The 1,153,433-nt window shown below is 40.2% G+C and overlaps 4 protein-coding genes, 3 long non-coding RNA genes and 2 pseudogenes across 11 annotated transcripts; 3 read left to right on the top strand and 6 right to left on the bottom strand.

Annotated features, from left to right (window-relative positions):
• Window positions 1–189,614: 189,614 nt before the first annotated feature.
• LOC138844003 (uncharacterized protein FLJ37310-like) lies at window positions 189,615–222,160 on the bottom strand. The gene is made up of 4 exons (XM_070050034.1): window positions 222,140–222,160; window positions 221,610–222,107; window positions 216,176–216,238; window positions 189,615–191,309 (listed from the first exon to the last, which is right to left on the bottom strand). The coding sequence occupies exons 1-4, from the start codon at window positions 222,158–222,160 to the stop codon at window positions 191,274–191,276; spliced, it is 618 nt and encodes a 205-aa protein (XP_069906135.1). The 3' UTR covers window positions 189,615–191,273.
• DOK6 (docking protein 6) lies at window positions 221,935–718,915 on the top strand. The gene is made up of 8 exons (XM_008261454.4): window positions 221,935–222,224; window positions 388,884–388,991; window positions 415,631–415,745; window positions 510,502–510,621; window positions 526,936–527,125; window positions 598,060–598,198; window positions 628,645–628,762; window positions 711,663–718,915. The coding sequence occupies exons 1-8, from the start codon at window positions 222,159–222,161 to the stop codon at window positions 711,800–711,802; spliced, it is 996 nt and encodes a 331-aa protein (XP_008259676.2). The 5' UTR covers window positions 221,935–222,158; the 3' UTR covers window positions 711,803–718,915.
• LOC103349398 (uncharacterized) lies at window positions 310,196–393,380 on the bottom strand. Its single transcript, XR_007921778.2, has 4 exons — window positions 393,191–393,380; window positions 386,173–386,347; window positions 353,356–353,451; window positions 310,196–310,311 (listed from the first exon to the last, which is right to left on the bottom strand). It is a non-coding gene; the product is annotated as an uncharacterized lncRNA (long non-coding RNA).
• On the top strand, window positions 659,884–678,016 carry LOC127492266 (polyadenylate-binding protein 1 pseudogene; annotated as a pseudogene).
• Window positions 718,916–735,420: 16,505 nt separating the features above from the next.
• CD226 (CD226 molecule) lies at window positions 735,421–858,942 on the bottom strand. Of its 2 annotated transcripts, XM_051851889.2 has the most exons (8): window positions 851,412–858,942; window positions 849,349–849,514; window positions 834,582–834,745; window positions 833,954–834,292; window positions 779,256–779,603; window positions 743,719–743,818; window positions 740,155–740,212; window positions 735,421–737,223 (listed from the first exon to the last, which is right to left on the bottom strand). In XM_051851889.2, the coding sequence occupies exons 3-8, from the start codon at window positions 834,625–834,627 to the stop codon at window positions 737,110–737,112; spliced, it is 1,005 nt and encodes a 334-aa protein (XP_051707849.2). In that variant the 5' UTR covers window positions 834,628–834,745; window positions 849,349–849,514; window positions 851,412–858,942; the 3' UTR covers window positions 735,421–737,109. The 2 variants fall into 2 exon arrangements, with proteins under 2 accessions (XP_051707849.2, XP_002713686.3); XM_002713640.5 differs by lacking the exons at window positions 849,349–849,514; window positions 851,412–858,942 and adding an exon at window positions 840,469–844,269.
• A 3,065-nt stretch (window positions 858,943–862,007) lies between these two features.
• LOC138844012 (uncharacterized) lies at window positions 862,008–871,623 on the top strand. Its single transcript, XR_011379298.1, has 2 exons — window positions 862,008–862,609; window positions 864,426–871,623. It is a non-coding gene; the product is annotated as an uncharacterized lncRNA (long non-coding RNA).
• Window positions 871,624–878,932: 7,309 nt separating this feature from the next.
• RTTN (rotatin) lies at window positions 878,933–1,109,310 on the bottom strand. 4 transcript variants are annotated; one of them, XM_008261459.4, is made up of 49 exons: window positions 1,109,162–1,109,310; window positions 1,108,761–1,108,948; window positions 1,107,863–1,108,040; window positions 1,105,413–1,105,502; window positions 1,101,947–1,102,037; window positions 1,099,539–1,099,653; window positions 1,097,487–1,097,637; window positions 1,094,681–1,094,846; window positions 1,090,373–1,090,554; window positions 1,086,532–1,086,647; window positions 1,068,814–1,068,984; window positions 1,063,924–1,064,136; window positions 1,062,245–1,062,357; window positions 1,060,415–1,060,541; window positions 1,052,156–1,052,281; window positions 1,051,464–1,051,580; window positions 1,048,815–1,048,954; window positions 1,045,394–1,045,565; window positions 1,044,685–1,044,784; window positions 1,043,704–1,043,792; window positions 1,042,515–1,042,632; window positions 1,039,817–1,039,913; window positions 1,039,144–1,039,212; window positions 1,027,105–1,027,293; window positions 1,025,781–1,026,020; window positions 1,020,413–1,020,557; window positions 1,006,802–1,006,956; window positions 994,429–994,648; window positions 979,730–979,858; window positions 979,183–979,299; window positions 977,216–977,374; window positions 975,426–975,497; window positions 965,571–965,760; window positions 959,679–959,770; window positions 947,363–947,456; window positions 943,778–943,970; window positions 940,244–940,334; window positions 933,505–933,649; window positions 930,313–930,450; window positions 928,367–928,584; window positions 918,760–918,865; window positions 916,190–916,287; window positions 914,783–914,860; window positions 905,866–905,992; window positions 903,081–903,283; window positions 899,621–899,888; window positions 882,744–882,847; window positions 880,384–880,453; window positions 878,933–879,358 (listed from the first exon to the last, which is right to left on the bottom strand). In XM_008261459.4, the coding sequence occupies exons 1-49, from the start codon at window positions 1,109,190–1,109,192 to the stop codon at window positions 879,273–879,275; spliced, it is 6,687 nt and encodes a 2,228-aa protein (XP_008259681.3). In that variant the 5' UTR covers window positions 1,109,193–1,109,310; the 3' UTR covers window positions 878,933–879,272. The 4 variants fall into 4 exon arrangements, with proteins under 4 accessions (XP_008259681.3, XP_051707844.2, XP_051707846.2 ...); XM_051851884.2 differs by lacking the exon at window positions 1,027,105–1,027,293; XM_051851886.2 differs by lacking the exons at window positions 1,060,415–1,060,541; window positions 1,062,245–1,062,357; window positions 1,063,924–1,064,136; ... (9 more) ...; window positions 1,108,761–1,108,948; window positions 1,109,162–1,109,310 and adding an exon at window positions 1,053,248–1,053,366.
• Window positions 1,020,188–1,020,285, bottom strand: LOC127492534 (U6 spliceosomal RNA; annotated as a pseudogene).
• Window positions 1,109,311–1,119,145: 9,835 nt separating the features above from the next.
• LOC138843941 (uncharacterized) lies at window positions 1,119,146–1,141,540 on the bottom strand. The gene is made up of 2 exons (XR_011379164.1): window positions 1,141,342–1,141,540; window positions 1,119,146–1,119,505 (listed from the first exon to the last, which is right to left on the bottom strand). It is a non-coding gene; the product is annotated as an uncharacterized lncRNA (long non-coding RNA).
• Window positions 1,141,541–1,153,433: the final 11,893 nt, after the last annotated feature.

Genomic DNA, 1,153,433 nt, shown 5'->3' with positions numbered 1-1,153,433 from the left:
TGGCACTTAAAGAAAGCAGTTATTAGTGCTGAGTATTTGTGGCTCTGTTGTTTTTGAAGCTGAGCTCTAATATCCTAAAATAAATTTCCATATTAGTACCTATAATTGATTTGTTCAAGTTAAAATATTAATGGTAACAAAAACTAAAGTTTTCATAAAGTTTTTAAGACTACATGATGATGCTACTTGATTATTTTAATTAAACATTATTCACCATGATTTATATGGAATTATAGAAAACATAAAATGATGTCTAAATTTTTAGGGACAGATTTTATGTGATTTACTCTTAAAATCATCTCTACTCATTTTAAAACTTCTACTATAAAATATATAAATTACAATAAATCTAATTTACTGGTTTAGGTACTATTTTTCCATATTTATCAGTCATGTGAAGTTATCTACTATTTCATAAATCTTTTCTGCATAACTATTACATGTTGATTATAAAAAAGCACATTCCGTGGAATAATTCAAAGCCTAGGAAGAAAGATAAAATTAGAAAACAGTGACTATATTTGGTTGCTCTCACTCTCTTTTCTTTGGGGAAAGGGTGATGCAAAGTTAAGAGAACTTAGCCTCGTGGTTTAAAGCGTTCGTCATATCTGCTCCTGCACTTCAGAGCACATAAGCTTCGCTTTGGAATTGAGCTACTCCACATGAGAGGTCCATCCAGTGCCTGACAGAGCACTTGAATATTCTAAACAGCTATTTGCTGAAAGAATCGCCCAAACTAACAGCTACAACAAAAAAACCCTGTTGCACCTGAGGCCACTGTGCTGGACTCCATTTGCATCCCCTAGGGATCCTGGGAATCTTGGGTTAGCTTTTGACAGCGGAATGCTCTCCCTGTCTACACTACCACAGCCTTCCCTAAGATAATTTATAACCTGAACTCTCAAATCTGAGGGTGTGAGAGGTGAACATTCCTTGAAAAGCATAGTGAATTTGAGACATGTGACCAAATGGAGACTTGGTTATGTAGTAATTATAGAGAATTTAAATACTTCAAGCCGCAAAGCTGTATGAGTTAGGATGGTTATCTATGGCAATCTGCCACTTCCATGGAATGAGACTGATGAGGAAAATGTCCAAGTGTAGAGAGATAGTGGCACTCAACCAACTAGTCCATGTTAAATGAGGCATGAGTGTTTTTTGATTGTACAGAAAATAATCAAAACCTTCTCTGTCGGAGGAGATTTTTAAAGGGTAAAATAATCCCATAATATCATAGGCAGAAGCTTTGTCTGAAATTCTCATTCAAATAGTATTTTCTTCTTAGAGGAAAATGTTCTTACTTGGGTTTCTTCAGGCCTTTTCTGTATTAACGTGGATTGTAGTAATTTTGTCTTTCATTGGCATGTTAGCTTCTTCTTTTTAGATTGGAAAAGCCACGAACTTCTCTGAAGGTAAATACCAAAAACATCTGTGAGGATTCCACTGAAGTGGAATGTAAGAGAGGAGATGGATGCAAAATTCCACATGCAGCACCTGATGAAGTATGTGCGTGAGTAGTCACTGATTAGGGGAAACAAACACATGTGCCTGGGAAGGACAAAGTCAAGTGAATGATGGACACTTCAGAGGTAAGCCAAGTGTGGAAAACGAACAAGATTCTTAGGAAATTCACAAGGAATGTGTATGCTTAGTTCTTTATGCAGAATTGGTTGAAATCCTAGGTGTTAAAATATAGTTCATGTGAAGGCTTAAAATAAATCTGAACTTCAACTTTGCAATCCACTTTTTTCTCAAAATAAAGTTGAAATCCTTGAATGTGTCACTTAAAAAGTAAATAATCAAATCTGTGCCTAAGGTTAGAGCAATATATCACTCTACTTTTACTTTCCTCAACACCGTTCATGTTTTGAGGCAAAAGGTCACTCCCTAAGCATCTAGCTAAGTGTGGCTGGAAGTGATCTTCGGGATGACTGGCATGAAAGACGCTGTGCTGGTAGGGAAGAGAGATTACCCTGCAGTTGACTTATGCTGAAGTTGACATTGTTTTTGCTCTCCCTTCTCATTCAACACCTAGGGCTTTCTACTTGCCTCCACTTATGATAATAATCATGTAAAACCCTTGGTTCACTGCCATTGTTGCTACTGAGTTCATGTGGTCCATTATTTCACTAACTAATGTGCCTGCTACATAATCTAAAAGAGATAAATATGCACAAAGTTTATTTCTTTGCAGATGATTTATTAAATCAGTAACTACTGCAACTCAAGATTTTTGTTCGAGTATAGCTGTACTTATGAGACTGTAGGGCTAATTATTTCTTCCTTTCTCATATTGAGTTCAATTAAATATCGTCTCCATTCATTCAGAAAAAGAGTGCAGTGAATGCTCACTTTTCAATGACATGGGGGTCTCCAGCAGGCCAGGGAATAGCTTCCCTCTTCCTTGTGTCTGAACAGTTTAAGCAATACGTCAAAGAATAGCAGATCAAAGCCAAATGTCAGCCTGGTTGGCCATAAACTTTCTGTTGGAAATTACAGTTCAGTGGATGGGGAGGGATTGCTTACTGAACCCTTCCATGAAAAGGAGCAGTCTTGTCACCACTGCGCAATGTCCACTTCTTATGCACACCATGCACTCGGGGAAGAAGAAGGCGGCCACGGAGTGGGGTGCATGTGTCCAGCCTTTCTCTTCCTGGGGCCACAAATAAAGGAGAAAAGAAAAGGTCGATTTGTAATAATGGAGCTCCCACCAGGACCCGGGGCAACGCAGTCCCCAGACACTGGCTTCATGACAGCCAAGGTGGACGAGAATCTTTTGCTTCCTGCAATCGACTCAGAGCCTTGAAAGGATGCAGAAAGGAAAGGCACTGATTCTGCCTGAGACGGGGCTGGAGATTCCAGAGAAGAGGCTCTTGCTGTTGTGTAGTTCTATTTTTAGTGGTTCTATGTTTAGTCGGGGAAGATGAGGGAATCTGACTAGGGAGAGAATATTTTAAGCAAGCAAATATGCTCAAGTAATTGCCACATGTGTTAAATCGCCGTGCACAGAATATACCCAATATAATATAATATATAATAATATAAATATAATCCTCCAATTACTTCTGCCTGCATAAGTAACCATGCAATACATGTAGGAGATTAATAGTTGACATCATTGAGTGCTATGCATGAGTATTTTGCTTAGGAAATACACACAACCTAATTTAGTCTCCGCACAACCCTATGAAATAGTTATAATTATTACCTCATGGCAGAGATGGAAACAGTGAGGTTGATTAGGCTAATTTGCTTGCACAAGGTGAGCTGTGTGAGCTACCTAGAATGTGCAGATCTCGGCCTATAATCCCCCTTTCCTCTCATAATTCACCATAACTGGCTTTTCTCAGATTTGAGTACTCCATAATCTTCCCAATGAGTCCTTGAAATTGTAACTTGAAAAGTAAATATCTGTTAGTTATTGTGTCTATTGATCTGCTGTTGTTACATTACTTAGCTATTTGCATGAGTTCTTTAAAATTTTTTATCTCAAATTAAAATTATGGCCTCAAAATTTTGTCCAAAGTTAACCTCCACCAGGAGTGAATCTATGAACTGCACTGTTGCAGTGGATTCATTTCTGGGAGGAGGAGCGTGGTGGGGGAGTCACCACACAGACCCCGGGAGTCAGGTGAAAGCAGGCCTGAGGCAAGCATCCTGCAGACTGCAGCCTGCAGTTGCTACAGCAGCTTATATAGCCAACACAGCCAATCCGGTCAAGGGGTGGTCTATGCCCTAACCAATCACAGCCTGTTGCCAGGCAGACTCTTTTGCCAGCGGCCATCTTGGCATGGCCTTCTCGTTCCACCACTCTTTTCTGAAAGAATTCAAGTATCTCTTTTTTATCACATTGTTAAAAAACTAAAAAGCAGCCCCACTTTAATTGGAGCTAATTTGCTATGAGAACTCCGGAGCACTACGAAAACTCAGTCTCTGGTATTAAATTAAGTAATCTCGAATTCCAACATTCCAAACTTTTAATATGTTAATCACATATTCAGTGTTGGAGTTCTATAGTTAAAACATACATACTCTATGTTTAGTCAGGAAAATCTTCAGGTAAACAAATTTAGAATTAAAATGAATGTTTGATTAAAAACTAGACAAGAACAGAGCCAGCATTGTGGCTCAGAGGGTTAAGCAACCACTTGGGGAGTCCTCCTACCATGTCAGAATGCATGATTCCAGTCTTGGTTACCATGCGCTGATCCAAATTTTTACTAATGTGCCTGGGAGGCAGTGGATGATGGCTGAGTATTTGCATTACTGATACCCATGTGAGAAACCTGGATCAAGTTTCTGGCTCCTGACTTCAGTCTGGTCCAGCTCTGGCTGTTGTCCGCATTTGGAGAGTGAACCAGCAGATGGAAGATCTACAATTCCCTCTTTCTTTCATTTTGCATTTCAAATAAATACGATAAATCTTTGAATAAAGATATACATATATATTCATATTTGGACCAAACCAAGGATTACTGATTCTTTTGTTCCATAACTCATACTCTTTGTTTTCTACAAATATTACTAAGAACTTACTGTATTTGAGTTACCACACACTATATTCTGGAATTATGAAATGAAAAATCATGAAAGAGACATAAAAGCATTTTTCCTGTAAGTGAAAGGAGTTTAGAGAAAGGACTAAAAGCAGTAGGAGAAGTTAAATGAAAACGGGAGAACATACGCTGGTTTTGAAGAAACAGCAGAAAAATAGAAGCAGGAGGAAAGGGCAAGTTGTTATGGGCAAGCCAACCTTCAGAGGTAGGAGTTCAAGCAATGAGTAAAACAATCTGGTTTTCTGAGAGCAAACAGGAAGATGAAATTCCTCCCAAATGCTGCAAGGGACACTGAAGGTTTGCAAGGCCAAGACAGTGACATTTCCAAAGGATTCTGGGATCATCACATCTTACAGTAACAGAGCTGACAGATACCGGCCCTGTTTACTTCTTCTCCAGCATCTAGCATCTCTATGCCATATCACAAACTATTTTAACTTTGTTCTCAAATCTTCTCAGAAGAGAATCAGATCTGACAGCAACGGGTTTTTTCCTTTTGGGTACAGGGTAGGGGATTGGCACAGAAAATGCCTGCATTCCCTCCACTCAAGTCACAGTCGACTTCCTTGTCAGCATGCATCCGTTTGTAGAAAGAAACGCTCAGTGTAAAACAGATTTCTGATGCTCCTCTGCCTAGACATTATCTCACCTTAAGCTTACCATCATCAGAGTTCCCAGAATCAGCTTTCTAAAACTCAAATCTGATCAGGTATTTGCCCAACTCAGCATCTTTCAATCCTTGTCCCCGCGTCACAGGGTAAATGCTAATTCTGAGTATGGTGGGGAATATTTGACAGGAAGGGAAGGAGCCTCATCTCCTTTTTCCTGCTGTGCCCAGTGTTGGAAGCAGGGCTGGACTGTGGTGCATTTCCAACTGGACACAATAATTGAAGCAAAGGTCCTGGCATCTCCCATCTTACCTCCATGGTCTGCCCCTCTCTGAGCTTTGGTCCAGCACCCAGTGCATCACAGGTTCTCTCTCCTGCCTCCTGTGCTCCGTTTTCCCAGAACCTTCTGCTGTCCATCTTTACAATCACCTTACAGTCACACCAGCTTTTTCACACCTTGCTACATCAAACCGTGTGTCAGGACTCTACCAAAAGGTGAACTTACTTTGAGGAATTCTCCTTAATCTCACAGTTGATAATGTGCTCCCCGAGAAATTTCCACTCCAATCACAGCGCTTTCCTCATTGCCCTTCATGCACTTGTACGTACTGCTCTCTCCCACAGAAGCCTTGGAGCACCTTAAAAAGCAGGAGTATGCTATTCATCTTGTAGGCTCAATGACAAGCACAATTCTTGGCATAAAGCTGATTTTATATAAAAGCTTTTATAAATTATTATTAAACATGACTAAAAAACAATCTTTTCAAGTCTCTTCTGTTATTGTTTCTGATGCCAAAATCTTTTCATAATATTCTTCTAACATGATGATTTGACTTGAGAGCTTTTATACCATTGCTCAAAAATCCTTATTAATAATTTATTAGCTGTGAAGTTTTAATAGTTTTATAGTTGGCTTAATGCAATGACTTATTTATCTTTCATGCTTCTTTAAGAAGATAAACTGTCCACATTTTCCTGAATGAACATGAACATGAGACTTTAACTGCTCTTGGTTAAACTGACAAACAGCTGTGAACACTGACTTACTTGACCCCTAAGTTCCCTTATCTGTAAGTTGAAGAAAATCTCAAATCAAAGCAAAATACCTGGTGATGGAAACTGAATACGTTACACAGAATAGTAATGACAAAGTAGTGATCAATACCCACCCAATGAAATGCATGGTAGTGCTTAATGCAATGTGTGTCCTTATTGAAAACTCAAATAATCATAAATATATGCAAAGTAAGCATCATTCACAGGATTATAAAAAGGATATTTCTAAACCTGATTAAAAAAAAAACAGTTTTCTAATGAAGTAGCACTCTAGATCCTCTGCCCATGAGGATACAATTCTGTGAACTAGCGGAGGTGGGGAGAGCTCGCAGTGTTGAAACATGAAAATTCTCCATTTCCCTACAGAAAGAAGTCAGAAGTCTTCTTTCCCTTGTAAATATATTCTTTTAAAATGGAATAACCTAAGAGCGCCCTGCTGTGTTTATGAAAAAGGCACGATTTCTACTGCATATTTCATCTCTCAAGCGACATTTGATAATACAATTTGTTTGAAAAAAGATTTATTTACTTGAAAGGCAGAGTGACCCAGAAAGGCAGAGAGAGAGAGAGAAAGGGAGAAGGAGAGAGATCTTCCTCCTGCTGGTTCACTCCCAGTGGGCCATGACAGCCAGGGCTGAGCCTGTTGGAGCAGGAGTGGGTCTTTGTTCCTAACCTCTCGGATTTGTTGTCTGGTGAGGATGAATTATGAAGGGCAGATGCAAGAGGGTCAGTGAATAGTGAATGAAGTTTAATGAAGAGAACACCTGGTAGACCAGGATGGCACCCTAAAGGGAACTGAGAGCTCAACCTGTATTAAGACTGGGGTTTCCATGGGTCTAGGCATGGGCCCTCCACTCCTCCTCCCCACTGCCTGTCTGCCATATCATTGGATGGACAGCTTCCTAGGTGTAGAATTCCTCACATTCCTCCTGGAACTTCATTATGGACCTAATAGCCCCCTTCAGTAAGGTGAGAAAGATTCCCTTAAGATGTCCCCGGGAGAGGACTGGGACCCCTCAACAGAATTATCCAACAAGGGCAAGACTTACTATGAAAATGCTGCCTCCAAGGCATGCTTAAACATTTCTTGCCTCATTCAACCACACAAAAATCTCCATTTTCTTTGACCTTTCACATACATGTAGGGTAATGTTTACCTAGCTATCTTAACACTGATTGTAAGGAAAAGAGTGTAGATTGGTACCACTCCACATGGGGCACCACAATGTGAGGAAAAGGGACACAGAACACAGACTCGCAGCCGGACTGAATTTATTCAGAGAAAATAAGCTCACAGAGGTGGCGCAGCTGCCTGTGTGTACACAGACCTAAAGCACACGTGGCAGAGGCCCAGACCCCAGAAGGCTGGGCCTTTTTATATCTTAGGTGGGCAGTAGGTAGAGCTGAGCCTCTCCATGCTGATTCTTCAAGTGTGGCCCACTGGCTTCCAAATCCAGAGAAGAATGTAGAGGATGGAGTGGGGAACAACACAGGTGTGAGACTGAACAGGTCTCTTGAAAGAAAGCAGAAGGAACAAGAACCTAAAATGGCTGAGGCTCATGTCCTTGTTCCATCATTGATCATATTCCCTTCCGTCTTTTGCTGAAACACTGACTGCATTTCCTCAACTTGTGTCTCTCCATGACTGACATACAGACAGAGAGTGTTCTCATCCACTGGTTCACTCCCCCTGAGGCCCCCAACATCCAGGGGTGGACCAGGTTGAAGCAGATAGCTGGGAATAAAATTCAGATCTCCCACAAGGGTGGCTGGGACCCAGCCACCTAAGCATTCGCCACCGCTCCCAGAGTCTGCTTTGGCAGGAAGTTAGAATCAGGAGCCAGAGTCGGAATCCAAAAGGCACTCCAATGTGAGCCACAAGTCTTTACATCTAAACTAAATGCCGCCAGTGCCGTGGCTCACTAGCCTAATCCTTCACCTTGCGGCGCCGGCACACGGGGTTCTAGTCCTGGTCGGGGCGCCGGATTCTGTCCTGGTTGCCCCTCTTCCAGGCCAGCTCTCTGCTGTGGCCAGGGAATGCAGTGGAGGATGGCCCAAGTACTTGGGCCCTGCACCCCATGGGAGACCAGGAAAAGCACCTGGCTCCTGGCTTCGGATCAGTGCGGTGTGCCGGCCACAGCAGCCATTGGAGGGTGAACCAACGGCAAAAGGAAGACTTTCTCTCTGTCTCTCTCTCTCACTGTCCACTCTGCCTGTCAAAAAAAAAATAAAAAATAAAAATAAATAAAAATAAACTAAATGCCCACCTCCTATTTCCTGCTTATTTTTGAGCGATAGTTTGCTACATGTTTAATTATTGGATGGCAGGCTTTTATTTGTTGCTCTGAGCAAGTTCAGCATGTTTTGTAGACTCCTGGCCCCTGTTACTCCTGATGAGATGTGAAGCTATTGGGTTCTCTTTGTCAGTGAGGGGTCATTTTGTTATGGAAACAATGAAGCAGATCTAGGTTCTTGTCTCACACAGAAGAAGAACTGCCACATGAACAGGGCAGCGAGCAAAGCAAGATTTATTTAAAAGAGAAACCTCTTGCTGCAGGAGAAGTATCCAGAGAAACTTGCCATTGTGGGGCCGTTTGTGCACAGTTCAGGAGAGGAGCAGAGTAACAGGTAACAATCAGAGAGCTGGGACCAAACCCACAGAGGGCTGGAATTGTAATCCTATTTAGCTTGCTCATGATAAAACAAAAAAATCCATCAGAAGTGTGGGATTGGTAATTTTATCTTTCTGCTCTCATGATAAAACTAAACACTTAGAGGGGTGGATCAGCACTTTGTATTGCTGAAGGCAGCTTCCGGGGAGAAGCAAGCATTTCGTCCACTCTTAAAGGGACTCTCCCCTTTTCTCATTCCAACAGGGACCTGACCTCACTGCTGTTAGCCCATCTAACTCCCCACATTCCCCTCTCCAGAAGAATGGACCCATAACTGCCATTAGGGATATGGGGCATTGACCGCTCTGGCTGCTGCATGCTTAAAGTGTTGTCATTGATGGATGGCATTGGAGCGTCCCTCTGAGGGTTGACCCAGGGATCCCTGGTGGAATGCAGGGTTTCTCAGGGACATAGTCTGGACTACCGCCTGGAGTTTAATGGCTTCTAGTTGTGATTAGATCTAATCAGAAGTTAACTCTTTTAAGACCCAGATTTTTTAAGGCAGTTAAACTCAGTAAAGGCAACAGAAAACACACAAAACTTCCCTGAGATGCATAAAACTTTCCTTGTCTAGGTCAGTTAAAAATCATAGAAAAACCTTGATTGAAAAGGGTTAGCATGTGAACTCATCACTTAGGACAGTTAAATACATCATGAAACAAAGATAGAGAATCACTTAATTGTGCTGTATATGTTTTAAGATAGAAGATCTAACTTTAAAACATTTTCCTTGTTTGGAGAACAGAGGACTCTTAAATAGGTGGGCACTAGGTTAATCCTCCATCTGCGGCACTGGCACCCCGGGTTCTAGTCCTGGTTGGGGCGCCAGATTCTGTCCCAGTTGCTCCTCTTCCAGTCCAGATCTCTGCTGTGGCCCAGGAAGGCAGTGGAGGATGGCCCAAGTGCTTGGCCCCTGTACCTGCATGGGAGCCCAGGAGGAAGCACCTGGCTCCTGGCTTCGGATTGGTGCAGCACGTCAGCAGTAGCGGCCATTTGAGGGGTGAGCCAATGGAAGGAAGACCTTTCTCTCTGTCTCTCTCTCTCTCTCTCTCTCTCTCTCTCATTGTCCACTGTGCCTGTCAAAAAAATTAAAAAATAAAAAATATTAAATAGGTGGGCAAAGAAATTTCTATAATTCAGCAAATTAGAAAGTGTGAACTCTTTGGGTCACAGTATCCAGTGTGTCCACCCCTGTGAGTCTAGGAAAAAAGTTAAAAGGTTGACTGGAAAACATGGCCCTGCAGGGAGTCTGGTCAGTGGTTAAAAAAAAAAAAGAAAAACAAAAATTACAGCCATTTGAAATGAACCCTGCTAGTGTGTTTTCAAAATGGTGACTAAGGAGGTAGGGAAAATGAGAGTGACGTGTGGCATCATTCAGTAGGGAAGGCTGACTGAAACTAGCTACTGTCCTTGGCTGCTGAGCAAACGCGATGTCCTCCCCACCACTTCCCAACATTTGAGATGATGGAGAGGGAGGGTAGTGAACAGACACTGGCCAGATCAGGCAATCCAAAGTCAGGAGGGCCTAGTAGAGAGTTTCAGAGAGAGTAAGTTGGAGGAATCTGATGCTGAGTCCCGTCGTGATCTATCTTATAAAAGACCACAGTGGCCACCTTTAAGAGGGTGTCTAGGGTGCTTTCAGGTCCCACTGCAAGTTTAGTAGTTTTCTCCTATTGTCTAGGACAGACTGGATTCTGCATCTGTATTTTAAAATCCCTTGTCCTTCTCCAGAGTTAAGATCTGATGGAGTATATATCTTTAAAGTCTCCCTCAAATGTTCTAGGAAGGTGATGAGATTTTTCCATGGCCCTTGATCTATTAGGGACAGTATAGAGTGATTTAGGAGCTGGGACTTCATTTTCTTTAAGCTCTGAGTAGCACAAGTAATAAAATGCCTTCTTCTCCTATCGTCCAAGGGGTTATTAGGATCCCAGAGACTCAATCCTGGGGAACCGCCTGTAGCCTACAGGGCAAATGCAACCCTTGGTCATGGATCATAATTTTGGTGTTAGTGCCCTGGCTGCGTACACTCACCCCTGGGTGCCCAGCTGCTGCACAGCTGCAGGCCTGTGCGAACAGTAAGAGCTGGACTGAAGAGCAGCATTACATCCTGCCAGGGATGTACACCTGTGCTAAGTCCTAGATGGCCTCTCCGTAATTATCTGGGTCATCTATGATGCTCCCCAGGTCTACCTTAATCTGCCTAAGGTCCTATAGAGAAAAAGGAATCTGGACCCAAATAGGCCCTCAGCCTCCAGTCATTTGCTGAAGAAATAGTAGATGGATGTGAGGCTGGGCGCATGGGTGAGCTAGAGATTTGGAGTACGGAGGACAGATTCAGGGGATAGATGGATTGCAGAGAGGCTGTTGTGAGCCTAGTGGAGATAGGGCCACCACAACAGTCCAGTCAATCCAACAAGTTTATCAAGTTTTGGACTTTCTCATAATGCAAAGAAAGCCTGGATATAAGGAACCTCAACCCATCTTACTTAATGACAAAGGAGATCTAGTCATAGAATGGTACTGAAGTTAATACTCCCTTCAAAAGGGTAATTTCTCCATTCTCTAGCTTGTAACCAGGACAGGCAGTGGTACAGAAAAAGATCAGAGATCCCAGTGTTTGAGGATGCACCCCAAGGGAATGTCTGCCGTAGATGGTTTATTTTCCATCTGGAATGAAAAGATGCAAACAGAAGGATCGCTCAGCTTTCATTTCATCTGGGATGGAGACATCTCTCAAAATTCTCTTGGGGGCTGGTGCTGTGGTAGCAGGTAAAGCCATATCCTGCGGCACCGGCATCCCATATGGGTGCCAGTGAAAGTCTCAGCTGCTCCACTGATGATCCAGCTCTCTGCTATGGCCTGGGAAAGCAGTAGAAGATGGCCCAAGTTCTTGGGTCCCTGTACCTGTATGGGAGACCCGGAAAAAGTTTCTGGCTCCTGCCTTCAGATCCGCCCAGCTCTGGCCATTGTGGCCATCTGGGGTGTGAACCAGCAAACCAGCCGATGGAAGACCTCGCTCTCTCTCTCTCTTTCTCTCTCTCTCCCTACCTCTGCCCATCTGTAACTCTGCCTTTAAATCAATAAATACATCTTTAAAAAAAAGCAAATAAAAAACCGCTCTCTTGGTGCCCACGGTGTCTAGACACACACTGGAGTCCACAGGGACGGGAGGAAGGTGAAGGTGGGACTATTACCCATGCTTACTCAGGCTTCCACACCTGTAACCTGTGATACACATGCAGATAATTATCAGTTCCCTGTACTGGCAGCATGCTAGAACGGGGCCTCTGCCTGGTCAAATATATATCGTCACTTTGCTCCCTTACACAAAGAGTAATAGTTGTTCTACATCTCTTCATCTTGAGCCCTATCTTACGGGCCTGTTTTCAACAATGAGCTCTCATGGAAAGGCTCTGAGGTATGGACTACATAGGAAGGACCTAACGGAGCTGGACCCAAAGAGGGAGAGACTTGAAAAGGAAGGAAGGGGACACCAGAGAAAAGACTCAGCTCCAGGAGATTGCTCCAGCCCTAATCAGTGAGTCTCAAGACTGGCAGCCAAGCTAAGTGTTTTTAACTAGCTGACAAGGATGTGGTACCCTGGAGAGAGAGAGAGAGAGAGAGAGAGAGAGAGAGAGATTAGAATAGACTCTCAGCTCCAGGAAATTGCCCCAGCCCTAATCAGTGGGTCTCAAGACTGGCAGCCATGCTAAGTGCTTTTAATTAGTTGACAGGATCTGGTGTTGGGGGGGGGCAGGGAATTCTATTTGGGGAGAGTGAGGATCTGAAAAACAGAAGTAGAGGCAGCCTGCTACTCACCCATCCAGTGAGGAGACCTGCCACCACTTTGAGTTGAATTTGAGTTGGAGCTGAGTCGTGTTGGAGTTGGATTCAAGTCACTGCACCAATGTTTCTCTTTCTGATTTCATCATTTTCCCTTTAATGTGTCTATTTGTATTTATCTTACTCAACTCTGTTAAGCTTCCTCATTTGTAGATCAATGTTTCTCAATAAATTTAGGAAGTTTTCAGGCATTATTTTTTCATTTATTTTTTCTGCTTCTTCCAGTCTCCTTCCCTTTTGTCACTCCTGTTATGGATACGTTGGTGCACATAATGAGTTCTGTATTTTTCTGATACTATGTTAGCTTTTCATTACTCTTCATCTTTTTTTAGTCATTCTACTGCATATATTTCACCTATATTTAATTTTATTTATTTTCTCCTCTTCAGGTCAGATCAACTGTTGAGTCTCTAGTGAAGTTCTCAATGCAGTTATAGTACTTTCCAGCTCCAGAAATTCCTTCTGATATTTTTTCATAATCTGTGTATTGATATTTTCTATTTGATACAACATTGCTGTCATACCTTCCTTATTTCTTTAACTGAAGTGTCCTTTAGTTCTTTGAACATACCAATAACAGTTATTTGGACATCTTAATTAAATCTAACATCTGATTGCTTTCCAACAGGCCATACTTTCTGTTTTCACGTCTCTTATTTGTAACTGTTAGACACTGGTTGCTCAAGGTAATACAGCATAGCAATTGTGGGTATCACATCCAGGGCTTGTTACTGTTGTTTGCTTGATTCCTGCTTTAATGAGTGACTGGAGTATTTCACTTATGTCTGCGCTGCGTCTTCACCAGCCAGGTTGCATCCGCTGAAGTTGCTCCCCAGGAACACACAGCATCTAGAATCGCAGTGGCTTTAATGGGGCTCTGTTTGACTTTCTGTTCTCCTGACAACACCCAGCTATTATGCCCCATCAGTGCCAGGTGACGTACCCAATCAACAATGTCATCAATTGTTTTACAAGCTAATCCAATCAAATCTAGTCACTTCTGAAGGAATGATTTCTAAATTTCTGGAGCCAGTGTTGTGGCACAATGGGTTAAGCTGCTGCCTGTATCCCATATGGGTGCTAATTTGAGTCCTGGCTGCTCCACTTCACATCCAGCTCCCTGCTAATGGCCTGGAAAAAGCAGTGGAAGGCAGCCCAAGTGCTTTTGTCCCTGCCAGCCACATGAGAGACCTGGAAGAAGCTCCTGACTCCTAGTTTCAGCCTGGCCCAGCTGCGACCATTGTGATCATCAGAGGAGTGAACCAGCAGATGAAAGAGATCTCTCTCGCTCATTCTCTCTCGCGCGCGTGCTCTCTCTCTCTCTCTGTAAATCGACTTTTTTTTTTTTTTTTTGACAGGCAGAGTTAGTCAGTGAGAGAGAGAGAGACACAGAGAGAGCTATAGACAGTGAGAGAGAGACAGAGAGAAAGGTCTTCCTTCCATTGGTTCACTCCCCTAATGGACGCCACGGCCGGTGCTGCGCCGATCTGAAGCCAGGAGCCAGGTGCTTCCTCCTGGTCTCCCATGCAGGTGCAGGGGCCAAGCACTTGGGCCATCCTCCACTGCCCTCCCGGGCCACAGCAGAGAGCTGGACTGGAAGAGGAGCAACCAGGGCTAGTACCTGGCGCCCCAACTGGGACTAGAACCCGGGGTGCCGGTGCCGCAGGCGGATGATTAGCCAAGTGAGCCATGGCGCTGGCCCTCGACTTTCAAATTAAAGAAAATTTTGTAAAAAATTTCTTGCTTATTTTCGTTTGAATACTTATAATATTTAACAATTTTTTAAAAAATGTTTTTTATATATTTATTTATTTGAGAGACAGACACAAGCAGAGAGACAGACAGGGAGGTATTCCATCTGGTGGTTCATTCCCAAAATGCCTAACATGGCCTGGCCTGGGCCAAGCTGAAGCCAGCTGCCCCATGTGAGATACAGGAATCCAACCACCTGAGCCATCACTGGTGCCCTCCAGGGTCTGCATTAGCAGGAAGCTAGAACAGAGAGCCAGAGTCAGGCCTTCAATGCAGGCACTCTAAATGGGATAAAGACATTGTAGCAGTTGTCTTAATCAGTCCCTTAACCACCAGACTAAGGGCAGGCCCCCGTAATTTCTTTTGACTAAGTGACAATTTAGGAAATGTTTCATTAACTTCAACTAAATGGTAATGTTCTTCTTTTGACTTTTTGCTTTGATTTTAACTTTCAGAATATTGCATTTTGATTATTTGTTTTGTTTGTTGAATCACTCGTATGCCTTTAAATTTGGCCTCCAGTGCGATTGTTTTATTTGCCTCTACATAGTTGCATTCCTCCTCAGAAAGAAGTGTCCCTTTCTACCCTGGTTTTGATTGCTGTGTGTGAGTTTGGCCAAATGTGAAGGTCTACCCAGCTGCTTGTCAATAACTCTGTTACCATGACCCCAGAGAATGCGGCTCTAAGCAAGAACTGACTGTATGTTCTGCTGACATTTTGTGCACCTGTCACTCCTTCCACTGACCTAGGCACACACAAACATCTTGACGAGGAAGGGCGTTGCTTACACACAGACCCTGCTGGCTCACACAGGTGCCAGATTAGGTTCTCTGTTTGACAGACTCTCACCTTCCAGAAAATAAGCTGTCTTCCCTTTCCACCATTCTGCCCCCCCAAAAAAAAGAAAATTCTTAAGAAAAAATTAAAACTGTACTTCCAACTAACTTCATAAAATAACCTCCTCCAAATAGATATGCCTGTTTGTAATAATCTGAACAAATAAATTAATAAAAATAAACAGAGACCTCATAGTCACTATTTTCACTTAAATGTTAACTATACTCAAATGCTTCCTTTTGTAGTATGAGTTACAGCACAATAACATTAGTTCTCACTCCCTCTATCCTACAGTTGTCCTACTTTTCCCATCACCATGATTTCCTGTATGTGGAGTTTATATATAGAATTAGCACTTGAATTTCTTGTGAAAAAGTATGTTTGTTTACTTACACATTAGTGTATGTATTGTATATTTTACTCATTTATTTGTTGCTCAATCTATTATTTAAATAGTCTCATACCAGTCTTTGCAACTATTGTCTTTATTCAATACTTTGCCTCTACTTTCTTTCCTTGGAAATAATAATAAAATAATCACATTTTATTTCTGTAAGAAAACTAAATAAGGTAATGGCAATGATAATAGAAGACATGCAGTGAATGATAAGTGAATTTTTTCCTCCTGGTATGTGTATGGAACACGTAGCTAACTGGACTTTCGCTGCTGTTTACTCGTGCGGTGTGATTCTGCCATTGCCATTTCTTGTGTTTATCGAGAGTATTTATATTGACAAATTTATCTTCTGAAACCCACAGGTAAGGTGTCATATGCCACAGACTAATTTTGACCTTCACAATGTAGCCAGGTTAATCACTAGTTAATGAAAAGCATTTATTTTGCTGACAATGAGCTTCCCAGCAGGAATTTCCATGTAATTAATGGTGACATGTTATATGAACGTCCTCTGGCATTTTCACCAAACACAAGGCGATTTCAGAGACTGATCATCCACAGAATAGTTGGTATGTCTTGGCCAGAAGTAGTAACAATCCCTTTTAGGAATAGTATGCAAATAAACAGTACACAGTGGTTTCCCAAAGCAGTTTTATTTTCCTTATAGATAGTAAAAATAAGTTGAGGAGTAGTTCTTTTTCTCAAGATTTGATATCAAATCTTGTTTAAAGTTAAGCCATGTTCTTGCCCTCAGTGCCACTCTTTTCAACATTTCAAACATTAATATTTAATTACAACCTGTTTTCCAAAGAGACATATAAGAATAAAGAAAGAAAATATGGATTTTTTAATCCATAAGCAAAGACAAAATGTTTTTCTCATCTCTATCTTTTTTTATTTTGAGATAATGTATTTTCCATGTACATTATATTCAAAGGCGACTTGCTTTTATCAACATGGGTTTGTGTGCTTGTATATTAAATTTGTTATCTGGGCCCTCTGAAGGGAAATTCTCTTAACTACTGTTTTGCTCTGTATGTATCCCTATTTCTTTTCATGTTACATGAGCAAGTTTTTTTTTTTAATTTGACAGTTATTTTACTTCTTTTTTCTTTTTATTATTAATTTTACAAAAAAAGTTGTGCGGTACTATTACAAGTTCCCATATACCCCTCATTCCATTTAACATCTCATATTCATATGTTTTTCACAATAAATGAACCACATTCAGCTTCTCGTGTTATTTCAACCCAAACTCCTTTTACCCCTCTAGCCCCTCCCGGTCTCTGGTAATCAACGTTGTGTGTTCAGATGGAGTTCTTTTAAATGTCAGCTGATTGTTTTGCTTCCAAGCGGCAGCTGGTGATGAAGAGATCCCCAAAGCAGAGGCATTTTGACCTAGACTGGAAGCCCTGTGTCACAGAATTGGGCAGAGAGATGAGAGATGTTAGGACCTTCCTTTCCTCCATGGTTGCTTCAGTCCTTGGCTGGGAGCTGAGGACAGAGGAGCCCATCAGTCTCCGTGGGGCCTACCCAGAAGAGCTGCCATCATGCAGAGCACATTTTTTTCACAGATTTTCCATTGATTTAGGAGAGTTTCATAAATAAATATTTCTTCATTTGAAGTAAGTCAATAGATTTTTTAAAAAATATTTATTTACTTTATTTGAAAAGCAGAGTTACAGAGAGACAGAAGCAGAGGCAGAGAGAGAGAGAGATCTACTTGCTGGTTCACCTCCCAGATGACCCACAACAGCTAGAGCTGAGCTGATCAGAAGCCAGGAGCCAGGAGCCAGGAGCTTCTTCCCAGTCTCCCACGTGGGTGCAGGGGCCAAGGACTTGGTCCATCTTCTTCTGCTTTCCCCAAGCACATTAGCAGGGAGCTGGATAGGAAGTTAGCAGAGAGTTGGATCAGACGTGAAGCAGCCAGTCCCTGAACGGGCATCCATATGGGATGCTGGCATTGCAGGCGACAGCTGTACCCTCTATGCCACAGTGCCAGCCCCAAGCCCATCGATTTTTTTCTGTGTGATTTCTTTTTTGTTTGTATAGTTCATATATTGTTAATTGGTATTGCGCTTGTCATTTTCTTCAGTTGAGGTTGTTTTCCTTGTAGGAAGATCTGAGACTCCCACAGGCCACCATTCTGGAAGACATTTTCCTGGAGGCTTTTGTAAAAAGATTTATTTACTTGTTTAAAAGGCACAGTGATAGCAAAAGAGAGAGTAAGACACAGAGAGATTTTTCTATCCACTGATATCCACAAATGCCAGGAACAGCTTGGGCTAGACCACGTGGAAATTAGGAGCCAAGTAGTCATCTGGGTCTTCCAGGTGGGTGGCAGGGACCCAAGTGCTCAAGCCATCATCGGCAGCCTCCCACATGCACTAGCAGGAAGCCGGGTGGGAATCACGGAGTTGCCAGGACTTGAACCACACACTCCGATGTGGGATGTGAAACCCACTGTGTCACAACACCCACCTGTAGGTTATGCTTAATGTTGGGCACCAAAAACTATTTTTCAAAAGCCTCCCCCTTTTATAGAAATCATTTTATTTTTCTATCATATATTCATACATTTACTATGTTTTAGACTCAACCCAATATAATACACTCATTTTTAACAGGTTGATGCCAAAATTGTATATGCTTGAGTCCTTTCTAAGTAATATGTTTTTGAAGCTACTGAATCTTATTATTTAAAATATATTTAATAAAATCAACCTTCAAGGACTACAGATATTTTATTTTTTAACAAATTTTACTCCTTGTTCTAACTCTGATTAACCAATTTGTTCTTCTGCTTAGATATAAAGAAGTCAATATTAATATATTTTTTCTTTTAAAATGGTTCAGGTGAATTATATACACTAAGTAAGTGACCCTGAGTAAATTGACTTATAAACCTTGGGATAAAGAATAACAAATGTTTGAGGTGATGGGTCAGCTAGTATCCTGAATTGGTCATTACACAGTGTATAAAAGTACTCAAACATCACCCTGTACCTCATAGATATGTATAATTATTATCTATCAATTAAAAGTACTCATCAATGAATTTAAAAATTTTTTGAACTTCAAATCTTTTGTAAAAGGAATTGAAGCTCTGTTTTAAAATTCAAATAGATATTATGCTTAGAGAAATTATACCAACACAATTACAGAAACAAATTCTTAGGCATCTACAGTGCTTAGATCATGTATTTTTCATATTACTCAAATAAAATATTATGTGATATACTGCAACCATGATCCAAATGGGATATAAATAAATGTTGGCAAGTGTCATAAACTGGTTTCTGTATTGTTGAATATTAACACACACACACATTAGACTCTTAAAATCAACCTTACAATGATTTAGTCACAATGTTGTTCTTAATTAACTCAGTCTCCTAACAAAGAACATAAATTAAACATAATTCATTTTATTCATTAATTATCTCCTTCTATCTTTTCTAAAAAAAAAGGAAACCTCTATTTTAACCTTCTTGGTTAAGTATTTTAATTCACTGATAGAGTAAATTATATATGTAAGTCTGTTAAATATCACTTTTGATTTTTTAAAATCAGGTTTTGCCATGTTATCTGTGCATTTTTATTGACATTAGTACACTTTAATCAGAATCTACATTGGAGTCTATATGTTGACTGTATTGATAAGTTATACTCCTTCCCAAGTCATTAACCTCTCCTGAAATGTTTATTACTGAATTACCTTGATTGAAGTGATTGCTAAATTTCTCTACGGCACATTCTACAATTATGTGATTGATTTACAGTCAAGCTGACATCATCAACCATCACATGACTTTTTGAAATCTGTGGTTGGTAGCAAACAGACACATACTTATGTTACATCCCCACATACTTACCTTCCCATACACACACACCAAATGCCTCAGACTTCTCAGTACTTTGCATAGAGATTCTCAAAGGCTGACAATAGTTAGTATTAAGAAAAATGGAGGGGTCAGCGCTGTGGCATAGTGGGTAAAGCTGTCGCCTGCAGTGCTGGCATCCCATGTGGGCACCAGTTTGAGTCCCAGCTGCTCCACTTCTGATTCAGATTCCCTCTATGGCCTGGGAAAGCAGTGGAGGCTGGCCCAAGTCCTTGAGCCCCTGCACCCACGTGGGAGACCCAGAAGAAGCTCCTGGCTCTTGGCTTCAGATTGGCATAGCTCCACCCATTGTGGCCAGTTGGGGATTGAACCATTGGATGGAAGAGCTCTCTCTCTCTCTCTCTCTCTGCATCTCCTTCTCTCTCTGTGTAACTCTGACTTTCAAATAAATAATTAAACCGTTTTATAAAAATGGAGGAGACAGTTCCCAGCATTGTAACTATAAAGGCATTTAAAACTAAGTAAGCTAGAAGAACAGTGTTCCTATGGTGTGGTTCAAATATTTATACACTCAAAGTGACAGTTCAGTGAAAACTACTACCAGCATGCAGTCCTAGCATCTGCAATAAATTTCCATGAAGGAGAAGGCACATTCAAATAATTTTATCCAAAATCCATGTCTCAGTACATTCTGTGACAAAAACCTGAGATTCGGTAATTTAGAAAAAACAAAACACATTTCTGATGGTTTTGGAGGCTGAATCCTAGAGCAGCTAACAGCGGGTCCAGGGTCCCTTGTTGCAACCTCCTCGGAAAGGAGGCATGCTGCATCCTTGTCCTTTCTTGATGGAAGTGAGGCAAACCTGGCAGGGCAAGATGGGACAAAGCTGGTGTCCTCAGAGAGTAGAAGTGTGGAAGAGGCAAACCTTCTCCATCAGCCCCTGTGTGAGGGCCCATTATTCCATCCACAAGGTCTCTACGCTCATGACTTCATCACCCCAAAGTCCCCCACCTCTTAGTATTATCACCTCGGGAATGAGGTTTCAAGGTACGAAGTTGCAGGGGACGCCATCAATCAAACCGCAGCACCCCATAACCACACATTTAAGATTCGTTTCATATGACCGAGGCAGCTGCAGCAAGATTCTCAAATTCTTCATATCTTGCCATTTTGATTTAAAAATGAACAATCAGCAGTCTACCCTGCTTATTTTGAAGCAGCCAATGCTGCCAATCTCTCCTCACAGTCTCCTTGTGTCCATTCTTCCTCCATTTTATAGTATTAATAGTATTATAGTATAATATATGCTATAATGTAATAGTATACTATAATAGTATTATAGTATTAATAGTAAATGCAACTTGCCTGAAACAACTAGGCTGAAAGTAAAGGCCAGGATAAATAAAACCAGGACGCTCATTCTTTTGAAAGGTTTTCCCAAATTGTATCACACCCTAGGAGAATGAGAGAGTGGAACAGATTTAGAAAGGAGACCCAGTAGCATGATAAATGACTTTGACTACAGAAACTCAGAGTCAGGTAGAATGGATTTCATAAATAGTACATAAACACTACAAACCACAAAGGGAAAGTAGTAAGATGGAATGCATTAAAATTAAAAATTTCTTATCAGAAGACACCACTCAAGGATTAAAAGAAAAACCACAGATCAAGAGGTGTTATTTTCAATATATGTGTCCAATGGAAGACTCATCAAGAGCCACCAGAAATCAATAAGTAAATGTTAAGCAGGCTAATGAACAGTGGAAAAGTGATTTAACCACACATTTCATTTAAAAATTTGCTAAAACACAGTTGTGACAAATATACCTATTCCTATGACTCTCTAATTGAGTATTTATTATAAATAGTATTATTATAAATAGGTATTTATTAGAAAAAAAACATATGTAACAAAAGTGATAAATAACCCAAATGTCCATCAGAATGTCCATTCTCCCAAAAGCAATTTACAGATTCAATGCAATACCAATCAAGATACCGAAGACTTTCTTTTCAGATCTGGAAAAAATGATGCTGAAATTCATATGGAGACACAGGAGACCTCGAATAACTAAAGCAATCTTGTACAACAAAAACAAAACTGGAGGCATCACAATACCAGATTTCAGGACATACTACAGGGCAGTTGTTATCAAAACAGCATGGTACTGGTACAGAAAAAGATGGATAGACCAATGGAACAGAATAGAAACACCAGAAATCAATCCAAACATCTACAGCCAACTCATATTTGATCAAGGATCCAAAACCAATCCCTGGAGTAAGGAAAGTCTCTTCAATAAATGGTGCTGGGAAAATTGGATTTCCATGTGCAGAATCATGAAGCAAGACCCCTACCTTTCACCTTACACAAAAATTCACTCAACATGGATTAAAGACTTAAATCTATGACCCGACACCATCAAATTACTAGAGAGCATTGGAAAAACGCTGCAAGATATAGGTACCAGCAAAGACTTCTTGGAAAATACCCCAGAAGCACAGGCAGTCAAAACCAAAATTAACATTTGGGATTGCATCAAATTGAGAAGTTTCTGTACTTAAAAGAAACAGTCAGGAAAGTGAAGAGGCAACCGACAGAATGGGAAAAAATATTTGCAAACTATGCAACTGAAAAAGGATTGATGAGCACAATCTACAAAGAAATCAAGAAACTCCACAACATCAAAACAAACAACCCACTTAAGAGATGGGCCAAGGACCTCAATAGACATTTTTCAAAAGAGGACTTCCAAATGGCCAACAGACACATGAAAAAATGTTCAAGATCACTAGCAATCAGGGAAATGCAAATCAAAACCACAATGAGGTTTCACCTCACCCCAGTTAGAATGGCTCACATTCAGAAATCTACCAACAATAGATGCTGGAGAGGATGTGGGGAAAAGGGACACTAACCCACTGTTGGTGGGAATGCAAACTGGTTAAGCCACTATGGAAGGCAGTCTGGAGATTCCTCAGAAACCTGAATATAACCCTACCATACAACCCAACCATACCACTCCTTGGAATTTACGCAAAGGAAATGAAATTGGCAAACAAACAAGCTGTGTGCACCTTAATGTTTATTGCAGCTCAATTCACAATAGCTAAGACCTGGAACCAACCCAAATGCCCATCAACAGTAGACTGGATAAAGAAATTATGGGACATGTACTCTATAGAATACTATACAGCAGTCAAAAACAATGAAACCCGGTCATTTGCAACAAGATGGAGGAATTTGGAAAACATCATGCTGAGTGAATTAAGCCAGTCCCAAAGGGACAAATATCATATGTTCTCCCTGATCGGCAACAACTAACTGAGCACCAAAGGGGACACTTGTTGAAGTGAAATGGACACTATGTGAAACAGTGACTTGATCAGCTCTTGGGCTGACTGTTGATGTACAATGTAATACTTTATCCATTTTACTATTTTTTTTTGTTCTAGTACTATTGGTTGAACTCTGTAATTAACACACAAGTATTCTAAGGTGTTTCATTTTAACTGAAAAGTGATCCCTGTTAGGAATCTGGAAAGCATTATGCTGAGTGAAATAAGCCAACCCCAAAGGGACAAATACCATATGTTCTCCCTGATAGGTGACAACTAACTGAGCACCAAAAAGGAAACCTGTTAAAGTGAAATGAACTTATGAGAAATGGTGACTTGATCAGCCCTTGCCCTGACTGTTGATGAACAACTTAATACATTATCCCTCTTAGTATTTTTTTTTTGTTCTACTTAATCCTTTTGGTTGAATACTGTAATCAATACACAGTTATTCCCAAGTGTTGCAACTTAACTGAAAAGTGATCGCTGTTAAATATAAGAGTGGGAATAAGAGAGGGAAGAGATGTGCAATTCGGGACATGCTCAAGCTGACTTGCCCCAAATGGTAGAGTTAGAAACATACCAGGGGATTCCAATTCAATCCCATCAAGGTGGCATGTACCAATGCCATCTCTCTAGTCCCAGTGATCAATTTCTGTTCACAATTGATCATAATGATAGGACTAAGAGCCAAAGGGATCACATAAACAAGACTAGTGTCTAAGTTTCTTTTTAAAAAGTTCAGATGCATTTCTTTTAATGGTGAAGCAGTATTAGCAGTACCTGTGACATTCTCATCAATACATTTCCTAGATAACTTCACTCACAATACAATTGTCTCAGATACCATGTTTGTAAAACAACCATTCTTACTTCATAATGAAGGTGGTTAGTGAACTCACTGCTAATCATGATTTTTTTTAAAAAAATTTATATATTTACTTGAAGTGTAGAGTGACAGATAGGGGGAGAGAGAGGGAAAGAGAGACAGAGAAATCTTCTATCCCCCGGTTCACTCCCCAAATGTCCATAATAGCCAGGGTTGAGCCAGGCCATGGCCAGGAGCTAGGAACTTCATCCTGGCATGTGAGTGGAAGGGGCCCAAGTATTTGGGCCATCTTTCACTGACTTCCCAGGCATGGACTGGAAATTACACTCACCATACCATCTCCAAGGAACCAGAGTGATTCATTACATAATCGCCCTTGAAGTAAGACTTCAACAGGCAAGTAGTGTCAGGTTCCCTGGTGGGATGGACCAAGAGACTGTGGATTGTGTTAAGATTATTGAAAGAATGGCCCTGGGTAGGAAAATTAGCTACCATGAAGACTTTGCTGCATTATTCAATGGTGCCCATTCAAATGCATGTGCAAACCAATGACCTGACCAGGTTTTAGAAAACAAACAATGTGTTGTTACTTGTTCCCATGGTTCTGGAGCCAGGAGAACTTATCGCCTGGCTGTAAACATGGGAAATATGGAAAACCAGCAATGCCTGGCTGGTCTTGCTGTCACCATGAGGAGCAGGGATAAAATATAACTTGGAGGTGACATCATAGGTAATGGCCGTTTGGTCCCTTATGGTCAAGGTACATTATTCATTCAAAGAAGGGATCACTACTTGCTCAAGGTCACATTTGTCTTAGCTTTATGGCCAATGCTAGAGTTCCAGTATCCCTACACATAGAAGAGTACCTGGTAAAAGCTATGCCCCTAAGTTTATGTAAGAGGCCAAGATGGCTCCTTTTGCCAGGTGTAGTGTTATCTCAAGAAAAATCCCTTGCCTGTGTCCTCCCCAACAGCCAGTATTTACTATTGTTGGTGCCACTTATTTCTTTCTTTGTCTTATCACCTTTGGCTTGGTGGCTGAAACACCCTGGTGAACTGGGCACACACTTTTGCAATAGTAACCAACCAATCAGTTGTTGAGTGTGTACTGAGTTATCTACCCATTCTGCAATTGAACCATTTTGGAAATGACTGTAGATGCTGATAAAAACTCAAAATAGTTGAAAGGATGGACTTATTTTGACCTGTTGTGCAACAACAATTTAAGCCTATGTGAAGGCCATGTTCCAGGAATAGCATAATAAAGCCCCACCATGGTCAGTGTATTCTGTGTGGGGCAGATGAGCAATAGCCTTGCTCATCAGATTTGTGTTGCATGCTCACTCACTGTCTGTTTCTCTTGTGGAATTTGGATGCAATGTTCCACACTTCTTGTGTATGGATCCTTCCAGAAGATAACTGTTGCATAGAAGTGACATGAGGAACCCTGAAAGGGTGGAGTGTAAGGGAAATTAAGTCAGTAAGGTTCCCTTGCTGTCACCACTACCAGAAAGCCCAGAAGCCGATACAATTCTGCAAGTCAAGGAAGCCAGAACCTTACACATTTCTACTATGTACCATTTAGTTGCCTGCCATTATTGTCTGTAAGTATACATAAGTTGCTGGGGGCATAGTGGAGAATGGATCATCTGTGCATGCTCACTCACTGCTGCAAGAATAAAGAGGTATGAATCTACACTTGGCTCTGCAGTTGGTCTTTGTCCTGTGTGAATCCAGACCTGATCTTCCTGGAGCTGAGCTCCTGTGTTACAGAACTTTATCATTAATTTTTCATATTGATAATTCCATTTAGACATAATGGATTTTTCCTAATACTCCAGACTTTATGCTTTGCAGACAATATCTTAGCTTTCAAATGATCATAAAAACTAATAATCTATGGGGCCAGCGCCGTGGCTCACTTGGTTAATCCTCTGCCTGCAGCACCAGCATCCCATATGGGCGCTGCGTTCTAGTCCCGGTTGCTCCTCTTCCAGTCCAGCTCTCTGCTGTGGCCCGGGAGGGCAGTGGAGGCCCAGGTACTTGGGCCCCTGCACCTGCATGGGAGACCAGAAAAAGGCACCTGGCTCCTGGCTTCGGATTGGCGCAGTGCCGGCTGCAGCGGCCATTGGGGGTAAACCAACGGGAGGAGGACCTCCTAAATATATATATATATATATATATATATATATATATATATATATACACACACACACACAAAACCCTAATAATCCACAATTGTGATTAATTGACAATAATCTCATTTGTTTTATCTTTTTAAGTGAAGTAGGCAGCTAATAAACTAGGTATTGTAAAAAGAGATATAATCCTATTATTTTAGTGCCATGACCAAAAAAACTACTCCCCAATTATCCCAATTTTTTCACCAAAATGTGATTCAGATCACTCCCAAAAAGTGGCATGTGTATAAGCAGTCTATGGATAGGAATCTCTGGAGTGGCACAGACGGCAATTTCAGGGATTCCCCTCTCTTTTGGATAACAATTCTGCACCTCTGCCTGCAGCCCCTATTGCAGTTCTGTCTTTCAATGTCTTCTTACTACTGCTCCCACACCTATTACCATCACCACCACCCAAATGGCTTCTATTCCTTAGATCTGTCATAGCTTCACACCCTTACTCTATCAAGAGGTTCTGAGATTTAACAAGTGTGAGCAAATTTCTCCTTGGCTCAGCTACTCCTAAAACCTCCTCAGAAGAGAGGAGATGGCAATTACCCAATAGCCTACTAATTAATCTCACATTTGGCAAGCACATGTTAAAGCAAAACAAATCAAAATAAAAAATAAATGAGGGGCTCAAGTTAGCAGGTCTTGCTTAGTAGGTAACTTTGTGATTTATTGTTTGTTTAAAGATGTATTGCATTGATTTGGCATTGTAATTCCTAGCTCTCTTTGCCAAATCATAATCGGAAATAGTTCAGGATACTAGCTAAATTTTTTTTTTATTTCTCATATTCTAAGTTTATATGATGTGAGAGAATTACTGAATCTATTTATCTAATAAGAACACTATACAATATAACCATCAAGAAATACATCAAAGCTTCATTCGTGGACCATCAATAAACCATTTAATCAAAAATTAATGATTTCCATGCAAAACCTCAACAAAACTTGGCCTCCTTCCTGGACAATGTGAATACCCTGAGGCTGGTCAATGGTGAGCTGCAGGTGAAGATCTGTGACTGGTTCTGGAAGCAGGGGCCCCAGCTCTCCCACAACTACAGGCATTGTTTCAAGACCATTAAAGACCTCTGGGAAAGACTCTTGAAGAACTCAGGATTGTCTTGCCGGTCAACAATGCCAGTCTGGCTGCAGATGCCTTCAGCACTGGGTCTGCAACTAGACAGCTTGCATCTGAGTTTTGAGGCCAACATCAATGGCCTGCACATGTGCTGGGCCAACTCACCCTGACAAGGACCTACAGGGAGTTGCACATCGAAGGCCTGAAGGAGGAGCTGGCCTACCTGAAGAAGACCACAAGTGGGAAATCAGTGCCATGTGTAGCCAGGAGAGCAGCCAGGTCAGTGCGGAGGTTGATTCTGCTCCAGGCATTATCCTAGCCAAGATCTTGAGTTACATGGGAAGCCAAAGAACTGGAAGGATGCCGCAGGCTGGTTTAGCAGCCAGACTGAGATTTACTGGGACTTTGCTGGCCACACACCTAAGTTCTGGAGGCCAGAGTCCAAGGTCTTTGACCTGTGGTATGCCCTCCAGGGTCTTGAGAAACAGCAGCAGACACACTGGAAGGTTCTGGCAGAGATGTAGGCCCCCTTCGGATCCCAGCTGGTGCATTTCTGTGATTATCAGCAAGACTGAAGTGCAGATCGGTGACCTGCATGTTGGCACCAAGCAGGAGAACCAAGCAGCTCACGGAAATCAAGGCATGGCTGGAAAAGATCACCACCTACTATAGCCCATGACAACAGCCTGCCCATATCCAAGATCTCTGAGCTGGCAAGTTCCTGGGCTCTGTCTTCCTACAGAGAGATTCCCCTAGGTAGGAGCATGGGAGGGGTGGACCCTTGGCATTCACCCTTCCCCTGGCCTGCCAACGAAACTTTATGACCCAAAGGGAAAAAGGAATGATTTTTGCCAACCATTGCAATAGCTGCTCAAGGAGCTTGTGACGTGACAACGATCTCTACTAGGTTCATCTTCAAACATCCATCACTTTTGTCCCTTGTGCAAAATTGGAGCAGGTGTTACCTGTACCCTCACCATCTCCCACCAACCACCCACCACGATGGCTCTATGAGTGTCCCCTATTCCTTACTCTGTCCTTTCTGAATATACAATGGAAACTCCTTAGACGGTTTTATAAAGAAAGGTGAATTAAGTGAAGAATGGGAATATTTGCATATCAATCCGTGAATGTGTTTAAAATGGGATTTTTCAAAAATCATATTCCTCATATTGCAAAGAAAATTTCTGAGCCTTTGATATTCCTTCATTGCCTTTATTTTTCCTGAGGGACTCCTGGGATTTCCTTCCATTGCTATGGTTTATCACTGGCAACTCATTTTCCACTTTTTACATGACAACCAATAGTAACAAAAAACCCTAAAAGAACAAAGAATCTTTAAGATGTCTTATTCAATTGACATAAGGGATCATTTTATTATTTATCAGATAAAATGTAAAGATTTAGTTTTTAGTATACTAAATAATTGATTTCACTTCAGTGTTTCTTTTTTTATCAGAAACAAATTATTTAAAAATCTTCTGTAGAGGCTGGTATTGTGGCACAGAAGGTAAAGTTACCTCTTGTAATGCTGGAATCCCATTAAGAAGTGCAAGTTCTAGTAACAACTGCTTCACTTCCTATCCAGCTTCCTGCTAATACTCCTGGGAAAGCACTGGAGGCGTGCCCAAGCACTTGGGACCCTGCCACCATATGGGAGATATAGATGGCGTTCCTGGCTCCTAGTTTTGGCTGAGTCCAGATCCAGTCATTGCACCCATTGGGAGATTGAACCAGCAAATGGAAGAACTTTCTCTCTCTCTCTCTCTCTCTGCTTTTCAAACAATTAAATAAATATATATTTTTTTTAAATTCCCAGTAATGGAAGAAATCTTGTTTGTTGCCGGAAACTACCTCAAAACCTAACAGCAGTGTAGGAAACAGGGTAATGAAAACGTTGTGCAGTATTTCTGTAACTGTGCTCCCTAGCAAACAATTATTTTTGTGGCTGTTTCTCCAACAGGGCATTTTCCAGGAAGCTCAATAAGCACACTAATGGGGCCAAGAGGAACACATCGTAAAGACATTTATTTGACAGATCCTGGAACCTTCAATACAGATCGATCCATTTTGTCAGTACTGTGCTGTGCAGCATTCCTACTTGCAGAAATGTGGTTTGCACAAGTCAGATTTTGAAAGAAAAAGAAAATAATTCATAACATTTTAATGATACATTAAAAGTTTTAAATATGATGGAAATTTATGATTTGAAGCTACATGAGTGTTATTTATATGTTATATATCAGTATGAAGATAAAAATGTTTACATATATATCTAAAACCAAGGGCTTCCACAATGAGTTGTTAGTTAGAAGTCACCTGTGGAGTGGGTAAAGTTACTTTGCAGAGCCTTGTCTACCTATATGAGACAATTTTATCAAAGGAAATGAACACTTGAATTTTGTGGAATCTACAGTTTTGGGTGGTCTTTTTATTCCAGCACCTTGAGATACACTACTCCCAGTAAAGCAATTAAATGCAATTTTTCAAAGACTATAACTTTAATAAGGAAACTAGCCTAACCCAAGTCTCTTTCGGGAAAAAAAAGATAAAAACGTGTAGTACATTTCATTCACTTACCAAGAGAAGAAAAACTGTTCAAGTCTCCTCACAGTCTATATTTTTAAGTGGGAAGGGTACTGAGTATCTTATTTTGAAATCCATGCATAGTTTTTACACAGTGCACATTTACTATGAGCTTTGGGATGGCCTCTCATATGCAAAGATTTCAATATTTTAATACGCAAAAAAAGTTTTTTTTAAATTCTATTTTCCATGAATTTCTTTAAAGCCCTGTCATGTAAGCAGAAGTTGTAAATACAATTTTGGCAATTACCTAGCATTATGTAAATATAATGAAATGTGGTACTCAAGTATGTTTTACCTGTGTAGTAAAATTTTAAATCTATAAAGCAAATATGTACTTGATTAGAACATTTAGATGAGTTCACAAGACAAAAAACGGGGATCATTGGCCATCCTTTCTCTTCCTCACTTCTATCCAATTCTTTCTCAACTGTACTTTTTAAACAATTCCCGAATCTCCCCATTTTTCAGCATTTCAAGTATATTGCTTGTTATTCCAGGGACCACTTCTCCATCATCAACACCTGAGCTACTGCAACAATTACCTAAGATCCTGTGGGAACTTCCTCCTCCCTTCCCACATTTCCTACATTGCAGCTTGGGTAGAACTGGGTGCCTACAATGAAGTCGTATCTGCATTCTTCTCTGCTCAAAGTTTTTTTCATTCCAGTTTCTTAAATGGTTTGCTTTTTTGTTTAAGTGTATAGCATGAAGTAGGGTTCTATAGTCACTGTTTTTCAGTTACGTAATTTGCAACGCCTCCTCACTCTGGAATTACTTCCTGTTCAATCTTTCTATTTGTGCGTTCCTGTATGGATCTGCTCCTTTTTAGGTTTTGTCTACAAAGTAATTACAGTGGGTATGGATAGCCGAGGGGGCACTACTCCTTGGAAAAAGATACGACCAAGGAGGTCATTTCAAAAATAAGTAACTTCCTTTGGGTTTTAGAGGTTTAAAAAGAAAACTCGGTGGGTTTGAGAAGTTGTTAAAATGATACAGCTTCAGCTAATACAGAAATATTTAGGAATTAAATTTGAAATGCTTTAAAACTATAATTTAAATGAGTTATTTAAAGTACAATAAATTCCCAAGACAGCCAAATTTAAATTGAAATAAGGAGTAGCATTCATTAGTCCAAAATATTTTTAGCAATGATTGCAAACAAACCAGCAGGTAAATATACATGCACATGCTTACATGGAGTTTGGAGTTGTGTTAGGGTATCATTAGCTGCAATTCCTTCCTATTTCTGTTGGTGAACTATTATCACAAAGATATTCACCAAATCTTGTGGTGGAAAATAAACATAAAAGCAGCAGAGATAAATATTTATAAGTAAAACATCTGCTTAGCCATCACTAGGATTTGACTGTATTAATTTAGCAATAATAGCACAGCCTGCAAAAGCCCTGCAAAGTGTATACTGAGGTTAATGTCTTTACAAATCACATTGTGGGAGTCTAAATTACTAACAAAATAGGAAATAAATAGGTAACATCATATCATAATATCTGGATTAAAATGTAAGGAAATGTATCAATTGTGTTCATTTGAATTTCATAACAGCAACATAATGAGTTAAAGGCTAGGTAACTGAAATGTAACAAATTGCACATCTGGCCAGAATATATTTTTCTTTAGGCAGAATTCTGTGAAGGATATAATTCTCCAGCTCTTATTCATGTTAAACATGGGAAACACAGTCATAAATTTTCAATAATTTCTACGACTCTCTTACCTTCATGCAGATGTTTAGAATTACAGAAGTAGAATTTATTTAACCTCTGACTGCATAATGATTACAAAAACGATTTCCCAAGGCCAAATTTTGAAAGGAGTTCTCTATACTTGTACAACCTAATTTATAATACATTTATTCTAAACATAAATGCATACAATTAATACTATATAACATAAGACTTATGATAAACATTCTCAATTAATCATCCCTATATAACTTGTGTTAGTATTATTTATTCTAATTAAGGCAATTATTATCTTATAGCTCCAAATGCGCCATGCAAATTTTCCTGGTCTGCACTGAAATATTTCTTTTTGCTTCAAGCTATTTATTATTTGTCACATCGTAGTTGTTTTTGGCTTGGTAACGGATTCATTAAAAGACTGGCAATTCAGTGTCGCAAATCTTGGTTCCCACTGAAAGTTTTCCTTCTGTACTAAGTGCTGTGCCCCGTGTCTACTCTCTGGTTTTGTTTTTTGTTGCTTTTTACCTCTAATAGGTAACAGACATTACAACCTTGTGCCTGTGTTCATTGCGTTGTGGCTTTCTCTGCTCCTTAGTGGTACTTTGGCTTCCACACAGCTATGGGGGGGGGGGGGTATGGAATGTGTGTGTTTTGTTTTATGGGTTTCGTAGTCACAGAACCATTTCCTCATTGAACTGATGCAGAATGAAAAGCAGGTATTTTTTGTGCACAGTTCCACACAGCTGCTCTGAGGCAACCTCTTCTTTATGCTAGGTGACCACCAGCAGTCACCATTCCAGACTTTGGAGACACAACAAAAGGACACAGCTGAGTCCAAAAGTAAGGAAATGCACCTCTGATACAGATGTTTGTGGGGCATTGCATTCTAGACACTGTGTCAGCATAATAGGGAGATTGAAGAAAGTTCTTCACTGTGAACAAGCCACAATTTTAAACTCATCCTTGAAATTATGAATATAAACATTATACATACAGATTCTGTTAAAGAGAATCACATTCTTCTTTTGTATCATTGAGAAGTATTTCTGAAAACTTCAAGAATGTATATTTCAGAAATTGCTTTTATCAACATTTTTAAGGATTTTATTCTCAGGGCCAGCATTGTAGTGCAGTGGGTTAAGCCACCAGTTGCAATGATGGAATCTCATATAAGAGTTCCAGTTTCAGTCTTTACTGCTCTGCTTCTGATCTAGCTCCCTGCTAACGTGCCTGGGAAGACAGCAGATGATGGTAATGATTGGCCCCTGCCTCTCACTTGTTCAACCCAGATGGAGTTCTAGGCTCCTGGTTTCAAGCTGACCTGGCGCTGGCTGTTGAGGCCATCCAGGAAGTGAACTATTGGATTGGAGACCCTCCCTCACCTCACTCTCCTTGCTTTTTAAACAAATAAATGAATGAATGAATCCTTTAAAAAGGATTTCACTCTCATGTTCATCAAATATTTCACATATTCATTCTTACATTATTGATTATTCTAGTGGTTCTTTTTTTTCTCTTGGTGCCATATTGACTACCAGGGAAGAGAGCAGCTGTTTTCATTTCTTTATATATTTGTCTGTGAATCCCAAAAAGACATTCATATTTTTCTGTGAATATGTCAAAGAATTAGGTCACAATGGATATCTTTTTTTTTTTCTTTTTTTTTTTTTACAGGCAGAGTTAGACAGTGAGAGAGAGAGAGACAGAGAGAAAGGTCTTCCTTTGCCGTTGGTTCACCCTCCAATGGCCACCGCGGCCGGCACACCGCGCTGATCCCATGGCAGGAGCCAGGTGCTTCTCATGATCTCCCATGGGGTGCAGGGCCCAAGCACCTGGGCCATCCTCCACTGCACTCCCTGGCCATAGCAGAGAGCTGGCCTGGAAGAGGGGCAACCGGGACAGAATCTGGCCCCCCAACTGGGACTAGAACCCAGTGTGCCGGCACTGCAAGGCGGAGAATTAGCCTAGTGAGCCGTGGTGCTGGCCACAATGGATATCTTAAAGATCTGAAATGAAAGGCACTAGGTTCAGTTCATGCAGAAAATATAACAAGGAAATAAAGCCAGGATTTTGTGTGCTTATTCTTGAATTTTTGTTAATTTATTCTCTAAGAATATTTTCCTTTAGTTTTTTACCCAAGCTACTTGAGTAACTTTTCTTTGTATTTATAATTATATACTGTATTTGTAAATGCTGACTAACACTTCAAATTTCAAAAGCTCATCACCTGTCATTTTATTTTTAATCCTTTTTCCCAGAAGGTCTGTGTAAAGCTAAATCTGATGGTGTTAAAGTTTGGTGTGTGAGAGAAGTTACAAGGATCAGTAGACATTGTGTACATGCATTGAAATAGCATAGTGAGGCCCATAAGTATGCACAACAATCGTCAATAAGAATATCTGAAAGGAGTCCTACAGAGTAAATTGCTATCTTTTAAATAGGATTATATTTTTTCTAGGTGTCATTCTTTTTTAAAAAGAGAGGGCAAAGAGTTTATTTTGTTTTTGATAAACAAGTGGAGTCAAGTGAAACAGCTCTGACAACTTAAGCCGATTGCTTTGTATTTTATCAATTTTATAGAAGCAGCAGTTCAAGGGACTTCTAAATTCAATAACATGATAGAAAAGATACAAGGTTTAGTTTGCTTCTTCAGCTTAATATATGCTGAAAAGAAGATGGATAACTTTTATTGAGAGATAACCTAGTTATATGGAAGTGAGAATTTATGCTGACTTTCATATGCAAAGAAACTGACAAAAGCAAATATTAAATACCTAGTGAAAGTGAAAAATTCAAGACAGTTCAGAATTACAAATGCAAGAAGAGATGGAAGTGGTCATTCTTAAGAAAGTTTAACACCAATATGATTTATTGCATAAAACTTGAAAGAAACTGCTTATGTTTTATATCTTAAACTATAATCTTGGGGCCAGTACTGTGGCACAGCGGGTTAATGCCCTGGCCTGAAGCACCGGCATCCCATATGGACAACGGTTCAAGACCTGGCTGCTCCACTTCCTATCCAGCTCTCTGCTATGGCCTGGGAAAGCAGTGGAAGATGGCACAAGTCCTTGGGTCCTTGCATCCGCATGGGAGACTCGGAAAAAGCCCTTGGCTCCTGGCTTCGGATCAGCGCAGTTCCAGCTGTTGCAGCCAATTGGGGAGTGAACCAGCAGATGGAAAACCTCTCTCTCTCTCTCACTCTCTCTCTCTCTTTCTCTGCCTCTCCTCTGTCTGTGTAACTCTGACTTTCAAATAATAAATAAAATATATCTTTTTAAAAAAAGCTATAATCTTCCTAAGGATTAGAAAGCAAATGTATACAAGTGTTTCTTTAAGTTACATTTGTGGACATTAACAGCAGGGAGTAGCTATTTGTGATTCTCAAATACTAGCAAACCATTCCAGACCTCAGACCTATTCCTCATGCTTTCTGGGTATTGATGCTTAGAAGACATAATCACTGGATGAAAAGTGACAAGGAGAAGGTCATTTATCAGGTTAGACTGAGTGACACATTTTTCAAAAGGGATCTGAAAACACAAGGAGTGTGTTTTCAAGAAACTTCTTATCCAATAAATCAATCTAGAGGTACAATTAGACGCAACTATAGCTATAGATGAATAGGTTGAATAGTGAATACAAAAGTCCATAGCAAGGAATACAGGACATTATATATGCTGGAGATCAGAGAACAAGCACCAGGAGAGGGAGGTGGCTATAAGGCAACCTTGAATGATGAAGTAATTAGGTATGAAAAATTGGCAGAAAACCTATAACACCATGTGAGATAAGGCCCTAAGTGGTATGAATATGGATAGGAATATGGCAGAAAGCTGAATAGCACAAACAGATGATTTGCAAAGAGGACTAGGAAGACTCAAGGTTGGAATGTTGAACTAACTGCCAAGTTAAGCAGTTTGAACTCTTTTTTTTTTAAAGATTTATTTATTTATTTGAGAAAAAGAGTTATAGACAGAGAGAGGGAGAGACAGACAGAAGAGGTCTTCCATCTGCTTGTTAACTCCCCAAATGGCCACATGGCCAGAGGTGGGCCAATCTGAAGCCAGGAGCTAGGAGCTTCTTCCAGGTCTCCCATATAAGTGCAGGGGCCCAAACTCTTGGGTCATCTTCTGCCAGTTTCCAAGGCCATTAGCAGGGAGCTGGATCGGAAGTGGAGCAGCCGGGACTTGAACCAGCACCCAGGTGGGATGCCAGCACCACAGGCAGAAGCTTAGCCTACAACACCACAGTGCAGGCCCCAGGCTCTGTTTTTATAAAAGGAAAAGTGGGAATTCTTGAAGAATTTTTTAAGTGATGTTCTTCTAGCAGCAGAGATTTCAAATGAGAAAAGAATTCAAATATATGAGGCCTGTTTAGGAAGAATTATGGGGTAAGGTATTTGAAGCATAAGTGACTATGTAATTTTTAATAATTTTCTCTGATATTATGCCTATTCACTTAATATAGAAGGAAGCAAAAGATAAAGGAATGTATGGGATCATGCATAGTTTCAGAATGTACCAAAAGGTATAATAAAATCCACATAATTCATGTGTTGTTGAATGAAAACTCCAAGTTGGTATCTGCTCAAATACAAAATTAACGTTTAACATAATTATTTATACCAATGGTATTAAGGAGAACAAAAATTACTAAAAGGAATAAAATAGTAAGTTGTTCCTCGACAGTCAGGACACACAATTATTCTTAGGTGTTTAATATTGACTGAACAGTTATCCCTGTTAAATATAAGAGTGGGAATAAGAGAAGGAGGAGATGTACAGTTTGGCATATGCTCACTCCGACTTACCCCTAGTGGTAGAGTTAGAAACTTGCCAGGGGATTCCAATTCAATCCCATCAAGGTGGCATGTACCAATGCCATCTCACTAGTCAAAGTGATCAGTTTCAGTTCATAATTGATCATAATGATATGACTAAGTGTCTAAGGGGTCACATAAACAAGACTAGTGTCTGCTAATACTAACTGATAGAATTAAAAAGGAGATAACGATCCAACATGGGAAGCAGGATACACAGCAAACTCATAGAATGACAGATGTCCTAAACAGCACTCTGGCCTCAGTATCAGCCCTTATGGCATTCGGATCTGGCTGAAAAGCCCATGAGAGTTTCTCAGGCATGGAAAGCCAAGACACTCTGGTTAAAAAAAAAAAAAATGACATAAATGAAAGATCTCTATGAGTGAGATCCCAGCAGAAAGAACAGGCCATCAAAGAAGGAGGTACCTTTCTCTGAAGGGAGGAGAGAACTTCCACTTTGACTATGGCCTTGTCTAAATAAGATTGGAGTGGTGAACTCAAGAGGCTTCCATAGCCTTGGCAGCTCATGACAAGAGCCTAGGTTGATTACTGACATCATAATTAAGACTGTCAATTATTAAATCAACAACAGGAGTCACTGTGCGCTTACTCCCAATGTAGAATGTAGGATCTCTGTCCTTAATATGTTGTGCTATGTGAATTAACAGTATAACCAGTATTCAAACAGTACTTTATACTTTGAGTTTCTGTGTGGGGGCAAACTGTTGAAATCTTTACTTAGTATTTACTAAATTGATCTTCTGTATATAAAGATAATTGAAAATGACTCTTGATGAAGAATGGGATGGGAGAAGGAGTGGAAGATGGGATGATTTTGGGTGGGAGGGAGGTTACGGGGTGGGGGGAAGCCGCTATAATCCCAAAGTTGTACTTTGGAAATTCATATTTATTAAATAAAATTTAAAAAAATAAGTGTTTACAGAGGGTGGTATTATGGTGCTAAGGGTTAACCTGTTGCTTACAAAGCTGGCATCCCATATCAGAATGCTGGTTTGAGTCCTGGCCACTCCACTCCCAATCCAGTCTTCTGCTAGTGCAACAGGAAAGGCAGCAAAAGATGATCCACATTCTTGGACCTCTACTACCCACCCAGATGGAATTCCTGGCTCCAGGCTTCAGTCTAGCTCAGACCTGGCCTTTTTAGCCCTTTGGGGAGTGTACCAACAGATGGAAAATCTCATTCTCTCTCTCTGTCTCTCTTTCTCTCTCTCCTCTCCTTATGTGTCTCTCACTCTTCCTGTTGCTCTTTCATATAAATATTTTTCAAAATAATAATAAAAGCATATGTTGTACATTTTATAATTACTTTTTCTGATTAAAATATTGGGAAAATGGAAATATTTTTTAAACTTTTATTTAATGAATATAAATTTCCAAAGTACAGCTTATGGATTACAATGGCTTCCCCCACATAACGTCCCCCCACCCGCAACCCTCCCCTTTCCCACTCCCTCTCCCCTTCCATTCACATTAAGATTCATTTCCATTTCTCTTATTATACAGAAGATCAGTTTAGCATACATTAAGTAAAGATTTCAACAGTTTGCTCCCACACAGAAACATAAAGTGAAAAATACTGTTTGAGTACTAGTTATAGCATTAAATCTCAATGTACAGCACACTAAGGACAAAGATCCTACATGAGGAGTAAGTGCACAGTGACTCCTGTTGTTGACTTAACAAATTGACACTCTTGTTTATGGCCTCAGTAATCACCCTAGGCTCTTGTCATGAGCTGCCAAGGCTATGGAAGCCCCCTGAGTTCACTGACTCTGATAATTTTTAACAAGGTCATGGTCAAAGTGGAAGTTCTCTCCTCCCTTCAGAGAAAGGTACCTCCTTCTTTGATGACCTGTTCTTTCCACTGGAATCTCACTCGTGGAGATCTTTCATTTAGGTTTTTTGTTTGTTTGTTTCCCCAGAGTGTCTTGGCTTTCCATGCCTGAGAAACTCTCATGGGCTTTTCAGCCAGATCCGCATGCCTTAAGGGCTGATTCTGAGGCCAGAGTGCTGTTTAGGACATCTGCCATTCTATGGGTCTGCTGTGTATCTCACTTCCCATGTTGGATCGTTCTCTCCATTTTTGATTCTATCAGCTAGTATTTGCATACACTAGTCTTGTTTATGTGATCCCTTTGGTTCTTAGTCCTATCATTATGATCAATTGTGAACAGAAATTGATCACTTGGACTAGTGAGATGGCATTGGTACATGCCACCTTGATGGGATTGAATTGGAATCCCCTGGTATGTTTCTAACTCTACAGTTTGAGGTAAGTCAGCTTGAGCATGTCCCGAATTGCACATCTCTTCCCTCTCTTATTCCCACTCTTACATTTAACAGCAATCACTTTTCAGTTAAGTTTCAGCACTTAAGAAGAATTGTGTATTGATTACAGTATTCAACCAAAAGTATTAAATAGAACAAACAAAAAAAATACTAAGAGGGATAACATATTAAGTTGCTCATCAACAGTCAGGGCGAGGGCTGATCAAGTCACCGTTTCTCATAGTGTTCATTTCACTTTAACAAGTTTCCTTTTTGGTGCTCAGTTAGTTGTCACCTATCAAGGAGAACAAGTGGTATTAGTCCCTTTGGGATTGGCTTATTTCACTTAGCATAATGTTTTCCAGATTCCTAACAGGGATCACTTTCCAGTTAAAATTAAACACCTAAGAATAATTGTGTGTTAATTAAAGAGTTCAACCAATGGTACTAGAAGAAAAAAATATACTAAAATGGATAAAGTATTACATTGTACACCAACTGTCAGGACAAGAGCTGATCAAGTCACTGTTTCTCATAGTGTCCATTTCACTTCAACAAGTTTCCCCTTTGGTGCTCAGTTAGTTATTGCCAATCAGGGAGAACATATGATATTTGTCCCTTTGGGACTGGCTTAATTCACTCAGCATAATGTTTTCCAAATTCCTCCATCTTGTTGCAAATGACCGGGTTTCGTTGTTTTTGAGTGCTGTATAGTATTCTATAGAGCACATGTCCCATAATTTCTTTATCCAGTCTACTGTTGATGGGCATTTGGGTTGGTTCCAGGTCTTTGCTATTGTGAATTGAGCTGCAATAAACATTAAGGTGCAGACAGCTTGTTTGTTTGCCAATTTAATTTCCTTTGGGTAAATTCCAAGTAGTGGGATGGCTGGGTTGAATGGTAGGATTATATTCAGGTTTCTGAGGAATCTCCAAACTGACTTCCATAGTGGCTTAACCAATTTGCATTCCCACCAACAGTGGGTTAGTGTCTCTTTTTCCCCACATCCTCTCCAGCATCTATTGTTGGTAGATTTCTGAATGTGAGCCATTCTAACTGGGGTGAGGTGAAACCTCATTGTGGTTTTGATTTGCATTTCCCTGATTGCTAGTGATCTCGAACATTTTTTCATGTGTCTGTTGGCCATTTGGATTTCCTCTTTTGAAAAATGTCTATTGAGGTCCTTGGCGCATCTCTTAAGTGGGTTGTTTGTTTTGATGTTGTGGAGTTTCTTGATTTCTTTGTAGATTCTGGTTATCAACCCTTTATTAGTTGCATAGTTTGCAAATATATTTTCCCATTCTGTCGGTTGCCTCTTCACTTTCCTGACTGTTTCTTTTAAGTACAGAAACTTCTCAATTTGATGCAATCCCAAATGTTAAATTTGGCTTTGACTGCCTGTGCTTCTGGGGTGTTTTCCAAGAAGTCATTGCTGGTACCTATATCTTGCAGGAGACTATTTGAACTCATAGAAGATTTTGGCAAAGTAGCAGGGTATAAAATCAATGCACCAAAATCAACAGCCTTTGTATACACAGACAATGCCATGGCTGAGAAAGAACTTCTAAGATCAATCCCATTCACAATAGCTGAAAAAACAATCAAATACCTTGGAATAAACTTAACCAAGGACGTTCAAGATCTCTACGATGAAAATTACAAAACCTTAAAGAAAGAAATAGAAGAGGAAACCAAAAAATGGAAAAATCTTCCATGCTCATGCATTGGAAGAATCAATATCATCAAAATGTCCATTCTCCCAAAAGCAATTTATAGATTCAATGCAATACCAATCAAGATACCAAAGACCTTCTTCTCAGATCTGGAAAAAATGATGCTGAAATTCATGTGGAGACACAGGAGACCTCAAATAGCTAAAGCAATCTTGTACAACAAAAACAAAGCCGGAGGCATCACAATACCAGATTTCAGGACATACTACAGGGCAGTTGTAATCAAAACAGCATGGTACTGGTACAGAAACAGATGGATAGACCAATGGAAAAGAATTGAAATACCAGAAATCAACCCAATCATCTACAACCAACTCATATTTGATCAAGGATCCAAAACCAATCCCTGGAGTAAGGACAGTCTCTGCAATAAATGGAGCTGGGAAAATTGGATTTCCACGTGCAGAATCATGAAGCAAGACCCCTACCTTTCACCTTACACAAAAATTCACTCAACATGGATTAAAGACTTAAATCTAAGACCTGACACCATCAAATTATTAGAGAGCATTGGAAATATTTTCTGTGACATAAATATATGCTTAAATGAACTATAACAATTTATGATTTCTCAATTCAAGAGGCTTTTGCAATCTAAGATTAGAGTAAAACCACAAGATTTGAATAATAATATTTCATTTCCAATTTTATTTTAATTAACTTATTTATTAATTTTGAGGAGGAAAACATAGAGGCTAGTAGATGGATGTTCAAGAAAGGAAACTAAAGGTATTTTTGGCAGCTTTAAGCAGTATCAACCTTTATCAGGTTATTTTTGTTTTACTGTATCTTCCAAAGCTAAGGAGAATTTTTAAGCACACTCTCATTTCTGAATTGTGTCTACTTCTTAATCACTAAAGATCTCAAAAGAAATGCAATTTATTTTATCATTAAGCAAATGAGAAATGTGTACAAGGAAGTGTTTTTGTCATAATGGAACCATTTACTGAAATGACTAAGTATTAATAGTTCATTTTAGCCAATGAACAATTCTTTCCAAACATCTGTAACTTTGGGGAAATTTAAACTGAAATCCGCTGACACAGATAAAAGGCCATATGCTTCTGTGTCCACAAAGCTAGCTGGCTTTATTTCAAAATATAGCTACATATAAAGATGTTCAGCTAAATACTGTGATGCTTACAAAAAATGACTTTAGGTATCTTCATCTTACTTAAGTCCCTCATGATGGATATTGCATGTTTCATTATTCCTCCTGCCATCCTTCACATTGTTGTGTTTTTAGTAATATTAATTTTTATTAAAGTACCATTTACTTCACCTTTATATTATATTATGGCTAATAAATTAGTGTGGATGGTATGTGAGAGATAAAGGGAAACAATTTTACAAAAGTGGAGTATCTATACCTGTATACTCATTTATAAGAAGCCAGGAAAGAGAATACAGCCCACATATCACTAAAACGTAAGACTATAACACCCACTCAAGAAGAGCAACAAAAGCTCATTCATCATTGTGATGCATGTACACAATCAAATTTCTATCCTATTAGTGCATAGTTTCTTCACAGCACTTACACAGAAGAGCTAATTGCATGAAAGAAGGTGCTCTGGTTTGGTAGCTGAGCCTCTGATTCACAAGCATTCTTCACAGTGCATTTATTTTCAGCTTTATATCATGCCCCACTTCTTAAAATTTGCACAATTCAACAATTTTTTGCCAATATGCTGTGATTTTCTTTAGTTTCTTTAAAACTTACTTCCACCAATGGGGGAAGGCCTATTGACTAATAGCAAAATGAATGCTGTTTCTTTGTTTAATTCTCCTAAATACTTGAAAACATTTTGATGCTCTCACAAAATCATATTTTGAAAGAACTCTGTATCCCTAATACTATATTTTTAAATTTACATTATTTTTTTAAATTTTATTTAAGTTACAAATTTCATGTGTTTCATATATACAGATTTAGGACCATAGTGATATTTCCCACCCCACCCTCCATCCCACCCACACTCCAACCCTTTTTCCTCCTCCCTCTCCTATTCCCAATCTTAATTTTTACAAAGATTTTTACTTTTTACTCATAAGATTAACCTTACATTAAGTAAAAAGTTCAACAAGTAGTATGAATAAAAAAAAAAAAACACTGTTTCTCAACAGTAGAGACAAGAACTGTAAATTTTGAATCTCAAAATGTCAATTTCATTCCAATAAATTACATTTTAGGTACTTTATTAGTTACCACAGATCAGGGAAAACATATGGTATCCATCTTTTTGGGAGTAGCTTATTCCAGTCGCATCCATTTTGTTGCAAATGACAGGATTTCTTTTTTTTTAACCACTGAGTAGTATTCCAGGATGTATATGTACCATAACGTATTTATTTATTCATCAGCTGATGGACATCTGAGTTGATTGCATATTTTAGCTACTGTGAATTGAGCTGCAATGAACCTTGGGGTACAGATAACTCTTTCATCTGCTGATTTAATTTCATTTGGGTAAATTCCCAGGAGTAGGATGGCAGTATCATATGTAGGTCTATATTCGGATTTCTGAGGTATCTGCATTCTGTCTTCCATAGTGGCTGTACCAATTTACATTCCCAGCAACAGTGGATTAGGGTACCTTTTTCACCGCATCCTCACCAGCATATTGTTTTTTGTTTGCTATATGATAACCATTCTAATTGGGGTGAGGTATAACCACATTGTGGTTTTGATTTGCATTTAACTGTTGGCTAGGGATCCTGAGCATTTTTTCATGAGTCTATAGGCCATTTGAATTTCTTCTTTTGAAAAATGGCTGTTTAAGTCCTTTGCCCATTTCTTAACCTGATTGTTTTGTTTTGTTGATGTTGAGTTTCTTGATTTCTTTATATATTTTGGATATTAACCCTTTATCAGTTTCACAGTTTGCAAATATTTTCTAACATTCTGTCAGTTGCCTCTTCACTTTGCTGAGCATTTCTTTTGCAGTGCAGAAGCTTCTGAGCCTGATGTAATCCCATTTATCAATTTTGGCTTGGATTGCCTGTGTTCATATCCTTAACACTTTCACATTGTATGACTAAAAGTGTTTTTATACATTAAAATCATGCACAATTCATTTATGCTAGAGAACATAAATATATGAACAGAATTTATAAAATACATGTCAAATGTTGTAATGAAAATATCTCCTTTATAAAAAATGAATGATATTACTAACAAGGCAGAACAATGTGTTTTGTCACAACAATGTACTCAAGATACTTGTAAAATTCATTTTCTTCCTACAAATCACTTTGTCCTGGCATGGTTTAGTTATGACTGAGAGGTTTAGGGAGACATTCCCAGGATCAGAGATGATGAATCTTAGATTCAAATTCTAGCCACTTAAGTGTAATACACAATATAAACTTCATTGTCTTTATTTGGAATATGGAAGCAAAAATACTGGTATAATGGCAAGGAAAATTAAACACAGGGTATCCAGTCCTGAGCTTTGTTTCTAGAAATCATTTAACTACCAGAAGCTGTTATCACTAATTGCATTGTCTTTTGAGAATGAATACATTGATTTGCACCTCTACTTTGTGGCATGCTAACCACTATCTACTCTAATTTTCCTGTATCAGGTACTCATGACTAAGTCTAATTCATCAGCTTGTCAGTTTACTCTCTAGAGATCTTTAACATCGTGGTATCTCCAACTCAATATTCTGTAAATTACAATCTTCTCAATCAAATGCATTTTTCATAAATCATTTAAGCTGATCTCTCATACTGAAACTATATATAGAATTGATAAACCAAAAGAGTTTACTTGGGGAATATCCAGTATTGACGATTTTACGATTTCATTCAGCTTTCAAGTGCCCCCATTCATTACAAATCAGGAACATTGGTAAGCAGTGGGGTAAAGCAGGAACCACACTAAAACGTTGCCTTTGCGAATCGCGCAGGCTTCAAGAAAGGCATATGTGTTATATATAACACATCATAATATATTGTATAATATTTCATAATATATATTGTACATAATATGAACAATATATCATGGCAGGAAACAAAGGAAGAGAAGAGGTGCATAGTACCCTGTGATACGGCTTGGATAGAGGAGGAAATAAAAAGGTTGTTTCCTAAAGATCACTGATCAGACAGGAAAAGTAGAAATAATTCTATCACTTAGGTTTCTAAGTGACAGACAACAAATACTTTTAAAAGATCTATTCAGGAACAGAAAGCCAAGATACTGTGGCAAAAAATGTTCTACATGAAGGATCTCTGTGAGTGAGACCCCAGTGGAAAGAAGTGACCATCAAAGAAAGATGTACTTTTCTCTGAAGGGAGGAGAGAACTTCCACTTTGCTTGTGGCCTTGTCTAAACATTGACAGAGATAGTGGATTCAAAAGGCTTACAAAGCCTTGGCAGCTCATGTCAAGAGCCTCAGGTGATCACTAACATCATACATAAGAGTGCTAATTGGTAAGTCAACAACACGAGTCCCTGTGCATTAACTTCCCATGAAGGACCTCTGTCCTCAGTGAGTTGTATTATGAGAGTTAACAGTAAAACTTGTTCTTAAACAGTTGTGTGTGTGTGTGTGTGTGTGTGTGCAAATTGTTGAAATCTTTACTTGGTATAGAGTTGGTCTTCTTGTAGAGAGTTAATTGAAAATGAGTCTTAGTGGAGAATGGGACTGGGAATGGGGGAGAGAGGAGGAGGAGGGGATGGGAGTGTGGGTGGAAGGGCAGATAAGGTGGGAAGAATCACCATATTCCTAAAGTTGTACTTATCAAATTTGTATTCCTTAAATAAAAGGTTTCTTTAGGAAAAAAATAAAAGCACATCTTCTACCTAAAAATAAAAAACAAAAAATCTAAAATTAATAAAGCAATCTGAAAATAATCACTTTTTTCTAGCATCTAAATCCAGGGTAATTGTGACTTAGTTTGAGAATGTTTAATTTTCACAATGACTTGATATGAACTTGTCATTATATTTATCTTCCCAACCTGATATAAGAAAGAAATAAATCTACATCAACTCCTTTGAAACTGAGGTGTCATTAATATGCAAGTTCATATACTTACAGCACTTGTTAAGAATCCGAAGCATCTCTTTATCTCTAAGAAATGGAGTCTTTGGGTGATTTTTTGGTGCAGAGGCTAAGATGTTGCATGGTATTCCCATATCCCTTGTCGGAGTTCTCAATTTCAAGTCTAGATTCACTTCTGATCTCGTTTCCTGCTATTGAGAACTCTGGGAGGCAGCACATGATGGCTCAAGTATTTGGGTCCCTGCCACCTATGTAGGAGACCCTGAGTTCAGGGCTCTGGCTTCAACCTGGCTCAGTACTGGCTGTTGCAAGCATTTGGGGGAATGAACCAGTAGACGGAAGAGTCATCTCTCTCTCTCTCTCTCTCTCTCTCTCCCCCAACTCTCCTTTCCTCATTTTCAAATAAAATGAAAAATAACTAAAAATTAAAAAGAAATAGCAATATCATATGTATGCGAGCATAAAAACACATTTTTCGCTTATACTTAAAGTTAATAAAATCACTCTGAAATAAATGTTCTATATGTAGATTTATCTTCACAGACAGAAATTTTTCCCTGCAACACACACACAAACACCTCTGTGTGAGCTGAAGCCCATGCCTGGTTCTCATCAAGTAAAGTTTCCACTCATCTGAACATGATCACATTAGTAATTGCATTTTCCTTTTTCCATTCTATGAATGTTGGCAGCCACTTCCACTATTTTCCATCCATTCAACAGATACTTATCTTTATCAATCATCTACTAATTAATGTGCAAGCCAGGGTGAGATGTTGGGGGTGGTAAAAATGGATGACTCAATAGCGTGTTTAAAGTAATTACCTAAAAATTATGTGTTAATTTAGAAAGCTGTTAGTAGAATAAAGGAAGTCAAGATGTGTTTAGAGGTTGACACTATCACTTGGAGTACTAAAGAGGTGCTTTTGCCTGGTCTCTTAGTTTTTTCATTCAGATTTTTATTATGTAAGTGAAAAACGTGAAGATAAAGTCATTTTTAAATCTAAAATCACTTCCAATTCTGTCAACAATTTTGAAAAAGAAAATTACTCCATTTGGGAATGGACCATTCATTGATACATCTTCTTAACAACAAGGCAGAGGTTTGAATGGCAGACTTGGTTTGTTGCCATCCGATCAGGCATGGGGCTATCAGACAGGTGTACATCTGTCTCCTTTCTTTTGGACTGGTAGCTGCTGTCATCAGAGTGAGAGGTGCTTTTCCAATATGCTTAACCAAAACTTCTTGTCAGCTAAGCATATGGCTTAGAAGATTAAGGATTGAAGATAAGGCTTACATGGCCATCCACGCACAGCTGAAAAGCTGAAAAGGAGTAAACACATTGACAACATCTATACATGATGAAAGAATGGGACAGTTCATATTTAGAAATAGCGTAAGATCTGTCTATCAGTGTTGACAAGGCTTAAACTCAAGATGGCTTAAATTCATTAAACTCATGAAGCCAAAGAGAAAAAGCAATGATGCTACTAGCAAACACACTGGTGATTTTTCAGTAAAGTGAAATTTAAAATCAAAACAGGTTCAGCTAAATGGGAGAGTGTAGAAATGTGAAGAAGGGCCAGGCATTTAGCCTAGCATCCCACAAATGAGTGCCTGGGTCTGATTCCTGGTTCTGGTTCCTGACTCAGCTTCCTGTTAATGCTGAGTTTGGGAGGTAGCGGTAGGTGGATTTCTGCAACCCACCTTACGAGGCTCAGGTAGGTGGATTTCTAACACCCACGTGGGAGATCTATACTGAGTTCCCAGCTCCCAACTTGGTCTGGCCCAGCCCTGCTGCTGTTAGCATTTGGTGAGTGAGCCAGAGAATGGGAGCATACTCTCTGTCTCTCTCTCTCTCTCTCTCTCTCTCTCTCTGTGACTTTCAAATAAATGCATTTAAAAAAAAAAAAACACAAATCAATAGAAGGAAAACTTTTAAAAATTGTAAATTGCTCATGTATGTATATTTTTATTCTTCACAAGGAAAACTGTACCAATTTAGTGTTAGCTCCTAATAGTTTGAAATTTACATTAGAGCATTTTAAGTCATAATTTGGGGCCAGCATTGTGGCAGCACAAGTTAAGCCACTGCCTGTAACTCTGGCATACAATATCTGAGTGCCAGTTTGGGTCCTGGCTGCTCTATTTTCAATCAAGCTTTCTGCTGCTGTGTCTACAAAGGCAGCAGGTGATGGCCCAACTAATTGAGTCCTTGTCACCTACGAGGACAGCCAGATGGAATTCCTGACTTCTGCCTTCAGCCTGACCCAAACCTGGCTACTGTGGTCATTTAAGGATTGAACCAGTGAATGAAAGATTCTCTCTCTTTCTCTTTCTCTTTCTGTTTCTCTTTCTGTTTCTCTTTCTCTTTCTCTTTTTCTCTTTCTCTTTCTCTTTTTCTCTCTTTCTCTTTCTTTCTCTCACTCTCTCCCCCCTCATGTGTATGTGTGAGAGTGAGAGTGAGTGAGAAAGAGAGAGAGAGAGATGCTGCCTTTCAAATAAATAAATATTTTTTTAAAAGGTAACAGTTTTGTTTTTTTGATTTTAGGCTCTTGATATTACACATCCATGTACTGGGATGACCACATTTCTATTCTACGATTTTTATTACTTTTGTATTTGCAGACTTTCTATTTATTTATTTGAGATGCAGAGAAACAAGGACAGGAGAGAAAGGAGTCCCCTTTACTGATTCACTCCCTAAAAGCCTGCAATGGTTAGGATGAGCCAAAGCTAAAAGCCAAAAATGTAATTCAGGTTTCCCACTTGAGTGGCAGGAACCCAAGTCCTTGTGTCATCATCATTGTCTCTCAAGATCTACATTAGCAGGAAGCTGAAGTCAGAAGCAGAAATGGAATCAAGCAGATGTTCCAGTTTGGGATGTGAGAATCTTAGGATACATGCATGCTCATTGTTTTGAGAGAAAGATTTCCCATTACCGTAAACCAATGTCTTTCTTTTTCTATCTTCTCGAACGTTATTAATTTTACAGGTGTCTCTGCTTTTCAATTATCTTTATAATCTCACCTTTTCAAAATACGTACTTCCTAAGAGTGTAGAACATCTGAAAATTTTTGCTATGCTTCCACATTTGTGGACTGTAGATTCTGCGACATCAGGAATGTCTCTCCTGTTCAATACCCTGGCTCTTGGCAGTGTGTCGTTGGAGTGGATATCTTTTTCTCCCCTCCCCTCCTTCTTGACATGAAATAAAACATTGATATCAAACCATATCTACAGTATCTTAGGGTTTTTCTTGTTAAAAATCAGTGTATAATTCCAAGTTCTATCTCTGCATTTGCTTGTAAAGTGTGCATGTGCGAACCCTGCGCTTCTTTTATCTTTTACATCTTTTAGGTAGGTAAAGATTAATGGAATTAACACTTCTTTCTCATACAGAAGTGAGATGAACTGCTCTAAAATCTTCCTGAGGGCCCCTGGTTTAGGAGAGAAAGGAGAATCCAGTCCATTGAAGACGTGGCTTTCAGAGTGTTCCGTCCAAAACCATTTATTGTCTGTGTTATCCCTGCCACGGAGACCTGGGAGGGGCAACAAGGCAGGGCCAGCAAGCAGCGCTATTATGAGATAATTGAGAGCGCACTTAACCAATTTCTACTCCTCTGGCCTTGCTATGAATAGGAAGAGACAGCCTCTGTCAACAAGGTTCAAGGTGAAGGGTGCCAAAATGTTCTCTGGACTGAACACAACTGCCAACATCTTGCTTTGTTTTGACAAATTCTCATCTCATTAACCTTTGTAGTATCCAAAAGTGCTCTCTGTCTAGCTTAAGACATTGTTTAAAATAATAATAAATTTCTTATCAAATTAGGCAAGATGGGTTCATCCAATTATCTGTAACTACCATCTGCAGAATAACCTTGGTGAAATAAGATAAGTAACGTTTTAGGTGAAAAATTAGGTGTTTCCTAGAGCACTGAACTTTATCAGATGAGGTGCAGATTCTAATTTCTAAACAGGGGAGAGCTGAGGTGAGAAAGTAAGGTTAGAAGTACTTGGGAGAGATTAGCACTGAATTTTCAGGAATGAGCTGGGTATTCCCGTTATCAGGTGATACTGTAGGCCTCTGTACCTTTATTTTAAAGAAGGGAGTGAATATGACAACCCAGTCTCTATTCTCTCTTGGAGAAGGAAGACAGAAGTTTTGACATATGCTTAAAGTAAGAAAAAAAAAAAAAAAGAAGCCAAAAGTCTTTAATCCTTTCTGCCTCCCAACTGCCGCAACTCTAGCATGCATATATTGCCACCTGTGCATGGCAACAGGCCATTGCAATCCTCAATGCACTGGAAACTTACTAAGCTGCTGATGTAAGGGATGGGAGCAGTAAGGAAGAAGAGGAAATACGGAGCACAAAGAGTGGAGGCTTCAGCCAGGAAATCCACCAACACCCGCAAAACACAGACAGAATTTGATTTTTCCTTACAACACCGAGGGAGAAATTACCTCCTAGGAGAATTCCATTTTGCTCTTTACTCTGAGAGCAGTGATTGTTTAGTTAGTGTTAAGTCATGTAAGGTAGCTCAGTAATACATTTACTTTAGAGAAAATAGAAAAGAAATGCTTGTTAAACCAAGGGAATGACTTCTAGAGAAAAATAATTCCAGTTTTCTTCAATTAGACTTTCTATTTGCTGAGTGCAACTTTTAATTACACATTTTTTGTCAATAGTCAGCATTCTTTCACCCAGATTTTTAAGCACAGTTTAAAGATAACAACATACTTATTCATGGGAGTGACATTTTGTGGAGCTTAGCTTTACGCACATAGATTTTAGGCTAGATTTAGATGCGAGTCTGTTTTCAGTGGACAAGAACAATCATAGTTCATCTTAATTCCCAATGGGTTTGTCATGCATAGAATTGTCACATCGACCTGAAGAGCTTGCATTAAACTTGTCTGTCTGACTTAGCTAATCGATTAACATATAGCCATCCAGTTATGTGCAAAGTGTTATCCCTACTTTACTGTTATACTATTTTTAATTTCTGCTAACCTGTACCAGGGAGATGGAGGAACAAAAATAAGCAAAAGCTCCTCTGAGCTTTAAAATCTCACTTTCTAGAAGGAAATTTGAACATGTAAATCTATCATTTTAAAATGATGATACAAATCACTTATCTGCAAAATAATAGAATTGCTAAAAATGGAAAAGCTAACCCTGCTAAAGAGGGAAAAACATGAAAAGCATGTAATATCTATTTCCTGGTTTATTTTATTAGCTTCTTTTTTTAAATCTTTTTTTTTTTTATTTTTGACAGGCAGAGTGGACAGTGAGAGAGAGAGACAGAGAGAAAGGTCTTCCTTTGCCGTTGGTTCACCCTCCAATGTCCGCTCTGGCAGCACACTGCGGCGGGCTCATCGCGCTTATCCGAAGCCAGGAGCCAGGTGTTTCTCCTGGTCTCCCATGCGGGTGCAGGGCCCAAGCACTTGAGCCATCCTCCACTGCACTCCCGGGCCACAGCAGAGAGCTGGCCTGGAAGAGGGGCGACTGGGACAGAATCCAGCGCCCTGACCGGGACTAGAACCTGGAGTCCCGGCGCCACAGGCGGAGGATTAGCCTAGTGAGCCATGGCGCCGGCCTTTATTAGCTTCTTGGGCATAGTCAATGCATAGACAAAAGTTTAAAAAGATGCTGTCTGAACACTGTTGGTTACTAGTTATGTATGGAAGGCATTTGTATACTTATTTTTACTATAAATAAATTCATAAACGATAAAAAAGAAACATCTTGTACACAGTGCCTCCCAAATTTCACTTTAATAAGCAGTGAGGAGCTCTGGATGAGATTTAAGCAGGCTATGACCAGCCAGGGTTGCATCAAAGAAAATGCACTTTGAATTGGGATACAGTTCAAAGAGACACTCAGAGAAGGAAAAGTGTTGCTTATGTTTGATTTTAAAGGTTTTATTTATTTTTTTGAGAAGTAGAGTTACAGATGGAGAGAAGGGGAGTAGGAAGAAAGGTCTTCCACCAGCTGGTTCACTCCCCTAATGGCTGCAACTGCCGAAGGCAGGCTGACCTGAAGCCAAAAGCCAGGAGCTTCTTCGGGGTCTCCCATGCCAGTACAGGGTCCCAAGCATTTGGGCCATCTTCTATTGCTTTCCCAGGCCATAAGCAGAGATTTGGATCAGAAGAGAAGCTGTCAGGACACGAACTGGCGCCCATACGGTTGCTAGCTCAGCAGGTGGAGGCTTAGCCTACTATGCCACAGTGCCGGTCCCTTATGTTTGATTTAAACACATGCTGTGAAGCTTTTGTCAAAGGAAAGCTTTTCCATGGGAAAGTTGCCCTGCTAGGAGTACCTCACCACTGGTATTATTTGATTCTACTCTTGGTGTTATATTAATAGCTTTAATCATGCATTATCTTAGATGTAAAAACAAACTGCAAGGAGCTTATGAAACATTAATTAGTATTCTTGAGTAATGGATGCTGCTTTGTTGTGTCTTTTAGAAGAAATTAAAAGCGTTATGTGTCCATATACTAGAGAAAAACTTGTAATAAAAAATAAGGCGTCAGAAGAAGAAGGATTTTCACACTTAGAGTCCTCTGGAGCACCAGTGTTCAGGCAAGGGCAGGCAGGAGTTTCTGTTTATGTCTTGGTTTTTAGCTAGAATCAATGACTAAACTAAGTTTTATTAGCATTAACAACTTATATTAAAATCCCTGTTGTTATTAGCTTTAACACAGTTTCATTTATTGAACTCGTGGACCAAGAACTATCTAATTTATAGAATGCTCATTTCATACTTCCTATAATTCAATGAAGCAGGTAAATTTATAAATGAGTTTTTATAGCCTAAAGAAGTTAAATAACCCATCTGTAACCAGTAAAATAGAAGTGACTAAACCCACTTATGTTTCTCTCCAACTGGCAGTTTTATCCTGACAGTGGTAACATTATTTAAGATGGAAATACAGAAGGAAGAGCAGCTTTATGGATGACATCGGATGGCATCTGTTCAACAGGGAATATAGAATCTACAGTGCTAAGCGACAAGTAGGTTGCTATGTGATAGGGAAAGTTGGCTATAAGAGACTGAAGCTTGAGGACAAGGTGTCTACTCATGACTGTGTTCCCGAGACTCTGAACTGCTTGTTCCATTTTGAACTTGGTGTGGCTGATCTGTCTGTGCCTCTGCCAATGTTACCCCTTCTGCATTCTCTATGCTCTCTCCTCCTCATCTGGCTCATGTTGATCACTTTTAGTGCTCATTAGACCCTTTGTCTCCTTAGTAAGACTTCCACAGTTCCTCAAGGATCAATGTGTTCCTGTTCTCTGGAGTCACTGTACACAGTGCCTGCATTCACCACTGTCTTCCTCACACTGTGATTGAGTTATTGTATTTGGACTATGTGTCTGTCCACCTTTCGTAGTTCAGAGTAAATCCTTTGAGAGCAGAAACTCTACCATGGGTATTTTTGATGGTCTGGGATTAGCCAATTTTCAGCCTCTGCTAGAATGCGAAAACCAAGCATCCCTTGAAAGGAAGGATGGTGTTAGGATGATGAAGGCTGATAAATTGTATTGAGAAGACGATTTGAGACAGTTGCTCTCTAAGATAATTTTTGTATGAGTTTGAGTGATTGAAAGGTAGACTTCGGTTTGATGTAAGAAAAGTAATCTGATGTTAAGGAAAATATGTATTATTAGACATTATTAAGGAGCTGCCTAATGATCAATTATCAGATATTTAGGTATAAGTGGCTAGATTATATTATTTACTATGCATTCTCCTATCACAAAGATATCCCATTATAGTATGCTGGTTTAACAAGAATGGCGTTGAGAACACATCCATTTCTAAGAATTTCTTTGGCTAACAGTTCCACAAGGACCTGCCCTTATGTGCTGTATCAACAGAAGCATAGATTCTGGCATGACACCAGAATTTCTGGTCAGTCATGTGTTGACTTGGCTCTGTGAATAGTAATCACAGCCCAGGGCAGGGAAGAAGTGGAAGATGCATGACACATTTATCTGAATAATGGCCCCAAGTCCCTGGCAAGCAAAATCAGCAATAATCTCTATATCAAACAAGACAGGACACAGTCAAGAGATTCTTTTGACAATAAGCTTTTCCTGAAAGGAATCCCCAATAAATCCTACGAATGCAGGCAGTGTGGCCATTATGAATAAATACAATGATCTGGAAGGTTAAACTAGCTGGAGTCATACAATCCAAGAAGTGACCTGTAGGAAACCCTACCAACAAAACTTTCACGCATGCAAGAAGGGATTTTGCTAATACTGCACATTGCTATAGACCCCATGGCCTTGGTTCCATGTCATGCCCGGACTGAAATCTTGGGCATTAGCAGGACAGTACCTGAACCTCTGCATCTGTTATGCAAGGTACTCAGTAAAAGTCCTCATGGCCATTCTGCCTAATCAAGAACAAACATCACCTCCCCAGTATGGATCTTCTAGTAACCCTGCCCATCACTTCAGGTAATTATCCTATCTACTCCTCACAACAATCCTGACTTAGTCCGTAATGCTACTTCCATATCAAAAATGAGGAAAGCAATAAAAAATTGTGCTATGGTTTGTGTGTTCCTTAAAGGCCCATGAATTAAAGGACTAGTACCCAATGTGAACCACGGGGAGACGGGGGAAATTTTAAGAGATGGAGCCTGGTGAGAGTTTTTAGGTCATTGGGGGTATGCCCCTGGAAAGCAGTTCTCATGAGAAGATTGTTATAAATGCCAGAGTCTGAGTGTAGCTACTTTCTCTGCTTCCTTTTCAATATGTGATCCTTTCTTCACAAGGGCTCTGCCATTCCCTTAAAACTTCTAATTGTAATCTCAACATTCAATTTATTCTCTACAATCTAAGGACCTGCTTACTTTGTTGTTACAGCAGACATAATAGAAACTTAATTGAAAAAAATTTACCGAGGTAATGATGGCCTTCTGCTCAAGGGACTTCCCACTGTACCACCAAGGGCTTTATGTTGCACAGGGAAGTCCTTCTAGAACTACAAGGGAACTGCTGATGGACAGATAGAACTGTCCCACAGGAGATCTAGGGGTATTGAAGTGAGTCTTGTCATGGCCCCTGACAGTTCCCACCGGAGGCTGCCAGAGTTGACTGGAGGAGCAGATGGGGGAAGGCAAGTGTCACTCCATTGCATCCAGGGAAACTCAACAGTAAAAGAGCCTGAGAAGGAGATTTTTATGGTTTGATTAGTATAGACCATGACCAATCAGAGTAGTGTCCAGGTAGGAGTTGGCATAGAGAAAGCTTCTAGAGCAGCAAGTGAGTGTGTATCATTGAATGGTCTAGAATAGGAGCTATTTAATAATCAGCAATTATTTTAACAACCAGTACAGCTGTCTGGTGGTATAGGCTGCCTCTCTACTGTGTAGGCTACAGTGTAGTTCTGATATGAATGTCTAGGTCTTCTTTATTAAGGAGCACATTAAATCCTTAGCTGGTCTCTCTTTTGATAGAGTCAAGATGTACTTTCTTCTAGGTTTGACTTCTCTGCTTTCTCGCCTCTGAAAAACAGTCTGACTGGCACCTGATTCTCAGTATTCTACATTCTACTGTGAAACTCACCCCGTATATGAATTGGATCACAGGAAAGCTGTACTAACCCCTGGTTTCCTTCTCTATTAATTACTAAGAAATGGCTCCACTCTCTTCAACTTGGACCTGCACCTTTCTATTTATACATGCTTAATAGGCACTCTTCTAGGTTGCAGATGTAGGGAGATTTAAATTCTGCTCCTTTGGCAGAGTGATGTGGAATTACATTGGGGAAAAGGGAAGCTTCTTCTTTACAGTACAGTCAGAAAACAGATTCCTTCATCAAGTGAAACGTGACCAACTCTACACTTCCTACATCACAGTCTTAACAAACCGTGTGTCCCCATCTTTGCAACAGCTCAAGGATTTTTCAATTCAAATTAATCACTGCATTCACTTTCTGTTGTGTGCCACAACAGCAGATCGTTTACGGGACTGAAATGCCCTTTCCTATAGCAGGTGGGACATGTCTGTGTTCCTTCTGAGTCTCCCCCATACTTCCATGGTCTGTTTCTTCATTGAACTACCTTCAGTCCTCATTCCAGTACGTGGGGTGATATCATTTAATTTTCCTGCTTTACAAAGAAATGTTCTTTCTGGACTGTGATATAAATAGCCAACTTGCTTTGGTTTTGTCTGTTTCTTGGCCAGTTTTATAACCTCCTTTCCTCTTAGGTTCTTTTGCACTCTGTGGTTTCTAAACAACTTCTCCCACTTCATTCAGCTTGAACTTTTTCTTTGGGACTCTCCTTTTATCCCCTTCTCTCCACTTTTGTGTTTAATATTTCTCTTTCAGGATTTGTGTCTGCTGACATTTCAGGACAAATGCCACTTTCAGGAATTCATTGCTGATTTAATTATTTCTATTTTATTTAAGCAGGCACTTAAGACTCTCCACTGATATTTTAACACAAGCATATCCATGAAATCAACTGGTCTTAGAGAGGATGTCTTTGTTGTTCTTTGTTTTTATCATGAATTGGTTGAACAGGGATTTCACTCAACTGCAGGGCACCAGGTCAGAGGGAAAAGTACAAAGAAAGTATTCCTCACTGTAAAGCCTCCATCCTTTGACCTTGTATCTCTCATATCCAGCCCATTCAGAAGCATGTCATACACAGAAATTTAGGAACCTGCAGAATGGGACCACATGATTCATGAATGCTTATTTACTCCCAATAACTGCTAAATGATGAGGTTATCAGTTGGAATATAATTGTATAGGGAAAGGTGATTTCTTTGCTTTCTTAAATGCCCCTGCCACATAGCCAGGTCCACATGCTGGAGAGTAAGTTCAAGTGTTTCTCTGCCAGAGATTCCATGGTTGAACGCCCTCACCATAGCCACACTCCAAAACATTTAGGCCTTTGATGTGAAAAAGTTTTTTGAAAGTTTTCGAGGCATTTGGGTTTTCTAGAACACTCACAGAGTCAGCAAGTTATAAAATACTTAATGTGACATCTGGCCTTAAATTTGACCAGAGAGAAAAGAAAAAGACAGGTTGCTTTCTAAGAGACAGTTCTTTGGCCAGCAGGACAAAAACTTCTTTCCACTTCAATTTTGCTGACTATAATAAATGTTATATTAGTTGCAGCCTCCTGAAAGGTTGCTTAACAGATGAGAAACTAGGACGCAGAAAGGCAAAAAAAAAAAAAAGGCTGTTTGTCTGCCTGCCACAGCCTCAATGCATTGTGTGGAAAAGCCCCTCTTAGCCTGGTGGATGCATCAAGACACATTGGATGCTCACAGACCTACATGCGCTGACTCAATTGCATTTGGCTTTCAGATTTTGTATCCTAGCCTACTTCTCCTTGACTACTGGAGTTCTCTCCATAACCCAGGCTGAAGTGCTGAGTAATGAAGTTGTCCTCATCTACTGGACTGTGTGTGTGCTACCTGAGATTGCTGTGTTGCAAGAAGCAACAGTGGAGCACTGGATAAATTAGTCAGTAACACAAAATCCCAGAATGGAGTACACCCCCAAATGTGGGCTCCAGAATCAATCTAGACATCCTTGAAACTATGCTTGACAATTCTGCAGGAATATCTGAGTTCCTCTAAAGCAGAGGTGGGGAATATCCAGCCCATGGGCCTTAAGACCCATGAAATCATTTGGTCTTACCCTGCCAAGGCAGCCACAGATGCAGCTTGAAATTCAATAAATCTAATTTTTAAGTTGACAATTTTGTATGGCCTACGAATGATGTTATAAATACCTTAATGGCCCTTGGGAGAAGTTTCCCCACCCTTTGCTCTAAAGAGACAGGAAACCAAACATCACTTACCAGGTGACTCATTCAGCTTGGTCTGATGTCACTTGGAGCAATCTAACAGACAAATAATCTAGGGGGATCACAGATCTAATATATCTAATTCCCATATAATTCAGTAACCAGAACCCAAAATTTTATGAACAGCAATTTAGTCTGATTTAAAAAGAGTATGTATAATAGGAAATGATAAAAATGTAAAATGTTCTTAAATTGTAGTTCCCCTTCAATTATTTTCACTTTATCAACATTGGAACATTCTAGCTATTGAAAGCTTTTACCAAATTGAGCAGGAATGTATCAACTTCCATAAGTCAGAATCAACTAATAGTTAGAAAAATGACTGTAATTGTGACTATATTCCTTTTTAAAATACAGCTACCTTATCAAACATATTTATAAAATGTAACAATTTTATAGAACATAATGAGTTCTTTTGACATATAAGATTTGAAAAAGTAAGATCTTTGAGAAATCATGCAGATCAACATAAGTTTATGTCAGATTTATAATTTATAATCAAGAAAAATACATTTCTGAGTGTTATGCATAATTTTTTTGGCTCTGAGTTATTCTGCTCCTGTGAAATTATTTGTATAGTAAATCTCATCCACACTTTCACATTTAAGCCTTTGTGACCACAGGAAACTTTGTGAGATATTTTAATTATTTAAATTGTGCCTCCTCTACATCATTTCTTTTTTCTGCCTTTGATATGTGGTTATCACATGCTTTAAATTATTATTTTTAAAAAGGTGCACTTTCTTTAAGGTAATTAAAATGTCATTGTCATATAACTACATTGTTAAGGACATTGTTTTATGTTCTTATCACCTTTATTGGATGCTTAACACATACCATTAAAATGCTCAGAGGTTATCTTCTGTGTATATTTTTCTCATCAATTTCAATCCTAATGATCAACATACATTATGACTTGAACAGGAAGACAGAGAGTGTTTTACAATGTGGCTGTGAAGGGGAATTACTCTACATCATAATTAACACTGAAAACCACCCTGAAATCAGAAGTCCTGAAAAGATATAAGTTCTTTGTAGAATAATCTGTAAAGGTGATATGACTATTCTGTGAGCAATATTAGAGGAAATCTGTACCCCCACCTCATTTTACATGGAATGTAATTTTATAGTAAGAAATTGTCAGTGTACAATGTTGCTTTCTTCCCGGCTTCATCTTCTGCCTGGATCTCTTCACTGATTTCTTCATGAACCACTGTCTGTGATAACATACATACTCTGTGTGCACTGAACTCAAACAATCTTCATAATTCTTGTGATGCATCATAGTTCTCGTCAAGCATCAGCTATTAGCGCTTTACAGTTTAACGTCTACAGAAAGTGTTGAGGATACACAGGATAAACCTGGGGATTCTCCCAGTCTACTTACAGCTTCCAAACAGATCAAATGTGAAAAGTGCCATCAAATGTGCAGAGTTTCTCCAAGACACTACGGAAGGAGAACAGAATACTGCACCCTGCCTGAGAAGCATCAAGGAGGGCTTTTTGAGAGAGTCTGCCCAGTATGTGATCTTCAGGAATGAAAGAAATTGCATCCGTTGAAGAAAGCCACTGGGTGACTTATCTACAACAATGATGACAGGGGAAATCAACCAATAAAAAAGACTGTGTATTTAACAAGGAGCATTTCATAAAAGAAATAAATGATACTAGAGAAATCAACTAAAATATTCAGTATGTAAGGTACCTCCCATGACCAGATATTTCCTCTTTTAGGTAGTGCTCAATGTTTTATTTTCCTAGAGAGTAATATCAAGCAAAGTCAGCAGTCAGAAGTGAATATCAAGGTGTTGATTTAACAGTTTTACAAATATTACTTCCTTATGTCTCTCATAACCCCGCTGAGGCAGATGTTAATATTATGCTTATTTTACAGCTGAGGTAACTGGGAAATAGGGAGAATGTTTAAGTTGCCTGTCTAGGCTGTGATGGTGGTTTGATTCAAACTCAAGTACTCTCTCTTCAGCCTCTCTTATTATCAAACAAAAGCTTTAAAAATTAACTTTCTTTTTATGAATACCATTCTGTGACTCACAGTCCTGGCTGCATGGTGCCTAGTGAGGAACTAGACCATGATGGAATAGATGAATGAAGTACCAGGACGGGACGGGCTAGGAACGACCTGGGGCTGGACACCAGTTTCCAGGATTGGTATGACTCAGGCAAGTTGGAAGGAACTCAGCATGATGAAAGCAGCTATGCTATGTGCCAGTGAAATCAATCAGAATTCCAGTGCATCCAAGCACTTGGCTTATATGTGAAGCAAGAGTGGAGTTTGATAATCAAGCAGCCCCATTTTGTGACCATCCGTGACCACAAGTGGCCTCCACCTTCTTTGCAGCCTCTTCGAAACAGAGGCCCAATACTTGTCTTAGGCTTTCCTTTGACACCTGGTAGCATCTATTTCCGAAGCCCTGCATAATCTATTTCTGTATTGCTTTCATTCTTTCACAATTCAGTTGTACAATCTTTCCCACTTCAGTTACTTATTTCTTCCTTGAATATGTTTTCTCTCCAAAGAGCAAAGATGGCATCCTACATTTTATTTTTCTTCTCAGATTTTGTTAACCATGTTGTTGATACACTGAAATGGTATCTGATGCATGTGTAACATAGGTAAGTATAGCTCTATGTGAACAGAGAAGGGGGGTAGAAATTCAAATAATGAAGACTTTTGCCCTCCTTCTAATCTTTGAGCATCTATCTTAGAGTGATGATGAGTGGGAGTAACTGACTCACGGCTTCCCTCCACCATGCTTAGCCATAAAGTATGCTTCTAATGCAAATAAAAGGGGTTAACCTAGGTCAGCATTATTACGTTTTGTTTTTGAAATTCATATTTGGAAAGTTGAAAATTGTCTAATTGGTGTTGTTCAAGTGAACTAGTCTCTGTGTGCAAATGTGGGTGATGAGGAAGTGTATGGTATGAAAAACCACTTATCTTGAATCCATGGAATCCCATGCAAAGCGTGAGATTTCATAAGAAATGGTGTTCAGTGTACCACAGCAGTGTAGGCAAAATGACTATGGATGAGCCGGCGCTGCGGCTCACTAGGCTACTCCTCTGCCTTGTGGCGCCGGCACACCGGGTTCTAGTCCCGGTCGGGGTGCCGGATTCTGTCCCGGTTGCCCCTCTTCCAGGCCAGCTCTCTGCTGTGGCCAGGGAGTGCAGTGGAGGATGGCCCAAGTGCTTGGGCCCTGCACCCATGGGAGACCAGGAGAAGTACCTGGCTCCTGCCATCGGATCAGCGCGGTGCGCCGGCTGTGGCGGTCATTGGAGGGTGAACCAATGGCAAAGGAAGACCTTTCTCTCTGTCTCTCTCTCTCACTGTCCACTCTGCCTGTCAAAAAAAAAAAAAAAAACAAAAAAACAAAAAAAAAAAAAACAAAAAAAAAAACTATGGATAAGCTAACACTGTGACAAGGGAAGTTACCACAAACTTAATTTGGTGAAATTCACTCTACCATTCATTCATTTTTAGCTTAACCATACTTATTGAAACCGCAGTTGTTTTATTTTATGAAAAATATTTAGTACTTGGAATCATCTACTTACTAAGTAATTTATCTTCAGAGATTTTCTCACTGATCATCTAACTTTTAAAGGTTCTGCAGTTTTGGTACATCCATGCATACCTCTTTTGTCTTTGTCTACCATTTACAGTTCACACCCTGCTGACTGCTAATTGCCATTGTGGGTTGGTTGCCCAGGTATAACAGTTTCTAATGGATTAGCGAGTCTCACTTACTGGTAAATTGTAAGCTTATTTTGCAAGATGTTATGCTACTCAGGGAATGGAAGTTTAGTCCAATGCTTCTGCTGTCATCCTGACATCCACAATTGATGTCCTGCCCTTTGATGGCCCTTTGAAGTTCCAATAATGCTGTCTTACTACTCTCAATATGCAGAAAGCCAGGAACTTAAACATAAAATGAAAAAGTAGCAAAAAAAATGCTACTAAATTACAAGAGCTAAAGTTCTTTTCTTTCTCTCTTTCATCTCAAGCTCAATTCCCAGAGTAAAAGCGTTACATTATTCCTTTTTATGAGAGTTGGCTTAATAATTAAATCCTAAAGCATACATGTTATCTAGCTAACAGTTCTGTTCGGTGGACCAACCAGATCCAGTTTCTCTGTTCTGTCAAAAAAATCTATCCTAACCCATAAATGAAATATCATTTAACTGAAAAGATAGATTTTCAGTTTTATCGCAGTCTCCCTTGCCACTCCGTAAAAAGCAATTGGATCACTCCTTAGATCACAAATTTACTTTCTAAGGAGTATTTTGTCTGGCCTTAGGAGAAAATAAACACGAAGGCTCTCTATTATATTGTAATACATTCGCGTTTATAGAGTTGCTTCCTCATTTTTTAAAATGAAGGGACTAAACTACCAAGTATTTATGTTTCCTTCCAGAATTAAAATGCCATGATCACATGATTTGGAAATTCAGTTTAACATCCCTCTTTAAAACAAAAATAAAAGAACTCAAGCAAAAAGTCAAACTTGGTAAGCAAGGTGATTTTTTAATCTCAGTTATCTAGCAAACGTTCTCCTCCACTTTCATGGACCCTATCATCGTCTTACAGAGCTGCTGGTGATCTTTCTCCCACAGCTTTAAATCATCGCTTCTCTCAGAGCCACACATTTGTATGGGAAGGCTGAAAACAGGACACGTTCAGGTTACCAAGTCATCAGTTACCTAAGGTGACATTTCAGGAAACTGTGGATAGTTCTTCAATTGACATAGCGTTACTTATCTGCTCACTCCTTCTGGGGTAAGCTTGAAATTTTGCTGACCTCTGCTGGGTCTGAGAACTAAGTTTTCTTGTTGTTCAAAGTGATAATCAGTTTAGCAAAAGAAGTCAAAAAATTTTATTTATTGATCAACATATCCCTGCCTCATATCCATTTTAAGAGCAGATAAAGCAAAGATAATGCATATAATATAATTAAATCTTATTATAGTATAAATTATGTGTATGTGTGTTGAACAGTGACTTCAGCAAGCAATTTGTCTGCTTTAAGGATAGTTTTATTAAAGCAATCATGGGGCCAACATTGTGGCAAGTTAGGATAAGTCACCCACTGTGATGTCCACATCGTATGTGAGTGCTGGTTCAAGATCTGGCTGCTCCACTTCCAATCCAGCTCCCTGCTAATGTGCCTGGGAAAGCAGTGAAAGATGGCCCAAGTGTTTGGCTCCTTGCACCCGTGTGGAAGTCCCTGAAGAAGCTCCAGGGTTCTGGCTTCAGCCTGGCACAACCCTAGCCATTGTAGCCATTTGGACAGTGAAGCAGTGGGTGGAAGATTTCAAGATATTCTCTCTCTCTCTCTCTCCCCCTCTCTCTTTCTCTGTGACTCTGCCTTTCAAATAAATAAAAATAAATCTTTAAAAAATACACACACAATCATGGCTATTTGTTCTTGTGTTTCTTAGGTTGCTTTTTTACTGCAGTAATAGAATTGAGTAGCTGCAAGAAACCATATGGGTACAAAACCAAAATACTTACTACCTGCTCTTTACAAAATATTTTGCTAGGGCAGGCATTGGGGACAATGGTTTAGATATTGTTGGTAGGTTCAAGTCGTGGCTCCACACCCAGCTCCAGGTTTCTCCCTTCCCTGGGAGGCAGTGGTGATGGTTTAAATATTTGAATTCCTGTCACCCATGTGGGAGACCTCAATCGAGTCTCCAACCCTGGTTTTGGCCTGGCCCAGTCCACATTGCTGCAGGCATTTCCAGAGTAAACCAGCAGATGGGTGATGTCTCTCCCTCTCTGATTTTTTTCTCTGTTTTCCTCTCTTAAAAAAAAAAAAAAAACTAAATTAATGTAATTTTAAGTTTTCTGATACCACAACTAGAATGGTAATAATTTTGGCTTTAAAATTAATTGAAACTCTGAATTTACAGTGAGGAAGAACTCAGCTGAAGCAAAATATGTCATTTGTAAGGAATGACACATCAAGCATGTTTTATGCATGGCTCACATCGTGTACAGGAAATTGAACTTACTGCAAAATGCAGAAAAGTGGCAAGTAAGGAAAATCGCATGTGATAAAATCACTAACTTCAAGTGACACCTTTTCCTCGAGTTGGCTACAAGAAGATGCTGACATCACCACTGATGTTGCCGCTAACCGTTTTCTCCATACTGCTTAGAGGAATACCCTACACTTTCCAACCTGAGCATCTGCTTGAGATTGTTCAACACCAGGGAGCCAACCCACTGCTACATCGTAAGCACCGTTTCAATAAGATTGTCAGCAGTCTCCATCACAGTGAAGTCAAAGCCCTGACAATTCCACCTGCCTACGACCACTACATTATTTTAGCACCCAAAATAGGTTAAAAAAAGTTGAGGATTCTTTCCAGCAGGATTTCATGGATATTTTACTAAAAACAATTCCATTTGCTATGTAGTTCAGAGATCACATAATATAAACTATATCTAAAAAATAAATCTCATGGTTTAGTACTTGCTGTATTTCAACTTTCTTATTAATCAAAGAAATATATAACATTCCAGGCAGGCTCTGTGTCATAGCTGGTAAAGCTGCTGCCTGCAGTGCCGGCATCCCATATGGGGGCCGTTTGCAGACCCAGCTGCTCCCCTTCCCATCTGGCTCTCCGCGATAGCCTGGGAAAGCAGTGGAAGATGGCCCAAGTCCTTGGGTCCCTGCACCCACATGGGAGATCTGGGAGAAGTTCCTGGCTCCTGGCTTCAGATCGGCGCAGCTCCAGCTGTCGTTATCAATTTGGAAGTGAACCAGCGGATAGAAGACCTCTCTCTCTGTCTTTCTACCTCTCCTTCTTTCTCTGTGTAACTCTGACTTTCATATAAACAAATAAATTAAAAAAAAAAGAAATATATGACATTCAATGAAATTGACAAAATTGCTTGGAGCAATTATACCAAACTGTGTTGATATAAATAAAATAATCAAAATGCGACTACTTGTGTTCGCATGTAATTTGCTTAAGATTAAAATGTACTTATAGTATTATCTCTAACCCTATTTTAATATTCCTTAATAAATACTTAATTTTATTGAGATAAGTTTTTTGGAGCATATTCTCTATGTAAGGATTGAGCAATGTTAAAACATCATATGGTGGTTAAAATAATACCAAATGTCTGATTGTCAAATTGCATTTAAAAGAATTACCAGTAATTCAAATACACAGGCAATTATAAACACAGTGAAAATATGCAGAAGACCAGACCATCACTGCAGCTAGTATGATTCCTCATCCTTGGACAAGGAAGCACTGTGGTTCACATTTGGCATTCAGGGTTCCAAGCTAGAGGATACTGTTGTCTTAAAAGAAGCCGTCTTAATTATAAAGCATCTCCAATTTATACCTCCATTAATTAGAAGACAACTTTGACATTTTTCAGGAGGCCATGTCCTGCTGAATTAATAAATTCTAGTATTGTTTACAATGTCACCTAAATAAACCAAGTTACATAACTAAAGTCACTATGTAGATAAGAAATCTCTTTTTTTTTTCTGACAATAAACACCATTCATATGTTTGTTGGAAATATTCATTAATTTATGCACAAGAAAATTTGATTACACATTTTTATTTTGTAACCCTTCGGACAGAGAAGAGGAATAAAGTCCTACTATTAATAGTTTCCATCACAGATATTATATGTGAGTTGTGTGTGTCATTGTTGACACTGGAAATAATATTTTGAACAATTATCCAGTGTCAACAGTCACACTACACAACTGTAAGCATGTAACACTAAAGGTACTTGATAGGCATGACAGAAAACAGACATGGAAAATTATTAAAGAGCCATATTACAACCTACACTTAGCTCAAAGCATACATTTATTTTTGCCTTAGCATGTGGGAGTTAAGACTGCCAAGGTGATGAGTTGAGAGTGGGCCTGTTCTTACTGTTCTTTTTTTAACCTTTCTTCCTTTTAAAAATTTTTGTCTACTGTAAAATCTCTATGGCCCAGAGGATTAAAAAGCTTTACTTTGCATTACCTGAATAAAATTTCCTATAAATTATTTCAAAATTTCATGAGTTATTTTTCATTTCAGGGAAAAATAGGAAACGTGTTCAGTCTTTTCTGAAGTTGACATAGGCAAAGATTTTTTTTTTGTTTTAAAAATTATGAATGTAAAATGAAAGTCCTTAAAAGGTATACTAGTGAACATAAAGCTCCAAAATAAAGGGTACGGATTGCTCCAAAATGTGGATGGACCACGTTCCAATAAAGATTCTAAAGGATCACTAGGGCTCCAATGTCTGCCACTTACATGCATGAGGTATCCTTTAGCAACTGCCCAATACCATAGTATTTTCATCAGGGGAGATGCATATATCCAACCACTAGTTGGTATTGCATTCAACATGTTACTGGTGTTAGATTCTTTTGGACAGAGTAACAAAATACTTGATTAAAACTAACTAAATGATAAGAACATTTATTATCTCTCTTCAAAATTCTACCGGTGAATCAAGTCCATCCTTTACCTAGGGGCTTTCTACTCCTGATTCCTGACTATTATCCTATAACTACTTCCTATAGGAGTTAAAACAATCCAGTCATAACAGCTTCTAGAGTTTATTCAAATGCAGAGAGGAAGGAATTTCTTTTCTTCATGAACCTACTTTTATCATATGGAAAATTTTAAAAAGCAGCCTAGTAGCAGACTTATCCAATTTCATGAACCAACTGGGTCTATGCTCATCTTACATCATTTGTCATCAAAAAGTATTTATATTGCTGCAATTATTTTCCCAATCATAAAATTTAATGGTTTAAGGCCTGAATATATTTTCATCCCCAATACAGTGAAATTTTGAAGTTCTGCTAAAAAGAATAAATAAGCGGATAGTTGTTAAAGACATGGCTAAGACTCTTCCTGCCACTGTTTGATTATTTACAATATTCCAGACAACTTGAAGTGCTTTACATTTTACATATCTGAGTCATCAAAAATTCCATTAGGTATGTTCAATTTTTTATTTTCAAGTAGTACAGCTGTAAGGTGTGAATATGTTTATAAATAATGATGGTGCATGTCAATCTACCCTTATATACCTGTTAGAGTTCTCTGAACTATAAGTTATTGTAGTAGAAGCAGAAATTGGTGAGTGAGCCCAACGAGGGGCAACACTTGCAGAGAGGTTAACTTTGTACTTAAGATATTCTGGGTGAGTTTTTAGAGAAAAATACAGCTGTTATACCCTAAAATAAACTAGTGTGTTGTTCCAAAGTCAGAAAAAGGAATGCATAGCACAAAAAAGTTGAATTATAATACAGAAAGTTGAATATTTATTGGAAAGAAAATTTTATTTCTCATGTTCAAAGCTGGCTACGGTGTTATAGATTTATTAAGATTTTCAAAAATAGCTTTAGTGTAACATGGATTTGATCTCCAAATTAGAATGGTGCAACTTACAAATTTTTGGTTTCATAATGATGCAGCAGTGATACACATTCTGTAGAAACAATGCTTTGAATTTTGATCTTTTCCCAGGCTAGTGATATGCAATGTGGTTCTCTCTTATGATGCTGGACGATGGCAGTGCGTCACAGCTCCAACTCAGTATGAAGATCACAAAGGGAAACAGCCAATGCTCTTCAGTAAGCTGAGTCACTAAGCTGCATGCAGCAGATAGGTGAAGTAAATGCATACTCGACTGATGATATTTGGACTTACAATGAGGTTTCAAAATGGAACCCCATTCTAAGTGGTAGAACATTTGTAAATCAGACTGGACCCTGTTTTCTTGTTCAACTTTTCAATCATCTCCCTGTACAATCTGAATAAATTAGTCTTACCTATACGCTCAATCATGTCATTCACACTTCAAAATGGATGTTTTTTATTACTTTTACAAAAGGAGGTAAACCTGCTATCCACTTTCAGACAAAAGTATATAGCTGTGTGGTCACTCATTCTATTGCGAACTCTGTTTTCTTCCTAAAACTTCACTATTTTTTTTTTCAATTTTTGCTTACCAGTTCATTTTTTAACGTTTTACAGTTTGTTTATATTGTAGACATTTTATGGTTTACTTTCATTACAAATTACTTGTCTCTGCTTAAAAAGTTAACCTACCATAGCTTATCTCTTGGAGTCTCCTTTTTCCCTTTTGTCTTTTATTATTCATGTTGCTGTAGGCATTTATAGTTCATTTAATTTTACTGCAATGAGTAAAATGACAAAATTAGTTAACCTTTGTTCTGTAAATATGCATCTGGATCATTTCAGTTTTTGCCACCACAAAGAGTGGTGCTCTGAGGTCTGAAAGTCATGCAGCTCCTAAACATTGGTGCAAGAGTCCTGGAAACCTGAAAATGGAGTTACTAGTTTGCAACATATAAAGAAAATTAAACTCTATAATAGCATCTTCAATGCTCTTTTCAAAAAGATGCATTAACTTATAATCGCAGTAGAAATGTTTTCAGATTTTGTTAATTAACTCACTGTCTATATTGGGATTATGTTCTTAATTTCTGTTAATATTAATACAGAATTGAGTGATAACACTGTTCAGAATTAACAATGCATTATGTAGAATTATATTTCAGTAGCCTACAAAATTAAAATATTCAACCTAGGTATCAATAGAATAATGATTCAAAATCTTTTACCACCTGTTTTCAATGATAAAGAATTTAGGACTGGGATTTTGTCACTGATTAGTAGTACATTTTTATTTAAAAACTGGGCAAAACCCTTTCTTTTTTTTTTTTTTTTTTTTTTTGGTGTTGATATACCAAGAGTAGCACTGGCATTGAGAGCATATCTGTTTTGTTTACTGAACCTCCCAGAGTCCCCCGGTCATTCCCATTGTAAGAAGACTATTTCAAATATCATTTTGAATACCATCAATCAAATTCAGTGTCAAAAGGGCTGAAGGTAAGCGGTGGTCTTTCAAAATTTATTAGGGAGAAATATCCCCTTTAAATCACTAGAGATGAAACACTGGATAAAAGAGGTAAAACTGTCTTCCTTTGAAGCAAAACTGCTTCCTTCCCAAAGGAAGCAAATTATCCCAAGAACTCAGGTCAACAGCGTGTGGATGCACACAGGTGTCACAATCTTCTTCCAAATCCTGGAAAGAGAGGAACACGGGGTTGAGGAGAATCAACCTGAAGAAGTAGTTCTGGTAGCTAATGGAGAGAGACGTAGAGAACGGGACCAGAAATGACAGATCACAGCTTTTGAAAGAAGGCAACCGGATCATTAATCTCCAAAAATTCAGGAAGCAAGGCCGAGGTGCACCCAGGGCTCCCACAGTCGCCAGTGAGGGGGAGCTGCTTGCTTCTGCCCCAGCCTCAGCACGAGGAAAGCGTTTGCTCAGTCTCTGATTCCTGATGCTGACTCACAAGCTCAGTGCTCTGTATCTTTTTCCTCCAGTGTTGATCCACATCACTAAAAACACTATCATCTTCAAGGTGCGCTGTTGCTCCACGAGCCCAAGGGAGCCCTCAAAGGCCATCTCTTATCAGATCTTGCTTTTATATTTGATCTTTTTAAATGAAATTCTCCTTAACATACACTTCTCTCTTGCAATATTTCGTTGTTTTCTCGTGGCTTTCTTACTTTCCTCTCTCTTGTAATTACCACACAAAGGTTGATACTCATTAAATCCCATTTCCCATTGCTTCCTAGTGTTCCACAGCCAAACTCAAGTTCTCAACTCTCACCCCAGTGTATCAGTACCTTTATCATTTCCAGCTTCAACTGCTGATCTGCCTTCAGTAATTGGCTGTTCCACAGGCACCTCCAATTTAGGTAACTCAAGACCTCCTTTATGTGCAAATTTTGTCCTCAGGAATCATTCCATACTGAAAGGCAGCACCATCTACCCATTCTCCAGAACAGAAAACTAGGATAACCTTTATCTTTTTATGTTCTTCATCAATGTCATCTGGCCTTCTCCTAAGTCATGTTAAATCAGTTTCCAAATTCCCTGAAATAAAATTCCTTGTCCATGCACCATGCCTCACGTCTGTTAAGCTAAGCACCATTTCAATATGTATTAATGTGAAACGGTTTTGCAGGTTGCCAAAGCCAAAATTGCTCTGAAACACACACACACACACACACACACACACACACACAAACGAAAAAGGTAAACAGGCTAGATTTCTGATTTTACTCAAGAGAAGAGAAGTCAGTGAGCTCATGCTGGAGACTTTAAGAAATCAGGTTGAGGGGGTGAGGGGGTGGAGGGAGATCAGAGAACATCTGTGTTTGCCAACCGGCTTTATCCAGAGCAAAAGTAAAGGACAGAGAAAGGTCTCTGAAGTGAGTGTTCCAGGGAAAGGGATCCAGAAGGTACAGTCAGTCAGGAGCCTGTGTGGAGCACAGTCTAGCTGGAGGGGAAAAGGGAGAGCTAACACCCTTTGGTCAACAGTCAACCAGCTACAGTCTTGCCTCTGTACTGAGGCTGCCCTGTTACCCCCAGGTTATTTCCAGGTCATAAATCTCATCATGTCATTTGCTGGCTGAGAACCCTGCATGGATTTCCCACGACCTCCACCATGGATCACACCCTTCTTCGTTTCTGATGTGCCATGCACTCCCACAAGAGCGCCCGCCAACTACAATAAAGTAAACGCAGTCCTCAGATGCTCCCTGCTTCCACTAAGTTCTTTTGCCCACTCTAATTTTTCTTGCTAGAACATTTTTTCATTGCTACCATTCCTGGTTAAATTGTAAAGATCTCCCAGGGCACTTTTCTTGGCTTTTATCGCAGGTAAACACTCTGTGACCTTACTAAAGTCCAAATGAAAGTCCACGGCTTCTCCTTTCCCTCTTGGCTTGGGGAGACAGAATACTCCTCCCAAGGAGATGTGAACATCTGCTGTGAACTTGGTGTTAGGCCCTGGGACAAAGGTGAGTATGATAACACCTCTGCTATCTGTAATTAGGGACATATGACAACAACAGTTGACTCATTTAAAGAAAAATGTAAGGAATAAAGAAATTTGGCCTTCTTAGGGAAAGGTGATGGGAGAAAGCAAGCCCAATTTGATATCTGAAGGAAAGTAAGACCTAAACATTCGCAAATGTAAGAAAAGCATTCCAAAGAGATGGTGCATAAGAAATAAAGACTTGGAGCCATTGCAAAATCAGCTGTGAATGAGGTGTACTAAGTAAATCACCAATTACTGAAAACATGGAGGTCAAGGTTATGTGCCATGAGAAATCAGTCTGGTAAGGAGAGTAGGTTTCAGTACAGAGAATGAATTTCAGAGGAACAAGAGTGGATGCTGGTATGTAGGAGGCAGTTATAATAATCTATGAAAGTGTTTATCAAGACAAGCTCTGAGGAAATATATTATAAGGAAACTTTGGTATTTTCAAACATGTAATTTGTAATTTTCATTTTGATTATATATCCAGAACCATCCTGATGACCACCGTATACCCAACCTCTGACATGTAATTTCAGAAGCTGCAGTTGTGATTAAAATGACAAAAAGAAATCTTGAAATAGTACTATTTTTATTTCCACAAGCTATGGGGAGAAATGTGGCATATAAACAACCAAAATAATATGTTTGCAGTAAGCAAAGTTCAGGTAGTAAGGTACAAGAGAAAGTTTCAAATAAATTCCAATAAAATAAAACAACTGGGAGAACAGTATTGCCTGCTCCCACTTGGCAGAATAGATGTGGGGAATTTCAGAGACTCAATGGGGGGCAGTAAAGTATAAACCCTGGGGGAGGAGAGGGTGTGATTCAGTTTCAGTAAAGCATCATTTAGCAAATAAAACAATACCTTTAATTACAATTGATTTATAATTTTATTTCTTTTTCATGTATAATAAATTTTCATCTTTGTTTTATGCAATTCATATTCATGAACAGTTTAAACCAATGGTTATGTGTTTATATATTTGTACTAGTATGTATTTGTGTTTTATTCACTAGTGTTATGTTTGTATGTATTTTATATATTGTATTATATATTTGTATTTTATATATTTGTATTAGCACAAACTTAAATTAACACAGGAAATGTTGTTTTCCTCAGTGTTTTAGGTCTACAAGAAATGATTTTGTTTTAAAGAGGATTAGGAGTTTGTTGCTTTCCAAGCAGAAGGTGAACACTGAAGTTTTCAGGAGAGGATACAGATCTGAATAGATCTTAGCTTACGAGTGACATAGAGTCACTACTTTAATTACGAATGAGATGCTCCCTCGCGTTCTGTCTCTTGGGGCACTCTTTTTCATTCTTTTCTTCAAGCCAGGCTATCTAAGTTAGTCTGCATTTATATTAACTGTGTTTTTTGTTAACCTAGATGTGGACAATTCACTCTGTTCCCAAAATCTTGCCAAATTTTTATAATAATGGCCTATATTCTAGCTCCTGATGCACCTTGGAATTGATAACAGAAAACTGTTTGATATTTACAGTCTGCGTTTAGAAATATTCATAGGAGTTTAAGTTGGGGCCAGCATTGTGACGTAACAGATGAATCCACCACCTGCGATGCCGGCCTCCGGTACAGGCACCAGGCCAAGTCCAGGCTTCTCCACTTCTGATCCAGCTCCCTGCAAATGGCCTGGGAAAGCAGCACAAGATGGTCCAAGTGTTTGAGCCCCTGCCACAAAAGTGGCAGGAGCTCCTGGCTCCTGGCTTTGGTCTGGCATTACTCAGGCCATTGCGCAGATTTGGGGAGTGAGCAAGTAGATGAAGGATCTCTCTCTCTCTCTCTCTAACTCTGACTTTCAGATAAATAAATAAATCTTTTTTAAAACGTTTAACTTCACAAATATGTAATTCCTCCATTTCACAAAAGTAACTTAAAATTCATCTTCAAAGGTAATCTTCTCTTCCCAAGAGACTGGCTGGAAGCTAGAACTAGCGACTAGGAGGGCCACCGTGTCAGTGAGCGCGGATCTCTGAGCTTCTTCCCAGCAAGGCTGACGTCAGAACAGCAGCCTCGGGCATCTTAGTTCTCATTTCCCCAGCAAAGGCTCTCTTGAGTTTCCCCCTCTTCACACCAAGCAAGACCTTGCCCACAGATGCAGAGCGCAGCTCCCCCCAGACACACAGAATCAATAACCACACAAGCCGCTTGTTAAAGATACAAAGTCATATCTGTCTGGTTTTTTTTTTTTTCCATCTCTGCTATCTTTTGCCAAGTCTCACATATTTTATTTATGTCCTCATAAAAGTACCTTCAGCCACTATGGCTGGTCTGCCCAGCCTTTTGGTGAAGAACTGAATACAATGTGGCTCAGATCTGGTTATACCTCTATGGTTCACTTTTCATAAATCCTAGAACTAGGATGCCAAATAGGGCCAGAAATCTTAGTTTTCCCTTGGTATATTTCAAGACATAATATCCTGAACTATCCAGGTGACAGTAGAGAATAATATATAGCAGGGGCTGTAGCCCAGCCTGCTTCAGTGCAAGCCTTGAGCAAGCTTCTTTGGGTTACAGCTGTAACATGGCGATGAAAATAAGATTGTTTGCTTCACTGAGTTGCAATGAGAGTTGAATGTATTAGAACTTTCGTGAAAATTATAGACATTTCCTGATATATGATAAGTGTCAGGTCCACTATTATTGTCCCATGGTTTCTGTGAAAAGTGAGTTCCACAAAAGAAAGAAAATAATTCTTTATTTGTTCCCATAGATATCAAAAATGATCACAAAGCTGGACTACTCAACAATGGGGCAAGGAATCAGAGGGATGCTGCTTTACCTAATTAAAAAGAGAAGAATAACTTGCAAAAGAGCTTAAAGACCAGACCTTTACTACTTAGCAGTACAGGTTCTCACCACCTACTGAAAGCTGTGATAGAGTAATGCTAACGTAGTTAATAATAATTTTTAAAATGAAAATAAAACAAGAAACACAGAGCTCACAAAGCCCCTTCTGGACACAGAGCAGCACTGGCGCACTCCCTCCCCAGCACTGGCAAGATCTAGGGATATTCTCACTCTTACTTTGTCCTCGTGGTCACTTGAAATAAAATCACTCAATTTCCCAATGCCAACCATCTCACTTGCAGCAACGTGGATGGAACAGCTTGTTAAGTGAAATAAGCCAAGCACAGAATGTATCACACGATCTCAGTCATATGTGGAGTCTAAGAATGAAAGGGGTGACTGCTTCCAAGTTAAAAGCATAATGATGGACGAGAGGAGTCAAGATGGCGGAATAGGAAGGGAGCACACTGATAGTCCGGGGAGAGATAGTTTAATAAAAGTGGAGATACTGCAGGTTCAAGAAAGAGTAGGGGAGGAAACAGCAGAAGAAACTCTTCCGGAACGCGTGATTCACAGTGGACCTGCGTGGAGAGCGTGGGAGCCCACAGTTCGGGACATCAGTGGCAGACTCAACACACCAGAGCTGGAACGCGAGGTGCGCCGAACCTCAATAGCCCGAGACACCGACAGGCAAGCAGAGAGAGGAGACTAGAGGGAACGACCCCCGGAGGGGAAAAGTTCACCATGCTAACTGGAAGAGAGAGAGAGAGAGAGAAAAAAAAGGTGACTGGTACGGACACGGGTTTCTCTCTCTCCGCTCACCTCTCAAGGGCGAGCAAGACAAAGAGCAGGCGCCATCTTGGACATACGTCATAAGCAGAGTGACCTCAGGTCTGCACTGGCCCTGAGTCTAGCAGAAAAACCTGACTCTGGGCGGGGCAAATTAACAGGAGATTAGGACCTAGTAAATTTGTGGTGCTACTGAACTGAGACTGTGAAAAAAGAGACAGTGGGGGAGAGAACTCATGGAATTCACGTGAGTACTCTCCAGAGACACTACAATTCTGTAACTTTGGCAACCCAGTGGGAGACTGAAGGAGAATTTGAGCCCACTCTGAGGGCAGAACAGATTCCCTGTGTGGTCCTTGGGAAAGAGCTTCTCATCTCTGGCTCCTGTGGGTATATCATTTGCCTGCTAACTACCTCCAACTTCGTTCAGCTGTGTGGAATGACTTCCCTTTTGAATCAAAAAAAGAAAGAGAGAGAGAGAGAGATTTACCACGCCTAACCTGGGAGTGTCACCTTTGGCACACCAAACAGAGCTCTCAGGCCACACCCATCTCATTCCTCTAAGGCTCCATCAAAAACAGATAGTCCACTTAATCTAGAGTCATAGTATAACAAGAAAAAAAACCACAGTGAAGAAAGCAAATATCTCCAATATGCCAAATAACAAACGGAAAAACCAAGGTAATAAAAACAAGGAAGTCACCATGACGCCCCCAAATGAAAAAGACACCCCAATTCAAGATTATGAAGATGATGACAGAGAAGAAATGCAAGAAGCAGATCTCAAAAAATTGATAAGAACTTTAAGAAGTTCTCAAAAACAAATTCTTGAACTACAGAAATCCTTAACGGACAAGATAGAAAATCTCTCTCGTGAAAATGAAATATTAAGGAGGAATCAAAATGAAACGAAACAACTAGTACAACAGGAAACTGTGATAGTGACGAGAAATCATAATGAAGTGAAGAATTCAATAGATCAAATGAAAAACACAATAGAGAGCCTTAAAAACAGAATGGGTGAAGCAGAAGAGAGAATATCGGACTTAGAAGACAGAGAACAGGAAAGGATACAGTCAGACCAAAGAAAAGAAGAGGAAATTAGAAATCTAAAACATATTGTCAGGAATCTGCAGGATACTATTAAAAAACCCAACATTCGGGTTCTAGGAGTTCCTGAAGGCATGGAGAGGGAGAAAGGATTAGAAGGCCTTTTTAGTGAGATATTAGCAGAAAATTTCCCAGGTTTGGAGAAGGACAGAGACATCCTCGTGCAGGAAGCTCATAGGAACCCTAATAAACATGACCAAAAGAGATCCTCACCATGACACGTTGTAATTAAACTCCCTACAGTGAAACAGAAAGAAAAGATCCTAAAATGTGCAAGAGAGAAACGTCAGATTACTCTCAGAGGATCTACAATCAGATTCACAGCAGACTTCTCATCAGAAACCCTACAAGCTAGAAGGGAATGGTGAGACATAGCCCAGATACTAAGAGAGAAAAACTGCCATCCCAGAATATTATATCCTGCAAAGCTATCATTTGTGAATGAAGGTGAAATAAAGACTTTTCATAGCAAACAGAAATTGAAAGAATTTGTCGCAACTCGTCCAGCCCTGCAAAAGATGCTTAAAGATGTGTTACACACAGAAACACATAAACACGGTCATCAATATGAAAGAAGGTAAAGGAAGGAAACCTCACAGCAAAAGATCACAGGGAATTCAGAGCATATATTAGAACTTATCTTTGGCAAATGGCAGGGCAAAGTTACCACATATCATTTGTCACATTGAACGTTAATGGCCTGAACTGTCCAGTTAAGACACCGATAGGCTGATTGGGTTAAGGAATAAAACCCATCTAATTGCTGCTTACAAGAAACACATCTCTCCAACAAAGATCCATACAGACTGAAAGTGAAAGGCTGGAAAAAGATATACCATGCCAACAGAAATGAAAAAAGAGCAGGCGTAGCCATCTTAATATCGGACAACATATACTTTACCACAAAAACTGTTAAGAGAGACAAAGAGGGGCACTATATAATGATTAAGGGATCAATACAACAAGAAGATATAACAATTATCAATGTATATGCACCTAACTACAGGGCACCAGTTTATCTAAAAGATTTGTTAACGGACTTAAAGGGAGACTTAGACCCCAATACAATAGTACTGGGGGACTTTAATACTCCACTCTCAGAAGTAGACAGATCAATAGGACAGAAGTTCAACAAGGAGACTGTAGATTTAAACGACACTATAGCCCAAATGGATCTAACAGATATATACAGAACTTTCAATCCCACAGCTAAAAATTTTACATTCTTTTCAGCAGTACATGGAACCTTCTCTAGGATTGACCACATACTAGGCCATAAAGCAAGTCTCAGCAAATTCAAAAGAATTTGAATCATACCATGCAGCTCCTGAGACCACAGTGGAATGAAGTTGGAAATTAGGAACTCAGGAATCCCTAGAGCATACAGAAACACATGGAGATTGAACAACATGCTCCTGAATGAACAATGGGTCATAGAAGAAATTAAAACAGAAATCAAAAATTTTCTGGAAGTAAATGAGGATAACAGCACAACATACCAAAACTTATGGGATGCAGCAAAAGCAGTGTTAAGAGGAAAGTTTATATCAATAGGTGCCTACATCAAGAAATTGGAAAGGCACCAAATAGATGAGCTTTCAATTCACCTCAAGGATCTAGAAAATGCAAAGCAAACCAGACCCAAATCTAGTAGGAGAAGAGAAATATTAAAATCAGAGAAGAAATCAACAGGATTGAATCCAAAAAAATTACAAAAAACAAGGAGCTGGTTTTTTGAAAAAATCAACAAAATTGACACCCCATTGGCCCAACTAACTAAAAAAAGAAGAGAAAAGACCCAAACCAATAAAATCAGAGACGAAAAAGGAAATGTAACAACAGACACCACAGAAATAAAAAGAATCATCAGAAATTACTACAAGGACTTGTATGCCAGCTGTCGCTCCCCGTCTTCGTGGAGGAACGACACAGGATCCTGGGCTGTTCTTTTGTCTGCTCGGCCCTCCACGGGTTTGCTGCTGGTTCTTCCTGGGTTGGCTACCGACCCTTCCACCTCCGTGGAAGGGCGGTTCCCCCTGCCACATTCCCCACTTCCGCGGGGGAGCGGCACACCGCCGGCCGGCTCTCTCGGGGGCTGCACAGGTGTTCCTCAGGTGTTCCCCTTAGATGTTCCTCGTGCATGTTGTCTCTCTCCTCCTTTATAGTCCTCTTCCACCAATCCCAACTCTGCTACCCACACGCCGAGTACGCTGCTCTCCTCCAATCAGGAGCAGGTCCTACAGTTTATTGGTTGAACTGGAGACAGCTGTGTAGAAGCTGTTTCTCCCTTCTCAGCGCCATATTGTGGGAGAGCAGATGCATAGAATAAGTCTTAATTCCAGTAACTTAGTCTAGTCCGAGTTGCTCCCAGTTGCTCCCCACACCAGCAAACAGGGAAACCTATCAGAAATGGATAGATTCCTGGACACATGCAACCTACCTAAATTGAACCAGGAAGACATCGAAAACCTAAACAGACCCATAACTTAGACAGAAATTGAAACAGTAATAAAAGCCCTCCCAACAAAGAAAAGCCCAGGAATAGATGGATTCACTGCTGAATTCTACCAGACATTTAAAGAAGAACTGACTCCAATTCTTCTCAAACTATTCAGAACAATCGAAAAAGAGGGAGTCCTCCCAAATTCTTTCTATGAAGCCAGCATCACCTTAATTCCTAAGCCAGAAAAAGATTCAGCATTGAAAGAGAATTACAGACCAATATCCCTGATGAACACAGATGCAAAAATCCTCAATAAAATTCACGCCAATAGAATGCAACAACACATCAGAAAGATCATCCACCCAGACCAAGTGGGATTTATCCCTGCTATGCAGGGATGGTTTAATGTGCACAAAACAATCAATGTGATATACCACATTACAGACTGCAGAAGAGAAAACATATGATTATATGAATAGACGCCGAGAAAGCATTTGATAAAATACAACAGTGTTCATGATGAAAACTCTAAGCAACTGGGTACAGAAGGAACATTCCTCAATACAATCAAAGCAATCTATGAAAAACCCACAGCCAGAATCCTATTGAATGGGGAAAAGTTGGAAGCATTTCCACTGAGATCTGGTACCGGACAGGGATGCCCATTCTCACCACTGCTATTCAATATAGTTCTGGAAGTTCTAGCCAGAGCTATTAGGCAAGAAAAAAAAATTAAAGGGATACAAATTGGGAAGGAAGAACTCAAACTATCCCTCTTTGCAGATGATATGATTCTTTATTTAGGGGACCCAAAGAACTCTACTAAGAGACTATTGGAATTCATAGAAGATTTTGGCAAAGTAGCAGGGTATAAAATCAATGCACAAAAATCAACAGCCTTTGTATACACAGACAATGCCATGGCTGAGAAAGAACTTCTAAGATCAATCCCATTCACAATAGCTACAAAAACAATCAAATCCCTGGAATAAACTTAACCAAGGACGTTAAAGATCTCTACGATAAAAATTACAAAACCTTAAAGAAAGAAATAGAAGAGGATACCAAGAAATCGAAAAATCTTCCATGCTCATGGATTGGAAGAATCAATATCATCAAAATGTACATTCTCCCAAAAGCAATTTATAGATTCAATGCAATACCAATCAAGATACCGAAGACCTTCTTCTCAGATCTGGAAAAAATGGTGCTGAAATTTATATGGAGGCACAAGAGACCTCGAATAGCTAAAGCAATCTTGTACAACAAAAACAAAGCCGGAGGCATCACAATACCAGATTTCAGGACATACTACAGGGCAGTTGTAATCAAAACAGCATGGTACTGGTACAGAAACAGATGGATAGACCAATGGAACAGAATTGAAACACCAGAAATCAACACAAACATCTACAGTTAACTTATATTTGATCAAGGATCTAAAACCAATTCCTGGAGCAAGGACAGTCTATTCAATAAATGGTGCTGGGAAAACTGGATTTCCACGTGCAGAATCATGAAGCAAGACCCCTACCTTACACCTTACACAAAAATCCTCTCAACATGGATTAAAGACCTAAATCTACAACCTGACACCATCAAGTTATAGAGAACATTGGAGAAACCCTTCAAGATATAGGTACTGGCAAAGACTTCTTGGAAAAGACCTTGGAAGCACAGGCAGTCAAAGCCAAAATCAACTATTGGGATTGCATCAAATTGAGAAGTTTCTGTACTGCAAAAGAAACAATCAGGAGAGTGAAGAGACAACCGACAGAATGGGAAAAAAATATTTGCAAACTATGCAACAGATAAAGGGTTAATAACCAGAATCTACAAAGAGATCAAGAAACTCCACAAAAACAAAACAAACACCCACTTAAGAGATGGGCCAAGGACCTCAACAGACATTTTTCAAAAGAGGAAATCCAAATGGCCAACAGGCACATGAAAAAATGTTCACAGTCATTAGCAATCAGGGAAATGCAAATCAAAACCACAATGAGGTTTCACCTCACTCCGGTGAAATTGGCTCACATTCAGAAATCTACCAACAATAGATGCTGGAGAGGATGTGGGGAAAAAGGGACACTAACCCACTGTTGGTGGGAATGCAAACTGGTCAAGCCACTATGGAAGTCAGTCTGGAGATTCCTCAGAAACCTGAAGATAACCCTACCGTTCGACCCAGCTATCCCACTCCTTGGAATTTTCCCAAAGGAAATTAAATTGGCAAACAAAAAAGCGGTCTGCATCCTAATGTTTATTGCAGCACAATTCACAATGGCCAAGACCTGGAACCAACCTAAATGCCCATCAACGGTAGACTGGATAAAGAATTTATTGGATATGTACTCTTTAGCATACTATACCGCAGTAAGAAACAACGAAATCCAGTCATTTGCAACAAAATGGAGGAATCTGGAACACATCATGCTGAGTGAAGTAAGCCAGTCCCAAAGGGACAAATACCATATGTTCTCCCTGATCGGTGACAACTGACTGAACACCAAAAAGGAAACCTGTTGAAGTGGAATGGACACTATGGGAAACGGTGACTTGATCAGCATAGCCCTGACTGTTAATGAACAACTTAATACATTATCCCTCTTAGTAGTATTTTTTTGTCTGTTCTACTTAATATGACTGGTTTAATTCTGTAATTAATACACAGTTATTCTTAAGTGTTGAAAATTAACTGAAATGTGATCCCTGTTAAACATAAGAGTGGGAATAAGAGAGGGAAGAGATGTAGAATTTGGGACATGCTCAAGCTGACTTGCCCCAAATGGTAGAGTTAGAAACATACCAGGGGACTCCAATTCAATCTCATCAAGGTGGCATGTACCAATGCCATCCCACTAGTCCAAGTGATCTATTTCAGTTCACAATTGATCATAATGAAAGGACTAAGAGTCAAAGGAAGCACATAAACAAGTCTAGTACCTGCTAATACTAACCGATAGAATAAATAGAGAGTGATCCAACATGGGAAGCGAGATACTCAGCAGACTCATAGAATGGAGGATGTCCTAAACAGCACTCTGGCCTCAGAATCAGCCCTTAAGGCATGCGGATCTGGCTGAAAAGCCCATGAGAGTATTTCAGGCATGGAAAGCCAAGACACTCTGGCAAAAACAACAACAACATCAACAACAACAACAACAACAAAAAAAAAACAACCCTAATTGAAACATCTTCGTGAGTGAGATCCCAGTGGAAAGAACAGGTCTTCAAAGAAGGAGGTACCTTTCTCTGAAGGGAGGAGAGAACCTCCACTTTGAATATGACCTTGTCTAAACAAGATAAGAGTTGGAGAACTCAAGGGGCTTCCATAGCCTTGGAAACTCATGACCGGTGCATAGGGAGATTACTGATGCCATAAACAGGAGTGTCAATTTGTAAAGTCAACAACAGGAGTCACTGTGCACTTACTCCTCATGTACGATCTCTGTCCTTAATGTGCTGTACATTGAGACTTAATGCTATAACGAGTACTCAAACAGTATATTTCACTTTGTGTTTCTATGGGGGTGCAAACTGTTGAAATCTTTACTTAATGTATACTAAACTGATCTTCTGTTAAAAAAAAAAAAAAAGAAGAAGAAATTATCAGTTCCCAACTTGACTCTCACTGGGATTAAACATGACAATGGGTCTGATCTGATTTCATCATCATTTAAAAAGTCATCTATTGTTTTTCACTTTATGTTTGTGTGGGAGTAAACTGTTGAAATCTTTACTTAATGTATGCTAAACTGATCTTCTGTCTATAAAGAGAATCGAAAATGAATCTTGATGTGAATGGAAGGGGAGAGGGAGTGGGAAAGGGGAGGGATGCGGGTGGGAGGGACGTTATGGGGGGGAAGCCATTGTAATCCATAAGCCGTACTTTGGAAATTTATATTCATTAAATAAAAGTTAAAAAAAAAAAGCATAATGATGATCACCAGGAGCTGGGGAAGAAGGGAAATGTTGACTGACAAGTACTAGGTGAGGAAGAAGTGCTGGGTTCCATAGCATAGCATGGTGAATACAGATAATGATAATGCGCTGTATGTTTCTACTGGCAGGTAGGATGTGGGATGTTTATGCCATGAAAGAATGTTAAATGTTTGAGGAAATATGTTTACCCTGACTGTACATTGCATAATGTATACATATATTGAAACATCACATGCTACCCTTACTATGTAAGTTAGAATTCATAATAAAAATGTTTTTCAAAGATTAGTCATGGAGGCAATGTAATGAAGCTTCTTAAATCGATAGGAGACATGCCATAGGAGAAAAAGTACTTAAATTCTTCAGCACTCATAAATAAAATAATTTCTACAATCAAAATAAATCCATTCCATCCACAATCAACAAGCTGGAGAATCCTAAGAAGATTATTTTAGTTAAATTAACTCCTTAAGAAATTTAATCTTATATTTGAGAATTTGCAGTAGCGGAAGTGGAGACATTTCTCTTTAAATAAACCTAGATTAATTAAGATGATGGGTACATAGTGAATGTTTGTATTTGATACAATCTATCCTAATCAAGAAGCATTGGATAAAAAACAAAAGCAAAAATGTATAATTGTAACAATATTTTAATATCTGAACTACTCTTTTGTTTTTCAAATTAATCATTTATTGCTTCCAAAAAGAGCTTAGAAGTATTGTGATTCTTACAAACATATGTTTGCGGCATTTAAAATGTTTCCTTAGAGAACCTCTCATTTCATGAAGGAATTTTTGGAAAGATTCCCGGAGCAGAGACCCAAGAGGCAGAGGTGCTGCAGTTAGACTGGTAGGCTTCAGAGCGGTGAGTACAGGTAGAATTTGCGTGGTGATGGTCAGAGTGCAGGGGCTCCACAGAGAAGGGGCAGTGGCCTCCAACCAGCAGCACTGGAGCTGCTGAGGGAGAACAGGTTTCTGAACCAAGACAGGTCATGAGCCTGCGGTTTTGAGGGAGAGCTCCAGCCTGAAGAAATGGAACAACGATTGCCCCCTTTTGTCCGTTCCCTGTGTCTGATCATTTACTGGGGTTGCCATTGTCCACAGGAAATACAGAGGAGGGTCTCTGTGCAGGGGAAGTGCAGCCCTAGAGCAGCATGAGGACAGGACGGAACACACGCGGGATGCCAAAGACATCCAGCACACGTGTCTCCCTCAATGTTTAAAAAGACGGGAAAGGCATTTTGCTGGCAATTATGAAGACCTCTGTGTATGGTTTTTGTTTAAATGTATGTGGTTTCAGATAAAGAGGCAGACTAGCAGTGAATTATTTTTAGGAAACCAACAGTTATAAGAATTTAGCTTATTAAACTAAAAAAAGTTTCTTCTTCAAGACCACATTCATACTTAGAAAGAAATTTAACTAATGAGGGGATGAAAGCAGGAATGAAGCCAAGAAAGGGGTAAAAAGATTAATTAGTCCAGGTACCAAAAGATCTTTATTTTTTTCAATAGTCAGTTTTAAAGCTTCTAATAGCAAAAGCCCAGATTTTTTAAAAAATGGAAGAGATCAACATCCCTCCCCCACAACTTCCCACCCATTGGTTAAAAATTATTGATGTTTCTTTGTTTTTCTCAATCATACTTTCTGGTTTTGTATCTGAATATTAACTTCCACTTAAATTTTTAAAGTGATTAAAAAGTATATATTTGATAATAAAACTGAAAATCTATTGTTTTACCTTAATAGTGCTTGAAGAATGTTTTGTTGTTCTTTGTGGAACTAGTAGCACAAAATAGAGAATTTGTACCACAGCACAATCTAGCTTCCCACAGTATTTACATTTTTTAAATAAAACAAAGTAGATAATGCCTTATCTAAAAGCAACAGGCATTAGGATTGTCAATGAAGTGATTTAGCGCTAAATAGGTTAGAATTTTACAAACTGATAACACTAAAAATTTGCCTACAAACACAAAATTTGCCTATAAACACATCTATAGACTCTAACATAACATTATTTTATTTCATTCAGCGTTTATATATACTTTTAAAATATTCCCTAACATTGTTAACTGGTTGATTGAAGTTGAAATTTATCATTGAAATGGATACAAAGGAGAGGACCCAGGATGACTGAATAATGAGAAGCCTCCCTGGCCTCAGCCACAGATGATGCCGGAAGAATAAAGGAGGGACCACATTCCCAGGGTACTGAGTGAGAAAATAGGCACATGGATGCCTCCCACCCCAGAACTGCCATCTTCTCAGGGTAACAGGAGAGGTGGTTGCCACCCCTACATGGTCAGCTTTGACTGAGGGAGATTCTAGGGTCCCCAGTGGCCGGGGGTGGGGGGAGGGCAGGAATGGCGGGGGTCTGGTGACTCCTTCCTTCTGTGGAAGGAGGCCACGTCTCCTCCATCCCCTTCCCCCACCAACATCAGTCAGTGAAGTCATAGCTAAACCCTGCCCTGACTTGGGGAACAGTGGCAGTCCTGCTGCCAGAGGGCACCAGGGACAGGAATGGGGCGGCTTGCAGGGTGGAAGGTGAACCCTTTGTGACTGTGGGAGTTCTGAGCACAGACAATGAAGCTGGGAGTGTTATAGGCTACAACTGGGTTCCCTTGCACATGCCTAGTCTCACTGCAGAGACCGAGTTCCCTGCACACGCAGGACAGACCTTGCAAAGGAATCAGGGGCTACACAGGCAGAGGGGGTCGGTGCACAGTCCTGGTTGAGTTAGGTGTACTGGCACCGTGAGCACTCTCTAGGCTGTGAATCAGCTGGTTCACCCCGGCAAACAGATGGCTTCGCTGCTGAATTCTACCAAATTTTTAAGGAAGAACTAATCCCAATTCTTAAACTCTTTGATACAATTGAAAGAGCGGGAACCCTTCCAAACTCATTCTATAAGGCCAGCATTATCTTAATTGCAAAACCAGAGAAAGATATGACAAAAAAAGAGAACTATAGACCAATATCTCTAATGAACATAAATGCAAAAAAATCCTTTACAAAGTGCTAACAATTGAATTCAATAATCCATTAAAAAGATCATCCAACCAAATGTTATTTATCCTAGGATGATGCAAGGATGGTTCAGCATATGCAGATCAATAAATGTGATTCATCCCATCAACAAAATGAAGGATAAAAACTATATGATTATCTCAATCAATGCAGAAAAAGCATTTGATAGAATACAACATCCTTTTGTGATAAAAACCTTAAAAGAATTGAATATAAAACAAACATTCTTCAACACAATTAAGGCAAGACATGACAAAACCACAGTCAGCATCACACTGGACAGGGAAAAGTTGGAAGTATTTCCACTAAGATCTGGAATCAGACAAAATGCCAACTTTCACCACAATTATTCAATATAGTTCTGGAAGCTTTAGCCAGAGCTATTAGCAAGAAAAAGAAATAAAAGAGAAATGAGTATGTAATATTTTTCCAGTGCCCTCAGAAACTTTGGATTTCACTCCAGAGATTATTGTAGCTAAAATAAGAATTTGTAAAAAATAATTTAAAAAAACATGTGAAATAACATTGGATTTTGTCACATTTTTCAAAGGATATATTTGCCTACACCTCCACAGCATGTATTCAAATATATTGCTCTCTACCAGTCATAAGAAAATCCAAGAGAGACATTATGCCCTAGGTTTCCCTATATGAATTCCAAAGAATTTGACTGCTATTGCATCCAAATAATTCCTCCCAAGAGAATCACTTGTAATAAATAATAACATTGGGGCAATATTATTAGTATGATAATAAACAACATATTGCATTAAATGTGTAAAAGGATTTTTTATATCTAAATATAAAAACAAACTCGTAGCTCTAAGAATGACAATGATCAATATAAAAACTCTTACATAAAGACAGCATTTAATCAAATTAAAATTTAATTGAATACAAAAGCATGAAAAATATGATATCATTAGAAAATAAAGAGCTGAAGATAGAATTAACTTACTCAGCTGTGACTCTACAATGAGCATTGTAGCTATAGCCAGTCTTTCAAAAATTGCACTTGGACTTTAGTGGCAAAATGAAAGACTTGTTCAGAACTTCATCTTTTTCCTCAGTTGTCGCAAAGATAACCTGATGAGAGACTCATTTCTCCCCTCCCAGGGTGTTGCCATTATCTGCTTAAGGACAGCCTGGAACATGATCTGGTATAGGAGAGCAGAATATGTGACCAAGTTTAATGGAAGCGTTAGAAATATACATAAAGAGCACGTGAACTTGACAGACTATCAGCTTGATTCCAAAAAGCATTTTGTGGGGGTTTCAGGGCTCTTTCTCTCCAACTCTGCCTCTCTATGATGTGCAGACGTCTTTGTTATTGCAAGGGGCAATCCCGTCCTCCCCTGCCCCACCGCCTGCCTTGTTGAGGAACAATGTTTTCTTTTCATGATATTTGTGGAACTCTTTTACTTAGTGTAGTACTTGTATGTATACATAGTACTTGTATGTAACCTACCCAGATCCTCTTGTACAATTTCAATCAATTCTAGGTAACTTATAATACCAAATATAGTATAAGTGCTATGTAAATAGTTGTTATACTATATCATAATGAAATGAATATGTGAGCATCCAAACATGAATAAAGATTTTTATTCACTGAAAAATGTTAAATCTCTGAAGACATGATTCATAATACCTCAAAAAGAAAAAAATCAACATAAAGCATTATAAACTATAGAACGTAGAACTGTTAAGCCTTTTCCTGCCTATGCCTTAGAAACTCATTAGGAACAATTCTGTCAGACAACAGAAGGGCTTTCATCTGTATAAACATTTGTTTGTAAATACCTATAATTTATAAAGTAAAAAAAGAATTTGTGCTTTTAAGATATTACTCCAACAAACAGACTACTTGATTTAGACTTAAAAGTAAATGATGATAAAATTTTATAATTTATAAGCAATATTGCAATGTCTAAGAGAACTTAAGCTCATTATAGTTATATGAATATCGTTAAATTCTTTTTTAAACTTTTATTTAATAAATATTCATCTCCAAAGTACAGCTTTTGGATCACAGGGGCTTTTACTCCCCATAACCTCCCACCCACCCATAACCCTCTAATCTATTTTAAAAATTGTTTAACATCCAGGAAATATTCAATTTTAAATTTTCTGTTTTTAATTTTTTTATTTTTGATATAACAAGTGTAATCTACATTATAGTCAAAGATTTATTGCTTCACTAAATAAGAAGTTCAACATACAAAAAGCAAAAAGATCACGTAGTTAAGCAGAAATATAGGAGAAAGCTATAAACAATAATTGAATTGAAAAATGTGTTTCACTCATATACAGTAAATTTTAAAATAATCATATTAACAATTTGTTTGACAAAGATTTAAAACAAATTTTGACAAAACATGATGCAGGAAAACTGATACACATAGGCATCTCTCTTTTTTAAAAAATGTTATTTGTTATACAAATTTCATATACTCAGATTTAGGAACATAGTGGTACTTTCCTCCCTCCCACTCACGCCCCGACACTTCTTCCTCCTCTCTTGCCTATTCCCACTCTGAATTTTTACAGAAATCTACTTTTAGTTTACTTAATGATCACAAGGCTAGCCCTACACTAAATAAAAGAGTTCCACAAATATCATGAAGAGAAAACATTGTTCCTCAACAAGGCAGGCGGTGGGGCAGGGGAGGACGGGATTGCCCCTTGCAATAACAAAGACGTCTGCACATCATAGAGAGGCAGAGTTGGAGAGAAAGAGCAGCTGAAACCCCCACAAAATCTTTTTGGAACCAAGCTGATACGTCTGTCAAGTTCACGTGCTCAGCCTTAGCAGGTGTTTGAGGTTTGCTCCTTCACAGTTCCAGGTTCCCTCACCCCTCCCGCCTGTTCTACAAGCTGTCTTTCCTCATGAGTGTTACAGATCCATGCTCTGACACTAGGCAGTTTCTTGGGGGAGGAACTTCAGCCACAAATACTAAGGGACACTGAAGGGTGGCATTTGCCTCGGTTCTGGCTAAACATTCCCTGCATCTCCTCTCGGTGTGCAGATCAGAGAACACAGGCTGAACTGGGTTCCCAACCTGTGCGGATCTTCCCTCCCAAGAGTCTCAGGGCCGTCTCTGCATCTCTGACACTGCAGTTCCCAGAGAATCCTCAATGCGAAGCCGTAACCTGCCACCTGGAAGCTGTGGGTCAACCAGGAAATGCACTTATTTGTCTGCTAATTGTCATTGTCTGATAAATGAGGTTAATAATACGATTTCACAAAGTCAACTGAGATTGTTTATGGGAAGCACTTAGGCTACAGCCGATGCGTGTATAACTATTAGCAGCAGTTTTATTAGAATTATTGCACTATATTGCAATTTTTTTTTAACATTTCTGACTCCCCAGTGATAGTGAGATTACAAAAGATGGAACAGACTGTGCTTTTATTTCCAAATTCCCAGTGCTTGATATTGGGGTATTTAACATTATTCATAAGTGAAGGTGTTGGTAAATTAGCTAAATAATTAGCTGATAAAATTATCTCCCAATTATAGAATGATGTGACCTGTTGGTAAGATGACCACTTCAATTGGACAAATGGAAATTTTGGTTGCAGTCATAGAAAGAGCTCAAAAACCTTCAATTTCAAAGTAGCTTGTAATTTTCTGCCTCTCTCAGGAGCAGAATATTCAGCGTAAGGTTCTCCTAACCTTACGATGCAATCAAGGATATTAAATGAAGGAAATTTTTAAAAATTGTGTGGGTAAATGAAATGATATCTATTTTAAAAAGGACAAACTGGTGTAAAGTTGTAGAATATCATTCATATCTACCTACCTATCATTCTAAATATTTTTCTCTAAACATAAAGTTTGTGTAAAGAACAAATTTCATTCTCATGGGATGCAATTGATTTTAAAGGATATACAGTCAGCTCCCTACACTCTTGGATTCAACCCACCATGATGGAAACTATTAGGAAAAACTGTATCTGTTCTGAACATACATAGATCTTTATTCATTGTTATTATTTCCTAAATGATATAGTATAACAACTATTTACATAGCACTTATACTACATTTGGTATTATAAGTTACCTAGAATTGATTGAAATTGTACAAGAGGATCTGGGTAGGTTACATACAAGTACTATGCCATTTTATATAACAAGCTTGAGCACACAAGGATTTTGCTATATATGGAGTGGGAGAAGAGTCCTGGAACCATTGCCCTATAATAAAGGAAGAATCTGTGTGTGTAAACACACATTCATGCATAGTATATGCGTGTATGGGTATATGTGTGTGTGTGTGTGTACAGAGAGAGACAGAAAGAAATACAATAGGTAAAGATTTTGAGTAATACTGAAGTGAAGCATAGATCTTAAAAGACAAAAACATAATGATATAGTGTGTAGGTATTCTACCTGGCAGACCCTATGACTGTAAGGGACAATAGGTGCCTTTTTCTCAGCAGGACGAATAAAAAATGTCCAAGTGAATAGCTTGCACATTTAGTGTCTGTATTTTGCTTTGCTATTCATAGCTTCACATTTGAATTACTCTTCATTCCTCCTCTGAAATACTACTGAAATGATTCTCCAAACTTTTTAGAAATAAGCAGTACTTTCCTTCTGATGCTTGATGGGGTTCTTTCTCCTGAGAAAGTCAACATTTTGAGAAGATGGGCCATATTTCTCTTGATTAATACTGTTCCTCCTATTACCTAGCAAAATATACATGGGCACTAAATAAATGTTCATTGAAGGAGTTAAATCTATCCTAATATTTACATTGGCATTTCTGCACTGTTGTTTCAAATTGAAATATGTATTGTCTTCATTTCTGTTTTGAGTAGACCTGGATTTTTTTTTTATTTAGGTTGGGAATCAATTAAAATTAGTTGACTTCCATGTGTTTTTCTTCTAATATATATTTTGCCATTGACTTTTTTCAGTATTTAGAGCTACAGTCTTCAATAACACTTAATTCTTCTCATTGTCAACCAAGCCCCAGTTCAGATTATCAGCCTCAGAAAATTTGAATACAGTTCTAGGATGAAGTCAACATTTAACTGGGGGATTAGCACATTTATTATCTATGTATTCTACTCTGAATTCTGTCAAAAATGGATTAACTTTTGAGAAAATTTAATTGATTATAGGTTTATAATACCTTAGCACAGTAAAATCATTTACATCATAGACCTCGTCATAGCATAATTTGTTTGGAAAAAAAAATCCAGGAAATTTCTGTTCTCAAATGTATCTCAACTGCACCTTGATGATAAACTATCTCAGAATTTTAAATATGTTTTTAAGTTTTTCATTTATGTCACATGTTCATTATTATTGTTATTTAATCCTAGTATGAGTAGTATGTTAAGTATTAATTTTTGGCAAAATGCCCTCTTCTATTCTTCCTTCTTACAATGGCAATGACATGTGTCCTATATTTGTTTAATTCTAAAAAAGGGCTCCCTATTTGGGTTTCTTTACTCACAAAATGAACAATCACATTTTCTAAAGATTTATTTAAAAGGTGAGGAATAAATTTGAGCAATGGTATTTTATCTTTTACTCCTTGAATCCTCTAAACCTTAAGCTTGCCCAGTAGTAAATTCAGGATTTAAAAATGTTCTTTTTTGGGGGGAAATGTTAAATCACTTTATATGCTTTTTATGTTTTATTTTATCTTGGCTACAAATATATTTCTAAAATGGTTTATGTTCTAGGAGATGCATTCTGTGCCATTATGACAGGCTTTGCATTATAGATGATGTGGAGTGAAAGAAAGCCAAAACAAATAAAAGCATAAGGGACTTTAAATGCCAGGGGAAATAAAGTATATGTAACCTCTGCATTTCTCTTTAGAAGGAATTCAACTTGGTAATAATGTTTTTGGACAACCAACAATGATTCGAATAGTAAAGACTTGTATTACACAGTCTTATCCTCAAAACTTTTTGTTTCCTTCTTGGCATAAAAGGAAAGACTTAAATAAAGTTTTAAATTATTCATTTAAAATTAAACACCAAAGAATCTACCATTGTTGGGTATTTATACAATTTTTACTTATACATCTGTATGTGTTGTGGTAAGTTTAGAAACCTATTAAAAATCAACATTATTACCTTCCTTCTTTTAAAATACTCAGTTTCAGAGAAAAATTCCCTTCTTTAATGTTCAATAGCACAAGTCCTGTGGTTCAATTCAGTAGGTTCATATACACTCAGCTTCCTTTAAAGTAAAACATTATGAGTGACTATTACTTACAAATTTTCTTAGCCTAATGTATCCAATCTTTTGAAGCATGTCAACATTTTTAATTAGTGTAGAGTCATCTATGATGTGAGAGGAACTAAACCACTTACTTTTTTTTTTCCAATGCAGAAATTCTAAAAAAGGATAAAAACATACAGTGGTTGTCATGCTCCCACTGCCTGACAGAATTCTTGTCATCTAAAACTCCTGCTTTATTTAGAATTTGGCCTATGATGGCACTTACAAAGGATAATTTATAATTTCTTTTATTTAATTGCCACTCTAAGGAAAAAGAATAAAAGATCACTTTCTCCATTGGTAAGTGGTAATTGCAAATACATTATACTCAATAATCAGTGGTTTTACTTCACTTAGCCATTTTTATCAATAGAAATATGGAATTTATTCTGTAACCAAAAGATTTTTAATTAAACAAAGGTTGAAATCAACTATGTTTGTATATATTTGTGTGTTTATTGTGGGGTGGGTGAGGTTGTGTGTGGGGGTGTTTAAAACATTGTGTTGATCTTTAACAAACTAAAAAGTGTGAGAATATCATTAAGGTTTTTGTTTGCCTGTTACACAGTTTAATTGAAATATAATTTCTATGCCAGGAAATTTACTCTTCTCAAATGTACAATTTAGTGGTTTTTAGTATATTTACGAAGTTGCACAATTCTGTGATTTTAAAATATTTTTTTCACCAGGAAAATGATCAAGAAGCAGGTTTTCTGTGCCCTCATCACCGACTTGTGTGAGACTGAGACAGAACACACAAAGGTAGGTGGGCTTATAATCACAGAGAGGCATCAAGGGACAACAGAAGCCTGGGGTCCATGACCATTCAGTCCACCAGGGTAAAGGAAGGCTGTCTGGGATGGAATGGATCCTATTTTTATAGAATTCCCAAATATGGATCCACTCAAGCAATGTGAAGCGAACAAATCACAGAACCAGGGTGATGGAAGAAAATAAGAGTTCATGTTGCCAGGTACAGAGCAAGGAGTTAGCTACTGTTTGACTCTCAAACTCTTTGAGGGAATTAATGGTGGTGAATCTAATGGATCACAGTGGGGGCTGAGCAGTGCACGATCAACACCCGCACAGGTCTCTGGTTGGTTGGTCTGCAGTGCTTGTCGCCTCCCCTTGATTCATCAATGTGTTTCTGTTGCTATGGCAAAGTGGGCTCTGGTCTTTCAGCAGTCCATCAGCAGATTGGGTGTTACTTTGATCAGTGCTGGAGAGTTTGTGCAGAGCTCTTAGAATAGAGTCTAACATCGGAAATTTTAACTATAGAAATGATTGAATTCTGAGCCTTTGTACTTCAGCCACTCCTACGTGACTCCCTTAATTTTAGAAAGTTGCTCTTGTGCAAGGAGTTGATTTGTAATTGTCAAAGGGAAAACAGAACTGCAAGCTAGGGAGGAGATACAGGGCCGGATGCAGTGGACATCAAAGGCACTAGGATAGAGGCTCAGTTTCACTGGCTGCACCTGTCCCACGTGTGTATAGTTGAGCAACTCGGGGAAGCGGCTCCCCTGGGGTCTCACACCAAAAGGCCTTGTTACGTGCTGGGCAAGAGTGTTGAAGTGCATCCTGTTCTTGAGAGGGCTGCAGCAGAACCCAGACCATTCTGGCCCGTCCTCCTTTATCTCAGGATGTTGCATTCCTACCACATTCTAGAAGTATTCTGGAGAGCTATCAGCAAAAAGGGAGGAGAACTGGTTCAAGGACACCTGGAGAGCTATCCTGCGTTACCCGCCAGCTCATCCTCCATCCCCACCCCAGACTTGCTTCTTGACTTCAGTGCTAAGCAACCAGTAATCTATGGGTACGTTCATTGTTGTCGCCTGTCTCTAAGAACAAATACAGTTGTCGCCTGTCTCTAAGAACAAATACAAAATGTGTTTTAACAAAATCTACATGTTATTGGTCAGGGTATTAGTTTTCTACAGCTTCGTAACAAACTTCCAGACTTTTAGACTTGAAACAATGAAAATGACATAAGCTGCCCAGGGACCCTCTCTAGAGGATCTATGAAAAAAATCATCTTCCAGGATTCTTCAGGTTGTTGGCATAATGCAGTTCCGCACGGCCAAGGTCACTGTTTCCTTGCTGGTGGTGAGCTACCATCATCCTCACCTTCTAGAACCGCTCGTATTCCCTGGCTTGTGGCTTCTCCAAGCAAATTTTGCCCCTGCAGCAGCTCCCTGCTTTTCTCTTTGACTCCAACCTGAATATCTCCTCTTCCAAGAGCTTAGATGATGACATTGCGTTTACTCGGATAATCCAGTCCCCAGTTGCCTCATTTAAAGGTGATTAATTTAATTTGGTCATCAAAGGCAAACTTTGGGAATTGGAATGAGGACATCTCTCAGGGGCCAATCCTTTTTTTTTTTTTTTTTAAGATTTACTTTTTTTATTTGAAAGAGTTACAGAGAGATAGAAGCAGAGAGAGAGGTCTTCTATCCACTGGTTCATTCCCCAGATGGCCCCAATGGCCGGCGTTGCACCAATCTGAAGCCAGGAGACAGGAGATTTTTTTCTGGTCTCCCACATGAGCAGAGGGGCCCAAGGACCTGGGCCATCTTGTACTGCTATCCCAGGCCATAGCAGAGAGCTGGATCAGAAGAGGAGCAGCTGGGACTAGAACTGGCGCCCATATAGGATGCTGGTACGTCAGGCCAGGGTTTTAACCTGCTGTGTCACAGCACTGGCCCCTCAGGGGCCATTCTACCTGCCATAGTGAGCAGTTAATCTTACTTATCATTCACAGGAAGATGGCATACAGCATTGACTGAAACATTAAACTTAATGTGGTTATGCAATAATGGGAGGATTTTAAAAGTCAAAAATGGAATTAAGATGCAATGCATTTAATTATTTGAGCTAATTTTCAAGTCTGATAGCTCTGTCTCCTTGACACTAGTTTGATATAAATACATTTTAATAAATTCAGTCCAATTCATGGTTACTTCTTGGTCATGTTAAAGCTGAATGTTTAATAAATTCTCTGCTTCCTTCTCCGGGTCCCTTCCTATAGTATCCCAGTCCCACACACCTTTCCAGAGAGAATTTTATTGCATGTGCCAAAAGAATGGGACTCCAGGGCTGGTGTGCACTTTCTAAATGTTCTTGTCGCCTTACTTTTCCCCTGGCCTCAGATACTCCTCTCTCCGTAGGTCTTTGCTTTTCTGTCCAAGGCTAGCGGACATTTCATTCTAGCTCAACAACATGCTGGTGTGATCAGCGATCTCTGATCTCTCAGAGATGGCAGAAGTTGTATGATGAGGCAGCCACTTGGGCTGTCAGCTTAATTTCCCAGCTGGTTTCCACACTTTTCATTGGATCTGTGTAAAGCTTACAGAATCCATTGATTATAATTGCAGGCTACTGAGAAACCAGAGTGCTTGTGAGCTCCTGGGGAAGCCAGTCCTCAAATTCATGGGACTTCCTGTCTTGTCTCTTTCCCTCATCGTCTCAGCACTTACTCTGCAGAGGGTATATGAATCATGATGTCGGACAAATGCTAGGCCTTTGTGTCTGTAGAGCTTCCCTTCTCCCTCACCCTAGCAGCTTTTACGTGGTGGAAAACACATACAGTAGTTCTTACTCCATTTTTTAAAAATTTGTTTGAAAGACAGAGTTGCAGAGAGTGAGAGGCGAAGAAAGATCTTCCATCAGAGAGTTCACTCCTCAAATAGCCACGACAGCCAAAGGCTGGGGCAGGCGGAAGCCAGGAGCTGGGAGTGTCATCCTGGTCTCTCCCATGTGGGTGCAGGGTCTCAAGGACTTGGAGCGTCCTCCATTGTTTCCCAGGTGCATTAGCAGAGAACAGGATTGGAAGTAGAGCAGCCAGGACTCGAACCAGCACTCATTTGGGAAGCTGGTGCAGCAGGAAGTAGCTTAACCAGTGCACCACAGAGCCAGCCCCATTCTTACTCTTATACAGTCAGCCAAATCCAACAAAGTTCAAGGCCGTGCCCTTTGAGTTGAATTTAGAGGTGGTTCAGGGCTAGACAGCAGGTGACTGAGAGCAGAGTGACGTCTCACGGTGACGTCTCATGAGTGGGGCGGTACCTGCAGCCTCACCAGGCCGCAGAGAGAAAGATCATGCACCTGTGTTTTGAAATATGGTAACCCAACCATATAGGAAATATTTAAATTTTAAAGATTACTATAGCTTCTCTATTTGGAATAACAAACTTTTCAGAAATGTGTGTTTATAGTTACTGTATGTATAAAATAAGTTAATCAAGTAGTGTACAAATGAATTGTGATGGTTATATTTAACTTACACTTAAGCATTTTAATGATATTTTCAAGTATTGTTTTTAATTGGTTTAATTTAAGTGCATGCCTCCATTTGCTTTCTTTTCAAAAGTTTATTTTTTGTTTGTCTTTTGTTTAATTTGAAAGAGTGACAGAGAGAGAGAGATAGAGAGAGAGAGAATTTCCATCTAGTGATTCATTCCCAAAATGCCTTCTAGGACTTTTGAAACCTCTGCTGCTTTTATTTTTTAATTTATTTTTTTTCATTTTCAATTATCTTTATATCCAGAAGATCAATTCAGTATATATTAAATAAAGATTTCATCAGTTTGCACCCACACAGAAACACAAAGTGTAAAAATACTGTTTCAGTACTAGTTATAGCATTACTTCACATTGGACAACACATTAAGGACAGATCCCACATGAGAAGTAAGTACACAGTGACTCCTGTTGTTGACTTAACAATTTGACACTCTTGTTTATGGCGTCAGTAACCTCCCTAGGCTTTAGTCATGAGTTGCCAAGGCTATGGAAGCCTGTTGAATTCGCCGACTTCGATCTTATTCCGACATGGTCATAGTCAAAGTGGAAGGTCTCTCTTCCCTTCAGAGAAAGGTACCTCCTTCTTTGATGGCCCCATCCTTTCCACTGGTATCTCACTTGCAGAGATCTTCCATTTAGGACTTCCTTTTTTTTTCCCAGGGTGTCTTGGCTTTCCATGCCTAAAATACTCTCATGGGCGCTTCAGCCATATCCAAATGACTTATGGGCTGATTCTGAGGCCAGAGTGCTATTTAGGACATCTGCCATTCTATGAGTCTGCTGTGTATCCCCTTCCCATGATGGATTGTTCTCTCCCTTTTTGATTCTATCATTTAGTATTAGCAGACACTAGACTTGTTTGTGTGATCCCTTTGACTCTTAGACCTATCAGTGTGATCAATTGTGAACTGAAATTGATCACTTGGACTAGAGAGATGGAATTAGTACATGCCACCTTGATGTGATTGTATTGGGATCCCCTGGCATGATTCTAACTCCACCATTTGGGACAAGTCCGATTGAGCATGTCCCAAATTGTACATCTCCTCCCTCTCTTATTCCCATGCTTATATTTAACAGGGATCACTTTTCAGTTAAAATTTAAACACCTAAAAATAATTGTGTGTTAATCAAAGAGTTCAACCAATAGTACTAGAAAAAAAAAAAAAAAACAAAGAGAAAAACTAAAATGGATAAAGTATTACATTGTACATCAAAAGTCAGGACAAGAGCTGATCAAGTCACTGTTCTCATAGTGTCCATTTCACTTCAACAGGTTTCCCCTTTGCTGCTCAGTTAGTTGTCACCGATCAGGGAGAACATATGATATTTGCCCTTTGGGACTGGCTTACTTCACTCAGCATGATGTTTTCCAGATTCCTCCATCTTGTTGCAAATGACCGGATTTCGTTGTTTTTGACTGTTGTATAGTATTCTATAGAGTACATAATTTCTTTATCCAATCTACTTTTGATGGGCATTTGGTTTGGTTCCAAGTCTTAGCTATTGTGAATTGAGCTGCAATAAACATTAAGGTGCAGATAGCTTGTTTGTTTGCCAATTTAATTTCATTTGGGTAAATTCCAAGGAGTGGGATCGCTTGGATGAATGGTAGGGTTATATTCAGGTTTCTGAGGAATCTCCAGACTGACTTCCATAGTGGCTTAACCAGTTTGCATTCCCACCAACAGTGGGTTAGTGTCCCTTTTCCCCACATCCTCGCCAGCATCTGTTGTTGGTAGCTTTCTGAATGTGAGCCATTCTAACTGGGGTGAGGTGAAACCTCACTGTGGTTTTGATTTGCATTTCCCTGATTGCTAGTGATCTTGAACATTTTTTCATGTGCCTGTTGGCCATTTGGAATTCCTCTTTTGAAAAATGTCTATTGAGGTCCTTGACCCATCTCTTAAGTGGGTTGTTTGTTTTGATGTTGTGGAGTTTCTTGATTTCTTTGTAGATTCTGGTTGTTAACCCTTTATCTGCTGCATAGTTTGCGAATATTTTTTTCCCATTCTGTTGCTTGCCTCTTCACTTTCCTGACTGTTTCTTTTGAAGTACAGAAATTTCTCAATTTGATGCAATCCCAAATGTTAATTTTGGCTTTGACTGCCTGTGCTTCTTGGGTATTTTCCAAGAAGTCTTTGCCGGTACCTATATCTTATAGAGTTTCTCCAATGCTCTCTGATAATTTTATGGTGTCAGGTCGGAGATTTAAGTCTTTAATCCATGTTGAGTGGATTTTTGTGTAAGGTGAAAGGTAGGGGTCTTGCTTCATGGTTCTACACTTGGAAATCCAATTTTCCCAGCACAATTTATTGAAGAGACTGTCCTTACTCCAGGGATTGGTTTTGGATCCTTGATCAAATATAAGTTAACTGTAGATGTTTGGATTGATTTCTGGTGTTTCTATTCTGTTCCATTGGTCTATCCATCTGTTTCTGTACCAGTACCATGCTGTTTTGATTACAACTGCCCTGTAGTATGTCCTGAAATCTGGTATTGTGATGCCTCCAGCTTTGTTTTTGTTGTACAAGACTGCTTTAGCTATTCGAGGTCTCCTGTGTCTCCATATAAATTTCAGCACCATTTTTTCCAGATATGAGAAGAATGTCTTCGGTATTTTGATTGGTATTACATTGAATCTGTAAATTGCTTTTGGGAGAATGGACATTTTGATGATATTGATTCTTCCAATCCATGAACATGGAAGATTTTTCCATTTTTTGGTATCCTCTTCTATTTCTTTCTTTAAGGTTTTGTAATTTTCATCGTAGAGATCCTTAATGTCCTTGGTTAAGTTTATTCCAGGGATTTGATTGTTTTTGTAGCTATTTGTCACTCCCCCTCTTCATGGAGGAACGACACTAAACCCTGCCTAGGTTTCCTATCTGAGTCACGGCACCATTATGTCGCTCCCCTTCTTCGTGGAGGAGCGACACTGGACCCTGGGCTGTTCTTTTGTCTGCTCTGCCCTCCCCGGGTTTGCTGCTGGTTCTTCCCGGGTTGGCTACCAACCCTTCCACCTCCGTGGAAGGGTGGTTCCCCCTGCCACTTTCCCCACTTCCGCGGGGGAGCGGCACACTGCCGGCCGGCTCTCTCGGGGGCTGCTCAGATGTTCCTCCAGGTGTTCCTGGTGCATGTTGTCTCTCTCCTCCTTTATAGTCCTCTTCCACCAATCCCAACTCTGCTACCCACACGCCGAGTACGCTGCTCTCCTCCAATCAGGAGCAGGATCAGCTCCTGCAGGTCATCACTCAAGTTGGCGAGAGACAGCTGCGTAGAAGCTGTTTACTCCTCTCCCAGCGCCATATTGTGGGAGAGCAGATGTATAGAATAAGTCTTAATTCCAGTAACAGTCTAGTCCGAGTTGCTCCCCACAGCTATTGTGAAGGGTATTGATCTTAGAAGTTCTTCCTCAGCCATGGCATTGCCTCTGTATACAAAGGCTGTTGATTTTTTTGCATTGATTTTATACCCTGCTACTTTGCCAAACTCTTCTATGAGTTCCAATAGTCTCCTAGTAGAGTTCTTTGGATGCCCTAAATAAAGAATCATATCATCTGCAAAGAGGGATAGTTTGAGTTCTTCCTTCCCAATTTGTATCCCTTTAATTTCTTTTTCTTGCCTAATAGCTCTGGCTAGAACCTCCAGAACTATATTGAATAGCAGTGGTGAGAATGGGCATCCCTGTCTGGTACCAGATCTCAGTGGAAAAGCTTCCAACTTTTCCCCATTCAATAGGATGCTTGCCGTGGGTTTTTCATAAATTGTTTTGAATGTATTGAGGAATGTTCCTTCTGTACCCAGTTTGCTTAGAGTTTTCATCATGAAAGGGTGTTGAATTTTATCGAATGCCCTCTCTGCATCTATTGAGATAATCATATGGTTTTTCTTCTGCTAATTGTTAATGTGGTGTATCACATTAATTGATTTGTGAATGTTGAACCATCCCTGCATACCAGGGATAAATCCCACTTGGTCTGGGTGGATGATCCTTCTGATGTGTTGTTGCATTCTATTGGCGAGAATTTTATTGAGGATTTTTGCATCTATGTTCATCAGGGATATTGGTCTGTAATTCTCTTTCAATGCTGCATCATTTTCTGGCTTAGGGATTAAGGTGATGCTGGCTTCATAGAAAGAATTTGGGAGGATTCCCTCTTTTTCTATTGTTCTGAATAGTTTGAGAAGAATTGGAGTCAGTTCTTCTTTAAATGTCTGGTAGAATTCAGCAGTGAATCCATCTGGTCCTGGGCTTTTCTTTGTTGGGAGGGCCTTTATTACTGTTTCAGTTTCTGTCTTAGTTATGGGTCTGTTTAGGTTTTCTCTGTTTTCCTGGTTCAATTTAGGTAGGCTGCATGTGCCCAGGAATCTATCCATTTCTGATAGGTTTCCCTGTTTGCTGGCATACAAGTCCTTGTAGTAATTTCTGATGATTATTTTTATTTCTGTGGTGTCTGTTGTTACGTTTCCTTTTTCATCTCTGATTTTATTGATCTGGGCCTTTTCTCTTCTTTTTTTAGTTAGATGTGCTAATGGTGTGTCAATTTTGTTTATCTTTTCAAAAAACCAGCTCCTCGTTTGGCTGATTTTTTGTAATGTTTTTTTGGATTCAATCCTGTTGATTTCTTCTCTGATTTTAATTATTTCTCTTCTCCTACTAGATTTGGGTCTGGTCTGCTTCGGATTTTCTAGATCCTTGAGATGAAGTGAAAGCTCATCTATTTGGTGCCTTTCCAATTTCTTGATGTAGGTACCTATTGATATAAACTTTCCTCTTAACACTGCTTTTGTTGTATCCCTTAAGTTTTGGTATGTTGTGCTGTTATCCTCATTTACTTCCAGAAAATTTTTGATTTCTCTTTTAATTTCTTCTATGACCCATTGTTCATTCAGGAGCATGTTGTTCAATCTCCATGTGTTTGCATATGCTCTAGGGATTCCTGAGTTGCTAATTTCCAACTTCATTCCTTCATGGTCTGAGAAGCTGCATGGTATGATTCCAATTCTTTTGAATTTGCTGAGACTTGCTTTATGGCCTAGTATGTGGTGAATCTTAGAGAACGTTCCATGTACTGCTGAGAAGAATGTAAATGCTTTCTGTGTAGGATGAAAAGTTCTTTAGATATCTGTTAGATCCATTTGGACGATAGTGTCATTTAAATCTACTGTCTCCTTGTTGATCTTCTGTTCTGTTGATCTGTCTATTTCTGAGAGTGGAGTATTGAAGTCCCCCAGTACTATTGTATTGGGGTCTAAGTCTCCCTTTAAGACCCTTAACAAATCTTTTAAATAAACTGGTACCCTGTAACTAGGTGCATATACATTGATAATTGTTATATCTTCCTGTTGAATTGATCCCTTAATCATTATATAGTGTCCCTCTTTGTCTCTCTTAACAGTTTTTGTGTTAAAGTTTATGTTGTCCGATATTAAGATGGCTATGCCTGCTCTTTTTTCATTTCTGGTGGCATGGTATATCTTTTTCCAGCCTTTCACTTTCAGTCTGTATGGATCTTTGTTGGAAAGATGTGTTTCTTGTAAGCAGCAATTAGATGGGTTCTGTTCCTTAACCCAATCAGCCAATCGGTGTCTTTTAACTGGACAGTTCAAGCCATTCACGTTCAATGTGACTATTGATAAGTAGTAGCTATGCCCTGCCATTTGCCAAAGATATTTTTTAATATATGCTCTGAATTCCCTGTGATCTTTTGCTGTGAGGTTTCCTTCCTTTACCTTCTTTCATATTGTTGACCATGTTTCTGTGTTTCTGCGTGCAACACATCTTTAAGCATCTTTTGCAGGGCTGGACGAGTGGCGACAAATTCTTTCAATTTCTGTTTGCTATGAAAGGTCTTTATTTCACCTTCGTTCACAAGTGAGAGCTTTGCAGGATATAATATTCTGGGATGGCAGTTTTTCTCTCTTAGTACCTGGGCTATGTCTCACCATTCCCTTCTAGCTTGTAGGGTTTCTGATGAGAAGTCTGCTGTGAGTCTAATTGGAGATCCTCTGAGAGTAATCTGACGTTTCTCTCTTGCACATTTTAGGATCTTTTCTTTATGTTTCACTGTGGTGAGTTTATACAACATGTCGTGGTGAGGATCTCTTTTGCTCATTTTTATTAGGGTTTCTATGAGCTTCCTGCACGAGGATGTCTCTGTCCTTCTCCAAACCTGGGAAATTTTCTCACTAAAAAGGCCTTCTAATCCTTTCTCCCTCTCCATGCCTTCAGGAACTCCTAGAACCCGAATGTTGGGTTTTTCAATAGTATCCTGTAGATTCCCCACAACATATTTTAGATTTCTAATTTCCTATTTTTTTCTTTGGCTTGACTGTATCTTTTCCTGTTCTCTGTCTTCTAAGTCCGATATTCTCTCTTCTGCTTCACCCATTCTGTTTTTAAGGCTCTCTAATGTGTTTGTCATTTGATCTATTGAATTCTTCATTTCATTATGATTTCTCGTCACTATCACAGTTTCATGTTCTACTAGTTGTTTCATTTCATTTTGATTCCTCCTTAATATTTCATTTTTGTGAGAATGATTTTCTATCTTGTCCATTAAGGATTTCTGTAGTTCAAGAATTTATTTTTGAGAACTTCTTAATGTTCTTATCAATTTTTTGAGATCCATTTCTTAAATTTCTTCTATCTCATCTTCATAATCTTGAATTGGGGTGTCTTTTTCATTTGGGGGCATCATAGTGTCTTCCTTGTTCTTATTACCTGGGTTTTTGCGTTTGTTGTTTGGCATATTGGAGATATTTGGTTTCTTCACTGTGGTGTTTTTTCTTGTTATACTATGACTCTAGATTAAGTGGACTGTCTGTTTTTGATGGAGTCTTAGAGGAATGAGATGGGTGTGACCTGAGAGCTCTGTTTGGTTCCTCAGGGTTAAGGGTGTGCCAAAGGTGACACTCCCAGGTTAGGCGTGGTAAATCTCTCTCTCTTTCTTTCTTTCTTTCTTTCTTTCTTTCTTTCTTTCTTTCTTTCTTTTATTCAAAAGGGAAGCAATTCCACATAGCTGAACAGAATTGGAGGTAGTTAGCAGGCAAATGATATACCCACAGGAGCCAGAGATGAGAAGCTCTTTCCCAAGGACCACACAGGGAATCTGTCCTGCCCTCAGTATGGGCTCAAATTCTCCTGCAATCTCCCACTGGGTTGCCAAGGTTACCGAATTGTAGCGTCTCTGGAGAGGACTCATGTGAATTCCGTGAGTTCTCTCCCCCACCGTCTCTTTTTTCACAGTCTCAGTTCAGTAGCACCACACATTCACTAGGTCCTAATCTCCTGTTAATTCACCCCGCCCCCCAGAGTCAGGTTTTTCTGCTAGGCTGAGGGCCAGTGCAGACTTGAGGTCGCCCTGCTTATGACGTATGTCCAAGATGGCACCAGCTCTTTGTCTTGCTCACCTATGAGAGGTGAGCGGAGAGAGAGAAACTCTTGTCTGTATCGGTCACTTTTTTTTTCCCCTCTCTCTCTTCTAGTTAGCCTGGTGAACTTTTACCCACAGGGTCTTTCCCTCTAGTGTCCTCTTTCTGCTTGCCTGCCAGTGTCTCGGACTATTGAGGTTCAGCTCACCTCACGTTCCAGTGCTGGTGTGTTGAGTCTGCTGCTGGTGTCCCAAACTGTGGGCTCCCACGCTCTCCACGCAGGTCCACCAAAGTCTTAACTCCAGAGACTGATGTTTGCTCAAGTTTTACTGAGGCAGTTTGAGCTTCTTCAATTTTCCTCCTCCCCTTCCAGTGCTGGCACACAGACTCTGTGGCTCCGGCAGCTCCCGTGGCTCCGGCGGCTCCCGTGGCTGAGCTTCCACGTGGTGGGTGACCTTGCTCTCTCCGTAGGTCCTCCGAGTCACAGCCACTAGATCCGGAAGAGTTTCCTCTGCAATTTTTTCCTGATCCTTTTCTATTTTTTTAATTTAATATAATCTATTTATTATAGTTACCTACTCCAATCTTTGAATTTATTGATATCTTTAAAATATTAGGTGATAATTGCTGCTAATACATGAATAAATGAAGCTTTCTAATGAATGTTATTATATTCACCATTAATGTTTGATTAATTGAAACACTCATGATTCCAAAGGAGGGCAGAAGCCAGGAACTCCATCCCATTTTCGTAACTGAGTATCAAGGACTGAAGTACTTGAACCATCCTGTGCACTGCCTTCTAGCATACGTGTTAGCAGGAAGTTGGAGTGAAAACGGAGGAGGGATTCAATCCCAGGGACTCAGATGTAGAGTGACACTTAACTTGCTGAACCCCAAAACCTCTCTCATTTGCTTTCTTAATCTCTCTTTTCCAAAAATTTTGTCTCCCCAAATCAAATCTCTGTCTCTTCCTCTCTCTGTGTAACTCTGACTTTCAAAATAAATAAATAAATATCTTTAAAAAAAGGATATAGACTTGCTGAATGGATAAAAAAGAAGTCCCATCTGTGTGCTACCTACGAGAAACCCACATTAGGAGCTGGTGAGGTAGTTTGAGCTGCATCCCACAGAGCCAGAATACCATATGGGTGCCAGTTCTAGTCCTGCTTATTCCAGCTTCCTGCTAATGTGTCTGGAAATGCCATGGAAGATGACGCAAGTCCTTAGGCCGTGTCCCCAAGTGGAAGACCTGGGTGGAGTTACAGGCTTCTGGTATTGGCCTGTTCCAGCCCCAGGCATTGTGCTCATTTAGAGAGTGAACATGCAGATAGAGGATTCTCTCTCTCTCTCTCTCTCTCTCTCTCTCTCTCCCTGTAATTCTGCCTTCCAAATAAATAAATAAATGTTTTAAAGATATATGTGTTCGCCATTATAAATGCCATAGAATCCCAATTCTTTGCAATTTAGGAACTACGTCTATAAATCTTTCATTGTTAAGTTACTTTAAATTTTAGACTTGCCCAATACATTACATTGTGAATGCTTCATATGCTTTTATTTTTTTATAGCACAGCTTAAACCATTTCTTCTTCTTAAGTGTCTGAAATACATATTGCCTTATCTTCAATATAGCACCTGAATGCAATCCCAGTTTCTAGAATTTTCATATTCTATATAAGAAATATTTATTCTGGACCCTTCTAGGACTTTTGAAACCTCTGCTGCTTTTATTTTTTAAATTTAGTATAATCTATTTTTATAGTTGCCTAATCTACCATTCTTTCAATTTATTGATGCCTTGAAATATTTGGTGCTAATTACTGCTAATACATGAATAAATGAAGCTATCTAATGACCAAATATATTGCTATATTCACCATTACTGTTTGATTAATTGAAACACACATGATTCTAAAAGAGGGCAGCTATAATGCAGCATGAAATTAGGACCCTGGGAAGAAACATCACAGAAGCCACCAAATAGGTCACATTGAGAGTGTGATTTTTTATAAATGTTCCACACAGAAGCTGCAAACATACTAAATATTATCTGCAGTGGCCTAATGCTTGGTAATCATTGTCTTATAATTTAATCAAGCACTCACAGCATTACTGTGAGCTTAAATACATAATAAGTTTCAAATGTGCATTTAATTATTCTTGCTTCATTGCCATTTCACCTCTTTTTTGAGTCCCTACGAACTGGGATAAGAGAAAATGAGAAAATGGTAGGATTCAATGTCAGAATGATTTATCGTAGGACACATATTCAACTGAGAAACATTAAAGAATAAGAAGTTTGAAAATGCACATATTCTATGGAAATGAAAAACAGTAAAATTGAAATACTTTGCTAAAGAAAAAAGCTACTGGGGAGGGTTTTATGAAAATTTTTTTACTGTTTTTTAGTAAGAATTATTATAAATAGAACAAATATTATTTTCAATTCTGTGGCTGAATATAGCCTCCATTAAACTAATTAAAACGTTGTTATTCACCAGAAAAACTATTTTGTATACCACTTGAACAAATATATATAATTCACATAATAAGCCCTTTCAAATTTCATTTGCTTTTAACTACGTAAATGCTGTTTATTTAATCTGCAATTAGAATATATTTCATACAAGATACTTAAAATGCATATAAATATAATAGAAAATATATATTATATTGGTCATTTTCAAAATACATGCTTATAAATTCTAAGTATCCACCTGTTACCTAATCATAACTGGGATATTTTTAGGGTTTCTATTATTTTGCAGTAAAGTAAAGGTCTCCAAATCATTCCCCTGACAACATTGTAAACAGATTTTGTTCAGATTCCTATTCTTTTAAAAACCTCACCTCACTAAGTTCTTCCCTCCCAGCCTGTCTTCTCCCCTGCCTCTCTCCCTCCCTCCTCTCCTCTCTTTTCCTTCCTTACTTCTTGCCTTCCTCCCTCCCTCAACCTCTTCCTCCTGTTCTCCCCCGACCCTTCTTCTCTGCTAGTATTAGAAAAGTTGTCCTAAATGGAGAAAGTAAATCTCAGAATTGGGCCGGTGCCGCGGCTCACTAGGCTAATCCTCCGCTTAGTGGCGCCGGCACACCGGGTTCTAGTCCCGGTCAGGGCGCCGGATTCTGTCCCGGTTGCCCCTCTTCCAGGACAGTTCTCTGCTGTGGCCAGGGAGTGCAGTGGAGGATGGCCCAGGTGCTTGGGCCCTGCACCCCATGGGAGACCAGGAAAAGCACCTGGCTCCTGGCTCCTGCCATCGGATCAGCGCGGTGCACCGGCTGCAGCGCGCCGGCTGCGGCGGCCATTGGAGGGTGAACCAACGGCAAAAGGAAGACCTTTCTCTCTCTTTCTCTCTCTCACTGTCCACTCTGCCTGTCAAAAAAAAAAAAAAAAATCTCAGAATTTACCAGACTTTTGAAAACCATGTTTGTAATACAACTGTGCTTAATACTGACAAGCTTGTGATTCTAATGTATCTTTTGATCTTCACAACCATACAGAACTGTATTATTTCTATCTGAAAATTTAAGAGACATCTCAAATTCATATGTCCATGATGCATCTAAAATAAAACTTTTACTTTGCAAACTTTCCTACCTATTCCCTCCTTGCTCTTTTATGAAGGTCATCCGAGTGATTATTTGAGCTCCCCAAAAAACCTGGACATTGCCACCAGCCCTCCTGTGAATGATCCTGTTCATTGACAACCAAGACTTTTCCCAGTCCTGTTTTCTTGGTTTACTCTTCACTCCGTGGTCTAGAAAACCAGACACCCACATTTCCATTCTAGCAACCAGAAGTTGCCATGTGAACAAATTCTGGGCAATAAAAAATTGGAACTAAGAAGTTTTTAGGTTTTTAAGGGTGGCCTATGTGACCTTGATCAAAAGGAATAGATACAGTTTCTGCCATTAAATCTTTCTACCTATACTTTCTTTCAACAATTGAACTTTATGCCTACAATTGCTATTGCTTTCTTATAACAGAAAGCAAGGCATACATGAGTAAAATCCCTCCACTGAAGATTTCGAAAGCAGAAAATTATCTTGAATTTTTGATGGTGCTAGTAAACAAGAAAACATCACCACCAAATGTTGATTGACAGATTTCTTGTGAAATGGAGAAAATCACAACCGTTTGTTGAGCCTCTGAGAACAGGTATTCTGTTACTTGTTGCCGAGGGCTCTGCCACCAGTGGTATTTCTACTTCTACTATGCCACCCTTTCCATTTCCAAAATCTATCCGTCACTAAATCTTTGTCAATTCTACCTTCAAAACGCATCCTTACTCCAAAACTCCCATGCATTTGAAGGTTACCTTGTTAGCTTCCAAACTAACTAGTCAATATTTCCACTCCTAAATTCTATGTACCTACTCTCCATTCAACTTGAAAAATGATGTTTCCCAAGATTATTGTACCTTCTGTTCCTATTACCTAGAATAAATACTCTTTTGTGGATTTTCACATGGGTGGATCCTTTTGATTCTTCACTTATTACAAATATCTAACCTGAATGATGCCTTATTTATTTGAAGTTGCCCTTCACTGTCAATCACAGATTATAACATCCTGTTGACTTCCTTCACAGCACTGAAGGTAATTTGAAGTTATTTTTTTATTTGGTTCTTTATTTACTGTCTTCCTGAAAGTCATCTATAAGCTCCTAAATAATCTTATTGTTACCGTTATATACCCAGTGCTTAGAATAACATTAATTGAGAGTAGACTTTCAATATTCATTTGTTGGACAAAAATATTAGTATATGGAAATACAATCATATCTAACATTCAAATGTTTTACTATCAAAAGTCTCACTAATACATTAATCCATTAATATTAAGTCTCTTCTCTTTGGGAAACATTGAATTTTATATATTAATTAGAATTGCTAAATTCCTGCTGATATATTCCTGAGTAGAAACATATCAATATATTTATTTATTTATTATTGGTGGCAAGGGGGAATATTGTAAAATGATGCATTGTGATGATTTCCAGTGCTAAATTAATATTTTGCAATAAGAAATAAACACTGGAAAACTAATATGAAGAAAGATCTTCTTGGGACAGGAATGAGATGCACAATGTTAAATACTACAAACACAGTCTTTCTCAAGATTGATATTATAGGATATGACATCACCAGGAAGAGACTCTACCTATGTTGTTTCCAATTCCAAATGGGGTGAACTCTACTGAAAGAAAGTTTAGCACACAATGAATCATGACTTCAAAAACTTCTCCCCTTGTTTGCCACATCTACTCTGTTTCATTCAGGGCTGGTTCTTCTGAAGGCTGGGGTCTAACTATTCATTTAATTTTTATGGTAGTATAGAAAACCTACTTTTCTGCTTTCTGATTTTATAATTCAATTGAGAATGTATTTATGAGAATAATTATAAATAATTTTATTTTGCACATTTTAGAAGTCCAACCAAAATATAAAACCTGATTCAAAACTGGATGAAAAGTAGTTCCTGAAGTTTTCTTGTTTGCATTTAGTCTGAATAATAATGTCACGGATTCTAAGTTTAAGAGGGATCACTGTTAGTACAAGGTGTTGGTAGAGGTGACAACCATTCCAAGGTCTGAGAGAAAGGTTCAATCCCTAGAGAATCTACGCATAGTTACTCTATGGCATGATATTTGGCCAAAGGATTCATGTGTGCCTACTTTGCCAGTGACTTCAGTGCTTTGGCCTCTCCTCAAGGCCCTGTGCCCAAGGAAACTTGGAGAGGGAGGCAACACCTGTGACATTCTCTAGCCCCTAACATATCTGGAGTTATGCACTGAAGCTAATGCACTGACATTCCCTCTCCGTGCTTCACCATCCTCTGAGGCCTATCTCCCTCATCTCTAAGTGCTGTGGAAAATGCAGCTCTGTTTCTCCCACCCTTAATCTTTTCCGCCCTCCGAAGTTTTTATCACTTTGTCTTTCCATTCCAGATTCAGTTCAAGAGTTGGGCACAAAGTTGAACAACACAAACCTCTCCTATGTCAACATAAAGACCCTTCCTACACTTGCAAAGCTCTATTCCATTTTCCTTTAAATATTTCCCACTCATTTAATTGCTAAGCATTTTGGCCCCAATTGTTGAAATGCTGAACAACTCTCCTGAGCAAAGGACAGCCCCCTTTGTTGCAGAGGTAGTAGTTGTGCGTGCATGGTCCATGAAATAATACCCGTGATAATTTCTAAAAATCTTCACCTCATCTGTACGATTTATGTCATTTTGTATTGAAGTGAAATGGTACAATCATTTTATATTAGCACCCACATATTTACTACAAAGGTAGTCTTAACATTGTGGAACCATAATATGCAATACTATCTCCTGACCTGTCAACTCACAAAACATCCAAAAATTGCTGGATGGAATGGTTGTGTATTCTCATTGGGAAGTTATCTTTCCCCCAAGAATTCAGAAAATAAATGCCTTCAATGTCAGCCTGTTGTTTATAAATCTCCCAGGAATGGATTACACATTAACTCATCAATAACCATGACACTCAATAATTGTACCATTGCCTCAGAGGCAGCATCAGTTGCATGCTAAGTCCTGATTCTCTTTTCTGCTTTTTCAAACTCTTCCATCACAGTTCAGGATCTTCACAATGATTGGGATAATTTTTGTCTGCACATGAACTCATATTCCAGGCAGAACGGACAATCTACATTCCACTCGAATTTACATCCAAGATTTTTTTTCTGAGGTCACCCTTGTGAATGTCCAAATACTAAAATATTTCTTGGTAAAGCCTATGAATAAGCATAAATTTTCATTATTTTACCTCAGATGATCATAAGGAACTTTCTCTGAAACCACAGAATCTGTTTATTTGATGGACTTGGACTTTGGGGGCACATTTATATCTTAGGGTGTGTTCAAAGAACGTATAAATAATTATATGCTGATTTAGGAAACGTATTCAGGGACATTTAATGTTATTATACTTCTTCCATTTGATAAGAACATGTTTTGGAGAGGATAGATCACTTCTTGGGGAAAAATAACTTTGTTACAAGATGTATAACTTTCTGTCCATTTATCTTAGATTGAAAATTATCTGGTAATCTATGGTCAAGCATTTAGAGTCCTCTAGAATTTTATAGTAAGCCAAATTCTCTTTTTCAAAATAACACTTACTTGAACACTAAAGAAAGTATTGCTTTTCTCCAAATTCCCAGAGGCCTTTCTTATAATTCTCCTATTAATCTTGTCATAGGCCTCAATATGCACCCAGTCTGCTTCAGACTTCAAGCATTATAGAACAGCTAAATATTCCCCTTTTGTTGGAGTAAGTGGCTTTCCTCATCCTGTGATAAATGAGTAGATCACCCATCTGGGGTTTGCATGTCTTTGAAATTCAAAGAGTAACACGGGTCCTTCTACCTCGTTAGTGGTGAGATCTTGTCCTTCACATTGAAGAGGATAATGCCTGCTTCGGCTTGGATATGACTTGCATGTCCCCCAGGCTTCATAGGTAGAAATGCAGTCCACATTGAGAGGTATTAGGACAGCACAAACATTCTGACCACAGTGTTCTGCAGTGGGGCCTCTGGGAAGTGCTCTGAATCATTAGGGTGTGGCCTCCATAATTGATCCTGAAGGCCTCACAAACAGAGGGAAACAGACACACAGACACATGTGTGCTCCTTGTGTCTTGTCACTGATGCCTGTGTCACTCTGGCACACTTTCTGCCCACCAAAAGCCATGATCAGCTGAAGGCCCTAGACCTTGCATCCCCAGAACCATGACCCAGGATAGACCTTTCTTACTCCATAAGTAGATTGTCTTGGGAGTTTCATCACAGTAATGCCAAATGAACTAATGCAGTCACTGTGTGCCCAGACAGCTTTGAAATGTAGCAGGTCTGCACAAGGCTTAGCGTCCATTATATTCAACACATAAAGCACTTGTCACTTTGTCCCGGGCTTTAGAAGCTTAGTAGGCAAGGACAATGCCCTCGGAGAGAGCAAATCCATGGAGTGGCCAAACGATGACTTTGGAGTACAGAAGTATGAACTTTACATAGCCATAAGGCAGATACCTACAAGTGTATTATTGCTATCATGGGTAAACATGTAACACTTTCAGTAAATTGAGGGAAAAAAAACTGACTTCACCGTATCAGTAGACTTGGACCAAGTCTAGGGGTGGTGAACGTGTTTAATAACAGAATCACATTTGTAGTAGCTGCAAGTGGAGCTGCTCCTGACTAGGTTTTGGGTCAATGGAGCTGTCATTAAAAACCTCACTGAGAAACTCAACCAGACTTTAGAGAAATTACCATATTTATAATCTGCATATCTCAGTGGTGTTTATTGATATGAACAAAAGAAAGAGATTGCTCAGTAGGTTACTTTAATTTGAATGTCAGAGAACTTTTCTGTTAGATTGAATCTTTGATCTAAAATCACAGGGAGCCAAAGATTTCTGAAAAGATACATTTTCAGACATTGCAAAGAAAAACAAAATAATCCCCAGAGACACACAAACAGATCTACTAGAATGGCTGCCATTACTCTGATAAGATGACATAATTATGGTCATGGGATGTGTGGAATTGAGAAATAATCAAAGAATAATTAATGTTGGGGCTGGCGCTGTGGCACAGTGGGTTAAAGCCGTGGCCTGAAGCGCCCACATCCCAAATGGGTGCCAGTTCAAGACTGGCTGCTCCACTTGGGATCAAGCTTCTTGCTATGGCCTGGGAAAGCAGTGGAAGATGGCCCAAGTCCTTGAGCCCCTGCATCCATGTAGGAGACCCAGAAGAAGCTCCTGGCTCCTGGCTTCAGATCAGTACACTTCTAGCAGTTGCAGAGTTGCAGCCAATAGGGGAGTGAACCATTGGATGGAAGACCTCTCTCTCTCTCTTTCTCTCTCTGCCTCTCCTACTCTCTCTGTGTAACTCTGACTTTCAAATAAAAAAAGAATAATTAATGTTATGAAGAGTTACTCTACAGAGTTGTTGGCATTTTCCTTTTTCTCAAGTTAAGCGTGGGATAATTTATGTAAAATGAAGCACAGAAAACAATGTGAAAGAGATAGGTTAGCCAAACTGGTAAAGGTAAAAGGCTTATCCTCCTGAAAACCATCAAATTAGTCTCATATCACCTGATAGACTGTAGTAAACTCCAGATAAATGCAGCAGGCGTGTGAAGCAGAAATTAAGACACTGGTTGGAATGCCCACATCCCGTTACAGAGTGCCTGGGGTTAAGGTCCAGCTTCATTTCCATCTCTTGTTTCCTGCTAACGCACACACTGAGGGGCAGTTCAAGTAGTTAGGTCACTCCCATCCTTGAGTGAGACACAGATTGAATTCCAAGATTCTGGCTTCCTCCTGACCCAGTCCAGGCTGTTGCAGGCTTGTGGAAAGTGGATCAAGGAACAAAAGATTTCTGTCCTCTCTCTGTCTCTCTGTCTTTCCATCTTTCAAATAAAAAATAATAATTTAATGAAAAAATTTTTTAAAAATCCAGGTGGGCTAAGAGTTAAATGAATTAATTGGAATAAATTAAGCACTTAAAACTTGTCCACTCATTAGCTATCTTCTAAGCTGGCTTGTAGCATTAAATTTTGAAAACACAATAATATTTCCTTCTTTAGCTAAATGATGTAACTATTTAAAAAAGATTTATTTTATTTATTTGAAAGACAGAGTTACAGAGAGAGGTAGAGACAGAGAGAGGCCTTCCATCCACTGGTTCACTCCCCAGTTGGCCACAACAGCCAGAGCTGCGCCAATCCGAAGCCAGGAGTCAGGAGCTTTCTCTGAGTCTCCCACACTGGTGCAGGGGTCCAAGGGCTTGGGCCATCTTCTAGTGCTTTCCCAGGCCTTAGCAAGGAGCTGGATCAGAAGTGGAGCAGCCAGGACTAGAACCAGCACCCATATGGGATGCTGGCACTACAGGCGGCAGCTTTATCCACTACGCCACAGTGCTGGCCCCAATTATATAACCCTTGATCCAAACCATACCTTACCCACTCCTAGGTTTAATTGTAGAATTTATCACCTACATAGAAAGACAACCATACTTTCAGACTAGTTTTTGTTCTTGTTTTTGTTATCAGAAGTAGCCATCACTGGCCAGGATTTCTCTGCTTGAGATGTCCTTCTAAATACATAAAATACAGAAACAAAAACTAAGAATTTTGAAAAGTAGAATTAATTCAGTATTATATTTAATTCCCCAAAAATATATTTCAAAAATTCTATATGTAATCCAGAAACTAAGCAACTCTTGATACTCATTCTCAGAAAGTTTCCCAAGGAAAAAAGACAATTCATGTGTGGTTACATAAATCACAGTGAGATGCTGAATGGCTATAGTGTAGACACTGAAAGGAGAAGCAGTGGCCTAAATGCTTTCCCACTGGAATCACCCTGATCTCAAAACCCTGACGAGCAGCCACAGGAAGCACAGGTTGGACGCACTGCCAATGACTGCTCTCTCCTGGGTAAGCCCTGGGGCCCAGCAGCTCCGCCACTCCCTCCTAGGCGTAGAGACTGCAACGCGTGGTTCTATTGATTAAGCTTTCTTCCTCATTCTCACTGTGGGGAGAGCAAACATTTACTTTTGAACTGTATGTGATTTTTTTCTCCTAGACTTTAAAAGTGTGTAATTGCTTTCCAGTTTCAAATTTTACTTGCTAATGTTATGCATGATTTATTTTATTGGGGATTGAAGAGATGCAGAGAAACATGTGGGAAATAAAAAAGAAATTTTACTTGGAAATAATTTACATAACTATGCATTTTTTAAAAAAAGACTTTTGTTTGTGTGTTCCTAGTATGTGTTTGATGTTACTGTAGGTGGAGGAGAAGGGGAAATTTACCACTCCCATTAACACACACGGGGAAAATTTACCAGATGGTTCTCTACAACTGTGTGTTGTGCAGATCTCTTCATTGTGCCCTCCGTAATCTGATGTTTGTCTTATATTTTCCTAAATCTAGACAAATTCAAGTAAAAATAAATTATAATTTTTTCTTTAATTTTTTTCTGAACCCTAAAGTTAATGGAGGGAAATCAATTTGAACTTAGTTGCAATGAACCACACTGAATGAAAAAATAGCCTGATCCTTGTTGAAACTGAAACATTGCTAAACTACTTCTAAACCTGTCACACTCAGACAACCTTTACCAAAAAGACTTATGTGAAATAAGAGCTACTCCTTCACAGTTAAAATCTTCAAATCATTTCTGAAAGTAAAGAACTCATCACATCATTTTTTAACTTCTTGTCACTGGGTTAAGAGTGCATTTTTCTATCTATTTCATGGCCATGCCTATCCTGTGGTACTTCACCTTGACAATTAAACTCTCTGATGTGGAACACGGTTAAATTCATTTTAGAAAATTGAAGTACAGCTCCATCTCTTGAATTTTTCTTATTTATCATGACAGTAATATCTGCAAAGACTTTCATCAACCTGGCTAAGATTCACCTCTATGCAGCCTCAAGTTTCTGTGGTTGGCCCTTATCAAAATATCCTTTAAGGTGTTTTCATATTCTCTTCTTTAATATTTCATTATCAACTGACAGAGCTGATCTCTCTATATCATACCAAATGTCTTTGTACTCTATAATTCTCTGACTATATAATTTCAAACTATCACTTAAGTTTCCAAAGCAGTTTGGTTTGACTTTAAGTCTTCAATTTTATGTGTTTCTCATCTCCAACCTTTCTTCAAGTCATGGCTACATGACTGGATTCCCAATGATGTCTGCAATGACTAAATTAGAAAAAAGTCATCATCTCAAAATAGAAGATATTGTACATAAAATGTTTATACAGGATAAGAAAGATTTATAAGCCAAGGTAAAATACTGATTCATTCATCTATTAAGCTTTTCTTAGTTCTTCTGTGAACTGTATATCACTGCTATCAGTCACCTTTGATTTACACACTTGTTGTCACTCATAATGACTAACCAGTGTCTATGTCACAGGTTAACAGGACAGCCAAACACATCATTTTGGCCATTTGGAACACCAAGATCAACTTAGTTTGTGTGACTAAGCAAAATAAAAACCCTGAATTGAAATTATAGAGAGCATTTACCATAACTAAATTAAAATCAAACAGAATTTCACAGGACCCCTCCAAAAAATAATATTAATACTAGCTAGTGAAGCTGACTCTACTTTAAATAAGCAAGCTGCAATTGATAGGCAAGGGAATGGCTGACCTATGTATTTTCTGGAGAATGATACTGCTATGGTTTGAACAAGATATGGCCCCCAAGCTCACACAGGACTTTACATCCCAAAGGGCTAAGTCACTGGTATTTAGAAGGTAGAAATTTACTCCAATTGTCCTGTTTAGGAGGTAGGCTTAGTGGGAGGTCTTTGGGTCTTGGGGCCCAAAGTGTAGTTTCCTTAAAGAGTCGACTATAAAAATCTTATGTGTACATGAGAATTGAAAACAAAACTTGTTCTGTGGGAAAAAGAAGTTATAAATAAGCAAAGTGGAAAGACCAAAGATATCTCCATGGTGTTGTGCTAAATGTATGTATGGTCAATAGTAACAGACCACAGACAATACAAGACATGAGAAAGAGACATATGGATGGATAGATGGGGTGGGGGTACTTCAAAAAGTTTGTGGAAAATGGAATTAAAGACAAGTTGATGAAAAAAATATTTTAAATTCACCTATAATTTTCTCATAATACATGGTTTCCAAGACCTCCCCTATATAGTATTTATAGTCACAAAAATGTCAAGTGAATAATATTTGACTTCAGTTATACACAAAGCTGCAAATTCAGAGTTCCAGGGTCCAGCACTGTCCCTCATGAGAGGTTGTGGCTGTCACCTTCTCTCTCCCCATCTTGTGCTTATGAGAGTCCCGATGGTTCTGGGTTCAAGGAGAGTCAAGGAGGCACTCTTGCTGGCTCTAATCTTGTGCTTGCCAGTCTTTTAAAACTGCTCTTCTCCAGGGAACCAACAACTTGGGTGAGGGGGGATTGACAATCATCAACTCCTTCACTCTGCCATCCCTCTGCATGGCTTCCAAGCTGCTGGTACATATTTCTGCTGCTGCTGTTTTTACTCTTTCTCCTCCTCTTTCTTACACTTACTGTAATTTTCATAGCTTTCACAGTGCCATGCTGGACAACTCCATGCTGGCCTCCTCTTACCTGTGGCCTCAGTCCCACAACCTTTGGCCTAACATGGTCAGAAAGTGCATTGCTCTATATCTTTTTCCTGTGAATGCAAGACAGACTGTCAGTTCTTGTGGTCATTCCTCAGATATGAATTGAACAATGGTTCATTGTGTCTTTGGAACTCAAGAAAACAAATATTGGGGAATTAAGGTTGTCCCATTGAAACCCTTCTGGGCTTTGGGTTGGGAGACAGAACTCACAGTAAAGTATACCAATAGTTTGTTTAAGAAGTCTTCCTAATCTCCAAGTCTTCTGAGCCTTTCCATACTCTGGCTGGCTTACAATGTTTGCAGAGAACACCCTTGCAAGTCTTGCAAAGATGTCTTGGGTACGCCTATTAAGTGTAGAATCCATAGTGCTGGGTTTCAATTGAGAGTGAAAACTAAAGAGGCTTCATCCTAACAACGTATTTATTTAAGGTACATAATGAGATGTTCTGCCTTTTTGCTATGACTTTGTTGAGGTCTCAAGTACCCTGAAACAAAGATATTGAAAGAAACACTACCTACTGTTTAGTGGAATTTGTAAAGGTAATTAATCAGACAAAAAATTAACATTATCATCAAAACTCAGTGAGAGGTAGCTAATAACCTCAAGCATTGCAAGATTCTCTAATTGTCTATGTTGCTCTGTTTGATCACTGTGACTAAGACTAGCCTACTGTAAATAGTGCAACACTTGTACAAAACCAACCTATATCTCTGTTCCTTCTTCCTTTTCAATCGCAAGACTGTAAATGACTATTTTGCTTTTGTACTCAGTTTTCTCAAGTTTACTTCAAATAATCCAAACTCTTTCAGTATTAGAAATTGGAATAACTTCTAATTCAACAATTAAATTTATAATTAACCCCCAAAATAGAGTTTTCTCTAAAATGGATGAGAAAAAAGAAAGTTATGAAGGAAAATATTGAGTAACATGCATATTTTGCTTACGACATAGTATTACATATCCCAGCATTTTTCCTAGGCAGTGAATCATTGCTGCCAAAGAGCAGTATAGAAATTGAAAATTTGAAAAATGACAAAACATTATAGAAGAGAATCATGAGGTTAAGTGAACTGGCAAATCTAAAATGAAATCACCTCAATCTAAGTGACAGACACAACTTTGCAAAAAATGTGAGTATTAATTCTGAACAAGTGCTATTCATCAAATACAGTTTTATAACTTGCATTGTAAAACTTGATGCTTTCATGAATTAATTTTATATATTTGCATTATTCTATCAGAAGACATTAGCCCCCTCATAGCTTTGATCCCCTCAAATATCAAAAGGTATCTTTTTCTGCTTATATTGTGATAGAAGGTGACAAGTAACAGGGAACTTTTTTATTGGTTGACTGGCATCCTTAAAAGATCTCATCATGCTTTAAAGACATGCTGATTAAATAGTAGAGTGACACTGATGTTGAAATACTGTGAAAAGGAATTTCATTATGAACTTCATTTTGCAAAGATAGGATACATTGGAACTTGGCTTATTTTCCAGGGTCAAAGACAATTCCTGTTCTGAAATGATGTCCTGAGTAACAGGAGTAACAAAGCCAGTCTCACAAGGACTCAGAATATGCTGCTGTTTAGGTAGTGAGAATTTAGAAAAGTAGATGCCTGCTTCCAGAGTATACCTTCCTGATTTTTTCAATGAAGGCTGGAAGTTTTCCAACATGACCAAATCCTTTAACCCCAGATCCAATTTAAAAATCCTAGGGGCCAGTCCTGTGGCATAGCAGATTAAGCCATGATCTGCAGTACCAGTGTCCCTTAAGGGCTCTGGTAAGTCTCATCTGCTCCACTTATAATCCAGCTTCCTGCTGTTGCTCCTGGGAAAGCACTGGAAGATGGCCCAAGTCCTCTCTCTCTCTCGTCTCTCTTACTCTCTCTGTAACTCTGATTTTCAAATAGATAAATAAATCTTTAAAAAAATTCTTAAACTGCAGGTAACCCTGATAAATTTGAACACATAATATTTAAAGACATGATTTTTTTCTTGGCTTTGGTTTCAACACAGGAAGAATAGAAACATGGGGATTCTGGTCACTCTGGTGGAAGATGGTGTTTTAATGGGAAAGGAAAGAAATTCAGAAAGGAACCTGAAGCCTTGTTAGAATATCCATGCTCTGAATATTCTGCATCCTTGCATTGGAATTTTGGATTCTACCACAACCTTGTTTGAAGCATGGACAAAGCATGACATCAAAATGGGCCAGAAGACCATAGAGTTATCCATGCCAACTGTGGATACGAAAAATTCAATACAAACATAATGTCTTAGTTGTAGATACTTGACAAACCTTATGCTTGAATAATAATCATCATTACCATCTAGCATTTATTTATCCATCTTTTAGAAGGTACTCTGAATTGTACTGAAATACTAAAAACAAGAAAGGGACATGGTTTCCAGTTGCATCCATTTTGTTGCAAATGATAGGATTTCATATTTTTACCACTATGTAGTTTTCCAGAGTGTATATATATCATAATTTCTTTATCTAGCCTTCAGTTGATGGAAACCATTATATTTAGTGATATAAACCACTCACAAAAAGTCAAATACCGTATGTTCTCTCTGATCTGTGCTAACTAATAGAGTCCCAAAAAGGTGATCTGTGGGTGAAATTAACACTCTGGGGCCAGCGCTGTGGCACAGCAGGTTAAAGCCCTGGCCTGAAGTGCAGGCATCCCATATGGGTGCCTCTTCTAGTCCCAACTGCTCCTCTTCCCGTCCAAGTCTCTGCTATGGCCTGGGAAAGCAGTAGAAGATGGTCCAAGTCCTTGGGCCCCTGCACCCTCATGGGAGACACAGAAGAAGCACCTGGCTCCTGGCTTTGGATCAGCACAGCTCTTGCCATTGAGGCCATCTGGGGAGGGAACCATGGATGGAAGATCTCTTTCTCTGTCTCTACCTCTTTCTATAACTCTATCTTTATAAAAAAAGAAAAAGAAAAAGAAATTAATACTCTGTGATGTGATGATTTTGAATAGCCATTTTCTTGGCTGTGGAGGGACAAACTTTTTTGTTTGGATTTTTTGGTTTGTTTGTTTTTTCTTCATACTTATTTGTTGAACTCTACTTATTGTAGTATCAATCTTATGAGTATAAAGTTAACTGAATAAATAAGAATTGGAATGGGAGAGGGAGGAAGAAGAAAAGTGGGAGTACAGGACAGGAGAGAGACAGGGTGGGAAGAATCACTATGTTCCTAAATTTGTATATATGTAATTCATGAATTTCTATTCCTTAAATATAATTTTAAAAAAAGAAAGGGACATGCTCATAGTTATCACCAAAATGAGAATGAAATAAGGTGACATTTATGGTAACAATGCAACATTCGCTCTGCATCACATCTTCTTTGCCTAAAGTCTTCTTTGCTATATGTAACTTTAAATATGAACCTAAATATTTAATAATAAATAAGTTAGTCAATATCTGCCACAGAGGAGATGAAAGTAAATGAGTTCAGATGGATCTCTACTGTCAATTATTCACCGCACTGGTTGGGCAAGGGCTTTGACAAACAGGCTGCTACCTGCCATATAAAGCCTGATAATTATAAAACTATATCCACAAAGCGCTTTCAGCTTAATACTCAATTACACTGTCAAATTCACATTAATAACTACCAATAGCACAATTTTTCTATTTATAAGTCAGGAAACTGAAAATCAGATCAGCTAAGTGTTATCTCCAGGGTTTAAGTGGCTTTTGTCCTAATGTCCAGGATCATTGCTTTATGTGCTATAACAACATTATTCACTCGGTCAGTAATAATTTGTTGAGTACCAAAATATGTCATGCCAACTTATAATTGGAAGCAATACATATTTCCTGGCCTAAAATTCATGATCCCTGGAAAAACGTCCATAAACAAAGACTCTACAGCACAGAGGAGGGCTGTACTGAGTGAGTGCACAGGCCAAGATATCTTCGCAGCATGACATTTGTTTTCCATAGCTGCTGTGACAAATGATCAGAAAAGTTGTGGCTTAAGTTTACGGTTTACTATCGTTCAATTCAGTAGATCAGAATTCCAAAGCAGATTTCACTAGGCTACAGCCAAGGCGCCAACAGGATATATTCCTTTCTGGAGACACCAAAGCAGACTCCATTTCATTTCTTTTTCAGCTCTGAAGGCTTGCCCGCGTTCCTGGGCTCATGACCCTCTTCCTTCATCCTCCATCCAGACAGGGTGCATCTCCTCCATCTGGCTTCCTTAACCAGCAGTCTCTGATTCTCCTTCATCTTCCACTTTTAAGGTCCTGATGATGCTGAAATAGAGTATCCGTATCATAAGGTAGGCGTTAGCAACTTAATTCCATCTACAACCTTAATTCCTGTTTGCCACACAACCTAACATATTCCCAGCTTCTGGGAAGCAGGACACTAACACCTTTGGAGAAACAATTCTACTGCTAATTGCAGGTGCCAAGGAGAAAGGAAAGATGATGGAAGTGCTTTTGAAAACCCTTACCATGATTAGACCTGAAATATGATCAGGAATGATGCATTATGGGAGTTCTCAAGAGGGAGAAATCAACCGCTGGGGTTAAGATCTTGAACTGATGAAACAGCAAAATATTACAACTGACAAAGCCTCCCTCAAAGTCAACCAAACATCCTCCAAGTCTCAGAGCTGGGCAGAAAATGTTCATGACGTGCCTACAAGAAACTTGAAATTGTATTAGTAGATAAATTCCTCGGCCTTTCAAACTTGTATTCAAGTTGAGCAAAGTAATTGACACACAAATTTGACCATTTGAGGGGTGGTTTTTAGCAACCTGTCAGAAAATAAAATTTAACTCTTCATGTTGCAATGTAAGCAGGTTTGAATTAGGGTATTAATCACCGGAAAATGAAAACCCAAATTTTATCAGTTGAAGAAGGAAACAGAGGACACAAATAGTTTGAGCGCATGATTTTTTTTTATTACAGTTTTTTTCTCTCGATGTCTTATTGGTCTTCCCAGTTCAGTGTCCAAAAGAATTCTTATAATTAAGGGAATACATGTAATATTTTTTAAAACTTTTTTGAACAAACTTTTTCAAAATGAAAAAATAACTATTTTTAACAGTCTACAGAGCGGAAAGAGAGAGAGGGGTGGGGAGAGATCTTGCATCCTCTGGGTCATTCCCCAAATGGCCACAATAGCCATGTCAGGGTCATGGCTAAATCCAGGGGCCTGGAACTGCATCTGGGCCCTCCACTTGGGTGATTGGCCCACAGGCACTCCGACCATCTTCTGCTGCTTTCTCAGGCACATCAGTAGGGACCTGGATCAGAAACGGAGCAGCCAGGACTCGAACTGGTGCTTATATGAGATATCAGCATCACAGGTGGAGGCGTAACCAGATGTACCATAATTCCAGCCCCTATATTTACAACAGTTTTAAATTTAAAGAAAAAAATGGGTAGGTAGTGCATATATCTTGCATCAAGTTTTGTTTTGTTAGCAGCTTTCATTCGTAATACATTTGCTAAAAATCATCCAGGAATATGCATACATTAGTATTAACCAAAGTCCTTGTATTATTTGCATTTCCTTAGTTTATATCTGATGTTCTTTTTCTGTTCTATACCTTTGCCAGGGTACCATGGTACATTTAGTCATCATGTCTCTTTAGGCTCCTCTTCAAATGTAGCTTTCTTTACTATTCTTTAAAAAAAATGTATTTTGATATAATTTGGAGAGTTATAAGGGATACTGGTAAGGTGTTGCTAGGGTGCCCTTTTACTGGAATTTGTCCGAGATTTTGCTCACAGCTAGGCGTGAGTTGTCTGTTTTGAGAGGAAGAACACAGAGGCAAAGGCTGTTTTCGCAAATGTTACCAAGGTCATGTTCACCAGCATCATTTACCCCTGGTGATGTTGACTTTGATAATCCGACTGGGGAAGGATTTGTGTGATTTCCCCACTGCCCAAGTCCTCTCTCTCTCTGTCTCTCTTACTCTCTCTGTAACTCTGATTTTCAAATAAATAAATAAATCTTTAAAAAATTCTTAAACTGCAGGTAACCCTGATGAATTTAAAGACATTATATTTAAAGACATGATTTCCTCTTCCCACTGTTCTGCTGTGTGTGCTCTTTGAGAGGAAATCACCATTCCCTACCCATCTTTCAGAAGCTGGAGAACAGGCTTCTCCTCTCTATATCTACATAAATATTTGAAATTCTGAGCAGGAGATTTGTAACCTCGACCTTTATTTGTTTATTTTATTAATTTCTGATTAATAGTATTATGTACCATAAATATGTATGCAGTTCAATGGGTTATGATCTAATGATATTTTATTTGTCTTGTTCAAACTATTCAAATGAATGTGTATTAGAAGAAAATCAATGTTTGGGGCTGGCACCATGGCGCAGCAGGTTAACACCCTGGCCTGAAGTGACGGCATCCCATGTGGACGCTGGTTCGAGACCCAGCTGCTCCACTTCCAATCCGGCTCTCTGCTATGGCCTGGGAAAGTAGTGGAGGATGCCCCAGGTCCTTGGGCAGCTGCACCCACATGGGAGACCTAGAGGAGGCTTCTGGCTCCTGACTTCAGATCGGTGCAGCTCCGGCCGGCTGTTATGGGCAACTGGAGAGTGAACCAGCGGATGGAAGACCTCTCAGTCTCTCTGTCTCACCTATCTCTATGTAACTCAGACTTTCAAATAAATAGATAAGTCTTCTAAAAAAAAGGCAGAAAATCATGCTTCTTACATATTTTGATTAAATTATCAGTAATGATACAATGCAAAGGCTACAGCTATTAGAGTTATGTGCTGTATAAAATGGTTTTATTTAGATAAATAATATTAGATATTATGAATGCATAACTCCTCTCGTCATAAGTATAGTATTTAAAATTGCAAATTTACTATTTTGCAGTCATAAAAATTCACTTCTTGAACAATAGCATACATATAATATTATATTCAAGGCCACATATTTGAATAATAAAAAGTCTGCTTCTTTCCCTGTCTTTTATTATTTGACAGCTGGATTGACTAAGTAGATTTAACTAGAGAAGTATTCTTTATATGTGAACTAAATAAAAGATACTGAAAGCAAATAACAACAGAATTGCTTTTAGAACTCAAAATTCTCTGTAGGTGTATTTTCCAGATTTTAAATGATGTAAAGTAAAGTTATTCTTACCAAGATGATGTCCAAGGTCCACATCCTAGTTCAAAAGTACTTTGATGATATTAAATATATGGATTTTGTGAACAGGAATGAATTTCTTTTCTTTGCTTGATTTCATTGGTCAAATGCATGATTTAATATTCTGTGCAGCTGTGTAAAGAGGAATTGAATTCTCAATGCTTAATGACTTTAGCTAGTTTCCATCTGTCAGCTGATTTCAGGCCTATTCTCCAACTTCAGGGGAGATAGAAATTCTGCAAGCAGGCCCACTGCATGATGGATATTTCCTGCTAACATTTCAACAGCCTTAATGTACGCCTTCACATTCATGGGACAAGCACCACGGCCTAATGTAACCTCCTATTTTATGAAACAAGCCTGAGTTCTGCAGTCTTCCTATCCCTTTTCCAAAGGCAAACCTAACATTAAAAAAGGATAATGCTAAATTACACTATTGAGTCATCTCTTTGCTCAAGTAAAATGCAGTTTTAAAGAATGTCTTATTAAAAGCACAAGCAGATTGAAGTCTGACAAAACCCACATGGTAAAAACCTTGTTTGGTGAAATGGCTCATCCATACTTGCTTTCTGCCCCTCTGCAGAGGGTCAGCTCAAGCAATGGTCAGGAGTTGAGCCACTGGCAAAACAAGAAAATGCATCCTTCATGCCAACATCTTGACATTCTTGCTCTTGTTTGTTTTGTTTTGTTTTGTTTTGTTTTGTTTTGTTTTTTACAGGCAGAGTGGACAGTGAGAGAGACAGAGAGAAAGGTCTTCCTTTGCCGTTGGTTCACCCTCCAATGGCCGCTGCGGCCGGCGTGCTGCAGCCGGCGCACCACGCTGATCCTATGGCAGGAGCCAGGTACTTCTCCTGGTCTCCCATGGGGTGCAGGGCCCAAGTACTTGGGCCATCCTCCACTGCACTCCCTGGCCACAGCAGAGAGCTGGCCTGGAAGAGGGGCAACCGGGACAGAATCCAGCACCCCGACCGGGACTAGAACCCGGTGTGCCGGTGCCGCAAAGCGGAGGACTAGCCTAGTGAGCCGCGGCACCGGCCAACATTCTCTTTTTTAAGATTTATTAATTTTTTTGAAAGTCAGAGTTAGAGAGAGGGAGGGAGAAATCTTTTATCCACTGGTTCACCCCCAAAATGGACACAATGATCAGGGCTGGGCCAAGCTGAAGCCAGGAGCCAGGAGCTTCTTCTGCGTCTCCTACATGCAGAACTTGGGCCATCTTCCACCACTTTCCCAGGCACATTAGCAGAGAGCTGGACATGAAGTGGAGCAGCTGGGACTCAAACTGGAACCCATATGGGATGTTGGCTCTGTAGGCGGCAGTTTAACCTGTTGTATCACAGCACCAGCCCTCTTCTTGACATTCTTAACAGTCTCAGTAAAGGCCAAAATCCAATAGCATAGCAGAATATTTGAAAGGAATTATTTCTACCCAAGAAGTTAAAGTTGGCTCACCATTATAAAATTTCATATTTAGTAAGTTAAAGAGTTAATGAAAAAGAGTATTCCCTTACTTTCAAATAGGATGTCCTAGGCCCCCTCTTAATTCTTTCAAAAGTCCTGCATAACACTAAAATATTAAAATTCACCTTCCAACAGATTGTTCGGTGTTTCTCAATAAAATATCCCAGTTTTAACAAATTTTAGGCATTTTTGTTTGTTTTAGAAAGGGACTTTTGCATGATTTCCAAACTGAAAAGAGTTGATACAATATCTTTTAAAAGATTATAAAGATTAAAAACCAGAAGAATACAGAGACTTGTTTTCTTAGTATAGAAATAACACTAATTTCTCAAAGCCCACCAACTTCTGTGGATGGGAGCATAAAGTTTCATTGACCCACAGCTGACACGGTTTTGCAGCCCCTCTGTCTGGTTCCATCTCTCCTTCCCTTCCTACGCAGACACTCATTCACGATTTATTCTTTGGAACCCCTTGGATGGTTACAAACCGATTCATTGCTGGTAGATGCTGTCACTGAGCCAACAAGTCTCACTGGTATTTTTCATCCATCCCTACTGCTGTCCTAGGAACCTTATCACTTTCCACTGAAGACCATCACAGGTAGCTGCCACTGACCTGCTGGCATAATAGGTACTGACTCTGTACTCTACCCCAACTCTTCAGACACTGCTTGCTCACGCTTCATACATATGGGCCCAAAGGACTCTAGATTCTGCTATTAACTCAAAAATTCTCAACCCTATAGTATTGCTGTGTGTCATTAGATAAGTCTAAGTCAAGCTGGAAAACTATATTAGAACATGGAAGAATTTAACAAACTTGAAATTTCATAAAGGAAATGAGAGATCAATGTGGTTCTATCTTTTAGAAAGAAGAATGAGAATAGATGAGTATTAACATAATCTAAAGTATTTATGGACTTGATTATGTAGCTAAATGTAGTGATAATAGTGTGTGATTTTGTGAGAAATTTATACTTTGGTTTTTTTCAAAGAATTTATTAATATGTTAGATTCTTCAGGGCACAGCAATGCATAATAATTATTACAATACAATTCTCATCAATTCTCATTTTAATGTGATATTAATTCAAAGACAACAGATTCAACGTAGTTCATAGATACATTTCAAATAATATAGGGGCAAGCGCTGTGGCGTAGGTGGTAAAGCCGCCACCTGTAGTGCTGGCATCCCATGTGGGTGCCGGTTCAAGACCTGGCTGCTCCACCTCTGCTATGGCCTTGCAGAGCAGTAGAAAAAGGCCCAAATCCTTGGGTCCCTGCACCTATGTGGGAGATCCGTAAGAAGCCCTTGGCTCCTGGTTTGGAATTTGCAGCTCCAGCTGTTGCAACAATCCGTGGAGTGAACCAGCCGATGGAAGACCCCTCTCCCTCCTCCCCCTCCTGCCTCTCTGTGACTCTGCATTTCAAATAAAATAAATAAATCTAAAAAAAAAAAAAACACAAAGAATATGATATTTTCCTTCCTCTCTACTCCCTTTCTAACCCTTCTTTATTTCTTTCAAATTTTTGAAGTAACATATTTATATTATATTAATTTATATTATATATTGCTTTTTGGCCTTTTGGCTAAGATCAAGTATAATTTATATTGTAATCAAAGTCTTAATGGTTCGCTAAATAATTCAACAAGTAAAATGTCCATAGTTCAGCAGGAATATAGGCAAGGGCTATAAACAACAATCAAATGAAAACACATCCATTTCATTCATATACAGTAGATTTTAAAATAATTACAGATAATTATTACAGATAATTAAAACTATAATGATATATCTGTAGATACTAACTACCACAAATAAGAGAAAATGTGATTTTTTTTTCCTTTTTGGGTTTAGCTTATTTCACTTAGCATAATGATCTCCAATTGCATCCATTTGGTTACAAATGTCAGGATTTCATTGACTTTCATACCTGAGTAATATTCTATCATGTACATATACCGCAGTTTCTTTATCCAGTCATCAGTTTATAAATATCTAGGTTAGTTCCATATCTTAGTTATTGTGAATTGAGTTGCTTTGAATGCAAGTAACTTTATCATATGCTGCTTTCATTTCCTTTGGCTATATTGCCTATTCATATTATTTGCCCATTTCTTACCTGTAGTTTGTTTTGCTGATGTTGAGCTTCTTATATTTTCTGATATTAATTAAAGTAGGGGTCTTGTTTCAAACAACAGAAATTAATCCATGCATATATAATCCATTTCTAATCACATTATTTAATTAATATTTTCATTCTTTATTGACTAAATTATTACACAGCTATCTAACAAGGGTATTTTTAAAAAGTTAATGGACTTGGGGCTGGCGCCATGGCTCTCTTGGCTAATCCTCTGCCTGAGGTGCCAGCATCCCATATGGGCACCAGTTCAGTTCCCGGTTGCTCCTCTTCCAGTCCAGCTCTCTGCTGTGACCCAGGAAGGCAGTGGTGGATGGCCCAGGTGCTTGGGCCCCTGCATCCACATGGGAGGCTGGGAGGAAGCACCTGGCTCCTGGCTTCAGATCGGCACAATGCCAGCCATAGTGGCCATTTTGGGAGTGAACCAATGGAAGGATGACTTTTCTCTCTATCTCTCTTTCTCACTGTCTATAACTCTACCCGTAAAATAAGTTAAAAAAAAAGTAATGGACTTAAAATATAATTCTGTTTTGGTGTAAAAAAATCAGTGTGTTCATGATATGCATTTTCTATGAATATTTTCAGTACCCTTATGTGTTTCCCTTTCTACTCTTAGGTGGTGTGTCAGAGTACTTTAATAAAGCTCTTTCAGGCTGCTATTTTGCCTTAGTCACTTCTTATCCACAATAAAATTTAAATTCTTAGATAACATGAGGCCCTTCTTGATACAGTACTCTCCTTTATACTCTTCTGGACACACTGCAGAATTTCCCATTTCCAGAATATGACGCTTGCCTGTATATTGCTCTCTGTCCTTACCTGTCCTCTAAATTTCCTCTTGCCACTGTCTGAGCCCTATCTTTCATTATAAATGTATTGAAGCAATCATCCTTTCTGTGCAATGTTTCCTGACCTTTTCCTAACTCTGTGTAGATGCTTCTCTATTTTGCTGTCATTATCTCTACTGCAGTGTTTGTCAAATTATCATGAAATATGTATTTATTTGTTTTTTTTTTTGTATTTGGGTATCATAAATTCTCTGATAGCTGGCATGGGAAAATGCTCAGAAATGTGTTAAAATTATATCACTATTGTTTTCTTCCCAACTCCAAATCTCACGTGATGAATATGAATCAACTGATTGGAAATATTTGAGAGCTGGATAATTCAAATCCACCTTTCAGCAGAAAAATATATACCTGGGCTCCAATAATTTGTTTCCCTTTGCATTTGTAACATTGGTATGCCACAATTATCAGCATTTTTCTTTCAATTCTTATTTTAGAACTTAATTGTGTCTCTTTGTTCTTTCACCATGTAAGGAATACAATTTCACCAGTACATTTTGAATAGAAACCCTCTTCTATTATTCAAGTTTTCTTACATCTTTCTTTTCTAAGCTGATCAGATTAAACTTCATATTTCTCATTTTTTCACTGAAAATCATTACTTTTCCCCATTGAAAATTATAAAGTTCTTGAAATCCATGAAGAATCTGTGACAATATTGACTTCATCTTCTCAATAAACATGAGTAAGTGAACTTAATAATTAGCTGAATTCTGTAACCAAAAGATCTCCAAGAGGGAGCAGTCATGTGGCTCGATGGTTAAGATGCTCACATCCCACATCAGAGTGCCTGTCTCAAGACCAAAAGCTGTGCTTCTAATCCAGCTTCTGGACATGTTCTCCCTGGGAGGCAGCAGTGAGGGCACAAATACCTGGGTCAGTGTCACCCAAGTGGGAAACCCAGGTTTAATTCTGGGTTCCTGGCTTCAGCCTGGACCAGACCTGGCTGCTGTGGGTCTCTCTCTCTCTCCTCTCTCTCCCTCCCTCTCTCTCTCTTTGTCTTTCTTTCTCCCCTCCCTTCAGTCTCTCCCTCTCTTTCTAGTTCTCCTCTCTCTCGCTTCGTAACTCTGCCTTTCTAATAAATTAAAACAAAACTAAGTTGAAGAATAAAAAAAAAAAAAACTGTGACTAAATGATCATCTGAACACTCAATATTTTTTAAAGTATGTATTTTTTTTTTTTACTTAAAGTTTATTTTAAGAACCATTAACTTGGGGCCAGCACTGTGGCATAGCGGGTAAAGATGCTGCCTGCAGTGCTGGCATCCCATATGGGTGCCAGTTTGAGACCCAGCTGCTCTTTATTCAAATATTGTCAGTGGTATTTTAAACATTATATTTCTTATTCCTACCTCTTTTAAGAATATATAGTAATTTTGTTTATAGATAGGAATGAAAGATTTTGGGCTTTGCAAAGAGAAATTATGATGCACATGTTTTCACATAGCACAAAGCATGACACACATGCCCAACAAATGCATTTACAAAATAATGTAAAAGTTGAAGCTTATGGATGAGAGGAAATTCAGATTAGCACATAATCATGTGAGGTTTCCTGTCCTTAAACATTTTAAAGGACTCCATTACATGAGCCGTTCTTTGTTCAGGAACCAAGACAGTGGAGGGAAAAACTACTAAAAATATTATAGGATACCCTGATTTCAGAAGTGGCAGCAACATTAAGAGGAATGTAAATCTCTTGGCCTCATGAAGTCCTCATTTTCAGAAGAGATGTGAAATGAAATATTTGCCTTACTTCAGGGGCTTTTATGTGCATGAGTTTTCATACTCATCAGAGATTACTGCAGAGTAATGAAATTCAGCTCTGATCATCTAGAAAAATAATTTGAAGTTAATAAAACTCTTATTTGAGTCAATTGTGGCAACTGAATAACCAGAGGATATTGTGAGACGCTTTATCTGAGCTCCCAGGTCAAGAGAGCACAGGTGCATTGCCAATCATAGAGCCATCCCTGACAGGTTGTTCCTCCCACAGGGCCAATGAGACCCAGGAGAGTTGCAGACTTGGCATTAGCAGGAACATTCATTCCTCCAATTCAGGAAGTCCAACCTCTACCATAGTGAAAACTGCTCTTGGGGAGACCACCGACGTTCCCGACTCTCATCTCGAGGTGCTATGGAAGACATCAGCACCTATCATGCCTGCTCTAAGCACTCCTAATGAAAGGAAACCCCAGTGGTGCAGTGGTCTGGTACAACACCAGCAGTAGCACGTGGCACTAATAGGCGTGCAGAGGCATAGCTGTTGTAAAGCTGACATGCCTAGATTCTGATGGCCTCTCACTGCAAAATTCTAAAATTGATTTATTTAAGAAAAGACCTCTTAGATAAAGGTATATAAACTGACTTTTAATATCAACTGAGCAATACCAACTGAGTAAGTCCTTTTAAATGAACACATAGCATTTTTCTTCATTAATATCCTGACTCTAGAGAATCAGAGCAAGGAGGCCATGACTGCATGAGGCCCCTAGACCTTGATCCCCTGAACCATGACCACAGTAAACCTGTTTTCTTTATAGGGTAGCCTTCCTCAGATATTTTGTTACAGTGATTGAAGACAGATAAATACAAATTTCATTTACCAATAATGTTCAATATTTACTTGGAAGTATCCATTTTTTGTAAAATTTTGCCATATAACAATATCTTAACCATGTTAAATAATATTGGGGAAATTTTCAACATTTAATTTTGATATTTTGATGAAACATATATTGATGTTTTAATCAAAATAAACATTATGCTAATATTTGCAAAAAAATTGCTACTGTACAACTATTATATGTGTTTCAAGCCCATGCTGGATGTCATAGAAATCAAGGCAAGTAACATACAAGACTGGCTCTGAAGGATTCTTTAATCTTGTCTTCACATGAGGTTCCAATATGACAAAATTATGATGAAATATAATGCTATAATATATAATGAATAAAATGAGACAGTGTACCATTTGTCTCTGTAGAATTTCACTAAGAAAAAAGCACTTGTGCTGAGGGGGATGCTCACAATGAATCTTAAAGAAATTCCATGAATTCAGCAGGAAAGAGAAAAGAAATTATCTAGAGTAAAAATCAGGCACAAAGGCATGAAGGTTTGACAGCATGTCGTGGCCTGGTAGCACGATGAATGCAGGATTGGTTAGCTTTGCAAAGGCATAGAGTATTACTTGCATCACGTCAGACTTTTATTTAAAAGATTTATTTTATTTATTTGAAGGACAAAGTGACAGAGAGAGGTAGGGATAAAGAAAGAGGTCTTCTATCTGCTGGCTCACTCCCCAAATGACCGCAACAGTCAGTGTTGAGCCGATCCAAAGCCAGGAGCCAAGAGCTTCTTCTGGGTCTCCCATATGGGTGCAGAAGTGCAAGAACTTGGGCCATCTTCCACCACTTTCCTAGTTGCATTAGCAGGGAGCTGGATTTGAAGTGGAGCAGCTGGAAGTCGAACCAGCGCCTATATGTGATGCTGGTGCTATAGGTCAGGGCTCCAGCCCACTGTGCCATAGCACCAGCCCAAGGTTAAACTCTTTAAAACTCCATTTTTATCACTTGTAAATGGGAGGTGTAAACTGATAATTGATCACTGAGTTTATAATTATTAAGGAATAAATTAGAGAAAATTAATGAAACATTTGGCAATCTTATATTTTTACATATTAATTGTATTTGTAATGGTGACCATGAATGCCTATGACACTGGTATCATTTTTGGTATTAGAAGTGGTCTTAGGAGTTCCATATGTTTAAAGCTTAGAATACTAGGATGTGAGGACATTTAGCAGCATTTGAGGAAGTTGATTTTCACCAGATTTATGTTTTATGGTGATCCATCTAAGTGATAGAGTGGAAGTGTCTACTCATAAATGCACATTTCACTAACTGTGTCATGTCCTCACTTCCCTCATCAAGTCATTAATAATGCCTTAATCCTAAGAAATGATTTGAATTTTTCCTGTCAGCCACCCTGAAATGAAATAACCTTAAAATATCCCTGAGACTGAGGAAGGGAGGTCCTATACTTGGAAACAGTTTCCACATCCTTCCACTTACTCAAAGCTGCTTGCAAATTAGTACAACAACTGTAACAACCCTTGTTATATTGACAGAAGTGCAATTTCAGCAGCTAAAATTATTTCAATATATTATCGCAGAAATGCATTCAAAATCATAACTATTTTGAGAAGGTATAGAACAAATAGAAAATTTGATACTGCTTTGTATGATCAATTAAATTAAACCTAAAACTTAAAATGTAAGAAGCTCTAACTCTGAACTGAAACATTCTTAAACATGAAATGAATTAATAAATACTTGTTCTGTATTTAATTTGAAGTAAGTTTGAAAGATGAATTAAAGACAAGATCAATGAAGCAAAAATGTGAATTGCACATTTATAATATTTGAGGCCATGAATATCATAAATATTTACTTTGGCATACAGCACTGAAAAGAAAAGAAAAATAACTGTTGCATTTGAGAATTCAGAAGGAAATCATCTAAGAACTAGCAGTATTGACTTTCCGTGTGTGTACATGTGTTTACATGTGATTCTCAATTAGGAAAACTTGACTTTGCTTTTTGTCAAAATCATGTTATCAGAAATGGACCTCTATCACACTCATGCCTGTCATTTATCACTGTAAGAATGTGTTGCAGAGGGCCGGCGCCGCGGCTCACTAGGCTAATACTCCACCTGCAGTGCCGGCACACCGGGTTCTAGTCCCGGTCAGGGCGCCAGATTCTGTCCTGGTTGCCCCTCTTCCAGGGCAGCTCTCTGCTGTGGCCAGGGAGTGCAGTGGAGGATGGCCCAAGTACTTGGGCCCTGCACCCTATGGGAGACCAGGATAAGTACCTGGCTCCTGCCATCGGATCATCGCGGTGCGCCGGCTGCAGCGCACCGGCCATGGCGGCCATTGGAGGGTGAACCAACGGCAAAGGAAGACCTTTCTCTCTGTCTCTCTCACTGTCCACTCTGCCTGTCAAAAAAAAAAATAAAATAAAATATTCTAGTCCCGGTTGGGGCGCCGGATTCTGTCCGGGTTGCCCCTCTTCCAGGCCAGCCCTCTGCTGTGGCCAGGGAGTGCAGTGGAGGATGGCCCAGGTGCTTGGGCCGTGCACCCCATGGGAGACCAGGAAAAGCACCTGGCTCCTGGCTCCTGCCATCGGATCAGCGCGGTGCGCCGGCCGCAGCGCGCCGGCCGCGGCGGCCATTGGAGGGTGAACCAACGGCAAAGGAAGACCTTTCTCTCTGTCTCTCTCTCTCTCACTGTCCACTCTGCCTGTAAAAAATAAAATAAAATAAAATAAGAATGTGTTGCAGGGACTTAAGAACTTAAACCCTCATCTGCTAACCAAGTGAGCATTAGCAGGAGGGTGGGGCAGAAGCAGAGGAACCTATACTCCAACTAGACACTACAATATGAATTGCAGGCATCCAAGAAGCGTATTAACCATATACTAAATGTCTACCCCTCAAAATGTTTAAATGTTTATCTGAAGCAAAGTAATGCTTCAGATAAAATAGAATAAACATTATTCAATTTGTATCTATTTCATATAAAATATTGTACAAGTTGACAAAATAATAAAACCTATATTCTGTGCTTAATATTTTAATATTATATATGACTGTCAAAGAAAAATATGTCTTTGTTTTCCTTAATTTTGTTTTAAATATAAGAATGTAAATAAATTTCATTTACTCTAGTATACATTTATTCTAATATAAATACATTTATTCTAATATAAATATATTTTATTCTTAAAATATAGCAAGATAAAGTTTAACTTCTAAAACATAAAATATTTCAAATAATTTAAAAGCCATTTATTTTAACGATCCACATTTTACTAGTGAATGAAGAAAAATGGTACTTATAATATATACCTTTTTTACATATGATAAAATTAGCATAATATGTGGCATTTTTCTTACTTTAATCACAATAGCTATGCTGGTTCCTCAGTTAAGCTGGCCATTTCTTTGATCCTTGTTCTATGATCTTTCATTTCAATTACAAATTATGTAGGCGAACTGCATAGAATTAAGTTCTGTACAAACTGGGTAACGGGGAATAATTTTTCAAAAGTATAGTAGGTTTCTTTTATTCAAGCATTTTTAATAATGTGGATATTTAATATAACATTGAAGGGCTTGACTCAATTGTCTTACATAGAAACCATTGCCTTAACAACTACAGACTATTCTATCACTTTAAATATACCCCAAATAATTTATCAAAATAGACCATAGTTTTGGGATATAATCCAAGTCTCAATAAAGTTGTAAGATTGAAAATTATATACAATTTGCTATAACAATGAAATAGTCATAATGATTTATAACAGACAATTAGAATATTCCCAAATACTTTAAAATAAGTACCACACTGCTAATAATATATAGGTACACAAAATACCAATTAAAAATATTTTCAAATGATTATGATAAAAACACAGCAAAGCACAACATTTGCGGTGTAGTTAGAACAAATTTTCAGACAAAATAGAAAACATTAAATTCATATATGTCAAAAAATGGAAAGTTAAAAATGAATGACAGAGTGTTGTTTGGTGTAGCCGTTAAGGCACCACAGGGGATAGCTGTATTCTACATTGGAGGGTCTGGGTCTGAGGTCTGGGCCTGCTGCCAATTGTAGCTTCCTGACTTTGTGTATGTCGGGAGGGAGCAGATGAAAGGCAGAGCACATGACTCAACGCTACATGCATGGCTTCATCCTGGTCCTGCCTCGGCTGTTGCAGCCATTTGAGGACTAAACAAGCAACCATTAGATGGAAGTGGACTGAACTAAAGTAAAAGGCTATGGATATGTTAAACTGGATGCAAACAACAGTAACAGAAAAAGTTTAGCTGCATATTTTGGGTTTTATTAAAATTCAAAAGTTTTAGTTATCCAAGAACGCCATTATGATAATGAGTAAATAAAAATTTAACCTTTGATATGGATATTTACCATATAGATATATAGATATAGACATAAACAGATATAGATAACAACAAACCACATAAAGAATTTGGATAAAAGAAATTTGAACAAACATTTCATTTCCCAGTGAAGATTACCAAAATAGTCATTACAATTATGAAAACTGTCCCTAACAACATGAGCTCTTCAGAGAAATATTAATCAAAACCACACTGAGCTAAGCAAATGGGAAGGCTGGTTTCTGATTTGATCAATTTATACTCTCTGGATGTTGAAATTTCACAGTGTGTTCCATAAAATGTGCCAGCATTATTTGCTATTAAAATTTTTTAAAAATTAGAAAAACATATTAAGATACCTCTAAAGTCACAGTATAATGTTTAACGTTAACAAATGTGACAGTACCAAGGATTGATTAAAATATCAAGCAACTTAAAATCTCTTCAACTGCTCATGGATATATATATTAGTACAATTATTTTTTAAAACGATTTAGCAATTTTTCCTACAGTTCAATAGTCTATCCTATGACCTACTATCATTGTTCACCTAAAGACAAGTACAATAATGTTTATAGTAGCTTTCTCAATAATAGTAAAAAAACTATATAGATAACCAAAAATTACAAATAATATAATATCAGAGTATTTTATATTGAAATATTACACTCCAATAAAAATGCACAAACTACCCGTACGTACAACATAGTTGCATAGTATAAGATAATGTTGAATGAAAGAAAGAAGACACACAAATATGCATCTGTATTATATGAGCTTCACAGATGTGCAGAACTACTCTACAGTGACAAGAGGCAATGGGCATTTCTGGGGAGTAAATATTGACCTGAAAGGGACATACAGAACCCACCTTGGTATGTGTGTTTACTGTGAGGTTTACACTTAAGGTACATTTATGGATGTACACACTGTGTCATATTTGTCTAATAGCTCAATGAAAATAAATGGTGCGCTAGGTCTGAGTCTTATATTTGTCAGGGTTCTTCAGGGAGAAAGAGAGAGTGAGGTGTTAATGGATTTTTCTGGAACAGTTCTGCAGTCTGCTATCTGCAGTCTGGCAAACAAGAAAACCGGTGGATCAAAGGCCTGAGAACCAGGCTCTGGTGTCTGAGTTCAGAAGATGGATATTCATTTAGGTTTTTTTGTTTCTTTGTTTGTTTTTTGCCAGAGTGTTTTGGCTTTCCATGCCTGTAATACTCTCATGGGCTTTTCAGCCAGATCTGCATGCCTCAAGGGCTGATTCTGAGGCCGGAGTGCTGTTTAGGACATCTGCCATTCTATGGGTCTGCTGTGTATCTCGCTTACCATGTTGGATCGTTCTCTCCCTTTTTTATTCTATCAGCTAGTATTTGCAGACACTAGTCTTGTTTATGTGCTCCCTTTGACTCTTAGTCCTATCATTATGATCAATTGTGAACAGAAATTGATCACTGGGACTAGTGAGATGGCATTGGTACATGCCACCTTGATGGGATTGAATTGGAATCCCCTGCTATGTTTCTAACTCTACCGTTTGAAGTAAGTCAGCTTGAGCATGTCCCGAATTGCACATCTCTTCCCTCTCTTATTCCCACTCATATATTTAACAGCGATCACTTTTCAGTTAAGTTTCAACACTTGAGAATAACTAACTCAAAAGGCTTCCATAGCCTTGGCAACTCATGACAAGAGCCTAGGGTAATTACTGATGCCATAAACAAGAGTGTCAATTTGTTAAGTTAACAACAGGAGTCACTGTGCACTTACTCCTCATGTAGGATCTCTGTCCTTAGTGTGCTGTACATTGTGATTTAATGCTATAACTAGTACTCAACCAGTATTTTTCACTTTGTGTTTCTATGTGGGTGCAAACTGTTGAAATCTTTACTTAATATATGCTAAACTGATCTTCTGTATATAAAGAGAATCAAAAATTAATCTTGATGTGAATGGAAGGGGGGAGGGGGAGAGAAAGGGGAGGGTACGGGTGGGAGGGAAGTTATGGGGGGGGAGCTATTGTAATCCATAAGCTGTACTTTGGAAATTTATATTCATTAAATAAAAGTTAAAAAAAGAAGAAGAAGACGGATATGCTAGCTTGGGAACAGTTGAGTGACTTCGCTCTTCTTCCTGCCCTTATGTTCTACTGGGTCCTCAATGATTGAATGATGCCTGCTGGTGTTGATGAGAATGATCTGATCTTCTTTAGTTAGCCTATGGATTCAGACACTTATTTCTTCCACAAACATCCTCAGAAATAGACACACTCAGAAATAATTCTAACAGCCATATGGCCATCACTTAAATAAATCCAGTTGACACATAAAACAATTGTGGGTAAAAAACATATTTGTGAAATTTGAAAAATTCAAGCAGAAACAAAATTCAATCAACCTTCAAAATATCAAGCACAGTGTGGGGAGGAGACATCTATCATTTTGGCATCATCCCTCTTCTTCCACACTGACTTTCTGAAAGTCAATAACTACGGTACAAAGTTTGAAGGAAAGAAAAATGTGACCCATTGTGATGTACTTGATCATTATTGCTAAAAGCCTCAAGCACTAACTCTCCAATTTCATGTTTGTGAGGAAACAGCCAATCAAAATACCAAACTTACTCCATAGTTCTCAGCACTGTTCAGTCCTTTAACAAACACCCCTAATGTCTGAGCTCATTGAGTTCTCCTTCCACTATTGTACATTGATTGGAAACTGCCCTTCCACACTTATTTCTTTCCCTGAATCTTAATTTTCTTAGTCAGCTTCTCCTCTACTACACTGAAAAATCCAAAGCATGTAACATTTATGCAGTCATAGTTGGGGAGGATCAAAACCCAAGAAGCTTTCTGCAGGCTCTGGCAAAGATGGATTGTGGATAGCAGAATGTGTATAGAGGATATATCACATGATGAGTGAGAAACCAGAGAGAATGACTGGGCTCAAACTATTTTCTAGTGAGAACTAGAGCTTGCCACCAATAACCCAAGGACCCCCCACTGGGCTCCACCTCCTGAGGATTCAGGCATCTTCCGATAGCACCACATTGAGAACCAGACTTAACACATGGATCCTCAGGGAGACATTCAACATCCAAAGTAATATCCAAAGAATCGCAAAAAGAAATTTAAGGCCACATCTACCATAAATTGTGCTTCAGAGTTGGAAGAGAGCTGTCAATGCACACTGTCAATCCTGGATCTTTTCCTCGTATAAAATGTCTTTTTCTTTGATAATCCTACCATTAGGCTAACAAACAACAGTCAGTCTCTTGTATTCCACCATCTACTAATCCCTGGTAACTTCTGTTCATTGATTGAAGATCTTGGTTTTTGGATCATAGCCTTTCTCTCTTACCAAAAACCAAACTTTATTCTGGATAGCTTCAATAGTCTTATGAGAAATAGTCCCCGATTTCTTCCCAATAGCTAATAACATATTCCAGGCAACTGCAGTTAGTTTCTTATATTGTAATATATTGGCTTACCATCAAGTTGATATGCTCATGGCTGTAATTATAGTATTTAAAACTTTTTGATCTCTATCCATGGTCTACATTCTGAGTCTTCTGTTTCATTACTTAAGTATTAATAATACTGTTCTTTTGTCTTGTCAGAACTTTGGATTTTTTTCTCATTGATCAATTTTCTCAGAATCAATCAAACATTTATGCTGATGAAGGTGGGCCAGGAAGATGAAAGGGAGATGAGGGGTGGCAAAGGCAGTGGATTGGCCAATATATAGCCATTACAATGGCAAGAATACAGACAACCCAAATGCTGATAAAGATGCAGTGATAGTAATGCAAAATGGTTCTGTCACTTTAGAAGATGCACGTGAAGTTCCTTATAAAACTAAGCAAACTCTCAGCACACATACAACCTAGTAATCATGTACCTTGGTATTTACTGAAATGAGTTGGAAACTTAAATTCACATTTCACATTCCTGAAAAGGAATATTTATACAAGCTATATTCTTAATTGCAAAAACTTGAAAGCAACCAAGATATCCTTCAGTATGTGGGAAGAGGTAAATTCTGACAATGAAATATTATTCAGTGCTATTTGGGACATCTGCCATTCTATGAGTCTGCTGTGTATCCTGCTTCCCATGATGGATCATTCTCTCCTTTTTGATTCTATCAGTTAGTATTAGCAGACACTAGTCTTGTTTGTGTGATCCCTTTGACTCTTAGACCTATTAGTGTGATCCATTGTGAACTGAAATTGATCACTTTGACTAGTGGCATTGGTACATGCCACCTTGATGGGAATGTATTGGAATCCCCTGGCATGATTCTAACTCCACCATTTGGGGCAAGTCTGACTGAGCATGTCCCAAATTGTACATATCCTCCCTCTCTTATTCCCACTCTTATATTTAACAGGGATCACTTTTCAGTTAAAATTTAAACACCTAAGAATAATTGTGTGTTAATTACAGAGTTCAACCAATAGTACTAGAACAAAACAAAGAGAAAATACTAAAATGGATAAAATATTATATTGTACATCAACAGTCAGGACAAGAGCTGATCAAGTCACTGTTTCTCATAGTGTCCATTTCACTTCAACAGGTTTCCCCTTTGGTGCTCTCTGGCCTCAGAATCAGCCCTTAAGGCATTCAAATATGGCTGAAGAGCCCATGAGAATATTTTAGGCATGGAAAGCCAAGACACTCTGGGGAAAAAAAAAAAAAAAACCTAAATGAAAGATCTCTGCGAGTGAGTTCGATCCCAATAGAAAGAACGGGGCCATCAAAGAAGGAGGTACCTTTCTCTGAAGGGAGGAGAGAACTTCCACTTTGACCAATACCCTGTCGGAATAAGATTGAAGTCAGTGAACTCAAGAGGCTTCCATAGCCTTGGCAACTCTTGACTAGAGCCTAGGGAGATTACTGACGCCATAAACAAGAGTGTCAAATTGTTAAGTCAACAACAGGAGTCACCGTGTACTTACTTCTCATGTGGGATCTGTCCTTAATGTGTTGTCCAATGTGAAGTAATGCTATAACTAGTACTGAAACAGTATTTTACACTTTGTGTTTCTGTGTGGGTGCAAACTGATGAAATCTTTACTTAATATATACTGAACCGATCTTCAGTATAGAAAGATAATTGAAAATGAATCTTGATGTGAATGGAATGGTAGAGGGAGCGGGGGATGGGAGGGGTACAAGTGGGAGGGAAGTTATGGGGGGGAGCCATTGTAATACATAAACTGTACTTTGGAAATTTATATTTACTAAATAAAAGAAAGAAATATTATTCAGTGCTGAAAATAAATCATTTATCAAGCCATCAAAAAATGTGGAGGGAAGTTAATTGCATGTTACTAAATGAAAGAATCCAAGCTGGTAAAGGCAAAGCTATGGAGACAGTAAAAAATTCCATTGTTGACAGGGTTTAGGGTTAAGGAGGAAGGGAAGAAGGAATGAATAGGAGGAAAACAGGATTTTTAAACCAGAAAATCTATTTTGTATGATAATATAATAATGGATACATAATATTATACATTTCTCAAAACTCATAGACTATGAACTACCAGGAATAAACCAATATCAGCTATGGATTGTAACAAACGAATCACTCTGGTAGGGGACATTTATTATGGAGATGCTTTCTGCAAGTCAGTTGGTCTGCGGGACCTTATACTTTCCACCAAATTTTGTTATAACCACGTCTGCTCTAAAAAGTTATTTTCTGTTGTTAAAACATGCAGTGAAGGATGACAATGTGTACCAAAAATTTACAGGTTTCCAAATATAGTGTTGGAAAGATTAAGGATCATTGAATTTCTTAATGTTATATATGCCACCCTTCCTCAAGCTGAGCATCATTGTTCTTTCAAAAATTTTTAGTTCTTGGAGTTTTTAAATTCATCTTCATAAAAAATACCTTCCCAGCAGTGTGATCACCAGGAAGTACTTTTATAAAAGTTTCAATGATCTAATTCTAAGTTGGAGAAACACATGATAGTGTAACCTTGTGTCATACATCAACAATGCTGTCTACCATACTAAACTCCTTAATCAGTCTGTGGTAGAGAATACTCCTTTACCGTCTAACAAAAGCCATCTCTGAGCTTATTTTAGCATGAAATTCAATTCAGAAAGAGCATCTCTAAAAAGCCTAAGGAGGACAAGCAAACACAAAAACAGAATAGTTTGCTATTTTTGTGCAAGCTACAATGAGAAAAATGCCCCCAGTTCCTTGAGTGGAAGAACTATCTACTTCGCTCTTAAAGTTAAAAATGAACTGGTAACATCTATCTATCAGCACCAATAATTGCCAAGGAAGTCATCTCAAGTAAATTCAATGCACTAAAAATTTTGTCTCCTGTGTTTATGTGGGTGTCCTTATATCCTGTGACACTTTCACGCATTAATTAATTTATCAATATATAAAAAAATTCTTGTGCTTCCAGAGAGAAGAGCAGGATAGAGAGGTTCAAGTACTTACACACTGCAAAGCCTGCAAATACTGCCTTAGTGAGGTGAACACAGCTCACATCAACAGTCATAAATCAAGCTGAAAACATGAGCCCTTGATGTGATTTGATGAAAATAGCACTTTACCTCTTGTAGTATTCTTTCCAGAAACACACATTCCTTGTCTGACCACAAGAAAAACATCCAACAAACCCAGACTAAGAGTCTGTCTACAAAATATCTGACACCAACACCTCAGAACCAAAGCCATCATAAACAAGAAAAATCTGAGAAATGAAAGGACGCCCAGGAAACATGTCAACTAATTGAGTTGTGGTATCTGTAAAGAATTCTGAACAAAAGAAGGATTTAAGATACAACTATGGAAATATAGACTAAGCATGAACTATAGTCAACAATACTATACCAATGTAGGTTCCTTAATTGCTATAAATCTACCATAGTAATAGATTATAGCAATGAAAGACACTGTGTGAGAAATATACTAGAATTCTCCACACTGTTTTTGAAAATCCATCAATCTAAAGCTATTCCAAAATTTAAAAGTTAATTTTTTAAATTACTTATCCAATTTGATTGATGCATCAATATCCCTTCCTTCTAGAAAGAAATGTGTTTTTAAGAGATATTATATTCCTTGACAGTTACGTGAGAAATAATGGTTTGAAAACTATCCTTTACTAACATTTTTTTTCAACTTGTCTGAAATGGCTTAGATTTCATAATTTTTGAAGTGTGGGTGAGAGTAACCTTAGCTATTATTTCTTCATTTTCCAACTGCTGTTTGTCAATAGGTATGGTCCCAGAATCCCATCTGCTCTTGTCATGGAAAATGCATTGCACACCGGCTTCCTTCCTGACAACGTTTGAGTAATTGCCTCATGTTCTCTGGCAAGTTGTGAGACCAACAGTGAGTGAGGATATGTATCAAAAATACAAGGCAGAAAATGCACTTTAGTAGGGAAACTGGAATAAATGTAGACAAGTCAGAAGTAAATAGTGATCCTCTTATCTGTGACACTCTCACAAAGGTTATCTTAATATTCTGCCCAGCAACATCTGTGATTGATTCTAGTACAATGGTGGTAAATTTGAAAAGTGTATAAGTAAAGAGCAGAGCACAGATTACAGATAATTTCTTGAAAGTGGATGGTCTTGATTTCTTAAACCACATTAAAACCTTGCTTACTTTTATAAATTATAGCTTCATTATTTGAGTTTTGCTGAATTTAGGAGGAAAAACAAAGTCATAGACATTTACCAGTTTCACATGAACGAGTTCACTTCATACCATTGAATAATAATATAAATATTTATTTATGTAAATAGTAACAAGACATGAACAAAGAGACTGTGTAACATATTCAACCTGCAGTCATAAAACCTGGGCTTTGGTTCCTTTTGTTTCACTTATTAACTGTTTGACATGACTACAACTTTGATCTGTTTTTCTCTTACCTAAAATTTGATAGTAATACCATATCTTATTTATCTTAATGCTTCTTTAAGAATAAAATAGTAAATAATAATATTTAGGGGTATAATGAGTTAGCTATTCAACTGTCTACTTCTCCTTCCTTAATATGGCTGTAATTGACTTGGTTCTCATAATTTCATATCTACATCATTGAAACACTTCCTGATTGAGTTCTCAGCCACCTGACTCCAAATTGCAACTTAGTATATAGTTCAACAATATGAACTATTGCAAAACAGATCATCTGATAAAAATACTTCACTGATTTGTAAGATCAAATCCAGCCACCTTATATGTTACTCCGTGAACCCACCTCTGTGTACCCATTAAAATTTCTCGTATGTCATCGTAATTAATAGAAGCAAGAAACTGCCTATGGTACCACACCTTTGTGTCAGTGTGTTTGCTCTGTTTTTATTCATCTGCTAGGAATAAAGTTTTAGGTGTTGATTTTTCCCTCGCCTTAGTCCTATGACAGGCTAAGAACCCATATTGTACACATGCATAGTTCATTTTTTTATCTTAATGATTTAACATTCATATAGACTAATCTGTTATCCTACTCATTCTAGAGAATGACATTCTTACTGTTTTTGAGAAACTAATACAATATCATGCAAAGATTCATATTTAATAAAGATGAGAGCTACAGTTAACATTTAATATTATACAGTTATTATATTTCACTTTTAATTTGGTGGGAAAATTCTCTTGTATTTTGAAGTCTATGTTCCAGGTTATGTTTCTGAGGAGACTGTGTAGTTAGAATGTGTTATGCATTACAAATACTTCATTCAGATGATATATTGAATCCTAACTCCCAGCAACTTAGAATACGACCTTATTTGGAAACAAGGTCAATTATGTTGTAGTTACAATTACTATAAAAATAAATATTAAGCAACAAAAATATAACATATTACCTAAATCATTGTTAGCAATTATAATGAAGATGATGAGACTGAGCCACTAGAATACATTTGTGCATGGACTCTTTGCTCCCTAGCGGTGAGATCTCACATGTGTTTTAAGACTGAGTTCCCATTAATGGGACCTTGTGATTAAATTATAAATCAGAGAATACAAAAAGTTAAAAAGCTTTCATAATTATATGATCAAAATTTTCATCCCTTTATCCACTATTTTTTCTAAAGCTAGCTCTTTTTTATGCCCTTCACTCCACCCACAATTGATGTGGTGTGAATAGGCATGCCATTAGATAGGTCCACAAGGTTAAAAGTGGCTGCAAGGCTCAAAGGTAATTCTATACTCTTATTTGTCAATCCCATGATGCAACTGCTTTATCTAAGGAGGGTGGGATGCCACAAAAATATAAAAATTAGATTCCATGTAGAACTTGTGCAGGTATCACAAAAATCCCAGGTTGCTTCATGCCTGTAGAGGCACCATACTCTACCCCCTACATCATAAAATAGGCCAACATTGGGAAAAGGCTCTCTCTCCTCTCTCTGTCTCTGTCTCTGTCTCTCTCTCTCTTTCTCTCTCTCTCACCATAGAAAACAACTGGAGGTGATACACAGGTGTTTTCTCTCCCTCCCTGTCGCGAGCGCCTATTGTCACGTAGCTCGACAGTAGCAAGTGCGACAAACAACTTGCCAGTCACGGGAAAGAAAGGAACACCAGGACACAAGATGACCGTTCCTATAAAAGATTTTTATTGCTTACACACCAGGGACACGCCAGGGGTTTATTACATCACTCCACTGCTTAGCTATTAGGATCAATATACTCATGTATGTCAATATACTTATCAATCTATACTATTTAATACACTTATCAATAAACTTAACACCACTACTTAATGTGACTTAACTATTTAACTTAGCTACTTAGCTTAACGTAACTACTTAGCTTAACCACTTGGCCTAATCACCTAACTTAACATAACTACTTAACACACTTATCAATATCACTAATATCACTATCAATAATGTCAATAATATCACTTATCATAACTTGTAGCTGCCTTTACACACTTGCTGAATTACTCAGCTTAACATACCTACTTATCTTAATATATATACCTAGTCTTAACAACATCACTTATCGGCCAGAAAATCAATATTCTTATACCATAAGTCACAACAAACACTACTAAAACAATCTTAAGTACTATCACAATGAACAATACAAGCACAGCAAAAGATTCAATACATAACATTGGTTTGCTACGTATCTAGGCTTGTATCACTGTCAGGAATGTGTTTCTCCTGTGGGGAGTGTCCAGTGTCCAGGTTCAACATCCCAGCAGGGACAGAACTTGGATCAGTTGCTTACAGGCAGCAGGAAGTCGTGGGAAGGCTATCACTCTGGGCAGTAGGCTCAAAGTTCCCAGGCTGATGGCAAGGCAAGAAGTTCGAGAGGTCCCCTGCTGAGAGGCCTGGTCTGGCTCTGAGGTCAATTCTGGCAGCGGAATGATAAGGACTCCAGGCAAGGCAGTGAGGCAGCAGCTCCACTGGTCAGACAAGGCAGCAAGGCAGAAACACAGCGGCTCTGCTGGCCTCTTGATCCTGTTGTCACCTTGTGCCGCATAGCAAAACTAGTGGCTGGCTCTTTGACTTCACATGCAAGGAGATCCAGAGGTTCACTCGCACTGGTTCCATGCACACACACACACACACAGACAGTTGGGTATTACAGCTCAGGGACAGCTTTGTAGGTTGGCTTGTGCCACTACCTACTCCATGCAGAGTAATGGGCTGCCTCTTCATCTCCAGATGTGTGGAGATCCAGGGGTTCACACACACGGGGCCATGATCCCCGAGAGGATGGAGAGTGGTGCAGGGGCTCCCTTTTTATCCTCATTTCCGGCAGTCCTCCAGCTTGCCATCCTCCAACTTGTCCAGTCAATGCTGGTTCTTCCTTGCTTGCAGTTGGACAGTCCAGTCAATACTGTTCCCGCCTTACTTAAGTTTGAACAGTCCAATCAGTGTGGGTAGGAGGGTATTGCCTTTAGCGCCCTGTTATCTGACTGACCAGAGACGTCCGCTTGGTCTGATTAGGAGCGTCTCCCTCACAGCTGTTAGGCATTGCCTCCGCTCCTGACTTGTAACTCCACTTACTTTACTTTTATTTTTGTTGCTAGTGGCAACTTCTTAACTCAGTGTTTTACTGTGGAGTTTCCGCAGTTCATCTCCTTTCCAGGTAAGTGGTGATCTGTGACTCTTTTTGAGATTCCTGTGGGATTCCCCACACCCCCTACCTCTCCTCCCCTTGGTCAGTCCTTTAGGCCATTCATAACGGGCATGTCTCCACGTGGGACAGTCCACACTTACACATGTATGTATATTCATTTTCTCAGCTTTTTAATGAATTTTGTTATCACTTGACATACCTTATGTGTATCTATACTTAGAATGCTTATCTTTGTGTGAGGCAGGAACCTACACCATCTGGGTGAACCAGCCAGGAGTTTGAGAAAGCAAGACTGTAACCTCCAGAAGCTGCTGTGAGTAAGTGAATTTCAATCTCTCTCAGTTCCATGTGGCTCCTGGTTGCTAGTAAACCAATCTTAAAATCTTTCTCCCCTTCTCACTATATCTATCTAGAGTTTTGGGCAGTTGCAAATCTTCCTGCTTTTCTTTTTAATGCTAATGGTTACGGTGGCAGGTTGTTGGTGTTGAGGGAATCCTGAATGAAACACAGAGCATGCCAGCTCTTGGCCACCCTCTGATAGTGTCAGAATGCCCACAATATGGCCAAGGAGTGTCTCTGCAATTAGCACCCACCGCAAGAGGTGTCAGCTCTTAGCACTGAGACCCCACAGAGAATTTCATGTGGACAACGTAGGTGTCATTTCAGGTTTTGACTTGGGTTTCTTCCACTTTCGAGTCATTGTAGTTTGTTAACTCTGCCCCTTTGCCTAATGGGAGGAAGAGTCTGGTACCAGGAGACAGAATCCACATCTGGCTGAGAAGGGCTGGACTTCCTCTTTTGGTGGAAGATTGACAGCTCCCCACCCCAACCTCACCACCTGTTTTGATCTGCCGTAGATTTACTTTCATAGTGTGTCAAGTAGAGGATATTCTTATCTCTCACCAGTTTTTGATGTCTAAATGTCCTTTACTTGGAAGCAATTTGCTATCATCTCAGCTAGCTTCTCCCAAGTTAATCACTCCTAAGTTTAAGTCATTTATTATAATGTTAATGAGCCCTGAGGCAGACTCCAGTCTGGATGATTTCCTACTGAAATAAAAGAGACTAAATCCTAAAGTCTGGGATCAAGGAATCCCTGGACAGCTTACACATGTGTGTCTGTCAGAATCCTGCTAAACGATAAGACTACATTTCCTCATTCGCATTAGCTCCTCAATAAAACCAGAAGCTAGAGAGGACTTTAATTGTTGATTTATAAGTTTCTTAAACATGGAGTTCTCTTTCCATGTCAGTCTCCCTGTAATAATTCTGCCTGTTTTAAAGCAAAATGGGGAATAGAGACTAGTTCAAGAGAAAATCCTGCTATTCCTCCATGAAGCCACTTTTAAAACTCAGTCAATTTCCTGGGGTGACCTATCCCATGCTTCAGGCCAGCTTTTATGACAAATATTCAAGTCTGTGGATGCTCTAAGGTAGCCATGAATAACCAACTAGCCCTAGAATATATATGGATAGAGCAAGGTGGACATATGCAGTAATTAATCTATTACATTTGTTCTAGCAGCAGTATGTTCACCAAGAGAGATTTCACAAAGCTTTATACCCAGGCTAAATGGTTCTATAATCTGGGCAAGGAAAACTGATCAACTCCCTATGTTTGGGAAACAGTAAAACATAATCTTCCTTTCCCAAGAGGGATTCTACCTACAATTTGTCTTTTTTCCAATTATGCTCATCCTGATTGACAAATTTGTTTCCTTAAGAATGTTCAGCTTTTTAACATGATGACAACCATCCCGGGGCCACAACCATGGGCAGTATCTGATAAAAATCTTCTGTCTTATGAGACAGCACCATGAGATGAGATAGGTATAGATTTCTATATCCAGGATACGTAACTCCTATGACCCTCATCAGCAGGAAGTAGACATGGAAGATGGATCGCCATCCTTCTATACCTCCTAAAGATTAATGGACAGAAATCAATATGGGATGAATAGGCAGCAGCTAATTGCTTGCCAAGCTGGAAGTTATTGCAAGGCCCAAATATACTTCAAATTTTCTGCATACCCCCTCTTGCAGGATGTCTATGTTTCATCAGAGACCTCAGGCGGGACACCATGAAAATATGAAAATTAAGCTCCATGTGGAACTTGTGGAAGTACCATAAAATTCCCAGGTGGCTTCATGACTACCGAGACACCACCTCCTACACTCTATCTCCTAAAAGGAGTAACACTGGGGAGAGACTCTCTCTGTTTCTCACCACAGGAGGTGATACACAGGTGCTCTTTTCACTCCACCCCCACTGCTCCTCCCTTCAGGAAATTCTCCAGCCCATTCACAACAGCTATTCTCCATGTGGGGCAACCCTTTCTATGTGTACATGTGTGTTCACTTTCTTGTCATTTTAATACATGCTGCCATCCCTTTGCACACCTTATGCATATCTGAACTTAGAATGCTTATCTTGTGTGAGTCAAGAAACCAGAAAATATGAATGTACCCAAGCTCACATCGCAATGGTCTCATGTTATAAAGTGAGTTATCAGTTTTGGGGAAAATATAATTAAAACATTCTCTCAACTCAGACAGCCTCCCCACAAATGTAGAAGGAAAACATTTGTGTACTTGAGAAGCATTAAGCTAGAATAGGATGGCTACACAGGAAATCTCTCCTTTTGATATAGCCAAGCAGATACAACCCGTTACATAGATGCTATCAGGATAAGCAATAACTAGTCTTCAAGGAAGGGGACTTGTCATTACGGTAAAACTGTGGCAAACAAAGGTGACTTCAGTTATCTCACTTGAAAGAATTTCCACGCAGACACGGCAGAGAGCAAAGCAAGATTTATTTATTTAGAACCCTCTTGCCCAGCAGTCAGCAGGGTGGCTGCATGACAGGCAGACCTGAGAAACTGCGACCAGTCATCTTTTAAGCATGATGTGGGGCAAACAACAAAAACAGAACAGCTACTAACAGAGACAAAACCCACCAAAGGCTGCATTTGTCATCTTGTCTGTCTTATCTAGCTTGTTTACAAGACAAAAAAAAAAAATTGGATGAGTTGGATCAGTGACTTCTTTCTGTTCTCAAGGTAAATGGGAACTCAGAAGGGTGGAATCACTACTTCCTTGCTATTCTCATAATAAAACTGGAAGGAGTAGAATCCAAAGGAGTGGGACCTGCACTTTTGTCTTGCTAAAGGCAGCTTTTGGAGAGAAGCTGAAGTAGGGATTTGACACTTTCATCCTGCTAAAAGTACTTTCAGGGGGAAGCAATCATCTTGCACCCTCTTTTTTTTAAGAGGAAAGTTTTATTGTTGGGTGGGAGAAGCCCGACAGGCCAGGGGAGAGGGCAAGAGAGTAAGAGAGAGAGTGGGTTTGGGGGGTAGGGAAGTAAGAGCAGCAGATCCCATCAGGGTAGGGGTAGAACTGAAACTTGTGGTTGGGCCATCTGGTCACTTCCAGCAATGGCAGTGGGGGCTAGAGCCTAGGATGGTGTCTGGGATGCAAATCATGGCACAGACAAGACCTGTGCCATTTTGCTAACATTCCCCCTTCTGTTTTTTATAAAGCAGGTGTTGTATGGGATTACATCAGCCCCCAAAGGGTGGAGGGGTGATGGTTTATCTGCTATAGCTGCTTCCTGCTTACCCAGGGCAACAAGTCTCAAGCTGATGGGGCAATGTCTCAAGCTGCAATCTCCTGGGTGGGGAGCCGAACAAATCCCTGTAGCAGCATTTGGCTGATCGCCTGGTTGGTGAAGGCTTTGGTTTGCTCCATTATCACCTCCTGTAAACACAGAGACAGACAAGATAGTATAAAAGACAGGATAGGAATAGTAGCCACTGGTCCTCCTAGTGGCATTAAATAAGTACTGAGAGGATTTTCTAGAGGAGAGGAAATGAGGGGAGTTCTCTGAACCCTAATGAAAACCATTAGATGGATGTGGTTGTACCTGGCCTGATTGGTTAACACAATAACAACACTGTTAAGGTCAGTCAGCCTGTTCTGCAGCACCACGCCTGTTAGAGAGGTGATTTGGCTTTGGAGACCTTGGATGGTATCATCTGAGGTCTCAGTAGACCTAATGACTTCCTCTTGTAAGTGTTGGGGTTGATCAAGATAACATTGTAGCCCAAAGCTATGCCTGAGATCATTACTGAGGAGAGAGGTCCAGGAGCTGATCCCAGTCAAGACTGGGAGAAAGGATGTTCACCTCTTGGTGAGTAGAGGGGTTTGTCTGTAGAAAAATTCTAGACAATCATACAACGTTAAGTGGGGGAGAGGACCATCAGTACACATGGTTTGGAAGTAGAGCCATTGATATGAGAGTATGAGTACAAAGGAATGAGGCCCCAAGTGAGCTAGCAGGATCTAGAACCAAGGACAGAAACATTATTGGAGGACCTAAGAAAGGTGTTGCCTAAACCTCGAATAAGTTTTCCGATTAAGAGGCAATAAAAAATGACAGAAGGGGCTTGATAATGATAAGATGGACTTTAAGGCCTTTCCAATGATAAGGCCCAGACCTATCTCTCTCTCCATTTGGGGTTCATCATAAGGGAGGTGTGAACCTCCTTAGGTTCCCTATTGACTTCCATTACCTAGCTGGCCAGCTGAAGGCAAGTGGCATCTCTAACAGAAATTTACAGTTCTGCCGGCAATGTTGCTGACCCTGCTTGGCCGTCCCCTCCGCACCAGTGGTTACTTTGGAAGCTGGTCCAACTGAAGGGCTTTTCAGCTTGCAGCCAGCAAGCTCTGTGGTTCTGACCTGGGCATCCTTCGCCACAACAGTTCTGTTTCCAGTGATCCAGCTCTTGGCTGGCAGAGCCACCAGGGCTCCCTATATTGAAGGACTAGACCTTTAGATCTTATAAAGGGGATGAGCAACATTTTTTCTGTAATAGCATAGCTAAAAGGGCTTAAATTATGATTCCATGGCTAGATTCACTTCCCTATGGGCACAGTAAACAGGCAAAACCTCCCTCTCAGACCAAAAAAAGGGAGATAAATTTTAAATTGAGGACATAGCTTTCCTCATGGGCATTGTCTACCTCACAGAAAAACCACTATCAGAACATGCCTGTGACTACAGACTTCTAGTTTGGGCCACAAAGATTCAAGACGGGACTTGAATACCCCCTTGACTTGCATCCTCTGGTCTGCTTTAACAAAATCCAGGAGGAAAAGAAAGCTAGGCATCAGAAGCAATGTGAAGACAGGTGGCAGGACAATTAAATGTAGCTCAGTACAGTTATCTTCCCTCAAGGAGACCCAACAGGCCGGTGCACTGCAGTGGCTTTGGATGTGGAAAGCCAGGACTTCAGCAGAAGTCAGCTTGCACCCTCTTAGACAGACTTCCCCTTTCCTCATTCCAGCCGACCTATCTGCCTATTATTTCATCTGTCTCCGCAAACACAACTCATCCTGAATTTACTTGTAGCCATATTGTTAGCTGGTTGGCTTTATCCAAAGGGAAGCACACTTGTCCTGCCTTTATCACAGGAGGTGGTTCTGCAGCTTCCAGGAAGGTGTCCAGTGACAGAATCCTGCCCTCCCACAGACCCGGGGAGAGAGGTTCCATCCCCTTGATGTCTACATTTCAAAGCGATGACTCCCAGGTCCTTGAGAAATACATTTCAGGGTCATAGAGCTGACAAAAGACCTATCTAATTTTCAAAAGCATTTATATTCATTTCAAAGAGATGAGAAAGTACTTACAAATTTTCTGAAGTCTATGCTTTAAGAAAAAGGAAGGGCAAAAATACCTTCTTATTTTTAAAAAGGATAATTAAACCTCTCATTTTTAATTTTTATTTGTCTTTATATGACACTGAATTTTCAACTCCTTTCCCCAAATTGAATTTTTGTACTTACTCAAAAATATATTTATCATCATTTTGTTTTTAAACTGCTCTTATTATTCAAAACATGTAATAAAACACATTTTATTAATTAAATTCAATGCATTCAAATTATTTTTGCTATATAAAATTTAAATTTCACAAAATTGATAAAAATAATATTTTTTATTAACCTCTTAATCTTATAATGCTAGTCAAATTATCATGTTAGAATAATTTATAGAGGTAGTAATGCATGTTTTTTCTAACTCTTTATCTCCCTTATTGAGGCAGTACCCAATATTTGACAGTTCCTCAAAACATGGTCATTTCACCTACAGGACCAGAAACTGAATTCACTTAGATAAAATCCTTTGCTCGGTATCCTGCTTCTGGAGGCAGGAGAATGCTGTGAAAGAAAAAAGAACCATGGGGCTGGATGTGCTCACAATGGCAGTCAGCGTCCGCCCCTAACAGGGACTGACATCTGCTCTCACAGCTACAACCCTGGGAAGTCTTGGAGTTGTGTTCCTGGAGAGACAGACCAATATACCCACCAGTGCCGGACAGGACATGAAGAAAGGGCAACTCTTGTACACTGTTGGGCAGGGGGAAGGCGAATTAGTACACCCCCTGTGGAAAACTGTATGGAAGAGTCTTTCAAAAAATCAGAAGTAGAATTGCTATAGGATCCAAAATCCTGCTAATGGCTATGCATCCAAAAGTCATGAAACCATTATATCAAAGAGATATTTACTGCATCGTATTTATTGCAGCGCTATTCACAATAGTCAAATACAGAGTCAAAGTTCCCATCATCAGATGATGGATAAAGAAAATGTGGTAAATACACACAATTATTCAGCCATAAAAATGGAATCCTGACATTTACAGTGAGACGGATGGGACTGGAGAACATAATGCTAAGTAAAATAAGCCAGACACAAAAAGACAGATCGTTCATATTCTCCCGCATATACGGAAAATTAAAGGACAAAACTCAACCTGAACATAGCATAGTGAATACTAGGGGCTGGGGATGGTGGTGGTGGTGGGGTGATAGAGGGAGTTTGGGTTATAGGTACCAAATCAGAGTTACATCAAAGAAGTAAGTTCCTAATATCACACAGCACTGTAGGATGACTATAGTTAACGACAGCCTATTACATAACTTATGGAAAAATAGAAGAAATGAACTCTAAGCCTCCAATCATAAAGTAAGATGAAAGAATAAGAGAGTTGCTACCTGATTTCATAAGTACACATTGTATATGATGGAACAAAGGCATAAGCCTCCACCATTCTCCCCCATTCACCGATAGATAAAAATCAGAATTTATTCCTTGTCTCACACCCTGTTGTCTTTACACCCCTCCCACCCCCACTCCCTGCCCCTCATTCTTCTTCCCCGGGTTCTGAAGCCAGGTGGCCACTTGAAAGACCAGTATGGAGGAATTCACCTCCACCTGCTGCCCCCTGACTCTACCCCTACCGCTAACCCACCTAAGATATAAAAAAGCCCAGCCTAAGGGGTCTATCAATCAGTGTGCACCCCAGCAGCTGGCCACCCGCCTCTGTAGATTTATTTTCTCTGAATAAATTCGGTCTGGCTGTAGGTTCACACCCTGCCTTCTCTCTGTTCCACACCTCTTTTCCTCACATTTTGGTGCCCCCTGTGAGGAGGCACCAACCTACACTCTTTTCCTTACAGTACAGATGCATTGAAATTGAAATGTCACATATAGTCTATAAACTTATACAATTATTATTAACAAAAACATTTTTAAAGACCAAAAGCTTGGTTTCTGTTACTATTGCTAAGTAGCTGTGTGTCTGATGCACCCAAATTGCCCATCCCTTCCTTCCTCCCTCCCACTCTCCCTCCCTCCTCCCTGCCTCCCTCCCTTCCTCTCTCCCTCCCTTCTCCCTCTCTCTCTCCCTCCCTCCCTTCCTTCCTCCCTCCTTTCCTTTTTCTCTCCCTTCCTCCCTCCCTCCCTCCCTCCCTCTCACCCTCCTCTCTCCCTTCCTCCTTCCCTCCCTCCTATCTTTCCCTCCCTCCCTCCCTCCCTCCCTTCCATTACAGGAGATGGCTGATCAAAGGTTCTTGTCTTTACACAAGACTCTCAGATGTGAGGCAGAGAGCAGCAGTAACTATGCTAGCCAAGTTTAATGGAAAAACAAAAAAACAAAAAAAACCACGTGAGAGACCAGGCATGCATCTCAGGAAATAACTGAGAGGCCAGTCTGCATTGAGAGTGGAATTTCTATGAATAGTGGACATAGGCCTCTCCCCTCCCTCTCTGGGATATGCAATGGTGAAGGGTTTTCTGGACGTGGAGTTCATAAAATTCCTCCTAGGACTTTATCGGCATAGTGTTATTGCATCTATTAGCCCCTTGGCACAGGGTTGGAAAGATCTCTCCTAAGCGACCCAGGAAGAAGGCTGGAACCCACCTAACAAGAGTATCAAACAAGGGCAAGACTTCTGATGAACAAATGTTAGTCTGCTTCCAAGGCTTGCTTCTATATCTCTTCCTTCATCCATTTGCAAAAAAAAAAAAAAAAAAAAAAATCCATTTTGTTCTGCAGCCCCTCTCACACACACAGGCTAGAATCTACCTTGCTGCTGAACTCCCTTCCCTTCCTGCCTCCCTCTCATCCTCTGTTTTCATTTTCCTTTTCTTTTCTTTTATTCCTTCCTTTTTTAATCCTTTTTTTTGTTTTTTGCTTGTTTTTACAGTTTGTAAGGAGAAATTAAACTATAACACAAAGCTTGCAGTGTTCCCTAAATTATGTTAATATCTATCACACTTTAAAATGTTCTTTATAATTTGATTCTCATCAATTTCCTCAGTTAGGCTTAATACAGGTATTTTGCAATGAAGCAATTATGAAATAGAAATTTCTAGTAAATACACTCATACAAAACATGTACCAATCCAGAACGTTTTCATATTAATGTGAGGACTTTGCTTTGAAAAACTATTAAATAGAGACATTTTTGAAAATTAAATCGTATATGAGGACTTCATCCCAAAATGAGGTATTACACAAGTATAAAATTAACTAATTGGGTTTATTACGGCAGCTGACGGTGGACACAGCGTGCAAGTGAAGATGTTTAACCTTGTCTATAAGCTCCGTGTCCTGCTGAACCGCCTGCAGCAGTGAACATAACTGAATAGAATAATAGGACTCCAGGGGAGGTTAGGACAGCCTGGGGATGAGTCCTCACATGAGACATGACTCATTTCTCCAGTACCAGATCTCCTAAATGTCTTACTAATTAACAGTGAGACCATCATATATCATGATCCGACAAGCACCTAGGGACCAGAGAACCACTTTAAAGAGATTTCTTAGTTCATATTGCAACATTAAACTCTTTATATTCCTCCTTTTTCTTAAATAAAGACATTATTGATATCATACAGAATGATATTTTAAATTTCTACCCTACTATGAGATTAAGCACTACTCCTCAGGGATAAATTCCATGATTCTCTGAAATTAATTTATTTTCAAAACTATAATTAACAGTTCACTAAAATCTCCAGCACCATTATCGCAATAGAACAGCTCCTCAAGTTCCAACTACATGCTCATAAAATTTTGATTACTTCTTGTAATCGTGCCATCTGGTAGCTTGGTTATAGCTGCATCTTAAAACTTACTCAGAATTGGCTGATTTTCGAAGTATTTTTCAGTATTCTGATAATTGAACATCCTAGTTATAAAAATGTAATTTTTTAGATCTTTAAAAACTAAACAGTAAATCACTTGTTCATGTATAAAATACTAACAATTGAGCTGGTTTTCTTAGTATCAATTACTATTATACACTACGATTAACACTGATTAAAATACCACTGAGTTTGAATTTAAAAAGAATGAATGTAGGCAAATAAGGTACTTGAAATATTGCAGTATCATCCTCTGTCTGACAATTCCATTGTAAAGAAACTTAAACCTCGGTGTCTTATTTTTAAGAAGCTTAACATTTGTTCTACTCTTATGTGTCACAAAATAGTAAGACTGCCTGTTTAAGAATCCCGGCGCGTCTTCTGCACCCCGTCCTGCTGTTGGCGGTGCTACTGAGCCGGTAGCTCACCCACGGATCCCTACAGCAGACAGGGGCACGATTGAGAACCGACTCAAAGTGGATGTTTGGTGAGACTGGCCCTCCCACGACTGGGGGAGAAGTCTGACGAGGGTCTTTGCCAGTTGAGTCAAAACTGCCCCTCAACGTGTTTCTGAGTAGAGCGAGATCTCAACCTCCCTGCCACTAAACCACCCGACCCGGGAACCGAGCCTCATCCCTGGCGTGCAGCCAGCTCTGCCTCGGGTGTCCCCACAGCTGCAGCAGCCCCAGGGAGCCTGCGAAGGAAAAGCATTATCTGTGGGCCCATTGTGAGAAACACAGGATACTCGGGCCAATGGGATCCCTAAGAAGACAGAGATAAGGGCCCGAGGGAGACACAAATTATAAGAAACTATTTTCGATTTTGGAGTTTAAAAAAAAATCACATGATTTGGGGACCGGCGCTGTGCTGCAGCAGGTTAAAGCCCTGGCCTAAAGCAACGGCATCCCATATGGGCGCCGGTTCTAGTCCCGGCTGCTCCTCTTCCAATCCAGCTCTCTGCCGTGGCCTGGGAAAGCAGTAGAAGATGGCCCAAGTGTTTGGGTCCCTGCACAGCATTGGAGGCCCAGAGGAAGCTCCTGGCTTCTGATCAGCGCCGATGTGGCCACCTGGGGAGTGAACCAGCAGATGGAAGACCTCTCTCTCTCTTTGCCTCTCTGTAACTCTGTCTTTCAAATAAATAAAACAAATCTTTAAAAAAAAAAAATCACACGATTTTAATCTTAAAATACCCAAACAAAGCATAGAGTATTTGGTGGGAAAATGCCTTGAACCATACCAAAAAATGTGAAGATAACACAATAGGGGGAAGTCCTTGAACTAGGTAGGTGTGGCCTGATGACTACCATTATAACACTCTACCTGGGAGATCATGAGAAAATGAAATAATGCTTATAGATGAAAAATTAATCTTTCCATGTTATGAATTTATACAAAAAATCCAAAAGAAAGTAAAATTTTTTAATTTAAATACTTTGTTAAAATGGCATAAAATAAAAAGAAATACTACAACACGATGACAACATAAACTAGGATGTACTTAGAAATACATTTATCAGAGCCTTGGATCTGAATAAAAGTTAAAAGTGTTCTCTGAAGAAACAGAATAACATTCTATGGATGCAAAAACAACATCATGGATGTGACCCTAAAACTCTATAATTAAACTCAATGAAAATTCAGCTAAAATCCTGACAGGGTTTTCCTGAATATAAAAACAATGTGCACTTATTCCACAATATTTGTTGAATAGCAACACTATGCCTAGCATTAAGATTGCAAAGGTAAACAAAACAGATGGCACCACCTCTGCCCTCACATGGTCTACCTTCTCCTAGGAGAAATACTCACTTTCTTTCTTTTTTTTTTTTTTTTTAAGATTTATTTATTTATTTGAAAGTCAGAGTCACACAGAAAGGAGGAGAGAGAGAGAGAGGTCTTCCATCCACTGGTTCACTCCTCAAATGGCCAGAGCTGTGCCAATCCTAAGCCAGGAGCCAGGAGCTTCCTCCGGGTCTCCCACGCGGGTGCAAGGGCCCAAGGACTTGGTCATCTTCTACTGCTTTCCCAGGCCACAGCAGAAAGCTGGATTGGAAGTGGAAAAGCCAGGTCTCGAACCGGCATCCATATGGGATGTCAGCTCTGCAGGCGGAGGCCTAACCCATTACACCACAGTGCCGGCCCGAGATACTCACTTTCAAACCACATGGCATCACATAGCCTGGGGAGGATAAGTGCTATGAGGGAAAAAAATTAAGAATAGTTATTAAATAAAGATTGTACTGTATACATGTGGTCAGGGAAACAACTCTGAAGAAATACATTCAAACAAAGGCACCTGCGTAGTGTGTTGAGCTATTAAATTCTGTCGATCTGTGGAGAAAAGAATCTAAGCAGTGAGCGCTAAGGCCTGCAGTAAAAACGTTGTCCCTGAAGAATAGCAAAGCAGCAGGAATAAGGGGGGGGGGGGGGGTCAAGGAGCAGAGTCCCAGACACAGCCCGATGCTACCCGTGTAAGGTCCATGTGAAGGGATGGGGATTCGGACTCTTACTCCACGGGTGAGGGAGGAGTCGCGTCTCTGAGGACAAGGGCGAGGGACTGCTATGGATACTGAGCTGTGTGGGCAGTGGCAGCTGCAGAGCACGGGTGAAAACAGAAATGATGAGAAGGCCCTGGACCAGCTCACACAGCCTTCGGGAAACTGTGGGTGATGGGGGCAGAGAAAGCAAAGTGACTGAGAAAGTACGTTGAGAAGAAGGCCAGCAGGCCTGGCTTGTGTTGCTCTAAGTAAAATAGAGAAGTTGAGGATGATTTTGTGTGTTTTTTTTTTTAATTGTATGTTTTGTTGAGAAGTATAAAATTCAGGAAATATCCAGGAGGAAAAATGAATTTGAAGCATGTTGAGGAAGCATTTTTCGACAAGCCTAAAATCAGAAGTTAGTGGAAAATTAAATAGGACAATCAGCATCACACTGGCTCACCAATAAAAAACAGACGAATGGAGCATCCTCCAGAATCCAGAACTAACACTGACTGTATATGACAATGTACTGTGCAGCAAATGTGGTATTGCAAGTGTGAAAAGCATAGTACCTTCAACAAACTGTGTTGTCACAATCAGATACCCATCTGCATAATTATAATTTGGAGCCTGTCTTGCACATTATTAAAAGTAAATCCCAAAAGGTTTAATTATTTAACTAAGGCTGGAGAAGATTTTCTTTACCAAGATTAAAAATTTATAAGTTATATGAGAAAAGACAGCTTTATTTTTCCATATGTGTCTATCCTACAAACACTGGTATAAATACACTTTTTAATACTGAAAAAAATATTGAAAAAATAATCAGGAAAATTTGTTTATAATTCACGACCAAAAATGCGATTATTATTTAGATAGTACTTGACAAAATGTATGTGAAAATATCAATCTGCAAATAAAACAAAGGGCAAAGGATAGGAATGAGCTACTATTAATATTAATATTGGGTTGAGGCCCCAAAAAATAATGCAGCAGGAAAAAGATGAAAATCAATTAAATCAATTTCTCTCTCTCTCTCTCTCTCCCTCTTTCTCTCTCTCTCTCTTTCTCTCACCCCCTAATGCTGGAACACCCTTCTTCTCCTGCCCTTGGACATCAGAACTCCAGGCCCTCTGGTCTTTGGATTGCAGGACTCACACCAGCAGTCCGTAAGTCTCATGCTGGGAGTTACACGGCTGTCTCCCCGGATCCGAGGCCTGGGCACGTGGACTGAGCCCTGCTACCGGCATGCCCAGTGTCCCACAGGGAGCCAGCCCATCGTGGAACTTCCCAGACTCTGTGATCCTGGCCCCTAACAGATGCCCTCTCAAACAGCTGTATCAACAGGAATAGAATTGGCTCTGTTGCCAGCGCCTCGGATCACTAGGCTAATCCTCCACCTGCGGTGCCGGCACACACACTGGGTTCTAGTCCCGGTCGGGGCGCCGGATTCTGTCCCGGTTGCCCCTCTTCCAGGCCAGCTCTCTGCTGTGGCCAGGGAGTGCAGTGGAGGATGGCCCAGGTGCTTGGGCCCTGCACCCCATGGGAGACCAGGAGAAGTACCTGGCTCCTGCCATCGGATCAGCGCGGTGCGCCAGCCACAGCGCGCCAGCCGCAGCGGCCATTGGAGGGTGAAGCAACGGCAAAGGAAGACCTTTCTCTCTGTCTCTCTCTCACTGTCCACTCTGCCTGTCAAAAAAAAAAAAAAAAAAAAAAAAAAAGAATTGGCTCTGTCTCTCTGGAGAACTCTGACAAATACAATGAAGTCCTTTTCTTTTTCAAATTCATTTTGTTGATTTGTGTCTTTTTTTTTTTTTTTTTTTTTTTTGGACAGGCAGAGTTAGACAGTGAGAGAGAGAGAGAGAGAGAGAGAGAGAGAGAGAAAGGTCTTCCTTTTCCATTGGTTCACCCCCCAAATGGCTGCTGCAGCCGGCGCGCTACGCCGATCTGAAGCCAGGAACCAGGTGCTTCCTCCTGATCTCCCACGCGGGTGCAGGGCCCAAGCACTTGGGCCATCCTCCACTGCACTCCAGGGCCACAGCAGAGAGCTGGACTGGAAGAGGAGCAACCGGGACAGAACCGGCGCCCCAACTGGGACTAGAACCCGGGGTGCTGGCGCCACAGGCAGAGGATTAGCCTAGTGAGTTGCAGCGCTGGCCAATTTGTGTCTTTTAAGGAACTTTTTTGCATTAATCAAAATTACAGAATTATTTGGAATACTCAGTTGTCATCTCTTAATTATCAGAAGTCTTATTTGGGCTTTTGTTATATCTTCTCTCTCTTGCTTCTCAGTGCCCATGTTTTTCTTTTATAATTTGAAACTTTTTTAACACCAGTTTGAGTATTTGCTAATTTATTCTTCTCTTTTTTTTTTGTTCTGGATTCTTATCTACTAATTTTCTCATGTTATGGATCATACTTTTTAAAAAATGTATAGTCTGATTTTCATCAATGCTAGACATTGAGGTTTTCTTGTTATTAGGAATAAACAATTTATTTTCTTCTTTAAAGGGTTTAGGATTTCTGATGACTGGATAAAGAAAATGTGGTATATATACACTATGGAATACTACTCAGCAATAAAAAAAGTATGAAATCCTGTCTTTCACAACAAAATGGATGCTACTAGAAACTAATATACTTAGTGAAATAAGCCAGTCCCAAAAAGACAAAACTAATAGAGTAATGTGATAACTAATAGAGTACAAAAAACGGTAAAGTATGTGAGTGAAATTGACATTTTGAATTTGATTATTGCTTACAGCCCTCATCTTTACTATTAGGAATAGTGCTCTTTCTTCTTATTATTTGTTCAATTCTTCACTTTGTATAAGGTTAAGCTTAGGATTATAAAATAAACTGAAAGTGTGTCATTGAAAAAATTAAAAGAATAAGACAGGAAGGAGGAGGGAGGGTGGAAGTGTGGGGGGAGGGGAGATAGGGAGGGAAGTATCACTGCTCTCCTAAATCTAAATATATGAAATAGATTAAATTTGTTCACCTTATATAAATAAAAAATTGAAAAATACTGAAAAAAACAGGACAAAACAAAACAAACGACTTTGGGATCTCCACCCGATTAAACAGGAAGTTTACCTCACTTGGATGGTTTGGAAGCTTTTCCAAAACCTTTGGCTGGTTACAGAGGAGCGCTTCATCTAGGGGAGAAGGGCATGTGTCACCATCGATGGCGCTCCGGTACCGCTACAGCTCCTCCAGAACAGGTCACTGGAACTGCGGTGCTTCCCGCCCACCAGTTCAGACTCACGCGCTGCACTTGGGATCCTGCTCTGTTGTGGCAGTCCCGAATTTCCTCCAGGAAGAAACCAAGACAAAAGTGAGATGATTCTTTTTTAATTTCCTGTTTCTCAGGGATCACAATCCTAAACAGCTTGTCATCTAATGTCTAAGAAAAAGATTTCATCTATTTTCACAGATTTATGGTGGAACGATTAATTTTGTCTCTGATTCCTTCATGGCAAGAAATTCAAATAAAATTAATTTTTGTCAAGGACTACATTTAGGCTATAAGAGGGTTAGGCTTAACAAAGTTTAAAAAGTTCAATCACATATTACCAAAGGTGAATACCCTACTGACAAATTTCTTATTTAAGAAAAATATCAAGAACAATACATTATTTTGTATTATTTGATTTTGAGTTGGAAAATACATTTTGTGTCTACTCTGTATGATATGATTTTCAGTGAGACTTTGGGAAGGTCCTTTGTGTTTTCTACTATAATGAAAACATAAATAATGTACACATTCTTATTGGAAAGATTTATGTTCTGAAATTGTTGATACTGGCAAAGAACCCCATAGATATTAATAGCTGGGAGGGTATCTTTATACACAAATATTCTACAAAATACTCATTTATATTCAAAATGTGCAATGTCCTAGGGAACATTAATGTATTAACCTATTTGTTAATACAGTACCTAATGAGACTGGCGCCGCGGCTCACTAGGCTAATCCTCCACCTGCGGGTTCTAGTCCTGGTCGGGGCACCGGATTCTGTCCCGGCTGCTCCTCTTCCAGGCCAGCTCTCTGCGGTGCCCCTGAAGTGCAGTGGAGGATGGCCCAAGTGCTTGGGCCCTGCACCCACATGGGAGACCAGGAGAAGCACCTGGCTCCTGGCTTCGGATCAGTGCGGAGAGCCAGCCACAGCGGCCATTGGGGGGTGAACCAATGGAAAAGGAAGATCTTTCTCTCTCTCACTATCCACTCTGCCTGTCCACAAGAAAAAAAAAAGAAAGAAAGAAAGAAAGAAAATACAGTACCTAATGAAGCACTGCTCCATTTCCTCACTACTACGCAGAAGTCTCGCTTTGATTCTACTCAAGACTGAGCCATAATCGAATATCACTAGATAGTAGCTCACAGTCGAGTTCTCAGAGTCACAAAAGACAGGATAAAATCTAACAGTGTCCTCTTATCTACCAGGTAATTTGTGGTGTGAGAGGTACTGTTGTGCTTATGGACTTTCACTCATCATAAGTCATATATTAAACTTCACTCCCCACAGCCTTGTAATGTATCGTATATGGGCATCCACTACAAAATCGTGAGATGTGTAACTCACTTTCTCAACAGTCAGAAATTGAGATCAAATATTTCAAAAGCAATACATTGAAATACTCAGAAGCATGTTCATTGAGGATTATGGTAAATTGTAATATTTAATCTGTGAACCTCAATGTAATTTTGCCAAGAAAAAAAAAGTCTTTTGATTTGTAGGTTGGCCCATAGCATTATTCATAGTAGAAATTTCACTCCTAAATCCTGTGTGTATGATTTATGACAGTGAGAAAATATTGTTTCCTTTCAAAAGAATATTTTAAATGGTGAATATAATAGAAAGGAAATAATTTAGATTAGGGGATTCTATGAAATACTGGAGGAAATGACCATCAAGTTTTACGTAACCATTGTCATGTAACAATTTCTTTAAGGTTACATTTTTTTTCTTTACCAACACTATCCCTACTTAATAGTTTAATTTAGAATTATGTTTAGTTCATAATTCTGAACTTGATAAAATCTGGCTCATCCTAAGAAAGATTGCAAACTTGGGGGCACTGTTTACTCTTGGAAGAATCACTGGAACTTCGTGAACATATAAAACTCTCACATTCAGCAGTCAGAGTCGGGGGTCATAATCATGTGTGTGACAGATTTGTTCCTGCCAGTGGGTGAGCCAATCTGCTTTTTGCTTACTGCAGTTTTATTTGCTTGCTGTGTTAATGTTCAGATAAAGCACATTAGAATGGCTGGGCCTAGATATGATAAATATGTGGATCATCAAGGTTCATTTATCATCTTGACAGCCAACGAGTCACAGCCAGCTGCAATTGGACAAAAGCACTTGCCACTATTGAATTGGACTTGAAATCTGTCTGCTATGATTATGAGACTCATCTTGAGTGCCTCTCTTACCCTGATGTTCTTCAGAAACTGGTTGGTGTTAAGGTGAAGTTGTACCAAGTTCAATGGCTGGGCAGTGTGGATGAGGGAAACCTTTTCAAGATTCTTTGGTAACTTGCACATGATTTACTTTCCTATTAGAGCAATAAAATGGCTCTGTAGTCCTGCATTACAATTCTTTTCTATTTCAAAGAAGAAACCAAGAAAAAATTCAGCCACTTATTAACCTGTATTCTCACGTAGCTTAAGCAATTAAGGTAAAGAAAGTAAGAGATAAAGTCAGCTCAGATGTCTGTGGCACTTGCTTGCCCAGTTGTAAGGATTTTGATGCTTTCTAAAGCACACTCCTATTACGTTACTTCTCAGTTTAAAGCCAGTTGATTTGTATCCTTTCTTGAAATCAAGTCCAAGTATTTAAGAAATCATGTACAAGATTAAGTTTTTCCACAGTCTGTTTCTTCATGAATTTCCTGAGTTATATGTTTTATTCACTTTTAATACATTGGGGATATCATTGTGATTTATTATCTGCTCTCTACATACACCTTGGTTTATTTTCCGTTTTTTTCCAATTATTGTTTGACTGGTTTTCTACTTCCTCTTTACCATTTTGAAGAAATTCAAAATCTTATCCCTCGGCTCATCATTATTTGTTCTCAACACACCTTTCTAATTTTTTTCAATTGTCCCCATAGTACTTTATTAATATTTCTTTCATGAATCATATTATTAGACATCTTGTACCATAATATGACCAAAATCCTTGCTGAGAATAGAACAGAATCAGTGCCGCTTTCTCTGTATATATTATCTATAATCTAGTATTGTAAACAAAATAAACTAAAAGACAAGGGAAATTTTCAATGTTATTTCTTAGTTATAAATCATCAAGGCAAGCTCACTGGAGATTTTCATATTTTGTTTCATATCCTAGTTAGTACAGTAGTTAGCATTCTTGTAATATGATTTGATTTTTTTTTCCCTAGGTTCATTTAAGCTAACTCATCTGAAGGCTTTTGTACAGTATGGGGAATTTTCATTAACATGTTCAACTTGAAAACTTTTCAATAAATTTGCATTAAAGCACTTGAAGGCAACTTTCAGTAATCTCTAGCTGGTTACTCACTCCCATTTTTGTCACTTTTAGAAGAGTATTTCTAGTCAACAGAATATTCAATGAGAAATTATAATGAAAAACACAAATTTTCCAACATTATTATGGAATAATTGAGTTCCTCATTAAAAATATAAATAACAGGGCCAGAATTCGTTTAGAATTTGAGCTTTAAAACATTTTACTAATGAAAATCTGTCTTCTGACTGTGACTCTCAGTTCATATTTGAAGTATATTCCAGTTAAAATGTGTACTTATATCTGTGCTGTGTAAATAAAAGTGTCCTTAAAGAGCAAGTGTATGTAAATTTGCATTTTAGAAGACGCAGTGAATAAAGGAGTAGCCCACTTTTCCCTTTTATGCTTCTATAGTAATAAGAATAATACATGCTCAGTAAAGGTAAACTTTAGGTAATATTAATAAACCATTATGTAACATAGTCACAAAACAAAAAAATTAATTTCACATCAAACATTGTGCAAGGATGTAAAGCAAAGACAAGTTGGTAACAAAGTAAAATTCACTTACTAACAAAGACATATTTAAAGGTATAGATGAACAACTGATTTATGAGCAATTTTCCCAAAATAAGATTTATGAATGAATAACGACATTCATAAAGGCCATAAAGAGAAAAGGTGTCTGATTCTTCATGGGGTGTTGTTTTAGTGGAAGAACAGTTACTTCGTGCAAATAAAGAGTCATATTTGATACCAAAACTACCCATATGGCTTAATGCATGGTCCCAACTTTTTTCTCAAAGGACTACATTAGAGAAATAAATAAAAAGAGTTATATTCTTCTAGTTAGTGATAATGAAAATATTTTGGTTGACATCATAATAAAATATTTACTAAAAACTTGCCATTGGTAAGAATGAGAAAACAAATGACAAGGCTAATATTGCTTCCTATTGATCATCTTCACCCCTTTTGATCCAAAACTCTTTCCCCATCACATAAGTAAGTTAGATTTTATCAAATTCCTCTGGTGGAACGGCCATGGTTTATCAAAGAGCAGCAATGTCAACATTCCCATAATTAGTCAGGTCTTCCTAAATTGATTTACACTTCATTTGAATTCCATTTCCAACTTTTTATCATTTTATATTTGCTGCATCTTCATGTTTGTTGATTGATTTCCTCTTTGGGTTCTCTTGCATTGTAAAATACCAAACAGGCTTATAAATGGGAGATACATGGGGCACAAATACACACTTTCTTGGCTGTGCATGGACTGAATAACAAGTGCATGGGGTCCCTCACCAACTGCACAAAAGAAGGGACATGACTGGACCCTGATCATGTCTGTGATTCACAGAGTGACAGGTGCACTGAAGAGCAGGCAGCACGTTTGTATTTTATGAGATTACTCACAATGAATATACTGTTCTAACTGAAATGCTGCAGAGGGACTGGTGTGGTTGAACTAAACAATGGTAACTAAAATGTGTGCATACAGGAAACATCTTTAAACTACTGAATGAAAACTGCATTTGTCAACTTAGAATTGTGCATCTGGCGAAATTATTTATTTCAGATGAACAAAAACTTTGCAAGCTAAAAGAAAATGGAAAAATATGCTGTAAGTATTGTAAAGAAAGTAAATGCAATCAACTGGTAACTCTACACTTTGTGAAACATCATTAAGAAAGTAAGACCACATATTGACTCTTCTTGTAAAACAGCTACAGCGAAGACAACTTACGCCCACCATATTTTAAGTATAAGCAATGTAACATGAACTTTTCAGGAAGACAGAAAATGATACCATATGGAAATCCGGATCTAAGGAGAAACAAAGAGACAGTGGAAGCAGGCATTTGGCTTAGTGGTTAACATGCATGCATTTCACATCAGAGGATATAGATTCACTTCCAGGCTCTAACTCCTAAGTCCAGGAGAATAACAAGATATTAAATAATAAGCTTATTGAAAATGAGATTATTACATGATCTCAACAATTCAGTTTTAAAAAGATAGAGTACCATATTAATTTAAAAAGCCAAAAAACTATTGGAAATCCAATTTAAATAAAATGACAGTCATAAGTGAAAAGTGTAAGGATTATAGAATTTATATCCCACAAATATTAATCGAATCAAAACTGAAGTGACTATACTAACATAAGACAAACTGGGTTTCAAAATAAGAACCATTAAGAGGGATAGGGAGGCCGGCGCCACGCCTCAATAGGCTAACCCTCTGCCTGCGGCACCAGCACACCGGGTTCTAGTCCCGGTCGTGGCGCCGGATTCTGTCCCGGTTGCTCCTCTTCCAGGCCAGCTCTCTGCTGTGGCCCGGGAGTGCAGTGGAGGATGGCCCAAGTACTTGGGCCCTGCACCCCATGGGAGACCAGGAGAAGCACCTGGCTCCTGGCTTCGGATCAGCACAGTGTGCCAGCTGCAGCGCGCCGGCTGCAGCGGCCATTGCGGGTGAACTAATGGAAAAAGGAAGACCTTCTTCTCTCTCTCTCTCTCTCTCTCTCTCTCTCTCACTGTCCATTCTGCCTATCAAAGAGAAAAAGGGGGGGGGATAGTGATATGCTAAGGTAAATTAACCAAAATGCCTTAGCAATTTTAGATATGTATACCCCTAATGTTAAAGTTTCAAAGTGTATGCAGCAAAACCAGAGAGAGCTAGGGAAAAAAAACCTCATAAATAGGGGCACATATTTAAATTTAATAATTGATAGTCAAGTACATAGAAAGTAAGTAGGAATAGAGAAGACTCAGAAAATCCTTTCTTTTTTTTTTTTTTTTTTTTTTTTTTTGGTTTGTGTGTGTGTGTGTGTGTGTTTTAACTTTTATTTAATGAATATAAATTTCCAAAGTACAGCTTATGGATTACAATAGCTTCCCCCTCATAACGTCCCTCCCACCCGCAACCCTCCCCTTTCCCTCTCCCTCCCCCCTTCCATTCACATCAAGATTCATTTTCAATTCTCTTTATATACAGAAGATCAGTTTAGCATATATTAAGTAAAGATTTCAACAGTTTGCACCCACATAGAAACACAAAGTGAAAAATACTGGTTGAGTACTAGTTATAGCATTAAATCACAATGTACAGCACATTAAGGACAGAGATCCTACATGAGGAGTAAGTGCACAGTGACCTAAAACTCAACTTGACCTCATTGACATTTACAGAAAGCTCAATTGAATAAGATCAGAATATATCTTTTTTTCAAGTGTGTGGCTAATTTACTGCATTGGAACATATTACAGGCCAAAATTTCTCTCAGTAAAGTTAAAGGAAGAAAATTTTCCAAGCCATTGTATGCCTACACATAAAGTTAAAATATAAATCTACAACAAGAAAACAGGAAAATCACAAAACATTGGAAAATTTAACAGCACACTTTCAAATAATGGCTAAAGAAAGAATCCAGAGCCGGCGCCGTGGCTCAATAGGCTAATCCTCCACCTCGCGGCGCCGGCACACCGGGTTCTAGTCCCGGTTGGGGCGCCGGATTCTGTCCCGGTTGCCCCTCTTCCAGGCCAGCTCTCTGCTATGGCCAGGGAGTGCAGTGGAGGATGGCCCAGGTGCTTGGGCCCTGCACCCCATGGGAGACCAGGAAAAGCACCTGGATCCTGGCTCCTGCCAACGGATCAGCGCGGTGCGCCGGCTGCAGCGGTGGCCATTGGAGGGTGAACCAACGGCAAAGGAAGACCTTTCTCTCTCTGTCTCTCTCTCTCACTGTCCACTCTGCCTGTCAAAAAAAAAAAAAAAAAAAAAAAAAAAAAAGAAAGAATCCAAATACTTTTTCGTCTTGAAGATAAACGAAAATACAAATACAAAATATTTTGAATGTATAAAAAGGATGATTACATGGCAATGTGAAGTATTAAAATTTTATATATAATATAAAGAGCCACCTTTCTAAAAAGATCTATATTAATCAACATGCAACTTCATTTTTTAAATGTAAAATTTTAATTTTTATTATTTATTTGAAAGGCAAGGGGAGAAAGAGAGAGAGAAAAAGAGAGAGATTTTACTTCCACTAGTTCACTTCCCAAATGCTCTGATCCACTTCTCAACAGTTGGAACTGGGCCAGGTTGAAGCAAGGATCCCAGACGCCATCTGGGTCTCCCACATGAGCAAAAGGGACTGAAGAATCTGAGCCATCACTTGCCGCCTCCCAGGATTAGCCAGGACCTGGAATCGAAATGGAGCCAGGACTCAAACCAGGCGCCCCAATATGGACTATGGGCATCCCACGTGACATTTTAATGTCCATGACAAATGTCCCATTCCCAGAACCATCTTTAGTTAATCTCATATTTTACATTAAGATGCTAGAAATATTATATAAAATGAAACCCAATAGAAAAGAAATGGCGAGGATTAGCAGAAGCCAGTGAAATAGAAAGCTGACGAAACAATGAGAAAAGCAAAAACTTAAAACAACAATGTCTTTTAAAATAGCCTCAAGCTTCATTGACGTCCTGGCCACTCCCCAGATTAATTTTTTTAAAAAAGAAAGGAGGCATAAGCTGTCAATACCAACAAGAATGAAGGAAGATGCATCACTAGAGGTTACAAACAAATTAATGATAAATTGAAAATATTATAAAAATTTTAGGAAACTAGACCCGTTTTTTTATAAATAGAATAACACAGTGTAATCATGTGGGTTTTTCAGGAGCGTATATGTGTTTGGTATTTCACATTCATCAAACACAATTCATCATGTTAACATTCTTCCAGCAAATACCAATAGATAATCTCCTGAATATTCAGTACCCTTTCATGAAAAAACTCTCATCAAATTAAAAATAAAATGGAATTTACTAAACCCGAAAAAACTACAGCTCAAAATTATACTTAATGTTGAAAAATTGAACACTTTCCCCCTAAAAAGCATGAATAAGAAACAAGATTTCACACTAATCTACTTCTTCCTTAGTTTGCATTGTTTTGGATGTTATAGACAGTGCACTTTTATATATGTAAGTAAACACACTCACACTCAAATACAACAGGTTTTCAAAAAGATCATGAAAAACTATTCATGGCTTTCAAAAACTTTTTGCACCAAAATACACTTATATTCTAATTCCATTTCCAAGAATAAATGTCTTTTTTTTTTAATTTGACAAGTAGAGTAATAGAAAAGTGAGAGAGAAAGATACAGAGAGAAAGGTCTTCCTTCTGTTGGTTCACTCCCCAAATGGCCACAACAGCCGGCGCTGCACCAATCCGAAGCCAGGAGCCAGGTGCCTCTTCCTGGTCTCCCATGCAGGTGCAGGGCCCAGGCACTTGGTCCATACTCCACTGCCCTCCTGGGCCACAGCAGAGAGCTGGACTGGAAGAGGAGCAACCGGGATTAGAACCTGGTGCCCATATGGGATGCCGGCGCCGCAGGCGGAGGATTAACCAAGCACCAGCCCCAGGAATAAATGTCTTTATTCACACATGAAGCAATAATGTATATAGAAATACCTAAGGAGTTGACAAGGAAGTTAAAGAACTTATGTATGATTTTAAAGTGTCAAATGATAGATTATCATAAAAATTTAATTAATAAACAATGGGAATTGAAATTAAAATAACAATAATATTTTAAAATATGAAACGTGAACAAGAAGTCTAACAAAGTGTATTCAAGATAAGTATCCAGAAAATTATGTTTCTCAGGAGAAAGGTACCTAAGCATAGCCATGTATCAAAAGACTTAATATTTTAAATAGTAATTTTTGCTAATAAAATTGAATGGACTAATTTTTACTGATGAGGTAATTATAAAATTACTATGAGGCAAAGTGCCTGTGGTATTAAAGCACTTTTTAAAAATATTTCAACATTTATTAGAAACTAAAGCAATTAAGACATTGTAATATTGATTCAAGGCTAGACATATAATTCAACTGGATAAGAATGTCGCATATATTCTAAATCAACTATGCTGATTATGTTTAAAGAACTTCTTGAAGAATCCCCAGAGAACAGAAACATTGGACCAAGAGAAAAATATGACTTCTACTTGTAGGAAATAAAATAACAAAAATAAAAAGAACAGCAATAGAGCAGAAAAAAAATCCAGAATAAAAGCATGGAATGGTAATGAGACAGAAAATGGGAAATGAAGACATGAATATGAGAATGACAGGTATTCATATAAAGAGAGAGATTGACAAGAAGCAGAATCTTAATAGCTGAGAACTTACCGAACATAATGGAAAAAAATCATATACATCTTCCAAAAATGCAGAGAGAAGGATACCCTTAAACATGGAGAATTCCTTTAGATGTAAATTTTCTTTACAAAAAGATCTCAAAATGACCATTTAAAAACAGTCTTAATGCCAGAAAAACATATTTTGGAGTATAACTGAAGTAGATGAGTGGTCCCTTTGAAGCAGAGGACTTTTTGTTTTAAAGAGCTTTGAGAGAAAAACTAGAACAACGAAGAATATAGCAACCCAGACTTTAAAAGTAGCAAAGTACCACAAAGAATATGTGTAGAAACTTCAACTCAAAGCTTGATTATACACATTCTGTTAATTTGCAAAAGCTAGCCATGATGTGGCTTAAGCAAGTTTTGATAGCCAAAAGACTGCAGTAACATAAATCACATGGTCTCACAGGAATTTAATTATACTAGTCCATCAGTCAGGGTCCCAGCACGGTTCCAGGAAGAAACTGCACAAGGAAAACAGCTTAAGTAGAAAGAATTTTAATACACCAGGTTTATAGTAGAGGTTGGTACTTGAGAGAATTCAAGGGTCAGGTTGAATCTATTTTAGATTTAAAGAATGATAGCTCCTGTTGCAGCTATTTCATTCCTGCAGACACAAAGCAGAAATAGCACTAGACAATTTCGGAAATGCACAAAAGGTGGCCCAATGAAATTTCATTTACAAAATGGGTTAGGCGGCTTATCTGTGCCCACTGACCAGAGCTCGCTGTTGCCTGATTTGGTGCATCAATTCTTGTAAACTCCTGCCTTCCTACCTGGTCGCTGTGTGATCTTAGATTAGTTAATCCATCTTGCTTTGCCTCAGATTCCTCATCTGTGTAATAAAACCAGTGATGCTTCTTGCCTCATGGTTTTGAATTGAAATTTAGCTGAGCTAAAATGTAAAATTCTTAAAATATCTTTGCATTTTTTTAAAAAAATGTTGAGGTTGGTTAACCAAATGTCTGACAATGTTGAGGGCCGAGAACTCATTCTTAAATGGCTTTTTAAAAATTAAAGTGAAAAATAAACAACTTACTACTTGTCCCATTCACCTCCATTCGAGCTTTTCTTTTCATCCAGCAAATGAAAGCACCCCTTTCACTTCTTGATTTCCATGACCCAACTTATTCATGGAAAACTTTATGTTCATTTGCTTGTTCTTAATGTAAGCTCATGTTCATGTAAATGAATCACTTATCTTTGTACAAGAGAATGAGATAATTATTTCTGATAGAAGTAATACTACTTCAGTCTCTCAAAGGCAACAATTCTCTGCTCATTGATCCATGACCCAATCACACTTTAGGGAGGATAAAAGATTTATATTGTTTGATTCAAATTTTAGATACCAAACCAATGAAAATATGTTTCTCAAAGAGACATCAAATTTCATATGGTGCAGTACACATTTTACTAAACTGAAGTTCAGCAATGCGAGCGGACTTAGTGACAAGGTCAAGACTGAAACGTTCTGAGGCTGCTGTTCTTACCAAAAGCACCCAACAACCAAGGTTAAGATTTACAAACCCAGGTTCCACCAGGAAAGCAGTCACCTCAGCTGTCCTGAAACCGAAGCTGCATCTTCTCCATGTAAAATGACTTCTTGATTAAAAAAAAAAAAAAAGGTAAGTTGTTTAGTGTATACAAACACACACACACACACACACACACACACACACAATACTGCGAGTTCTTCCTTACAAGTGGGAACTAAAATTTAAAAAACAAAAAAGAACAAAAAGAAAAGAAAGGTCTGTGTGAATCGGTATTGCTGAAAATATAGTTTTGTAAAACTTTGTTTTATAACTTTATCAAACCAATGTTATGCTTCTATAGTTCTAATCATCTGTGATTACTTTAAAATGTACTATATATGGGTGAAATGGTCATTTTTCCATTCAATTATTGTTTATAGCCATTGTCGATATTCCTTCTAAACTAGGGTCTTTGTGCTTTTTACTTGTTAAAATTCTTACTCAGCAAATTATAAGCCCTTTTGCTGTAACGTAACTTTAAAATATGTTATTTCAAAAACTAAAAAAAGACAGAAAGAAAGGGAGAAGAAAAGAAGGTGAGAGGGAGAGAGGGCATGGGAGACAGGGAGGGAGGAAGGCAATATCTTTATGTTCTTAGAACTGCATCTACAAATCCCATTGAATCTGTTAAAAACTAGTTAAAAACTAAAATTAAAAAATTATTTATATACAAAGAAAATATTCATACACATTCAATAGAAGTAAGCCATGTTCAATGCAGAGTGATGCAGAGAGAGCATTCCAAGTACCACGACTGAGTGCTAATTTCTCCAAAGACTATAATGCCAACATCGACAGTCCTGGTTCCATAAGGCACTGCCCCCAGTCCTCACAAGGCATGCAAAGATGTGTCTGGGGTTTGTGCCTGGAGTTTCCAGCACCATGAGCTGGGAGGTGAGGAGAGAACTTCCTGAGGTTTTCTCTGGATATTTTTTACGGGCTGTAGCAGGTGTCAGCCAAAGGAGCTGGTTTACATAGAGTCAGTGAGTACAGCTCTGGGGCTCACGCCCAGAACTCCCACAGCTGCAGGATCCAGGGGGTTTGCTCTCTGCCCAGAAAGTTGCCCTGCCTCTGGCTCTGGTCATTGCTAGTAGCAGCAAAAACAGATCAGCTGTGCAAACCAATGGAGACCTGCACTCCATGATGTAGAGAAGGGGAGTGAGGCAACGTGGCATCCCTCCTCAGAGAAGTAAACTTAATAAAAAACGTGTGCAAGACTGAAACATTATATGAAAGCTAAAAACTAAAAGTACTGATGAAAGAGATGGAAGAAAACCTGTTTTATTCATCATCTTAGTTCTCTGTATGTCTTGTGTTCATACATGTCTTAGTCCATTTCCTGCCGCTGTAAAAGAACACCTGGCTAGTTCTTTTTGGTCCAAGATCTGCTAAAACTAATTATGACAGAAATCAGAATGTAGGAATTAACAGTAATTGACTAAGACGGAACCTTTGGGGAAGGTGGAAATATTCTATATCTTGAGTTGCTAATTGCTATGCAAATGTATGTTATGGCTAGGCACTAAAAGAAATGGCAAAAAATCACTGCCTCCATTTTTTCCCTCAGTATTAGTTGTAGATATGTCAATTAATGACCATGCTTAAAAGACTTTTCATATTCTAATAAATTTAATGGATGTTCAGAAATGCTATTACTATATTGGTCTAGAACATGAAGACATTTCAGTAAAAGGTACTACTAAGTAAAATTTTATATTATACTCTCTGCCTCTGTAATAAATTTTGAGTCTTTATATTTGAAATAAAACTCTACACACAGTAGAACATATAGCAATCTAACCTAAAGGTGTTGATAATGCATATTAATTCCTAATAATCTTGTAATCAATTGTAATGATCAGTTTACTGATGAAGCTAAAATGAGTTATTCTTAAAGCATTAACTATTGTTCTAGTAAGCTTAATAAAATTTTACTAGAGTCCAAAGGTAAATGTTAATTTATATATCACTCATGAAAGTAATTTAATTAAATTAGCATTGAAATTTAACTTATTGGTGTTAACATTACTGATTATAAATCTCAGTTGAAATAAATTTGTGAGATAGTGACAATTAAGCAGGTCAATGATGGTGCTCATATACTAATGATATAGGATACCTTTCAGCTGTGATAAAATATCACATTAAGAGTTCTATTAGCTTTCATGGATTTTAAACAATATGAATTATTTCTCAAGATTGTATTATGTTCAATATACTATGATGTATGATCATTAACCAAGACTTTTTGATAAATAATTTTAAATGCTTCATTTCAATGCCTATTATTTAATCCTTAATTCCAGTTTCTAAATGTATTACTAAGTAACAAAGAATAAGGTAAAAACTGCACTTTTATTAAAACTATTTAAAAATATCTGATGCCCCAATACGTTAGAATGGTCATGATCTTTAACCTGTAAAAATTTAGAAATGAAACTAGATTATGAATTTTATATGTGAAGCTAATTTCAGGAGATAATTTTCAGGAGATTTTCTTGGGAACTGCAGTTTTTGCTCTTCAAGGTATAAACAATTCAGTAAACTGTACTGTATTATGGAGAGTAGTCGTTACTTAAAATTGACAGGTTATAAATTTTCAAACATTATATACTTCATTAATTGACACATTTTTGTGTTTAGATTATGTTCAACATGTTTAAAATATGTATACATTGTGGAATGCCTAAATCAAGTTAATTAGCGTGGGAATTATCCTATCTACTTATGAATATTTGTGGCGGAAACACTTAAAATTTTCTCTCTTAGTAATTTTTAAGAATACAATATGCTAGTATTAAAAGTAGTCACCATTATAAATGTTAAACATATCTGCAAAATACAATCACAGAAGCATCTTGACTAGCACTTGACCAAACAATGAGGCTCCTATTAACTTGGCCTTGCCAAACTGACACCCAAAATGAGTCGTCACAATCACATAAACACACGTGTACTTGGAGGTTCTCAATACATGTCCACAGTTAACGGAGACACTGTATTTTAAGAAAACCAGTGCCTTAAAGTTCAGGTCCATCAACCTCTTTTATTATTTGTCTACTATCTCCACTTTCAAGAATATAGAGTGATTAAAGTTTTAAATTTTCACTTACCATATCTTAATCAGCAGTTCTGGGTCAAAATTATTTGGATTTTCCATAATGGGTGGCTAGAACAAGCTCTCCATTTGACTATCTCAGTATGTTGATCCAGTCCATAGAAGTTACTTTAACAATCCTGGTGCTAGAACAAATCAATATTGAAACTAGCTGTATCAGTCAAGGACCTACCTCTATTTTATTAATGTAGCCATCCTCTACAGAAATTCCCAATTTTTAGACTTGTCCTGTACTTGGAAAAATTATGCTTTTTTCCGAAGTTTAATCTTCACCTGCCAACTACAACCTTTCCAGTCTTACCTAATCTGAAATCACCCCTCTATATTACATGGTCATTTTTTGTTCTGTTTGTAACTAAATTATTGCCATTGACTTTTGCCATATTGAAATGGCTCCCAACTTTAGGAAACAACCTCCCTTGACCTCCATCTCTAATTCTCAATTCTCTGCTGAATTCACGTCCTGCCTCCCCTTTTCTCTGTATCCACTCCAATCAGGCTTTTATCTCTAACACTGACGAAAATTGTTCTTGCAGAAGTCTTAAATGACTTCCACATGGCCAAATCCAAATCAGACTTTATCTCATTAACCAATCAGCAATGCAGAACAGAAGATCATGCCTTCTTCTTTCAAACCCATTTCCTCCAGGAAAACACACTCTTGATTTTCCTCCTGAAACACTGGCGTTTTAATTTTTACTCTTCGAGGATTTGTCATCTTACAGAACGCTAAATGTCAGTCTTTGTACTATTTAACTCCTCTATTTCTTCTCCCTTCATGGGTAATCTTGTATTGTCAGATCAGCTTAAATTTCAGATATAAATGAAATGCATACTGAATACTCTATGAGAAGGAAAAGATGAACACCATGGCTGAAGCTGTTCCATTTCTACTTGGCTAGCTGGGAAACAATGTAAGACCTCAATCAAATATTTTCTTACGTCTACTAAAAATATCTCTTGGTAAACGTAGTGATAATATTTACTAGGGGAAAAATAATGGGAATTCCTAATGTATAATAAGTTTCCAGCAGAAGATAGCAGGTCTGAAAAGATTATTTATTGCATAAGCAAATTGAACATTATGGATTTATAGGGAAATTGTTGGATGAAAAATGTCAAGTAAACTGCATAATTCATAGGTTGCAGATGATGGGTTTTAGATGAGAATGTCCCACAATGAAAATGTCTTTCTCTATGACAAATAACTATACATCCAATGCTAAAATACCTGCAAATAAATTGCATCTAAAACAAAAATCTTGGAAATTACTTTGCCAAGAGTGATTTCAGGTGGCTTCAAACTTTTCCAAGTAATATGTTTTCAGTAATTAGTTGTGATCCTTTTATTATTAGTGAAGTTTGATATTGAGTAATTTCCACCAATTTCCTGAGTCTGATTTTAAAATTCAGTCCTTGCGTATCACTCCCATACTTATTTTTCAGCTCAAACCCTTTCATCAAAACCCAGAATCAATTGCTTAATTCATTTGGCTGTCCAAGGACCCTTCCATTTCAGCATTTTAAGAGTGTTACTTTGAGAACAGATCATGGGTCCTTTCTCATTTCAATGAATGTTCATTCCATTCACCCACTACTAGGACAAAAAACTCAAGTTCAGAATTCAGTCATGACATAACATATGTGCAAATTGCCTCAATCTCTAGTCTGAAGCATTGTGATTTCTCTCTACCTGACCTTCCTGTTTTTCTCCTTATTTTAGTAAGGTACACATTACTCGTGGAGCACCCACTGTGTCTCTTGTCCTCCTTACGATCAAATCCCCCAATAGCTTTCCAGCTCGTTTAGAATAGTTCTTCATGCCCAATAGGATGTACTTGCTATGACCACCTGGTGCCTCCATTACCAGCTGTCCTGCTGCTCACGCATGCAATCCCTTGGATCTACAAACACTGACCTCCCAGAGTTCCTTGAAAACACTTAGCTGGTTCACAAACTCAGTGTCTGCCTATGATGCTTCCTGCACCTGCCACATTCTTCTCTCAGGCACCACATGGCACATTCTTCCAACTTCTTTGGTGCTTGCCAAGATACCCCTTCATTAGTGAGGTCTTGCCTGGTTACCCTTGTGAAATATCACAAGGTGTTCCCCTGTCATCCTCTCCTAACTCCCTTCTTTTTTCCCACAGCATTTCCCACCATCTGACATATCATCCATTGATTGTTTATTTCTCTCTCACTAACTTGAATAGGGGTTTATCATGCATCTAGTGTAGTAAGCTCTTAACATTTTTCGGCTGTGTTTTAATGTAATGAGAACCAATTCCTGGTCAAACTCTCAGGTATCTGTGAAGTTAGAGAAATTATCTCAGAGTCAGCTTTTTGACACTTTCTTCCACTTTTGTTTCTTTCTGGAGTAAGTAAAGATGCTTGCTTCATGTCCATCAACTGATGACTGGATAAATAAATTATGGTGTATATATAGTACAGGATACTACTCAGCAGTTTAAAAAATGAAATCCTGTTTTTGCAACAACCATGCAACTGAAAACCATTATACGTAGTGAAATAAGCCAGTCCCAGAAAGACAAACATCATATATTTTCCCTGATGTGTGGTAACCAACAGAGTACCTAAAATGTATGGGAGTGAAATTGATATTTTAAGATTCGATGATTGTTTACAACACTTGTCTCTACAGTGTTTTTTTTCTTCTTCATACTATTTGTTTGACTCTTCACTTAGTGTAGGGTTGATTTTATGAATATAAAGTAAGCTGAAAGTAGATCTTTGTAAAAATTAATAGTGTGAATAGGAGACGGAGGAGGAAGAATTGAGAGAGCTTGGGCAGGAGAGAGGATAGAGTGGGAAGTATCACTATGTTCTTAAATATGTATATATGAAGTACATGAACTTTTTATACATTTAATAAAAGTTTAAAAAGATGCTTGTTTGAAACTATTACATTTTGGGAAATAATATAAATTCTTGGTTTTAACCATATCAACCAAAAGTGTGAGTGTGTGTGTGTGTGTGTGTGTAAGGTTTATTTATGAATATTTTCTGTCTTAAAAACCAAATATGAGTCCATACTGTGCTCACAAATGGGGTCCAATGAAAGCCATCATGCAATGAACTTGGTGACTTAATGACCTCATATTCCTCCAATAGCTTGTGGGGATAAGTTAATCAGCTCAGGTATCTTCTCATTTATTTAGGTAAATATAAAAAAACACGTTCATTAAGGTGACTGACAGATATTACCAATTAGCCTCCTATATTTTATCCATTAAATAACAGCATTATTGAAATATAATTCACATGAAATAAAATTCACTTGAGTGTCCATCCTTAGAGTGGTTTTTATTATGTTCAGAGTTGTGCAATCATTACACTATCTTATTTAGAATACTTTTGTTGAACTTAAATAGAAATCCTTACAAACTAGCAATACTTCAACATTCCTTCCCCTCCCACAAGAAATAATATACTTTCCATTTTTGTGCTTTGCATATATTGAGTGTTTCATATAAGTGGACTCCAGTGTGGGACTTTTGTGATGGTTTATTGTCATTTAGCCTCATGTCTTTGGGTCCATCCATGTTGAAGTATGTGTCAGTACTCTGCCACCTTCTTAGTGCAGGCATGCTATTTACTCTGCCACCTTCTTAGTGCAGGCATGCTATTTGAATGGCTGTACCACTTATCGATTATGCATTCATCAGTTGGAGCCCACTTGGGTGATTTCCACTTTGGAGATATTATGAATAATGCTTATACAAACACTGATGTAAGATTTTTTTGTGTGGGCATATGTTTTACATTCTCTTGTGTATATTCTCAAGAGGGGATCTTATGATAATTCTATTTTAACACTTTCAGGAACTTGCAAAATGTCTTCAAAAGTGACTGTACCATTTGGCAATCTTACCAACAAAATATAAAGGATCCAATTTCTCCATATACTCAACACTGAATGTTGTTTACATTTTTCATGTTAGCCATCCTGGAGTGGTATTTCGTTGTAGGCTTGACTTGTATCATTCTACTGACTAATGATATTGAATATCTCTTAATACGAAATAAGAATAGTCCACTGTAATTTTTTCAAAGTCCTCCCAAGGATATGATGATATACTAGAGAGAACCCATGAGTCTGAGTATAGGCATGGGCCCAGTAACACAGAAAAGTACTTCTAGACTTCAAGCTTTCCGTCTAGATGTGACAGATTCCAAGTACTCCAACTGTTATGTGATTTATATTTTATTTTATTCCTTTAAAACTACAAATAAATAAGTGAATTTTAAGGCACTGTGAAATTATGTTCATTCTCATTTTAGACACATCTGCATGCTTTTAGAAACAGATTAAGGCAAAGGTTGAGAATCTCAGCCATGAAAAATTCTTTTTGTCATTTTCTTCTTTCCACCAAGGGAATAAGCTAATTCATCATTTGTAATTCTCAGTTATTTATTCTGAAGTAATGAAAGTAATCATGTGAAAAGTCCCCTAGGTAAAGGAGTTCATAAATTTAACAGAAGCAAGCAGAAAATTTCCATTAGTGTTTTCCATTGTACCTTTCAAGAATGCTTTTATTGTTTCCATGTGTTTATTATTTTAAGAGGTAAAATTAAGGCTCCTTTATTGGCATCTTCTCATTCATGGGCAACATTTATATGTGTAGATACTCAAGAAAAGAAAAAGAGTTTTGAATTTATTTTTATAATAAGTCTAAAATTGGAAATACTATTTAAGCCCTGGTATAGGTAAATATTAGACTAGATAAGATTTTTAAGGTCATGTTATACAAATTGATAAAAATCATAGCAAAGAGTATATAATGTAATAATTTTAATATTCTTCAATATTGTTTGTTATCAATAAAGCAGTTTATTTTTAAGTTGTAAGCTATAAAGTACTTCAAAAATGTTAATTATTATTTTGTTTAAGGAATACTGGAAAGAGAATTTTGAAAACTTTTTATAAAATGTGTATTTTAAATGCGTTAATGACAATTTTTAAAATCATAATTAAATTGGATTTCTAGACCACTGTAACTAGACACATGAATTTCTGTTGTAGTGAATACTGTAAAATGTAGAATAAGACATCACAAGAATGGAGTAGCAAAGAGCCCGAGAGCTCCTTGGAATGTTGGTAGATTTATGCTTCCTGGTAGTTTTGCTGTGCCATGTTGAGATGGTAGAATGAAAACAAACAGAAAACACAAGAGCGAGAGCAGTGTCTCTGCTTTGGGGCTATCTTTAACGATGTGAGATAGAACCTCACCCTTGAGTGCGTAAGTTAGCGCAAGACCACATTGCCCAGTGAGAATCACCCACGCCAGAGATTTTCCCACCGTGGATCTTTTCTACGCCATTCCAGGAAACAACCAGAGAAAGGCCTGGAGCGTCACCTTCGCTTCCCTGCTCTTTGTTCCCACAGGGGCCAGAAGCTTTAGTGCAGAGTGAGAGATGTGACCTCTAAGGGAGGTGTTGACCTCGTGCATCAAGACATATTTGGGTGACAAACAACTGCATGACATGTGCAGAAAGGGAGACGTTCATCAAGAATATGGACTGTACCGTTCTGGTTACCGTAAGCACTGCTGAGAATGCCTTGAGAAAAGCGTGGCATGAGGAGGACCTCTCCTTCCTGCTTTAATGAGGTCCTATTACCCGAGCGTTGGTGAGGAATTAAATCTACTCAGGAGCCCATGAGTAGATGACTGAACCCACGGTAATTGGGACGAAGGGATACTGGGCCAATGGATTTTTATCTCTTCATTTTTTTTTTTCAATAGCCATGTAAGTTTGGACAATTTACTTATCCTTGATACATGTTTCCTTTCTCATTTTTCACACAGAGAGTTGTATTTATTAAGTTGAAATGCAACACGGAGTTTACTGAGCATATGCCTGGCCCATATGAAGTGTTCAATGAATATTAGCTATCACCATTTGTAATGCTTTGTATGTGTTTTCTGCATGGAAAAAAGATGTTCTCCTTTTATCAGAAAAAATAAATGAGGGAAGGACAACCAGACAGGCAGACAGGCAGAGTGGACAGTGAGAGAGAGAGACAGAGAGACAGGTCTTCCTTTACCATTGGTTCACCCCTCAATGGCCACTGCGGCCTGCGCACTACACACCACGCTGATCCAAAGTCAGGAGCCAGGTGCTTCTCCTGGTCTCCCATGAGGGTGCAGGGCCCAAGCACTTGGGCCATCCTCCACTGCCTTCCCTGGCCACAGCAGAGAGCTGGATTGGAAGAAGGGCAACTGGGACAGAATCCGGTGCCCCGACCGGGACTAGAACCTGGTGTGCCGGCACCGCAGGCGGAGGATTAGCCTATTGAGCCACGGCGCCAGCCCCCGTACCATTCTTAAATTATTTTTTTAATTTTCTAATTTCTCATCCAAAAATGGTTTTTATTTCCCTTTAATCTATGGTGTTTTCTAATTATGACATTTAATTTCTAAATTTCTCGCTAGGCACCATAATTATGATATTCAGTGATTTCACTTATATTTGTTACTTAAAGATTTATTTGAAAGGAAGAATAACAGGGAGAAAGGGAGACACACATACATACAGAGAGAGAGAGAGAGAGAGAGAGAGATCTTTCATCTGCTACTTGGCTACCCAAATGGCTGTAACAGTCAGGTCTGGACCAGACCAAAGCCAAGAGCTCAGAACTCCATCTGGGTCTCCCACATCAATAGCAAGCACTCAAGTAGTTGGGCCATAAGCCACCGTCTTCCCAGCCATATTAGCAGGGGGCTGAAATGGAAACCAAATACTTGGCACTTAAACCAGCACTCCCAAGTGGATGTTGATATCACAAAAGGAGGCTTAATCCTCTGCATAACAACGTAGCTTTATTTTAATAGAATTTAATTTCATGTTTAAAAAGTGTAACTCAAAATATTTACAAGATTTTAAGTCTGGAATCTAAGATTGGAAGGAAGGTTGAATGGTTAATATTTGACAGATTTTATCTCACACTCAAAGGGTTAGATTCACAGAGCTTCACCACTTCAGACTTTCTGTGACTTTCACTATATGTAGGTAAATGGTCAATTGTTGCAAATCTCTTATGAGTGATGTGTTAATTATTATTTAAAGTTTCCTGTTTATAAAAAAGAATTTACAGTAAGTTAAAAAGCTGTTTTTCAACAGCAATTTATATTTAATAATATGGTTTTCCACTTTAAAAATATGCTGTGTTTTCTTTCTTATTTTAATTCTGCATAATTGCTACAGCTTTTTTTCTTTTTCCCAGAAATAGCGTGTATAGAATTTTTTTTTGCTTTAAATATATGAATAAGCCATTTTCCCATCCAATAAATATTTATTTGTAGTTAGAGAATGCTAGATTCTACATTTCCTCTCAGAATTCAATATTCTCTTTATTTTTCCTAGAATTCCATCTTATTAACAGAAACAATGATAATTCTTATTGCCAAATAGTGACCAACACGTCATTGTGTATTTTTCCTTTAACACATATGTATCTTGGTGTTAATATTTCTTTTGCCCAAGATATTTATTTTCTTTCTCATTTCTTCCCCACACTTCTTTAAAAATTTTTGTTCATATTGGGATTTCTGGACCTCTCATGTCTCTAAAGCTTTCTCTTTTTTTAAAAAAAATATTTATTTATTTATTTGAAAGGCAGAGTTACAGAAAGAAAGAGGCAGAGAGAGGGAGGTCTTTCATCCGCTGCTTCACTCCCCAGATGGCTGCAACAGCCAGAGCTGCACTGTTATGAAGCCAGGAGCCAGGAGCTTCTTCCAGGCCTCCCACGCGGGTGCAGGGGCCCAAGCCCTTGGGCCATCTTTCACTTCTTTCCCAGACCGTAGCAGAGGGCTGGTTCGGAAGTGGAGCAGCCTGGACTCTAACCAGCACCCATATGGGAAGCCAGCTCAGCAGGCGGAGTCTCCACCCGCTATGCTGCAGCACTAGCCCCTGTCTTCTTTTTAAAATGAGTATCTGAAAGCATTCCTTAAAAAAAAAAAAAAAAAAAGAAAAGAAAAAAGAAAATCAGCTTGATTGTGGCGATGTTGTCACAGGTGTTTCCATATATCAAATTGTCTTCTGTGTTACAAATTAGCATGCTTCCCTTTCAATGCATTTTCAGGTTAGTCAGCTTAGTCCTCCTTTATGGTATCAATGCATTTATGGAACAATTTTATGTTTCAGCAATCATATCATGCTTTTAACTTTCAAGAATATAGGTTCTGGGGCCAGTGTCAAGGCTCACTTGGTTAATCCTCCGCCTGCGGCGCCAACATCCTATATGGGTGCCGGGTTCTAGTCCCAGCTGCTCCTCTTCCAGTCCAGCTCTCTGCTGTGGCAAGGGAGGGCAGTGGAGGATGGGCCAAGTGTTTGGGCCCTGCACCTGCATGGGAGACCAGGAAGAAGCACCTGGCTCCTGGCTTCTGATCGGAGCAGCACCGGCCATAGCAGCCATTTGTGGAGTGAACCAGCAGAAGGAAGACCTTTCTCTCTGTCTCTCTCTCTCTCTCTCTCTCATTGTCTATAACTCTACCTGTCAAATAAATTTTTAAAAAAAATTAAAAAGAAAAAAGAATATAGGTTATTCTTCACTGCAAAAATTATTTTCTCTAAGATCATATTTTTTCAACTGTCTTGAAAGGTATTCGTTGTAGTTACTTAAAAATTCTCTCCTTTTTTAAAAGCCTCTCCATTTCTTCTGGGCTAACTTTTGGGTCTTCTGTGCATGCGGAGTCTGCGGTTCTTTTCTCTTCCTCTCTGCTGATGAGGTCTACGTTCAAAAGTGACATTTCTCAGCCCATGGAAGCATCTGAGCTCGGGTACTAAATGAAAATTGTATTAGGTGTAGCTCAGAGAGCTTAGAGGGATCCATGAATGCGTATTTGGGTTTCCCATAGAGTTCCACAGCTATCTTTACTGGGATTCGAGAATGAGACTGGAGGCAGACTCAAAGAGCGATTAGTTCTCTGAGGGTGAATAAAATAATTGGTAACATTTCATTACCTCTGTGGCTTCTGGGGGCATTATTTTGTCTATCCTTTCCTGGGTCTGATTTTGTGATTATCTCAAGACGAGCTGCATATGGGACAGTAAACTACTCCCACTTTGTCAGGTAGTGTCAGTCTGATTCTGTGTGCTTTTATGGAACCAAATATTTTTCACTGGTGTTCCACCCTGCTGTTATCCTGGATTTTTACCACAAAGACTTTTTAACTTATTTTGTTATCTCGTTGGAACTGTGGAAAGGAAGGTTCACGATTATGTTCAAGAAGTACAGATTAAATACTTGTATTTGGTAGCTTTGATGTAGGGTGAAGTGCCATGCATTTCAAGACCTTGAAAATAAGTAAGATGACCTATTGCATGTTAAATTACAAAATAAATATAATGTAAGACGAAATAAAACTTAGACAAACATATAAAATAATGGCCTAAAGAGTAACTTTAGCTTTGTACTGTTATTGGTGTGCATTAACATATTGCAGCTGTCTCTGTAAGTCTTTATCTTCTTTATGAACTCCATAACAGTGTAGCACAATATTTGCAAATGTGGAGGCCAGTGAAAGACGTTGCTCCATGTAAACCCAATACAGAGCATCAGAGAAAACAAAAAGATTTAAAGTGCTTCAGGTGCATCATCAACACTAGTAGAACCATTTCTCAAGATCTCCTCCCCCTGAAGAACTGCTGCAATATCATTAAACATTAAATATTTTATCATTTAAAGATTTTTGACTCTCTCTAAATTTGCCCATGCAGTGTTTACCATAAAATATCTTGTAAAGTAGATGACAGGGAGACAGCACTTTGTAAATCATAGACAAGCTTTGTAAATTACTATGTTGGCATTACTTGTGAACAATTTAATATGAATGCAGAAGTGATGCATTTTAAATAATGCAAAACACTCAGAAAATTTCCAAGCACACGGTGATTTTTTTGTAAATGTTAAATACTGATTTTATTCCTTTCTTATTTTGTCAAATTATATTTCTTTTGATGCCTACTGACCACCTACCTACAAATTGTCTCTTCCTTCAGTAGTAAGATGATAAAAGAAATGTCCATGGGAAAATTATATAAACCATCTGTCCTATTTCATTGAAATTCTTGGAACACTTGGGAAAAAGACAGGTCTACACTGTTGTTCTGTATTTAAGACATTTGATTTCAAACATCAAAGGAGATTGATTTTGTTTTTTATGTATTTAAAATATAAATGAAATATACAATTAAGAGAAAAATACACACATATACAAAAAATATTTTAATATACTGCCAGAGTTTACTGACCTGATCTGAATTTTTATTGATTTTTAATTAACTAATTTTGGAGGCAGAAAGAGAAAGAATGAAACAGACATCTTCCATTTGTTGGTTCACTTCCCACGTATTTGCAGTAGCTGAGGCTGGGCTGAGGCTCAATTCCAGAGCTACGAATCCAATCCCAGTTTTCCAGAAAGACAATCACTGGAGCCATAGCTACTGCCTTCCCAGGTCTGTATTAGCAGGAAGATGAAGCCAGGTGCTGACCTCAGCATCATGAACAGGTAGCATCCATTAGTGTCTTAATCACTACACAAATGCCCACCCCAATCTTAATTTTAGATAGTGGTGGGTATAATTTATTTAGAAACATCACTTTATATGCAGAGTAACAGAACCATATTTTTTTTTAAAGATTTATTTACTTTGAAAGTCAATGTTACAGAGAGGGAGAGACATTGAGAAAAATTTTCCATCTGCTGGTTTATTCCCCAGATGGTCACAGGGTGAGAGCTAGGCCAGACTGAAACCAGGAGCCAAGAGCTTCATCCAGGTCTCCCAATGAGTGGCAGGGGCCCAAACACCTGGGTCATATTTTGCTGCTTTTCCTAGGCCTTAGCAGGGAGTTGGATTGGAAGTAGAGTAGCCAGTACACAAACTGGTGCCCAAAAGGGATGCCAACATTGCAGGCAGTGATTTACCTGCTACGCCACAATGCCAGTCCAAAAGGCGTGTTTTAATGATCAAAACTTTCATCATGTTTTGTTTTACTACTGTAATTGGAAATGCAAGGTGGGGGCTGGTTTTATGGTGTAGTGGGTTAAGCTACTGCCTGCAACACCAGCATCCCATAAAGGAGCCAATTTGTGTCCTGACTGCTCCAATTCCAATCCAGTTTCCTGCTAATGCACCTGAGAGAGCAGTGGAAGATGGCCCAAGTGCTTGGGCCCCTGCACCCACATGCAAGATCTGGGTGAAGTTCCTGGCTCATTCTTCTACCTAAACCAGCCCTGGCTGCTGTGGCCAATTGGGAAATGAACCAGCGGATGGAGGGTCTCTTTCTCTCTCCCTTTCTCTTTCTCTCTCTCTCTCCCTCCCCCTGCAAATCTGACTTTCAAATAAATAAATAAATCTTCAAAAACTTAAAAAGGAACACAACGTAGATCTCAGTCTTTTATTGAGATGCCCATCATTAAACTTGGTTAGCGTACTTAGTGCTGCCATCTGTCTCACATCTAAATTCTCTCCTGCATGAAGACACGAAGACACGAACCTCTGAGCCGCCATCTCCAGTGATGCATTTGACAGTCAGACAGGAGAGAATGAGAGCCGTGGTACATCCTCAGAATCTAGCCCTGAGGAATGCTCCATGGCTAGCCTTCTATCCTTACCTCTGTATTGTCCAGTGGAAACCACAATCTCTTTGCCAACGTCTCATGGAGACAGAGGCTGCCCATTCTCTTTTAACCCAGCCATCTTGGCCTTTCCCTGCTCCGTCTCTTTGCCACACTAATGCAGGAGGAGTATCCTACAAGACTGCCCCTGCCCGTCCCTGCCAGGCTTGCCTGATCTTCCCACTCTGTTTGCTACCTGCTCTTTGTCACCTCAAATTTTGGGAAGTAGGGGGAAATGTTACACCTGTTCAGGAGCAAAGGCCCAACACCTGGTCTCAGTCCACCCTCCACACTGAAGGATGCCACATACCTCATTTCCCCTGTATCCTTTTCCACCATTTTGGAAAAGTACTGGCAAGAAACGGCCTTAAGATGACTTGTCCTAAATTGCTATGTTTTACCAAAGGCCAGGCCCCCTACAGGGCCGTATCTTACAACTCTCTCTTAACTTTTTTTCTAGACCAGCATGCGTGCACCCTGGTCTCTCTGAGCCCAAGGGTCCTCATTTGCTTGCTTTGCTAAATTATTGGAATTTTTCCACCCACCCACTTAGGATGCCACTGTTCTAGGTTGGGGCTGATATGTTCTTTGTTGAATCTCTAGCCAAAGGGAAATCACAATCAAGTTTTCAGAGCATGCCAGCACAGGGCCCCCTCCTTTGGGAAACAGAACATAACACAGTCTTCATCCAATGACAAGCTAGGTGACTAAGGCCCCTGCAGGATTGCTAAACTCAGTCCTTCAAAACTGACAGGCAGTTACGTGTGCTAACTGCTGCTTGAGGGGCATCTATGCCGTGCTCCAAGGCTGTTTTGGGGTCAATCAGGTGTAAATATTTGCTACTTCTTGGATGAGGCCAGACAACTCCAGGTCCAGGCTGAACAAGCTTGGAATTTCTAGGCATATGCATGGCAGTGACCCAGAGACTTCGCCCATTATCTTTGCCTCCCAAGGTCTGCATTGACAGAAAGCTGGAGCCAGACATCTAACATGGACACTATGATGTGCAATATGAGCTTTTTAACCAGTCTTTACCACCAGGCAAAAAGCCCACCCTGTCATAGTCCTAGATGAGTGACCTTCATTTGATTTTCTTGTGAAATATCTTTGTTAAAGCTACCTCCTGTGGCCTGAATACAGGTTTCTGTAGGAAAAACTATTCCTGCTTGCTTGCTGGGAATGCCAAAAGGAGTTATTGGGGCCAAAGACAATATTTCTGTCTTCTAATAGTAAACATATTTTACTAAAATAACCAAATATGGTAGCTTCTCTTTCCACACTCATATTGTATCCTCTGGCCTTCAGTATCCCATCACATCTTCCCTTCAATTCTGTTACATCAGTATCTTATGATTGCCAAGTTTTTGAGAGGAAGTGTGTCTTTCTCCTCAACATATCTTTCATTAATCCTATCGCTTGCATCATTCTACTTCTCCTCTTCTGATAGTAGGTGTAATTCTCAAACTACTTGCCAATTTGCATACTTTGCTTAAATTATTTGTCCAATACAAGATGAAATATTGGTGCCGGCGCCATGGCTCACTAGGTTAATCCTCCATCTGCGGTGCCAGCATCCCATATGAGAGCCGGGTTCTAATCCCGGTTGCTCCTCTTCCAGTCCAGCTCTCTACTGTGGCCCGGGAGTGCAGTGGAGGATGGCCCAAGTCCTTGGGCCCTGCACCCGCATGGGAGAACAGGAGGAAGCACCTGGCTCCTGGCTTCGGATCGGCACAGCACTCTGGCCATAGCGGCCATTTTGGGGGGTGAACCAGCGGAAGGAAGACCTTTCTCTCTGTCTCTCTCTCTCACTGTCTAACTCTGCCTGTCAAATAAAAAAAAAAAAAAGATGAAATATTATAAGGACCCTGATTCCTGCTTAGGAGTTGATAAAATGTGCTATGTTTGCATTGGCAAATGCAGTTGAAACCTTGAAAAGCTGTGGACTTAGGGCAGCTACAATGAACAAATCTCGACACTTCATTGTGGAGTGTGTGTGCACGGCCGTGTTGATGGGACCACCACACACACACAGTTTTAAGCATTGGTCAAACAGGGTGCAACTCCCCCTGGAGTTCCTGCCTTGTTGGTGACATTGAAATGTGTGGGCATTGTTTGCTTGTTGGACTGGGAGGCACGAAACTCTGGAAAGTTCAAGAAGTACTGCTGAAAAGTTCAAGCCTACCCTGGCTGGGAACTGCTGTAGTGCTGGGAAGTCGAGCCCACCAGCACCGTGCCACCTTTAACGAAGACATAGAAAGTAAGCCTAAAGGGAAGGCTGCGCTCCGTGAAATGCTAAGAAAATGCTATGAGAAACTGCAGCCCCCGGCTGTGCAGAGGAAGCCCTGCGTCTGACTCCAATCATTTCACCAGGTCACAGCGGTGGGAAGCTAGTTTTTCTGCAGCAAACTGCCACTTGGCACTATGTGTCTTCAGAAGTCCTTGGGTCAAATGTTCTGCCAGCACTCTGCAGCCTCCCGTCTCCACTCCGGGCCACACACAAAGCCACTCTGTGTGATTACGATGGGCTTCTGGATGGACAGTGTTTTTCCACCTTCTTACCAATGCATCCTTACTTAGACTTTCAAAGTGGTTATTAAAATTATCAAGTTTTGGCTCTGCTTTGGCTGCTTTTTTGGTGGTTGGAGTCTTACAAAGTGCTTGCTTTGAATCTATTAGCTTTGTTATTCTGTTAGTAATTGCATTTCTCATTGTTACGGTTTGCCGGTGCTTTTATTAATTATTTCATTTCACTTCTTTATGTATTTTTGTTATTCTTTCCTGAAATGATTTAGTTAATTGCTCATTTATATCTTGACATACTTTGCATGACACAGTACATACCAATAGAAAATATTTTTCACTGGGGAAAACACATTGCTCCTATAATGTAGCAATTTATAAAATAACATACTTTCATTTTGAAATTTGCATGAAAAGATTAAAAACTCGTCCAAAGCTGAAATACTGAAAATCAGGTTGGATTGGGAAAGAAAAAAAAATGCCACCCTGGGCTCAGTGATAGACACAGATAAGGCTGGGGCAGTGTCCATAGGGACAAGTGTCGCCTGTGGTCAAGCACAAGTTCAAATGTGTGACAGCCCTCCTGCATGACCAGACTTCCCTACCAAGAATACCCCCAATATATTTTGCTGTTTACAGATATTCCAGGGATCCTCAGCCGATTAGAATTTCCCTCCAATGCATTATCCTACTGTTTTGATTACCATGTTAATGCAATTGTCTTCTAAGTATTTTTATTTTAAGAAGCATGAGTCCTAATTCAGATTGTGGAGTCCAAGAAGCTACTTTCAGAATGAAAGCTGGTGCTTAACATAATTGGTAACGCAATCATGTTTCTTGAGTTATTTTATAACTGTGTGCCCGGAATTCACTATTATAAACCTATGAATTACACAATGGCAGTTTTGGACATTGTGCATGGCCATTTAGATGCCTCTTGGGAATGCCCACATCCCATATCAGAGCGCCCAGGTTCCAGGTCTGGCTCCAATTCTAATTCCAGATTCCTGCTAATGCATACCCTGGGAGGCAGCAGGTGTTCTTTGAGGAGGCAAGGTCCTAGTCACCCATACTGGATACTTGGATTGAGTTTCTGGTTCTGACTTTGGCATGGCCTAGCCATAGCTGTTGTAGGCATTTGGAGAGTGAACTAGTAGGTTGAAGATCTCTCTAAGATGAAAAATAAATAAATCAAAATTTATCAAAAAGAAACCTGTTTTCTCTCCTCTGGGAGTTCTGAAGTATGAATAGTGTTTATTTCTTAACAACTGCATCGAATCTGGTTGTGGAATAGAGAGGTGGATCTGTAAGCCCAGTTGAGGCTGATTTTCTTTTCTTTTCTTTTTAATTTTATTTATTTATTTGAGAGGTAAAGTTATAGTCAGTGAGAGAGAGAGACAGAGAGGGAGGTCTTCCATCTGCTGGTTCACTCCCCAGATGGCTCCCAGAGCTGCGCTGATCCAAAGCCAGGAGCCTTTTCCAGGTCTCTCATGCAGGCTAAGGAGCCATCTTGGGCCATCTTCTACTGCTTTTCCAGGCCATAGCAGAGAGCTGGATCAGAAGAAGAGTGGCCGGGACTAGTACCGATGCCCATAAGGGATGCTGGTGGTGCAGGTGGAGGATTAACCCACTATACTTCAGTGCCAGCCAGAGGCTGATTTTCAAAAAAGTCTAAGGAGAGTTCAATTTTTCCAGCTTAAAAATCAACAGAAGCCTTTGAAAATAATCGGAATAAATTCTGTCAGAGGCCTCTTGTAGCCTTCAAAGAAAGCTAGCAGAGAACTCAGCTGCAGAAATTATTCTCTTGGAGCCACAATTCTGCCCTCTGAACACTATGTTGAATCCACTAAAAAAGGACACTATCATAACCTTGCCTTTTATTTGTTTTCATAGTTTCCATGATAATCTTCCAAACTCTAATTTTAATCCTAGTCTGTAACCTGTCATTATAAAAATTATCAAATTAGAGGTTGTTTAGCTCTCATCCAGAAGCACTGGCTGAATGCCTAACATGAAACTGAAAAACAAAAACTCAACTTTACGAAGAAAAATGGCACCTCTACTGATAATACAGATGGTATCTGGGCTAACTATACATCTGTGCACAATCTAACCCCATCAATACTTAATGTAAAGAATAATCCTGGTTCGGTTTAGTTGTTCATGATTTACCCCATGCTGTATCTGAATGTGGCCCTGAAGTTCATGCTTGGAAATTGAACGCCCCGTGCAACAGCCTGGAGAAGCAGGAGCTTCAACATGTGACTAAGTCAGGAGGTTCTGCCCCGTGAAGGGAATAACATCTCTGTCGTGGAGTGTACTCATTATCACAAAGTGGATTCGTTGCAGACATGAGTTTGGCTCTCTTGCTCTCTCTGTCATGTGCAACTATTCTGTTACCCATGACCTTCTGCCATGGGGAGACACACCAAGATGGCTCTCACCAGACATGGCATCTCAAACTTGGACCTATTTGCTGGTCTCCAGAGCCATAAGACAAATACACTTCTATTGTTCAAAAAATACTCAGTCTGGGATATTTTGTTGTAGTAGACACAAAGGACTAAAATACTACATAAAGAATTTTAAACTATATTTCCTCTGTCCATTTTGAGTTTTAATAAGCAGTATGTCACTAAGCTTTTTACTCAGCAAACATTCTTCATTGGACTCAGGTTATTTCTTGTGATTCTTCTACTCCTCTTCTTGTCTTAGGATCTCAGTAGCAATGACCACTACTTTACGCTGTGTTGGTCTTGGAATGAGTACTGCTCTCTCCATGAGCACAAACTCCACCTGGCGAGTAGGGAAGCCTTGCGGAAATAAGAGAGAAACCATGTTTCTAGTAAATATGATCTGGTGGGTATGACCGCCTCTCCTCCACTGTGACAGCTCTTGTCTCATCCAGTATCAGAAGTTCGCCCTGTTTGGTCCATTCTTCAATACCTGTACAAACGCATTCTAGAGTCAGTCCCAAACATGTTCTAATAAATGTCAACAGTGATATTCTTAGAATAACTTCCAGAGTATGTCACAAACTGATGAACATGTTTCCATAATTTCTTTTTCTTCATTGATTTTTACCACAACAAAGAATGTTTGCATTAAAAATTCTTGTGCATAGCTTTTGTTAGCAGTTCTGGTTTTTTCTACTTTGCTATAAATGAAATAATAGGTAAAGTGATTGTGTGCTTTAAATTTCAACTTAGGTAGTCAAGTTCTCTTCTCTAAATGTTAAAACTAATCACATGTCCTACACCAGAGAAAGTGGCCTGGTATGACTAGAGAGAGATACATCCAAATCATGGAAGAGACTCTGTATGACAAAAGAACAGATTTGGGTTGTTTTAATTTTGATATCAAGGACTGAAAATCTTTAAGCAGAAGAGTGAAATATTTTTAAAAACATTACTAAAATCATCCTGGTTTTGTTGTGGAAAATAATTTAGGAGGGCAAGGGTAGCAGCAGAAAGAAAAGTAAAATGAAAAAATATTTTCCAATTATTTGGATCATGAAAATATTTTAAATGAATGCATAATATTATAGGGGTCCTCTGAGTTTTTTTTTTTTTTAAATCAGTTATACTAAACTGCATGGGAGCCAGTGTTGTGGCGCAATGGGTTTAAGTTGCCAGCTGTGATGCTGGCATCCCATGTGAGTGCCAGTTCAAGTCCTGGTGGCTGCACTTCCAATCCAGCTTCATGCTAATGTCCTTGGGAAGGCAGCCAGCCCAAGATAGCACAAGTTTTGGGCCCCTACAATCCACGTGGGAGATCTGAATGGAGTTCTGGGCTCCTGGCTTCAGCCTAGCCCACACCTGGCTGTTGGGGCCATTTGAGGAATGAAACAGAATATGTAAGACTGATATCTGTATATCTCTCTCTGTCTCTCTCTCTCCCCCTCTGTCTCCCCTTGACTATCTGTAACTCTGCCTTTCAAATAAATTAATTAAACCCTTAAAAAAACAAGAAAATTTCTTAAGTATCATACACTTGTTTTTAATAAATTGATTCCAAAGTAAATGTCTATCATTTAAGGATGTTAAAATAAACAAGTAAAATGGATTTAACCATGATTTATTTTTTAAAGATTTATTTATTTGAAAGTCAGAGTTACACAGAGAGAGAAGAGAGGGAGAGAGAGAGAGAAAGAAAGAGAGGCCTTCCATCCGATGGTTCACTCCCCAATTGGCGGGAATAGCCAGAGGTGTGGCAATCTGAAGCCAGGAGCCAGGAGCTTCTTCTGGGTCTCCCACATGAGCACAGGGGCCCAAGGACTTGGGCCATCTTCTACTGCTTTCCCAGGCCACAGCAGAGAGCTGGAACAGAAGTGGGTCTGTATCAGGCAGAGGGCAGGCTGGGAGCCACAGGGAACCCTGTGCGGCCGGGAAAGCAGAGCAGCGGCCAAAAGGCCACATGCCTGGAGGAGAGGGACAACAGGGCAGCCCACCTTGCTCCAGGCCTTGTATTCACTTCAAAAGGGGAGTGGCTACATAGTCTGATTGGCAGGTGAGGGTACAGGTAAAGCCAGATACGGATCATGAAAGGGGGCAGGGCAAGGGCGTGGTCTCCAGTTCACAAACCTAATCAATTTACTCCTATCTGCCTGCCTACATCATTCCCCACTCAGAGATTCCTGACCTTAATCTTAAGGTAAAGTTGAGAGGTGTAGAATCATCATATCTTCTATGGCCGCTTCCTGCGGATCAGGGGCATAGGCTCAGCCTGGGGGATTTACTTTAAACTGACAGTGTTTATGGTATATAGTCATTCCTTGATAATTACTTGGATATAGTTGGTCTATCAAAAATAACTTCTTTTCTAAATAATTTGTGCCTCTAGTTGTTTTTTTCTGAACAACTTGTCCAAATGGTTATAGATAGGTGAGAACTTATTACATTTGAGGATTAATTTCAAACCAAAGTGTATCATAAATGGTGTAAAATTGAATAAGAGGATGGAGAAAGAGTTCAAATGAATTTCTTATTTTGTTAAAATTAAAAGAGACTTCGGGTGTAGAACTTTGCTTAATAAAGTTGAAACTAACAGGTTGGAAAAGTTCACAGTATGCATGCATGCTGGCTGTTTAAATACCAGGAAATAAACTTAGACAAGGTTTGCTAGCTATGGAGAAAAATCAAAGGAAAAAGAGTGTTGCTAAAGGGGGCTCTCTCTTTTACTAGAATCCACTTAAAGTGATTGAGATTCAAGTGATTTTCAGCTTCCCAGGACTGGAAAAGCCAACTCTTTGTGAAACCCAAAGAAAAGGAGATATAATTTTCTAAAATTCATCCCAATTGTCCCAATCTAATTAAGGGTATCTCCTTCCTACTCAAGTCTGTAATTTCTCATGGCCTTAAGGTAAGTGCCACTAAACTGAAGGGAGAGAGAAATGTGTAAACACACACCCCAGTAAGTAAAAGAAGAGATTCATGGGGTTTACGAACTGTATGTATGATTAACTTAATGTGGAACTTGCCGAACAAAAGTAGACATTAGCCTGCCACAGCTTGACGAAGTCGTACTGCCAAAGAAATGTCAAAGTATCAAAAACCCCCTGTAACTGTTTAATTCTTAAAGTTTGCCTCTGCCCCATGCCTCTGCTGGTTCCCAGGCAGCATCTCTCTACCATGAGCCTCAGAGCAGACCCTGGGAGACTGTGGACAAGGAAGAAAATCTAAGTCTAAGGAAATAGTCAAGTAAGTGATTCACACAGAGCAGAACGAGAGAAACCAAGGAAGCAGTGTTTGAGGACTGTCACGGACTGTGAGCTCACCTTTATTAACCCTAGCATACATGTGTGTGCTCCCAATCCATCACCGTGCCGTGGGTGCCATAGTTAGTTTCCACACACTCGTATAAACCAATGACAGTTCACCCCTCCTATTCATGACCAACTAAACACAATGGGAAAAATATTCTAAAATTCTAATTACTTATAGATTCTGAAAAATAATCAAAAACAGATGTGAGAACAAGTCAAAACTTGGAAAACTGATAGCATATGTGAATTTTCCTGTTATTTTTTTTCTCAGCTTTGTACAAAGGGTGAGTCCCATTAATAGAGTGACAGAGGAGTAGTGATGGCTAAAGCTTCAAGAGAAGTTCTGTGTTCTGGTCACAGCAACCAGAAAACAAAGGACCTTGTAGTCCAGAGAGTGCAGGATACTCCCAGAGCAGTAAGAAGCAGCGAGAGGGAGCTCAAATTTTCAATATGACCATGTTGAAGTCTCAGTTTCACCCTGGAACTGCACTAATACAAAACAGATGCAAATCAATATAGTCAAGGCTTTGAGAACTGATGGTTATTTGAAACACAAGGCAAGTATTAGGTTAACCCCTGAATTATGCATGTACAGAATACACCAAACCAAAACAGCAAAGGCTTGTAGAACTGGGATTTGAATGCTGACAAAGTCTCAGAATCTTTATGAATACACTAAACACAACCAAACAAGCATAGCAAAGATTTTGAGAACAGATCAGAAACTTGAACTACCACCCAGAAAATGCAAGAAGAAACTGTATTCTAAATATGACTTAGTTGATTTCATGCCAAAACAAAAGCATAAATATTTCAGAGAGGATTCTAACAGGATCCATAATCTTAATAGACTAAGCATTCAAAAGTATAGGTTATAATCCAAAATTATTCATCGTATAGAAAAATCTCAAAGGAAAAAGACAATCAAGATGTTCCACCCATGGATGGATAAGATGTTGGAATTGAAAGACCAAGATTAAAGAAAGTTATAAAACTATGCTGCATAAGGTAAATCAGAACACAGTAGAAATTAATGACAAAATAAAATTTTTCAGCAGAGAGACAGAATCTAAAAGAATTGAAAATAATATAAAAACTGAAAATGCAATATCTAAAATGAAAGAATCTCCAGAGAATCTCAATAATAAATAATAGAGAAAAGCATCAATGAACTCAAAGATAATGTGAATGAAATTATGCCAACTACATAACCAAAAAAGTGAACAGAGACTCATAGGCGTGCTTAACAACACTGGAAGGTGTGATACATGTGTCACTTTTGAGATTAGTACAAAAATCTTACCTCAGGAAACAACGTGGGGCCACTGTTGTGGTATAGCAGGTAAAGCAGCCACTTGAGATGCCAGCATCCCATACGGGCACCAGTTCTTTTTCTGGATGCTCCACTTCCATTCTAGCTGCCTGCTAAGGGCCAGGGAAAAGCAGCAGAAGATTGTCCAAGTACTTGGGCCCCTGCCACCCACATGGTTGACCCAGAGGAAGCTGCTGACCCTTGCTTTCTGGCTGGGCCCTGGCCCAGTGCTGGCAGTTGAAGCCATCTGAGAAGTGAACCAGCAAATGGAAGATCTCACTCTCCCTCTCTGTAACTCTGACTTTCAAAATAAATAAATAAATCTTTTTAAAAAGAAGAAATAAGCAATAACCAAAATTTTACAAACATGGTGAAACACATTCACTTACTGGTTCAGCAATCTCAGTGAATCTTTAAAAATTAAATAAGAAAATCTGTATGCATTATAATAAAACTTCCGAAAACCAAAACACGGCAGCCAGAGAAAATGACACTTTCTATACTGCAGAACAATCTTTAATGATCACAAACTTCTCATAAAATACATAGAGGCAAAGAGACAGTAGGACACCTTTAAGAAAAGAAGAAGAAGAAATGTCAGTCCAGACTTCTGAATCTATTTAACTTATTAAAGGCTTTAAGGGAAAGTAAAATCCTACTACATAAAATACCTGTGAAGTAAGTTTCCAGGTCACTCAGCCACAGGTTCCTACATTTAGGATGTAAACATTTCTTCTGGCCCTTGATTTCATCTACCGCATCCACTCAGGAGGACTATGTGTTGTTCTTGATAAAGGTAGAGCCGCAGAGGAGGTAGATAGACTTTTGGACTTAAACAGGGACGCAGCAAAGGAGCTGAGTGTATATGCAAGTGTGCATTTACATGATTTACTTTGAAATTACTTCTGGGAAAATATGGTGAGCAGAATAAGTTATAACTTGGCCAGCGCCGCGGCTCACTAGGATACTCCTCCATCTGCAGCGCCGGCACCCCCAGTTCTAGTACCGGTCGGGGTGCCGGATTTTGTCCCAGTTGCTCCTCCTCCAGTCCATCTCTCTTCTGTGGCCCAGGAGGGCAGTGGAGGATGGCCCAAGTCCTTGGGCCCTACACCCACATGGGAGACCAGGAGGAAGCACTTGGCTCCTGGCTTTGGATTGGCGCAGTGCACCAACATTAGTGGCCATTTGGGGGGTGAACCAACGGAAGGAAGACCTTTTTCTCTGTCTCTTTCTCTCACTGTCTATCTCTGCCTGTCCAAAAAAAAAAAAAAAAAAAAAAAAAAAGGAAAGTCATAACTCAAATAATAAATGTTCAAAATTTTGAGAGGGATTATTATGACAGGAGTTATTTTAAAGCATAGAGGTGTAAATAAATATCATGGTATAATGCTGCAAGTAGTAGCAGTGTCAGGATTCTCACTGTGGCCCTACGAGTAGGAAGAAAGAAGAGGGAGAGTGAGTGCCAGGATCTGTGATTCAGCAGAGTTGGCGTCCGTGGGATAGACAGGGACTTTTGTCCATTTGAGCTTGACGTACCTGGGAGCAAACTGAGAGTTAAATACCCTGACTTCAGTTTCTCCCTTTCTTAATATTTTCTGCTAGTATTGTCACTGGATAAGTCCAATCAGATGCCAGAGAGGAGTGGAGCCTGAAGAGGTTAAGTTCGCTGGGCAGAGAAAAGGTTGGAGAAGGTAGAGATGGATCACGGTGGGCAGGAGGTGTTGTATGTAAAGGTTAAGTGGAAAACATGAGTAGAATCAGTGGAGGGAGCGAGGGACATTGAAAGTGTGGCAGGTGGGGCCGGCGCCGCGGCTCACTAGGCTAATCCTCCGCCTAGCGGCGCCGGCACACCGGGTTCTAGTCCCGGTCGGGGCACTGGATTCTGTCCCGGTTGCCCCTCTTCCAGGCCAGCTCTCTGCTGTGGCCCGGGAGTGCAGTGGAGGATGGCCCAGGTGCTTGGGCCCTGCACCCCATGGGAGACCAGGAAAAGCACCTGGATCCTGGCTCCTGCCATCGGATCAGCGCGGTGCGCCGGCCGCAGCGCACTGGCCTCGGCGGCCATTCGAGGGTGAACCAACGGCAAAGGAAGACCTTTCTCTCTGTCTCTCTCTCTCACTGTCCACTCTGCCTGTCAAAAAATAAAAAATAAAAAAAAGAAAGTGTGGCAGGTGTATGAAAGGCAGGTCCTGGTAGGAACAGAGATTATTGGAGTGAACTTGATCAGGGCTGGTGATTAGTAAATGGCATGCCTGAGTTTGAGATGACTGTATTTAACACAATCATACTTGAATTACAGCATCATGATGCCATTCTATACACTTAAAACAAAATTTTTCATGGTTTTTGAGAAAAATGTTAATATGATGTGTGAAAATGAATTCAGACATTCTTCATATTTATATTCCTACAAATATGTGTGAATAACTTCTGATTAGCCTTTAAATTTTCAAGTATTAACACATAAGGTCTCACCTGCATGCTTTTTAAAATTATGATTATAAATTTCCAAACCTCATGCGTGCAACCAATGTATGGTTCATTGAAGCCCATTGGATTATCTGTTTCCCGGCTCATTTCTGACTTCAAGGCTGTTGTTAACTCTTCACCTCTCCCTCCAGAACACCTTGAGTTTTGTCTTTCCTGGCCAACTTTATAGATGTTTTCATGTAGAGAGTTGCTGTAATACCCTTGCCTCTCTTGGGGTTAATTTTCCAATAGACTTAAAATCGTATTTTCCTTTCAAATGCTTTTCATTCAACATTATCTCCATAGTTTCTTCAACCTAACTCACAATTTCCTCCTTAGTTCCTTGAAGAACACTCAACATAAGTTATCCTAAAAAATGAATTGTTTTCTTGGTTATATATGCCCTTCCAGTAGTTTCTCCACACTAAGCACTTCTCCAGGGCTCAGGGTAATGTGAAACATCAAGTTAGTTCAGTTTTCATCTTGAATCTTATTCAGCACATATATCCACCCTTTGAAATCTCCACTTAGGCATTTATAGTAGGTGAAGACTAATTAAATCAGGAAATACTGCTTGCCACCCAATATGTCAGCCACATGCCTTTAAGCCTGTTACTGAGGAATTTCTTATACCCAAATATTTTTCCTATAATGAGTACTTGATCACTCTGCAGCCTATGGGGAAGGAGTGGGGCATTTGTTCTCATGGATCTCCGGCCTGTGAGGATTTCGACAGGTTGGCGATGGATCAGGAACAGTGGGGAATATGATTTGAAAGAGTCACAATGAAAATCATTGTGAGTACAAACACCTACCTACAATTTTGCCCAAATCTGAAGGAACAAATATTTCTTTCAGAACTTCTCTTTTTTTTCTTTTTTCTTTTCTTTTTTTAAATTTTGTTTAAGGAACACAAACGTCATACTTTACATATATACAAATTTGGCAACCTGGTGATTCTTCCCATCCTATCTCCTTCCCACCCATACCCCCTGCCCCAACGCTTCCTCCTCCCTTTCCCATTTCCATTCTCATTTTTTACAAAGATCTATTTTCAGCTAATTTTATACTCAGAAGATTAACCTTACACTAAATGGAAAGTTTGCTGAAAAGTATGAATAAAAAGAAAAATAATAACAAAAGCAAACAAACAAAAATGTTCCTCAACAGTTAAGATAAGGGCAGTGCAAAATCAGAACTTCTCTTGAATCCTCAATACGATAACCCCCATTTCTACCACTCCATCATCCTCTGACACATGTTCCAAAGTTCTTTATCTTAACATGACTTTTCCTACTTCTCATGGAGCCAGAGTTGCGAGCAAAAGTATATTATGGAAAATAACTAAAAAATAGTGTTTTAGAATTTATTTTCCACATTGACTCTAGTGAAAAGATAAATCCCAATTTTCATAATAAAACCAAAAGCTGAGATGCCTTACTCCTTTTTATCATGTTTTCATTTGGAAGAACAAGGCTAAATGCATTCACAATTTGCTGTTCTCTTTAAGAAAGCAATAATGGGCTTTCAGAATCAAACTTCAGAATACACTTACATACTTAGTAACATTAAAGCACTCTGTTTTTCCATTCTAATTTAATGTCCCTAGTATAAGTATTACCCACATACAAATGCTTAGATACTGAATATTCCTACATTAGTCATCAAATAAAGGTTCAATTAAATAAATGTTTACAGAATCCTATTATGTGACAGAGTACTCCTGGTGCTGATTATAAGGCAAATAAATCATTCACAAATATAAAAGATCTACAAAGGCAATGAAGAATATAGTAACAGGAAAGCATGCCCCCTCCCTTCTCCCCTGCTGTTATCAAATGTCCCTTCTTACTGTCCTAGCTCCTTATGGTTGTTCTACCATTTAGAGCCTTCAATTCTCTTGTCTGACTTGGAAACATTTTTCTAATCTCTGCTATTATCACAAAAGTTTGGCTTCATGAGTTTGTGTAGCGATTATTGTCATTCTCTTTTCTCTGAAGTTTTCCCAAATATACAAATACTATTGCATTTCTTTTTCTGATACCGAATAATTCTGCTACACCTATGATGCTTCTATAATTAATATTAAGCTTATTTTAAACAAATAAAGGTTTCTATTCAGTGAAAACTATCAAGAAGTTGATGAAATTCATGATTTATCACCAAAGAATAAAAGGGATGTAGCTAACTTACTACAGTAGAATATCACTCACATGTGTACCAGGAGTCCAGTTGATTCATTTATCTTACTGGCTTATCCCAGGGTGAATGAGCAAAACAAAATGAAGGAAAACCTTGTCCTTGTATTCTCCCTACACCAGCCCTTTACGGAGCTCAGGGCTAGCATCCTAATGCACCTGTTTCCCCCAGAGTTAATGTGCTTAGAAGAGCAGTGAGACAGAAAGGGCATCAAATAGTCCATAGTAAGATACACACGTTGAGACTTTGGCCAAATTGCTTCATCCAAATTTACCTTTCTGAATTAGTTTGAAAAAATAATGATTTCCTGGTAAGGTTTGAGGAATAACTGAATGATGGCATATGTGAAGTATCCAGGGAAAGTGGGCATTTCATTAATGCCAGCTTGACTGCTTTTCCTTTTTCATTTCCTGAGGAAAGTGACACTAAGTCCATCCCTTACTCTTATAAATGGTGTGAGTTTTCTCTATGTTGGCAGTAAAAGCAAAGAAATGAAGAAGAAGAAGTAAAACATTGAGACAGGGAAAGATATCTTGAGGCAACAGCAGCGGCTGCTCGTTAGAGACATGGACCTGCAGCCAAGAACAGCAGCTAAGATGCGGGGAAACACACAGGCAGCAAAGCAGCACCCCACTGTCCAGAAACGCACCACTGCTGAGAACTGGCAGCAGCAATGACACCTTGCACTGTGGGCAAGACTGCTGTGGTCAGTAGTGTGGCACCCGTGTGTGATAGACACTGACTGGCTACCAACAGGGGGAGATTCTGGCTGACACGCAGAGATGGGGCCCTCTTGTTGTCAAAACTACTATTTGTATGAGCTTTCTGAAAGACCATGAGGAGCCTGGTGGTTCCCAGCACCACTGGGACAGATGGGGACGTGCTCAGTCTCTACTCTGTGCACTGAGGTTTACAAAGAAATTCCAGGGTATTGGAAGTCAATGAAAACTCATTTTGAAAAACTTTGCCTTTGCTAAACTTAATTTTAACCAGGGAAAGATTCTTGGGTTTCTTTGGTCTGTTTCTGAGTGGATATTTGTCAGTTTCTCTTGATCACCATTTCTTCTCCTTTCATAGTAGTACACCACATTTTAATGATGGAATTAATGTCCACTGTCAGAAGAAATCAAGATGTTTCTCTTCTTTCATAGATGTTGACAGGATCAGATCCTGAAGCTGGGAAAAGGAAAAAGCAGGCTGTGACGTCATCTTGTCTATCTTGATGTTTGGCAAAACACCAGGCTTTGAAACCACAAAAGCCAAAGAAAAGGCCTTAATCGAAGGAATCAGAGCTGCTGATCCTGTTCTTACTAGAGCAGGGCTGTACTTCACACTTGGAGAGCACCTGGGTTCCACTACCATGACTCACAGAATTCTACAGCCTCTGCTGATCTTTCCAATGCTATTATATTTTCATTCTATTTCATTTGAGTCAGCAAGGAAGAATGCATGCTTGGGTTAGCACTGTGGCATAGCGGGTTAAAGCCCCAGCCTGCAATGCTGGCATCCCATATGGGCGCCGGTTGGTGTCCCGAGTGCTCCACTTCCGATCCAGCTCTCTGATATGGCCTGGGAAAGCAGTGGAAGATGGCCCAAGTCCTTGGGCCCTTGCACCCATGTGGGAGACCTGGAAGAAGCTCCTGGCTTCTGGCTTTGGATCAGCTCAGCTCTGGCCATTGTGGTCATTTGCAGAGTGAACCAGCAGAATGCAAGACCTCTCTCACTCTGGTCTACCTCTCTTTGTAACTCTATCTTTCAAATAAATAAAATAATTCTTAAAAAAAAAAAGAATGCATGCTATTTGCCTTAAACATACCTCCTCTGATGTACCCTTCAGTACGGACAGTGAGGAAAACTCCTAGCAGAAGCAGGCGGGTTAGGGAGAGAGCTTGCAGACATACTGGAGATACCAGTGATTGAAAAATCAGTGCCTCATGATACAACCAGTTAAATGTTTGGATTTATCTAATTATTAAAACTCTCATCTCAGTGTTACATGGATTCTTCTTCCCTGTGACATGTAAATCAGTAAAAACTTATAAAACTGAAATTAATAGATAATTTATGGCTTAGGTATAGCAGAACGTCACTGAATGTCTGAGGCAGGAACCTAATTGGAGTGAGGAGTGACGTGGATTTGTGAGGAAGAGGATAATTGAAATAGAGATGGAGAAATGACATGCTTGGGGAGGCAGTGCCAGCCGCAGGGAATAGGCTTAAAGGCACTGGAAGGTCCTGTATTGTTATAGATGGAACGGATTGGGATGGTTGGGAACCAGTGGGGGGAGAGAGAGGATAATGAAGACTAAAGACAGAAGAAAGCCTTCTTAGAGAAGAGATCTTCGCCGTGGGGAGTGCCTCAGAGGCTACATGAATGAAAACACAAGGTCCTCCAGGAAATTTGAGGCACGATGTCTTTGATTTTTGTAAGGTGGTTCACAGATTTGTTAGGTCTACAAGTGATCGCAGAAACATCTAAAACACCTTTTGGTAAATGTATGCCTTTTTTCTTCTGTGTTCAGTAGAAAGAGTCAGACAGGGTTTTTTGTTTGTTTGTTTGTTTGCTTGACACTTCTAGGGATAGGAAAATATTACCTCATAGGAAACAGGTTGTTTCTCTACAAGTGAAATGGTAATTTCCTTGTGATACCTTTCATAAACCTATTCCAGTTTAATGCTCTAAGACAAGAAATCCAATCTATTTTTCAAACATTTCTTCCAAATATTTCCTGAGGATTCTTACTTAGTAGGAGAACTCATACACCTTTTAAATAGAGCTCTCTACACCACAGTCTGAGAGAGGAGCCACTTCACAGTTCCTAGCATCTATTGTTTCCCATCTGAGTGAAGCAGCCTCTCCTCTCTCCCCGCCTCCTCTCTCTTCTTTTTCTCTTTTCATTTCCTCTCCTGTTGCCTCTCTGTTCTCTCCCTTTCTGTGAGTCTGTCACTCTTTCCACTCCTCATTTCTTCATGTATCTTCCATTCCTCTCTACCCTGCCTATATTCTTTGTATGTGAATGTGTGCCTTTTATGATGACTTTCCTATTCAGAAAAATCAGTTGCTACCCCATTCTTTGTCAGGAATGTTTCTTTTGTACCATATAAACTTCTGCATTCCATCTATTAGATCTCGTGACTTAGTGACACCCATGATTGCTTGTCCATGTAGATTCACATCTCAAGTTCACGTTATCTCTGACCCTCACGTTGTGCCATTCAAAGTCATGAGCGTGAGTTCTGACATAGCTCATAATAATTTCCCCCGGGAACTGCCGAGGACTCCTTTCTATTGATTTCCTTTATCCCTCTACAGAAAAAGGTTTCCTGAATTTCTTCAATATTACAGATATATCAGATCCCTTTCCCCTTGCTCCCTTAAGCTTAAATTCCTTATCACAAAATCAATAAAACTCAAGGAAAATACATACTTTTTTAAAATCTTCAAAACAATTATTTGGCTTTATAGCAAAATCTATGTATTCTACACTAAACTGCACAAGAAAATCAAATCCTGTTGCATACCTTGAATTTAAAACTCTGTCATCTAAATTTCCTATGTGAATAAGAAATTAAAATCTAACTTTATCCTCAGAACTTTTCTCATGGACATTTTATATTTCTTTTCACACTTTTATTTTGGTCTATAAAACTCCCACACTGATTCAAAATGTAAATTTTTATTGAGGATTTATTATTTTCAACTCACTGTTCTAAATTGTATATTTGAATTAGACAAAATAAATATATTGTATCACACATGTAAGTAAATGATTGCACCAGAAAATATTAAATCTACACAATAATAGCAACTGATTTATTACAGAAGTTAAAGAAATTACTGATTTTTGTCTGAAGATGTAGAGGTGTCGAAAACAACTTCAGAAAGATACAAAATTATAGGTGAGATCTAGGAAGCCACAGTAATTAGATTCTGCTATAACATTATAGACTGCCCTCTGGGGAAAAAATGTATCTTCAAGTTGGACAGGTCATGTTGACACATAGATATTTTCCATATATTCAACAGTAATTTTTAATTATCAAAGTACAAAGTATCTTATGATCCTTTAGGCTTAAGAAAAATGTCTGGGGGGCCGGCGCCATGGCTCACTTGGTTAATCCTCTGCCTGCGGTGCCGGCATCCCATATGGGCTCCGGGTTCTAGTCCTGGTTACTCCTCTTCCAGTCCAGCTCTCTGCTGTGGCCCGGGAGGGCAGTGGAGGATGGCCCAGGTGCTTGGGCTCCTGCACCCGCATGGGAGACTAGGAAGAGGCACCTGGCTCCTGGCTTTGGATCGGCATAGTTCTGGCCGTTGGGGCGATTTGGGGGTGAACCAACAGAGGGAGGACCTTTCTCTCTGTCTCTCTCTCTCACTGTCTAACTCTATCTGTCAAATAAATAAATTTTTTTAAAAAAGTTCTGTTTCCTAATTGTCTATCTTGGACCTGATGTTATGGCATAAATATAGAATGCTTATGAATGATTGGCTACTTTAATCATTTTTAAATTGACAAGCTTTCCTTTCTTGGCCTAAATTACATGTTATACACTTCCTCTGATATTTCTTTACCTTTGAATAGAAACTCATTCCAACTGACATTGGGAGTTCAGAAAACATGAGCCAAAAGCCATGACAGTGTTTCTTGCTCTCTTTTGGTTGCATGAACTACTGTTACTAAGAGAATATCGAAGAGAGAAGACATTGACAAATCAAGGATTATGAAACTGTGATGAGAAATTGCCTGAGTCACAACAGAATCAGGCCCTTGTCTGGCCCCCGTGTGGTCTATGAAAATCTCCTATGATGCATCCATTCAGATTCTCTGTCGTTCCACCTTAATGGGTGGTCAGAACATCCTCGGAGGGAAAACATCCTACCATTGTCTGTTTCCTGTTTAGTTAGGTATAAAACGTGCAATAGCCCATTTATTTCTTTAAGATCAAAATCCCTTTTCTTTTTAAAGCATGTTGTGTACACCCTCTGTAAATTGCTCTTGTTTCATTTCATTTAGCAATCATGTTTGCGTCTTTACACAGCTATCTATGTTTAGGGCTCTGTTCTAGATGTGGGTCTGCTACAGAGTCAAAGACTTTAGCATAATGAGCATTCTCTTTCCCCTCTCTAAATATTTGTCCTTCAAATAGCTGAGGTTATAGGTAAAACTTTTTTTTTTTTTGAGATTCTACTTATTCATTTGACAGAGAGAAAGGTCTTCCATCCACTGGTTCACTCTCCAAATGGCTTCAATGGCTGGAACTGGGCCCATCTGAAACCAGGAACAAGGAGCTACTTCTGGGTCTCCCACATGGGTGCAGGGGCCCAAGCACTTGGACCATCGTCTACTGCTTTCCTAGGCCATAGCAGAGAGCTGGATTGGAAGAGAAGCAGCCGGGACTCAAACTTGTGCCCATATGGGATGCTGGTGCTGCAGGCGGAGGCTTAACCCACTATGCCACAGTGCCGGCCCCCAAAAAGTTTATTTGTAATGTGCTTTATATTGCTTTCATTCAACTGTTATTTAATCATCACATCAGTTATTGGAACATTTGATTTGTATTGGATACAGACTTCATTTTATCAAAAATACTTAAAATCCAAGGAGATAAATGACTTTTCAAATTTTCTTAGTTCACTGAGCTTGTAGGTTGCATAATTTGTTTGCATATTCTTAATGAACTACTATAGTAATACTAATATAGAACACTATATTAAACCTTTACTCATTATATAATTGTATGTTATAATTGGCAAATATTATATACTATTAAAAGACATCATAAAATATCTGTGAATCAACTAGATTAAGAATTTTCAATGCAATTAGTAATTTTTTAAAGCAGGTTTATTTATTTATTTGGAAGGCAAAGTTACAGAGACAGAGAGAAAGTGAAATCTTCTGGTTCACTCTCCAAATGGCTTCAATGGTTAGGGTGGGGCCCAGCTGAAGCCAGGAGCTGGGAGCTTCCTCCAGGTCTCCCATGAGGGTGCAAGGGCCTAAGTACTTGGGCTGTCCTCTGCTGCTTTCCCAGGCCATAGCAGAGAGCTGGATCTAAAATGGAGCAGTCAGGGCTGGCGCTGTGGCATACTGAGTGAGGCCACTGCCTACAGTGCTGGTATCCCACATGGGCACCGGTTCAAGACCCAGCTGCTTCACTTCTGGGCCAGCTCTCTACTTTGGCCTGGGAAAGTGGTGGAGGACCGCCCAAGTCCTTGGGTCCCTGCACCCTCATGGGAGACCCGGGAGAGTCTCCTGGTTCCTGGCTTTGGATCAGTGCAGCTCCAGCCCTCGTGGCCATTTGGGGAGTGAACCAGCTGATGGAAGACCTCTCTCTCTTCCTTTCTCTCTCTCTCTCTCTCTCTTTCTGCCTCTGCCTCTCTATAATTCTGCCTTTCAAATAAATAAGTAAATCCTAAAAAAAAAAAAGTGGAGTAGCTGGGATTCAAACAGGCACCCATATGAGATGGTGGTGTCACAGGCAATGGCTTAATCTACTGTGCTAACATGCCAGCCCCACATTAATAAATTATCACTTTGATAATTAGATTGAAATAAATAAATTGCTTATATAAAATAGTTTATCTGTTATCTTAGTCGAAAATTGATGACAGTTGTGAGAGAAGTAAATGGCATATTTTGTCTGTGATTCAAGATACAATGTTCCAAGAAATTTGGAGAAGATAAATCCTCCATCCTTGCCAACATTTTAATACAGACAAAAATAGCAGTTTGTTTTATATAAACTATGAGGTGGGTACTATGTAAAGGTGTCATATTACCTAATATCAATGGATATCTCTGAATTATTGATAGTCAATTTCATTAGTTGGGAAAAACTGAAGCTCATGGAAGTTATGATTTTCCTGTCTCTAATATCCTTGCTGTTTCTATAATAAATAAGTTTTCATAGAGGAAATATGAGTGGCAGAGATTAATGATGTTTTTAAAAGAGAGAAGAAATTGAACATCATAAGTAAAAGCACGAAAGATTTCTTAAGAAGCTATTAGAGACAGAGCAGGAGTGTTAAGGAGTTTATCACAGCCTAGACAGCTCTGCAAACACAGTGTCTACCGTGTCCTGATGTGAAGTCAGCCTCGGGGTTGTGGGACTCCGAGATAGAAGCTTCCCCATCTGTCATTCTCTGTGCTTGTTTCCTGTGTGTTCTGCTTCCCAACTAAAGAAAGATCTGCCCTTAGCTTGGTTCCCTCATATCTGCTATATTTTATAATATCATTCCATTATAGAAAAACCTCAAGATTCAAATAAAGGATAAAAAACAGAGACTATGTGTTTTATGAAACCAGACATCTGGGGCTAAAAACTAACTCCAGCTGTCCAGTTTTATTTTTCTCGATTTGTATGTCTTTGTAGGTATGTCAACGAGTATCCTATATTAATGTTTATGCCAATTGATTAACACAGGTTTTTAAATCTCAAATTGAGTTGTATTATCTAATATTTCTTTTATATCTCAAGCCTGTTTATTTAATAGAAACTCAAAATGGGGACCAGCATTGTGGCATGGCAGATGCAGCTGCCACCCACAAAACCAGCATTCCATATGGGTGCTGGTTTGTGTTCTTGCCACTACACTTCCAATGCAGCTCCTGGTTAAAGGCCTTGGCAAATCAGTGGAAGACAGCCCAAGTGCTTGGGTCCCTGCACCCACCTGGGGGACCAGAATGAAGCTACTGGCCCCTCGCTTCAGCCTGGCCCAGCACTGGCTGTTGTGGCTATCTGGGGAGCAAAACTGTGCGTGGAAGATCTCCCTCTCTCTCTCTTTCTCTCTCTCTCTCTCCCCCTCTCTCTGTAACTCTGGCTCTCAAAATTTAAAACAAAATACATGTTTTAAAAAAAGCCTTTGGAAATTTATATTTACTAAATAAAAGTTAAAAAAAGGTTTAAAAAAGCTATTCTCGATATAGGAAATTTATAGTTGTAAATATATCTAATTATAGATATTGTAAACTTAGAAATGTGATTACTGATGCCGTAAACAAGAGTGTCAATTTGTTAAGTCAATAACAGGAGTCACTGTGCACTTACTCCTCATGTAGGATCTCTGTCCTTAATGTGCTGTACATTGTGATTTAATGCTATAACTAGTACTCAAACAGTATTTTTCACTTTATGTTTCTGTGTGGGTGCAAACTGTTGAAATCTTTACTTAATGTATGCTAAACTGATCTTCTGTATATAAAGAGAAACGAAAATGAATCTTGATGTGAATGGAAGGGGAGAGGGAGTGGATAAGGGGAGGGTTGCGGGTGGGAGGGATGTTATGGGGGGGGAGCCATTGTAATCCATAAGCTGTACTTTGGAAATTTATATTCATTAAATAAAATAAAATAAAATAAATAAGTCAAAAAAAGAAATATATAAAGAATTTCAAAACTGATAAAAAGGGAACTATAAAAAAAAGAAATTTTTAGTACAAATATCTTCTTACAAGATTTGGGAAGAATGAATTATTACATTTAAATTTTAATAGTAAGTCATATTATAAATTAGAATGAATGTCCAATACATAAGTGAAATATGTTGGAGATGACCAATACACATCAAATTATATTTTAAGTACTATTTTATTGAGAGAGAATAGGCTGGTAAAACTAAAAGTAAGTTAAATTATATCTTCAGTAGGACAAAATCAAAGATAGTGTTTCAGTTTATATCCTTTAGTTATATAAATACACCCTAGAATGCTTTTGAAATATTTGAAAGAATGAGCATTAATATTAAAGGAAAATTATGCCTATTCAAAATGCTGGTGAGGCTAATAGGAAAGAAATTTAAATAGTGTAACAAAATATAGAAAACAAAGGAAACTGCATGAAATGCTATTTTCTACTAATGTAACAAGCAGTGATAATAATTACATTAGCCACAAAAGAAAATGATTATTGGATTAGATCAATAAGAAAAAAGCTAACAATGTACAAAAGAATATTTAAAACATGCACCAAAGAACTTATCCCACACACATACAATAAAACCAAAAAGAGATTAATTTAGTCATCTTTGCAAGTGTAAAAAAAGATTTCTTAACAAAACCACCAAGTAAAAGATTTCTCAAAATAAAATATTAGCATTGGATGATTTCATAAAGAAGAAAATTAATACAAGGATAAATGAGACGCAACTTTATGTACTGAATGTCAATGCATGAACATGTATATGATAAAACAAATTCAACAAGACAATTAAAGTATACCTGTGTGATAGGCCTGGAAACAGTGTTACTCTACCATATAGTATTCAGAAGCCACTCGGCAAGCTACTAATGCTCCTAGTACTAAATAACAACATGTAACAACAAAGTTATGTCAGTCTCTGACTCCAATGCTCATGTCTTCTGTTCCATGGAAAATTCTTACAGAAATAAATGTATGTGGAAATATCACAGAAAAAAAAATTCAGTTAACATACTCAACTTTATTTGGTGAAAGTAGAAAAAGAATGTACAAGAAAATAGATTATTAAATATTATAATGAAAATCACTTTGACAAATGTGCAAATTTTGAGAGCATTTATCTGTTAAACCTACTTTTTTAAAGGTTTATTTACTTAAGTCAGAGGGGAAGAGAGAGAGCAAGGTCTTCCATCCGCTGATGCCCTCCCCAGATGGTCACAATGGCCAGTGCTGGCTGCACCACAGTGCTGGTCCCTTTAATCCATTGAAATAGTTTGAAAAAATTACATTCTTATAAGAGATAATATCAAATTTTATGGGATTATAATTATATAAGATAGCTTAATCATACAGACTCATTCTCTGAGATGATGTAATAAAATTTGAAATGAACATCGGTTCATTATCTAAAGCCTACATTTGTTGTTTTCCGTTTCATAAATAGGTCTTGGATCAAAACAGAAATCACAGGGACCCGCGTTGTGGCACAGCAGGTTAAGCAGCACCCCGCAACACCGGCATCCCGTACCAGACTGCAGACTCTAGACCTGACTTCTCCACTTCCCATCCAGCTCCCTGCCTACGCACCTGGTGAAGCAGCAAAAGACCTCCCAGTCCTTGGGCCCTAGCACTCAAACGGAAGATCCAGATGGAACTCTGAGCTCCTGGCTTTGACCTGGCCCAGCCCTGGCTATTGCAGCCAGGGAAGCAACGCATGGAAGTTTTCTCTCTCTCCCCCTCTCTGTCACTTTGCCTTTCAAATAAATACATTAATAGAAAAGCAAAAAAGCAACCACAATCTCAGTTTTTTGAGTATTTAGCAGTTATTCATAATGAGGACATCACATCCAATATAACATACTCGGGATGGTGCTGTGGCACAGTAGATGAAGCCTGGCTTCTCCACTTCTGGTCTAGCTTCCTGCTAATGCACCTGGTAAAGCAGCAAAAAAAAAAAAAAAAAAAAAAAAAAAAAAAATTTCACCTGGTACTTGGGCTCCAGCACTCAACTGGAAGATTCAGATGGAGCTCCTGGCTCCTGGCTTGGGCCTGGCCAAGCCCCAGTCCTTGTGGCCATCTGGGTAGTGAACCAGTGGATGGAAGACCTTATTTATGCATTTTCTCTCTCTCTCTGCAACTTTGATTTCAAGTGAATAAATGAATCTTTTCAAAAAGTCAACAAATATACTCAAATTTATCATAAAGGAAAGCTCATAGCCATAAATGGTTTTATTGTTTTAAAAGCTCAAAAATGTTATTTAAGCATATGGTTTGAAAGGCAATAAATGGAAAAATTAGTACATCTAAAGAAGAAATAGGAAAGAAGAATAAATATTTCTTTTCAAAACATTGAAATGTACTTTGGTATCTCCATCATTTTTCTTCTGAAAAGAGTTAATATTGTAGGCTATAAATACAGAGTAGAGAAGACAGCTGGAGGGGATGTTATTGTAACTCTATTAGAATAAGAATATGGACAGAAAAAAAAATCTGTTAAATGCAAAAGTGCAGCAGGGAGAGTTGTCATTAAAAATCAACAAGAACACATTTCACTGTTGAAAAGTAAACCTGCTTGGCTCAGCCTCTAAACGTCTCCCATGTTAATGGATAGAGCAGAATTTACAGTGGAAAAAGACGCAACAAAATTGTTGAAAGAACGCATAGGACAGTTCCTGCCTCTTCCACCTGCTAGCCTACTCCACTGAATTCAGGAAATCTGGCATCCAGACATAAACAAAAAGGTCTCCTTTCCAAAAAAGAAAACAAAACTAACTGATTGGGAAGAGCATAGACCACCAGTGTGAGGGCTCATGGCTGAGTGTAGCTCTCTTTATGCTGCCATTAGGGATATTGACATCATGATGTCTCTTCCAGGCTCTCAACTCAAAGGCAAGCACTACTACATACTTATATCTGCCAATCTGTCTTCCTATTCCTTAAACTTTAAAAACTATGTATATTATATGGAACAATTGATAAAGAGAATGTGGATATTTATCATGGAATACTACTCAGAAATTAAAAGAAGAAAATCCTGTAACTTGGAACAACATGGATGGACCTGGAGGTCATTCCGTTAAGTGCAGTAAGCCAGAAACACGTCACAAGACCTCACACATCTCTGGGATCCAAAGCAATTGACCACACAGAATTTGAGAGTCCAATACTGGTTCCCAGAGATGGGGAGATACAGGGGGCCTGGTGAGTGGGGACAGTCAGCCAGTGGGCGCAATGTTACAGCTGGAGTGGAGGGACGGGTACCGGGGCCCTTCTCCATCGTGACCTTGCTCTTGCTCATGCGTCTCTGCAAACTCAGGCAATCATGTGAGGCTTCAGCTCGCAGCGCTGACCTGGCTCTTTCTGACTTCTTTTTTGCTTCCTAATCTGAAAAAAAATCTTTAAAGAGCACTGATTTCTCTTCAGTTAATAATGTAAAAAATATAGTGTTGCCTTGATTAAATCACCGGAATGCTCAGTTCTTCAGGAATGGACTAATGTTAATCTGATTCCATTTTTCATGACTTTATGCAGTATGAGGGATTTAAAAATGTTCATGCAAAGTGGAATAGAAAGATAACTTTATTTTAGGGACTAGATACTCATAATATGTATTCCCCATAAACTTTTTGAGACATTTTTGTTTATGTAGAGATGTTGACAATATTTATATTAAAACTGCATGAAATGTGTCAGAGAACGTGTCACATAAGTGTTAATTAGAAATAAGTTACTAAAAATGAATGTGTTCATCTAAAAATAATACTTATAGTTGGAGGGGCAGAGTGAGCAGAGGAACGAAAACCATTTGTCTAATGAGAGTAGTGAAAAACATATAACAGCAAATGGAAAGAAAACTGTTCTAAAGTTATTTTCTTTGAAGCTTAAGGAAAAAGTAGCATTTCTTGGTGGGGAAAATATTGGGTTTGATTAGAGGTGTTAGTAAATTAATGTGTGGTTGCCTAAGAGACAACAAAGAAGAAGGTATCCATTACTAGAATAGATTATCCACTACTAGGATAGTCAGTAGTAGGAGATAATGGAATAAATATAACATAGGTCAAAGCAGAAAGAATTGAGAAAATGAGAAAATGTGTGATATAAAAGATAAAATCTATCATAGCCATCATTATTATAAGCATGAATTAAATCAATTACCTCATTATAAGTCAAAAAATGTCAAGTTGAATTGAAATGTAAAGCTCAGGCCAGATGTTTGCTCCAGCAGTTAAAATTCTTTTTAGAGCTTCCCTGTCCCACACCAGCATGTCTGAGGTCAATACTTGTCTGTCCCACACCAGCACGTCTGAAGTCAATACTTGTCTGTCCCACACCAGCATGTCTGAGGTCAATACTTGTCTGCCCCTACCTGCAGTTTCCTGCTAATAAAGATCCTGGAAGGTAGCAAGTGATGCCTCAAAAAACTGGGTTCCAGCCATGCACTTGGGAGACCTGGATTGCATTGCCTGGCCCTGATGTTGCAGGCATTTGAGGAGCAAATCAATAGATGAGAGCACACTCTCTCTCCATATACAAATGAAACTTTTTAAAGGGTTCAAAATCATCAGTTCTTATCCTCATCAAAAAAAAAATACATAAAACTCTTCTATGTTCTGTTCAAAGGAGACACACTTAAAGTAAATAAAAGAACAAAGCTAAAAGATTTAGAAAAGGGATACTTACATGAGGCAATAAATGGCCAGGAAGAATGATATGTCTAAAAGATATACAATAAGGGTGAGAGAACTAAAAAGCATACATGATATTAAAGGACTGTGAAAGACACAGCAAATGATGAGACATTCGAAACACTGAATGTAACAAACAGTACAGTTAAATACTTAAGCAACTTCTATTAAAAATGCAAGTAAAACAAACAAAAAATAAATTATAGTGAAGGAACTTATTATCACTTTCTTAAAACTATGTAAACATAAGAAAAATACAGATTCAGTTTAAAAGATTAGTCATTGTACTATCACCCCTTAAGTACTAAAAATGGATTAAATATTTAAGTATAAAAATTTGCCATCATAAATATTTTATAAAGACAAGGGATGCTTTTGTGCCCTTGATAACTTCTTCCACTAGTCATCAGGGAAATGCAAATCAAAATCACAATGATTTATCACCTCACAATAGTTAGAATGGTATTATCAAGAAGACAGAAAACCACTGCCAGCAACACCTGCATCTCAAGGGGCACTGGTTTGAGCCCCAGCTGATCTGCTTCTGATCCAGCTCCATGCTAATGTGCTTGTGTGAGCAGAAGAAGATGGCCCAAGTGCTGACGCTCCAGTCTCCTGACTTTGTCCTGGCCCAACTCTGGCCATTGTGGTCTTTTAGGGAGTAAACCAGTGGATGGAAGATTTCACTCTGTCTCTTCCCGTCTCTGTGTGTAACTCTCCTTTCAAATAAATAAGTAAATCTTAAAAGACAAAGAAGAGGAGGAGAAGGAGGGGGAGGAGATAAAAAGAATGAGGAGGAAAACTACAGAAAGCAACAAATGTTGTCCACAATGTGGAGAGAGAACTCTCATACACTGTCAGTGGGAATATAAATTAGTATAGTCACTGTGGAAAACAGTGGTGCATGCAAGTTTCCTTAAAAAACTAGAAATAGAACTTCCAAATGATCCAGAATCCCAATACTGGGTATATATCCCAAACCATGAAGTAAGTATACCAAAGAGATATTCATTTTACCACATTATTGCAGCATTGTTCAAAACAGCCAAGCTATGTAATCAGCCAAGGTATCCATCATCACATAAATTAAGAGAATGTGGTATATGTACACAATGAGATACTATTCAACCAAAAAAATGAAATCCTATCATTTGCTGCAAAAAAGTTGCAAGTGGAGGACATGTTAAGTGAAATAAACCAGACACAGAAGGACAAACGCTGTATTTTCTCCCTCATATATGGGAGCTAAAGAAATACTCAATATGGACACAGAATATTGATTACCAGAGGCTTGGGGGTCAGGCATGGAAGGGACAGAGAGAGTAAAGATTTTTAAAAATAGAACATGTTAATAACAGGGGAAGCTGTGTGTGATTTATTGATTGTAACAAATATACTAACATACAATGTTAAAACTGGGAGTGGTGTGTAGGGGAACTGTTTACATGACTTCACAATTTTGTTCAGAAAACTTGAAACTATTTGAAATAAAAAGTAAAAAAAAAAAAGAGGTAGGTGTTCTGTATGATCATACTGTTGTGGGTAGGAAACTATGAACACACTTCTAAAGCTTCACCTAAAATGGAGTGGAAAAGCAAGTGCATTGTAGTACAAAAGATGTTGAAATTCAATCATCTGAAATCAATGAACATTTTCCATGAACTTTGTAAAATCCTCTCCTACACGTGGATTGAAAAATTTTTTGCACCACAATATGTTCACCTTTTGATTTCACTTTCCATGGACTTTTTGAAGCATTCTCTTAGTTTCAGTATATCAAATCCTTTTACATAAACAAAGATGGCAGCAGGGATACAGAAGGAAAAACAAATCTGTACACAATTCCTTTATGGAACTTTGTGACAAGATATGCCACAGAATCTTCAATAAGAGCAGGTGCAGCCAGTCACCAACAGAAACAAGAATTTCAGGGGAGGTTATGTGTATTGGGAAACAACATGACAAACACTGGACGCTGATCTCCCTAACAATCAAGAAACCCAAATGGCACCCCTTCAACAGGAATTCAGCACTCAGAGTAGAGGGATAAGTAGATCAATGTGAGAATGACTGATGAAATGATAGACAAAGAGGTAGAGGGTTAGCCCTCCCAAATTTCAAGTGATTGCATTAAGACTGTAGAGACGTGTGAGCACGGTAAGTGCCCTGGGGCTTAGCACCCTTTGAAAGATGGAGCCTGACCTTCAGAGAAAACTAATGGGGATGGAATAAAAATGAACTAGTACAGGAACTCTACCTGCTCAGAAAGAGGATTCAGATAGTGGTGAGGGACTGGAGTCTCATAAGTGTTAAGAGGTGCTACACGGAGAGACCATGTTTCGACTGCTTCACGGTACAAGAGAAGGTGGATATCAAGAGTATCCTAATTCAGTCTCTCCTTCAGTCAACCAAACAAATCACTGAAAAGGAGCACCAGAAAAGGACTGGAGTGGACTTTGTATGTCTAATATTTTGGATTTGATACATGAGGTGCTTTCAGTGGCACTCAGGGAGACGGGGTATAATCATATTGCATGTTAAAGGGAGGAGGGAGAGAACCAAGAGCCACTTTCACTGGATACGTGGTATTGGAAATGCCGTCCCATCACCTCTGTCTTACTGTATTCTTTCTTTAATTCATTCAATAAACCTAGCCCCCCACCAAGCAGAGTGGATTACAAGGATAGGAAGCTTTGCAATCCATGTTGGAAGTTTCCTATCATAGTCTGTGCTCTGGCCCCCAGTGTTTGTGTTCCTCACATGCAAAATATGTTTGCCCTTCTGCAGACACCAGTATTTCTCATCCATGATAGTATGAGCTGGAAGTACGGAATCTTATTGTATGATACGATCCCTGGTATAAATGAGGCTTCTCAAGTGAAATTCCACAGGCATAGTTTGTTGACTGTAGATCTTTTCTCAAAATGTAGACATTGTCCAAATCTTTGAAACTACAGAAACAAGTTACCCACCTCCCATAGGTCCAACATGAGATCCTGGAACAACAGTAATACTGCCAGGTACAGCACGCATTCCTATTTGAAGAGAGAAAACAAAAAGCATGCAGAATGACTGGTTCATAATAATTCTGAAATCTAAACAGAAGAATATTGGAGGTTCCTGGATTGATTCTCAAGCTCAGAGGATAATTGTCCATCGTTCCTTTCTCTGCCTTTTACACTCATGAGTCTCACTCTGAGTCACCTTTACTTTTTTCTTGAAAAATATCAGTTATTTTGTAGCTGGGCTGTTTTGTCAGCCTGCTTCCCACCAGGAAAATACTGAGAATTCAAATGACTGTCTTCTACTGGACTCTCTCTGACAATATTTCTGCGTATGCAACTCCTTTAAGAATGCTTGGGTTTCCTATGAACCTCCACTCTATTCACATAAAATTTGCAGCCCTGTTATGAAAACGTGTTATAAAGTCTAAGGGGGTGACTATAAAGTTGTTGATTTTCTTTATTTATTTTTTGACATGTAGAGTCATAGACAGTGAGAAAGAGAGACAGAGAGAAAGGTCTTCCTTCTGTTGATTCACTCCTCAAATGGCCGCCACAGCTGGCGATGCACCGATCAGAAGCCAGGAGCCAGGTGCTTCCTCCTGGTCTCCCATGAGGGTGCAAGGGCCCAAGTGCTTGGTCCATTCTCCACTGCCCTTCCGGGCCACAGCAGAGAGCTGGACTGGAAGAGGAGCAACCGGGACTAGAACCCGGTGCCCATATGGGATGCCGGCGCTGCAGGCAGAGGATTAACCAAGTGAGCCATGGCGCCAGCCCCTCATTTTCTGAAATATTAAAATATATATTTTATAGTCTATCTTTACACCTCAGTGTTTAGAAACAGATTGTTTTCAGAAGACATTTATAAATTTTCATGTCATTGTGGCTGAGAGTATTTAAAACCATCAGTTTCCTGCAACTTTTTGTTTGAAAGTCCTCAACTTCCCCCAACCCTGTAATATTTTACTAAGTAACAATAAGAAATGGGCTACACTACCATTGTCTTATCCAGATTATGCATTTTTAGGTCCATTTTTTGGTTTCCACACTGCTTCATGGAACAGTATTGCTAAGTTTCCTGCCATTACATAACCAGAATAATCTTTCAATTTTCAGAAATATTTTCTTCACTCTAATGTAAAAGCTCACTCACCATGCTCAACATTTACAAATGGTGCATTCAAGGTACTTGAAGCCTTTACTAATATTCTCTGAGCCACTGATGGATTTCAAAGCCATTCTGAAATTGTTGGGGTTTTGTTAACACAACACCCTCTCCCCACACAGGAAAATCAATTTTGTTATCAATTTATGAATAAGTAATCCTAACAGTTAGCAAGTGGAAACAATAGGCGTGATTTTACAGCTCATCTTGCTTAGATAGGCTGCAGACACAAGCAGAACTTTCCAAGACAAGAAGAATTTCTGGGCGCAGGGCAGCACAGCCCAGTGGGCCAGTACTGGCTCAGCGTCTCTCAAAGCGTCTGGAGAATACGTCCTTCTGAAGGCCTGGCGGGGGAGATCCATCCTGAGCTTACCTGTCTGGATTTCAGAGAGCCTGCAAATGCCAACCCCAGGGTTATCCCTATAGGCCTATAGGATTGCTTCCTACTGTGACGGCTGGGCTCCCGGGACGAACAATCCATCCGGGATGAACAAAGACAGAAGCCACTGTCTTTTTATAACCCAATCCAGGAAGGATGTTCCATTACTTCTGCACACTCTAGTCATTGGGAGGCAGTCAACATGTCCACTCTACACTGAGAAGAAGGAATTGAGCAAAGCAGGATTCTAGTGGTGGGGATTGTTGGGGCTCATTTTAGAGGCCGTGTATCAGAGGAATAAAATGTTGCATACTTTTTTTTTTTTTTTTTTTTTTTTTGGTGAGGGTAGAAACAAACACAAATCTTAAACAAAATGGCCTCCTGCAGAAACAGAAAACAGAAAACGGAACAGAAATGAGAGCCGTATCTCTCAGTGTACCTTGTTTGATAGATCTGAGTCTGGAAACCTGTAAATAGTTCCTTTTCTTAAAGATTTATTTATTTATTTGAAGGGCAGAGTTACAGAGAGGCAGAGGCAGAGAGAGAGAGAGAGAAAGAGAAAGAGAGAGAAAGTCTGTCGTTCACACCCAAAATGGCCAATCTGAGGCCAGGAGCCAAGAGCTTCTTCCGGGACTCCCACGTGGGTGCAGGGGCCCAGGGACTTGGGCCGTCCTCTACTGCTTTCCCAGGCCATAGCAGAGAGCTGGATTGGAAGTTGAGCAGCTGAGTCTCGAACTGGTGCCCATATAGGATGCTGGCACTACAGGCGGTGGCTTTATTGCAATGCCACAGCACAGGCCCAGAAACTTATAAATATTTCACAAAGAAAATCTCAAAGGAGAAGAAACTGCAGTCTGTCAACATTAATTTGAAGTGGAAATACCCTTAAAATTGGGAATTTTTCTTTTAAGATGTATTTCTAAAATACAACTATTTCTTTGCTTTGCAACTGTAAAGCTTAGAACCAGTAAAAAAAAATACTTTTAACAACTACAATATGGGAACCATATGTCATTCCCCATTAAAATGAAAAACAAAAATGGAAGAAAAATCATGAATTCCAGGCCTAGAATGGGAAATGTGCAAGATAAGTCTGGACTAACTTGAAATTCATCCCAGTTGAGGAGAGTAAGGTCTTTGGGTAAACTGAAGCAGCCCCTGCTGTTCCAAGATGGAATAATTCAAGCACCAAAAAGACTAATGACTGAGACAGATTGAAATGCTTCAAATGTACAAAGCCACATTTTTGATAATGATACTCCATAGGAAGGATGATTCATTTTGAGTTTGCTAGAACCCATCCAGCATTTCTGAAAACAGCTGATAAAGTTTAAGAATCATGGGCCTGTGTTGTGGCACAGTGGGTAATGCCACTGTCTGCAAGGCAGGGTACCAGTTCAAGTCCTGGCTGCTCCACTTCTCATCCAGCTCCCTGCTAATGTGCCTGGAAAAGCAGTGGAAGATGGCCCAAGTGCACAGATAATGCACCCATGTGCAAGACCAAGAAGAAGCTCTTGGCTCCTGGCTTTGCCCTGGCTCAGCTCCAGCTGTTGTGATCATTTGGGGAGTGAACCAGCAGATCCACGATCTCTCTCTCTCAAACTGTACTTTCCAGGTAAATATCTTAAAAAAAAAAAAAGACAAAAAAAACCCCACACCCTTGTTATTCAAATAAAATACAAATAAATAAACACTAACAAAAAATGCAGAACATGTTCTGCGTTTTTTTATAGCATGTATTTTAGGGCAATTCTCTAGTTCTCAAAACAGAGTTTTTTTGTTTTGTTTTTAGCAAGATAACACCAGCTTGTAAGTTCAGGAATAAAATAAACTTAGCAAATAACTGCTTTACAATCCTTATGAAATAATGCATTGGAAAAACAGTCATGAGTGGATACAAAAAACGGTTAGATTCAAAGTTGGTGGAAATTTTCTGTTTTATCTACGTTTTATGAGATGTGTGGGTCAAGCAGATAACACTGTAAACTTCTAATCCATTGGACAGGAGACATTTTGCCCCTTCAACATGACTTGGTAGTATAGACATACCATCTCTCATGAACTGCTTTGGGGAATAGAAGAATGTCATCAAATTGCCAAATACCACTAATAGTTAATGCAACATGTTGGCTTAAAGGAATATTTTAAATGATGTCATGAGGATACAAACTATCAAATCCAGAATCGGGAACACTTACAATGCAAAAAACCAGTACTTTCAAGTGACAAAAATAGCATCAAAAGAGGGAGACACATACAAAAACTAATATCTCAGAACTTTTACAACGATAAGTAAGAAAATATCTAAATTGTATTAGGGTGATACAAAGGCTTTCAAATACATGAGTGCAGGCACAACCATTATAAAACTATTAAAAGGCACAGAGACCTACCTCGCCTGAGCATTATGTAAGCACAACAGTTGTTGCTGGGACAAAATCAATCTGATTTCAAAGAACTTACCTTTGACTTAGGGGGAAACATTGCTAGGTAAATGAAGATGGAAGTTGATGACCCTGGAAACTACTGTAGATCCACACCCATCCTGACTCTGTGGTTGGGTAAGGGAACATCTGTGAATCCCAGTCTTATCCAATGAACACCATTTAGCACATTTGGTTGCAAAGAGGCTGAACGAAATGATGAATTTAGAGTACTTATAGGTCTAATACAGTTTTCCCATATCAAAAAAAAAATGCAGTAGCCATGTAGTAGATGAAACAGTAACAGAGGAGCGGAGCAGACAATACGTCGGTCTGTCCCAGGCATTTCAAGGAGGGAATTACATGGACATAATGTAGAGTTTATGCAAATGCTCTGGGAAAGATAATTAGAGCTCACTGCAGAGTAAGAACCCAGCGGAGTGGACTCGGCCATGTTCTTCTCAGTATCAGTACTTGGTATTTTGCATGGTGGGCAGCCATTTATCAACAAAACAAATGGCTCCACACCTGAGTGAATACGTGCTGGGGCCCTGATGGAGACTCCCGCTGCGGATGGGACCAACACTGCCCTTGGGATGCTCACTCGGCTGGGGCAAAGGACAAATGACCTTGTCCCTAGAGCTTCCACATTTCCCTCCCCCTCAATCCAGTTGTTTCCTTTCCCCCAATGTGGTTAGTTCCAAAGAGGGCTTAGAAATTTCCTGTGAGAACCTGGAAAAGACTGCTAGCCATCCTGAGCACAAAAACCACGACATTTTGAATATTCATTAAACTCCACAAATGAGGGAGTCGTACATTTTCAACCTTTAAGCAATTTTTTTGTGTATGGTTAATTAGAAATATCCGTAGCTCCTAAGTACTAAATGTTCCCGACGAGGTAAAAAGCCACCTATGTCCTCCAGCGCTCTTTTTCCTCCTTGAATCGTATCAAAACCAAATTATTTCTAAAAACTAGAATGTCTTTACGAGAGAGTCAGACCGATTTTATCAGCCTGTCTTCCTGCACTGGGGGGGGAAAGTTCTTGGTCCTCCTGTGTTTACAAGTTGAGCATCTCGCGCGCCCACGGCCCACGGCCGCCCGCCCCATCCCCGGCCGCGGCCGCCGGAGCGCACGCAACCACCCGGCCGCCCGCCGGGGCGCTCGGGCAGGCTTCCTGCGCCGCGGACGCGGGGCCGGTGGCCTCGCCTGCCGACTCCGCTGTCTCCAGCGGCTGGAGCCTTAGACACATACGCACGATCGGCCTCTTTGTGTGCACCGGGAAGGGCTTGGCGTCGCCTCGCACTTCCGAGAGGGGCAAAGCCCCGGAACGGCCGCGTGGGCTTCGGGATACACGCGCGTTGTAAACACGGCCCCGGCAGCGCACCGCGGCCTCTCGCCGCCCCCACCGCCCTTCCCACCCCCAACACCGGGCCCACCTCGGGAGAGGCGCTCAGTAGGAGCCCTGTCCTTAGGAATCCCGCCCCGGGGCGCGCGGGCCGGCGGGGGAAGCTAGCCGCCCCGCGCCCACAGCGATGCGACGCGCCCTGCGAGCATCTCCCAGCCCCGCCGCCCCGCGGGCCGGGGGGAGGGAGCCGGGCGGCGCATCCGCCCGCCCCCCGCGCCGGCCGCCCCCGCCCCCGCGCCGGGGAGCCGCGGCGGTGCGCTCCGGCCAGCTGTGCGCCGCCGAGCCAGGCGCCAGCCCGTGGGTGCTGCTGGGGGCGGCGGCGCGCAGGGGGCGCCCGCAGCTGGCGGCGGGGGCGGAGGGGCGGGCCGGAACGCGGCGGGCTGCGCGGCTCGCGGCGCTGGGCCCCGCTCCCCGGCGGCGGCGGCCCTGCCACCGACCCCGCGTCCCCGCGGGCGGGAGCTCGTGAGCGCCGGGCGGCGGCGGCGGCGGCGGCGGGCTGGATGAGCGAACCCGGCGGCGGACGGCGGCTCTGGACTCCGGGCAGCGGCTCGCGCCGCGGACGAGCCCCACCGCGCTGGCCATGGCCTCCAACTTTAACGACATAGTCAAGCAGGGCTACGTGAAGATCCGCAGCAGGAAGCTAGGGGTGAGTTGCACGCTTGGCTCGCTCCTTTCCCTGCGCTCCTGGGCGCCGCCGGGGTGGGGGGCGGGGAGAGGTGACCCGCAGGGGGCCACTGGGGCTGGGAGGAACCGGGCCCACCCGCCCCGCAGCCCGCTTGTTGCTTGGCGGGGCGAGGCCGCGCACCTGCCCGCGGGGCTCTGCGGGCGGAGCGTGGGGCTCCAGGACCCCCCCTCCCCAAGTGCGGGGGGCTGGTGTGTGCCACCCGGAGAAGTGCGGCGCAGGGAAGGGGTGGTCAGTTCCACAAATGAATGCGCCTGGGAGGAGATGCCCAAATGAGGCGATCCACGGCGGCTCTCCAAAGTGTGCGCCTTTCGCCTGGAACTGCTCCGTGTGCAGACGCCCGTGTGCGTGTGCGTGTGCAGGATCACCATTTTCTGGTTCCCGCTTCCCAAGCCTATGTCGAAATTGTCTTTGGATGCCCTCCCAGCGCCGCGCGTTCCTTGTCCTTTGCCGGCGCCTTGAATGCGCTCGGAAGTGGTACCCACCCGGGCTCCCCAGCCCTCTGCGCGCGCCCCTCCGTGTACACCTGCGCCCGCGCGCAGGCAGGTGTGCGTTCCCGCACCCGCCCGGACACGCAGCGACAGCAAAGTTTAGGCGACCTTTCGCTACTTTCTTGAAAGCCGCTCCTCTGGGGGGGAAGAAGCAGTTTACACACGCACACCCAACGCACACACGCGCGCACACACACACCGGGGAACGGATGTCCAAACTTCTGTGCTGACCAGAGTGGGAGGAGAGGGGCGCCGACGGATGCGGAGGACCTGGGCGTGGACGGGCGGGGCGGCCGCTGCTGCACGCGCTCGGTGCGGGGTTCCCCGGGGAGCGCGCGATGCCAGGCTGCGACCCGGACTCGCCGAGTGGGGCTGCCGGCTGGGAGAGGAAGTGCCGGTTTTCCGGAGTCCCTGACCATCTTTCTACCTCGGTGTTGCCACAAGTTCCAGTTCTGTGGAGCCCTGGGAACCTGGAGGCGAAGTGGCCTGGAGCTGGACCGTCCGCTGCGACCCCCGGCTGTGTGAATTGCAAACCCCAACTTGGAGAGGGCCAGAACTTCGGGAATTTTCAGGGGGGGAAGTAAAATAGAAGAGAGAAGCAATGTATCGTCAGCGAGTTGAACCGAGGCACAGTCGGCTTAGTGCGGACTCGGCAGAGGCAGGTGTCGGGGGCGCAGGCGAGCTACGGGCTGCGGCGGCTGGAGGAGCCGCGAGGGCACACGGGGCCGCCCCGGAACGCAGCAGGTCTGCCTCAGGCTGGGGGCCCGCAAAGCCGGCCTCGGCCCGCCCGGGTCGAGGGAGAGCAGGCGCGGGGCTCTGACCCGCAGCCGAGCTCCGAGGGCTTCTCCTCCGGCTCCTCTCCAGGGAGATCAGGGCCGAGCCACGTGGAGGCTGCTGGACACGCAGTGCCCGGCTGTCAGCGGGGTGCGGACCCGGCCCTGGCGGAGAAGGCCGCCTTCCCAGCTTGACCTTTGCAGCCCTCCTCTGACACCTCGGACCGCGGCAGCCCACGCGTGGACGCGTGCGTCTTCCTTGACGCGAGAGCGCTGCACCCAGAACCCCGAGCATCGCCTGGCTGCGCGCTGGGTCCCGGACTCCCGCAGGAGCGTTCCCTAGAGCCGAGCTCTCCAGAATTTTTGTTCAATGAAAGCTAAACAGGCCACCCAGGTCCAAGACAGAGCGGAGGAAAGGGCCTGGCGTGCAGCTGGGGTGACCGTGGCGTGCAAGACCTCCGTGTGTGTGTGTGTGTGTGTGCGCGCGCACACCGACCGCCTGCCTGCCAGCCGCCCCTTCTCTCCTCCTCGCCCTTCACCGCCACGCCTTTGTGGAGCACCCTGCAAACAGCAGATTAGTCCTCTTCCATTTCTACAGCATTTCTACAGCTTAGGCGTCAGCCTCGAAGTTTGGTATTGGAGCGGTTCTGTTAATATCAAATCAAAATACTAAATTAACCGTAGTCTTTTTTTAAAACCCCAGAGACTTTTTAAAAATTACTATTATTCAGACTGTTCTGGTATTCAGCTAAGTTAATTCAGAAGGTGCAGCTTCACGAAGATGGTTCTGTGAAGCTTAAGTTCTGAGAGGTCCTCATAGGATGGGAAAACTAAACAAGTATTGTAAGTCTAAAAAAACCTCAAAATGTGTAGTCATAGCAACGCATATTATCTAAACCTGAACATTTTAAGTTCATAGTTACTAATGCATAATTCTTAATCCATGGACTCAAAACTAGTAACTTTTCCAGAAAAGGTATTATATGTTAACTAAGGATGCATGATGATTTTTGTATAGTTCATGCCCAACACTGCATTTCAAAATGTACTTAACTTTTCATGGATAATTCTTAGATATTTTATTTATTACAGACAGAACTCAAGAAAACTAATTTGATAATATTCTAAAGAGAAGAATGCCTGGGGTGGGGCCAGTTGCTTAGACACAATTATGACACCAAGCGCATTTTGTGATGGGTTGTGTGGGGAGCAACTGGGACTAGACTAAGTTACTGGAATTAAGACTTATTCTATGCATCTGCTTTCCCACAATATGGCGCTGGGAGAGGAGGAAACAGCTTCTACACAGCTGCCTCCAGTTCAACCAATAAACTGTAGGACCTGCTCCTGATTGGAGGAGAGCAGCGTACTCGGCGTGTGGGTAGCCGAGTTGGGATTGGCGGAAGAGGACTATAAAGGAGGAGAGAGACAACATGCACCAGGAACATCTATCTGAAGGAACACCTGTGCAGCCCCCGAGAGAGCTGGCCGTCGGTGTGCCGCTCCCCCACGGAAGTGGGGAAAGTGGCAGGGGAAACCGCCCTTCCATGGAGGTGGAAGGGTCGGTAGCCAACCCGGGAAGAACCAGCAGCAAACCCGGGGAGGGCCGAGCAGAGAAAAGAACAGCGCAGGGTCCTGTGTCGTTCCTCCACGAAGAGGGGGAGCGACATAATGGTGCCGTGACCCGGATAGGAAACCTAGGCAGGGTTTAGTGTCATTCCTCCATGAAGAGGGGGAGCGACAGGTTGTTCTCATGTATCCATTCCTCCTTGCAAATTAGTATTCAGTGTTTCGCTGGGTGATGGAACGAAAGCATTTCCTGCCCACTAGCCAGTGGGCCAGCCTTTGCAAGGGTGGTTCTGGGTTTAAGTGGTTAAGAGGGCCTTTGTAAATCTAGTGCAACCTGTTGAACATGGTCCCTTGGCCAACACTTTGGCCAAAGCAGTAAGTAGCAGAGTGATTTTGACTATTTTGAGAAATAAATAGAATCATTTTCCTGAATTTTACTACTGTTCATTAAAAATATTTATGAAATCATGAAGTTTTATAGATATTAGCTATTAAAGGTATAATGCTATGACTCAGTCATTTCTTTAAACTTTATGTTAAGCTTTCATTATAATGTATCAATGTCTCTGAATATATTTTCTTTTGTGGGACATAAAAGTTCTGATAATTGTTTAATTTCTCTAGCCATCTTATCTCTTGCATAATTGCTATTGTAATTCACAATGTCATGGTTACCAGTCTTTTTTCTTTTAAGATAATGTTACTTTAAAAACCTAGAAAAATAAATAAAGCAAAAGTCATGTTGCTCAGCATTGTTTATCTCCTGTTCTTGATTACCTCCTTTCTTCAGACCTCTGGTAGATTAAATTTAGTGTGCAAGGCATATATTGCAAAATAGTCTAACTCTTCTTGATATGCAGCCAAACTCAGAATTCAATCACTGGCACCATTAATAACCTAACACCTTGCTTATTGTCTCTATAAATTTATAAAAAAGAAATTCAGCATTATGACATGGTATCAGTCATCGTCATCAACATCGTTGTAATACTCTACAAAGCTGTAATTGGACTTATTTTAAAATCAGACTTCACGCCATTGTTTTCCAGGAATTCCATTTAAATCCATCAATGCAGATGTTCACAGGCACATTGTACATGGCAAAATAGTATTCTGTAGAGACCTAATTTCTATTTCTTATTTAAAAACCACGTGAGAGAGTGGTATGAGTGTATGTGAGTGCCAAAGGAGTGTCTCAGAGTAGGGGTGTGTGTGTGTGTGTGTGTGTATACATATATGTAACTGTGTACACACACATATCAAAATATACATACATTCGTATGCACACCCACATTGGTTTATACGTTCAATGTATAAATGAGTGAATGAATGCTCAGTCTGTGGATACAAAGTACCTAGGGTTCATCACAAGGTATTCCCTGGAGGAGGGGCGAGGGAAAGAGAGAGAGAGATCATTTGATGGTAAGGGTTATTTACAATTACCTCCTCTGTCGTTACAATTCATAGTATATTGAGCCAGTATTAGTCATTTTGCCCAAACTTGGCCACAGGGAAGCAGCGGAAAGTGGAGGAACATATTTGAAGTATTTAACGAGCACCGACTTTATGAGTTCAACTTCTACACAATGTTCTCGATTTGTTTTAAGAACTCTTTGTGAATTCTTCTGCCTCTTGCCCCCCTTCTCCCCTTGATTGAAACCTAAGGCACTTCCATGTCTGGCTGTATAATTATTGGTATTCTTCTGGTAAACACTTCTCTCTCATCCTTTTACAAACAGCTTTGCTCTGGTGAAGATAGGTGCAAGAGTCGACGTTCAGTAGAAGCAGCTTGTGAAAGTTTATGCTTTTATAGGCACTCACTCATTAGGTCAGCATCTGTATACTTAAATTTGCATAGTTTTAAAAGCATTTAAAATGTCTGTGCTCTCCCACATCTAAAAGATTTTTTTTTTTATGATGAGAAGCTATATTTGTGTGACATGCATGACCAATTTGCCAAGAATTAGATGCAATAAATATACCTCAGATAAAATGTATATTTCATAGTTTGGGTTATCCAAAATTTTGAAAGAGCTTTCAGGACCATTACCTCAGATATGAATTCTCAATCATCTGTCGTGGGTTTAAGATGAAGAAGTTGTTTTTGGTGTGTTTGTCTGATTTGTTCTGGAATGTTGTGCATCCTGGGCATGGCTTTCTGAAATGAATCATTAAGACATTTATTTATAATTTGTCTCTTCTTCATTCTGTGTGCTTGTGGAATGAATGAAAATTCCAATTACTGGAGTTCTCTATTGTTCAAGACTTATATTCATGATGACTATTACATATATTCTTAATATGTTTACATATGTCACTTACTCCTGTAAATGTGCCTGCAAATATTGCTGATTCTTGGTATTTTAGAGTAGAAATAGGTCTTACATACCATCTATGCAAACCTTGTAATATACTACAATCCTTGGAACTTGTATGTTTGCACGTGTGACATATCAAGCACGCAGAAAACTTAACTGTCTACATTGGTGATTTTTTTTTGTTAAGTACATATGTGTGCATATTGAGCATACATCATCTTTGAATTTCAAATACTTAAGATCCAAGCAAAACAAGCAAACATAAAAGTCATCCTATCTATAAAGCCAAAACCAGATGTGTGGCTGGATTTTGATGTCAAATGCTTATTCCTGTGTAGTAACTGGGGGAAAGCTGGTAAATCATGGTGAGATAGGAAAATGCACATTTCAGTTGTTATCGTGATAAATTTAGGGAAGACTGCTGGCAAGGTGAACTTTAAGCACTGCATTCCCTTATCGGTAACAAAGAGTCATTCATTACCTGCAGAAATCTTTGAAATGACTGATATTCGTAAATTGTGAGCAATGTAGACATGTAGTGGTCAAATATCTTTGTAAAATCTGTATTCTATTCCCAGTTTCCTTAGATTTTTTCAGAAGTTCACAATAGTGATTGATTATCTGGATAAGTATGAAATAGCTTGAAGAGATCAGTTGACTCTGAAGCTGAGTGTGACTTTTTTTTTGTGTGTGTGATTTGTGTTGCTAAGTGTTGCTGTAGATGCATCTGTATGCTGTTGAGTGCGTGCATCTTTGGATTGTATCTGTTTTTACGTCAGCTTCTTAAGAACCATAGAAAATAAAATGCAAGTAAAAATAAAATTACCTGCATTCCCACTGTTTGAAGATAATTGCTAGGTTTACACATTTTGAAGTGCTAGTTTTAAGGAAAAGTAATTTTATTAAATGAGATAAAAGAATTAAAAGGGAGTATACTATAACTCTTTGGCCTTGATTTTATTACTTTTGCCTCACTTTACACTATTTTCTTTAAGCTCTTGTAACTATACACAGAGCCTACAAATTCTAGGAGAATATTTTCACTAACTTTGTTAGTAAATATCCATTAGTTTTTATTTCAAAATACAGAGAAGGATTATCCTCTGAGTAACTCATTTTTATATTGTAATGTCATTTCTCAATAAGAACATTGCATCTATCAGTCAAATTGGATAGAATAAGAAATGATATTTTATTATAAACAGAACAGAAATTCTGTTAATTAACTATTGTTTCCATGTGTTTGCAGTTATTAGTGATGGCTGTAATCTTTGAACCTGTACAAGATATTCTGTCTACTGTTTTTATTGAATTCATTGTAGTAACAACCTTGTTTCATTCCTGGCTTAAATATAAAATTGCTGGGAACACAGACACATTGATGGCTCAGTTTAATTTGAGATTTTAAAAATAATGTGATTACACTACATTTTGGGAGTACCATATATCTCACAGTTTTTAAAGAACGTACATATATATCATCTTACTTAATTTTAGCAGCAGGATTTTGAGAGTATATTCAGTTTTAATCCCTACTTTATGCATAAATTCAAATTAAAAGGAAATAAAATGAGTCAGAATTACAGAGATGTAAGTTGGATTTAAGTGTTTGTGTACACTCAAATTTAGGTTTTTAACTTCAAATTTAGTGTAACATTTATATTTAATAGCTACCATTTTGCAATACATGCACTCAAGTGTTAACACAGTTAGGCGTACTTTTCAGTCTTTTCTTCAGTTGGTAAGTTGGTGCAAAGCTAGTAGGATCATTCACTTCATTCAGTTTTACATTAGATTGCAGGAAGTGGTGCTGTATTGTTAAAGAATTTATGCCACAATAAAGAAGTACTATACAGATACCATCACTTTGTATGGATACACTTTCATTTTCATTGATACAGATCCCAAACTCATCTAATACCTCCTGTCAATAAAAAGTAAGTTCCAAAATTTAGCTAACAGTATCTAGTAGAATCTTCTTATTTTAGCATTATCTAAATTTATGGAAAATTATCTTTTATTTAAAGTGATTATATAAAAGATTATTTTATTCAATGAAAAGCAGGCTTATTTAAAGAAAATTCTAAGTTAGAGGCACTGTACAGAATTACTGGCACTTGGCAAATCAAAAAAGTGATATGTAGTGAGGTCGTTAGGCAGCAAATAGTGTGGCACCACTACCTGAATGGCTGAGCTTTGAGTGCTACTGAACTGTTCCATCTCTACCTGAGAGACTGCTTTGTTGTTCTTTGTTTTGTTACTTACTGCCTTTTAAACCTTTATTTACTTATTCGGGAGGGAGACATAAAGTGAGGGAAAGAATGAGTCAGTAGATTGGCTCACTCCCCAAGATGCCTGCAATGGCCAGGGCTGGGCCAGGCTGAAGCTGAGAGCTGAGACCTTAATCCAGGTCTCCAACATGGGTGGCAGAGACCCGACTAAGGGAGCCATCCCTGCTGCCACCCAGGGTCTGTGTTAGCTGGAAGCTGGAGTTGGGACTCAGAGCTGGAACCTGGAATAGAATCCAGAAACTGGGATATGTGACATGGCATCGTAACTTGCAGGTCCAGTGCTTACCCTGCTTGCTGCATTTAAGAGGGAAGAAACTAACATAAAACTCTTTAAGTGATGTACTGTTTAAATAAACTTTCTCTCACTTTTTAAAAATTGGCTAAATGCTGCTCTCTTACTTATGTGTGTAAAGACCAGTCCCTATTTTTTAACATGTGTGTATATATTTATAATATGTAACAACTAAATATAACATGTGTTTATTTCCCAATGGCATGTTAGTAACTGTACACACAAAATGGTTATCTTTCCTGACTACATAACAATACCATTTCTCACTCCCAAGGAAATATTCATAAAATGTTTTACTGTGGTGTAATGAGTTTTTATTATATTAATTGTTATATTTATTCTTTATTTGGGAAAGCAGATGAAATAATACAGTTGAAAAAATAGTGTACTTTCTTAAAAACTAATTTTTACAGAGAGGCAATCTGTTAGGTTCTATATGTACTGTTTGTATAATTAATAAATTTTCTCACATGCTACCCAAGAATAACAGCAGACTGTTTTTGTATTTGAACATGCTTTGAAAAATATATTTTTTGATTTAATTTCCTGGTAAGTAAGGTTACTTTTCCCTGAGAGCTTTAAAAATGCTGGGTAACACGGGTGGTAGTATCCCTGCCATTTATTTATGTTTTTATAGACTCCATCGCACTTTGAATTTTTAAGTATTAGCTGTGTCTTCTGAGCAAATGCAAACCTAGTGCCAAATAATGATGTTGAGTTTAACTGTAAACCACCAAATCTATTAAGTATTGTGTATACTCTTCTATAGTTTTAAATAATGACAACTCTTTAGAACTCCAAAAGTTACTTAACAGACATTCCATGGTTTCTGATACTTTGCATAATTACCTACATTACATATTGCTTTATTTAAAAAAAAATCACTTTCAACTGTGACTATGTAACTGGAGTCATCCACAGAGCTTTCTGTTTCTGCTTGAGCTTGCCTTATTGAAACGCTCTGGCTGGAAGAGAGCCTGGGTATGTTTTAAAGTCTCCCCAAGTGCTTTCAGTGTGATGCCTGTGTTGATAACCATTATTATGCAATAATGATTTTTTAGGAAATAGAAAATGTGTCACATGTTGCACTACCGTAAACTGCTAAGCTCGATGTTGTTAGTGCGAAGACTTCTGAATAGCCCTTTGGAGACATAAAGTTCGTTATTCAGTCAATCAGTCATGCAACTGTAACTTGCTGACAGTCTGTGTTTGATAATTGAGCATACTAAAAGGTTACATTGAAATTGCTTTGAGATAGAGAGATGCACTCTTTAAACACTGTGATGAACATAAGTTAAACTCTCCTGTAGACTCCAGTCATGCTTTCTGTCAGTTCATGTGACACATGACTGATACTTTACCAGCCACCAGGCTGCCCAGGAAGATTTCCTCCTTTTAATCTGTACATCCTAATCTAAGTATTGGAGTATTTAGAATACCATGGGTATTTACATTGTACCTAAGACTCACGAAGTTCTGAGTGATGCAATAATGATTTTCCTAGTTGGACTTTCAGTGCTTTAGATTTTATTTTAAAAGTCTGGAATGGGCAATTGGCATTTGGCACTTAACTCATAGGTTGAGGCACCCACATTCCACACCCCACCTATGTTTGACACCAAGATCTGAATACTGATTCCAGATTTCTACAATTGTATCTTCCTGGGAGTCGAGTAGCTGGACTCCACTCCTCAGCCCCCATGTGGGAGATCTGTCCTGCCCATCGTGGGCATTTGAGGAATGGATGAGCAGATCGGAGCTCTGTCTCTCTGATGGCCGCTCCCTCTCTGTCTGCATCTTGAATAAAAAATTATCTGAACTCAGCATCACATTTGTAGTTTTCAAAGGTCTAGGTTCAGGTTTCTAGAAGACAGTGGCTACAGCACAACATTTGCTCCTGGTATCTAATAACTTTCTTGGGTTTTATACCTGAGGAAATAGGACGTAGATGGATGGGTGGATGAAGGGGAGAGAACTGACACAATATGGCACGCACATCCCAAGTCCACACAGATGCTATGTGCTGTTGGATTTTACAGAGAAAGTGATCAACAGATTGAGAAAGTATGAATGTATACAGGTGTATAAAAATCCCCACAAAGGAAAAATAAGTGGCTGGGTGGGTGTGAAGTGTTGCCTGAAGGCCCAGAATAATGGGGTATTCTGTGAATCTGTGGAATGGGTAACATTTTCATCTTCAAAATTACAAGATTGCAGAGAAGCGGGACTCATGTCAAGGAGCCCAGCTGGAAGTGAGTTGCGTTTTAGTATTCTGGAAAGGCATTGAGCAACTGTGAGGGCTAGCCATGGCTGAGATTCATTGCCGTGGCAGCATTCTGCTTTTCCTGCTCTGGGAACGAGTCAGCCTTCCTCCTGCTATTGTTTGCATTGAGAAATCAGATCAAGGTCTTGTTTGCTATTGAAAATTGTTAGTCTTTTTCCTCTGGTGGCTTTTGACATCCTTTTTTATCTTTGGCTTTTAGGAGGTTTTATATGATATGTGGAGGTGTAGTGTTCATTCTATTCATCTTTCTTGGAATTTATAGTGCTTCTTGATTCTATGGCTTGATATATCTCTTCAGTTTATTTATTTATTTATTTATTTATTTATTTATTTATTTATTTTTACAGGTAGAGTTATAGGCAGAGAGAGAGAGACAGAAAAGTCTTCCTTACATTGGTTCACTCCCCAAATGGCCGCTACAGCCGGCACTGTGCTGATCCAAAACCAGGAAACAGGTGCCTCTTCCTGGTCTCCATGTGGGTACAGGGCCCAAGCAGTTGGGCCATCCTCCACTGCCTTCCCGGGCCACAGCAGAGAGCTGGACTGGCAGAGGAGCAACCGGGACTAGAACCTGGTGCCCATGTGGGATGCCAGTGCCATAGGTGGAGGATTAGCCAAGAGAGCCACGGTGCCTGCCCCTCTCTTCGGTTTTTGAGATGTTATCTGCTACTGCCTATTCCAATATGAATTCTGTCTGTTCTTTCTCAACTTCCTTTTCCATGTATGATGTAATTTCTACCACATCTTGTTTCTCTGTTTTGTTTCTTCTATCATCATCTCTCACAGCTTCAAAATGGATGTTTTTTCTGACATTTCTTACAATTCACTATTTTTGAAATTAGTTCTTGAACCTATGCATTGTTAATCCATTTTGATTATTTTCTTTCTGGGTCTAGAATTTGCTGCTTCTTTTTTTATTTTCCTGTAAAAATAAAGTATGGGTTCTTCCTTTAGTCCTATTCAGTGGATTACCTGTGTATTTGCCCATCACTTCTAGTCTGCAGCATGTGGGCTGGCTTGAATAACTCAGGACTCGCTTAATAGAAATGGAGCTTCATCAGCTGATTGAATTATGTAACGGTTTCCTTGTATAGATCATTCGGTCACATGATCCTCCGGAACCCAACCAAACAAGAATTGACTGGGGCTCTTCCCTCTTTTTGATAGCTACTCCATGCGGTAATTTTGATTGACAATATTTTTCCAAAAAAAGTCATCTGTTTCCATAGTAGACATAGTGGGGAGTGGGTTGATAATGTTGAAAGCAAATGAAGATATTTGAGTGATAGGACCAACTGCTGTGGTTGAAGGGGTATGTACCTGTGTCTAACATGCTTCTGAGTAAAAATGGTATGGAAATGAGACAAGAAGCAATTGCAAGCCTGCACTCACCCTGGACTTAATAAAGAAGGTCAGATGACGTCTTCACTTCAAGAAGTACTTCCTACTCCTGTATGCATACTGCAGTCACAGGAGAGTGTTTCTGAGGGTCCTCCCTACTGTTTGTTCGTTTTAGTAAATAGCAATAACAAGATCTGTTCCCAGAGGTTCTGGCTTAATTGGTCTTTTGGCAAGAGGATTATTTGGGTCTGGTTTGATTTTAATCCTTCCTAGTGAATATAGAATAAAGTACTTTTTACCAAAATAATTTTCAAAGCAAGTTGTTTATCAATATGTTTTATGCAGAAGTCTGATGATCTGGGATGAAAAAAGCAATACTACGTCTCCATTAGTAACTAAGTAAATTACTGGTTTGAATGCCTATATCGTTCATCTGTCTTCTGGTTGTTGTTTTTTTTTTCACCCAGCACTTGAGTTTGCAGAGCACCCCCACGTTATGGATGATGAATGTAGCAAATGCCCTGCATTATGGAAGATGAGAGGCCAAAAATATTATTTTCTCATCTCTCTTGCAGTAAGGGCATGAGAACACAAATGACGCTTTACCAATTACATGAACCTGGGACAGACTACAGGTTAATGGCAACAGAGGCAATTCAGTGCAGGGATTTTTCATAGTAAACAACAGAGCTGTCATTTCTCCTGCATTGGTTTATGGATGCAAAAGAATGAGCAGTGTGAATTGTTTTGGTAACTATTCAAAGGCAACACCCTCACAAATCACGTTAATGATATAGGGATCAGCTGTGGTTGCTTAGTTTTGAATTTGGTTCTCCAGGCCTCACTCCCTAATTTGAAATAATGAAAAATTTAATAAATTCCTTCTGTCTAAATCCACCAGTGTCAGCCTCTATTGCTTGCAACTAATACTTGTTACTGATAGAATGGAATTATTGGAATTGACCCAATTAAATTTTACAATACCTTATATAATAATTGATGTTTTAGAGTAGTGAATATTAAATAATAATTCTTAGCAATATGTAAGCCCGATAATTCGTTTTGTATTGTAGTTAACCCTACCTGGAGCATGAAAGCATCATTAGAAATTCTTTCTTTCACAAGTGGAGATTTGTAGATGTAATCATCCATGCAGATAATACGATTTTTACAAAAGTTTATTTCCAAGGAAGGACTTAACGCAAACACAAACACACATGGTAACAGATGTTTGACAAGGATTCGTAACTAATTCAGTTAAGGAGGGATACCTTTTCAACAAATGTTGGAGCAACTAGACACCTTACAGGCAAACTAAATTAGCCTCAGCATAAACCCCACATCTCTAATTCAGAATATAGCAAAGATTTAAAAGTAAAACATGAAACTATAATTTTTTTTTTATTTGTGAGGAAGACAGAGACAAAGAGACAGGGAGAGCTCAGATAATTGGTTCACTCCCCAAATGCTCATGATGGCTCTGGGCCAGGTCTGGGGTCAAAGCTGGAAGCGGGAGACTCAATCCAGGTCTCCCATATTCGTGTCAGAAACCCCATTACCTGAGTCGTCATCTCTATATTCAGGAATTTGGACTTGAATCCAGACATTCTGATACGGGATGCAGGAGGCTTACTTAATGTCTAAATCCTGGGACAAATCCCTGCTTCTAAAGCTGTAAAACTTCTAGAAGACTGTAGAAGAAAATCTTGGAATAGTCAGAGAGCTATTAAACATGACGCCCACCTCTCGGCTTTCGCGCCACTTTCTTGGAACCTTCTGTGCCCTGAGAGCCAAGTGGAGGAAGAAGAGAATGCACAGGCTGAAGCGCAGAAGAAAGATCAGAGGTCCAAGTAAACTCCTGGCTTGTGCGCCTGTGATGGCCAAAGGAGCAGGAGGAGGAAGTGCCGGACGCCAGGACACTGGTTGCTGGACGACTTGCTACTGTCTACAGCTTATCTCCAAAGATCTGGAACTTCCATCACCAACAGTTCCCTGAAAACACCCTAAGACCCACTTTGCTGACACCAATACAGTCCCTGATGGATCTTTGCCCTGGGCCTGTGACCTTCTAGACTAATCCTGTTCTCAGTTGTGGCCGAGGGTAACATGTGCACAACAAATCATCTCTTCTGCTGTGTTAGCTGAAGAATAAAAACAACAAAATAATAAACAAAAAAAAGCAAACAAAAAAACTGCAATGCTGAAAGTATGGTCCACAAATAAGGAAAACTGATAATTTCATCTCATTAAATTAAAAAAAAAATTGCTCTGTGGGAAACCCTGCTAAGAAAATGAAAAGAGAAACTATCAACTAGGAGAAAATAGTTACAAACTATATAACACTGACAAAGGACTAGTATTTTAAAAAAACTCCCAAAATATATAGTACATTTTCTAAAATCACAGAAAGCAGTTCAGCTATAAATATGAATGAAGGCATGAGCACTCTTTCAACAGAGTGGAAGTGTGCAGAGCCAGTGAGCTCGAGAGCAGAAGTTGCCTCCTGAGCTGCCAGGGATGGGAACTAAAGCCACCGTGAGACATCGCAGCACACCTATTTGAAAGGCTGGAATGGAGACCGCAGCAGAGCATGACAACACCCAGGCTGGCAAGAATGCAGAGACTGGGTCACTCACAGGTTGCTGTGGAAATCTGAAATGGTCCAGGCACTCTGGAAACAATCTGGCAGTTTCCTGAACAATCTACATGGGTGTCTGCCATACGGCTTGGCAGTTGCACTCCTGGACATTTACTCCACACAAATAGCAACTTCGGCTCAGACACAAACCTATGCATGAATGTTCACAGCTGCTTTGATTGAACTAGTACCAGACTGAGAACAAACCTGATGTCCATCACTGGGTGATTGGATAAACCATCCGTATTGTGCAGTACAACTCAGCAATGGAAAGGAACAAACTGTTGACACAGCAATGGTGACTCTCAATAGATATAGGTTGAGTGAATGAAAAAAGTATCATTTCCCAAGGGTTATTTTCTATGTAGTTTGTTTCTTACAACGTTCTTGAAATAGTGCAGTTATAAGAACAATAGATTGGGGCCAGCGCTGTGGTGCAGTGAGTTAAAGCCATGGCCTGAAGTGCCAGCATCCCAAATGAGCGCCGGTTCTAGTCCCGGCTGCTCCTCTTCCGATCCAGCTCTTTGATATGGCAATAGAAGATAGCCCAAGTGCTTGGGCCCCTGCGCTCACGTGGGAGACCTGGAAGAAGCTACTGTCTCCTGGCTTCAGATCAGCTCAGCTCTGGCCATTGCAGCCATTTGGGGAGTGAACCAGTGGATGGAAGACCTCGCTCTCTGTCTCTACCTCTCCTTGTAACTCTGTCTTTCAAATACATAAAATAAATCTTTTAAAAAAAAGAACAATAGATTAATAGTAGTCAGAAGTTATGGATAGCAAAGAATGAGTGGGGTGTTTGTGAGAGGAAGGTGGTTGTAGAAGCACAATAAGGAATAACTTGTAGTGATGGAAATATGCTATATCTAGACTGGATTTGTGTCAGTATCCTGGTTGTGACATTTGTTGTTTTACAAGAAATTATCATAGGGGAAAATTGATAAATTGTGTACATCATTCTATTATATTTCACAACTGCATGAATAATTATGGTTATCCCCCCAGAAGTTTATTTTAAAAAGGGCACAAAGCACAGCCACATTTTAGAAACACGATAAGCAATCTGTTGGGGTACAGCTATAGTGAGAGTAGTGTGGAAAATTAGGAATCTATCTTTAGGATCATTAGCCTGGATCTGATTCACGACTCTTTCAATTATGAATTGTGCTACCTATGGTAATTTTAAAATGCTTTTGAACCCCTTTTCATAACTGTAGAATGGGGATAGGAATGCCAACCTCTATATAATTTCTTCTCATTGGGTGAAATAATATTTATTTGAAGTATATTTCTTTGAGGGTCAAAAAGATGGGCAAAATACAAGATTACTAAAAAAAAAAAATATTAATTTAGGCCTTGTAGAATTGGGGGCGGGATTTAGGATTGAATGCATATTCATAGAAACATTCCTGATGAATGCACTCCTCATTTCTGAACTATCATGTTGTTGGCTTAATGAACACATAATCACATTTAATTATTAATTAATCACACTTTTCAGCGTCCTTGCCTATAGCCACCGTATTTCCCTATGCTCTCCAGATCTCGACAGGGAGTGAAGGAAGTTAGGAAACAACCAAGGCCTCATAATGAGTGGGTGTGTGACTACTGGGCAGTCATAACGACACAGCAACTGTCTGAAACCTAAGCCATGGCACAGAAAAGCTAACTTTGTGTTTTCACATAAAATTTAACTATCTGGAAAATATGTAATTATGCAGATATGACTTAACTGGATAGCTATTTGTAATGCCACTTGTGAAAATTGGGCAGAAAAAGTCTCTTTTTGAAACAGTGAGAATTCTACCCCTGAGAGTGAAAACTTTCATCTTCTACTTTGAGTTTTTCCCAAGAACGATCTGCAGAATTGGGAGCCACAGCTGGCTTCTATTTTTAAAAGTTTAGGGCTCCAGGATGCCCTGTTTCAAAATTCCACCTATTTAAGAACTTGCACAGATCTGCTGTCTCTAGAGTGACTCATGTAGCTTCCCAGACGTGGCAGTTGGCTTCTCTCTCTGATTCAGGACATTCACGTATGACTGTAAGGGTGGTGCAAAGTCAAATCTGAGAAAACTATTATCTGAATGCTCCTTGGGGGTGGATATTTCATCCTGGCCTAGTTTGAATGTATTATCCCACTTCCATATATTCTGTAAACCAGTTAAGTGTATCGGAGGGATATAGCAATTATACTATTTTTATCTCCTAATTACCAAAAATTCATGAAGATCAATGAGTAGCTGTTGGTGTTTTAGAAGAGTGCTATTTTTCTGTGTCTGAATATTTTTGGCATTTGGTTATGTACTTTTGAAACTAATCCATTTATTTGTCTAAGATAAATGAATTTTATAATATCTGATAAATTTATGTGCTTTTCTAAGTATGAAGAATTATGACAGTTTTTCTCAGTGAGTTCTCAGGAATACATAAAGTAGGACTTGTATTTAATGTTGAAAACTTTAAAATAAACACAGTGGGGATAATTTTTTACCACCAGTCAAGAAATAGCTGCTTCTTAAACTTAGTAAAGAAATAATAGTAGACTAAGAAATATGAGTGAGGTAAAGCCCTTCCTAGCCTGAGTAGAAATATTTCATTTACTAACTGCAACTTATTCAAGGCTTGCTCTCTTTCAACTGAGGAATATATAAATGTTCCTCATTTTGCAGTTGCAACTTGATGTTCTCTGTGCAATGAGGTTTATATAAACTGCATTTGCCTATAGAACACCTTAATTCCCAGGAGCTGAATGGGTTGGACACTCCATTGACTCCACAAAGAGCAGTGCAATTTCTGTGCCTTCCATGTCAAACTCCAGAGCCATGTTGGCTAAATTTGGAAAATATCATCACTTACAAGAAGGTAAATCTCAACACCATTCTCATGAAATTGCCTTTTGTGCCTCTGGTAAAGGATAGGTCACTTAGCTACATTCCTCCCCCAAAAGTGCAGGTAGCTATATTAATGTTCATGGTGATACATCCCTGGTCACAACTCCTTTTTAAATGATAATAAAATGTTGCAGAATACAAGTTACATAAAGCTGCAAATAAAAGCATGGAAGAAATTTCAGTATTATGCTGTCTGCTGGTCATTTTAGTATCTGAATAGAATGTGAAGGGGACACAATAAAATCACTTTAAAAAAATGTAGTAACACCTAAAGTATTTGAATATTCATGATTTAATCTAAGATTCAGAATCGGTGATGAAGAAAGTCACTTTTGTTCTGCAATTAGACTGTACTTGGTATATAGTGTACTTGGTATATTTTAAAATATAGTGTACTTGGTATATTTTAAAATTAGAAATATTAAGCATATGTTTATATATGAATAAATTGAGGATGTGATCATATGAAATATATTATGGATGAAGGAGTGAAAAAGAAGCCCCCAAATGGCTTTGATACCAAGTCCAGAATTCATCATACAAGGAAGGACACGATTGCCAGGCTAGTCAGCACAAAGGCGAGGTCTCTTGTACAAAGCAGTCAGATTGCGAGTACAAAAGGGAAGTTTTGGGAAGGAAGTTCCAGATGCCACTCTGGTGAACCTATACATGAAGAGAAAGTGAAACAGCTTTGTTGCTGATGGGCAGGAAGTTTTAATGGTCTGGCTCGAAGATCAAACATGTCCTTAAGCCAAAACCTCACCTAGAGCATTCCCTGAAGTCGGTCCTAACTCTCGGCAGTTCTCTGAAGGGTGAAAGAGGGGAAGTTAGGAAGAAAAGTCTGAGGCCAGCAGACGTTCCTTCATGAGAGCTGAGGGAACCATCCCCATAACCTGACAGTGCAAGCTGAAGCAGTCATGCTGAGGTTGCGGTCGCAGCGCAGTACTCAGAAGGTCCAGCAGAGCCAGTGGAATTCCAGTACACACGAAACAGCGCTGCAGTGGGAGAGGCTGATATCTAGGACTTCCACGCGGCGGGGAGTCCGTGATTAGCTGCAAAGCTTCAAAGGTCAGCTTGACCTCTTGTTGGGGGCTACCGCAGCTGAAGACTTGTTGAGAGACAGTGCTCACCACCATCTGAAAATCCTGGAGTCCTGAAGGAATACACTCTCTTGCAACCCGTGGATCAAGGAGTAAGTTCAAGTCTTATTACTTAAGAAATACGTTTTGTAAGGATAGACTTGCCAGGGATAGTGGTTCCTCTGATGGAACTGTGCAAAGTAGCCTTCTCAAAAGGACTCCTCATTCAAGATGCCATTAGGAACTTTTGTGATTCACGGGAAAAATTCAAAACATCAAAATTAACTGGCGTTCAGAAGAGATTGATTCCAAAACTCATGGGTGACTTTGAGAGGATCAAGACATTGTTGGAGGAAATGACAGCGGGTGTCATAGACATGACAAGAGAAGAAGAATTAAAAGCAGAGCCTGACTGTGTGACTAACTGGCTACAGTCTCGTGCTAAAACTTTCATTGGTGGCGAGTAGCTTCTTCTGGATGAACCAGTCAAGCAGGACCTTGCAATAGAATCTACTCCCTGTGATGGTGCCATGAACTCTGCCGAAATGGCAGTAAAGGAAATGCCATTTACGTAATATTACGTAAGCTTGGTTGATAAAGTAGTGGCAGGGTTTGATGGAATTGACGTGAATTTTGAAGTTCTATTGTGGGTAAAAATTCCTTTTTCACACACCATTGCATCTGTAGGGAAATCTTGTGGCAAAGGAGGAGTCAACTGATGTGGGGAACTTTGTTCCTGTTTCAAGAAATTGCTGGAGCACTTGCACCTTCAGCAATCACTACCTGATCGGTGAGCAGCCACAAGGTTGAGGCAAGATCCTCCACCAGCAAAAAGATTATCACTTGCTGCAGCTCATGTTACTATCCTTGTTAGCAATAAAGTCTTTTAAATGAAGGGATCTGCGTTGTTTTAATAGACATAAAGCTATTGCAAACCTCATAGACTACAGTACAGTGTAAATGTAATTTTTGCAAGCACTGGGAAACCAAAAATTCACATGACCTGCTTTGTTTCACAGATCTGGATTTCAACCTGCAGTATCTCCAAGGCATGTCTGTATCAGCATTTTGGAATATTTTGGATTTAATTTCACCTCTTTGCAACATCACTTCTCTCTTTGCCTTGGGATAAATAACATTTTGCTGATCTGTGTTTCACAAAGTGAGAAGATATGTTGGAGTTTTAAACCAGAGCAATTACTTGATTACATGCAACTTAGATGTATTAGTCTTGCACGTCTGTGCTCACACATTGAGACATGTGAAGGCACAGGAACAGTGTGGAGGCTGACAAGGTGGTGGTATCTTAATCACACCCTGGATCCAATCTCCCTTGCCTGACCTCCTGACCTTTGCCTGACTAGCTCTTCTCTGTCATTCAAAAAATATTTTGTTTATATCTCACTTCAGATTGTGTCAGCTGCAAGTAGTCCAGCCAGTCACCTAGAGAGCCCTCCATTTCTGGAGGGTGAAATGAGTTTATTTTAGTACAAATATTGAAATCCATGTATAGTTTCTTCACAGTACGCATTTTTCATGAACTTTCTGAAGACCCCTGTACACCCTTCCATTTCCAAACCGGAATGCGTCTCCTGTGCTTCTGGCACCCGGCTCTCATATGCCTGGAGGGCCAGGAGCCCGCGCTTGTACCTCCCAGACCCTTCCGCAGCCTTTCTTCTGCTAGCTGCTCACTCCCAAGCCTTCCGCCAGCCCTCACTGCAGGATTTCTCCAAAGGGTCTGCTTTTAAACATCTTCTTGCCCTTGGAATCTTTCATTCTCACGTCTCAAAAGACTTCTCAAAAGACATTTTAAACTTTGATCTCGCTTTCAGTCTCTTGCATTTACATGCCCAAATTTCTATGAAATTAGTCTTGCTTAATTCTCCTTTTACAGCTCAAGCCCATGTGTTTAAATAGAACGTATTTCCTCCTGTGTCAGCCATTTTGTCACATATAAATATTTCATTTCACATTGTAATTAGATATTTCAATTAATATTGCCACTCTGTTGAAAGTTATTCACTATCAGACATCAGGGGCAAAGCTGACTCTCCCCCCTCTCCTCATTCAGGACATCAAAGCAAATGCCATAACCTCAGAATGTCTGCTTCTGTGACTTCTTCCCGATCAAAAATTCTGCTTCTCTCACTTAAGGCTCAAGTGCTGCTCTGACTTTCCATGGTCCTCTTTACTGTCTGCTCAGTTATCCTCGTATTCCTGCTAGTTTATTTTTTTTCTAAATTTCAGTTTGAAATATGGAATCCTCCTTTTAAAATTTACCAAGATTCCTCATTATGTAGAAAAATAATTAAACACTGCTACTTCAAAGCTATCCACAAGACCTACCACTGTCGCAGTTAGTTTTTCTTTACATTATTTCAAACACATTGGGAATTACACAGAATTGTATTACAGCCTTCCAGTGTACCCACATTTTACCAATATTATCCAGTACTTATTGTCTGATTTTCTAAAATTGAAAAATGCTGAGAATTGAGGATTCATTTGAACCTCTTCCTATTGTCACATTCAAGAGTTGTATTCAGTATTTATCTGAATTACTACATGAGGTTTATTCATTTCAGTCCTTCAGTTATTCTCTGTTGCACAAATAAATCACTCTTCTTCTATTAATAGACATTATGAGACTTCACTGTTTTTTTGCTTTTAACAACCATGCTTCAACAAACATACATATGTAATTCTCCTTGATTGCTTGTATGCACATTTCTCCAGGCTATGAGGGTAGAAGTACAGCTGTTATTTTTAAAAACATGTCCATTTTCACTCTACTAGATTTTCAGATGATTTCCAAGAAATCCTTGCTGTTAATACGCCCAGAACCAGTGAAATGGTAGGGCCTATTTTACCACATTCTTAACAACAATGCTATTATCAGATTTTTAAATTGTGAAATATTTCAGGCATACAAGAAGCATAATTTTTTTAAAAAGATTTTATTTATTTATTTGAAAAGCAGAGTTATGGAGAGAAACGGAGAGAGATCTTCCATCACCTGGTTCACTCCCCAAATGGGTACAACAGCCAGAGTTGGACCAGGCTGAAGCCAGGAGCTTCTTCCTGGTCTCCCACATGGTGGCAGGAACCCGAGGACTCTGCCATCTTCTGCTGCCTTTTCCAGGTACACTAGTAGGGAGCTGGATCAGAAGTAGAGCAGCTGCGACTGGAACCAGCACCCTTGTGGGATGCCGGTGTTGCAGGTGCAGGGTTTGCATGCTACCCACAATGCTGCCCCCGACAAAGCATACTTTTCATAAAATACACACAACTGTAGACCAGTAGTTACTTCAGAAGAAAATCCAGGTTTATAAATCTGCACAGTTTTTCTACATTTATACATTTGTATTTTCTTTAAATATTGCATGCTGTTTCTTTGCATAGTTTTAGCTATCTAATTCGAAATAAGTGTTTTGATGTATAGAGTCCCAGTTCGCTCATTTTCTACTTCTGTAAACTAATGCTTATTATAAACATTTGATAATTTGTTTTTCCTAGTGCAATATGTAATCATTGTATTAGGTTATGTGCTTAGAAGTGGATTCCTAGCCGGCGCCGTGGCTCACTAGGCTAATCCTCCACCTTGCGGCGCCAGCACACAGGGTTCTAGTCCTGGTCGGGGCGCCGGATTCTGTCCCGGTTGCCCCTCTTCCAGGCCAGCTCTCTACTGTGGCCAGGGAGTGCAGTGGAGGATGGCCCAAGTGCTTGGGCCCTGCACCCCATGGGAGACCAGGATAAGTACCTGGCTCCTGCCATCGGATCAGCGCGGTGCGCCAGCCGCAGTGGCCATTGGAGGGTGAACCAACGGCAAAAGGAAGACCTTTCTCTCTCTCTCTCTCTCTCACTGTCCACTCTGCCTGTCCAAAAAAAAAAAAAAAAAAAAAAAAAAAGAAGTGGATTCCTAGAGCATGGGTTGGCCACATGTCTACTGCTGGTTTGCTAGATGCTCTGTGCAAAGTGTACCCCATATGCCATGTGATTCAGCACTCTTGTTCTACCTCCTTGCCACATCTAATAGTGTGCGCCTTATGTGCCTTATGGGTAATTGGGTGTTTTAATAGTCCACATTCAAGTTGCATTTCTCTGAACTTTGAACAAGTTCATATGTTGGCTAACTAGTTGATTTTCCTCGTTTGCAAAGTATCATTTCTAGTTCTTTGACTGTTTTTCTATGTGATACTTTCTTAATAGTTTATAGCAGTTCTATCTATATGTCTATATTTGAAATATTAATACTTTGTTATGTAATTACTGTCATTTGTTGTAACAAATGCAATTATCTTCTCAATATGAATTTTAAATTTGATTATGATATTTTATGTCTTACTAATATTTTAAATTCTGATAAAATCACACTTATCTGTTCTCTAAATGGTTCATACATTTTGTGCCTTATTTAAGAAGTCACTAACTACTGTAACAAGCACACTGTTTTCCATTCTAATAATAGATATTCTACACTAATTATTTTCACATAGATCTTTAACTATATTATTGTTATTTTTTAATTTTTTTTGACAGGCAGAGTTAGTGAGAGATAGAGACAGAGAGAAAGGTCTTCCTTTTTCTGTTGGTTCACCCTCCTAATGGCCGCTACAGCCGGCGCACTGCGCTGATCTGAAACCAGGAGCCAGGAGCTTCTTCCTGGTCTCCCATGGGGTGCAGGGCCCAAGCACTTGGGCCATCCTCCACTGCCTTTCTGGGCCACAGCAGAGGGCTGGACTCGAAGAGGAGCAACCGGGACAGAACTGGCGCCCCAACCGGGACTAGAACCCCAGGTGCCGGTGCCTCAGGCGGAGGATTAGCCTAGTGAGCTGCGGCGCTGGCCTAACCATATTATTAATCTCTATTTTACATTTTGAGTTTTGGATATATTCTTTCCCATACAGTTTTCAACTCTATTAATTATTCTTATTCCTGAGCTTACTAAATAAGTCCAACTTCTATGCTTATATATATATTTTTTTTTTTCAGTATTTTTGCTTTTCTGAATGAAACCTTTTTAAAAAGTAGATTTCCTTGAAGTGGGCATTTGGTCTAGCAATTAAGGCCAGTTAGGATGCCTGCATCCCATATCAGGGGACCTGAGTTCAATGCCAGGCTCTGGTCCCAAGTCCAGCTTCTTGCTAACTCATATCCTGGAAGGCAGTGATTATGGTTCAGGTAGCTGGGTTTCTGCCAACCACATGAGAAACCTGGATTGGTTTTTCAGGTGCTGGGCATTTGGGGAGTGAATCAGCTCTCTTCTCTTTCAGATAAATAAATACATAATTTAAATAACAAAAATCAGATTCTCTGGTGGGATTCATCTGCTCTTTATAGGAATACTGTTGTTTCCACATCACTTTTATCTATCATTAAATCATTAACTGTATATTGATTACGTTAAAGATTTACCCTGTGCAGATAATGTGTGGGTATCCAAGCAAAGAGCCTTAGGATCTTCTTCCTAAATTACATCAAATATCTTGCTGAGATTTTTCATAAAATGTATTGAGCTTTTTTATTTGTATCGACTTTTTAAATTAGAAATGCAATTCTAATTGAACATAGAGGTTATGTGGCTCAGCTTCTTAATTTATAATTTCAGAAACCAGAGCCCAAAAGAGTTGATTCAGATCATCTGTGCAGACCATTTTGGGTCTGATTTTTCTGAGGGAGACACAAGTGACTAAAATTTGTATGCTAATAGTAAACACGGTAGATTATGAATATATTATTAAGGAATAATAAAGTGGAAAATACAGATAAGTCTATGAAAGTCAGTCAAAACTTAATTGTTTTTAAAAGTGTCAGAGGTTGTAATTTTCGTTAACATTCACACTAATGTTTTTACTTTGTAGAATATGAGATATATCACATTGTGACTATTTAATACCCTTTCTTGACTAGTTGTCTCTCATCTTCCAGTCTAATGTCTTTAGCCTATTTTTAAAGTTGTATGCACTTTATCTAGCTTTTGTCATGGCCTTAACTTATTCTACTTTGCATTGCACTGCTGACTAGGTTATACAATGCAGGAAGTATAGTTTATACAGAGAAAATAAATATATTATAAAACATAGACCACATAGTATATTTCTCTCCAATCCACTGCACTGCCTAACTCAGGGCATTCCTGTTTTTGATATTGTACACACAGTTGATCAGTTGAAACAAATGTATTTAAAATCCCATAGCTTATGTGTTTGTTTATTTATACAACAGTATTGATTTAGCACGCACTTTGTGTCAGAAATAATTCTAACCATTATCATAGACTTAATTCTTATCCCAGTTGCTCTTTCCTGTTCTTTAAAGAAAGATTCCTACCTTCAAATCTGGAGTTTGAGTTTTAAACGCAAATTAAATAATTGATTTTAAAAGTATTCATTGTAGCCCCAATAAAAAACTAAGTCTATAACCATAGAAAATCTTCATGTAAGAAGTGTCAGGCTAGACAGGTCAAAAACAAAGAAGACAATATATGTCTCCGAAATCTGCTTTGCTGGATAAGACACCAAAACTAATAAAATGCAAATTAATTGATGTCCCAAATTAATTAATATGTCCCCAAAACAGATAAACTTTTAGCAACCAACAAGCACTTTATTCTTTTATATACCCTAACAATTTTTAAAAATATAAATAAAAAGGATTAACTCAAACAAAATACTAGAATGCCAATTTGATGGTATGTTTTTGCCTCGATGATGAATAACTGTCAGAACTGTTGCCTTTTGTGGAGTCATCACTCATATGTATAAGCAGTGTTTCTTTATAGATACCCATAATAATATACAGAGAAGGCATCTGTGAAATGAGAGCTTTGGTTTGTCAGCTTTTGCTTTATGCATATGAATGGAGTCATAAGAGAAGATACAACATTACTTGGCCAAGTGCAATCTGGGATAAGAATACAGGTTACCTATTAAAAGTAGCCACAAGGTAATTCATTAATTGAGGACTTTGGAATTTTTTCTATTTGCTTCTATTATTATTTATTCTGTTTTTTTGTTTAAAACTTTTTTGGAATATATACCTACATTTCCTCCTGTGACTGTAAGGAAATTGTGGGAGCATGTTAGTGTTCTGGATAAATCCCTGTTAATTGGAGATTTAATGAGATTTTATGACTTAAAAAGCCTTTAAAATTTGGGGGTGATATGTGATTGTGTCCTATTTAACATATATTATAATGATTTATTTTGCTAAATGCTGTTTACCTAAAATTCTAGAATTTTAAAAGGATTTGTTTTCTCATATTTATTACACATAGATTGTTTATATTTCTAACAAATATATTGGAAATACTTTCTTACAATCCTCTTTGTGACATTCTGTGCTTAAAATATGTTGAAAAACCATAATTTATTCAACCAGAGTTGTGTTTGACACAAACAACTATATTCATGTTGATTTTGTTTCATGGGAAATATTGAATAGTTCTGTTTCTGTTTCTACACACACACACACACACACGCACACAGAGTCTGTGTGTCCTTATTCCCTATAAAGAGAACACATGCTTCTTTATTGCACTTAAAATTCAACGTCTGTAACTCTGTTGATGGTTGATGATTGTGTTCTCATTGTTGTAATTTTTGAGCTTTACCAGAAAAGGTAAAACCTGTGAAGAGAGAACCCATGGTTCCCATTTAGATGTAAGGTATGAGATTCATTGCTCTTATCTCTGAATTTGACGAGTAAGAAATAGGTTCAACTATGATTATGAAACATTCATTATTGCTGATTATAAAATACTGAAATATTGACATTTAATCTGATAAAAATCTCATTTTTAAAACAAGATTCATAAAAATTATCTCAGTCCATAGATGGTGTTACAATTGCTTCTCTACTAAATTTGTAAGTATTAAGTGGACTAGGTTGTCTACCTTATTTTTACAACATTAAATTTTAGAATATTCATTAAGCCTGTGTCTTCATTCCAGCAATTCTCAAATGAGCATTACTTAATGACAAGAAAGTTGACTGTTTTTGTTTTATTTGGATTTAAATTATATAATATTCTTTGTACTCCTTGACATTTTTCTGAGCAAAGGTCTCTTCAAAATACAAAAAAATTTCTTTGATTATAAGAATGAGCTGTTCATTATTTTAAAAATCACACAACATAGACAATTGTAGAGTGACTATGCTCACTAATAATCTTCCATCCTTACTCATTAAGACAATAAATTTTCAATCATTTAGATTGAAGTTATTTATGCTACTTTTTCTTCCTCCTAAATGGAATTCATTAATATTTTTTATTTTACAAAAACAGCAAGTAAGCCTTATTTTGTAGGGATTTTTCCATGTGGAAATAGATCTTTATATTTAATGCCGCTTGTCCTAACTCCATCAGTTAACATCATCAGTGGAAATTATTCTGGCAACATCAGGTTTATTTACTCACTGCCATGAAGGGAACCTTGGCGGATCCCTCACCAAACGAGGGAAGGTGGAGGCTTCTGACCATTATTTCAGGGAATGGTGAGTGCATGTGAAATGTTCCTGAAGCAGCACTTCTGACAGGCTCAACTAATGGCTATTTAAAGAGGCCAAGTTCATGTCCGGATTGCAATGTTAGGTTCTTTCGCCTTGGGAACTTCCAAGATGAGATACTTATGGAATGGGCACCCAGCCTCTGCACCTGACTTGGAAATCACCAGTGCTTTTGTGAGTCGCAGTGACTAAGCAACTGCAGGCATGAGTGGACGGTTTCCTTTTATCGGTATAATCTCAAACGTCAAGGTTTCTGATGGCAAACAAAGCTTTTCAGGACACAATCACAAAAGAGAAGCCTTTTGCTAGTCTTGGTTTTGTGTATCCTTGGGCTAAGTGGTGATCATTTAGTGGTGATCACTGTCAACCTTGGGTCTGGCTTTATCTTTTATTCCAGCCTAATGAAGTCAGGGTCAGTTTTTACAGGCCCAGATCACTTGCGCTTTTTCACAATAAATATAAGGGAAGACATATTGTTGCACCATTCCCAATAAGTGCAATGGTTGGGTCAAGTTACATATTTGTAGCTTTTTAATTTGTGATTAATTTAGATTACAAAGATGGTATAAGGACTATACAGAAAATTTGGCATATACATAATCCATCTTTCTCTTCTGTTAATAAATTACATAGGCATAGAATTATTATCTCAATTTTAAATGTTTTACTACACATATTAAAATAGCATTCCACATTTAAGCATATCACAGCTACTAACTTACAGGAGCCTATGTTGCATAATAGCCAAAAGGAGTGAAACAAAAACAATTGGGGAATTACAGTTAAATAATGTGATGTTCCACAATATATTTATAGTTAGTGAACATTTTCTCTAAAACTTTTTACATGGGTTTTCATTCTGATTCTTCTGAAATGGGTAACAAGTTACCAAGCCCATTGATAAACTGATGAAAAGAGTGAACCTTTAATTTCATTGTTAGCATAATGCTGTGTTGAAAACAGAGAGGGAACAGATATTTTAGAAAGGTTTTCACATTTATAATTAATTTTATTCACAGTTTGACCAATTATATAATAACCGATGGCAACAGTAATATATTTGGTGATGTTAACACAAAGAAATCAGTGTTCAAAGTTTAAACTCTTCCCTTAAAAATAAAAAAAAGATAAGGAAAAATTGTTAATGGAAATAAAATTTTATTTCAACCTGAAAGCAATATTATTTTTAAAAATATTTCCTTAAGCAAAACTTATTTATGTTATTCTTAAAATATATAAAATTAATTCATTGAACAAAAGGATGGTCCCCTGAGATTTCACAATTAAGGATAGAATGTGCATATTTTCTGGCAAATTCAGGGTTCCTAAATCAAGGCTTTAGGGATATAGAAATGTCTGCTTGACCTGTGAGTATGTGGCTTGCTTCTTATAATGATTTTGATTATTGCAAAGTCACAGAGTGGCAATTTGTGAGAACTGTGGTGTAACTAAAAACAGAAGCTGCCCTTTCTCTTAATTAGTCTCATTAAGGAGCTTGATCTCGTGCTCTGCAAAGGGCTTGGATCTGGTTTAAGTCAACATATTAGGAAGATTTGAATTAATTTTCAAATTAAAATGGAACAACCCGAGGTTCCTAAGAGATCTGTTAGCACTAGGTTGATCCTGATTGAACATTATCTGTGCTTGAGAACAAATGGTGACACAGAGGCTGGTGTGGTGATGTAACAGGTTACACTGCCACTTGCAGCGTAGGCATCCCACATCAAAGTGCTCCTTGGAGTCCTCCCTGCTCAGCTTCTCATCCAGCTGCCTGCCGATGTCTCTGGAAAAGCAGCAGATCCGAAAGGGCCCAAGTGTTTGGACCCCTGCTGCCCACTGGGAGACGTGGTTGGAATTCCTGGGTCTTGACCTCAACTTGATCCAGCCCTAGATTTGGTGGTCATTTGGGGAGTGAACCAGTGGATGGAAGATGTCTATCTCTCTGTCTGTACCTGTCTCTCTGTTTCTCTGCCTTTCAAGTAGACAGATCTTATAAAAAGTACAAATGATAAAACACTCTTAGAAAGCAAGTTCCACTGTTCTTCCTTTTGTTTTACTGAGATTCAGAGAAGTACTTTTAAACATTTTATTGTTTAATTCAATGACAAGAACACAATAGTTTGATTTCTGAGCTGCTTTCATTCAGGTATTTCGCAAGAATCACCAGCACATTGGAGTAGAAATGGCAGGAAAATTTAGGGATGTGAAAATATTTTCTCTCAAATTTTTTGAGTTAATTGTAGTGCAACGAATACATATTTTAAAATATTTGTTTGAAAGGCAGAGTTACAGAGAGAGATGGAGAGACGGAGAGGGAGGGACGGAGAGATCTTCTGTCTGTTCACTCCCAAAATGGCCACAACAGCCAGGGCTGGGCCAGGCCAAGGTCAGGAGCCTAGAACTCCATCCAGGTCCCCACAGGCTGCTTTCCCAGGCTCATTAGCAGGGAGCTGGATCGGAAGTGGAGCATCTGGAACTCGAACCAGTGCTCATATGGGGCACTGGTGTAGCAGACTGTACCATAATACTGGTCCCTAAAAACACATTTTGACAAAAAAACAGCCAAAGGTTACCTCCAATAGGGGTAAAACTCACATACATCCCAGCCTTGTTCAGTGCTTGAAAATATAATCCAGTGAGTCACATGACTGGCTGCGCACTCCAGGTAGGACTGAATGCTCAGTATGCGTTCAGTTCTGGAAGCTTTGCTTTGTGCCACGTGTGTATAGGGATGAAGAAAACCCTGATATTCTTTTCAAGATTGGGATGTAACAGTTTGGGAAGAAATGTGCAATGCTTTTTTTGAGGAACTGTTTAAACATATAATCACTTCCCTGGTGCAAAAATCCTAAGAAAGCACATAGAATAATATGATTTTTTTACGTGTAGTTTGTCATTTATGTACATTTTCACTTCGTATTTTCTATATACTGTATAAAGGTCTGTCAGAGCATGGTCAAGGTAAGAATAATACATGCACTAATTTTACAGCACCAGCTACAGCCCGCTTTTCTATTCACATACATTTTCCATTGAGAATAATCACTGCACTTTTCATCATGCTTTTTAACTATTTCTTACTGACCTCTTAATTATTTTTGAACGTTAATAGGTGAGGTCATGCCTGGCTGGGGGTTGAAGCATTGGCAGGATCCGGAAGTCCTCATGCAGTGAGAGGAAATAAATTCTTTGGCCAGGCAGAGCTGTGTTTGAAAAATTTTCCAGTTTTTCAGTCATTCCATAAATACTACTTTCTTGTGTCCCTCCTTGCATTTTCCTTGATTAACTCTCCTGCCAGGTGTTCCCTGTGTGATCTTGGACACGCTGCTCAAACATTTTGCCCTTTAAACTCTTTTGATAATTTTTTCCATAATGCTTTTATTTAAAATAAATTTAGAAACAAATTTAGGAACATAGTGATTCTTCCCACCATACCTGCCCTCCCACCCTTCTTCCTCCTCCCTCTCCTATACCCACTCTTATTTTTTACTAAGATCTATTTTCAATTAACTTTATACATTTAAGGTTAACTCTATACTAAGTAAAGAGTTCAACAAACAGTATGAAAAACATTTCTCAACAGTGGAGACTCTTCATTCAAAAAATGAAGAAGATAATCGAGCCCATGGGAGTGTTGTCTCACTCAAATAAAGTGAAGAGGGCTCAAGTGTGCCCCACAGGATAATGTGCATGTGAAAGGTGTGCTGGGATTGCTCTTGAGAGATGCTTGTGAGAGAAGTGAACCAGATAGGATTCGTAGAAGGAGAAGCCAATCTAGGGTGGGGTGGCGACAGTGGCCTCAGCCTGCCCCAAGTGATCTTGAGCTGCAATGGCCCTTGGAAGTCATTGAAACTGAGGCCAGCATTGGGTTGGCCTGGTAAACAAACCAGTTCATGGAGTCTTGTAGTGCTCACAATATAAAAGTTCTGTACCTCTCTGGGGACACTTAGAAAAGGTATTTCCCTAAGAGTGTAGACATGACTGGGAAAGTATTCCTAAGGCTGTGTATCTTGAACTGGGAATTGGCTTCAATAATCTGTGGATGGATGATGAAGTTGTAACAGGTTCAAGCAGTAAAATCGGATTGCATTATTATCCTTCAGTTTAATGAATGTATATTTAAAATCATTGGCTTATTTTTACCCTAAAATATTTCCCAGTTTTTAAGTTTAAAAATGTATATTTGGGCCGGTGCCTCAGCTCAGTAGGCTAATCCTCTGCCTGCGGCGCCGGCACACCAGGTTCTAGTCCCGGTCGGGGTGCCGGATTCTGTCCTGGTTGCTCCTCTTCCTGTCCAGCTCTCTGCTGTGGCCCGGGAGAGCCCTGCACCCGCATGGGAGACCAGGAGAAGTGCCTGGCTCCAGGCTTCGGATCAGCGCAGTGCGCCGGCCGCAGCGGCCATTGGGGAGTGAACCAACAGAAAAGGAAGACCTTTCTCTCTGTCTCTCTCTCTCACTAATTCTGCCTGTCAAAAAAAAAAAAATGCTTATTTGTACATAAGGAAAATGGTATTAATGTATTTTTGCATATTTCCTCTTCTCCCTTTCAGTTTGATTCTCATGAGATGTAGCCACTCTTTCTCTTGGTACATACATGGTTTTCATTAGATATATGGAAAGACGTTAAAATAATTTATGATAATATCCTTTTATTCATGTCATGAAAATTAATAGCACAGTTTTAATTCTTATCTTTCTAATTTTTGTGTACTTTTCTGACTTGTTAGAGCTTTTTCATTTGTCTTGTGTCTCATAAGTATACTTCTTACACCTCTTAGAGCCACAGTTCTGTATTTAAATTCAGGTGCTTCACGACCATAGCCTCTCCATTCTTGAGGTGTTTATTTGATCCATATATGATTTGGCTGGATTCATCGTTAGATACTTGTTTTCAAGAAGCTGTTATGAGGGGCAGGCATTTGGCACAACAGTTAAGTTGCCACTTGCGACACTAGCATCCCAAATTGCAGTGTCTGGTTTAAGACCTAGCCCCTCTACTTATTTTTAAACATTTTTTATTAATATAAAGAGAACAGATTTATGCAATCCGGAGGTACAGTTCCTAGAAAGCAACCACATTTCCCCCACTCCTCTGCTTCTCCCAGCCCCCTCTTTCCTCCCCGCTCTTCATCAGTTTTTGCAAGCATAATTTTAATCTATTCTATATTCACAGGCTTAACTCACCTGTAATATTCAACAAGTAAAAAGTAAAAGGACCACGGTTCTACAGGAGTATAAACAAGGACTAAAAATGACAGTCATCCCCAAATGACCATTTCATTCCTGTGTATTTTTTGGTATTCTATATTAACTGTCACACATGAGAGAAAACATATGAAAATGGTTTATTTCACTAAAAGTGATGGTTTCCAGTTGCATTAATTTTGTTGCAAAAGGCAGGATTTCATTCTTTTTAATGGCTAAGTAGTATTCCATCACACACACACATATGGCATTTTTTCAACTTTTATTTATTTAATAAATTTATTTAATAATATAAATTTCCAAAGTACAACTTTTGGATTATAGTGGCTTTTCCCCCCATAACCTCCCTCCCACCCACAACCATCTCATCTCCCACTCCCTCTCCCACCCATTCTTCAAGATTCATTTTCAATTATCTTTATATACAGAAGATCAACTTAGTATATACTAAGTAAAAATTTCAACAGACTGCACCCACAAAAACACAAAAAGTATAGAATACTGTTTGAGTAGTAGTTTTACTGTTAATTCACATAGTATAACACATTAAGGACAGAGATCCTACATGGGGAGTAGGTGCACAGTGATTCCCATTGTTGGTTTAACAATTGACACTCTTATTTATGGTGTCAGTAATCTCCCAAGGATCTTGTCATGAGCTGCCAAGGCTATGGAAGCCTCTTGACTTTGCCAACTCAGATCTTATTTAGACAAGGTCATAGTCAAAGTGGAGGTTCTCTCCTCCCTTCAGAGAAAGGTACCTCCTTCTTTGATGGCCAGTTCTTTCTGCTGGGGTCTCATTCACAGAGATCTTTCATTTAGGTCATTTTTCTTGCCACAGTGTTTTGGCTTTCCATGCCTGAAATATTCTCATGGGCTTTTTAACCAGATCCGAAGCCTTGAGGGCTGATTCCGAGGCCAGAGTGCTGTTTAGGGCATCTTCCTTTTTATGAGTCTGCTGTGTATCCCGCTTCTCTTGTTGGATTGTTCTCTCCTTTTTAATTCTATCAGTTAGTATTAGCAGACACTAGTCTTGTTTATGTGATCCTTTAGACATTTAATCCTATCTTTTTGATCAATTATGAACTGAAATTGATCACTTGGACTAGTGAGATGGCATTGGTACATGCCACCTTGATGGGATTGAAACAGAATCCCCTGGCACATTTATAAGTCTACCATTTGGGGCAAGTCTGATTGAGCATGTGCTGAACTGTGTATCTCCTCCCTCTCTTGTTCCCACTCTTTTATTTAACAGGGATCACTTTGCAGTTAAATTTAAATGCTTAAGAATAATTGTGTGTTAGTTAAAGAGTTCATCCAATGGTATTAAGTAGAACAAAAAAATACTAAAAGGAATAAAATAGTAAGTTGTTCCTCGACACTCAGGACAAGGGCTTATCAAGTCATTGTTTCTCATAGTGTCCATTTCACTTCTACAGGTTTCCTTTTAGGTGTTTAGTTAGTTGTCACAGATCAGGGAGAACATATGATATTTGTCCCTTTGGGACTAGCTTATTTCACTCAGTAAGTTTTCCAGATTCCTCCATTTTGTTGCAAATGACCACATTTCATTTTTTTTTACTGCTGTATAGTATTCTATAGAGTACATATTCCATAATTTCTTTATCCAGTCTTCTGTTGAAGGGCATTTAGCTTGATTCCATGTCTTAGCTGTTGTGAATTGAGCTGCAATAAACATTGAGGTGCAGACAGCTCTTTTATTTGCCAATTTAATTTCCTCTGGGTAAATTCCAAGGAGTGGGATGGCTGGGTTGTATGGTCGAGTTATATTCAGGTTTCTGAGGAATCGCCAAACTGACTTCCATAGTGGTTTTACCAGTTTGCATTCCCACCAACAGTGAATTAGTGAGCCTTTTTCCTCACATCCTCGCCAGCATCTGTTGTTGGTAGATTTCTGTATGTAAGCCATTCTAACCAGGGTGAGGTGAAACCTCATTGTGGTTTTGATTTGCACTTCCATGATTGCTAGTGATCCTGAACATTTTTTCATGTGTCTGTTGGCTATTTGGATTTCCTCTTTTGAAAAATGTCTATTGAGGTCCTTGGCCCATCTCTTAAGTGGGTTGTTTGTTTTGATGTTGTGGAGTTTCTTGATCTCTTTGTAGATTCTGGTTATTAATCCTTTATCGGATGGAGGATCTCTCTCAACCCATTCTGTCGGTTGTATGGCATTTTCTTTATCCAGTCATCAATTGTTGGACATCTGGATTGATTCTATAACTTAGCTAATGTTTATTTATTTATTTATTTATTTGTTTATTAAGCTGCAATAGTTGCAAGAAACCTTGGGGTACAAATTTTCATGTGTAGATTACATTTCTTTGGGTAAACTCCTTGGAGTGAAATGGCTGGGTCATATGTTAGATCTATTTTCAGATTTCTGAGGAATCTCCATACTGTCTCCCACAATGTGTGTGCTATATTACATTCCCATCAACAGTGGATTAGGGATTTGAGGAGAAAGGCTCCTCCACTTCTGATCCAGTTTCCTGCTAATGTGCACCCTTGGAGGCAGGAGATGATGTCTAGTAAGTCCCTGCCTCTCACATGGGAGAGCCTGATTCAGTTCCAGGCTCTTGGCTTAGACCTGGCTCAGCTCTGGCTGTTGCAGGCATTTGGGGAATGAACTAGTGGATGGAGAATCTCTCTCTGTATACCTCTTTGTCGTCTCTGCCTCTCTACCTTTCAAGTAAAATTTACAAAACAAGAATTAATAAGAGGAATTTCATAGTAGACATGACTCTTCTCTGAATTACTATACAGAATATCTGCTTGGTACATTTATATATAATATATAATATAATATAATATAATATATATACACACACTTACACAGGATGACTGGAACCTGAGTGTATTTCTGGGATTACAGTCTTTTTCACAGAGACTCTTGTACACTTGTTTCATCATTTTCTAGCACTTACTGTTCCTGTGATAAATGTTGATCTCTCATTACCTCATTTTTCTATAAATTGATTTTATTCTTCGGTTTCTGGCTTTTTTAATACTTGGCTTTCTTTGATTATGAAAAATGTTGAACATGAGAGAGATTTAAAAATGGATTTATGTAGAGTTGCATTGTAGAAGACGGAAACAGCTATGCATTGTGGGATTGAAGCTGCAGCATTGTACCGAGCAGGTGGCCAGTGAATGTCAGTGTGTCTTCATGGACTTCAGATTTCACTGTGCAGCACTCAGTAGGCTAATTTAACAATCACTTGAATACTTTAAGTTTTTGAAATTACAATAGAAGAAAGTCGTTAAACTTTTGAAATCAACTTTCTGTATTGCCACATTCCTGGTAAATTTTGTGTGTTTTCATTTTCTTGGATTTCTATTAGTACCCATAGCCAAAGAGAGAGAGAGAGAGAGAGGCCAAAACTCCCTTAAATCCATACCAAATAAAGTTAAATTGACATTTCATTACAGTTATTATTAGTATAGTGTGTCATTGCCAAAATAGTATAAAGTTTGCCAAATATTCAATAACAGAGCCTTATTTTTCAATATTAGGTTATTACTCTGCTGTCCATCTGTTGTACAAAGATTGTATTTGTTTTATAGGCATTTTCCTTGAAAGGTCTCGTTATTTTATGATTTTGGAAACATTTTTGCAATTGAAGATATTGGAAGACAGCAGACTATAAATTCAATAGGATATGTTGTACGTAACATCTATTGTAGACACCGATTGGCTGATTGGCTCAAAGAACACAACCCAACTATTTGTTGCCTACAAGAAACACATCTCTCTAACAAAGATGCATGCAGACTGAAAGTGAAAGGTTGGAAAAAGATATTCCATGCCAACAGAAACCAAAAAAAAGCAGGTGTAGCCATATTAATATCAGACAAAATAAACTTTAATACAAAAACTGTTAAGAGAGACAAAGAGGGACACTATATAATGATTAAGGGTTCAATTCAATAGGAAGATGTAACTATTATAAATGTATATGCACCAAATTACAGGGTACCGGTCTATTTAAAAAATATGTTAAGGGACTTAAAGGGAGATTTAGATTCCAATACAATAGTAGTGGGGGACATCAATACTCCACTCTCAGAAATAGACAGATCATCCGGACAGAAGATCAACAAGGAAACAGCAGATTTAATTGACACTATTGCCCAAATGGATCTAACAGATATCTACAGAACTTTCAATCCTACATCTAAAGACTTCACATTCTTCTCAGCAGCGCATGGAACCTTCTCTAGGATTGACCACATACTAGGCCATAAAGCAAGTCTCAGCAAATTTAAAAGAATTAGAATCTTACCATGCAGCTTCTCAGACCACAGCTGAATGAAGCTGGAAATTAGCAACTCAGGAAACCCCAGAAAGTATGCAAACACATGGAGACTGAACAACATGCTCCTGAATGAACACTGGGTCATTCAATAAATCAAAAGAGAAATCAAAAACTTTCTGGAAGTAACTGAAGATAACAACACAACATATCAAAACTTATGGGATACAGCAAAAGCAGTATTGAGAGGCAAATTTATAGCAATAGGTGCCTATATCAAGAAATTGGAGGCCGGCGCCGTGGCTCACTAGGCTAATCCTCCGCCTTGCGGCGCCGGCAAAACGGGTTCTAGTCCCGGTTGGGACGCCGGATTCTGTCCCGGTTGCCCCTCTTCCAGGCCAGCTCTCTGCTGTGGCCAGGGAGTGCAGTGGAGGATGGCCCAAGTGCTTGGGCCCTGCACCTCATGGGAGACCAGGAGAAGTACCTGGCTCCTGCCTTCGTATCAGCACGGTGCACCGGCCGCCGTGTGCTGGCCATGGCGGCCATTGGAGGGTGAACCAACGGCAAAGGAAGACCTTTCTCTCTGTCTCTCTCTCTTACTGGCCACTCTGCCTGTCAAAAAATAAATAAATAAATAAATAAATAAAAAGAAATTGGAAAGGTACCAAATAAATGAGCTTTCAGCGCATCTCAAGGACCTAGAAAAACTGCAGCAAACCAAACCCAAATCTAGTAGGAGAAGAGAAATAATTAAAACCAGAGAAGAAATTAACAGGATTGAAGAAATTAACAGGAATCCAAAAAAAAAAACACTACAAAAAATCAGCCAAGCGAGAAGCTGGTTTTTTGAAAAAATAAACAAAATTGACACCCCATTGGCCCAACTAATTAAAAAAATGAAGAGAAAAGACCCAAATCAATAAAATCGGAGATGAAAAAGGAAACGTAACAACAGACACCACCGAAATAAAAAGAATCATCAGAAATTACTACAAGGACCTGTATGCCAGCAAACAGGAAAATCTATCAGAAATGGATAGATTCCTGGACACATGCAATCTACCAAAATTGAACCATGAAGACATAGAAAACCTAAATAGACCCATAACTGAAACAGAAATTGAAACAGTAATAAAGCCCCTCCCAACAAAAAAAAGCCCAGGACCAGATGGATTCACTGCTGAATTCTACCAGACATTTAAAGAAGAACTAATCCCATTTCTTCTAAAACTATTCAGAACAATCGAAAAAGAGGGAATCCTCCCAAATTCTTTCTATGAAGCCAGCATCACCGTAATCCCTAAGCCAGAGAAAGATGCAGCACTGAAAGAAAATTATAGACCAATATCCCTGATGAACATAGACGCAAAAATCCTCAATAAAATTCTCGCCAATAGAATACAGCAACACATCAGGAAAATCATCCACCCAGACCAAGTGGGATTCATCCCTGGTATGCAGGGATGGTTCAACATTCGCAAATCAATCAATGTGATTCACCACATTAACAGACTGCAAAAGAAAAACCATATGATTATCTCAATTGATGCAGAGAAAGCATTCGATAAAATTCAACACCCTTTCATGATGAGAACTCTAAGCAAGTTGGGTATAGAAGGAACATTCCTCAATATAATCAAAGCAATTTATGAAAAACCCATGGCCAGCATCCTATTGAATGGGGAAAAGTTGGAAGCATTTCCACTGAGATCTGGCACCAGGCAGGGATGCCCACTCTCACCACTGCTATTTAACATAGTTCTGGAAGTTTAGCCGGAGCCATCAGACAAGAAAAAGAAATTAAAGGAATACAAATTGAGAAGAAAGAAGTCAAACTATCCCCCTTTGCAGACGATATGATTCTTTACTTAGAGCATCCAAAGAACTCTACTAAGAGACTATTGGAACTCATAGAGGAGTTTGGCAAAGTGGCAGGATATAAAATCAATGCACAAAAATCAACAGCCTTTGTATATACAAGCAATGCCACGGCTGAGAAAGAACTTCTAAGATCAATCCCATTCACAATAGCTACAAAAACAATCAAATACCTTGGAATAAGCTTAACCAAGGATGTTAAAGATCTCTATGATGAAAATTACAAAACCTTAAAGAAAGAAATAGAAGAAGAAACCAAAAAATGGAAAAATCTTCCATGCTCATGGATTGGAACAATCAACATCATCAAAATGTCCATTCTCCCAAAAGCAATTTATAGATTCAATGCAATACCAATCAAGATACCAAAGACATTCTTCTCAGATCTAGAAAAAATGATGCTGAAATTCATATGGAGGCAAAAGAGACCTCGAATAGCTAAAGCAATCTTGTACAACAAAAACAAAGCCGGAGGCATCTCAATACCAGACTTCAGGACATACTACAGGGCAGTTGTAATAAAAACAGCATGGTACTGGTACAGAAACAGATGGATAGACAAATGGAACAGAATTGAAACACCAGAAATCAACCCAAACATCTACAGCCAACTTATATTTGATCAAGGATCTAAAACCAATTCCTGGAGCAATGACAGTCTATACAATAAATAGTGTTGAGAAAACTGGATTTCCACGTGCAGAAGCATGAAGCAAGACCCCTACCTTACACCTTACACAAAAATCCACTCAACATGGATTAAAGACCTAAATCTACGATCTGACACCATCAAGTTATTAGAGAACATTGGAGAAACCCTTCAAGATATTGGCACAGGCAAAGAGTTTCTGGAAAAGACCCGGGAGGCACAGGCAGTCAAAGCCAAAATCAACTATTGGGATTGCATCAAATTGAGAAGTTTCTGTACTGCAAAAGAAACAGTCAGGAGAGTGAAGAGACAACCAACAGAATGGGAAAAAATATTTTCAAACTATGCAACAGATAAAGGGTTAATAACCAGAATCTACAAAGAGATCAAGAAACTCCACAACAACAAAACCAACAACCCACCTAAGAGATGGGCCAAGGACCTCAATAGACATTTTTCAAAAGAGGAAATCCAAATGGCCAACAGACACATGAAAAAATGTTTGAGATCACTAGCAATCAGGGAAATGCAAATCAAAACCACAATGAGGTTTCACCTCACCCCGGTTAGAATGGCTCACATACAGAAATCTACCAACAACAGATGCTGGCTAGCATGTGGGGGAAAAGGGACACTAACCCACTGTTGGTGGGAATGCAAACTGGTTAAGCCACTATTTAAGTCAGTCTGGAGATTCCTCAGAAACCTGAAGATAACCCTACCATTCGACCCAGCCATCCCACTCCTTGGAATTTACCCAAAGGAATTTAAATTGGCAAATAAAAGAGCTGTCTGCACCTCAATGTTTATCGCAGCACAATTCACAATAGCCAAGACCTGGAACCAACCTAAATGCCCATCAACGGTAGACTGGATAAAGAAATTATGGGATATGTACTCTTTAGAATACTATACCGCAGTAAGAAACAATGAAATCCAGTCATTTGCAACAAAATGGAGGAATCTGGAAGACATCATGCTGAGTGAAGTAAGCCAGTCCCAAAGGGACAAATACCATATATTCTCCCTGATCGGTGACAACTGACTGAACACCAAAAAGGAAACCTCCTGAAGTGAAATGGACACTATGAGAAACGGTTACTTGATCAGCATAGCCCTGACTGTTAATGAACAACTTAATACATTATCCCTCTTAGTATTTTTTTTTTGTCTGTTCTACTTAATATGACTGGTTTAATTCTGTAGTTAATACACAGTTATTCTTAAGTGTTGAAAATTAACTGAAATGTGATCCCTGTTAAACATAAGAGTGGGAACAAGAGAGGGAAGAGATGTACAATTTGGGACATGCTCAAGCTGACTTGCCCCAAATGGTAGAGTTAGAAACATACCAGGGGATTCCAATTCAATCCCATCAAGGTGGCATGTACCAATGCCATCTCACTATTCCAAGTGATCAATTTCAGTTCATAATTGATCATAATGAAAGGACTAAGAGTCAAAGGGAGCACATAAACAAGTCTAGTACCTGCTAATACTAACCGATAGAATAAATAAAGGGGAGAGTGATCCAACATGGGAAGCGAGATACTCAGCAGACTCATAGAATGGCAGATGTCCTAAACAGCACTCTGGCCTCAGAATCAGCCCTAAAGGCATTCGGATCTGGCTGAAAAGCCCGTGAGAGTATTTCAGGCATGGAAAGCCAAGACACTCTGGCAAAAAAAAAAAACAAAAAAAAAAACCACCTAAATGAAAGATCTCTGTGAGTGAGATCGCAGTGGAAAGAACAGGTCTTCAAAGAAGGAGGTACCTTTCTCTGAAGGGAGGAGAGAACCTCCACTTTGACTATGACCTTGTCTAAACAAGATAAGAGTCGGAGAACTCAGAGGGCTTCCATAGCCTTGGAAACTCATGACTGGAGCATAGGGAAATTACTGATGCCATAGACAGGAGTGTCAATTTGTAAAGTCAACAACAGGAGTCACTGTGCACTTACTCCTCATGTAGGATCTCTGTCCTTAGTGTGCTGTACATTGAGATTTAATGCTATAACTAGTACTCAAACAGTATATTTCACTTTTTGTTTCTATGGGGGTGCAAACTGTTGAAATCTTTACTTAATGTATACTAAACTGATCTTCTGTAAAAAAAAAAAAAAAAAAAAGAAGAAATTATCAATTCCCAACTTGACTCTCACTGAGATTAAACATGACAATAGGTCTGATCTGATTTCATCATCATTTAAAAAGTCATCTATTATTTTTCACTTTATGTTTCTGTGTGGGAGCAAACTGTTGAAATCTTTACTTAATGTATACTAAGCTGATCTTCTGTATATTAAGAGAATCGAAAATGAATCTTGATGTGAATGGAAGGGGAGAGGGAGTGGGAAAGGGGAGGGTTGCGGGTGGGAGGGACAGTATGGGGGGGAAGCCATTGTAATCCATAAGTCATACTTTGGAAATTTATATTCATTAAATAAAAGTTAAAAAAAATCTATTGTAATATGTATTACCTTTTTAAAACTATATTTCTTTTTCTTAATGATTTATTTCTTTGAAAGCCAGAGTTTACAGAGACAATGAGAGAGAGAGAGAGAGGGAGATAGAGAGAGAGAAAGAGATAGATGTTCCATCCATTGATTCACTCCCCAAATGGCACAATGGCTGGAGCTGGGCCTGTCAGAAGTCAGGAGCCAGGAGCTTCTTCTGGGTCTCCCATGTGGGGCAGGGACGCAAGCGCTAGGTCCGTCCTCCACTGCTTTCTCAGGCACATTCACAGGGAGTGGATTGGCAGTGGAGTAACTGGAACTCCAAGGGGTGCCTAAATGGGATGCCAGCATTGGAGGTGGTAGCTTTACCCATTAATGACACAGTGCCAGCCCCTAAACAATATTTCTTATAAAGAAAAATTTTCAAAGCTCTACTGAACTTACCCACAAGGACTCATTCAAGCAAGGTGACATAGATAACTTAAATTTACAAGGTATTTTTTAATCAGATAACTGTAGATATTTTGCCTCAACAGACCATACATTTGACAGTATAGCGACAACTCTAGACAAAAATGCATTCTTCATTTTTATAATAGAAAAACCAATGGCTAGGGGATATATAGAGTAATTGTTCATGCAACAGCTGTTGCATTGTGAAAAACACTACAGGTGTTCTGTGATACAGAGAGGTGGCTTGGTGGTACAGGTAAAACACTGATATGCATAATGTAACACAGAACGTGAGGTGCACCTTAAGGAAGATACCATAAATTATTTGAGAGAAAAGAACAAAGTGTTCTGGCTTGAAGGAGGGCAGAGTTCAGAAAATACTTCAGAAATGAGATAACATTTAAGCTGAGGATTAAAAATACAGTTACCCTGGAACATGCAGAGGTAGAGTAAAAGAACAAAATAAAGGAGGATTTGGAAAACAGTGGATTATGTATAAATCCTGTATAATTAATCAGCCTTTCTTCTACTTTGTGTTTTCTGCTTTTTTTTTTTTTTTTAAGTCACCATTAATGCTGTCTTTGATTTGGTTTATTTTGTCTTCTAAAAATAGGGTCAGTTTGCTCGTCTTACAAATAATAACAGCAGTGCTTGGAATTTTTATGTTCTTTTTATTTCTAAAGATCTTTAATGCTTCTTAATATGTTTTGCAAATTATTTTTCAGCAGTAGAAACTTAATTTCTGTTTGCTACTTTTTGACACGTGCCTATTATCTTGAAGGCACTTACATTTTCCCCTCACAGTACAATACAGATCACAATGTTGAGTTATATGTTAGTGTAAATATTTTATTAATGTGTCTCTACCTCACCAGCTGTGAGTTCCATGAAGTTAGACACCATTTTCCTTTTTTCCTACTTACGGTCTCATATCACAAAGCTGACACTAAGCAGGTGCACAATAAATATTGTTGGATTAATATATATGTAAATTAAAACTGAATGTTCTTCACCCTAGTTTTATTTAAAAATGACAAAGATGACTCAAATAATGAGGATAAAAAACAGGTCACTCTACCTCACAATGATTACATCAGTGTATCCAGTGTCTGAATGAGTGTCTTTCAATTTTAAAATTTGCATTTATATGGCATCTGTACATTTCTGAGCATAATTTTCCAGGTTGTTGATTTGAAGAGAAATCTAAATGTGAAGAAAGATCTTAGTATTTGGAAATGAAATTTGACTACTTTTTATTTATTTATTTGACAGGTAGAGTTATAGACAGTGAAAGAGAGAGACAGAGAGAAGACATTTGACTACTTTTAATAACTGTGTCTAGCTGCTCCTTAAGAGATCTTGTGAGAGAACCTCAACATTGTGGAGTCTCGGTTTGAAATCCAGTCCAGCACTTACTGACGATGGGATCTGGGGAAATATGGCTCCAATTTTGTCTGAAGTTTTCAGCTTTCCATGTGCTGCTGGGGTTATGATGAAATGAGGTAAATAATGTAGTGTATGTAACAACACAAGTGTTACATTACAGGGACCAGGGGACCCTGTTCCGTGACCCCAGCTGGTTTGAACAAGAGTTGCTCTTTCTAAGCTCCCCTCCCTCTGTATGTGCACACACACACAACATTTAGACATAATACATATACACGCGTACATATACACAAAAACACATACATACACATATACATATTGAGAGCATATGCATATTTTTGCATATGTATAACTAATTTTATCCAGTTTATCTCCAGTTTCAAAGCAACTAGGGAATAACATCAAGCAGGATATAAAAAATGTACTTTTTCAGATAACTTCGGATGAATTCAGGAGAATGGTTGGGTTCAGGGAGGATCAAGGTCAGCAGCTGATTCAGACTTCTTGAAGCCCTTTGATGTTGTGGAGGCATGGCACGCACCACTGCAGCCTTGGCCAACTCACTTGTAATGAGTGAATGGCAGCTGGAGAAAGTGCCCTGGAGATACATGGTTATGGCTGGAGATCTGAAGAGAGCCAGCAGACAGTGTGAATTGTGAACTGCTAGCAACTCACTCTGTTAACAACGGGGCCAAAGGGCAAAATATCCAGTTGATTCAACTTGAGGTTGTTTTCCAAGAATGTATCTCCCAACCACACAACCCCCACACAGGAGCTATGCCTCTAGCATGTTTTTGAGATTCATCTGTGTTTTAGCATGTATCAGCACTTCCTTTTTATTTCTTTTTGAATGCACATCTCTGAATGGAATCCTTGGACTATGTGGTGATTCACTTGTTCCTGTGCTTGAGGAAACTGTATCAACCATATTCACCCTTAAGACATAAAGTTTCAGTTTGTATCCTCACTAACACTTAGTAGTTTCACAGCTAGTATTGTTATCATCCTAGTTGATGAGAAGTGACATTTCACTGTGGTTTTGATTGTATTTATCTAATGACTAATAATGTCCAGCATCATTTCATGCCTGGTTTGGGCATTTCTATATCTTTGGAGGAATAGCTGATCAAGTCCTTTGTCTGCCAGGGGAGGACGATAGTAGTTTTTGTTGCTGTAAATCTGAATTGTAGATATTCTTTTTATGTTCTGGATACTAAACCATCATCAGATCTATAACTGACAAATCTTTGTCACACTGTGCAGGTTGTTTGTTCACTTTAATGCTAATATATTTGATACACAATCTTTATTTTGAATAAGTCAAACATTATCTATATTTCTTTTGATATTCTTCTTTTGATATTACATCTAAGAACCCAAGACCAAACTCAATGTCATTTTGATGTACTCCATGTTTTATTCCAATCGGTCCATAGTATCCACTTCATATTTAGGTATTTTATCTAAGCCAAGCTTAATTTTCCATACACCATGAGGTTGGAATCCAGCTAAATTTTTTTTCAAGTGTATTTCTAGTTGTCAAAGCATTATTTATTATAGTGAATATTTTTATTTCAATGAATAATCTTGGCACCCTTGTTGAAAATCAGTTGACTGACTATATGTGCATTTACTCCTAGACTGTCTGTTTTGCCTTTTGATGTACATGCTACCATTATGCTGCCACTACACTGTTATAATTATTATAGCTTTGTAATACATTTTAAAATGAGAAGTCTGAGTTGTCCAACTTTTTTATTTATTATGATTGTTTTGATGATTCTAAGTTACTTACAATTCTGTATGAATTTGGGGTCCAGTTTTCATTTTTTTTTTTTTTTTGCTAAAAGCCTTTGAGATTTTGATTACAATTGCATTGCTTTTATAGTTCATTTTAGGGGATAAGGTATTTCCATCTTAAACATCATGCTGAGTGAATTAAGCAAGTCCCAAAGGGACAAATATCATATGTTCTCCCTGATCGGTGACAACTAACCAACCACAAAAAAGGAAACCTGTTGAAGTGAAAGGGACCCTACGAGAAACAGTGACTTGATCAGCCCTTGTCCTGACTGTTGATGTACAATTTAATACTTTATCCCTTAGTATTTTTTTTTTTCTACTTAATACTATTGGCTGAACTCCTGTAATTAACACACACTTATTCTTAGGTGTTGAAATTTAACTGAAAAGTGATACCTGTTAAATATAAGAGTGGGAATAAGAGAGGGAGATGTACAATTTGGGACATGCTCAATCAGACTTGCCCCCAAATGGTGGAGTTAGAAATGTGCCAGGCGGCCAGCGATGCAGCTCAATAGGCTAATCCTCCACCTGCAGTGCCAGCACACCAGGTTCTAGTCCCGGTCGGGGCGCCAGATTCTGTCCCGGTTGCCCCTCTTCCAGGCCAGCCCTCTGCGATGGCCCGGGAGTGCAGTGAAGGATGGCTCAAGTGCTTGGGCCCTGCACCTGCATGGAAGACCAGGAGAAGCACCTGGCTCCTGGCTTCAGATCACTGCAATGTGCCGGCTGCAGCGCACCGGCAGCAGCGACCATTGGAGGGTGAACCAACGGCAAAAGGAAGACCTTTCTCTCTGTCTCACTCTCTCTCTCACTGTCCACTCTGCCTGTCAAAAAATATTAAAAAAAAAAAAAAGAAATGTGCCAGGGGATTCCAGTATAATCCCATCAAGATTGCATGTACCAATGGTATCTCACTAGTCCAAGTGATCAATTGCTGTTCACAGTTGATCACACTGATAGGTCTAAGAGTCAAAGGGATCACACAAACAAGACTAGTGTCTGCTAATACTAACTGATAGAATCAAAAAGGGAGAGAATTATCCAACATGGAAAGTGGGATACACAGCAGACTCATAGAATGGCAGATGTCCTAAATAGCACTCTGGCCTCAGAATCAGCCCTTAAGGCGTTCGGATCTGGCTGAAGAGCCCATGAGAGTATTTTAGGCATGGAAAGCCAAGACACTCTGGAAAAAAAAAAAAAATGACCTAAATGAAAGATGTCTGTTAGTGAGATCCCAGTAGAAAGAACATGCCATCAAAGAAGGAGGTACCTTTCTCTGAAGGGAGGAGAGACTTGCACTTTGACTATGACCTTGTTTAAATAAGATCGAAGTCATCGAACTCAAGAGGCTTCCATAGTCTTGGAAACTCATGACTAGAGCCTAGGGAGGTTTCTGACGCCATAAACAAGAGTGTCAAATTGTTAAGTCAGCAACAGGAGTCACTGTGTACTTACTCCTTATGTGGGATCTGTCCTTAATGTGTTGTCTAGTGTGAAGTAATGCTATAACTAGTACTGAAATAGTATTTTACACTTCATGTTCTGTGTGGGTGCAAACTGATGAAATCTTTACTCAATGTATACTAAATCAATCTTCTGTATATAAAGATAATTGAAAATGAATCTTGATGTGAATGGATTTGGAGAGGGAGCGGGAGATGGGAGGGGTGCGAGTAGGAGGGTTGTTATTCAGGGGGAAATAGCCATTGTAATCCATAAACTGTACTTTGGAAAGTTATATTTACTAAATAAAAGTTTTAAAAAAGATACTATATTCATGAACATGATCTGATTTCATTATTTTAGCATTGTTTTTAGTTTCAGTATGCAAGTCTTTCATTTATTTAAGTTTATTCCTGAATATTATTTTTATGCTACTGTAAATATAATTGTTTTCTTAATTCAATTCTAAGATTATTCACTATTAGTGTATGAAAATGTAATTATCATTATGTTTTTGCCAGTCGGCTAAATTTGCTTTAAGTTGTAATAGCTTCTGTGTGGGGGAGAAAGGTGTTTTAGGATTTTTCTATATATATATGATTAGGTCTCCTGCAATAAAAGATAATTTTACTTTTTTCTTATTTGGATGCCTTTGATTTTTTTTTCTTGACTTACATTTCTGGCTGAGAGTATTGATAGATTGTTGAATAGCAGTACAAAAGTGTTCATCATTCTCTTTTTCCTAACCTTAGAATGAAAGCTTCAGAATATTGCTAGCTGTGGGTTTTCATAGTTGCCTTTTATCAGGTTGAGGAAGTTCTCTTCTATTCTTTGTTTATTGTGTGCTGTTTTTTATTATGAAGGAGTTAGGAATCCATTTTCAAAGGCTTCTGATGCTGATTTAGATGGTACTGCAGAGTCTTCCTTCAATCTATTATGGTACATTACTTTGATTTTCATATGTGGAACTTTACTTGCATTCGTAAAAGTAAGTTTCACTTGGTCATGGTATATATTTTCAAATATTTAGTAGTGAATTCAGTCTGCTAGTAGTTTATTTAAAATTTTTTCATCTATTTTCATGAAGAATATTGATCTATAGTTTTATTTTCTTATTATGTCTTTATTATCAGGGACATTATTTTAAGAAGGAAGTAGAAATGTTCTCTTTTCTATTTGGAAGAGTTGAGAAAGTACTGGTGTCACTTCTTGTATGACAATGTTACAGAATATGCTAATAAAGTCCTTTGATTCTGGGCTTTTCTTTTGGGAAGGGTGTTGGTTATTGCTTCAGTCACCTGAACAGTTATAGTTCTGTTGACATTTTCAGTATGTGTACTGTTGACATTTGGCAATATGTGTACTTTTTAGACATTTGTCTGTTTCATCAAGGATCTCTGAAGTTTTGGTGTATAATCATCCATAGTATCTCTTATAGTTGTTCTTATTTCCTTAAAGTTTGTATTAATGTCTGTATTTTCATTCCCAATTTTAGTAATTTTAATCTTTTCTCCTTTTTTCTTAACCAATCTACCTGAAAGTTTGTCTATTTTATATTTTTTCAAAGAACTAACTCTAGGTTTTGTTTATTTTCTCTGTTGTTTTCTGTTATCTGTTTCACTTATCTCCACTCTAATATGCAGAATTGTCTTTCTTCTGCACTCTTTCAACTCTTTACTTGGCCATTTACAACTCTGCCTTAGCCTTCTCTTCTTATATGTCTGTTATCTGAAGATGAGCTAGTGGTGAGAGCTAAGGATATTCGCTGTTCTTTTCCAAAAATGTGCACATCCTTGGGCTTATTATTCTTCATCCCCAAGGACCACAGATGTTTTAAACATGCATCTCTTTTCTAAACCTCTCTACCCCTGGTTTGTTGTATGTTGCAGGTCCTGACTCATTATTTGACCCAGGCTTCTGTGTTTTTTTTTTTTTTTTTTTTTTTTGGAAAATGTTACCCCTGGCTTGAGAATTCTGTGGTTCAGATTAACTGAAAATTCTCAGGCTGGTCGTTCAAGGAGCCATCATACTGTCAGGACAAAACCAAAATTCTTGGATAATAGCATCTGCCTTGCTTTCTGTGGCACAGAGCTTTCCCTAGGATTGCGTTTTCTTCTGGACACCACCCTTCTGTAGAAGGGAAATGGTAAGCAGGTGACTAAAATGCCACAGTGCTTCTTACAACAATGCACAGCTCCTTTCTTCATTATGTTTCTGCCTGGTTCTTGTACGTTTTTGACTAGATTCCAAAAGTTCCACAAAAGTTGACTCCGAGATTTTTTTTGCTGGTTTTTCGTTGCTTTTGTGCAAGGACGGTGTCTAATTATCTCACTCTGGTGTGATGCATCTCCATATCCCTTCTTAATGGTTGATTACAACATTCCTGATTTTTAACATTAGTATTATTATCATTTGGAAGGCAGAGAAATGTGTAAAGATGCATGTACACACCACACACACACACACAGAGAGAGAGAGAGAAAGAGAGAGAGAGAGAAAGTGTGCACGCGCGCACCGTCAGTCGCATTCCCATTAACTGTTTCCTTCCCCGAATTCCTGCAGCAGCCATGGCTGAACCTGATGGAAGCCAGGAACTCAAACCAAGTCTTCCATGTGGGTAGCAGAAACCCAAATACTTTATGTGTAATTTACTGTCTTTCAGGGTCTTTACTGACAACTAAAAGAAAAATCAGGACAGAGCCAGAATCTAATCCAAGGTACTCTGACATGGAATGTGGTTTTCTTAACCAGTGTCTTTTAACCACTAGTTCAAAACTTGCCTCACCATGCTTGATTCTTAATAAAATATAACTGAATCCTTTGGGGGTTCTGAGTAATAAGAAAATGTTGTTATCCTTAAGTAAAACATAACAACAAAAGGTTTCATGATTAATATTCATTTGGCAAGTGTTGAGGGTCTAGTATGTCAATTGCTGCCTTTAATAAAGTAGAATATAGTGAAATGGAATCTCTTTATAGAGCAACAAAAATACCTGTTACATAAGCCTGGATACTTTGAAAAGAAAAAGAAGATATAACCAGACATGAAGTCAGGATTAAGCTATAAGATGGACTGTGTTTGACTAATCAGTTATGATCATCCCAGTACTAGCATTCATTCTTTTTGGTAAATGGTAAACATGTGGCCTAGTCACTGAAAGCCTTTCATTTCCAGATTTTCTTATTCCCATGAAGCTCTGCAAAGAGCTTTCTGCTATAGAATTGGGTACAAGGTAAGTCTGCTTTTAGTGTAGCCCATCAGTGAACAGTACTTTCCATCCTCACTGAAGAATATTCAAGTTGATAACAGATATACATTAGAAACTTTTGCATCCCTGTGATAGAAATGGGATCCACCATGTAAGAACAAGGAATGAAGAGCTTTTTCTGAGTTGTAAACTTTGATATAAATGTATAGAGTAAAACCAACAAATAAAACAAGCAGATAATAAAACTAAGGATTCTGTGATTGATGCCGTGAATTGTTATGAAAGCAAGGAGATGATAAAATATTTAAGAATATTTTCTAAAAAAAGAATTTTAGTATAATAAAATATTGAAATACTTTAGTATTTGAAAGAAGAAATCAGGTAGTAACTAATAGTTCAAAAACTCCATTGTTTCGTAAATAATATGGAATTAACTATGAAAACAGTCATAGAACATTTGGAATCTTGCAGGTATTTCTGCTGAGTGGTTGCATTAAAACAAAACACAAACGAAGCTGAAATTAATATGCAAATGTAGGGAATATCATGGAAGAAGAAACTGTGACTAGCAGATATGCTTGAAAGCAGTAATTGTAACGCCTCACAGGATTGCCGCATATCCTGGAAAACTGTTCTTGCTGTTCAAAGCCAACTGATCTACACTGTTTCTAAAACAGTAAAAAAACTGTTACCACAATGAGAATCTGTAAATTTATTCTGTGTTTTTTATTATATAAATAGTGACTGAGTTATTTTAAATAAATGCATGTGTATGTATATATGAATGACTCAATCTTTAAAATATCTCAGCAAGTTATTTTCCCAATTGTGTGTTCTCTCTCTGATATTGTATGTGGCATATGAATTAAAACTGGGTGGAGTCACAGTTGTATGGTGACAGATATTTGATCAATGTGGTAATCTTTTTTTTACATAGGAATGTGAAATAAGATGCACAGAGACTCAGGATTTTATCTGACAGCAGTTAAGAAGCATAGAACATTTTGAGGGTAAATGTCACAGCATAAAATGTAAAATATTGGCAATCCTTCTCTTGTAGTAAAATTACCTGCAGCTGTATTGGCAAATGACTTGTCATTTATATTCAAAAAGCTAAATTATGGGCAATTGGAACTCATTTATCTTTTTTTAAATTCATGCAAATAATGACAACATTAATCTTTTCCCCAAAAAAGCATGAACAACCAGTTTGAAATGTTAATTCTCTAGAGAGACTTCTACTGGCTACAGTTTATCCAGATTAAAAAACAAAATTTAAAGAAAGAAATAAAAACTTCAAATTTGTTTGAAATAGCAGAGCTATAAGATTTCAAACTTGTTTGTACTATATACATACTTACCATTCAGTCATTGTAGTCAAAAGTCATATTTGTCACATCAACATATGCTGTTTTCATTACATTGAACTTTTGATTTATTCCAGCAATGCATTTTTTGCAATACTGAGTTTTTTTTATTTTTTTATTTATTTATTTATTTTTTTTTTTTTTGACAGGCAGAGTGGACAGTGAGAGAGAGAGACAGAGAGAAAGGTCTTCCTTTTGCCGTTGGTTCACCCTCCAATGGCCGCCGCGGCCGGCGCACCGCGCTGATCCGATGGCAGGAGCCAGGAGCCAGGTGCTTTTCCTGGTCTCCCATGGGGTGCAGGGCCCAAGCACCTGGGCCATCCTCCACTGCACTCCTGGGCCACAGCAGAGAGCTGGCCTGGAAGAGGGGCAACCGGGACAGAATCCGGCACCCCAACCGGGACTAGAACCCGGTGTGCCGGCGCCGCTAGGCGGAGGATTAGCCTAGTGAGCCGCGGCGCCGGCCTGCAATACTGAGTTTTAATATCCTCATTTACTTAAATTTTTATACATTCATTTTTCGTAGGTACCTTATAGATTTTGTTACATTTCTGAATCGAATCCTTTTCTCTGTTACATTTCTCTCTCCTCCTGCCTCACCCTCTGTGTGTATGTCTTAGCATTTTATTTGGAAAAGTTTTAAATTTAATCCCTCTATGTCACTCCATTTCTACTATTAATATCCCATATTAGCATCTTTGTCACAATTAATGAGCCACAGCCAGTTCCCCTTGTGTGTTTTTATTCAACACATTCTGTGTTCAGATTGTTTTTTTTTTATTTTAGCTTCCACATATATGAAAGATTATTTGTCTTTCTGTACCTGCTTATCTCAATTACCATAATATCCTCCAATTCCATGTGTTTTTCAGCAAGTACTACTTCATTTTTTTATGTCTGAATTATATTCTATTATGTGAATATACTACATTTTCTTTATCCATTCATAGATACCTTGTTTGATTCCAGATTTTGGCTGTTGTAAACAGTGCTACCATAAACATGGTGGAACAGATACCTCTTTTGATACAGTGAGTTCATGTCTTTTAGGTATATGCCCAGTAGTTGGATTGCTGGATCACATGGCAGTTCCATTTCTAGTTTAAGAAATCTCCATACCCTGGCTACACTAATTTACATTTCATCAATAGCATATAAGTTCCCCTCATTTTCCATCCTCACCAGTACTTGTTACTCTGTCTCATTTTGATGATAGCCATTTTGACAAGCGTGAGGTGAGCATTTCTTCATATATTTGTTGGCCATTTATATTACTTCTTTTGAGAATTATCTATTCAGGTCCTTTGTCCATTTCTTGACTGGTGTTTCATAAATAAATTATTTTATGAAAGTCGCATGAATTTGTTGTATTTAAAACTAAATAATTTAAACTTCAGTAGCATCTATGATTAATCTTTTATGCTTTCTAAGGCTCATCAGTTTTCTTAAATGGTTTTCATTTTTTGTTTTTCGTAATTTCTTATCAAAGTTTCTTCTGGGTCTTTGGCCCTTCTATTACTTACTGGGCAATAATAATGATATCTTTATTGAATATTTAAAATGGGTCAATGTTCCTGACATTTTATGTTTTAAATAATTCAGTCTTCTTGTATGAGGAGAGCAGGTGGCTCAGGTTGGTGGCGGGCTGCTGTGTCTGCTTCGATGATGATTGTCGTGCAAACCACTGTCTTCTGTTCCTGTATGTATATGCTCCACGACTAAGCTTCTGTCACTGTTGATGGAACTTTGCTGTCATTGACTTCAGTGGATAATATTCCATAACTTACCTTCAGTGAAGAATGCAAAAATACATGTGAAAGCAATATACTGACTGCATCTGGTACTTGTCTTAAATATACATATTGATAAAAGATACAGATTTCAGATAATTTTTGCTAAAGAAGATAACTCTTATATGTATGGACAAAGGTTGTTAAAGATGTTACTTTTGGGGGTGCATGTTTGGTGCGGTGGTTAAGATTTTGAGAGGCCGTTTGAGAGGCCACATACTCTATTGGAGTGTCTGGATTCCTGTCCTGGCTCTGCTTCTTATTCTAGCTTCCTGTTAATGCACAGCCTGGGAGGCAACAGGTGATGGCTCAGGTGCCTGGGTGCGTGCTACCCATTGGGGGAGACCCAGATTAAGTTCTAGCTTCCTGGTTTTGATGAGGCTCAGACTAGATATTGCAAGTATTTGGGGAGTGAACCTATTGACGGAAGATCTCTGTCCATCTATCTGTTTCTTTCTGTCTCTCTGCCTTTTAAATAAGTAAAAGAATTTAAAGGGTTACTTTTCTACTAGTATGTTGTTTGTGTTTAAAAATTATTTTTTCTTACTTCTTTAATATCATTACAGATATTTTCAAAACTTAATTTATAATTAATCCTCTCATTCAGTCTTTTAAGATTTATTTATTTATTGAAGGGCAGAGTGACAGAGCGAGAGGAAGATACACAGGAAGAGAGTTTGATCTTCCAGCTGCTGGCTCACTCCCCAAATGCCTGCAACAGCATAGTCTGAGCTAGGCCAAAGCCTTGGGAGCTGGGAACTCCATCCATATTTCCCACGTGGGTGGCAGAAACTCAAGTACTTGAGCCTTGAGCCCTGTCTGCTGTTTTCCAGGCACAACAGCAGGGGGCTGGATCAGAAGCAGAATACCCAGGACTCAAACAGGCACTGTTATGGGATGTTGGTGTCCCAAGCAGTAGCTTAGCCTGCGGCTGCACATGCTGCCTGCCCTCATGGCTCATTTTAAGACTTAAGTTGTCCCAAATATGGACAGTGACAGCTTTTTCAAGCTGGAGTCTGTGTGTCTCCTGAAAGTCTCTCCTTCAGTTTTTAAGCATGCCCTTACGTCTGGCATGGTATGCAAGGGACATACAGGAGAAGAGAAAAATTCTTATTTGCCAAAGGAATAATTAATAATATTGCAAAATGGATCATTGAAACTTCTTACTTAGCTAACCATAAAGTATCTGCCAACTAACCTCTTTCTGCCCCTTCTCTCCCCTTACTCTCCTCAGCGCTTGGATCCACCATCCTACTCTCACTTCTATGAGTGACATCAGATGTTACACAGGAGTGAGATCTTCTGGTGTGCTATGGCACAGTAGACAGTTGCAGGTGCATAGCTATAATGTGCTATGTGTTGTTCTAAAAAGGAAATAGAAAAGGGGATTTTTAATTTTTTCACCATAAAAAATGATAAATGTTTGAGGAGGCAAATATATTTACCTTAACTAGGCTTTATACAATGTATACATGTATCAAAACATTTTAAGGTACCCCATAATTTGTACAACTTTTGTGCCAGCTAAAATTTAAAAAAAAATTAAATACATGATGAATGATAGAGAAGAAAACATTTTTCACAACTATTAAAGTAATCATTGAATTATTCAGGCACCATCAGCCATTGAGTGAGAAACAGGAAATGGGTCATTCACAATTTAAGTGGCAAAATTTAATGTCAATAGCAGGCCAAGAATATTTTTGTATCCTGATGGGATTCAGTAGCAATAAAGTACATATGATAATAAATCATATGCCATTAAAATATAAATACACTAATTTATACTGATATTAAATTATTTTTAAAGTTCTTTTTTTATTTGAAAGGCAAAATGACACAAAGAGGGAGAGACAGAGAGAGATATTCCATCTTCTGGTTTAGTCCCCATTGGCTACAGCTGCCATTTCTGGGCCAGGTTGAACTCGGGAGCCCTACACTCCACCCTTGTCTCCCACGTGGCTGGCAGGGGCCTAGACTTGGGCCATCTTCTGCTGTCTTCCCCAGCACATTCACAGGAAACCGAATCAGAATGGAGCAGCTGGGACTTGAACTGACACTCCGATAGCAGATGCTGGCATCGCAAACAGTGGCTTAACCTGCTGTGCCACAACACCAACCCCACCCTGTTTTTATGCAAGTAAAACTGAATACGCAGCAGTTTGTTTATGTTTTCTATACAACTGCTAGATGATTCATTCAATGTATTTGTACGTGATACATTAGTGTTTCCACACACACACTACAAATCCCATAATACAATCATTAAATATCAAGTCACACCTCATTTTTCATGGTCAGTGAAGCAATTGTGGCAGACACATTGACATCTGGAAAACTCATTAATATGAAAAATTTATATTAAGTCGCATGATTCTACTTTCATTGTATAATGAAACTACAGAATTTATTACTTTTTAACTTTTTCAAAACTGACAAAATAGCCGCATGTATCCTGAAAAGAAGTGTTGCCCTGTGTTTCTGTTTCACAGGCTTTGTTTTAAAAGCCCATGCTCTGTCTTTCCTGAATTTTCACCCCAAGTCAGACTGTGCTCACTTCTCAATCCCCAGAGCAGCACTGCTTCCGCTTCACTTTGCATCTTCAGCCTGTCTTGTTTTTCTGTGAGCAGAATGAAATTGTGTTTGTTGTCTTTGAGGAAAACCTTAGACCAGCGTCCGTTTCTCAAAGTGCCTTCCTCACAGCCTTGCTGCTAAGGCTGAGCTAGTGTTTGTGCAGTGGCATTGCTGTCATCGTCTTCACTCTCGCTATCGAGTGGTACTGCTACTGTGTCATCGTCTTCACTCTCGCTATCGAGTGGTACTGCTACTGTGTCATCCCAGCATCTTCTCTGAGTTCTAATGCGTACTTCAGACATTCTTTCTCTCTCAGATATTTTATCACAAATCTTTTCACCCTCATCTAGATCCCAGAGGTGCACCCAGGAGCTATTTTTGTCTTCTACTAGTTTCTTTCCCCTTGTTTTGGCACTTTTCTGTTTCCTTTAGCTTCCGACCTGCCATCTTCCTCAGCACTCAGCAGACAGCGTCGCCTCCTACTGCAGCGCGGGGATGTTAGCTGTTCCTCAGCCTCCTGACAGGTGCCTGAGTCATGTACCCTCGTCCTCATCCAGGACACCTACTGGTTCTGTAATTCTCCCAAGTTGTCTGTGAACCACACCGCCTCTTGGGGGCACTGTTGAATCTCTTGTTACGCCTCCCTCACTCCATCTCTCAATCGTCTTGCATTCTCACTGCTATAAGCATCTAGTTGAGACCATCTTTCAAAGTAAATTAAAAAACAATTTTATCCCACATCCCCCTCCAGCTGTAGTCTTATCTGGCCTCAAGGAGCAACTTTTGATAAGGATTTCAAGTATGCCCATGTGGCCTAAGAATTGGAGAAGAAACAGCTTTAGTTTGTTTGCTTGCTTTAGTCACCTCTGACTTAGCCTTAGCTTGCAGACGAAATCATTCTGTAAAACACAGTCTGTATTCTCTCTTGATCCTTTGGGAATGGCTCAGAATTCCTTAATCTTTGCCAAGACCTGTAAAATCGTTTCTGATTTGCCTTCCGCATAGCTCTGTCCCTAGCACTTGTACCCGTTCTTCCTCCCGCCTGGAGCGTCTTCCACGCACTGTCCTCCCCTCATCTGGTCAGTTGTCCATCGTTTCCAACCACGCATTGTCCTCCCCTCATATGGTCAGTTGCCCATTGTTTTTCATGCAGGGAGACGTCTCTCCTGCCTTCTAGAGGTCTTCTTCGATGTCCGCCTGTGCTTTCATACCTCTGACGTAATATATTATAATCACTTGCTTATTTGTCTGTATTTCCCCAAATCATAAAGGTCATGAAAATAAACATCCTGTGTATTTTTTAAACCATATTCCCTCAAAATCTAGAATAAGTTATGTCAGATGGAAGTCATCATTGACCAGTGATTAATAAAATGTAGTCATTTGGCCTCTTGCACAGACTTTTAATCTGTGCAGTGTGTGTGAGTGCATGCATGTGCGCATGTGTGGCTGTGTCCTCAAGCTTCCCCTTGGGCTATGGATGGTCAGATTGTTTACAAAAGGTATCACCAGACATCAGCGTTCCATAAATGTTTTGATGACATTTTTGCTTCTTTCCATTTTGCTATTAACAATTCCAAATGTCATGGGTGTTTAAAGGTATATTTACTCAGACATACTTGTGAATGATAGGAATCCTCTGCACTGTTTGTGCTACATTTTCAGTCTTTATTTTTATAAAAAGCTTCGATGAATTGCATTGGCTTTAGAAAATGTTTTTATAGAGCATTCATGTAGGGTATTAGCTGATTAATCCTTCTGCTAGAAGATTAAGAAACTCTCAAATCTGTGCAGAATTCCACAAATCCAGATTAATAGCATTTAAGCCTTGGAAAGGTAGATTCTCTTGGGAGCTTGAGCAATTATTTTAACTGAATGCCCAAGTAACTCAAGCCATTAAGAATTGTCCTGCCTTTTACGTTCTTTGAGCCAGGAGGGATGACTGGCAGATTTGCCTGTTTTTCATTACCTTCAAAAGAGGTGTTTTTTTTTTTTTTTTTTTTTTTTTTTTTTTTTCCTGGCCTGTTACTTTGAATTTGGTCTGTGGCTAAGCATTTTGGGATATTTTATCCACCGTTCTATCCATTTGGATTTATAACTAAAAACCATACATTGGGTGGTTTGTAAGCAGCAGAAATTTACTTCTAGAGATTGGGAAACTTCTTCTGGGCTCTTCCTGTGGTGGATGGGGTGAGGTGTCTGTCTCAGGCCCCGCTCGAGGACACCCCCCCACTCCCCAGGGCTGCTGCTTTGACCAAATCACGTCCCAGCACTGGCACTCTAGGGCTTAGGAGTTTGAGACCGAAGCCTGTGGTATACAGCAGTCTCCCACTGCCTGCCAGCCTGTGAGCACGCTTCATCAGCGCTCAGAATGTCGAGATGGAGGGCAGAGTTGTTTCATTGCTCTTTTTGGTAGCTTCTCCCTCCCCGCTCCCCTCACGAATGCTTTCTGTAGGATGAGACCCTAACATTTTGTCATTAAACTATCTGGGACATGAAATCAACTTATTCCTGACTAAGACACTTCAGAAGGAAGTCTGCTGAGCCTTTGGTTCTTACAGGCTACAAGCAATTTGTCTTTTGTCTTGTGTGTTTGTGACTGTGTGTCTGTGTGTATTCATATCTGTATGTACATGTATGTGGCCCTGTGTCTTGTCTGTGTGTGCATGTGTGTTTGTGTTTGTGAACGTGTGTATTTGGGTGTGTGTCTGTGTATGCGTGTACGTGTCTCTGTGTGCACATGTGAGCTCACATGTGTTTGTGAATGTATGTCTGTGTGTCTGTGTGTGAGCACGTCTGTGAGTGTGCCTTTCCTTAGATCCCAAGCACCTCTGTCTTGTCAGATAATGATTAGCATTCTACTGACATCAGATAAAGTTTAAATTGCAATCATTGCAGTTACTGCTGTTTTTGTTAGAAAATAATATTTGCTGTAGACTTTTGTCATTACTTTGTCACTTAATTTACTTCTAATGTTTCTAGCATTCATAACTCATAACTCTGAACCTAAAAGCAGAAAGACTTGGGTCACCTAAAATGTTGGCAGTCTTTAAAGTGCACATTTTGTCCTGGGATTCAGACATAATTGTAAATTGTAGCACACTTAATGAGTATAATGACCTAACAGCATGCATGTTGTTTTCATAAACATGTTCACATAATGATAGACTCACTTTTGAAAAGAAATCATCTAATCAATGTGAATTCCAGTAATTTGTCACATACCCTGATGTAGGATTGACATTTTCTAAAAGCCTTTCTGGGTAAAAGCTTGTCTCGGGAGATTGTAAACAAGATGTACATCACAATGGGGGAGGGGAGGGAGGTTTATTTCTTCTGTGTAAATTTCCATGATTATACTCCATGTCCCTGTTCTTTAAAGAGAGACCTAGTCCCAGTGTTGTCTACATCTTCATCTTCAGGATGTGCTGACAGTTGGGTGACAGCAGTAAAAAGCAGTATGCTTTGATTTCATCATCTCCAGGGTAGGACAGAGGTGTTCAGGGAAGAGTTTTGCTATGACAAATTAATAAGGAGTAAATATTCTATATAAAACAGTGTAGATAATCATCTGTAAAATTCTGTGGCTCACATACTGTAGGTGGCTTATATTTGTCAATAAAATGTTTGCATTTTGCGCAGATTGTGAGCAGAGCCGAGCTGGATCCATGAGCAATGCAAGTGACAAAATATGCTGAACAGAGTTCAACATTATCTTCTAAAGTGAGTCAGGGTACTTCAGATTAGTCTGGGAAAGCTTTGTTAGTGGAAGGACTTGAGGGATGTGCCTGCAAGAAGACAATCAATAAAAACGAAACCTCTATTATTAAGTTCCAGACCACATTTTTTAAAATAAATGCTCTTCGAAAGTACTTCAGATTAACTTTTGTTTCAAATTATGTGTTTCCTTGCAGTGCCTTTATGTAACTTAATTGGTGGTTAGATACTTTTGTTAACAGAAGAAGTAAAACCGTAGTTCCTTCAGTTCAGTTCCATGTTCTTGAAATCTAAAATTTGTTTAACGCAATTGTGGGGAAAAGGTTGTTCATGCACACATCTGGAAACCGACTCCTGGGTTGTCTTGGCACAGTGTGGAATGTTTGCTTTCTCTCTGGATTGGCAAGACTTTAGTTTTCTTAGAATATACAAAGTTGAAAGCATAGATTGATGAATTTTCATCTTCATTTAGGTCAGAAGAGATTTAATTTATCTCTTTTTGGTTTTGTGATGTATCTGTAAAAATAAGCAAAAATCCTAACAAAATTATTTCATTATGTTGCTATTAAGGCATTGTGAAAGTTAGAATTGTGTCTATTTATGGTCTGCACTGTGATGCTTTCGTACGTGCATACATGTGAAATGGTTCTATCTAGCTCACTAAAATGTCCATCACTACACACACTCATTTGTTGTCCTGAAAACTCACATTTAAGATCTGCTGTTTTCCCAGTTCTCAAGGGCATGATATGTTCTTTCGTGCTGTTCCAAAGCTCTGTTGGCCTTATTTCTCCTAACTGAAACTTCATCCTATCCCACCACTCCCTCCCCAGCCCCTGGGACTCACCAGTCTACTCTATGTGTTTAAGAGTTTGACTTTTTTAAATTCCACATGAATGTGGAATGTGCATCACTGCTCTTTTTATGCCTAGCTTATTTCATTTGTTTGTCCTCCACATTCATCCATGTTGTTTCGAATGACAAGATTTCCTACTTTTTTTTTTTTAACTATATTTAGTAAATATAAATTTCCAAAGTACAGTTTATGGATTACAATGGCTTCCTTCCCCCCATAACTTCCCTCCCACTCGCACCCCTCCCATCTCCCGCTCCCTCCCCCATTCCATTCACATCAAGATTCATTTTCAATTATCTTTATATACAGAACATCGATTTAGTATACATTAAGTAAAGATTTCATCAGTTTGCACCCACACAGAAACACAAAGTGAAAAATACTGTTTCAGTACTAGTTATAGCATTACTTCACACTGGACAACACATTAAGGACAGATTCCACATGAGGAGTAAGTACACAGTGACTCCTGTTGCTGACTTAACAATTTGACACTCTTGTTTATGGCGTCAGTAATCTCCCTAGGCTCTAGTCATGAGTTGCCAAGGCTATGGAAGCCTTTTGAGTTTGCCGACTTCAATCTTATTCGGACAGGGTCATAGTCAAAGTGGAAGTTCTCTCCTCCCTTCAGAGAAAGGCACCTCCTTCTTTGATGGCCCTGTTCTTTCCACTGAGATCTCACTTGCAGAGATATTTTATTTAGGTTGTTTTGTTTTGTTTTGTTTTGTTTTGTTTTGTTTTGTTTTCCAGAGTGTCTTGGCTTTCCATGCCTAAAATACTCTCATGGGCTTTTCAGCCAGATCTGAATGCCTTCAGGGCTGATTCTGAGGCCAGAGTGCTATTCAGGACATCTGCCATTCTATGAGTCTGCTGTGTATCCCGCTTCCCATGATGGATCATTCTCTACCATTTTTATTCTATCAGTTAGTATTAGCAGACACTAGTCTTGTTTGTGTGATCCCTTTGACTCTTAGACCTATCAGTGTGATCAATTGTGAACTGAATTTGATCACTTGGACTAGTGAGATGGCATTGGTACATGCCACCTTGATGGGATTGTATTGGAATCCCCTGGCATGATTCTAACTCCACCATTTGGGGCAAGTCCGATTGAGCATGTCCCAAATTGTACATTTCCTCCCTCTCTTATTCCCACTCTTATATTTAACAGGGATCACTTTTCAGTTAAATTTAAACACCTAAGAATACTTGTGTGTTAATTACAGAGTTAAACCAATAGTACTAGAACAAAAAAAATACTAAAAGGGATAAAGTATTAAGTCACTGTTTCTCATGGTGTCCATTTCACTTCTACAGGGTTCCCCTTTGGTGCTCAGTTAGTTGGCGCCGATCAGGGAGAACATATGATATTTGTCCCTTTGGGATTGGCTTAATTCACTCAGCATAATGTTTTCCAGATTCCTCCATCTTGTTGCAAATGACCGGATTTCATTGTTTTTGACTGCTGTATAGTGCTCTATAGAGTACATGTCCATAATTTCTTTATCTCGTCTACTGTTGATGGGCATTTAGGTTGATTCCAGGTCTTAGCTATTGTGAATTGAGCTGCAATAAACATTAATGTGTAGACAGCTTTTTTGTTTGCCAGTTTAATTTCCTTTGGGTAAATTCCAAGGAGTGGGATGGCTGGGTTGAATGGTAGGGTTATATTCAGGTTTCTGAGGAATCTCCAGACTGTCTTCCATAGTGGCTTAACCAGTTTGCATTCCCACCAACAGTGGGTTAGTGTCCCTTTTTCCCCACATCCTCTACAGCATCTGTTGTTGTTACTATAGCCCAAATAAGATTTCCTTCTTATTAAAGGTTTAATAGTATTTCACTTTATGTGTATGCCAGATTTTCCTTGTCTACTCTTTCATCTATGGAAATATTGGTCAATTTCCAATCATAATGCTGCAATGAACATGGCAGTGCAAATATCGCTTTGATATAGTGACTTTATTTCCTTTACACACATAGAATTAAAAATTTTTAAAGTAAAAAACAGTAAAAGCTAGATGAAATAAAAGATGAGAATACCCCACTTATTCAATGATTAGTAAATTATACATGAGATATAAAATCAAGATTCTAAGAAGAAAGGAAGGGACAATGAAATAACTTTTTGGTGGATAATCTTAGTTACTTTTTTTAAGATTTACATATTTATTTGAAAGACAGCATTGGGGGAGGGAGAGGGAGGGAGGGAGAGAGAGAAAGAAATATTAAGAGATCTGCCATCCGCTGGTTTACTCCCCAAATGGCTGCAACAGCTGTGGCTGAATCCAAGAGCCTGTAACTCCATCTGGATCTCCCATATGGGTAGCAAGGGCCCAAGCATTTAGGCCATCCTCAATTGCCTTCCCAGGAGTATTAGCATATAGCAGGGAGCTGGATAGGAAATGGAGCAGCTGAGGCTCACACCCACGCCCATAGGGGATGTAGGCATTGCAAGTGGCAGCTTAATGCTCTGTACCTCAGCAGTGCCCCTAGTTACTTTTATAGTGATACCTGGAAATGATGGTTTTTACTTTTTTTTTTCTTAAATGACAAAGGAGGAAAGACCATGAAGGCACTCAGTGCTTCGAAAGTAAATAGGTAATAAAGTCAAAGGGCCATAGCCTTCCTGATTTTATTATTTTGATGAAAACACAAGCTGTCTATAATAATGCATAATGCAGGACATGTTAGTAAGTCCATTAGCTTCTTTAATAATTTTATAAAGTAAAAGGAAAACCAGATTCAGAAATGGCAGAAAGAAAAGTGAGAACATACCCTATTCTTCTGTAGTTGATAAAAGAGACAAGATCATGTGAAGAACACAATTTTTAGAGTTACTGAGAATTCACGTAGATCACTGGACCACTTTAAATGAAAAAAAAAAAGTGAATCGTGTTAAATAATTACTTACTCTACCATGTATAAAAGTTGATAATGAACTAAAGGAAAAATTATTTTGAATCAGGACTGTGAGGTATGAGGTAGCCCCTCTCCATGAGAAGTAGGAAGAAGGAGTATGCATGTCTAGTCAGAATTCCAGCAAATTATATTTGGCTCATATATTGTATTAATTAATAATTTAGCATGACCTTTCTATAAAATTATCTAGATATTATGAATCATTTTATTTCTTATTATCCCACATGTAGTGAAGAATATTAGTGCTTTTTGAAAGAAAACACATTCTTTTGTGTGTCACAGGATAATCAGTCTCTACAGCAGAATAACCCGTAAAGTCTGTGTAAATATGCAGTTCCTGTATCATTTGTGTTCATTATGATTGTGAGGTGTGTTACCCATTAGCCTTGGCATTTGCAATTACTGTTATTGTGGTATCTGCGTTAGAAGTGATGAGCACCGTAGTTATCAAAGGGATCTAAGGGGGAGAGAAGCTCCTCAACTGTGCTATGGATAATCCCACTATGCCATGTGATAGGCAGTGACTTAATTTTGAAGTATTTTTTTACCTTTTCAATTGAAATGGAAAACCCCCTTGTTTCCTACTGTGTGCCTCGTCATTAATTTGTCATTTATCCTCCTTAGGTGGTAATCATGACTCCTGTATCATGCTCTGGATTGTATTATACACCATTAACCATTATGTAATTGCAGCAACTTGATAACTTCTTATTAACAATGGAATTATTTTCCTTGTATACACTGAAGAAAGTTTCCGGATTTCAGGAGCAAATTATGATTACTTATTTAGCAAATAGAAATGCACCACTGAGCAGATTGTATCATTAAATTCTGCTCCACCTAGAATTTGAAACACATGGAATTTACAGCTCAGTTAAGCTTAACAAGTCAATAACACACACATAAATTTGATTGCCTTCTATGAATCAAGTCTTATGTGAGGTACTAGACAGCATATGCATCCTTGATAAGTGTATGGCTTGATGATGTATGGGTTTTCTACATATTTCTGTCAGTTTATCTGTCCTCCATTTTCTGGGCTCTGAGAAGCAGGGAAGTGGGTGGATACAGACATAGAAGACTACAAACCTTAAATGTTTCATATTTTGTGCAATATGCGGTAAGATCTGGGATCATGGTAGTTTTCAGACTTAGAAAATGGTTTGGTTATAGTTATAGATTTAAATGATTTAATTGCCACTGCACACAAGACGGGTGAGAGCAGACAGTCTGGAGTATAACAAGATCACCTTGCAGACTGTTAGGGAAATACAGCTCTGGATAAAAATGAGGTTTAAAAAAACACAAAGGAAGAATATGACACGTTTTAGAGCGAGGAGCATCAGGATTCTATACCTATTTGAATCTTTGGGACAAAGTAGGCAGGTGAGGAATTTTTGGCAAGCTCATCTCTTGTATTTGATAGGTCAGAGGATAATGATGCTCCCTATTGAAAGAAGCATGAGTGTGTGCCAGAAGTGAACAGTTTGATGATGTTTATCCTACTTCAAAAGAACAAAGAAAATAAAAATGTCATGGACAGCCAGAAGTGGGGGACAAGAGTCCAGTGAATCAGAACTAGAAATGATAATTGCTTCATTTCCAGCGTATGCTGAATACTGATAATTTCATACAGCAAGATTTTTCTTCAATTGATTTCTTATCAGTTCACTAATTAGATTATCAGATTTATGCACTCAACTTCATTTTAAATAATAAACTATTTTAAGAGCAAGTCATATTAATATTGTGTATTTGGTTTGCAGATTTAAAATCTCAGAGCTGGTAATCAGTTTTAATTTTGAAGCATTTATGATGTATGAATTACTCCAGCAAGTTGTATGGACCTGATGCTCATAAAGGAGTAGAAAACATAGCAAAGAACACTTTGATTCATTTAACTAGTAGTTGTTGACTTTGTCTATGTGCTGGGGTACAGTGATCAGATTCTGTTATGAGGCTTTCAGTTTTGAGAAGAGAGGCAGGAATCAAATACCTAACACATTAGCAAAGAAATAAGTGGAGGCAAATACTACAAAGGATTATTTTAAATGTGACACAGCAGGGATGAATGCTAGCTCCTTGGGAGTAGGTCCTCAGCAATGGCTCCTTGGAGAAGGCAGCAGCCCATGGACCAAGGGAAGGACATTCTGAGCTCAGGGAACACAGTTGGAATGTTTGAGAAGCCAAATGAAGCCAAGATGGAGGGTAGTGGGTGGAGGTGCAAAACTGGAATTGTCAGTAGCAGAATAGTCACGGAGGGCTTGGTAAGCGGTGGCATGCTGTTTGCATTTTATCCAACTTGTCTGAGAAGATGCTTGACTGTTTGATGAGAGAATTTGTCCTTACCTAATTTATACACTTTTTTTAAAGGTCAACATTGAGGTGGAATTGCAGGGAGTGGAGGGAAAGGGAGACCGTTTAAGATGCTTGTCTGCTATTGTATTGGAAAGTTCTAATCAGTATGTATTGAATCAATGAGTGAATGAGTGAATTGTCTTCTGCTTCAAGAAAATTATCTTTTGTTTTCTTCAAATAGAGAACAGTCCTTGGTTGAGGGACAAATATAGAGAAGCCGTTAAATCACCAGTGAAGCTTGCCTGTGCTCTGTCTGATGAATTCTGCCTTAACCTGTTTTCCTTGCGTGTTTCATGAAATCCAGTTTCTTATCTTGTTGCCTCCACTTTTCACATACGTTATATTCGATAGTGAAGATCAGTGTTATTATTACACTAACACACTTATTCAGCAGAGATTGTGGTCAGTGCATTATCTCATGTAATTTTACATAGATATTCTCATTTTACACAGAAGAAAAGCGAGACAAAACCCCAATAGGAAGTGGTTCCTCCTGTTCTTATTTAGGAAAAGCCAGAAACCAAGGTCAGCAGCCCATTGTGAACACTCTTTGCTTGAAGTGAAAGTGAAGTGGCAGAAATCCGTTGGGCATGCCTGATTATTTCAGGCCAGGTGAGTGCTACTGCTAACAGAATGGTACTCCATCCAGTATCTCCATGAGGAGAGTGCTCCAGGACACCGAATCCTTAAAGAAAAAGTGGCCCACAGGGGCCAGTACTGTGGTGCAGTGGGTTAAGCCTCAGCCTGCAACAAAGGCATCTGATATGGGTGCTGGTTCGATTCCTGGCTGCTCCACTTCCAATCCAGCTTCCTGCTAATGCACCTGACAAAGCAGTGGAAAATGGCCAAAGTGCTTGGACCCCTACACCCACGTGGGACACTCGGAAGAAGCTGCCGTCTCCTGGCTTAGATCTGGCCCAGCTCTGGCCCTTGCAGCCATCTGGGGAGTGAACCAGCAGATGGGAGAACTCTGTCTCTCTCCCTCTGTCTCTTCTTCTCTCCCCCCCCCACCTCTTCCTTCCTTTTTTTAAAGAAAGTTTTTTTTTTTTTTTTTTGACAGGCAGAGTGGACAGTGAGAGAGAGACAGAGAGAAAGGTCTTCCTTTGCTGTTGGTTCACCCTCCAATTGCTGCCGCGGCCGGCGCACTGCGGCCAGCGCACTGTGCTGATCCAATGGCAGGAGCCAGGTACTTATCCTGGTCTTCCATGGGGTGCAGGGCCCAAGTACTTGGGCCATCCTCCACTGCACTCCCGGCCACAGCAGAGAGCTGGCCTGGAAGAGGGGCAACCGGGACAGAATCCGGCGCCCTGACCGGGACTAGAACCTGGTGTGCCGGCGCCGCAAGGCGAAGGATTAGCCTAGGGAGCCACGGCGCCGGCCTAAAGAAAGCTTTTATTCAATGAATACAAATTTCACAGTGGTTCTTCCTCTCATACCCGCCCTACCACCCCCACTCCCATCCCACCTCCTACTCCCTCTCCCATCCCATTCTTCATTAAGATTAATTTTTAATTAACTTTATATACAGAAGACCAACCCTATAGAAGTAAAGATTTCAACAATTTGTACCCCCCACACACAAAGCATAAAGTACAGTTTGAAAACAAGTTTTACAGTTAATGTTCATAGAATCTTTAAAAGAAAAAATAAGGGGAAAAAGTGCCTTTGTGTCTCAAGTTTCTCAGAAAAGTCCACTACCTGTGTTCTCTGATCTCTCAGGTGCCTTGGAATTTGCACTTGTTACTCTCCATGGTCAGCCATGAATCAGGTGGCGTCCCCCTGCCCTGCCCAAGGTCTCTGGGACTGTGCATCCTAGTAATCATTTAGGCCCATAAGGAAGAAGATTCTTCAGCTGTTTATAGGCTTTCTCTTTAGTCATCTTTTCCAATCCCTCATAAAGATAATAATTTGAGAAAACACAAACATGCACACATACACACATGCACATACATTCATACTCATACACAAAGACACACACACACACACATGCACACACCTGCAGTTATACACATTCATACACACACAAAGTTTAATCCCATGATAACTTCAAAGAAACATTTTTTTTCATTTCCCCACAGTTGCAAAGGCTGGCTTAGAGGGAAATTACCAAATTAAAGAACATCCCTACATGAAGCAAAGAGTTAACGTGGGGCTTTTTTTTGTTCCTCTTCATGTGAAAGAATCTCTTTAGAAGACAAATGTTGGCATTTGCTTCTTTTGTTTTACAGCAATGTTAATATATGCAGGAGAGGGAAATGTATATTTTATATTTACCTCATATTGTAGAATAAAAATTTAACAAGTACAAACTTGGTTGGGAGAAGATTAACTTTTCTTATCTCATGTAACTAGTGAAGTCATCCTTTCTAAGGCGGAGAAAAACTTCAAAGTGCCATTTAATTATACGCAGTGCTTCCAAACAGGATATAGCATACCTAGCTGAATTGGGTTTCAGGTGAAGAACGAATGAATTTTGAAAATATTTCACACATACAGTTTTTATTTTTATTTGTTTTATTGGATCATCCTAGTTATAAACCTAATTATAAGACTCTTAATTAAAAGATAGAAATCCAGCTAATGTAAAGGTATTAAAATGTCTCAAAAGTCAGTTACATAATAACGATGACTAAATGGCGCTCCCTTACATATCTCCAGCAGATGCAGTGAGCATTTTGCTTCTGGCTTCCTTGGACACACGACTGTTTGCCTACTATGCATACTCTGCTTCTAGACCCACCATGGGAGAACGCCACATCCTACTGTGTAGGATGCAGGGAAGTTTGAATCCTTCACACATCACAAAAGAAAGAAAGAGATTCAAGATCACTGTTTCCGTCCCTTCTCTACCTAAATATTCTATAGAACTAAGTGCTTGAATATATACAAAAGCTTTTAATTGTATTTTGGGTGCTCTCACCACCAGGAAATATTAAATGCTTACAAGGATAAGCATGATTACCCTGACTACACATTACACAATGTATGCACACAGGAAACATCACACAGCACCCCTTAAATATGTACACTTTTTCAGCAGAACTATTTTTTTTTTTATTTTTTGACAGGCAGAGTGGACAGTGAGAGAGAGAGAGTGAGACAGAGAGAAAGGTCTTCCTTTTGCCGTTGGTTCACCCTCCAATGGCCACCGCGGCCGGCGCACTGATCCAAAGCCAGGAGCCAGGTGCTTCTCCTGTTCTCCCATGTGGGTGCAGGGCCCAAGCACTTGGGCCATCCTCCACTGCACTCCCAGGCCACAGCAGAGAGCTGGCCTGGAAGAGGGGTAACTGGGACAGAATCTAGTGCCCTGACCAGGACTAGAACCCGGTGTGCCGGCGCCGAAGGCAGAGGATTAGCCTAGTGAGCCACGGCGCCGGCCCTATTTTTAATATATTTATATATATATATGTATATATATATATATATATATATATATATTTGACTGCGTGTCTTGCAATGGAATCCGCTGGGGAAAACTAATCCTACAGCATCAAGAAACAGGGTGTTCCCTTCTTGTGCTGCCTTGGCTTTTAGCTTCTCATCCACCAGAGTTTGTCTGTCACAAGAGAATCCTGGGATCCTGTCCACCTGTTCCCCCGCCTTCTCTTTTCTTCCAGTACTCAAGAGAACTTCCTAAAAGGACTAACAGCCTCCCTGTCTCCCAATAGTAGCTTAATGCTTTGCTCTGGAGTGTAAAAAGGGCTTTTGAAAATGAGGAATGCTTTTCTTTCTTAATGCTACCAGGCTCTCATCACTCACTAAAACCTCAAGAAAGTCAGCTTTCAGATGGAGTGAATGCTTTACCCCAGGAAGTACAACCCGTCCAGTTGGAGACACACACTGTGCAAGGCCACTGCATGAACAAAAAAGGATTTTCAGGAAATGAAAATGTAGTGCCAAATGATTTTTACATCTTCTATTATGTTAATATGGACTGTATTATGTGTGTGTGCTGGGGTAGCGGGCTTTCATCCTCTTCCTGTCCATCCCCTCCCCTCTCCATCCTGTCCTCTCTCTCACACTCTCCTGCCCATTGTTTTTGTTCCCTTCTTATATCTTCTTAAACCATATAATTATATGTAAAGAATTATAAAGGCAACAACCCCCCCCCCCCACAGATGGTTTTTTGAAAGACTACACACACCTGATGCTCAATTTTGAGTAAAAGGGGCATTCTAGGCCAATCTAATTTTTTTCTTTTTTTTTTTTTCTTTTTTGACAGGCAGAGTGGACAGTGAGAGAGAAAGACAGAGAGAAAAGTCTTCCTTTGCCGTTGGTTCACCCTCGAATGACCACCGTGGCCGGCGCACTGTGGCCGGCGCACTGCGCTGATCTGATGGCAGGAGCCAGGTACTTATCCTGGTCTCCCATGGGGTGCAGGGCCCAAGCACCTGGGCCATCCTCCACTGCACTCCCGGGCCACAGCAGAGAGCTGGCCTGGAAGAGGGGCAACCGGGACAGAATGCGGCGCCCCGACCGGGACTAGAACCGTTGTGCTGGCGCCGCAAGGCGGAGGATTAGCCTAGCGAGCCGTGGCGCCTGCCAGGGCCAATCTGATTTAATTCAAATAAAATTTGTTTATTTTATCTAGACTCATTTAGGTAATAATATTCTTAGATCATTAAAGTAAAATTTGTTCGATGAGAAGCAATTTCAGTTTGACTCTTTATGTGATCCCTGTAAGATTTTTAAATAGTCCAAATTCTTATTCATTGGAAAATGTGTCAAAACTTTTAAATGCCACTTTCCATTTTTGAACCAACTGATGTGCAGCTCCCTGGGGGAACTGTCTGTGCCTTCTTCTGTAGGAAATATTTGGCCATCGCATCACTAAAATAGTCCAAAGGCTTTCTGAGGCGACGTTTACTACTGTGTGTTCAGAGCGGGGGCAGTTCTTGTCAGAAACAGAAACTAATGCGCTCTTCTAATTCTTGTCAACAAGTGGAAATAATTTCTTTGAAATACCACAGTCTCTGATCCATCAGCAAAGACTTACGTTTAAAGGTATCACAGTGCTATCCTGATTTAAATGTATCTGTTACAGATATTATTTTCTAATGTTATTAATAGAAAGGTAATGGATTTCATGGATTTCATAGGTATAGTTCTAAGAAGATAACCATCTTTTTCCTTCCCTCCATCTCCCTCCTTCTTTCCTTTTTTTCTTTAATTTTTGCAAAGACTTCATTTCAATCCATTCTATAGTCACAAGCTGAATTCACCACTAATCATAATAATCGACATGTAAAAAGTAAGAAGACCACGATTCTACAGAAGTATAAACAAGAGCTAAAAATGACAATCATAGCACAAGATATCTGTTTCATTCCTACACATTGTTGTACTCTAAAATGCCACCTATCAGATAAAACATTTATCTATCTTTTTGGTACTGGTTTATTTCATCAAGTGTAATTGTTTCCAGTTGCATTTATTTTGTTGTCAAAGACAGGATTTCATTCATTTTTATGGCTGAGTGGTATTCCATGGTGTATATGTACCACATTTTCTTCATCCAGTCATCAGTTGATGGACATCTGGGTTGATTCCGTAACTTAGCTCTGTGGACTGAGCTATGATAAACATGGGGTACAGATCACTATTTCATATGCTGATTGCATTTCCTTTCGGTAAATTCCCAAGAGTGGAATGCCTGGGTCATATGGTAGATCTACTTTCAGATTTCTGAGGAATCACCATACTGTCTTCCATAATGGTTGTACTACTTTAGTTCCCCACCAACAGTGGATGAGGGAGCTTTTCTCCCACAGCCTCACCTGCATTTATATTTTTATTTATTTCGATATCTTCCATGATAGCCACTAACTGTGTTGAGTTGAAACCTCATTGTGGATTTTATTTGCATTTCCCTGATGGCTAGTGATCCTAAGCTTTTTCCATGAGTCTGTTAGCCATTTAAATTTCATCTTTTGAAAAATGCCTGTTCAGTTCACAAAATGCAAATGTCCTTGGACCATTTCTTAACTGGATTATTTATTTTGATGTTGAGTTTCTTGAGCTCTTTGTGGATTCTAGATATTAATCCTTTCTCAGTTGCATAGTTTGCAGATATTTTCTCCCATTCTCTTGGTTGCCTCTTCATTTTCTTCAGTGTTTCCTTGGCAGTGCAGAAGCTTCTTAGCTTGATGTAATCCCATTTATCTGTTTTTGCTTTTATTGTCTTTTGCAAGAAGTCTTTGCCTCTTCCAATGTTTTGCAGAGTTTACCTGATGTTTTCTACCAGTAATTTGATGGTATCAGGTTGTAGATTTAGATCCATTTAGATACTTTATTTAGATCCATTAGGTGCTTGATCCATTTTGAGTTGATTTTTCTGTAAGATGTAAGGTAGGGGTCTTGTTTCATACTTCTGCATGCATAGATACAATTTTGTTGAAGAGACTGTCCTTTTCCAGGGGGTGATTTTATCACATATGTCAACAATTATTTGTTTGTAGGTTGTGTGGATTAATTTCTGGGGTTTCTGTTCTGTCCCTTTGGTCTACATGTCTATTTTTGTGCCAGTACCAGGCTGTTTTGAATGTTACTGCTCTCTAGTATGACTTACAATCTGATGTTGTGGGGTCTCCAGCTTTGTTTTTGTTGTTGAAGATTGGTTTAGCTATTCAGGGTCTCTTGTGTTTCCATATAAATTTTAGCATCATTTTTTCTAGATCTGAGAAGAATGTCCTTTGTATTTTGATTGGAATTGTATTGAATCTGTAAATTGCTTTCAGTAGTGTGGACATTTTGATGATGATATTGCAATCCTTGAACAAGGAAGATTTTTCCATTTTTTGTGTCTTTTTATATTTCTTATTTAATGTTTTGTAATTTTCATTGTGCATCTTTCACATACCTCATTAAATTTATTTCAAGATATTTAATTTTTTGTAGCTATTGTGAATGGAACTGATCTTAGAAGTTATTTCTCAACCATGGCCTTGTTTGTGTTTACAAAGGCTATTGACTTTTGTGTGTTGATTTTATAGCCTTCACCTTTACCAAGCTCTCTTATGAATTCCAATAGTCTTTTAGTGGAGTCTTTTGGTTTCTCTATAAATAGGATCATGTCAACTACAAACCAGGATAATTTGACCTCATCCTTTCCAATTCGTATCCCATTGATTTATTTTTCTTGCCTAATGACAGAAGAAAAAAAAAAAAAACCTTCCAAATCTATATTGAGTAGCAATGGTGAAAGTGGGCGTCCTTGTCTGGTTTCAATTCTCAGTGGGAATGCTTCCAACTTTTCCCTATTCAATATTATGCTGCCTGTGGGTTACTCATATATTGCCTTGATTGTGTTGAGGAATGTTCCTTCTATACCCAATTTGATTAAGATTTTTATCATGGAAGGATGTTGCTTTGTATCAGATGCATTCTCTGCATCTATTGAGAAAAAGCTATTAAAATTCATTTATCTTAAAATCTACATATTATAAACAGTCCCAAATAATTTCTGAACCAGATAAATATTTTACTTCTGAGTTCTAGGTGGGTACATTCCCACTGGTTTAATCACATTGAGAAAAAACTCAGTTAATCACTCCTGAAGTGGTAATGTAAGTTAATATAATAGCAAATGTGTACCTTAGTATTTTAATCTAGTTAGCACAACAGAAAAAGCATTTATATAATATATTCCGTCATTTTAGATAATAAGAAAGCAGCTGTGGTTAACTAGAAGATAATATTGGAAACATTTTCACAGAGGAAGTGTGGGTCTTAGGAAGAGTACCTGGTTTCAAGGACATAAAGTAAAACTGAGCATTAAGATTAGATCCTGTTAGAAATGCAGTCACGGTGATTGCAAATTCCTAGTTAATATTTGGTAATTTGCCTTTAATTAGGTGGTAAAATACTTTGATGTAAAGGCATAAAACAAAGAGCGGACAGGAAATTGTGTCACAGAACTGGAAGATAATTTTACATTTTGGAGAAAGAAGCTCAGCACTGTCTATGGGGGTGAATCTTGCCTCAGACATCATCTGTGTGAACCCTCACCTAGATCACCCTCGCTTTACCTGGAGCTGTGTCCTTGATAATGCAAAACCTTTTTTCTTACTGGCATTGTACTGAGCTGTGTGTCTGCTTGAAAATTAATTGTTTACTTTCAATATACCAGTCCTTCTAATAAATATGCAACAGTTATTTCTATCCCATGCTAACTTGAAAACTTTTATTTTCTCCCTTCTATTGTAAATATGCTGATCTTTCAGTTTCACTAAAGAAACATAGAAATATGAATTATTTATCATAGTTCTCTAACATTTCAAATACAATTCCTTTATTTGTTTTTGTGACTTTATTATTGCTGTTTTAATCTATTTATCAATTATAAAGTAGATATATCTTTTAAACTTTTTTTGGCATGTTGAAATAAGGTTTTCTTCTGGATATGTGGCTATGTGTAAGATTTTTATATATGAATATTTCATGTAAAAATAAGAGATTTCTAGATAGTCCTAAAATCTTTATCTTGCGTTGAATGGAAGTACCTGAAAACATCATTTATGTTTGTCTTCTCAAGAGTAGAAGAGAAATCAGGGATCCTAGGAAGATAGTCACACATAATCATGCCTTCATAAGTTAGAGTCCCTGGAGGAGACTGAGGCACTGTCAAAAGGAGGGATTAGAGAAATCTTACTACAGGCATGGCAGTTCCCAGATTCAATAATATAAATTAGTGGGAGTCAAACAAGTCAGTCTTTCCCACCCCAAGCAAGACCTACAGGATGCGAGAAGGAATTAGTGACTAGCATTGGACTTGACTTTCAAGGAAAGGTTGACCATGGGGTTTCAGTCTTTAGGAGAGAAGATAGCAGGTAGCCTTGTGGTGCCCTCTGCCTGCCACGAGAGGGACTGAGGAAAAGGCATGCATTTCTGCCCCTTGTTTGCTCCAGTTCCTGGTTGGAGCTGTCCTTTGAAGTCAACATAAATGCACAACTAGAAGCACAAGAACTTGCTTATAGACTCCATGAAGATTAGTGTCCAGGACAGAGCAGGCCAGACAAGAGTGAGAGCAGAAGAATTCAGGTTGGCTAGGGGAATGCATAATATAAATTCAATATTTAGGGACACGGTGAAATATGACTTGGATTAGTCAGTTTATGGACACTTTATCTGAAGTCTTAATTATGTGACTACTGAATTGACTTGCATGCTAGGCTTCATAATATGCCACTTGTAGCATAGAAATCGTGTTATTTGTAAAGATGGATTTGGTGTAGTGATGGCTGTGTATTGTGGTGTGTCTCTTGGAATGCACAACAGCCATATGATGACAATACTAGTTGAAATATAATTTAGAAAAACATTCATTTTGCGTGATCCTATCAGCTCTTGAGAGTGAAAATAGTTTTCATGAATCCATTCTAAACCATAGCATCAGTTCCCAGGGTGTGGAGTCCAGTTCACCCTATTGGAGGGTGCGCTGAAAGTACGACTCATGGGAGCAAGGACATGGAGTCAGCATTGTAAAAGTGCTGTGGACTGAATGGTCTGAAGTTTCATCCACACCAAAAATTATGTTTTATGTTCCTTTTGTAATTAAATAAAAAGAAGCTTAGAGTAAGAGGGTATAAACTACATCATTCACTTTATTCAACAGATATTTATGAAGTTCCTGAATGCTCTAGAATTCTAATCCCTGAAGATGCAACAAACAGCATCCACTTCTCTGCTCCTCTAAAGCCCTGCTATTAGTTTTATATTTGAGCATAAGCTAGTGTGTATTGGTATAGGCTAATCTATATATGCTTTACAGTTCAAAGCTGACCCCAGTCCCTGTTTTTGATACATTTCATGTGGCTGTACATGATACAGTTAACTTTGGGGTGGCATTGGCACTGACCATCAGGTCCACAGCCAAGATGACAACACCACATGTCAGCATATATTTGACCTTGAAACCACATTTTGATACCTGCTATGTTCATTCTGTATTTGGCTTTCTAAAACATAAATGTGGAAAGGGAGACTGCTTTAGTATTTGAGGCTTTTACTTTAATTTCATTGAGCATAATATTGTCATAAAATTAGTCAATTATGACTGTAAGTAAATAAAGATTTTTGTTAGAAAATGATAAAGAAAACATATATTCCCAAGTGAGTAGTTTCACTAATATTACCTCAGATTGAGTGCACAAATATGTATGCTTCTCATGTATATAGAGTAACCTATAATTTGCAAAGCACACAGAATTCTCTTAGGCACCTGTACGCCATACTCACAGTCAACTCAGTGTGGTGGAAGAGAGACCAGGTTTTCCGAAATAAATTTAGCTGTATTTTCTGCAAAACCAAAAAAGAAAATTATCAGTCTTCTATTAACCCAGGACATTTGCTAGGAAGACCCTATCTTTTATCCCAAGGTATTTTCTTGTACCTTGAACACAAGTCCATGCGTTGGGCTGCAGTTTATAACCTGCTCTTGACCTAACTTGGACTTTCTCCCTGCCATGCCTCCCCTTCTTTGCTTTTTTCCTCTTTTTTAAAGAAAATTGCTGGGAAACAACCACTTTGAACTTTCTCTTTCCAATCTAAAGAGCTGAGCCAATAATAATAAATACCCTTGTTTCTCAGTTACAGTTTCCTCAGTCAGTCACACCATTTTCTTGGAGGAAGAAGTTTATTGTAGGCCACTGTAAGATTAAGGTATTTTTTTTTCTTTCTCAATCTACTAACACATACTACTCAGATAGCAAATATTGCTGTCACTTTGCTTTGTCTGTCAGTTATATACCTAGTTTGGGCCGTAATTCCAGTATTGTAACTGAGAAAGCTGTGTGTATTTTTAGCACAATGATTTTAATGGAATAATCTTTGAATTTACAGAACAGTCCTGAAGACAGTAAATATAATTTTATCATTCATCAAGTTTCTTCTCATGGTAGCATCTTACATTATCATGTGTACTTGTGAAAACTGAAAAGCCAGTACTAGACACTTTATTTAGACTTTTATGGGTTTTCCCACTGATTTTCTTTCTTGTTAATTTTTTTTCAGATGCCACTTTATGATACTAAATTGTGTTTAGTGATGTTTATGTTTGGTACTTGTCCTCAATTACAGAAAGACTACTAGACTGTAGTATCAGTTTAAATTAAGATAAATTAAGGCACACTTTGGGCCTTATTCAGTTTAGATATTTTGTCAGTCTCATTTTTGGCCATCTCTTATTGAGTGCTCAGCAGAGGAAATAATGCTTGTATTGTGATGGAAGGAAGAATGTAGATAAAAATGTAGATAAAATGTGTGCTGTCTATCCTCAGAATCTAGTAGTTCTATGAACAAAAGTAGAATAAACAGAGAAATGGATTCATCAGCTAGAGGGGGGAAAGTGGGACCATCAGATTTAAGTCAGAAAGCTTGGTACAGATAATTCCAGCAAAAAAATTAAAATATTAAAATGAAAGTCAGTAAGTTGTTCTGGGTGGCAGAAAGGACGGGAGAACTTGAGTATTAAACCCGGCAGCACGTGGTAGTTCTAATGGGACAAGCTGGAGTAGGGGTGCAGTAGGACTCCATGCCTTGCTCTCACCAGGAAATGCGTGATGAGCCAGCTGATAAACGAGGAATACAGAAGCATGCTTCTAGGGTTCTGGGATTGTGGGCCCTCAGCTTTAATTTTGCTACAGGTGTTTTTTAGTTTGGCCATCATAATGCATTTTGAGAGATTATGAGTTCTTTGGATGGAAAATGATCCATTAAAAGTTAATGTCATGTAACATAAAGTCTTCCTACTCAGTAACATTGGCACAATTTCACCAAAAAAGAAAAAAAATGCCCTTTGTCACCTATGGTCTCAGAATGGAAATATTTCTTCCTATGAGGAGAAAAATGTATTTAAAGCTCTTAAGCAGAGATATAAAATAATTTATTGAAATGCTTAAAACCCCATGAAGTATTTTGAATGAAGGATGACAGTAGTGTGGTTAAATTTTTTTTTTGCGTCTACTCATTCTCTTTTTGAGTATGTGGTAGTGACCTGATTTTAATTTAATTATAAGAGCCGCTAATAAATTTAGATATAAATCAAGAGGGAGCAGGTCAATTTCAAAAGTTAATAAATTGGCATACTCAAAATTCATTTAATTCCTCAGCATCTAAACCAGGGAGGTGTTTTCGGTCCATTTGTTGACATACTGATATAGCTGGATGTCTTTCTACTAATCAAATATATATTGCGTGAAGTGGTAAAATACATATAATTTAACAGTAGAGCCAACTTACCTGGAAATAATTATAAACAACTTTAAGATAAATGTAAACCAGTTTTAAGTAATCGTTTATGTGCTCTATACAATTTTAAATATGCTTATTCATGTGCGATTTATGAGGTTTAGGCTAACTAATGATACACCTGGGAAACTTTCATTTTTTTAATTTAAAAATTTCATTCACGTATTTGAGAGGCAGAAGGAGAGCTCCTACTTGCTGGTTTACTCTCCAGAAGTTCCTAATGCCCATGGCTAGGACCTGAGAACTTAATCCAAGTTTCCCACATGTGTGTCAAGACCCCAATTACTCGAGCCAACACTGCTGCTTCCCGGGGTCCGTACCAGCAGGAAGGTGGCCTCAGGAGCCAGAGAGGGACTTTGGTGCATCAGTGTGGGGCGCAGTCGTCCTAACTGGAGTCCTAACCAGTGTCCTTGGTGCTAGGCTAAATGTCTGCCCTTTTCCCAAATTTCATCCAGCTTCTGAGATGGTAAAATGTGTGTCAAATATATGAACGTTAATTCACTATAGCAGTGTTAAAATGCCTAGTAAAATTTTCACTTATTAGCTATATATACTTACTTAATTTATCCTATGAAAATAGGATATCCAATAGAACTATCTAAAATAATTTAAGATTTCTATAATTAAAGAGAGAAAGACAGTGGGGACGGGATACCAAGGCTGGGCTAGGCTGGAGCCAGGAGCCTGGAACTCCATCCTGATCTCCCATGTTGGAGTCAGGGGCTTAAGAACTTGGCCATCTTTCACTGCCTTCCCAGGCACAGTAGCAGAGAGCAGGGTTGGAATCAGCAGGTGGGACTCCAGCCAGTGCTCTGATATGGGATGCCAGGGTCACAAATGGTAGGTTAGCCTGCTGCATGACAGCGCCAGTCCTGATACCAGACTATTTAACAGTACTACCAAGTCTAATCTGTTTGAGTTAAGATGGATCTATCAGAGAAGGTGCTGGCGTCAGACAGCAGCTTTGTGTTGTATTGTTTGAGGGCATCTTGTTCTGGTAAATGTCTCAGCCGTGTGGGCAGGCAGCGTGACTTTGTTATAACTGAAGTCACTGCATAGTGTGAAAGTTCTAACCTAGACATCTAGGATTCTGTATGGAGAGATCCAAGTCGGTGGTATTGGCCATGGAAGGCTCTTACTTCTCAGGCACTGGAAATGGGTGGAGCATGTCCTGCATCAAGGAACCGTGCCTGGGGAAGGCCAAGGACCCTGAAAAGAACTCTTACAAGGCCTTGGGACGGCTGGAGAGCCAGGGGAGAAATTCAGCTTCCATGCTTCCAAAGTGGGAAGAGAAAAGAAGAGACAGTTTCCCCTTCTGCCCCTGTGTCTACTCCAATTCAGCAGAGAGGAGTGGAGACATCACACAAGACTGGGGACCCCAGCCCAGACCAGCACACACCCTCACCCAGAAGGCAATTGAAAGAAGTGGAAGGAAACAGCCAAGGCCCTTGTCATTCATGTCCCCCAAGGCCCTGCTTGATAGTGGAGAGGAGGAGAGACATCAGTCAAACATGAGGTGGGTTTTAAACGGTGCTTGGCTCAACTCTTCACAGTTAACAGTTACCAGAAAGCAGGGGCTCACCCAAGTGTTACTAATGAAATGGGATGTGACAGTTTTAACACGGCACATTGAGGGCAAGAAGTGAAGAAAAATTAAACTCAACTATGATTTTATGTCATGGAATTTAGAACATTAAATCCACTCGTTGTGTATATCTTGGAAAAATAATTCCATTCTTGGACTGAAGCTATCCATTGACAACATGGGGGTGTACATTAAAAACAGAAATGACAAAACAGGTTAACATTGCATAGCAGCATGGAAAGAAGCGATTTTAAGAATTTTAGTTTATGTAGCACACATATATCTCTCTGCTAGCTAGGTTCTTTCTGTTTTAAAAACTATTTTAGAAACAAATGAAATTTATGAAGCAGGATGACATCAAAGTATTATATAAGTAACATGAATAATTTAAGTGAACGAAGTGTCTGCCTACCTGCTCTTTTATGCTGTAGTGCAGCCCTGGAGTCCTGAGGTGGACTCTGTCTTCAGAAACTCACTCTCTTTACAAAATGAAATCTTAGAAGCTTCTTCCCCTGTGGCTGTGTTCGATGCTCGGAGGGAGCGGGCCTCCATCCTCGCAGTGTCTGAAGAGACTATGGAGTAGTCACTTCCCTGTTGACTTTCTCTGCTGCTCAAGTGTTCTGGTAAGCCCCTCTCTCCCCAGTAGCTGCAGTGCCATTCAGACTTCAAGACACTCTTCCCTCTGGCTTGTGACAGAGGTTGGGCAGGGTAGATGTGTTTAGCTAAAATAGGGCCTTGGCAGGATTGTAAACTCTACTCATGCTGGCCTCAGCAAAATGTAACAAAGCGAGGTGTTAGAAAGACCAGGATCATTGTATTTCATTCATGCTTTCCTGTAGTATCTCCTTTTAGAAATGAATTGTGTTCCTTGAGTAGTTAAATAATTTTTCTATCCATTAATCTGCATACCAAGTTAAGTTTGTTCATTGGATTTACTTAAATATTTTCTGTTTGTTAATTAATAAGCATATTAGCTACATAACAATTGAATTTTCTGTATCTGCTGTGTCAAAAATGAGCAACTTGAGGGATCCTACTTTTTACTGACATCTTTCTGATTTTAATATACATTTAATTGCTGTTCATCTATTTTATTAATCCCAAGGCCTGATCTTTGCCATAAAGGTAAATTAAATGTTCAGTAGGAAACTAAATCCCAAGATTGGGTGAAATATTATTCTTTTTTTAAGATTATTTATTTATTTGAGAGGTAGAGTTACAGACAGTGAGAGGGAGAGACAAACAGAAAGGTCTTCCATCCACTGGTTCACTCCCCAAATAGCTGCAACAGCTGGAGTTGAGCCAACCCAAAGCCAGGAGCCAGGAGCTTCTTCTGGGTCTCCCACATGGCTGCAGGGGCCCAAGTACTTGGGCCATCTTCCACTGCTTTCCCAGGCCATAGCAGAGAGCTGGCTCAGAAGAGGAGCAGCCAGGACTAGAACTGGCACCGCAGTTGGAGGATTAACCTACTGCATCAGGGCACAGGCCCCTGAAATATTATTCTTATAAGGCACTTTAATCAACTGATTTATGTGCAATCTGTATATTTGTTTTAAAAGATTCAACACCATTGATTTATTTGAGAAACTCACATTTATTTCATAAAAGAAACCCAAGCAAGTATCTGAGCTTTGTAAGTGGGAATAGGGATATTCAGCTTATTTATTTTTGGTGATGGGAACAAAACCTAAATTTAGAAGCTGCCTTCCTTTTATAGCTCAGTCCTAAATGCTTCTGGACACTCTGAGTCTCTGTGGTTTGTATTTGTTCAGTGGACTGCAGAGTTAACATGGCAGAGTCGAGAGGGGTTTTTAGGTGCCTGGAGTCAGGTGACACTGCAGCACTGCTCATCGGAGAAATGCGGAGTTGAGTGTTGAGGGCCTCTAGTCACATTCTGTCAACTGATCAATACTTAAATTTGCTCTAAGTGTGTTTTTGTTAAAGACATCTTATTTAGTGTATATCCTGAGTCATTAACATTGAACTCACAGCCAGCAGCCCTGTAGCTCATCCCTGAACCAGGCAAATCTAGTATGCATTTCTCCACAGGCACCTGACAGTGTTCTCAGGCTCAGGAACACTCGACATCACTGCTGCAGTACACTTGGGAGTCACATCAAACAGTGAAACCACCAACAAAAAGCACAAAGGAGAGAAACAGTAGGCCGGCGCCGGGGCTCACTAGGCTAATCCTCCGCCTGCGGCACCAGCACCTGGGGTTCTAGTCCTGGTCGGGGCACCGGATTCTGTCCCGGGAGTGCAGTGGAGGATGGCCCTAGTCCTTGGGCCCTGCACCCGCATGGGAGACCAGGAGAAGCACCTTGCTCCTGGCTTCAGATCAGCACGGTGCACTGGCTTCAGCGGCCATTGGAGGGTGAACCAACAGTAAAGGAAGACCTTTCTCTCTGTCTCTCTCTCTCTCACCGACTAACTCTGCCTGTCAAAAAAAAAAAAAAAAGAGAGAGAGAGAGAGAGAGAGAAACAGTGGCTGATCAATAGACCTCCAGAAGGGACACATTTGTAGTGAGAGAAATGCAACGAGAAGACAGAGCTGGCCCACTGGGCGTCTGCTGCAGAACCTGCAGACCTGAAGACTCAACTTTCTCCCTACTCGGTGTCTGCCCACTAAGTGATGGGAGACGTTCAATGAGGATTGACTGTGGGACTAGAAACATGCATGACCAAGTACATGAATTTGCAAGTACATGGCGCCATAGCAGTACTCAGGTTCTCAGAGCACAGTGAGCCAAGGCCAAAATAGAGAATGTGTGAGTCTTTGCAGAGAGTGGTTCCAGTGGTTTTAGACATGTGGAAACTAATTTCATATATATATATATATATATAGATAAATAGATACACATATACACATATATACATGTATATATAAACGTATGTACATAATAGGTTTAATTATAAGTATATGATCATATATATTTAATAGATTTCTGTATGTAGTTTTAGGAGTCAATTTTATTTACTTTATATTCCTATTTTATTTACACTTTTATTTGGTGTCATAATACTTTATAAAGTTTCTTAGAGGATAGGAGATACAAAAGAAAAATAAAAAAGTTCTCTGTCCCAGAAAGTAATGAGACACGCTCCATGGATGTGAAACACAAAGGTGAACATATGCAACTCTGTCCCATGGATGTGAAACACAAAGCAGAGGGGCTGTCGAGTGATGCTGCCGTCTCGTCCCCTCACTGCCAAGTCTGTGCCTGAGAAGAGAGGGCTGCCTGCTTTTGCATGCCTTGGTACTGAGGAGGAGTGAAGAAGTGGGCGTGAAGGAAGGCCTGCTTGGCTGTAGGCTCATCTGTTTTCTCCTTGTTAGGGAGACAGAACTGGTATTGCTGTAATCATGAAAATACCTGGTCAGCTTTAAGTGACCAGACAAAAATGCTTTTTGGTTTTGCTGTATTTTTAAACCAAAATCAATGATCTATCTTTCCCTAAACATGGTCAGAATAATCATTACATTTATCTATTTCTCTACCTCCTCTAGCAGAGAAAAAGTAATCCTAACAATATAATTTTGGGGAATATTCCAGTAACAGACTGTGCATTTTTTATTTTCTTCTAGAATGAAATTATTACAAAAAATGGGGAATTTTGTATATATCACAAGCCTAAGATCATCTCATAGTCACTTCCACTCATTAATTTCCAACAAATATTTAATGATGATCTTCTGCCTTTCAGATGTTGTTCCCTATGTAATTTTTCAATGATTTTTTTTTATTAATTATGTGCTCCAGAGCTGTTTTATACATTTTAAAAGTCACTCATTTTCTGCTAAGGATCATAGTCATTATATCCTTATCTATATATCATCTATTGATCTGTCTATGCATCCTCCATCTATCTGAATGATAATCTGTATAACACTTGGAAGAGGAGATAAATGTCTGAAGCAAATTATTAGATGAGTCATACTCTTGAAAAATTCTGCCAGATAGAGCACTGATGATCAACCCCTGGGTCACGCTGTCAAAGCACCAGGGGAATTTCGTTTGGAGAGGAGATTCTGCCTCTATGTATTTGAAGAAGTGAAGCTACCGTGTAACATAAATACCTTGGGTTAGTTGGGGTCCGTGCTGCATATGTTCAAGTGATGGAAGTCCCACCGTGCTGAGAGCACGTCATTAGAGAGAGGTGACCTCCTTGGCTGCCATCACAGAAGATTGAGAGACTGCAGGATCTTACGTGGACCTTTTATCAACTGAGCTGAAAGTAACACAGTCGCTGGTAGAGATTAGTCATGATCTGGCCCCTCCTAGGTGCAAGGAAAACATGGACAGGTGGTGTGCCCGGTGTACTCCCTCTGCCATACCCAGTGAGTGGTGCTGGGGCTGGATGCTGCTTACCACTGGAACATGTCTTGTAGGCTAGTGCTTAGATCAAGCTGTCTCCCTGTAACTTGCTTTCAGGCAGAGCAGGCACGGGTGGCTTATTTTGGGGGGGTGTGACACTCCATAAAATACACCGACTTAGGACAGTTATCCTAACTGGTGTTTGAGTGGTATGCTTGGAACTCTAGACATACGCAGAGGTGCTTCGGAGCTATCTCATCAGGAAAGGGGCGCAGGAATACGGCCAGTCCCCAGCCTCTTCCCCTAGGAAGGCGATACCTTCATTTTTTTTGTTTCACTGAAATTATGAGGGAGGTTTTATTTCCTAAACACACACACACACACACACACACACACACACACTCTGCTACTGAGAATCATTTGAAAACCAGTGATAAGGGCAAGCATTTGACATAGTATTTAAGACAACTTTGGGGGCTCCAGTGCCCCATATTGAAATGCTTGTGCTCAAGTCCCCACTGAGTTTCACATCCAGCTTCCTGCTACTGAAGACCTTGCAAGGCAGCTGGTAACAGGTAAACCATCAGGGTACCCGCCACCCACATGGGAGACCCAGATGGAACTCAAGGCTCCTGGCTGCCAGCTGGCCCTGCCCAATCTGTTGCAGGCATTTGGGGGAGTGAACCAATGCACAGAAGATCTCCCTGTCATTCTCTCTCTCTCTCTCTCTCTCTCTCTCTCTGCCTTTCAAATGAACTTTAAAAAATGAATAAAACTCTAAAAAAGAAAACCAATGGTACCTGATAGAAACTCACTTCATATATATCACAGAATTAACTTTAAGATTCATATAGTACAAAAGAATAAAATGTGAGGTTCCTGACAATCTAGCTTTTTGAAATTTCAACAGAGGAATATGGTAGTTAATATCATAGTGTAAATAAAATTTGCTAAGAAGGTAGTTTTTAAGTGCTCTTACCACACGTAGTAAAGTAGTTATATGATGTGATAGGTTAGTTTTCTTGACTGTAGTAATAATTTCGTTGTGTGCATCACAGCATGTTATACATCTTAAAATAAGCAATGGGAATAAATATAAAAGTAACTGTTATGTTTATTTGATGTTGGAGTATATTAGCCATCAAATTCTAATCTCAAATTTGTTAATTTTTAATTTTATCAACTTATGTATGATAAATACAAGACTTAATCACAAAGCATAAATTTATAACAGTATTTCATAGTAATATTTATCATCACGGTAAAATTATTATAAAATTTACAATCTATAATGTAATAGACTATAATAGAAGAATCCAAAATGATAAACTTTTGGGCAGAAAAGTATGTCTTTTAAGATACAGAATGTCTTCCAGCAACAAGGAACAGAAGAATTGAAATAATGAAATCTTATTAAAGCATTTATAATACATTTTGAACAAGCTTTTACAGAGAATTATCCTTTGGAAAAATGCCACTTTATTCAGACTAAATACATGGTTTTTACTTCCATTTAAACTATGTTATGTAAATATTTGACAGTGAAGTATAAATCATTGACAGAAATTACTGAGTGCTATTTGAGACTTTGACATTTATTTCAATGATGAAATAATGTTTCCATTATTTAATATTTACGATATATTGAATTAAATATGGTAGAAAATAAATTAGTTAGTAAATACTGCCTCCGGTTTTGAAGAAAGCAGTTTTATGGTCAATACCTAGTAGAATGCTCTTATTTTTTTTCTCAGGTATGATTTAATGTATTCAATGACAAAAATGTCTAGAAGTGAACTCAGAATATATTATAAACAGAAATTCTGAGTAACGAAGTAGATTGATAACTTTGGTAACCAAAGACTCAGATGTTAAAATATATATGTATATACACATATAAGTATACAAATATATGCTTTTTTCTTTTCCATTTTGATCAATAAGCAATTGACCAATGCCTTTTCTTCTGGCAACCAGGAAAAAGGCTTAAATTGTCAAGGCCATGTGCTTGTGAAATTAACACATAAGAAATCTGTTTATAGCTTTCATGTCTGAACAAATCAAGGCTCTAAAAAATTAACGTTTTCTTAAATAATGCAAAATCATTAGACATAAAAATAGACACATGAATACCTGTTCTGTTTACCTACTGCTTCTACCGGTTACCCCAAAACTTAGTGGCTAAAAGCAATCGTTTTACTTTATCCAAGATTTATGAAGATTGAAAGGCCCTTTGCTAGGTGCCTTGTCCCAGATGTATGGGGTGTCAAGAGATTGGATGATTGATGTCCGTGATGTTGGGTTCCCTCAGTCAAGCCTGCCTCCTGGCTGTGGCTCGATGCTCCTCTCCTCTCCTCACCAGAAGCCCTACCTGGGGCTTTTCTTAGTGGAGTGCCATTCTTCATGTGCCACTGGTGCTCCAGAACAGAAAACAGGCGGTCTCTGTCCATGTAGTTCCTGGGATTGGGACCACTTCATTCCTTTAGTCTGTCAGAGAGGCTAGTCAAATTCAAGGGGTTGAAGAAGTAGCCCCTCCAGTTAAGGAGTGAATGCCCACATCATATTTACCAAAAAAATTAGGCAGGAGTGGAGATAGCATTGTGACTTTGTGAAATAAAAGTTGCTGTAATTCTTAAACTGAAACTGAAAAGTGTATGTCTTAGTCTGTTCTCTGCTACTGTAAAAGAAGACCACAGAATGGGTACATTTTATAAACAGCGTTAGTTTATTTCATTCATTCTGGAACCTGGAAAGTTAAGATCTAGAGCTTCCTTGCTCCATCCCAGTAGGACAGAAGGTCATAAGAAAAGGCGGAGAGAGAGAGCAAAACTGTGGCAAACCCATCCTTTTTGTCTAGAACTCAGTCCTACAATAAAGACAGTCTATTAAAAGGCCAAAGCTCTCATAATCTAATCACCCCTCAAGGCTCCACCTCTTTTTTTTAAAGATGTATTTATTTATTTGAAAAGAAATAGAAGAAACATACAGACAGACACACACACACACAGAGAGAGAGAGAGAGATGGATCTTCCATCGCTGGTTCACTCTCCAATTAGCCGCAATGGCCATGGCTGGGCCAGGCGGAAGCCGGGAGTCCAGAGCTTGGGTGCAAGGGCCCAAGCACTTGTGCCGTCCTCCACTCTTTCCCAGGCGCATTAGCAGGGAGCTGGATAGGAAGTGGAGCAGACAAGACTCGAATCAGTGCCCACGTGTGGCCCAACACCTGCACCACAGTGCTGGCCCACTGGTCCAGAGGTCTCAGCTCTTAACACCATCACCATGGAAACTACATTTCAACGTGACTTTGGAGGGGACACTCAGACCACAGCAACAGATACTTCAGAGAATTAAATCTTGCAGACAGATAAGTCAAACCATCAACTGACAAGAACTTTAAAATACCACATAATGAAGCATTTTCGATTACTGTGTCCCTTTACTGATCATCCTTAATTTCCTCCTGTTTGTTGTTACTGGAAATACTGAAGTTCTAGTGATAAACTCTAACTGAAGATTAGAAAACAGAGGGGAGAACCCCAGGTATGGCTCTCAGTTTGAGGAGAGAAGATGCTTATCTCTCACAGATTCTAGAATGCAAAATACATTTATGGGAATTGTGGAAACAAGTTTTATACTAAATGTTTTTAGCAGTTTTTATCCTGCCCACTGTGGTAAGAAGAAAATTCAGTAAAACCACTTTGGGTATGATTTTCTGTCCCATTGCAGACTTTGGAAATTTCAAAAGTTACACATACTACTGTCTCCCAAAACTAAGTTTTCCCTATAAATATGTGTTCTCTTTATTAAAATATGCCTGGTCTTCCTATGAATATGACTCATTCATCCTCTGTTGGTCTTAAATGCTACCTCTTGGATGAAAACCCCACATGAATCTGAGAAAATAGACTATTTCATAGATAAATGATCTGACTTCTTTTGCAAAGTATAGGACATTTCTCGTGCCTTTATTGAGGGCTCTAAACATTACATGCTACTAAGAACATATTTTTAATTAACAATAAAATAAGATATAAACTGAACAAGGTGTTGAAAAGATACACTCTCTAAAATATGGAGATAATTTGTAAAATATTAGGGGAAACACTTTTAAAGTGCATTAGAAGTATCATATAAAGAGTGATAGTAAGACCCAATAAAACAGTAGTTGTGTTTGTTTATTTATTTTTTACCTTGACAATGCAGTAATTTTCATACAAGTCTACTTTGTTTACCTTGGACTAGAAATCTGATCCAGATGGAGCCTTAATCTCTTTTGGGACCTTACATTGTGCACCTTCTAGAATTGAAGTGGGTGTTCATAATCTTTATTTTATTCATATCTTTTTTTAAAAAAAGATTTGTTTGTTTTTATTTATTTGAAACAGAGAAAAGTGGAGGGAGATAGAGAGATTGGTCTTCCATCTTCTGGTTCACTCCCCAAATGCAACACAGCCAAGGCTGGGAGAGGCTGAATCAAGAGCCAAGAACTCCACCATGGTGTCTTACATGAGTGGCAGGGGCTCACACTTGGGTCATCATCTGCTACCTTCCCATGCACATTAGCAGGAGGCTTAATGGGAAGTGGAGTGGCCAAAACCTGAACCAATACTCCGATATGGGATGTGGGCATCCCAAGCAGTGGCTTGGGATAAGTGGCTGTGCCACATTACCTGCCTCATATCCCTCAAATCAAATGTGGAAGTATTATAGTAAAACCTGAAAGTATTAATTTTCATTCAACACAAAAACCTGAAAGTATTAGTTTTCACGCAACACAGCTGGTGTTTGGGTATCTCAGGGTTAATTTTGAATTCAATAATGAGATTTTTACTGGCAAATCTTAAACTAGCTGCTGCATACATTTTTTCATAGCCCATTATGTTAAAGAATTTTGCTAAAAATAGCTTTGGTTTCATTTTAAAGCTTACATGTTGGTGAGTGTTTGCTGTAGAAATGCCATCTGCAGTTTATACACACCTGTTTTCTTGTTTGACATTTTGTCTTTTGTCTTCATTATTTTTCTCTCTCTTCTTTCTGTTCTGTGTCATTAATGATCAACTCTCTGCGTGGGGTTTCAGTGTTCACAGCTCTTTCTGTTAAGACACAAATGTAGGGAAGGGAGGAGCATGAAAGAGTAGGGTTCTTGCTGTCACAAGTGTCACTTGCTGTTCTTATCTTAGGAGATGCATGCTCTTTCTGATTCGTGATTCCATGACTATCTCAACCACGACACTTATAGAATGTGTGTATATATGTATGTGCATAATTATTACTTTACTAAAGTCTTCCAAACTACCTATAGATTACTTTTTCAATTTTTGTAAAGCTGGTGGTCATGAGCTGGTGATCTAAGACTGAAGACGATCTATTGCCTGGTTTTAGGAGTTCACTAAGACCAGAGGCTGTATTTAGAGCATTTAGGAAAACTGAGGCAAAAATCTGCCTCACTTCTGCACCCTGAATCTTTCAGGAACTGGAAGGAATCCAACTGATGTTTTACTTTCTCCCAGGTTTATAGGTTGATGTGACTACAGTATCTCCAATTCTTTGTGTTAATATGAAACTGCAAAAAGAGACTGTCAAACTTTAGTGCTGATTCTGGATGCAGTCATACTTCTGGGAAAATGATCTTTTCATATAGAAGTTATACAAGGAAAATTCTGGACAGAGTCAGGAAAGATGAAGTGAGTAGAGGCTAACAGGTTGCCTGAACGATTGGAAGGCCCTGGAGTCTGGAACTCAGCCAGGGTGAGGATAGGATATTACTCCACGCCCTCTTTGATGATCTGTGCCTTGCCGGTATCTTACGCAGTTTCAAGGAGCACCTAACTCTATGGCATTTGTAAATCAGTTCAGTCACTTTTTTAAAAAAGAAGATTTATTTGAAAGGCATAATGATGGAGAGGGGTAGAGAAGGAGACAGGGGGATAGAGGGAGAAAGGAAGAGAGAGAGACATTCCATGTCTCTTCCATTACACAAATGGCCATAACCTGGGCTGAGGCCAGGCCTGAAGCCAGGAGCCTAGACCTCCATCCAGGCCTCCTGCATGGATGGAAGGGGCCCACGCGCTTGGGCCACCTTTGCAGCTTTTCCAGGTGCATTGGTAGGGAGCTGGATTAGGAGTGCCACATCCAAGGCACAAACAGGTGCTCGCTCATGTGGGATGCTACATTGAAGGCAGTGGCTTAACAAACTGTCCCGCAGCACTGGCCTTCAGTCCAGTTGAACCACTGGCTGGGGTGTTGCATGAACACACTTCAGTGGCCACCACCGTAACTTGTATTTGTCTCCATTCTAGTGAAGCTGGCCTGGGGGCACCTCCTGACTGTTTTATCTCTGTGCGTTAGACAACTTCCACATGGTTTCACCAAAATTTCTTCTCCTGTCTGCATACTCTGTGCTCGGGGTTGGGGGGCGCAAATAGGCTAGATGGTCCCCACATACTGTAGTCAGCTCTGCCTGTCATGACACAACACCAGAGACTGATGGCTTAACCAACAGAAATTTAATTATCACAGTTTTGAAGGCTGAGATGTTCTGGAACAAGGTAGGTGTCAGCCACTCCCTGTTCCTAATGGGTGCAGAAAGCCCAGTTTAGATTTTCATGAGTCTTGTAATTTGGTTGCATGTGTTTTGGCATATCTTGTGCAGATCTTACTAATTCATACAAGTTAATGTTCCTTTAGAGGTATAGGGAGAAAGCAGCAATATATTTTTTTGCATATGTTACCGCTAAAATACTTCAGAGGGAGCAATTTGAGGCTAAGAATATTTTGGGGAAAAAATCTAGAAAGCCTGTCTCTACATAAATACAATTTCTAGACAAATGTTTGCATATCAGATGGAGTATTATAGGCTACTGTGTCATAGTTTTAAATATTCAGAGAACATGCTAATTAGCTCAAAAGTAGCTTCTTGGATTGCCTGAGAATCAGATTTCAAAAAGCAATTTTCCTATATGATTATATATTTCTATTTCAAGGGGCTAAGCACTTCTTAAAAAAAAAAAAAAGACTTCCTGCTCCAGGGTGATCTGTGGGTTTCTGTTCATGATCACTTCCTCTTTTGATGAAATACCAGACCTCCAGCGACACCACTAGACAGCAGCTCCAGCTCAGAGCACCATCAGGAGTCTGCTGTGTCCACGTTATTTTTATCTGCAAACTTGATACCCAACAAGGGAAAAGAGTAGTTTCATCAACACTGAGTCGCTGCATCTCTAACAGAATATTCTAAAGTCATGAACCAAGGAATAGTTTCCAAGGGGCCGTTTGGTGCGGTGGGTATTAACCACCTGGAATGCCCATATCCCTATGAGAGTGCCTGGGTAGAAGCCTTGTGTGTGCTTCCGATTTAGCTTCCTGCTTAAGTGCCTGCAAGGCGGAAAATGATGGCCCAGCTGTTTGAGCCCTGCCATCCGTGTGGGAGACAAAGACTGAGTTCCTGGCTCCTGGCTTTTTCCTGGTCCAGCCCCAAGTATTGTGGGCAGCTGAGGAAGAGAACCAGTAGATGGAAGAAACCTCTCTCCCTCTCTCTCTCATTTCTCTATCTCTGTCACTTGGTCTTTCAAATAAAAATAAATAGTTTTCATTTAAATTTCACACTTGTCTTTGGAAACTTGACAGTAGTAATCATGAAAAGAAGTTGTGAGTGAAAAAAGTGGTTCTTTCGAGTTCTTTTTTTTTTAAGATTTTATTTATTTGAGAGAGAGAGAGAGAGAGAAATGTCTCCCATCCACTGGTTCACTCCCCAAGTGGCCACAATGGTCAGAGCTCAGCCCATCTGAAGCCAAGAGCCAGGAGCTTCTTCCAGGTCACCCACGTGGGTACAGGGGCCCAAGCACTTGGGCCATCTTCCACTGCTTTCCCAGGCCATAAGCAGAGAGCTCATTCCGAAGAAGAACAGCCAGAATTCAAACCAACACCCATAAGGGGTGCTGGTGCCACAGGCAGAGGCTTAACCTATTACGCCACAGTGCTGGCGCCCTTCAATTACTTAAAAAAAGATTGATTTATTTATTTGAAAGAGTTACAGAGAGAGAGAAGAGGCAGAGAGAGAGAGAAATCTTCCATCTGATGGTTCACTTCCCAAATGGCTGCGACTGCCAGAGCTGTGCCGATCCGAAACCAGGAGCTTCTTCCAGGTCTCCCACGAGGGTGCAGGGGCCGAAGGACTTGGGCCGTCTTCTACTGCTTTCCCAGGCCATAGCAGAGAGCTGGATTGGAATAGGAGCAGCCGGGACTAGAACCGGTGCCCATTTGGGATGCTGGTGCTTCAGGCCAGGGCGTTAACCTGCTGTGCCACAGTACCGGCCCCTCAATTAATTTAATTAAAGCTATTTTAGTGCATAGTGAAGCTAAATTTGGTGTAAGTTAACTACATAAATAATAGAACAGCTAATTGTTACCATATAACTAAAAATTACATTTTGGAGCATTAATGAAAACTGTTAAAAGAATCTTCAGTCTGCGAAGTGAGATACACAGCAGACACATAGAATGGCGGATATCCTAAACAGCACTCTGGCCTCAGAATCAGCCCTTAAGGCATTCAGATCTGGCTGAAAAGCCCATGAGAGTATTTCAGGCACGGAAAGCCAAGACACTCTTGCAAAAAAAATGACCTAAATGAAAGATCTCTAAGAGTGAGATCGCAGTGGAAAGAACAGGTCATCAAAGAAAGTGGTACCTTTCTCTGGAGGGAGGAGAGAATTTCCACTTTGACTAAGACCTTGTCTAAATATGATCAGAGTCGGGGAACTCAAAAGGCTTCCATAGCCTTGGAAACTCATGACAAGAGCCTCGGGTGATTACTGATGCCATAACCAAGAGTGTCAGTTTGTTAAGTCAACAACAGGAGTCACTGTGCACTTACACCTCATGTAGGATCTCTGTCCTTAATGTGCTGTACAATGTGATTTAATGCTATAACTAGTACTCAAACAGTATATTTCACTTTGTGTTTGTATGGGGGTGCAAACTGTTGAAATCTTTACTTAATATATGCTAAACTGATCTTCTGTATATAAAGAGAATTGAAAATGAATCGTCATGTGAATGGAAGGGGAGAGGGAGCGGGAAAGGGGAGGGTTGGGGATGGGAGGGACGTAATGGGGGGGAAGCCATTGTAATCCATAAGCTGTACTTTGGAAATTTATATTCGTTAAATAAAAGTTAAAAAAAATAAAAAGAAAAAAAAGAATCTTGAGATGAAATGCTAAAAGTGTGACCATGTTCATATTAATTTAATGCTTCCCCAAGTGAATCAACTACCTCCCTCTTAAAAAAAAAAAAAAGCTTTATTTATTTGTTTGAGAGGTAGAATTATAGAGAGAGGGAGAGAAAGGTTTTTGATCCACTGGTTCACTCCCAACATGGCCGCAAGACCCAGAGCTGGGCCGATCTGAAGCCAGGAGCTTCTTTAGGGTCTCCCTGGTGGGTGCAGGGGCCTGAGCACCTGGGCCATCTTCCACTGCTTTTCCAGGCCATTAGTAGGGAGCTGAATCGTAAGTGGAACAGATGGGACTTGAACCGGTGCCCTTATGGAATGCCAGTTCCACAGGTGGAAGCTTAACCTACTACACCACAGTGCTCGTTCCAACAACCTCCCTCTTGTACAATTAAAACAACAACGGAAAAATCGGTTGACTCTACTTAAATTTATTTTATTCTTTCTTTCATAAAATAAAAAACATTGTCTTGAGGTCAATTTAAAGTAACAAAGTCATGAAATAAAATTTTTGAGGAGTTAAAGCCTTGTGCTTGCATTCACATTCAGCTTTACACATTGAATCTGCTCGCTCCCAGGTGGGTTGAATTTTGCATATGGCACTCGGGCATGTGCTCCTTTCTGTAGCTGATTGTATGGCAGTAGCTCTATCTCTTTTTAACTGCCCAGGGAAGCTGCGCAGCTACTTGCCCAAGCAGTCAGTAGTGCATGAGGGCTTGGAGCAGGAAGAAAGGCCCTCAGCATGTGCCTCTCCTCTTGGGGGGGAGACAAGAGTGCGTCCCAGGAAAGGAAGCTTCTCGGCCTTTCTCCGCACTTTTACCTTCAGCACCCAGGAAAGGCGCGAGGAGATCTGGAGTGCAGGTCTGCAGAGCAAGTGCACAGGCTGTTGTCAGCTGCCAAGAGGCCGCAGAGCAGCAGTGACCGAGAAGCAGAGAGGCGAAGGTTACTGGGCAGCACATCCCTTGCGCTTCCTTAGGTGATCAGTGAAGGCTTGACTGGCTAATTTCTAGAGGAAATGTGTGAATTTTACACTGTGCTCTCCTGATTGGCTCAAACGCTCTTCACACCACAAAGAAACTCCATTGAGAAATTACGTTTCTCATCATTTCCTGACATAATAAATAAGCTTTTAATGCATTGTTAGCTTCTTCCTGGGGGAAAAAAGCTGTAGGCATTAAAAAGGTGTTTCCCAGCTACATTGAGCTAAATTTGAGGTTCTAAAGTGTTGTTCCATTGATAGCATTAATATATGTTCTTTTTAAGTCATAAATCTGATTATATGTTGGCAAAATATTTAGCTTAGTGCATTTCCTAAGGAAGAACCAAAAATCTGTGCTAACTATTAATTCCACGGGTGACTGAGGCTTTTCTAAATTGCAATAGTCATGTAGCAGACGATTCCTTTGAGTGAGACAGTAGCCTTGTATGTTGATTATTGTATCTGATTTTGAATTTATTTGCAATAGTGTGTTTCCGAACACACTCTCTAAATATATAAACTGTCTTTTTCTTAACCATGACATCGAAATATAAAAATCAATTTTTTTTTTTTTGCCAACTGGCTAGACGACTCTCGTGAGTGTCAATCTGTGTGCAAAGAACAAAAGGAATGGGAAATGCAGGCATCTCCAAGTTGAGAACTCAGATAGTCTTATTATGGTTACATTTGTTTAGAAAGAGTTCACTTCCAAATCTGTCTTCTTACAGAGCTAATCATATACCAGCAGCACATACAAAACTGAAGCAATGAGTGGTGTGAGTCTATATTTCTAATTATCTTATTTGGAGAGAAATATAACATGCAGAAAGACTAATGTGTTGCCTTACTGCAAATACGCAGTAGGAACTATAAAAATCACAGTATTGTTTAGATGACAGCGTGGTGTCTTACAATGTTTGATGTTAAACTTGTGGGTAGCATGCATAATGAAATATAATGTTAGACAGGTTGCTTCCCTGAACAGCCACGAGCATTACTTCCTCTTCAGGGGTCGTAGATACTGTGTCTGCAAGTTGTAATTGTGTTATGTTGTAACTTTGGATTTTTGTAGAACTGGTATAGGAAATAGTCAAAGGTTTGTTTTCCTTTTTGAGATTATTTGGCTTCAAAGCAAGTTCTTCCATTTACTTCTGTGTTTCCTCCTCTTAAAACGAGAATAGTGATAGTACCTAGTTCATGGTGGCATTAAGAGTCCTAAATGAAGGCAGAAAATGATCGGCACAGTTAATGCCCAGTGAGCATTTGCCATCATGCCCATAAGAGCACCATGACGATGTTGCTACACTGTGCTCCCAAATAATTCTAAAGATCTTTCCAGTATCTCTGAGGTGGAGTCTGTATCCTTTTGAATAAATATAAAGGTATACACAATTTTAATATCTAAACTTTGAGTAGCACTTTGAAAGAGTACAGTTTTTAAAGAGTTTATTTAATATCCACTGTAAGTTCATAAGAAATGTGTGATGTGATGACTGTGCTTTTTGCTAAGAAGTGGAGGTGCATGCAAGCAAGACACAGCACGTCCCACAGCACGCAGCTGGTTGTGGCCACGGCACCAGCATCTGTCCATCAGTTGTTCTCAAGGGGTCCCGTGACTAGCAGCCTTGGGCTTACATGGGATCTTGTAGGAAATGGAAATTGTCTGCCCCACCCACACCTGCTGAATCCCAAGTTCTGAGAGTAAAATTCCAGAATCTGTTACATATTAAGCACACCGGATGATTTTCATGCATGCTGACATTTGAGAGTCATTGCACCAGACAAAGCAGTTACAGATGGTTATCTAAAAAATATGCCACAGCCAGTTAGTAATTGTCAACTTTGTCAAATTCACAGACATGCATCTGTGACATCAACGTGTACTCCTGTTATAGACACTACAGCCAACTCTACATGAATAATCTGCTGAGTATTGCATGGTGAATGTATCTACAAGATCACTTGTAGCAAACAGATAGTAAATAATCCTTGTGTCTCTCTCATAATGATTCTTTTGAGATATAATTGGCAAATAAAATGTATATATTATACAGCAAGATGAGTTGATATACACACACGTAAAATGATTGTTAAAAATCAAGATAATTAAGACCTTCATCACCTCACATCATTTATGTTTTAATTTTTTGTGACTTTTTTTTTAAAGGATGCATTTATTTATTTGAAAGATGGAGCTACAGAGAGAGAAGAGAGAGAGAGAGAGAGCACTTTCATCTGTTGGTTCACCCTTCAAACAGCCTCAACAGCAAGGGCTGGGCCAGGCCAAAACCAGGAGCTGGGAGCTTCTTCCAGGTCTCCCACGTGGATGGCAGAGACCCAGATACTTGGGCCATTCTCTGATGCTTTCCCAGGTGCATTACCAGGGAGCTGGATAGGAAGTGGAGCAGTCAGATCTCAAACCACTGTCCACATGGGATGCCAGCATTGCAGGCGGCAGCTCAATCCCACTACACCATGATGCCAGTCACTGTGACTGATTTTTTTTTTAAATATTCATTTTATTTATTTGAAAGGCAGTGTTAAGGAGAGAAGAAGACACACACACACACACACATACAGAGAGAGAGAGAGATACAGGTAGAGATAGCGATGATAGAGATGGAGGTGGAGGAGGGAGATGTGGAGGCGGAGGAGGAGATAGAGATGAAAGAAATAGAGAGAGCTTCTGTTCACTGGTTCATTCCTCAAATGGCCACAAAGGGCCTGGAACTCTATCTGGTCAGCTTGTGTTTCCTAAGCTGCAGGTTAACAGTAACCTTGTTCACCCTATCCCCAGGGTGGGCCCAACACCGTTGGAAATAGCAGATACTCAGTGCAACGTTGTTGAATTGCAAAATCAAGGGAAAGATATTAATTCTACTTGCATTATTTGCAAATTCTGGTGAAAATTAGGTCACGCATCAACCTGATGTTAAAAGTTTTTCTTTTACGTAGCAGAAGGCATTCAAATTATAATGTGTGATGCATTACTTTATTTAATACCTTCAGGAGAAAAATATTAACCTTCCCTAGATGTTTTGTGAATGCTTGTGATGCTTTAAAGATTTCTGTCCTACTGTGTGAATAAGAGGCTAGCATACTTACGAAATTCACTTTAATTGAAGAAATTAATTTAAAATAATGTATAATAGGATGTCTGTGGATTTCTAATTGGTTTTGTACAATTCAAATTCAGTTATTTATACTCCTATAAAACTGGGTATGATAACATTGGCATTCTGAACGTTTGGGTGCTGTCAGTGAATTTTAAACGATATCTTAAAATGTATGATACCCCAAATGGAGTCACAAGGAGTTTATATTTTGCTACTTGTTCAGCCCACCTGTTCGATGTGAGTTTATGACTATTTTTAGATCCAGGGTAATTCTTCCAGAAGCTGCATTGGGCAGGGATGCCCATCTTCAGAGATGCATCTGCCTGGAGAACACAATGCCGACACTTGGTAGCTCTTAGAAAATACATACTGCCCGCCTGAAGGCGCATCTTCCCTGTGAGTTTTTAGGCTGGTCTCACAATGGGAAGAAGATGCTTAAATTTCGGGAGAGGTATGGCAAAGTAGCCATTTGCAAAGTCTTCCCTTGTCTAAGGCTTGATAACTAGAAAGCTTTGCCACTAAATAACTGGGATAATTGATTCCTATGTTTATTATGTTATAGTGTTTTGAAGATTTCCTATAGCAGTAGTGCATGCTACATGTAAACTTTTATCCTACACAATTTTACACAGAAATATAGTTCAAAGTAAAATAATCAAGGAGATAAAGTTTCTCTCCAGAATTTAAAGCTTCAGGATATATATATATAAGTGAGATAACAGATTTAGGCACACAGAAAAAAAACAACGATGAGCTGAGAAAGAACATTGATTATTTGTTTAATTCTTTAACTAATTGTTTTATCTAGGAAAATAGAAAACAGTTTTTCTCTCTTAAATAAATTAATCAATAGATGTGAGCCAAAAATAGTACTCCTTGTGGGAAATGAGTTAGAATTAATGTGATAGAATTAACCCAATCCAATCTACATTTCTCCCTATAAAACGGGCAATTTACATAAAAATGCTTAATTTTAGCAAAGGGCAATATTTGCTTTAAAATTTTTCTCTCCAAAATAATAGCTGTGGACTTCTACAAACAGTAATTTGGCAGGTGGATTTTATTTCTGATGCACAGAAATATAGTTACCCAAGTCCTCAGGTTTGTTAGGAGTGATGATTCTGGTATTTGTGTCTCCAGCCTGGACTTCGGCTGTGCACCCTGGAGTCCCCGCCCCCTCCCTGCTGAACATCTGCATTTGGACGTCTAATAGGCAGCTCCAGTGTGACAGCTTCAAAATCTAACTTCCTCTTGCCCTCAGTAAACCTGCTCTTTCTTCTAATTAATGGCAATTCCACACTCATAGGTTAAAATCCTTCTCTCTCTTTCACATTTCTAATCCCTAAGAAAGTACTTCAAAACACATCCTGAGTCCTAACTCTTTCATCCCTGCCACCTGCCCAAGCCACTCTTCGGGACTATTGACTTCTGTAATGTGGTATCCGTACAATGGATAACACCAGCGCCATCTGAATTCCTTTCTTCTCTTCATATTGTCCACACCCCAGCCTCATTTGCCTCGTACAACAGCTGGGATGAGGCTTGAAGATGGTATGTGAGATTGTGGAAGCTCTTGGTTCACAGCCTGCCTGTGGTTTCCATCACTACATAATATACTTCCCTTATGACAGCTTCCTTCATGCTGCTTAGACACATCACACAGGTGCCCAGATTAGAAGTTTTATACTTGCTGTTCCTGCAGCCTTCCTATTCTTCCCCAAGACAAGTTCTTGGCTTGGACCCTGTGTTCATGCAGTTCTGTGTTCGGATGTCACCCTCTCAGTGAGGTCTCCCTTAGCCATGTACCTAAGCTGGTGCAGTTGTCTACTCTCCTGGCTCACTTGCCAGAGGCCCCCTCTAACAGCTCATCTTCATGAGGCCACAGACTCTGTCTCCCCTGTTCCTGTCTGTAAATGATTGTACTTAGGGGTCCAACAATTCTTCCCTTCCTCAGTGACCTATCATTTTCGTTGCTCTTCAGTGACAGTTTGTTCTCCTTATGGGTAAGTTCTGCACCTGTTGATCAAATCAACTGTGAATCAAAACTCTTTGGAATAAAAAACTGTGTACTGTATATTTCTTTTTTCAATATTGTTTATGTATGAAATTCAGACATCTTCCAAAATCTTAACAAAATATTTTGTCAGGCATCGCTAAATTGAGTTAAAAAGCCAGGCTATTTGTTCATCCCAGGAAAGTGAAGCTTGTTTTTTCCTTCTCCATAGTAACATGTCCCCCAAAACTGTTCGTTTAGTATGTAAGCTATGCCTTTGACTGCTCATGTTTAAATAAAATAATCCCCACAGGATTTTATTCCTGGATGAACACAAATTGTAATTGTACCATTGTCGAGTTTATCCGGGTGATGTGTACTTATGCAAGAACAAATGAATATGAAATACTTTCAGCCAGCGCCGCGGCTCAATAGGCTAATCCTCCACCTGCAGCGCTGGCACACTGGGTTCTAGTCCCGGTCGGGCCGCCAGATTCTGTCCCGGTTGCCCCTCTTCCAGTCCAGCTCTCTGCTGTGGCCCAGGAGTGCAGTGGAGGATAGCCCAAGTGCTTGGGCCCTGCACCCGCATTGGAGACCAGGAGAAGCACCTGGCTCCCGGCTTCAGATCAGCGTGATGCACCGGCCGCAGCATGCCAGCAGCAGCTGTCATTGGAGGGTGAACCAACGGCAAAAAGGAAGACCTTTCTCTCTCTCTCTCTCTCTCTGACTATCCACTCTGCCTGTTAAAAGAAAAGAAAAGAAAAGAAAAGAAAAGAAAAGAAAAGAAAAGAAAAGAAAAGAAAAGAAAAGAAAAGAAAAGAAAAGAAAAGAAAAGAAATACCTTCATGATTTCCAATCCCTAGTGCAGAAACAGCAATGGAAGTCCTAGGTTTCTGCTGGTAATATTCAGCTTGATCCAACTTCCATGTCTGGATGGCAGTTTAATTAAATCAATATTGAAGCGCATATGACTAATGGAAGGATGATGATTAGATTGCGTTTTTACCCTGCGATTATTCTCCTAAGGGATTAGCACTCATTCTAATTTGTGTTTCAGGAACTTGTTATTATTTTAGAGTCATTTTACCTAAAATTTGAAAATCATTTGAAATGAACTAATCATAGTATTCTTACTAAGCACAGAAAGCAATAATGTAAATTTATTATACTGAATTGGAGCTGCTAGAAATTCCCTGTTTAATTCTTCATTACTCTTGCTACTGAAATTGTATAATATTGCTTTTAGGTACTATTGATTATTAAATTATAAAAATATCTTTAATCACTGAACAGGAAAACTTAGCACTCACTGTTAATTCCATCAATTTTTGCTTGAGTAAATATGGACCATGTATTGCATACGTATATTAAATTTTTGCTGATTGCTCCTTTTTTTTTACAATGACTTAGTTTGTTTATTTTATAATCATAAGCTTAACCTTGCACTAAGTAAAGAATTCAGCAAATAGTAAGAAGAAAAAACACTGTTAAAACACTCATGTCAGGGGCCAGTGCTGTGGTGTAGTGGCCTGCAGTGCCAGCATCCCATATTGGCGCCAGTTCAAGTCCCAGCCGCTCCACTTCCAATCCAGCTCTCTGCTAATGCACCTGGGAAAACAGTAGAATATGGCCCAAGTCCTTGGGCCCCTGAACCTGTGTGGGAGACCTGGAAGGAGCTCCTGGCTTTGGATCAGCACAGCTCCAGCCATTGTGGCCATTTGGGGAGTGAAGCAATGGATAGAAGACCTCTTTCTGTCTCTACCTCTCTTTGTAACTCTACCTTTCAAATAACTATAAGTCTAAAAAACCACTCATGTCAAATACTTTTTAAAAAAAAAGTTTGAAGGAAACTAACTGTATTTTTGTTGTTTTTACATTTTAATACCAAATATGGATTCGGTTATGTTAATTCTGTCTGTGGTTTTCTGAATGACCATTAACAAAATTAATGTCATTGTTTTATTTTATACAAACAAATCTATATATCTGTATATGGGCCATAGTATAAGACTGGAGGTAGTTAAAGTAATCTTTACTACAGTGTATAGAAAGTGTTTCTGTTCTCAGCTGTTATTTTTAAGAAAGGAAATCATGTTAATGCTAGTTTGGTCAGTCATTTGGGGAAATGTGTTTAATAGCTAATTCCAATTTGTGGTTTTACATTATTTCAGTAATTTAAGTATCACTTTAATAAATTTTATTTATTATGTAAATTAGTTGAAAGGCAGAGGAGGGGTGGAGATTTTATCATTGGTTTGTTCCCCAAATGTTCGCAACAGCTCAGGCCAACCAGAAGATGCGAACTCGATCCTGGTCTCCCATGTGTATGATGGAGACCCAAGTACTTGAGCCATCACCAGAGTGTGCATTAGCAGGAAGCTGGAATTGGGAGCAGACAGACCCTGGCATTCCAATATGGCATGTGGGTGTCCCAAGCAGTGTCATAACTACTCTCCAAATGTCCACACTGGGAAATATACTTTGAAAGGAGCAATGACTTGAGTGAACAGAGGGTTCCATCCCTGTTGTTATTGTTTTCTTATTGTTTTCTTTACATGAAAATTATTTTCCTCATATCCTATAGCCCCATTATTACAGTGTTATTAGCTTAGAGTCATAGAACTCTTGAATACCTTGAACAATTTTCTCCCATATGATCTGCTGTTTGTATATATTAACACTTTGCTGTCACATATTATAATATTATTTTTTAGAAGTATATAAAATTTGGCACTAAATTCATATGTATAATATTGTTATTGTGTGACTATTTCTAGTCCTCCATCCCTTCTCTCTCTCTCTCTCTCTCTCTCTCTCTCTCTCTCTCTCTTTCTCAACCTGAACTTGCTTTGGAAGTTAATATTTAATAAGTACTTGCTTAGAAATTTAGAATGAATATTTGAAGCACTAGGGTATTACAAGAAGTAACATTCTCAAAGCACACAAAACCTTCCTTCAATTTTGTCATCCAGATGCAGAGACTCATTAAGCGAAATGGTTGCTGTTGTACACATGAATGGTCATTTTGTAATTTATTATGATTACTTTACAACACAATAAATAACAAGTAAGGAAAGGACATGGGATCATTGTTGGTACATTAAAGGACTTTCATTGGTAGATGCTATTAACAGTTAATGCAAATGAATCTCATCCCACATTTAACATGACAGTCAGTAATGTATCATGAAAAATATTAAACAGTTTGCTTTGTTAATTATAAAATTTAAGTATCTTAATAGCACCATTGAAATTGTACACCTCTTCTAGATAATGAAGATTTACAACACTAAGTGGTTTCCAAAAAATAAAAGAGAGAACCCTCAGTTTTCTAGCCAATCTGACATTGAAGATGGATTTCTCTTTGGGGTTCAAAACTAGGTTTCACTCTCTGGTAAAATATGTAAGGGTCTTTGTATTACCTGAAAAACCTTCAAAAACAGGAAAGATTTTTGGCAATTATGCATTTTGATAAAAGTCTTCAGTCACAGAGCTATGCAGTGTGCAGTTCATTATAATGAGATTTTAGTTGGGCTAAATTCCTTAGCAATGAATAATTGTAACTCTTTTTTGCCAGATGATCAGCATATTTCATGGTATTATAAAACTGCAACATTACATGTTTATCCTAAAGGCTAAATTCATCAAAGTACAATTTATGATTTAAATGATACTAAGTGGCATTTAATACAATTTTTTTGTATATCACAGTATTTGATAGATTAAATGAAGTATTAAAAATATTAAAGTGATAGATCATTCCAAAGGATTAAAATACATATGACCTCTGGTTAGGTTTTATTCTAACTCTTCATAATGCATATAACTTACTGAATTTATATTTAAAACATTATGCAAAGCTAATTCCAGAGTCAATAGGGGCAATATCTTTTTGCACTCAGATTTATCCTCTTAAAATCTTCTAGAAAATATTTGATTACTTACTCATATTTATGCATTCATTATCGCAGAATTGATTTATCATTGTGATTTCTTACTGATCACATTGCGATCAAACTATTGATTCAAATTTGTAAGAGTGCAGATGAATGACAATAACATAGTAGAAATTAAGAAAAAAAGAGCAGGAATGAAGGAAGCAGGAAGGAAGAGACCACTTGACAATATTGTCCTCATTTGTGATGGTCTTGATACATTAATGATAAGCGTTGCCTTAAATGAGGGGTTCTTCAAAAAGTTCATGGAAAATGCATGTGTATGTTGTATCTGTTTTCAGATATCCTCTATGTACAGAATTCAAGATGGGAGAAAGCAACATTCCCGAAAATTTTAATAGGATATTATGCTGTAAAAATCACTTGTGAGTGATTCCTAAAATATAATGAATAACCTGTCTGATTTATTCAGAAACTTTAAAATGAAAAATAGATAGTGTAATAACTCACAGAGCTCATAAGCAAGTAAGAGTTGGTTCATTAATTTATATTGTGAACAAAATCATGATTGACATCATCTAACCAGCAAGTGTATTACTTTCTCCCATATCTTTCATCTCAGAAGCACAGATAGCTATTTTTAGACCATTTTAATTTTAAAATCAGGCCATTTTCCTTGCTAGCATGACAGGTAAAGCCCCACCCACTATGCAGTGATCCCCATTTTCTTGGAAGACACTGACCATTGGCATTTTGTGCTTGGGCTTTGTAGGCATCACCTTTCAGTTTAACACATGGTTTTGCCTTCTTTCCACAGCATCAGATCGACAGGATATTTGTTAAATGGTCAGTGGCTTTATATCTGCTATACTGAGGTGGGATGCTCTTGGCTAAGGTTGTAAATTTTTTTTTTGACAGGCAGAGTGGACAGTGAGAGAGAGACAGAGAGAAAGGTCTTCCTTTTGCCTTTGGTTCATCCTCCAATGACCACTGCGGCCGGCGCACTGCACTGATCCGAAGCCAGGGGCCAGGTGTTTCTCCTGGTCTCCCATGGGGTGCAGGGCCCAACCACTTGGGCCATCCTCCACTGCACTCCCGGGCCACAGCAGAGAGCTGGCCTGGAAGAGGGGCAACTGGGACAGAATCCGGCGCCCTGACCGGGACTAGAACCCGGTGTGCCTGCACCGTAGGTGGAGGATTAGCCTATTGAGCCACGGCACCGGCCAGGTTATAAATTTTTAAACTCTTTAAACCATAGATTAACTTCAACCAATTCTCACTTTGAAATATACTGTTGTGGTTTCATTATTTAGAAAATGCTAATCAATTCTTGTTCTTCTGTAGCTTGGTAATTCCTGACAAAGTTTCTATTCCATGAAGTTGGTGAGAAACTTGCAAGTGTATTGCAAGCAGAGACAATATCTGGTATACCTTAGTGTGCCAGTAATGGCCCAGGATGTTTTACAAAGAATGTTTCATCCAGGCATTGTTCTATATGATTTGCGTTTAAAAGTTACCTCTTTAGGATTTAAAATAAGACTTTATCTACTCAGAATGTCAGAAATACAAACACATAGCTGTGATATAAAAAATTGTGGTATTTCATCAATGAAAATAAATCCTTATTTCATAATATAGAAGGCCAGCCAACACTGCCTGAGGGAACTGGACAAAATTTGTATAGCAAATGAGCTGAGTCTTAAAGAATAAATTGTTATTTCACTCAATAAAGACAAAAGGAAAACACTCTTCTGGTGTAGGGTATATGCAGAGACATAAAACACTTCATGTGCAAAACCCAATGAGAAACTCATTAAGACTATTAGGCAATAATTTCTCTGAAGGCAAAGGTTTTTGGATATTGACATTTTATTCTGTAACTTAATATACCATCTTTTTAATCTTCTTTATTGTTGTCCTAACTGCCTTAGGTAATTTGCATTTTCACGTAAAAAGTACACTTCCTGCCTCTCCTTCCTAAATCTCCAAAAATATGGGAGTTGCATAATTTCAAAAAGCAAAAGCTTGAAGATACAATTTTTGAGTCATCATATTCTTCATTGTTCTGTTTATGGCTATGAACATGAAGGAGATTCTTGAAAATAAGTGAGACTTTAAAGAATATCTGAAATTCTTTTGTAGGTCATGGGCTCAAATCAAAGATTAACGAGTGGCATTAAGCTGCAGTGGATTATACACTTGTATTCACTGTGTAGATATAACGATTGAGTGGATGACATCTCTGTAAAACCATATGGGATTACCTGACTGCTGAATAAGGAAAGAAAACCTTTGTCATCTCACTTATGAATTATTTTTTTGGTTTTAGTCAGTTAACTCTACAATCCTCATCATTTTTTTCTAATTAAAAGAAAAGTCCTTGATTATGTTCATTAAAATTAAAATGCTCCAGGCTGTGTCTGAATGATTGACTGGAGTCAGGAAAAGTCTTTTTTGCATACCATGTCATTGGAAGTTATTTTTTGGTCAATATGTATGCATGCTGTATGTGTTGACTAACTGAAACTAGGAATTGGATTGTTTGGCTTTTATGTATTTTGTTTTACAATATTGCTTTCAATTCTGTATGTTTAATCACCTTGTCCCGCACTTAGAAGTACCTGCATTAATTACAACATGTATTTGAGGACCATGTGATACAGCTTGCGTCTTTATTTTGTTTAATTCCCCTTAGCCTTTTCTGAGACACTGTATTTTGAGCAGTAAGTAGCATGCATGTGCAGATTCCATTCCACAGAACTGCTTTGATTATGTGAGCCTGGGCTGTCTTCGTCCTGATTTAACTTCTGCAGGGGCGCTCCACATGGGAGACTAGCGTTCCTCGGCATCTGCTTTCACACTTTAAATGTCAGCAGCAGGAGACTGCCTTCCTTGGGGCAGATTGCATCTTTCTATGTCAGTTGGCAGGGTGTGTCCCTTAGTGCTCCCTCACGGTTCTTCATGCTGGCTGCTGGAAGCTTAGTCGCCGTTTGTGCATTCCAATGAGTTTCTCAATAATCTGGAGTCTGATTATTACTATCATAAACATTGCAAGAGTGACTTCGAAAGAAAGATTGCTTATAAGCACTCTTTAAATTGAGAGCTTGTTTTCACTAGATTGCAGTTTTGAAAGAATATATTGTTAAAATTGTAGACTTTAACACCAAAATACCTAGAATGTTCCCCTCTGTCCCCTAGCCCTTCTTTGCTTCCTTCTTCTCTTCTCCTTTTCTGCTTGTTCTTCCTCCCTCCCGCCATCCATATGGATTGAGTTCTCTGCTCTTAGCTTTGGCAACTGGGCTGTTGAGGACAGTAGGGGAATGAATCAGGAGATGGGAACTCTCTCTGTCTCTGTCTGTCTCTCTCTGTCTTTCAAATAAATAAAATGTGAAATTTTAAGAAAACAGTTAAAAACACAGAAAGGCTAAATTATTTATTTAAGATTTTCATTGACACATAAAAACTGTGCATTTTATGGCTACAGAGAACTGTGTTCATTGTGTAATAAACAATAAAAGTTATTAGCCTATGCACTGTCAGAAAATGTGTCATTGCTTTGTGGTAAGAACATTCAAAAACCTCTCCTTCAATTATTTTTCAGTAAATCAATTCATTTCAATTCACAAGGATGAAATATGGTAGGCCCTATCTAAATTGCTGAAGATACAATAAAAAAAAGAAATCCTCTTAACTCAGTTGTACATATTTTCATTATTAGGAGGATGCTGAAACAATGAACAAAAAATGGAAAAATGCAATGGTTACAGCAGTAAAGATGCTGATTTCTTGAAAGACATCAATCCCTAAATACTTAGTCTTTAATAGGTAATTCTGGTCACTATGAGATATCTATATACTTGCCAAATGGTGTTCATTATTTTCTTATTTTACTCAAAATATATATAATCAAATTCCATTTAAAAATCTAGAATAGGTGGGCTGGCGCCGCGGCTCACTTGGCTAATCCTCTGCCTGTGGCGCCGGCACTCCGGGTTCTCGTCCCATTTGGGGTGCTGGTTCTGTCTTGGTTGCTCCTCTTCCAGTCTAGCTCTCTGCTGTGGCCTGGGAAGGCAGTGGAGGATGGCCCAAGTGCTTGGGCCCTGCACCCGCATGGGAGACCAGGAGGAAGCACCTGGCTCCTGCTTTCAGATCAGCGCAGTGCGCCGGCCGTAGGTCCATTGGGGGGGGGGGGAGGTGAACCAGCAGAAGGAAGACCTTTCTGTCTGTCTCTCTCTCACTAACTCTGCCTGTCCAAAAAAAAAAAAAAAAAAAGAAAAATCTAGAGTAGTACAACTAGATTTTCAATCATGAATCTGAGTTTCTTATTTTACTGTCACATGTTTTATGTAATATATATTTATTATAATATGTAGCCTGTTTCCCACAGATAATTCACGGAAACCCATAAGCGTGAGGACTGAGTCAGTGGAGTTCTGCCTCACCCGTGGGAGACACAGAGGGAATGACAGAAGCTGACCAGGAGACCCATGTCCTGACCCAAGGAAATGTGTTTATTCAAGAAATATGTTTAGGAATGAGACAAAGTCACAGGACCTGAAATATTTGAGTGTTTCTTTTTTCAAATTTGCTTCAAGTTGACAGGAAGCATGTATAAATTTATTATTTCATGATGTTTCGAATTATATATACATTGTAGAATGGTTAAATCTACCTAATTAACATGCTCATTACCTCTCATAGTTACCATTTTTTGTGATGAGGACACTTACCAACTCTCATTATTTTTTTAGGAATACAGTATGTCCTCGTTAAGTACAGTAACCCTGCTGCACAACGGATTTCTTGAAATTATTCTGCTACCTAAGTGTAAACATATACCCTTTGACAAACTCATCCCCAGGCTGGGGTAACCACCAGTCAACTCCTTGCTTCCATGAGATCCACTCTTTGAGATTCCACATATGGGAGTAATTCTGTAGTGCTGATCTTGTACTCGGCTTGAATTTATTTCTATTTTTAATGAAAGACAACAGATAAAACATTTACCTCCACTGAAAAATAATTACCTTAACAACTTAAGAAACAAATCTAAATTCAAACTCTATAAAACTAGTTTAGTGTAAGGTGTATCACAGATGTGATGTGTTGAATTTATCCATTGTGTTTCTATATGATTTCAAAGCATTTTATTTAATGGCTATAAATGTATTCACTTTGAGGCACTATAGATATTGATCTGTCACCAAAGAAAGACCCTTCTTTTTTTGTCTAGAAAGCCTCTTGATGTTATTTGTTTTGTTTATGTATTTTTGTAATTGCTTGGGCCTAGCTCTAGCATCAGAGAGCCAAGAAAAAACTGCTTCATCAGCACCAATAATGTTTCTGCTGCTGATGACCCCATAAAATTCCTTTTACTTAGAATAATTGTTACAACTGTCTGACCTACAGAGAATGCATGAGCATAATCTGCAAATGCATTAGGTAGACATGATCTAAAAGCCAAATATTGACTTAGAAATTGATTTAAACCTTTTTTAAGTGTCTATGTTCATAGTCCCAAATGTTTTCCAACTTCCATTTCATATTTTCAGAAAGTGGACTAAGAGAAAAGATGTGTAAAACCATGCAGGTCAAGAGTGCAAATCGCAGCGAATTTCACCCAAGTGTGTGTCCTTATGCAATGACTTGTACTCCGGGTGGCTGAAATGCTTTTTGTTTGTTTTGTGTTTGAGAGACATTAATTTGGTGGTGTTTGTCATTGCTTTAATCAAATTGGAAAATTCTGCATAGGAATTGAAGTCATGAAATGAATTAATTTTAGAAGAATTTAAGCATTCTATGAGATTTAGCAACCTACACCTAAAATGAAAGGCAGTATTTTCCACAAGTTTTGTTGCATACTTGAAATATGTTGCATTAAACATTATTCAGCTTTCAAATGATAATTTGTGCAACTTAAAGCTTTGTTAGCAATAGTTTGACCGGGACTTTAGTGAAACATAGGGTGTCACTTCTGTAGTGGACACACTCCTGAATATAATGATGCATCAGGTGGCACAAGAGACAGGAGAATGTGGACAACAGCATGAAGTGTCTTCTAGATATTCATATAGCTTCTAAGCAGAGTGTAGACAACTACGGAAACCACAGATGTGCTAACTACATCTGCTGTCTCAGTTATTTATCTATTCAGAGACTTCAGATTTTTAACTTTTATTTTGCAAATATTACTTTGATATAGAAAATGTAGCAGCCACTAGAAACAATGATTTTATTTGTGTTATGAAGGATTTCAACCTAATTTTTCAGTCAAATGGTTAACCACCTAGTAGCCTGAAACTAATAAGATTTATGAAAATTAAAATTAATTCAATTATTTTCATTTTTGTTCTTTAAAACAATGGAAATGTTTTTCTTACATCAATTAGTATTGTTTATTTTTTTCTTCTCTTACAAATCATATACTCCTTCAGATTATTAGATCAGTCAACTTTAATTGCTGTGCTTATGAATTCACTAAAGAAAAGTACTTTTAAATAAATTAAATGGGGCCGGCTCTGCGGCTCACTAGGCTAATCCTCCGCCTAGCGGCGCCGGCACACCAGGTTCTAGTCCCGGTCAGGGCGCCGGATTCTGTCCTGGTTGCCCCTCTTCCAGGCCTGCTCTCTGCTGTGGCCAGGGAGTGCAGTGGAGGATGGCCCAAGTGGTTGGGCCCTGCACCCCATGGGAGACCAGGAGAAGCACCTGGCTCCTGCCATCGGATCAGCGCGGTGCGCCGGCCGCAGCGCGCCGGCCGCGGCGGCCATTGGAGGGTGAACCAACGGCAAAGGAAGACCTTTCTCTCTGTCTCCCTCTCTCACTGTCCACTCTGCCTGTCAAAAAAAAAAAATAATAATAAAATAAATAAATTAATTAAATGAGGATTTTCAGTGAAAATAGTTCTTCATTTTCATAGTGGAGTGCATTCACATTTCTGGAGGATTTATATTTCATATTGAAGGCTTGAATGATCACTGAAAACCTTGAAGGTGGTAACTGGGAGAGAAAGACGATTCTGGCAGTGGTGAGGAGTAGGGTAAAGAAAGACCGATGAGTAAGCGTTCTAGCATCACCCTACTTGATCTGCACCTGCCTTGGTTCAGATATGCACTCGGCTCTCCACTTCCCTGTTTCAGACTACTCACCATGAGTAAAAATGTTGACAATTTTATTTCTGCAAAAAGCCACAAGGCAAATACTTCCAGGCTTTATGGACCGTCACCTCTCTTTTACAGCTCCTTCACGCTACCCTTGCTGTGTAAAAGCAGCCACAAACAATGCACAAATGAATGAGTTGGCTGTATTCTGATAAAAGTTTAATGGACACAGAAATTTGAACTTCATATAATTCTTACCAGCCATGAAATACTCTTCTTTTTGACCATTTGAAAATAATAGCCAAACTCAACTTGGTTTGTAAGACATAGATAAATCTTTCCTATGCCCTGTTTTCACTGAGAAGCACTGATCTACAGAATTTAAAATGTGTTCATTATTAGGTATTTATAAAAATATCACTTTAAATCTATATGTCTGCTTACTTTATTAAAATTTTACAATTGCTTCATTGATACATATCTTACATACCATATAATTTACCCCTTTATGTATGCAGTTCATTGTTTTTAGTATATTCACAGGATTGTGCATTTGTCACCACAGTCAATCTTAGGACACATTTATCACCCTAAAAGAAGTGCCATAACCCTTAGTCCTGACTCCCCATTTCTCCCCAGTCTCCTCAGGTGATTCCTGGTTAGAGGCTTCTATTGATTTGCTTATTCTGGGCATTTCATATAAATGGAATCATACAATATGTCATCTTTCATAACTGACTTGTTTCACTGAGCATGATGTTTTTAGGGTTCTTTAGTCTTGTAGCACTTGTCAGTCACTCAATTCCTTTTATATTGGTGACTAATATTGCATGACATGAGTAGCCCACATTCTCATCATCTGTTATCATGTACGGGCATTTGGATTGTTCCCCTTTTTAGCTAGTATGAATAATACTGATAGAAGTATTCATCTGCAAGTTTTTGTGTGCACCTACATGTTAACTTGTCTTCAGTGCAACTCTAAGAGTCATATAGAAATTTGTCAAAATCAGCTCTTGTCCTGACAGTTGATGTACAATGTAATACTTTATCCATTTTAGTATTTTTTTTGTTCTAGTACCATTGGTTGAACTCTGTAATTAACACACAATTATTCTTAGGTGTTTAAATTTTAACTGAAAAGTGATCCCTGTTAGGAATTTGGAAAACATTATGCTGAGTGAAATAAGCCAGTCCCAAAGGGACAAATACCACTTGTTCTCCTTGATAGGTGACAACTAACCGAGCACCAAAAAGGAAACCTGTTAAAGTGAAATGAACACTAGGAGAAACGGGGACTTGATCAGCCCTCACCCTGACTATTGATGAGCAACTTAATATGTGTCGCTCCCCCTCTTAGTGGAGGAACGACACCAAACCCTGCGTAGGCTTCATATCCAAGTCACGGCACCATTATGTCGCTCCCCCTCTTCGTGGAGGAACGACACAGGACCCTGCGCTGTTCTTTTGTCTGCTCGGCCCTCCCCGGGTTTGCTGCTGGTTCTTCCCGGGTTGGCTACTGTCCCTTCCACCTCCGTGGAAGGGCGGTTCCCCCTGGCCACTTTCCCCACTTCCGCAGGGGAGCGGCACACCGCCGGCCGGCTCCCTCGGGGGCTGCACAGGTGTTCCCTCAGATGTTCCCCTTAGATGTTCCTCGTGCATGTTGTCTCTCTCCTCCTTTATAGTCCTCTTCCGCCAATCCCAACTCTGCTACCCACATGCCGAGTTCGCTGCTCTCCTCCAATCAGGAGCAAGTCCTACAGTTTATTGGTTGAACTGGAGGCAGCTGTGTAGAAGCTGTTTTTCTCCTCTCCCAGTGCCATGTTGTGGGGGAGCAGATGCATAGAATAAGTCTTAATTCCAGTAACTCAGTCCAGTCCGGGTTGCTCCCCACAGATCCCCCTTTCCTTTTATTTTTTTGGCGTTGATACGCGCCTGTCTTCGGTGTCCCGCGGCACACACTCTGCTCTGCTTGCTAGAGTTGCCCACAGGTGCTTACAAGTCCTATCAATCAGGCAAACCGAATCCGGGTCCTCTCTTTGCCATGTTGTGAGGAGGTTTTTAGGCGCTGATGCGTGCCTGTGTTCGGTGCCCTGCAGCGCATGCTCTGCTCGAACTGCCTGCAGGTGCTTACAAGCCCTATCAGGCAAACCGAATCCAAGCCCTCTCATTGCCATATTGTGGGGAGACTTATTGGTGTTGATAACATGCCTGTCTTCGGTGACCTGCAGCTCATACTCTGGTCGAGCTGCCTGCTGGTGCTTACCGCCTTACTAATCAGGCAGACCGAATCCAAGCCTTCTCATTGCAGTATTGGGAGACTTATTGATGTTAATTCGTGCTTGTCTTTGGTGACCTGTGGCGCATAAGCTGCTAGCCGCCCGCAGGTGCTCATCACCTCCCTAATCAGGCAGACCGAATCCAAGCTCTCTCATTGCCATGTTGAGGGAGGCCTTATTTTTCTCCATTTCTCTATCTCCGGGCATTCCTATCTCTCCCATTTTACTTCTATCTACCAGCATTCCTATTTCTCTCATTTTACTTCTAAACTTCTGTTTCTCTTATCCCTGCGGTTTCCCGGCGCCCGCCCCAAGGCTGCTTCTTGGCGGCTTCCCGGCTCTGAGCCGCTTCAGCCGCTTCTCTCATCTGCACGGCTCAGCTTCGCGTGCTCCGCAGTCTCCGCGCCCTTCGCGTCCGCACCACGGCCTCGCGCCAGCCCTGCGTTCCCTATCTATTCACGCCCCGTGCTCTCTCTGCACATGGCGGCTTCCACGAGTCACACAGCCCCAGCTCACGTTTCCGCCACTAGTATTCAATCTAAGTTCCCTGGGCTAACCTGGCGAATTCAACCTAGCTCACACATCTGTGCCCTTCGGTCTGGCTTCCCGTCCTTTGCTCCCCGGACTAATCTGACGGATTCCAACCTGGCGGCCCACGTCTCTGCCTCTGGTTCCAGATTTTCGCCTTTTGCCCCCCGGGCTGACTTAAAGAATTCCAAACTGGCTTACGTCTCTGCCTCGGCCTGCCCCCCGCGGCTTCAATTTCCCTAACATTTTTCTCTACCCGGTATGTTTCCCTAAGTTTTCTTCCAACAATATTCCTCCCTCATTTCTCCTGGCTTCTCCCCACAGTCCGTATCCGAGTCTGTTTGTTCTAGCTTTCACTTTCGCTTTCGACCTTAGATATTTCTCCCAGCTTCCCCCATAGTCCGTATCCGAGTCTATGCCTAGACTTTCAATAGCTTCTTCCGGCACCTTTTTCGTCCGGCTTTTCCCTAGGCTGTTTGCTAGTCTCTCTCTCCGATATTTTCCCACTTCTTCCCGTTTCTTCCCTCCTAAGTTTCCTATCCGAGTCACGCACCATTATGTCGCTCCCCCTCTTCATGGAGGAACGACACTAAACCCTGCCTAGGCTTCATATCCGAGTCACGGCACCATTATGTTGCTCCCCCTCTTCGTGGAGGAACGACACAGGACCTTGCGCTGTTCTTTTGTCTGCTCGGCCCTCCCCGGGTTTGCTGCTGGTTCTTCCCGGGTTGGCTACTGTCCCTTCCACCTCCGTGGAAGGGCGGTTCCCCCTGGCCACTTTCCCCACTTCCGCAGGGGAGCGGCACACCGCCGGCCGGCTCTCTCGGGGGCTGCACAGGTGTTCCCTCAGATGTTCCCCTTAGATGTTCCTCATGCATGTTGTCTCTCTCCTCCTTTATAGTCCTCTTCCACCAATCCCAACTCTGCTACCCACATGCCGAGTACGCTGCTCTCCTCCAATCAGGAGCAAGTCCTACAGTTTATTGGTTGAACTGGAGGCAGCTGTGTAGAAACTGTTTTTCTCCTCTCCCAGCGCCATATTGTGGGGGAGCAGATGCATAGAATAAGTCTTAATTCCAGTAACTCAGTCCAGTCTGGGTTGCTCCCCACAATATGTTATACCTCTTAGCATTGTTTTTGTTTGTTCTACTTAATACTTTTGGTTGAATGCTGTAATCAATACACAATGCTTCTTAAGTGCTGAAACTTAACTGAAAAGTGATCACTATAAAATATAAGAGTGGGAATAAGAGAGGGAAGAGATGTGCAATTCAGGACATGCTCAAGCTGACTTACCTCACTCGGTAATGTTAGAAACATACCAGGGGATTCCAATTCAATCCCATCAAGGTGGCATGTACCAATGCCATCTCACTAGTCCCAGTGATCAATTTCTGTTCACAATTGATCATAATGATAGGACTAAGAACCAAAGGGATCACATAAACAAGACTAGTGTCTGCAAATACTAGCTGATAGAATAAAAAAGGGAGAGAACGATCCAACATGGGAAGTGAGATACACAGCAGACCCATAGAATGGCAGATGTCCTAAACAGCACTCTGGCCTCAGAATCAGCCCTTAAGGCATGTGGATCCAGCTGAAATGCCCATGAGAGTATTTCAGGCATGGAAAGCCAAGACACTCTGGGGAAAAAAAAAAAAAAACCCTAAATGAAAGATCTCTGCGAGTGAGATCCCAGTGGAAAGAATGGGTCATCAAAGAAGGAGGTACCTTTCTCTGGAGGGAGGAGAGAACTTCCACTTTGACCATGGCCTTGTCTAAATATGATCAGAGTTGGTGAACTCAGGGGGCTTCCATAGCCTTGGCAGCTCATGACAAGAGCCTAGGGTGATTACTGAGGCCATAAACAAGAGTGTCAATTTGTGAAGTCAACAACAGGAGTCACTGTGCACTTACTCCTCATGTAAGATCTTTTTCCTTAGTGTGCTGTACATTGAGATTTAATGCTATAACTAGTACTCAAACAGTATTTTTCACTTTATGTTTCTGTGTGGGAGCAAACTGTTGAAATCTTTACTTAATGTATGCTAAACTGATCTTCTGTATATAAAGAGAATTGAAAATGAATCTTGATGTGAATGGAAGGGGAGAGGGAGTGGGAAAGGGGAGGGTTGCGGGTTGGAGGGACGCTATGGGGGAGAAGCCATTGTAATCCATAAGCTGTACTTTGGAAATTTATATTCATTAAATAAAAGTTAAAAAAAGAAAAAAATATTTTTGTTAATGAATTTTCATTTCAATCCCTTGCAGTGTGGAACATATTTTGTATAATTTTAGTCCTTTTCTGAGACTTGTTTTATGGTCCAGCGTATGGTCTATCTGCCAGAGAAGGTTCCATGTGTATGTACTTGAGTAGAATATGTAGTTTATACAACAAGTTACTGAGAAAGCAAGAAATTGTATGTGTACACTAACCCATGTATATCTACCTATCTGTACATATTGCTGTATGTGACTGTATCCTATAATATGCTGACTTGAGTTCTTGCTGGTGCCTCCATATCTCATCCATTATCACAGGGATTATTCTTGCTTCTCTGTAGCCACCTGCCCCAGCAATGAGAAAGTTAGTCCCCCCACCCATCATTCATTGCTTAATTGTTTAATTCAAGTACACATAATAGTGTTTCAGAATTGGTAAGCTGTGCTCTGTGGACAGCAATGTTATCAATTAAACTGTGTTATCAGTTAGACTCAGTGCATTTGCAATTACTTTTCCTTTATGCTTATACCCTCTACTAATTTCCAAAGTTACTTAATTTATCACAAGCCTTCCATCCACTTGTGTGAGGTTGTTTCATATATTTGTAACAGGTAGTTATTTGGGCACATTCTGCCTTCCATCTTAGAGATGCATACTTTTAGCTAACATCATTTGGCTAATACTGATTGTGCAAAAAAGGAGCCTACCAAAAAAGACAAGGACTGAGCTTTTCCTGATTTGACTTGATATATGTAAAAACTAGCGATTCTGGTTGTTTACCTAGCTGAATGGCAGTCACTATTTGTGAGCTTTAAACTTTGGTGGTAAGCATGATCCAGTGCCAGCGTGCCTTACAGTTGCAGAAAATGAGGCTGAGATGCTTCTCACACTGTCAGTTTCACTTCTAAAGATTACCTTTTAGGTGCTCTATTATTATCACAGATCAGGGAGGACATGTGGTATTTGTCCTTTCTAGACTGACTTATTTCACTAAGTATGATGGTTTACAGTTTTTGTCGCAAATGACCAGATTTCGTTTTTTTTTTTAAACCATTGTATAGTATTCCATGCGTACATATCCCATAGTTTCTTTATCCAGTCTTCAGTTGATTTCATATCTTTGCTATTTTGAATTGAGCTGCAATAACCATGGAGGTACAGATAATTCTTTCATATGCTGATTTCATTCCCTTGGGTAAATTTCCAGAAGTGGGATGGCTGGGTCATGTGGTAAGTCTATATTTGACACTTTGAGAAGCAATGAATTTGAACAACCTTTGTCTCAACTGTTGAGGAACATCTTTTTTTTTTTTCAATATTATTTGTTGAACTCTTAACATAGAGTTAATCATATGTGTATAAAGTTAATTGAAATAGATCTTAGTAAAAATAAGAATGGGAATAAGAGAGGGAGGGGGAAGAGGGTTGGGAGAGTGGGAGGGAATGTGGGTACGGTGGGAAGAATAACTATGTTCCTAAAGTTGTAATTATGAAATGTGTGAGGTTTGTATTCCTTAGATAAAAGGTTTCTGGGGAGAAAAAATAGTGCAAAAAAAAAAAAAGACTAAACCACACACACTAAAAAAATAAGGCTGAGCTGCATAAAGGCATTTATGAATATCACAACAAATGGGTGATGGAATCAGTCCAGCATTCAGGCCACTTTAGAAAGAGTGATTTTCACTGTATTCTATTCTATGCAATTATTGTGATAAACCTAATGCTAATATTATCTAATCATATTCCTTTCAGAATTTTAAATTTTCTAAACTATGTAGATTTAGTACAAGCAGGGAAGTGAGTTTGAAATAAGCAAGTACTTAACTCTCCAATAGGCTTTAATATTAACATATCAGACTTCTGAGTCAGGGTGAAGTAGTGCAGGAGAACTTAGCTTTCTGTGATTGGCATTTATCCAGGACGTTCCCTGAAGTAAAGTCTGACTCTCCCTGCTGGTAAGGACACTTCTCCCAAGGAAAGCGCCAGCCTCGCCATTTAGACAGTGCCCAGGAACACTAAACAGTCCTGCCTTTCAGTATGTGCTCATTTAGGCTTTCTATTTAAATGTAAGGCTTAATAAAATCAGATCTCCCCACACTGAGTATCTATTGTTCATGCTATGTTTCTTGTCCCGTGTCTTGGTTAGGAATTAGTAGAACTGTCCATTTTAGTCTAACTGGAAGTGCTTCTGTTGTGCAATATCACCTTTTTCAAAAAAAAAAAAAAAAATAAGTGTGGGGAAGAGAAAGCCAAAGTGAATTTCTATTGCAATTGCATGTTGAAAAAGCAAAACAGTATGGAACTGGCAGTATGAGAGGGATCAATTACTGAAGGGCATCAGTCTCTTTGTCTCACTCACTCTGTGTGTATGTACAAGTTTCCTCCTCACTACCTACAAATGAAGTGGCACAATGAACTTATATGGTAAATTAGGTTATTCACTGCCTAACATACATTGCAGTGGAACTCCAGGCACTACTGAAAACTCCGTAAATTCCATTTCAGCCTTTATTTAATAATTGAACTCCCTTAAACCTTTCCCTCTTTCACTCTCCGATTCAATTAATCAATAATTTCTCAATTACTTTATGACTTTGCTGCTGGCTACTTCTTTCAAATTCACATAGTCAGCAAGTGCTGTTTTATACCTTCAACTCTTTTCTTGACTCACTCGTCCATGGCATCCAAACTGTTCACCAGACAGTTTCTTGTGTCCACAACATCCACAATCTTCATTTTTTAATAAAATGAACATTTCCTTAGTGCATTGTGCCATCTGCTTGCAAAAGTATATGAACATTTGCCAACTTGCAGCTCTTCCTTTGCTAAATAAGGGTTGCAAAATAACATAATGGGTACTTCATATACACTCACTGCACCCAAATATCTCTTGTATTTTCTCTAAGTATTTGCTGAAATTGTTATTACTGTAAGAAAAGACCTCTTTTCTTACTTACTTATTAAAATCCAGCACATCTGCCCTTTACGATTTAATGTTCCCCTATTCCATGGAATCTTCAGTTGCAATCCAGACTATAATAAAACTTGTATTCTGAAAGTCCCATATTACCATGTTTTGGTACCACTATATTTAAGATTTCACAATTACCCGGTATTTCATATAATGTATAATAATAACATGCTACACACTACACATATGTTATCTCAGTGCAGCTTCAGTATACCACACGGGCATCCAAGAAGCCTTAGTCTTTCTTTGTCTTGGCTACTTGCTAGTTCAGTATCTTTGGGCAAGTCTGTTAGCCATGACTCATTTGTCAGATTAGACTCACTATGTTTCCTCATGATGCCATTTTGGGAATGAATAAGATTGTGCATATGATTATATGAAAAGCATTCAGAATTGTTGCTATTAATATGATTACCATTTTGTAGAGTATGAAATTGGTGTTCAAATGATGCAATAAATGGAACAAGATCACCCCATTTTAATAAGCAATAGATTCAGGTCTCTAATTTCAAAGCACACTGCTTCTAAACATCCTGTTTGGTTGCCCATTCTGTGTCCTTATTTTTCTAGTGACTGAGGAGCTGTCTCTTATATTGTAAGCACTAGACAGACATTAGTTCTATTTGAATGCGAATCTCGTTTTATGGAGCCAGCATTGTGGTTCAGCAGGTTATGCCTTGGCCTGCAATTCCAAGGTCCCAGATGGGCTCCATTCATGTCCTGGTTGCACAACTTTTGATCCAGCTCCTTGCTCATTTGCCTGGGAAAGCAGCAGAAGATGACCCAAGTGCTTGGGCCTCTGCACCTACCGGGGAGACCGGATGAAGCTCCTGGCTCCTGGCTTCAGCCTGACCCAGCCCTGGCCATTGTGACCATCTGTGGAGTGAACCAGTGGATGGAAGATCTCTCTCCCTGTCTTTCCCTCTCTGTCTCTGTAACTCTGCTTTTCAAACAAAATAAATAAAACTTAAAAAAAAAAAAAAAAACATTTTGTGTGTTTTGTATGCTTTGTTTTGGGTAACATTTTGCACCCAGTAAGACAAACTGCTCTTAGTCTATACTTCAACTTGGGCCTATTTTTTTAAAGAAACTTTTAATATAATTTTATTTATTTATTTGGGGGGTAGGCAAAGACTGAACTCCACATGTCTGAAGAGGACTATGAGCAGTTTGTTAAGGACGGGGTGAGCTTGTGTGGAATCTTGGAGGATATCAGACTGCAGGTTTATCCGTGTGACTGGGCCTCTGTGTTCATTGGTGCTGACACAGTTGGGTTAGACTCCTCCCACAGAGGCTGGGAGATAGAAACTCTGCCTTCCTTGATGACTGTGTTTCAGAAGAGTGGCTCTCAGGCCTCGGAGAAAGACACTCTAGTTCTGTAAAACTGCCAAGAGAGTGGGGGAAAATCTGCCTCTCAAAGAGAAAGAATTTGCAGGAGAAAAATTTATCAGGAACTCTGTTTTGGAGAAGGAAGGTCAGGGGCCTGTGGTCAGGAAGAATCCTGTTTGAACTTAGTCAAACTGAGGGACTTATTTTTTAATGTTTGCTTATTAATTTGTAATATATTTGGAATGCAGAGCGAGAGTGTGCGCGCGCGGGAGAGAATCTTCGTCTGCTGATTTACTCCTCAAATGATACAGCAGCCCCGCCTGAGCCCAGGCTGAAGCCTGAAGCACCATACAGGATGGCAGGAACTCCCACATGGATGGCAGGGGTCAAGCACTCCGGCCAGCATCTGCTGCCTCCGAGGACGCATTGGCAGGAAGCTGGATCATCAGCAAAGGGGTAGCTGGGATTTGAACCACCACTCCATATGGCAGCGGGTGCCCAAAGCAGCAGCTTAACTCATTTCAACGCTATGCCCACCCCTGAGGGGGAACACCTAAGTCTTTTGTCAGAGCTCACCCTTGTCCAAGACAGAACCTGAAATCAGTGCACTCCTATGCCTCAGTATCGGCTAGAGGGCTTGTTAAAGCACAGCCTCAGAGATTCATGTGAGGCTGCACCTGCTCCTCTGTGGACCACACTGCCCCAGAAGCCGGTGCGTCATGGCTGGCTCAAGAGATTACTTCATTGCCCTTGATCTGGCTGCTAGACTTCACTTCTTATTCAGATTAGGGGGAAATTAATCATCCAGGTTACATGTAGAACCATTTCAATGGGAGATGATGACAATAAGTAAAAATGCTGTGAATGCTTTGGTGGGTTCTTACACATACCTCTACATTCAAGAAAATAATGTTAGCGTCTTAGTAACATTTTCATCCTTATTTTGGCTGAGCAGTATTGAAATACACAATGAAGTTTCTGAAAAATACAATAGCTACTTTGTAGAACTTTTGCTTCAGAAATTACAACTGGCTAGTTTTTCCAAAGCAGAGTCTGCAACCAAGAGGTATTTTACTAATAAACACACACATCGGTTTATTTGAGGCTTTCCTAAGTCATGGACAAGGAGAGCCAAATCTGCCTCAGGAATTTCAGCACCTGCAGAGCGTTTTAGTTCGCACCTGCTTCCTTTTGCTCCTTTGTATTCTCACTCCTGTTGTTCTCATGTAAGCGCCATCAGTTCAGAGTGTAGGCCTCTGGGTATCACTCAGTCGTATTTCCCCCTCTGACTTACTGATGCCATGGTGTTTCATTTTCATTGAATTATTGACATTTAGATGATCCTTTTAAAAGGACATCTCATAGATTTCTTTTAAAATGAGAAAATATGGCTGAGTATCCTGTCTTTTGCAACAAAATGGTTGTAATTGCAGATCAGTATGCTTAGTGAAATAAGCCAGTCCCCAAAAGACAAATATAATCTGTGTTCTCTGATTTGTGGCTACTAATACAGAGAGTACAAAAATAAGTAACTTGTATGACTGAAATTGACACTTTGAGTTTTGATTATTGCTTATAGCCCTTTGTCCGGTGGTTTGTACTACTTGTTGAATTCTTTATTTAGTGGAACATCAAGCTTGTGATTATAAATTGGATTGAAAGTGTGTCTTTGCAAAAATTAAAAGAAAAAGTAAGAGACAAGAGCAGGGCAATGGTCAGAAGAAGGGAGGGAAGGTGGGAAGTGTTAGGTTCAGGTTGTGTTTTTTTTTTTTTTTTTTTTGGGACAGGCAGAATTAGACAGTGAGAGAGACAGAGAGAAATGTCCTCCTTCTGTTGGTTCACCCCCTAAATGGCCACTACAGCCAGCACACTGCGCTGATCTGAAGCCAGGAGTCAAGTGTTTCCTCCTGGTCTCCCTTGCGGGTGCAGGGCCCAGGCACGTGGGCCATCCTCCACTGCCTTCCCAGGCCACAGCAGAGAGCTGGACTGGAAGAGGGGCAACCGGGACAGAATCTGGCACCCCAACTGGGACTAGAACCCGGGGTGCTGGCGCCGCAGGCGGAGGATTAGCCTAGTGAGCCGCGGCACCAGCCGTGTATATAGTTTTAAGAACCTAATACTGGCCGGCACCACAGCTCACTTTGCTAATCCTCCACCTGCGGTGCTGGCACCCCAGGTTCTAGTCCCAGTTGGAGCGCCGGATTCTGTCCTGGTTGCTCCTCTTCCAGTCTAGCTCTCTGCTGTGGCCCGGGAGTGCAGTGGAGGATGGTTCAAGTGCTTGGGCCCTGCACCTGCAAGGGAGACCAGGAGAAACACCTGGCTCCTGGCTACGGATCAGCACGGTGCACCAGTGGCAGCAGTGGCCATTGGTGAGTGAACCAACGGAAAAAGGAAGACCTTTTCTCTATCTCTCTCTCTCACTGTCCACTCTGCCTGTAAAAAATAAATAAATAAATAAATAAATCTATATACACAATACATGATGACATGATGTGTTCCCTTTTATAAATAAGTGAGATGAAAGAAAACATAAAGCCAGCCCCCCGATGTGATAGTATCCAGAGGTGAGTTCCTTAGTGAGGATGAGGTTTGGAGGAAGCTGTGAGGATGGGGTCCCCAGGATGGGCTGAGAGCCCTTGGAAGGGGAGGAGAGGTAGTGCAGTGAGAGAATGCCTGCCTGCAGGCTGCGAGGAAGGCCCTTCACAAAACTGAACCTGCAGGCAGTTTGTTCCTAGGCTTGCTGGCCCCCAGAACTGTGGGGAACAAATGTCTGTTGTTTAATTTACCCAGGCTATGGTGTTCTGTTATGGTAGCCTGAGCTAAGATAAGCTCTCTTTTCTATTTGGACAAAGAGCTCTGGTCCTGCCTCCCAATTTTACAGTGAATATCCTGGGGAGGAAGGACAATTACCAGAAAGCATGAGCAGAGTTCTCAATATCGTTTTCAGTCTACACAGCAAGACATTCTGCTTTTATGATTCTGCACGGGACAATATCTGTTAACCAAATGAGGGTTTTTTCATTTTATAAATAAAACAGAAGTTTTTTCTGCCAGTTCTCTGGTCATAATGTACTTATGCATTCAAAAATCTAATTGGATAAGTTAGGTAATAGTTTTCTAAATAACTTAGGTCATATTTTTCTCTTTTTTTTGAAGATTTATGTATTTTATTTGAAAGAGTTACACAGAGAGAGAAGGAGAGGCAGAGAGAGAGAGAGAGAGAGAGAGAAAGGGAAGAGGAGGAGAGAGTCTTCCATTTGTTGGTTCACTCCCCAAATGGCTGCAACAGCCAGAGCTGTGCCGATCTGAAGCCAGGAGCCAGGAACTTCTCCTGGGTCTCCCACATGGGTGCAGGGCCCAAGGGCTTGGGCCATCTTCTATGCTTTCCCAGGCCATAGCAGAGAGCTGGATCAAAAGTGGAACAGCTGGGACTCAAACATGAGCCCATATGAGATGCTGGTACTGCAGGCAGTGGCTTTACCTGCCAAGCCACAAGCACCAGTCCCAGGTCATATTTTTCTTTCAATGAATTCACTGCCAATAGCGTTATGATATTTATGGAAACAAAATTGCTTTAAAAATCAAATTTCAATGGTAGTTAAATATTCATAAGAGCAAGGGTTGTTTCTCAGAGAGCAGCTTTATGAGAGGCCATCAATTTTGATGTCTTATTTGGGGAACAGAAACAGTCGTTTTGAAAAGTGACTATCTGGGCCGGCACGACAGCTCACTTGGCTAATCTTCCGCCTGCGGTGCTGGCACCCCAGGTTCTAGTCCCAGTTGGGGCGCCGGATTCTGTCTCGGTTGCTCCTCTTCCAGTCCAGCTCTCTGCTGTGGCCCGGGAGTGCAGTGGAGGATGGCCCAGGTCCTTAGACCCTGCACCCGCATGGGAGACCAGGAGGAAGCACCTGGTTCCTGGCTTTGAATCGGCGCAGCGCACTGGCTGTAGCTGCCATTTGGGGGGTGAACCAATGAAAGGAAGACCTTTCTCTCTGTCTCTCTCTCTCTCAGTAACTCTGCCTGCCAAAAAAAAAAAAAAAAAAAGTGACCATCTGTGATACTCTGAAAGAGATAAGGAGGAGTAACAGTAAAATGTGTTCTTAAAAAAAAACTCCTGTTTTGTTACAGTGGCTCAACGTCTTATTTTCCTGCAGTAAAAACAGTTAACTACTGAAACAAAACACTGTCTTCTGCATGATATAGAATCAGCTTCAGATGGATTTTAAATTGCAAATTATGTATCTTTAAAATGAATTTATATATAATATTTCTCATTAATAACATGATTCCAGTACTAATTCAAAATTAGTTCTGACAAGTTTTCTACCTTTTCAGCCATTTCAATTGTGTCCTCATTATCCTTCAAAAATTATTTTTGTGTGGCCTGTCATGCCTTCTCCAATATCAAATAAGTCATGTCTAAGGTTCTGCCAACAGATTTTTCTATTCAATCAAATTGAGTAAAAATAAGCTATTAAGCATCATTAAACTGAGAAGTATAAAAACAGAATGATTCATATTATGCAAATATAATTATCAACCTGATACCTACAGAAAAGGAAATTGAGTAATTGTTTACTTAAATTACTAACATGGAAAATTCATATCAGAATATGTTATATATGAACAGTTATTTTTAATTCAGTATTCAGTAGGAAATTACATAAATTAATATAAATTATAATAAAATGAATTCTGCATTTTATAAATGTTGATCCTTAGTGCATTAACATTACTTATAGTGATACTACTGTGCAATAGAATCCCAAAACTTCTTGCTCCTATCTCTCTATTGTGGGGAGCAGCCCGGACTGGACTGAGTTACTGGAATTAAGACTTATTCTGTGCATCTGCTCTCCCACAATATGGCGCTAGGAGAGAAGTAAACAGCTTCCGCACAGCTGCCTCCAGTTCAACCAATAAACTGTAGGACCTGCTCCTGATTGGAGAGCAGCGTACTCGGCATGTGGGCAGCCGAGTTAGGATTGGCGGAGGAGGACTATAAAGGAGGAGAGAGACGGCATGCACCAGGAACATCTAAGGGGAACACCTGTGCAGCCCCCGAGAGAGCCGGCCGGCGGTGTGCCGCTCCCCCGCGGAAGTGGGGAATGTGGCAGGGGGAACCGCCCTTCCACAGAGGTGGAAGGACCGGCAGCCAACCCGGGAAGGACCAGCAGCCAACCCGGGAAGGACCAGCAGCCAACCCGGGGAGGGCCGAGCAGACGAAAGAACAGCGCAGGGTCCTGTGTTGCTCCTCCACGAAGAGGGGGAGCGACATCTATAAGCCAGTAGCCATTAATCAACCTTCCCCAGTCCCCCACCCATTCCCTGCACAGCCTCTGGCTTCAGTGATTATCCTTTCAGCTTCTATAGGATCTCTTTTTTTAATATTCCACGTATGAATGAGATCATGTGATACTTGTCACTATATGCTTGGCTTGTTTCACCTAACGTAATGACCTTGAATTGCATCCATGTTGTTGCAAATAACAAGACTAGATCATTTTTGCTGTATTATTCCATCATGTGTAGGTTCCGCATTTTCTTTATCATTCACAGTCATTTAGTTCTCTGAGGTACAATGAAATGAGCTCCTAGAGGCCAGCCAGCCACTCTTTATTGTTGTGTGACCCCGTTGCTACTTTAAGGGCTACAAGAGATTCTCCTACTGCTTTCATACTCCCTTCTATCTCTAACCTTGGGTCCCCTTTAAAGACTTATCTGCACCTAGAGTAGTATCGCTTTATATTTAACCCAGAGTCAACTGATTAAGCACCTTTACTACAACTGAAACACTCCTTTAGCTTTGCAATATAACTAATCACTGGAATAGCATAGTTATGTCTACCAGCTGTACACAGAGTAATGAGGAGGGCATTCATTACACTGGGCATATACAACAGGGGTCCATGAATTTCGGAGGGGCAGCTTAAAATTATGCCTGTCATATAAATCGGTGCTTTTCTACCCATGAATCAATTAGAAATTATTTGTACTGGCCGGCGCCGCGGCTCACTAGGCTAATCCTCCGCCTAGCGGCGCCGGCACACCAGGTTCTAGTCCCGGTCGGGGCGCCAGATTCTGTCCCAGTTGCCCCTCTTCCAGGCCAGCTCTCTGCTGTGGCCAGGGAGTGCAGTGGAGGATGGCCCAAGTGCTTGGGCCCTGCACCCCATGGGAGACCAGGATAAGTACCTGGCTCCTGCCATCGGATCAGTGCGGTGCGCTGGCCGCAGCGCACCAGCCGCAGCGCACCAGCCGCGGCGGCCATTGGAAGGTGAACCAACGGCAAAGGAAGACCTTTCTCTCTGTCTCTCTCTCACTGTCTACTCTGCCTGTCAAAAAAAAAAAAAAAAAAAAAAAGAAGAAATTATTTGTACTTTCCTACCCTCCTGCATCAATAAGAAATTATTAGAACTGTATTCCTTGTTTTAAAATAATATGTATTTTGACAATTTTCAAACTCCTGGATAGCTTAAAGATACAGTATAATGAACACCTGCAAACACTTTTACCCAGACTCATCAACTATTAACACCTTGACCCTGTGCCCCGTCTTCCAAACTATGTGAACGCACCTACTGTTATACCATATTGCTTTTAGACACTTCTGTAGCCCTCTCTTCAAAACAAAGCTATTCTCCAACACCATGCCATTATCATACTTAATATAGTGTGTGGTGTGAAATGATGATATTTAATATTACATTCCAACATACAGTCTCTAATCACACCCAATGGTCAAAAAATCCTTTATAATTAATATTGTTTTTCCCATTATTCAGGGATCCATTCAAGCTCAGATATTGCTTGTATCTTAATATATCTCCACCCAGAAGAACACTCAGCCCCACTGCCTCTTGAATATTCTTGATAATAAATGCTTTGAGGAATCTAAGCCAGTTTCTCTGTAGAGCAGCCACATTATGGGTACCCAGGCATGTTCTCCAGTTGTGTTTCATTCAATGGTATTAGCATCAGCTGATGGCATGATTCCTGCTGAAGTCAATTGTTCCATGTGATTTTATGCAGTAAGCTTTCTAGTTTATTAGTTCTACTTTTTGATGTGACCTTTTTATGTAAAAACTTTTCCCAGTTATTTTCCTTGGGAGAGACAGAGGATAAACACATGGAAGATAGACAGACACGCATGCGACCTGCCCTCTAGTACTTTCAGACAATAACAACGTCAGCCTTTTTGGGCTACTACTTCTGTGCTGGGCGCTGGGCTAACTGATAGCTATCAGCTCACTGAGCAAGGAAGCTGTGTCTGAAGGCAACATTATAGTCTGCAGCACCGAAGGACAGAAAGAGTAAGTAAATGTCCTCCATGGCATTGCTGTCCAGCAGCAGTTTTAACCCAAGTCTCTGATTTATGTAGGGAGAGGTCTCACAGGTAGAGCTCCATTCTGTAAAACAACACTGTTTGGTAACAAAATAAAATGTAATGCTTATACAGCGACTCAGACGTGTGAGATAGTAATTATGCAAAACAGCTAGATGAATTTTCTGTAAGTTAACACTTTGAAGTTCTAGTGCTCTTCAGCTAGGCTCATTCACACTGCCCTGCAACAAATCTGAAAGGAGCATATTACGTGACGCTTGCCATCGGTTCTGCCATGGCTTGAGAGACAGTGAAAGGGTTCTTCCTTTTGCTCTTTCGTAAATATCGAATCACCCTGAGTTTCAGAGTATATCAATTATGTGAACAGTTATTTTCTCACTGAAAATTCTTGACTTTACCCTAAGCAGTTATTTCCACAAAAAAGCATCTAAAACTAAACTGTTTCTTCATTCCTGCTTTTACAATGTGGACATTTTATTGTGCAAAAGGAAATAATCATGTATGTTGTGAATCAGTAGGTTGGTGTTTTATAAACAAGGAAACAAAAACAGCTTCAAATCGGAGGTGGTGTTTTATACATTAGAGACCGTGTTAAAGAAAGGAGCTTGCTGTGAAATACTTATATGCGAGTTCCCCTTTTCTTTCCCCAGTTCTAACAATAGGCGTGACAGCAATTACATTTGACGTGATAGGGGAGTATGTTCTTGGCTATGCATGAACATTGCCTAATCTTACTTTTTGCACCTGGGCATTAACAGGATTACAGTATAACTTTATTCCTTAGGTTGAATTATATGTTAGTTTGTTTTATAAAGGCGTATTTTCCTTGTATATAACTGTATACATTTTAGACACATAATTATTTCAAAGAAATCCTTCTCAATCCCAAGAGACTAAGTTCCTTATTGCATATGTGATTGTAACATTTTTAATGCTTTTATACTTAAAATATTTATTCAAGGAAAATGATTTTGCATACAGTAGAAGGTTAGAATAAACTAACATTGTTTTTCCCATATGAATAACACATTTTCTCAATACCATGTGAGTAAGCCTTTACAGTATTCTGAAATGTCAGCTCTGTCATATAAAAGCATCGCAAATAAGAGAGAACTTCAAAAAGTTTATAGAAAAATGGAATTAAAAGATGAGTTTATTTTTGGGCAAAAAATGTCAAAGACTCATATAGATTTTTCCTACTATGCATTATCCATAATTATTTGAAGTTCTCTGATATGTGTGTGCCAGTCTGTGTGCTCCATAATAGTTCACAGTATACCCTTTATCTACCTCTGTATCAAAACAAACTAGTTTTAATCACTCTGCCATCAATGTGAGTCTTCATTCCAAAAAGAGAAAAACCTTTATTTCATTTCCTTTAATATCTGCCATGATTTTACATGTGTAAAGTTATGCAAATTACTTAGTTGGAGCTTTGGATGAAATTGCATTCATTGATTAGTATAAGGAGAATCTGTGGGAATCATTGTTTGCTCATACTTAGATTTATTTCTATGCTTTAGGTTTTCAGTGTCATTATGAAAACATATTTTATAATTTTTCTATATATTTGCTGCTGCTGAAAAGGAAATCAATTGATTTCTGTACATGAATATTTTAGTCAGCTAACTTGCTGACTCTGTGATTCTCATGATTTTCTATGGATTCAATTGCTTTTTTAAAAATGTAAACTATGTAATTTCCATAAATAATTGTAGTTTTGCTTTCTTTTTGACATTTTGAAGCCTTATACATATAATTTTTTTCTTCTTTCTTGATTAACAAACTTGCTAGGAATTTCCAGAACATGATCCCACATATTCAGTATGGATGTTTATGGATATTCCCATGTTCCTTACTTTAAGTACATTACTTTTCATGGTTCTCATAAATAATAGTCTACTATTTCTTATGCTATATTAAAAAACAAAAATATAAAGATTTTAAGACTTCCAGAGAATAAAGTGAGCCAGAGTAGCATCATTCTCATGAGACCCCAGTTTCATCTTGAAACTTCAGGGTTCAGAAAATGCAACGTGCTGAACAGTAATTGTTAAAGTTGAATGGCCCACCCCATGGCTCACTAGGCTAATCCTTCACCTGCGGCGCTGGCACCCCAGGTTCTAGTCCCAATTGGGGTGCCTGTTCTGTAAATGAGTACAAAGTGTGCATGGAATGTGATTATTTTCATAGTTATGGTGATTTCCCATGGTAAAACTGTGTGGATCACTTGTCATCTTCTCTGCAATTTTGTATGTTTGAAATCTTTATAATTAGTATAAACATCATTTTATAAGAATTGTCACATCATTTTTTAAAGATTTGAGCAACATATATAGAGATGCAGCCTGAGTATTCATATTTTGATATATCCACGATACATCACAATATTATTTGTTTTAAAAGGGAATTTCAGCAGTGATTTCGTTCAGTTCCCTCATTTTACAGGAAGGAATAAGAAAATTCAAGTGACTCACTCAGTAAGCTGTCCAATGCCATGGGTTGCTTAGTGATTAAATAACTAAGGACTCAATTTAATGTCTTAAAGTCAATTCTAAGTTTTTCAAAATTATTCAGACAAAATAATATATACCTTAACATAAAAGATAATAGATTTAAATTCTATTAAAATAACACTAGATAAAATTATTCATTAGAAATAGTCTACTTTGATTTTGTAAAGACTTCCAAACCTTGAACTTCTTCTGTCTACCTCTGCTATTGTCTGGTTAATTCAAATTCACTTGTCTTCTCTTCCTCTGGGCAGTTTTCTTTCATAGAGGCTTTCCTCTTCAGACTATGTCAGCACCTTGAGAATATCATCATGATCCTTTCTTCAGGGATTTGTTTTACTATTTTTTTTAACTTTTTTAAAATAAGTATAAATTTCCAAAGTACAACTTTTGCATTATAGTGGCTTTTCCCCCCATAACCTCCCTCCCACCCAAAACCATCCCATCTCCCACTCCCTCTCCCATCCCATTCTTCATCACGATTCATTTTCAATTATCTTTATATACAGAAGATCAACTTAGTATATACTAAAGGGAAGATTTCAATAGTTTGCACCCACACAGAAACACAAAGTATAGAGTACTGTTTGAGTAGTAGTTTTACCGTTAATTCGCATAGTACAACACATTAAGGACAGAGATCCTACATGGGGAGTAAGTGCACAGTGATTCCTGTTGTTGATTTAACAATTGACACTCTTATTTATGATGTCAGTAATCACCCAAGGCTCTTGTCATGAGCTGCCAAGGCTATGGAAGCCTCTTGAGTTCACAGACTCCAACCTTATTTAGACAAGGCCATAGTCAAAGTGGACGTTCTCTCCTCCCTGCAGAGAAAAGTACCTCCTTCTTTGATGGCCCGTTCTTTCCACTGGGATCTCACTCACAGAGATCTTTCATTTAGGTCACTTTTCTTGCCACAGTGTCTTGGCTTTCCATGCCTGAGAAACTCTCATGGGCTTTTTGAAATGACGTTTGCATGTTGGTCTTCCCACTAGAACTACAAGATCTTTCAAGTTGCTGTCCATTCATTACCATTTGCTCTAGTGCCTCATACACTGGTAAATATTAAGTGCTCTATGAATATTTATTTAACTGATTTAATTGCATTTAGGAATCTATATGCTTATTAATTAATCTAGTATATTTATTAACTAATCTATAACTTAACTAACCATTAATCACTTATTATGAGTAAGACACGTTGAAAATACCTGGATTACACAAATATGCAAAATTCTACTCTTCTGATTTTATGTGAACATGGAAACATTTATGACCTCTGTCTAACAAACATTATTTAAAGGTGTCATCAGTACCTGGCTAACATCCTGATAAAAATCTCTTTTGCAGAGGGTGTTCTCTTTGCTTTTATGTGATTGTAATAACTGTGTCTTAAAAGTGTATTGATAGCAAAGTCCAAAATGTCCAAGATATATCAGAGATACGGTTTCCAGTAAAAATAACCTTCTTAGAAAGTTCTCAGTCTGTTACTTTTCCCTAAAGATAGGATTCAAGGATATTTTTCACAAGGATTTGTATCTAAGCAGAGATTTAAAATAAAACTGTCATGCTCAATGTGATGTTTTATGGTTGTGACATATGAAAAAATATAAAGTTGCAGGGCTATCATTATTTTACTGATATGTAAGGCAAATAGGCTCATTTCCTATGTATCTGCTTTGTCAGAACAATTGCAGTTCGATAACAGAAATGTTACTTTGATATATGATCACCTATGTGGAAGATAAACATGAAGACTGAGGAGAGACATAAATCTTACAGGAAGTTCCATAGTGTGTAGACTACAACTCAGATTACATAACGTCCAATCTTTGAGTCATTTAAGTAAGCTATCCATTACTTTTTATCCCACTAAGAATATTTAAAATATTTTGGGACTCTAATGTTTCATATCTCTTTGACTACGAGAGAGTTATAATTATAATCTATGGTGTTCATTGTGTTTGCGTTTTCACATCCCATTAAGTCATATAAATATGTAAATATAATTATATATGTATCATATACTTAAGACTTCATTATAAATAGCCTGTGTTAGATAATATTGCCCAACCCTAGGTTAATGTAAGTGTTCTGGGGGTGTTTAAGGTACACTAGGCTAAGCTCTGATGTTAGATAGGTTAAGTGTAATAAATACATTTTCAGCCTAGGATAGATTTAGTAGGACTTAACTGTATCATAAGAAGAGGAGCTTCTGTATCTGCAATTGGTTTAGCTTTTACCTTCTAGTATTTCTAGCTCTGTTCTCTTTTGTGTATTTCTACTGTCATGTAAATCGTAGAGCTGCCAAAGATAACCTTTGCTGCGACACTGATGGTCAGAAGCTGCCATTATATTTCTCTGTTAAGTATAATGCTGATTCTTGGGCTCACTTTACTACAAGAGGGAGGGAAGAGTATGTAAGTCACCTAGTGATATGTTTGTGTGTTTCTCAAACTGCTTGTTCCATGAAGGAAAATATGTTTCATTCTTCTTTATTATAAGTATGATTTTCCCCATCATCACTATGTATTTGCTACATAATATGAATTATAAATTAAGCTTCCAAGATTGTAACTTACTGAAATTTGCTCACATGCTCTGGAGTCATTCCTAAGTAGAAGCATCTACTTACCCCTTGAGGGACTAATTGATAATTTTTCATAATGGCTGAATAAGACTCAGGACAAGGAAGCAGGAGTAGGTGTCACAGGTGCACAGATGATGAACACTGTTCACAGAAATTGAATAAATAATTATGTAGATATAAAATAACCACCTCCAGTCATTTGTTGAAGTCATTTTCTTTTTTTTAAGATTTATTTATTTGAAAGGCAGAGTTACAGAGAGAGGAAAAGACAGAGAGATTGTCCACTCCCAGTTCACTTCCCCAAATGGCTGCAATGGTTGGAGCTGGGCCAGTCTTAAACCAGGAGTCAGGAGCTTCATCAGGGTCTACCAAATGGGTGGCAGAGTCCCAAGCACTTGGATCATCTTCTGTTGCTTTCCCAGGCATTTTAGCAGGGAGCTAGATCAGAAGTGGGACAGCTGGGTCTCAAACCAGCACCTACATTGAATGCTGGCGTCACAGGCTGCAGCTTTACCCACTAAAGCACAATGCCAGTCACAGAGAACATTTTCTTAGATAGCAGTCCAGGGTTACTGAAGTTTATAGATACATTTATTGAGTTTGGAATCAGTGTTACTGGTTCTTTAGAAATGTAAGGCATGCATTTGTGTTTTCTTCAATGTATAATAAACCCTTATGGGACTATATTGTGAAGAAGCTATTTTACGTACGAAATTATACTTTCAGCAACCATGCACTCTAACAAGAGAAAGGAAAATTTCTATATGATGGTTTACAGAACAAAGAAGCATTTGATAAACTATTCTGTTTGTGACAAATAAACCATAAGAAAATGGAGACTTGGAGTCAGAAAAGCTTGACCCGCCCAAGAATTTCTTCCTTAAAAACTGTTATATTGGTGGGGAAAACTAACAAGATTGACCAAATATCAGAACACCCAGAAAACACAAGAAAAGAGTATTGGCAAGTAGTTGCCAGTCTCTATAGAGAGCTTCATTTGGAGCAAATGAAAGTTTCTCTCTTTCTCTCTCTTGCTCTCGCTCTCTCCTTTCTCTCTCTCTCCCCTTCTTTTTTTCTGTCCTTCTCCTTCTGTAACTCAGACTTTCAGATAAATAAAGTCTTTAAAAAATGGGGAAATGATCCCAGAAGGCAGAATGGGCATGTGTGGAAGGCCTTGGATCGTAGATTTAATGAAGTTAGAAATTTTCTTTATTATCAACCAGGAGCTCCTAAATGTACCATAGAGGTTCAAAGCACTAATGTGATTGTTTTGATGATGATGAATAGAACAGAAGAATAGAGATGATGAATAGAATAGAATAGAATAGAATAGAATAGAATAGAAGGGCCAGAGCTGTGGAGCCGTGGGTTAACGCCCTGGCCTGAAGCGCCGCATCCCGTGTGGGTGCTGGTTCGAGACCTGGCTGCTCCACTTCCTATCCAGCTCTCTGCTATGCCTGGGAAAGCAGTAGAAGGTGGCCCAAGTCCTTGGGCCCCCACACTTGCATGGGAGACCGGGAGGAGGCTCCTGGCTCCTGGCTTTGGATTGGCGCAGCTCCGGCCATTGTGGCCAGTTGGGGGAGTGAACCATCGGATAGAAGAGCGCTCTCTCTCTCTCTCTCTCTCTCTCTCTCTGCCTCTCCTCTCTCTGTATAACTCTTTCAAATAAAATAAATCTTAAAAGAATAGAATAGAATATAGAGAAAGCAAAAATAAGAAGATTATTTAGTGAACTATAGCAATGTTAGTGTTCTAACAAATTTTGTATAACTTACTTTTCTGCCTGTGGGCCCCATTTTATAAGCTGCCTACCTGATTGCTTTTTGGTGTGCTATACATTATTTTGTACACTCTGAGCAGTAGGAAATCTAAGAACTTATTATACTAGTTATTATTCTTGGAAGTCAAGTAAATCTTTCATCCAGGTTGGGTTGATTTTTGTATGTGATGAGAGAGATAAGAGTCTAGTTTCACCCTACAATATGTGGACATCCAGTTTTCTCAGCACCATTTACTGAATAGATCATTCTTTCCCCATTGTGTACTTTTGGCACTTTGTCAAAAATCACTTGGCTATAAATGTGTGGGCTTATTTCTGTTCTCTGTATTCTTTCCTATGCCTCAGTGTTTCTGCCTTTAGGCCAATGCCATGCTGTTTTGCTTACTATAACTTTGAGATATATTTTGAAGTCAAGTGATGTGATACTTCTTGATTTTTCTTTTCTTAAAATGAAGATCCTTTGGCTATTTGGAGTCTTTTGTGGTTCGATAAAACTTTAGGAGGTTTTTTCTGTTTCTGTGTATAATAGTAGAATTTTGATAGAGATTATAACCAAAAGCTATGGAACTACTAGAAGAAAATATTTGGGAAACTATTTGACATTGATCAAAAGAAGTGTTTTTCTATAGAAAAAACCTCAAGAACTCAGATGACAAGCACAAATAGGCACATAGTATTTCATCAAAATAAAAAACTTCACTACAAAGGAAGCAACCAACATAATGAAGAAATAATCTATTTATTAGTAGAAAATATTTAGAAAATGTGCTGTATCTGACAAGGAGTTATTATTCAGAAATTATAAGGTACTAATTAGTCCAAAATAATTCAGTCAAATGAGGTAAAGTTATGAATAAACATTTGTTAAAAATATGCAAATATCCAACAAATATATGAAAATTACTCAACTCCACCATTACAGAAATGCAAATCTTTGATAGTACTATATCACCCCAATTAGAATGGTTGATATCTAAAAGAAAAAAAAATAACAAATGCTAATAAGAATGTAGAGACTGAGGAACTATTATATGAATGTGTTGCTGATAGGAATATAAAATTAGTGTCATCATTATGGAAAAGAGTATAAGACTACTCAGATTCACTGAAAATGAAGCTCCCATATAATCCAGCAATCCCAGTGTAGGGCATATAGCCAAAGGAAATAAAATCAATATATTTAAGAAACATCTGCATTTTTAGGCTTATTGCAACACTATTTGCAATAGCTAAGAAATGTAATCAACCTCAATGTCCATCAGCCAATGAATGGATAAAGAAAGTGTGGCATATAAAGTAGAATACTATTCCCCATAGAGACGATGAAAGCCTTTCATTTGCGACAACAAATGGATGGCGCAACATGGATGGACCTTGAGGACATGTTAAATAATGAAATAAGCTAGCCACACAAAGACAAACACTGTATGATTCTACTCCTATGTTGAAACTAAAAGCTATCTCATACAAGTTGAGAGTAGGACAGTGGACACTGAAGAAAGTGGATGAATGAGAGATGAGGAAATTTGGTCAGTGGGTGCAATGTTACACTTAAATAGGAGAAAGAAGTTCCAGTGTTCTGTTGCACAGTAGAGTGAATATAGTTAACCATAATCCATTGTCTGTTTCAAAACAACTAAAAGAATGTTGTCATTTCATCAACATGATAAAAATGTAAGGGGATGGAAATGCTAATTATCCTGATTTGATCATTAGGCCATGTATATGTGCATATGTATAATGACTATGCATCAACTAAAAGAAAAAATTATTTAATTACTGATGCCACCTCATGGAAGTTATTTCCAAAACGTTTAATTTGGAGGAAAGCCTAGGTTAAACCATAAAATTATAGTAAAGTAGAACAAACATAGAGTCCCCAAATCCATTTATGTAGCTCTGAACAGCAACCAATGCTAATTTGGGAAAAATAAGAGAAATAAAACTGTAACGTAGGAAGGAAACGCTGCACTTTTTGCAGAAAAGTTGACTTTTTTTCCAAGTAATAATGACTTGCTTGAGACGTTTCACTTCAAGGAAGCTTTATACATTTGGAATCAGTCACAGTTTCTACTATCTCTGCCATGGGCTTTCAGACTTCTAAAGCTTTTGTGTCTCATTCACGCTAGGAGGTGAGAAGCATGGGTAGTTAACAAGATGGCAAGGGCATATACTCCCAAATGCCATTTCAATTAGATCTTGATTTTTTTTTTTTGAATTTTTAAAAAGTTCCTTGTTACTTCAGAAGAAGTCATTAAAGTGAGGCAGACAAAGTTTGCCCAAAGGAGTATTTTTTAGAACACTCTAATTTCTAAAGCTCACCTACATAATGATCTAGAAAGGATTAGTTTTCAAAGAACATCAGTAAACAAATTACAAAGAGAAGTTTATAAATACTAAAAATTGAGAAATGTTTAAAAAAACAAAGTGAGATGCTGATGTATTAAAATATATTAGTAACCACAGAAGTGTAATAATGCACATTCATATTAATAAAATGTTATAAATCAAAATTCAGCCATAAAAGAAATAATTGATATATTTCACTGAGATAGGATTAAAATTTCTAAATGAAAAATTAAGTTATAAAATCATGTAAAGACATAATATAGAAATTATTCATAGTATATCTGCTTAATAAAGAATTTAAAACTCAAGTAAAACAGTAATTCAAACATTAATTTGTCATTTATTATTAATGGAGATATATAACATTGTTTGTTAATCAGCTTTTTTGCATTGTGCTTTTTTCTTTTGAGGGCTATTAATGCAAAATATTTTCCTATATTTCTTTGGATTTTTTTACTTATTTTCTACTAATTATAGGAATACCTCATATATAAGGATATTTCAAAATGTTCATGCCCCATAATTTCTTTATCCAGTCTACTGTTGATGGGCATTTGGGTTGGTTTCAGGTCTTAGCTATTGTGAATTGAGCTGCAATAAACATTAATGTGCAGACAGCTTGTTTGTTTGCCAATTTCATTTCCTTTGGGTAAATTCCAAGGAGTGGGATGGCTGGGTTGAATGGTAGGGTTATCTTCAGGTTTCTGAGGAATCTCCAGACTGACTTCCATAGTTCCTTAACCAATTTGCATTCCCACCAACAGTGGGTTAGTGTCCCTTTTTCCCCACATCCTCGCCAGCATCTATTGTTGGCAGATTTCTGAATGTGAGCCATTCTAACTGAGGTGAGGTGAAACCTCATTGTGGTTTTGATTTGCGTTTCCCTGATTGCTAGTGATCTTGAACATTTTTTCATGTGTCTGTTGGCCATTTGGATTTCCTCTTTTGAAAACTGTCTATTGAGGTCCTTGGCCCATCTCTTAAGTGGGTTGTTTGTTTTGATGTTGTGGAGTTTCTTGATTTCTTTGTAGATTCTGGTTATCAACCCTTTTTCAGTTACATAGTTTGCAAATATATTTTCCCATTCTGTCGGTTGTCTCTTCCCTTTCCTGACTGTTTCTTTTGCAGTACAGAAACTTCTCAATTTGATGCAATCCCAAATGTTAATTTTGGTTTTCACTGCCTGTGCTTCTGGGGTGTTTTCCAAGAAGTCATTGCTGGTACCTATATCTTGCAGGGTTTTTCCAATGCTCTCTAATAATTTGATGGTGTCAGGTTGTAGATTTAAGTCTTTAATCCATGTTGAGTGAATTTTTGTATAAGGTGAAAGGTAGGGGTCTTGCTTCATGATTCTGCACATGGAAATCGAATTTTCCCAGCACCATTTATTGAATAGACTGTCCTTACTCCAGGGATTGGTTTTAGATCCTTGATCAAATATGAGTTGGCTGTAGATGTTTGGGTTGATTTCTGGTGTTTCAATTCTGTTCCATTGGTCTGTCCATCTGGTTCTGTACCAGTACCATGCTGTTTTGATTACAACTGAAATTATGGAACATGTACTCTATAGAATACTATACAGCAGTCAAAAACAACGAAACCCGGTCATTTGCAACAAGATGGAGTAATTTGGAAAACATCATGCTGAGTGAATTAAGCCAGTCCCAAAGGGACAAATACCATATGTTCTCCCTGATCGGCGACAACTAACTGAGCACCAAAGGGGAAACCTGTTGAAGTGAAATGGACACTATGAGAACCAGTGACTTGATCAGCTCTTGTCCTGACGGATGATGTACAATGTAATACTTTATCCATTTTAGTATTTTTTTGTTCTAGTACCATTGGTTGAACTCTGTAATTAACACACAATTGTTCTTAGGTGTTTAAATTTTAACTGAAAAGTGATCCCTGTTAGGAATTTGGAAAACATTATGCTGAGTGAAATAAGCCAATCCCAAAGGAACAAATACCACTTGTTCTCCCTGATAGGTGACAACTAACTGAGCACCAAAAAGGAAACCTGTTAAAGTGAGATGAACACTAGGAGAAATGGTGACTTGATCAGCCCTCACCCTGACTATTGATGAACAACTTAATATGTTATCCCTCTTAGTATTTTTTTGTTGTTTGTTCTACTTAATACTTTTGGTTGAATACTGTAATCAATACACAATTCTTCTTAAGTGCTGAAACTTAACTGAAAAGTGATCTCTGTTAAATATAAGAGTGGGAATAAGAGAGGGAAGAGATGTGCAATTCGGGACATGCTCAAGCTAACTTACCTCACACGGTAGAGTTAGAAACATACCAGGGTTTCCAATTCAATCCCATCAAGGTGGCATGTACCAATGCCATCTCACTAGTCCCAGTGATCAATCTCTGTTCACAATTGATCATAATGATAGGACTAAGAGTCAAAGTGATCACATAAACAAGACCAGTGTCTGCAAATACTAACTGATAGAATAAAAAAGGGAGAGAATGAACCAACATGGGAAGTGAGATACACAGCAGACCCATAGAATGGCAGATGTCCTAAACAGCACTCTGGCCTCAGAATCAGCTCTTAAGGCATGCGGATCCGGCTGAAATGCCCATGAGAGTATTTCAGGCATGGAAAGCCAAGACACTCTAGGAAAAAAAAAAAAAAAAAAAAAACCTAAATGAAAGATCTCCACGAGTGAGATCCCAGTGGAAAGAATGGGTCATCAAAGAAGGAGGTACCTTTCTCTGGAGGGAGGAGAGAACTTCCACTTTGACCATGGCCTTGTCTAAATATGATCAGAGTCAGTGAACTCAGGGGGCTTCCATAGCCTTGGCAGCTCATGACAAGAGCCTAGGATGATTACTGATGCCATAAACAAGAGTGTCACATTGTTAAATCAACAACAGGAGTCACTGTGCACTTACTCCTCATGTAAGATCTTTGTCCTTAGTGTGCTGTGCATTGAGATTTAATGCTATAACTAGTACTCAAACAGTATTTTTCACTTTATGTTTCTGTGTGGGAGCAAACTGTTGAAATCTTTACTTAATGTATGCTAAACTGATCTGTATATAAAGAGAATAGAAAATGAATCTTGATGTGAATGGAAGGGGAGAGGGAGTGGGAAAGGAGAGGGTTGCGGGTGGGAGGGACGCTATGGGGGGGAAGGCATTGTAATGCATAAGCTGTACTTTGGAAATTTATATTCATTAAATAAAAGTTTAAAAACTGAAAAAAATAAATAAAAAACAAAAAAAACAAAACAAAAAAATGTTCATGCAAAAATAGAATTAGTTTTTTGGTGCATAAAGTTTTTTTGAAATCATATATATGTATAAATATATATAACAATTCAAATTTTTTAAATTATTTATTTATTTATTTGCCATCTTTTTTTAAAAAAATGTATTTGACAGATAGAATTAGAAAGTGAGAGAGAAAGAGAGAAAGGTCTTCCTTCCGTTGGTTCACCCCCCAAAAGGCCACCACAGCCAGTACTGTGCTGATCTGAAGCCAGGAGCCAGGCACTTCCTCCTGGTCTCCCATGCAGGTGCAGGGACCCAAGCACTTGGGCTAACCTCCTCTGCCCTCCCGGGCCATAGCAGAGAGCTGGACTGGAAGAGGAGCAACCGGGACTAGAACCCGGTGCCCATATGGGATACCAGCGCTGCAGGCGGGGGATTAACCAAGTGAGCCATGGTGCCAGCCCAACAATTGAAATTTGATCTTGTCATCTGGTTAATAAAAAGCAAAGGAAATTAAATGATTTCTTTTAATCTCATAGTTATGTGGAAATCAAGACTCCTTACTTGTATATGGAATCAACAAATAAAAATTGATGCAAAAACAATAATGACATCAGAAATAAAGACTCATATATGCTAATGTGTTCTGCTTTATAATAATTAAAAATTTGACAAACACCTATTGAAAAATAGATCTTTTAAATGGATTTGAAAATTAGTAAATATCAAGTTAGAAGAGACACTATTATCTATACCTTCAGAAATACCCACAAAATCTGGGAAATTTCTGAAAAACCAAATTCCTATCCAAAATATATGTGAATGGGATGGGAGAGGGAGTAGGAGATGGGATGGTTGCGGGTGGGAGGGAGGTTATGCGGGGAAAAGGCCACTATAATCCAAAAGTTGTACTTTGGAAATATATTTATTAAATAAAAGCTTAAAAATATAACCTTAGCATTTAGAAGTATAGTATTACAAATTATTAGAAGAATCATGATGTGGGGAACACATTGATACAATTGAAAGAATAGTGTTGCAAATATTTTTTCCCATTTTGTCGGTTGTCTCTTCACTCTCCTGACTGTTTCTTTTGCAGTACAGAAACTTCTCAATTTGATGCAATCCCAATAGTTAATTTTGGCTTTGACTGCCTGTGCCTCCCGGGTCTTTTCCAGAAACTCTTTGCCTGAAAAAATATTTGCAAACTATGCAACAGATAAAGGTTAATAACCAGAATCTACAAAGAGATCAAGAAACTCCACAAAAACAAAACCAACAACCCAATTAAGAGATGGGCCAAGGACCTCAATAGACATTTTTCAAAAGAGGAAATCCAAATGGCCAACAGACACATGAAAAAATGTTCAAGGTCATTAGCAATCAGGGAAATGCAAATCAAAACCACAATGAGGTTTCACCTCACCCCGGTTAGAATGGCTCACATTCAGAAATCTACCAACAACAGATGCTGGCGAGGATGTGGGGAAAAAGGGACACTAACCCACTGTTGGTGGGAATGCAAACTGGTCAAGCCACTATGGAAGTCAGTCTGGAGATCCCTCAGAAACCTGAAGATAACCCTACCGTTCGACCCAGCCATCCCACTCCTTGGAATTTACCCAAAGGAGTTTAAATTGGCAAACAAAAAGGCGGTATGCAGCCTAATGTTTATTGCAGCTCAATTCATAGTAGCTAAGACCTGGAACCAACCTAAATGCCCATCAATGGTAGACTGGATAAAGAAATTATGGGATATGTACTCTTTAGAATACTATACCGCAGTAAGAAACAACGAAATCCAGTCATTTGCAACAAAATGGAGGAATCTGGAACACATCATTCTGAGTGAAATAAGCCAGTCCCAAAGGGACAAATATCATATGTTCTCCCTGATCGGTGACAACTGACTGAACACCAAAAAGGAAACCTCCTGAAGTGAAATGGACACTATGGGAAACAGTGACTTGATCAGCATAGCCCTGACTGTTAATGAACAACTTAATACATTATCCCTCTTAGTAGTTTTTTTGTCTGTTCTACTTAATATGACTGGTTTAATTCTGTAATTAATACACAGTTATTCTTAAGTGTTAAAAATTAACTGAAATGTGATCCCTGTTAAACATAAGAGTGGGAATAAGAGAGGGAAGAGATGTATAATTTGGGACATGCTCAAGCTGACTTGCTCCAAATGGTAGAGTTAAAAACATAACAGGGGATTCCAATTCAATCCCATCAGGGTGGCATGTACCAATGCCATCTCACTATTCCAAGTGATCAATTTCAGTTCACAATTGATCATAATGATAGGACTAAGAGTCAAAGGGAGCACATAAACAAGTCTAGTACCTGCTAACACTAACCGATGGAATAAATAAAGGGGAGAGTGATCCAACATGGGAAGTGAGATACTCAGCAGACTCATAGAATGGCAGATGTCCTAAATAGCACTCTGGCCTCAGAATCAGCCCTAAAGGCATTCAGATCTGGCTGAAAAACCCATGAGAGTATTTCAGGCATGGAAAGCCAAGACACTCTGGCAAAAGATCTCTGCGAGTGAGATCCCAGTGGAAAGAACAGGTCTTCAAAGAAGGAGATACCTTTCTCTGAAGGGAGGAGAGAACCCCCACTTTGACTATGACCTTGTCTAAACAAGAAAGAATCGGAGAACTCAGAGGGCTTCCATAGCCTTGGAAACTCATGACTGGAGCATAGGGAGACTACTGATGCCATAGACAGGAGTGTCAGTTGGTAAAGTCAACAACAGGAGTCACTGTGCACTTACTCCTCATGTAGGATCTCTGTCCTTAATGTGCTGTGTATTGAGATTTAATGCTATAACGAGTACTCAAACAATATATCTCACTTTGTGTTTCTATGGGGGTGCAAACTGTTGAAATGTTTACTTAATGTATACTAAACTGATCCTCTGTAAAAAAAAAAAAAAAAAAAAAAAGAAATTATCAACTCCCAACTTGACTCTCACTGGGATTAAACATGACAATAGGTCTGATCTGATTTCATCATCATTTAAAAAAAATCATCTATTATTTTTCACTTTATGTTTCTGTGTGGGAGCAAACTGTTGAAATCCTTACTTAATGTATACTAAGCTGATCTTCTGTATATTAAGATAATCGAAAATGAATCTTGATGTGAATGGAAGGGGAGAGGGAGTGGGAAAGGGGAGGGTAGTGGGTGGGAGGGACGGTATGGGGGGGAAGCCATTGTAATCCATAAGTCGTACTTTGGAAATTTATATTCATTAAATAAAAGTTTAAAAAAAAGAAAGAATAGTGTTGATTGATCTGTTATCAACTACTGTTCATAAAGCAAAATAGATTTCATTGACTGACCACTGTACAAGCTGTGGAATTTCTTTTAGATCATTAAAAACATCTCACTTATAATTGGCAGTTGTTAAATTCATTAACAAATCTGGTATGTTGGGGCCGGCGCCGTGGCTCACTTGCTTAATCCTCCGCCTGTGGCACCAGCATCCCATATGGGTGCCGGGTTGTAGTCCCGGTTGCTCCTCTTCCAGTCCAGCTCTCTGCTGTGGCCCGGGAGTGCAGTGGAGGATGGCCCAGGTCCTTAGACCCTGCACCCACATGGGAGACCAGGAGGAAGCACCTGGCTCCTGGCTTCAGACTGGTGCAGTGCGCTGGCCATAGCGGCCATTTGGGAGGTGAACCAATGGAAGGAAGACCATTCTCTCTCTCTCTCTCTCTCTCTCTCTCTCTCTCACTGTCTAACTCTGCCTGTCAAAATAAAAAATAAAGAATAAAAAATACTGGAATGTTTTTATGGCTAATTGAAAAAAAGACAATAAGTTATAATGTTTATTACAAAAAATTCATATCAATCAAAACCATAATGTATGTCCCTCATTTGAAACTAACATCTGAATACCATCATTAAATTTTAAAAAGAATGAATTATTAAAGGCATTCAATAATTCCATTTTAGATTTAAACATTTGATTCAAGGCAATTCAGAAAGCAGACAAGCCAAGCTGATATACTAAATTGGAACAGAATTAACTGAAAATGTGTCACTTATTTGGGATTGGTATTTTGAATATGTTAGCGTTATGGATCTACCAAGGCAAAGGAGGCACACTAATTGGGGGATACCAGAGGAGTATGAGAAGTTATGTCATGGAAATCAACGTCAATAATGTTTCACAAGGCAGATGTGGTTTATAGTGAGGAATTATTAGTAGTGGTAGCCTGAAGAACATCATTTAAGGGGAAGGCTGAATTTTGTAACTTTTTCTTCTTTTTATTTAACTTTTATTTAATGAATATAAATTTCCAAAGTACAGCTTATGGATTACAGTGGCTTTTCCCCCCCATAACTTCCCTGCCACCCTCAACCCTACCCTCTCCCGCTCTCTCTCCCCTTCCATTCACATCAAGATTCATTTTCGATTCTCTTTATATACAGAAGATTAATTTAGCATATATTAAGTGAAGATTTCAACAGTTTGCACCCACACAGAAACACAAAGTGAAATATACTGTTTGAGTACTAATTATAGCATTACAGCACATTAAGGACAGAGATCCTACATGAGGAGTAAGTGCACAGTGACTCCTGTTGTTGACTTAACAAATTGACACTCTTGTTTATGGCGTCAGAAACCTCCCTAGGCTCTAGTCATGAGTTTCCAAGGCAATGGAAGCCTCTTGATTTTGATGACTTCGATCTTATTTAGACAAGGTCATAATCAAAGTGCAAGTTCTCTCCTCCCTTCAGAGAAAGGTACCTCCTTCTTTGATGGCCTGTTCTTTCCACTGAGATCTCACTCGCAGAGATTTTTATTTATGTTGCTTTGTTTTGTTTTGTTTTGTTTTTGCAAGAGTGTCTTGGCTTTCCATGCCTAAAATACTCAAATGGGCTCTTCAGCCAGATCCAAGTGCCTTAGGGGCTGATTCTGAGGCCAGAGTGCTATTTAGGACATCTGCATTCTATGAGTCTGCTGTATATCCCACTTCCCATGTTGGATCATTCTCTCCCTTTTTTATTCAATCAGTTAGTATTTGCAGACACTAGTCTTGTTTATGTGATCACTTTGACTCTTAGTCCTATCATTATGATCAATTGTGAACAGAAATTGATCACTTGGACTAGTGAGATGGCATTGGTACATGCCATCTTGATGGGATTGAATTGGAATCCCCTGGCATGTTTCTAACTCTGCCATGTGGGGGAAGTCCGATTGAGCATGTCCCAAATTATACCTCTCTATTCCCTCCCATTCTTGTATTTAACAGCGATCACTTTTCAGTTAAGTTTCAACACTTTAGAATAATTGTGTATAATTACAGAGTTCAACTAATAGTATTAAGTAGAACAGAAAATACTAAAAGGGATAAATATTCAATTGTACATCAACAGTCAGAACAAGGACTGATCAAGTCACCGTTTCTCATAGTGTCCATTTCACTTCAACAGGTTTCCTTTTTGGTGCTCAGCTAGTTGTCACCGATCAGGGAGAACATATGATATTTGTCCCTTTGGGACTGGCTTATTTCACTCAGAATGATGTTTTCCAGATTCCTCCATTTCGTTGCAAATGACCAGATTTCATTGTTTTTGACTGCTGTATAGTATTCGATAGAGTACATGTCCCATAATTTCTTTATCCAGTCTACCGTTGATGGGCATTTAGGTTGATTCCAGGTCTTAGCTACGATGAATTGAGCTGCAGTAAACATTCAGGTGCAGATAGCTCTTTTATTTGCCAATTTAATTTCCTTTGGGTAAATTCCAAGGAGTGGGATGGCTGGGTTGAATGGTAGGGTTATCTTCAGGTTTCTGAGGGATCTCCAGACTGACTTCCATAGTGGCTTGACCAGTTTGCATTCCCACCAACAGTGGGTTAGTGTCCCTTTTTCCCCACATCCTCGCCAGCATCTGTTGTTGGTAGATTTCTGAATGTGAGCCATTCTAACCGGGGTGAGGTGAAACCTCATTGTGGTTTTGATTTGCGTTTCCCTGATTGCTAGTGGTCTTGAACATTTTTTCATGTGTCTGTTGGCCATTTGGATTTCCTCTTTTGAAAACTGTCTATTGAGGTCCTTGGCCCATCTCTTAAGTGGGTTGTTTGTTTTGTTGTTGTGGAGTTTCTTGATCTCTTTGTAGATTCTGGTTATTAACCCTTTATCTGTTGCATAGTTTGCAAATATTTTTTTTTCCCATTCCGTCAGTTGCCTCTTCCCTTTCCTGACTGTATCTTTTGAAGTACAGAAACTTCTCAATTTGATGCAATCCCAATAGTTAATTTTGGCTTCGACTGCCTGTGCCTCTGGGGTCTTTTCCAAGAAGTCTTTGCTGGTGCCAATATCTTGCAGGGTTTCTCCAATGCTCTCTAATAATTTTTGGTGTTGAGTCATAGATTTAGGTCTTTAATCCATTTTGAGTGGATTTTTGTGTAAGGTGTAAGGTAGGGGTCTTGCTTCATGCTTCTGCACATGGAAATCCAGTTTTCCCAGCACCATTTATTGAATAGACTTTCCTTGCTCCAGGAATTGGTTTTAGATCCTTGATCAAATATAAATTGGCTGGCTGTAGACATTTGGGTTTATTTCTGGTGTTTCTATTCTGTTCCATTGGTCTATCCATCTGTTTCTGTACCAGTACCATGCTGTTTTTATTACAACTGCCCTGTAGTATGTCCTGAAATCTGGTATTGTGATGCCTCCAGCTTTGTTTTTGTTGTACAAGATTGCTTTACCTATTTGAGGTTTCCTGTGCCTCCATATGAATTTCAGCATCACTTTTTCTTGATCTGAGAAGAATGTCTTTGGTATTTTGATTGGTATCGCATTGAGTCTATGAATTGCTTTTGGGAGAATGGACATTTTGATGATGTTGATTGCTCCAATCCATGAGCATGGAAGGTTTTTCCATTTTTTGGTATCCTCTTCTATTTCTTTCATAAGATTTTGTAATTCTCATCGTAGAGATCTTTAACGTCCTTGGTTAAGTTTATTCCAAGGTATTTGACCTTTTTTGTAGCTATTGTGAATGGGATCGATCTTAGAAGTTCTTCTTCAGCCATGGCATTGCCTGTGTATACAAAGGCTGTTGATTTTTGTGCATTGATTTTATATTCTGCTACTTTGCCAAACTCTTCTATAAGTTCCAGTAGTCTCTTAGTAAAGTTCTTTGGATCCCCTAAATAAAGAATCATATAATCTGCAAAGAGGGATAGTTTGACTTCTTCCTTCCTAATTTGTATCCCTTTAATTTCTTTTTTTTGCCTGATGGCTCTGGCTAAAACTTCCAGAATTATGTTGAATAGCAGTGGTGAGAGTGGGCATCCCTGTCTGGTACCAGATCTCAGTGGAAATTTTTCCAACTTTTCCCCATTCAACAGGATGCTGGCCGTGGGTTTTTCATAAATTGCTTTGATTCTTTTTTTTTTATTTTTTTTTATTTTTTGACAGGCAGAGTGGACAGTGAGAGAGAGACAGAGAGAAAGGTCTTCCTTTGCCGTTGGTTCACCCTCCAATGGCCACTGCGGCTGGCACGCTGTGGCCAGCACACCACACTGATCCAATGGCAGGAGCCAGGTACTTCTCCTGGTCTCCCATGTGGGTGCAGGGCCCAAGCACTTGGGCCATCCTCCACTGCACTCCCTGGCCACAGCAGAGAGCTGGCCTGGAAGAGGGGCAACCGAGACAGAGTCCGGCGCCCCGACCAGGACTAGAACCCAGTGTGCTGGCGCTGCAAGGCGGAGGATTAGCCTAGTGAGCTGCGGCGCTGGCCAAATTGCTTTGATTCTATTGAGGAATGTTCCTTCTATACCTAATTTGCTTAGAGTTTTCATCATGAAATGGTGTTGAATGTTATCGAATACTTTCTCTAAATGTATTGAGATAATCATATGTGTGGGGAGCAATCCGGACTGGACTAAGTTACTGAAATTAAGACTTATTCTATGCATCTGCTCTCCCACAACATGGCGTTGGGAGAGAAGTAAACAGCTTCTACCCAGCTGCCTCTCACCAACTTGATAAACTGTAGGACTTGCTCCTGATTGGAGGAGAGCAGCGTACTCGGCGTGTGGGCAGCCGAGTTGGGATTGGCGGAGGAGGACTATAAAGGAGGAGAGAGACGGCATGCACCAGGAACATCTATGGGGAACATCTAAGGGAACCCGTGCAGCCCCCGAGAAGAGCCGGCCGGCGGTGTGCCGCTCCCCTGCGGAAGTGGGGAATGCAGCCAGGGGGAACTGCCCTTCCACGGAGGTGGAAGGGATAGTAGCCAACCCGGGAAGAACCAGCAGCAAACCCGGGGAGGGCCGAGCAGACCAAAGAACAGCGCAGGGTCCTGTGTCGTTCCTCCACGAATACGGGGAGCGACATAATGGTGCCGTGACTCGGATATGAAGCCTAGGCAGGGTCCTGTGTTGCTCCTCCACGAAGAGGGGGAGCGACACATATGGTTTTTCTTCTGCAGTCTATTAATGTGGTATATCACAGTGATTGATTTGCAAACATTGAAGCATCCCTGTATACCAGGGATAAATCCTACTTGGTCTGGGTGGATGATTTTTCTGATGTGTTGTTGTATTCTATTGGCCAGAATTTTATTGAGGATTTTTGCATCTAAGTTCATCAAGGATGTTGGTCTGTAATTCTCTTACAATGCTGCATTTTTTTCAGCTTTGGAATTAAGGTGATGCTTAATATGCTGGCTTCATAGAAAGAATTTGGGAGGATTCCATCTTTTTCGATTGTTCTGAATAGTTTGAGAAGAATTGGAGTTAGTTCTTTTTTAAATTTCTGGTAGAATTCAGCAGTGAATCCATCTGGTCTTGGGCTTTGCTTTGTTGGGAGTGCCTTTATTACTGTTTCAATTTCTGTCTCAGTTATGGGTCTATTTAGGTTTTCTGTGTCTTCATGGCTCAATTTAGGTAGACTGCATGTGTCCAGGAATCTATCCATTTCTGATAGGTTTCCCTGTTTGCTGCCATACAACTCTTTGTAGTAATTTCTGATGATTCTTTCTATTTCTGTGGTGTCTTTTGTTACATTTCCTTTTTCATCTCTGATTTCATTGATTTGGGTCTTTTCTTGTTTTAGTTAGATGGGCCAATGGTGTGTTAATTTTGTTTATTTTTTCAAAAAACTAGCTTTTTGTTTAGCTGATTATTTTATAATTTGTTTTTATTCAATCCTGTTGATTTCTTCTCTGATTTTAATTATTTCTCTTCTCCTACTAGATTTGGGTCTGGTTTGCTGCAGTTTTTCTAGATCCTTGAGATGCATTGAAAGCTCATTTTTTTTGGTGCCTTTCCAATTTCTTGATGTAGGTACCTATTGCTATAATCTTTCCTCTTAACACTGCTTTTGCTGTGTCCCATAAGTTTTGATATGTTGTGCTGTTATCATTTACTTCCAGAAAGTTTTTGATTTCTCTTTTGATTTCTTGAATGACACAGTGTTCAATCAGGAGCATGTTGTTCAGTCTCCATGTGTTTGCATACTCTCTAGGGATTCCTGAGTTACTAATTTCCAGCTTCATTCCTGTGGTCTGAGAAGCTGCATGGTATGATTCTAATTCTTTTGATATTGCTGAGACTTGCTTTATGTCCTAGTGTGGTCAATCCTAGAGTAGGTTCCATGTACTGCTGAGAAGAATGTAAAATCTTTAAATGTAGGATTGAAAGTTCTGTAGATATCTGTTAGTTCCATTCGGGCAATAGTGTCGATTAAATCAGCTGTTTCCTTGTTGATCTTCTATCTGGTTGATATGTCTATTTCTGAGAGTGGAGTATTAAAGTCCCCCAGTACTATTGTATTGGAATCTAAGTCTCCCTTTAAGTTCCTTAACATATTTTTTAAATAAACTGGTGCCCTGTAATTAGGTGCATATACATTTATAGTAGTTCCATCTTCCTGTTGAATTGAACCCTTAATCATTATATAGTGCCCCTGTTTGTCTCTCTTAACAGTTTTTGTGTTATAATTTATTTTGTCTGATATTAATATGGCTAAACCTGCTTTTTTTGGTTTCTGTTGGCATGCAATATCTTTTTCCAACCTTTCACTTTCAGTCTGCATGCATCTTTGTTGGAAAGATGTATTTCTTATAGGCAGCAAGTAGATGGGTTTTGTTACTTAATCCATTCAGCCAGTCTGTGTCTTTTACCTGGACAGTTCAGGCCATTAATGTGACTATTGATAAGTAGTAATTTTGCCCTGTCATTTTCCCAGAGATATTTTCTAGTATATGCTTTGAGCTTCCTGTGATCTTTTGCTGTGAGGTTTCCTTCCTTTACCTTCTTTCATATTGATGGCCATGTTTCTGTGTTTCTGTGTGTAACACATCTTTAAGCATCTTTTGCAGGGCTGGATGAGTGGCGACAAATTCATTCAATTTCTGTTTGCTATGAAAGGTCTTTATTTCACCTTCGTTCACAAATGAGAGCTTAGCAGGATATAATATTCTGGGCTGGCAGTTTTTCACTCTTAGTACCTGGGCTATGTCTCACCATTCCCTTCTAGCTTGTAGGGTTTCTGATGAGAAGTCTGCTGTGAGTCTCATTGGAGATCCTCTGAGAGTAATCTGACATTTCTCTCTTGCACATTTTAGGATCTTTTCTTTATGTTCCACTGTGGGGAGTTTAATTACAACATGTCGTGGTGAGGATCTCTTTTGGTCATGTTTATTAGGGGTTCTATGAGCTTCCTGTACTAGGATGTCTCTGTCCTTCTCCAAACCCGGGAAATTTTCTGCTAGTATCTCACTAAAAAGGCCTTTCTCTCTCTCCATGCGTTCATTTCTGCTAGTATCTCACCAAAAAAGGCCTTTCTCTCTCTCCATGCTTTCAGGAACTCCTAGAATCCGAATGTTGGTTTTTTTAATAGTATCCTGTAGATTCCCGACAATATTTTTTAAATTTCTAATTTCCTCTTCTTTTCTTTGGTTTGACTATATACTTTCCTGTTCTCTGTCTTCTAAGCCAATATTCTCTCTTCCACTTCACTCACTCTGTTTTTAAGGCTCTCTAATGTGTTTGGCATTTGATCTATTGAATTCTTCATTTCATGATGATTTCTCTTCACTATCACAGTTTCCTGTTCTACTAGTTGCTTCATTTCATTTTGATTCCTCCTTAATATTTCATGAATGTTGTAACTTTGACAATGGCAGCGTGGGTGATGCACATGCTTTGATGTCCTATTAAATGCTTGTTTACTTGCCTAAACCGAGAACTAGTTTCATTTCCCAGGTTTCATGATCATTGCTTAAATACCATCATTTGTTTAGTTATATGCATGTAAAAACTCAGATCCTCTCTCTCCCTAGCTCATATTGAAGTTACTGTGAAGTTCTAAATATCACTTTTAATGCTTTTCCTCTCTGGCTCATCTCCACTCTATTGCTGGGTGAGCTGCAATTCTGTTTTCTGGTGTTAATGTACTAATTGTGTAACAAATATTGTTCTTTTTTCTCTTCTTTCTTTTTTTTTTTTTTTTTTTTTTTTGACAGGCAGAGTGGACAGTGAGAGAGAGAGACAGAGAGAAAGGTCTTCCTTTGCCGTTGGTTCACCCTCCAATGGCCGCTGCAACCAGCGCACCGCGCTGATCTGATGGCAGGAGCCAGGTACTTATCCTGGTCTCCCATGGGGTGCAGGGCCCAAGCACTTGGGCCATCCTCCACTGCACTCCCTGGCCACAGCAGAGAGCTGGCCTGGAAGAGGGGCAACCGAGACAGAGTCCGGCGCCCCGACTGGGACTAGAACCCGGTGTGCTGGCGCCGCAAGGCAGAGGATTAGCCTAGTGAGCCACAGCGCCGGCTATTGTTCTGTTTTCACTGTTAATCCTTCTGTTCTAATGTCCTTAAACTATAATTTTCATGCTATCACTCATCAATAACATTGACTGTTGAATCTGATTTTTGCCAAATCAGGTTAAAAATTCCGTTAAGATCTTCTCTGAGTTTTGTGTTTGTTCTTCATTTCCTTCCTAGATCCACTTTTCTCCTCTATTCTAGCTGTCCTCACTGTATCATAGGAAAGTGTTTGAGTTTTGCCTGTCGATTTTTGAGATGATTTAGGCAAAGCAAAATCAAAGGTGACACCCAGATTTGAACTTCGTGTGACTACATATATGACTAAAAAATGTAGGAAATGCTGAATTCAGGAAACAAACTAAACTGGAAATGGTTTGAGCCTTAATTTGGCCCTGTGACTTTTACTTACTAGGCAAGATGTCAGTTTGAAAGCATGGCTCGAGGGGCCCACGTTGTGGCCAAGTGGATTAAGCTGCCACCTGCAACACCAGCATCCCATATGGATGCTGTTTTGATTCTGAGCTGTCCCACTTCTCATTGCACTCCCTGCTATAGAGCCTGGGAAAGCAGCAAAGGAAGACCCCAGTTCCTTCAGCCCCTGCACCTGCACGGGAGACCCAGGTAGAATTCCAGGCTCCTGGCTTCAGCCTGGCCCAGCCCCAGCCATTGTGACCATTGTGGGTATGAACCAGCAGGTAAAAGAACTCTGTCAGTCAGTCTGTCTGTATCTCTCTCTTCCCCTCTATAACTTTGCCTTTCAAATAAATAATAAGTCTTTAAAAATGTGCTTTCTTTAAAAAAAAAGGAAGAAAAGAGAGTGTGATCCTAGAGTAGATGTTTGGATTAGTGTCTATGTCACTGCTTGGAATGCACTCATCCCATATTGAACTGCCTGGTTCACGACCTAAATACTCTGCTTCTGATGCAGCTTCCTGCTAATGCTCATCCTGGGAGGCAGTAGGTGATGACTCAAGTACTTAAGTAATTCAGTCCCTGCCTCTCATGTGGGTGACCCAGATAGAGTTCCAGGCTTGGGCCAGACTGTGTGTGTCTGTGTGTGTGTGTGTGTGTGTGTGTAGAAAGAGAGAGAGAGAGAGAGACTGTCTTTCTCCCTCTCAAATAAAATGCAGATAAATAAGGAGACCTGTGATGGGTGGGTCTGGTCTAATGGCTCCTCAGTTCCAGAAACATCCCAGCTGTGGACACCTTGGTGACAACTGCAGTCTTACAGATCAGAAGAGACCTGTGGCTCAGAAAGTCTAGGCAGCCAATAGTAGCCAAACTGAAATAACCAGTCACCTACTGACCTGGCACATTCCTAGTCATTAAGGCCACTTTCAAATTTGGATTCTATCTAACCTAAATATTTAGACTTCAGTTTCCTTAAGGACTTCTACCTTAAGGTGCAGAAAGAGTTAATGCTACTTGAAGTTCTGAATCTGATTTAAATCTTAATGAAACATTTGCTTCTTAGATGCATTTGGAGATTTTCACAAATGCATGAGAGTTATTGGAGGAAAAATGCTATATAATGTGAAATATCATTATTCTAGTCATACTGTTTGAGAGTTGCCATGTTTAAAGGAAGCTATGTGTAAGGTTCTTGAAATCAGACATGCATTGTTTTATTAATTTAGGAGTTCCAGGATGTAGAATTCTTCCTTTGATACTGCCATAATCAGATGGTTCAGAAATGCAGAAGATTGTGTGTTAGAGATTTTAGGCATCCTCTCAAATCTTACAATGCAACTAGCCTTTTAAATTTTGTAATCCAGTATTCTATTAATCCAGTCCTTTCCTAGTTCTTGACCAAGGGTTATAGTTTGAAAAATTAAATAACTTATTTTGGGGGTTATCTTTGCATCCCCACTTTTTGGGTTAAATTTACATAAATTCAGCTTATATCTTAACTCACCATGTCATTTTGTTAAGTAATTGAGAGTTCATTAGCTATCTTTATATGAGAATATTTAAGGAAAACTGGTAGCCACCAAGGATGAATAGTCCATTTTATAATTAGGGGATCAGTTCTTAACACATTCACAGTGTTTTTAGCTCAATGAAACAAAGGTCATTTTCTGAAATTAATTTTTTATATTTTCAAAGGAAATATGGAGAACAGATTTTATGGATAAAAACATGTCCATTTAATCTAGGAAATTAATCCTACTGTCTAACATTTCTTACAGGTGTACTAGTAGGTAAGAATGCAAAATCACTATACTTGATTCTAATTCTTGCTACATCATGATACTTTGGAAATACCAATTGTATTACGTTTAAAGAACTAATCATCATGCATTGCATTCTGGGAAATAACCACAGCTCCAAATAACCACTCCAAAATTTTTTAATCATTTTTGGACAAACAGTAATGACAGATTATCTAGATTTACTTATTTCCTTGATCATACATAAAGCTTTAAACATCAATCTCTCAGGCATCTATGAAATTCTGTTCTTTTGGACAGAGGTTTTATTTTTAGTGTTTAAGTAGACAGCAATCTTCAAACATTTTTAGACACTAATCATGCCTAAATGAAAGTTATTCATGGAAACTGCACTGGTGAAAATTTCTCATTCTTTTCAATCCTATATGAGACTGAATAACATAAAAAGTATCTATGGGGAAAGGTAAATAAAATGAAACAAAATATAAAACAAAAACAGGATGCTATGTCTAATTAATTTGAAAAACAATATATATTTTTCTCCCTCTTTATAAAATCAATTCATATTTTAAACCCTGAGTAAAAACAACAGCTTAATGTTGTTTAATCAAGTACTTAAAATTTCATTAGAAATGACTTTCTTGATTTTTTTTTAAATTTCTTTTTAAATTTTATTGATGCATTTATGTGTATATTTATTTTTGAGAGAGAGAGAATGCTTCTCTCCATTGGTTCACTCCCCAATTACTCACAACATTGAGGGCTGGACCAAGCCAAAGCTGGGAGTGAGGAACTCAATCCAGACCTCCTGTGTGGATTTTAGGGACCCAACTATCCAAGCCATCACATGCTGCTTCCTAGGTGCACATTAGCAGGAATTTGGAAGCATGAGTAGAGCAGAACTTGAACCCAGACACTCCAGTGTAGAACGTGGGTGTTCTTAACAAGCATATTAACCAAATATATGTTAATTTTAAGGGTACAGAATAGTATTTCAGCACATGTGTACAGTATGTACTGATCAAATCAGATAATTAGCATTTCCATTTTATTATCATTTTTCTGTTTGGAGACTTGGAGTCCTATTCTAGTTGTTCATGAAGTATATATTCATTATTGTGAGTTTTAGCCATTACAGTATGCTGTGAAACACTGGGACTTACGCCGTCTGTCTAACCTAAGACCCATCACCTAGCCTCCCTTTATTTCTCCTCCTCAACACCCTCACCAGCCTCTGCCAATCACTCCTCTATGTTCTCATCAGTTTATCTTAGCTTCCACATATGAGGGAGAACATGCAGTGTTTTCCTTTCTGTAACTGATTTTCTTCAGTTAACACAGTGTTCTTCATTTCCATCCATTTGCTGCAAATAACACGATTTCAATCTTTGCCATTGCTGAATAATGCTCCATTTCATATATATAGTTATTTATATATGTATAATTTTCTCTTTTTACTTATTTGAGAGAAAGGCAGATAGAGATAGGTCTCATTTTTGCTGGCTCACTCCTCAAATGCCTGCAACAGCTCGGGCTGGACGAGACCTAAGCCAGAGTCTGGAACTTAATCTGAATTTCTAACGTGGGTGAAAGGGACCCAAGTGCTTGAGTCATCACCTGTTGCCTCCCAGATACACAATAGCAGGAAACTGGAATTGTTAGTGGTGAGGGATCTCAAATCCAGACACTCAAACGTACTTTTCCAAACTCTTTTATGAGTTCCAGTGGTGTCTGAGTGGAGCCTGTTGGATCCCTTGTATATAGAATCATGTCAATTGCAAAAAGGGATAGTTTAATTTCCTCTTTTCCAATTTGTATCCCTTTGAGTTCTTTTTCTTGCCTGATGGTTCTGGTTAAATCTTCTGGGACTATATTAAATAGCAATGGTGAAGTGGGCATCCTTGCCTGATTCCAAATCTTGGGGAGAATGATTTTTGCTTAAGGTTTTCATCATAAAAGGGTGTTGTATTTGCTTTCTTTGCATCTATTGAGTTAGCTATATGATTTTTGTTCAACATGTGTGCACAAATAATTGGCATAGATAGGATAGATAATATTTATACTCTCACATTTGAAATACAAATCATAATTAGAAAAAGGATGGCCCCATACAATAGAATATGCTGAAGTTTTCCCTGAGGAAATGCAGGATGTGTCAGTGAAAAAGACAAAAAAAAAATGCATTGCTTTAATGCATTACACAGAGTAGTAGAAACTCTTCTGTGGCTACAAAAACAAAATAACTGCTAGTTTCTGAGTCAATGGTTTTTAGAAAATTCATAAATTGAAGCAAAACTCTGAACTCCATTGTTAGCAAATGTGTTTGATTTTATAATATATGTATCCTTTCCAAGTTTTCACTTTTTTCTGAAAAAGACATATTGATGTTATAAAATTTTCAAATTGGTTATTAATATTTCTTTTGTTTGGACAATCACTTCTAATATGTATTAGGCTTCTTAAAGCAAAATATTGAAGAAATACAAAATGTATCACACTCACACTCACTGTGTGAGTCATGCACTCTTCAGGAAAGCTCAATCTAGGTGAGGCATACAGAGTTGACTACAGTTTGCCAAGTTTCCAGAAGATTATTTCTTGGATGATTCTTGGATGAATTAAGCAGACATTTAAAAAATCAGTCTCCTGGAACTAATGAGGATTTAGTATTTACTGACTGAAAGGATCAGTTTCTAGACTTGACAAATCAAGTAGCAAATCAAGCAGAAAGATTCTTATGGATTTTTGCCTAGTAAGCAAGATATCAGGTATTAGAATAGTTTGGAAAAGTAGTCTTCATGTTCTAAGAATTCAGTTTAGGACTTTGTAAATGTAAACTATATAAATATTTATTTTATAATATGTAATCATATATTAAAAATATAATCGATGTGGTAAGCATTTTATTTCATGAATATTAAATGTGAAATTCATATTATCTATAGATGACTTATCTTTTACAGAGAGAACAATAAAATTCACATTCATAAATTCTACTCTGTAGTAACCTGTTTGGAAATATTTAATTCCTAAAGGCATTTATATGTTGCCCTTAAAGGATATTTTACATATGTCTCTGTTGATAAAGTCTGAAATCCAGAAAATGCGTTAGGTTAAAAGGTTGATCAGTGTGGGCAGGAAGGAGAGTAGGATGGGAAGAATCACTGTGTTCCTAAATCTGTATATATCAAATGCATGAAATTTGTATACCTTTAATAAATTTTTTTAAAAACTGGTCAGCTCCTCCAGAGCATCTACTTTACTTCCCCTTCTGCTTTCATACTTGTTTTACTGTATTTTACTTTTCACTTCATTCAGTTATTTTGTATTTGGTATTTGAACCTTTACTGAGAGGCCAGCTCCATAGGCACAAAGATGACAAAAGTTTGTTGGTTTTATTCACTGTTTAATGCAAGCAACTGGAAAGAAATGTACACGGCAAGTGGCAGATACTCAAGGTGTGTTTGTTGAATGAATAAATTACAAGAGTGAAGTATCCATGGAAAAGTGGATTCATATACTAAAGTGTATGTGTGCATATGTGTAAAGAAAGAGAGATCTTGTTCTACAAGGGCGTCCATCAGAAGTTAGCAGTGACCACACGTTCTCCCTCATATATGGAGGAAACTAAAAAGAAAAAAAAATAGACCCTCAATTTGTGTGAAGAGTAGTGATTGTTAGTGACTTGGAGGGGTAGGGAGTTACAGAAAGAGTTTGGAAAACAGGTGCCAGATCAGTCATGTCAAAGGAATATGTTCCCAGTGTTACGCAGCACGATGGGGTGACCATAGCACACAATAGCCTGCCATAGATTTTCTGAGCAAGTGGAAGAAAGGAGCTCCCAGGTTCCAATCATAAAGTTACCATCAAGTCAGCAACAGTATTGATTACCCTGCTGTAGTCAGTGCACACTGTATACATGTATTGAAATGTCACCTTGTAAGTTCATGGCATATGTACAATTGTTGTTAATAAAATTTATTAAGAATCTTAAAAAACGATATCGGTGCTTTTCTCTGAATGGTGGTAGTATTCTAAATTATTTATAAATATTTTAATAAGCTTTTTGGTATTATAGGTCATTTTCACATGAATAGGAAAAAATAGAATTTATAAATTATGATTTTAGATGATATTAAAAGATTTAAAAAAATTTTAATTCTATATAGTAATCCAAAACAAGGCTGTATTGATACAAAGAAGGAACAAATTGCTGTTCCTGATGTCTAGTCAGTTCATGGTTCTCCAGAAAAGGTAGTAAAACATTAACTGGAGAACAAAATCAAATGCAATAAATGTTGTAACAGTTGTGCACGATGTAAGGATATTCTAAAGAGTAATTACTGAAAGTAAGTTAATTATCTCACACAAGAATAAAGAAACCTAAGTCATAGCTCCCTCTCTGTACATCTGCTGTTCAGTTGTGTATTTAATTATACTTCTGGTATGTTGCAGGTTAGGTTAGAGACATATGACTGGAAGTAGAGTGCACCATCGAGATGGTCTGAGAGCACAAGTTTTGAAGCCAGAGAGATGCTTTAGAGTTTCGGTTGAACCTCTTGGTTTTGGGCTCTTCACCAAGTTACTTGAGTTAAATTGACTGGTCGTATTCTCTCTTCTGAGTCACGCCCAGAAGTATCCTGACTGTGTGAGAAGCCTCCAGTGCTCTGTCTCCCTCTTGGAAACTGCTCAAATGAGTTGAAGTATCACCTTTCCTAGTGAGAACCCCACCTTTGCCCCTTTCTGAATCACCAGCCACACACTTTCATATTCACCCCAACTCTGGTTCAAAGTCTAGACTACTTTTTTTTAAAAGATTAATGAATTTATTTGAAAGTCAGTTACGAGGCCGGTGCCGCGGCTCAATAGGCTAATCCTCCGCCTTGCGGTGCCGGCACACCGGGTTCTAGTCCCAGTTGGGGCACCGGATTCTGTCCCGGTTGCCCCTCTTCCAGGCCAGCTCTCTGCTGTGGCCCGGGAGTGCAGTAGAGGATGGCCCAAGTGCTTGGGCCCTGCACCCCATGGGAGACCAGGATAAGTACCTGGCTCCTGCCATTGGATCAGCACGGTGCGCTGGCCGCGGCAGCCATTGGAGGGTGAACCAACAGCAAAGGAAGACCTTTCTCTCCATCTCTCTCTCTCACTGTCCACTCTGCCTGTCAAAAAAAAAAAAAAAAAAAAAAAAGAAAAAAGAAAAGAAAAAAGAAAAAAAAAGAGTTACACAGAGAGAGGAGAGGCAGAAAGAGAGAGGTCTTCCATCCACTGGTTCACTCCCCAATTGGCCTCAATGGCAGGAGCTGCGCCGATCCAAAGCCAGGAACCAGGAGCTTCCTCCTGGTCTCTCGTGTGGGTGCAGGGGCCCAAGGACTTGGGCCATCTTCTGCTTCCCTCCCAGGCCATAGCAGAGAGCGGGATCAGAAGTGGAGCAGCTGGGTCTCGAATCAGCGTCCATATGGGATGCTGGCACTGCAGGGGTGGTGGCCTTACCTGCTATGCTGTGTCACTGGCCCTGTGACTTGCAATTTAATGGATAAACTAAACCTATCAGGGCTTTTCATCAACTTGAGTACATTAGGTATAAGTACTTCTGAAGTCCCTGCACTTTAACCAAAGCTATCTGGTGTTCACCTGCTTCCTCATGGCATTCAATTTAATTAATGTTCATCCTAACGCCTTTCCTAGCACACTTACTACAGACTGCTATCTGCTATCATGAAAAATACTAGGGATGGTCAATTCCTTGGTCTCTATCTGTTACTCTATTTTTTTCTTCTTAAAAATAAAATCCCCAAATAAGAAAATTAATATAGGTTTTATAACATCTGTGTAAACTTCAACACATGTGGTATTTTTAAGTATTCTTAAAAATTGTGAATGAAGACAACATAGACAAAAAAAACATAAATTCCAGTTGGGCAAGTCTAAGCAAATCCTGGTAGACACACATAGAGCATTATTAGAACCCAGAAACAACCAACATGTCCCGTCCTACTCACATTGCTACCTTCTGCTACATGAACCACTATGCAATTCACAATGGAAGCCACTTGCTTGCTCTTTATACACCTAGAAACTTAGTAAAGCTAAATTTTCAGTGCATTGCACTTAATCTTGTTTGTTGGAGACTTTCCACGAAAGACAAGTGGTTTCCAGTGGAACCGTAACCAATTTGGCCAAGGATCAGGAGCAAGGTCTTAGTCATTGAAAATGCCCATAGTGTAAGCTTGCAAAAACTATCCCTGGATGAACTGACCGTATTTGTTTGTTTGTTCACTTCTTGTTTTGATACATTTCACTGGTATACAGCTACCAATAATCAATACCTATACCCCAGAGTGTCATTTACATATTATCTTGCCCTCAGAAGGGAACACAAATAAGACATTCGTGTACTGTTTTCAAATCTAGATTTTTTTTTTTAAGATTTATTTATTTGAAAGTCAGAGTTACACAGAGAGAGGAAAGGCAGAGAGAGAGGTCTTCCATTTGATGGTTCACTCCCCAGATGGCCTCAATGGCCGGAGATGCGCCGATCCGAAGCCAAGAGCCAGGAGCTTCTTCCAGGTCTTCCATGCGGGTGCAGGGGCCCAAGGTCCTGGGCCATCTTCTACTGCTTCCCCAGGCCATAGCAAAGTGCTGGATAGGAAGAGGAGCAGCTGAGACTAGAACCGGCGCCCATATGGGATGCTGGTGCTTCAGGCCAAGGCATTAACCCACTGCACCACAGCGCTGGCCCCTCAAATCTAGATTTTTAAAATCTCTAGACAAAGCTTCTGTGATGCCCTTTTGTTGCTGTGGGTTCTCAGGTCTAAGGCATCCAGTGATCAGAAATTCCTCCAAGTTTACAGCCAAAATCTTACATGAATATTAGGTCAACAGCTTGTGATGAAACAGGCCCATTGAATCCAACTTCGGTTTAAGTTAGCATTTGTGAATGATTCTTTCTAAATAACATAATTGGAGCTGTGAAGTAAAGCCAAGAAATATGCCATAGGCTTCTCAGTAAATCTCAAATGGAAAAGGGTTTCCTTTGTGTAAAATTATCTTGAAAAAGAGAAAGCACTGAGGGAAGGAGATTGCCATGAGGTAGAAGGGCTTTCATCCCATGAAAGAGGATTAAGAGACTCTCTAATTGTGGCTGACTGGCTGGGTCATGCAGTGGAAAACTGAGGGTGTGCACCAGCCGGGTATCTGGAGGTTGCCGCAGTCTTGGCAACAGCATGGATTTTCTAGAAGGAGAAACTGAGAGGCAGTGTAGGGCCTAACTATGAGATGACTGGCATTTTAGGAGAGCTCTACGGTGATTAAATCATTGAGTTTCCCAGGATGGAGTGGCACCGCCTCCTGAAACCATGATGGGGCAGACGGGAGGTCACGGAGGAGGAGGACCGATTGCTGCCAGGCCAAGTGGGCTCTGCAGCCTGAGATGCCCTTGAAGCACCCTCCCAGCTCCTCCCACCTGCTGCTAGCGAAGGCCATTAATTTATGTGCCATTCTCTTGGAATGCAAATCAAAGTCAAGGTACAGAGTTTTATAAATGTGCTGCTCCTTCATGTACCCACAGAATTGGTATCTATCATTTATAAGCAAATAGAATTCATTCTCTGGCCGGCGCTGTGGCTCAATAGGCTAATCCTCCGCCTTGCGGCGCCGGCACACCCGGTTCTAGTCCCGGTCGGGGCACTGGATTCTGTCCCGGTTGCCCCTCTTCCAGGCCAGCTCTCTGCTATGGCTCGGGAGTGCAGTGGAGGATGGCCCAAGTGCTTGGGCCCTGCACCCCATGGGAGACCAGGAGAAGCATCTGGCTCCTGGCTTCAGATCAGCGCGATGTGCAGGCCGCAGCGCACTGGCCGCAGTGGCCATTGGAGGGTGAACCAACGGCAAAAGGAAGACCTTTCTCTCTATCTCTCTCACTGTCCACTCTGCCTGTCAAAAATAAAAATTAAAAATTAAAAAAAAAAACTCATTCTCATGTAGAGCTCCAGTTCTAGGGTCTGCGTAGATTCTAGTCCACTACTGATTTCCAGTTAGATGAAGAGGATGTGGGGTGCAGATGACGTTTGGTGGATATACCCAAGCCTAATTCGACCTCATAAGGACACAAAATAACTCCCCACCAGGGCCCTTTTTTTAAATCTCATTCTTATTTAAAAATATTTTTGAAAAAATGTGCCTAAATCTGGTGAAGGAGGAAACTTTGAATTTATGAAATGATTCGTTTGCTACTTTAATAAGTTCAACTAGAGATCTGATCAAAACGTAACAGCTCTTCTACCACCAGATTGATTCTGTGTTATTTGCCCCAACAAATTATGTTGTAATCATGTTATTGGGAGCTTTTTCATTAGACTTGAAATATCAGACATATTTGACGGAGAAATTAAAGAGCGTAATGCAAAATACTTGATCAGTACTCTTGAAATTGTTAAAGTCATGGGAAAGAGAAAGATGAAGAACTCGTTAGAGATCAGAGGAGACTAAGGACACAGGCAACTAAATGCAGCTTGATAACAGACAGGATGCTGAAACAGGTCACGACAGGAAAACTGGTGGACTCTGAATCTGGTAAAATTTGTAATTTGGTTCCTGTTTTTACCTTTTGTTTGGGTATTTTATCAATGTTAAAGTCTTATTTTGAAAAATGTGTCGTGGTTACAAAGGATGTCAGTATCAGTAAACTTGCAAAAGTAGAAGCCAGGCCAGCGCCGCGGCTCACTAGGCTAATCCTCCGCCTGCAGCACCGGCACCCTGGGTTCTAGTCCCGGTCGGGGCACTGTTTCTGTCCCGGTTGCTCCTCTTCCAGTCCGGCTCTCTGCTGTGGCCAGGGAGTACAGTGGAGGATGACCCAAGTGCTTGGGCCCTGCACCCGCATGGGAGACCAGGAGAAGCACCTGGCTCCTGGCTTCAGATCGGCACAGTGCGCTGGCAGTAGTGGCCATTTGGGGGGGGGGGGGTGAACCAACGGAAAAAGGAAGACCTTTCTCTCTGTCTGTCTCTCTCACTGTCCACTCTGCCTGTCAAAAAGAAAAGTAGATGCCAACTCACTGAATTATTTTTGCAATTGTTTGTAAGCCTAAAAGTGTTTCAAAATAAAAAAGATAATAAAATAATAATGGTAACTTAAGGGCCTCAGCCTGGTAAGCAGTCTATTACATCTGGTCATTTAAAAATCAATCTTATCTCTGTATGGTTTTTCTGTTAATGTAATAGCAAAATGATAAGACACTATTGAAAATCCTAAATCTGCTTTCCTTATTATATGTTATCAGATTCAATGTACTACAATATTGAGTGCCTAACTGAAAATACGTATGCTTTCTGGTTTGTGTTTAGCTCACTATTTAATAGAAAATAACTCTAGTTACAGTAGAGAATAGGTGTGTTTGCATGTTTCAGTGGTGATGCCCCAAGCTATGAGATGAAGTGAAAAAGGAAAAGATTTCTCTGTAGGAGAGGACAAAAATCTTACTACCGTGGATTTGGATAGCATTTCTGTTCACAAAAAAACTTTCTTGCCTCAACCAGGACTTTAAATTCATCAGTGAATAACTGGGAGACATCTCCTGGTAACTTATGTACGTCCTCCCTTACAAATAATATTCTTATTTACTTCCTTACAATCCCTCAAATTTCTGCTCAGATTCGTGTAATATTTGTTTTACTTCCACAATATTAATACTGCTACAACTATCAACATCAGCACAACCTCACCTTCACAGCTAAGTTTATAATTACAATTTTAATTCTACACACATATTTATTTAAAAATCTTGGCCAGCAGAGCTACTATTACAAAATACCGTACACTGGGTGCCATGAAACACAGAACATTGTTTTTTGCTGGAAACCGCAGATCTGAGCTCAGCAAGCCATCAGAGTCAGGTTCTGGTGCGGGCTCTCTCCCTGGCTGTGGGTAGGTCGCCTTCTCCCTGGCTGCTCACTTTGTCTTTCCTTGGTAAGAAGCTGAGGGAGAGAAAGGAAGCTCTCTAGCGTCATCGTCAAGGCTGATCTTTCTGGACCTTGTTGAACACTGTCTCTCAGAAGCACTATCTGCATCACATTGGGAGCGAGGGCTTCAACAGATAGAGTTCAGGGCCACAGTGCAGTGCATAGCAGTGTCCAAAGCCAAGAATTCTAGGTAAGGGTGTGTGGACTTTGGAAGCATGTGTGCCAGTTGCTGTGTGATATCTCTTGTAATCCTCAAATAATAGTAAGTCATGGAATCAGCACTGATAATCAAACTGGTTTGATTCAAAAACTATGATCTTATGCATTATAATGCCTTGACAAAGGTATGAGTTAGATTAGAAACTGAGTGAAGTTATTTCTTTTGTGCAGTTACTTAATGCTATCTGTTTTGTATTTCTGCACATCTACTGTGGCATGAGATTTATGCCCTGAATTTCTTCTTGCCATCATGTTAATCCTATGATCCAGGCATTATTCTCCCTGAGGTAATTTAAAGACACAAACTCAAAGAACTCTATAACCAGCCTGAAGTTAAATGGCTCTAAAAGGGGGCTGAGCTGAAATTTCACATCCAGGCTTTCTAGTTCCACAGTCCATGTTTGAGAAATCACTAATTTTTTTTTTTAATTTTTAAAAACTCTTGCATAGTATTTTATTTTTTGTGGATGTAGAACATTTGTTGTTTTTTTTTTTTTAAGATTTATTTATTTATTTGAAAGAGTTACACAGAGTAGAGGCAGAGAGAGAGAGAGAGAGAGAATCTGAAGCCAGGAGCCAGGAGCTTCTTCTGGGTCTCCCACATGGGTGCAGGGGCCCAAGGACTTGGGCCATCCTCTACTACTTTCCCAGGCTATAGCAGAGAGCTGGATGGGAAGAGGAGCAGCCGGGACTCGAACCAGTGCCCATATGGGATGGCGGCACTGCAGGCCAGGGCGTTAACCTGCTGCACCACAGCGCCGGCCCCGGATGTAGAGCATTTGTATCTGAATATTCTGACTCTGAGTTATAATTGTGTCGTTCGAGAAAAAGTCTCCATACATGTGGACTGATCATGCTGCACAAATTGTACTGGCTCTTTTCTGTAGGAAAAGAGGGTCTGGAAAATGAGCCAACCTTGGTGGAGAACATTTTGTGAGGTAGAACATGAGCCTGCCTTGTAAGTCCTCCCTCCAGCTTGTAAGATACCCCTTTTATTAGCTGAGCCACTACATACCATGTCTGAGTTTGCACGGCTAGAAAGTGGCGTATCTACAATGTCGACACAAGTCTACCTGATTCCAAGCTGTTGATTTCAGTTATACCAAATATCTCTTCTTATATGTTTGCATTTTCTGCATCTTTTGCTACTAAAATATAAATGCATTTTATTTAAAAGTAGAATTCTATATTACCAAAGAAATTCACACAAAATGGAGTTAAAGCTAAGCAAACTATATGCCTATATGATATTTCTAATCATTACTTGCATCTTGTTAGATGCTGATTCACTTTGGGGTAGGAGCAGTGAGAAAACAAGAAATAAATAAAAGAACTTCAACATACTGTACTTAACACAAATGTGTGGGGAAAACAGCAGGTGCTCTCAAGGAGTGATTTCTCTCCTGGTTTCCAGATGATTAGGAACTGTTTGATGGTGCATCTGATCCCAGCAGAGGTGGAGAGATGGGTTCATGCATGCAGGCATTCAGGTTGTACTTAGCAGACCACCAGTGAGAAGCTAGAAAGACAGCAAGAGTGAAATCTAAGTCTGTGTTTATATTGCTATTCCACCTGTTCTGTCTTTTAATAACAGTCTTTATGTGATTGTACTAACAGTGTTTTTCACACAGAAAATACTGTCTTTCAGCAAATAGCAAACAATGCACACTTCAGAGGACTCACATCTGGCCTATATTAGTAAACAGCAGTGTGACAACTTGTAATTCAAGTAAAGATGCAAGAGAGAAATGTAGTTTTCTATGTTTCTGAATTTTCTTTCTATGAATTTCCTCATGACTATAGAGAAATTATACTCTATCAAAAAATAGGCCAAATTTTGAAATTTAAAAATTATGACTGGTCAAAGTTTCGCTTTGGGTTTCTGGTGCCAGTTAGGAGACATGCACCCCACATCAGAGTGCTGGGCTCAGTCCGGTTACCCACTCCTGGTTCCACCTTCCTGCTCATGGGAGACCTGGGTTGTGTTCATTCCCGGCGCCTGGCTGTGGCCCTGGCCAGCCAAAGCATTGGAGAAGTTAACCAGAAGATGGAAGCTTGCTCTCGCTCGCTCTCTCTTTGTCTACCCTTCTCACCCTCATTCCCTCTGTGCCTCTCAAAATAAATAAATAAAAAGTTGTTTAAAATTTTTAAAAACTTGGTGGCCAATCTTAGTTTCCAAATATTTTCTTCACTGGACAGAAAAGCTCACTATACTAGATTTCTTTCAGACAAACCTGTGGAGAGTGTGTGATTCTCTGGAAGTCTGGTGACAAACATCTAAATGTGTGACACTAATTACTTCTATAAAGTAAGGATAAGACCCAGAAATGGTGGGCTTTTTTTTTTGGTAAAATTAGTAGTCCTGATTTTTTTCAATGTTTTACATTTATATGAAGTGAACAAACCTCATGTATGTCCCATATACAGATTTAGGAGCATAGTGGTACCTCCCACCCTACCACCCCTCCTTCCCTCCTCCCCTCCCGGCATTCTTCCTCCTTACTTTCTTAATTTTTCTTTTAATTTTTACAATGGCATACCTTCAGCTTATTTTATCATCATAAGCCTAACCCTCCACTAAGTAAAGGATTGCTTACTTAGTAAGGAGAAAAAAAGATTACTTACTTAGTAAGGAGAAAAAACATAGTAGTCCTGATTTTTTAACAAAGCTTAATAATCAGACAGATGTGGGTTCAGGTCCTGACATTATCAGTAACTTTATCATAGAAGAAAACCATACCTGTTTTACACAGTAGTTAGAATAAAATGCATACTAATTTTAAAATTTATTCCACATAATAGGTATTGAATAAATCCTAACTATTGTAAGCATCTAAATGAATGAGATATGCCCTTTAAAACATGCTTTTGTTATTTTTCTAATTGGTATATGAGCATATGTTTAAAAAACAAGCAACTAAAACCTGGGCTGGCATTGTGGCATAGTAAAGCCACTGCCTGCAACATCACATCCCCTGTGGGTGCCCATTGGAGTCCCGGCTGCTCCACTTCTGATCCAACTCCCTGCTAATGCACCTGGAAAGCAGCAGAAGGTGCCCCAAGTGCTTGGGTCCCTGCACCCATGTGGGAGACCCGGAAGAAGCTCCTGGCACCTGGCTTTGATATGGCCCAGCCCCAGCTGTTGAGGCAATATGGCAAGTGAAGCAGAGGATGGAAGATCTCTCTGTCTCTGTCTCTCCCTCTCTCCCTGTAACTCTGGCTTTCAGTTAAATAAAACAAATCTTTGAAAAAAAATAAAATCATACAAGATGAATTTTAAATGTGATATTTTATGAAGTATGGAAAACAGCATTAGCAAATGCTTATTTGCTTAACCTTATTCATCCGATAGTGGCCCAGTGTGGAAAGTCAATTGTCTGTTACTAGGATGGTGAGATAAGCACATTATATGATACTCAACCCACAAGACTGACGTACGTTAAAGGTTACTGATATGGGTCTGGCACTGTGGCGTACAGGGTAAAGCCACGACCTGCAGTGCCAGCATCCCATACAGGTGCTGGTTCTAGACTTTACTGCTCCACTCCCGATCTGGTTCTCTGATATGGCCTAGGAAAGCAGTGGAGGATGGTCCAAGTTCTTGGTCCCCTGTACCCTCATGGGAGACCCAGAAGAAGCTCCTGGCTCCTGGCTTTGGCTCAGCTCAGCTCTGGCCATTATGACCATTTGAGGAGTGAACCAGTGGATGGAAGATATTCTCTCTCTTTCTCTCTCTCCCTCTTCCTCTGCCTCTGTAACTCCACATTTTAAATAAATATAATAAGTCTTTTTAAAAAAAGATTATTGAGAGCAAAGCTCTAAATTACCTCATAACACAACCTTTTTACAACATATTTTATGTGAAATATTATACTTTTGATATTTGCTGTAATTTTCATTGATAACATGCTTATCATTCAAAAACAAAGTCACTCTTTGCAAGATAAATACATTTTTAGAAATTATTACAAGTGGCTTAATTGAATACACAAACTCCTGATGCCAGGAAGCACTTATAGAGTGGTAGATAACAGAATCCCTATATTTGCTTGCAGATTTTTCGGCGATGCTGGTTGGTTTTCAAGAAGGCTTCTAGCAAAGGACCCAGAAGGCTAGAAAAATTTCCAGATGAAAAGGCAGCTTACTTCAGGAACTTTCATAAGGTAAGTCACAGCCCTGGGTGCCCCTGGGGCCAGACTGGACTCTTGACAACTTGTGGAGACATTGCTTTGATAGATGAAAAATGCACCAGGAAAAATTCATGGCCAGGATAAAATGTCCCTGTTCTGATAAAATGAAGAAGTTATTTTTCTCCTTTATTTTAATCATCTGCTGTAAATGCCAGTAGCACCTCTGCGGAAATGAAGGGCTCATCTTTATTACTACTTTGCAAAATGAGATGACTCATAATTCAACCAGATCATTTCCCAAGGTGCTGAGTGGGCATTTCCCTCTGTTCAGGTTAATTGTGCATTTTTTACTTTGATTTAAACCCTGGGAAATACTTAAGAGATAGAACTTTTAACAGAGAGCTGGATCAGAAGAGGAGCAGCCGGACTCAAACTGGCACTCACATGGATGCTGGCGCCACAAGTGGAGGATTAACCCATAGGTCACAACCAGATTTTTTGTTTTTCTCTTCTTACTATTTGTTGAACTCTTTTACTAAGTGTGGGGTTAACTATAGGATCGTTAACTAAATGGAAAATAAATCTTTGTAAAAATTGCAAGTGGGAGTGTGAAAGGGAGGAGGAGGAAGGGACGGAGCGTGGGCAGCAGGGAGGGTAGGGGGAGGTGTCACTGTGTTCCTAAATCTGCATATATCAAATACATGAACCTTGTACAACTTAAATAAAATTAAAGAAAAGGAACCTTTGAGGCTGGCTCTAGCAGTCTAATGACTATGTAATGCCTGTAGCATTTGCTGTGTAGTCAGCTCCTTAACAGAAAATGATCAGCTTACTGATGTGTTGAAATATAGCCTAAGTTCCATGAATGAATATCAGTTTCCTAATGATCAAAATGTAAAATATGATCAAAACATGATGCTAATATGCTGCCTAAATTTATCATTGATGATAACATCAGAGCACCATTATATATCCTATAGTAATACAGAGGATTCAGTATGGCCTGTTGGTAGAATCTTGAAATAAGTGGAGTAAAGTGATAACTCATTGGTCATAATACAGATCAGTTGCCGGGATAATGTAATGAACTTTTGGAATTATATTTTATGTAATATACAGTTCTAATTTATCTTTTTATTAAAAGTAGATTGTTTGACAGTGATGTGCGAACTAATCTTAGAACTAGCAATCATTTGTAATATATTTGAACCAGAGAGATTCAAATTTGAGTTTCCATAACTCTCTGTGAGACAGTCTATGTCTTAATATAGATTTACTACAATAAAATGAAAGTTTACATTTCTGCCCAGCCACTTCCTAGCTCACAGGCACTTGGTTTTCCCATGAGTGGATGGATTTTAAAATTGTTTTATTACCTATCTCTCAAGATCGAGATAAGATGTCATAAAACAACCAGTACACTACTGCCTATTCTTTCTATGTGAAAAATGATTTGTATTCTGTCTTCCTGGTATTTCTGTGGTATGATTATAAATTTGATTGTGATTCTGGCACTAGTGTTGAACCTGACTTACGGAGGAACTGCCAGGTGTGGAATGTTGACGGGATGAGCATACCTGTGTTCTGTGGGTCCTTGGCCAGGGCCCCTGTCTGCTGGAGTGCTCTCTTCAGTGCCTCTGGGCTGATGTTTACTTACAAATACAACTGGCAAAAGCTTAAAGAAGAGTTATTTTACAGTTGGGCCCAGCCATATTTTATCTGAAAAATGGACACACTTAAGTGTTCTAACGTACTGAAAAGCTTACTAATATGAACACAGACAAGGTGCCTGCCTGTTCCATTCCAGGCACTCTGCTTCTGGGTGGGGAACCAAGCAAGGTGCATGAGACAACTTTGCTTGAGTGTATGCCTTGTTGCCCTGTCAGAGTTGGTATTCTAGTGAAACAGACAGATAACTTCCGTTCAACATGGCATGTCCAGGTAGGGAAGTATACGTAGTTTTCTGTGAAAGCATTTTGCCCAATATGCAATTTAGGATAAATTTCTTAGCATAGATCTTATTTGAAAAGCAGTTCTAGCAGTGTTGATGGGTTAGTCAAATGAAAAAAAAAAAATTACCACATCTGAAATGCATCTTGAACAGTTATTTTTTCTTATAATCTCTTTCCTTTTCTTACCTTGTTCACTCCTTTTTGTACAGTGGCAATCCATAGCAGTGCTCAGAGCGATAGGCAGTGCTAATTCCTATTTGTCTTAGAGATTATCTCACTGAAATTACTTGCCTTCTACTGTGAGCACTGCATTTCAAAAGCAGATGTCTTTCTTTGAGTTATTCTGTGAATTATCAAAGTAGGTACTAAGAGCCTGGTATAGACGTCCAGTTGATGCATATTCATTATTAATGTGATTATTACATAAGTATCATTGTTTCATGTACTAGGGATATAGTAATGGAAATAAAGATGGTAGCCTAGTCTAATATTGATCTTACCCTTTAATAATTTAAGACATAATAACCAAAGGCCATGGTAATTGTTCTTTTGGGGGGAGAGGAGTGAAAGATGTAATATTAGGAAGTAGCAGCAGGGAATGCAAAACTACTATAAATAGAAATAGCCTAAGACGTAACTATAAAAAAGTCATCTCTTAAAAGATTCAAAAGTATAGATGAAGAGCATTCCAGGAAGGGGAATGGAGAGGAGAAGGAGGGAAAGTGAGATGGCAGAGCGGGAGGAAGAGAAGCATAAGAAAACACATCTTCCCCAAAATCGAGGTGGGGGCATTTGGTGTGCTTGTGGACTAAAAAGAAGGCTGTTGTGGCTGAAGTAGAAGGAGAAGTCGAAAGCACTGAATGATATTTCAACAATGATGGGAATATTAGAAGAGTTTTAAGTAGAGGCCTGGCATTGTATGACTGGTGTTTTAAATGCCATTTGGTCTTTCTATTTGAAGTATGCAGAAGTGATCCCATAAAAATGTAATTATCCCATAGATGCTACTAAAAACTCTGGAAAACTGCAGACAAAACGGTCACTGAAAACCATGAATAGTAAATAGAAGAGTGTCAGCTGTCCAAATGCATGACCTGCGCCTCCCCTTTGCTGGCTGCAGCTTTCTGCTGAGGTCAGCAACACTCACAGCTGCTCTGGTAATGGCCATGGCAATTGCGGGACTCAACCTGCTGTTGAAAAATGTGCCTTTTTTCACAGACCAAGGCAGCTGGCATCACGGGAACCGAGGCACTGGAAAGTGAAGAAGGGATCTGTGGGAGTCAGAGAAGGGAAGGGCGTAACTGTGTGCATCAACTCAGCACAACACTGTGGTTGACACTGGAACCATTTGTGAAGTGGAACCTGAAAATTAACCTGCAGCTCCGGTGTGAGCATCTCACCTGAAGCCAGAGCCAGAGCCACAGCCCACCACAGGTGTAGCAGTCGGCACTTAAGTCAAGCCAAGACAATCGTTTTTTGAAACAAAACGGTGCTCACGAGACAGAACCCAGAGTACATATGACAGTCACAGTGTCCAACACAAAACCCAAATTCTTCAACATGAAAAGCCTTAAAATGGGATGCAATCTAAAGGGAAAAGAAAACTGGCTGATGTTAAATCAGTTGGACCCAGATTTTGAATTACCAGATTTTTTTCAATAGTCATTATACCTAATAATGGATTAAATGAAGATACATTCATGCTTATTAAAAAAAAAACTCTCAGCAAAGAAATACAGATAATTTAAGATCCTAAATGAGAATTTTAAAGCAAGTATTTTGTTTGAAATCAAAATGTTACTAGATAGGATAAATGCTAGTAGAGGAAATAGTAAATTTGAAGATAGAACAAAAAATTGTCCAAAATAAAAAGAGAAAGAAAAATATTATTTTAAAGGAAAGAGAACAACAGAGCCTCAAGGAACTGAAAGACAATTTCAGAGCCTCTGACATGGGGGTCATTGCTCTCTCCACTGCAGAGAAAAATGAAATGTGGCAGAAATAATATTTGAAAAAAAAGACTAAACATTTTCCAAATTTGGTGAAAGAGATGAATTTACAGATTCGATAAGTCCAGTAAGCTTCAAGTGTGATATTTTCAAAGGAACATGCCAGGTATGTACAGCAATAAAATAGTTAAAACTTGAAATGCAAGAAAATTTGAAAAAAAAACAGAGAAAAATGACAGCACAAATCGAGGGCAGTGAACTTCTCGTCAGAAACCTTGACAGGCGAAAGAGACAGTGAATCAGCATCTTTAAGTGACTGAAGAAAATTTACCTTCCACCTGGAATTCTGTATCCCTCGACAAGTCCTTCAAAAATGAGAGTGAAGAGTCGGTATCTGACCGAGCAGATGAGCCCCTGGTTGGGATGACACAGCCTATTCCAGTGCCTGGGTTCAAGACTTGGAGTCTCCGGCTGGGCTTACTGTAGCGTCTTCATTAAGATTACAGGAGAGCAGGATTTACTAGAAGCAAAAAACAAATGTGTAAGCTTAAGAACCAAGTTGTGCATGAGCAAACAGCCAAAAATACAAAGGGCTCCAAAAGCAGAAGACTCAAATGCTCCACGAGGAAATAGCATCCAACAATGTAAAAAGGAACAGGTCCTGTCAACAAGGCTAAGCTTCTATACCCTCCGGGGGCGTAGGGTTGTGTATGGGGTGGAGTCCAGGTGAAAACCCAAAGAGGGCGAGGTTTGGGGTGGGGCTCGAGCACCACCCATTTCCATAGCCTTTTCAGGAAATATGGGAAGTGCCATGACCTGAGGCTCATGATGGGAGTGGGCGTGCCCCATGGTAATTTTATTATAATGAGTCATGGTACGTAGCCTGCTGCCCTGTTGTCTATTTCCAGCCAGTACTGCTTGCAAAGTGGCATCATTGCAGGCCTTGTGACTTCCACCTGATGCTCAGAAAGGGAGGCTCGGGTTTGGACGGTGCACAGATGATCTTTATTCATATAAGGTGAACAAAGTTTTTGTATTTTGTATCTATAGAATTAGGAGCATAGTGATACTTCTCACCCTACCCACCCTCCGTCCCATGCTCCAACCCTCCCGCCTCCTCCCTTTCCTAATCTTCCTTTTTATTTTTATAATGACATACTTTCAATTTCTTTTATTATCTTAAGCCTAACCATCCACTAAGTAAATAATTCAACAAATAGTAATAAAAAGCAAAAAACAAACCTCACTATTCCTCAACAGTATTCCTACACTCTTAACTAGCTCAGTGATACTGATATTTGCTTCTTTATCCCTTTGAATGTAGATATCTTAATTACTGTAAAGTAATTGCCATGATGCTACCAAGGAAAAGGGACCTGCCCTCTTTATTGAAAAACTTTTAGTAAGCCCAATTCATATATAATATATGCGATGTGATTGTTAATATGGTAGACATTTTTGTGAGACTACTATGTCTAGTAAAAAGACACCAAGGTTTATAAGGTGAGATTGTACACTACTTGTTTGCAAACATCTTGACCTACCAAGACTAATATGAAGGGTAAATAAGACATACTTATCAAGGGTTTAGAAGAACATTTGGAATAGCCAATAAATGCTGTTTTTATTTATTATTTTAAAATTTTACAGTTCAATGAAGTAAGATTTATAAATCCTATGCATATTGAAATATGATAATGAGTAAAGTGCAGTGATGACTATGTAAGAGAACAGTGAAGTCACCCTCTGTCAATTAGGACTTTACAAAGGAGGTGCAGGGGACTTCTTAGGATTACTCTGCTTTGAAAGAACAAAATCATCTAGTGAAGTGCATTCTATACAAAGTTACATTGTATGGTGACTTGCAGAGAAGTTGCTGTGTCTGCTGTTGGCAATCTCTGCAAGAAGGGCTACAGTAGAGGGCGATGAGCCCAGAAGAAGTGAATGACTCCAACTTCACTCTTAAGTTTAGTTCTTTTCCTTTCAGGGATGGCGAATGTTTTTTCTTCCAAGGGCCATTTGGATATTTATAACATCATTCATGGGCCATACAAAATTATAAACTTAAAAACTTAGACTGCTGTAGGTTTATTAAATTCCAAGTCTTACCTGCTGCTGCCTTGGCAGGGCCAGAGCAAATAATTTCAGGAGCCTCCTATGGCCCACAGGCCAAAGGTTCCCTACCCTTGCAGCAACAGAGTTCAAGAATGGTTTAAAAGGATTTGTCATACACTCCAATATGTTCTGTTTGTTAACTCCGAAATAATTTTGACTGGTAATTAGTCAGTTATTTTTATATGCTCTAAAATACATTATGAAGCTCAATAAGATTAAATTAAAATAATCAGATGATTGATAGGCTTCCAACCAAAGTGAGGGGTTTATAATAAGCTAAGGACACGATTATTTTTTTTTACTAACTTTCACTTTTTCTTATGTCCTGTATGGAGCACAATATTATAAGCTTATGAGTATTAATGGCTTCATTTAGACATTTGATATGTTTACTGTGAGAGAGAACCTGCTACATAAATCAATTTTTATATGAAACTGCTATAAAATGATATGTACATTTTTACTTCCTGGTAGAAAGAAATTTGAAATTCAAATCACTAGTTGCTGAAGAAGTTATTAAAAATGCATTAGAGTTGAAAATGTAGCTGTATATAATTGTCATAACAGATATTCAAAACAGATTTATCCCCAATGAAAACTGAACGAGAGCAATTTACATAGAACCAGCTAATAAAGTTTTCTTGATTTACCAAGCAGATGAAAAAGAAACAATTTATAGAAATTTTAATAAAATAAATATGAACATTGTCCATTGGGAGGAACATATAACTAAAATGTCTTCTAAGGATGAATGGAGATAGAATGATGGAAGTGTCAGGTATAAAAAGCACGTGATGTCTGAAAAGGAGTACCTCTCATGTCTAATTCCACTAAAACATGACAGTGAAAGCATAATTTCATTCTGTGTGCTTTACACCTGTTTGATGTTAGCAGTAATTGTGTAAAGCAAACATCTGGGAGATGGAGCATGGATGAAGGCATCTTTGTGAAATATAGCTGTCTATAAAATAGCACACCGTTGGGTTTAGAAGTAAATGCTTGGGAAATATGTACATCTAACATTTATGCAAGGTTATGTTGAATGCCCTCATCCTGATTCCATGAAGAAAGGGCCCTAGGCTTGGGTGAGTGCGCATTGGATGTGATACGTAAGGTATCCAAAATCCTGGACTCTTGAAATACTCTGGAAGTTCCAGTAGTGACCATTGTTTATTTGGATTAAGGTATCCATTCCACTTGTTCATGCACTCATTAATAGATTCAGACATCTTCAATCCTTGTCTGGAAAGGCTGTTTCTTGAATATTTTCATTGTGGCCACACACATGGGCTCCTGGGGCAGTCACACCTTCCTTAATTCATGATCATTTATTTTTGGTTTTATTCCTATTGTTACTCACTGCTTAGGAAAGAATCAAAGAAATGGGATGTGAAAAGTTAGTTTTTAGAAGGAAAATGCCCAAGGCAGAATGTGCCAGCTGTGTAAAGCGTCTCTGAGTGGGCGACTCTAAAACCAGAAGTCAGCCACAGAGTGTTAAGACCTTTAGATAGATGGGATCAGCAAAAGTCTGATCGCCAAATAACAGAGACCTTCCAGTGCTAAACATTACTTTGTGTCAATTAAAATCTTAGAAAATATGAGATATTTCCAAAAAGAATAATTCTGTGTAGCTTGAAGATACCATAGAAAGTAGATTACAAAGGAATTGGCATTTTTATTTATAAGTCATTGCTTTACAGCTGTTATATATAGGAATTGGACTGTTATCTGTACGATTGATCTGGGCCTGACTTATGGTAGTATGATTTGTGTTAGTAAAATTACTGTCTTTATTCTACTTTTTTTCTTTTCTAAGCCAATAATCCATAATGGCACTATATCAGAAAAAAAACAGTATAATTTAAACAGCGCAATTCTCTATCTGTAAGATGCAAATAATTTCACAATGAAAAAGTGAAGTGATAACTATTTGTAAGATACAGTAAAATGTAAAACAACTATTGCTATAAAATTCAATTCTGTCTCAGATTTCACAATTTTGAGATCAGGAAAATAATTCATACCAATTTTAGAAAATGTTTGAGAGTGATTTGGATGACAAAGTACCTTATAATTTTAAATACATCATTTTTCATGATAAATTGGACACAATGAAAGAATATTTGGTACCACAACCTTGTTTTGACATTATTTCTATCATTTCTGAAACTCTTTTACATTTTTTTCATATATTTTTACCCTGTATCCTTAATTATCACTTCAGAATATCATCAGTGAGCTTTTGGTTTTGAAAAATCATTTTTAATCTGTCAACAAAGTCTGCTGCATTGTACAATATCTGACATATGCAGCAGCAGGAATGTTTACTGCATAATGCTCATGAGGCTACATTGTTTTTCACCATTAATGGAAAATCACATGCCATACCCCAAGCAAAAGATACATATTCATTTACAATTTATATTTTGAGGAATATGTAAGCTCTGAAATTTATTCTTGAATACACCTCACTAAAAATATCAAAATGTAAATATTTTGTAAATTACAGGCTAGTTCATATTTATTTCAAATGTACCTAGTATTTCAATATGTTAAAGATTTTAAAGTTAATATTTCTATTAAGAAAACAGTGAAATTTTAATTGACCATTGAACAATCCTTGTCTGTAGACCAAGAGCAACCACTAAACTATGTAGTTGAAGACGCTGGTATGAGGAGACTACCATTAACAGAATTCAGTTCCTTGACTCTGTAGGACTAAGTTCCTGCTTTCTCTCTTCAAGGAGCTGCTCTTAGCAATGGGTAGCTGCCACAGTCCTTGAACTCTCCCTCTTCAAGCCAGCAGGGCATATCACATTCTTCTCATGCCTTGAATCTCTGATTTCCTCTTCAGAGACTAACTGAATGAAAGTCAGCCTTGGGAAGGCTTCAATTGTGATGTCAGGTATGCCTGAGGCATCTCCTTTCTTGAAAGCGCCATGTACCATAACCTAGTTCAAGCATCTACAGCAGGGCACACCTGGAGTGGAGCTTAGGAAAGCTAATCAGCTTTATTAGTTCTTTGTACCATTTGGAATTGATATGTATTAATGATTGCATCAATATTCATTTCTACTGTGTATCCTGTACTAGAGGAACATGACTGTATCCATTAGCTGTGTTATGAACCTTTTGAGAGCTGTTATATAACAGGCCATAGGCAGTAGGAAGTGAAGACTAATTCGAGCATGTAATTGTTAATAGTGATCGATTTGTTGGAATTCCAACTTATTCTTTAGGAAGTGAGTCATCTTTATGACCTTCCTTCCCTCCCTCCCTTCCTCTCTCCATCTTTCTTGTTCTGATGTGGTAGAACTCAGCTACAAAGTTTGAGTTAATCATATTGCTCAATTAATGGATACTGTTATCACTGGTTTCTATAATATTAAATTAATCTATTTTATTGTTATTTCTTTATCTGATTCATCTCCCCTACTTCCCAGATATGAGTTTATGGGAAACTTTGTATGATCCTTATAAATGTGCACTGATTTATTCATTTTTCATTTGTGTTTGTGCAATTGTGTTATAACCCTAACTCTATTATTTTCATTCATGCTGTGTTACAGCTTTTAAGAAATATTTGATTTTCTTTCAGGTAGCCAGCTGTTTCATTCTGCCACTTTATAACCCATGATTTCCATCCACTGTGTTTTACTTTGCAATTTTCCTAGTGATAGAAACTAGATCACTGGAAACTTCTCATTACTTCAAACAATGCTAGAACACTAACTTTTTTTCACTATAGTCATATTGTCCAATGTGAAAGAGCTTGGGGTGTATCTAAAATGAATAATGTAATAAAATATGTGAATTCTTAATTTAAATATATATCACCAAATGACTGTCCAGGATGTAAGGTCTGTTCTACAAAAGGGTTCCTGTAGTCTCAAGATCTCATTGGTATTTCTTATTGGCTTTTACAAAGCTGGTGAGTGTAACATGATATTCAATTGTGGTTCAGTATGCATTTTCCTATTCCTAATGAGTTTGGGTTTTTTTGTTTTGTTTTGTTTTGTTTTGGATAGGCAGAGTGGACAGTGAGAGAGACAGAGAGAAAGGTCTTCCTTTTCGCCGTTGGTTCACCCTCCAATGGCCGCTGCAGCCGGCGCCCTGCGGCCGGTGCACCACGCTGATCCGAAGGCAGGAGCCAGGTGCTTATCCTGGTCTCCCATGGGATGCAGGGCCCAAGGACTTGGGCCATCCTCCACTGCACTCCCGGGCCATAGCAGAGAGCCGGCCTGGAAGAGGGGCAACCAGGACAGAATCCGGCGCCCTGACCAGGACTAGAACCCAGTGTGCCGGCGCCGCAGGCGGAGGATTAGCCTGTTGAGTCCTGGATTGTTTCTATACATGTTTACTAACAGGTTTTATTCATTCAGAATTGCCTGATATCATTGGTCTATTTTATTCCTGTAGTGTCTATTTTTTTCTTGCCTTATGAAATTACTTTGTCTTCTTTAACAATGACTCTTACTTCAATTTTACAAATTAGTTTATCATCTTTACCATCTGTCTGTTGGTTCTCTAAGGATTTCTGCATAAATGGAAATCCAGAGCTTGGTAACACTCAAATTTGTCAAGGGTTGAAATTAAACTTTTTTATTATTTTCCAACCCTATACACTACAAAGTTATCATCTGATATTGACAATATTAAATTGATAATATTAGAATTATAGTTTTGCTTTTAATATCTTGCATTTCAAGTATCTGATATCCATATATATATATATATATATATATATATATATTAGTTAGGGATTCTTTTTTTTTTTTCAGCCTTAGAGAGCCAGTTTTCACAAAGTGGTTTATTTAACTTCCCTTTCAATTGGAAAACTAGAATTAAAAATATGTTTACTTTTGCTGCAAAAAGTTCTTGAAATCCATGCATAGTTTTTTATAATACATATTTTCCATGAATGTTTTGGAAAGAAATTTTGTATACCACACACACACACACAAAGTACACACACGCAAGTTGGTCTCTGAGTTCTCTGTTCTCTGTGCTCTGTTCTAAACTGTCTGCTTGTTTATTCTTATACCACTATGCTCCATTTACTTTAAATTACCATGTCATCATGTGTAACATTTGGTAGGACAAGTGTTCTGTAAACACTCAGTTGGATCTTTCTAAAGTTTTTGTAGCAATTTATCTAAGAAAAGGGGTGCCTCTACTTTTATTTCAATTTCTATTTTTAGGGTTGAAATTTCTCTCCAGCAAAATCTTTAGATACTTTTTTAGTTTTTCTTGTTAACATGAATGTACTATTCAATTTTCTGATATAGAATTATATCAATTGCTAGAATAAAGAAACCCTGTTTATTTTTCAAGTTAACTGTGTATCTGACAATGTTGCTGAATCCTCTTGTTGTTCCTAATAATTTTTCTGTTGACTCTGCGAATGGTTCTATGTCAGTGACCATGGTTATGAAAGGTCCTCAAAGAGCTCATGGAAAAAGGACTGGGCATTCATTTCAAAAATATTTGCTCCAAAATAATATTATCTTTCAGTTTTGTTTTTCTACAACCTTTTTAAGCACCCTCATACACAGCATACTTAGAAAAAGAATCTGGCTTCAAGGTTGGTTGACTCTTACTCAGCAGTTAAAATTATGCACCTGTTTTCTCTATCTGACCTGTGTTGGCCTTCGATTGCCTCCATCCTCCTAGTGTAGCAGGATGACAGCTAAAACATTTCTGAGTGATGAACGGGACAGGTCTTGCAGAGAAGAGGGTTGGTTTCATCCTGAGGCTGGGTTCAGATCAGGAAACATTGTTGACCAGCAGCCACTAGAAGACTTCTGATCAGATGTACTTAGCTACATTTAGACTATACTCTTTTCTAAACTAATCACTTCCAGAGACTGACTCTTGGAATAATGAGCGTTACCCTAAAACAATAGTTGTGATATTCCATCAGGGCACTTGGACTGTATAATGGAGTGGTGAATAACTGAAAAGAATCCAGTTCTAGTAAGAAGGAAGGAATTGGAGCAGGCTGCTGAGTAGACGCTGAACGGTAACGAATAAAATTCATTCCCATTCTAACATAGTTATATCATAATTAGTCATTTCTAAATGATACATTCATAATATAATTTAATATTTGAGATTCCTGAAGTCCTTCAAAGGTAAAATACTAAGTTTTAAAATTATTGATATGGAGCCTATTGTCATAGTTAAATAATGAACATGGGAGGAGTGTGTCAGAGCTCATTCTGTCACATAGAGCTTTAAGGATGAATTATATTGATTTCTGCAACAGTGCACATTCATTTTTATCAGTGACAGAAGGAAAATGTAAGGAAGAAGCTGCAAAATGGATGTAAATTTAGTTGGAAAAATGTATAGTAGAATTTCTATGAAAATTTTATTATCCAGGTACTGAAGCACATTGTGTGTAGGTTAAGTAGTTAAGTCATCATGAAAATGTAGGAATCAAACATAAGTTGGTACATTCTCATTGTAATAACAAAAATAATCAGTAAAATTCTCATTTTCTTTTCTTACTCAAAAACTTATATTCTCTGTGATAATAAAGTCAAGTTTTATTGAACTCCTCACAGAACGTATATTTTATTTGGATGAATAAAAACCTTCACTTAATTAGGAAAACCATAGATTAGTAGAGTACCAGGATTAATAACAATTATTAATAAGGTTAATTAAAAAGAAAAGTTCAATCTATGTTCTAATTCATTTGAATCTACTTGGAAAATTGCAGTTTTTCTTTCACTTTTGAAAAGATACTTTGGTTGAAAAACATGGAGCACCTTTTAGGCCTGATTCTAATTTCAGCTGTCTTAAGTAAAACCAATAAGAGTCACTTGGAAACTAATAATAATTGTAATAAAACTCTTTTCACCTATTTGTACATGTGGTAAATAATGCAAATGCAATTTTGGAGTAGTAATATCAGAATTAAATGTTAACATTTAGTTTAATTTGCAAATTTAGACTGAGGGGAAGAATGTATAACATTGAAAGCATGACTTTTAAATTGTACAATTAATCTTTATTCTAAATGTTGCAAAATTTTCGAGTAAAATCACTGAAAATTGTGGACTTAATTGGAGGAAATGTCACTATATTCTCCAGCCTATCCAAGTTATGTTCTTTCCGGCTACTAGAAGTAATGGCAGAACAAGAAAAATCTAAATGAGCATTTGGAACAGCAATGAAAGCAGCTTCTCTCTCTGATGTTTGATAGTGTGATTATAGCTCCTAAAATGTCTGAGGATGCCCTTGTATCAGAGGATAAAGCCTAAAGTAGAAACTCCTATTCTTCAATCTTTTACTCTCCCTTAAGACACAGAATAAATAAGCACTTGATAAACACACAGTGGTATCCTTTGTGAAAAGCATGGTCAGAACTTCAAAAGTACAAAGAAATAGATAAATCCCATGTCGAAGTCTAGCTCTGCAAAGAATTAATAAATGGCATGCATTAATGAAAGGATAATTTTTTACTTCTTGATTCCAGTCTAAGAACACAAACAGGTTTCATAATGAGCCAAGAAGTCACCTGAGTTCAGATGAAAATCTCAAGGTCTCAAGAAGAGGCCCACACAGGACTGACTTTCTAACTCTGAGTGAGTCACTCAAGGGAAGGCTTGGCCATTGGACCTGAAGAGTGACAGTGATTTTGACAGGAAGATGCAGGAACAGGGCGCTGCAAGCGAATTATTATGTGAAGTGCTGTATGACCTTGACATTGCATGCATCTTATTTGGGAAAATTGAAATCTTTTGTATATGGCTGAAACTTAGCTTGCACTCAATATTTGTGTAGAAAAAGATCTGATTGAATGTGCAGGCAGGAATTTAATTACTGGAAATCTCCAAGTCCTTGCTGAACAGTGAAAACTTCATTTTTGAAGGTGTTGATAAGTGACTTTAAATCCTCAAGGGCCACAGTTAAATGCTGAGTTTAGAAGCAGCATGGAAAGGTCAATGAAAGATGAGGAGTATGTAGGCTGATCGGAACTTAAAGGAAATATTTCAGGTAAAAGAGAGTGAGAGTTTGAACAAGTCATGAAATTGTGGCCGTGGGAGGAAAACATTGGAAAATATTCAAGAGGTAGAATTGCTGAAACTTTGTCAAATTTCATGTATCTGGATGAGAGCCACATGTGAAACATGGGTCCCAGTGTGATCCTTGAAAACAACTCTCTTTTCATCACAATAGTGATGTCTTTAATTGTCTTTGTCATTCATTTTCATTTTCATTCTATTTTGGTGCAATGCAAGAGTTGGTAAAACCAGAACTAGTTAAGGCAGTGGCTCCAAACAAGAGTAGCAGTCAATGTATTTTTTGTTTTACAACCATGCAGTTGCCTAAGTAAGTAAACAAATAAGCTGTTTTATTTTCATTTTGCCTAAAAGTGCCATTGATGAGGCAGAATGCTGTTTATTGAATGTACACCCTCAAGTAATCCTTTTTCATATCCCTTTTGACAAAATGGGAAGAACTCCCAGAACACTCCCACAGGGTTGTGCAGTGGTCCTCTCCAGCAAAGCACCTGTATGATGGTGGAAGTTGCAAGCAAAATAGCTACTATTTTCCCTTTAAAGAACACCCATTTTAATGAAAGAGGAACTGATAAATTATGGTCATTCAGATTTTGTTACTTGTCAGATATTTTCTCAAAAATGGACTAAATTTGCCATGTCCTCAAACCATGCACCTGACAGTGTTTATCAGAAATTGGAAAATGTGTTTTCAAAGTAACTAAAATTTGAGATATTTGTGTCTGAATTTTTAAGATTTTATTTAATAAATACAAATTTCATGTATACAGCTTTTAGGAATAGTGTGTTTCTTCCCCCCATTTCTGCCCTACCACCCCCAATCCCATTCCACCTCCTACTCCCTCTCCCATTCAATTTTTCATTAAGATTCGTTTTTAATTCACTTTATATACAGAAAACCAACTCTATATTAAAAAGTGGAGATTTTCACTGTTTGTACCCACACAGACACACAAAATATAAAGTACTGTTTGAAGACAGGTTTTACCATTAATTCTCATAGTACACCTCATTAAGGACAGAGGTCCAACATGGGGAGTAAGTGCACAGTGACTCCTGTTGTTGATTTAGCAATTAACACTCTTATTTTTTATGTCAGTGTGTGTCTGCATTCATAAGCTCAACAATTTTCCAAACCTAGGAATTTTCCTGGAGAGATTAAGGGTGATGGTGATTTTTAGGTATTATATAATGAAATGTATTGTACTTGGAACACCTGCATAACTCAGGTTGTTTTCTCAATATTATCTCAATGGCCAGTCCAAGATGGTACAAAACCATGAGTGGGTGAAAGACTCGTTAAATGTTGCAGATAGAGGTAGTCATTTAGCCTAGCAGGTGGGACACCTTCAGCCCATATTGGAATGCCTGGGTTCAAGTCCTGTTCCAACTTCTGCTAATTTGCACCCGTGAGGCAGTAGGTGATGGTTGCATTTCTGCCAGCAGCATGGGGACCTACATTGAGTTCTCTGTTCTTGGCTTCAGTGTCACCTGACACAACCTACTGGGGACAACTGGGGAGCAAACCAGCAGATAGGGAGATTCATTCTCTCTCTCTCTCTCTCTCTCCCCCCTCCCCGTCCCCCTCTCCCTTTCCTTCTCTCCGCCTCCATACTCCCCCCTCCCTCATTTTCAAATAAATAAAATGAATTTAAAAAAACAGGGCTATGGATTTTACTGTAACAGAATAGAAAATGTTTTTGACATGATGTCAAACTCCCCATTGCAATAACCTTTTAAAAGTGTTTATTGGAGTGGGCATTTGGCTTGGAGGTTAATATTGAAGCACCTCGGTTTGAGTCCCAGCGTACTGCTGCTTTCTATCCTTTGAGGCAGCAGGTGATACTCAATTACAAGGGTCCTTGTCGCTCACATGGGAGACCTGGATTGAGTTACCAACTCCCGACATTGGTCTGATCCAGCCCAGCTGTTGCAGGCATTTGGGGAGTGACCCAGATTATGAGAGATATTTTCTGACAATCTCTCTCTGTTTGAATAAAGAACTCATTTGACAAGTTTGGAGGAAGAATCGAAGAAGAATATCCACAGTAGTCAGAAATGCTCTTAAATTTCTTTACAACTCTATGTCATGTGAGGTCTTATTTTCTTCATATGTTAATTAAAACAATGTATTACAACAGGTTGAAATCAGATACAGACATGAGTTCCAAGTGTCTTCTATTAAGCCAGCCCTCAAGAGCTTTGCGAAGAAGTAAAGACACTGCCACTCTTCACACACAGCTATTTGGGACATAACTTAATTTTTAAATGTTATTTGTGTTATCATGAAAATAATTTATTATTACTTTTCGGAGTGGGCGCTGTGGCATAGTAAAGCCTCTGCCTGTGATGCCGACATCTCATATGGGCGCCAGTTCATGTCTCAGCTGCGCTAATTCCAATCCAGCTCCCTGCTGATGGGCCTCGGAAAGCATCAGAGGATGGCCCAAGTGCTTGGAGCTCTGCCACACATTGGGGAGACCCGGAAGGATCTCCTGGCTCCTGGTTTCAGCCTGGGTCAGCCCTGGTTGTTGTGATCATCTGGAGAGTGAACAAGTGGGTGGAAGATCTCTCTCTCTCTCTCTCTCTCTCTCTCTCTCTCTGTTTTCCCTCTGTTTCTGTAACTCTGAGTTTCAAATTAATAAATTATTTAAAAAGAAATAATTTATTGCTTTTAAATAAACAATAATGTACATTTTCTAATATTTCATATGGTAATCAATAACCAATATAAGCTACATGAATAATATTGGTGAGACAGTAAGGTTTGGCACTTGTCTGCTTTTTTACTTATTATTTAAAATCCAAATGTCATGCCTGCTAAGTGGCTGTAGAATCCATAAATTAAAATACAGATCTTCCTCCTCATATTGCCTTCATTCTTTTTCTTTCCATTATAGGGCTTGTCACTGTCCTTTTTAATCTTGTCATCTCAAACTAAATTATGATGTTCTACAGAAAAAGGTTATGTTCTTCATCTTTGGCTTGTCTGTACTTAGAAATTGCTCTTTAAAATAAAAATCAAATAGCATCAGTTAGCAAGGTCATCATTTAGGTGTGTTTATATCTTTGAGTTAATTTTGCCACTTACAAGACTTTAGTATTTTAAATTGTTGATCATGACACATTGTTCTGGACTTGAACAACGTGAATTGTTTTTTAAGATGTACTTGTTTATTTGAAAGTCAGAGTTACAAACAGAGAAGGACAGAGAGGGAGAGCAAGAGAGAGAGAGAGAGAGAGAAATAGCTTCCATCTACTGGTTCACTCCCGCAAATGACTGCAATGGCCAGGGCTGGTCCAGATTGAAGCCAGGGACCAGGAGATTCATCCAGGACTTCCACATGGGTGGTAGGGGTCCGGGTACTTGAGCCATCTTCCATTGTTTTCCTAGGCTTATTAACAGGGAGCTGGATCAGAAGTAGAGCGACTGGTACTTGAATCAGTGCCCGTATGGGTTGCTGGCATCACAAGCAGTGGCTTAACCCACTATGCCACAATGCTGGCCCCATCCTGAATTATTTTCAAGTCATTTTTCCTTCAAATCAATTCTGCTAGTTTTGTATTATTTAAAGTAATTTATTTTAATGCTCTTATTTAACTTTAATCTATACTTTGTGCTTTTATAATTATGTGAAAAGTCATTATTTTAGAAATGTTGCTATTTTAAAGATGCAATAATTTATTATATTTATTATGGAAAGCCTCTAGGATTTTACAGTCTTAGTAAATGTGGATAATTTATGTCACACTGACAGGTATTAGACTAATGAAACATTTCCATTTTAAAACATTTTAGAAATTATTTTAAAGCTTGTCCAGGAGCAGGCATTTAGCCTAGTGGCTTCGATGCCCACATCTCACATCATCGTGCCCGGTTCAATTTCTAGTTATGGCTGTGAGGCTTCCCGTAACATTTAGGCCCTGGGATGCAACGGCAATTGCCCGAGTAATTGGGTTCCTAACACCCATGGGAGATCTGGATTGGGTTCCCACATCCAGGTTCTGACCTGGGTCCAGCCCCAGCCATTGTAGGCATTTGGGAATTCAACCAGAGGACAGGAACATGGAATCTCTCTGTCTCTGTCTCTGTCTCTGTCTCTCTCTCTCTCCCTCTCCTCTCTTCCCCTTAACAAATAATTCTGAAAAATGTCCTCATCTAAATAAATAAATAGTTTCCTCCTGATTGCTAAATCCACGTGACCTTGAAAATGAAAAACAAATGAGAACAGGAGATTCAGATATATTAGATAGTGACAAATTTTATCAATTCACATCATTTTTAAAGCAAAATTTTGCACTTCCCACACATTTTCCTGTGCTGCTTTGTCTTTAATTTCTCAGGGCACACACTGCAGTGGGTGGCATCACACTGCTGCGCACCAGCAGATGCCACCGTGTGGTATTCTAGAAGCCACCAGAATAACGTCTGCATGTCCAAGTGTGAATTCTACAGAGGCCCAGACCCTTTATTTGAACTATATCATTATGTCAGATCCCCCAAGGTACTGCAGTTAGACAATCCCTGCTGGTTCCTGCTACAATATCCATCTTGCATATGTTGTTGCTTTGTGCTGGAAGAGAACACAGAAGTATCTACAATATCTGTTCTAAGTAAATGAAAATGCTTGACAAAGTCATTCAAGTAGGATCATAAATATTTTCATGATATTACTTGGTAAACTAGGTATGCCATGTAAAATATAGCATTAAATTGCTTTTAAGCCCACTTTTTAAAAGACTTTTTATTTTATTTATTTGAAAGGTAGAGTGTCAAAGAGATGGGGGGAGGGAGGGGGGGAGAGAGAGAGAGAGAGAGAGAGAGAGAGATAGCACTTTCATCTGCTGGTTCACTCTCCAAATGGCTGCAATGACCAGGGCTGGGCCAGGCCGAAGCCAGGAGCCAGGAGCTTCATCCGGGTCTCCCACATGGGTGCAAAGACACAAGGACTCTGCTGCTTTCCCAGGAGCATTAGCAGAGAGCTAATGTATTGGAAGTCGAGTGGCTGGGACTTGAACTGGTGTGCAGTGGAATGCCAACATCGCAAGCAGCAGCTTTACTTCCGATGCCCCAGTGCTGGTCTCATAGCCTACTTTTTCAAATGAATTCTTAAGTAACATATTCATTGCTTTTATTCTCAAATTGTGTAAGATACTTTCTTTTAACAAAATTAATATGTGAAAATAATACATACATCTTTTTAAAACATCAATTTACTATATTGGGCTAAAGTTTGATTTAAATGTTAATCAGTTAATCATTTAAAGTTGGAGTTAACTTTGAGAACAGGCTTTAATGTGTTCAAAATATCAACATGTGAATAATAGTTCTAAAAGTTCTCTTTCCTTGGGGTATAAGTCCTCAGAAATTGTAAGACATTTTTGTCTAATTTTTCTTTCCTGGAAAAGGCAATGAATATTTTAAATAGATGATAGATAGGTGACAAAAAGAAGGTTGAAAGATAGATAGATAGATTATTGCCAGAGGGGAATACACACATTTACATAAAAGTATTTTTATATAAGAAGCAAACCTCTTTGTAGTTAAATTAAAATCTTTCATGTTACGTATTTTAATTTTAATAATAATTGTAAGTGAAATCATTACAAGTAAGGAGAAAAGCAAATATTAAATCATTTTTCTTTTTAAAACTATTTATTTATTTGAGAAGCAGATAGAGAACAGGGGAGAGAAAGAAACAAACAGACATACTGGCTCTCATCTCCTGGTTCACTCATATGCCTGCAGTAGCGGGGACTGGGCTAGGCTGAAGGCAGGAGCCAAGAATTTAATCCAGGTCTCCCACATGGTAGCAGGGATCCAATTACTTGAGCCATTACCTAATGTCTTCTAAGGCATGCCTGAGCCAAAAGCTGGAGTCAGAAGCTGGGGCTGGGACTCAAAATTAGGCACTCTGTGCTGAGAATGTGGGCAGTTTAAGTCCTAATCATAAACTCTTGCCCCTAAAACTAACTTTCGAGAAATGTGATAGAAGTATAGTTTCTATGTGGCAGAGAATAAAAGGGCTCTTTGGCTCAGCCAAGACAGCAGCCCTGAGTAACTGGCTGGTTCTTTTATGAGTCTAGAAGTCTAGGCCACTAAAGATTTTTGAAAGCAATTTTTTATGATCAACATCAACCCCATAAAACTGTGTCTATTTTACTTTGCAGATTTTATTTTACATGACATGGATACAATTTTTGGCCATGAGTTTACCATTTTTAACCACTTCTGTGTTCCCTTATCTTAATCAATATCAGAGGTCCCATCTTCAAAAACAAAGCAGAATCTGAAATTCAGACATCTATCCCATCTTATTAACTTTAATACTTTTGTATGTACGTGTGTGCAAATGAGTAACTGTAGTGTATTGTTTTATGAATAAAAGTTTGGAGTGACAGAGTAAGTATATATTGCAGCAAATTAAATATCTTTTTTTTTTTTTTTTGACAGGCAGAGTGGACAGTGAGAGAGAGAGACAGAGAGAAAGGTCTTCCTTTTGCCATTGGTTCACCCTCCAATGGCCGCCGCGGCCAGTGCGCTGCGGCCGGCGCGCCGCGCTGATCAGAAGCCAGGAGCCAGGTGCTTCTCCTGGTCTCCCATGAGGGTGCAGGGCCCAAGCGCTTGGGCCATCCTCCACTGCACTCCTGGGCCACAGCAGAGAGCTGGCCTGGAAGAGGGGCAACCGGGACAGAATCCGGCGCCCCAACCAGGACTAGAACCTGGTGTGCTGGCGCCGCTAGGTGGAGGATTAGCCTATTGAGCCGCGGCGCCGGCTAAATATCTTAAAATTGAATATTTGCTATTCCATTTACCAAATCATTAACTATCTAATAATAAGAATTGCTCAGTGGGAATTCATGGAGAAACTGACAAAAATACAGCACGAGGGGAAAATTTAACATACCTTTTCCAATATTCAACATATTAAGGAGAAAAAATATAGAAAATATACCATTTTGCAAGCAATTTTATGGCTATTTATAATAACCAAAACCTCAGTGTTTACAATAATAATGGGATTATAAATGACATAAAACAACTAAAAGTGACTTCATACAGTTTAAAAATCTAAAACTTCCTTTCTAATCTTGTTTTTGGGTAATGTGACGAGGTATTCTGAAAACCTTTCTGTTGCAAAACACCAGAGGCTTCATTCCATACTGAGGGGATGGGGAAGACAGTCTCCTGCCCTGCCAGGGCACAGAGAGATCTGTCCTCTCAGGAGGAAGAGAACTCCAGCATTCCCCATCCTGCCCCCAAATACCTGCTTCTTCGAGCAAATTTCATTCAAGTGCAGGTCTCCCTTCTGTTGGGCCCTCACTCAGGGGACTCAGGGGGGCACCGCTGAAACCTTTGTCCACTGCCCGAGCTGCTAAGGCTCAGTTCCACACTGAGTGAGGCAAGTCAGGAGGACCTGAGACTGATGCACCCACCCTCTCCCCAGCGCTCAACTCCCAAAGTCGGAAGCCTGAACATCATTGCCTTGAACCTCAGCCCCAGAGACATGGCTTAGAGATTTTGCCCTGAGAGAATGAATCAGGCCACAAAACATCGAGCTCTAAATCTTTTTCTGAATAAGCTGATTCCATATCCAACAATATAGGGAAAGATTAAGCCTTAGAGCACTAGCAAGAACCACGGAGGCTATGATGCAAAGTCTTGGGAGGAAACAGCAGATTTGTTGGAAATGTGAGTTACACCAGAGGTCAGCCAGTTTGCTGGGGAGACTCTGGGAAAGAGACCTCGGCATTCAGAAAAAGTCTCAAACAATGACTTCATTACTAGGACAGTAAAAGAGCCCAAATTGGATGGGATCGTTTGTGTTGTAGTGAGTTAAGCCGCAGCCTGGGAGGTGGACGTCCCGTCTGTGTGCCAGTTCATGTACCAGCTGCTCCACTGCTGTCTATGCACCTGGCAAAGCAGCGGAGGATGCCCCAAGTGCTTGGGTCTCTGGCACCTACGTGGGAGACCCAGAAGAAGCTCCTGGCTCCTGGCTTCTGTCTGCCCCAGCCCTGGCCATTGTGACCACGTGGGGAGTGAAGCAGCTGATGGAAGAGCTAGTGCTCTCTTGAGCTCGCTCACTCTTTCTCTCTCTCTCTCTGTCTCTCTCTTCCTCTGAAACGTCACCTTTCAAATAAATAAAATAAATCATTTCTTTAAAAGCATAACAATCAGCCTGCAAGTGGAGGAGCTAAACAGTTGGGTGTGATCATGGAGAGAGGAAGACCTAACCACTGTCATCTCACTTCCAGAAAGCTCCATGAACTCAAAGTTGATCAATGCAAAGTGATGTCCAGCTGCAGGACAGGCAAGTAGCTGAAAGTAGGAGAGAAATAGGATAGTTTCGAAGTGGCAGAAGAAAAATCACTCTTCACATGCAAAGAACGCGACTAAGATTAAAATCTGATGTCTCATCAGAAACACTAGAGACCAGAGGAAGTGGAAAATTTATTGAAAATTCTTAAAGAATAAAAAGCCAACCAGAAATCTTATTGCCAGCAAAGCTATTTCTCAAAATAAAAGGTGAAGTAAAGACTTCTCCAAACAGGGAAAACAGAGGGAGGCTGGGGCTAACAGAGTTGACTTACAAGAGATGCTACAGAAAGAACATGATCCTAGTCAAGCCAAAAATCAAAGAACAGCAGTAAAGTTAATTTTGACATTATCAAAGTGAGTATAAATGCCTACTTCTTCCTTTAACTGATTTTAAAGTCAGCTGCATAATAATTTGTGTTTAATATACTATTGGGTTTATAGCATCTAGAACTCAAAGAGATTTACCAATAACAGCACAAAGGTGGGCAAGGCAAAACTGTATCAGGCTAAGGAAATAACTGGAGATAGTAGCTCAAATCCTTAGGAACAGAGAATCCAGAAATTAAAAATAAATGGCTAGGCCGGTGCCACAGCTCACTAGACTACTCCTCCACCTGCGGCACCAGCACCTCGGGTTCTAGTCCCGGTCGTGGCACTGGATTCTGTCCTGGTTGCTCCTCTTCCAGTCCACTCTCTGCTGTGGCCCGGGAGTGCAGTGGAGGATGCCCCAGTTCCTTAGGCTCCTGCACCCGCATGGGAGACCAGGAGGAAGCACCTGGCTCCTGGCTTCGGATCAGCACAGCGTGCTGGCCGCAACACGCTGGCCATAGCGGCCACTTTGGGGGTGAACCAACGGAAAAAGGAAGACCTTTCTCTCTGCCTCTCATTCTCTCACAGTCTAACTCTGCCTGTCAAAAATAATAAATAAATAAATAAATAAATAGCTAATATAAGAAACACAATAAACATTTAGTAGCTCTCCTTTCTTTCTCTGAGTTTCTTACACACAATAATATTATTTAATAATTATATCAGGATGACTGTCTGGCCTAGTCCAGTTCCCACATCAGATTGCCTGGTTTCAATGCCCAGATTAAGCCACTGACCCAAGCTTCCTGCTGATGCAGACACTGTGTCAGGTAGTTTGGTTTTATCATCCACATGAGAAATTTGAATTGAGTTCCTTGTTCTATTGCTTCTCGGCCTTTTGGCTAAGATCAAGTGTGGAGTTCCTTGTTCTGTGGCCAAGCCCCAGCCATTGTGGTCACTGGATAGTGAACCAATGAATTGGAGATCTTTCTCTACCATTCTCTTTCTCTCTCTTTGCCTGCTTCTCAAATGAATTAATTAAAAATTTAAAAAATACTGTTATAACATTTATATATGCACAAACAAAAATGACAAAAGAGTACAAGAGCTATGTAAAAATGACATTTCAATATCTATTATATTTAAATCAGTATCATCAACCTGAAGTTGATTCTAATAAAATATTTATGATAAGCTCTGGAATGATCACTAAGGAATACAGTCAGTTCTTACTATTCATGGTGGTTATGCTCTATAAAATCTTGGCAAACACTGAATTAGCAAATAATAAATTAATGCCCTTGAGAGAGATACAGGTTTAGGTTCCTGTCCACCTCTTAGTCACAGCAATTTAGTCAATTGATTAATTCCTAGTTTTGTTTTATATGTATTGTGTGTTTCTGTTTCAAGATATCTGATTTAATATATTTTGTTGATTTGTTAACAACACTTGAGATAAACAACATTATAACTCATGCTAATTAAGGCTGATCTAACATGATTTATTTTATTTTTACTTGAAAGGTAGAGAGAAGAGTTACAAAGACAGACAGGCCAGCAGACTCTACTTCCATACTCTGTTTCACTCCCCAGATGACCGCAATTCCTGGGCTGGGCTGAGCCAAGCTGAGCCAAAGCCAGGAGCTTGGAATTCAATCCTGGTTTTCCAAGTGGTGAAAGGGAACCAGCGATTTGATTCATCACCTGCTGCCTCCAGGGTGCACATTAGTAGGAATCTGGAATCAGGAGACAGAGGCAGGTGTAATTCAAGCACTCCAACATGGAGGCAGGTTCCCAACCATGAGATTGAATCAGGCCAATTGCTCATCCCTCTAGGACGGGCATCTTCCCCATGAGGAGTATTGCAGCCCCCTTGTATTCAGGAACACGGGACAGCACTTCAGCACTGCACATCAAAGACATTTTGAAAAGTGAACTCACCAACAAAAAAATCACAAAATGTGAAAAGCATGACCCTAAGCAGACCGTGGAAAGGACACTGGTCTGCTGTACAACTGAAATAAGAAGACGAGAGATTCTCCCTGTTCAACTTCCAACAGTGATGCGAATGTCTGGAGACAGCATTTTTCACCTTTCTGTACATGTGCCTGCCAGTGACTGAAAGAGTGCCATAAGTATTGATTTGGGAGTTCCAAATGCATTTTAGCAAGTGGATCAATTCGCACACGTGGAAATCATGAATAATGAGCATTAAGTGTAATTCAAAAAAAAAAAAACCTGATAAGGTGCAGTTTTCCCCTGACAAGAGACTTTTACCAACTGTCTTTAGCCGCTATTCCGACACATACCCTTGCCTGTTTCCATTATAGCTTTAACTTGTTTTCCTTGCCTATGATTTTCGGTTTGTGTGCGTTTTTCTTAGAGGAGGTCACTATTTAAATCACATATTGCAATGTAAAATACATATATATATATATATATATAATTACTGTATTCTTACCACATTAAACATGATTGAATCCTTAGTGAATATATGTAAATATGTGTATATATCAACAGAGACAGATTGTTGCAGACAGATGATAGATAGATAGTAGAGATAGATAGATAGATAGATAGATGCAGTTGACCCTCTGAATCTGTAACTTTCACATCTTCAGATTTAACCAACAGTGGAATGAAAATATCTGTAAAAAATTATACCTATTCTGAACACATGGAGACTTTTTTCTTGCTATTGTTCCCTAAACTATGGCATTTCCAATTTATTAGATGTTACTAGTAATCTAAAGATGATTGAAAGTACACAAGAAGATGTGCATTTTGATTGTGCAAATTCTATACCTCTTAATAAGAATAAGACTGGAACATCTCCCTGTTTGTGTGTCTATGGGCCCCTGCCACCCACTTAGGAGACCCAGATGGAGCTCCTGGCTCCTGGCTTTGGCCTGGCCCAGCCTTGGGCATTGCAGCCGGTTGGGGAATGAACCAGCAGATGAAGCTCTCCCTCTCTATTTCTCTCTGTCTCTACATCTCTCTCTGTAACTCTGCCTTTCAAAGAAATAACTTTATAAAAACAGCGAATTTATCATAAGCTCTCATAGGATCATATATATGATATCATAGGATGCCAAACAAGAGCAGATTAATGGCCTGCTTGTTATATTCCTGTTAATCCTTCCTGCTTTCTGCTAACAACATTGATCTATAAATGATAAATATCATATGTGAGAAACAAAACCAAAATTTAGCGTGCTGGGAAATGAGTTAGAAAAAACCTCATACACTACTATTGCAATGTTGTATTTGCAAATCAGTTGAGGAAATAAACATTTGCCCATTTCTGTTGACTATGAGAAACAATAAAAGATACATACATTATAGTGGAAGAACTTGTAACAATAAAGAGATAACGAGCTACAATATGTAAGTTGCCTAAATATTTATTAATTGCCAAATGAGTAAAGCACTGTTAACGTGATTCCTTGAGTCATGCATGGACCTTGGTGGGAAACCTGACAGTTGGGTCTGTGAGCACTGTTTCAGTTTTCTGGGGAGTAAGCCCATCGCTTACGTGTAATAGCTCCAAACTTGGAGAATGAGCTTCCAGTAGACCACTGGTGCCAGCTGCTTCATGGCTGTAATCCCACCAGGAATAAGCGAGATACGTGGGAGTTAACAGAGAATGAGATACTCAGTCTAATTGAGATTCAACAGAGAGTTAATTAGAATCTGCTCTGTAGCCGTGACTGCTATTGTTTTGGGGGATACAATTTTAATAAAATAGAGTCCATGGATCTATCCTACTTAATTTGTACACTATTTCAAAATGCAGCAAACAATATCATCTGCAGCCAAAACTGATAATGTAATAGAAGATATTTTCTTTCCATCTTTATTGATTTCTACCAGAGTTAATTAGAAATGAGTACAAATATCAATTGGAAAGTGGCTTAAGACTGTGCTGATTTGTTGAAGCATCCAGTAGAGAGGCCATGGTATACACTAAGCAAATATTATTTTTTCTTTTAAGGTAACTGAACTGCACAACATCAAAAATATAACCAGACTGCCTCGAGAGACAAAGAAGCATGCAGTGGCAATTATCTTTCATGATGAAACGTCTAAGACATTTGCCTGTGAGTCAGGTAAGCAATTATGGGCCCATCTACTGCTTGAGGAAATTGGGTTGCTTCTGACACAGTGGCCCAGATGGATTAAGATCACTACTGAACGGGGTGGCATATGGAAATGAGAAGGTGCTGCAGAAGGAATTCAGCATATCAGTTTCTGCAGAATGTCTTTGGTGCTTGTTATTACTGTCTGCATCTGAGTTTGCTCCCAGGTGGACAGAGGTCTCTGGAGGCTGCTTAGCAGCTTTGAGAATTCAGTCAGCAATACTTGGGAGATGCTGTGAGGGCTGAGTGTGTGAGCTGTGTTCTGAGTGTAGCTATGATATTTACGTGGTAGGGCAGTGTGCTGCCATGCGAAAGTGTGACAGAGCACAACTCAAGTCTCCAGACATCGCAACATAGGACTTACGTAATTGGTTGCATTTGCATTGTCTCAGTACTACAAGTAAATACATTTCACAGTGAGTTTTAGCATCCACTTCACAAGAACCCTGGTATTATTGAGATGCAAGCAGCTTGTAGGTGAAATTTGCAGTGTTTGTCTTTATGTTGGCATCTGTGCTATGTAGTGTATTGATTGTTTTTATCACTTTTTAAAGATTTTGGACAATGGAATTGTGCATTTATTTCATAATGGATGTTAGTAAAAAAGTACTAGGGGTTTAAAAGATGTTAATTTAAATAATAGTGAAATCTTTTGAAGAAACTTTATTCAGCATTTTTAAAAAGAAAATATAACCTCTGGTTTTATAAATTGAAAAGCATAGGTATAACTAGTATAAATTTTTGTTATTCTAAAACTGATAATATCACTTTGCCTAGCTAAAACTACTTACATACCCTCACCTATACTTATCTAAGATTTTTCTACACTGAATTGGAATTTATCAGTCTTTTTCTTTCCTTGAATGCCTTTATCCACCAGTCTTTCTGGCACATCTCTGTTCACTGACCATGCTTGACTTCTTCCTTTATTTGAAATTGACTTTTGGGATCTATGTTAAATATAAGAGTGGGAATAAGAGAGGGAACAGATGTACAATTTGAGACATGCTCAATCGGACTTGCCCCAAATGGTGGAGTTAGAAATGTGCCAGGGGATTCCAGTACCATCCCATCAAGGTGGCATGTACCAATGCCATCTCACTAGTCCAAGTGATCAATTTCAGTTCACAACTGATCATACTGATAGGTCTAAGAGTCAAAGGGATCACACAAACAAGACTAGTGTCCGCAAATACTAACTGACAGAATCAAAAAGGGAGAGAACGATCCATCATGGGAAGTGGGATACACAGCAGACTCATAGAAGGGCAGATATTCTAAACAGCACTCTGGCCTCAGAATCAGCCCTTAAGGCATTCAGATCTGGCTGAAGAGCCCATGAGAGTATTTTAGGCATGGAAAGTCAAGACACTGGCAAAAAAAAAAAAATTTAAATGAAAGATCTCTGTGAGTGAGATCCCAGTGGAAAGAACGGGGCCATCAAAGAAGGAGGTACCTTTCTCTGAAGGGAGGAGAGAACTTCCACTTTGACTATGACCTTGTCTAAATAAGAGTGAAGTTGGCGAACTCAAAAGGCTTCCATAGACTTGGCAACTCATAACAAGAGCCTAGGGTGATTACTGATGCCATAAACAAGAGTGTCACATTGTTAAGTAAACAACAGGAGTCACTGTGCACTTACTCCTCATGTAGGATCTCTATCCTTAATGTGTTGTTCAATGTGATTTAATGCTATAACTAGTACTCAAACAGTATTTTACACTTTATATTCTGTGTGGGTGCAAACTGATGAAATCTTTACTTAATATATACTGAATCGATCTTCTGTATATAAAGATAATTGAAAATGAATATTGATGTGAATGGAATGGGAGAGGGAGCGGGAGATGGGAGGGTGGGAGGGAAGTTATAGGGGGGAAAGCCATTGTAATCCATAATCTGTACTTTATAAATTTATATTGACTAAATAAAAGTTTAAAAAAATTGACTTTGTGGAGTGCATAAAAATTTATTAATTGGTGATATAAATCCCCATTTTTAATTGAACCTATACCAACCTTGCTGACATAACTTACTATTATTCAAAATTACTCTGTCTTCTTTTTCACTGTTTGAAAACTGTTGACCTACTTTATTTTCCCCCAGAGTTTTTAAATAATTATTCTTACCAAAACCAATATCAATCAGAAAATTGTTTTTTCAGAAAAGATAATTATTGTTACCATTTTGATTTTTAATTCTTCACTATTGTTTTATGTTTTTGAAACTGAACTGAGAAATGGTGTAGATGTATAAGTAATAGTAGAATCTGTTATTTCAGAAAATCTTATTTAGGTGTCTTTGGGAAAATATCAATTTAAAATTAATATTTATTTGAAAACTTAATGTTTCAATATATCATTTTTTTCCAATCTTGATTATGTTTTTTTTTACTTTTAACTTCACAAACTTGTACATACTCAAAATCCTTTCTTCCAGCTTTTTCTTTTATTTTTTATAAAACTTTATTATTATTTATAAATGAAGTTATATACATAAAACAATTAAAATTAAACTTTGTACAAATATTAAAATATTATCTTCACACCCACTGCAACATACAGAATGTATACTTTACATATATATTTGTCAAGTGACCCAAACTGAGTGCTGAGTGACGTCCCATACAGAGTCAATTATGCATGTATTGTTTTAAGCCATTATGAGCGTCCCATTATGAAAAGGATTCCGCAGTGGTGTGATAACCTTAAGAAGCCAGGGCACGTGCGGGAGCTGCCACTCAACCCTTGTCCCTCTCTCCTCCCTGCTCCGTAATCTGGGTGCTGTGCCCCACATCCTCTCCTGCTATGCTAGCCGCTTGGCAGAGGGCTCAGTACTGGAGATCTCATTCGCAGTCCTGCCACGCTGCTACTGGAAATCAAGGGTCGCTTCCCAGAAAAGCCGAGACTGTCACTTTTCGCTTTCTGGGAAACCAGCTACTGCATCACCAAGCCCCGACATCTGCCAAGCGAAATATTCACTCAGCCCCTCCTTGGGGCCCCACTAAGGACTGTCCCCATGCCAATAGCAAGGAGACCCAGCAGGTCCCTCAGGATAAGTACTGGCCTTGCAGTGGTCCTTGGCCAGCACACCTGGAGTTGAACTGAATCTGACGTCACTTCCCATCCAGGCTCCTTTTGCCCTTGTTGGGGAGGGGGCAAGGGTGTAGAAAAGTTTGCAGCAAATTCCATTCTCTTTACAACGATGTTCCAGGAAACAGGCCACACTGTGGTGTGGAAGCGAGTGGTTGAGCTGGGATGGGGATGGGTAGAGAGACGTCCAGGTGCCACCTGCCCTGTGCCACCATCCATGAAGCAGGAGGAGGATGCCTTTGTCTGGCCGGAGGCTCCTCCACACAACTTTCAAGCTGGGGAAGAGGGGAGGAGGGCAAGGTGAATGGGAAGGGCCTTTTTCTTTATGCTCTGTTTGCAAATGGAGTGCTTGTCAAACACACTGGAGTGCCTTATAAACCAGACTCACCAAGTGGCCAGGACATGGCTCATGCTACAGTTCCCACCCAGTGAGTCAGGAATACGGCGAACAAAGCACAGATGTGGCAAACAACAGAACCCACCTGCTAAACTCAGACATGGAATGACAGAAATTCTAAGTGATTTTCACCAGATGCTGGCCCTTGAAAATCACTAGAATACAACTGCACATCACCAGAATATAAAACCCACACTGAATCAGCTCAAGCATGCAAAGGAAAAAAATCCTTGTATAGAAGTCGTTGGTGCTGCCCAGTTCTTTTGGACCAGGCTTCTGTTCCCCTGCAGGTGAGCCCAGGAAGGCATGGCAGCTGTCGGTTTCTCCCACCTGCTCCAGGCTCCTGAGGTGGCCTCCTTCAAAAATACACTGAGTTATCATTTCTGTAACCATCCTGTTGTACAGCTTCCTGCTCCCATCTAAGTGTGATTCAGTGTCTGTTAACTAAGCTCTCCCGTCCTCCTCTCCCCAGCCTCTGGTAACCAGCGTTAGAGTCTCACCTCTAAGGAATCCACTCTGTTAGTTTCCACACGTGAGTGAGACCATACAGTGCTTATCTTCTTGTGCTGGACATGTCTCACTTAACATATTGATATCCAGTTGTTAGTTTTATTGCAAATGACATTATTTCATTCCTTTTTTATAAAAAAAGGATGATTATAATCTTGAATCTCATATTACAGTAATAACACTATCTAATGTAATTTTATGACCTTTCTGATTTAGGTTGTCATAATCTAGTATTCACTTAACTTCCTATGAGTTTTCAAATTACCTGCAGTTGAGAATATTACAAAGCCTATGAGAATGAACCCATTAAATTTGTGTGTTGTAGGAAGTTAGGGAAAACATGTATAAGCAATTTTTTTCTAAGTTTGTTTGCTGCTTTATAACACTTTTGTAGCTCATTTGTCCTGAGATTATGTGTCACAGGCCATAGGACAGGCCACAAGGTATATCCCAATGGGCCAATGGAAAACAAAGATTTTATTTATGTATTTATAATGAAAGACATGTTAATCAAGATTAAATAGATACTTTTAGACACTGGAGTTGAGCTTTTGTTCACCTCTTTCTAAGAATTCACTTCAGAGATGTTTGCCTCTGCAGCGTATTGATGCTGATGCAGTAATTCAGAAACTCTCAAGCAGTGTGTGGATGTGAGCGCTGCCTTAAAATTATAAATGTGATTTGATGAATGCTGACCCGTGCACAGCAGAGGACCTTAGTGCACAGAGAGTAGATGTGACAACAGCCGAGACATCCCCAAAACCCTCAGTCCTGGTGCTACGTAAGTCACAGCATCTCCTCTGTGCAGATGGCTTAGCACAAACAGAACACGCTCCTCACCGGGTCAACTTCACAGGTGCATCTTTAAAATTTATAGGAAGGTCATACAAATTTAGAATTTTGAAATAGAATCCCCAAGTACACCTAGCATCGGATAATTTTTTTCTAATAACAGGAATCAGGTCTGTTGAAGAAATGCCTCGTTCTAGCACTGGGACATGAAACACACAAGTTGAATTCAGGGTCCTGTAGTGGCAGAAAGAGAAGAAGTACTTAGGGAAAAGGTTGTCGGGGGCACAAAGGCGCTTCCAGTGGGCAACACTGGATTTAGTTCAAGCAACAAAATAAAACAGTAAGAGATTACACCAACTTATTAAAACAAAAGCATGAGTGCATGATGATATAAAAATTGGTTGAATAAATAAATAAATGAGAGAGAATATACTAATCTCTCATGCAGAGGATTCTAAATAATACATATAGATACTCTGCTCTCAAAAACGTGGAGCCCCATAGCTCCTCAGATGTGGGCTGTTCATAGTGACTTCCTTTCAAAGAGGACAGGATAGAAGTGGGTAGGGGAGGATAGAATGACCACAGTGGAGAAAACTGAAAGACAGGACTGCAGCCAAGTGACCAAGGTCAATATCCACAGTGACAAGTGGATGGACTCTGCTGTTCATATGGTATCATAAAAATGGCACTTTTACAGATGTGGTCTTCTTCCCCAAAGCGCACAGCCCCCGTGGTATCATAAGAAAAACATCTAATTTCAATTGAGGAACATTCTAGCAATTACCTGACCAGTATCCCTGAAAATTCTCAAGCTCACGAAAAACAAGGAAAGTCCAAGAAACTCACAGCCACGAGGAGACTAAGGAGATGATGCATGGATCCAATATGGTTCCCAATAGAATCCTGAACCAGAACAAAGGGCACCAGTAAAAACTGAGGCAGCATTAATAAATCATGTTTATTAATTAGTAAGAACATGCTAATATAACTTACTAATTTTGACTAATCCATCACATTAATGCAGGATGCTAATAACGGGGACATACATGGGCTATGTGAGAACTCTGGATTATCTTTGAAATAAATCTTTAAAATGAGAGCAAAATAAGAAGTTTGTCTTTAAAAATTAAGGTGGGGAAGGGGTGGGCACGTTTGGCTAGTGTTTAAGATGCCCACGTACCCCATCAATTACCTGTGTTTGATTCCCTTTTCCAGCTTCCTGCCAATGCATACCACTGATAGGCAGTGGTGATGGCTCAAGTAATTGGGTCACTGCCACCCACGTTGAAGACGTGGCTTTAGGTTCTGACTCCCAGTCCAACTGCTGCAAGTGTGTAGAGAGTGAACCAGCAAATGGGAATTCTCTATAGATCTCTGTCTGATTAAAAATTATTGTAAGCCGGCGCCGCGGCTCACTAGGCTAATCCTCCGCCTTGCGGCGCCAGCACACCGGGTTCTAGTCCTGGTCGGGGCGCCGGATTCTGTCCCGGTTGCCCCTCTTCCAGTCCAGTTCTCTGCTGTGGCCTGGGAGTGCAGTGGAGGATGGCCCAAGTCCTTGGGTCCTGCACCCGCATGGGAGACCAGGAGAAGTACCTGGCTCCTGCCATCGGATCAGCGCGGTGCACCGGCCGCAGTGCGCCGGCTGCGGCGGCCATTGGAGGGTGAACCAACGGCAAAAGGAAGACCTTTCTCTCTCTCTCTCTCTCTCACTGTCCACTCTGCCTGTCAAAAAAAAAAAAAATTACTGTAGAAGTTACATTAAAATATCAGTGAACAAGTCTCAAGTATAATGGAAATGCAGTGTATTATAAAGGATATATTTAAAATTAATAAGCAAAGAATGAATCTTAGAATAACTGTTATCAAAAAGTTTATACTTTTACATTGTCTTACCTCTGTATGATTTCAGACTGATGAACTGATATGTATCACTTCTTAACTTAATAATAGACATCACAATACTAAAATCACTGCTATCATTTAGTGGGTTGATAGAAACTATCAGATATTTTTACAGTGTCATAAGCACTTTTTCAGTGACGAACCAGATTTAAAGTTGCAAGATGAGGGTCCTGTTATTCAAAACAGGTGATTCAGCCGAAGGTTGGAGACCTGGGAACTCTCTTCAGGGTCACTCTAGAATAATGCTCTGTGGCCAGCTTTGAAATAGTCATCCTGATTCTGCTGAGGAACCCCCAACACACCTGCGTGGCAAAGGCGGTGGTCCAAGAGGACTTCTTTCTCCGCACAGATTCATACAGCAGAAAACTGACATTGATGCCCCTGAGCCCACCACTCTGCCTTCCTGCCCTGCAGGGAGTGCTCTCTGGACATTTGTTACTGGTGTGTGAATGGTGTGAAACCCGCAGTTGAAATACTGCTTCAGTCATACCCCCATCTCATAGCTGATGCCGCCATGTTGGTCTCTCCCACAGAGTTTGTAGCCTAAAGCGAGGATGTCTATAGACAACTTTATTCACTTTTTGTTGAGTCAAAAACTTGGAGTTGAGATGGATGTGTGAGTGAAGCATAGCTTTAGGTAAAATACTTTGAAAGTTAAATTGTTATACTGTTTTATTTTCAAAAGAAAAACATTTATAGAGAAATGGGACTATAATTGTATTTTAACTTAAAAATTTTCAAAATATAGGTATTAAATTAGAGTTGACAATATCATTCTGAATTGAAACTGACAAGCAGTGATCTCACTAAATCAGAGTCAATTCTTTGAATATATGATTTAAGCTGAGTGCTGTCGGTTATTTTTAAGATAACCAGAGAATTTCCACATCTAGGACTTTGAATCTTCCTGTTACAAGTGAAAAAAACAGTCATTTGAAATGCTTCCAATTAAAGCACTAGCGTCAGTATAACCATAAAAGACAATTCTATCAATTTTAAAAGATTTCTTGAATGCAAAGAATTGACTTAAGACTGCTGCTTGTCATGTCTGGATTCTACACTCACGGTAGAAATCCACAGTTCTGGAATCTGAAGATTTTTAATGATGGTTTCATAGGACTTTTGAGAAATGAGGGGATCTTCATGAAGAGAAAATGCTGTTAACTTTCAAAGAGAATTTCCTGATGATGTGGCTGAAGCTAAATCCAATGTAAAAATAGAAGAAAGCTCTTATTGTCATTTGTAACAAAGAATTTTCAAGTAGTTTAACTTAGTTAGCTGAAAGTATTTGCTTTTTAAAACCACTTTTCACGTGTAAATATAGCAATCTGCTTGAAGCCAGTAATTAAAGTGTTTGAAAAATGGCATGCCTTTTTAATTGTCAACTTCATGTCACATCCTGGTGGAAAAAAGAAGCAACTTGTAATTCACAAACAAGAAACTTTATTATCTTTTCATGCATTTTTTTAAGGATAGCTGTGACTTCTCAGTAGTCCATTTCTGTTGATAAAACTTTATCTACTAGGAAAGTGTTGTGTCAAGGAGGCAATATACAGATTATTAATACTCAAAGAAATCGCCAAGGAGTGATGAGAAACCCGTATTTTAAAGTTTAAATATGTTATCTCAAAAATTATGAAAGGAAGGGAGGGAGGGAGGGAAGAAAGAAGAAAGGAAGAGGAAAGGAGGGAGGGGAGTAACATTATATTCTTAGAATTGTAACTGAGCTACATTGACTCTGTTGTCTTTGTATTAAGATCACATTAATGTGAAAATTGTGTTGTAGTAATTATCATGCATTTACTGTGACCCTGAGAATCTAATGTATTAGTAATTTCCTTTTAAAAATAGACTCTTATAGTGAAATAGAAAATTAAGAAAAATTTACAAAACTTTAGCATATATCTTACTTTAAAAAAGACAAGAAATTCTGGTGAGGTTGTGAATAAATTGGAATCTTTGTACATTATTCTTGGGAATGTAAACTATTGCTACAGCTGTGGAAAACAGTACAGAGGTTCTTCAAAAAGGCTACAAATAGAGCTCTTATATGATCCAGCAACCATCTTCTAAATGTTTATTCAAAAGTAACCAAACTTGAATTTTGAACAATACCTCCATCCCCAGGCTTATTGCAGCACAGTTCACAGTAGGCAAGATATGGAAAGAACCAAAATGTCTATCACATGTGGTAGATGCATACAATGGAATATTAAGTCAGTGTTAAAGAAGAAGGAAATAGGCCAGCGCCGTGGCTCAATAGGCTAATCCTCCGCCTTGCGGCACCGGCACACTGGGTTCTAGTCCCAGTCGGGGCACCAGATTCTGTCCCGGTTGCCCCTCTTCCAGTCCAGCTCTCTGCTGTGGCCTGGGAGTGCAGTGGAGGATGGCCCAAGTCCTTGGGTCCTGCACCCACATGGGAGACCAGGAGAAGCACCTGGCTCCTGGCTTCGGATCAGTGCGGTGCACTGGCCGCAGCACGCTGGCCGCAGTGGCCATTGGAGGATGAACCAACGGAAAAGAAAGACCTTTCTCTCTGTCTTTCTCTCTCTCACTGTCCACTCTGCCTGTCAAAAATAAAAAAAAATAAATAAAGAAGAAGGAAAGTCTGCAATATGCAGCAACATAGATAAAGTTTGACAACATCCTACTAAGAAAAATAAGCCAGATACTCCAAAGTCATGAATCAAAGGTGGAATGATGATTGTCAGGCTGAGAAGGGGAAATCAGGAGTTACTAATTAACAGGTAAAGTTTCTGTTAAACAAGACAAGCTCTAGAAGTCTGTGATACAACACTGCACCTGTAGTCAACGATGATGTATCCTCTATAACATTTGTTGAGATGATAGATGCTGTATTTAGTGTGCTTACCACAATAAAAAAAAAAGCTTTTCCAAAAATAGAAATGGAGTCATAATATCTATTTCCAGTGAATATGGAGCAAAAATGTAAGACATGTAAAAATTGCTAATGGGAATGTGAATTATTTCAATTATTTTTTCAAGAAAACTGACAAGTTCTATTTAATGAGTATGCATACCCTTGATTCATTGAGCTCTCTGGGAATATTTCCCATATAAACATACATAATAGTACATGAGGATGTAGAGTAAGGTACATTATGTATAATGGAAAAAATCAGAGGTGAATGCCTATCAAGTGAATAACTGAACAAATTATGGTCTACTTTTATCATGCAATCTTATGTAGTCACCAGAAATAATTTTAATAAATCTCAAGATTTATATGAAGTTCAGTTCTTTGTACAAAATAACCAAGAGACTATATATATATATATATATATAGAGAGAGAGAGAGAGAGAGAGAGAGAAGAGTTTTAACAAGTGTTACCTAGGACAAAGGGAGATGGAAAGTAAATTATGAGATCAATGGAAAAGGAAGATGGGAGGAAGAACAAGCAGAGAAGAAAAAAATATAAGAAAATAAAATTAATAGAACACCCAGAATATATTCTGTTTTATTTATATTTATATGGAATTATGAATATGTGATTGTGTGCCTGTGTTTTCCCCTTTTTTGAGTACGCCAGTCATCAGGAAGTACAAATTGAAATCACAATGAGGTGAAATAAGTTTATTTTTTTAATAACAAAACCACTCAGTGCATATAAGGATGCAGAGAAACTATATCTTATAGGTTGCTGATCAGAATTAAGGGAAAACTATATCTTATACTCTGCTGATGAAAATGAAGAGTGGTGCAAACACTATGGACAGTTGTTTGGTTGCTTCTTAGGAAATTCAACATGTACCATACAACCCAGCAATTTCACTCCTGGTCATTTAATCCAGAAAAGCAATGAAAACATAAGTATAATACATGTACTCACACACACATACACACACACACAAACTTAAATGAATGTACATAGCATCTTTATTTGTAAGAACTCAAAACTGAAAAGGACAGATGCCCTTCAAGAAACCATGGTAAGTGGGGAGCAACTGGGAGCAACTCGGACTAGACTGTTACTGGAATTAAGACTTATTCTACGCATCTGCTCTCCCACAATATGGCGCTGGGAGAGGAGGAAACAGCTTCTACACAGCTGCCTCCAGTTCAACCAATAAACAGCAGGACCTGCTCCTGATTGGAGGAGAGCAGCGTACTTGGCGTGTGGGTAGCAGAGTTGGGATTGGTGGAAGAGGACTATAAAGGAGGAGAGAGACAACATGCACCAGGAACATCTGAAGGAACATCTATCTGAAGGAACACCTGAGCAGCCCCCGAGAGAGCCGGCCGGCGGTGTGCCACTCCCCCGCGGAAGTGGGGAAAGTGGCAGGGGGAACCGCCCTTCCACGGAGGTGGAAGGGACGGTAGCCAACCCGGGAAGAACCAGCAGCAAACCCGGGGAGGGCCGAGCAGACAAAAGAACAGCGCAGGGTCCTGTGTCGTTCCTCCATGAAGAGGGGGAGCGACAATGGTACATTTACAAACATGTAACACTGCTCAACAATAAAAAGGAACCAACAATTGACACAAACAGCAACATAGTCAAATCTAGAGTGAAATTATCCTTAAATTCAAAGTGTCAATTTCAACCTCTCTCTCTCTCTCTCTCTCAATTAGCATTTTTCAGCCTCACTGCGGTATAATGGACAAAAAATTGAATTTATATTTTGTACAACTTGGTGTTTTGAGGTACATATAACCAAGAAAATTAACATATCTGTCACCTCATGTATTTGTCATTTTCTTTTTCTTGTATGTGTTTGATAAGATCCTTCTCAGCAAATATATGCAAAAAAACCTATGTTGACTCTAACATGTGGAGAGTCTAAACATTTTAGAAATTAATTTGTTTTACATTCATGTTAAAACTTTAAACAGTACACAACAATTATGTATTTGAACTTAAATAAATGGAGCCTACTGTAAAGTCTAGATGTTATCCAATGACATTATAATAGAGATGTATATATTCACACACACACGTGCCCACACAAGGGTACTTCAAAAGATTTGTGGAAAAAGAAATCAAAAGATAAGTTTATTTCGTGCAAAAATTGTTGAAATCCATGAATTCTTTGGCAACACATCATAAATGTGTGTGTGTTATGTGTTACTTCACCAAAAATACTTTTACTTGTTTTTTTTTAAAACATTCAGATTTACTTTCCAAGAGATCCTTTAAATTTTTTGGATTTTTTTAATTTGGGGTTTCACTATCTGCTTGAGAATCAGGACAGGGTTCCTCATGTAACAGTTCCATACTTCAAGTACTCACCTCAGATTATAGAGTTTTCCATATTTGTGGAAATAGAGCTGATTTAATAAAAGCCAGAATGTAAAATCACTAATGGATTTTAATGTTAACCAGTTGTATAGTCAAATAGGACTTTAAGTTGTTGCAGACACAATTTATATGACCCACAAAGAACAGCTGGTATAAATCCAGGACAAAAGAGGAACTCAATTTTATTGTATTTAAACCAAAGAAGGGTGTGGAAGTAGAAAAAATATTTACTAACTGCTGCCCAGAGCTATATGGTCTCTGAGTGAATGTAGTACTTTGGTTTCGAGTGATGTCAGTGCAGCACTTTTACAAGTAGTGAATTACTTTGAACATAATGGGCAACACTTCTGTTTATTGGTTGTTCAATACAAAGTGCAACTTGAAGGAAGTTGGAACAAAGTATATTTTAAGCTGTCTCAGTCACTGTGGGATAGAATTGCTGATTATAAGCATCTGCTTCTTATCTTTCCTGCTAAGAAATGTGGAAGAAATCATTAAAAACATAATGTAGTGGCCTTATGTGATCTGAAATGTGTTGGGATTTTGAAGTGGATTCTTTAGAGGAAGTGCAATGCTAGTGTAGCAATGACAGCGCAATGAAATTTAGAATTTCTAATGCTCTTCACAGACTAACGTGGAAGAAAAACAACAAATTTTAAGTTGCACCCTCTCATAAAAGATTAAGTTATTTTTATAAAATTTGGGCATGATTTTGTCATGTCGGTATGACAAAAAACAAGTCACAGAAATAATTTTCAGCAAAGTTTGATACAACTTGATTACATTGCAGCGTCCAGGCTCTGATATATAATGATGTCAGTGAAACAGCAACTTTAGTCCCTACTAGGCACCAAAATCATAACTAAGTTTAACTGATTCAGCATAGGGTGAGTTTGCCTATTACAACATTCCATGGAAAGGGTCTTTGATTTGGGACATTGAGAACAACGGAGAAATGAGTTTGCCTTGACAGGCAAATATATAGCTTAATGAACAATTGATTTACATGTGTACAGCTGAGTATAACAGATAAAATACTGATGTATACTGGTTTGCTAACTCACTAAAGACTGTTAAATTCTAGAAATTAATGGCCTGAGAAAACAAATCTAGTACATAATCTCAAAATATTTTTCTTTCATCAACCACAATGGTTTACTTTAAAGTTTCACCTAGTGCTAATTTGTCTTCTTGCATCTCAACTTTGCAAACAGTAAAAGGAGCTATGACCTGTGTCAGTGCTGACCTCATCCCATCACACCCACCACGAGGCCCTCAGGCTGGACTGCCTCTGCTGGTCCTCCTGTCATCGCACACTGAAGCCGAGCTCACCCACGTGCCCCTCTCTAAGCCAACCGAGTATATTGCCCCCAAAGTCAACCAGGATCCAGAAAGTAATTTTAGAGCTATTATAATGTATGAATGTAGAAGCCATTTTTTAAGTTTTATGAACAATTAAACACTTAGTGTCAGCTGGAAAATGGTTGATGTGAGGCGTCATCATCATTCCTTATTTTGGTACATTAAGAAAATGTACTTTCGCTCCATTTCCGGAATTTATATAGAGGATATTACCTTTGATGTGTCACTACAAAGTTTTACCATATGCTGCTGTTACACAGAATTATGCTTTCCTATGAAATCAAGCCATCTATAATTGGGTGCCAGACTTTTTGAAATCTTCAAAGCAGAAAAATGGTTTTGACTATTTATATGTAGAAAAAAGCACCTTCATTTGAAGTGTTGAATGAGAATTTAAGAAATACTGACTATGCGTCTTAAAGTAGCAACCCATCTCAATACACTAACAAGACTCAGTGTAAGTTTGTTGTTTAAACTTTCTAGGAAGTGTTTCAAGCAGTGACTATTAATAATGCAATTGTCTTCAAGACTATGTATATTTTTTGCCAACTTGTCCCTTATGTATCCATATATCTGTAAAAAAATTAATCTGAAACAGCCAACAAAGAAGTCTTCAAACAAAGTGCTCTGTTAGCACAAAATAGTCATTTGATAAACAGAACTTGTATTGGGTGGAATTGTATTCCCCAGAATTATATGTTCAACTCCCAGGATCCGTGAATGTGACCTGATTCAGGAATAAGGTGCTTGCAGACAGAATTAAGTCAAAATGAGCTGATAGTCAATTAGTGTCAGCCCTAAATACAATGACTAGCCTCCTTATATGAGAAAGGAGAGGGAGATTTGAATACAGAGACACTGAGGAGAGCTAGAGAGGGGAAAACCATATGGGATGGGGAAGATTCAGCTAAAGCCAAAGAATACCACGCATGGCCCCCACCCAGAGCTCCCACAGCCTTCAGAGGGACCAGCCCACCCGCCTCCTGGACTTAGCACCTGCAGCCTATGGAGCTCTGCAGGAATGACTTTCTGTTGCTCTGAACCACCAATTTGCAGTCATTTGTTACAGTAACCCTGGGAAACTAATACAGGGCTCTCTCTACTCCACCTTTTTAAAAAATTGCATTTGTAGAGGTCTTTAAATGAGTTCCAACAGAAAAAGGCACAGAAGAAATTACAAAATTCCTCCATTTTAAAGCAGTGGTTTGGGGAATGAGGGCAGGAGAATGGAAGTAGCTTTGAAGGGTCAAGAGTTTGAATTTTATTTTGAACACAGATGGACCAAATTAAGATTCTTTCTTCTTAAATAAAAATGACCCTTTTTTGATTATCAAAATTATACAGACTTTCTGTCTCCAAAACTATAGCTAATTCTTTGCACTAAAAAATCATGCAATTCCACATACCTAAAATTAAGTCCCAAGTAAAATGCAATAAACATTTAATTAAATACATAGATCAGCTAAGACAAAAGAAAAGAGGTGTCACAAAAATCTAAATGAAGAGAAGACCTTCAAGGGAGTGAACTGGCAGGGGAAGCTGGGGCTTCTCTCCGTAATGACCCCGGAGTAGGGTGCATTTAACCACTGCAACCACAGAACAGCAGACATGGCTTCCATAGGTTGGGGAAACAGAATCGAATGTGTTCATTAGAGTTGATGAAAGGGGGGGCCTCCATTTTTATGGTCTAGGTGGTTAAACTGCAGCTTGAGTTGCTGGCATCCCATATTAGACTCCTGCTTTGAGTCCCAGTAACTCTGCTTCCCATCCAGTTTCTTGCTGATGCACCTGGGAAGCAGCAGATGATGGTCCGCGTACTTGGTACTTGGGCCCCTGCTACCCACAGATGTAGTTTCAGGCCTTTGGCTTTTGCCTGGCCCAGCTATGGCTTTGGTAGCTATTTGTGAAGTGAACCAGTGGATGGAAGGTATCTGTGTGTGTGTGTGTGTGTGTGTGTTCCCTCTCTGGCACCCAGCCATTCAAATAAACAAAGATTTATCTATCTACTTATTTGTTTTTAAAAACTAATTTTTAAAAAAGAACTTATGAGGCTGGCACCGCGGCTCACTTGGTTAATCCTAGTCCCTGTTGGGGCGCCAGTTCTGTCCTGGTTGCTCCTCTTCCAGTCCAGCTCTCTGCTGTGGCCCGGGAAGGCAGTGGAGGATGGCCCCAGTGCTTGGGCCCTGCACCCTCATGGGAGACCAAGAGGAAGCACCTGGCTCCTGGCTTTGGATCGGCACAGCGCGCCAGCCGTAGTGGCCATTTGGGGAATGAACCAATGGAAAAAGGAAGACCTTTCTTTCTGTCTCTCTCTCACTGTCTAACTCTGCCTGTCCAAAAAAAAAAAAAAAAAAAAAAGATGAAAGGAAAGCAATTCAGATGCCAGCCAAGCAGAATGACTGGTCATTGTGTACAGAGTAAGCTTCCATGGAAGAAAGCACCCACCTCACACCTGCCTAGCTGTGTGTGTGTGTGTGTGTGTGTTTTAATTTTATTTATTTATTTGACAGGTAGAGTTACAGACAGTGAGAGGGAGAGACAGAGAGAAAAGTCTTCCTTCTGTTGGTTCACTCCCCAAATGGCTGCAACCGCCAGAGCTGTGCTGATCCGAAGCCAGGAGCCAGGAGCTTCTTCCCGGAATCCCATGTGGGTGCAGGGGCCCAAGGACTTGGGCCATCTTCTACTCTTTCCCAGGCCATAGCAGAGACCTGGATTGGAAGAGGGGCAGTCAGGACTAGAACTGGCGCCCATAGGGGATGCCAGTGCCACAGGTGGAGGATTAACCTGCTGCGCCATGGCGCTGGCCCCAGCTGTGGTTTTTATGCCATCACTTCATGATTCCAGAAGTGGCAGCTGAAGAATCCATCTAGCACCACCCAGGATTGCAACTCACCTTCCGTGCCATATGTGTCTCAGAACCCCTACCTGCAGCTACCAAAATACGAGTTTTTCTGTGAAGATGACCAAAATCACGAGTGAATAGGCATCTTGGGTAAAGTTAGAAAATAGGCAAATAATATGTAAGGATGACCACTGAAATGCTTTTTATAAAATAGACAAATTCATGAATTCATTGTCCATTGGTTTCTCATTGATGTAAAAGGCAAAGTGAGTTGCAGCAATTAAAGTGGATGATGTAAATTTGTATTTATTTGTGTGAAAAGATGCACATCATACATTAAGTGAAAATTGCAGTTTGCAGTACATACCATAGTTATTCTAATATGTTGCACATGTGTGTAAATTCTCACATGTATGCAAGTGCACAGGCATATGCACGCATGCGCATATGCACACAAATGTGTCTGTGTCATAAAATATAAACTACTGAAAATTCATTATCAATGCTTTTGACTGGGTAGGAGGGTTTCTGTGGTGGTTCTTTTTTATTTTTATACCCTACAATTAGTAGGTCTGTATTGATGTAATTAATTTATGTGCTTTTTAAAAAAAATTTATTTCTTTATTTGAGCGGTAGAGACAGACAAAGAGAAGGAAAGACAGAGAGAGATCTTCCATCCTCTGGTTCACTCCCCAAAAAGCCACAACAGCCGGAGCTGGGCTGATCTGAAGCCAGGAGCCACAAGCTTTATCCCTAACCTGCTACCTCCCAGGGTTTGCATTAGCTGGAAGCTGAAATCGGAAGTGGAGCCAAGACTCAAATCCAACACCATGGGATGTAGATGTATTATGCACAAAATACCAGTCCTGAGATTCACTCTTGATGTATAAATGATCATAATGTTACTTATCATTTATTCTATGCTTAATGTAGGCCAGACATTGTTCTTTTGATATCATTTCTTCATTACAAACCCATGAGGTGAACTTGCTGTTGGCTCCCTCCACAGAGGAGGAATCTAAACTCAGATAGTTTGAGTATGCTGGAAACAACAACCTTGCTTCTAAAAGGCTCAGTATGAAGAAAGTTGTTAATACAATTCATCCAAGTAATTGTCTAAGGGAAAAGTACCATGTAATTTTACTAATGGATGCCAACTTTGATTAAATATATTTTAAGAATATAATTCAGGTATCAAAAATATATAAGGGTCTAAACCTAGTAAAATTTACCAAGATAGAAGTACACAAATATAACCTTGAGAGAAAAATGACAACTTCCTGAGGAATGGAGGAAGATAGACATGAATGAATAAATGTCCAAAAATGCAAAGCAGTGAACTGTGGGATTTAGTGCTCTGCTACTATTACTGTTTGCCTTGTTATTTTAACTCCTTTTATTTCTCTCCTCTGTTCATTACTCACAATGTGTCCTTGTTTTCCTTTTGTTTCACTTTTTCCTAACAAGGTAGGATTTGCAGGAATGTGTGTTTATTGTTCTGTTCTGGCTAGCAGGTGTGAGAAGCAGGGTGAGGTCAGGGTGAGTGCAGCCCAAGCTGGGTAGAAGGGGAGGGAGCAAGCTAAGGAGGGGTTGCATTTGGAAACACGGTGGGATCAGCAGTGGACCGGGGTTCTGAAAAGGTTAATAGAGTTTTGGAACCTAACACTCCAGGGAGTAATCTGCAAGGGTAGGAGGTGCTCATCTGAGATTGAGATGTAGGAAAACAGTTTTAATGAGAGATGGGAACTTTGTTTATGTGAATATCTTCCTTACAGAAAAGTTAGTTCCTTATAAAGTATTAAAAAATGATGCCCAGGGAATGTGTTTAGCTGGGCGGTTAAGATGCCAGCCTCCTACATCAGAGCGCCTGGGTTTGATTCCTGGCTCCTTCTCCAGCTTCCCACCAGTGGAGATGCTGGCAGTCAGCAGGAGTGACTCATGAATTGGGTTCCTGCCACCTGCCTGGGAGCTGTGACTTGTGTTCCTGGCTCATGGCCCCATCTAGCCCAGCTGTCAGCTGCTTCAGGCATTTGAGGAGTGAACTAGTGGATGGGATCTCTCTCCGTCTATCTGTCTCTCTCTCTCTCTTTCCCTTCAATCTCTCCCCCTCACTCCTGCCCCCCTCAAAAATAAATAAATAAGATAATGCCTTCCACCTAGTAGACACACACACACACTAAGCCAGTTGTTGACTGCTATGTTTTCAAAGAGAAAAAGTGTATTTAATATAATTTAGAATGTATTTAATATAATACACTGAAAAGTTCATCAGTATATTTGTTGTGCTTGCTTCTTGGGAGGATCTAATATTTACAAAGAAACATATCAACCTAATTTGCAACTTCCAGAAACTTCAGGTACAGAGACAGATTTTGGGTTAACTTCCCTTTTACATTTTCAGTTTCCGCAAATCAAGTGCAGAATCCTGTATAGGCCCGCAGTGTGTAACACTAAGAAGCAGCACCACATGGGAAATCCCTTTTAATTTCCAAAGGAAAACTGTGTTGTGTTTCCTAGACATCTACGAACTAGCTTAGAAGCTTTACTTTTATGACTTTCTGCAGACTCTTAGGCAGGTCACAGATGGGTCACCTTTGTCTCCTGTGAATTCAGGTTTTGTGTTATGAAAGCACATCACATCGGCATCTCCAGGACTTCTTTGTTTTGATAACCATCATTTCATGTGCAGGATGTATCACAAAGCTGCCTCTTAATGTCTGCAGCCCAAAGCACCGTTTTTTAGTGTGTCACTAGAAATGCTTTGAGATAAGCAATGGAATTTTACGTTTAAGTACGCTGTCGCCATTTGCTTCAAGCTATATTTTGCTGTCTTTAAATGTGCTACTGAAGAACAAAGCAGTGGCTTACTAACTTGTACTTTTTGTTTATAAATAGGGAGGCAGATGTCAGCAGAAAATTAGAGTTAATGCAGGTCACTGTGACCTCCTTAGATAAAGAATTTGCAGGCATTAAATGGAAATTTGCAGAATGACATGAAGAAAATTGAAATTCAGAGATCTGAACAATTGATAGGTGCAACAACTATTATTGTCTGAGGGAAATAAATAAAACTTAAAAAATTACTGACCTTGAGATGGTTCCTACTTGGGAATTTCAGGAATGTAAGAATATATAGGAGTGTACTTGACTGGGAACATAAAAATAATAGATTGTGTCTGCTGCTGTCACTCCTGACTCATGTGAAATTGAAAAAATCCCATTTGAATTGGAATTGTCCTTTCACTATTTTCATACTTTGGTGGCATTTTTTGAAGATTTATTTGCTTATTTGAAAAGCAGAGAGACGGAGAGAACAGAGACAAAAAGAGAGAGAGAGCAAGACAGAAATCAGTCTTCCATCTCCTGGGTCACTCCTCAGATGGCTACAATAGGCAAGTCCAGGCCAAGCCAAAGCCAGGAGCCAGGAATTCCATCCTGGTCTCCCAGTGGGGGATCAGGGACCCCAGTGTTTGTAGTACTTTGCACTGCCTTCTCAGATGCACTAGGAGGAAGCGGAATCAGAAGCACAGCAGGTGGAAAGGAACCCCCTCACTCTCCTCTGAGACGCTCACATTACAAGCCTGCCTGACCCACAGTGCTGCCCCTCCCCCCACATACTTTGTTTTTACACTATGGTAACTATTTTGGACACACTATGCTTTACAATCAGGGAAATTTTTCATTGTACGGGGGGAAAAAGATGATAAAATTCACTTAAAACATAAATTTAAAAAGCCTTAAATAATATTTTGTATTGTATAGATGATACTGACTCATTCTGTGCATAATCAGATTTTTAAGAAAAATGCTTCTAAGAAAGTAAGGCACTGTGGCATAGTGGAAACAGCTGAATCCAGTTCAGCCAGCTGTCAGCCTCATGACTCCAGGCACCTGCTAACTCCCACTAATGATGGTTACTGACATTTTTTTATTATTATTATTTGACAGGTAGAGTTACAGACAGTGAGAGAGAGAGACAGAGAAAGGTCTTCCTTTCATTGGTTCACTTCCCAAATGACCACCATGGCCGGTGCTGTGCTGATCCGAAGGCAGGAGCCAGGTGCTTCTTCCTGGTCTCCCATGTGGGTGCAGGGGCCCAAGCACTTGGGCCATCCTCCACTGCCTTACTGGGCCACAGCAGAGAGCTGGACTGGAAGAGGAGCAACCAGGACTAGAACCCGGCACCCATATGGGATGCTGGCGCCACAGGCAGAAGATTAACCTAATGAGCCACTGCACCGGCCCCCACTGACATTCATTGAATGCTACTGTGTGTGCAGGGGCCCAAATACTTGAGCTGGCACCCACTGCCACCCAGGGTGCACATTAGCAGGAAGCTGGATTAGAAGCAGAGCCTGAGCTTCAACCCTAGTATTCCAATATAGGATACAGGCATCCCCAGGGATACTTAATGGCTACCCCGTGTAGCCACTCCTATTTTGTGAGTTCTTGATAAAGAGTAAGGAACAATAACATTTTATTATTCAGGAGTTCTTAAACTGAATAAGCCTGAAAACAGTTCAGAAATTCATTTGTTTTATTCTTTGCCCCTGATGTCTCCCTCTTTGTCAAACCTATCTTAAAGTCAGTTTAAACACATTATTTCATTAGCACCACCCTCGTCATCACCATCAGTCATCTTTATCCTCGCCATCTCACAGGGCCATGCAGATTCAGGAAATCATGATAATTTGTATTTCTCTCCTGCCAGGTGAAAAAGACAAATACTTTACATAATTTTTAAAGGTAGCAAGACTGATGTCAGCATTCTGGTGTAGCAAATTACACTGCTTGGGACACCTGGCATCCCATGGCAGCAAGCTGGTTCAAGTCCTGGCAACTCCACTTCCAAACCAGCCCAGCTTCCTGTTGAAGCACCTAGGAAGGCATCAGAGGATGGCCCGAGTGCTTGGGGCCCTGCCACCCCTGTGGGAGATGCAGATGGGAGCCCTGGCTCCTGGCTTTAGCCTGGTCAGACCTGGCTGCTACAGTCATTTAGGAGTGAACCAGTGGCTGGCAGATCTGTCCCTCTCCCCCTCTCTCTCCATCTCTGAGTGTCACTCTGCTTTACAAATAAAAAAGATATTTTTTAAAAAGCCTAATAAAGATTTCAAGACTTGTAGTCACTTTTATAAAACCTGGCTGCAAGAGGACTGTATCAAACCAATGAGTGATCCATTGCTATTATCAGTAATCAGAGAACATGAAAAAGCAAACAAACTCTCTGCTGAAAGTTGTTTGGTGTCACCTTTCACAAATATGAAATCTCTCCCTTTAATTATTTGATCATCCCCTTTGATCCTAAACCACATAAAATTATCTGGTTCTTTTTAAGGGTGATTTTTTTTAATTCATTAATAGATTCCTAGGTGTGGTTTTTCTCTAACAATTTAATTTTTTGTCATTCAATATATTATAAATCCTCACTTTTGAATCACTTCATCACATATCAGAAACCGGTTCCTTCCCAGTTTGAATGTGTGCAATAGTATTTACATTCTTTTACTTTATATTGCAAAAGTTACTGTCGCTCCCCCATTCACAGAGGAAGGACACTAGACCCTGCGCTGTTCTTTTGTCTGCTTGGCCCTTTCCCGGGTTAGCTGCAGTTCCCTCATTTGCAGAGGAACAACGCCGTCCCGGGTTAGCTGCCGGCCCCTCCACCTCCGTGGCACCCCCTGCCGCTTTCCCCTGCTTCCGCGGAGGAGCGGCACACCACTGGCCGGCTCTCTCGGGGGCTGCTCAGATGTTCCTCAGGTGTTCCTTCAGATGTTCCCGGTGCATGCTGTCTCTCTCCTCCTTTATAGTCCTCTTCCACCAATCCCAACTCTGCTGCCCACATGCCGAGCACGCTGCTCTCCTCCAATCAGGAGCAGGATCAGTTCCTGCAGCTTATCAAACTGATGAGGCAGCTGCGTAGAGGTTGTTTGCTCCCTCAGCGCCATATTGTGGGAGAGCAGATGCATAGAATTAGTCCTAGTTCCAGTAATTTAGTGTAGTCTCAGTTGCTCCCCACAAGTTACACTTAATCTTATGAGATATGATATTTTTCCTTATATAGCTTTTCAGTTGTTTTTGAAGATCCATGGTATCTTAAGGCTCTTGCACTACTCACTCTACTGGGTGTCACCTACAAATTTTTGTTTTCTTGAGTATCACTATTAAACTCACTAAAAAATATTTTGAAAATTGAGATACATTCCAGCGAAGATAAAAAAAAAAACAAACTAGTTTTCTCAATCTCTTCCAGCATCGTTTGTGTCCATGTCATGTAGTTAAATGTTCAAAATGCCAAAAAGGCTGGAAAGCAACAGGGAACCTAAGAATGCTGTAAGCTCTTTATTAGTGTCAAAACCAAATTAGGATTCATTTTTAAGGTCACAAGTTGAAATTGTTTTATTAAATTTTCATGAGTTAAAATCCTGAGAGGAGTCTGTTTTATGGCCAGAGAGCAACTTTGTTATACAATTTGTCAGGGAAGTAAAATCTATGCCTTGATCAAGTTTCTAGGTAGTGCGTCTTGGGAGAGCAGCTAATATTAAATAGCCTTGGTTGAGACTTCTGCTTTCAAAGATAAATTTCACAGTAGCCCATAAATGTAATGAGGTTCTGTCTACATCTAACCCAGACTTGCACTGAATATATAAAGGCATACAGTCCATGTTTATGTGTGTAAATTGAAATCCTGAAGATAGGAAAAAGTTCAAGCCTACTGAAGTAGTGTTTTGTTTTATTTTGTCTTGTTTTGTTGTGTTTTGACAGGCAGAGTGGACAGTGAGAGAGAGACAGAGAGAAAGGTCTTCCTTTGCCATTGGTTCACCCTCCAGTGGCCACCGCGGCTGGCGTGCTGCGGCCGGTGCATCGTGCTGATCAGATGGCAGGAGCCAGGTGCTTCTTCTGGTCTCCCATGGGGTGCAGGGCCCAAGCACTTGGGCCATCCTCCACTGCATTCCCTGGCCACAGCAGAAAGCTGGCCTGGAAGAGGGGCAACCAGGACAGAATCCAGCGGCCTGACCGGGACTAGGACCCAGTGTGCCGGCGCCGCAAGGAGGAGGATTAGCCTAGTGAGCCGCGGTGCCGGCCTCTGAAGTAGTTTTACTCCTGATTTTCACTTTATTTGAAAGACAGAGAAAGAGACAGGAAAAGATCCTCCATCTGCTGGTTCACTCCCCTAAAATGCCCACAATAGCCAGATCTTTTTCAGCTGAAAGCTAGGAACCCAGAACTCAATCCAGAGTTCCCATATATGTGGCAGTAACCCAAGTACTTGAGCCATCATCTGCTGCCTCCCATGGTAGGTGTCATCAGGAAACTGGAATCAGAAGCAGAGCCAGGGCCAGAACCAAGCACTGTGATATGGGGTGCAGGCAGGCCAGCAGGCTTGTTAACCACTGTCCCGAATGCCTGCCGCTGAAATAGTTTTTAAAAACAGGCATCTTGTTTGTTCTGTAGAGATTCCAACTCTGCTGTCAGTTCCTTATACCAGCAGCAGCACTTTCACCATTGACTGTGTGTTTTCCTTGAACCAGGCCCAGGACTCATTATTTATATAAGCTATTGGAACACCATCTGAGAATCTGATAAATTCCAACTCAGGCATTCTAAAACCTGGGCATTTTTTTTTCCTTTCTAAATTTTAGTTCATAAATGTTCTCTCTAGGAAAGAACACTTACTAACAGGCAGCTGATAAGCCAGTGAATTCTGAGATACGGAGAAGGAAATGTGACCTCCCCACCCTTCATTCCTGGATGGGGTAAAGGCAGAGCATCCAGGCTGCATCTCCCTCACTGGCCTGGACAGCTCCTGAGGGCACTGCTGCCTTCTGGGTACAATGACCTGACAACGTTGTCTGAGCCTCCGTAAAATTGTAAATCCCTTCGTGGTTGCTATATGATATCGGAGATGAGCCCCTAAAATCTATACAAAAATGTGGTCCCTTAAAGTCCCCCAGAAGTGCCATCTGGAGTGCCACATATGTTACTGGAACTTTGGGTGCCATATGATATCACCATATGCTTATTAATAAATCCCCAATATTAATAAGCCCAAGAGGGTTCTCGCCTAATATCTAGAGAAGAATTCTAAATACCGGCATAAATAAACAAGGCAGCATGGTACATTCTAGGTTTTTATTTAGTGAGAAAGATGCAGAGGAGAGTGAGAGCTTTATTTAAGAAAGAGAGAGAGAGGGGTAAATCTGGGTTCATACCGAGCACCAGGAACCAACCACGTGGAAGAGCATCTAGGCCAGGAAGCCTATGGTGGGTGGCCAGAAGGCCCCGTGCCCTGGAGGTGCAGGGCTGCAGCAAGCCCTGTCCTGGCAAGAGGCCAGGGAAGAAGAGCAGGGGCCTGGGCACACTGTGCCGCAGGCTTTTAACCCACTTCCATAGGGGAGTGGTTAATTAACCTGATTGGCTGGTGGGCACCCAGGTGTGGCCAGGTAGGGGGATGAGGTCACACAGGGGCGTGGCGAAGGCATGGTCTTCCAGCTCACAAACCTAATTAATTTGAACCTATATGCCTGCCTACTTCACATCCACATTGGCTTTTGCTGATTCCCAGAGAGAAGGATGTATGCGCCTTTCTGTCTTCCCTTCCTTAGCTGTCAATTCAAAAAATACATACTTAATGGCCACCACGAAAAGGCTGGGTTCAAGACAGGAGCCTCCTGGAAGCCAACAGAGACATTCACGCAGCAAAGAGCTGTGAGCATGAAAGTTCACAGTTCTACAGCACGAGACAACAAATACGTAGAAAGTCTAATAACTTGATGATAAGTGTTGGGAAAAGAGTTGCAGATGGGTGCCTCCTCACAGGGTACCAAGTGTTAGCAAAAGAGGTGCAAAATAGAGAGGAGGCAGCGTACGAATTTACAGCCAGACCGAATTTACTCAGAGAAAATAAAGCCGTAGAGGTGTGTGACCAACTGCCTGCTTGTACATGATGGAGCGTGTGGCAGAAGGCCCCGACCCCAGGGGCTGGGCCTTTTTAAGGAGGGCTGGGGGTGGGGGTGGGGGTGGGGGTGGGGGTGGGGACAGCAGGCAGAGGGAGGGGAATTCCAGGAACTGGGCGAGGCCATGGGAACCTGGAAGAGAATGCAGGGTATGAAGGCAATAGGGTGTGAGACCCATTTGAGATTCAAGGGCAAGGATGTATTCCAATCTATCTCTTGGGTAGTGAGCAAGAATGGCTGAGGCTCTGTCTTTGTCCCATCAATAAGTGCTACCAAGAAAATGTAAGCAGGAAAAGTGTTCTAGCCAAAGGAAAGTCAACTTCCTCCTGTCATCCTATAGGAAGTAGTTTCAGGTGTTGGAGTGAGGTGCCTCCCCTCCCACAGAGTCAGGGAATTGGGGGAAGGGCATCTTCTTTGATTATCCCTTTCAAAGAAATGACTCCAAGGTGTTCGAGAAAGACAGTTCTGTGCCATAAAACCGGCAAGAGCCTTTTAAAATGATTTACATCACCAACCGGCATTTAAGAGCTACTTTGCAAAAGTGAAAGCTCTAAGGAAAGGGAGGGGAGGCCAGCTCGGCGGCTCAACAGGCTAATCCTCCGTCTGCGGACCCGGAACCCCAGGTTCTAGTCCGGTTGGGGCGCCTGATTCTGTCCCGGTTGCCCCTCTTCCAGTCCAGCTCTCTGCTGTGGCCAGGGAGTGCAGTGGAGGATGGACCAAGGACTTGGGCCCTGCACCCCATGGGAGACTAGGAGAAGCACCTGGCTCCTGGCTTCGGATCAGCGCGGTGCGCCGGCCGCAGCGTGGCGGCCATTGGAGGGTGAACCATTGGAAAAGGAAGACCTTTCTCTCTGTCACACACACTCTCTCTCTCTCTTTCTCTCTGTCTAACTCTGCCTGTCAAAAAAAAAAAAAAAAAAAGGAGGGGAAGATCTTCCTCTGGGTTAGATATCTGGATTCCTTGCAGGCTGCAGGAGGCAGTGCAGGCCTGGAAGCAGAATGATTCAGTCAAGTCCAGGGAGAGTTAAGGCCTCAGAGCTGAGTGAAGGTCTGGGCTTGGTATGGTGACTGGGCAGCAGAGGACGTGAGGCTGCAGTCCCATGGCACGATTCACACTTCCACAATTAAGAAAAGCAGGGCACAGGAGCAAAAAGGGAGACAGGTAAGGGGTTAGACCAGCTGAAGAACTTCTGGGGGTGAGCGGTGGTCGTGTTGGCAGCCAAGGAAAGAAATCTCACTTGGCAACAAACCAGAAGACAGAAGATACAGCTCCTGGTGACAGCCCAAAGGAAGGAATGGAGATACTGAAAATGGTTTTGCAGGTACACTTAAACCAAAATTGGAGCAAAATGCACAGGGAGCTGGAGAATGTGCCCACTGTGTAGGAAGACAGAGAGGACACTCTGTGAATAGTCAAGCCTCCTGATATCGGACTGTGGGGTGCCATACGCTATCAGCGGGTGCTTATTAACAAATTCCCAATATTAATCAGCCTGTCTGGGTTCTTGCCTAATATTCAGAGAAGAATTCTGAGTACTGGCATAAATGAATGAGGCAACACGATACCTTTGAGGCTTTTTATTCAGTGAGAGAAATGCATGGCAGAATGAGGGCCCTATCTAAAAGAGAGAGGAATCTGGATTCATACCAAGCACCAGGAGCCAGCCACGTGGAGGAGCATGTAGGTCAGGAAGCATGAGGCGGTGGCCTGATGGCCATGCGCCCTGAAGGCACAGGCCAACATGGCCGGCAATGGCAAAAGGCCAAAAAGAAGGAAGAGGGGCCGGGGACTCCATGTCCCAGTCTTTTAATCCACTTCCAAAGGGGAGTGGTTAATGAACCTGATTGGCTGGTGGGCACCCAGGTGAGGCCAGGTAGCGGCATGAGGTCACATGCGGCGTGGTGAAGGCGTGGTCTTCCAGCTCACAAAGCTGGTTAACTTCATCCTGTATGCCTGCCTACATCACTCCCAGAACATTTCTGTGGCCTTCAAGCACAAATATTCTGGGTGTGAAATCAGTCAAGTATGAGGGTGAAGCATTTGCAGAAGTAGCAACCCTGGAATCCATAGAATTTATCTGTTGTGACAGCACTCTTGCATCAGCACAGTTTTCCACAACTTACATTTGTATGTAAAATACACAGATGAGACTTTATAAGACAGAAAAATTAAGATGCTCATTGTGGGGCCAGGGGCTGTGGCATAGTGGGTAAAGCTGCCTCCTGCTGTTCCAGCATCCCATGTAGGCTCCAGTTAGAGCCCAGGCTGCTCCATTTCCAATCCAGCTCTCTGCTACGGCTAGGAAAGCAGTGGAGGATGGCCCAAGTGCTTGAGTCCCTGCACCCACATGGGAGACCTGGAAGAAGTTCCTGGCTCCTGGCTTCAGATCGACCCAGTTCTGGCCATTGCAGCCTTTTGGGGAGTGATCCAGCAGATGGAAGATCTATTTCTCTCTGCCTCTGCCTCTGTAACTCTGCCTTTCAAATAAGTAAATACATCTTAAAAAATGCTCATTGTGGCTTTGAAGTTGACTTTGTACGTAATGTACAAAAATGCTGCAGCCTAAGATGATTCCTCAAGAAATGATTTTCATTTCTTTGTAAATGATATTTGAAGAATGTTTTACCTCAGCATGGTGTGCCCTCGAATTGTGGGCTGTAGACTATTTTTGTAGAGTAAATATGCTTTGTGAGGGGACTTCAACCATTTGTGGAAAAATTGAATTAAAATTTTTATTTTGTTGCAAAAGGCTTTTGAAATGGATGCATGCCTTTTTTATTACATGCATTTTGCATAAACTTTTTGAGATCTCTGAAATAGAGGGTAGTTGAGTGGTCCAATAATTGAAGAATACGGAATTAAATAGAATAAAGCCACATTATTTACTGGAGAACTCCTCAGAGTATTTAATGTGTTATGACATCTATATCTGTCCAAAGGCAAAAAAGGTATAAAATGCTACATAAACATGTTTTTATGTATGGATGGATATTTTAAATTCCTGAGCACATGTGTAAACTGGAGTTTTGTAGAAATGAATAAGAACAATGACTCAATTTATTAACTTGAGGGTTGCCTAACAGCTAGGTCTAAGTAGGATTATAATTCATGCCTTTATGCAGAAAAATTGTCTTAAGTGGATTGGTGTAGGACTGTGCTATGAGGAGTTGTCAATGCTGCTGTGAATTGTGGCTGGTCCTGGAACAGCCTGCAAGCCAGCAACATGAAAAGTGCTTACCACAGAGACCTGCTCCCCTGAGATACAGAGGGCGCCTAGCCCCTGCTGGGAGAGGTGATCAGATGACAGTACCTCCACTGAGTCTGGAAGGTTGAAAGATTTCACATCTCACAGCCAAGCAGAGAGAGAAAGAGTTAGGGTCCTGCCAGTTTGAGGATCAGGGTTCCTGCCAAATTAACCCAGCATCTGTTCTCAGAGTATCAGGCAGTTCCAAATCGATGCAGTAACTTCTTTTTTACGGTGTTTATAGCCTGGCATCATTGGAGCAGTCCAGAAGACTGTAGTCTTTTTTTTTTTCTTTTTTTGGACAGGCAGAGTTAGACAGTGAGAGAGAGAGACAGAAAGAGAGTTATAGACAGTGAGAGAGAGTGACAGAGAGAAAGGTCTTCCTTTTCCAATGGTTCACCCCCCAAATGGCCACTATGGCCAGCGTGCTGTGCTGATCCGAAGCCAGGAGCCAGGTGCTTCCTCCTGGTCTCCCATGAGTGTGCAGGGCCCAAGCACTGGGGCCATCCTCCACTGCCTTCCCGGGCCACAGCAGAGAGCTGGACTGGAAGAGGAGCAACCGGGACAGAATCTGGCACCCTAACCGGGATGAGAACCTGGGGTGCCAGCGCCGCAGGCGGAGGATAAGCCTAGTGAGCCATGGCACCGGCCAAGACTGTAGTCTTTAGAGACACAGCAAGTGGCAATGTTTCTGTAATTTGCTCAGTGTGTAAGAAGAGTTGAGATGGGGGTTCGCTAAAGTTTATGATAAGATATGAGACATAATTGCAGCTTGTTTTTGTTGATCATACTAAATGGCTAGGTATTCATTGTATTACTGGCATGCTTCAATCCCCACGTATTGTATCTAATAAAAAGAGCAACATACTGACAGAGACATTTGTCCCCAATTCTTTCTCTTTTTGCATCTATCACTTTTTTTGAAAGATGAATCTGCAATATAAATATATTTTTTATTTTGAGCTTGGTTTATTTGCAAGAAAGACAAAGACATGCAGAAACAGAGAGACAGAGAACTTGCGTCCTCTGGTTCACTCCCCAAATGCCTGGGCAAGCAGAATCCAGGAATCGGAAATTCAATCCAGATCTCGCATGTGAGTGGCACGAACTGTTTCTTGAACCATCACTGTTAACCTCAGGGGTATGCATTAACAAGACTCAAATCAGGAACTAGAACCGAGAATCACATTCTATCTGATGTGAGATGAACATCGTAATCAACATCTTCATCATTTTTTAAAAGAGTTATTTATTTGAAAGTAAGAGTTACACAAAAAGTGAAAGGCAGAAAGAGAGAGAGACAGAGAGAGGTCTTCCATCCACTGGCTCATTCCCCAGTTGGCCGCAACCGCCAGAGCTGTGCTGATTAAAAGCCAGGAGCCAAGAGCTTTTTCTGGATTTCCCAAGTGGGTGCAGGGGCCCAAGGACTGCTTTCTGAGGCCACAGCAGAGAGCTGGATCAAAAGTGGAGCAGCCAGACTCGAATCGGGGACCACATGGCATGCCAGCACTGCAGGCAGCGGCTTTACATGCTATGCCACAGTGCCAGCCCCTCTTAATCATTTTTAGAAGCAGAATGGAAGCATGATTGAGAGTTGGCAATGAGTAACTAGTTAATGAAATTCAAATAATCTTATTTCTGCAGTCACCACTCAGGAGACTGTTTCCATCTTGAAGTCTCAGGACTCCACACCCCAGCCTAAGCCCTCTTCTGCCCTGTGGGCTCAGTGTGCTATCAGAGCTTCCACACGCTTTCAGTAGAAATGTCACATAGGTGCATTTGATAGTCAGCGTGATCATTTATTAATTATTTACTAATAGACGATACGAGTTTGCCCTGTACACATATTAACCTAGTACAAAGGCTAGGTTAATGCAAATGGCAAGTTTCCAGGAATGGCTTAAGAGGTCTAACTGGATCTTTGAAAAGGTGTTCGTTCCATAGCCATTGGGCAGTTTCTGAAGGTTCTGACTCTTTTTATTATACCATGCTTCCTTGGAGTTAAAAAGTGGAGAGAGGGGGGAAGAAAAATTAAAAGCAATTTCCCACCTTGTCAAATTTTAATTCCCTTGGATTTAAAAAAATTAGCACCTCTATGCTAAAATACATTTTACTTTAAAACTTTTTGCATGAGTGAGAAAGCTGTTATTTCTTCTCTTTCAGTCATTCATTATCCGCCAAATCAGAACACAAATAGACTGTCAGAATATAGCCAAAGGGCTGAGTTTAGAGTAGGAGGTTGCTAGTTACCATGTAAAGCACTAAAAAAATTGAAATCATAGTAATAGAGGGTAGATATATGATTCTTCTTGAGGAAAATGCACCCCAAGTTTCACAAAGCATTAATCATTATATTCATTACTATTTTCAAAGCCCCAGGCATTATTTTGGATTTCTTTGTTCTCTGTTGAATGGTCAAATTATACTCTGACTGCATGCGTTGCATTGTATATTACAAACCTTTATTGAATTCCCATGAAATACTTTTGTAAAATGCTTTTGGTTTTGCTGAACACTTTTTCTGCTATTGGGGAAAATATAAATTTATAGACCTTTTCTTAAGATAGTTTCTCAAGAGTCTAAATAGTGAGTGCCCCAAGGAACTTTGAATGTTTAGAAATTCAAATACCTGAGAGGCAACTTGGCACTCTGAGGGCTCAAAATATCCAATAATCTATGTTTAAGATGTTATATTTGGCATTGGATTAGGATACCTTTATTGTCCAAGAAATTCTTCCAGTTCTATGTGGGTATCTCAACCTATGTCTACATTTTTAAAAAAGTGTGGCTCTCATTTTCCATTTAAGCACATTATGCTGCAGTTGTGTAGGTTCCAATGCCAAATAAGGAAGCATACAGAGGAGGTAGACAATGTGAGGAAACAGGAAGTTCTACAGATCCAGTGGGGGTCTGGAACTCCATTGGGGGTCTGGAGAAGACATAATTGTTAATGTGGAAAACCGGTGTTTTCCTTGGCTTCCGGCCAGCATAATCCTAACAGTAATGTGAAAGTAGAATTGGAGACACTGGTAGACAATGTGTAACTGGCTGATACCCAGAGAACTTCAGTGCACAGCTTAGTAATTTATTACACCTAAACCAAAATGGCTTTATTCACTTGTTACCGTTCAGCCTTGGTTTGGCCAGCAGGATCACATACATCATTTTATTCCATAAACAGAACACACATTGCCCTCTCCTTCACATGTTGGGGCTTAATCCTTGCTGAGTGCAGGACTCACTCTACCAGTGCAGTGGGTGAGTGCATACCCATAAAAAAGGGAATGGTTCATCATACAACCACCTGACTTCAAAACTACCTCTAGGAATTGTAAGTGTGCACATCCTTTGTACAAATTGTCAAAACCCGAAGCACTAGTCTCTAGATTTTACATGGTTCTTTTCAAAAATACTTTAATCTCTATAAAACCCACTTACTTTAAAAAATATTTTTATTACATAAAGTGAACAAATTTCATATATTTCATATATACAGATTTAGGAGAGTAGTGATATTTTCCACCCTACCCTCGCTCTCACCCATGCTCCCTTCCTTCCTCCCTCTACCTTTCTAATTCTTTTAACAATGACATACCTTTAGTTTATTTTTAATAAGCTTAACCCTCCATTAAGTAAAGAATTCAATGAATAGTAAGAAGAAAAAACAAAAACACAGTTGCTCCACAGTAGAGACAAGTGCAGTAAACCATAATTAGTTCTCAAAATGTCAATTTCACTGATATATATTACATTTTTGTGCTATGTTGCCACAGATCAGGGAAAGCATAAGATATAAGTCTTTAGGGGACTGGCTTATTTCACTAAGTATAATGGTTCCAGTTGCATCCATTTTGTTGCAAAAGGCAGGATTTCATTCTTTTTCATGACTGAGTAATATTCTACACTGTATATGTGTCACGTTTTCTTTTTCCAGTCATCGGTTGATAGACATCTGGATTGATTCCATATCTTAGCTATTGTGAATTGAGCTGCAATAAACACAGTACAGAAAATTCTTTCACATATTGATTTCATTTCCCTTGATTAGATTCCCAGGAGTGGGATGGCTGGGTCATATGTTAGACATATTTTCTGATTTCTGAGGAATGTTTAAAAAGTCCTCCACAATGGCTGTACTAATTTACATTCCACCAACAGTGGACTAGGGTATCTTTTACCTCACATCCTCACCAACATTTATTGTATATTGATTTTGTGTGAGAACCATTCTGACTGGGGTGAAGTGAAACCACATTGTAATTTTTATTTGCATTTGTCTGATGGCTAGTGATTCTGAGCATTTTTTCATGTGTCTGTTGGCCCATTTGCATTTCATCCTTTGAAAAATGCCTGTTCAAGCCCTTTGTCCATTTCTTAACTGATTATTTATTTTGTTGTTGTTGAGTTTCTTGAGCTCTTTATAAATTCTGGATATTAATCCTTTATCAGTTCCATAGATTATAAATATATTCTCTCATTCTTTCAGTTGCCTCTTCACTTTGCTGAGTGTTGACTGTGCAGTGGAGGAGCTTCTTGGCTGGATATAAGCCCATTTGTCTGTTTTTGCTTTGATTGCCTGTGCTTCTTGTGTCTTTTCCAAGAAGTCTTTGCCTATGCCAATGTCTTGCAGAGTCTACAAAATGTTCTCCTCCATTTTGAGTTGATTTTTGTATAAGTTGTAAGGTAAGGGTCTTGTTTCAGACTTCCATACATGGAGATCCAGTTTTCCCAGCACCATTTGTTGAAGAGACTGTCCATGCTCCAGAGAATGATTTTATCTCTTTTGTTAGATTAGTTGGTTGCAGATGCCTGGATTGATTTTTGAGATTTCTATTCTGTTTTATTGATCTACATGTCTGTTTTTGTACCAGTACCAGGCTGTTTTTATAATAATTTTCCTGTTATATATCTTGAGTTCAGGTATTGTGATGCCTCTAACTCTGTTTTTATTCTTTAAGATTGCTTTAGAAATTCAGGTTCTCTTGTGTTTCCATATTATAGCATCATTTGGTTTATTTTTTTTTTTATTTTTTTTTTATTTTATTTTTTTTAGAGGTGGAGTTACAGAGAGAGGGAGATCTGCGAAGAATGTTGTTGGTATTTTGGTATTTTGATTGTAATCACACTGAATCTGTAAATTGCTTTTGGTAGTATGGACATTTTGATATTAATTCTTCCAATCCATGAACATGGCAGATTCTTCCATTTTTTGGTATGTGTCCCCTTTAAAAAATTTTTAATGTTTTGTGATTTTTATTGTAAAGATCTTTCATGTCCTTAGTCGAATTTATTCCTAGTTATTTAAAATATTTTGTAGCTATTGTGAATGGGACTGATCTTACAAGTTCTTTCTCAGTTATGGTATTGTCTGTGTGTACAAAGGCCATGGATTTTTATGTTTTGATTTTATATACTGCAACTTTACTAAACTCCCTTATGAGTTCCAATAGTCTCTTAGTGGAGTCTTCTGGTTTGTGTATGTATAGGATAATGTCATCTGCAAACAAAAATAATTTGACTTTTTCCTTTCTAATTTGTATCCCTTTGATTTCTTTTTCTTGCGTAATGGCTCTGGCTAAAAGATCCAGAACTATACTCAATAGCAGTGGTGAAAGCAAATGTTTTTATCTGGTTCCAAATCTTAGTGGAAATTCTTCCAGATTTTAGCCATTCAAGATGATGTTGGCTGTGGGTTTGTTATATAATGTCTTAATTATGTTAAGGAATCTCCCTTAACACAATTTGCTTAAAATTTTTATCATGAACTGATGTTGTATTTCATTAGTTGTTTTCTCTTCATCTGTTGAGATACTCATATGGTTTTTATTCTTCAAATTGTTAATGTGATGTATCATTTATTGATTTGCATGTGTTGAACCATCCCTGTGTACCAGGGATAAATATCCCACTTGGTTGGGGTGAATGATCCTTCTGATGCGTTGTTGGATTTGATTAGCTAGTATTTTGTTGATGATTTTTTGAATCTACATTCATCAAGGATATTGGTCTATAGTTCTCTTTACTTATATCTTTTTCTGGTTCTGGAATTAAAGTTATGCTGTCCTCATAGAAGGTTTTTGGAAGGAATTCCTCCTTTTCCATTGTTTTGAATAGCTTGAGAAGTTGAAATTCATTCTTCTTTAGAAGTCTGGTAGAATTCAGCAGTGAAACCATCTGGTCCTGGAATTTTCTTGTTTGGGAGGGTCTTTATTACTAATTCAACCTCCATCTTGGCTATTGGCTTTATTTAGATTTTCCAGTTCTTCATGACTTTATTTTGGTAGAATGTCTGTGTATAGAAATCTATTCATTTCATCTAGATTTTCCAACTTGTTGGCATATAGCTGGCTGTAGTAATTCCTGATGATTTTTTTATTTCTGTGGTATCTGTTGTAACCCTCCTTTTTCATCTCTGCTTTTATTAATTTAGGTTGGCTCTTTTTGTGCATTAGTTTGGCCAATGATATGTCAATTTTGTTTATTTTTTTTCAAAAAACCAACTCTCCATTTCACTAATGTTTTGAATCATTTTTGTTCTCAATTTAGCTTATATCCTCTCTAATTTAATTATTTCTTTTCTCCTAATTTTGGGTTTGGTTTATTCTGGCTTTTCCAGGTCCTTGAGATGCATTGATAGATTACTTATTTGATATCTTTGCAATTTCTTGATACAGGCACTGATTACTATAAACCTCTCTCTTTACACTGCTTTTGATATGTTGTGTTGTCATTTTCATTCATTTCTAGGAATTTCTTGATTTCCCTTTTGGTTTCTTCTATGACCCACTTTTCTTTCTGTTCATTCAAGAGCATGTTGTTCAGTCTCCGTGTGTTTGCGTATTTTTGGAAGTTTCCTTCCATTGTGGTCAGAAAACATACATGGTATGATTTCAACTTTTGATTGTTGGGACTTGCTTTGTGACCTAGCATCTGATCTATTCTACAGAAAGTTCCATGCACTGATGGAAAGAATGAGTATTCTGCAGCTGTGGGATGAATTGTTCTGTAGCTATCAACCAAGTCCATTTGATTCATAGTGTAGATTAGTTGTGTTGTTTGTGGTTTTTTGCCTAGTTGATCTATCTATTGATGCAAATGGATGTTGAAGTCCCCCATTACTATGGTATTGGAGTCTGTGTCTCCCTATTACATTCATTAACATTGCTTTGAAATAGCCAGAAACCCTGGTATTGAGTGCATATACATTTACCATAGTCATGGTCTCTATTGAATTGATGCCTTAATCATTACATAATGCCCTTCTTTGTCTCTTTTAACAGTTTTTTTTTTTTTTTGGTTAAAGTCTATTTTGTCTGATATTAGGATGGCTCCTGATCTTTTTTGTTTTCCATTACTTTTTCCATTCTTTCACTTTTAGTCTATGTGTATCCTTGTCGGTGAGGTGTTTCTTGAAGGCAGAAAAAATATGGATCTTATTTTTTAATCCATTAAGCCAGTCTGCATCTTGGAATTAAAGCATATAGACCATTTACATTCAAGATTTTTATTGATAAGGAACTACTTGGGCCTACCATTTTTCCATAAATATTCCTATCATTTGCTTTGTATTTCCTTTGTGCTTTTACTAGAAAATTCTCTGCCTTCACATCCTGATGATGATGACTATCTGTGTTTCTATCTTTAGCACATCCTTAAACCTCATTTGTAATGGCGTTTATCTTTACCTCTACACCTCTTAATCATAACTCACAATTAATTTATTTGAAAATATATATATGTTTGGTACATGATTAAACTTTGATTCATTATATACTTTCATTCAACTAGTAATATCTTTTCTTTACCCCATGACTCTTGAATAAATACTGTTTCCTATGACTGTAAATATTTGTCCTTGCAATTGAGAGAAGATATTTTCCTCTTAATGACCATGCAATAAAATGTAAAAACCTGCTGCACACTTTATGACTAAAAAGGCAGAATTTGTTCACCTGCTGTGGGAGAAGTATTGGCTCAGCTAATAAATGGTAGAAACTTTGACAGGGTAAAATTTGATGTTACATCTGAAGATACTACAAAGAGCTCATGAACAAAAGAATTACAAGATGAATTCTGGGAGGTTTTCATGCTAGTGGTTAGGACATTTCATGGTACACTTCTGATCCAACTTCTTGAAAATAATGTACATGCTTGGTGGTACCAGATGATGACTCAAGTACTTGGGTCACTGCCACTTTTATGGAGGATACACATGGAGTTGTTATTTGCTGTAGGGCTTTGGGGAGTAAACCAATGAAAGATGGCAGATCTTTCTGTCTGTCTGTATCCCTCTCTTTCTCTCTGTGTGTATCACTCTGCCTTTTAAATTAATATAAACAAATAATCTTTTAAAAATTAATCAGAAAGATGTTTATTTATTGTTAAAAATTTTTGGAATCCACACATAACTTCATAATACATACTTTCCATGAACTTTTTGAAGACTACTTGTACAGATGGATTTCAATGTTTTTACACCAAAATGAACTTATCTTTTGGTTCTATTTTCCATGAACTTTTACAGGACTCATGTATGATATGATCCAATCTTATAGGGGGCTGGTGAATACTTACATGTGTTTTCTAGGCTTTTAATGGAAGTATCTCTCCTTTTGTTGTGAGTTTTCCATTTGAGAACTAGAAATTCTGTTCACATTTTCAAAATTATTTTCTCATTTTCAAAAAGTCTGTGTTCAAGTAACTTCCCTCTAAAATGTTATCAAATAGTCTTTCAAGTTGTCAGGTTACAATATTCTATAATCTTGTAGATAAGAACCGTGTATCATATCCCAGTATAAATTTTAAAGATTAAAGTCATCTGGAGGCCCTTGGCAACTAAATGAGTGTTCAGTAGAATGTATAGTTCTCTTAATTGGTAGCAAGATGTTTGAAATAATAGTCCTAGATATATTTAGCTATATTAGAAATGTACAATTTCAGTAAGCCTTTTTTAAAAATATTTTAAGAACAACTTTTTTTTTTTGCACTATGACTGCATACATTCTACAAATCCCCATACAATAAATAAAAAAATCTGATAATTGGGAATAAGACAAAACAAAAATTGGAATTCAGCCAACTCAAGAAGCAACAGGAATCTGTTTTCTTTCTCATACTGCTTTGGGCATTATTTGTAATGATTAACCATCAAAGCCATTCTGCTTAGAATCCATCCTCTGTGGCTTCCACTTAGTGCCCAAATGGGATGCCCTGGAGCATCACTGATTGTCGGGGTCTCAAGCCTGAGGCTGGCTGACAAGCAGGGGCCAGTACAGACACTCCCCAACAAGGCAAACGGGAAGGGTAAGGTCGATGGGTGATGAACACACCACAAACACCCATGAGTTCTGTCGAAGCAGGAACTGCTTTATTGAAGAAGTGTGCAGGCTTATAAAGCTTACGAAGGACATGCGCAGTAGGGGAGCCAATCAGAGAAAAGGTCACACAGGGATGGGTGGACCACGCACAGGGGCACCGTAAGCAAAGTATAGGGATCACGCACTGTCCACGTGTCCAGAACTAAAGCAGACCTATCCCTGCAGGTGGTCTGATCTCACATAGCTTAACCTCAGCAGCCGCAGACACGCCCCTCGAACATCTGCCAGGTGCCATATTGTCATGGAGATTTTAGGCAATGCCCAATAACTGATCTTGGCTGAGTGTCCTGTGTCGCTCCCCCTCTTCATGGAGGAACGACACTAAACCCTGCCTAGGCTTCATATCCAAGTCACGGCACCATTATGTCGCTCCCCCTCTTCGCGGAGGAACGACACAGGACCCTGCGCTGTTCTTTTGTCTGCTCGGCCATTCCCGGGTTAGCTGCTGGTTCTTCCCGGGTTGGCTACCAACCCTTCCACCTCCGTGGAAGGGCGGTTCCCCTTGCCACTTTCCCCACTTCCGCGGGGGAGCGGCACACCGCCGGCCAGCTCTCTCGGGGGCTGCTCAGATGTTCCTCAGGTGTTCCTTCAGATAGATGTTCCCGGTGCATGTTGTCTCTCTCCTCCTTTATAGTCTCTCCACCAATCCCAACTCTGCTACCCACACGCCGAGTACGCTGCTCTCCTCCAATCAGGAGCAGGTCCTGCTGTTTATTGGTTGAACTGGAGGCAGCTGTGTAGAAGCTGTTTCCTCCTCTCCCAGTGCCATATTGTGGGAGAGCAGATGCATAAAATAAGTCTTAATTCGAGTAACAGTCTAGTCCCAGTTGCTCCCCACAGTCCTGCACTCAACATCAGTGACTGGGCTTACAACTCTAAGTCAAAGAGATTCCTCATGTTCGGTCCAGGCCTGGATTTTAAGGAACTCAAGTTCCCCAGTCTTTTGTGCTTCTATGATTTTCATTGATTTATCAAAAACTATTATTTCAGTTAATAGTTTTCTTTCTCAAGTGGGTTCTATTCCCTTAGGAGACTAATAATAACTATAACTGTTCAGCATATACTATTTGTCACTATGTTTATAAGAACTTTATTTGAATTAAACTTGATTTTCCTCACAAGGATCATATGTTTCCTATTTCCTCCAAATTTATATAGGAGGAAGTGTGGTAAGGCACTTTAAGAAATTGCCGAAGTTCATATATCTAACAAGTGACAGAGCCAGAGTTCAAACCCAAAGTCTCCTGGGAAAACTTGTTCTGATAGCTGAATGCTGAGCTGCCTTAACACAGAGCTGGCTCTGTTTTGAAGAACATGTTCTGCCTGTGGCTTTCCATGTGTCTCTCTCACACTACTCACCCTGCAACCAAGATGTAATGCATTATTTCGGCCACAATATAGAATTATATATCGAATTCTTATTTTGGAGATTTTAAGTTTAATCAGACTATTAAAATGCATTTTTCACTTCAACCCCATTTTAAACTAAGCAGAAACTACCTAATATGTTTTAGCTATTGAAATAGTAGCTAACTTAGAGGAAACCATCGTTTAAAAAGCCACACCACTGGTATCCAGTGCGTCTGTGCTAAGTGGAGCCATGTAGTAGTGAGCACTTTATGCTGAAATTATTGAGAGACCATTGAACAAGTATGTTAATTCTAAACAAAACGTAAAAGTCCTATAGTGAACACTGAGTATGGGAGAGAGTATTTCTGATGGCAATTATTGCCTCAACAGTGGCTTTAGGGTTAAGGAAACAAGAGAGTATAAACATGGGAAGGTAACATATGAAAGTACTGCATGAGGAGACAGATAGAAAAATAAATTATTGCTGGTGGTTTCTATCTAATCATAATTTGAGGACTATATGGATTTTTCTAAAATCAAGGGAGGCCAGCGCCGTGGCTCACTAGGCTAATCCTCCGCCTTGCGGCGCCGGCACACCGGGTTCTAGTCCCGGTCGGGGCGCTGGATTCTGTCCCGGTTGCCCCTCTTCCAGGCCAGCTCTCTGTTGTGGCCAGGGAGTGCAGTGGAGGATGGCCCAAGTACTTGGGCCCTGCACCCCATGGGAGACCAGGAGAAGCACCTGGCTCCTGGCTTCGGATCAGCATGGCGGCCATTGGAGGGTGAACCAATGGCAAAGGAAGACCTTTCTCTCTCTCTCTCTCACTGTCCACTCTGCCTGTCAAAAAATAAAAAAATAAAAATAAAAAAGATAGATTTTTGTGAGTTGGATTAACCACATCCCCCCACATCTGACAGCAGTAATTATCTATTTCAGGTTGTAAACACAGGGCATAAAATCTTAGCATGCAATTTTGTTACAGTTACCAAGATTTTCTCTTGTTAACTGGGATGAGGTGCAGGTGGAAGTGCACTGGGATCCAGAGTGGCTGCATGACCCAGTTCATGGCCTTTATGGAGATCTCCGTTTTAAAAATAGCCTTCTGGGTGAGTGTTTAGCTAGCAGTTAAGATGCCCTGCTAGTATGTATCAGATTGCCTGGGTTCTACCCTCAGCTTCTGTTCCTGATTTGAGCTTCCTCCCATGTTATTGGATCATGTCACCACATGGGAGACTTTTATAGAGTTCCCAAATCCTGGCTTCAGTCTTAGCTGAGTTTTGGCCATTTTTTGGCATTTGGGAAGTTGAGACCCTCCCACCCTGCTTTCGTGTGTGTATGTGTGTTTCTGTGTTATATACCTCTCAAATAAATGAATAAATAAGTCTAAAAATAATATAAATAGCTTTTAGCATGACCATGACGCTGCTTGGCTATGGAGTACCAAGGGCCTATGTGACATGAGCTGCCCTCTGTGACCTGATGTTGATAAACCTGCCCAATCTGAAGGTGAGGAGGCCCAGAAGCAGTCCACATTACAAAGAAAACATTCAGGATCAATAATTAAGACAGTACAAAACAGGTGGCATGGGTGCCCTTCTAAGATCTCCTTAATAGCCTAACATGTCTCTCCTATCCAATGCATAGATCTTTATGATGCATTCCCCTTGAACCACTAAGAGAGAAAGACACACACCAAGCACAATTTGCAGGTTAGCTAGCAAGATGTGTCTGTACTAGCCAGAAGTGGGCTTCGCCTCATTGAGCTTCACTTGCAGATGTCCCTGAGGGCAGTGATAAAGGAAGTTGGACTCTGGCTCTGCTCTGGGGGTAACTGTGGCTTGTCTGCTGCTTCTACTGGCTACTACTTCTTTTTCTCTTTTTCTTTTTTTTAAGATTTTATTCATTTATTTATTGATTGATTGAAAGGCAAAGCTACAGAGGGAGGGAGAGACAGAGAAAAGGTCTTGCATTTGCTGGTTCACTCCCCAAATGGCCCCAACAGCCAGAGTTGTGCCAATCCAAAGCCCCAGGAGTTTCTTCTGGGTCTCCCACATGGATACAGTGGCCCAAGTACTTGAGCCATCTTGCATTACTTTCCCAGGCCAAAAGCAGAGTAGCTACTACTTCTTCAGCTATTTTACCATTCCTTGCAATGGCTAGTGCTTAGTATAAATCACATGGACACTGTGACTATGTCACATTTTGTGTACCATTACTGCAAAACATATGTATGTATGCAAATGAAGTCTGGTTCAATAAAGTGCTAAAAGTTAACAAAAAAATCAGAAAGGCAAAAAAGGCAGCCTAGACAGTGGGGGTAAGAAGATGAGAATTAACTTCAGTGGAATAGATAGTACATATATAGGGGAGGTGTATGTGTTGGTGTGTATGTGTCTTAAACAGTTTGTCTTTAGTCATAAATAACCGAGTTCCCTCTTCATCTCTGTGCCCCACGTCCCACTGTGGCATCAGGAGCCTCAAGGAGAGGGCACCCCAAGCATGGCCTCCCCCACTGGCCATTCACTTGTCATGAGTCTATGTAACAACGGCCCACTGATGGCAATTATTTAACAGTATTTTCAGTAGGAAAGAGGTCACAAGAGATGTTCAGGAAAATGAATTTTCACAGTCATGAGTTTGGGAAATACAATATAATGTGTCTCCTCTTTTGAAAATTCATTAAGCACATTTACATATTAAAAGCTTTAAAAGAGTAGAAAGAAATAAAAAGACACTTTTATCTTTATTTAATTCAGTAATTACCAAACTTATGAGCTTTCATAACTCCATTTTATCTTTGTTTTAAAAACTACCCCCTCCTTCTCTTGCAAATGTTTCATTCCCTTCTGATCATTCAAGAAGAAAGAAGTGATCATAATAACTTTGAAGTATCCATGATGGTATATTTGTAGTCATAGAATTGTAGAGTTCAAAAGGACCTTGGAGAATATCTAATCCACTAAATCTCAAACAATTTATCACCAAAACCATTTTACTTTCAGTTCTCCCCATATATACAAGTTTTGAAAAATGTATTCTATCAAGTACTTAGTGAATGATAACGGTTTTCCCCTTTTTTTTCCAGCAAAGGATTCTACAGCTGAATTTTTTAAATATTTGGTTAACGTTGAGTTGTGTGTTGATTTTGATAGCTGAATGATATTTTCAGCAAAAAAAAATTCAAAGGACCTTGACATTTTAGTTGGCAACCTTTTAAAGTTTGTTTTAATGATTTCTTATTTCCAGAACTCCTAAGGTTGGGAAATTCTCATTTGTCCACCCCCAAATACTTCCTGGTCACCTACCTTGGTTTCCAAAAGTTGAACACCTTACCTTAGACCCACTGCTATTTAGTAGAATTCAGAACTCCTAATTCCCTGACCAATAAATCTTTCTATTGCTTCTGTTTTTCATAGCAGGGGCTGGCAAACATTTTCTGTAAACAGCAGATAGTAAATAATTTAGTACCTGAGGGTCTTATACTATCTGTTAAAACTATTAATCTTTGCTAGTATAATGCAAAAGCAACAATAGACAATGTATAAACATATGGATATGACTGTGTTGCAGTTAAATGTCATTGACAAAAAAAACGGGCATCAGCTGTATTCACACTATGAGCTTTAATTTTAAATCCCTACCATGGAACACTTCACAGTACAGTTGCTTGAGTGTAAGAATTGCCTGTCTTTGAGACAAAATAGAAATCCCATTGTCTTGTTGCAGATTTTTCTCTCCACCAAATTTTTATAGCTATTTTATGTTAACAATCCTTATGCAAGAACAACAGTGTTCTAATCAATTGGGTTCATGTCCCATGACCCTGAAAAATGAGGAGCACTGACAAAGAAGAATTTGTTGAGAAAAGCAGATAAAGCTCCCAGCAGCCAGGAGGGGTCCCTGAAAGAGGAACCCATTGAGGGCTGATTGTCTAGGGATTTTTATAGGCTACAAAGGGGAAGTCCTCATGATTGGTCTGGGAGAACCATCAAGAAGTGACAGTTTTGATTGGTGAATTGGGTGAGAGGTAAGTCTTCAATCACAGACATAGCCAGATGTTGCCCCAGGGTTACTTTGGTGGCTTCGGAGAGTAAGAGGGTGATAGCTGCCACCATTCTGAGGCATGTGGCCTCCCTATGGCCACCAGGTCCAGTTCCTTGCTGAGACACCCTTCAGACTGTTGCAGTAATCCCTTAATCTGGGTTAGTTACCACTGAAGTCAAGTCATCCCTTTTCTTTTTGCTACATATTGAGGACTCTGCTCATGGGGAGGCTTAAGCCAGGGCCTGTAGTAAGCCCTGTTTAAGTTGGATAAAGGCCTGTTGGGCCTCTGGGTCCCTTATTGACTTATGGGTCCCTGCCCTTTGCTATCCTTGATCAGTCAGTACAACAGATGGGCCATTCCCCAATATCTGAGGATCTATAGTGAGCAGAATCCTATGACTCCCAGGAAACTTGAAAGCTATTTAAGGATTTGGGAAGTGGAAAAGTGACTGTGGGTTTCATAAGGTTAAGCCTAGGTACTTTATGGAAGGCTGGCAGAGTTGGGTTTTAGATTTTGAGACTTCATAGCCTATTTTTGTCATAACGTTGTGACAGGCCTTGCTACACCCTTGGGAACTCTCCTCAATTCTACACAGAAGAGGATGCCATCTATGTACTTTAGGACAGTAGTCTGTGGTTGGAAAAGCTCCAACAGGTCTTTTGACAAACCCTGTCTAAACAAATGCGGGCTGTTTTGAAATCGTTATGGCAACAAAGTCCAAGTTATGAGAGTGGACTTGAGTTGAGGGGTCCTCAAAAGCCAATATTGAGAGTCAGAGTGTAAGGATTTAAAGAAAGGGCCCTGTTTAAGTTTAAAACTGTAAGCCATTTAGTCCTTTCAAGAATTTGGGATAGCAAAGCATTAGGCTTAGGCATCACCAAGAGAATGAGGATCAAGACCTCTGTTCTCTGTTTGGGTTTGGATACCCAGAATTAGAGTGTTTCAGGGACTTATGCATGGTTTTAAGTGTCTCTGTGACTTTAAATTATCTATTATCATATCCAACCCTTGTCAGGTCTCCAACTTTAAGGGATATTGTTTTTAATGTGAGAAAAAGGAGAGATCCATAAGATGAATCCATGCAAGTTGAGTAGTTAAGACACGTCAGTATTTCTCTGGGTTTCCCAAGTCTGTGGATTAATATCTGTCTCAATTAGAGGTAGGCACAAGAGTTGCTGTGGGGCCATGAGAATGGTCATTCCGATCTGGTCTATGACATCTCTTCCTAGATTATGTGTAGGGCTTTCCAGCAAAATCAGGAAAGCATGTTTTTTTTTTTAAGTTAGCCAAGTTACTTCTTAGGGACTGAGTAAACTTTCTAAAGCTTCCCTAAGACACATTTCATGGCCATACTATGGGAAGAGGGGAAACCCAGAATTGAAAGAATGACAGAAAAGTGGCTCCAGTATCTAAGAGGAAGTCAACTCCCTTCCCTTTTATAGTTAAGGCCACCCATACCTCCTGAGGACTGATGGTGTTGGGGTAGGAGACCATGAGAGAAGCTCTGGGTCCCATTCATCCTATTGGGTCATCCAAGTAAGGAGACTCAAATCCAAGAGGCCTTGGTCTCCACAGGCAGCCAACCCTCCAATGATCTGCATTGAAAATAGGATAGAGCCATGGGGGGTTTCTCTGGTGACAGGAATATGGACATTCTTTCTTGAAGTGCCCTGCCTGACTATAGCCATAGCACTCTGGGAAACCCTGGGGATGGCCATGAGGCTGCTCCTAGACTCCTAGAGTTGCAGCCTTTTTCTTATCCCTTCTCTGTCATTGTTGGATTTCCTCCAGGTTACAATTGTAGAAGCTTGAAGTGACATTCAGGAGGTTTTCTAATATACTCTCAGGTCCAATAGCTGGGTTTTAAAAAAATTTTTTTTTAATTTATTTGACAGGTAGAGTTATAGACAGTGAGAGAGAGACAGAGAGAAAGGTCTTCCCTTGTAAGTTCACTCCCCAAATGGCCGCCACGGCCAGTGATGCACCAATCCAAAGCCAGGAGCTAGGTGCCTCTTCCTGGTTTCCCACGCGGGTACAGGGCCCAAGCACTTGGGCCATCCTCCACTGCCTTCCTGGGCCACAGCAGAGAGCTGGACTGGAAGAGGAGCAACCAGGACTAGAACCCAGTGCCCATATGGGATGTCAGTGCCGCAGGCAGAGGATTAGCCTAGTGAGCCACGGTGCCAGCCCCCTAATAGCTGGTTTTTGAAACTCTCTTCTAATATCTGAAGATGATTTAGTAGTAAATTTATCATGTAATATTGTTTATCCCTCCGTGGAGTTGGGAAGTAAGGAGGTATGGTTGACCAAAGCCTTGCTCAGTCTTTCTAGAAGGGCTGAGGGATTATCTTCAGGGCATTAGTCCATCATAGATAGCTTGGAGTAAATTAAACTTAGTCCTGGGAATCCTCAAGTCCCTAGGACACTAGCAATGAAGTGTTTGCATTTCCATTCATCCACAGAATCATCTGGTGCGCATTGAATGTGAGGACACTTCTGAGGAGCAGCCTGTTTTCCTATAGACTAAAATGGCCCCTGGTCTCCCTGATCAGATGCAGATATAAATGCCATGTAAAGTTTATCCCCCAAGGTCTCTGTTGCTTTAGGAGTAGCCTTTTGTTCAGCCTCAGTTAGGGTCTGTTTTAAAAGTAGTGTTACATCTTTCCAGGTGAGTTCATAGACTTGAGTCAAATTCTGGGAAGTTTTATGTGTTTATCAGTATCATCTGAAAATCTACCCAAGTTCCTCTCTATCTGGCTAAGATTCTGCAGAGAGGAGGAGACCTGCACATGAGTGAGGTCACTGAACCCTATGGGAATCTCCTGGAAGGGTAACATAGAAGCTGGTGGTCAGAAGTCTTGCTTGATTGCAGGTAGTCCCAGATAAGGGGGCCTGAGGGAACAGGAGTGATAGAGTGATCAGTACAGACTCTGTGCCAGGCCCTGTGGCTGGTAGGGAGGGACAACAAGGACCTTGAGGATTACTGCTGCAAAAAGCACCAGGTCTTCCTTACAGAATCCACAAAGTCTGACTTATCTTGAAGGGCAAAAAATCTCAGGCCATTTCCCTGCTCTGTGGCTGAAGAGGCCCAGTTGGAAGATGAAGTTATACTTAATACTTCCCTCTGGGGCCAAGTTTCTGCATCCTCCAGCTTGTATCCTGGCTGTGAAGTGGTACAGAAAAAGACCAAGGATTCTTTCTTCAGTGTTTGAGGGTCCAAAGTGTTGGAGGTCCCAAAGATGCACTCCAAGGGTGCATGCCTACAGCAGATGGCTTTTGCCCATTTGAAACAAGAGGACAAGAATGTCCCTTTGTTTTTTTTTGTGTGTGTGTTTTTTTTGTTGTTGTTTTTTGTGTGTGTTTTTTTTTGTTTGTTTGTTTGTTTGTTTTTGGACAGGCAAAGTTAGACAGTGAGAGAAACAGAGAGAAAGGTCTTCCTCCCGTTGGTTCCCCACTGAAATGGCCACTATGGCCAGTGCGCCACGCAGATCCAAAGCCAGGAGCCAGGTGTTTCCTCCTGGACTCCCATGCAGGGGCAGGGGCCCAAGCACTTGGGCCATCCTCCACTGCCCTCCCGGGCCACAGCAGAGAGCTGGACTGGAAGAGGAGCAGCCAGGACTAGAACCTGGCGCCCATATGGGATGCAGGTGCCACAGACGGAGGATTAGCCAAGTGAGACGGCCCTAATGTCCCTACATTTTTGCCTCTGCCCGTTCAAGTCCCTCAAGTTCCTGGGCTGTGGGAGCATAATGCCCTGGATCCCTTAGCAGGAGGAGGTTGGGGAACAGGAGTAGATGTTCCTACGTGCAATTCTACTTCTTGCCTTGCTCCTCTAGGATCCTGGCCTCATATCCTAGATCTCTAAGTCTTACCCATATATGGCATAATGCTATGGGGGATGGGCCCACTCTGGAACCATTTGTCACTGACCCCAAGGCAAAAAGTCAGACCTTTATATAATTGCAGCCTAAATTTAACATCATTTTATAACCTTACAGTGCATTGTATAATCCATTTACTCTGAACATTTTGACCAAAGCTCTGGGCCAGATCTAATCAGAGTTACAATAATCACTTAAAAATAGATAATGCTAACCCTTTTAAAACTCAGTTCTCCCATACAATCAAGACTCAATAAAGACAACAGAAAACACATGAAACTTTCCCAGATGCATTAAATGCTAGCTACCTCGTTCATTTACAGCTCAGAAAAATATTGATTAAAACGACTGGCACAGGATGTCAACATATGATCCCCTTACTTAGGGCAGTCAGCTGCATCATGGGACAAAGAGATAGAGAATCAGATAATCCTTTTGTGCAAAGCTGAAGAAAAAAATTGTCAACAAAATGTAAACTACACAGAAGGGAGGAAAAAGTCTTTCACATTGCAAAGGGTTAATGAATTAAGGCCTGTCTTGCTAGCTCAGGTGGACAAGCCTGTGAGGGTAATTGTAACCACTTTTAACTGGTAAACAGAGACCTGGTATTTTTAATTGATAGTGGACTATGGTGGAGTTTAGAATCTCTGGAGAAAAAAAAAGACAAAAGTGGTCTGTTTCACTCACCCTTCTGATGATCCTTGAGAGCCCCCAGGAAATATTACAGATTTTCCTTTCTGCGAAATTTTTACAGCTCTTTGATGTTATAATTCTTATGCAGGGACATTGGTGCTCTAATTGCTTGGGTTCATGGCTCATAACTACAAAGAATTAGGAGCAAGGACAAGGAAGACTATGGAAAGCAGTAGTATAAGGCAGAAGTGGTTTACTGAAAGAAGCAGAGAAAGTTCCCAGCAGCCAGGAGGGGTTCCTGGAGGAGGGAGACATTGAGGACTGATTATCTAGCAGTTTTTAAAGGCTGTGGAAGGGCATTGGTCTTGGTGAGGCATTGAGACGTGATGGTTTTGTTTGGTTAACTGGGTGAAAATTAAGGACTTGATTGACGTTTTTCAGGTCCTCTGAGACTCATCTCTGGATGGTGGAGGGGGGCTCCTTCTCTCCCTCTCCCTATCCCTTTTCTAGTTCTGATTTTAAATGAGGTCCGTAAATCTGTGTTTTCTTTGAATATATCATGTGATTTTTTATAGAAAATTTGGGGAAAAATTTACCCAGGGTATATTTATTTATTCTTTGCTTTATCATGTTGGAAAACCACCTAGGCGTCTTTTCAATATTAACTGATTAATAGTAACTTTCCCGATTGGTACCAGGTCAAGACTGAGTCAGAGAACCTAAATATGTGACCTCTGCTTGGTACAGCCAGTGAATTTGATTCACATCACTGACTTCTGATTTAGCTTATGACGTCGGTTCTTATATGAACTCTTAAATAATTCATTCCTGATCCATTTGTGTTCCTTCAATTGGAATACCTTAAGGAAGGATCCAGAATAATCATCTACAGGCCCAGATGCCTGTTTAAGAAAATGTACATGTATACACACATATATGTAAACTTTATAGAGAGATTTCCCAACGTATAAATAAATATATACACATACATGTAATCTCACAAGGGAGATGATGGCTATTTAGAAGCAGGATTTTACAAAAGAATTAAAAGATAATAGGAGCTGGTGCTGTGGCGCAGCAGATTAAAGCTCTGGTCTGCAGTGCTGGCATCCCGTTTGGGTACCGGTTCTAGTCCTAGTTGCTCCACTTCCTATCCAGCTCCCTGCAAATGTGCCTGGGAAAGCGGTAGAAGATGGCCCAAGTGCTTGGGTCACTGCACCATGAGGAAGACCTAGAAGAACCAGTGGATGGAAGACCTGTCACTCTCTCTCTCTCTGTATCTCTACCTCTCTCTATAACTGTGTCTTTCAAATAAAAAAAAAATATTTTAAAAGGTAATAAATATCAGTATTCTGTTACTCAGTTGAGAAGGTACATTATTGTCATTTTATAATTCTGGGAGGTAAATGTTTCATTTTCATTATATGATTCAAACCACACTGCTGGTGAATGGAACTGAGATATAAATTCAGGAATTTAAATTTCAGCATTGTGATCTTTTTCGCACAGTCCACAAGGAAGGAGCGAAGGAATCATGGTACCAGAATCGTGAAGACACTTTTTATTGGTGTCCATCTCTCAGGGCTTTCTGATCAGAAGGGGATCCTAGACTCCTACGAGCTGCTTCTCCACTGACTTGAAACAAAGCCTGGAAAACATCTCTAAACCTCTTCCAGTCCTCTGACTCTCCCAGAGAAAATTCTTTACAGCACTGAAGGGCCCTCTGCAGCTCTAGAAATCGTCCACACTTAGAGGGTGTGGAGGAGTCTTGGAGAGGAAAACTGGGTCAAGTAGGGGAGAATGGGATACCTGGCGCTGAGCAGAGCTGGGCTCACCTGCGTTGTTGCTAAAGCCTTGTCCAGCTGTCCTTTTCATAGCTTTCTGCAGACCTGATCAATTGTCCCTTAAGTCATTGCAAAGACTTCTCCTTATTCTTACAACACCTTTCCTAACTACCCCTCATAAGACACTGTAGAATTAGAATAAGATGCCTCCTTTGTTGTTCTTTTCCCAACAGTTAAGGCCCAAACAAAGCACAGCATCTAACATGAGGTAACTGAATGAATACAAGAAGGAAGAGGGAAAGAAAACAGAAAGACAGTGGAAAGAGGGAAAAAGCTGAATGCCCAGCAAACGTAAGACCCCAGCACTACTAAGTGGCTGAGCATATCTGACTTAGTATTCCCACACATTATATTCCTGTGCTTTCCTGTCCCTAAGCTAAACTGGATTGGAATTCTCTCACCCCAGCTTCCTTGTACTCTGATTGTCGTAGTTGAATCATGGCCCTAGTAATTGATGATAAGAGTCAATTGCATGTTTTCCTAGGTAACCACGAGCACCTTAGTCTAAGGACCATTTTCTTAGCTTTTTTTAATTCTTTTTTCAAAGAGTTATTTATTTGTTCGAAAGACAGAGTTATAGAAAGGCAGAAGCAGAGAGAGAGAGAGAGAGAATCTTCCATCTACTGATTTACTACCCAAATGGCTGCAACAGCTAGAATTGGGCTGAGCCAAAGCCAAGAGCCACGAATTTCCTCTAGGTCTCCCATGTGGGTACAGGGTCCCAAGGACTTAGGCCATCTGCTGCTTTCCCAGGCCACAGCAGAGAGCTGGATCAGGAGTGCAGCACCCGAGACTCGAACCTGCGCCCATAAGGGATGCTGACACTGCAGGCGGCGGCTTTACCCACTACACCACAGAGACAGCCCGTGTTGGCTATTTTTAATTGGTTCTTCTGGCTCCCACCTCTGCTTTTTTATTTATTTTTTTTTCTGCACACACAAATGCTGGGTTAACCTACATTATAGTTCCAATAAACAAAAGTGTGTACTATGTCTATACTGCCTAACAGAGCTTGAAAACTTTGGCAGGACTCCATACCCTTTACATGCCACACAAGACATGCCTATTTGCCCTTATCCAGTACTGATCTCTTATTGCCGATACACTGAAAATTGTAATCCATGATCCTGTGCAAACTATAATCTCCATCTGTTTTCCTACTGTTTATCTTCTGAATTCTCTGTCTCTGAAAATGATGTCTCTAAATTGTACATCAGAGAGGATCTCTCTGCGTTATAACACGTTTCGAAGTTCCTGCTTCCCATGTTTATTTAATTCTTACCTCGTGAGAGGTACAGTTATATGAAGACAGCACTTGGGAGTCTGAAAGATGGAGCTGCTTTGCTACACTCAGCCCTAAGCCTTAGACAAGTGGCGCATCCATTTGGGGCTTCAGTTTCAGTAGAAACTTACAGATCAGCTTGCTGAGTGACAGAGGAAGAGGATCAAACTCTGGGGGCCAGAGAGTCAGGATCTAAGGAATGAGAGGGAAGGGGCTCTCAGGATTATGATTCCCACTAAAGGAAGTAGCCGGGTATCTTCATTTGGTGTCATGGATAATGAGATGCTAAAAATCCTTTCATTACTCCAAGACAGCAAAAGGATATATAACCATTTAGCAATCAGCTGTCTCTTTCAGAATGCTTTTCACAAGATGATATAGTTCTTTCTTAACAGTGGATTCTTCACTTGCTTTTAGCATTGCCATTAATGGATTAAGAAAAGTGTATGTATTCTCTACTTGCTTCAAGATGTTTGTGTTTATTTTCATAAAAACTGCTTAATGATAAAATACATATGAAGTAAGGCTAATGCTGTTCCACAAATATTTTCTACTTAATCACCGACTCAACTTATTATAAAAAATGTTTAATGGGAAAATTTAATTGCATTTTTTAATATCTAAACAATAGCAATAACACCTCCTGCCAGCTGCCCACAAATCTCAGTTGACTAATGTCATTGGGAGAATTAGAGAAGAATTTAGATTATGTAGCCACCTATGGAGTTTTTAATTCCTTGAGTCTGAAACCAGGTCTAGGAATTTCCATTTTTAAGCAAACAGATCCTTAAACCATGACAAAAATGCGAGCTTGTTTTCATTGTGTTTTTTAACACTTCACATAATCATGGCTTGACGTGGGAGCTCAGTTTCTGCTGCCCATACTAATTAAATTGCTGAAGAATCTCTGCAATGAGCATGATGTCTATAAGTGACTGTTATTTTAAAACATGATCTCTTGACTTGAATTTTCAACCAGCTCCTTAAAGATAACAGGTCCTAGAGATAGAAGATCCACAATCCCCAAACAACTGACAGTTACAAGAGCCATCTTGCTGTGCACAGACAGCACATGAACATCATGGAAGGTGTTCTGCGGAAGAATGATCTCAGGGGGAAACTGTCTGCTCTTTTCTCCTGGCTGTGCAGAGATTCTGGTTAAGGATGTTGGGGGCAATAGGCCACTGTGTTTCATTTCATTAACAGTGTTTAATAACAACTGGAATATTTTGCTTGAAGCATTATATACTTAAAAAATTTGTGTAACAAAGAAGTATAACTATTCATTTTCATTTGAACTCTGTAGTTTACATTTGGCAATATTTATTTCTCTTTCCTTCTTCCTGTCTCCATCCACATATCTTTCCTTTTTTTTTTTTTTACCAAATCTGTTCAAGTAAATTGCACACATCGTATTTATTTCAGCATGTATTTTTTAATTAAAGAGTCCTCTCTTACATAAATATAGTACTATTATACATTCAATATAGTTTTTCATAAGTTTTTCCCAATATAGGTCAATAGCTAATTTTTTAAAAAGATTTATTTAATTATTCAAAATGCAGAATTACAGAGAGGCAGAGACAGAGAAAGAGAGAATCTTCCATCTGCTGGTTCACTCCCCAAATGGCCTCAATGGCCGGAGCTGGGCCAATCCAAATCCAGGAGTCAGGAGCTTCTGTTGGGTCTTGCACGTGGGTGCAGGGGCCTAAGGACTTGGACCATCTTCTGCTGCTTTCCCAAGCTCACTAGAGCAGGGAGCCGGATAGGAAGTGGAGCAGCCGAGACTCAAACCATATGGGATGCCGGCACTGCAGACTGCAGCTTTACGCGCTATGCCACTTGTTGGCCTGGTCATTACTGTTTTTATAACAACCCATTGCATTTGGCTGCCGTAAAGCAACATACTCACCTGCTTTTTTTCCTTTTTTCCCAGAATGTTGAAATTTTGGAAGAGTACAGGAACTTGACATTTACAATATCCACCAACCTGGATTTGTCATATTTTTCTTCTCCAATTAAACATGTTTTCAAGAATACCTACCTAAGTGCTAATCTGTCTCTCAGAGCCAGGTGTTAACAGCTACACTTGCCAATGTGTTCCCTTACAGGGACTGATAACTTTGGTCACTTGGTTGCAGGATCTTGGCTAGATCCCTATGGTAATAGTAACTGTTTTCTTTGTAATTAATATTAGATTTTCACAAGTTTCAATCCATGGATCAAATACTTACTGGTTACTTTAACTGAGACATCCCATCATTACTTCTGTATGTTTTCACACAGCTCTCATATATAAAGAAGAAATTTCCTTATTATACATGTATATTTTTCTGTGATTATTTTCTTATCTTACTATCAGTATGGACTCATGGATTTTCATACTGACTGGATAATAAACTGTATATATTATTTTTAATAGGATTTTCTATTAAAGTGATCATACATCCAGATGCAGTTGTAAGAAAGAGAGATCCCCCATTAGTAACATTTTGCAAAACTATGGCATATTATCACAGCCAGGATAGACAACTGGTATAACCCACCAGTCTGGCTCAGATTTTCCTGCTTCACTTTTTATTCATTTGTGTGTGTGTGCTTGTCTATGCCTCTACAAACTTCTGTCACCTGGTGAGGTGTGCGTTAACTGAAACACAGCCAGGGCACTGAACAGTCCCAACACCACAAGGGTGCCTCTTGTGGGTGCTTTGCAACCACGTGCACCACCAGCTCATCTGCCCAACCCCTCCCCTGACCCTCAGCATAGGTCCTTCTTTTCTAAAACTTTGTCATTTCTGAAGGTTGTGTAACTCCACGGGACTTGCATCCTTCCGTTGAAATCCACCCTTGTGTGATCGATGTTTGAGTCTTCCATGCTGTGGCTGCACCACTGTGTTTGGTACTTTCCACCCACAGAAGGATATCTGGCTTGCTTCCAGTTTGGGGCCTTTACAAATAAAGCTGATATAAATATTCATGCACAGCTGTTTTAAGTTTATTTATTTTTACTGGACAGGTCAGGCCGGAGTCAAGAACTAGGATTCTATCTAGGTCTTCAATGTGGGTGGCAGGAACCCAACATCTGCGGCCCCCCAGGGTGTACGTTAGCAAGAATATGGATCAGAATCAGAGGCAGGACTCAATCTCAGGCACTCTGATGCGGGAGGGGTGTGTCAAATGGCACTTAAACCGCTGCCTCATGACACCTACACCCATGTGCAGGATTTTAGGTGGGCTTAAGTTTTCATTTGTCTAGCATAAATTCTCACGAGTGGGTTAAAGCCCTGGCCTGCAGCGCCAGCATCATGCATGGGCACTGGTTTGAGTCCCAGCTGCTCCACTTCTGATATAGCTCCCTGTCGCTCCCCCTCTTCATGGAGGAACGACACTAAGCCCTGCCCAGGCTTCATATCCGAGTCACGGCACCATTATGTCGCTCCCCGTCTTCGTGGAGGAACGACACAGGACCCTGCGCTGTTCTTTCATCTGCTCGGCCTTCCCCGGGTTTGCTGCTGGTTCTTCCCGGGTTGGCTACTATCCCTTCCACCTCCGTGGAAGGGCAGTTCCCCCTGGCCACATTCCCCACTTCCGCAGGGGAGCGGCACACCGCCGGCCGGCTCTCTGGGGGGCTGCACAGGTGTTCCTTCAGATGTTCCCCTTAGATGCTCCTGGTGCATGCCGTCTCTCTCCTCCTTTATAGTCCTCCTCCGCCAATCCTAACTCGGCTGCCCACACGCCGAGTACGCTGCTCTCCAATCAGGAGCAAGTCCTACAGTTTATTGGTTGAACTGGAGGCAGCTGTGCGGAAGCTGTTTACTTCTCTCCCAGCGCCATATTGTGGGAGAGCAGATGCATAGAATAAGTCTTAATTCCAGTAACTTAGTCCAGTCCGGATGCTCCCCACAGATCCCCCTTTCTTTTTATTTTTGGCGTTGATACGCGCCTGTCTTCGGTGTCCCGCGGCACACACTCTGCTCTACTTGCTAGAGTTGCCACAGGCTCTTACAAGTCCTATCAATCAGGAAAACCGAATCCGGGTCCTCTCTTCACCATTGTGAGGAGGTTTTTAGGCGCTGATGCGTGCCTGTGTTCGGTGCCCTGCAGCGCATGCTCTGCTCTGCCTGCAGGGGGCTTACAAGCCCTATCAGGCAAACCGAATCCAAGCCTTCTCATTGCCGTATTGTGGGGGAGACTTATTAGTGTTGGTTCGTGCCTATCTTCGGTGACCTGCAGCTCATACTCTGGTCGAGCTGCTTGCTGGCGCTTACCGCCTTAATCAGGCAGACCGAATCCAAGCCTCCTAATTGTTACATTGTGGGGAAGCCTTACTGATGTTAATTCATGCCTGTCTTCGGTGACCTGCGGCGCATAAGCTGCTAGCCGCCCAGGTGCTCATCGCCTCACTAATCGGGCAGACCGAATCCAAGCTTTCTCATTGGCATGTTGAGGGGAGGCCTTTCTATTTCTCTATTTCTCTATCTCCGGGCATTCCTATTTCTCCCATTTTACTTCTATCTTCCAACATTCCTATTTCTCTCATCTTACTTCTAAACTTCTGTTTCTCTTATCCCTGCAGCTTCCCGGCGCCTCGCCCTGCCGGCAGCTTCACGGCTCCGCGCAGCTTCCCGGCGCCTCGCCCCGCGGCAGCTTCACGGCTTTGCGCGGCTTCCCGGTGCCTCGCCCCGCCGGCGCCCGCCCCGCGGCGGCTTCACAGCTCTGCGCGGCTTCCTGGCGCCTCGCCCCGCCGGCGGGTTCCCGGCTCTGCGCGCACGCTCCGCGGTCTCCACGCACTTCGCGCCCGCACCACGGCCTCGCGCCAGCCCTGCGTTTTCTATCTATTCACACCCCGTGCTCTCTCTGCACGCGGCGGCTTCCGCGAATGTTTCCGCCACCACCGGCATTCAGTCCAAGTTCCCCGGACTAACCTGGCGAATTTCAACCTGGCGGCCCACATCTCTGCCTCTGGTTCCAGATCTTCGCCTCTTGCTCCCTGGGGTGACTTGAAGAATTCCAAGGTGGCTTATGTCTCTGCCTTGGCCTGCACTCGCGGCTTCATCCTCCCTAACATTTTTCTCTACCCGGTATGTTTCCTTAAGTTTTCTTCCAACAATATTCCTCTCATTTCTCCTGGCTTCTCCCCACAGTCCGTATCCGAGTCCAAGCCTCCTCCAGGTTTCACTTTCGCTTTCAGTCTCCTAGCTTCCCCGCCATAGTCCGCATCCGAGTCTATGAAAGCTTTCACTTTCGCTTTCAAATCCTAACTTCTTTCCCACAGTCCGTATCCGAGTCTCTGCCTAGGCTTTCAATAGCTTCTTCTGGCACCTAGGCTCTTTGCTAGTCTCTCTCTCCGGTATTTTCCTGCTTCTTCCCTCCTAGGTTTCCTATCCGTCCTAGGTTTCCTATCCGAGTCACGGCACCATTATGTCGCTCCCCCTCTTCGTGGAGGAACGACACTAAGCCCTGCCCAGGCTTCATATCCGAGTCACGGCACCATTATGTCGCTCCCCGTCTTCGTGGAGGAACGACACAGGACCCTGCGCTGTTCTTTCATCTGCTCGGCCTTCCCCGGGTTTGCTGCTGGTTCTTCCCGGGTTGGCTACTATCCCTTCCACCTCCGTGGAAGGGCAGTTCCCCCTGGCCACATTCCCCACTTCCGCAGGGGAGCGGCACACCGCCGGCCGGCTCTCTGGGGGGCTGCACAGGTGTTCCTTCAGATGTTCCCCTTAGATGCTCCTGGTGCATGCCGTCTCTCTCCTCCTTTATAGTCCTCCTCCGCCAATCCTAACTCGGCTGCCCACACGCCGAGTACGCTGCTCTCCAATCAGGAGCAAGTCCTACAGTTTATTGGTTGAACTGGAGGCAGCTGTGCGGAAGCTGTTTACTTCTCTCCCAGCGCCATATTGTGGGAGAGCAGATGCATAGAATAAGTCTTAATTCCAGTAACTTAGTCCAGTCCGGATGCTCCCCACAGCTCCCTGCTAATGCACCCAGGAAAGCAGTGGAGGATGGTCCAAGTGCTTGGGCCCTTGCCCTCATGTGGGAGACCTGGATGAAACTCCTGGATCCTGGCTTTGGGGCCATTTGGGGAGTGAACCAGCAGCTAGATGACCTCTCTCTCTCTCTCTCTCTACCTCTCTGTGAGTCTGCCTTTTCAAATAAATAAAATAAATCTTTTTTAAAAAATTCTCAAGACATCAATTTCTGGTTCATTTGGTAGATTTTTAAAACTTTTGTAAGAAAGTGGCAGAATACTTTCCAGACTAACTATCCATTTTGCTTTTCTACTGGCAGTTCAGTTTTCTACATCCTTACCAGCACTTAGTGTTGTCACCGTTTATTAATTCATTTCAGCCATTTTAATAGATATGTCGTGATATTTAATTACATTCTTACTTTTGTGATATCAAACATATTTTCATGTGCTTATCTGCCATTCATATTTTTTTCTTCAAGTGTCTATTCATGTCTTGCCAATTTTGTTCTTGACTTTTTGTTGAGTTTTGAGAGTTCCTTGTATATAACAGGTATTAAGTAGTTTGCAAATATTGTCTCCCAGTCTATAGCTTTTATTTCATCCTTTTATCATGAAATTTTTTTTTTTGACAGGCAGAGTTAGACAGTGAGAGAGAGAGAGAGAGACAGAGAGAAAGGTCTTCCTTTTGCCGTTGGTTCACCCTCCAATGGCCACCACGGCTGGCGTGCTGCGGCTGGCATACCGCGCTGATCCGAAGGCAGGAGCCAGGTGCTTCTCCTGGTCTCCCATGGGGTGCAGGGCCCAAGCACTTGGGCCATCCTCCACTGCCTTCCCGGGCCACAGCAGAGAGCTGGCCTGAAAGAGGGGCAACCGGGACAGAATCTGGTGCCCCGACCAGGACTAGAACCCGGTGTGCCGGTGCCGCTGGGTGGAGGATTAGCCTAGTGAGCCGCGGCACCGGCTATCATGAATTTTTACACAACAAATGTTTTTAATCCTTATGAGATCCAGTTTATCAGTTTTTGGTTTTGAGTCTGAGTTATTTTCTGGTCTAAGTTCTGAAAGATTCTTGTACTTTCAATGAGCGTGAGGTGTGAGGGTTTGGCCTAGGAGTTAAGACACCATTTGCTCGTGTCCACACCTGAGTGCCTGTGTTCAAATCTCTGGCTTTCTCCTAATGCATTCCCTAGTAGGCAGCAGGTGATGGCTCAGTCTGTTGAGTCCCTGCCACTCACATGCATGAGCCAGACTGAGTTTCCAGCTTTTGACTTCATCCTGTCCCAGCCTTGGACGTTGCAGGCATTTGGTGAGTGAACAGACAGAGGTGAGATCCTTTTTCTCTACCTTTCAAATAAAATGAAAATGAAGAATTTTTTGAAAAAAATAATTTGGATGTATTTCTGTGGACCTATTTCTAGATTCTCTCTTCTGACTCATGTATCCATTTATCTATCCCCTGTGAAAACCACACTATCTTGATTACTGCAGCTGTATTATGAGCCTTAATATTGTGTAGAGTGATTTTTTTCCCCACTCTGTTATTCTTCCTTTGAGTTTCCTCAATGACTGGTGATAATGAACATATTTTCATGTGCTTCCTTGCCATTCATATATTCTCTTCATTCTTCTTCTGTGCCTGTCTTTTGTCCATTTTGGATACTGATTATTTTAGCTATTGCTATTGATTATTTAGCTATTCCAGACCTGTTGACATTCATGTCATTTTCTGTGTCTTGAGTAACAGAGTATTTCTTCTCTGAACTTGGAACCTCTTGTCATCTGCCAGGATTTATGAAAGCATAACGGGTGGAATTGTTAGCTCTTAAGGAAGCCAAATGTCAGGTCCTTCATGATTTTTGACACGTATTTTCCTTTCTTATGTGAATGTTTTGGAAGGACCAATATCAAAACAGTTCACTGAAACTCTTCTCTGCAAATAATTACAGGAAATTTTAAGTGTAGTACAAACAGCTCTTGGGAATCTTTGATATAGTTTCCCCCAATGGTTGCATCTTACGTAAGTATGGAACAACACCAAACCAGGAATTTAATATGGGCACCATGTGTGTATGCTGACTTGTATTTTATCATTTTATTTCATGTGTGCGTTTCTACTTTCATCATTGCAATCTAGCTGTAGAATTGCTCCATCACCTCTAAGGCATCTCTTGTGCTAACCTTTGATAACCACACCTGCTTCCCTTTGTGAACCATTCCAACTGCTGGCTACCGTTGATCTGTTCTCCATCACACAGGCTTTTGAGGCTTGTGTTTCCACTCAGCCCAGTTTTCTGGACATTCATTCAAGTTGTTACATGTATCAGTAGTTCATTCTTTTTTATTGCCGGGTAGCAGTATCCCCTGGTGTAGCTTTACCAGAGTTTAGCCAGGCTTCTATCGAGGGACAAGTGGGATGTTCATAATTTGGAGCTATTACAAATAAAGCTGAGATGAGAAGTAATGTAAATTTTTTTCCATTTTCTGGAAACAAGTTCTTATTTTTCTGAGATAAAACCTCAGGAGTGCCATTTCTGGATCATATGGTAATTATGTGTTTATTTTTTATGATGGAGAGACTGCGAACACTGTTTTCCAGGGCATCTATACAATTTACTTTCCCAGCAGCATACAGACTAGTCTGAAAATCTTTGCTTTAATATGTGAGTTTACTCTTTTAAAGATCATTTCTATGTATAATGTAGTTGGTCTCTTCATCATCTTATTCAACAGAGTTACATCAAGATGTTCACGGGTAATGAAATTAAAAATAAAATCACTTTGGTACAAAATTTTTTTGGAAATCCATGCACAGCTGTTTGTTAACACACATTTTCCATGAACTTTTTGAAAACTTCTGTATGGATGGAGTTCAAATTTTTTCCACCAAAGTATACTTACTTTAATTTCATTTATCATGAAGTGTTTGGGGTACCCTTGTTTGTTTGATATATATTATATATATATATATATATATATCAACCTGTTTATTGCTGGCTTTTTTGTGAGTGTGTCTTTTTGGTGAGTAAGGAAGTTGTAATTAGAGAGCTTTTCACTTGAATTAAATTTTCGCTATTCTACCAAATGCTCAAAATCAGTCTTTTATCTGATATTTATCACTATTGTTTAAAGCTTCTCCTCTGGAAGATTCCTGAGGACTGCATTTCCTGAGTTTTTTTTTTTCCATGTTTAAAATGCATTTCTATGGCTTTAGAGTTTTAAAAGTCTCAACGTTCTCTCCTCAGTTATTTTGGAAATTTCCACCATTTTCTTATTTTGTATTTTGTGGGTGAAGAGTTTGAATCCAGTCTTTCTCTTTGCTTTATAAGTAACTTTGTCTTTTTGTCTAGAAGCTGAAAGAGCATCTTTTTATTTTTATAATTCATTTTTATCACAGCCGATCTAGATATTGACTATATTTTCAAATTTTGCCAGAGCACAATGAATTCTTTCAATACATATGTTCAGGTTCCTTAGTTGTGAGCAAGTTTCCTTGGATTATTGTTTTAAATACCATTTCTGCTTTGTTATGTTGTTATTCTTCTTCTGGTATTCCAGTAATGAATACTTTAATTTTTATGTATGTATCACATTTTTCCACTTTAAATCGATTCCTTGGCATTGTTATGTAGAGTGTTTGTTTCATGTCTGCAATGGCCTGTCGAGGGTATTTGATGCAGATATGAACGTTCTGTGAGAGTTCTCCCCTGCTTACTGTTATTTTTTAAACGTCATTGTCACCACTTGATAATTTTTTCTCTTTTTTAAATTCCTTCTTTTTATAACTGTGTATGGAATGGGCCTTGTATTTTTTTTTTTATTTTTAAACATTGTAATTTCAAAAGCAAATATGGGTAAATGCAGAGTGGCTCATACAATTTGATTCATGAAGGACCCTCCTGTGGTTGCCCATTGGTGAAGGCGAGGTGATGGCTGTTCATTGTAATTTGCTTGGCTTCTCCAGGGACATTACTTTTCACTACTTGCTTACCTGTCTTCCTTGACCACCAAGACGCTACTCTAAAGATAGGGAGATCATCAGACCGGCCCCTCTCACCTCATGCCTTTCATGGCCCTTATTTTTGATTCCCCAGGAACCAGGATTCTGTCCATCAGGTCTTGAACAAATTGCATTTTCCTTACAGTGGTCCTCCTATATCCGGAAGCGAGTTGATCAGTATTCCACCTTGCTAACCAAGTGTTCCATCCTCTCTTTTCTCCATATTCTATCACCTGCATCTCTCTGTATCTGTGTAATCTACCATTGTCTCTCTGTGTCACTATCTTCAAGTCATCTTTATGTCATAATTATCTATTATAATCATACATCAATCTATCTATACATTTTTGTGTCTATTAAATGTATCAGTGTCTCCACCTCCATGTCTCTCCATCAAGTACCTTTTTGTTGAAATTCCCTATTGTAATAATCTATATATCATAATTATCTATTTCTCAATCTATCATATTTCTGTTATAGTGTCTCTTCTCTCTGTTGTGAACTCCACAGCTGGTTTTCTAGTTTCGTATTTTTTTCTTTATGCACTTACAAAGTAAAGTTTACAGTGTGTTGTTTTCTGGTTACACCAGAACCATTGGTTTGGGAGGCTTTCACTATGCTGGTTGAGGGGTTTGTCTTTGGGGAAATGTGGTGAAACAAGGCAGCCATTATCATCCTACAGGACACCAGAAGTCCCAAAGCTCCCAGATTCTGAACTTCAAAAACATCATTTCCAGTGAGTAACTTAATAATTACACAAAAATGTAAAGTTGACAGATGTCACCAGGCTAAATGAGACACTTCAGATCTTAAGGAGAGACCGTTGTTTGTGGGTTGTAGCAGGCATGTGACATATTATACCCTCAGTTCTTAAACATTCCACTATCTACTCCCAGTATTTCCAAGCATTTATGGGCAGAACACGGGAAAGAAAGCATGCAAATCCCTACTGAGTCTTCAGTAGTACAGGAAGCTTTGTTCCCTATTTATCTGTAGACTTTTCTGAAAACAGAAGTGTCATCGATCTGTGTGTGATCGGGATGGGAGCAGGTGACAGAAGTGGCAGCAAATTGGGTGCGAGGCTAAGAGAAACACCCTCTCCCAGGGCAAGCAAGGACCTTGCAGCTGTGTGAAGCAGGACTCAGAAGTTTGAGCTTCCCCGGGGCCTGTCAGTGAATTTATTCCTTTCCAATTTGCTGCTTTATTTTAGAGCCAGCTTACAGTGACTAGGAGGCAATCACATATTTGCTTATTTTAACCATCATCATGAAGCTTAGTACATCCTTTTTTGGTTATTTCTTATTAAAAAGTATGTTCAAAATTTACCTTTTGCATTTTATTACATGTTTGGAAAGCAAAACTATGTCATATCTTCTTAAATATTTCAACTCCTAAGTTATTTACTACAATAGTTGAGGTGAGTATTAAAAAGAAAATCGAAATATTGTGTTTAATATCACAATATTTTTAGGTACACACGAAGGTTATAATGGATTTGCATCTGACCAAAACAAAACAAACACAAGAAAAACACAATTTCTTTCTTATTCTCATGGCAGAGGGTGTTTTCAGTATTCCACTGTTCAGAGTTCCTGTAAGTGAACTTTTACCAGCTAATTTAAAAATCACAATAAATGGCTTTTAATCCCTCTAGAATAAGGTCTAGGAACTAGAGGAGGTGAAGCTATGGGCGTGTGGCACTGGAGAGCCTCTGTCAGCTGGTAGGTGTCTTGGACTCAGCAGTCAGTCCTCAAGCTTTCTTTGGCTAAGTGCCAGCCCACTTTCTGCTCCTGCCTAGAGAAGTTTGTAGAAAATTATCTGAACAACCCCCTGTTCCCATCAGCAGTAAAAGAGCTCTTCATGCAATTGGGAGCAGTAGTAAATTCTTTTTTGTTTCTGACTCCTATGCAGAAGGTCAAATCCCTGGCCAATTTCAGTTGTAAAAATCAATGAATTAAGAGCAAGAACATGAGCTGAATCTTACACTAAAAGAGAATTCTTTGTTATTATTAAGCTCATAATCCCTCTGGATGTGCTGTTATTGGGGCACAGCATCCAGATGGCGTATTCTCCAGTCCTGAGCATTTCCCAGCAAGGAGATTTTCTGACTTCTCCTACTACCCACACAAGTGCCCTGTGGAGGGAGTCTGCAGATACACCCATCTCCAGGAACACGCACACCCCAGGCACAGGAGGTATGCTCATATTTTTTCAACAGCTATCACCAACAAAATTTAAAACCTCATCTAATTGCAGGGAAGAAAAAGAGTAAGGTTATATTCATTTAACAGCAATTAAAATAAAGCCTTTCTCAAAGCTGTTGATTCTGTAGCCAATACCTCCTTTCACAGAAAGGGCTCTGCTCATCTGTGGGGTCCCAGGTTGCATCATTTTCATTGCCAGGGCTTTCCTCACTTTTTCTCAGGTTACCAAAATTAACTTATCAGCATTAATAGATACCCTCAGAATCTGCAAAATTAATTTGTATTTCTATGAGGACATTTGTTACATGTCTCTTTTTTTAAAAAAGTGGAGCCATTGAAACTCAAAGATTATATAAACAGAAAGTGCAAATGCAAATAAAATCAGTGAGTATATTAATATCTCTTGATGTAAGATCAGTATGCAAAAATCAAGGACTTTTCTGTAAAAACAGTATGTATTTAGAATAAGCAATAAAAAATTACTTCACTTTAAATATCAAATATTCTTTTAAGATTGCTTACAGTAAAAACAAAAAACAGAGAAAGGTGCAAGGCCCAAATTAAACAAACATATGTATATAAAAATACACACACATTTATTTTTTATGTTTGAGAGAACTTCAGACAGTTCATGGAAGTGAAATTATGGATAAGTTTAGGAGCCGGCACCATGTCATCATGGGTAAAGTCACCACCTGCATTGCCAGCATCCCATATGCGCCCCCATTCAAGTTCTGGCTGCTCCACTCCAATCCAGCTCTCTGCTATGGCCTGGGAAAGCAGTAGAGTATGTCCCAGGTCCTTGGGCTGCTGCACCCACATGGGAGACACAGAAGAATCTCCTGGCTCCTGCCTTAGGGTCAGCCTAGCTCTAGCCGTTGTGGCCATTGGGAAGTGAACCAGCAGATGGAAGACCTTTCTGTCTCTCTGTCTCTGGCTCTCTGTAATTCTGCTTTCAAATAAATAAATAAATAAATCTTTTTTTAAAAAAATAGATACATTCACTTTGCGACAAAAACATTAAATCAATGCATATACATTTATATTTATACACACACATATATATAACTCTTATAGAATGCAAAAGATGTCAACACACCCTATGTTCATCTACCAATGCGATGTAATCTCAAGCCAGACCCAAAAAGATAAATATCATGTTTTCCTTGTTTTGTGGTAACTAATAGAGTACAAAAAATGAAATGTATATGAGCAAAACTGGCATTTTGAGGTTGGATTATTGTTTGCAGCCTTTGTCTCTACTGTTGAAGAATAGTGTTTTTTACTTCTGTTATTTTCTTCTTACTATCTGTTGAATTCTTTACTCAGTGGAGAGTGAGGCTTATGATTATAAAAAAAAGCTGAAAGTGTGTCACAGTAAAAATTAAATAAGAAAGGAAGAAGGAGGGAGGGTGGGAGCATTGGCGGGGGGTGGGTAGAGTCAGAAGTGTCACTGTGCTTCTAAATCTGTATCTATGAAATACATGAAATAGTTCACCTTCTATAAATTAATTTTTAAAAAAAGTAAAACTTGACCCACTGATCAATCTCTCATGTGCCACTCTTTTTAGAGTCCCCTACCTGAGGTTTGATGCCCAGAAACCACAATGCAATGATTTCTTTATCCACGAGCTGGTACATGGGATTAACGCTCACTGCATATTGTCTATTTTTCTTAGATAAGATATGCCAAGGTGACAGGCAGAATGTTTGACAAGAATTTGTGAAGACTCTAGAATGTTTGCAAAATCACTATAGTTGCCTTCTTTTTTAAAAAATGGTTGCTTAATTTTATAATTTTTTTTAAACCAGGGATTGTTGCATCTCTCTGGGTTGAAGACCTTAAGATAGTTGTAAGTCAGGGTTTCCGTCTCTGAGCTAGCACCCAGGACTTGACGTGCCAAGATCCTGGAGAGATGGGAGCAGAGAAATCTTAGTGAGTGACTATGCTTTGCTCTGTGAGGTCCTTATCGCTAGTGTGCTAAGACGCCAAGGGCAAGTGGTGGTTGAGAGCCTTCAGTGGCCTCAGGATACTGAAGATCACGTTGGATTTCAGGATCCACCAATAAAGAGAGTGGGGAAGAGAGAGAGAGAGAGAGAGAGAATTTCCAAAGAGCTATACCCCAGGGATAAGGACAGACTAAATATAAGCCAATCTTTGTAAACATTGAATCTCAGATTTGAATCAACTGAGTGCCAGACCGAATAAAACTGATATGCTTCTAACCACTTACATAAGGTGGCAATTCACCTTAGATTCACAAAGATAACATCATTCAGATCCTCAAGTTATCTCTGTAATTTTTTTTCGTACTTACTTTTAAGTATTCAATTTTGTGTTACCAACCAGTCCAAGAGAAGAAGCCAAGAAAAATATAGTCACTAGAAGCAAGACTATACTTATTCATATCAGAGTTATCCAAAATGGGAGTTAAAGTAACTGTGACTAATATGTTCAAAATATGAATGACAACAAAGAGAACTTCAGCAGAGAACTAAAATATAAAAAAATTAATTGAAGAGAAATTCTGAAACATTCTATAACCGAAATTAAAATTTAATAAATGGATTTAATATGTGTCAAACCCAGCATATGAAAGAGTACATTAGTAAACTTTAAAAATAGGCTATCTAAAATACACAGACTAAACAGAGAGGAAAACACCAAAAATTAAATGTGTGAAAGACGGATAAGCTGCGGTGCAAAATTGAACACAACTGTAATTGGAGTTCCAGAAGATGAATGGAGAGAAGAGTTGTACAAAGGAAATAATTGAAGAAAACGTGGCTGATAATTTTCCAAATCTGACAAAGAATGTGAAGAAATAAATCCAAGAGTTACTATAGACCAGCACCAGAGAAACACCTACACGCAGGCCCACACACAAAATTATAAACTTCACTGAGGCAGAAATAGATCATTGGTAGTCAGTCAGTATGGATTAGGGCTTCCAGCTTGAATTTTTTGTATAAAATCTGTCCCTGGAAGTGCTGTACCATTTTTTAAAAGGCATAGCAAGACTTGGCCTGTCACTCTCAGAAAGCAAAGAGAAAGGCTGCCATCTGTCTCAGCATTAGGTAGACAGTTCTCATCCCAACTAGGACCTGTCCCTCAAAGGAGTATAATAACCCAGTGGAAATGACTTGCCTAATGAAAGATTCCAAACTGATTTTAAGCTCAAAATTTGTTCAGAATCACTGCTTGCTATAGGGTTTTGAAAGGGCAAAGATGAAAGAGTTTGGCTGAGAAAGTTAAAGAATTTCAAGTCATGAGATTTATAGAGGAAAGAAAAGCTATCTGAAGATGAGTTTACAGTAAAACAGTACAAATTATATGAACAAATCAAAAAGAGGGAAAGTCAGCTGGCACCAAGGAAATAAATATATAAAAGGCAGATTAGTATCCCAAGAACTATAAATTATAAGAGACGCTTTTAATAGACTATAAAAATATACTTTAAAAAACATAAGTAGACATGATATTCAAAGAGCACAATATAAAAATAGCATATAAATAACATAAATCAACAGATCTTTGAGATATTTTTAAAAACCATTGAAACAGGGGCTGGCGCTGTGGCTCAGCGAGTTAACGCCCTGGCCTGAAGCACCAGCATCCCATATGGGTGCTGGTTCAAGACCCAGCTGCTCCACTTCCAATCCAGCTCTCTGCTATGGCCTGGGGAAGCAATAGAGGATGGCCCAAGTCCTTGGGCCCCTGCACCCGCGTGGGAGATCTGGAAGAAGCTCCTGGCTCCTGGCTTCGAATCAGTGCAGCACTGGCCATTGCAGCCATTTGGGGAGTGAGCCATCAGATGGAAGACCTTTCTCTCTCTCTCTCTCTCTCTCTCTCTCTGCCTCTCCTCTCTCTGTGTAACTCTGACTTTCAAATAAACAAATAAATCTTTAAAAAAAATCAAACAGAAGACACTGTAAAATTAGACCTAAACTATTGCTAGTTTAGAAGATAAATCCAAGAAATAGTTAAGAATGAGGATAAACTATGGAGATATAAAAAACTTATTATAAAAAGTAAGACATGATACTAATACAGGAAAGACAGAAGGAGACTATCCAAAGTACATCTGACAGGGATTTTTTGTAATGAAAGAAAAGAGTGGAAAGGAGAGAGGCAAAATTCAAAGCAATGATAGCTGAAAAAAACCCAGAATCAAAGACACGTATTTTCCAGAGGTACATCGAGCCAACAGTTGGACACACTGTGAAAATCAAAATCAAGTATGAATCAAAAAATCTTACAAGCAACACCAGGAGGAAAAAAAATCAGTCTACTCTTACAAAAGATGACAGCGGAATACAAAGTTCAATATTCAAATAATGGAAGACACAAGAAAAATGTTTTTAAATTGCTAGATAAAAATAACTGTCAAGATAAATTAACATTTGAGATTTAGAGTAAAAAGAAAGACATTTTCATAAATATAAAAGTGAGAAAATTTATTAACCTAAAGCTTTGCAGAAAGAAGTGCTATGCCGTCTGTGACAAGGAGAAAAAATTAAAAAAGGGAGTTTGGGGCTGGAGTCGGCTCTGCCTGTAGCTCAGTGAATTACTTCAACTCTCTGTGCCTCAGTCTCCACATCTGCTCAATGAATATGGATATCAGTAATAACAGCACTTGCATCAGGCTTGTTTTGAGGAGCAGACAGTCAGTACTTGCACAACCCTGGCACATAGTTACAAGTTAAATGCATGCTGATTGAAAAACAAGTAAATAAGTTGCTAAAGTTAAATTAGCGTTGATTTAAAAGCCAAGGTAACTGTTTTAAGACTTTAAATGCATTAAAAAGTAGACATACACTGCCGTGCCGGCTCAATAGGCTAATCCTCCACCTTCGGCACCAGCACACCGGGTTCTAGTCCCGGTTGGGGCGCTGGATTCTGTCCCGGTTGCCCCTCTTCCAGTCCAGCTATCTGCTGTGGCCCGGGAGTGCAGTGGAGCATTGCCCAAGTGCTTGGGCCCTGCACCCCATGGGAGAAAAGGGGAAAAACCTGGCTCCTGGCTGTGGATCAGCGCGGTGCACCAGCCACAGCGCGTCAGCTGCAGCAGCCATTGTGGGGTGAACCAACGGAAAAAGGAAGACCTTTCTCTCTGTCTCTCTCTCTCACTGTCCACTCTGCCTGTCCAAAAAAAAAAAAAAAATAGACATACAATGTTGAACAATACTGTGGTACAAAGATGAGAGGAAAAGTGATTACACTTATCTGACATCGTTGTTTTGTTTTTTTTTTCTTACACCTGGGAAAGGGGAAAATAAAGTCCATGCAGTTAACACTACAGAAAAAGCCAGTGTGGTTTCTAGAATAGCAGCTTCAGTGTAGCACAGCGGGGGTCTGGGAGGCCTGGCCGGGTCTCAGCACCACCCCCAAGGCGTCTGGATCAGACACGCTGGCCTGGAGTCCAGGGATGCCCTCACAGCACTCAAGGTGATTTGTGAACAGTGAATTCTGAGACGCTGGTAGAGAAAAAAACAAAACAAGAGAGGGAAAACGTCACGCTGAATGGCAAACAAACAGGAAATGTTCACTGAAAGTAAAATAAACAGACACCCATCTGTGTTTGAAGAGGTCTCAGGGTGGGTTTTAAAACCTACTTATATACTTACCACAAGATAAATACAGTTTGACTCTCAAACCTGTGGATTTGAACAACCACAGAACAGAAATATTCAGGAAAAAATGATCTGAACAGTATATACACTTTTTTCTTGTTATTATTCCCTAAATAATATAGTGGAAGGACTGTTGACACAATATTTACTTTTTACTCACATTAGATATTATAAGCAATCGACAGTTTATTAGTGTATAATATACTTAGGTTGTATGCAAATATGGGAGTACTTCATAACGTTCTTGTCATAATGTTCTTGGGTGAACCAGAATTAAGAAGGTAATTTTGGGGTTCCTGTCACCCACATGGGAAACCTGTATAGAATTCCTGGCTCCTGGCTTCAGGTTTGTAGGCATCTGAGGAGTGGTCCAATGGACTGGAACTGTCTCTATTCCTCTCTCTTTTTCTCTCCATCTCCCTTTCTCCTTCTGCTTCTCAAATAAAGAAAGAAAAAAGGGGGAAAAGAAGTTTTATTCTGAGGCCAAACTTTTTGAAATCCCTGTGTAATTTTTCATAATGTGCATTTTTCTGTGAATTTTTTTAAAGACCCCATGTATGCAAGGATACAAAATAAGCCTACCATTTTAATTCCATCTTCCACAAACTCTTTGAAGCTCTCGTACTGTTCCATTTTATATGCTGGACTTGATCATCTGTAGATTGCGGCATCCACAGTGGGTTCTGGATCCAATCCACCCCTGGAATCTGGGAATGGTTTGTTCACATGGTAAAAGTAAAGGCCCACACTAGGTTCTAGTTCCAGTCGGGGCGCCGGATTCTGTCCCGGTTGCTCCTTTTCCAGTCCAGCTCTCTGCTGTGGCCTGAGAAGGCAGTGGAGGATGGCCCAAGTGCTTGGGTCCCTGCACCTGCATGGGAGACCAGGAGGAAGCACCTGGCTCCTGGCTTCGGATCGGCGCAGCACGCCAGCCGTAGCAGCCATTTGGGGGGTGAACCAAAGGAAGGAAGACCTTTGTCTCTCTCTCTCTCTCTCACTGTCCACTCTGCCTGTCAAAAAAATAAAATTAAAACAAAAAAAAGTAAAGGCCCAGAATGATGGAAAGTAAAGGGGTAGGAAGAATGAATCAGATGTGGTGGGTTGAATTCTCTTTTCCAATTACTGCCTGCCTCTCGTTGTTAGGATGTTAAACCTTTCCTTCCACTCACTTGCTTCTGGCGCTGGAGCTTGGGAGCAGTGACACCTGCCATGGTCTGAGTCTTAGCAGCATCCTGGGGGTCTTGGATTGCTGTTATCCTCTTTGCCATGAGCCTGAGCCAGAGGCTGCCCTTCCAGCCTGGTCCCAGGATGAGAAAGCCTGGAGCAGCATTGAAGCTGGCCTACATCCTACAAGGTCAGGAGCAAGAAAGAAGCACTTTCGAAATATGAGCCCTGTGAGAGTGCAGGGTCGTTTCTCACCAGAGCCTAACCTGAGCAGAAGTTGATTAATACAGAAAAATATAACAGACAAAAGCTAACCGAAGAAAGTAGGCTTAACATTTTGAGAGTTTTGAAGTTAAACCAGGTGTTAGAAATAGGCACTAAAGGCCGGCGCCACGGCTCACAAGGCTAATCCTCCACCTGCGGCTCCAGCACCCCGGGTTCTAGTCCCGGTCAGGGGCACCGGATTCTGTCCCCGTTGCCCCTCTTCCAGTCCAGCTCTCTGCTGTGGCCCGGGAGTGCAGTGGAGGATGGCCTGAGTGCTTGGGCCCTGCACCCGCATGGGAGACCAAGAGAAGTACCTGGCTCCTGGCTTTGGATCAGCTCGGAGTGCCAGCCGCAGCGTGCTGGCCGCAGCGGCCATTGGAGAGTGAACCAACGGCAAAGGAAGACCTTTCGTTCTGTCTCTCTCTCTCACTGTCCACTCTGCCTGTCAAAAAAATTAAAAAAAAAAAAAAAGAAAGAGGCAGATGTTCAAAATAGTCCCCTAATAAAAACCACACACTGATGACTTCACAAGAAGTGGATTGTCCCAACACATGAAGGAAATGATAGACTTCCGGAAATATTCTCAACTCCTTCTCTTTCTGGAATTATGTGGGAAATATTTCCAGACCTTAGATACAAATTAAACCATAAGGGATGGAGTAATCCTCCGTCTGCGGCGCCGGTACCCCAGGTTCTAGTCCCTGTTGGGGCACCGGATTCTGTCAGGGTTGCTCCTCTTCCAGTCAAGCTCTCTGCTGTGGCCCAGGAAGGCAGTGGAGGATGGCCCAGGTGCTTGGGCCCTGCACTCGCATGGGAGACCAGGAGAAGCACCTGGCTCCTGGCTTCAGACTGGCGCAGCGCGCCAACCATAGCTGCCACTTGGGGGGTGAACCAGCAGAATAAAGACCTTTCTCTCTGTCTCTCTCTCACTAACTCTTACCTCTCAAAAAAAATTTTTTTTTAATTTTTATTAATATAAACAGAATGGAATTCACGTATTTCATAGGTACAATTCCATATACAATATAACCATATTTCCCTCCCCCCTCTCCTTGCTCAATCCCCCCTTCCTTCCTTTCATTTTTTTAAAATTACTGCAAAAACATAATTTCAGCCCACTCTGTAATCATAGACTTAGTGCCTCACCAACCGTAATATTCAACAAGCAAAAAGCAGAAAGACCACAGTTCCACAGGAATATAAACAAAAGTTAAAAACAACAGTCAAATCACAAGATGCCCATTTCACTCCTATACATTTTTTGTAATGTATACTGACCACCACATATTAGAGAAAATACATACTTGTCTTTTCGGACTGACTTGTTGGACTGTTAAGGTTTACCTGCCATATGCGTGATTTGGCCGTTATTTTAAACTTTCAGGCCTCAGTGATGTCATCTGTAAAATTTGGAGCCCTATCAACTAATAGGGTTGCTAGGATACTTGACTGGGTTATGCATGTAATACAAGTTTCTTGCAACAGTACCTGACCCACTGCAAATATTTTTAAATAATCGCCATTGTTTTCACATTTAGAATGATGACAACAGTCACTACTGTTGTTACTGTTGCTCTTTCTTGTTTATTGTTTCCATTATTAAAGTTCAAGCTCATTTCATTTTAGAACAACATGGGAAGGACAACACAGCCAAGAGCTGGACTTATTCACAAATTCTCCCAGGTGGGAGGGGTCCCCGCGCTGTCCTGGATCTGAGTAGAAGCTTTCTGTACTCCCTGTTATTCTTTCAGTAATAGAAACAAAGCTTTTCCAAGCATCTTTTTTTTTTTCTCAATATCATACAATACAGCACAAGCTAACAAGAAAACTCAAAATGCTTTGTTTTTGCGCATATAGCTTTCTTTTCCAATAAGGAAAGAAGTTCATGGTGAAACTGCTTTTCCAGTACTTCATTCTTCTCCGTATGCCTGGCTGAGTCCTACGGCGGCTGTAAGAGTGAGCTTGCACCTGGCGGTTTAACACTGTCCCTCAACACCCTGCAGCGGCACAGCGGGTCCCTCCGGGCTCACTGCAGGTGTGTCTGGCTCCCTGGGGAGGATGCTTTTTCCTATTCTAAAACATCTGAAAACACATTAAAACCAAGTAGACACAGTTTCTTCACACTGTACAATCGAATGGGAGAGCCATGGACGCACCGAACCCCTGGATCAGATTTCACTGCCAGACCTGCAAGGCACAGGGGCCTCTGTGTTCTCTGCTGCTGCATCACTCAGCCTCCTGGTGCGTGGAGGTTGCCTCCGCTTTCTGACTTGTTCAAGCTCCACGCGCGTCTTTCCCATTACGTAAGGTGATCTAAAAAGTCCCTTCTCTCCACATCCACAAGCAATCTTCAAATCACTCAAAGTGTGAAACAGTAGCAGAAGCATAAACTGACCAAGAAACACTAGAGGAAGGCTTCATGCTGCTATTTTGCAAAAAACAAGGAAGTAATCACATAACAACATGTGTTTGCAAAACAAACATCTTTTTTTTTCTTTAATGTAGGAATTAATCCCCTGAGAAAATGGACATTACTCCCGTTTACCAACAGAATCTGGTTAATTAAGCAGCGCAGGGTAAAGTCAAGGGCACTGTGGACATGGGCAGACGGGTCATTAAATGCAGTGACTGGAACGGAGACTGGGGCCCAGGAGCACACACCAACTGCTGTTTGACAGCTGTGATGTGTTAGGAATGTCTAAGAGAGTGGCTAAGAAGGACGTGAATCTGAGTGGACCTGTGGTGATTCGTGAGGACATCACGTCTCTGAGTGTTGAGTCGATGCTAGCATTGGGGGTTGCTGGGTGGACAGTCTGAAATCCTGGTGTTCATGATGAGCAGTGAACTGTAAAACTGCTCCGTCCACGGATGCAAGTGAGTGGGGGCGGGGGGGTGCCCTGGGAGCTTTGCACCAGGCGCCCTGCAGAACCGTCTGTCTCACTTTAGGTGCGTCCTCAGGTCCATTTGCAGGAGGCCACGATGCGTGTCATAAACAAGCAAACCTATCGCTTGCTGAAAAGGCCCACTTCCCACTTGCCCGGAGGCCACTTTTCCCTCTGATTCTGGTTTCTGTCCTTCAACATCTGTGCCTGGCACCCCGTGATGTGCATCTCCTGTTCATGCTGGGGACACAGCCTCTAGTCAATTGCTAAACGTATTACCCTTCAAAGAGAAGTAGGGTGTCTATGTCTCTCTATATTTTATTTGAATAAAAATTAATGACTTTATATTTCCAATCATCTAGACATTTTTTATCTAATACATTTCCAAGAAGCTAGCCACTCTCTCTTATTCTGTTTTTATTAAAGTAGAACGTATTTGAATTCATTTTGTAAAACTGAATTAAAATATAAATGCAATGCAAAGGAAAAATAAAAGACTTACCTGAAATATGTGACTTGCTCGATCATCAGTCACACCCAGAACTCCAAATACACCTTCAAATCATGTCCTTACATGGCATTTTGAGTCAGAGACCTGAGCTCTACCCATCTGTGTCTACTCTGAGAAGCTATCCTCCTGCACTGAGCACAGAGATTAACAGTAAAAGAGGCAATGCGGGCCGGCGCCATGGCTCACTAGGTTAATCTTCCGGCTGCGGTTCTAGTCCCGGTTGCTCCTCTTCCAGTCCAGCTCTCTGCTGTGGCCTGGGAGTGCAGTGGAAGATGGCCCAAGTGCTTAGATCCCTGCACCTGCATGGGAGACCAGGAGGAAGCACCTGGCTCCTGGCTTCAGTTCAGTGCAGCGCCATTTGGGGGGTGAACCAACAGAAGGAAGACCTTTCTCTCTGTCTCTCTCTCTCACTGTCTAACTCTGCCTGTCAAAAAAAAAAAAAAAAAAAAAAAAAAAAGAGGCAATATGAATCTCTTTTCCACATTTGGTCTTCTAAATAACCCTAGAATTAATCTCGCCTTCAGTATTCTTCCTCAGATTCTAGAAGCTAATTATCTTCTTGAATCCCTCTTCTCTTGCATCCACCACAGCTGGCCTGAGACTTGCATTTCAATCCAGGTATACGTATATCCCAGAGACTTTTGGAAGACCTGCTATCAATGCGTTTATGACACTCTACCCCATGTCTAGTAAAGAGAGCTCTTTTTTGAAAATGTTTTTCTCCAACCCTAACTCTGGTCTCAGTAGTTTAATAATACCTCCTCTAAATTCTAGGTTATTTCTTCTTCATTTATTTTTCTCTTTTTATCTTAAGACTTTTGTTGTGAAATGTCCTTAAGCAAAAAATATTGAGCACAGGTTTTTAATTGATCCACTTCAATCAAAATTTTGCATGAGTGTGAAGTAATAGATTTCCAACGATATTTGTTTATAGTCAGTTGGGAAATCTGTACCTCTGCCTATAAAAAAAAAGGTAGTGACTGAAAATTAATTTCTTTTTTAAAAGATTTATTATATTTATTTGAAAGTCAGAGTTACACAGAGAGAGAAGGAGAAGCAGAGAGCGAGAGAGGTTTTCCATCTGCTGGTTCACTCCCCCAATTGGCCTCAACAGCCAGAGCTGTGCCGATCCGAATCCAGGAGCCAGGAGCTTCCTGTGCATCTTTCCTTGCGAGTGCAGGAGCCCAGGGACCTGGGCCATCTCTTACTGCTTTCCCAGGCCATAGCAGAGAGCTGGATCAGAAGTGGAGCAGCTGGGACCTGAACCGGTGCCCTTATGGGATGCTGGCACAGCAAGTGGTGGCTTTACATGCTAAGCCACAGTGCTGGCCCCTGAAAATTAATTTCTTGTGCCATGTTGATGAAATGCCATCCAGTTGCCAACTCACCAATGATGTTTAGCTGTATTACACTTGTTGCTCTAAAACTGATCTTCACATCGAGTTAAAGTACTTGCTGCCATAAAAATACTTAGTGTGGGACAAGTGATTTTTTTTTTTTATTTTTTGACAGGCAGAGTGCACAGTGAGAGAGAGAGACAGAGAGAAAGGTCTTCCTTTTCCTGTTGGTTCACCCTCCAATGGCCGCTGCGGCCGGCAGCGCGCCGGCCGGCGCACCTCGCTGATCCGATGGCAGGAGCCAAGTACTTATCCTGGTCTCCCATGGGATGCAGGGCCCAAGGACTTGGGCCATCCTCCACTACACTCCCTGGCCATAGCAGAGAGCTGGCCTGGAAGAGGGGCAACCGGGACAGAATCCGGCGCCCCGACCGGGACTAGAACCCGGTGTGCCAGCACCGCTAGGCGGAGGATTAGCCTATTGAGCCACGACGCCAGCCGGGACAAGTGATTTTAAGCAATAGGATGGATCCAACCTTCAAAGAAACACTTATTCCTCCTACCTCTAAGAACATCTAAGGAAAACCAAAGGACACTTGATTTGAACCATCCCTAAACCATTTGAAATTACTTTATGCTCTGTCCTTGGAGCAGTGTTTCCGTTTTCAAATACCCTGCAGTTACCAACAATGCCAAGGAGGTGAAAGGTAGCTTCTAAGTACAGATCAGATTCTGCTACCACCTGTCACTCTTACGGATACAATGAGCCACTGGAGAGCTAACCAATTCCTTTGGTCCCAGGGCAACCCCTAATTGAAGCTATACTCTGTAGCAATTTTTTAGGGACCTCACCCTAGAAGTTCTACTCTGCTCCAAGGCCAGGACTTCCACCTCTAAGGGAAATAAGAAATCACATATCACTGAGGGTGGCGTCGAGGCATCGTGGGTAAAGCCAGTGCCTGTGATGCTGGCATCCCTTATGGGCACCAGTTTGAGTGCCACTTCTGGTCCAGTTCACTGTTATTGGCCTTGCAAAGCAACTGGAGATGGCCCAATTGCTTGGGCCCCTGCCACCCGTGTGGGAGACCTGGAAGAAGCTTTTGGATCCTGACCTCAGTCAGGCCCAACCTCTCCCCAGCCATTGTGGCCATTTGGCAAGTGAACCAGCAGATAGAAGATCTCTCTGTCTCTCCCTGTGTCTCTCTAACTCTGCCGTTCAAATAAATAAATAAAATCATAAAAAGAAAGAAAATAAAGCACTTAACTCTGAGTACAGAAAATCACCTGAGCCTAAAATCCACCACAAGTATGCAAACAGGTCCCAGCGAGAGAACATTAAATGGCCCATCACTGACTGTGACGGTACAGTCAATTGTGGAGAACCGCTAATTGGAAATTTTTTTTAAAAATACTGAAGATGTATTCTTCTAAGAATAATTGAAAGTATTTATGCCCCTTTCCCCTAGAAACTACAGAGAAAATTTAATGAAATGACTCCTTAGGGGGTGCTGGTGCTGTGGTATACCTGGTTAAGTCTTTGTTTGCAAAGCCAGAATCCCATATTGGGGCATTGGTTCAAGTCCTGGCTGCTCCACTTGCAATCTAGCTCTCTATACCTGGGCAATCAGCAAATGATGGTCCAAGTGCCTGGGCCCCTGCCACCCAAGTGAGAGACCCACATAGGATTCTGGGCTCCTGGCTTCAATCTGGCTCAGCCGCAACTGTGAAGCAGTAGATAAAGATTCTCTCTCTCTCTCTCTCTCTCTCTCTCTCTCTTTTCTCTCTGCCTTCCTCCCTCCCTCCCTCTCTCTCTCCCTCTTCCAGTCTGCTTTTCAAATAAACACAGTAAATAAATTTTTAAAAATTCTTTAGGGTTGGACAATATTTCCCAAACATTTTTGTCTGGTAAACCCCTTTATTCTCATATGTAATCTCCTAGACCTCTTAGTAATTTTTAAAAAACCAGGTTCACGTATTTGCATAGTATATGTTAAGGAAAAGATTTTTTTTGACAGATAGAGTTAGACAGTGAGAGAGAGAGAAAGGTCTTCCCTCCGTTGGTTCACCCCCAAAACGGCCGCTGTGGCCAGAACTACGCCAATCTGAAGCCAGGAGCCAGGTGCCTCCTTCTGGTTTTCCATGTGGGTGCAGGGCCCAAGCACCTGGGCCATCCTCCACTGCCTTCCCGGGCCACAGCAGAGAGCTGGACTGGAAGAGGAGCAACCGGGACTAGAACCCAGTGCCCATATGGGATACCTGTGCTGCAGGCAGAGGATTAACCAAGTGAGCCATGGCGCAGGCCCCCAGGAAAGGATTTTAAGGAAGAATATTTCCTTTTTTTAAAGAATGCTTTCTTCTACTTGTTTGTGTGTGTTTTTTTTTTAATTTTATTTGAAAGGCAGAGACACAGAGACAGACTGACTGACAGAAGATTTGCATCTGCTGGTTCAGTCCTCAGATGCCCACAATGTCTACGACTGGGCCAGCTTAAGTCAGCAGTCAGAACTTAGTCCAGGTGTTAGGTAACCAGTCTGCTGCCCGCAAGGTTGCCCGATAGCAGGGATCTGGATGGGATACAGAGGTGGTATTCAATCCCAATCACTCTAGTATTGTATCCCAGTACATCCCAATTGGTGACTTAACTGTTGAGCCCCAGGAATATCTTATTTTTTTTTTTAATCAAAATGTGATGAAAGAGTATGAAGCCAGAATAGTGAAGAGTCTACATTAATTGGGTTTGGTATTTTCTTTCCAGTTACATTCAGCTATGTCTTGTCAAATTGTCCTTTCCTACTGCTTAACCAAATCATGTTTGCCTGCTCCCTTTCTGGTCTTTTTTTAAAAGTCAGTCCCATTAAACTCAGACTTGTATCTCAGATTCAGTCGAGTCTCAGAGCTGAGGGAGGTGGGGCTTAATCTCAACATGATCTGCCTTCCCCGTGAATTCTGGCCTCTCTGGTGTGTTGAGTCTCGAGGAGAAAGTGGTGGAGAGAAGATGCGTCACCTCTGGTGAGCTAGCACAGCTGCCGTTCTCTGGGATTCCCCTGTGCCCTGTGTGGCAGCTCCGCTTCTGGCAGGACAGGTGAGCCCTTCGGAAAGTCATGAGGATACCTCAGTGCACTGCCCCTAGGACAAGGAGAGGTGCTCCTCAACCAGTGACCTCTGCTGGGCTCCGCTGACCTCTCTCTAGCGTTCGGTACCTGGGGAAGCCAGTACCCAGGGGAAGCCAGCGTTTCCCTGGACTGGGGTCTTCCTGCCAACCGAAGCATGGAAATTGATGCCACCCTTGGTCCCTTTGCAGTCACGCCCTTCATCCTCGAATTGGCGAGAATGCAGGACAGCCTGAGTGCAGCTCCAGTTCAGGAGTGAAAGCAGCAACCACCCCTTCTTACAGTCACCTCTGGAGAAGTTTTCTACCTCGCCCCTCTCCTCTGCGCATACACAGAGAGACACACAGAAGCACACACTCCTTGTCTTGAGGGATGGGAGAGGGAGTTCCACATCTTTGCCTTTAGAATTACAGAGAGGAGGTCACAACCCCTACTAAGCTACTGAATCAAAACTCTTACAATTGCCTTTGGTTTTTGTCATTGTTGTTTATTTCAATATATAAATGAGAAGGAATTGGAACCAGCAAAGCCAACTAGTCTATTTCCCAACCTTCTGGGTGTAGATATTTGGTCTGGTAACCCTTGTTACAATGTTTGTAGAACTTGGGGATATTTAGTACCCTTTGTTTCAAAGAAGTAGCTTTGGCTGAATCCAAACACAAAAGAACAAATGCCACTCAACTATACTGTATGACTTTAATAAAATTTCTATGAGTGGCGAAAATATGAAAATAATTTTTTAGTTTATCTCATCTAATAAGCTAAATATATAAAGAGGAAGTCATCAACAAATACATTTTTAGCAAAATGTTATGTGTTGTTTTGATTGGTGCAGAAAGGTAATATAAAATAAAGATTGAAATGTAAAATATCCCTAATACATCAAAAATTTATACTAGCTAATTTCAGATTCTAGTGTTTGAAATTCTTGTAGCTTTCTTAGAATCAACAGTGGGTTTATGTTCACAAATTTCTGTATTTCATAAATTTCAGTGCCAATAAATAATTTTAAGACCTACTGTAAGTAATTTTCTATAACTGCATATTATCTTTATTCCCATTGAGTGGAAAATTATCTGAGTATAATATTTATTATATGTTCTCATTTTGATACGGGCTTTTCAAAAGCCATCTTTATGAACTATACTCATATAATACTTATAATCATATAAAGAGCATGTTAATCTTAATGATCTTCTTTATGCAAATTATCAGAATAATTATGATTTTATGCTACTCATTAATTACTTCTGGTTCAGTGTCAGTTGTACTTGTACTTCCTTTTTTGTGTATGTATAACTAGCAGAATTCCAGGTTGTTGGAGAGTTCAAAGCAGTGGTGCTGTTGTTCTCAGAGGTAAACAAAGGTAAACAAATCCCATTCATCCCCTGCACCAGCTGCAAGAGATGCTCAGCCTGTAGGCACTCAGCACCTCTCAGATTGTGTATATTTAAAGGGAATGGGTATGGAAAACACTTTATTAATTTTTCATTCACTGACTGTCAACACCTGCTTCCAAGGGGGAGAAAATGCCATCTTTCCTTGTCCCCAGCAAAGCAGCTCGTGATCCAGCCAACCAAATGACCTGCACAAAGGCTCTGCCGGCCTCACTTCTCACCACCGAGCATCCATTGAATTTTTCTTCCTAAAAACAAATGGATTCACTCTTCCCCAAGAGACGCAAACGTATTGTCTCCTCCAATTCTAATGTCTAGGATTCTGGGAGACGCATGGTTGTACCTTCAGCAAGTCCACTTGTGGCTTGTTATGATCTGGAAATTGAAGACCCCACACCCTTTGCACACTTGTAGAATGACAGAGGATAAGCACTGTGGCAGCGACCCCACCCCCACTACATGGAATGGGGTCTGTCACTGGATTAACTGTCACGTTTGAACGCTACAGGAGTGTCACATGTCCACTGGTATCTGAAATCCATGATGTTGCTTTATGATCTGGAAATTGAAGACCCCACACCCTTTGCACACTTGTAGAATAACAGAGGATAAGCACTGTGGCAGCAACCCCACCCCCACTACGTGGAATGGGGTCTGTCATTGGGTTAGCTGTCACGTTTGAACGTTACAGGAGTGTCACATGTCCACTGGTATCTGAAATCCATGATGTTGCTTTCTGGGAGTTCCTGGTTTTCTGTTATCTACCTTAGCTTGCATTTGAAGTGAGAAAAGCAGCTTACACCTTCAGAGGCTGAGAGACTCTCACAGGTTCCTCCCTCTCCTGGACGTTCCTGACGCCAGAAGCCAGTCGGACATATTTGGCAGGGTGACTGTTTCAGAACCCAGGAGTTTTGTAATCTGTCTGTTTCCTTAGTTCTAGGTGGGAGAATCTACACCCACAGTTCTGTTCTGGAAATTGTTCTCTCGAATGCACGCCTCCTGCAGCTTCTCCATCAGCCTTGAGCTCTTCTCCCTGAGCCACGCTTCCCACAGAACAGATGCACTGGGCCTCTCACCTCTGGGTGGCTCTTCACTCGGAGACACTTTCTGCCTTTCTCAGAGGTTCTAACAAAGGGGACGCAGTGCAAAGCTTTATCACTTTTGTTGTATGGGCATGACTTGAAGTTGAGAAGTAGTGGCCTTCTCCAACCCTGCCAGGCTTTATTTCCCTTTAATCCAACATACAAACAGGCTGCTTCTTTTTCTGCCTTGCCAGATGCAGCCTACAGTAGCTAATACATACTGGTAACAAAATATTCTGTTTTCCAACTCCTTTTCCTGATTCATATTATTTTATACCCATTACGCCAAGTTATTATGAATGACAAAAAAAAATCTCATCACTGTGTAATAAGGATCAGTATCTTTCCCGTATCCAGTTACAATTTCCTGACCAAGACACTGATACGTGTTCTAAGTTTGGGAGATAGCATCACCCCATTTCAACTCTTTTCTTTCATCTTTTTTTCTTGAATTGGTCAGAAAATGACAGACTTGTAGCTATAAAAAAATCCCTAAATCTCAGTGCCTTAACCCCACAGGGATTTTTTGTTGTTTTTATTTTTGCCTCAGTTGCTTTTGGTCTGCAGAGTGGTTTTGTTCATTGGCAGCATCAGGGATTCAGGCTGATTCAAGCAGCATTTTTGTTACTTGCTATTATATCCCCACATGGAGAGTGTTTTGCAAATAGGGGAACTCAAGAAATATTGAGTGAATTGCAAGATATGAGGTGGGAAGTAGGGAGTTATTTGATGACACAAGGTAACTGTAACTTCAAGGGTTCTTTTTAGACTCATTGAGAGAAATAAGTGCCCCCAGATACTCCAGCATCTCCTTTAGCAAAAGTCAGGAAGGAGCGATGGACTGCAGGATGCTTGCAAGAGGGACTGTGGCCGTGCACATGTGCATTCAGCTGAGGCCACCCTGTGAGGCCAGAGCTGCAGAGATGAGGTTTGGGAATATGTTTGCATTTGTGCAGGATCCACTCCCATCAGTAGCAGCCACCTTTCTGGGTTCCTGAAAAACATCAGACCTCTCTATCACCTCCATTCTCACGGTAGCCCCATACCAGCAGCACGAGACTCTTGAAACGAATTTCAACATGCCCTTTCTCTCCGTCTGTGTCCATTACCACTCAAAGCTTGTATTACTAGCTCCTTCTCACACCTCTGTATAAACCCTGTGCCTGTTCCTTACACCACTAAAGTCATTAGCAAACAGTACCATCGGCACAATTCTTGATCTCACTCCAGCTTTTATACAGTCAAATGACTTCTGTATTGAATTGTCTATACTTACTGTATGAATAATCACTGACTCCAATGTCTAACTCTTTTTCCTTGTTTTTCTTGCAACTATTCCAGCAGTATTTTGTTCCTGCAAGTCTAGTAGAAACTTTCCTTAAAAGAAATGACTTTGTTGGAGTCCTACGGTTGGTTTTTGGACCTCATTTCATTTGAGCTTTGCTGGCACATGAAACAGGTGGTCACTTTCTCCTTGGAACAGGTTTTGACCTTGCTACCAGCAAACCATTCTCTTTTTTGTTTCTTCTTATTCAATTAAATGTTCCTCAGCTGCTTTTCCTGGTGGCATCCAGATCTCTATTCATGAGAGTCCCAGGCCCTAGCTGGTAAATGTGTGTTTTTCTCTATCTATGTATTTTACTTGGTGATCCAGTTTGGTTACTTGACTATAAATAGACTCTCTATATTGTTGACTCCCACATGTAGAAGTCTATTCTGAACCTCTCTCCTGAATGCCAGAGTTCAAATTCGTTTATCCAACTACCTACTCATCTATCCACTCCAGCTGCTAATAAGAGCCTAAAGCTTATTTTCAAACTGGGCTCCTATTATTGTCCTCCAAATCTGCTTCTCTCAGTCTCCATCAATTCACCATGACAAATCCATTCTTCCAGTTCCACAGGCACAATAATCTGTGTTCCTCCTGAATTTCTCTCTTTCTGTCACACTGCACTTGGCAAACCTCATCCTTCTCCTGAACACATCCTAAATCCAAATATTCTCATCACCGCTGTTCCCTCACCCACTGCCACAGGGGTCCACAGGCTGTGATGGCTTTTTCTGCTACCCATTTCCACTACTTCTTTCTGATCCTTTCTACTTCTCTGTAATGAAAATTCTATTTTCTTGCTTTTATCAGTGATTCTTAATATGCTCATTGGTGTTTGCTTTTCCTTTGGTACCTTGTAACTTCTCATTGCTGGGTTACTTATTACTTATCATCATTCCACCCTTTCCATTTCTCCTGCTTTTTTGCACATTTACAGTCACAAGTTTTTAATTTCTGATTCAAGCTAATGTTTTATACCCTCAAATGCTTGTTCAAAATTACTCAGTTTTTTCCTGTTTCTTGTTTTGTGTGTGTGTGTGAGATGGGATGAAAGGTAACTTTTCTTTTCTTTTTTTTTTTCAAAACTCAGAAAGGCTTTCTTTTCTAGGCAAAGCAGATACCATAAACTTGTATCAAAACAGATATCATTAACATGCATCCAAACGAGAATGCAAGAGTTCAGTTTCACTGAGTTTTATAAAATAGAAAAGCACACTTCAGTACCAGCTAAAAATCAGAACTACTGAAGAATGACCAGAGCTTCTGGTGACATGGGCACCACGAGTGCTTGCTAAGAAGTCATTCGGTGTTTGCCTCATGTGAAATGCACAGCAGGACGAAGCATGACAAGGCAAATGGCAGGTGGGCAGTGTCAACGGGCTCTTGTTCTGCTTTTAAGAACTTAAGTAGTCACCAGGTTATTTTACCAAAAATTTGAGTATCAAAGAGCACTTTCAAAAGTCTGAAATGTAGCAGAGGCCATGACTAAAGTTACACAGGAAGGTCAATGGGAAGTTCTAAGGTTGCTTCCGAAAGTTCATGAGATGTAGAATCAACTGTTTTTTGATCTTCAAAGAGTCCCTGAAAATGCTTTTTGGAAAACCCCTATATGAATTTCAAAGTTTCTTTTATCACAAAATAAACATCTTTTTGTTCTATTTTTCCAAGAACTTTGAAACACCCCTTATTTGAATTGGTAGGGATTTATGCTATAGTTCTCTATAAATTCATATTTTCTTTGCTGATCTGTATTATATCAGAGAGTCTTCTAAGGCCTAAGTCTAATACTGTCTTATTCTTTGAGTTGAACAAGGCCTAAAGAAATTAAAGTTTACTTTATTTGCTATGGTGATGGGAAGGAATTGTGACTTCTCTGACACTTGGCTACTCTTTTGCCTTACAGGACCCTAGATTTCCTACTTTTCCTTCTCTTCCTATCCTTTGCCCAATTGGTGGAGGGTGTTTCTTCCTCCTTTTTGTCTTTTTCCTGCTCAGAAGTCATGCAACAGGAAGACTGATCCTTTTAAGACCACTGTGTCTTTTAAATCGCAGGTTGTATGACATCAGTCCTTCACCCAAAGTTCTTTAAAATCCCTTCCTTTTCGATCATTGGATCCATGCTGTTCATTTCCAGTATTTTTCAGATTAAAGGTAGAGCTGTTCTTTCAGGTGTCTTCTCCAACCCCCTTCAGACTCTCCATCTAACTCCCATGATGCTTTTCTTGGGCAGCTGTTGTGTACCCAACATTTCTTTTTTTTTTTTTTTTTTTTTTTGACAGGCAGAGTGGACAGTGAGAGAGAGAGACAGAGAGAAAGGTCTTCCTTTGCTGTTGGTTCACCCTCCGATGGCCGCCGCGGCCAGCGCACTGTGGCCGGCGCACCGCGCTGATCCGATGGCAGGAGCCAGGTACTTCTCCTGGTCTCCCATGGGGTGCAGGGCCCAAGCACTTGGGCCATCCTCCACTGCACTCCTGGGCCACAGCAGAGAGCTGGCCTGGAAGAGGAGCAACCAGGACAGAATCCGGCGCCCTGACCGGGACTAGAACCCTGTGTGCCAGCGCCGTAAGGTGGAGGATTAGCCTAGTGAGCCGCGGCGCTGGCCACGTACCCAACATTTGAATCTTGAGCTCTTTCCCCCCTCAATGTTAATAATCATGAACTTCCTGATTATTTAAATTATTAAACTTCAAGTAGATTTAATCATGTCCTGGTTCTTATATATATTCCTAATTTTTTCGTAGATCACTTCCTATTAGGTTTATTGCTTTGCTTGGAGACTTTCTTATTAGGGAAGAATAGAATGTCTAACCTTTGATTTGTTTTGATGTTTTATAGCTGATATAACAAATTGCCATACACATTAGCTTAAAACAACACAAATTTATTATTGTGTTTGTTCTGAGGAACTGAGCCCAGCAGTGGTTTCACCAGGAAAAATTAAAGGTGCTCATTCCTTTCTGGAGGTCCAGTGGATTAATGTGATCCACACTCATGGGAGTTGTTGGACAAATTCAATTCCATGTTCAGTATGGGCCCAGTCAAAATGTTTTTGTAATACATTTTGCTGTGTATACAGAGATAGTTTTAGATTGCTACGATTCTATACTTTAATTTAGATAGCCATGCGTTGCTGACCGGTTCAGATTCCAACAGGTAGCTTTCATCTTTCTGGTTCCCCTTCCACTCCCCAGTATCCTGAGAGTCCCACAGCCAGTCATCACTCCTAGGTCTTATGAGAACACGAGTGAAGTGAAGACTTCCATAGTGCCTCTTCTCCAAAGGCTCCCTGCTTGGTAACGACTCAAGTATTTTTGCCCCTGTCACCCACATGGGAGACAGGGATGGAGTTCCAAGTCCCTGGCTTCAGCCTTTCACAGTCCCAGCTGTTGCAGGCATTTGAGGAGTAACTGATGACTAAAAGTTTCTCTCGCGCTCGCTCACTCTCACTTTAAAAAAAAATTGTTTAAAACTCAATGTGGCAGGCGCCATGGCTCACTAGGCTAATCCTCCGCCTTGCGGCGCCAGCACACCGGGTTCTAGTCCCGGTCGGGGCGCCGGATTCTGTCCCTGTTGCCCCTCTTCCAGGCCAGCTCTCTGCTGTGGCCAGGGAGTGCAGTGGAGGATGGCCCAAGTGCTTGGGCCCTGCACCCCATGGGAGACCAGGAGAAGTACCTGGCTCCTGCCATTGGATCAGTGCGGTGCGCTGGACGCGGCAGCCATTGGAGGGTGAACCAACGGCAAAGGAAAACCTTTCTCTCTGTCTCTCTCTCTCTCTCACTGTCCACTCTGCCTGTCAAAAAAAATTAAAAAATAAAATAAAATAAAACTCATTGTTTGGTTACCGTTTTCTTGTGTGAAATCTAAAACGTGTCCAGTAAACACTCTGCTGGCGCCTGTTCAGAGCTGCACAGATTGGAAAGCTCACCACTCCACTGCTGCCCTTCCTCCACAGAATTCCGCTGACTGTAAGGTGAGTTCCCGGGTTCTTGCCAGGGTACTCTTTTGTCTTACTCTCTTGTAACACTTTAAAATCCTAACCTCATCTCCAGTGCACACACGTGCGCGCACACACACACACACACACACACCCCGAGATTATTTGTAGGCACTGATTTCTATTCTTTCTGATTTTCTCGAAATTGTTTTAAGCTCTGTGTCATTTTCCAACCTCTGTATTAAAGCTTTTTGCAATGAATTCTTGTCAGGCAAAAGAGCAGTGCATTTGATTGTTCTGTCAATTGCTGCTATTTGTCATGTGTTACTTTGGAAAATAGGAAGGAGCAGTGTTCTATTTGACCATGTCTGAGAGTCTAATCTTAACTCCTCCAAGTCACAAAAGGACAGAAGTAACAGAATAATGTTTTCCATATTGAATCCAAAAATTTGATTTATCGTTCTGCTATTAAGTCAAGGAAAATAAGCTATGATTGTCTTCTTAAAAGATGGAAGAACGTGTGTAGTAACTCATTTCCTTAGCTCTATGAGAACTTTTTTAAGATTCTACAGTCATATCTATATTTAAAATAAAAATTGGATTAAATGTTTAGCACATAAAGAATCAAAGGCAGTTTATACAAGGTTCTGTGTTGGTATAAACATCCCTAACGTTTTTTTAAAGGTAGCTAGTAAGTGGATGGGTGATCTTTTTAGCATAAGTAAAGGTCAATAGAAAACCATGTTTGATACTGCTGCCTTTCTTCCCCTAATCAAACCTCCCTTTGATCTGGATAGCCAGCAGTGAACAGCAAACCTTAAAGCTTCACTTAAATGGAGATCAATAGAGACCTCAAGACATCCAGCACAAGACTGCTTCCCAAATGATCTGAATTTGTCTTCAGCTTCTGAAAATTAGCTGCAAATTACTTCTGCTTTCTTGTTTCACATTTACTTATCAGTTTGCGTGTAGAGGCTTAGAAACACTAGATCAAGTAAGTCTCCCAGACACCTGTTTCTTAAAGTACATTGCCTAGGAAAGGTAGAAAAATAACTCAGCAATATAAAGGGAGTATGATAGAAGTGTCTACAGAGTGTATAGAAGTTTAAAGGAGTAATGTCACATCCAAAAGTGGGTCTGAAAAGCTAAAATAACGAGGTTATATTTGAGCCAGATTTTAAAGGATTCTTAATTGTAAGTGAATTTTGAAAAAAGGGAATAAATGAGAGACAAGCCATAGATGAAAATAAACTCATGTCCTACTTAGAAAGGTAATTGTTATCCCATCTCTAAACTGATCAATCATACAAATCTCACTTCAAAAGGAAAAGCTCTTCTCTGTGGACTGAATGCACGTTGTTTCAATCTTTGCTGAAGCAAATGTTTGGGTTTTAAATGATTTCTTGTCTTCCTAATAACAAAAAAATAAGGAAAAACAAAAGTCCTTAAAATACCACCAGTGTCAGTTAAGTTGCAAGTAGATAGCCAATATTAAGAAGACAGACATCACAGATGTCTTATATTTTTAAAGCTTCATACGTTTTAAATGACAATGAGTAGAAGCTTCATATTCTCTATGTAATATTGTAGAGGGAAAATATTTTTCTTCCTTCAACAGCAAAACATGTATTAAGACTTTAATAAGCATGAAAATAACCATTATCACCAAGATTTAAAAAGTCTGTACAGAAGGTAAGAATTATATATAAGTAAGAATAACTGGTTTATACCAAAGACAAAACAAGATTGCATTACCTACATTTTTCTTAATAAAAGCTAAGCCCAATAATGACTAGATACAATGATTTATTATTTCCACACAAAACTAATCTTTCCTGGATTTGGGTTTTTAAAGAAACTCACATTCTTTTCCACAATGGATATAATAATTTATATTCCCACCGGCAGTGTACAACAGTTCCCTTTTTGCCACATCCTCATCAACACTTTGCCAATCTTACTAGAGTGAGATGATATTTTCCTATGCTTTTGATTTGCATTTTGGTGATGATTCATAAGGCTGAGCACTTTTTTCATGTACCTATTGGTCATCTGTATGTCTTCCTATGAGAAATGTATGTTTAGATATACTACCCATTTTAATTGGATTATTATGATTATTGTATTGAAGTGTTTTTTAGTCATTATATATTCTGGATATGGACCCCTTGTTAGATATATAGCTTGGAAATATTTTCTCCCATCCTTACTTTATCTCTTCACTCTGTTTATTGTTTCCTTTGCTGTGCAAAAGTTCTTCAGTTTGATGAAATCACTTTTGTCTATTTTTGCTACTGTATGACCCGTCAATCCCACTTCTGAATATAGAGCCAAGGCAAATGAAATCCATTTGTCAGAGACATCTGCATTCCCATATTTATTACAGCACTATTCACAATAGCCAGGAAAGAGAAAGAACCTAAGGGTCCATCCACTGATGAATGGATAAAGAAAATATGGTACATATACCCAATGGTACTCAGTCATAAAAAAGATGAAATCTTGTCATTTGCAGCAACATGCATGGAACTGGAGATGATTAAGCCAAGGACAAAAAGACAAGTATCACATGATCCCACCCATATGTGGAGTGTAAATATTAGGTAATCTTTTAGAATAAAGATATATAAAGGTGATTACTTCAGGCTGGGGATGGAAGTGAGGAGGGAGGGATAGGGAAAGGTTGATTAAGAGGTATAGGTAGGTGGGTTAGAGCTGTATAGAGGTAAGAAGTTTCCAGGGTTCTATTGTACAAGACAGTGAATACAGATAATCTTTATATACTGTACATTTCTCTACTTAAAAAATTAAAAGCTTGGGTTTGGATGTTTTCACTACAAAGAGATGTTAAATGATTGAAAGAATGAATGTATTTACTATGATTGGATATGAAATTGTGTAAACAGGTAACAAAATATCACATACTATGCCATAAGCATATTCAATTTTTCTGTATCTGTTAAAATTTTTGAACAGTAAAAATCTAAGAAGTAGCCTTGCTTTCATCTTACAACAGTCATTTAAAACTAACGCAGTTTTTAATTCTGCCATGTGACTTTGGATGATAGCGCATGAAAACATTTTTGCTCCACTTTTACATATAGTTCATTTGACTAATATAACTTTAATATAGTTAATGCAAGCTCTACATTTAGTGAAAGCAGTAAAACTTGGATCTAATCATTTAATCAATAGACATCTGTTTATTTTTATTTTTTTAAGATTTATTTATTTATTTGAAAGTCAGAATTACACAGAGAGGAGAGGCAGAGAGAGAGAGAAAGGTCTTCCATCCGCTGGTTCTCTCCCCAGATGGTCACAATGGCCCGAACTGCGCTGATCTGAAGCCAGGAGCCAGGAGCTTCTTCCTGATCTCGCACATGGGTGCAGGGGCCCAAGCACTTTGGCCATTTTTTATTGCTTTCCCAGGCCACAGCAGAGAGCTGGATCATAAGTGGAGCAGCTGGGACTAGAACCGGCTCCCATATGGGATGCCGGCGCTTCAGGCCAGGGTGGTAACCCACTGCACCACAGTGCCTGCCCCTAGGCATCTGTTTATTAAGAGCCCTATGTGTAAAGACTTTTCTCTGATTCAGTGGGTTCTAGCAATACTGTCCCCTGATTCTGTAACAGAAACATGTAAAGAAACTGAATCCCAGGCAAGATCCATCTGTCTTTATTTTATTTTGCACTATCCCTGATCATCATTTCCCTTCCAATCAATAAACCCATTTGTCATATAATTCATTCACTTAATTTAGTCTCTTATCTGCACTTGTCTCATTATTTCCAAATACCTTTCAATTTTCCTTTTGGGAAGTACTGAATTTCTTTATTTAATCCTGTACATAATTTAAAAATTACTTGGGTTTCTGATGGAGAGCAAAGGTTACCTACCTGAGTTAAGAATCTGAAGTTAGCTACAAGCTATTTGAGAAAGGCATCTTAATGAAAAATTCTTTGATCTTGAAGAGAAAAATATAGAAAACTGTATAGAACATTTTAATATCCTTATTTCCTCATAAAGAAATTTAATTCAGTACACAGTATGTATCAACTCAAAGGAGTGAAAAGAAAAACAAATGGTATAAGGTACTTTGTCTATAGAAGACAAATTGTTTAAATGCTGCCAGTTCAGCTTCTTGCATTTATATTTAATCTCAGTTCTGTAAATATCTAAGAGGAAGAGATGAAAAATAATTCAGAGAAAATACTAGTTAAATAATGATAAGACACTAGCATGCAATAAAAGATTAAAGCACTTCAATACATAAACACTGCCAAGAAAGAACAAATAAAAAACACATTTGTGTTTCTTTGAAAGATGTAATTATTTGAAAGGCAACTATCAAAAATAGATTAAAGAAACCAAATCCTTTTATAATATTCAAAAATTTGCAGCTTTTCTGCAGCAAAATTCTTAGACCAAGTGTGTCGATTACTCTACAGTCATGAAAAGAATGGACTGAGTGCTGTGCCCCACATTTCCTGCAGGCATTCAGGGCTCTCTGCAGCCGTCAGAGGGTGCCAGTTTGCTGTCCTGTCAATACCTTTGCATTTCTGCCATCTTCCTCGATGCTCCTTGACCTGTTGCATACATCCACACACAGACACACACTCAAAAACACATGAAGGCCGTTGCGGCATCTCAATAGGCTAATCCTCCACCTGCGGCGCCGGCACCCGGGGTTCTAGTCCAGGTTGGGACGCCGGATTCCGTCCCGGTTGCTCCTCTTCCAGTCCAGCTCTCTGCTGTGGCCCGGGAGTGCAGTGGAGGATGGCCCAAGTCCTTGGGCCCTGCACCTGGCTCCTGGCTTCGCATCAGCGCGGTGCGCAGGCCGCAGCACGCCGGCCGCAGCGGCCATTGTGGGGGTGAACCAACGGAAAAGGAGGACCTTTCTCTCTGTCTCTCTCTCTCACTGTCCACTCTGCCTGTCAAAAAAAAAATACTTAACATTTCAGTCTTTAATGTTGACTGTATGTACTCTACTTTTATTACTCTTATTATTTGTATTTTTCTATGCTACTGCATTACTAAGATGCTGAAGCGCTGTGGTTCTATCTTGACCTGCTGATGGAAGTCCTTGAGAGTCTCTCATTGCCTTGATGAGAGACCACTCCCCTTCTGTCCTTACAGAAATTTACATTTAGTTCTGCTGGCAGGGTGAGCTCCAGTTTCACAGAAGCCTTCAGTTGTATGATTGCTGTGTTTGTATCATTAAACCTAGAACAAAAAAGTTACCTGTGCATGGCCTGAATCTCTGGAAGGGACAGCGCCATCAAGGTGCCCTGCCGTGGTTGACATTCTTCTTTTTGCCCCAGTAGCACCTTAAATATCCTCGTCTCCAGGTGTGGAGAGCTGAAAGTACTATTAGGTAGAAGAATACAGCTGGGATGTTAATTGCCTGTGGTTTTATTTACTATTATAAATTGTGGAACTCTGAGAGAAATTCAAAACATTGAAAGGTGAAAGAAAAATTATAATAGTGTCTTCCTTAGCAGAAATTCTGTGAATTTCTAACTATACAGTATGTAAAATGGTGTGAAGTGGCCTAACCAGTACTATTTTGCTTTGTTGTTAGAAAAGCTTTTTACTGTTTAAGAATTAAAACTCCTATACTGATAAAAACTGTTTTCAGTGGATGGAATGGTTGCCCTGGTAACTTTTTCTTTGAAACCTGGCATCCCATCCTTCAAGAAAAAAGTTGTTTAGTTTCGTTACTGAGGAAGCCCTGAGCCTCCCAAATGTGCAGTCACTGCATTAGTGGCCTGCTGGAAAGGATTCTTTTCAGGCTCCCTGAGGAAGCAAGAGCAGCCAGTACCAGGCCTCAGACTGCCCGTGGAGGAGCCAGGCTCTCAGGAACCTCTGCCTGCTCCTCCAATCAGGTTGATTGGAACCAGCAAGGAGGCGTCCTGAAATACGCAAACCACGCCTTTTGTAAAGGAAATACCTCTCCCTGTTGGAACATGGGAAGCACTGTTTTTATTAGAGTGTCCTGTGGGGCACTTAGTTTGCTCCCTTGTCTTTGTTTTCTAACAATGTGTTTTGGTCTTGATACCAAATAAAAATCAAAATGACAAATTTGTCTTGACAGCTCATTGATCAAACCTATTTTTGAGGCTGAGGCCTTGTGACAAAGCACAGGAAGAAAACATCACCAGGTTTAATGGTGCTGACTGTTGAGCCCTGCTGTTGGTATTCAAATCCCTGGAGTCAGGAGAACCTGTCATAGGTAACTTTTTATGGAGAGTTTAAAATGTCAGGGTACAGGCTGGATTGTCATCCACAGAGAGCAACGAGAGATTTGAAGGAAATCTCAACTGTTGTGGCACAGATTTATGCTCCATGGAAAAGTCTGAAACAAGTTCTGAGCTGGTTTCTGTACAGTGATTCTTGAGCTTGATCCAAAATATCAACCCTGGGGCCGATCAACAACACAATATGGAACACAGGAATGACCCCCACCCTTGGCCACCTCACTTGCTGTTCGGCCTATCAGAGTCAAATTCATTAATGTGAATGGAAGTGAAATCGGACAAGACCCCCTAAAATTTACACTAAAATGTGGCCCTTTAAAGTTCCCTAGAAATGCTATCCTGGGTGCCACATGTGCTACCGGAATTTGGGGTGCCTTACGATTTCACCATGGACTTATTACTAAATCCCCAATATTAATAAGCCCAAGAGAGTTCTTGCCTAATATTTAGAGAAGAATTCTAAATACCGGCACAGATAAACGAGGTAGCATGGTACGTTTTAAGCTTTTATTTAGTGAGAAAGATGCATAGGAGAGTGAGAGCTTTATTTAGGAGAGAGGTGAATAGGGGTTCATACCGAGCACCAGGAACCAGCCATGTGGAAGAGCAACTAGGCCTGTATCTGGGCCAGGAAGCCTAGAGCACATGGCCCAAAGGCCATGCGCCCTGGAGGCTACAGCAAGCCCCCTCCTGACAAGAGGCCAGGGAAGAAGAGCCCTGCACTGGGCCACACCATGTCCTGGCTTTTAACCCACTTTCCAAAGGAGAGTGGTTAATTAACCTGATTGGCTGGTGGGCACCCAGGTGTGGCCAGGTAGAGGAATGTGGCCACACAGGGGCCTGGCAAAGGCATCAGGTAGGGGCATGAGGCCACACAGGGGCATGGCGAAGGCGTAGTCTTCCAGTTCACAAGTCTAACAATTTTAGCCTGTTTGCCTGCCTACTTCATTCCCCCTCAGAGACTTCAGACCTTAATCTTAAGGGGATGTTGATGGGCGTCGAGTCTCCATCTTCTGTAGCTACTTCCTGCTGATTAGGGGCGCAGACCCTGCCTGTTCTCGGTCTGGAAGTCTCTGCCTATCTCATCTAATGAGTTCACTTCATGAGCCGGAGCTCTTTCAGTCACCAGCATTCTCAGTGTCTCCTGCATGGTCATCATTATTCTCAGAAGCTGCTGGGTTCTGCGGGGTTCTTTTAGATATAAATGAAGGTCCATTGTCACTCTGGAGTGACCGTGGGAGTCCAAAGTATGGCACAATGTCTTTCAACACGGCTTTAAGCATCGCATGTGCTTTCTCCGTTCGGGTCGAAAAGGCCTCTATCCATCCTGTAAAAGTGTCAATACAGACTAGAAGGTACCTATAATTGCTTGTTGGGAGCATATTGGTAAAATCAACCTGCCAGTCTTCAGTGTTTATGTTCCCCTCCTCTGCACAGGAGTCAGCAGGGGAGGTGGCCTTACGTGGTGAAGGTTATTCTGTAAACATAGAGGCCAGGAGCGAGTCACTTCCTTTATGACTGTATTTAGTCCCTTTCCTCCAAAAGCTCAGGAGACCAGTTGTACTAAGGCATCTCTTCCCAAGTGGGTAGAGTTGTGTATCTCCTTAATAATTTTCCACTAAGTGGCCATTGGTAGCATAATTCTATGATTTAGCATCCACCATCCATTTGTGTTTTTAGTATAGCATCTCTGTTGGGCCCATTCATTCTCAGGCTCTGTTTAGTGAGGTTCCTTAGCCGCTTCCACAGATTGACGTATAAGGGCCATTTCCAAACTCTCCTGTGTAGCTGCTCTATCTGCTAGTGCAGTTCTCTGGTTAACATAGTTATCCCCCTTCTGATGTCCCTTCTAAAGGCTCCAGTACTGCCTGAAGTAGAGCCAGTATCTCTTTTCCATATTTAACAGGGGCCAGTAAGCCCCTCTCTCTCCAGATGCTGTATGTGTATGTAACACAAGGAAAGCATATCTGGAATCTGTATATATATATATATATATATATATATATATATATATATTAACTCGCTGGCCTTTTCCCAGCTGTAAAGCCCTAGTCAATGCAATAAACTGCGCCTTTTGGGCTGAAGTATTGTGTGGTAGTGCTTGGGCTTCTATCGTCTGCCTTTCTAACTCCTTCCTTCAGATAGCTGCTGCCATCAGTAAACCATTCGGCATCTGGACTTTCCAGAGGCTCATCTCGTAGGTCTGGCCTACTAGAGTACACCTGCCTACTTCAGAAGCATGTGAAAACTTTTCATTCTGTGTGGATAGAAGATACTCTAATGTTTCAAGCAAAGATGAAAATCTCCATGAATGTAAAGAAATGGGGGGGGGGGCAGGTAATAATAGTAAAATGAATAATAATCTAAGAAACATCTTTGTTTTAATTGGAACTTTTGAAAGCAAAGATACTTGTAATATCCTACACTAATTTTCTTAAAGGATAACTGATTTTTTTGATGTTTGCAAAAAGAAAAATGATCCATTGCAGCTCAGAATGAATTGAAGATAAAACCTTCAACCAACACAAATTAAGTCAAATTCAGGAAAATATTCACTTGCCTGATTTAGTTTGACATTTTTCAACTATTAATTTTTGCTTTTCTCAGCAATGTCTTCCCAAAATTTAAATCAATCTAGTTAGGAAACAAATGTTTTCAGATTGATTTGTAAATGAGAAAAGTACCGTGGACTAACTTAAAAGCACTTGAAAATATGTTGCCCACCAACAAAAAATAATTGTAGGGTCATTTTTCACCTCCTGAATATGTTTTTATTGTTGTCCTAAGGCAGATGTTTGACTGGCCAGTTGCTGGGAGAGGACCCTGGCAGCCTCCCTCCCCGTGCCCTGTGGAGCGTGGCTGACTCGCTGCTGTGTCTCCTTTTCAGAGCTGGAGGCGGAGGAGTGGTGCAAGCATCTGTGCATGGAGTGCCTGGGGACGCGGCTCAACGACATCAGCCTCGGGGAGCCGGACCTGCTGGCAGCAGGGGTGCAGCGGGAACAGAATGGTAAGGGCGGGCTTGCGTTCCACCGCTGCACAGTACTCCAGTAGTTGCCTAGCAAAGAAACTGGGAAAAACCTCAGGAATGCTTTGTGCTCATCACTTTTTCTAGAGAAAATAAACTGATCAGTTATGAAATGACTTTCCCATGACAAGGTGGCACCTGGAGAACATGCTAAGGGATAACTCAGGTCTCCCAACTTCTTGTCTCTGCCTTTGCCATTCAGGCAAATGAGCATCTATCATGTTAACCCCTGCATGTGAGGCTTTGGAAGTCTAGCATCCCTAAATATTCTTCTTGAGAACTGTTACAAATTTAGTGTGTATACCAACACATTTGACTTATCAGGTTATCAATAACTTTCAGGGGATTTGGTTAATACTGCAAGCACAAAAAATGCTTCAGATGGAATCCCAAGATATCACAAAATTGAGATTTATGTGTCTAACACTGTTTATTTATCACACAATGCTCCAGTTTAGCAGACATTTCCAATGTCTCAATAATTCATGCTGCATGTTTGTGCCCAGCATAGCCAGATAATCAAATTGACCAAATGTAATCATTATTCAGTGTGTCAATATGTGAGCTCATAATTCTCCTTTTTAAAAGTAATTATTAGCAACCCATGATGATCTAGCAGTGTGAGACTAGGCACATTTCAGTGTTTCTCATTTCTAAGTGTCAGTGTTCAGAGAGAATGAAGGATATTGGTAAAACACCTTTGCCATTTATTAAAAAGAAATTCTGGAATATAGATAGATTAGGTTCCACAGGTAAAAATACACTTGTGCACGGTCGCTTTGATAATTATCATCTTGTTACCAGTAACATTGTTATTAACAACCATTATTCTATTAGCCCATTCAGGTACTATTATTTGAGGGTTTTTGCTGCCATTCAGATACTGTATTAGTTTTTTGCTAAAAATAAAAAAGCAAGTTTTTTCCTGCTAGTTGACCGCAAACACACGTAAGCACTAAGCATCGCCTCCACGAGAGTTTTTAGAAAGTCTCAAAAGCTTTCCTGTTGCTCTCTTGCTGGCTTCGTCTTCCTGTTCCAGTTCCTCCCCTGCACTTGCTCAGATTTCCATGCCCTGAATTGTTTTCTGAGAACTATGCTAAGCGGAGAATGTCCAAGACCGCACTGCTTAAAATAAGCTGCTCGTTCACAGTTTAAGACAAGAAGGGGAAGCTCTTACAGATAGGGACTTCTCGACCACTACATAAAGGCAGTGTGACAAAGTGAGAAGAAAGCAGGTGGTGGGTGGAGCACCATGTGCTGTCCGTGCAGGGTGGATGCTTCCACCTCACAGATTGGGAGTTGTACACCGTTTCCGTCCATAAACACTCTTCTTAGATCTGTTTTAGCAATCCTGACTTTATACAAAAGAATACACGTGCTTTCAAAAATGCAGTGAACAAACCTGTAAGTAATTATTTAGCTGCAGAAGGTACAGAAGGTATTATTTAAATAGTCCCTTAGGACGGCGCCACGGCTCACTAGGCTAATCCTCCGCCTGTGGCGCTGGCACCCCAGGTTCTAGTCCCGGTCAGGGCGCCGGATTCTGTCCTGGTTGCTCCTCTTCCAGTCCTGCTCTCTGCTGTGGCCCGGGGAGGCAGTGGAGGATGGCCCAAGTGCTTGGGCCCTGCACCCACATGGGAGACCAGGAGGAAGCACCTGGCTCCTGGCTTCGGATCACTCGGTGTGCCGGCCGCAGTGCGCCAGCTGCAGTGGCCATTGGGGAGTGAACCAACGGAAAAGGAAGACCTTTCTCTCTGTCTCTCTCTCTCACTGTCCACTCTGCCTGTCAAAAAATAAATAAATAAATAAATAAATAGTCCCTTAAAGGTACACAGAACCCCATCAGGAAACTGGCACTATTACTTCAGTATACTTGCAGAGAAACACACACACGTTCCCTAAGGATTCTCAATGGGCAGTGCTGAAAGACAGATTCTTAGATGGGGAAAGCTGTGGTCTGCATACAGTTTGGCATGGTCCCCCAGGAGTCCGTGAGCTGGGAGCCTGGCCCTCCATGTGGGGGTTTCGGGAGGTGGTGGTACGTGTAAGAGGCAGGAAGTATTAGGCATGGGAAGGGCTGCCTTCAGGAGGCATTGGTGAGGCTCTCAGGTGACCCTGGTTAGTTCTCAGGAGAGGGTTGCTATGAAGGAGCAAGCCTGGCCCTGCCTCTGTTTCCTGTCTCACCGTGTGCTCTCCCTCCTGCACATGCCCCCACTACATCACCATGTACTGTGATGGCATGCAGCCAGAGGGGCCCTCACCAGAGCCAGTGCCCGTGCTGGTTGGATGTTCAAGGACCATGAGCTGACAGTTTCTTTACAAGGCACCCAGTCTCAGGTATTTCCTCATAGCAATGGTAAACAAACATGGGGAGGGTTTCCTTTTCCCGGAAACACCTTCCAGTTGAGGAAGGTTCTGCCTTTGACTCCCAAGGCCATGGATCCCAGCACAGCCCAGGGCTCCTCGAGTCTGTGCCCTCTTTCTTTAAAGTAGGAAATCTAGTTGATACCTTTCCTCTTATAATTTTAGCCCATTAGAGCTAGCTGAAACTTACAAAAGTTGCCATTCAAATTACAGGAGAACAATAAAAACAGACCTCGACAGAATGTGGAGATTTCAGATTCTATAATTGCTAGCTCAGTAATCTACTTTAGATTTATTTATTTATTCCAAAGGCAGAGTTCACACAGACAGACAGGGAAAGACAGAGAGAAAGAGGTCTCCCTCCACTGGTTCACTCCCCAGATGGCCACAAAGACCAGGGCTGGGCTAGTCCAAAGCTAGGAGCCTGGAGCTTCTTCTGGGTTTCCCACGTGGGTGGCAGGAGCCCAACACTTGGGCCATCTTCTAGTGCCTTCCAGGCACATTAACAGGGAACTAGATCAGAAGTGGAGCAGCCAGGACTCGAACTGGTGCCCATATGGGATGCTGGTGTTGCAGGCACCAGTCTTACCCACTATGCTGCAATGTTGGCCCCATGCTAGCTCAGTGATTTTGCTGTATGTGTGCAGCTGGGAAAGAATCCCACATGTAAATTGGCACACTTTCTTACATGCATGGGTCAATTTTCCTACTTCCTAATCAAAAAGCTTCCTCATACCTGTGATAATTCCATGGTAAGGGTCTCTGAATGCCAGCAAGCTGTACAACCTCATGGCCAAGAGACTAAGATTCCCTTTAACCAGTTTTGCCCAACTCCAATGTCGGGTCTGGTGGTTGCCTTGGACACAACACCTCCTCCCTGGAAATTATACCCACTTACCTAAAATATGTAGGGGAAGTATTCATTGTTCCAGCTAGCCAATTAAAGTCTTAAAAAGTAAAACCTGTCCTTCTACTGACTCTCAAACACTATTCAAGCATAACATTTTTAAATAAAATCATTAAATTCCTAAATGCTAGTTTGAAGTCATTCTTATGTACAAATTAAATTATTGATGAAAGATTAGTCATTATAGATTGAAGTTTTTTTTCTTTAAAGACTTATATTTTATTTATTCATCTGTTTGTTTGAAATGCATAGCAACAGTGGAGCCAGGGGATGAGACAGAGAGATGGAGACAGAGTCTCCCATCTACTGGTTTACTTCCCAGAGGCCTTTAACACCAGAACCAGGCCATGCCAAAGTGAAGAATCAGACTCCATCCAGGTCTCCCACTTCAGAGTGTTGGCCGGAAGCTGAATCAGAAGCAGAGGTGGGACTCAACCCCAGGCACTCTGATTTGGGATGCAGGCCTCTCAAGCAGCGGCTGTGCCATAACACCTCCTCAGAACATTATTTTATTACTTTGTCAGTCATGTGTTTCGATTCAGCTTTAATGTTTTCTCCTAAGAGATAAGATAGCTGTGCATGCAGAGTTGCTGAGACAAATTACATTAATGTGACTGGTGGGATCCTGCAGTATTCTGTCATCAGGGAAACCCCCATGACTTGGTCTTGATCACAGACTTCGCTTGACATTCAAAATTGCTATTTCTCCTCTAGTGTTTTCCTGACTTCAGACAGCTTGGTCTTTATTTACTCTGAGATTAGCTAAGAATAGACATTTATGCAAATCATTTTCAAAGGTGAAAGATAATGTGTGTTGCTGAGATAAAAGTGTTATTGATTAAATTCTTTGCTGTAATCATCTTTATCTAGTGCTGTCAGATGCTTTCATATTGACTCAGAATCTGTGTTTAGGGGAAAGTTAGAAAGTAGAAGTTTCTCTCTCTCACTCATACACACACACACACACACTTCTTCTTAGACTTACGATCTAAGTGCATTATGCCATTAGTGATAATGCCATCAGTGCATTATGTATATATTTCATACTTCAACTACTTAACAACTTGTAGGATCTCCAGTTCTTTCAGTATTTAAGATGGTGTACACCGACCTTGGAAATTATTAACCAATGGTGTTATAGTCGGTTATTTATAAAAGATTCATGGCACATAATTGCAATTCTGGAAAACAAACATCGTGTATTAATCATTAATAGCAAGAGTGAACATCACATTCAAGAAGTAACTGACTTGCAGGAAACTCCAGCATTTGCAGTTGGAAGTGCACACAGAGGATGTGTCCAGTGGGCTATTGATGCAAGAGATTTCCATCTGGCACCAAAAAAGTAACCTGGGACTTGTGAGCGTGCCTTTTTGTTCATGTACAGGTGGAAGGACTAAAACCTCGCTGAGGTAGACTGGATTCTTGTGAGACTGGCTCTGAACTGCAGATGGGATTCATGACTGCTCAGTGACTCTCCCATCCTCCTTCTCTTGCAGCTGCCCAAAGCACATTTTCAGAACAAAAAATGGTAGTAGTGCAAGAGAAAATGCTCCAACTTGCAGTACCAATTAAGCCCCTATACATTTTGTATCTACTAACATCCTACTGGTCAAAGATTTCTGTATGTTGAATTTATGTCCTACAACTTTACTGAATTCTCTTATGAGTTTTAATAGTATCTTTGTGGAATCTTTTGGTTCCCCTATGTTAAGGATAATGTAAAATGCAAACAGGAATAATTTGACTTCCTCCTTTCTAATTTTTGTCCCCTCAATGTATTTTTCTTGCTTAATGTTTCTGGCTAAAACTTCCAGAACTATAGTGAATAATGATTATAAGATTAGGCATCCTTGTCTGATTCTGGATCTTAGTGGAATGCTTACAGCTTTTCACCATTCAGTATGATGCTGGCTGTGGTTGTCAAATATTGCCTTGATTGTGTTAAGGTATGGTTCTTCTATACCCAAGTTTTTAAAGTTTTTCTCATGAAGGGATGTTGTGTTTTACCAAATGCCAAATGCTTTCTCTTCATCTATTGTCATAGTCCTGTGGTTTTTTTGTTGATGTGAGGTATCATGTTTATTGATTTGCATATGTTGAACCATCAATACGTGCCTGGGATAAATCCCAGTTGGTCTAAGTGGGTGATCTTTTTGTTATGTTGTTTACATTCAATTTGCTAGTATTTTTTTGAGCACTTTTGCATTTTTCTTCTTCAGGGGTATTGGTCTGTGTTTCTCTTTCTTTGCTGTATCTTTGTCTGGTTTTGGAAATAGGGTAATATTGGACTCATAGAATAATTTTAGAAGGGTCCTCCTTTTCACTTGTTTTGAATACTTTAAGAAGAATCAGGATTACATCTTCCTTAAATGTTTGGTAGAATTCAGCAGTGAAGCCATCTGATGCTGGGCTTTTCTTTCTTGGGAGATTCTTTGCTACTGATTAAATCCCAGTCTTGGTTATTGGTTTGTTCAGGTTTCTATGTCTTTGTGCCTAAATTTTGGTAGATTGTATGTGTCCAGAAATCTGTCAAAATTTTCCCATTTATTTGCATATAGTTCTTTGTAATAATACCTAATTACTCTTTGCACTTATGTAGTATCAATTATAATATCTCCTTTTTCATCTCTGATTTTATTAATTTGGGTGTACTCTCCTTTGGTTAGTTGGGCCAACAGCTTATCAATTTTGCTTATTTAAAGAAACCCAGCTTCATTTCATTAATATTTTGTATAGATTTTTTAGTTCTGTTTTATTTATTTATTCTGTAATTTTTATTATTTCTTTCCTCCTTCCAATATGGAGTTTGGTTTGTTCTTGTTTTTCTAGCTCCTTGAGATGCATTGTTGCAACATTCATTTGATACCTTTCCAATTTTTTTGATTTAGGTACTTGCTGTGCTGTCTGCCATAAGTGTCGATATGTTGTGTTTTCATTTTCATTCATTTCACAGAGTTTTTATTTACCTTTTGATTTCTTGTATGACCCACTGTTCATTTAGGGGCATGTTGTTCATTTTCTATGTGTTTGTATATTTTCTAGAGTTTCTTTTATTGTTAATTTCCACCTTCATTCCATGTGGTCAGAAAAGATACATGATATGATTTCAATATTTTTTAATTTGTTGAGACTTGTTTTATAGCCTGGTTTATAGTTTGTCCTTGAGAATATTTTATGCATTGATGAAAAGGATGTGTATTCTTTAGCTGTAGGATGAAATATTCTGTTATCTATTAGGTCCATTTGGTATGTAGTATAGATTAGCTCTGTTGTTTCTTTGTTTAATTTTTTAGTCTGGTTGACCTATCCATTGATGAAAGTCGTGTGCTAAAGTTCCCTGTTATTAGTATACTGCAGTTTATGTGTCTCTTTAAATCCATTAATATTTGTTTTATTAAACTGGGGTGCCCTTGGGTTAGGCATTTATCTGTATTTACTGTATTCAAATCTTCTTGAATTGATCCCTCAATCATTACATAATGACCCTCTTTGCCTCTTTAACAGTTTTTGTCTTAAAATCTATTTTATCTCACATGAGTATAGCTACCCCTGCTCATTTTGATTTCCATTTTATGGAGTATTTTTTTTTACCATCATTTCACTTTCTGTCTGTGTGTATCTTTATTGGTGAAGTGTGTTTCTTATAGGCAGCATATAAGTGAGTCTTATTTTTATTAAGTAATTAGCCAGTGTGCATCATTTTATTAAAGAATTTAGTCCATTTACTTTCAAAGTTATAATTGAAGACCAATGATTTGGTCCTGTCATTTTCACATAAATATCCCTATTGTTTGCTTGACTCTCCTTTGTGCTTTTACTACCAGGTCTTCTGCCCTGGCATTCTTTTGTGATGCCGATTATCCTTCTCTCTTTCTTAAGTATCCTTTGTCAGGTTACCTGGGTTGTGAAAAATTCTTTCAATATTTGCTTGTCCTGCTTGATACTCATTTCATCTTCATTTATGAATGAGACCTTCACTGGCTAAAGTCTTCTGGGTTGGCAGGTTTTTTTTTTTTCTTTTAGGACTTGGACTATTCTCATACATTATTTTAGTTGAGAAATCTGTTATCAGTCTGATAGGACTTACTTTAAAAGTGTTCTGGAATTTCTCTCTTCCAAACTTTAAAGTATTCTAAATTTGGCTGTAGTGTGGTGGTGAGGATTTTTTTCTGATCATGCTGATTTTGGATTATATATGCTTCTTGTATTTGGATGTCCATATCTTTCCCCATATCAAGTAAATTTTCTGCTGTTATTTCATTGAATAGGTTTTCTAAGACCTTCTTATTTTCCATAGCTTCAGGAACTCCTAACACTCTTATATTTGGTCATTTATTTGATTGTATCCCTCAGATCTCAAACACTGTTTTGGTCTTTCTAATATTCTTCTTCTTTTTTTTTTTTTTTTTTTTTTGTCTGATTGTGATATTTCAAAAGAGCTGTCCTCTATATTGGATATTCTTTCCTTTGCCATACCAAGTCTGTTGTTAAGACTTTCTATTAAATTTTTATTTGATTTTTTGACTACTTCATTTCTAACATTTATTTTATTTTTTCAATGCCTCTATCACGTTTCAGAATTGTTGCTCCCCCTCTTCATGGAGGAACGACACCAAACCCTGCGTAGGCTTCATATCCAAGTCACGGCACCATTATGTCGCTCCCCCTCTTCGTGGAGGAACGACACAGGACCCTGCGCTGTTCTTTCGTCTGCTCGGCCCTCCCCGGGTTTGCTGCTGGTTCTTCCCGGGTTGGCTACTGACCCTTCCACCTCCGTGGAAGGGCGGTTCCCCCTAGCCACTTTCCCCACTTCCGCAGGGGAGCGGCACACCGCCGGCCGGCTCTCTCGGGGGCTGCACAGGTATTCCTTCAGATAGATGTTCCCCTTAGATGTTCCTGGTGCATGTTGTCTCTCTCCTCCTTTATAGTCCTCTTCCGCCAATCCCAACTCGGCTGCCCACACGCCGAGTACGCTGCTCTCCTCCAATCAGGAGCAGGATCAGCTCCTGGAGGTCATCACTCAAGTTGGCAAGAGGCAGCTGCGTAGAAGCTGTTTTCTCCTCTCCCAGCACCATATTGTGGGAAAGCAGATGCATAGAATAAGTCTTAATTCCAGTAACTTAGTCTAGTCCGAGTTGCTCCCAGTTGCTCCCCACACAGAATTTCTTCTCCACACCATGTACTGATTTCCTTATCTCATTGAACTGTTTCTCTATGTTTTTGAGTAAGTCTACAATCATTCTTTTGAATTATTTTTCTGACATTTCACCAGTCTCCCATTCTTCACAGCCTAATTCTGTGAATTAGTGTGCGACTTCTGTGGAGTCATATTGCCTTCCTTGTTCATGGTTTTGTGTTTCTACACTGAGCTTGGCATGTCTGTGAAATCAGTCACTTGTTCTATCTCCTGGTGGTAGAGCAGTGTGAGGGAGAATTTGAGTATGGAGTTGCAGTGATTTCTGTCTTCACTATGATGAATCTGAGGTGTGGGTGCGAGATGGGGCTGATAGCCAAACAAGCAGACATGAGCCAGCATTTGGTCGTACAAAGATTGGTGAGTTTGTGGACCAAGAGAATATCTTACAGTCAGCTGACTTAATCCTCTTGAGACTGCCCCACAGCAGGGCAGCGTGAGAAGAGCCTCCAGAAGAGGGCGCTGCAGTGCAGACAGTGGCTCCCCGTGCTGAGGAATGATGTGTGGTCAGGGCACCTCCTCTCCAGAGAGCAGGACGACATGGAGATCTGGGCTTGTGAGTGGTTCTCAGGAACATAACGTACGTGCCCTAAGGAAGAGTCAACATCTGAGTGCCATCCTTGTCATTGCCATTCACATTCAAGAGGAAATTTCTAATAATCCCCACTAGTCAGAGGAATGTTTTTACTTTTGCCTCTCATTCCTCTCATCCTCAAGAAACCAGAACAAAAACAAGGGAAATTATGCAGGAAAGAATGGGCTGGGACCAGTGAGAAACAGACTACTGTGCCTTTCCCTTTGTCGTTTCTGGATCCTGAACAATGGACCCGAGGTGGAAGAGTGGAATCTTCAATGTATATGGCCCTTTAAAATTCTCAGTTGCACCAGTCAGTTAACCTGACATGGCTGACAGTGAATTAGGCACTAAGGCATCAGCCTGGCATGCTGCTGGGGGCAAGAAGAAAAAATTTCAAAGTTAGTTGAGAGCAGCAGTAGAAGAAAAATCACCCTTTGTCCTAAATTCCACCCTACTAAGCCTGGGTCTTCTAAGAAACCAGCTGCATTAAGAAATTTAAACAATGTTTCCCATAAATATTGGGTCTTCTGATCAAATTTGGAAAAATATCTGCTTGAATGTTCTTTCCATTTATAATCTTAGTTAATCTTTGAATTTATTTTGACTAGTCAGTTTTTGGTTTTTTGTTTTGTTTTGTTTTTGACAGGCAGAGTGGACAGTGAGAGAGAGAGAGACAGAGAGAAAGGTCTTCCTTTGCCGTTGGTTCACCCTCCAATGGCCGCCGCGGCCAGCGCGCTGCGGCTGGCGCATCACGCTGATCCGAAGGCAGGAGCCAGGTGCTTTTCCTGGTCTCCCATGCGGGTACAGGGCCCAAGCACTTGGGCCATCCGCCACTGCACTCCCAGGCCATAGCAGAAAGCTGGCCTGGAAGAGGGGCAACTGGGACAGAATCCAGCACCCCGACTGGGACTAGAACCCGGTGTGCCGGCGCCGCAAGGCAGAGGATTAGCCTATTGAGCCAAGGCGCCGGCCGACTAGTCAGTTTTATGAATATAGAGTGAGTTTTACTTTATGGAATCAATGACTAATGGAAACAACTAAGTGAAATTCAAAATTATAAGTAAATTATCCAGTTAATAGCAGCTTACACTAATCATTACACAACCAATTTACATATATAAATACATGCAGGGGTCAAATCAATTTAAATTACTTAAGAATGCTTAATATTTTAATTAAAAAGTCTTAGCAAACATTTAAGTTTCTACTCAATGGAAGACCCTGGAATTGAAAATCTGGAAATCAAGAAACATAGAGGAGCCAGTGCTGTGGCATAGCAGGTAAACCCACCACCTGCAGTACCAGCGTCCCTTATGGGCTCTGGTTCATGTCCCAGCTGCTCCACTTCTGAACCAACTCTCTGCTATGGCCTGGGAGAGCAGTAGAAGAGGGCCAAGTTCTTGGGCCCCTGCACCCACGTGGGAGACCCAGAAGAAGCTCCTGGCTCCTGGCGTCAGATTGGCCCAGCTCAGGCCATTGTGGCCCTTTGGGGAGTAAACCAGTGGATGGAAGACCTCTCTGTCTCTCTTTGGCAATGCTTCTCTGTAACTCTGCCTTTCAAATAAATAAATAAATCTTTAAAAAAAAAAAAAAAGAAAAAGAAAGAAAAGAAACAGAGAATGCAGTGGGAGTGGTTCAACGTCTAAGTCCTTATGTCACCAAAACCCTCAAGAATGCCTCTCTTCCTGTGGGGGCTTTCCATTTTGAATCATGCTTGGATGTTAAGAGGAATAGAAGGTAAAAGTGTAAGCTCACCTCGCTGAGCTGAAGTTATTGTTAGATTTAATGCCCCTCCCTGATGACTTTTTGTGTGCATTGATCTCCTGGTTTCCAAATATTTAGGTGTAATACTTCATTCCACATTCCATCCTTTACTTTTGATCTAATCTTCAAACCTCTGCCTTCTAACACCTGGAACTCAGCAGGACTCTTCACTGTATAAACAGTGCATTGGCTTCTAAATCCCAAACGTGTTCTGAGAAAACTATCAGGCAGACGATGAACTTTGTTCATGCGGTCACAGGGCACCGAATGGTCACCATGTGTTTGATCATCTGATAAGTAAATTCCAAAACCTATTTTTAAAAAATAGTCTCATTTATTATGAGGGAAACCTTGCTCAACATATATGTCTGTAGTCCAGTTTACTTTTTTTAAAAATGTTCCCACTTGTTCTACAAAATACGAGTTAATAAGAAACTGTTTGAAAAGCTCATCACTCATCTACTCATTAACTGGTGTCTTGCTTCATGTCAGAAACTCCCACTCTGATCCTTTGCCTTTTACTTCAGCCTCAGACTTGCCTTACCTCCACCCTGTAGGCTCAGACTGTTAGCTGTGCATTCATATGGCCACATACAAGTGTTTCAGCCAACGACAGACAACATATACAGTAGTGGTTCCATAAGATTCTATGAAACTTTCCTATTGCCTAATGAAGTCTCAGCCATTGTAACATCCTAGTGCAATATATTATTCACATGTTTGTGGTGATGAAGATGTGGAAAAACCTACTGCACTGCTAACCCTATAAAAGTAAGACACATGTAATTATGTATAAGACATACTACTTGGGGCTGGCGCTGTGGCTCACTTGGTTAATCCTCCACTTGTGGCGCCAGCATCCCATTTGGGCACTGGGTTCTAGTCCCGGTTGTTCCTCTTCCAGTCCAGCTCTCTGCTGTGGCCCAGGAAGGCAATGGAAGATGGCCCAAGTGCTTGGGCACCTGCACCCGCATCAGAGACCAGGAGGAAGCACCTGGCTCCTGGCTTCGGATCAACGCAGCACGCCAGTCGTGGCAGCCATTTGGGGGGTGAGCCAAGGGAAGGAAGACCTTTCTCTCTGTCTCTCTCTCTCTCACTGTCTAACTCTATCTGTCAAATAAAAAAAAAGACATACTACTTGATAATGATAATAAATAACCAAGTCACCATTTTGAGTTTGCTACTCTACACTTTTGACATTATATTGTAGTGTATGCCTTCCACTTATCAAAAACGTTCTCTGTAAAATAGTATGTCTTAGGCTGGCAACAGCCATACTCATCTTGGGTATCTTATATCTTGATTTCCCTTGTTCTCATTGTAATCTTTCATTGTTTTGTCCATTATGGCCTATATATATATATATATATATATATATATACACACACACACAAGCTAACCTCAGTCTGCCATGGGCTTTTCTATGTACGCTTATGTAAACAGTCTAAGAAGTTTGCACAGTATTTGTGTGCTGTTAAAAGTGCCTGACCCATTACCCATCATTAAGCAGCAATGATATTTGGGTTAGTTTTTGCCTTAAACTACATCTATTTAACAACTCATAGTCGAGAAGGGAAGGTCTCAGTCTGTCTCAGGGCTGGTGACCCATTCAGTCTCCCCACCCTCTGCCTGTGGTCTCACTGCCCCTCTTCCGTGTCAGTTTTTCCTCAGTATACTACCCTCTGTCTCCAGACCTGCATCTACTCTAATATTCCTACTTCCTTAGTGATATTTTACAATGAGTTTCACAAATCAGTAGTTCTCAAAGTGCGGCCCCCAAAGCAGCAGTGTCAACACCTCCTAGGGATAAGCGGAAATGTGCATTATCAGCTATCAGCATCTAACGCAGACCTGCGGTGCCAGAGATGATGGAGAAGGCCACGCCTGGCACAGTAAAGTGAGACAGTACAGACCAAAGAATGTTCACACGTCTAAAAAGTGACGTGATTAGAGAGCGATTGAAAATGTGTGCCTGCTACAGTGATTTCACTAAGACAAACATTTTTAAAAAATCATTTTAGTGGAGTCAGTTTTAAACACTGCATATTGAAAGGATCTTTCCAATGAAAGCTTTAACAAATTTTAGTAAAACAATGTGTTTCATATTACCAAACGAATAAAATAGTGTCTTTGCAGCAAAGGCAGAACGCTTCCTCATTCCAGTAGAATTCAATGAAGCATTGACAGGTATTGTGTATCCTCCTCTGCAGGTGCTTAGTTTTCTGAAGGATTAAATTAATCCACTTTTTAATTGAATATGAAATCCTTTGAGTTTGACCTTTAGGTGATAGTGGATTTTTGAATATTTGAAAATTAAAAATATTATTCCATTAGGTATACACCCTGTATGTTGTAAGAAATAGCATCCAAAGGAAGATTGCAGATTTCTAAACCATAGCAGAAGGATTGAGTTGCTAGGTTAAAAAGAGAAGTAGAGGGACAGGCGCTGTGGCGCAGCAGGTTAAAGCCCTGGCCTGAAGCGTCAGCATCCTGTATGGGTGTCAGTTCTAGTCCTGGCCTCTCCACTTCCCATCCAGCTCTCTGCTATGGCCTGGGAAAGCAGTAGAAGATGGCCCAAGTCCCTAGGCCCCTGCACCCACATGGGAGCCCCGGAAGAAGCTCCTGGCTCCTGGCTGTGAATAGGTGCAGCTCTGGCCGTTGCAGCCATCTGGGGAGTGAACCAGCAGATGGAAGACTTCTCTCTCTCTTTCTGTCTCTATCTTTCTCTGTAACTCTGTCTTTCAAATAAATAAAATAAATCTTTAAAAAAAATAAAGAGAGAAGTATAAGGCAGGTGAGAGGACAGGAGCACCATAGACAAATTCTCCTGGTTTATATTGCATAGGGATAGCACCTCTGGTCAGGTTATTCAATTATTTTTATTTGTTTATAAACATGCCTAAATGATTTTGATAAGTAGAGCCTCATATTTTATAAGTATTATTAAATTCACTTATTTACCTCTTTCTAGGCTTCGCCAGTGTCTAGTGTGATATTTGAGCTCTTTCCCTGTTTATTATCTTAGAATATTGCACACACGGATATTACAGTGAAAATATAGAGGTTCTTCCGTGTTCTCTGCTAAATGGAAGGTTTAACACACCATTCATTTGAAGAACACTCAGTGTCAAGGTTATTTTTTCCTGTATACTTTTTAAATATCAAACCATGGGCATGAATATCAAGGGTCAGCACAGCCTTAGGCAACAGTAGCACTGGTTAATGATGTTTATTTCCATATTTTGTAAGAAGTGTTATTTCAAGGCATTTTGGCAATAATTCCTTGGTTTCTATCTTCATTCTAAAACTTAAGTAAAAGAAAGAAGGTTGAAAATATGATTTACCTCCTCCCTTTAAAAAATTGTATGTTTTATTGCCATGTCTTGATTAATTAATTAAATAATTTCTTACCTGAAATGCAGAGAGAGAGAGACCAAGACACAGAGACAGACGGAAATCTTTCATCCACTAGTTCATACCCCTTTTGGGTATAAACACAACATCATTGGCTATGTCAGGACAAAGCCAGGAGCCCAGAATTCAGTCCAGGTCTCCAATGTGGGTGGAACTGACCCAAGTAATTAGCCCATCATCTTCTGCCTCCTAGAGTTGGGACTTGAACCCTGGCTCTCAGACTGGGGGTTCAGACACTGTAAACGTCATCTTAACTGCCGTACCAAATGCTTACTGCTGCTTACATTTTTATAACAATGTAGTTCCTTTGCACAAGGAATGTTGCTGACCTATGATTAAATTCCAATGTGAGGTTGAACTTCATCAAATGGTCTTGACATGCATTGTCTGTATACCTGAGCCACCACATGGGGTCTAGTTTTCATTTACACTCTTAGATGAGATCATGCTTCTTTGCTTTATTATCTCTAATCCCATTGGAGTGGAATTATGACAGGAATTTGAGTGATGTATTTAATGTTATATGTTGATACTTGGTTGCACACAAGAATTTTAATGATACTTGGAATGTACATCTATTTGGGCTTTTTCTTTGCAGATGATTAGTGGAACAATGTTCTTTCTTCGTTTTTCAGCTACAGAATTGATCTCAATGTCATTTCTTTAGAAAATAAATGTAAAATCCATACATACTAACTTCATAGGTCAATAATCTAAGTAGAAAATCAAATCATCACATTATCTTTTGTCCCAAAATATCCAGATACATGATTATAAATATTGTCTTCATGGTTACTAAATTTTAAGCTGTCATGCTTAAATTAATTTAACCCATTTGAAATCTGAATCTTGATTTTTGGCATCATAGAATTTTTACTGGGTAAAATGCCTACCAGAGCAGAGTCTTATCACACAGAATATTCTAGCTCAGTACCAGAAAGCATTTAGCACAGAAGACCATGGCACTTTGATGGATAATAGCACATTCCTAAGCCTGTTCCTCTCCCAGCTGCAGCTGCACTATTACATTTCTCAAAATAATTAATTTGACAGCACTGCCTTTAAAGAAGTCTTCACAATTAAATTCCAACTCACAGAGATATATCCGGCAGTAATTCTTGAACTTTTGTTATCATGACCCATTATTTTTTTTTTTGCAATTCCTCAATTCTTGCATTCTCTAGTCACCATGGTATATATTTATCTCCTCACAGTTAACCAATATTTATTGATCCCTTACTATAAACCAAAGGGACATTTTGCTGGGCACTTTATGGGGCATACCACATTCTTTACTTCCTGGAACTTGCAAACTAACTTTATTTTTCAAAAATGAAATGCATTGAATAGAACCAAGGGCTGCAGAATTTTAGAATAGCCTTTGAGATGCCCAGAAAGTTGCAAAGCAAAGTTTAGAATTGTTGCTTCAAAATCAGATTTTTCAAACACAGAATATCCAGACATGAACAACAGTTCTGTATGTTTATTTCGCTTACCAAGACAATGCCTTAAGTTATGCAGAAGGTGTCAATAAATACCAGCTATTATCATAGGCTGAGTAAGACCATAATACAATTGTGTATAGATTAAAACAATTATTTTTGCAGTGTATAAATGCTAGTGAGTCAGTCGGTGCCTACATTAGATATCACCTGTCACAAAAGTGAATTTGAGTAAGTTCTTGCTTAACTAGAATAAATAAGGCATTTCTCACATCAGTTGTGTCTATGATGTCCACTTAAATTAGCTGAAACTGCAGAGACAACACCATCTGTGCAGAGACTGCACCTCATGTCTACCCTATTTTTCCATCATACAATTTAATAATTGAACTCTCACTATAGAGAATGCATGCCAGGAAAAGTTGAAAGTGAGTGAATGAATGAATGATTAACAATAATGAATCCCTATGCTCATACATAGAATGGGAAGAGGGAATGTTTTGTGATCTACATCGATGTCACCAAGGGACGCAACAATGCTTTCTGAAGTCTGAAGACACAAAAGTCAATGCAGAGCTGCCTTGGTCACGCCTCCTGTACTTAATTGCCTGCATTCTTTGTTTCTCTGTAGAACGATTCAATGTGTATCTGATGCCAACACCAAATCTGGATATTTATGGCGAATGCACAATGCAGATCACTCATGAGAATATCTATCTCTGGGATATCCACAATGCCAAGGTCAAATTGGTGATGTGGCCTCTTAGCTCGCTGAGAAGATATGGTCGAGACTCGACGTGGTTCACCTTTGAGTCAGGAAGGTAAGTTCTAACTCAGTGACCTACTGCAGGAGGAGGGGGCAGACTCCTAAAAGGAAGTTTCTCTCTGCCATTACAGACAATGGGATGACCGCAGGTTGTTTTTGTTGGTTTGTTTTATACAGAGTAGAAGTTAACTTGTATATAATTTTTTCAGGTTCTTGTTGATACTTTGGATACAGTGGTGCTAATTCTGTGGCAGGTTAATTACCCCATTCAAAATGACTTCCTTCTCTTACAGTAACATCAAATTAGTTTCATGATTATTCTAATAATGTGATACACTTTGAAGTTTTATTACAATACTACGTTTTTTGCATGCAGTAAGATTTCCATAAGTTAAATGTGTCCCTGTTCACATTTGTTTCTGAAATTTTCATTAACAAATAATGTTAAAGTAAATTTAATATAAAATTATATATATATTGCCACTCCGGTTTGAGATAAGGTAATGTATTTCTCATTCATACAGATGTTTATGTTAATAACATTAGTTAAGTTTAATATTAATTAAGAATGACTGAAGAAATGTTGGCAGATCCATAACTTATGAGACATGTAACTCAAATTTTAAACCTAGTCAAGGAAGGCAAATATGTCAGTTTCTTCAGCACAGCATATGGTTGGAATCCATAAATGTTTGAAGTGTACACTTGATTCACAGCCATTATTCATGAACATAGATTTAGACATGAGCCACAACCAATCAAATATATGCCTTTATGCTGGGTCACTTTGTGACATTGTCACACACACAAGATAAACCTGCTGTTTGGGAGTTCCATATAAGAAAGAGATGTTTGATACATCAGTCTTCACACAGGTATATAATTTATCACATTCTTAAAATGCATCTGCAGTCCTAGAAGATAATTATGAGGTGTCACTGCATTTCATATAGCAATTTTAAAATTCATAATTTTCCTCTTAAAAACTGTTAAATATTTATTCAAGGTCAGATTCTATCACTGTCTATACAAGGTAAGTTGTGTGTCCCTTAAAAATCTAAGAAAAAAAAATCCTGACCTGGATGATTTTACTAGTTGGAGCCAATTTGCAGTAAGGAAAATTGCCTCCACCACACTGATTTCTCTGCAAACTCTTGGATCTTGTGTTTACTTAACAGTTATGAAATCATTCAACTACCTATTTCCATCCACCTGGATGTTAAGAGTCTAATATCCACACTCTGGATAAATAATGAGGAGGAAAATTTTTCATAAGAAAGTAAATATTTTTAAACATCTTCACTATTTTAAAAAATTTTTGTTTATGAGAAAGGGACTTTTTTAGGGGTTCACTGACCTAACAATCTGATACATTTATTTTACTGGCCTTAAAGTGACTATCCCTATGAAAAGCAACTGAATATTTTTTCTCCTCACTGGGCAAACTTTGAGATCCTCTCCTGGGCATCTTTGTGTGCATACCTGACATCTTTTCTTATGCAGAATAATTTTTCTTGTGTGTTCATCATTTCAATAGGTTTCCTTTTTTTAGAGAGTTTTTATTTAATAAATATAAATTTCATAGGTACACCTTTTGGAATATAGAAGTTCTTCCCCTCCCCCATACGTGCCCTCCCATCCGTATTCCTGCCCCACCTCCTACTCCCTCTCACATCTCATTATTACTTAAGATTCATTTTTAATTATGTTTATATACAGATGACCAACTCTATACTAAGTAAAGATTTCAACAGTTTTCACCCACATAGACACACAAAGTATGAAGTACTGTTTGAAGACAAATTTTACCATTAATTCTCATAGCACAACTCATTAAGGACAGGGGTCCTACATGGGGAGCAAGTACACAGTGACTCTTGTTGTTGTTTTAACAATTGACACTCTTAATTTTGACATCAGTGATCACTCGAGGCTCTTGTCATGAGCTGCCAAGGCTATGGAAGCCTTTTGAGTCCACAAACTCTGTCAGTATTTGGACAGGGCCATAAGCAAAGTGGCAGTTCTCTCCTCCCTTCAGAGAAAGGTACCTCCTTCTTTGATGGCCCCTTCTTTCCACTGGGATCTCATTCACAGAGATCTTTCATGTAGGTCATTTTTTTGCCACAGCGTCTTGACTTTCCATGCCTGAAATTCTCTCATGGGCTTTTTAGCCAGAGCTGAATGCCTTAGGGGCTGATTCTGAGGCCAGAGTGCTGTTTAGGTTGTTTGTCATTCTATGAGTCTGCCGTGTGGTTTCTACTCAAATAACAAGTATTCTTTCCTTTTCAGTAACTTTGCAGAATTTTCACCCCATTTGTACCTGTCCACATTAGTCTTTGTCAATTTCTTGTTCCTTTAATCTTTAATGAGAGTGAACTGAATCTGCACAGATGTTTGAATCAACATTCTCAACCAAAACAGCAAGTTACTCAATGTACAACTTGTCTTATTGAATAATCAACATGAATTGGTCTTGTACAATCTTGATTTTTAAAAGCTTTAAGACTGGGGCCAGGGCTGTGGCACAGCAAGTTAAAGCCCTGGCCTGCAGTGTCGGCATACTATATAGGTGCTGGTTTGAGTCCTGGTTGTTGCACTTCTGATCCAGCTCCCTGTTAATGTGCCTGGGAAAGCAGTAGAAGATGGCCCAAGTCTTTGTGCCCCTGCACCACATGGGGGACTCGGAAGAAGCTCCTGGCTCCTGACTTCAGATGGGCTTAACTCTGGCTGTTGCAGCCATCTAGGGAGTGAACCAGCGGATGGAAGACCTCTCTCTCTCTTTGTCTCTACCTCTCTCTGCAACTCTTTCAAATAAATAAAGTAAATCTTAAAAAAAAAAAAACTTTAAGATACATGAAAAACATAAACATATTGGAATCAATAAGGTCCATAATCTTCAAAGGTTTTATTGTTGTCTTAGGAGATATTTTTCTCTTATTTGTTTTGGCAGAATAACATCTTAAAACATCAAATATCCTAATATCTAGAAATCATCTTAATACCCATACTCCTACGTGCTCTGGATATGAGAGCATTAGATTTAAATAAGAACTCTTTCACTTAATGCCTCAATCCAGGTCATTTGCAACCTCTGAGTTTCAGTTTTCTTTTCTTTTTTTTTAACTTTTATTTAATGAATATAAATTTCCAAAGTACGGCTTATGGATTACAATGGCTTCCCCCCCATATCGTCTCTCCCACCCGCATCCCTCCCCTTTCCCAATCCCTCTCCCCTTCCATTCACATGAGGATTCATTTTCGATTCTCTTTATATACAGAAGATCAGTTTAGCATACATTAAGTAAAGATTTCAACAGTTTGCTCCCACACAAACATAAAGTGAAAAATAATAGATGATTTTTTAAATGATGATGAAATCAGATCAGACCTATTGTCATGTTTAATCCCAGTGAGAGTCAAGTTGGGAATTGATAATTTCTTCTTCTTCTTTTTTTTTTTTTTTTTACAGAAGATCAGTTTAGTATACATTAAGTAAAGATTTCAACAGTTTGCACCCCCATAGAAACACAAAGCGAAATATACTGTGTGAGTACTCATTATAGCATTAAGTCTCAATGTACAGCACATTAAGGACAGAGACCCTACATGAGGAGTAAGTGCACAGTGACTCCTGTTGTTGACTTTACAAATTGACACTCCTGTTTATGGCATCAGTAATCTCCCTATGCACCAGTCATGAGTTTCCAAGGCTATGGAAGCCTTTTGAGTTCACCGACTCTTATCTTGTTTAGACAAGGTCATAGTCAAAGTGGAGGTTCTCTCCTCCCTTCAGAGAAAGGTACCTCCTTCTTTGATGACCTGTTCTTTCCACTGGGATCTCACTCACAGAGATCTTTCATTTAGTTTTTTTTTTTTTTTGCCAGAGTGTCTTGGCTTTCCATGCCTGAAATACTCTCATGGGCTTTTCAGCCAGATCGGAATGTCTTTAGGGCTGATTCTGAGGCCAGAGTGCTGTTTAGGACATCCACCATTCTATGAGTCTGCTGAGTATCTCGCTTCCCATGTTGGATCACTCTCCCCTTCATTTATTCTATCAGTTAGTATTAGCAGGTAGTAGACTTGTTTATGTGCTTCCTTTGACTCTCAGTCCTTTCATTATGATCAATTGTGAACTGAAATTGATCACTTGGACTGGTGAGATGGCATTGGCACATGCCACCTTGATGGGATTGAATTGGAGTCCCCTGGTATGTTTCTAACTCTACCATTTGGGGCAAGTCAGCTTGAATAACCTATGCTTTTTAGCTGTGTTTGGAAACAATGAGTGAGTTAGTGTGTATAAAACAGCACACCACATAGTATGGCCATATATTGGCATTATTTTTTTAATATTTATTTATTTGAAAGGTAGAGTTACAGAGAGGCAGAGAGTGAGATCTTTTATCTACTGGTTCATTCCCAAATGGCCACAACGGCCTGAGCTGGGCCAACCCGAAGCCAGGAGCAGGATCTTCATCCTGGTCTCCCATGTGGGTGCAGGGGCCCAAAGACTTGGGCCATTTTCCACTGGTTTCTCAGGCTATAGCAGAGAGCTGGACAAAAGTGGAAAAGCCAGGTCTCGAACCAGCACCCATATGGGATGCCGGCCCTGCAGCAGCGGCTTTACTCCATATGCCACAGTGCCAGCCCCATAATAGCATTTAAGAAATCATGATCGCGTACTGTTTCTCAGACATTATATAATTTGTTAGACTCTAGTATCTGAATTAAACTGCTTGTTCAGTGTGAAGAATTCTCTCCGTGGAGCACTCTGCTAAAACGTATCCTGAGACCAAAGCACAGGACGTGAAAAGGGGAGTGAATGCAAGCTTGGGAGAAGCTTGCATTCAAATGCCAGAGAGATCCTTGTCAATCTATGTCTAGGAATCGTCAGTGTTACTCGTGAGTCCAGAACTTGAGGCCCTATTTGTGAAAATGGGACCTGGTGCCTCAAGACTTACAGAATAAAGGAAATGTGGAATAGTCACATGCATGCTAACTGGTGCTTTGGGCATAGCTACAGTTAATAGATTCCTATCTCTTTGAAGAGTCAATAGGATATATTAAGAACCTGCTCATTTATAAGGTGTCATTCCTTAGATGAGTATGTACTCCAATATTGCTGTCCACTATAATAAATAAGGCCACTCATCACATATAAAGACATAAGCAATTCTCGAGTTATGTTCTTAGCAGGACCTGTTTAAAGAATTTCTAGACAAAGCTTGCAGACATTTGAAAGCTTCTTCACAATACAGTAAGTTGCTTTCATGGAAAGTGGTATCCGTTCATAAAATCTCTGTAAGTACAGATAGAGTGCACCCTTCCCCCATAGATGGTAACATTACAATGACGATTTAAGATCCATTTTCTTTTAAGATTTATTTGAAGAAAGAGAGAGAGAGAGAAAGAGAGAGAGAGAGATCTTCCATCCTCTGGTTTACTCCCTGAGTGGACAATAGCCAGAGCTGAGCCAAGCTGAAGCCAGGAGCCAGGAACTCCATCCAGGTCTACCACACGGGTGGCAAGGACCCAAGTACTTGGGCCGTCACCTGCTGCTTTCCCAGGTGCGTTAACAGGAAGCTGGATCAGAAGCAAAGCAGCTAGGAGTCCAACTGGCACTCTGCTATGGGATGCTAGCCTTGCATGTATGCCATGACGCCAACACTGAGATATTTCTACTTTGGCAGAGGAATCTGTTACATCAGTTTTGTTCTTTGCTATTTTATTCTTTGTCATTGAGGTTGGAGTCTGTCCTTCTATGCACAGTTTATTTTTATTTTTCCCTCTCTGAATTTTGGGTGTCATTTACCCTTTAATGATTGCTGTATTTATTATACTATTGTGCATCTGACTTGTAAATTCCAAGTTCTCTAGCGCTTGTTAAAGGGAGTCCAGGGCAGAGTGTTATGTTGAGGACTGACCCGAGAAGTAAAAGTGTGGGTCTGGCCTGGTGAGAGTGCTGGTGTTGAGATTGGGGACAGTTTAAAGGTCTGACTGGCAAGTCATCTTAGCATATAGGAGCCTATCATCTAAATTTTCCACATTTTATTTCATTAGCTTGCTACACAAAGCATATTATTTAGTATAAAATTTTAGCCATTCACTTATATTTCTGTGTTTACTGGAACGTTAAAATAGGATATGGCAAAATGCTCTTTTCTTTCTGCCAGACTTGTTCAGATGCATTGTTAAGTTCTGTTGTACCACCGAGATATAAAGTGAACAGCAGGGGCGGCTCTAGATCACCTATTCGGGAGGAACATACCCTATTCACCCTGGTCATTAGAGTCATGCGCTGTGGACCAGCTGAGGGGAAGCAGTGCGAGTCCCCCTCAGTGAGGCCGGACTATGAGGAATTCATAGTCTCCCCTCAACTCACAGCAATTTCCCTTTTACCATAATGATCATAAATTTGCATTTTAAGAATAAAAAAACAGCCAATTTGCCATGCAAGCTCATTTGCCCCTCAAAAACTAAAAACAAACAAAACCCCACAGAAGGTACCAGACCTGCAGAGGAGCTCATGGGATTCTTGCTTGATTTTGTGCAGTCTTACCCTATGAAAGGCAAAACTACTTTCCCAACTGCTGGTGTGGCATTTTCGCTTCATATAACCTCATAAATATTGTAAGCAGAAATCGCATTGAGTTCAAATGCCTGTAGGACAAAATCCAAGTAAGCCTCCAAACCGTTTTGTTTTTTTTTAGTAAAGTGTTCAACACCTAACACCGCATATTTAGCACAATGTTTAGTATCACAAGATTGATATTAAAATATATACTGATGTTAAAATTATTTGTCTCTGGGGTGAATGGTTGGTGTAGTGGTTAATGATACCTACATCCCATATCAGAATGCCTGGGTTTGACTCAAAGCTCTACTCTCTACTCCCTAACAATGCACACACTGGAAGCATCTGGTGATTGCTCAAGTATTTGGGTCCCTGCCACCCATGTGAGAGAACTAGGCTGAGTTCTTGACACCTGCCGTAGGCCTGGCCCAGCCCCACATATTGTGGGCATTTGGGAAGTGAACCAGCAGATGGGCGTTCTCTCTCTCTGTCGCTTTGTTGACTTCTGTGCCATTCAAGCAAATATAAATATATGTTTCACTGACTTTCATAGTTAGCCTCTATTTAGAAGACTAGGAAAATTCTAGTTATAGATTTTAACGACTGGAAATGTGAAATAATACTAAATATGTTTTTCTTTTTTTTTTTTTATTTGACAGATGAAGTTAGTGAGAGAGACAGAGAGAAAGGTCTTCCTTCCGTTGGTTCATCCCCCAAATGGCCACTATGGCCAGAGCTACGCCAATTCGAAGCCAGGAGCCAGGTGCTTCCTGCTGGTCTCCCATGCGGGTGCAAGAGTCCAAGCACTTGGGCCATCCTCCACTGCCCTCCCGGGCCACAGCAGAGAGCTGGCCTGGAAGAGGAACAACCGGGACTAGAACCCAGCGCCCATATGGGATGCTGGTGCCACAGGTGGAGGATTAACCAAGTGAGCCACGGCACCAGCCCCAATACTAAGTATTTTAATGGTTCCTATGAGATGAGGGTTAATAGAAGCAGTTGCTCTATAAGGTGTTAATATATGGTGTATTAAGGATTCTGTGATATCATAGTTAGCTTAATTCATCTTTAAGTCTTCCTTCACCAGAATATAGAAAGGAAGCTTTCCTCCACTCATGCATGACCAAGTAACCAAGTACATTTTAGAAAGAAGTTAAAAAGAGAAAGAAAAGGAGTTATAAATGGAAAGATAAACAGGGGATACTTAAATGTGACTCAAAGCTTGGAAAATATATAATGTGGATATATAATGTAAAAAACACCTATCTATGTTAAATAGAATATTAATTATACAGATTGTGTGTTCCTTATCCTAAATTCTTGGGCCAGAAGTATTTCAGAGCTTTTCAGACTTTGGAGCATTTACCAGTTGAACATCCCAATCTGATAATCCAAAATTTGAAATTCTCTGAAATCTACAACTATTGCTTTAGATTTTTAAATTTTGTATTTTAGGATTAGGGTTATTCAACCTTTCTAAGGTACAGGTTAGTGCAGGAGTTTCTAAAGCTTTCTCACATACAGAGTCTAATTCTTCTGAAACAACCCTGAGTTATTAGTGCCCTTGGTTGTTCTTTTTTCACAAAATATTTTTTATTTGCCATCAAGAGTGTTAGCAGCACACATTTCTCCATAAAGGAGTGGGCTGTTGTCACTCTAGAGTTTCCTTTTGCGGTATGTGCTCTACAAGTTTTAGGATGGTTGATGCATAGTTTGTCTTCTAGAAGATGTTCGTAAGAGGTTTTGAGACAACAGATAGGACTCTTGTTCCCAAACAGTCCTACGACAGGTCTTGATTGAGACCTTTCAGAGTTGCAATTGGGGCCGGCGCTGTGATGTAGTGGGGGAAAGCTGCTGCCTGCAGTGCTGGCATCCCATGTGGGCAGTGGTTCGAGTCCTGGCTGCTCCACTTCTGATCCACTCTCTGCCATAGCCTGGGAAAGCAGTGGAGGATGGTCTGGGTCCTTGGGCCTCTGCACCCACGTGGGAGACCCAGAAGAGGCTCCAGGCTCCTGGCTTCAGATCAGCTCAGCTCCAGCCATGTAGCCAGCTGGGGAGTGAACCAGCAGATGGAAGATCTCTCTCTCTCTCTCTCTCTCTCTCTCTCTCTCTCTCTCTCTCCTTGTCTTTCTGTGTAGCTCTGACTTTCAAATAAATAAAACTTTTAAAAAAGAGTTGTAATTGATTAAACTGGAATATGAGTAAATTCAAATGAATCACCAACACTGAGATAAGTTCAGTAGAAGTGGGAAAATCTTGAACATGTGCATGTGGAGTGTCCTCATTACCACATGGCAGCAAGCTCTGACTGATGCTATTCAGAACAAGGTGACATAAATCATTATAAAATACACTTACAGCCGGCGCCGCAGCTCGCTAGGCTAATCCTTCACCTGCAGTGCCAGCACCCCGGGTTCTAGTCCCAGTTGAGGCGCCGGATTCTGTCCTGGCTGCTCCTCTTCCAGTCCAGCTCTCTTCTGTGGGCCAGGAAGGCAGTGGAGGATGGCCCAAGTGCTTGGGCTCTGCACCCGCATGGGAGACCAGGAGAAGCACCTGGCTCCTGGCTTCAGATCGGCGCAGCACTGGCCATAGTGGCCATTTGGGGGATGAACCAACGGAAGGAAGACCTTTCTCTCTGTCTCTCACTGTCTAACTCTGCCTGTCAAAAAAATAAAATAAAATACACTTACTTCCCGAAATGCTAAGTGTAAAACTGTGTGTATCTGAGAAATGAATGAATTAATCAATGAATAGTGTGATTGTTCTAATAAATCCAGGAGCAGTGAGTTCATGGGAGACGAGAGTCTCGGGGTAGAGTTGGTGACCATTTATCAGTCCAAGGGGGTATCAAATCAGAAGTTCCTTTCTCTCTCGGTGCATTTTGTCCATTTGATTCCAGATATCCTTTCTTGATAAGACTATTAATAAAGTTGGAAAACTTTCTGAAGGAGAATAAAAAGTCCTAAAAGGAAGGCTAAAACTGTCGTTGTATCCCTATAGACCAATTAGTGAAAAGCAATTCTCATTAAAGTATGTGTGGGTTCAATAAAAATGTATTGAACTTTACAGTCAATGGAGCAAAAACTAAGATCAGAGCCTCCATTTCTTGATAAGAACAGTTTCCTAAGGCATTTAATTAATGCTTTCTCCTGGGGGAAAGTTGGTCTTAGTATTATTATAGCAAGATTTACTAAATTAGAAAAGGGGGAGTTGGGAGAAGAAAGAACCTAAGTCCTTAAAGGTTTTGTCTTCACACTATTTTTTTGGAACTAGAGGAAGGATTTGGGGTAGACCTCTCTTTTTTTATGTTGCATACATTGCTGGTATAAAATTTCACAGCCTTTCCTAATTACATTTATCATATAATTAAAGCTCAATTAACATTATGATTTTTATCTTTTTGTGACATCAGAAACCCCATTTATTCACTGAACTTAGTTCATTTTTCAAATACTACAGTAAGGACTAGAGAAGTCAAGATTGGGTAATACATAATCTCTCCCCTTAATAGCTCAAAGGTACTGGAGAGACAGATAAACAAATGGTTAGGATAAAAACAGAAACACAGGAGGTTAAGTATTAGGAAAATAGGTTAAGTTATGCTGTATAATTTCAATGATAATAATAATATCAACCCCAGATCCCAAAGGCCGAACATAACGAAGATTTACTTCTCACTTGGGCTGTATCTGATGCAGGCCTAGACATGCAGCTGAGCCTCAGGATTCAGGACCACAGGCTGCTGCAGTCTGGTGACCCAGACATTCAGTTCTCAGCCGCCACCTCAGTTGTCAGAGCAGTGGGAAAGGATTGGAAAGTTCTCCAGCAAGCACATTACGGATTGACTAGTGTCTCCCCAAAATCCATGCGTTAAAACTTTAACCCCCCGATATAACTCTGGATGGAAGTCGGGCTACTGTGGAGGCAAGAAAGGTGAAATGAGCTCATAAGGGTGAAGTCATAAACGAAACAGAATATGGGCTTTTTGAGAGAGAGAGAGAGAGAGACCATTCTGCCCCTATGCAAAGGAAAGACCATACCAACACGCAGTGAGAAGGTGGCCATTTGCAAACCAGGAGAGCCTTCACCCCAACCTGACCATGCTGTCAGCCTCATCTCGAGTCTCCATTTTTTATGAGAAAATAAGCGTCTGAAGTTTAAACCACCCAGTCGGCTATTTTGTTACAGTAGGCTGAACACAAACCATTCAAATAGTGTGTGTAGAAATAATGCGTGTTACTTCCAGACAAGCCAGAGCACTGGTCGCATCATCCCACCTAAACAGCACAGGAGCACGTGGACTACTCAGTGAGCCCGCCTGTCCACCACAATCTACCTCTAGTCAGCCAGACTCCTGTTCGCGCCTTTTCCCTACACAGTGGCCACTGATTCTAGAGTCAGCAGATGATTTGTAGCTGGTCTACCTCAGGCCCAGGTGTGACTTCTCTTGGTCCTGAACGAAGGATCTAAAAACATTTGATTTTGCGTCTGCCCGCTCTTACCCAGTGAACAGTGGTTTAGGAGAGTCAGGAAGCCTACCACTGCAAACACCCCGTTCAGGGAAAGAGGAACTGACTCTGAGATACTTGCTTCTTAGATATCCATGAACAAGGGTGAAGGAGGATTCTCATTGCACTCTGGGAGGAGCTTTCTCATTGTGTTCTCCTTGACTCTGCCCTCTGTCCCTGGATTTCCCTTTATCCGTATCCTCCTTGGCCATGTCTGAAGCAGACATTGAGAAAATGTTCCCACCGTGTTCCAAGTTTCTCAGCCTTCTTTGTGCCCTGAGGGCCAACAATCACCTAATCAATTTTTTGCCCAGGTTGTTTTTTTCCAATTAAAGATTATGTTGCATAGAGCACCCTGAGACTGCTTTTTACCTTGGTACACCTTAATCAACTGAGAGATTTTAAAAGCAAAAGGTGTGAAGATTGCACACTTAATCTGCTCTTCCTCTTAAGACTTTAACTTGCAATTGTCACCTAAAAACTTTACTAATTTTATCTCCTGCTATTTGGTGTCTTAACATAGTCACTTTATCCAATTTTGCAGGGATCTGAAATCTTCAAATCTCTTTTGTTTCATTGCAAATTCTCAATTTCTTCCTCAGGCTTAATTTTATTTTGTTTTGCTTTGGTAGTAATAGTTTGCGAGTCAACAAAAACTATTGACATTTTCTTACCCAGTGTCTTCCACTGAATGTTGGGGAGATGTAAATTTAGAAAAAGCTCTTCTCAGTGCAGGACACTATTGACAAGTGTAAGAGGGAAAGCAAGCATTCTTATTATTGATTAAGGTTAAACCAGATGTTACAAAGACAGAAAGAAAATCTCACCCTTTTATATAGTGAAGCAGACACAACCCATCACATACGTATTTCCAGAATAAACAGTAACTTCACGGAAGAGAACAAGACGGCACCATTTGTCATAGGTAGCTCGTTCTGGTAATTGGGGTGGCCACCTGTATTAGTTGATTTGCAGAACATCCAGAAGGGGGCAAAAACTCTCCTACCTTATGACAAGAGGAGGTGGCTGGTTCTTGAGGTTAGGCTCCCAGGGCTGTCAGAAACTGAGTGATAAGGATGCTATCTCCCTCATGTTTACATGTCAAAGAGAGCTCCTGATTCCTGGAGAGAAGCCTTTCAGGGTCTTTAAGCTGACCAAAGAGCGATCAAGTTTTTGGAAGAATTATGTACATCTCAAAGAGAGAAGAGAGGACTTACAGTTACAGGGTTTCTAAAGTAAATGTGGTAAGAAAAGTGATAGGAAGAGCAGGCTTTTATCCCCTCCCCATGTCTTAGCTGAGAGAATTAATCCTCTTGTTTTTAATTTGTTATTTGTTCTTACAACCTAGAAGCTCATGAGTCATGCAACTGGCCTACCAAGTTACCACAGATTTCACTATGAGGCAAGCATTTCACGAAATGTCTCATTGCCAAATATAATTTTCCCAGCTCCCATATTATTTTCCTTTATCCCTGGCTCAGTCTTTGTTTCAATGCCACATATTTGAGAGATATTTATTTATTACCACAGCATTATTAGAATTAAATAGATTTATTCTGAAATACATACTAACTCAGTAGCTTAATGCAAAGGAATTTATTTCCCACTTACGCTAGCCCACTTTGGATCTGGGCAGTTATCCTGGGCAACCACAGCAATACTTGCTTCAAGAAATAAATTCTTTGGCTTAAGTGCATCCCTTCTGTTCCCAGCTCTTTATCAGGAACTAGTCATCTGGCTCCCAGACTGCAATGGGTGTTGGGAAATGTAGGGGAGCAGGAGACATTTGGAGAACAGTGCTGTTTAGGCAAAAGGGGCAGCAAATCAGTTTAAGGATTTAGGAAAGGTTTAATGAAGCAAATGAGCTGCAATGAGGACCCTAAAGAATGAGCTGGATTATTGAAGGTAAAGAAGGAAGTTGGCACGGTGATGGGGACATCAGAGCATTCGCAGTGGAAGAACAGGATGGGTGAAGGATGGATGTTGCATACTAGAGCTTTGCTGCTGGGGGTAGGGTAAGAAAGAGCAAGGGGGAAGTTTCTTAGAAAGGCAGATACAGCCTAGGACCAGGAATGTTTTCCAGGCCATACCAAACAAACAAAACTGGTCTTTGATATAAGTAGCAGATAGTTGCTTTTAATACAAGAAAGTAAGCATAGATTTAACTTTTAGATGTGTCTCTTTGGTGACTTCACAGAGGCTGCCTGTATAAGGAAATCTTTAAATAGTTTAATAATTGTTAATAAATAGAGTACATGGGTCATTGTTCTCCAGTATGAGAGTGAATCAGACATATGAAATGCTGTTGGGAGAATGAATAAGAGCCAAATGGGTGGAAGAATGACAGCTCAGACTGGACTTCTTTATCTGCCAGCCACTTACTTTCCCCGTGACTCAAGCTACATCCTATTAACCTTTCTGAAGTTTGATTTCCTCATTCATGAGAACTTGGTAAAAATATATATTCTGCTGTGTCTACCTACAGTGCTGATATGAGGGTCAAGTGAAATAATGTGCTTTGAACTAAGGGCTTTGAAAGCTATCAGATGTAACAGATGTAAGAGATGATTAAAGTCGGAAATCACTTGTTTTAGTACACAGTACAGTAAAAGGCAATTCAGAAAATCAGAAAGGATGTTGTCCAACAATCAACACTCTTAGAAAATAGAGACTGTATTTTGAGAAATGTGGTGACTATGAACACACAGAGAGGCTATTTCTGGGAAAGTAGCACCTATGCAGGCAGCGCATATATCACTGTTTTGTTGAAGTCTCTGAGACCATTAATGAAGCCTGCTTAAAAAGAGCTTTCAAAGCTAGCTAATGTGCACCTCAAGATCCATCGCATGATTTAGGGTTCACTTAAGTTCATGGTGCTGTTAACCACATGTAGAAATCCACCAGTGAATCCTCGGGACTTAAGTGCTAAAATGATAGTTTTAAAGCTAGAGAGCTGTAGTCTTGTCAAAATTCTATACAAATGGAAATATTTGAGTCCTTAAGTGGTCAGAGGAATTTTTATCCTTGACTCCAAAGTTATTTTCTCATATTTTTATGGAAATAGTTTAGTTTTTTAAAAAAGAAAAAAAAATATGTGAGCTCAGCATCTGGTTTTGTTTGACAAAAGTGTGAACTCTCACAACAAATTCTAAGAGGTGAATCAAAATGGTGGTTATTTTTGTATTTACTAGGGTTTGTTTTTCTTGTTGTTGAATACAGTCTACATAAAGATTGTGATAGTATCAGCATCTTGATCTGTTAAAGATACACACCACATCACTTACACGTGCTCATGGTAGCATTTAATTCACAGTATTTTAAGCTTGCCTTATATTTCACTAAACTTTAAAGTTCAAATGTTCTGAGTTTTTTTAGCATTAGCAAAAAAGTGAAGACAATATGACACAATAGTGTTGTCAAAGAAATTGAAGCTGTGTCAAAATCAGCTTTTCAAAATGTATTTTCGCCTAGATTTTCATTATCTTAAGCCCCCATTTAATTTTTAATTACAAGTGTTATAATTATTATTCAATTCTTACAGTAAATCATAGCAAATAAGTTAACAAGGGAAAAAGCCTAATATTTTGAGCACTGGATATATTTCAAATATTGGTAAATTCTCATGTATTTTTATCATAAAAGTCATATACAGTAGGTATTCTGATTCTTATTGTCACAAAGGAAGGGAGTGAACCACAAGAATGAAAATAAACTTGCTCAAAAGCATGGTAGAACCAGTTCAAATCTAATAGTGCTGCAAAGCACTTGTCTTCTAATTATAAATTTGCTAATACTTCTATGGTGTCATGTATGTAACTCAGAGGACGTGATTTGTCCTTTGAATTCATTGTTTCCAGTGGTGATTACTCACAGATGATGAATAGACACCATAGTATCTTTTGGCACAAAAATAGATTAGATTATGAGAACAAAAATTAGTGTTAAATGTAGAGCAAAATGCATTTCAGCACTTCTGGACACTGGATTTCTTCATGAACATGTCCAGGTGGATCGTGGATTGCTAATTTCCTTAAAGCCTATTTAAGGCTGTTCTGTCATGAAAACAGAAACTGATTAAACTACATATGAAGTTGGATATTGTTTGTTCTTTCTTATTTTAGCATGAAGAACTGATGTATATTAAACCTGCAGCCTTGTTGATTCAAACTGACTCCATTTTCACCTGACCCAAGGTTAGTTATTGCCAGAAGATGCACAGATGCCAGGGTTACTGGGAGCACCAGGCTCAGCAGTTGCTGCAGGGTTGGATCTGCCCTCTGACTTTTTGTTTTTTCCAAGGTAGCCCCTAATTCCAGAGAAATACTGTAGCATTCAAGTGAGGAGGAAAAAAAGTTTGCAAATTCATTTTCCAAATACAGAACCTGGAGCATGGCCTTTATACAAAAACACTTCAAATTTCTATCATTTGAGAAGATCAAAGACAAATGCACAAAGCACATCCCCACCAATAGTGTATGAGTTCCCCTTTCTCCACATCCTAACCACTGTCTTTTCAACAATACCCATCCTGACAAGGGTGAGATGATATCTTACTGTAGTTTTGATTTGCGTTTCCCTGGTGGTTAGAGATACTGCACATTTTTTTCATATATTTGCTGACCATTTGTGTATCTTCTTTTGAGAACTGTCTCTTCAGATCCTTTGCCCATTTCTTAATTGGATTGGTAGTTTTCCTGTTGTTGAGTTTTTCAAGTTGCTGATATTGTCTGGATATTAATCCTTTGTTGAGTAGGTAGCTTACAAATACTTTTTTTTCCCATTCTGTTGTGTCTTTACTATATTGATTGTTTCATTTGTTGCACATGAGCTTGTGAGTTTGATATAACCCCATTTGTCTAGTTTCACTTTTATTGTCTGTGTCTTGGGGGATCTTATCCAAGAATCCATCACCTACAACAATGTCTTGAAATGTCCTCCTACATTTTCTTTCGACAACTTTGTGTCTCAAGCCCTAAATTTAGGTCTGTGATCCATCTTGAGTTGATTTTTATATATGATGAGAGATGGGATTCTAATTCATTCTTCTGCATTCCCAGTTTTCCCAGCATCATTTATTTAAGAGATTTTTTTTTTTCTCCAATGTGTGGTCTGGGAACTTTTGCAAAAATTAGTTGGCCGTATGTACATAGATTAATTTCTGGGCTGTCTATTCTGATCTGTTGATCTAAGTGTCAGTTTTTGTGAAAGTGCCATGCTAATTTAATATAGCTTTATAGCATGCTTTTAAGTCAGTTATTGTGATGTCTCCATCTTAATTTTTTTCCCTCAAGATCACTTTTGCTGTTCTGCAATTTTGTGATTTCACATGAATTTTAGATTTGTTTTTCTAATTCCAGAAAAAATGTCTTTGGTGTTTTGGTAGAGTTTTCATTGTCATTCAGAGTCATTCATATGTTGATTACTTTGGGTAGTCTATACATTTTAATGAAATTAACTCTTCCAATCCATGTGCAAGAAATATCTGCATTTTTTGTGTGTCCTTGATGATTTCTTTTTTTGTTTTCATTGTGGAGATATTTCACTTCTCTGGTTATATTTATTCCTAAAAATTTGATTTTTTGTGACTAGAAATTTTATTACATTTTATTTTTCATATTGCTTCATAGCAAACCAATGTACTATGATGTATCCTCTGAATCATTTTTGAGAAGTAGCATCTACTTGAACTAAAAATTGGATATGGAAAGTAATATTGCATTATTCTTTAGAAAATATATTTGTTCCTTGAAATTCAGAATGATCTTTTTTCACGTGTTGTTTGTTTATCCAAGGAACTCCTTAATCTTCACATTTACCTTCTCTTCCATAGCTTGCTCTGTTTCAATCATTCATCAATGATGCAAATAACAATTTTATCCTGTGATGTGAGATCAGTGACAAGTCACATAGAAAAAGAAATGGAATATCTCTTCAGGTTGGAAAGAAGTGTTTCTGGATTTTAGTCCTTTGTGGATTCCGTAGACTAAACTATTCATGGCAGGTCCTGTGAAATTCTGTTTCTATAGAAATTCAGTTTATGGCAATGAATGTTATTTGTTTATTTTAAAGAGTGAAAACAACTCAAAATAAAATTAGAAGATTCTAATTTATAACTCTTCACAAAATTAAAAGAAAAGCAAGATTTTCCAGATGAAACAATTTCTCAAACATACAGTATATAAATAACCAACCAACCATTTGGATGTACCAATTACCTATGAATGTACATAAGAAATGTCTCCAAAAATCCCAAATAAATGAAGTGTTAAATTTTCTACTCTTCTTATTAAGGTAAAAAGATCTTTAAAATTGTATAAGCTTTGACACCCACCAAACTTGCCTCTGTACCTACTCATTTTTGTATCTGTTGAATTATTTCGCTGATACGAGTGCTGGATTTGGGTATCTACCTTCCTCATACACCCCCCTGTTCAAGAAGAATCAGTAAAAGTCACTTTCAAGACAGGCCTGCACTGCTATTAATTCACCATGAAGTCCGATGCTGCCTGTACCATGCAGGAAGGAAGCCCTGATCTGGTCTCTAAACCTCATCAGCACCCCAGTAAGACCATACAAATAAGTTGTAAATCAGCAACTTATCCCACCACAGAGAAGAGTTAAATCTGTGAGATCTGTTTCTCTCCCGAGAACCACTGGGAGGTCCACAGTGAGAGGAGGAGAGGAAACAGAAGGAAAGCTAATCCAATCTAATCATCTTGTAGCCGTTTTTCCTAGAAAGAGTTTCTGTGTTGCTGGAATACTTTTAGCAAAATGCTTCTAGTTCAGGATTAAAACTATGGTAAACAAACCTATATTCTGTAGACTCATGAGGCAAAGCTCCCTGGAGAACGCCTGCTTGAACTAAACATTTGGGATGTAGAACAGACATGTCCTAACTCAAACACTCCTTTTTAGGGGTACTAGCCAGGCACCTCGCTTGGCGACCTCATGTAATCTGAAGCAGAAAATGCACATCCAAAGCCAGAAGCAAGGTCCTGTGTGCTACCTTGCTGGTCCCAGACTCTGTCTGTGCCTCTTGGTTGTTTCTGTCAGTGACAAATTCGATATTTAGTAAAATCATTGTAATCAGTTTTCATTGACTCACTCATCAATATGCTCAAAACACGGTTGGCAAAGAATAAGTAAAATAATTTTAGAACAAAAACTGTGATTCATTAATATCCCTATTAATATCCTTATAAACTTTTACCACTATATCTGGATTAGAAAAACAATGAATGTCTCAAATACATGTTTGTCAATACTAATGTACCATAGTATCTGAATAAAAAGAGATTAGAAGAACATTTTGCAAGACAATTCACCATGATTATTAAATATTCAGCAGTATTTTCACGTGATAAATATTTTATTTACAGAATGACATTCTCCAGAATAGAATGAGTGCACTCATCAATATGTAAAGAATTTAGATGCATGGAATTATGCTTTCATTGGCTCATAGAATTGTTCTAAAAGTACAAAAATCAAGAAGTATTTCATACAAAGAATATATGTACATACGTATCAGATTATTGGCATTTTTGTATTTTTATGATAAATGTAATATGTAAAATACATTCCTTAGGAAAAAGCATTAGAAGAACAACTGTTTGATGTCTGACCAAGTTGGCACTATTACATCATAGGTGTCTCACATTACTGTCTTGTAATGAAGAAGTTTAGACTAGAATATGATGTGAAGAAGAGAGTCAATACAAGTTGAAATTCCCTTGTGCAAGACATTTGACTTCTTTAAGCATCCATTTCTTCATCCGGAAATTGGAGATTAATTTCTCCCAGGCCGTGTGGTTAAGAATGAAGTGAGACGATACCGATGTAAATCAGTCATCACAGTGTCTGACATTGGGTAAGCACAGAGTGCATGAGAGTCACAAGTGCATTAGTTATCTCTGATTAATTAGATGTCTTCTGTAAGATCTTAAGGCAATATTGAACTTTCAGGACATCAGTGTTTTTTTTTTTTATTTTAAAAGACAAAGTAGACATCAGTCCCAGGGTAGCGTGCACATTTGCTAAACTAAATAGCCTATAGCACGGCAGGTTCAGACTGCAGGAGCATCAGTCCTCTTCTTTCATGTACCCTGTCCTGGGTGTCAGAACTGTCAGTCAGGTTCGTTGTTAACCACATGCCTGCTGGGGAAGGGGAAACTCAACTTTGACATTTGATTCTGTGGGTGAATGAATTCTTCCAGGCTTACCGTGTTTGAAATAAAGGACTCTCTCAAGTTACACTTGACTGACCTGTGTTGCATTACTCTGTAAAGGGATTGTGTTTGAAACACATCAAATCAGGATCTGAATTGGTTGTGTTGGCAGTAACTCCTCCCCATGGACTTTCTATTTGCTTTCCTATTCCCATTCTGAACCCAATCTGCTTGTGCATTTGGGGATTTTTGAGGCATTTTTGAGGTATTTGGTGATTTTTTGAGGTTGCCTTCGTTATATCAGTGTTAAGAAAATTGGCAGAAACTAGTTCATTCATCAGAGAGTTGAGGAAGAAAAAAGATGCTAATTCTGCTGGAATTAGCAGCCTTATGTGTAAATATAAAATCTAATCAAAAGAACAAGGAATGCTTAGACAGCATCATTTCGTCAACTGAGTCCAGATCTATTCAAATAGATTCACTTATATTCTTCTAACTGTGTTAAGCAGGCTAAGATCCTAACCTACTGCTCCTGGGTAGTCCAGGGTATAACGTAGACCCCTCCCAGATGGAAGTCTGCCTCTCCGAGAAGTATTCTTTTCTGCCGGCCAGGTCACTGATGGAACTGATTATTTGAAACCCTCTGAGTCCATATTGTTCTGCAGATCATTCTCCAGAAGTTAACTGGAAAATTTTAGTGGAGAATGTCTCTGTAGAATGAGAACTATTGGGGCCGGCGCTGCGGCTCAATAGGCTAATCCTCCGGCTAGCGGCGCCGGCACACCGGGTTCTAGTCCCAGTCGGGGTGCCGGATTCCGTCCCGGTTGCTCCTCTTCCAGGCCATCTCTCTGCTGTGGCCAGGGAGTGCAGTGGAGGATGGCCCAAGTGCTTGGACCCTGCACCCCATGGGAGACCAGGAGAAGCACCTGGCTCCTGCCATCGGATCAGCGCGGTGCGCCGGCCGCGGCAGCCATTGGAGGGTGAACCAACGGCAAAAGGAAGACCTTTCTCTCTGTCTCTCTCTCTCTCACTGTCCACTCTGCCTGTCAAAAAAAAAATTAAAAAAAAAAGAATGAGAACTATTGGGTCATGTAGTATGCAGCTTAGTTCATTAATGAAAAACTGTAAATGTGCTGCAATGAACTTCTAATACCAATGTCTCTGTTTTCTCTTCACTATGGAAATGGTACAAATCTTTACCTGAAATCACTGGGGTTTTATTGTGGTTTGTATCTTTATTTGTACAGATTCTGCTGACCCTTTACTGTATCAACACTGTTCTTAGCATGTAGTGATCTTCCTTAAAGTGTTCCTGCTTTATCTCAGGATCCTTACTGCCTTCTGAAGAAAAAATTCTGAGTGGGACTTAGGCTACCCAATGTTGCCTTAGCTAACAGACTCTGCAGAACTGACAGAAAAATGTCTTCCACTGGTTACCTACAGCCAGGAACTATTTCCTGTTGTGCTTTGTCCTAGAGTGTTTTGAATTATGGTCCTTTTGCTAAAAATAGCTTTGTATTATTTTTAGTTTTCAAGTAGACACCCACGTAAGCAACCCTGTCCGCCCTACACCAGCCTCTGAGAAATATTGATCTGGTTTATATCGCATGACAGGTTTCTACACTTTAGCATAATGCTCTTTCAAAAAATGATTGATTTGAAAGGCAGATATACAGAGGGAAATAGAGAGAGAGAGCGAGAGAGAGAACTTCCATCTGCTGGTTCCCTCCCCAGATGACTGCAACACACAGAGCTGGGCCAGGATGAAGCCCAGGTCACCTGTCATGCTCTGCTTTTCCAGGTGCATAAGCAGGGAACTGGACCAGAGGCAGAGCAGCTGGGACTCACACGGGTGCTCATGTGGAATGCTGGCATGGCAGGGGGATGAGCCCACCCTGCCACACTGAAGACCCCAGAATAATGCGTTTCAGATTCTTTCATAATGTTTCTTATATAAGAATTCATTCATTTTTATTGGGATGTGAATAGTCCACAATTCCTTTACCTACTCACCAATGCAAAATTTTAACCTACCTTTCTTTCTTTTTTTCTTTCTTGCTTTCTTTTGAGATTTAAAAGCAAGATTTATTAGAGTCAGACACCTACAGCCAGAGTGGCTTGGAGGACTGCTCCAAGGGGGAAAGACCTGAAGGGGCCGCTGGTACTGTTTTTTTTTTTTTTTTTGGAAAGATTTGTTTTATTTATTTGAGAGGTAGAGTTACAGACAGTGAGAGGGAGGGACAGAGAGAAAGGTCTTCCTTCCATTGGTTCACTCCCTAAGTGGCCACAATGGCTGGAGATGTGCCGACCTGAAGCCAGGAGCCAGGTGCTTCCTCCTGGTCTCCCATGCAGGTGCAGGGCCCAAGCAATTGAGCCATCTTCTACTGCTTTCCCAGGCCATAGCAGAGAGCTGGATTGGAAGAGGAGCAACCGGGACTAGAACCGGCACCCATGTAGAATGCCAGCACCACAGGCAGATTAGCCTACACAGTGCCTGCCCCGGTACTGGGGTTTTTAAGCACAATTTTGGGGGAGAAAAAAAAACTTGACATTCAGTCACAAGGCAGGGATAAAACCCATCAAAAGACATGATTTGCAATCTTTTATCCTGTCTGGTTTGCTCATAATAAAGCAAAGAGCCACCAGAAGGGTGGGATACCTAATTTACTCTACAATAAACTGGGAACTCAACAGGAATTGCCACTCCCTTGCTATTCTCAGGATAAGTTGGAAACTTTCAAGGAGTGGACAGGCAGGCACTTTTGACCTTGCTAAAGAGTTTGCCCCCTTGATTTCCACTGGGACCACTCCAACTGCCTGTTAACCCATCTGACTCCTCACATTCCATCCCCCAAGAATAATGGACCCTAACTTCTGTTAGGGGAACTGGGTGATGACCTCTCTGGCTGCTTCATGCTGAAAAGAGGTGTCACTGGGAGTGACAGTCAAGACAGGGTTCCGGCAGGAGGGGAACACAGCGCCACCTTGTAGGAACTGCTTCCATCCCAGGTTTCATGTGCTTGGCCATCTAGAATTTCAGTTGCAAGTCTGGAAAAAGTGAATCTAAGAAGCAGATTAAACTGACAGGGGCTAAAACAAAGGACAAAGTCAGTATTAGAGGACCTAGGAAAGGTACTATCTAAACCACAAGCAAGTTTTCCCATTGAGAGGCAAATAGAAACTGAAGGGATCTGCTACTAATCAGGTAGGCTTTAAGGCCTGGCTACACATATCTATTTCTTCACATGGGGAACCAGAGAGACATCCTAAGGGAGGTGTGGACCTCCTTAGGGAAGCCACCCTGTTGACTTCCATTGCCAGCTGCCCTGAATAGAAGGTCAGTATAAAATAGGCAGGATCTTTAAAGGCAGATCCACAGCTGTGCCTGCAACGTTCCTGACCCTAGGCTGTCCCTGTGGGGGCAGTGGTTGCTTTGGAAGCTGGGCAGAGTGAAAGCTTCCATCAGCTTAGAGCCAACAGGATCTGTGACTCTAACTCAGGAGTCCTTTAACCCTTAGGCAGTTCCATTCTCAGTGATCCAGCTCTTGGTTAACAGATCAGCCAGAGCTTTCCAAAGGTGGACTTCTATATCAGCCCGAATCCCTGGCTTTCCACATCAAAAACCAACGCCATTTGCTGTTGACTAGCCTGTTGGATCTCTTTGATGGCAGATCACTGTGTAGAGAAGCCACTGGTTAGACTGCCACCTACCTTTACATTGCTACTGCTGCCTAGCTTCTCCTCTTTCCTCCTGGTTTCTGGTAAAGGAGGCCAGAGGAAATCCTTAAGAGGATGCAAGTCAAGGGGGTGCTCCATCTCATTCTCAATCTTTGTTGGCCTAAGCCAGAAATCTAGAGTCACAGGCATGTTCTGATAGTGGCTTTTCTGGGAGGTAGATAATGCCCATGAGGAAAGCTATGTCCTCACTTTAAAACTCTCTCCCTTCATTTGGATTATAAAGGGAGCTTTTACCTGTTTACTGTGCCCATGTCAAAGTAAATCTAGCTGGGAAATCATAATTTAAGCTCTCATTTTTGGCTATGCTATTGTTACAGAAAAATGTTAGCCATCCCTAATATCTAAAGATCAAACTGTACATCCTGGAGGGTGAAGATTAGTATAGAGTCAGTTTCCCATCTTGAAGAGAACAGAGAAATGAGGGAACAAGTCAGCCTTCCCAGATTGCTTACTGTCAATAACTTAATATCACATGAAAACACAGCAACCAATTTTAACTGTTAAAGAACAACTTATGAAAGCATTTACCATAAAATCCAACGCCTTCTATAAATTTCAAGACTAGAGTACGTGTATTTGGAAACATCACTTAAATATCTAACAGAAGTGTAAATTATTTGACCAGCAAACCCAAGTAAAACATGTCAATGACTTTTAGTTTCTTTCTACCAACAAATTTAAAACATCTGATACAGAGATTTATTTAGGTCACATGAACCAAAAAAGGTATTTTTGATTAATGTAGCAGTTTAAGTTTATGAGCGCTCTTATCTATGAGTAAACTCTTAATAAATAAAATTTTCCCATGTAGACATATGATACATACACATGTATAACATACAAGATAGAAGAATAAAACAGTTTCAGTAAGTTTCTTAAAATCTAACTTTTAAATTACCATCAATCAATTAGAATTACTTCCTGCTCTTAGTAACCTGAATTAGCCATGCTTTATCTCAGTTGGAACTTGTAGTCCATTATTGGCTTTATCTGCTTACAAAACTGTCCCAAAATATTGAATACAATAGAGGTCAGGGAAAAAGAAGTCCTTTGAAACCTAAAAGAAAACACATTTAAACACAGAACCAACAATGTTTCAACTTCATGAGCAGTAAATCTGATTTTTAGTGTTTAGAAAATATAAAACTGTGGATGACAAAAAACTTTAAATAGCCAAGTTTAAAATTATAAATTCATTAACCAACAAGAAGAAGCACTTGCTTACCCCACACAGTATTTTGAAAGCACCTGTAAGATTTTATAAAAATACTTATCCTCTTTAGGCCTCTGGGCCTGTCTCGTTAAGATGTCCATCATATTAGATAAAAACACAACAAGATCATTACATTATCATTACTTAAAATTCTGTACAACTTACTACTTGAAAGTATCTTTAATATAATCCAAATAGTCTTATTAGTTGGTATCTCTACAAGATGAGAGATGTACTTTTTTGTTATTTCCAGGGGCCCAACTTGAAATATCAAAGTTCAAAGAATTTGGAGCTTTGATTTTCTTAGATGCCTGTCAATGATGCCAAGAAGGCTTAAAATATCTGCTTGAAATAGTATCTCTTAATGTAATGACATAATGTAGACCATATTTGATCATTGTTACAAAATGATAATTCAGGGAGGAGAAGTACAATTTGGGACATGCTCAAGCTGACTTGCCCCAAATATTAGAGTTAGAAATGTGCCAGGGATTCCAATACCATCCCATCAAGGTGGCATGTATCAATGCCATCTCACTAGTCCAAGTGATCAATTTCAGTTCACAATTGATCATACTGATAGGTTTAAGAGTCAAAGGGATCACATAAACAAGACTAGTGTCTGCTAATACTAGCTGATAGAATAAAAAAGGGAGAGAACGATCCATCATGGGAAGCGGGATACACAGCAGACTCATAGAATGGCAGATGTCCTAAACAGCACTCTGCCTCAGAATCAGCCCTTGAGGCATTCGGATCTGGCAGAAGAGCCCATGAGAGTATTTTAGGCATGGAAAGCCAAAACATTCTGGTAAAATAAAAAAAAAAAATCTAAATGAAAGATCTCTGCGAGTGAGATCCCACTTTGACTATGAGCTTGTCTAAATAAGATTGAAGTCGGCAAACTCAAAAGGCTTCCATAGCCTTGGTAACTCATGACAAGAGCCTAGGGTGATTACTGACGCCATAAACAAGAATGTCAGTTTGTTAAGTCAACAACAGGAGTCACTGTGCACTTACTCCTCATGTAGGATCTCTGTCTTAATGTGCTGTTCAATGTGAATTAATGCTATAACTAGTACTCAAACAGTATTTTTCACTTTGTGTTTCTATGTGGGTGCAAACTGTTGAAATCTTTACTTAATTTATACTAAGTTGATCTGTATATACAGATAATTGAAAATGACAAAAAAAAAGATTACTCAACTACTTTAGAATAAGTATATAGTCAAATCATAACTGTTAACAAAAAAAAAAAAACCTGAGTTGTTTTTAAACAATTAGAACTTAACAGAGACATTAAGAGAACACAATGAATTACTTCAACAGAACACAAAATCTCTGTCTCTTTGGTCATCCCCAAGAATCAGAAATAAAACTTAAATATAAGAGCACAGAGAATCATCCCATAACTTAGAATAATTTTAATAGAGTCAGAACTAGGGGAGAGAAGATAGCTTACTGGAGCTGGCTAGAAAACTAACAGAGAGTCACCAATTAAACAAAAACTATTAAAAGGAGATGCTGAAGTTTTTAAACAGGTTTTTGCAAAACAAAACAAAACAAAACCTCATGGCTTTAACAAAGGATCAGATTCTATTCTACTTTCAAGCACCATTGAACTGTTTTCATATGGACAATTTATGAAAACATGTTAGCAAACCCAAATAGCTTTTCCGTAGAGTATAAGGTGCTAAGAGTACCAAAGTTTACATTTGGACACATGTGTCTCATTTGCCTTTACCCAGTTTAGTTTCTTGCTTCACATAAACGCATGAATTCTGTTTTATTTTAATTGACAAATTCATCTTACACGTATTTATGTGGCACCAGGTTTCAGTGCATATATATGAGTTCTTGTTTCCTCTCACCTTTTTTCACAATGAGCAAAGTTTAGCTCATTTTGTTCCATAAATTCTAGAATCCGATGTAGATATACTGCTGAATTTTTACATAATGTAATATTTCTTGTCAAAAAGCTTTCATAACATAAAGAGTAATATGTGAAAGTATCCCTTAAATCTCATTTGTAATTATATTTCTCGGTAAAACATAAGCTTTTGAAATGAAAAATGGCATGGAAATGATGGAAAAATGAGAAGTTGTATTTTATATTGCACTAAAAAAGTGTTTAAAAACAACAAAACATAGAGTACACGGGTAATGTTTTTAACAGGCTTTATTATTATTTGGGAATGATGAGATCAGACTCAGGATATGATTGCCATTAATAGAAGCACTTTGTTACTCACAGTTCCCAAGAGAAAAACTTAGGCCAGGTGGGCACAGGAGGCACTGAGAGAAGTACTCACAGCAGGCAGGAGGCCGAGGAGGGAAGCGCCAGCCCACAGTTTCTGTGGTGGAACTGGTGAACCAGGAAAATCTGGTTGAGGACTGCCTTGTTTGAATAGCTACAGTGAATATGGGGCCTTTGGGAGACCATTATTGTCTGGTGTCTGCCCGGGGTAAATAGGAGAAACAGAGTCCCAGAAGTGTGAAATCTCAATAAAGGAGGTGAGTGGAGCTGTTGGCTCTGGATTGACTGCACCCTTGCAGGTGAATTGTTTACCATCTCTTGGGATTGGCTGTCCCATCAGAATCAGCAAGATCTAAAATCAGAATACAGAAAATAAAGAATATAACTGGTACAGAAAGATGTTCTCTAAGCATATTTCTTTAAGAAATGTGACTGCCTCAATGCTTTTGTAAAAATCAGCAGAGGAGCCAGCATTGTGGCATAGTGGGTAAAGCCGTTGCCTATGATGACGGCATTCCATATGGGTGTCAGCTTGCATCCCACCTGCTCCACTTCTGATCCAGCTCCCTAAGCAGCGAAAGTTGTCCCAAGTGCTTGGGCTCCTGCCACCCACTGTGGAAGATGGGAAAGCCAAATGAAGCTCCTGGCTTCTGTTTGGCTCCACCCTGCCCGTTGCGGCCATCTGGGCAGTGAACCAGGGGATGGAAGATCTCTGTGTGTCTCCTTTTCTGTATAGAACTGTATTTCAAATAAATAAGTAAATCAGCAGAAAGTTGCCTCTAACCCTACATGGCACAATTCCATGTCCCCACATCGGATGGGAAAAAAGGCAGGGAAATCTGTAGTAAACACCTTGAGTCTTGTAGACACTGTGGGGTGAGTTTGTCTCTTGCATTTGAAATTCACTGGCCAGCCAAAGTGCTTTTGGCTGGAAGGAATGGAAGAGTTTGGGGAAGAGCACCATGCAGTTAACTGAAAGCTGAGGGAGACACAATTTCTAAGCAGCAAGAGGACACACTGAACAGTAAATTCTTAGGTGAGTTGAAAAATAACAATAGAGTACCTTTATCAAGAAATTGGGAGGCAGAGGCTGAAAATAACAAGGTAGTAAAATTGTTAGGGAAATTGCTTCTCTACTGGTATAATAAGGCTCCTGTTAGCTTAAAGTGGGATGTATATCTTGTGTAGTGCCTTACCTCTCCTAAATAGGAGAGAACTTGCTTAATGTTCTTAGACTAGTCATGAATTCTACCACTCAAATAAGGCCAATAATACTCACAAATGAATACCTGCTTCATCTCCAGTCAGCTGAAGATTTGACCTGGATAAATCCTGGAAAGGAGAATCAGGACAGCCATCCTCACTGACGGATGAATACGTTAGATTCTGACATGAAGGAATACTGGGATCTCTGCTCAAAATCTAAATAAAACTATTGCAGAGAATACAACATGATGACTTAATGTGTTCCTAATATAGTAAGATTTAATATTTCTGATCTTAGAAAAGGAAAGAGCATAGCTAAAATTGTTGAAGACAAAATGTAATCAGTATCTCAAAAATCTAGGCCTCATTTGATTTAGAACTGGTTTATATTAATTCTTCTCTAAAAACAGGCTTTACCGATTAAGGTTGGAACCTTAATTTAGCAAGCACAGACTTGCTTGATGATGTTCACATATATGGACTTTATTATCTAATATCCATTATTAAGTAAACTATAACTATTTATTTCCCATATGTCATAGTTTTATGATCTCTTTTTAATAATCTCTTTATCTGCATATTATTATTATATTTAATTGTAATGATAAAAGAAGTCACAATAAAAATAATTGTTAGTTATAGTGAAGTATAATATAATGTTTATTTATGTATTTGTTATTTACTTATTTTTCTTGCTTTACATTATTATTCAGAAGTCAACCCATTTTTGTGGCCCAAGACCTTCCCAGTACATTTCAGCATTCTTTTTTTTAAAGATTGATTGATGATTGATTGATTTGAAAATAAGAGTTACAGAGAAAGAGGGAGAACAGAGAGAGAGATCATCCATCCACTGATTTACTCCTCTGATGGCTGCAACAGCAGGGGTTGGGCCAGGCCAAAGCCAGGAGCCAGGACCTTCTTCTGGGTCTCCTAAGTGACTGGCAGGGGCCCAAACCTGGGGTCATCTTCTGCTGATCTTCCCAGTCTCATTAGCCAAGTGCTGGATCAGAAGTGGAGCAGCTGGGACTCGAACCGGGGCACTTATGAGATGCGGGCATCTCAGGTGGCAGCTCCACCCACTCTGTCACAATGCCAGCCCCTCAGCAGTCTTTTGTACTCTCCTAATGTGGGATGTTAATTTTACTACAGAGCTAGTTATTTTAGTTATTTTTAATAGTTACTTATTGTTGCCTTTCTTGCTGGTGAGACCTTGGAATGTTGATTTTATAACTTATTTGTCCCCATAACTTCAGTGTTTGTTCACATTAATTAATTCTGGAATTAATGGATTTTCAAAGTGATATGATTTATTTAATTGCAAAGATATAATCTTAATTTCTATTAAATTTATTTCTCAAAATATTTAAGTTCAAGTCCCTATCTTAAGTTAAAGATTTCATTTTGATAACTTTAAATTTGCTCAAATTTCCGTCACCTACTAAGTCATTCTGCCAGCAACTGCAACTCAGTGTGGGGAATTTATTTACAAAGGCAGGATCTTGGGGAAATGAGCATAAGTAATTTCAAAATGAAGAAAATATACATTTTAAAAGGCTTTGATTATTTCCATAAAAACCTGTTAGACTAACTTAAAATGTAACATAGAGAGACGAGACTGTATAAGGAACAACAGGAATAAACAATGGACACTAAGAACAAATCCAAAGAAATACTAGGTCCTAGAGTTACCATATTCAGCCTTCAAAATAAATATGCTTACAATAAAGAGATAAAAATGAGATTTCATTATAAACTGAACTTTTATAAAAGTGAACAAATGAGAATTTCAGAATGAACAAATACAATGTTTTCATTACTTAACTACTGTCTGAAGCTTGGTGGTATAAAATAAAAAAAATTATTCTTTTTAGTAGTATTACTATTAACATAATCATCATCTCAATTCTCATATGACTGGATTTGGCTGAGCAGTTTCTTCTCACTTGATTCTCACAAGCATGTACAGTCAGATGGCAACCAGGGGTGGAATCATGCCAAAGGCATCCTTATCATGGATGGGAGAGAATGTCATCTCTATGTTAACCGGGAAGTGGGCTAGAGCACGGCACAGAGTCCCCTCCATGCAGCCCACATGTCCACAACAGTCGGGGCTGGGTCAGGCTGAAATCCAGAACCTGGAACTCCATCTGGCTCTCCCACATGAGGGCAAGGACCCATGTACTAGAGCCATCATCAGCGATCTCCCAGGGTGCACATTATCAGAAAGCTGCATCAGAAGTGAAGCCCAGACTCAAACCCACAAGTGTAGGATGTAGGCCATCCTAAGTGGTGTCTTAATCACTGCACAAAATCTGTGCCACTCCATGAACTTTTGAGTTAGCCTGTATCATTAATAAATGGCTCATATAAACACTAAATACTGAACTTCTAAAACAAAGCAAGAAGGAAAAGACAACTCAGTACGGAAATGAGCGAGTAACTTGAATAGGCACTGCACAAAAGTGGGTATCAAAATAGCCAGTAAAAATAGTAAGTCATTAAATCTTGTAATTACTAATAAATTTATAACTTCAAGTTAAATGAGATACAACTATCCACACTTAATATTGGTTAAAATTAAAAGAACTGATAATATTTTAAGTATTAATGAGGATGTGAAACAACTAGAATTCTCATATGAAGTAGTAAGTAGTAGAAATTTGAATAATTACTTGTCATTTCTTAATAAATAGGAAAATACACATACTCCATAACAAAACAATTTCACTTCTAGATATGTGCCCAATAGAAATGCTATACATAGTCCCCAGTAGATATGTACACAGTATTTATGTATTTGGTAGGAGACCCAATATGGGAAAAACCTCAATGTGGTTCTGCATAGTATGGAAAAATGATTTAGCATAATTAAACAACATAATTAATAGCTTAATAAAAATTAATTATCAATACACAAAACTACTTGTATGAAAAAGTGTAATTTTTTTGCCAGGCAGAGTGGACAGTGAGAGACAGAGACAGAGAGAAAGGCCTTCCTTTTCCGTTGCTTCACCCCCCAGTGGCTGCTGCGGCCAGCTCACTGCGGACGGCACACCGTGATGATCCGAAGCCAGAAGTGTAATTTTTTTAAAAAGTTTTTTTTTAAAGATTATTTATTTATTTGAAAGTCAGAGTTACAGAGAGAGAGGAGAGGCAGAGAGAGAGAGGTCTTCCATCCACTGTTTCACACCCTAGTTGGTCGCAACGGCTGGAGCTGCACCAATCTGAAGCCAGGAGCTAGGATCTTCTTCCAGGTCTTCCACGCAGGTGCAGGGGCCCAAGGACTTGGGCCATCTTCTACTGCTTTCCCAGGCCATAGCAGAGAGCTGGATCGGAAGAGAAGCAGCCAGGACTAAAACCGGTGCCCATATGGGATGCTGGCACTTCAGGCCAGGGCATTAACCCACTGTACCACAGTGCTGGCCCCTAAAAAATATTTTTAAATTTATATGAAAGTCAGTTACAAAAGGGAGAGAGAAAGAGAGAGAGAGAGAGAGAGAGAGAGAGAGAGGTCTTCTATCCACTGGTTCACTCCCCTTGTGGTCACAAGGCAGGAGCTTCATGTGGATCTCCCCCATGCATGGTAGGGGTCCAAGCACTTGGGCCATGCTCTGCTTCTTTTCCCAGGCCATTAGGAGGTAATTGGATAGGAAGTAGAGCAGCTGGGACTTGAACCAGTTCCCAAATGGCATGCTAGTGTTGCAGGTGGAGACTTTATCCGACACGCCACAATGCCAGTCCCCAAAAAGCGTTAATTCTCAATGAACTAAAGAAGCCAAATCCAAAGGAATGAAGTTGCAAAATCAGCAACACTAAACTACAGTGTTATTAGATGCATAATGATATGGGAAACAAAGAAAATCAAGTAAGCTGTTGTCCTAAACATCTGGTTACATCAGAGTGGAGTGGAGAGGGCAGGAAAGTGGAGTGCAAAATCCAAGGATGCTAACTATAATTTTTTACTATGGGGTAGCAGTTATACTATCACTAAAGTTTGCTTTTTCCTAAAAGTCTTTGAGCAGCTAATTTATATTTTATTTTATCTTATTTTCTGTAAGCATTTCTCACAACTGTGGTTGAAAATGAAAATATGCCGGCGCCGCGGCTCACTAGGCTAATCCTCTGCCTAGCGGCGCCGGCACACCGGGTTCTAGTCCCGGTTGGGGCGCCGGATTCGGTCCCGTTTGCCCCTCTTCCAGGCCAGCTCTCTGCTGTGGCCTGGGAGTGCAGTGGAGGATGGCCCAGGTGCTTGGGCCCTGCACCCCATGGGAGACCAGGAAAAGCACCTGGCTCCTGGCTCCTGCCATCGGATCAGCGTTGTGCGCCGGCCGCAGCGCGCCGGCCGCGCCGGCCATTGGAGGGTGAAGCAACGGCAAAGGAAGACCTTTCTCTGTTTCTCTCTCTCACTGTCCACTCTGCCTGTCAAAAAAAAAAAAAAAAAAGAAAATATTTAAATCATAATTTTAAAGAATGTGCTTTTCTCATACATCAAAACTTTCTGATTGTCATTTCAGAGCACTGAGATGTAGAACACATTGAGAAATGTAATAATTCTATTGTGCATATCTGCTTGTATTTTGCTATTATGATATTAGGCCAACTTTCAAGTCATTACTTTTACCTTCCAATTTCTGAACTGAAAGAAATGTTTACTGAATAATTAGATTATGATAAGTGGTCATTATCAGGGAAATACATGTTTAAATTTCCCTTTTGATCATGTATGCTTATTTTAAATTTAAATTTGCTTAATTGAGACAATCAAGAAGTTCACAAAGAATTGCAAAGGTGATAAATGGAAAATATTAACTCAAAATGCAGATCAGTTATAGTTGCTAGCACTGACACAGAATATCAAAGATGACCAATCTCTTGAGGGATGCTCAGTTATGAGTTCATATAGTTAGAAGTCTTCCATCTAATTTTTGTCATAATTTACGTGAACATAATGCCTCATTGATCCACTTTTGTCTTCATACAGCCACAGAGTTCCGCAGCTGTCAGGTTCTGGTTTTTGAAACATAGTTAGCATGCTGATAGTATTATCATGTTCTCTTGAAAGACTATTTCTTAAAATCAAAGCCAAACTTTAAAAGATCTCCTATAAAATAGTTCAATAGTGACAAATTTAACCAAATGTAGATACTTTAAAATCTAAAGAAGTGGAATATGTGAATTCCTACATAAAGGACCGAATGCAACCAGAAAGGAGGGAATTTTTCTTTGGTTCTTACAACTATGTTATACATAGTCAGTCCCAAAAGTGTAATTGTAAGTGGAACCTTGACTTCCCTATCATTCAGTCCTTATTGTTGGGCATGCTCACTAGCAGGAGGGCTGCATGTAAGTTACAAGTCTTTCTTTCCTCAGGCTATAAGAAGAAGAACCTATCCTCGTGTCCTACCCGTGCTGTCACACAAATGACTTAAAAAGTTCCCTTTTTAACTCAATAGGTGTTATAGAATGCAGACCTAAATCCTTTTCTGAAAGTTACTTCCTCCAACCAGCAGATGAATTCATATCATATCCTGGATTCCTGAGAAATATTAGCTTCACCTCTTGAGACATGTGTAGCCTACATCAGATATTTACTTGAAGAGATATTATTTAATTTATTAATTTATTTATTTTTGGCTAAACTTGCGTTCAAGTAACAGGGGCTTAATGAATTACTTGGAAACATTCCAAGATAATGGAAACACTGCAGTAGACTTCACCAAAATCTAAAAAAGAAATAAGCATTAGGTTACCAATAAAAATGCACCTATCACAATGTAAATTATAAAACTAGAAATGGTTGCATATTCTAAAACAAAAATATTTTAAATTGACTTTCTGCATTCACATTGTGCTGTGGTATGCATATACCTTCAGAAATATTCTTCAACTACAATAAGCATTTTCATCTCTGTGGCTTGACACCAGTCATCCATCAAAAAATGCTAATTACATTACTTGCTTCCTAAGCCTTCTCGCTTGGAAGGGATTTTTAAATGCAGTGGAAGCATTATCATGAATTGACTTAAAGTATGTATTTCATACATTTATTGATGAGAACTGAATACAGAGAAAATACCTTACTAAGGAATTATTTTTCTTGTGGTTTGAAAACACAAACTAAAAAATACAAATAAATAATGTAAGTAGTGCTGTCCTTTTAAATAGACATGAGACCAGAAGATCATTGAAAGTTTATGTTCTGCCATGTGAACTATGACTGTGCTGGATAAAACCTGTTTGATTTGTCTTTGAACAAAGAGGCTTAATTTGTGAGAGAATTTTCAGATTGCAAAGGGTCAGTTCAAGGGTATGTATGGATTTGGAATATTATAATAACTCAAGGGAAATTGAAACCTCACTCAGAAAAGATATGGTGCTATTTCAAACCTCTTTTCAATGGAGATCTTAATTTAATTCCATAATATAAAATGAAATCATGTGTTTGGGTCTATGTGCCACTTTTGATCACTGTCGAGGAGCTTTGATATTCTTAATCCTTTCTTCAGGGAAGAAAATGATGCTAATACTATTCACATTTACACCTTTGAACCTTTGGTTCATATTTATCAAAGAGGGTATTGTCCAAGTAAATTATTATTCTTACCTTCAGATGAGTGCCTTCAAACAGCCCGGAAAGCCCTCATTAATATGGAGGGCATCTGCATTGGCTATAAGCCCACATTCTCAGCCTGGTTACCTTTCTCTTTTGATCTAAAGCTAGGAGGACATTAATGATCAATTTTTAAAACATCTATATGTCCTCTCCCCAAACAGGCAACCCTTTGGTGCCTCTCCCTCATACTTAACAATAGACTGGACGGCTCATTGTCCAAACCAGCATACTTCATTTCTAGTTACCAAACACCCAGTTAAAAAAAAAATGTAGCTCTTTACTTTTTCAGTGTAGTCACATCACAATTTTCTGGACATCTTTAAGGAATAAACACTTTGGAAGAATATTTGAGTAATGTTTATCGTCATATTCTGTTTGATTTTGCAAAGACTAACCCTCCTGTCCAAAACACAAGGCTCTGTGACCTAGTTTACAGCTAGATTTACTCTCTGATCAAGCCTGAAAAGCCCTTTTAACTAAGATCTGTCGTTCTTAAATTCTATGTTCTCTCTCTCTCTCGACCATGATCCATAGAAATTATTCCTCTTTATTCCTCTTCTGCTATTTATTTCCCTTTTATGTTGTTGTTCTCATTATATAATTTTTTATATTTTATAATTTTAACTTATATGCAACGTGCAAAATCATCTTTTGACACTCATGGCCAACATCCCTTTCGAGACTTAAATGTTAGAAAATACCTCACTGTTTAATTTCCAATGTACAAACATTGTACCCTCAGCAAAATTGCCCCAGATTCTGCAGAGACTCCAGAAAGCACATTTTTGGTGCACATTTCTCTCCCATAATGACATTTATAATAATAATATTTTCAAAAATTTTGTATATTTTATGTGCAGAGAATGAGTCTACCAGTTATCCATTGCTACGTAACAAGTCACCCCAAAATTTAATGATTTAAACAGCAGCCATTTGTTTTCATGCGTTTCCAAGTTATCTGAGCAGTTCCAATGAACTGAACCTGGTCATACTTCTGCAGTCACTTAGCAGCTTCGTGGGCACAGGACAACTGAATACAGTGCCCCCTACTGTCTTGGTGGCTAGCTCCATAAGTAGCTGAGTACAACCAAGAAGCAAGATAGCATGCTGATAGCATGATCATTTCTTTTTTTTAAACTTTTATTTAATGAATATAAATTTCCTAAGTACAGCTTATGGATTACAATTGCTTCCCCCCTCCATAACTTCCCTCCCACCCGCAACCCTCCCCTTTCCTGCTCTCTCTCCCCTTCCATTCACATCAAGATTCATTTTCAATTCTCTTTATATACAGAATATCAGTTTAGCATATATTAAATAAAGATTTCAACAGTTTGCACCCACATAGAAACACAAAGTGAAAAATACTGTTTGCGTACTAGTTATAGCATTAAATCACAATGTACAGCACATTAAGGACAGAGATCCTACATGAGGAGTAAGTGCACAGTGACTCCTGTTGTTGACTTAACAAATTGACACTCTTGTTTATGGCATCAGTAATCACCCTAGGCTCTTGTCATTAGCTGCCAAGGCTATGGAAGCCTTTTTAGTTCACAGACTCTGAAGCATGATCATTTCTTAAAGTCAAAGCCAAACTTTAGAAGATTGCCTACAAAATGGTCCATCCACAGGGACAAATTTTTTTTTCATTTTCTTTTTTTTAAAGATTTATTTATTTATTTATTTGAAAGTCAGAGTTACACAGAGAGAGAAGGAGAAGCAGAGAGAGAGAGAGGTCTTTAATCTGCTGGTTCACTCCCCAGTTGGCCGCAATGGCTGGAGCTGCGCAGATTCAAAGCCAGGACAGGAGCCAGGAGATTTCTTCTGGGTCTTACACGCAGGTGCCAGGGCCCAAGGACTTGGGCCATCTTTTTCTGCTTTCCCAAGCCATAGCAGAGAGCTGCATTAGAAGTGGAGCAGCCGGGACTCGAACCAGTGACCATATGAGATGCCGGCACTGCAGGCGGCGGCTTTACCTGCTATGCCACAGCACCAGCCCCCAAATAGTGACAAATTTAACCAAATATAGATCCCTCATCATCCAGCAGGCTACCTAGTCTTGTTCACATGGTAGCAAGAGTCCAAAACTACAATCAAGCCCAAGTGCCAAATGCTTTCTAATTTGTAGATAGATTCCCATTGCCTAACTGACTCAGAGCCAAAGGACAGAGAGAAATGCCACCTCCAATGGGAGGGCCCTCGTCAGCACGTGGCAAGGGCATGCATGCAGGTGGGAAGCAGCATGTGACCATTTTGCATTCCCCAGAAATCGGTATTATGATCAAAGGGTGAACTTTGAAGTCAGATTCATGATGAACGTCAGGTGTTGTTATCGTTAGACCCATCCTTGTTATTGTTCATCATGGCAGCCTCAGGAAAGATACTGTTTTCTGCGTTTTGTGAATGAGAAAAATGAGACCTAGAAAGTTTACATGGCTCGTTAAAAATTAACTTTAGACCCAGAAGGAACGACGTGACCTCCTTGGAGTTTACCTGAAGAGAGGTCAATGTGGGGATGGCTTAAAGAGATGCGGGCCTGACTGGGCAACAGTCGCAGCATGGTGCAGCAAGACTGGCAGTGGAGCTGAGCTTGTGCCCCATCGCTGCTTCCCAGCCCCAGGCCTGAAGGCACGAGGAAGCCAGAACCCAGAGAGACTGTGAGTGCTTGGGAAACGAGACACTGTCCAAACGACAGAGCTGAGTGGAAGGACAGGCTGAGGGAAAGAGCCTCAGCTGCACACGACAATCCTTCTGTTCTCTGTTAACGCCCCCTCTTTGGCCAGAACCAGAAGGCAAGCAAGGCTGGGACGGTAGAAGTCAGCGGGGTACCAGAGACGAGACAGGAGCGGACAGAAAATAGATAACAGAAACAAACAAGCCAGCAGTACCTTCAGTATCCCCTGTGCATCCTTAGCAGTATAATCAGAGGAAAAGCCCTTCTCCACAGGGACTGCATTCAGGGCTCCTTTATTCAAGTAGAAGCTCCAAGTTGGAAAATACTGTGTTACTTCCTCTGGCTTGTGTTTGTATTAACAGCAGAATGCTTTATATCTGTAAAATAGAATTCAATCGTATATGTGTTAATTAACAAATATTCAGCACCAAAATCTACCATGGCAGTATAGGATCCTGAAAAACTAGCATTGCTCCATTGGCAAACAAATCTGGCTCTAAATGAGCCATACAACAACATAGAAACTGTAAAGAAATAAGAAATACTCACTTAAAAGGAAGTATGTCCTCTTCCTCTTTGTGCCAAAGTAAATGGACAGATTTTAAAGAAAAATAAAGTCACCTAAATCCGAAATCTGAACCAGCCTTTTCGATTTATTCTGATGCTGATCAACTACAAATATTTTTCACGCTGCATTTCTATTAACTATGCAGAAAGCTGACCACAAGTACAAGAATGGATTATTTCACTTGCAGTTCTAACTACATCATTTGCATGCTCTGCTGACCAAGTACAATAAAACTTGGCATAGGAGGAAGACAGTGCAAACCCCAAGAACAAAATGAATTCCAAAAAAGGCACGATTGCTGGATCTAGACACTCCCAGCCTTCCACCGCAGAAGAAACAGGTGGGAATGTGAGGGGTGGAGACATGCCCAGTGTATTTCGTTCCATCCTCAAACTTTGTTTCTGTAGAAGCTGCCATTTTACCAGGGGAGCAGGCACAATGGCTCCTTTGATGGAACATACAGGAGGCTGCATCGGACCTGTCAGAGGTGTTGTGTGTCACTGAGTGGGTCACCCCCTGGGGACAGGAAACCCATCTCCAGACATCACCGAGGGAGGTGGCAGAGGCTGCGCACCCTCACAAGCACAGCAGGAGAGCATTCGCAAAGGAGGATGGTTGGGCCATGCAGATATGCAGTGACGTGGACACGTCTCTCACAGTCGCTGACTCAGCCTTTCCCAGCGCCTGACCCTCCCAGCCGTCCGCCAAGGGGCACAGGGCAGATAGTCTCAGAGATGCATAGCCAGGGAGGCAGAGATCAGGTGGCTTCTCCAAGGCTTCCTAGCAAAGCCCAGGCCCTTTGGCGTCTAAGCCCTGTGTTTCCCCAGGAGGCCTTAAGCCTCTAAAGGCATCATCTTAACTTTGCAAGTTCCCCTTAGCACTGTCTGTGAAACCCACAGCTTGGGTCTCTTAACCCTTGTCTGCAAACCCTTACCAACTCCTTTGATATAACCATAATTGACAAGAAACATAGGAAATTGGCTTAGCAATTCTCTCTTGTTTTCCGCCTTGCTAATTCCTTCTCCTCTTTAATTTTAGGAAAATAGCAAGGCAAATAGTCACTGGGAATGAAAATGTAAATCAGCCCTTGGACGGAGAATTTAATGTGAGCTAGATACATATGAGTGGCCTTCAAAAAGTTCATGGAAAATGCATATCCTGAAAAAACTGTTCCTGGATTTCAAAAATAATTTGCACCAAAATAAGTCTTTACAAAATAACTTCACATTTAGAATTAGACATCAAAGCACCACAAGACTTTATATCATTGAGATTCTATAACTCATCATTATAATACACAATGAAAAAATGAAAGCTTATAGATACTACTTTGCAGTAGAAATTCTTTTGTTCATAGAGAAGACAGCATTTAAAATGAACACTTCAGGGCTCGGCACTGTAGCATAGTGGGTAAAGCTGCCACCTTTGATGCTGGCATCCCATATGGCATCCCATATTCCGGATGCTCCACTTCTGATCCAGCTCCCTGCTAATGGCCTGGGAAAAGCAGCAGCAGATTGCCTAAGTGTTAGAGGGAGAGGGAGAGGGAGAGGGAGAGGGAGAGGGAGAGGGAGAGGGAGAGGGAGAGGGAGAGGGAGAGGGAGAGGGAGAGGGAGACCTGGAAAAAGCCCTCTCCTTCTCCCCCTCCCTCTCCCTCTCTCTTTCTGTCCCTCTGTGCAACTCTGACTTTCAAATGATAAATAAAGCTTTAAGGAATAACATTAACATTTCAAGGATCCTTAACAGTAAGAAAACAGGAGCGATATTTTTTACACAGATAGCTTCATCCATGATTGGTATTTACAGTATACAGCTCACAACTTTGACCATTAAGAAAAATAAAATAAAATGTATACTTCTTGAATTTCCTATTAGGCCTCCAGGGTAAAAAAGCATATTTCTCTCAACTATTTTCCTTACGGCATTTTCATTCCACCCTTTACAGTAGTTGATGCTGGACTGAGAACACTAGAAAGGATCCAGTCAACTCCTACCTCCCTTATATTTCCGGTGGGTGTTTCATCTGGGGCAAGGACAATAGCCAGGAAGGAGGCAAAGCCGTTGGCTCACTCTCTCTGCTCCCTACTTGCCCTGCTGCTTGTGAAGGGGGCTTTGAAGAGTCCAGAGGATGTAAAATCAGCTGGATAAAGTGCCTAAACCAGCTCTTGCGAACATTGTATGGAATGCTAAATTGGCATCATCTGCCACTTACGAATGGTGTCTCCTTTTCTCTTCCTGGTACGTTCTTGCCTCACAAGGGCTTGCACAAACAACATTTCTAAATACTTGAAATTATCCTCTCCAGAAAATCCAAACTACAATTCTACTAATGCTTCTTAGTTTCAGAAGCGATTCATCAATGCCTACCACGAGCTTCTCAGCTCTCTTGGAGGTGTTTAATTAATAACTGAAGATATTCCTAGAAACATGGAAGAAATTTGAGTTCAGTGATGATGACGCAGTGAGCTGAAGAGAGTAGAATAAATACTACTGCAAGGAAGCACCGGGATCTTAGTCAGACAGGTGGTTTTCCAATTCGCCACCCACCAGTGTGCAGCCGCTACTTGGCTGGGCAGACTGTCTTGCATAGAATGAATGACAGATTATTGTTTGCTGAATAAATAAACAAGCTAATGAGAATTTGGGTTGGGGAGAAGGCTCTCTGGAGTCCTTGGCTGTCTCCCATGCTTGATGGATCAAAAAACCATCCTGGGATGCTTTAAAAGTGTTTGTTTCAAGTGTAAATATGAAGGAAAAATCACTGGGAGTGTTTATGCAAAATATGGATACCGTCTTTATGATGAGAAATCATATGGAATGCAAATATATAAAATGAAGTACACAGGGTATAAGACGTAGTAGAAAGAAGAGCTGAACTGCGGGAAGAGACCACACCTTCCCTAAACTGGTTTCCCCTTCCCCCACTTCTCTCCTTTCACAACTGAACATCTAACACTGTGATTGGTACCTGTGTCCTACGGCGTAAGTCTCTCAACAGGGAGAACTGGATTGTCTCCTTTGCACCTTGACCTGCCAGGGAAATGCAGTGGGTATCCCCAGCTGTGTGGGCTGCATGAGAAATGAGAGAGGAATGAGGGCAGGCCTTGTATTTTAAATTGGACACTGTTTCCTCTCCTCCTCCTTACCTTCACTCCTTTGACCTTTTCTGTCCTCAGCGCACAGCCATCTCAGTCCCTGGAAAAGGGCTGTTTTTGAATAATCATTTTCTCCTCGCACTGCTGCTGGTTTTTAGTTTGACTACCTGAGCCTTCCCACTCATCATTTCGTCTTGTAACGTCTTGTTTTTGCTGCTTCTCCCCTGCTCCCTCTCTCATCCCATCATTCTTCCAGTGTCTTATCAAACATTGATGTCATCCAATACACTGTTTTTAGCCTGCTGATTCATACTCTTCCAATTTCCATTGTGAATAACAAAAGCAGACAGGACTCCAGTGCCCAACCACGCCTCGACCGTCCTTGGTCCTTGTGACCTTTCATACTTTTTCTCACTTTTTTTATTAATATATGTGTACCTTTTTATGGGGACCATAAAGTATTTTAACACAGTATACGGTGTAAATTGATTAAATGAAGCAATGATCATTTCAATTTTCTTGTGTTTTCTTTGTGTTTGGAGACTGTAACCTCCTCTCCTCTGGTTCTGTATTTAATACTTAAGGAATTGCTGTCAGCTACAGTCGCCTCTGTGCTGTGAACCCTAGAACCTATAACTTCTACCTAAATGTTTCAGTGCTCAGTTTCCAACCTTCTGTATGACCCATTCCACCTTCAAGCCTCTGGTAATCACTATTATAAGTTCAATTTATGAGAGAGAACATGTGGTATTTGCTTTCTCTGTCTGCCTTCTTTCAGTTAATATACCGACCCTTTATTGCTGGACCCTCTCTTACCCAACTTGGGGAACTTTAATGTAATAACTGTAACTTCCACAGAAGAGAGGGCATGCGGCATGTCTCTCTCTGTGTCTGCATTATTTCACGTCCTTTATTGTTGGACCCTGTCTTAATCCAGTTGGGCCACTATCACAAAATACCTTAAACTGGGCGGCTCAGAAACAGCAGATGTTGCTCTTCATGTCAGTGACCTTATTTGATCTGTAAAATGTTTTACTATTCACTTGACCCCCCAAAAAAACACAAAATTATGCAAATCAAGAGGTTCAAATCTTCATGTGCACTTTAAGAACACAGGAGAGGCCGGCGCCGCGGCTCAATAGGCTAATCCTCTGCCTTGCGGCGCCGGCACACAGAGTTCTAGTTCCAGTCGGGGTGCCGGATTCTGTCCTGGCTGCTCCTCTTCTAGGCCAGCTCTCTGCTGTGGCCCGGGAGTGCAGTGGAGGATGGCCCAAGTGCTTGGGCCCTGCACCCGCATGGGAGACCAGGAGAAGTACCTGGCTCCTGGCTTCAGATCAGCATGGTGTGCCGGCCGCAGCGCGCCGGCCGCAGCGGCCATTAGAGGGTGAACCAACGGTAAAGGAAGACCTTTCTCTCTGTCTGTCTCACTGTCCACTCTGCCTGTCAAAAATAAAAATAAAAAATAAAAACAAAAAGAACACAGGAGAAACTTCCCAGGCCATCAAGTACGTGAACATCCAAAAAGCCACCAAGAATCTAAAAGATGTCACATTAAAAATGCAACATCTGCCAATCCATCAGTACAATGGTGGAGCTGGGGGGTGTGCCCAGGCTAAACAGTGGGACTAGGCATAGGGTTGGTAGCCAAAAAGTGTGTTGATTTTTCATTGCACTTGGTTAAAAATGTGGAGAGTAATGCTGCGTGCCAGGGTTTGGGTGTGGATTCTCTGCTCACTGAATATATCCAGGTACACAAGGTGCGCCACATGTCTGCAGAGCTGCTGGTCGGGTTAACTCATCCCGAGTTCCCTGTGCCCCTTGAGATGATCCTCACTGAAAAGGAACAAACTGATCCTAAAGCAGAAAAGGAGAATGCGCAGACGAGAAAGCTATCCCAGAAGAAACATAAAATTATTATGACCCAGCAATAAATTTAGCATAAAATAAATGCAAATAGAAAAAAGAAACAACAAATATTTCTTTCTAGTTCTGGAAGCCGAGAAGTCACAGATCAGAGTGCCTGCGTTTCCAGGGTCTGGTGAGAACCCACTTCAATAAAACAGTGCTTCACGCTGTCCTCAAATGGTGGACGGACAAGCAAGTGCCTTGGGGGTCACTGGCAACAGCGCTAATGCCATTCAGGAAGATCTGCCTGGTGACCCAACTACCTCCCGGTGACCCCAGCTCCCAACACCATCACCTTGGAAATCAGATTTAAACACATGAATTGTTAGAGGGCTCAAAATTTCAGCACACCATGGATTTTTGCCTGATGTCATGGAAATCTAAATTGTTAGACCCCATTCAGGGCCTAACAATATATACAAGGGTACTTCAAAGTGTTCCCGGCTGCTCCACTTCGGATCCAGCTGTCTGCTATGGGATGGGAAAGCAGTAGAAGATGGTCCAACTCCTTGGGCCCCTGCACCGACGTGGGAGACCTGGAAGAAGCTCCTGGCTCCTGGTTTCGGATCAGCACAGCTCTGGCAGTTGTGGTTGTCTGGGGATTGAACCAGGAGATGGAAGACCTCTCTCTCTCTCTCTCTTTCTCTCTCTCTCTCTCTACCTCTGTCTCTCTATACATAAATCTCAAAAATAAATAAATAAATAAATAGACCCCATTCTGGTATGTACAAGAGTACTTCAAAGTGTTCATAGAAAATTAGAATTAAAAATAAGTTTATTTTGGTGCACAAAATTTTGAACATCATGCAGTTTTTCCATAATGTGCATTTTATGAGTTTTTTGAAAACCTCTTATATACATGGATTTCAAAAATTTGCATCAAAATGAACATCTTTTCATTTGATTTTTCTGGTGAACTTTTGGAAGTACCCTCCTGTCATTGTACATGATCAGCATATAATAGATTTTTGGTATGGGTGCTTTATCTGGCTTTTTGACAGTAACACAGCTAATGTAACAGGATGCACTCAGTTCATTCCAAACCATGTTGTGGCCATAGAGGCCAGGAGGGCTGTATGTGATGGATATTTCCAAAGATGTGTCAACAGAATTTTAGGAAGCATGTTTTCCTAACAAGTTCGTGGAGAAACTGTAGATCTGACCAGAGAACTCTATAAATGTGAGTTCACAATAAAAGGAGAACTTCGCCAATTAATTTTCATAGATGAGGGGGTGAGGGTGTTACTGTTTGAAACTGCATGTTTAATATCCATAGCATGTGTCAGCGTTTTACACAACTTGTTAGAATTGGAGAGCCTTTATCTTCTAATATTGCTCAATTTAAAATTACCCGTTCCAGGTGACTCACTTCGGTGCTACACAGTTTTCTTTCCCTGCTTCCAGTTTTTCTCAGTTTGATGCTTGAACACACAAAAACTTTTCATGACCTTGGAGTGACAGGAACCTCAGACCTTGGACTGGCTGGTCTGGTTGCTTCCATCCTGGCGTCTGCTGGCAAGCAGCTGTGCTCCATGGCCCTCAGGAGGGTATCGCTCAGCCCCCACTGTCACCACGGGCATATCGCGCAGTCCGCACAGTCACCACGGGTGTATCGGGGCAGTCCCCACTGTCACCACGGGTGTACCGCACAGTCCCCGCTGTCACCACGGGCGTATCGCGACAGTCCCCGCTGTCACCACTGGTGTATCGCGCAGTCGGCACTGTCACCACGGGTGTATCCCGCAGTCCCCGCTGTCACCACGGGTGTATCGCGCAGTCCCCACTGTCACCAGGGGTGTATCCCGCAGTCCCCCTGTCACCACGGGCATATCGCGGCAGTCTGCACTGTCACCACGGGTGTATCGTGCAGTCCCCACTGTCACCAGAGGTATATTGCTGCAGTCCCCGCTGTCACCACGGGCGTATCGCGCAGTCCCCACAGTCACCACGGGTGTATCGCGCAGTCCCCCTGTCACCATGGGCGTATCGCGGCAATCTGCACTGTCACCACGGGTGTATCGCGCAGTCCCCATTGTCACCACGGGTGCATCGCGACAGTCCCCGCTGTCACCACGGGTGTATCCCAGAGTCCCCGCTGTCACCACGGGTGTATCGGGGCAGTCCCCGCTGTCACCACGGGTGTATCGCGACAGTCCCCACAGTCACCACGGGTGTATCGCGCAGTCCCCACAGTCACCACGGGTGTATCGCGACAGTCCCCGCTGTCACCATGGGTATATCGCGCAGTCGGCACTGTCACCACGGGTGTATCGCGGCAGTCCCCGCTGTCACCATGGGTGCTGACCCCTCCTGTAGGGCCCTTGTGCCGTTCGCTTGTCCGTCCCGGTCCTGCACAGAGGAATTTCTGGGTGCCCTACACCAATATTTAGGCACCAGTGCCCACACTTTCTAATCCTTCCCTCACCACTTCTCAGTCACCCAGGACCACAGACAGCAGAGTCGTTGCTTAAATCAACTCCTAGCTTCCCTTTAGTCGTGATTTACGGAAAATTGATGCAGTTAACTAGACCCAGCTTTTGGAAATTCATAAAAATCTGTTGGGCTAGTGACTGAAACCCTACTCTCAATTTGAGAAGCAAAATACAGACTGCATGTTTATTTTGCTATAATATTTCCCAAAGTTAAATAAAAACTCTTGCTGGATTAGGGGGAAAGTGCACAGTGCTTTCTTGGTAGGGAAAAGTACTTAATATACTGACAAAAAGTTAATCATCATACCAAATAGCTCTTCTACCTGATTACTGAAGTCCATCTGTGCCTACAGCTGTGTTTGGGGAAGAGAAAACAGCTTACTGGCTCTGGTGGACAGGATTTTTCTTACTCTCTGTGTTGCCCATTTTCTGTTACTATCACAAAATATCTGAGGCTGGGTTACTTTATAAGGAAGAGAAGCTGATTAAGCTCAGAATTCTGGAGGTTCACGTGTACAATACTGGCATCAAATCAGCTCTGGGGAGGGCCTCCTAGGAGTGGCTCCAGGTGTAAACAGGTGGAAGAGTGAGAGATCACCTGGTGACACAGGAGCCAGAGCAGGGGGAGGGCCAGCCTTGCAACCTCCCTCTGGGCCCTTCCTTGATGTCCCCACCCCTTGTCAACATTACCACACTGAGGACCAAGCTCCTCACACATGAACCCTCAGGCGCATATTCAAACCATATCCAATACTAGCTCCATCTTTGTGTAAGCTGTCTCAGAGGGAGAGTCCAGGGGAATCTCAGCAAAAGAGAATTTGATGATTTGTGCTCGTGTCTTTTTAAAATATGATTTTAAAAATATTACAACTCCCATTGAAAAATAATATAATCGGGGCTGGTGCTGTGCCATAGTGGGTAAAGTGGCTGCTCCACTTCTGATCCAGCTCTCTGCTATGGCCTAGGAAAGCAGTAGAAGATGGCTCAAGTCTTTGGGCCCCTGCCACCATGTGGGAGACCTGGAAAAATCTCCTGGCCTCTGGCTTCGGATCAGCACAGCTCTGGCCAGTGTAGCCATTTGGGGAGTGACCCAACAGATGGAAGACCTCTCTCTCTCTGCCTCTGTCTCTCTGTAACTCTGCCTTTCAAATAAATGAATAAATCTTTTAAAAAGAGAGAAAAATAATATAACCAGAAAATAAATAATATAGTACCTGATTCATGTTGACCAACAAATAAGCAAAACCTAAGAAAAGGCAAGCCTTCATCAATGTAAAATCAGTATGATGATATATTTAGAGAGGTTTATTTATTTATTTGAAAGGCAGACTTACAGAAAGAGAATGATACACAGAGAGAGAAAGAGATCTTCCTTCCACTGGTTCCCTCTTCAAATGGCTGCAATGGCCAGGGCTGGGCCAATCTGAAGCCAGGAGCCCATCAGTCTGTCTAGGTCTCCCACATGAACAGCAGGTGTCCAAGCATTTGGGCCACCTTCTGCTGCTTTCCCAGGCACATTAGCAGGGAGCTGGATTGGAAGTGGAGCACCCAGGACTCAAACTGGTGCTCCTCTGAGATGCTGGCATCATAAGTGGTGACTTGCTGCACAACTATGCCAGCCCCCAAAGTACAATGTTAGCTTTCCTATTTTGGTTATAATTGAAAATTTTGCAAAATAATGAGTTAAGACACTGAAAGGATCTTTTTTTATTTATTTTTATTTTAATTTTTTTATTTTTGACAGGCAAAGTGGACAGTGAGAGAGACAGAGAGAAAGGTTTTCCTTTTGCCGTTGGTTCACCCTCCAATGGCTGCCGTGGCTGGCGCGCTGCGGCTGGCGCATCGCGCTGATCCGAAGCCAGGAGCCAGGTGCTTCTCCTGGTCTCCCATGCGGGTGCAGGGGCCAAGGACTTGGGCCATCCTCCACTGCACTCCCTGGCCACAGCAGAGAGCTGGCCTGGAAGAGGGGCAAACGGGACAGAAACAGTGCCCCGACCGGGACTAGAACCCGGTGTGCCAGCGCCACAAGGCGTAGGATTAGCCTATTGAGCCACGGTGCCGGCTTGAAAGGATCTTTTAAATAACCAAAAAATACTTTAATTAACTCTGCTTAAAGGAAAAAATAGGATTTTTCAAACCGTGATTTCTTGTTCTTGTACTCTGAGGGAATATAGTGATCTTATTTTTAGGTCCTTCTTAAAAATAGCAAGGATATGCACAACTTTTTTAATTCAGTGACGAAATGTTAGTTGCATTTTAAACCGTAGCAATTTCCTAACCATAAGCTTGAGTTGTTATTAGTGCATCCACAGGAAAATAGATTTTCATCTGTGTCTGCAGCTGTTCCATACGATATACACACAGACTCCTTCAAACAATTTAAAAATAGAACAAGTGTGGATGAGCTGGGAACATGAGAATGTATCAGTTATCTGTGCTTTTTATTATTATTATTATTTTGTCTACTCAGATGAATATACTGACACCATAAAATCATTTTTCAAAATAAGTTCCTCTCTTTACAATTAATTTTGCTTTTTCATATCACATGCTATCCTGTAGTAAGCACATAAATAATTTTCAAGTCATTTAAGTTAACGAACATTCATGGAGTGCACTGGATGCTTTTTGTCATTGACAAAGAGGTTCAAAGATATTGAAAACCCTAATATTCAAGGGGGATCCAGTATATGTACTTTTTTATTTTTTTGACAGGCAGAGTGGACAGTGAGAGAGAGAGACAGAGAGAAAGGTCTTCCTTTTACCATTGGTTCACCCCCCAATGGCCGCTGCGGCCTGATCCGATGGCAGGAGCCAGGTGCTTCTCCTGGTCTCCCATGCAGGTGCAGGGCCCAAGGACTTGGGCCATCCTCCACTGCACTCCCTGGCCACAGCAGAGAGCTGGCCTGGAAGAGGGGCAACCGGGACAGAATCCAGCGCCCCGACCAGGACTAGAACCCAGTGTGCCGGCGCCGCAAGGCGGAGGATTAGCCTAGTGAGCCGCAGCACTGGCCCCAGTACATGTACATTAAATCCGACAGGCAATAAGGAAGAATATAAAATTGACTGTATGACTTTTAGATTTTTTTCTATTAATACATTAACATATAATCTAACCATGTAATAATAACTGTCATGGTAATTTGTGGACATGTTTTGCAGTTGTTAGGGAACAACTGAAGTCTTGTGATAACTTTTCGTCCTCATTGAAATGTCCAGCTCTGAATTTTAGAGCGTATTTTGCATGGATATCTTTTCAAGTGTCTGTTAAAGCAGAACTTCAGACTGTTTTGGTGAAACTCAGTTGTTTCTCTGTCTCAATAAAAACAAGAGAGGCAGGTGTTTGTCGCTTGGGACACCTGCATCCCGTGTCAGAGTGCCAGGTTGGAGTTCCAGCTCCTCTGCTTCTGATCCGGCTTCCTGCTGTGACCCTGGGAGGCGGCAGGTGATGGCTCAGGAGCTCGAGCCCCTGCCCCCGTGTGGTTGGCATGGATTGTGCTCCAATCTCCTGCCGTTGGCTGCTCTGTTCTGGCTTTTGACGGCATTTGGGGGGATGAACAAGCAGATGGAAAGTATCTCTACCTATCTCTCTCTGACTCTCTGCTTTTCAATTAAAATGAAAATAGTTTTTTTAATATCAAAGAAACGCTAAAAGGAAATTTGGAAGTAATAAAAATTGAACCAAGTAAAAAACTTATCTGAAAAGATAAGGATGTAGTTTAATTACTATGGTTGTGACTCTGTCAGCACTGGGTCATGGGGGAGGAATCATAGATTTTTGCAAGACATGTGTACCTTAGAAATCATTTAAGTTAATTCTTTCATCTAAAAACTTAACTTTATAGAGCACCACGTGACATTTAGTACAACTAATTTATAGCAGAGCTTGGACTAAAATCAAGATTCCCTCCAAAGTTTGGGTTTCTCAACTTCTTTAGGTGAAATCAACCAAGAACAGCCACCCTGTCACCGAGCATTTGAGATCAAACATTCGCACGAAGGGCAGAGACAGTGTTCTGGGATACCTTCTTCCCCACAAAGGATTTGAGATAAAGTTGGGTCTGCAGGGAAAATCTGATTCCAGTCACTGACCTTCATGTGCTTTTCACTGGGTATTTGTCTTGGTAACCTGCCTTGGCAAGGGGAGAGAGAACCTTGAAAATATGTTATCCCAAGTTACAACCCGAGCTGTCTCTCTACTACAGAAAGTTCCATAAAGACAGAACTGTGCGTATTTCTCCGCTGCTCCAATTGATGGGTGCAGTGTAGCTTAGTGATAATGAGTTAACCCTCCAAAACCCCAGTGGCTGCAGTCAGGCCAAATATGAATGAACCTGGTCAAATTTTGTAACATCCTTAAGACAGTGCTGCAGGGCCAGTGCCGCGGCTCACTAGGCTAATCCTCCGCCTTGCGGCACCGGCACCCCAGGGTTCTAGTCCCGGTCGGGGCGCTGGATTCTGTCCCGGTTGCCCCTCTTCCAGGCCAGCTCTCTGCTGTGGCCAGGGAGTGCAGTGGAGGATGGCCCAGGTGCTTGGGCCCCGCATCCCATGGGAGACCAGGAGAAGCACCTGGCTCCTGCCATCAGATCAGCGCGGTGCACCGGCCGCGGCGGCCATTGGAGGGTGAACCAGCGGCAAAGGAAGACCTTTCTCTCTGTCTCTCTCTCTCACTGTCCACTCTGCCTGTCAAAAAAAAAAAAAAAAAAAAAAAAAACAGTGCTGCAGAGGGAACCGGGGCCTTGAGGTTACTGTAAGGCTCTAAGACATAATGCACATAACCTCGCCTCTCACTGTGGGTGTCCAGAGTCTGTTCCATGAGCGCTAGCTGTTGTTATGATTGTCATTGTTGTTATTTCAGTATATTGCAAACCACAGCTCTGCAAAGTGGACCAGATGCCTGTGCCACACTGGAAGGAGTTTAAGGGTGTACTTATCTATAAGTGCATATGCTGTGTGTGTGTGTGTGTGTGTGTGTTTAGACCACAAGCGAGGCCCTAATGATGAGCACAATATTTTATAAGTCTAACCATAAAAGTGTTCTTGCCAAGTGACAGAGACTGAGCTAGGCATATTATAAACACCAAACTTTCAGGACCGGCACCTTGGCTCGCTTGGTTAATCCTCCGCCTGCGATGCTGGCATCCATATGGGTGCCAGATTCTGTCCCGGTTGCCCCTCTTCCAGTCCAGCTCTCTTCTGTGGCCCGGGAGTGCAGTGGAGGATGGCCCAAGTGCTTGGGCCCTGCACCCCATGGGAGACCAGGAGAAGCACCTGGCTCCTGGCTTCGGATTGGCGTAGTTCTGGCCGTAGCAGTCATTTGTGGGGTGAACGAACAAAAGGAAGACCTTTCTCTCTGTCTCTCTATCTGTCAAAACAAAAAAAAATCACCAAATTTTCATGACAGCCTTGTGAGAACTCTGTAAAACCTTGCTATAAAATGTGATGTGTTAATTTAAATGCATTCAATTAAGTTAATAAATCAGTAGTATTGTTCTCTCTCTCTCTTTTTTTTTCTCACTACGGAAGAGGTACTGTGAACAGCGTCTTCCCATTCTTTTGCCTTACCTGTTTTCACTTCACCCCCATGAGACAATGCCAACTACCACCCTCACGTGCCTTAGTCACCATGCTGAACGATATATTCCTTGATCTTTTCCCTCCTATCTAACTGCAGTTTTGTCCCACACATATTTTATACAAATGTTAGCACACTATATGTGTTGTGTTCACCTTGTCCTTTCATTTGGCAATAAATTTTAGACATACAACTATTCCAATAATAATGTTAATAATAATGGCACATATATTTAATGAATAATGGTGTTACTGACATTGTTTTAGGATTTACATACATTAATCCATTTAATGCTCGGACAGTCCATTCAAAAAGGAAATAAAAGTACTGACATCAGACCTATGTAAGGATTAGAAATGGTCAGTGTCGTCAGTGTCAAGTGTTTGCCTATTTTTATTTGCCTCTTGATATGATGATTTCTTTCTTTTCTAAAAAAAACTTTTCACAGGCAAATTTATTATCTGTCTTTTCTTTTACTACCTTTTCATTGGAATCCTGACTTAAAATGCCTTCCCCTATCTGAGTTTATATAAGAATATGGGAATTCTATATTTTATTCTAGTGGGTATTGCTTTCTCTAGAATTGTATTCGCAGAGGTGGAGATACAGATTGAAATTTGTTTCCAAATAGCCTGCACACAATGCAGTTTATTAAAGACTCCAACTGTCCCCCACTGATTTGAGATTATACTTTGATGGAATATTTAAATTTCACAGGAATTATGCCTATTTATGGACTTCCTACATGGTGGCTTCAGTCTGTATTTTGCTCAGTTTCTTTTTTTTTAATTTTATTTAAAGAATATAGATTTCCAAAGTACAGCTTATGGATTACAATGGCTCCCCCCCCATGGCTTCCCTCCCACCCGCAACCATCCCCTTTCCCGCTCTCTCTCCCCTTCCATTCATATCAAGATTCATTTTCAATTTTCTATATATACAGAAGATCAGTTGAGTATACATTAAGTAAAGATTTCAACAGTTTGCACCCACACAGAAACACAAAGTGAAAAATACTGTTTGAGTACTCATTATAGCATTAAATCTCAATGTACAGCACATTCAGGACAGAGATCGTACATGAGGAGTAAGTGCACAGTGACTCCTGTTGTTGACTTTACAAATTGACACTCCTGTTTATGGCATCAGTAATCTCCCTATGCTCCAGTCTTGAGTTTCCAAGGCTATGGAAGCCTTTGGAGTTCTCCGACTCTTATCTTATGTACACAAGGTCATAGTCAAAGTGGAAGATCTCTCCTCCCTTCAGAGAAAGGTACCTCCTTCTTTGAAGACCTGTTCTTTCCACTAGGATCTCACTCACAGAGATCGTTCGTCTTTCATTTAGGTTTTTTTAATGGGCTTTTCAGCCAGATCCGCGTGCCTTAAGGGCTGATTCTGAGGCCAGAGTGCTGTTTAGGACATCTGCCATTCTATGAGTCTGCTGTGTATCTCGCTTCCCATGTTGGATCACTCTCCCCTTTATTTATTCTATCGGTTAGTATTAGCAGGCACTAGACTTGTTTATGTGATCCCTTTGATTCTTAGTCCTTTCATTATGATCAATTGTGAACAGAAATTGATCACTTGGACTAGTGAGATGGCATTGATACATGCCACCTTGATGGGATTGAATTGGAATCCCCTGGTATGTTTCTAACTCTACCATTTGGGGCAAGTCAGCTTGAGCATGTCCCAAATTGTACATCTCTTCCCTCTCTTATTCCCACTCTTATATTTAACAGGGATCACATTTCAGTTAAATTTTAACACTTAAGAATAACTGTGTATTAATTACAAAATTAAACCCGTAGTATTAAGTAGAACAGACAAAAAAAAATACTAAGAGGGATAATGTATTAAGTTGTTCATTAACAGGGCTATGCTGATCAAGTCACCGTTTCTCATAGTGTCCATTTCACTTCAACAGGTTTCCTTTTTGGTGTTCAGTCAGTTGTCACCAATCAGGGAGAACATATGATATTTGTCCCTTTGGGACAGGCTTATTTCACTCAGCATGATGTGTTCCAGATTCCTCCATTTTGTTGCAGATGACTGGATTTCACTGTTTTTTACTGCGGTATAGTATTCTAAAGAGTACATATCCCATAATTTCTTTATCCAGTCTACCGTTGATGGGCATTTAGGTTGGTTCCAGGTCTTAGCTATTGTAAATTGAGCTGCAATAAACATTAGGCTGCAGACCTCTTTTTTGTTTGCCAATTTCATTTGTTTGGGTAAATTCCAAGGAGTGGGATAGCTGGGTTGTATGGTAGGTTTATCTTCAGGTTTCTGAGGAATCTCCAGACTGACTTCCATAGTGGCTTGACCAGTTTGCATTCCCACCAACAGTGGGTTAGTGTCCCTTTTTCCCCACATCCTCTACAGCTTCTGTTGTTGGTAGATTTCTGTATGTGAGCCATTCTAACCGGGGTGAGGTGAAACCTCATTGTGGTTTTGATTTGCATTTCCCTGATTGCTAGTGACCTTGAACATTTTTTCATGTGCCTGTTGGCCATTTGGATGTCCTCTTTTGAAAAATGTCTATTGAGGTCCTTGGACCATCTATTAAGTGGGTTGTTTGTTTGGTTTTTGTGGAGTTTCTTGATTTCTTTGTAGATTCTGGTTATTAACGCTTTATCTGTTGCATAGTTTGCAAATGTTTTTTCCCATTCTGTTGGTTGTCTCTTCACTCTCCTGACTGTTTCTTTTGCAGTACAGAAACTTCTCAATTTGATGCAATCCCAATTGTTAGTTTTGGCTTTGACTGCCTGTGCCTCCCAGGTCTTTTCCAGAAACTCTTTGCCTGTGCCAATATCTTGCAGGGATTCTCCAATGCTCTCTAATAACTTGATGGTATCAGGTTGTATATTTAGGTCTTTAATCCATGTTGAGTGGATTTTTGTGTAAGGTGTAAGGTAGGGGTCTTGCTTCATGCTTCTGCACTTGGAAATCCAGTTTTCCCAACACTATTTATTGAATAGACTATCATTGCTCCAGGAATTAGTTTTAGATCCTTGATCAAATATAAGTTGGCTGTAGATGTTTGGGTTGATTTCTGGTGTTTCGATTTTGTTCCATTGGTCTATCCATCTGTTTCTGTACCAGTACCATGCTGTTTTGATTACAGCTGCCCTGTAGTATGTCCTGAAATCTGGTATTGTGATGCCTCTGGCTTTGTTTTTGTTGTACAAGATTGCTTTAGCTATTCAAAGTCTCTTGTGCCTCCATATGAATTTCAGCATCATTTTTTCCAGATCTGAGAAGAAGGTCTTCGGTATCTTGATTGGTATTGCATTGAATCTATAAATTGCTTTTGGGAGAATGGACATTTTGATGATGTTGATTCTTCCAATCCATGAGCATGGAAGATTTTTCCATTTCTTGGTATCCTCTTCTATTTCTTTCTTTAAGGTTTTGTAATTTTCATTGTAGAGTTCCCTAATGTCCTTGGTTAAGTTTATTCCAAGGTATTTGATTGTTTTTGTATCTACTGTGAATGGGATTGATCTTAGAAGTTCTTCCTCAGCCATGGCATTGCCTGTGTATACAAAGGCTGTTGATTTTTGTGCATTGATTTTATACCCTGCTACTTTGCCAAAATCTTCTATGAGTTCCAATAGTCTCTTAGTAGAGTTCTTTGGGTCCCCTAAATGAAGAATCATATCATCTGCAAAGAGGGATAGTTTGACTTCTTCCTTCCCAATTTGTATTCCTTTAATTTCTTTTTCTTGCCTAATAATTCTGGCTAGAACTTCCAGAACTATATTGAATAGCAGTGGTGAGAGTGGGCATCCATGTCTGGTACCAGATCTCAGTGGAAATGCTTCCAACTTTTCTCCATTCAATAGGATGTTGGCCATGAGTTTTTCATAGATTGCTTTGATTGTATTGAGGAATGTTCCTTCCATACCTAGTTTGCTTAGAACTTTCATCATGAAAGGGTGTTGTATTTTATCAAATGCTCTCAGCATCTATTGAGATAATCCTATGGTTTTCTTCTGCAGTTTGTTAATGTGGTGTATCACATTGATTGATTTGCAAACATTGAAGCATCCCTGCATACCAGGGATAAATCCCTCTTGGTCTGGGTGGATGATCTTTCTTTTGTGTTGTTGCATTCTATTGGCCATAATTTTATTGAGGATTTTTGCATCTATGCTCATCAGGGATATTGGTCTGTAATTCTCTTTCAATGCTGCATCTTTTTCTGGCTTAGGAATTAAGGTGATGCTGGCTTCATAGAAAGAATTTGGGAGGACTCCCTCTTTTTCGATTGTTCTTAATAGTTTGAGAAGAATTGGAGTTAGTTCTTCTTTAAATGTCTGGTAGAATTCAGCAGTGAATCCATCTGGTCCTGGGCTTTTCTTTGTTGGGAGGGCCTTTAATACTGTTTCAATTTCTGTTTCAGTTATGGGTCTATTTAGGTTTTCTATGTCTTCCTGGTTCAATTTAGGTAGGTTGCTTTTGTCCAGGAATCTATCCATTTCTGATAGGTTTCCTTGTTTGCTGGCATACAAGTCCTTGTAGTAATTTCTGATGATTCTTTTTATTTCTGTGGTATCTGTTGTTACGTTTCCTTTTTCATCTCTGATTTTATTGATTTGGGTCTTTTCTCTTCTTTTTTTAGTTAGTTGGGCCAATGGGGTGTCAATTTTGTTTATTTTTTCAAAAAACCAGCTCCTCATTTGGCTGATTTTTTGTAATGTTTTTTTGGATTCAATCCTGTTAATTTCTTCTCTGATTTTAATTATTTCTCTTTTCCTACTAGATTTGGGTCTGGTTTACTGTAGATTTTCTAGATCCTTGAGGTGAATTGAAAGCTCATCTATTTGGTGCCTTTCCAATTTCTTGGTGTAGGCACCTATTGATATAAACTTTCCTCTTAACACTGCTTTTGCTGTGTCCCATAAGTTTTGGTTTGTTGTGCTGTTATCCTTATTTACTTCCAGAAAATTTTTGATTTCTCTTTTAATTTCTTCTATGACCCATTGTTCCTTCAGGAGCATGTTGTTCAGTCTCCAAGTGTTTCCATATTCTCTAGGGATTCCTGAGTTGCTAATTTCCACCTTCATTCTGATGTGGTCTGAGAAGCTGCATGGTATGATTCTAATTCTTTTGAATTTGCTGAGACTTGCTTTATGGCCTAGTATGTGGTCAATCCTAGAGAAGGTTTCATGTACTGCTGAGAAGAATGTAAACTCTTTAGCTGTAGGATTGAAAGTTCTGTATATATCTGTTAGATCCATTTGGGATATAGTGTCGTTTAAATCTACTGTCTTCTTGTTGATCTTCTGTCTCGTTGATCTGTCTATTTCTGAGAGTGGAGTATTGAAGTCCCCCAGTAATATTGTATTGGGATCTAAGTCTCCCTTTAAGTCCCTTAACAAATCTTTTAAATAAACCGGTGCCCTCTAATTAGGTGCATATACATTGATAATTGTTATACATTCCTGTTGAATTGATCCCTTAATCATTATATAGTGCCCCTCTTTGTCTCTCTTAACAGGTTTTGTGGTAAAGTTTATGTTGTCCAATATTAAGATGGCTACGCCTGCACTTTTTTCATTTCTGTTGGCATGGTATATCTTTTTCCAGCCTTTCACTTTCAGTCTGTATGGATCTTTGTTGGAAAGATGTGTTTCTTGTAAGCATCAAATAGATGGGTTTTGTTCCTTAAGCCAATAAGCCAATCGGTACTTTTAACTGGACAGTTCAGGCCATTAATGTTCAATGTGACTAATGATAAGTGGTAACTTTGCCCTACCATTTCCCAAAGATAAGTTCTAATATATGCTTTGAATTCCCTGTGATCTTTTGCTGTGAGGTTTCCTTCCTTTACCTTCTTTCATATTGATGACCCTGTTTCTGTGTGCAACACATCTTTAAGCATCTTTTGCAGGGCTGGACGAGTGGCCACAAATTCTTTCAATTTCTGTTTGCTATGAAAAGTCTTTATTTCACCTTCATTCACAAATGAGAGCTTTGCAGGATATAATATTCTGGGCTGGCAGTTTTTCTCTCTTAGTACCTAGGCTATATCTCGCCATTCCCTCCTAGCTTGTAGGGTTTCTGATGAGAAGTCAGCTGTGAGTCTAATTGAAGATCCTCTGAGAGTAATCTGACGTTTCTCTCTTGCGCATTTTAGGATCTTTTCTTTATGTTCCACTGTGGGGAGTTTAATTACAACATGTTGTGGTGAGGATCTCTTTTGGTCGTGTTTATTAGGGATTCTATGAGCTTCCTATACTAGGATTTCTCTGTCCTTCTCCAAACCTGGGAAATTCTCTGCTAATATCTCACTAAGAAGGCCTTCTAATCCTTTCTCTCTCTCCATGCCTTCAGGAACTCCTAGAACCCGAATGTTGGTTTTTTTTAATAGTATCCTGTAGATTCCCAACAATATTTTTTAGATTTCTAATTTCCTCTTCTTTTCTTTGGTCTGACTGTATCCTTTCCTGTTCTCTGTCTTCTAAGTCCGATATTCTCTCTTCTGCTTCACCCATTCTGTTTTTAAGGCTCTCTAATGTGTTTTTCATTTCATCTATTGAATTCTTCACTTCATTATGATTTCTCGTCACTATCACAGTTTCCTGTTGTACTAGTTGTTTCATTTCATTTTGATTCCTCCTTAATATTTCATTTTCACGAGAGAGATTTTCTATCTTGTCCATTAAGGATTTCTGTAGTTCAAGAATTTGTTTTTGAGAACTTCTTAATGTTCTTATCAATTTTTTGAGATCTGCTTCTTGCATTTCTTCTATCTCATCATCTTCATAATCTTGAACTGGGGTGTCTTTTTCATTTGGGGGCGTCATGGTGACTTCCTTGTTTTTATTACCTCAGTTTTTGCGTTTGTTATTTGGCATAGTGGAGAAATTTGGTTTCTTCACTGTGGTGTTTTTTCTTGTTATACTGTGACTCTAAATTAAGTGGACTGTCTGTTTTTGATGGAGCCTTAGAGGCTTGAGATGGGTGTGGCCTGAGAGCTCTGTTTGGTGTGCCAAAGGTGACACTCCCAGGTTAGGCGTGGTAGATCTCTCTTTCTTTCTTTTTTTGATTCAAAAGGGAAGTAATTCCGCACAGCTGAACGAAGTTGGAGGTAGTTAGCAGGCAAATGATATGCCCACAGGAGCCAAAGATCGGAAGCTCTTTCCCAAGGACCACACAGGGAATCTATTCTGCCCTCAGAGTGGGCTCAAATTCTCCTTCAGTCTCCCACTGGGTTGCCAAAGTTACGGGATTGTAGCATCTCTGGAGAGTACTCATGTGAATTCCGTGAGTTCTCTCCCCCACCGTCTCTTTTTTCACAGTCTCAGTTCAGTAGCACCACAAATTCACTAGGTCCTAATGTCCTGTTAATTCGCCCCACGCAGAGTCAGGTTTTTCTGCTAGGCTCAGGGCCGGTGCAGACCTGAGGTCACCCTGCTTATGACGTATGTCCAAGATGGCACCTACTCTTTGTCTTGCTCATCTTTGAGAGGTGAGCAGAGAGAAACCCGTGTCCGTATCGGTCACTTTTTTTCTCTCTCTCTCTCTGTCTTCTAGTTAGCCTGGTGAACTTTTCCCCCCGGGGTCGTTCCCTCTAGTCTCCTTTTTCCACTTGCCTGCCAGTGTCTCAGGCTATTGAGGTTCAGCTCACCTCGCGTTCCAGCGCTGGTGTGTTGAGTCTGCCGCTGGTGTTCCGAACTGTGGGCTCCCACACTCTCCACGCAGGTCCACTGTGAATCACTCATTCCGGAAGAGTTTCTTCTGCTGTTTCTTCCCCTACTCTTCCTTGGACCTGCAGTATCTCCACTTTTATTAAACTGTCTCTCCGCGGACTATCAGTGTACTCCCTTCCTATTCCGCCATTTTGGTACCTCTATTTCTTTCTTTAAGATTTTGTAATTCTCATCATAGAGATCTTTATCGTCCTTAGTTTATTCCAAGGTATTTGATTGTTTTTGTAGCTATTGTGTATGGGATTGATGTTAGCAGTTCTTTCTCATCCGTGGCATTGCTTGTATATACAAAGGCTGTTGATTTTTGTGCATTGATTTTATATCCTGCCACTTTGCCAAACTCCTCTATGAGTGCCAATAGTCTCTTAGTAGAGTTCTTTGGATCCTCTAAGTAAAGAATCATATCGTCTGCAAAGAGGGATAGTTTGACTTCTTCCTTCCCAATTTGTATTCCTTTAATTTCTTTTTCTTGTCTGATGGCTCTGGCTAAAACTTCCAGAACTATGTTAAATAGCAGTGGTGAGAGTGGGCATCCCTGTCTGGTCCCAGATCTCAGTGGAAATGCTTCCAACTTTTCTCCATTCAATAGGATGCTGGCCATGGGTTTTTCCTAAATTGCTTTGATTGTATTAAGGAATGTTCCTTCCATACCTAGTTTGCTTAGAGTTTTCATCATGAAAGGGTGTAGAATTTTATCAAATGCATTTCTGCATCTGTTGAGATAATCATATGGTTTTTCTTCTGCAGTCTGTTAATGTGGTGTATCACATTGATTGATTTGCAAACATTGAAGCATCCCTGCATACCAGGGATAAATCCCACTTGGTCTGGGTGGATGATCTTTCTGATGTGTTGTTGCATTCTATTGGCGAGAATTTTATTGAGGATTTTTGCATCTATGTTCATCAGGGATATTGATCTATAATTCTCTTTCAATGCTGCATCTTTTTCCAGCTTAGGAATTAAGGTGATGCTGGCTTCATAGAAAGAATTTGGGAGGACTCCCTCTTTTTCGATTGTTCTTAATAGTTTAAGAAGAATTGGAGTTAGTTCTTCTTTAAATGTCTGGTAGAATTCAGCAGTGAATCCATCTGGTCCTGGGCTTTTCTTTGTTGGGAGGGCCTTTAATACTGTTTCAATTTCTGTTTCAGTTATGGGTCTATTTAGGTTTTCTATGTCTTCCTTGTTCAATTTAGGTAGGTTGCATGTGTCCAGGATTCCATCCCTTTCTGATAGATTTTCCTGTTTGCTGGCATACAAGTCCTTGTAGTAATTTCTGATGATTCTTTTTATTTCTGTGGTATCTGTTGTTACGTTTCCTTTTTCATCTCTGATTTTATTGATTTGGGTCTTTTCTCTTCTTTTTTTAGTTAGTTGGGCCAATGGGGTGTCAATTTTGTTTATTTTTTCAAAAAACCAGCTCCTCATTTGGCTGATTTTTTGTAATGTTTTTTTGGATTCAATCCTGTTAATTTCTTCTCTGATTTTAATTATTTCTCTTCTCCTACTAGATTTGGGTCTGGTTTGCTGCAGTTTTTCTAGGTCCTTGAGATGCCTGAAAGCTCATTTATTTGGTGCCTTTCCAATTTCTTGATATAGGCACCTATTGCTATAAACTTGCCTCTCAATAGTGCTTTTGCCGTATCCCATAAGTTTTGATATGTTGTGTTGTTATCCTCATTTGATTTCTCTTTTGATTTCTTGAATGACCCAGTGTTCATTCAGGAGCATGTTGTTCAGTCTCCATGTGTTTGCATACTTTCTGGGGTTTCCTGAGTTGCTAATTTCCAGCTTCATTCCGCTGTGGTCTGAGAAGCTGCATGGTATGTATGATTCTAATTCTTTTAAATTTGCTGAGACTTGCTTTATGGCCTAGTATGTGATCTATCCTAGAGAAGGTTCAATGCACTGCTGAGAAGAATGTAAAGTCTTTAGATGTAGGATTGAAAGTTCTGTAGATATCTGCTAGATCGATTTGGGCAATGGTGTCGATTAAATCTGCTGTTTCCTTGTTGATCTTCTGTCTCGATGATCTGTCTATTTCTGAGAGTGGAGTATTGAAGTCCCCCAGTACTATTGTATTTGAATCTAAGTCTCCCTTTAAGTCCCTTAACATATCTTTTAAATAGACCGGTGCCCTGTAATTAGGTACATATACATTTATAATAGTTACATCTTCCTGTTGAATTGAGCCCTTAATCATTATATAGTGCCCCTCTTTGTCTCTCTTAACAGTTTTTCTATTAAAGTTTAATTTGTCTGATATTAATATGGCTACACCTGCTTTTTTTTTTGGTTTCTGTTGGCATGGAATATCTTTTTCCAACCTTTCACTTTCAGTCTGCTTGCATATTTGTTAGAGAGATGTGTTTCTTGTAGGCAACAAATATTTGGATTTTGTTCCTTAAGCCAATCAGCCAATCGGTGTCTTTTATTTTTCTTTTATTTTTTATTTTCATTTTTTTGACAGAGTGCACACTGAGAGAGAGACAGAAAGAAAGGTCTTCCTTTTTGCCATTGGTTCACCCTCCAATGGCCGCCACGGTCGGCGCACTGCAGCCGGCGCACCGCACTGATCCAATGGCAGGAGCCAGGTACCTATCCTGTTCTCCCATGGGGTGCAGGGCCCAAGTACTTGGGCCATCCTCCACTGCACTCCCTGGCCACAGCAGTGAGCTGGCCTGGAAGAGGGGCAACAGGAACAGAATCTGGTGCCCCGACCAGGACTAGAACCCGGTGTGCCGGCATCGCAAGGCGGAGGATTAGCCTAGTGAGCCATGGTGTCGGCCCAATCAGTGTCTTTTAACTGAAGAGTTAAGTCCATTAACGTTTAATGTGACTATTGATACATAGTGACTTTGCCCTGCCATTTTCCCGGAGATATTTTCTAGTATATGCTTTGAGCTTCCTATGCTCTTCTACTGGTAGGTTTTCTTCCTTAACCTTCTTTCATATTGATGGCCGTGTTTCTGTGTTTCTGAGTGTAGCACATCTTTAAGTATCTTTTGCAGGGCCGGACGAGTGGCCACAAAGTCTTTCAATTTCTGTTTGCTATGAAAGGTCTTTATTTCACCTTCATTCACAAATGAGAGCTTGACAGGATATAATATTGTGGGCTGGCAGTTTTTCTCTCTTGGTACCTGTGCTATGTCTCGCCATTCCGTCATAGCCTGTAGTGTTTCTGATGAGAAGTCAGCTGTGAGTCTAATTGAAGATCCTCTGAGAGTAATCTGACGTTTCTCTCTTGCACATTTTAGGATCTTTTCTTTAGGTTTCACTGTGGTGAGTTTAATTACAACATGTTGTTGTGAGGATCTCTTTTGGTCATGTTTCCTGGGGTTCTATGTGCTTTCTGTACTAGGATGTCTCTGTCCTTCTCCAAACCCAAAAGTTCTCTGCTAGTATCTCACTAAAAAGGCCTTCTAATCCTTTCTCTCTCTCTATGCCTTCAGGAACTCCTAGAACTTGAATGTTGTTTTTTTTTTTTTTTTAATAGTATCCTGGAGATTCCCAACAATATTTTTTAGATTTCTAATTTCCTCTTCTTTTCTTTGGTTTGACTGTATGTTTTCCTGTGCTCTGTCTTCTAAGTCCTGTTGCTCCTCCATGAAGAGAGGGAGCGACATAATGGTGCCGTGACTCGGATAGGAAACCTAGGAGGGAAGAAACGGGAAGAAGTGGGAAAATACCGGAGAGAGAGATTAGCAAAGAGCCTAGGGAAAAGCCGGATGGAAAAGGTGCCGGAAGAAGCTATCGAAAGCCTAGGCATAGACTCGGATACGGACTGTGGGAAAGAAGTTAGGATTTAAAGTGAAAGCAAGAAGAAACTTAGACTCAGATATGGACTGCAGGTTGAAAGTGAAAGTGAAACCTAGAAGAAACTTAGACTCGGATACGGACTGTGGGGAGAAGCCAGGAGAAATGAGAGGGGAATATTGTTGTTGGAAGAAAAGTTAGGGAAACATACCGGGTAGAGAAAAATGTTAGGGAAATTGAAGCCAGGGGGGCAGGCCGAGGCGGAGACGTAAGCTAGCTTGGAATTCTTTAAGTCAGCCCGGGGGGCAAAAGGCGAAAATCTGGAACCAGAGGCAGAGACGTGGGCTGCCAGGTTGGAATCCGTCAGATTAGCCCGGGGAGCAAAGGACGGGAAGCCAGACCGAAAGGCGCAGACGCGTGAGCTATGTTGAATTCGCCAGGTTAGCCCGGGGAACTTAGATTGAATACCAGTGGCGGAAACGTGAGCTATGCTGTGTGACTCGCGGAAGCCGCCGCGTGCAGAGAGAGCGCGCGGGGCGTGAACAGATAGGGAACGTGGGGCTAGTGCGAGGCCGTGGTGCAGGCGCGAATGGGCGCGGAGACCGTGGACTGCGCGCGCAAAGCTGGGAAGCCGCGCAGATGAGAGAAGCGCGGGCTGAAGCGGCGCAGAGCCGGGAAGCCGCCGCGGGGCAAGGCGCGGAGAAGCAGCCTCGGGGCAGGCGCCGGGAAGCCACGGGGATAAGAGAAACAGAAGTATAGAAGTAAAATGAGAGAAATAGGAATGCTGGCAGATAGAAGTAAAATAGGAGAAATAGGAATGCCTGGAGATAGAGAAATAGAGAAAAATGAGGCCTCCCCACAACATGGCAATGAGAGAGCTTGGATTCGGTCTGCCTGATTAGTAAGACGATAAGCACCTGCTGGCGGCTAGCAGCTTACCCGCTGCGGGGCACCGAAGACAGGCGCGTATCAACGCCAGAAAATAAAAAGAAAGGGGGATCTGTGGGGAGCAACCCGGACTAGACTAAGTTACTGGAATTAAGACTTATTCTATGCATCTGCTTTCCCACAATATGGTGCTGAGAAGGGAGAAACAGCTTCTACACAGCTGCCTCCAGTTCAACCAATAAACTGTAGGACCTGCTCCTGATTGGAGGAGAGCAGCGTACTCGGCGTGTGGGTAGCAGAGTTGGGATTGGTGGAAGAGGACTATATAGGAGGAGAGAGACAACATGCACCAGGAACATCTAAGGGGAACATCTATCTGAAGGAACACCTGTGCAGCCCCCTAGAGAGCCGGCCGGCGGTATGCCACTCCCCCGCGCAAGTGGGGAAAGTGGCTAGGGGGAACCGCCCTTCCACGGAGGTGGAAGGGTTGGTAGCCAACCCGGGAAGAACCAGCAGCAAACCCGGGGAGGGCCGAGCAGACAAAAGAACAGCGCAGGGTCCTGTGTCGTTCTTCCACGAAGACGGGGAGCAACAAGTCCGATATTCTCTCTTCTGTTTCGCTGACTCTGTTTTTTAGACTTTCTAATGTGTTTGTCATTTGATCTATTGAGCTCTTCATTTCATTTTGATTTCTCTTCACTATCACACTTTCCTGTTCTACTAGCTTCTGCATTTCATTTTGATTCCTCCTAAAATTTCATTTTCACGAGAGAGATTTTCAATCCTGTCCAATAAGGATTTCTGTAGTTCAAGGATTTGCTTTTGAAAACTTCTAAATGTTCTTATCATAAATTTTTTGAAATCCGTATCTTGCATTTCTTCTATCTCATCATCTTCATAATCTTGGCTTGGGGTGTTTTGTTTATTCGGAGGTGTCATAGTGTCATCGTTGATCTTGTTCCCTTGATTTTTGTGTTTGTTGCTTGGCATTGTTAATTCTTCTTCCCTGACTGTGAGCTTTTTTTTTTTTTTTACTATGTCTGTGTTAAGTGGACTGCCTGCTGTTGGAGGAGCCTTGGAGGCTTGAGATGGGTGTGGCCTGAGAGCTCTGCTTGGTTCTTCCGGGTTACGGGTGTGCAAAGGTGACACCCTCAGGTTATGCGTGGTAAATCTCTCTATATTTACTTATTTATTTTATTTTATTTTATTTTTTATTCAGGGGGTAAGTAATACCACATGGCTGAGCAGAATTGATGGTATTTAGCTTCTGATCTCTGGCTTCTACCCAAAGAGTCTGTGCCCGCTCAGTTTCTCCTGCGGACTCCCACTGGGTTGCCTAGGCTACTGAATTGTAGCCTTAGCTCTCCCCTTTTGTTATGTATTTCCCGAGTGGGGCCTGCTCTTTGTCTCTTGCTGGCCTTTGCAAGGTTGGCGGAAAAGTGAGAAACTTGTTTATACCAGTACCCCCCCCACCTTTTTTTTTTCTTTTCTTTTCCTTCTCTCCTGTAGTCAGTCTGGTGAACTTCCCCGCCTCAAAGCCCGCTTCCCTCTAGATTCTGTCCACCGTTTCCCCGCCAATGTCTCCTGTTACTGAGCTCACCTCCCCTTCCAGCGCCGATGTGTGGACTCGGAGCCCTGGGCGTCCCTGCTCTCCCCGCTGGTGTCTGTGTCACTTCCACTCCCCTTCCCACACTGGCCTTTGCTCAGTTTCTTAGCACAGATCAACGTCTGACCAGAGCTCCTGGAGAGTAACCAATCTTCTCAAAGCTGCTTTTTTTAATAAAGGAAAGTAGGTAGCATTATTAAATGACACTAAAGTACAAACTCTTAATAGAATAAAAGTATTAATTGACTTTAACTGCCCTGCAAAAGAGCTGTGATTTTTTTAATTTTAGTTTTAGTTTTTTCGTTTTAACACAGTCAGTGTAGTTCATAGATACAATTCTAAGAATATAATGATATTCCCTTCCTCCCTCCCTCTGCCTTTCTTTCTCTTTTTAGTTTTTGACAGTATATTTTTTAATTTACATTACAACCAAGGGCTTAATTATCCACCAAATAAAAGTTTAAAAAATAAAACTCAAAGTCTCTGGTTTACCAGAAATATAGACAAGGGCTATAAACAGTAATGAAATGGAAAGATGACCATTTCATTCATAGCATATTTTAAAGTAAATACAGATCATTAAAGAATTTCATTACTTTCTATAATTACACGTTGGATTTTAAATCCTGAATAGAAACAGAATTGGGTGTTCAGGAATTGATTCCCACTCTACTCCACTGTGAGAGTTTAAAATTTCTGTATGGGGCTGGTGCCGTGACAGCGGGTTAAGCACCACCTGCAGTGTCAGCATCCCACATGGGCTCTGGTTCAAGACCCGGCTGCTCCACTTCCAATCCAGCTCTCTGCTATGGCATGGGAAAGCAGTAGAAGATGATCCAAGTGCTTAAGCCCCTGCACTCACGTGGGAAACCTGGAAGAAGCTCCTGTCTCCTGGCTTCAGATAGGCCCAGCTCCGGCCATTGCAGCCATTGGGGGAGGGAGTGAAGCAGTGTATGGAAGACCTCTCTCTCTCTCTCTCTGTCTCTGCCTCTGCCTCTCTGTAACTCTGCATTTCAAATAAATAAATCTTAAAAAAATTTCTGTGCACATGAAGGGTAAATATTTGGTTATCAAATATGCACACAATACTGCAGATGCTACAGTGGGAATGAAATCATACAGCTATGAAATGGACAAATTTGTCAGTGGTCAATTAATTCATCTGTAGCAGAATTTTATCCAGAGATTTACAGAGAATTGTTTTATAGTAGCCATTTTTACTTTGTGAAAGTGAAGTGTCTCTATAATTTTTGTGTTGGTAAATTTCTTTTGCTTCTCACTTGGGAGGATGCCTGGCACTTTGAAGTCACCTCTTCATAAAGAATGAGGCTTGAGGGTTAAGTGCAGGAAAAGGAGGGCATGGTCCAGCAGTCATATGGTCGTGGTGCTTTCTCCAGCTAAATTGCTCTAGTTCACTGTCAGCTGGGGCTGTTTCCCTCCTTGAAGGCAGGAATGAGAGTGGAGCATCTGATGTAAAGTTCAGTTTTTTACAAGGTCTACATCTGCATACTTTTTCATTCTTCCTTATTTATTAGTTTGCAACAGAGACAAGACTAACTGTGCTGTTATTTCAAGTGCTACTGGCAGCAAGCAGTGGTGGAGGATAAAGTTAGGACAGTGTCAGATTCCCCAGGAAAATGGAATTCACAAAACAGCCATGTGGGGAAAAGACGAGGATGCTTAGATTCTTGGTGTAGTAAGATACCTTGATGCTCTACCATGTGCAGCTGTCTCCAGTGGAGGGCCCCAAGACCACTCTCAAGCTCAGTGGTTCTCCGTAAGAACTGTAAAACCCAGGAGATGCTGTTACACACACAGTAGGCTCAGTGCAGTAAGAGTACAGGTAGAGTCAGCATAAGGAGATGGCACACGGGAGGGAGAGCAGGAGAGGCCAGCACTGCTGCGGTTCCATGGGGACACTTAACCCTCCCGGCAGTGGTGACTGCCAGCACATGCGAGGTGCTGTCAATCAAGGGAACTTCCCCATACTTTGGGGCCCAGGGTTTTTATTCGGGCCCTCCCTGTAGGCACGCAGCACCTCCAAGTCCCACCTCAGTGCCTCAGACTCCACCCTCCGTCCGCGTAGAGGCAGGCACTTAGTCTAAGTCACATTGTTGGGATCAAGTTTTCTGGTCAAATCCTGCAGCGTGGCCCACAGCCTCAGTCCTACAGAGAGAGACTGAAGGTTTCAAAGGCTGGGAAGAGGTGTTCCAGATGCTGGCTGGGGGCCCTTCCCGCAAACAGGGCTTTCCTTGCCTGGTGCAGGGTTAGAGGAACCTGGGCTCAACTGAATTCCCTTGCCTGCCTATGATCACATGTGTTACTTTATTAAGTTTTTTTTTTTTTTTTTAAGGGGGAAAAAATCTAGGACAAAATCTTGTAGCTTCAGTTTCCCAGAAGAGGAGCCAACAGGTAACACATTTCCCCATTGACTGTCCGGTTACCTTCTTCATGGCTCCATACCGCCCCCTGGTGGCAGATCAGTGGTTGTCTCCCTCCAACATCTGGAACGCCTTGGGGTAATGGACCATGACATTTTCCACTCCTGATTTGTAGTGCCTACTTGAAACATAGGTGGTAAATCTATATGACGGGCCGTGTCATAGTGATCGAAGTTTGTGCTATGACAGTCTTTTGAACCCTATACTGTTAAAGTTCCCCTTATATCAAAGTGTCAAAAAAAAAAAAAAAAGGAAATAAGTATGTCAGTCCTTCTCATCTCCTAGAATTTTTATGAGTCTCTAGGCTGTTCTTCAGAGTGGAGCAGGACCTCAGAGATTATATTCTTCAACAGTTTATTCTACTGTTTAAGTTGTTAATCTCTAATTTATTTGAGAGGCAGGCAGACATAGATATACAGAAATATAGACAGAAACTCAGAGAAGGAGGGAGGAAGAAGAGGTAGTGGGAATGGAAGAGAGAGAGAGAGAGAGAGAGAGAGAGAGAGAGAGAGAGAGAGGTCCCAATCCAGGGGCTCACTTCCCAAAGGCCCTCCTGGCACCAAGAATTTAGTTCATGTCCCCCATGTGGGTGGCAAGGACAAAACCACTTAAGCCATAACCTGCTGCCTGCTAGAATGTGTGTTGTGAGCACAGGCAGGATCTGAACCCAAACACTGATAAGGGATACAGGCGTCCCAACCAGCATTAAGCAAATATATTAATATTGCACAAGTATATTGTTAAGTCTGAAGAAAAACATTTGTTACTGTCTGTAAATATCAACAGAATTCTAGTTTGGAGGCAGAGCAAACATACATCCTCTATGTTATCACTTTTTCACAAAATAAATGCAATTGAAGAATGTGGCAAGAAAGACTTAAGTGAAATTGCTCCTTTGTATTAGCTCTTCCCAAATTAAGGGAAGGATTCTTGTGGTTATTTACCCCTGTTTGTCTTATTTCACCCTTTCTAGCCTTTGATTTCATATTTCACAGTCTTTTAAAAGCTGCATAAATATGACTTCTAGTTTGTCCTCATTTGGGTTCCATGTGTCATCTCTCACTCCCTTTACTGAAATGGTTCCCTCAGGTTTGCGACTCACAAACCACCCTGCACACATGAGCCACACGGAGCCTTGAGATTCAACTGTCAGGGACAACCTCCCAGTGACACAGGTGCAGCTCCTCCGCTGTGGACCATTCCTTGAAGAGCCATCAAAAGCAGCTACACCTGTGTTTCCACTTGTCATCTTCCCTGGCATTGACTTAGGACCACAGAACATTCTAGACAGATAAGAAAAAGCCTGCATAGCTGTTCCCTAGCAGCCCCCAAAGAACCTTTTAAACCACAACCAGAGAAACCTCCACTTTTTATCCCAACCTGGCTGACAAAGTCATCAGCGTGAGCCCATGGTGCTGACGACGTTTGACCTTCAGTTTGGCTCAGGTACAGACACTGAAGAAGGAGCACCTTCTGCTTAAGATGTCAATGCTTTCTGTGTGATATTTTTAAAATGTGTTGTTTCTTGATTAAAGGATAAAGTTTATAGTTTTTATATCAGAAACTGAAAACAAAAACAAAAAAAAAACTCTTGTAAGCGTTCAAAGTGCCCTTGGGCAGCTGTCAGCCCCAGGAAATGGACAAGCCCTGGCACCTCACACGCAGGGACAAAGCATGAAGTAGCATTTGCGTGTTCGTTATCTCATTTCCCAAGGCTAGCAGCCAGTGCGGTTCCCAACGAGGAGCCCTTGCAACGTAGCAATGGCGCCGCCGCTGCTGCTGCTGGATTTCCTTGCTCCTCCGACTCAACAAAGCAAGCTCATTTGTTTCACTTTGTGAAAACTCTTCATTTTCCCCCCAGATTTCCATTTCACGCTGTGTGAATTTTATTAAGATCTCTCTCACAGAAGCTAAGTGCTGGCTCGATGAGGCCCTACGGGATCCCAGTTGCAGCCTCTGTAATGTCTGGAGCCTCATGAGACTTTTTCTACTGAAAACTCCTTTGAGACCAATAAGGAAGAATCCAGAATCTTTCTGGTGTTTGAAGAAATAGTGTGGCCTCATGAATATGCTAATATTACAACCTGCGAACCTTTTGAGGTTAGACCTTGAAAGCCAGCAACCTAACAATTATGATCCAGTATCTAAGTATTGATATCAAATTGATTTTGAATGGTTCTTTCTTTCTGAAGGCATTCAATTATTTTTAAAAGCTGGTTTAAATAAATGATAGTTAAAAATAAGTTTTTTAGGGCAGGCTTTTGGCACAGTGATTAATAGATCACTTTGGGCAACAGGATTCCTCAGTGGAGTTCTTGGGTTCATTTCCTGACTCCGCTTCAATTCTATCTTCCTGCTAATGAGCACCCTGGGAGGCAGCAGGTGATGACCCAACCTCTTGAGTCCCTGCCACCCACATAAAATATCTGAATATTGCGTTTGGGATGTGAACTAGCAGATGGATGATCTCTGGTTCTCTCTCTCTCTCCCTCTTCCCCCCTTCCTCCGCCTCCCTCCCCCTCCCTCCCCACCCTTGTTTTTCAAATAAATAAAAATAAATTATCCAAAATTAAAAATATATTTTTCATTTCAGGATAAATCCTTGTTAATAAAATTTGTCTATAATCCTTTTGTCTAACAACTTGTTAGTGGATTTTTTACAATAAAATTACTTCATAAAAAGATAATAATTAAGTAATTAAAATAGTTTGCATACTGATTTTCCTCTTGGATTTACATAATAAAAATTTTAATACTGTTTGTTGCATAGTAGTTGCTGTGCAGTAGTCATCTGAAATACTGTATCATAATAGTGTAACAGGGGGCCAGCGCTGTGGCATAGCCAGTAAAGCCACCTCCTGCAGTGCCAGCATTCCATGTGGGCACCGGTTCAAGTCCTGACTGCTCCACTTCAATCCAGCTTTCTGCTATGGCCTGGGAAAGCAGTAGAAGACGGCCTGAGTCCTTGGCCCCTGAACCCGTGTGGGAGACCTGGAAGAAGCTCCTGGCTCCTGGCTTCGGATTGTTACAGTTCCGGCCGTTGTGACCAATTGGGGAGTGAACCAACAGATGGACGATCTCTCTCTCTCTCTCTCTCTCTCTCTCTCTCTCTGCCTCTCCTTCTCTCTCTGTGTAACTCTGACTTTCAAATAAATAAATAAATCTTTTTTAAAAATAGTGTAACAGTCTGTATCATAATAGCAGATGAAAATGGTATTAATCCAGCCTTTTCGCTATAGTGGATATTTAGATTAGTTGCAAACTTTATGATAAAAATGGTGAACATTTTGACCACTTAATAAGCAACACTGTATGTATTTGTTGCATCAACTCTTTTAACGTTCAGAACAACCTAACAACTTGGTCTTATCATCACTGCTGTTTTAGTAATGTGAGAAGGAATTCTAGGCAGGTTGGACAGCTTGCCCAGGGGTACATGTGGTAAGTGCAAGAGTCAAAGTTCAGGCCGAAAATTCTCATAGTCAAATAGAGTCTCCATTATACTGCGCTAGACTATACTTTATACCAAGATTTACTTAAGAATTCCGAGAATTAAATGAAATATTTGGCTTATGAATGCAAATCCATAAAGTTAAAAAATGTGTAAAACTAAAAATGCATTCTCTTTGATTCCAATAAGTATAAATTACAGATTTATCCTGAACTCTTTACATTTCAAGAGAGGTTGAGTCACATGTGCTATTGCTCTTGTATCACAAACATGAAAATCCTTAAACCACTCTGAGTAGTTGTTTCTATTTTTAAAATATTGGTAAGGTACACAGTATCACTTTTACCTGTTCCTTAAACTGTCTTGAATGCCTCACCTGTAATGATCCAGATGTGCATGGATTTCCACCTCTGTTGCATTTTTGTGCGCCATTTGCCCCGAGTCGGTTGTGTGGTCCAAGACCAATCTGCCTCACTAACTCCTGTGGAATTCGAGGAGGAGGGAACCCAAGGGCGAGGGCGTCTTTTACGTGGAAAACTGTTCCGCACTTCAGCACGTGAAGACCCATCTCTTTCCCTGTCTCTGTTCTCACAGAATGTGTGACACGGGAGAAGGACTATTCACGTTTCAAACACGGGAAGGAGAAATGATCTATCAGAAGGTCCATTCTGCGACACTGGCCATAGCTGAGCAGCATGAAAGATTAATGTTGGAAGTGGAGCAGAAGGCCCGGGTAAGGCTGCCTCCGTGGTACCCTAACAGCTTGGGAATGAAGGTCACTGAGGTCCAGTGTGCAGCGTGTATATGTGGGTCCTTCCGTGTCAGCACCTCGGTGTCCACCCCTCCCCTGGCCCAGAAGGCCCACCCCAGTTACCCTACCTCCACGCCCAACCTCTTGTCCCTGTAATACCTACTCAGTATGTCACAAAAGCTGTTATCTGTGGCCACTGTGAGCCCTGCACTCCCTGTATCTATCTATGTATGAGGGCTTCCCTTGGTTACCCAGAGAAGAGTGGAGTGTGTAGAAAATGAAATAAGAAGCAATTTTGTGCGCATATTTCCACCCACAGTTGAACATTTGGAGATTCCACTGTGCACCCAAAATAACCAGGAAAATTAAGCTACTACCAAAAAGAATCCTGCCTTTATTTTAATCTCTGTGTTTATCCTAGGTGCTCTGACATTCCTAACTCTTTATTTCCATTTCAGAGCCAATAGTACAATGTTTAGCAACAGAATAATTTGTTTGATGTTCTGTCCTGGGACTGTACAAGAGTACTCAAGTCAAGCCAAGAAATAATTTGGTAAAGACTGAACTAACGAATTTTACTACTAGCTGAAAAAAACGATAAACTTTACTACTAACTTGTTTGAATGCAAACAATGGAAAGGTGATTGCTATCATCTTAACAGATGAATATTCCCTCTTTCTTCAAGATTTACAGATGCGTTACAGTCCCCATCTGAATGAGTAGTGGTGCTTGGGGAAATGCCCACCATTCTCCTTGGGAAGCATCAGTATGTCTATGGCAGTTCTGGATGATAGAGTTTTATATTGAGTATTACATTAGTTTCAATGTTTAAAATTTTACATACTATTTTGAAGTAGAAAAGAAAATGTCTTTGAACAAAAGCAAGGTTGCTCTTAGTGCATACTCGTAATCCAGTTCTAGTTTTTTCACTGCTACATTATACGGGTCTATCTTTGCATCTAGGATGTGGCTGAAGAGCCTCCCTAACACTGTTGGTGGACAAGAGAAAGTCAGGCTTATCCGGGACACTGTTCCCTCCGTGAGATGGATGAGCAGACAGCATTAGTAGGAGTATTCATATGCAAGTGAAGACTGATTAAGAATCATCAGCTGGGAGGTTGGAATGCTTCATATTCAAGATAATTTGGGTCAAATTCAAGCTTTGCAACAGTTACCTAATTAATAGACCATTTTTCTAATTAATTCATGTAGGTGAAAAATATAACTATCAAATTTAAATGATTTCAAAGCCTTGAACATTCATTATTATCCCGTATTTACAATCGATTAGGGCTCATTTTCAATGAAAATACTATTCAGAAGTGTAGTTTCTTTTACTTGTAGTTGTTCTAAATGGGCAAATGCTCATGAGCAAAGTGATTTAAATTATATGTTCATAAAGTAAATTCCAAAAGCTTTTGTGCTACCATAACCATGTGCCCTAAAGAAGAACAAGTAATTTGTGTCCTGGGCTTGCATCCCAACACTGCCACTTACTGGTTGTGTAATCTGGGACAAATTAGTCACTCTGTGTCTTGTTCTCCTGTACCTATAACATGGAACTGTAATGGTTGTCATTTAGTTGTTAGGCTGTGTCTGCATTAATCTATAGAAAGGGCTGAGAATTTGACCAGGCACATAGAAAGTACCATGAATGTGTTCAATGCTGTGATGCTGGTGTAGGAGTGATTTTGATCATAAGATTCACAGTCTTTTATTGTTATTCTCAACTCTGGCTGCATAATACCTTTCACACTCTTTCTTTTTTTAATTTTTTATTTAGTAAATATAAATTTCCAAAGTACAGTTTATGGATTACAATGGCTTCCCCCCCCCATAATTTCCCTCCCACTCACACCCCTCCCATCTCCCACTCCCTCTCCCATTACATTCACATCAAGATTCATTTTCAATTATCTTTATATACAGAAGATCGATTCAGTATATATTAAGTGAAGATTTCATCAGTTTGCACCCACAGAAACACAAAGTGTAAAATATTGTTTCAGTACTAGTTATAGCATTACTTCACATTGGACAACACACTAAGGACAGATCCCACATGAGAAGTAAGTACACAGTGACTCCTGTTGTTGACTTAACAATTTGACACTCTTGTTTATGGCATCAGTAATCTCCCTAGGCTCTTGTCATGAGCTGCCAAGGCTATGGAAGCCTTTTGAGTTCGCCGACTTTGATCTTATTCAGACAGGGTCATAGTCAAAGTGGAAGTTTTCTCTTCCCTTCAGAGAAAGGTACCTCCTTCTTTGATGGCCCCGTTCTTTCTACTGGAATCTCACTCACAAAGATCTTCCATTTAGGTCTTCTTCTTTTTTTTTTTTTTTTTTTTCGCCAGAGTGTCTTGGCTTTCCATGCCTGAAATACTCTCATGGGCTCTTCAGCCAGACCCCAATGCCTTAAGGGCTGATTCTGAGGCCAGAGTGCTATTTAAGACATCTGCCATTCTATGAGTCTACTGTGTATCCTGCTTCCCATGATGGATCGTTCTCTCCCTTTTTGATTCTATCAGCTAGTATTAGCAGACACTAGACTTGTTTGTTTGATCCCTTTGACTCTTAGACCTATCAGTGTGATCAATTATGAACAGAAATTGATCACTTGGACTAATGAGATGGCATTGGTACATGCCACCTTGATGGGATTGTATTGGAATCCCCTGGCATGATTCTAACTCCACCATTTGGGGCAAGTCAGCTTGAGCATGTCCCAAATTGTACATCTCCTTCTCTTATTCCCACTCTTATATTCAACAGGGATCACTTTTCAGTTAAAATTTAAACACCTAAGAATAATTGTGTGTTAATCACAGAGTTCAACCAATAGTACTAGAACAAAACAAAGAGAACTCTTTCAAGAATGTATTGCAATCTTGTGCCAAAAACAAGTAATCACTGTTAAAGTCACGGAGACCAGGCTCTGTTCACCATGATCCCAGGAAGTCTAAACTGGATGTGTATACCACAGGTGTGTGGGTCAATGCTCAGAGATAGAAGGAAAGTGCAGCAGATGTTCAAACAGCAGGCTCAACAGAGAAACCCAAATCAGAGAGAGTCCATCACTTGGTGCATATATGTAGATGAAATATTTTGTTTAATTTAAAAAACAATTTGATAACTGTGCCTTTCTGTGAAGGTTACTGCTTGTGAAAATTACTGCATACCTCAACCATCTCCAAGGTGAGCTGAGTATGTGTGGTTCTCAGCTTGTGTTGCCTCAGCTCGGCTGCCATATTCCCAAAGGCCAGGTCATAGAGAAAGGTGTCCAGGTGTTCTGTTTCAAGGACTTCCTCCATGTGCACAGAACTTTAAAAAGAATATCCAAAAATATGAAATCGCACTTAACTAACCTCTATCTATTTGCTGATTTAAAATAAATTTTTATTTACTTGGAAGGCACAGAGACAAAAAGAGAGAGATTTGTCTCCTACTCACTGGTTCACTGCCCCAAATGCCCACAAAAGCCAGGGCTGAGCCAGGCAGAAATGAAGATCCCAGAACTGAATCCAGGTTTCCCACATGAATGGCAAGGACTCAAGTGCTTAGGCCATCACCTGCTTCCTCCTTCTTGCACATTGGCAGGAAGCTAGAATCAGAAGTGGAGCTAGGACTCAAACCCAAGCACTGCAATATGGGACACAGGCATCCCAACTGGCATCGCAATCAGTACTAAATGCCCTCCTTCATTTGGTCAAAGTTTAAAAATGAAATGAACTTATGCCAGCAGGTTGAGCTGCCTCTTGGGACAGCTGTGCCCCATATAGAGTGCCTGGCACAAGTCCCAACTTCCTGTTAATGTGTCTGGGAAGTAGCAAATGATGGCCAAAATACTTGGGTTCCTACACCCATGTGTGAGATTGAGCTCCTAGCTTTGGCCTGTCCTACTTCTGGCTTTTGTGGATATTTAGGGAGTGGACCAGCAGTTGGAAGAAACCTCTCTCTCATTCTGTGTGTGTGTGTGTGTGTGTGTGGCTCTGCCTTTGAAATAAGTAAATAAATCTCTAAAAAGTTGGCCAATGCCACAGCTCAATAGGCTAATCCTCCACCTGCGGCACCAGCACACCAGGTTCTAGTCCCGGTCGGGGCACCGGATTCTGTCCTGGTTGCCCCTCTTCCAGTCCAGCTCTCTGCTGTGGCCCAGGAGTGCAGTGGAAGATGGCTCAAGTCCTTGGGCCCTGCACCTGCATGGGAGATGAGGAGAAGCACCTGGCTCCTGGCTTTGTATCAACGAGGTGCACTGGCCGCAATGCACTGGCTGTGGCAGCCATTGAAGGGTGAACCAACAGTAAAGGAAGACCTTTCTGTCTCTCTCTCTCACTGTCCACTCTGCCTGTAAAAAAAAAAGTAAAATAAATGCTTCTGCTTAAACTATAAATAAATATATATATATAAAAATTATAGGCAAAGTATAATTTGGGACTTGGAATGATACCAAAAACTCTTTCTAAGGTATGAAAATGTTGCATTCCATTTATCATGCATACTGCAAAATAGGATGACAAAAAAGTTGGCTTTCTAGTTTTAAAAACCAGTCATGTGAGAGTAATATTGATCTGATAAAAATGTTTATTTATTTAAATGTGATTGAAAATATTTTATAGGAGTAAATTACAAAAGAAATATGTAAGCAAGGAATGACCAAACAGTTCAGAAAATTATAGCATTTACTTTCATCCTTTAAAAGGAAGATAATTTAAGAGTATTTCTAGCTTTATAGAAAAACAAACCTGAATAAGATATAATGTGTTTTACTTTTTTTTAGATTTTATTTATTTGAAAGGTAGAGTTACAGAGATAGGTAGAGACAGGGAGAGAGAGGTCTTCCATCTTCTGGTTCACGTCCCAAATGGCCACAATAACTAGGGCTGGGCCAGGCTGAAGCCAGGAGCCAGGAACTTCTTCAGGATCCCCCATGTGTGTGCAGGGGCCCAAGCACCACAGCCATCCTCTGATGCTTCCCCAGGCCATTAGCAGGGAGTTGGATTGTAGGCAGAGCAGCTGAGACTCAAACCAGCGCCCATATGTGATGCCGCTGCTACAGGCCAGGGCTTTAACCTGCTACGCCACAGTGCCAGCCCCAGACATAATGTTTTTACAACCACTTCCACCACAAAAGAAATGCTTCCATATGATCTTCAACTTCATATATTTATAAAACCTTGTTTTGTGCTTGTTTATAACTTTCCTTTTGGGGGGCCACATGAATAAGTGTATTTTGATATATCTCTGTCATCTACACTAGGCCATATCTCTATTCTTGCTTGAGGAACCTGCTATCTGGAAAAGTTTCCCAGGGTTGTAAATGATTCTGTGCATCTCCCATTAAACAATACTGACAAAGAATCATTAGTTGGTAAGGCAATTATTTTATTTATCTGAAAGGCAAGGCAAGAGTTTCAGAGAGAGCACGGTTCCATCCCCTGGTTTACTCCCCAAGTGGCTGCAACAGCCAGAAGTGGGCCAATCCAGAGCCAGGAGCTAGGAGCTTTTTCCAGTTCTCCCAGATGGGTGCAGAAGCATTTGCGCCATCTTCCACAGCTTTCCCAGCCACATTAACAGGGAGCTAGATTGGAAGTGGAGCAGCCAGGACTTGAACTGGAGCTCATATAGAATGCCAGCTGTACAGGCAGCGGCTTATTCTGCTGTGCCACAATGCCAGCCTGGTAAGAGAATATTTTGATTTCCCTTACTGAGAAAGATAATGAAGGAGCTAGTGATTACTACTGGACTCAATTAAGATGGCTTTCAGTGGAGGTTAGCTATTTATCGGCAAGAGTTTTCCATGCCTTAAGGTAACTATGGGCAAGACATCACCACCAGAAAATTTTGATGTGATCATGAAAATACTGATTGAGTGGATGATGATGGAGCCCCATTGGTTCTTTTTTTAAAAAATATTTATTTATTTTATTTGAAAGGCAGAGCTACAGAGAGGCAGAGGCAGGGGAAGAGAGAGAGAGAGAGAGAGAGAGAGAGCGAGAGAGAGAGAGAGAGAGATATGTCTTCCATCCACTGGTTCACTCCCCAATTGGCCTCAAAGGCCGGAGCTGCACTGATCCAAAGCCAGGATCCAGGAGCTTCTTCTGGGTCTCCCACGCCAGTGCAGGGGCCCAAGGACTTGGGATATCTTCTTCTGCTTTCCCAGGCCATAGCATAGAGCTGGATCGGAAGTAGAGCACCCAGGATTAAAACCAGTGCCCATATGGGATGCCGGCACTGCAGGTAGCAGTTTTATGGGCTGCACCACAACGCCAGCCCCCTCATTGGTTCTTGAAGAATGAAGCAGCTCATTGGAAGTTCCTCAGTCAATCCTCCTTAGAGAATGACTTCTGTAGCATAGGCAGACAGCTTCCATGTAAAGTTACAGCCCCTCACTCTCACATCCAAGTGACAATCAGGAAGTGCTCGGACAGCAATCCTAAGAAGCTCCCAAATGTACTTGACTTCTTAACCCAAAACCAGTCTCCTTTTAAAAGAATTTTGCATTCGTGGGTGCATGAGAGAATTAACCCAGGGTAAAAAATTTTAAACTGGAATTATTTCTGATAGAATATTAACATTTGAGTAATTGAAGAAATGACTGTAGATGGGTATGTAAACAGAATGACATCTCTAGAATTCATTTCCTTTTCACAGAGATGATTCTGGTTCTTAGAACCAACAGAGTTCCTCAAATTCTTTTGCCAAATATACTCTGCCATGCATGTGCAACTTCAAAGAAAGCTTTGACTTTCTTTGTAGTAAGAGCCGTTTATCCAAAACTGCATTGCAGATGCTACCATGGGATTTAGTCTGTTGAGTCTGAGTTTCAACTAAAATCACCATAGACAGTAAGGCTGCAAATGCCCTAAATTAATTGAATGTGGGTTTTCATCAGTCCATGATGCACACAATATGGATGAAGTTCTCTTTTTAAATTTTCTTTTTAGGCTGTTAAGCTTTACACATTTTATAAAGTACCTATAAGTAAAGAGCAGCTGAGAAAACACAAATGAATGAAAAGAAAACCAGCTTATTTGGCTATTTTTTAAATAAATGGAAAGGAGAATTTTCATTAGTAATTGCCAGCTTTCGAACATCACAAGTAATTTAGAAACATGTGTGTAGGCGTGGCCATTTTGCCCAGCTGTTCAGATGCCACCTGGGAAGTCTATGTCCCATACCCGAGTGACTGGATTGAGGATTCGAGTAGCAGTCTCCTTCCAGTTCCAGTTCCAGCTTCCTGTTAACGCGCATCCTAGGCAGCAGGAGATGGCTCAGGTTTTGAATTCTTCCAGTGTGGATGATCTGGATTGAGTTCCAGGCTCCTGGCGTTGGCCTGGACCATCCTTGGCTGTTGCAGGTATTTGAGAAGTACACCAGTGGATGGAAAATGTCTCTCTATCTCTGTCTCTCTGTTTCTGTGTCTTTCAGATACATTGTTTAAAAAGAAGCATGTGTATATAAACAGCCTCATGTAGTAAAAATTACATTGTATCCCTTTTAAAAAGAGCAATTAAGGTGCTCATATTGTCCTAAAAATCCTGTTTCCTGGTCACCAGAAAAACCCTGTATATATTTTAAGGACAAGTAGCATCAGTGCTGTTGAAATACCACCAAGAGGGCAAAATTGCATCTAATGCCTTCAAAACACCATCCGCAGGATTTGCACAATGGGCTGCTTTCTGAGCTGTCAATCCTGTGGTTTTCCTAAACCAGGCTAGATAGTAACGAGCATTTTCAGAGTCTCACAGAAACTCCTTTCCTTTTTTTTTTTTTTTTTTTTTTTTGACAGGCAGAGTGGACAGTGAGAGAGAGAGACAGAGAGAAAGGTTTTCCTTTGCCATTGGTTCACCCTCCAATGGCCGCCGCGGTCGGCGCTGATCCGATGGCAGGAGCCAGGAGCCAGGTGCTTATCCTGGTCTCCCATGGGGTACAGGGCCCAAGTATTTGGGCCATCCTCCACTGCACTCCTGGGCCACAGCAGAGAGCTGGCCTGGAAGAGGGGCAACCGGGACAGAATCCGGCGCCCCAACCGGGACTAGAACCCGGTGTGCCGGCACCGCTAGGCGGAGGATTAGCCTAGTGAGCTGCGGCGCCGGCCCAAAAACTCCTTTTCTTAAAAACAAATACATGTTTGCTCTTTCTGTTATTTGCTATTTTACATGCTACATTTCCTATTATTAGAAATACATGGAATAAACTCAAGTCAAATTCAAATATTTAACAAACTAAAAAAACTGTATTGTTCCAACAACCATAAACATTTTGAACAATACCTATTTTACAATAAATTATTTTACTTCCTTTTATAATACAATGGTAAAGGAAATTTCTGATAAGAAGCAACACGGATTTGCTCCTGGCTGCCCACATTACCACATAAAAATGTGTCACACGAGGTCTGCATCTCAGAGGGAGACAAAAGGAAGAAAAGCATAAGAAGAGAGGACAGATAGAGAGGAGAGCTCACTTTGTGTACAATACATTGAAGTAGTGGCTACAAATTAAGTAAATTTGCCTTTCTACAGTTATACTTTATCATAAAGTGCATCGAACTATTGACTAGTGTCTGCCTATGGAAATGTTTCTTCTAAATGGCTTCATGAACTGCATGAAAAATATTTCCATGACGCACATGTTTTCCATATTTTTATACCTCCTAAGTCAAATGTTAGTTACAGTTTAATCCGCAGCACTACTTTTTCGTAGTGCTACATAAAATAATGCTTTGTGTTATAATTGATGACATCTTACAGTCTATAAAATATGGTAATACTTTTTATAGCCAGAGACCACACACTCATTTATCATTTTTGAAAGAGTAAAAAAGCCTTCCAGAAGTGTTCTATTCTCAGCATTTGGCTCCCATTTCTGAGAAAACATTCTTCTTAACCACATTTTACAGGAATCTCTATCAGCCATGAAAAAAATAATAACCCATGCTCCTACCCTAAAAATACAAAGAATTTGGATGTATCACACTCTTATGAGGAGTATACAGAAAATTTTAACAGTTTTTGCAACTTCTTTTCTGGATATATTTTGAGTGTATTTCTGAATATATTCTGGGAATGTCATTTGAGACATTCTAAGAAAAGTTTCAATGTGTGATTTGTGATTGAAAGTGGCATATAATGTCTAATATATAAGAATAACTGCGAATAAATTCATTATTTGAAGTTCTATTCATGATCTACTGCTTAATATTATCAATAATAATCATAAAACAAGAACTTTCATCATCAGTGAGAATGGCTGAGATCCTGTGGGGAATGTATTTGCGTATTTGTGAAACTTTTCCTTATTGGTGGACATTGATCGTAATGAGCCAACACAAGCTCAATTAAAACAAATTACTATGCTCAGTGATGAAGTGGACTGTGATCCAGCTTAACCAAGTTGCTTACTGTTGTCCAGTACCAGAGCATCAAGAAAGCATAGTCTTCAAACAAACAAAAACAATACAAGAAAACACACACACAATGAGATGAAAATGGTGAGAAGACAAGGTATGATTTGTCTAACAGAAGTATCTGATAGAGGTGTCAAATGGAAATTTTAATTTATTTTTTAACTTTTAATGAATATGAATTTCCAAAGTACAGCTTATGGATTACAATGGCTCCCCCCCAATAACTTCCCTCCCACCCGCAACCCTTCCCTCTCCCGCTCCCTCTCCCCTTCCATTCATATCAAGATTCATTTTCAATTCTCTTCATATACAGAAGATCAATTTAGTATATGTTAAGTAAAGATTTCAACAGTTTGCACCTACGCAGAAACACAAAGTGAAAAATACTGTTTGAATACTAGTTATAGCATTAAATCACAATGTACAGCACATTAAGGACAGAGATCCTACATGAGGAGTAAGTGCACAGTGAATCCTGTTGTTGACTTAACAAATTGACACTCTTGTTTATGGCATCAGTAATCACCCTAGGCTCTTGTCATGAGCTGCCAAGGCTATGGAAGCCTTTTGAGTTCACTGACTCTGATCATATTTAGACAAGGTCGTAGTCAAAGTGGAAGTTCTCTCCTCCCTTCAGATAAAGATACATCCTTCTTTGATGACCTGTTCTTTCCACTGGGATCTCACTCGCGGAGATCTTTCATGTAGGTCATTTTTTTATCAGAGTGTCTTGGCTTTCCATGCCTGAAATCCTCTCATGGGCTCTTCAGCCAGATCTGAATGCCTTAAGGGCTGATTCTGAGGCCAGAGTGCTGTATAGGACATCTGCCATTCTATGAGTTTGCTGTGTATCCCGCTTCCCATGTTGGATCGTTCTCTCCCTTTTTGATTCTATCAGTTAGTATTTTCAGACACTAGTCTTCTTTATGTGATCCCTTTGACTCTTAGATCTATCAGTGTGATCAACTATGAACTGAAATTAATCACTTGGACTAGTGAGATGGCATTGATACATGCCACCTTGATGGGATTGTATTGGAATCCCCTGGCACGTTTCTAACTCCACCATTTGGGGCAAGTCAGCTTGAGCATGTCCCAAATTGTACATCTCCTCCCTCTCTTATTCCTCCTCTTATATTTAACAGGGATCACTTTTCAGTTAAGTTTCAACACTAAAGAATACCTGTGTATTAATAACAGAATTCAACCAAAAGTATTAAGTAGAACAAACAAAATAAATACTGAAAGGGATAAAGTATTAAGTTGTTCACCAACAGTCAGGGCAAGGGCTGATCAAGTCACCGTTTCTCATAGTGTCCATTTCACTTCAACAGGTTTCCACTTTGGTGCTCAGTTAGTTGTTGCCGATCAGGGAGAACATATGATATTTGTCCCTTTGGGACTGGCTTGTTTCACTCAGCGTGATGTTTTCCAGATTCCTCCATTTCGTTGCAAATGACCAGATTTTATTGCTTTTGATTTCTGTATAGTATTCTGTAGAGTACATATCCCATAATTTCTTTATCCAGCCTACTGTTGATGGGCATTTAGGTTGATTCCAGATCTTAGCTATTGTGAATTCAGCTGCAATAAACATTAATGTGCAAACAGCTTTTTTGTTTGCCAATTTCATTTCCTTTGGGTAAATTCCAAGGAGTAGGATGGCTGGGTTGTATGGTGAGGTTATATTCAGGTTTCTGAGGAATCTCCATACTGACTTCCATAGTGGCTTGACCAGTTTGCATTCCCACCAGCAATGGATTAGTGAGCCTTTTTCCTCACATCCTCGCCAGCATCTGTTGTTGGTAGATTTCTGAATGTGAGCCATTCTCATCGGGGTGATGTGGAACCTCATTATGGTTTTGATTTGCATTTCCCTGATTGCTAGTGACCTTGAACATTTTTTCATGCGTCTGTTGGCCATTTGGATTTCCTCTTTTGAAAAATGTCTATTGAGGTCCTTGGCCCATCTCTTAAGTGGGTTGTTTGTTTTGTTGTTGTGGAGTTTCTTGATCTCTTTGTAGAGTCTGGTTATTAACCCTTTATCTGTTGCATAGTTTCCAAATATTTTTTCCCATTCTGTCGGTTGCCTCTTCACTCGCCTGACTGTTTCTTTTACAGTAAGGAAACTTCTCAATTTGATGCAATCCCAATTGTTAGTTTTGGCTTTGACTGCCTGTGCCTCCCTGGTCTTTTCCAAGAAATCTTGCCAGTACCAATATCTTGAAGGGTTTCTCCAATGTTCTCTAATAACTTGATGGTGTCAGGTCGTAGATTTATGTCTTTAATCCATGCTGAGTGGATTTTTGTGTAAGGTGTAAGGTAGGGGTCTTGCTTCATGCTTCTGCACTTGGAAATCCATTTTCCAAGCACCATTTAATGAATAGACTTTCCTTGCTCCAGGGATTGGTTTTAGATCCTTGATCAAATATAAGTTGGCTGTAGATGTTTGGGATGATTTCTGGTGTTTCAATTCTGTTCCATTGGTCTATCCAACTGTTTCTGTACCAGTACCATGCTGTTTTAATTACAACTGCCCTGTAGTATGTCCTGAAATCTGGTATTGTGATGCCTCCAGCTTTGTTTTTGTTGTATAAAATTGCTTCAGCTATTCAAGGTCTCCTGTGTCTCCATATGAATTTCAGCATCATTTTTCTAGATCTGAGAAGAATATCTTTGGAATCTTGATTGGTATCGCATTGAATCTATAAATTGCTTTTGGGAGAATGGACATTTTGATGATATTGATTCTTCCAATCCATGAGCATGGAAGGTTTTCCCATTTTTTGGTATCCTCTTTTTTTCTTAATTTAAGATTTGTAATTTTCATCGTAGAGATCTTGAACGTCCTTGGTTAAGCTTATTCCAAGGTATTTGATTGTTTTTGTATCTATTGTGAATGGGATTGATCTTAGAAGTTCTTCCTCAGCTGTGGCATTGCCTGTATATACAAAGGCTGTTGATTTTTGTGCATTGATTTTATATCTTTTATATCCTGCTACTTTGCCAAACTCTTCTATGAGTTCCAGTAGTCTCTTAGTAGAGTTCTTTTGATCCCCTAAATAAAGAATCATATCATCTGCAAAGAGGGATAGTTTGAGTTCTTCCTTCCTAATTTGTATCCCTTTAATTTCTTTTTCTTGTCTGATGGCTCTGGCTAAAACTTCCAGAATTATGTTGAATAGCAGTGGTGAGAGTGGGCATTCCTGTCTGGTACCAGATCTCAGTGGAAATGTTTCCAACTTTTCTCCATTCAGTAGGAGACTGGCCATGGGTTTTTCCTGAATTGCTTTGATTGTATTAAGGAATGTTCCTTCTATACCCAATTTTCTAAGAGTTTTCATCACGAAAGGGTATTGAATTTTATCGAATGCTTTCTCTGCATCAATTGAGATAATCATATGGTTTTTCTTCTGCATTCTGTTAATATGGTGTATGACATTGATTTGCGAACATTGAACCATCCCTGCATACCAGGGATAAATCCCACTTGGTCTGGGTGGATGATTTTTCTGATGTGTTGTTGTATTCTGTTGGCCATAATTTTATTGAGGATTTTGCGTCTATGTTCATCAGGGATATTGATCTATAATTCTCTTTCAATACTGCATCTTTCTCTGGCTTAGGGATTAAGGTGATGCTGGCTTCATAGAAAGAATTTGGGAGGATTCCCTCTTTTTCGATTGTTCTGAATAGTTTGAGAAGAATTGGAGTTTGTTGTTCTTTAAATGTCTGGTAGAATTCAGCAGTGAATCCATCTATCCTGGGGTTTTCTTTGTTGGGAGGGCCTTTATTACTGTTTCAATTTCTGTCTCGGTTATGGGTCTGTTTAGGTTTTCTATGTCTTCCTGGTTCAGTTAAGGCAGGTTGCATGTGTCCAGGAATCTATCCATTTCTGATAGATTTCCCTGTTTGCTGGCATACAAGTCCTTGTAGTAATTTCTGATGATTCTTTTTATTTCTGTGGTATCTGTTGTTATGTTTCCTTTTTCATCTCTGATTTCATTGATTTGGGTCTTTTCTATTCTTTTTTTAGTTAGTTGAGCCAATGGTGTGAATTTTATTCATTTTTTCAAAAAACCAGCTCTTCTTTTGGTTGATTTTTTTTGTCATGTTTTTTTTGGATTCGATCCTTTTGATTTCTTCTCTGATTTTAATTATTTCTCCTCTCCTACTAGATTTGGGTCTGGTTTGCTGCAGTTTTTCTAGATCCTTGAGATGTGTTGAAAGCTCATTTATTTGGTGCCCTTCCAATTTCTTGATATAGGCACCTATTGCTATAAAATTTCCCCTCAACACTGCTTTGCCGTATCCCATAAGTTTTGATATGTTGTGCTGTTGTCTTCATTTACTTCCAGAAAGTTTCTGATTTCTCTTTTGATTTCTTGAATGACACAGTGTTCATTCAGGAGCATGTTGTTCAGTCTCTATGTGTTTGCATACTCACTAGTGATTCCTGAGTTGCTAATTTCCACCTTCATCTGCTGAGGTCTGAGAAGCTGCATGGTATGATTCTAATTCTTTTAAATTTGCTGAGACTTGCTTTACGGCCTAGTATGTGGTCAATCCTAGAGAAGGTTCAATGCACTGATGAGAAGAACGTAATCTTTAAATGTAGGATTGAAAGTTCTGTAGATATCTGTTAGTTCCATTTGGGATATAGTGTCGATTAAATCAGCTGTTTCCTTGTTCATCTTCTGCCCAATTGATCTGTCTATTTCTGAGAGTGGAGTATTGAAGTCCCCCAGTACTATTGTATTGGAATCTAAGTCTCCTTTTAAGTCCCTTAACATATCTTTTAAATAAACTGGTGCCCTGTAATTGGGTACATGTACATTTATAATGGTTAAATCTTTCTGTTGAATTGAACTCCTAATCATTATATGGTGTCCCTCTCTGTCTTTCTTAACAGTTTTTGTGTTAACATTTATTTTGTCTGATATTAATATGGCTACACCTGCTTTTTTTAAGTTTCTGTTGGCATGGAATATCTTTTTCCAACCTTTCACTTTCAATCTGCATGCATCTTTGTTGGAAAGATGTGTTTCTTCTAGGCAGTAAATAGATGGGTTTTGTTCCTTAATCCATTCAGCCAGTCTGTGCCTTGTAACTCGAGAGTTGAGTCCATTAACGTTCAATGTGACTATTGATAAGTAGTAAGTTTGCCCTGCCGTTTTCCCAAAGATATTTTCTAGTATATGCTTTGAGCTTCTTATGATCTTCTACTGGTAGGTTTTTTCCCTTTACCTTCCTTCATATTGATGGCCATGTTTCTGTGTTTCTGTGTGTAGCACATTTTTAAGAATTTTTTGCATGACTGGATTTGTGGTGACAAATTCTTTCAATTTCTGCTTGCTATGAAAGGTCTTTATTTCACCTTCATTCACAAATGAGAGCTTTGCAGGATATAATATTCTGGGCTGGCAGTTTTCCTCTCTTAGTTCCTGGGCTATATCTTGCCATTCCCTCCTAGCTTGTAAGGTTTCTGATGAGAAGTCAGCTGAGTCTAATTGTAGATCCTCTGAGAGTAATCTGACATTTCTCTTTGCACATTTTATGATCTTTTCTTTATGTTTCACTGTGGTGAGTTTAATTACAATGTGTCGAAGTGAGGATCTCTTTTGGTCATGTTTATTAGGGGTTCTGTGAGCTTCCTGTACTAGGATGTCTCTGTCCTTCTCCAAACCTGGGAAATTTTCTGCTAATATCTCACTAACAAGGCCTCCTAATCCTTTCTCCCTCTCCATGCCTTCAGGAACTCCTAGAATCCGAATGTTGGTTTTTTTAATAGTATCCTGTAGATTCCCAACAATATTTTTTAGATTTCTAATTTCCTCTTCTTTCCTTTGGTTTGACTGTGTACTTACCCGTTCTCTGTCTTCTAAGTCCAGTATTCTCTCTTCTGCTTCACTCATTCTGTTTTTAAGGCTCTCTAATGTGTTTGTCATTTGATCTATTGAATTCTTCACTTCATTATGATTTCTCGTCACTATCACAGTCTCCTGTTCTACTAGTGGCTTCATTTCATTTTGATTCCTCCTTAATATTTCATTTTCACAAGAGAGATTTTCTATCTTGTCCATTAAGGATTTCTGTAGTTCAAGAATTTGTTTTTGAGAACTTCTTAATGTTCTTATCAATTTTTTGAGATCTGCTTCTTGCATTTCTTCTATCTCATCATCTTCATAATCTTGAATTGGGGTGTCTTGTTCATTTGGGGGTGTCATAATGTCTTCCTTGTTCTTGTTTCCTTGGTTTCTGTGTTTGTTGCCTGGCATTGTGGAGATATTCTTTGGTTTCTTTGCTATAGTGGTTTTTCTCATTATACTATGACTCTAGATAAAGTAGACTGTCTGCTTTTGATGGATCCTTGGAGGCTGTGATGGGTCTGGCCAGAGAGCTCTGTTTGGTTCTTCAGGGTTAAGGGTGTGCCAAAGGTGACTCACCAGGTTGTTTTCTCTCTCTCTCTCTCTCTCTCTCTCACTAGCTCTCTCTCTCTCTCTCTTTTTTTTTTTTTTGACTCAGAAGGGAAGTAATTCCGCACAGCTGAGAAGAATTGAGGGTAGTCGATGTATGAAATCTGACCCCTGTGGGTATTATATTCATCTGCTCTACCCCAAGGACCACACAAAGTGTCTATGCAGCCCTCAGTGTGGTCTCAAATTTCTCTGCAACTTGAAAAGCAGAAACACAGTATATGTGTAAGGGAGAGAAAGAGAGAGAGTGTGTATGTGTTTCCACCTGCTGGTTACTTCTCAAATACCTGTAACAGCCAGAGGTAGGTCAGATGAAGCCAGTATCCAGGAATTCGTCTGGGCCTCCCACATGGGTGGCAGGGTCCCAGGTACTTGAACCATCACCTGCTGCCTCCCGGGCACATTAGCAGGAAGCTGGATCAGAAGCAGAGGTGCCAGAACTCAGTCCATCACTCCCATATGGGATACAGATATCCCAGCAGTGGCTTACCCCACTGAACCACAGCGCCTGCCCCAGTAATAATTTCTAGCATTCTTCTGAAGCTCAGCTTCTTTCATACTGCTTGAAAGTATTTATGTTGATATATAGTTTAAAATATACAATAATAACAAATAATAATAATAGTAATTTAATGAAAATACTCCACAAAGTCCAATTAAAATGGCATCTAGCAACTTCCATAAAATGTGAAAAATCATATTTCTTTTGTTATCTTCGTACAGATTCAGTGAATTATCTTCTAAATCCTTTTCATTTATTTTGAATAAAATGAAAGATTAAGTATGAGATGTCCTCAGTTGAAAATTAAGCCAAGTCTGGGAGAAACTGATTTGCCCATAAACCTTCAGAATTTCAGAGGACTCGTTGAACAAATCCAAGCAGTGCCAAACATGGCTGGCAGTCTCTGGGGTCTCTTTTCCCATACACTTTTCAAGTTCATGAGCTCTTTTCCAAGAACAAATAAAACGAAGTGTTCTCAACTGGTAGTACACTTGTATGCACTTCTTTATTAAACAGAATGGCATTTTTACAACTGGCATCCAGTCTACTTCGTGATTCCTGCCACTTGTCCCTTGGCAGTGCTTTTTGATTCCAATGAATTTCCCTACCCAGTCCCTCTGGTGTCAGTCATACCAGGGAACACACTGACATATGCACCAGCTGGCATTTCTTTAAGAGAAAGCTGTGACTGTGCTTCCCTAGCTTTTGTTATACATGTGTACTCACACGCACACACACACACGCACACACACAGCCTGCACCTAGCATTGCTCACCTGCCTCCTAGCTGTCGCTCACCTTTCTCCACTCACCCACATGGACCAGCTATTTTCTATGTTCACTTTGGGGGGTTTTGTACTTCTATTTGGCTCTTAGGCTTATAACCAAATACTCATGTGTCTCTGCCTTTACTGTCATTCATTTGATCGCTCAATTTTGACAAATTTCTGTGTTTTGACCAAATACTCACATAGGAATCCCTAGCCTAACAGCACTAACAATGTATGACCCTGTGCTTCAGGTGTGACAAGTGCTATATGTCTCACTCTAAATGCACATAGTACATAATATTTATAACAACACTTAACATAGATTACTGTAGCTTAAGCTCAGAGATAAGGAGAAACTGAATTTTTATTAAAAAAAAAGTTTAAGAACCTTTCTAAGGTCAGATGACTAGACAGCTATGGAGTCAATATTTAATATCAGCCTACAGCAACTCTGTTATTCTGTTGCACATACTGTGCTGTTCTCTCTTTAAACATGGGGAAGAGGCACTTGCATTCCTGCCCTGGTCCTGTGGAATTGGCTCATTTGTGTAAGTCTCATCTTGTGTGTTCCCTAGAGAAGGAAACAATAATTTACTTTACGATGAGTTGCAGTGAAGAGAGAAGAAGATTACAAGCTGTGAAGCTCCGGGTCATTGTTCAATGGCTGTGTCATCGTGAGCCTCCGGGCTGCATTGTCATTGTCTGTGAAGTTCAGGTGGCATATTTTTGACAAGTTACGTGAATATTCAGAGAGGCAGCAGATGAAACCAGTTTGCACATTGCCAGGCGCATAGAGAACGGATCATAAGTGCTAACTCACAAATGCTGCATTTCTTCTCTCCCGACTGACAGATCTGTGTATGAAGTGGTAACACAACTTTAAAATTTCTAGACAAGCAGTAGGGAGGTACAGAGCAAAAGTAAGGCGATTTTGTTAACAGTTTTTTATATCAGTGTATTTTATGCAAATGAACACAAATAGCATTACTATTCATTAAGGGAGAGACGAGGTGTCAATACAGCAAAAGGAGAATACAAAAGGCAATAAAATGAACTAGATGACTTTTTGGTAAAAGGAGGAAATGTTTCTGGGAGCCAGTATCTTCATAAAAGTCCCAGCAGTGGCCAGGCCCTTCCTGCCTTTCCCAGCAGCTCGGGTCCTCTCAGAGTCTGGGCTGGATCAGCATTCAAATCTAAAGAGCAGTAGACTCAGAGCCCAGAGAACTGTGTTTTATTAGAGCCTCTATGGATGGAATCTTAAGCAAATACTGAGTTTTTCTGGATATTGATTTTCCTTCTACAACAATTGATGGACTCTGTAGAAGATGTAAACCTGAGTTACTTGGCCTGTCCACGTGGTTAGCTTGGACTTCCTCACACCATGGCAGCCCTCCACGTGGTCAGACTCACACAGTGACTCAGAACAAAGGAAGGGAAGAAGGAACTGGTTCCACGGTCTTAAAAGTCACGCTTAACAAGAGATACAGTGTCGTGCTCCTCGTATGTTGATGGTCAAAGCAGTGACCAACCAGCCCTGATTTAAGGAGCGAGAATACAAACTCTGCCTCTGAAAGCCACGCTTTTCAAAGAATTTGCAGCGATCTTCAGTCTTTCAGAAAATAATGAAAGATTTAATACTACATAAGATGCAAATTCTTTTGAAAGGCATTACATAGAATTTCCTGATGTCCCAAAAAAGCAGAGAAGTGTGGAGCACAGCTCTGTGTCTAGTATCAATGCTTCCACAGTATATTTGGCTTTAAGAATGTCAACTAATTTCTCAACGCCTCACCTCCTTTCCTTTTAAAGGGAATGTCATCCCTTTCCAATCTTCTTGGAATTATTTTAGAATTTAAATGAATAACATAAGTGATTTATGGATTAGGTTCCAGATAGAATGACTAAAGGGATATAAAAATATAAGCTACTTGAATTGGGCTGAAATTAAAGAAATATTATCTGTATGTTGGAAATGCCCAGTGACTTGTACTAGCCCATATGGAGGTGAAACAGAGAAGACAGAAACAGTTGATGAACAGCACAGTTTCTTCAAGAAGAAGCCCAGGCTTCTTCGGAGATTATTTACCTTTTTATCTGGAAGAGCAGGAGCTAAAAGATGCAGGTGCAGTTGAACATTGGGCCAGGGAAGAACTTTCATAAGTAGAGTTAACAACTAAATTAAGGAATAGAAAAGCAAGTTATAGAACCAAAAAACAGGAAGTTTTTTTTTTTAAACTTTTATTTAATGCATATAATTTTCCAAAGTACGACTTATGGATTACAATGGCTTCCCCCCCATACCGTCCCTCCCACCCACAACCCTCCCCTTTCCCACTCCCTCTCCCCTTCCATTCACATCAAGATTCATTTTCGATTATCTTAATATACAGAAGATCAGCTTAGTATACATTAAGTATGGATTTCAACAGTTTGCTCCCACACAGAAACATAAAGTGAAAAATAATAGATGATTTTTTTTAAATGATGATGAAATCAGAGCAGACCTATTGTCCTGTTTAATCCCAGTGAGAGTCAAGTTGGGAATTGATAATTTCTTTTTTTTTTTTAACAGAGGATCAGTTTAGTATGCATTAAGTAAGGATTTCAACAGTTTGCACCCCCATAGAAACACAAAGTGAAATATATTGTTTGAGTACTTGTTATAGCATTAAATCTCAATGTACAACACATTAAGGATAGAGATCCTACATGAGGAGTAAGTGCACAGTGACTCCTGTTGTTGACTTTACCAATTGACACTCCTGTCTATGGCATCAGTAATCTCCCTATGCTCCAGTCATGAGTTTCCAAGGCTATGGAAGCCCTCTGAGTTCTCCGACTCTTATCTTGTTTAGACAAGGTCATAGTCAAAGTGGAGGTTCTCTCCTCCCTTCAGAGAAAGGTACCTCCTTCTTTGATGACCTGTTCTTTCCACTGGGATCTCACTCGCAGAGATCTTTTGCCAGAGTGTCTTGGCTTTCCATGCCTGAAATACTCTCATGAGCTTTTCAGCCAGCTCTGAATGCCTTTAGGGCTGATTCTGAGGCCAGAGTGCTATTTAGGACATCTGCCATTCTATGAGTCTGCTGAGTATCTCACTTCCCATAAAAACAGGAAGTTTTATGTGTCAAACAAAACATAATTTTCGTGTATAAAAAACTACTTTAATAAACAATGCACAGCCGGCGCCACGGCTCACTAGGCTAATCCTCCGCCTTGTGGCGCCGGCACTCCGGGTTCTAGTCCCGGTTGGGGCACCGGTTCTGTCCTGGTTGCCCCTCTTCCAGGCCAGCTCTCTGCTGTGGCCCGGGAGTGCAGTGGAGGATGGCCCAAGTCCTTGGGCCCTGAACCCCTTGGGAGACCAGGAGAAGCACCTGGCTCCTGCCATCGGATCAGCGCAGTGTGCCGGCCGCAGCACGCCGTCCACGGCGGCCATTGGAGGTGAACCAACGGCAAAGGAAGACCTTTCTCTCTGTCTCTCTCTCACTGTCCACTCTGCCTGTCAAATAAATAAATAAATAAATAAACAATGCACAAAGAATCCAAGCAGACATTTCTCAAAAGAAGACATACAAATGGCAAACAAGTTCATAAAAAATGCTCCATGTTGATAATCATTAGGTAAATGCAAATTGAAACCACAGTGACATATCAGCTTATGTCTATTTGAATGGTTATTATCAACAAGAAAATATTAACAAGCATTGGCAGGACGTGGAGAAAACAGAATCCTTACACACTGTCACTGTTGGTGGGAATGTAAATTATTATAGCCATTATGGGAAACTAGATAAGTTCTTCAAAAAACTGAAAATAGAATTACCATGTGATCCAGCAATCACTGGGTACTTAGCCAAGACTTGAAATGAGTATGACAAAGGGAAATCTTTAAACTGTGTTAATATCAATGCTATTCATAATAGCCAAGGTATGAAGCCAGCCAAAGTGTTCATCAGCAAATAAATGGACAAAGAAAGAGTGGTGTATTTCACAGAGGAATACGGTTTGGTCTTTAAAAAGAAGGCAACCCTGTTAGTTGTGACAAAATGGGTAGAATTGGAGAACATTATGCTAGGTGAAATAAGCCAGAAACAGAAAGAAAAATGCTGCATAGTGTCACTTATATGTGGAATCTAAAAAAATCAAACTAACATAAGCTGAGAGTAGAATGGTAGTTACTGAGGCTGGGGAGTGAGGAGAAGGGGAGATGATGGTTAAGGTATACAAAATCTAAGACAGGAGGGATCAGCTTTTTCCTTGGGATGTTTTGTACAGCATGATGAACATAGTCAATGATTATATTTTAAAATTGCTAAGAAAATAAATTTCAAATGTCCTCATCACAAAAGTATTCATCAATAAGTTAATTAGATTGATGTAATCATAAATCATAGCCTCACAATGTACCCATAAATAAATACAATTAAAATTTATTGATTTATGATAAAACACTTTAAATAGTACTTAAATATACAAAATCATGCAAAATAGTCATTAGAAATCAATGCTTTCTCATCTTAATAGAGTAAACAAATAAATGTTGATAGAACAAATAAATGTTGAGAGAACAAAATATACATTGATGAGTGTGTGTGTAGATTCTATATCAATATATTTTCTATATATATATATATATTCTATATCAATATATTTTCAAGTACCCATAAAATATATACAGAAATTGATCACATCTTACATAAAAAATTTAAAAATAAACTTCAACCTATGGAAACTGCTCAGCCCATGCTCTGATTATATGACTAAATGAACACTAGTATTAAAACATGTATAAAAATCAATTCTTAATGAAATGCACAAGGAAATATTTTATATATAAAAAGGAAGTAAGACTATAATAATAAAATTTTGGAAAAGAATTATTTTATTTATAAAGATACTGGGAGGTGGGCTAAGTGAAAATGCAAAAGCAAATGCCTTCTTTAAATGAGTAAGATTATAATTACAAATAGTTAACATAGGAAGATAAAAAAGAGTAAGAAAACAAGAGAAAGAGCAGGTGGACATTAAGACAAGAGCAAAACATAATATATAAGAAAAAATTGAAAAATATAATTCTTTACACAAATGAAAGCCCAAAGTCTTTCTAAAAAATAAAAATATAGAAAAATTGTCCAAAAGTAAATATAAGTAGTGTCTGTAAATTGGAGATACAAAAGGCTTTGTAAAAATAGGAAAAATTCTTCTTAAATTCTAAAAGAATTTGTTGCTTTTATATAAAAATGTAAATACCAAGGAACTTTAAGAGAATTGATGACTCTTTGAAAAACAGTGGTGATAATTCTTATCTACACTCAAACTGAAGTCCCTAGATGGAATTCTGACCTTTATTATTTTATTTTTATTTCTCAAAACCCCTTAGTACTCATATTGGGATTTGTTTTTGTTTTGTTTTTAACTTTTATTTAGCAAATATAAATTTCCTAAGTATAGCTTATGGATTACAATGGCTTTTTTCCCCCCATAACTTCCCTCCCACCCACAACCCTCCCATCTCCCGCTCCCTCTCCCATTCCATTCACATCAAGATTCATTTTCAATTATCTTTATATACATAAGATCAATTTAGTATATATTAAGTAAAGATTTCATCAGTTTGCATCCACACAGAACATAAAGTGTGAAATACTGTTTGAGTACTAGTTATAGCATTAATTCACATTGAACATCACATTAAGGACAGAGATCAGAGATTGGGATTTGTTAATTTTAGCATCAAAAGAGCAAAAATAAAGGTCTTTCAATGTGGATATACTGAAAAAATTGGAGACATAATGAGATGGCCCCTTGGGTTAGTCAGGGCCCATGTAATGGAGTCTGTGCTAGACAGCTCAACAGAGGAACTTCCGTAAGTCAGTTTACATTCAAGGTATGGGAAGAGCTGAGCCAGTGATCAGAGATTAGAAAAGCAGGCAAGAGTCTACCACCCCTGCTTCCATTGCCTGCGACAGTTTAATGGATGCTGGCAAAAAAACGTGAAAGGCTTTTCAGTCAGAGACAAAGGACTTTATGACACAGCAAGCATCGTGAATTTCATGTCCATCAGACTCACTGTTCCGTATTCCCGTGGGGCCATGTGCAGCTGCCCAGATGGACACTCACTGTGGACACAGCTGGAAACCTGGCTTCAGGAGGTTCCCAGTCTTACAAGATGGCTGCTAGCAAACCTTGGCAGTGCTTGTCCTAGAAGACATTATCTGCGTTTCCCTGGTCAAGGAACAGTGTGCCCTCTGGCCTGGAAGAAGACACCATATTTTCAAATTCTCTGTGTAATGTAAGCGTACTTGGAAAGATAGTAAGGGACAAAAGCTGTCACAGGAAATGCTAAGTCACGAGTGACTCAGGAGGAATTGTTTTCTGAAATTGCCCTTTCAACCAAATGTGTTCAAGTGAGTTTTATAGTAAGGAAAGATGAAGATTGCAGCAGGAAATGGCATTGCGAGCTCTCTCTGACATCAACTACAATCTCAGATGCTTACAAATAAAAATTAAGTTTGTTTATTTACTGCCTTAATGGGAGTGAGTGGAGGCAGCCAACCCTTGTTTATTTATTTATGAGATTCCTCTCAATATAAGGCTCTTTTCTTTGGGTTGTTCCTTTTCATCAATTTGAGGGTAGCATAACCCTTATCCATAAATAAATAAAATAAATAAAGAAATAAAATTTTAGCGTGTGTCCTATGGCACACTTTGAGTCTAAGTCATTTTCCTAGGATGTGGGATTTCTGAGATTTGTGGATGCAGTTCTCAGATAGAACACAAGCATTCTCATTCCTCTCCAGACTTGGTTGAGCTGTGGTCTTTACTTTTTCCAGATGCTAACAGCAATTTCTGATTCATTGCTTAGTATCTCAGTGAACTGACTGCTACCTCAGAAAAATGGAACCAAGAGTCAGGTAGAACCAAAACGATAGATGATACCACAGGTGTCTCCAAACCTGAGTGCACTGCCTCCATGTCCAGTTACACTGCAGATCCTTTCCAAATCCTGCCCCGTGTGAGAGGAAGAGCAGGGTTTCTTGCCTGCAGGAGAGACCACAGGTAACTGCTGAGGGAGTTCTGGCACAAACATTTGCAGAATTTTGAAGCTCATTGAAGAATTTTCCACTAACTCTACATAAAGCACAGCAGATCCTCATACATGATCTAGAAGATGTGGATCCGTCCTAGTCAACTTTATTTATTTATTTATTTATTTATTTGACAGGCAGAGTGGACAGTGAGAGAGAGAGATAGAAAGGTCTTCCTTTTTTTTTTTTTTTGCCGTTGGTTCACCCTCCAATGGCCGCCATGGCCGGCACACTATGGCCGGTGCATCGCGCTGATTCGAAGCCAGGAGCCAGGTGCTTCTCCAGGACAGAAACAGTGCCCCGACTGGGACTAGAATCCAGTGTGCCGGCGCCGCTAGGTGGAGGATTACCCTAGTGAGCCATGGCGCTGGCCGCAATTATTGTATTTTAAGAAGTTGACTAGGGAGCTGGCGCTATGGCTCACTAGGCTAATCCTCCACCTTGAGGCACCAGCCAGATTCTGTCCCGGTTGCCCCTCTTCCAGGCCAGCTCTCTGCTGTGGCCCGGGAGTGCAGTGCAGGATGGCCCAAGTGCTTGGGCCCTGCACCCGCATGGGAGACCAGGAGAAGCACCTGGCTCCTGGCTTCGAATCAGCGCGATGCGCCGGCCACAGCGTGCTGGCCACGGCGGCCATTGGAGGGTGAACCAATGGCAAAAAAAAAAAAAAGGAAGACCTTTCTCTCCGTCTCTCTCTCTCTCACTGTCCACTCTGCCTGTCAAAAATTTTTAAAAAATACAATAATTGCTTACAAATGATGCCACGATATAATTTTCTCTTTTATATATGTGAAAACAGATTTTTAATTAGATATTTATTTGCAATATAAATATAAATATGCTTTTTTGGTATATACAATTTTGCGATCCTGAAAGCCCTCCTTGTTAAGTTGATGTATTATATATAGTAATTAAGAAATTTGTATAGTATTTTCAAAGTTACTGTTATCTTAGTGCTTTCAATTGTTATAATATTATAACACTTAAGGGTAGTTTTTGTATATCCTTTTTTTTAAAGATTATTTATTTGAAAGAGTTACACAGAGAGAGATGGAGAGGCAGAGAGAGAGAGAGAGAGAGAGAGAGAGAGAGAGAGAGGTCTTCCATCCACTGGTTCAATCCCCAACTGGCCACAATGGCCGGAGCTGTACCAATCTGAAGCCAGGAGCTTGGAGCTTCTTCCAGGTCTCCCATGTGGGTGCAGGGGCCCAAGGACTTGAACCATCTTCTACTGCTTTCCCAGGCCATAGCAGAGAGCTGGCTCGGAAGTGGAGCAGTCAGGACTGGAACAGGCACCCATATGGGATACTGACCCTGCAGGCAGGGGTTTACCCACTGTGCCACAGCGTCGGCCTCGTATTTCCTCTTGTTGAACCTTCCCATCAAGAGAAGTGTTAGCAGGAGCTTAAAATCAGAACCAACAAAGTCTTCTAATAAAGTGTGTGAAATACTGTCACACACTTAGTTTAGTCATTGTAGACATCAAAAAGACTAGTTTATAACATACTGCTGTGGCATAGTAGATGAAGCCTCCACCAGTGGCATCAGCATCCCATATGGGCACCAGTTCCTGTCCTGGCTGCTCCACTTCCGATCCAGGTCCTTCCTTATAATGGCCTGGGAAAGCAATGGAAGACATCCCAAGTACTTGGGCCCCTGTACCCACATGGCACACCTGGAAGAAGCTCCTGGCTCCTGGCTTCAGATCATCTCAGCTACAGCCATTGTGGCCATTTGGGGAGTGAACCAGCAGATGGAAGAACTCTCTCTCTCTCTGTCTCCCTTCTCTCTGTAACTCTGCCTTTCAAGTAAATAAATAAATCTTTTAAAAAATAATGTTTCTTAAAGTTAATACACAAATTAAAAGTCACCGGATAGCTCAGAGAGATCCCACATCATTTGTTAGATTGTCCATGGCCCAGATACTTGTACTAACTTCCTAGAGCTGCCATAACAAAATACCACAGATAGGGTGGATAAACAGAAATTTATCTTCTCACAGTTTGGGAGAATCAAAATGCAGGATCAAGATGCTGGCAGGATTGTTTGTTCTAAGATCTCTCTCCTTGGCTTACAAATGGCCACCTTCCTGTTGTGTGTTCTTCTCTGGGGTCTCTTCCAAAATTTTGGAATTAGGATTAGATTTTGGATTAGGATTCCACTTTTTATAAACCCCTTTAACCTATCTTAGCCTCTTCAGAGGCCCTATCTTCACATAAAGTCCCAGCAGGGGGTTGGGGTTCTCCCCATGAATTTGAGAACAATCCAATCCATAGCAGTACACAACCCTTGATTATGAGATAGCCAAGATACACTGGACAAGATTTGTATCTGTGGCAAAGATCCTGAGAAAATCTGTGATCAGGTACAAACACAAGTCTGCCCGTTTTCTGCAGTTAAATGTGGAGGTAGAATGAAGGAAAAGCAAAGAAACAAGTGAGGGTAGAGACGCTGCTGAAGGCAAACTAGAACTGGAAAATGGGGATGAGTGAGAGCTGGAGAGACGTGAAGGGCAGACGGCTGCAGGGACTCAGCTGGAGGTGGCTCGGAGGTGTTCTCCTCTTGCCTCCGTTTCCAGCAAACAAAATGCGTTTGCTCCATCCCTATGGTGCTTAAGACTAACCATTTGGGAGGCAAAGTATTTCCCAGAATAAAAAAGAAAATTCGTTTTTGTCAAATTTTGGAAAGACTTATTATAAATAGATCTATTATAAATATTAATAAACAAATTATATTAGAAAAGAGAATGAAGAATGGTGAATACTACTGTAGACAGAACTATAACTAATATGAGACTCATTATATGGAGAAATTGATGTTATTAATGAGATTGCTAACACGAATTAAAGATTTATGTGTTTAATTAAGTTTATGGTTCATGAGGGAAATTGGCTTTAAAGACAAAAGCCCTCTTTTTTCAGTAACAATTTCATAAAATGAGCCTTGTCTGCACTGCCTTGCAGCAGATGAGAATATTTTACATATTCTCAACATGCGTAGTCCACCCATGAGTTCTGCCCTGGCGAGGTGGGGAAGTGGAAAAGTGCAGAGCACATGCTGGTAACAAGCATCCAGATTCTGAGAGCTCTGCTCTGTTCCAGCCCAGAAACGTGTCTTTTCTCTCTTCACTTCCCCTGCCTCACCCAAACTTGAACATGTCAACTACAGGATGCAGGAATGGACAGGAAAATTTTGAAATATGTTAAATATAGAAAAATATACAATTGGGTTGCCATATTGCTGTTTGGAGACATCTTTTTTTAGTGTAAGTATATGTTTTATTTTATTTAAGTTTTATTTAATAAATATAAATTTCCAAAGTACAGCTTTTGGATTACAGCAGCTTTTTCCCCTGTAACCTCCCTCCCACCCACAACCATCCCATCCCCTACTCCCTCTCCCATCCTGTTCACATCAAGATTCATTTTCAATTATCTTTATGTACAGATCAATTTAGTAAAGATTTCAACAGTTTGCACCCACACAGAAACACAAAGTGTAAAGCACTGTTTGAGTACTAGTTATAGCATTAATTCACAATTCACATAGTACAACACATTAAGGACTAAAAAAAGAAAAAAGAAGGAACTTCAGCAGTGCCAGATTTCGATGTGGCACTTTCATGTTAAGAGAGCAGTTCTGGAAATGCCTCCCTAGAAAAGGATAAGTGAAGTGTGTTCAAGCTCCCCCACTGCACCTTCTGTTAAAATGTAGACAGACCTTAGCCTTCTGCAGGGTCAGAAGACCTTTTACATCACGTCAGTTGGAACAGGCATCCTGATGTAAAGAGTAACAAGATTTGAATCCAATGCTGGATGCAGAAGTCTGTGAGATACTCATGGGAAGAAGCACCGAGCAGAGTTCACACTGCAATGAGCAAAAGAGGACAACAGGGCTGTACCCAACACAGTCAAGGCTTTGTCATGCCCCACTTTCACAGAGTCAGGAATTAAATGGGGGAAATGTAGAATTTTATTTATTAGGGGATTGTCCATTGACTGTCAAAACGTGAATTCTTGCTCAAGTTGTGTAAGGGGAATGTATACTAAGATGCAATAAAGCCGTTTCTGTGTGTTTTAAAATCCTGGTGTGACTCAGAGATGAGAACAATGTGAACTATTGTTTTACATGAACTGGTGCCCGAGCCAGTGATCTGATGTGGCATGGGGCTCCTCAGCTAATTCTAAAATAGATGCTTCAAGTAAGACAGTGTGCCACACTTTCATCACAGTTTCTCAGAGAAAACGCTGTTTTAATATGCATAAGGTTCTATCCCAAGAGCAGCAGAAAGCTACTAGAGGCAGTAGCCGCTGGGTAAGGGTGTGAGGAGGTGTCAAGGAAGAGGCTCAGGGGACTCCAGGGGCCGAAACACTGTGCGACCTGTGCCTGGCACCTGTCTGGGGCACCAGCTTCTGAAGAGTTTCTTGCAGTCTCCTTTTGAGCTATTTACCATGCTGAATGCTGCAGAAAGCTGAGAGTAATGCAAGTAATCCTCGTCTGTAGGAATGCAAACCAGGGCTATGAGTCTGTGCTCCTGAGGAGCAGTGGTTTTTAGTCCTTGTTGATTTAGTCCTTGTTGATTTCTTTATTTAGTGGTGGATTAAGTTTCTGATTACAAATTGAAAGTAAGTCATTGTGAAAATAAGTTTCTGATTATAAATTGAAAGTATGTCATTGTGAAAATCAAAAGAAAAATCAAAGGAGGAAGGAGGGAGAGAGGGTAGGATGGGAAGTATCATTATGTTGTTAAATCTGTATATATGAAATACATGAGATTTGATCCCCTTATATAAATTAAATTGTTTAAAAATTCCAAACTCTGACTAGGAAAAGTGTTTTTAAAGTACACTTTCAGAACTCAGTACCTATTATGTTACTGTCAGAAAGATTTCAAGTCATCTTTATTATAACCCTGTGTGTCATAGCAATGGTAATAAAGTAACTACAGTTAAATGCAAAATCAAAGCCAAAAAATGCAAACAAATTTATCTGTGGAATCCAATTGATTATGGCCTGAGATATCTGCCAGCAATGCAGATTAGTGATAAGCCATTGGAATTCTCCTTAGGATCATTAGTACCACCTTAATGTTCCCCTTTTTTTTTTTTTTGATTTTTTTTAACTTTTATTTAATGAATATAAATTTCCAAAGTACGACTTATGGATTACAATGGCTTCCCCCCAATACCGTCCCTCCCACCCACAACCCTCCCCTTTCCCACTCCCTCTCCCCTTCCATTCACATCAAGATTCATTTTCGATTATCTTAATATACAGAAGATCAGCTTAGTATACATTAAGTAAGGATTTCAACAGTTTGCTCCCACACAGAAACATAAAGTCATCTTCTGTAAAAAAAAAAAAAAAAAGAAATTATCAATTCCCAACTTAATGTTCCCTTTTTAATAAGTTAGATTAAACTGATTCCAAATATTTATCTATGAGAATTAACAGTAAAACTACTAGTCGAACAGTACTCTATGTCTTGTGCGGTTGTGTGGGTGCAGTCTGTTGAAATCTTTGCTCAGTATATACTAAGTTGATCTTCTGTATATAAAGATAATTGAAAATGAATCTTGATGAGGAGTGGCATGGGAGAGGCAGTGGGAGATGGGATGGCTGTGGGTGGGAGGGAGGTTATGGGGGGAAAAGCCACAACAATGCAAAAGTTGTACTTTGTAAATTTACATTCATTAAATAAAAAAGATTTATATTTATTTATTTGAGAGGCAGAGTTACAGAGAGGGAGAGACAGAAAGAAAGGTCTTCCATCGCTGATTCACGCCCCAGATGGCCTCAACCACTGGAGCTGGGATGATCCGAAGCCAGAAACCAGAAGCTTCTGGGTCTCCCACCCACATGTGTGCAAGGGCCCAAGCACTTGGTCCATCTTCTACTGCTTTCCCAGGCCATAGCAGAGAGCTGGATAGGAAGAGGAGCATCTGGGACTTGAACTGGAACCCATATGGGTTGCTAGCAGAGGCTTAGCCTCCTATGCCACAGTGCCAGCCCCGGAAAATTATTTTTACTTTTAAAAAAAGTTATCCTTTAAACAGGAAACTCTGCAGGTATCTAAAACGCATTCTATTATGTGTCACCCAGATTAAACCCTCAACATTTAAAAGGACAGATGTCAGTTTCATATTTTAAATAAAGCCTAAGATATGTTTTCCTTTTTTTTTAGCTTCAGACAAGCCTGACTGAGCCCATGACGTTATCCAAGTCGATCTCTCTTCCTCGTAGTGCGTACTGGCATCACATCACTCGTCAGAACAGTGTTGGGGAAATCTACAGTTTGCAAGGCAAGTAACCTTAAAATAATGAAGTTGCTTCAGGTGCACCAGGAGTCATGCAAATCACTGTGTATTTACACTGCTGCATTTTCCTCCATTTCCATTTGTCAGCTGTCATCGGCCACAGTGGGAGCTTGGCAATTTACAGTGGCTTTTTAAAAGCTATCATTTCATACATCAAGGATAAAAAAAAATTATTCTGAACATTACTGTGAAGGCCGAGGACCCAATTTGGCACAAGACTTTGACTAAAACATGATACAAAGCGCATTATCACAAGCTAAAAGCTAATGCTGAGGTCTGTTTCATGCTGTGTTTTAAAAGGGGTTTCTTTCTTAGCATGGTTTTTCCTTAATCAGATTAAGTATCAGTTGAGAAGGCTGACTTCTGACTCCGCAATAACCTGCTGCATAGACCTAATCACTAAGGTTTTAAGGTTTAGCCAAAGCCTTGACAGAGATAGCATATGGAGAAGAGATTGTAGGGTAGACGAGGTCAAGTGTAAACACTTTCTTTGCTTCTGTGTATTTCCTAACAAAAAATGGGCGAATAACGAGTATTGAGTTGGCTTGGCAGGTGGATAAATTAATAGGTAGAAGGATGAGTTCAACATCAGCAGAAGCCTCACCATCAATAGTTGTCTTCCTATTCCTTCCCTTCTGATTTAAAATGAATTTTCTTATCCTTCAAATAAAATATTCAGTTAGAAGCAAATAACTAAGAGCTGAACCACACTGGGGGAAGCCAGAAGCTAAGAATAAGACTGAAGCATACATACCTGAAAGCAACTTAGCGTCCAACAAAAGGAATTGAGCACCACAGGATGGAATGTGATAGGTGTCCAATATGGTCAGGAGTGAGCAATTGTGACCTTGAGCATAGCTGAGCATTCAGAATGCTTTTTTCCTTTAATTCTCTAGCTGTTGCACACAATAATAATGCTAGGTGTTTAAACAAAGAAAACAACCTCTCTTACAAGCAAACTGAAGTCACGTGAGGATCTTACAGCAGCAGTATTTCCTTTCCAGTGTTTCAGTCTTATGGTAATGGAATTTGATTGATGACAATTAATGGTTGAAGATATAAGCTGCAAGGAAAAACAGTGAAACAATTTTAGTCACTTACTGAAGGCAATTTAGGTTTATTCTGTAAAGGGCCACTTATATTTATATTTTCTATTAACAGATTGGCTGATTTCAAAGATAGCGGTTAGCTTTTTGTGTTATTTATTCGTATGATAAGATATTTACTAGAGTAAGGATTAGAGGACTGAGAAAAGCAAGAGTTACTTATTTGACAGTTTCAAGAATCAGAAAGAATGGTGAGGGTCAGGTGTCTGGCCTGGTGGTTAAGATGCCAGTTAGGAGATCAGCATCCTGTATCAGAGTACCTGAGATCAGCCTTGGCTCTGGCTCCTGAATCCCACTTCCTGCAGACTACGGGAGACAGAGGCGTTAGCTCAAGTAGTTGGCTTCCAGCCATCCATGTGGGAAACTTGGATTGCTTCCCACTCGTTTTTTTTTTAAGGATTTTATTTATTTATTTATTTATTTGAAAGTCAGAGTTACACACCAGGGAGAAGGAGAGGTAGAGAGAGAGACAGAGAGAGAGAATCTTCCATCTGCTGGTTCACTCCCCAGTTGGCTGCAATGGCCAGAGCTGTGCCAGTCTGAAGCCAGGAGCCAGGAGCTTCTTCCAGGTCTCTCATGCAGGTGGAAGGGCCCAAGGGTTTGGGCCATACTGCTTCCCAGGCCATAGCAGAGAGCTGGACCGGAAGTGGAGCAGCCGGGACTCAAACTGGCACACATATGGGGTGCTGGCACTGGAGGCGGCGGCTTTACCCACTATGCCACAATGATGTACACCCCCCCCCTTCAGTTTTCACCCAGCTCTAGCTTTTGGAGACATTTGGAGAGTGGATCAGTGGATGTGCACACTCCCTCTTTCTCATAAATTAATATTGTTTTCAATTTTTTAATGTGAGAGAGCAATATATGAGCTTCTCCTACTTTTGCTTCTCTCCACAAATGCCAGTGACCATGTACCCAAGTTGCTTGAGCCATGATCTTATAAAATTAATAATACCTACTCCTATGATTAGAATTAGAGAATTGGCTACCCATATTTGGTTATGTCTAATTGAACATAATCATATACATTTAAAATTGATATTTGTTTGAGGAAAACTAAGACTATATTTAATTGGGAAAATGAAAACCGTCACAATTTCCAGTGGAAAAAAAAAAGGTGAGATGTTAATATGAATAGTTTGGGAAGATGTTGAAAAGCTGTATAATGATAACTGTGGATTTTGTCAAACATGTTAATCTGTAAATACAGAAAATAAAACACTGTTGCTCTCATTTGGTAGTATAAGTCACATGCTTCTCACAAGGGAGTAATAATATTTAGACTACACACACCTCATAAACAATGTTGTGTGTGTCCAACAGGAAATATTAGAATGAATTGAAAATATGAAAATATTGCCAAACTCTTTGAAGGACAATATTAAGTTACCTCATCAAATACATATAATAATTGATTGGAATACTCTGATTTATCTCATTAATATTAATTCTATCAAATTTAGAGCTTGAAATTGCTTATTAATTACAATGAATAATTTACTTACATGGTCTCATATCACATTCCTTTCTGGTCAGTTGGTTATTGTCTGTGCAACAGCAAATATACATCGACTTAGGTAATTACTGTAAATCCAATATGCAGAGAAGGTATTCAGTGTAAATTCCATTTTACTGAAATGCTGTGGGCTGACTTGTTGCACTACGTTCTTCTTAGACCAGCATATTATAACACTTCAACTCCCTTCATTGTATTGTCGCATCATGTATGAGGGTAACTCAGAAGAGCTGTGGCTGGGTGGACATGTAGCCTATCAGTTAGGACATCACTTAGGATGCCCATACCCCAGATTAAAGTACCTGTGCTCAATTCCTGGTTCTGGCTCCTGGGCAGTAACAGCGATGGCTCCAGTAATTGGGTTCCTGCCACCATCCCAGGATACATGGCTTGTAGAGTTCTCCCCCTCTCTTTATCTCTGTCTCTCCTCCTCTCCCTTCTCCTCCCCTCCCCTCCCCCTCCTCTCTATCCAAAATAACCAAGATGTGAAACCACCAAGGTGTCCATCAATAGATGAATGGATAAAGAAATGTGGTATATATACACAGTGAAGCATTAGCCTTAAAAAGGAAAGAAATTCTATCATTTGTGGAAAAATGGATGAATCTGGAGGACATGATGTTAATGAATAAGTCAGACAAAGAAAAGTACATACCACATGTTCTTCCTCATATATGGATTGCTTAAAATCTCAACTTAAAAATGGAACAGCATTTACTAGAGGCTTGGGGGGGGGGTGTTGAAGGGGGATAGAGAGAGTTTGAATAACATGAGAGTTAGATTGAAAGAATAAGTTCCTCATGTTACACAGCATAATGAGGTGACTATGGGTCATAATAACCCAATGTATGTTTATTAAACAAATAGAAGAAAAGAGCGCCAAGCTTCCAGACATAAAATATTGTCAGTGAATGAGAAACTTTGATTTACCCTGACTGAATCAGCACACATTTTATACTTGTATTGCAATGTCACACTGTAGCACAAAAATATGTACTTATTGTGAAATAAAAATAAAATATTTGTGTAAAATAGAATTAAAAGGTTTATGTTGGTGCAAAAAATTTTGAGATCTATGCATACAAAGGATCTTCAGTGAGTTCTTGGAAAATTTGTAATATGTGAAACTAACCATAGGCTTCAAATTTTGCACCAAGATAAGTTTATTTTTAATTCCATATTTCCACAAAGTTTTTGAAGTACCCTCATATGTAGTAATATAATATCAATAACTGTATATCCAGATACATAGATAACGTATAAGTAGATACAGATATAAACTTAATGATACATTAACAATGATGATTTATTTAATTATCCTTTTGTCTTGTTGGAGTGGTCAAAATTAAACAGAGGACAAGGAACTCAATAACTTTTTACTGGGGCTATGTACTAATGGATCAGGACAGAACAAAACTACTAAAACAAGGAAGAAATGAAAACAGGAACAATGAACTTCAGCACCCTTCCATGCATGTACATATTTGTCCCACAAAACTATATTTAGAAGTAAGGTTCATTTGTGTATCACTTTCCATTGTGCTCCATGGAATGGCATCACTTTTTTTATTAAACAGGAAAATATACTTAGCCAACTATCACCATCAATGTTACAGTAAAAGTAAAAACCTTGTAATGCAGGTGTTACATCGCAGAGTTAACTCCAGGACATTGAGGAATGTAAGTGCATCTTTGTAATTTTCTCATCATACTTTTCATTCTGACTGTGAAGCTGAAATCAATATGAATTAAATTCAGGAGGCTTCACTCAATAGATAAGGGGAGGATTATATCTATTTAAGGTTTAATAGATTGGGAGTCATTAGTAAGTGGCACAAGAAGTAGAATTGAAAAAAAAATCGTGGTGTGAAAACAAATCCATTCTGTATACTGAGCCTTACCTGTAACTTCGACTGCCAGTTACCCTCAAAGCTTCACACTTAGCTCAGTTTCTCTGTATTTGCTCTGTCACACATTCTGGATGCAGTCTTAAGTGCCAGATACTGAAATCCTGCATCTACCTTAATATTTGGAGAATAAGTGCCATAGAATTTGTTCCTCTCTTTGGGCTACTCCCAAAAGGGTGCTCTGACAGAACGAGTTATTATAGTTTCCCTATTGTACTCCTGTAATCTGAAATCAAAGAGAAGCACTAATTAGCTTTCAGCAAGTGCATATTATTCCAAGTAATAGTCAGTTTCTGTTTAAAATCTCTACCCAGATGTGGTTTGCAATTGGTTGAATATGCTACCTCTTCTTGCAGAAGTGGTAAATACTTTTCTTTTCTCTTTTATGACAAATAAGAATGATTGATATGTATTATAAGATAATATTCTATTTGCATTTCTCTAACTTACTTTTCATTTATGAATCTTTTCATCTTCAGATTTTAATATTAAAGTGTTGTTGTGTTCCATTGTGAGAAAAGCGGTCATTTTGCCATCCTTATTCTTGTTTCTTCAATTTTTGCATTTGTTTTTAGGTATTTGTGGAAATAATTTTTTTCCCTCCGATCACTTTTTTCTTTGAACTGTGTCTCTGTGGCTTAGTGGACTGTCTGTGCTTTTAGTGAATACCCAAAGGCATGTGCTGGGTGTGGCCAGGAAGCTCTGGTTAGTGCTCCAGGTTGGAGAGAGTATCTAGGGTGACACCCATTTTGGGCATGGTCTCCTATTTTTTTCACAAAGGCGAGTATGATCACCTCTGTTGGAATAATCACACACTCTTCCTCCTCTCTTCTAAGGTGGTCAGTGCCCGGATGCTACTCCATGGTGGGCTATACTCATACTGCACGAAGGATCTGTGCAGCACCGATTCCATTGCAACAACCCACCCCAGGCAATCAGGGAGCTTTGAGCATATAGAGCCACTCACAGTGATTGCCCAGACACCTGGCTACACCCTGCACCCTGTCCTGCAGTCAGAGTTCCCACAGCCTCAGCACACAAGGTTCCCACGGTCTCAACACACAAGATTCCCACAATCACGTGGTGCAGAGGATCCACTCCACACCGCTAGACTGTCCATTCACAGAGAGACAGAGACATTCCCAGAGCCAGCTGCCTGTGGGTTCTCCGCTTAGGCAGTTTAAGCCCTGGAACCTGTAATATTTGAGAGGCTGAGGACACCTTACAGTCCTATGTGAGTGCCCAGCCTGCTGTCAGTCCTCCCAGCCAGACTCAAAGTCAGTGGGGAACAAAGTTTTTTCCCTCTGGTAAAATCCATGGATCACACACATGCACAAGAACTGCCAGTCACAGCCCATTCTTGTTTCACAGTGATGTTTTCTTCCAACTGGTTGCTGCTGCAGCTAAAGCTGACAAGATGATGTCTTGTGTCGACCAGTTGCTGGGCACGTGCACAAGAACTGGCACAGCTGCTACGTATGTTCAGCATGGCCCCTCCCTCTCTCAACCAGTTTCGGGTACCATTGTAGGGGGATGGAGAGGGAAATCTGCCTCTTTTTTCTGCTAGGTTAGGAGGTACCTATCCTGCACCTGACTCCAGGCTGGGCTCAGACTAGGCTCTCCCTGCAGTTGTATCACCAGTGGCAACAGCTCCCATAATCTGATCTTGCCTCACTCCTCAAAGCTGGTGCTCTCTCAGGCTCTCAGCTGCTGGGGTACTGTGTTGTGTCTGTGCTCCTGCTGCATGTCCACACCCTCCCTGTAGATCCAGTGCCCTTCTTCCTTCCATACAATCTCCACGGCGGTCTTCTCTCTAACTCTCCCTGAGAGTGCACTCCCTCCAGTTTTTTTACCATCTTCCCCTAGCCTAGAGCAGTACACTCCCCCTATTCTGCCATCTTGGAATTCCTCTCCTTTTCATTTGTGAATAATGTTGTGTCACCAACATACTAGAGATATGATGGCTAGACTTTGGGAAACCTAACTGCTAAAGGGAAGAAAATATGAGTATGAATTCTACGCGTTCATCACTTAGAAGTGAATGCTTCCCAGGGCAGGCATTTTGGTGCAACACGTTAAACCACTGCTTGGGATGCCCACATCCCATACTGGAGTGCTGATTCGAGGCTCCTTTGCTTCCAGTCCAGCTTCCTGCTAATGTGCCTGGGAAGCAGTGGCCAAGTACTTGTGCTCCTGCCACCCATGTGGGAGATCCAGATAAGAGTTCCTGGCTTCTAGTTTCAGCATGGCCCAGTCATGACTGTTGCAGGTATTTGGAGAGTGAACTACCAAATGGAAAATCTTTCCCTGTAACTCTCCCTTTCAAGTAAATAAATATTTTCTAAAAAAAGAGAAGTGAATGCTTTTGATATAGTATTTGTTTTAGTATTGATACAATTATGATTTGACTTCCAAGGCCTTGGCAAATGTGTTGGAAGCATGATGAACATTCAGAAACTCAAAAAGGGGGGGGGGGGAGGAGGTAAGAAAAGGGGGAAGGGGAGGAGAAAGAACAAAAAGTATGAGAAAAAAAAAAGCATAGGGAGAGGAGCTGGTGCTGTGGCGTAGCGAGTAAAGCCGCCACCTGCAGTGCCGGCATCCCATATAGGTGCCGGTTCGAGTCCTGGATGCTCCACTTCCAATCTAGCTCTTTGCTATGGCCTGAGAAAGCAGTAGAAGATGACCCAAGTCCTTGGGCCCCTGCACCTGCGTGGAGACCTGGAAGATGCTCCTGGCTCCTGGTTTCGGATAGACCAGCTGCGACTGTTGTGGCCAATTGGGGACTGAACCAGTGATTAGAAAACCTCTCTCTCTCTCTGCCTTTCCTTCTCTCTCTGTGTAACTCTGACTTTCAAATAAAAATAAATAAATCTTTTAATAAAAGCATAGGGAGGTGAGATTACCAAGATTTTCTTATATTAGGACTCTCATCTTGGTTTTGAATCACTACTGGACATATTTAGGTGACAGAAAATATAGTGAATTCTTTAACTTAACAGTTTGTAAAGATGACAATGCATGTTTTGAAAATGACAAATTACTAAAAACCTCTGATGGTACCAGGTGCACTGCAGGCACTCAGTGAGTCTTTATTGAATGTAAAAAATGAATGAGCAATGCTTTAATGGGACACACAGTGGCGATGACATCTACACCAGTGCTCCTCCGTGAGGGTGGGCTTAAGGAGCAGCATCCAGTCCCACCCTTGGCCCAGTTCAGGCAGCCCATGTTCATCTGCACATGGCTGGGTCTTGATCAGCATGTCTGCTCCTTGCCTTAGGTACCTGCTACCACTAGTCTTTATTTTGGTAGGCAAAGGAGGTGCTGTGAAATCCTGTGGAGCTGTTCCTCTAACCTGGTTAACTTCATTTATGTCCCTCTCCACCTACTGCTTTCACGCTGCACCTATTTTCTTATCAATAAACTGAAATGATGAGAAGGAGAGCCAAGAATGTGAGCTGAAATTGGTCCCAGTGAGCACATTTTTATGGGGCTATGTACTGTGCTTAAACCTTCTTTGATATATGTCATTACTTACTTTCACACAAAATTATATGGGATACACTTTGGTTCATACTTTTAACAGCTTGAACAACTTCATGCTTTGAATCAAGGATGACTGGGTATCCCTTTATAAAGGTGACACCTTCTGGAGTCCTGCGTTCCCTAGCACCAGTTAACACCCAAGTGCCAACACCGCATTGTCTACTTCCCTTCGCCCTCTGTGCATCTGTAAGTATGCTGCAGACCACTGGTGTCAGCACCGAAGCATACCTGATTACACAGGAGGCATTTATTGCTCCCAGAAAGGGCATTTGAGACTCCAGTTTCTCAGGACAGGATGCAGACAGCAATTAGAATTAGAGATAACCTTCAGGAACCAGTAAATAGAGCTCCGCCTTGGATTAGCGTGGTGAATCAAAGGGTTTATTTACTCTACTCGGCTGTGACCGCCGTCCTTCATGACTACCCATCAGTGTCAAGCCTGCACTGGGTATCATTTGCTTCCATCGAGATGTTCTACTTAAGTTTTCCATGATATGATGCTTTGCAAATTGCAAAGTGAATAAAGTTCTCCTGCAGCAAGTTGAAAAATTACAGAAGTTTGCAAAGGAAGTGAAAAGGAACCTGGATGCATTTGAGCTGCCCTCTTCCCAGCATTTGGTGTGTGCATTTTCAGGTGTGTCCATCATAACAAACTCCCTGCAGGCGCAAGCCTACTCTTGGCAATTTGGCAACAGTCCTGAAAAGCATGAGCTGTTTCCTAAAAAGAAATACTTTATTAAACTTTATTTATGAATAGTTATGACATGTCCCTTCCTTAAGAAAAGGAAGTCAACAGAGGAATTCAGTTTTCAGGGCCGAATAAGTGAATTAGCTGCTTCCTCAAATGGACATCATAAAAAAACACTAAACTTCTGCACTATGAATGAAAGCTTTGTCACATCCTGCAGTCAGTCGATCACCCCGCCCCCACCCAGATCTGCTTCTTCCACTAGATTGTAAGGTGGTAACTTTACAAGTGATTTTCTTAGCCACATAGCTGAGCCAAACTTTGAGACTCAGTTGTTGTGAGAAGCCACTTTCCATAATAAGTTGACATCTTGAGATTTGGAGCCAAATAACTTGAATTTAAGTGTATTCAACTACAGCTGAGTTACGTGGTTTGGGGCAATTTACTTAATGTTTCTAAGCCTTATTTTATTCATCTCTACCTTGCAGATAATAGTATCTGCCATGGTGATTAAATAAGATCAGCCATATAAGCTACAAATGTTCAATAATATTAACTATGGCAGATACATTAAATTAAATTTACATAGAGGTGTTTCTTTTGCTGGCAGAAGCAGGTATGCTACTCTATTCCAATTTAACCTGGTATTTTCTTCAAAAATGTTATAAAGATTCTACCATGAATAAAAATTTGTTTGACTCTAAGGTTCTAAGGACTTTTAAAAATCAAAGAAATGATTTCTACTTCTTAAAGTTCTAGAAAAATTAAATCTAAGCCCAATACTCTGTTGTTAATACAAGAAAAAATATTCAGTCTTAAGTCTTCCTTACACCTTAGACAAACCACTTCTCCCGAGCTTTACATCACTTCATCAGTAGCATAAGGGACATCAGAAACCCTTCTTCAGGTCTGTGATTTGCAAACCCCTGGAAGGATTTAATTCTGCTCAGTACGGAGGAGGTGGCCCCTCCCACCCACCATCCACCACAACTCAGTTTTGCGGATTTGCTTGCCCTGACTGCCGGGAAGCATTTCCAAGAGGCCTCCTTCTCCACTGGGCACCACCCTCTTTCCTGATGTGGACATGCTTTGCTTGAGCCAGGTGTGCCCAAATCTGTTCTCTCAGATGGTGCATTCTACTGGCCACTGCAGCAGTAAAGGAGCATTTAGATTGCTAATTAAGTTCTCCTGACAAGGCACAAAGCAAAATCAGACGACTCGCATTGGAAGATATACCAAATCCTCCATTGTATCACCTTTACAAGATATATAAAAGTAATTACTGATAGGTAAGGAAGTTTGCAGATGCTACCATGGGTTAGTATAATCCACCTATACTATACTATACTCTACTATACTATACTACTCGTTAGAATAAATTGCTTCACCCTCTTTAAATTAAACCTGAAATTAAAATTTCTATTTGGCCTCTAGATTTTTCTCCAACAAGCATATAATATACAACATATTATTCTACAATAATTCTACTTTTATTGAATATTTTATGTATGTATATATATATATATACATTCCATTTTATTCAGAAAGGAGTAAACACAGAACATATCAGTTCAAAGGGATTAATATTGCCAGAATAGTTAATACAGATATTAACATAGGCAGATGCTCAGATGTCTTTGTCATATGTATTTGCAAGTGCACACACACACACACACACACACAAGCACTGGTTCATTGCTATCTCACTCTCAATTGTGTCATTGTGTCCCTCAAAATAATTTCTGCTTCACAATTGTGAATGACATGTATAAACCTAAGGGGAAAATGTTTAAGTCTCTTTCTTCTCCCAACACCTCTGCTTCCTGTTCTATTTTTTAAGACCTCATCTCTAACTCTGGTCCTGCAGCCAGATGTACCCTATCTCTAGGTATGGGCTGCATGAATTTTGTACATTTTCCCTTTATTTTCCTGTGTCTTTCAGACAGGCAGTGTGTTTTCTCAGAGATTTGACAATGATTGGAGAATAAGATGAGAAATATCAGGAAATTAGCATCATTTTAATTCTACTGTTCATGAATGAACCACAGAGTTGATATAGATTATGTGAATATATTCTCTGAAGACGTTCTTGCTCCTGCCCCATAATCTAAAATAATAGATGCTGATGAAAAGTGTGCTCCTGCAAACATCCCATTTCAGCACTTCAAAACTTGGAAGTATAGTTTTATAAGAAGAACTTATGTAAAGAATTAAAGCCTTGTGTTTACATGCATTTAATATAGAAGAATATAGTTTGAATGTATCCTTAGAAATTTTTGGTTGTCATTACTATGTTATATTGGCTTCATCGAGAGTTTAAACCCTTTGTTTTATCATTCATAGTATGAGAAGGGGAAATTGGATATCAGATTTTCAATGACGCAGTATGTTTTTACACGTACATTCAATGATAAAACATGCAGGATTTTAGAACAAAATCTCCTACTGACAATTTAACTCTCTGGCAGATACTGCACATATCCTTTCGTGCATCAGAAAATCCCATTCTTCCAAACAGATTAGGAAAGCTTACTGTAAACGGCCCTGTCATACCCATCTCAGAATTCTGTGTATGCTTGTAAAGGGTGCCAGCTGCGAAACACCCTGCACTTGTATCTGCACAATAGGAGCCCCCCTGCTACCTGAGGCTTTTCTTTGAAATAGTTTTTCATTCATGGATTTCTTGGTAAAATACTTTAAAAGTTGTCAAAACTTTCACTGGTAAAATATACCATTGTTCTTAAATTCATAAAAAGACCACTTTTTGCTAAAAAAGAAAATAAATTGTAGCATGACCAGTTTTATTATTTAAGCATGTCTTTACATTAACTTTACAGTTTCCTTGGGGATGAATTAAATAAATTGAAACATGTAGGAAAATGGAAGTGACCGTGTGTTATTTCCCAATCTGCTTACATCCTTTATCCCAGCTCTGCATCCACAGTGAGATCCTAAGAGTCAGAACGTCATCCTCGTTCACAATTGAACCATCACCCAGTTTCATTGACCCACATGTGGTCTCTCCGGTCAGTTAATGTTTGATGGTTGACCCTTTACCCGGTTTCTTTCTTTCTTTTTTTTTTTTTTTTTTTTTTTTTTTTTTTTGACAGGCAGAGTGGACAGTGAGAGAGAGAGACAGAGAGAAAGGTCTTCCTTTGCTGTTGGTTCACCCTCCAATGGCCGCTGAGGCCGGCGCACCGCGCTGATCCGAAAGCAGGAGCCAGGTGCTTCTCCTGGTCTCCCATGGGGTACAGGGCCCAAGCACTTGGGCCATCCTCCACTGCACTCCCTGGCCACAGCAGAGAGCTGGCCTGGAAGAGGGACAGAATCCGGCGCCCCAACCGGGACTAGAACCCAGTGTGCCAGCGCCGCTAGGCGGAGGATTAGCCTAGTGAGCCGCGGCGCCAGCCTCTATACCTGGTTTCTAACGGAGCTGGGGATAGTCTGAGTAGAAAATGAGGATAAGCGTAACATGTTTAAAAGTCCTTTACAGGGAAGACTGAGGTGTTTTATTGACAATCTCTATGACCAAGATATTATGCTAGGAAATGTTACAAATACAGTCTCAGGTAAACCACACAAGCTCCTCAACAGGGACATGGTTAGGAGTTCAGCTGTCACAGATGGGAAAAGGCAGTATCAACGTGGCTCCCGTCTGGTGATCTGGTCACGCTGTTCGTGATGTTTAATCTTCCCAACAATTCAAAATGTAAGTGCAGTTATTATGATCATTTTATAGATCAGGAATTTGAGGAACAGAAATATAAAATAATTTGCCTCTGGACAAAGAGCAGGGCTATCAGCGCAGGTGGTCTTGATTTTCCTAGTCAGTTTGCTCTCTGTAATTGTTCTGGGCTGGGACAGAGCAGGTATGTTCCCTGATCGTCATTCTCCTTGAAACATAATCAAGGTTTAAAAGAACTGTTCCTCTGAACGCAGGCAGCTCTCTCCAAAGTGCAGTAAGTGAGGCAGCCCAGCTGGGGGCCCTCTGGACAAGTGGTGGAAAATATGGGTTCTACACGGTTTGGGCACTGCTTTAAAATTCCATACAGCAGCCTCTCCTGGAATGATTTAGAGCGCATTGTAGAAGTGCATCAACCAGGTTAACTGGAGGATTTCCATTACTTTTCAAGCTTTTTAGCTAGGCTTTACAGCAAGTTCAAATGTGTTCCTTACTCATCCCAATTTCTTTATAAATGTCTCATTTTAGAGATTTCTTTTTCAAAAAAAAAAGATTTTAATTTATTTATTTGAAAGACAGAGTGACTGAGAGAGAGAGGGAGCAACAGAAAGATCTTCCATCCAATGGTTTACTCTTTAGATGTCCACACGACATCACCTACTGGCTTCCCAGGCTCAAGAGCAGGAAACTGGTTGGGAAAGTGAGCAACCATGACTTGACCCAAGACTCCAATATAGGAAGTTGGCATAGCAAGAGACAGCTTAACCTGCTGTGCCACAATGCCAGCTCCCATTTTAGAGATTTCAAAACCACTTTCCTAGGAGAAAATCCTTCTTACTTTGCTCCGTGTGCATCAGTTTCGTCTCTGCTTTAGGCTGAAAGGTTGAGAGCACCATTGTAACTTCATGTAACTTCCCTCACAAAAATTCTCAGCCCTCAGAATGACTTTCAATGTTGCTTGAATAAACCATGTTTTTCTTGCATTGAAAAGTGATTTTTTTAACTTTTTTTTTTAAAGATTTTTTATTTATTTGAAAGTCAGAGTTACACAGAGAGAGAAAGAGAGGCAGAGAGAGAGAGAGAGAGAGGTCTTCCATCTGATGGTTCACTCCCAATTGGCCGCAACAGCTATAGCTGTACCAATCTGAAGCTAGGAGCCAGGAGCTTATTCTAAGTCTCCCATGCCGGTGCAAGGGCCCAAGGACTTGGACCATCTCCTACTGCTTTCCCAGGCCATAGCTGAGAGCTGGATTGAAAGTGGAGCAGCCAGGTCTTGAACCAGCACCCATATGGGATGCCGGCACTTCAGGCCAGGGCACTAACCCGCTGCACCACAGCACCACCCCCCTTTTTTAACTTTAGATAGTCTAATTTCTTAAAATCTCAGAAAATTTAAAATGGATAAGTACACAAAGTTTTACTAAGGTTAATAATCACATTTATAAACTGTAGAATAAATATACCTTAGTTGAAAAAGCTCAAGACATAAAGAAACATGTGAATAAAAGTATTGTATTCAACACTAGTACTGCCATACATTGTTAACCTTTTAGAATGAGTGTAGATCAATATAAAATTCATCTGTATTTATAAAATTGAGACCATACTTCATATGCATTTATTTTGGTGTTGAATATATTAGAAACAAACTCTAATTTATATGGTAGTTGAGGACTGCATGATATCTCATGGAAAAGGCTAATTTATTTAACCATTTCTCTATGGTTCAGCAAAACCATCTCTATAGTATTTGCTGGCTGCCAGTGTTCGGAAGGGGGTTAGTCAGTACAGGCATGTACAACTCATTCTGATGAAATATTCTTATAAAGTCTGCATAAGATGTGACACCAGGTTCTTCACTCCTATTTTAATTATCATGGTTATTTTTTAAAGGTAAATTTGACTTCTCTGAAGCATCAACATTCCAGCACTCACATTGTCGCTCCCCCATTCGCAGAGGAACGACACAGGACCCTGCGCTGTTCTTTCGTCTGCTTGGCCCTTCCTGGGTTTGCTGCTGGTCCTTCCCGGGTTGGCTGCCGATCCTTCCACCTCCGTGGAGGGGCGGCTACCCCTGCCACTTTCCCCACTTCCGCGGGGGAGCGGCACACCGCCGGCCGGCTCTCTCGGGGGCTGCTCAGATGTTATCCGGATGTTCCCCTTAGATGTTCCTGGTGCATGTTGTCTCTCTCCTCCTTTATAGTCCTCTTCCACCAATCCCAACTCTGCTACCCACACGCCGAGTACGCTGCTCTCCTCCAATCAGGAGCAGGATCAGCTCCTGTAGCTCATCAGTCAAGTTGGCAAGAGGCAGCTATGTAGAAGTTGTTTACTCCTCTCCCAGCGCCATATTGTGGGAGAGCAGATGCATAGAATAAGTCTTAGTTCCAGTAACTTAGTCTAGTCCGAGTTGCTCCCCACATTACATGTTAATTTCTTTTCTGTAAATAAGCTTTCCTTGACATAGTTATTTTCATTAATATTTAAAAAGTGCATTATAATACAACAGTATTAGCAGGAATTTTATTTTAATAATCCTTAAAATTTCAGAATTCTTTCATGGAGGTAAAATGTTGTTGAATTATCATAATGGGGTATACTACTGTCACTTAGTCCTACTATTTATGGTAAAATTACCCTTTGGGTTGTATGGACATAAAATACTTAACATAGCACTTTCTCGCCTGTCATTCCTTAGCAAAGTTCTTCACTTCACCCACCTCTTTAATTCAGGTTTGCAAGCTGACAGTCATCGTCAGTTCTTTGTTGCCCTGACAATTGACCTAGTTCTGTTCCATAAGCATAAATGCCAAAGAAGCGCTGTGCCTGGTCTGGGCAAAGGTGAATGAGAGGCGCTCACAGCTGTGCGTTTGCCTTGTCCTTTACTGAGGTCCACATTTCCAACAACTCAGTTGTCCATCTGCAGTGCACTTGCTCAGCCTGCTCCCGCCCTTTCTCATGGTTTCCCACCTGCTCTCTTTCAATACCCTCCAAGTGCTGGCTTCAGTTCTTCCTTCCCTTTAGAGTCAAGGAGATCTTCGTGATGGACAATTCTTTCTCCATTATTCTTCTGCTAAAAAAAATTCCAATTGCAGAATGTCGACAGAATTTAACCAACTAATGCCTTGAATAGTTTTTCACTAACTTGAAATCTATCAAAATGAAGATTCCATGTTCAAACAAGGGAGCAAAATTTTCTCTTTGATAAAAACAGGAAACAGAAGCATACTTCTTAGATTCATAACAATATCTGATAAATGGAGTAAACTTTGCACTGAGATTTAGTAGAAGAGACTAAAATCTGGCACAGATCTCCACAGTCTCGGTACAGGTTGTGGAATCAGTGAAGTGTTCCCAGACTTATCAATAGGGTGTCGTTTTAAGGAATTGTACAAACTCACAGGAAAGAGGGGAAAACTGAAAAACCAGGCCCTGGGAAAAAGAAGAACTGAGCAAACTCCAAGATGCAGGGAGCAGCCACGTTCTCAGAGCATGGTAGCTCCGGGCATGACTACTGTCTTATGCTGCCGTATTCAGTAAGTGAGACCCAGGGCCTCCCCAAGAGGTGTAGTTTGACTTATTAGGTTATATGGCTTGTAGGGCTTCTAGGTTAAATGCATGGGCACAGCGGCTTACTTCCTCCGGGGCCTCAGCCACAGGACGTTTCTGGGGTGAGTTAGAAAGAAGGGGAAGAATGGTGGGTTTTGCAGTATTTAACAAAAGACCATCAAATGGCAGAAAACATTGATCACCCCTTAAAGATCTTGGAGGCTTCAGGGACCACCCCAAGCTGCAGACCTGTCCATTATCTCGATCAAGGCAAGACCCGGCCTGTCACAATGGAGCACCAGTTTTATGAGAGTTTTTTTTTTAAGTTTTTATTTACTTAGTTGACAAGCAGAGAAACACAGGGAGACACAAACAGAACTCACATCTGCTGGTTCACGTCCCAGCTGCCTGCTGCAGTTGAGGCTGCACGAGGCGGAACGAAGGAGCAGGGAGCTCTCTCTCCTGGTCTGTCTCCTCTTTTACCGTTGCTTCCACCCCATCGCATTCCTGCCTCTGGTTTTGATGTTTCAGGTACTGAGAGGTCCAGATAAGAGTGAATTAATCTGGTCTTTCTCTGTATAAGCTCCCACCTGCTCACTAGATCCTCCGAGTAGAAAACAGTGTCGCTTTCTGCAGTCTACCTAGCATAATGTCTGTGAAGCCTTAGGTGATGGATGCCATCGCAGTGAAAAGCAGCTGAGTGCTGGAGAGAAGTGTCAGTGCTGCTAGGCTTGCTACTTATTAATACTTAACATTAGACTGCCTTGTTTCAAAGAAATTGTGCCACGGAGAGATGTGCTCAGGTCATTTGTCTCTGATGTATATGTTTAATTTATTGCTATATCATAGTTAATTTGACTTCCTATTTAGGTAGCTGTTAATTGATTTTCTTGTGAATATGCAATGCCTACAATGTCCTTTAAACCTTTTCTGTCTTGTGAATAAATATTTTGTGTAGTTTTCATATATTCCTATCCTTGTAAAAAGTAACTTGAATCCAACTTTAGTATTCTATTTATTGTGTTTTGTTGGGAAAAGAAAATATTTGATGCTGAATTATCTGCATCAATTTATAATTATATAAATAATTAGGCATGAAAATAAGGACTTAGCTTCACATGTGAAGAAAACAAGTCTGAAAAGAGAATTAGGAATTAGGAAGATTATATATTTCAGTATCATAGAATATAAAGTTTTGGTGGACCTAATTTATCTTTACATGCAGAATAGAATATTAAACAACCCGTATCTTCTACTGTGTGTGAGAGTTATTACGCAGTTGAATCCTCGGTTCAGGCAAATTATGAAATGGAGTTAATATTTTACATGCAATTCATAGAGTCCTGATATACATGAGTGCATCCCTAAGTGACTGGATGAGAAAAGCTCTGTTTCTGGTCTCCTTGTATTTCAGTGGACTTGGAATGTGAACATTTACAGGCTGTCCACTGGACGACTGTGTGCCATAGCCATGGGATTGCTTAATGGAGCCCATGAGAGCTCCGTTGATATCTCTGTTCACTGCATGGCAGGCAGCCATTTGTTGGGCTTGCCCTGTATTTTTGTGATACATGCGATTTCAGCTACCAAGGGAAAGACTCTGAAAACAGTTTCAGAATTCTTACGGATCTGTTTGTCCCCTGAAGATTTTCCAGAGAAACTGACAGAGGATAGTTTTTCTTCACTTTATTTGTGCTCTTAAATAGGAAAGGATCTTTTTCTTCAGTGTTATATAAGGTTTTTTTTTTTTTCCCAAAGAAAGAGTGGAGAGGTTTTAGTTGGCAAGCTTGACTGTTAGATGTTTTCTCCTACGACATTTCCTAGATTTCTTGAAGAAAATACTCCCGTGGTTATGTAAGCTGTCACTCATCCTCTGCTCATGTCACTTTTACATGCAAAAGCTCTAGTTTTATCATCAGTGCTAACAAAATCACATTGTGATGAGAAGTAAGTGTCACTGATGTCGTGTTTACATACAATGACACGATTTATTTGTCACCTAAATATATGATTTTGCAGAGAAGGTGAAACTGTTGAGCGTAAAACTTTTGTAAAATACTCTGACTACTACACAGATTCTTCTCTGAGTAATTGTCTTGACTGCAGTTGGAGAAGCTAGGCTTAAAGGTACTTTTAGGGGCTGGCACTGTGGTGCAGTGGGTTAATGCCCTGGCCTGAAGTGCCGGCATCCCATATGGGTGCCTGTTCGAAACCCAGCTGCTCCACTTCAATCCAGCTACCTGCTATGGCCTGGGAAAGCAGTAGAAGATGGCCCAGTTGGGCCCCTGCACCCACATGGGAGACCCAGAAGAAGCTCCTGGCTCCTGGCTTTGGATTGGCACAGCGCTGGCTGTTGCAGCCAATTGGGGAGTGAACCATTGGATGGAAGACCTCTCTCTCTCTCTCTCTCTCTCTCCCCCCCCCCCTGTTTAAATCTGACTTTCAACTAAATAAATAAATCATTTTTTTAAAAAAAATGTACTTTTAAAATAGTCTCCCCTGGTTAATATAATAATGGTAATTTAAATTAAATGTTTCAGATATGGGGCCAGTGCCGTGGCTCACTTGGTTAATCTTCCGCATGCGGTGCCAGCATCCCATATGGGCGCCAGGTTCTAGACCCAGCTGCTCCTCTTCCAGTCCAGCTCTCTGCTGTGGCCCAGGAGGTCAGTGGAAGATGGCCCAAGTGCTTGGGCCCCTGCATCCACATGGGAGACCAGGAAGAAGCACCTGGCTCCTGGCTTCGGATCGAATCAGCGCTGGCCGTGGCGGCCTCTTGGGGAGTGAACCAACAGAAGGAAGACTTTTTCTCTGTCTCTCTCTCTCACTGTGGCTCTACCTGTCAAATAAATAAAAATTTTAAAAAAAAGTTTCAGATAAAAGTGATTGAAATCATCATATCAACTTATGCAAATTAGCTTGGAAGGAATATTTCTGAAATTTTGGATTTTCTTCTATCAAAATAAAGCAGTGAAGTACCAATAGCCTTTTGATTCACATAACTACCTTGATTTTTTTTAATTTTTAAGACGTATTTATTTATTTGAAAAGGAGAGTTACAGAGAGGCAGAGGCACAGAGAGAGAGAGAGAGAGAGAGAGAGAGGTCTTCTATGTCCTGGTTCACTCCCAAAATGGCCGCAATGGCCAGAGCTGTGCCGATCCGAAGCCAGGAGCCAAGAGCTACCCCCAGGTCTCCCACACGTGTGCAAGGGTCCAAGAACGTGGGCCATCATCCATTGTTTTCCCAGACCACAGCAGAAAGCTGGATCAGAAGTGGAGCAGCCAGGACTCAAACCAGCATCCATACAGGATGCCAGCACTGCAGGCGGCAGCTTTATCCCCTATACCACAGCACCGGATCCCCTACCTTCATTTAATATTTACTTTCTAAAAGAAAATTTTCTTATTTAAGTAAACATATATTTTATTACTTTTGGAAATCTGTTATTTAATAAATATAAATTTTATAAGTACAGCTTTTGGAATACAGTGGTTCTTCCCCCTCATACCTGCCCTCCCACACCTATTCCTTCCCCACCTCCTACTCCCTCTCACATTTCATTCTTCATTAAGATTCATTTTTAGTTATCTTTATATACAGAAGATCAACTCTATACTACATAAAGATTTCAAAAATTTTCACCCACACAGACACACAGAGTATAAAGTACTGTTTGAGTACTAGTTACACTGTTAATTCTCATAGTACAACTCATTAAGGACAGAGGTCCTACATGAGGAGCAAGTGCACAGTGACTCCTGTTGTTGGTTCAACAATTGACACTCTTATTTATGATATCAGTGATCACCCGAGACTCTTGTCATGATCTGCCAAGGCTATGGGAGACTTTTGAGTCTACAAACTCCGACCTTATTTAGACAAGGCCATAATCGAAATGGAAGTTGTTTCCTCCCTTCAGGGAAAGGTACCTCCTTCTTTGGTGGTCTCTTTTTCCACTGGGATCTCACTCACAGAGATCTTTCATGTAGGCCATTTTTTTTTTTTTGCCACAGTGTTTGGCTTTCCATGCCTGAAATGTTCTCATGGGCGTTTTAGCCAGATCTGAATGTCTTAAGGGCTGTTTCTGAGGCCAGAGTGCTATTTAGGGCATTTGTTATTCTATGAGTCTGCTCTGTCACCTTCTTCCCATGTTGGATCATTCTCTCCTTTTTAATTCTATCAATTCTTATTAGCAGACACTGGTCTTATTTATGTGATCCCTTTGACACTTTATCCTATCTTTATGATCAGTTATGCACTTAAAATTATCACTTTAATGAGTACGGTGGCGTTAGTACCACCCAGATAAATGGGATTTGGAGTCCTATGGCAAATTTTTAGCTTTACCCTTTGGTGTAAGTCCGTGGGAACGAGCGCCAAACTGTACATCTCCCCCTCTCTTATTTCCACTCTTATTTTCACAGGGATCAATTTTAAATTGGATCTAAACACCCAAGAATAATTCTGTGTTAAGTAAAGAGTTCTACCAATGGTATTAAGTAGAAAAAGAAAATACTAAAACGAATAAAATAGTAAGCTGTTCCTAAACAGTCAGGACAAGGGCTGATCAAACATATATATTTTCTAAAAAAAAAAAAAGGAGATTTCATTAAATGAAAAGAATTCTTTGGCCAACTTTGTGGTACAGTAGGTTAAGCTGCAGTTTGTGATGCCAGCATCCCATATCAGAGCACCAGTTTTGAGTCCCAGCTACTCTGCTTCTGATCCAGCTTCCTGTTAATGTAGATGAGAAGGCAGTGGAACATGGACCAAATTCTTGGGCCCCAGATTCACACCCACATGAGAGACCAGGATGAAGCTATGGGCTCTTGACCTCAGCCTGGCCCAGATCTGCTTGTTTTGCCCTTTGGGGGAGTGAACCAGTTAAGGGATCTGGATTGGAAGTGGAGCAGCTGGGACAGGAACCAGTGCCCATATGGGATGCTGGCATTGCAGGAGGCAGCTTTACACGCTACACCACAACACCAGCCCCAAATCTTACTATTTATGGAGTTTGGCAAGCCATTCATTTGTGATATAGAATTAGCATAGGAGAAATAATAAATCTGAAAGGATGACATAGAGAACTGTTATGACGTATATAACTATTATGGCCCACAGTTAATGTAACTTCTTAATTAATATAAAAATGGAAGAATTATGGAGAGAATAAATGCAGAGGCTAGAAAGAGTGGATGTTTTGAAGAATTCAGTTATTCTTTCTCTGTCCATGACTGGGGAGTTTTGAAAATCTGGAGCTATCTGGCAATTTCATGTCTAAGATTTTCAAAAGCTCTATACATCTTCCTGAAGAAACTATCTTAGGAGTTAGCTGTACAAAGGTGAACGATCAACTTGTGTTTTATCAAATCATTGCCCCAAAATACTAATTTTGAAGACACATTAAAACAGATCATAGATGGTTTAAAATGCAAGCTTTCTGTTCATTCCCACTTTCTACTCCAAAGTATAGGTCCTCTTTTTGTTCGCTATTGGTATCCAGACTCTCATTCCAGTAGCCACCTACGTGCTGTGTCGCTCATGCAATTGGGAGGAATTAGACAGCATGCTGATTACAGCAGGAGCCACACTGGTGGCCTAAATCGTGTGTTTCACTTGCTCAATCAAAGGCACTGATTCAGAGATGGACACTGAACCAGGTAGGGACCTAAGCCTGCATCTGACACTTTTGCTCGGCAGCAATCCTCCTCACCCACCTCGTCTACTGAGAAACCAGATAGCTCCTACCATGCTTGCTGGCAGCCGTTCTGCTGCCACAGGAGGGGTCCAGCTACCGTGAAGTTCTGCAGTGCCTGGCTACTGTGACATGTGGCTTCAGAGCACTGGAGATCTGAGTAGTCCAAAGTGAGTGGGGTGTACTATCAGTGTGATACGTACATAAGAGCTGAAGAGGTCAAGTGACGGGTTGAACTGATAATATTTTGGAGAATTGTGTTAAAATATGCTATCAAAATTAACTCTACCCTTTCCTTTGAAGAATTTTTCAAAGACTTACTTATTTGAAACTCAGAGTTACAGAGAGAGGGAGCAAGAGAAAGAGGGAGAGTTCTTCTGTCCCCTGGGTCACTCCCCAGAAGGCTGCAATGGCCAGAGCTGAGCCAAGCCAAACCAGGAACCAGGAGCTTCTTCCAAGTCACCCACATGTGCAGCAGGGGCCCAAGCACTTGGGCCATCTTCCACTGCTTTTCTGAAGCTACTAGCTAGATGGATCAGAAGTGGAGCAGCCAGGACTCGAACCAGTGCCTATGAGGGATGCTGGCGTCACAGGCAGCATCTTTACCCACTATGCCATAATGCCTGCCCCCACCCTTTCCTTTTAAAATTTTCCTATTCATGAGCCACAAGTACGTTGGACATCACATGTGTGGCTCACAGATGGTCTGTCTGTAGTGTCCAGCAGTGTTCAGGAGCAAGCCACACGCTAGTGACATCCTTGAGTGGCCACACCAAGCAACCCTGAATTCCACCAACCTCTGCATTTCCTACAGACGTTTTCAAGACATCTCTTTATTTTTGAAATCACTTTAGGTTTGTATCTCTCACTATTTACAATCAAAAGTGTCTAGAGTAATACTTTATAATTTTATGTTTAAGTACTTGATTTATCTGAAATATATGAAGATTTATTCTAAATTTCAAGATTGTTACAACTTTTAATTATATTTACTATTGCAAATAACATAAAATTAATTTAATGCAATCTTGTGTATTAATTTATGTTTAAGATATGTGCTCAAAAGTGATGTATTTCTACCATATTGTTAATATTACAAGTATTACTGTCACAACCGATTACAAAATAAGTTTGATGTAAAATTATATGAATATAAGTGGATATCATAAAATCTATATTATAAAGAACTCTGTACTTCTGAGACATGAAATTAATCAATTTGAAGTTAAAAATTAAACTTTTAAATGAATAGTTAGTTTTGCCCTTGACAAAACATCCTGCATTTTGTATAGGTTTTGTTATATATAAAAATTACTGTCACAACATTAAAATGTCAAAGAGCATATTTGATTTTATAAATCCAAAATGAAATATCATGCATTTGTGTCTTATTATGCATGTAAGATTGTGATTAATTTCAAAAAAGTGCATGTAATTAAGTGAAAATGCTATTAGTCATCACTTTATGATGAACTACATTTTATTCCTGTCAAAAAGTTCATTGGTGCATCTAATTGTATTTCTAAGATATTCCTGAACACCTATCAAATATGACAACCCAGTTATTCCTAGGGGGAAAATGTATTTCTACCAGATAGATCATTCTTGCTTTTATATAAAATTTTCACATCATGTTTTTGAAAAGTTAATGGACATTCATCAGATTTTTATTTTCTTGGTCATGGGTCATTGACTTTAAGAAATGCAGGTAAATTGACTTCCCTATTATGTTTGTATAATTATAAATCCCAAAGTCATAAATCCCAAAGTCATAAATCCCAAAGTCATAGAAACTATTATCAGCATGTTGCTGCTGAAAATGCAATCCAAACCTGATTCCGTGGACAGTAAGGCAAATCTCTAAACTGAAAACCATAATCTCACCTTACTCACTGTAATTGAAGTACATTCAGTGTTCTTTTGATGGGATGGCAAATGACAGGCTTTGGTAACTTGCTTTTCCTGTTATTGCTGTCATACAGTATATGTATCTTAGCTAGTGCTTCCGTTTCACAGAACTCTAATGTTTACAATGACAGCCCAATATCAGCAATGTCTTGTAGATGTATTAAAGGAGATAAGATTACCTGTTTGGAGCTAAAAACTATAAAGTTCATTTTGACAATGTCTTCGTGAGTATCTCTTTCATCCACTGGAATTTTATTAACTATAATATGTAGGTCAGCATCTAAGTGTTTTGGTCGAACTAAAGCATTTTTATATGCTGGAAACAAGTTCTATTGACTCTGTTTTGCCTAGTCAGCTATAATTATTTCTTCTGACTATATGATTATGATGGTCTCCATTCAGATTTTAATTTAAAAAAAGTTAGTGACCCTTGCAGCAAAGGCCACTGTTGTCCAACAAAGAAATGAATATTCAAATAAAAAACATGGAAAAGTAAAGACATTAAATAAAAGGCAGGTTTTGGTCTCCTAAATTGTGCAAGTTATTGGTAATTGGGAAACTTCTTTCAAGAATAGTTATGATTAGTGCAAGGTTATGAAGATCTAGAAATCTCTAGAATTCTCCATTTTACAAAAGACTTGAAACGCATTCACAGCCTTCTTTTTAATCACATTGCTCATTTCTGCATATTTCTGACATTTCTTTCCTCATTCTTGATATTACTTTATTCATTACATCACTCGTTTCTCAAGGTTTGTATCGTGTTACCTCAAATGCCTTTATGTACAGTTGCTAAATATGTGTTAATCAAATATGATAAAATACTTTTCCAGCTCATTGTTAGAAGAATAAGCTCTCTGAGTCAATCCCTGAAACTAAGTTATATACACTCAGATACCTAAACGTCATTTAAAATATCTTCAGGATAAAAAAATAGAACTGGGGAATTTAAAACTTTTAGTTCCAAGATTTCACATACACTCCACAAACTAAAAGAGAAAAAATATTTAGTAAGCTTCATAACCTAGGTACTTGAATATTTTTAATGCTTTTATATCTATGGTGATTATAAAAACTACTGTTGAGGCCGGTGCCGTGGCTCACTTGGTTAATCCTCCACCTGCGGCGCCAGCATCCCATATGGGCACAGGGTTCTAGTCCCGGTTGAGGCACCGGTTCTTTCTCGGTTGCTCCTCTTCCAGTCCAGCTCTCTGCTGTGGCCCGGGAGGGCAGTGGAGGATGGCCCAGGTGCTTGGGTCCCTGCACCCGCATAGGAGCCTGGAAGGAAACACCTGGCTACTGGCTTCGGATTGGCGCAATGTGCCGGCCATAGCGGCCATTAGGGGAGTGAACCAGCGAAAGGAAGACTTTCTCTTTGTCTCTCTCTCACTGTCTGTAACTCTCTCTCTCTCTCTCACTGTCTAACTCTGCCTGTCAAAAAAAAAAAAAAAACCTACTCTTGAGTACATATTGATGTATACATATAGCCATTTTTGATACGTATGTTTAACCCTATCCTGATGTCCAAACTTAAATTTTTCCCAACTAATTCTAATTATTGCTTTCTCTTCTGATACTTGAGCCAGCACCACTGTCCATCATTGGCTCACCTCTAAGCTAGTCTCTGTGCTACTGAATAGTACTCTCAGTATTTCTATAAGCACTGTTGTTTGTGAAATTTGTGAAGGTTCCCTGACTTACCTTGCCTGTCTTGTTTCCAGAAACTAGGATCAGCTATTTTTTAGAAAAAATTTTTCCCTTGAGTAGGGAATAGTTTTACAGAACAACTGGCAGGGTACACATTAGACTGTTGTAAATGATGGCAAAATGGTAATTTAATAAGTGTATGAAGTAATAGAATTAGAATTTTCTCTCACTTGTCTCTCTCTATCACAGAAATGTGTCTTCATTTATTTCTTTTCTGGTTCAACTTTTTTCCATTAAAACTGCTAATTTTAGTATACCATTTGTGATATAACATGATACAAATATATTTCTTCAGTGTTGCACCATCCCAATTACATAAAACTAGTCAAAACTTTTGGAAAATATTCCCACATATGAGATACATGTATTTTAAGTTCATTTTTCTACAAACAATTTGAAGTGCACACATCTCTTTATTTAAGCATATTTCAGCTTGTTGGGAATAAAATGAAAGCAATTTTAAAGCATCGTCTTACTGACAGATAGCTTGTGTGCTTTGAAATATCCTGGTCTAATATGTTCTGCTCCTGTGGGATAGACAGAAGAAAGGACACCAGCACATGGCAGGATTACTCATGTCCACTTCCCTTTTATTTCTTCTTCAAGAACCACTCTAATTTACTGTCAGAAGAGGCTCAAGTGTGGGCATACCTGTCCCCATTGTAAACCTTGAGCATGCATTAGAATCAACACCAAACCAACCAGACCCATCAGAATGGCAAACATAAAAAACACAGTATCAACTATTGTCAAGGATGTGGAACAACCAACACTCTCATGCTGTGTTTTGTGAAGTAGAAATTGACACAGCCACTTAGGAAAAACGGATCATCACTGTCTAAGAAGGCTGAACCCATGCATATTCAGTGATCCAGAAGTTCCATTCCCAGGCTTACAATCAACAGAAATTTGCATATATTTATTTATAAAAGATATGGAAAGAATATTCTTGGCAGAACTATTCATAATAGACAAAGGTGTGCCTAATCCTAATGTCCACTTACAGTGCAATGGATAAATAAACATGGCACATTCAAACAGTAGAACCCAATATAGAAAGCAGAATCAACAAACTACAACTACATGTAAACACGAAGACAAATAACCTTATTGAGCAAAAGAACCCACATATAAAATATTACACATTGGCCGGCGCCGCGGCTCACTAGGCTAATCCTCCGCCTTGCGGCACCAACACACCGGGTTCTAATCCCAGTTGGGGCGCCGGATTCTGTCCCGGTTGCCCCTCTTCCAGGCGAGCTCTATGCTGTAGCCAGGGAGTGCAGTGGAGGATGGCCCAAGTACTTGGGCCCTGCACCCCATGGGAGACCAGGAGAAGCACCTGGCTCCTGCCACCGGATCAGCGCGGTGCGCCGGCCGCAGCACACCAGCCGCAGCGGCCATTGGAGGGTGAACCAACGGAAAAAAAGGAAGACCTTTCTCTCTGTCTCTCTCTCTCACTGTCCACTCTGCCTGTCAAAAAAAAATTACACACTCCACATTTGCATTTATATACAGTCACAAACAGAGCAAGCTAATCCATGACATGACAGTTAAGGTAGAGTTTTTCTAACCGTAGTGTGGGCAGCAGTTACCAGATGATCTGCGAGGACCACTGGCTTTCTGGCTATATTCTGTTCCCTGGTTTGGGTGATGCTGTGGAAAGTCATTGACCTACACTCAGGGTTGTTCACTTTTCTATATCTAAATTATACTATAAAATTTACAAAAAACAAACAAACAAAAAAAAAAAAAAACAGTAGCTCAGCTCCAGGATTCTTAGTTGAGGTTGGACCTTGACTTGGCCATGTTTTGTTTTAACAAGTGTGAGATCCACTGTCACAGACTTAGCAAAGCACGCACTGCCCTGCACTGCCTCACCCCGTGTGCCCTCAGATCAGGGGCCCTGGCTATTCCTCCACGTCCCCCAGAAGATGTGAGAAAAACATCTTTTCTTTTCTTTTTTTTTTTTTTTTTTTTTTTGACAGGCAGAGTAGACAGAGAGAGAGACTGAGAGAAAGGTTTTCCTTTGTCGTTGGTTCACCCTCCAATGGCCGCCGTGGCCGGCGCCTTGCAGCCAGTGCACCGTGCTGATCCGATGGCAGGAGCCAAGTGCTTCTCCTGGTCTCCCATGGGGTGCAGGGCCCAAGTACTTGGGCCATCCTCCACTGCACTCCGTGGCCACAGCAGAGAGCTGGCCTGGAAGAGGAGCAACCAGGACAGAATCTGGCGCCCCGACAGGGACTAGAACCCGGAGTGCCAGTGCCGCAAGGCAGAGGATTAGCCTAGTGAGCCAAGGTGCCGGCATCTTTTCCTTTTTTTTTTTTTTTTTTTTTTTTTTTGACAGGCAGAGTGGATAGTGAGAGAGAGAGACAGAGAGAAAGGTCTTCCTTTGCCGTTGGTTCACCCTCCAATGGCCACCGCGGCCAGCACACTGCGCTGATCCGGTGGCAGGAGCCAGGTGCTTATCCTGGTCTCCCATGGGGTACAGGGAATCATAGCTAACCTCTGATAACTGCAGTCAAAAACTTGTTGGCTCTTAAGATCTATTTTCAACATTATTGCAGAATTTATCTCTGGCTTATGTAGCTATATGACAGTAGTTGCTTCCTACATACCCAATATATATGTCCTGTTGTTACCTGTATGACATTCTCTGAACACTGGGCCTTAGTTAAGACTCTTGATAATTTGGCCCTCCATGTAACCCCAGCAGGTTTTACTAGTCAGAGGAAACTTGGCAAGATCCATTCGTCAACCTTTTACTTGTGTTTTTCTAATTTTCGTATTTCCATGTGAAAGGAAAATCATTTCTACATACTTCATTTATGTACTCCATAAATATGTACAATTATTGTGTGTCAAAAAACAATCTAATTTTAAAAAGGATTGTTTCAATAAATGGTACTGGCAAAATTGGATAGTCAAATGTGGAAAAATGAACTTAGAACCTCATCTCTCACCACATATAAAAATCAACTCAACATGGATCCTAAATGTAAAATCAGAAGTTATGAAAGCATATGTTCAGCCAATTTTCAGATAAGATCCTGAAAGCACAGGCAACAAAACCAAAACTAGACAAATGGGATTATATCAAACTCAGAAGTTTCTGCACAGCAAAGAAAACAATCAAGAGTGAAGAGCCATTTGACAGAATGGGAGAATATATTTGCAGGTGACTTGTTTGACATGGGATTAATATTCACAAACATAGAAGTAACCAAAAAAATTCAACGTTTAAAAAAGCAATTCAGTTAAGGAATGAGCAAAGGCTCTCACTGGCATTTCACAAAAGAAGAAATATATTTTATTTTTATTTTTTGAGGGCAGACACACATACAGAGAGAGAGAGGAGAGAGTTCCTATCAGCTGGTTTACTCCCCAAATGTTCACAACAGCCCAGGGATGGGCCAGGTCAAAGCGAAGAACTGGGAACTTAATCCATGCAGGAGGCAGGCTTCCCAGAGTCAGGAAAATGGAGTCAGGAGCCACGGCTTGGAATAGAACCCAGGCATCTGATGTCGGATGTGGACATATTAACTCAAGGCTAACTGCCTGCTCCCTGTCTTCCACTTCTGTGTACTCCACTCTTAAGAGTGAATGGGATTCTAGAGCAACCAAGGATAATCTAAGTCTGTTCTATATTGAACTGAGTGCCCCAATATTTTTCACACAAAGCGGGATTAACAAAGTCACAGCATCAGTGCACTGCTGGTTGTATGTGCAAATATCACTGAGAATCTGGGACTCTCCTAAGGCTTCCTCTCACTCACCCAGACAGCTCTGTAGTTCACAAACAAAGCAATGACTGATTTACTTGCACAGTGTAGTCAGAATTTATAAGCATAAATGGGAAGAATTGTAAAACAGAAGAAATTAAGGAGCTCAGTCCCATTTTCATTGTGTAGACTCATCAAAAGTGTAGAATTCAAGTTTCCAATGTTATATAGCAGATTTAAAAAATTAAGGAATAGGTGCATTAAGATAATGTCAAGCATGTGACTCATTTAAACTTGGCAAGTAAAGCTATCCAATGGGTCCTGACTGATCATTTGGAAGCCCGGCAAAAGTGGCTGGCATAAAACAATATGCATTAGTGTAATCAGAATGTGTAAATTGTAATCATAATGCCACTTAAACATACCCACGTCAGTAACAGAATCACCCGGTAATGAAGGCAGAATGCCTGATGATAAATAGCTATATCATTTACTTCTTCAATATGTTCCAATCTATAAATGAGCAGCATAAAAAAATTGGTTAAGCTGCCCCATGTTTTCTTTCACATTTAACAAGGCTATCTCATGAAATAATGGAAGTGTTTTCCTTGGATAACTAAAGTACAGAGATAATGTGACTCATTAAAATACAATAGAGTATACATCACTCCAGCTCATTTTTAACATGGATGGTGTTCCCAATAAACATTTCCCTAAAATGTTAAATTAGTGACATTTATTGCAGTTCCTTAAGGATGAATAATGTCTTAATATTACTTTTTTTAAAATGCTGTCAAATAGAAATAACCAAGACTATATATTTGGATTGCAAATATGATGAGTCCAAGTATGCATGACCATGGTGAAAAATGAAGGCAGTACAATTTTGATCCCCCTAATTTTGAATTCTTTCTTTTCCAGTACTTATCCATTGGGTTTATATAAATCATTAAATATTTTCTAATGAAATAATGCATGGTAAATGTGTGTGTGTGTGTGTGTGTGAGAGAGAGAGAGAGAGAGAAAGAGAGAGAGAGAGAAATCTGGCTTTAAAATAATTGGAGTCCTGTATTTCCCTTTACTTTTGTTTTATTCTATTTTGTTCTTTGTATACCAAAATTAAATGCTTACATTACATTGGTAAAGCTTCCTAAATTCTCACAAAACAACTATACTCTAAACAGAATGGATTTTTGATCATATATTGATCAGGTGTATGTGTATATTTGTGCTATAACCACAATTTAAAAACAGAGAAAACTATATTATCTCTGTAAGTTGTAATAGTTCAACACAAGATAAGAAACTGCTATAATTGACTTTAATTGTACTCTTGTTTTATATTGTGGTAAACAACTGAACACATGGAATTGTCCATGTTACTTAACATAATATTTTTTAAAGATTTATTTATTTATTTGAAAGGCAGAGATACAGAGAAGAGGGAGAGGTGGAGGGAGAGGGAGAGAGAGAGAGGGAAAGGGAAAGAAAGGGGAGAGAGACTCCATTCATTGGCTGGGCCAGGCCAAGGCCAGGAGCCAGGAGCTTCTTCTGAGTCTCCCATATGGGTGCAGGGGCCCAAGTACTCAGGCCATCCTCTGATGCTTTCATAGGCACATTAGCAGGAAGCTGGATTGGAAATGGAGCAGCCGGGACTTGAACCAGCATCCATATAGAATGCCAACACTGTAGGCAGAGGCTTCTACGCCATAGTGCTGGCCCCATACCTAACAACATTTTAATAAAACTTTTTACAAGAGTACTTGTCAATATTCTTTCAAAATTATATCAATGTACCAATCACATCCTAACAGATTAAATATAGGAAATACAGTGTTTTACAAATCTAACTATGGCTAACCATTCAGAGTTCAGCTGGAAGTATTTGAGTCTCGAGTTCTGAATAAATTTTTTTTCCAAATACATTTTAAGTGCTTTTTCTTCTTAAGTTGAATTTCTGGCAGGTGTCCTGCTACCAAACCCTCTACACCACCGTGAGGTCCTTAGGGGAGACTGCAGTCTGATCTCAGGGGATACTCACTCTTTCTAGAAAACAAAGATATCCCTTGCGACTCCCCATGCACGTGAATGAAAAGGCACTGCAGATTCCTCTTTCCACTGCAGGGAAGTTACAAGATAAGAGCCTCAGAGACGACGGAGAGGCGCTGCTGAGCTCCCAAGTCCTCTATGACAGAGATTTTCTCAAAGGGGAACATGTCCCCTATTCTAGCGGAAGCTTTAGGCACGTCTGCCATTTAAAAACAGTGTTTTTGAGAACCACTGAATAATAAAATTTATAAAATGTTTATAATTAATTCTGCTATTGCATTAAAGAAAGATTGTAAGGCTTTTTAAATTTCTAAAATCTATAGGAGATGGGCCGGTGCCGCGGCTCACTAGGCTAATCCTCCGCCTAGCGGCGCCGGCACCCCGGGTTCTAGTCCCGGTCGGGGCGCCGGATTCTGTCCCGGTTGCCCCTCTTCCAGGCCAGCTCTCTGCTGTGGCCAGGGAGTGCAGTGGAGGATGGCCCAAGTGCTTGGGCCCTGCACCTGCATGGGAGACCAGGAGAAGCACCTGGCTCCTGGCTTCAGATCAGTGCGGTGCGCCGGCTGCAGCGGCCACTAGAGGGTGAACCAATGGAAAAGGAAGACCTTTCTCTCTCTCTCTCTGTCTCTCTCTCTCACTGTCCACTCTGCCTGTCAAAAAATAAAAAAATCTATAGGAGATGTTCAGATCCTAGTTTTCAGTCATTGGCAATATTTGAAATAATGCACGGTTGGAGTCCAACTGTGAACCTTATCCTAGGATGTAAGCAAATCTCTCCCAGCAAGAATAAGATCACTTGATCCTTCAGGCTTTAAATTACAACATATTACATGCTCTTCCAGGTTTTTTTGTCCTAGATCACTCAGGTAAATAATCTTTCAGGAAATAGTAAAAACCTGTGCAAATTACAGAAAAATAAGAAACAATTGTTTCCAGAGAAAATTAGTATGATCTATTAAAATATAGACTGCATGACTGAAAATGAGAAAGTACTTAAAGACAAAATATATTCATCTTTATAGCCAGCCATCTTCTATGAAATATTGAAATAAATATCCAATACATTAGAAACAGTTAGTTGTATCATCACATTACTTTGTATTTATTAAATCTCCTATTTTTGGCAAAAAGAAAATAGCACTACAGTATTAAGCAGTTGTGTCATTTGTGAACTGTTTTGCAGACAGGAAGCATAACTCATCACAAGGTTGACTTAAAGCTCTCAGGTGAATTTTCAAATTTTGACTGTAATCTTTGGGTTACAGTTTCTAGAAGTTTAATACAAACACAAAAACATCATTTTATTTAAAATAGAATCAGCATATAAGTTTATTATCTACAAATGCAAGGCACTATCCCAGGCATACAATATTTTCTACCTATCTTAAATCCAACAGGTGGCACAGTCATAAATCGATAATGAATTCAGGCTGTAGACAGCAGAGTCCAGCTGACTGATCCCTGCACGAGATTCTCACTAAGTGGCGTCCTGCCCATTCCACACACTGCCAGAGCCCACTTTGAATTTGTGGATAGGGTTGCCTTGGCACACATTGTTCACAAAATAGTGTTTTATTTTAAATACAGTGTCTTCTAAAGGGCATGTTAGACTATATGAGGGCCTGCGGAAGGATATGGAGGTCAGAATTAAATTATTTAACTGTGCAGGTGCAGGTAACAGCAAGAATTTAAACCCAAGTTTTCTGAGTTTCTCCCACTACTAGAGAGAAAAGGGAAGATTTCTGAGAAGCATTAACAGTTCCCAACATCTTTACCTTTTCTGGGGGAACATAAGGAATCAAGGAAGAAATTAAATTTCCATGGTTCCTTGAAAAAAAAGAAACATCTATACTAAGAACTACAGGACTAAAACTCAGTGGGATTGAAAGGTAAAAGCCGCTCTCAGTGAAATTGAGGCATTTTCTATGGTTTTGCTGAGATGCTGTGATATCATGGGCATTGAATTTAACCAAATGCCATCTCATGTTTAGCACCCCCAATATGCCCACCACTTACTGGTTGTGAGTAGTTGTATTGACTATCCAGAGATACGGCAGCTTAGTTCCTACAAAAGTAGCTCCTTCTTGTAATGTTGTGAGCAAGCATGGCCTCCCTGGCAGAGATTCGCATTCATGCAATCAGCCAACAAAAAGCAAGTTTCCAAACCTACCAAATACATTTTTGCATCATTAAGACTTTTCAGCTATAAAATCTAATACTGTGTTTTTTAGAATGAAGTGGCACTGGGGCTTGGGAAAACTGGCAGCAGTATCGGTCACGTGTTATATTTCAGGAACTGACATTTCAGGACAGGTAACTAATAATTTGAGGAATGTTTTCATCTTCATCATTCCCTATTTTTTTTGACAGGCAGAGTGGACAGTGAGAGAGAGAGAGACAGAGAGAAAGGCCTTCCTTTGCCGTTGGTTCACTCTCCAATGGCTGCCACAGCCGGCGCGCTGCGGCCGGCGCACCGCGCTGTTCTGAAGGCAGGAGCCAGGTGCTTCTCCTGGTCTCCCATGGGGTGCAGGGCCCAAGCACTTGGGCCATCCTCCACTGCACTCCTGGGCCACAGCAGAGAGCTGGCCTGGAAGAAGGGCAACCGGGACAGAATCCAGCACCCCGACCGGGACTAGAACCCGGTGTGCCGGCGCCGCTAGGTGGAGGATTAGCCTGTAGAGCTGCGGTGCCGGCCCATCATTCCCTATCGACAGATACAATGTAAAGGGCACTACTGTGGGTGTTTGGACACTTGGGTTTTTATTCCACTCTGGTCATCCGTCTTGGAACAACCCTGGACAAGCTGATTACTCTTTGGGCTGTACGGTTCTCATGTAAGATGCATACCACATGGTTAAAGGTCATCGAGGCTTGAAAATGCTGAGCTCTTCAATCTCTTCCATTTGGACTATGTTTTACCACAGTCATTGAAATCCTCATTCAAAACACGGGATGAACGGTCCGAGGGTATTTCTACAAAGCTAAGAAGCTATTTATATAGTAGACATGGACATTTTGTGAATCTTAATAGGGATATTCTAAAACATAGCATAAACCAGTGACCAGAAAAAGTTGACAAAAAAGACAAAAATCTCTCAGAACAGTGCTTAACGCAAGATCAGGGTCCAATTCTCTGATGTTTGTGTTCTTTAACAAATGTGTCCTGAACACCGACTGTGTGTTATTCAAGGTGCCAGTGACTCTTTCATTACAAAGTTCGTTTTCATTATACAGACGGAATTCGCTGAGTGACAGGCTGTGTGGAAATGTTATCCACTGGGCCGGCAGGATAAATAGGATGCATTGCTGCACTGAGAGTAGTGATCTTTAATGAGAAACTTTATCTGCTTTGAGCCACCTCCTAACAAGTGGGAAGGAGAGCAACAACTCTATGTATCTGCCCAGCGGATTTTTCCTCTGAGTAATCACGCTGTGCAAGCAGCCCTCAACCGTGCAGGCAAGGAGCTGGCCACGGGCTGGTGAGCTGCAATCATCCTGTAACTGAGGGCCTGGGGCTCTCTCTAGAAGAATGAGCTTTCTGCCTGAGTGTTTCTTCAGAGAAGAGAGAAATGAAATGTCGCAGCAATTATCTGGGCCGTGGACAGGGCAGGGAGCGCTGGCTGTGGCCCGAGTCTCAGTTACTGGATTAGGCAGAGGTGGCTCCCAGCCACTCCTGTCACTTTGAAGGGAGCTTAGAAACAGTACGGCGGCAGGAATGAGGAGTCCTGAAAACACACAAATAAGCCTGACTTGCTTTGTAGGAATGCCTAGGGATCCACAGTCACAAAGAGTTCCTGTAAGCCTGACTGCTGCTAGCCCACATGATGAAAAATTGCCGCTGAGAATTTGCAAAATCAGCAGAGCCACCTCTCATTCCCGTACCCCGCAAGTCTAATCAATTTCTTATCAATATTTGTGAGTCCAACACATAGGTCTGACGAAAATAGCCTTGTGAGAGCCTAAGAGAGCTTGGGCACTTTCTCTGGAAATTGCACTTGTTGATCTAGTAATTTTGCAGAAATTAATCTCTAATTTCCAGTTCTTCACTCTGGAAAGACAAAATTGCTATATTTATCAGGAAAGAATCAGATACCAGTGATTGATGCCTGTACAAAACTACCACAGCTGATAGGACATCTCAACTGAAAGGAGAAGTTATAATTTAAAAATTCACTGCCCTGAAATAGTTCTTCTAAGATTCTTTGAAAAAAGAGATGTAGGCTTTTTATGGGAATGAACTTCCATCCTCACTGTAGCCAGATAATTTGCTCACTGCAAATGCATATAAAATGTGGAAAACACAAGACAAACGATTAGGAAAGTGTATCTCACAGCCTTAATTTCATATTTTAAAATTCTTGTTCCACTTATCTGAGATTACTACGTGCTATATAAGCTGTGTCTCATTTACTGGGGTGTCTCTTAAAAGTGGCTTCTTTTCATTTAGGAAACATAGAAAGTTGTCAGAATGGTGCCTCAGGATGTGAGCATCTTGAAATGACATTAACCTTTACAAAATACCTCTATTCATTAAACCAGAACATAAAACAGAAGCAGGAATCTATTTTGCTAGTGCTAGGGAAAATGGCTTTAATGTACTGTGTAATTCTGAATATAAACTTGATATAAGAAACTGTTATTGTAAATATCTTCCCATAGGTTAACTTCTACCTCTTCTGTTAATACTTTTTCAAGTATTGTCTTAACAGCATGTAATTTTTTGCTCTCTTGGACTGCCACAACATTTCTTTCTCCTTATGATTTTTTTTTTTTTTTGACAGAGTGGACAGTGAGAGAGAGAGACAGAGAGAAAGGTCTTCCTTTGCTGTTGGTTCACCCTCCAATGGCCGCTGTGGCCGGCACACCGTGCTGATCCGAAGCCAGGAGCCAGGTGCTTCTCCTGGTCTCCCATGGGGTGCAGGGCCCAAGCACTTGGGCCATCCTCCACTGCACTCCCTGGCCATAGCAGAGAGCTGGCCTGGAAGAGGGGCAACCGGGACAGAATCCGGCGCCCCGACGGGGACTAGAACCTGGTGTGCCGGTGCCGCAAGGCGGAGGATTAGCCTACTGAGCTGTGGTGCCGGCCATCTCCTTATGATTTTTACCACTCTACAGTAGTTATTACAGGGATGTTACACAGAGTTTAGGTTGAGGTGCCCCTTTTATCCTTCACACTGGCTATCACTTAGTGTTTTGTTCTTTTGTCAGATGTTTACAAAGGCAGGCAACAACGTACTGAAATGCAATTTTTGTCTCCAAATCTGATTCTTCAGATTTTTACCAAAGTTTATACTCTGAAGTTTTATATAGATGCGCATGAAAGGCCAACTTGATTAACCTATGTTTTTCCATACAATTCATTTTTTATAATTGCACTTAATTCACAAACCTTTAGTCCAGGTCTTTGAGTTCTGAAAATATACTCATTAAGCAACCACCTAAAATGAGATACAGAATTTACATTGCCCAAAGAAAGTTCACTTGTGTCTCCTTCCAGATTTCCATAGAATTCTGATTTATAGCACTGTAGAATCTCTTAAGCATATACTTGGACTTCTATAAATACAGTCCCACTATGCATATTATTTTGTGTCTGAATTCCTTCACTCAATGCGTTTTTGAAATATATATTGTTGAGTTGTTTAGTACTTTATTTCTTCCTACTGTTGCTCCATTACTGTCTGCAACATTGAATGCTATTCCATTGTGTGATTCCACTACTATTTGTTTATCTTCCCTCTTTTTCATCATCATATGGATTAATGCCAGTTTCCATTATCATTAATAAGACTTCCAAAAGCAACCTTGTGCAGGTTTTTGTGAAATATGTTTTCATTTCTCCTGGGTAAGTAATTGGAGAAGACTCACAAGGTAATATGTTGGATATATGTTTAACTTTATAGGACAACCTCAAACATTATTTTACATCTCCACAAACAATGTATTAGAGTCCCAGTTGCTTTTTCAACATTTAGTAGCATCAGTCTTCTCAGTTACATCCACTGAAACAGTTGGCAATTCCAGTTACCTCACTTTCTATTTAATATTTGGTATTATTGGATTTATTAATTTTAGCAATTCCAGTGTTTTATTTATCTCACATTTCACTTTTCATTTGCACTGATGTGATGAATTATAATGTTGGATATATTTTCATGTGATTATTGTCATCTCCAAAATGCACATTCAAGTCTGTCACTCTTCAAGATTTGGTTTTGGGTCTTGTTGCATTTATTTTTCAGGCATTCTTTGTTTTTCCTCATACAAGTTATTTCTCAAATATACGTATTGAAAATTTTGTCTAATTTCTTTATTGTGGCTTTGCTTTATGCTTTCTTAATCATGTCTTCATTTTGAAAATGCTTAATTTTACATTTTTTTTTAAGATTTATTTTATTTATTTGAAAGTCAGAGTTACACAGAGAGGTGGAGACAGAGAGAGAGGTCTTCCATCCGCAGGTTCACTCCCCAGATGGCCGCAACGGCCGGAGCTGTGTCGATCTGAAGCCAAGAGGCAGGAGCTTCATCCAAGTCTCTGATGTGGGTGCAGGGGCCCAAGGACTTGGGCCATCCTCTTCTGCCTTTCCAGGCCATAGCAGAGAGCTGGATCAGAAGAGGAGCAGCTGGGACTAGAACTGGCACCCATATGGGATGCCGGCACTGCTGGCCAGGGCGTTAACCTGCTGTGCCACAGCACTGGCCCCTAATTTTACATTTTTTATGATTTGTGCTTCCTTAAGTCTTCTCAAAAAAAAGTTATTTGCTCAAGAAGGTGACTTCCTGTGTCTTCTTCTAGAAGCTCAACAGTCCTTGATGGTCTTTGGTCCATCTCAAATCTGTTTTTCTAGATGGAGTGAAGTCAGGATGCAGGCTCATTTTTTTTTTACCAATATAAATATTAACTTGTTCCAACACAATTTGTTGCATAGAATTTGTTTTTCTGACAACTGATGACATCTTAGTAAAAAATAAGTTGATGGCTTTTTACTATGGTTGAGTGAATAATTAAGATAATCAATCCTCCTGCCACTAAACTAACTATAATTACATAAACTTGAAGAGAAAAAAATATTTAACACTCTAAAAATAAAGAAAAGCTATATAAAAATCTGAGAAGCATTTATGTTGAAATATTGCTGAGCCTGGGGTAAGAACAATAAGAATCTGCGGCATTGTTTCCTGTTCTGCTTTCATTTGGCGTTCTCTGCCAGGTAGTTTAAAATCTCAGTGGGCAGTCAATGACTGTACTAGACCAAGCTCAGGTTCATGGCGGAGACTGAGCACATCTCAGCAAAGAACAGCAAGGCCTGTTACCCACACACTCTTGGCTGACCTGAAGCTGTATGATAAGCAACAGAGAAAGAAAAGAGCCCATTACAAAGTAAAATCCAAGACAGACTTGGAAACAACCTGACCTTTTTTCTTCCTAGCTACACATATATCCACCCATAGAGAACAGAAGCCTCATTAAAGTAAAGTGGTTGAGTACTACCACTGCCCAGTTATTGATGATCACTAAGCTACACAGCAACATAGGCAACCTCTAGGAAGCCATTCAATAACAATTGGTGTCCTTGAACTTTCCATTAGCACTTTTAAGTATCCATACTTTTGATTCAACCATGTACTGACAGAGGTTATAAGAACATTGCAATCCTGCAGAATATTTTACTGGAAATGACAAAAAACCATCTGGAAAATAATGAAATGGAGAATGGGAAAAATACTGGGGCCAGAAAACAAGCTACTTTGTATTTTCATGTGACAGAAACAAAATAGTAATCTTTACAAAGTTAAGAAGCTGTCTAGGGGCCAACACTGTGGGATAGAAAGTTAAGCCTCCACCTGCAATCCCAGCATCCCATATGGTCACAGGTTTGAGTCTTGGCTTCTCCACTTCAAACCAGCTCCCTGCTAATGTACCTGGGAAAGCAGTGGAAGATGGCCCAACTACTTGGGTCCGTGCACCCATGTGGGACAAATGGAAGAAGCTCCTGGCTCCTGGCTTCAGTCTGGCTCAGCTTCACCATTGCAGCCATTTGGGGAGTGAACCAGCAGATGGAAGATATCTCTCTCTCTCTCTCTCTCTCTCTCTCCTCTCTCTTTTTTTCTCTCTGTGTATCTCTACCTTTCAAATAAATAAATAAATATTTTTTCAAAAAAAATTATCTATACTTGTCTTCTTATATAACTTCAAGAAATTACATTAACAGAAAGTAAACACTAGAAAAAGCTTTAGGCCTGCCTAAAGCTTGTGAAAATTACTATTAAAATGGTAAAAAAAAAAAAAAAAAAAAAAAAAAAAACTTCTACTTCAAAATGAGGTTAGTAAAATAATTTATGATTAGAAAAACATGAAAATTAGGCAGCATAACTAGAGAATTAGAAATAAAAGAAATCATTTTTGAAGAGAAAATTAAAAGAACGTAATAGAAACTAAATAAAGCAGATAATATCTTGTGAAAAAGAAAAGATAAGGAAAAATTTTAAGCCAAAACCAAATAAAGATAAAACAGACAATGTCTTATGAAAAAGAGGAAAAAATTTAAACCAAAATGAAATAAAGAGATAAAAAGTGTTAGAGAGTGAGATGAATATTGAAGATAGTAAAGGAATATCCAACATACAGAAAATAGGATCCTTGAGAAAAGATAATCAGGAGTGGGTGTTCAGCTTAGCAGTTAAGACAACTGCCTCCTACATTTGGATACCTGTGTTCATTACCCAGCTTCTGACGGCAACTTCTGATAATGCAGTTTCCTGAAGGCAGCATTGATGAGTCCAGTGATTGTGGGAGATCTGGATTGCATTTAGAGCTCCTGGCTTTGGCATCAGCTCAGCCCCAGCCATTGTGGGCATTTGGGAAGTGAACCAGAAGATGGAGCTCGCTCTTTCTCTCTGTCTCCTCTCTTTTCTCTCTCTCTCTTTCTCTCTTTCTTTTTCTCTTTCTCTCTCTCCCAAATACATACATAAATATATAAAAGATTGTCAAAGAAAATATAAAAAGTAACCTATAAAAAATTCCAAAACTTAAGAACTATGATAATGTTTTATTTCTTATATTTATATGAAAGAAAATTTGAAACAATACACAGAAATCTACTCATAACAACCAACAAGGTGAAATATTTTATTAAAATTACTACACCTTTAAATAAAAGTCCTAAAATAGGCAAAAATAATTTTTTCAATGGTACATGTTTTAATGGTACATGTAAAAAAATTAGATTGCCTTTCAAAATGCAATATTTTTTACAGAGGAAGATAAGCATATTTTAACATACTTCAAAGCAAAGTTTTACCTACATATATATATATATGTAAAAGCACATAAAAGGACTTCAAAAAATTAATGAAAGATGGAATTAAAAGCTAATGCACATTTTCCATTTACTTTTTGAAGACCCCTGTATAATCTCCAGGAAAAATGACTTTCAATTATAAATGAAACTGGCAACCTGGAAAAATTCAGGGGCTGTGGTTCCTGTAATCCTTTAGCTACTGGAGGGCAAGATTTAAACAATTAAAACGACAAGAAAGACTGAAATACAATCACTGGTAGTGACTTGTTTTAATAAAAGCAACTAAATGGGAGTAAAAGAGGAAAACATATATAAAGGCAGCTTGGTTTGATGATGTAAGTTCAATACAACATTTTTAATGGCTGGAAATAAGGGTAGCATGTGAGAAAAAGCTTTATGTTACCAACAACTAAAATTCCTGCTGGAAATATATTTTTGGCTGTGGAGTATAGAATATGGAATAATACAGAATTGTAGAATGTTCTAATTCCAGCATCCACTGTCTCCATGAGAACCAAGATTTATAGTCTGGAAGAGAGAAATTTGTGTCTAAATAAATACTTAGAAGTCTGTGCATTATTAACAGTAAATAATATAAGAAGACAAATAGAGCAGTTTAACCATTGTAAAAATTGGCTTGATTCATTGAATAGCATTTGTGCTTTAGGATATATTTTCAAATCTCTGTGTAAGTTTAGGTTATCTAACATGCCAGAAGTTAATCTTACCAAAGTTTAGGAGAAAATACCGTTTTTATTTTTTGTTTTGTGTAACTTTGAAATTATTAAATAAACTAAAATATTAGTGTCATGTTATTATTTTCAGTGTTACAAAGTTTAGGCTTTTTTGCCATGCATATGTCTGCAGGTAAGATAGACAAGAATTTTCACTTAGAATACATTGTTTAGCTTGAACGCATTCCTACTATTATTCTTACAGATAGAATGGTTTTAAAACAAGACCAACTTTGGACAGGAAACTAGGATGACAATATTGACCTGTAAATAAGAAATTAAAAAAAGTAAACTTAAATTCAGTGCTGTCATGATTTTTGCTATTATTATTCCCAATTATTACTACTATCACAAATATATATACCTAAAAACAAGAAATTGTAGTGAGTTAAAATACTTCTTCACCTGAGACTATGAATGCTTTTACATTGGTTTTCCATAATCCATTTATAGTTAACAAAATTAGAAACACTTGATTTTTAAGGAATTTCTTGATACATTAGATTCTCAGGGTCACAGCCACAGCAAATTCGTGATTATTACAACACAGTTCTCATCAGTTCTCATGTTAATGTGATATTTATACAAAGGAAGAGATTCACTGTAGTTCATAGAGGCAGTTTTTTTTTAAAACTCCAGTCTAAATGCAGACTGGGCTCTCAGTTCTTAACCCTTTTTACATTTATTTATGTAGTTGAAAGGTAAAATTAGAGAGAAAGACAGGCAGACAGACAGATCTTCAATCCACTGGTTCACTTTCCAATTGGCTGCAGCCATCAGGGCTTTGTCAGGGCAAAGCCAGGAGCCAGGAGATTCTTCCAAGTATCTGACGTGGGTGCAGGGGCCCAGGGACTTAAGACACCTTCCACTGCTTTCCCAGGCACATTAACATGGAGCTGAATCAGAAGTGGAGCAGCTGGGACTTGAACTAGTGTCCACATGGGATGCCTGCACTGCAGGCGGCAGCTTAACCCACAGTGCCACAGCACTGGTTCCCACAGATAAAATTCTAAGAATAAATATAGTGATACTTCATTTCTTCCCTTTCTCCCTCCCTCCCCCTTTCTTTATTTCAGTTTTTGAGATGATATATTTTTACTTTACATTGTAGTCAAAGGTTTACTGCTCCATTAAACAAAAGAGTTCAACAAGTAAAAAGTAACAAGACCATGATTGTTCTTATTTTTAAGATGTTTATTTTCAACAGCAATATTCTGAAAACTAGCTGAGAAAGGAGATTCAGTATTTTAAATTTGGGAACTTCTAACCTTATTTTTAAATAAATACAGTCATTAACTCTGACTTGCCTGTAATCCAAAAATCCAATGAACGGGTCATGAAAATTGCATGTCATCCTGAAACCACTGAAATTATCCAGTGTTGGAAAAATGAAAAAAAAAAAGTTAAAAAGAAAGAAGTGTTTCTCCATAAGTTTCCATATAAAGAGAAATATGCATTTACTCCTTTAGCATTGCCTGATGGGCATCCATGATTATGAAATAGCCCTAGCTAGTAAGTAAACTCTAGAATGAAATTACTTTCACAACAAGTTCTGGCCGTGGGATATAACATAGTGGTTTTTACATGCAGAATCAATATGCAGAGTAATTAGGCTTCTCTTATTTGTGGAAGACACAGCGTAATAAATCTGAGGTGTGGCTTTATCTGAGAATCAATCATTTCCACGGTGCCCTCCGTGACCGAACCAATCTATTAGTTATCTCACACTTCAGTGGCCCCAGTCTCAGATGCCATCAGCTGAGAAACCCTCTAAATTTAACCACACAACTTGATTCTCCAAGCCATTTGACTTTAATATAAAGGCAAATAAAAGTAATTATAATAGCTATCTTTCAAGGGGTGGGAATTGGTTCCCAGAATATACAATTTTGAGCGTCAAATAGAAATCAGCAGGAAAGAAACATTTGCAGTTCAGCTTATCTCCATGGAGTTATTTTTACTATTTTTGGTTTTCTTTATTTCTTTTATTTCTATAAAGTCACAAAAATAAGGGCCGTTCAATTTGGCTTTCCTTTTCCATTGCACTGAAACAGTACATGAAACCTGAAGCCATGATGTATGGGTTTCCCTGATTTCAGAGTATTTTAAATCGCTTCTCGGCTTTTTGGCTAAGATCAAGTGATAATACAGTATTTTAAAATTTTCCTTTAGATACCTTACTTTCCAAATTGCCTCTCACTGAATAGAATTTTTTAAAAATTTTTTATTTCAGTTAGCTTCTCCTGTTCTCCATTATATTTTCAAATTGTTTATAGCAAAAAGGCTACATTATTCTACATTTATTTTGCTTCTACTTAGTTTCTCTTTTCAGAAACCATTAATGCTTCAGAAATTACTCATGTTTTGGGGAAAGATATTAGGTGCTAGGTAATAAACTATATCTGGTACACATTTTGGACTGCATAATTTGAATATTATAAATTCTCTAAGAATATTTATTTAAACAATTTACTATTTAAATCAGATATACTTCATTAAAATATGTATGGCTATTGAAAAAAAATTTGGAAAGAGAAAAGAGAACCAAGTATAAAATGAGAAATTTTAATTTAATTTTAAATACATCTTCCAGAGAAAAATGTGTTGGCATTTTGCTTTAAGCATAAGTCCAGTCTTTTTCTTTAGTCTGATTTTCTAAGTCAGTCAAGTCATGCCTTCATTACTATTTTCCAGTTAGCCTTGCCTTAGCAATTTGTCCTGGGCCTTTTCCCACATAACTAGTGTTCTTATACAATATCATGTATAATGTCTCTATGGTATCCCCTTCAGTTTGTCTGTAGCTTATTGAGATAATCAAAGTTATGCTGCTTCCTATTTTGTTTTCCTTTTGCAAAACAACAGAAATTAATTTAATACATTTTTACCCAGTCACATAACTGTTTCTCCTAATTCCAGGTCTCCTGTCTATGACTTGCTATGGATTCATGTTATTTGTTGCAGCAAGTGCAAGTTTAATAAAATTGACTGTCAGGACCTGAGGATTTGACACAATGGTTAGGATGCCAGTTAGGGTGCCCACACCCTAGAACAAAATGCCTGGGTTTGCATGCTAGCTCTGCTCCTGAATCCAGCTTCCTGCTAATGCACACCTTGGGAGGGAGCAGGTGATGGCTCAACGACTTGCGTCCCTGTCACGCATGTGGCAGACATGAATTGAGTTCCTGGCTGCTGGCTTTGGCCTGGCCCAGCCCCAGCTTTTATAGACATTTGAGGGGTGAACCAGCAGATGGGAGACTGCTTTGTCTCTCTGTTTTTCTCTATCTCCCAGTCTTTCAAGTTTAAAAAAAAAAAGAAAGAATGACTGCTACACCTCCAGTTTAAAACCCATTAATGATTCACTGTGGCACTTGTGTGAAAGTCTAAGCCGCTTTCTGGGACTCCTGAGGCCCTTAAAACTTTGTGCTCCGTTGTCTTTCTACCCCAAGCTGGCCAATCTTCTCACACACCCACCTCCTCCCCGGGTGCCAGCCACAGTCGTCCTGATCTCTTCATTGCTGAATCATTGTTCACTTACCCGCATTAAAACATCCTATGTGTTCTTTATTGCCTCTGCACCTTGACACAGCCTTTTTTATCCACCCCAGCTAAAAAATAATCAGGATATCTTTTTTGCTATAATATTATAGTTACACGTTATAGCTAAATACATGATTTAAATAACACTGGGGAAGAAAGCAAGGAAAACTCAAACTTCTGGTCTCTTTCTAGAACCTTTCTCTGGGAATCCTTTATAATACACTATTCTCCTCTTCCTTGTACCTGTACCATGGCCGGACCTGGCCAAGGGTGCTCTCATATGATCTGGAACTCCCCCGTCACAAGACACATCATGCTTTATATGAATCTATGTTTAGTTGTGCAGTTTTCTACATCTACAGCGGATCACAGCTCCATAACAGTAGGCACTGTGTCCTCTCCTCCCTGTTAAGAGCACCCACAACAATAAGTACTTACCCAAATAAAACTCACTGCAAATTTCTAAAAATGATTATGTCTGCTTTATTGAAACGAAAATTTTAAATGGAATATTTTTCTATAAAAATGTTTCAGAAAGTAAGAATTTATTTAAGACACAGTCCTTGAAAGGTAGGAAGATGCATAGAAATCTGAGGATGTGATGGATGGAAAGGAGCTCAATGGAAAGCAAATTTACATTGGTCACATTCAGAAAAAAGTCAATGCCAGATGGACTTTACGTGCAGATGTTAACAGATGAAGCAAGATATGATCGCCAGATACCAGGTGTTAACCTTTATGTGAAAAGTCTTGATGATGGCATTGGCGATGGACATCTCTAAAGTTTTCTCCATTTCGTACAATCACTAGTGCAAAGGTTATGATGGAGGGTGGTTAGATCAAAGAGTTTGGTTTTCTGTGTTTCTCCTCCCCAGAAGCCACTAAAGCAGTTACAGAAATGAACAGTAGAATTCGGGCCACCAAGCCCTTATATGTAGCGTTAGCTCAGTGCAAAGTAGAGCACCAGGCTCACCTCTCTAACCATTACATGCAGAGAATGGCAAGAGTAGGAGCTGTACCCAGCCCTGTGATAAACCCTAACAAGCCAGCGCCTCCTTGAGGTCACTTCATGGCAGCTATCCCACAGCCTCAGAACCATGCTGCACACAATCCTCATAGCCAAACTGCTCAACTAAGACCAAGTTCTTGCTGGACTTCTCGGTGTGCCAGACCTCATCCATTCCAAAGTGTGCCCACTGCTATCCACCCAGCCTCTCCTAGGCCACCACTTAGTACGTGCCACCAGCTTCCTCACAGGTTCCACGAGTCAAGATCCAACAGTATGCTGCTAAGACATCAATGCAGACAGTGGGCCCACATCCTGCAGCTGCTGCTGCCCACACTGCTCCACCATACAAGCATGCTGCAGGAGTTCACAGTCCTCAACAGCATCTTAATGCACAGCCGTAAGTTACCACGCACCAGCCTGCTGTTGATGGACAGAGTCAGGAACCTTCGTCTGCTTCCATGCTGGTATCTGCCCCAAAGCAAATGTTGGGTGAATGTTTGGTTCCTCTTATTCAAACCATGCACCGTAGTGCTGCTGGCAGAATCCCTGGCACGTTGCTGGAGACTGATGACTCAGAACTTCTTCACATGCTTGAGTCTCCAGAGTCTATGCATTCAACAGTTGATGAAGCTGTAGCTGTGCTGCAAGCCTACCAACCTAAAGAGGCTGCCCAGAAGCAGTGAACAGTGCCACCGATGTCCCAACTGCTTAGAACCAATTGGGAACCATGAAAAGATGCTCGTGCTTCACCAAAGAAAAGTATCTAAACATCGAAAAACTTAAATATGGTGGAAAAAGTTGCAAAATATAAAATAAATTTTAAAAGGAAAGGAAACTTTGAATCTTAGGTATCAAGCAAACTTCAGGTCTAATAAGCTTAATGCTAGTCCTATATTACTTGTTGATTTTAAAACAACAAAAACAGTAAAATATAAAAACAAGTTAATGTTTTATAGATCTTAGAAAAAAGAATTTTGAGCAAAGTACAAAAATGTAAAGCCTTCATTTCTTTAATTTTGTAATTATTCACTGTGGAATAGCTCAGAATGTCAGTTGCGTTTTAAAGAACAGAATTGATAACTGAGCAAGGAAATATAATTTAGACTATAAAATCTTGCTTTAATAAAAATTCTTTAAACAAAAATAAAGCAATCTGCTTTGCTTTATTATTAGTAACATCGATGAATATGGGATAATTAGTGGCTATCAAAGAAATATAAGATCAAAAGATTAAAGGTCAATGTTTAAGAGTCTGCTTGGTTTTATTATGTGATGTTTAATATTTTTGTGCTAATTTATCTGATTACATATTCTTTTTTATTTCCCAGCAGTATTTTACTATATCATTAACAATTTGTCCAATTTAAAGTATATTGTTGAATTAACATTTCTAGAAGTTTCCATGTATGTTTGGTAATCCATGGTCATGATTTTATGAAATGCTCCTTTGTTATTACCATAATGCTAGAAATATTTTAGACATCTGATGACCATTTTCTGATAATTAAATAGGTATTTTATTCAGCATTGAGAAAATTCCCCGTGAATACAATGTAAAACTACCTGCAGATGAGAATAATATATCAAACACAAGAAAACTAGATAAAAAGGCACCAGGCAGGAAAATATGACTCAGAATATGACGGAGTCTGTTACTCTTGATTTCCTGATGAAGAAAATTCCAAAGGAAGGATTCAGTGAGAAACCAAAAGTTAGAGACAAAATGACTGTGATCTACTCTGCAGAAGGGGTGCAATGCAGACAGAACAGAGGGAAGACTCCAAAAGGTATTTTTTTAATTCTCCACAGATCTGCCTCATTCTCCACTTCATGTGAGTTTATTCATGAAACAAAATCATCCATTCAAACAGAACCAGAGGTAATTCAATCTAGAAATGTCAGCAAGAAGCCTGGTTTTCTCTGATCACAATTTTTCAAGTTGCTTGTCTACAGGAGACTGTATTTGTTGTTTTCACTTTGTGGAGGAAGGTTCGGTTTCATGGTACTTGACTAGTCTCACGGAGAAGTTGTTTTCTTAGAGACCATGAACGAGTAAGACTTTTAATTTCCTAATAAATTACCCCAAAGCGGCTTAGATTTCTAAGCAGGTCAGTTGCTCAGATAGATGAGGTAGATTGTATGCTGTTGTGGTTTAGACAATTTCCTTTCAGTTGTATTGACAAATGTTCAAATCCTCAATCTACTTAGGTATTGAGAAAGAACTTTCATAATCCATGAAAATAAAAAATATGTAGACATACAATCGTCAGTTATTACTGTCCTTTTAATTCTAATTAAAAATAGAATTTCAAAAGAAATACTGAAAAGTGTTACACACCGTACAAGCTAAAGTGTTACACACTGTACAAGCTCTCCTTATTTTGTCTTTCTAAGTCTGTTGGCAACATAGACTCAATCTGTGATTTTGCTTGCTGACCTGCACACTGTGAGATCAGAGTTTTTTTTTGTTGTCGTTATTTCTGTTTTCAGATTATGACTGGGATTACGCCACACAGACTGAGATTCAGTACCAAACCAGTTCAACCCCTACCCAACTACTTTGTAAAACTCCCCAGAAAATCTTAAACCCCCTTTTCGTTGTATTTGCAAGCCTGCTTGCTCTGTGGTCTCAGATTTTGGCACAAACTGCCATTGGCTTCCAGTGCTGTGTGTGAGTTTGAATTTTCTCTGACTTTGACTTTGGTAGAAGTATCTGCCAAAGGAAGTATCTTCAGGGCTCAATAAAAATAAAGAATGGAGGAGTTTAGCAACAGGGGAAGGATGAAAATAAATTTCTGTTCAGAAAGGAAGATGGAGTCCTTGTACTGTGGAAGCAAGGACAGCGCTTGGGAGCAAGCTGTATTTCACATAATTTCACAGTCTTCTGAAGGAGAGGTTTGAAACCCACTCACTTAACAGCTATTATGATTAAGTGCCATCAATAAGCCAGGAACTGCACCGCACATAAAGAGACACAGTTCCTGCTCCTGGAGTTTATAATCTAACAGGGCATACAGACTGCGAGACATTAAACTCATCGTGAAGGTAGTATTTTCATCTCAGAGGGTGAAAGTTCACGAGCACTTATACAGGTGGTTTTATTTCCCCCTTATAGCCTTTTATGAAGGGTGAAGATGGGAAGGCAAGGGTATGAAGGTCATTGCGAGGTTCATGGAACAAGTGAATAATGAGAAGTAATGATGCAGGAGATAAGAATATTGATGAAATAATCCATGCAAAATAAAATAGATGTGGTCCTTTTAACATATGCATAGCCACATGCAAAATAAGTATAGCCATAATTTTATTGAACCTGTTTCTACAGTTCAGTATTCTTCATTCAGTATTCCGTATTCCGTAAAACCATTACACTGGTAAGAGGCCTCTTGTGCATGTGTGGGGAAACAAAACAGAAAAGCAAATAAGCCTTAGTATTCCAGATCTTTTCCCAAACATACCCTGATCTGATATAAAATATATATGAAAGTACCTCAAAAAAGACCATGGAAAAATGCAGTTTTAAAAATGGGCTTCTTTTGGGCCGGCACTGCGGCTCACAAGGCTAATCCTCCACCTGCGGCGCCGGCACACCGGGTCCTAGTCCTGGTTGGGGCGCCAGATTCTGTCCCGGTTGCTCCTCTTTTTTTTTTTTTTTTTTTTTTTTTTTTGACAGGCAGAGTGGACAGTGAGAGAGAGAGACAGAGAGAAAGGTCACCCTCCAATGGCCGCCACGGCCGGTGCGCTGCGGCCGGCGCACCGCGCTGATCCGATGGCAGGAGCCAGGAGCCGGGTGCTTTTCCTGGTCTCCCATGGGGTGCAGGGCCCAAGCACCTGGGCCATCCTCCACTGCACTCCCTGGCCACAGCAGAGAGCTGGCCTGGAAGAGGGGCAACCGGGACAGAATCCGGCGCCCCGACCGGGACTAGAACCCGGTGTGCAGGCGTCGCTAGGCGGAGGATTAGCCTAGTGAGCCGCGGCGCCGGCCTCGGTTGCTCCTCTTCCAGTCCAGTTCTCTGCTGTAGCCCGGGAGGGCAGTGGAGGATAGCCCAGGTCCTTGGGCCCCTGCACCTGCATGGGAGACCAGGAGGAAGCACCTGGCTCCTGGTTTCGGATTGGCGCAGCGCGCCACCCGTAGCAGCCATTTGGGGGGTGAACCAACAGCAAAGGAGGACCTTTCTCTGTCTCTCTCTCTCTCTCTCTCTCTAACTCTGCCTGTCAAAAAAAAAATGAGCTTCTTTTGGTGCAAAAAATTCTGAAATTATGAAATTTTTTTAAATACACATTATCCATGAAATTTTTGAAAACCCTGTATGTATAGATTTCAAAAATCTTTCCAACAAAAGAAACTTACCTTTTATTTTCATTTTCCGTAACCTTTATCTACTTATTTATTCGTTTATTTATTTATGCATTTTGAGAGAGAAAGCATGACGGAGACAGAGCCTCTCATCCAGGGCTCACTCCCCCAGTGCCCACAACCACCAGTCACAGAGCAAAAGCTTGGATCCAGAAATTCAATCCAGGCCTGTTTCGTGGGCGGCAGCAACTTGAGTACTTGAGCCATCACCTGCTACCCCAGCCTACGCGTTAGCTATAAGCTGCAGTTGGGAGCAGGGCTGTGACCTGAACCCAGGAACTGTGGTATGCATTGCAGATACCCAGCTGGATGGACAACTGCTAGCTCCACATTTTCAAGATGGTTTTAAAGTACGTTTGCATCTGAGAATGTCTGAAAATTTCGGTTAACATAGGGTACACATTTTTTGAAACTTTGAGCAAAGCTTTGGGAGTCTAACTGAAACTTTGTGTAAATGTATGAATAATCCACAAGAAACCCGTATGTGTTTAACATGGTAGTTACGACAGCAGCTCCCCATGCCTGCGTACTCTAGCTTCCTGCTACTGCAGACCCTCTGAGGCAGCGGTGATGGCTTAAGTAAATTAATTGCTGCTATCCATGTGAGAAGCCTGGGTTCTGAGAAACCGGGTTGCATTCCCGGCTGGTGGCTCCTGCACCAGCCCAGCCCTGGACCTTGCAATCCTTTAGAGAGTAGCAGATGGAAGGGCTTTCTCCTCTTCTCTCTCTCTCTCTCTCTCTTTCAAATAACTTTTTTTGAAAAGGAAAACTAATTTGAATTGTATCTGCATTTTTCAAAGAAGTTTTTCATCATATTATGAAGGCAAAAGATATAATAATTTATATTTCTTATTGTGTGATAATATTATGTGTGTGCCTGCATGTCCATTTGTGTAGGGGGTACATGTGTGTTTAAGTTACTATTGAAAGATCAAAATAGGTTACACGCCATATTGTTTGCTTTATCTTCAAAGTTTCTTGGGCATATTTCCAAGTTTTAAACTGAAATTTTTATTGTATCCAATTAAATGCCTTTCTTATCTGAGTACTTTTTAATCCTTTAGCCTAGTAGGGTCTCAGAGAGAATTACTTGTTGTATTACAATTAGTAAAATAAATTATGTCATTAATGGTATCCATGCAGTTTAGAAAATTAGTTTTATTTATGTTTTCTTAGATGGCTTTGCTGTCTAGAAATTCTTATCAGAAGGTAGCTGAATAAAATATAAAAATTCTCAGGATCCTGTTAATTCTAATTTTGGATTCATGCTGTATGTTGAATTTTAGCCCATTCCAACTTTTATTAATGCAAAAGGTCAAATACTCAATTCAAATGCACTTTGGAATGTCTATGCTAAATGCCGCATTAATCTCACTGTAATTAATGAGCTTCCTTGTATGTATTAAACAGGAAAATAGGATTATTTCCTTCAGAACTCATGAACCTTGCAAAATAATAGATAAGAAACTTAAATTTTGCAGCGGCTGCCCTGGTTAGAAATAAACTGTAAGGTCCAAAAATCCATTTTGGTTTGATTTTCTGTAACCCAAAATCACAGCTTATATGAATACAATTTATCAATCACTGTGGTCCATTATCATCAGCCTTAAGGGTCAATATTTTACCAGGCAGGCTGGGTAATCAGAAATTCATGCCACTGGGCTGGGAATTATAGAACATCATTAGGTTAAGTGACAAGCTTATTCAGGAATTGGACTGCATGCAAATAGGTTGTTGTGCCTTTACAAATTTCTAAAATATAAACACTTGCCAGTCAAATCCATCATATAGTCAAATAGAAAATAAAATCAATATTGAATTCATTTCAAGCCTTATGCAGACTGAGTCAGGAGCTGTTAGTGGGTGTATTATGAGCACCCTGCATTTCAGTTGCTCATTGTCAGAAGTATGAAGTGACAGTTTTATTTGCAGTTTCCTGATCCTGACCGCTATTGTGACTGAAGCACAAACTGTTCAGTCTTAAAAAAAAGCTGGTAGTCCTCAGAGTGTGGTCCCCAACTGATCAGCATCGGCATCTCCAGGGAACTTGTTAGGAGTATAAGTCCTTAGGTTCCACCCCAGACCTACTGAATCAGAAAGTCCAGGAATAGAGCCCTGGCGTCCACATTTAGCAAACCACTGGAAGAGTCTATGCATCCTTCAGTCCCAGACAACGTGGTCTCATTTTCTCAAAGCAGTCGGCTTCATTTCCCCCTTCTTGTGAGTCACAAGAATACAATGACTGGACAGCAAAGTTTTAGGAACTTCAGGTCTCCTGACTTCCCTAAGAATGCCTTAGTACCATTTAAATCCCCTTGACTATGTTAGCTCTCAAGATAAAGGAAGTATTTCTTAAGCATCTCCTATGTGGCATACTAAGTTTGACTTCTTACCTAATTTCATGAAGAGCATACAAGCAACAAACAAATATGCACAATAATATACTTAATAGAATTTTAAAGAATAATACTCCTGTAAAGAAAAATAAAGTAGAGTTAAAGGAAAATGAGATACAGAGCATGCAGGTTTTTGTTTTGGTTTTTTGTTTTTTTGTTGTTGTTGTTGTTGTTGTTTTTTGTTTTTTTTGTTTGTTTGTTTGTTTGTTTTTTGACAGGCAGAGTGGACAGTGAGAGAGAGAGACAGAGAGAAAGGTCTTCCTTTGCCGTTGGTTCACCCTCCAATGGCCGCCGCGGCTGGCGCACCACGCTGATCCGATGGCAGGAGCCAGGTACTTCTCCTGGTCTCCCATGGGGTGCAGGGCCCAAGCACTTGGGCCATCCTCCACTGCACTCCCTGGTCACAGCAGAGAGCTGGCCTGGAAGAGGGGCAACCGGGACAGAATCTGGCGCCCTGACCGGGACTAGAACCCGGTGTGCAAGCGCCGCAAGGCGGAGGATTAGCCTGTTGAGCCGTGGCGCCAGCCCAGAGCATGCAGTTTTAAGGAGAGCTGTCAGAGAGACCCAGCCTTTGAAGGTGTTTCTGTGTTTGTCATTCCAAGGCTATGCACTTTCCCTCATGGCTTTTGTCTCGGTAAATCAATTCAGTTGCAGAAGTTTTTCATCCTATACTGTGTTCCAACAACTAGCTGTGCCTCAGTTAATAATAAATATCAGGATAATATTGCGCCATCTCTCTGCCATCAGAGACGCTTTTGTGATTTAAAAAAAAGTACCACACTTAGTATGATTTTGCCTTAAGAAGAAATTACCATCTGAATGTGAAGAACCGTCACGCCCAGATGACTGAGACACTGACAGCAGACTACTGTCAGCTCTCAAGGGTCCTAAGGCAAAATCCAGCTGTCCTTGGATGAACAGCTCCTAGCCAGCATCTATCCTATAGGGCCTGCAAGATTGATGACCAACACTATCCAGTGTGAAGCACCAGAATGAGTAAGCCCTACTTACTAGGTCATCATGGTGTCCTACATTCTTGTTCTTGCATTGACACATAAAGAACAAAATTGCAAGATACAGAGATGACACAGAGGCATGCATTTCACTAGATTGATAGGATAAGGTAGCATCATCTTACACAGCAGACAGTGCCAAGTGCAGCATCTACGTCAAAGCTACGTGACTTCAAGTCTTGTTCCTGTACCACGGGCACTACATGATTTTACAGATGAGGAACCTGAAGCCTGCAGGAGCTTCTTTCAGATCTCCCATGTGGATGCAGGGGCCCAAGGGCTTGGGCCATCTTCTACTGCTTTCCTAGGCCATAGCAGAGAGCTGGATAGAAAGTGGAGCAGCTGAGTCTCAAACCGGCGCCCATATGGGATGCCGGTGCTTTGGGCCAGGGCATTAACCCACTGCACCACAGCGCCGGCCCCATTGTTTATTCATAATACTTACTTTCCATGAGCTGTTTGGAACATCCCTCACATGTGAAAATATTGTATGTCTAAAAGTAACACACACACATATATATATATATATTATTACTTTGGTCACTTTGGAGTGACCAATGTTGGGCAAGACTCTGGCAGTCAGAGGAGGGGTAGGAAAGAGGCACAAGGAGAAAGTAAAGAAAAGCCTAGGAAATCGAGTTTGGAGAACTTGAGAAAATCAATGAAAATAGAAAAGTAGGGAGGAAATACAGAGATCAGTAGTCATAAACAAAAGCCAAGTGGCAAGAGGAGTGAAAGAGGTAGGTAGACCAGATGTTCCTGACCTGTGGTACAATAACAGCTGTGTCCCGTTGGCCTTGAATAGAGGGGGAGGGTACAGGGAGAACAAATGTTCTATGGGGCACACCACTTTTGGGCAGCATGCAAGGAGCAGGGTTAGAGTGACCAGATAGGAGAACAAAGTCAATTGTAGGGGCAGGGAGGTAATCCCTCATCTCTGGCATTTTTTCTGATTTCATGTAGTCAAATCTGGTACCCATAAGGATGAAAGGGGAAATGAGGTGGCTCCCTCTGATCCCTTTCATGCAAGCACAGCTTAGGTGCACTGATCAGAGAGCCTCGGAGTGAACACACCTGGGAAAGGCAAGGCAAAGCTGGAAGAACACAGCACAAGGAAGAAAGCAGGGAGGCAGGCAGCCAGACATCAGCAAGCCAGACACGATGCTCCAAGGGGAAAGTACAAATGGATGCAGATATGCCTTTGGGGTGAGATTGCAGAAGGTGGGACAAAGAGAGATTAGCGCCTTTCCTCACCTTTGTGTGACACTGGCTCGCTTGTCGTGACACATTTATATTTCTTGTTTTATTTAAACTCATCAGACAAAAAATTAAGAACAAAGCAATAAAATATGATAGAGGAATGTACTGAAACCTGCACTGAGGCAATTAATGGGGCTATGAATAGAGCTTGACACACCTGTGATGTTAATGTGATTAGTGCTGCAAATATTTATTTATGCTCAGGCTGTGCTTTGACATAAGGATAGAGCTGCAGGAATAAATTATTAAATAAAGCAAATGAAGTGGCAAGTGACAGTCCTCATAATAACTGCATTTTCTTTATCCTTTATATGTGTGTATGTATTTTATGTTGAACCCTATGACACTTTTGACATTTTACAATTGTGATCCACAAAGTGCAATTTCACAAGGTTCAATCAGGTAAATGGATGGTATGTATATGAGTAAATAGATCAGAGAGACATTTATATGTAATTTGAAGTTTTCAATATTTGCATAAAATTGATTATTTGGGTTTTATTTTCTATTTCATTGATTAAATACATTTATAGGAGAAATAACCTTGTGTTGTAAGCTTATCCATGAGTTCTCTAATATTTATGGAAAATACTAGTTTCAATGGATATGATTGTGCTTCCCAAAAGTAAACCATTATGATTTAAGAACAGATTAGGAGTAGAGCCAAATATATACATTTTAAAATCAGTATTACAAAGAGATAAATCTCCCAATTAGTAATATTTTAAAAAGTTAAAACAGTTTCATGTGGAGGCCCTCTCCACTCCCATTACTTCTAATTTGTTGAAGAATCAAATTTCACACGCAAAAGGTCTATGGCATTGCCAGGCCTCTTTCCAACTCCCCTGAGCTAATGGACATTGAAATGACAGCAGCTGCTCCTATATTTCTGTCAATAGAACCTACCCTTTCATGTCTCTTGCACAAAAACCCAGATAATAGGAATGGTGCATAATGGAATCTGTGACCACACATATCATATCAAGTAGACCACAATCCCTATGAAAAGACATAGTGAATTAACTACAGGGCCTTATTTACATGGTAGAGATTGTTCTGTGACTTGAAAGGTTAGAGATTTATTTCTTGCAGTATCTTCCTCCAAGGCAACACATACAGACAACTGATATGTGCATAACATTTTCAAGAGTAAGTGCTAAGTGAAGAACACCATATGTATTACCCATTGTAAATACTTTTTACTTACTATAAACCATGCGGTAGGCATTATGTCCTCTGTTTTTAAAACGCAAAACCCGAAGACTTAAAGTAAGTTCCCTTTAAGAAAGGCAAATAGGGTTAAAACCCAGATCAGTGTACGTGAAAATCCTGTGCTCTATGTTGGACTTTGTTTTAGAAGTCAGTTTTGAAGCTGCTGGCATTGGAACCGTGAACACTAGGCGAACAGGACAGAGGAGGAGGCTACAAGCAAAGCCTGTTAGCAAGAACTGAAGAGAGACGTCTCAGTTAAAAAGCCAGCAACATCTATCAGTAGCAACTTGAAGGAAAACCCAAAAAGAAACATTCTGCATTTAACGCTTTATATGAAGAGCAGAATTCTCACACGTTCCTTTGGATAGTAAGTAGAATGATAGTATCAGCGAACACTGAAGGATGGGGGAATTAAACTTTAAACACTCTATCTTCTAACAGTTTTTTTATAGTAAGTATTACTCCTTTAAGTATAGACCCCAACTAATCCGTTTCTTTCTACTTTCTTGTGAAACACCTTATGCAACTATAGGAGCTGTTTCATACATGTTATGTTTTACTTGAACAGTTCATATGCTGGCCAGTGCAGTTGATCTGTTCAGATGTATCCTGCCATTACTCCATGAAAAAAATCCATCTCTCTTCTTAATTAAAAAAAGTGATAAGAATAATCCCTAAGGATCTTTGGCCATAAAGTCAATAACTGAAGTATTTACCAAAGTCAGCCCTTGCTTTGGGCTGCTCAGGCTGTCATAACAAAATACCGCAGGCTACATGGCTCAAACAGCATACACTGATTTTCTCATAGTCTGAAGGCTGGAAGCCCAAGATCAGGCTGCTGCTAACGTGGCTGTGTTCTGGTGAGGGCTCTCTTCCTGGCTTGCAGAGCAGATGCCTTTTCACTGGGTCCTCACAGTCCTTTCCCCTGTCTCTGTAGGTGGAGAGGAAGAGAGACCCTTTGCCTACACCTTCCTTCCTATAAACTCACCAGTCTCACAGGATTAGGACTCACCTTTATGACCTCGCCGAACTTTAATTACCTCCAAATAAAGTCAACAGGGGCTTGGAATTCAACATGTGAATTTTGGGGAGGGAAACAGTTTAGTCCAGAGCAATCTTCTGATAGTTGAGTTCTGATCAGCATCCCAGTAGTCACATGACAGAGGAAATGTCAGCACCATGGACAGGCCCTCGGGAAGCCAGGCTGGGAATCCAGGACAGGGTCAAAAGCTGCTACCCACTGGCAGGTTTTCTTCACCAGGAAGTTCTCAGAGATACTCCTGAGGTCTTTGAAGTGATTGATTCAGGCCCTGGCAAGTTATCTAGGATAATCACTGAAGAACTGGTGACTATAGCATTGCCTGGTTCACAGATCAAAAGACTATCAGCATATAAACCCTCCCATGACGCTGGTGGTGCTGACAGTCACCAAGGAAAAGCTGGAGCCACTTACAGGCTAGAGTGTTAAATGGCCCCTGGTTGCCTCCTAAGGAAACAGCGAAAAGAGTGAGTCGTGACCTGGGCATCTGCATGATAAGCACAAGTATTTGCAGCAGCCTCCAGTTGTCACCAGCAGAACCTGGGGGATAATTCCCCTCCGGCCCTTACAGGCTATTGAGACAGTAACAGCAACGTCATACATGTCATACATACTGACAAGAAGGACAACCAAAGTCTCATCCACATATCTGGAAGTTTTCGTTTTTGCTGTTGTCATTGGTCTCTGCAGAGAGTGTCTTCCTTTTCTCTAGAAGCAAGGACTATTCTCACAAGTACAGAAAAGTATTAGGCAGCACCATGTCCCCAAGAGTAAAGTCTTTTTTACTCTTACTGTCTTCAATGAATTACTTGTAAGCAATATCAATAAATCTAATCAATGCATTATCTTAATTTTAGTGTAATATTTATCTATTTTAGCATGTATTTCTCTCAATGTATGAACAGGATGTATATAATAAACCAAAGCAGAGAGACAGAGAGAGAGAGTTGGTGCTGAAGTGAACATGTATTGAGCTGATACAGATGGTAGCTGGAAAGAAAGGACCAGTCCTAGTACACCTAGTACAAGTTCCTGCAGTCCCCAGCAGCAAGGCTAAGCAGCAAGAAAAGTCTGCTGGATGTGAGCTAAGCATTTTCATAATGAAAATTTGGCAAAGGGAGGTGTAATTGTTTACACTGAATATACATTGTCTGTAGATAAGAGGAATGGGGTGATTCTGAGTTGGGAAAGCTTTGGGTTAAGGAGGCACAAGAAATATCCCACAGTTTGTGGTAAGGAAAAAATATGAGGGGCCTTCAAAAATTTCATGGAAAATGTATATTATGAATATGTATATTATGAAACATGCATGGATTTCAAGATCTTTTGCACTTAAATAAGCAAATATTTTTAATTCTTTTTTCCACAGTTATTGAAGTACCCTCGTGTCTGTCGTTTTTGCATTGATTGGGGTTGTAAGATGGTGGTGGCACCTAGCTGGTAAGGAAAGGATTTGAGTTAGGGCTTAAATGCACTTCAACAAATGTGAAGTTGCTCTCGTTCCTTCTGGCCTATAGCTTATTCACTGGCTGGCTTCACCTGTTTCTCCTCCCTTCCATCCTCCTACTGGTGTAATTAATTTAGGACACCTCAGAATTTTTCTCTTATCACATACACTCAAGAAAAAAATATAGGCTAAAATATTTCATCAGTGTCATTTTCAAACCTAAAATGCTTCACTGTCCATCAAGCAAGCTCCAATTTCATTCCAGCACACACAATCACAGAGATGTAACGGGACTTCAGGCAATAGTCTTTTCTTGTTATTCCAGGAATGCTTCCTATGATCATCCTAACAAACTTTGACGTGCACAACAAAGTGTTATGTATAGGTACAATGCTGTACAACAGATCTCTAGATCTTATATTGTAAAACAAAAACTGTAAACTTGCTAAATGCAATTCCCATGTTACCCCACCTACAGCTCTGGGCAAGCACCATAGTACTCTCTGTTCCTGTGAGTTTGATGATCTTAGCAACCTCTTGGAAGTGGAATCATACAGTTTATGTCCATATATTCCTGGCTTATTTCACTTGGTCTGATGTCCTCAAGATTCATCCACATTGTAGCAAATGGCAGGATTTCCACCCTTTATAAAGTTGAATAATATTCCACTGTGTGTAGATGCAGTATGTTCACATTCTCTTCATCTAGTCATCTGTTGATGGACATTCGAGTTGTTCCTATGTCTGTCTATTGTGTATAATGGCCAAGCCATGATCTTAGCAATCAACTAGTTTCCTACAGTAATTTCTATGCTAATATTCCCAATCAAAACTACCTGAATGAATAAAAATCACTGTGCTTTGATGTTTCTGTTATAGGTTTTCATATATGCAGACTTTATTAATCTTTTGAAAGTAGGAATTGTCAGTAGGAAGCAAAAGGCAGATACCATGCATAATTTTGCAACTCATTAAGGAGTTTTTCCCAATAATACACATGTCAGTGCACTCAAGCAAGAGTTGATAATCCATGCATGGGATTATCTCCATAGGGTACATGAATTAACACAAAGATTGAAGAGTAGGAAAGATGTTTAACTTTAAATTCAGTTTTTATGTCATATATTTCCATTCAGAAATTTAAATTAGTATTAATTTGTATTGTAAGTTTAAACATGCAAATGCAATATGTAAACATCAACAAACATATCATTATTAAACCAAAAAATCAAACCATTCAAAAGTTTCTGAATATGAGAAGACCATAATCATTGACTAGTTACTATATTACCACATTTTTGTCAATAGAATCATATGCCAAGGCCAGCGCCACAGCTCACTTGGCTAATCCTCCACCTGTGGCGCCAGCACCCTGGGTTCTAATCCCGGCTGGGGCTCCGGATTCTGTCCTGGTTGCTCCTCTTCCAGTCCAGCTCTCTGCTGTGGCCCGGGAAGGCAGTGGAGGATGGCCCAAGTCCTTGGGCCCTGCATCCGCATGGGAGACCAGGAGAAAGCACCTGGCTCCTGGCTTCGGATCAGCGCAGCGCACCGGCCTCAGCATGCTGGCCGTAGCAGCCACTTGGGGGGTGAACCAACGGAAAGGAAGACCTTTTTCTCTGTCTCTCTCTCACTGTCTAAATCTGCCTGTCAAAAAAAAAAAAAAGAATCATATGCCAAGCATGCCATGAACGTCATGTGTGGTGCTTAAAATGGTCTAGCATCATGAGGTAAGTTAATGATTGAAAGGTGTCAATAGCACAAGCATATCTACTTCTCCAGCTGCAGTTCAAACCCTCTGCATCACTCTCCCTAGGAGGCCACATTTCTCTACTTCCCATCACACATTCTAACAGTCAGTAACAGGATACTTTAGAACACACAAATCTGCATCTTTTCTGTTCAGTTTAACTGTTACAGGGGACAAAAAGAATCATTTTAACAAAGGAACTCTGATAAGAGATATGTTCACAGTGAATCATCCTCTGAATGTTAACCATCACAGCTTGTAGACTATTTACCATATAATCTCTTTATTTTCCATCTTTAAAAGTACCCTATTGTGGAATAGCAATAGTCTCTTAGAGTAATTTTAAGGGACAGCAAATCTTTGAGAATAATTTTCCTTATTCAGAATTAAAACATGCTTCCCTCGTTTCAACAATGGGTCTAACAGGATCAAAGCTTGATTCTAAAACCGCAGGAATCATCCATTTTCTCTGCTTTGTGTTTCTTCTAAAATAAATGTTTCTTTCTTCCTTGAGAAAATCAAATGAGTTCTCTGATTTGTTTTCATTTCATCTTTATGTTGACAGCATGCTGCTATTTTAAAAAGTCTTCTAAAGAAGAGATTCCCTCCAATAAGACAATAGCAGAAACAAAAATGTGTATGTCACGTACGAAACAATGTGAAACAACTCTTTTCAGATGACTGAACTGACTTTACTGAAATTAATTATGATTAATAGTCTATTCAAATCCTGTGAATTTAATTAGTAAGAGGACCACTTACCTAATCTTCTTTACCCCAATGAACCAACGTTGTCTACACTCATTGTTTCTCATGTCATGGAATTATTCAGCTCTCACTATGAAACCATTCAACTGGTCCGCTAGGATGTAAATTATCTCACTGAGGCATGATGTGCATTCAGATCAAGAAAGGATTTCACTGAAACTTAGTAAAACCTGTCTAAATAATGAGTAAATGTAAAATTCAACAGAACTATGAAAGCACTGTTCTTATAATGGGAACCACTAAGTATCACTATTTATTAACATCATCAAGTATTGTGAAGGGCCTAAGATTTTACTCTCCTTGCAAGTTAGCAATTTCAAGGATGCTAATTAGTAGAAGATATGAGATTCCTGAGTCAGAGGCAATGGAAAGCTTATTACTCATAGCAACAGCACTAACTAGAATATCAACATTTGTGATGGTTCCCTGAGTCCCAATTCCCATAGGCCAGTGCAAAGAGAGTCAGTTGGCACCTGCAAATGAAGTAGGCTGTGCTACACAAGAGGACTCTCAAGTTCAGGGAAGCCCAGTATTTTAGAATGGAAAAAATCCATCCTGTCCTTGCCGCAGAGGGAGACACCGTTGTTCTGGGCTGAAAGAAGTAGAGCGCCCTTTGCTCCAGAGGGGGATGTTATCTACACACTTCAGTCCTACATTTTCACAAATTTTTAAAAATTATTTTATTTTAATTTATAACTCATTTTTAACAAATTCAATGTGATCTGTAGATACAATTCCAAGACATGATGATGTTTCCTTCCTTCCTCCCTTCCTCTCCCTTTCTCCTTCCCACAAATATTCTTAAAAAGATAGCCCAGAACAAAGGCCAGTGTTTTTGCTCACAAAACATGCAGAAATTCAAGAGAAGCACAGAGAATTGCCTACAACACTTTCACAGCACAGAACAGATCTTATTTCCTCCTCTTCTTACTAAATCCACATCTGTCTAGATTGTATTAAAAAGCAATATTTTAAATCATCACATGTGTTGGGGTCAGTGCATAATAATAAAGCCAAAAATAATCATTTCTTCATTCTCACATTTGTGTGTACTGCATTTATTTGAAAGTCATATTTACCTGCATATTCTTATCAAATTTTTATTTTTAAATTATTGTCATTTTCCCATTAGTTAGGGCCAGGTCATATAATTAAATTACTTTGATTTAACAGATAACTATTGATGATCAAAGATGTGCAAGAAAAGATCTGAGATAGCTGTACATCTCTCTACATTCTGTTCTATTTGTACACACACGAGTGAGCTGCTGCATGCATTTTTAATAGTTTTATTCATTAATATTTATTGAGTGCCTGCTGTGTGCCTGGCATTTTCAAGTTTCAAAAGACACAAAGGTAAATAGGCTTCCTCTTCTCAAACTTGGTGTAATTTCATGGGGGAAATGCAAAAGTAAAGAGATGGAGGTGAAGAGGTACATAGAAAGTGCAGAGACAGCACAGTGGCATGGCCCCATCTCTGGCTGGGCAGGATGCTGGGAGGAACGTGTAAGGCTTCACAGATGAATTCTTTGCTTTTTTATTTGACAGGTAGAGTTACGAACAGAGAGAGAGAGACAGAGAGAAAGGTCTTCCCTCCATTGGTTCACTCTCCAAATGGCTGCTACAGCCGGCACTGTGCCAATGCGAAGCCAAGAGCCAGGTACTTCCTCCTGGTCTCCCATGTGGGTGCAGGGCCCAAGCACTTGGCCCATCCTCCACTGCCCTCCTGGGCCACAGCAGAGAGCTGGACTGGAAGAAGGGCAGCCTGGACTAGAACCCGGCGCCCATATGGGATGCCGGCGCCACGGGCAGAGGATTAACCAAGTGAGCCACGGCGCCGGCCCCCACAGGTGAATTCTTAAGAAAAACATAAGGATTCATCTGGTAAGACTTGAAATCCAGATGGTTGTGAGGATGGCCTTCCTGGTAGAAGAAAGTCTATTCCAAGGCTGAGAGCGCTTTCTTCCTCTGGGAACCATTGTAATCTGAGATAGTTGTTAGAGCAGAAGATGTGAGGGAAAGATTGGAAAAAGAGGAAGGTGGAACAAGCACAAACCACATTTCCTTGGGAGACAGCTATGAGGATAAAAGAGTTTAGGGGAAACAATATGATGAGACGGTCATTCTCTAGGCTTTGTCTTGAGCCATTATTTGCAGGGAAAAAAAAAGATGTTTTCACACAGATATTTACTTGAGAAGAATGATATGGATGAATTGTGCATGTGGTAATTAACTAAAGAACTAAAGAACCCCAAAGTCACACCATTGGCACGACCATTAAGAACCTTGAACACTGTGCTAGGGGACTTTTCATTTCCACTAAAATGGTACGGGAGGAGAGATCATTAGACATGCACCATCATTTTGATAAAGAACAGATTAGGGAAAGTGGATGCTGTTGGCAGTGAGAGCAGTTGATTGGCTGTAGCCACAAACCCAATGAGAAAGTCAAGGCAGACTGTGAGCATGACACAGGAGGACGGGATCCACAGGACTTGATAACTGCTGGTCTGAGGGGAGATTCTGGGAAAACAAGAAGACCAGATGGCCCCCAGGTCTTTGACACTGGCTGTTGATGGAAGGGAAACACGCAGTGCCAATGAAAGTGCTGGGGAAGAGGGAAATTGGTTAGGGAAGAATGATGGGCTCAGTTGTGAAATACTGTTTTGACATAAAATCCAAGTTTCTATTTCCTGATTATGTCCTACAGTTCAGTTGATGAATGCCAAATTGGAGAGGAAAAAGGGCTTTCATTAATTTAAAAGTCACTCATTCTTCGTCAAGAGATGGTAGAGAATGTTACAGGTATTAGAATTTAGTTGCTGGGAATATGTAATCAAAGTCACCAAAGAAACTCACTTTCTCTTGTCATTCTCTGTTCTGTGGGAAATTTTTTTCTTCAGTTTATCAGAACCTAGTTGTTTACTAGATTAAACAGCATGCAGACACACATTTTTGAATAAAAGGTAAGTGAATAGGCATTATTAACACAATATATTGAGCTCTGCTATGTCCATTGTTCTAGTTATATTAACTCACTGAATGTTTGAAACTTTGGGATCGTTACTGGTATTATTCCCATTTTACATATAGAAGAACCTCGGGGTTACATTACACAGTCAAGGCTCAAACTCAAGTCTACCATCTGCCAAGGTGTATTCTGTATCTTTCCTGTTTCCTATGGAATTGCTCTTCAGAACTTCCCAAAAGTATACTGATCTGCCATCCCAGTGCTGTTCCTACAGCTGTTTGTGGCCATTTATATTGTCTATATCATAACTTAGCTGCAGTCAAAGTCTGGGAAGTCTGTACATCTGGCGTAATTAATAATGGTGAGATATAAGGAGCTTGGGAGCTATGCCACTGAGCGTGGTGGCCTTATTTACAAACACTAATAAGTGAAATTTTGTCTGTGGTCATCAAAGTACTTCTAGATCTCTGAGAGACCAGTGTCATCAGTTATTCAAAGCAGAGATCCTGGAAAACTTTTGCTTTGATAATCATGTATCAAACTTCTCGATAGATGAAAAATCTTTGTCAAGTAAAACAAATTTTTGATAAGTTTTCAAAGTCACCTCAGAAGACCTTAGACTAAATGCAAGCTGAATCTTATATCTTTGTAGAGTAAAACTGTACTACTTATGTGAAAAACTCATAGTAAATTTTAACCAATTTCATTATGTCCCTCATACTTCTTTTAACTGAGTTGTAGGACATAAACAGATGTTTCAATAAATCTTTAAGTAGGTCAGTTTGAAATGTTTGTAGTTTAAAAGCTAAGTATCTGAGTGTTTAACTATAAAATAGTTCCCTTTCCTCTTGGCAACCACATTAATGAACTTTCACTTCATGTCTTCTCCGCTAGTCTTGTTATGCTTCAACATAGTAAGTGGTGGAACTGGAATTCAGACCAAGTCGTCTTCTTTCGCAACTCACACTGCTCCTTTTTTTTTTTTTTTTTTTTTTGCCAGGCAGAGTTAGACAGAGAGAGAGACAGAGAGTTATAGACAGAGAGAGAAAGACAGAAAGAATGGCCTAATGGCCGCTACGGCCGGCGCTGCGCTGATCCGAAGCCAGGAGCCGGGTACTTCCTCCCGGTCTCCGATGTGGGTACAGGGACCCAAGCACTTGGGCCATCCTCCACTGCCCTCCTGGGCCACAGCAGAGAGCTGGACTGGAAGAGGAGCTACTGGGACAGAATCCGGCGCCCCGAACAGGACTAGAACCTAGGGTGCTGGCGCTGCAGGCGGAGGATTAGCCAAGTGAGCCACGGTGCTCACTGCTCCATTTTATTGACTGGCACAGATTGCCTGTAAACTCCACGGGTATTCAAAAGAATTTTCTGTCTGCTCTGGTGAAGTGCTCAATTAAGTTTTTGTAAAGAAATCACTGTTATCAAAAGCTAATATCTTAATAGTAACTACAAGGAATAGAATACAAACAAATTAAAAGTAAGCAACAGAAATAAATGATTTCTACATCAACTAGAATAATAAATATGACTATTTTATTATGAAGAATTTCTGTTTGAATCAAATCAAACCATCTTCAAGGCTCAAAGTATTATAAGCTATATTGTAGCTTATACTTTCAGTGTTTCAGTGATGTTAACCCATTAGTCTTTTCACAGCTGTGGGTGACCATTACATACAACTAAATGATACCAAGTTCTCTCATTCAATATCTAAGTTTTAAAAATATGAGAATGAAAAATTTGATCTCTATTTCTGAGATAAACAGAGTTCATAGTTTCAGGTGTAAAAGTCCCATTAGTAGCAATAGGTATATGTGCATGTATTATTCTTGTAAATGACAGAAAGAAGAGGGGGAAAAAGAGGAAAGGGAAGAAAAACTTTTGCAAATTAAAATTAAAGTAGAATTTTTTATAATTTTGTAGGTCTGAAGGTGAGATTAAGTCAATCATAAATCTTCCCACAAAGTAAAGCAGCTAAAAAGAGAATGAAGCTAGACAAGGTTAAAAAAAAAAAACACAAAACTGGGGGCTGGCCTTGTAGCATAAGGGATTGAGTGGTTATCTGCAATGGCAGCGTCCCAGATGAGTGCCTGTTCAAGCCCTGGCAACTCCACTTCTGATCCAGCTCCTTGCTAATGTGCCTCGGAACACAGGAGAGGATGGCTCAAGTGCATGGGCCCCTGCACCTACATGGGAGACCTGGATGAAGCTCCTGGCTTTGGCCTGGCCCAGCCCCAGGCATTTCAACCATTTGGGGAGTAAACCAGAAGATCCTTCTCTGTCTCTCTCTCTCTATAACTCTGCCTTTGAAATAAATAAAATAAACCTAAAAACAAATTACAAGATCAGAACAGTACTTGAACATATAAATAATACAACAGGGGTAGACCATGGGGCCTAGGGGAAGGAAGGAAGAGAAAGAAACTGGAAGGGAAGTAATTAACAGAGAATTATAATACTAATTGAGAAATATTTCCTTGAAATGAAAGACCTTCTTTGTTTCTTGATTTAGAAAAAAGATAAGTAAAGAGTCTTTGGAAAAAATACACTCACCAAGCACATTGTGAAGCTCATAATACTAGGAACAGAGATAAGTCCTCAAACTTCCAAAGAGGTCAAAACCAGGTTACATTCAAAGGATCAAGGTCAGTGTAAACACTTCACCTCTGTCTCAGCAGCAGCTTGCTATGAATATTAGATTAGTTAGCACAGATGGGGCCACTTGCCACAATGTAGTTCCCTTTGCTCAGTACACCACCACTATGGCATATACTGTATGTCACTACTCTGTGTTAACTCATTTAAAACACAGTTCCAGTAGTAGGAACAATTACGATTGTTGTGTTACAGTCGAGTAACTCGAGGGACAAAGTAGTTAAAGAACTTAGCTAGATGCCGCCCAACAGTAAGTAGCTTTTGGAACTTACATTATTAGCCATTACGCAGTACAGGAATCTTTAAGTTAGTGCATGAACCAATATAAATGCCCAATGAATAAAGAGTTAAAGATAGTAAAAGAAATTTGTGAAAACATAAGAGAAAATATTCTAATATTGTTGTCATGAAGAAAACATTTTTATCAAGACACACAAAACTTTTTATCAAGAAAATACAGATTTGACTACAAAAAAGGAAATATATTTCAAAAAAGGAACTAAGCAAAGAGATTCTACTTTTTATACTTCAACTTGTAATAAAAAAGATTTCAAACCTCTAATAACATCCAGATCTATCTAATGTTAAGAAAGAATATTTATACCCTCTAAGTGGAAATGTAAATTAAGGCAATGCAATCTGACAACTTATATCAAAAATCTGTGGCATGAAACAATTATTAAATTTAAGAAAAACTTTTTTGATAATTTTAAGGATGAAAAATTGCATGTCATATTTAAACTAAATATCTTAAACCAAATTCTGAAGTTTCACAAATATAAATATCTCCCAGAGAAAAGATGAGAATAACAATTTTTATGTTCACATTTACAGAACTGTGTGTTACTTATGTTTAGATTTTTTGCATGTTAGTCATACCTCAGTAAAGCTAGGGGAAAAAAAGAATCTTATTACATAAGCAAAAGCACCACATTCATTATTATAATTTAATGTCTCTTTGTAGGGCTTATTTTGAACTCTGAATTGTATTCTCCCAAAATACATAGGTTGGATACCCAACCCCAAGTATTATTGTTTTTGGAGAGTGGATCTTTACAGATGTGATTAAGGCTACATGAAGTCATCCATCTGGGCCCTCATCCAATACAACTGATGTCCTTAAAGAGGAAGAGATTCAGACGTAGACATGTGACATTCTAGGGAGGACAGAAAAAGATGGCCATGTGAAACCCATGGAAAGTCTCTCGCAAGCAGTGAGGCCTCAGAAGAAACTAATCCTGCCCACACTTTATCTTGCATTCCTCCAGGTCTCTAGGACTATGAGGAAACAAATGTTTGTACTGTTTTGTTACAGCATCCTCACCAGATCAAGACGTAACACTACTTGTCTGAATTGAGATTTGTTCTTCAGCAACAGTCAAGTCTGTGGGATTGAGCTGTGAAAACTGATATTTCTTCTCCTTGGAATCTGTGCTTTATTCTAACATGAGATGTGTTTGAAGAGCTTTGATAAGGAAATGTAGCAAACTGTTAAGAACAACACCATGGCTTTCCTTTCCCAGAGACTTAGATCTGACTCCTGCTCTGTCACCTACTTGAGTCATTAAATGCCTACAGGCTTCCATTTTATTTTTTCCATGGATGGCATGAGGATGTGTCTGCAAGGATATGGGTTGTACAAAGAAACAGAACTAAGAGGATACCTGTAGATATAGAAGAGATTTACTATGGGAACTGGGTTACACGATGATGGAGGGCTACCAGGCCCTGCTGTCTGGGGGCAAGAGAAGGAGGACCAGCTCAGAACAGAGAGAATTCCCTTTTTCCTTTTGGTTCTGTTGAATGGATCAGGTGATGCCTACCCACACTGGTAAGGGCAGATCTTGTTTCCTCCGTCTGCTGATTTTAATGGGAATCTCTTCCAGAAACACCATCGCAGAAAACACTGAGAAATAATGTTTTACCAGCTATCCTGACATCTTTTCTTCCAGCAAAGTGAACACATACAATTAATCACAATAAGCAGCCTCACTATATAAAGTTGATATGAGGATTCCTAAAAGCACTATTTCTAAGCTACTTAGCACACAGTTTGTGTGAAATGTGTGCTCAATGAACAGTGGTTATTATATTACTTTTTTCCCAAATTACTCTCTTTACTCCCTGTTGGCTCAATGTGCTGAACCTGAGCCTTCATTCTCCTAACGCAGCTACTAAAAGTCATGAAACTACTGGACTTCTGGAATCCTCAAAGGCATTTTTGGAAGCCCCTAAAGAGAGCACAAAGATCAAACCAAAGCAAAGTCTGGTTGAATCAGAACTAAAACAAATTGAGTAGAATTCAAAAATAGCTTTTAGGAGATGTTGAGTCACTTCCAGGTCTAGTCTGATTTCAGCGAGATTCAAGATTAGCATACCGAGCCACAGGGTCTGCGCGCCAGTGCAGGAAGGGGAGTGCATGTCACACAGACGCCAGCGGGGAGAGTTGGGACATCCAGGGCTCCGAGTCCACACATCGGCGCTGGAAGGGGAGGTGAGCTCAATAACCCGAGACATTGGTGGGGAAATGGGGGTCAGAATCTACAGGGGAGCCGGAAAGTGCAGCAGACTCACTACCTGAAAGAAGGAAAAAAAAAGGTTGGGGGTTTCTCTCTCCACCAACCTTGCAAAGGTTGCAAGGATGCAAGGCTTGAGTTTGCAAGAGACAAAGAGCAGGCCCCCTCTCTGGATTTACATAACAACAGGGGAGAGCTCAGGAACTGAGTCACTACAATTCAGTAGCCTAGGCAACCCAGTGGGAGTCCAGAGGAGAAACGGAGCCTACACAGACTCTTTGGATAGAAGCCAGAGACTGGAAGCTAAATACCATCAATTCTGCACAGCCGTGCCATGCGGTATTACTTACCCCCTGAATAAATAAAATAAAATAAATAAATAAATAAATAAATAAATAAATAAATAAATAAAAAGAGAGATTTACCATGCATAACCTGAGGGTGTCACCTTTGCACACCCGTAACCAGGAAGAACCAAGCAGAGCTCTCAGGCCACACCCATCTCAAGCCTCCAAGGCTCCTCCAACAGCAGGCAGTCCACTTAACACAGACATTGTATAAAATAAAAAAAATAAATAAAAAAAAAACGCACAGTGACGAAAGAAGAATTAACTATGCCAAGCAACAAACACAGAAATCAAGGGAACAAGATCACCGATGACACTATGATGCCTCCAAATAAACAAAACACCCCAAGCCAAGATTATGAAGACGATGAGATAGAAGAAATGCAAGATAAGGATTTCAAAAAATTTATGATAAGATCATTTAGAAGTTTTCAAAAGCAAATCCTTGAACTACAGAAATCCTTATTGGACAGGATTGATAATCTCTCGTGTGAAAATGAAATTTTAAGGAAGAATCAAAATGAAACGCAGAAACTAGTAGAACAGGAAAGTGTGATAGTGAAGAGAAATCAAAATGAAATGAAGAGCTCAATAGATCAAATGACAAACACACTAGAAAGTGTTAAAAACAGAATGGGTGAAGCAGAAGAGAGAATATCAGACTTAGAAGATAGAGCACAGGAAAACATACAGTCAAACCAAAGAAAAGAAGAGGAAATTAGAAATCTAAAAAATATTGTTGGGAATCTACAGGATACTATTAAAAAAAAAACAACATTCGAGTTCTAGGAGTTCCTGAAGGCATGGAGAGAGAGAAAGGATTAGAAGGCCTTTTTAGTGAGATACTAGCAGAGAACTTTCCAGGTTTGAAGAAGGACAGAGACATCCTAGTACAGGAAGCTCATAGAACCCCCAGTAAACATGACCAAAAGAGATCCTCACCACGACACGTGGTAATTAAACTTACCACAGTGAAACATAAAGAAAAGATCCTAAGATGTGCAAGAGAGAAACGTCAGATTACTCTCAGAGGATCTCCAATCAGACTCACAGCTGACTTCTCATCAGAAACCCTACAAGCTAGGAGGGAATGGCGAGACATAGCACAGGTGCTAAGAGAGAAAAATTGCCAGCCCAGAATATTATATCCTGCCAAGCTCTCATTTGTGAATGAAGGTGAAATAAAGACCTTTCATAGCAAACAGAAATTGAAAGACTTTGTGGCCACTCGTCCGGCCCTGCAAAAGATACTTAAAGATGTGCTACACTCAGAAACACAGAAACACGGCCATCAATATGAAAGAAGGGAAAGGAAGAACACCTACCAGTAAAAGAGCATGGGAAGCTCAAAGCATATACTAGAAAATATCTCCGGGAAAATGGCAGGGCAAAGTAACTACGTATCAATAGTCACATTAAACATGAATGGTCTGAATTCTTCACTTAAAAGACCCCGATTGGCTGATTGGCTCACAGAACACAACCCAACTATTTGTTGCCCACAAGAAACACATCTCTCTAACAAAGATGCATGCAGACTGAAAGTGAAAGGTTGGAAAAAGATATTCCATGCCAACAGAAACCAAAAAAAAGCAGGTGTAGCCATATTAATATCAGACAAAATAAACTTTAATACAAAAACTGTTAAGAGAGACAAAGAGGGACACTATATAATGATTAAGGGTTCAATTCAACAGGAAGATGTAACTATTATAAATGTATATGCACCTAATTACAGGGCACCGGTCTATTTAAAAGATATGTTAAGGGACTTAAAGGGAGATTTAGATTCCAATACAATAGTAGTGGGGGACTTCAATACTCCACTCTCAGAAATAGACAGATCATCCGGACAGAAGATCAACAAGGAAACAGCAGATTTAATTGATACTATTGCCCAAATGGATCTAACAGATATCTACAGAACTTTCAATCCTACATCTAAAGACTTCACATTCTTCTCAGCAGTGCATGGAACCTTCTCTAAGATTGATCACATACTAGGCCATAAAGCAAGTCTCAGCAAATTTAAAAGAATTAGAATCATACCATGCAGCTTCTCAGACCACAGCGGAATGAAGCTGGAAATTAGCAACTCAGGAAACCCCAGAAAGTATGCAAACACATGGAGACTAAACAACATGCCACTGAATGAACACTGGGTCATTCAAGAAATCAAAAGAGAAATCAAAAACTTTCTGGAAGTAAATGAAGATAACAACACAACATATCAAAACTTATGGGATGCAGCAAAAGCAGTATTGAGAGGCAAATTTATTGCAATAGGTGCCTATATCAAGAAAATGGAAAGGTACCAAATAAATGAGCTTTCAGCACATCTCAAGGACCTAGAAAAACTGCAGCAAACCAAACCCAAATCTAGTAGGAGAAGAGAAATAATTAAAATCAGAGAATAAATGAACTGGATTGAATCCAAAAAAACACTACAAAAAATCAGCCAAGCGAGAAGCTGGTTTTTTGAAAAAATAAACAAAATTGACACCCTATTGGCCCAACTAACTAAAAAAAGAAGAGAAAAGACCCAAATCAATAAAATCAGAGATGAAAAGGGAAACGTAACAACAGACACCACAGAAATAAAAAGAATCATCAGAAATTACTACAAGGACCTGTATGCCAGCAAACAGGAAAATCTATCAGAAATGGATAGATTCCTGGACACATGCAATCTACCAAAATTGAACCATGAAGACATAGAAAACCTAAATAGACCCATAGCTGAAACAGAAATTGAAACAGTAATAAAGGCCCTCCCAACAAAGAAAAGCCCAGGACCAGATGGATTCACTGCTGAATTCTACCAGACATTTAAAGAAGAACTAACTCCAATTCTTCTCAAACTATTCAGAACAATCAAAAAATAAGGGAATCCTCCCAAATTCTTTCTATGAAGCCAGCATCACCTTAATCCCTAAGCCAGAGAAAGATGCAGCACTGAGAGAAAATTATAGACCAATATCCCTGATGAACATAGATGCAAAAATCCTCAATAAAATTCTCGCCAATAGAATGCAACAACACTTCAGGAAAATCATCCACCCAGACCAAGTGGGATTCATCCCTGGTATGCAGGGATGGTTCAACATTCGCAAATCAATCAATGTGATTCTCCACATTAACAGACTGCAAAAGAAAAACCATATGATTATCTCAATTGATGCAGAGAAAGCATTTGATAAAATTCAACAGCCTTTCATGATGAAAACTCTAAGCAAATTGGGTATAGAAGGAACATTCCTCAATATAATCAAAGCAATTTATAAAAAACCCACGGCCAGCATCCTATTGAATGGGGAAATGTTGGAAGCATTTCCACTGAGATCTGGCACCAGGCAGGGATGCCCACTCTCACCACTGCTATTTAACATAGTTCTGGAAGTTTTACCCAGAGCCATCAGACAAGAAAAAGAAATCAAAGAAGACAAATTGAGAAGGAAGAAGTCAAACTATCCCTCTTTGCAGACGATATGATTCTTTACTTAGAGGATCCAAAGACTCTACTAAGAGACTATTGGAACTCATAGAGGAGTTTGGCAAAGTGGCAGGGTATAAAATCCATGAACAAAAATCAACAGCCTTTGTATACACAAGCAATGCCACGGCTGAGAAAGAACTGCTAAGATCAATCCCATTCACAATAGCTACAAAAACAATCAAATACCTTGGAATAAACTTAACCAAGGACGTTAAATATCTCTACAATGAGAATTACAAAATCTTAAAGAAAGAAATAGAAGAGGATACCAAAAAATGGAAAAATCTTCCATGCTCATGGATTGGAAGAATCAGCATCATCAAAATGTCCATTCTCCCAAAAGCAATTTATAGATTCAATGCAATTCCAATCAGGATACCAAAGACATTCTTCTCAGATCTAGAAAAAATGATGCTGAAATTCATATGGAGGCAAAAGTGACCTCGAATAACTAAAGCAATCTTGTACAACAAAAACAAAACCGGAGGCATCTCAATACCAGATTTCAGGACATACTACAGGGCAGTTGTAATCAAAACAGCATGGTACTGGTACAGAAACAGATGGATAGACCAATGGAACAGAATTGAAACACCAGAAATCAACCCAAACATCTTCAGCCAACTTATATTTGATCAAGGATCTAAAACCAATTCCTGGAGCAAGGACAGTCTATTCAATAAATGCTGCTGGGAAAACTGGATTTCCACGTGCAGAAGCATGAAGCAAGACCCCTACCTTACACCTTACACAAAAATCCATTCAACATGGATTAAAGACCTAAATCTACGACTTGACACCATCAAGGTACTAGAGAACATTGGAGAAACCCTTCAAGATATTGGCACAGGCAAAGAGTTTCTGGAAAAGACCCGGGAGGCACAGGCAGTCAAAGCCAAAATCAACTATTGGGATTGCATCAAATTGAGAAGTTTCTGTACTGCAAAAGAAACAGTCAGGAGAGTGAAGAGACAACCGACAGAATGGGAAAAAATATTTGCAAACTATGCAACAGATAAAGGGTTAATAACCAGAATCTACAAAGAGATCAAGAAACTCCACAAAAACAAAACCAACAACCCACTTAAGAGATGGGCCAAGGACCTCAATAGACATTTTTCAAAAGAGGAAATCCAAATGGCCAAAAGGCACATGAAAAAATGTTCAAGATCACTAGCAATCAGGGAAATGCAAATCAAAACCACAATGAGGTTTCACCTTACCCCGGTTAGAATGGCTCACATTCAGAAATCTACCAACAACAGATGCTGGCGAGGATGTGGGGAAAAAGGGACACTAACCCCCCACTGTTGGTGGGAATGCAAACTGGTCAAGCCACTATGGAAGTCAGTCTGGAGATTCCTCAGAAACCTGAATATAACCCTACCATTCGACCCAGCCATCCCACTCCTTGGAATTTATCCAAAGGAATTTAAATTGGCAAACAAAAAAGCGGTCTGCACCCCAATGTTTATCGCAGCACAATTCACAATAGCCAAGACCTGGAACCAACCTAAATGCCCATCAACGGTAGACTGGATAAAGAAATTATGGGATATGTATTCTTTAGAATACTATACTGGAGTAAGAAACAATGAAATCCAGTCATTTGCAACAAAATGGAGGAATCTGGAACACATCATGCTGAGTGAAGTAAGCCAGTCCCAAAGGGACAAATACCATATGTTCTCCCTGATCGGTGACAACTGACTGAACACCAAAAAGGAAACCTCCTGAAGTGAAATGGACACTATGAGAAACGGTGACTTGATCAGCATAGCCCTGACTGTTAATGAACAACTTAACACATTATCTCTCTTAGTATTTTTTTGTCTGTTCTACTTAATATGACTGGTTTAATTCTGTAATTATCACACAGTTATTCTTAAGTGGTGAAAATTAACTGAAATGTGATCCCTGTTAAACATAAGAGTGGGAATAAGAGAGGGAAGAGATGTATAATTTGGGACATGCTTAAGCTGACTTGCTCCAAATGGTAGACTTAGAAACATACCAGGGGATTCCAATTCAATCCCATCAAGGTGGCATGTACCAATGCCATCTCACTATTCCAAGTGATCAATTTCAGTTCACAATTGATCATAATAAAAGGACTAAGAGTCAAAGGGAGCACATAAACATGTCTAGTACCTGCTATCACTAACCGATAGAATAAATAAAGGGGAGAGTGATCCAACATGGGAAGCAAGATACTCAGCAGACTCATAGAATGGCAGATGTCCTAAATAGCACTCTGGCCTCAGAATCAGCCCTAAAGCCATTCGGATCTGGCTGAAAAGCCCATGAGAGTATTTCAGGCATGGAAAGCCAAGACACTCTGGCAAAAAGATCTCTGTGAGTGAGATCCCAGTGGAAAGAACAGGTCATCAAAGAAGGAGGTACCTTTCTCTGAAGGGAGGAGTGAACCTCCACTTTGACTATGACCTTGTCTAAACAAGATAAGAGTCGGAGAACTCAAGGGGCTTTCATAGCCTTGGAAACTCATGACTGGAGCATAGGAAGATTACTGATGCCATAGACAGGAGTGTCAATTGGTAAAGTCAACAACAGGAGTCACTGTGCACTTACTCCTCATGTAGGATCTCTGTCCTTAGTGTGCTGTACATTGAGATTTAATGCTATAACGAGTACTCAAACAGTATATTTCACTTTGTGTTTCTATGGGGGTGCAAACTGTTGAAATCTTTACTTAATGTATACTAAACTGATCTTCTGTTAAAAAAAAAAAAAAAGAAGAAATTATCAATTCCCAACTTGACTCTCACTGGGATTAAACATGACAATAGGTCTGATCTGATTTCATCATCATTTAAAAAATCATCTATCATTTTTCACTTCATGTTTCTGTGTGGGAGCAAACTGTTGAAATCCTTACTTAATGTATACTAAGCTGATCTTCTGTATATTAAGATAATGGAAAATGAATCTTGATGTGAATGGAAGGGGAGAGGGAGTGGGAAAGGGGAGGGTTGCGGGTGGGAGGGACGTTATGGGGGGGGGAAGCCATTGTAATCCATAAGCTGTACTTTGGAAATTTATATTCATCAAATAAAAGTTAAAAATAAATAAATAATTAATTAAATAAATAAAAATTGAAAAAAAAAGATTAGCATACCAGTACTAGACATTCCTTAACACTTTCTGGCCCCGGATGCACTGTGTTAGGAGCCTGCAGGGACCTCGCTCTGCACCTCAAGTTCTTTGTTCCATTTGCTCCTCCACCATCCATGCCTGAGTCTGGAGTCGGACCACTCCTTCCTCTAGTGGCTAGAAGCTACTCGGGAAGGAAGGCAGCACCTTCACTGCGTCTATGTAGGCCTGATTGTTTCTTGTTTCCACATTTCTACTCCAGGCCACTCCCTTTCTCCTGAAGATATTTTTTTTTTGGTGGGGGGGGGGGATCTTATTTATCTTGTTTGTTTGGTTTTATTTGCCTTGTTTTATCATTTAAAGGGTCAATGCTCTTTCCATTTTCCCCAGATTTGCAGAAGCTAATAAATTAACAATTTCAGATCATCCTCAGGCCCTTCACTTTCAGACAGTGACTATCCACACTTTGTAAGTTTGAGGATCCTCATGCATTCCTACAAAAACAGCTTAGTGTGTATGATATGTCAAGAATAAACCTGTATTAGTAAGAGTAGAAAGCCAAGGCTAGCAGACAGGGAGAGCTTCGTGGTGAGTCTGCGCCGGCAACAGCACCAGGCATTGCTCAGGAGGAAGGAACAGGCATGGCGTGCTGCTGTCCGCCTTTGCTTCTGTGCATGACGGGAGTCTCTGCTCCTCTCTCAGGTTGTTATTTTCAGCCGCATTTCTGCTCCTTCTTGTTCATTACTAGTTTCTTTTTTTTTTTTAATGATACAGCAGAGAAATTCACCCTTAAAGTTAAAGTGGTTTCACCTTTAGTGTTGTGTTGCGCTCCCATGACTGGGGAGGAGAGCTACAATTTTAGAAGGAAGAAAATATTCTAAGTGTTTCGATAGCCAATATATTTCCTTATTTAGGAAGTGGGACTATATTTTTCGGGCTTCTGTGAAATACTTCAAAAAGTTCACGAAAGCATGGAATTAAAAGATAAGCTTATTTTGGTGCAAAAGTATTTCAAAATCCATGCAGTGTTTTCATAATATATTTTTTTATTTATTTATTTTTTACTTTTATTTAATGAATATAAATTTCCAAAGTACGGCTTATGGATTACAATGGCTTCCCCCCCCCCCATAACGTCCCTCCCACCCGCAACCCTCCCCTTTCCCATTCCCTCTCCCCTTCCATTCACATGAGGATTCATTTTCAATTCTCTTTATATACAGAAGATCAGTTTAGCATACATTAAGTAAAGATTTCAACAGTTTGCTCCCACACAGAAACATGAAGTGAAAAATGATAGATGATTTTTTAAATGATGATGAAATCAGATCAGACCTATTGTCATGTTTAATCCCAGTGAGAGTCAAGTTGGGAATTGATAATTTCTTCTTCTTTTTTTTTTTTTTTACAGAAGATCAGTTTAGTATACATTAAGTAAAGATTTCAACAGTTTGCACCCCCATAGAAACACAAAGTGAAATATACTGTTAGAGTACTAGTTATAGCATTAAGCCTCAATGTACAGCACATTAAGGACAGAGATCCTACATGAGGAGTAAGTGCACAGTGACTCCTGTTGTTGACTTTACAAATTGACACTCCTGTTTATGGCATCAGTAATCTCCCTATGCTCCAGTCACGAGTTTCCAAGGCTATGGAAGCCCCTTGAGTTCTCCGACTCTTATCTTGTTTAGACAAGGTCATAGTCAAAGTGGAGGTTCTCTCCTCCCTTCAGAGAAAGGTACCTCCTTCTTTGAAGACCTGTTCTTTCCACTGGGATCTCACTCACAGAGATCTTTCATTTAGGTGGTTTTTTTTTTGTTTTTTTGGTTTTTTTTTTTTTGCCAGAGTGTCTTGGCTTTCCATGCCTGAAATACTCTCATGGGCTTTTCAGCCAGATCAGAATGCCTTTAGGGCTGATTCTGAGGCCAGAGTGCTGTTTAGAACATCTGCCATTCTATGAGTCTGCTGAGTATCTTGCTTCCCATGTTGGATCACTCTCCCCTTTATTTATTCTATCGGTTAGTGTTAGCAGGTACTAGACATGTTTATGTGCTCCCTTTGACTCTTAGTCCTTTCATTATATATTTTTCCTTGAACTTTTTGGAGACCCCTCCATATGCACACCCCGGGGAGAAGGTAGAGAAGGGGGGGTGAGTGTCACCACCAGGTATAAGGAAATATGATGGCTCCTCCCACATTCTCACCATCATCTTAATAGAAAGGTAAATAATATATTATTTTCTACTAAAGTAAACATGAATAAACAATGGAACAGAAACAAAAATTTAAGGGGACTTTAAAATAGATCAATAGCTGTGAAAAGGTATATTGAATTTAAATTGTAGCAGCCCTTCCCTCTGACCCCACAGGCTACATATTCTTTAGGGAGTGATCTAGACAGAAAGTTTAGGAAGTATCTAACTTCAGGCCTTGTGCATTGGGACAAACGGATCTGTAACATTAAGTTTTTAATTTAAGTCACAGACTTGATTTTTTTGTTTTATTTTGTTTTATATTCATTAACAGTGCCTAAGGGCATAGATCAAATGAACATTGAGAAATTGCTTAGTTATTTCTCTTTTGCTCTCATATTCATTGTTGTCAATATCAAACATTTATAAAGTCTTCATATACACATTTCTGATTGAGGCATGGGTGTTAAGATTTAGCTATTTATTTGAAAACCAGAGTTACAGAGAAAGAGAGGGAGAGATTGAGGTGTGCTATTTTTACGATAAGGTTAAGTAATATCATTTGTGAACTGTCTGTAAATAAATGGTTGGAGTAAAAAATTGTCCTTAATTTTCAATAAGACTATGGAACACTACAGATTCATAGTGGAGGTGAGGCAAGTGATGTTGACTTTGAAGGAGAATAATATTCAAAGCACATTACCATGAAGAACAGCATAGAGAGATGGTAGAGAAGGAACAGACATTGAACAAAAACAATGAGAAGAATATTGACCCATTCGATGTAGGAAGAAATAAGATAACTAACATATATTGCATACCTACTGCCCATTGTTTGATTTAATCCCCTGAACACCTTAGGGTTCCTCGGTGCAGGAAAATAAGACCCAAAAAGGTGCAGTGGAACCCAAATGTTTCAGAAGTCTGTAGGGGGCCGGCGCTGTGGCTCACTTGGTTAATCCTCCACCTGGGGCGCCTGCACCTCGGGTTCTAGTCCTGGTTGCTCCTCTTCCAGTCCAGTTGTCTGCTGTGGCCTGGGAGTGCAGTGGAGGATGGCCCTGTACCCACATGGGAGATCAGGAGGAAGCACTTGGCTCCTGGCTTCGGATCGGCGTAGCTCCTGCCATAGCGGCCATTTGGGGGAGTGAACCAACGGAAGGAAGACTTTCTCTCTGTCTCTCTCTCACTGTCTAACTCTGTCAAATAAATAAGAAACAAAATAAAAAAGAAGTCTGTGGTAGTGGTGGAGGGTTTGCACACACTGTGTGTGTGTTGAGTGTCATTGATTGCTGAAGTGCCGTGTGCAGTTGGGTTGCATGGTTCTTCAGAGCTCTGCTGGCTGCCTTCTCTGGCCCTGCGTAGCACTGGCTGTGTGGACCTTCATTTGGGGTCTGCTGTTGTCTGCCCTTGTCCAGTCATCATTTCCACAGCAGCTCGGAAGCTCCATAAGCCAGGGACCATTCTTTCTATTCTGTGTCTTTTGTCTGGGATTTTAAACTCTTTTAGTAGATGACTAGTAAATATTCTTCATGGGATTGACTTGTTATACCCAAGATTCTAGGAGAAAAACTTGTGTGTTCACAAAGTCTCTTCTGAAATCTCAGTTGAAGTCATAGCTTTCAGTCCACAAAAGAATTGTGAATTAACAATGTGCCCCAGAATGTTTCTCCTGCAGATATTTCTAGATCTTTAGTTTCATAACACAGTGGGGTGACTGTAGTTCCTAGTGATATATTCCATGTACAGAACTGGAGGAGAAAACCTGGTAGGCTCCAAGCACAAAGAAAAGATAAAGCAATGGAAAGCCGGGTTGCCTGGTCTGATTGGTTTATGCTGTGTTTATGTGCTAGTAAAAAATATTTAATAATTTTAAAAATAAAACATTTAAGAATAACAAGATAAAAACGAGGCCAGGAACATGGTCTTAATATTAGGCTTTCCAGCTGGCTTATGCTGACAAAGGCCAGTATCCACACCTACAGGAATTGTGAATTATTGTCTGGAGTCAGTGATAGGATAAGGAGACAAATGTTGAATTTTTAAGTTCCTTTTCTCATATCAGATGAGTGTATTAGAGCTTTGTCATATAAACATCGTGTCAAAATGCCACCTCCTTGGAGAGATCTTCGCTGGCCACCCAAGTTAACAACCCTGCTTGGAGACGCCGTGACCTCGCGTCTGCTTGCTAGGGTGACAGCGTTTAGCACAGTTTAATGCCTGACTGAATACTCCAAAGAGCCACATAAGCTCAGTACTTTCATCACCATCCAGAGTTTGCAGATAAGGAACTAGGAACCCAGAGGCAACCCGGGCCCTGGAGTCCACTACAGGCTGGTCAGCAGTAGAGGCAACCTGCAACCTCCAACCTCTCACCCCGCTCCTCCCTAACCTCTGGCCCAACCCCTAACACCCCTCCCCCTTGACCCTCTCTCCCAACCCTTCTACTAGCTTCCAACCTCTCCCGACCCCTGCCCAAACCCTCCCTAACTTCTAACCCCCTCTAACCACCAGTCGAACCACACCCCTATCCTCCACTAACTTCTCACTAAACACTCCTTAAACGCCCCACTAACCGTTTCCCTCTCTTCTCTCCTAACCTCTCCCCCAGTCACTCTGCTAACCTCCAAGCACTCCCCCAACCTCTTCCTAAGCCCCTCCCCCAACTTCTGACCTCTGCCTAGCCACTCCTGTAACTCCTCGCCCTAACCTCTCCCCTAACCACAGCTCTAACTTTAACCTCTCCCCTAACCACAGCTCTAACTTCTCCCCTGGCCTCTCCCCAGTCCTCTGACACTCTGACCCCTCCCTTCCTCAGCTGTCAGCTGCTTCAATTTCCCTTCTTACAGGCGCAGAGGCCCACGGGAAAGAGATTTTTAGCAGAATTGAGCGAAGGGGCTACTTAAAAAGCTGTGGGCTCACTTGGTTAATCTTTCACCTTGCGGCCCCGGCATCCCATATGGACGCCGGGTTCTAGTCCTGGGTGCTCCTCTTCCAGTCCAGCTCTCTGCTGTGGCGCGGGAAGGCAGTAGAGGATGGTTCAAGTGCTTGGGCCCTCCACCCGCATGGGAGACCAGGAAGAAGCTCCTGGCTCCTGGCTTTGAATCGGCACAGCGCTGGCCATAGTGGCCATTTGGGGAGTGAACCAATGGAAGGAAGACCTTTCTCTCTGTCTCTCTCACTGTCTATAACTCTACCTGTCAAATAAATAAAAAAAAAAAAAAAAAGCAAGCTGTGGGCTACTTTAAGGAGGAGCCAGTAAGGAGCTGTGATAAATGCACGATAGGGGAAGCGTGACCGCCCTCAGGCCTGAAGGCTCAGAGAGAAAATGGGGTTACAGGGTCCAGGGAGAGGGAAAACGGCAGGCGCTGTGGTGGCAGAACGTTCTGGAAGCTCAGAAGGACTGGGCTGGCTGTGCCCGCTGCAGGAGGGGAAGGGGAGATGCCTGCTCTCCCTTTCCCCTGAGCAGCTCGTGCTGAGTCAACCAGAGAATCAAGCAAATAGCGAATTGAAAATGATCTGAATCTAGAAAGCCAGACTTTCCTCTGGACATTTTTAAACGTTTCTTTCTCAGTTCCTTTGGGTTTCCTCCCCATATCCCAAGCTTCTCCCAAGCTTCCCACACTGCAAGCACATTTTCGGAGTCACCAGACACAGCTGACAATGTCACCACGCTCCGTGTGTGACATTCAGGACAGGGCCGCTGAGGGCTCCCACAGGGAGAGCTCCATGTTTCTGTGTTCACAGATCGTGGTCTCTGGGTTCCGCGCCCCAGAGAGCAGATGAAATACAAATCACACTAAATGTCTCTCTTCCTTTGGGTAAAATATAAGCTCCGAAAAGACAGAAAGGCTTTTCTTCTCTCCCTGCCAAGCTCATCCATTAGATGCAAATCATTCTCAAGTAGGAAGAATAATTACTGGTTAACAAAAGGACGCAGAGGCCGCTAGGAGTTCAGCTGAAGCCGTGGCATGAATGCTTTTCTCCTGAACTGCTAGGGTTCTGATTGGTTTCCAGTAATCACTGCTGTTTGGTTTCGTTGGAAAATTGCTCAACACAGTGTGGTAGCTGTGTGACCAAAAGCACAGATGGAATTTTCTTTAAATATATTTTGCATAAGATTCAATTTTAGGTTATCTTAGTAACCACCAAGGTTGGTCATTTCGATAAACCACATCATGAAGTGGATTTTATTATAGGGATTCACAAACCCACTAGGATAAACCAGAGCTGCTGAGTCTATCATTGTAAAAGCTTTTTGCTGATAATTGATGGTTTGCTGGTTAAGATACTATGTAGTTTGATTTTAAGAAAGTGTGTAATTTGCTTTTATAAGCTGAAAGTGAGTGAAAAAGAAAAGAAAGTAGCTTATAGGCTGTCCAGTGAAAAGAGCTTGATTGGGAAAATCTTTTCCAATTCTGTTCCAAACATTGCAGAATAGAAGTTGGAACTGTCTAGCGCATTTACCTACCCTACACCCAAAAATCTTGGCAAGATGCATTTGGGGAAAACTTTGAGCATTTACCAATTTTATAACTCATTAAGTTACCAAAACTTCTCAGTGTTTAGCAGCTTGCTTACCTTGAGCTCAATATGGAGGACTTGAAGGTTTCTGCTGTTTATTGTTTTGTGGTTTTATCCTATCTGTTTCCTCTCCTGGATCTGTTTCTTAATACGGCTCTCCTGTCTTCCTCCCTAGGCCATGGGTTTGGCCCGGCAAAGATGTCCCGGGCGCAGACGTTTCCCAGCTACTCCACGGAGCCCAGTGAAGAGGCTCAGCAGCCTTTGTCACGGTCCAGCAGCTATGGATTCAGCTACAGCTCAAGCCTCATTCAATGACACCCAGAGAGCCAGTGCTGACCAGAGACAGTCTGTCCTGGACCCGCCTGTAGGGTCGTTGCACCCTCTGCCTCCCAGAAGACCTATTGCAGTACAAACTGACATGGGTCGGATCTAGCCCCAATCCCATTGGAAGGTTAAAAACTGGAGTTCTACTTCCTTGGTTCAGTGGCTAAGTCCTTTATTTATTGAATTTCTTTGGGGGAATCTATGTTTTACAACAGTAGAATCGAACAGTCATTTAAATAAACAAAATTCTTTGGGTCTGAGAGTAGCGGGAGCCTTGGCTTGGGGAGAAGCTGCCCACCCTGGGTCAAGCCAGAGTGGTGGGTACCCACTCGTGCCTCATGGATCAGTCCTCCATGAGCACAGCCTCTGTCCTTAGACACAGTGGTACATGCTCTGTGGCTTTTAAAGTTTTGACAGGGACAAACCCAGTAAATACTACAAATGGCATCGTACTCTCCATATAAATAAGCCCAGTGGCAATTAAGGGGACGCACTATTTAGCAGGGCCCTGTAGCTCTACTCTGTGTGTGTGTGTGTGTGTGTCTGTCTGTCTGTGTAGACAAATATAGATATGGATACCACCATATCCATCTATATATAACAAGTATATATTAAACGTGTGTTGAGGGTGACAGGACATGCTCACTTAAGTTATTGAAAACTGTAATTTGGTACATTAAAATTAAGGTTGTTATGTTGAATAGCTATTTTTAAAATAGTGCTGTAAAAAAGGCTTCTTATTAGCAAATGTATTCATGTAGTTCAGTCTACTCCTAAGACAATTGTAAGCAAAACTCAGAAGGCGAATGTTGTGAATGCAGAGGAGCCAGTCTAGCTGCCCCACCTGTCATGTTGTTGGCTGTCCGTCCGGTCAGCATTCTCTTGTTGCTGATGTTCTTCCTCCAGCCATCCCTCTGAGCTACGGAAGGAAGATGCAGTGTGATCACTGATCAGCTTCCACTTAGCCTTCAGAAAAAGGAGACACTCCAAATGAGAAACCGTTAACAAGGAAGTAAACGTAAACTTAGAAAAACGGCGCAGTTATTCTGCAGTCAAGAGGAGAGTAGATGAGCACAGGACTGTAGATGTTTACATTTAAAATTTCATAGATGCCATTCTCAGAGAGCCATCAGGGGCCTGTAACTTCATACTGGGCTTTATTTTTTACTTTTACTGGACACAGGTTTTCTGGGATTATAAGAGAAATTATGAGTTTTTTTTCATCCCTACACTAAGGAGAAATCCATAACATTTCAAGGGAACTGAAGAACTGAGTGAAGTTTGGCTAATTTAGGTCAACATAAATGTCTGCCTTTAATTCTGAAATTTACTCAAGTGAATGTAAATATTATTTTGCCTGAGTTGCTGGATGCCGTGCACCCAACTGGTTCTCTCTTGAATCCTCTCTGGTGGTTTAAACAACAGTGAGCCTGGCCCATGAAAGCTTGATTCTTTTCCTTACTAGGAAAATTTTTTAAACTCTCAAAGTTAGTCTATTGAAAGGGTACCTTTTGTGCTGATCTTGGATAAGATTTTTTTTCATCCCTATCTATAGCTTGAGTCCAGACTGACAATTCATTTCCCTGAATGACTACTGGATCAAAGTGGTTCCAGGTCCATCCTTGGTAAATGTGCACTTAGAGCAAGTACCTAGCCTCTTGGAACACTGAGATAGATATGAAAACCCCATCAAGACACTAATCTTAAGAGTTAACGTGGCTGCAAAAAATAATTATCCTAAGCTTCCAGAGATAAAAAGAAAATTATCCAAACTCTCTGTGCTGTGAATTTCGCTGACATAGCAGAGTAACTGGTGACTGATTCCCTGCAACCTACAACCTTCCCTAGAATCCAAGCTTTCAGGGTTAAACACCCCTGAATTTCTCTAGCACATGGCATTGGCCATTGAAATGCTGCTAGTCAAACACACCAGAGCAACTCCCAGCTGAGACCATGTGAGCACAGTTCCTATCGGGGCCCCCTCAGAGCAAGCCTCTCCGGCCCCTCAGCCGAGCTGTGGCTTCCACACCGTAAGTTTACACAGTGGACTTATGGTGAAAGGCCCTCAAGGGCCCCACTTCACGTCTCTGCTTTATTAATGTGCGGAAAGCACAGACAGCGAGTCCAAGGGGGATTCTGCTAATTAGATGAGTCTGCTCTTGTGTCTATTTGTGGGAGACAAACAACTGCAGGAAGTTGCTTCAGGAACATCATGTGGTTCCTTCATTACCAGGCAGCACAACGAAGGAGGCACCAAAGACCAGGCATAACCTTGGGCCAGTTGTTCATTCTGAAAATAATGTCATAACCCTTTCTCATTACAGTGAGAATAAAGCTATACAATATCTCATGGTACATTTTTGTAGCTTAATTATAGTATACTCCTCCAAGCATATTTACAACTGCAGCAAAATCAAAGCTGCTAAACAAACAGGAGAATTTGCATTAATCTAATATACTTGGCATGGGCAGTGTTTATTATAATAAGAATTGCAAACAGATAAATCTTCTACAAAAACCAAAGATGGAAAGTTACTGTACCCATCACCTGGGACTTGGTAAGATCAATTCCACTGGATCAACCAGAATGGTCAAGGACGTGTGCTCAACCCACCTGAATGAGTAGAAGATGCCACTACCCTTTGCAAGTCATGCCCCCTCCCCCAGAGTATGTACTCTGTCTATAATATTTGACACTTTTTCGTCGAGAAGGAGGGATTGTTATGAACCAAAGACATCTTTTGGCTCCTTCTAAAAGTGACTCATCTGGGGTTCTATCCAGATCTGTACAGATGAATGAAAAGATTGATGATGAAGAATCCAACATAAATAATAAAGGCTCTTCTGACAACAGAGAAAGCCTGGAGAACGTACACATCTCACAGAAAGATTACATGAAGGGATTAATTTTGTGTCCCTAATTGTTTCTGATAATTAATGTACACATAACCAACACATGACATTGTGCTAAAAATGCAAAAGTAAACATGACCTAATTGTTTACTATTCTGGTGGGAGGAGCAAAAAGCATATCTTTCACTTGTTCAACAAACAATAAGCACTGAGAACTAATTTATTTATACAGGTTGCAAATATTATGAATCAATAGATTCTGGCAAACTGCCACAATTTGAATTTAATGAAACAAAAGTATACATTTACTTGTATATTAGGGAAGATGCTGTTTGATAAAGCATGTGAAATAAAGTGAAATACTTATTAAAATTAAGCCTCACCTTTTTCACCAGATAATAACTAGAGTACTAGTTCTAGTATCTTGTATATTTCTTCTCTGTCTTCATTGGGCAATTATGTTTTAAAATCATCTCTCTCCTATAAAATGGTCACCCACTAGTTCTTTCTGTCCCATTTAGGAAGAGTAGCCTGCTAAATAACTTTGCACTCTTAGTAGTAGCTTCTACAGATCCAATTTATTGCATGTAGTATCTTTACAATAGCTATCATACACATCATAAAAATTGATGTAAGCCCCTCATTCTTTGGCCAATATCTCAGAAAACTGTTTACAAGAGCATGAAGACCCTACTTCACAAATTATTTGAACCATTTATGAAAATCAACCATTACTGCCACAGTAAAAACAGGCTAAGGCAATTATATTCTTATAGAAAAATTATAGTCCACTTTTGGCTATTACAACACAGCACAATAAATGGGCAATGTACATTCAGTAGGGCTGAGCACTGGGTCCTTGACACTTCATGTTTTGTAATGAATATTATACTTAAAGTGTTCAAGGTGAAAATTAAACATTTAACCCAGTTCTATTAACATGTTTATCAACACTTTGCAATGTAAAATTACTTAATGGTACTTTATAATCTCCCAACCACAGCCTTCTCAAAATGGGTACAGTTTTGTCACTGGGTATGCATTAATAGTTATAATATTAGACCACACACATTAATTTCTAGCCAACAAATTTGTGAAGTATGTATTTGTTGGCTATGAAATTTTGGAGTGCAGATTTCCTTGGAAAGGTGAAGAAGGAAGGTGGTGACCAGTCAGGTGGACTGCAATTTAGATAAAATGATGAAGAACCCAGTGAAATGTCCAGAGTAACCATGCTACTTGCTTGGGATTCTAACCCTGATTCTGCATCACAGACTTGGCCTTCTTTACTCTTGTCACCTAGTCCTAAGTATTTAATTTGAAGAAGATATCAGTTGTGTCATGGCTTGACATAACCCCAAAAAGACGTTACCAAGAAATATGCTTCTTTTAGTTCAATGAAAAAAAAATTTAACACAAAGAGTATGTACCAAAATCTCCATAGTAAAATATATCCTCAGTAATATGAGAATCATTTTTGTATGGCCAATCTTATTTGCGTTTCATAGTGAAACTATATTACCAGTGACCTACACTGGGGTCGAAATAATCGAGATCAACAACCTCACATACGCATTCTCTTTAGACATAATTTAAAGACTGACTACCTTGCTTTGGAGAACGACCACAAATCCTTCCTCATTTCTACAGTTATCCCGACAGAGGAGGCTCTAGTCTGTAGTCTGTCATGGGCATAACTTGAGATCTTGGGCACATTTCTAGACAGGTGGAATATAGTTCTGAATATAATATTAAATGTCATGCACGATAAAGGTCCTTCTTTATGTGCTTCTCATGGGAGGGGAAAGCTGAAATCTAGGGATGCTGTAATTTGTTTAAAGGCAAAAAAACAGCCAGGAGTAGTTTCACCTAGTCCAGGCTCCTGACCCAGGGATATTTCTTTGGCTCCATCTCATCTCCCAGTTAAATATAGCAGGAATTGAGAAACGCCACATGGTTTTGGGATAAATAAGCCCTTGTACATTTAAGTGCTTTAAAAGACTTTCAGATTATTCTTGCTCTTCCTAAATTCATCACCAACTCTGTCTATAGAGAGGCTTAATGGGGCTGTTCATCAGCATTGTTGTAGGTCATGAACAATTGGCGTACACTCTATTACTCTTCTGTTGTCAGCCTGTTCTTTGTTAGAATTTCAAATCAGTATATTATGGAGTAATAGTCAGACAAAAACACTTAGATGTTTGTGTTTTTCAGTCCTGATAATTCATCATATTGGTGTCATTGTTTATGGCTTTGTCACAGTTTTGTTAGATAATTGCCACGGCTACTTTTTTTTACATGTGAATTTTGAAAGCTTCCATTTTCAATAGAAATTTTGGAATTTTTGCATTGAAATACCTTATACGTCAAGGTTTTCCTTCTGAACCTCATTAGACAATTATTTAAATTAACTGGGTTTAGATAAATAGGTTATAATTACTAACTTACAAGAAAACCACATTTTACTTGTAATTTTCAGATGCTTTTCCCTTATTTTGAGATTTTAACATCTTGTAAATATTTGAAGGAAAGGAAAATGCATTTGTAGTAGAAGTATACATTTTTGTTTTGTTTTGTTTTGTTTTAACTTTTATTTAATGAATATAAATTTCCAGAGTACGACTTATGGATTACAATGGCTTCCCCCCCATAACGTCCCTCCAACCCGCAACCCTCCCCTTTCCCACTCCCTCTCCCCTTCCATTCACATCAAGATTCATTTTCAATTATCTTAATATGCAGAAGATCAGCTTAGTATACATTAAGTAAGGATTTCAACAGTTTGCTCTGTTGAAGTATACATTTTAATAATTATGTTTAAATAGTAAGTTTTATTTTAATTTATCTTCTATGCTGCTTCCCTAAGTCCATGTCCCACATTCTAGTTGTCTGAAGAATGAGCAACTTTAAATTTTTAAATTATAATTTGGGGCCAATTTCAGTAGTTGATTCATTCACTTCCTCAGTATTCCTTTAGGGTGATTTTAGGCTTAGAGCACAAAATTGACCCTTTCTGTAGCCACAGAATCGCGCATCCAATGGAGCAAGTATGTATTCTGTAGTTGTGAAAACGTTGGGATTTAATTCCTACCTTAACTCACTCAGGAGACCTACAGTCTCAAAAGAGTCATTGATCATTCGTCATCTAAAATATAAAGACCCAAATTCAGGCAAAGAAGATTGAGATGATCTGCAATTTTTTTAAGTTCCTGCAGGATTACTGTAAAAGAAAGCACCTTAAGAGAGTTTTTATGGTAGTTCCACATTGTTGACTGTTCAACAGAGCAACTGAAAGGCAGTCAAACGGAAGAACAAAATTGTGATAGTATCTTGGTATAAAACATCAATCAGAAATTAACATAATATGGGTCATTATGAAATAATTTGACCAATCATATCCACATATCATATTGCATAGTTCAGGAAACAGTGTTTACTCCTGTCAAAAATAAACATACGCACATAGCAGTTGGCAGCGTGGAGGCAATGGAGAGCTTCATTTTGGCGAAGGTCTACAATGGAGTATAATCCTCTCCAGTGATAACTCTTTCGTTTCAGTTAAAGCAGAAAGTGCACAAATGATCCCAACAAATCAGTCTATTTCCTGACAGACGAGCCAATACCAATCCTTCCTGCAGGCAGCCGAGAACCTCAGTACTGCAATGGCTCCCCGCTCCCTTTCACCCAGCCTTCTCCACACACACACACACACACACACACACACACATTCATTTTTGACCCACTCTGTGTGTTACACTGACGTTACCTTTTTTTTACACAGAATTATCCCACCTTGTAAAGCTCTCTCATCCCTGTGACCCTCTAAACTATATTAATTATGTGCTATGTTTGCTTCTTGTAAATCTTTATTTAATTAATTTATATATACTTTGTGAAGTCTTATACTGTACGTTATAAAGGGATGTAATTTGTAGTTGATCAAATACAATGTTTATGATTGTTTTGATGAAATTAATTTTGGACATTAGGCTCTTGTTAAGAAATTGAACACCTATTATAAATTCGCTTCTATTGAAAAATATATGATCTGGCATACTTTCCTTTTAGTTACAATTTATTCCAGATAAATAAAAACTTGGGGACATCTGTACTTAAATACTAGTTGAACTACTTTTTGGAATAAAATGCAAAGGAATAGCTGTCTCTGGAACTGAAATGTGAATTTCTGGCAGAACAAAATATTGCAACAATGAGGCAATAATAAAATTAGGAAATTAAATTATTTTAAAATCTGTCTGTGTGATTTTTTTTCCCTTGGTAGAAATACAAAACAGAAGAATTCTCTTCTTCTGGATTTATACTTTTTATATATTATTCCCTAATAAATAAATCTATCTTATATATCTTCTCCATAAATGATTCTAAGAAATTTACAAGTGATATTCTACAAGGAATGCATTTTATACCTGTGTAATATTGAAATTTTTCCCATCACTTAAAGTAGACATTTTTTAAAAACACTACTTTACACCACAACTTGCTTTACACATGAGTTATTTAATATTTTTAGTGCTGTAATATTATGATTTCCTTACATTTTTGTTATGTGATGTAATGTAACTATGTAATTAAACAGAATTATGACAATCATATTCTGCCAACCTCTAAAATGTTATTTATTCATTTACTTTTTAGTTTGTTCTTTTCAAAATAAAGTAAAAGTAGGTCCTTTATTGAATGTAAGGTTACTGAGATTTTATGTATTTCCAGTGTTTTCCTAACCCTATCTTATAATGGAATTTAATTCTTTTATTTATTGATTTTAAAGATTTATTTTATTTATATGGAAGGCAGCGTTAGAGGGAGGGAGGGTGGGGGGAGAAAGAGAGAGGAAGAAGATCTCCTATCCTCTGGTTCACTCCCCAAATGAGCTGGACTGAAGCCAAAAACCAGGCGCTTCTTCCAGGTCTCCCACATTGGTGCAGGGGCCCAAACACTTAGGCCATCTTCCACTGCTTTCCCAGGCACATTACCAGGGAGCTGGACTGGAAGTAGAGTAGCAGGGACTCAAACCAATGACCATATGCGATGCCAGTGTCACAGGTGGAAACTTCAACCACTGTGCCACACCACCAGCCCCCAGAATTCAATTCTTATTAAGTTGACTGTGGTTTTCCAGTTTCATAGAATGTTATTGATAATGGCAATAGAGATTAACATTTTTATTTTCCAGTGAAAATATACTTGGAGGGTTTAAGCGACTTGTTCATTGTTAAACACTTGACAATAGCCTTTTCTCCATCATTCTTCTCACTTCCTAATAACCAAAGGACATTAGTGAAAATGAACTTTGGGTGGGCAAAGATTCAACATAAAAAGAGAAGTGCATATCCTAGGACTATCGTTCAATGTGATACTCAATGGCCTCCTTCGTAACTTTCCATTCCACGAGACAGGGGCTTTCTTTTAGATCTTTCTTGGGTTTAGATCTTCTAGAAGTACTGTCATAGAATCCATTTCTTGGTTTTTATATAGTATTTTAATATATTATTTGGTTTACTAGATTAATTTGCTACAAGAATTTTTCTTTTTAGGTACATATGCCTTTAAGGAGAATGATAATATCAGAGAAGTCAAAATAAACTCCTGAATCAAGCAGTCAATCATGTTAAGACCCTGGCCTTCTGGGAGACGGACCAGCCAAAGTCACTAATTTGTAAAAGCAGTGAAAAATATATGAGATCTTGCAGTTCCATGCAATGCAGAAGTTTGAAAAATGCTCAGGAGCGGCCATGGTGATGAAAAACACCCATTCTTTAAAAGTTGAATGAAATGCAGTTTATTCTAACTGAATGTTTTTGTTCCACTTCTAAAACAAATTCACGGCTTAAATTGGTGGATTTCCATTCCCTTTTTGTCACTAGGAAAATCACGAGGATTCTATTTGCCAAAGAAAGTGGCTTTATGGAGAGTGCAAAGGTGTGTATAACCTCTGATAAATATGAGTCACGAGACACAGTCCTAGAGCAATTACTTTGCTGTTTCTGTAATGTACAAAGAAAATCTGCTGCACTGGAGCAGATTATTTTCAAGCTATTCAAGAAATATACTTATCTAATTTTGATAGCCACATGGGGAATTGTTAAATATTTTAGCATATTATTTTCAAGCTATTCAAGAAATATACTTATCTAATTTTGATAGCCACATGGGGAATTGTTAAATATTTTAGCAAGAACAGGATAGAATATCTAAACACTCATGGAAAGATGAATTGTCCTAATATCTTGTTATTTGAAAGCATCAGGATGCTGATTTAGTTATGATCTCAAAGACCACTGAGTGCTTCCCACTTCCAAAACATGAGTAAAGGGCATGAAATGTTTACTGATCTTTGTTCTCTTCTCCTCTAATTCTTTTTGATACATATCCATGTCAGGAGGGAGTTCTGACATCCAATGGATACATGGCTTTCTGTGGGGATATGGAGATGGCAAAGAAATAAGGAAGTAAAGGAAGGCCAGAGAGATCATCCTCACTAGCTTCCCACATTATTTTCTCAAAGCTGTCTCTGAGTTTCTTTCCTCCACCTACTCTTCCCCTCCCTCTGTCTCTCTTTTTCCCTCCATCTCTCTCTCCCTGATTAGACATAAAATTATCAGACTCCAGAATTATCTCTTGTCATATGAATTCTTTAAATTTTTCCCTGTATTTGAAAGGCAGAGAAGAAAAGAAAGGCAGAGAAATCTTTCATCATCTGATTCACTTTCCAGATGCCACCGCCAAAGTCAGGAGCCCAGAAATTCATCCAAATCTCCCACATGGGTGTCAGGAACCCAAGTAAGTACTACACTTCTTCTTCTGCCTACCAGGGTGCACATTAGCAATAAACTGGATCAGAAGCAAAAGAGGCAGGACTTGAGCCAGACACTCCAGTGCAGCTGCAGACAGCTGAACCAAATGCCTGCCCCTGAATTCTTTAAATTTGTAGTCTCTGTTTTTAATCAGGAAATTTGTTAGACACATTGTCTAACCTCTAGTCATTTGAATTCTATACATGTTTCAAATCTCCTTTAAAAAATCCTTCATTCCTCCCTTGACAAATTTGCATATAAGACAAATACAAAATTATCATCATTTGCTATATATGTATAAACTGCAGACATCTCTTCTAAAAATCTTACGTTCTTCAGACTACTTTTAAGTTTTGAGTATAAGGTAGCCAAAGGGAAGGGATAAATATCATTTCAAATTCAATTTTACAATCATGAATTAAATATAATAGCTAGGAATTAAAAAGAGAGTAAGATGGGGCCGGCACTGTGATGTAGTAGGTGATCCTGTTCAAGTATGCGCTGCCCCACCTTCGTTCCAGCTCCCTGCTAATGGCCCGGGAAGGCAGTAGAAGATGCCCAAGTGCTTGAGCCCCTGAACCCCGGGGGAGATCTGGAGGAAACTCCTAGCTCCTGGCTTCAGCTTGGTCCAGCACAAGCCATTACAGCCATTTGAGCAGTGAACCAGCAGATGGAAGACCTCTCTCTGTATCTGAAACTTTGCCTCTCAAATAAATAAATAAATAAATCTTTGAAAAAATAAAAGGGAAAAAGTAAGATTTGGTCCCTCCTTTAAGGATCTCTCCGTCTAGGGAAGAATGTGCCCAAGTCATAAGCAGGTACGCTTAGTCTCCTCTTATTCTCTGAATAGCCCTTGAGTTCCATTTGGCTTCATACATGTCCTTGTTATAATACCTACTAAAAACCGTATTTTAGGTAGCCTGCTGCTTATATGGTTCATAGTTTTGTTATGTTTTTTAACAAATCTAGTTACATTTGAGAAAGCTAAATAGTTTGACATTACCACCCCACCCAAAGAAAGAAATATCAAAGCTACCACCCAGAAATGCCCATGTCAAACACTGTGAGTTATTACCTTGTTTGCAGCAGCATACAAAGATGCTACCAGGAATGTATTCTGAGTGTTCCACTCAGCTCGCCTCTCTAACCTGTCTTCACCCCCACGTCTGAAGCTCTTTCTCAGTAGTGAGAAGGGATGGCATTCCCAACTGAACTTGCATAGCTCATTGACAGATCAGGATATAACTGAAGTGGAATTGCTTCCAGTTCAGAATTTGCAAATAGGATGAGTCAGCATTCGATGGGAAACAATGTCCACTGTTATTTTTAATATTGTGCACAACTTAGACTGATTTGGGCTGACATTTGATATCTCAGTTAAATTCAAGAACTCACTTAGTACAAAATGTTCACTTAATCATGAACAAAATGTAACTCAATCCTTCAGGAGACATTTGTACATTCTGACTCTTCAAGAGGTGTAGAATTCATGAGTAAATAGAAATATTGTACTTTCAAGAGATGTTATTGTGATGCTTGATGTTATAAACAATAATATTTTGATGCTATCTTTAACCATGCATTTAAGTGGGTTTATGAATGGGGTTTGGAGCATGATTTTTAATCTATGAGAATACTACGATAACCCAAATAGTTCCAATCACTGCTGTTAACAACTTAATGAGAGAAATTATATTTATCTTTTTCATTCCTTTCTACGTGTGATATTCTCCCTGTAGCTTAAATGACATTTGATTCTTACTGCTTGGGTGTTTATAATGCTTTTTCCTAACTTGGAACAGATAGTAAAATTATTTTGGCAGTAGTGGTTTTCTTTTGTTTTGTTTGTTTTGTTTTTTGCTTGTTAGCGTAACCAAATAGAAATGTTAACTTCAATACTATTTCCATGAACCTGTAAAGAAAAGGAAGGTACATCTTGAGAAGAAAGAATTAAATGTTACATTTACAGTCTCTGCAGTGTTTTGAACACATGACTATATAAAGTGAACAAACCATGGAGTGGGTCCATATTTTATGTTAAAATGAATCATATTCATAAAAAGATACTGTACTCACAAACATTGAAGCATTGAAGGTGCACAGGATATGTAGAAACCCCTGCCCTTTGTTTTGTTCATCTTTCTGTCATGTATTCTTTATATTAATACTTAATATTAATATTTAAGTATATACATAACACTTTACCATGCTATTATTTCTTTTTTTAACTTTTATTTAGTAAATATAAATTTCCAAAGTACAGTTTATGTATTACAATGGCTTCCCCCCTATAACTGCCCTCCCACTCACACCCATCTCCCGCTCCCTCTCCCATTCCATTCACATCACGATTAATTTTCAATTATCTTTATATACAGAAGCCTTTTGAGTTCACCAACTTCGATCTTATTCAGACAGGGTCATAGTCAAAGTGGAAGTTCTCTCCTCCCTTCAAAGAAAGGTACCTCCTTCTTTGATGGCCCCGTTCTTTCCACTGGGATCTCACTCACAGAGATCTTCCATTTAGGTCTTCTTTTTTTTCCCCCCCAGAGTGTCTTGGCTTTCCATGCCTGAAATCCTCTCATGGGCTCTTCAGCCATATCTGAATGCCTTAAGGGCTGATTCTGAGGCCAGAGTGCTATTTAGGACATCTGCCATTCTATGGGTCTGCTGTGTATCCTGCTTCCCATGTTGGGTCATTCTCTCCCTTTTTGATTCTATCAGTTAGTATTAGCAGACACTAGTCTTGTTTGTGTGATCCCTTTGACTCTTAGACCTATCAGTGTGATCCATTGTGAACTAAAATTGATCACTTGGACTAGTGAGATGGCATTGGTACATGCCACCTTGATGGGATTGTATTGGAATCCCCTGGCACGTTTCTAACTCCACCATTTGGGGCAAGTCCGATTGAGCATGTCCCAAATTGTACATCTCCTCCCTCTCTTATTCCCACTCTTATATTTAACAGGGATCACTTTTCAGTGACACTATGAGAAACAGTGATTTGATCAGCCCTTGTCCTGACTGTTGATATTCAATGTAATACTTTATCCCTTTTAGTATTATTTATGTTCTAGTACTATTGGTTGAACTCTGTAATTAACACACAATTATTCTTAGTTTAAATTTTAACATGCTATTATTTCTTTGGTTTTTCTTATCCAAGTCTTCTAATTCTCATTTGACTTTTGTGAATCTAAACCTTAAAATAAATTGAGTACATGTGATAGGTGAAACACCTCCCTGTGACTCATGTTTCCTTTGAACAGAGTTCCTAAAAAGGTTATAAATCTGATGCCTCAGACTGACAGTTGACTCTGTAATGAGTGAAAATTACTGGCAGTTTATCTTCTTCAGCTTTTGCTAATTAGGTAGGCCTGACACACTGTCGTCTTATGGGTTAAGACATAATTCCTTTTTGTTATCTTTTGCTTCCTTTTTCAACTTAAAATTTTTAAAAATTTTTAAAAAATTGGATTTGCTGCTGGCGCCATGGCTTAATAGGCTAATCCTCTGCCTGTGGTGCCGGCACCCTGGGTTCTAGTCCCGGTTGCCCCTCTTCCAGGCCAGCTCTCTGCTGTGGCCCGGGAATGCAGTGGAGGATGGCCCAATTCCTTGGGCCCTGCACCCACATGGGAGACAAGGAGAAGCACCTGGCTCCTGCCTTCGGATCAGCATGGTGCACCAGCCGCAGCGCGCCGACTGCAGCGGCCATTGGGGGGTGAACCAACGGTAAAGGAAGACCTTTCTCTCTGTCTCTCTCTCTCACTGTCCACTCTGCCTGTCAAAAAAAAAAATTGGATTTGTTAAACAAGTTTCATGTTTTTCATATATACAGATTTAGGAACACAGTGATATTGAAAATTTTTATGAAGCCCAATTTTGATTGTAACATTGTCAGCGTAGCCGAGTAACTTAAATTTTTAAACTTAAATTTGTCTTCTACTTTTTATCTCATATTCATTTTATATATTTTAAATAAATTATGACCAATTTACATATGCCATAAGTATGATGTAATTGGTTCATAAAATGGGCCAAAGAGTAATACAGACCAGAATTAGATGGGAGAGAAACAAGTGTCACACCACCCTAGTGAATAATCAGGAAAGGCAAGACAAGAAACAGGCCAGAAGTAAAAATACCACACAACATATGATGAAACTTCAAACTCTTCGAGACAAAATGAAATGAAAAGATAAATTTATGTTGGAACAAAAAAAAATTTTGACATTGATGTATAGTTTTTTGTATGCATGCACTTTTGTATGCATGCACTTCAAAAATTTTGCACCAAATAAATCTATATTTCAATTTCATTTCCCACAAACTTTTTGAAGTACAACAACAACAATAAAAATACAAAGCTAAAAGGCAAGAAAAGGCATGGTCTGAAAGGACTGAATAATTGTTCTAACACTTGTAACATCCTGTTCAGAATTACCAGACTGCTTATTTTTGGTCACAGGCTGAATATCCTTTATCTGAAAGGCTCAGGACCAGAAGTGCTTTGTTTGAGAGATTTTCAGATTTGGGTTTATTTGTGTATATTTTATGAGTTTGGCATCCTTAGTCCAAAAATTGTGAAATGCAAAATGCTCCCAAACCTGAAACTGTTGAGTGTCACGTCAGCAACTGCAGCATCTCACATTCTAGATTTTCAGATTAAGGATGCTCAATCTGTATTATGGGGGAAAACAGACAGTAAGGAAGAACGATGGCAATTTGGACGCAGGGATGGATATTATAAGAAGGAATCATAAATAAATGGTGGAAACACAGTAACAGAAATGAAGAATGTGTTTGATGGGATCATCAATAGACTTGGCATAGCAGAGGAAAAAAACTGGTGAACTTGCAAATTGGCCAACAGAAACAAACTAAAATGCAAAGAGGGGAGAAACACAGAACATCCAAGAACTGTGGAATAATTTCAAAATGTGTAACATGCACATAATTGTGATCCAGAAGGAGAATGTATCAAAAGAATATTTGAAGCAATAATGTATGAGAACTTCCCTAAGTTAATGAAAGACTCCAAAACACACAAAAAAGGGGCTCAGAGAATATCAACTGGATAAATACCCTCAAAAAGAAGAAAATATAACAGCACAACAAACACTAGACCACCGCTGAAATATATGCTGAGAGAAAAATGCAATAAATAAAAATGGATAAAAAAGAAAACAAGTGCAATAGTAGAAAAGAGTTATATATATATGAAAGATACTAGTTCAACTATGTCAATAATCACTTAAATTGGAATGGTCTAGATATACCAATTAGAGGACAAATATTGTCAGAGTGGATATAAAAAGAGACACAAATAGGACAAGGAAAAGAAATAAAGGGCATAAAGACGAAAAGGAAGAAATAAAATATATTGTTTCATAGAAGATGTGGTTAATAATGTGGAAAACCACAAAGAATGACCCAAAAATCTATTTTTTTTCCTTTTTGGTAATACATTGACCTTCTACCATGTTACTGTGAAGTGAAAGGGAAAGATTTTTTAAAAAAAATTTATTTATTTATTTGAAAGTCAGAGTTACCCAGAGAGAGAAAAGAGGCAGACAGAGAGAGAGAGAGAGAGAGAGAGAGAGAGAATTTCCATCTAATGGTTCACTCCCCAGATGGCTGCAACGGCTGGAGCTGTGCTGATCTGAAGCCAGGAGCCAGGAGCTTCTTCCAGATTTCCCAAGTTGGTGCAGGGACCCAAGGACTTGGGCCATCTTCCACTGCTTTCCCAGGCCACAGCAGAGAGCTGGATCAGAAGTGGAGCAGCCAGACTCAACCCAGCTTCCATATGGGATGCAAGCAGTGGCTTTACCCACTATGCCATTGCACCGGCCCCAGGGAAACTTCTTTTTTTTTCAGGGAAACTTCTAAGAGCTCTCTGTGAGGCTATTTCCACTGGGAACCTATTGCCTCCATGGTCCTGAAACCAATACAGAGTGATGACTAGAACTGCAGTTAGCCAGCAAGATCATCGTTCAGGAAGAACTGAACGTGTAGCACAGTAAGTACAAGCTGTAGCTCTCCATCTGCCCATCACTTGTAGACTACAATGACCTGCCGGGGATAATGAAAAGTATTCCACATATATTTTCCAAGTCTCAAATAAGTCTTAGTTTGGCTAATTCTAATCCAGACCACACAGAAAAGGATATTCCAAGAATTTTGAATTCCTTTCTTAATCGAACTGACCTAACAGTCTGGCACACAATTTCTCTTGATGTAGTTTTTTTCAGTTGTCATTTAAGATAATATCTATTTTGTCACCATAGATTTCAGAATTAAATGACAAAATATAAGAAATTTCTGTGAAAATTATAGCACATACTATAAACACTTTTTGTCAATAGCCCAAATTTATTCCAAGACTACCAATTAAGAGTGCTGACATAGACACTAACATATTCCTTTATTTACCAGTCTATTTAAAGATTATCTTGGATGTATGTAGACTCGTCTGCAAATAAAGTCAGGTATTATACAGGGCCCTGATAAAAATGAAAGACGAGTTTTATACCATAAAGAGATTTGTCAATTGTACAAGTTCTTTAGGAATCTTGGAGGGATTACCACATTGTATATTATTTGGAAAGTAAGTCAAATGTCAAAGGTTCTGAGGAAGATGCAGGGATAGGGAAGTTGCTTGCTGCTCAAGTCCAGGAGAAGACAGTATAAGAAAGTGGAAAGAGTAAGGTCTCAGGGAAGAGTTAGTGAGAAAGCAGCAGAAGAAATCCTACATAAATTGGAGGAACACAGTGGACCCACGTGGAGGGTGAAGACACGCACAACTTAGGACCCCACCAGTTGAGAGCCCCCACACCAGCATTGAAGAGTAAGGTGAGACCAGACTGCAGCAGCCCAAGCCACTGGCAAAAAAAGCTGCAGGAAGAGCCTAGAGGGAACCCAGCTTGGAGCCCCATGGGGGATAGTGTACCCACCAAACCAGAGGGGGAAAAAACAAACGCCAGCGGGGGTACATTTTCTCCATCCTGGATCATCCAGCAAAGACATCCTATAACAAGCTGACAGAGAGCAGGTGCCATTTTGAACATATGTAACAGCTGCACCAGCTCGTGTCCATGCCCAGCAACCAGTGAAGCAGAGACCCCTGAGGGTGCTAGGTGCTCATGACTGTAGGAGGCTTGTGTACTGGGAGGCTGCATGGGAGGATTCAGGGTGTAGCTAGGACACTGGGAAGTCACTATAGGAAGCTCCACACAATCAGGGCTCCCTCGTTACCTGACGAGAGACATTGCTGGGGAATCTGAGCTTACACTGAGGACTGCACAGATCCTTTGTGTGGTCCTTGTGGCAGAATGGATGAATAACATACTTATGGGGGCTAGTATCCAGGCACTGATCTCCTTTGAGGAGAGGAGCTCAGCTAAGTCTATGCCAGCAGACAAGAAGAAACCTCCCCTTTAATTAAAAAAAGGAGATTTACCATGCCAAACCTGAGTGTGTCACTTCCGACAAGCCCTTCACCCTGGAGCATTGAACACAGCTCCCTGACCACTCCCACCACTCGATCTAGGTATTCCCTGAGAGCAGGCACTCCACTAATTCAATCAAAGTCCAAAGATAAAAGCCACCAGAGCAAAAAATCAAAGAATAGAAACCAATAAAGAGCTGGTGTAGCCATGCTAATATCAGACAAAATAGACTTTACCACAAAAACTTAAAGAGACAAAGAAGGACACTATGTAATGATTAAGGGATCAATTCAACAGGAAGATGTGACCATTATGTCTATGCACCTAAATACAGGGCATCTGGCTATTTAGAAGAAGTGTTAAGGGATCCAAATGGAGACATAGATTCAAATACAATAGTAATGGGGGATTTCAATACCCCACTTTCAGCGATGACAGGTCAACCAGACAGAAAATCAGCAAGGAAACAACAGAGTTAATTGACACTATAGACCAAATGGACCTAACAGATATCTACAGAGCTTTTCATCCTACAGCTGCAGAATACACATTCTTCTCACCAGTGCATGGAACCTTCTCTAGGATTGACCACATACAAGGCCATAAAAAAAAGTCTCAGCAAATTCAGAAAAATCGAAATCATGCCATGCAACTTCTCGGACCACAATGCAATGAAGCTGGAAATCAGCAACTCAGGAATCTCTAGAACATATGCAAACACATGAAGACTGAACAACATGCTCCTGACAGTGGGTCATACAAGAAATCAAAAGAGAAATAAAACATTTCTGGAAACAAATGAAGATGACAATACAACACATCAAAACTTATGGGATATAGCAAAAGCCGTGTTAAGAAGAAAGCTTATAGCAATTGGCACCTACATCAAGAAATTGGAAAGGCACCAAATAAATGAGCTATCAGTGCATCTCAGGATCTTGAAAAACAGCAAGCCAAACCCAAAACTAGTAGGGGGGAAAGAAATAATTAAAATTAGAGAAGAAATCAATAAAACTGAAACAAAAAAATTTAAAAGATCAGCAAAACAAAGAGTTTTTGAAAAAATAAACAACATTGACATACCATTGGCCCAACTGACCAAAAAATAGAGAGAGAAGATCCAAATAAATAGAGATGAAAAAGGAAATTTAACAGCAGACACCATAGAAATAAAAAGAATCATCAGAAATTACTATATATATATATATATATATATATATGCCAACAAACTGGGAAACCTAGAAGAAATGGATAGATTCCTAGACACATACAACCTACCTAAATGAGCCATGAAGACACAGAAAACCTAAACAGACTTATTACCAAGATGGAAATTGAATCAGCAATAAAGACCCTGCCAAAAAGAAAAGCTCAGGACTGGATGGATTCTTGCTGAATTCTACCAGACATTTAAAGAAGAACTCCTTCTCCTTCTCCTCAAGTCATTCAAAATAATTGAAAGGGAGGGAATCTTCTCAAATTCTTTCTACGAAGCCAGAATTGCCTTAATTCCTAAACTCGAAAAAGATGCAACAGAGAAAGAGAACCATGGACCAATTTCCCTGATGAATATAGACACAAAAAACTTGACAAAATTCTGACCAATCAAATCCAACAGCACATCAGAAAGATCGTTCACTAGGACCAAGTGGGATTTATCCTTAGTATGCAAAGTTGGTTCAACATTTGCAAATCAATTAATGTGATACATCACATTAACAAACTGGAGAACAAAAACCATATGACTACCTCAATAGATGCAGAGAAAGCATTTGATAAAAATACAAGACCTTTTCATGAGGAAAACTCTAAGCAACCTGGGTATAGAAGGAACATTCCTCAACACAATCAAGGCACTTTATGACAAATCCATAGCCAGCATCCTATTGAACGGGAAAAAGTTGTAAGCATTCCTCCTGAAAACTAGAACCAAACAGTATGTTCACTCTTGCCATTGCTATTCAATATATTCCTGGAAGTTTTAGCCACAGCCATTAGGCAAGAAAATGAAATCAAAGAGATTTATTTGGGAATGAGGAAGGAAAACTATCCCTATTTGCAGATAACATGATTCTATATAGGGGATCCAAAATATTCCACCAAGAGACTATTGGAATTCATAGAAGAGTTTGGCAAAGTAGCAGGATATAAAATCAATACAAAAAAATCAATAGCCTTTATATACAAAAACAATGCCATGACTAAAAAAGAACTTCTAAGATTGATCCTATTCACAATAGTTACAAAAAAATAAAATACCCTGGAATAAATTTAACCAAGGATGTCAAACCTCTCTATGATGAGAATTACAAACATTAAAGAAATAAATAGAAGAAGATACAAAAAATGGAAAAATCTTCAATGTTCACGGATTGGAAGAATCAAAATCAACAAAATGTCCATTCTTCCTAAAGCAATTTACAGATTGTGATACCAAACAAAATACCAAAGACATTCTTCTCAGATCTAGAAAAAATAATGCTGAAATTCATATGGAAACACAGGTGATCTTGAATAGATAAAGCCATCTTATACAACAAAAACAAAGCTGAAGGCATCACATTATCATATTTCAAGACAAACTACAAGGCAGTTATTATTAAAACGTACGGGTACTGGTAGAAAACCAGATGGATAGACCAATGGAACAGAATAGAAATGGCAGAAATCAATTCAAGTATCTACAACCAATTTATATTTGACCAAGGAGCTAAAACAAATCCCTGTAGCAAGGACAGTCTCCTCAACAAATGGTGCCAAGAAACTGGACTTCCACATAAAGAAGTATGAAGCAGGACCCCTACCTTACTCCTTACATGAAAATCCATTCAAAATGGACTAAAGACCTAAATCCAAGATCCAATACCATGAAATCACTAGAGAACATTGGGGAACCCTGCAAGACATTTGCACAGGCAAAGAGTTCTTGGAAAAGACCACAGAGGCAAAGACAATCAAAGCCAAAATAAACAAATGGGATTATATCAAGTTGAGAAACTTCTGTACTGCAAGAGACACTCAGCAAAGTGAAGAGGCAAGCAACAGAATGGGAGAAGTTATTTGCAAACAATGCAACTGATAAAGGATTAATAACAGGAATATATAAAGAGATCAAGAAACTCCACAACAAAACAAACAACCCAGTTAAGAAATGGGCCAAGGACTTAAATAGACATTTTTCAAATGAGGAAATCCAAATGGCCAACAGACACATGGGAAAATGTTCAGGATCATTAGCCATCAGGGAAATGCAAATCAAAACCACAATGAAGTTTCACCTCACCCGGGTTAGAATGGCTTTCCTACAGAAATTAACAAACAACAAATGCTGGTGAGGATATGGGGGAAATGGTACCCTAATCCACTGTTGTTGGGAATGTAAACTGGTAAAACCACTATGGAAATCAGTTTGGAGATCCTTACAGATCTGAATATAGACCTACCATATGACCCAGCAATCCCACTCCTGAAAGTTTATTCAAGGGAAATGAAATCAGTAAATAGCAGAGTTATCTGCACTCTCATGATTATTGCAGCTCAATTCACAATATCTAAGACATGGAATCAACCTAAATGCCTGTTAATTGAAGACTGGATAAAAAAATTATGGGATATATACTCTATATATACTCTATGGGATACTACACAGCAGCAAAAAAAAAAAAAAAAAAAAAAAAAAAAAAAAAAAAAAAAAAAAAAGAAAGAAAGAAAGAAAGAAAAAAGAAAAGAAATCCAGTCATTTGCAACAATATTTGGCAACATTTGGAAAACATAAGATTTAGTGAAATGAGCCAGTCCCAAAAGGACAAATATCACATATTCTCCCTGAGAACTAACTTATCATTCAAACAAGGATGATAATTAATAATGGAATTATCCCAGACACTGATCACTCTTATCCCCCAAACCATACCTTTTCTTATACCTTACAATGTATTTAGTGCTTTGAATCTGGAAAGCTGTAAAATGTAAACTGCCCTTAAGGATTTATAAAATTGCCTTAGAAAATATGGCCATTAATTCTAGAAACTACTGCTCTGCCTATTGTATCATTAATAATAGAGTTTAAAAACAAATAAGCTTGTTTTGAGATTTTAGACAAAAATCACAAGAACTCAAAGACTTGACTAGAGTAATCCCAATGAACAGACTGAGAAAATATAATTTATGCAAAGGCCTGAATGTGAAGGTAAACACTTTTTAGGCCTCATATTTTAATAGTAGCTAAACGATAATGTTTTGATTTATATCATTTTATGTTTTTTAAACATACTGCTATCAGTATTATGGAAAAAAGATGAATTTTTTACTCATAGTTTGGCATCTTGGAGCCAGCATTGTAGAGTAGCTGGCAAACCTGCAGCCTGTGAGGCCAGCATCCCATTTGGGTGCTGGTTCAAGTCCTGGCTGCTCCACTTCTGATCCAGTTCCTTGCTGGTGGGCTGGGAAAAGCAGTGGAAGATGACCAAGTGCTTGGGCCCCTGCACCCATGTGGGAGAGCCAGAGGAAGCTCCTAGCTCTGGGCTTCAGCCTGGCTTCAGCTGAGCTTCAGCCTGGCTGTTGCAGTCATTTGGAGAGTGAATCAGTGGATGGAAGATCTCCCTCTGTGTGTTTTTACCCCTCTCTCTAACTCTGTCTTTCAAATAAATAAATCTTTTTTTAAAAGGCAATAATTTAGCATTTCTGCTTATACTTTATAAGCATTTTTATCCTATCAAATCTTCAATTTTCCCAAAGTTTCATACAAGCAATAGTACATTATTATAAACCAAGAAGAAACATTTTATTACAGTGATCACTAATTACAGTGTGGACTCTCCCAGTTTGTTAAATTACTAAAATTCAGCTATGATTTTTATTTAATACAGTCCTATATAAATCAACATAACTTGGACATTTATAATTTTAAAAATCTTGCAAAGTTATTTTTGTTTTATCTCTTAAATTGATGGTCAATTCATTTTAAATTTATATGGATGAACTTTTAGTAAAAAGCTGAATGAATTAACTTAAAATGTTCAATAAAGTTGAATTTTTATTAACTGAAAATTACTATGCGTCTATCTCTCATCCATAAGCATGATTACAAGTTAATGAAATTTCTATTCTATTTCCTCAGCATACATAAAGGCTTGTGGATCACTCTGCTGAAATATAGCCAATACATAGTCATTAGAGATTAATAAGATGTGTTCTTTTGCTGATAAAACTGTGTACCCTATAATGTCATTTAATAAACTTACCTGCCTTATTATCACACAGTAATTTACTTCAACTGTTTAATTTAAATATTTAAATAATAGCATTTAAAGGAAGCATAGATTTGCACTTAATGTTGCATTAAATATCAATGTAAATTACAATTTTTAAAAATCTTAAGCAACATCTTGCTTCTAAAGAAGCATCTTGCAAAAAAAATTCAAAAACCTAATTAAGTCTAATTCTGACCTTTTATTCTGTGGTTCTGTTTTGATCTGCTCTTTTATTAACAACCAGAAAAGTAGGCACAAATGATGGTGGTATGGGGAGAGTAAAGAAACCATTGTAGGCAGATTCCAAAACTTCAGTGAATTAGGCATAATATTCAGGAGATGACAATGCGAGTGCTCTGACAGACACTCAGAGAAAGGAAATGAGCTAAGGCAGCTTCCTCAGCCTGACACTGCTAAACATTCAGTAGGAGCAGCAGAAGCGGGTAGAAGACCCTCAGAGGACCTAGGATGGTGCCAAAGTCCTGGAAAACCCTTGAACTCAGCAGAGAACAAATATGTAGAAGAGAGAAGGAAAAGTGTAAATGGCTTTCATTAATACTCTGAGCAAGAGTTAGAAATGTAAACACCCATGGAAAGAGAGCCTCCAAACCTCCTGGAGACTCTCCAGCCCATGGACAGCACCCTCGTGGCTATGCTGTTCTGCCCTCAGGAATCGTTTTCTGTGTTGAAATGGGATTTCCACTTCTCCATATCACAAGTGTAGAAATGGTTTCCTTATCACCTGTATGAATTGTTAGACTATTCTAGAAAGTAATACTTAACTTCCGCTGGTTCACGCCCCAAATCGTTGCAACAGCAGGAGCTTGGCCAATCCGAAGCCAGAAGCCAGAAGCTTCTTCTGGGTCTCCCATGTGGATACAGGGGCCCTAGCACTTGGCCCATCTTCTTCTGCTTTCCCAGGCCTTATTAGGGAGATAGATTGGAAGTGGAGCAGCCAGGACTCGAACTGGCGTCTATATGGGATGCCAGCACTGCAGGGGCAGCTTTACCCTCTAGGCCACAGTGCTGGCCTCAGGAAACATTTTTTTAAATGATGCTTATGTCACTATCAAACTGATAAACTTAGCTACAGAATATTTGGCAGACTGGCAGATCATTTCCTGATAAATTGCCTTTCAACCTTTGTATACCAATATATCCATAGAAACACTTCATGAATACATACATAAAATCTTTACACAAACATTTAAAAATGAGAGTTTGTTTTTGCACATACGTAAGTTTAACTAGGAAACAGTCATTTTTATTATTTTTCTTTCAACTAGGAAATATTCATTTTTATCATTTTTCTTTTAGACAGTTTACAAAAACCTCACAATTTCTATAATTCACAGACATGTGGGCAATCATATTTTCTGTAAATCACAGAATAATTGCACTATTTTGCATGTATGATATTTAAGGCTCAAATAAAAATTTTCACTGACTAGCTCAAAACTGCACACTACAACCTAGAATCTGTTCAGATAGCATGAGAATTTTAACTATGTTCACTTAATATTTTCATGAAGCTACAGCTTTGGTAATTAAATACAAGTTTTAATCAATCATTTTAAAATAATAATCTTTTAGAGATTTTCAGAGATAAGTGATAAATCTTCAGACATGAAATACTCACTGTACTCAAAAATGCTAATAATGGTTTCAAGGTCTCCAGGACATTTTTATTTAGTTTCAAAAATACTTGCTGTGGTTTGCCTACCTCTAGAATTTTTTTTAACAATCTCAGATGTGATAGGTATGATCTTGAATGGCTTTGACTATCAGTTATGTCACTAGGACTGTTTTGTCCAAACCGTGAAGCAGGAGAAATTCCCCTTTGTATCTTCCTATTCTTTGACTCCTTTGCCCAACCTCCTATTTACCCTTCCCCTTAAAATTTCTACCCTACCATCCTATATTGCCACTTCTCTCATTCTTTTTCATGTATTAAAGTTTTATATACTTATTTTTTAAATTGAGTTATGCTTCAGTGCCTGAACCTTTTGAAAGAATTTATGCATTAAAGATAATTCTTAAAAGTAGAAAAAAATATCAAAAATGTTATTTATTTTTGGTCCATCTTCTACATTTGCTCATAAGGTTAGGCCTGGGATGGTGGCAAGAATTCTACTTAGAATGAGACATAAATTTGAAAAGAGGAAAGGAAGTGATATTGCTGTCTTATTTGTCTTTCTCTTGGGTATTCATTTATTTACTGCCAAGTACTCTTCTAAACTATTTTGATATAGCAGATTCCAGAATGGGGGAGGGAGAACTAACCTAGACCCACGTATATTCACAATTTAGGAGTTGGTAAGAGACATCTTGCATTCTGTGTTTGTTGGTAACCTCCTCAACATTGAGGCTCCCTTTCCCACTGAATTGTAAGCAATGTACCTTGACTACAGCTATTTCATCCCTTCTGGGCCTGGTACGTGCCTTGTGATGGACAAATACCCAAATCCATTTGCGATTCTGGAGAAGCAAGCCCGTTACCAGACAACAGGAAGAATGTATGAATTACCAGGAGTTACTGGCAGCCCTCTGGAAGCCCAAGAAGAAAGTCTGTGAGAGTTATGCCTACATCAGGCAAGTGAGCTCTGCACTAAGGAAGGGGACCCAGACACTAGCTCATGTCCACACTTAATTCCAGACACAGTTAAGCCCTAGTTAATGATCTCCCCTAGATCATTCTGGTACATGATTCAGTACATTTTCTTTTACATACAAGCTAATTATTACAGTCAGATTTTCTGAAGCATTTCTGTTCATAACATTCTCTAAATGATGCAACACTTTTCCTGTCAAATGGAAGAGGTGTGATGAGTTGGTATCCATGGGAGATGCTGGGTGGTGGGAGGAAGTTGTATGAAGGTCCATGCATTTAACAGTCATCTTGAATTTTCTCAAGCAAAGGGAAAAGCTTAGACTCTAATCTTCGGTCTGCGAGAAAAGGTTGGGTAGTTGACATAAATATCTTCTTTTGCACTGTCCAGTGGCTGACTGGTAGAAGTATGACTTCTATAGTTCTTGGCTGCCTAGAAAGACAAACAGCAGAAGGTATGGATAATTCACTGCAATTCAAAAACTAGTAAATATATATAAAATGTAAGTCTCTCCTCAATTCAACCACACTACAGGAAAAACATCCATTAGAAGTAATTTTGTGAAACATTTTTTTCATGATATAGAACTTCTGTCAAAACTCATATTCTCAATTTGCAAGAGTATGAAAGAGAAGCAACAGAAATCTAATCTACGCTGTGTCTTGATCTACTGTGTTATGTGTTACCTGATTTGATGTAGAAATCCCTTTCCCAGTGTTGAGCTATTGAAATGCCAACAATTATTTTTATTTCCATATGTAAAGTATATTATATTTTCTCACAGTGAATATCCATTAAATACTGTTATGAATGTTTTAATAAAGGTTTTTAAAATGCATGGTGCCCAAGCCTTAAAAAAAAACAAACTAAAAGCAATTTAAAAAGAAACTGGCATTCTCTTTTCAAGATGATGTTATGCAATCATTAATCTTCTCTCCCCTGATGAAGTCACTTTGACCATCTATATGTATTTATGTGACAGAAAATAAGCAAGTGTAAGAAAAAAGAGAGAAGAGGGTAAGAAGGACTTTTGGTGAGTAGTTTGGAAATTTGGTGTTCTCAAGGAGAAAGTAAAAGGAAAATTCAAGTTTCATTGTTCCTTATATAACCTGTGTGAAAAACACAGAAGAATGAAGTAGGTTCAACTTACTTTCTCTTTCACATTCCGAATTACTCTCTATTTGTTATCATCCTTCAAAAAATCATTATTCTACAAAGGCCTGGAAAAGTTGGATAGCTAATGTAGACAGCTGCAAAATGTCTTTCCTCCCTCAAGTTTCAAAACAATAAACGTGGCTTGAATGCACGAGCGGCTAAGGACAAAAAGGAATAAAAAATACAAGCAATAGAACACTGTTTTATTGCACACTGAGGTGGCAGATGAATAAAGGCAACTTTTTGATTCTGCAGCTGATGCCAAGAACCAAGCCATGAGTTAGGGAAAAAAAACCATTTTGCAAAAAATAACTACTTAATAAAAGAAAAAAGTTAAAATGATAAATTATTAAGAAATCTGAAGCACACACATTACATTTTCAGATTTTTTCCTCAAATTTTAGTGCTTGATTTTTGATCATGTAGAATTCAAGTGCAAGAAATGAAGTGGAAGAGAATTTGGTGCAGTTTTGGATAGAACTTGAGGAAATATTTGTCTTGGTCAGTTTGAGCTGCTATAAAAAAAAAAAAAAAAAAAAAAAAAAAAACAAAGACTGGGTGGCTTAAACAGCAAACATGTATTTCTCACAGTTCCAGAGGCTGGCAAATCCAGGATCAAATGTCTGCTGATGGCACACTTCTGGGTTTGCACAGGACCATCTTTCCGTATCCTAACACAGCCCAGAGCAGACAGAAGCAACTCTTAGTCTCTTCAAAAAAGGGCACGAATCCGGTTCTTGAGGGCTCCATCCCCATGACATAATCCCCTCTCAAAGACCTCACCTTCTATGGGGAGGGGAGAAGCAGGTAGAGGCACAACCACTGCATCTATAGAAATACTTTGTAAAATCTTATAAACAGAATGTGTTAAGGAGAGATTACCATCCCTACAGTAGAGACAACGAAAATGGGCATCTCTCTTATCTGCAAATTCAGAAGGAAGCATCTACTCTTTTAACTAATCAGTAAGTAAACAATAAAGTAAGGAGGAAATTTTTATTGTTCATCAACTCCTGCAGCCCACTGAGAACGGTCTTTGACTTTTTAATCTAATTCAAACAACCATTAATTAATAACTTAATTCAAAGGTAATGATGATGATGAACGCCATGCATTGTGTCCCTCTATTTCTTTAGTGTACTTCTGAGTCTTTTATATAGCTCAATTTAATCCTCAAAACAATGGCATGATACATAAATAACTATGCTTTGTACTGGGTTCAATAGAGCCTTCCAAAACTCTTGTCCTTCCCAGAACCTCATTATGTGCATTTATTTGGAAATAAATCCCTTCAGTTAAAATCAGTTAAGATGAAGTTGTGCTGGAATAGGGTGAGTTCCTGTCCCATATAACTAGCATCTTTGTAAGAAAGGAAGAAACACAAATACACACTAGGGAGATGCTATGAGGACAAGCAGAGATTGGAACCATGTGTCTATAAACCAAGGACCACCCAGGATTGCAGGGTGCCACCAGCAGCAGGACAGAAACACGGTGCAGGAAACAACCCTCCAGAACCGTGAGAAAATGGATTTATGCTGTTTTTTTTTTCTTTTTGACAGGCAGTTAGACAGTGACAGAGAGAGACAGAGAGAAAGGTCTTCCTTCCATTGGTTCACCCCCCAAATGGCCGCTACTGCCAGTGCACTGCGCCAATCTGAAGCCAGGAGCCAGATGTTTCCTCCTGGTCTCCCATGTGGGTGCAGGGCCCAAACACTTGGGCCATCCTCCACTGCACTCCCAGGCCACAGCAGACAGCTGGACTGGAAGAGGAGCAACCAGGACAGAATCTGACACCCCAACTGGTACTAGAACCCAGGGTGCCGGTGCTGCAGGCGGTGGATTAGCCTTACAAGACGTGGCGCTGGCCCAGATTTATGCTGTTTTAAGCCACCTGTCACACATCCCTAGGAAACTCACACAGATTTCAGTAACACATAGTATTGACTGTTATTATGTCAGTATAATTGCTCCTTATGTACATTAACATAAAAAGATAGTTTCAAAGGTATCAATAATAGGAAAATAATTAAGAAAAATAACTGTTTACTCAAGTAGTTGACAATTGAATAACTGGCAACTACATGCCCAAGTTATTAAAGGAAGAATTTAAAAAAGATCACTAATTCACTAATTGCAAAATCAAATGACTTATAAAACATTCATGAATCATAAAAGTGAAAAAATGATAGTTCTGAGTGTACTCACCTTATTCTGTGTATCCCTAGATTTTTCAAATAGAACTCTTTTCTGTCTCCTTCTCCTCCTGGAACAGAGATTATTAAGACATTATACACCAACACTAGCATTATTTTGAGTATTCTGTACCCTTCCAGACCCTCAGAGTATATTCCAATTAAAGTGGCTGTCCACAACTGCCTTAGGCACACATCTAACATTCTAATGACCTCAACTTCTTTCATCTTCCCTAACTTCTCCATGTGCTCACAGACCGTAAGGACAACTATGTGACATCCAGCCAGTGTTCATTAGTAATTAATCTCAGTGATCTTGCTAAATAACAATTCATAGTTTGTTATAGAAATGGCTTGGCACCTTCTTCAACCTCAAACTTAGATATTTTTCATAATTCAGATATTTTTAAGTGATGACTGTGATTTCTTAGATGACGATGATAATATAGTTAAGCTTTACAAAATCTGCCAGTATTATCATCACCTATACAGATTATTTAGACTTCTTTGAATCTGTACTTAACAGGTTGGGAAACCGAGGCATGGAGAGGAAGAACAATTTGTGAATTGGCACGGTTCATTAGTGGCAGTGTTGGGAGTTGAGTCCACTGCCCTGCCCCGTCACTAATCAGGACTTTCTACATCTGGAATCACTTCGCTGAGGCCAAATGGCCATGTGGAACCACCCCATTCAATCAACTCTCCACAGCGCCAAGGAAACCTATGACGACTTAACTTTAGCAAGAATATTAAACAACACAAGAGAAGAGGAAGTGAGCTACTGTAACTGAATGTCAGAGATGAAATCACTGCGTCCGAGTTCTGTGTGTGAGAATAGTTATGGGGAGACAGTGACTATTTCTGTTTCACCTTCCTAAAGAAAAGATTATCATTAAACAACAGAGTAGATGGGCTAAATGCAAAAATGCCAGGTTCCTTTAAAGATGAAGCTGCAATTCTTTTACAGAAATCTTGAAAACAAGGTAGTGTCTCTCTCTAAGGAACAGCTATTTGGGTGATGGATGTTGACATTGCCTGTCTCTTCTAGGCTCCCTGAAATCCTTTCAGCTGCCAACATCATCTCACCTATTCTGTGGGCATGTTTTTTTTCATTTATTTATTACTTAAACAAATTATTTCTTAATTTACTTACTTATTCTATGTGTTAATTTAACAAATGTCTACCATTTTTCTCACCAAATTTCTTCCTACAAACAAAAGTGTCAGTCTATAGCTTAAATTTTGGCTCCTTTCACACCTACCAGTACTGTACACCTCTCCCGGCCATGTTCATCTACTCATGTAGTTGTTCTTATCTTTACATGAAAACAACACAAAACAAGTACAGATAAACTGCTCCCGATGTTGCAGGACACTTATGCCACTAGGCTAGGCACAGAGGGTGAAGCAAGATAGTCAAGCCAGCCCGTCAAAAGCTGCAGGATTTTTTTAAATAGTCGGACATTGTTTGAGGGTCATTATTGAAGCCCTTGATAATTTTTCAGAACATTTCCATGCGAAGTAATAACCACAAATTGATACTAGCTACAAAGTAGAAAGAATAAGTGGTTTTTCCTTCATGATGTTCGTGCATGATTATACATTCAAGTCCACTAATCTTTCTATCATATTTAACCAAGTGGGACAATGTACTCTGCAGTTCAATTTAGGTATTCACATAAAAAATGATGCATTTTCATGAAGCAAAATCCATCATGTCCAACATCTGTGACCCTCCAGAGGTCTGCTCTGTCACTCACTCTCTCTTAGTCATGTTGCCCATGTCCCTGTGTGCTCTTCCTGCCATCTCTGCCCTCAGCACATTTTTTACGAACCAAGGTGAAGCAGCAGAGAAATTTTCAGCGACAATCACCCCTTGGCTGTTTACTTCAATTTTCTAATTTCTGGGCAGGGAAAGACTTGAGGGCAGCCTGTCATGGCAAGAAAGGTAAAACAACTGTCTTGTGTTTCAATTTAATTAGACAAATGCTTATTGAACATCCATTATTTGGACAGATTAGTGTTAAATGCTATCAAACACTTAAGAATGAATACAATAGAATCCCTGCCATTACAAATATTGTAGAAGGGAAGACAAGCATGAAAGTGAGTAAAATACAAATCAGGATGCGGGTAGCAGTAGATAGAAAAGTACAAGGTGAATTTAGAGAGTGACATCATGTCTATTTGCAGGGGCACAGAGAGAGGACAGACCTCTGAGAGGGGACAGGTGCTCTGCACACTGAATGATGCACAGGACTAAGGTCACATATGAGGGAACATACTTTGGTAGCATAACAAATGGGAAGAGATTTGGGTGTGCTGAGAGAATAAAAGTTGTGGTTTTAACAAAATTTGTCAACATTCATTGTAGTTAGATAGAAAATATGAATAAATATTGTGCTAGGTCAGAAAGTAGGGTAGCCTCAACAAACAGGTTAGTGAGTTTTAAGATGACTCTAGTCGCAGTGAGAAGATGAAATGTGTCCAACAGACAAATGACATGCTCAGTTAAGTTTTTAGAAGAGGAACCAGGAAAAGTCAGGAGATCTGAAAACAGGAGAGCAGACTGCTGAGTATCACTAAAGTCAAGAGTGGTAATAAGAACCTTCACAGAGGTAGAGTGCAAAGGTATGGAAATGAAATAGAAAAATGTGCTGAAAATCCTACTGAAAGATATGTGTGTGTGTGTGTGTGTGTGTGTTTATGTTCCTGGGAGAGAAAAGTGGAAATGAATATATTTATTTACTAAACAAATACATAATAGTGTCTATAATATACCATGTGAATAAAATATAAAAAATCAAAAGCATAGTCCCTCCCCCTGGTTAAAATAGCACTTCAGTTGGAACATTGTATAAGCAGTAATTCCAACCCAATGTGTTATAGCTAAGAAGTCCAACAAACCTAGACAAGTGGGCTGATGAACATAGGAAAGCTGGAGGAAGAGAGGGTCAACCAAGAATATACTAGAAATTTTGCAACTGTACCACAAGACAGAAAAAGGCAGGAAACTCTAGCAGAACCCAAGAGCTACCACCATCTATATGGAAGCCCCTTCCAATCCCTTCTTCATCAATAATACTTAATAATAGCACATAGATTGCTTATTTCTGAAGACCTATAAACACTTTAATTACATTGTTTGAATGTGAACATTACTGCATTTTATTGACCATTTTGTACAATGAATATTTGGTGAATGAATAAATTAAGGCACCGTCACTGACAAACCTTGTTCCCCTTCTCTGAACCTCTCTCTTCCTCCCTCATGCAAACACACACACACACATGCACACACACACCCCTCAGTGACAGCCACCTCAGACAGAGGTAGGAGAGAATGTAGAGGTATCAGAGGAAAGGGGCGAATGGTCAGCCCCTACTAACTTCCATGACTGCTCCAGATCTCCCCCTGTAAAATCACCAGTGCTACTTCTTCTTTGTGAAAGAAAAGTACTTTAAAGAGTATGCAAATGCTAAGATAGCTTGATAAGTTGTTGAGTTATGGATGGGGAACCTCTAACATTAGAATTACTTAGGGTAAACAACATTCAGAGGATGTTATCCGACTCACCTGTTGTAAGAAATGACAATGATGGTGGTAATTAGAATAACAAACAACAACACAACTGTCCCTCCAGCCACGAAATGGACATATGGGATATCACTTTTACCTAGGAGAAAAAAATATATATAGTAAGAATTAGGAATCTAACTAAATCTGGGGAAAAAGATAGGAAAATGAAGAAAGTTTATGTTAATAATTAGAGCATAATAATGAAAACCAAAGAGAACAATCAAAAGATAAGATAAACTAAAGGAAAAAGATGTTTTCTTTTAGAGTCTCCTGAATATTTGAATCCTTACAGACTTCTTTAGTTTCTTGATTGAGTTGGGTTTAACACTTTAAGATGAGTAAGAATACAAGGAGATTTCAAAAAGTTTGTTGAAAATGAAATTAAGAGATGTATATTTTATTGCAAACAATTTTGAAATCCATGCATACTGAGGGACTCCAAAAAGTTCTTGGGAAATGTGTACTATGGAAAGAATATACATATATTTAAAAATGTTTTGCACCAAAATAAACATAACCTTTTAATTTTCTTTCCCATGTACTTTTTTAAGTACCTTCATAAAAAGGGCACATTTTCAATAGCTACAGCTTGATTCCATTAAGTCCCTCATCACAAATGCCAAATCTTCTGTAGAAAATAAAGCTATTTGGGGCTGGTGCTGTGGTGCAGTAGGTTAATCCTCTGCCTGCAGTGCCAGAATCCCCGGTTCTAGTCCTGGCTGCTCCTCTTCCCAACTAGTTCCCTACTAATGGACTGGGAAAGCAGTGGAAAATGGCCCAAGCACCCACGTGGGAGACCTGGAAGAAACTCCTGGCTCATGGCTAGGATGAGCTCAGCTCTGATCATTGGGCCATTTGGGGAATAAACCAGCAGATGGAAGACCTTTCTCTCTCTCTCTCTCCTTTTCACTGTCTCTAACTCTACCTCTTTAATAAATAAATAAATAAATAAATAAAAATCTTAAAAAAAAAAAAAAACTATCAGCCGGCACCGCGGCTCAATAGGCTAATCCTGCGGCACCGGCACCCTGGGTTCTAGTCCCGGTCAGGGCACCAGATTCTGTCTCGGTTGCGCCTCTTCCAGTCCAGCTCTCTGCTGTGGCCCAGGAGGGCAGTGGAGGATGGCCCAAGTGCTTGGGCCCTGCACCCTCATGGGAGACCAGGAGAAGCACCTGGCTCCTGCCTTCGGATCAATGCAGTGCACTGGCCGCAGCGCACCAGCTGTGGCAGCCATTGTGGGGTGAACCAATGGAAAAAGAGATCTTTCTCTCTGTCTCTCTCTCTCACTGTCCATTCTGCCTGTCAAAAAAAATTTTTTTAAAAAACTATCAAAATAGCACAAAATGATAAATCAAGTATATTTATCATAAAAGCCTAGAACCCTGATGCTTATAAGGATAATTTTGCTTGATTTTACTCAATTTGAGTTAATGATAAAGAATAATCAGGAGAAACATGCCATTCCAATTCAGTGAACATGAGATTTATAATCAACGAGGAATGTGGAAATTTTATCCTGGGCCTTTCACCGTTGAACTGACTGACCTCCAGACAAATCCTCAGGCTTCCACGCACAGGTCTCTCTCTGCATCTCTCGAGTGTTGACAATGACACAGTTCAAATTACATCACAGACTGTGGTAAGAATCTGATGAGTCACTGTACACAAGAGCAATGAACCAGAGGACACAGCCTGCACAGCCCGAGCCCAGCGGGGACAGAGATCATTTTGCCTTTGCTGCTTCCTCCAGCCAGCCCCCTGCACACTTCACCCTTCGCCCGCCCGCTGTGAGATGCATCCCAGGGAGAAGCAGTCCCATCAGTATCTGCTGCAGGAACACAGGGGACTGAATGGAGGCTGAGGGTTGTCTTTATGGCTCGCTCGCTCTCTCTCTCTCTTTCTCTCTCGGAAGAATTGTGCCAATCTCCCCTCACAAGGAGAGGAGAGACAACAACACAACTTGGGAAATGTGTACTGAAAGTGAAGCTTGGACATTTGTTCCATGATTTCCAGGCTGTCTGGAATCCCATTGCACCCTGAAAATCACATTTTCAGCCAATGTTCCCCACTTTTCCCTCAAGTTGTTCTTCTCCTTTCAAAATCTATATTTAGCTGCACTATTTTGGAAGAAAATACTTGTAAATTATGAAACTGATGAAGGATTAATATCCAGAATCCATGAAGAGCTCAAGAAATTCAACAACAGCAAAACAAAAAATCCAGTAAAAATGGGCAAAGGTCTTCAACATACATTTTTGAAAAGAGGAAATTCAAATTCAACAGACACATGAAATATTGTTCAGGATCACTAGCCATCAGGGAAATGCAAATCAAAACCACAAAGAGGTTTCACCTCACCCCAGTAAGAATGCCTCTCATATAGAAATCAACAAACAATAAATTCTGGTGAGGATGTGAGGGAAAAGGTTCCCTAATCCACTGTTGGTGGGAAGGTTAACTGGTGCAGTCACTGTAGAAGGCAATATGGAAATACCTCAGAAAGCTGAATATAGACCCACATATGACCCAGACATCTCACTCCTGGGAATTTATCCAAACAATATTAATTGCAGTTCAATTCACAATAGCCAAGATATATAATCAACCCAGATGTCCATTAACTGATGACTGGATAAAGAAATGATAGCATAAATACATTATGGAATACTACTCAGCAGTTAAAAAAATGAAATCCTATCTGTTGCAACAAAATAAATGCAACAGGAAACACTATACTTAGTGATATAAGCCAGTCCCAAAAAGACAGATACCATATGTTTTCTCTGATTTGTAGTAACTAAGAGGACCTAAAATGTAATGTAGTAGATTGAAATTGACATTTTGAGATTCGATGATCATTTACAGCCCTCGTCTCTGCTGTTGAAGAACAGTTTTTTCCTTCATACTATTTGTTGAACTCTTTACTTAGTGTAGGGTTAATATTATGAATATAAAGTAAATTGAACATACATCTCTGTAAAAATTAAGAGTGGGAATAGGAGAGGAGGGCCGGCACTGTGGCTCACTAAGCTAATCCTCCGCCTGCGGTGCCAGCACACGGGGTTCTAGTTCCAGTTGGGGCACCGGATTCTGTCCCGGTTGCTCCTCTTCCAGTCCAGCTCTCTGCTGTGGCCCGGCAGTGCAGTGCAGGATGGCCCAAGTGCTTGGGCCCTGCACCCACATGGGAGACCAGGAGAAGCTCCTGGCTCCTGGCTTCAGATCAGCACGGTGCGCCGGCCTCAGCGGCCATTGTGGGGTGAACCAATGGGAAAAAGGAAGGCCTTTCTCTCTGTCTCTCTCTTTCTCTCTCACTGTCCACTCTGTCAAAAAAAAAAAAAATAGGAGAGGAAGGAGAAAGAATGGTGGGAATGTGGGTGGGAAGGAGGGTAGAGTGGGAAATATTACTATATTCCTAAATCTGAATATATGAAATTTGTATACCTGAAATAATTTTTTTAAAAAAAGAAGCACAAAGACAAAAACAAGGAACTCAAAATGTGACCTACTCATTCTTTCAGAAACTTCATTGCAAAGGGAAACTGAGACAAATCATAAGTGTCACATTTATATTTGTTTCAGCTCAATTCCACATGTAAGTGAGATCATGTGGGATTTGTCTTCTGCGTCTGGCTTTTCCCCTTAGCATGATGTCTTCCAGGTTCACACATGCAGTCACACACCACAGGATTTCCTTCTCTTTCATGGCATAAAAATGTCCCATTGGGCTTATATTTCACATTTCCTTTATCCATTCTTCTGCTAATAGATACTTAGGTTGTTTCCATATCTTGATTCCTCCTTAAGACTTCATTTTCTCGAAGGAGATTTTCTATCTTGTCCAGTAAGGACTTCTGCAGCTCAACCATTTGTTTTTGAAAACTTCTAATTGTTCTTATCATATATTTTTGAAATCCCTATCTTGCATTTCTTCCATCTCATCATCTTCATAATCTTGGCTTGGGGAGTCTTGTTCATTTGAGGGTGTCATAATGTCTTCCTTGTTCTTGTTTCCTCGGTTTCTGTGTTTGTTGTTTGGCATTGTGGAGATATTCTTTGGATTCTTCTTCCCTCACTGTGGTGTTTTTTTCTTGTTATACTATGACTGTATTAAGTCTGTTTCCATAGCTTGACCACTGTGAACAAAGCTGGATGAACACAGGAGTGAAGATATGTTTTTAAGATATTAATTTCATTTCCTTTGTATATATATATATATCCAACAGAGGGATTGTTGGGTTATAAGGCAGCTCTATTTTCAATTTTTTATCAGCCTGCATTCTGTTTTCCACAACAGCTGCACTAACTTACCTTGCTACCAACAGTGTATAAGGGTTCCATTTTCTCCATATCCTCACCAATAATCATCTTTTTTCTTTATGGCTACATAAATTCTAACAGGTTAGAAGTGATGTCTGATTATGGTTTTGATTTGCATTTCCTTGTGACTACTGATGATGACCATCTTTTCATATATTTTTCAGCAAGTTTTAGTCTTCTTTTGAAAAATGTCTATTCAAGCCCATTGCCCATTTTAAAATCAGTCATTTGGTTTTTGGAATGAAATTCTGTCATTTATGATGGCATGGATATACCTGAAGGTTATTATTCTGAGTGAAATAAACCAGACATAGCAAAATAGATTCCCTATCTAAGTGAGATCATGGAGTATTTAAGCCAAATGCATAAAAGCAGAGAGCAGAATAGTGGTTGCCAGTGTTGGGGGGAGTAGAGAATGTAGAAAATGAAGAGATATTGGCCAAAGTGTTTCAACTTTTGGTGGTAAGATGAATAAGTTGTTGGCATCTAATGCACACATAGGTTAGGATGGATGTACTAACTTGACAAAATGTGGCAATCATTACACAATGTTTACGTATATCAAACCATCATGTTGTATACCTTTAATATACTCAGTCTATATCTGACAACTACATATTTTAAAACTTTTTATTTAAAATTAATTGCTTCTTTATACTTTTTTATGTTTTCTAAATGATGTGTTACTTTTGAATTAGGAAAAAACTAGTGAAGAAAAAAGTCTGCATTAAAATAGATTACTGGGGGCTGGTGCTATGGCATAGAAGGTTAAGCCTCCACTGGTGATGCACTGGCATCGCATATGGTCGCTGGTTCAAGTCGCAGCTGCTCCTCTTCTAATCCAGCTCCCTGCAAATGGCCTGGGAAAGCAGTGGAAGATGGGCCAAGGGCTTGGGCCCCTGCACCCATGTGGGAGACCCACAGAAGCGCCTGCCTTTGGATCTGCCCAGCTCTGGCCGTTGCAGCCACTTGGGGAGTGAACCAAATGGATAGAAGACCTTTCTCTCTGTATTCCCTCTCTCTGTCTGTAACTCTGCTTCTCAAAAAATAAATAAATGTTTTTTAAAAAACAGATATTTATACCAAACTTTAGGGTTGGTATTTTAAGTGTAGAATGTAGAAACTTTCTTTTTAGAAATAGACTCAGTTCCCAAGAATGATAATGACATTCTTTATAGTGCTCTAAATTACATGAATTTAGAAGTAGAATCCTATTGAAATAAGACTGTTTATGTCATGTTGCTCCATTATGAATCCAAATTTCAAATACACTATTTGATATAAAACATGTTACCTACTTTTAACCTTTTCTAGTAGTGTTTGGCCTGATGGAATCAGATCCATTTATTTATTTTTTCAACACATAATATTGCAAGGTTTGTTGTGTACCTGGTACCATAGATATAGAATGGTAGGTAAAAACAAATTTGATAACTGATTTCATTGTTTTGAAAAATCCTAGGTAATTTAAAACAGGCTTGAAACAAAGATTTCTGCTTAAGCAATCTGGATAAAGCTTGGGGGTCAGATAGGGATTCAGTCCCAAGACATCCCAATCTAGACTGTTCTACCCAACCTAAGTCAAAACTACTTCCCACTCTGCCCTCTGTCACTTTATCCCAGGCTCTTGTGTGATCATACATTTTGCTGGGGCCTGTATGGCTGGAAAAAAAAAAGTAAAAGCAAGTAGTTATGAACTTTCTGGGGTGTTAATAAACAATTCAAATATTTCCTTTTTTCCTCAAGTCCTACTAATAGATTCTAGGTTGAATAATGTCAGTTCTCAAGCCCTTCTCCTAAAGAAAGAAAAATTATTGTCTGTTTTTAGCAGCTACTTTTTTGCTGAGTTTTTTGACTTACATCCCAATGTTGTGTTGATTCATAGGAGGACAAAAATGTCTTGAACCATAAAGCCATTATTTTTCCTTCCGTCACAGAAGATAAATACAGTTAAAACAATTTAAAGAAGTCAGTGAAATTTATAAATGAGTAATTTACTCCAGGCCTGCAACCCTCCAGGCTATTTCTGCCATTGACAAGTATTTATGGATGAGCAGCAAACCCCTAAAAATGGCTCACGATAGAAAGCTGCCAGGTTCTTCCTCAGAGTCAGGCAGGCAACAGCAGTCGGTAATTGTCGCTCCCCCTCTTCATGGAGGAACGACACAGGACCCTGCGCTGTTCTTTCGTCTGCTCGGCCCTCCCCGGGTTTGCTGCTGGTTCTTCCCGGGTTGGCTGCTGGTCCTTCCCGGGTTGGCTGCTGGTCCTTCCACCTCCGTGGAAGGGCGGTTCCCCCTGCCACATTCCCCACTTCCACAGGGGAGCGGCACACCGCCGGCCGGCTCTCTCGGGGGCTGCACAGGTGTTCCCCTTAGATGTTCCTGGTGCCTGCCGTCTCTCTCCTCCTTTATAGTCCTCCTCCACCAATCCTAACTCGGCTGCCCACACGCCGAGTACGCTGCTCTCCTCCAATCAGGAGCAAGTCCTACAGTTTATTGGCTGAACTGGAGGCAGCTGTGCAGAAGCTGTTTACTTCTCTCCCAGCGCCATATTGTGGGAGAGCAGATGCATAGAATAAGTCTTAATTCCAGTAACAGTATAGTCCGAGTTGCTCCCCACAGGTAATGTCTATTGTTTATCCTTTATTAGAGTTTGAGGTAGAACTAGGGAGTGAAGAAACTGAGAAGGTTAGAGTTTAAATAACTGGGCCAAGAAAAAAATTCTCTAGGAAAGGAGCTCAGATCCCAAGCCCCTAGTCAGCCCCTGGTAAGACAAGTCAGCACCAGTTAGAATGATTCTCGCTGTCTTACCTCATTAGAAAGAAGAGCGAGGATATTAGATCTCATTCTGTGTGCAGATGGGCTAGACACAGTGAGTGAGTTCACACAGAGTGGATGTGCCTGATTCAGCTCGATCACTGTATGATACAAATAGCCAGCCTTCACCTCAGATTAGACATTGGTGTGTTGCAAACCCAGGGAGTGAGAACGAAAGCCATGTGGCCTAGTCCTGTCTTCCAATTTCTTTCCTGGAAGATCTCACATAGGACACTTAATACATTAGATTTTTTTTTTAAGGTAGCTCAAGGATTTGAATAAAATACATGGAGGTGCTGTTAAATATTTTAGGCACCATATGTTCTTAATAGAGCGTGTTCTAGATACACTTACATTTGCTGTACAGACCTTTAAAATAGGGTTAAATAAATAACTATTTCTATCTTTTCACATTGAAAGGTCATGTTGAAGTGGTCACATGTAAAAGAGGATGCTCCCTCCCATGGCTGGATTCACCTTCCTGGGGAAGGGGCGAAGGTCTTTAGAATCACGATAGCTTTGGAAAACTATGAGAAACGATGGTCGCCCAAAGCGTGTCCATCTTTCCTGGATGTCTGAAGTGGGTATTTATATGGTAATATTACTACAAGTTCTCAATGTGAACTTTCTGTAAATCAGTTTTATATTAATTGTATGTTAGAAACCTTTCCTCATTTCATAACAAGAAGGTCCTAGGAAATAAATGCTTTTCAGAGGATTAAAAGACCATGACATGAACCACTCATCCTTCTTCTGAGGGAATAGCAACTCCTCTTCCTCAAAATAAGAGCATCAGATTATAACTGAGAAACACAAGACACAGAACACCTAAATAAGTTTCTCGTCATCAGAGAAACCAATCAAAGAACCAATCAAGTTTCCAACTGGACGTACAAGTGATCCCACCATCTGCCTCTCCTGATAGAAAAGGGTTCCCCAGATGACCTAAGAACTTTCAAACTTTCTGTCAGTTTAGGAAGACACAATCCAAGGCAGAGTTCTGCCTACATAACATGAGATGACTGTACCATTTACTGGCAGCATAAGGCCAGTAATGGCTATGGCATTGACAGCAGTTGGTGTAGGGCAAGGGTATTTAAAGTCCACAGAGGAGGACAAAGGGATGGTGACTGTCTCTGATTTGGTACATTCATTGAGAAAAATGTCAAGACCGAATCCATTTTATTAACTGCTTCATCATTTTACCCAACTATATCCTCGACTTCTGTTATACCTGTTGAGCAATTACCTCAATTTTTATTGAAACACACTATTGAAAATGAAACTGTATAGAAACACCATAACTGAGAATGTCAAAAACTGTGTATTTTGCTCATTTTCCTAGTAAATTCTTGTACAAAGTACAACTAGTGACCTGGGGCCTGTAATCCTTTGAACCACATGTTTCCAAGGTTGGCTCCCAGCTGGCAAGGGGAAACTTGGATTTTTGAAGTCTTCCTATGACTATCCAACTGACCAAGTACTTTATTGTGTCCCAACAGTTTATAGGGCTTATTTATGCTAAATACCTGCTTTTCTCTTGGTATGAGTCAGTCCCTCCGACTCGGCCCAGGAGCTTTTTTCTTTTGCTGATTTTACTGTGGGTCCTTTTGCTGCAGGTAATAAATCACAGCCATGGTGGGTACTTAGCCTAGTGGTTAAGATACCCATGTTCCAAATCAGAGTACCAGGGCTCAGTACCAACTCCAGCTCCTGACTCCAGCTTCTGCGAACATGGACCCTGGGAGGCAGTGGTGATGTCTCAAGTAATTGGATTCCTGCCACCCACGTTAGATACCTGGATTCAGTTTCTGGCTCTTGATTTCAGCCATTGCAGGAATTTGAGGAATGAACCAGTGAATATAAGCTCTCTGTCCCTGCCTCTCCCTCTCCCTCTGTGACTGCTTTTCAAATAAATTATAAATCCTAAAACAAAAACAAAAACAAAAACAAAACAAAACAAAACAAAAAAAAAAAACAGATCTCTAAGAGTAAATAAACCCAATCAGGATTGAAAGACATTTTATGACTCAAAAGTGAGACTGTGTACATGATGCATATTAAAATTAAACTTATCCTTTCTCTCTGTCTCTCTATCTATAACTCTACCTGTCAGATAAATTTAAAATAATTAAGCTTTCCTTTTTTTTTTAACTTTTATTTAATGAATATAAATTTCCAAAGTACAGCTTTTGGATTACAATGGCTTCCCCCACATACCGTCCCTCCCACCCACTACCCTCCCCTTTCCCACTCCCTCTCCCCTTCCATTCACATCAAGATTCATTTTCGATTATCTTAATATACAGAAGATCAGCTTAGTATACATTAAGTAAGGATTTCAACAGTTTGCTCACACAAAAACAAGAAGTGAAAAATAATAGATGATTTTTTTTAAATGATGATGAAATCAGATCAGACCTATTGTCATGTTTAATCCCAGTGAGAGTCAAGTTGGGAGTTGACAATTTTTTTTTTTTTTACAGAGGATCAGTTTAGTATACATTAGGTAAAGATTTCAACAGTTTGCACCCCCATAAAAAAACAAAGTGAAATATATTGTTTGAGTACTCGTTATAGCATTAAATCTCAATACACAGCACATTAAGGAGAGAGATCCTACATGAGGAGTAAGTGCACAGTGACTCCTGTTGTTGACTTTACCAATTGACACTCCTGTCTATGGCATCAGTAGTCTCCCTATGCTCCGGTCATGAGTTTCCAAGGCTATGGAAGCCCTCTGAGTTCTCCGATTCTTATCTTGTTTAGACAAGGTCATAGTCAAAGTGGAGGTTCTCTCCTCCCTTCTGAGAAAGGTACCTCCTTCTTTGAAGACCTGTTCTTTCCACTGGGATCTCACTCGCAGAGATCTTTTGCCAGAGTGTCTTGGCTTTCCATGCCTGAAATACTCTCATGGGCTTTTCAGCCAGCTCTGAATGCCTTTAGGGCTGATTCTGAGGCCAGAGTGCTATTTAGGACATCTGCCATTCTATGAGTCTGCTGAGTATCTCACTTCCCATGTTGGATCACTCTCCCCTTTATTTATTCCATCGATTAGTGTTAGCAGGTACTAGACTTGTTTATGTGCTCCCTTTGACTCTTAGTCCTTTCATTATGATCAATTGTGAACTGAAATTGATCACTTGGAATAGTGAGATGGCATTGGTACATGCCACCTTGATGGGATTGAATTGGAATCCCCTGGTATGTTTCTAACTCTACCATTTGGGGCAAGTCAGCTTGAGCATGTCCCAAATTATACATCTCTTCCCTCTCTTATCCCCACTCTTATGTTTAACAGGGATCACATTTAAGTTAATTTTCAACACTTAAGAATAACTGTGTATTAATTACAGAATTAAACCAATCATATTAAGTAGAACAGACAAAAAAACTACTAAGAGGGATAATGTATTAAGTTGTTCATTAACAGTCAGGGCTATGCTGATCAAGTCACCATTTCCCATAGTGTGTTCTGTCCTTAGTGTGTTGTACAATGTGAAGTAATGCTATAACTAGTACTGAAACAGTATTTTACACTTTGTGTTTCTGTGTGGGTGCAAACTGATGAAATTTTTACTTAATATATACTGAATTGATCTTCTGTATATAAAGATAATTGAAAATAAATCTTGATGTGAATGGAATGGGAGAGGGAGCGGGAGATGGGAGGGGTGTGAGTGGGAGGGAAATTAAGGGGGGGAAGCCATTGTAATCCATTAACTGTACTTTGAAAATTTATATTTACTAAATAAAAAATTTAAAAAAAAAATAATTAAGCTTATCCAAGATAGAGCTTGTTGAATCTACCTCATTGGCTATCATGGATTTGTGATTTGATTTCTAATTAATGATTTTGTTCAAATATGATAAAATAAGTACTAGGATCCTAGAAATAAAAGTAAACAGGAGTAGCTTTGGCTAGTCTCCTACTCTAAGACTCAACTTCAAGTGTTCAGAGTAACAACTTGAAGCTTTCCTAAAAGTCACTCTGTTCCATAGACTTGTGGTCAAGGGCTGGAAATCCACACCAGATGGTTCCGATGCTGCCGTTCCACATAAATGGCTTCGAGAAGCACTGCTCTACTCCACCAGATACAACTCCCTGGAGAGCTCGGGAAGCCTTCCAGTTGTCTTCTCTTCCCTCTCTCTTTCTAGACCAAATGGGAAATTTATTATCTGTCTCTCTTTGATCCTTTGAAACAAGTGTAAATATTTTAAAAAGCTAAATAATCCTTGGTCAGCTTTATGACTGAGAAATGCCTTCTCATCCCTTAGATGTAGCTGTTGTGTAAGACAGAGCCCCCACTTCCCAGTTTCCATGGGAGGGTTACAGCCCCTCTTCTGCAGGCACGACTCCAAGGTGCAAAACCACCTCCTGTCATAAAGACATGAGAAGTTTGCTTTTCCTTTGGGCAAAGGTAATTAGCTAAAATGATGGTCACCCCAATGACCAAGTGAATCTAAGATGAACAACATAGGACAAATGTGTATCAAGCCTTGTATTGTTACCACTTACCCTTAGAACACATGTGTAGTTAATAGTATCTATTGGAATATTAGATGGCGAGATTTCCTTTTGCTTTTGCTATCTCTTGGTGGATTGCCTGTGATATATAGTGCATTATGATTTAATGCATAGTCTACAATAAAAGTGATTCTCTTCTACCTTTGTGGAGTAGTTGTTTCTAATTTTACTTCCTCAGCACGTTGTTGCTATTCCTGCTGTTAATTGAGATATAATTCTATATTACATTGTTACTATTATCCTTATCCTCAAGTATATACTAGGAAATATTTCAAATACTCTCCTGAAACAATGATAAACAACCTGCTGTCCACATTTTGCAGTAAGAAACCCATTGAGAACACCGAACCATTTAAGTATTTTATATATTTAGCTACACAATGTAGAATTACACAAATCTGACAGAATAAACGTATTCATAATGCATTAATTAGATAATAAATTTGTTTTTTCTTGGGAGATTCTGGAGGTTAAGCCCTTGGTGCTGGCGCCGCTGCTCAATAGACTAATCCTCTGCCTACTGCGATGGCACCCCAGGTTCTAATCCCAGTCGGGGCGCCGGATTCTGTCCCGGTTGCTCTTCTCCCAGTCCAGCTCTCTGCTGTGGCCCGGGAGTGCAGTGGAGGATGGCCCAAGTCCTTGGGCCCTGCACCCACATGGGAGACCAGAAGCACCTGGCTCCTGGCTTCGGATCAGCACGGTGCACCGGCCGCAGCGGCCATTGTGGAGTGAACTAACGGAAAAGGAAGACCTTTCTCTCTCTCTCTCTCTCTCTCTCACTGTCCACACTGCCTGTCAAAAAAAAAAAAAAAAAAAAAAAAGCCCTTGGTGTCTCCAGCGATAGATGAATGAGTATTCTGATTGCTAGTTTTTCAGCTTTCATTTTAATAGTCATTAAATCATTAAAGTATATTGTACAAAAACAAGAGGAAAGCAGGATTTGAGAAGAAGGTGAAGGAAGGATCTTTAAAAAGAAGGCAGGGGTGGGGGCGGGGACAGCATTGTGTCATAGCGAGTAAAGCTGCAGCCTGCAATGCTAGCATCCCATATGGCACTGTTTGGAATCTTAGCTGCTCCACTTCTGATCCAGCTCCCTGCTAATGCACCTGAGAAAGCAGCAGAAGATGGCCCAAGTGCTTAGACCTCTGCACCTACATGAGAGACCTTGGAAGAAGCACTAGGCTCCTGGCTTCAGCCTGGCACAGCCCTGGCAGTTAAGGCCATTTGGGGAGTGAACCAGCAGATGGAAGATTGTTTCTCTCTCTTTCCACCCCCTTCCTCTGTAATTCTGCCTTTCAAATAAATAAAAGCAAATCTTACAAAATTAAATAAAAATAAAAAGAAGGCAGAGTATGGGTGGGAATTCTAGCAGATTCCTGGGAACTTGTTCAAGGGAACAGACTTTTTCATAAGGAGAGAATCTTGTGGAGGAACTCGCAAAGGGATGGCAGCAGGTGCTTTACAATACCCAGGATGCATGTACCAGCTGAGCTCTCACCTGAACTCTCCAGCAAGAACTTGGATCGCCTTTGCCCAGAGGCTACTCCTATCCCCTGCTTTCATCTGTGTTCTGCTGCTGGAATAGAATACCACCTACCAGACAATTTATAATGAACAGAAATTTGCCTCATGGTACTGGAGGCTGAGAAGCACACTATCAAACAGCAGGCTTCTGATGAGGGCCTTCTTGTTACATCATCCCATGGTAGGAGAAGGAAGGGCAAGAGAGGGTGAGAATGAGTGGGTGACAGACACATGCAGAGAAAGGGAGAGAGGGAGAGGAAAAGGGAGAGGGAGAGGGAGAGAAGGAGAGAGGGAGAGGGAGAGGGGGAAGGAGAGGGAGAGAGAGAGGGAGAGGGGGAGGTAGAGGGAGAGAGGGAGAGGGGGGATGGAGAGGGGGAGGGAGAGGGAGAGGGGGAGGGAGAGGGAGAGAGGGAGAGGGGGAGGGAGAGAGGGAGGGAGAGGGGGAGGGAGAGGGAGAGAGGGAGAGGGGGAGGGAGAGAGGGAGGGAAAGAGGGAGAGAGGGAGGGGGAGAGGAAGAGGGGGAGAGGGAGAGAGGGAGAGGGGGGAGGGGGGAGGGAGGGGAGAGGGAGAGGAAGAAGGGATGAGTGAGAGAGGGAGAGGGGGAGAGGGGGAGGGGGAGGTAGAGGGAGAGAGGGAGGGGGGAGGGAGAGGGGGAGGGGGAGGGAGAGAGGGAGAGGGGAAGAGGGAGAGAGGGGGAGGGAGAGGGAGAGGGGGAAGGAGAGGGAGAGAGGGAGAGGGGGGAGGGGGAGAGGGGGAGGGAGAGAGAGAGAGGGAGAGGGGGAGAGGGAGAGAGGGAGAGGGGGGGGAGGGGGAGAGGGGGAGAGAGGGAGAGGGAGAGAGGGAGAGGGGGAGGATTGGGGGAGAGGGAGAGGGGGAGAGAGAGAAAGCGTGCCAAACTCATTCTTCCATCAGTAACCCACTCTGGTGAAAACTAACCTATTCCTGAGATGACAGCTTTAATCTTTGCATGAAGTTTGAGTTCTCAAAACCTAATTAACAGGGCTGACACTGTGTGGCACAGTAGGTTAATCCTCTGCCTGCAGCGCTGGCATCCCATATGGGTGCCAGTTCTAGTCTCGGCTGCTCTTCTTCTGACCCAGTTCTCTGCTATCACTTGGAAAAGCAGTAGAAGATGGCCCAAGTCCTTGGGCCCCTGTACCCACATGGAAGACCTGAAAGAAGCTCCTGGCTCCTGGCTTTGGATGGGCCCAGCTCTGGCCGTTGCAGCCATCTAGGGAGTGAACCATACAGATGGAAGACCTTTCTGTCTCTCCATCTCTGTAACTCCACCTCTCAAATAAGTAAACAAAATCTTTTAGAAAAGCACAAGCAAATCTAATTACCCCTTAAAGGTCCCAACACTGTTGCACTGGGGACTACACCTGTAACACATGAACTTCGAGGTTACACACTCTGATCATAGCATCCCTTAATCTGTTTCTGGTGTGGATTCCACTTCAACCAGCACCTCCCCTCCAGACCCTAACACCTGCTACCTGACTTTGCTTACCCCTCATATTTCTGCATGGAAACCCTGCATCACACAAGTCTGTGATACACAAATGCCCATGAGAAGTCAGTAGAGAAGAATGTCTCCATAGCACACCTGTAATGATGTGGCCCCTTGAATGAGTTGAGGTAACCAGAGCTGGAAGAAAGTTGTGGGAAATCATGTTCCCATTCTTTAGTCTGCACTTGTTCTTCATGTGGTTCAGCTTAAAACATATTATTTATAAAAACATCCTAAAAGTAAGAAAACAAGACTCTGTAATTCTACAGTCACCAGCTTCTGTTGTGAGGGAACTGTTGATAACAATGGCATTTTTCATCCACTTGGAGCAGAAATATAGTATAGAGGTTAAACGCAAGAACCCTGAAACCAGTCTGCTGGACTCTGAATCCCAGCTCCTCCACCACAGAGCACAGAATGAGTTACTTAAAGGCTCATATATCTCATCTGTAAAAAGTAGGAGAATAAAAGAGTTGTGAGAAGAAAATGAGTATACATAAATTTTTAGAATGGCGCCTGGCACATATAGAAGCACTGTATATATGTTTACCCAAGCAGCCAAGACAAAGCCCTGTGACACCTAATTCATACATCTCCTACTTGTAAATTTTTCCTGGGAGTTCTTAGAAAACCTCAAAATTCCAACAATATGGTATAAATGTGTTTCAAATGTCACACAGGTCTTTTCAGCAACCTTTAGGCTATTTGCAGGTGTATTCTTTTCCACTTTAGATCATTTCATGCATAAAACTCACTATGTGCCTCACAAAACATATGAAAACCAATACCTGTGTATAATAAATAGGATCTGTTGAGTTTAATTATCCATCTGATATCTCCTTTTCTAAAGGAGCCAGTGATATTTAAAAATCCCCAGAAACAAACTGCAAAACTGATACCTCTATTCACTGGATGAAGGAAGACAACAGTCAACATAAAAGCAAAGTAACCTGTTTTCTTAATGTACAAAGGACTTCAAATAGTTTGTGGGAAAATGGAATTAAGAGATCTGGTGTAATGGCAAGATGGCGGAATAGGAAGGGAGCACACTGATAGTCCGGGAAGAGACAGTTTAATAACAGTGGAGATACTGCAGGTTCAAGGAAGAGTAGGGGAAGAAACAGCAGAGGAAACTCTTCCGGAACTAGTGATTCACAGTGGACCTGCATGGAGAGCGTGGGAGCCCACAGTTTGGGACACCAGCAGAAGACTCAACACACCAGCACTGGAACGCGAGGTGAGCCGAACCTCAATAGCCCAAGACACTGGCGGGCAAGTGGAAAGAGGAGACTAGGAGACTAGAGGGAACGACCCCGTGGGGAAAAGTTCACCAGGCTAACTAGAAGAGAGAGGAAAAAAAAAGTGACTGATACAGACATGAGTTTCTCTCTCTCCACTCACCTCTCAAAGGCAAGCAAGACAAAGAGCAGGCGCCATTTTGGACATACATCATAAGCAGGGCGACCTCAGGTCTGCACCAGCCTTCAGCCTAGCAGAAAAACCTGACTTGGGGCGGGGGTGGGGATGAATTAACAGGAGATTAGGACCTTGTGAATTTGTGGTGCTACTGAACTGAGACTGTGAAAAAAGAGACGGTGGGGGAGAGAACTCACAGAATTCACGTGAGTACTCTCCAGAGACGCTACATTTCGGTAAACCTGGCAACACAGTGGGAGACTGCAGGAGAATTGGAGCCCACACTGAGGGCAGAACAGATTCCCTGTGTGGTCCTTGGGAAAGAGCTTCCGATCTCTATCTCCTGTGGGTATATCATTCGCCTACTAACTACCTCCAATTCCGTTCAGCTGTGCAGAATTACTACCTTTTGAATCAAAGGAAGGAAGGAAGGAAGGAAGGAAGGAAGGAAGGAAGGAAGGAAGGAAGGAAGGAAGGAAGGAAGGAAGGAAAAGAAAGAAAAAAAGAAAGAAAGAAAGAAAGAAAGAAAGAAAGAAAGAAAGAAAGAAAGAAAGAAAGAAAGAAAGAAAGAAAGAGAGAGAGATATTTACCACGCCTAACCTGGGAGTGTCACCTTTGGCACACCCTTAACACTGAGGAACCAAACAGAGCTCTCAGGCCACACCCATATCAAGCCTCTAAGGCTCCATCAAAAGCAGACAGTCCACTTAACACAGTCATAGTATAACAAGAAAAAACACCACAGCGAGGGAAGAAGAATCCAAAGATATCCCCACAATGCCAAGCAACAAACATAAAAACTGAGGAAACGAGAATAAGGAAGACATTATGACACCCCCAAATGAACAAGACACCCCAAGCCAAGATTATGAAGATGATGATATGGAAGAAATGCAAGATACGGATTTCAAAAAATTTAAGATAAGAATAATTAGAAGTTTTCAAAAACAAATGCTTGAGCTACGGAATTCCTTACTGGACAGGATAAAAAATCTCCTTCGAGAAAATGAAATCTTAAGGAGGAATCAAAATGAAACACAGAAACTAGGAGAACAGGAAAGTGTGATAGTGAAGAGAAATCTAAATGAAATGAAGAACTCATTAGATCAAATGACAAAAACATTAGAGAGCCTTAAAAACAGAGTCAGTGAAACAGAAGAGAGAATATCGGACTTAGAAGACAGAGAACAGGAAAGGATACAGTCAGACCAAAGAAAAGAAGAGGAAATTAGAAATCTAAAAAATATTATTGGGAATCTACAGGATACTATTAAAAAACCCAACATTCGGATTCTAGGAGTTCCTGAAGGCATGGAGAGGGAGAAAGGATTAGAAGGCCTTTATAGTGAGATACTTGCAGAGAACTTCCCGGGTTTGGAGAAGGACAGAGACATCCTAGTACAGGAAGCTCATAGAACCCCTAGTAAACATGACCAAAAGAGATCCTCACCATGACATGTTGTAATCAAACTCACCACAGTGAAACAAAAAGAAAGAATTCTAAAATGTGCAAGAGAAAAATGTCAGATTACTCTCAGAGGATCTCCAATTAGACTCACAGTAGACTTCTCATCAGAAACCCTACAAGCTAGAAGGGAATGGCGAGACATAGCCCAGGTACTAAGATAGAAAAACTGCCAGCCCAGAATATTATATCCTGCAAAGCTGTCATTTGTGAATGAAGGTGAAATAAAGACCTTTCATAGCAAACAGAAATTGAAAGAATTTGTCGCCACTCGTCCAGCCCTGCAAAAGATGCTTAAACATGTGTTACACACAGAAACACAGAAACACGGTCATCAATATGAAAGAAGGTAAAGGAGGGAAACTTCACAGCAAAAGATCACAGGAAATTCAAAGCATACATTAGAACTTATCTTTGGCAAATGGCAGGGCAAAGTTACTACTTATCAATAGTCACATTGAATGTTAATGGCCTGAACTGTAGAGTTAAAAGACACAGATTGGCTAATTGGGTTAAGGAACAAAACCCATCTATTTGCTGCTTACAAGAAACACATCTTTCCAACAAAGATGCATACAGACTGAAAGTGAAAGGTTTGAAAAAGATATACCATGCCAACAGAAATGAAAAAAGAGTGGGCGTAGCCATCTTAATATCAAACAACATTAACACAAAAACTGTTGAGAAAGACAAAGAGAGGCACTATATAATGATTAAGGGATCAATTCAGCAGGAAGATATAACGATTATCAATGTATATGAACCTAATTACAGGGCACTGGTTTATTTAAAAGATTTGTTAAGGGACTTAAAGGGAGACTTAGACCCCAATACAATAGTACTGGGGCACTTCAATACTCCACTCTCAGAAACAGACAGATAAACAGGACAGAAGATCAACAAGGAGACAGTAGATTTAATTGACACTATAGCCCAAATGGATCTAACAGATATCTACAGAGCTTTTCATCCAACACAGAAAGCATTTACATTCTTCTCAGCAGTACATGGAACCTTCACTAAGATTGACCACATACTAGGCCATAAAGCATGTCTCAGCAAATCCAAAAGAATTAGAATCATACCATGCAGCTTCTCAGACCATAAAGGAATGAAGTTTGAAATTAGCAATCAGGAATCCCTAAAGCATATGCAAACACATGGAGATTGAACAACATGCTCCTGAATTAACAATGGGTCATAGAAGAAATTAAAAGAGAAATCAAAAATTTTCTGGAAGTAAATGAGGGTAACAGCACGACATACCAAAACTTATGGGATCAGCAAAAGCAGTGTTAAGAGGAAAGCTTATGTCAGTAGGTGCCTACATCAAGAAATTGGAAAGGCACCAAATAAATGAGCTTTCAATGCATCTCAAGGGTCTAGAAAATCTACAGCAAACCAGACCCAAAACTAGTAGGAGAAGAAAAATAATTAAAATCAGAGAAGAAATCAACAGGATTGAATCCAAAAAAAAAAAATTACAAAAAACCAGCCAAACGAGGAGCTGGTTTTTTGAAAAAATAAACAAAATTGACACCCCATTGGCCCAACTAACTAAAAAAAGAAAAGACCCAAATCAATAAAATCAGAGATGAAAAAGGAAACATAACAACAGACACCTCAGAAATAAAAAGAATTATCAGAAATTACTACAAGGACTTGTATGCCAGCAAACAGGAAAATCTATCAGAAATGGATAGATTCCTGGACACATGCAACCTACCTAAATTGAACCTGGAAGACACAGAAAACCTGAACAGACCCATAACTGAGACAGAAATTGAAACAGTAATAAAGGCCCTCCCAACAAAGAAAAGCCCAGGACCGGATGGATTCACTGCTGAATTCTACCAGACATTTAAAGAAGAACTAACTCCAATTCTTCTCAAACTATTCAGGACAATCGAAAAAGAAGGAATCCTCCCAAATTCTTTTTATGAAGCCAGCATCACCTTAATTCTACACCGGAAAAAGATGCAGCATTGAAAGAGAATTACAGACCAATATCCCTGATGAACATAGATGCAAAAATCCTCAATAAAATTCTCGCCAATAGAATGCAACAACACATCAGGAAAATCATCCACCCAGACCAAGTGGGATTCATCCCTGGTATGCAGGGATGGTTCAATGTTCACAAATCAAACAATCTCATACACCACATTAACAGACTGCAGAAGAAAAACCATATGATTATCTCAATAGACGCAGAGAAAGCATTTGATAAAATACAACACCCTTTCATGATGAAAACTCTAATCAAACTGGGTATGGAAGGAACATTCCTCAATACAATCAAAGCAATCTATGAAAAACCCACGGCCAACATCCTATTGAATGGGGAAAAGCTGAAAGCTTTTCCACTGAGATCTGGTACCAGACAGGGATGCCCACTCTCACCACTGCTATTCAATATAGTTCTGCAAGTTTTAGCCAGAGCTATTAGGCAGGAAAGAGAAATTAAAGGGATACAAATTGGGAAGGAAGAACTCAAGCTATCCCTCTTTGCAGATGATATGATTCTTTATTTAGGGGATCCAAAGAACTCTACTAAGAGAATATTGGAACTCATAGAAGAGTTTGGCAAAGTAGCAGGATATAAAATCAATGCACAAATGTCAACAGCCTTTGTATACACAGGCAATGCCATGGCTGAGGAAGAACTTTGAAGATCAATCCCATTCACAATAGCTACAAAAATAATCAAATACCTTGGAATAAACTTAACCAAGGATGTTAAAGATCTTTATAATGAAAAGTACAAAACCTTAAAGAAAGAAATAGAAGAGGATACCAAAAAATGGAAAAATCTTCCATGCTCATGGATTGGAAGAATCAACATCATCAAAAGGTCCATTCTCCCAAAAGCAATTTACAGATTCAATACAATACCAATCAAAATACCAGACATTCTTCTCAGATCTGGAAAAAATGATGCTGAAATTCATATGGAGACACAGGACACCTCGAATAGCTAAAGCAGTCTTGTACAACAAAAACAAAGCCAGAGGCATCACAATACCAGATTTCAGGACATACTACAGGGCAGTTGTTATCAAAACAGCATGGTACTGGTACAGGAACAGATGGATAGACCAATGGAACAGAATTGAAACACCAGAAATGAATCCAAACACCTACAGCCAACTTATATTTGATTAAGGATCCAAAACCAATCCCTGGAGTATGGACAGTCTACTCAATAAATGGTGCTGGGATAACTGGATTTCCATGTGCAGAAGCATGAAGCAAGACCCCTACCTTTCACCTTACACAAAAAATCACTCAATATGGATTAAAGACTTAAATCTACGACCTGACACCACCAAATTATTAGAGAGCACTGGAGAAACCCTGCAAGATATAGGTACCAGCAAAGACTTCCTAGGAAAGACCCTGGAGGTGCAGACAATCAAAGCCAAAATTAACTGTTGGAATTGCATCAAATTGAGAAGTTTCTGTACTTCAAAAGAAACAGTCAGGAAAGTGAAGAGGAAACCAACAGAATGGGAAAAAATATTCGCAAACTATGCAACAGATAAAGGGTTGATAACCAGAATCTACAAAGAAATCAAGAAACTCCACAAAAACAAAACAAACAACCCACTTAAGAGATGGGCCAAGGACCTCAACAGATATTTTTCAAAAGAGGAATTCCAAATGGCCAACAGAAGACACATGAAAAAATGTTCAAGATCACTAGCAATCAGGGAAATGCAAATCAAAACCACAATGAGGTTCCACCTCACCCCGGTTAGAATGGCTCACATTCAGAAATCTACCAACAATAGATGCTGGCGAGGATGTGGGGAAAAAGAGACACTAACCCACTGTTGGTGGGAATGCAAACTGGTTAAGCCACTATGGAAGTCAGTCTGGAGATTCCTCAGAAACCTGAATATAACCCTACCATACAACCCAGCCATACTACTCCTTGGAATTTACCCAAAGGAAATGAAATTGGCAAACAAATAAGCTGCCTGCACATTAATGTTTACTGCAGCTCAATTCACAATAGCTAAGACCTGGAACCAACCCAAATGCCCATCAACAGTAGACTGGATAAAGAAATTATGGGACATGTACTCCATAGAATACTATACAGCAGTCAAAAACAATGACATCCAGTCATTTGTAACAAGATAGAGGAATCTGGAAAACATTATGCAGAGTGATTTAAGCCAGTCCCAAAGGGACAAATATAATATGTTCTCCCTGATCAGCGACATCTATTTTATCAAATGCTTTCTCTGCATCTATTGAGATAATCATTTGGTTTTTCTTCTGCAGTCTGTAATGTGCACCAAAGGGGAAACCTGTTGAAGTGAAATGGACACTATGAGAAACAGTGACTTGATCAGCTCTTGTGCTGACTGTTGATGTACAATGTAATATTTTATCCATTTTAGTATTTTTTGTTTTGTTTTGTTCTAGTACTATTAGTTGAACTCTGTAATTAACACACAATTCTTAGGTGTTTAAATTTTAACTGAAAAGTGATCCCTGTTAAATATAAGAGTGGGAATAAGAGAGGGAGGAGATGCACAATCTGGGACATGCTCAATCGGACTTGCCCCAAATGGTAGAGTTAGAAACATGCCAGGGGATTCCAATGCAATCCCATCAAGGTTGTGTGTACCAATGCCATCTCACTAGTCCAAGGGATCAACTTCAGTTCACAATGGATCACACTGATAGGTCTAAGAGTCAAAAGGATCATACAAACAAGACTAGTGTCTGCTAATACTAACTGATAGAATCAAAAAGGGAGAGAACGATCCAACATGGAAAGCGGGATACACAGAGGACTCATAGAATGGCAGATGTTCTAAAAAGCACTCTGGCCTCAGAATCAGCCCTTAAGGCATTTGGATCTGGCTGAAGAGCCCATGAGAGTATTTTAGGCATGGAAAGCCAAGACACTCTTGGAAAAAAAAAAAAAGACCTAAATATGAATGATCTCTGCAAGTGAGATCCCAGTGGAAAGAACGGGGCCATCAAAGAAGGAGGTACCTTTCTCAGAAGGGAGGAGAGAACTTCCACTTTGACTATGACCCTGTCTGAATAAGATCAAAGTCGGCGAACTCAAAAGGCTTCCATAGCCTTGGCAGCTCATGACAAGAGCCTAGGGAGATTACTGACGCCATAAACAAGAGTGTCAAATTGTTAAGTCAACAACAGGAGTCACTGTGTACTTACTTCTCATGTGGGATCTGTCCTTAATGTCCAATGTGAAGTAATGCTATAACTAGTACTCAAACAGTATTTTTCACTTTGTGTTTCTGTGTGGGGGCAAACTGTTGAAATCTTTACTTAATATATACTGAATTGATCTTCTCTATATAAAGATAATTGAAAATGAATCTTGATGTGAATGGAATGGGAGAGGGAGTGGGAGATGGGAGGGGTGGGAGGGAAGTTATGGGGGGGAAGCCATTGTAATCCATAAACTGTACTTTGGAAATTTATATTTACTAAATTTAAAAAAAAAAAAAAACATGAAAAAAATTAAAAGGTGAATCCTTAAATGCTGGGGAAAAAAAGAGAGAGAGACCTGTGCATTTCCCATGAGCTTTCAGAAGCACTGCTGCATTTGAGAGTCGGTGTATGTGCATGTGTTGAGGACAGGTGTAAAGCCGCCCACACGATCATGTGTGTATTCATTGACTGTTTGCCATATGGCAGGTTGAATGATACGCTCACTGCTCCTCCTAACAAAGATTCAGATAGCTCAATTCACAAAGACACACACATACATACACACATTAAAGAATCTACTCTAATGTTCAACACAAGATGTGGAGAGCTCAAGGCACATTAGCATCTGGACAACTACGTGGGCTTGCAGTTTTTCTGTATTTCTGAACTTGCCTCCTATGTGGACCCAGTTTGAAGATCACTTGGCCTTCAGGTCTCTGAGTGTCTCTGGTCTGAAGCCGCAGAAAAGACCCCAGCCCATATCATGTAGTCTTCTCACCTCAATAACTACCCTTCATTAGGTCCATGTCCATCATCATCATGATAGGGTTTTTTCTATTTCATTCACTATTCAGCATTTTCCACCAATCCAGAAGAGAGGATTAACATTTTAACTTCATGCATGTGAAAGGAAGATTATCTTCTTGTGAGTTAACCAAAACAACACTCATCTCTAAAAGATTATGAATAATACTATGGCTGCTTTGAGTCCTGACAAAAGTGAAGTGCATTGAATTAAAGCTGGAAATAAATTTTAGAGAGGCCAATGAAGATTGCAAAAATATTTATTCTACAGATTTTGTACAAGAAAAATATATTTCTCTGCTGAATAAATGCCTCTAGAAATCTCTGAGTCATTTCACTGTAAATAATGACTTTTTTAAAAAAAAATCATGTTTTATTTATTTTAAAGGCAGAGTTACAGAGAGAGGAGGAGGAGGAGAGAGCGAGAGTGAGAGAGAGAGAGAGCGCAAGCCCTCCCATCTGCTGGTTTACTTCCCAAGTGGCTACAGTGGCCAGGACTGGGCAAGGTCAAAGCTAGGACCCCAGAGCTTCTTCCAGGTCGCCTATGTGGATGCAGGGGTCCAAGCATATGGGCCATCCTCCACTGCTTTCTTAGGTGCATTTGCAGGGAGCTGGATGAGAAGCGGAGCAGCTGGGTCTTGAACCAGTGTCTGCATGGGATGCCAGCCTCACAGGTGGAAACTTAACCAAGAATGTCACAAAACTGTCCCCTAAATAATAAAATTTTAATAGAAATTGGTGAGTCAAAGGTTTATCTCTATAAGTGACAGATCCATATTAATTCTCTATTTCCTATCCTTTTTTTTTTTTTTTTTTTTTGGACAGGCAGAGTGGACAGTGAGAGAGAGAGACAGAGAGAAAGGTCTTCCTTTGCCATTGGTTCACCCTCCAATGGCAGCCGCAGCCCGTGCGCAGCAGCCGGCACACCGCGCTGATCCGGTGGCAGGAGTCAGGTGCTTATCCTGGTCTCCCATGTGGTGCAGGGCCCAAGCACTTGGGCCATCCACTACACTCCTGGGCCATAGCAGAGAGCTGGCCTGGAAGAAGGCAACCGGGACAGAATCTGGCGCCCCGACCAGAACTAGAACCCGGTGTGCCGGCGCCGCAAGGAGGAGGATTAGCCTAGTGAGCCGCGGCACCGGCCTATTTCCTATCCTTTTAAAAAGCATAGTCCCCGGTAAATTCCCTAGTTACCTTTAAGCATTTGTAGAGTCAAGACAGTATGTTTGAAATACTTTAGAAGTTAGAAATCTCCCTCTGATGAATTAATGTGTACTACTTGAAACTAGAATTTCTATTAGAAATGAAGTATCATTAATCTTACATGAAGAATTTTTTTTTAATTTTAAGTACTTTTCTATTTGCCTTTGGAGAAAATTTCAATCACTTATGTTCAGTTTCTAATCAAGCTCTAAGGGAAAACACAAGCAGTTACCAATTCACAAGTGCTTTGGGAATGAAATTCCATCATGACGAAAAGGTACAAATGGTCATTTTGCAGCTGGAGGCACTAAAGGAGTCTCTTAAGTCAAGGCCACTATACATGTGTTTTAACTGGAAAGAAAATCGTACGTTTGTCTGAATTTGAACCCCTACCAGGGTTTCAGTTATGAGGGAGAGAAAAGCTCCATGGAGAGGGTTTGAAACTCAATCTAAGAATGACAGCCCATAGCAAAATAACAATTACTGGGTTCAGTAGCTTTGTAATTCTATCAGCTCACACTGTCTAGGTAATGTTCAATTAGAACTTGCTTTATTTACATGAGATAACAATATACACTCAATAATGTTCCTTTTATGATGGTGTCATCAAATCAATTTAATGTGTGACCTCTCAGAATTTCCTGGTCACTGATATTAACTCGTCACTATTTTTCAATTTAATATCTTACATATGTATATATATATATATATATATATATGTGCAAAAATATAGTATTTTTTTAATGATGGCAGGCAAACATTCTAAGATTTTGTGCCTCAGGAAACATGGATAAATCAGTATGTGTGGCCTGAAAAACAAATTAACTGACCAGTTGTGTTTTTTTTTTGTTTTTTAATGCATTGTCTCGTAAAAGAACTGATTTGGGAAGACGCAACAGCAAAGTAAAGATGCAGTGGCATAATAGGCCATGATTGGGTAATCAACTCACTTGTGATGCTGGAAACAGAATGTTTCATCTGGATGCCCAGTTATTGCCCAGAATTTTTAAAACAAAACTAAATTGGGCTGAAAATTGTGGTTGATCTGTTTCAGTCAAGGCTATTTTAATTCATGGGTAGTGACACCAGTGCTGTGGAATTCTGGGTGTGTGGTTCTACCATAAATTAACTGCCATGGACGTTTTATTCTCCATGTAGATTAAGATAATAAGACATTGATCACACTATGTCATGGGGACGGACACATCTGTCGCACAGTGCGTACCAGCTCAGACGTTCTCCACATCTGCAATCTTCACATATGTTGTAAATTCACAGGAGTAGGATGGGCACTTCCTGATTCACAAGATCCTTTTAAAACAAACAAAAACCATGTCTTGTCTATAGCCTGCAATTGTTCTAGAATCCAAGTTAGTTGGGGGCCAGTGCTGTGGTATAGCAGGTAAACCTGCCGCCTGCAGTGCTGGTATCCCATGTGGGCACCGGTTAGAGTCCTGGCTGCTCCGCTCTGATCCAGCTCCCTGTGTGACCTGGGAAAGCAGTAGAAGATGTCCCAAATCCTTGGGCCCCTGCACCCACGTGGGACACCCGGAGGAAGCTCCTGGCTCCTGGCTTCAGATGAGCGCAACTCCTGCTGTTGCAGCCATCTGGGGAGTGAACCAGCGGATAGAAGGCCTCTCTCTCTTTCTCTGCCTCAGCCTCTCTGTAACTCTGCCTTTCAAATAAATAAATAAATCTTTAAAAAAATAAAATCAAAAAACCAATTTAACTAGGAGCAAATTCCTTCAATTTTAGCAGAAACTAACAGCCAAAGAAACAAATGAAATATATTTCTCTTCTTCAATATTCTCATAGTCAAACTCAGGAGCACAGAGTGTCAAAGTCAGTAAACTTTACCAGGCCATATACCGACAAGATTGACAAACCTTAGAACACTTTCTCCTCTAATCCTGCCTCTTCGTCAACTTAAAGAAGATGTATGGGAAGATTCTCTTGTGTGTGGCATCATGATTTTCTAGTTAATGTTCTGCAATCTAAATTTGCAAACCCCCTCCTCCAGTTCTAATTTATAAAACTCATAATTGGCTAGCAATTATTCACTATTTATATTACAAAATATAAAGAAAATAAAAGTTAAAAAAGAAATATGTTCCTGAAAGCCACAAACAGGTTCGTGAAAATTTTCCCCACAAACATTGCAACAGTCCTTCTGAAAGTTTAGTTTCTTTGATCAGCAACACTAAACCTCAGGTGTTAAGTACTGATGAGGAAAAACTACAAATAATTCAGCTACTAAACATAAAATGGAAATCGGCATAACCACTACCAGAGTAAAGACAAATATTAATATAACTAATTGATCAAGAACACTTGTTAAACATATTCTAGAAAGATACTTTGGCCACTTTAAATAGAGGTGCCATAACCTAATCTGAAGTGAGAATAAGAGTCTAGCCATTACACAAGAAGATGTAGTTATTAAGTAACTTGAGGGTAGTAATTGTCAAGCCACAAAAATTTGAGTAAGATACTTAATGATTTAGTGTTGAAGAAGTATTTTGGGCTAATACAGGAAAAACATGAAGGAAGAAAAACTTGACCAAAATTTTACAGGAAAGAAGGTGATCATGGTAAAAAAAAAAAAAAAAAAAAAAAAAAAAAAAAAAAAAAAAAAAAAAAGCCATCTAGGGAGAAGAGACAATCCTAAAGTGTGAGTACTATGTCAAGGCAGTAGCAAGCACAGACTGAGATTAAAATCACACTGCCCTCTGACCTCTACCCTTGCCTTGGCCACCATCTTGCCCAAACAAGAGGAGTTAGGGGTTGTGGCCCAATGCCCACGCCAGGTCCAGGAATTTCACATATGAATTAAAAACTTTTCCAAAAAACAGAAGGAGAGAGAACATTTCAAACTCATTTTATGAGATCAGCATCACCTTGCTACAAAAACCAGAAGAAACACAAGAAATTATGGACCAATACCCTCTTAAACAGGGATGGAAACTCAACAACAAAATACTAGAAAACTGAATTGAACAGCATATTCAAAGGATCCCACATTGTGATCAAGTAGGAACCTGGAAGCAAGGATGGTTGAGTAAGTTTAAATCAAGAAAAGCAATACACCATGTTAACAAAATAATGTAGAAGACTTCACAATTAACTCAATGACAGCACAAAACGCATTTAGCAAAATTCAGTATGGTTTCATGATCTAAAACTCTCAACAAATTAGGTACACAAAGAATTTATGTCAATACAACAAGGACCATAAATGGAAGGCCCATAGCTAACATCATAATCAAATATAAAAACTGAAAAGTTTTTCCTCTAAGACCAGGGACAAGACCAAAATGCCCACTTTCATCACTTCTGCCCTGCATAGGCCTGGGCCAAAGCAATTGGCAAGAAAAAGGCAGAGGCCTGGAGGGATTGGGAGGAGAGACAGGCATAGTGGGGGAAGGCACTTAAATCAGAAAGAAGTAAAATTACATGTTTGCAGATCATAATATGTATAAAACCCTAAAGACCCCACAACAAGCTGTTAAAACTAATAACTGAATTCAGTAATGTTGCAGGATATAAAATCAATATACAAAAATAGTCATGTTTCTGTGCACAATCAAAAAAATGAAATTCAGAAAAAAATCTCATTTGTAATAACAAAAAGAATAAATTTAGGAATAAACTTAGCCAAGGAGGTGAGACTTATTCACTGAAAACTGTAAAATACCCCGCTCTTTCCTGAATACTATTTTGCCGTCTTTTTTTTCTTTTGCAGGGGAGGGTGGGGGAATCCTATCATTTGTAACATGGATGAATCTGGAGACATTTTGCTAAATGAAAGGAGGCACAGGAAGACAAACACCATATAATCTGATCTGTGTGGAATCTTAAACTGAACTTCTAGAAACAGAGTACTACGGTGGTTTCCAGAGGCCTGAAGAGGAATGGGAAGGGGGAGGAGAAGAGGTAGAACAAAGGACACAAAGTGTCAGTGGATCCATTCATCTATTGCACAGGATGGTGACTTTATTAAATAGTGATGCACTGTATGTTGATTTCAAAATTAATAAGAACACATTTTAAATATTTTCACTGCAAAAAAAATGGTAAGTATGTGAGGCGACAGACTTGTTAAACCACCTGATTTAACCATTTCGTATTGTAAGCATATATCAAAACATCACATTGTACTCTATAAACATAAAGAACCATTTGTCGGCTGGTGCTGCGGCTCACTAGGCTAATCCTCCGCCTGCGGCGCCGGTACCCCGGGTTCTAGTCCCGGTCGGGGAACCGGATTCTGTCCCAGTTGCTCCTCTTCCAAACCAGCTCTCTGTTGTGGCCTGGGAGTGCAGTGGAGGATGGCCCAGATCCTTGGGCCCTGCACCCGCATGGGAGACCGGGAGGAAGCACCTGGCTCCTGGCTTCGGATCAGCATGGTGCGCCGGCTGTAGCGGCCATTTTGGGGGTGAACCAATGGAAGGAAGACATTTTTCTCTGTTTCTCTCTCTCACTATCTAACTCTGCCTGTCAAATAAAAAAGAAGAGGAGGAAGAGGAAGAGGAAGAGGAAGAGGAAGAGGAAGAGGAAGAGGAAGAGGAAGAGGAGGAGGAGGAAGAAGAAGAAGAAGAAGAAGAAGAAGAAGAAGAAGAAGAAGAAGAAGAAGAAGAAGAAGAAGAACTACTTGTCGACAAGAACTAAAACAGAAAGAATCAACACTGCTTTATTTAACCGACCTTATTCCATATTAATCCATAATTCAGACTCTGCCATTTGCCTGCATTCCCTTCACACAATTTCCGACTTCCCCACGTGTGTTCTGTGGCATTGCTGTGGCCTGTCTGCCCCTACTTCCTCAGCTCTAGTCCTCAAAGCCTCGTTGAGACGTGGTGATTCAGCATACTGTTCTAGTTGGTGGCAGAACATTGTAGAAGGCAACAAGTGGCCGGCTCAGTGGCTCACTAGGCTAATCCTCCGCCTTGCGGCGCCTGCACACCGGGTTCTAGTCCCGGTCGGGGCACCGGATTCTGTCCCAATTGCCCCTCTTCCAGGCCAGCTCTCCGCTATGGCCAGGGAGTGCAGTGGAGGGTGGCCCAAGTGCTTGGGCCCTGCACCCCATGGGAGACCAGGAGAAGCACCTGGCTCCTGCCTTCGGATAGGCGCAGTGCGCCGGCCGCAGCACGCCAGCCGCGGCGGCCATTGGAGGGTGAACCAATGGCAAAGGAAGACCTTTCTCTCTGTCGCTCTCTCTCTCTCACTGTCTACTCTGCCTGTCAAAAAAAAAAAAAAAAAAAAGAAGGCAACAAGTGAGCATACTTCTCAGAAGCAAACAAAAATTGGTCCAAACTCAGTCTCCTTCCACTAGAGTTGATTTCATAACTTTGTTCTCATTCGTTTTGTTTTTTTTTTTTTTTAATTTGACAGGCAGAGTTAGGTAGTGAGAGAGAGAAACAGAGAAAAAGGTCTTCCTTCCATTGGTTCACCCCCGAAATGGCCACTACGGCTGGCGCACCATGCTGATCCGAAGCCAGGAGCCAGGTGCTTCCTCCTGGTCTCCCATGCGGGTGCAGGGGCCCAAGGATCTGGGCCATCCTCCACTGCACTCCCAGGCCACAGTAGAGAGCTGGACAGGAAGAGGAGCCATCAGGACTAGAACCTGGTACCCATATGGGGTGCCGGCACCGCAGGTGGAGGATTAACCAAGTGAGCCACGGTGCCAGCCCCTGTTCTCTTTCCTTTTACAATGAATAGGCTCGGTTTAACCCAGAGTTGTCTAAGTGCTACTTAGACAAATTCTTTTGGTGGCACTTAAAATACTTCTCACATAACTAAAGAAAATCCGAAGGATACCGAAGACCAAAAATAATTTTTGTCTTTCAATAAACACACATCCCTGTCTCTATGATCTAGAAAATTTCCACATTCAGACACGTCAGTCTGTTATTATGAGGGTGCTTCAGAAAGTTAATGTAACTTAAAAACAAGTTTATTTTGGTGCCAAAGATATCTGAAACCTCTGCATATGTGCTGGGGGGCCAGTACTCAGAAAAGCTCATGGACCATACATATCAGGATAAAACTACGCATGATCCTGCTTAATCCATTTTCTCTCTGTTCAAATCATAGCCAGGCTCGGCTATGACACATTGCTTGGCATTGTGTAATCTCTTGCTTGACCTCTGACCACCTGCTCCTTATTTAAAGGTGAATGTAGGCAGACAGAAGGGAAGGGAAGGGAAGAAGCTGTGCTTCCTGTGTGCCCATGTCTGTGTGTCTATGAGTTCTGAGTCTGTGTGCTATAGGCGGGCAGACAACATAAAGTTGATTAGATGTCTAAGCTGGAGACCATGCCCTCCACCACCCCCACCATGTGATCTCATGCCCCTAACTGACCCCACCAGTATACCCACCTGCCAATCAGACTACATAACCACTCCCCCTTTTGGAATAAATAAAAGGCCTGGAACACGGTGGGCCCACCCTTGTTGCCCCGAGCCTTTGGGGTGCGCGGCCCATTGGCCTGCTCTCTGCCTTTGCTTCTCTGCAGGGCAAAGCTCCCTGTAGTTGCTCAAAACCACATGCCTGCTCCCCGTGGCTCGTTTGTGGCCTGCTCTCTGCCTGGTATGGACCCAACTTAGCTTCTAGACTTCTTCCCCCAATAAAGCCCTCAATCTCCTGCACATCTCTCTTACTGAATAAAAAGCTTAAAAATTCACCATGTTGCCTGGTCTATTTGAGCCAGTATTCAGAATTCTTTTCTGAATACATGGCAAGAACCCACAGATTATTAATATTGAAAATTATTAATAAGCTGGCCAATAACGTGGGCGGATGTGCTAAGAACCTCTTTTTGGGATCCTGTACTAAATTCTGTAAAAGGAGCTGCTAGGAACCAAGAAAGTAATATATAGCAGTTTATAAAAGTTGTGTCACAATCACCTTCCCCTTGACAGTTGAAATAAATTAAATCTGCTCCCCATAGTATCTCTCCCTCTCAGATTTAACCTCTACATTGATTTTTGACCAAATAGCCTTAAGACTTGAAATAATCAAACTGCATCAGAGAAAACACAAATGATGTATTTTTATTTCTGATTTTTACACTCAATCTTAATCATTGAAAACAGGAATTAAGCCAAAACATATACTCAGCAGCTGTCACTTTTTGTCAATTAGGACTTCTCACTAATAGACACAAAGTCTAGCTGATAGACTTTCAATCTACCAAGTGAACCTCAAAAGCCACTCTGCTCAAAACACACAGACACCAACATGAACACTGACAGTGGCTACCATCACATTCAGTCACACCCATTCCATTGGCAGATTCTTGACATTGTTTAAAACATATGTACAAAGAAACAGTTCTGTACAAGAACTTGATCATGTTTGGACAAAAATGAACTTTTTATTAGTTAGTAAGAGTAAACAACAAAACCTCCTAAAATTGTTATTACCTTCATTTTAAGTTATTTGCATGATGTTTATAATTATTTTTTCAACATATAATGGACAATATCTCAACACATATGTGTTTGAAATTGATCCTATAAGACATTTTTCTGGGTAGAACATGCTCTTGATTTGGTCTCTAAGAAACAGGTTAGTGCCTTTTTTTTTTTTTTTTTTTGACAGGCAGAGTGGACAGTGAGAAGAGAGACAGAGAGAAAGGTCTTCCTTTGCCATTGGTTCACCCCCCAATGGCCGTCGCGGCCAGTGCGCCTCCACTGCACTCTGGGCCATAGCAGAGAGCTGGCCTGGAAGAGGGGCAACCGGGACAGAATCTGGCGCCCCGACCGGGACTAGAACCCAATGTGCTGGCGCCGCTAGGCGGAGGATTAGCCTATTGAGCCATGGCACCGGCCCGTTAGTGTCTATTTTTACACTTTCTTTGTCCTGGCCACTTCAAAAAACACTTCCATAATGCAATGTTTTTAAATAAATGTCTTCTATGTCTGAAGGAATGGAGTCAACACTTAAAATGATGTCCCTAATTTTTCCTTCCCCAAATAGTCTATCAACCATTCTTTTGCATTAAGTTCTAAGTCCAGTGTGCATCTCACCCATGGCTCCTACTGCCTTTAAGAAGAACAAGGGCTTTATGTGGTCCAAGGAAATGGTGTATGAAAATTGCCATCTATACAGAGTTCTAGGAGGCTGCTGTTTATTCACAACCTTTCCTTCACATCCAATGCAAGAAGAAATACCCACATGCAATGTAAGCAGAGACTGTGAAGGCACAGTGAAAGACTAAGAAGCTTTGGCTCTGAAAGTCTACACACAGACACCGGCATTGTGATGCAACAGCTGCTTGGGATGCCTGCATCCCTATCACATATGCTGGCTCAAGTCCCAGCTACTCCACTTCCAAACCAGCTTCCTGCAGATGTTCCTGGAAAGCAGCAGAAGATGGCTGGAGCCCTTAAGTCCCTGATATCCACACAGGAGACCTGGATGGAGGTCATGGTTTCTGGCTTCAGCCTGGCCCAGCTCAGCAGTTACAGCCATTTGGGGAGCGAACCGCCAGATGAAAGATCTCTGTGTCCGTCTCTCCCTGTCTCTGTCACTCTGCCTTTCAGCAAACTAAATAAATATTTAAAAATAAATAAAAATAATACTCTAAACATGGGCCAAAGTAAATCAGTTAACACATAAGACAGAGAGGAAGGACAAAAGGAAGGGAGGGAGAAGAAGGGAGAACAATGTAAAACAAAATCTCCATCATTAGTACAATAAATTCTTTCCTCTCACATGTCCTTGGTGTGAAGAAGCTTGCCCCTAGGCAGAAATGGGACAAACTGAGATGGCCTTGCTCCTAATCAGCAGCAATACGGGCATCTTTTTGGACCTCCATGTGGCCTCTCCACTTTTTCACTTCTGGATGGGGGAGAGAAATCCTTTTTTCTCACTGCAACACAGGGGTGGACTCAGGTTTTCTGTGCCCTGACTCTTTACACAATTCAGGGCTTCATTACAGCAAAGAGACAAATCACTAACAGAGTTAGTGGAGTCTCTGCTCAGGCAGAGCCCTGAAAGTCTGCTTTGTCAGCCTGGTGACTGCCCTGAAGGTGAGTGAGGGAAGCAGGGCTCTGATGTGGCAAACAGCGTTAATGAACACCTGCCGCACCCCACACAAGTCAAGGCTGACACAGGACCTTCCACCCAGCACAGTCTTGTTACTGCTGGGGACACCGAGATTCCAACTCCTTGTCACCACCATCAAAAATCTGAACGTAGGGGCAGGAGTTTGGCTCACTGATGAAGACACCATTTGGATGCCTGTACTCCACATCAGATTGCCTGGAATGGAGGTGGCTCCATTTTCAATTCCAGCTTCCTACTAATGCATGCCGTGGGAGGTAGCAGGTGTTGGTTCAAGGAGGGGGGTCCCCGCCACCCCCATGGCTCAGCCCTGGCTGTTGCAGGCATTGGCAACATTTCCCTCCAAAGAGGGAAGTGCTTGCTTTCTCTCTCTCTCTCCTCCCTTTCTCTCTCTTTAACATAAACAAACATATTTTTTTAAAAAGATTTATTTATTTATTTGAAAGTCAGAGTTATAGAGAGAGAAGAAAGGCAGAGAGAGAGGTCCTCCATCCGCTGGTACACTCCCTAAATGGCCGCAATGGCCCGAGCTGAGCTGCGCTGATCTGAAGCCAGTAGTCTGGAGCTTCTTCTGGGTCTCCCACGTGGGTGCAGAGGCCCAAGGACTTGAGCCATCTTCTGTTACTTTCCCAGGCCATAGCAGAGAGCTAGATCAGAAGTGGAGCAGCCAGGAGTTGAACTGGTACCCACATGGGATGCCAGCACCACAGGCAGCAGCTTTACCCACTATGCCACAGTGCCAGCCCCAAACATAAGTTTTAAATATTCAAATAATTGGGTTGATGGAAGTTACATAATTGATATATGTACACTGGAATAAAACATGTTTTTCAGATCCTCGTTGAATTTTTTTAATTTTGAAGTGTGGCAGATTAAAAATGAAAATATTTTTATGTTAATTCTGTGATTGATGGGCTAGTGAGATGAAGAAATGTTAAATACTACAATTTAATAATGGCCAACTTACCTAAATTCAACCATTAAAAATATAGTGGAATAACAGAGTTACATTAGAGAATGTACTTTTAAAAAATATTTATTTATTTGAAAGTCAGAGTTACAGAGAGAGAGAGATAAGGAGAGGCAGAGTGAGAGAGAGGTCTTCCATCCACTGGTTCACTCCCCAACTGGCCGCAAAGGCCGGAGCTGCGCCGATCTGAAGCCAAGAGCCAGGAGCTTCTTCTTGGTCTCCCATGTGGGTGCAGGAGCCCAAGCAATTGGGCCATCTTCCACTGCTTTCCCAGGCCATAGCAGAGAGCTCGATCAGAAGTGGAGCAGCTGGGACTCGAACCAGTGCCCATAAGGGATGCTGGCATTGCAGGTGGCGGCTTCACCCGCTATGCCACAGTGTCAGCCCCAGAGAATATACTTAATACAAATAGCTCCCTGCTAATGTGCCTGGGAAAGTAGTAGAGGATGGCCCAAGTACTTGGACCCCCATACCCACTTGGGAGACCCAGAAGAAGCCCCTGACTCCTGGTTTCAGTCTGGCCCAGGTCCAGCTGTTGTGGCCATCTGGGGAGTGAACCAATGGATAGAAGATCTTTCTCTCCATTTCTCTATAACTCCAGCTTCAAATAAATCAATCTTTTGAAAAGAAAAAAATACAGAACAACTGAGACAAATCTACAGTGATTAACTTCTGCCAGTTTTTGATATCAGAAGATGTCTGTCACTCACCATCAGTTATGGTCAATCGTATCACAATGGTTTCATTTTCTCCTGTGCTGGCGTGGAAGCGGCAGCGATACAGCCCTGAGTCTGAGACTGAGGCGTGTGGAATGGTGATGGAACTCCGCCTGCTCCCCCGGCTGCAGTTGGTCAGTATTTGCCTTTGGTACTTGGAGGCATAACTTCTCCCTTGGAGCAAGTTGCATGAAGTTAGGAGGTCTATCTGATGGGGCTGGACCTTCTCCCATGTGACTTGTTGCACTGGCCACTTCATCTGAAGCTGATGGGTGAGTGTGATATTTTTTCCAGATTCTGACATGATGTGACTACTTGGTAGCACAGCAATCTCAAAACTATCTGAAAAGAAGTAAATGAATAGACTTAGGTTGAATTTTTGGAATGAAGGTGGAAGTTACCCAAAAAGTTCCTCTGTAGTGACTGGTGATATTACTTGCTATAGCTCATCAATTGTAGATGATATCTTTATATCGTATTTTTATAAGAGAAGGGAATTTTTAAAGGCTAGTAGATGACTAGACGAGAGGATACAATTGTTCACACATAGTCCTTTAAGAATTCCTTGGTTAACCATAGAAAGAGAAACATAACCGAAACCCTTGGTGCTTTTCTCAGTTGTGATCACAGGAAGAGGTTCAATTTCGCAACAAGACTGCTCTGCACTACTGCATGAGTGGTGACTCCCTTCGGGTGTCAAATTTGCAGCTAAGATTTTAATGACCATGAAGAAGACACCAATCATGTCACTGGATGCATGCAGGAAGTCATTTTTAGATGTCCAAGATTGCCTTCTGTATAGGTAGGGAAGGGGCCCACATTCAGTGTGAATTCCTGGTACCAATATTCTTCCACCTTCCCACCAGCATTTCTGGAATTACCAGCACAGGGTACTGCATAAATCATCAAATATCTCAATTGGTGGTTCCTAGAGTGTGTCCTGGGAACCCCAGGAGTGGTCCAATACCTTCCCAGCAATATTAAGATGTTACTGATGCTCTTCACTTTCATCCTCTTGTAAGTTTACAACAGATCTTTCCACAGGCTTTGATAGCCAATGGGATGTTTGCTTAAAAATTCTCGGGTTTCAAATTCTGCTCCATGTTAATTTCTAATACAGTGAACACCAAAGATAACATACATAAACAAGTAGGGAAATTTTGGGGACCTCCATAATTTTCAAAAGTTATAAAGGGGTCCAGACACACACACACACACACACACACACACACACACAAATAGGAACCTGATCTGAAAAGTAAACTTCAGGAGATGGTTCTCAAACTTAAGTTAGCCCAGAGTGGTATCACACAGATCTGTTTTCTAGTGAATACGTCTTCTGTTGTCTGATAGCTGTGCTGCTCCCACAGAGAATTGCGACCTACTGTTTAAGGGGAGAGGAGGCTGAGCATGAGGATGTCAGAGAGCTCACGGCACTAGAGGAGGGTGGAAGAGCAGAAGAGCATCTGTCACTTCATCTGTGCCCCCACTGCACTTGGGGCTGGCTTACAACCCAACGGAGGAGGGGAGGGAGGGACAGCAGAAGACAAAAAAAGAGATACCACATTTGAAAGACAGAGATTGAAATTGAAACCAAAATCCAGTATGATTCCCCATCTGTGTGTCTACTTTAATGTAATGCATACTATAATCGGGTTTTATTCCTCACCAAAGACCAACTTCTTATCTTTGACAAGTGGGTTCATGTGTCAAAATTTGCTGTAAAGAGAGAAACCACTGCCCTGCAGTTTTCCAGTTGGCACACAAACAACTACTGACCACAGTTAACCCCACCTAACAACCACACAGAAGACATTTCATCTCATGGTAATAAGCCAACACAAGAAAGGAAAGAGAGATAATCCACAAGAAAATGAAAACATAAGAAAAGTAAAATTTTAAAGGAAACAAAGGAGAAATTGAGATTTTTTTTTTAAAAAAGAAGACAGGGAATGAAAGATGTGAGACAGAGCATAAAGGATTAAGGACAGCCTAAAGAAAAAGCCAAATCAGCCACTGGCTCACTGTGTTGGGAAATCAAAAGCACATGAAAGAAATGAAACAAAGGAAAGAAACACATTTTCATGCAAGTTACCCTGGACCCCGGAAATAAGAGGCAGGCGAGAGTTTTAGGACAGCCCTCAGTGCCCCTGCTCACCACCGTTTCCTTTTTCCTGTCCCTCTACAAGTTGCCCTTACACAGGTAAGCTGCCCTGGATATCTGGTGATGCAGACAGAGTCCCTCTCTGCGGAGTGTCTGCATTTTCACAAACGACGAAACTGTGAGGCAATGGAGAAAATGTGCAGTGATGAACGGCCAGGCTTTGGGGTCACGAATGGAGCTGCCTTGGGAGGAGGATGATATGGGGAGGTCACAGCTCTGGCTCCAGCCTCACACTAGAATTGAAAGAAGTACAACTGCAGCCCCAGGAGCAGGGGGCTTGCAGCAGAGTTTCCCCCCATTCATCTTTTCTGGCAAACAGAGTAACTGGTTGGCATGAGAGGAAAATCCAGGCTTATAACAAGGTCTGAAGAACCTGCCTTGTATCAGTAATTGCCCATGGCTGCTTGGATCCCCCAATCCTTCTGCACAACGCTGAAAACTACCAAGAAAACCCCACACAAAGAAAAGGCCCCCATCATCCTGATGCACTTGGAACCGGAAAGTGAATTAATTTTAAAAAGGGACCAAATGTTACAGTTAATAGGGAAAACTGTGACTCAACTTTAACCCTCCAAATAAAAACTAAAGTAATACAAATTAGTTTAGTCTATACTTATTAGAATAAGCATAGAACAGTGTGTTATTTTTACATGCTTTTCATTGCAGGATATCCTCCTGAAATACATGACTTTTCCAAATGACAATAGATGACTGTTGAAAATTATTTCAGGGGCCAGTGCTGTTGGCGTAGCAGGTAAAGCCGCCGCCTGCAGCACCACGATCCCATCTGGGCACTGGTTCAAGACCCAGCTGCTCCACTTCTGAGCCAGCTCTCTGCTATGGCCTGGGAAAGCAGTGGAAGGTGGCCCAATTGCTTCGGCCCCTGCACCCACATAGGAGACCTGGAAGAAGCTCCTGGCTACTGGCTTCAGATTGGCTCAGTTCCTGCCATTTCAGCCATTTGGGGAGTGAACTAGCTGATGGAAGACCTCTCTCTCTTTCTGCCTCTCTGTGACTCTATCTTTCAAATCAATAAATAAATATTTTAAAAAAATTATTTCAGTGCCTTATTGCCTTTTCCAAGCACCAGTTAGTACCCAAGTACCCCAGGCATTTCTGGTTGCACCTGTGCCTCCCGCACATTTCCTGGCTGCCCTGTCTACCTCCACCATCCTCACTGGTAAATGGCACTGCATGAGGTTTGAGAAGCTCTGCAAAATCACCCAGCACCTTCCCAAATCCCTTTACCACCAGCTTTGTAAGCTCAACCCTTTGTATAAATAGACCTTTTCATACAACTTGACCTTAGCATCTAAAATCATGCTTGGCATAAGAAACAGATGTTAACTTTTGAATGAAAAATGAATTTGTAATTTCACTTTTCAGTCAATACTCAATAAATTTCCATTTAATCAGAATATTTAAATCCATAATAATTTTAATATTAAAAAGAGGTAAAAATATTTGTCAGAAAAAATGAATTGAAAGTGCTGGGGAACAATCATCAATGTCTGCAAACTTTGCAAAACTGTATTAACGTTTCCAGAAAGTCACCATGCAAGTACTCATCTTGTCCAAACTACCAAACCTGGAGCTGATCAGGCCTCTGACCATGACTACTGGCCTCCAGAACCACATAAAGTAGAGAAATGTGTTGAACAACACCAGGGTTTTGGCATATGGAAAACTCAAAGTGACAACAACAAACAAAAATGAGAGAGAAGGAGGAGGAAGAGAGGAAGGAGCTTGTAGTATAAAAGATTTAAGAGACACATTAACCAATTACAATGTGTAGAACTTGTAGAGTTCATAGAACTGGAGACACATGAAGACACATTTAATAATTTTAAGGAGTCACTGTTGTTTTCCTGAGAATGAAATACATGAATTTACATTTGAAATTATATAACATGACATCTGGAATTTGCTTCAAAATGATCAAGGGAAAGAGGAAATGTGAGACATACAACACAACAATATGATCCCAACCGTGTAGCTGGTGCAGCTACTTGAGGGACACACAGCACCTGTTATACCATTCTTTCTCCTTCTGTATATCTCTGAACTTTCATAATAAAAGATTTTGAAGTATTTGTACAGTAAGATTGGAGAAGCAAGAGAGCTAACCCTGAACTGAAGCTCCTGCTTTTTGAGAGACTCCCAATCTCTAATCTCACAACAAAACAGTCAGATTGGAATTAATGCTCCTGTGACACAGATGGAAAGAAACAATCTCAAGTAGGCTTCCGAAGGCCCAAGCTTGCAAGCAGCAGGATCAGAAATGAAACACGCGTTGGGCTCTAAAGCCACCTCTACACCCTCTACACCCTCCCTTGGATCTTCAACCTCTCCTTCCATATGGACTCTTCTTTTATGTTTGAGTAGGGTCTTTCTCCCACCCAGGAAAACCATACTTTGGACCCTTATAGGGCCATCAGGTCCCACTCTTTCTCCCTGTTAGTTTAAAGCTCTAGAAGGAGTAAGTTCCTCCCCGACTCTACCTCCCCCTTCCTCATGGGTGCTTCAGAACTACCAAGCATCCGCTTCTACTATTCCACCCACACTGCAACTGTCGCCCGTGCCCTTGACCCTGAACACTAGACATTCAGCCCTCCTGGAAACTCCACTCCGTGGGCTCTGTGACAGCGCATTTCCTGCCCGACTCCTTTTAACCTCCCTTCACTCTCTCCTCTTGCACTGCTGGTCCTTTTAATGTGTGTTGTGACCCCAGGATCTCATTGCTCCTCCCTCTCCATGCCCCTCCCTGGATGGTCTTATCTGATCTCATTGGCCAACCATCTGTCTCGTGCAGGTCAGGTACAAAGCAACAGCTCCTGTTCAGTCAGACCCTCTCCTCAAGCTTTCTAGTAGGAGACCACAACTTGTTACTATGATGTTTAAAATAAATGAAAAACTCAACAGCCCAGATTTGCCGTAAGCCAACTGAAGGAGCACTTTTATTACCATAGCTGAGAAGTGATGATGGTAGTAGCCACACCATGGATGTGCTCAACTGAGAACTTACAAACAAACAAACAAAAATTCTAAACAACAGCCCACATAAACGCAAAATATTGGCTGCATGATGACTAAGAAAGTGTTGTAGAGTGACCTGAGCTAAAGCTCTGAACAGTAAGCAGGCCGTGGACACAGATACCCGGATTCTCAATTACAAGAGGCCACAAAGTCCAGAAAGATGAAAAATAGCACTTTGGAGGGGCTCACAGGGCAATCAGTGCAAGGGATGTACTGAGAACAGAGGTGCAGGCCCAAAAGGCTGAATTTCCCTTGGAATCCTGCCATCACCACACACACAAAATACTGAAAACGTCAGTTGCGGTGGGCAGTGGACTGAAGTGTCAGGCAGTTTCGGAGCAGAGACAGAAGCCTTCACCCGAGACGTACCATGCACGCTCCCACCCAGCCTGTAACTCCCTGTGATGTGCTCACTGCAAACACAGAAGGTGACGAAAGCACTGGATAGCATTTCTCTAAAAATCTGCAGTGCCTCCCATGGCCAAGTCCAGGGTATGATGGGTTGAACTGTGTCTCCAGATTCATATAGTAAACTCCCAAACCCCAGTACCTCAGACCATGATCTGCTTTGTAAATAAGGTTGCTACAGATGTAACTAGTTCAGATGAGGTCATCCTGGTGCACAGTGCACCCTAATCTGATACGACCAGTGTCCTTATGCAACAGGGAAGTTTGGACAGGGACATGAACACTGGGAACACCCTGTGAACATAAAAGCAGAGATCAGGTTATACTCTTGCTGGCCAAGGAGCGCCAAGGAGCCCCCCAGAAACTGTCAGAAGCTTGGGGAAGGCCTGGAACAGACACTTCCTCACACCCCAGAAGGAACCAGTCCTCCCAACCCCTTGATCTTGGACTTCTAGTCAATAGCTTTCTGTCATTTAAGCCACTTAGTTTCAACAGTGCTGGGATCCTAAGGCAGGAGCAGGGCTTGATCAGGACACTGCCGGCAAGTCTGGACCTCACAGGGACCAAGCAGCAGCAGCAAGGCCACCTGTCAGGAAGATCAGCTGTCTTCACAACCCTTCTCTCTCATACTGCCATTTTCTGTCCTTCATTTAAAGTGCAGATAACAGGTAAAGGAAGCAAACAAGATAAAAAAAAATAAGCTAAAAGACTGCTTGACTGAAAGGCTCAGATAAAGCAGGAAGAAGGAGAGCTACAATCAAGAGATAAAAAGACAACCTGACAAAGCCATCATGAAGGCAGGCTGAACAAGGCCATGTGTTTAAACAAACAAACAAAAAAAAGGAATCAGAATCAGGCAAGCATGCCCTGCATGGCAAATCGGAGATTTAGCCCAGAAAACACACATTAAGGAAAGGTTGCACCATCCCCAAAGTATGATGTCCCTGTCCAAGCAACAAAAGAGCAAACAACTCACAAGGCAGTGCTGGGAAGATTTTTGAATCAAATCACAAGGTTCAAAGCCACTGCGGAGATCACCTGTCCCCGGCCCCAGGTGCCCAGGGCGCCTCCCACCCAGGTACAGGGAGCTCACCATGGCTTGAGATTCTCTGTCTGTAGGGTAACCATGGATCTCCCTCTTGTAACTATGGCCAGGTCCAAATTGTTAGAAAATAGTCTCCAGGCAGGTATTAAGCTAAGATATGGAGACACTACTTGAGAAACCCACATGCCACACTCAAGTCTCTGCTTTCCCCTCCCAGCTCCACACTGGAGTGCCTGGATTCTACTCCCAGCTCCACACTACAGTGCCTGGATTCTACTCCCAGCTCCACACTCGAGTGCCTGGATTCCCCTCCCAGCTCCACACTACAGTGTCTGGATTCCACTCCCAGCTCCACACTCGAGTATCTGGATTCCACTCCCAGCTCCACACTGGAGTGTCTGGATTCCCCTCCCAGCTCCACACTGGAGTGCCTGGATTCTACTCCCAGCTCCACACTGGAGTGTCTGGATTCCACTCCCAGCTCCACACTGGAGTGTCTGGATTCCCCTCCCAGCTCCACACTCGAGTGCCTGGATTCCACTCCCAGCTCCACACTCGAATGTCTGGATTCCCCTCCCAGCTCCACACTGGAGTGTCTGGATTCCCCTCCCAGCTCCACACTCCAGTGTCTGGATTCCACTCCCAGCTCCACACTGGAGTGTCTGGATTCCCCTCCCAGCTCCACACTGGAGTGTCTGGATTCCACTCCCAGCTCCACACTCGAGTGTCTGGATTCCACTCCCAGCTCCACACTTGAATGTCTGGATTCCCCTCCCAGCTCCACACTGGAGTGTCTGGATTCCCCTCCCAGCTCCACACTGGAGTGTCTGGATTCCACTCCCAGCTCCACACTGGAGAGTCTGGATTCCCCTCCCAGCTCCACACTGGAGTGTCTGGATTCCACTCCCAGCTCCACACTCGAGTGTCTGGATTCCACTCCCAGCTCCACACTGGAGTGTCTGGATTCCCCTCCCAGCTCCACACTGGAGTGTCTGGATTCCACTCCCAGCTCCACAATGGAGTGTTTGGATTCCACTCCTAGCTCCAGTTTCTGACTCCAGCATCAATGCAAATCCTAGGAGGCAGTGGTAAACACTCGAATAATTGGGTTCCTACTACCCTTGTGGGTGACTTAGGCTGAGTTCCTATAATGAATGGAAACTGTGTGTGTGTGTATGTGTCCCTTTCTGCCTCTCAAATAATCAATAAGATAAAAATATAAAATAAACCCCCTGGGGCTGGTGCTATGGCGCAGCAGGTTACGGCCCTGGTCTGCAGTGCCAGCATCCCATATGGGCACCAGTTCAAGTCCTGGCTGTTCCACTTCCAATCCAGCTCTCTGCTATGGCCTGGGAGGACAGTGGAGGATGGCCCAAGTCCTTGGGCCCCTGCACCCATGTTGAAGATCTGGAGGAAGCTCCTGGCTCCTGGCTTTGGATCGGCATAGCTCCAGCCATTGCAGCCATCTGGGGAGTGAACCAGCATAAGGAAGACCTCTCTCTCTCTCTCTCTCTCTCTCTGTCTCTGTCTCTGCCTCTCTCTGTAGTTCTTTCAAACATATATACATACAAACAAACCCCTTGAATGAGTCCTTACTAGGTGGCAGCAATAAATATGTGCAGGTGTTAACCACTTAGTCCCCACAGATCAGTCACCCAGCGGACAGGGAAATGGCAAAGATATCTTGCCTAGGTACGAGACTCATAGGGTCACACCAAAACCATCCCTGCCATCACTTCTCCCTGTGAAGAGACCACAGTGACACTTTGAGTTTTCCTGGCTACCCTGCAATAGGACTAGTTTTCACTTAGGCAAATAGGCTATAAGGAAACCCCTGCTCTTAAACACCTTATTTTCTGATGCCTTAAATCCTATCATTAAAAATCAATTTCTATACTTGTCCTAGTTGAAATGTATACAGTAATTTCAATTCCTGGTAGGCACCAACACATTACTGTGAAATTGTCCATTAGATTGTTCTCCAAGTGAAAGGAAAGGAAGCAGCTTCCCACAGACGAGCAGCCCAGAGCAGACCTGCTGCAGCAAAGGAGGGAGCGAGGGGCAGCAGCCAGCCTTGCAGAGCTGCTGCAGTGGACGGCGGTGGGGCAAAGGCAGAGAAGCAGTGAATGCCTGCAGGTGTGCAGGGGTGTCGCTCCCCCTCTTCGTGGAGGAGCAACACTGAACCCTGCGCTGTTCTTTCGTCTGCTCGGCCCTCCCCGGGTTTGCTGCTGGTTCTTCCCGGGTTGGCTACTATCCCTTCCACCTCCGTGGAAGGGCAGTTCCCCCTGGCCACATTCCCCACTTCCGCAGGGGAGCGGCACACCGCCGGCCGGCTCTACTCGGGGCTGCACGGGTTCCCTTAGATGTTCCCTGGTGCATGCCGTCTCTCTCCTCCTTTATAGTCCTCCTCCGCCAATCCCAACTCGGCTGCCCACACGCCGAATACGCTGCTCTCCAATCAGGAGCAAGTCCTACAGTTAATTGGTTGAACTGGAGGCAGCTGTGCGGAAGCTGTTTACTTCTCTCCCAGCGCCACATTGTGGGAGAGCAGATGCATAGAATAAGTCTTAATTCGAGTAACTTAGTCTAGTCCGGATTGCTCCCCACAGATCCCCCTTTCTTTTTATTTTTGGCGTTGATGCGCGCCTGTCTTCGGTGTCCCGCGGCACACACTCTGCTCTACTTGCTAGAGTTGCCACAGGCTCTTACAAGTCCTTTCAATCAGGAAAACCGAATCCGGGTCCTCTCTTCGCCATTGTGAGGAGGTTTTTAGGCGCTGATGCGTGCCTGTGTTCGGTGCCCTGCAGCGCATGCTCTGCTCTGCCTGCAGGGGACTTACAAGACCTATCAGGCAAACCGAATCCAAGCCTTCTCATTGCCTTATTGTGGAGGAGACTTATTAGTGTTGGTTCGTGCCTATCTTCGGTGACCTGCAGCTCATACTCTGGTCGAGCTTTGCTGGCGCTTACCGCCTTAAATCAGGCAGACCGAATCCAAGCCTCCTAATTGTTGCATTGTGGGGAAGCTTTACTGATGTTAATTCGTGCCTGTCTTCGGTGACCTGCGGCTAGCCGCCCAGGTGCTCATCGCCTCACTAATCAGGCAGACCGAATCCAAGCCTTCTAATTGGCATGTTGAGGGGAGGCCTTATTTTTCTCTATTTCTCTATCTCCGGGCATTCCTACCTCTCCCATTTCACTTCTATCTTCCAGCATTCCTATTTCTCTTCTACCTCCAAACTTCCGTTTCTCTTATCCCTGCGGCTTTCCGGCGCCTCGCCCCGCCGGCGGTTCCCGGCTCTGCGCCGCTTCAGCCCGCGCCTCATCTGCGCAGCTCGGCTTTGCTCGGCTTGGCTTCCCGCGCTCCGCGGTCTCCACGCTTAACCCTTTCGCGTCTGAACCACAGCCTCGCCAGCCCCGTTCCCTATCTACTCACGCCCCGTGCTCTCTCTGCACGCGGCGGCTTCCGCGAGTAACACAGCGTAGCTTACGTGTCCGCCACTAGCATTCAATCTAAGTTCCCCGGGCTAGCCTGGCGAATTCAACCCAGCGTACGTCTCCGCCCCACGGTTTGGCTTCCCGTCCTTTGCTCCCCGGGCTAATCAGACGGATCCCAACCTGGCTCACGTTTCAGCTTCTGGTTTCAACTTTTCGCCCCCTATTCCCGGGCTAACTTGAGAACCCCAAAGTGGCTTCCGTTTCCGCCTCGGCCTGCCCCCCGCGGCTTCAATTTCCCTAACATTTTTCTCTACCCGGTATGTTTCCCTAAGTTTTCTTCCAACAATATTCCTCCCTCATTTCTCCTGGCCTCTCCCCACAGTCCGTATCCGAGTCTGTTTGTTCTAGCTTTCACTTTCGCTTTCGACCTTAGAGATTCCTCCCAGCTTCCCCCCGTAGTCCGTATCCGAGTCTATGCCTAGGCTTTCAACAGCTTCCTCCGGCACCTCTTTCGTCCGGCTTTTCCCTAGGCTGTTTGCTAGTCTCTCTCTCCGATATTTTCCTGCTTCTTCCCGTTTCTTCCCTCTTAAGTTTGCTATCCGACCTAGGTTTCCTAATCCGAGTCATTTCTTCCCTCCTAAGTTTCATATTCGTCCTAAGTTTCCTATCCGAGTCACGGCACCATTATGTCGCTCCCCCTCTTCGTGGAGGAGCAACACAGGACCCTGCGCTGTTCTTTCGTCTGCTCGGCCCTCCCCGGGTTTGCTGCTGGTTCCTCCCGGGTTGGCTACTATCCCTTCCACCTCCGTGGAAGGGCAGTTCCCCCTAGCCACATTCCCCACTTCCGCAGGGGAGCGGCACACCGCCGGCCGGTTCTCTCGGGGGCTGCACGGGTTCCCTTAGATGTTCCCCATAGATGTTCCCTGGTGCATGCCGTCTCTCTCCTCCTTTATAGTCCTCCTCCGCCAATCCCAACTCGGCTGCCCACACGCCGAATACGCTGCTCTCCAATCAGGAGCAAGTCCTACAGTTAATTGGTTGAACTGGAGGCAGCTGTGCGGAAGCTGTTTACTTCTCTCCCAGCGCCACATTGTGGGAGAGCAGATGCATAGAATAAGTCTTAATTCGAGTAACTTAGTCTAGTCCGGATTGCTCCCCACACAGGGGGGCACCTAGGAAGAGGGATTGCAGACAGGAAGTGGTGGGCTTTTCTTCCCTCCTTCCCTTCCTCACTCCTTCTCTCCGGTTCCTGCCTTTCTGACTTCACCACTCACGCATCCGTTCCACAAGGTTTACTGAATTTTGATGGAAAGACAAAAGAAGGCACTGTTCTGAGTTAGGGGAGAAATACACAGGCAGGGGATTGTGCTATAAGGATAAGTCCTCCATGGAATGCACAGAGGCTCTGGAAATTCCTCTTAGGGGCCCTGGGAGAATGAGCCATGCTGATGACTGTGCCAAAGGTGTCAAAGGTACTGTTAAAGAGTCTCAGACCACAGCCAAGAGGAAATGTGTTTCGGTCCCCAAGTTGAGATTCCCGGCCGCCTATGTGCACTCACTGCATGTAGAGCATCTACTTGAATTTCAACCTCCTTCCTCTCCTTATGTTTCCTGCCCATGTCTGTTTATTTTAGTATCCATTTCGCTACAATTCTTTTGTATTTCCAGTGTTTCCTAGAGAACAAATAAGTAGCATTTCTGACGTGTAGCATTTGAAAATGGCTGAAAAGCAATTACTATGTTAAAAATGGGAGAAAAAAAATGAGAAATCACATACACACACACACACATGCCCCACAATGTATTATACACATATTATATACATGTATATATGTGGAATTACATACTGCAACTTCTATAGAAGGAAAAGATTTAATAAAGTTATGAGAGCATGGTTTTTAATATACCACTCAGAAAATCAGGGCTCACAATTTTTACCAACATGATCCCTATCCAATTAATTTTACTCTGAAATATTGGAAAATTTTTCTGCAAACTTCTGCAGGCAAAAGACCTGACATATGAAATAGAAGACATTTCTCTATAAGAAAAGTAAGCTCTCTGGTCTCACTCAGCATTGCATAAATCTCCAGTCAGTAATGGTGATAGCCTTAAAGAAAAGCAAGCTAAAAATTCACTCTATGGGCTCTCTCCTCAAAATTTGAATTTGAGCCATATCTCACTTAATAAAATACCTGATGCTAACTGGACACAGTTAAGAAACTCTCGGATTTCTTGAAGGGCTTAGACTTCCAGAAAATATTTGTGCTCTCTGTACAGGATCAAGATAGGTGATGAATGGAAATAATTCAAAGAGAAAAACCCCAGTTTGGGGTCTCTCCATGCAAATATCCTGCAAAACAGGAAAGTTGCAAAGAGGCCAGGCTGGACATGGACACAGCAAATGCTTCCAGGGTCCATGCAGGCCCTGGGCTCTCGCCCTTATTAGGCACACCAGCATCTACAGATTCCTCTCAGAGCAGCCAGCCCTGCCGCTCTCTGAGGGAGGACTGCCCAGGGCCACCGGCATCTGCAACCCAGAGTGGCTCTTATCCCATGTCCCATGTAGGATGGCCTCAGGGGTCTCCACCAGATTGGGCTGGGGCTCACCTCCCTGGACTTTGTGCCTGGCCCCTTCCCTTCCCCAAAACTTCCTAAGGTGCCCCTTGCTTCTGGGGAGAGCAGTCCAGGCAGTCACAGTTCTGTAACTTACCAAATCGTGATTGGAACCTAGAGATGGGACTTAGACCCGTGTGTCTAGAGGAGCGGCCCCGTGAGGCCTTGGGAACATCTGGATTACAAGCTAGTGCTGGTTCAAACCTCTGTCTGTGACTCTCTCATGCTGTCTTACCTCTCTCGCAGGACCTGCCCACAGCAATCTCTCGGCCCCCAGGCCTGCAGCTCCGACTTTTTTCCTTTCACACTTTTCTGTAATTGTGTCTAACAAATTACTATACTTGCAAAGTACAAACTGCTGTGTTTTCTATTTTTTGTGGATATATCTTTCTTTTCTCAATTATGCTGAACTCCTTGCAGGCAAAAATAATTCCTGAAGTAGTTATTTGTTTCTGTTACTGCTGCATGGCCCAGAAGTTTTCAAGGTATTTATTTTAATCTTGGGGAAACCATTATGTTGTACCTTGTGCGTATCTGCTGATCAGTAACTTGTAATGCATTTCTTTCATCCGTATAGGTTTATAAGCTGTATCAGAGCAACTCACAGAACAGAAAGAATGGCTTCTAAACCAAACAGAAGGAAATCGTGAGACTTAGTTACTAGTTTCCCTATGCTTTTCTTTCTTTCTTTTTTTTTTTTTTTTACAGGCAGAGTGGACAGTGAGAGAGAGAGACAGAGAGAAAGGTCTTCCTTTACCATTGGTTCACCCCACAATGGCCACTGTGGCTAGCACACCACACTGATCCGAAGCCAGGAGCCAGGTGCTTCTCCTGGTCTCCCATGCGGGTGCAGGGCCCAAGCACTTGGGCCATCCTCCACTGCACTCCTGCGCCACAGCAGAGAGCTGGACTGCAAGAGGAGTGACCGGGACAGAATCTGGTGCCCCAACCAGGGCTAGAACCCGGGGTGCCGGCGCTGCAGGTGGAGAATTAGCCTAGTGAGTCGCAGCGCCGGCCTCCTATGCTTTTCAACTGAACTAGGAAATGATCAGCTAAATGAATACACTACTTCTAACCCTAGTCCCTTGCAAACCACACTGCATACAAAACTACACAGCTGAACGCACATCTGACCTTGCTCCATGTCTACTTCTACAGGTTTAGAAGCTCCCTTCTATGACTTCAGGACATTCTTGAGCAAAAGCCGGCATGATTTCATCTCTGCCCTTGTCTGTGGCCTCATCTCCCACTGGTTTCCCCGGGCTTCTTGACACTGCATTGGTCATCCCTTGTCCTGGAGCATCTCATCAGTGCCTTTCACCCCCTTCTAAGAAAACTGCCATTCACTCTGCTAAGCATGGTTTTGGTACCACCTACTTCGAAGAAACATTTTCTTACTCATCGCAAGATAAGCTGTCTGCTCCCTCCTCTCTTATTCCTGTACCTTCTATGATATCGTCTTTTATTTGTTGCATTTCTCCCTGCACTGAGAAATTATCAAGTCCTTAAAGATAATGTCCCTCCGACATGTCTAGGCTTAGCACAGTGCCAAGCACATGAAGATGCCCCATAAATTCTGTGGACTAAATGGATGAGAAACCATCTCCAGAAATGACAGTGTGTCATAAACCAGATCCTGTGTGAGTTCAGGTCTTCATTCCCAGGTTTGCCAGATGGAAACTCACACAGAAGCTGTCCCCGCTGGTACTGCATCCCCCTGAGCTGCAGCTAGCTCTGCAGTATTTATGGTTTTAATACCATCTCCGCAAAGAGCTCCAGGTGCTTTTCAAACCACAGAAAGATCGGCAGTAATTCTCACAACCCTCCGAGGTAGGAGAAGCTGAAATTATTTAGCTCAGTCGATAATGAAGTTAAGTGAAAAATATAACAACACCGAAAAACCAGTGTGAGTGGGGCTGTTGGCTCGGATAGTCAAAATAACCAGACCTTTCCAGAAAAGAGACAGAAAGAACTGACAGCAAGAGAGAAACAAGGAGTTGTCCATGTTTTATTTTGAATGTGAAAAGAAACTTTATATGTTTATAAAATAAATAGGTATGGCCGTGTAATCAAAGGAAACAGTAATATATTTAGCTTTAAGCATGGTAAGAAATGTTCATAAGTCAATCCCAGGAAACAATGCCATTGTTAAAAGCACAGTATGCAAATATGGCTATGAAGCATTAGTTGAAATGGTGAATGTTGAAAACTATCTAAATGTTAACAACATAATCAAGGTAGGTAAATTCTGAAAAACAAAGTTGGCAGTAAGTCATCACTGAAAATGTTTATAATTAAACATGCAAAAGCAGGGGTGGGGGGGTCACCATTGTGGCACAGTGGGTTAAGACTCCACCTGCAATCCTGGCATTCCATATGGGTGCCCCTTCAAGTCCTGGCTGCTCCACTTTCAATCCAAGTCACTGCCAATGCATCTGGGAAAGAAGCAGAAGATGGCCCAAGGATTTGAGCCCCTGTCACCCACATGGGAGACCCAGATGAAGCTCCTGGCTCCTGTGTTTGGCCTTCCCAGCTCCAGCCATTCTGGCCATCTGGGGAGTGAACCATCAGATGGAAAATCTCTGTCTCTCTCTCTTTCTCTCTTTATTCCCCCTCCCCTGCAACTCTACCTTTAAAATTAAATATTTTTTAAAATATACAAAAATAAGGTCAATGATATCTACACATTACTAACAGTCAAAAACTGTCTGTGCTTTTGAGTAACAGCTGGGAAGGAAACAGGAGAACTAAACGGTATCCTGAGCTTTTTCTTTTATTTGTTTTCAAACTTCAAAATCTCTGGTGTGGTTTTGACATTTTTGGTGTATTGTGCTAGGTGGGGCGACCTTGGTGACTCAAGTCCAAAGATGAGTACGGAAAGGACAAATAGGAGTGAACAAAGGAGAAATGTGGAAAGCGCCCCATAATCCAAGTGGTGGATGTCAGTGTCCCCAGTGACACTGTGTGGGTATCAGGAACACTTCTGTGATGTGGTGAGTAAGGCTTCATTTCTGCAGGGTTCTTTCCCGAACCCTAAATCCTAATGTAATCATGAGAAAAAGTTAGACAAACTCTAGGGAGGAACACTGGTCAGGAAACCAGGCTAGAACTCCTTGACTCATGAGTTCATCAAAAACAAGGAGGGTCCACATTGTGGCGTATCAGGTAGAGCTGCTGCCTGCGATACCAGCATCCCACTTGTGCACCAGTTCATGTCTTGGCTGCTCCGCTTCCAGTCCAGCTCCATGCTAATGGCCTGGGAAAAGCAGCACAAAATGGCCCTGGGCCCCTGCACCAACATGGGAGACCTGGACGAAGCTCCTGGCTTCTGGCTTTGGCCTGGCCCAGTGCTGGCCATTGTAGCCATCTGGGCAGTACACAAGTAGATAGATTCTCTCCCTCCCCTCTTGTCCCCCCTCCCCCTCCCCTCCCCCTCCCCCTCTCTGAGTAACTTTGACTTTCAAAATGAATAAATAAATATTTAAAAGAAAAAGAGAGATAGAAAAACAAGGAGATACAGAAGCTGTCCTATCCATAGGAGACTGGAGAGAAGGACAACTCAACTCAATGTGGTGCTTTGAAGCAGATCCTGGGACTTAAGGGTGTGGATGTAATCTTCCATTTGATTATTGTTTATAGCTTTTGCCTATATTCCTAAATAAAGTCTGAAGCTTCATTAACAATGTTAGAGATGCTAACAATGGGGAAATTGGGCAAGGAGATCTCTCTTATCTCTACAACTTTTCTGTAAACTAAAAATATTCCAAATTAGAAGTTCATTAGAAGGGAAGGGTATAGGATTTGGGAGCATATAAGAAAGAAATAAGACAGGTGACAGGGAAGGAGTGTTTTTGCAACACCATCCTGAGAGACATGAGGAAAACTGAGTAAATACCATGGGATGCCAGTCCCACAACAAAGTCACTTGGGAGAGAAGGATCATAATGAGCTATCATGGTGGAACTAGAGCCATGGATATCGAATGGAGTGTTTTTTTATGTTAGTTAGCTCTGCAAACTGGTGGACAGAAAACGAGGTTATCTGAAATGGACCAGTATTTTGTTAGCTGAAAAATACAAGAATCTCTGTGTCCCTTGAGACAGGTCTACACTGACTACACTTTTTTCTTTTTTTTTTTTTTATTAGGCAGGCAGAGTTAGTGAGAGAGACAGAGACAGAGAGAAAGGTCTTCTTTCCATTGGTTCACCCCCCAAATGGCTGCTACAGCTGGCACGCTGTGCCGATCCGAAGCCAGGAGCCAGGTGCTTCCTCCTGGTCTCCCACGTGGGTGCAGGGCCCAAGCGCTTGGGCCATCCTCCACTGCACTCCCGGGCCACAGCAGAGAGCTGGACTGGAAGAGGAGCAACCAGGACTAGAACCTGGCGCCCATATGGGATGCCGGCACCACAGGCGGAGGATTAACCAAGCGAGCCAGGGCGCTGGTCCGAGTTAGCCCTATTTCTTTAAAGAGAGGAATCGATGTCAGAGAAGTCAGAGAAAGTGTCACTGCGAGGGGGTTGTTTGCTGGAGAAGCAGAAAGAACACAGTAGAAGAGCAAAAGCTACAGAGCTTCAGTGCCCTTTCTCCGAATGCTGACATACAATGAACTGGAATACTGAGCTGTTAGAGTCTGTTAGCCCATCGTGTCACTGGGATTATCTTCTTCTTTTTGTTAGTTGGAAACAAACAGATTGAAAGTGACTCCTAAAATGTTGCTCCAAACTGTGTGCAAAGGGTAACCCTAAAGGCAAAGGTCATAAAGCAGGGCCAGTCACTCAATACCGCACTTGTTCCTTCAGAGAGCTGACAGTCTTTCTGGGATTGATGAGAATACAGATGTTCCTGTAAGTTTAGGGAATCACCCAAGTCAGCAAAAATGAGGCCCGGATTCTCAGCGGTAATCTGAAGCAGCTCTCTCCTCATCACTCTTATCTGCCACTCATGTTAATTTATCTTCTAATCGCTAGATTAACATAAAGAACTGAATCCTTCATCATGTTTTTTTAAATTGTTTTTAATTCTTTTTTTCAGAATAGAGTAAAATATACTCATTATATGCTCTTTGCCCACCAAGAGATATCTCCTAATCAAATTTCCTGGCTGTAAACTTAACTTTTTGTTCAATTGAGTGCATTAATTTCTTCATTTTCTTATGACTACTCAGATTTTTTAATTTCCTTATTTAAACCTAAAATGCTAAAACCCTATTCTGGGAAGAATATTTGCAAATCCAGGAAACCTCAAAATCAGCAAGACTGTCATGAAGCCAGTGATTGACAACATTTTAAATAGTGCCCATTCTATGCTTTTTGTTTCTTGTTATCAACATGTCTTTTTCTTCCTTTGTCTTAAGAAAGCATAAATAAACTCTCTAAGTTTTGAAACAAATGTCTAACCTATATAATTGCTTAAATTCATGAACATAACACGCCTCTCCATGAGGGCTAGAACAAATGTCACCCTGATGTGTTGAGGTTTAGGTTACACTCCATGATCCTGATCAAGAAGGATGATGATGATCTAATCTTCAGATCTGCTCTAATAATAGCCATACTTTCTTGACTACTTATCTGCTTGTCGCCATGTTAAATGCTTTGCATAAACTATTTAACATTTACAATAATCCAGTGAGGTATGGATTCTTACATCATTTGATGATGAAATTAGGACAGAGAAGACACTCATAACAAATAAGCTGTATGAGTATTTCTCTCTCCTCAGCTGTAGATGGGAAAAGACACACTGAAACAAGAAGCCAGCAGATGGAGAACATTTAGGGAACTAATCACAGCAAACAATGACTTAAGGCTAGAATAGGGAACTCCCAGACCTACACATCGCTCTGCTCAATGCAAGTAGAGGCAGTAGGAAGGAGCACCTCAGCGGGCAGATTCCTGGACCACCTGAATCAGGTGTGTAATGAACCAGGCTGGAGATGTGCCCTCAGACCTGCTGGGCCCAGCACCCAATGGCAACATCCTTCTGGAATGTCAGGGCATCTTCTCTGTTCTACCCTTGATCTTTCCAAACACCAGTGGGGAGCAGGGGAGGGGAGACGGAAGGAGGAGGAGAAGGAGGAGGAGAAGGAGGAAGAGGGGGAGGGGGAGGAGGAGGAGAAGGAGGAGGAGGAGGAGGCGGAGGGAGAGGGAGAGGGAGAGGGAGAGAGAGGATATCACGGATATCATGGAAAGGAAAAAGAACATGGCAACATTATGGAAAATAGATTGGCAGAGCTTTAAAAACAAAACAAATATCCTTGATTGAGGCAATAAATGTTTCCAGAGAATTTGTTACTGACATAGATTGGATTATTTTGCCATTGAAGTTTCTGATTTCACAAAGAGAATAAAGGACTGCTGTGATAACTTCTAGAAAAAAAAGTGAATGTTTTGCTGTCTAAACATGCGGTACTTTATCTAAGTGAAAAACTGCCCAAAACAACTCTGGAATTTCATTAATCTATGTTTATGCACTGAAGCATGAATATTCAAAAAGTAAGTGGGTCACTTTACAGCAAATTTAGTAAATATATATCTTGCCTTTCAAAAAGGTGGCAGTCTCTGCCACTTACCATTCCATTCAAAGTGTGGGTAAGTGGCAGCAGCGGTGGGAAGGACGGGCAGTGGCTCCCTTGCAAGGACAGACCTCACAGGCAGGCAGGAGCCAGTGTGGGTAGGACACCCCTGCAGGGCTCAAATGTCCTGGTCCAGTGATGGACCTGCAAGTGCTAGAGAAATCTCAGACATGCTAAGGGAACCAAAAAATTACGGACCAGTTCATAGGAGAGTGAGAAAAGGAGAGACGTGCCTTACGGAAGTGGGAGGGAAAATTGGCCTCCAGCCCCTTTGCTGTCATTTCTATTGCTCCTGAGGAGGGCTCCTGATACAAAGTGACCCCTTCACTGAGCCATTTCCAAACTCGGGAAGGCTGTTTCATGGAATCCTACTTTCTTAGCATTATTTCACAGAAGTGATCTAAAATGTCAAGTATGTATATTAGCATCCAGGAATGTGGTTTGTGTATGTTACATCAGGACATGAAAATTTCTAGCTCTGAACTTCTTTCCACACAACATTCCATACAGCACCTGCAGAACAGCTATGTGACTTTCAGCATATCTGATGAGTTTGATAAGACCTTCTTTGGTTGCTTCCAATCAACTGTCTCCTATGAGTGTCACTGGCAATATGAGAAAGAACAAGAGGATCTTTGCTCAAGTCCACTGCACTACTAGAAGAGAAACAATGCACACCCTATGCCAATAAACCCATTCTGTGCATGGAGCAAAGGCAGAAAGTCTTTTCACATTTTTATTTGAACTTGTGGTTGGCAGTTCCGTGGGATGGCTCTGCCATTTTCCAGTTTCCACACTGAAGAGTCAGAGTTCTGCATTTCTGCTGGGTCCTCTATATTGCTGTTTTAGAAAAGCATTTCTACTGGAGGAAATTGGAAACAGAAGGAATGGCAAGACAGACCAGCCTTTTGGCCCTTTGTCTAATTGGGAATGACAACCAAAGCCATTTCAGTGCCATTCAGCTGTCACTCTGTAACTCCCAATAAAATAGAAATGTCCGTGCTCTAACGTAACTAACACACCATCAACTGAAGACCTACTACACTTAAAGATACTTAGAGTTCTGGGCCAAACTGAACAGCCCTCAAAGGATTTACAATAACATTGTAGTAGGTCTTGCCTCATGTCCAATTTCATTGGTGCAAGGAAAAAATAACTCCACAAAATGTTTTTGAACTATTTTAGCACACCCTGGCTTTCTTGGAATTCTGCTCCTATTATGTTTAAATTGGGGGAAGATTTCACTCTGAAATGCTAGAGCTTTTCTAGGAGTTGTTCATTTTGGAAACATCATCATTGATGACAATGACATTCAGAGTAAGTGACTGTGTGTGGAGTCACAGTTCATGGTAATACTAAACGGAGGTGAACATATTTCACCCCTTCATTTTGTCTTCTGACATAATAGTGCCTGAATATTTATATACTGAGATGCATGCCATCTTATTTAAACTGCTTCTTTGTTCTTTCTTCTTTACACAACACTTAGAGCGCATATTTATTCTTCTGAAATTATACTTGTAGTTTTCATCTCTAAATATGATTTCAAAATAATTAAGGGATTTATAAGGTGTTTAATATGAAAGAGAAAATTGGACCTGATAGAGTTGAGAATCACTGCTATTTGCTTTAATAAGTGTGTTGTAGAATAAATGGAAATGCACAGAAATGCATAGACATTTTAGAAACTGATAAAGAGTCTGTAGGATGTATTTTAATCTGATAAATGAATCTCATATAAGTGTAAGTGAGCACAAAAAATGTTTATGCCCAGCTATCCATTTGCTGGAATTCATTAAAATTATAAACAGGAGAAGCAAAGATGAAATAGAAAAAACAGAATTTTTTCCAGATTACAGTGAGTTCTCACACACCCTGTGTGAAGTTAGGTCAGAAAGAGCTTAGAGAAATAAGCTTTCTGAGAATTGGTATGTCCTGTTGCTACATGTCATTTTTTAAATGCAGAAACTAATTGAAATGGTTACTTTTGAAATATTTAAACTCTACATTTGCCATCCTCTCTGGCTTTTTTATCTCCCTATAAACTCTTTCTCTAAATCAGGGATGACTTCCATTTCCCCTGCATGTTACACACTTTCCTCCACCGTCTGCAATTTAATTTCCACCTCCATAATTTTAAATATTTTAAAGTCATCATTTTACACTCTCCATTTTCCTCTAAAATTGCCTTCAGTAATGGCTTCCTAACTCCATTATCTTGAAATTACATTTATCACATTTATGGGTTTGCCTTTTAAAAGCAAAACAAAACAAAAAACCATAAAATGGGAGGGATCTGAGTCTAATCACAGGATGTGCCTGAGCCAGTGGTAGTGATTACAAATATACTCTAATGTGCTTCAATCAAGGTGAGCTTTATCACTGTTATGCTATTCCATTCCCGAGGCATATTGCTGTAGAGTAATAGTTAGGAGAACAACGCATCCTTTTTGCCTGTCAATACATTCAATTGTATTCAACAGCAAAAATAATTTACTACCAGGCTGAAATTAGACATTTAAACAATGCATATAAATAAGTCACTGATGGCTTAAGCAGCCAGAAATAACCACCAAGATGATGATTTGTGATTTCTTTATGAAATGCCAAAACAAAACTAAAAACTTCACTGCATATTTCAGGAAAAAATAGATTTGGTGCAGTTACTTATAAAAACATATAAGATAAATAAAACAAACCCAATTTTAAATAATAGAATTTAAGGATATGCTAGCCCTGGGGAATGATTTAATGTCACTGTCCATCTATTCATCCCCATTTTCCATTTCTTACAGAATAATTGAGATCTTGAAAATGAATTGTATCTTGTTTAAAAAATTAAAAATAAAAGCCAAAAATAGGCTGTCAGATTAATTCAAATGAAACATTTTCCAGAAAGCTATGACTCAAAACATTTATTTTCTTAACAAGCAACAGTGATATATCAGATTCATAGAGTAATAGAAAACATATATTTTCCTGATGTTCAGACAAGAGCCTAAGCACAAAATATTTTGTAATGAGTCATTGGGCTTAAGATCTTAGCTTCATCTTTTATAGTGAATAAATGGCTCACTAGACTGTAAGCCTCATAAGGGCATGAACCATAGTTTTTAAAAACTTACCTGATGCATAAAAACTATATATTTTGATGGAATACCATGTGGTGTTTTGATGGATGCATACATTGTGTTATGTTCAAATCAGGGGAAACATATCTATCTCCTCAATCATTTATCATTTCTTTGTAGAGAAAATATCCACATCTTTTCTTCTTGCTTTTTAAAAGACATTATCTATGTCCATCTTACTGTGCAATACAACACCAGAATTTCTTTTTCCTATCTAACTATGACTTCGTACCGATTGATCAAATTTTCCCCATTGTCCACTTACCCCTACTCCCCCAGCCACTGGTAACCACCATTCTACTCTGAATTTCTATATAATCAACTTTTTAAGATCTCAAGCATGAATGAGATCATGCTGTGCTTGTCCTTCTATCCCTGGCTTATTTCACTTAACATACTGACAGCTCCATCCATGTTGTCACAAATCACAGAATTTTCATTGTAACAGTTAAAACATGTCCCATTGTGTATACATGCCACATTTCTTTATCCACTCAGCAGCTGATGGACACTTAGGTTGTTTTCATTTCTTATCTATTATGAATAGTGCTGCAATAAACATGGAAGTGCAAATGTCTCTTCAACAGACTGGTTTCACTTCCTCTGGATAGACAAGTACATTCAGCAGTGGGATTGCAGGGTCATACAAGATGAACCAAACTTTTCACATCTTTTGTGTGTAAAAGAACATGCCCTGGAATATTTTTATACACAATATGCACAACCAATGAGTGCCTATTCTCATCAATGTTGCTATAGGCAGTGTTGAAATAACTCTATCTTCCTACATATAAGTTCTGAACCTTTTGCTACATAGTGTCCCTTTTTTAAAAAAGATTTATTTATTTGAAAGGCAGAGAGGTAGAGGTAGAGGTAGAGGTAGAGGTAGAGGTAGAGGTAGAGGTAGAGGTAGAGGTAGAGAGGTCTTACATCCATTAGTTCACTCCCCAGATGGCCACAATGGTTGGAGCAGCACCTATCCAAAACCAGGAGCTTCCCCTGGGTCTCCCACATGGGTGCAAGGGCCTAAGGACTAGGACCATCTTCGATGCCTTTCCCAGGCCATAGCAGAGAGCTGGATTAGAAGAGAAGCTGCCGGGACTAGAACTGGCGCCCATATGGGATGCCGACGCCACAATTAGCCCCCTGTGCCACAGCGTTGGCCCTGAGTTCACTTTTCTAAATTGTTACTTTTACCTGTAGTTCATCAACCAAAATTCAAGATTACTGTGAGTTATGTGTATAAATACATCTTTAATTTCTCATACCACTTCTTTTGGTGAGAAAATTCATTCAAAATGATCAAAGAGTGAGTCACCAATCTAATAAATAACCCAATGATCACCATCTTTTGAGACAACAAGGAGAAGGCTCAATGAAGGAAAATACAAGAGTAGTTTGGATTTACTCTACAGAACAGCAAATGAGCATTATAACTGCCAGCAGCCCTTGAATCAAACCTTGGAAACAAGTCAAATGCTCACTAAGCCTGACAAAGCAGTATCAAATGAAATATGAATGTAACATGCCAAGCCAAACACAGAGAACAGCAACCCCAATGCAGTTCCACATATCACATAATATTCACGGTTTTCAACACTGGGGTGAGTTTATGTCAATTAAACAAATCAATATTTAAAGGTCTTTTGTAAAAATATTTTGGACAATAAGTATGGGATACAAAGGTGAGCAAGGTGTATGTCTGCCTTGAAAACAGTTTGCAAAAAGAGTCACTTGCTTAAATCACTAATTCTGTTTTAAAAATATTTAGTAAGGGCCTGATGTACAGGACTGAAGGAGATATGAAGGACAGAGTGAATAATGGGACATGCACAGCCCCATGAAACCTACAAAGAAAGCCACACAACAGCACAGTTACAATGCACATTGGGATAGGAACTTTGTGAGGGGACGTGATCTTGGCGGAGTCATATCCCAGGTAGAGGAGTGAAGTCTTGACTTACAGAACAAAACCACAGAAGTAGCAAGGATCACGTACAATTACAGACATCCCTGCACAAATGGGGGATTCACTAGAAATTCAAATAGAAGGTGGAAGACCTAGATGTTGGCAATATGCAGACTTAACTTTATTGATTGAATGTTTGGGGCAGGATGGTGACAACTCTTGGGAATGGGTGGGTTGCTGTGCTCTAACTGAACATGGAGAGCAAAGGAGGGGGCAGAAGGTCACAGAACTATCTGGAACCTAGAAATGGGAAGATGAAGGAGAATTTAAGAAGTAAAGTATCCACTGAGAGATCTGGCTGCTGAAATTAGATAAAAGAGCAAAAGAAAAAGAAATGTCAACCATAGGAAAAAAGTAAAAACTCAAACAAAATGTTGGGACAAGTGAGGCTTTAACCACCACATCAAATGAATCCTGCATATTATCTCAGCTAATCTGCCACTTTGTTACTCAAGGACAACCAAGAACTGGCTGTCCCCTCTGTTTCCCTTATGTTCAAGGTGAGAATATGAAGGAAACTCGGGCAATTCGAACATTCCAGGAAAGCCGTCAGGGAGCTTTTTTCAGACACAGGAGGGGAAAAAAATGACCTTTAAATAGCTAAAAAGAATATGAAGAATATTGCAAAGGAAGCCTAGAGCCAGAGAATTTTATCACCTAAGACAAAACATTTCATTTTCACCATAATATTTAAAGGATCATCTGGGAGGTAGATAAAACCATTCACACAATGTCTAGTATCAAAAGAAAGCTAATAACTCTACTTTTTGGAAGAACTAAGGGCAAGAAGATTATATAAATTTTAAGAATAAATAAATGCCAAAGACAGAAAGTGTATTATCTCTGTGTGAAATAAATGGCACTAGGCAAAGCCCATTTTCTTCTTATTTCACTGAACAATGCAGGATATGCTTATTAAGTCTGACAAAATGAATTGTTTATCACAACTGATTCATAACTACTCATAACAAGATATGTAATTTACTGAATTGTACCAAATATGGAATCAGAATTTTAAAAATGAAGTTCTTTCACAGAAGTGTCTGTTAGCTACCTAAGGAACCGAGCTCTGCCTTCTTTCACTATTGTTCTCATCATTCCACTGAGGCTCAAACCCAGAACTGGAAATGGGGAAAATGGAAGATTATCTTAACTGTTTTGCTTACCTTAGGAAAGCTATTAAATAAAATTTCTTTCTTTCCATTCACTTATTCTGATAAAGCTCACCTGTCTCGTTGTTTTTCTCATTTATGAATATCATTTCATGTTTTTTGAAACATGGGAGTTTCCCATAGAAAGCACATCCCCTACTATCTCCAAGTGTCCATTTAAATGTAGGTAATATGATGCTTTCTGCAGTTTATAAAATATAACCACTCCTTTTCTCAGCAATGCCTCCCTTTCTCCATTTTTATGCCTCTTCTTTTTACTTTCATGAAAGATATGCCCTCTGAATATCTTTTTCCCTGGTGCTATGCATGATTCTTCTCTCACAAAGAAAACATTTTTGGTTCATTCTTCTTTATGGTGTTATTTTTTGCCAACTAATAATAATGATATTTAAAATACACTAAGTATTGTAACCTGATGAGAGGTGTGATAAATAGTTCCCAGGGAATGCTTCATTGAATCTCAAAAACATCCTACATTTTGTGCAACATTATTATCATGTTAAACACATTGTAACAAAAGTCCTGGCTAGTGGAGGAAAGTCAGTATTTGAAACCAGGGATTTGATTCAATTTCCTAACAGAAAGAATCAGACTCCTTCTACAGGTGTAAGCGCCAGAAGAACAGATGTGAATCATGCAGCACACCATGACTCCTGAGATGATGACTACAAACCACTAATTCTAGAGTTCTTTATGTAAAATTGCACTGTAACTCATACAGTATAATTCACTCCTGTGTCTGTCCCTTCCCCATCTGCATATAACTGGTCACTGCTATCTTAGATTGTAATTCCTGTCTTCTGTGCTGAGGCAATAGAAATTTCTATCCAATCCTTCTGTGAGAGGACAATACTGTGTTTAGAGCTGGTAAACACTGGCATGAGAGTGGTTTTGAAGGGGAAATACGGTAACAAAATGGTCAAATTCAGCAAAATGTTAGAGAAGATCATGTTGCAGATCAGTACGGGACGCTTGAAGGTTGTGCTGGATGGAATCCCACTAAGTCTTTCAGCACCAACTGCTCAAACCTTGCCCCATAAGCTCTGGCCTTTTTCAAATCTTGTTTTTTCATTCATGAAGTCTATATTACAGTCTTTATCTGGAATCTGACCAATATAAAGTCATTACCTTACCTCTGCAGAATCAAGTCCAAAAATAATTAAGAAGAGTAATGGAAAACTTGTAAGAAAATGACAACCTTGATACAAATAACACATCAGATTCAGAATGGAAAAAGGTTAATCAAAAAAGATCAATGGCACTTTGTGTCTTCATACTTTAAAAAAGTGGTACCATACCACTTGTAGAAGATAATCTACACAAAAATCATATCTAAATAACAACTACCACAGAAACCTTAAAATTTTACATTATACTATAGACCACCTAGCTAATACCATAAAACCAATATGGAAATATTATGCCAAATGAGGTAGACTAAAAAGTCCCACTAGGAAAGGTGGTGGTTGACTTTTGCATTCTATTCCCCCACTGAAAAATATACAGACGCAGTACATCTGGATTACACATATAATGGATTCCTGAATCCACAGAAGCAAAAATATATTGAAATTTATATTGCATTGAAGAATGAAATAGATACATACATTTTATGCACTTTGAAACACCTGCCATGATCAAATGACTAAAAGCAATTCTGACTAGAAAGGCAAGTCAGAAAGCCCACTGGAAATTTTGCATAATTGCAAATGGAAATGACAACAAAATGCAAATATTCTAGTTCAAAAAAAGGTACAGTTAAAAAGGTAAAAATCCCAAAAGAAACCCAAAACCACTTAAAATTATATTTCTGAAAGTCCACAGGAAATATATGCTAACAGAACCAAAGGGTTAGGTGTGTAAGATAAAACTCCTCGTGGTAAACTGGCAAAGTCAAAAAGGGTCACAGTAGGATGACAGCATTGCAAACAAAACCCATAAAGACCATTCAACTGGGGAGAGTTATATACCCCAGAGTCAAAAATGATTAATGAAGTCAAAAGAGTATTTGGAAAATATATTGCAAAAGACTCCAAAATAAATGCTGAAATGTTTTTCAATACGTCAGAGAATAAGGGAGTCAAAGAAACTTGAGAGCCTTTGAAAACAGCAGGTACAACAAAAATTTTTCAGTGACTAAAGATACAATCCCCAAAATGCTTATGGGACAATTTTGTTCCATCTTTATGGACGAAACTAGTCAAGAATTTCCAAACTTTTCCATCAGAACAGAGAGGTAATGTATATTTAAGAAATGATGAGCCTTAGACTTAATTCATTAACTGGACAAGACTACCTTGCCTGAACTGGAAACCACCTGCTCTGCAGGAGTATGAGACAGTCTACCTGCCACAACACACATCCAATAATTGCAAATGGTTGCAATGCCTTAGGACAAGTATCATTTCAATGGGTTCTATCCAAAAGGGAACTCTAGTTAGGTCATGAAATTAGACTCATTGAGTCTTACTCCTTTGTCAAACATACTGGGAGAATGTTCTTGTATTTAATACTTAAGGTATAACCCAATGCAAACTAGGATAAGAATTGTTGCATGATCTCTGCAAAGAAAAAGAATGTGTAACTCACTGCCTAGACCATCCTACGTAGACGAATCATACAGCAAAGGAGAACCCAAAGACACACCTGGTTGAGATGGTCAAACTCTTTTCTCCACTTACTATTCACAGATACTCAAAGCCATAGTCCCCTCTCAAAACTGACCCTTTCTCATTCTCTCCAGTGTTTAAAACTGGGTGTCATTCTGAACTTCTCTTCCCCAAAACATTTACCCAATTAGTTGCTGGATTCTGTCAATTCTTCTTTCTAAATATATCAAATTTGCACCCTGTACTGTATCCCCATCACCTCCACTAAAATCCAAGTTGCACCTGCACTACTAAAGTAGACTTCTAACCAAACTTCTTCATGCCAATCTTACCCCCTTGGAACCACTCTCCACAATGCAATCATTCTGATGCCCTTCTCCTATTCATTAACCATAACCTTTCAACACAGGTGATATGCTATAAATCTTCATTACCATCCAGAATATATTTCTCTTCTTGGAAAGTATTCATGACAGGCTGTTCTGCTACACATAATAGTGCATGAAATCCACGCCTTTCCTGAGTACTGATCAGGGGTTAATGCTAATGACTTTCTGAGGCATCATTTCTCCCCTCCTTTCATCTCCATTATTTCTCTGTTTTATTAAGTATGTCTCCTAAGTCCGAACCACTGTTCCACACACCATATTCCATTCAATGGAATGGGTTATGGTCTATCTTCAATCAGAAGAGGGGGCAGTGAGGGAAATGGGCATGGTAAGTACTAGGTGCATGCAAGGAAAATTAATTACCCTCAATAAAAACAAGATCACAAACACAGTCTGAGAGAGTAAAGGAGACAGTGATTCCCAATTTTATTGTTTTAAATATTTATTTGGAAGTCTGAGTTGCATAGAGAGAGGGAGAGAGGGAGAGAGGGAAAGAGGGAGAGATCTTCTATCTGTTGGTTCACTCCCCCGATGGCTACAACAGCCAGGGCTGAGCCAGGCTGAAGCCAGGCCCCAGGAGCTTCTTCCAGGTTTCTCACATGGGTGGCAGGACACAAGCACCTGGGCCAGCATCTGCCATCTTTCCCAGGCCATTAGCAGGGAGCTGGATATGACTTGAAGCAGCCAGAACTCAAACTGGCACACATAAGGGATGCTGGCATCATAGGTGGCAGCTTAACCTACTATACCAGGACACTGGCCACATGAGTCCCAATTTTAGTAAAGAAGCAAGGCTTCTTAAGCTGTGACTTGGAGGATAACTGGTATTTGGAATTAAAGTGTTTATAGGGGAGAACAACGCTAGCAAAGACATCAACATTCATAAATACATAGGATGCTTAGGGAATTAAACTTAGCAGTGGGGTAAGAAATTAACCTAGGAATTAAGACACCCACATTATAGAGCCTGAATTCAGTTCACAGCTCTGGCTCATGACTCAAGCTTCCTGCTAATGTGGACACTGGGAGGCAGCAGTGATGACTCAAATAATTGGGTTTATGTCAACCATGTAGGAAAACTGGTTTAAGTTTCCAGCTCCAGGCTTTGGACCTGAGCTAGCCCCAGCTGTAGCAAGCACCTGGGGAGTGAACCAGCAAATAGGAACTGTCTGTTTGGCTGGCTGCCTTTCAAATAAATAAACACTTTTTTTAAAAAAAATAAACACAGTTTGGCTGAATATACAAAAGCAAATTTGGAACGTATGCAGGGACTAAGCACTAAGATGGCTTTGAATAGCACTTTTAAGTATTTAGGATTAATTGGGTAGATTAGGGTTGCAAAAGCAAATTCCCAGATGGTCCAGGAAGATAATAGAAATGAGTGAATCCAGAAGATATTAAAATGAGGAATGGAGGTTGTGGGGAACTCTAGAATATATTATACATAAAAAAGCAAGTGCCACTCAACCTGGAAAATGTTGCCAACAGAGAAGCAGATCAACAATGACTGGATGATCAACTCCATCCAGATGTGTCTGAGTATTTTCAATTTTCCAAAAATGCAGCAGTCAAATGGGAGGGTATTAGGGCACTGGTTTGCAGCACTGATGTGGTTAGAGAGGAGACACTGGGTCTAATGGTAATGGAATCCCTCTCCATGTTGATTTCTATAGGAAGCATCACTCCATCAAGTCACTTCAATGCATTAAGTTCTTTTTCTCCCTACACTTTCCAGTTTGTCCTCCTTATATTTTTTACTGTAGTTTCTAAAACTCTGTATTAATATTATATACCTCATAGGAATATTGTGAGGATTAAATTAAATAATCCAGGTAAAGCTTTTAGAACTTTGCTTGGGATGTCAAAAAGTAGACATTGCATGTGGAGTAGCTACTAATGTGAAAGCTCATGAGCCAGAGCTCTCTGCATACATTTGCACCCATCCGTTCCTTTTCCACACTTACATCTCCGATCTGATTTCTCTCTTGGGCTCTGACTCCAAACTCCTCCTGCCTATAGTGAGCTTCACTTGGATGTCTCAAACTCAGCCTCAGCCCCAGCCCAGGTCTGCCTCTCACCTCATTCTCTCTAGTTCAATAAATCATAGCATCACCTTCCCAGGATCCCAGTGAAGGCCTGATGCCTTTATTCTATTCCACATCACTACACCATTGTCCTATTCTATATCACTGTATTAAAATCCTTCTATTTTATATCCAATGTACAATGAAATATAAGTTCTCAACTCTTTTTGTGTAGTCAATTGTCCGGGCTCATTTCTAGAAAGGCAGAGGCTCAGCACACTGTCACACCTGAAAGTGACTGAGAAAGAAGGATGGGCATCTCTTTTCTGCCCTGTGGACACAGACAGCTGGAAATGCAATCTCACCAAAGAATCCAAAGTTGGGGCATATTTTATTTCTGGGAAGATAATGAGCTATATTAATCAGATAAGATGCTTGGGTAAAAAAATCTGGATGGTGAGCAATTTTTAAAATACAAAAATATGAGAATCAATAGTGCTGTGAACTAAGGTTGCTACCCTGTAGACAGAGATAAATGGATGGGTACAGGTAAAATGTGTCTACTATCTTTGAAAAAGACTGAAAGGAGAACAGATTTGAGGAAGGAGTGGATTTATGTTTTAGAAAGCAATTTACAGATTCAATGTGATCCCAATTAAAATACTGATGACATTCTTCTCAGATATAGAAAAAAAGACATTAAAATTCATACCAGTGATATGGCATAGTGGGCTAGGCCTCCCCCTTCTGTGCCAGCACCCCATACGGGTGCCAATTCAAGTCCCAACTGCTCCACTTCTAATCCTGCTCTTTGTCTGGGAAAGCCGTGAAATATGGCTCAAGTGTTTAGGTCCCTGCACCTGCATGAGAGACCCAGAGAAGATGCAGGCTTCTGGCTTTGGATTGGCCCAGCTCCAGCTGTTGCGGCTGTTTGGGGAATGAAGTAGCTGATGGAAGACATTTCTCTCTGCCTATAATTCTGCCTCTCAAATAAATAAAATCTTTAAAAAAATTCATATGGAAATAGAAGAGACCCCAAATAGCTTAAGCAATCTTATACAACAAAGGGGGGAGACTCCAAGCTGTTGGAATAGAGAATGGCATACTGCTCTGGGCTAGGGCTAAATACCTTTTCTAAAAGGTGTGTAGGAAGTACATTCTCAGGGAGACTTAGAAAAAAAAAATTGCAGTGCAAATTCTATGGAAGGAAAACGAATGCCATGGATTGGTATGGAAGGTATGATGCACAGCACAAACACAGATATGACACAAGACCACAGTAGCCTAGAGCTGAAGGAAGTGCCAGCTTTGGAGAGTAAGGCGACATCAGATTGCAGCAGCCCATGCTACTGCTGTTACAGTCAGCGGGAGAGAATTGCATGAGTCCGGCCTGGAGCCCTAAGTGGGATAGGGTACCAGCTGACCCAGTAAAATAGGTGCCTGGTAACTGGCTGAGAGAGGGCAGGTGCCCTTTTGGGCATAAGCAGCAGCTGCCTGCAGGAGCTCTCGTGCACACAACCAGCAACTGGCTGAGACAAGATGCCGTCTTCTCAGCAGGACCCAGCACATACCAGCAACCGGCCTGGAGAAGGCAGTGTTCAGCTGGCTGCTCTCGTGCATGCGTGTGACCCAGAGGTTATAGCAAAGAGAAAAATCCACGTTCCCCACTGACCTTGAGTCTAGCTGGGAGGACTGACAGGAGGCTGGGCACCCATGTAGGACTGTGAGGTGCCCCAGCCTCTCAACATGTCACAGGCTCTGGGGCTCAAACTACCGGGACAGCTGGCTCTGGGAAGGTCTCTCTCTGTGGATGGGACACTCCTGTGGGCACAGCAGATCCTATGAAACCTGAGACTGTGGGAACACTGTGAATGCACGAGAGGGTACAAGGGAATAACTGGATGTCTGGGAAATCACTCTGAGTGGCTCACAGGCTCAGAGCTCCCTGATTACCTTGGGTGATCACTGCAACAGGATCCATAGCCACAGTGAGGACCACGCAGATCCTTTGAGCAATGTGGATGAGTGCTACACCCACTGTGTAATACAGACCTGGCCACTGACCACCTTGGAAGAGAGAGGGTGAGGGTGTGCTTATGTCAACACAGGCAATTGTACCTTCCCTTCTGCTAAAAATAGATCATACCACGCCCAACTTGGGTGTCACCCAGGATACTCACCTCACCCTGGAACACTAACCGGAGCTCCCTGGACACACCCAGCACGCATCTCTGGATATTCACTGAAAGACCAGGCACTCCACTAAGCCACAGTGGGTTTTTTTAAGCTTTTTTTATTATTTAGTAAATATAAATTTCCAAAGTACAGTTTATGGATTACAGTGGCTCCCCCCACCCATAACTTCCCTCCCACTCGCACCCCTCCCATCTCCCGCTCCCTCTCCCATTCCATTCACATCAAGATTCATTTTCAATTATATACAGAAGATCGATTCAGTATATATTAAGTAAAGATTTCATTAGTTTGCACCCACAAAGAACATAAAGTGTAAAATAATGTTTCAGTACTAGTTATAGCATTACTTCACATTGGACAACACATTCAGGACAGATCACACATGAGAAGTAAGTACACAGTGACTCCTGTTGTTGAGTTAACAATTTGACACTCTTGTTTATGGCGTTAGTAATCTCCCTAGGCTCTAGTCATGAGTTGCCAAGGCTATGGAAGCCTTTTGGGTTCGCTGACTTCGATCTTATTCCGACAGGGTCATAGTCAAAGTGGAAGTTCTCTCCTCCCTTCAGAGAAAGGTACCTCCTTCTTTGATGGCCCCATTCCTTCCACTAGGATTTCACTCACAGAGATCTTTCATTTAGGTCTTCTTTTTTTTTTCCAGAGTGTCTTGTAAGCCACAGTGTTCTAAGATAAAAGCCATCAGAGGACAAAACCAGCAAGTATGTCCACAAATGCTTAAAAAAAGATGCGAAATTCAAGAACCAAGAATAAGGAAGAAAACATGACCCCCTAAAGGAACACAAAACAATTCAATATAAGAATCTGAAGATGAAGAGATCAATGAAATGTCTCAAGCAAAATTCAAAAGATTAATCACAGGATTACTCAGAAAAAATGAGAGGCAAATTTATGAATTAAAGAATTCCATACATGACATGAATAAAAAGTTCTCCCATGATTGAGGTTTTGAAGAGAAATCAAAATGAAATATTAGGAAGGAAGAATTCAATATGTCAAATAGAAAATACAGTGAAAAGCCTTAACAACAGACTTGGAGAAGCAGAAGAAAGAATATCTGAGCTAGAAGACAAATCTTTGGAATTTTTTCAGTCAGACCATAAAAAAAAGAAGAAGAAATTTGAAAAATTAAAAAAAAACAGTGTGGGAGATTTATAGGATACTATCAGATGACACAACATACAGGTCTTAAGAATTCCTGAAGGTGCAGGAAAAGAGAATGGATTAGGAGGCCTATTCAGTGAAGTAGTTACAGAACATTTCCTTAATTTGGAGAAAGAAACAGACATCCAAGTACTCAAGGCACATAAAACTCCTTATAGACATGACCAGAAAAGATCTTCAACATGATACTCTATAGTCAAACTTTCAGTGGTAAAAAAATAGAGAAAATATTCTAAAATGTGCATGAGAGAAACACCAGATTACTTTCAGAGGATCTCCAATTAGACTCACAGCTGACTTCTCATCAGAAACACAACAGGCTAGGAGAGAATAGAGAGAGACTTAGTCCAAAGAGAAAAAAACTGTCAACCCAGAATACTGCATCCTGTAAAGCTCTCATTTATGAGTGAAGGATAAAAAAAAGACCTTCCATAACTAACAGAAATTGAAAGAATTTGTCACCACTCATCCAGCCTTACAAAATAAGCTTACGGATGTGCTAAACACAGAAGCTCAGTAAGATAATCATTATGAAAGAATGTGAAGGCAGAAAACCTCCCAGGAAAAGTACAAAGGAAGTCCAAAGCAAACAATATTTAGGAGAAAATGGCAGGGCCAAGTCGACATTTATCAATAGTCACATTGAATGTAAATGGTCTAAACTCTCCAATTAAAAGATATAGGATGGCTGGCACCACAGCTCACTAGGCTAATCCTCTGCCTGTAGCGCCAGCACACCGGGTTCTAGTCCCGGTCGGGGTGCCAGATTTTGTCCCAGTTGCGCCTCTTCCAGTCCAGCTCTCTGCTGTGGCCCGGGAGTGCAGTGGAGGATGGCCCAAGTGGTTGGGCCCTGCACCCCATGGGAGACCAGGAGAAGCACCTGGCTCTTGGTTTCGGATCAGCGCAGCACACCAGCCGCAACGCACTGCCCGCAGCGGCCACTTGTGGGGTGACCCAACAGAAAAAGAAGACCTTTCTCTCTGTCTCTCTCTCTCACTGTCTAACTCTGCCTGTCCAAAAAAAAAAAAAAAAATATATATATATATATAGGAGGCTGAACGGATTAAAATAAACAAGACCAATCAATTTGCTGCCTACAAGAAACACACCTCATTAACAAAGATACTTGCAGACTGAAAGTAAAATGATGGAAAAAGATATTCCAGATTAACAGAAAGCAGAAACAAACAGGTATAGTCATCCTAATATCAGACAAAATAGACTACAACATAAAAACTGTTAAAAATAAACAAAGAAGGGCACTATGTAATGATTAAGGGATCAATTCAAAAGGAAGATATGACTATAATAAATGTATATGCACCCAATTTCCGAGTGCCTGGCTATCTAAAGTAAATGTTAAGATCTAAAGTGACACAGACTCTAATACAATAGTAATGAGGTAATGAAACATCCCAATTTCATCAATGGATGATAACCTAGACAGAAAATCAACAAAGAAACAGAGTTAATTGACTCTATGGGCCAAATGGAACTAACTGATATATATAGAACCTTTCATTCCACAGTTGCATCATACACATTCTTTTCATTTACTAGACCATAAATCAAGTCTTAGCGCATTCAAAAAACTCAAAATCATATCATGCATCTTTCCTGACCACAGTGGAATGAAGCTGGAAATTAAAAACTTAAGAATCTTGAGAACATATGCAAACACATGGAGACTGAATAATGTGCTATTGAATGAACAGTGGGTCCAGAAGAAATCAAAATAGAAATAAAAAAAATTTCTGGAAATTAATAAAGATGACAATATAACATATCAAAACTTATGGGATATAGCAAAAACCATGTTAAGAGGGAATTTTATAGCAATTAGTGCCTATATCTCTGAGCAGAGAGTAACACGAGGGATCAAGAGACAGGCAGAAGATCCACAGAAAGATAAGGACATTGTGAGCACCAAGAAAATGAGAACCAGAAGGCATTGTGACAATGTTTAGCGATGAAACTGAAGCAAGGAAAATAAAAAGTTAGTTTAGTGAAAATTTTAGTATAACTTTTGCTATCTATGTAAAATGAATTCTGTAAGTAATGCTATTGATCTGTTTAAGAGAAATAAGGGTGTAATTTTCCAGTTCAGTGATCTTCAGAAGATCATGAAGGGGATTTCTGGATCTCCTAGAGTGATAAACATTTAAGAAGTGCAGGGTGGGAAGTGGGGTTGGGGCCACGGTGTGGCCTCTGCATTACAAAATAAAGCCCTGGGTGTCCTCATTTCTCACTGTGAATCTGTAGGGTCCTGAACTGTCATTGTTGCCACACTGAAGTCGCTTCTGTTTGTTCATGTCCTTTATCCGAGTGTGAGAGGCAGATCTTCCATCCTTGTAACCGTAACGCTGAACAGTCTCAGCAAATATTAATAGTGGATAAATGACAAGAGTAATGCAATTTACAATGTTACAAATGATATGATAGGGATGGGCATTTGGTCCCCACTGTAGGCTATTGGCCATCTGTAAAAAATCTTTGGTGTCCTGTCCCTTTAGAGAATAAAAATGATTTGAAGGAAAAAAAAAGTGGAAAGGTACCAAATAAATGAGCCATCAGTGCATCTCAATGACCTAGACAAAGAGCAACAAATCAACCCAAAAATTAATAGGAGGAAAGAAATAATTAAAATTAGATCAGAAATAAAAAAAATTGAAATAAGAAAAATACAAAAGATCAGTGAAATGGCTGGTGTTGCGGCTCACTAGGCTAATCATACGCCTGTGGCGCTGGCACCCTGGGTTCTAGTCCTGGTCGGGGTGCCAGTTCTGTCCTGGTTGCTCCTCTTCCAGTCCAGCTCTCTGCTGTGGCCCAGAAAGGCAGTGGAGGATGGCCCAAGTGCTTGGACCCTGCACCCGCATGGGAGACCAAGAGGAAGCACCCGGCTCCTGGCTTCGGATCGGTGCAGCGCGCCGGCCGTAGCAGCCATTTTGGGGGTGAACCAACGGAAGGAAGACCTTTCTCTCTGTCTCTCACACTAACTCTGCCTGTCCAAAAAAAAATCAGTGAAATGAAGAACTGCTTTTTTGAAAAAAATAATCAAAATTTGATACACCATTGGCCCAACTACCATCCCCCCAAAAATGATAAGAACCAAATCAGTATAATCGAAGATTATACATACCACACACAAAAAAAAGAATCATCAGGAATTACTACTAAGGGTTATATGCCAACTAATTGGAAAACAGAAGAAATGGATGGATTCCTGGACACATACAATCTACCAAAACTGAGTCATAAAGACATAGAAAACCTACACAGACCCATAACAAAGACAAGAGATTGAATCAGTAATAAAGACCCTCCCAACAAAGAAAAGCCCAATAACTGGATGGCTTCACTGCTGAATTCTACCAGGCATTTAAAGAAGAACTAATTCCAATTCTTCTCAAGCTATTCAAAACAATTGAAGGGAGGGAATCCTCCCAAATTCCTTCTATGAAACTAACATCACCTTAATTCCTAAACCAGAAGAAGATATAACAAAGAGAACTATAGACAAATATCCCTGATGAACATGGATGAAAAAATCCTCAACAAAATAGTACCTAATGGAATCAAACACATCAGAAAGACCATTCTTATGCACCAAGTGGGATTTATCCCTGGTATGCAGGGATGGTTCAACAATCACAAATCAATCAATGTGATACATCACATTAACTGTCACTCGCTCCGCAGGCTCGCGGAGGAGCGGCAACGGATTTGCTGTTGTCTCTTTCCCCGGTCCTCCCCGGATTAGCTGCCAGCCAGCTCTCTCAGGGGTTCCTCAGGTATTCCCCCTGCATGTTGTCTCTCTCCTCCTTTATAGTCCTCTTCCACCAATCCCAACTCTGCTGGCGTTCTCTCCCCACGTGCTGAGCATGCTGCTCTCCTCCAATCAGGAGCAGGATCAGCTCCTGCAGCTTGTTAGTCAAATTGGTGAGGCAGCTGTGTGGAAGTTGTTTACTCCCTCTCAGCACCATATGGTGGGAAATCAGATGCATAGAGTTAGTCTTAGCAGTTCCAGTAGTTTAGTCTAGTCTCGGTAATCTCAGTATTTGTCCTCAATATTTATTTGTCCACAGTCTTAGTACTTATTTGTCTCCCAGGCGATGGGCCCTGCCATGTTACGGGAGATGGGCCCTGCTCCCCACAGATCCCCCTTTCTTTTTATTCTTTAAGGCGTTGATGCACGCCTGTCTTCGGTGCCCCGCGGCGCATACTCTGCTCTACTAGAGTTGCCCACAGGTGCTTATCGCCCTACCAATCAGGCAAACCGAATCCGGGTCCTCTCATTGCCATGTTGTGGGGAGGCTTTTAGGCGCTGATGCGTGCCTGTGTTCGGTGCCCTGCAGCACATACTCTGCTCTGCTCTGCTAGAGCTGCCCGCAGGTGCTTATCGCCTTACTAGACAGACGGAATCCAGGTCCTCTCATAGCCATGTTGTGGGGAGGCCTTTTTTATTTTTCTCTACTTTATTTCTCTCTATCTCCGGGCATTCCTATTTCTCTCTTATTTTACTTCTATCTCCAGGCATTCTTATTTCTCTTATTCCCACGGGTCCCCGGCGCCCCGCCCCGCGGCGGCTTCCCGGCACCACGCGGCTTCCGTACCCTTCCACTTCTCGCGCCCCGCCGCTTCTCATGCACGTTCCGCAGTCTCCGCGCCCTTCGCACTCACCCCGCGGCCTCCATGCTCCGCGGCTTCTCCAAATCACGGCCTAGCTTACGTCTCCGCTTCGGCCTGGCTTTCCGTCTTTGCTCCCCAGGCTAATCTGATGAATCCCAACCTAGCTTATGTCTCTGCTTCGGCCTACCCCCGCAGCTTCACTTTCCCCTAGCTTATATTTTTCTCTCCCCAGTACTTTTCCTAGCTTTCTTCCAGCAGTATTTTTCTCTCTATTCTATTTCTCTTTACCTCTCTCTAAGCTTTCTTCCAACAGTATTTCTCTCTCATTTCTCCTAGCTCCTCCCTGCAGTCCATATCCAAGTCTAAGTTTTTTCTAGCTTTCACTTTCGCTTTCAATCTTAGATTTCTCCTAGCTTCTCCCCAGCACTTTCCATCCGGCTTTTCCCTACACTCTCCTTAGTCTCTCTCCAGTATTTTCCCGCTTCTTCCCTCCTAGGTTTCATATCTGAGTCACGGAACCATTTGTCGCTCCCCCACTCGTGGAGGAACAATACCGGACCCTGTGCTGTTCTCTTCCAATCAGAGGATGAATCGGCTCCTGCAGCTTGTTAGTCGAATTGGTGAGGCAGCTGTGTGGAAGTTGTTTACTCTCTCTCAGCACCATATGATGGGAGATCAGATGCATAGAGTTAGTCTTAGCAGTTCCAGTAGTTTAGTCTAGTCTCAGTAATCTCAGTATTTGTCCTCAGTATTTATTTGTTCACAGTCTTAGTACTTATTTGTCTCCCGGGTGACGGGCCCTGCCATGTTATGGGAGACAGGCCCTGCTCCCCACAATTAACAAACTGAAGAACAAAAACCATATGATTATCTCAATAGATTCACAGAAAGTATTTGATAAAATACAACACCCTTTCATGATGAAAACTCTAGACGAACTGGTTATAGAAAGAACATTCCTCAACACAATCAAGGTAATTTATGACAAACCCATGGCCAGCATCTTATTGATTGAAAGCATTCCCACTAAGATCTGGAATGAGGCAAGGATGTCCACTCTCACCATTGCTATTCAATATAGCCCTGGAAGTTTTAGCCAGAGCCTTTAGGCAAGAAAAAGGAATCAAAGGGATACAAATTAGAAAGAAGCCAGTCAAACTATCACTATTAGTAGATGACATGATTTTATATATAGAAGAACCAACACACTGCACTAAAAGACTTTTGGAACTCATAAAAGAATTTGGTAAAATGACAGGATATAAAGTTAACACATAAAAATCAATAGCCTTTATAAACACAGATAATGCCATGGCTGAGAAAGAACTTCTGAGATCAATCCCATTCACAGTAACTACAAAAAATTAAATACCTTGGAATAAATTTAACCAAGGAAATCAAAGATCTCCACAATGAGAACTATAAAACATTAAAGGAAGAAATAGAAGATGAAATAAAAAATGGAAAAACCTTCCATGTTCATTGATTGGAAGAATTAATATCATCAAAATGTCCATACTACACAAAACGATACACAATTCCAGTGCAATCCAAATCAAAACACCAATGACATTCTTCTCAGATCTAGAAAAAGTGATGCTAAAATTCATATGGAAACATAAGATACCCTGAATAGCTAAAGCACATTTGTACAACAAAAACAAAATCAGAAGCAACACAATACCAGATTTCAAGACATACTATGGGGCAGTTATAATCAAAATAGACTGGTACTGCCAATAAAAATAGATGTGTGGACTGATGGAACAGAAATAGTGACTCAAAAAATGAATCCATGAATATACAACCTACTTATCTTTGATCAATCCATGCATATACAACCAACTTATCTTTGACAAAGGAACCACAATCAATCCCTTGAGGAAGGACAGTCTCTTCAACAAATGGTTCTGGGAAAATTAGATCTCTATGTGTGGAGAAATAAGACCCCTGCCTTACACTTTACACAAAAATCCCCTCAAAATTGACCAAATACCTAAATCTATGACCCAATATCATCAAATTACTAGCGAACATTGGGGAAACTCTGCAAGGCATTGACATGGGCAAAGACTTTTTGGAAAAGAACCCAGAAGCACAGTCCAGCCAAAATAGACAAATGGAATTACATCATGCTTAGAAGCTTTTGCGCTGCAAAAGAAACCCTCAGAAAAGTGAAAAGGCAACTGACATAATGGGAGAAAATATCTGCAAACTTTGCAACAGATAAAATGTTAATATCCAGAATCTATAAAGAGCTCAAGAAATTCAACAAAAACAAAACAAAACAAAAATCCAGTTAAGAAATGGGAAAAGAACTTGAACAGGCATTCTTCAAAAAAGGAAATTCAAATGGCCAATAGACACATGAAAAAATTTTCAGGATCACTAGCCATCACTGAAATGCAACTCAAAACCACAATGAAGTTTTACTTCATCCTAGTTAGAATGGCTCTCATACAGAAATCAACAAACAATAAATGTTGATGAGGATGTGGGGGAATAGGTACTTTAATCCACTATTGGTGGGAATGTAAACTTATTCAGCCACTGTGGAAGACAGTATGGAGATACCTCAGAAAGCTGAAAATAGATCTACTATATGACCCAGCCATCCCCCTCCTGGGAATTTACCCAAAGTAAGTGAAATCAGCATATGAAAGAGTGATCTGTACCCCATGTTTATTGCAGCTCAATTCACAACTGAGCTAAGACATGGAATCAACCTAGATGTCCATCAGCTAATGACTGGATAAAGAAATTATGGTTTGTATATATACATTATGGAATATTACACAGTGGTAAAAAAAATAATGAAATTCTGTCATTTTCAACAAAATGGATGCAAGTGGAAAACACTGTACTTAGTAAAATAAGCCAGTCGGCACAAGACAAATACCACCACATGTTTTCCCTGATCTGTGGTAATTAATAGAGTTCCTAAAAGGTAATGTATAGGAGTGAAATTAGCATTTTGCGATTCTATGATTCTTTACGAAGCCTCTCTGGGCTTCCACTGGAGGTTGGAATGAAGTGGTCTTTTCATACAGGAGTTGAGTACCTAGGTTATGGATTACTTTGAACTTGAGGCTTCATGGAGTTGTATGCTATGGAAGTTAGCCTATAAATCCACAGGAAGACTGACTTTTATTTATAACGATACTCAAGAATTTTCTTTTTTTCTCTTAGTTTTGTGGGGATGTTGGTGAGGGCACATTTATTTCAGTTCACCTGTCCCTTAAATAATATTCCACAGAGTTCTCACTACACACACACACACACACACACACACACACACACACTGCCATAACCATCCTCAACAGCATCAGTACCTGTCCTGTGCAACCAAATTATAGCAAGCTTCAAATTGCACTGTCACTGACACTTGGGCATGAGATCAGGGTGGGGATATTTATCCTGTGTCCTTCTAAATTCAGAGTCCCGAGCGTGTGATGAACACTCAATAAATACTCGTGGAAGTAAAGAGGAGAAAGAGATGGGAAGGAGGAACTTGCAGAGGACTGAGGAAGGGGAACAGAGATGCCGTGAAGACTGCATTGTGGAGGCCACCCTGGAGGCACTGCCCTGCTTTGGTCAGGAGTGCACTCTCCCCTTTGCCTCCCCTGCTTCCTCACCTCCCGTTATTTCTGCTTCCTGCCTCTAAATCATCCTACATGATATTGCTAGGGTAATGGTTCCAAATCCTGGCTGACACCTGACTTCCACTTGACAAACCACCAAATAAATCTATAACTTCTATCCTCTGCTCTTTCCCTAAGGTTCTGTCCAAGCACATTTTCTGTATGTCTCAAATGCTAAGAGTGTTTCCCTTCCGTGTGATGCTTTCTGTGTCTTCTTGAAGTTCCTCTTTCCACAATTACTCATCTTCACCCACCCAAACCATACTGACACTTCAGGGCATGGGTCCCCCAAACCGGAAGTAATCCCTTTCATCTCTCAACTCCTAAAACCTTGTTTTATTCCACTGACCAAGTTCCACCCTACATTATGGTTACTTCGCCCACATGTTAACATGGTGTACAAGTCCATACCTCCTCACTTACATTATAAATTTCTCAAAAACAAAGACTTTCTCATTCATTTATTCTTTTCCTCACAGCAAGCAATAAATGTCCATTCAAAGAATTTAGAAAAGAGTGTACATTGATTTTTAAATTACTATTATGAGCATTCATCCAAAAAAACAGACTTACGAACCTGAAAGTATCATTTAAGCAGCAATGTTTTATAATTTTCCTTTGATTCAATTCTGCCTTTTTAACTGAAAACATAATAGACTATGCTAAAAATAAAAATTCAAACAGAGTGTCAGCTCAAAGAAACACAGGGCCAGTAGTTGGCAATGTTTCCATCTTTGTTCATTTTTTGTTCCTTTTTTAGGAACCATTTCTAGGATTTAAGAAAAATAGAAGAAAAAAAGCTATAAGCCCTATGTTGAATGAATGCTTTTTATTTTATTTCAGTAGACGACTACGTTACTTAAAAGGTAATAGAAATTTGAGAAATCTGATGTCAGGGGTGTCATTTGTAGACTGTACTAACATTGCCTATCTCAAAGACAATTGAATTCCCTGCCTGTTTCTCAGATGAAAAATAGTAAACGCCAAATTGTATCCTCCAGTGTGTAAATAAAAATAAATGCACCGTACACATTAGTAAAATCAGATATATGATCTAGAATTTCCTTTAATCTCAGGACTTTATATGCTGTGAAGGTAGTAACTCTATACACACAGAGGATACAACACACACACACACACACACATATTCACTAAACTATTCTGGAAATGTCAGGCGTTGCTGACATAGAGAATTTTATGTAACCTACCAAGAAATGGGACAAACACGTGCTTAAGGGCCAGTCTGCTAAACTGAGAATGTTAAATTTCTCCACTATTCGGCTAATTGAACAGAGCATTGAAATGCTCAGAGTTCACACCCAGACGTCACTCCTGTTGGCCATAAGCACTTCACTTGATTTAGCAGGTGTAATGCACATAGCTACTTGCATACTTACTAGCACGTGTGCATATTGATTTTCTCCCTTAATTTTTAGAAACGTTCTTATATCAATCCTCTATGAAACATAGGTCTCTCTTCCTGGGAAGATTATGAAAAAGACTTTTTTTAAAAAAGTAGGTTGGTTAAATAGCTGAAGTCAGGGAAAATTTTCTCACAATGAGATTTATTGGATTGTGAACAATCTCTCCAGGGAAGTGCCAGAGGCCCCATCAACTGAGTTATTTAATTAAAACTATTCCAGAGTAAGTAGAAGAGATGTTGCCTCAGGGAGTAATTTTGCATTGATCCCTGAAGGATTGACTTGATGGTCTTAAAATTCTTAACAGTTTCAAAATCTTCAATGCCTTCAGAAATAATCTCCTACCATTTTCTCAAAGGAAAGGAAAAGCTATCCCTTCTGCAACCTCCAGTCCCTATAAACCACCACCACCACCACAACACTGCAAACAGAAGCAAAATCCAGCAATGAAAAGCACAGCTTAGAAACCAAATCTTTTTTATCACAGCCAAAGAAATTGTCACAGGACAGCATTAGCTCAAAGAGAAAGCAAACAAAGGAGCCCCAAACATCCAGCACACTTATTTTCTTATTTTGTTTGTTTGAACCTCCAAAACCCAGCATTATTATTTTATAAAATGCAACATGTAATTTGACTTTTGGTCAACAATGAGATCTGTCAAGGGGTCAACTCCTTGGAAGCTTCTCTGACACCTGCCTACTAGTCCTGCTGGGAGGTTTCCAAGAACAAGAGCTGGAAAGCAAGCTTGGCATCTGTAGTGCTCAACCTGTGATGAGAGGATTTTAAAGAACACAGAAGCCTGGGTGGTCCCAGGGAGGAGTCTGAGGTGTGGGCTGAACACGTTCCATGGTTACTCTGCTGGCCACTGAAGGCTGTAGGATGCCAGCTCTTACTCACGGGTGCAGCCACAATCCCCACCCTACACAAGCACCCACACACCTCCCACACCCACCAGAAGAGGAAATGTGTTCCAGATATGGTGGCTGGCAGCGCAGTGGGGAGGCAGTTGTGGTAAACAGCAATGGGAGAGGTGTGAGCTGTTGTGATCGCAGAGTTAAAGGAGGAAAAAACCAAGAACTGAGGGGTCTCCAGTTATACTAAAAAACATTCAGGGTTCTTAAAAACTGTTTCAAAATTTTAGCTGTTGCTCATTCTCTAGCAATTCAGTCAAGTTTCCCTTACTCTACAGTCATCTTAGAAATAAAAATATCTACTAACAGAAGTTTGTGTTAGTAAACAAAATAGCTACACATGAAGATTTCCTGCTCTGGGTTGCTTGAGTCCATTTTTTTTTTTTTTTTTTTTGACAGGCAGAGTGGATAGTGAGAGAGAGAGACAGAAAGGTCTTCCTTTTCCATTGGTTCACCCTCCAGTGACCGCTGCCGCCAGCGCGCTGGGGCTGGCACATCACACTTTTAACAAGTGTCAGGTAAAAGTTTCCTCCTGGATTTGGCTACAGCTAACAGATATAAAGACCAGGTTGTCCAACCACGCATACAAGTAGCATAAATGGAGAGGTGACTAGGTATCAGGACAAAAAAACAGAAGGCATTACTCAAAAAATAAATCATGGGGGTCGGTGCTGTGGTATAGTGGGCTAAGCGTCTGTCTGCCTGTGGTGCCGATTCATGTCCCGGTTGCTCCTCTTCCGATCCAGCTCTCTGCGATGGCCTGGGAATGCAGTGGAAGATGGCTCAGGTGCTTGGGCCCCTGCACCCACGTGAGAGACGTAGAATAACCTCCTGGCTCCTGGCTTCAGATCCACCTAGCTCTAGCTGTTGCAGCCATTTGAGGAGTGAAGATCTTTCTCACTGTTTCCCTCTCTCTGTCTGTAATTCTACCCCTCAAATAAATAAATAAAATATTTTTTAAAAGAAGATATTAAAAACATAGCAAGGCCAGCGCCGCGGCTCACTAGGCTAATCCTCCGCCTAGCGGCGCTGGCACACCGGGTTCTAGTCCTGGTCGGGGCGCCGGATTCCGTCCCGGTTGCCCCTCTTCCAGGCCAGCCCTCTGCTGTGGCCAGGGAGTGCAGTGGAGGATGGCCCAGGTGCTTGGGCCCTGCACCCCATGGGAGACCAGGAAAAGCACCTGGCTCCTGGCTCCTGCCATCGGATCAGCGCGGTGCGCTGGCCGCAGCGTGCCGGCCGCGGCGGCCATTGGAGGGTGAACCAACGGCAAAGGAAGACCTTTCTCTCTGTCTCTCTCTCTCACTGTCCACTCTGCCTGTCAAAAAACAAAACAAAACAAAACAAAAACATAGCAAAACAAAATGAAAAAACAAAGCATGTACCTTGCCTGTACGTTAATTCAATTTTATCCTGCATTTGAGTGCTGAATTCAATTACATGTATTCATAGAGCAATATCTTGTTTTGGAAGTTTTTTTTTTACATTCCTCTCTTTGATGACGGAGCTTTACCCCAAAACCTGAAAGTTGAATTTCATGGTGACTGGCGCACTTAAGTGTGCTCCTCCCTGGGCTCGGTCCCCCAAAATTAAGCCAATTAAAACAACTTTGGCAGGTTTTGGTAACTATCCTCCTTCTAGATCCCCAGTACCTCACCCTCGAGAGTGCAATGACCACAAGCTTGCTTCCCAGCAGCTTCACATGCTATTTATCACCTACCTTCTCTCTGTATTACTATATTTCATTAAGGAGTGAGATCTATAAGTCTCTAAAATGTTTCTGTCTAATCTCTTGACCACTTGACTCTTTGTTATAGGGACTATTTAATATATTTGCTCTTTCTTAGGATGAAAAACTGCCAAAAATGTAACACACAGGGTCACATAAAGTTTTTAAAATTTGATTTCACTTATACAAGTTTCATATATTTCATATACACAGATCTAGTAACATAGCGGCACTTTCCCCTCAACCTCCCCCCAGCCCACACTCCAACCCTTCCTCCCATTCCCTCGCGGATTAAGGGGAAAGCTTTTATGGCATTTCTGAGATTGCTACTATGGGCCTCAAGAGAGTCAATGGTTTAATTCTTTAACAATATATTTGAAGCAGTTTTTCCTTATTTCTTATCCCACTTCAATTAAAAGCAATAGGGATGCATTTGATGGGCACAACTTGATGACGAAACAAGCTGGTGACCCTTGGAAAAAGAGGCAAGATTGATTGTTTCTCTGTGGCCCTTTTGTCCCATTGTGGAATTTCTTTTCACAGGTAAAAGCCTTTAAGACCAAGTCCTGACCTCCATCACTTTGCACCCATCACTAATATACAAAGTAGTGCCATTTTCATGTTTGTTCATCTTTCCTCCTGACTTTGGGATAGGCAAAACAAAAGTACGCAAAAGCTAAAGATAAGTCATAAACTATGATTGCATAACATGAGGGGATCTTCAAAAAGTCCATGGGAATGTGCATTATATTTTTTCCTGTAATTCTTTTTTTATTTATTTTTTTAACTTTTATTTAATAAATATAAATTTCCAAAGTACTTTTGGATTATAGCAGCTTTTGCCCCCCCATAACCTTCCTCCCACCAGCAACCATCCCATCTCCTACTCCCTCTCCCATCCCATTCACAACAAGATTCATTTTCAATTATCTTTATATACAGAAGATACTATATATACTTAGTATATACTATGTATACTAAGTAAAGATTTCAATAGTTTGCACCCACACAGAAACACAAAGTATGAAGTACTGTTTGAGTACTAGTTATACCGTTAATTTACATAGCACAACACATGAAGGACAGAGATCCTACATGGGGAGTAAGTGCACAGTGATTCCTGTTGTTGATTTAACAACTGACATTCTTGTTTATGGCGTCACTAATCACCCGAGGCTCTTGCCATGAGCTGCCAAGGCTATGGAAGCCTCTTGAGTTTGTCAACTCTGATCTTATTTAGACAAGGTCGTAGTCAAAGTGGAAGTTCTCTCCTCCCTTCAGAGGAAGGTACCTCCTTCTTTGATGGCCTGTTCTTTCCACCGGGATCTCACTCACAGAGATCTTTTATTTAGAATTTTTTTTTTTTTTTTTTTTTTTTTTTGCCACAGTGTCCTGGCTTTCCATGCCTGAAATACTCTCATGGGCTTTTTAGCCAGATCCTAATGCCTTACGGGCTGATTCTGAGGCCAGAGGTGCATTATATTTTTAATTCCATTTCAATTCCACTTGTACATCAGGTCTCCTAAGTAACATGGTTACTTCATGTTCTGCTTTATCACATTCAACAAATTGGAACAAACCAAGCCATGGATTATAAAGCAAAGTAAATTATATTAATTTGTTGATCAATTCTATTTGTTCAAGTTTAGAGGTTTTGTCATTGCTATAATGCTTTTCCAGAAAATTAAAATTATCTTTCCAAAATAGGTTAAATTAGAACAAAAGCTATTTTCTAGATAACTTTCTAAAGCAATTTTCCTGGAATGTTATTCCACCACATCTCAATGTCCATATACTCTGACTTACCTCATTCCGGGTAAAGTTCAAATTCCACTTGTTATGGATTGGATCTATCCTGAATTTCCTAGTTAAAAGTAAATTCTATCCTCTGAATTGCAACAGCACTTAAAATTTTTGGCCTTAAATTATACTTTATGATACACAACTTTCATCTCCCCTAATACTCTACATACTGTGGAGAGTTAGATCCATGTATTTCTGTCTTCCAAACCACTGGGCTTCAGAAGTTACAGGTTCTCAGTGAAGACTCAATGGATGAATTAATGGATGAATTCACTTCCCACAAATTAGCATACCAGTGTATGAAAGCTGGAACTGAGACACTGCTCTCTTCCCAGCTTTAAATCAAATTCAATCCTGACATTACCCCTGCATCAGAAAACAAATATGTTGATCCTGCTGCTCCCACCAAGATACAGAGGTCGGCACGGTCTATTGAATTTCTTCTGTTCTGGGATCCTCAGAACTGCCTCTATGCTGGGATCTTCCAGTGCCAGAAACCAGCAACATACATGTGAAAGCATGAGCTGCTGTGTCAACTGCTAGAAACTGGGTGAAAACACATGGCCCTAAAGGAAGCAGAGGTGAAAGACCTTCTAAGAATGAGCATGGACGACACATAGAGCCTCATCCAACTCCAGAAGATAAATGCTTCCAGGGAGACGATGAGAAACACCTCCATGCCCAAGTTGATATAAGTGGACAAGAATATAGAAGATCACAAAGTCAGACAAATATGAGAAAGACCCAACACAAGCACCTAATTGTGTGGAGCAACAATTCATAGTCCTCAACTGTATGTGTGTGCTACATGCATTTATGCCCCAACAATAATTCATCCATTCTGCATCTCCCTTCTTCCCCATCCTGCCTCTCCCCATATCCCCATATCCCCTGTGTTCTTTATCATGAATATCCTTATACACCTAGATGTGACCATCATCCAAGATACGGCTTTTCCATTAGCACTTTACTAGTTAATCATTTTTTTCAGACATACTGGGTGATAATTCATATGACTACAAAACTGGTATTTCCAATCCTAACCCTTCTTCTGGTTTATCATCCCCTAATTTCAGCTGTCAGCTAACCAAAGGCTACCTGAAAACAGAATGCAAATGAAGCCAGATCTACTCCCTCTCTTCCAAACCAAGGTGGTCTCCTAATTTCCCATCTAGTGATACAAAATCATCTTTCTGCAGATATCAGATTACAGACATTTGAAATCATTCTTGAAGCTTCGCTCTCTTTGAGTACCAAGCCAAATGAGACTATCTTTGAGCTTCTCAAAAATCACAATTGTATCTTCATTCACCATTTTTATTAGAAATCTAGTAGATTTAAGAGGAAACTTTTTAAAGTATTTTAAGACAAATTGAAAATAAAATTTCTATATATGGAGAAACACCATACTTTGAATACCCGTATGACCTCTCCTGATCTTCCCTTCTGCCCAGGCTGCAGAACTCTGCTTTCTCTATGGTTTGCCACTATGCTATAAATAACACACTTAGGTTTGCATGTTTCTAAAGGAATTATACCCTGTGCATTTTCCTGCAACTTGCAACATGATGTTCCAGGGAATTATCCCTGTAGATAAGCATAGTGATCACTTAAGTGCCCTCAGTGATTCAGAGCATTCCACTGTATGAATCATCCCAATGTATTTGCACATTCTACTAATGATGAGTATTTGGTGTGTTACAAAAATTGTGCTACTACAGATGTGATAGTTAACTTTACTGGCCTACTTAGTGGGTGATATTGGATGAGATTTATGTATATATAATCATAATATATATATATATATATATCACTGAATTTTTTAAACATGTGTTTATTTATTTGAAAGTAAGAGTGTGTGTGTGTGTGAGAGAGAGAGAGAGAGAGAAAGATCTTCCATCCACTGGTTCACTCCCCATATGGCTGCAATGGCCAGGGCTGGGTCAGGCCAATATCAGAAGTCAGGAGCTTCATCCACATTTTCCATGTCGGTAGCAGGGGCCCAAACACTTGGGCCATATTCCACTGATTTTCTCAGGCCACTAGCAGGGAATCAGATCAGAAGTGGAGTGGCCGGGATATGAACTGGTGCCAGTATGGGATACTGGCATCACAGGCAGTGGCTTTATATGCTATGTCACAATGCCGGCCCCTACCAGTGAATTTTGAGCAAGAAGATTGCCTTTCATTATGTGGTGGGTCTCTTTCCGTTACCTGAAGTCCCAATAGAACAAAATGTCTGGCCTCCCCTAAGTAAGGAAACTACATAAGCCAATTTGTTATAATAAAAGTCTCTGTGCATACGTCTATATCCTATTGGTTCTCTTTCACTGGAGGACCCTGATTAATACAACTGATATATCAATTTATACTCCTACCAACAGTTCATAAGTGTTCCAATATACAGAATTCCTCTTGTTGACCCCATTCTTGAACTGTTTCCCTCCTATAAGGCTGCAACTAGTTTAGTCTTTCAGGTAGTGTGAAAAAAAAAAAAACTGGTTTATTGTGTATCTCACAGAGGAACCCTAAGGTCTACATTACAGAATGAAGTTCAAACTCCATGAAGCATATGAAGATCTGGGCTGCCCAACTTTCCAAGTGTATCACTAACAATTTGACTGCTCCAATGGGCTGAAATTTCCTTCCTTAAATACACATTCTGCTGTAGGAAGACCATATCTGAGACTCCCACGTATCATTCACTGAACCCCTTTGCTGGTGTGGGCAGGAAGAAGGTCCCACCCTCACGCTCTTTCGTTCCCCCTTGACGCTGACTCTCAGGCCACTTCTGGCACTGAAAGGCCTGAGAACCCAGTGGAGAACCACATCCTTCTCAAACCCAGCGCCCCAGTCGACAGGGCCATCGCCCACCCTGCATGAACTTCACAGTCCTGCTGCATCCTCCCTGCCATCTTCCCCTCTGAGATTCCCTTTTGTCTTCATTCTCTCTCCTCCCCTTAACCCAGCTGCTCTACCTTTAAAAATCCTTCCTAATTCCTCACGGTCAAACATGACTTTCCATCACCCTGAGCCGCTCTGATTCATTTTGATGGGGACACTTCTGGCACTTCCGAGACATTGACTGGGTTCACCCTCGTGCTGCGATGTGAATCAGCAGACTGGCAACCTTGGATAAGGTAGCTAATGACTCCGAATCCCACTGCCTTCAGATACCTGATGGGAAACGTTACCTCTCTTGGTCCTGAGTAAGTATTAAAGTATCAATTACTCCACATAGTTGTCACCCAATGAATTTAGGTAGCAGAGTACTTTGAGTAGGTTGTAAGTGTAACTACATTTCCTTTAACTGACTAGAAGGGCCAGAGACACGTGGATGACAGTGACGTTTTCCGTGACCCCACTTCCTGCCCAAATCCCACCATGAAAGGACAGATTTTGAAATGTTACCTCTATGTCACCTCAGCATATTTTTCTCTGATAGATAAAATAAGGAGAGCCATTATTACCATTAAATCCCCTACACCCATTGCTAATTAAGAAACATCTGTTGTGAAGCTAACATAATTTTAGAATCATTTTTGTATTAATAGCACCATTTGTGCAGAATAAGATGTCAAATCTGCTCTTCAGCTTCAGGCTGAAATCTAAAGGGGTAGGAGGAATGACAAGTGTGAGCGTCGGTGTCTTCCCCTTGGAGGGCCCTAGTGGGCTCCCGTGTTCCCCAGGATGTCATTTTACATCTAGATACCACATTCCCTGATGTAAAACATATGAAGCTGAGGCCATGGAAAAATACTGGGCTCACTACCCTTCATTGCCCTCATCTGTAAAATCAAAGGAATCTCTATATCTAAGTGTATACAGAGGGTTAAATGCGAAAATCTATGAAATGAATATGTAAGATTCTTTACACATAATAAGCCATCAGTAAACAGCAGAAAAAAACAGGAGATGTGGCTCAATTCATTTAGCCTTTTGAAATTCTTACAAACAATTATAGAAACTAGAATGTCTGGATTTCTGGTCCTTTTTTGTTAAACAGATCACCAATTCTCTATTTACATAATATAAAAATGAAATAAATATAGATATTGGCATGTTATTAATACAGCACATAAAATTAAGTACTTTTTTAAAAAAAGAGTTATTTATTTATTTGAAAGAGTTACACAGAGGAGGAGAGGCAGAGAGAGAGAGAGGTCTTCCATCTGCTGGTTCACTCTCCAACTGGCCGCAACGGCCAGAGCTGCGCCAGTCTGAAGCCAGGAGCCAGGAGCTTCTTCAGGGTCTCTCATGCGGGTACAGGGACCTAAGGACTTGAGCCATCCTCTACTGCTTTCCCAGGCCACAGCAGAGAGATAGATTGGAAGTGGAGCAGCCAGGTCTTGAACCGGCCCCCATAGGGGATGCCGGCACTTTAGATCAGGGCGTTAACCCGCTGCGCCAGAGCGCTGGCCCCAATTAAGTACCTTAATACATGGCTTAAACTCACTATCGTTCTTGTTTTAAAATGATGAAGCCCTCCAAATATCAAAGTAAGGTAGACCACCCACATGGTCCATTACATCAATCTGTTCTTTCAAAGTATAAGTGATCAGAAATAACAGCAATGATATGACTAGATGCATCATGAAGAATTAAACCCGAGGAAGAATGGGTTCTCCTCTGTTGACAGGAAACTGACTGAAACACCCCACTGGTTTTGAAAAGCTCTCGTGAAGTAGGATGTCCTCTTTCCTAAATAGAAAAAGCAAAAACCCCAGGTGATGAAAAAAATAATAGAATATTGCCCATGGTGAAACAAGATTTAAAAGTCCTCCTTGGTGTGGCCACCATCACTTCCTTCTCTACAGTTTGGTTCCATCCTCCATCCTGAATTTCTGGAAAAGGTCAAGCTCCCCATTTTCAATTGAAATCAATATCCGATCTGCAACCCAAACTGCAAGTGCTTACCATGCGAGGCAGAGAGGGGAAGCCCATCTCATTCTAGCCTTGAAGGCTCAGGCCTTGTGTCAAATAGTTCACTGTATTTTAAGACCCTTACAAATTCTCTCCTTCATTTGCATGACTGATCAGAAGTAGACCATAGGGACCTGCATTGTGGTACAGTGGGTTAAGGTGCTGCCTTCAACACTGGTATCCTATGTAAGTGTCAGTTTTAGCCCAGCAGCTCTGCTTCTGATCCAGCTTCCTGTAATGCATTTGGGAAAGCAGTGGAAGATGGCTCATTCCTTGGGCTCCTGCCATGTACATGGGAGACTCAGATGGAGTTCCAGGCTCCTGTCTGGGCTGGTCCAGCCCTGGCCTTTGAAACCATTTTGGGAATGAACCAGTAGATGGAAGATCTCTTGCTATCCTTGTCTTTCCTTCTGTCATTCTGCCTTTCAAACAAATAAAATTAATCTTCAAAAAAGAATAAGTGGACTTCACACTGAAAACTGTCAAAGATCAGTTTAATGGAAGATTGCACATAACAACATGTAAGGAATTGAGTTGCAAAATGCAGACTTTAATAAATATGTGTTTAGAGAGAGTTTGCCAATTGATGCTCTGTGTCAGCCATACCCACAAAATCAACCTTGCATTAAGTTATACCCACTGGAAGTGGGAGAACTAGTCGTGGATAAACCTTTCTTATTTCCTGAGCATTTGATATTCCTAGCACTAACTGTTGTTAGAGAATACAGACTCCGTAAAAGTAAAGTACGACATCTGACAACATAGTGTTCCACTCTACACATCCATGGGGTATAATGTGAGAGATAACAAAACAGAACTAGTTCCAAAATATTCCCTGTTTTGGGCTGATCCCTAAAAATTTTATCATTAGCCATGTTGTTTCAAAAGAACAGAATATGATGATGATGATGATGATGACGACGACGACAATGATGATACCTAGTATTCTCTGATTACCATGGGCCAAATTCGTTAAGTATATTATCCGTAAGTCATATAAGAATGAGAATAGTATTATTAACTCAATTTACTCTCCAGAAATCTGACGTTGAGGGAGATGCAGCAACCACCACAAGTTTATATGAAAAGTAATGCTATAAAATCCAAGTTTTTCCAATATATCACACGCTCCATGTTGCCACCCCTGGAAGGATCAAACCACAATCCAGTAGACAGAGCAGAAACACTCCAAGAGACCATTAGATTCTTTCCACCAAGACAACTGACAATTTCTGAAGAAAATATGCTCTCTAGCTAAACTTGGATGAGGCAAAGGGTAGAGCCAGTGTTTGAACGCGTCCCAGGAATCACTAACTCTGGATTAAATGCTGTAGAAAGGACCTGGATGTTCAAGTGGAAGGGAATGGAACACACTGTTGAGATAAAGCACCGGAAGGGAGGTGTTCGGTTCCTGAATCTACATCAGTGTAACCTAGACTCAGATTATCATGAAGACAACATAAAATCTGGGCTTCAAATTTGGGAGATGCTTCTGCTCGAAAAGAAAGCACATTAAAAAATTAAAATTTATTCATAATATTACTTCTTTAAAACAAGAATATAGAATCTAAAAGTGGAATTGGAAAAAGCCACAAAAATGGGATGAAACATTTTGTAGCTTTACTCAGGCTTTCTATAATCAAATGCCGTAGACGAGTAAAGAGGAAAATAAAACTGGTCCTTACCTGACTGCACCACTTGTAACATCTTTTCCCAAGATCCAAGTGGAAAAGTGTGAAGAAAGCAGGAATAGGAGCCAACATCAGCTTCAGAGGCATTATGAAAGGAAAGGGTCATATCATTGGATGCCATTGTTGAATTCAAAAAGGAAACCCTATCAGCATAGGGCTCTCTTATGACCACACCATAAGTAGGGTTGAAAATGGCTATGGACTCTTTCTGGAGTCCATTGATCTTGAACCACTCGATCTGGGTCAAGTTGTCCGTTGATGGATACACACATTCTAGAGTCATATTCTTGGCAAATTTAACAGTCGTGTCCCAAAATATCTCTTCACATAGAGCTGAAAGAGATGTCATCACATAAATAAAGTTATCTTCAGTGACAAAGACATTGAATAAATATCTTGACCAAGCAGGATGTTAAATTCATGGAAAAAGCTAATGATTTCTAATTTTTCCCAAAAAAATTTTTTCACTGCCGATAATTGGCATTTGTAACTTTTAGTTTTCCTTAACAAGTGGGAAACTATTTAAGTCAACTAAAGTGCATTATAAATTCTGACCATGGCACACTGTAAGACCAGAAAAAGGAGCAAGCTTTTTAAATGAATACATAAAGATTATCTTTACCTTTGTATACAAAAAGAGTAGACAAGAGGAAAGCAGGATAATCCATCTCTGGAAACTATTTGGGAGGTGGTCTATAAAAAAAATTTGTATAATGCTACATGCAGAGGCCCAGCAAGACGCACCACTTCCTTCCTCTCAGATATTATCAGTTGTGTCTTCTTTTTCTGAAGTATGAACACAGGAAAAAGGTCTTAGCTTCAAAGACAGGTTTGCTCTTGTACAAGAGTGGGCAGATTTGAGTTACTTCTCTCTCGGGGAAACAGTTTATTTCAAGGCCTCATTTTCTACAACGATTCATTCATGCAACAGACATTTATTCAGCATGTTCTTTTCCCAACTCTGCTCAGGCAATGAGGACACAATAATACATTAAAAACAAACAAAAAACTTGCCATCATTCAACTTGCATTCTAGTGAGAGGAGACAAAAACTAAAATAAAGGTGAAAAAACATATATGGTAAGTAAAAGATGATGAGTACACGAGGAAAAATAAAGCAGGGGAGTGGAGATAGGGAAAGTGGGGGATACGGAAGGTGAGGGGGTAATGTTTCCTTTTAGGTAGAAAGTCCTAACTGGGAAGGTAAGGTTGGGCGGATACCAAGGGCACAGGATAGGGGCCTTGTCGCTCTGGGAGTGGGATCTCCACCCAGCACATGGCCTTCCTTCCATGTCTGCACTTTGCTGACCTCAGGCATTTGTTTGGGGGTGATGAACAGACCACTGAAGGTTCCATGGTAGCCTGGGGCACGCAAAAATTCACCATCAAAATGAAGGTGTTTTTCCAACATTTATTTAGAAATAATTTCAGAGTCACAGGAGGTTTCAAAGACAATAAAGAGTTCCTAGGTACCCTTCATCCAATTTCCCCAACTAGTCACATCTGACATAATCACAGTACAATATCAACAAATGATTTAAAATTTTTAATGTTATTTTATTTGTCCCTATTTATTGGACAAAGTGAGACATACAAACAGAAAAATAGACTTCTCCCATCTACTGGTTCACTCACCAAATGTGGCTGGGCCAGGCTGAATCCAAGAGCCTTCAAACTGGGTCTCCCATGGAGTGGCAGGGACACAACTAACTGAGGCGACACAACTGCCACCTCATAGGGTGTGAATTAGCAGGGAGCTGGAAATGTGAGTGAAGCTGGGACTCAGTCCCAGGCACTCATATGGGATGCAGTTGTCCCAACCAGCATCTTAACCGTTATACCAAATGTCCAACCCTCAACACATGATTGATTTCTTCCTTCTCTTCTAAAATAACAGTTCAAATTCTTAAGCCCTTGTTAGGAACATATTAACATAGCAGTATAAAAAGATTATTTCCATGAAAAGAGGAATTGTAGGGGCCAGCGCGGTGGTGTAGCAGATAAAGCCACTGTCAAAAGTGTAGCATCCCATTTGAGCACCGGTTCTAGTCCCAGCTGCTCCATATCCAATCCAGCTCTCTGCTATGGCCTGGGAAAGCAGTAGAGGATGGCCCAAGTCCTTGTGCCCCTGCACCTGTGTGGGAGACCTGGAAGAAGCTCCAGGCTCCTGGTTTCAGATCAGTGTAGCTCTGGCCGTTGTGGCCATCTGGGAAGTTAACCAGCGGCTAGAAGATCTCTCTCTCTCTCGACCTCTCTGCCTCTGCCTCTGCCTCTGCCTCTCTGTAACTCTGCCCGTCAAATAAATACAGAAATCTTTTAAAAAAGAGGAATTGTATAAATGCACTTGTTCCCAATGAAAGTGTCAAAATAAAGGTAAATACAAATTGAAGGAGGAAGAGTAGGACCCACAGAGTTGCCTGATGCCAACTCTGAATTTCATATGTGATTCAATCTAAATATTTATCAGTAGGTGTCAACTACTCAACAATAGTATGCACTGTGGGAACTTTCTCAGGAAATCTGAAATTAACAATGAATTAATAGAACAAAGTAATGCATACATATAGCAATATACTGCCACTTTATGTTTCCACAACATTCTATGTTTTTAAGTTTTTACATCTATGATATGACTTGAGCCCCTAATTGTTGTATATATAGTCGGTAGAGGGATCTGTTACCTGTTTTGTAAGTAATTCAAGGAAACAATAGCCCTACATTTTACTGAGTTATGCTAGGTCCATTTCTTAGTCATTTGGGAACACAAGTAGGGGGAGTATCATCTCTTCTCACAAGTCATGCATAATAGAGTGGGCCAGATAAATAAAGTGATGTATTATAATAAAACCTGATGATTTCTACACAGATTATTTGAGTTTTATGGTACCCAGAGATGGAACAGTGCATTTTAATATATTTGAAAGAGGTTTCATAGGAAAAGTGGGAAAATTTTGAAAAGGAGATAGAAGTGTGACCATATAGTCTTTTCAGAAAGTAGTGGGATCATAGTATAGGAAATGGGGAAGTAACCAAAAGCAGTATGACTATGGATTGAAAGGTGCCTTGAATGATACACATGAAAGAAGTGAAACTTTGCAATCAGAAATCATCGTGTCTCGCTTATGTTTGTAAGTTCAACACTGAACATAATTCTATTTACGCAGCTTCCGAAATAAAAACCTACCTATGAAAAAATTTAACCAAACGGTGGAAGAGTTTATAGTGAGTAACAAAACATTGTTAAAAGAAATTCAAGAAGACATACTTAGGAAATATGTCTGAAAGACATCGCATGCTTATGAACTGGAAAATTTAATATTGCTAAGGTCAAATTTTCAGTGGTCTTTTTTTACAGAAATGGAAAACTGATCCTCAAATTCATATAGAATTTTAAAAGGCCTGAATATCCAAATAAATCTTGAAAAAAATTTAGATGATTCACAGTTCTCAATTACAAAATTTAGTATGAACTCACAGTAATAAAAACAGTGTGGTATTGGCATAACAACTGGCAAAAAGACCAATGTAATAGAGGTGAAAATAAAAAAATAAACCTACATTTCTATGGAATGGGTGCCAAGACCATTCATTTGGAAAAGAAGTCATCCTAACAAACAGTACTGAAACAACTGAGTAATCTCAATCAAAAGAACAAAGTTGGACACCTACCTCCCATCACATACAATGCTTAACTCAAAATGGACTGAGTTAAAACTATAAAATTCTTAGAAGAAAACAAGGCAAGTCTTCATGACCTTGGAGTTAGCAATGAATTATTAGCTATGGCATCAAATAGTATATCGTAATCAAAACCAAAAACTTTTGTACATCAAATAATGCTTCTTAAGAAAGTCAAACAACAGCCTACAGAATGGAGAATATACTGCAAATCATACATCTGATTAGGGTGACATATCTAGAATATATAAAGAATTTTTACATTTCAGAACCAAAAGAAATAACCCAATCTAAAATAAGAATGACAAAGTAAAAATGGATATGTATTTCTCTAAAGAAAGTATACAAACTGCTAACAAACATATGAATAGATGGTGAACATCACTAGTCCTCAAGGAAATGCAAAGACAAATCATAACAGAAATCACAATAAAGTCACCAGGTTGGTTATAATCAATAATAAGGAAAATAACTAGAGAGGAGGATACAGAGGAACTGAAACTCTCATACATTGCTGGTTGGAATATAAAATAGTAAAAAAATAAAATGCTGCAAAAACTAACTCGTTGATTCCTCAAAGAACTACTCAAGAATACCACATGACCCAGCAATCCCACTCCTTAGCATATATTCAATTTAAAATGTACTCACAAGAATACTGTACACCAACGTTCACAGTAGCATTATTAATAACAGCCAGAAACTGCAGGTATTTACAAACAGATGAATGAACTAAATTCCTGTTTATCCACATGGGGGAATACTATTCAGTCATTAAAAGGAGTGAAGTATTAACTCACGCTAAAAACATGAATGCTTAGGTGATATGAAAGCAGACAGACACAAAAGGTTACGCATTTCAGGATTCCATTTTACATGAAATACCCAGACTAGGCAAATCCACAGAGACTGGGTAAAGTGTGCTACAGGTGCAGGGGGAAAGGCAAGAGAGGAACAAGGGGCAGAGCTGCCATCTGTGACAGGATACTGCTGGGATCCTGAAAGAAATCTGGTGTAACGTGCCATGCTGCACGCTCAGGAGCTCCCGAAACCAGGCCCTAAGCAGACATCTTCCCCACAGGAGTAAGGAGTCAAGGACGTGGGAGGAGACGTGGGAAAGAGGACCTGATGGTCATAACGTGGCGTCACCTCTTCATTCCCGGGGCACTGGAAGTGCACTTGCATTCTGGAATTGAGGGAGCTGGCGGTCACAGATTCAAACGAAAGGTCCAGAAAGACTGGTGGCTGGAGATGGAGTTCAGCGGCACAACTTTGCTAAGGATGAGCCCTATTTATCAACATCTAACCAAAGACAAATAGAGACTGCACTTGAGCTATTTTTGTTGTGTTGGCAGCCATTTTTTGCATGATTTATGAAGGGATTTTGGCTTGAGGTTTCTTACTAATAGAGCTGTCTGTATAGAAGAGCTTTGTCTTCAAGGAAGTCATTAATCAAAATATTACTGGAATCCTTTACTATTAAAAACGTCTCAGCTAGCCACATGTGCGTGCATCCAGTTCAAAAGCTTGCCTCTGAATGCAGACTGGTAGATGACCTGAACTGAGAAGCAACCTCAGACAATGCTGTTTTCCTTCTCTTGGGCTGTCCATGAGGGCAGAAACTTCAGTATCTCCTGAGTTTCCCTGCTTCTGGTAATTTGCAAGATTTTCTGCTTTCCCAGACGCATCTACTGTTTCTGAACACTGGAAAGATTCTGATATCCACTCAATTACGCCTACCCCAGCTTCCCCAGCCCAGGCTGAAATACTTGATACACACGCTCAGACAAATATTGACGTTCTGGGAAGCAGAGGACGCAAGACAGAGAAAACGGAGAGCCTGTGCTGAACTCAGGACAGATGACAGGAAGATCACAGGCGTGAGGTCCTTTGTTGCCTCCCCTTTTCCCCAGATGCAAGGGTTTCACTGTGTGCCTGTTGCTAGGATGCCCTGTTACAAGGCTCATTTTCCCAGGAAGACTCTGACAAAAATGTTACTCCTGCTCCAGCGATTCTCAATGAAGGACACGTGGTCTCCTCTGGACAATGCCATCCTCAGGACCTTGGCTAGTCATAGACCTGCCCCTAGAAGTTCCACTCCCTGAGTGACAATAAAAACCCTCCTGCGTTCATAGCCATCTTCAGCTGAGGTTCAGCAGGGATCATCTAAGACAGCGTTCTGCAAAGCATGGCCCAAGGGCTGAATACAACTGCTGTCTGATTCTGATCTCTGTGAATAGCTTAGTTGGAACACAGCCATGTTTATATATTTTTCTACGTGATTTACATGTTCTTTATGCTGTTTTTTTTCCATAATGGTAGAGGTAAGTGGGATATAGTCATGACAGATGTAATATGGCTTACAAAACCATACATATTAACTATGAACCCTCTCCAGAATAAAGTATGACAGCCCTTGTGTAGGAAAATGAATCTTCACACAGTATACATTTAAGTTCATCCTTGCTCAGTCTTTCTCGGGATAGGGAAGGTTAAGGCTGATATCCCCAGAAAGTTAGTTCAATTTTCTTCTTCTCAAGGGCTACATTACCACATATATTATAAATACAATTATAGAAATAGAGAGCACAATAGGTTTTAAATAGCATCCTGTCATTAAAAACCATGCCCATCATTAACATTGCAGGATACACAAGATTCTCACAGAGCACCAACTATCGAACTCGTTATAGCTGGCCCCTATGGCTCCCTTTTCCTGCTAGGTCTGCTTGTCATACAGTTTTATTGGTGACCCCTACCGTTTTGCACACTGTTAATTTAAAATGTGTGGCTCAGCCATGTCCAGTCCCTTTTCTGAGAGAGGTACTAACCTTGAGATGTGACTGCTGCTTGCTCTACTGTTGCCGGACCTGTGTCTTGGTTAAGGCCTTCCTGTTTCCTGTGGCCACTTTGCTGACTCCCTCTCTGTCTCTGCCAGCTCTCTCCTCTTCTGGTCCTTAATGTACACAGCGGAGAGCTTCCATGCTCCTCTCTTCACCAGAGCTTCATCAGGTAGCAGCTGACGCGAAGCACTAATTCTGTATGAATCCAAGAAGTCTTCCACCTTCTGGAAACATCTTTACCATTTCAGGGACTCACTCATCCCAAGCTCAGGTACAGTTCTGTTCCCCTTTACCACCTTAGATTTGACAATTCGAAAGGATGCACTTCTCTTCCTCTGTTCTCTCTCACTACATGCAAAACCTTGAAGTTGGTTTCTTGGCGTTTTCTTCCCCTTTTTTTCTGCCAATCAAAGCACCTCATACTCAGTAGTCTCTTAAATTCAGGAAGCTTTCTTATCTTTGCCCATATCTAACCATATTTCTGTTTTACCTTCTAGATTTATTCTCTCCTTCTCTCCCTCCCTCCCACTCTCACTGCCTGTCTCCCATTCTCTGACAGAAAAAGCACCCAAGCTGGTGTTTCTGGATTACTATCCTCACATGCTTAGCAGCTTGTGCATCTTAGAACCATCTTAATTTCTTAGCTGTATCAGAGGCCATCAAAGTTTGTTCTATTTATTCCTTTAATTGACTAGGTTTCAGAGGGTGGTTAAACTACCATGAACAGTCACAGCTGTGGCTTGAGATTGTGCAATTCTTAGAAATACTAGGAAGTCACCCCATGTGACAGATGAGAAGGCACATACAAGCTCCGACCTGCCCTGCACATTTAATCATCACCAGGTACAGGATTGCAGTCAACACACACATGTCTGAAAGCATGGAACAAAATACAACAATGCCATTTATTTTTTTAAAAATATTTATCTATTTATTTGAAAGTCAGAGTTACGCAGAGAGAGGAGAGGCAGAGAGAGAGAGAAAGGTCTTCCATCCGATAGTTCACTCCCCAACTGGCCGCAATGGCTGGAGCCAGGAGCTTCCTCCGGGTCTATCACATGGGTGCAGGGTCCCAAGGACTTGGGCCATCTTCTACTGCCTTCCCAGGCCATAGCAGAGAGCTAGATTGGAAGTGGAGCAGCCAGGACTCAACCCGGTGCCCATTTGGGATGTCAGCTCTGCAGACAGTGGCTTTACCCGCTAAGCCACAACACTGGCCCCAACAATGCCATTTAATATACAAAGGCTTACAAGCACTTACTATGGACCAGCGTAGTTTTATCAAAACACCTTTCTGACTCATATTACTGCTTTTACTGCCTCACTGTCTTCCACAGAATATCCAAACTTCCTGTTGATTTACAAAGCCATCATGATTAATCTTTGCCATTTTTTGCAGTCTTGTAACTTAAAATGTTTTTGTTCACTCACAGCCTACACTCTAGACCTGCCAAATATTTTCTGTTTTAAGGACCATGTTCTGATAGGGTGGGGCCTTTGCACATTGGATTCCCCTTGACTTGACTTGTCTTACTCCTCTCACAGACACTAGTTTGTAGCTCAAAATCCTTTATAGGATAGTCACCTTGGTCTTCCCAAAAGTGGGTCATATATTCTCCTGTGAGTTCCCTGAGAATCTCAAAGAAATCCTAACTGAAATATTTATCACCTGCTATTGTGATTGGCCATTTATCCACTGTTTTTCTTATTATAGCCCAATAACCCTTCAAGGCACAGGTAAAATGTCCACTTCTCTACACTTGGAGCCTTACATAGTGTTTGCTTGTGGTAGGTTCTCATTCCATATTTGTTAAATGAGGCTAAAACAATGACTTCCCTCTGTTAGGTTTTATGGCATGTATCATTTATAGTGGTCACAATCCAAAATTCCATCTTGTTTCCAATGTGTGGTTTTTATTTTGCCATCCTATTTACCCAGTGAACAAGACAAAAGAGGCATCTAGATCCAAAATACACACTGATTTGGCAGGACAAACCCAAAGACATACTTTCCTTTCTTGGGCAAATTTTCCTTAAATGACCCAACCAGCTCTGAAAAAACTTCAAACGGCCGAAATTGTCACTGTCTACCCACATGATTTACAATACATTGAATGTCAGCATCTATTGTAATAATATATGCTACTTACACGCATCGAATCTAGCTGTTTTGCTTACTTCCTGATTCCAAATTCCACATTTACATAGGCCAGGCACATTTCCCAGATTACTCTTTTATAATAACTTCCTAACTCAGTATACATAAACCAACACACATACCCCACTGCCACCATCCTCACCCTCATTATCCACCATGTTCTGTAAGAGAGTCATGGTTATTACTATTTAGGAAGGCAGACTGGAGACAGTTTCTGTTGTTCTATCTATAGGGGTCCATCCTAAGCTGGTTTCTTTGCCTTTTTCTTTTGGGCTGTTGAACCCTTTAATATAAAAAACCCCAACAGTTACATTCTATAGAGTCCGAAGGAGCACAGGCTCCCCCTGTGGTGGTCCCAGGGATAAAACATTACTCTCCCTAATGTGAAGCTACAGGATCTTACTCGGCAAATATGTGGAATGTTGACACATTCCCGAATTACAAAAAATAAAATAAAATAAAGCCATTCTGAGACCAAGGCGTCTGCTCCATGCCTGCAGAGCCCAGTCCTCCTCAATTAGGAGAGCAACTGGAGGTGATGGTGCAAGAACGGGTGTGGCAGGGTGAAGACCATCTGCCCTCACAAAATTAAACAAGATTCCTCCCTAAATATCCTCTCATCTTTCATGACCCTTATGAAAAAGACTTCTTCAGCAGCTTAAAAGTAAAAATACCTCTTTAACACTGCCACTTGTTGACAGAAATAAGAAGCACTGCAAATACCATCACATCACAGCACTGGTTAGAGCATGACATTAGCTACCTCCAAGGTTACCACGGCACTAGCTCACTGCTCAGAAAAGGGTAAGGAAGGGTAAGGAATAGAGCATTTGTCCTGCTTTTCTCATACAAATTGCATTTCAGGGTGACTGGAGTTCTCGTTATAGGAAAATTCAGCTACTAGGAAAAAATAATCAGAGATAATTTTTAAATTACTATCTTGCAATCCCTATTAAAATAACAGATCAAGACGATTATTAATATGCATTAAAACCACTGGGTGAAAGGTTAATGTGGAACTTTACCATGAAAGGTAATGCTGATTGACATCGTCTGAGCCCTAAGCTCTCTAAAAACGGTCCAGCCAGGCTGCTAATGTGACAAAGGAAGAACACAGCGCCACCCGGCAGGTATTCTCACCAAAGTGGCTGAGCCCAAACCCAGCCAAGCCTCCAGAAGCAGCAGTGTGTAGAATAGGAAGGCGATGCAAGACTAAGCCAAAAGGCACCACAAGGAAGCAATGAACTCAACACAGAAAGCAAGAGCCACTACAGAGAACAAATGTTAAAAAAGGGAATGGGGAGATGGGGATGGGTGTTTGGCCTGGCAGTTAGAACATTGCTTAGGATGCCCACATTCCACAGCAGAGTAACTGGCTCAATCCTTGGCTCTGGTTCCAGCTTCCTACTAACGCAAACTATGAAATACAGAGGTGATGGTTCAGGTACTGGGTTACTGTAACCCACACTGGAGACCAGGATTAAGTTCCCAACTCTGGGCTTTGACCTGGCCCAAATCTATCTATTGGAGACAGGGTTGAGAGCCAACAGATAAGAGCTTGTGTTTCTCTCTCTCTCTCTTTCTCTCTCCTTTCTCCTTTCTCCTTTCCCTTCTCAAATACAAAAATTTAAAAAAAATAGGAACAGTAAACCTTAAAATTATTTAAAATATATTATTTATATATAATCAACCTAAAGAATACACAGAATCAAATAAAAATAAAAGAAATAAAACATCTAGCAAAACAATTTTCTAAAACTTAATAGCTTTATGTCATATCCAAAAGTAGAGCAAAAAACTCATAGCTATGTATTTGGAAGGCACTATACCACCAATGCTTAGCTATGTATTTGGAGGCAAAAGTATGCATGGGGGCCAGTGCTGTGGCTCAGCAGGTTAAAGCCCTGGCCTGAAGCGCCAGTATCCCATATAGATGGCCAGTTTGAGACCAGGCTGCTCCATTTCCAATCCAGCTCTCTGCTATGGCCTGGGAAAGCAGTAGAAGATGGTCCAAGTCCTTGGGCCCCTGCACCCATGTGGGAGATCCAGAAGTTCCTGGCTCCTGGCTTTGGATCGGCGCAGCTCCAGCTGTTGCAGCCAATTGGGAAGTGAACCATCGGATGGGAGACCTTTCTCTCTCTCTCTCTCTCTCTCTGTCTCTGTCTCTGTCTCTGTCTCTCCTCTCTCTGTGTAACTCTGACTTTCAAATAAATAAATCTTTAAAAAAAATGCATGTGAGTGGGAATATTTGCATTTACCCAAAGTATTTGTAACAATTAAGCCAAGAAGCATGTGAAAACTGTCAAAGGAAATAAATTTTGAATAAATGGAGGAGTGCGTTATGTTTCTGTATGGCAAAACCCAATTCTGAGAACAGATCAGTTTACTTGGAACTTGTAATCTCTTAAGGCTCTTTGCGAGACACTTTTGACCATACACTACACAAAGGCCTCTGGAAGAAGTTGGTCAAGCAGTACTTACCCTCATTTTGTACTTAGTATGTTTGCATCTATTAATGTTCACATAATAAGCATGTTCTTAATTAGTACATGCTCTATTTAAATGCCTAAGAATAGCGAAGCACATTTAAAAAAAAAAAAGAAAAAATGTGCTGAGCATCCTGTGCCATCAGATATTAAAGTGCATTGCAAAGCTGCAATGGCATTTTATTCTGTTACAACCAAGAGTCCAGAAGAAGGTTTAAAGAACTGTGGACTTCCAACGTATTGTGAGAACCTCCCAGGTCAGTAGGGAAGGAACTGTTTGGCTGATGCTCATCCCCTGGGAAACCTGAAGCCAGCTACCACTCCACCATGGTGGTCTTGGGCAGTGCAGCCTCTACACACCCATTTCAGGGCCGGATACTCCCCCTCAGTACCCTCCCTTATAGTGTGGGTTTGGGCATGGGTCCCACTCCCTGCCTAATACATTTATGGAGGTACTTTAAAAAGTTCATAGGAAATGGGGTTAGAAGATAATGCACTTTTTCCATAATTTTTTAAAGTATCATCATATTCCTTGAAATTCAAATCAGAAACAATGAACTGAAGCTGGGCAATACGGGTGCATCCTGAAATGAGGGTTGCAGGGGCTACAGCTCCACTGAGTCTCCAAGAACCCCATACACACTATACGGCAGTGTGGGAACCTACTGACGCCATGTGAGCAATGGGACACAGCAGTGTTTGCACCAAGCCAGACTGGGCCCACTGCAGGCAGTGCTGCGGATACGGGTGCAGCCTGATCTGCATTCAGCAAGCATCTGCCCCAGCCCACATTCATTCTGTGACCTCGCCCCTATCCTTCTACAAAGCTTCTTTACAGAGGCATAGGTAAGATTTTAAAAAAGTGCACATACCTAATGTACACAACTTAATGAGTTTGCAGATAAATATACAGCACACCCACAGAACCATCACCCTAATCAGGGTCATAAATATCCATTACCTTCAAAATTGCACCAAAATAAATTCACCTTTTAATTCCATTTTCCTTCAACTTTCTGAAGTTCTTCATATATATTTTGTGTTGGTCTTACATAAATAAATATCCCAAAACCAGGCAAAATGTGACACTTTTCCAACATAAAAAAATCTAACAATGTGACATGGAAACATATACTAACAAAGCAAAAAGGCAAGAGCATCTTTATATGATATTTTCTAAATGTAGCAACTACATAGGGGCCGGCACTGCATCATAGTGGGTAAAGCTGCCACCTGCAGTGCCGACATCCCATATGGCTGCCGGTTCAAGTCCCAGCTGCTCCTCTTCTGATCCAGCTCTCTGCTACAGCCTGGGAGAGCAGAAGATGGCCCAAGCCCCTGGGCCCCTGCACCCACGTGGGAGATCCACAAGAAGCTCCTGGCTCTTGGCTTTGGATCAGCCCAGCTCCAGCTATTGCCAGCCATTTGGGAAGTGCACCAGCAAGTGGAAGCTTGCTCGCTCGCTCGCTCTCTCGCTCTCTCTCTCTCTCTCTGCCTCTCTGTAACTCTTTCAAGTAAAATACATAAATCTTTAAAAAAAAAAAAAAAAAAAGAAACAACATAAACTATCAATGACAAATCTCAAATACTCCAAGAGAAAAACAGACAATAGATGTTCGATATCAATTCACAAAAGGATTACTCACAGCAATATGTTAAAACATGTAATCTCTTCACTAGTAACCAATGGAAATTAAAATCTTGACATACTGGTTTTTGCTTATCAAATTGGCAAATACATAAACAAAAAGAATGATATTTACCATTGTTAATGAGCAAATGGAACAGACTGTCAAATGCTGTCAGAGACAGTGATGAATTGGTACACACATTCTATCTGCATATAGGAGATAAGTTGTATAAATTAAATTTCATATCCTCAGACTCAGCAAAGCCACCTCAGGATATTTGTCCCATGGAAGGGTAAATTTAACAAATTTAGCAAAGATAGAAACCTAAAATCTTTAAATGTATTCCAGCATATTTTTACTAGAAAACTTGAAGCAACTGCATGCCCATTTCTAGTGGACTAACGGAGTTATGGTAAATCCATTGATAGATTCAGTGATGTGCAGACCTATTCTTAAAGAAATTTCTACAATACCGTAAGTAAAGAACTTTACACAGCACGCATATCCTCATGCAAATAAGACAGTAAACCACTGTGAAAATTACCACCTGGAGGAGGAATCCACACCCTCCTCCTTACCTGGTCTTAGCACTGCCAAGGGCCCAGCAGGCTTCATATACTACTCTCAGGGCCCCCCTCTTCATCATCTATTTTTAAATTTCCCTCTCTTGATGGTCTTAAGGTTTCAAGGAAATAAGTGCCTGCACTTACCTCGTAAGGGCTCCAGATCTTAAGTACTGGGCACCAGAAAGGGCAAAGTTCTTTGGGAATTTTTTTCTAAATGAAACCAGGAAGCAACGGCCAGTACAGCAAGATGGACGGACAGGGGTTTGCAGACATCTACTATCTGTTTCCTGCAGACCAGTCCCCTGACGAAGCTCATTCCCTTGTCCTCTGCATTCCACATCTCTGTGCTGCCACCATTTGATGACATTGCATGCCGCATATGGCTACTTAATAAGCAACAGCTGCCATCCTAGTGTGGGCTTTGCAGAGACTTGAGTCCAATCCTACTCCTTGTCTCGGCAGCTGTGGGCCTCCAGTCCTCAGTCTGCCGATGGCAGCGGCCAGGAAGGTCAGCCCACACCTGTGTTACCCTTGGCCAAGAGTGCTCTCCCTTGGCAGAGTCCTTTTGACACCCTAAGTGTTGAAAAGATCATTTTTGCTTCTTGTATTATCGATACTGCTGCAACCCAGGTTATTAAAGAAGTTCTTACTTTCCACAATGCCAGAAAATCTGTATGTGTCTAAGATAGGTTGTTCATATAATTTTTTACTGTACATTTTTTAACCTTGTTGCTTGTTCCAACCTTTTTGTTGTTCCCATTCTCCTGGAACCCTGAGAAAATGTTTGTCTCCAACTGTGCAAATAGTTTAAAATGGAAGTATTTAGTTAACATTAACACCACTGTCATTATTCCTGTGCCCACCACCTTAGCAAGGTGCCTGACTAAGGGAAGGCCTCTAACCTCAGCCACACAAATGCACCACATGCCCTGGAATTTGAATCAAGTGCAAATGTAGTTGAATGCATTTGGGTCATGTCTCTTGGGCTCCCAGGGCCATTGAAATATACGCCTGTTGAACTGATGTATTTGTTAACAGCAATCTATTTCACATTCCAAAGTGTCTTGATGTGTATAGTAGTCTCCAGGGTCACTCTCAGACCCACCTTAGTGGGCAGTGGTTTTGAAGTCCAAAGTCCCAGGAAACCCTTTAGTTCTAGAAAAACCAGGATGCACTGGTCGTCACTGCTATGGTAGTGACTAAGAAGGCCTGACTTCAGCCCACCTACTGTACTTCCTACCAAGAAGCAATGGCCAGCACAGTGACATGGATGAGTAGAGAAAGCACCCCTCAGTCAGGATCACCCTTACCTGACACTTCTATCAACGCTGGCTTCCAAGGATGCAGGACCAGAGTCTCCACCCTCCTCTTCTTGGTTACATTTGGCCTCCTTGAAAACTTGCCTACCTTGTCCCTAAAACTATGAGGTACTAGGAAGGGCAGGTGGGCCAGCCAGAAGAGCCCTTCTACAGCTTGCTCTCAGGGCAATGGGAGCCCACCCAATTTTATACATATCAACCCTGAGGGAGCAAGCAGCAGTCACTCTGAAAACCAAATGATATCCTAAGAAGCTTCTTTCTCGTCGCTACATATAAAAGAAGTCAGCTCCTTGTACAGTAAAAGTAGGTGAACAAATACACAAATAATTCCAGTTCTTTCCAACCTGATACCCTACTTTATGTAAAATTGTGCATTTTGTCTTATTTCTAAGTGCTTTGTTCTGTCTCTGGATCCTCCGATTGGAATATGAATTCCTTGAGAACAAGGCTGCCTTGTTCACTGCAGTATGAAAAGATGACCCATTGTGCTGGTTTGCCTGGGACCAAGCAGCTGCCCAGGACACAGGTCTTTCAGCGCTAATGCCAGCACAGTCCCAGGCACATCTAGGTGTTGGCCAACTTAGCTGTATCTCCAGTGCTAAGAGCACTGCCCAACATACAGCAGCTGTTCTCAGAATTTGAAAAAAGAAAAGAAGAGGGGTAGGGGCAAAACGTTCAACATCTTCATAAATGCAAGTGTTGGCTCACAGGGAGAGTGTAGGGCTTGTTCCTAAGCTGTTCTCGCTTCATCCCAGGAGACAGGCCGCTGTAGTTGACCAGATGTCTTCTTCTAGGTTGTCTCCTGTATTCCAGGGCTGGAACACTGGATGTTGCATTTATCAGAATTCCTGCCAGCAGGATTCCAATCCAGCTGCTGTAAACAAAAGGCACTTGTGTGAGATCTAGAAATCAAGAGAGAAGCAGGATTTAATTTCTGTCAAGCTGACACCACACTATTTAAACATAAATTTATGCCATTTAAACATAAATTCAGCTGGTGTGAAGGCTTCACACCTACACAATGTAACAACCTTCTTCTTGGAGCCTTCCCCGAAATCCCCCTGCGCGGGAGATGGAGAGGACAGTGTTTGGGCCAGTGGATTCTTGCAGAGTTGGAAGATCCTGGAAGCCTTGCAACCCGCCTGATATCAGGAGACCCCTCCAAGTCTGTGCCCTCAGGCCACAGCCAAATCCTCCTCTTAGATCCCTGCCTGCTTAGATGTTTAGGTTTATTTCCACATTCCTAACTGATACCTTAGATCTAATACCTTTTGTTCATGAATGCTAGAGAGGGAAACCTGAGTGAGGATGAACGCTTCCCCGGGAGTCCCAGCCCACAGCTCCTCTCACCATGCCAGGAGTCTGAATCATCAGGTCCTCTTCATCTTCTTTACTGGGACAGTGGAGAACATTTTGGGACAGTGTCCTCAGGAAGGTAAAAACAGGAAATGCTGTGGCTTCTTGTAACTCCTTTGCCAGCAAGGGGAAGCTTTAAAGATGTCCTGGTATCTCATGGGCCAGAACTGAGATCATCCATTTTTGTGTTTTACCTGCTGTTAAATCACAAACTACCGCCAAGCTTAGTAGCTGAAACAGTTCTGTGCACTGGCTCTCTGTCCAGCTCTGCTGCTCTGCTCTCTTACCTCTTTCTCTTCGTCTCTGTCTTCTAGAGTGGTTTCTGGTCTTGTTCTTGCTCTCTCTCAGAATAATTTTGAGGGGCCAGTGCTGTGGCGCACTAGGTTAATCCTCCGCCTGTGGCACCCGCATCCCATTTGGGCGCTGGTTCTAGTCCCGGTTGCTCCTCTTCCAGTCCAGCTCTATGCTGTGGCCTCGGATAGCCTCGGAGAATGGCCCAAGTGCTAGGGCCCCTGCACCTGCATGGGAGACCAGGAAGGAGCTCCTGGCTCCTGGCTTTGGATCGGCACAGTTCCAGCCATTGTGACCATTTGGAGAGTGAAACAACAGAAGGAAGACCTTTCTCTCTGTCTCTCTCACTGTCTATAACTCTACTCGTTAAATAAATTAAAAAAATAAAGATGGAAAAAATTTTAGAAAAAGAATAATTTTGATATTTAAGTTTCTGCATTCATTCTCTGTATGCTACTCTAAAATATTACACAAATTTAGGGTTTAAAATAACATGGATTTTAAGGCAGAAGTTCAACAAAGGTCCCACTGAGCTAAAAATCCAAATAGTGGCTTGGCTACATTCCTTCCTGGAGGCTCAGGACAAGAAACTCCCAGTCTTCTCCAGTTTCCAGAAGCAGCCTTTTTCCTTGGGTCGTGGCCCTTCCTCCATCCTGGAGGACGGCAGTGCCACATCTCCTACTCCTGACTCTCCTCTCTGGCTCCACTTTTTCTTTTTTTTTGACAGGCAGAGTGGACAGTGAGAGAGAGAGAGAGACAGAAAGAAAGGTCTTCCATTTCCGTTAGTTCACCCCACAGAGGCCTCTGCGGCCAGCATGCTGCAGCCGGCGCACGGCGCTGATCTGAAGCCAGGAGCCAGGTGCTTCTCCTGGTCTCCCATGCGGGTGCAGGGCCCAAGCACTTGGGCCATCCTCCACTGCACTCCCGGGCCACAGCAGAGAGCTGGCCTGGAAGAGGAGCAGCCGGGACAGAATCCGGCGCCCCAACCGGGACTAGAACCCGGTGTGCCGGCGCTGCAGGTGGAGGATTAGCCTAGTGAGCCACAGCACCGGCCTCCACTTTTTCTTTTAATACTCTGTGGTTACACTGCCCCCCCCCCCCAATGATCATGTTAAGCTCCTCACCGCAAGGTTCATGGCAAAGTCCCTCTTGCCATGAAAGTTCACATCCTCACGGTTCCAGGACCTAGGACGTGAACATCTTGGGGGGGAGCAGCGTGATGCTGCCTGCCACACCAACCAAACACATTTATTTTCTTCCCTCTTTCCAAAAACATTCCCTAGTGCTTGACATAGAAATGAGAAGAATCATCTGCGAAAACTCCCTTGCCCGTCATGTAGCAGTGCAGCTTCCTGTCCTGTGGCTGAAGATGAAGAAGTCATCTTAGGGCGAGCAAGTGAGCGAGCGAGCGCGCGAGTGAGAGATCTTTAAAAAAAGAAGAAAAAACTTTAAAGCTGAGTGATAGACACACAAACACACACATTTAATATGTTAGTAACAGAAGATATATATTCATTAGGATATTGCTTGGTTATATCTGTTTAGACTTATTATTCCCTGGTAATGGTATTCTGAGCTGTTGGTTCCTCCCAAAGGTTAGTTAGTACCCAAGGCAAGAAAATAGAACAAAATGAGAAATAAGATAAAAACAAAATTGAGCTAAACTCTAACTCAAGGTAAAGTCCTTGATTATATATGCAGAGTGTGTTAACTTTTATACATTTAGCTTATTTTAAGTCATTTTACCAGGTTTCCCATTTCCTTAAATCTTCTTGGCTCAAGTGCAACCACATTTTTCCTCTTCTCGCTTTCCTTAATTTATGCACATTGATTTCTCTAGGGACTTTTTTCAATTCTTCCTTCTTGTATTGTTTCTCTTTTTCATTCCAAGCACCAGCATGCCTTTCTCTTTCTTAATTTCCTCTCAGAGGAGCTATTCCACCACTTCAATGCCCTAAATAAAAAGCTGAGATGTCCTCACATTCAAAGTTGCATCTCAGGCATAATTGTCCTTGTATCACAACTATATGATCAGGTTGTTTCTTCACCAATATTGATAGGGTTTTGCGCTTTTGCATAAACAGACTGAAATTCTTTATTTTCTTGAACTTTTTAAAACCAGAAATTAAAAGACCTATCATTTTTTGACCAGAATGGTAAAATCCTCTGGCTTACCCACTGATACGCAGGCAAGTTCATTCATGGGAGCTACAAAAGCCCCTGCCCCAGTGCCAGGGCTCAGCCTTGATGCCAAGCTTGAATTGTCATTTTCAGCCCTTCACATTCAAACACCAAATACTGAAGAGTCTTCATAAAAATATTCATAACAGCAACTTTATCTTCCCTACCTCTATTCTCATGAAACTGGTCCTCAAAACATTCACTGTGGGGCCTGAGGATTACCTTCCTCTAGCTCATCCTACAGTGGTCAGTAGGTCCACTTCCTCAATGACGGCTTTCTGAGTGATAATCTTGAAAGTCAGTGTTTTGCAAATCATCTCACTCAATTCTGCAACTATCAATGCCCCAGATGATAATTCCTGAGCATTTGCTATGTGCCTACCACTTCTCTAGTGCTTCACACATCTTTCTTTTAATTGTAGGAACTGTTACTATTCTCACATTTACATTTGAGAAAATTGAGGCATAGTTCTTTAACCAATGTCCATCTAGGTAACATGCCAAGAGCTGAACTCAAATAGGTGACTGTAGAGCCCTCACTCTTACCCTCAACACCCTAGTGCCCACCCACAGGAGTTGGGTTTTTGTCCCCACTCAGTAGATAATGAACTGAGCATCACAGCAGCTAGCGGGCCCCCTAAAGTTCCCTGGGTGTCGCCACAGTGTACCTCCTTCCTTCTGTAATGCTCCCCAGACCAGGAATGCTGATTAATAAAATAAATGATTTCCCACGGTGGTGTTTCCCAAAGCGCATCCTCCAATTGCTACAGACCTTCTAGAAGATGTGGGTTTTTATGGATAAACAAGGCTGGGAAACTCAATATCCGTTAGTTCCACTTTTAGAGATACAGATCTCTCTCTAGACAACATATTAAGACTCTGACAAATCCAGAAGCAAATCACCTTATTTATCTTGGTTCATCCCAGTGTTTATAAAACTAATTTGAACATGAAATCATATTTTTATGCATCATTTGTCAACATATACTACAGAGCACACTTTGGAAAATGTTACACAAATCTAAACACCCCACCTTTGTTTACAAAGTCTTACACAGTCTACTCTCTTCTTTTTTTTTTAAAGATTTATTTATTTATTTGAGAGGTAGAGTTATACACACACACAGAGAGAGAGACAGAAAGAAAGGTCTTCCATCTGCTGGTTTACTCCCAAATGACTGCAACAGACAGAGCTAGGCCAATCTGAAGCCAGGAGCCAAGAGCTTCTTCCGGGTCTCCCACGTGGATGCAGGGGCCCAAGCCATCTTCTACTGCTTTCCCAGGCCTTAGCAGAGAGCTGGATCAGAAGAGGAGCAGCCAGGACTAGAACCAGCGCCCATATGGGATGCTAGTGCTGCAGACAGGCTTAGCCCACTACGCCACAGCACCGGCCCTACTTGCTTCTTTACCTGCTTACTGTCACCTCTCATTTGAAAATCAATGTAATTCATGAAAAATCATGTAATTATATTAGTGGATACAGAAAAAGAATTTGACAAAATCTAACACCTGGAACCAGCGTTGTGATGCAGCAGGTTAAATTGCCACTTGTGATGCCAGAATCTATCAGAAACCAGTCAGAGTCCCAGCTACTCTGTTTTCTATCCAGCTTTCTGCTTCTGAGCCTGGGGAGGCAGCAGAAGATGGCCCAAGATGGGAGATCAGGATGGAGTTCCTGGCTCCTGGCTTCAGCCTGGTGCAGCCCTGTTGCAGCTATCTGGGGAGATAGAAGATCTCCTTCTTTCTCTGTCCTCTGCCTTTGAAAATAAACAAATCTTAAAAAACAAACACAACAACAAAGCAGTTCCTATGTTGTTTGGTATTTGTAGAGGTATATGATCAGAACAAATTTCTAGAAGCTGAAGCCTGAAGCAGAAACTCCACCCCAATCTCCCACATAGGAGGCAGGGACCCAGGCACTCGGACCATCATCTACCACCTTCCCAGGCATGTTAGCAGGATCAGAAGCACAGCAAGTGGGACTCAAACTGGAGTTCCCATATGGGATTCCGACATCACAAGCAGCTTAACCTGATGACCCATGAGGAGAGCCTTGTAGGAACAGGTTTTAGTACATTTGGCACTATTTATGATGAGGAAATCAAATACAAACCCACACACACAAACACACATTTGATTAGTTTTGATCTCATAGAAGTGAAAAGTAAAATGATAGTTACCAGGTGCTGAGTGGGGACGGGGGGTTAGGGAAATGTTCATTAAGTTGTAGTAGTAGTTCTAGTGTTCTACTGCACAGTATGTTGACCACAGATAATGTTATACTACTATGTATTTCCTAGAATAAGAAAAAACCTACAAGGTAGGATTTTTGATGTTTTTACAATACAGAAGTGTTAAATGTTTGAGGAAATAGGTATATTTACTCTGACTGGACTTTACACAAGGTCTGGAACATCATGTGCTACCTCATAGTTATACACAATTCTTTTATGTCTGTTAAAACTCCTTAAATAAAAGGATAGATCATGATCTAATCATAATATTTACATGTAGTAGTTGGAGGAATAAGAATTTACTAAGTATAGCTCTTTATATGACACATGAAAAAATTAAATGAAAGCATAAAATAAGTAAACAAGAATTGACCACAGAAAAATAATGGACTTGAGTATACATCAAATAAATAACTGTATAGAAAAAAAGAACTAACTCAAGTTACTTTGTACAGTTCTCTGTATATCACTAATACCGGGGCTATACTCTAAGCACCAAAATAATTGCAAAAAAATATCTTGAGCTTAACTTAGTAGTAAAAGAGTACCACCTTACTATTGGTAGTAGCACTCACATAGTGATTCTAAAACTGTTCAGTGGCAGGATAGAGGAAATGAGTAGATCGATTTACTCTGGTGTTACGGGGAACCGGGGACTCACTGTGGGGAAGACATGCAAATGGAATGGGGAAAGGAGAGGAAGAACTCTGCTACTGAACTAAAACTGAAGTCACTGGTATAAACTCATGAACTTATATATATTTATGTATGTGTGTACGTGTGTGTATACACACTTACATATTTCCTGGCACCACCCCCCACCATGGCTTGGTTTCCAGATGCATTCCTCTGCAAGAGAAACCAGAGTCCCTTGTAGAAACTGCTGACAGAAAATGCAAGACCACTCTGCAACCTTTGTTGGCACAAAGGAACGCAAAGCAAAGGCCGGGTGCGAGCCATGCCAGTCACCAAACATTGCCCTCTCTCCGCAGCGGCTCTGAGCAGCAGCTGCTTCTGTTTCACCTGCCGCAGCGTTAGCCTGGCTTCCTTTCCCTCCCCACCTCTCAGGAGGCAACCCAGAGGCACTCCACATCCTTGACCCTTCGCCTACAACTCGCAACACAAGTTAAATGCTTAACATCAGGCCGCACTAACACTTCTCACTGTCCTGCCCTTCTGTGTGTGTGGCTGTGTGAACTCTTCATGCAAGCATCGACAAGGCCCAGTACAAGCTGCACTTGTGGTCCACCCACAGCAGACAAATAAAGCACGTTGTAGGTAGGTTTGCCGAAACTCTTTCTGTCCACAGCTGTGTTAAAATACCTTTCTAGAGTGCTCGCTTCGGCAGCGCGTATACTAAAATACCTTTCTAGAGCATATTAGAAGTATGACACATGAAGCCAGAGCAGCGTTCCAGAAACTCACTCCTCTCTCTGCCTCTGCCCGTGCTCTGCTGCTCCCCAGAAACAACCGTTTTCAAATCTTCTGGTGGTTTATATTTAAATGACATATTCCTAAAAACATGTCCTTTCTGTTACATCTTGATTTCATCTTTTTTTTTTTTTAACAGAGTTAGACAGTGAGAGAGAGAGACAGAGAAAGGTCTTCCTTCCGTTGGTTCACCCCCCAAATGGCCGCCACGGCCAGCACTGCGCCGATCCGAAGGCAGGAGCCAGGTGCTTCCTCCAGGTCTCCCATGTGGGTGCAGGGCCCAAGCACCTGGGCCATCCTCCACTGCCTTCTTGGGCCACAGCAGAGAGCTGGACTGGAAGAGGAGCAAGCGGGACTAGAACCCAGTGCCCATATGGGATGCCGGTGCTGCAGGCGGAGGATTAACCAAGTGAGCCAGGGAGCTGGCCTCGATTTCATCTACCTTAAACATCATTGCTTTCCTCCCTTTAGCATATTGTCTCTCTTGCATAGCTGAGAGACAAATTTACTCACATTCAGAAGAAAGCAAAATGGTGACAGTCTGATTGCTTTGAAGCCAAAACCTGTTCATCCTTATCTGACACTCAGGAAATGTAACTTTACTTGTTCAGAAAATATTTGTTTGATGATCTGCAACAAATGAAGATTTTTTTTTTCACACATCCACATTCACTTCCTCTTCTCCCTATCCTACAAATACATTATTTAAAAAAAGATCATCAGTTCTGGCATCTTCATGACTACATAAATGCTGACCAGTCCCGTACTGAACAATTTCTTCAGACACCCACCTCTTCTCAAACATGGAAGATCCCATTCTTTGGTCCATGGTGGCCTCGCTATGAAGCCCTATGCCCTGGATTCCCCCTGAAAATATCCCAACTTGGTTTGGTGGTCAAGCACTGCATTTGGAACAGTGTGATCCCCACTGATGACAGGGAATGGTGGCACTCCCCAGTGACACAGGCAGCAGCCAACAGCATCTCTCTGAGATGCTGGTAAGTGGATCTGTTAAGCAGGAATGGGATTTCAAATATCTGCCCTCATTATTTTATTGAAGATTTATTTATTGATTTGAGAAAGAGAGAGAGAGAGAGAGAGAGAGACAGAGACAGAGACAGAGACAGAGTCTGTCTTCCATCCAGCTGGTTCTCTCCCCAGATGGACACAACAGCACTGGGCCAGACTAAAGCCAAGAGCCAGGAACTTCCTGCAGGTCTCCCACATGCCCTCACTATTTAAGGAAATCTGATATGAGACATAAGTTAATTCCTTCCCTTTTGTGTTGTCAATAGATGAAAGAAAATAGTCCACACCATTTTATGTGAGTTATGTAGATACGGTGTTATCTTTATTTTGGAGTTTCAAGTACATTAGTAGCTTCATGTATTTGATTACATAATTGAGAATTGAGGCTTCTTTTACTTTATCAACCCACAGACTAGGATGAGTGAATTATCTGAGTCTAATCATCTAAGTCCCTCAAAGGGGAAATGAGAGTAGGAAGTGAGAGGCCATTATTGAGAGTGTTCTAGGAGCCACACTTCCAATGTACACTTCGTTATGCTCTCATTTCGAGAAGTTCTGTACATACAAGAGGGCAAAATCGGTGCCCATTTAAGAGCTAGAAATATTTTAGAAGAGGGTCTAAACACAAACCTCTACCAGTATATTTGATTCTTTCATTATTTCTTAATTCTCACAACTCCTTATAAAATCTGTGAATAAGAAGATCCAAAAAAATTCTCTAAATCCTATCTAGGAACCCTCTGGCAGTCCCTGCACATTCTGCTGCATTGCTGTATGTCAGCTGAGTGAGTGATAATTCCAGAGGAAAGAGAGGAGGCAAATGCCTGGCTGATTCTAAAAGTTACTGCACCGGCTGTGAAGGAATTCGGGGGGGTGATGGTGTCCGGTTTAAAAGAAGTGAGAAATCATGTATACGAGGGGAGAGAGTAAAGGAGCTGTCAGGAATGAGAGAAACCATTTACAGGTGGACCTGGGGTCTTCCCAACAGAGGTGATAAGTGAAGGGGTAATATGACATCTTGGGGGAAGTACATAGAGGAACAAGAGACGAAGAATACTGACAGTAAAACTAAACCAAAAATAACACAAACCAAACCATAAACCTCACATTTCTAAAGGGTCCTTGAAAGCTCGGAAGACACACTTTACAGTAAGTTCAAATTCTCAGAAGTCAGAACTGGGCCATAGTAGGATGGAAGTAAAAGAGCTACACCAGATATTGTCAGAAATGTTCTCAATGTAGCCAGCATTCTATAACTAACAACTAATCATACTACCACTCTTCTGTAAGACACAGCACCAACAGGGTATGCTAAATAAGATCTGCAGTCTAAATAACACCATTTACCCAATTTTAAATGCTGGAAAAATATTAAGGCTCCATAGGACATGTACATAAATATATAGAAACATACCAAATTCAAATAAATGGAATATGTTATCTACTAAATCAAGCCAAGGGAAGGAAAGTAGTAACTATGATCAGAATACATGGGTCCAATAATTCTCTGAGATAGAAAAAACAGATCTGCAGTCATTTTCTTTTTAATTGAATAACTGTATTACCTTGATCTCTGTTTTTGTCTGCTCCACACAAGTGGGAAACAGACTTCTAACTTTTGTCAGTCTGTAGTATAGTAGCCACAATTCGAATTTTTCAGTAATTGAGGTGGTGATTAAATATTTCTCATCCTACTGTCAAATTAGCTTGAGAACCACTTTTTTTTTAACTTTTATTTAAAAAAAATATAAATTTCCAAAGTACAACTTCTGGATTACAGTGGCTTTTTCCCATAACCACCTGCCACCATCCCATTTCCCACTCCCTCTCCCATCCCATTTACACCAAGATTCATTTTTGGCCAGTGCCACGGCTCACTTGGCTAATCCTCCACCTGCAGCTCTGGCACCCCAGGTTCCAGTCCCAGTTGGGGCGCCGGATTCTGTCCCAGTTGCTCCTCTTCCAGTCCAGCTCTCTGCTGTGGCCCAGGAGTGCAGTGGAGGATGGCCCAGGTCCTTGGGCCCTGTACCCGCATGGGAGACCAGGAGAAGCACCTGGCTCCTGGCTTTGGATTGGCACAGTGCGCCGGCTGCAATGCACTGGCCATAGAGGTCACTTGGGGGGTGAACCAACGGAAAAAGGAAGACCTTTCTCTCTGTCTCTCTCTATCTAGCTCTGCCTGTCAAAAAAAAAAAAAAGATTCATTTTCAATTATCTTTATATACTTTATATATATATACATTTATATACTTTATATATGTACATTTCACTTCAAAACAGAATATCAACTTAGTATATACTAAGTAAAGATTCAACAATTTGCACCCACACAGAAACACGAGTATGCCGTTAATTCACATAGCACAACACAGAAGGACAGAGATCCTACATGAGGAGTAAGTGCACAGTGACTCCTGTTGTTGATTTAACAATTGACACTCTTATTTATGACGTCAGTAATCACCAGAGGCTCTTGTCATGAGCTGCCAAGGCTATGGAAGCCTCTTGAGTTTGCCAACTCCAATCTTATTTAGAGAAGGCTGTAGTCAAAGTGGAAGTTCTCTCCTCCCTTCAGAGAAAGGTACCTCCTTCTTTGATGGCCCGTTCTTTCTACTGGGATCTCACTCACAGAGACCTTTCATTTAGGTCTTTTTTTTTTTTTTTTTTTTTTTTTTTTTTTTTTTTGCCAGAGTGTCTTGGCTTTCCATGCCTGAAATACTCTCATGGACTCTTCAGCCGGATCCCAATGCACTTAAGGGCTGATTCTGAGGCTAGAGTGCTGTTTAGGACATCTTCCATTCTATGAATCTGCTGTGTATCCCACTTCCCATGTCGGATTGTTCTCTTCCTTTTTTATTCTATCAGTTAGTATTAGAAGACACTAATCTTGTTTATATGATTCTTTTGACACTTAATTCTATCATTATGATCAATTATGAACTGAAACTGATCACTTTGACTAGTGAGATGGCATTGGTACATGCCACCTTGATGAGACTGAATTGGAATCCCCTGGCACATTTCTAACTCTACCATTAGGGATAAGTCTGATTGAGCATATGCCGAACTGTACATCTCCTCCCTCTCTTATTCCCACTCTTATATTTAACAGGGATCCCTTTTCAGTTAAATTTAAATTCCTAAGAAGAATTGTGTGGTAATTAAAGAGTTCAACCAATAGTATTAAGTAAAACAAAAAAAGACTAAAAAGAATAAAGTATTAAGTTGTTAACAGTCAGGAAAAGGGCTGATCAAGTCATTGTTTCTCATAGTGTCCATTTCACTTCAACAGGTTTCCTTTTGTGCTCAGTTGTCACAGATCAGGGAGAACATATGATATTTGTCTCTTTGGGAGTGGCTTATTTCACTCAGCATGATGTTTTCCAGATTCCTCCATTTTGTTGCAAATGACTGGATTTCATTTTTTTATTGCTGTATAGTATTCTATAGAGTACATGTCCCATAATTTCTTTATCCAGCCTTCTGTTGATGGGCATTTAGGTTGATTCCATGTCTTAGCTATTGTGAACTGAGCTGCAATAAACATTGAGGTGCAGACAGCTCTTTTATTTGCCAATTTAATTTCCTTTGGATAAATTCCAAGGAGTGGGAGTGCTGGGTTGTATGGTAGGGTTATATTCAGCTTTCTGAGGTTTGCCTCCTCTCTTATCTCTGGAATTGTCATTTACTCAGTCGACATAGCAGGAATACAGCAGAATGTACAAGGATTGCCAAAGGGTTCCTGGATTGTTTTTTGAAAAATAGACAAAATTGAGGACCATTTTATTATCAGAAGGACCCAACTTGTGGGAGCCACTGGGTATCTAAGCTGAGGATGAGCAGAGCATGGATCAGGATCAAGTGATGGGATCCAAGTAAGGACGTCTGTCGACAAGAGAAGCCCTGAGTGTGCCACCGGGGAGAAACTTCTGCACAGGAACATGGTGTGACCCAGTACTGGGTACAGAGCCCAAATGACAAGGTGTTAAGGCGGTGTTAAGTAGTTTGTGCTTCTTGCTATCAATCTCTCTCTGCCTCTTGGTATCTTTGCTAAACTCCTATTGTATATGAGTGTGTGTATTTGTTTAAATACAAACTCAAATTATGCTATTTTTCTAGTTTCTGAAGTTATTCACATGTAACCATAGGCTGAACTACTTTTAGGACGTCTTCTGAGCCAACATTAGCTATAAGCTAAGTGACCCTCTGAGCACTACAGGTTATGCTTGGGTATAGTCACTTGCCTCAGCCATTGCAGTCTCTTATCTTGGTCATATTGCCTAACAATTGATGTGTATATATATCTGTTTGTCCTGCCCTTATGGCAACTCCATGTTTTGTACCTCTGGAGCTCAGGCTTGAAGCACAACAATTGTTCAGTAACTGTGAATTAATGTATGGCCAAACCTGAAACATGCACAGCAACTTAGCATATAGCAATGTTTTGGAAATTTTATACCATGATTCTCAGAATTCCAGCTATGTCTTAATAACAATAGAACCTGGGGCCAGCGTTGTTGCATAGTAGCTTAAGCTACCACCTGCAACATCAGTATCTCATATGGGCACCAGTTTGAGTCCCAGCTGCTCCACTTCTGATCCAGCTCCATGCTAATGCACCTGGGAAGGCAGCAGAAGATGGCCCAAGTCTTGGGCCACTGCACCCATGTGGGAGACCCAGATGAAGCTCCTGGCTCCAGCCTGACCCAGCCCTGCCTGTTATGGCCACTTGGGGAGTGAACCAGTGGATGCGAGATCTCTCTGTGTCTCTCCTTCTCTCTATGTAACTCCTTCAAATAAGTAGATAAATCCTAAAAAATAAGAAAATCTGAGAGTTATTTTTTTCCTAAATTATGCTAACAGATTAAAGGATTTTTATTATTTTTTTTCATTTGAGAGGCAGAGAGGAGAGTTCTTACATTCTGGTCCACTTCCCAAATGCCTGCAATGCCCCCCCTGTGCCAGGGGGTGGGGTTGTTCTGCTGAGATCTAACAGAACTTGTACATACTGTTTGTCAGTTCCAAGGAAACCACCCCGAGGGCTGGCCGGAAGAGACAGGGACTTATTTTACTCACAGGTGCCCGATGTTATGGTAGACAGGCCTAATCCACGCATGGTCAGAGCAGCTCTCAGTGTTCCACAAGAATGGTGTTCCAGCTCTATGACACAAGCCACTGTTGTGTCAGTCAGTCTTTCCCACCAGACTCCTTAAGATGTTTATGGCGTGGATGGGAGTTGGGGGCGGTGCTGACGCCCACCACCCCCAGGCATGGGCGAAGGGCAGTATTCCGAGACTTCCCCTGCTTGGGAGCAATGCTGGGAGCTGAAGCAGGGAGCCAGGAACTCCATCCAGGTCTCCCAGTATGAGTGACAGGAAACAGTCACGTAGGCTCCCACCTCAGCCTCACAGAGTCTGAAACAGCAGGAAGTCAGGAGCCTCAGCCAGGTACGGACCCTGCTATTCTGGTATGGGATGCAGGCCTCTTAATCGCCAGGCCAAACGCCGACCTCAATTTTTTTTTCAAAAATAATTTAACTAAAAAAGTTGGTAACTAGAGCTCTTTTTTCAGAAGCCTACATTTTTCATCTTTCTTATTATTCAACCAAATGAGTTCTCAGTTTGCTTCTATGTTCCACATCAAATAATGTTTTTTTTCCTATGCTGTTCATACGTACCTGAAATAATCAGGTATTCTTAAATAGAGTATACAGAAGAGAGTTACAGACTACACAGGTATATTTTATCAGGTTTCATTCTGTGCATTTGTGATATCAACCTTTTTAAAACCCAACATAACATTATATAGTTTGAAAAGGTAAACTAAAAGATCAATTCTACAAAAATCAATGCATGAAATAACAAACTCTAAGTGACTTGTTTTATAGTTTGCAATTGAAAAGGAAACAGACACTTCTACTCTGGGTGAACAGAAATAAAATGCCCCCAAAGACTCTGCCCAGGCCCAGAGCACAAAGAAGTGGGATGTAGCCCACCCCTCCATCACTGGAATCACCCTGGGAGAAGACAGGAGACGTTTCTTACACAAACAGCTGAGAAAATCAACAAAAGGCATCTACTAGACATGCTGTTGGAGCTTGGATATCATGACTGCCCTGGAATTTATTTTTTAAATTAAGTTTTTAATTTAATTTTCCATGATATTTTTAAAAAATATTTTTATTTGAAAGGAAGAAAGAGAGCAGGAAAGAGAGAGAGAGAGAAATCTCCCATCCTCTGGTTCACCCTCCATGTGTCCACAACTGCTGGGGTGAGCCATACTGAAGCCAGGAGCCCAGAACTCCCTCTGTGTCTCTGATGGGTTGGCAGGAACCCAAGCACTTAAGTCATCACCAGTGCCTCCTAGCAAGTGCATCAGCAGGAAGCCAGATTAGAAGCAGAGCAGCCAGGACTCAAACCAGGCACTAAGACATTGGTTTGGCCATCTAATGAGTCCAGAGGATGCCAAACGAGAAGTGTGTGCAAAGGAACAACCACGTGGAGAGTGAGGAAGCAGAGACAGCAAGCATGCTAGCCATCAGGTCAATGTTGTCTCTCCTTATAAAGGTACCTTGACTTGATCATGGGAGCTCCAGCCCACCAAGGTGATCCAGTCTAATCCTTTCCCAAATACCCCACCTTCAGATTAAGATACCTGGATTAAGTTTCTGCTTTCATTCACTATTATTATAGGACTTTGGGGATGAAGTCTGTTAATACATGGGCCTTTGGCGGGGGGAGTGCCCACATTATTACCTATTCTACAGTAGCTTTGAAGCTAAGAAAATCTAACCCCCCCTCCTTTTTTTAATACATCATTCACTTTAGGATTTTTGTCTATTCTGCAGATAAATGGAATGATAATTTTCCACTTTTATTCCATCTTGATTTAGTTTTGGCATAATGGTTACAATGACATTACGAGTTGGTATACTTCCCTCCTTTAATCTCAAAAGAATTTGTATAAAATCAGGAAAGTCTGTTATTTGAGTGTTTATTAGAATTTGCTTGTAACAACATGTTTTAGATTTTCTTTGTGAGAAGATTATAATTATTGCTTCAATTCCTTTAATAAGAACAGGACTATCAAAGCTTATTATTTTAATTATTTCTAGTAAATCATATTTTCTCAAAAAATTGTGTATTTCCTTTATACTTTTCAGGTTTAGTCATACAGAACTACTAACATTATAGTAATATCGTCACCATTTTTTAAATTTCTTAAAACAATTCATTAATTTTGATACTTTCTTCTTTTATGCAGATTTAAAACTAAAAAACGTTTTTGAAGATAACAAAAAAAAGGCAAAAGAACATTCATGTTTGCTGCATCCCATAGGTCTTCAGGCAAACTGTTTTCATTATCATTCTGTAAATTTCCACTGTGGATACTGCTTTAACCATTGGGGTACTTAGAATTATGTCTTTTAATTTCAAGGTATGTGAAGATATTTATCTTTTTGTTATTAATTTTAACTCAGTTACATAGTGGTAAGAGTTTTTAGTCTATGCGGACCTATTCTTTGAAATTTATTGAGCTTTCTTGGTTGCCTAATACTTGATCAACTCTGAATCTCTCATGTAGACTGAGGAATAAATGTGTTTTCTCTAATATTTGATACAGAACTCTGTACATATTCATTACAGCAAGGTTATCAATTGTGATTTTCAGAATTGCTACATCCCTTTAAGTTTGTGCCTGCCTGGCTATCAGTAATTCAGTGTGCTGAAACCTATTCCTGCGATGGTAGATTTACTCATTTATCTTTGTACTTCTGTCACTTTTTGCTTCATATATTTTGACTTTATTTTATCAGATGCATGCATGTTTAAAACTGCCATATCTTCTTGGTGAGATGAGTCTTTTATCATTATAGCAATTTTTATCTGTATTTCATTTATTTTATCATAAAGCCAACTGTAGTCTACATTAATATCAGTTGGTGATAACTAAAGTGGCAGGGAACACAAGAACCTAACAGAGAGTGAGACCTACCGGTTGTCTCAGCTCCTTGTAGGCACAGGGGTTTTGTTGCTGCCCAGTTTGCCCACGAGCACACTGAGGTCTTCCAGGGGCTGATTCTTTTCCCCAAGGTAACAGCTCGAAAAAGTGGCCTTTCAAGACCTTCTGTCTTCCCTCACAGGGTCTCACTGGGCTGTCTCTGCCCATCAAAGCTACAGCCACCACTCCCAACACATAGGTTTGCAACAACTCTCCTGTGACCCAGGTGGAAAGACTCTCATAATTCTCCTTCCTTCTAGGAGGGAATTTTTGGAGAGGGATCAACAGTTCTGATAGTTCAGCACCTTGGTCAATCCCAGACCCCATATCCTTAAACCACTTCAAACCTTTACATTATACACAGCTAATGCTTTTCATGTTGGATCTACCATATGTGAATCTGATTCCTATTTAGAGCTTCCTCATTTGAGCCAAACAGAATCACCCCACAGGAGCTTTTGTAGCCTCATTCTTTCAGATGGAGCTGTGTGTTCTTAGTAGCTGCTAAGAAAAAACCATGACAGGTTCAAGGTGATGCAGTTACAGTTGTTGTTCATCGCAGCGGCATTTTATCAATGTGCATTGTGGGAAGCTGCTCTTTCCTGGCCCCTCCCTTCCTGTGCAAAGAATGCAGTGTTCACCCGGTCCTGCTGCTGCCAGGAGCACCGGGAACAGGCCCAGGTGGGGGTTGACAGCTCATCTGTGGATCTGTGCCTTCGACACAGTGTGGGGGGTGCAAACTGGCTTCTATTTTTTCCCATGCTGCTGGAGTGAGTGGCAGCAGCTTATACAATTTTCAGATCTTACTGATCTATTTTTTTTTCAAGAAGCTGATAACTATGCTGCACTCCCAAACAGAGTATCTCAGGCAAGATCCTAGTAAGAACGAATCCCAGGAGTCAGCATTGTGGCACAGTGGGCGGAGCCGCAGCCTGCAGAACCCGCATGCCATATGGGTGCCAGCTCAAATCCCAGCTGCAGTCTACTTCTGAACCAGCTTCCTGCTAATGTGCCTGGGAAAGCCGCAGATGATGGCCCAAGTGTTTGGGCCTCTGCACACATGTGGGAGACTCGGATGGAGTTCCTGACTTCTGGCTTTGGCCCAGCCCTGGCCATTTGCTGAGTGAACCAGCAAATGAAAGATATTGCTGGGGCTGGCGCTGTGGCATAGTGGGTAGGGCTGCTGCCTGCAATGCCAGTGTCCCACATGGGTGCGGGTTCAAGTCCTGGCTGCTCCACTTCCAATCCAGCTCTCTGATGTGGCCTAGGAAAGCAGTGGAAGACGGCCCAAGTCCTTGGGCCCCTGCACCCACATGGGAGACCTGGAGGAAGCTCCTGGCTCCTGGCTTCAGATCAGGGCAGCTCCGGCCATTGTTGCTACTTGGGGAGTGAACTAGAGGATGGAAGACCTCTCTCTCTCTGCCTCTGCTCTCTCTGTGTAACTCAGGTGTTCAAATACATAAATAAATCTTAGGAAAAAAAAAAAGAGAGATCGCTGTCGCTCGCTCACTCTCTCTCCCCCACTGTAACTCTGTAACTCTGCCTTTCAAATAAATAAATAAATCTTTTTAAAAAAAAAAATGAACAATGAGTGTTTCATGTTGGTGCTATGTTTTTAGATCATAGCCAAATTACTGACTTTTCTCTCTCTTTTCTACTGAACTAAAATATAGTTTAAGAATTTTGAAGTGTCTTTTAAAATTTATTTATTTATTTGAAAGAGTTACAGGTAGAAAGGGAGGTGGGGGAGAGAGCGAGCGAGAATCTTCCATCTGCCAGTTCACTCCCCAAATAGCCGCAACAGCAGGGGTCAGGCCAGGCAGAAGTCAGGAACCTGGAGCTTCATTCAGGTCTCTCACAAGGGTGCAAGGTCCAAGTACTTGGGCCATCTTTCGCTGCTTTTCCCAGGCCATTAGCAGGGAGCTGGCATGGAAGTGGAGCAGCTAAGACTTGACCTAGTGCCCACACAGGCTGCCAGCATCACAGGGGGCAGGTTAACCTGCTGTGTCACAATGTGGCCCCGCTAACCGTCTTAAAGCAGCGCTTCTTCCTGCTTCTTTGTTTGCTCTATAGAATGTTAGGAACCCTATTCTCAAAAAGCAAGCATTCATGGTTCTACATATTTTGACAAAGTCAATAGAATTATGAGCTTAACATGAAATTCTGAAGCTTTTTCTAATAAAGCATTTTTCATATCATCCACTCCAATAAATTGTGCTCCTGCCTCATTCCAGGCATCATGAGAAACAGGGATTTCCATGCCGAATGAATCCAAGGTCAAGTCTTAGGGAGATAATGGGAACAATGGCTGTAGACAGATCAGCGTAAACATGAGCAAAAGGGCTCAGTGATGTAAAAGGTTGAAACACACACACACACACACACAACTAAAACAGTTATGGAAACTCAGGAAACAAAGAATTTCCCCTCAGCTGGGAAATCTGACTCAACTTCATGGGAGAGGTGACATTTCAATGTGGCCTTTTACAAAGAGCAGAAGAGGAAATGCAATGGTGGGTGGAGGCACACTGGGGAGGGAAGGTGAAGAATTAAACCAAGGAGGACAAGGAAAGGACAAAGATAAGCAAATCAGACAATGTGAGGAAAGGAGGAGGGTAAAGATGAGTTCAGAATAACCTCCAAGCAAATACACCAATTCCCAGACCACCTTTTCATAATAGTGAGCCAGGCAAGGAGCAACCACAAAGACAAAGGGAAGTTCAAAATTTCAAGAAATTTCAAAAGCTCATCAAATAGTACAGCTTCTCATCATTGATCACCATAGAATGGATTTGCTAAGACTCCATTCTCCAATGAAAACATACTCGGGGGCTGACGTTGTGGTGCAGCAGGTTAAGCCACCTCCTGGCATCACACTTGGGTGCCAGATCCTGTCCAGGCTGCTCCACTTCCAATCTAGCTCCTTTCTAATGTCCCTGGGAAAGTAGCAGATGATGGCCAAGGACCTCGGCCCCTGCCATCCACTTCGGAGACCTGGAAGAAGCTCCAGACTCCTGGCTTCAGCCTGGCCCATTTCGGCCATTTGGCGAGTGAACCAGTGGATGAAAGATCTCTTTCTTTCTTTCTCTCTCTCTCTGTGTGTGTGTGTGTGTGTGTGTGTATGTGTCTCCCTTTTTCTCTCTGAAACTCTGCCTTTCAAATAAATAAATAAATAAATCTTACAAACAAGAACAGAAACAACCATACTGGGCAGTACCAGAGCACATGTCCAGAGCAGGTGAGTGGCAGAGATGAGTGGACTCTAGTAGGCAATCATCATACTTAATGACACAAGGTTGCACTTGTTCTTAAACCATTTATACCACTTGGACTCATATTCCAATTCTACATTTGGTAAAACATTAATGACAGAAGTGAGATGAAAAATAAGAACTAATTTAAATGTTTTACAAACAATTGGTAATGAGGAGTCACCCAAATATTGCTGCTAAATCTGGAATGGGAACTTAAATACAAAAGAAATCAAACACATTGAAATCCTACACTGTTTCCCAGAAATATATAAAGCTATTACACATTAGTCAAAAAACATTCCTTTAATTATTTAAGGAAATGGTGATGCTAACTACCCTAATTTGATCATTATTCATTGTATACATGAATAGAAGAATTACATTGTGCCCCCACAAAGAGACAGAATTTTGAAAAGGTCATAGTCAAGAAGAATTTCTGAAGAAAAGAGTAAAAAACAGAGAAGAATCCGGAAGAGGTTGGTTTGGATTGCCCAATAAGTGCCCTACTAGTTTTTGTTCCACATTCAAAAACTGAAACTGAAAGTTGTCTAAATGCATAACATGTGATTTATGACCAAAAAAAAGAAAAAAAGTACCAGTAAAGGAACTACATTCAGAAGAGGCCTGTGCCCTTAATCAAGATTGGAGAAGAGACACTTTTACACATTTGAAATAAAGTGTACATTTTTTAAAACTTCAGTTAATCTTATTTCTTAATTTACCAGCCAGTTTTAATGCTGAGTGTCTGCTCAGATCAATTGCTCTGTCTTCCCAGCCTGCTAGAATTCCTGACAGCTGATGCCTCTGTTTCACAGGGGTAAGCTGCACACAGCGCACTCAGTGTCACACTGGAAAGTCACCTTCCTGATGCTGAAGCTCTACACACAGCCAAGACTGATCAACAGTCTAAACGCAGATTGAATAAACTCAATAAACATCTAATCTATTTTTTATTTAAGGGTATTTTAGTTTTTCATCTCTGTGACAAAATTCCTCAGATTATTAGTTTTATAAAGACAAAAGAATTTATTTGGGCTCACCATTCTGGAGGTTCACAGTTCAAGATCCAGTGGCCCCACTGGTTTGGCATCTGGTGAGGGCATTAGTGCTGGCAGAATCTTGAGGTGGCAGACAGCATCCAATGGAAAGAACAAGTGCAGAAAAAGGATCATATGGCAGGCCAGGAAGCAAAGCGAGAACAGCTGTGCCTGACTCGTTTATATATTCAAATCTCTCATGTGAACTACCTCCCAAGGGCATGCCTGAAATAACCTAAGGACTTCCCACTAAGCCCAATTCTTAGATACCAAAATTGGATGACATTTCTACCTTCTTAGTCCCATCAATTTATGATCTTGAGATTTAAATACATGCATGAGATCAGGAGCCGTATCCTAGTCAAACCATAGCAAAGAAAATGTACTTTTGCTCCTCATTATATAGCATTTTTCTCTTAAATCAATTGGAAAACTGGCCCAAGTAATAGAGCCTGGTAGCTGTCTAGCCAACCCCACCTCCCTTTGTTTCCTAGCAGGAACTGTTACTGAATATGGCAACAGTGTGCAGGAAACAACAATTCTTAGCCTCCTTTGCAGCTGCGAGTGACCATGTGCAATGTTCTGTCGGAGATATGAGTGCAAGTTGTTGAACCAGTCTTTTGGACAGACTCCTTAAGCAAGAAACAGACAGTGGGATAAGTGCTTTCCCATCTTTCTCCTTCCTGTGTTCATAAGGACATTTACTGAGGAAGTGTGCAAAGAGAAAGGTAAGCAATTGAGGAAGCTGTTAACTATGGACAGCCTACCTGTGGGTTTCCTCAATGTGTAAAACAAAGCAAACAAAACACAGAGGGGGAAAAACCTTCCTTACTGAAGCCACTATTATTTTGGACTTTATACCCTAAGAAATATCATAGCTATTTCTAACAGATTAAAAAAAAAACGGTTACTTTAAAGCAGGTATTATAATGGATTCTTTGCTAACCAATCTTTATGAATAAGATCATAAAACACTTATACATATTGTTTCCATTTTAAAATCTGTTTCTTTCCATGGTAAGCCAAAAGAAGAACATTCTGATAAAGAATTCGAATAAATAACGTTTTGGAATTTACACATCACTGTGTGCAATCTGCTACCAGCATGCTGAGTTCCACTGCCCGGAAGAACCCAAAAGGGACAGACAGTCCAAAGGCACAGCCATCAGCAGAGGTAAAAACAAGTGTAGGGAAGAATTCTTCTACAAGGTCTATGTTAAAGCACATTTTTTTTTCTCTTGGCTTTCATGCAAAATTAAAGAGAAATTTATTGAGCTTTTGTGAAACATTTTTCTAAAAATGATTTTTTTTTTCTGAAGCAGATTTTCAGGCACAGAAAGGAGCCAATGAAATGTGAAGATGAACTAGATGGGAACATTTAAAGCAGTATCACACTGAGATCCTCCTGTGCATTGCTGCCAAGTCTCAGAACTCCTGGGGTCTGGGCACAGCCTTTTCTACATCTTAGCCTCCAGGCCCAGCATACAGTCCCACATGACTTATTACTGGAGTTGCATAAAGAATGTCCTATGAGGAATAACTTCTAACTTAGAAAAATAAACTCTAATTTCCCAAAAGTAAGTCTCCTAATTCACAGGAACAATAGCATTTTATCATCTAGCCCTTTTGTCAACAACAGAAAGAAGAAAATAGCGACTTCCAAACTGAAGGGTTCTTTCAGCTAAGATATTCTTTTGGCTCCTAAGATTACTATTTTTAACTTTCCAGTTTGATAAGTCAAATGGAGAAAGAGCAATATTTGGCCAACTGACATTCCATTAAGCTAACTTGAAAAGCAGAATAAAACACACCAAATGACTCAGGTATATTACGAAATTCAAAAGGTTCATGAAGGGGATGGCGCTGTGGCCCAGCGGGTTAACGCCCTGGCCTAAAGTGCCTGCATCCCATATGGGCACCAGTTCTAGTCCCGGCTGCTCCTCTTCTGATCCAGCTCTCTGCAGTGGCCTGGGAAAGCAGTAAGAATATGGCCCAAGTCTCTGGGCCCCTGCACCCACGTGGGAGACCCAGAGGAAGTTCCTGGCTCCTGGCGTTGGATTGGCGCAGCTCCGGCCATTGTGGCCAATTGAGGAGTGAACCATTGGATGGAAGACTCTCTGCCTCTCCTCTCTCTGTATAACTCTGACTTTCAAATAAAAAATAAATAAATCTTTTTTAAAAAGGTTCATGAAAAAATGAAATTAAAAGATAAAAATTAAAAAATGCAAACCTTATTTCTCAACATAAGCTCCATCAAGTTCAAGACACTTTAGGAAGCACTGATACCAGTCATTTTGCCCATTCCCAAAGAACGGAGGGTCACGTGAATTTGTGTCAATGCCATCTTTTTACATGATTAATTGAGGAAACTTGGGCGCTCCTTAAAGATTGTATTTTTTAAGATTAGGAAAGAAAAACCTCAGGAGGAGCCAAACCAGGAATGTATGATGGATGCCTAATGATTTACCATCAAAATCTTCTCAAGACTGCCTATGGTTGGTGAAAGGAATGAGCAAGAGCATTGTGGTGGTGGTGAAAGACTCTCTCATGAAGCTGTGGCGGACTTTCTCAAAACACTCCTAATAAACACATGTCACCTTTCTTTGGTCCTCCAAAACTTCAACAAAATGCTTCTCTAAAACACCATGACCTCTGCTCCGACAGTCTGCTTTTGCTTACACTGAACCACCTCTGCTTCTTGGTAGCCATCGCTTTGTGCTCTGTCTTCAGGACTGTAATTGTAAAACCATGTTTTATTTTCTGTTAGTTCTTCGAAGAAATGCTTCAGGATCTTGATCCCTCTTGTTGAAAACTCCCATTGATAAGAGCTGACATTGTGGCACAGCAGGTAGAGCCATCACTTGACACACTGACATCCCATATCAAAGCGCTGGTTCAAGTCCCAGATGCTCTGCATCTGATCCAGCTCTGTTAATGTGCCTGGGAAAGCAACGGATGACGGCCCAAATACCTGGGCCCTTACCACCCATGTGGGAGGCCCAGGTGGAGTTTCAGGCTCCTGGCTCCTGCTCCAGTTCCAGCCATTGTGGCCAATTAGGGGAGTGATGGAAGGTGTTTCTCCTCGCTCTCTCTCCCTCTCTCTCTCATATGTTGCCTTTCAAATAGATACATTTCAAAAAAAAAAAAAAACTTCCATTGAAAACTCAGCTTTTTCTGAAGCTGACCTAGTGCAATAGTTTCTGCACTCATTGAATGGAAAGTTTCTTCAAATTTTTCAGTCAGAATTGTTGAACAAGTTGAAATTTCTATGGTATTGGCTATTATTTCTGCTATTTATTGTCAGGGCTGTACAATTATCACACTGTTTAATTAGGGCACAAACAATTTTTTCCTTGCAAACTGATATGGAAAGCCACTGTAGGAGTCATCTTTAATACCATCTTCTCCCTTCTTAAAATGACTGATCCATTTATAAAATACTGATTTCTCTGGGGCATTGTCACTGTAAACTTTTGGTAAAGCATCGATGAATTCAGCAGCTTCACCATAGCTTTGATGTTTTTTCTTGCTTCGGTTTTAGAATTCATGTTGCTGTGAGCCATAGGGATTTTGTCAAACTCTGTAGTTCTTAGTGCCTCAAACTAGATCTTGTTCAGACGTTTTTCAGTAGTAAATAAACTTTGTTCCTCTGAGATGACATTGTGAATAGTCACAGATTCCCATACAATACAGTTATGTGGTTTCAGGAATGTTATTACAAGGTTTTATTCCAAGAATTAATTTATTTTGGTGCAAAGAAATCTGGAAGTCCATGCACTGCTTTTCCATAATATGCGTTTCCGTAAGATTCCTGAAAACTCTTCCTACCTACCCTGTGAGCAGCGCTTTCTAGGACTTATAGGTTCTCAGAAAGGACGTGGCACATACCTACACCACCAATCTTCTCAGGACTGAGGTGCATCTCCTCCAAGAACCTGCGATCCTTTGGCATTTCCTTCCCAGCACCTTCCCCTCCATGAGGGAATGTTTTCAAGGAAACAGAAGACTTAATATTTTATTTAAAGTTAGGTGATTTTTAAAGAATTTTTGGACAGCGCCGTGGCTCACTAGGCTAATCCTCCACCTAGTGGCGCCGGCACACCAGGTTCTAGTCCCGTCGGGGCGCCAGATTCTTTCCTGGTTGCCCCTCTTCCAGGCCAACTCTCTACTGTGGCCAGGGAGTGCAGTGGAGGATGGCCCAAGTCCTTGGGCCCTGCACCCCATGGGAGACCAGGAGAAGCACCTGGCTCCTGCCATCGGATCAGCGCGGTGCGCCAGTCGCAGCGCGCCGGCCGCGGCGGCCATTGGAGGGTGAACCAACAGCAAAGGAAGACCTTTCTCTCTGTCTCTCTCTCTCTCACTGTCCACTCTGCCTGTCAAAAAAAAAATTTTTTTTAAAGTTAATCACTGACAAATCTAAGGGACAATTAACTATGGTCCAGGTCCTGTGCCCTGTGCTCAGTGCTTGCACCAACTCCACAAGTTAGCATCTTTACCCCCACCCCAAGTAACTGAACAGAGCCCCAAACTTGAAATTGGGTCCCCACAAGCACACTGGGGTAGCCAGGCCAGGGGACTCCAGCACCCTCTACTTTTTTTTTTTTTTTTTTTTTTTTGCCAGGCAGAGTTAGACAGTGAGAGTGAGAGAGCCAGAGAGAGAGTTATAGACAGTGAGAGAGAGAGAGAGACAGAGAGAAAGGTCTTCCTTCCATTGGTTCACTCCCCTAATGGCCACTATGGCCAGCACTGCACCAATCCGAAGACAGGAGCTGGGCACTTCCTCCCGGTCTCCCATGTGGGTGCAGGACCCAAGCACTTGGGCCATCCTCCACTGCCTTCCCAGGCCACAGCAGAGAGCGGGACTGGAAGAGGAGCAACCGGGACTAGAACCCGGGGTATCGGCACCGCCGCAGGCAGAGGATTAGCCTAGTGAGCCGCGGGGCCGGTCCAGAGCCCTCGACTCTTAACCGCTTTCTTAAGCTCTTTCATTTATTGAAATAACTACAGTTATCTTTGCTACCATTCTGTAAAATCTAAGGAACATGATGGCTCAAGTAGGAAGCTTGAAACTTCAGCAACTTGAGAAAATGGGGGCACAGCCAAGGTGCAGCCACAAACACTAATGATGGAAAATTACTGCAAGTAATGAGTTTACCACCACAAAGGAAATTGGTGACCTGGAGTTAAGTAAGCAACATTCTGTTTTCACTTGATTCTTTACAGAACACCAAACAAGAGTACATCCATTATTCACCTTCAAATGTTTTTAGAAAGAGTAGGAAAATACTTCAGCTAGGTCTTCTAACTATCCTTTTATTTATTTCTTGTTTTCAATATTAATGGCCACTCTCTCCCCCACCTTGCTCAAGGTCTTCAATCCAGAAACCTCACCATCAATGTGTAAACTTAGGTTCCACATGGAAAGCTTTTAAATGCTTCCACACAGACAGACATACACTAACCCAATCAAGTAAAGATGCTAGGAAACTGAAAAAGGAGATGATGTGTACAAAGTAGTCAATATAGGCCAGCGCCGGATTCTAGTCCCGGTTGCCCCTCTTCCAGGCCAGCTTTCTGCTGCGGCCCGGGAGTGCAGTGGAGGATGGCCCAAGTGCTTGGGCCCTGCACTCGCATGGGACACCAGGAGGATGTACCTGGCTCCTGGCTTCCGATTGGTGCAGCATGCCGGCCGTAGCGGCCATTTGGGGGGTGAACCAGCAGAAGGAAGACCTTTCCTCTCTCTCTCACTGTCTAACTCTGCCTGGCAAAAAAAAAAAAAAGTAGTCAATCTACTCATATCCTGGGCACTTGTCAACACTGGGACATGTGAGAGAGAACCAGATGCAGGTGCTGATTCTATCACCAAGTAAGCTTACTGATAGTTTCATGTTCTAGGTTGTTGTCAGAGAATTAACCAGTGTTTTTCAATTTATGCTGAGCACACCTGAGGAAGTTGCTAAGAATTCTACTGGACACATCCCCGAGACTGTCCCAGGGGTCCAGTTATCTGCATTTCACCAGCATCCCAGAGATTCAAATGCTGCTGCCACCAAGGTGGATGCATGCCAGCTGCTCACACAGTGGGTCATTTACCTCAGGTGACTTCTGTCTAAGCATCTTCCACACGGGTGGACTGGGCACAACATGAAGAGGCCCAGCTGTGAAGACCACCACCCAGGACCTGCACCGTGCAGGTCTCTCAGTTCAGTCCTGGACACCAACAGACCCAAGTTTAAGCTTTCCTGAAGCCGTTGCCATCTCCTTTACCTGTGGTCTGCAGTCCTACTGGCTTCAACAGGTAACATCCCTTCCAACGTTAGTGCATGTGTTGCCGAAGCGAGCACAACAGGTAACATCCCTTCCAACGTTAGTGTATGTGTTGCTGAAGCGAGCACAACAGGTAACATCTCTGAGTGGTTCTGATACCTGCATTACAAATCCTCCTATGATACTACCATGAATGCCAGGAAAAATAATTACAGCTCCTCCTGGTCCAAAGAGAAGGCACAGTGTACTCAGATACAGAAACCAACCCAGCCATGAATCATAAAGGGAAGGATCATTTCGCTGGAGAGAGCAAATTTTTAGTAGAAAAATGGTGGTTGTCTTTTAAGATCAAAATACAAAGACATATATTTCAGTGGGGAAAAAAATAAAAGACAGCATAGCATAGTAATTAAAAACATTTTAAAGATTTATTTTACTTGAAAGGCAGAGTTACAGAGAGAGGGGAAGACAGAATCTTCCATCTGCCAGTTCATTCCCCAAATGGCTGCAACAGCCAGGGCTGGGCCAGGGCAAAACCAGAAGCCAGTAGCTTCATCTGGGTTTCCCACATGGGTGCAGGGGCCTAGGGCCTTGGGCAATGCTCCACTGCTTTCCCAGGCACATTACCAGGAAGCTGGATTGGAAGTGGAGCAGCAGGGGTTCAAACTGGCACCCATATGGAATACCAGTGTTGCAGTCTGTGGATTAACTCACTATGCTACAGCAATGGCCTCAGAAATTAAAATTTTTAAAAATCAAGGCTTATTAGCAGTTATCCTGGGTTCCAACCACAAATACTTACCAGGCACAGACCATGAGCAATTCACTACCCCCTCCGACCCTCTGTTTAGTTATCTCTAACACAAAGATAATAAAATTTTAGAGGAAGACAAAGTGAATAGTAAAAGTTTTCAGAATAGTAGCCAAGAATTATGATAAAGAATTCCTAAGACTCCTGCTCTTAGTATTGGTGAATATTCTAGAACACTGGTATGTTTACTGCTTCAAATTAATTTGGGCTGATCATAAAAATCTGGGCTTCCTAGAATTTTTCAGACCTCTAATCACTAATTCTCAGATACCACAAACTTACCTGTTGTTATTATACAACACACATTTTGTCCTAATCCATCCCACTTAAATAACATCACATGGCTTATTCTGACATTAGCAATTTCCTATAACCACTTAATAAAAAAGATGTTTTTCTCTTCTCTTGTGAACCATAATCCAGTTAGAAAAAATAATTTTTCTAAAACACTTCTCTAAGTAATGTGTATCTCTGTACGTGTGTGTATTTGCTTTTACTTTTCTTAGACACAGTTTTCTCTTCTTTCAGAAGTGCTGGGAGAGACTCTGAAAGTGACTGCTACATGCCGAGATGCCTTTTCACACGCGCGCGAGGCCAGAAGAGCTTCAGATTCTGCAGCTGTCCAGTTGAGCATCTCTAATCTGAAAACTCATAATCTAAAATGTGCTGAAATCTGAGAGCTAGTTTGTTCTTCCTGTGCTTTTCACAAGTATAGCAATACCATTATACTAAGTTTAGTACTACACTTTTTCATTATAATTTTTTTAACATTTGCCACACTGACTTCAAATGTAGACATTTACACATATATACTGTTTTTTCTTGACAACAGAGATATCAATATCAGCATGAGGGATTCTTGACAATGATCATAACATGGGGAAAGAAGAATACATTGTCATTTACATGGTATGATTTATGAAGCCCTATTTATAACTAAATACCAAGTGAGATCACACTAAATTATTATACTCTGTATATATTAACTTCTATAAATAAGAGAAAACATGTGTTTCTGGCTCTGGCTTCTTTCATTTAGTGTAATGACCTCCAGTTCCATCCACTTTGTTAGAAATGTCAGGGCTTCATCCTTCTTTATGGCTCAGCAATATTCCATCGTGTATATATACCACGTTTTCTTTACATAATCACCAGTTGACGGACATCTAGGTCAATCCCACGTCTCTGCTACTGTGAACTGAGCTGCTATAAATGTGCGAGCACAGGCATCTCTTTCAAATGCTGGTTTCATTTCCTTTGGAAATATTCCCAGGAGTGGAGCAGCTGGGTCATTTGGTAGATCTATTTTTAGTTTTCTGAAGAAACTCCACAATGTTTGCTGCAATCTGCATTCCCAACGGTGCATTAGAGTACCTTTTTCTCCACAACCTCACCAGCATTTGGTGGGGCGGGGGGGGGGGGGGGGGGGTTCTGGATAATAGCCGTTTTAACTGAGCTGAGGTGAAACCTCACTGTAGTTTTTAATTGCATTTCCCCGATGGTGAGTGATCCTGAGCATTTTTCATGTTTCTGGTGGCCATTTCTATTTCATCTTTAAAAAATGACAGTTCAGGTGTCTTTCCCGTTTCTTAACCAGATTGATTGTTCTGTTGTTGCAGAGCTCCTTGAGCTCCTTGTATACTCTGGATATTAATCCTTTATCAGATGCATGGTTTGCAAATATTTCCACCATTCTGTCTGTTGTGTCTTCTGCTTTGTTAGTGTTTCTTGTGCAGGAGCTTCTCAGCTTGATGTAATCCCATTTGTCTACTTTTGCTTTTGTTCTAAATTTAAGAACGGTCACATTGATACAAATATAAGAGTAAGATAAATATAATTATAAATCAGTGCTCAAAATGTTTTTGATTTCAAAGCATTTCAGATTTTCAGATTAGGGATGTTCAAAGTCTACTTGAATTGATTCAGGTTTAGATACTGGGTTCAAAAATGCATGCTGGTTAGAGTTACGCACTGAAGTACTCTACACAGCTTGTTCCTCCTATATTTTTCATGATGTTTGGATTGAGCTAGAATTTGAACCCAGGCCTATAGGACTATAACTCTTCTTCCTCTTTCTTAACCACGTAGTCTTTCAGAAGCTCTGAGGTAAAAACTGTAAATAGAACTGTTTTACAAATGATTTAGAAAAAAGTTATAATCACTGAAAATTGCACGAGGAAGCTACTCACAAATTTATACACTTACACAACTATATTCTTTCAAACAAATGCATGCTGAAGGCAGTCCAAAGGTTTGAAAACCAGGGATTTGTATTGACAAGGGCCAAATTTCATGGCAAAATTTTTTAAAAAGAGTGAAAACAAAATGCAATACTTTTCTCCAATTCTAAAAATTAATATTCATAAGGTTGATAAAAGTCTTCAAGTAGTAATTAGTGAATTTTCAGTTTCGAAAAATATTTTTATTAAATAACTTAAATAGGATTTATACAAAGAAATTGCATAGAAAAGGGTAAAAAATGTTTATGTTCCCAGAACTTTCTATCCCCTTTTTAACATCCCGTCAGCTGCTATTACTTCTAGAGAGCTGCCCCAAGTGAACAGATTCGGTGTCACCAATTCTACTTCTTCCAGGGGTGCCCGTTCTGTTTCTCATAGGAAACGAAGGACGTCGACACCTTGCAGTCAGCATATCTTCAGGAGACAGTTGCTACACAGCGCTGGCTTCAAGTTTAGTTCCCTGTTGGTGGCGGTCAGTTTTAGGGAGCATCTCTTGGCACTTAGGAAGAGTTAAGGTGTTGCACAAGGTTTTCAAGACATTTCAAATAATAGGCATTTAGTGAGTTTTCTTCTGAGTTTGAGAAAGCTGAGAAAGAAAAATAAGAGTATAAAACTACTAGTTTCCTAAAATCAGCATTCCACTTAAGAGTGGCTACACACAAATATATCGATTTATATATAAAATTCCATACATATTTAAGCTCTTAATTTACGAACATCGTAAAGATATTTTACACTTAAAAATCAGGAAACTATAGAATTTGTGTTTATTTCTAATTAATGGTTTACCCAAAAGAGTATTTTAAAAATATACCTCCATAATAGGTACTAGCTAAATAGATTATTAACTACAATTTCAAATGAATGCCATTACTTTTTAAAAAATGTCTATCCTTCCTCAAGCACAAACTTCAATGTAACTCAATTATATACAACCTCTAGAAACTTATGGTCACAGATAAAAACAAACCAAAACTTCTCTCTCTTAAAAAAATCAGACTATAACAATACAGATTAAAGATCAATAGATCCATTACAGTAAATACACAGTTTATTGTGGTGAGAAAAATATGATTCAGAAATGCTGAAAACTAGTATCAGCTAAAATGAGTAAAGCACTTTGAAAAGAACATCTTCTCTCATACCATGACCAGATCACACAAGGACACAGGGGTAATGACATCTGTTCTTGGAGAACGAAAATTTGACACCCTTTTGCTAAATCAAAGTTTTTTGTTCAAGGTTAATGCTAATTGGGTCCAGTTCTTATCACCTAAGAACACACATTAGCACAGTGGTAGCCACTGGCAAAAGAAATTTAATAAAGAAAAAAAAATGACTTGGAGAAAGATCAAACACACATTTTAAGAAACTATTATATCTCAAACCATCATCTATAGAAATTTATTATTTTAATGTTACAAAGGAAATCAAGAAACAAATATTGGCACATTTTACAATGTTTTAACATTTTGGCAAAAAATTTCCTCAAATCCTAGCAAAAGAGTGTAAAAACTATCATTTTGCTACAGCTTGTCCAAATATTTCAATAACCAGAGAATTCACTTAATAGCCTCCAAGTTTAACTGTAATCTCTCTAATAAAACTTACCTTTCTTTGCTAAAGAATATGCTTCATCCACTCTTCTTTTTATTGATGGATTCCTCAAAGTTGTTTTCGCCTAGAGATAATAATGAACAAACCAAATATTAGATTTATTCACACATGTTAAGGACTGGGATATCAGAATATTAATTCTGCCCATTGCTATCTATATAGTCTTAAACAGGATATTATAAAACATAATAAACTATAGAATTATGTGAGCATGTTCTATTGTGCCATCCTATAACGCAACCATTCTACACATCCTGAAGTCTCACCCATAACCTTTCTTATCTAATTTGATTGTTTCTCTACTACCCATGTTCCTTCTTCTCCTTTCACCCCTAAAATCAATTTATTGTCTGAAACTTTAGTTTCAGTGTTTAATAGTCTTTTATAACTCAGATTTGAGAATCTCCAGACTGATTTCCATAGTGGCTTGACCAGTTTGCATTCCCACCAACAGTGGGTTAGTGTCCCTTTTTCCCCACATCCTCGCCAGCATCTGTTGTTGGTAGATTTCTGTATGTGAGCCATTCTAACCGGGGTGAGGTGAAACCTCATTGTGCTTTTGATTTGCATTTCCCTGATTGCTAGTGACCTTGAACATTTTTTCATGTGCCTGTTGGCCATTTGGATTTCCTCTTTTGAAAAATGTCTATTGAAGTCCTTGGCCCATCTCTTAAGTGGGTTGTTGGTTTTGTTTTTGTGGAGTTTCTTGATCTCTTTGTAGATTCTGGTTATTAACCCTTTATCTGCTGCATAGTTTGCGAATATTTTTTCCCATTCTGTTGGTTGTCTCTTCACTCTCCTGACTGTTTCTTTTGCAGTACAGAAACTTCTCAATTTGATGCAATCCCAATAGTTGATTTTGGCTTTGACTGTCTGTGCCTCCCGGGTCTTTTCCAGAAATTCTTTGCCTGTGCCAATATCTTGAAGGGTTTCTCCAATGTTCTCTAGTAACTTGATGGTGTCAGGTCGTAGATTTAGGTCTTTAATCCACGTTGAGTGGATTTTTGTGTAAGGTGTAAGGTAGGGGTCTTGCTTCATGCTTCTGCACGTGGAAATCCAGTTTTCCCAGCACCATTTATTGAATAGACTGTCCTTGCTCCAGGAATTAGTTTTAGATCCTTGATCAAATATAAGTTGGCTGTAGATGTTTGGATTGATTTCTGGTGTTTCAATTCTGTTCCATTGGTCTATCCATCTGTTTCTGAACCAGTACCATGCTGTTTTGATTACAACTGCCCTGTAGTATGTCCTGAAGTCTGGTATTGTGATGCCTCCAGCTTTGTTTTTGTTGTACAAGATTGCTTTAGCTATTCGAGGTCTCTTGTGCCTCCATATGAATTTCAGCATCATTTTTTCTAGATCTGCGAAGAATGTCTTTGGTATCTTGATTGGGATTGCATTGAATCTATAAATTGCTTTTGGGAGAATGGACATTTTGATGATATTGATTCTTCCAATCCATGAGCATGGAAGATTTTTCCATTTTTTGGTATCCTCTTCTATTTCTTTCTTTAAGGTTTTGTAATTTTCATCGTAGAGATCTTTAACGTCCTTGGTTAAGTTTATTCCAAGGTATTTGATTGTTTTTGTAGCTATTGTGAATGGGATTGATCTTAGCAGTTCTTTCTCAGTCATGGCAGTAAGCACAACAAACATTCCAAATTGGTCAACAAACATGTATTGAGTGGCTACAGACTGTCGAGTCCTGTGCTGTGCCCTGGGGACCGCTGGGTGGACAGGACAGCAGCACCTCTCTCCTCGTGTCGGGAGAACCACCGGCACAGACAGGTTGGCTGACAGCACCACTTCAGGAAGGTTGTCTACCTTGGCACTTGCGCTGTTTAATCACTAGGCACAGTTACCTCTTAGGAGTGATTAAAGACGAGAGGCCAGAGGAAGAGCAGACACAGTACCCACTTGGTCTCGGATTCACTCTGGGCAGACCGTACATGGAAGCTCCTAAGAACTGAGCAGACCTCAAAACTCAGTGCTGATGTGCACTAGGGAAGGGGAATCCTATGACTGCATAAAAGTTCATCATCTGGTTTTACTTCAAGATGCATTTTTCCTTGACATAAATTTTAGAAGAAATGATCTTTCCTAAATTGTATATGGCAAATCCATTTAAATTACAGGAAAACTAACTTAAAACAGAGATACTCTTCTGAACTGAGACATTCAGTGAAAATAATTCAATAAAAATATTGACTGATAATTTCCTAACTGTATGCATGAACAAAGGAAATGTGTATCTGTGACTTCATTTGTGTTTATTTTACTAATACTCTCCTGAAATGGTTGGCAGTATCCTGGTCACTTGCCTGCCAGGTATGTCAATGATTTAAAAAACTGACCTTCTGATAATTGTAAATTAGAGCCCAAAGCGCAGCTGCTCCAATCCTCTGAGCATTTTGATTCTCACTTTCCAGACAGGCAGCTAGCACAGTAATGACTTTTTCTAAAAATAAACACATTAAAAAGAAAGTCCAGTTCCAGACATTACACTGTATTCTTATCTTCAACTAGTTGAGTTCCCACATTCCCCCACTAGAATATATATACAAAAATGGTATCAGTAGACCATGGCAAACAATCTTTTATAATTCCTAATACAATGAGAGGCCAGCTTCAAAACAACTTGATTTCCTGACAGGTAGTAGAATGGTCAGAGAAGCTGAGGAGCCTACATTTTGTAGCACATTCAACAAAGGCACATTCATTTTATAACTCTAAGAATGCAAAAATAAATACACACTTACATTAACTACTTTTTCAATTACGGCTCACAATTTAGAATACAGGAAAATAGATTTGCTATCACAAGAAATCATAAAGACCATTATACAAACATACCAACAGTAAGGCTGCCATATACAACAGTAATCAAGAAATACAACACAAGTTGTATGGCTGCTGTATAAAACAGTAATCAAGAAATACTATACCAGTTAAATCTTCTCTCTTAAAGATTCTTATTTATTTGAAAAGCAGCAGAGTTACAGAAATAGAGACAGACAGACAGACAGACAGATCAGGATCTTCCATCCAATAGTTCCCTCCCCAGATGGCTGCAATGACTGGGACTGGGCCGGCAGAAGGCAGGAGCGAGGAGCTTCATCCAGGTCTCCCATGTGGGTGCAGGGGTCCAAGCACTTGGGCTGTCTTCTACTGCTTTCCCAGGCAAGCAACTGGGATTCAGACTGGTACCCACATGGGATGTCAGCATTGCAACAGTAGCTTTACCTGGTACTCCACAACTCAGTCCTCTAAATCCTTTTAAAAAGAACATTGGGGGCCAGCACTGTAGCACAGAGGGTTAAGAGTCACCAGCTACACTGGCATCCCCTATGAGCAACAGTTCATGTCTCAGCTATTCCACGTCAGATCTAGCTCCCTGCTCATGTGCCTGGGAAAGCAATGGAAGATGGTCCAACACTTGGGCCCCTACCACCTACAATGGAGACCTGGATGGAATTCTGGTTCCACCTGGCCCAGCCCCAGCCATTGTGGCCATTTAGGGAAAGAACCAGTGGATGGAAAATCTCTCTATCTTACTGTAAATCTTCATTCAAATGAATAAATCTTTTTCAATTAATAATTTTTAAAAATTAGAGTATTACAAATTATATCTATCTATTTGAAAGAGAGAGAGAGAGAGAGAGAGAGAGAGAGAGAGAGAGAGAGAGACAGCTCCCATCCAATGGCTCCCTCCCCAGACGTCTGCAATGGCCTTGGCTAGGCCAGACTTCCGGAACCAGGAAGCAGGAAACTCAATGCAGGTCTCCTACATGGGTGGCAGAGTCCCAACAACTGGAGTCATTACTTGATGCCTCCCCGGGTGTGCATTAGCAGGAAGTTAGAATACAGAGCAGAGCCAGTGTCAAAGCCAGGCACATGGGATGTAGGCATCCTAAGCAGCCACCTTTACTACTACACCAAACACCTGTCCCACAGCCATGTTTGCGTCTATGTTTGCCTGTGTGTGTCAGAGGAAAAGGTGATTTAAAGTCTTATCAATAAAAAATATATGCCTTTTTATATTTTTCACAAAACTAAAGTATAAAATAAAGACATTAATTATCTACTAATTTTACATGAAGATTCACAGAAGTCTATTTCCAACAAAATGGTCAAGAAGTTTCAGTATAATATTTGAACATATTTTATTATTATTTTTAAATATATTAAATTGTATCAAACTATTTCCCTCTAAATTATGTAATTTTAAAAACTTGTTGCATCCCTAAAGTTGAAACATTACTGGGAGCTCTCTCTAGATGCATACATTAGCCACCTCCAGCCTGAACACAATGCGTAAAGTAACCTGCTGAAAACAAGGCCTGATTCTGCTCACTGGTGAGAGAGGACTTCAAAATGTTCCAAGAAGAAGGGAAGTAAAAGGGAAGGTTACTTTGGTGCAAAAATTTTTGAAAACCATGCATATGAGAGATCTGCAAAGAATCCCCAAAAATGTGTCTCTGAAAAACCTATAGATGAATCTCAAAATATTTTGTACCAAAATCAATGTATATTTTAATTCCATTTCCATAAATGTTTTGAAGTACTCCTGTACATATTTTAACCTCCAAGTTAATATATATTACAGTTTGAATAAATACTAGTTGCAGAAAATATTCCATAACTTAACTTACTTAATTGATTCTATTTGTTGTTTTTTTTTTTTTTTAATTTAAGGAATTTTACATACTTTACAGGGAAAAAAGCTGCACAGTCACATCCATTGTGCAGTGGGAGCACGGTATGACAGGTGGGTGTGCATGCAGCAGTGCTCCCACCACAGGGCGCCCCACTGCCTCAATGCCTCATGTGCGCTGTCTGGTTCTTGGACTACCTTGTATCACAACCTATCTAGAACTAGCTCATAAAAATCATTAGACATATTTTAACGTGGGAGGTAAAAAGTGACACCTAGTACTCATTAGGATACATCATCAAGTGGGAAGGTTATTTCCTTTGTGTTCATCTGAGTACCACCAAATTTTAGCATATTGTACCAAATACTCAGAATATATAACCCTTGTGACCTAAGTAGGTTTATATAACTCCTTATGGATGCTGGTTTGAGTCCTGGTTGCACTAGCTCTCTGGTAGTGTGCCTGGGAAGTCAGTGGAAGATGGTCCAAGTCCTTGGGCACCTGCCCCAATGTAGGAGACCCAGAAAAACTCCTGGCTCCTAGTTTTGGCCTGGCCCAGCCTCGGCCATTGCTGCCATTTGGGGAGGGAATCAGCAGAGGGAGGCTTGCGCCTGCTTGGTATCTCTCTCTCATCTGTAACTCTTTCAAACAAACAATATATAAAAAAATTTTAATTGTGTGTGTATGTGTATGTGTGACAGAAAGAGGGAAAGGGAAGAGAATCAATATGGCAGCACCCTCTCATAATGCAAGTGAATTAATTTTTTTAGTCATATTTTATTGTGGAAAATTACATACAAAAAAGCACATAAAACACAGTTTTATGGTTGAGCTCCCAAATAAATGTATAAATAAGACAATATATATCAGTAAAATGCAGTTAAATAATTAGGAAAGGATGAGTTTTATATATTTATTAACTTTCTTAATAAAAACTGTCTAATTATAAGCTCAGGGATATGTTCTAAGTGGTCTGAAGTCAGCTCTAGTGAGAATATTTCCACCACAAAAATCAACAAACACTAAATATCAAAACTGATTCAATGGTCAAGCTGAAAGAAATTTGTTTAATGAATAGACATGTACCTCAAAAAGTTTGTGGAAAGACAGAATTAAAAAATAAGTTTACTTTAGTGTAAAATAAAAGACCTTTTGAAATCCATGCATTTTTTTTGTAATACACTTTTTTTTTTTTTTCATGAATTTCTGGGGAGTTTATTACACAACTCTCTACTTTGGTATGCCTGCAATTTTCTCTAACAGAATATTTTTAAAAAGAAAGAAAATATGAAGAGGAATCTCAAAAGAAATCAAGTCCCATCTAAGTGACAGTGTGGAGATCAGTCTTGTGTCATCGCAAGTTAAACAGCCACTTGGGACACTGGCATCCTTCTGCTCCACTTTGGATCCAGCTCCCCTCTAGTGCACCTGGGAAAAAAGAGGAAGATGGCCCAAGCACCTGGGCTCTTGCCACCCACATTGGAGACTGTGATGGAGTTCTTGGCTCCAGCTCCAGCCTGGCCCAACTTCAGCCATCATGGCCACCTGGGGAGTGAACCAGCAGATGGAGGATTGCTCTCTATGTCACTGTGCCCTTCAAATAAATAAATGAATTTTTAAAAATAATAAATGATAGGACAAAGAAATTATTTTAAATTTCTTGGGAACTGTGAATTAGATTTGGTAACCACAAAATCTTTAAGAAATTAAACAGAACAGAAAAATAGCAGAATGCAGCCTTCTAAGTACTATTTTGTAAAGTATTTTACATTATATATGCATGTGTGTACTCAATGAAAACTTTTTTTACTGTTATTGATAAAAACAAGTTTGAAAAACATAGACCTAATAGATAAAAACATAGCTTTGTGCCAACATAATTTAGTAATGAATTTTAAACTACTGAAAAATACACACAGGAACCCAAGTATCCATAGTAAGAAACAGATAAACAAATGGGAGAAGGAAAAAAGGTTTTGATTACCATTAATGTCAAGCGCTAACTGGTAAATGTGGAGAGTGCCAGAGTCGGCAAATTAAAAGCAGCAGTGAATGCTAAGTCCAGGAGGAAATGTTGGTGAGAAGCTGTGGAATTATAATTCCATGGTCTCTAGGCATCTAAAAAGCATCCAGGGGAGAACCTGGACAATATTTTGTCAGGATGATCGAAACATCACCACCATTGTAGGCAAAGGATACGCTGTGCCTCTATGTATGTCACTCTGAGGACACAGCATCCCTCACGTAATAACTCTACCCGGGCTCACAGTACCTGAAGCTACTGACTCAGAAATAACGGACAAACTCACATGAGAAACACTCCAGTTTTTAAAAGACACAGAGGCAAGGACTACCACAATACACACTTTCCCATGAACCTTTCAAGGACCCCTTACATATTCATCAAAGGAGTTAGAAATCACTTTAACAGTACATTATTATCATCAAATTTAATGACAATAAATACATTTATCTGGAAAAAAGAAGATTGGGATGCAATTCCTTTTGTCATGTCACTACTGAATGCCAACTATAAATTGGCTACTGATACTAGAGTTTAGCCAAAATCAGTGGAAGTACTCTGTGAGAATAAATTAGCCATAGAGAACTTAAATAGAGTACTGCTTATCATACCACTATCTGTGTGTTGTACACTCTAGCAAAATTTATATATATAAATATAAATGAGGGTTTATAAAGTTTGTGGAAAATGGAATTAAAATATTAAAATGTAAGTTGATTTTGGTGCCAAAGAATTTTTTAAAGATATATTTATTTACTTATTTGAAGATGTATTTACTTACTTATTTGAAAGGCAGAGTATGCAAGTGAGAAGGAGGGGAGGGGAGGGGAGGGGAGGAGAGGGGAGGGGAGGGGAGGGGAGGGGAGGGGAGGGGGAGAGATGTTTTTCTATTTGCTGGTTCACTCACTAAATGGCCACAACAGCCAGGACTGGGCCAGACAAAGCCAGAAGCCTCCAGGAACTCTGCCCTGGTCTTCCACATGGGTGGCAGGGATACAGGTACTTGGGCCATCATCCATTTCTTTGCTAGGCACGTTAGCAGGGAGGCAGATCAAAAGCGGAGCAGTCAGGATTTGAACCAGCACTCCGATGTGGGGTGTCTGCATTACAACATCAACTCCAGTGCGAAAAACTTTGAGATACAGGAATAATGGTATTATAATATATATTATCCATGAGGTTTTTAATGAAAAAATTATGCATGAATTTCAAAACTTGAATCCTTAATTTCATTTTCCCACAAAGTACTCTCATATATGCTACCCCTTCATTCTCTTAGATCTAAAACACTCTGTTCTTAACAGATTTTGGTAACAAGTTTTACACCAACTTCAAAAAAATGAAAAACTATTCCCTCTTTGTCTTCTCTCTGTAACAGGCTATGTGTGTCTAGAATTACTTTTTCCTTAGTATTTGGGAGAATACACTGGTGAAGTCATGTGGGCCTAAGATTTTCTGTGTGATCAGATTACTGATGAATTCAATGTCTCTCATAATTGTTGTAATTTTTGGTTTTCTATTTCCTCTTGAATCAATTTTTCTACGTTGCCTTCGTCAGAGCACACTTAATTTGTCTTTTTAAAAATTTTCTGCAGATTCTCTACGATGTGTCTAGGAAATAATTTATGTACCTGTTTAGAATCACCTGAGTCTATAAATCTGCATTTTAGAACTTAAATTTTGTTAGGGGTTGGAGCTGTGGCACAGTAAGTTAAGCAGCAGCCTGAATATCAGCATCCCATTTCAGAGTGCCAGTTTGAGTCTCAGCCTGGCTAACTCCATTTACAACCCAGCTTCCTGTTAATGTGCCTGGGAAAGCAGAAGCAGATGACCAAGTAGTTGGCCCCTGCTACACATGTGAGAGACCAGGATGGAGTTTTTTGGCTTCAGCCTGACCCAGCTTTGGCTGTCGTGGCTATTTGGGGAATGAAGCAATAGATGGAAGACTTCCTCTGCCTTTCAAATAAATGAATAAAATGAAACTTAAAAAAGAGTTGTTAGCCATCATTTATATATTTCCTCCCAAGTCTTTTTCTTCTCTATTCTAGGACTTCACTAAACATACACCTAGACAATCTCAATGTATCTACTACGTCACCCGCCTTTTAATCTTTGAATTCTTACACATTAGCTCCCTCTGCTACACTCTGGGTGTGTTTCTGATCTATCTTTCTAACTTCCAAATTCTCTCTTCTGCTATATTTAACTTTCTGTCTGACATGTATAGTGATTTTTGAATTTTGCTTACTAACATCCTAGAACAATGTTGTCCAACAGAACTTCCTATAATTACAAATTTATAGTTGTGCTGATAGGACAGCCACAACCACACACAACTAGACTCATAAAATGAATTATTTAATTATTTAACCAATTTATTATTTAAAATAAATAGCTACATGTAGCTGATTATCATATTGCTAAGGGAAATTCTGTTTGGGTCTTGTTTCAAATCCTCTAATTTTCCAGTTTACTATTCCCTGAAATACTGTCAAACTATCAGTTATTTATCTAAACACGACATTAGTAAATTCATTTTATAGTATTAGTGCCTGAACGCTGGGCACATTAGTCAGTATTTTTTTCTTCTGCTGGTTCTTATTCACGTACTGGTTAACAATTCAGGAAGGCTCACTTGGCTAATCCTCTGCCTGAGGCGCTGGCACCCCGGGTTCTAGTCCTGGTTGGGGCGCTAGATTCTGTCCTGGTTGCTCCTCTTCCAGGCCAGCTCTCTGCTGTGGCCCGGGAAGGCAGTGGAGGATGGCCCAAGTGCTTGCGCCCTGCACCCGCATGGGAAACCAGGAGAAGCACTTGGCTCCTGGCTTTGGATTAGCACAGCGTGCCGGCTGTAGCGGCCATTTGGGGGGTGAACCAATGGAAGGCAGACCTTTCTCTCTGTCTCTCTCTCTCACTGTCTAACTCTGCCTGTCAAAAAAAATAATAATTCAGGAAAATTATTTGTATAGGACTCCTGAGGGTTAGGATGAACTTAAGACACAGCTGCTGTCTCTTAGCTTATCCCTGCCTTAAAAACCCACTGATGTCACTTTGTAGCTGTCAGGGAAGCTCCTTCTCACCAAAACTTTGTCAATGTGCTTTAAGTTAGTGAGGGAGAGAAAGCATTGCTGCCTACAAGGAAATAAATCCAAAGGAATCTACAAGGAAAATGCAGGCTTCTTCAGTTCCCTAAAAGCTTGCCCTTTTTCCAACTCTCCCAATGGAAGGCATTATTTTCCTTCTGCTAAGCACCCACAGGCACTGTCAGTTGAGTATGACCTCAAAACAAGGTCACAGTCCATGATTACTGTGCAGTTCTGTGGTGCACATTCTAATATTTTTCTTTCTTTTCTTTACAGTCACCTGAATAAGGGTTGGGAGACCAATTCATGCTTCTCCTAAGACGACAGTTTTTTGGAGGTTCAGTCTAATATATCAGTTAAGAATCTCCAACATGCAGGGTCTTGACTTCTGTTTGCTCACCACGTGGCACCCCTTCTCTTCTGCAATGAAGTGTCTTGGAGATTAAACAGCTGCCTTCCTACTAGTCCAGGCACAGGCTTTCAATCTAAAATCTCTTCAGGTCTCTATTTTGAGGTGAATTATAATAGAGCTTCTTAGCATTTGTTTGTTTTCAGGGGAGACTTTAGTCTGACATGACCCCTAACAAGGACAGTTCTGGATCTATTTTTAACAGGAAAGTCGTGTAACCACCAAAATTGGAAGTTTGGATGCTCCTGCTTAGAGGCAAGCAGCCCGACCTTTAGATTTTTAAGCCAGCCAACTCTGCTAATGTCTCCTGCATGGATCCCCAGGTGGAAAGGGAGGCAATGCCTGTTAACAACCCCCAAAAGCTCCTTATAGAAACTGCACAGCTGCTGTCTCTTAGCTCATCCCTGCCTTGAAAACCCACTGATGTCACTTTGTAGCTGCCAGAGAAGTTCCTTGTCACCAAAACTCTGTCAATGTGCTTTAAGTTAGTGAGGGAGAGAAAGCATTGCTGCCTACAAGGAAATAAATCCAAAGGAATCTACAAGGAAAATGCAGGCTTCTTCAGTTTCCTAAAAGCTTGCCCTTTTTCCAACTCTCCCAATAGTAAAATTGTGGTACGCAGTCATCAAAGACAAAATTATTCTGAGAAAGGTGAATAAATATATGAGAAACTATTGAATGGCTATTATGTACCTGTAATGGAAACAGACAATTCATACACTGTGTTGCAGCTCAGAGGTAAGGCCTATAGTCATCCACATTTTACAAATGGGAGGATTCAAAGCCGATACCGTAGAAGAGAACACGACAGACAGGCTGAAGCGGATTTCCAAGCAAGAGACGGCAGTGTCAGCAAGGAGTTATGAGAACACAGAGTAAGATCCACTGTTAATTTAATTCAAAAGTTGACTGGACTTTAAAATTTTTTAACATAATATTCTGGCAATTTAGTGATTATCAAAAAGCTAGAATCACTACTATATGCCTAACGATGTAAGCAGAATCACTGCTATTCACTTGGAAAACCATGTGTTTTAGAGAAAAAAGATAAAGTAAAATATGAAAGGAAAAGAGAATGCATACATCTTATATATCTAGCACGTAGCAAAAGCGATGCAAGACATTTAATGTGTTCATAAACTGATTCCTACCAAAATCAAGAAAAAGAAATGTTATAGATGAAGACATTGAGTTCAGGGAAGGTATCCTAGGGACACTTAAGTGAGCACACATGAGTCTGGAATTCAACATATGTGGGGGCCTACAGCCCACCTCCATTTTATTTCTTATTCTAAGACAATGTCTCTTAAAAAAAAAAAAAGGCAATGTATCCTTATGCAAGTGTTTGACACAGCTGTTAGGAACCTACTTGGGGGACTGGAGCTATGGCGCAATAGGTTAATCCTCCGCATGTGGCACCGGCTTCCCATACAGGTGCTGGTTCTAGTCCTGGCTGCTCCTCTTCTAATCCAGCTCTCCACTCTTTCTCTCTGGGATAGCAGTGGAAGATGGCCCAAGTGCTTGGGTCCCTGCACCCAAGTGGGAGACCTGGAGGAAGTTTCTGGCTCCTGGCTTTGGATCGGCAGTGAGCCAACAGAGGGAAGACCTTTCTCTCTGTCTCTCCCTTTCACTGTCTGCAACTCTTCCTCTCAAATAAATAAATAAAATCTCAGAAATAGACAGATCAATAGGACAGAAGATCAACAAGGATACAGTAGATTTAAACGACACTATAGCCCAAATGGATCTAACAGATATATACAGAACTTTCAATCCTACAGCTAAAGATTTTACATTCTTCTCAGCAGTACATGGAACCTTCTCTAGGATTGACCACATACTAGGCCATAAAGCAAGTCTCAGCAAATTCAAAAGAATTAGAATCATACCATGCAGCTTCTCAGACCATAAAGGAATGAAGTTGGAAATTAGCAACTCAGGAATCCCTAGAGCATATGCAAACACATGGAGATTGAACAACATGCTCCTGAATGAACAATGGGTCATAGAAGAAATCAAAAGAGAAATCAAAAACTTTCTGGAAGTAAATGAGGATAACAGCACAACATACCAAAACTTATGGGACGCAGCAAAAGCAGTGTTAAGAGGAAAGTTTATATCAATAGGTGCCTACATCAAGAAATTGGAAAGACACCAAATAGATGAGCTTTCAATTCACCTCAAGGATCTAGAAAACCTACAGCAAACCAGACCCAAATCTAGTAGGAGAAGAGAAATAATTAAAATCAGAGAAGAAATCAACAGGATTGAATCAAGAAAAACATTACAAAAGATCAGCCAAACGAGGAGCTGGTTTTTTGAAAAAATAAACAAAATTGACACCCCATTGGCCCAACTAACTAAAAAAAGAAGAGAAAAGACCCAAATCAATAAAATCAGAGATGAAAAAGGAAATGTAACAACAGACACCACAGAAATAAAAAGAATCATCAGAAATTACTACAAGGACCTGTATGCCAGCAAACAGGGAAACCTATCAGAAATGGATAGATTCCTGGACACATGCAACCTACCTAAATTGAACCAGCAAGACATCAAAAACCTAAACAGACCCATAACTGAGACAGAAATTGAAACAGTAATAAAGGCCCTCCCAACAAAGAAAAGCCCAGGACCAGATGGATTCACTGCTGAATTCTACCAGAGGTTTAAAGAAGAACTAACTCCAATTCTTCTCAAACTATTCAGAACAATCGAAGAAGAGGGAGTCCTCCCAAATTCTTTCTATGAAGCCAGCATCACCTTAATTCCTAAGCCAGAGAAAGATGCAGCACTGAAAGAGAATTACAGACCAATATCCCTGATGAACATAGATGCAAAAATCCTCAATAAAATTCTCGCCAATAGAATGCAACAACACATCAGAAAGATCATCCACCCAGACCAAGTGGGATTTATCCCTGGTATGCAGGGATGGTTTAATGTGCGCAAGACAATCAATGTGATACACCACATTAACAGACTGCAGAAGAAAAACCATATGATTCTCTCAATAGATGCCGAGAAAGCATTTGATAAAATACAACACCCGTTCATGATGAAAACTCTAAGCAAACTGGGTTTGGAAGGAACATTCCTCAATACAATCAAAGCAATCTATGAAAAACCCACAGCCAACATCCTATTGAATGGGGAAAAGTTGGAAGCATTTCCACTGAGATCTGGGACCAGACAGGGATGTCCACTCTCACCACTGCTATTCAATATAGTTCTGGAGGTTCTAGCCAGAGCTATTAGGCAAGAAAAAGAAATTAAAGGGATACAAATTGGGAAGGAAGAACTCAAACTATCCCTCTTTGCAGATGACATGATTCTTTATTTAGGGGACCCAAAGAACTCTACTAAGAGACTATTGGAACTCATAGAAGAGTTTGGCAAAGTAGCAGGGTATAAAATCAATGCACAAAAATCAACAGCCTTTGTATACACAGGCAATGCCATGGCTGAGGAAGAACTTCTAAGATCAATCCCATTCATAATAGCTACAAAAACAATCAAATACCTTGGAATAAACTTAACCAAGGACGTTCAAGATCTCTACGATGAAAATTACAAAACCTTAAAGAAAGAAATAGAAGAGGATACCAAGAAATGGAAAAATCTTCCATGCTCATGGATTGGAAGAATCAATATCATCAAAATGTCCATTCTCCCAAAAGCAATTTACAGATTCAATGCAATACCAATCAAGATACCAAAGACATTCTTCGCAGATCTGGAAAAAATGGAGCTGAAATTTATATGGAGGCACAAGAGACCTCGAATAGCTAAAGCAATCTTGTACAACAAAAACAAAGCCGGAGGCATCACAATACCAGATTTCAGGACATACTACAGGGCAGTTGTAATCAAAACAGCATGGTACTGGTACAGAAACAGATGGATAGACCAATGGAACAGAACTGAAACACCAGAAATCAACCCAAACATCTACAGCCAACTTATATTTGATCAAGGATCTAAAACTAATTCCTGGAGCAAGGAAAGTCTATTCAATAAATGGTGCTGGGAAAATTGGATTTCCACGTGCAGAATCATGAAGCAAGACCCCTACCTTACACCTTACACAAAAATCCACTCAACATGGATTAAAGACCTAAATCTACGACCTGACACCATCAAGTTACTAGAGAACATTGGAGAAACCCTTCAAGATATTGGCACAGGCAAAGAATTTCTGGAAAAGACCCGGGAGGCACAGACAGTCAAAGCCAAAATCAACTATTGGGATTGCATCAAATTGAGAAGTTTCTGTACTGTAAAAGAAACAGTCAGGAGAGTGAAGAGACAACCGATAGAATGGGAAAAAATATTTGCAAACTATGCAACAGATAAAGGGTTAATAACCAGAATCTACAAAGAGATCAAGAAACTCCACAAAAACAAAACCAACAACCCACTTAAGAGATGGGCCAAGGACCTCAATAGACATTTTTCAAAAGAGGAAATCCAAATGGCCAACAGGCACATGAAAAAATGTTCAAGGCCATTAGCAATCAGGGAAATGCAAATCAAAACCACAATGAGGTTTCACCTCACCCCAGTTAGAATGGCTCACATGCAGAAATCTACCAACAACAGATGCTGGCGAGGATGTGGGGAAAAAGGGACACTAACCCACTGTTGGTGGGAATGCAAACTGGTCAAGCCACTATGGAAGTCAGTCTGGAGATTCCTCAGAAACCTGAAGATAACCCTACCATTAGACCCAGCCATCCCACTCCTTGGAATTTACCCAAAGGAATTTAAATTGGCAAACAAAAAAGAGGTCTGCACCCTAATGTTTATTGCAGCTCAATTCACAATAGCTAAGACCTGGAACCAACCTAAATGCCCATCAACGGTAGACTGGATAAAGAAATTAAGGGATATGTACTCTTTAGACTACTATACCACAGTAAGAAACAACGAAATCCAGTCATTTGCAACAAAATGGAGGAATCTGGAACACATCATGCTGAGTGAAATAAGCCAGTCCCAAAGGGACAAATACCATATGTTCTCCCTGATCGGTGACAACTGACTGAACACCAAAAAGGAAACCTGTTGAAGTGAAATGGACACTATGGGAAACGGTGACTTGATCAGCATAGCCCTGACTGTTAATGAACAACTTAATACATTATCCCTCTTAGTAGTTTTTTTGTCTGTTCTACTTAATATGACTGGTTTAATTGTGTAATTAATACACAGTTATTCTTAAGTGTTGAAAATTAACTGAAATGTGATCCCTGTTAAACATAAGAGTGGGAATAAGAGAGGGAAGAGATGTATAATTTGGGACATGCTCAAGCTGACTTGCCCCAAATGGTAGAGTTAGAAACATACCAGGGGATTCCAATTCAATCCCATCAAGGTGGCATGTACCAATGCCATCTCACTATTCCAAGTGATCAATTTCAGTTCACAATTGATCATAATGAAACGACTAAGAGTCAAAGGGAGCACATAAACAAGTCTAGTACCTGCTAACACTAACCGATAGAATAAATAAAGGGGAGAGTGATCCAACATGGGAAGTGAGATACTCAGCAGACTCATAGAATGGCGGATGTCCTAAATAGCACTCTGGCCTCAGAATCAGCCCTAAAGGCATTCCGATCTGGCTGAAAAGCCCATGAGAGTATTTCAGGCATGGAAAGCCAAGACACTCTGGCAAAAGATCTCTGTGAGTGAGATCCCAGTGGAAAGAACAGGTCTTCAAAGAAGGAGGTACCTTTCTCTGAAGGGAGGAGAGAACCTCCACTTTGACTATGACCTTGTCTAAACAAGATAAGAATCGGAGAACTCAGAGGGCTTCCATAGCCTTGGAAACTCATGACTGGAGCATAGGGAGATTACTGATGCCATAGACAGGAGTGTCAATTGGTAAAGTCAACAACAGGAGTCACTGTGCACTTACTCCTCATGTAGGGTCTCTGTCCTTAATGTGCTGTGCATTGAGATTTAATGCTATAACGAGTACTCAAACAATATATTTCACTTTGTGTTTCTATGGGGGTACAAACTGTTGAAATCTTTAATGCATACTAAACTGATCCTCTGTAAAAAAAAAAAAAAAAAAAAGAAATTATCAACTCCCAACTTGACTCTCACTGGGATTAAACATGACAATAGGTCTGATCTGATTTCATCATCGTTTAAAAAAAATCATCTATTATTTTTCACTTTATGTTTCTGTGTGGGAGCAAACTGTTGAAATCCTTACTTAATGTATACTAAGCTGATCTTCTGTATATTAAGATAATCGAAAATGAATCTTGATGTGAATGGAAGGGGAGAGGGAGTGGGAAAGGGGAGGGTTGTGGGTGGGAGGGACGGTATGGGGGGAAAGCCATTGTAATCCATAAATCGTACTTTGGAAATTCATATTCATTAAATAAAAGTTAAAAAAATAAATAAAAAAAAATGGACATAAAAAAAATAAGAATCCACTTGGGAACTCCTATATGTTGTATCACAGTGTCTGGGTTCAGGTCCCAGCTCCACTCCTGATTCCAGCATCCACTAATGCATACTCTAATAGGCAGCAGGTGATGGCTCAAGTATTTGGGTCACTGCCACCCATGTGGGAGATCTGAACTGAATTTTGGTTTCCTGGTTTTGGCCTGGCCTGGTCTTGCTGTTGAGGTTTATTTGGGGAGTTAGCCAATGAATGAAACATACACCCCACCTCTGTTTCCTCCCACCCCCCACCTTTTAAATAAAATAGATAATTAAAAAAAAAAAAAAACTCTTCACATGAAATTCACACAATCCTTACAGATATAGCACATGGCTGGCAAAAACAGATCTTTCCAATTCTTTTGGCTTCAAAATTTTTCCGAATCCTCACCAGTCCTTGCCTCCATCTGTCCTACATCTCAGAACATTGAGTCTCTGTAAGGCCAAGCTTTCCCTCTGGTCTTCCTGGGACCTGAACTCTCCTGCCAGCTCAGAATTTCTCTCAATCATCAAATATTTATTGAGTGCTCACTACTGACTGGCACAATTCTAGGTGCTATGGATAAACATAAACAAACACCGCTTGTTTCTGTAAGAGTTTATGTGCTAGTGCAGGAAGTCTAGGAATGAACACAAAAACTGTTTCACATGGTGATTAATGCTATGGGGGGGGGATAAAGAAAAGAGTGAGAGGCAGAGAACAATGCTGCACTAAGTGGTAGAGGCTTCAACTTTACTAGGTTAATAGCAAGGTAAGTGACACAGCAGCATTTTCTCAGACACAGAGGAGGCAAGGAAGAGCAGAAAAGAGGAAAGAGAAGTGGGGTCAGAGGGCTCCTCCCACACCAGTGTGTCCACTGGGAAGAGAAGTGAGGTCAGAGGGCTCCTCCCGCACCAGTGTGTCCCCTGGTAGGACACGTTTGTTAGAGAAGTGGGGTCAGAGGGCTCCTCCCGCACCAGTGTGTCCAATGGGATTACACGTTTGTTAGAGAAGTGGGGTCAGAGGGCTCCTCCCGCACCAGTGTGTCCCCTGGTAGGACACGTTTGTTAGAGAAGTGGGGTCAGAGGGCTCCTCCCGCACCAGTGTGTCCAATGGGATTACACGTTTGTTAGAGAAGTGGGGTCAGAGGGCTCCTCCCACACCAGTGTGTCCACTGGGAAGACACGTTTGTTAGAGAAGTGGGGTCAGAGGGCTCCTCCCGCACCAGTGTGTCCCCTGGGAAGAGAAGTGGGGTCAGAGGGCTCCTCCCGCACCAGTGTGTCCCCTGGGAAGAGAAGTGGGGTCAGAGGGCTCCTCCCACACCAGTGTGTCCACTGGGAACAGAAGTGGGGTCAGAGGGCTCCTCCCGCACCAGTGTGTCCACTGGGAAGAGAAGTGGGGTCAGAGGGCTCCTCCTGCACCAGTATGTCCACTGGGAGGACACATCTGTTAGAGAAGTGAGGTCAGAGGGCTTCTCCCGCACCAGTGTGTCCACTGGGAGGACACATCTGTTAGAGAAGTGAGGTCAGAGGGCTTCTCCCGCACCAGTGTGTCCACTGGGATGACACGTTTGTTAGAGAAGTGGGGTCGGAGGGCTCCTCCCGCACCAGTGTGTCCCCTGGGAGGACACGTTTGTTAGCCGCGGGAGGCTCAGGGCAGCTCAGGAAAGCTGCAGCCATGCTTGCCCCACTTCTACAGCCCTGCCTTCCACGGTGCCTGGGTTACAAAGAGTGCTGGAAATTTTTTATAAAACTGTTTTGTTTGTATTACATCAGCTGGTGTGATCACTGCCTCACCTCCTCTCTGCTGAGGTGTCAATACCTATGGGGAGCCCACAGTGGCTGCACACCCCACCCACACATCTGCAAGAACCACACAAAGGATCTGTGCAGTCTTCAGTGTATGCACAGAACCCTCTGCAATGACCCGCCCAGGCACTTGGGGAAATCACAGTGATTGCCCAGAGACCTAGCTACACTCAACACACTACCAAGTCGTCACAGAATTCCCAGTCACAGCACGTGGGGCTCCCACAGTCATAGGGAGCAGGAGATCCACTCAGCCCTGCAGGCTGCTCTGTCCTCGGAGAGACCCAAGGCATTCCCAGAGCCCGCTGCCTGTTGCTGTTCTGCCTTGAAGTCTGAGTATAGGCGCCAGTGATATAGACAGTAATAAAAGAGTACAAAAAATGTAATGTATCTGAGTTAAACTGACATTTTATGAACTGATTGTTTTTTACAGTTCTTGTCTCTACTGTTGGGGAACAGTATTCTTTTCTTCTTCTTCTTCTATTTGTTGAATTCTTTACTCAGTGGAGGGTTAAGCTTACGATAATAAAATAAACTGAAAGTACGTCACTGAAAAAATTAAAAGAAAGAATAAGAAAGGAAGGAGAAGGGAGGGTGGGAGCGAGGGCAGAAGGGAAGGAAGGGTGGGAAGCATCACTGTGATACTAAATCTTCTCATGAAGTACCTGAAATGTGTTCACCTTATACAAATAAAACATTTTAAATACAATCTATTAAAAACTAAAAGATTGTTTTGTGTTCACCTGAGCCAAACAGTCCATTAATAACTACTTATGTGTGCATCTATGTGGAGTCCAATGTGACTACTTACCATTAGCCAGGATCTTGGGCTTATTAGCAGGACTAAAGCAAATATTGTGAAAGATGAGAAGCGGTATATAAGGACTGCTCTTGTGCTTGTACTGGCTCATTTCAGTCAGCAAGTCTAAACAGCCGTCAAGCCTCAGGATCATCTGCTGTCCGTCCTCTCCAGACGACATGTTCAGGAGAAGCTTCAGCCAGAGAACAGTCAGATTGCTGAGATGTTTATTTCCTCCTTTTGGCAATGTTAGGGAGAGAAAGTTCTGTAGGAAGTTACTCTGTGGGTAAACAGAGAGAGTGTTATTTTCCTCCGGAGTCTTCTTCATTATCTTCCTAGTCCCTTAGTGACCAATTAACTACCATTCTGATACATTTTTCACCAACTTTAATTTTTTTCTCCCTCCTAATACTTCCTAAATGCTCCATATGTATTATTTCCGAGAGGATGTGGGAAAGGTAAAGAGAAAAACACATTGTCCAAATTTTAACTCTTGCTAATTCTTTCCTGATGATGGCTAAAGTAAACTATAGTGAAGTCTTAATTATTTAGGATTTTAGGATTGATAATTCAGTTTGGAGAACTGTATCCGGCCTCTTGAGTTTTCTCTTTTTGTCTGCCTTCTGGCAATTTTGCTACTCATTAAAAGCTATCCTACTGAGAAGAAAAAGAAATAAACCTCAAATCAATCCTGGATACTAGTTAACAACTCCAATGTTAGGGTACCTTGAATCATTATAGCTACAACATTGTTTTTTATAATCTGTGGTACATTTCATGTAGCAGTTTTTATATAGCAGTTGTTTATCATTGCAAATAACTTCTCATAGATACATGTCATTCTGATATATTTATAAGAATAGTAATACAGACAATACAACTCTCCTACTTGAACTGTAAGAGTCATTTCAATCTCCCAATGAAGTCTCTTCCACAAAAATCTCACCTAACCCTAAACCATATGAAAGATAATAGGTTACTGCATAGAATAACCTACATGAAAACCAAGTACAAAAAGACTACATCCAGTGCAAGCCCATGATAGTATGGAAACTGTAGTTGGTCAGGTATTTCAGAAATGAGATGCAATCACTTAACATTTGTAAGTACACAGAATAGTTCATTTCTCTCTCTCTCTCTCTCCTTCTCTTCCCCCACCCCCACCGCCTCCCTCCCTCCAACAATCTACTCTAGTTTATCTCTTGGATTCTCCAAACCTAAATCAAGATATTGGCCATAACTTATAAATTTAATACTTTCACATAAAATGATTCTGACTCTAAAAACTACAGAAATATTAGAAATATTACCCAAGTAACAACTGTAAAAGTGCATGACCACTGAACTGTACTCACTGTCATTTATACCTACTTTTCATCTCTCAGCCCAGACTGATGCTTTTTCTAGATTCTTCCTTTTCTTTTCTATTTGGCTACCATGATCGTGGAAATTTTAAGCTTGACAATGGTGATAAAATATATAGGTCAGTGCTTTAAAATGTAAACGTGCCAGGGCAGCCCAGTGGCATAGCAGGTTAGGCTACCACCTGTGTCACCAGCATCTCATATGGGCAATGGTTCAAGTCCTTGCTGCTCCACTTCCAGTCCAACTCCCTGCTGATGTGCCTAGGAAAGCAGCGGAAGATGACCCCAGTGCTTGGCCCCTGCACCTATGTGGGAGACCCAGAGGAAGCTCCTGGCTCCTAGCTTCAGCCTAGACCAGCCCCCCACAGTTGTGGCCATTTGGGGAGCCAATGGATGGAAGATCTCTCTCTCTCTCTCTTTCTCTCTCTCTTTCTGTAACCTTGACTTTCAAATAAATAAATCTTAAAAAAAATAAAATGTAAATGTACTGTGGGCATTCCTTCTCTTTGCTGGGCTTAAAGATGATTTTAGGTAATTTCCTACTAGGCAGAATATATATAAATTCACCACTAGGAAGAAATGGAATATTTAGAACCTGAGTTGTACAACAAACTAGCTACATTTTCCAGTATGTGTAGATGAGTAACGGACAGGTATGACTGCAAGTAACCAGGCTAATTCTCACTTAACATAGTAAAGGGAGTCTTCATTAAATCAAAGGAAGATGACTTTGTAAGCATATTGTATCAAAATATTTTAAGTATAGTACTAGAGCCATAGATTGTGAATTGAAGACACCTTATCCCAATTATTGTAAAATTGGAAAAAAGACATAAAAAGAGAAGAAGTGTCCAGGTCTAAGTACAAACCAGACTCAAGATTAGCACTGACATTCCATTTGAGGGTGCCCGCTCTGCTTTCTACCTTTCATTTTGAGAGGCAGAGATCATACACATCCATATCAAAATGACTTCTCTGTACATGCACGTGAATACATAGATATGTATATGTAAATATAAGTACATTCTAATATATGTGTATATGGGACACACACATATGAGCATTGGTCTGAAGAAAACTGTGTGCTATGTGCTGGTAGGTAACAACTGTTCCACTGGGGGTAGGAGGGATCTCTGATCTGTAGCATTTGTGGATTACATGATGTGAACATTCTCACCACTACTGCTTTCAAGGCACAATATTGTGAAAACATAATGATGGCACTCGTGAGGCAGTGGGAGCTGGCTCTAGCACACAACTGAAAACATCCTTCCTAAGACAGACCCATCTTTCCATTTCCTTAGTGAGAATGATCTTTCCACTTATTTTGTGATTGCACTGAAAACATCTTTGGGGAATTCAGAAAGATCTACCAAAGGAGACTCAATTTTCATAAGTAGTGTCAATTTTTGCAGTTGATCTGGGCCTTCACATAAAATAAATGGAAGCATTCAAATGACTATCACTAATAAATAACAATAATCTGATAACATCCAAATGTCAAGGAACGTCCCCAATTATGGCTTCTGTTTATACATTTCTAAACCTAGACCCTGCACACTGCACTAATTTAACTCCTTCCATCTATTTTAAGTTCCATGTTAGAATCAATGATAAGAAGTCTTGGAAATGAAGTCCCAGATAACTAATAAAATTTCATATTATGTCATAAAGAAGTTAAAGGCCTAACTAGAGGAAAAGGGGCTGTGATTTCATAAGCCATTTTATCAATGTAAATTGAACTGAAATTGTTACTGCTCAATTTGGTCTGTTAAAGGACCAAATATACTACTTTTATGATCTCCAATAAATGTAAGCCAGCTGTCTTGCTAAAACCCTTGTTTTTGACAGAGACGAAATAATCCAAAAACTAAGAGGATAAACTAAAAAGAAATGGCATGATCATCATATTCTAGCTTCTGTCATTTTCCATGTATCATCTATCAACTGGCTTTAAGCAAAGCAAATCTCTTAAACCTTTTACAATCCTTTAAAATGTCTTGAAATCATAATAAATTAATTTTAGAACTTGAGTCCTAAATTTTGATTGGTGGAATTATTTTAGGGGCTATCTACTTTATGATATGTAGGAGAGACTAAGAACATACCTTCTGAATGACTCCTTTGCAGTCATGAGACAAGGCCAGGTTTGAAAGAAACATGAAAACCATCTGCTGAACTGTGGTGTTCTCGAGAGGCACCTGGGAAGCCAGCTTTAGGATGCACAGCATCAGAGAGCTGCTGGGGGCTCCTCTGTGTGCAGCCTGAACAGGGTGCTGTCCGTAACTTGACCAACAGAGAGAGCTGCAACCTTCAAAAGTAACAGCGCATGACAACCTTTTTCCAGTGTCACCATTCAGTTTAAAAATACCAAGCGGTAAAGCATATCTGTCTATCAAAATGACCTGGTCATTAACCTGTGAACCGCCAATTAACCCTGAAGGCTAACGTTGATGTCTACATTCATTCAACCTAATACATTCACTGTGCTCATGGAGGGCCTAATTTGTGGGGAGCAACTCGGACTAGACTAAGTTACTGGAATTAAGACTTATTCTATGCATCTGCTCTCCCACAATATGGCGCTGGGAGAGAAGAAAACAGCTTCTACACAGCTGCCTCCAGTTCAGCCAATAAACTGTGGGACTTGCTCCTGATTGGAGGAGAGCAGCGTACTCGGCGTGTGGGCAGCCGAGTTGGGATTGGCAGAAGAGGATTATAAAGGAGGAGAGAGACGGCATGCACCAGGAACATCTAAGGGGAACATCTAAGGGGAACACCTGTGCAGCCCCCGAGAGAGCCGGCCGGCGGTGTGCCGCTCCCCCGCGGAAGTGGGGGATGTGGCAGGGGGAACCACCCTTCCACGGAGGTGGAAGGGTCGGCAGCCAACCCGGGAAGAACCAGCAGCAAACCCGGGGAGGGCCGAGCAGACGAAAGAACAACGCAGGGTCCTGTGTCGTTCCTCCATGAAGAGGGGGAGTGACATAATTAACTCAACAGAACATTTTAAGACATCAGGTTTCTTTCTTTCAAAGTAATAAGCATAAGAGATTTTTGATAGTTTCTAATGCCATATAAAGGCCTCCACAGCAGTTAAGATATGGAAGGTAACATGGTCTAATGACTTCATTTTGTAGAAGAAACTGAGGAACCTACCATCCCTGAGATACAGGGAGCAGTACAAATACTGCTTTCCACACCAGGTAGACAGAGCTCAGAAAGCCAGTGAGTCACTCAAGGTCACACAGCTCACAAGCACAGGACCCAGCAGACACATCTACTGCCCATCCAGAGTCTAGTGTTTCTTCAATAAATTAGGTAACCACATGAGATTTATTCAGGGAGAAAAATAATCATAGAAGAATTAGAAATGTAATTTGAAAAAAAAAAGAAATTTATTTTATTTACTGTTCAATCAGTAAGACTATATTGTAACATAAACTTAAGGCATAATTCACTTGTAAAGTTCACATAAGGAGGTCAGCTTAAGTATAATTAGAATAGAAACCAATATAATATGCAAAATAAACTCAAAGATAAGTAAACAAATAAAACATAGTGATCTTTCTTGTATTCATAACTTTATAGCAGTATCGAAATACCAAAGTTTCCATTAACTGTTACACAAAACTGACATTAAATGATGCAGTTTTGTTTAGAATCAGATAGGAAAATAAAATGTCTTTGTCAATTTTATATAACCTAACCATTTCTAATATTCACAATGATTTTCAGTATGAAAACAACACAAATTAGTTTCAAAAGACTTGTATTAAAGTGTATATTTCCCTTGCTTAATTCTTAATGACCAATTCCTTGTTCCTCCTAACTCCCCTATCTCTGAATAACAGACAGAACTCAGTAAAGGAGGACAAGGCACAGACAGATGCCACTGGCTCCTTCTCATCTCCCTTTAGTGCTGATTTCTCTTCTTTGATCAGCTCCAACAGGTGATGTACTCCAGAGCTTAGAAATGAGGCTCTCCCTCTGTGTCTAGGTATTCTCTCTAGATAAACTCAAAGAGCCCCATGGCTTCCAGTTAAATGCAATCTCTTCGGACAGTGACTCCCAAGGTAGGCAGCCTTCAAAACGGCTCCAGTGGCCTTGCCTCAGACCTTTCCCTCCCTGAGCCAGGCCTGGTCTGTGTGACCGGAAGACAAGAGTGCGGTGTGTCCCTCCTGCACTGGATGACAGCAGACTATAGCCCAATCACTCAAGAACTTGCCTGCAGGGAAGCCAGCCTCCACAGTGCAAGGGAGCCTGTGGAGAGGCCTAGTTGGCAAGGAACTGAGGCTGTCAACAGCCATCCTTTACCCACCCCCACCCCCCAAAACAGGCAATGCACAGCCCAGTCAACACCTTAACTGAAACCTGTGAGAGAATCAGAGTATGAACCACTCAGCTAAGCTGCCTCAGACTGGTGAGTCACAGAAACTATCAGACAATTCGATGGCTGTAGTTTACAGGTGCTTAGTTTTAAGTACTTTGCCATTCAGCAATAGATAACTAATAAAACTCCCAACACTTTTATCTTCATTTTACCTCTCTGCTGAATTCAACTCGAACTTGGTATTTTCATTTTAATGAACAGACACCTCATATTTAACATGACCAAACTGAACTCGTGGGTTCTTCTTTTCCACATCAAATCTTCCCATATATTCAAGCCAGTTTCTCCCTATTTCCTATCTAGTGACTCTCCCATGTCAAGAAACACAGACTATTTGTCTGCTCTTATAATACCTAGAATAAAGTTCACCTGTGATCAACATATGCTCAGCATCCAAAAGAAACACTTCACAACAGCCATTAGTTTTTCTAATCCACATTAACAGCACTATGTAAAATCAAGATTTCAGTTTATCATTAAAAGAAAATACTGGATTATCTTACCATTTGGAAAATTTGCAGTATAGACACAAAGTAGCTGCAAGGCAATTTGTATCAGTGAATCATCCATCAAAAGCCAAGGCCAGAGAGAGTGCAAGACAGGGACAAGGTGAGCACCGAGAGCTGCTTCCTGTAGCGGAAGGAAAAAGTGACAGATTAGTGTGAAGATATGAAAATATAAAACTGAAATCAGATCCACATAGAGTTGTCACCAAAATAAAGGAAAACTGAATTTATCTTTGTTCTGATTGGTGTGAGAGGCACCAAGGTTCTGCAGATGGACTACTGCCTCAGGTTCAGCAGGCTTGTGGCGAGGAAATCTCAGGAAATCCCTTGAACACGAGGGGACTAGGACATGCCGCTTATGTGAGAAACGTAGAAAATTAATGCTGTCGTGTATAAACAAAGCAGGAGAGTGAGAGCTCACAATACGAATACACACTCTGATAAATGCTCTGCTACGGTCAAGCAATGGCAACTTGTGGTTAAGTAAAATCCTTATCAGCTCTGAGTAATCCTCTCTCACCCTGTTTCACCTCCTTCCTGCGCATCAAAAGTAAATTAGTTTGTCAATAATTTAAAAATAGTAAAATTCAGTTTAAATGTTATGTTAAATAAATAAATTCTTAACTCTTATCACAGATTAGTTACTACCAGGGCAACATATAGATAAAATACTTGAGTCCAGCAATATCTTTTTTTAAATAATTTTTATGTAATTAATATTAACAGATTTAGGAGCATGGTGATACTTTGAAGTGGCCAAGGCAACTTCCACTGTCTGACAAGGTCACAGCAGGACGTCTGCCTCCACAGGGCTTGAGAACTACAAGCTGCGGTCCTCTTGTTGGTTTTAGATTTATTGATATAAGAAAGCCAGAGTTTCCTGGTGATCTCGCGGCTGATCTCTATATTCTTGGAAATCTGCGAGAAACGAGCTCTGCTCAAAATGACCTCACTGACGGTTGAGCTGTTTGATGGACTAGATCCTCCTAGAGTAATTCAACCCCTTCTGATGCTTCAGTTATCTACAATAAAAGCCTAGCGGGAACTCCAAACTGTAGGGTGTATGAAATGCAGTTAGACCTGATTTAGGGACAAGAGGATCCTTGGCACTCTTCAGTCTCCTGCCATAATCCACTTAGAGCATGTCTTATCATAGACTAATGACCTGTAAATACCTTAGTTTGTGTGGCTTGGTGGAAAGAACATAAAGTAATTACCAAAATCAGGGAGCGAGTCTTAAATGAGCTACTAAAACTAAATAGTAATGAAGGGTTATGGAAAGGACATGTGTAATGAATGGGTTTGTTTGAGCAGGGTGTTAATGGTTACTAGTAAAATTAAAAAAAGGTAGATGTTCCAATCTTAGTAATCAATTGTTACAAGTAGTTGTTCTGATTCTTTGCAAAATAACCACTGCGTTTTTTGTAATGGGTTATTGTATAATTTAGAATAATTTTGTGTCTCTGTTCTATTGTATCTCAAATATTAAGTAAATCTTTAAAATCAAAGAAATTGTTACATGGCTATGGAAATCAGGATTAGGTAGGAGTTACACATAACATAAGATCAGTGGTTTAAAGTGGATGGGAAACAGACTTTGTTATTGTAAGGAAGAATCATTAACTGTTAGGATCACTAGTGAGCAGACATTTGCAGAATTTATGAGAACAGTAAAGAATGTGTAAAATGAACAGTGGATGTACCTTAGGGTATAGATATAAAGTCTGGTGCTCCCTCATCGGAGCCATGCCATCAGCCTTGCTGAGTGTCTCTCCTCGCCACATGGATGCCTCCCAACCTTCGGGAACTCCTGGACCTGCTGGAGCTGGCCTCCAGCAATACTTTCCACCCTCCCTCTTCCTCCTTATTCTCTCTTTTAATTTTTTACAGTGATATACTTTTTTTTTTTTTGACAGGCAGAGTGGACAGTGAGAGAGAGAGAGAGACAGATAGAAAGATCTTCCTTTGCCGTTGGTTCACCCTCCAATGGCTGCGGCGGCCGGCGCGCTTCGGCCGGCGCACTGCGCTGATCCGATGGCAGGAGCCAGGAGCCAGGTGCTTTTCCTGGTCTCCCATGGGGTGCAGGGCCCAAGTACCTGGGCCATACTCCACTGCACTCCCTGGCCACAGCAGAGAACTGGCCTGGAAGAGGGGCAACCGGGACAGAATCCGGCGCCCCGACCGGGACTAGAACCCGGTGTGCCGACGCCGCTAGGCGGAGGATTAGCCTAGTGAGCCCCGGCGCCGGCCACAGTGATATACTTTCAATTCATCTTAACCCTCTACTAAATAAAGAATGCAACAAAAAGAAAAAAAAAAAAAACCTGTTCCACAACAGTAGAAAAAAGGAATGTAAACAATAATCAGTTCTCAAAATGTCCATTTTGCAAATATATACTTTTTTTGTACTCTATTGGTGACCACAGATCAGGGAAAACATATGGTATTTGACTTTTGGAGAATGGCTCACTTCACTAAGTATAACTGTCTCCAGACAGGATTTCATTCATGTTTATGGTTGAGTGGTATTTCACATTGCATAAATAATCATATTTTCTTTATCCAGTCATAAGTTGATGGACATCTAGGTTGAATCTGTGGGGAGCAACCGGACTAGACTGAGTTACTGGAATTAAGACTTATTCTATGCATCTGCTCTCCCACAATATGGCGCTGGGAGAGAAGTAAACAGCTTCCGCACAGCTGCCTCCAGTTCAGCTAATAAACTGTAGGACTTGCTCCTGATTGGAGGAGAGCAGCGTACTCGGCGTGTGGGCAGCCGAGTTGGGATTGGCGGAGGAGGACTATAAAGGAGGAGAGAGACGGCATGCACTGGGAACATCTATGGGGAACATCTAAGGGAACCCGTGCAGCCCCCGAGAGAGCCGGCCGGCGGTGTGCCGCTCCCCTGCGGAAGTGGGGAATGTGGCCAGGGGGAACTGCCCTTCCACGGAGGTGGAAGGGATAGTAGCCAACCCGGGAAGAACCAGCAGCAAACCCGGGGAGGGCCGAGCAGACGAAAGAACAGCGCAGGGTCCTGTGTCGTTCCTCCACGAAGAGGGGGAGCGACAGAATCCATATCTTAGCTATTGTGAATTGAGCTGCAATAAACATAGGAGTATAAATAACTCTTTCATATGCTGATTTCATTTCCTTTGGGCAAATTCCTAGAAGTTGGATGGCTGTGTCATATAGTAGATCTATTTTCAACTTTCTGAGGAATCCCCATATTATCATCCACAATGGCTGTACTAGTTTGCATTCCCACCCACAGTGGGTTATGGAACCTCTCCCCACACATTCTCACTTGTATTTATTGTTTGTAGATTTCTGTATGAGAACCATTCTAACTGGAATGATGTGATTTTTATTTCTCTGAAGGCTAGTGATCTTGAGCATGTTTTCATGTGTTTGGTGGACATTTAAACTTCATCCTCTGAAAAATGCCTGTTCATATCCTTTGTCCACTTCTTAACTGGATTGTTTGCTTTGTTGTTGTTAAGTTTCTTGACCTCTTCATAGATTCTGGGTATCAATCCATTATCGGTTTCATGGTTTGTAAATATTTTCTCCCATTCTGCTGGTTGCCTCTTCACTTTGTTCAGTGTTTCCTTTGCAATGCTGAAGCTTCTTAACTTGATGCAATCACATTTGTCTGTTTTGCTTTTGCTGCCTGTGCTTCTGGCATCTTTTACCTATGCTAATGTCTTGCAGAATTTCCCCAATGTTTTGCTCTAGTAATTTGATAGTATCAGGTTGTATATTAGATTATAGATCCACTTCGAGTTGATTTTTGTATAAAGTGTAGCTAAGGGTCTGGTTTCATATTTCTGCATGTGGAGATCTAATTTTCCCAGCACCTTTTTGTTGAAGAGACTGTATTTTTTCCAGGGATTTATTTTAGCCTGTCAAAAGTAAGTTGGTTGTAGATGCATAGATTGATTTCTGTTATTCTACTGGTCTACATGTCTATGTTTTTTTGCTGGTACCAGCCTCTTTTGATTATAACTGCCTGGTAGCATGTCTTGAAATCTGGTATTTTGATGCCTCTGCTTTGTTTTGGTTGTTTAAGATTGCTTTAGCTATTTACAGGGCTCTTGTGTTTCCATATGAATTTTAGCATAATTTTTTCTAGATCTAAGAATCTCATTGATATTTTAATTGGGATCACATTTAATCTGTAAATTGCTGTGAGTAGTATGGACATCTTGATGATATTAATTCTTCCAACCCATGCACATGGAAGACTCTTCTACTTTTATTTTTTCTCTTCTACTTCCTTCTTCCATGTTTTGTAATTTTCATTGCAGAGCTCTTTCATCTCCTTGGTTAAATTTATTCCAAGGTATTTAAACATTTTTTTGTAGCTATTGTAAATGGGACTGATCTTACAAGTTCTTTTTTAGACATGGCATTGTCTGCATGTATACAAAGGCTATTGATTCTTTTTTTTTGTTTTGTTTTTTTTTTTTTTTATCTTTTATTTAATGAATATAAATTTCCAAAGTACGTCTCATGGGTTACAATGGCTTTCCCCCCCATACCGTCCCTCCCACCCACCACCCTCCCCTTTCCCACTCCCTCTCCCCTTCCATTCACATCAAGATTCATTTTCGATTATCTTAGTATACAGAAGATCAGCTTAGTATACCTTAAGTAAGGATTTCAACAGTTTGTTCCCACACAGAAACATAAAGTGAAAAATAATAGATGATTTTTTTTAAATGATGATGAAATCAGATCAGACCTATTGTCATGTTTAATCCCAGTGAGAGTCAAGTTGGGAATTGATAGTTTCTTTTCTTTTTTTTTTTTTTTTTTAACAGAAGATCAGTTTAGTGTACATTAAGTAAAGATTTCAACAGTTTGCACCCCCATAGAAACACAAAGTGAAATATACTGTTTGAGTACTCGTTATAGCATTAAGCCTCAGTGTACAGCACATTAAGGACAGAGATCCTACATGAGGAGTAAGTGCACAGTGACTCCTGTTGTTGACTTTACAAATTGACACTCCTGTTTATGGCATCAGTAATCTCCCTATGCACCAGTCATGAGTTTCCAAGGCTATGGAAGCCCCTTGAGTTCTCCGACTCTTATCTTGTTTAGACAAGGTCATAGTCAAAGTGGAGGTTCTCTCCTCCCTTCAGAGAAAGGCACCTCCCTCTTTGAAGACCTGTTCTTTCCACTGGGATCTCACTCACAGAGATCTTTTTGCCAGAGTGTCTTGGCTTTCCATGCCTGAAATACTCTCATGGGCTTTTCAGCCAGATCCGAGAGGCTATTGATTCTTACGTGTTGATTTTGTATCCTGTCACTTTACCAAACTCTCCAATGAATTCCGATAGTCCCTTGGTGGAGTCTTTGGTTTCTCTAATTTTAACATCATGTCATCTGCAAACAGGGATAATTTGAGTTCCTCCTTTCCAATTTGTATCCCCTTGATTTCTTTTTCTTGCCTAATAGCTCTGCCTGGAACTTCCAGGACTATATTGAACAGTAATGGTTGAAGTGTACATCCTTGTCTGGCTCCAGATCTTAGTGGAAATACTTCCAACTCTTCCCCATTGAATATGATGTTGGCTGTGAGTTTTTCAGATATTGCCTTAAATGTGCTAAGGAATATTCCTTCTACTCAATTTGCTTAAGGTTTTTTTCATGAAAGGATACTGTATTTTATCAAATGCTCTCTCTGCATCTATTGAAATAATCATATGGTTTCTAGTCTTTAATCTGTTAATGTGATGTATCATATTTATTGATTTATTTATGGTGAACCATCCCTACATACCATGTATAAATCCCACTTGGTCTGAGTGAATGGTATTTCTGATATATTGTTGGATTTGATTAGTTGGTATTTTGTTGAGGATTTTTACACCTATGTTCATCAGGGATATTGGTCCTTAGTTCTCTTCCTTTGTTGTATTTTTTCCTGGTTTTGGAATTAAGGTGATACTGACCTCATAGAGGGAGTCTAGGAGGATTCCCTCCCTTTCAATTGTTTTGAATAGTTTGAGCAGAACTGGAATTAATTCTCGTCTGGTATAATTCATCAGTGAAGCCATCTGGTCCTGGGCTTTTCTGTTAGGAGGGTTGTCAGGAGGGAGCAATATCTTTTTTAATGAACAGGACTTACTGGGTTATATGCAGACCTATGCGCACACACGTGAATGCACATAAGTACACACACCTATGAAATGTAATGGGGTATCAAATGGCAGACCAGGTGGGAAGTTACTCCCAGTGTTCAGCTTTCTCCACAAGCTTTGATGCCATTCTCAGTGTTCTTTCCCAAGGTCTTTCTCATGTCACCATTCTGTGTAAACTTGGCACACACACCGCTATTTGCAGCAGATAAGCTTACATGCTATTTCATAGAGAAGAGAGCAGCAAATTACATGCAAATCCTATCTATCCTGCCCTTCTGTCCACACAATCTCTAGTTTCATCCATTCATCCTTCCTGCCTGCCCAGCAGTGAGCACATGCATTCCTCTTTTTGTCACAGATTGATACATCCTCTGTGTTCTGCATATTCCCCTTCCACCTCCTAGGGGTTCTTTATCCATGGATTATTTCTTTTCTTCCTGTTTCTTTAATAACTGCTTGCCAACTGGTTCTTTTTCCATTTGTATTTAGGCAGTTTAAATGTTGAAAAACAAACACTCTAACTTCCTTTAATGCTATGTGCTCTAAGTTATTAATGGCTTTTCATGACCAAGCTTCTAGAAAGAGCACTCTTACTGCTGTCATTTCTCCACCTTACATTTAATCTTCAACTAACTCCAATTTATCTCTGTCCTGATGATTTTATTGAGGCCACTTCAGCAAACACTCATGCACTGTGGCATTTACTACAGCTCTCTTTTTTCTTTATTTGCATGCTATTGCTCTGTACTGAATCATCTCCAAATTATGTCTTCAGCACTCTCCTTGGTTATTTTCTGCTTTCTCTGAAATAAGTATTTCCCAAAGATGGGACCTAGGCTTTCACTATACATTCTCTTGGGAAATTTCAACCACAGTCACCGCCATAGCAACATCTACATATTCCTACTATCCCCAACCTACATGACTCTTCAGAGTCCCAGATTCAAGTGTTCTGCTGACTACAAGTGTCCTCAACTAGACCTCCCTGTAGAGAGGCTGCCTAAGTGCCTCTCCAGGTGGGACACACCCCCTGAAATTAGAGGCATAGCCTGCTCAAACAGGCTGGGGCTGGGCACACCTACCCCAAAGGAATGTGCAGCATGAGCAGCAGGGGGCTAATGGACAGGAATTGGTACCTGGAGTATTTTCGGAAATTTGTAAATTTGCATGAGCTTCTAAACAGGCCTGTCTCTGAAGATTTACAACACAGCTCTAATCCCTATGTTAGTCCACCAGACCGAATTTCTTTTCCCAAATCCTGAAGTGGATGTATAACCTTGCCTATGTGCCTGCCGGCTTGTAGACTTGCTGGTACCCTCTAAATAAAAGTGGGAGCACATAGCTATCCAGTGGCGTGCTCTTAGAATGGACACTCCCATGTCCTGTCCCCTCATCTGAAAAACCCCACACGTCCCAAAGGGATCTCCACTAGTATCTGCACAACTGAGCACCTGTCTCTCAAACCTACGCTCGACTCTGCCACGTGATCTTGCACTGGGAATCACTGGATCTGGAGTCTGGAAGTCATTCCACATTTCTGTTTTCTCCTCAAGACATCGAATCTATGCTCCACTTCCTTCCCTTTCCTGCTTGCCAAGGTTAAGGTCTTTTACCCGGCCTATCACAGTCCTTTCCTTCTATCCATAAAAATGTAAACTCCATGCTTGTAACTAGTAGCCAGGTTGGCATTTCCTAAATCTCTACACGTAGATCCTGTCTGGGAAGTATTTCACAGTATTCCCTGAGTGAAGGATCATCAATGAATATTGACTGTACCAAGTCACAATGATACGATTTGGCATTATAAATTCAGTAAACACCTCTATTTTGAGAAAAAGTTCATAAAATTCATATACTGGGAATCTTAATAAAGTATATAAATAAATACTTCCATCAGATTGTTTCAAAATATAAATTGTTAGTCATGAGTCTTGTTATTTAACATAGCCTATGGAATCTGTGTTTAGCATGTTCATGTCCCAGACATATTTTTTCCAGTTTTACTACAAGTAAGGGCCAAAAGCTAAGGAATTAGAAAACAAAGAAGCTTCTATAATTTAACTTTGCTTTACTCATTTTCCACAGTACTTCCACATTAAAGAATTAATCCAGTGCTTCAAAAGTGTTGTACCAATACAGATCAAGCAAATCAAAATGATCAAAAGATTCTATCCTATGCAGTACTAACACAATAGTTTAAAATGACAGCACTCATGCTTACAGAAAAAGAAAATACCTCAATGGTTTTCAGATGGGGAGCTCTGTACCTGTCACAGGGAGTCAGCAGAACCATTCTAGGCAGCAGCTATAAATACTTTCTACTCTGAGGCAGGAAACATACTCATCTTCTCCCCTTATAGCTACAAATACCGCTACTTATGCTTCTAGAGAATAGCTCTGAAAAGGCCCCTTTAAAGAATCTACCTTATAAGGCACACATTCATTCATCCTAATTACAAAAAGACACATTTAGCAGAAGAGTGCAGAATGAAGCTGAAGTCTGTGAAGGTGAAGTTTCAGTGATAAGATTAAGGTTAAACACTGATGTAGCCGAGAAATGTAAACTGTATTGAAGCATAAAGAAATCTGGAGCATCTATGTCTCTGAATTAATACTGAGCTTAAGTACCAATTGATTGTTTAATCTAAAAAAAAGAAAAGAAAATTCTAAGAGTTTTCCATTTTTTCTAATTATCTCATATAAAAATTAAACTACTTAATACCAGCACTGTTATCACAATTTTGAAAAGGAGTTCTACTTACTTTACATTCTTCATTTTGGTAAAGACAGTTTCTTAGGAGCTGCATGGTAATGCTCAATTCTTTAATAAAAGCATCCTCCTGTTTAAACAAAAAGCAGTGAAAAATGTGAACACAGCCACACAGAGCAACTGTATCCCCCTGGTGGCATAGCACAATGCAGCCATGCTCTAAGATGCCTGACCACCGTAACTGAGGGGCTGACAAACTAACAGGCTCTGAGCGGTGACCATTTCTCAAGGAGACCATCCACCACGTAGAAGCTATTTCTGTTCTATCAAGCACAGAGGAACTCAAGCTATATAATAGCCTCCATGTTTCATCTCCATAAAGTGAAGCAGTACTGACTGGTCTTCAATCATATCAGGTGTTGACTGACTTTCCCAGTGAAAGTCAGGGCCTCTGGCTAAAGAGGAAAAAGGAAAAGAGGCAAGAAAAGAAACTGACAAACACAATCAATCCCCTGCATCAATTAAATTGTTAGATAAGGCTTTGTCTTAATATCTTATCAAATGCCATGGACATAGAGTGTTGCTATAATGAATGGTCTTCCTATACACATTTACTATGTGTATGAGAGTACTTCAAAATATGGAAGATAAATTAAAAACTAAGCTTATTTTGGTGTAAAAAATTAGAAATCTATGCTTAGGTTTTTCACAATATGCATTTTCCCTGAACATTTTGAAGAACCTTCCTATGTATATATTTATACATATACACAAATTTATTTTCTGAATAATACTGTGTGGCAGATCTTACTAACTACCGTTATTATTATTATTAACCACAGCTATGATATAACTATGTTATTACAAGTTCATCTGAATATAAGTTTAATCATGAGCCCAACAGAGTCAACACCAGAAAGATATTCAAAAGTCTCATGAAGAGATAAACAGAGACTTGAGTACCAGCTCTATAACCACTCAGATACAAAGGCAAATTCTGGATTCATCGATCACCAGTTGTGTGACTATGCTGTCGTGAGTGTTTGTTCATGAGGTAATTAATATGAAATATTTGAATACTACCTGGCATATAGTAAACATTTAATAAACTGTAGTTTTTATAGCTCTCATTCTCTCATGAGCCCATGTTTGTACTAAGAAAAAGATCTTACTTTGGAGCATAAAAAATTCATGCCACAGTATTATCTGCCCATGTAGGTATTTCCAAATATTTATGACAAATATACATCAGGAAAAATATCATTTAAAGATCTTCAAGTGAGAATTTAGAAAAATAAAAGCCAACCACCTGCTACTGTAGAAATCTCTTTAATTTTTCTTACTGTATATATCAGACATTAATTTGAAGCCTGTACCCATTTGTAGGCACAAGGGCACTGGAGATAAGTTCTCTATATACAGCCATTCCTTTACCCAGAATTTCAGAATTCACAGTTACCTTTTTTTTCAGTGCTGCTTTTCCAGGCCTCAGAGAATCTAGGTTCAGTTGTGCATGAATGTGCTTCATCTGCTCCATGCAGTTCTCTATGAGATTAGCTAAAAGACAAAGTCTGCAATTGTCAAAAGGATACTCCCTTTCCAAATAAGTGAAAACCACATATAACAGATTCTCAACAACAATAACAAAAGAACTTTATACTCCTTTCTTTATAAAGATTATTTATTTGAAAGGCATTGTGATAGAGGGGACAGTGGGGAGGTAGGGAGGTAGGGAGGCAGAGAGAGAGAGAGAGAGAGAGAGAGAGAGAGAGAGAGAGAATGAATCTACCATCCACTGATTCAGTCCTCCAAATGGCTGCAATGGCTGGTCCAGGAAGAAAACAGGAGCCCAGAACTCCATCCAGGTCTCCTACATGGGTGGACCCAAATACTTGGACCATCCTTCACTGCCTTCCCAGGTACATTAGCAGAGAGCTAGACAGGAGGTGGGGCAGTTGAGACTTGAACCAGTGCTCCAGTATAGGATTCCAGCATTGCAGGCCACAGATTAGCTCACTGTACCACAACGTTGAATCCAACACTTTTTATTTCTGACTTGCTTCATTTTAACGTTTTCACAGTGAAAGATTACTGAGAGTAAACAAAAAAGTGAACTGAAATGATGTTTTCAGTTCCTGGTATGATACTCCCCAAATCCAATTGACGTTTTGAGGCATGTATAATTTGTTTTAGTAGCAAATCACAATTGAAGTTAATGAATTTGATGATGCTGTTATTCCATTTTAATTGTCAGACCTGTGTTTCCTGATGTCAAGATGGGAAATTACAACACTCTAGAAAGGAAATTTATATGAAAATATAGGATCATCTGATGCTGTCATTTTTAACATCAAAACTGAGTGTTTCTTTGTCCTCGGGTATGCAGTGTATGTTTGTGGGTATTAACACTAAATTATCACAAAACTAAGTAACGTGTCACTTTATTTTCGCTGTTGTAATACGCACATAGAGTAAGTATCATTACATATTAAATAAGTAACCTGATCATAATCTGTTTTATTTTGAAAGTACTGCTTGGGCATTGGCATAGCAGTTAAGATGCTGTGGGGGATGCCTGCATCCCACATCAGAATGCAGAGTTTGAATTCTGGCTCTGTTCCTGATTCTAGCCTCCTGCTAATGCAGATCCTGCAAAGCAATGTTTGATGGCTCAAATGCTTGAGTTCCTGCTACTACATGGGAGACCTGATCTGGCTGTTGGCCATGGCCTGCTCCAGAACTGGCTTTTGTGGGCATTTGGGGAATGACCAAAGGAATGAGAAAGTGTTCATTCTCTCTCAAATAAATAAAATAAAATACATTTTAAAGAACTGATTAACACACTAGATTCTCAGAGTCACAGTAAATGCATGATAATTACTACAACACAATTCTCATGTTAATGTGATGTAAATACAAAGAGAATGGATTCAATGCTATTCACAGAAACAATTCTAGGAATATAATGATACTTCTCTTCCTTCCCTTGCTCCCCTCTCTGTTTTAGTTTTTGGGATAACATATTTTTAATTTACATTAAAATCAAAGGCTTGGGCCAGCGCCATGGCTCACTTGGTTAATCCTATGCCTGCGGCACTGGCATCCCATATGGGTGCTGGGTTCTAGTCCCGGTTGCTCCTCTTCCTGTCCAGCTCTCTGCTGTGGCCCAGGAGGGCAGTGGAGGATGGCCCAAGTGCTTGGGCCCCTGCACCCGCATGGGAGACCAGGAGGAAGCACCTGGCTCCTGGCTTTCGGATCAGCGTAGCTCCGGCCGCAGTGGCCATTTTGGGGATGAACCAATGGAAGGAAGACTTTTCTGTCTCTCTCTCTCACTAACTCTATTTAAAAAATCAAAGGCTTAATTCCCCACTAAACAAAGTTCAACAAGTAAAAAGACCCTAGTTCAGCAGGAATATAGTCAAGAGCTATAAATAATAATCACATCAAAAGATGACATTTCATTCACATACAGTACATTTTAAAATAATCACAAATCATTAAAACTATAGTAGTATATCATTCTTAACCATTGATTTGACAAAGATATAAAACAAAGTTTGATAAAACTATATTTGCAGTAATACTAACATATACAGGCATATCTTTTTTTGTTTTCTCTCTTTTTTTTTTATTTTAGCTCCCACATATAAGAGAGAACATACACCTGTCTTTCTGTGTCTGGTTTAGTTCACTCAATATGAGGTCCTCTAGTTGCATCCATCTTGATGCAAATGGCAGGATTTCATTCTTCTTTATAGCTGAATAACATTCCATTATTACTCACACACACACATATTCTTTATCCATCCATTTAATGACAGACACCTTGGTCGAACAAATTTTAAGAAAATTTTCTATATAATGAATGTTTACTCTGTTTCCATATGGGTAAAAAAACTATTGTTCTAGTGACACTGATATTGTACCATACATTCTCTAAATTTGATTCCAAGGAAATTAAAATGAACTAAAAGCAAAACGTGAGTTGACAAAATGCCATAAAAAGTACCTGACACGCCTGTGACTCACCTTTCAAAGCATGTTCCTGTGCTCTTCTACTGACTGCCAGAAGTGACATCAGTGCATTTGCAGCAACTCTTTTTAGGACATCGTTGGAGGATTTTCCTTCATAGCACTGCAGAAATATACATCAAACTGCCTTGAAGACAAATCTAATCTGGAGCAAAACTATTGTGAACAAAAAAACTATTCTACCTAAAAGGTGTTTGCAGATTTCAACTGTCACGTGAAATGCATTAAAATTTGGTAAATCACTTGAGAATTTGATAAATCATCTAAGAATGCTCTTTCTGAAAAAACTACATAAAATAATATGAACAATATTAACAACCATTCTCAAATAGGTCTACAGAGGAAAAAGCTTTATTTCTTTATTTAGCATTAACAAATACAAGCTCATGCATTCAATCAAATTTGCCAGGCTATAAATGTAAATATGTGTAACTTATTAAAACACGTCCTTAGAAAACAGTTAGACTGGGGTCCAATTCCTACTTTCTCCTCCTGGGGATACATTCCCATCCCTCTATTCCCACTTAACATACTCCTGTATCTCAGGAGATGTGGTTCTCTCCATCTCTCATTTCTATAGTAACATGTATCTGTCATATAACCTACTCTCCTCCACACCCCCACCCCCAACTCCCACAGCAAGATCTAGGTGTAAGCATTGGGGTGCAGCAGGTTTATGCTGCTGCCTGGATTGGCCATATCCAAGATCAGAGTGCCTAGTCCAAGAGCTGGCTGCTCTGTGCTTCTGATCTAGCACACAGCAGATGATGGCCCAGGTGCCTGGGCTCCCGCCACCCACGTGGAAAACCTGGATGGAGTTCCAGGTTCCTGGCTTTAGTATGGCATAGCCCCAGCTGTTGAGGGCATTTCAGGAGTGATCAGCAGATAGAAGAGTTATCTGTCTGTCTGTCTGTCTGTCTCTCTCTCTGTCACTCTCTCAAATAAATGAATGTCTCTTTTTTTTTTTTTTTGACTCTTACAGAAAGCAATTTTTAATTTTGAAAATACTAGTATTCATTTGTGGGCTGGCGCTATGGCATAGCAGGTAAAGCCGCACCTGCAGTGCCAGCATCCCACATGGGCTCTGGTTCAAGTCCCAGCTGCTCCACTTCTGATTCAGGTCTCTGCTACGACCTGGGAAAACAGTAGAAGATGGCCCAAGTCCTTGGGCCCCTGCACCCATGTGGGAGACCCCAAAAAAGCTCCTGGCTCCTGGTTTTGGATCAGCATAGCTCCAGCTGTTGTAGCCAATTGAGGAGTAAACCAGCGGATGGGAGATCTCTCTCTTTCTCTGCCTCTCCTCCTCTGTTTAACTCTGACTTTCAAATAAATAAATAAATCTTTTAAAGAAAGAAAATACTAACACTCAAATATATTTCTTTTACAATGAATTTATGAGTTAGAAAAAATTTTCATTATAAAGTTTCAAACATATACAATAAGTACAGAAACTGAGTAACAAATCCATTCTAAGATTTTAAAGAAAATACTAGATATCATAGAATGTTCTATCAATATATATAACCATAATGATCATCATTCCTAACATAATTAACAATAATATTTTGGCATCAAGTAATACTGCTCCAAATTCACATTTTCTCTTTTGTGTCAAAAATGTCTTGCAGTTGGTCTACTGGAGTCAGGATAACAGGAATCCTCATGTGGCACCTGCAGCCACAGCTCCTCCGTCTAGAATGGCATCCTCTGCCCCATGGCTCCAGCAGCACTGTTTGGTTGCTGTTGTTCCTGTGTCCCTGGCTTGCTGACCAAGCCAGACCACTCCTCCTATAGAATGCCCCACATTCAACATCTGTCTGCTTGCTTCCTCAGGATGCTTCACTGTCTTCTCTCTTCTGCATTTCCACCTACTGCATCTTTTAGCTCTAAAGCCTTGACTACATTTATGTTCAATATTTGGCAGTAAGATTTCATTTAGCTATATGCACATCATTTTATAATTTCCAAGAACTCATGAATTACATAAGATTCTAGAAGCTTCTCATTTGTAATTATTAGATAAATTCAAATTCATAACTTTTTATTCTGTCAGTAATTTTCAAGATGATCTGACTTCACAATACCTTTATTGGCCAGCGCCGCAGCTCACTAGGCTAATCCTCTGCCTTGCGGCACAGGCACACCGGGTTCTAGTCCCGGTCGGGGCGCCGGATTCTGTCCCGGTTGCCCCTCTTCCAGGCCAGCTCTCTGCTGTGGCCAGGGAGTGCAGTGGAGGATGGCCCAAGTCCTTGGGCCCTGCACCCCATGGGAGACCAGGATAAGTACCTGGCTCCTGCCATCGGATCAGCGCGGTGCACCGGCTGCAGCGCGCCGGCCGTGGCGGCCATTGGAGGGTGAACCAACTGCAAAGGAAGACCTTTCTCTCTGTCTCTCTCTCACTGTCCACTCTGCCTGTCAAAAAAAAAATAAAAAAAAAATAAATAAAAATACCATTATTAACATTAAACGTAAGGCTATATAGTGTTACATAAAATATATACAGCCTGTCTAAATGCAATTCCACTCAGAATTCCTGTGGGGCCTGTGCTTGAAAATATGACAGTACAGAGGCCTGCACGGAGGCCTTTCCCTGCCACGTGATCAGGACCAGGGGCATCTTGGACACCTCCAATCAGGCAGGATCCCATTAGTCAAGAAACTATATCGTAAACACCCAGATCCAGAGATGCTTGTCAAAGATCACACTGATTGCGACCACGAAGATGGAGGCAGAAAAGGGTAGGGGCTGTAAGGTGCTGAATACACGTGGAGTGTAGCACATCCACTGCAGTTACCCAGGAGACTCCTAGCTCATTTATAACTGTACTGTCCACCATTAAAACAAAAATCTTTTTAATATACTTATTAAATTTCCATGTATTAGTAATTTCAGAAAAATCAGAAAAATAAAACGTAGTAATACATATGCAGCAATTAGTGAGGAAAAGAGGTAAAACCTCTAAGGAAACAGCTGTATGCACAGATTCCCTCTTGAATTCCCATTAAAATTACAGAAATGGAATTACTTACACACACACACACACACACACACACAGGTCTGGAGACTAAAAGGCAGGCATACAGGTAGCCAAAGTGCTAGCCTGAGAATGCTGACTCGTTACAGGAGGAGTGGGGAAAGCTACACTGAACGGCTGAAAGCTGAGGAAGCTTAGCACCAGGGGCTCCTGGAAGCAAGGGAGTAGGATTGTCTGGGAAGGCCAGATTCTGTGTGCTACCCACCAATTCCTGTGCAGCCAAGCCACTGCTCTTCCCAGGCTCTTGCAAAAACCTGAAGGCCTATTTTCTGGAGAAGAGAAGTTAGAAGGATTCTGAACTGACAAAGACCAGGCACATTGTGGGTTAGGGTATTCAACTGAAAACAGGAAGGATTAAAACTACAAAACACGTTGTAGTTGGGTTTCCAGCTCCAGACAAGGGATCAGAAAACTCTTCTCTAGCGAATCTAAAAGCTCCAGAAGGCAGGCCCACAACAAAACCCTCACAAGTCCCCCTCGCACAGTCTAGCTTACAACTGCCAAGCTCAACTCACATGCTCAGAGCTGTCAACTGCTTTACGTCTCCCAGTCTTAAACTGAGCTGACAACCAAGACTTATCAAGCACCTAGTGAGAAAATACACTAAAGCAGACAAAAACAGAGAGAGAACAAAGATTATGTAGACAGAAGAAAACTTAATAGAAATTACAACTCACAGAGGACCCAAAGTGGAGAGAACGTCCACTAACTATTTAAAAATATGGATTTAGAGGTGAAAGAGCAAACAAGAGGGCCCAAAACAACTGATAAAATATACATCCTGGGCAGTACATAAGAAAAACTTAGAATAGTAGAGAAAAGGGAAACAGTTTAAAAACTTCCAGGGAGAAAAATAGCAGGAATTACAGTAGCTTCAGAATGTCTACATTAACACTGAGAGTTAAAGAAGGTGATGATTTCGAAATTATGAAGTAAATGATTTCCAAACCAGAATTCTCATTAGCCAAAATATTAGTAAGGTATAATGGCAAGTGGGATAAAGACATCTGGAGTTCAATAAAATCCCTCCTGTACACCTTTGTTGTTAAAGATATTGGACAACAGACTGCACAACAATAGGAGGGCATCAAACCAAAAAGGATGATATGAGGAAAGGCAACGGAACACAGGAAGCAGACTAAACATAGCAGAGATGTCAAAAACCCAAGACCAACGTGAACAGAGATCACAAAATGACACTGGGCACCAAAAAAATTAGAAGGAATTTGGAGGGGCCGGCGCCGTGGCTCACTTGGTTATTCTTCCGCCCGTGGCGCTGGCATTCCACATGGGTGCCGGGTTCTGGGCCTGGTTGCTCTTCTTCCAGTCCAGCTCTCTGCTGTGGCCCGGGAAGGCAATGGAGGATGGCCCACGTGCTTGGACCCCTTCTCCCACATGGGAGACCAGGAGGAAGCACCTGGCTCCTGGTTTCGGATCAGTGTAGTTCCAGCCATGTGGCCATTTGGGGTTGAACCAACAGAGGGAGGATCTTTCTCTCTGTCTGTCTCTCACTGTCTAACTCTGTCAAATAAATAAATAAATAAATTTTAAAAAAAGAAGGAATTTGGAGAGATGTTTTTCCAGTAGATGAAACCATGTAAGTTCAGAATTTTGAACACACTGAGAGGGCACTGCCTACTGGCAAAGAAAATGGAGCTTACAACTGATAAGACAAAACTCAGCAAATTAAAAAGTAACAATGACTGCTAAGGAAAGCAAAAGCTGTGCAGGAAAAGAAAGTAAACATCATCTGCAACATGTGTTTTATAAATATATATACGAACAGTATTTACTTAACATATATTATTATATATAGAAAAATAAACATGTTATTTAGACACAAGGGAGAGAAACTATAAAATAATTAGCTAAATGAGGTATAAGTGGTCACTTCTGAGAGGAGGAAAAAGAGGAATATAGAAGTTCCCTACTTTGGGTAAAAGCTTCAGAATCGTTTGGTGCTCTAAAATGCATGCATGGTAAAACTGATATGAAAAGCCCCAAACCAACAACAACTAAGACTGATTAATAGGAAGTCCACATACTTCACACTAAGAAAGGCCAGGGTAAAGGATTTAACTCCTGTGTGTGTGTGTGTCCATCCGTGTGCACGTCTGACTTTCTGGAGACTGAAAAGTGGTCTGAATTTCCGAACACAGAGCACATAGATGTCATGGAACTGTGAAGAGCCTGGAGGGAGGAAGGCTAAGAATTGCAAGTGAAGAAAACTAGCTACCAGATGATGAGACAACCACCAATCAAGAGGACACAGGTAATATGTCTTCTTTCAACTGATTTAAAAAGAGAGAGGATTCAATGAAATGTTTTAAAGCTTATACTCTTTTTTTAGACCTTCCATACATATGTAATGTAAAGAACAGATTTTTTGGGGGGTAGCCAGCATTGTGGCACAGCAGGTTAAGACACTGCCTATGATTCCACCATCCCATATGATCCCGGGTTCAAGTCGGGACTGCTCTGCTTCCGACCTAGCTCCCTGCTAATGTACCTGGAGAAGCAGCGAAAGATAGTCCAAGTATCTGGGTCCCTGACCACTGACTAGGAGACCTAGGTAGAATTTCAGGCTCCTTGCTTTTGTCTGGCTCAGCCCCAGCTGTTCCCACTATTTGAGGAGTGAACCAGCAAATGGAAGATCTCTCTCTTCCTCTTCCTCTCTCTATAGTTCTCTCTCTTGAACATTCATCAACACATAGTATCTCAAATAAGTAAGCCTTTTCTTCAACAGTTACTCTTTAATTTTACCATTTGCTAAACTCAGGTACAAAACACTCACATATTTCCTAAAATATGACTTGAGAATTTGTTGTTTCTTTACATTTCTATCTTTATATTAGACTAAATATAAGGAATAAATTAATTCAATATATCAATTACACAGTCTATTACAGAGAGGTTTTCATTAGTTTCATTATCTACCTGTTTTTGAAATGAAACATACTGGGGCCGGCGCTATGGCACAGCAGGTTAAAGCCCTGGCCTAAAGCATGGGCATCCCGCCGGTTCTAGTTCCAGCTGCTCCTCTTCCGATCCAGCTCTCTCCTATGGCCTGGCAAAGCAGTAAAAGATGGCCCAGTACTTGGGCCCCTGCACCCATGTAGGAGAACTGGAAGAAGCTCCTGGCTCCTGGCTTCAGATCGGCACAGCTCTGGCCATTGTGGACATCTGGAGAGTGAACCAGTGGATGGAAGACCTCTCTCTCTGTCTCTACCTCTCTCTGTAACTCTTTCAAATAAATAAAATAAATCTTAAAAAAAAAAAAAAAAAAGAAACATGCTGTGTATTTCTATAAACTAAGGAAGATAAAAATCCTTTAAGTAAAACAGGTTCAATATTTTATGGACAAAAGACAGATAATAATTTCTTATAAAATATTCAAACCCTAAAACCAGCTCAAAATGAATTTATAAAATAAACTTACACATATTTATGACTTAAGTATTTATAATTTCCAAATGTATCCCTTATAAAGTAGTGCTATGAATCAGTCATTGAAAAGATACTCTGCTAAGCCATTTAAATGGAAATTCTAATGTAATAAGTGATTAGTAGGATGGAAAATTTTAGAGGTCACTGAAATTTAGTAATAAAGTAACACAATCCTCTCATTTTGCATTTCAAGAACTAAATCTCAAAAGGTTAAATGATTTGCCTAAGGTCCAACATCTAATAATATTTTTTGATACAGTCTTACACAGAATTTAAATATACCTTTAAAGACATCAATTTTAGAATAATATTTCTTCTGATAATTTAAAGACTGTAGTTTATTTTTTAAGATACAACTCTTAGCACAACTCCTAGCCTACACAGACATCTGAGTACAATAAGACACATATACTATTTATGATAATGTGTGGCTATTTAATGTATTCTAATATTTTAATTCACGTATCATCTTCCTTTAGGGAAAGAAAATACACTGCTTGCAGCTTCATAGGCTGACTGATAACTGCCCCACTTCACACTGGTATATGTTCTCTTGCAAGTGTGCCATATGTGCCACTCCTCTCTTCACTTTTTGCACTTGGAGCTAACTAACCTGTATTCATTCTACTGTATATATAAGCAAGAAGAGTCTGGTCTATTAGGAAACACAACTTAAGTAACTGTTTAATGTACCACTAACCACGTGAAATATATCTTTCGTATTTTGGAAGAAATGGAAATGAAAATGAGCTAGTCATTAGGAAAATTATGGAGATATGCTGTGGCTACAGAATACCTTATTTTCTTTGGCCAAGAAAGTAATATAAAAATATCATAAACAGTAATTCTTATAATGAATAGGATTACAAAGTATTAGATAAAAGTAAGGGCAAGGTAAATTTCACAAACTGTTATAGCATAGAGTTTTCCCTATATACACTATTAAAAGCTAGCACATGGGGCCAGTGCTGTGGCATAGCAAGTAAGGCTGCCACCTGCAGTGCCAGCATCCTATATGGGCGCTGGTTTGAGTAGTCCTGGTTCCTCCACTTCCGGTCTGGCTTTCTACTATGGCCTGGGAGAGCAGTACAAAATGGCCCAAGTCTTTGGGCCCCTGCACCAATGTGGGAGGCCTGGAAGGAGCTCCTGGCTTTGGATCGGCGCAGCTCCAGCCATTGTGGTTATCTGGGGAGTGAACCAACAAATGGAAGACCCCTCTGTCTCTCTGCCTCTCCTTCTCTCTGTGTAACTCTTTCAAATAAATAAATAAATTAAAAAAAAATGCTAGCTCATGGGGGCCAGCATTGTGGCATTGTGGGTAAAGCTCACAGCTAATGGTCTGGGAAAAGCAATGGAAGATGGCCCAATTGTTTGGACCCTGGCCACCTATGTGAGAGACCCAGAGGAAACTCCTGGCTCTTGGCTTCAGCTGGCCCAGCATTAGCTGTTGCAGCCATCTGAGGAGTGAACCAGTGGTTGAAAGATCTCTGTCTCTCTCTGTACCTCTATCAAATAAATAAATAAATACTAAAAAAAATAAATAAATAAATAAATAAATAAATACTAAAAAAAAAAAAAAAAGCTAGCATATCACCATCACCTCACATGGATATTTGGATCACAGCACCACTCACAAAGGGAAAATAGATGGGAAATGAAATAGCCCTAGGTTGGCCTGGCTGGCAGTCTTCAAATTTCATAGGTTCAGCAGGCTTGGCTGCAGGAGCCACAACACTCATGAAGAACCAGGCTCCCAGAGTTATTTGGCATTCTGGCCTTGGCAAGGGAGGGCAGAGTGAAGAACCCTTCCTCACTGAGAATACCCCGTCCTGTCTTCTCTGAGGAAAGACATTTAAATTCCCTGAAGAAGAAATCATGTGGGCCGGTGCCACAGCTCACTTGGCTAATCCTCCGCCTGCAGCACCGGCACCCCGGCTTCTAGTCCCGGATGGAGCACTGAAATCTGTCCTGGTCGCTCCTCTTCCTGTCCAGCTCTCTACTGTGGCCCGGGAAGGCAATGGAGGATGGCCCAAGTGTTTGGGCCCTGCAACTGCATGGGAGACCAGGAGGAAGCACCTGGCTCCTGGCTTCGGATCGGCGCAGCACTGGCCACAGCGGCCATTTGGGGGGTGAACCAACGGAAGCAAGACCTTTCTCTCTGTCTCTCTGTCTCTCTCTCTCTCACGGTCTAACTCTATCTGTGTTTAAAAAAAAATGCTGGTTCAAGCCCCATCTGCTTCAGATCAGCTCCCTGCTAATGTGCCTGGGAAAGCAACAGATCACTCAAGTGCTTGGGTCCCTGCCACCCATGTGGGGAACTCAGTCGGAGTTCCTGGCTCCTGGTCTCAGTCTGGCCCTTCCCAGCTGTTGTGGTCCTTTGGGTTATAAACTGGTAGGTGAAAAATATTTCTCTGCCTCTTCCACTCTCTTTCTCTCTGTCACTCTACCTTTCAAATAAATACACATATAATATTGAAAAATATAGAAGTAATATTTATAAAAAAACAATGTTCAATACTAATGTAGGTAACATTTCTAGTTTTGTTTAAATTGTTAGTCAAGATAAAATATAGTTTAGTGATTTTACAAATTTCATGACTAAAATTCTTATTTCATTTTTTTGGATTGTAAAAATAAGTTTACAAGACAAAAATAGACAATGGGGTTTGGAAAGAAATTATTTGCTCACAGTGTACAAATCAAGTCCATCTTCTATATACTTCACTACTGACAAAATTATATGGCCACTCACACAAAAAAAATGTTGCTTAAGATGTATTTTCACAAAGAGATAATCTTTCAAATGTCAATTTGAATTATACCTTCATTCATAAAATATGCATATTTAGTCATGACTTGGAACACTTTTAATAAACTGCTGGATTTAGATTATTAAAATTTCAATTTTTACATCATCTTCATCAGGGAAACTGGTCAACACCAGGACATCAGACAGGAGAGGAGACAGTTCATTTATCTTTGTATATTTCTACATTTTTTTAAACAGTCATCACAAACATTAATTATTTTTTAATTCAAATGACTGAAAAAAATTTACAAGACTGAAAATCAATTCATTTAAATACTAAACAACAGTTACAGACAATTAAGAAACGACATACCTGAAGAATTACTTCATTAAATCGTTCTAGACGTTTCAGATTTTCCTGAGTTGTATCAAGAAGTGAGGTGATTGTTGGACTGGGGGATGAACTTCTTTTACCCTTATCCTGGAGATGTCGTTTTGCTTCTTCAGTTAAAAGAATAGAAAGGAACTGCAGGCCAGCAGTATATAGAGTAGGGCTTGTGAGAGACAAGTCCACACATTCGCAGAACATATCTAAATGAAAAAATAATTTCATTTTGTATGTTTGAATATTAATATTGGTTTTATGACTTTCTTATTTAAAATCAAGTAAAGCTATCAATAGGTTCAGTGTAAAAAGACTGACTCTAGTGTTTAAAAATATTAACTCATATTTAGAAAACATACTGAGCTAAGCAATCTATTTAATATTCAGTATATGCTGTTTCTTTTTTATTTGAAAGACAGGATGTGTGTGTAGGGGAGGTCTATAGACACCTATATACACAATATCTACTAATACACAAAACAGGAGGATTGCTTACATGTAAATGGGTATTAATTTTTTGGTGTCTACTGGGATACATGAAGTCTCAGGAATTTTTTTTAAGGTTTTTTTTATTTATTTGAAAGGCAGAGTTACAGAGAGAGAGAGACAGAGACAGAGACAGAGTGAGAGAGATCCTCCATCTACTGGTTTACTACCCAAATGGCTGCAATGGCTGGGACCAGGCCAGGCTGAAGCTAGGAGCCTGAACTCCAGATAGTTCTCCTACATGGGTACAGGGGACCAAGGACTTGGCCGATCCTCTGCTGCTTTCCCAGGTGCATTAGCAAGGAGCTGGATTGGAAGTGGAGCAGCCAGGAATACAACAGCTGCATATGGGATGCCAATTCCACAGGCAAAGGCTATACCCACTATGCTACAGAGTTGGCCTCAAGAATTTGTAACTTTAAAGTTTTGATTTTAATATTAACCTTAAAAAATCTACTATATTCTTGATCATCTAGAAAAAAATCTCATGAGTATGATTATGTCTCTGTTTTCAAACAAGTTAGTGTCAGGCTAATCCTCTGCCTTGCGGCGCCGGCATACCGGGTTCTAGTCCCGGTCGGGGCGCCGGATTCTGTCCCGGTTGCCCCTCCTCCAGGCCAGCTCTCTGCTGTGGCCTGGGAGTGCAGTGGAGGATGGCCCAAGTGCTTGGGCCCTGCACCCCATGGGAGACGAGGAGAAGCACCTGGCTCCTGCCATCGGATCAGCGCGGTGCGCCGGCCGCAGTGGCCACTGGAAAGTGAACCAACGGCATAGGAAGACCTTTCTCTTAGTCTCTCTTTCTCTCACTGGCCACTCTGCCTGTCAAAACAAAACAAACAAACAAACAAACAAACAAAAAAAACAAGTTAGTGTCAAACAGTATTTAAGACTGACTTAGGGGGCTGGCACTGTGGTGTAGTGGGTAAAGCTGCTGGCTGTTGTTCTGGCATTCTATATAGGCGCTGGTTTGAGTCCCAGCTGCTCCACTTCCGATCCAGCTCCCTGATATGTCATGGGAAAGAAGTGGAAGATGGCCCAAGTCCTTGGGCCCCTGCACCCATGTGGGAGACCGGGAGGATGCTCCTGGCTTCAGATAGGTAGGCACAGCGCCAGCTGTAGTAGTGGCCATCTGTGGAGTGAACCAGTGGATGGAAGATCTCGATCTCTTTCTCTTTCTCTCTCTCTCTCTCTGCCTCTGCCTCTCTCTAACTGCCTTTCAAATAAAATAAATAAATCTTAAAAAAAAAAAAAAAAGACTGACTTAGATGCCATGCTGCCATACAAAGATTTCATGGTAGAACAAGAATGCATTTTTGGAAGCTCCTCAAAATTCCTCAAGAAAAGCACCCTGGTATCTCCTTGCAGTGGCACAATTACAGGATTTTGGAGAATTTCCATATTTAACTGGAGTAATGACTGTCAAATCAAATGCGACAGCATCTTCTTACCAAGCACGGCCGCCCAGTTCTTAGCCAAAGCCATGGTGACAGAAGGGAGACAGACAGCACCAGCTTTCCTCAGAAGTGTGGCCAGAAGGTTAAACAGCTGTGTCCACGTATAATGAAGAGTCGGTATAAGCTCTACATCTATAAAATTGATCAACACATTTCAAGTTATTAACACAAAGACAGATAATCCTTTAAAATACAAAACTCATCACATTTTATCACACCTAAGAGGGTCACATTCACCAAATGAATTTCAGCACTATACAAAATTTATTTCAATTAATCACTCTTTTCCCTTCCCTCTGAAAGATATCTCCCTTCCACCCTCCTACAAAGACACACTCACAAACACTCCCTTTACTAAAGCACACCAGACAACAAACACAAGTGTGGCAAACTGAGCTGTACTTGGTAACTTAAGAACTGCATACTGGGAACATTATAAACACATGTCACTGCACTATTCCATGAACATAAGGTTTCTCCTATTTGCTTTATCCACTCTAGCAGCTTTGTGCAGGACTGGAAAGGAAACATTAAGGGCCGAGGTTAAGAGAAAATAAATTATTTTTTGAAGAACCAAAAAGAGTATTACCCCACATAGAAAACTATGATACAAAATGTGATTCTGCAGTTTTGTCTATGACTAAGAACATATTTATTAACCTTTCAGATAAGGACACCCTGTGCTTCCTTTGTGTCTGGGTAAATGGCAGCTGGAGAGTGGGGCTATCTACTGTGAAACTCCCTGACTACGTCGCCAGCAGTCGTCACCTTTTGCACACACGCATTCCAAGTGGCATCGTAACTGCCAGTCTGAAGAGCTACCCCGAATATTGTTTTTGTTTGTTTGTTTGTTTGTTTGTTTATAGGCAGAGTGGACAGTGAGAGAGAGTGACAGAGAGAAAGGTCTTCCTTTGCCGTTGGTTCACCCTCCAATGGCCGCCGCGGCCGGCTTGCGCTGCGGCCGGCGTACCGCACTGATCCAAAGGCAGGAGCCAGGTACTTATCCTGGTCTCCCATGGGGTGCAGGGCCCAAGCACTTGGGCCATCCTCCATTGCCTTCCGGGCCACAGCAGAGAGCTGGCCTGGAAGAGGGGCAACTGAGACAGAATCCGGCGCCCCGACTGGGACTAGAACCCGGTGTGCCGGCGCCACAAGGCAGAGGATTAGCCTATTGAGCTGCGGCGCCGGCCCGAATATTGTTTTAATGTATCAAAAGATAAGCTGATAGAATGAATTTTGTGTCATTCAAAATTATTTATTCAGAAAAGAATATTTTAAAAACTTAATCTCTTAAAAAATATTTTGTGAACTTTCACCTTATGCTACATATGAAAAAACAACTTTTAACTTAACCAGTTGCTAAATATACATCCAAAAATTGTTGGAATATTTTATTTCCAGCACTTAAAATACTTGATGGGTTAAATACCTTTCAGATAACTTAATAATAAAGTATATACAATTTTTTTGCTTAATTTTCAAAGCCCTATTCACACACAAGCAAGAGAATGGAAAACACCCAATGGAAAGCACCCAAGGCAACCAAAAGGAGCCCACACGTCTAGTACCCCTCTTGTCACATGACTTTGGGACCAAGCAAGTGATCAAGTCTTCAGTTGAAGTTATTTTTCATCACTGTTTTAGGCACTAACTTCGACAACTTGTGTATCTTCCATTAACTCAATGTCAATACTTCAGGGATGCCCAAGAAAATCCAACCAGAGAAATGAAATGCTAAGTGGTAAGATTTTATCAGGTATGGATGAGTTTTGGGGGCCCCAAACCACTGTAATATCTAAGAATTTTTCACCTCATCCGCTTCTCCCAATAAATAATTTTCACTTCTTGTTGACAGTACACAGTCTAACCTAACAAACTTGGGCTATTACTGACACAGATTTTCCAAGCGACAAGACTCTGCACCTCTAGAACTAGATAACTTCAACAATGCTGAGATGCTAAGTACTAATTTACTGGATATCAGAACACACTTAAAAAAAATCAAGCTAACATTGTAATAGAAAGAACTAAAAAGAATGAATGGGAAAACAAGGAAAATTATCAAATGATCAATTGCTTCTTTATAAAATATTATTTAAACTTTCAATTATATTTGATTTTTTATTAATATCCTACATTGATTTTCCACTGGGATCTCGCAAAGATCTTCCATTTAGGTCTTCCTTTTTTTTTTTTTTTTTCCCCAGGGTGTCTTGGCTTTCCATGCCTAAAATACTCTCATGGGCTCTTCAGCCAGATCCCAATGCCTTAAGGGCTGATTCTGAGGCCAGAGTGCTATTTAGGACATTTGCCATTCTATGAGTCTACTGTGTATCCCGCTTCCCATGATGGATCGTTCTCTCCCTTTTTGATTCTATCAGCTAGTATTAGCAGACACTAGACTTGTTTGTGTGATCCCTTTGACTGTTAGACCTATCAGTGTGATCAATTGTGAACTGAAATTGATCACTGGGACTAGTGAGATGGCATTGGTACATGCCACCTTGATGGGATTGTATTGGGATCCCCTGGCATGATTCTAACTCCACCATTTGGGGCAAGTCCAATTGAGCATGTCCCAAATTGTACATCTCTTCCCTCTCTTATTCCTACTCTTATATTTAACAGGGATCACTTTTCAGTTAAAATTTAAACACCTAAGAATAATTGTGTGTTAATCACAGAGTTCAACCAACAGTACTAGAACAAAACAAATATTTAATTTTATCTGTTACTAAGAATTATACTCAACTTTTTATCATAGAATATCTTCCAATAATTTAGGACCTGAGGAAATTTTGGCATTATATGCTAGGTTGAATTATACATGTCACTGCAAATGATTTATTAGGGTGTCATTTGACCTTAGCCACAGTTTATAAGTTTAATTAATTCCCAAAACTCACTGTGCTTTCCAACATGACAGAGAGCTTTGCCCTCACTTAACCTGGAAGCACAGGGATGGCCCTTTATCATATGACACACTTGCCTCAAGTGATCTCCTGGAACAACTTAAAAGCATCCAAACCACAAAACACATCACCAAATGCTTCCAGAATACTGGCAAAACAAACAGAAAACAAATAAGTAACTTTGAACTGAATGTCTGGAAAAGAGTAAAACTTTCTTCCCTCAACATTATTCAATCCCTCCTTAATCTAAAAGAATTAAGGTTGCCTAACATACCTTTGGTGCATATGGTAAGAACGCCAACAGCATTAGTGATGAGAGGTTTCAGAATCTTGTCCTGAATCACAAGGTTGGGATCTACCAACAAACATGACTGCAGAAGTCTGGACAAAGAGGACAGATATTCCAGGAGAAAGAAAACCTATTTGAAAAAGGAATAAAGTACAAAGAACATACCATATGAAAAGCCTGTTTCAGTGATACAATATTTAATTTTTCTATGCATTATTATAAATCACTTCTTTGTAAGGTAGTAAAATTATCAAAAATAATTGTGCAGACATGAAACTAATACATGGCAGGCAAAGCACTAATTTTTCTTTCATTTTACAAGCACATAATGGTCACATTAATACTTTCAACTATAACAACATGAAACAAAGCAAGATTTTTTCAACACCAAATAATATGGTCCATAGAGATAAGCGAGCCGTAGAGCAATCCTGCAGTCAGTCTCTTTCTCTCTCTGCATACACACACATTTTTCCCTCTTTCTAATGTGTACAAGAGAGTCAGAGACACTTCTACATACAGGCTGTATCTCTAATGTTAATACTCTCAGACTGGGGCCGGCACTGTGGCACAGCGGGTAAACGCCCTGGCCTGAAATGGTGGCATCCCATATGGGCGCCGGTTCTAGTCCCAGCTGCTCCTCTTCCAGTCCAGCTCTCTGCTGTGGCGTGGGATAGCAGTGGAGGATGGCCCAAGTCCATGGGCCCCTGCACTCATGTGGGAGACCCAAAAGAAGCTCCTGGCTGCCGGCTTCAGATAGGCGCAGCTCCAGCCGTTGCGGCCATCTGGGGAGTGAACCAGCGGATGGAAGACCTCTCTCTCTCTGTCTCTACCTCTCTAACTCTGTCTTTCAAATAAATAAAATAAATCTTAAAAAAAAATACTCTCAGACTATTTCAAAAATAGTTCTTCTGTCCTATCTCTCTTAATGAAAATATACTTCCTTTATTTAACCCGCTAAAAGCACAGGTGGCTATACTATACACTTCTTATACTCCTCAGTTTGTCAAACTTATATTGCTTATTACCGTGAAGTCTTTTCAGTCCCTTCAAATTGTTCATTTAAAGTAAATTTTGTTTATTTGAATGCTAGAGAGACAGAGACACACAGAGAAATATGTTCTTTTGTCCACTAGTTCCCTCCCCAAATGTCCACAACATACAGGGCAAGGCCAGGCCAAAGACAGGTGCCTAGAACTCAGCCAAGGTTTCCCACATGAATGGCAGGGACCCAAGTACTTTGGGCTATCCCTGCTGCCTCTACAGGTGCACATTAGTAGCAATCTGGAATCTGAATCAGAGCCAGGGCTTGAACACAGACACTCTCATACAAGAAAAGCCGAATTGTTCGACTGGTTTATAAATTATTATATTTAAGACTGAATATAAAGTATCAATCTAGTAGTTCATAAAGTAAATCTTCTTCAACGAATGGCTCATCAAAAATTATACAACCAGAGGGCCAGTGCTGTGATGTAATAGGTTAAACTTCCATGTGTGATGCTGACATTTCATATAGGCACCAGTTTGTATCCTGCTGCTCCACTTCAGATCCAGTTCCCTGTTAATGTGCCTGAGAAAGCAGCAGAGGATGGCCCAAGTGCTTGGGTCCCTGCACCCACGTGGGAGACCTGGAAGAAGCTCCTGCCTCCTGGCTTCAGATCAGCCCAGCTGCAGGCATTGCACCTATTTGGGGAGTGAACCAGTGGATGGAAGATTCTCCCTCTCTTCTTCCTCCCTCCCTGTGTCTGTAGCTCTGCCTCTCAAATAAATAAAATCTTAAAAAAAAAAAAAAAAAAAAACAAAAAAAAAAAAAACAGGGGCTGGTGCTGTGGCACAGCAGGTTAATGCCCTGGCCTGAAACGCTGGCATCCCATATGGGTGCCAGTTCGAGTCCGGCTGCTTCACTTCCAATCCAGCTCGATGATATGACCTGGGAAAGCAGTAGAAGATGGCCCAAGTCCTTGGGCCCCTGAAGCCACGTGGGAGACCTGAAAGAAGTTCTTGCCTCCTGGCTTTGGATCGGCGCAGCTCTGGCTGTTGCGGCCAATTGGGCAGTGAACCATCGGATGGAAGACCTCTCTCTCTCTCTCTCTCTGCCTCTTTCTGTGTAACTCTGACTTTTAAATAAATAAATAAATCTTAAAAAAAAAAAAAAAAACCCTTCCACCCTATTACAACCAACACAAACTTCAACAACCTTTTGCCTTTATCAGACTGCAACCCAACCACTCAAAGTTCTACTGACAGGCTCTTGCCTAGCCACCCATAGCCTGTTTCCTAACTCCCCTAAGGTCTCTGCTCAAAGGCCAACTCCATGAGGTATTTCCTGAACACCTTACATGACCCTACATAAAAGTGTAATGTCTCCCCCTGCTGACACCCACATTTGCCCATTTTCATTTAGTTTTTTTCATCCAATAAAGCACTAGACAGTTTATTTACTTGTTTGCCACAGGCACTGTCTCCCACAGGCACTGCACTAAACATTCAGGACACACACAATACATAACAGAAGCCATGGAACTGCCTTCATAGAGCTGACTGCGCCCATCTGCCCTTGACACTCTCTCATAGGTTCTGCTCCAGCCTCTCTGGCCTCCTTGCTGTTTCTGGTATAGGTCAAGCAAACACTGTTCTCAGGAGCCTTGCTACTTCCTTGGGACTAGCTTTCTCACTTACTTATGTCATAGCTCATAGAACGGCCCTCTCTGACCACACCAAATTGAACAACCCCACTATTCCAATGCTGACATCACTTCCTGTAACCCATTTTGTTTTTCTTCTGAGATATCTATTATCATCAGGCATATATGGATTTGCTTAGTATCCATTCTCTTAGAGGGAAAGGGTCATTGTCTTTTTATTTCCTTAGGGAGGAGTCTGGTGCATTATAGGCAATAAATAAAGATTTTCTGTATAGACAGAAGACAGAGGAGACAATCATTATGAAAATAAGTATGCTCAAATGAAAATACTGCACTGGGACAAGTGTTTTGAAGACAATGTTCACAGTGTCCCCAAACCTTGTAACAGACGTCTACCCTTTTAACACAGCTCAACAAACACATCTCAAAGCAAGGGCTACTCCTCTACTTCACATTACTTCTTCACCCCTTTACCCCCAAAAAATCTTGAAGCCAATATTAAAAATTTAAATTTGAGATAAAATTTCTATCAGCAACAACGGCACAAGGAATCATTAAGTATACTTTACATACAGACTTTATCAACAGCAAGAACTTAAAATATTTTGTGCTTTGAAGGAACAAAAACAAAATTATTTATATCAGATTGGGCTTTGAAATGTTTAGCCACCATGTATCAGCTTCAATTTAGGTGAAAACAAAGGATATGACAGAGAGACTAAAATCACAGGAGAGAAAAGTGGGCCATGCTCCCTATGCACCCCCCCCCCCACTTTCTAAAACAGACTTATTTATTTCAAAGGCAGAGTGACAGAGAAAGGGAGAGACAGAGACAGATATTCCATTTATTGGTTTATTCCTCAAATGCCCACAATAGCCAGGAATGGGCCAGCCAAAACCAGGAGCCAGGAACTCCATCTGGGTCTCCCATTTGGGTGGCAGGGACCCAAGTATTCAGGCCACCATCAGTCACCTTCCCAGACATATTAGCAGTAAGCTGGACTGGAAATGGAGAAGCTGAGACTGGAACCAGCACTCTGATATGGGACTTGAGTGTCCCAAGCTATGGCTTAACCCACTGTGAGACAATGTGCACCCCCCAAATTTCCTTTCTGAAAGTGTTACAGAAATATGGATCCAGATACTTGGGTACACATTGGTAGCTGATTAATGAAGGAGTCAGGAATGTGGGGAGCAATCCGGACTGGACTAAGTTACTGGAATTAAGACTTATTCTATGCATCTGCTCTCCCACAATATGGCGCTGGGAGAGAAGTAAACAGCTTCCGCACAGCTGCCTCCAGTTCAACTAATAAACTGTAGGACTTGCTCCTGATTGGAGGAGAGCAGCGTACTCGGCGTGTGGGCAGCCGAGTTAGGATTGGCGGAGGAGGACTATAAAGGAGGAGAGAGACGGCATGCACCAGGAACATCTACGGGGAACATCTGAGGGAACACCTGTGCAGCCCCCGAGACGAGCCGGCCGGCGGTGTGCCGCTCCCCTGCGGAAGTGGGGAATGTGGCCAGGGGGAACTGCCCTTCCACGGAGGTGGAAGGGATAGTAGCCAACCCGGGAAGAACCAGCAGCAAACCCGGGGAAGGCCGAGCAGACGAAAGAACAGCGCAGGGTCCTGTGTCGCTCCTCCACGAAGAGGGGGAGCGACATAATGGTGCCGTGACTCGGATAGGAAACCTAGCTCGGATAGGAAACCTAGCTCGGATAGGAAACGTGACTCGGATAGGAAACTTAGGAGGGAAGAAACGGGAAGAAGTGGAAATTACCGGAGAGAGAGACTAGCAAACAGCCTAGGGAAAAGCCGGACGAAAAGGGTGCCGGAAGAAGCTGTTGAAAGCCTAGGCATAGATTCGGATACGGACTACGGGGGGAAGCTGGGAGAAATCTCTAAGGTTGAAAGCGAAAGTGAAAGCTAGAACAAACAGACTCGGACGCAGACTGTGGGGAGAGGCCAGGAGAAATGAGGGAGGAATATCGTTGGAGGAAAGTTTGGGGAAACATACCGGGTAGAGAAAAATGTTAGGGAAAATGAAGCCGCGAGTGCAGGCCGAGGCGGATACGAAAGCCACTTTGGGATTCTCAAGTTAGCCCGGGAATAGGGGGCGAAAAGTTGAAACCAGAAGCTGAAACGGAAGCCAGATCGTGGGGCGGAGACGTATGCTGGGTTGAATTCGCCAGGCTAGCCCGGGGAACTTAGATTGAATGCTAGTGGCGGACACGTAAGCTACGCTGTGTTACTCGCAGAAGCCGCCGCGTGCAGAGAGAGCACGGGGCGTGAATAGATAGGGAACGGGGCTGGCGTGAGGCCGTGGTGCAGACGCGAAGGGCGTGGAGACCGCGGAGCGCGCGAAGCCAAGCCGCGCAAAGCCGGGAAGCTGCGCAGATGAAAGAGGCGCGGGCTGAAGCGGCTCAGCCGGGAAGCCGCCGAGAAGTAGCCTCGGGGCGGGCAGCGGGAAGCTGCAGGGATAAGAGAAATAGAAGTTTAGAAGCAAAGTGAGAGAAATAGGAATGCTGGAAGACAGAAGTAAAATGGGAGAAATAGGAATGCCCGGAGATAGAGAAATAGAGAAATAGAAAGGCCTCCCTACAACACTGCAATGTGAGAGCTTGGATTCGGTCTGCCTGATTAAGTGAGGCGATGAGCACGATGAGCACCTGGGCAGCTAGCAGCTTATGCACCGCAGGTCACCGAAGACAGGCACGAATTAACATCAGTAAGGCCTCCCCACAAAAAGGCAATGAGAAGGCTTGGATTCGGTTTGCCTGATAGAGCTTGTAAGCCCCTGCAGGCAGAGCAGAGCATGCGCTGCGGGGCACCGAACACAGGCACGCATCAGCGCCTAAAAACCTCCTCACAATGGCGAAGAGAGGACCCGGATTCGGTTTTCCTGATTGATAGGACTTGTAAGAGCCTGTGGCAACTCTAGCAAGTAGAGCAGAGTGTGTGCCGCGGGACACCGAAGACAGGCGCGTATCAACGCCAAAAATAAAAAGAAAGGGGGATCTGTGGGGAGCAATCCGGACTGGACTAAGTTACTGGAATTAAGACTTATTCTATGCATCTGCTCTCCCACAATATGGCGCTGGGAGAGAAGTAAACAGCTTCCGCACAGCTGCCTCCAGTTCAACTAATAAACTGTAGGACTTGCTCCTGATTGGAGGAGAGCAGCGTACTCGGCGTGTGGGCAGCCGAGTTAGGATTGGCGGAGGAGGACTATAAAGGAGGAGAGAGACGGCATGCACCAGGAACATCTACGGGGAACATCTGAGGGAACACCTGTGCAGCCCCCGAGACGAGCCGGCCGGCGGTGTGCCGCTCCCCTGCGGAAGTGGGGAATGTGGCCAGGGGGAACTGCCCTTCCACGGAGGTGGAAGGGATAGTAGCCAACCCGGGAAGAACCAGCAGCAAACCCGGGGAAGGCCGAGCAGACGAAAGAACAGCGCAGGGTCCTGTGTCGCTCCTCCACGAAGAGGGGGAGCGACAAGGAATATATTCTAGGACTTCAAAGCCATTGCTCTTTTCTATCATCCACACATATTTTTTATTTTTATTTATTTTTTTATTTGACAGATAGAGTTAGACAGTGAGAGAGAGAGACAAAGAGAAAGGTCTTCCTTCCATTGGTTCACTCCCCAAATAGCCGCTAGGGCCGGAGCTATGCCAATCCAAAGCCAGGAGCCAGGTGCTTCCTCCTGGTCTCCCATCCGGGTGCAGGAGCCCAAGCACTTGGGCCATCCTCCACTGCCTTCCTGGGCCACAGCAGAGAGCAGAGAGCTGGACTGGAAGAGGAGCAATCGGGACTAGAAGTCGATGCCCATATGGGATGCCAGGGCCGCAGGAGGAGGATTAACCAAGTGAGCCACGGTACCGGCCCCTATCATCCACATATTAAAGTGCAAAGTAACCTAATTCAAACAACCTCACATAATGTATTTTCTGAAGCATTTCCATCTTTCTCCTATGGTTTGTATCTCCTCAGCAGAATGTACATTTTGGAAAGTAAAGCAAACAAACACCAACGGATAGACATGAGGCAAGGGATAGACCTGAGACACCTACCTGAGCTTGAGTGTGCTCAACTGGAGGAGACGAAGGCAATGGGGTCTTGAGGTCCTGAACACACGTCTCAATGAGGGTAGCATCAGCAATGCTGTGAAGGACAAGCAAAGAAAACCCTTTCGATGGTTAGAATGCTTCACATGGATAAGACTGATAAATCAGAACTTGAAGTTTGAAGGTATCCCTGAATATAAATGAAGAGAAAGAAGTTTTATAAGAAAATGTTTGTGAAAAAGTATTCTACTCTATTTCAGAAAAACGGGAAAATATCCTGTCAGTTAATGTGAGAGTAAAGAATTCTGAAGAAAACAGTATCTAAGGAAGCCTTATTAAAAGCTAAATAAAATATAATGCAGCCCATCCAGGAAAAAAAAAAAAGCAAACAAAAATAAAACTTTGGGGCCAGCATTGTGGCATAGCAGGTAAAGCCACAGCCTGCAAAGACGTCATCCCATATGGGTGCTGGTTCATGTTCAAGCTGTTCCACTTCCAATTCAGCCACTTACTAACACTCCTGGGAAAGCAGCAGAAAATGGCCCAAATCCTTCAGCCCCTGCACTGACGTGGGAGTCCCAAAAGTTGTTCCTGACTTGAGCCTGACCCAGCCCTGGCTATTATGGCCATTTGGGGAGTGAACCAGAATATGGAAGATATCTCTCTCTCTCTCTCTGTATGTCTCCCTCTCTCTCTAACTATGCCTTTCAAATAAATGAAAAAAATCTTGAACCCAGGCTTTCCTAAGGGCAAGTCTAATGGGATGAGAGATGGGTTTTTTCCCTATGTTGTCCAAGGAAAGGAGAATCCCAGGGGGCATTGGTGATTAAGAATGTGTTTGGTGCTTTTTCAGCACGTACCTACCTGGCAGACCCAGTACAACCCAGCAGTTTGGGAATGGCCCTGAAACGGGTTCTTCTAAAAGAGCATCTAAACCAGGGAGGGTAAGGGGCTGAGGAAATTAACAAGGACAACGCCAGGGACACTGCAGGCTTTGGAACAGAATAGTCTCCACCATTGCCATCACATCACCTACATCTTCCATATCTTTTGTAAGATTTATCCCTAAGTTTTCCCTATCATTCACATTTTTGTAAGTGGTATTGCTTTGTAATTTCAATTCCTGGATATTCGTTGCTAGTATATAGTATACATCTGGTTTTTATGTATGCATTATGTAAGCTACAAAACTCACATATTGGTTCTGGTATTCTTTTTATTGATTCCATAAGACTTTTAATAGAGAACAGCTTGTTGCCAGCAAATTCAATTTCCTTTGCAACATGGATGCTTTTTACTTCCTTTTTTGATGTTTTTTACCAAGCTAGAGCCTTTAGTACAATGCAAGGGTTGAATAGAAGCGGAGATCCCATCACCAGGGTACTTCGTTATGTATATGCAGGTATTCCAAGTCTGAAACGGGTCCAAGCATTTCGGATAATGGAGTCAGCTGGCAGCTGTCAGTGGCAATGGCCTGAAGTCTTCTGGCTTGCTTTTTTTCCATGAGAAATCTGTTGTCATTCTTCTACCTCTGCAAGTACATTTTCACTCTATTTTGAAGATTTTTCTTTATCACTGGTTTTAAGTAATTTATGATGAAACTTGATACATTTTGTTCATATTTCTTGGGGTTCATTGAACTTCTTGGATTTATGGGTTTACTGCTTTCATTCATTTTGGAAATGTTCTACCTGTTATTGCTTCAAATTTTCTGTAACCCTTCCTTCATTTCAGGGACTTCAATTACTTGTGTATTTTGAAACTGCTACATTTTTCAGTGATGCCCTGTTATATGTTTTTCTCCCTCCTTCTTAAATAAAGAAAAATTGTAAAACTCAAAATAAAAAAAAAAGCTTTGGTAGTTACTTTCCTATTCAAATAGTAAAAACACTGTCTAGGAAATATACTCATATGTAAGAAGTAAAAAAAATACATCAAGTAGGAAATTATTTTTCAAAGCTTGAAATAAAAACCAGGTACAGAAATATAACAAGCCTATGCTACAAAAGATCTTGTATCATCTCTGTGGTCTCAGCTCCACATCAGGCGCTTGGCTGACCCTAGGAAGAAGACTATTACTAGAGTTCCATTCCAGTCACTCTTAAGGCAGCAGCATACAGAAATGATAGTCAACTGACTGACTGCCAGTTACTTTCCCAACCCTCACAGGCACTACAGTAGAGAAAATGACAAACAAACTCATACTTTTTGCATATTATAAATGCTTAAGGAGTAATTACAATTGAGTGAAGTCAAACAAGAAATAGTTCAATAGCTCATTCTTTTTAGAATTTTAATATATCTATAACAAAGAAGACATGATTCAGCAAAGAGAAGGAAGACATTTCAGACAGCAAGTGTTCAAAGGTAGAGACAAGACAGGCAATGAATATGGAGCTAAAAGACAGTACATAGACTTGGTAAGAATAAACTAGATGTCAAGAAAAGAAGAAAAATAACACTTCTAAATATAAGAAACTATCACAGACATCATCACTTTTAATCCATGTGCTAATCCCCTGAAACAGGTATTATTAATGACACTCCAGAGACTGAAGTAATTTTCACAAGGCTGCCTTGCTACAGGGCAAATGAACTATAATTAGACCTCAGATCAGCCTGAACTCAACATGTAGGCCTTTTTTACTATACTTTGTAATAAGACTTTTAAAAAAATGGAGAGACTCAATAATGCTAGGTTGAGTAAGTAATAAAAATTCAAAGAATCAAATTATGATTTCTCTAAATTTTATCAGAATACTTTTTTTTTTTTTTTTGACAGAGTGGACAGTGAGAGAGAGAGACAGAGAGAAAGGTCTTCCTTTGCCATTGGTTCACCCTCCAATGGCCACCGCGGCCGGCGTGCTGCAGCCGGCGCACGGCACTGATCCGAAGCCAGTAGCCAGGTGCTTCTCCTGGTCTCCCATGGGGTGCAGGGCCCAACCACTTGGGCCATCCTCCACTGCACTCCCTGGCCACAGCAGAGAGCTGGCCTGGAAGAGGGGCAACCAGGACAGAATCCGGCGCCCCGACCGGGACTAGAACCCGGTGTGCTGGCGCCGCAAGGAGGAGGATTAGCCTAGTGAGCCGTGACGCCGGCCCAGAATACTTTTCAAAGAAAAGTCTATATTCCAAATCACTCCAGTTGAATTTCAATTGTGACTTTTCAACTCAAGGACACTTTTCTGCTATGACCACTAATACCCAAATCCTTGTACATCCATTAAAAATAAGAGGATTGTACCATATTCCTTGAGTGTGCTGGAAGATAAAGTTTAAAATTCCTGAATTTAAAAACTTGGAACTTTTTTCTATTGGTCTTTAGGGTCAACATAACAAACTAGTACAAGTGCTATGATAGACCTCAAAAAAAAAAAAAAAACTGTCAAGAAAATTCTGGAAAAAGCAAAAAAAATAAAGCCTAATGAGCCTAAAATGCTAAGAATCTATTTCCAGCACACACAAGTCTCATTTCCTGTCATGCATAGTGTGCAAATCCATCTCTGCTATCACACCTGCAAGGGGGTACTTATCTCTTACCTACAGAGCAGCTCTATGAGGTGGGCCTGTCGAAAGGCATTTGCAGTGTCTCCTGGGGCAATCGCCAAGAGGTTGTCTAAGAGGCTGCACATGGCAGACAGAAGAGATGGAGTAACAAAAACACACTGTTTGGGGAGGGGAGCAGAAAAGGAGGAATCACGAGGAGGTTGTGGTGATGCAGTCTCATGCTGACCTATTATTGAAAATAAGCAAAAAAATTATTTTTTACCTTGTGGTTAAGCACAATATTCACAATATATTCTTTTTGAAGTACTTTTATATATATTGATGCATATTCTAAATTAGCCTTCCTTATAGGAAAACTACATATCTTCAAGAAAGTTTTGATCAACTATTTCAGGGAAATTTTTCAATATTCATAAGATATGTATTGTGTGTCTTTAGCATAGGGCAAGCAAGAAAAAAATATCCAAAAAAGGGAAGGAGGGAATTCAGCATTTAAGAATTTTCAAACTCCTTGAATACACTCAATAAAATTTTATATGTTTTATTTGTACATAATTCATATTAAAATATATGTTACTTAGGAAGGTAGAAATTAGCCTATGTGTGTGAGAGAGGCATAAGGAAAACAAAGCATCTGCCGGTCATCTGGGGAGCAGCCCCACACTTTATCCTACGAAGTCCTGCCCTTGCTCTGATAACAGGTGGTCTCAGCCTTCCTCCTGCAAGGAAAGCTCCCAGGAGAATCCTTTCTCCGCAGCACAAACGAGGTACCTGGCCTGGAAACACTGAGCAATAAAACCTTTACATCCTTCCTCCAAAGCAGACTCCCTAAAAGAAGATCCTCTGCCCAGCAGAGAGGGCTCCACAGTCTGATAGCACTGCATAGTGAAACCTTGGGAGGACTTCTACCTAACTCACACTCAGCAGAAGGGTTGCAGAAGGAGGAAGAGGGAAGGAGAAACAGTGGAAAGAACTGGACTCCTTTCCCTTATAAGCCCCAGTCTGAATACAGACTGCATGCTCAGCTCTCAGCTCTTCCCTGAGCCACCAGCCTGGTCTGTCATGTGTATTCTCTCCCTTAAGCCACATAACCTTGCTTTCCCCAATCTGAACGATTAGGTACTCTTGAGGATTCTATTCCATCTGTTAAAAAGGATTCCCTACCCCATTAAACCTTGCTACCTTGCTTACCACTGTTCTGTCTTACGTCTGAATTCTTTCTTTGTGCGAAGACAAGAACCTATCCTACCCATCGCTGCTAACATGCATAGTACTCAAATGTACAATACTAATTAATTTTTTTTGAGAAGAGAAATGAAGATAGAGAAAGTCAGACAGAGAAGCATAGCCCCCACTCTTTGGTTCACTCCCCCAAATGCCCACAATGCCCAGGGCTGAGCTGAGCCAAAGTCAGGAGCCAGGAATTCAATCCAGGCCTCCCACTTGAGTGGCAGGGACCAACTACTTGAGTCATCCCTTGCTACTACCCAGGATACACATTAACAGGAAGCTGGGCTGGCGCCGCGGCTCACTAGGCTAATCCTCCACCTTGCAGCGCCGGCACACCGGGTTCTAATCCCGGTGGGGGCACCGGATTCTGTCCCGGTTGCCCCTCTTCCAGGCCAGCTCTCTGCTGTGACCAGGGAGTGCAGTGGAGGATGGCCCAAGTGGTTGGGCCCTGCACCCCATGGGAGACCAGGAGAAGCACCTGGCTCCTGCCATCGGATCAGCGCGGTGCACTGGCCGCAGTGGCCATTGGAGGGTGAACCAACGGCAAAGGAAGACCTTTCTCTCTGTCTCTCTCTCTCACTGTCCACTCTGCCTGCCAAAAAAAAAAAAAAAAAACAAAAAAACAAGAAAAACAGGAAGCTGGAATTTGAGAGCTGATCTGAGATTTGAATCAAGGCAATATAGAATGTGTTTTAACCACTACATCAAACACCAGTCCCTAAAAATTTCATTTTTTAATAATGACTTTTAATTTTGTATATCACATATAGACTTACAGATATTAAGAGATCCGTTTAACGTTTTATTTCTTATAACAAAAAAGGTTATATTTCTGGAGTAGTGATCAATGGGCAATACTTGAAAATAAATTTAAATTGAGAGTAATAAAACAAAACTGTATATCCTCACAAAACTTTACACTGACAGTGACAGCAGTGTTATTTTTTTTTTTTCACAAACACATCTGAAATTTGTATTAGTAAAAGCAATGTCAATGTCAAAATCAAAACCAAAGTATTTATGAAAATCAATTTGTTTGAAGCAGTGTATATTTGAACATCCAATGGAAACATGGAAAAAATCCAAATGACTATCAAACAATGAATGGGTATATGCGATATACATGTACAATGTATATCAATGTACAATGGAATATTATTTAATAATATTAAAAATGAAGTTTTAAATTTATTTGACAGGTAGAGTTATAGACAAGTGAGAGAGAGAGAAAAAAAGGTCTTCCTTCTGTTGGTTCATTCCCCAAATGGCTGCTACGGCTGGCACTGCACAGATCCAAAGCTTGGAGCCAGGTGCTTCCTCCTGGTCTCCCATACAGGTGCAGGTGCCCAAGCACTTAGGCCATTCTCCACCACCCTCCTGGGCCACAGCAGAGAGCTGGACTGGAAGAGGAGCAACAGGGACTAGAATCCAGTGCCCATATGGGATGCCAGCACCGCAGGCAGAGGATTAACCCAGTGAGCCACAGCGTCGGCTCCAAAAATGAAGTTTTGATACATGCTGTAACACGGAAGAATCTTGAAAATGATATACTAAGTAAAAGAAGAAAGTCACAAAAGACCACATATTATAAGAGTCTATTTCTAAGAAATGTCCAGAATAGGCAAACCTATAGAGAAGGCTATGGAGACTGGGGGCGGACATCATTTCTTTTTGAGATTCTGTAAATGTTCTAGGACTGATTGTGGTAATGGTTGTACATTCCTAAATATATGAAAAAAAATCAATGAATTATGTACTTAATATGGATGAATAGTATGGTATATGAATTATATCTCAATAAATCCATTTTTAAAAAGAGCAAAGAAGTATGCTTTTATAGGTAAATATTCATGAAATTCATGATCAAGTTTTATTTCATGCTGGGTTCTTGGTCATAAAAACAGTGTGAATTTGTTCCTTTTCTTCTTGGGAGGATGAAGTGAATATTTTCTAAAATGAAAAACTTTTCTGCATTGTTAACATGAATTACAAAAATAAAAAAGGGGCATCATTTAGTAAATTATTGGAACAGAAATTAAAATGAATATTCCATTTTTAATCAAGTATTGCTAAAAGCTTTAAAAAGCATTTCTTCTGCCCATGCTTATTGTGTCTGTGTTTAAATTACTTTATTTTGGTGCTAGTATATTCATTCCATGTTATGTACGTAAAGCTACTGCATAAGGTCTACATACTCTCTAGAATTAACCAAAGCTAAGTTGTAATCTTTGGAATATATAAATATATTGATCCTAAACTTATAATTTTAGCATGTTCCATGAGTCATTTCATGAACATTTTTGTTCTCAGACATTTAATTTCAAAGTAAATGTCTGGATCAAGCTATCATTTTCATCACGGAAGTAGAAAGCCTACTGGAAAGGATACCTTGAGCCACAAACTGGTCATGGGAAGGTTCAGGCAGAAGCGCTGTTGATGGCGAAAGTGGTTGAAATTCAGCACTCCCCAATGAGGGTGCCACCTATGAATCAGTAAATAAAACTACTTTACTTATTATGTTACAAATGGGAAATGAAACATAAGCAACAAACATATAACATATCCTTAAATAAGAAAAATTATAAAAACATATAGTAGGTAGTATAACATATGGTAGGTAGTATAACTAAAAATATCTCCATATCTGGAGGGTTAACAGGATTTTTTTGAATGGCATTTTCTACTTCATATAGAAATTGTTATTATTTAAATATATTGGTAATTTGAAAGAGCATTTTTTAATTTGAGGCCCACTGAGGATTTTAAGGCTTATTTCCTCATGGTATGGCCAAAATGGTGAAAGAATAAGATTACTTAAAATAAAATGCATCGTGTTCCTGAGATATTTTGCATTTTTTGATTCATACCTTCTAAAATATTTCAAATGGCATAGTTTTAATAGTACTTATAAAAAAAGTTACAGATTTATTATTTTTCTCTATCTTACTTTATGTCAAAAAATTGATAATATACTATTTTGCAGTATTTTAAAAAAATAACAAATTCTGTAAAAAAGCAAACACAGTTTCACCCATAAGTTGATAAAACAGCAAATTGTGTTGTCTCCTAAAATTGAAAAACTGAAAGCTGGTCTGTCTGCCACCTCTGTGTGAAAAACACCTTAGGTAGGGAGGTCAGGTAACTTTTTGTATGAGAGCTCTGAAATGCCCCCATATGGACAGCCTCCAGGTCAGTGCACACAAATAGTAAAGCTATTAACAGAACTAATAAATCAATACTACTTCAGGAACAAATACTCCACAGCTCACAATGTTTGCACACTGATGGTGTATATTTTATCCTAATACTTAAAGTAGAATACTTTAGAATTAATAGGATAAAATGAAAGCAAATAAGGCTATTTTCATTATTATCATTCTGGCTCTAGGTCAGCTCAGCTACGGCTATTGCAGCCACCTGACGAGTGAACCAGCTGATAGAAGACCTCTCTCTCTCTCTCTCTCTCTCTGTGTGTGTGTGTGTGTGTGTGTGTGTGTTTGCATGTGTGTCTGTCACTCTACTTCTCAAATAAATAAAAATCTTTAAAAACAAAAAAATAGAAAAGGAAATCTCCCTATCAAATTAAGACTTTGATCATCTTAAATATGATAGTTACAAAAACAAGAAATAAGTACAAAGCACTTATTTTATAGTTGGTTATCAGAGGTGTTTAAAAATATGTTCCTCTCAGCATATATCAAGAAAAATGTTAACAGCTCTACAAAAAAAGGAATCAAATACTCCACCTGATTATCACAAACTATGCAGCCAAATTCCTTTGGTTGCACAAGTTAGGTGGCCAATGACACTGACTCCTTTATCACTTCACTTAATATTCTCTGAATTAACAGAGGCTCAAGAAGTGCTATCTGTTCTACCTTTTAGCATTCAGTGCAGGACCAGAAAATGCATACGGACCCACTAAGCACCTGGCTCATAAGAAGAAAGCAAAGCTGTGATGAAAGGTCAGGCATTAAGAAAACCCACGATTTTTCTGAGTACAGTTGAGGGAAAGGTCACAGAAATTTAGAAAAGATGCTAAAAGCATCTGAGGAGATTCTGTCTGCAGGAGAAATCCGCGGTCCCCGCTGACTTGGAGTATGATTTGGAGAGTGCATGGAGGGCAGGAGGCCCACTAAGCACCATGACAGAGGGGCATGCTGCTCCCTGACTGCCCCTCACCCTCCCTTCAAAGCACCAGATTCCGCTTGCCAAGGCAGAGCACCTACTATTGAGCAGGTGGGTGGCTCTGGGGACAGGGAGGCCATCTCTGTGGACTGCGAGGCTCACTGGGCAGACAGTAGATCCCCTATACCCTGCGAATGTGGGGTAGGCAAAAAACTGTGAAGGGCATGGGGTGTCGCTAGGTCTTGGGAAATCACTGGGTCTGACTCCAGAAGCTGAGAACTCTGAGTGCTGGGAAGGGTCATCAGGGAGTGCTCCACACACACATTCCAGAGCACATAGGTTTTATTTGATTTGTGTGCCTGAGTGGGCTGGGTATACAGGCATGGGGAGCTCACACTAGGGAGCTGGTTCACCTCAGCTCAGAGAAAGATTAAGACTGTGAACATAGAAGCCAGGACAATCATCCCCTGCTACCAACTGATGTACAGGAGATCTGCCCAGCCCAACACGGGTGTCACTCTGGACACTTACCCACCCACACACTGGCACTAGCTCCCTGGCCCCACCTACTACACAATTCTTGATATCTGATAGAAGTACAGGCATTCTAGTAAGCCACAAAGGCACATTTCCAAGAAAAAAGACTTCAGAGGAAAACCAACAAGTTTTTCCCCACATGCATAAACATAAAAATACAAGAAAAATGAACATGGAAGACAATAGAACTCCCCAAAAGTAACAATAAGACTTAAATACTAGACTGTGAAGACTAATACTGGCCAGCGCCGCGGCTCACTAGGCTAATCCTCCACCTTGCAGCACCGGTACACTGGGTTCTAGTCCCGGTTGGGGCGCCGGATTCTGTCCCGGTTGTCCCTCCTCCAGGCCAGCTCTCTGCTGTGGCCAGGGAGTGCAGTGGAGGATGGCCCAAGTACTTGGGCCCTGCACCCCATGGGAGACCAGGATAAGTACCTGGCTCCTGCCATCGGATCAGCGCACGCACCAGCCACGGCGGCCATTGGAGGGTGAACCAACAGCAAAGGAAGACCTTTCTCTCTGTCTCTCTCTCTCTCTGTCCACTCTGCCTGTCAAAAAAAAAAAAAAAAAAAAAAAGACTAATACTGAAGACTATGAAGAAGTATTAGACGGGGGGGGGGTAGGGGGAGGGGGGGAGGAGGAGGAGGAGGAAGAAGAAGAGGAGGAGTAGGAAAAAGAAGAAGAAGAGGAAGAAGAGGAGGAAGAGGAAGAGGAGGAGGAGGAAGAGGAGGAGGAAGAGGAGGAGGAGGAGGAGGAAGAGGAGGAGGAAGAGGAGGAGGAGGAAGAGGAGGAGGAGGAAGAGGAGGAGGAGGAAGAGGAGGAGGAGGAAGAAGAGGAGGAGGAAGAGGAGGAGGAGGAGGAAGAAGAGGAGGAGGAGGAGGAAAAAGAAGTGGAAGAGGAAAAAGAAATTATTTGGAACCTACAGGATACCATCAACTGACCCAATACACACATGTTAGCAGTTCCTGAAGGAATGCAAAAACAAAAATGGCTTAGAAGACTTATTCGGTAAAATATTAGAAAATTTCCATAATCTGGGGAAAGACATAGAAATCTAAGTTCAGGAAGTACATAGAACCCCATATAGACATGAGCACAAAAGATCTTTACCATAACATTCAAGTCAAACTTTAAAAAGTGAAACATAAAGAAAAAATCCTAAAATGTGCAAGAGGGAAATAACAGATTACCTTTAAAGGAACTCCAATTATATTGACAGTAGATTTCTCATCATAAATCCTACAAGATAGGAGAGAACAGACGAACATAGTACAAGTCCTAAAAGAAAAAAACTATCAACTCAGAATACCATACCTTGCAAAGATTTCCTTTATAAATTAAGTAAAACGTAGACCTTCCAAAACAGACAGACATTCAAAGAATTTGCCACCACCTGGCCTTAAAAATGATACTTAAGGATATGCAACACACAGAAATAGAAAAAAGATAATCAGCATCATGAAACAATGTAGGCAGAAAACTTCCTATCCAAAGATATCCAAAACAAACAATGGGATTATGTCTGGAAAAATCACAGGCCCAAGTCATTACTTATCAATAATAACTTTGAATCCAAGTGGACTATGTTCTCCAAATAAAAGATACAGACTTGCAGAATGGATTAAAAAATAAGACCCACCTTATGCTGTCTACAAGAAATACACCTCACAAGCAAAACACACACACACTGAATGTGAGAGTATGGAAAAAAATATTCCATGAAGTTGAAATAAAAAATGAGCAGCAGTAGTTATCCTACTATCTGACAAAATAGACTTTAACACAAAAACTGTTAAAGGGGACAAAAAAGAGTATTATGTAATGATTAAGGGATCAATTCAACATGAATAATTAATTATAGTAAATGTATATGCACCCAAGTCCAGGGCATCTGGTTATTTATGACAAATGTTATGGATCTAAAGGGAGACATAAGCTCCAATATGATAATAATGGGGGACTCAACACCCCACTCTCATCAATGGACAGATCAATAGAAAAAACAAACAAACAACAAAACAAAACCAACAAAGAAACAAGTATTGACCAAATGGATCTAACTGATATCTATAGAACACTTCAGGGAAGAAATAATTAAAATTGAAAAAGATCAAGGAAATTAAGGTCTGGGTTTTGGCAACAAGATGGAGGAATCTGGAACACATTATGCTGAGTGAATTAAGCCAGTCCCAAAGGGACAAATATCATATGTTCTCCCTGATCAGCGACAACTAACTGAGCACCAAAGGGGAAACCTGTTGAAGTGAAATGGACACTATGAGAAACAGTGACTTGATCAGCTCTTGTCCTGACTGTTGATGTACAATGTAATACTTTATCCATTTTAGTATTTTTTTTGTTCTAGTACTATTGGTTGAACCAATAACCAATTATTCTTAGGTGTTTAAATTTTAACTGAAAAGTGATCCCTGTTAAATATAAGAGTGGGAATAAGAGAGGGAGGAGATGTACAATTTGGGACATGCTCAATCAGACTTGCCCCAAATGGTGGAGTTAGGAACATGCCAGGGGATTAAAATACAATCCCATCAAGGTTGCGTGTACCAATGCTATCTCACTAATCCAAGTGATCAATTTCAGTTCACAATTGATCACACTGATAGGTCTAACAGTCAAAAGGATCAAACAAACAATACTAGTGTCTGCTAATACTAACTGATAGAATCAAAAAGGGAGAGAACAATCCAACATGGGAAGCAGGATACACAGCAGACTCATAGAATGGCAGATGTCCTAAACAACACTCTGGCCCAGAATCAGCCCTTAAGGCATTCAGATCTGGCTGAAGAGCCCATGAGAGTATTTTAGGCATGGAAAGCCAAGACACTCGGGGGGGGGGGGGGGGGGCGCCTAAATGAACGATCTCTGTGAGTGAGATCCCAGTGGAAAGAACAGGGCCATCAAAGAAGGAGGTACCTTTCTCTGAAGGAAGGAGAGAACTTCCACTTTGACTATGACCCTGTCTGAATAAGATCGAAGTCGGCGAACCCAAAAGGCTTCCATAGCCTTGGTAACTCATGACTAGAGCCTAGGGAGATTACTGACGCCATAAACAAGAGTGTCAAATTGTTAACTCAACAACAGGAGTCACTGTGTACTTACTTCTCATGTGGGATCTGTCCTTAATGTGTTGTCCAATGTGAAGTAATGCTATTAACTAGTACTGAAACAGTATTTTTACACTTTGTGTTTCTGTGTGGGTGCAAACTGATGAAATCTTTATTTAATATATACTAAATCGATCTTCTGTACATAAAGATAATTGAAAATGAATCTTCATGTGAATGGAATGGGAGAGGGAGCGGGAGATGGGAGGATTGCGAGTAGGAGGGAAATTATGGGGGGGGGCAGCTAATGTAATCCATAAACTGTACTTTGGAAATTTATATTTACTAAATAAAAAAAAAAATCCGTTTTTTTTTTTTTGAAAAAATAAAAGTGATAAATCACTGATTGGTTCAACTAACCAAGAAAAAAAAAGAACTAAATTAACAAAATCAGAGATAAAAAGGAAATGTTACAACAGATACCATAGAAATAAAAAGAATCATCAGGATTAGCACAAACAGCTTTATGCCAACAAATAGGAAAATCTAGAAGAAATGGACAGACTTCAGGACACAGTTTACCAAAATTTAGGCATGAAATAATAGAAAACCTAAGTAGACCTATAACCAAGATAGAGATTGAATCAGTAAAAAAAGATCTTCCCAATAAATAAAAGCTCAGGACTGGTTGGCTTCACTGCTGAATTCTACCGAACTTTTAAAGCAAAACTAATCCCCAAAGCCTCCTAAAATCTGCAAAACAATATAAAGAGAGAAAATCCTCCCCAAATCCTATGAAGACAGTACTACTTTAATTACAAAACCAGAAGAAGTTACAACAAAGAAAGAGAACTATAGATCATTAACCTGAAAGAAAATAAGTGAAAAAACTCTCAATAACATAATAGCTAATCGGATTCAACAACACACCAAAAATCATCAAGACGAAGTGAGATTCTTATCAGGGATGCAGGGATGCTTCAACATATGCAAATCAATAGTTGTGATACATTTTATTAACAAAGTGAAGAAGAAAACCCACAATAGATGCAGAGAAAACATTTGATAAAATACAACATCCTTTCATGATAGAAACCTTAAAAATATTGGGTATAAGAAGGAACATACTTCAACATAATCAAGGCTATATGTGACAAACTCACAGCCAGCCTCACAATCAAGGGGGACAACCTGGATGCATTTCCACTAAGATCAACAATCAAACAAGGATGCCCACTATCATCGTTACTACTTATGTCTAGAAGTTTTAACCATAGCCTTTGGGCAAGAACAAGAAATCAACAGGATACATATGGGAAACAAGGACATGAAATTATCCCTATCTGCAGATGACATGATCCTATATATAAGGGGAACCAAAAGACTCCACTAAGAGAATATGGAACAAATAATAGAGTTTGACAGAGTTGCAGGATATAAAATCAACACACAAAAGTTAACAGCATTTGTAAACACAATGAGAAAGAATTTTTTTCCTTTTTTTTTCTTTTTGACAGGCAGAGTTAGACAGTGAGAGAGAGAGAGAGGGGGGGGGGAGGGAGGGAGGGAGAGAAAGGTCTTCCCTTTTCCGTTGGTTCACCCCCCAAGTGGCCGCTATGGCTGGCGCGTTGCGGTTGGTGCGCTGCGCGGATCCGAAGCCAGGAGCCAGGTGCTTCCTCCTAGTCTTCCATGCGGGTGCAGGGCCCAAGGACCTGGGCCATCCTCCACTGCACTCCCGGGCCACAGCAGAGAGCTGGACTGGAAGAGGAGCAACTGGACAGAATCTGGCACCCCAACTGGGACTAGAACCCAGTGTGCCAGTGCTGCAGGTGGTGGATTAGCCTAGTGAGCCACGGTGCCAGCCAAGAAAGAACTTCTAAGAACAATCACACTCACAAAAGCTAAAAAAAATTTAAATATCTTGGAATAAATTTAACCAAGGATGTGAAATATCTCTACAAATAAAATTGTAATCTTAAGAAATGAAATAGAAAACAAAACAAAAATGGAAAAACCTTCCTTGTTCATGGATTGAAAGAATTAAGACCATCAAAATGTCCACACCACCAAAAGCAATTTACAGATTCAATACAAAAATCAATCAAAATATCAAGGATATTCTTCTCAGATCTAGAAGAAATTATCCTAAAATTCACAAGGAGAACAAACATTAAGCAATCTTAAACAATAAAAACAAAGCCATGTGCATCTAAATACCAGATTTCAAGACATAGTACCAGGTAGCAATAATCAAAACAGCCTGGTACTCGCACAAAACTACACATGTAGACAAACGGAACAGGACAGAAACCTCCAGAAATCAATCCACATATCTACAAAAAACTAATTTTGACAAATGAGCTAAAATCATTCCCTAAAGAAAGGAAAAGTGTCTTCAACAAGTGCAGTTGGGTAAATTGGGTCTCACATACAGAAGAAAGAAATAAGACACCTACTTTATATAAAACAACTCACAATGGATCAATGATCTAAATCTATGACCTGATACCATCAACTTACTAGAGAAAACATAGGGAAATACTGCAAGACAGTTATAGGCAAAGACTTCTTGGATAATACTGCAGAATCACAGGCAATAAAAGCAAAAATATAACAACTGGAATTACCTCAAACTAACAAGTTTCTGCACAGCAAAGGAAACAATCAACAAAATGAAGAGACGACCAACAGAATGACAAAACATGTATGCACACAGTGCACCTGATAAAGGATTAATATCTAAAACATACAAGGAGCTGGAGAACTAAACAACAACAAAATAAACAATCCAATTAATAAATGGGCAAAAGATATGAACAGGCATTTTTCAAAGGATGAAATATAAATGGCCTACAGACATATCAAAAAATGCACAAAATCACCAGCTATCAGGGAATGCAAATGAAAACCAAAGTAAAGGAAGTCTCTAAATTATGCTTAAGAATTAAGGTGGCAGAGTAGGGAGGGAGCTTGCAGCTCAAGTCTAGGAGAAAATAGTTTTAAAAAAGTGCCATGAGTACAGTCTCAGGGAAGAGTTAGAAAACAGCAGAGGCAACTACACAAATTGGAGGAACACAATGGACACACACGAAGGGTGAGGACATGCACAACATAGGACCCCAGTAGCTGAGAGCCAGCATTGGAAAGTGAGGTGAGATCAGATTGAAGCAGCCCAAGCCACTGGTGAAAAAGCTTCAGGAAAAGCCTAGAGGTAATCCTGCTTGGAGCCCTAGAGGGGATAGTGTACCCACCAAACTAGAGGAGAAAAACAACAGAGAAAGAGAACTACAGACCAATCTCCCTGACGAACATAGATGCAAAAATCCGTAACAAAATTCTGGCCAACTGAATCTAACAACAAATCAGAAAGATCATTCACCCAGACCAAGTGGGATTTATCCCTGGTATGCAGGGATGGTTCAACTTTCACAAATAAATCAATGTGATACACCACATTAGAAACTAAAGAAAAATAACCATATAGTTATCTCAATAGATGCATTTGATAAAATACAGCACCCTTCCATGATGAAAACTCTAAGCAAACTGGGTATGGAACATTCCTCAACACAACCAAGGCAATTCATGAAAAACCCATAGCCAGCGTCCTATTAAATGGGGAAATATTGAAAGCATTCCCAATGAGATCCAGTACCAGAAAGGAATGCCCACTCTCTTTTTTTTTTAACTTTTATTTAATAAATATAAGTTCCCAAAGTACAACTTTTGGATTACAGTGGATTTTTTTCCCCCATAACCTCTCTCCCACCCACAACCATCCCATCTCCCACTCCCTCTCTCATCCCATTCACATCAAGATTCATTTTCAATTATCTTTATATACAGATGATCAATTTAGTATATACTAAGTAAAGATTTCAACAGTTTGCACCTACACAAAAACACAAAGTATAAAGTACTATTTGAGTACTAGTTATACCGTTAATTCACATAGTACAACACATTAAGGACAGAGATCCTACATGGGGAGTAAGTGCACAGTGATTCCTGTTGTTGATTTAACAATTGACACTCTTGTTCATGGCGTCACTAATCACCCTAGGCTCTTGTCATGAGCTGCCAAGGCTATGGAGGACTTTGAGTTGGCCAACTCCGATCTTATTTAGACAAGGCCATAGTCAAAGTGGAAGTTCTCTCCTTCCTTCAGAGAAAGGTACCTCCTTCCTTGATGGCCTGTTCTTTCCGCTGGGGATCTCACTCACAGAGATCTTTCATTTAGGTTTTGTGTGGTTTTTGTTTTTTGTTTTTTTTGCCAGAGTGTCTTGGCTTTCCATGCCTGAAATACTCTCATGGGCTTTTTAGTGGGATCCAAATGCCTTAAGGGCTGATTCTGAGGCCAGAGTGTTGTTTAGGATATCTGCCATTCTATGAGTCTGCTGTGTATCCCAGGAATGCCCACACTCACAAGTGCTATTCAATATAGTCCTTGAAGTTTTAGCTAGAGTCATTAGACAAGAAAAAGAAATCAAAGGGATACAAATTGGGAAGAGGAAGTCAAACAAACCCTATTTGCAGATGACATGACTCCACCAAGGGATTATTGGAACTCAGAAAAGTTTGGTAAAGTAAGCAGGATATAAGTCAATACACAAATCAAGGCAGCCGATGCATACACAGACAATGCAATGGTTGAGAAAGAACTTCTAAAATCAATTCCATTCACAACAGCTACAAAAAGAATCAAATACCTTGGAATAAATTTAACCAAGGACCTCAAAGATCTCTATGATGAAAATTATAAAACATTAAAGAAAGAAATACAAAAAGATGCTAAAAAAATGGGGAGGGGAGGGGAGAGGAGATGGGAAGAGAAGAAGGGGAGGGGAGGGAAGCAGAGAGGAGAGAAATGGAGGAGAGGGAAGAAGCAGAGGGGAGGGGAGGGGAGGGAAAGTTTATTGACCATTAACTGAAATATAAAAAGACAACAATTTCCATGATATTAGCAAATGCAACAATGTTAAAAAATGAGTTTCTCTGTATTCTACCTCAGAGAAACAAATGGCTTCACTGAATACTTTGAATATTTTTGAAAGTTATAAATTGGATATTTGGACATGTGATTTTATTATGTTTTTCAACTTCTTTCAGCAAAAGCAGTATCACTACTTAAACAGATTATTTAAGGAAAAAAAGTATAAAAGAAGAAAATAAGGAATTGTGGTATAAGAAAAAAGAGTGCAAATCTAGTAAAATTTTAAAAAATTACAAAATATAAAGTATGGAAAGTTTTATGTCTACTTAATCCTAGAAGACAACGATATAGACAAACATTTAAGCTTATCAGCAAGAATCACATCATCTAACTTATATCACAATTTCTAACTTCAACATTTTCCTATATTTTTGAAAATGTTAGTTGCTCAGTACTGACTGATTTGTTTTAAAGTGATACTGGCATAATGAATAAACTCTACAGATTATTCTCCTGTTGTAACATAGATACATATAATCTTAGCATTGTAAGGAAAACATAACAACTAGTAGAATTAGGTTATTAGATTATTATCATTAGATTATTTTTATAAATAAAAGCCAGCAAATCCAAAATCTGTTTATAACCACCCTCTAGCCATCAAAAAAAGAAAAGAGCTAAGTACATAAAAGTTCTAAAAAATATTAGTCTCCAAGGAAAACAAGAAATAAATGTTATATTGGACTATATAACAATCCTTCAAAAAAATCTCTTTGGTTTTATTTCTAAATATTTGTGTGACTTTCAAACAAAAACAACTTAAAGACCTACATGTTAAATGAAGTGCTCCTACTTTTAAAATGATTACGATAACATATTTCCAAAGTTATTCTCAGAGAATCACTAATTGTGGCCCATCCTGTATCGTGTGTTATCATAAAGGAGAGGAATACACAACTTTGATTTGCTTTTCATTCTTACACTTAGGTCTTCTTGTATAGGATAAGCACAACTTGAGTGATGTCTATAAACTACCTAAGACAATACAGAGTTACAGCAATCACTATATTTTTTTCTGCATACCAATATAAGCAAAGGACAGCAAGCTGCAAAGATTTCTAGGCTAGTCTACAGCCTTTTATCAACAGGATAACTTAAGATCTACTTTTAAGTACATATTGATGCCATCCTACTGGGACTTAAATAACCAATTAGTACAACTCATATTGCCATTTAAACATTATTAAGATACACACTATCTCTAGCTTGGAAAGCATGACATCTAGTGGTACTGAAATAATTATCCTATTTTCCACTTGACAGTTCAATCAAGCACTGAACACAAACTCTTCTCTCTTAAATATGAAAAAAAAGACTTAAAACTGAAAACTACTATGAACCATCATTTATAAATACTTAGTGTCTCCAACTTTCATGCAACAAAGTAACTGCTGCAGAAAGGCCGGCAGATAGGCAGCTATACATGACTTTCAGGAATTTCAGATAATCAAGAGAAGCTTCCATCATCATCAGTACCACACTGGAATAATTCACATGCGTCAGCTTTCTTCATAGTGCCTTGTCCTTAAGCAAAATTTCAGGGTAATCAAACATGTGTAACCATTTGTTAACATTTGTTCCTTCCATTACTCATGATAAATATTCTGATATTTTGGTATTCCTGGTTGTATCATAAAAGGTAGAAAAGGGGTAAAACTCCCAACCAAAAGGAAATTCAGTGTAGCTATTCTAGAGTGAGGCAAACCCTAGTTCAAATTCCAACTCTGCTACTTACGGCACTATTGATCACAGTTATTAAATTTTTCAGTGACTCCCTCACAGAAAAGTGAAAAAGTATCTGCTACACACAGCTGGTGTATAGGTTAAATATAAAGGATTTAAGGTAATAGCTAGAAGAATTCTACACAGATAGTACTTCAATCCATAGCCATCACAATCATAACCTTAATCTTGGTATCTATCTTGTCTCATTTTTTCAGAGTTAAAATACAGCACTTAAGCATTCTGTGAAAGGTACCATTGTTTCCGAGGTGGACAGAGAACTGGGATCACGATCTTGACTGGACATCCTAGATGAAGCCATCCAAAACTTCAATGAGTCATCTAACCCTGTGACAGCAAGAACACTGTTAATGCGGACACTCTCCTGGGTACAGCGACAATTAGCAAAACAAATAAATAAATAAAAACTAAATACTCGTTACAGGAAACCAATCAGGATCTAAGGAATGAGTTATTTTTTAAAAATATAATTTTTATTTTAATGGTACATAGTAATTGAATATATTTATGAGGTTCTTTGTTGACATTTTTCTACATGTATACAACAAGTAAGGATCAGATCAGTGTAACTGAGCTATCCTTTACCTCAGAAATTATTATTTCTTCTTTGGAGGAAAATTTAAAAATCTCCCTACTAGTTATTTTGAAAGACTGACTTAATTGGTCTCAATCACAGCTATTTGTGCTACAGAAAATTAGAAGTCATTCCACTTATAACTATATTCTTTTACCCAATAACCATCTTCTCTTCATGCCTTCTTCTCTACACCCTTCCCAGGAACAGGTAACTACTATTCTACTGTCTCCTTCTGTGATATCAACATTTAGTTTCCATATTGAAGTAAAAACATGTGGTATTTGTCTTTCTTTGACTGATTACAATTAAAATAATATGTTCCACTTCCATCTATTTTGAGGCAAACAACAGAATCTCATTATAATTTTATGGCTGAATACTATTTCATTGTGTATAGGAAGGTACTTCACAAAGTTAATGGAAGTTCAATTAACAGATACATATATATAGGTACAAATTTTGGGGGGGATGTCACATTTTCTTTACCCTTTCATCCATCCATGACAACTAGGTTGATTGAGTATCTTGCCTATTAGAAATAGTGCTGCAACATGGGAGTGCTGGTTTTTCTCTGACATACTGATTTCAATTCTTTTGGATACATAGCCAGTAGATGGACTGCTGGATCACATGGTAGTTCTATTTCTTATTTTTTTAAGGAACTTCCATACTATTTTCCATAATGGATATACTAACTTACAACCTCACTATCACTGTATCAGAGTTCTCCTTTCTCTACATCCTTACCAACATCTGTGATATTCTGTCTTTTTGACATCTGTTCTAACCTGGGGTGTTTTCACCTTGTTGTGGTTTTGATTTGAGTTTCCCTGATGAATAATGATGTTGAGTATTTTTTCATAGACTTCCATCAAATACTTTGTGTATTCTCTTTTTAAAAACATCTATTTAGGACATTTTTCCATTTTAACTTAGTCTTTGTTTTACGATGTTCAGCAGGTCGTCTCTTCACTCTGCTGTTTCCTTTACTATACAGAAGATCCTTAGTTTGATGTAACTCCACTTGTCACTTTCCTTTTATTGCCAGTACTTTGGGGGCCATATCCAAAAAATCAATGCCCAAGCGAATGTCCTAGAGTGTTTCCATCAAGTTTTTGTCAAGTAATTTCAGAATTTCAGGACTTAAAGTCTTGGATCCATTTTGTGTTTATTTCTACATATGATTATAGCTAACTGTCTAGTTTCTTCTACCAGTGGATATCCAATTTTTCTAGGTGAATTTTGAGGGTGCTTTTTCTTTTTCCTGTTCTTGCTGTCTCTGTTGAAAACAAAGGTAGCTATAAATAGGCAGATAGATTTCTGGGTTCTCTATTCTGTTCCACTGGTCTACATTTCTGTTTATATGGCACTACCATGCTATGTGGGTTACTGTAGCTTGGTAGTTGGTTTTCAAGTTTGGTATTGTAATGCCTCAAACTTTGCTGCTTTTGTTCAAGACTGCTTTGGGTATTTAAGGTCTCTTGGCTTCAAACACATGTTATAAGGGTTTTTTTCTGTTTCTGTGAAGAGTGTCATTGGTAATGTTTTAAAAGATGCATTTATTTGAAAGATGGAGTTAGAGGGAGGCAGAGGCAGAGAGAGAGGTCTTCCGTCCACTGGTTTGCTCTAACACATTTTCTATAATTTTTTTGAGGATTCCTCTTTTCTTTATATGCTGTTTACTAATATTTTTCTAAGAATTTTGCATCCATGTTATCTGGGATGTTGTTCTATAGTTTTCTTTTTTGTTGTTCTTGCTTTTGTGTCTTTGGTTTTGGTTTCAGGATAATACTGGACTTGTAGAATGAGTTTGGGAGAGTTCCGTCCCTTTCAATTCCTTGGAATAGCTTGAGAATTGGCATTCTTTACATGTTTGGTGAAACTCAGCAGTGAAGTCATCAGGCTGTTTTCTAAGAGACTTTTGATTACTGATTACATCTCCCTAATTATTGGTCTGTTCAGGTTTGCTCTGCCGACAATGGTCCGAGGTGGATACAGCATAGTATTACCATCTGGTAAAGGGGCAGGGTGTCTGTCAGTGTCTGAGGGCCACATGGGGGCCATTCATACCAGTAGAGCAGAAAGAGCACTCATGCTTGTCCAAGGACTGCACAAATGATGACTCAGAGCCTCCAAGGACCTACCTGGCTCAGGGCAAGATGCCCAGTTGCTGCTTCTCAGGGGCAAGAGTGGGTACACATCTGGTTCCTGTGGCCTCTATGAGTCATGATATTCAGGGTAAGCTGCCTATCTACTTCCAGGATGGAGGGTGAGCAAGTTGAGATACACTGGCTGCTTTGGAGAATGCAAAAAGGTGGACAAGACCGGTTGACTGTTTCCTGAGAACCTCTGTAGACCAAGTCACTCAGGGTGAGCTGCCCAGGTATCTTCTGGGAGTGTGGGAGGCTACACAGGGTCACTCACTGGTTCACAAGGCTGAGTGTGTTGGGGACAGTTGCTCAGCTGCTTCACTGGAACTCTAGTGAGTAGGGTCTCAGGATGGTATCCTGCAGCAAAAGCCTGGCTGGTACAGAGTACAACATGGGCCAGAAACTTTCTTGAAGGTAATGTAGCAGTGTGACGACCCAACGAGCTCCCCAAACTGGGCTCAGGACCTAAGAGGTCTACAGGTTTCTCTGGTAGCATATGCTTCAGGTATCCATGCTGGGAGTAGGGTCTGCTGGGGACCTCCTGTTTACCCTTTACCTGCTAAGCAAACTCCCTCCTAGTTCAGGGTTAACCTTACGACATCAGACCATGGACACTACGTGCTTAGTTCCCTTTCTTTATGAGGCCATCTGAATCTCCCTGCTCCAGCTCCACGACATCTCTCACACATCCCTACTCTACTCTGGCACTCTGCCTCAAACACTCAGGTGAAGTCACTGTTTTTTTATTTGTTTGTTTTGTTCTTTTTTTTAAAAAAAAAAAAAAAAACATTTATTTTATTTATTTGAAAGGCAGAGTCACAGAGAGGCAGAGGCAGAGAGAGAGAGAGGTCGTTTATCCACTGGCTCATTGCCCAGATGGCCACAATGGCTGGAACTGTGCCAATCCGAAGCCAGGAGCAAGGATCTTTTTCTGGGTCTTGCACGCAGGTGCAGGGGCCCAAGGGGTTGGGCCATCCTTTACCACTTTCCCAGGCCATAGCAGAGAGCTGGATCAGAAGTGGAGCAGCTGGGACTCAAACCAGTGCCCATATGAGATGCTGGCACTGCAAGCAATGACATTACCCACTACACCACAGCACTGGCCCCGTAGTCACTGTTTTTTTCTTTCTTTTGGTCCACCATTATGCAGGGAAATGTGCCAGGTACCTCTCTAGTCAGCCATGCGGCTGATCAGAAAGATTTTTCAGTATGCATAACCATCAAGGACATGTTAAAACAGTTTCCTGAGCAATGATCTGAGATTCCAGTGCCCAAATTCAGGATGGGTCATGAATGAGCATTTCTAACAAGCTCACACAAGATGCCAGTATCACTGGATCTAGAGCCAGACTCTGCATAACACAGATCCAAAGGACCACAATTTTTTTTTTTTTTTTTGACAGGCAGAGTGGACAGTGAGAGAGAGAGACAGAGAGAAAGGTCTTCCTTTGCCGTTGGTTCACCCTCCAATGGTTGCCACGGCTGGCGCGCTGCGGCCAGCGCACCACGCTGATCCGATGGCAGGAGCCAGGAGCCAGGTGCTTTTCCTGGTCTCCCATGGGGTGCAGGGCCCAAGCACCTGGGCCATCCTCCACTGCACTCCCTGGCCACAGCAGAGAGCTGGCCTGGAAGAGGGGCACCGGGACAGAATCCGGCGCCCCGACCGGGACTAGAACCCGGTGTGCCGGCGCCGCAAGGCGGAGGATTAGCCTAGTGAGCCACGGCGCCGGCCCAAAGGACCACAATTAATTAGATCAGTTACTTTCCTAACAGGGACATTTATTTAGAATATTCAAAAACTTTTCCTAATGTTATTTTACTCTTAATTTCTCTGAAAAGTAAACACAAAAGTAAATTACAAATTCACCCTTAAATATTTGGGAGTAAAAGAACTTCTGGTTTGTGACTTATTGTTAAATAGCTCAGAAAAATACACAGACATACATACATATAAACAACTAAATTTTATATGTATCTATATACATACATACACACATGGGATAGTTAATAAGCAAAAAATATTATTAACATTTTCAAATTTTTGTACTATTCTTTAACTTAAATATCTAAGAAATTACTTGCAAAAAATTAATTTCAAAATAGAAGCTATTTTTAAATTATTTATTATGAAATATATTATTATTTATATGTTTTAAGATCTTATGCTTGGGGTCAGCATTGTGGCACAGCTGGTTAAATCGCTGCCTATGATGCCAGCATCCGTATCAGAGTACTGGTTCAAGTTCTACCTTATCTGCTCCTGATCTAGCTCCCTACTGATGTGCCTGAGAAAGCAGCAGAAGATGGCTCAGATGCTTGGGTCCCTGCCACCCACATGGGAGACCTGAATGGAGTTCCCGGCTCCCGACTTCAGCCTGGCTCAGCCCCGGCAGTTGCAGTCATTTAGGGTGTGAAACAACAGATTGAACATAAGATTGCTTGCTCTCTCTCTCTCACCTCACCTTCCAAAAAAAATAATAAAAATATTTTTAAAAATCTGATGCTTTGGCTGGCGCTGCAGCTCACTTGGCTAATCCTCCGCCTGCAGCACCGGCACCCTGGGTTCTAGTCCCGGTTGGGGTGCTGGATTCTGTCCAGGTCGCTCCTCTTCCTGTCCAGCTCTCTGCTGTGGCCCGGGAAGGCAGTGGAGAATGGCCCAATTGTTTGGGCCCTGCATCCGCATGGGAGACCAGGAGGAAGCACCTGGCCCCTAGCTTCGGATCACTGCAGCACACCGGCCGTGGAAGCCATTTGAGGGGTGAACCAACGGAAGGAAGACCTTTCTCTCTGTCTCTCTCTCTCTCTCTCACTGTCTAACTCTACCTGTCAAAAAAAAAAAAAAAAAAATCTGATGCTTTCAAATAAAATACAATCTATAAATAGAAGTAAAAATGTTTTAGCAAGAAATTTTAATAAAGGAGTAATATACCAAAAAAGTACCTTTAAATATTATCAAAATGAATTAGAAAATGTAGTGGGAAAAGGTTTCATTCAAAAGAGTGAGTAGTAGACTACCCAGGAGTTGACATTCCCAAAGAGTTCAATACATTAGTAAAGAAAAAAAATTATAAAACTTTACTGAAGGGCATAATATAAATTATGAAACACTAATATGGTATCAAAAATAGCTTCTATGAAGAATTTATATCATAAAAATGATTAGGCAACATTCAAAGTAGAGAATACAAAAGTGCACATAAGATATGAACACCCTATGTAAAATAAGCAAAAGCAACAGAGAAAGAAGACTGGAAGAAAATAAACTCTAACAAGGGTATTATCTAGGTAGCAGGACTAGAGACACATGGCTTTGCTGTATACTTTTCATTAATTTCCAAATACTCTTAATAAACACATGTGTTTTCAAGATAATTTGTGAAACCAATGATGTCGAACTTACCATTTGGATCACTGCCTTCTGAAGTTCCATCAAAAGCAGGGAAATTTGAATCAAATACGTATTGTCCTAGATAACAATGTTTTATCATCTGATTCACATGCTCATAGAAATGGCAGTGATACAAAAGCGCCTGAAGGGCAGGTTTTCCTGTGAGTGACAGGCCAGAGTCTTCATCATGCACGGAGGGGCCCTGGAGGAAAGTGGGAACAAAGAAGAGGCACACCGCGCTTCATCACCGCGTTCTTCAGAAAGACCCAGTGTGCTCGCTCAAGGAAACAAATGGTTCCCAGACTCCAGCATGCTCTTGCCACTGTGCCTTGGTCCTTCACCAGGAACCACCACCTAACCAAGGGCCAATTCCTGTACAACACTTTAGGTCTCTGCTGCCTAAACACCTTCTGAAAGCAGAGGATGATCTACTCTCTCACTGACAATGCTTCAGCCACATAATTACATACTTGAGCCACAAACACAATAAAAGCAGTGTTTTCAACTACATGAAAGGTAAGATAATAAATATTAAAACAAATGAAATAATGTGGGCCAATCAATTATGTTCAAAAGTATTTTGTCCCTATTAGAAAACCAGATAAAATTAATATACTCAACAAAACCCACAGCAAAATCTGTTTGCCATGTTACTTACCACTGAATTAATTCTGACATGGAAAAAAAAGTGCATAACACACAAAAATCTCCCACTAGGAGACTAAGAAGAATCTGAAAAATACATAATTTTATTTCTTTGTACTTTTCTCCAATAATTTTTGCATTGCCACTCAGTAATTTCCCTGAAATCTCCAATGGCAAAAACCAATCAGTGAGGATTGGATTCTGATTTTATAAATAATCTCATCATAAGTTTATAAATGTCTATTTTGTGAAAATGATAATCAATAATCAATAAGTAATTATCAATGAAAATAAAATATAAATCTAAGTGGCAAAAGGAAAGGAGCATATTGTCAAGATGCTCAAAGTTCACCTTTAACCACAAGATTATATGTGTCTCTTCTCTTACCCTTCCCATCAAGAAAGAAAGCAGATATCAAAAGTTACTCTTCAAGAAGATAAAGCAATTCACAAGTGAAAAGTATAATTACACTAAAATATTAACAATTCTAACCATATTAACACTTTTCATTTGCACTTCTTTTAAGACAATATCATTACAATTAAAACTTATACTTCAATATTAAATGCCTTTTATGATTATGAAGCTGTTAATTGTTATGCTCTAATAATTCTACTCAACACTATGAGCTTACTCTTCACAAACAGTGGATTTTACATAAGAAGTAAGACTGTCAACCAGGGAGAACACAATGGTGACTGTCATTTTAAATGCAAAGGTCTACAGAAACAGGTAAAATGGGAATCCCAAAGAACAGCTTCATGCAGTTCCTGTTTATCAACCAAGGAATAAATTACAGACCATGTGGTCCTTTAATGCATTACTTTATTTCATTATCCATGGTGAAATATTTGTCCAAAACCACAGATGTTATCTTAATATTCATAGTTTTAAAGTGTTCTGAAAGTAGACGCTGTGGCACACCAGATTAAAGCCCTAGCCTGCAGTGCCGGCATCCCATATGGGTGTGGGTTGCAGTCTCAGCTGCTCAACTTTCAACTTCCAATCCAGCACTCTCCTAATGGCCTAGGAAAGCAGTGGAAGGTGGCCTAAGTCCTTGGGACCCTGTGCACCCATGTGCGAGACCCAGAAGCTCGTGGCTCCTGGCTCAAGATCAGCTCAGCTCTGGTAACTGCAGTCACTTAGGGAGTGAACCAGCAGACAGTAGCCCTCTCTCTATCTCTGTAACTCTCTTTTTCAAATAAATAAATCTTTGAAAAATAAGTAAATAAATACAAAATATTCTCTATTTTAAGCAAATTTAACATTATTAAACTTGAAAATATGTCAAACGCACAACAGATTTATCATAACTGCTTAATATCACAAATTAAAACCCTCAATATGGTAATTCAGGAAGGAATTACCAATCAAGAACAAAATTATAATTTAAGTTTACTAGATTAATTTCAAGCTATCTAGTAAGTCCAATAAATCAATAAAACAATTAGTAAAGTAGTATAAAAATGATTTGTCCAAGTATATTTAATAATGATCAGCACAAATTTAAAATATTTTACTATATAGATTGTACAAAATTATTATTTTTGCAAAATTATGTCCATATAATTGTTTCCTTATCAAAATTACACTCATAAATCCACAAAGGTCTAATGAAAATAGGGAAGAAAAGTAAACTATATAAATCTGAAAAACAGAAAAAACTTGAGTATTTACAGCTCTTCAAAAGCTATTAAATCTACGAATTCTTTATTCCATTAAAGAGCCCTCTAAGGCCTATGGCTATACCATCTTCCAGGAGGGTAAGGGTTACAAACCAATCATGTTCTAAAATCCAACTTTTATTTAGTCAGAAGTATTTTCAAAAGTTATAAATTATCTGCGTAAATGTGACATCGGAACTCTGGCAATTCTTCTCTAAATTGTAAAGTTGTCAGAGTAATAAAGAATCTAACCCAATTATATTTATCCTTCAATTAATACATTTTATTGTGTTTTTTTTTTTGGTTTTTTTTTTTGACAGGCAGAGTGGACAGTGAGAGAGAGACAGAGAGAAAGGTCTTCCTTTGCCGTTGGTTCACCCTACAATGGCAGCCGTGGCCAGCGCGTTGCGGCCAGCGCGTTGCGGCCAGCGCACCGCGCTGATCCAATGGCAGGAGCCAGGTGCTACTCCTGGTCTCCCATGGAGTGCAGGGCCCAAGCACTTGGGCCATCCTCCACTGCACTCCCGGACCATAGCAGAGAGCTGGCCTGGAAGAAGGGCAACCGGGACAGAATCCGGCACCCCGACCGGGACTAGAACCTGGTGTGCCAGCGCCGCAAGGCGGAAGATTATTAGCCTGTTGAGCCACGGCGCCGGCCCAATTAATACATTTTAAAACTTCATTTTCTCTTCTAGTTCTCCCTAATATAAAAGGAAAAAACAGATCTGGAAAACAAAGGAGTCATTAATAACAGATATAAAATTATAATTAAATCTATCTAATAAATATTAGAACCTGATTTATTTCCTCTACCTATAAGTCCTGGTGAAAATTATTCAACATAGCAAGACTGAACAAGCTAAAGGCTATGAAAAAAGAACTACTTAGGAAATAATGTAGGAGCCTGCGCTGTGGTGTAGTTGGTTAAGCCGCCACCTGCAGTGCCGACATCCCATATAGGCGCCAGTTTAAATCCCAGCTGCTCCACTTCCAATCCAGCTCTCTGCTGTCATCTGGGAAAGCAGTAAAAGATGGCCTAAGTCCTTGGGTTCCTGCACCCTCGTGGGAGACCCAGAAGAAGCTCCTGGTTCCTGACTTCTAATCAGCTCAGCTCCAGCCACTGTGGCTGTTTGGGGAGTGAACTGCCAAATAGAAGACATTCATTCATTCATTCATTCTCTCTCTCTCTCTCTCTCTCTCTCTCTCTTTCTCTCGAAAAAGTGTAAAGACTAAGACACAGAAATATAAAACATATGACAGTGAAAATCAGTTCAAAGGGAATAATATGAAACTGTGTTCTCTGGAAAGAGAAAACCTAACAGAAAAGTAGCAAGTCATTTTCAATATATATGTGCAAAAAATTTGTCAAAGCCAAAAAATACAGAAGGTCCAAGTCTTCAAATTGAGTTCAGTAAGTGCAAAACAAGAGAAATAAGATGCACAATCATAAAATTGTAGAATACCACAGAATATACCATAGAAAAAAAAGAAGATGGTAAAAGAAAGGTCATAAAGAATCAGGAAACATTATATGGGAATTATTCTTTCCAACAGCACCAGATGCTAAAGACAGTGAGGCAGATGTGTAGGAGGGATGATTGGTATCCAGCCAAACTATCGATCCAATGCAATTTAAGACATTTTCAAACATGGAGGCACTCATGAAGTTTGCCTCTTATGTACCTGTTAGGTAGGGGCTCAGCCATTTTGAGGATGCTCACTAGGTAAAGGGGTGCTAGCACAAGTGAAAGGATGATAAAGAGCTTAGGGATGATACGGATTTACACAGCAAGAAGACACAAATAAGGAATTCAGGGCGGGAAGGGGAATAAATCAATTTTAGAAATCATGACACTCACAAATGTATGCATACATAGAAACATAAAAGAATACTTCAAAAGTCTATGGTAAAAACTGAATTAAAGCAGAAGTTTATTCTGGTACCAAAAATTTTGAAATTCATGCATAGTTCTTTCAAAATAGGCATTTTCCATGAACTTTTTGAAGATCTCACAAATGCATGTATTTCAATTTTTTGCACCAAAATAAACAAATATTTTAATTTCATTTTCCACAAACTTTCTGAAGTATCCTCACATATACAAACATCCAGGAATTTTTCCTTTATGTATTCAACAGCCCAGCTCTGAGATAAGGGAGAGCAACCAGAGACCACCAAGTTGCTCTGCAGTGAGTTACTGGCTTTCAAAAATAAAAAAAAAATTAAAAGTCAGACTGCCAAATAGAATGTAAACATAATCAACTCTCACAAAGCACAAATAAGAAAAAAAACTAGCAAAGATCAGCATTAACATTAAAAGCGAGGCAGAAAAGACTGAGGAAAGAGTGAAAATATCCTAGCCACCTCTTACTCATGTTCTAAATGGGGCCAGGAGACACAGCACTAAGTTGAGAAAACCAGCAACTGCAGAGAACACAATGAACCATCCGAAACCAACAACACAACTATATCTACAGGAGATGGAATAAATGAACTAAACCTTCATGTATCAAGGTAGTAGAGGAATGAATACATTATTGCAAAAATACTATTTAGATACACAGGAGTAACTTACTTAAGAATTAAAATCAGAAACAAAGCTGCCTCTGTGAATGGAGAGGCAGTGAACTGCATTATAAGCTATATTAGCTTTTTTAACCGTATGTATTTATTGCTAAAAATGTCTAACATTTCATAAAATGAGTACATTCATAATATTCTCAAAAGAAAGCTAAATGATCTAGAATAGGCAGCCATTATTTTTTATTGATTTATTTAAACATTAAGCCTGAAACCCTATTCTCTACATGCCAAAGCTTTCTAGTGGCAATGGTGTATTGTCAATAAAATTTCACTCCTGGCAAGGGAGCCAAGGCCGGCAATAAACACAAAGGAAGGCCTGACTCAGGCTCTCCACAGATGACAAATGGTACGGACAAAAACAGGGGAGCTTTCCAAGCATGTACCAGGCATGCTCCATAGACACGTCAGTGATTGGCAGGGTGGACTTCTGAAATAGGAGGGAAATTAACACAGCCTAACTGCCTTGTCTGGAAATGTCTGCATCTTGCCAGTCTTGCCTCAGGTGAGTGCTGGGTCAGCCAGACCATCTGCTCAACTGCCAGGGAGTTGGAGAAGAGCAGGACACAAGGAAAGAAAACAAATCAAGTCCCAGATGCCATTACAAATAAACTTGCAAAATAAAATTGCATATTACATCATAGAAAGTTCAAATTAATTTGAAAAGTGTTCAAGGATTCAATAAACTAGAATTTTAATTTTCAAACATAATTGATTACTAGTGTCATAGTGCTAAAGTGCCCATTTAACTACAACTGAAAAGGAACTAGAGGCAAAGAAACATTTAGGAAGAACAATAGAAAATTAATTTTTCAAGAGGGGATTATTCTGATATATACTAAATTTTAAAATTCTAATTATAAAATTCTAATTCTAATTATATAATATCTAACTATAATAATTCAAAATAACCCCAAATACACTAGAAATCCTTAATTATACACAAATTACAAATATCATTAAAATACTACCACTTCACCAAGTAATCAATACTTCGTGAAATTAATACACATAATGCTTCATGATGAACACATTAAAATTTGCTAGATAGGAAAATAATTCATAGAAACTACAACTACATACAGGTCAACTGTCTAAAACATACACACACAAACACATTTGCAGACTGAGAGGGCATGGAAGCAAAGACACCCCAAAAACAAAGCAAATCTAGAACCCACATCTCATCTGCTAAATATCAATCTCCATGAATTGAAATCAGGGTGCTCTGAGAAAATTCACAATTCTAAACTAGGGCTGAAAAAGTCTAGAATATCTTGCTATTTCAAAAAGTAAGGAAATATTCAAAAATTGATAAAGATATGTTTAAAGCACAAAGAAACTTCCCAGCTTCTCCTGACTAAAGCTAGAACAATTCGAACTTCTAAACAAATCACAATAAAAACAGATTATAGCACATCAAATAAACTGAGAATCCTTGAGTCCACAATTGATGTAAGTAAATGAAGAACAAAGGAAATTTCTTCCTTACAAAAGAATATAATAAATGTCAAAAATAATGATGGAATTAGAAAAGCAGTTGACAACCATTCTGTAATCACTATTTCAGATGGGAATAACAAAAAGAAATTAAACTAATAAAAGAAAGTTTTATGAGAACTTATTTACATGGTCTTAAAGGACTTCCTCGTAAATGAAAAAACTCCACAACATAGACAACAAGCCGATTATATTTTAAGTAACCAAGTTATTACCACCAATAATGGGAAAAAGTGATACAATATCTCCCATATGATACTCTAAGCTCATATCATTTCTATCATTTTTCTGCCCCCAAAAAAAAACATAATCTGTAATAAATGATGAATAAAGAGACAAATTTAATTGAAGAACATTACAAAAAATAAGTAGCTAGCACTCTTAAAAATGCTATGATTGGGGCTGGCGCCGAGGCATAGTGGGTAAAGCTGCCGCCTGAAGTGCTGGCACCCCATATGGGCACCAGTTCAACTCCTGGCTGCTCCACATCTGATCCAGCTCTCTGCTATGGCCTGGGAAAGCAGAAGATGGCCCAAGCGCCTGGAGACTCAGAAGAAGCTCCTGGCTTCGGATCAACACAGCTCCAGCTGTTGGGAGTGAACCAGCGGATGGAAGAGGAAGACCTCTCTCTCTCTCTCTCTGCCTCTTCTCTCTGTGTAACTCTTTCAAGTAAATATATAAATCTTTAAAAAAAATGCAAAGATCATAAATGTTAATGATTTAGAAACTATGTGAGATGAAATAGACTGAATAGATATGGCAATGATATCCAATGTGTTTTCTTGAAAGCTAGATCCTGGATTAGATTGTGTGAGTGCAGGCACACACATGAGCACATGCTATGAAGGACAGTAGTGGGATAACTGGAAACACTGGAAATTTGAGGAATTAGGCAATAGAATATTCTTGCTTTTAGAAACTCACACTTAAATGTTCAGAGGAAAAGATACATTATGTCTATGACTCTCCTAGTAGTCAACAAAAAAATTGCTAGACAGAATGAAACACAAATGTGGTAAAGTAACATTTGGGGAATCTGAGTGAAGGGTCTATGAAATCTGTACTATTTCTATAACTTTCTTATAAATTGAATTTTTCAAAATAAAGGTTTTTTCAAAGATAAAGGATATGTACAATCCAAAGTCCTATCAGAAATGCAGAAAAGAGCTAAAGCAAGACCAACTGTACTTGTATTGCACACCAACAACCCATTATTACCTTCACATTTAAATTTCAAGCACAAAGAACTTTAATATTATAAAAATTATGTATAATTTACCATTATTAAACAAAATAATAGTGTAATAATGTTCCCTGGGTATTTGTCTTTCCTGGCAGGCCTTAAGTCCTAGAACACTAAAAATGATTATCTGTGAAGCCCCAACATTTAGACACTCAAAGAATGTTTACAGAAATGAACTTAAACAAACTACACAGACAACCCTTTTTTGATCAATAGGTATGTTGCTCTAATTAACTCTAACATTTGCCATGATGTGGCTTTGTGACACACTCACCAAACTAAAACCAACAGCAGAACCCCTTACATTCAGCAATACTCATTCCTAGTCACACGGTGGAGTTTACAAATCTATGGACAGCTGGGAGCCACAACCCAGCTTCAGGACACTTGGATACTGACCGCTATCTCTCTTCAACAGAGGGAGGTAGCTCAAGAACACGATCAATATTTACAGACGTCCCCCTTAAAAGGTAGTGATCCAAAAATGAAAGAGCTGTGATGTACTATGGACTGATATAGCAAGAACAGAGCGTCACAGACTCAATGAGCAACAAGGAATCAGATGGCAATGTTAAAGAAATTACAAAGAACCAGTGGGAAAGTGGCTGACAATTTACAATAAATTAACTTGAGTTTGTAAAATTGGGAGAAGCTAATACAACCTGGGCCTTTGACAACCACCTGGATTACACTTTAGGCAATGCCCCAAAAACTACCTTCACCACAGCTCACTTGGTCCAGTAACTCCACTAAAGGTATGAAAGCTCAAACATAAACCTTAGATTCATCTAGGACTCTGGAGAGTGAGGTACAGCATTGTGATAAATATACACTTGTAAGTGATCTCCCCCAAGGAGATCACTTTTGTATCCTATAAATTATTTGAAAATCATACAAAGGTAACTACCAATAGAACATAAAACGAAAGAATTAACCCAATAGAAACCAAAGAAAGACAAATTATGACCCAAACTCCTCTGTGCTCAAACAAGGAACCATTAACAACATTGTTAACACCAAAATATGTTTAGCTATAAGAATTTCAAATCCAAAAATCTGAAATGCTCCAAAATCCCAGACTTCATAATTATCAACATGATACCACAAGCAGAAATTCCAAACCTGAACTTAAGTGCTGAGCTGCAGTCAAAACACACAAAATTATAAACAAAAACAGAAACAAACTACATAGGGGCCAGGGTTGTGGCGAGCAAGTTAAGCAACTGACTGCAATGCCTGCATCCCATATTGGAGCACAGAATTGAGTTCCGGCTCCTCTGATTCCGATCTAGCTCCCTGCTACTGCACCTGGGAAACTGGCAGAAGACGGCCCAAATGCTTGGACCCCTTCACCCATATGGAGAACTTATGGAGATCCTGGCTCCTGGCCTCCACCTGGCCCAGCCCCAACCATCACAGCCATTTGTCAGTGACTCAGTGGATGGAAGATCTCTTTCTTTCTGTCTCTCCTTCTCTGTCACTGTCCCTTTAAAATAAATTAATCTCTAAATAATAATAAATACTATACAAAAGTACATATAGGCCATATGTACAAGGTATATATGAAATATAAAAGATGTTTTTGTTTAGACTTGGATCCTTATTCCTGTAATATCTCATTATGTATATGCAAATATTCCAAAATTTTTAAAAAATCCATTATCTGAAATACTACTGGTTCCAAACATTTTGGATAAGGGCTGCTCAATCTGTGTAAGCAAATGCACTATTATTTAAATTAGAGAGATAACACACTGAAGTAGCTAACAAACACACTGCCTGGAATCAAAGCACTGGCTAACTGTGCTAAAGTTTCTAAGCCTACAAAATAAGACTGATAACACTTCACAACTGAAATAATTACAAAATTTAAGATATGGTCAACGTCTAGAAGAATACTTACTACACAGTAAACACCAGTATAGGTATTATTTGTTTAAAATTACTGTAACACTGAAGTTTTAAAATATGATCAAGCATAAGGTTTCAGATTCCTGCAGCTCAGTATATAGTTTCAACAGTAATAAAATATACATATTCTGAAAATTTATCAGCAAGTAATCTCAAGTACAAGGGTACTTCAAAAAGTTTGTGGAAAATGGAATTCAAAGATAAGTTTGTTTGATGCAAAAAACTTTGAATCTATGCATAGTTTTTTCATAATGTACATTTTCCATGAACTTTGTGAAGACCATTCATATCTACTAGGCTGATAATTGTTTAAATCACCCACCTGCCAAGTAGAATCCTTTATAATTTCTGTAGGCATTGGAATTACAAGGAGATTCTGAAGAATAAATGCAGCCTGTAAATTAAAAAGAAAAAAGAGTCAATGCTGCCACCTTGTTGTGATCTCTGAAATAACCAATACAATGTAATTGAATAACAAGAAAAATATCTGGTTAATTCCACATGCTGAGAGGTCACTGTGAAAACTGCCAAACTGCATTTCTTGCTAGGCGATAAACTTGTTAATTTTGTTAGGTGATGAACTAACTGTCTGAAATTATTTCATCAGGAAATATATTCTTTGTATTTCAGAATTTAATTTTATTGAAAAACTAATCTGTATAACACAAACTGTTCTAAGAAATAAATTTCATATATATTCAGCACACATTCTCGATTAAGAACTTCCAGGTTTCCACTTCCCCTTTAAAGTGCATCCACACCCACACACCCACACACACCCACACACAAACCCCCTTACTCACTCTCTTTTTTCCCTCCCTCACACAAAATCCTCTCAATAAAAACTTAACCGCAAGTTCAAATCACAAACACCCAACTTAACCTACTTAGAACCTAAAGATGACCAAATTAAATGATCACACGAATGTGAGCAATGATCATCTATTTAGTGATATAATGATGATATAATTATAATGGGAAAATAATAAAGATGATGGAGGATTCTGAGAGTGAAATTTCTAATGATCTTAACTGGACGTCAAAAGAAAAGCTTTATTATTGATGAATCAAGAGGAAATTGTAAATGCAATCATTACACCTAAAAACACTGAGGCATGTAACAAGATACCAGTCATTCAAGTTAGGAACTCAGAATGGCTAATGGTGGATCCAGGAACTGCTATTTTCTTCCTAAGTCACAAAGTACTATTTGATTATTCTTTTTAAACTCTTGGCATAAAATTCACTATGATAAAATTAGCAATAAAAAAAATCACAAACTATTTAGAGAGAATTAAAATAGGGTTCATTTTTCCTCTCATACATTATATAATAAGTACCACAAAGAGTTATTTTCACAGCCCCTCATATTTACTAAAATGTTATAAGCATGAGAGACCCATAAATGCTTAGGTAATATAAAAGTAATCTTTTTGAGGAACTATTTTCAATGCTAATAAAATGTAAGAGATGACATTAAAATGCACCACATTCTGGGGCAGGCATTCGGCACAGCCACTAAGATGCTGCATCCCACACCCAATGCCTGGGCTTGTGTCCCAGCTCCATGTTCAGCCCAGTTCCTGCTACTGCACACCTGTGAAGGCAGCAGATGAAGGCTTAACTGCTCAGGTGTCTTCCACCCTTGTGGGAGACTGGAGTGAGTACAGGGCTCCTGCCTCTGGACTGGCCCACTCCCAACTGCCGTGGGAATTTGGGGAGTAAACGAGCAGATCTCTCTCTGTCTCTGTCTCTTTGCCTTTCAAATAAATAAAATGTAAGTCTTTTAAATATGCCATATCTGATTCATCTTATCAGAATAAAAGACTCTTTTTTTAATTTTTGCTGTGAATTTGCACCATTTTTATTTTCTACTGCCGATTCAATTAGGTTTGTTACAAGCAGAAGAGACACAGTCAGTGGTCAGTTCACTACGCTAAACAGTGAGTCAGTGTTTTCGGTTTTCTGACTTTTTTATGGACCTATAATATTTGCATTTATTTAAGGGGTACAGTGTTGTATTTTGATACACAAACAAAATGGTTTATAAACACTATCAAATTGTATTTCTAAGGAAAAAGGAGGGAGAGAATACTAAAAAGACACACATACCTCCCGACGCACCATGCTACATTCTGACTGGTCCAGAAGAATGTTCACTACAGTTCCCCAGAGCCCACCAGAAATGTTCTGACAGCTGTTTGCCAAGGCCACACAGCCAGTGTCAAGGGTGGTCAGAGCTGCTCCTAATGCCAGGGAAGTGAACCTCACCTGTTCAAAGTAAAGAGAAACATCAAGTCAAAGAATCCTACTTCCTAACATAAATTCTAAATTCTTCTGATATATAAAATATCCTTCTATAAGTAGGACATTGGTTTTATATATTTTTTTTTTTTTTTTGACAGGCAGAGTGGACAGAGAGAGAGAGACAGAGAGAAAGGTCTTCCTTTTGCCATTGGTTCACCCTCCAATGGCCGCCACGGCCGGCGCACTGCGGCCGGCGCACCACGCTGATCCAATGGCAGGAGCCAGGTGCTTTTCCTGGTCTCCCATGGGGTGCAGGGCCCAACCACTTGGGCCATCCTCCACTGCACTCCCTGGCCACAGCACAGAGCTGGCCTGGAAGAGGGGCAACCGGGACAGAATCCGGCGCCCCGACCGGGACTAGAACCCGGTGTGCCAGCGCCGCAAGGTGGAGGATTAGCCTAGTGAGCCGCAGCACCAGCTGGTTTTATAATCCTAAATTACAAAATATAATTATAAAAGGCACTGTCCTGTAAATTTATGAATAAAACTTCTATTCCACATTTCAAATAATACTTGTAATACAGAAAAAGTTAAATATAAACAAAAGATCCACACAAATAAAATCAGATATAAAGAAGCACAAAAATTATAGTTTACAAGTTTGTATTTTTTAAAGGAAGATTAGAGCACTTATACATCTTTAATGATACAATTTCTATTGATTCTCCATCCTTAAAAATGGTACCTAATATTTCGTTCAGCCTTTCCTAACTTCAATGGTTTCTTCCAAATATAAGGTTTTTTAATTTCCTTCAATCATCTTTTTAAAATAAAGAAGTGAACTATCTTTTTATAAAGCATTTTAGTATATTCTCAAAAATTAAATGACAAAAATGTTTTAAATATGGTAGAATATGTTTGCTGTAGTACCATTGTTATTCAATCCACACATTTTGAATTTCTGAATTCTAACTCAAAACCAGTTTCAATGATAGTTACATAATAAAAAATAGTGATGACAATAGTGCAGTCATAACATAGGTAATAAGTCTAAGTTCAATGTACCTCAATGTACCTTAAGTTCAGATTTGATTACAAATCAAAGTTTTTACTGTAACACACAATCTAATGATTTCTTGCTCTAAATCAGTGTGAAAATGGCTAAAACTGGAAAGATATTTAATCATATAAAATTGTGCGTTATAAGAGTTCTATTTCATTAAATGATACATCTGTGTCAATAAGCTTTATAACTCAAAATTTTCAACTATGCTTCTAAACTGCTCGAAAATCACTGGGCTTCTCTCAGTAATTTTCAACTGCCCTTTCTGAAAATCATAAATTTTATCACCTTTTTTATATTTTCGAAATGTAACATATGAATTAGATTAAAATGTACATCTATGCACTTAAATAGATACCCCCAAAATTCCTATGTTGAAGCCCTAAATCCCAATGTGACTATATTCTGAGACACAACATTTAGGGAATGCGGCATCTTTTGCCAAATGCATGCACCAAGAAGGTGCCATGTGAGCACACAATGAAACGGTAGCCTTCTAAAAGGAAGGAAGAGGGCTTGCACCAGAGACCAACCATTCTGGCACCCTGATCTTAGACTTTCAGACTCCAGAACTGTGAGAAAATAAATGTGTTGTTTAGGCCAACTAGTCTCTGGTATTTTGTTATGGCAGCCTAAGTTAAGACACAGTTCAAATAAAAAAGGGATAGTTACTAAAATAACCCCTAATAAGAACAGGTACAAGCATGTGTAGTTTGTTTCAATCGTTTTTAATATAAACACGGCGGGCCTGACTTTCCTTCACACTCACCTCTGGATCCCGGTCAACCCACAGTGGAATCAACCAAGTCAAGCCTCGCTGAGCAGCAGCAGCAGCATGCTCTTCACAGTGACTACCTAAAGGCAGGAACCAAAGCGACATCCACTCCTACAGCAAGCAAAGGGGGAGCAAACACCTTAGAAAATTTAAAATAACTGAATTTCCAAATGTCAAAACAACACACAAATGAATTTTAAGACTTGGTTTTTATCCATTCACCAAAACAAATGCAAACAAAAATCTTAGCTTCTCCTAAAAAAGTTAACAATTTTTATACAGAAGCTGTTTTTCCATGAATTAACAAACTGTAATTTAATAGTGATTACACAGTTCAATCAAAATAAATTTCAAATACAATTCAGATTTGTATAACATCCAATTTGTAAGAAACGTGTCAGACAAAAATCACTTGTCTCCTAAAAAGAAAAATCAAAAGAATCATCTACATTTAGCAAACAAAGAAGCTCGAACCATGTTAGGAACAGCGCATTCCTTTTCAAGCAACTGTCAGAAGAAATGCAGCTTGCAATGCTCTCACCGAACTCTGCGCCTGGGCCATCATCTCATGGGATAAGTGAAGCAAGCAAAGAACCGTGCTCTTTGTAACACCTTTTCCCATGAAAGACATGGCATTTCCTCCACGTTCCACATAAAAAGAAGTAATAACCTGAAAATCAAATAGAAACAATTTTATGTGGCTTTATTCTTCATGGTGTGTGTGTGTGTGTGTGTGTGTGTAACTTTCTGCTAACATGCCTGAATTGAAGCCTAACCATGTTAAGATACAACAGTCTTACTTTATATTGAACAATGGTCAAGATAGTAAATTTTATGTTATGTGTATTTAACCACAGTTTTAAAAAATATTCTTGGTTTAAATATTTTCCCAATGAGATCTTCCTTCTGGGCACCTCCATTCTGTGCTTTCTGGCTCTGCCCTCATTGTGGCCCCATGTGGCTCAGCCTCTGCAACTCTGAGAACCTCACTCACCACAAAAGCCCTCAGGAGGCCTGGACTCCTTACAAACTGGAAAATGGTGTAAGAAAATAAATACACCTCCATCCAAAAAAGGAAGAGGAGCTGATGCTCATTAAAAAAAAAAAAAAAAAAAAAAAAAAAAAAAAAAAATAATATATATATATACATATATATATTATATGAGAAATGTCACTCAAAAATTTTCAGGAGCGTATTGGCTTCAGTATCCAAGATGACAGAATAGGGAAAAGACGTGCTGCTTTCCAAGAGAGGATAACAGAAGAAAAGCAGAGTAAATGCATTCTCAGGAGATAGTTGGAAAGAAGTTTACAGTGGAAATTCTACAAAAAGGAGAGTGATGCCATGCAGCAGCATGGACAGTACAAACACATTACATCCAACAGGGGCACCAACGGACACTGTCGATGGAGAACACATCATCCTCACGGAGCGTGGAGCAAGGTGAGAGGAGTCTGCAGCAGCCTGTGTCATTGCTGACACTGCCTGAGGGAGAACCTAGTGGACCACAGACTTGCAGTCTGGCCTGGAGCATCTGCAGGGTACAGGGAGCCCACCTAACCCCATGAAGGGAGAGCTCATTGCTTTCTTCCCATTCCTTGACAAGGGCCCCCAGAGACTAGTAGGGAGGAAGCACCACCTTAATAAGGCAGGTAGAGGCTGCTGCCACTCCCACACACACAAAGAACACAAATCCATGATCCCTACTGACTTTTGAGTCTGAACTGGAAGGTTGGCAGGGGGCATGGCATCCACTTGGGCCTGTGAGACACTTCCCTCCCTTCACTCTATTATTGGAACCTGGAATCAAACTACCAAGATGGACATAGACAGGCAGTTGGCTCTGGGAAAGCCTTGGCTCTCACTGAGAATGAGGCAGGCTTGTGGGGCTGAAAAGTGGATCCCCTGCTCCCTGTGACTACATGAGCCCTGCATGGTATGACTATGGGAATTCTGTGACTGCATGATAGGGCATGGGGTCCAGCAGGTCTCTGGGCAATCACTGTGTCTGGAATCAGACTCAGAGCTCCCTGAGTGCCTGGGGTAGGTCACTGCAGAGGGTTATGGGATCACACTGAGGACTGCATAGATCCTTTGTGTGCTTGATGCACCTGCCTGGGTGCAGTGTAGCCACTGTGGGCTCACCCCAGGCACTAATCACCTTGGCAGAGAAGTGATGTGATCAAACTCCCTGGTGCTGACAACAGAGGAGATCTACCAGGGTGACACCAAACTGGGTGTCACCATGGACTCTTACCCTACCCTTGAGCACTGATCAGAATTCCTTGGCCCCATCCAGCACACACCTCTGGATACCCACTGAAGGAACAGGCAGTCCACTAAGCCACAGAGGCATATTTCAAAAATAAAATCTATCAGAGAAGAGAACCAACAAGTGTTTCCACAAATCCCTAAATATAACGTACAAACACAAGAAACATGAACAAGGAACACAATATGAATCCCCAGAGGAACACAATACTTCACTATTAGAATGTGAAGACAATAAAAAAAAAAAAAGATTGTGAAGACAAAGAGATTGATAAAACGCCTGAAAATGAATTCAAAAGAATAATCATAAGATTACTCAAAAACACAGAGAAGCAAATACATGAGTTAAAAAAATCCATACATGACATGGATGAAAAATTTTCCTGTGAGATACAGATATTGAAGAGAAATCAAATTGAAATACTAGAAATGAATAATTCAAGATGTCAAACAGAAAATACAACACATTTAGTAAAGCAGAATAAAGAACATCTGAGATAGAAGAGAAATCTTTGGAAATATCTCAGACCCCCCCAAAAAAGAAGAAAAAATTAACAAAACTGAAAACAATGTTCAAGATTTCTTTGATATTAAAAATGACCCAATCTACAGGTTTTAGGAGTTCCTGAAGGCGTAGAAAGAAGGGATTAGAAGGGCAGTTGAGTGAAATAACAGCATTAAACTTTCCTAATTTGGAAAAAGAAAGGGATGCCTAAGTACACAAGGCATATTGAACTCCTAATAGACACGATCAGAAAAGATCTTCACCACAACACACTACAGTCAAACTTTCAAAAGTAAAACATAAAGAAAAGATTCTACAACGTACATGAAAAAAATGGCAGATTATCCCTTCAGAGCATCTCTAATTATACTGACAGCTGATTTCTCATCAGAAACCCTATAGCTAGCAGAGAATAGAGAGAAATAGTCCAACTCCTATTAAAAAAAAAAAAAAAAAAAACAACACTCATCCCAGAACACTGAAACCAGCAAAGCTCACATTTATGAATGAAGGTGAAATATAAAGACCTTCCACAACAAACAGAAATTGAAAGAATTTGTCATCACTCGCCCAGCCTTACAAATGACACTTAAGGATGTGCTAACACAGAAAAAAGACAGTTATCATTATGAAAAAATGAGAAAGCAGAAAATCTCATAGTAAAAGTACAAAGGAAATCCAAAACAAACATTTATGGACAAAATTTCAGGACAAAGTCATTACTAATCACTAATAACCGTGAATGTAACTGGCCTAAATTCTCTGATTAAAAGATACAGCCTGGATGAATGGATTCAAAAAAAAGACCCATCTATTTGCTGCCGAAAAGAAACACTCCTCACCAACCAAGATTCACACAGACTGAAAGTGAAAGAATGGAAAAAGGTACTCAATGCTAACAGTAAGCAAAACTGGGCAGGAGTAGCCATCCTAATATCAATCAAAATAGACTTTAACATAAAAACTGTTAGAAGGGACAAAAACAGGATTATGTAATGATTAAGGGATCAATTCAACAGGAAAATGTGGTTATAAAAAATGTGTGCATACCCAGTTACAGGGTACCTGGCTATTTAAAAGAAATGATAATGGATGTAAAAAAAAAAAAAAAAAAGACATAAACTCCAATACAACAATAACAGGGAACTTCAACACCCCATTTTCAACAATGGACAGATCAACTAGATAGAAAATCAAAAACAAAGAAACAACAGAGCTAATCAACAGTATGCACCAAATGGACCTAACTGATATCTACAGAAACTTTCATCTCACAACTGCAGAACACACATTCTTTTCACCGATGCATGGAACTTTTTCGAGGACAGACTATATGGTAGGCCATAAATCAAGTCTCGACTAATCCAAAAAAACTGAAATCATACCCTGCATCTTTTCTGATTACAATAGAACGAAGCTGGAAATTAAAAGACCTGAGACTCTCCAGAAAACATGCAAACACATGGAGACTGAAACATGTTCTTGAATGAAGAGTGGTTCACAGAAAAAAATAAGAAGGGAAATTTAAAAATTCCTAGAAATGAATGAAGATGATAATACAACATATCAAAACTTGAGCGATGGAGCTGGCACTGTGTAAGCTAAGCCTCCACTTGTGGTGCTGGCATCCTATTGTCGGTGCTAATTCATGCCCTGGCTGATCTTTTGATCCAGATCTCTGTTTATGGCCTGAGAAAGCAGTGGAAGATGACCCAACTCGTTGGGCCCCTGCACCCATACGATACACCCAGAAGAAGCTCCTGGCTCCTGGCTTTGGATTAGCTCAGCTCTGGCAATTGCAGCCATTTGAGGAATGAACCAATGGATAGATGGCCTTTCTGTCTCTCTGTCTCTCCCTGTCTCTCTCTCTGTGCCTGTACCTCTAGCTCTCAAATAAATAAATAAAATATTAAAAAAAAAAAAAACTAATGGGGTACAACAAAAGCAATGTTGAGAAGTTTATAGCAATTGGTGCCTATATCAAGAAATTGGAAAGGAATCAAACAAATGGCCTAACAATGCATCTGAAGTACCTAGAAAAGAACAAACCAAACCCAAAATTAGTAGGAGGAAAGAAATAATTAAAATTATAGAAGAAGGAGCCAGTGCTGTGGTGCAGTGGGTTAATGCCCTGGCCTGAAGCGCTAACATCCCATATGGGTGCTGGTTCAAGTCCCAGCTACTCCACTTCCAAACTAGCTCTCTGCTATGGCCTGGGAAAGCAGAAGATGGCCCATTCCATGGGCCCCTGCACCTGTGTGGGAGACCCAGGAGAAGCTCCTGACTCTTGGCTTTGGAACGGCACAGTTCCAGCCATTGCGGCCAGTTGAGGAGCGAACTATCAGATGGAAGACCTCTCTATTTCTCTTCTCTCTGTATAACTCTGACTTTCGAATAAATAAATAAACCTTAAAAAAATTATAGAAGAAATAAAATGGAAACAAAAAAAGATACAAGAGATCAGTGAAATGAAGAAATTATTTTTTGGAAAAATAAAACTGTTACACCTTTGGCCCAAATAACCAAAAAAAAAAAAAAAAAAAAAAAAAAAAAGACTTGAATTAATAAAATCAACATGAGGGGCTGGCACTGTGGTCCAGCAGGTTAAAGCCCTGGCCTGCAGCACCGGCATCCTATATGGGCACTGGTTCGAGTCTCAGCTGCACCATTTCCGATCCAGTCTCTTCTATATCCTGGGAAAGCTGCAGAAGATGTCCCAAGTCTGTGGGCCCCTAAACCCATGTGGGAGACCCAGAAGAAACACCTGACTCGTGACTTCAGCTCAGCTCAGCTCTGGCCACTGCAGTCATTTGAGTAGTGAACCAGTGGATGGAAGACCTCTCTCTCTCTCTCTAGCTCTGCCTCTCTCTAACTCTGTCTTTCAAATGAATAAAATAAATCTGAAAAAATAAAATAAATAAAATAAAATCAGATATGAAAAACGAGATGATGCAATGGATACCACAGAAATAAAAAGAATCTAAGGAATTACTACAAACAGCTATATGCCAACAACTTGGAAAATCCAAGAGAAACAGATTTCTGAACACATACAATCTACCAAAATTGAGTCATGAAGACACAGAAAGCTAAATAGACCAATAATCAAGAGAGAGACTTAACTAATAAGAAAGATTCTCCCCCTAACCCCACGGGGACCCAGGACTGGACAGCTTCACTGCTGAATTCTACCATAAACCTTTAAAGAAGAACTAATTCTAATTCTCAAACTATTCAAAACAACTGAAAGGGAGGGAATCTTCCCCAACTCCTTATATGATACCAGCATCACCTTACTTCCAAAACCAGACAAAGATACAAGAAAGAGAACTATAGACCTATAACCCTGATGAACATAGATGCAAAAAATCCTCAACAAAATACTAGTTAATTGAATCCAATCACGCATTAGAAAGCTCATTCACCCAGCTCAAGTGGGATTTATCCCTGATATGCAGAAATGGTTCAACATATACAAATCAATAAATGTAATACATCATACATTAAAAACTGAAGAATAAAATCATATGATTATTTCAATAGATACAAAGAACGCATTTGATAAAATACAACATGTTTTCATAATAAGAAAGCAAAAACACCTTAAGCAAACTGGGTACAGAAGGCACATTCCTCACCATGAAAAAAGCAATGTATGACAGATTCACAGCCCACATCATATTGAATGGGGAAAAGTTGGAAGCATTTCCACTAAGATTTTGAACCCGACAAGAATACACACTTTGACCATGCTTGCTCTATATAGTTCTGGAAGTTTTAGCCAGAGCCATTAGGGAAGAAAAAGAAATCTAAGGGATACAAAGTGGAAAGGAGGAACTCAAATTATCTCTGTTTGCAGATGACATGATCCTGTGAATAGGGGAACCTGTGGGGAGCAACTCGGACTAGACTAAGTTACTGGAATTAAGACTTATTCTATGCATCTGCTCTCCCACAATATGGCACTGGGAGAGGAGAAAACAACTTCTACACAGCTGCCTCCAGTTCAACCAATAACCTGCAGGAGCTGATCCTGCTCCTGATTGGAGGAGAGCAGCGTACTCGGCGTGTGAGTAGCAGAGTTGGGATTGGTGGAAGAGGACTATAAAGGAGGAGAGAGACAACATGCACCAGGAACATCTAAGGGGAACATCCGGATAACATCTGAGCAGCCCCCGAGGGAGCCGGCCGGCGGTGTGCCACTCCCCCGCTGAAGTGGGGAAAGTGGCAGGGGGAGCCACCCTTCCACGGAGGTGGAAGGGATGGGCAGCCAACCCGGGAAGGACCAGCAGCAAACCCGGGAAGGGCCGAGCAGACAAAAGAACAGCGCAGGGTCCTGTGTCGTTCCTCCGCGAAGAGGGGGAGCGACAGGAACCAAAAGATTCCACCAAGAGAAGCTTGATAAAGTTGCAATTTATAATATCAATTAAAAAAAATAGTCTTTGTATATACAGAAAATGCCATTGCCAAAAAAGAACTTGTAAGATCAGTCCCATTCACAATAGCTAAAAAAAAAAAATTTAAATATCTTGGAATAAATTTAACCAAGGATGTAAAAGGTTTCTACAATGAAAATTATAAAACATAAAAGAAATAAAGACACAGAAAAATTGAAGGATCTTCCATGTCCATGCTCCATTAATTGGAGGAATTAATATCAAAATGTCTACACTACCCAAAGCAATTTACAACACTCAATGTGATCCCAATCAAAATATCAATGACGTTCTTCTCAGATCTAGGAAAAAAGGATACTAAAATTCATATGGAAACACAGGAGACCCTGAATAACTAAAGCAATCTTATTTTTTTTTTTTGATGCACAGTTATTCTTAAGTGTTGAAAATTAACTGAAATGTGATCCCTGTTGAACATGGGAGTGGGAATGGGAGAGGGAAGAGATGTATAATTTGGGACATGCTCAGGCTGACTGGCCCCAAGTGGTGGAGTTGGAAGCATACCAGGGGATTCCAATTCAATCCCATCGAGGTGGCATGTACCAATGCCATCTCACTGTTCCAGGTGATCAATTTCAGTTCACAGTTGGTCATGGTGGAGGGACTGGGAGTCAAAGGGAGCACATAGACAAGTCTAGTACCTGCTAACGCTAACCGATGGAGTAAATAAAGGGGAGAGTGATCCAACATGGGAAGTGAGATACTCAGCAGACTCATAGAATGGCAGATGTCCTAAATAGCACTCTGGCCTCAGAATCAGCCCTAAAGGCATTCGGAGCTGGCTGAAAAGCCCATGAGAGTATTTCAGGCATGGAAAGCCAAGACACTCTGGCAAAAGATCTCTGCGAGTGAGATCCCAGTGGAAAGAACAGGTCTTCAAAGAAGGAGGTACCTTTCTCTGAAGAGAGGAGAGAAACTCCACTTTGACTATGACCTTGTCTAAACAAGATAAGAGTCGGAGAACTCAGAGGGCTTCCATAGCCTTGGAAACTCATGACTGGAGCATAGGGAGATTACTGATGCCATAGACAGGAGTGTCAATTGGTAAAGTCAACAACAGGAGTCACTGTGCACTTACTCCTCATGTAGGATCTCTGTCCTTAATGTGCTGTGCATTCAGATTTAATGCTATAACGAGTACTCAAACAATATATTTCACTTTGTGTTTCTATGGGGGTGCAAACTGTTGAAATCTTTACTTAATGCATACTAAACTGATCCTCTGTAAAAAAAAAAAAAAGAAAAAAGAAAAAAAAAGAAATTATCAACTCCCAACTTGACTCTCACTGGGATTAAACAGGACAATAGGTCTGCTCTGATTTCATCATTTAAAAAAAAATCATCTATTATTTTTCACTTTATGTTTCTGTGTGGGAGCAAACTGTTGAAATCCTTACTTAATGTATACTAAGCTGATCTTCTGTATATTAAGATAATCGAAAATGAATCTTGATGTGAATGGAAGGGGAGAGGGAGTGGGAAAGGGGAGGGTTGTGGGTGGGAGTGACGGTATGGGGGGGAAGCCATTGTAATCCATAAATCGTACTTTGGAAATTTATATTCATTAAATAAAAGTTAAAAAAAAAGAAATCAGGTATTGATAATTCTTCCATTTTCATTTCTATGTGAATTTTTCTTAAAAATAGAAGGACATAAAGCACTAATGCAAGTCAAATGTTTCAGTGAAGTTTCAGCAGTTCAATTTTATTTATAACTATTATAAATAAATCAGTTAAATGATTCTGGACAATGTCTAACCTTGAAATGTTAGAAAGAGAGTCATAAACTAAACAAAAAGTAGAAAAAAAAATACTAAATAGGAAAACATTAAAGAGAGCATCAAGACAGTTCATTCTTTGATAAGACTAAAAAAACACAAACTCTTACTGAGTCAATCAAGAGAAATGAAGAAAAGAATTATTAAACCTGGAATAAAAGACAACCTCACTATAGACGCAACAAAAATTATTTTAAAAGGATTATTTTATGATTAAATTCAGAAATACAGATAAATTAAAAAAAAACTTACTAAGCCACACACAAACACACACACACAAACAGCTGAATAATATTCACTTAAAAATGCAACTGATAATTTCCAAGCTTCTCAAAAACAAAACTCCCTGTCTGGATTGCTACACCATCAAATTCCATCAAATATTTAGGGGAAAATTAACACTAATTCAAATCAACAACTCCAAAAAAGAAAAAAAGACAAAGTTACAATAGCAAAAAATTTTAAATTGCATGGATATAAAAAATAGGTAGAATGATTTTATTGTTAAGATGTGACAAAATCTTTATCAGACAAAAGATAATCCTAAAAACACACTTTGTACATAAGAAAACAGGTAGATTCATTCTAAAAACATTAAAAAACTAAATAGACTAATATCTAAAAGGTATGCATCATAACACAGTTCAAATGTTTCCAGTTATGCAAGGTAGTTTAACATTTTAACTTAGTCAAAATAATATACCACCTTGATGGAAGACAGGAGGGAAAAAACACATAATTATCTTGAAAAAATACCAAAAAATATCACACATTTATGATTTTTAAAAAATCAAAATCCACCTGAAAAGTAGAACAGAAAATTTCCTTAATTTGATTTTATTGACAAAATTTACCACAAACGACATATTAAAACATGAAAACTTACAGGCCTTTGTTGTGAGATCAGAAACAAGAATTGGGGCCTGACACTGTGGCACAGCGGGTTAATGCCCTAGCCTGAAGTGCCAGCATTCCATACGGGCGCCAGTTTGAAACCCAGTTGCCCCCTTCCAATAAGACTCTCTGCTATGGCCTAGGAAAGCAGTGGAGGATGTTCCAACTTCTTGGGCCCCTGCACACACGTGGGAGACCCGGAAGAAGCTCCTGGCTCATGGCTTCGGATCAGTGCAGCTCCAACCATTGCGGAATATTGGGGAATGAACCATTAGATGGAAGACCTCTCTCTCTCTGCCTCTCCTCTCTAACTCTCAAATAAATAAATAAATCAAAAAACAAAACAACAACAACAAAAAAACAAGGATTACCAGGTGGATGGTCAATATATAAAAATATATTTCCATATACCAATAAGTGTTACAAAACATCAAAAGCATACAATATACTCATTTTCACCGAAAGACAAGTGTTCATAGCAGCAGTATCCAAAACTGCCCTCAACTGGAAGAAAAAGAAAAACCAACATCCTGCAGCATTGCAGAACAAAACATACTATACAATAATAAAACTAAACTAACACCATTTACCAGTAACAAAAAGAATAAATCTCTTAAGTATGGTGGTGAAAGAAAATGGACATATGATTCATTTACACAACATTTTTGAAAAACATTATTGCATAGATAGATATATTCTTAAGTAGTAAAACTGTCAAGAAATGCAAAAATTTGATACTTGGAAAGATGTAGAGATCCGGAGAGGTATGATAAATCCTTCCCAGGTGCTGGCTGGGTTCTAGTTTTGGATCTGGGGATAATGACATGGACTTTCACTACATAATAATTTACTGAACTCTGTATTGTTTTGTATTTTATGCATATGTGTTATCTTTCACAATTACAAAGGTAAAACAAAAAATGAATAAACAAATTACCCTAATTACCCTAATGCAGGGTCTTAATTGGAAGCCCTAATTTTACTTGAAAACGATCATGCCAAGTCTGATCATGTCACCTCCTATTTAAAACTCAAGACATTGTATGGCTATCAGAAGAAAGTCTAGGCATTGGATTAAGATGGCATAATAGGGAGGGAGTTTACTGTTCTAGCCTAGAAGATAGTTTTAAAAAAGTGGAGAGAGTGCAGTCTCAGGGAAGAGTTAGAAACAAAACAGGTGAGATATATTCCAAGTCTTAAGAGAAAAACATTCTCAACCCAGAATACTGCACTATGCAAAGCTCTCATTTATGAATAAACTTAAAATAAAGAAATTCCACAATAAACAGAAATAGAAAGAGTAAGTCACCACCCGTCCAGCCCTACAAAAGATGCTTAAAGATGTGCTATTCAGAGAAACACAGAAACGTGGTCATCACACAGAAGGTGAAGGCAGAAAATCTCTCAGTAAAAATACAAAGGAAATCCAAAGTAAAAAATAAGAATATTTATGTAAAAATGGCAGGGAAAACTCGTTACTTATTAATAGTCACCTTGAATGGCCTCAACACTCCAGTTAAAAGACACAGACTGGCTGAAGAATTAAAAAACAAAATCTGCTGCCTACAACACATCACACCAACAAAGATGCAAGCAGACTGAAAGTGAAAGGATGGCTTTTCACCAAGATGGCGCCGAAGGCGAAGAAGGAAGCTCCTGCCCCTCCTAAAGTCGAAGCCAAAGTGAAGGCCTTGAAGGCCAAGAAGGCAGTGCTGAAAGGCGTCCACAGTCACAAAAAGAAGAAGATCTGCATGTCCCCCACCTTCCCGCGGCCCAAGACACTACGCCTCCGACGGCAGCCCAAATACCCTCCGAAGAGCGCCCCCAGGAGAAACAAGCTTGACCACTATGCCATCATCAAGTTCCCCCTGACCACGGAGTCGGCCATGAAGAAGACAGAAGACAACAACACACTGGTGTTCATTGTGGATGTCAAGGCCAACAAGCACCAGATCAAACAAGCTGTGAAGAAACTCTATGACATTGATGTGGCCAAAGTCAACACCCTGATCAGCCCTGACAGAGAGAAGAAGGCGTGTGTGTGCTGGCTCCTGACTATGATGCTCTGGACGCTGCCAACAAAATTGGGATCATCTGAACGGAGTCCAGCTGGCTAATTCTAAATATACGTTTTTTTACCATAAAAAAAAAAGTGAAAGGATGGAAAAAGATATTCTACTCCAACAGAAACCAAAAAAGAGCTGGTGGAGCCATCCTAATATCAGATAAAATAGACTTTAACACAAAAACTGTTAAAAAAGACAAAGAAGGGCACTATGGAATGACTAAGGGATCAATTCAACAGAAAGACAGGATTATTATACACATGTATGAAACTAATTACAGGGTATCTTGCTATTTAAAAGAAATGTTGGCCAGCACCATGGCTCACTTGCTTAATCCTCCGCCTGAGGCGCCGGCATCCCAAACGGGTGCCAGGTTCTAGTCCCAGTTGCTCCTTTTCCAGTCCAGCTTTCTGTTGTGGCCCGGGAAGGCAGTGGAGGATGGCCCAAATGTTTGAGCTCCTGCACCCACATGGGAGACCAGGAAGAAGCACCTGGCTCCTGGCTTCGGATCGGCGTAGTTCCGGCCATGGCGGCCATTTGGGGGGTGAACCAAATGGCCACTGTATCTCTCTCTCTCACTAACTCTATCTGTCAAACAAATTAAAAAATAAATAAATAAATAAAAGAAATGTTAAGGGATCTAAAGGGAAACACAGACCCAAATACAATAGTAAGGGGGACTTCAATATCCCACTTTCAGCAACAGACAGATCAATCAGGCAGAAAATCAACAAGGAAACAACAGAGTTAATCGACAACAACTCAGGAATCTCTAGAACATATGTAAACACATGGAGACTTAATAACATGCTCCTGAATCAAGAGTGGGTCACAGAAGAAATCAAAAAATTTCTGGAAACAAATGAAGATGGCTACACAAAAATCAAAACTTATGGGATACAGCAAAAGCAGTACTAAGAGGAAACTTTACAACAATTGGTGCCTACATCAAGAAATGGGAAAGGCACCAAATAAATGAACTATCAATGCATTTCAGGACCAAGAAAAACAACAGCAAACCAAACCCAAATCTAGTAGGAGAAAAGAAATAATTAAAATTAGAGAAGAAATCAACAAAATTGAAACAAAAAAAAAAACAAAATACAAAAGATCAGCAAAATGAAGAGCTTATTTTTGAAAAATGTAAAACAAAATTGACACACATTGGCTTAACGAACCAAAAATGAGGGAGAAGACCCAAATTAATAAAATTAGAGATGAAAAAGGAAATCTAACAAAGACAGCACAGAAATAAAACAAATATTGGAAATCACTACAAGGAGCTGTATGCCAACAAACTGGGAAAACTAGAAGAAAAAGTATAGATTCCTGGACACATACAACCTACCTAAATTGAACCATGAAAACATAAAAAACCTAAACAGACCCATAACTGAGACATAAATTGAATCGGGAATAAAGACCCTCCAAAGAAAGATAAGCCGAGGACCAGATGGCTTCATTGCTGAATTCTACCAGACATTTAAAGAAAAACTAACTCCAATTCTTCTCAAGCTTTCAAAACAACTGAAAAGGAGGCAATCCTCCCAAATTCTTTCTATGAAGCCAGCATCACTTTAATTCGTAAACCTGGAAAAGATGCAACAGAGAAAGAACTAAAGACCAATTTTCCTGATGAACACAGACGCAAAAATTCTCAATAAAATACTAGCCAATGGAATCCAACAACATATCAGAAAGATCATTCACCTGGACCAATTGGGATATATCTCTAGTATGCAGGGATGGTTCAACATTCATAAATTAACATGATGCATTACATTAAAAAACTGAAAAACAAAAAAACCACATGATTATCTCAAAAGATGCAGAGAAAGCACTTGATAAAATACAACATCTTTTCATGATGAAAATTCTAAGCAAATTGGATATAGAAGGAACATTCCTCAACACAATGAAGGCAATTTATGACAACTCAGGGCCAGTGTCCTATTGATTGGGGAAAAGCTGGAAGAATATCCACTGAGATCTGGAACCAGACAGGGAAGCCCACTCTCACCACTGGTATTCAATATAGTCCTGGAAGTTTTAGCAGAAGCCAGAGGGCAAGGAAAAGAAATCAAAGGGATACAAATTGGGAAAGAGGAATTCAAACTACCACTATCTGCAGATGAAATAATTCTATATACAGGAGATCCAGAAGACTTCACCAAAAGACTACTGGAATTCAGAAGAGTTTGGTAAAGTAGCAGGATATAAAATGAATACACAAAAATTAACAGCCTTTGTATACACAGTCACTGCCACTGCTGAGAAAGAACTTCTAAGATCAATCCCACTAACAACAGCTACAAAAAAAAAAAATCAAATACCTTGAAATAAATTTAACCAAGAATGTCAAAGATCTCTACAATGAGAATTACAAAACACTAAAGTAGAAATAGAAAAAGACACTAAAAAATGGAAAAATCTTCCATGTTCATAGATTTGAAGAATCAATATCAAAAAGAATCAATATCATACATCCAATAACAATTTACAGATTCAATGCGATACCAATAAAATGTGCTTAGGTGATCATATAAATAGGATTAAGTGTTTGGTAATAATAATAGATAGAATTAAAATGGAGTGAACGCTTCAACATGGGAAGTTGTCCATATAGCAGATTCACAGAATGACAATCACTTTAAGTAGCACTCTGACTTCAGAATCAGCCCTTAAGGCATTCTGGTTTGTCTGAAACGCCCATGAGAACATTTCAGGCATGCAAAATCAAGACACAGGGCCAAAAAGTGTTCTACATGAAGGACCTCTGTTTGTGAGACCCCAGTGGAAAGATGTGGTCATCAAAGGAGGTACTTTTCTCTGAAGGGAGGAAAGAATTTCCACTTTGCTTATGGCTTTGTCTAAATACTGACAGAGTTTATGTATTCAAAGGATTCCATAGCCTTGGAAGCTGATGTCAAGAAACTCAGGTGATCACTGACATCATAAATAAGATTGTTAATTGTTAAATTAACAACAAGAGTCACTATGCACTAACTTCCCATGCAAAACCTCTGTCCTCAAAGAGCTGTATTATGAGAGCTAATAGTAAAACTTCTTCTCAAATAGAAAAAATCATAAAAGTAATCTTACATATTTATTAGTAGAGCCATTATAACATTTTTACATTGTGAGTTATATAAATACTGTATAATAATTTACATTAAAGATAAAATATATAGCACATTTGGGTCTGGCACACAGTAAAAGTGACCAATAAATAGGCAATAGCTATTATTTGTGGAGTTATTTTTACTTACCTCCAGGAGACCTGACAAGTACTTCACACAAATTTCAAGGGGCTTTGTAAGGGGAGAATGTGAGCTCCACCCTGGAAACGCTGTGAGTTGAGCCATCCCTCGTAATGTGCGCTCAAGGGAAGGCAGGCCATAGAAATGAGGAGCATTCGTGACTCTCAGACACTGGAGCAATTTCAGAGCCAGTTGCGTTTGGAAAACGTAAAAAAGTTCTGAGCATTTCCTATGTATGTAAAAGGGAGAAAAGTCAATCACAGAGGAAGTATAATGGGCTTATGGGCTGTGGAGGGTTACTTAGTTTACTATACTACAGAAGTATGAACCAGACAAAATGATCCAAAATAATCGCTTTTCAAAGCAAGATTTTACAAGGAAAACATAGCTGAAATACCAACTAGGATATCAGATGTAAAACACAAGTAACAATTACATTGAAAAACATGTAAGTAAATGCTGATGGTGAAATAATGAAACTAAAATTAAATAATGAAGTTGAATGATGAAATTAAAAGTTAAAAATGAAAAATTAAGTGCTACTTCAATGATTTTAATTGGTATATATTAAATCTATTTGTTAAAGTCATTAGGTGACATGAAAATATTTAATTTTAATTGGCTAAGGTATATTGCTTTTTCCTAGACAATTAAAACTTTTAATGAGTTTGACACATGTTTAAATGAAATTTTGAGAAAAATAGAACATTTCCTATTAGAAAACAAAATTTCTAAAATTAAGTAGCTAGATATGCATTCAAAGATGTAATTCTTGGAAGAACAAATATCTTTGTACAAAGAATAAAATAAAATCTGAAACTACTCAATCTTATGGCTTTTTGGACTACATTAATACCTGTGCAATCACAGTATTATAGCTATATCGGTATACAAATTTTAAGATATATAATTTTTATATATTTGGCATTCTCTGCTTCTAAAGATTTTAAAAACACAAAGCACTTAAACTAAAATCTAGAAGTTACTTGTATAAATTCATTTATTCATAGATCAACAACAAAATAATCTAATTAATACCATTAAAATGATCTTACTATTTTTTAAACAAGTAATACATGCTATCATACAAGTTGCTATGTCTTTAATATTCCCACCAAACTCATGTTGAAATCAAATGCATGTTGTGAAGTGTTAAGAGGGTAGAAACTTAATCTGAAGTATTTGAAATGAGACCTGTGGGAATAATTAAGATTACATGGGGAGGGGCTAGCACTGTGGAGTAGCGGGTAAAGCTGCCACCTGCAGCGCCAGCATTCCTTATGGGCGCCAGTTTGAGTCCCGGCTCCTCCGCTTCTGATCCAGCTCTCTGCGATGGCCTGGGAAAGCAGTAGAAGATGGCTCAAGTCATTGGGCCCCTGCACCCACGTAGAAGACCCGGAAGAAGCTCCTGGCTCCTGGCTTTGGATCGGCGCAGATCCAGCCATTGCAGCCAGTTGGGGAGTGAATCATTAGATGGAAGACCTCTCTCTCTCTCTCTCTCTCTCCCTCCCTCCCTCCCTCCCTCCCTCTCTGCCTCTCCTCCTCTCTGTGTAACTCTGACTTTCAAATAAGTAAATAAATAAATCTTAAAAAAAAAAAAAAAGATTACATGAGGGCATTAGGGTAGGGCCCAATCCAATGGGACTGTGACTAGATAAGTAGAGGAGACAAAGTAGGATATTCTGCCTTACTTCTACCAACAAAGACCTTACTGGTGCTGGCTGTGTAATCTTGAACTTTCCAGCCTTCCAAACTATGAGACAAAATAAAACTTCATTTTTTATAAATTATTTGGTCTGTGTCATTCAGTTATAATAGAAAATATACTAACACACAAGTCATTTTCATTTTCCATTATGCTTACCTTGATCCCTACACAATCAAAGGAACTGGTCTGACCTCAAATGTCTGACCTCTAAGCTCAGTTAAACCCTGGTATATCGTCTGTCAGCTCCTTCTCTTCATCCCTGCCAGCTTGAAGAACAGTATGTCTTATCCCTATCCAGTTCCCCTATGCAAACAGCCTTTCACAGAGAAAAATGAAATTATTAGAAGTTAACTCCCCAGAGCCAGTGCTGTGGCATAGCAGGTAAAGCTGCCGCCTACAGTGCTGGCATCCCACATGGGTGCCAGTTCAAATCCCAGCTGCTCCTCTTCCAATCCAGCTCTCTGCTATGGCCTGGGAAAGCAGTATAGGACGGCCCAGGTCCTTGGGACCCCGCACCTGCATGGGATACCCAGAGGAAGCTCCTGGCTCCTGGTTTCAGATCAGCACAGCTCTTGCCATTGCCCGTTGAGCCATCTGAGAAGTGAACCAGCAGATGGAAGATCTCTCTCTCCCTCCCACTCCCTCCCTCTCCCTCTCTCTTTCTCTCCCTCCCTTTCTCTCTTACTGCCTCTGCCCCTCTGTAATTCTGTATTTCAAATAAATAAATAAATCTTTAAAAAAGAAAAAAGTTAACTTCCTCAACACCCTTCTCTCATACTATACAGTGACCTATTTTAAATCATATTTATTTACACCAATGTTCTCTTCAAATACACTGCTCATTCAATTCTGTCTCACCTTAATATACCTCTCTTCGCCTTTTGTCTTTTTATTACTATCTGTTCCCTTTCTCAATGTGATTTCCCCTTAGGAGCACAAGTACAACAACCCGTAGTACGCATATCTCCTATCCTAAAAGTAACAAAAATACTAACCTGCTCTTTACTCTGATACACATAAAAGAAAAGTCTCACAAATAACTTCTCCTTAATCTCGCAACTCACCTACACCACACCACACACACCTTTTGTTTTCAAAGCCTGAGGCAAAAACCATCTTCCACAGAATCACCTGTGGTATTTACTTAATCATGCAGAATTCTGAGCTATTAATGATATTGTATCAAGCTGCCCATAAGATTCTTATGCAGGTATCAGTTTGGTAATCACTTGCCCAGCTGCACAGATTATACCATCCTTGGATTCACATGGCTGTTATTTTGTTCAGTACTTTATTGAGGTATAATCTGCATGCAGTACAATCCACAGATGTATATAATACATGACGTTTGTGTACATATATATATATATATATATATATATATAAAATCATAGAACCACCAACCATACAAAACATAAAACATCCTCAGCACCTCAGTGAGTTCCCAGGTGTCCCTTTCCTAGTAAATATCACTCCCAATCCCTGTGTTCTGTTTAAAAAATTTCTACTCACTTAAGTACACTAATGCTCTCCTCTACTGTGTCTAGTCTTCTATGCAATGAATTATGTAATTTAGAAACTTTATTCTTCAGTTATAGAATTAATTTGGACATAGGTTTTTATTTGCAGTCTCCATTCCTCAATCTTGTCTATCTTGTCACTAATTTCCATTATATTTATTTTTATATTTATATTATATATATTATATATTTATATTAATTAAAATATCACTACTACTTAAAATGGTAATTTAAAAATTGTTGCTATATTTGACATTTGATACCCATTTCTAATGACTTTTTTCTTAATAATGGATATATTTTCATGCATCTTCACAATTTTCTACAGATATGACTGAATGTTAATCTTTTATAAAAGTGACTGAATGTGAAGTATACAGTTTCTCACAGAAAGGGCTTCCCTTTTGATAACACAACTGGGGTTAATAGCAGACCTTCTGGATCTAATGAGGTATTGAAATAAATTAAAGCTGTTTGTCAGTTTAGTTTTTTCAAATGTTATGTGCGTGGGATCAGGTCTTTGTTCACAACAGAGCTTTGGAATCTAAGCAAGACAAGACCAGGAATGTTTTCCTGCTTTCCAGGGTCAATGCCAGGAAATCACCTTCAGCACAAAGCTGAATGAATTATGACAGATCTCAAGGACCCTGGGTATTTGCTTTGTTTTGGTATTATTTTTAAATCTACGTTGCTGTTAACTTTCTGGAGAAACTTCTTGTTTTGGAAGACATGCATTTTAACATGTGAAATAGCTTGGATTTATCTAAGAAACTAACAGTGTTTCAGCTATCAAAAGAAATCAGGAGGAACAGCAGCTAAAATGCTGGACTACCAGACTTCACAAGAGTACCATGTCATAAAGCAAATGAAAGTAATTGGCAAAAGTTGCAGACTCAACATTTTTGGAACTCTGGGAAGTAATCAAAGCCTGCAGCAATCATGGGAACATTTTTCAAGAAAAATGGCTGAATATCAGTCACAACAGCAAGTTCTGTGATGTTTATATCTCATCTTAGTCCCATCCCCATGCCTCGGCCAGTGACAGCCTTGAAAAATCACAGCCCACATTCTCAGGATCTGTTCCAACAGGAAAAGAGCAAAACCTCCGTGCAACAGATAACCTTTGTAGTGGTTCCTTCAAAGACAGGATCAAAGAGTGACAATCAATACTAGAGAATATCCGTCAACAATGCACTTAGTTTTAGTTGTTGCTATCTGAGCAATGGATAGAAGCTGGACTGAAAATGTAGACTAATGCGAAAGCTCAGAAGGAAAGCCAGGGACATGAAATGTTTTGCCACATAAACAACCACAATGGAATGAAATTTGAATCAATAACAGAAAAAATCGTAAAATCCATCAACATATGGAAATTAACAAAAAAACGCTTAAACTACCCATGAGTGAAAAATGAAAACCCAAGTAAAATTAGAAAACACCAAGCAGAATGAAAATGAAGACACACACACACCAAAACATAGGAGATGCAATAAAAGCAGTGCTCAAAAGGATTATCTGTCAGCACCTGTATCTAAAAGATCTAAAATTCACATCCTGTAACTTTAGAACTTAAGGAATGGGTCCAGCATTGTGGTGCAGAGGGTTAAACTGCCACCTGTGACACCAGCATCCCTTGAGAACATCTGTTCAAGTCCCAGCTGCTCCACTTCTGATCTACCTCCCTGCTAATGCCCCCAGGAAAGAAGCAGAATACAGTCTCTCCAATAAATAAATAAACCTTAAACAAAAAATCTTAAGTACTAAACAAAAGAACACTAAACACAAAGTAACAGAAGGAAGGAAATAAGCTTAGGGTAGAAATAAATGAAATACAAAATAGAAAACAGTAAATAAAATCAACAAAATCAGGGGTCAGCGCCGTGGCTCACTTAGTTAATGCTCCGCCTGCGGTGCCAGCATCCCATATGGGTGTTCGGTTCTAGCCCCGGTTGCTCCTCTTGCAGTCCAGCTCTCTGCTGTCGCCCGGGAGGGCAGTGGAGCATGGCCCAAGTGCTTGGGCCCTGCACACGCAATGGGAGACCAAGAGGAAGCACCTGGTTCCTGGCATTGGATCGGCGCAGTGCGCCAGCGGTAGCGACCATTTGGGGGGTGAACCAGCAGAAGGAAGACCTTTCTTTCTGTCTCTCTCTCTCTCTATCTCACTGTCTAACTCTGCCTGTCAAATAAAAAAAAAATCAATAAAATCAAAATATTTAAAAAATTTGCAAATCTTTAGCAAGACCAACAAACAAGAGAAGACTCAAAGATTTAAATTACTAAAATCATAAATGAATGTGGGAACATCATCACTACTTTAAAGAAATAAAAAAACTATGAAGTATACTATGAGCAACTACAAACCAACAGGTAGATAACCTAATTATAATGGGAAAGTTCCTAGAAACACCCAAACTATAAAAACTGAATAAATCAGCAGCAACAGAAAATCTGAATAGACATAAGCAACCACAGAGTCACTAATAAGAGTTTCCCAGCAATGAAAGTTAAGGACGACATGACTTAACTGGTAAATTCCACCAAACTTTCAGAGAATGATTAAAAACCACTCATAAGCTTCCAAAAACTGAAAAAGAAGGGAACACTTACCAATTCATTTCGTATGGTAAGTACAATCTTAATACCAAAGCCAAACAAAGACATTGTAAGAAAAGTTCTCAAAAAGTACTAACACACTAAATTCAGTAGCATATTAAAGATTTATACATCATGAACAAGAGAATTTATCCTAGGAAGACACCGATGGTTCACATTACTAGAACACAGGGGGAAATGGTTACATGATCATCTCAACTAATGCAGAGAAGCCATTTGACAAAAGCCAGCAATCTCTCACAACAAAGGCAGTCAGAAATCTAAAAGCAGAAGGAATTCCTAGGGCCAGCACTAGGGCGCAGCAGGTTAGGCTGCCACCTGCAGTGCCAGCACCCACGTGGACGTGGAGTCCAGTCCTGGCAGCTCCACTTCCCATCCAGCTCACTGCTGATGCTCCGAGAGGGCAGCAGAGGATGGCCCAAGTGCGTGAGGCCTGCACCACATGGAGGATCAGATCGGGCTCCTGGCTCCTGGCTTCGGCCTGGCCCAGCTCTGGCCGTTACGGCCATTTGGGGAGTGCACTAGCAGATGGAAGATCTCTCCGTCTTTCTCTGTAACTCTGCCTTTCAAAAAAATAAAATACATCTTTAATAAAAGGGAGGGGGATTTCTTCAATGTTATAAAAAGCAAATATAGGGAAAGCAGGGAAGCACTACGGCCTAGCAGGTTTGCTCTCTGCTTGCAATGCTGGTATCTCATATCCAGCACCGGTCTTAGTCCCAGCTGCTCAGCTTCCTGTTAATGTTCCTGGAAAGGCAGTTCAAGAAGGCTCAAGGACTTGGGCCCCTGCCACCCACATGAGACATTAGCATGAAATTCCTGGCTCTCAGCTTCAGCCTGCATCAGACCTGTTTGTTTCGAACATTTGGGGAATAAACCAGTGACTAAAATCTCTGACTCTCCTCTGTGTCACTACACCTTTCAAATAAGTAAATATTTTTAAAAGCATATATGCAACTCACATATCTAGAAAAACTGCAGCAAACCAGACCCAAAACTAGTAGGAGAAGAGAAATAATTAAAATCAGAGAAGAAATCAACAGGATTGAATCCAAAAAAACATTACAAAAGATCAGCCAAAAAAAGAGCTGATTTTTTGAAAAAATAAACAAAATTGACACCCCATTGGCCCAACTAACTAAAAAAAGAGAAAAGACCCAAATCAATAAAATCAAAGGTGAAAAATGAAATGTAACAACAGACAACACAAAAATAAAAGAATCATCAGAAATTACTACAAGGACTTGTACGCCAGCAAACAGGGAAACCTATCAGAAATGGATAGATTCCTGGACACATGCAACCTACCTAAATTGAAACATGAAGACATAGAAAACCTGAACAGACCCATAACTGAGACAGAAATTGAAACAGTAATAAAGGCCCTCCCAACAAAGAAAAGCCCAGGACCAGATGGATTCACTGCTGAATTCTACCAGACATTTAAAGAAGAACTAACTCCAATTCTTCTCAAACTATTCAGAACAATTGAAAAAGATGGAATCCTCCCAAATTCTTTCTATGAAGCCAGCATCACCTTAATCCCTAAGCCGGAAAAAGATGCAGCATTGAAAGAAACTACAGACCAATATCCCTGATGAACACAGACGCAAAAATCCTCAATAAAATTCTGGCCAATAGAATGCAACAACACATCAGAAAGATCATTCACCTGGACCAATTGGGATATATCTCTAGTATGCAGGGATGGTTCAATGTTCACAAATCAATCAATGTGATACACCACAGTAATAAACTACAGAAGAAAAACCATATGATTATCTCAATAGACGCCAAGAAAGCATTTGATAAAATACAACACCCTTTCAAGATGAAAACTCTAATCAGGTATGGAAGGAACATTCCTCAATACAATCAAAGCAATTTATGAAAAACCCACAACCAGCATCCTATTGAATGGGGAAAAGTTGGAAGCATTTCCACTGAGATCTGGTACCAGACAGGGATGTCCACTCTCACCACTGCTATTCAATATAGTTCTACAAGTTTTAGCCAGAGCCATCAGGCAAGAAAAAGAAATTAAAGGGATACAAATTGGGAAGGAAGAACTCAAACTATCCCTCTTTGCAGATGACATGATTCTTTATTTAGGTGACCCAAAGAACTCTACTAAGAGACTATTGGAACTCATAGAAGAGTTTGGCAAAGTAGCAGGATATAAAATCAATGCACAAAAGTCAACAGCCTTTGTATACACAGGCAATGCCACGGCTGAGGAAGAACTTCTAAGATCAATCCCACTCACAATAGCTACAAAAACAATCAAAAATACGATGAAAATTACAAAACCTTAAAGAAAGAAATAGAAGAGGATACCAAGAAATGGAAAAATCTTCCATGCTCATGGACTGGAGGAATCAATTTCATCAAAATGTCCATTCTCCCAAAAGCAATTTATACATTCAATATGATACCAATCAAAATACCAAAGACATTCTTCTCAGATCTGGAAAAAAAATGATGCTGAAATTCATATGGAGAAACAGGAGACCTCAAATAGCTAAAGCAGTTTTGTACAACAAAAACAAAGTTGGAGGCATCACAATACCGGATTTCAAGACATACTACAGGGCAGTTGTAATCAAAACAGCGTAGTACTGGTACAGAAACAGATGGATAGACCAATGGAACAGAAGAGAAACACCAGAAATCAATCCAAACTTATATTTGATCAAGGATCTAAAACCAATTCCTGGAGCAAGGACAGTCTATTCAATAAATGGTGCTGGGAAAACTGGATTTCCACGTGCAGAAGCATGAAGCAAGACCCCTACCTTTCACCTTACACAAAAATCCACTCAACATGGATTAAAGATCTAAATCTATGACCTGACACCTTCAAATTATTAGAGAACATTGGAGAAACCCTGCAAGATATAGGCACAGGCAAAGACTTCTTGGAAAAGACCCCAGAAGCACAGGCAGTCAAAGCAAAAATTAACAATTGGGATTGCATCAAATTGAGAAGTTTCTGTACTGCAAAAGAAACAGTCAGGAGAGTGAAGAGGCAACCGACAGAATGGGAAAAAATATTTGCAACCTATGCAACAGATAAAGGGTTAATAACCAGAATCTACAAAGAGATCAAGAAACTCCACAACAACAAAACAAACAACCCACTTAGGAGATGGGCCAAGGACCTCAATAGACATTTTTCAAAAGAGGAAATCCAAATGGCCTACAGACACATGAAAAAATGTTCAGGATCACTAGCAATCAGGGAAATTCAATCAAAACCACAATGAAGTTTCACCTCACCCCGGTTAGAATGGCTCACATACAGAAATCTACCAACAACAGATGCTGGCGAGGATGTGGGAAAAAAGGGACACTAATCCACTGTTGGTGGGAATGCAAACTGGTGAAGCCACTATGGAAGTCAGTCTGGAGATTCCTCAGAAACTTGAATATAATCCTACCATACAACCCAGCCATACCACTCATTGGAATTTACCCAAAGGAAATTAAATTGGCAAACCAAAAAGCTGTCCGTACCACAATGTTTATCGCAGCTCAGTTCACAATAGCTAAGACCTGGAATCAACCTAAATGACCATCAACAGTAGAGTGAATAAAAAAATTATGGGACATGTACTCTATACAATACTATACAGCAAAAAAAAAAAAAAAAAAAAAAAAAAAAAAAACAAAAAACAAAAAAAAACCAGGGCGCCAGATTCTGTCCCGGTGCCCCTCTTCCAGGCAAGCTCTCTGCTATGGCCAGGGAGTGCAGTGGAGGATGACCCAATTGCTTGGGCCCTGCACCCCATGGGAGACCAGAAGAAGCACCTGGCTCCTGCCTTTGGATCAGCGCGGTGCGCCGGCTGCAGCACGCCGGCCACGGCGGCCATTGGAGGGTGAACCAATGGCAAAGGAAGACCTTTCTCTCTGTCTCTGTCTCACTGTCTAACTCTGCCTGTCAAAAAAGAAATAATAAATAAATTAAAAATTAAGAAGCAAGACAAGGAAACCTACTTTCACTACCTGTCCTGAAAGTTCCAACTAGAGCAAGTAAAAATGAAAAGCAGTAAGTATCCAAATTGGAAAGGAAGAAGCAGAATTGTCTGTATTTGCAGATGATGATTTTATAACGTAGAAAATCCTTAGGTATCCAAAAGAAATTATTACAGCTGAAAGGTTAACATGCAAAAATCAGTTGTATTTCAATACACTAGAACAAAATGAGTAATTTGTTCTTTTTCAAAACACTTTTTATATTCAGAGACAAACTTCTCTATTTCTGCAAAAAGACCATTGAAATTTTGATAGGGATTACATTTAATTGGTAGATCTCATTGGCAAATACTGCTATGTCAACAAAATTAAGTCTTTCAATTCATGGACATAGGATGCCATTCCATTTATTAAAGTCTTCTTTAATCTTCTCAACAATATTTGGTAGTTATCAGCATACAAGTGTTCCATTTCCTTAGTTAAATTCATTTCTAAATATTCTTTCTTCTTTATGGCTTTTGTAAATGGAAGTATTTTCTTAATTTCCTCTTTTCTTTAAAGACTTTTCCAAAGCTTCAGTAATCAAAATACTGTGTTATTGGCATAAAGGTAGGCATATAAATCATGAAATAGAATTGAGTCCAGATATTAACCCAAACATCTATGACCAATTGATTTTCAACAGCTATTCAATGGGGAAAAGAGTCTCTTCAACAATGGTCCTGGCACAACTGGATAGAACCATAAGTCTAAGGTTAGACCCTAACCTTGCACCATATACAGAAATTAACTGAAAATGGATCAATGACCAAATGTAAGAAATACAACTATAAATTCATAGAGGTAAATGGACTAAATCTTTATGACTCTCATTATGTAACATTTTCTTGAGTTTGATGCCAAACATACAAACAACAGCGACTTCAGCAAAATAAAAAACTTTTCAGTTTTTTTTTTTTTTTTTAATTTACTGACTTATTTCACTTGAGAAGGAGAGAGAAACAGAGAAAGTCTCATCTGCTGGCTCACACCCCAAATGCCTACAGAAGCCAAAGCTTGGCCAGGCCACAAAGCCATGAGCCAGGAGCTCATCCTGAGTCTTGCAACAGAGATGCAACTACTTAAACTATCATCTGGTGACATTTGGGGGCACACTAGCAGGAAGTTAGACTCCATAGCAGAGCTGGAAATCAAACTCACGTACTTCAATATGGGATATGGACACCTCAAGTGGTATCTAATCTACTAGGCCAAACACCCATCATAAAAAAAACAACTTTTATGTATCAAATTACACTATAAAGAGAATGAAAAGGCAATCTACAAAATGGGAGGAAATATTTACAAAGCACATATCTGATAAGGAGTTAACATCTAAAATATGCAAAGACCCTATACAGCTTAACAACAATAAAGCAACCTAGTTTGAAATAGGCAAAGGACTTGAATAGATATTTCTTTGAAGATACATAAACAGCCAAAAGAAAGTAAGAAAGTAGAAAAAATGTTCAACATCATTTTTATACCTATTAGCATTGTTACAATAATTGCTGGGAAGGATATAGAGAAACTGGAACACTCATACCTGGTTGGTGGGAATGTCAAGTGGTTTAGCTACTATGAAAAGTAGTTTGGCACTCCCTCAAAATATTAAACATAGAGTTACCACATAAATCAGCAACTGTACTCCTACTTATGCCCACACAAAAATCTTTCTATGAATGCTCATAGCAGCATTATTCACAACAGCGAAAAGGATAAAAAAATTTAAATGTTCACAAATGGATGAATGGAGAAACAAACTGTAATATTATCTATCCACAGAATATTCTCATAGAAATTATTAAGTACTCATATTTGCTTCAACATGGATGGGTCTTAAAAACACAATGCTAAATGAAAAAAGCTAGACAAAAAAAGACACATATTGTTAATTCTTTTTATGTAATATATTTTAAATGAGAAAATTCATACAGACAGAATGCAGATGACTAGTTGCCAGGGCTGCAAGTAAGGGTGAAAGGGGAGAGACTCCTTCATGGACACAAGCTTCGTTTTTGGGTGATAGAATTTTCCAGAATTAGATCGTGGTGACAGGTACACAATGCTGTCAATAGTACTAAAAACAACTCGACTGCATACTTTTTAAAAGTATGGTTAAAATATTTTTAAACTTTTATCTTAATTTTTAAATTAAAGAAAATCAGAAATAAGCATTTGAAAATTAGCAGTGTAAAAATACTCATCAAGCTATAAGAACAGACATAAATGCTGAGGTAGAAGTGTGGAGAATGAAAGAGAATACCATAAAATAAACTCTAGAGAACAACACATTATCTGTGTGTACAAGTGTGTGCACATGTGCATGTGTGTCCGTGTGTGTGCAATGAAGGAATCTGAGAAGTTACAATCAGGTCATACCAGAGACTCAACTGAAACAGAAACAAAGAGACGACCGTAACTGATTATTACGTAAGTATTTTCACTTCTTAACTGTAAGGAAGTGAAAAGTGTAAATATGGAAATGAAAGGAAAACTACCCAAACCTTCAATGCTGAAACAGTACCTGTCAGTGACAGCCATGAAGCTGAGGAGCAGGGTATTGAAAAGAGCAATCAGTTCCTTCTGCAGCTGTTGCCTGACAGCAGCGCGTATATCATCTGTTTCTTCTCGTGCCTGCGACTCCGTCAGCACCAGCAGGTCTAACAGTGGGGCTGAACTCTAAAACACGAAATTTGTAAGAAATGTATTTATTGTCTAATTGGGTCATATACTGCTCCTTGTAAAGATTTTGTTGTAACCATGTTCTAGATTAACAAAGAGTTACATCACCCAACTAGTAAGCATGGACTTTTACTGTATTAATAAAGAGGTTCTAAACTTAAAAGGTGCTTAACATGTTACCTCCATAAAAGGAAAGCAAACCTATTAGAGAAAACTGGGAGAAGCACAATCAGAAAAGCACAGCCACACCTATCTCACAGAGACTGCCATTATTAGACACTGGTACATCTCTCATCTTTGTCTGTGAATACAAACATGAATGTAAACAGCACTATAATTATATACTTTAGATAAAGTTGTTATTGAGAAAATCCACTATTGAATGAAATTCTCTACATCTTATTACCAATATTTCTTCAAAAAATATATTTTAAATAGCTGATTATTTTTCAACTCTAAGGATTTAGTACACCAACTAACAGGCAATGGTTTATAGTTTCACTGAGCTCCAACAAGTGGGCTCAACTCTGATTACATCTTATAAACTCTAAAGCATGAATAAATCAAAACTTTATAATAGTTTTGATCCTTTTGATAAATATTATGAAACTGTCCCAGAAAAGGTATCTAAATACTCATATGCAACTAAGCAACATATAGGAAGAAGCCCAAAGAACTCAAATGAGGATTATTACTGCTGTAATCTTTACCAGTATGATAGCCTAATAAACAAATACAACAAGTGTTCTGTAAAACTTTTCATATGTCTTTCCAACCAAAAAAAAAAAACTGCAGCTAAAAAACAGTCCAAGTGATTAGGACCCTGTCACCCAAGTGGCAGATCTGGATGGAGCTCCAGGCACCTGACTTTGGCCTAGCCCAGTCCTGGCTGTTGCAGTCATTTGGGGAGTGAGCCAGCAGACAGAAGATATCTCCCTCTAGTGTCAGTTGTTAAATCGACAACAGGAGTCACTGTGCACTTGCTCCCCATGTTGGACCTCTGTCCTTAATGAGTTGTACTATGAGAATTAACTGTAAAACATCTTCAAACTGTACTTTATACTTTGTGTGCCTGTGTGGGTGCTAATCATTGAAATCTCTACTGAGCATAGAGTTGGTCTTCTGTATATAAAGTCAAAAACGAATCATAATGGAAAATGGAATGGGAGCAGAAGGAAGGTGGGATGTGAGGGTGGGTATGGGGGGAAAGAAACACTATATCCCTAAAAGCAGTACATATGACAATTTGTATTCATTAAATGAAAACCTTCAAAAAATAAAAAAGAAGATCTCTCTCTTTCTTTCTAATTCTGCCTTTCAAATAAATATATTTTTTCAAAAAACTGGAACAGAAAAGGATTATTTCTCCTTTGCTTAAGATTTTATTTATATATTTGAAAGAGCTCTAGAGAGAAGGAGAGAGAAAGAGATCTTCTAGTTGCTGGTTTACTCCTCAGATTGCCACAATGGTCAGAGCTAGGTTAGGCTGAAGCCAGGACCCAGGAGCTTCTTCTGGGTCTCCAATGTCAGTGCAGGGTCTCAAGTACTTGGGTCATCTGCCACTGCTTTCCCAGGTGCATTAGAAGAGAGCTGGATTGGAAACGGAGAAGCTAAGATTTAAACCAGTGCCCAGATGGGATGCTGGCATCCCAGACAGCAGTTTTACCCGCTACGCTACAACACCGGCCCCAACAGGTTTATTTCTAATAACGCTGAAAGCATAGCACAAAAATGTCACATTAACACATTAACAGCAATATTAACACATACACAGACTATTTATTAATCACATTTATCACAGGCATTGTGCTAAAAACCAGAAAGAATAGCAGATTTCATTTAAATTTTTGACTAAACTAAGCACGTTCACTCTTGTTCCACAGATGGGCAAATAACAACTCGAAAACAGGCTACACAATATGTCTAAGTCACCCAAAGGCACAGCAAGAAGCATCCTACTCCAGAAGTAGTTAGTCTGTCTTCAGTGGTGTGTCACCTTACCAGCACATATAACAACACACAAAAAAAGAGATGAGCAAAATGCAACTGCTATTGATAGCAGTTGCCTTAAAGAGCTCAATTCTAAATTAGCTACATCCCTTTTAATAAAAGAAAATTTTAAAATGAAGAGAAAAAACCTTCAAATTGCTTATACTATATAGTATGAAGAGCATACTTTAATCACGTACAAACAATTAAAAGCAATTTAATTGAGAGCTTCAGAAAAGTATTGGGGACGAATGGTTTGCTTTTAGCTTACTCTACCATGTTTTACAACTAAACAGAATTTTTCCCAACTTCCCTACACCTTGAGCAAGAAATGCCTTTGGATCTACTAAAATTTTCTATAAAATAAGGGCAACTTCTGTGTTACAAGATTAAAAGAATCAAGGTAACAACACTGATAAATTACATAAATAAAGACAATGGTTGTCCTAGCCATAAATAACCAAATGTTGACACAAACACCCTCCGACTCCCTTAAATACTAAAATATGAACAATCTCTTCATAACAACAAGCAAACACCATTTTTATAAAATAATGTTATCAATTATTAACTCTTAATATACAAAAATTAAGTAGAATCTAATAGCACATGAATATACTGATACAGCATATCTAAAATTAAGATATTCCAATGAATCTCATCCCATTCACAACTTGTTTCTGCCTGTAGATTTCTGAGACTGTTTCCCTTCACATCTTCTATTCCCATGTAAAGATTCAGTAAACTTCAGCAACATCACTTCTAAAATATGGGATGAATTATCACTCCGCAAGAACAGACAGTACGGTAGACATCTCTACTAATGCCTATTGATCTCAAGTGCTTAATCAAACCTGAAGTTTTTGTCCTTACATTAGTATTCAGTCCTAACTTTAAACCAACTACTTATGACATTATGTTGTCACTACGGACCTCAAAAAGGCAATGACTTCTATATTAACGGATCACTTTTTTATGTACATATGGTTATAACTCATCAAATCCAATTTTAGATTCATCACAATCTATGCCAAAAGATCAACACTGAGTGTACATGAACTGTTATGTGAAAGTCAGCAAAGTATAAGTATACTGTGGAGTTCTCAATAGACTCAAAAAAGAACAAAAAAAATTATAGCATTGCTTTTACAAATTTCTATCAAAACATCTCATTCTGAAAAGGAAGGTATTCAAATTCATTCCATGTAGAGGGTTGTATATACAGAACACTGGCATTAAAAGTTTCTGAAGCACCTAAGAATTCAGTTTCTAATGTTTTGATAAAATACATAGCAAAAACTTTCACAAAGTTCCTAAATCCTCTCTCAGGAAGTTAGATGATGTTTCTTTTTACTTCCTACTAGCATTTTTTTTTACTTAATTGGGTATTCATATACCACACATTACAATTTGTTTCTGCAACCACAGCTTTTGCATATCATTTGATGTATGTCAACACAATCAAAATAATTTCTTATAAGTAATATATTACTGAACTACTTCAATCATTTCATACTTATTTTATCACTTTTAAGTGTCATAAAAGGCACTTTAAGGTGTCTCTTATCATAAACACTGATTATCACGTAATACATAATTTACCTTGAACATGATACTTAGAGAGTATGCTCTCTCTTTTTTTTATTTATTTATTTATTTATTTTTTTTTTTTTTTGACAGGCAGAGTGGACAGTGAGAGAGAGAGAGACAGAGAGAAAGGTCTTCCTTTGCCGTTGGTTCACCCTCCAGTGGCCGCCGCAGCCAGCGCGCTGCGGCCGGCGCACCGCGTTGATCCGGTGGCAGGAGCCAGGAGCCAGGTGCTTTTCCTGATCTCCCATGGGGTGCAGGGCCCAAGCACCTGGGCCATCCTCCACTGCACTCCCTGGCCACAGCAGAGAGCTGGCCTGGAAGAGGGGCAACTGGGACAGAATCCGGCGCCCCGACCGGGACTAGAACCCGGTGTGCCGGCGCCGCTAGGCGGAGGATTAGCCTAGTGAGCCGCGGCACCGGCAGAGAGTATGCTCTCTTAACATCCCATTAAAATAGTTATAGAAGACAAAGATAAAAGCCACCACAGCAAAAAAAAAAAAAAAAAAAAAAAAATCAAAGAAATCAATGAGTATCTCCACAAATGCCAAAACAATCCAAGAAACAAAGACAATGAAGACAACATGACACCCCCAAAAGAACACAACATTTCAGTATTAGATTATGAAGATGATGAGACTGAATAAATGCCAAGAAACACATCTCACTAACAAAGATGCATGCAGACTGAAAGTGAAAGAATGGAAAAAGATATTCCATTCCAACAAAAAACAAAAAAAAGCTGGTAGAGCCATTCTAAAATCAGACAAAATAGACTTTAACACAAAAAATGTTAAGAGACAAAGAAGGATACTATGTAATGATTAAGATTTCAATTCAACAGGAAGATGTCACTATTATAAATGTATATGTACCTAATTACAGGGCACTTGACTATTTAAAGAAAATGTTAAGGGATCTCAAGGAAGACATAGACTCAAATACAACAGTAAAACGGGATTCCAATATCACACTTTCAGCAACAGACAGATCAACCAGACAGAAAATCAGCAAGGAAGCATCAGAGTTAATTAACACTATAGACCAAATTCACACTATAGACCAAACAGATATCTACAGAACTTGTCATCGTAACATTACAGAATACACATTCTTCTCACCAGTAAATGGAACCTTCTGTAGGATTGAACATATGCAAGGCCATAAAACAAGTCTCAGCAAATTCAAAAATATCGAAATCATATAATGCACCTTCTCAGACCACAATATGACGAAGCTGGAAATCAAGAAATCTCTAGAACATATACAAACACATGGAGCTTAACAACATACTCCTTAAACAAACAGTGGGTCATAGAAGAAATCAAAAAATTTCTGGAAACAAATGAAGATGACAATACAATTTATCAAAACTTATGGGATATAGCAAAAGCAGTGTTAAGAGGAAAAGTTACAGGGCTGGCGCCGTGGCTCACTTGGTTAATCCTCTGCCTGCGGCGCCGACATCCTATATGGGCGCCAGGTTCTAGTCCCGGTTGCTCCTCTTCCAGTCCAGCTCTCTGCTGTGGCCCGGGAGTGTGGGAGCAACCCGGACTAGACTAAGTTACTGGAATTAAGACTTATTCTATGCATCTGCTCTCCCACAATATGGCGCTGAGAAGGGAGAAACAGCTTCTACACAGCTGCCTCCAGTTCAACCAATAAACTGTAGGACCTACTCCTGATTGGAGGAGAGCAGCGTACTCGGCGTGTGGGTAGCAGAGTTGGGATTGGTGGAAGAGGACTATAAAGGAGGAGAGAGACAACATGCACCAGGAACATCTAGGGGGAACATCTATCTGAAGGAACACCTGTGCAGCCCCCGAGAGAGCCGGCCGGCGGTGTGCCGCTCCCCTGCGGAAGTGGGGAAAAGTGGCAGGGGGAACTGCCCTTCCACGGAGGTGGAAGGGACGGTAGCCAACCTGGGAAGAACCAGCAGCAAACCCGGGGAGGGCCGAGCAGACAAAAGAACAGCGCAGGGTCCTGTGTCGTTCCTCCACGAAGACGGGGAGAGACATAATGGTGCCGTGACTTGGATATGAAGCCTAGGCAGGGTTTAGTGTCGTTCCTCCACAAAGAGGGGGAGCGACATAATGGTGCCAAAACCCGGGAAGGGCCGAGCAGACAAAAGAACAGCGCAGGGTCCTGTGTCGTTCCTCCACGAAGAGGGGGAGCGACATAATGGTGCCGTGACTCGGATATGAAGCCTAGGCAGGGTTCAGTGTTGCTCCTCCACGAAGAGGGGGAGCGACATAATGGTGCCGTGACTCGGATATGAAGCCTAGGCAGGGTTTAGTGTCGTTCCTCCATGAAGAGGGGGAGTGACACGGGAGGGCAGTGGAGGATGGCCCACATGGGAGACCAGGAAGAAGCACCTGTCTCCTGGGTTCAGATTGATGCAGTGCTGGCCGTAGCAGCCATTTGGGGGGTGAACCAACAGAAGGAAGACCTTTCTGTCTCTCTCTCTCTCTCTGTCTATAATTCTACCTGTCAAATAAATTTAAAAAAAAAAGAAGAAGAAGAATGTTACAGCAATTGGTGCATACATAAAGAAATTGGAAAGATGTCAAATAAATGAGCTATCATACATCTCAGGATCTTGAAAAACAACAGCAAACCCAAAACTACAGAGTAAATGCAATAATTAAAATTATAGAAGAAATCAACAATATAGATATGAAAATAAATTAAAAAGATCAGCAAAATGGAAAGCTTGTTTTAAGAAAAAATAAACAAAACTGATATACTACTGGCTGAACTAACCAAAAAAAGGAGAGAGATGACTCAAACTAATAAAACTAGATATGAAAAAGAATATGTAACAACTGACACCACAGAAATAAAAAGAATCCTAAGAAATGACTACAAAGAGCTTGTGCAAACAAACTCAGAAACCTAGAAGAAATGGAGAGATTCAAGGGCACATACAACCTATCTAAATTGAGCCATGAAAGCACAGGAAACCTAAACAGACCCATTACCAAGATGGAAACTGAATCAGTAATAAAGATGCTCCCAAAAAAGAAAAGCCCAGGACCAGATGGCTTCAAGGCTGAATTCTACCAGACATTTAAAGAACTCCAATTCTTCTCAAGTTATTCAAAACAATGAAAGGGAAGAAATCCTCCCAAATTCTTTCTATGAAGCCAGCAGCATCTTAATTCTTAAACCTAAAAAAGCTACAATAGAGAAAGAGAACTACAGACCAATTTTCCTGATGAACATACATGCAAAAATCCTCAACAAAATTCTGGCCAGTTGGGCTGGCGCTGTGGTGCAGCAGGTTAACACCCTGGCCTTAAGTGCCACCATCCCACATGGGCAAAGGTTCAAGACCCAGCTGCTCCACTTCCGATCCAGCTCTCTGCTATGGCCTGGGATAGCAGTAGAAGATGGCCCAAGTCCTTGGGCCCCCGCACCTGTGTGGGAGTCCTGGAAAAGCTCCTGGCTCCTGGCTTCAGACTGATGCAGCTCTAGCCGTTGCAGCCAACTGGGGAGTGAACTGTCGGATGGAAGCTCGTTCTCTCTCTCTCTCTCTCTCTCTGCCTCTCCTCTCTCTCTGTAACTCTGACTTTTTTCAAATAAATAAATAAATCTTACAAAAAAAATTTCTGGCCAGTCGAATCCAACAACACATCAGAAATATCATTCACCCAGACCAAGCAGGATTTATCTGCGTTATGCAGAGACGGATCAACATTCACAAATCAATCAATGTGATACCTCACATTAACAAATAGAAAAACAAAAACCATGTGATTATCTCAAAAGATGCAGAGAAAGCATCTGATAAAATACAGCACCCTTTCATGATGAAAAAAAAATTTTTTATATGACAGGCAGAGTGGACACTGAGAGAGAGAGACATAGAGAAAGGTCTTCCTTTTCCATTGGTTCACTCTCCAATGGCCGCTGCAGCTGGTGCACCACACTGATCCAAAGCCAAGAGCCAGGTGCTTCTCCTGGTCTCCCATGCAGGTGCAGGGCCCAAGCACTTGGGCCATCCTCCACTGCACTTCTGGGCCACGGCAGAGAGTTGGACTGGAAGAGGAGCAACCAGGACAGAATCCGGAGCCCGACCAGGACTAGAACTCTGGGTGCCAGCGCTGCAGGCGGAGGATTAGCCTATTGAGCCAAGGCACCAGCCTCATGATGAAAATTCTAAGCAAACTGGGTACAGAAGGAACATTCCTCACCACAATCAATGCAGTTTATGACAAATCCACAGCCAGTGTCCTACTGAATGGAGAAAAGTTGGAAGCATTCTCACTAAGCTACAGAACCAGACAACGATGCCCACTCTCACCACTGCTATTCAATATACTGAAGTTTTAGCCAGAGGCATCAGGCAAGAGAAAGAAATCAAAAGGATTCAAAATAGGAATGAGGAAGTCAAATTATCCCTAATTGCAGATGACATGATTCTATATATAGGAAATCCAAAAGACTCCAAGAGACTACTAGAACTCACGGAAGAGTTTGTTAAAGAAGCACGATATAAAACCAGTACACAAAAATCAACAGCCTTTGTATACACAGACAATGCGACAGCTGAGAAAGCATTTCTAAGATCAATCCCATTCACAATAGCTACAAAAAAAATCAAATACCTTGGAATAAATTTAACTAACGATGTCAAAGATCTCTATCATAAAACTACAAAATATTAAAGGAAGAAATAGAAGAAGAGGCCGGCGCCATGGCTCACTAGACTAATCCTCCGCCTGCAGCGCCAGCACACCAGGTACTAGTCCCAGTTGCTCCTCTTCCAGTCCAGCTCTCTGCCTTTGCTGTGGCCCAGGAGGGCAGCAGAGGATGGCCCAAGTACTTAGGTCCCTGCACCTGCATGGAAGACTGGGAAGAAGCACCCGGCTCCTGGCTTCGGATCAGCGCAGCGCCGGCTGTAGCAGCCATGAGAGGAGTGAACCAACGGAAGGAAGACCTTTCTCTCTGTCTGTCTCTCACTGTCTAACTCTGTCAAATAAAAAAAAAAAAATAGAAGAAGATCCACGAAAATGGAAAAATCTCCAAGTCATGGATTGGAAGAATATCATCAAAATGTCCATTCTTCTGAAAGCAATTTACAAATTCAATGTGACACCAATCAAAATACCAATACATTCTTCTCAGATTTGGAAAAATTATGCTGAAATTCATATGGAATCATAGGAGAACTCAAATAACTAAAGCAATCTTAAACAACAAAAATAACAATAGAGGCATCACAATACCAAATTTCAAGACATAGTACAAGACAATTATAATCAAAACAGCCTGATATTGGTACAAAAACAGATGGATAGATCAATGGAACAGAACAGAAACACCAGAAATCAATCTAAGCATCTACAACCAACTTATATTTGACCAAGGAGCTAAAACCAATTCCTAGAGCAAGGACAGTCTCTTCAACAAATGGTGCTGGGAAAACTGGATTTCCACATAAAGAAGTATGAAGCAGGACCCCTACCTTACACAAAAGTCCATTCAAAATGAATTAACGACCTAAATCTATGACCTGATTCCATCAAATTATTAGAGAACATTGCAAAAACCCTGTAAGACATTGGCACAGGCAAAGAGTTCTTGGAAAAGACCCCAAAGGCACAGGCAACCAAAGCCAAAATCAATAAATGGGATTACATTAAATTGAGAATCTTCTGTTTTGCAAAAGAAACACTCAGGAAAGTGAAGAGGCAATCAACATAACAGGAGAAATTATTTGCAAACAATGCAACTGATAAAGGATTAATAACCAGAATATAAAAAGACATCAAGAAACTCCACAACAGCAAAACAAACAACCCTGTTTAGAAATGGGCCAAAGATTTAAACACACATTTTTCAAAAGAGGAAATCGAAATGGCCAACAGACACGTAAAAAAATGCTCAGGATCACTAGCTGACAGGGAAATGCAAATCAAAACCATTATGAGGTTTCATCTCACCCCAGTCAGAATGGCTTTCATACAGAAATCAACAAACAACAAATGCTGGCAAGGATGTGGTGAAAAAAGTACCCTAATCCACTGTTGGTGGTAATAGGAACTGGTAAAACCACTATGGAAATCAGTTTGGAGATACCTCAGAATTCTGAATACAGACCTACCACCCCACCCCTGAGAATGTACCCAAGGGAAATGAAATCAGCCATTAAAAGAGTTATCTGCATCCCCGTGTTTATTGCAGCTCGATTCACAATAGCTAAGACCTGGAACCAACCCAAATGCCCATCAACTGAAGACTGGATAAAGAAATTACGGGACATGTACTCTGTGGAATACTACTCAGTGGAAAAAAAAGAAAGAAAATCCAATCATTTGTAACAAAATGAGTGAAACTGGAACACATTATACTTAGTGAAACAAGCCAGTCCCAAATGGACAAATACCACATGTTCTCCCTGACCTACGATAACTAATAGAGCACCTAAAAGGAAATCTTTATAAATGAAATTGAGACTTTGAGAAGCAATGACTTGAATAGACCTTCTCATGAATGTCAAGGAAGAGAATTTTGTTTTCTTTTTCCCCCTTAATGTAGAATTATATTGGGAATGGGAGAGGGAAGAGGAGGTGGGGTGGGAGGGCAGGAATGATGGGAAGAATCACTATATTCCTAAAGTTGTATTTATGAAATTTATACTCATTAAATAAATGGTTTCTTTGGGACAAAAATAAAATAGTTACAGAACATGAAATACATGAGAATAAATTTAAACAAGAAGGTGAAATACTTGTACACTGAAAACATTAAAACACCAATAAAAGAAATAAAGAAGGCACAAAGAAAAGTGACAATAACCTATATTCATGGATTGGTTAATTACTTTATTATAATGCCCATTATACCCAGTTTTGAGATTCAATGAAATCTCTATCAAAATTCCAGACATTTTTCACAGAAATAGAAAAAAAATTCTAAAATTCATACAGACCCAAAAAAAAAGACTTCAAATAGAAAAAGTACACTGAGCAAAAAGAAGAAAATCTAATATAACATACTAGCTGCCTTCAAAATATACTAAGTATATCTTAAATATATAAAATATACCAAGTAACAGTAATCAAAACAAGCTAGTAATGACATAAAATCAAACACCTACACCAATAGAACAGGACAGCCCAAAAATAAATCCATAAATTTATAGTCAATTGATTTTTAACAAAAATTCCTAGAACGAATTCCTAGAAAAAGTCTATCCAATAATATACAAAGCACCTGTGTCAGTATTTTTTTTTTCTTTTTTTTTTTTCTTTTTTACAGGCAGAGTGGACAGTGAGAGCGAGAGAGCGAGAGAGCGAGAGAAAGGTCTTCCTTTTGCCGTTGGTTCACCCTCCAATGGCCGCCGCGGCCGGCGCGCTGCAGCCAGCGCACCGTGCCTATCCGAAGGCAGGAGCCAGGTGCTTCTCCTGGTTTCCCATGGGGTGCAAGGCCAAGCACTTGGGCCATCCTCCACTGCACTCCCGGGCCACGGCAGAGAGCTGGCCTGGAAGAGGGGCAACAGCGACAGAATCCAGCACCCCGACCGGGACTAGAACCTGGTGTGCCGGCGCCGCTAGGCGGAGGATTAGCCTATTGAGCCGCCGCACGAGCCCGTGTCAGTATTTCTTAAAAGACATATTTGTGGCCAAGAGGTAAATGAAAAAATCCTCAATATTATTAATCATCCGGAATATATAAATTAAAACTATAATGAGATATCATCTTACATCTGACAAATATGTATAGATTTTTGTCTACTAATCAAATAAGTATATATTGTTTTAACTATCTAGTTTCAGTTACATACAAAGATACTCCTCAATGTTCCTGGGAAAGTAGAATTATAAAGATAAGCTTGTTTTGCAGGAAAAAAAATTAATTCATGTAGGTTTTCGTAAAGTACATTTTCCATGAACTTTCTGAAAACCCCTCACGTGCATGGATTTTGAACACTTCGCACCAAAATAAGTTTATCTTTTAATTCCATTTCCAACATAGTTTCTTAAGTATCCTCATCATTTAGGTAAATATATCTAAATATGCACAGTGATTTTTCTATTGTTATGTACTGTGTACACAGCCTTTTAGTCAAACAAAATTAATTCAATTATTGCACAGATTTTTCAAGAAAAGGTCCTAGAACTAAAGCCACGCTAGTCATCTCTGCTATTTTCAGAGCAGTCGTAATACCCAGCAATTTAATACCCAGGATATAAGAACTCTGAGCAAGATCATTTTAGGGACAATGCTGTAACATACTGGGTTAAGCCACCTCCTACAATGCTAGCATCCCATATGGGCACTGGTTCAAGTACCAGCTATTCCACTTCTGACCCACCTCCCTGCTAATTCAACTGGGAAGGCAGCAGAGGAAGGCTCAAGAGTTTGGATACTTGGAACCCACATGGAAGTCAGAAAGACAGGCATGGAGGCACGGCATTACATAAGTAGCCAAAGTTTCTCTGTTTAACATTTGAACGGAACACTGAATAAAAAGTGTAATCATCAGCTATATGAACAATTAAGGGAAGAGCATTCCAACCAGAAAGAAAAGGAAATGCAAAAGCACTCAGGCAGCTGAGAACGCCATGTTTGAGAACATCTAGGAGACCAGTGGGCAGAAACAGGAGCAGAGTGCAATGGTAGGAGATGGTGTCAGACAGTTTCAAACTCAAACATAGCCTTGTGTCGTACAGTGAGTACTATGAAGCTTAATATGAATGACAGAGCTGGTGCTAGAGAATTTGAGCAGGTGAGTGGCATGTGACTTAAAAGATCACTATGGCAGCTGTCTTGAAAGCAACAGGCAGCATGAGTGGAAGGCCGAGGGCAGATAATGAGGGGTGGCTGTAGCTCAGCATAGGGTAGTAATGATCAACAGGATCACTAGGTTTTTTGGTTGATTGGCTTGTTTAAGATAACTGAACAGGGGCTGGCGTCGTGGCTCACTTGGTTAATCCATGCCTGCAGCGCTGACATCCCATATGGGCACCAGGTTCTAGTCCTGGTTGCCCCTCTTCCAGTCCAGCTCTCTGCTGTGGCCCAGGAGTGCAGTGGAGGATGGCCCAAGTGTTTGGGCTCCTGCACCCGCATGGGAGACCAAGAGAAGCACCTGGCTCCTGGCTTCGGATCAGCAGGGTGTGCCAGCCACAGCACGCCGGCCACAGCGACCATTGGAGGGTGAACCAACAGAAAAGTAAGACCTTTCTCTCTGTCTCTCTCTCTCACTAATACTCTACCTGTGAAATAAAAAAAAATTTTTTTAAAAAGCCAAAAAGATAACTGAATAATATGCAGAGAACTAAACTTGTTTGCTTTTTTTTTTTCCTTATTTATTGGAAAAGCAAAGTGACAGAGAGAGATAAACACAGATATATACTCCATTCACTGTTTCACTACCCAAATGCCCACAACAGCTGGGGCTGGGCCAAAGCCAGATGCCAGAATTCCTTCCAGGTCTTCCACATGAGTGACAGGAACCCAATTTACCTGCTACCCTCCAGGTCTGCATTACCAGGAAGCTGCAGTCAGGAGCCAGAATCAGGTATTAAACCCAGGTATTCCAATAAGGGACATAGGCATCTAAAATGGCATCTTTTTTTCTTTTATTACCCCTGCAACAGCAAGGCTCTCAAAAAATTGAGTAATGACTTAGAATTGTTCCTCTAAAAATATGGAATGCTTCATGAATTTGTGTGCCATCCTTGCGCAGGGGACATGCTAATCTTCTCTAAAATGGCAGCTTAACCACTAGGCTAAACACCCACTCCATGAGAACTATTTCAAAAAGCATGGGATACATAAGGATTATTCATTCCATAACACAATATTAATAATTTCTACAAATACATCACTTCTCAAACAAAAATGCAAACTCCTTAATAACACTTACATGTCTAAGAAATAATTCCAGAATCCAATTTAGAAGCTCTACTGATAGATTTCTTCTCTGTTCCTTCATTAGCTTATTTAAAAAATGTATGATGTCTATTAGCAGTTTCTCATCTTCAGTACTAGCAGGAAGCACTTGTAAAAACCTGTAAGAAAATAATTATGGTACTTAACTCTTTAAAATATACATACTACTGATATTCATAGATATGTATACTCAGGAGATTTCTTGTGAGCATGCTATTTTATGAGACACTACTCTAAGTGTTATGAAAATGCAAAGATTTGGGAAATAGGGCTTCTGCATTCAACACCCTGAGCCTATAGTAAAGAAAACATATAGACATGTAACTGAAAAAACTGAGAAGAGACAAGATAATAGAAAAATATCAAATTCAGAAAAAGTGCCAAAGAAATGTAAAAAGAAAAACATTGCTTCTAACTGACCGGGGAAAATTGCTTAGTCACGGTAGTCATGCTTCACTAAGAATCAGGATTTCTTTTTTTTTTAATTTTCAATTCTCTTTATATACAGAAGATCAGTTTAGCATATATTAAGTAAAGATTTCAACAGTTTGCACCCACATAGAAACACAAAGTGAAAAATACTGTTTGAGTACTAGTTATAGCATTAAATCACAATGTACAGCACATTGAGAACAGAGATCCTACATGAGGAGTGAGTGCACAGTGACTCCTGTTGTTGACTTAACAAATTGACACTCTTGTTTATGGCATCAGTAATCACCCTAGGCTCTTGTCATGAGTTGCCAAGGCTATGGAAGCCTTTTGAGTTCACCGACTCTGATCATATTTAGACAAGGTCGTAGTCAGAGTGGAAGAAGAATCAGGATTTCTAACCTAATCTTTCTGACCAATTAGGAAGAGCATGATAATGAGGGGGAAAAAATTATTGCCAAGAAAGCTACCAGAGTTTGTAACAGGCAAGGAAAATGCTGAGGGTAAACTTAGGACTTTAGGAAGGAAATCTTTTAAGTTCAGAGTAAAAGACTATGAACCTATTTTTTTTTTTTTTTGAAAAGGAGAGAAAATGGAGAGAATAAAGTGTCTGCTGCTGGTTCACTCCCCAAATGCCTCTGACAGCAGGACTAGGCTGAAACTAAGAGCCAGAAACTCAAACCAGACCCGGCACATGGATAGCAGGAATCCAATTATTTGAGCCATCACTACTTCCTCCAAAGGTCTGTCTTGGTGGGAAGCTGGAGTTGGAAGCCATGCCTGGGAGCTGAAACCAGTCACCCTGAGGTGAGAGGAGGTATCAGAACTGCTATCTGGCTGGCACCGTGGCTCACTAGGCTAATCCTCCGCCTGCGGCACCGGCACATCGGGTTCTAGTCCCGGTCACTCCTCTTCCAGGCCAGCTCTCTGCTGTGGCCCGGGAGTACAGCAGAGGATGGCCCAAGTGCTTGGGCCCTGCACCTGCATGGGAGACCAGGAGAAGCACCTGGCTCCTGGCTTCAGATCAGCACGGTGCACCGGACACAGTAGCCATTGGGGGTTGAACCAACGGAAAAGGAAGACCTTTCTCTCTGTCTCTTTCACTGTCCACTCTGTAAAAAAAAAAAAAAAAAAAAAAAAAGAGAGAGAGAGAAAACTAATGGGCAAGGAAACTTTTTATTTAAAAAAAAAGTCATTTGGAAAACTGTTTTCTAAAAAAATGCAATCAGGAAGAAATACAATGAGATTCAATTTTATCTACAATGTTACATTTTTAATTCTGAAACATCTAAAACAACTATTTCAAAATGTTAGTAAGAAACCCAGTAATACCATAATATCCAACATTTCTTAAGCATTGACCTTATGCCTGACTGTTTTAATACCTTAAAACTAACTTTTCAATCTTCATTACAACTCTATGAAGTGTGCAGTTCTATTTCACAGGTAATAAAACTCAGAAAAAAAAAAAAAACAGATAGTTTGTCAGTGGTCACAAAGCCAGAAAATTTGAGTATAACTACTAATCAAAGCTGTCCAACACCAAGGCCAGTTAGAATGGCTCTCATACAGAAATCAACAAACAACAAATTCTGGCAACGATGTGGGGAAAAAGGTACCCTAATCTACTGCTGGTGGAAATGTAAACCAATATAGCCATTGTGGAAGACAATATGGAGATACCTCAGAAATCTGAAAATAGATCCACCCCATAACCCAGCAACTCCACTCCTGGGAATTTACCCAAGGGAAATGAAATCAGCATATGAAAGAGTTATCTGTACACCAATGTTCATTGCAGCTCAATTCACAACAACCAATGTCTACCAACTGATGACTGGATAAAGAAATTATGGCATATAAACACAATGGAATATTACTCAACATTAAGAAGAAATGAAATCCTGAAACACACTCTTGTCGATAGTGGTAAACAGTCATCCTTAGAGTAGTACTCATTTTAGTATCTCTCACTCTCTCTCTGTGCATATATATATATATATATAATATATATATGTACACACATATATGTACATATACATATATATATATACACACACACACACCCTTTTAAACTTTAGGGTAGTATTGGTTTTTTAATCTTTCTCTAGATGGCTAAATTTGATGTTATTTTTTGATTAAACAATTAAATATGATTTCATCACATAAGACTTGTTTACATCTACTGTTTAAATAACCAAGGAGGACAATTTCAAAAATATCTGAGCAAAATCAGAATTACTATAACACACATACTTCTTCCTAAAAAGTTTCCTTTTGGGGGGACATTCATTTGGATATCTCATATCTTTTTTTTCTTTTTCTTTCTTTCTTTTTTTTTTTTTTTTATAGGCAGAGTGGAAAGTGAGAGAGAGTGACAGAGAGAAAGGTCTTCCTTTGCCGTTGGTTCACCCTCCAATGGCCGCTGCAGCCGGCGCACCGTGCTGATCCGAAGCCAGGAGCCAGGTGCTTCTCCTGGTCTCCCATGTGGGTACAGGAGTCCAAACACTTGGGCCACCCTCCTCTGCACTCCCGGGCCAGAGCAGAGAGCTGGCCTGGAAGAGGGGCAACCAGGACAGAATCCGGTGCCCAGACCGGGACTAGAACCCAGTGTGCCAGCACAGCAGGAAGAGGATTAGCCTATTGAACCGTGGTGCCAGCTTCATATATCTTTTAAACTAGCCTCAAATTATTCACTCTCATGGAAAATGGCCAAAACATAATGCTATTTTTAAAATAACATATACAAGATGTCTCTTCATATTGTTTCATCTAGAATGATAGTTTGAAATACTTACATAATGTAAAATTTTTTAAACTAAGCTTGTAAAAAATAATTTCAAAAATGTTTGTTGTAACTTTTAGAAAATTTTCTGTCTCCAAACATTTCCTTTAAAGAATTAATCTATCTTAATCAGCCAAAAAGGTGATGTTCCTTCAACTGAGTGGCAACGAAACTTCCCAAAGTCCCATACATTCATATATTTATGAAAGTAAAATTATTGTTTGGACTTTTCCTCAAAACATGTGCATTCTGTGATACACAGTTCTGATAATTACTTAGCAAAAGATAATACAGGAGAAATACAGGAGTAGATTTTATTTTAGGCAATACAATCTATGCTGTAATGAACAAATATGAGCCTTGAAGTCAAATAAGACACAAATAGTGGTTCTTCAACATCCTTGGGGGATTGCTTCCAGGACACTCATGGATACCAAGTTCTGTAGATGCCCACATTCCTTACATACTCACATCACCTATACACATTTCTATATATACTTTAAATCTTCTCTGGCTTACTTATAAACTAATACAATGTAAACAGTAAGTAAATAGTTTCTATACTACATATTGTTTAGGAAATCATCACAAGTCTGTACATGGTCAGTTCAGATGCAATTCTCTTTTCTCAACTATTTCCAAACTGCACTTGGTTGAATTCACAGATTCAGAACCCCTGGGTACAGAGGGCTGACTATACATAAAATAATTTCACTCTGCACTCTCCACTTATGTTAGTACTAGAGAAAAATCCCACCATAACAGTTAATGCTGCCCAGTAGCAAACCATGATTTAGTATTTCAATAAAACATATATAGTACAAACAACCTCAAGATCACTGATAAAAGTAAAATAACTAGAAAGTGATGACTTTTATATATTCATTACCCTAATTTTCATATAATTCATTTAATTATAAGTTCATATAATGTTTAAGAAGAGCCATGCTGCTGTGGTGCAGCAGGTGAAGCTGGACTTGGGATACCAGCACCCCACACATGAGGGCCAGTTCGCTTCTCATCCAGCTCCCTGATAATGCACCCAGGAAAGCAGCAAAGGTTGACCCAAGTACTTGGGTCCCTGCCACCCACGTGGGAGATGCAGATGGAGTTCTTGTCTCCTGGCTTTGGCCTGGGCCAGCCTTGGCAATGGTGAGCATTTGGGGAGTAAACCAGCACACAGAAATTCTCTCTCTCTCCCTCTCTTTCTGTTTCTCTTGTATACAAACACACTCTGCCTTTCAAATAAACAAACAAATCCTTCCTTAAAAAAAAAATAGAAGGCCTGATTTAACAATCAATTTGAAAAAATCCTGAAAATTCAAGCATCAGCTTTCTCATAAGGCACTACTGACTGCTTCTAACCCACCACTGGAAAATCTAATTACATGTCCCAATTATTAAAGCAAAACTAAATAGAGGAGTTCACATTTTGGAAACTCATTTAACCAAGCATTCTGAAAATGATGACTTTATGTTTAATAAGAAAGTTATACATTTTATACTAAAGTCACATGAAAACCAAAATGAAAAACTGCTAGCAGTATTTGCTTATCAGTCTTGTTTCAAATGCGGCCATCTGCTACCAGTTAAATTGTGCTAAATTTATAAGCTAGAGCCTTCCTGTAACTATTAAAGGACTTCCACATGCCAATCAACTTCATGAAATTCAGAAGAAGAAGAAAAATGAGATAATTATTTAAGCACAAAACAAATGCAAAACAAAACAGCCTGTGGCAGGTGTACTAAACCTATTAATCAACCTGCTGATATCTCAGCTCATTTATAATAAGGACAGGAATAAACATTCAGTTTACTTCATCCACATCTTATCCTAACTACTTTTGTGAAATAAAACAAGATTTTCTCAAACAGGATAATAAATGTTTATAAATTTGTTCATAATTCCTTAAAAAAATGCAGTGACTAAGTTAACATTTTTCTGTTTTGCTACTATTATTTGTGGTAGATAATAAAAATCCTGGTGTTTTTCTTTCCATAAAAAATATTTCCTTCATGACAGCAACAATAAGAATACATACTCTGATCTTTAAAGGTTTGAAGATGAGCCCAGATACAATTCAATACAGGTCTTTGAAACTGGCAGCCTTGAGCTTACACTGACCTGTTTAGTGCAGTGTGCCAAGCCATGGACTTCAAGGTGAGCCCACATGGGCCAGTGCCACCCTTTAAAGACAATCTGTCATTCAGAAGATAAAAGCTCATCCTAGCAACAGCAGCCCTGACATCCCTGTGGGATGCAGCCTGAACGATGGAATGGAGACAGTCCTGCAGCCCGCTGGCCATGTGTGTTATCTTCAGAATAAGGGTGTCCTCTGTGGATAACTTCAATGCATCTAAAAATCTAGACAAAAATAAAAAGAACAGCAGAAAGCTATTTAAATTACAGCTCACACTTATTGCTATTATGAATTCTCTCCCCAAAATTCTGTTTTATATTTTTTTTTATAATTAAAGGTTGACCTTCAGCCAAAAGAAAAGTGGGGTATAATATTAGGTTTTACACAAGCATCTCAAGGATTTACATTGATTTATTTTTCCTTACAGAAACATATTTGTATTCATATAAAAAGACTGACAGATTCAAATATTAAGATATTCAAAAGTAATCATAATAAAATATAGTTCATACATACACCGTTGAGCTTTTACTCTAATCCAGAGGTCTATTCCTAGCAATGTACATCTATTATTTAACCAAACTTCATTATGAGGGTACTTGAAAAAGTTCACAGAAAATGGTATTAAAAGATAAGTTTATCCTAGTGCAAAAAAACTTTTGAAATCCATGCATAGTTTTTTCTTAATATGTATTTTTCACCAAGTTTTTGAAGATCCCTTGTATAATCTCTAAATATTTTTTAAAGTTCCTTATATGATAGATTTTTATAAGTAATGAGCATTACTATGCTTAGAAAAATAAGCCAGTCCCAAAAAGCCAAATATGATGTTCTTTCATTTGTGGTAACATATACAGAGAACAAAACAAATGTAACATATATGAGCTAAATTAACATTTTGAGATTTAATTATTGTTTAAAGCCCTCTGTCTGTACTCTTGAGGAACAGTGGTTTTTCTACTTACTACTTCTTGAATTCTTTATTTCATGGAGGGTTAAGCTTGTGATTTTAAAGAAAATTTAAAGTATGTCATTGCAAAAATTAAAAGAAAAATAAGAAAAGAGGAAGGGAGGTGGGAGGGAGGGAGGGAGGGAAGAAGCATAGGGCGGGAAGTATCACTATGCTCTTAACACTATATATATGAAACACATGAAATGTGTTCCCTTTATAAATTAAAAAATGATAAGCTTCAGTTAAACAGTAGAATCAAATGACATAAAGTGAAAAAGCTACTCAACCTAAAGAAAACCTAATTAATTACAATTAATTAACTAGAAATGGTTTTTCAAGTAAATGCAACAGCTTACTCATGGATTTTTGTTTCAGAGTTCATCTGCTTCAAAAGATTATCACTCCCATGATACCATGACAGGTTCCAAGCTATTCTCAGCATGTCTGTCACAGGTTTCAAGGCCAAATAATCAGCAGACAATGGCAAAACTATTGAGTAAGGACTCACAGCATGATGCCCAACGACATATACTGGTAGATGATACCTGAAGAAAACATTTACAAATAATTACAAACTTCCAAATCCTTAAATACTACTCAAGAGACGACAAGCAAATAAGCACTTGGGTAGCACGCCTCCCATTCCACAATATTAAACCGTTATCACAGCGCACACAGTACCTCACTTTCATTCTACTCTAAACTCCCATAAACATCTCTTCAGACTCCTTCCTGCAGACTCACCACAGTGTATGTCACCTGAAAGTCACTGCAGAGGTAACTAATGCTCCTCGAAGCCAGAGCTCATGACCATAGTGAATCAAATAGAAAAGGTGTTCAATTAAAACACAAATACCAGGGCCAGTGGTATGGCATAGCAGGCCAAGCCTCCCATAAGGGCGCCAGTTCCTGTCCCAGCTGCTCCTCTTCCTATCCAGCTCTCTGCTACAGCCTGGGAAAGCAGTGGAAGATGGCAGAAGTGCTTGGTCCCCTGTACCCCGAAAGGAGACCCAGAAGAAGCTCCTGGCTCCTGGTTTTGGCCCTGCTCTTGCCATCGTGAACATTTGGGGAGTGAACCAGTGAATGGAAAATCTCTCTCTCTCTCCGTATCTCTGCCTTTCAAAAAAAAAAATCTTCAGAAAATAAGAAGGGCCAGCACTGTTGTGTAGCAGGTAAAGCCGCCGCCTGCAGTGCCAGCATCCTATAAGGGCACCAGTTCAAGTCCCGGCTGCTCCACTTCTGATCCAGCCTTCTGCTGTGGTCTGGGAAAGCAGTAGAAGATGGCCCAAGTACTTGGGTCCCTGCACCCGCGTGGGAGACCCGGAAAATGCTCCTGGCTCCTGGCTTTGGATCAGTGCAGCTCTGGCCATTTATCTAAAAGATTTATTAACGGACTTAAAGGGAGACTTAGACCCCAATACAGTAGTACTGGGGGACTTCAATACCCCACTCTCAGAAATAGACAGATCAATAGGACAGAAGATCAACAAGGATACAGTAGATTTAAACGACACTATAGCCCAAATGGATCTAACAGATATATACAGAACTTTCAATCCTACAGCTAAAGATTTTACATTCTTCTCAGCAGTACATGGAACCTTCTCTAGGATTGACCACATACTAGGCCATAAAGCAAGTCTCAGCAAATTCAAAAGAATTAGAATCATACCATGCAGCTTCTCAGACCATAAAGGAATGAAGTTGGAAATTAGCAACTCAGGAATCCCTAGAGCATACGCAAACACATGGAGATTGAACAACATGCTCCTGAATGAACAATGGGTCGTAGAAGAAATCAAAAGAGAAATCAAAAACTTTCTGGAAGTAAATGAGGATAACAGCACAACATACCAAAACTTATGGGACGCAGCAAAAGCAGTGTTAAGAGGAAAGTTTATATCAATAGGTGCCTACATCAAGAAATTGGAAAGACACCAAATAGTTGAGCTTTCAATTCACCTCAAGGATCTAGAAAACCTACAGCAAACCAGACCCAAATCTAGTAGGAGAAGAGAAATAATTAAAATCAGAGAAGAAATCAACAGGATTGAATCAAGAAAAATATTACAAAAAATCAGCCAAACGAGGAGCTGGTTTTTTGAAAAAATAAACAAAATTGACACCCCATTGGCCCAACTAACTAAAAAAAGAAGAGAAAAGACCCAAATCAATAAAATCAGAGATGAAAAAGGAAATGTAACAACAGACACCACAGAAATAAAAAGAATCATCAGAAATTACTACAAGGACCTGTATGCCAGCAAACAGGGAAACCTATCAGAAATGGATAGATTCCTGGACACATGCAACCTACCTAAATTGAACCAGCAAGACATCAAAAACCTAAACAGACCCATAACTGAGACAGAAATTGAAACAGTAATAAAGGCCCTCCCAACAAAGAAAAGCCCAGGACCAGATGGATTCACTGCTGAATTCTACCAGATGTTTAAAGAAGAACTAACTCCAATTCTTCTCAAACTATTCAGAACAATCGAAGAAGAGGGAGTCCTCCCAAATTCTTTCTATGAAGCCAGCATCACCTTAATTCCTAAGCCAGAGAAAGATGCAGCACTGAAAGAGAATTACAGACCAATATCCCTGATGAACATAGATGCAAAAATCCTCAATAAAATTCTCGCCAATAGAATGCAACAACACATCAGAAAGATCATCCACCCAGACCAAGTGGGATTTATCCCTGGTATGCAGGGATGGTTTAATGTGCGCAAGACAATCAATGTGATACACCACATTAACAGACTGCAGAAGAAAAACCATATGATTCTCTCAATAGATGCCGAGAAAGCATTTGATAAAATACAACACCCGTTCATGATGAAAACTCTAAGCAAACTGGGTTTGGAAGGAACATTCCTCAATACAATCAAAGCAATCTATGAAAAACCCACAGCCAACATCCTATTGAATGGGGAAAAGTTGGAAGCATTTCCACTGAGATCTGGGACCAGACAGGGATGTCCACTCTCACCACTGCTATTCAATATAGTTCTGGAGGTTCTAGCCAGAGCTATTAGGCAAGAAAAAGAAATTAAAGGGATACAAATTGGGAAGGAAGAACTCAAACTATCCCTCTTTGCAGATGACATGATTCTTTATTTAGGTGACCCAAAGAACTCTACTAAGAGACTATTGGAACTCATAGAAGAGTTTGGCAAAGTAGCAGGGTATAAAATCAATGCACAAAAATCAACAGCCTTTGTATACACAGACAATGCCATGGCTGAGGAAGAACTTCTAAGATCAATCCCATTCACAATAGCTACAAAAACAATCAAATACCTTGGAATAAACTTAACCAAGGACGTTCAAGATCTCTACGATGAAAATTACAAAACCTTAAAGAAAGAAATAGAAGAAGATACCAAGAAATGGAAAAATCTTCCATGCTCATGGATTGGAAGAATCAATATCATCAAAATGTCCATTCTCCCAAAAGCAATTTACAGATTCAATGCAATACCAATCAAGATACCGAAGACCTTCTTCTCAGATCTGGAAAAAATGGTGCTGAAATTTATATGGAGGCACAAGAGACCTCGAATAGCTAAAGCAATCTTGTACAACAAAAACAAAGCCGGAGGCATCACAATACCAGATTTCAGGACATACTACAGGGCAGTTGTAATCAAAACAGCATGGTACTGGTACAGAAACAGATGGATAGACCAATGGAACAGAATTGAAACACCAGAAATCAACCCAAACATCTACAGCCAACTTATATTTGATCAAGGATCTAAAACTAATTCCTGGAGCAAGGACAGTCTATTCAATAAATGGTGCTGGGAAAATTGGATTTCCACGTGCAGAAGCATGAAGCAAGACCCCTACCTTACGCCTTACACAAAAATCCACTCAACATGGATTAAAGACCTAAATCTACGACCTGACACCATCAAGTTACTAGAGAACATTGGAGAAACCCTTCAAGATATTGGCACAGGCAAAGAATTTCTGGAAAAGACCCAGGAGGCACAGGCAGTCAAAGCCAAAATCAACTATTGGGATTGCCTCAAATTGAGAAGTTTCTGTACTGCAAAAGAAACAGTCAGGAGAGTGAAGAGACAACCGACAGAATGGGAAAAAATATTTGCAAACTATGCAACAGATAAAGGGTTAATAACCAGAATCTACAAAGAGATCAAGAAACTCCACAAAAACAAAACCAACAACCCACTTAAGAGATGGGCCAAGGACCTCAATAGACATTTTTCAAAAGAGGAAATCCAAATGGCCAGCAGGCACATGAAAAAATGTTCAAGGTCATTAGCAATCAGGGAAATGCAAATCAAAACCACAATGAGGTTTCACCTCACCCCGGTTAGAATGGCTCACATGCAGAAATCTAACAACAACAGATGCTGGCGAGGATGTGGGGAAAAAGGGACACTAACCCACTGTTGGTGGGAATGCAAACTGGTCAAGCCACTATGGAAGTCAGTCTGGAGATTCCTCAGAATCCTGAAAATAACCCTACCGTTCGACCCAGCCATCCCACTCCTTGGAATTTACCCAGAGGAATTTAAATTGGCAAACAAAAAAGAGGTCTGCACCCTAATGTTTATTGCAGCTCAATTCACAATAGCTAAGACCTGGAACCAACCTATATGCCCATCAACGGTAGACTGGATAAAGAAATTATGGGATATGTACTCTTTAGACTACTATACCACAGTAAGAAACAACGAAATCCAGTCATTTGCAACAAAATGGAGGAATCTGGAACACATCATGCTGAGTGAAATAAGCCAGTCCCAAAGGGACAAATACCATATGTTCTCCCTGATCGGTGATGACTGACTGAACACCAAGAGGGAAACCTGTTGGAGTGAGGTGGACACTATGGGAAACGGTGGCTTGATCAGCATAGCCCTGACTGTTAATGAACAACTTAATACATTATCCCTCTTAGTAGTTTTTTTTTATCTGTTCTACTTAATATGACTGGTTTAGTTCTGTAATTGATGCACAGTTATTCTTAAGTGTTGAAAATTAACTGAAATGTGATCCCTGTTGAACATGGGAGTGGGAATGGGAGAGGGAAGAGATGTATAATTTGGGACATGCTCAGGCTGACTGGCCCCAAGTGGTGGAGTTGGAAGCATACCAGGGGATTCCAATTCAATCCCATCGAGGTGGCATGTACCAATGCCATCTCACTGTTCCAGGTGATCAATTTCAGTTCACAGTTGGTCATGGTGGAGGGACTAGGAGTCAAAGGGAGCACATAGACAAGTCTAGTACCTGCTAACGCTAACCGATGGAGTAAATAAAGGGGAGAGTGATCCAACATGGGAAGTGAGATACTCAGCAGACTCATAGAATGGCAGATGTCCTAAATAGCACTCTGGCCTCAGAATCAGCCCTAAAGGCATTCAGATCTGGCTGAAAAGCCCATGAGAGTATTTCAGGCATGGAAAGCCAAGACACTCTGGCAAAAGATCTCTGCGAGTGAGATCCCAGTGGAAAGAACAGGTCATCAAAGAAGGAAGTACCTTTCTCTGAAGGGAGGAGAGAACCTCCACTTTGACTATGACCTTGTCTAAACAAGATAAGAGTCGGAGAACTCAGAGGGCTTCCATAGCCTTGGAAACTCATGACTGGAGCATAGGGAGATTACTGATGCCATAGACAGGAGTGTCAATTGGTAAAGTCAACAACAGGAGTCACTGTGCACTTACTCCTCATGTAGGATCTCTATCCTTAATGTGCTGTACATTGAGATTTAATGCTATAACGAGTACTCAAACAATATATTTCACTTTGTGTTTCTATGGGGGTGCAAACTGTTGAAATCCTTACTTAATGCATACTAAACTGATCCTCTGTAAAAAAAAAAAAAAAAAAAAAAGAAATTATCAATTCCCAACTTGACTCTCACTGGGATTAAACATGACAATAGGTCTGCTCTGATTTCATCATCATTTAAAAAAAATCATCTATTATTTTTCACTTTATGTTTCTGTGTGGGAGCAAACTGTTGAAATCCATACTTAATGTATACTAAGCTGATCTTCTGTATATTAAGATAATCGAAAATGAATCTTGATGTGAATGGAAGGGGAGAGGGAGTGGGAAAGGGTAGGGTTGTGGGTGGGAAAGACGGTATGGGGGGGAAGCCATTGTAATCCATAAGTCGTACTTTGGAAATTTATATTCATTAAATAAAAGTTAAAAAAAAAAAGAATATGAAATAAAAAAAATTAAAAAAAAATTATAAATAAATAAATATAGATCAATAATAACAACAAAGAAAGAAATTAACAGCAGCCAGAAAGAAAATAAAATAATAATCCACATGTGAATAACCGTTTCAATAATAAATGTAAAAAGTGCTGTGGACATAGAGGAAGGAACTTCCTAGGAACTAAAGGAACACATTTGCATCAATGAAGCAAAAACAAAATGGACAGCTATTCTTCAATAAAGAATGGACTCCAATCGCCAATCTAAAATTCTATACCTAGTGAAAACAATCTTTAAAACAGAAAGCAAAATAATTTTTAGATTAAAAAAATGGGAGTAGGGGCCAGCACCGTGGCACAGTGGGTAAAGCTGCTGCCTGCCATGCCAGTTCAAGAGTCAGCTGCTCCTCTTCCTATCCAGCTCTCTGCTAAGGCCTGGGTAAGCAGTAGAAGATGGCCCAGGGCTTGGACCCCTGCACCCATGGGGGAGACCTGGAAGAAGCTCCTAGCTCTGAAATGGCCCAGCTCTGGACGTTGTGGCCATTTGGGGAGCAAACCAGTAGATGGAAAACCTCTCTCTCTTTCTCTCTCTCTGCCTCTACCTCTCAAATAATAAATCTTAAAAACAAAACAAGAAAAAAAGATATCGTTGCTAACATAATTCCACTAAATTAAATAATAAAGGAAACTCTTCAAAAACCAGGAAGATACCTCACATAGGAAGTGGGCATTTGGCGTGGTGGTTAAATGGCTACTAGGAATGTCTGCACAGAGTGTCTGTTTCAAGTCCACTTCCAATCCTGATTCCTGCTAATGCTCTTGGGAAGAAGCAGCTGATGGCTCAAGCACTTAGGTCCCTGTCATCTTTGTGGGATATCCAGAGTTAAGTTCTGGGCTCCTGGCTTTGGCCTGGCCCATTCCTAGCCTGTTGTGGACACACCAGTGAATGAATGCTCTCTCCGTGTCTGTCTATTTCTGGCTGTCTGCCTTTCAAATACAGAAAAAATAAAATCAGAGATGAAAAAGGAGATGTTACAATGGATACCACAGAAATAAAAGAACTATCGGGATTTACTACAAATAGCTGCATGTCAACAAACTGGAAAATCCAGAAGAAATGGATAGATTTCTGGAAACATACAATCGCCATAATTGAGTCATGAAGACAAAGCCAAAATAGAACAATAAACAGAGACTGAGTCAGTAACAAAGACCCACCCAATAAAAAAAGCCCAGGACTGGATGGCTTCACTGTTGAATTCTACCAACTTCCAAAGAACTATTTCCAATTCTTCTCAAACTATTCAAAAACAATTGAAAGGGAAGGAAATATCCCAAACTCCTTCTATGAAGCCAGCATCACCTTAATTCTAAAGCCGGGGGGGAAAAAAAAAAAAGAGAACTATAGACCAATATCCCTGATGAATACAAATGCAAAAGTCTTCAACAAAATATTAATCCCATCCAACAACACATCAGAAAGATCATTCACCTACACCAAGTGGGATTTATCCCTGGTATGCAAGGATGGCTCAGCATTCACAAACTAATCACATTAACAAATTGAAGAACAAAAGTTATATGATTATCTCAACAGATGCAGAGAAAGCATTCGATAAAATACAACACCCCTTCATGATGAAAACTCTAAGCAAACTGGGTATAGAAGGAACATTCCTCAACATAAGCAAGACAGTCTATGACAAACCCACACTCAGCATCCTATTGAATGGGGAAAAGCTGAAAGCATTCCCACTGAAATCCAGAACCAGATAAGGATGCCCTCTCTCACCACTGCTATTCAATATAGTTCTGGAAGTTTTAGCCAGAGCCATTAGACAAGAAAAAGAAATGAAAAGGGTACAATTGGAAAGCAAAAAGTCAAATTATCCCTGTTTGCAGATGACATGATCCTATTTATACGGGCCAAAAGGCTCTACTTAGGGACTATACTGCAGCTCATAAAGAGGGTTTGGTGAAGCTGAAGAATATAGAATCAACACACAAAAATCAATAGCATTTGTATACACAAATGATGCCACAGCTGAGAAACAACTTGTAAGATCAGTCCCACTCACAATGGCTACAAAAATATTTAAGTATCAGGGCCAGCACTGTGGCGTAGAGAATAAAGCCACCACTTGCAGCACCAGCACCCATGCGCTCCAGTTCCAGTTCTGGCTGCTACGCTTCCAGTCTAGCTCCCTGCTAATGTGCCTGGGAAAGCGATGGAAGATGGTCCAGGTACTTGGGCCCTTGCACCCACATGGGAGACCTGGATAAAGCTCCTGGCTCCCGTCTTACCCTGCCCTGGCTGTTAAGGCCATTTGAGGAGTGAATCAGCAGATGGAAAACCTATCTCCACCTCTCTTTCTCTCTGTAACTCTGCCTTTCAAATAAATAAATATTTTTTTTTTTGACAGGCAGAGTGGACAGTGAGAGAGAGAGACAGAGAGAAAGGTCTTCCTTTGCTGTTGGTTCACCCTCCAATGGCCGTTGCGGCTGGCGCGCTGCGGCCGGCGCACCGCACTGATCCGAAGGCAGGAGCCAGGTGCTTCTCCTGGTCTCCCATGGGGTGCAAGGCCCAAGTACTTGGGCCATCCTCCACTGCACTCCCTGGCCACAGCAGAGAGCTGGCCTGGAAGAGGGGCAACCGGGACAGAATCCGGCGCCCCGACCGGGACTAGAACCTGGTGTGCCGGCGCCGCTAGGCAGAGGATTAGCCTGTTGAGCCGCGGCGCCGGCCAAATAAATAAATATTTTTTTTTAAATTTAAATATATCTTAGAATAAATTTAACCAAGGATGTGAAAGATATCTATAATAAAAATTATAAAATATTAAAGAAATAGAAGACAAAAAAATAGAAGAATCTTACAGATTTGTAGAGTGGAAGAATTATCATTAAGATATAATATCATTAAAATTATCTTATCATTAAGATAGAATATCATTAAAATGCATATCTTATCCAAACCAAAATACATTCTTCTCAAATCTAGAAAAAAACAATGCTAAAATTCTTATGGAAACACAAGTGAACCTGAATAGCTAAAATAATCTTAGACAACAAAACAAACCCCAAGGCAGCATAATACCAGGTTTCAAGTTACACTACTGGACAATTATAATCAAAATAGCTCGGACTGGCACAAAAATAGATATGTAGACCAATGGAACAGAGTAGAAACCCCAGAAATTAATTCACACATCTACAACCAACTAATCTTTAACAAGCTAAAATCAATCCCTGAAGCAAGGATAGGCTCTTTAACAAACTGCGCTAGAAAATTGGATATACGCATACAGAACTATGAAACAAAACCCCTACCTTACACCTTATACAAAAATCAACTCACAATGAATCAAGAATCTAAATCTATAACCTGATACCGTCAATTACTAGAGGAAAACATCAAGGAAACTCTGTAAAACATTGGCATAAGCAAACTTCTTGGAAACAACCCCAGCAGCACAGGCAGAAAAAAGCAAAAGTTGAGAAATGGGATAACATCACATTAAGAACCTTCTAAACTGCAAAGGAAACCCTCAATAAAGTGAAGAGGCAACCAACAGAATGGGAGAAAATATCTGCAAACTATGCAACTGATAAAGGATTAATATCTTAATCTATAAAGAGCTCAAGAAACTCAACAACAACAAAACAAAAATCCAATTAAAAAAATGGATAAAGGACATAAACAGGCATTTTCAAAGGATGAAATGGAAATGGCCAACACACACATGAAAAAATGCTCAGCATCACAGGCCATCAGGGAAATTCAAATAAAAACTACAATGAGTTTTCACTCACTCCAGTTAGAATGCCTATCATCCAAACATAAAAAAAAAATAAATAAATAAATAAATACTGGCAAAGATGATGGGGAAAAGGTACCCTAATATAGGAATGTAAACTAGTATAATTATTACGGAAAACAGTATGGAGATTTCTCAAAAAACTGAAAATAGATTTACCATATGACCAGGCCATCCCATTCATAGGAATTTAACCAAACGAATATGAAATCAGCCTATGAAAGAGTTATCTGCACCACATGTTTATTGCAGCTCAGTTCACAACAGGTAGGATATGGAGTCAACTCAAATGTCCATCAACTGAAGCTTGGATAAAGAAAATGTGGTATATACATATATATAACTTTGTTCCTATGGAATACAACTCAGCCATCAAAAGGAATGAAAGGGAGAAAGGGAGGGGGGAAGATGGTTATCTTCTTTGAATTATACCTATAAAATACATGAAATCTGTTCTCTTTATATTCATAAAAATATTTAAAGAAAAATATGAATTTATTTTTTCTTTTTTTTATTTAGTAAATATAAATTTCCAAAGTACAGTTTATGGATTACAATGGCTTCCCCCCCATAATTTCCCTCCCACTCGCACCCTTCCCATCTCCCGCTCCCTCTCCCATTCCATTCACATCAAGATTCATTTTCAGTTATCTTTATATACAGAATTTCGATTGTTCTGAATAGTTTGAGAAGAAGCAGTACATGGAACCTTCTCTAGGACTGACCACATACTACTAGGCCATAAAGCAAGTCTCAGCAAATTCAAAAGAATTAGAATCATACGATGCAGCTTCTCAGACCATAGGGGAATGAAGCTGGACATTAGCAACTCAGAAATCCATAGAACAGCCGGCGCCGCGGCTCACTAGGCTAATCCTTCGCCTAGCGGCGCCGGCACACCGGGTTCTAGTCCCGGTTGGGGTGCCGGATTCTGTCCCGGTTGCCCCTCTTCCAGGCCAGCTCTCTGCTGTGGCCAGGGAGTGCAGTGGAGGATGGCCCAAGTGCTTGGCCCTGCACCCCATGGGAGACCAGGAAAAGCACCTGGTTCCTGGCTCCTGCCATCGGATCAGCGCGGTGCGCCGGCCGCAGCACACCGGCCGCGGCGGCCATTGGAGGGTGAACCAACGGCAAAAGGAAGACCTTTCTCTCTCTCTCTCTCACTGTCCACTCTGCCTGTCAAAAAAAAAAAAAAAAAAAAATCCATAGAACGTATGCAAATACATGGAGATTGAACAACATGCTCCTGAAGAAATCAAAACAGAAATCAAAAACTTTCTGGAAGTAAATGAGGATAACAGCACAACATACCAAAACTTAAGGGATACAGCAAAAGCAGTGTTAAGAGGAAAGTTTATATCAATAGGTGCCTACATCAAGAAATTGGAAAGACACCAAATAAATGAGCTTTCAATTCACCTCAAGGATCTAGAAAATCTGCAGCAAACCAGACCCAAATCTAGTAGAAGAAGAGAAATAATTAAAATCAGAGAAGAAATCAACAGGATTGAATCCAAAAAACATTACAAAAAATCAGCCAAATGAGGAGCTGGTTTTTTGAAAAAATAAACAAAATTGACACACCATTGGCCCAACTAAATCAATAAAATCAGAGATGAAAAAGGAAACGTAACAACAGGCACTACAGAATTAAAAAGAATCATCAGAAATTGCTACAAGGACTTGTATACCAGCTAACAAGGAAACCTATCAGAAATGGATAGATTCCTGGACACATGCAACCTGCCTAAATTGAACCAGGAAGACATAGAAAACCTAAACAGACCCATAACTGAGACAGAAATTGAAACAGTAATAAAGGCCCTCCCAACAAAGAAAAGCCCAGGACCAGATGGATTCACTGAATTTATTTTTCCAAAGTCTAAAGAGACTGGAAAATCAAATGCAATACATGACCTTGACTGAATTCTACAATTTAAACAAAATTTTAAAATTCAAAAGTTAAAATTTAAAAAAAAATTTTTTAAAAATTTAAACAAAATTATATCTGAAATTTATTTTCACCTAGTTGGAGGTGGAGGCTAAATATAAATTTAAAAAATATACTGGGAACAAGAAAGCAATTAGAACACATGTTAATAATTGACGACTTTAGGCTGAAGAGAATACACAGGGGTATACTGTATAGTTCATTCCAACTTTTCTTAGATTTGAATGATATCAAAATAAAAATTTAATGATAGGATGGTATAGCTACTGAAATCTCCAAAGTATTAATGTGAAGAAAACATGAAAGCACTGTAAGTTATGTGATTTAAATATAACTAAATGTTTAAAAAATATAAAGATTAGGCTTTGTGAAACATTATTTTATCCTTCAAGAAAATCAGAGAAATAAATTCCTTACCTTCTAAAAACTGAAACAGGCAAACTGAAGACTGATGACAAAGTAGGTTTACTGGAAGGATCTACAGACCTATTTCATTAAAGAAAACAAAATGAACAATTGAGGAGATTACAGCTTTGTCTAATACAGGTTGCTAATTTCTTTGCCTAAAAATACAATCAAGAGTTGAAATTGGGTTTGTCATTTAGTATAGTTACAACATGTCTGCTACATGGATTTTGCTCTTGCAGAATAAGTTACGCTTTTCTTTAAAAATGCAATATCATAAATGATTCATATAATGCAGTGGTTGCACTGGCAAGTGGATTCTTCTCCCACCACTCCCATTCGAGTTCAATGGTAACCAGAAACTATCATCCTAAACATCTGCCTGATGATTTTTTAATAATAAAACATCAAAGAAAAAATACAAAGTTGAAGGTATATACTAAAAATGTACTATAGACAAAAACCACTATAGTGATTTTTAATTTTGTACCTAGTTATGTTCAAAATAAAATATCAGGGTGACTTTTTGAACCAGTGGGCTTCTTAATACTGCTTAAACTAAATCATACCACATATATCTAGCATGGATAGCAAAAGCCTCTCATGTCAGAATGAATTGCTATAAGATTGTATCAACACCCTAGGATAATTAACAGTAAAAAACATATAAATTCTTATATCTTACCACATATCCATTCTTGATACCTCATCAAATAACAGAAGACAAAACAATGCGCCAACTTCAGTCACAACAGTACAGTCTTCATGAAATATCAAGGAAACTGAGGAATAAAAAGAAAAATAAATAACTATGAAATATTTTTACTTCTAATAAGAATGGACCTCAAATTAAAAATGCCTTTTTAATGTGAAGGGAAAAGAATGTATCAACCCAGAAAAACTGACATCACTGAAATACTGACTCGAACTTTTGAATATTTTTTTATATTTATAACTTTTTATAACTTTTTTATATCTTTTATTCCTAAGACCTACATTCAACTAATATAAAAATACATTCAATATATTTTTCAGTTAAAATCTTGAAGTATATAATAGGAAAAATATAGCATGTTTACAAAGAAAAGATCATTCCAGATAATATATTCCAAACAATAACTAGGACATTATTTATTTATTATTATTTATTTTCTGGAAAAATCAAAGAGAAAATGAAAACTTTTAGGATTTTACTTTATATAGTTCTGTACTTTCTGAATTTTTTCAATACAGATGTGTAATTTTGCAATTATGTAAAACAAAACAGATAAAAAAGGACCTGAAGTTTGGATTCTTCTCCTGTTACCATTGTGTGTCTGGTTATGACTTACACCAGATAAAGAAGTCTTTCTAGACCTCATTTTCCTCTACAATGGCATAATAAATGTCTATGTTAGTTTCCAACCCTGAAATACAGTACAGGATTCTGTTATATAAATCTAGTAATTCAAAGCAATGCGTCTAACAGGTTATCAAATTATTGTATCCCTTTGACCTACTCACCTATGGACAGAACGATCTTTCTAAAACATATGCTCCCCCATTTAGCAACCTCACATGACCCCTCACTGCCATTTCATCAGTCCCTCCAGGCCCTGCAGGACTACTCTCCTTACAACACCCCACCATTTCCCCTTCACCCAGCAGCCCCAGATCCGGCCATCCTTAACCCACCACCATCTCAAATACACCATTCTCTCTCACCCATCACTGTGGCTCACTCTAGCTGGAAGTCAATCCTCTCTGTATTTGAACTCCTACTTACTTCTGCAATTCCAGCTTAGTGGCACACCCCCTGGAAACATTCTCTGATACTTCCCCACACCTCATCTATTCAGCACTTCCTCTGGCACCAGAAATCCAACTATAAATATTACTACACTGCATTTTATATTCACTTGTCAAACCTCTGACTCTACCATAAGCTGCCTGAGGGTCATTCACCATGTGCTCCACAAAGGACAAAAAATTAATTTTGGTCTGAAACCAAATTGTTAATCAGAGATAATATATGTTCACACTGAAGTAATTTTCATAAACAGTGAGACAGGAAAATTCTTTAATAACCAAGAAGGTATAGATTATGTTGCCTTGGAAAGTACCCCAGCAAGTATTCATAAGTTCAATCACTGAATAATTTAAACAAAAATTATAAATGAAAAGGTAAACTGGAGACCAAAGGAAATTAAACTGAGGTTAACAGGAAGATAATTAACAGGATTAAAGAAAACTAGAAATCTAAAACTGCTGCTCTTTCAAATGAACAGTCTGTGAGAACTTATAAAAATTTTACATTCTACTCAAAATTTTATGAGTCTAAACATACTTACTCTGTTTAGAACTTTATCTGATTTGGACCTCAACTAATGCTACTGCATCCTATTCACTCAGCAAGCAGAAACTATTAGGAAGGGGGGAAAAAACTAAAACAAAATGACTATAATCTAATAATAAACTTTGAACATAATTTCTTTTCACTTTAATATTCCTGATAATAGACAAGGTTAAATATACTGAGATATCTCATGAAGGCATATCTTGTAAAATATGTCAAAGCACTGACTTAAACCTCTAGGAAAGAAAACAGAATAAAATATTAAACACAGTTGCTATAAAGATAGAGAGGAAAGAAGATAAAACTACAGGAGATTTTTCCATTAAAGACATTACTAAATTAGAATCAACCTAAAATGTGTTTTAAAAAATACTACAATGTTTAAATGTAATAAATGTATGCTCAGTCATTCATAAAGACCTGGTGTCCATGCCTCACAGGTCAGGCCTGTATCTTTAATGCCAGTCAAATGACGTAAGCAGTGTACTACAAGCAAAGGAAGAGACAGGTCCTGGAAAGAAGGCTGCAGTTTTCTCTCTCCCTAGATAATAGTTTACCTTTGAGCACCAAATGATCAAGGTGCAAAAACACTCATAAACTTTAGCTTTTCTTTCTTTTTTTTTTTTTTTTTTTTGCAGGAGCCAGGTACTTATCCTGGTCGCCCATGGGGTGCAGAGCCCAAGGACTTGGGCCATCCTCCACTGCACTCCCTGGCCACAGCAGAGAGCTGGCCTGGAAGAGGAGCAACTGGGACAGAATCCGGCGCCCCGACCGGGGCTAGAACCCGGTGTGCCGGTGCCGCAAGGCGGAGGATTAGCCTAGCGAGCCGCGGGGCCGGCCAAACTTTAGCTTTCCTTAGCACTAAGGCCCAGTCAGTATCAAGATTAGAAAGAAATATCCATAAAAATATTGAGTGTTTTCCATTAGCAAATTCACTAGTAAACTCCACTGTCCCACTAGTAAAATGGAAAGTAAATATTACCTACAATTAATGAATGAATACTTAAAGCTTAAGACTGATCTCATTATTAACAGAATTTTTGTTCACCTCTGAATAACAGGATCAAGAGAGAAGACTGTTGCGAGAGGGAAACACGCACAACTGGATCAGCACATAGAACCTTCCTCAAGAGCGTGAGGCATGGCTGGGTCAAGCACTCTACCACCTGGCCAGGAAAGAAAACACATAACTATTTATTTTCAAAAACTTAAGGTCAGATAAAAGATATCATAATATTATCTCATTTTTAATTTTATGCCTTTCAGTCAAAAACATGTGAAACAGAAAAGCACCATGATGCAGCAGGTTAAGCTACCACCTGAAAAGTCCACATCCAGTACCAAAGGGTCTGGTTCAAGTCCAAGCTACTCCACACTGCCAATCCAGTTTTCTGCTAATGGGCCTGGGAGGCAGCAGATGATGGTCCTAGTACTTCGGTCCCTGCCAAACACTTGAGAGCTGTGGATGGAGTTTTAGGTTCTTGGCTTCAGCCTGGCCCAGCACGAGCTGTTTGCAGGCATTTGGGGAGTGAACCAGGGAATGGAAGATCCCTAACCCTCCCTTCCCTCTCTCTCTGTCACTCTGCCTTTAAATGAATGAATAAATAAATCTTTTTAAAAATATATGTGAAACTAAAATGCAGATAAAATTAGAAATGACCACTGAAAATACTTCTATGCTTTCTTTGTATTTCTGCTTACACATCTAATAGAACTCTTTTTTAAGATTTTTTATTTATTTATTTGACAGGTAGACTTACAGAAAGTGAGAGAGAGAGACAGAGAGAAAGGTCTTCCGTTGGTTCACTCTCCAAATGGCCGCAACAGCCGGAGCTGCACCAATCCGAAGTCAGGAGCCACGTGCTTCTTCTTGGTCTCCCATGTGGGTGCAGGAGCCCAAGCACTTGAGCCATCCTCCACTGCTATCCCAGGCCACAGCAAAGAGTCGGACTGGAAGAGGAGCAACCAGGACTAGAACCCGGAGCCAATATAGGATGCTGGTGCCACAGGAGGAAGATTAACCAAGTGAGCGACAGCGCTGACCCCTAGAACTCTTAAGATTAGTTTTTCTTTATAGAGATTGCAGTTGAAAAAAAGAAAAAAATGAATGAGACATTGGGTGTTACTTAGAATTTAAAATCCAAGTACTCACCCAATTCAGCTGAATTCAATTTCAAATCTGATTAATAAGAACACTTAACCTATAAAAAACACATCTAGATGTACATTAGTCTTACCTTACCATGCTGACCCACACATTCATTTAAGTATTCAATTATCTTGTCAATTAAGCATAACTTTTTCACCACAGCATGCATTTTAATATCTGTAAAGAAAAAAACTAAAAGTTACCAAAAATTAAGAAAGACAGCCCAAGTTCTTGGGTCCTCGCACCCATGTGGGAGACCTAGAAGAAGCTCCTGGCTTCAGCCTGGCCCAGTCCTGGCTATTGCAGTCATTTAGGGATTGAAACAGTGGATGGAAGATCTCGCTCACTCACTCTCCCACTCTCTCTCTGTAACTCTTTCAAATAAATAAATAAATCTTTAAAAAAAATGCAATGAATTTCAATGGACTCTACTTATGAAGAACATAAACTTCAAAAAATATATTCACATTACATTTGTAATTACAAGACAATTACAAAATTATACACATATACATATATAGAAGCTGTTTGAGGGCATCTGGGGAAGGAACCAGGGAACAGAAGATCCCTAACCCTCCCTTCCCTCTCTCTCTTGTCACTCTGCCTTTGAATAAATAAATAGTTAGTTATTTACGTATTTGTTGCAAGTATTTAACAACTTGAAATTTTCTCCTATATATTCAGTGAGAAAAACGCTCACATACATACACATTAACACACACACACACAGATACTGAACTAGTGGCTATCGGTATAACTAATTCTAACTGCCACGTTTTAAAAAAGGCTTCCATTACTACCTAGTAACATGCAAATGTGTAAAGAACCAGGTAGTCAATACATTGGGCTTTGTTGGCCACATATGGTCTCCACTGCATAGCCTTTGGATACTGAGGGTGTGGGGGATTTGTTTTGTTTTTTTTAACAGCTCTGAAGATGTAGCCCTTAATTTGAGGGCCATGTAAAGAAAAATAGGTCACAGGCAAGACCTGGTCCAACACTACTACACACAGCACTGTAAAATTCTGTTACCAATAGGACGGCAATTATCACCCTTAAAAGACATCACCTTGCATAATCACAGCTAACTGTTCAGCAGCTGACTTTCTCAAAAGAAGATCAACATCATCTGAGGTGAAAATTTCATAAACCCTTTCAACTGTCTCCAACTACAAATCAAGAAAAAAGAAAAATTACTGTTATCATATGTTCCAAATTATCCAATAAAATCATACAGTTCATGGCATAAAAATAAAATAAAAGCTCAAAAAGTCAACTTACTTAAGTAACCACTAAATTTACATGTAAATTTGCAACAGCGCTGTGCCAGGTCAGGAAGGAACTTGGATTCTAAAGGAGAGCTATCATGTCAAATAAGCATGTCATCATAACACACATTTCTGTTAGAAGTCATTCGTAACCCAGCAGTCCATTAGCTACCCTAAGAGCATCACAGAAAATACTTGCTTTTAAAAGTCATCACTAAATTTCTTTCCATCAAATTGTATTAACCTAATATTGTAATCAAAAAAATTTACATTTCTAGTGCATATAGTAAATTAAAAGGCATATAATGTCTGGCATATGGTGGGCACTCAACATAAACAAATGTATCCTATCCAGAAGTTGGTTAAAGCCAGAACATAATTTCAAAATGGCTCCGAATCACCACACCTCTTCTCTCTTCAGGATATGCACAAATTAGAACGTCACATAAAATATGAGATATACAAATGCATCAAATAATCATGAAGTAATAAACTCAAAAGTTACAGTACCTTAATAACCAGTTCTCTTCTGTCATCCAATTTGAGTTCAATAGGTTTTTTCACAATAAATAAATTAGTAACTCTGGAGAGAACTCTGGCATCTATTAAAGGGCGCTTTGTGTCAGCCCCTTCTTCATTTGTAAGATGAAATGCTAAAAGCTTTAATGCTAGTGAACGAACTCTAAAAACACAAAGTATTGAAGTCAACATTTTCACATTCAGATGTCTATAAGAAAGGCCCATAGTCACAAATAATTATCTATCCAAAGTATAATTATCAGTTATACTATATTGACATTAATAATATATTTTACTTGTTCCATTAAAAAATCTTTCCTCTATAACTACATTTATTCAACTTTATAATATTTATAAAATGAACATCAGAAACAAAGAATAAGCAATATAATTATAAATGAGACTCACTGAGACTAAACATCACAGTCAACTTCAAGAAGTAGATCTGAAAAATCAATTCTCTAACTCTTGACTTCAACTCTAGTGATCTTTCTCAACCATAAAAAGTATTACAGTGGCCAGCGCTGTGGCACAGTAGGTTAAAGCCCAGCCTGCAGCGCCAGCATTCCATATGGGTGCCAGTTCGAGACCCAGCTGCTCCACTTCCAATCCAGCTCTCTGCTATGGCCTGGGAAAGCAGTAGAAGATGACGAAACTCTTTGGGCCCCTGCACCCACATGGGAGAACTGGAAGAAGCTCCTGGCTCCTGGCTTCAGATCAGCTCAGCTCTGGCCACTGTGGTCATTTGGGGAGTGAACCAGGGGAATGGAAGACTTTCTCTTTCTCTCTTTCCCTCCCTCTCTCCCTCTCTCTCTGGCTCTACATCTCTCTATAACTCTGTCTTTCAAATAAATAAAAATAAATCTTTAAAAAACAAAAGGTATTACAGACCCCTAACCAGAGTCCAAATATTAAGTCAAACCTCAGTACAATGACTATACTAATAACTAGTAGTAACACTAAAATTATGAAAATCTTCTTATATTAGGGGTCAGATTCTTCTCAAATATGAAAACACACATAATTTAGATTCCCATCAGAATACTTCATTTGGAACAGATTAGGATTAAGGTCATTTGAGTGGTGAGCTGGGAGATTTTCAAGAAAAGTTTAAATGCTGCATGCCACTAGATGATGAATGGGAAAAATAGAAAAACCTTCAAGTGGACAAAATTCACTAGAGGTGTGAGATACTGAGACTATTACGTATCTGTCACTCCTCTGATAGACTCGTGAACTACATGGAAATGGGGCAAATGTCAAGCAGCAATGCATGTTGCCAGCATATCCATAAAGCAACAATTAAAGCATGCATACTAAGGGAGGCCTCTCTGCTACAGATTAGATTGGATCAGCTGCCTTGCTAAGCATGGACCTGCCTCCATGAAGTTCCTCATATCCTAACACTTATGTCCCTTTATTACAATTAATAGTAAGATGTAACTGATAATAAGCTCTAATGTCACAATAAATGCCAGATTCTAGAAAGGCAGAACACACGTCTGTGCTGAGTGTTGCTACATTCCGACAGCTGACCACAGCTTGTAGGTACACAGTAGACAATAAATACTGCATCTAACAAGAAGCAGATATTCACTGCAATGTAACTAGTCATCGGATGACTGATATTTACTCCAAGATGGCATCAAGAGTTAGGCAAACGTTCTCCTCCCATTTGCTGAGACACTTCATGAAAATAAGAGAAGCTAGACACCTACCTAATGGTGTACTTTTGTTCCTTTCATACCATGCCAATGAGCAAAACTGGAGCTGCCAGTTTAGAGGTAGTTACAACCCTGGTAAGGAAGGCTACAGATGGGATACGAAAAGCATATATTTATGCATCTCCTCAGGCATGTAAATTTAGCATCTTTAAATACATATATATTTAAATATTTATATACATATATATACACATATACATATATCCTATTGTAGAGGGAGAGCGAGTGAGCAAGCATCTCTCTTATACATTGGTACACTGCACAAATGCCCACAATGGCCAGAGCTGTCATGAGCCAAAAACGCAACCCAGTTATCCAATGTGGGTGGCAAGAACTCAATTACTTAAGTCATCATGGCTGTCCCCAGAATCTGCACTGGCGGGAAGCTGGGGTCAATCAGGAGCCTGAGCCAGAAATCAAACCCAGGTACTCCAATAGGGGATGCAGGTATCTTAACCACCAACCACCCCTTAACAAATATTTTATGAGTATATTTAATATACTCCATGAAGTTCTTAAGACAAAGATTAGCCAATGCACACAGCTCCTGTCTACATGGAGTTTATGGATAGGATAGGGCAGAATTAATCAAACAACAACAAAAAAAAAAAAAGAAAGAAAGAAAAGAAAAAATTCTGCATAATAGAGGATTGCCTTACTCAAGAAGAGGTCAGGCCTGGCCCTCAGTTCCTGGGAAGGTCTACCTGATAGGAATGTCTGTTTTTCCTGGGGACTTGAACAAGAAGTGAACCACGGAATCAGGGTTTGTAAGAGTAAGGACTACTAACCAGCCCACTCATACACACACCACTGAGGGACTATGGTTAATACGTGTGGAAGACACTCCCTAAGGGGCAGGAGCACCATGAGGCCATGTGACCAACTTCTTCCTGCAGTATCCACAACTTTACCTTTTACAAAATACAGATATTTCCAGTTTGTTTCTTTGACTTTCCTCCTCCCACTCTCAAGTTTTACTTTATTTCTACCTAATTATTTTTCAGTCTGATCATCTGAAGTGAGACTGGGGAAAACAAATTAAACTAGTGTCAAAGAACATCTGTATGATCCCCTTAGCCTTTAAAGCAGACTATGCATCATTGCTTATCTATTTTGACTCCAAGCTTGCTTCCCCTTCTCAGTAGGAAATATCTAACCACAGTTACCTAAAGAGAGTAACAAAGATTCTTGTTGCACTGACAGAGAAGAAAAACAATGTATTTCTCCTTCTGTTCCTACAGCTAAAATGATCCCTATATGTCACTCTGGTATCTGAGGAGATTGGGGATCTACACTTTATAAAAATAATTTTCAGAAAAATGGTTAGAAGAGAATCACTCAGGAAGGCAAATATTTTCTAGAGAAGAGAAGATGGGAAAACATCATACCTTTTGTAATGTGTGTATCACTCTCCAGCTTGCCTGCAACACTACTGAACAGTCCCTAGTACGGCTCTTTAACATGGACTGATCTGCCTAGGGATAAGCAGGCTATAATATGGATGAAATACTTCAGGAAAGCATCCAACAGACTTTGCTTAATTCCATGCATTACTTTCCTCTCTCCCTCTAAAAATGAAGGATCACCTTCCTTTATACTCTTTAGTTCTACTGCTTCATACTGATGTCACTATTACACTTAAGCGTTTTCATTAATCTTTTACCCTCAAAGGGTCACCGAGTACTCACGATGGTTTTTTCACAAGCAGAAGCCGCAGCATGGACTTTAATCGAGTAGTACAAGGGAGAATCTCCTGCCCTGCCTCAGGACCCGCTTTGCTTAGCAGGAGAATGCAGTTACCCAAAGGGTCTTCTGTGTCGGCATAGCCCTAATAGACATTTTTAAAAGAGAAAGTTGTGTGCAATTTTATACATATTGACTTTCAACTAAAAAATTATAATGTATTTGTTGAATAACTCATACATTTATTTCAATTCAGTAAAAGTCACTTTCTCAAAATAACCTACAAAAGGTAAAAAGCCTAAAGAAAACTTCATTTGAAAAATAATACTGCAGGTGCCAGTGCTGTGGCTCAGTAGGTTAATCCTCCACCTGCTGTGCCAACATCCCATATGGGCGCCAGTTCTAGTCCCGGCTACTCCTCTTCTGATCCAGCTTTCTGCTATGGCCTGGGAAAGCAGTAGGAGATGGTGTCAGCAGATGCTTGGGCCCCTGCACCCAGCGGGAGACCTGAAGAAGCTCGTGGCTCCTGGCTTTGGATCAGTGTAGCTCTGGCCAATGTGGCCATTTGGGGAGTGATCCGGCAGATGGAAAAGACCTTTCTCTGTCTCTCCCTCTCACTGTCTGTAACTCTCTCAAATAAATAAATAAAATATTTTTTAAAAAATAATAATAATATTGGAGGGGCCAGCAATGTGGCATAGCAGGTAAAACCACCACCTGTAGGGCCAGCACCCCAAATGGGCACCAGTTTGAGTCCCATATGCTCCACTTCCAATCCAGCTCTCTGCTATGGCCTGGCAAAGCCATGGATGATGGCCCAAGTCCATGGGTCCTGGCACCCATGTGGGAGACCCAGAAGAAGCTCCAGGCTCCTGGCTTCAGATAGGCCCAGCTCCAGCCATTGTGAACACTTAGGGAGTGAACCAGAGGATGGAAGACCTCCCCCTCCCTCCCTCCTTACCTCTCTCCTTCTCTCTCTCTGCCCCTACCTCTCTGTAACTCTGTCTTTCAAATAAAGAAATAAATCTTTAAAAAAAAATAACACTGGAGGCGTAGTGGGTAAAGCCACTGGCTGTGACACTGGCATCATGTGGGAGGGTTTGGGTTCTGGCTACTGTACTTCTGATCCAGCTTCCTGCTAATAGTCCACAAAAAACAGCAGAAGATGGCCCAAGTGTTGGGTCCCTGCTACCCACATAGGAGACCCAGATGAAGTACCTGGCTTCAGTCTGGCCCAGCCTTGGCCATTGCAGTCATCTAGGGGAGTGAACCAGTAGATGGAAGATCTCTCTCACTCCCCCTCTCTCTCCCTCTGCCTCTCCATCCCTCTCTCTATATGTAACTTTTTCAAATAAATAAGTCTTAAAAAAAAAAAAACCTCTTTTCCAAGGTTCTAGTAGTAGTACCTCTCCGAGATGAGGCACTTCACAGATTTGAAGCCTCTCCCCTCCAGAATACAAAAATGAAGTACAACAAATATTATATGCATGAACAGAATTGTAGGGCGTTAGGTTGTGACACAGGCATCCCATACAGGTGCTGTTTCATGCTCCGGCCGCTCCACTGCCAATCCAGCTCCTTAATGAACCTGAAAAAGCAGTGGAGGATGCCCAAGGACTTGGGCCCCTGCACTTATGTGAGAGACGCAGAAGGAGCTCCTGGCTCCTGGCTTCTGGCTGGCCCAGCACTAGCCATTGCAGTCATTTAGGAAGTAAATGAGAGGATGGAAGCTCTCTCCCCCCGCCCCCACCTTGTTACTCTGGCTTTCAAATAAATAAATAAATCTTTTTTGAAAAAATCAAGGCCTGGGCTTTCATAACAGAGAATTATACCTGTTACCTGGCATTGACTAATTGACTATCTCTGTCTTTCATCCAAGTTCAGGACTGCTAAAAAGGTTTTCTTTCCAAGAGCTTGTAAATCAAGGTATCATTCTTTTTTTTTTTTTTTTTTTTTTTTTTTTTTTTTTTTTTTTTGAAAGAGTTACAGAGAGAGAGAGAGAGCGAGAGAGGTCTTCCATCCACTGGTTCCCTCCCCAACTGGCCGCAATGGCCAGAGCTGCGCTGATCCAAAGCCAGGAGCCACGAGCTTCTTCCAGGTCTCCCATGTGGGTGCAGGGGCCCAAGGACTTTGGCCATCTTACACTGCTTTCCCAGGCCATAGCAGAGAGCTGGATTGGAAGTGGAGTAGCCAGGTCCCGAACCAGTACCTATATGGGATGCTGGTATCTCGGGCCAGAGTGTTAACCCACTGCACCACAGCACCGGCCCTTCAAGGTATCATTCTAATCATATATATATATGCATGGACAGATTTCCTGAGGCAAGCTAGTTTTATAATGTTTAATGTAAAAGCACTGATTGCGTTGCCTGAAAGCCTTTTTATAAGGTTGAGTTCTATTTTTCAGTCAATTTCAAGTGCCTGCACCTCACATTTTAACCTCCCACCCAGATACATAAAGTACAATCTAGCTGTCCTGGTTCAACCATCTTCCGGCAATAAGACAGTCACCCACTTCCTGTTAACTTATCCACAGTGCTTTGATGGCTTTTCCTCATTTTTCTCACATCAACTTTCTGCTGTAAGTACACTTTTAAATCAACCACATTTAGCCAAAGATAAATGGTATCCCAGAGATGAACTGCACAGAGTACCTGTAGTACTGGAATGACAGGACAGAGAGACTCAATAAACTTGTTCCAAGTCAGTGCTGTCATCATCAGTCGTCCCTGAAGCAGATACAACAGGATGGCCTTGGCAGCCGCACTCACCTACTCAACAACACAGAAACAACAATCTAGTAAACAAGATGTCCACTAAGTCACCTTACATACACATAGCAGTTCCTAAAACCTGAAGGACACTATCATTAACCTCTTTCCTCAGGTGCTCCCATTTCCACAGTATTATATTTTAATTTTTCAAAATTATATTAATAAAAAGAGAACAGATTTCATGTATTTCATAAATAATTCTATGGAGATATACAGTATCATCTTATACCATTTCTCAAATAGTTTCTCTCCATTAATGACATCCACAGTTTTATGTTTAAGATGTATTCTCCCACTGAATAAAAACTTCCCTTACTGAAATAACCTGCTTATAACGACTATTGTATAGTTCTTCATATCTCAGATGAAAAACATTAGTAAACCATTTGACCTGAACTCTTAATCAAGTGTGCTCTATATTTTGTTTCCAACACTTTACCATTCCTTTTTATTTAAATAATAACTCAACTGGATCAATATATAAAAGATGTTTAATTTATCAGGACATGATCATGACTTGGCTGAATATCCAGTTGCAGTAATCTCTTGCACTTATTTCTAACACGTTATACCTCATTTTTGGGTTCTTGTATGCCAAATGCAGAGATTTCATATAGAACTTTTGGATGAAGTAGAAAATTAATTCCATTACAAAGCGAAGACACAGGTTTAGTGACATTATGGACACCTAAACATTCCTGTAAAATTATACAAAATATTGTTAGTTAGCAACCGATTTTTCTAAAAAAAAATCTCTCTCCTATTCAGAATTCAATTCCAATTTTAGTGCTCACTCCAAACTTTTTTGCAACTAATAGAAGACAAAAGATTCTCTGCCTAAGAGTTTTTGAGTCTGTATGAAATATATGTTATATTACCTTCTGCCAACAAGTATAGTCTTGATAATGAAATAACCAAACTGCTGAAATAACGATAACCTCTTAAGGTTGTTCATAATAACAATAAATGATATAAAACACATTTATCCTGGGGCTGGCACTGTAGCATAGCAGGTAAAGCTGTCACCTAAAGTGCCAGCATCCCTTATAGATACTGGTTCGAGTCCAGCTTGGTGCACTTCTGATCCAGCTCTCTTCCTGTGGACTGGGAAAGCCAAAGATGATGGCCCAAGTCTAGGTGCCCCTGTACCTGTGTGGGAGACCCGGAAGAAGCTCCAGACTCCTGGCTTCAGATCAGCACAGCTCCGGCAGTTTGGGGAATGAACCAAAAGAACCTCTCTCTCTCTGCCTCTGCCTCTCTATAACTCTCTGCCTTCCGAATAAATAAATAAATTTTAAAAAATACATTTATCCTAAAGTGCTTGCATTTTACTTATCAAGGTTTGAAAAACAGAAAATAAATTTTATCAAAATACTTAAGTTATGGGCGAAGAGAAAATGACATGAAAATTAAGTAGTGACTATGCCATATCTCAACTATCACAAATTCTTTTCTCAATTATTGATAGAGAATAATATTTTAGAGGCTATTTCAAGTGAGAAAGAAAAAAGCTACCTGAAATAGTAATAGAATTTAAAAATAATATACAGGGTTAATATGCAATCAATAGTGAGTTAGAAACATAATATTTTTCATCTTGCAAATTACTTCCTAACCACTACCAACAATTCAGAGGTCAAAGATTTACATACACAGAAACTCACACAGAGAGCCAGCGCTGTGGCTTAGCGGGTAAAGCCACCGCCTGTAGTGCCAGCATCCCATATGGGCGCGGTTTGTATCCCGGCTACTCCACTTCCAATCCAGCTCTCTGCTATGGCCTGGGAAAGCAATAGAAGACAGCCCAAGTCCTTGGTCCCCTGCACCTGCATGGGAGACCCAGAAGAAGCTCCTGGCTCCTGGCTTTGGATCAGCACAGCTCTGGCCATTGTGGCCAATTGGGGAGTAAACCAGTGGATGGAAGACTTCTCGCTCGCGCTCTCTATGCCTCTCCTTCTCTCTTTTTTTTTGTAACTCTTTTAAATAAATAAACCTTAAAACACACACACACTCATATTTAATCTTTTCTTTTCATTTGTTAACTTCATGACATAGACAATAGTTTAATATTCCACACTTTTGCAAGAGCTAACCTGTCAGCCCTAGGTTTAAAACCAGCTGTAGGGCTGGTGCTGTGGTGCAGCAGGTTAAGCCACCACCTGAAGCACTGGCATCCCAACTGGACTTCAGTTGGAGTCCCGGCTGCTCCAGTTCCCATCCAGCTTCCTGCTAATGCAACTGGGAAAGCAGCAAAGGATGGACCCCGTGCACCCATGAAGCTTCTGGCTCCTGGCTTCAGACCAGCCCAGCCAGATTGCTCCAGCCATCGCAGCCATTTGTGGAGTGAACCAGTGGATAGAATCAATCAATCAATCAATCTCTCTCTCTCTCTTCCATCTATCTTCTAAGTCTTATTCTATGAAACTAGCTGTAATTTGCTTCCTAAAAATACTTTTAAAATCTGAGTTTCAATTTACTCACCCATAAAATCAGAATGATTCTGACTCCTTAATGAAACACCTTTCTTTCCTATTACTAAATATACCAACCTGTTTCTATTAGCCTTCTTAAAAGAGAAAAAGTACTGTGAATCTTATCAAAGACTAATCCCTACTCGATAAACTTCATTCTTAGTAATACCAATTTATCACTCACCTCTCCTCCATGGTCCAAGTACTTGTAGGAGTTTACCGTCCTTGGACATTACTTCCTCATTCCTCAGACTCTCTCCCACCCACACCAGTGCAGTTTCTTTCCCTACCACTCCATAGAAGCTTCTCAACTTAGACACCAAGTTCCTCTCTAAAGCCAAACCCAGTGGGGATCATCCCGTCTGTCATGTGACTCTATCTCACCTCACTGACAACTCCTGTCTCCTTTTCTGGCTCCACTTGCCATTCACCCCCTCTACCTGCAATCTTTCCTTCTCTGCAGGTTCTTTCTGTTGTTGTTGTTGTTATTAATTTGAAAGGCAGAGTTACAGAGAGAAGGAAAAACAGAGAGATCTTCCACTCACTGGTTCACTCCACAAATGTCTGCAAAAGCCAGGAGCTCAGAACTCCACCTGGGTTTTCCAACCAGGACTCAAACTGCTGCTCCAATATGGGATGCCAGCATCGTAAGCAGTGGCTTAACCCAATATGTCACAATGTTGGCCCCGTCTGCTGGTTTTTTCAGGAGGATTTCAACACATTAAGATGAAAATACACCTTCATGACAAACCTCTGCAATGAACAGATGAATGGGTAAACAAAATGCGGTGTACACATACAATGGTGTACACTATTAAGCCTTAAAAAAGAATGGAATTCTGATACATGCTACACATGGAAGAACCTTAAGGCCATTAAGAACCTTAAGGCCATTGGGCTAAGTGCAACAAGCCAGACACAAAGAGAAAAATATCTTATGATTCCACTTACATGGGTTTCCTAGAGTAGTCAAATTCCTAGAGACGCAAAATGGAATCCTGGTTGTCAGGAGCGGGGGACAGAGGAGATTGCTTCCTGAGTACAAAGTTTCAGATTGGGAAGATGAAAAAGTCCCGGAGACAGGCAATGGTGATGGTGGTTTAAGACTGTGAAAGTATACTTATGCCACTGAACTGCATATTTAATAATAGCTTAAATGGTAAATTTTATGCTATGAATATTTTACCACAATAAAATCAGATTCACATAGCTAAGAAAAATTAGTGTACTAAGGAATTCTATCCAAATTAACTAAAAAAAGATGTGAAAAATATGGAAGAGGGTTTAAAAGACACAAACTCGTAAGATAAAAAGGCCTAATAAACATCTGAATTCCACTTGGGGATCACAGCAAGAATGAGAACAAAGCAATATTCAACTAATAATGACTGACAATTATTCAGAGATGAAGGTAAATATTAGTGCTCAGATTAGAATCCTAAACAAGATAAAAATAAGATGTACATGAAAATAGACAAAAACAAATTGTAGAACACTAGAGACAAGAAAAAGATATTAAAAGAAACTAGAGTGGCCAGTGCTGTGGTGTAGTGGGTAAAGCTGCTGCCTGCAGTGCCAGCATCCCTTATGGGCGCTGTTTAGAGACCCAGCTGCTCCACTTCCGATCCAGCTCCCTGCTATGGCCTGAGAAAGCAGTAGGAGATGGCCCAAGTCCCTGGACCCCTCCACCTGTATGGGAGACCCAGAAGAAGCTCCTGGCCTCTGGCTTCGGATCAGCGCAGCTCTGGCTATTGTGGCCAACTGGGGAATGAACCAGCTCTCTGCCTCTCCTCTCTGTGTAACTCTGACTTTCAAATAAATAAATAAATTTTAAAAAAGAAAAAGAAAAAAAACTAGAGGGAGAGGTCACAAGATGGCACTGTAGCAACAGGACGATCCAAGTCATGTGGGGCAAAATAGATAATTAAAAAGGAGAAGATTTACGCCAGAGATAGAGCAGTGGAAAATTATCAACATGAAGCCCAGGAGAGCAACTGACTGGGCAAGTCTACACCAAAGGAGCAAATAAGAAAGGGGACAGCGAAGACTTGCACTGGGGAGGTTGGCGCCAGCCCCCAGCAGACCAGGTGAGACAGGAAACCGTGGGTCCATGGAGTTGGAAATAGCAGCAAGAAGGAGAGCTTGGCGAACTGCTTCTGAAGTTCCCCACAGGAAAAAAGAGAAGGTATAGAAGAACAGAGAGGTCGGGCAACCCACTGCCCTCTCCCCCTCCCCACCTGGACCTGCAGCCAGGTGGAAGAAGCCATTTTGTTAGCTCACATTTTCGAACTTAAGCAGGGGACTGCTGCCTTTCCCTCCTAGCACACGCCCATCAAGTGCAGGGGTCACCTCACCACACACCCCACCCAGAAACGAGGACCACAGCATTTCTGAATTTCTTCCTCACCAAGCAAGTATTAAAAAGGAGAATTCTTGAATACCCACCCAGACCAAGTGGGATTTATCCCTGGTATGCAAGTATGGTTCAACATTCACCAATCAATGTGATACAACATAAACTGAAGAACAAAACCATATGATTATCTGAAAAGGTGCAGAGAAAGCATTTGATAAAATATAACAATCTTTCATGATGAAAATTCTAAGAAAACTGGGTACAGAAGAAACATTCTTCAAGACAATCAAGGCAATTTATGAGAAAGCCATGGCCAGCATCCTACTGAATAGAGAAAAGCTGGAAGCAGTCTCACTGAGATCAGGAAGTAGACAAGGATGCCCACTCTCACTACTGCTATTCAATATAGTCCTGGAAATTTTAGCCAGAGCCATTAGGCAAAAAAAAAAAAAAAAAATCAAAGGGAAACAAATTGGAAAGGAGGAAGTCAAACTAACCCTATTTGCAGATGACATGAGTCTAAATATAGCTGATCCAAAAGACTACACCAAGAACTACTGGAACTCATAGAAGAGTTTGGTAAAGAAGAAGGATATAAAATCAACACACACAAAAAATCAATAGCCTTTGTATAAACAGACAATGCCATGGCCTATTCACAATATCTACCAAAAAAATCAAATACCTTGGAATAAATTTAACCAATGATGTCAAATATCTCTATGGTGAGAACTATAAAACATTAAAGAAAGTAACAGAAGATACAAAAAAAATGGAAAAATCTTCCAGGTTCATCAATTGGAAAAATCAATATCATCAAAGTATCCGTTCTTCCAAAAGCAATTTATAGATTCAATGAGATACCAAACAAAATACCAAAGACATTCTTCTCAGGTCTAGAAAAAATAATGCTGAAATTCATATAGAAACATAGGAAACTTCAAATAGCTAAAATGATCTTATACAACAAAAACAAAGCCAGAGGCATCACAATACCAGATTTCAAGACATACTACAAGGCAGTTAAATCAAAACAGCCTGGTACTGGTACAAAACAAATGGATAGACCAATAGAAGAGAAAAGAAATGACAGATATCAATCCAAGCATCTACAACCAACTTATATTTGACCAAGAAGCTAAAAGCAATCCCTGGAGCAAGGACAGTCTCTTCAACAAATGGTGCTGGAAATATTAGTTCTCCACATGTAGAAGAATGAAGCAAGACACCTACCTTACACTTTATACAAAAATCCATTCAAAATGGATTAAAGACCTAAGTCTACCACCAAATTATCAAATTATTACATAACATTGGGAAAACCCTGAAAGACATTGGCACAGGCAAAGGGTTCTTGGAAAAGACCCCAGAGGCACAGGCAATCAAAGCCAAAATTAACAAATGGGATTGCATCAAATTGAGAAGCTTCTGTACTGCAAAAGAAACACTCAGGAAAGTGAAGAGGCAACCGACAGAATGGGAGAAATTATTTGCAAACTATGCAACTGATGAAGGATTAATAACCAGAATATATAAAGAGATCAAGAAACTCCACAACAACAAAACAAACAACCCTGTTAAGAAATGGGCCAAAGATTTAAACACATATTTTTCAAAAAGGAAATCCAAATGGCCAACAGGCACATAAAAAAATGTTCAGGATCACTAGCTGACAGGGAAATGCTAATCAAAACCTCAATGAAGTTTTACCTCACCCCAGTTAGGATGGCTTTCATATAGAAATCAACAAACCACAATTGCTGATGAAGATATGGGGAAAAAGGTACTCTAATCCACAGTTGGTGGGAATGTAAAAACTAAAACCACTATGGAAATCAGTTTGGAGATACCTCAGAATTCTGAATACAGACCTACCATCCCACTCCTGGGAATTTACCCAAGGGAAATTAAATCAGCCATTAAAAGAGTTATCTGCATCCCCATGTTTATTGCAACTCAATTCACAATAACTAAGACATGGAATCAACCTAAATGCCCATCAATTGAAGACTGAATAAAGAAATTATGGGGGGCCAGTGCTGTGGCACAGCAGGTAAAGCCACTACCTGCAATGCCGGCATCCCATATGGGTGCCAGTTCATAGTATCCTGGCTGCTCCATTTCCCATCCAGTTCCCTGCTATGGCCTGGGAAAGCAATAGAAGATGGCCCAAGTGCTTGGGCCCCTGCACCCAAGTGGGAAACCAGAAGGAAGCTCCAGGCTCCTTCCTTTGGATCAGCACACCTCTAGCCACTGTGGCCATCTGGGGAGTGAACCAGCAGATAGAGACCCCTCCCTTCCTCTCTCTCTCTCTCTCTCTCTCTCTCTGCTTCTGCCTCTCAGTAAATCTGCTTTTCAAATAAATAAATAAATAATTAAAAAAAAAAAAAAGAAATTATAGCGGTTGGTGCTGTGGCTCAGTGGGTTAACGCCCTGGCCTGAAGCGCTGACATCCCATACGGGCGCCGGTTCTAGTCCTGGCTACTCCTCTTCTGATGCAGCTATCTGCTATGGCCTGGGAAAGCAGTAGAAGATGGTTCAAGTCCTTGGGCTCCTGCACCCACGTGGGAGACCCAGAAGAAGCTCCTGGCTTCAGATCAGTGTAGCTCCAGCCGTTGTGAGTGAACCAGTGGATAGAAGACCTCTCTCTCTGTCTCTACCTCTCTCTGTAACTCTTTCAAATAAATAAAATAAATCTTAAAAAAAAAAAGAGTAAGAAATTATAGGAATATACTCTATAAAATACTACACAGCACTAAAAAAAAAAAAAAAAAGAAATCCAGTCATTTGCAACTTTTTAAAATAGATGAATCTGGAAAACATCAGACTTAGTGAAATAAGCCAGTCCCAAAGGGACAAATACCATATATTCTGCCTGATTTGTGATAACTAATAAAATAATAAAAGGAAATCTGTAGAAGTGAAATTGACATTTTGTGATGCAGTGACTTCAACAGCCCTTGTCTTAACTGTTAAGGAACAGTATTTTTTTCTTTTCTCTTCCTTATACTCTTTGTTGAACTCTGCACTTAACATAGAGTTAAGCATATGTGTAGAAAGTCAACTGAAAATAGATCTCGGTAAAAAATAAGATGGGGGGGAGCATTGCTGTGACATAGCAGGTAAAGCTGTACCTATAGTGCCAGTATCCCATATGGGTGCCAATTCAAGTCCTGGCTGCTCCTCCTCCAATCCAGCTCTCTGCTATGGCCTGGGAAAGCAGTAGAAGATGGCCCAAGTCCTTGGGTCCCTATACCCCCATAGGAGACCTGGAAGAAGCTCCTGATTCCTGGCTTCGGATCAGCCCAGCTCCAGCCATTGCAGCTACTAGAAAATGAACCAGTGGATGGAAGACCTCTCTCTCTCCTTCTCTCTCTCTCTCTGACTCTGCCTCTTTGTAACTCTGCCTTTCAAGTAAGTAAATTGTTTAAAAAAAGAAAAATAATGAATCACAAGTAAAAATGACAAAATGAAAACTTTGTAATATACTGACAGTATTTATAAGAGTATTATATACAAGCGGATTCTTTGAAGAGCACATGGGAGAGTATATACACATTTCAATACTGTCCTACATAAGATGTGCTTTTCAGTACTGATATATTTAATATTCTGTGCTGAAATATTTTATCAATATAAAAGATGGAAAATAAATATATTTAAAAAGGAAATAAAAAGTATTAAGAAAACAGACCCAAAGCCATAAAATCTAAACTTTTCCTGAGCATAGAAATCAATTCTGAATACCCAGAAGTCAAACTTTCCTTTCAATGTTTCCATAATTAAAAAGCACAATATAAATGTAATGATTAATAAAACTAATAATAAAGCATTTCATTTGCCGGGTTACTGAGTTGAGGTAATTTAGTAGCACAAACTTTCTAGAACTGATTAATTATAACCCTCTATTTTATTGGATATTTCTAATACTTTAATTTTGTAGGTACAATAAAAGAATCCACTATTTGTTCTCAAAAACCAAATCAAACCAAACCAAACCCTACCTTAACAATTTCCAGACAGCAGTGGTAAGTCTCAACTTTCACTTGTGGCACCGGGTGAGACAACATACGTAGGAACACCTTTTGACTTTCTCCTTGTAATAATGGACTGGCCTGTGCAGACTTCCAGCTGGTAAAAAGGAATAACAACCAAGACATTCAAGGCAAGTCAGTCACTGAGCAAAAGCCTGTAAAGCATATTAGAAGGGATTTCTTCCTATTCCAATTTCTGTAACCGATGAACCAGTGGATGGAAGTATTATTATCAAGTACTTAACTAAACACACATTCGTTTCAATGCAGACCATGTTTTCTCTTAAAAGAGTGAAAAAAAAAAAGGGTCGGTGATGCAGCACAGCAGGCAAAGCCTCCACCTGAGATGCCCACATCCCATATGGGGCCAGTTTGAAATCCGGCTGCTCCACTTCCGATCCAGTTCCTTGCCAATGGCCTAGGAAAATCAACAGAAGATGGCCCAAGTCCTGGGTCCTCAGCCACCCATGTTTGAGACTGGATGAAACTGCTAGCTCCTGCCTTTGGGCTGGCCCAGCCCTGGCATTACAGCCATCTAGGAAGTGAACCAGTGGATGGCAGGTCTCCCTCTCTCTCTCTCTCTCTCTGCCTCTCCGACTCTCTCTGTAACTCTTTCAAATAAATAATTTTTTTTAAAAAAATAAAAGTGTCAAAAATTCATACTTTGATGTTTGCCATATAATGAAAATTAATTTTTTTCAAAAGCAATGAAGATACTAAGTTCTAAACAGGAAATCTGCTTTGATATCTTCAAAGTATATTAATGAATACACAGTGCTTTCCGAAAATCTAAGAAAAAGGTGTAAAGTCATGAAACTTTCAAAATAAACCCTAACTTTAGGCTATTAATTAAAACAGCAAAGATAAATAAAAATGCTTAAATAGTTTATCTGAATGGATACCAACAATTTTAAATAATGAAATGTATAAAAATCCAAGAATTATTCATTTTGAATATAAGCATATTTCTGAAGTCTATCCTTAAATATAATAGCTAACTGTACTAAGGCAATTATGTATGTATTTACATACATACATACACAAATACGTACATGCATACATACATACACATGGTTAAAAGTCAAGTGTATATAAAAGCAATCTTAAGGGATGGGTGCTGTGGCATAGCAGGTTAAGCCACCATCTGCTCTGCACCCTCATGAGAGACCAGGAAAAAGCTCCAGACTCCTGGCTTTGGATTGGCCCAGCTCCGGCCGTTGCAGCCATTTAGGGAGTCAACCAGCAGTTGAACAGACTCTCTGTTTCTCCCTCTCTCTGTAACTCTACTGTTTAAATATATAAATCTTAAAAACATTGGGGCTGGCATTGTAGCACTGCAGATTGGGCTGCCACGTGCAGTGCCAGCACCCCATATAGGCACCAATTCAAGCCCCAGCTGCTCCACTTCTGATCCAGCTCCCTGCTAATGCACCTCGGAAAGCTGCAGAGGATGGCCCAAATGCTTGGGCCCCTTCAACCACTTAGGGGACCCGGAGGAAGCTCCTGGCTCCTGGCTTCAGATCGGCTCAGTTCCGGCCATTGCAGCCATTTGGGGAGTGAACCAGTGAATGAACGATTCTCTCTTCCTCTCCCTCTCTCTCTCTAACCCTGCCTTTCAAATAAATAATTCTTTAAAAAAATTTAATTTGAGGGAAAAAAGGCAATTTAAACTAAAAACAGTAAGAACAAAGATTTAAGATCAGCCTCATTTCCACTGTTCCTAAGTTTACATACATACACATAAACACATATACAATGTATCCTACAATAATATAATCACAGCAAGAAAGAAAATATTACATCTTTGAACAAATGCAGATGATTTCCTTTATCAGGGGGAAATGCTGATGATAGGAAAAGCTACGCAAGGCTTGGTCTGCCAGCTCCACTAATTCCAAGAGATTCTTCTCTCCCTAAAAAAGAAACACAATGGAATAATAAATGTCAAGTTCATATGCAATAAGATTCTCAACAGCTAACAAAGCAGCCTCATGAAATTAGACTGTCAAGAGACCTGGAGATTGTTCACATTTGTTTAAGTTCATTTTCTTAAATCCACCTAAACATGTCACCCCAGCAGAAAATATTGAAGGAAAAATTCCTAAGTAAATGCCACATTAGACTTTTTATTATTGAACTGAGTAAGCTTAAAGGTACAATCAGTTGTCTGGTTCTCTGATTACTTGTCCCCTATAAAAGGCAGGGACAGTGTATTTTCTTATCGCCCTCCCACTTCTAACATCCTGACCACTTCTGGGAACATCAATTGTGATCAACAGGCCACATATGACGCCACAGAAGTAATTCAACCAAAAGACACATTTCAAAATTCTATCACACAAGAAACAAGAAGCAAATAGTATCAACATTTGTGTCAAAAAAGAAAAGAAATGAAACCACAGTGGGTAAATAAAGGAAAATCACATATATGAGGAAAAACTCTACTGTAGGAACCAAAAAGTGAAAATTTTATCCCTAGTTCTTCAAGATCTTCATGATCCATTTTGATATTTTCAGACAGTAAACAACTACAGTAGTCAATATCTATAAGACCCATTTAACCCACTTATTAATAACAGTAAATAATATCATAGTGGTATTTTAAAAGATGTTAACACTATTACACAGCTGCTGTAACACTGCACTTAAAGTCATCCTGTTACCTTACAGAAAATGTAGTTCATGACTGTTTAATTTTAAAAAAAATCAGACTCTGCCATTTCAGGCACTTGGGGAGGGAACCAGTGAAATGGAGATCTCTCTCTTCCTTTCCCTCTCCCCCTCCTTCTTTCCCACCTTGTGTGTCTTCCTCTCTGCCTCTCAAAATTAAAAAAAAAAAAAAACAACTCCAAAATAAATGTGTCTATATGTCCATATATTTATGTCAATGTATAGAGAAAGGACAAGAAAGTTACGGAGCAACTTGTTGACTCTGGATCATCTTGGGAGGGAAAGCTGAATTGTAACATTGGAAAAGAGAATTGCTTTTATAGTTAACTAACTCCTTTAGTTTCAAAGTTTTTCAGTTATCATATCTTCTGAATAGATAATTAATAAAATAAAACCAATGCTTTCTTGAAAAAAAGATCAGTATCTCTGTGAGTATACAGTAAGTACCTATAAAAAATTAAAGCAAAAATGTGGCCACAAATAAGCATTAAAATGATCCTTATAATTCTAGCTATGTCAGCTGTCACTCAGTTCATATATTAGTCACTTCATAAAAGTACTTCCTTTTAAATATTAAGGCTTTTATCAAACCACTGATTTTATGAATACCCAACATTCGTTAATGTCTTTGAGTTACTTTTATAAAAATAATGATCTTAATCTAGTAACTAACCCACTATGTAATAACGTATCCCACCTCTAGCAATTCAATTGTTTTATATATATATACACACACACATACTTGAATACAAATTTTCTAAATATTTCATCACCAGAATTTAGAAGACATATTAGCAAACATCTTTTACCTCCTTCCCAACCTCAGACAGGAAATTACAAGTACATTCGATTGAATAAACAGCCTCTGCAGTTCGTTTGTAAATACTGTAGTTTTCAGAATTCAGCTGTTCCAAATAGGCCACAACAGCTTCATGAATATTTGGATACTCCAAAGAAACAGGCATGTCCAAAGAAAGAAGAAACAACGCCGCTGACATCGGCTCTGGTAAAAACTCACTGGCCTTGATGAATTTAAGAGAAAAAAATTAAAATTTTGTTATAAAAAATTTTCAGAAAGTTTTAGAATATAATCTTAAACTAGTCTAACTTCCTTTTTAGCAATTCTCTATCACAAAGTCCATGCTTTTTCCAAAGAAAATTCTATTTCTCAATATACCATCCACTTGTATGCCTTGGTTCAGTGAAATCTGTCCATATCTAAAACACCTCAAGTGCAAGTATCGATATGTTCTTCCCCACATCAATACCAGTATTCTCTCTCAGCCTTACACCTTGTTTATATATCTGCTACTTAAGTAAGACATGAGGCCTTTTTCTTTAAGTATTTAGGGCACTTGCATAAAAATCTCCGCAATAACCCAATAATCCCCTGAAGATAGGAACATATTCCCATCCCACAAACACATAACAAAGCTATTACTAATTACATGTTAAATTGAATGAAACCAAAGCAATATAACTATAGATTGAAGTGAACAGAAACTGATTTTTGGTTTTGTCTTTTAGAGGGGAAAAGGGAAATTCAGCATAATATTTGAAATAGTTTTAGGGGCCAGCACTGTGGTATAGCACATAAAGCCGCCACCTGCTGTGCCAGCATACAATATGGGAGCCAGTGAGAGAACTGGCTGTTCCACTTCTGATCAGCTCTATGCTATGGTCTGGGAAAGCAGTAGATGGCCCAACTCCTTGGGCCCCTGCACCCATGTGGGAGACCCAGAAGAAGCTCCTGGCTCCTGAATTCGAATCGGCCCAGCTCCAGCTATTACAGCCATTTGGGGAGTGAACCAGCAGATGGAAGACCTCACTCTCTCTTTCTCTCTCTCTCTCTCTGCCTCTATCTCTGTAACTCTGCCTTTCAAATAAATAAATAAATATTTTAAAAAAAAGTTTTATAACACTCAGAAAAGGTTGCCACTTAATTTACATTACACTATACATTTTATAAACTTAAATCAATGTATTTAAAACTTTAATAGCAGTCTGTTTTTTGTTAAAGATTTACTTATTCATTTTAAAGGCAGAGTTACAGAGAGGCAGAGGCAGAGGCACAGAGAAGTCTTCCATCCACTGGTTCACTCCCCAAATGGCCACGACAGCAAGAGCTGCGCCAATCCAAAGCCGAGAGCCAGGAGCTTCTTCTGCGTCTCCCACGTGGGTACAGGGGTCCAAGCACATGGGCCATCTTCCACTGCCTTCCCAGGCCATAGCAGAGAGCTGGACTGGAAGTGGAATAGCCGGGTCTTGAACTGGTACCAATACGGAATGCTGGTACTGCAGGCAGTAGTTTTAACTATGCCACAGTGCCAGCCCCTAACAGCCTGTTTCTTAAGGGTTCTAGCTTTGAGATAAGATTATACACATAAACTAAAGAAATAAAAACAGTGAAAAATCCATTGTTCAGAGAAAATCATTTAATAGAGCTCACTATCACAACTGAAATGCTATCTTTACTAAAGTAGATTTAATCTTAATATATTTCATGGGTCACCTATATTAAGAATAATCATTAATTGCCTGGAAAGCTAAAATTAAGAGCTGAATTAGCTAAATACCACCCTTAAATGAAATAAAGTTGTCAACTAAATACTGGAAACTATAGGAATCAAATTTTTAGGTTACTAAACAGAAAAAAATCTCCAGATTTCTAAGACAGCAGCTATTAGAATTTTGAGAGAATTACATTATTCTGTGAAGTACTCTCCTAATGGAGAAGAAGGGAGAGGAGAGAGGAAGAGAGAGGGAGAAGGGAGAGGGGAGAGGAGAGGGGGAGGAGAAAGGAGAGAGGAGGAGAGAGGGAGAAGGGAGAGGGGAGAGGAGAAAGGAGAGAGGAAAGAGGGAAAAGGGAGAGGAGAGAGGACAGACTGAGAGGAGAGAGGGAGAGCGGAGAGGAGATGGAGAGGGAGAGGGGGAGGGAGGAGAGGGGAGAGAAGGAAAGGTAGGGGGAGAGGAAGAGGGAGAGAGAGGGTAGGAGAGAGGGGAGGAGAGAAGGGGAGAAGAGGAAGGGGGAGGAGAGAAGGGGAGAAGAGGAAGGGGGAGGAGAGGGGTGAGAAGGAAAGGGAGAGGGAGAGGGAGAGGGAAAGAGGGTGGAGGAGCGAGGGAAACCAAGTATCTGCTTATCTATTATTCACTCCCTCAGTAAATATTGACTGGACCCCGCTGTAGTCCTCTACTGTGTGCCAGGCACTGCCCCAGATCCTAGTAACACAGCAGTGAGCAAAGCAAACCTCTGCTCTCATGAAGCTGATACTCCACTAGAAAAGAAAGCAAGTAAGCAGAAACACTTCATGTCAGTGTAGTAAGAAAACTGTTACTTCATAGGAAAGATGGAGAGGAACAGAGAAGGATGAGGAGTAGAGCCAGGGAAAATACTCTTCCTGTAAAGCAATAGAAGGCCACTCTAATAATGTGACATTGAAGTAGCAACATGGAAGAGCCAGGAGCCATGTGGACTGGGGGGCTAGGGGAGGGAATCATAGAAGAGGGAGCCAAAAGAGCAAACATTCAGAAACAGGGTAATTTGGTAGTAAGAGGTCATTGTAGCTAGCACTGAGGAATAGAGTCAGAGGGGTCTGGTAGGCCAGATCACCTAAGGCTCGGGTCATGGTAAGGACTTATTCTCTGATGGAAGCCATTAAAGGTTTCAAACAAGTATAAAAGTCAATCTGCAAAGAACAGATGCAAAGGTGGAAACCTAGAGACCAATGAGGAGTTCAAACCTCCAGACAAGATCAGATGTTAGATTGAAAGCAGATTGCTCAGATCCTACATGGATGCTCAAGGGACAGGAACTGGATCTGGATGTTAAGTGAAAGACAAGAATCGAAGCTGACTCTAAGGTTGTTGCCCTACTGACTATTAACTAAAATAAAGTCATCATTGACTGAGACAGAGAAGACTACATAAAGAATATATTTGTGATAGGAGACAAAAAATTAGGTGTGGGACTTTTTTTTTTTTTTACAGGCAGAGTGGACAGTGAGAGAGAGACAGAGAGAAAGGTCTTCCTTTGCCGTTGGTTCATCCCGCAATGGCCGCTGCGGCTGGCGCACCGTGCTGATCCAAAGCCAGGAGCCAGGTGTCTCCTGGTCTCCCATGTGAGTGCAGGGCCCAAGGACCTAGGCCATCCTCCACTGCACTCCCGGGCCATAGCAGAGGGCTGGACAGCAAGAGGAGCGACCAGGACAGAATCCAGCGCTATTGCAGCCATCTGGAGAGTGAGCCAGTGGATAGATGATCGATCAATTGATCAATCTCTCTCTCTTTACCACACCACCCCATAACTCTGTCTTTCAAATAAATTTTTAAAAATATTTTTAGAAAATCATTTAACAAATTCAAGATTTCTACACAGATTCACATTCATTTTCCTACATCCAAATTACATAAGGTAAAAAGTTTCAGAATCCAAATTCGACTTCAATTGTTAGTGAGCTAGCAACAGGCAGAGGGCAGCACAACCTTACATTTATATAAACCAAAGAACAGCAATGAAACAACATAATGTTTAGAATCTATTCCGAGTTCATTAATCAAACCAAGAACCATCTATATACAAACACATTAATTACAATCTCCTATAATGATCAAAATCGTTATAATACATAGTTATGTATTTTAAAGTGCCACCAAAATTACAGACATTGCTTTCAAAAACAAAAACAAAAACAAATAGAAATAACTATCTTCCACTGTTGATGCAATTTTGAACAGTAGAGCAAAAAAAAAAGACACACGCACATGACACTAACATATGCTAACTAGAAAATAATCCTCAAAGTACTGCTGGAAACTACTGTTTGTTTTCCATATGCCAAGGAACTTGTGAGATGGTAAATGAGTGAAAACTCTACTTAATTGTAAAGAAGGAAAAAATAACTTGGTATTAAGAGGATCTAAGACAGACTCCCTTGAAAAAAAGGAGATCAGTAGGTTTTCAATGAACTTCATTCACTTAAAAGGCATATTAAACGCATAAATCATATATGTATATATACACATTCATAAATTTATAAGTTGATTTCAAAAACTTCATAGAAACATGAAATTAAAAGAAAAAGTGAGTTTTCCAAAAACTCTTGGAAGCCTCCTTGTAAATGTGGGCATATATGAACACATATATTAACATATATATAAATATTAAGTATTTACAAGGTTTTCCAAGTGCTAAACTCAGAAACTGACATAACAGGGAAAAATGTATTCATATAAAAGATATAATTTCTGCCTTCAAAGTATTCTGTTAAAAGTTCAACAAAGTTAGTGAAGCATAATATCAGGTCATTTACACAGGTTCTCAGAATCCACGAACCAATTCTAACTTAGTTTTCTATCCTGAATCTAATATTGTTAGCATACTGTAGGCAATCAATTAAATATTCACTGATGAATAAATGAAGGAATAAACAAATTTTTGTACATAAATACAATAAGACATGTGCAATAAAAACTGTTAGATTATAAAGCAATTTTCTATCAAATGCTTTGTGAAGACTATTCAAAAGGTTAGACATTTCTAAATTTCCACATTTCACATATAATCTCTGTACCTATACTTCTTTTGATACAAGTCTGAAGTAGAGAACCATCACACCATGAAATGATCAGAAGAAACTCCGAGCAGAGCACTTGTTTGTAATAGTCCATAGGCTGCAAGTAGGCAGCAGCTTCCCGCTTACCTTTTCAACAGGGAGAAGCATTTGCAACAGGCGGACTGCAAACAGCGCAGTGCTGACAAAGGCCATTCTGTGGTGCACCAGCATTGCCTCTGGTTGTTCCACACTGACACTGCTTTTATGGTAGCATATTGTTTCTCCAAGAGATCCCAAAATCAGGAGCAGCTTCTCTTTCTGAAAACATTTAAGCAACATGAAACTGGGAAAACAATAACTTTCAGGGACAGGCCCACACGCAAATGCCTTTGAGAACAGTTTAAATAGTGTTATTACATGGCAAAGGAAACCAAGACAAAAATTTATTCTTCTCTGAGAATAACCACTATCTACTGAGATAATAAAAAGTGATAAGCATACCTACACTTTAAAAAAACAATGTTAAGTACTTAATATGATAAATCCTAATGGATAATGAATAAAAAACAAGCATTAAAATACAAAAGCTTAATGAACCAAAAATTCCTCCTACTTTGTAGTGTTTAATAGTTACAACTTGGAATATTTGCATGTAAATCTGCAAGCATTTATTAGGCTTAGTGCATGCCTAATATATGAGCAGGCATACTTGGGTGGGTGTGGGGATGTATTAGAAAGTAACTTAAGAAATGAAATAAGAGAAGTCAAATAAGCAAAAAGCAATTAAACATCACAACGGTATAAACGCTCTCTCTTCAGGTAATTAAGTAATTTCAAGTGGAAAACGTTCTGCCAAAAGAACCTAAGAGTTTCCAAAAGAGATTTGTATACCCACATGCAGCAGTCCTAGTGACAGCAGCCAAAAATTAGAAATAGTGCACTGACAAATGGATAACAAAATGTCCTTCTGTGGTATATACATACAACGAACATTACTAAACTGCAAAAAAAAACTAAAATTTCATTTATGCTACAATACCGATGAACCCTGAAAATATTATATACTTAATATGACACACACAGGGGCTGGCGCTGTGGCACAGCAGGTTAATGCCCTGGCCTGCAGTGCCAGCATCTCATATGGGTGCTGGTTCAAGACCCAGCTGCTCCACTTCCGATCCAACTCTCTGCTATGGCCTTGGAGAGCAGTAGAAGATGGCCCAAATCCTTGGGTCCCTGCACCCAATATGGGAGACCCGGAAGAAGCTCCTGGCTCCTGGCTTCGGATATTGGCGCAGCTCCAGCCACCTAGGGAGTGAACCAGCGGATGGAAGACACCCCCCTCCCCCGCCTCTCCTCTCTGTGTAACTCTCACTTTCAAATAAATAAATAGATCTTTAAAAAAAAAAAAAAAAAAAAAAAAAAAGACACACAGGGCCAGCACCACGGCTCAATAGGCTAATCTTTTGCCTAGCGGCGCCGGCACACCAGATTCTAGTCCCGGTCGGGGCACCGGATTCTGTCCCGGTTGCCCCTCTTCCAGGCCTTCTCTCTGCTATGGCCCAGGAGTGCAGTGGAGGATGGCCCAAGTCCTTGGGCCCTGCACCCCATGGGAGACCAGGAGAAGCACCTGGCTCCTGCCTTTGGATCAGTGCAGTACGCCAGCCGCAGCGGCCATTGGAGGGTGAACCAACGGCAAAGGAAGACCTTTCTCTCTGTCTCTCTCTCTCACTGTCTACTCTGCCTGTCCAAAAAAAAAAAAAAAAAAAGACACACAAACACATATAGATATAAATTATGTGATTGCATCAATATGAGGAAGCAGGGGCTGAGGGAGGCAGAATGGGAAACTGTGGTTTAATGGGTACAAATTTCAAAAAGTTCTGGAGATAGATAACAGTGATGATGGTACAACAATGTGAATGTACTTAACACCACTTAAGTGTACATTGCAAAAATGGTAAATTTTGGTTTTTACATCTTACCAGCAAAAAAGTTACCTAAAGGAATAAGCTTTGTTTTGTATGCACATGTATCACTTCATAAATCTAAGTTTTAAAATAAGCACAAATGAAATTAAAACTATAATACTTACTATCCAAATCATTACAGAAGTTCTATGTATATATATATATATACACACATACATATATATGCATACACACACACACACGTATTTCCCCAAAAAAGAAATGAGACAGCAAAAATTTTTGAGAGAAGATCAAACATACTACAAAAAGTTGAAATACAGTAGTCCCCCCTTATCCACAAGGGGTACATTCCAAGACTACCAGTAGATGCCTGAAACTGTGGATAGTACCAAACTCTCCATATACTATGACATTTCCTATGTGCTTGCATAGATTCCAAATGGTAACAGAGTTCATCTATCCTTCCATATTTCATTTCCCAGTGCCTTCTTAATGAATGTTAAGATACAGAACACTATTCTTGTGCCTCAGGTAAAATAAGGATTACATGAAAACAAACACTGCAAATGTACCAGCAGTCAATCTGATAATGGCAATGGCTACTAAATGATTAAAAGGCAGGCAGCCTTTACAATATGGAAATGCTAGACAAAGAGGTGCTTCATGTCTTGGGCAGGAGAAAGTGGGAGGGCAAGAGACTGTATCATGCTTTTTAGAACAATGTACAATTTAAAATTTATGGATTATTTCTCGAATTTTCTATTTAATATTTTCAGACTGCAACTGATGGCAGGTAAGGAATTTTACATGTAAGCAAAAAACAAAAATTATACCTATAAAAAAGACAGCTTTTTCTTTGTGTATAACAGGTTAAAAATTAAATGTGTAGGGGCCAGCATTGTGGCGTAATGGGTAAAAAGCCACCACATGCGACACCAGCATCTCATATGCGTGCCAATTCAAGTCCCTTCTGCTCCACTTCTGATCCAACTCCCTGCCGATGGCCTGGGAAAAGCAATAGAAGATAGCCCAAGTGTTTGGGCCTCTGCCACGCACATGGGAGACCCCTGGCATTGAAACAATCTGAGAAGTGAACCAGCAGATGAGAGATATCTCCTCTTTTTCTGTAATTCTGCCTTTCAAATAAACAAATCTTTAAAAATTAAATGTATAGAATATAAACAAAAAAATCTAAGTAACATGATTAACAAATAATTTAGGGCAAAAAATCAGATAAAGAAGACAATTTTCCATTGACGAAACATGTAAAAAAATTAGAAATAAGTCTTTGTGATCTGAACAACATAAAATATCAAGCAAAACTTGTTACTGATACAGACAGACTTTAACTCTGTCATTCTGAACAAATTAAAATAAACTTCCTTTTTTTTTTGAAAGAGAGCTCCCATTTGTTAGTTCACTCTCCAATTGCCCCCAAAAAGCCAGAGCTGGGCTGAGACCAGGGTCAAAACCAGAAGCCAGGAATACAATTCTTGTCTCCCCCATGGATGACAGGAACCTTTTACTTGAGCCATCACTGCTGCCACCCATGGTCTGCAAAGGTGGAAAGCTGGATTCAGGAACCAGAATCAGGAGTCAAACCACACGACTCCAACGTAGAATACAAACGTTTTAACCACAGGCTACACACTCCCTCCAGCAGTGAACTTTGAACGGTACAAAGAATACAACCTTCCAAGTTTCAATTAAAATTGACAAAAACTAATAATAAAGGTACTCACAAAGAAAACATCATTGAATATTTAAGGCTATATTCTCTGATTCCAAAGAAATAAAACTGAAAATTAATAAAAATTTGGAGTAACTGTTCAGCGTAGCAAGATGCCTTCATCACACACTGAAGTGCCTTGGTTTGATTCTCAGCTCTGGCACCTGACTCTAGTTTCCTGCCACTGCAATCTGAAGAGGCAAAGCAATGGCTCAAAGGACTGGGTTCCTGCCATTTAGTGGGGAGACCTGGACTGTGTGCATTCCTGGCTCCTGGCTCCAGCCCCTGTTCAGCCCTGGCCACTGCAGGTGCTCTCTTGCTCTTGCTTTCTCTCTGTCTCTCTCTGTCACTTAAATATACTTTAACTTTTTCATAAAAATTTAAACCAAAAGTAGGGTAACACAAAACTAAAACAAAATTAGAAAAACTAAAAAGTTCTAATATGAGTAAATATCATTCCAGAGAAAACAAACCCAAAACACAATGACCATCTTCCATTGACAGGTAACTACTCCATACAGTGACTCCTTACAAATAGTCCATACATTGACAGGCATACTTCTCCATTAAAATAACAACTTTTATATACACCTAAGGATAACATATCACTACCAGTTAAGGTTAACTTTGACAATTTACAATTTAAATCAATACAAGTATTTAAGAACTCAGCATAGTAGAGCTTTTTCTAAAAGCCTATTTGTGAAATTGTTTCAAAAACCTTTGGAGTGCTTCACAAAACAGCATGAAAAGGAAAGATTATAAAGACCAGGTTTTTTTTTTTTTTTCTGTTTTCAAAAACAGCTTTATGGAGATGTCATTCCTATAGCAAACATCTCACTCATTTAAAGCATACAATCTGATGGTTTTTCATATATTCAGGGAACTGAACAATCATCACCGGAATCTAATTTTAGACCAGTCACTTCCCATCCAGCCACCTCTGCTCCCAGACCCAGTCAAAGGCTGATCTACTGTCTTCGCAGATGTGCCTATTCCGGACCTTTTGAATCAGCAGAATCACACAACGTGCGGCCTTCTTTCTTGTAATTGGCATGTTTCACGACACTAGCACGTCTCAATACTTTATTCCTTCTCAGAGTTGAGTAAGTTTTATTTATCCATTCAGCACGTTTTATTCCGTCGCTCTTGGGCATCTAGCTGTAGTAACACTGCTGGTTGTACATGGCCGTGCTGCTGAATCTCTCGAGAAACTTCAGATTGGCTTTCAAAATGGCTGCACCGTTTTTGTGGGGAGCAACCCGGACTAGACTGAGTTACTGGAATTAAGACTTATTCTATGCATCTGCTCTCCCACAATATGGCGCTGGGAGAGAAGTAAACAGCTTCCGCACAGCTGCCTCCAGTTCAACCAATTAACTGTAGGACTTGCTCCTGATTGGAGAGCAGCGTACTCGGCGTGTGGGCAGCCGAGTTGGGATTGGCGGAGGAGGACTATAAAGGAGGAGAGAGACGGCATGCACCAGGAACATCTATGGGGAACACCTGTGCAGCCCCCGAGAAGAGCCGGCCAGCGGTGTGCCGCTCCCCTGCGGAAGTGGGGAATGTGGCTGGGGGAACTGCCCTTCCACGGAGGTGGAAGGGATGGTGGCCAACCCGGGAAGAACCAGCAGCAAACCCGGGGAGGGCCGAGCAGACGAAAGAACAGTGCAGGGTCCTGTGTCGTTCCTCCACGAAGAGGGGGAGCGACATAATGGTGCCGTGACTCGGATATGAAGCCTAGGCAGGGTTTAGTGTCGTTCCTCCACGAAGAGGGGGAGCGACAGTTTTATGTTCCCACCAGCAGGATCTGAGCGTTCTCATTTCTCCACACCCTTGATAACACTCGCTTTTTCTGTCTTTCGACAGCCTAGTGGGGATGAAGTGGTCCCTTTCTTCAGGTTTACATCCCGAAGCAGCCGAATCCAAATCTGCAATCTACCTGGCTCCAGGGCTCATGCTCTTCACTCCAGCTTTCCAGGGGGAACATGCTTGGTGTTTGAGGAGGGGGTGGCAGAAATGAAGGGGAGTTTGCAGGGGCATCTGGGAAATTCCCGAGCTCCCCGCGCGCTGACTGGCTGTGTGCGCCGCCATCTGGCCGGGAGGCGGGACCGGCCCAAGGCAAAGGGAGGTGGGAGGTGGTGGCCGGTGACTCCTGCGACCCACTCACCATAAGGACCAGTTTTACAGTTTTCACTATCTGCAGCATTTATTCTAAGGAAACAAAGAGGCGATTTTTTAGATTTATGGGCTTTCAGGAAAAAAGGTGTGAAAAATTGTCTGATAACTTTAATTTTTGGGGCTAAAGACGTTTAAACAGCCCTGCAGGAGCTGATGGTGCTAAAAATTCTTAAAGGTCAGTTTTCAGAGGATACTCATAGTTTACATGCTACCTAGAAATAAGATATCAGATTAGCAAAATATTTTTTAAAATACTCGATAGACACAATTTCTGCACTATAAATATCTCCAACAACCTAAATCAGGTGTAACACACCTGAAATGGTGAATGTGGTGTGCTCTCCCCCATATGCTTCCACTGGCTGTCAATTTCTCATCAGCCACACTTCCCTGCTTAAAAGCAATCTCATCCTGCCTTCAGAGTAAAAGCCACACCACTCAGCATCACACCGAAAGTCTTTTCTAAGCAAACCTTCCTTTAACACCAGCCCTCTCCCAACATTTCCATCTCACATTTTAGGTCCTAGGTTCTTGTGTTCCACCATCAGCCCTGGCCTTCACCACCACCACCACCATCCACACTACCCACACCTCCTTGTCATGGCTCATTCTCTTCTCCGTCAGATGAAAAAAAACTTATCTTTATTTGCTTGGCCAAATCATATTCAGCTTATTCACAATGTACTACAAATCGTTACCAAGATCTTAGGTTGGAACTGATTCCAGTGCACCCAAGATAATAAAACATAATGATCACAAATACAAGATCTCAAGTAACTTTAAAAAAGAAAATATGACTCATTTATCTCATCTGCAAATGGATTACCTGTAACTTACCTGGTCATGAAGATTAAATGACATCATAAGGGTAGTCCCAAAAGGACAAATACCACATGTTCTCCCTGACCTGTGATAACTAACAGAGCACCTAAAAGGCAATCTATAGGAGTAAAATTGACACTTGGAGAAGCAACGACCTTGAACGGCCCTTGTCTTTACTGCTGAGGAACAGGTTTTTTTTTTATACTATTTGTTGAACTCTTAATATAGAGTTAATCATATGTGTATAAAGTTAATTGAAAATAGATCTTAGAGGGGCCGGCGCTGTGGCTCACTTGGCTAATACTCCGCCTGCAGCGCCAGCATCCCATATGGGCGCCAGGTTCTAGTCCTGGCTGCTTCTCTTCCAGTCCAGCTCTCTGCTGTGGCCCGGGAAGGCAGTGGAGGATGGCCCAAGTGCTTGGGCCCCTGTACCCGGCATGGGAGACCAGGAGGAAGCTCCTGGTTTCGGATCACGTAGCTCCGACCATAGCGGCCATTTGGGGGGTGAACCAATGAAAGGAAGACCTTTCTCTCTGTCAAAAAAAAAAAAAAAGAAAGAAAGAAAGAAAGAAAAAAGAAAATATCTTAGTAAAAAAATGAGAATAGGAGAGGGAGGGGGAAAAGGTGTGAGAGAGGGTGTGGGAGGGCAGGTATGGTAGGAAGAATAACCTGTTCTTAAAGTTGTAATTATGTAATATATGAAGTTTGTATTCCCTAACTAAAAGTGGGGAGGGGTTTATTTTAAAAAAGGGGGATAGGCATTTGGCCTAGCAATTTCACCACCAGTGAGGATACCCATGTCACACATCCAAAGTCTAGATTTGATTCTCAGATCTGGCTCCTGGTTCCAGCTTCCTGCTTGTGCAGACCTAGGAGGCAGCAATGATGAGCCAATTAATGGGTACCTGCCACCCATGTGGGAGACCTGGATTGAGTTCATGGCTCCTGGCTTCCATGCCATGGAAGTTGTTACAAGCATTTGAGAAAGTGAACCAGTGCATCAGTGTGTTCACTAGCATGTACGCATGAGCATGCACTCCCTGTCTGGCTTTGTCTCTCAAATAAAAAATATAAATTTAAAAAACAAAAGTGACTTCTAAAACACTGCCCAGATAACCGAACACATAGTAAGTATTATATTTAAACTACTTTTAACTGCTCTTCCTGTAAGGTTAACTCTGGTGTTACTAGTGTCACATTTAAAGTATCTGCCACAAGAGTAAAAAGATTAGGGCCCAGGCTGTGGCACAGCGGTAAAGCTGCTGCATGCAGTATGGGAACCCCATATGGGCGCTGGTTTGAATCCCGCCTGCTCCACTTCTGATCCAGCTCTCTGCTATGCCCTGGGAAAGCAGTAGAAAATGGCCCAAGTCCTTGGGCCCCTGCACCCACGTGGGAGACCTGGAAGAAGTTCTGGCTCCTGGCTTCAGATTGGCGCAGCTCTGGCCATTGTGGCCAACTAGAGAGTGAACCAGGGGAAGGAAGATCTCTCTCTCTGCCTCTCCTTCTCTGTGTATCTCTGACTTACAAATAAATAAATAAATCTTTTTAAAAAAAAGAGTAAAAAGATCTACATCTTATCCACATTATACCCCCATTACCTCAAAAACAGCATGCAATCAAGAAATGTCTGAGGGGCTAGCAATGTGGCTTAGCTGGTAAAGCCACCACCTGCAACACTGGCATCCTATATGGGCGCCAGTTCAGGTCCTGCTGCTCCACTACCAATCCAACTAATGTGTTTGGAAAGCAGTGGAAAACAGACCCTGTGCACCCACATGGAAGATCCAGAAGAAGCTCCTGGCTCCTGGCTTTGGATGGACCCAGCTCTGGAGATTGCAGCCATCTGGGGAGTGCATCAAAGGATGGAAAATCTTTCTCTCTCTCTCTCTCTCTCTCTCTCTCTGTAACTCTGCCTTTCAAATAAATAAATGCATCTTTAAAAAAAGAAACAAAGAAATGTTTGGGAGGGGATAGAAGTTTGTTGCAAGTTAAGATGACTTCTGGACATGCACATCCCATAAGAGAGTGACTAGGTTCAAGCTCTGACTCTGTCTCTGATTCCTGCTTCCTGCTAATGCACAACCTGGGAGGCAGCAGGTGATTGGCTCAAGTAGTTGAGTCCTTGCCACCTATGCTAGAGACCTGAATCGAATTTTGGACTCCTGGCTTTGGCCTAACCCAGTGTCAGCTATTGCAGGTGTTTGGAGAGTGAACCAGAGGTTAAACAATTAATATCTGTGTGTGTGTGTGTGTGTGTGTGTGTGTATTTGTGAGAGTGAGAGAGAGAGTGAGAGTCAGAGTCAGAGAGAAAGAGAGAGATTTGTTTTCAACTAAATAAAAATTTAAAACAAATATTTGGGGACTAAACTTTCTGTCTTTCGGCCGGCGCTGTGGCTCACTAGGCTAATCCTCCGCCTTGCAGCACCGGCACACCAGGTTCTAGTCCCGGTCGGGGCGCCGGATTCTGTCCCGGTTGCCCCTCTTCCAGGCCAGCTCTCTGCTGTGGCCAGGGAGTGCAGTGGAGGATGGCCCAAGTGCTTGGGCCCTGCACCCCATGGGAGACCAGGATAAGTACCTGGCTCCTGCCTTCGGATCAGCACGGCACGCCGGCCACAGCGGCCGTTGGAGGGTGAACCAACTGTCCATTCTGCCTGTCAAAAAAATAAAAAAAAATAAAATAAAAAAATGTCTGTCTTTCCACTGGTGGCAGCAGAAGGGAAGGCCTATACTAATTAGAGCTACTACTACCCTAATTATGAATTTACCATCTGTTTAAACTCTCCCTATTGAGCCATTCTTCCTATACTCTTTCACAATCCTATCAGGCCCACTTGTACTCCAACCAGCAATAGTGCCAACATTCGTGATATTGCAGTTACCAGCTCACCACAGTTCAGAGGGGAATTTAAAAGCCATAGTAACAAAAAAGTCAAGACACTGCGATGACAAGACTGACACAGAGAAGAAATACTAACAGAAAAAACTGAACAGAAAACAGCCCCAGGCGTCAAGTTACCTGGCACAAGGTAAAGTCCTCATTCCTTGAATCTAACTTACCATATGAATAACAAAAAAACAGACTTGATTTCACGAAGGTGCCATGAAGGCCATGGATGACACACTTCAGGTCAACCTAACTTTACAAATCCTTATCAGAAATTTTTTTATTTTAGCAAAAATTAATATTTTTGGTAAGAAATAGTTTTTTTCTTTTATTTACCTCGGATAAGATAAAAATAATTTTAGGGAGAAAATTTCTTTCACTATGCTTACTAAAACTGAGTTATTTGGTTCCAGATGTGACTGATGTTAGCAATATTTGGATATATCTAGAGATTTGATTATATGTCCTCAGGTAGTTAATTTCTGAAATGTTAACATATTTTGTTCCTTTAATGAATCAACAAACTACTGCTTCTATTTTTCTTCTTAAAATTGTCAAAAGTGGGGACATTAAGAAATTTCATTTGTCTCTTAATATACAAAGGAAAGAAACTGTCCCCAATAGGGATTTATTCCCTTTAAATAAGTGAGTCAAATATAATTTCAAGCAGTACTGTTTAATTTAGCATTTCTAACATACCGATTGGCACTTGTACAACAGATTTAACCTTTAAGTAAAAATAATTCATTGAATCATAAAAGATCAGCAGCCAAAAATCAAAAGAGAATGACTAACTTTTACAGATAAATGTTCTGGCCAAGAAATTCAAGTTAATTTAAGAAGCAACTGATAAAGCATTCTTCACACTTCTAAGGAAAAATTCATTTGTTGAAAAGCTTCAATATGTAAAAATCATCTAAAAGAACTGCAAAACTTCATGATAACCTTAAGGAATAAAGAAAAACCAAGATTAAGAACTACCATCAGAGGCTGGCACTGTGGAGCAGTGGGTTAATACTCCACCTGCGGTGCCAGCATCCCATACGGGTGCCGGTTCTAGTCCCAGCAGCTCCTCTTCTAATCCAGTTCTCTGCTGTGGCCTGGGAAAGCAGAAGATGGCCCAACTTCTTAGCCTAACCCAACTTCATAGTGACCCAGTCCCAGCATGGAGACCCGGAAGAAGCCCCTGGCTCCTGGCTTTAGATTGGCACAGCTCCAGCCGTCACAGCCATCTGGGGAGTAAGCCAGAGCATGGAAGACCTCTCTCTCTCTGCCTCTGCTTCTCTGTAACTCTGCCCTACAAGTAAATAAATAAATCTTTAAAAAAAAATTTTTGATTCTTCTGCCCTGACATATTAAGCAAAAGGAAGAGAAGAAGGGAAAAAATGGGGGCCAGCACTATGGTGTAGCAGGTAGGCCCGCTGCCTGTGGTGCCGGCATCCCATATGGGCACGGGTTTGAGTCCCAGCTGCTCCACTTCGCTTCCAGCTCTTTGCTATGGCCTGGGAAAGTGGAGGATGGCCCAAGTCCTCAGGCCCCTGGACCCACAATGGAGACCCAGAAAAAGCTCCTGGATCCTGGCTTCGGATCAGTGCAATCAGGCTATTGTGGCCAACTGGGGAGTGAACCAGCGGATAGAGAACCTTTCTCTCTCTCTCTCTCTCTGCCTCTCCTCTCTCTGTGTAACTGACTTTCAAATAAATAAATAAATCTTTAAAAAAAAAAAAAAGAAAAAGAAGGGAAAAGATGGTAGGAGGCAGGAAAGAAGGAAGGAAAAGACAGACCACACATTACCAATATATATTAACAAAACAGATAGAATATTAATTCTTCAAGGAAGGTAGACACTATGGATGATAAATTACAAATAGAAGACATAAATTGACAAATGATTTGGAATAATACTGAAGTGTCAAAAATATACAATTTCCAGTTACATGGAGACACTAATAGTCCATAGATCTCTTAAATATTATGCTGTAACACAGAACTCCAGAGGCCACTGTACATGTCTTGATTTCGCATGCAAAACTGTATCAAAACACTTTCACAAAAAGAAGTGGGTGGCATTTTCCATAGCAGTCAATATGCCAGCTAAGACATCATGGCCTTCAAGACTACAGTTATTTGGGTTTGACAGCTGGCTCCAGCTCCTGACTCCAGTTTCCTGCTAATGTAGACTCCGGAAAGCAGCAGTGAGGGCCCATATAATCGGTTTCCTGCCATCCACATGGGAAACCTGCATTAACTTCCCAGTTCCCAGCTTCAGCATGGCACACTTCTGGCTGCTGTGGAATCTGGGGAGAGAAACAGCTGAAAGGAGCTGTCTTCCTCTATGTCTTTGACTCTCAAATAAAACACTGGCATGGTTGGAAAGATGTCAGTTAAGTTTTTTAAAAATAATAAAAGAAAAATAAAGTATAATGGCCATGTTTTAAAAATGATCTTCCCTATTGAAATACAAACAACAAAGAACAAGGCATCCTTCTGATGTCTCAACATTTTGAATGATTATTCTAAGACTGATGCGCAATATTCACTACAGAAACTGTACATTTAAATCCTAGTAACCTGGGGCCAGCGCTGTGGCATAGCGGGTAAAACTCTGCCTGCAGTGCCAGCATCCCATAAGGGTGCCAGTTCAAGTCCCAGCTGTTCCACTTCTGATCCAGCTCTCTGCTATAGCCTGGGAAAGCAGTATAAGATGGCCCAAGTCCTTAAGCCCCTGCACCCACATGGGAAACCCGAAGAAGCTCCTGGCTTCAGATCGGCACAGCTCCGGCCACTGCAGCCAGTTGAGGAATGAACCAACGGGTGGAAGACCTCTCTCTCTCTCTCTCTCTGCCTCTCCTTCTCTCTGTGTAACTAACTTTAAAATAAATAAATAAATAAATCCTTAATAAAATCCTAATAATTTACCAGTTGTTTAAATTACATAATTATAAACCTTAAATAAAAATTCCACTTCTTCCCATGAAGTAGCAACAAGGACTGACTCTGTCCTTCCCAAGAAATCAACTAGAAAACTGCACAAAATATATTTTTAAAAATTTTTGTTAGATAAGGGACAGGAGACAGTGCAGACTGTGATACCGAAGAGAAAGAAAACAAGCAATGACTGCATGCTACGCTCAAAACAGTGTACAGAAAACAGCAAGAGAAACCCAAAGAGACCGGCAGTGTCGATGACATAGAGATATAAAGACACTCGCAGAAGCTGTGATGATCACAAGTTGTGGGACAGAGGACCAGACACGTGGGAGCTATGCAACAAAAGAGACCCAGAAAGTTAAATAGGGTGCCATTCAGTCCTTGCTGAAGCTGGTAGCTCATGTTACAGACAGAAACTCCATAAATGCCAAAAATGACCACTGTGATTTAAAGAGAACAAGTCCCAGGGCTCGCACAGCACAATAAGAGACTCAAGCTTCAGTCAGCCAGTCGGCAGACGTCCCAGAGGGTCACACTGCAGGAAGAGTTTAACTCCCAGTAAAAGTTACTTGAGATCAGGGTTTCTCAAACTAAACATCACTGACATCTTGAACCAAAAATTCTTTATTGTGAAGAGCTGGCCACTACATGCCATTGCCAGCACTCCAGGTGTGACAACCGAAACTGTCTCCAGACAGTCAAAATGTCCCCAGTAAAAGTGCTCCCAATTGAAAAACACTGCCCTGGATCCACACCAACAAAACTTAGACTTGAATAAATGAAACTGTTCCACAGGTACTTCAGTACCTGTCAAAACAGAACCCAGGAACAAGTGTGATGCTGTACGTTAAGTTGTCACCCTGCTAGGGATAACCACATCCTATATGAGAGTGCCTAGTTCAAGTCCTGGCTACTCTGCTTCCAATCCAGTTTCCTGTTAATGTTCCTGCAGGCAGCAAATAAGGCTCAAGTCCTTGGATACCTGTCACCCACATGGGAGACCCAGCTGGGGTCTGTGGCTCCTGATCCAGCCCCAACTGCTATGGGCATTTGGAGAATAAAACAGTGGGTGGAAGATCAAGATATTTATCTCTTTCTCTCTCTCTCTCTCTGCCTTTCAAATAAACAATTTTATTTGCATGAGAGGTGCAGCACCTTTCCCAGAAGACTAGCCCCATCAGCCAGCCCAGCTCCAAGGTAATCAAGTGTAGGAACCAACTGCAACCGCAAGGTGATGACCAGAACAGAACACGGCAGAACAGACGACAGTACGGTGGAGTGTGCACCTCAGGCATCAGAGAAACACAAAAGGATGCTACAGCCCCTGTTAAGAATTAAGTACAAGACAATAAGCACAACCCCACTTGCACTACATTGTGGGAAGGAACTTTGGTAGTTATGACACCAAACCAAACACTTCCTCTACTACTACCTGGGCCAGGTGGCCATTCTTTCATTCAAATCAGGTTTAAAGCCTTGCCTATGCCACAAACGCAGTGACCCAACCAAACACAAGGACTGCAATCTAAACTCCAATCACCACAGAGGAAAATCTTCAGCCTTGCTAAATGAGCACCTCAATCTTTGAACCTTTATTGTATTTTGTACACAGCACCCTTTGTACTATCTTGTTGCGGTTATAAAACAATTACCCAAAGAGCTTATATTTGTATTTATTTTCTATTCTATTCTCGTCTGCCCTGCTTTTGTTGTTGATGTTGTTAATTCATCCTTTGAAAAGTAAATCTGGGGTAGGTGTTGTGACATACCAGGTTGAGCCATTGCCTGTGACATGTACATACCATATGGGCATCAGTTCTAGTCCTGGCTACTCAACGTCTGATAGAGCTTACTGCCAGTGCACCTGGGAAAGAAGCAAAGGATAGCCCAAGTTCTTGGGCACCCGTCACCCATGTAGGAGACCTTGGGCACCCGTCACCTATGTAGGAGACCCAGATGGAGTTCCAGGCCTTTGGCCTGGCCCTGCCACAGCTGTTGCAGCCATCTGGGGAGTAAACCAGTGGATGGAAGATCTGTATCTCTCCCTCTGACTTTCAAATAAATATATTTTTAAAAATAATTTAATAAATCTGCTGGAGATCCAAAAAAAATCCAATTGTAAAAGAAGAAAATTTAAAAAGCAATCATTTAACAAATTAATATTCAGAATGGCTAGAAGTTAATCAGAAATTACTAAAATATCAAATATGAACATCTATAAACAGCAGGAAAATCCAATGAAAAAGAACTAACACTGAAACACTTAGAGAAAACTTCAAGATACTGCTCAGGGAAATTAAAGAGCTAAATATGTAGAGATCTGGTGTTCATGGATCAGCACACTCAATATGGTTAAGCTGTCAGTTCTCTCCAAACTGATATAGATTCAACGTAACTGCATTCAAAATCACAGCAGGCATTTTTGGTAGAAACTGACAAGTTGATGCATGTTGGAAATGTAGGGGACCTGAAACAACTTTAAAAAGGAAGAAAAAGTTGAAGAATTTATACTACCTGACTTCAAAACTTCTAAGCTACAATAATTACAAGAGTTGAGTATTGGTATTAGAGAAAATGGACCATTGGGATACATTCCAGAAATAAAATCATATATAAGCAGGGCAGTTGGTAGGAAATTTAGGAACAAAAGCACAGTCACTTGAATAAATAGTGCTGAAATAATTGTTTATCTATATTCAAAAATTTTTGAAAAAAATTTGAATTTTGGCCGGCGCCACGGCTCACTAGGCTAATCCTCCAGCTGTGGCGCCGGCACACCAGGTTCTAGTTCTGGTTGGGTGCCGAATTCTGTCCTGGTTGCTCCTCTTCCAGGCCAGCTCTCTGCTGTGGCCCGGGAGGGCAGTGGAGGATGGCCCAGGTCCTTGGGCCCTGCACCTGCATGGGAGACCAGGAAGAAGCACCTGGCTCCTTGCTTCGGATCAGCACAGCGTGCCGGCCGCAAAGCGCTGGACGTAGTGGCCACTTGGGGGGTGAACCAACGGAAAAAGGAAGACCTTTCTCTCTGTCTCTCTCTCACTGCCTAACTCTGTCAAAAAAAAAAAATTTTTGAATTTTCACTTGTACCATATATAAAAATTAACAGGGGCCAGCACTCTGGTGTAGTTGGTAAAACTGCTTCCTACAATGCCATCATCCCATATGGGCACCGGTTCGTATCCCAGCTGCTCCACTTCCAATCCAGCTCCCTGCTAATGGCCTGGGAAAAGCAGTGGAAGATGGCCCAAGTGGGCCCTTGCCACCTTCTGGGAGACCCAGATGAAGCTCCTGATTCATGGCTTCGGCCTGGCTCAGCCCTGGCCATTGCAGCCACTTGGGGAGTGAACCAGCAGATGGAAGACCTCGCTCTGTGTTTCTCTCCCTCTTTCTCTGTAACTTAGACTTTCAAACAAATAATCTTTAAAAAAACATTGCACAAAATTCATCATAGAAGTAAATGTACCTGGCAGGTCGACATCCCGTATCAGGGGGCCTGGTCTGAGTCCCAGCGCCTATATTTCTGATCTAGTCCCTGGCTAACACACAAGCTAGGAAGCAGCAGATGATGGTTTAAGAACTTGGGTCCCTGACACCCACCTGTAAGACCCAGACTGAGTTCTAGGATCCTGGCTTGGCCTGGACCCAGCTATTGCAGGCATTTGGGGGAGTGAACCAGTGGATGGAAGATTTCTCTCTCTCTCTCTGCCTTTCAAATAAAATGAAAATAATCTAAAAAAAGAAAAAGAAAAAGAAAACATCTATATGCTCCAGATGGCAAAGATTTCTTAAATATAATATCAAAAGCACAATCCATAAAAAGAAAACTGAGAAACTGAACCTTGACAAAATTCAGAACTTCTGCTCTTTGAAAAACTAAATGATCATCTCAACAGATGCAGAAAAAGGTCTGAAAAAATCCAACATCCATTTATGATAAAAAAAAAATTCAACAAATTAAGAATACAGAGAGGGGACAGCACTGCAGCTAGCAAGTGGGGCTGTCGCCGGCAGCGCCGGTATCCCATATGCGTGGCGGTTCAAGTCCCAGCTGCTCCACTTCCAATCCAGCACTCTGCTGTGGCCTGGAAAAGCAGTGGAAGATGGCCCAAGTCCTTGGGCCCCTGTACCCACATAGGAGACCAGGAAGAAGCTCCTGGCTCCAGGCTTGGGATCAGCACAGCTACAGCCATTGGAGCCAACTGGGGAGTGAACCAACGGATGGAAGACCTCTCTCTCTCTGCCTCTCCTCTCTCTGTCTAACTCTTTCAAATAAATCTAAAAAAAAAAAAAAGAAAAGAAAAAAAGAATACAGAGAATATCTTCAACTTCATAAAGACATCTATAAAGTCCTAGACTCAATATTACATTTAATGGCAAAAAATCAAATGCTTCCTCTCTAAGATCAGGAATGAGGTTCTTATCATATCTACCCAACATTTTACTATAGGTTCTAGACATGGAAATTGGGAAATAGAAAGAAATTAATGGGTATCCAGATGAATAGGAAGAACTAAAACTCTTTATTCACAGAAAACAAGGCTAAAACTGTTTTAATTCAAAGATTACATGACTCTCTATGTATGAAATCCTAAGGAATCTACCAATAAAAAAAGAAAATACTACCACAATTAATAAGTTCAGCAAAGTCATAGGACAGAAGATTAAAACACAATTATTAACTGCATTTCTCTATACTTGAAATTAAAAATTCAGAAAATGAAACATTAAAAGGATTTTCATTCACAACAGTATTAAAAAAAATACTTAGGGATAAGTCTAAAAAAAAAGACAATTGTGACAAGCTACCCCTTTATTTTCAATATCTAAAAAAATACCTTCGTGGGAAGACAGCAATGACTTTACCACCTACTCCCCTATAGCTCTTTGTTCGTTTTTATGTTTCTTCTGTTGGCGTCTTTTGCTAATAAGACTTCAATAAATGATCTTGTAAATAAGAAAAAGAATACTCAGATTTATTCACTGAAAACTACAAGGCATGTTCAGTATCTTTGGTCACTAGGGAAATGTTAATTAAAACTAGAGATACCCTTACACATATATCAGACTGTCCGACAAGAAAAAACAGAAACCTGAACATACCAAATGTCAGAGGAAATGTGGAACACTCCATAGGATCCTACCTGTAATAACTAAAATCTAGAAACAACCCACATACATGTCCATTAAAAAATGAATGACTGAACAAGTCGTGCAACCAGAATTCTGGAGAATGGCCTGTTTCAGAACATGTCCAAAATAAGCCTGAAATAAGTGTTTAAAAAAAAAACAAACTCCTTTGAAGACTAATGAGACAATGAAACCATCTCAAAAGAACAAAAATATGCTAAAATAATAACACTATTATCCAAGAAAACATTAATTCTTACCATATCTATAGCAAAAAGGCTGCTGTCATCCCAGATATCTGATGAAATTGCTTCACCAATAAGTATCATATCATCTGCAAGCAATTCCAGAACTCTAATTATCATCTGTCTACTACCTAGGAAAACAAACAGGAGGAAGATAAGGGAATAAAAAAAGAAAGCTACTTAACTTTCAAATAATCAGCTCAATTCAATACTCTAGTTAGATATACCCCAAAATTCCCCTCTCCTTCCCTCTCTCCCTCTTCAGTCATATTACTAATTGATTACAACAAATCAAATTCACTCATATGCAGAAAAGATACTCAAGAGTAAAGCAGCACAACAGGCATCTAGCTAGCAATTAAGACACTGATTAAGATGACCACATCCCATATCAGAGTGCCAGGGTTCAATGCCCAGTTCTAGCTCCTGACTCCAGATTCCTGCTATACAGACCTAGGAGGCAGCAGGTGACAGGCCGAGTAACTGAGCTCCTGCCACCAATGTGGGACACCTGGATTACGTTTTCAGTTCCCAGCTTCAGCACCAGGAGAGTCCAGGCCATTGCAGGCATTTAGGGAGTGAACCAGCAAACACAGCAGCCTCGTACTGGTTCATTCATATTCATATTCATTCATTCATTCATTCATTCCCTCTATCTCAAAGAAAATTTTTTTAAAAAAGATAGCAGCAATAACCTATCTAAAAAAAACAAGACCTAGTGGCCAACGCCGCGGCTCACTAGGCTAATCCTCCACCTTGCGGCGCCAGCACACTAGGTTCTAGTCCCGGTCGCTCCTCTTCCAGGCCAGCTCTCTGCTGTGGCCCGGGAGTGCAGTGGAGGATGGCCCAAGTGCTTGGGCCCTGCACCCGCATGGGAGACCAGGATAAGTACCTGGCTCCTGGCTTCGGATCAGCGCGGTGCGCCGGCCATAGAGGCCATTTGGGGGATGAACCAATAGAAGGAAGACCTTTTTCTCTGTCTCTCTCTCTCTCTCACTATCTAACTCTGCCTGTCATAAAAAAAAAAAAAAAAAAAGAAAAAAAAAAAAAAAGAAAAAAAAACAAGAGCTAGATTAGATTAAAATAATTTCTCAAATTCAGGACCATCTTGTTATACTTAATATGTAACAAAGCACCTAACAATTGTAGAAAATGTAGAAATTGTAGAAATTGTAGAAACTGTAGAAATTGTAGAAAACTATTTAGTACATGAAAGATTAAGACTCATCAGAAATTAGTATTTTCCGACCCAGGAATTGCCTAGGAAACAGCTTTCCTGGAGTAACTAAAGCAATAAATATCTACACTGGCATTTGCCAAAGAAACTTCAGAAATTCCATCTGCATTTGTCTTAAGTTCAAAAAAATTCCAGAAGAACTCTGCTGCCAGAGTCACAGCCACCAGAGCACCCCTCCAGACAGAGTCACCAGGAACTCCAGGCTTCACTACTCTGTGTGAGGTGAACATTCAGACAGACTTCTGTCTCCCATCCAAAAGGTTGATTTCTAATGAACAGAAGTAAAACGACCAGATCATAAGGATCCAGATTAATTCTTTCATTAGAACAGCTGGAGCAAGTTCTCTAGAAACCTCTTATGATATTGAACAATTACAAATTAGGCAATAATTTAACAGAAAAGGGCAAGAGAACATTTAGAAATGTTTATGTACCAAGAAATAGCTTTCTAATGATCAATCTGACTTTTCACAGGAAATTAAGAAAAGGTTAAATGCAAAATCATTAAGTCTAAAACAGTGCTTCTCCGTACACCAGGCAGATAAACATATACTTTATGATACCAAAGTTCAGACCTTCCTTCATTTCACATTATTAGCATGTGAATTAATATGTAGTCCTAACTCCTGGAAGCAGTCATTCACTTGGTGAGAAGTAAGGTATACATGTGCAACATTTTTCAAGTACTTCATCCTGCTTTTCTTTCCATTACCTACCAAGAGGCAAAAAATAGCCACAGGACTTACACAACCATTAACATGAAATATATTTTTTACTTTACCAATATAAACTAAGAAAGGCAAAACGTGCTTGCTTACCTGCTGCTAGAAATGTGTACATTTAAAAATACAAAGCATCACTGCTTCTAAACTTTTGCCTTGCTAAATGCTGACGTACTCAGAAGCCCAGACTGCAGATTCAGAACTCTGGTTCAAGATCTTGCTCTCAGCTATTTCAGTTTCTAAAACACTCTAGACCTCAATTTCCTCACATGTAAAAAGGGGACCAGAACTAGTAACCACCACTATTTAGAAAGATAAAATCAATCAGTGTGAGAAGAGCATCAAACAATACCCAGAAAAGTATGATAGGGGAACACAGCAGGATTCAATACATGGTAACTGCTATTTACCTAGCACACTGAGTAACCCCAGAATCTTTGAGGGTTCTTTTTGTTGAAAAAAAACCATATCACTACAAAGAATTCTGGTTTGGGGATTTGCTCTTAACATGTTTTATGACTTAGGCAGGAAATATAAATGGGAAGAGTAAAGAACTGAGAGCAATTCAGAAAGTTTCTAAACAACAAAAGCCAATGATTTTTTTAAAATTCTGGTCAACTCACACCAGTCAACCTTCTCTGGTTTTGTCCAGTGCATTATGTTGTCTGGGTTTATGCTGAAAACTGCTATACAGGGGCCAGCACTATGGCATAGTGGGTAAGGCCACCACCTGCAGTGCCCGCATCCCATATGGCCGCCGGTTTGAGTCCCGGCTGCTCTACTTCCCATCTAGCTCTCTGCTATGTCCTGGGAAAGCAGCAAAAGATGGCCCAAGTCCTTAGGCCCCTGTACCAGTGTGGGAAACCAGGAAGAAGCTCCTGGCTCCCGGCTTCAGATCAGCAAAGCTCCAGCTGTTGCAGCCAATTGGGAAGTGAGCCAGCAAATGAAAGACCTCTCTCTCTGTCTCTCCTTCTCTCTCTGGGTAATTCTGACTTTCAAATAAATAAATTAAATTAAAAAAAAAAAAAAAAAAAAGCTATACAGGAGCTGGTGCTGTGGCACAGCAGTTAAAGCCACCACCTGCAGCACCAGCATCCCATATATGTGCTGGTTTGAGTCCTCGATGCTTGACTTCCAATCCAGCTCCCTGCTAATGCACCTGTGAAAACAGCAGAAAACGACCCAAGTTCTAGGGCCCCTCTCCTGGCTTCCCATGGGCCCAGCTCCTACCATTGTAGCCATCTGCGGAGTGAACCAGCAGAAGGAAGATCTCTCCCTCCCTCTGTAACTCTGCCTTTCAAATAAATAAAATTAAAAAAGCCACACAACGAGGAAACCTGTGCCAAAGAAAACCCTGATTGGAAATCAATACCATTTGAACAGCGTTCCATGGCATAAATGTTTAATTAATAATAAAAACCTTATTGAGTTCTTATAAATTTTTATCCCAAAAGGTAACAGACTTCAAAGGACCTAATAAGGGTGGACATCCACACAGTGCTTAAGACACCACGTGGGACACCCACATCCAGTGTGAGATTGCTGACGTTGAAGTCCTAGCTGTGTCTCAATTCCAGCTTTCTGCAGATGTGCACTATACACTAAGAGGCAGCAAATAATGACTCAAGTACTTTGGTCCCTGCTACCCACATGGGAAACTTAGACTGAGTTCCCAGATCCTGGCTTTGACTTGGCCCAACCCCCGCCATTGCAGGCATCTGGAAAGTGAACTAACAGGTGCAAGATGTGTATGTGTGTGTGTGTGTGTGTCTGTCTATTTTTCAATTACATAAATTTTAAAAGTATGATATAGGCCCTAATATAGGAAAGAAAAGTCTGAGAAAAATTTTAAACAAACACAAGTGTGTAAGAACTACAATGTCAAAAGACAACTAACCTGTTCTTAAGAGAGGAAGTGCTGATTCCAGAATGGAGATGCAGAACTGGGGAAGACTAAGCTGCTGGAATCGTAATTCCAACGTGTCCTCAGTTTCCAGCTCTGGCAGATCTATGTGTCCCGCATCCAAAGGTGAATGGACAGATATCCTGGAGTTTATGTGAGCATGACTACTACCGCCACTGCAAATTTTAAAAATGATAAAACCTTGAACATGGAAACAACCCTCAAACAGATTATCCTCTGTCTGCTACTTGGCATATTAAAAGCCTCATACTGATCACAACCACACTTTCATGCAACAATTCTTGTCAGATTTGTAAAAATCCTGATTTTATGAGATTGAATGCCATAGAGATGACTCAAATGTATTTGTTTACTTTTAAGATTTATTTATCTGTTGGAAAGGCAGTTACAGAGAGGCAGAGGCAGACAGAGAAGTCTTCCATCTGCTGATCCCCAAATAGCCACAATGGCCAGAGCTGGGCCAATCAGAAGCCAGGAGCCTGGAGCTTCTTCCGGGTCTCCCAAGTGGGTGCAGGGGCCCAAGGACTTGAGTCATCTTCCTCTACTTTCCCAGGAAGCTGGATCAAAAGCGGAGAAGCCAGGACTCGAACCAGCACTCATATGGGATGCCAGCACTGCAGGTGAAGGCTTTTACCAGCTACACCACAGTGCCAGCCCCTCAAATGCATTTAAATTTTGTTTTTCAAACTGCTTTTCCCAAAATGTGTCAATGTTCCTTTAGGAGCAGTTAGCATTAATGATGATAACATATTTCTAAATGAAAACAAGCAGATTTATAATAATTTATAATCAACATGTATATAGTTTGTTGGATTTTCTGTGATTTTCACCAAACATTCTAGGGAGGCCACATGGATTACTTTATTCAGTACACTTGACAACACACAATTACTTTGAAAATGCTTCCAAAATATGGAATATCTCATTTTCCTTGGCTTCTTCATTAAGAAATTTTTGCCTTGGGTGTAAAGTGGTGGGTTAAAGATGAAACTGGCGGGGCCAGCATTGTGGCATAGCGGGTAAAGCTGCTGTCTGCAATGATGCTGGCCTCCCATATGGGTGCTAGTTCATGTCCTGGGTGCTCTGTTTCTGATCCAGCTCCCTGCTAATGTGCCTTGGAAAGCAACAGAGGATGGCTCAAGTGCTTGGGTCTCTGCACCCAGGAGGGAGACCTAGAAGAAGCTCCTGGCACCTGGTTTCAGTTTGGCACCTCTCTGGCCATTGCAGCCATTTGCAGCATGAACCAAGATCTCTCTCTACTCTGCCCTTCAAATAAATAAAATAAATCATTAAAAAAAGAAAAAAATTAACATAAAGGGCTTAACTTCACATTTATAAACTCAAAAATGTTTATGCTTTAATTGGCATCTTTTTAATTTATATTTTTACTAATATAAAGAAAACAGATTTCAAATAGTTCATCAATACAATTTTGAGAATATAATGATAAACCTCCTCTCCCACCTTCCCTCCTTTCTTAATTTTTGCAGTAACATTTTTAATTTACTCTCTAATCAAGGCTTAATGCACCACTAAATAAAGAGGCAAACAAGAAAAAAGTGGAAAGACCATTGTTCAGCAGGAATGCAGACAAGGGCTATAAATAATACTCAAACCCCAAGATGTCGATTTCACTCATATTCATTAAATTTTTTTATACTCTATATATTGGCTACCACAAATCAGAGAAAACATGTGATATTTGTCTTTGGGGGTCTAGCTTATTTCACTAAGCATAATGATCTCCAACAGAAACTAAAAATTTTTACTTTTGATGTAAATACAAATAAAATTGAATACAAAGATATACTAATGCTATTGAATATTTAAAATTCCTCAAATCTTATATCTATCTTGTCATTTCTTCAAATTCAAGATACCAAGAATCCCAAGAAGGGAAATGATCTCAGCTTCTCTCAAACTCTGAAAGTGGGCCACTCAAGAGTGAAAACTTAGGGCCCGGAATTGTGGTACAATGGGTAAAGCCATTGCCTGCCAATGCCAGCATCCCATATGGGCGCCGGTTTGTGTTCTAGCTGCTCCGCTCCAGATCCAGCTCCCTGCTAACATGCCTGAGAAAGCAGTGCAAGATGGCCCAAGTGCTTGGGCCCTGGCACCATGTGGGAGACCGAGAGGAAGCTCCTGGCTCCTGGCTTCAGACCAGAGCAGCTCCAGCCATAGTGGCCATTTGGGGAGTGAACCAGCAGATAGAAGATCTCTCTCTCTGTGTAACTCTGCACTTCAAAAAAATAAATCTTAAAAATGAGAACTTCCAAACATGTAATTTACTAATGGGGGAGAAAGGCATTAAAAGGGCCCAAAACTGATCAATTAATGACAATATAATAGCACAGCCTCTCCTATTATATTACTCAAAGCCAGCTCCACTCTTTTTTTTTATAAATTTTTTTTATTCAGTTGAGAGTCAGAATTACACAGAGGAGAGAGAGGAAAGAGAGGGAGGGAGACAGGGAGAGGTCTTCCATCCAATGGTTCACTCCCCAAATAGCCACAACAGCCAGGAGCTGCACCAATCCGAAGCCAGGAACCAGGAGCTTCCTCCAGGTCTCCCACATGGGTGCAGGGGCCCAAGGACTTGGGCCATCTTCTACTGCTTTCCCAGGTCATAGCAGAGAAGCCAGCTCCACTCTTAACCAACGGTATTGCTTTTTTTTTTTTTTTTTTTTTTTTTTGACAGGGTGAGTTAGACAGTGAGAGAGAGAGAGAAAGATCTTCATTTCCATTGGTTCACCCAACAAATGGCCGCTACAACCAGCGCACTGCGCTGATCCGAAGCCAGGAGCCAGGAGCCAGGAGCCAGGTGCTTCCTCCTGGTCTCCCACACGGGTGCAGGCGCCCAAGCATTTGGGCCATCCTCCACTGTACTCCTGGGCCACAGCAGAGAGCTGGACTGGAAGAGGAGCAGCAGAGACAGAATCGGTGCCCCAACCGGGACTAGAACCCGGGGTGCCAGCGACACAGGCGGATTAGCCAAGTGAACCGCAGCACAGGCCCTGTATTGCTCTTAATCTCTCTAAACTTGTGGCTTTTCTGTAAAATGATGATAATAACAATGCCAGGCCTACAATAGAACTGTGATGAGCATGACTAAAGGAAACAAAGTGTACAAAGTACATAGCATAACACTACCCAAAGCAAGCACAAGTCAGTTAGCTTGTAGTACCACAAGAAAATATCAAGCCAAAAGACAGCTGTTCATCTTACTGAACATTTTTTAGAATGACAGTAAGGGAGAAATTAATATGTTTCTAGTATATTTGTAGCCTAGAATAAAGTAACACACAAATATGTCAATCCCTTTATGAAATAAGAAAATTTGTATTCACACAATAACATGAATTATACATACATCTTGAAGAAGCCCTTGTTTCATAAAAATGTTCTCCAATTTTTCATCTTAGTAGTAGATACATATGAGTCTAATCATGATTAGATTTACAAAAATGTGTGTAAATACCATAAAGCCAGGGCCAGCACTGTGGCATAGCAGGTAAAGCCACTGCCTGCGGTGCCAGCATCCCATATGGGCACCAGTTCAAGTCCCAGTTGCTCCACTTCCGATCTGGCTCGGCGCTATGGCCTGGAAAAGCAGTAGAAGATGGCCCAAGTCCTTGAGCCCCTTGCACCTATGTGGGAAGACCTGGAGGAAGCTTCTGGCTCCTGGATTTGGATTGGCGCAGCTCTGGCTGCTGCAGCCAATTGGGGAATGAACCAGCGGATCAAAGATATCTCTCTCTCTCTCTCTCTCTCTCTCTCTCTCTGCCTCTCCTTCTCTTTCTGTGTAACTCTGACATTCAAATAAATAAATAATTCTTTTAAAAAATACCATAAAACCTTATATGTCTCTTAAAGCTATGATTTTAAACTAGATCATATTCCATACAACTGGTAAAAATTCAGTGGTCAGAATCATCATTCCTAGGAAGGAACAGAAAATATAGTTCATTATATACAGCATGGAATCAGAGTACTATTTTGTGAACATTTTGTGTTGGCAGACAAACACACATATATACATAGACACATAGAGTACCTATATGTGTGTATATTGAATACTGAGTTACAATGTAATACTTATTGATACTTACTATAGGTCATAGTCAAAAAAGTTCAAAAGCCTTGGTTTAACACAAGGCCTATATCCCTATGGTAATATTTCAAAAAAGAAGGCAGAGAAAAATAATTATCTCCTTCTGAAATCACAAAACACACAAGTTAACTAAGCACTTCTAATTCCCTGCAGACGCAGTCACTAGTCACCTGGAAGACACAGCATCCCAGTCCTGGCCATCTCCTCTGGGTCGCTGGCCTGTACGCCCAACCACGGAGGGCCGAGGGCTGCTGCTCCCTGGGGAGGGATTCTGGGAATGATGAGTACCTCGTGCTTCATGACCATAAGACAAAGAAGAATTCTGGGAAACTGTGTCTGGGAAAAAAGAGAATTAACATTATCAGTTAGTAGAAACAGATTTGTGATTACATAGTAATTATATAGATGTGTCATTCTTCCAAAAAATTACGAAAGTAAAACGCAGAACTGCTTCCACAGAAATAAAAATAAAAATAAAGATCAACCTTTCCTACAAGTATTCATTTAACACATTTAGGTTTTATCTCTAACTGATCTAATTATGAGGAACCTCCTGGCCATGGTATTCACTTAGAACATTACAGACTCCCAAAGCAGAACAATACCAGTTCATGTACTTCCAAGAATCCTGAACCCTTACTTCAAGCCAAATGCAAAATCTGACTCAAAATGCATCAACAACCTAAATATAACCCATGGGGCTGGCACTGTGGTGTACAAGTAAAGCCACCATCTACAGTGCTGGCATCCCATATGGGCACCGGTTCAAGTCCCAGCTGCTCCACTTCTAATCTAGCTCTCTGCTGTGGCCTGGGAAAGCAGAAGATGGCTCAAATGCTTGGATCTCTGCACCTGCATAGGAGACACAGAAGAAGCTCCTGGCTCCCGGCTTCAGATTGGTTCAGCTCTGGCCATTGCAGCCATTTAGGGAGTGAACCAGCGAATGGAAGACCTCTCTCTGGCTCTACTTCTCTCTGTAACTCTCTCAAACAAACAAATCTTTTAAAAAAAAGAAAAAGACAAACTTTATATAACCTCACTTACACATGGTATAAAATCAACGAATTCAGATTCTGAAAGTAGACTAGAGGTCATAAAGAGCTTTAGAAAACAGGAAACGGGGAGTTAACTGCTTAATATTACAGAGTTTCTGTTTAGGGGAATGAAAAGGTTGCAGAACAATGATAGTTAAACAACAGTGTGAATGTTTAATTAATGCCACCAAATGGCACACTTAAATATGATTACAATGGCATATTTTATGTTATATATATTTTACCACAGTAAAAAAAAGTAAATGCATTTGCAGAGAAAAAAAGGAAAAAACCTCACTGTACTGCAAAGCAAGCACAAAGTGCTCTGGCCCTGACTATCACTCTGACCTCACGGCACTATTCCCCACCTCACCATACTCTCCTTGCAGGGGCCGTCATGCTGCTGCTGAAGCCCATCACTCTCACTGCTGCCTTGAAGCCTCTGACCTCCCCTGGAAGATTCTTCTACTAGCTCTCTGAGTGGCTGATTCCTCATCACCTTCATGTCGCCTCCTCCGAGAGGCTTTTCCTGGTCCTCCTATAAGCTACATCTTCCTAGTCGTGTTCTGTCATATCACCCTTTCAATTTCCTTCAACACTGTTCCTTATCTGAAGATAACTTGATTATGAGTGTATTACCTGTCCCCAGTCATCTAAAATACAGCTCATAGGGATGGGACTTTATCAGATAACTTTATCTGTTATGCCTTCTAAAGGGTAGAATATCAGCTGCTAAATATCTGTTTAATACATGAATAAATCTTCATGGAGAATTTTATCAACACTAGAACTCTTTTCCTGCTGAAGTTTGGGGTACCCAGAAGCTCTCTATTATCAATCATTTGCAAAATGCCATACCTCAAGAATGTTACTGAGGAAACACCATACCCTGTGAAATCTATAATAAAGCCAATGGGGCCAGCACCATGGCACAGCAGGTAAAGCTGCCGCCTGCAGAGTCGGCATCCCATATGGGCACCAGTTCAAGTCCCGGTTGCTGCACTTCTGATCCAGCTCTCTGCTACAGCCTGGGAAAGCAGTAAAAGATGGCCCATGACTTGGGCCCCTGCACCCGCATGGGAGACCCAGAAGAAGCTCTAGGCTCCCGGTTTCAGATCAGCCCAGCTATGGCCATTATGGCCATTTGGGGAATGAACCAGAAGATGGAAGACCTTTCTCTCTCTCTCTCTGCCTCTCTCTTTGTAACTCTTTCAAATAAATAAATAAATCTTCTAAAAAAATAAACAAATAAGTCACTGTATAATACAAATATTCAAGTAGTGTAGCATCAGTAGAAACCCCAACAAAACAGGGATTATCTGTGAAACACAATGACAGATGACTATAATTTAATACTGGACATTCACTGCATATTATGTAAGTTCACAGAAATCAGAGTTTGTAGATATTGTTTTGTCAAGACTAGGCTGGTATTCCATCGGCCATTAGGTGGTGCTTTTTCTCTGAAAAGTCTTGACATTGCTATCACGCAATACTGACTATATCACAAGCTGCATGAAAACAGTTTTCATAAAATACAAATCAATTATTTTTCAAACCAAACAATGTAGTAACTCAATCTATAACTTGCTAAAACCCCCTGAGGTCCTACATGAATAGCCATATTCAGAATCCTAGTCTCTAAGTCCCAACAACACTGTTTACAGAGAATCTAAATGTGTGGGAGAAAAAAGAAAAACACTTTCTAAACATCCCTTTCCAAAAATAAATACATTTTTTAAAACATTAAAGAAGCACGAAATCATGGTGGTTCTGTCATTCAAAGTTTGTATTCAAAGATGATAATCTGATTACATTTAGGAGTGGGGAATTAATGTCGTGAACAAGTACACATGGTAACCCCTAACAGTAAGGATAATGGGGAGTTCTCACATGAATTTGCAAATAACACCAGTGGCTAATGAATAAAAAATACCAGTACCTTGTTTACTACAGAAAAAACCTGGATCTCGGTGAAAGTTGAGTCTGTTTCTTAAATACACACACAGCTGCTGCAAGCAGGACACCGACTGCAATGCCAGACGATGCTTTCCATCGCCTCCAAAGGCCAGTTTCAACAGAGACAAAAGGCTCTGAAATAAAGGGCAGGGAAAATAACCAAAGGGACAAAAGTCTCAAGTTCAAAGAAGAATGTGGAGAATAAGGGTAAGTGAATAGTCAAAGGATATAAAATAAGGTGCCAGGTTTTTATAAAACAAAAGAAACAGAAATGGGCAACAATGACTTAGCATAATGGAAAAAGATTAATAAAAATGAGACAATACACTTTAAATACAACGGGCAGTGTTTCTTACTTCTAAAATCTGAGAGAGGGCAGGAATTATGTCCCATTCTGGACGATATATTTCACAGGCCTTTTTTTAAAAAGCAACCGCTGGGGGCTGGTGCTTTACCATAGTGGGTAAAGGTGCTGCCTGCAGTGCCAGCATCCCACCCGGGCACCAATTCAAGTCCCAGCTACTCCACATACGATACAGCTCCCGGCTAATGTGCCTGGGAAAGCAGCAAAAGATGGTTCAAGTGCTTGGGCTCCTGTACCTACATGGGAGACCCAGAAGAAGCTTCTGCCTCCTGGCTTCATCCTGCCCCAGCACTGGCCACTGCAGCCACTTATGGAATGAACCAGAAGTTGAAAGACCTCGCCCTCTCTCTGTAACTCTGCTTTTCAAGTAAATAAAACAAAGCACACACACACACAGCTGATCCTTTACATCTCAAACATCTAAATTGTTTTACAACATTTAAGCAGTTAACAGTTGTCTCTCTGTTATCAGAGTTACAGAGAGAGAGAATGAGAGGCAGAGAGAAAGAGAGACTTCCATCTGCTGCTTCACTCCCCAGATGGCCGCAATGGCCAGAGCTGCACCGATCTGAAGCCAGGAGCCAGGAGCTTCTTTAGGGTCCCCAACATGGGTGCACGGGCCCAAAGACTTGGGCCATCTTCCACTGTTTTCCCAGGCCATAACATAGAGCTGGATCAGAAGTGGAGCAGCTGGGACTTGAACCAGTGCCCATATGGGATGCCAGCACTGCAGGTGGTGGCTTTACCTGCTACAACACAGTGCCAGCCCCTCTGCAATCATTTGTCAGCTGCAATACTATGTATTAATATTTGCTGTTCGGGGCCGGCACTGAGGCTAAGCCTCCACCTGCAGCATCAGGATCCCAAATGGGTTCAAGTTCAAGTCCTGGCTGCCTTCTTCGGATTCAGCTCTCTGCTATGGCATAGGAAAGTAGCAGAAAATGGCCCAAGTCCTTGGGCTCCTGCAGCCACAAGGGAGACCTAGAAGAAGCTCCTGGCTCCTTGCTTCAGATCAGCCCAGCTCTGGCCATTGTGGCTATTTGGGCAGTGACACAGTGGATGGAAGACTTTTCTCCATGTCCCCCTCTGTCTGTAACTCTACTTCTCAAATAAATAAACAAAATCTTTATATGTGTGTGTGTGTGTGTGTGTGTGTGTATATATATTTGCTGTTCACTGGAGTCCACCCCAGCCCTGTGAGCAAGGAGCAAAAATGCTGAGGCCCTACTAGTTACAGAGGAGATGTCACAATCCCCAAATCCCATCCCTCTTACCCTATTGCCTAAACAATAAACAAGAGAAAATAATCCACCACTATTGCTCACTGCTATAGAAATCCGATATCACTAGCATCTAACACTATGCCTTAAACATACTAGATATTCAAAAACCAATGAAACTCTTGCTGTTAATAAAAGCACTTCCCAACCTCAACATTCAGAGTCTATTCTCCCTTTAGGTTATACATAAATGGTAACTTACGGTGGTCAACCTAAATCTAATGAGAATAACCATAGAAGTCAGAGAAAAGGTAGTTGAAATAATCAAATATTTCATTTTTACGAAGTGTATTACTACAAACTTCATTCTCAAGGATTCCTACAGTGAAAAATCTGTTTTACTGCAAAAAGTTCTGTTTCAAAATATGAAATTACTATGGAAGGTACTCACCTGAACAATTTTTGGCCTTTGAAGGAAAATCTCAGCAGGAAAATCTTGCATGATAACATCCTTCAATAATTCACAAGTGTTCCATATTAAAGTGTGGTTACTACTTCTCAAAGAGCTGCAAAATAAAATATTATTCATTTTTGAAAGAGTTCACCTAGACCAGATTCTAAGCAATATACAGGCATAATGACTACTAACAATAATTGAGCTCTTGGCTGAAACATCACATCTCCTGAGAAGCCTTCCTAGGTCTTTTCCCTAACCAACAACAGCTAAGGAGGTGTCCCTTCCATATGCTTCTATTTCCAGATATCATAAATGTTTGTTGAGCTTGTATCCCCCACTAGACTCTGCTCAGAAGCAGGACTTATATGCTTAGAGACGGTATGCCTAGAGACTACATTAATGCTACAAAATGAGATCAGGAGTTTAAAGGTTATAGGGTTCAATGACATCTGCTAAATATATATAACAGAAAAAAATAGTAGTAAGTATGGTAGTAAATCACAGGAAATAGATTCCTTCTAATTTGTCCTACTCCAAGGTGAATCAGGTTAGCACTCCCCTACTCCCATGCATAGGACAACCCTCAACTTCTGGTAAGCTAGGTATCTAGCAGTTGTTCAGTCTCACCCAAAGAAATCAAACCCCTCTCTCACACCAGTTCCAGTCTACCATCTCCCACCCAGAGGTGTGCACTAGAAATTACTGCTGTCTCTTACTGGGGATGGACTCAGATCTGGCAGAGCAAACAACCCCTTACTGTTTCCCCATGTGCACGCCACTTCTTGAATATTCTGTTTCAAGACAATTTACTAATAATGCCTTAGAAGCACCATCATCAAAATCCTTTAATAGGGTTGGCGCTGTGGCTTAGCAGGTAAAACCACCACATGCAGTGCCAGCATCCCACATGGGCACCAGCTCAAATCCCAGCTGCTCCACTTCCAATCCAGCTCTTTGCTATAGCCTGAGAAAGCAGTAAAAGATGGCTCAAGTTCTTGGGCTCCTGCACACACAAGGGAAACCTGGAAGCTCCTGGCTTCGGATCAGCCCAGCTCCAACCCTTGCAGCCATTTGGGGAGCGAGCCAGCAGATGGAAGACCTCTCTCTCTGCCTCCGCCTCTCTGTAACTCTGCCTTTCAAATAAATAATTAAATCTTTAAAAAAATTTCTAACATACACTTGTATCTAGCCCTAACTGTAGCAAGTTGGTCTTGATTTTCCAGATTTATATCCAAAATAGGCTAACAGCTCATATATCGCAGCATTCATTGAAACTGCACAAAGTGAATTTGGATATTAAAACACTCAAATTTCTATGTATCAGCTATCTATTTTTGAAGGTAATAACCAACTAGTATTCATAAAACTATATCAATAGTCCCAAATATTCTCAATAGGGCATAATTTTTCTCCTAATAGAGCCTACGTTTTAAAGTATATATTTTACTAAAAAGAAGATGGCATTTGTGTTTAACTTTTTCATTTTTATTAATCAAGGGCATAAGCAATTAGAGAATCTGGTCCATAACAAATACTTCACATCACCAAGATCTTCACAAGTTCCAATTACCAAAAAGAAATAAATAGAGGGGCCAGCGCTGTGGCGCAGCTGGTTAAAGGCTGGCCTGAAGCACTGGTGCTAGTCCCGCTGCTCCTCTTCTGATCCAGCTCCCTGCTACGGCCTGGGATAGCAGAGGATGGCTCATGCACTTGGGCCCCTGCACCCGCCTGGGAGACCCAGAAGAAGCTCCTGGTTCCTGGCTTCGGATCGGCACAGCTCCGGCCACTGCAGCCATCTGGGGAATGACCCAGCGGATGGAAGACCTCTCTTTCTCCTCTACCTCTCTCTGTAACTCTGTCTTTCAAAATAATAAAATAAATCTTTCAAAAAAAAAAAAGACAATAGAAATCATCTGGCTTTTTTGAAATATTAGAAATCATTCAGGGGGACCAGCGCCATGGCACACTAGGTTAATCCTCCACCTGCGGTGCCAGCATCTCATATGGGTGCCAGTTCTAGTCCCAGTTGCTCCTCTTCCAGTCCAGATCTCCACTATGGCCTGGGATAGCAGTGGAGGATGGCCCAGGTGCTTGCGCCCCTGCACCCGCATGGGAGACCAGGAAGAAACTCCTGGCTCCTGGCTTCAGATCGGCGCAGTTCCAGCCGTTGTGGCCATTTGAGGGGTGAACCACCGGAAGGAAGACCTTTCTGTCTCTCTCTGTCACTGTAACTCTGTCAAATAAATTTTAAAAAAAAATACTTAAAAAAAAAGAAATCATTCATATATGGCCACTTCTACCTTTCACAGCCACTCAATCTTTTCCTGGTGAAAATGGATAATAATAACTATCAGACTTAATGGCTATAAAGGAACAAAAATAAAATACATCAGAGACTGTACCTTTCATTAGAGGAGAGAACATGTCTATCTGTTGTGGTGAGGGGTAGCCAAGGAAAAGTAGAAAACTTCAAACACTTCACATTCTGATTCACTGTTAATGGAATATCAAAACTTAAGGTGTCAAAGAATAAAACGATGACAGATTGACGTTAAAAGTGAAGTTTCACCTTTAAAGCAAGTCCCAAAATAAAGGCTGTATCTTACAGTAACCTAAAATATTCTAAAGAGGTCAGCTGCAAATCTGTTCTACTAATGGATAAATAATAGGCTCTTTCTTTTCATAATTTAAACAAGTCATATAATATTAAAAGAAGTGTTAGTAGAAAAGCATTAACTACAAACCAATACTGAATGACATTTAAAGTTTCAATTTTACCCTTTGGCTGACGAGACCATCAACCTTAAACATAAAAGGAAACAGCATTTGGAGAAAGCCTTTACTTCTAGAAATTAAAAATGATATAAATATAATTACATACTATTTCTAGCCATGTTCAAATACTGTATACAACTGCTATAATCCAAAAGTTGCACTTATGAAATTTATATTTATTAAATGAAAGCTTTCTATAAAAAAAAGATGATAACCAGCAGGAATTTGCAAGAACATTCTGAAGGGATATACTGATATTGTTGCTAATGTTCATGATGCTGTTGCTAAATAAGAAAATAAATAAAAAATACCATATAAAAAAAATACTGTGTACATATTAGATGTTTAAACCTCTATAAAGACGAATTGAGGACCATAAGGTTGAAAACCAAATATAAGTGCAAAAACAAGACTGAAAGAAATCTCAGAAACCAACACAATTTTAAAGTAACTCTATTCAAATTTTTTAACAGACCTTATATTTTACAAGTTACCATGACAACACAGAGAAATGGTATCTATGGGCATATAAGAACTTCCAAATAGCAAATGATCTTCCCACCAAATGCTTTGAAAAAAACATGGAATAATTAAATTCAAATAACAATACCATCAAATTGTCAAACATGGTACAGCTGCTTCTTCAAAAGTGATAAAAAGAAAAAGTAGGGCTTACTTTCTAACAACTATGAGAGGCGAATGGAGGAAGGGACAGACTGCACACGTACAGACGTGTCCAAAACAAGCACACCATCAGTTCAGACACACTTGCATAAAGCTGTGTTAACCATCCCAGTTCACCTCGATACTTTCATCAGGTTCACTCAACACCCATCTTAAGGCCATGGAGATTCCCTACTCCCTTTACATGTCTTGTCATCAATTAAGCCACTGGGTCATAAACACAAAATCTACCATCTTACCTCAAAAACAAATTCTCCCATCAGCCTAACAAAACTTTTCTAAAATAGAAGGGTTAATTATTTTAACAGCTTAACAAGTTTTCTGTTCTTTCTTATTCTGTTATTCATCCTATGAATTTCCACTAAAGCTTTTTAATAACAGGCCTCCAAATTTGAGTTTATTTGAATACCCGACATCAGCAAATAAATTCTTGGGTATACTTTTCATCTCAACTATGCAGGCAATAAAATGTTGAGTACATACTTAATGGTTACTTAACCATTTCCTAACTGCTTTCCCTGGAACCATGTGTTGTTTTTTTTTTGTTTGTTTGTTTGTTTTTAGTTAATTTATATTTTAAGTAATATAAATTTCATAACTACAACATTAGGAATAGAGTTATTCTTCCCATCACACCCGCCCTCCCAACTTTCCTCCTCCTCCCTCTCCCCTTCCCAGTCCCATTCTCCATTACGGTTTATTTTCAATTAACTTTGTACACAGAAGACCAACTCTATACTAAGTAAAGGTTTCAACAATTTGCACACACACACACAAACTGTTTGAGAACTAGTTTTACAGTTAACTCTCACAATACAACTCATTGAGGACAAACATCCTACATGTGGAGTTAGTGTACAGTGACTCCTGTTGTTAATTTAACAATTGACACTTTTATGGATGACGTCAGTGACCACCCGAGGCTCTCAACATGAGCTGCCTACAAGACCAGGTCTTTTTTTTTTTTTTTTTTTTTTTTTTTGGACAGGCAGAGCAGACAGTGAGAGAGAAAGACAGAGAGAAAGGTCTTCTTTTGCCGTTGGTTCACCCTCCAATAGCCGCCACGGCCGGCACGCTGCGGCTGGCGCACCGCACTGATCCGATGGCAGGAGCCAAGTACTTCTCCTGGTCTCCCATGGGGTGCAGGGCCCAAGCACTTGGGCCATCCTCCACAGCACTCCCGGGCCACAGCAGAGAGCTGGCCTGGAAGAGGGGCAACTGGGACAGAATCCGGTGCCCTGGCCGGGACTAGAACCCGGTGTGCCGGCGCCGCAAAGTGGAGGATTAGCCTAGTGAGCCACGGTGCCAGCCAGGACCAGGTCTTTAACCTCACTAAGTCTCAGTGACCTCATCAAAAACATGGAGATGATAATAACACTAATCTCACCAAGACTCTAGGAAGATTCATTCATTCCTTCAAAGACTAGCTACTGAGTGCCTAATGCATCCAGACACTGGGTATAAAAGCAGTGGCCACAGCCTTTACTGTACATTCAATAATGGAGATACACAAGAAATAAATAATTTCAGAGCATGTGATGTGTTAGGAAGAAGTCTAAATAAAGAAACTGGTCACTGATTAGAACCATCAGTCAGGTCTCTTTGGAACTGGCATGTGGGCCCCAGAGACCAGACATAGCCAGATACACAAAGACCTACAGATAAAATTCCTGGAAGGGCCTCCGTAGCAACTGGATGTTGAGAAAATAGCAAAACAAGAAACTACGATGAACCTGATCTCAGGTTGGAGTCCCTGGATACAAGGCACCAGTTATTGAGCTAAAGAAAACTTGAGATGACACATGCATAATGGCCGGCACAATGCCTGACAAGGAATTTACATTCAATAAGCACTAAGTACTACTGCCATCAAATACAGTTAGAGGGGCCAGTGCTGTGCTGTGGTGCAGCGGGTAAGGCTACCTCCTATAGTGCCAGCATCCCATATGAGCAGCCAGTTCGAGTCCCAGCTGCTCCACTTCTGATCCAACTCTCTGCTGTGGCCTGGGGAAAGCAGTGGAAGATGGACTAAGTCCTTGGGCCCCTGCACCCAGATGGGAGACCCAGAAGAAGCTCCAGGCTCCTGGCTTCAGATCAGCCCAGCTTTAGCTGTTGCAGCCATTTGAGGAGTGAACCAGCATATAGAAGACCTCTCTCTCTTTGCCTCTGCCTCTCTGTAACTCTGCCTTTCAAATAAACAAATAAATCTTTAAACAAGAATACAGTTAGAATAACATGAGCTTTTACCATTGTATATTCTCCATCCTGAACTAATTTGTGGCAACAGAAGAATTTATTTTGGTGCTAAAGCACTGAAGTTTGACCACAATGTCTTCACAGCAATGAAGGAAAGTATATTAATTTTTGACTTACCAGGTTAACAGGTCTTACGTCCCTACACATACACACCTATTGGTCGTGAAGGCCCTTCCATCTGCTGGAAATTACTTTTGTCTTGGGGAAAATATCCTGTTAAGGTTACAGGCTGTTGTGACATTTCTGAAAAGAATATATATATGTTTACGTATTACTTTATTATTGTCTCATTATCTGTTAACAGTGAAACTTACTCTTCCAAAATAGTAATGTTTTAAGTTTCTGAATCATTTTAAAAACAAAATAAACAAAAAAAAAGTTATTTTTTCTCCAAATGGACTATCTTCACTAAAGTGGGGGGAAATGTGAATGTTAAACCAATTTCCAATTGAGGGGTTGTTTCTCCTCTCTCTCTCTTACTGTTAAGCAAACACAATATGTATCAGAACGAAAACGTCTGACAGCCAGGAAGCATCTGCAATGAAGCAGTCGAGGGCTGTTCACGCACGCTCCTTAGTCCAGCCTTCTCCTGCCTTCTGCTCTCCTCAGGTAGTCCCTACCAATATTCATTAGTACCTTAAAACAACTTGTCCAAAACAGAAGAGTCAAACATCATCTTTCAAGACATATTTAGCACTTCAGTTACAATAAGAATGATAAAAGGCTAAAATCTGATTTTATGCTGGAAGTTATCATGCCAGAAAATCCTAACATTAACACAGACACCCAGCAGAACATTTTGCTAACCTTACCTGTAAGAAATTCTGTGAAAATTCACAGTTATTTGTAATAGCTTAGAAACCAAAAAACAGGGGGCCAGAGCTATGGCGTAGCTGGTAAAGCTGCCACCTGCAGTGCCGGCATCCCGTATAGGCACTGGTTCAAGTCCCGGCTGTTCCACTTCCAATCCAACTATCTGCTGTGGCCTGGGAAAGCAGCAGCAGATGTTCCAAGTCCTTGGGCCCCTGAACCCATGTGGCAGACCTGGAACAAACTCCTGGCTCCTAGCTTTGGATGAGCCCAGCTCCAGCCATTGCGGCCATGTAGGGAGTAGACCAGCAGATGGAAGACCTCTCTCTCGCTCTCTACCTCTGCCCTCTCTGTAGCTCTGCCTTTCAAATAAATAAATAAATCTTAAAAAAAGAAATCATAAAAAGAACTTAGAAATCACACAGGTTTTGGTGCCAGACAAAGCAAAGTTAGAATCCTGGCTCTGCCTCAGATTAGAAAACAAAGTAATTTTGATTAAGTTACCTTATATTTCTATTCTCATCTCTAAGATTAATAGCATCTCAAAGGACAGCCTTAAAATGAATGAAACAATGTGTTTAAATTGATTATTTCAGTGTCCCCACAAGAAAATTCAACAGCTGGCGTAAGCTGTTGAGCTTCTTGTTGCTGTTAACAATAGCAGTGACAGCTGAAGCAGCAGCAGTCCTGCAGAAGTATAAAGAAAAATGTGGGGGCTGGCACTGTGGCGTAGCAGGGTAGGCCACCGCCTGCAGTGCCAGCATCCCATATGCCAGTTCAAGACCTGGCTGCTCTACTTCCCATCCAGCTCTCTGCTATGGCCTGGGAAAGCAGTGGAAGATGGCCCAGATCCTTGGGCCCCTGCACCTGCCTGGGACACCCAGAGGAAGCCCTGGCTTCCGGCTTCAGATCGGCTCATCCCTGGATGTTGCAGCCAAGTGGGGATGGAAGACCTCTCTCTGTCTCTCTCTGCCTCTCTTCTCTCTCTGTGTAACTCTTTCAAATAAATAAATAAATCTTTAAAAAAAAAAAAAAAGAAAAATATGATTTAACAGATTAAGCAGTCAAAACAATTCTCACTCAATCATGTAAACTGCATGAGCACTGTATTGCTTCGAATCTGTTCAAATGCCTTGCATATACACGCCACTCTACTGCACATTAAAATTAAATAACAGCAAGAACACAGAAGGGGCAGCTAACATGACTGCACTGATACACTCTAGGCCTATGGGCTGTCGCTTTTAAGCCTCATAACAATCCTATGAGAATTCCATCTTTTCACAGTATCCTAATTTTGGGATTTGAACCCTGAAGTCTGGAGGGATTGGGTACCTTACCCAAAGTCACACAACTAGCAGCAGAACTGGGCCTTAAATCCATGCTGTGTACTACAGCATAAAACACTCGCCTCACATCACTTTAACCTGTCTCCACAACAGAAACAAACCGGGGCAGATAACAAAGCATTCAGTGGAACACTGGGACCCGTAACGAATGCTTGGTGAGAAGTCTGTTGTTAGTGTTGAAGAAATAACTATCAAACTAGTAACACACAAAACAACGTCACTGGCATCTTTTAAGCATGACCACAAGGCAATAAATACAAATGTATCCTCTGAATAACAGCGCCGGGGAGAGGGATGTCACAGACAGGTAACATAAGCAAAATTAGTTTGGGAAGGGTGGAAGAAATTTTCTTCTTACTCTAATGCCTGTTTCCCGAACATTTACCATGACAACCAAAGTATTCTACTCTGACAGCCTCCACAAACTGACTCCCAAAGAGTTACCAGTGTCATTGGTTTGGTAAGCGGCAGCACACAGCGCAGGAGCTTCCGCGGGAAGACTAAAAAGCCCATCCAGAATGCCATCGATTTCAGCCTGTAGACTGGGCTCCACATGAGGACGAAGCGTGGACAGGAACTCCACTGCGCCGAGGTCGACCAGATGCTGGACCGCAGCCGGAAACTGAAACGAGAGGGCAGCGCTGGGCGTCGCGGCGGGGACCGAAGTCCGCACACTGGACAGCAGCGGTCGGGACGTGAACTTACCGCTGCGTACCGGGCGCCCCTCTCGGGAAAAACAAACCCTGCGTGAGTGCGGCCTTCACGGCGTCCGTGAGCAGGACCTTTAGGGAGGGCTCCGTGACACAGCGGTGGTCCCAGAAATGCACACCTCGCTCTCTGCCTTCACTACGTGGGTTCCCTTCCCCACCGGCCCTCGCCTCTTTCCTCCCCTGCCCCCAGTCAACCTCCCACCACATTGACGGGCTTGGAAGCTTAAGCTGATGCTTTGACCTCTGACCCTAACGAGGAACTCCTGGTACCTGCACAGGACCACAGCGTTAAACCAAACAGCCCAGAAACTAACACCAAACCTGCGGGATTAATTAACCACGCCCTGCCACGCCGCTGTTCTTATAATGGGCGCTCTTTCGTGCAGAACACCATGTGAACGCTCAACACGCAGATACCGGAAAATAAACAGAGAGTGGCAAATGCCAACCGGCGAAGAGGCCTCCAAGCATCTAGGGCAGCGCTGGGCTCCGAAGTGGCTCCGAGCTCACCCCCGGCCCGGCGGCAACCACGCGAGACCCGACGCCACGAGTGAGAGAACGGCCCGACCCCCGCCGGCTCCGGTCGCTCAGCTCCGACCACCGGCCCCTCCGCACTTCAAGGCCTGCCCTACCTCCACCAGCCTGCCGAGCAAGCTGAGCACCTCGGCCCGCAGCGGCACGGCGGGGAAGTTGAACCACTCCAGCAGGTGCAGGAAGAGCAGCCGCTCGTGAACGAGGTCCGCGTAGCCGACCAGGCCGTGCTCCACCTTGCACAGGATGCTCCGCAGCGCGCGCTCCCGGATCTCCGCCAGCTGGTGACCTGACGAGGAAGGGGGCCCCCACAGCGCTCCGTCACCCAGGAGCCAGGCCTTCGGGACGCTAACCACCCAGCTCACACCGAGCACCCCAGGGGTCCCCCCGGGACTGCTCTGGCCCAGCGGGGACGACAAAGAGGGAACCCTGACAGGACCCCTCTCGGCCAGCGGCCTCGACGAAACCGCGCCTCGGGCGAGGGGCGTCTCCAGACTGTTACCGAGTTTCCTGATGAGCCCGGTCAACACCATCTCTTCCCCTTCACTCTGCCGCCACCGGAGAATTAAACTGCCGCGCCTCAGCGTCCGGCAACAATTTACGTCCCCCCCGGAAACTCTGCCGGCGCGACGGTGGTTCCGCGGCTAACCACTCAAAAACACACACACACAAAAGGGGACATTCAGCGAGGTAGAGCAGGCCTCGCGTCCCCGGAGACGCTGACTGCATTTTTTAGAAGCACTTCTATGCAGTTCCTAAACTTGGCGGTCTGTGTAGTAAGAGGCAAGCAGGGGGTTAGCGCTAGCTGCGGCCGCCTCGCACGTCGGGAGTTGTAGTCCGTGCGCAGTGGTGCTCCCTGCACGCAGTTCCGGACTCGCCCCCGCGGCCTCCCGCCTGAGGTTCCGGCGTGCAGGCGCGGGCTCCGGCGCGGGCTCCGGGGCGGGCTGCGGGGGTTCGGTTCTGTGCCTGCCCGCTCCCAGAACGTTAGCCCGGGGCCGCAGGTTGATGCTGTGTTCTGTGGGGTTGTCCCCGGCGACTGAATGACCTGCCCTGCTTAGCTGAGGTCAGGTTACGTCCTCGGGTGCCTGCACTCCGGTATAAGCGGACACCGAGTCGGGAAAGGGAGCAGCGGGGGACGCCCTGAATGACTGCAGCTTAACGCCGCCAGGGTTGGCCTTTGTTGTCCTGCGCACCGGTGGAGTGGAACAAATAGGGGGGAAAAGCTCTGAGACACGTAACATCAACAACAAAACTGAATTTGGCGAAGTAGTGGCCTTGCCCTGGAGAGAGCGTTTTGTCCCGCCGATCCATGTCAAAGCAGACACCCTCGTCTTCAATTCTGCGTTCACTCTGAATAACCACAGTGCACCGTGTCGACACAGAGGCACGGCTTCAACCAGACACCCGGCTCCCATTTCTGCATCTTTTCCTGTGTTTGGAGCCTGCCGGCGCCTCTGTTCCAGTTCTTTCTGTAGAATATCATACCGGTGAACCCCGGGCACCCCACAGTGCTGCAGAACACTGGAAGCTGTTAGGTTCACCCCACTGTGTTTTAGTGCCCATTATCCAACCTCCCCCCTCCCCCAGCCCTTCTAGAAATCACTCTTTTCAGTTTGGATTGACTGTACACATAATGGTCACTTGGAACGTCCAGTGTGAGAACGTGCAGGATTTGTCTTTTTATGTCTGGTTTATTTCACTCCTTTTAAATATTTATTTATTTAATTGAAAGGGTGGAGTGCCAGAGAAGGAGAGGCTGAGAAAGAGACAGATCTTCCATTCACTGGTTCTCTCCCCACCTGGCTGCAATGGACAGAGCTGGGCCAGGCTGAAGTCAGAAGCCTAGAACTCCATCCAAGCCTCCCATGTGTGTGCACGGGCCCAAATACTTGGAGTATCATCCACTGCTTCCCCTGGCATGTTAGCAGATGTGGGATGCTGGCGTCACAAGTGGCAACTTAACCCACTGTGCCAGAACCTGTCCCTCACTTGATTTAAAATCAGAGAAGGGGGCCGGCACTGTGGTGCAGCAGGTTAATGCCCTGGCCTGAAGCGCTGGCATCCCAAATGGGCACTGGTTCAAGACCCGGCTGCTCCACTTCCAATCCAGCTCTCTGCTATGGCCTGGGAAAGCAGAAGATGGCCCAAGTCCTTGGGCCCCTGCACCTGCGTGGGAGACCCAGAAGAAGCTCCAGGCTCTGGATTGGCACAGCTCGAGCCGTTGCAGTCAATTGGGGAGTGAACCATTGGATGGAAGACCTCTCTCTCTCTCTATCTCTCTCTCTCTCTCTGCCTCTACTCTCTCTGTGTAACTCTGATTTGCAAATAAATAAATAAATCTTTAAATAAAAATCAGGCGCCGGCGCCGCGGCTCACTAGGCTAATCCTCCACCTTGCAGCGCCGGCACACCGGGTTCTAATCCTGGTCAGGGCACCGGATTCTGTCCTGGTTGCCCCTCTTCCAGGCCAGCTCTCTGCTATGGCCTAGAGTGCAGTGGGGGATGGCCCAATTGTTTGGGCCCTATACCCCATGGGAGACCAGGATAAGCACCTGGCTCCTGCCTTCGGATCAGCGTGGTGCGCGCAGGCCACGGTGGCCATTGGAGGGTGAGCCAACGGCAAAGGAAGACCTTTCTCTCTGTCTCTCTCTCACACTGTCCACTCTGCCTGTCAAAAAAAAAAAAATCAAAGAAATACACCAGTCCCCCTAAGGTCACATCAACTAGGAAATGGCATATTGAGAACCTGGTCTTCTGTGTAACTGTGCCCTTCTTGAATACTGCTATCTCTGCATGTGGTGAATGGAAGAGAGTGGTGATATTTCAGTTGGATCATGAAGAACATGTAGGAGTTTTCCAGAAAAAAAAAAAAAAGGGAATTCTTGCCAGAAAAAATAATACAGATGGAAAGACCAGGACTGGGAAGCACCAGGAAACTCAGTGTGGCCATATTACCTTGAGGAAGCAGAAAGAGGCGAAGGGGACAACTAGCATGTGGGGTCTTCTCCAGCTGGCCCTCCAGCCACCTCCAAGCTCATCCACCTTATAGCAACCGACCTGTGAAGATGAAAGATTCACCATCCAGGCTTCTTGGGCCTCTGACTTCCATTTGACTGTGGCCAACAGAAGACAGCAGTGGGAAACTGGAAAACCAGAGGAAAGAGGGCGGAGAAGTGTGAATGTTCAGCCGAGACCCCACAGCCCAAAATTCCGTCACTGCATGGCTCAACCTTGAGCTGCTGATGGATAGTGCACCGCGTGGACCAAAGTGTGGAGACTGGAGCCAGGAGTTTCAGTAGTTATCCAGGCATGAACATTTTAGTAGTGGATTATAAGTCTGAAGTTCCAAATATACATGTTAGTCCAGAAAAATATTGGAAATAACTTCCTAATTATATTTCTAAGCTGAACAGTCTTAGATGATGAGAGACTGGGGATACAGTGGGTAAGGGGTGATAATACTGTGGGAGAAACATAAATTAATTTTTAATGTGTTATACAGAAAATGGGAGTCAAACTATGAATGGTTCTTATTTATGTTGTACCCAAGGTCAACATCAACACTTTATTTTCTAGTTTTTATCATTGAACATATATTACTTCTATAATTAGAGAAAGATCAGGGCCGAGGCTGGGGCTCAGTAGGTTACTTCTCCGCCTGCGGCAGCAGCATCCCATATGAGTAACAGTTCTATTCCTGGCTGCTCCTCTTCTAATCCAGCTGTCTGCTATGGCCTGGGAAAGCAGTGGAAAATGACCTAGACACTTGGGCCCCTGCATTCACATGGAAAACTCCTGGCTCCTGGCTTCAGATCAGCACAGCTCTGGCCTTTGCGCCATTTGGGGAGTGAATCAGCTGATAGAAGACCTTTCTCTGTCTCTCCCTCTCACTGTAACTCTTTTCTTATAACTCTTTTCATATCTCTCAAATAAATAAATAAAAGCTTTTAAAAAAAATTCGGCCATTGGAGGGTGAACCAACGGCAAAAGGAAGACCTTTCTCTCTGTCTCTCTCTCTCTCACTGTCCACTCTGCCTGTCAAAAAAAAATTTAAAAAATAAAAAAAAAATTAGAGAAAGATCATTAAGTCCAACTTACTGCATTTTTAAAATTATCATTTTTCTATTGGGCTAAATATAGATTTGGCCTTTTTTCTCTCAGAGAATCAACCTTCAATTTATTGATTCTGCTATTTTAAAAATGCACATACATTCTAATGTATTAACTGTGATTTTGTTATTTATTACTTTCTGGTTCCTTCTTTAGATTCATTGTGCTGTTCCTTTTCTAACTTCTTGAACTTGCTTTGTTTTCATTCCCCCTTAAGTACAGAGAACTTTAAGTACATTAATTTGCACCTAATAAAAACTGTAATCATATATCATCAGTTAGATCTATAATGTTCCAGCTATTTTTATTCTCAACCAATCTGAAAGGTTATTTTGATACTTTCCATGATACACAAGATCCACTTAGAAGGGTGGTCCTTAGTAACCAAGTCTTTCTTACATATACTTTACTTAATAATGCCTACTTCTAGTTGATCATAGTCACTAACTGGGCCTTTTGCAATTTTGAACTTTAACTTTTTTTTATTAAGATGTGTTTATTTATTTGAAAGTCAGAATTATACAGAGAAAGGAGAAGCAGAGAGAGAGAGAGAGAGGTCTTCCATCCGCTACTTCACTCCCCAATTGGCCACAACGGCTTGAGCTGTGCCAATCCGAAGCCAGGAGCCAGGAGCTGCTTCCAGGTCTCCCACGTGGGTGGAGGGGCCCAAGGACTTGGGCCATCTTCTACTGCTTTCCCAAGCCATAGCCGAGAGCTGGATTGGAAGTGGAGCAACCGGGACTCGAACTGGTGCCCATATGGGATGCTGGCACTCCAACCAGTGGCTTTACTGGCTACGCAATAGCGCCGGCACCCCTTGAACTTTAGCTTTTAAGTGTTGCCTGAGAACTTGAAGAATAGGCAATAGAAGTCGGTAGATCTTTGGAGAACCATATGTGTGTGAGTGTCTTTGTATTTTTCTCCTATATTTACAGCAGATTTTATTATACTTACTTAAATGGTATCATAATGAAGCTTAAATGAGCCATTCCACCGGTGATGAGCACATGGGTCAGGAGAGTGGTAGAGGTGGAACCACCCTAGGTTTGTCAGTTGTGACTCACTGGCAGTCACGCCACAGCCTTCCGTATCAGATTGCTTAAATCAAATGAAGATACTTACACTCGCATTATTAGTTACAGTGATTTACTCTAAGAGAAATAAAACGTTTTTATGGAAATCACAAGCAGTTTTACTCTTCCTCACACTTTGGACATGAGGGCTTTGTTGGGCGAGTTATATATAGTAGTTCTGTCTGTTTTGGTCATATGTACTTCATATCCTTTCTTTCTGTTAATATTTGACCAACTTCAAATATCTGGCACTTAACCATCAACTGAAAATATTGCCTGGAGCACACAGGCTTGGGCGCCAGGCAGTCCTGGGTTTAAAACCAGCTTTGCAGCCTTCCTAACTGCATAATTGTAGACAATCTAATTCTTGAATGCACTTGTTAAACTCTAACAAGGAAGCCTGAAAGAGATATTTATTTTTTGCGTTCTAGACATAGACCTACCCTCAGAGACTCAAAAAAAAAAAATTATCTCTCTCCACCTTTTTTTTTTTCTTAAAGATTTATTTTATTTGAAAGTCAGAGTTAACAGGGAGAGGTAGAGACAGAGAGAGAGGTCTTCCATCTGCTGGTTACTCCCCAGAAGACTGCAACAGCCAGAGCTGCGCCGATCCAAAGCCAGGAGCCCACACGGGTGCAGGGGGCCCAAGGACTTGGGCCATACTGCTTTCCCAGGCCATAGCAGAGAGCTGGAAGGGAAGGGGAGCAGCCAGGACTAAACTGACACCCAGATGGGATGCCGGCGCTTCAGGCCAGGGCGTTAACCCACTGCGCCACAGTACCCGTCCCTCTCCACCTTTTGATATTGCTTCTGAAACTGTGTTTGTCTTGCTCTCTTCTATTACAGGCAGAATTCCCTCAAAATACAGAAAAGGGAGGATCGTGATCCAAACTTTCATCTTCCCATGTAATGACTTTAGGAGAAAAAGAAAGCTCCTTTGTCGATGTGCAGGTAGAAAATCTACATAAAAACCCCAGTAAGAATCACTAAAAGGAGGTTCTGTAATCCTAGGTTACTTGTTCACATTCTTTGAACACAGGGCAAGATATAACTATTACACCAGAGTTACAGGGAGTGGGCAGAAGACTTCCACTAAGAAATGAGTATTGTTAACAGAAAATTTGGGAACAGAAACTTGAAGGCGGGTGGGGGGACTCACTTGTCTATTCCCTCTCAGCCTCAGCTCCCACCAGTAAAAATTGGGATTAGTAGTAGTACCTACTGATAAGACTGTTTGCAGACCAAAGAAGGTACGTTAGAGAAAGCATCTATTTCATGCATCTTCCATAATAGGTAGTTATTGAAAATAATAGCTCTGTTTGACATCTGTCAAACGTGGGTACTTTCCTTTTCAGCAATCCAATGTAACATCAAGCCATATGCAAGAACCACCTGTGAGTAAACTACAAGGAGTCCTATATCAGAGGGATCCTATGCCCCAGAAACGGGCCAGCTGCCTCAGTGATGACCGATTGACCGTAAGGGCAGAGGGGCGTGCAGGCTACAGCCATTCACACATACCCACATCCAGGTAACAGTTCCAGCAAAAGTAAGGCAGTCCTCTGACCCTTTGTCCCTTATTTTCTTTTTTAAGATTTCATTTATTTATTTGAGATGCAGAGTGACAGACCAAAAGAGGGAGAGACAGAGAAAAAGGTTTTCCATCCACTGGTTCACTCCCCAAATGGCGTAAACGGCCGGAGCTGGGCCCATCAAAAAGACAGGAGCCAGGAGCTACCTCCAAGTCTCCCACTTGAATGCAGGGGCCCAAGCACTTGGGCTGCCATCCAGTGTTTTCCCAGGCCATCAGGAGAGATCTGGATCGGAAGAGGAGCAGCACAAACCAGCATTACAGGCAGAGGGTTAGCCTATGCCATAGCGCCAGTTCCATGTGCCTTATTTTTCAGAGGGAAGAAATTACCTAAAGAAGAAATCTTTTTATAGAATGCTTTTACATTCATTTAGATCCTAATTTATTTATGGAAACAATATATAAAAAGAGCAAGCAAGAAGGATTCCTAAACAAAATGAGCTCAGATCAATAAATGTATGGACATTATTCATTGTCCCCAGGGCAAGCATTCTGTGTGTCTTCCAGGAGTCATCTGGACCCCAGGCTGCCTTGTTCAAGATGAAGGTCATATTTTATTAATACCTCTGATCTCTAAAAAGAAAAAAAAATGGGTAAGAATGGGGGTTTTACCCCCCGCCTATGAATTCTCCTCATTATGCCTCCTGGTTTAGTCCTACGAATTCACATAATGTTTAATTTTTAAGAGGGTCATCAAATTCTAATTTATCCTCCCAATATGAAAATAGAAAATTAGTAAATGTTTTATACCATTTTAAAGTGGGAGGCTTGAAAGAAGATATTTTTATATTTCATTTTGAATATCAGAGCAACATGTATTTGAGCTCTGCTTTCCTCACACAATTTAATATAGCGGGGGCTTAATTATGGAAATGTAGGAGCAGAACTGTTGTCTGTTCTCACCATACCTATTCAACAGCGTACCAGAAGTCTTGTCCAGGGTAAATATACAAAGAAAGGAATAGAAATAATCTGGATTAACAAAGAAGAAGTAAACCTATTCCTATTTGCAGTTGACCTTATACTTACAAATAGAAAATCTTTGAATCCACAAAGAAACTACTAAAGCTAAAAAAAGGATTCAGTAAACTTGCATAATAGAACAGCAATATGAAAAATCAAATCTATTTTCTTAAAGATTTATTTATTTATTTATTTGAAAGTGTCAGAGCTACAGAGAGGGAAAGAAAGGTTTTCCATCCAAAATGATTCACCCCCCAGATGCCTGCAATGGCCAGCCCTGGGCCAGGCCAAAGCCAGGAGCCAGGAGCTTCTTCTGGGTCTCAGATAGTTGCAGGGGCCCAAGCACTTGTGCATCTTCCACTGCTTTTCCCAGGCCATCAGCAGAGAGCTGGCTGGGAAGTGGAGCAGCCGCAACATGAACCAGTACCCATATGGGTTGTCAGCATCACAGGCCCAGTACACCATAACACCAGCCCCTCAAATCTATTCTTTTTTTTTTCTTAAGATTTATTTGTTTGAAAGTCCTGACTTTGGATCAGCCCAGCTCCGGACATTTCAGCCATTTGGGGAGGAAACCAGCAGATGGAAGACCTTTCTCTCTGTCTCTCCCTCTCTCTATCTCTAACTCTCTAATAAATAAATAAAATATTAAAAAAAAAAACTCAGGAAAAAAAATATGGGTGGAAACATTTGTGCTTGTGGTGGTGTGGTGCAGCAGGGTAAGCCATGGCTGGAAACACCAGCATCCCACTTCAGAATGATGGCTCAAGTCCCAGCTGCTCCACTTTCAATCCAGCTCCCTATTACTATGTCTGGGAAAGCAGTCGATGATGGCCTAAGTACTTGGGCTCTTGCCACCCATGTGGGAGACCCAGAGGAGTTCCAGGCTCCTGACTTCGGCCTGGTCCAGCCCCAGCTGCTGCAGCCATCTGAAAACTCTCTCTCTCTCTCTATCTCTCACTCTCTCTCTCATCACTCTACCTTTCAACTAAATAAATAAATCTTTAAAAAACCAAGAATTCATTTTGTAAAGGTGAAAAACAGTCTGCTGAGGAAAGTCAGTGTCCTTTCCTGGGAATTTGTGAGCGTGATGATTTTTGTGTCCTGGTGACCTTCAAGGGCAGCCCGGCTGCAGTAATGGATGGGCAGATGGCCCTTATGTGAACCTGAGCACACAAGTTATCTGCATTATTCAGCAGATGTTTCTGTCCCACTCCAGTGGGCGTCACCGTCCACTCTGTCATCGCAGCCCTCTACAACATTCCCTTTGATGAAATGAAGTAGAGATGTACTTTCCCTTCCAAACTGTGCTGTTTAATTAGCTAATGATGGGAAGCCCGTGGGTAAAGAATGCAGGGTAATTTCAAAGTAACAGGGTGATTATGCTTACACTCTTTTGCAGACTCATTATTATACTCAGTTCCATGATTCTGGACAGGGGTCACTTCCAGGAGAAAGAACTGAAAAGCCAGCCCTTGAGATGTCCAGCACAAAGACATCTTTTCTGGTGGTGCTCAGATGGCTCTCATGTGAGGAGTCACTTTCTACCCAACTTGAACAGTAACTCCATTTATCTCGAGCTGGATGCAATCTCTCCAGCTGAAGTTTAGAACCGGGTCCTGCCTGCCAGCAGTGCCTTGGCTGATGACACAGCAGTGCTGACTGTCGGTTGATCTGGAGGTGAGAGGCAAATCCCAGTCACTTACTCAGAATGAAGCTCCATGCTGTGCGTGTCTTTCAGCCCAGGCTGGATTTTAAAGTCAGCTACTCTAACAGAAAAGGCAGTCAGCGAAGTCAATCAGTTAAGACCAAAAACAAAAGAATGTGTCACCCTTTGAAATCAAGTGTTTGGACTCTCCTCTCAGTGTGTGAAGGTCACCTCGCGCAGTGCTAACATAGATTTAAACATGATGAAGACAAAGTTCTTGGAATGTTCACAGGGAGGGTCTCCAAAATCCATTTAAAATATATATCATATTTTTTATCTGTAGCATTTCTGGACACCTCAAAATGTCCTGGCCAGGCTGGCCCTTGATGGGGCCCATATCTCTTGAAGATGTCTCCATCTTTGCTTTTCCATAGAAATCCAGCCCATTGTATCTGCTTTGTAAATATTCCAGCTGAATAAACAAATGAACTTCCACAGGTGCTGCACATCATTGTGCACGTGGCTTCCGTTAGGAACTGAATGACTAAGTCATGAATCACAAGAGAATCTCTTCAAAAAGAGATTTTATAAAATTGAAAAAATAGGTTGGATTAAAATAAATAAATAAATAAATAGGATTGTTTTAATACTTTCTCTCCATCCTAGCACTAAGGGTACTTCTCCTTCAAACTGGTAATGGTGCACGTTCCAAAATTCCCAAGCTGAGGCCCATTTTATTTGCTGTCTCCTCCCAATCTTTTCACATCCTTGGCTTTGACTCACACCAAACACAAATGACTCACGTGTGTACAACTCCAGTGCTTTCCCTTATGGTCCTGGCCAGGGTGCCCAGCTGCCTACTCCACTATCTCAGTGACATCTCAGGCGCAACACAAAACAACGAAGCATATGGTCTGTCTCCCAAACATCTTCCTTCAGTTTCATATTTCAGTGAACAGCAGTGTGGCTATCCAGTTTTAAAAGCCAGACACCAGAGGGAATTCTTGTTGTGCCCCTCTTCCTTATTACTAAATAGAAATGGTCTCCAAATATTGGTAAATGCTATTACTTTCGTCTCTAAAGCACCTCTCATTTAAAATTCTTTTTTTTTTTTTAAATTTTATTTATTTATTCAAACGTCAGAGTTACACAGTGAGAGCAAGAAAGGCAGAGAGAGAGAGAGGTCTTCCATCTACTGGTTCATTTGGCAATTGCCCGGAATGGCTGGAGCTGGGTTGATTTGAAGCCAGGAACCAGGAGCCTCTTCTGGGTCTTCCATGTGGGTGCAGGGGCCCAAGTACTTGGGCCATCTTCCACTGCTTTTCCAGGCCATTAGCAGGGAGCTGGGTTGGAAGTGGAGTATCTGGGGCACAAACCAGGACCCATATGAGATGCTGGCTCTGAAGCGGGGGCTTAATCTACTACACCACAGCGTTGGCCCCCATTTTCTCTTTCAAGCTACCTGAAACACAGAAAATACCATGTAAAATTTTTGTCTTTTAGTTCCAATGCTGCATCATGGTGTCATTTTTTGAAGGTATTTATTTCATAATTAGTGATCCAAATAGTAATTAAAATGTAATCCCATGAAATATTTTTTAAAAAAAATTTTTGACAGGCAGAGTGGACAGTGAGAGAGACAGAGAGAAAGGTCTTCCCTTGCCGTTGGTTCACCCTTCAATGGCTGCCGCGGCCAGTGCACCCCACTGATCCAATGCCAGGAGCCAGGTGCCTCTCCTGGTCTCCCAGGTGGGTGCAGGGCCCAAGCACCTGGGCCATCCTCCACTGCACTCCCGGGCCACAGCAGAGAGCTGGCCTGGAAGAGGAGCAACCGGGACAGAATCTGGGGCCCCAACTGGGACTAGAACTTGGGGTGCCGGCGCCGCAGACGGAGGATTAGCCTAGTGAGCCGCAGCGCCGGCCCTATAATCCCATGAAATATTATCTATGGAAATAACTAAGCAAACTTGATAGCCAGGTGACAAAACCATCTCAGCGTGGCCACGTGAACAGGTGGGTTGGTGACAACAGCATTTTATGACTAACAGCAGGCAGCAGAAAAAAAAAGCAGTTTCTTTTATTTTTTTCTTAAAGATTTATTTATTTGAAAGGCAGAGTTACAGGGAGGCAGAGGCAGAGAGAGAGGTCTTCTATCTGCTGGTTCACTCCCCAGGTGGTTGCAATGGCTGGAGCTATGCCCGTCTGAAGCCAGAAGCCAGGAACTTCCTCCGGGTCTCCCATGTGGGTGCAGGGGCCCAAGGACTTGGGCCATCTTCTACTGTTTTCCCAGGCCATTGCAGAGAGCTGGATTAGAAGTGGAGCAACCGAAACTCAAACTGGCACCCAAATGGGATGCCGGCACTTGCAGACCAGGGCTTTAACCTGCTGCGCCACAGTGCTAGCCCCAAGTTTCTTTTATTATCTTTTTTATTTTTAAAGATTTATTTATTTAATTGAAAGGCAGCGATACAGAGAAAGATAGAGAGAGATCTTCCATCCTCTGGTTTACTCTCCAAATGGCCACAATGGCCAGGGCTGGGCCAGGCCAAAGCCAGGATCCAGGAGCTTCTTCTTGGTCTCCCATGTGGGTGCAGGAGTCAAGGACTTGGGCCACCTTCCCCTTCTTTCCTAGGTGCATCAACAGGGAGCTGAATCAGAAGTGGAGAAGCAGGGACTTGAACTGGTGCCCACATGGGACGCTGGCCCCACTGATGGAGGCTTAAATTTACGCCACAGCACCGGTCCTGCGAGTTTCTTTTGATGTTTTTTGAATATTCACTTCAATTCCAGAAGCATAAATGTGCTACTGTACTATTAATAAATAAAAAAAGGCAGCAATTGTCCATTTTTAATAGAAACTCTACTACAAAATTAAATTATGCACTTCACCACAAATAAGCAAAAAGTCTACAACAGAGAAGAAGAAAAGGGAGAAAAAATATGGGGGAAAATTGTGTCTTAGCCTGGGCTGGTACAACCAACAGCCACATGCTGGGAAGTTTGTCTCTCACAGTCCAGAGTCTGGAAGTCTAAGATCAGGATGCTCTCTGGGCTCCCGATCCCAGTGATAAGGGAGGGCACTCTCTCTGGTTTCCAGACAGCCACTTCCCCTTGTATCCTCACATGGCAGAGAGCTCTCTGGTGTCTCTTCCTACAAGGACAGTAATTCCATACCAGAGGGCTCCACAAAAGGCTGTACCCCAGATACTCTAACACTAGAGGTTAGGACTTTATCAGAGGAATTTGGAGGGTGAGGGTGTCAGAAAACCGCTGTCCATATCAAAATGTGAATGTATGGATTCATAGAGGTCTCTCCAAAGAAGACACTGAAATGGAAAATAAGGACATGGAAGGATGCTCATCAGTACTCATCATTAGGGAAAAGCAAATCAGAACCATACTGTGATACCAGGTCACACCCATTAGGATATGTACTATCAAAAAGATTAAAAGATTAATAAAAATAGAAAAAATAAGTAAATAAGTTTTGGTGAAGATGTGGAGCAGCTGAAACCTTCATGCACTGTCAGTGGGTACAGGCACTATGGAAAACTATAAACATTCCCCCAAAACTTAAAGGTAGAATTACCATATGACCCAGCTATTCCACCTCTGAGTAGCTACCTAAAAGAATCTAAAGCAAGGACTTGAACAGATATCTATACACCCATGTTCGTTATTCTTTTCTTTAGAAAGATTTATTTATTTATTTATTTATTTATTAGGCAGTGTTACAGAGAGGCAGAGAGAGATGTCTTCCATCCACCAGCTCACTCCCCAAACAGCCACAGTGGCTGGAGCTGAGCTGATCTGAAGCCAGGAGCTTCCTCCAGGTCTCCCATATGGGTGCAGGGCCCCAAGCACTTGGGCAATTCCCCCCTGCTTTCCCAGGCACACTAGCAGGGAGCTGGATGGGAAGCAGAGCAGCTGGGATCTGAACCGGAACCCATATGGGATGCCGGCACTGCAGGTGGTGCTTGACCTGCTATGCCAAAGTGCTGCTCAAAACAGAATTCTTCTTCTTCTTTTTTTTTTTTTAAGATTTATTTATTCATTTACTTGAAAGTCAGAGTTACACAGAGACAGAAAGAGAGGTCTTCCATACGCTGGTTCACTCCCTAGATGGCCTCAATGGCCAGGGCTGCGCCAATCCGAAGCCAGGAGCCAGGAGCTTCCTCCAGGTCTCCCACGTGGGTGCAGGAGGCCAAAGACTTGAGCCATCTTCTACTGCTTTCCCAGGCCAGAGCAGAGAGCTGGATCGGAAGTGGAGTAGCCGGGACTTGAACAGGCGCCCATATGGGATGCCAGCACTGCAGGCACTATGCCACAGCGCCGGCCCCAGAATTATTATTATTATTATTATTTTGACAGGCAGAGTGGACAGTGAGAGAGAGAGACAGAGAGAAAGGTCTTCCTTTTTGCCGTTGGTTCACCCTCCAATGGCCGCCGCGGCCGGTGCACTGAGGTCAGCGCACTGCGCTGAGCCGATGGCAGGAGCCAGGTGCTTCTCCTGGTCTCCCATGGGGTACAGGGCCCAAGCACTTGGGCCATCCTCCACTGTACTCCCTGGCCACAGCAGAAAGCTGGCCTGGAAGAGGGGCAACCAGGACAGAATCCGGCGCCCCGACCGGAACTAGAACCTGGTGTGCCGGCGCCGCAAGGCGGAGGATTAGTCTAGTGAGTCCCGGTGCCGGCCCCCAGAATTATTCTTAATAACCAAGATGTGGATTCAACCTAAGAATCCACTGACAGAAGAAATGGTTAAACAATATATATATATATATACATATATAAATGTGTATATATATACATATATATATATAAATGACATACTATTGAACCTTAGAAAGGTGCTATAATAAACCTCAAGGGTATAATACCTTAAGGGTATTGTCCTAAATAAAATAGGCCAGGGCCTGGCACTGTAGTATAGTGGGTAAAGCCACCGCCTGCAGTGCCGGCATCCCATATGGGCACCAGTTCGAGTCTCTGCTGCTCTACTTCCGATCCAGCTCTCTGCTTTGTCCTGGGAAAACAGGGAGGATGGCCTAAATGCTTGGGCCCCTGCACATACATGGGAGACCCGGAAGAAGCTCCTGGCTCCTGGCTTGCGATTAGCCCAACTCTGAAAGTTGCAGGGTTTTGGGAAGTGAACCAGTGGATGGAAGATCTCCCTTCCTCTCTCTGCCTTTGCCTCTCAAATAATAAAAAAATCTTTAAAAAATAAAATAAGCCAGTCACAAAAAGGCAAATATTGTGTGATTCCACTTCCTGTATATGAAGGACTTAGAGTAGACACATTCACAGGCTCAGGAAGTCGAATGATGGTTACCAGAAGCTCAGGAAAAGCGGGATGCAGACTTTCAGTCTACAATATGAAAAGAATTCGGCAGATCACCCCTGTGTGATCTCATCCCCCTACCTCACCCCACATGTATGCCCACCTGCCAATCAGGCTATGTGACCAGGCCCCTTTGGAAGTGGATAAAAGCCCTGAAACACGGTGGGCCGGCTCTTGTTTTGCCATTATTGACCTTTGTTGCCCTTGTTGCCCCATGCCTTCAGGGCGTGTGGCCTTTGGGGGCACATGGCCTTCAGGGCGTGTGGCCTTTGGGCAGCCCACTATCTCTGCCTTCCACTTAGCTGCCCCTGTCTGTGATAAGCAGCTAGTAGCTGCTTAGAACCCAACACTTGCTGCACCGGGCTCTTGGCCTACTCTGCTTGGAATGGATCTAGATGTCCCTTTCTCTCTTAGATAGAGCCCTCACTCTCCTATGCATTTCTCTCACTGAATAAAAAGCTTAAAAACTTACCATGTCGTCTAGTCTGAGCCAGTATTCAGAATTCTTCTCTGAAATCGTGGCAAGAACCCACACAGCTTAATTTCAGAAATATTGATAAGCAGATTGCTTTCAGTACATGTTATGTGTATTTCACCATAGGCTTTTTTTTATTATTATTATTATTTAAGAAAACAGAGAGAAAATAAATCCCAAAAGCGAAAGGAAAGGGCTAATGTTAGGGTCCTATATATGTAGTGTCTCATTTACAGTTTCATGGGTTTGCCCAAAAGAGACCCTTTATAATTAACCAATGGGAAAACAAACATGTGACAATATCCAAGAAATGAGGCACGAGGGACACATTTGGGTCAAGAGCCTTGACATGGAGGTTGGAGTCACAGAAGGTGAGCCTTCAGCAAGGATTTAGAGACTGCATGCCCGGTTTCCTTTGCTTGTCTATGTTTTTAGCAGGTGGACATGGGCCTCCTGAGTGCCAGTCATTTACTACTTTGTGTATGTAATTTTTCTGTCTATTTGCACATGTTCACTATTCTAAGGAGAAAGCCCATGGCTGCCATTGGATACTGAAAGCATTCTATTAACCTGTAGAAAATAAAGAAATGAATCTGAGCCACTTTCACCTGTTTCAGATCTGGAACCTCAAGAAATGCAGCCTCAAGCCCAAGATCACAGAGTTACCCACAGCGGCATCTGCTTCCTTCCACTGAGGAGTTTGAGTTTCAGGTGACTTTCCCTTTGGGAGTAGTTCCGTTTTCCTGGGAGTGCTGCTGTCCCCAGAACAAAGGGACAGATTGTCCCCCAACTCCTGGCTGTGCTGGTCCTGCCTCTAGCAATTCCGATGGGAGTTCTTTAATACGGGGGCAGGGAGGGTGACTAGAATAGAAGCAGAGGAAAGGTTCAGGGTTTGCTGACAGCAGCGAGTGGAGGGGGAGGTGCAGACTGTAACTCTGGATGTCCTTGGAGTTAAATGACTCCCCTGGGATGGGGCCGGAACTGGAACCATTGTATTCATATCACAGCACAATCTAGATGCAGAACCGGGCACAGCACGAGCCGGCCTCCACGGGGGAGAATGGAAAGCAGTTCACAGCAGGAGCTTTCCAGAACAAAAGGAGAAGGAAGAAATTTGGGCTGTGCACAGTGATCACAAAGACCAAACAGGCAGCCTGATGGAGGCTCAAGCCAGCCAGAGAAATGGAAAACCTTTTCTTGGCAAGAACCAGCCATGTGTTAGTAATCAGATACTTTCACAGGAAAGCAGGTGCTCTGTAGACAACCGGTCTTACTGCACACACGTCAGTGGGCTTGGCTGAAAAACCTGCAGTGCCCAGGAACAGACTAGCTCTATTGCACGTGAAGGTGCTGCGATGGTTCCGTAAATGAGGACACCGCGTGGGGGTTTTGTTACATTTCAAAATGTTGTCACGAGTGTCACAATTCTCGAAAGAAGTGCTCATTAAGTGAGTGGATTGGAATCATCAGCTAATTACATTATGCAGCTCATCTTCCAGCAGCAAAGAGCCCATTGCAGGGGCATTCCCTCAGGCAGAGCAGCAGGTGCTGGGCTTGCCCCAGGATCCGCTCACACCATTCACGTTTCACAGATGTGCAACGTTCCAGCAATAAATCATTTTCTTACAGCACATCTACAAATTTGGCTCTTTCAGGTGACACGGACAGCAAATATAAGATATGTTAGTTTGTTCTTTCTTGGAATGAACGTTCAGGAAGTACGAGCACAGTAGTTTAGACTATTCTGATAGTGACCTGCTTACCATACCTAGAATTTGAATTGTTTACCCGTGAAAAATAAACTTTACTTCTTGTAATGTCGCGTGCAGAGTCTTCTGTTGCTATGTTTCAATGCCAGATAGTGATTATTGTACTATCCATCATAATATAATATGACTAAACTTTAATGGGGAATAGAAAAGGAATTAAATATCTATATGGCAAAATTACCTAACGAGTAGAATGGAGATTTGATTTGTAGATAAACATCATTTAAGTGAATGCTATGTGAGTTTTATGCTAAGACTGCAAAAAATAAACCATATATAATTAACTGGTATCAATTTGACATCAATTGTAGCCACTTGACTTTTAGCATCTTAAAATAAACTTGCAATGAACTCTCAAAAAGATATCATAAACAGCCCAACACAATTTTTATAAGCACCCTAATAATTCAAAACCAATGGGCTTTTATAAATTATATCTTTGGAGTTTTTACTATAAAAGTAATCATTGTCATTAAAGACATCTGAAACCATAAAAAAGTGAGAAAAATGTAAGACTTCTGTGAATATATGTCTTGGCTTATTTGCTAGTCATTTATAGTTACAATTTTACAATGCATTTGATTTCAAATTCTTATTTATCTTAAATCACCTTCCCATGTCATTTTTTTTTTTAAGAGAGAGAGAGAGGGAGAGGCAGAGATAGAGGTCTACCATCCATTGGCTCACGCCCCAAATGGCCACAATGGCTGGAGCTGAGCTGATCTGATGCCAGGATCCAGGAGCTTCTTCCTGGTCCTCCACATGGATCCAGGGGCCCAAGCACCAGGGGCCCATCTTCTACTGCTTTCCCAGGCCATAGCAGACAGCCGGATCAGAAGAGGAGCAGCTGGGACATGAACTGGCATCCAGAGGGGATGCCGGCACTGCAGGCAGTGACTTTACTCACTGTGCCACAGCACCGACCCCCCATGTCATTATTCTTTACTTCCATAAATAGCTTTTTTTTTTTTTTTTTTTTTTGGACAGGTAGAGTTATAGACAGTGAGAGAGAGAGACAGAGAGAAAGGTCTTCCTTCCTTTGGTTCATCCCCAAATGGCCACTACAGACAGCGCTGCACCTATCTGAAGCCAGGTGCCAGGCGCTTCCTCCCGGTCTCCCATGCTGGTGCAGGGGCCCAAGCACCTGGGCCATCCTCCACTGCCCTCCCGGGCCACAGCAGAGAGCTGGACTGGAAGAGTAGCAGCCGGGACTAGAACCTGGAGCCCATATGGGATGCCAGCGCCACAGGCGGGGGATTAGCCAAGTGAGCCACGGCGCCGGCCCTGCATAAATAGCTTTCAATGTAATTATACTATATACCAGCTAAAATGTACTCTTAATAATTACATAGTATCCTGTTGGTTGGTTGTTATTTTCAATAGCATCAAAAGGAACTAAATACTAAGGGATAAATTAAAAAGTGTAAGACAAATATAAGAAAGTTATAAAATGTTATTGAAAGAAATCTTTAAAAACAAGTAAATGGAAAGACATTTTGTGTCATAGACTGCAAGACTTAATATTGTTAAAATGGTATGCTCCCAAATTGATCTTCAGATTTAATGCCATACTAACCAAAATCTTAACTGCCTCTTCTATAGAAATAGACAAAGTTGACCCTAAAGTTCATGTGAAATACAAGAGAATCGTATGGCCAAAACCATCTCAAAGAAGAACAAACTTGGAGAATTCATACTTTCTGATTTCAGAATATATAAAACTATGTAATCAATACAATGCGATGTTGGCATAAGGAATAAACTAATCTAGGTCCATGGGGCAGTGTTGAGAGTCTGGAAATGAATCTACAAACACATTGTCAGTTGATTTTTGACAGGATGCCAAGACCAGTTAATGGGGAAAAATTATTCTTTCAAATGCTGTTGGGACACCTGGGTATCCATATGCAAATCATGGATTGGGCCCACTACCTCATGCCATACACAAAAATTAACTAAACGCAACAGCTAAAAATATAAACTTCTTAGAAGATAACATAGATGTGATCTTTGTGACCTTGGATTAGATAAGGTTTCTTAAACAATGCTAAAAGCTACACTGATTTCATCAAAATTTAAAACCTCTGTGTATCAAAGGCACCATCAAGAAATGAAAAGAAAACCCTCAAAATTAGAGAAAATATTTGATAATTAGATAAAGGTCTAGTATCCAGAATACATTAAGTACTCTTAAAAATCAGCAGTAAGTAAATAAGCCAACTGAAAAACAGCAACAATTACAACAAGTATCAAAAGAAGATATACAGGGGCCGCGCTGCAGCGAAGCAGCCGCCTGCAGTGCCAGCATTGCAAACCGGCCTGGGCTGCTCCACAGCTCTCCGCTGTGGCCTGGGAAAGCAGTGGGAGATGGCCCAGGTCCTCGGGCCCCTGTGCCCACGTGGGAGACCAGGAAGAAGCTCTAGACTCCTGGCTTCGAATCAGCCCGGCTCTGGCCATTGTGTCCAATTGGGGAGTGAACCAGAGGATGGAGGACCTCTCTCTCTTTCTGTGTAACTCTGACTTTCATATAAATAAATAAATCTTAAAAAAATAAGATATACAAATGAGTAATAAGCACATGGAAAGATGTCCGGGGCAATTAGTATTAAAAACAAATGCAAATCAAAACCACAATGTGGTATCCCCTTCGTTGTGGGTATAGCAGGACTAATTTCCCCCAAACTCAGTGTAGATGTTTAAAACACTCTGATTTTAAAAACTATAAAACTCTGATGTCTTAATGTTGTTGGATTAAAGGTGATCTAATTGTGGTGGCTGGGAGATGGGGTTGGTAGGAGGTCTATAAGTCACTAGGGTCATGCCCTCAGGGGTAGTTCTCATATGGGTTAAAGTCTCTGAGTTTGGCCTCAGTTCTATCTATTTCTGGCTTGCCATGTGAGCTTTCCTCTGTAACCACCCTGACTAGCCTCCACAGATGCCTGATAGGGGCCATCAGATCCTGAACTGTAAGCTCAAACTGCAAACTCTAATACGATTTTGCATTTCTAAGAAGGTCCTTTCCAATATTTTAGGTAAAGCAACAACAACAACAACAACAACAAAAAAACAGACTAATACCACTTCACATTCGTTATTATGGATTTAATTTTAATTTTTTTAAAGACTTATTTTATTTGAAAGTCAGAGTTACACAGAGAGAGAAGGAGAGGCAGAGAGAGAGGGGGGTTTTCCATCCGATGTTTCGCTCCCCAGTTGGCCACAACGGCCAGAGCTGTGCTGATCTGAAGCCAGGAGCCAGGAGCTTCTTCTGGGTCTCCCATGTGGGTGCAGGGGCCCAAGGACTTGGGCCATCTTCTACTGCTTTCCCAGGCCATAGCAGGGAGCTGGATCGGAAGTGGAGCAGCCGGGTCTAGAACGGTGCCTATATGGGGTACCGGCACTGCAGGCGGTGGCTTTACCCGCTACGCCACAGCGCTGGCCCCTGGATTTAATTTTTAAAAAGTGGAAAATAAAAAGGATGTGGAGAAATTGGAAACATTATACATTGCTTCTAGGACTGTAAAATGGTATAAGCTCTGTGGAAAATGACTTGGTGGTCTGTTAAAAAGCTAAATATGAGGGCTAGCATAGTGGTGCAACAGATTAACCTGCCCCCTTGTGATCTCAGATCCAAGTTCTAGTTCAATACTCAGATACTCTGCTTCTGATCCAGCTTCCTGCTAATGCACCTGGAAAGGCAATGGTTGATGGCCCCATGTTGTAGACCAGGCTGGAGTTCCTGGCTCCTGGCTTTGATCTGGCCCAGACCTGGCTGTTGCAGCCATTTGGGGAATGAACCAGCAGATGGAAGATATTCATTCTCTCTCTCTTTCTCCTCCTCCTCCTCCTCCTCCTCCTCCTCCTCCTCCTCCTCCTCCTCCTCCTCCTCTTCTTCTTCTTCTTCTTCTTCTTCTTCTTCTTCTTCTTCTTCTTCTTCTTCTTCTTCTTCCTCTTCCTCTTCCTCCTCCTCCTCCTCCTCCTCCTCTTCCTCTCTCTGTCACTCTCCCTTTCAAATAAATAAGTTTATTATAATAAAAATCAGTTTCTATATGACCCACTAATTCTACTTCTGTGTTTACAGCCAAATTAAATGAAAGTATGTTCATACAAAAGTTAGTAACCAGATGCTTATAGCAGCAAAGCCCTAATATCCTAAAAGTGAATTCCATGCAGATGTCCGTCAACTGACAAATAAATGAATAAATTAAGTGTGGTATAACCATATGTACACAATTCAGTCATTAAAAATGAGTGGGTATTAATATCTAATATATCATGGATGCATTTTTTAAGATTTATTTATTTATTTGAAAGTCAGAATTACAGTGAGAGAGAGGGAGACAGAGAGAATCTTCTATCCACTGGTTCATGCCTGGGCCAGAACAAACCCAGGAGCTTCATCTGGGTCTCCCATGTGGGTGCAGTGGCCCAACCACTTGGGCCATCTTCTCTGCTTTCCCAGGCACTTTAGGAGGGAGCTGGATTGGACGTGAAGCAGTCAGTAATCAAATCGCCGACTATATGGTATGCCAGTGCTACAGGTGGTAGCTTGACTTGCTGCGCCACAGCGCCGACCCCTATCGGTGCATCTTGAAAACATTTTGCTGATTTAAAGATGCCATTCCAAAAACACCATATATCTAGAATATGCAAAGCCATAGAGATATAAAGTAGATCCTTGGTTTCCAGTTACTGGAAGGATTGGGGTGGGTGGAGACTGGACATAGGAGAATGGGAGAGGCAGCTTTTGGGGAAAAATGTGGAATTATATGGTGATGACTGCATAATCTTGCAAATATACTAAAGCCCACTATGTTATACACTTTAAAATGGCAAGTTTTATAGCATGTGAAGCGTATCTCAATACAAGCAACTGATCTTAAAGTAATTTTTTAAACGGATGGGATGGTTACTTTTGTGTCCAACATGAGTAAGCCACAGTACTCAGCTATTTGGTCAAACATGATTCTAGATATTTCTTTTAAGGTGTTTCAGTAGGCTCTGAGTAAAGCACATGAAGCTTCAAAATATGGGGAGCCTCTTCTCCTTCACTGAGGTTTTGAAAGAGGAGTGACTGAGACCCTCAGGGAGAGAGAACTCCACCTTTAGAACACCTTCAGACGCAACTGCAGCATCGGCTCTTTAGGTTGCCAGCCAGTCCTCAGAAGTCAGCCTGGCCTGTCTCCACAGCTACATGAGCTGGTTCCTCTCTAGGCACTCTCCCTAGGGGCTGGTGCTGTGGGCTAAGCCTCCGCCTGCAGTTCCAGTGTCCCATATGGGGAGTGCTTGGGCCCCTGCACCCACATGTCCCATATGGGGAGTGCTTGGGCCCCTGCACCCACATGGGGGACCCGGAAGAGCTCCTGGCTCCTGGCTTCAGATCAGCTCAGTTCCGGCTGTTGCGGCCATTTGAGGAGTGAATCAGCAGTTGGAAGACTTTTTATCCATCTCTTCCTCTCTGTCTATAACTCTGCCTTTCAAATAAATAAACAAATCTTTAAAAAATCTCTCTCTACCTGTGATCTCCACTTCCACTTCTGGGTATGTACCCATGATAACTGAAAAAAAAAGTCTTCTTGCAAGAACTTGTATACAAAGGTCAATAACAGCATCATTCATATCAATAAAATAAATAGATACAACCTCAATATCCAACAACTGATAAATAGATCAAACCGAACGTGGCATTATCCATACAATGGAATGTTATTCAGCAGTAAAAAGAAACTACCAATATATGCTTATAACGTGAATGAAACTGGTGAAAGAAGCCAGATACAAAATGTTGTATGATTCCAGTGTGCACAGAACACACAAATCCATAGTGACCGAAAGTAGATCAATGGATGGCAGGAGTTAGCTGGGAGGGGTGAGCAGTGACAGCCACTAGTACAAGAGTGCCTCTTGAGTTGATGATAATGTTGTGGGATCTGGTTGCTCAACTGTGAAAATACTTTCTAAAACACTGAAGTTTACTTTAGAAAAGGTGAATATTCTAGTGCATAAATTGTATTTCAGTAGAATTTAAAAACACGTTTTTTGGGGCCGGTGTTTGGTGTACTTTCCAGTTTTTCCAGTCCCATACAAACTAAACTCATGGAACCTCCTCAAGAGACATCGCCGTAGCTGAGTCCTAAAGTCTGGGTGCCAATGCACAGTCCCTAACTCTGTGCTGAGCCATCAGTACCAGCTAAGCCTCGCCCCATTCTCAGAGGTCTTGGCTTCAACTCTGAGACCTCTCCTCCAAGCTTCTCATTAGTCCCTAAAGGGAGACAACAGTCTTCTTGCCACACATCTGTGGTTATTTAGTGTTCCATCCCCACCCTTTTTTTTTTTTTAATTGTTTCAGTGCTTCAAAATGTAGTCAACAAATTTTTAGACCCAGTTACCTGTCCTTTATATTAAGTTGTCTCTGTTAGAATGACTCAAGGATTTCTGTCATCTGTCCAATACAGTTGTATCAGGAGGAAAGGGATGGAAGCAACTCAGCTATAACCATCAGCCAAATAACAGGGTTAGAACTCTACGGAGAAGCATATTAACTTAGAAGATGAAAGAGCTAAAGTTTACAGTATTGTATAAAGACAGAGATCATGTGAAAGTACTCTAAAATTTGGCTGAATCCAGTGGCTTTCCTAATACTAGTAATGTGAGTTTGCTCTGTTATTAATGAATATTCAATTCTACTACAGAGGATGAGACAAATGGAATGAATAAAACACATGTTAAATCAGTAGCTATAAGTTATGGGAGAAACTCATAGCATGTGTTAAAGATAGAAAATGAATAAACAATGAGCTTGAGAAGCATCAGTAGAATTCATAAGGCACATTAGATATAAATAGTAAGTAATATCTTCAAGATATATTATATGGCAAAAACAGTGAAACAAGGAAACCATTTATAAGGATGAGGATGGCCATGTGACTTTCAGATGACAGCTAGATCATCCCTAAGTCACCTCCTGACTTGGAGCCATCCTGGCCTTTTTTGTGCTCTAGTTAAGTTGTTCAGTAGGCCAACCGGCAAACTCCAGGCTAGGAGTGCTTGCCTCTGTTGTTCTAAGGGGGAGAGTGTGTCTTATCTTATTTGTCTTATTGACAAATACACTCCCTGCTCAATCTCAGCATGGGTTCTTTATTTTTTTTATTTATTATTTTTTTTTTGACAGGCAGAGTGGACAGAGAGAGAGAGAGACAGAGAGAAAGGTCTTTTGCCTTTGGTTCACCTTCCAACGGGCGCACCGCACTAATCCGAAGCCAGGAGCCAGGTGCTTCTCCTGGCCTCCCATGTTGGTGCAGGGCCCAAGCGCTTGGGCCATCCTCCACTGCACTCCCCGGGCCATAGCAGAGAGTTGGACTGGAAGAGGGGCAACCGGACTAGAACCCAGAGTGCCAGCGCCACAGGCGGAGGATTAGCCTATTGAGCTGAGGCTCTGTCCAGCATGGATTCTTGGAACAACTTCCTTAGTAGGAAGCTGATGGGGTTGGAGGAGAAACACACACACACACACACAAATACAAAGTGAAAGAGAGAGAGAGAAATAGATGAACATTGTGCAACCTTAGTTCAGGGAAGTAGGCGTTTCATTCCACTGTACCCTGTACTGTGTTACACTAATCCCATCTTTCCCCTACTCTTGTATCCTACTGTGAATTTTGAGTTGACTTAATAAACCATGTAATTCGAGTATCTTAAATGTGTCTGCAAGCCTCTGAGATGGCCTCCACGACGGTGTATCTGGAGGTCACAGCTGCATTAGGATAACTTTATTAAGGAAGCAATCTGTTATGGATTTGCTTATGCAAACAATAATCTTGGTGAGTGTGTGAATTCCCAAAGTAAATAAGCATGGAAAAGTGTCCAGTGATCATATCTAGTAGGCAGTAACAAATACCAGAAACTGTGTGACATGATAAGATTCAACTGTACCACAGTAACAGTCTGCTGTTACTGGAGTGGAGAAATATTGCTGGGCATTGCTCACAGCTAGAGGAGCAGATAGGAAGTCCACGAGAAGGAGCAGCTCCTTACTCTCCTGGCCTAGGATCCTCCTTCCAAAACTTCCCGCAGACAGGACCAACAGGGCACCAACTGGCAAAGCATAAAGGCAGTTTGTTGAGACTCTCCTCCTACACACTGCCGAGACTGGAACAAAAGATGGTTTGGAGCTGAGGACAATGACTTAATAACTGGTAAACAGCTGTGTCAAATGTAGTGAGACAACTTGACGGTGTAATTATTATTGAAATATGGGTAGAAAGTCCCCATTGGCATCAAAGCTAATATATGAACCAAAGGTGTGAGAGACAATTTTCATTACCATGTGAGATAAACTGTCATTCTTCTCTATGAAGCGGTGAGAAAATCCCCGAAAGAAGTAACTGATCTTTTCTCTCTTGAATGGGGAATTTATCCTGAATTTTCAGCTAAGACTCAATACTTTATTCTCCCAAATGTATAATTTATAACCCTTATTTCTTTCAGGCTTCAGAAAGACTTATGCAGTAGTTCCTGCTTGGATATAATGAGTTATTTCTGAGCATTAGGTCTCTGGTAATTGTCCTCATCTCCTACAAATCTAGAAAGGGTGACTCTCACTTGTCATGTGAATTTTTATCTCTACCCCACTGGGTATAAGATTGTGCTGTAATTTCATTCCTCAAGTCCATCCCCTATTGAAATACTCAAACTATGACTGATAATGAGCTCCAATCAGGGTGTTGAGAGTGCGTTTGGTCATTTCTGAGGAGCAAAGTTCAGGTTTACTATCAAGAGAATTATATCAATGTCATTAATCACAGATATATAGCTTGATTGTTTTTAAATATCAGCAGAAATTAAAGACTATATTGAAGCTTTAATAATTAATCAGAAATATGCAATGTTAATGAAGTCTGGTATTACTTGTTAACACAGTATGGGCACAGAAAACCCTAGATCACAGTATTTCAATGAAAGACAGAGTAGGAGGAACACCTAACACTAACTGAGGTAACATCCCTCCTGTTCTAATTTTAAGTAAGTTGCACCATATAACTGAAAGCAATGTAAAACCACATATGGCCTTGGATGCAAATAACTATTAACCAGGTACTATGTTGGGGCTGGTGCTGTGGCATAGCGGTTAACGCCCTGGCGTGAAGAGCTGGCATCCCATACGGGCACTGGTTCTAGTCCCGGCTGCTCCTCTTCCGATCCAGCTCTCTGCTATGGCCTGGGAAGGCAGTAGAAGGGGGCAGGCCCCTGCACCCACGTGGGAGACCCGGAGGAAGCTCCTGGCTCTTGGCTTTGGATTGGCACAGCTCTGGCCTTGCGGCCAACTGGGGAGTGAACCAGTGGAGACCTCTCTCTCTCTCTCTCTCTGCCTCTTCTCTCTCTGTGTAACTCTGACTTTCAAATAAATAAATATTTTTTTTAAAAAAGGTACTGTGGTTATTAGAGATTCTATCAAACTAATATTAACATCAACGATTACACTCCTTAATTTTATATATCTGTTAACTAAAATAATAATGATGAAAAACCTTTGTGGTAACAGAAAATTTTGCAAGAATTTAAACAATGTTTTTATCTAATAGCCAGGGCTGTACCAGGCCAGACAAGAGTCAGAAACTCAGTCTGGGTCTCCCATGTGGATGGTAGGGACACAAGTACTTGCTGTCTTCCAAGGTGTGAATTAGTGGGAAGCTGGAGCCTTGAGAGGATCCAGGACTGGAACCCAGTCACTCTGACATGGAATGTGTGCATCCCAAGCTCTGTCTTAGCTGCTGTGCCAAATGCTAACCTTGGAAAAATTATTTACTATAGAAAACACAATTTTTTTATGAAGACTATAATTTTAATAATGATATTAAATTTTGTGAAAGTAGTTTCATGATCCACCTTTGTGTTCATATTTTAACTATTTTATGTATTTGAAATAATAATCATTATGCACTCAATAACTCAACCATTCAAAACATATTTTCCAAGACACACAAAAAGAAATCAGTTTTTGCCCCTGGCACATGGAATGTAGAGTTTAGTAAAATCTGAGGTTTTTGCTCTTAGCCCTTATGTGCTTTCATATTTTTATGCAATTCTAGAATAGGATTATTAGCCTGAGAAAGTATCTGATTTCAGACTGGCATATAACATTTGCAAATCTTGTCACAATGTCACTCATCTGGTTCAGTCTTTGCATTTTTCCTTAGTTTATACCTGTGACATGTATCTATCTAAGTAGCATGGTCAACCACCCTTTGCGGAATATCCATAGCATCATATAAAAGGTGAAAATGCTTTTCCAGGTAGATAAAGCCTCACAAGAATTTTGTGGTCAGATTGTGTCATTGATCAAATTTATCAGATCATTTTCACCAGATAACCTACTTGATAATATAATTGAGCTTCAAGAATAAAGAAAACTTTTCTCTTTCATTGGTAACTATTCATTTTAATTAGCGTTTTATTATTGTGGTTGCTACTTCCAGGAATTTCTAAGAACTTGATACAGCTGGTTGCAGTAACTGAGTCAAATTAAGTTTTGTTTTAAAGAGAAAAATATACACAATGAGGTACCCCACAATTGAAAAAAGATTTATTTTTGGTTACTTTAAAGATTATGAACCCATCTCTTCCTTTCTATGGGGGATTGGTTCCAGAATGCCAGTGGATACAAAAAAAAAAAAAAAATTGGAGGATGCTCAAGTCTCTTATATAAAATGGTAGAGTGTTTGCCTATAACCTACACAGTCCTCCCATATACCTCAATTCACCTCTGGATTACTGGAGGAAGCTCCTGGCTCCTGGCTTTTTTGCCTTGCCTAGCACAAGCTGTTGTGTATCTGGGAAGTGAACCAGATGGAAGATCTCCCTTTCTCTCTCTGTTTCTCCTTCTCTCTGTGTAGTTCTAACTTTTAAATAAACAAAGTTTTTTTTTTTTTTTTTTAAATGAAGGCTCAAAGAAACATTTAGATTCAAACACTTATATACTGAATTTGGCACAGTACAGCAGATTGTGGAAACATAATGAGGCATCAGGCTTAGGGTGGAAGAGTTAAGGGCAGGGGCCAGCGCTGTGTCATACTAGGTTAAGCCTCCACCTGCGGTGCCAGCATCCCTTATGGGTGTCAGTTCAAGTTCTAGCTGCTCCTCTTCTGATCCAGCTCTCTGCTGGAGGGCTGGGGAAGCAGTGGATGAAGGCCCAAGTGCTTGGCTCCTGTCCCCACATGGGAGACACGATAGAGGCTCCTGGCTTTGGATTGGCCCAGCTCTGGCTGTTGTGGTCATCTGGGGAGTGAACCAGTGGATGGACGAACTCTCTGTTTCTCCCCACCTCTCTCTATAACTCTGCCTCTCAAACAAATAAATAAACCATTTAAAAAAAAGTTAAGGGCAAAAGAGAAGTGACTCATAAGATTAGGGTTGTTCTTTTAAGGTTTGCTTGTGAAGGTTTGTCTTTCATCTTTGACTTCCTCGTCCCTGAAGGAAAGAATGCTACTCTCGTCGTGGTATAGGGAGAGCATCTTCCACGAGACAGTTTTGTCTCCTGCTTTCAGGAAGGAAGAGGAGGTCAGAGTGATTCTCCTGCACCTGCTGCTACCTTAAGTGCATTTAGCTGAAAATAACCCTTGTGCCAAAGCGGGATATTTGGGATGGAATATTCTGAACTCCTTCGAATCATTTCTCTATATCCAATGTACATATGAGAGTTCCAAAAATTCTTCATTACCTTTCCTGCCAATCACTTACAGAGTAAGAAAGGAACCAGGCCTCCACGGTTGCTGTCCATGTCAATATTCCTTCCAGTCAGAAGCACATTCACTGATTTAGGAGGAACAGATTCTTGGAGTCAGAACTGGATTCGTCCGGCACTGCGGCTCAATAAGCTAATCCTCCACCTGCACCGCCGGCACACCAGGTTCTAGTCCGGGTCGGGGTGCCGGATTCTGTCCGGGTTGCCCCTCTTCCAGGCCAGCTCTCTGCTGTGGCCCGGGAAGGCAGTGGAGGATGGCCCAAGTGCTTGAGCCCTGCACCCGCATGGGAGACCAGGAGAAGCACCTGGCTCCTGCCTTCGGATCAGCGTGGTGCGCCGGCCTCAGCGCGCCGGCCGCAGCGGCCATTGGAGGGTGAACCAACGGCAAAAGGAAGACCTTTCTCTCTGTCTCTCTCTCTCACTGTCCTCTCTGCCTGTTAAAAAAAAAAAAAAAAAAAAGAAAAAGGACTGGGTTCTTGATCCAGCTCAGCCACCTCTGGGCTAGGACGCTGTGTCTCTGTACCTCTGAATCCATCTGCACAGCAGAAATGATGTGAGCACCACTTGCTTCCTGGCACAATGGAAATCCTAAAAGGGGTCATGCGTGGGGAAAGGCTTGGTAAATATGTTGCTTTAGTATTTACCACTGTGTCCCCCAGTGAGGAAAAGCAATGTGTTCAAAATAGACCATCAGAAAGAACAAGCAAGACAGCTTGTTGTTAATAAAATGATTATGAAAGTACATTGATTTCCTATTTTGAGAACTGACCACGGAGGAGATTATCAAAATATGATAGATCTGTTTGAGTCTAATATCAGCTTTAGATCAATTCTTTCTCATGTTGTCAAATACAGGTAAATAGTAGTAACCTCTTAGATGCTTCTGAATTTTACAAAAATGAGTTTATTGGGGCTGTCACTGTGGCATAGAAGGTTAAACCTCTACCTTCAGTGCCAGCATCCCTTATGGGCGCTGGTTGGAGTCCCAGTTGTTCCACTTCCAACCCACTCCCTGCTAATGTGCCTGGGAAAGCAGCAGAGGATGGCCCAAGTGCTTGGGCCCTGCATTCACATGGGAGACCCAGAAGAGGCTCCTGGCTCCTGGCTTTGGCTTGGCCTAGCTCCCACCATTGCAGCCATTTGAGGAGTGAACCAGCAAATGGAAGCGCGCTCTCTCTCTCTCTCTCCTTTAAAAAAAATCAGCTTACTAAGAATGATGGTTTTTGACATTGTGACTATGGATCTATTATTCTCCACAATTACTTATATTTTTAGTTTTGAAAACATCACAGAAAGTAGCCCAAGGGAAAAAATGACTAAGGTTAAAAAAAACTCTGAGGAAATGTGTATTGAATAATGCATAAGTTCTTTTGTGGCCACATCTACTGTTTAATCGTACCGCTTTACACTGAAGACCCAAGGCCCCTGGATTTCCCAGTCACAGTCACTGAACTCTGTGGCTGTTTCCAGATAAGCTTTTCATGGCTGATTCTCATTTCTTTGCACAGAGTAATAAGGTAATGAACAAGTGTTATTCTTAATTGAAAAGTTGTCCCTCAAAACAGTAATGCACTGAGTTGCAATTAAGAATTTGTGGAAGGATAATGATTTTCTTTTTAAGTTTCAATGATCCTCTTTGTTTCATTAAACTGGGTTTTCCACTTGGAAGCATTTATCAGTTTGGGCAGGAATTCTATTGTGCTAGAATGTTTATTTTACAGCAGAAAAACACACCTTTCACTTGGAAATTGTTAGCCTGTTTGCCAAAACTACCCTAACCAACGTGTGGTAAAATTAAATTCATTTTGTAGAGCTAGTCACATACGTGAGTGCTATGTTTTACAAATTCATTGCTGCTCATTTTAATGGCCTTTCCTTGTTTTCTCTACTCCAGCATCTAGCACCACAATGCCCAGCTAATAAGGTCCGATAATATAAATTTTTTGAATGAATATAAAGTTGATTAGTCTATGAGTGAAAATACTGATGTTTTATTTTTTACCAGATGGAAGAAGTGCATGCATTATTATGACGAACACTGTTGGGTGTCGCCTCCCCCCACTCTTGTCCTTGCTTCCCATCTTGGTTTCTGTTGTCAGGGAGATGAGAACTTCTCAGGCCTACATGGGGCTGTCCGTGGAACCTCCAAGAGTCATTCTGCTGGACAGGGATTGGGGAGGGGCTGGTGTTGCAGTACGAGCCAATGAGACAGAAGGGGGCCTCACAGGATGCTGTGTCTAAACACAGGATAGGAGAAGGCATGTGCCCCACTGTCCCTCAGCCTCTGTGTGAGCACATGACAATCTGAAGCTGCTGCAGGTGACTTGTGACCATGAGAGGTGGGAAGCAGTGGCCCATGTGCTTGGAGGATGGCAGAGTGGAAAGATGAAGAACAGAAAGATGAAACTTGTCCCTGGATGATGTCCTAAGCCTGTGGCTTAATGACACTCAGCATCAGTCTCCTTCCAGACTGCTTGTTAAGTAGGAAGCTCCCCTTCCCTATGAGCTGGGAGTTCTATTATTTTTTGGCCAAAGTACTGTAGTTGATACCTGATCCAGCCAACAATTCATTAGTTGATTGATTTTGGAATTGACTGCCAGAATGGTCAGAGTCAGCTATTTTAGAAGTTCTATTATTTATTTATTTGAAAGGCAGATTGAGAAAGAGAAGAGAGAGAGAGACTTGGAGAGATTTCCCATCTTCTGGTTCACTCCCCAAATGCTCATAACAGCCAGGGCCTGGGCAGGCGGAAGTCAAGGGCCCAGATCTCAATCTGGGTCTCCCTATGTGGGTGACAGGGACCCAAGCACTTGAGCCAGCACTGCAGTCTTCCAGGGTGCCCATAGCAGGAAGTCCGATTGGAAACGGAGCAGCCAGGACTCACTCCCAGGCACTCTGATTTGGGACGTGGGCAACCAAGTGGAATTTTAACTGCTGCACCAAACGCCTACCCTCCAAGAGAACTTTCATGAGAAAGCACCACCATGTTTTATTCCCAGCTTTAACAGAACGCCAGCAAACATCACGAGTGATTTTTCTTTCTTTCCTCAACCAAGTCTAGAAGATATATACCAACAGCCTTCACCGCGCAGATAAGTACAAACAGACACAATTTTCCTCCTCTCTTCTCTGCTAAGTGTCTGCTCCAAACTGCTTCTAGTCCTCGATGCAGGTGGCTTGGGGGTCTGCAGTGCTGGTGCCAACCTCACCCCTCCTAGGGAAGGGAGATGGGCCTTGCTTGCCTCAGCCATGGGGGGTGTTCCTGCTGCACACCGACCTCCGTGCCTGTGCCCCTAGCCCTGCACCTGCCCCAATTCATGTCTGCCTGTGTCTCACATGAAATCCTGGGTGGGCCTGGCATCTGGCTGGCACACTTCCCATTTCCCCTCTGTGTAAATGACATTGAAACTTCACATCCTGGGGCCGGCGCTGTGGCATAACAGGTAAAGCCGCCAGCTGCTGTGCCAGTATCCCATATGGATGCTGGTTCAAGTCCTGGATGCTCCACTTCTGATCCAGCTGTCTGCTATGCCCTGGGAAAGCAATGGAAGATGTCTCAAGTCCCTGGGCCCTTGTACCCACGTGGAGGACCCGGAAGAGGCTCCTGGCTCCTGGCTTCAGATGGCCTCAGTTCCAGCAGTTGTGGCCATCTGGGGAGTGAATCAGTGTATAGAAGACCTCCCTCTCTCTCACTGTCTCTCTCTCTCTCTCTGTCTCTCTCTAAGCCTCTGGCTCTGTGTAACTCTGCCTTTCAAATAAATAAATAGATCTTAAAAAAAAAAAAAGAAACCTCACATCCTTTATCTGGACTGGATTTCTGTTGAGACTCTCATAATCAGAGAAGGTGAAGAATATGAAAAAATAATTAAAATGGGGTGAAAAGCCACAGGGTGGTTTTAAACAGGAACCCACCAGCACAGCAGCTGATTCCCAGAGCTCTGAGTCTCCTCACCCAGTGTTCTCATCCTTTACCTGTGGCTCCTGCTGAAGATGAAGTCGCTGTGCAGTCAACCTGAGGCAGCCAGGGAGGTAGCTAATGAAGAGGAGATGAGAATGGCAGGTGCTGTGGCCCCAAGTGCACCACTCAAATCCCATCTCCTTGTCAGACACAGCTGCTGGGGTTGTGCTGACTGGAAATATCCCACACGGCTGTAGGCTGAGTGCCTGGATGATAATGGAATTACCATAAAGGGCACACCCACTCCCATGAGGCACCTGAACCCCACTCCCATCATGTACCTGACACCATGACACTTCCAAGACTTCCCACACAGGGCACAGCTCGAGCCCTGCCCTAGATACCACCCTCTGTCCTATAAAAGGAGGACTATGTCTCTTATAAATTGCAATTCCCTGGTTCCTTATCTACTTTCACTTTAAAAAATCTTGTTTTCCAGCTCACCTTTATCTATATCCCTCTCTTGAATTATTTCCTTCAAGGAGACAAAAACCCAGAACAAGCCTAGCCAGGGGCCTCCCTAAGAACAAAAATGGGTGTCAGGTGCCAGCTCTAAAGCACTAGTGACACCTGATCTGGGCCACAGTCTCGAGGTAGGACAGATAGGGACGGGGAGGAAGTACTGGCAGGAAAGCAACCAGCTCACAGATTCCTTCCCTTTCCCAATAAAAAGCAAGAGGGAAAATTAGTTAAAAGGAAAAGGCAAAATCACACCAACAGCAACCAGAAAGGGCTTTGATGAAAGTAGCAGGTTGGTTCGCAGCAAAAGCTAGAGATTCCCCATTCCACTGAGTCACCCAGATTTAGAGGCAGGTCCTGAATAGATCCCCATTGCAAACAACTGCATTCTGAGATGGCTTGTCTTTCTTCCCCAGTGTGTCTCTGTGTGAGTGACAATGGCCCTGGGGAGGAATTCCTAAAAGAAGGGGCCTGGCTTTTGTGCTGCACTGGGGTAGGGATGGGGGTGACCACCTGAACTTTGGGGTGTGAACCCAGAGTCACAGCATGCATCCTGTCTACTCTCTCTCAGTTAAGGGAACCATTATGTGACACCTTTGGCAAAACCTGAAGGAGAAAGACTCTACTACATTCAGTTTGGACACATTCAATAAGCTCAACTTATTAGTTCAGAGGAAGCAAAATAAAAATGCCTTGGAAGCACATGTTCAGAAAATGTAAGAAGCTATTAGGGGGCCGGCACTGTGGCGGGTAAAGATGCCTTGGGCATCCTATATGGGTGCCAGTTCAAGTCCTGGCTGCTCCACTTCTGATCCAGCTCTCTGCTATGGTCTGGGAAAGCAGTGGAAGATGGCCCAAGTCCTTGGGCCCCTGTACCGGTGTGAGAGACCCACAAGAAGGTCCTGGCTCCTGCAATTGTGGTCACTTGGGGAGTGAACCAATGGATGGAAGACCTCTCTCTCTCTTCTCTCTCTCTCTCTCTCCCTCTCTCTCTCTGCCTCCATTTCTCTGTAACTCTCTTTCAAATAAATAAATAAATAAATATTTTTAAAAAATGTTATAAGAGGGCCGGCGTCGCGGCACACCAGGTTCTAGTCCCGGTTGGGGTGCCGGATTCTGTCCTGGTTGCTCCTCTTCCAGGCCAGCTCTCTGCTGTGGCCCGGGAGGGCAGTGGAGGATGGCCCAAGTGCTTGGGCCCTGCACCCACATGGGAGTCCAGGAGAAGCACCTGGCTCCTGGCTTTGGATCAGCGCGGTGCGCCGGCCGCAGCACTGGCCGCAGTGGCCATTGGGGGATGAACCAACGGACAAGGAAGACCTTTCTCTCTGTATCTCTCTCTCACTGTCTCACTGTCCACTCTGCCTGTCAAAAAAAAAAATGTTATAAGAAAATAGTGGGGGCCGGCGCCGTGGCTCACTAGGCTAATCCTCCGCCTTGTGGCGCCGGCACACTGGGTTCTAGTCCCGGTCGGGGCGCCGGATTCTGTCCCGGTTGCCCCTCTTCCAGGCCAGCTCTCTGCTGTGGCCTGGGAAGGCAGTGGAGGATGGCCCAAGTGCTTGGGCCCTGCACCCCATGGGAGACCAGGAGAAGCACCTGGCTCCTGGCTTTGGATCAGCGTGGTGCGCCTGCTGCAGTGCGCCGGCCGCGGCGGCCATTGGAGGGTGAATCAATGGCAAAGGAAGACCTTTCTCTCTGTCTCTCTCTCTCATTGTCCACTCTGCCTGTCAAAAAAAAAAAAATATTGGGTGAAGGACTATTCATATCTGAACATATATACGTGCTCTGGCCATTTTTAACAATTGCTGATTCATTAGAATAAGCAAGGAGTTATTCTTTCTTCATTGTAGCTTTATTTAACTGCCTCCACAACAAGCACACCATGGTAAGATTTTATAATGAGGAAAAAGTGACGGTGCATCCTGCATACTTTCGGAAGGTGTGCCTCCGTTGGTAACGACCAGCTAGGGCGTGGTGGAGCCCACAGTCAGCTGGAAGTTTCAGGCTTGTGAAAACAAAAGCATCAGCGGAGGCTCACAATGGAGATCTCACAAAGGAGTGTGCTGCTTGCACTGGCTGATATTCAGATTGCCGTCAGAAACCACAGCAAACAGTCTTATTGAGAGTATGGAGGTAATTCTTTTTAAAAAGACATGTTTGGTTCCCATTTAACAATAATGTATTGCTGTACACAGCTTCATAGGGCACTACAATACACGGCAAAACATTGGCCAAGCTTGAACACATACGGAATTCCAAATAGTACAATTGCTAGGATTTGTGTGAAGACTGATAATTAACAATGAATACCAACAAATGACGTGGTTTGCTAATTTGGGCAAGCAGGAAAGCTTCATGGAATCTGGCTCAAAACTGTAAGAGGAACTGCCCTATTTACCTTTCCCATCATCAGAAACAAAAGATCCACACATGATTTAAAACTGTGGTTACAAATAAAACACTTGGTGCTTTACATCTTTGTTTACTCAAAATAATTTTTCTCAGAGTTTGAGTACAATAGTGCATAAAGCCAAGATCTACATCATGAAATTCCTCATTTTTATACTAGCAAAAAATAACTTTAAAAAAGATTATCACAAAAATTGTTGAAAATGTTTTGGTAAAAAACATGACATTTTTGGAGAAGCAATGGAATTTTTTTTAGTGAGTGGAAACAGTAACAACAGATACTTGGAAACATAATATGATTTTTTTTATTGAATGGAAAAAAATACTTTCAAACATATTGCAGTATATCTATAGAAAAACCAGTAGACAGGAAGGTGAAGTATATTGCTGGCCTTTGAAATCATAAAAAGCAGACAAAAATGTAAGAAACTTTATTTGCATGTGAAATGTGAATTTTTTAAAAATCTAAAGTAAAAAAATGTTTAAATAAAATTGTGTTAAGGTGGTGAGGTTACCAGTGTTTTTCTTTGTTTTTACAAACATTCTGCAATATGTGTGTGTGAAATAAGGAAACTATATATCAATGGCTTCCCATACATACATTTTAGGTAAGGGAGTACATATAAGATCTCATTTATTCAACGTGAAGCCATATTGCACTGTGTAGTCTACTTGCTCAGGATCACAGCCAGAATGTTGATTTAATTATCAATATTTCACAGCACTCTATAAACAAGTACCCAGGGGCCAGTGCTGTGCCATAATGGGTGGAGCCATGGCCTGAGGTGCCAGCATCCCACATGGACACTGGTTCAGGTTCTGGCTGCTCCACTTTCGATTCAGCTCTCTGCTATGGCCTGGGAAAGCAGTACAAGATGGCCCAAATCCTTGGACCCCTGCACCCACATGGGAGACCCGGAAGAATCTCCTGGTTCCTGGCTTCAGATTGGCACAGCTCTAGCTTTTACAGCCCTCTGGGGAGTGAACCAGCAGATGGAAGACCCCCCCCCCCCCAACCTCTGCCTCTCTCTTTCTCTGCTTTTCAAATAAATAAATAATCTTTAAAAACAAAAACAAAAACAAAACAAACAAACAAAAAAAAACAAGTACTCAGACACTGTTACGCCAAAAATGCAGTAAGAGAAGGAAAAAATCCAAGCTTAGCATCTCTCTTATGCTGGTCCCACTTCCCACAGCCTCCTGCAGGAAGACCTGCAGAACTTCTTTCATTTGGCCACGCAGGCTTTCCTAATTTTAATTCCAATATTCTAATTTGGGGGTGGGTAGTGGTGGTGGTGGTGCATAAATAGATACTGGCCAGCAGTTCCAAGTCTGGGCAGCAGTTACACTGAGAGCTGTTTGTGAAAATCGTCATAAAAGTTACATTGGCTCATGGGGCGGGGAAAGTAGGGAGTCATAAACATCAGATAGCAAAAGTCCCCAGTGCTTTCCTTCTCCCCACAAACCATTACCTGGAGATAATCCTTGCTAACAGTCCCTATGAGCTGTCCAAAAACAAAATTTCAACAAATTGAGTTCAAAGATCGCCTTAGTCTACTTTTTGTTCCTATAACTGGTGACCTGAAACTAGATGATCATTTAAAGGGAAAGTTTATTCAATTCCGTTTTGGAAACTGGAAGCCCGAGATGGGGTAGCCACATCTACTAGGCTTCTGGAGAGGGCCTGAGCGTGGTGGGAAAGCAGCAGTGTGCAAAGAAACAACACCTGCAGGTAACTTTGCTTTTACCTTTTATTTTTTTCAGATTTATCTCTTTATATGTAAAGGCAGTGTTTACAGAGAGAGAAATACTTGGGCCATCCTCTGATGTTATCCCAGGCACCTTAGCAGGGAGCTAGCTCAGAAGTGGAGCTAGCCGGGACACTAACCGGCGCCCATATGGGACGCCTGTGCTGCAGGTTTGTGTGTTACCCCACTGCGCCACAGCGTGAGCCTGGTAACTTTGCTTTATAACAGCACAGGGATCCAGCCCTGTGAGAGCAAGAACTCACTCCCCGCTGGAAGATGCACTAGTCTATTTGTGACAGCTCTGGCCTCGCCACCCAAACACCTGCCATGAGGCCCTTCTCCCAACACTGCTGCTTTGAGCAGTGAAATCTCTACGCAGGCCTTGTTGAGGACCACCGTATTCAAACCACAACAATGGTCTTATTGGGCTTTTGTGAACTGTGCATGCATTGGGTAGCATCTCATCCATGAAATAGAAAGGTGTTCCGATAAGTGGAGCCTGCATGGGATGCAGAGCACACTATATAGACCATAAAAAGACTGAAAACAGCAGAAACAAGAAGCAAACCATGATAAGAGAGAGAGCGAGAGAGAGCAAGGGAGAGAGAGACACACATGTTCTGGAACAGGTTCTCTTAAAACTTTGCTGGGGGGGGGGCGGGGCTGGCAGGGAAGTAGGAGCAGTGAATCCCATTAGGGTGGGGGTGGAGCTGACACAGGTGGTTGGGCCACGGGGCTTAGGACCAGAGCCCAAGATGACAAGTGAGGCATAAGTGGTGCCACATAGATTGTTCCATTTTACTAATATTCGCCCCCCCCCTTTTTTTTAATTTTTGACAGGCAGAGTGGACAGTGAGAGAGAGAGAGACAGAGAGAAAGGTCTTCCTTTTCTGTTGGTTCACCCCTCAATGGCTGCTGTGGCCGGCGCACTGTGGTCAGTGCACCCCGCTGATCCAAAGGCAGGAGCCAGGTACTTCTCCTGGTCTCCTATGTGGGTGCAGGGCCCAAGGACTTGGGCCATCCTCCACTGCGCTCCCGGGCCACAGCAGAGAGCTGGACAGGAAGAGGAGCGACCAGGACAGAATCTGATGCCCCGACTGGAACTAGAACCCGGTGTGCTGGAGCCCCAGGTGGAGGATTAGCCCATTGAGCCCCCTTTTGGTTTTTATAAAGCAAGAGTTGCATGGAATTACATCAGCTCCGAAAGTCCAGGAGGGGTGGAGGGACGATGATCTGTCTTCAGAGCTACTTCCTCCTGATACGGGGAGACGAGGTACTCTCTGCTGTCATGGGGCGATGTCTCAAGCCGCTGCCTCCTAGGTGGGGGAGCCGAGTATATCCCTGTAGCAGCATTTGGTTGACCGCCTGTTAGTGAAGGCCTTGGGCAAAACACGATTTCTCATTTCAAATGCACTTTCCTTACAGGGCGAACGCAGGGGAGACTTATCATGCTGGCTCAGACTGGCTGTGCCCCTATAGATTGATGGCTGTGAATTTCCTTGCTTTGCAAAACTGGCTCAGTTTGACTGGTGGCACCTAGCAGGAGGCACACCATTCTAGTTTCAACTAATCTGCTGAGGCCTGGTACAGGAGCACATTCCAGGCAGTGGCCTCCCATAAACTTTGTTTAACAAAACATAGTGGAGGCATGTGGAAGTTGAATTGTGTACACCATTCTAAATTACTTAACTCATACTGTGCAGATCATTGTTCTGCAGTTAAAAAAATTGTTTCCTCGCTTAATCTAAAGCAAAGGCTTAGAGGTTTATTCATAGAATAAACTGAACGAGAAGGCTCTGGACCAGAGATTTCTGGGACACTCAACAGCTTATCGGGCAAGATTTTGGCAGCCAACAGATGGCACATTTCCCCCCATACTGAAAAGAGAGGAATGACTGAAAGTCTTCATTGTAAACAGTGTGTCTTCAGTTTCATTGCCAAGTACACAGGCAGCCACATATTCCTCTCTAAGGAAACTGACCATCCAAAAAAGAAAAACCAAACTCAAAGATAGACCTGTGTCACAGTATCCCTTCACAATACTCATTGCCTGAATACACAAGGCTTCCAAATCTCCCAGAGCCGCGTTTAAAAATAGGAACAGCCCATTAGGGATCACTGAACATTTGAGGGAAGGCAGATATGAAAAGGAAAAACAAAGAGAAGAAAGAAAGTTGCCGGGGACAGAGAAAGCTCAGGAAGCAGAAGGAACTATATATAGATAGATATAGATACAGATATAGATGTTCTCAAAGTTATACGAGGATATATTTCCTCCGTGAAGCCAGAACTGATCTTATAACAAGAGAGAACATTCAGAGACCAAAAACAACTCTGGGAAGTTAATATTACGATAGCAGAAATAAAACATTCTATAGGATTGGGAGATGAAGCTGAGGATATCTCTAAGAAAATGTAATTGAAAGGAAAGAGCGAATAAGACAAAAAGAATGTAAAAATAAGGTCAGAACGGAGATCAAAATTCCACTGGCAGAAAACAGGGCAGAGAGAAGAAAGAGGGAGACAGAATACCAGAACATTCCCCCAAATTAAAAGATAAGAGTTCGCAGAGTAAAGTTTCCTATCAACGGCTCAGCACAGGGAGTGGGAAAAGACCAGCTTTCTCCTCCTATTCCCCTCCCCCCATGCCTCAATAGGATGTAAATATTATTATTTCATCTGCCTCATCACGGGCAAGAAGCCCCTAAGTGGGGGGAGGTGAAGGGTGGAGTACTTCTCTGGAACAAAGCATGGGGCCAAATACCCTCCAAATGTCTACTGACTGGCTCAGTTTAAAAGTCTTCAACTGCGTTTAAAAGTCTCCAGCTGGCTAAGATCTAGGACATGAGCCCACACTACATCCTCTAAACTTACTCTACATACTCTGATTTGATTACATACACATCAGTTCTGGTCAGAGGTTTATTCTGATTGATAGGGGAAGCATGCATACACATTTCAGTGGATTCTTAAAGGGGATTTTATGGTATCATGGCCTTTGCTATTTAAATTTTTTTAAATTTATTCATTTGAAAGCAGAGTTACAGAGAGGCAGAGGCAGAGAGAGGTCTTCCTTCTACTGCTGGTTCATTCCCCAAATGGCCACAATGACCAGAGCTGGGCCTATTCAAAGCCAAGAGCCCATGTGGGTGCAGGAGTTCAAGGACTTGGGCCATCTTCCACTGCTTTCTCAGGCCATAGCAGAGAGCTGGATTGGAAGAGGAGCAGCTGGGAATTGAACTGGCCCTGTAGGCCACAGCTGTACCTGCTGTGCTGCAGAACCAGCCCACTATTTAAAATTCTCACATCTCTTATTTATTTGAATGGCAGAGAGATAGAAACAAGCAGAGAGATCTCAGTCAGCTAGTTTACCTCCCAAATGCCTGTACAACAGATAGCACTGGGCCAGGATGAAGCCAGGAGCCAGGAGGGTGTCCCACAAGAGTAGCAGGGACCCATGCACTTGAGCCATCACCTGCTGCCTCCCAGATTGCACATTAGCAGGAAGCTGGAATTGGAAGTGGAGCCAGGACTCAGATCCAGGAACTCAGAGATGGATTGCGGGCATCCCAAGTGAGATCAACCACTGCACTGAATGCTACCCTCTAAAGGCTTTTCTGTCTTCAGATCGGTTACTATTTAGCAAAAGCTAACAATATTTTTGTAGATCTAGACTGTTTTCCTAAATTTATTTTTGGTTGGATTTCTGTTTTTGTTTTCTGTTTCCATTTCCCTTGTTTTATCTTCATCTTTTGAACACAGGAGCTCACTGGAGCCGATTCTGAGCATCCACAGTTTGGAGCACTTTCTATAGCCATTCTCTCGTCAGATTCACTGAAGATTACGTGGATGTCAAGCAGTTTTTAAGAAGCTTTGTAACAGCCGGTGCTGTGGCTCAATAGCGGAGGATTACTCCGCCTGCGGCGCTGGCACACCGGGTTCTAGTCCCAGTTGCCCCTCTTGCAGGCCAGCTCTCTGCTGTGGCCCAGGAGTGCAGTGGAGGATGGCTCAAGTACTTGGGCCCTGCACCTGCATGGGAGACCAGGATAAGCATCAGGAGATCAGCACGATGCACTGGCCGCCACTGCCATTGGAGGGTGAACCAACGGCAAAGGAAGACCTTTCTCTCTCTCTCTCTCTCTCTCACTGTCCACTCTGCCTGTCAAAAAAAAAAAAAAAAAAAAAAGCTCTGTAACAAAGTGTTAACTGTTATTCATACAGGCTGCTGCTCCACGTGCAGTCTGGGGGATGATGCAGGCTACCTGCTGGCCGTGACAAGGGCATGGATCTGGCTCCCCCGAGCAATGGTCTTGTTTTATTGTTTTTCATATGGGTCATAGGTAGCCTGGAGCCACTTGGAAGTTTAGGATCTTCCCTCTGCTGCACTGGCTCAGGACCCTGGCTGCCTGTTAGAATCACACAGGCAGCTTTTAAAGCACACCTGTGCTGGGGCTCCCCCTTAGATAGAACCTGGAATCTCTGAAGGTTAAGGCTACACTAGAGTACCAGGTAGGTCATTGCTCTGATGACTTTGTGTTGAAAGAAGCAGCACCAGGGCATATTTCTTGTAACTAATTACAACTTTAGCTCTGGTTAAATTAAATATTTATTGTTAAGATTTATTTATTTGAGAGGCAGAATTACAGAGGGAGACACAGAGAGAGAGGTCGTCCATCTGCTGGTTCATTCCCCAAAGGGCCACAATGGCCAGAGCTGGGATGATCCGAAGCCAGGAGCCAGGAGCCTCCTCTGGGTCTCCCACACTGGTGCAGGGTTCCAAGCACCTGGGCTATCCTCCATTGCTTTCCCAGAAGAGCAGCAGCCAGGACAGAAACTGGCCCCCATCCAGGATGCCAGCGCCGCACATGGAAGCTGACGTACTACACCACAGTGCCACAGAGCTGGCCCCTAAATTAAGAATCTTGAGACAGGGAAAATAACCTGGATTGTTTGGGTCATTCCAATATTGTCCCAAGCATCTTTGTAAGAAGGAGACAGGCTGATCAGAAATGAGCAGCGGATGTGATGTTGGAGCTAAAGGCTGGGTCGCTAAGAGGAAAGCAGTGGGCCTCCACCTGCTGCAAAATTCACCCTTCCCTGAAGCCCCCAGAAGGAACCAGCCCTGACAAACTCAATTTTAGCCTTGTAAAACTCATTTTGAACTTCTGACATCCAGAGCTGTAAGATGATAAATTTGTGCTGTTTTAAGCCACTTTGTGTAATTTGTTCTAACAGCATCAGGAAACTAATGCATTTCCCTGAAGTCAAGGAGAATGAGAAGTAAAAGTCTCCATGGGGACTGGCACTGTGGTTAATTCTCTGCATGCGGCTCTGGCATCCCATAGCGGGTTCTAGTCTCAGCTGCTCCACTTCCAGTACAGCTCTCTGCTGTGCCTGGGAAAGTAGTGGAAGTGGTCCAAGTGCTTGGGCCTCTGCAGCCACATGGTAGACACGGAAGAAGCTCCTGGCTCCTGGCTTTGGATAGGCCCAGCTCTGGCCGTTGTGTCCATTTTAGGGAGTGAACCAGTGGATAGAAGACCTTTCTCTCTCTCTCTCTCTCTCTCTCTCTCTCTCTGTCTCTCTGTAACTCTGCTTCTTAAATAGATAAATAAAATCTAAAAAAAAAAAAAAAAAAAAACTCACGATGGGTGAGCCATGGATTGCTTGTAGGCACAGCATACTTTAGACCTTTGTTTATCACTCTTCACTTTTCTTCCAAGGTAGGACATGAATTAATAGAAAGAATATTGAGTTTTTAGTTATTTCAAGAAAGAAAGAAGTTACAGAGTCAACTAAACAAGTATTTGTTGAGGAGTGAGTCTATGCAGAATTGTGTATATGTATTATCTTCTAGAAGTGAAACTAGATAATAAATATTATATTTTTACACAACAGAAAATTTCAAGGATATAACCTGGTTGTCTCAACAGCAAGATATAAAATGAAAATCAATGTTGTTTCTTGGTACCTACCAGTATAGTAGGTGTAATGCAAGATTATATGGATGGGGCCAGCATTGTGGTATAGCAGGTAAAACTGTCACCTGTGATGCCAGCATCTAGCATTGGCACTCATGTCCCAGCTGCTTCACATCCAATCCAGCTTCTTGCTAATGAGTTGGGAAAATCAGAAGAGGCCCAAGTGCTTGGGCCCCAGCTACCCACATGGGATATCCAGAAGCAACCCCTGGCTTCTGTCTTGGCCTGGTCCAGCCCTGGCCACTGTAGCCAACTGGGGAGTGAACCAGCAGACAGAAGATGTCTCTGTCTCTGTCTCAACCCCCCCCCCCCATAACTCTGACTTTCAAATAAGTCATTTAAAAAAAGATTATATAAATAAGGCTACTTATATTTAATACAAAAATTTGTTGACTCAATTTCTAAAATTACTTTGAAATAATTATTATTATTTTAGAAGGTGTTCATGGTAATAATGGAAACCTTTGCTGAAGATAGGCAATTATGTAGTTGTTTTGACTTTGTATGTATATACAATGTTGCTAGATTTAATAAATCAAAATACAGAAGACACATTGAAGTTTGGGTTTCAGAAAACAAGTCACTTTGTATATGAGTACTCATACAATACTTAGGACACAGTCATACTAAAGTAAAATCATTGTTTTTCAGAAATTCAAATGTAATGGGGCCTCCTATAATTTATCTGGCAACTCCAGTTGAAAGGCTATTGGCAAAACTAGGTAATGTAGAAATAATTTTATTAATTTCTTAAAAGATTTACTTATTTTATTTGAAAGGCAGAGTTACAGAGAGACAGAGGCAGAGAGAGAGAGAGGTCCTCCATCTGCTGGTTCACTCCCCAAATAGCTGCAACAGCAGGAGCTGGGCCGATCCAAAGCCAGGAGCCAGGAGCTGCTTCTGAGTTTCCCACGAGGGTGCAGGGGCCCAAGGACTTCAACCATCTTCCACTGCTTTCCCAGGCCATAGCAGAGAGCTGGATCGGAAGTGGAGCAGCCGGGACTCTAACTGGAGCCCGTATAGATGCCTGGCACTGCAGGCGGTGGCTTTACCCACTGCGCCACAGCACGGACCCCTAAACAATCTTGTTTTTTCACTTTAGTGCATTGAAGAAAATCACATTAAAGAAAAGAACTGTAAAATAAAGATCATTTTAATCTTACTAAACATAAACGTCTAGATGAGTAGAAATCACCATTTCTGTTATCAGATGGATACCAGTGCACATTGGTCAATTAAAATGCAAATTGGGACTGGTTTTTTTCTGTTGAACATACTTCAGAGATGAATAAAACTCATGAATAACTGATTAATGTTGAAAAATGATATGTGCGTTTTAATGACACTATTAGATAAGTAAATCAGTAAAATTCAAAGCAGGAAAAGGGACAAATGGTTTTATAATTAAAGGATGCTGCATGGATTATGTAACAGCACGGCATCTCCTTAGGGGAATCTGGCACACAGGGCTATTTCTAGGAAGTATTGGGGCACACATAATCTCATCATGTGCTT

This window comes from Oryctolagus cuniculus, chromosome 10 (assembly GCF_964237555.1).
Source record: "Oryctolagus cuniculus chromosome 10, mOryCun1.1, whole genome shotgun sequence".
Taxonomy (NCBI): domain Eukaryota; kingdom Metazoa; phylum Chordata; class Mammalia; order Lagomorpha; family Leporidae; genus Oryctolagus; species Oryctolagus cuniculus.
The sequence above is the reverse complement of the archived record's forward strand: the minus strand, read 5'-3'. Positions and strand labels throughout refer to the sequence as shown.

Bases quoted from the DNA above. Each gene is read 5' to 3' on its own strand.
- RTTN (XM_008261459.4), bottom strand. From the start codon at position 1,109,192: ATGGTGTTGACCGGGCTCATCAGGAAACTCG. The intron at 1,097,638-1,099,538 runs GTGAGTACCTTC...CCTTTATTTCAG, and splicing joins AAAGGCCAAAAATTGTTCAG to AGCCTTTTGTCTCTGTTGAA. The intron at 940,335-943,777 runs GTAAGAGATAAG...TGTCCTTCACAG, and splicing joins CTCATAGAGCTGCTCTGTAG to CATTGCTGATGCTACCCTCA.
- CD226 (XM_051851889.2), bottom strand. From the start codon at position 834,627: ATGGATTATCCTGCTTTCCTCTTGTCTACTCTTTTTGTATACAAAG. The intron at 743,819-779,255 runs GTGAGTGACAGA...TTTTTCTCCTAG, and splicing joins ACGATTGACCATAACTGATG to GTAAAAGTGATATCCCATAT. The intron at 740,213-743,718 runs GTGAGTCGGATA...TCTCTGTTCCAG, and splicing joins ATTGTCATTTCTTACAACAG to GAGGAGAAGGAGACAGAAAA.
- LOC138844003 (XM_070050034.1), bottom strand. From the start codon at position 222,160: ATGGCCAGCGCGGTGGGGCTC. The intron at 216,239-221,609 runs GTGGGCCCGGTG...CTCTTCAAATAG, and splicing joins TACTGAGCGCCTCTCCCGAG to GAATGCGTGCTGTACCTGGC. The intron at 191,310-216,175 runs GTGGGTAACTTG...GCGTTTGTACAG, and splicing joins TCATGTTGGACCTATGGGAG to GTATTGAAGAATGGACCAAA.
- DOK6 (XM_008261454.4), top strand. From the start codon at position 222,159: ATGGCCTCCAACTTTAACGACATAGTCAAGCAGGGCTACGTGAAGATC. The intron at 222,225-388,883 runs GTGAGTTGCACG...ATTTGCTTGCAG, and splicing joins TCCGCAGCAGGAAGCTAGGG to ATTTTTCGGCGATGCTGGTT. The intron at 598,199-628,644 runs GTAAGGCTGCCT...CTTTTTTTTTAG, and splicing joins AAGTGGAGCAGAAGGCCCGG to CTTCAGACAAGCCTGACTGA.